The sequence below is a fragment of the Pyrgilauda ruficollis genome, unplaced genomic scaffold, assembly GCF_017590135.1.
Source record: "Pyrgilauda ruficollis isolate IOZ18807 unplaced genomic scaffold, ASM1759013v1 scaffold107, whole genome shotgun sequence".
NCBI classification, from domain to species: Eukaryota; Metazoa; Chordata; class Aves; order Passeriformes; family Passeridae; genus Pyrgilauda; species Pyrgilauda ruficollis.
Window position 1 is genome coordinate 552,985 of NW_024508877.1, and position 885,367 is coordinate 1,438,351.

At 41.4% G+C, this 885,367-nt stretch overlaps 2 protein-coding genes across 49 annotated transcripts in view; one reads left to right on the forward strand and one right to left on the reverse strand.

Annotated features, from left to right (window-relative positions):
• The first annotated feature begins 23,914 nt into the window (after positions 1 to 23,914).
• On the forward strand, positions 23,915 to 694,225 carry CELF4 (CUGBP Elav-like family member 4). 47 transcript variants are annotated; one of them, XM_041471988.1, is made up of 15 exons: positions 23,915 to 24,209; positions 115,127 to 115,209; positions 418,558 to 418,609; positions 570,401 to 570,420; positions 581,876 to 581,882; positions 615,199 to 615,327; positions 620,002 to 620,081; positions 638,336 to 638,476; positions 647,454 to 647,601; positions 652,303 to 652,452; positions 664,559 to 664,624; positions 664,941 to 664,943; positions 666,260 to 666,340; positions 672,560 to 672,643; positions 694,098 to 694,225. In XM_041471988.1, the coding sequence occupies exons 1-15, from the start codon at positions 23,930 to 23,932 to the stop codon at positions 694,223 to 694,225; spliced, it is 1,452 nt and encodes a 483-aa protein (XP_041327922.1). In that variant the 5' UTR covers positions 23,915 to 23,929. The 47 variants fall into 47 exon arrangements, with proteins under 47 accessions (XP_041327922.1, XP_041327702.1, XP_041327704.1 ...); XM_041471768.1 differs by having other exon boundaries at positions 23,930 to 24,209; positions 638,336 to 638,479; XM_041471770.1 differs by having other exon boundaries at positions 23,930 to 24,209; positions 615,202 to 615,327; positions 638,336 to 638,479.
• A 67,473-nt stretch (positions 694,226 to 761,698) lies between these two features.
• KIAA1328 (KIAA1328 ortholog) overlaps positions 761,699 to 885,367 on the reverse strand; it is a 174,522-nt gene continuing 50,853 nt past the window's right edge. The window contains exons 6-12 of one of the 2 annotated variants that reach the window (XM_041472068.1): positions 866,910 to 867,037; positions 835,829 to 835,927; positions 819,878 to 820,563; positions 816,981 to 817,076; positions 799,047 to 799,231; positions 792,379 to 792,487; positions 761,699 to 764,971 (exon numbers count right to left, since the gene is read on the reverse strand). In XM_041472068.1, the coding sequence (XP_041328002.1) occupies positions 764,755 to 764,971; positions 792,379 to 792,487; positions 799,047 to 799,231; positions 816,981 to 817,076; positions 819,878 to 820,563; positions 835,829 to 835,927; positions 866,910 to 867,037 (1,520 nt within the window). In that variant the 3' untranslated portion in view covers positions 761,699 to 764,754. The remainder of the gene's footprint in view (positions 764,972 to 792,378; positions 792,488 to 799,046; positions 799,232 to 816,980; positions 817,077 to 819,877; positions 820,564 to 835,828; positions 835,928 to 866,909; positions 867,038 to 885,367) is intronic. The other variant, XM_041472077.1, reaches the window with a different exon arrangement.

The following is an 885,367-nucleotide window of genomic DNA, read 5'->3' on the forward strand; positions in this document are numbered from 1 at the left end:
GGAAAAGCTCTAAAAGGGTATCTTTGTTTCTTTTAAAAAGATTTTTTTAAAAATTTACTTCCTTTTCAACGTATGGATAGATCAGGGGATTCCTTTACAGTTCTTCATTGTTTTGATGGCATATCTTGTATACTGAGAAATTGAGGCATTGAGATATTAAAGTTTAAAATTACAGATTCTCTGTGAAGATGGCCAGTACCTGACCTTACAGTGTTGTTCACTTTACACTCCCTTTTGCATGTTCAAAATCCAGCTGTAGTGAATTAATTTGTCACTGAGGACTCAGCATTTTCATCAGTTAGGATAATTGCCCTTTCTTGCATGTATTGTGTGTCCATAATGGTTTCTGCCCACAGCACAGCAACCATCCTCAGATCCTTCTTCTCTTCTTGTCCCACACCCTATTCATTTTTAAGTCAGTGAATCAACTGTCCAGTCCATTTTCAGTTTCCCTCCTTTCCTCCTCAACAGTACCTAATTCCAATTTATTTTTCACTTCTTCTCCTCTGTTTTTCCTGCCACATAAATTTCTTGTCCTGGGCTGTTTCCAGCATTCTCAAGCCAGGTTTCTCTTTCTCAGGTATGCAGCAAGCAATTTCCTCTTCTTCTCCAAACAAGACTCATTCGAGGAGAGGAGAATGGATGTATACCAGGAAAGCACAGGAGAATCATTGCATTCAGGTATTGAAATGCTGAGTTTCACAGCCCACCACCCAAAACTACAGTTGGAGCTCAAATTGAATTTAGCAGCTGAAATTTAAGATGTCTCAAAGAACTCAAGGAGCTTGTCAATTTTAGAGGCCTGTACATTAAATAAATCCTGGTCACAGCAAGTGACCCACTGAGATCTTGAATCTTTATTACAGCTTATCAGAGCTTTAGAGCTTAATTAACAAAATAGTACCAGAAATCTCTAGATAGGATAAGCAATATATTTTTCTCTAGCCTTGTTATCTGAAAAAAAAAAAGAAACCCAAAAAAAAAAAAAAAAAAAAGAAAAAAAAAACTAGTTATTTTGGACTTTTTGAGGGTTGGATTTGCGTAATATTTTTTTTTGTTTTGCTTTTGTTTGGGGTTTTTAGGGGAGGTGTGGTGGGACATGAGTTTGCTAGTTGGTTTTCATTGCTGTTTGTTTTTCTTTTGCTTGGTTGTTTCTTTTTGGTTTGATTTGTTGTTGTTGTTGTTGTTGTTGTTGTTGTTATTGTTTATTTTTTGGGTTTTGGTTTTTTTTTGTTCTCCCTAAGAAGACAAGCAAGTACCCGAGATGTCAGAGCTGTAAGGAACTGAATTTAGGGCCAAATAATGGGTAGTGTCAACAACCTTAGGAAGAAACAGGAAAACCAGAGCTGCTTATCAGAGAGAAAATGGCCTATTTTATCGAGGTGACAAGACCCAACAACATCTCATGAATCCATTATCTGAACTATTATCTGCTTTACAAAATGCCAAACTCTCCACTTAAGGAATAATTACAGTTGCAAATTGCCATCGTTTGCATAGTTTATAAATTAGACAGTTTAAAAATCCTACCTATTGAAAGCACTGAGGCTTCCACATTGCCTGTGAAATAGACAAATGCAAGAGTCATGTAAGTTATCAAGAAACTGACATTTTAAGTGGTGCTACACTAAGAAACCAATTTTTGTATTTATTTCTCATCCTGATTTTGGTACCCTGCAAAACAAGAAGTGCCTACAGTATAAATTCTTTGTAAAATTAATATGTATGGGAAATCTCATTTGAGGTAAACTGGCATGTATTTTTTATACATATTATGATTTGTTCCTGGAGCAAATGCATTTGTTTATGAGTTAAACAGTAAAAGGCTTTTGTGTACCTAGATCTTTGTGCTTCATCTGAAGAGTGTCAGTTCTTCAGAGTTTGTTACAGAGCAGTTGTTCTTTGCATAATGGTGCTTATGCATCTTATAATTTTTTTAGTACCATTATGCACTTTTAAATTCTTTTCTCCTTATGAGGTCTGGGAGTCTCCTTCTCCATCTTAAAGTGAGAAAAAACTTAGGCAAGAGAAAGCTTAGTGATTTACCCACAGTCATACAGGTAGCAATAAGACAGCTGAACAGGGTTTTCTGTATAATGTGCAATGAGGACAACATTTGCTCTCACTCCATAAGTCCTAGAAATAAATTACTTGCCTACTGGCAGGGCTCAGCATTTTTTGGGGGTGTCCTCACTTACTGAGTGGCATAGCTTGGAGTCTTAGATGGAAAAACTGCAGTCACTGTGGTGAAACCTACAGTTCTTACACAGACTGAAGCACAGCCCCTGAAACCCTTGCAGCTGGTGGTACCAGAGCTACAGTGTCATAGCACCTTCTCCAAACTACTGCCAGAGGGCAGAGGCTGAGATGCAGAGTTGTAGACAATCAAGGCCAAATAGAAAATAATTCCTCCTTATATTGGTGTGTGAGACAGGAATTAACACCAACAACAAAAATCCTAATGTAAAAAGAAAATAATGGAATATAATGGACATAAATATGGTGATACGTGGTTAAGTTACACCTGTTCTCCTAAAGAAAAGTTGAAGGAACGGGGGTAGTTTGTCCAAAAACGTTGAGAGGCAAAGAGTTCTTCAGTTCAAGAGCTGCCAAGGCAAGTGATGAATTATTTTTCAGAGGCACCATGAACAGGAAAAGAAGGCTTAAATTACAGCAAAGTGTGAAAGTAGACACCAGTAGTATATTCTCCTGATGTGGTACAGTTGAGTAGCTGAGTAAACTGGATATCTTGCAGCATCTCCATTTCTCAGGGTTCTTTAAAACATAGTGGAGACCTGTCAGGCCTCAAACAGGAAGAAAATCAGCCTTAGGACGACAAAGGAATAGATTATTTCATGATTCTACATCCTAACCCTGAGTTATCTTCCATGTCTTACTAACCAGAGTTGACTTTTGTTTCTTCTTTAACAGAAACTCTCTGCAACATACAGAACCAGGAGACAAGCATATGATCTAGTAAACTGAAGACCTAATTTGGAAAATATTCATGAGATTTCAAGGCTAGGATATTTGAGGCAAAAATAGAACCATTCTCTTCAATGATTTATAAAATTGCTTTAGAGAGACAGGGTAGAACATGCACAGTGATGTAGTGAGTGAAAACAAAAGTAATTGTTAACATGTTGCATTTTGAAGAGTAGTGGCACCATTTGCCCTCCTGAATTTTGTATCAGTACTTCCATGAGCTCTCCTGATCAGTGCAGATGTGACTTTGGTAGGCATGGGAAAGACATGACCTCGGTTATTCCCTTGACCTAGAAATGTCAGGGTTAATCTGTTCTTCCAATTTATATCTAGGTTGCCTGCCCTCCTTCCCTGGGAGTGTTTCAAGACAAACACTAAGCAACTGTTCAAAACTCTCAGCTGCTGTCTTATCCTCTATTTGACAAACTCATGTGTTTTTTATAAATGTAAGTCTTACTTTGATTTTTGCTTGCTGCATCGAGCCCCTCAAATTAAGGGTTACTATTTAATGAGACTAAAATAGCCTCATTGGAATATGTCTCCAGCAGCACAGTACAAACAAAATGGTAACACTCTTCTACTTGCTTAGTATTAGAAATAAAGTTGCCTGGGCAATTTTCACTGTAAGATAATTATGGCCTACCAGGTAATACAGTTTGATGGTGCCTCACTCTACCTAAACCAGTTAAAAAGCCTTGGGTTTTTTGTTTTGTTTACCTTATACTACTAGTAAATGCTTTCACCTAAGTGTCTTCTCTGTCATCTGTATTGTAATTTGGTATTATCCCAAGTGAGAATACGTCTCACAGAAGTCATAACATGGTGTTTTGAAAACAATTTGAACCATCTGAATATTCAGATAACTAGTAGTTAAATTTCCTCAGTGTAGATAAACAAGGAGGACCTCTGAGAAGTATGAAACTCTGCTAAAGGCCTTCAGCTTTTTAAAAGGACAAAAGACCAGCAGTAATATGTGTGAACACCTCTACCATAGCTCCCAGCAACCTTACAAATAGCCATAAAATCCCTATTTCAAGTCTGGGATTGAAACAGGTCTTCTGCCAAATATTGGCTCCACTGGTTTGAAAAGCAAGTCTGGAAAAACATGAATTCTGCTGGTTCTGTCCCCCAGCATTTCACATATTTTTTGTTGAGCCTATTTCCTCTACAAAAATCTATGACTTTCAGAATAGGCCAAAAATGCACCTATTGAATGTTTCAAATAATTCTTGGTAAGGGCTAGAAAGGAATGGAGGATTGGGGGATGTTTAGTTGCTCTGTAGTACGTGTTAAATCTTGTTGCCATTTGTGATGCTGCAGCACTCAGCTTCACATCTTTATTTTTCTTCAGAGGTGACTTAGCTGAATTATCCCTTTAACCTTCCTTATCTTCACGTGAATTTTCCCCCTTGCCCCGCAGTAGAATCTAGAACCTCAGATGGATCACGAACTTTGCAAAACCTGTCTCTTTCTCCCCCACTGCTCTCAGACATCTGTCTTTGGCCAAGAGTTCTCCACCCTTGAGTTCCATCTCACCTCATTCTACAGTCTTGTAACTCATCAAACATTATTTATTCATTTCACTGTTGGGGTAGGGTTCAGCCTAGAGAAGAACTTCACTGGACTGTATGAACAATGTAGGAGAGTTTCTGTTGCTGAAAAATTTATAGTTGAAAGAAACAAATAGTGAGGGAAACACAGCATTTTTGTCATATTTTTTTTCTAAGGTTGAGTGGGAACATCAAACTATTGCCTTCTGTTCACACAAGAAATCTCTGATGTTTTAAAATACTCTGCTTCCCTGCCTAGACTACAAAATCACCTTCCATTTCATCAAGGTTTTGTATTATGCAAATGTGAGAAGACACTCATATTTTAGATGTTCCGATTCATTCCCAACCTTCATCTTTAAACAGATTTATTTGTTGGGTAGTTTGGTGGTTTTTTTGTGGTTTTTTTTTTTCTCTTTCCCCTTTCCAAAATTGTTTGCTTTGATTTCATGCTGTTAAAAATAAAATCTGCGATCACCTTCACGTAAAATTTAGTCTGTGCTCCTAATTTGTGTGTTTTCTCTGAGCTTTGGCCACTAGAGGGTAGCACAAACAGCCTCCTGGAGCGAAGGTCCAAGGACCCCCAGGAGGACCACGGGGGACAGGAGAGGTGGAGCAGGGTGGTGAAGCAGGAGCGAGGGGCTGTGGGCAGAGCTCCTTGCCTCTGCAGAACTCAGCAGCGAAGCCACCCCTGAACCAAGTGGGTCTAGACATGGGTCATTCCTGGTAACCAAGCCCAGGTGTGGTTTTGGGGAGATAGAGAAGGGCATTCGTGCATATATATTAATGATTTTCAGCAGAGGTTGGTTTTGTTTAAGTGAGGATCTGTTTGTGTTTAACCCTTTGGGCAGCATTCATTTGGATCTGATTGAGAATGTGCAGGACATTAATTGTAATATTTAGAGGGACAAACTGGATAAACTCAACAATGTGTGCAATTAATTGATTAACTCAATTAATGAGTGCAATATTGGAAGAAAAAAAATTACCCAAAACGTATGAAAGAAATGAGAGTAGTGACAGTGTGCCTCTGTAAATTCAAATGTACAGTAGCCTGAATTCTCTGAATTGTTTAGAAATTTTGCTCCCACTAATAACCCTTTGGCTTATAAGTCACATCACTGCCTTCTGACTTTGCCTTGAGAAATTTGTTATATGTCAATCCAAAGGATGAAAGGTTTACTAGCCTGCACACCCCAAGCCTGAAGCAAAGCCCAAGACCGAGAAGAAAGACAGAAGATAGAAGCTCTGGAGATAGAGTGAATTTCCTGTGTAGATACTAAGAAACAGGTCAGACCTGATGCAAAATTGTTCCCCCTTCTACTGAAAATGAAAAGCAATAAAATACCATATCCAAGCTAGGATTTCTGTCCACCTTGGCTGTTCAGATCAGAAAAGAGGGTGAAGAAGCCAAGTCAAAGAGAGTGAAAACAAAGCTGTTTTGTATACTGACCTCCAGATATCCTGTAAACTTTAACTGCTGTACAGAAGTGAAAAAACAGCAGCAAAAAACTTTAGGAATTATCCTACAGAACAGAACAGGATGCAACAGCTGAGCAAGGCCTATTATAAAGCAATTTTCATAAAATGTCTACAGTAGGCCAAGGAACTGCAAAGAAAAAAAAAAAGATAAGAACAGACGGAAAAATTATATAACAGGTTGTAGATCATCAGTGGTTTTTTTTTTCCTTCTCAGCAGCAATGAATCTGGTAGTAAAATCAGCAGAAAAGCAGTGTACGGACCCACTGATGGCAGGAATAAAGCAGACCCAGGGGAAAGCCTAAATGGACAATAATTGCAGGTTATTATATACTGTGCTACAGTACAGTGGAAAGCTGGTCAGCTATTAGCAAGTTTGGAAGGAATAATCAAGAGGACAGAGAAGAGTTTACAATCTTTCACACTCAGCAAATCAGAGGCAAGTCTCCAGAGCTGAGAGATGGGAAAAAAACCCACTGATATGATGCACCAGGGTTGTATCTCCACTGAGGAAGGAATTTGTCTGAGGAAGGAATTTGTCTAAATATGATTTTTTTAAACCACTGTGGCCTGTAAAGCTGTGTTAACTGGGGTTCCTGGGCTGAGTGCAGAGGTGTTCTTGACTAATGGACACAGCACCTCAGGAAAGTTGTTTAGTCATTTATTAAGGCTTGAGGCTTTTATATTCCTATGTTAAACACTTTGAGCAAAATCCAGTTTTTTCAACATAGACATCCACTGTCACAGAAGGAGAAGTGGGACATTCCACTCTGTCCTGGGAGTCCTGTGTTGTATCTCTCTGCTCCAAGCACCTGTCTTACCTTTTGTAGGGCATTTGAGAGATCACTGGGCACCTGTGTTCAGACACATGCATCCCATCCCCAGGTACATGGCATTGTGAATCCAATGGAAAATTATAAACAGCTCCTAACCCATCTGCAGATGTCCATCCTTCTGCCTCTAATTTATAGATCCTTGAATAACCAAACTTCTTCTTGGTTTCCTCAGACGAGTGTCACAGCTAAGTGGGATGAGTCTGGACCTGTGTGCCTCCCAGTCCTCAATGTATTTATCCTACCAACGTTCCTGTGAAGGAAAGAGATGCTATAATTCCTCCCTGACATATGGGCAACAGAAACAGTCACGCAGAGAGTTTGTGCTCAAGAAGGAAATTGAGTCTCCGTCTCCTAGATTGTAGCTGTTGAATTGTTCCCTCTTATGTTGTTAAAACTGATTGCCTGCGCAACAGACAAAGGTTTAAAAAACAATATTACTACTAGTTAGATTCTGCTGCATTCATTTAGTTTAACACTGTAGATTATTTGTATCTGTTTTTTTAATGCATTTTTGTCAAGTCCATTTTTATTTGACATATCTTGATTCCATTATGGCATTAGGAAAAAAGGGAGACAGGATCCCAAATTTTCTCCTGATTATTTCAACTCCCACTACACAGCAGATGACTGAGAAATCCTAAAGATGAGTCAGAGGGTGAAATAGAAAGTGTAGAGAGATTGTTCTAAATTAATGGGTGTGCTGAAAAAATATCTGACAAAAGAAAAAAAAATCCAAAAAGAAAAAAAAAATCACATTGCTAGATGAGTTGTGTTTAAAGGCTTTAAAGACTTTCTAAGTCAGTAAAAGTATCAGTGTATCTCCATGTCAAAGAGAAAACAATGTGTTGGAAACATATTTTTCTTGATTAATTTTAGTAAAAGATTGAAGAAACAATTAAATCACTTAAATGTAATGCAGGAGAAATTTGCATTGTAAGGTATCATAACTCACCTTTAACTATGCTGTTACCTCTAGTGCAAGCTTAAAATAATATTTAGCTGGAGATCTGCAAGGAAGCCCAAATGGGTCAGGAAATGGAGTCACTATAAGACCTCTTTCCTTTTCCACTTCATGCCAATTACCAAGTAGGGCTCTGCTGAGGCCATGAAGGATATTTTGATCTTGCAGATGCCTTCTTTCAAATGAGATATAAAATCAAGTCCTGACTACTGATGGTTATTGAGGGTCTCAGAGCCTGTCCTACCCAAAGTCCAAAAGGAATAATCACAGTTACTCTCCATATACTGATCCTTCATTATCAGTCAAGGAGAAGTTTTTCCTTGAATCACAGATCTAAAACTCTGCCTGGTTGCTATCTGCTGTTAAACAGACACTGCTCTCCACAATCTGTCCTCTTGGGACCACAGTTTTACACCTCATCTGTGCAGGCCATTGCACTGCACTTCTGGGCTATTGGTTCAACACAGAGAACTATGGAGGAGATTTTCCTAGGGATCGACAGGTGAAAGGTGGTTTTTTACATGTAAAATTCAAACATTTCAAGACGTGCCTTTTAGACAATCAGAAGTAATTGTAAAAAATTTTAGCTCAGACTCAGATACACATAACAGTGGATAAGAACTACTTATATTAATGGGAAATAGGGACACACTGTGTAGATTGCCAAAATGTTCTTTACCAGGAGAGTGCTTTTCAACAGTGAGTACCTGGAAGAGTGTGCAAGAGGCTAGAAAGTGGCCAGCCATAGAAACATTCTGCTGCCAGCTGTGGGAGAAGTGGAGGATTTTGCTGGCTATGTAGTGTGATGTTGTGAAGCAGAATCTTGGAGATCTTGCTCCCAGATTATTGCTTGCAGCATGGCTTGGGAGGAATCATTTAGCCTACCTGGCCTCTGAGGAGAATCACTGTCCTGAGCTACTTTACATGGATGTTGGTTCCAAGTCTTCTTTCACATGATGTGAGTTTTTGAATTATCCACTCCAAACAGGACAGGAGCACCTTTGCCTTTGCCTTCCACTGCATTCAAAGGAGTTTTGCTTGTGTGTGGGCTGATAAAATAAGCTGATAAAAAGACTGGATAACTAGATTAGGGCAAATAGGATATAACTGATAATGACAGTGAGTGAGAAGGCTGGCAACCAGGCAGAGATAACAGGATTTATTGGGGAAATCAAACGTGAATTGAAATGTTTTTTGGCAACCAAATGAGTTAAAACAGTAAAATAAGGGACACCAAACTAGGCCTTCAGAAAATCAAACTCCTGGGCCCAGTGTAAGAAAAGAGATGAGAAAGAGAACAAATTATTTTTAACAGAGAAAAAATAAAGCAATCAAACAAAAACCAACTCACACCTTAGCAGGGGAGCAGGAGGATGAGATGAAATGATGAATGCTGAGCAGGAAAGGGAGTGGAGCAAATCCTTTTGCTTGGGCTTGAGGCCAAGCTGTGGGAAACAGGTAAATAACATGTTGTCTAAACTTGAACTAGCCATGCTTCATTATCTGCATTTTTTCTTGACCACAGTCATGCTGAAAGTAAGAGACGTGCATGAGAATATTGTTCATGTGTTTGTTTAATGGGAAATACAAAAAATAAAATCAAGCTTCCTTCTTCAGCTCTTCATCTTGCTGGCTGGTGGAGTCCATTGTTTAGGGAGCAAGAATAGCTGATTTCAGGTTCCTCAGCACAAGAGAAAGATGGCAGGCTTTGTATGTGCTTTGTATGTTTGCCTTTTGGAGGTGGAGAAATGTCTGTTTCCTTGTAGACTGTTTAACACAAGTGAGTACAGCTAGTTTTTTTGTTTCAGAGGTGCGCTACATGAGGTTGGCATTGGTGTTGTAGTGAGAATTAATTAAGCATAGGATTAAGGTGAGTTAGATTAGAAGGAAGTTCAATCTTATTATTAATCCAGCCATATTGTTAAAGAAAACAAAACAAAGCAAAACAAAATAAACAAGAGAAAAATCTAACAATAAATACTTCCTCACTCATCAGATTTCTCCAAGGTCTTCTTCAAGCTCATGTGACTGAGCTTGTTGGGTTTGGGCTTTGGTGGTTGATTGTGTGACTTTTTCCTGCTTTACCTGTTGGTCTAATATAATTTCCTCTGCTTCCAGTGCTACAGGGAAGACCACAAAACTGGAATCCAAAATGAGCCACCACATACTTTCAGAGGGATGTTTTTGTAGGCTGGTAGTGGTGGGCATAGGGTCACAGTCAGGAGATGAACAGTGATATTCCAAGTGTGAGTATTTGACCTTAAAAAATATAATGGTTTTATATTATTTCTTTGAAAGACTGTGTGTGGGAGAGTGAGGTAAGGGAGAAATAAAGCTATTTCCATTTTAGAGCTCATGAAACATAAAACAAAGTGGCCCACAGCCACCTCAGAGATCAGTACCAAGGAGTCAGTCCAAATCATCAGACTCCAGGTGTGAGAAAGAAGACAATATTGCCTTGTCCTTTTATTGAGACGGTTTTCCTGGCATCTCTCACCAGTGCTAAACACATAAGGAGAAGAATAACAAAGACTCTAAGTGGAGGGAAATAATGAAGGCTTGTGAGGTTTTGTTCAGTTGCAGCAATCTCACATGTTTATTAATAGAAGGTCACCATGTGTAAATATATAATTTTGGCTGGATATAGGCAGCATCTCTTTAATTATCTGAAGAAAGAGGGTATTCATTATGTAGATAGTAAAGGAACATCATTCAGCAGAAAAGCAACAGAAAATATCAAGCGAAGAAAGGCATGAACTGCTATTTTTCCCTGTCTCTTGCTTGTCATTATGAGTCATTTCTACAGAGTCTCTCTGTGCATGTGTAAGCGTGTATATATTTTTACACACAAAGCCATAATATCTGTATAACTTATATAAAATCATATGTGTGCTTCCTTGGTAACTCTGAAGGCAGGCAGGGGCTGGAAATCCTGGGGAAAAAAAAAATAAAGTTAAATGAATGCAGCGCTGACCTGGCTCAGTGTGCAGTGACTGAAGGTAAAATAGAATTTGGTTTCACAAACTGAACTTCCTTTCATAGCCAATGTGTCCTAAAGTGCTTTACATACAGTACAATGAGGGTGATGCCGGGAGTAGAGGCAAACACAGAAGTCATTGTAGGCACAAAAATAGCTCACATGTAGCCTTCTATATTAGAATCTGTTTCAGCAGGAGAATGGTCTTGGGAACATTATTAACTCTATATTCATCTGTTTCCTTATTGCCAAGGGATGTTGAACTTCTCCTTGGACAGCCTCTGAGAGGATGGCTTGAAAAGCATCACAGTTTCCAGTCTCTTTAAAAACCCCTGCTATTATCACTTCCAAGTACTCACGTTTCACAGCACAGTTATGACTGTATTGGTCTTTTCTTTCTTTCCTTCCATCTTGGGCCTTGTCTGATTGAGGATATCAGACTGTTATTCAATCAGAAGACTGGATAAGGGCCAACAGCAGCATTACACTCAGCCCTTTCCATTCATTGTATGCATTGAGTCATATTGAAAAAGAATGTTTCATCCTTGCTAAGATTCCCAGGCATCTCAGTCCACCATCATGCAAATTATCTCCCAGGAAATTATTGAGTCCAGGGGAACTGCTATTTTTTATATGGTATTATGTACCATAGTCACTGTTCTTGAATGCATTCATGGACCACTTATGAACTTGGAACTGAAATTTACCCACCTAGTTTCAGGAATTCACTCAAGATAGTGACTAGTTATGGGTTTTCCTTGTCATACTCTGTGTTTATTGAATGGATAAAAGCATCTCAAGCAGCCAGTTTTGATTAGTCAGAAATAAAATGTCATCCTGAGATTCAGGTGGAGGTTCACCTCCTGTTTTCTGGGGTCTTGTGTGGGCAAAAAATCTAAATTAATCTCTTTTGAAAAAAAAGTGTCTCTTCATTACTGAGTCTGTTACTCAGTTGTAGTGGGAAGCTGGAGGTCAGCACAGATAGATGGTGTCCCTACTGTGAGCAGCATTAGAGTCAGGAATGAAGTTCTGTCCTTATTATTCACATCCTTCACTTCCAGCACAATGCAAACTTTGTGTCAGAACTTTGGAAAGTCTACTGAGTGCTTTAGGCTTCAGTGTAAGCCAACATATTTGAAGACTATATCCAAACTAAATCACAAATACTTATTTATTTTGTTCATTTTATTAAATCACTATTGTTCTAATTCACTGATTGCTCAAACCAGGGGGATTTGAAAAAGCATACAATAGTTCCCATCCAGACTGCATGTCTCACATTTCTTTCCATGGTAACCATGGCACAAGAGCCTTGATTCAGTCCTGAAACTCATCCTGATATGAGCCCAGGGACTCAAAAACACTGTTGGGTCTACAAACTGTTCTGTACTCAATGCAGTTTGGAGACTAATACTGCTCAGCCTGACTCATCCCACATGAAAATCAGTTAATAACAGTGTCTTCCAGTTTACACAAGCTTAAGTGCAAGAAGTGCATGGTCCTACTACTGTCCCAACAGTAATTATAACCACTGAAGGCTCTATGTGGATAAATGTCCCAGAATACTAAGGTCAATATTAGGGTCCATGATGAGATTGTTCAGCTGATGTATTGATTAATCAGAAGGCACATTTCTCTCCCAAGCCCTACCTGACATTATTGAGTTCTATATTAGAATCCGTGATTTTCAGATCTTCAATACATTCTATGGCAAGTATAGCAAAATCAATGAAGTGTGATGACTGGGGATGATTTGGTATTTAATCTGCTTCTGTCCAAGTTGACTGCTTTGAAAGAAAGGAAAGAGGATACGGCAGCTAAAAGAGTTCTTTGAAATGTATACTTATGCATTTATGCATATATTTGAGAGGTAATAATAAAGATTTTTTTTTCAGCTTTCAACACTTAGAAACACTTGAGATGAGTTTTAGTGCTTTGAAATTGAGGGACATGGTGAGGGATGCACTGTCTTTGAGTCTTATGTGCTTAGGCAGAAATTTTGACCTCTCAGTTCTTATTCTCATTTTAAAAAGTAGAATAGAGGATTTGAACAGCAGCAAGGTTTCTTATTTAATTGTTTGGCATGAAAGAGCAGATCCTTACTTGATATGGACTAAGATATTTTATACCAATCATTAAAACAGAACTCACGTTTGCATGAAGGAGCTCTTCCTTTTAGATGAAAAAAGCTGTGGTTTTTTTCTGGGATGGGCTGTGAAATCTGATCTAAATTTTCTGTAGGGCTTGGAAGAGGTAAAGATAGAGGGAACTGCTGTCCTTTGGGCAGCCACATTTGCCCTCTTGGGAAGAAAATTTCCTACAAAATAGGGTCACAAAAAGTTGTATCTTACATCTTCAGTTAAGCACAAAATACTGTGGGTTCTGAAACCTAGACCAATCCACTTTATGTAATGGAAACTCAAAAAACCACCAGCAAGATTCTTGTTGTAATTTGACCCCTTGAGGTAACTGTGGAAGACAACCAAGCTTTCGGGCTGTAACAGCCTGATTTGACGACATGTCAGAAGGACAAGCTTCCCCAGGCCTGAGGCTCACAGGCTATATGGAGTTACAGAAATTCAACTGATTCAGCTGTGTGGATGCAAAAAAAGATCACCTAGAAAAGAACAACCCTTTGCTAAAAATATTTTATAACAACTGAACCCCAAAGACAATTAATCTGTTGTTATGTGCAGGGTTGTAATCTCATTACATAATGTTTATCAGGCACATAAAATTCTTCAAAGTAGCCAATTTGCACATGACCTGATCCCAGCTCTTCAAGGGATTAGAATTCTCTCTCACAGGCATTATTAAAGAACCCTCTCTCCCCACTGATTTCATTGACAAGAGTAATAATACACATGGCTGGTGTTTGCTGGATATCTCTGGTATAACCTCACCCTTATATCCCATTCTGTGGAGTCTTGGTTCTGCTCAAGTTGCACTGCAAGCAAGCAGACACCATGCTCTCCTTTAGCCAGTTAGTTGGACACTTCCTGCAGTTAAAACCAAGAAATACAGTATTTCCTTTCCTCTGTACAGACTGGGAAGAAGACCAGGCATTTTCCATTCAAAATCAATTGCCCCTGGAAAGCAAGGTCTGAGTCTGTCAGTCTGGGACCAAGCAGGGCTCTCCTCCTTCTCTTCTTAGTGCTTCTCTGGCTGCTTGCCAGCAGAAGCATGAACAGCACACAGAAGCAAAGCTACTGGACAGAAACTCTCCTATTTTGCCTTTGAGTCTCCAGCTGGTTCTACTTTGGATATCTGTGCTTCCTTCGACTTGTTACATGTGCTTCAGGTGACTTGCTGTTTATTCTGATGACAGACCTTCCAACCAGGCCAGTGGGTGGAAGTTTAAACCTACATTTAAATTTGCCCCATTATTTCACACAAAAAACTGGCTTCCAACTATGTGTGAAGCTAGTCCTGGCATATCCTAAGTTTCAATGTCAAAATATGCATGTAAATACATGTAGAAACTTCTCTGCTCATCCCATGCCCTTTTTTGGTGTACCTAAATTCACAAAGTTCATGGTATCTTTATACTCATTCCATTATTTCCTGTCACAACACGATAGATGTTAGTGATAGGTTTCCTTCAGGAGCTTCTGTAGATGGAGATGGAACATTTTGTTCAGACTCTTAAATTAATTCATAGCTGTGGAATTATGGCCAGTTCCAGAGGTTACTCCTTTATGGACTCTGGAACTGCCTATGTGTTTTTTGCCATTTCTCCCCATGCATGACCTCTTTGACTTTATGTTTTTATCCCTCCAAGCTCTTGCATCTAGTTTAATTAAGTGTTCAGACCTTCCTCAGAAAGGCCTCAGTAGCCTTACCTACCCAATTCTTTTCTGAATAACTCTTCATTTTTCTGACCCAACTAATATCCTCACCAAGACTTTGCTAGCTCTTCCAGGAAATGTAGTTGTTTTACCTTCTCCTGCCTGCACTGTGACTTGGATTCCTGAATTTCCTTTCAATTTTCCCTCTCTACCTCCCTTTCCCAGTCCCCCTTTTGACCTTCTCTGAGCATTTTTCTCATCTGCTGCCTCCTAGAGATCTGGCATTTCTGCTTTCTGAATTCTAATCTACCATTTCCTCTTCAGCTAAAGGTCTGGAGAGATGAACAGCCCTCAGTAACACCTATCTTTTAACATCAACTGCAGATGTAACTGGGGCTCCTAAATTAAATGGATACATGCAGAAAGCACAAAGGATGAAAACTGTCTGTTCTAATTTCAGGCCCAGCACAACCCACCAGCTGGAAATGCAGGAAAAGACCTCTTCACCCTCCTATTTCAGTCAATGGAACAAACAGAGTCTGAATCTTTGTATTATGCTGTCACTTGTACTATAACTATTACTTTTAGATCACGGGGAGGTACATGCAACACAGAGTTTTCCAGAGATGCTGGAAGGTTGGCTGAGAGAAAAACAGCTTCCAGGTGGAAAAGTCATTCTGAGGTGAGCAAGACCCTCCACTTTCCTAGAGAATGCACACTTGAATGTGCACACAGCAGACAGAAAACCTATTGTATTTGTTCCATAAGCTACTAATGTGGGCTTGGCCCCACAGCTATCTAGAACCATAAGTATTCTCTCCCACTGCTGTTGAAGCCATGGACAATTCAAATACCCCTGCTTATTTCCTTTACTGTCTCTATCTGCATGCCTGGTCTTCAGAAGACAGCTCACTGTACAGGTGATTTACTATTCTGGACAGAAACAGACAAAAAAGAAATAATCAATAGGAGTTTAAGGAGATATAAGAACAGATCTACATTTTATTACATTCATAAATTCTAGGACAGATTTATAAATTTGACCATTAAGGAAACTGAGCATATTTGCAACACTAGTAACAAATAATGCAGGTAGAGATATCATCTATCAGGCAGCAAAGAACTGATATATTTGTAGATATGTAGACAAACAGATAGGAAGGGAGTGAAATAGGCAGAGAGACTGGCAGAGAGAGGGAAAAAATTATTTAAGGTCTCTATGAAATTCTAGCAGAAAACTGATGAGGAGTATTTTTGCACGTTTGCCTGTAGAGTACCCTCCTTCTCTGTCTGCAGTATTTACACATATGTGCATGTGTGGATGCACTCCTACATAGGCTCCCCAAAAAAAAAACCACACACCACACACACACACACACACATACACAGTCAGCACTTGGTCATCTGCCACGTATCTGCGTTAGAATGAGATACATGAAATCAGCAGCATTAATGCTGGACCCTGACTGTCATTCCCTCTGGGCACTTGAAGAATAAAATAGGAGCAAGAATGGGTTTTATAAAGCAAGTATTCACTCATGCAAATAAATACAGCACGGAGACTGTGCCTACAACATGTGTCGTTCAAAGCAAGGCTGGGCATAGCTTCAGAAGTAAAACATGCCATGGGATGTCAGGGTGCTCTGAATCTGAGCTCTGACTTTGCCATTTTTTCCCCCGAGGCTGTAAAGGTCCTTGTGTAAAGGGACCAGTGAATTGGGATACTAACGTCACACACCTAATCTCCATGCTCCATTCTCTCAAAAGTTCAGCAAGCAGCTGGGTGCCTAAATATGAATTAGCTGCTTTAAGTCTTTTTTCAGAGTTAGGTCTGATCTTCAAGAATACACACTGGTGTGACTACAACTCTGGAGGACAACACTCTCCAAAAGCTAGCTTGTAATCCATCTTTAACCTTAAACTGAGTTAAGGTCCCCAAATCCCAAACAGGAAAAAAAAAAAAAAAGAAAAAGAAAAAAAAAAAGAGGGGTTTTGGGTTGTTTTTGTCTTTGTTGTTTTGTGGGGTTTTTTTCCTTTTTTTTTTTTTTGTTTTGTTCTGTTTTTGTTGTTGTTGTGGTTTTTTTTTTTTTGGTTTTTTTTTTTTTTTTTTTTTTTTCTTGCACACAAGCTGTAATTAAAAGGAAATTATTCTGGTTGCAAAGACAAGCACTTAAATATTAAGAGCTCCCAGAATTGAGGTTACTTGCACAACCTGGATTTTCCTTTGTTGTACAGATACATTCTAATTCAGACTTTAATTACATGATCATTCACAGAGTAGATGGCATGTGTAGTGCTGTTTGTTGACTGTAGAGGACTGAGGGACTCTGCCTCACATTTCTAGTACACAGAAGAGTGGACTTTTAGGGGCAAGTATTCTTTCAGGCAAGTCTTCCTGTTCTTTTAACTCATCCCCATCTCAGATCCACTCCCTTCACTCTGTATTCCCTTTCCCTATTCCAGTCCTATATCCAATTTCACTTTGTGGCTCTTTCTCAAGTTGTCTGTTTTATCCTGCCTCAGTAAAGGCTGATGTGCCTTGCCTGTGAGTTTACCAGCCCCAGAGATCTCAGGTCCTCTGTGCTTTACCAGAATTTATTTTCTGATGTTTTCTTACATCATGTTTTGTATTAACCCCTGAGGTATTAATCCCTCAGTTTTCTCTGATTTTGTACTACAGATGTTTGCCCAATAGATTTATCTCCCCTCCCATTTTTCTCTATTTTCCCAGCTTCTTCCTACTGAGAAGCAGACTGCTGTGTCTCAGCACAACCTTTTCTCCAAAGCTCTCTGTGGCTAACTGGGTCAATACAAATAAATAAACAGAGAATTCTTTAAACCTGGGTCCAAATGACATGGCACCAACTATCCATATGGCTAAATGCTCTTTACCATTAAAAAACCCCCACATTATCCTGTCTGCAGTGCCTATTGAAAACACTGTACTGGTCTGTTACGACCTCCAAGCTGAACCCAGAAGGTACCTGGGAGGCTGGTAAGGACCAAACTTGTCAAAGACTGTGCTAAGATTAAGGAAATTAATACTTTTCTTAAATTTATACTCTGAACTTAGTTGTTCATTTCCTGGTACACATACTATATTTAAATCTGAATCTCAGACTATCTTTAAATCTGAATCTCAGTCTGCTCCCTATTTGAGTCCCTTTTGAATACAACCAAGTGATATGATACTCCAACCTCCTTGTCTTTCCAGATTACCTGAATTTCCCCCCAGCTGTTTCTTTTTAGTTTCTGCTCTAGTTTCACTGTTGGATCTCCCTGTCAGCCCCTGAAAGCAAAGGGAATATACATTCTCTGCTTTTGTCTTAGGTATCCAGACTCCAATTTTTCCTGGCCTGTCCTGGCCCTGAGCTGCAATGACAGGAATAACTCTCTCTGCTGTAGCAAACCCGGTGAGAGCCCAGTCACTGGGGAATCTGGTTTTGGAAATCTGCATCTCTAGTGAGCATCTGAGAATTGCCATTTTCCCCAGGCTTTTAATTGGCCGCTTTGGGGCAGATTTTCCCAGAGATAGCAAAAAAAATCTTGTGAAAGAGCTTCACCTCCTGACAGCTCTTAGTATCATGCTGTACAGCGTGGGGACAGGAGCGCTTTTCAAAGCATCTCATTTGACTCAGTTCAAACCAGCCCAGTTCTCCTACGGGTTATTCTCAGGGACAGACAAATAGCTCTAGAAAAAATTTTTTGAGAAATAATTAAAGAATCTGAGCTGAATGCTGGTGCCCAACTTAGAGTTTCAGCCAAAACACGTGCAGTTTATCAAAGCTGAACAGGATTTTATTAGACTGAGGCAACCTTTTTAATTGGTGGTGCTACCAGATCCTATTAAAGTGAAATCTCCCTTCCTCACAGGGGCGCTGTAAGCATTAATTTGTTAATGACTGCACAATGATTTGATGATGAAAAGGACTGTATTAACATGAAGCATTATTGTCCCTACAATACAGGCTTGCCTGCTTTCATTACTCATTATGTACAGGGACATACCTATTATGAAAAGGGATGTGGAGATAATAAACTTGATATTCTTTTCAAAGGACTAATCCAACCCATGTTTACGGTGTGTGCAGCACAGGCAATAGGAATATTCTGGCGAGCTCTGTTTAGGTGGCAGATTCCATTGTGTGGAATGTAATGATGTGCATGTATGTGTCTGCACAAGTCCTGTGTCTAAACAAACCTGCAAACACATGCAAGCATGCTCTTTTCTACTTTTCTGTCCCCTATTAACCATGGGTTTCTTTGCAGCCCTCCCTTTGCCACCTCAAATTCACCAGTGCTACTTTAATAACAAAATGCCTCCATAAACAAACTTTTTTTTTTTTTTTTGGTAACAGGGATACCTTTTGTTGCCTGCATTGACTACAATCCTGTGCTAAGCTCCTCTGATACAAATAATTTTTCATTTCTCTCCTCAATCAACCTTCTTGATTCTAACTGAGGCAGAGTGAAAAAAAAAAAAAGAAACCAACAAAAAAAACCCCAAAAACAAAACACCAAAAAACTCACCAACCCACATTTATGCATTAATTCAGGGACCAATCTTACAAATGTTCACATGGGTAATCCTTCCTCAGATGAATAATCCCTCTGACCACAGCAGAATGATTAACAACAATGCAGATTAAGGTCTTCAGGATCGGGCCCATGCCCTGATGCTTGAGTTCTCACCCAAAATTTAGTGAATGATGGTCCCTCTTCTTTTGTTAGATGTTATTAGAGGCCCACATGCAGCTCTCAATTATTTCATTTGATTACGTAGCTAATATGCCCTGGTCCTGTCAGCACTCCCTGCAAAGCCTAACAAGCTGAAGTAAACAATTCCAGCTGAGTTAGAAGGCTCGGCAGGATTGGGCCCTTTAATAGCAGTTGTGAGCTTTATCTGATTTGTTATCAGAATGTCTTTGATATTAACAGTCACATGTTTAATTTAGAAACAATCTCAATTAAAAAAAAAAAAAACTAGCAGAAAATCTGTGAGTGTATGAGCTGGTAGAGCTAACTAAATCTAAAGAAAGAGAAATTGCTATTTAAAAACAAAAGTCACACGAAATTTTATTTCTTTGGAGCAAAACTTAGCTTGCTGCTACTTAGCTTGTCTGTTCAAAAATAAAATTCACATATATTGCTTATTTGTTTGGAACAAAACCTGCCTGCAATTCTTTATACATCATAGAACGACTGACTGTTTTGTGTGCTATGGGTCCAGGGGTTTGAAGTTCAGCAGAAGAATCCCCCTCCAGCAACCTTTTGGCCTATTCCTACCTTTCTTCTTTACTTGCTCGTTTCCTGGAGAACGGAGACAGTCAGGACTGATGTATCGCTGTGTCCCCCTTGCCTGCACCACACGGTGTTCATTAAAAACTTGCTGCTAGCAAGGGCCTGATCCAGCCCTCCTGGAAGTCATTGGAAAGCTGTCTATTGACGTCATGGCGACGAGGAGCATACTAATGCATGCAAGTACCTTTACTAATGCGGCCAGTCCTGTTAACAACACCGAAGTTGTTCACAGGATTAACAGCAATCAATCAAGCCCTTTGAAAGGCACATTAAAAGCCAAAGCCTGGTCTGCAAGCCCTTTCCCATAGGAGGTGTGTATATACCTGTGGCTGGTCCTGCTGCATCCTTCTGCTCCCGGCCGGGCCGTGTCCGTGCCTTTTTCCAGTGTGAATTTGGGGTAGCATTTCTTCCGAGGAGGTAAAAATTGACGGCCATCTACCCCCAGAATAAGTGGTGCTTGTGTTCTAAAAACTAAAAATTAAAAAAAAAGAAAAAGAAAAAGACACACTAATCGCAGTGAGAAGCAGGAGAAAATGGGGCTGCAAATGGCTGTGGGAGGGGGCTGCTTTTTCCCTGGAAGTACAAAAAAAAAAAAAAAAAAAAAAAAAAAAGAGGAAAAAAAAAAAGAAGGAAAAAAGTGAAGTGCTTTATTTTGGTCCCAAGCAGATAAATAATTTTTACTCTCCTAGAGAAATTGAAGCCTGTTATAAAAGACCTTATCCTTACAAAATTCCTGCGGACTTCTCTCCTTTTGGATTGCTGAACTGGACCCACTGTGATTACATTGGGAACATTTCTCACTGGGGAACTGTTCAGCAAAAGCTGGTTTATAGATAACAATTTCACTCCTCCTTTGCCTGTATCTGTTTAAAATCTGCTACAGCCCCTTGTACATGTGTAAAGGTGCTTATGGGGTATAGCTTATTTCCACCCACAGCAGCAGCTGTGTTCATCTTGGAGCCCTTGTAGCAATATTTGTGTCCGTATTATTTCATCCTGCCACCCCTCACAGCTGTGCCTGTGCACCAGGGGGCTGTACTTGAACAGCATCCATTTCTAAATGACTATACTTACAGCTCTGTGAAAACGGGGCGTGGACCAGCTCAAAGTTTTGAAAAATAGAGGTTGTTATAAAAGGGGCACCCTCACTGAGCAGCAAAATGACTCTTTTTACTGCCCTGTTCTTTTTAATTGGTTTTCATTTGGGATAAACCGTGATTGCAGGCAGAGTGGCCTGCTTGTGGACAAGGTGTTAACAGAGCTATCTCTGGGATGGATCAGTGCCGGATGTTGTTTCACTTTTCACTGTAGTGGATATTTCTTCTCACTGCCTTCCTTCTCTGTTCTTAAAACAAAAGCCAAATAAAGTGGAAAGGCGGTAAAGCTTGCTCCTTTCTTTTGTTTGTTCGCTTGTTTGTTTGTTTTTAAAACAGAAATTAAGGGGGTTGAAAGATTTTGTTTCATGTGGGTTTTGTTGTTGTTGTCATTCTTTTATCACAGTCCAAGGCACAAGGCAGGATTTGAAAACAGGTGAGTCACGGGGCTGGGAATTTGGGAGTGGGGCTGTCTGAGGATTTTACCCTTCCCGCGGCTCCTGGGCTGTCACATCTCCGTGATCTCCGTGTTTGCAGCCTTTAAAGGTTGCAGGAGTGTGCCCAGGAAGGGAAGACGGGCAGAGCAGCCCCCTCACCCCCCCGGCTTGGACCCCAGTGCACAGCACGCCTGGTCAGGCGGCAGACAATGCGCGGTGCCTGCCACCAGCCCGGCACCAGGCGGCTGACAGCCGCTGCTGCCCATCAGCGCCCCAAGATATTTAAAGAGCCGTAAAAGGCAGCGCAGGCTGCCGGGGGGCTCCGCACGGCGGCTGCCCCCAGGTGCGGGCCCCGGTGGGATGGGGAGGCTCCTCGGGGCCGGTCCCGTCCCGCCCCCCGCCCGCAGCGCTCCCCTCGCAGGGACCGGCGGTGGCCCCGGAGAGGGGCGCAGTCCTGCCGCCCCCCGATCCGATCCACCCCCGCTCCTCTGCTGGCAGGACATGGGAGCACTCTCAGACAGGAGTAGTTGGAATAGCCGAGCCACCTGCAGTGGGGTGATTTTTTTTAAGGTTTTTGTTTTTTGTTTTTAACGGGAGGCGGAGGGGACTTTGTTTTTAAAACAGAAATTAAAAAAAAAAAAAAAATCCCGGTCAGTAAAGCAGGAAGATTGAAATTTTAAACTAACAACCTCCTTCCCCCGCGGCTGCCCCTTCCGTCGGCAGCCACACGTGTGTGTTACCTGCGCTCCCGGGGGACGGGCGGCCGGGGGGGTCCCGCTCCCAGCCCTCCCCCCCTTGCCCAACTCCCCGGGGCCTCCTCCGCCGCCTCCGCCGCGGGGCTCCACCGGCGGCGCCGGGAACAATGGCCGGGGCCCCGCGGGGCCGGGGCGGCGGGGGCTGCGGACAGCCCCGGGGCGAGCGGCGAGAGCCGGGCGGCGAGCGGCTGCAGCCCGCCCGGGAGGGGAGAGGGGGTTCAGGCCAGGTAACTCGCAGGCTGCTCCCGGCTCGCCTGCTGGTGTTCCTCCGAGCTTCATCCCCACACGGCTCGCACGGGAAGCGGGAGAACCGGAGAAGAGGGGAAAGGGGGGAAAAAAGAACAAGGGGAAAATTGCTGTGAGCGCACGCAGAGCCGCGTTTCGTTACTGTCCGGATTACTGTTATTATTATTTGGGGGACAAGGGGGAGTTGTGTCCTTAATCCGAGGCTCCCTGCCCTCCCCACCCCCAGATGCTATGAACGAAGAGCTGATTTCGTCTCCACCATACAGTACACTTTGTCTAGAGAGCATTGTTCGGACAAGCAACTCCCGATCACTGATGACTACAAAATACGATTTATGTTTCCATCAGAGACAGACAAAATATCCTGATGGCTTGAAAGTCGGGCACGAAAACCTTACTTAATCAATCCCTTTCCAATATACACACGCACATACACACATACACACACACACACAGAGTATAGGAGATAACGCCCGCACTGACTGTACATAACATAAATATCAGCAGCACGAAAATTAACAACAGTCATTTGATATTTTTCGACTCTCTTTAAAGCGCTACAATAATATAGTTTGTGCTTTCCTAGTTTGATGTCATCATCAGTAACATAATTGATATTTTTTAAAAAAATAACTTAAAGAGCATGCATATTTTTTTTAGATGCAACATGAACAGATATAGTAAAGAGAGCTTGTAACATCACAATCACAACAACAACAGCAAAAGCAACCTCTGAGCCGGGGGGTTCGTCCGTATCTGAACTGCTTTTTATTATCATTTGCGAAATTAGAATAAGAGTAAATAATAAGTAAGAGCATCATCATAACAGAAAGAAGTCAGAACACCTTGGGTTTGGGGTTTTTTTTCCCCTCTCAAATAAAAAGGTAGATTTCCCGATGATCACTGAAATTATAACGACAGCGATTGATCGGAGGGCTTGCAAAGGAAAAGGAAAAAAAAAAAAAAATCATCATCATTGGTCCTAAAAACGCAACCGTTCCCCTTTGCTCACTTGGCACAATAGAAATTGACTGTCTCTCAAAGAGCCATGCGCCTAGTGCTATTTATAGCCAGGGGCTGTGTTGGAAGATACCATTAAGCCTCTGCCGGGCAGACAGACAGGGGGGTGGTTGGATAGGAGGAGGGGGTTTAGCCAGAGTAGAGGCAAAAGCAATCCCCCACCCCTAGCCTCCCTTCCCCGTACACACACACATCCACACACTCACACCCCACCCCCTAGTCTGGCTGGGAATTTGAACCGATCCAGCCTGTTTAAACGGAAAGGACACAGATCTTCAATGTAAAAAAAAAATCAGATCAGACCCAGAGAGAGAGAGAGAGAGAGAGAGAGAGAGAGAGAGACAGAGAGGGAGGAGTGTGTGTGTGTGTGAGTGTGTGTGTGTGTGTGTGTGAAAGAGGGAGAGGGAGCGAGAGAGCGAGAGAGAGGGAGAGAGAGAGGGAGAGAGAGGGAGGGAGAGAGAAAAGAAGAGGGGGAAAAAAAGGAAAGAAGATTTTCTCTATGTATATAAAGATGGCCACGTTAGCAAACGGACAACCAGACAATACCAGCCTGAGTAGCAATCACAGCAACCCCAGCACCAACGGGCATATGAACGGATTAAACCATAGTCCCGGAAACCCATCCACCATCCCAATGAAGGACCACGATGCCATTAAGCTCTTTATTGGGCAGATCCCCCGTAACCTGGACGAGAAAGACCTCAAACCGCTCTTCGAGGAGTTCGGGAAGATCTATGAACTGACGGTGCTGAAGGACAGGTTCACTGGCATGCACAAAGGTGAGTTACCTCCTGAACTTTCCCGGGAGAGATCAGGAGAGAAAGGCAGGCTCCCTCTCTCTCCCTGGTTCTCTCTTTCTCTCTCTCTCTTTCCTTTCGATTTCATTTCATTTTATTTCATTTTTGGCTGGCCCGGGGGCGGAGGCGGCAGGCTGGGGGGGCAGGGAAAGAAATAATAGACCCATCCTGGGAAGATAAGAGCGAGAGTCAGGGCAGGGAGTCAGCTCCGTTTGGCTTATTTATTAGTATTTTTATTTCTTTCCCCGCTTTTTTGGGGGCTCAGAGGCAGTTCCCGGGGAGCGCCCGGCGAGCGGCGGCGCGGGCGCGGGGCCGGCGGCAGCTGTCCGCGGTGCTGAAGCCGGAGCGGGTGCTCTCTATTTACCTTCGGGAGCCGCTCTTCCTCAGCCCAGGGGTGTGTGTGTCCGTCTGTCTGTCCCTGGGTTTGCGGGCAACCCCCTATTTTACAGCTGTTCTGTATCTGGCACCGGCGGCTTTTTCTTTTGTTTTTCTTTTTTTTTTTTTCTTAATTTTTTGGTAGTTTTTTATTTTTACTGTTGTCACATTTATTATTTGTAGTCCCCTACAAAGCAAGAAGTGGAGGAGAGTGAGTTGCTCCGGGGGGACTGTTTCATTTTGGCTCTATTCAACACGGGAACAGGGATATAAACAATAATAAAGAAGCCCATCTCAAGCGGGGCAGGGGTGTGTGCACAAAATCACGGTATGTGTGCTTGTGTGGGAGAAGGCAAGACAGAAAGGACAGGTGGCAGCTTAGTTCCAGAGGGAAGAAGTCTCTGACCAGGCATATTCCAAGCACTACTTTAATGTGCCCAAAGTCCATGCCGGGAACTTTTTAGGTTTTCTCTAAAGGTAGTGGAGATGTACTCCTCACACGATGCCTCACTTGCTCCATCTCTGCCCGCTAATTTCCCTGCTCAGTTTAGGCTCTCCGGAGGTGCCTATCAGATTAGATGGTGCTCCGTTTTGGGGGTGGGGGAGGGTGTGTGTGTAGTGGGGGAGAAATGCTCAGATCCTCGGGTAGGAAAGTAGGACTCGCAGGGAGGAAGTTGAAGGTAATTTGCATGATAGCTCCTCTTAGAAACAGAAGAAAACCAGAAGTGATATAAGCCACCTTGTTAACTCAGATTCTGTATACATGTGTATGTGTGTGTGTGTATGTGTGTTCATATTTATTTTTCAAAAAGAAAAGGGAAAAGAAAAAGACTGGGTCAGAAGTGATTGGGGTGTGACTCCAGATTTAGTGCAGCAGGAGAAAGCGTTTTGCACGGGGCCACGGGGAGAGTGGAAGTTGTATCTTTTACAGGACAGCTTCAGTACCAGTGTCTAGTCCAGCTTGGCGGACTCCTGGCAGTGACAGTCACCAGTAATGGCATTACTGGCTTCCCAGCTTTCCAGATGCCTTGGCGAGTTGTAAATCTTGAACTTAACGGCATGTTCAGCAGGCATCTCTTCTCCCTTCCCACTCACTCCCTTCCTTGCTTCCACTCTCAGGAAATGCGAATGAAAATATACCCTGACAGTGCAAAGTACCAGCTTTACACAGGCTAGAGGAAATATCCAGGGCTCGGGGACTAGGGACTCAGTCTAAGTTATAGGATATTTCTTCCATCCTTACTTGCCGGTCGCTTCAAACACCCTTCTCATTTTTAAAATTATCAGTGTAGCTCTTTCGAACCTTGCTTTCTTTTCAGACTGTCTTCCTAGAAGCCAGATCAAGGTCTGATTGGCATTATTTAAACATGACACCCGTACTGTAATAATTATTAATAATACCAATAAAAATAATGGTAAGAATTTCAGGGAAGGAAAGGTCCTGAGAGATTTCGTCTAATAGTGAGAGTAGACACTGAGCTCGTGTGTGTGTGTGTGTGTGTGTGTGTGTGTGTGTGTGCATGTGTCTGCAAAAAAATATCTAAGGTTTCTGTAAAATAAAAATAACAGCAGTAAAAGCTACACTGAAGAGAATCACTCAACATAGTGTAGAGGAAATCTTTGAGCTAACACTTTGATAAAGTATTTTTTTGGTTGTGGGAGGTTAACTATGATTTGTTGATGAGATTTTATTCTTTTGCTATGTTTTATCTTAAACCTGAAATTAATCATTCTGTGCGCTAACTTCAATTTCTATTTCATAGATTTGAGTTCCCCCTCTTTCAGTTCAGTTTTGCTTTTACTGTATGTCTGTATTCATAGAGACAAACTCAGGAAGGGGGAGAGAGAGAGAGTGAAGGAGAGAGAGAGAGAGAGAGAGAGAGAAAGGAGAGAGAGAGAGAGGGATCATTTATCTTGCTTGGATGTGTTTAACACATATCCCTGAATTAAGCAAGATACTAACTTCATTTCCCTTCATTTCATTTCTGTTGTAAAGCTGCAACCTAGGAAAAAAGCCAGGCTGGGAGTCTTGTCACCTCATCAAACCAAATTGCATGAGTTCATCTCAAAACAAACAGTCATTTTTAACATGCTATAAGTTTTGGACTTTGGAAAGAAAATTTATGATGATGATTGTTATTTTGCAGGCTAGGGTTTGAGCAAAGCTTCAGTAGACACTGAGTTGCCAGCATTTCAGAGATTGGTTTTATTTAGTACATCCGAGAAGAGTTTGAACTCCTTTCTAGCGATGCCGCTGATTTATTAGCTAATCCTGATAAAAATGTGCCTCTGGCTACCTGGAAAAAAATTACTTTCTTGCCAGTAGTGATTAATTACTATTAAGTCAAAAAGCATGATGGGGCTTTGAAGGATGAGGGTTGTGTTTGGCTTTTTTATTATTATTTTATTCATTTTATTTCATTTCTAATCTATTTTTTTCTCTCTTCCCTTCTCTAAATGCAGTCATGTGAAGCATTGTATTCACTCAGATGTCCTTATTTTGGCTTTGCTTTGCAGGCGTAGGTGAAGAATTGCATAAAGATAGTCCAACTTGGCTCACAGGGGTAGGTTGGCAATACAAAACCCCAAGATGCTTTCCATAAGAGATGCATAATGCTTATACATTAATTGATCCATCACTCTCAGTTGATTTCATTCCTAATTCAGGGGATGAGGCTGTGGCAGTGGTACACCCTGAAGGGTTAATAGTAGGCTGTAGTTTATTTAAGTGTGCAGAGAGCAAATCTTGGGTGTAGAGGGGGAGAAGGTGGGACTGTTCTGGGAAGAGGGAAGAGAGAGGAATTAGCTTAAAGTGAAAAAACAGCAACCGGAGTAATTTCAGGTGTAAATCCATTGAAACGAGATCAAAGGATGTGTATTCTTGAAAATATTTTGAAGATCTCCTATTGCTGCACCCCTGTATAGCAGGAGGAAATTGAAAATTGAGAACCTAAAGTACATTACTATGCCCACCTCCAAGAAAAAACTATCACAAAAGGAGAGTGAAGTCCCAGGTTCTCTCATCAGCTCTGGCTGATACCAGTACAGCCACCAGAAAAGAGGCAGGGGATTATGATTCTCTTGCAGATACACAAAGAGAGAAAGGGTACGGGGGAAGCAGCATGTGGGGGAAGGCGGGAAAGGCTTGCCAGATCCCCGAGAAAATAAGCTTTCATGGCACGAGCGTAGCTGCTGCATATTTCCCCCATCCTTGCTTTTCTCCACACGGGGCAGGAACAGGCTCCTGCTCTGGTACTTTGCTGAAGGGTTGGGAAGAGGCTGTGTGCTGAGATCCACGGGTAGAAATCTACCGGGGCTGAGCTGACCCACCCACGCGCTCACACATACGCACACACACACATGCACTCAGTTAACTAATCACACTTTAACAATTTAGCAAGACATTCATTCATAACTTCCCCCCATCTTATCTAGCTGTGGAGTATGCTTAAAGGCTGAGTTACTGGGAGATATAAAGGTTAGTGCTCTCAGGACAGCCATATTATAATGCATTATCTTTGAAGTCATTTAAGGCCAATTTAAGTGGTATTTAGTATAATATTTATGAATTAATGTTATCTAAATATAGGACTGTCCCCATAGGTTTAAACACTCTTCTCTACTGAAGCTTGCTTGTACCCAAGGCCTGGGAAATGTTTTAATTTAAAACACACAGGTCTCCATAATATTCTATTTAGGAAGTCAGAAGAAATCAGCATTCCACACTTAACTGAGATTTACTGAAACACATGCGGGTGAATGCACTTAAAGCGCGGAGATAGTGTGCACTGGAAAAGCAGGAGACTTGCATGGACTTGAGACCAACAGCGCTCTTTCAATTCTTATTTAGGGGTGGGAAAAGCACAAATCCCCCAAAACCTTCTTGAAATCCACTGCTGCAGTCCCGTGGTTAGGGTGTTTTTCCTACCTCACCCAAACCTCAGTCTGTAAGCATTCAATGCAGATAGAAAAATGCAGTATGAAGAGAATACTTTAGTTATTTTACAGCTTTACCTTCTTAAAAGTATAAATAATTTTGAAATTTAAGACACCTCTGGGGTAGAAAAACAAGGCTTCCATTCATTATATTCTTTTCTGTTTGATTACAAAGATAGATGATAGAAAAATTAAAACCTTGTTAAGTTTAAGGATGTTTACAAAGGTTTTGGATATGTCAGAAATTCAAATGCGCAATGAAAAAGAACATTCAGTTAATAAGATGTGTATGTTTATATGCAAAAAAGTATAGATTTGTGTGTGTACACATACAGAAAAAGAGATGTGTACACATTCATGTGTACAGCCTTTGGGAAATGGAAATTTAGCTGAAAAGAAGCACAACGCAATACAGGTGCTGAATAAACTCCTCCATAATTGAAACATAAGACTTGCCTGTCTGAAAGCAACATATACAGCATTTAGTATGGTAGTAAACCAAACAAGTTTTAGGGAGGTAAAGAACAAACAAACTGGAATAAAACAGAGGAGACTTCAAGCCTTAGGTCTAAAGAACAACCCCTTAAAACAATCACAATGCAATTTGATAGTTTGATGGAAGAGAGGAAAAAAGCAACCCCCTGTTCATTAAAATCTCCTGTATGTATGAGCATCTATGTGTTTTGATAATGTCAAACAGATAGCCCAGATTGCTCCATGAATTAGAAGGGTACATGTTAACTCTTTTTTTCCAGGGGTCTGGACATGGATTCTGGTTTCTAAAAGCAGCTGCATCCAGTTATGATGCTGTTGTTATGGTTGTGTCAGCATTTCCAATACAAACTCTAATTTTCTGGGATCTCTTGCTTGCCTGTCAAGTTTTGCACTGAAAGCTGTTCCTCAGCTAGTCCCACAACCATATGAAGTAATCATCCTTACAATATGGATTTGTTTAAAAGTTACATTAATGTGGAAAAAAAGAAAGAACTTAAAGTTTGTGTGTCCACAGCTTTTGTTTCTTCTCTTACATTTTTCCAGTTTAGACTTACATTTCTTACACTTTTACAGATTACAATTGCTTCTGTCCCTCAATACCTACATATACTGGTGCCTTTGAGCATTTTATGGAATAAAAAAGGGTACTTTTTGTCCTTAAAAAAAAAAAAATTAAGAACAACCAAATTTCGTAGTACTTACTTGTCTCTACCAAGGTTTTAATTAAGGGGTGAATCAGAAACTCACTAATTTCTGCAAGAAACAATAGGAATGGGGGGGCAGTTTGATTAATTTTATGTCTTTTTTTCCCCGTATTGTGCCAGAAAAAATCAGAAATTTCAGCACTGAAGTAGAGGGAAAAATTGAGGACCCTTGTCACCTTGCATGAGAAGCGTGGTTCATCTGGTCCTGTAAACTGCATCTGCTACTGGCCAGTGCCACCAGCAGGGCTTTCTTCAGCAGAGAATCCAAATTGCATAGCATAATAAAAGCCAGGCAGCTGATGGAATAGTCTTTTGAAGGAGATTGTCAGAAAGCACCTGGAAATTTTTTCTGGGTAAAGAGTGAGTGAGATTGTGGAAAGTGTTTTGTGCTCAACCGAAAAGCGGTTCGTACCTGTCAGGGAGGGAAGGCAGAGAACTCTCTGTCCATTGTGGTCAAGATCAAGGGACAGAAGGGTGATCAAGGAGGGTCTCCTCCAGCCTTAGGAGCTGGAAGTATGCAGCCACAATTTTCAGTAAGACATCAGGGTGTTTTTTATCATGCATACCCTGCGTGCATACCAGCCAGCCGCACTGACCCGACAGACCATAACGACACTAAAGGAGCTGTTACTGTCCCTCCCGTCAATCAAGTGTGAACTGAGGTGGTTGTATGTGACAGGCAGTAATGGTTCCAAGGGAGAAAAAGTGGGGGAGATGATCTAGGCTGTTGGACCGCATACCTGCATTTAAAATAGAGAGAAAGCATCAGATGCCCAAAGACCCATGCAGGTGTTGGCTCTAGCCTCAAAGTAATATTCCAAAAAAGCACGGGGCTGCAGAGCTCAACATGACCTGTCCATCAAGCACTGTGTGGTTTCTGCCCCATAAGACTTTGCACTAAGCAAGTGAGGTGCTAAGTTGAATCCTGACTTTAACAAATAGCTGGTGCTTCATTAATCCCTGCGTCACCTTTACTTCAGGAGCAAAGGCCTTTACCTGCTTTCTGGACAGAGCACAGTGAGATTTCTGCCATCGCTTAAGTGGCTTCATGTTTGGAAATCCTGCTGCAGGTTTGCACTTATTCAGTGTTTCATATTCCCTTTAAAATTCTGGATTTTGGGTTTACATAGCAAACCTCAATACTTGCAGCTAATGCTGCTAATTTCTGTGCTTGCTGGCTTGTCCCTTAACTTAGCTTTACTTCTGTAAGTGAAACTAAAGCTAAAACAAAGCTAAGGAACCGACAAAAGCCTGATCTCTGCCACATTTCTCACTCACTTAAATGCTCCACTGACACTTGTATGACTGTTGCGGGGGTTTGTCATGGCGGACTGACCCTTATGCATTAAAATCTGCTGCAGAAAAAGGGAAAAATATTAACCATGGTGAGTAAAAGTTATGGTTTTCTTCCACCATTGCTCCACTTACTGAGCTGGGGTATGTATTACAAGGGTCCCTCTTTCCCTCTACCTTCCAGGGAGCCGTGATCACATTTTGGGGATCTCAGGATCTACTGAGTCACTTTATCTGCGCTGCATCTCTTGGTGCGGTCTGGAGTCAGGATGCCACCACAGAGATTGCATTTGTTTGCTTTTGTCACTGTGAGCCACAGCCTGAATGCACATACAGGTGAATGCAGCTTTTAATGTGCATTCATTATATCCAACTGACATCCCCTTGAAGGAAGAGTGGGCTTATTATTGTCGCTCCTTAAAATAAAGACAGATGAGAGCTCTAAACCTCTCAAATAAAGTGCCTGACCATACGTAGTAGCTAAAAATAAATCATATACGGCCATCTATTCCATGTAAATGAATGGCAAGACATATAGATATAGACATTGTGTTAAGTTTGTCAAGCAGAAGCAGCCAAAAATATTGATCAAGGCAAGGGGGAAAAATTGATAATGAACTGGACTCCAAGAAGACTTTAATTGACAGTGACTTCTGTGAACCAGCTTTGGACAGTATATATAAACTGACCACGATGTAACTTTATTGCAATGCACTCTCCTGTAATTAATTGTCACCTTTGTTAAGACTGGCTACAGATCAAAGGTTTAAAGATACTTAACAGGTTCTTAGTAACAAACCCTTCAGATGCATTAGAAATATCCGACAGTTCAGCCAATGAGGCATGCAGATTTCGATCTACCTCACCCTTATCTGTTTATTTCTCCCTCCTTTGTTGAACATGTAAAGTCATTGTTTAACATTAACTATTTAATAGATTGTTTCACTGGCAATTTTAATGTCTCCAGGGATATGTGGTTGTGGTTATGGGGACCTTCATTGTAAGGTCTCTCAAAGTATTTTGCAAACAGAAAGTTGTTTATGGTTTGGTAGACTAAGGTGTAGTGCAGACACAGTTTGCGGTGCAGACTATTCTTATCCCTTTACATGGCTAAGGTGTTTAATTTCCTTATTTAAACCCAGAAAACATAAAGAGAACATAAAAACCTAAAAAAAAACCCCATACACAAAAAGTGTAGCTGAGAATGAACTTTTATGGGAAAACTGCATATGCAGAGAGATAGAAGTGTGCCTGACATTTGCACATCACACACATGCAACTATTTATTTTATGTGCATGCAAATGAAAACATGTATTCAGTACAGACAGGATTATATAGGTTTCTAAATAATTCCTTTCTGAAAGACAGTACAGAGAACATACTCTTATGTGAAAGTGGCAGGTGACTTAAGAAGGTATTCCTGGAATTATGTGCAGAGTTTAATATGATACGTAACCATTTGCTCATTATACTATTTTAATGATACAGTCACACTTAATTAATTCATCTCTGCTTTATTTGTACATTGCATCTGAGCCTGCAAAATATTTTAGAGACTACCAGGCTGCCTTCGCAGTGCACCGGGGCAGATAACTCTGGACATGAAGCTTCTTCAAACAGAATAAAAACGGAGCTTTGCAGAGTTGGTCCGATGAGATATGACTGCATATTTGGCCTGTTTCTAATGCAAATGCCTGTGTATATACTACACAGGGACTGTGTATGCATGCATGTATCGAAAGGGCAGACTTACATTTGCACATAGTTCCTCTCCTTCCCAGTCCCTAAGGATAGATTCGCATCACATAATATGCATCACTCACTGCAAACGCACACAAATATCTTTGTCGGACTCGGTAGCTTCTTGCAGGTGGATGTATAAAGCAACATCAGCCTAATAATATCCCTATAAAACAGCGCTTCCTTCCTAGGATCGAGAGGGATGAAGGTTGTCAGAAGATCAAAAGATATATCACAGTGTGCTTGTAGAAATCCCCTGATTATGTTTCCTCTCTATAATGCTCTAATTCACTATTTGATCAATTGTAAAAGGGCCAATGCTTTAGGAGGGGAAAAAAAGGTATTAGGTTACTAGAAGCTTCAGGGTGAGTGAAAATCACACCTAAAATTATATGTAGCAATACAGTAATGAACTTATCAATACTTCTTTAAAGAATCTGACAGCCCTATATGAGAGATTCAGTTCTGTGAGCAAAGGTCACAATATAGGTATTGCTTATTAAGACTATCGATAGCCTAGTTGACCAATCTAACCAGAGACTGTATAATGTACCTGCTGTTAACAGGCGAGGAGGAGAACTATGAAGAATTTACAGAATTGCCCACATGTAATATTAATAATATTGATTGATTCTAATAATATAATAAGGTAAAGATGCACTTCTTTGAAATGGTGCATGGAGGAAGCAGGGGGAGAGTGAAATACCTTTGCCGAACAGATTGAATTGGTTTGCACTTCTCTGGAAGTTAACCTAGAGAAAATTCTGTTTTCTCACCTAGGCTCTTTTTCCTGCTCATTATTTCACTAAACACAGACAGAAACCAGATTTGCTTTTCTGTATGTTCAGGTCTTGGTCCGACAGGTGCACATAAGCCAGGGACCTGAGAAACTTCTAGCAGCGAGGAGCATTTTGGTCAGCAACTTCAGCCCCCATCAAAATAGGATTAATCCTAGAGAGTTTTTCAACACAGAATTGCAATGAAAGTGTTTCATTTTTTTTTCTCCCACACCTTTATCAGCATTTAAGGGATGGGGGGAAAAACATGGCGGAAATAACATACGTTCAGCACTGTGTAAAATCTATAATTGATAAGAAAGGACTTTGCAGAGCAGCCACACACCTGCCCCAAAGCCTGCTGAAGCCCAGGAAAAGCTCTACCTTGCCTGCAGCAGTGTTTGGATTGGGCCCGAAGTTACGGGCAGCTCTGCAAGATGCCGCTGGTTGAAGCAGGAGCGGCCGATCACACGCGATGTGACAGACTTAAGGTTGTTACTCGCCTAAGCCCAGACACACAGACCTGGCTCCATCCGAATTTCCTAACTACTCCCTCTGCAACAATAGGCTGCCTTACCTAGGTAAGCTAGTTCACTCCTTCTGCTCTACCATTCAGCTTCAACTGTTCTTGTTCCAGTGTCTATATGGTACTTTCAAGAAGGTTTGCATTTCATTACACTTTTTTTTTTTTTTTTCAGTTTATGGGGCAAGTGTTTTTCTTTTGTGAGCATTTAATTGCTTTTAAAAGCAATTTATTTGATCGTATTCCATCTTCAATAATACATGGATGAGAATGCAATTTTTCACCCTCTTTTATAAAGACATATTGTTATTCAATTATGCTATTCTGTGGTATTTGTTCAGTTTTGTGCATTCAGAGGGAGCTTGGTTACTTTTTTACTTTGCTTTCCTTCTTCCTATCTTCTTTATTATTTATTATTATTTATATGGATTTTTTTTCTTTTTAGAAAAAGAAATCTCATTCAAGATGCTGGCAGTAAATGAGAAAAGTAGGAGTGGAAATGAGGAATGGGCAAGACAACCAACAAAAATCCTTTGGCAAACTCTTTAAAAGCATACCATTGCCTCATGTTTATTTGCAAGAAGGGATACAGCCAATTTTGATACCAAAAAAAGAGTATCTTAGAAATTATTTAACTCCAAGTTTAGTAACTAACAGAAAAGGGAAAAAAAAGAAGTGAGTCAACCCATAGGAACACTGACAGAAAAGGCACCTAAAGATCTTGCAGGAGACAAGGGTGCCAGAGTGGTGCTAGTTTCTACATTCTGTTAGGGATTTGGAAAAGTTAACAGGGAATTAAACAAACAAATAAAAAAACCAAGGAACACAAGCATTGCCATTCCTTCTGAATATTTGTGATGGCTAATACACCTCAGAGCTGCTCCGTTAAAATTGCTGCCTGTGCCTGCAGCTTCATTCAAAAGAAGGGCATTATCTGGTGGGTGAGGGCGAGCAGTGAGGACGTCTAGGTTCTAATCACAGTGTGGATAATTACTCACCAACACTCTCTGATGGAGTCACTTAAGCTTGGTGCCTTCAGGCCTGAACTGAAACCTGTTGAATCAATGGAAAGATTCCCATTGGCTCTAGTGAGCTATTGATCTTTCATTTCCCCAACTGCAATATTAGGCCAGCAGGATTTTTCTTTTAATTTTTCTTTTAATTCTTTTTTTTTTTTTTTTTTTTTTTTTTTTTTTTTTTAATGAGGGAGAAGGTAATGGCATACATTTGACATTTTTCTGTGTAAAGGTTTTGGTGTGTCTCTGATGGTAAATGAATTACATCAGAGCCCCTTTCAGCGTAGATCCGGAAAACATGCTTTCAAAAAACACTCAGTGGGGGCATGGAAAATTAGCTTTGCTCATTTCACTTGTAAATGCATATTTGTCGCTGCTTTGCTAAGAAAGGGTCAATGACAATTTTGCCAGTTTTCTTTGTGTGAGTAGGATTCAGCCTTTGTAATTTCTCTTTACAGGAATGTCATCATTCACTGATTCAGGATCTTGATTTATACTTTTTTTTCCCCCTTCTTTTAGTGAATCACATACATACTCTTCATTGTTATGGCAACTGAGGGAGCTGCAAAGCAAGGATTTGATGAAGGGCTGCATCCCACCTTTCTTCTTTGAGGGCCTGATCCAAACCTATTGTTTGCAACACAGTTTGGATCAAGCTGAAGGTATCTGCCTTCACCGGGTCAGTAAAAAGAGCAAGTTCTCTCTAGACAAGTGTACTCCTGCCCTCAGTACAGGCAGAAGGAATTGGCAGTCGTCGCCCATTTGCCGAGCACCGACCCAACACTCTCTGAAGTCAATAGTTATACTCTGACCCAGCCTCACAAACAACAGACAGACACTGTGTGAATCCTTAAGCAGGGATGTGAATATCCCTGACTTTGGCAGAGCAAGGTAGTCCAGAATGGAGTTTTCACTGCTGCTACCCGAGGTGTAGGTTGTGGGGAATAAACAGCATCCCGGTGTCCTTAGGTATCTAGCCACAAAAAATTTAATTTAGTAATGTTTTCATCAAAGAGGAGGGTTTCAGGTGATCACCTACAGCAAAGATCTGACAAACAAATGAATCAGGCTCCTTGTGTTTTTTTTTTTTAAATTTTTTCAGTTGTAGTTTTAGTTCGTTCATCAGTAGCTATGTACATGGGATTCTTTTGTTTGTTTGTTTGGAGTCTTTTTTGGTGTTTCCATCCCATCTGCGCTCATGTGTTTTATGAAATAAATGAAGGAGTTGGAGTGTGCATGCAGTTATGTGTGGAGTCGATTATCTAACCCCTAGTCTATTTGAAATCATCACAGTGCACTCAAGTCAATGATATTCTGTCAAAGGTGGAGAGGAAGCCTGCATGCAGTGTGAGTGCGTGAACACGATGCTGTTTGATTGCCTGAAATCCAACTAAGTCTCAGTTTCAAAGGCCTGGGGGCAGCAGAGAAAGTATTTGTTTGTTTAATTATTTATATATTTACTCAGCTTTACTGACAGTGTTTGCAGATGGGGGAAAAAAAAAGAAAAAAAAAATGAAGTTGGGTTCTTGTTTGGAGGGGAATGTGTATTGTATTAGCCTCAATCTGTTCTCCCTTATAACAGCTGCTTTGTGCTGTTAAATGGTCATTTATTACTGACCGGCTCATTGAAAAAGGCCAGAGAAGTGCTGGTAGAATTAGATTTCACAAGTTTATTCAAAAAAAGGAGTTGCACAATAGGTGTGTCATTCCCGTCTTTTCCTCTGCACCGATCCAGGGACAGGACTTCTGGCAGCAGCTTCTTAATTCAAAAAGATATAGCTGAGCCACCAGCAAACCAGATGACCCTGCTGTGACAAAAGATACAGGTCGACTGTCGGGCGAGCAGCTCTCTCCCCCGGCTCGGGCCTCTGTCCTTGGCCCCTGCCTTTGCTGCTCAAGTGCAGCACCCAGGCTTTCGCTCACTGGGCGTGCATCCAAGACCAGCTCTTCATCCTGGCTTCCCAGCCTTCCTAGCCTGGTTGCAAGTACAGGTGTGGGTGTGTGGACCGCAGTCTTAGATCCCATCCAAGATTGCGTCCCTTCCCCAGGTGCCGCTCCAGGCTTGCTGCCCATTCCCACTTGTCAGCTTACCATGCTCATGAGTCATTTATTTTCCATAGCCAAGCTACAGATCATTTCCCCCAGCTCTCGCCATCGCTATTCACATTCCTCTTCCCCTGGTTCAGCTCTGCACCGATGTTCTGCCCTCGCACCGTCCCTTGCAGAAAACACTTCACTGGTTCATGTTGCAAGTCACCACCTGGGTTCCCTCTGACCATGCTAGCTATCTCTCCTCTCTTTTCCCATCTCCTTCCCTAGCAGGTTTTGGGAAACGGAAACCATGCTGTCCATATTTTCAGAAAGCAAAATAGCCATGAGTAGTAGCCGAAAGACCCACACTCATGAAATATGCAGAAACACAGATACACAGACACATTTCTGTATGTAAACTACTAAGAGAGTAGACAGAAAAATGTTTTTGGTTTTCCTTGTTTTTTCCCCTTTTGGGGTTCAAAGCTCAATGTCGTCTTTCAAAGATTAAAAAAAAAATAGTGCAGTAAGCAGTTAAGTTCACCAAGACAATTGCACCTTTTTATTTTTTAACTTTGCATGTTTCATTAAATAAGCAGCTGGTTCCTCACACCTGAACAAAGATCCTGCATATGTTTTTCTTTGAATTCTAAAAATTGTGATCTTATTCTTAATGACCCCTGGCAGTCCATTCTGGGACTACACTTCAGCCTCTTGTAAAAAAAAAAAATTTTCTTGATGTTTTGAAACATAACTACCAGAACTTCACTTCCAGAACCACTCTCTAGCAATCAAAAATTAATGTGAGAAGGCAAAATAAGCATCTGATTTGGCATTGCATCAGAGTCTTCTTCATTCAGAAGTAGGTAGGAAGGGATTAGGAGCCTGTTTATAGCCCATTCCTCTTACTAATGTTCCATATCTTACCTGATCCCGTTCCTAGACCTTGTTCTTCATTAGTTTGCTATGTGTAGAGAGGAATTTGTCCAGCTTTGTAAAGAGCTTTGTGTATATTTAAGTCAGAAATCATGCTGTAGCTTTAGCGGTGATGGTCTAAGGTTTTAAATGAGACCACATTTGTAAGAAGAGGTAATATCTTTTATTAGTCCAGCAGATATAGCTGGGAAAAAAAAAAAAAAAAAAAAAAAAAAAAAAAAAAAAAAAAAAAAAGACAGACTTCCTTGTGTGCTTGAAAGCTTGTCTATTTTTTTCCAATTGTATCACTCAGTCTAATAAAAGATATTACCTCTCCCAGCAAGGCTTGTCTCATTTGAGGTGTAAAGCATGTAGACTGGTAATTTAGGCCTGTTTTTTGTCTGTCTTGAGGGATTAGACTTTTTCTCACCTAGGTGGACAAGGAGAAAAGCACCCCTGGTTGGTGTTCCTGCCTCTCACTTTCTGTGATCAGCAGCGGTGGCCATCTCACAGGCATTGAGAGGTGCAGAGAAACTCTGACAGTGCCAGTTTTCTGATCCTGGAGATGTCCTTCCTTTTTTTACTGTTCTGCTCCCTTCCAAAACACCACATGCCCTCTCCTCACCCCTGTGACTGTGATTTATTTAAAAAATTGCTGCGTGTATGTGTGTGTGCGTATGTGTGTGGGCAACCACACAAACATCCCCAAGCTGCCGAGCAAGCTGATGAGCATTTTCTAATGTATTTAGCAAGTAATAATGCAAACCACAGGCAAAAAGTACAACAAGGACAACAGGTAAAATGCTTAAGCCAGGGAAGACTTTGGAAGGAAGGTATTTTTTTCCACAGTGGTGAATAAATTGCAGCCCCCTCCATGGCTGGAAAAAGTGTTTTGGTGGGGTTTTATTCTGTTTGTTTGTTTGATTTTGTAAAGTGTTGATGAAAATACTGAGCAGCAGAAAAGAATCCAGAAGTAGATAGCAGGTTTTCAGACACAGCAAAATCTGACTCGTACACATAAGGCAGCAGTAGTCAGAGGACAGCTATTACTTATACTTGGCTTTACTACCAGGGAAAGCATCGGATCATCTATTCAGATCAGGATAGTCAGCTATGCCAAAGGTTTAATCAAATATTAAACATGGTCAGTAAACTTAAACCAACGTTAGACATGCAGGAGTTCTGTTCCTTTTCAGGCAAGCACTCTAAGAGAGGAAAGTTTTCTCCTATCTTTCTCTGATGGAGACCTTTTGCGGCTGGAGGGATTTTTTTCAGATAGGGATCCACATGGGTGTATGTCTGGATAAACAGGTGTACATGTGTGTCCCTTACCCTGCCAAGTAGAGACAAAGTTGATTTTTCCCAACAAGTTCCTCTTTCTTACTCAGATAATTTCCTATATGCTGTTAACTGTTCACCCCGTCCATTTCTGTGTCCATCTGTCCCTCTCCAAACATGTTTTCTCTCCTGCACTCCCTCTCATAATCTCTTCAAGAGGGCTAGAAAGGTGTGTGCTTGTAGATATGTGTATGTGTGTATTTGCAAACCCGTTCAGGTAAATGTTCATATCTGGCTGCTTATTGATAAATATTACACTTACAAAGCCACATCTGCCTCCTTCTTCTGTGCATTTGGGCTGTATTTACACCCTCCAGCTCTTATTTATTCTGACTGAGGACAGTCAAAGGTAGAGCATTTCGCAGGGAGTTATGGTTTACAATGTTACCTCTCCCTTCTATTATTCATTCTCTCTGATTTTTATCTAATCTTTCTTTGATTGTCCTGGTGCAGCTTAAGAGACAAAGTGAATTTTTATTACATCATCAATATAATCTCCAGCTAATCAGCATCTGTGTGCATTACCTTGCCCCCCTTTGGCTTTTCAACTGTGTCCATAAATAATAAGAATAAGGGCCGGTTTTTGTCTGTGTGCGTGTGTTTGTGTGTTGGTATCAGCAAGAGAGTCACAGCTGCACTTTTTCATTTCAGCCAGCCTGTTTTAGCAACACTGGACCCAGCTCTCTGCAGATTGTCTTGACTATCGCCCAGATTAATTTCCTGGTGCCTAATGCTTAAATCATGGAAAAAAATCAAAGTGGATGAATCCATACACATCTTGCAGCAACTGAACTTTGCTGTTAATTGTACAATATTTCCATGGCATTACAGGCAACATGACCAGTCCCAGTGGAGTGTGAGGTAGCCAGTGTATCCCTCCATACAGACATTTAACCTTTAAATTTTTAGTGAACACTTGCCACTCTTTCTTGGGTAGGAGTATAGTACATTGCATGTCTTTGAACAGGAAGCTCAGTGACCAGATTTTTGGCTTTTGATTGCTGATATTTTTCCACAGCTTGCTGTGTAGCTCTTAGCCTGCCACTCAGGTCCACAAATTTTGCAGGGTTGAACTTCTATACATTTTTTTCTCCTCCTTTTCCAGCTCTGAAAGAACAATGAGAATAATACCTCCCCATAAAGTAAGACTTGTGCCGTACTTTGAAATTCTCATCCTCTACACAGATGCATTGTGAATTTTAAACAGAATCACTCTACTATCTCTTTAAAATACCCTGATTTGGCAGAGCAAGGCAGTAGCAGTGCCTCTCTGTTAAGCAGGCAGATTTCAGATTGGCTTCCCAGTGGCTTAGGGTGATACTCACATCCAATACACAAACTGTAATGCTTCTGTCCCGTTCTGAAGTGCCAGGATCAGTCCTTTCCAAGTTGTCCAAGACTCCTCGAAAACATCGTGTGAGTGTTCAATTAGATATGACAAAATCTTAAATTAAAAAAGGCTCATACACTTATGGAAAAATTTTAGATTGATATAGCGGAAAGCAGCGAACCCTTTGGGAAAGAGTATGGCTCTCTTCCAGATGTAATGCAGTTATGGTATAGAGCTGTCCATCCAGCAAAGTGTGCACTTAATTCACATTGTGGAAAGCCTCCCAGAACGCAATAGGTTCTTAAAGTTGAGCAGGTGCTTAAATGCTTTTCTGGATCTGTGGAAATCTGTAGTTCAGATGAAATAATTAAGCGTAGGGGTGTTACAGAAGCCAAGTGAAAAGCATAATTCTGTGACTCAGAAATAACACTCCTTCATAGCTGTGACAGAACAGTGAAATAATGAAAGAAGCACTATGTACTTTGAACACCTTGCAGGGTGGATCAGGCTGAGACCACCTCTATATTTCAAAATATTTCCTTTCTGAATTCTTTCTTCATGGACAGATTCTGATTCGATTTGGCTTGGGAATGGGATTTGCTTCAAGCAAACAGAAACACAGAATATTTTCAGTCCTCATCTTCTGTTTTCTTTTTTATAGCAAATCCTTTTCCCTGGCCCTTCTAGTTCCACTCCCTGTTTTGACAAACCAGCTCATTTATCAGATGGGAAAAGAGGATGGGGGGAATAGGAATATTTTTGGTTGCTTCTGTTTTGCATGATATAATCCCCCTCTCCACTTAGCACCTCCGTAAATAGGAGTTCCAATCTGAAATTGGTCACAGTTTATCGAACTCAGGATGAGACCAGATTGGGTCCTGAGTCTCTGTCAGTCATGTAATAAAGAAAAGAGAGTTTTACACTTCAGACAGATAGATCTGACACTTCATATAACGTCTTCTGATTTTTCTGGATCTTTATCCTTTATTATTTTCTTTTTCCTTTTTTTTTTCTTACTTAAAATTTTGAATGTTTGTTTGCATGTGTACTACTAGGTATTTCTTTATTGTTTCACTATTTATTTATGCTCCTTTGAATGTTTTTACACCCTTTCTTGCCCAGCTTCCCCAAACCCAGTGGCTAAATCCCTTGGGCAGGTATAAAACCATGATAATTGCTGGATAAAAGTCTACCTTGAAGGATGAAGAGCATCCCCCATTTAGAACTGGAAGCCATGAAAAAGAACACATCACTTATCTGAATTTGCTGTTCATTCAAGCACTGTTTATGGAGATTTACAGTTTCTTGCCTGCGCAAAGAGCTCTATTGCATGGTGTCTGCTGGAGGATTTTAGGTGGCAGTATTAGCTGCGGTATTAAAAATGCATCGGAAGGCACGGGGTGGGAGATTAGTTGGATAGAAGGACCCATGAATGAAGGGTTAATTGCATTCAAAGAGGCCATCGTATGGAGCAGAAGAGGCAATGGGTTTCTTTTCTTCAAAATTTACTAAATAGCTGGAAACACGGTTTAATGAATTTTAATGGGATCTTTCTGAATCCTATGCATATTGCATCTGCTGACTGTAGGAAGTCAAAGTATTGTTGAAAGGGAGGGTATTGCCCTACTTTAGGTTTCACAGTTCTGTATTTAAAAAAATATTCTGCAACAAGCACTTTATTCAATATATATTTTTCTCCCTATTTAATTCCTAACCCCCCCCCCCTCCACTTCAAGTGAAAAAGACTTTCAGAATCTGTGAGCCCTCAACACCATAGATTATTCTACTGTTATGTAACACATGCTTTACATTTATTGAGCCATCTTGTGCTGTCAAGATAAAGGAGGCCTTAGTACTTTCCTTGCTTATGAACCATCGATGAAGACATGGTGATGAATTCTTCTCTTGGTTATATCCATATAAATCTAGAGGAACTGGCTCTCATGAACTTCTTCTAGGATTACTGTGATATAAATGTGACCAAGATTTGGCCCAGTCTGCTGGGAGAAATAAAGGGAAAGAGTCCGAGTTCTCTTTCTCCCTTCCAAGTGTGCATGGGCTCAGCTGGGATCTCACACCGTACAGCTAATTTCCACAGAAGCTCCAGCAGGGGCAGCAGAAAAGCCAATCTATTTGACTTCGATGCAGCACAAACCAGATGCCCACTCACACTTTTGACAGAATGGGTTTAAAGGAAGCTTTTTCCTATGGGAAACCTATGGGAGTCAGGGCATTCAGTGAGTTTGTCTCAGAGTAGCTATGTGGATCCAGCAAGTATTTTTTACGTCTTTCTTCACTATGTTGAGGTTTCCCATTACCTTGGTAACTTGAATTTTCTCTGTCGCTCATCCTTAAAATGCCAGGCACCCTCTCATGCAGCTGATAGGATAAGGCTGCCCTACTTTTTATTAACCTGGGGCCCAGTTCTCCTTTGGGGTGTAGAGAGAACTGCTGAGACCCTCAAAACAGAAGCTTTGAGGTTCCCTCGAAGCCAGCAGGAACTGCCAGGGCTTGCCATCTTACAGGATTGTGGGTCTGTGGAAGGAGAAAACTGCACTGTTTTAACTGCAGCAGGATGATCACGATGGCAAAACTTCTGTGTTAGAGATGTCTACATATATAGAAATGGTCACAGTCCTGTATAAGTACACAGGCATACACACAAATATAGAAAACGTGAAAGGAAAGAAAAAGCAAGCTGGCATTAGGCATTTTTAAACCAATCTGACCGTGGCCATTCTTCTGGGATATTTTCTGTGGCCAGTTGTTACACTAGCTCTGCAGATCCAGAGGATGTCCCAACACAGGAACCAGGGCTCAGAGCAGAGACAACCTTAGATCTGGATTTGAAGTGAGACAATCCAGACTGAGAACAACAGGAGGACTTTACACCCAGGGTTCTTTAAATAAGAAAGACAGGTATTTAAACACTCTTTGGAGGACTCCAGACAGCACATCTTCCCAGTACGGCATTGGTGTAGCTTTTCCCCCTTGTGTCCCATCCCTCCCTCAGGTGTTTCAGATCTTTCTCTGCTTACAAGCAGGCAATGTGATGCCTGCTTTAATGGCACAGATAAGTTAGCCATGCAGCTCGGAGTGCCAGCCCTAAACCACCTATCCTCCTCCCTTTGATCTGGAATCAAAACAAAAGACGCCGGCATCAAAACGATCCTTTGCCAGGTAACGGTTACTTTGTGCGCATCGCCTTAATTCAGCTGTGAGGAGCTCTCATCTTTGCATCGTGCCCAGATCTCTGCTCGTCTTAATACTTTATCAATGTGCCAGAAAGCTGCTTCTATTGTGGATACAGCTGTGGAGAAGCTGTCAGCGCTTTTAAGTAAAGCATTAAACAATACTTCAGGAGACAGCAAATTGTTATTTCCTTACCCCTCCTCCAAATCTTCCCTCTTCCCCTCCCTCGCCAAGCCCAAATCATGAAGCCCTTATTTTTATGTCAGCTTCGTGCTCAAATTATACAACCCAGATGCATTTTCCTTCCCCCCCACTCCGCCCCAATGGGACACATTCTCTCTCTAAGGGGTGGAGAAAGAGAGGCATAGGAGTCCTTCTGAGGAGCTGCAGACTAAATGAACCTCAAGAGCAAGCTGGCTGTTTTGGTCGCGCATTCCCCCTCCATTCCAGGTGAGCTGCTGGAGTGAAGCCAAAAAAGCCACCCACCTCACCCAGGTCCTTCCAAAGGCACAGCCTCTGTTTCATAGCCCTTTCTAGACTTTTGACACACAGTGTTGTTGAGAGCTGTGTGTTAGGAGACATAGTTGTTTTGGTTTTTTTTTTCCAAGCTCAGCTGTTGGTTTACTCTGTAGACGCTGAGCAAGTAATTTCTAGAGAAAAATTAAAACTGTCTGTCACTGGCTTTAGTGCCTACTTGTTTTGTGTGCCTGTTATATGCATGCTTTGGGGAAGGGGGGTCCCTAGCACAATTGGTGTTTCAAGCTGGACACTAAATTCGAGATTGATTTAAAAATTTCAAGATACTTAACTTGTTGGCATTGCCTTTCCGGTTCTTACTTTACAAAACTGGATTAATAAAATTTCCCGTAAAGAACTTTGAGATATTCCAAAATGTTAGCAATTGACAGTCACTTGAAGTATCAGGGATCAGACATTGTTGGGCTTGCACATACTGCGTAAACAGATATATCCTAACAGGAATACTTTGCCAGATTCTTGCTTAAGGGAATCCAGCTTGATCTGGTGCATAATAATCAAGACACCCCTATTTCTTTTTTTTGTGGTTTTTTTTCCCCCTTATTTTTCCCCCTTTTTTTTCTTTTTTTTCCCCCCTCTTCTCCAGAGAGGGGCAGTTCTGAGGCACCAGTACCTGAGAACAAAGCTGACTCCTCATCTGTTGCCTTCAGCACTGACCCTCTCCTAGTAAGTCAGGTAGAATTTGATACAGGCAAGACCAAGGTCAGGCTGGCTTGACTCTGGCTGTGTCTTCCACACACCAGATACAATGCTGCCACTTTGTGGTTCCTTCCTCTCTGTTCTGCTGCGCACACTCACCCAGTGCTCTCATCCTGCCAGAGAGCATCCCAGCTTTCTCTCCAGGGAGGACTGGTGACACTCCAATTCTCACACTGCCTGGTCGGGGGTGCCATCCAGCCCTACCTGCCTCCAGAACAGGTTGAGACCAAAAAAAAAAAACCCTCTGCCGATCATCTATTGCAAGCCCCTTGTGCATTCCCATAGCTTGTCTCGTGTGGCACCTAGTGCTTCCAACTAAGACCCTCTGAGTTGGAAGGGAGGGTGTAGGGATGACAAACTTCAATTCTCAGATAGACACCACCTGTTTTTACTCTCATCTCCAGATCCTTATAGAGGTGGCTGATGATTTTGGTACAAGAAAAATGTACACAGAACACTCTTTTCCTAAATATATTTTCTCTTTGTTGTCTGTCAGGTCCTTGATCCTCTTTATTTTTTTCTACCAATGTTTTTTTCTTATTTCCTTCCTTCCTTTGAGGAAAAGAAAAACACATACACACAAGAACGCAGCAGGACAGGAAATTAAACCTTTGCACAAAGATGATTTGGTAAGAAGCTGGCTTTTCACTCATTTGTTTTGCACTGATTATTTTTTATAGGGGAGAAAGGAAAGAGTGAGAGTAAAAGGATGTGACAGAGAGGGTAACAAAGCAGAGGAAAAAAAGTCCTTTAATTATTTGGAGATCTCAGACATTGGTTGGTGCTTTTTCCCTAGACACATGAGAAAACCGAAAGAGCTTTAAACCCACCAGCAACACTCACAGGAATGAAACGCCAGGTGGAACTGCTCCCATTTTCCTGGATATGATAAGGATAATGGCTTCCTCCTGGCGAGATTCTCCCCACATCATCCTGGTTAAGCAAGCCTTAGCTGTATTGCAACACTACTAGGCATTCCAAGGCTCCTTTTAATTTAAATGAATCCATCTCTTTGTACTGAAAGGTTGTTTCAAAATAAGGCCATAGCAGTTCCTTCAAATCCCTCTTACTCTTTTATGAGGATATGAACCTTACAGCCACGAAGCACTGGATGTCTCTGGCTCCCTGCTCATCCTCAGTGATCCCTAGACAGCATGGTTTGCCTCCTCAGAGAGAATCTGCCCCTTGGAGATATTGAAATCCAAAGAGCAGGAGGGAACTGCCACAATTTAGGAATTTGCACTTCAAAAAAGTGGAGGCGTTTCAAGGGTAGTCACTATTTCTGAGATGTGCCCCAGTCACTAGGATTCCAGTGTTCATCCATGGACGTGTCTTTCACTTCCTGGGAACATGCTCAAGTGCAGTAAGAAACAGCTTTGACAGAGTACCAGCAAACCCCAGCCTTCACCTGCAGGCTGAGAATTTCCCCACACGTCCTGCACAGGGCTGAGCAGCCCGAGGGAGTGAGAACAGAGAAAACTCTCCTGCCCCATCTGTCCCTGGCGGCTGCTGTCTAGAGATACACCTGCAGCCCTCGTGCTGTGCAAACACTGCCGCATGCCCCATCGTGTATCTGCCACAAGGTTCAAACAGTTCTTTATTTGCACACTCTACAAACCCAGAAAACACTATGTTCCCTGTGGTTGTTCCATTCTGTGCTCCTATTGGCATGAAGGACCACGTACTGCCTTCTCTTACTGAGGGAGAGGGACAACTTTAGGGTGCTGAGTGCTGTTATTAGGGAAAAAAACAAACGCGGTGAAGTGCAGACAGAGGTGTCATAAAGGAGCAGTTTAGTAGCCAGAGGAGTGGAACTGTGACTCTCATCCCGGGAGACATGTTTAGAATGGGGATACTTGTAAATCTGACCAAAACAAGGGGAATGTGTGTCTGTTTCAGGACAGCGTTTATGGGGATGTTTTGCTGTTTCAAGACCTAAGTGCTTATTTATGCATCCTTTGTCTGGGGCAAAGTTCTGTGACTCAGTTTCCCGGACTGCAAAGTAAGCAAGGTAACAATCCCATGTCTGGGAGGGCAGCATTCGAAGCCTAGCTCACGCTTGTAAAATAATTGAGATGTTTTGAGAAAGGGTCACTAGAAGAACTGAATAATTGAAAAGGCCACAGGAGATCAATGCACAGCAAAATACATGGTATTTAAAGCACAAGAGAACATTAAAAAATAGACTATAGTAATAAGGTCCTTAGTTTTTTTCTTTCAGTTGAATCCTCAGTATGTGTTGGGTGTTTGGTTTGGGGGTTTTTTTGGCAGTTGTGATCATATTTGCATTGTATTTTTTCAGCAACCGCTGAGATCAAAAGTGCACTGTGCTAGATGCTGTACAGGCACTTGCAGAGCTGCCATATTCCAAATGGACACAAACAAGCACACATGCAGTAGGAGAAAAGAAGTACCAGATCATGATCAAACATGTTGGGTTCCTAACCCGGAGTTGCACTGAGATTAAGACTCAGATCCTTAAAGGCACTTAGAGCCCAACTCCCATTGAAATCAATGGGTGTTAGATACCTAAATAGCTTTATGGATCCGAGCATAAATAACTTATCCAAGGGCAGAGCAGCAATCTACAGCTGGGTTGGGAATTAAACACAGATATTACAAGTTACAGTCTGATTTCTTAATCACAAAATCATCTTTCCTCTCCATATTTTGTGCAGTAAATCCCCAGCATTCACATCACAACATGGATACACAATGTTTACCCCATGAAATAACTGGAAACCTGCAGTGATAAAAATGGTTTTCCCCAAAACAAACCCAGTTACAGACACACACCAGTACATTTCTTCTGTGCTTGAGGTTGGCTTCTGCTCTTCTTTACACCATAGAATCTTCCATGGTCTTCAGAGTTTCCTCCCTAGGTTTTCACCCAGACGACAGAGAGCAGAATCCAACCCCAGCACTATAAGTTCAAGCATTTTTCACTTGGCTCTAGGGAGGGGATGGATTAGACAAACTGAACTTTCTGAAAAGATCAATATGGAACATCTCTTTCAATTACTCTCCAAGGCACTAAGCCTGTGAAGTCGGTTATGATGCATTTATAAATCTTTCCAGGAGGGGCTGTCTGACATTCTCCTCTTCCACCTTTACTCCCCACAAATAATTCCCTATTGCCTGGGATGGACTGGCAGGGCAGTGTTACCCAGGGAAGGATCAGGCTTGAGTTTCTCAGAACCAGGACAGATGGGGACCATTTTCATCTCCCTTTCCCAGACACTAAAATTCACATAATTGGAGAGGCAGCTACAGAACAATGGGAGGGGCCAGGACCAAACCTTCCAAAAGCTACTGCAAAGTCACTGGGACCAGAAGACGTTGCACAAGCGAATGTGTGTGTTACACTCTCCAAAAAGATCACAGTCCTAATGGACTGCTAGTTTGGATGCAGTTATATAGGGGAATGGGGTGGGGGAGCCCTTATGCCGGTACAGCTCCTTTGATTCACAGAACAGGTTTAAAGCCTACCCAAAAAAATTATGCTGAAGGCGTTGATTTAAGTTCATCTCCTACAAGCCTGCTGGCTCTGATACTGCAGGGTTGAAGAGAGGATTTGGAGCACACAGGGAGAGTTTTCTAGAGGACCATGAGTCACTAAACTGTGGCTATGCTTTTCTGTGCATTTACCTGCCAGGACGACAGGAAACCTGCCAGTTGAAAGAGCATCAGGGTCACTTGAGATGCAATCTGTGTCCCTCATTCTCCCTCTCCAAAAACCCTTGCTTGAGATCAGGCTGTCTGAAGTTTTATTTCTTGTTCTGTCTTGGTGTCTGGTTAGGACCTTCTCCAGAGGCATTAGCTGAAAGGCAGTAATAGGCTCGGGCAGCCGGGGCTGTGATTGTTTAATTCCTATAAGCTATTTAGACGTTGCATCAACAAGGCTGCGGATTAACGCATATTAATTCCCATCTTTCAAATCTGACTGCAGACCAAGCCTAAAAACACCGCTGCTGGCCGAGCCATCTACATTCCTGTGTGGGTGTTTTTTCTTAGAGGGTGTGGTGAGACAGTTTTTGGGGGGCACATGGGATGAGTCTCCTCTTAGGGTGTAATAAAATGCACATAATTGTCTGCAGACAGAAAAGAAATGCAGGGCAGTTCAGACTCTGCTCTGCATTAAATGCACCCTCCTGCTGCAGATGGCACAGTCACACCTTGGGGGTGCCTTGACTCTGGGCAAGAGTTTGTCACCTCTGCTGGGGCTGAGAGCCCTGCTGCTGGGTGCTGCACAGATGGGGGACAAACAGAACCTCCAGCTTCAAGGTGCTGGGATGCCAGGCAGCAGACAGGAGACTGCAGATGGATACTGGCAGACAGGGCAAGTGTGAGTTGGTGCTGAGATGTTTTTCAGCAACGTGGCTGGCAATCATCTCACCTACCCAGCCACCCAGGCAAGACCCAGGGGTGAGAAGGGGCTCAGCAGCAGCTGAGGGGGTTTTGGTCTTGGCTTATAAACCCAGCAAATGTGACAGGCACCTGGGGTTGTCTCTCACCAGGTTGCTTCTTGCCCTTCCAGCTCTTCTTTACCCCAACTTGAGAAAAGCTGGGAGGGAGGCATGTGCTTGGGTCTTGTTTGCTCTGATAGCAGTACTGGGCTGATTCCTGGCCTGAAAGGGTCTGCTTTGCTGATGTATCTTTACAGAGTGACACCTCTGCAGCCCTTCACCCCTGCCTTTAAGGAATCAAGAGTTCCAGATGTGGGCAGGGAAAACGGGGGAGCTGGCAGTGTGTGAGAAAGGCTGCAAGTACGGCTGGGGAAAGTGCTCTCCTCCATTTCTTTCATTTGAGATGACCAAACCCTCGGCCGCTGCAAGGGTCAGTCTCTTGATTTGTCACCCACTGGTGAGGGTGAGGCTTGTGAGGGTAGCCAGAAGGGACATTTAGGCACCAGTGTGACATCTTTTGCCCACCAAGCCTGTGGAAGCCACGGCAGTCCAGGAGATGCCCTCACTGCTGCCGGCTGAAAGCACTGCGGGGCAGCAGCGGGGAAAGCGCTTCAGGAGCAGCTGCAGATTGCGGGAAGCAAAACTGTCCATAACATGATCCCAACTGCAGGATCAGGCTGCAGTGAGGCTGAAAAGGACCTGCCATCCTCAGTGACAGCATTTGGTGTAAGCGCCAGCTTTATTTTAACCCAGTGGACGCTGTTAATGAGAGGATGTAAAGGCACCGAGGAAAATTTGCATGCAGTGACTGCGCAAGGATTGAATCTTTCGGAGTGAAATTTCTAGTGTGAGACAGTCTTGGTAGATGTTATGAAGAATTAATATTTATAGACCATCTTAGCTCTTAGCTGGGAATTTCTACACAGAGGTACATTTGCATTCTTGGAAAAGAACTTTTTATGAACTTTTTTTTCCTTTATCACTAAATAGAAATAACTTGTTGATATACAGCATATAATTTGAATGGGTGATTACTGTCACATTTACAGATAATTGAGCAAAGTGCATATAATAGATGTATTTTTACATTGTAGTGGTTACATTATCTAGAAAAAACAGAGAAATGCACATGACTACATTAAAGATTTAGGGCTCTATTCTGCACCATTTAAGTCAATGGGAGTTTGTCACTGATTTTAATGGAAGTTGGGGGTTTATAAGCCCAAGTAATGCAGCTGCTAAGGAATAAATATTGACATAAGTGGGTCAATATATTGGTGTCTTTTAAGTGCTAAAACTCTACTTTGAGACACCTATTGCATTTTTTCTTTTTTTTTTTTTTTTTTTTTTTTTTTTTTTTTTTTTTTTTTTTTTTGCATATTCATTGTAGCTGCAGTGCAGCCATCCTGCTGCTAAAAAGCAGGACATGGTGGGTACCAGTATTCATTGTGTAGTAGTGACACCTTCAGGTTACTACCAAAACCAGTCCCCTCTGTGCAAGGCACTGCACACACACGTGTGAAGAAAGAAACCTTTAGTGAGAGATTTGGTGACTTGGCCAAGGACATAGGGCACATTAGTGACAGAGGTTGCAGTGAAAGCCAGGGACTGCAGCTCCAGGGAGAAATCAGAACTGCACACACTTAATCAAGTCTTGCTTGGGAGGTTTGGAATATTTTTCACCAGTGGGGATAAAAAAAAAAAAAAAAAATAAAAGAAAAAAAAAGAAAAAGAAGTTTAGGTTAAGCTTAAAATTTAATTTGTTATTTTTCACTTAAAAAAAACCACTTAGGTATTTTATTTTTTAACATGTCTGTGTTGGGCCATCTTCTATACTTTTCATAAAATACAATAACAAAACGAGGTCACACCCATTTAAGAAAAAAGTTATTCCCACAGATAAACTTTATTTTTTAAGATAATAAAAACAATTTGTATTAAATTTATCCTTTTTATGTCCTGCTTGAAACAACTTGCCAAATTTCCTCCAAATCTGTGAACAGATTTCCTTCTTGCTAAGCTATTTTTCCCCCACAAATATCAGCTGACAAAAAAAACTGTGCAAGTCTAGTCATCAAGATAACAGTCTGCTCTCAGTCTCTCCAAACTAAGCAAACAGTATACAAAACTGAAAAGAAATTAGGAAAGAGCCAAAGAGACCAGAACAAAAGCAAAAAGGATTTATTCTCTTAAATCATCAGCCTGGAGTACGGGGATATTACTCCAAGATGCACAAGAACCACTAGAAACAGCCACCTCCATATGAACAGAGAGAGTGCTGTACTCTGCCTCCATCTAATACGTGAGATTTATAAGTGCTTCAGCTCCCCAGAGGCACTCAGGCATATTGCTATATATAGGACTGTTCCCAGATTACAGAATGCCTTCCCTTGACTGTAGCATTTTCAGTCCACAGGGATTTTTTTTTTTTTTTGCCTCTTTTTATTTTCTTTTAAAACCAGCTCACTCCAAGCTGCTTCCCTTTGTTTGCTCCACCACCAGTGTTAATCATTGCATGGAAATGGGTTCAATGTCCGGTTCAAAAGCAATCCTAGGCAAATATAGATAAACAGCCTCTCCCAGGAAGCGACAATATTTGTGAGGCACGTAATGTGGACAATAGATTTGTTTTCTGAACGAGTTAGCTGGAAAATCAGTTAGGGCTCTGCCTCACATTGAGCTGTGCCTCCACTGAGGCTAGGACTGGGGGCTGTGGATGCTGGGCTCGGGGCTGGTGGAGGTCCAGAGGGTAGCTGGAACCACCCATGGGTTGAGGTATGCTGCTTGCATCCCATCCACACCAGACCCATAGAGGATGTGGCTCTGTCCCAGTTTAAACTCAGGCTTTTTAGCTTGGATGTCTTTGCTTTAACCTGAAGCATTCACAGGGACAGCAAGCACCACCCTCTCAGGAGCAGTGAAGAGGGGAACTGGACAGTGGCAGCTGCTGCTCTCATGCAGGATGTGATTTCACATGGTTTTGGGGAAGACATAGGCAGATCCTGCAAGGGTCCTGAGTTCCCTCTGTGCAGACCCGGTTTCTCTTTCTCTTTAGCCTGTAGGGAAATCAGTATTTTTGCTCTCCTTCACTCTGAAACTGATGTGTGATTTCATATATCTCTGCTTCTGCAATCACTGGCCTCTCCTCCATTTCTTAGATTTTTTTTTTTTTTTTTTGGGTGAGAGGGGGTGGGGTGCTTTCCTTTCCTGTCATTATTTTTGTCCAACAGCTATTTGTTCAGTAATCTCCCCCAAGAGATTAGCACACTAATAGGCAGGCAACAAAACAAGAAAGAAAGAAAGACACAGTACTTAAAGGATGAATACTTGGGAGAGAGCATCAGTCTTTTGATGTCCTGATTCCAGTCGGGTTTATTTGCTATATATATGTCTGTAATAACTATACATCTTCGTACAGCTGTCCTACTGCTGAAACGGAGATTTCTGACTGCTTTGCAAACCTTATGCCTCTCCTTCACTCGCAGAGAGGAGGCAAACTGCAGCATTCCCAGTACCCAGAGGGGTACCCTGGCACAGGGCAACTCACAATTTAGGGCACCAGGACAGCTTAGCTGCAGAGTCAGTCCTCCCATCACACATGCTTTCCTGCCCTCTGCCCACATTCTGAAAACATCTCCACAGCTTTCACTTTAACTCCACAGTTGCTCCCATTCCCATTTTAAGGGGTCTGTGCCTCCTCATGGTGCAGAACCAGGGCTCCATCTCCAAACGTAGATGCTGGATTTCGCTCAGTCATGGCTGACTAAAAGAACATCATCTGATCTTTAGTGACCCTACTGTGCTGAGTGGATAACAGCCAGGCATTTAATACAGATGCAGAAAAAGGCAGGGGCACTCAGGAGAGAAAAGATGTCTGCAACTGCGTCACATTTTGCAGCATGGTCTGACAGAAGCTGCAAGTACATTTTTCAAAGAAAGTTTGGTTTTTCAGGCCTTCTCCATCTTTGGTGGCTGCTCTTGCTTTGTTTTCTCTCAGACAGATTCTTCTTTTAAACTGGCAGTGAAGACTTACTTAGGACTGCATTAGGGGCTCTTGAAAACACCCTGGAAATTGATACCACACACTTGGGCGATTTTATTTTTTTTAACAGATTGGTAGGCATTCTTTTAATTTCCCCCTTGTGATTTTATACAGAACACTTTTTCAGGCAGATCTTTTTGCACCCCTCCAAAGCAGTCAATGAAACCATTTGCATGCATACAATTAAGCACAAGGGAGGGGGTGAAAGCAGGAAAAAGCTACAGCTAAAACAGCCAATCATTTTGCCTGAAAAAATCTTTCAGTTGGCTAATATTCTGAAGCAACAAGTCCTTTTTGAGCAGAATTTCAAAAATTCATGTATATCTCTAACAATAATTTTATATACCAACAAAATTCAGAACATATGAAAGATAATAATTTTAAATCTAGAATATTATCATACATTGTGCCCCCAGTTTGCCCCTGATCCTACACAGTTGAGGATGGTAGGAGCTTCATTATTGATTTTGTTGAGCATATGATGAAGCAGCTGATGGGGTGCAGCCTCCCTCAAGTCAAATGGACAGCACAGGTGTAATAGAATTTGCCCCCATATTTCTGATGTGCAACATAAAACCCCCCGCTTAATGCACTCCAATACCCAGAAATCATAGAGGAACAATAGAGGGGCCTGTATCTGGGAAATAAAGGTGAAAAAAGTTGGACCAGCAGGAATGAATCTCAAATCCTTACAGAAATATAGGTATCTTTGTATCCAGCATCCTAGGCATGTTCCCAAGAGATCAGGGCAACCTAGGTGTACCCTGTGATTCCCAGTGTACACAGAAGAGGGAGTTACTCGGAGTTTGGAAGGCCATGAACTGGTTATTTTCGATTAAAAAAAAACAAAACACAACAAATTGATGTTTGAAGGTTAATAGGGTTTTATTGTCAGCTCTCATGCATTCAGAAAAATGGAAGAGATCATCCAAAATTATGACACTGGACTGAATATCTCTAGACAAAATATATTCAATCATTTCAGCTCAAAACAGTGCATTCTGTTTTGCAGTATTTCAGTCTATAAGATTCAGGTTTTCTCAGTTAACACACAGACTGAAAAATGTACACTTAAAAAAAAAAGTTGAGATTCTCATATATTCTCACACATTCTGAAGATGGTTGTGAGGAAGTAGAGCAAAGCACACCAGACTTGGATAAACTAGAAGAGAGAGCAAAACCAAAATAAGAATAGGAATGTTTTTCTTTGAGTACGCACATGGTTCATTTAGCTATTTTCAGGGTCAGATATCAAAATTACCCTTTAAATTTCCATTTTTTTGCTCCTCATTCCCATTCATCTCCTGGAGTCCAGTGAACATGGTATCAGCTTTGTAAACAAAGTTGACACCTTGAGGGTTGCTTAGAAAACTTTTTCATCACTAAGGATACAACAGGAAGAAGAAATAGAAAGAAAAGAAAGAGAAAACGAAGAGCAGGGCAAGTGTGTGCAACACTTCCCTCACACATTCTCCCAGGCTCTCACCATTTTCACCCCAAGGGGCTTCCAAAGCCTGAGGCTGCTCACTTCTCTCTGTAGTGAACCATAATGAGCTACTTTATCCCCATGCAGCTCCAACCCACAAGTCTTGAAGGCCTTGTACCACAGGGGCATGAGATACTCCATCTATGTCAGTGCATCTGGTCAGAAGAGAGAAGAAAAATAATTCAGAGGGAACAATAAAACCTTGAGCAGAGTCTTCTGGAAACACCCAAGAGGAAATACCAGTGCAGGGACCTGCCTGGAGTACCCAAGGCTTGCCTTTTAGGATTGGAATTTTAGGAGTATACATCACGAACATAAGAAAAAGAGTGATCACATAATTCTTTGGAGAAGCAGTACCTCTGGAACCAGATCAAATGTGTGTAGTAAAAGCTGAATACAAGTAAAATTCACTCGCATTTAATGCTTCACTCTAAGTTTCAGGGTCAGCTAGATTAGAAATAAAGTCTGACCAACATTTCAGATGAGCCTGAAGTTTGAGAGAAACAGGAAGGACTTTTGTTTTTTCAACATTATCATGTAGATGGAGCAGTGGTGAACCTTTCACTTGGAACCAGCTATCAGTGCTCAAAAAAACCTTGAAAAAGTGTGACTTGAGAGAGCAGAAAAAGATTTATTTTGTTCATATTTTTATCACGCCTTTACAACATTTCCCAAATGAAAGGTTGGGCTATTAAAAGGGGTGACTGAATTTACCAGCACTTCTGTAACAAGATCTTTAGACCATCCAACATCCTACAATGAAAGATCAATTTCTATCATCACCTTACAGAAAATGTTGGTTTAAAAGTTTAATTCCCACTCTGTGCCTCTGAACAATGTAATAACATCCTTTTGCTCTTTGTGTTTTCTGGCCCAGGTGAGCTTTGGATTTCTATTCAAACCACTCTGTATTCCAAGCCCAAGCCCCTACCTCCCCTCATCCCAGGTAGACATTTGCATCCTTTAAATGATCTTGTTTATTCTATGTGTTGGAATACAGTTATCTGAATATTAATTATGGTTTTAGTGAAGTTCATCGGCTGAGTGCAGGAATTGAGAATTCTTCCTTCACTTGCAGCCACCTGCCTAGATTTCTGTGTTTATCTGCTTCACTGAGTTTAAATCAGTTTCTGTAAGTGAAAGTCTGTTGCTTTGAGCAGATGTTAATGCTCAGAAATAGTGTACAGTCTGCCATTAGCATATGTAGCATAACACTAATAAATAGAGGCATGTACCACCCTTGAAGGTGATTCTGATTTCAATAGAGAAATCTTCCCCCCATCCTGCCAGCCCCTTTTCTTAGGGAAGCCTCTGGCATATACAGCTGTTAAAAGTGAGGGATCTTCCTCCCACCCCTGGAAAGACCTTAGCAAATGGTCCATTCTGTTTATGCTACATTTGGATGATTAATGATATTGTATAGTGTAACTAAATTGTACTGCTATTATCATCAGGTCACTGCTGACAATTAGATATATCATCTCTGGGGTTCATATACAGATAACAATTTTAACTATGTGGATAAGTAAAGGTTTGATGGTGTCCTAATGTTAATATAAATATTACCACATATTGGAAATCAGTAATGCACCGCATGCGGGGATCGCGTTACACAGCAGCGGCTGCTGGGGAGCTGGAGCTGGTGAGATGGTTACAATGGTGGTTTTCTCCTTTATCTTCCTTGTTAATTTTTTTTGCCTTCCCTAAGGATTTGGAACAATCCATCTGTAAAACACGACAGCCTTTTAGGCTCTAAGGGACCTTGCAGCTTTCAAGCAAATCTGTAATCAAACTGATTTGGGATGTTTTGGGTTTTGAGAAGGGAGTTCAGTTACCTCAGTGTTCTCCTGGCTCCCTGCTCAATGCAGGGCTTAGAGCTCCAGTACTAAAGCAGAGTCACTGGAAGAAAAGTTGTTGTTTGAGCATGGCCAGCTTAGCCGTGAGAATAGAGAAAATCTGAGAAAATCAGGTCCTGAAAGTGTCTTCATGTTTTGTCTCAAGAACAGATCAGTGCTCCTAATCCTGACAGCTGCAAGTAACCATTTGAGAGAGAGGTCGTATTAAGTCAAGATGAAAAATTTGAGAAAGGACTTATTGCAGAAATGTAACATTACAGCTCCTGGCTAAAGTTGAAAGTATATTGAAAAGGTTTGGAGGAGCAAGAATTCAAATTGAGCAAAGCCTCTGCCCCTTTTACTATTCATCCATCAATAACTGGCACATGTCATGTTAGGGCACAGACTAGAAATTAATTTTCTCGCTAATATTAAGAAACTTTATTGCACCAATCCTTATCTTCATAAATCCTGATATATACCAAGAGCAAAGAACACGGAAGTCACTGCAATAATATCAGCAGAAAACTGGAGCATGATAAAAATCAGCTTTACGGGCCTTGCATTTCCATGAGTCTAATTCCCATTTCATAGGGAGGAAAACATAGCAATCTGCACTCAAAAAGAGAAAAGAATCACTGGATCAGAGCCCTCAACTGATTTATACTCACAATTTCCTTCTGAGATAGCAGCAGCGGATGTGAAAAGCAAAGACTACCAATAATTCTGTTCTCCTCCCAGCATGAGAAGGGAAAGATTTTCCTAAACTCAAGAAATTACTGGAGTCAGATTCATTGGACAGTGGTTATTTTTAAGTGGCTTGAGCTATCCACTTCCATCATTTCAGGTGGGTGATACATCCCATTTTCCACAGAAGAAGGCATTAAAAATGAGAACATTTTTGAACAGAAATAAGGATACAAGCTGAATTCACACTTCAGTGATTATTGCATACCCTGTCTGCTAATTAAATAATGGGGTATAAATTAAAGCAAAACACAAAACCAAAAAATAAACAACTAAAAATGCTAGACAATGGTTGCTCATCTTGTTAGAGAGCTGAATCCATGCTGCAGGAGCAGATCCCTTGTTGATAAATTTTTACAGATACCCAGAAATTGACAAAATAAAAAACCCAAACAAAACCAAAGCAGATCCTAGAGCATCCAGGGCTGTGTAATAGGAAAACAGAGATGGTGGCAAGTGGATATTAGCTTCCAGCTAATCAGCAGAGATCAGAGCATCATTTCTCTTGACATCCTGCACCTCTTGGGAAAGGGGTTCATCTTACAGACAATATATGGGTCTCTGGGCAGAGGTACCCAATTTCTGTGGGTCTCAGAATAAAAAAGCGAATTTCTTCTCTGCTCCAAGCACACCTCTGCTGTAAAATCAGTCCACTCAACAATTTAAGAGAGAGAAAGTAAGGAATGAGTAGTACAAATTCATTTTTATTCCATTGATGTTCCCTTGCCCAATATTTGCAGTTATTGATCTGCAACTCAGGGAGAAGGCCAGAAACAGTAAAGGATAAAGGTAAGCCCAAAAACCGTTGCTGTTCTAGAAGCTGGAGGGCAGAGGAGAGACAAGGAAGAAGAGCTGCAAAAGAAAGGGAGAACAGAGAAAGGAAGAGAAAATTAGAAACAGAGCAAACAAGATTAAGTTTCATCTGACTTATTGGATGTACACTTGGAAAGCAAAAGGCAGAGGGAGGAAGGGCAGGGGGAGAGAACATGAACTGCAGCAAGTTCTGTCCTGAGGCTCCATGCAATGGTTTTGTCAGAGACTCTCTGAGTCTGGTGCCACTTCACATGATGTGTAGCTTTAATGAAACAAGGAGGGGGCCAGGCAGGAGGGAAGGGAAAAAGAAAAAGTGACTGAGACTCTCTGTCTCTTGCTCGGTCTCTGCTTCAGAGACCTATTGGCCATAACTCTTGCAGGGCAAATAACAAGTGTTCCCCATCCAAATGTAAGCACATTGGCACTTAATCCTATTTTATAAAGGTTATAGTTTTACATAAATCACTCGCTCTAAATGCACTTTAGTAATCCTCCTCATGTTAAGTTTCCCTTTAAGCCTAACTAGGCAAGGAGGATTTCTCCCACTGGCCCTCTGGACATGACGCCACCAAGATTGAACTATGCTCTCCATCTTTAATATCCCTGGAGGGATTCATCTATAATGATGTCAGGGGCTAAGCATATTCCCTTGCCAGGGCGGGGGAATTAAATCCATCCTTTCCCTGTCTCACTCAGGTCCAGCACAGCTAAAAACAAGTTGTTTGGAGACCAGAGAAAGCTGGTGACGTTTCACTTTTGATGTCTTGCTCTCCATGCAGGTTCCCTAATGTCTACTAAAGAGTGAGCTTAGCAGCCTTTTCTTCGGTGATTTCACTATCAGTCATCCCATTAATGAAGTTTATAACAGTCACTGAGACCTCTGCTCTCTGTCATATCGTGTCAAACTCACCCAGTGATTCTCAGGGTTACACTGGAAGGACAGACTGACAGACGGAGCCAACCCTAGGTAGGCAGACAGCATATTGCTTGAAAAAAACACATTTCACTAAAGACTCAGCTTAAAAGTACCACTGACATAATTGCTGCAAGTCATCTTTTACGTTTTCTCACACAGACGCATCCCTGATGAGCAAGGCACACTCAAGCTCCTGCACATTTTCCTAATGAGTTCTGTGTTGGTTTCGTAGCAGGGTACACAGGCTGTTGAATCATCAAGCACTCAAGGAACTTCACGAGCTTTGACCAAGTTGGGTGCAATTATTCTAGCAACCTCAGAGCAGAATTACACTACTCCAGCTTCTGCCTTTTCTTTTTTTCAGTGAAAAGTCAGTTAGTCCAGAAGGATGAAGTATCCTGCCATGAATACAGAGTTTCATGTGGCCAAAATGGAACTTGAGTTCTTTCAGCTAGCATAGTTGGGTTATCTCTGTGGTCTCTCACTAAGGCACCTTTAATTTAAACCGTAATTCTCTGCACAGATACACATTTTCTTAGCATTTCTTCCAGTTTAGTCACTCAGATTTTGGACCTGGTCAAGTTTTCTGAGGTTGAATGGATTTTAAGAAAGCATTGGAGTGGAGTAGGGGAGAGTCAGAGACAGTAACACCAGCATCAGTAGACTTGTCTTCCGAAAACTAATCTAAAAATACACCCTCTTTACAAGGAGACAAGGTAGGTAAGTAACATTAGGTGGCAGGAGGGTTGCCCCTCATGCTTTCTTGATCGCACTCCATAGACCAGTTTTCTGGTAATCTGCAAGAGTATCCTGAATTTATTGTGAGGAATCCAGAAACCTTTTCCGGTTTTCCAGTAGCACAGACTTTACCTAGCCTTTGTGTTTAAGAAATGATTCATGAGATCCAGGTTTAAATGAGTGTCTCTGTCTAGCATTAGAAAAGAAGCTGATGCAACAGGAAGCAGCTCTTTTGTTCTTTCTGGCCTTACATCAGGCAGGAGACAGTTTATGTGACTTCCAGTCAACCAATGCAAAACCACGAGCCATTGAACTAAATTCCCAGTGTCTGATTCAGAACACGACTGTAAATAGATGACGTTCCACTGAAATCACTGTTGTTTAACTCTCCCCACCAACTCTTTGACTTTTCACAGCAACTCTGATTCTAGCTCCAAATTAACATTAACAGCACATAATCTGTCTTAACAGAAAACTAAGGACAGATAGGAGATAAAAGCTTGAACTCCTCTGCAGAGAGCAATCTCACACCTCTGAAATCCTCAAGCCTTCTGTGTCAGCCTCAGCTTAAATGACTGTAGAAGCCCAAACAGGAATGAAATTCACCCACAAACAACAAGAAGAAAATTTTTACTCGCCAGTCAGTGACGATTCATGCATTAGCAAATTCACGGGAAGTTCAAAGCTGCCTAGTTCTGTCACCAGCTTTGCACAGCTGGGAGAAACTCCATTTCCTTGCAATAGTAATGACATTCTACTACAAGAGTAAGAATAAATTTGTTTTCTATCAGACAACCAATAGAAATAATTCATAAGTTTGCCTTATGCAATATGGTTGCATTTGGAAGCTCAACTGCAATCAGTGCCCCACAGTGCAAGGTGCTGTTCATTCTTTAACAAAAACACAAGCCAAGAGAAACAGAAGAGAGGAAGTCATACACTCAAGGCCGTGCAGCAACTCAGCAGCCAAGGGAAAAAATGAACTTAAGTTTTTTGACCACCAGCCCAGTGTTCCTTATGCTGCACCATTCCCTGTGCCATCAGTGAGGTCAGAGAGGGATTTTTATTTACGCACTTCACAATATCATCATGCAAGAGCACCTCACAGCCTATATTCTTATTTTTCCCAAGAAAGTAAAAGCTGCTTCTGTTCCCAGTAACGTAAGAAAAATTGAGATATAGGAAAAAGCTGGAGCTACATCAATAAATAAATAAATAAATAAATAAATAAATAAATAATGTCTAGACTATAATTTGTGGTGCTTATGTCCCAACCTCAAAGGCCCTGCTCAGTTTCTACTCAACCCCAAAAGCACCTATTCCATCAGCATAAATACTCCTTCTCTAATGAATCCATATCTTGGAACAGGGCCCAGATCTGAGGTCTCCTCTGAGTCACATAAATGCCCTTACCAGAGCATCATTTTCTCAAATCTCTGGTCCAGAATTAAGACACAAGAAGCAGCAAAACATTTTTATCTCCTGCTATTGCAGGATCCAAAGCACCACCTTGATTCTTTTTGGTGCACGCTGTTTGTTTTGGGAACAGTAGTAGCTGTCACATCAAATCACTGCCATGTACTTTGTGGGGCACTCACTCACCTGTACTGGTCCAGAGAGCCACCTCCAGCACCAGCATCCCCAGCTGTGCTCAGCTGCCTGCTCCCCTCTGCACCTGAGATCCCCAATAAAAACTTCTCTCCCCAGACAAATATGCAAGACAAATGTTTATCTGAAATGTTTAGGGTACTGGGTTTTCTGAGGATTTTCTGTTAAACTCTCTTTGGCACTAAAAACCAGGCTGGGTCATGGAAACACAAAGCTTCTAAGTTTCTCTAACAGCTAACAGGAAAAAAAAAAAAAAAAAAAACAAAAAACCCCAAAAAAAAAAAAAAAAAAAGGAAAGAAAAAGAAAAAACAACATTGCTTCTTTGCAGAGAAAAACAGGCTGGGGCCAAGGACAAAGAATCAAGTTGCTGTTTTCTAAAACATTAATTTGAACCTGCCTTACACTTAAAGCAAAACAGAAAGACAATAAATCCTAAGAAAGAATCAGCAAAAACCCACAAGATATCAAAACTTATGGAGTTCTATAGTAAATCTAAACTGCTCACATAAAGGTCTTCCTACTGAAACATCCTAGGAGGACTTTTCTCCCCAAGGGGATGCCGGAGTCACCAAGGTCAGCTTATCCCCCTCCTGCAAACATCTTTGGAAAGTGTCACAGCTGGAAGGCTGACGTAGATTTGAGACAGACACACACGCTGGACCGCTCATGCAAGAGACCCCACGCAGTTACAGTGACAGTCACACCTGCTCTATCTCTGCACAGGCAAGTCCCAGACTGCATCTGAACCACGTGGAACTGCTTCCATTTTCTGCTCCCCTCTTTGGCTGCACAGAGCCACAAGGTAGGGCAGAGCAGCACATATGCTGTTCAAAAAACAAAAAAAACCCCACAATGTCATCTCTGAAAAGCAGGAGATTCTTCAACACTGCTGAAAGGTGAGTGATAGGAGAGTCTTGTTCTTTTTTTGAAAACACCAAAGCAACACTGGTTCTCTCAGCTGCCACCACAGCAACCTGTGAACACATCAATTTTATGCATCATAGAATAAACACCAGGTTTAGAAGACACTGTCCACATGCTGTCAACAGATATTTCATGTCTGAAATGTGCTCCTTAACACTAAACACCTTCATAGGCTTCTCCATTACATTCCTCTAGTGCAGGTATACCCAAACTTTTGAGTCAAAACCTTTCTTTTTTTGCCTTTTTTTCCTTTTTTCCCTCTCTTCCTTTTTTATATTCCCCTGACAAACCCACTTCATTTCTGGAGAAGTATAAGACTTGCAATTGATGTCTTAGAACTTTCTACTGTTTCCTCTAAAACCCACCAAATTAGTTCCTGAAAATTACTCTTATTCCTATTAGGATTCTCTAGAAAAGGTGCAACAGGAGAGAATTAGGACAAAAAAGGGTTCTTTTGCACAGTTCAGAGAGGGGATACACTTTTTTTTTTTTTTCTCAGAAATGAAGGTGGACTTTGGCAGGCTTCTCTGCAAAGCTCTGCTCCTGTTCCTGACAGGTCTCCTGAAGTGATTTCACATGGAGGCAGGAGCTCCTTGTACGATCAGACCTGGTTCCCACTCACTGCATTTGTCATGAAGGTTCCCAGCTGGTACAAATTCACATTACTTTGCCAAAGTCAATAAAGTTACAGCTCAAATGTTGGCTCTAAAGCCATTTTCTTTTTTCTGTACTTTAACTTTTTCCTTTTGAGAGATACTCTGGGTGAATTAATGATCCATCCAAAGAGAGGGTGATATAGAGTTGCATCTAAAAAATTGTATACATAGCAGACCTGTTGTTGAAATCCCTTTGAAGGTGTACACCTGACTCTGGTTTTGAATTAAGCTCTTAGTCACTAAAAAGGAAATACTTCCTTATTTCTTTATTTATGAGCATAAATTCGTTTGCTATCCACCTAGAATATGGTCATTTAATTCTTTTCTTTCAAGAAGAATAGGAATGGAACTTGGTGAGTTAGAGCCATAGGGCAGTAACTCAGCTGCTAAGGAATGTATAAGCTCTCAAACTGACTTTCAACAGAAGCAAACACCACATCAGAAAAGCTAGCAAGTGGGAAAAGTATTTGTTATTCTACAGGCAGTTGTGTTCAAAAAAGCTTAGCTCCTAGAGCATCCCCTTCTTGCTCACAACCCTTTGACTCTCTCTACATAAGTAGTTAGGAGAGGTTCTAGAAAACTGTACCAAAAAATTATTGCAGCAAGCCCTCCTTATAAACTTAACTGACTTGCTAGGTCTTTGAGTCTTTCTTGGTTTTGTCACTACTGAAGTGTCTATTTGTTTTTCATGGGGGGAATTACCAAAGCACAGTTAGGAAAAAAAAAAATAAAAAGAAACAAAAATAGAAAAAAACTCAAAACTTTTCCAATAATTTATTTTATTAGATATAATAGCAATCATAGCAAATGCTCCTGAGAACAATTAAAATAGTCTTTCCAATATTTATTAATTTTTTTATATTTAATTTCCCCTCAAGATACTTGGAAGAGCAATTTACTCAAAAAGCAGGAGGACACAAGTGCAAGACTGCACCAGAAGCATCATCTACAAGCCCCAATGTCCTCTCTTTTTATCATTTCCTTCCCACAAGCTGCATCTTGTCAAGGTTTCCCCTCTATGAGACCACTTCCTAGCCTAGTTTTTGGAGGTATGACTTCTTAACACAAGGGGTAGAAGCATTGCAAAGACCCTAAAGAGTCTATTTTGCAGCAGGTAGTAGACTGCTAAATCCCTTTGTTTCAGGCTGTGAGTATCCTTATTTCTTGTTTGTGAGCTTTGAGTTTGACTGTGTGTCTCAAACAAAATTGTTGACACCTTCCCCCCCACCTTAAAGCTAAATAGTTAAACTTTTCTTTCCTAGCTGATTTTTGTTCCTCTGAAAATTGTTCCAACATGCCTCCCTAAAAAATCATCTCTAAGCAGCCTTCAGACATGGAAGGGTTTTTTGTTTTTTGGTTTTTTTTTTGTTTTCTGAAATCTATGGATAGACTCCTTCTTGCACAGCTCTTTGGAAGTAGTTCTCATTAATACAATATGTCAAATCCCAGTCTCGAGAAGACTTTGATGTGTAGGATTAGGAGATGTTCAGGATGGGATCTATCCATTAAGAAGGGCTTGCTTGGGACAATGAGTTTGTGTATTAGGGCCTAGAGCTGTTAGTTTAAACACAAGTAATAAGATGAGGTTATTCCTGGATGTAAGGCTAAATATAGCACCACCTTTGCCGGCTTATGCTTCTGCCTGTGCAACTGTCTTACTCCTAAATCCCTATGCCACATTCCTGCACAGTTCTGGGATGCTGTTTTATCCCTCTAGGATGTTAATAAGCCTCACTGGCAAGGAAGAGAGCATTAGTCTTTGATGGGTAGGTAGATTAAATATGCACGCATAATAGTAAATATTTATTTAGGTACCTGAGCTATTCTGATTAATGGCTGCATTTTTCTTTTAAACGATTTGAGTACTTTTTAATGGCAATTAATTAGTATTTATGGCATGATTATTTAATTTATTTCACTCTTCTGCTGCTACTACTGTCAGGGAAGCTAGAAACTCCAGGTTTTTACAGTTTTTTCAGGTTGGTAAATATTAGAGTTTGCTTCTGTCTTCTGTGTGCCTGGGGATGCACAAACCAGCATGTCTCTGCTCTATTTCCTGGCACTTATTTACCAGCAGCAGAACTACCATCCAGGGAAATAGGACTCTGATCCTGCAAGCACTTCATGAAGTTTTTTAACTTTAAGTACACAAATAAACTTGTTGTGGTCAGCAGTGGCACAAGGATTACATGCATAAGTTTCCAGAATTGGGACCTCTAGGTCTCTCCAGTGACCTGCTTAGCTTGCAGTAATAACAGGACAGGTCTCAAAGGACTATGCACAGAGATACCCAGTGCCATAATCTGGCTTTGCAGGTCCGATGTAAGTAGTGGCAATATGATTTATTTTTGGCCCTGATTGTTGAAGTGAGAAGAAAAGAAGTGAGGGTTTCAAGAAAAAGGACAGAAGAAACTCTTCTTTGTCAGAGGTGTCCACTGCAGAAGCTATGAGCAAAGAGGGTATAGCAATATGTAACTCCTCTCTTTGGCCTGGCAGGTAAGCTACAAGGATTGCAGATACCCATCTCTTGTTCCTGCCATCATTGTACAAGGACCTCGCTGATTGACCCTGGGAAGAATCTACTCACCAATTCAAAAAAGCATAATTTCTTCTTTGGGTGAATTCCTAGAAGTTGTATGTCCCTTGCTGTTAGTTGCTTAAGAGGTTTGAGTTCTCCCTTTGCTTGATGCATGCTTTAGCAGCTGGATTTTTTTTTTAAATTTTTTTTTTTCCTGAGGCATGTGGGTTTGTAAATGAGACCAATGCTGTATTAAGCCAAAACTCCGGAGTGCCCAGTCCTATTCCAGATTTGTCTGAGGCAATTTCAGAGAAGTAGAGCCTCTGAGCTGATCTGGGTACAGAAACTGCTGACAACCTTGAGAAAACCTTGTCTTCCAACAAACAGTAAGGGCAGGATCAGCACCTTGCCTGGTTGCAGAGTTGGAGGCTACCAACAGGGAATGAGTTGATGGGAGAGGTCCTAATGAAGCAGAGGGTGAGACAATTAGTGCCAAGGGATAAATCTTCCACAGACGGTTCTCTTATTCTCTCATCCCCTACACTCTCCTCCCTCGACAGCCCCGAGTCAAGGCAAAGCAAACAGATGGGGAAAAATACAATTAGTTGCAGAGCCACCAGAAATCCAAACAATATTCCATCACAGGTTCTAGGCCAGCACACTAATTTATCGAGTTCGTGGTGCTATTGGAAGTGGCCCGGTGTGCTAACTTGGCAATAGATCATGATAAAAAATGTAAGTGATCTGTTATCGCCAGGTTAATGCGCTTTACTATGCAATTCTGCTAGCTCGACAGAAACATCATTACATAATGATAATGATGTTCTGCAAACACAAGCTGGAGGAGGGGGAGGAGGGAAGGAGACCTCAGGCTCCAGGATTTTGCAGAAATTCCTGGGCAAAAAGCACTGGATTTCCGATTGAATTAGAAATAAATATAGGAAACTGAAGAGAGTCAAGTCTCAAAAAGCAAAGATGTTAAGGAATCATTAGTTCAAAGTAATGAATGCTTTTTATTTTTTTACAGTTCATCTGCCTGATTAGGAGTGTTGATAACCATGAAATTCACCAGATATTTGCTATTGTTTCATTTCTCAAGAGCTGACAGGGCTGTTCAAATCTGGATGCACTTTGCTGATAATGTGGATGAATCAAAAAACTGTCTTCCCACCTGGCACATGGGCTTTTGGAAGCTTGAAAGAGAGCCCGGAGAGAGGAAGCAGGAGGGAGGGAAAGAAGGAGCAAGTGACACTCAGTGCCTGGAACATGGATGCAGAGAGAGTGGGACGAGTGGGAGAGGCTGAGCTGGGTGGGGTAAGAGGAATGAGGAGAAAGGCAAAAATAAAGCACAGCAGTGTGGTGCTGGTGGGGTGTGTGTGAAGTGAAGTGAGGGAGTACACACAGGCAGTGCCCTGGGTGAGGAGTCCCCGAGAGTGAGCAGAAATAAGTGTGTGAAGGAAAGAGAGCACTCTGCCTGCTCTGAAGGCATGGCATAGTGAGTGACAGGGGTGATACTCGTGACACAGACATGAATCCAGCAGATGGGAGTCTGAGAAATCACAGCATGAGCAGGGGCCAAGAGGGAAATTCTCCTGCCTTTGATGCTTCATTGGGTCCTGGGTGCAGGACAGAGACCTGGTCTCTCACAAGCCACACTACTTTACTCTCATCTTGCTCTGCATCTTCTGGGTGTGACATGTTTGTCTCATGGTGTTGTGGAAAGCTCTTGCAGTTGATGTGCTTGCCTGGGTATTTTTAGCATTTACATTATAAATCCTGCTGGCTTTAACATTGCTGGGTAGACTTGGTATAATTTACCTTTGGTTTAGCAAGAAATAGGAGCTGACTCAGGGATTAAGGTGTGTCAAGTCAACACAAATAAAAAATAACGCAGGGGAGGATTAGTCAAAGATGAATGCAACACGGGACCTGAGTGCTAATTGTGAGAACAGCACAGGGAAAGAAGAAATGAAACCTCCTTTATTTACCCCCTACTTCTTTGAAGACACAGCCCATCGTGGAGTCAGTATTGACAACACATCCTGTTGACACGACTCTCTGTAGCTTGCAGATGTTGCATTCCTTCCTGTGGAACTCATTGTCTTTGTAGCCCAGGTTTTGGAGTTGCATCTCTCAGATTAAGAGGCTCCTGCTGGGCCTCCTACACAGCAGGCAGGGTGGCAGCCCTCAGCCCCATCTCGTGGCTTGCAGATGCTGTGTGATGTGGCTGTGAGCAGAGGCTGGCTGCTGACAGGATGAATTGGGAGATGCCTGATTTGACACAGATTTCATTCTCTGGCAGAAGGATTTCCCTTACAGGCTCCAAAAAACTTAGCCATACTGGGAAGTGGATATTTCTGAAGCATTAAAACTCTCCATGCAAACCTGTTGTGGGAGGGAGGATGCAGTTGACTAAAGATGGTTGTTATTAAATACAGGGTCCTGTGACTTTGAGGAAAGGTGAGGGGTGACCTGGCAACATTGAAAAGATTGAGGAAAAAGGGTCTGGTCTTCCCTGGCCAATCCCTATTCAGTTTGTTTGGGGTTTTTTTTGTTTTTGTTTTTTATTTTTTTTTGTTTGTTTGTTTTTGGGTTTTTTTTGGTTTTTTTTTTTTTTGTTTTTGTTTTTTATGTTTTTTGTTTGGTTGTTTGTTTGTTTTTGGGTTTTGTTTTGTTTTGTTTTGTTTTGTTTTGTTTTGTTTTTTTAATGAAAGACCCTGAAGCTTTCAGCACCTGAACAAATTATAAGACTTCTTTCTTCCCTGAGGGTCAGGGGGCCTATTCTGTTCAAACTACTGGGGTTCATGCCTTTGCCATATGGCAAAGGCTCAGGTTCGAATCCTTCAATGACTGTAGGGTAAACTACCTTCCCCTATTATTCTCATTCAGCACAACTGTCCATACACACATATGGACTCTACAGTGAAGCCTCTATCACAGACTTCTGGGTTATATGGTGCCCTGCTCATATTCCACATTTCATGGCTGGCATCAGGCTGTGACCAGAAGACAAAAGAAATTAAAATGGCTCAGTATTTTTTGATCTTTTTGTTCCTGTTCTAGTGCCCTGCCCTTGACAGAAATAAATGGTTATAAGAGACCTTGAAAAAACAAATTTCATTGCCTTGGGTTGGTTTCTTATGAATTATTGTCCTCATTGAGAATCTCTTTATATTTCCTTTCAATTCTTTTTCTGCAAGAATATGCAAGGACTAATTTGGAAGGAGAGGATGAGAGCTGTTGTGTGTGTACATGGACATGTACACATTTTCTCTAAAGGTAGTGTAAAATTTGTGATTAGTTGTTTAGATTAGTCATGCTTCAAATTCCCACTCAAAATTTAGATGGGCTTTTTTCTAGTCACAGCAATTTCACCATACCCACCCCTCTTCCCCCAGTGTTCCTGACACTGTTGTGTGCCAGCAGCCTCTGATGAGGATTGACTGGAGGGAGGAGAAGGCTGAGGGCTCCAAAATGCACAAAAGTCAGCACAGGACAGTAGGCTTGGACCTCTTTGGAGCCAGTATTGTAGCCCAGGAGTGACATCCCTTTACACTGCATGTGCAGAATCCCACAAGCACAGGCTGAAAACTCAAATCTTGCTGCCAGCCCTCTGAACTTCTGTGAGCACACACACAAGCATGAGGTGCATGAGGAGATATGATGGAGTCGGTATCTGTGAGTTAGGACTGTGTGAATATTGGGCTGAAACGGGCAGGGTACTGCTCCAAAATACTGCCTTCATCAGGTCTGGGCTTCTAAATTTTCTATAGGAGTGGGGTGGCACTGCAGAGGTCTGAGGTAGACTCACAGGGTTAAGGACAGCTGGCATCCTGTCTATTAAGTAATTTAATACTTCTCCTGGGTTAAATACAACTCTCCTGCATTGATTCATCCTCTCTGGTAGTATGTGTGAGCCTACAAGAAGACATTGCTAAGGTTCATTAAGAGAGTAAATTTTTAAATTTCATTTTCTGTAAGGAGTGCAGAGATAGAGTGGAAGCACTTAAAATTTTTCCCCACCATACCATGATGTCACAAAGAGGAGGGATAATGCTGGTGCCAATGGAATATGAAGCCTCTATCATTGCACTTGAAGACCAAACCAATGAAAATCTCAGTCATACAAAATGCTTTATATCTGATCTTTCACTGTAAATGTCATATAAAGAAAGGATCTCTCTGATATTTCAAGGAGCAGCAAAGTCTGTGATGACATGCTGGTATCAAGATTTGCATATTTATTATAGATAAGCTGTCAAAATGTATGTTGTCAATTTCACCTTATACTCAGAATTTAATGATGCACATAAAGGACAGAAAATCTTTAATATTAATATTAATATGATTTTAGATTATAAGACTTCATTGTGGATATCAATCACCTAACCCTTAAGGACATGCCACTCAAGTTGATAGAGTTTATAGAAAATTAATGTGATCCATTCTGTATGATCTATTGCAGGATGGGGGGCTCAGGGGGTGGTACGGGGAGTAGGCAGGGGGTGGGCCATCCTGAGTTTGCATTCCTTTCTTGGGTATGTTCAGCCCTTTGAATAGATTAACTCTGCCTGACCTGGGACTCAATTGCTGTCTTTCATGTAGCTGTTGAGGAGCTGTGCAACCTGTAACCTGAGGGAGAGTTTGCAGCTTCGCTGATGGCCCCATGTTGGGTCAGTGCCTGCATAAGGAGGTTGTATTTCATCAGCAAGAGGTGCTCTTGGAGAAATATTTCACTTCCACTTGCTACTTAATAGCTTTAAAGGGGATGGGTATTACGGCTTCCAAGAATCTAAAGGGGAAGGGAATACAGGAAAGTAGTTGAGAAGGCAAGTTACTCCTATGATTGATATCCCTATAAGAAGAGTGTTGAGGTTGACAGGTTTCTTAAACTTGATTGTACAGATATACTGGTAAAATCACCCTGATATTTAGAGAAAGGCTTTGAAAAGCAGTTACAAGCCTTGGTTGGGGTTATTTTTGGTATCTTTTTCCTCATGTCAGAACAGACTCTTTCATTTAAGACGCTACCAAATCAACATTCCTGATTGTTGATTTGGTAGTGCCTTAAATGGGCAGAGGCTTCCATTCGTGATAGAATTCAGACAGGAATTTGGAGGTTTTGATCTTTTACTTCAGTATCTGCTGCTGTAGTTCATTACATTTGACACCAGCAGGTCCAGTGGAGCTCACATGCAGGACCCTTTGGAGAAGACAAAACTTGTACCAGGTCGCAACAATTAGATCTGTTCTTTTGAGCAGGGGGACAGAACAAGACCTTTGCACACTCTTCCTAGCAACTCTTGTATGACAAGAAGAAATGTTTTGTGCGGGAACAGAACTAGGATCATTTTCAAGCTCAGTCACAGGTGGGGGAAAAATCTAAATACCCTAACAAAATGGTGATCCTTCTTTTGTGCAGCTCTGCTGTCCTGCCCTGCCTTTGCAAGCCTGATGTTCACTCTGCAGCTGTGCTGGTTCAGGGCTTTCATCACAAGAGTACACAACACATGGGTTTAGCCACACAATCTTATTTGCTAGAGATGGTGCATCATTTCTGATTACCTCCCCAACCCTCATCTCCCTTGACATTTGTTCCCAGGAATTAGAGTGTTAAGCTTGCTGATGAAACCATGCCTTCAGCTTGCTGCAGTGTTTCTGGGTCAATTTTTTTGTGTGGGCTAAGAAGAAGTCATCCAAATTTAAAAATTATCTGTTTCGCTTCAGCCCCTGAAATTAAGTAGCTGACACCACTTGTATTTGGGACTTTAGGAAGCAAAACACCTGATACCCACCTTTTGTATTATTCTAATCTGTGAGTTCTGAGAGACACTAAAATTTGTAGGGAGCACCTGGGCTCTTTCACCATGGTGGGATAGGGGAGAAGGAACTGGAAACTACCTTGCTAATAATATTCCCACCAGCAGAGAATCATAATGTGAAAGTTCAAGCATGAAATGAAGACAACATGAATCTGTTTCCTTCATCCACTCCATAATACCTGCAGAAAAGAGGTAGGGAAGCTCTTATATTTAGCACGTGAAAGTACCATGAAGCTCTGGCAACACAGACTGGGTCGATGTAGTTAGTTACTGCTGGAGTTTATACACATACATACTCCTCTTACCTCTGAAAAAGAGAGTATGCACAGACTCAATAAATCAAAAAAAAAAAAAAAAAAAAGCAGGTGGGAATGAGAAGGGGGCAGAGATAGCCTGAAATATCTGTAGCAGCTTTAAAAACACCTTTCTTTCATCCTGGTTTTTAATGGAGCTGAGTTCCTGCAGATCTTATGTTAGCAACTTGGTTTCTGTCCCATATTCAGGTGGGGAAGGAGAGATTACATTGCATCTTGATTGTATAAATTAATGGGTGAACACCCTGCACATGTTTTCTTATATTAAATAGTACCAAAGATTCACTAGTACAAGTTTCTCTTCATACTGGCAAAATGCTGAATTGGGAGATCTTTCTCAACATGTTTATGCCTCTAGAGCAACTGTGAAAATGATAAATTCCAAAATCTGTCCTATTTTGACTGCTTTTTATCTCTCTCTTTTTTTTTTTTTTTTTTTTTTTCTTCCCCCCCTATTCCCCTCCCAGCTCTCTTCTTCTGCTTGCATATTTAGGACACTTACTCATCTGTGTAACTGTCTCATCTAGTCTCATCTATTTCCTGTAAGCCTCCTGCATAGTAGTATAAGCAATGAAATAACCTAATCAGCCAAACACGTGTGCTCTTTCTTGCCTTGTGCATTTTCTCCTGGTTGTATCTGTTTATCTCTGTGTCTCCAATATCTGCTTTTATCTATTAGTATGTCTTCTTTCCCATGTTTTATCCATTAATACCTCTTGTTCAGCTGAGGATAAACCCAGTAATAATTGCACTATAAAATGAAGAGTACACTACATGTCTCGTATTGCTCAGGGGTCTGTTAATTGGAATTTATAAAGTTCAATAAACAGTAATCCAATAAGACCTAAACTCTTATTCATTTATCTTAGAGGTAATATCCAGGCTGCCAGCAGCAAGCTGGAAGTAGTTGAGCCACAAGCCTTGGTCACACATGCAGAATGGATTTGTCTTTTTACCTCTCTGTAGTAGGCACCTGCACTGTGAGTCTCCCAGCATCCGTGTCACTCCCAACAGCAGGAGATGTTTTCCCCCTGTATGGGAGACTTTGAAGGAATGTGGCAATAAGCAACTCATGCAAAGCAAAAGGTAATAATTTTTTTTACCCTTATGTCATGGCCTGTCTAGTAGATCCATGCAGAGGTAGTGAGTCCTGTGACTCTGGGTGTTTTTCCCTTTTTTCTTCAACTGGACGCTGCTAAGGTAGATCTAATTTAAAGCACTGTTGCCCCTCTCACACACACACACCCCTTTGAACTCTGCCTTTTAAACCTTACCAGGGGTTCTGCTCCACTCTCCTCCTTCACTGTGGCCTACAGCACTGCTTGTGAATCACATTGGACACCACTGGCTCATTTTCACCCCAGCCTATGTTTAACTGAGGGCATGAAGCAGCTCTGTGATATTTTTCAGTACTGTGCAGAGACCTCTCTGCATACAAGCACTAAGTTTTCTGCAGTCACTGCAGTGGAAACCAGTAGTGCAGCCCTGCAGACACAGATCAGGTCCTGTCCCTAAAGCAGTCTGGGAAAGCAATGCAGATATGGGGTGAGACAGGGTCATGCTTTGAGGTCTGTTGTTGACTATCATGGGGGACGATTGAATAGCCCTGCATTTGGCTATGCAAACAATTAAGTGTTCTGTAATACAATCCCTGCAGATGTTGTACCAAATATATCTCAGTGACAATGCAACTTAAATAGCAATGTATTGACTGGACAGACTAAACAGATAACATGATATCTGATTACTGCTGGATCACTTTGGAAGCAAAAAAGCAGTAGGACTGAAAGTGATTTACATGGCCTTTTGAAGGCCATGTGTGTTTGCTGCTACCTAAAAAAACACAAAAAACCAAAACCAAAACCAAACAAAAAAACCAATAGAAAACCCCCAAACACAAAAACAAAAAACCCCAACCAAACAAAAAAACCCCAGCCAACAAACAAACAAAAATCTGTGTAAAAAAAAAATTTGTCAAAAAAAAAATAGACTGTATTTCTACTATTTTTAATTTTTTTTAACTCTATAATAAGTTTGGGGCTTTAAGCTGAGTTTCTGAGCAAAATATATTGCTCAGAAACTATCTTTGAAAATAGAAGCTCAGTATCTCATTGTTTCCCAGGAAGCCCCACAGAAACCTCTCTGGCATGCAGCAGTGGTTTTGCTCCTTGTAAATAGTTGCTGTCGATCTGAGAGGAGATGCCTGGATGGGGAATTGCACACCTGAGCTGAGGGTGTTCCTAACTCTTTTGCACCTTGAACCAAGGCACCCTATCAGCCCCTCACAAGCAAAACATGACAAATACCATTGGCTCATCTTATCAGAAGTGCCCACAGTGCTTCTGCATTTTACCTGGATGCTCAAAGACTAGTTTGATCTTGGCTCTGTGGCATTTTTACCTCTGCTTCCAGAGGCTGGAGTGTCACTGGAGTTTTTTCACTGATACCTACTTATATCCTGCCATCTGATACAAGCACCCTGCTAAGATTTTGAAGCAATGATATTATGGCAGTGATTTCTACATCATTGCCTATGCACTGGTTTCTACATCATTGCCTATCTTTTCAGCATGAAGTGGTTGGCAGAGGTTTCCCATCTCAAAGTGACTAGGCAAATGTTCAGATAACCCCACTTGAGCGTTTTGCTTTTTTTTTTTTTTTTTAATCTAAGGTTGCTACTTTGGAGTCAGCAAATCTTTGAGATGTAGATAGCAGAGGCTAAGAGAGTATACAAGGAAAACAGTGTACATATTTGCCCTGTTCTTGTGCTTTTTCACTTAATAGCCATTACTGACCATCGCCAGAGATGGGAGAGACACTGGGATAAATAGATATTGGGCCTGACCCAGCAGGCTGTGGTTACAAACAGCCCTCCTGAGACCCCTCTCTCTGCATTCACTGGCTGCATAAATAACTTTGAACCATCACAGTCTGTTCTGAGAGCCTCAGCCATGTATCTAAAGTGAAGTAGAAGGAATCTCTGTCTCCAGGTCTGCTCTTGTTGAGCAAAAACTAAAACAATAATTGTGAATGACAAACGCTCTCCAAACCCCAGAAGCAATGTTGGGCAAGGCAGTATATTTGCTTTGCCTCCTTTTGGTGGCAAAAAACAGTTTACTGAAGAAAACTGAACATTTATAAACCCTTAGTTCATCAGTGGGGAAGCTGCAATAATATATTTGATCCTTTCATACTTCACTGTTGTAACAGCTTAATATTAGGGTTTAGGACAATGTATGTCCCTGTTTTGAGAGTATTCACTTGTTTTAGGACTGCAGAAAAAAACACAAGCTCTGTGGTAAGGAGAGGAAAGGGACCTCAATTTCAGCAACTTCAGTACAGAACTGGACAAAAATCCTAGCCTTGATTCAAAGCTTCAAAAGTGTAAAGTGAAGGCTCGTTATGACCTGTTCTGTTAAATGAAGTACAGTGGTTGTTCAGAGGTAATGTCCTCATATATTATCATGCTTAAAAACAGGCAATGTCATAAACTTTTTGAAGCACCTAACATACTACAGAAGCTGTGCAGGCTGGTAAAGTCACTAGTTAACCTCTCTAAATCACATAAAGCTGGAAGTGCCATATTCTCTCCTGATGTGTTCAAGGTGACCTGCCATTCTCACTATAAACTGGATTTTTAATTTATTTTTTATTTAAGAAGGGAAATGCATCCATTCTTGGGTGGTGCATGGCAGCTTTTTAACCATGCTAGGGCATTGTTCCTTAGGTAGTGGCTAAGGACATGTGGTTAACCATAATGAAGAACTGAAGACTTTGTTGGTGACCACTGCCCCGATATTGACGTATTTTTCAGTAACAGAGGCAGGTGCCTTGGTTTCCTCATTCCTTCACAGCCATGATGCTTTTGTTGAGCCTAAACACAGGTAAGCCCCAGGCATTGTCCTGCAGTCCTGACAGGTGCAGCAACAGATTGAATGATACCCTTTTGAGGAGGGCAGTAGGATGTGTGAGGACAGTGAAAGTGCTGGCCCCCCGTGGGTTCCAAAGGCAGGAATAGACATTAAAACCTCTGTAGCTTATTTTAAAATACATGCTTAAAGTCAGACTTTTAACACTCTGTGTAGGAACCAAAGCGTTCAGCCTGGCTTTTCAGAGACACCAAACACTCAGGAGATCCCACCAAATCAGTGGTGGTGTTCTTGTGCTCAGAAGGTCTGAAATAATACCATGACAGTTTCAGAGGGACTGATGATTCCTTCCTCCCATAATCTATATCTAACCAAGGCAAGGTATACCTAGGCCAGGATCATATGGAGCTCAGTGTTTTGAACAGGAGCTTCTGTCCTCTTTGATTTACTCTTGCCACGCTGTGGTTTCCACCAATCCATCCCTCAAACCCTCCTCCCTCTGTAAATCTCAGTACTGCTTCACTGACCATGTCAAAGGTTCACTTTGCTCCTGTAGAAGTCTTTTCCAGCCTGGTTAATGTCACTTAGTGTTTAGCTGCAGTGTTTGTTTTGAATCAGATTAATTAGGTTTCCCATGACTGGTGTGTTAAGAGATTCTTGATTCATGTGTTCTGAATATTGTCTCTGGACGTGTTCTGTGGACAGTCTTTAGAAATGTTTGTGCTGTGGTGATGCTTGTTGCTAATTGCTGTGATTTGTTGAGACATGGAACAGCTGACTGATGTCATTGTTAGCAAGGGCAGGCAGAAAGATAGTATATTTTATTCTGAGGTCAGAAAAAAGTAGGAAAAAAATCCATAGCAAGTTCTAATGAAATTTTCCCTGTGTAGCAAACAATTACTTTGAAAAGCATCTAAACAAAAGGAAGTTCTTTGAAAACCAAACAAAAATCTGTTATGTTTTAGAAATAATAAACAAACTTACCAATGAAACACAGCTGTTCCCTGCAGCTATGTTAATGGTGAAAGGTGCCTTTAAGCACCTGCTTAAACAGGGGTGGCCAGTACTTGACAATGTTATTGTTTTTCAAGCTCCCTTAGCAAAAAATGAATTGTCAGCAAGTTTAAGTACAACATCCTTTCTAAAAATTCCAGTGACTCCCAATGACTTCTAAAATTGTGTAGCTAAAGATGTAGATTGTGATGCTCTGTCTCCTAAACTTAAACAAACCTGCAAGAAGTTGCCTATTTCCTCTCCTTCTAGGAATGCCTTCCATTCCGGATTCTGAGTGCTTTTAGTAACAACTTTTCCTTGTACTGATCAGATTGTCAAAACTGTGTCCAAAGCTAAGGTTTATCTCCAAAAATATGTTCATCTCCATCAGCGAGAGGGATCTAGTTTTCTCTCCATGGATCAGTGCTCTCCTTAATATCTAAAAGCCAATGGCTTCTGACTGAAAGTTTGGAAATATTCTTGATTATAGAAAGAGAATATGGTGGGAAAAGTGCTGTTTATGGAGCATTGGGATAAAGAGTGAGGCTGTCTTCCAAACACCAAGGAAAGCAAACCTATTATGTTCCAGCTGCTGATAGTCAGAGATTATGTTCATAATATAATAGATACAGACATGGAGTTGGATGTCTGAAGAGTCCAGAATTTCGACTTGGCAGATTGCTATGTATTAGCAGCTTTTTAATTTTGCTCATATTGTTGTCTTCTTGATCTATGTAAATTTGATAGAGTACATCTTTCACACTCTCTGCTAGCTCAGGGCTGCTGCCAGTGTGGTCAGGGTGACAGACTGCCATGATATTCTGATGCTATTGAGGAACTGGTGCTTTTCTAGCCTGCCAGCAATTCTTGGGGTTCCTGGTCTTGGCATCTTGCCTAAGTTCCATCTTTTTTTACTTTTTTACTGTTAACTTTGTTCAGAGATGTGTGCATACAGCAGCCATTGTCTGGAGACTGTTTTGCCCAAATTGTGTTGTGTGAGGGTTGCTCAATTTTTTCACAATATAGAAGAGGATTTTCTTCCCCATTTTGTAAGAAGCACAAAAAAATTTAATGCTTTGGGACTTTCACACCAGATACAAAGCAAGAGAAGGAATCATGGAATTATAGAAAATTTTGAGTTGGGAGAAATCTTTTAAGTTCATCTGTTCTAGCAGTTCTGCAATGAGCAGGGATATCTTCAACTGGATCAGTTTGCTCAGAGCCCTGTCCAACCTCATCTTGCATGTTTACAGGGAGGAGGGACCTGACACCTCTTAGGACAACATATTCTGCTGTTTAAAAAACATTTCAAAAAACTTTTTCCTTATGCCTCATCTCATCTTCTTTCAGTTTAAAACCATGACCCCTTCTCCTATTGTAATGGGCCCTACTAAGCAGTTTATGCCCATGTTTCTTATAAACCTCTTTCAAATACTGAAAGGCCACAATAAAGTCTGGAAAGCCAGAATCCTGCCCTTTTCTTCAATATTCTTTTTGACATGCTATAAAAGTTATGGTAGTTTGTAAATTTACCATAGCTCTTCTTCTTCCTCCTCCTCCTCTTCTGCACGCTTCTCATAATGTCACCAGGTACATATGGCCATTGCTCAGGTAAGGACTGTTTCACCAGTGCTTTGTGTGATTTTGTCTCTGAAAAAAATTCCAATGGTAGGACCTGCAAATGTGCTGGGAATGTAGGGCCAGCCCCCTTTCCCTTGCCTTTGCTGTGCACCTGCATGAAACTTACCCCACCAGAACCCAGATAATCTGCAACTCAAATATCTTCTGTGTATCTGAAACAAATTGTGCTGGCTGTTTGCCATGCAGTGAAATCACACAGTTTTTCATTACACTCTCAGAAGCCTTAATTAGTGAATAAGGCAGCTGTATGCTCTCAAAAATACATCTATCAGTACAAACGGCTGCCTGATGGTCCAAAATAAAACGTGCCAACATTTCTTTCATGCTTTCGCTTCCCTTAGAGCTCATGGGCAGGTAATTGAGGGGGAAAGGGACCACTCTGAGGATTTTCTTACTTTGTGATTTATGTTCATCCCCAATTAAGAAGAAGAGGCAAAATGCATCTTTAAATTGTCCTTCTGATTAAAACTACCTGTCTCTGTATGGAATTACATTCCTTTCTGTCTTGTCTAGGTGTACAACTGGTACCTTGTAACTCCTGTTTTTGTGGCTCCTTCATGCTTAAAGGAAAGGTTCTCTGATCTTCACCCATTAGTTCCACAGTGGTGTTTGTCAGCATAAAGAAAAATGAATGCTTGTCTTGACATATTTTAAAGAGAGCAAGGCTCTTAACTGTCTTAGAGAATTGACCAGAATGCACTGTTTTTCTAAAAAGGGACAAGAATTTTATTTAAAAAATTGGCAAGTGTCACTTCAAATGGCTCTTGGTATTTTTGTCGAATAAATTAGCCCTGGGGGCATGCACAGGTGAAGTTTCTTTGCCTGGAATTTTTCCTGGAATTTCCTCTTCCTTTTTACGTCAAACTTATAAATGAGTTGTGGAGGCTTTTTTTTTTCACTAACATGGCAGGTAAATAGCATACATCACCCAGCTCCAAAGTACTCCTAATAGGAGGTTTCCACCTTCCTGCTGCTGAAGCATCACTGTGGTTCTATCCTCTTGAATTCCCTGTGGGGCAGTAAAATTGAGTGTTTCTTTTTAGAGAGGAGAGAAAAAAATCCCACCTGCCACCTAGGAAGCTTTTGGTGAAGATGGGAATTGAACCTACACCTTTCACATCAGCAGGCATATGGTGTGGATGTCATGAATGATTGGCACAGTTTCAAGGAGGAAGAGGGTTAGTTTAGGGTGGTATCAAGGGGATGCAAATTCACATTGATTCCTCTCATCTCCCTGAGCCAGGGAACTGCCTAATGATGCAAACTTGCAGAAAGTGACAGAAAACCCAAGGGAAAGGTACAGAAATGGTACAACTATTTCAAAATTTTATATAAAGAACAGGAAGGGTGATGAGACTTGAGTCCTATTGTGAGTATTTTGTCTTGTTTGTTCTGCTTTCCGTAGTGGTGGTTGAAACATCCTGCTTGAGAGACAGGGGGAGAAAGCTCCTTTTATCTGAGTCAGGGATTCATGTCTGGTGGAACAATGGAGTCTGATCTTTCTTCCTGTCTGCATCTCACATGTACTTGTACACTGTCTTTCTTTCTCCCCCTTGCACCCTCAGAAGAACCAAGTACCTCTGCTTGATTTCTCATCCAGATCACTTCTGATCCTTCTTCAACAAAATTCTAGCCCAAGTCCTGGTCTTCTGTGTCTGTCTCAATGTAAGAGTCAAGTGTGAGTCCGAGATCCATCTGGACAGCCTCTGGGTCTTCTGTAGAGGACTCAAGGATCAGCATGTGAGTTTTGCTAGCCTCAGCTGGTGGAATGTCTCTTATCTAGTCTACATCTCAGGTTTTCTGTTCCTTTTGGAGATTTGTAGTTGGAAAAGTGTTTACTGAAAGCCTGCTATTAACAAAAGAAAGCTCAGCCTTTTTATCTTCTTCTGACCTGTATTAAGTGTGTACCCCTAGCAACTTCTGACTCACAGCAGCAGATCCTGGAAAATTTAACATTCTTTTGCAGTGCAGTGCAGATAGAAAGGCATCAAGTAAATTCAGGTGAACAAAACATATCAAACAAGACTAGATTTAGACTTAATTTCCCCTCCCTCACTCCCTTAATTTCTCATATTTCTGCTTTTTGGACTGTATTGTGAGGTTTTAACTGTGGTTATGATATGAACAAAGAGCTTTGATAGTCAAGAGACTCATAAACAAAGGGCAATGTTAATTGTGAAGCTTTTACCATTGAATTAAATAGTGAAATAAATTCTGTGCGTCTGAACTTCCCAAAAAGACAATATTTAGCCTTTGCATTAAAAAACACATTTTCTCATAAAATCATACTCCAGGCTGAATTTTATCCTTCAGCAAACAGTTGTAAGGCAAACAAGCAAAATTTGTGCCCCAAAAAATGCAAGTGAAATAAATACAAGCCTTCTGTCCCTCAGCAGACTGGTAACATCTCCCACATAATATGCTCCTACTCAGAGGTCTTCAGTGCTGCTGGGAGGAGATATGCAAGTAGACTTTTCAGACTTCTATTTTGCCTGAACATTTGATCCTCTTCGTGCCTGAAAAAGAGGTAATATATAAAATCAGGGTTATTCATGATGGCAGTAATACCATTAACCGCTGCCTTAATAGCCTGCAGGAAATGAGTGGGAGTATGTATCTTACTATTTATGGCGAGCAGAGGGACACCATGAAGAAGGCTTTGACAGCTCCAGTGGTTTCTGTGGTTCATGTTGTCCACGGTGTGTTTATCTGACCTCAAAATGCACTTTGGCTGAGGCAAGAGATGAAAGAAATGTGTTACCTTCTACAAAAGAGGGGTTGGGGGTGCAGCTGGACAGGGAGCTGGCCCTGAGGAAGGTGGATTTCATACACAGCTTTGTTACCCCTCTCCTGGTTGAGTTTGGCCAAGCCATTTCATATTTCTCCAAGTATATGTCTTCTCATTAGCAAATGAAATAAAGACACTGACCTTAAGTGCTTTGAGACCTACTCAGATAAGATAATTTCTAAGACCATGGTGGGATTAACATGGTAGGTTGAGAGCTTTACCATTTTCTGGGTAAATAGGATACCATTCTCTCAGGCTGTCAATCCAGTAGCTGTCACTTGTCAGAAGCACTAAATTCAGATGCAAAATGTATAATTGCAGACAAAGTTAAATGTACCAGGGTCAAAAGAAGGGGGTGGTGGGAAAATGAGATAAGTTGTTTATGTGGAGCGGGAAGGTACGTGTGTGGGGGGAAGTGTTTGGTGAACTTCATAGACCACATCTTCTGAAGGATGGAACTGTGTTGCATGAAGATTCCAAACGTTAGTTTCTAGCAAAAAGCATTAGCTGCTGGAGAAGCAAAACCATATATTACAGAGCAGCACTTTCTGCAACTATTTTTTTTTTTGAGGCACACATTTGTAAACACATCTAAAATTAGATTTCAGCATCAGAACAATGAGTACTAGCTCTTCAAATTCTTTGCTCTCAAATTTTGATGTTTTTTTTCCCTCTACAGATCATAATATAAGTAGTGCATGTGTATATAATTTATTTATATTTTTAAAAGGAATTTTCTATATTTCCATCTGTTCCAATTAGACTGAATGGAACAGCTTTTGTAAGTAAATGGAGAGAGGGGGAGGAAAAGAAGAGTAAAAAGAACAAAATGGCTTAAAACACAAACCTTGAATGGAAGAAGAGGAAACATTTGTTGCTTAGCACCAAGACAAAAAATGTGTTCTCTCCACAAAAATCCAGAAGCAATATTCTTGTTTCTCCCCCTCCATCTTCCTTTCTCCTTTAGAGAACTTCCCGTGACTAGAAAGGAATATGGGTTGAGAGACTTGAGCAGAGAAGGTGACATAGGACATGGACACAGCATTACTCCTGTGGCAAATGGCATTTTCCTAAATAGAGAATGTCTTTCTAGCCAGAAATGACCCCACATCACCTCTCCATGCTTTGAGTGAGTTTGTACAATCCAAGGAGAGGGAAGATCTTGGTCATCTTGGGCAACAGAATCTCCGGAATCTCCTCCCAGTATCCACAATTCTGTGACTCAGGATGGTCAGCAACATCCATGCTTCCTTGGTTTTGAGAGGTCATAGTTTTGATTTCTGTCCTGGTGACTTGGCACGTCAAAAATTCTTGCCAGAAACTCTAATTTCATAGTAGAGAATTTCAAAATCAGCTAGTCCACTTGGCTTGTTAAGCAATGATGAGAATAAGCCAAGAGTAGCCTGAAAGGCTGACTGTTTTGCTACCATTTTCTTCTGCTTGCCTTTAGTTTTCTTGTTGTTTATTTTTCTTTCTTTGTTTCTGTTTTTGTTTGTATTTCTCTCTTTTTTTTTTTTTTCCCTCTAAATGGAATGCTTTTCAGTTTTCTGATTAAAAACTTGCACTTATTTGTATCCAGGATTTTTGGCAGCTTTGTACCTCCATGTCTGGGTGAACTGAGGCTTCTAGAGTTGGTAGAAGCTTCTCTGAATTTGTCCTTCTTCAACCTTTGTTTGAGGGTCTCAGCAGAAAGCTGAGATATGACCGAGAGTAGAAGCTGTTCCTTTCCTGGGACCCTGCTTTGAAGTGTGGCACTTGGAAGATTCATCCTTGCTATTGCCTTCCTTTGACCAAGTGGGAAAACCAACCAGACTGTCTAAGCCCTTTCAACTCCAGAAGAGTGAACAAGCCTTCTTTAATGGCTGGAAGTTGCAGGGAAATGGGAACCCATGCAGTTTTTAGGTTCATAACCCCTCCTTCCTCTTCCCTCTCTTCCCATGTCAGTGTTTTGTTGCCATGGAGACAGTAATTACTCCAGGAGGTTTCTAGACTCTACTGAAGCTCCCATCAGTCTCGCCTCCCACCTGGGGAGCTTCTGACATTGAGTTAAAGGTCAAGTCCTCATGTAAATGTTTTCCTTTCCAAAATGAAATATTTTACCTATTTTGGGTGACTGTGGCAGCAGCACAGAAAACAGTTTGTCAAATCATTTACAAAGCCAGAACTGGGACACTTAAATTCTATTCCCATCAGGTACATGGGAGTATGGGTGGAAATCAACAACCTCATAAGTCATATATTAGTCCAAGTTGAATACTTGATTTTCCCTACCTAATATTGCACATATGCTTTGCCATTCCCTTCCATCCCCCTCCTTCCAGCTTTTCTGAGCTTCTTGTTCTCATTAATTTGTTGTTTGCTCTCCTGCCTACACGTAAAAGCTGGGATGAAATAATTTTTTATTGACGTTAGTCACAGGCTGACACAGTCCTACAAAGGATCCCCTGGGTCATTGAGTCTGCCCCCCTGCTATTGCAGCAGGCAACCACGTAATTTAATTCCTTTCATAAACTACCTGTTAAAAGCCAGAATAATCCCTTTTTAAGTGACTGTGAGGGAGATGGGGGAGGGAAAAAAAGCGCTCATCACCTGATGTTTCTTGTATAGAGGGCAAAGAAATGGAGATGTGTTGTTAGAGCACTTAGAATAAGAGGCAGGAAGATGTGGCACTCTTGGGTTTTTTTCCAATTAACCCATGCAGTCACCTGCTGGAAGGTGTTATCCATGTGAGTTAGACTAGACAGGATCAATGAAATGATGGTGCTGATACACAAGCCCTCTCTGAAGAGGACAGTATTGCAGTTTCAGATGCTGCACTGAGGTTCATGTGACCAAGTTCTGCTTGTCTTTGTCCTGGAGTTTTCCTAAATAAGCCCAGAAAAACAATTTCTTTGACAAGGTCTTTGCTGTCTGTCCATTGATACTGCAGATGACTTGCAGTTTTCCAGAGAGGTCAAGGCAGAAAGAAGTGTGTTTGTGATGGCTCCTCCAGAAGGAGTAGCTCTGCCGAGCTGTCCTCCATCCAAGCTGTGCCTGTGCTCAGTGCCACTGGCACAAGTGACACGGAGGTCTACTGTGCTCTTGTCAGAGGCAGACTGGAAAGCAGCAAGTGTAATTTATTGAGGTTGGGCATGCAGTTAAGTGTAAAGTGATGGAAAGTGTGGTGGATCACCGCACTGGTGCACTTGACTTGTGCATCAGGCACATATCTATGCAAGTTCATGTTCAGTTCAAAGACAGTCCTGAAAGCATAAAAAATGGCAGCACTCCCAGCTACAGCATTGTCAGTGTCAGAGGATGCCATGGGGTTTTGCTCTTGATACCTTTCTGAGCTTCTCAGCAAAGCACACAACTGTAATTAGTTGACAAGCTGGCTGTGAGGAAACTCCGGGATTTTATAATATCCTTGTGTTTCACTGACACCTTTGATCCTGAAGTGCTTTACGAAATTCTGCATGCGCACAGAGGAGACCTTTAGTGCTGGCACTGACATTCAGACACTGCTGGGGTGATCTGCAGCAGGTGGGTAAACAAACAGCAGCTACAGCTGCATTGGGTGCTGGAGAAAGAAGCACTAAAGCAGCTGAAGAGTTTTGAGTAGACAACGTGGGTAAGGCCCAAGTGAATGCCATTAGCTCGGAACAAAAAAAAAGAAGGAGTTTTCAAAGTATGTTAGGGCATTGTGTCTAAACCAATGTGTTGAGCTAGGTAGCTTGCAATCGGAGAAAGTAATTCTGGAGGATCAAGTGTACCTGGCAATTTTCTTTGAGAGAGGGACTCAAAGAACAGAGGGCTTTTCCTAACGGCTAAAACTCAGGATACAGGCTAAGCTCAGCCAGTGAAGTTGAGCTGATGAAGAAAACAACATCCAGCAAGCAAATCAAAGCTGGACTGTAGAGACAGCAACTTTAGCATTGGTTGAGTATAAAATGTACACGACTGGACCCTCAAAAGGATATCTGTTTAAGCAGACACTTTTTTTTTTTTTTTTGGTGAGACAAGTGCCCAATTTGCAGTCTCTTTTAAGCCTCTTCATTGTGAAGGAGGAATGCTGGTACGTAGAGGCTTTCAGAATGTTTGTGAGCAGTTCAGACACGTCCACATCTGCAAATCCACACTTGGTATCTCATTGTTCTGGTCACAAGTAGATATGGTACAAAACAGTGTGAAAGAGAGCGCAAATGTCTTTCTTAAAGTGATAATGTGGCCTGGCCTACTGGTAAGCTGCTTTTGTTTCCTGAGGTCAGGGTTTGCTGGTCCGGTCAAGTAAGTGTCATGCTTAGCAGTCAGGGACAAACACTGACCTTGGGCTATCTGTCTCTTCTTGGTTTTTGAAGACCTTTGATCTGTCAGTGTCTGACATGGATGCAGTAATTACTGATTAGTTGTGATTTTCAATGAGTTTTCCAGTCACCACCATTTAGCAGGTGAAAGCAATCTCCTCTTTCACTAGCATGCTCAAAGGAATGGAAGTAGACTTCAGATATGTTTCCAATGATTTGTATTACTGATGAAGAGCATTCTTTAGATCAGTTGAGAAAGTAGAAAGATTAATTTAACCCCTGGAGGATTAGCCACAGCATTAGTTAAAAGGCCTTAGCCCTGCTGCTGTGGAGTAATGCTGCTTCTTGGTATGTGAACCTAGCACTTTGGGGAGGTGGGCATTGAGGTAGATTGCAACTTGCCCAGATCCAGAGAATGTAATCAGCAACATTTCTGGCTTTGAGACTTCTGGATTCCCAAAGCTGCACTCTGAAACCTTGGTCTCTCCCAAAACACGGTATAAAGTCATTGGACTGGACGCAATATTAAACTTTCCTGCTTCACAAACCGTGATCTTCTCTGTGGCATGTAGCCACAGCACAGCACAGCAGCAGGCTGCTGTGTAGTAAATTCATTGTGTATTGTGCAAGGGACCATTAGTTAGCTTATTATTAATACATGTGTGGGCTTTAATATACTGGTACTGTATCTGTCAGCATCTCTACCAGGTTTGCTTTTGTCCTTTGTGTTTTCCCAAAACAAGCTTATACAATTAGTTTCTTCTTGTTTCCTAAATTATTTTTTGCTGTTCCTAATTATTTCACACTCCATATAAAAGAATTATTGGGGTGGGTAATGGGAGGCAAGGGATCACCTCACCATTGCACTGCAGGCAATGTGACGTTAAGGCAATTTGGATTTGTTTTTGTACTTGTTTATATTTGGCTGCTTAAGAAATAAGAGATACTTGGGATCTGATTTTGGAGGTTAGGGTGAGACTTTGCAGTAGAGAAAAAGATGTCTATCTTGTTGGCCTTTATGCCCAAGTAAGACTTTTGCTGAAATAGGTTTAGACTAAATCACTGTCAATTCATTCAGAGATTAATGTTTTTACCTGAACATGCAGTGTTATTGGTTATTTCCCTGGGTTTTTTTTTTTCCTTTATAGGCAATCCTCTTTCTTCCCATCTGTAGATATGTGTAAGTAGCATCTCCAAACATTCATAGTTATTTACAACATGGGCAGAAGACAGTACTCTGTTGAAGACTGTCTTCTCAATCTCATGCAGATAGTGGAGAAGAAATGTGTGAGAAGGGTGTGAATAAAATGATTTTTACAGCCGGGCAGTTAAAAAATACATTTACATTTTTGATTTCTGAGAAAGCAGCCAGATCCTTAAATACTGGTTGACTGAGTGTGAATAGGCCAAATATCACTTATTTCTTAAACATCAATTAAGCAGCCATCCCAGTTAGGATTAGAATGCAGACCAGCAATAGAGAGAGCCTGAAGAGATTGTGTACAGAGCATGCTGCTGAATTGGAGGCAGTGCCTCTTGCCCATCCAGGACAGTGATCCATGTCCCTCACCAAGCATACCTGTGCTTGAAAATTTCGACCAGAACTGGAGTAGCAGCTGCGCTGTCCAAAGCTCTAGGGTAAACAGGGCCTCGAGTATGCTCATTGCCAAGTCATGCTTGGATTGCGGTGGTTAAATGCTCAAACACCATCTGCTTATATACTTTTTTTGCCTTCCACAGAGCAACACCCTTGCTAACGTTTGCTTTCTGGTAGAGATTAAGCATGTTTGCCTGTTCTTCCCAGGTTGAACTAGAGCATACACATCCATTTATTTTCCAACACAAAGTTTCTTGCTTAAAATTTGGGGTGTTCTTTCCTCAATGGTCTATTCCCTTCCAGTGATGACATCCTGACTTCCTCCAGCCTACCCTCATACAGAAAGACCTTTGAAAAAATGTAGTTAAATGGGAGGTGGGTTCTGTACTGGAGCTCATGAAGAGCTGGGGATGAAACTAAACAGCCAGAAACACTGTGGGAAACATTATAGAGGTCAGGGAGAACATACTAATTAAATCTGATAAATATGTTTCTCTTGGGAACAAAAAAAAAAACCAAACCAGCATCGCAGTTTGTTGGTTGGGGTTTTTTTGTTGTTATTGGTTGTTTTTTGTTTGTTTGTTGTAGAATAGGTGCTTTTGTTTGCTGGTTTGGTTTGGTTTTTTTGGTATTCTTTTTGTACAGTGACTGGGGAGGTCTTGAAAGGGGGAAACACAGTTTACCTGATTACTTATTCCACAGCTGATGGCCATGGGCAACAGTTCCCCATTAGTGTGGGTGGTCTGGGCTGGGTGGCAGGGCCCTTCCACTTCAAATATCACTAAAAATCTCATATCCTGAATGTAAATGAGTCCTTGCTACAGGGGAAGAGAAAAACAAGGGCATAAGCAGCCAAAACCTCTCTAAACTGAATATTTGTTAGTTTTCCGTGAGGCACTAGTGGGTTTTTAAGCTCTTCCAAGCTTTGAACAAATTAAGACTGAGTGTAAAGTGTAGATATATTTATATTTTTTCCACCTCTTTTGGGTAAGTTGAGGATCTAGAGGAAGACTCATCAATTCAATGCATGTTCCATTAGAAACTTCTTGGGATTAGATCAGGTTAATGAAAGGAATAAATAGGGCTTTGACATGTTGTTTGGTTTTACAGGACTGTATTGTTTTATGATGTTTTATGAGAAGCACTTATACTACTCTTCAGGCAAGAGATTATTGCGCCTTTTATAAAAAGTAAAAGAAAACCCACTTCTCTTTCTTTTTCTCTCTGTTGCTAAGTAGATGCTATGTTTGTTTGCAGTCGTCATTTCCCAGTGGAAATGCTATGATCTGGAGCACTGCCTAGAAAGAAATGGTTTCAGAGCGCAGATTTCACAAGCAAAAAGTGGTGGTGTGGTGGGAGGTACCCAAATCATGAACACCCAAAAAAATCTTGGAGTAAATAAGTTGTCTTGGAGAGAAGATGAATGAGCACGGCCCAGATGAATACACCCAAAGTCCAAAAAAGCCCCCTCGGGCTCAATTCTGAAATACTCCTCTTTTTACATTTTCTATTTCTTTAGAACTCTCATATCTCAACAAACAATTGAAAACATTATTCTGACATCAAACCTCTGGCTGTGCAGAGAACATCTGAGGTGATGTCAGTGTTCAATTTGAATAGGTTAGGCTCAAGCTCTGAAAGTTTCTAATGCCTACTTTCAGAGCTGGTTTTTTAGTCTTTCAGGATCCTGGTTAAAATGGGACAGCTGATCTTTTGATTTGCTTTAAGGGTTTGGAGGCTGTCATGCCAAATCAACAGGGAGTACTTGTTAAGCTGCTTTGTCTCTGACTTCACACTATTCTGTTAGGGTTTTAATCTTTTCTGTAGGATTTTAAACAAAAACACAGTAAAAGTGTAAAATGCATCCTAAGCTTCATCTTTTCTGGCTACTTTACTCTCCAGCTTTCCTATAGAATGACATCATTATTCTAGATAGTGTCATTTTCACTTTTAATGTCCTCTCCCTTCCCCTGTGATGACAATCCCCAAGCAACTGGTTTAACTTTCTAACCCTTCCAGCACTATGGAGACCCACAGCAGTTACATTCCCTTACTGACGGGAGGCAGAGATGAAGAAACAAAGCAATGTGCTCAGATCCACACACAGCTTGGGGGCTGCACAGACTTGAACAGGGTCCTCTCGTAACCTTGGCTTTACAGGAGGCTCTGGGTTGTACTTGCAGACTGTCACTGGTTTTGTGATATGGACAAATGTCTGTTAGACTGGTGTGACCCACTTATGCGTGTAACCTAATGAAGCTTTGAGTACAGACCTTTCCTCAGAGGCAAAAGGCCAATGCACTTGCCTATGAAGTCTCTTCTCATTCACCTTTAATATTTTGATGTTAATGGATCATGCTAAAAAGGATTAGCCATTTCAATTTACATTCTGCTGCTTTCTGCATTTAACATTCTCACTGTAAGTGATGAATTATTGACTATTTAAATGTGACTACAAACAGTCTGAAAGAGAAGGTCTGCTTTACCGTTTGCAATGCTGAACTCACACAGCACAGGTGTCCTGGGTTGATTATATGATGCCTTTATCCCCAGTTGTCTTGTTCTGTTTATACTGAATAATAAGTTTTACACCTTTAAGACTCTTCCAGAGAGTGAAGAGGGGAAACAACAGGTGAAGGTGTTCCTTTCTCTTTTTAGCCACCCATCTGTGGCCTTTCCAGATTTCACCTACTGTTCCAGTACCCCAGGCTGGTGTACTGTGTGATGTTTAACAGCCCAAGAAGAGGCCCCAGGGTTAAATATTGTTAAGCATGTGAAATTTAACCTATATTATTGATATTGGGTTCAGACCAAAGTGTCTGCAAAGTGGCTTAAAAGGAAGAGTTCATTATAGAATAAAGCACTTTGGCAGAAGACCAAATCCACATGCCCTTAAAATTGCTCTTGATTCCTCCCCTCATACTTAAATGTATATAATTACAGAATTATCCACTGTTCAGAAACAAAGATCTGTCAGATCTTGAAAATAAGTCAGAAGAGATTTAGGAGCAAGATGGTGTATCATTGCTTAGGACATGAAGCACTGTCTCCTGATCAGCTGTAGCAATGCAGTGAGGCTGAGAGGTCAGTGCTTTTCTGGGCCTGAAATAGTTTTATAGTGACAAAAAGTATACCTATGAAAGCAATGGTGAGCGCAGAGGCTTCAGGAAACTGTTTCTACAGACAGTAGTGAGGTTTCAAATTTCCTCTGGAGAACTGAAGGATTAATCTTTACCTTGCCCCCTGCAAGTCTCATGCAAGTCAGCAGTGCTTGGCCCCCTCAGAGCTTAGAAGTGAACCATGCACCTCCAAGGTGGAAAAAAGATTTCTACCCTTCTATGTTGGATTTTTTTTTGGGGGGATGGGAGGGAACGAAGAGACCTGGAACTGATTTCCAGGTTAATCATTGCTGGGAAAAGTTGAACTTCCTGATAAATGTCCAGTTTTTACTCTTGGATGGTAATGGTGGAGAAACTTTGAAGTCTTCTCTTGCTGTGAATATGTATTGTGTCTAACATGTGATAGACAGTTTTTGTAACTTTGGCATGGGTAGTAGTCTGCGGCATTTTCTTCAGCTGGAGACAGGCTGAGAAGAGGGACAACTTTTCAAGCAATCAGACTAAGAAAGCTCTAAGCTCTTTTCTATCAAGGCACTTAATTGTTCTTTTCTTCAGTTCTACTTCTGCAATTGTTCTGTAGGCTCTGCACCATGAATGACTGTCCACATCTGGAAAACAGCCACCAAGGGGAAACCTAAAATCCCAAAAATCACATGTGACTACTGAAATGTTTCTATAAAATATGCTTAGAAACCCCGACACAAAAGTGAGAGGCAGGCATGTGCTTGTGGCGTAGGCAAGATTTTACCATTCAATGTATCTAGCCATTTGAAAACAAAATAACTTTCCCAGAGCAGTTAGTCAGAAGAGCATGAAATGGGTGGGTATATGGTGAACTCTAAACAAACTCAGCCTTGTCTGACTCCTTCTTCCCACGAGTGCATGAGAATCACAAGCATCTGGTTAGAGGAGAAGGTGGCACCAACACAACCATACCTCATCAGGTGATTGTGTATGACCTAGCATTTGGCACTGAGCACAGAATTTCTGGCTCCTCTTTCTGTGATAATGATGAACTGAATCTTCCATCAGCTATGGGGAGTGTTTCAATCTTTTCTTTTTTTTTTTTTTTTTTTATTAAAAGGCACTACTTTAGTGCTAGGTATTTACTGGTATGATATTGTGCATCCATGTCTCTTCATGGATTCATATGCCTGGAGTGTCTTGCATACAAATACACAGGCGTGCAATAATACATGGTACTGTTAATAATAATTACGCAGATTTGTTCAGGGCCTTTTGTAAGGGAGAACAATACACTTAGAGCTTCTGTCATGCACTTAAGAACCTGACACGGGAAGTTAAAAAATTGTTGACAGAGTTTGAAACAACTCTATTCCATCTCTGGCAAGGTTTCTTTCAAGTAAAAGAAATCATGCCAGTGAAGGATAGCAATGTTTCTTGAAACTTGCTGCAATCAGATGTTCTATATACAACAAAATATGGGTGAGTATTTGAGAAAATGTGCTTTTATATTCAGATTTCATTAACATTTTTACGTATCATTTTGAAGTAGTGGTGCACCACGTGAAATCAGTGGACCCATTCTACTAGTTACTAAACAAAATGAATTTTGAAATACTGATAAATGAAAGAGGCAGTGAAGAACTAATCAGAGACATTGCTCAAAGTGTAAATTCATGTGGGAGTGCTTATTGAAACAGATAAATAGCAGGAACTGCTCCCACTGCTGCATGTTTGTGTTTAGTCCCAACTGTAACAACCAATAGTTAAAAGTGAAGGTGAGAATTTGCAAGCAGTTTCTTTCAGAAAGAGGAATTGGATCTTCTGGAGTAGGGATATTATTAATTTCAAAAGACATGCTGACAGGAATGACTCAGTTGTGCAAATTTCCCATTATTTCTTGTATTTTTCTTGGGTTTTGGGTTTTGTTTTTTTTTGTTTGTTTTTTTTTTTTTTTTTTTTGTTTTTTGTGGATTTTTTTTTTTTTTTTTTTTTTTGTTTTTTTTTTTTTTAGTGTATGTTCTTTAGTAAATTGAGGTCTTATTTTAAGAATTTTTACAGCTGTGAGAAAGAAAAAATGACAGACCTTCAAATGATTTTGGGCCTTTCAGACTATGAAGCGTGATTTCTTAGCATATGGCTAGAGGAAGAGGGTTTGGATGTGCTCTGGAAAATAATTTTCCACAAGCAATTGCCAACTCTGCAAAAGGATTTCCTGAACAGAGACTGAAAAGACGCTTCTGATTCCACTCAGGGTGTTCTCTTTAATGGAAATGTCTAACTTGCTGCAGTAAACCTTGAAGTCCCCATGAAAAATTCATGGAGCATAGGAAAAAAAAAGCTGAAGGACTTGCGTAGTGCAGCAGGAAGAGGCTGGCACTGAGGCTAGGTGACATGAGAAGTCCTGCGGCTCTGCCAGGTGGTGCCCTGGAAATTGCGAGGAGTCCAAGTCCCGTCGTGCTCTTGAGCACTGCTGAGCTGGGAGCAAAGCACTGCAGAGGAACCCAACCAAACCTTGTAATTTAACTTCCCTCCCTCTCTTTCAGCCTTGCTTTCTGTCTTGGGGAAGTCCAGAGAGGAGTAGAACTCTGGCAGTGGATGTGAAAAACTTCTTCTCCTTTTGGAAGGAGGATGTACATGAGTAGTTCCTAGCCTGCAACCACACACACAGTCCTTGTGCCTGGGAAAGAAAACTGTCTTCCTTCTCTTCTGGACAAAATCTCTGCTCTGGAATCAGTTCTGTTCATTCAATGTGAATTTAGTGGGAATTGAATTCCTTTCATTCTGTGTAAATTCAATTCAGATTATTTCACACTTGGTGTAAGTGAATGAATTCTACGATTTCTAGTATAGAAGAGGACACACTGCCATTGAATTTAGCTGTTCTTTTCCTACTGAAAACTGACTATAACTTGTTCTTTTTCTGAGAGATGGAGGCTTGAAAGTAAGCTAATGATACTTCAAGGCCCACTGGGTAATGGCAGGCAAATGGCAATAAGGCAGTAAAATTGCTAGCATAGCAATTTGAGCAGTATGACCCTTGTGATAAGGAATTTGCCTATAAATTACACCAAAATAAAATAAACATAATTGTCAGAGGAAGTGTGGAGTGAGATTTGAAAATAAGTGTAAAATAAATTAAAAATTTGCATTTCATCCTCATTTATGAGCAATTGTGGGGGCTGTCTAGGGCTTGTTTGGCAACATGGTTGGTGTGGGCAAAGACATCCAGAAGCAGAAGGAGAAAGAAAAAGGAGAAAGAGTTCCTGTGTGGTGTTATGGCACACAAGAAGTTAAGAATATCCCAGAGGTTCGGTGATTGACATCATCAAATGCACTTACAGTTCCAAAGCTCTTGTCTGTCTCAGGCCTGTTTGGCAGCAGAGCCAAAGGTCAGAGAGAAATTAATCTGCTGTAAATGAAACTAAATGGATTTCAGGGTGCTGTTTGTGACAAGAGTAAGTGGTGGAAGACTTCGGCATGCAAAGGGCTGCAATTTAGACCTTGCTAGTGAACTGGGTCATTCATCTTTCCCATGTAAAATGAGGTGAACCTAATCTTTCCAATAAAATAAGGATAACAAGACGGGTGTTTTTAGCAATTTAACCCCAGGGCAGCTACTATCTAAATAACTAACTATTAATGTGCCTATCCTGCCCCCTATCAAAAGGAATAAAAAGAATAATGCTCATATGAAAATAAAAAATAATTAATTGTTGTCATTCTAGATATCTCAGCTCTAACTGAACCCCTGGTAATATATTCTATGTTCTCTAAAATTACTGATGCTTGAGTGGCAATTATATCTGAGGAGTACCCTGGACCAGTTCTGGGTGACCAAAACATTCTGATCCTGCTACCAGATAGGTGATTTTTGGCAAAAGAAACATTTTTGTCATAGCATTATGGAACTTGTTGCAGGGCTCCCTCAACTTCTTGGCCATTGACTGAGGTCATACCCTGCTTGATTCAATCCTCCTGGAGTTCAGAGATCTTCTTGTTCATTCTCTCCCTCTTCAGAATTTTATTTAGTCTTCTGAAGAGCAATTAAGGCACACAGATTTAAGAAAAAGCTTTGTGTACAGCCTACCTGAATATGGTCCCAGGCACGCATGTGCCTCTTAACATGAAGAAAATGGATTCTGGTTGAGATTTCTAGGTATTAGAAGGTATAAATAATCTCCTCTTGAAATGAAGTGAAATAAATGTGTGCACTTGTACGAGAGCTAGCTTTCTGTTGAGAAATGTATAATGATCCCAGCTTCTGAGGCGTCTGAGCCAAAATGTGTGTGTATATAAATTAATGTATATCTCAGTGCTTAGATGCTCGAGTGATGGATGCTTTGGGAGAAGATAAAGTAGCCAGGAAGGTATGAATAAATGTCTCACCAGTGCCTATCGATAGGCAGAGACTGCTGCTGACATGCTGTGTCTCAGTGGGCAAACTGTAAGGGCTTTAAGTAAAAACAATTATTGAATGTATGATGTCTAAGTCTATTAGTTGTATACTATTATTGACTGATGTTAGATTAAAAAGCATGTCCTTATTACTCCCTCCTGTATTAACTTGCCAGAAAAGGTCAGTCAAGAAGTATATTATTACTAAATTGTAGACTCACACATTTGTAGATGAAACCAGAATAAAGCCATGGAGGACTAGAGCCAAGCTTTGGTCAGGCCCAGAGCCTAGTTTTGTTCTCACTCCCCACACTCTATAACGCAGCCAACTGCTCCCCATCCAGATACATTGTGGCTTTGTCTGTATTCTGTGCTGAAAACAAGCGGATTTCTCTTACTGTAGCTCTTCCCCAAATGCCTCAGGGTACCTCTGCACTGTTCAAGGAACCTGGATCTAAGCCTGCATTTGAGTTCCAACCTGCTGTCCATCAACGCAGGGCATGTGCAAGCCCATGGTGTGCTTCATCTAAAGGACAGAGGGAAAAGAAAGGGAATAAAGGCTTTGTGTTCAAAGTATATATTTATCCGTGTCATGGAGGGACCAGTCAGCTGTGTTCAGCCTGTCTCTTTCTGTTATTTAATGTTTCCTGCAGCCATGGTGGTTGATCCACACCAAATAGTGGAGAAGATGCTGCCAAATCCTTCCTGAAAGAGCCTGACATCTGCTGCTGCAAAGCAGATGGGATCTGTAAGCAACCTGTCCTAAATCAACTTTCTGTCAGTAGACATCAGGAATCAAAGCCTCAAGCCAGAACATGGAAGGGTGGAGAGTGGGCAGGGAAAGAACTGGCCATCAACCTTTTTGCTGACCTAAGAATCATAAAAGCAAACACACAATTTCAGTGCTAGACCACCCTTGTATCTTCTTGACTTCAGCAGCAGTTAGTCTGAAATGCCTGAACATTAATCCATGAACTCCTTTCTCAGAAATAGTATTGAGCTAAATAGAATTCCACTTCTCAGTGACTTCAGTATTTTGGAAGTCTTTGCTTGGTGTTTAGTGTCATTGACATAAAATTGCAAGATTGGAGGTGTATCTACTTATTCCTTTTCCAGGGATTTCTTAAAATGGTCCTTCAGCTGCACAAAACTTAACACTAAGACTTCAGAACAAATCTAGCTCAGAGGTGGAAATGGAAATTATTCTTTGTCCACAGCGTGGACTTACAGATACAGCAGTAGGTTGCTGACACAGAGAAATAACTTGCACAAAAAATGAAGATTTGTTTTGATATTTTTTGGTCCCTTTGCCTCTTTCCTTGTACAGAAAGATTCATCACAGTCTTTTGATTCAGAACAAAGCTTCTTACAGACATCAGATATGTGACTCTTCTTTCAGGAATAATGTCATTGTTTTGGCCTTGCACCTTTTTCCCTCTCTTTCCCTATTCCCAAGTAAACTCCTTGAAATCATCTGGGTTAGTGTGTTTTTATTCTTGGTCTCTTGTGTGCCTAAGGGAATTGAGTCACAAATGGCTTGTTTTCACAAAATTGGTGGAATAAAGCCCAAGCTTTAAAGATGCAGCTTGGCAGCTTTTAAAAGGGCATAAGTAAAGGCATTAAACATTGGGTGAAGTTTCCAGAGTGATTTGAGAAAGTGATTCCTAAGTGAGTTTAGAGAATTTAAAGAAGATTCTGACATTCATTTTTTGTCTCATAAAGATACAGGATGATGAGCCATTACATACACATTTAAGCATCTTTAAGTGTGCTTCTGAATATATGTTATTCTGCTCCTGCAAGAATGGGGAGGGTGTGTGTGTGTGATTGCAGAACAGGCTCGTCTTTAAAGTAAAACTCGGGAATGTCATGTGGCAGAAGTAAGAGGGAGTTAGGAAAAGAGTTTGACATTGTAGTGGGAGGGAGGAAAGGAAGGAGCTGTTTGGTGTTTGTGGAGGAGTTCAAAGTTTCAAGAACTGTTTAGGCATTTGGAAACATCAGTCTTTTTCTACAGACCAAAATCAGGGAGATTTGGTTAATCTGTTGACTGAGAGCTGGCCATGCTTCCTGAAAGTGAGTTGGAGGACAGGTTTTACAGAGGAACCCATTTCTGTTTCTTAACATGTAAAACCACAGCAAGAGGGACAAGGTGTGCAGACATTAATGTTTGCCACAGGTTCATTCTGACTCGTTTACCTCCATCCTAGTCTCTGTGTTTCTCTCCAAGTTATCCATATCTCTTTAGGTTTCAAATCTTCTCTTCCTGGCAACTTTGGAAAAAGTTAAGTTTTTGAAGTTAATCTTAAGGATTTTTATCTCTTTTAAATATCCTATCTCTAGTCTGCTGTGTTTCAGAAGTGTCACACCAAATCCTGAAGCGAAGAGTGAGAACACCAAGCTCTGCATAATGCAGGTGCCCAGGAGAGCAGTAGGCAGGCTGGTTGCTATAACAGCTTGTAGCTGTAGAACATCTTCCATTTCAGAAAAGATCCCAAATCTCTTTATGGACTCAGTTGAGAGAAGGTAAAATGCTCTATGGACAAGTTGGGAAAAGCTGAAAGAGGCAAAGTGCTGGGTTTAACTTGGTATCTAGGATAAACAGTCCTGACCTACTAAGTACTCTGTATGCATAGATGAGAAAGGTGGAGTTCTTCTGCTTATTTCTAGGCAGTCTTTCAACATCTGTGGAAGAGGGATAGCAATTTCTCTCTTTTCACTAGCACTGATGCAGAAGAGGAATCATGCAACATAGCTAAGAAAACCCCATGTCATAGGAAGTTTAAGACACTGTACTCATCAACTATTGCGTTCTGTATAGAGGACAGTTATCTTAGGTGAAGGATGAGATGACAGCTGACACTCTGGACTGTGTCTGAGCAGCCTATTTTTCTTTTGGAAAAGATAGAAATGGGGAGATTTTTCCCTATGGCTTTAATAGCCATGACTCTGAAGTGGTCTAATTTGAGAAACATGGATGGGATACTTTGTTGGAGTGGTCAGGCATAAAACTGCTCTGAATTGTATGGTGAGTTTATGACACCCTTAAGATTTCTCAAGACACCAGAGGTACTTGCTCTATATTCTTATCGGGAAATAATTTCCCTTGCAGTGTGAAACTGCTTTGCATATCAAGACTCATCTTTCCTGGGAACTTTATCAGTTATCTTAAGGAAAAAAATAATGGCTAATATCAGGATTGCTATTGGGGTAATCCTGGGACAGCTTTAACTTTGCAGAAGTGTGGGATAAGGCTTTTTTATTGAAAAAGGAGGAGTGGTTATATTCTAAATCTTTTTCACCTGCCACCCTGATACTTAATAGGATTCAGACTGAGGCAGTTTATATTGCACTATGATTCCAAAATGCAGATTCTTCTTATTTCTGGAGGTTTCTAGGAAAGGATTGGACAAAAAATGTTAAATGCTTTATGTATGCCATGCATTTTGGTAGATGGTTGGATAAGCTGACCTCGCAGGCTCCATTTCATAGTAATTGGTGTGAATTGACAGCTCTGTGATTCACCTGAAACTGCTAGGTAACCAAGAGTGCTGCTCTCAGTTTTCAGAGTTGAACGGAAAAGAAGGTTTACATGACTAACATGCTTATCTAGACGTGTTACTTCTTCCAACAAAACTTATAAATGCATGGACTGTTTGTTATTAAATATCAAAATGGTTTCCTGTGTATATGTTTATTTATCAAAATAATGGAGTAGTTTGCCCAAGTTTCCAATAGAAATAATGTTTCCTTTCTCCCCCCGCCACCTTTATTTCAATGACAAATGTGTAAGTTCCTCGTTTCCCACCATCTATAAAGGATTTTAGGGGTTTTTTTCTTCTCCTTTTTTCCCCTCCTCTTTTTTCCTTACATTTTCAGTAGTAGAAGTTCCCTTTCAATGTAAGTTGAAAGGTATGATATTTGGAAAAAAGGAAGCCAGTCCTGTTTTAGAACAGGGTGGTCTCTGAGATGCCTGGTAAATCACTGCACTGCAGAGGAGGATTTAGGTTGACAGAATGCAGCCTGGAACACAGGAGGGGGGGAAATTCTGGCTCATCAGGATCTGTTCCCTACCATTGCAGACAACCACATCACATAATCCTTTTCATAAGTTTATCGAGCCTCATCTTTAAACTAATTAGGTCGTTTGCTCTCACTATCCTTGTTGGAAAGCAGTTCCAGAGCATCGCTCCTCTGATGGTTGGAAACCTTTTTCTAATTCCCAAATCAAATTTATTCATGGTCAATTTATACTTATTTGTCCTTGTGCAACATTGTCCTTTATTTTAAAATGCTTCTTTTCTCCTTGATATTTACTGTGGGGATGTAACTAGCAGTCCTATCTATGTGGATCTTTTTTCCATGTTGCCATCCAGACTGAACAAGCTCTTATTTCTTGCATAATACAGGAATTTGGTAATATATCTCTGGATCCAAGTATTGTATTCCACCTTTTGGAATGGGGAATGGTACCCCCTCTTCATGCTGAGCCTTCCCAACAGCTTTGTTAATGACAATAGTACCCTTTTCCCTGATTTTTGAACATTTTTCTTGACACATGCTTTGGTTTTACTACTGGAAACAACATTAGAGCAACACACTGAGATTAAGCCACTGTCCTTTCCTTTTTGCACATGAAGGGATGCAATCATACCTTAAGCAAACAGTTTGGAACAGGAACACCCCTGAGTGTGCATTTCATAGTGTCACAACACATCCTGTCACACAAAGTCCATTAGATGACCCCCAGCTTTCCAAGCAGTCTCCAAATTTGTGAAGACCTATATGAACCTTGAATGCTGGCCAAAACCAGAACACACAGTAGCTGCAAGCTGCTCTTTGTCCTTCCATTCACAATGTGATACACAATGAACCACGTGTAAGGGGAAAGACCAGTGTCACGTAGCTCCTCCTGGTGTGCACGTGAGCTGCAAATAAAGCCCTCACAAATAGAATTCTTCTGGGGACAAAAAGTTCCATGAGTTTGCAGGAATCATAGCCAAAGGGGCAGTGATATGGCTGCAGGGCATCCGCTCAAAAACTGTGAAAGTCTTAGACATGGAAATGCAGAGCGGTTGAAAGTCTTTGTGGATGCCTGGCAGTGCTCCATGGAGGGCAAAGACAAGAGGTAGAGTAACACAGCCATTAGCTAGCCCAGCGTGTCAGCAGGTTGTCACTGAGGAGAGCTTTTCAGCAGTTGGACAGGGCTGACCATGAGTCATCAAATGTCCTATTAAACTACGATGTTAAACTTCTGCTTGAGCTGTCGATGCTAAATTTTATCTGTTTAGCTGTTAAGTTTGGTGAGGCAACTTCAAACTGCAGCATGCATCTACAAAACATGTCATTATCATCTTTGGGCATGGAATTTTTATGGCATGCATCCTGGTGAGAAGCAATTCTGAAATCTTTTTGTAGAGAGAGGAGAGTAGAAAAAACAAGGTACTGCACGATTAGGGTCTGAGTTGTGTGAAGAAGTGTCGCAAGCATGTCATGAGTTGGGAAGAAGATGTGGATCTTTCAGAGATATCCAGCACTTTTGCTAATAATAGCTGGATAAGAAGTTTCTGGTTTTGCTTCTTTTGTTCCTTTACCAAGGTAAAAAATCCTGCTCCTTTAACTATAACATAACATTCTGCATATCCTGATAAACCCAATTTGTTGCAATTAAATCTTATGATGATCATATAACATGTTTTAATTCAAATGAAGTATTGCTTCAGTTGTACCGGAGAAAGTGGCTGCATGATTTATTTTGATGAGGATGCTGATCTGCTAGCATCTGTACAAGAGTGGAACAAAGACAGTCCAGTGAGAGAAGCTAAAGTACAAGGAACAGAAAAATAGTGTGCAATCATATAACTGACATCTTCTATAAAGCATACATATATTAACATAGTTTTGCTGTAGAGGCAATTTAAATTCTGCTGTTTCCTGGCTTCTAATTTCCATTTTAAAAAAAATTACCTCAAAATCTTTATTTTCATGTTTGAAAATGTAAGGACCTTGCAGAGATTTTATAGTGCTTGTCTGAGGGAGGGTGGGAAAGGGGTGAAAGAGAATATGTAAGGTTTCTTTTTTCTTCTGGGGGTCGGAGAAATATTATTTAACATTCCTGTGGGTATTATCCCATTATCATGCAGAACATAATATCATGAGAAATTTGGTTTATCAGCAGAGGTAGATTAGAGAAGAAATTCTGTGATAAATTAGTTCCCTATTGAGCAATGTTGTTTTACAGGAACCAAAATATTTGAGAAATGCTTCAACTCAAAGCTTCTGCCAGCTGTTGTGCGTAGATCTTGTATATTTGGGTCTGTAAATGGGTTGGTAAGATACTGGAAGCCCTGTAGGGCACTTCTAAATATATAACCTCTTGATTCACCTTTTGAACTGCTCCATAAAATCAAATTATAGGTGGTTCTGGAAGTAGACTCTTATAATTAGTGCTTTTAAGAATGAAGCTTACTAGCCAGGGGTCTACTGCTTTTTCTGGAAAACTTATTTACTATAAATGATAGGAAAACCCACAAAACAAAGAGTCAAGCACTTTTAAATCGGTTTACAGGGGGAAAAAAAAACCAAACCAAAATCAAACAAACAAACAAACAAAACCCCCAACACAAATAGAAATATTAAATATTGCAAATGGCTGTGGAAAAGGAAAGATTCGGTTTCTTCAAGTGGTTACTGAATATGCAGAGATCACATTTGGACCAGAAGTCCCTGAGCCACAAGGCTGGAATCTGAGAAGAATATCCAGAGGAGGCATGATGCACATCTCTGCTTATAAGAGGTCAGAGCCTCTGCTTCTGGCCACCATTGGAATGAGGATATTGAATAAGGTGGACCTTGTCTGGTCTAGCACCATTGTCCTTATATAATGCTCTAGTCCACTACTTTTGAAGGCAACAGTAGTTGTTCTTTGGGATTTTTAAACTCATTAAACTCTACTCTCCTACTTTCTGACATCAGCAGGGATTCTCCAGTGAGTTTTAGCCTCCCAGAGACGCTCAGCAGCTGGCTCACTATTTTTAGCTTTCCTGACAGAAAAAAAAATAGTAAAATGTAACCACATCTTTGATGTGTGTCTGCTTTCAGGCATCCACTATCCACTGATTCATTGACTGGTAACAGGGAAAAATTTGGTAGGTCACTGTATTCATGAGGTAGCCTAGAAAGTTTCTTTCATCTGTCTTTTAATGTCTTGGTCAAAATGGCTTCCAACAGTCTCTTTTGAGGAGTCTGCTCTACAGTCTGAATACTTCCCCACTGGGAGCTATTTGCTGGTACTGTGTTGGTACAGACATGCCTTTCTGTTCATTTCTGGCCTAGAGATTCTCAGTCTATACTAAAATATCAAGCAAGATGTCATATTAAACTTTTATTTAAAAAAAAAAAAATCAATGAAAATTATAATAGATTGTCTGTGTGTGGGTGTGGGTGTGTGTGTGTGTGAGAGAGAGAGAGAGAGAGAGAGATTCTCTTTTTTTCCCTGAAATAAATCTTTACAAAATAAAAAAAAAAAAAAGAAAGAATTCTACCACTCAGGAAAATTTGGTGACTGGCTGATTGCACAGCTCTGTCCAACCCCTTGAAAATTACTGGCAATTGCCCAGCTGACCATGGATGGAATGGTGTTTTAATGCAAATTTTATCACAGTCAGTTGACATTCTGATTTCTTTTTACCAAGAAAGGCTATTGAAACTGTTTCCTTAAAAAATGGGCTTTTTCTTGGGTTAGACAATGTGTTAAACTTCTGGATAGAATCATTAAAGTTAGAAATAGGAAGAAGGGGGAAAATTAAGGCCCACTGAATGCATTTGCTCTTGGATCAGTATTAGCTTTTGTTTATGGTTTCAAGTCACTTAAGTAATAAAAGTTCCATGAAGGACTGATTTGATCTAATGGCTGGGAGAGACAGTTAGTAATGTTTACTTTTACCTTCTGTAGGGTCATAAACTTCCATCTTATAGCTTGCAGTTGTCCTAAATGGCATAAGAATCTGTGGCTGTGATTCTCTCCCAGAGTTGCAAGAATTTCTCTCTCCTAGTGCCTTTTAAGAGATTAAGGAGACAAAAATCTCACAGAACAGTCAGATGGAACAGTGACAAAGAAAGGTGTTGGAAAATTACTGAGTTAAAAGTTTGCACTAGAAACACCCTCTGCCCTTCTGTGCTGATTTAACTCTTCCACCTTTTGCCTCCCTGCCTTTTCTCCAACCCTGCCTCCAACATACATAGACATAGACACCCCTCAGTCATGCTTAGATTATTCCACTATTGCCCTTGAACTTGTATGATCTGGAAAACCCCAGGTTATGTGGTCATTCACTACACTCTTACAAATAAATGCCAATAAAAATTAAATTAACTATGTTCCAGACTAACGGGTTGTTTAGATGCAAAAGCCACTTTGAGGCTGTGCGGGAAGAACAAACACCAATATTCTGAATAATTAGGAAGCATTCCTAAAGCTCAGGCTAAATGTTCCAATGTTGAATTTCCTGTTGTTACCTCCAGTTATTGTTCCCCAGCATCACCCTGAACAACTTTTCTCCAATCTTTGTGCTTATACCTTCAAGATTTGCAGCCTGTTATCATCCATCCCCCTGAGTCATCATTTACCCAAGTCATACACATTTAGTTAATCTTCTCTCATAAGTCAGTCCTCCCAGTCCATTACGAATTTCTATTACTCATCTCTGAAATTCATCTTTTCTTTCCTTTTTTTTTTTTTTTTTTTTTCATGTGTTTCTGAACACTTTTAGGTGATTAGAGCTGACACGATGTGGGTTTAGATGTGGGTTTTCTATTGACACAAAAGGAAGGGATGTCTGATCTGGAAGAGACATACACACTATTGTATGTGATATTGCCCACTGCCATCTGAAAATGTCTTTTGACATTACTGCCTTTCAGCCTCATTGGTACTGTTGAGCACTTGTCTCTGTGGCTGTTCTTTACCTGTATTTCCAGAGCTGAACCGTGCAAGGTTCTAGGCATGGCTAATCCTCTCCAGCAGGGATTCAGGTGACTGACCATGCTAGGAAGGGGCTCAGCACCCTCTAGGATCTGTTGCAACTTATTCTCCATTCCTCTTGATGTGTGAAATCTTCTTTGCTGTGCTGTTTAAATTTAATATCAGAGCCTCTGCTTTGCTAGATAGTTCTTCTAAAACTCACATTTATCATGCACATTCCTCCTGCCAGCCCTCAGTGTTTTGTGGTCTACACTGTTCATCATCTAACACGAGTTCAGTTCGCAAAGCAAAAAAAAAAAATTCTGCTATAAGGTGTTTCAAATGTTTGATAGAAACAATTTACTAAATAATCAGCGTTCACTAATTTTTAAGTTGATCAACAAAAATGTGATCAAAATATGTCTCTGGTAGTTGATTACTACACACTTTTCCTTCTGTTCTCTACGTGTCAGGAAATTGTACCTCCTTTACTTCAGCCTGACAAGAGCCCTTTTTAAACCTAGTGCACTGAAGCTTTTTAAATTGCACAGATCTTGCTTTAATTAAATTCACTGTTTCTTTTTCACTTCAAAGATTACATCCTTATACCTTTTGTAAAAATCTGAAGTCTTAGGCTTAAATTCACGCAGTTTGTTTTAAACTTGCTACCCAGAAACTTCGTCCCATACTTGGGATGGGAAAATGCACCTGGATACAAGGGACAATAGTGTTTTTCCCAGGTTGCCATTTTGAGATAATTTACTGGATATGCAAAGTATTTGTGAGTCTGCACTGGAATGTGCCAAGAAAAATAGACTGATAGGTGTTCATAGCTCTAGGTAGAGTCTTGGGATGTTTTGAGTTCAAGTTTGATGTTTTCTACAGACTCTGTTTGGCTTTGGACAGGTTATTAAATCTTCTCTGCTTGCCTTGTCTAGATTCCCAAGTTCCTTATGCATGAGGCAGGCTCTTAAAGGAAGTTTGTACCACTTTTTGTCAGAAAGGTAGTGGAGGCCCTTGCCCTTGGGACAAACTTCTCTTCCTTTGTGTTATAACTGATTGATAGGGCCTTTGAGAAGCCCTTTTCATCTTTCTACTGCCATGCTCCCAGAGCAGCTCACCTCACCTCCCTTTCTCTCTCATGCACACACACAGACTGTGCCTCATGGTTCTCAGCCCTAAGTAGATAGAGGTTTGTTGATTAAGAAGATTACTTCATCCCTGGAATCAGGCAGAAGAACTTGATCCTACTTCATACCATTCCGCAGCCTATACTAAAAGAACAAGCCAAATTGAGAAAGAAGGATAAAGAGAAAGAAATAGGTGATAAGAGACAATACTTATTTGCTTCCAACATCTCTTAGAGGATGGAAGAAGCTATTCAAAGTCAAAACATATGGAAAACAGCATCTGGTTATGGGAGCTTGGATGTTAATTGTTCTGACAGCTGAAATTTGTCTCCAGAAATCTCATGAAGCCAGCTGGTATTGTAGAGTTTTCTCTGGCATATATTGTGACTCTTACAAGTTTCTGGAGACTTCTAGTCTCAGGGTGATCGTCTTGTAAGAGCAGCTGCTGCTTAAAGATTTTAATTTCTATATCAGCTAGAATCAGGAAATACATTTTTTGTGAGTTTGGATTTGCCTTTGTAACATAAAAATCCTAAGGTGGCTTTGGATGTACTTCCCTAAATTCAAACTTTACAAAAACTTGTGGAACTTAGCAGAGAGGTTCTGGTGTAGTCCAGTTTACAGTTCTTGCATATGTGGTGTGGAGAAAAACTCAATAACTGTGAGTAATAAGGCTGATTTTGAGAGGTGTTCCAAGGTTCCATTTTGAATCTGAATTTCCTGAATCAGAAAAGTGTGGGGTGGCAAACTTGTTAAGAGCAGTAACTCTCTAGAGATAATTACAATGGTTTGTTTCTGAATGGGACAGGAGTTGTCTAATAATAGCTCTTTTCTGCAGTTGTTTTAGTGCCTTTTTCTTTCAACCTTGAGCTGGAAACGTCAGAAATCTATATTGACACTTGTGCCCTGTCTGAGAGAATAAAGAATATGAGGTTGTTTAGAGAGCATACAGGTCTGTATTTAGAACAAGCTACTTACATGTTTCTGAGACAAAAGCATAAATAACTAATCATTTGATGATGCTATCAACAAGATGTTTGCTGCATGAGCCTGACATTTTTTAAGGGTGAAAATACCAACTTTTTTATGCAAAAGTACAAACACATTTCCTGCACATAGACTTGATGTTATTTTCCAAGAAATGTGTGTTCCTTTTCCTTGTGAAAGATAATGAGCAATAAAAGAAAAAAAACAAAAAAACCAAAAAAAAAAACAAAAAGAGGAAAAACCCAAATCAAACCCACCCTATATAGATGCAGAAAAGAAAGGCTTGGACAAAGCTGTAAGTAGCAGAGCAGTCTAATTAGTTTAGAGATGTTTTTGCTTTAGCTTTATTTTGCAAAGATTCAAGGCATTCAAAGTGATTGCTGCTTAACAGTAGCATAACCTCTGGAGACTTAGATGAGCATTCTTGAAGAAGTCTCTCCAAAAGAAGTGAGTCCAAAAATCAAAACAAAATGAAGTGGAGGAAAAGTTTCTGAAAGAGCTAAATGTTTTAGAAAATCCACTGAGTTATTCATATGCTGCTAACAATAGAAAGAACTCAAAAAGCAGGACCCAGAACAGCAGGTACAAAGTCTAATTAATGCATGTAGTCTAAGGAGGTTTAACTCATAACATTCTGAATTTAAGTGTTACTGTTTCAACAGCAGGATTATATTCTCCTGTCTTTCACTAATAAATCACAAGACACAAACCCCTCCCAATTTTTGTATCTTTATCACCTCACTGCAAACAAGAAATCTTGAAGATTTCAAGCTATTTTTTTCAAGTCTGAAATGTAAAATGGGTAACATAATTATGCTGGATTTTCTTTGAAGCAATAGGTAGCTTGAAGCGAGTCAAGCTTGGAGATGAACAGGATTTTAACTCAACCTTGATGCATCATTATGGAGTGGAAGTTGGAATCTAGGTATTCTCACATGAACAATCTCCAGAGTTTGTTCATGACTTTTTCATCAATGACAGAGTTCTGAAACATGGGGAACACTCTTGCTCGGTCCAGAAGAGCACTTGACTATTATTTTCACTTGAATATCTGTCTTTCCTTATTTTAAATCAAAAGCCCTAATCGTTTGCTTATTAGGGCCTGAAGGCCTACACCTTGCCTTACAACAAGGAGTACACAGGTATTAGGCAACAAATGAGAAATTGAAGAGGTTGCTTTGTTTAAAAGTAAGTTTTCTACTGTAACTCAAAGCATTAAATGTTTCCAGCCCTTATTGGGAACACCAGCACCTTCTGTGGTAGACAGCTATCTTAACCAGTAATCTACATTCTGATTTTTTTAATAGTGAACCTATTCATTGGCCATTTCTTGTGTGTATTGAAATTAGACACCTGTACTGGGGAGAAAATGTTCTCGATAGTCAGAATTGCAGAAACTTGAGTAACGAGTCTTCAGTTGACTTGGCTGGGATGGTCAAAGTTATCTCTGGAGTTTCAGGATGAAATTTAAAGCTGAAACATTGGCAGTTATAAGAGAACAGGACATGGTATATGGTATATCAAATCAATGGCTCATTCTGCACCTTGCTTCAAGTGAATCAGTCAGCAAAGGATCATTCAAAGCAATCTTGCAAGTAACTTTCAAGAGCCCAGGAACAAACCATCTATGTGTGAATCAGAGCCGGAAACTGTTCCCCCATTCTGGGGAAGAAAGTCTGACAGATCAAAAGCCTTCCAGTTTTGCAGTGGTGTGGAGGCAAAGTAACTGTGGTGTTACTTAAAAAGTAAACATGAAGCTTTGGGGGTCTGCCAGTGACAATGTGTTCTCCTGTGTCAAAACTCTGCGCTCAAGATCCTGTTTGCCTGATCCAGATCAGAACCCAGACTACTGGCTCTCCTGAAATAAATTACTCTTACTGTAGGATCTTGTCAGAAATGGTATCATGGGGCTGAGAAACTTGGTGAACTATTTAATTAAAAATTTTTGTGAGAAATTCTGACTTTTAAAAACTGATGCTTTCGTTAAAAAAAACCTACTTGTTATCAAAAATCAGGAGAAAACCATTGTCTGTGTTGTTGAAACATGCATACCAACAGATGCTCAAGTCTCTGCTGTCTGCCTGTACACAAATATAATTAAACACTGCTTACGCTGAGGACTGACTGATTTGGACTGTGCATATCAATGTCTCATTTTGAACTATCATAAATGCATTTTAAGTGAGCTAATATTCTGTAAATATGGTTAACTTCTGCATTTGCAGATTGCGCCTCTTAATTTGCTTTTTAATATTGGTTCATGGACGTATATGTGTGATTTTTTTGTATGCTTTTAACATAGAAAACCTTATCAAGTTATCTATAGCAGGACTATTACAGCATCATAATAGTTAATGGAAAATAGCATAAGAGGAAAAAGAAAATTATCATTCCACACAGCAGGGCATTTCGGATGTTAATCTGCCTTGCAATATAATTGACAGGGAAGCTGATATCTGGGAAGATTTTTATTCCTATCTTTTTCTCTAAACAGTTAGTGTTCAGTTGTTGTGCAGCAGGGGAGACGGAGAAAAAGAAAGTTCTAGCCAAGTGAATGTTCTTTACCAGCAAAGATGTTAACTTTTGTCAGAAGGTAGTTAATCACTGAGAGAGAAACAGATGAAGAAATTGGATAAAACATTTCCAGTTCCAAAAGTCTTTATTGATTGTGTCTCCCTCAAGAAAATTCAGCTCAATCTCTGAAACCCTCCAGTGATTAAACCTTGGGCAGTCCACTGTAGACAGAGCAAATGAGAATTGTTTCAAACCCAGACATGTAGAGCTAGGATAGTTAAAGTGAAAAAAGATTTCTTTTTCACTTTGAAATCCTAGCTGGGAGATGTAACCTGAGATGTTGATTTTAAGGCAAGAGTTTTCTTAGGTATCATGATCTTTCTCTATATAACAGATCTCTGAATTTTGAAGCAATGAACTTCTTTATTTTCAGAGAAGGAGCTCTCTTAAAACACCAACCTAGTGTCCAGAAAATGAGGCACAGATCTCTGGTCCACCACAGATAACTAATATATCTTGGTCTAATTTTTTCAACGGTAATTAGGGCATAGAGAAATTGAGGCATCACTAAATGAGATGCTCAGACCTGTGACCAGTTGAGAGTTGCTATTTTTTCCCCCCCAGTGATGCAAACTTTTTGGTCTCTAGCTTCTCTAGAAGACTGCAGCTCCTCTTGAGCTGGAGCATGACCACTAGCCTGTGACCCAAGGTATTCAGAATTACTTGCCTCCTCCATTTTCAGTACACAGCACGAGGGTCTTGGAGAGTTGTGCTTGTATTGCAGTTTGCTTTCTGAAAGTCCATAGTGGTCTGCTGGAGTAAAGCCCTTGATTTTCTGCTTTGGGGTTTTAGGGTGTGAGATGCACTAAAGGTGGTAGGGGGAAAAGTAAACCCTATGATCTGTGTTCTTTCTTCTGTTACAGAAGACTCTCTTGTTCGCTAATTCATGTGCTGTGAAGGATTCTAACATAACACAACACAGGAAGGCCAGTTAAGGAAATCCTCACTGTTAACTAATATATTTATAGCTAAAAGCAAGAAGGTATTTGACTCAAAGAAGAAAAACCAACAAAAAACCTGACAGCCTTGTGGAAATTTTATCTTTTTTTGGGCAATGATTCTGATTTTAGTTACACTCACAAGTATTGGAAAGGCTGTAGTTTCAGAAGTTATCACCTGTCAGCCGAGCTGTGATAACTGGTTGAGTGCATACACTATAGTCACAAAAGTTTGGAATTAAAAATTGGCTTAGATCACTCGAGCCAGCCTTCTCAATCCCTAGGGTTATCCTAACTGTTCTTGATTATTGTGGCTGAGGTAAGCATCTAGGACAAGAACTGTTCCAAGAGAGGCAATGCATTAGGGTTCTAATCCTCAATGTAATTTCACACCTTAGTTCCAGCTCCCCTGCTATGGACAGGTCCACTTTCTGCTAGACCAAGGCACCAAACCTCATCCAACCTGGTCTTAAACATTTCCAAGGATGAGGCATCCACAACTTATTTGGACAACCTGTTACAGTGCCTCATCACCTTCACAGTAAAAAATTCCTTCCTAATGCCTGATCCAACTTTACCTTCTTCAGGTTTTAAGCCATATTTCACCTTGTTCTATGTCTTCTTGGCCTCATAAAAAGTCTCTTTCCAGCTGTCTTGCAGCTCCTTAAGTTAGATGTCCCAAGAGCTTCTTTTCTCCAAGCTCAACTTTTCTCCAAACTCAACTCTCTGAACTTGTCTTTACAAGAGAGGTGACCCTCTGATCATCTTTGTGGTCTCTTCTGGTCTCTCTCCAACAGCTCCACATCCTTCATAAGTTTGTCACTCCAGAAATGAAAGCAGTACTCCAAGTGGACTCTCACAAGGGTGAACTAGTGGGGAAAATCACCTTCCTCAACTTGATGGACACAGTTCTTTTGCTGCAGTCCAGGACATGATTGGCTTTCTGGGCTGTCAGTGTGCATTGCTGACATCAACCAACATTCCCAAGTCCTTCTTGGCAGGGCTCTTCTCAATACATTCTCTGCCCAGTCTGTATTTTTACTTGCCCCAAAATGTTTGCCCCAAAATGGGTAAAAACTTTGCACTTCGTCTTTTGAACTACACAAGGTTTGCATGGGACCACCTTTCAAGCCTGTCAAGATCCCTCTGGATGGCATCCCTTCCGTCCAGAGGCTGGACTGCTCCACAAAACAAGTTTCTGTTTCAAGGTAAACCTATTGAAGGTGCACTGAAACCCAGTGTCCATGTTGCCAGCAAAGTTCAAATACCAAATCCTGTGAAACAGGAAGACCACTTGTCATTGGTCTTCACTTGGACATCGAGCCATTGGCAGCTACCCCTTGAGTGTGGTTATCCAGCCAATTCCACTAGCCCATCCCTGAAATCAATTTTTCTCCATTTTAGAGACAAGGATATTTTGTGAGACAGTGTCAAATGCTTTTCACAAGTCCAGGCAGATGGTGTCAGTTGCTTTTCCCCTTTTCCACCAGTGCTATAATCCTCTTGTAGAAGGCCCACGAGTTTCCCAGGCACAATTTGCCATTTGGGAAGCTGTTTTGACTGTTATTAAGTACATCCTTATTTTCCATGTAGCATGCTGTTCAGGAGGCTCTGCTCCATGATCTTACCCAAAGTGGCCTGTAGTTCTCTTGGTCTTTCTAGTTTCTCTTTTAAAAATATGGATTTTTTTCCTTTTTTTGCAATCAGGGGGTACCTTGCTGATCTCCCAAACACAATGGACAGTGACTTAACCACTTCACCTGCCAGTTGCCTCTGGGCCCATGGATTCATCTCATCAGATTCCATGGACCTGTGCATTTTGAGGTTCCTTAGATGGTCTCAAACTCGATCTTCTGCTAAAGTGGGTTGTTGTCCATTCTCCCAGGTCCTGCCTTTGCCTTCTTCAACTCAAGCTGTGTGACTGGCTCTCAGTTTTCAGAATTATTTTGTTCAGTTCACAGTGTGTCTCCTGACAGTTTTGCCTCCTAGGCTTGTGCAAAATCTTCTGAAATCTTGCTATGAAGTTGAAGTTGTCATAACCACAATCATTGCCATAATCACAACCATCTGTATCCATACAATTATTATTTGCACTATTGAATTCTCTGGAGATAAAATTAAAGTACAGCTTTTGTAATTTCTTTTCTATCTCAAGCTTCTGTTTTTGTTTCCCACCATCTCTTTAACAATCCTGTTTCCCTGGAGAAAGCTTGATATGTCCTCATGCTTCCAAGAGACTGTAGTTCAAAAGGTTAATAGGCAGGTGGGAGTTTCCAGATGTTTATGTGCTTGTCCAAAAAAGATGTCCACTGGTAGCAAATGAACAGCTGGAAAGACACAATGCAAACACTACATTCCTTAGCTGATTGACATATGTCTAGAATGCATGAGAAAAATGGAATTGAAATTAGGAACAGTTTGGACCAAGCCCTTCATTATCAATTAGTTAATTAGAATTTGCGTTCAAATTCTGATATAATTCACAAACACTGTACTGACTGAGTCATTACCACCCATAGAAGTAGAGGATAGAAATAATGCACTGCTTTCACACCATCTTTACTTAAGAGATATGTTGAGAAATGTTCATTACACTGCTGAACATGGGCAATTCAAAGGGGATGGATGGTGCAAATGTTTTGTAATGGAATATGAAGCCTTCAAACCAGAAGTCATGTTCACACCCAGACCAAACAGCTGATAGAAAGTGAGCAATTAAGTTGAGATACTTAGGAGTTTACTATGAAAAGTCTTTTTTTTTTTTTTTTTTTTTTTTTTTCCCAATGAAATAAGTGGTTCTGTACACAAGGACAAGGTTCACCAGGGAATATTGATTGTTCTAAAATTTTGTTCCATCTGGGAAATCAAAATGAAATGAAGAAAAAAAAATCATATGAAAACAAACCACTTTTTTTTTTTTTTCTCATTTTCTTTTCTCTGAAAAAGAACCCCAACATAACTGCTCCATATGACATTATGTCAAGACTCAGTTGTTTAGGATGCTGTATTCCATAGTGTTAATCTGAGTGTCTAGTGTTGTGTTTTCTAAGCAACATTCTCCAGGAAGGAAGAGTCCTTTGGAGGGGTCATATGGAGGCACATTGAAAGAGGTAGCCTATGAAAAGTAACACCTGAAAGAGGTTCTCATTCCTTTAAACATCACAGTACAAAGTAGCAATCAATTTTGGTTTCAGGGAGGCAGGCAGGATGGTGCAAGAAGGAGTATTTCCTTTCATCATAAGGCGCAAGAAATTCTTGCAGGATGGAATAAGAGATAAGTATTGTTTTATAAAAGTTCTCGTGGTTTTGAAAAAATTTATTGTTTTAGCTGATGGCTAATGCTGCATATGTGCCTTACAGAGCAATCTTGTGGTAAGGAAAGGGAAGACAAAAAATCCCCATGAGCTGTCCTTTTCAAGTTCAGGTTTAAGGCCTGCTATGAACATTAATCTCTACTTTATTTCATTTGGCCACTGCTGGGATGGAACTTCTTACCATCTCTAAGAAACCAAGCCTTACTTAAAAAAAACAAGATATTATTTTTCATAGATATATTACTTTTTACTCAACAAGTGTGGGATAGATTGTCATTGGTGTGCATGATATATGAATGAAAAGGGAAAAAGAAACACTTCCACAGAGCATATATTTTGTCTCTTGGAAAACAGAAGGGTTTTTTTTTTTTTTTTTTTTTGTCTGATCATATGAAAGAGTAGATTTCTTTTCAATTTCCAAGTCTTTTAGCTCATAACGGTGTGTTTGGTATATCAGTGATTGGGTGCATTCTGAGTACTCTTTTGTGGAGTTTGGTACTTCTACAACTTTTGAGAACAGGTTTGGAGAGAACTTAGTGGAGGTTTCTCCCTGGTGAGGACTTGCTTCCACACACACGGTGGGTCTTGGGTGGAAAATACCCACCTTCAGAGAAGATTTGTCTTCTGCTTACTCAGCCTGAATTACAGTCATGGCACTATAGGAGTAGGACATTGTTACCCTGAACTGTCATCGTGGCAATCACAATGAGGAGAAAAATATAGCTATCATTATGAGAGCTTTACACTGCATAGTTTATCTCTATAACAGTGTGCTATGATGTGCCTAATTAGACTGTATCAGCTGCTCCACGTCTGCTGCTAAAGGGAGACTTTCTTATTGTATCTAGTAAACAGAGAGCTCTCAGCCTGTGATTTAGCGCTGAAATTAAATTTAAGCATAGTTTCCCATTTGATTATCAGGCTATGGGTGACTTTTAAGGATCCTTTTCAATACATTATTTCTGCTAGCTGTAAACACTTTGCCGCAGTTTCTTCCTCTTCTTTGGTGGATACAGACAAACTGAAAACTTATCATTTAAAGTTAGAGGGGAACAAATCAAAATAATTCCAAGTACGCAAACTTTTGATGATGCTCAGTCTCCTTTTTTGACTGTCACCTTCTGCATCTGAATCTCAGTTATTGAGACATAATAAATGTTATTGGTTTGAATAAACAGAAAGTAAGAAGACCTCTAGAACGTAATACAGGATAAGAAATAGTGAAAAAATAGTTATTTTTCTTCTTTTTCATCCCATATCATAGCTTCATTGTGAGAGGAACACAGTGACTTCCACAGGACAATCTTTGATAAAAAAAAAAGTAAATTTATAGGAAAAAAATCCTATTTTTTTGCATGTGCTAATCCATTAAAAGTATGTAAAAGTGCGTATTTATTCAGTAATACTCTCTAAGGAAATTATTTGGAAAAAACAGTGAACATTGCATGGACAAAATGCTCATAGTGGCAATCAAAGCTGAAAAGCAGTTTACAGTCTACTGTTTACTCACCTGTTATGTATTTTAAATATTCTTGGGGAGAGGGTGAGTGGGTCAAGATGAGGTTATGGGACCTGTTTGTTTCTTTGGTAGTCTCTCTATGTTTGTGCTGCTCTTGAAAGATTTCTCAGTTTGAGGGACATGCTGCCTGAACCTTGAAAGATATGATACCTCCATTTCAAGGAGCTGGAGACATTCTGTAGTAATTTCAGAGAAAATGTCTTCTGCATAACAAGCATATTTTTTTGCTGCAGGAACTGGCAGGTTTTCAGTATACTGCAGTAAGAAGAAATAATTTGATCACATCAGACACACAAATGGAGTAAGATATTGCAACATAATCCAGTTTTACCTGAAGGGAAGCATAGAGATGGGGAACAAAAACACAGTAGGGTTCTACTTTGACAGGGTTTTAGGCTTTGTAGTTGATAAGTTAATCTTTGGAAGAATCAAAGATGTAACCCATTGGTGTATCTCTGAAGTTCAAGTGACCTGTGGGTCAGGGATGTTTTGGAGTGATTGTTTGGGCTTTGGCATGGTTGTGTTTATAACTGGAAGCCTGTGAGTCCTTGCAGCAGACAGTGCAGGCAGGTGGATTTCTGGTGTGATGCAAAAAGAGCAATGAGTTTTTGGTGCAGGTAAGGCTAAACAATAGAAATTTTCCTCTGCAGTAGGAAGTTCCAAGTCCTTGTAACAATGCCCTTTGCTTAAAGTAGCTGGTACAGAAGAAAGGAGTGAGACCTTCCAGCATATGGCAGCAAGGGGCTTGTTCCCGGTGCTGCTGCTGGAGCAGGAGCGGGATCTCATGCCCCACCTTGCCATCATGTGGAACCTTTGAGATCCCTAATCTTGTGCAGCCTTCTGTAGCTGACACTTAAGCATGTTTTGAAGGAAAATAAACACTCACAGGTGCACTGTTGCTCGCTTTCCACCAGGGTTCAGAGGAAGCTATGATAGCTTCATTTCTTGACTTTTACTACTGACAGACTAAGGAGAGAATTTTATGATTGATTTACTGGAAATGCGATGATGACAAGAAAGTGGTTTGTTCTATGTCTCAATTTCAGAAGGGTCTTCTCTGAAATAGTGTTGTTACCAAGGTTTTTCTTGTTCTTTGCAGGCTGTGCCTTCCTAACATACTGCGAAAGGGAGTCTGCTCTAAAGGCCCAGAGCGCACTGCATGAACAGAAGACACTGCCGGGGGTGAGTCCAGACTGATAACTTTTTTTTTTTTTTCTTTTATATCTAAAATGGGTTACATCTCAGATTTGGAAGCAGAAAGTCTCCGTTTGTTTGGATGATTGAGTATTTGCATTGTGCTAATAAAACCAAGATACCAGCAACCCACCCAAATGGTTTCCATGCAGAAAACTAAAAACTTTTTGCCCTTATTGGGAGTCAGGCAAACAGAAATCAACTGGTTATGGTCTGGATTCTACCAGCCTTACTCAGCTGAGGAACTGTTTTAGGATTCTGACCACTACAGTGAAATGTTAGAAGTCCTCACCAGGTTCTTCTTCTCACTACTTTTCTTCTCTGAAGCAAGGTTTGGCAGCAAGAAATCAAGAAACAGATCACATTATTGAGTTATCACAGAATGAAAACATATTCCTGATGACAAAGTGGTTTGACTCAGTTACTTTAGTATTCAAGCAGCTGTAGCAGATTGGAAAGGCGGTGAGACAAGGAGAAAAGAGAGAGAGAGAGGAAAGACGCACACGAGATAATGAGGAAAATTATTCACATGAGCAAGATCTAAGGTTCAGACAACACAAGCAGAACTAAAAATAGAATCAGCATTATGTGGGGAAGACCTGCCCTGCTGGGATGGGTTTCTAGTTAAGCAGTTACCCGGGGGAGGGAGAGACTATTTAGATTCAGCCAGAGTACGTGGATTGGGAACAGCCAAGTGCTCCTGCAGCTGGAATGGAGCTGGTTCCACAGCGACTGGGAGCCAGTGACCACGTAACTAAGAGTGGGCTTCTGAGGCTTCCAGGCTGCATCGAAACTGAGAGGAAATCTTTCCAAAAGTCTGTCTTTATTAGCTGGTGTTGAATGATTGATTGCTGTGTAGCTATAACCTACGTTTCCACCAGATCTAAGACACTTCCCTTGCTCTGTGTTCTGAGGGAAGTGTTGATTCTGCTCTGCTTGTTTTCATCATCCTGGGTCTATTTACCTATCTCTAAGCCACCTTGCCAGTATGGAGATGCCCACGCACTTGCTCATCTACATCTATCTTTGCTTAAAAGGCCATACCTTATGCAAATATACACATACTTCATACTTCATAGCCTAAAAATATTTCTGTCAGCTGACAACTCCCTCTGAATTATTTTTTTCCTAGAAACTCCTTAGCAGCAGATTGAAAGTAACTTCAATCTTGGGGGGGATTTCAGTTTTTCTTCCTCCTCCCCTTTCCAATGGAGAAGCCTTTTGCTTCTCACTTTCCTGAATGATAAAACTGGACTAAAAATAAATAAATAAATAAATAAATAAATAAAGAGGGAATATGTTGAATAGGGATGTTTCAGGTAAAATTTTAACTGAAATATGCTTGAAATAAAATGCGTATTTATCTAAACTAGAGATGTGATGAATAAGGTGTTGTATATTTAAAAAAAGAATAATTGAAATTCCAGATTTTCCACTGAGACTTCTTGTTCTTCTCATTAGGAGGGAGATCATTCACTTGCTAATGGAACTATCTCTTCTCTATGAGTTTGAAATCTTATCCTGAAATTGTGTGATGATAATATCTTCAAGAATACAGTGGGTCAGTGAGACTGAGGACTCTGGTGTTGGAGAGGGAGGGCAAGTGATAATTTAGGACCTTTATTTTCCAAAGTTCTTAATATATTCACAGTTCTGAATCTCAATCTCTGTGTTAGATACTTCAAATCACAAAAATCTTGAAGTCAAAACTGTTTTCTTGGACAATGGTAAAATTCAACCAGCTTTTGTGTTAGGACTACAGGAAAACAATTTCTTCCTTGGTTTGTGCAATTTCTGTTACTTATATTCCACACTGGCTACACTGCCTCTAGAAGATGTTTTTTTTGTTGTTTCCTTACATTTTCAGGAGACACATCAGGATCTCATTGAGCTAGGAGCAGTGAATCCTCTGTCTAAAAGAGCAACCGGGTTTCTTAGAGCTCTGAACACTGATTTTCCCATCCCTTTCATTTCCAGTTCTATTTGTCTCAGGATAAAGGTTTACTTTCCACCAGCAAATCCTCTTCATGCAGCTTTCTGCCAAGTTTCTGAACTCATCCTCTGAATGATGTCACTGTAGTTTATTTAAGGAAACCAGTCTTGTCTCTTGATAAAGTATCATGCCTGGATACTGTTTTATGGTTCCTATCTGAGTAGCAGAGAATTATTTATGACTTACCTGACTGTTCTTGATAACATGCACCAAAAATATCAACCATAGTTCATCACCATAAAATAAGAGGCACTTTTAAGGTCAGGGGTCTAAGTCCTTATTCACATAAGTTCAAAATGAGACGTATATAACATCTTCTCTTGACACTCCACTGTCTGTGACACAAAGAGCTCGACTGAGGAGGCATCAAAAACAATTAACAGGCATGGTATAGGAAAAAATAAATAGTACTAGACTAAGCCATTCTTTCCCATTCCCCAGTAAACTGTACACTTTCTTGCTCTTGCAATGTTGCTGTTTATATTCTTTGTATTATAAAACACAGAACTGAGTAATTTTTAATTATATGCACACGAATGGTAATGTATGGAAATGGTGAGGCATCAGGAGGTTTTGTCCAGATTCAGATGCCTTGCCTCTTAGCTGTGTATCACTTTGTTTTTAGTGGAGTGGCTACATGCACATATTTTACAGTAATTACTTTCTGGATGTGCTTTGTACGATGACAGAGATATGTTTCATATATTTCTATGTTATATGTAGGACATAAACTCATCTTGTGGAATAATCACAAGACTTCCAAGCAGGTATGTGTTGATTAATAAAGTCTTTATGGCACTTTGTTTCTGGGTGGGAAGGAAACATGATACATATTTTGAAGCAACTGGAATGGAATATAAAACATAAGGCTATCATTTGGATCTTCTTCATCCGATTGAGTAAATTTCTTTTTGGAAGTTCTTTTGGAGAGTTTGAAATTGTTTTGCCTAAAATGGAAAGTCAATGTGGCACAGTGTGTATATATGTGTAAAGAACACTTTGTGACTGTCGGACAATTCAAATTCTAGTGTTTACTTGTGATTGTTTATTTTACATATAATAGAGTGGCTGGATGATGAAGTATATTAGTTCTTTAATAATTTATAGAAATGCTTTGATGTTGCAGTAATTACATTAAAGGTCACATATCAAAGGTAATTTGGTTGAGCAGCTGTGATGGTTTCTCAGAAGCAATCAATATTGCTGTCCATGGCGCTGATTTCACCAAGGGGACTGCCAGATTAAAGGAGGCTTATTACCAGACAGACAGACACGGGGGAAATCAAGAACAGATTGGAGAGATGCACTATTCTTTTTCCTCACCTATAATTAACACTGTTCACCATAATCTGTGCTAATCCTTCATAGTTGGAAACCACCTTCTTTTTTTTTTTTTTTTTTTTTAACTCGCATTATAAAAAGCGAATTAAGGCAAGGGAGAGTAATTTGGAGGAGCAGAAGAGAGAAATTAGAGAAAGTAGAAGTTGACTCACCCCTGGGACTTCTGATGCTGATATATTCCACAATGATAAAATGCAATATCAAACCACAGGCCATGGTTCTGAGGAAAGCAAGGCTAGGGGGGTAAAATGATCTAGACAATGACAGTGCAACGTATGGCAGAATTATATCTGCCTGCAGATTTTTTATAATATTATCTATTTGCCCCACAAAGCTCCACAGGAAATGAAACCGGGGAAATAAAATTATGTTTTAAGTGTAGTCATTTTGATTACAAATTATAGTGAAGCGAACTTTTTCTCCCCTTTCTTTTTTCTTTCTCAAGTGAATGGCAGAGGATAATGCTGAGAAATGTAATTATGCTATCAAGATCTACTTTTATTTATAGCACAAATAAACTGAGCTCTTGTATGATAAGCACAGCAGCATTTTTCTTCCCCTAGTTCTTTGTGGCTCTCTCAGGCAACGGGAGAGAACAGTCCATGTATACTTGGTTGGAGGCACTGTCTCTTTGCATAATGTTAAAACCTTCCTGTAAGACTTGCAAAGAATAACTATGAAATTAAGTATGTACGAAACTGTTAACCTCAGCAATCTGTAGAGCTTGTTCAGCCTGGGAAATAGGCTGGGTTTTCTTACTGTATCTATTCCTCTTGAAAGAGACAGTGGTACTACTGGTATGCTAAATTTCTCAGTGCGAAACATAATTAGTTTTCTCCCTAACTGTTCTGATATTCTTTGTCTCTTCTTGCCATCTAGAAAAAAATGCATTCTGTTTTATTCATCATATGCAAAAATATGCATCTTTAACATTAGAAGACAGGTGAGCTCATAAAACTCATATTAAACCCATTTTTTAAAGAAACAAAAACCCTCCATCTAATTTCAGTTGCCCAGAGTTTGGGTGGGTTCTTTTTGTTTGTTTTTGTTTTGTTGGGTTTTTGTTTGCTTGTTTTGTTTTGTTAGGGGGTTTTGTTTGGCTGTTTGTTTCTTTTAATAAGAAAGGTTTTTCCAATATTACAGGTCTTACCTGACTTAAATGTTTATGTATATGTGAGGAAAGACACCTGAACATAGAGGAGAGGGGGGAGGGTACCTTGCAAGGTCTGACCTCTCTTAAATCCATGTCATAAAGCTTAAATGAGACATAAGTGTCATGTGAAGTCCTGCACCTATAGCACAGATTTCTTTGTTTAAGCAGACCTTGAAATTTTACTCTCTTATTGTCTTTTTTTTTTTTTTTTTTAATGTTTCAAAGCTTTTTCCAAAAGCTTGTGAGAAAACCATTAAACCACATATCACCCTGCATGCTGTGTTGTGCCAAAAATGGTATTATATTCCCACAACTTCCCATTTCAAAAGTTTTTCTCTACTGATGTAAATTGCAATTTGGTCAGCAGTGGTAGGCTGGATGGGTTCCATTGATTAAAGTAGCCTGCTGAACACACAGCCTGCTCACCATGCCCTTTAGATTTTGAAAGAAAACACATTTAATTGTTCCCTTGGGAGAAACATGACTGTTTTCTGAAGTTAAAAATGAAGATGAAAAGAAACAAAAGCAGATTTGAGGTAAGAGACTTGGGAAAAAAAAAAAAAAAAAAAAAAATCCACACAAAAAAAACACACTCATTCAAAATTCTCCAGAAATTCTCCCTTTAACATTTTTGGATGTCAATGTCATGCTTAAAGTGATATTTTTTGTTTTACCCCTTGTTTCCTCCTTCTGAGTGACCAGGCAGAAAAAGTACTTTTGGACCTTGCTTTGGACAAAGTAGGGCAGAGGAGAGGAAGAGGAAGCTATAGGCACTTTCTATTTGCTAAAAACCCCTGTAGTTTGACAGTGCTGCTCTGTTCACCAGATGAGATGAAACACCTGGGTCCTATCTGCTTGGTAAACATTAAAGTTCCATTTCACTAGTTAAAGATTGGCTTCTGTATCCCTACAAGGCAGCCTCTAGAATACAAAGTAAACTCTCTCTCTGCTACCCAGTCCAAAGAGCTTTGCAGAGAAAGAACACAGTGCCAGCATCCTGACAGAGCCAGTGTGTTGGATGCACACTGTTATCTCAGCTGAGACTTGTGTATTCATCACCTTTGTTGTGGCTCACCACACTCAGCCTTAGATGCAAAATGGGAAAAAGTTTTCCCAGTCATGTCTGAGATTTGGTGGCAATTGAAAAATGATGTGCAAATGCAAATGCAAATGCAAAAAAAAAAAAAAATTATAAAGGTAGTATTGTCTTGTCTTTTTAATTTGACACCTTTTGGATCTCAGAGGATGATTTCCAAGTTATTCAACAAAAGCTTTTGCTGGACCTTCATTTGCTTTATGTGTTATTCAATGACAACTTTTCTCTCTGACATGTCTGCCATAGGAGGATCAATCTAATTTTATGTACAACTGTAAAGATGAATGATAAGTAGAAAGGATTCAGGCAAGTACAAGCTGAATAAATTATAAAGGGCAAATGATGACAGGACTGGGGGTCCCAAGAGACAGTGATATGATAACAGAAACTAAAGACGAATTTATGATGGATGTAGTTAGCATGTACTGAGGCTGTTAATTCTTCAGGGTAGTTTTACAACTTCTTGTGATTGGAGCAATCAAAGTATTTCATTTTAAAGAGATGCTGTATATTTTCACTTGTCTGTTCTGCATATTTGTATGTATGTCCTCATTTACATGCATAGCAGTAAACTCCCATAGGCTAGTCAAGCTTACCTCCCATCAAAGGACCCCTATTCTCCAAACCATAATGCCACGTTTATGCATAAATAAATAGATAATGTGCAACAATTTGAGGGCAAAGCTGGATATCAGGGGAAAAAAAAAGTTTCCATTTTCATAGAACACAGCAAACAAATTTTTTTAGACCCTGCAAGTAGCTGAGCACCTCCATCTACCTTCAAAGCCAGACTTAGAGATTGAGTTACCTCACAGATCCCTGATGAAAAATTATGTATAACAAGTTTCAGGTAGGTCAAATTTTGGGCTTAAGCTGCTGTAAGAGCAGCTGATGCAGCATCATAAAGTTAGAAGCAAATCTGATCTCAGAGCAGTTCTTGATTGCATTTCATTCATACTCTTATTTCTAACTCTTGTTCCTTATTATAAGGATATTTGCATGAAAATGATCTTTTTTCCTTCCTCTGAAGGGTTGTCTCTTGTCTGTGAGTAATGCTTACTCTGGCCTACATTTGTGAATACCATGGGCTGGATTCTGACTTCATTTACACAAGTGTAAATCAGCAATGATCTGATTGAGGTCAAGGGATTTATATGGCGTAGGAAAGAGCAGACTCAGCTATATTTGTCACTGCTGAAATGATGTCATCGTGAAAAGTACCGTAGCTCTAAATGGGGAAACATATTTTTACCAAGAATCTTTGCATGCGAATGCATGATCTCACAAACACTGAGCATCCCTGACACCTGCTGGGCCCTTCAACAGCTCCCACAGCCCTTTTGCTAGAGAGAGGCCCCAGCCCCAAACTGTAAGAATTAAAGATGTTTGATGTCTTGGGGTTTCAACAGTGCTAACAATCAGATACTAATGAAGCCTAAGCATTTGCCAGTTGCATCACCTTACTGATATGGCAATGATGGGATACACCTAGGAATAACTTGCAAGCAGTAAACCTTCACTCCTCATCCCACATTCTCAGTGGCAGAGAAACAGAGGAAGAGAACAGGCACCCTTTACATTTTCATTTTTTCAGTAATGGTGTGAGACATTACCTAGCCCAGGAGTCATTGTTCATAGGCTAACATTTCCATAAACACCCACTTCCCATATTTGCACTACACAGTCTGCACTGCTTGTGATCTGCAAGGCCACTGTAAGTTTCTAGTAAAGCACTTAGTAAAAGAGCCTATATATTTATGTGATTTGGATTTCTTCATGGGGTGATATGCCCACCTGTACTATAGCTTTACAAGCTGTACTATTTATAGCTTACCCTGGTGTGAGCATTTTCTGCCTGATGCTTTCCATGCAGTGTATACACCCCTTAAAATCATTCAGATACTCAATTTTTTTTTTTTTTTTTTAATACATGGCTGAAGAGCATGCACAAGAGTGATGGATCAGATGTGAATGTCTGCCATCAAAATCATTGTCTTTCAAACACACAGACCTGTGTCTTTATCAAATTTAATTTAAATAGTCTATGTAGTAGCAATGAAAACACAAAAACACGGACTTGAATGCTGTAGAGTAACTGCATTCCATGACCATAATTCCTGGTGGGCAGTTCTACAGTAAGGACTTGAATCTTTCCTGAAACATTATTTCTGGTAGTGCTCCTTATGCTATGTAGGTTAAGAACATCTATGCTTGTTGAAAACATTCAGTTGCAGAGTAGACAGCCTGCCAGCCTCACCATGTGAAATCCATCCACTGACTGCAGATCCTTTAAAAAATAAGCTGTGTTCCCTGCATTAAATAATCTAAGAGCATGATTTGTGCATTAAACTTAAAAGAGTTCTTTAAGTTAAGGACACCTTTTAAAGAACTATCTGAGCTGGAATGCTTTTGGGAGTGGCAGAAACTGTCCCATCTCTCCTCTTGCAGGTAACTTCTGATAGGACTTGACATGATGTAACCCATTTAGCTACCATGCTTCCCTTCTGTCTCTGGCAGGGAGAAAGTGGTGGGGAGTGACTGACCATGAGATTGCACTATCAGTTGAGGTGAGCAGGTATCTGAAGTGATTTTGCTCTTTTGAGTAGCTGCAGTGAGAGACTTACAGTGGCACCGCATGTATGAGCTGCTGCACTTGGCAGGTTCCCAGCAATGTCAAATCTCTCTGATTAGTTTCTGTAAGTACAAGGACAAAATTAAGCCTAACCTATTTTTCAAAGAAGAAATGTGCATTTCCCATTTTTCTCTTTAATGGGATCTTCTTATATCTTGTGTCCCATACCTTTTTTTCCCCTCCCCTTCCCACTATGTCACTCCTTTAAAAAAAAAAAAGTTTGTTAAAATACAATTTCTTGTAAAAACATGCATTGAAATTTCTTTGATTTCTGTAACATATTTTGACCTTGATATGCATTCATTTTCAGCACCAAATGAATCCTCTGCTGCTAGAATGAAGTTCTCTTACTTTCCCCTTAGGTATGGTGTACTACAATCCTAAAATCCTCTGCTACTTTCTAGTGCATATTTTCTTTGACATGTTGCAAAAAATGAGTGTTTTGATTACTGGCTTTGTAGGCAGGTTTTGGCAGAGCAAGTTTTGTCCAGCTATAACTAATCCATTCCAAGCTCAGGTTGTTCCTTCAAACAGATGGAGAAAATTTATTTTTCTCTTGTTCTTAGAATGGCTCAGTAATTTCTATGCTACTATATTGACTTTGCACGGTAAATATGTAACTGATAAGACATGCTGGCGTGAGTTTCTGATTTCATTTACAGCTTTGATCAGTGGAAGAGCACTTTGTTTTCAAGGTGGTAAAATTGGAATCAGTTTTTCTTGGTCTTTTTATTTATGGCTAGCTTACTGTAGAGATCTTCCTTGATAAACATTTGAGGTGCTGCTTCTGTCTTTCAGGCTATTTCGTAGTGTCCTTTCTCAATGAAGTCACACTAATGTCTGCTGTCTGGCCAAGCATCATTTTCTCCTTTTCTCCTACATCCCATCTCATCCTGCATGTCTGTCCTTGCCATCTCTTATCTCCTTTGTAGATTTGCTGGAAACATTACCCTGCGTTCCCGTAATGCCTGCTTGGTGAAATGAGTTGAGATTACAGCTGCTGAGGAGGAACACCGTGCTTCCCCACTACTTCTGCCTGGGAGAGCACATATTTTCTCCAGACACAGGGAGAGACTCAGCTTACTGAACATTTCCACCTTTCGTGATGCCACATGTGTATAGACTGCAGAGTTGGCTTGTCCTAAACCTCATGTCTCTAGAAATTATGAGGCTTAGTGTGCATGAGCTTTTCAGTGCACACTCATGTTGCCCAAGAGAAACAAGACACCCAGGAGAGGGTTGTACGTGTTGTGTTCTCTTGTCTGTTCTTCTCCCGCCTCAGAGCAACGGGGGATTGATTTCTCTGCCTGTGTTTATCCTGCACAGGGGAAGGGAGTGGGATGCACAGAGGGGTGAACCTTTCTAACCTTTCAGGGTACCTGTTTTGTTGGTAGCAGCCTGCTGCTCCCACCTTGTTGTTTTTTCTGCCACTGCATCTTCACGTTGCTTGACATGACTCATGCTTTCACCTGGGAGAGTAGAGACACTCCTGGGGAATTTGGGCATGTGTTGCTAGCATTCAAGAAACACAGAGCTTCTAAGGGGAGCCTGAGAAAATGCTGATATTTGAGGGCTTTGTATTTTTTTTTTTTTAAGCTACAGTACAGGCTCTACAAATGTGGATACACTACAAAGAGTACAGATGTGACACCCTTCAAAGACAGCGTCTCATGTCCCAGTGGAGGTCCCAAATTTATGAATATTGCTATTCCTCTTTCATTTTTAGTCAGTTAAGCCTTAAACCTTTTCCACCAGTACTCTGAATCCAACCTGCCACAGCACAATGATAATTCTTCTAAAGTGAGCCTGTCAAAACTAATTTCATTGTCCTTGTTGAGTGAAGTGCAACAATTAAGCAGACAGCACAAATGAGTCCAGATAAATCCAGTATTTACAATTATTTCAGTTTGGATAATCTAATGTGATATTCATTGTGCAGCTAAGAATTATGTTTCTTAGTGAGGAGGGGCTGTCATTCTCTTGTTGGCTGGATGTAAATTCAGAGTAACTCCATATGCTCTTGCAGAGTTTAAGCTTCTTTACATCAGTGCAGCTCAAATGAGAATCTTGTCCTCTTTCTTTAGATGCCCTATACAGCTGAGTCCCTTCAGCTGTGCTTGCACTTTAGAGATACATCCAAGGGAGCTCGAAGGTCATTTTTTTTTCTATTTTGATTTTTTCCCTGGTCCAGGGTTGTGTTGCTGAACTCGCTCACTTTAGGGACTCCAGCTTTCTCTGAGTGCCTCTTCACTCTCCAGCACTGAAACACTGACTGACAACTTGAGTTACCCTTCAGATCTGGCATTGCTGCTGACTTTTCTGAATTGCACCGCAATCAGCTCTCCTCATTACAGGTGCCTCTCTTTCTTGGTATTAACACCTTGTGGCTGTGCCCTGCCTTTCCACCAATTCCAGCTGAAAACTCATAGCAATCCTGGTTGAAAGGCAAGAGATTTATACCAGCATATCAACGTTAAAAGGCAGATTGCTGCTACTTTCTGCTTCATTTCTTTGCAGGATACATTGCTTCTCATTCCCTCCTCCCGGTCCCCTCCTCTGCTCAAGCAGACCACACTGTGTTGCTGGGCAATTTTTACCAACTTAATCACATTTGGGCCCAGTGTTTTTCCTGCAGACCCTGGAGTGTGCAATGCTTAGGCCTTGGTTATTAGTTTACACAATATATGAAGCCCATTAGAAGAGGATAATCAGGGCTTGGAGAAGGCCACCTCACTCGTTATCTGAGGAGGTTATGTTAAGCCTCTGTAGTTATTAATCATACTTTCCCATGCAGATAGCTGAAGATTAAGAGTCACATTTATCCTCTTTGCTCCTCATTCTTTCGCACTGATGTGCAAATGCTCTTTATAATCGTTGTTATTATGGTTATTCATAGCCCATCCAGTCAGCCAGCACTGCTCCTGAGATGTCACTTGAAATCTTGCACCTATCTGAGGTGGCCTGATGATACAGATCAGAGCCACTGGAGGTCTCTCCATCTGAAACTCGGAAAACATCCTTGAGAGTCCTAGAAAGTCTCTGCTAGCTGTTATTGAATTGCAGTATCTTGTCCAGAGGCCAAGAGAATTCTGAACAGAAGCCGACACCATTATAAGAGCCAAGTTTAACAGCAACCCTCTTGATTTCACTTGCCTTGCTTTTTAATATCAGCCCTAACCTTGAACTTTGACTAAGATGATATGCTACCTTGTGGCTTTTTGAAACCTAGCCTAATGCCCTTTTAATCAAAGTGAATGATCCTTTTTCCTTACCTCATTTTTAAAGCACTTAAGTCAACTTGGATAAAATCAGAACTGTACCAAGTGGACCCAACATTGTTAAAAAAAAAAAAAAAAAAAAAAAAAAAAAAAAAAAAAAAAAAACCAAAACTGTTTAAAAATGAAAGTGTTGACTCCACTACAGAATTTTTTTTTTTCCCCACAGAAATATGTTTAGGTTTTCATCACTCTCTTTCTGATATCCTGTGTACACAAAACAACTCACCAGAAAAACTTCTTTAAATGCCAAGTAGTTGAATCTTTTTCTCCAATGGCTCTAGTTATGTAGCCTTTGGTTCAATAAACTTAAAACAACAGTTAACAACTAACACCATTCAGCATTTAGGTGTTGCAAAACCATCCAGTCACAGATCACATCAGTGTACTGCTACTTCCAACTGCTTGCACACCTATTTCTTTCCTTTGTGTCCACTACTGGCTTTGCAGAAGCTGTCCTCCAAGTGTTTTTTTTGTCTCCCTTAAAAAAAATGGGTTTTTTTTGTGAGTGGACTTATTTTCTGAAGCAGTAGCCATGTCAGTGACATGCAGAAATCTAAAACTATGGAGACCATATCATGCAAATCATGCAAATTTAAAATCACCCGTTCATCCAGTTGTTAAAACCTGGATTTACTCTTTGAACCTGAAGTGTGAGTTACCATTTATGTACATTTTTCCATCCTAATATTGTTTCTCAATCTGTCAAAAAAGGCAAATTTCCAGAATGAACACTTTGTAACATTTATCTTTTGACTGAAACAAATAAAACTTAAAACTCTGATTTCTCCTTAAGAAGTTTATCTCATCCCCAAATGCTGTGCTTATATACCGGTTCTGCATATCTAGAAGAAATCAGTACTGCTGTATTGACTGAGAAGTCCACTAGTCTCTGTCATCTCATAATCAAGGCTTCTCCTTTTATTTATTTTCTTTTTCTTCTTTTATATTTTTTGTCTTTACCTAGACAGCATGCTTGGTAATGCATAAGATGTTTGCTAGAACATTTAGAGCATTATGGGGGTTTTTTTGGGGGTTGGTTAGTTTAGGGTTGGGGGAGGGGCTTGTTTTCTTGTAGGGTGGATTTTTTGTATTTTTTTATTATTATTATTTTTAATGAAAGTATTTTCTCTAGAAAATGTCAATTCAAGACCTTTTCATTTGAGGGATCATAGTGGATTTTATCATGCATTTATGTGGAGACTGAGTTTTGGACCTGATAGAAAATTCTTGCTCAAATGAAAAGGCCAGAAAAGCAGAAATCAGCCCAAACAGGCAGGCATGACATTTGCTTGACATACGTAGCTTCCCTGCTACAAATCCCTGCATTACCTAATTCAAACTAAAAAGTGAACAGACACTGGCTTTTCTCTGCCCTCCCCAGCTAAATTTCCTACTCACCTGATCCCTGACTATTTGAAGATATTTGCACACATGCTTCCTTTATTTTCTCCTCCTCTCCCTCCATTTTTACAGAAATTGCTGCATAATTTTCTGGAAATGCTAAGGACTTTTTTGAGTGGATGAATATTTTGGTGTGGTTCATTGAGGCACAATACCAGACCTGGATTTTAAGATGAATGTATAGGTTTTTGACATGCAGTGATGAGAGGGGACCAGGCACACAGATGGAGTTTGCTGCACAGCACCTCAGGTTCCATTAAGATGTCAGCAGCTCCTCAGTTGCCTCTGTACAAACTGATCTCCTTTGTCCTCCCTGAGGTGGGAAAGTGAGGCTGTGAGAAAATAAAGAGATAAATACCTAGAATAAAGAGCAGTTTTGAGGGCTGAACTAGAACTAGGGTTTCCATACTCTAGATTCAATGCTTGCCTACGTAACAGAATTCAACAAATCCACTATTGCCTTGATATCCTAACTATGAAAAGGAGTAAATTAACCTTCCCCCAACGTCATTTCTTTGATTGGTAGACACTTAAGAGTCCTCCAGAAAAGTATTTTTCCTTTCATATGCATCTGTGTTTGTGTACAGTGCTTAGCAGTGAAAACTCCTGCTTTTGACTACAGTGTCCTAGACACTCCTGTGATGCTGACAGAGGATGATAACTGTTGGGAGGGAAAAGCATTCTTCCAATATAAGTTGATGGCTCAGGATGATTCTAGCCTTTCAGAAGGGGGTTGCCTCTCTTCTCTTTCTCATGATTGACCTGAAAATAAATAAGGAAAGAGTGACATTCTTACTAGTGCTTTATTTTTATATATTTATTTTAAGAAAGGAGAATTTCTCTTAGACTCATGCTGTACTTGTCCATACTGTATTTGACATCTGTGATAAAATTTGGGTCAGATACACTTGTCAATAAAAACACGCATCCTACAAACAGCCCTGTGCTTGCATTAGGGTCATGTCAAGAATAATAGACACTATTGTCACTGCAGTGAACCTCTGCATCGTATTAAGTATTCCTCACTTCTCTCCTCTCTGCATCTCTCCAAGACATAATACAAGATGCCTATCATGTTCCACCACATCTCACCAAAGGGCACGGAAAGGGGAGATGGCTAGCAGGGAGTAAAACTCATCTAAGTTGCTCCAGCATCAATAAGCACAGGGAAAAATGGAGCATCCGTTGTCTTCCTTGATCATGTCTCCTCTCCACTTCTGTGGGTGAGAATCGCAGGAAAACATTGCTTTTGTCAAGGGGAATTTCAGGTTCTTCTTGTTATTTTTAAGCACAAGGTGTATGTTGGGGTTGTTTTTGTGAATGAATAGTGTCCTGGGGACAGATGAGAGAATCACACATTGGCACATGAAAGAGATGGTCCTAGGCAACTTCCTTTCAATGTTTTTTGTTTAAGGTTTCCCATGCTGCTCACAGGTGCATAAACATCAGACACCTGTATGTATTTTAATTGTGTTCATATGTGTTCTACCTGCTTTGTCTTAGCAATGAGATTTTCTGCTACTTCTCTACACTGTCCACCAACACCAGAAAAATTCATGTGCTATCAGGGACCTGCACCCACCTCTGATCTGTTCACATCCAGAGATGGCCCTTGGCCTTAACTGCCTCATACATCTTTCCCTGATAGTTTTGGATCAGCACACACAGCAGTGTGGTGGCTCAGGAGTACCTTTGTATAACCATCTTTTTGTTTATTAGCACATTTGTAGTGGTCAAGAATACTTTCAACACTGATCCTCAATCAAACCTCTTCCAATTCTGGTGATACAAGAAGGAGGGAAGACTGATTTCATTTCACTCATACCTCTGAAAAGACTTAGAAGACAGGTCATGTAGGTAAAGGAATTATTTGCTCTGAATTTAATGCCCAAAGTTGCTCTGATGTGCTCTGCTGGACCTTTTCTGTCCCTGAATAGTGTTTTCTGGGGTAGACAGCAAAATCTAGTTCCCCCCAGAAGTGCAATACCCGCCTCTCCTCTGTAGAAAACCACTTTCACTTGACCAATACATCAATAATTCAGTGTCACCTGCTTTGGTATCAGACACCTGCACTTTCCCTCCCTTCCTGTTTCTCCTTTCCCTTCTTTTTCCAAAGCCTAGTGACATCCTTTGCTATACTTTAGGTGCTAGCATAGATCAAAGTCCTTTCAGGATCAAACAACGTGCTGCATACAATCCTTACGGTAACAAACAAGGTCTTTCACTGACAGAAACACGTTTCTGTGCTGAATTTTCAGCAGCCTATCAGACTTGATTCAAGGGTACCTTTTGATTTCACACAGAAATCTCTCATGCCCTTCCCCCCAGTTCTTCAGGCAGAGGGGGAGGGGAAAAAAACCCCACTCTGTTTGCCTGGAGGAAAAGGAAGAAGGGCTTTTTTTAAACTTTAGGGAGAGATTTAATATTCCCATGCTGTATGCTTTGTTTATTGTATAAAGTAGCAGACAGAGACCTTTAACAAAGGATGAATGTATCTAATGTAAAAAGCAAGAGAGAGAGAGGACTCAGACACTTGCCTGAGTGTTTCTTACGTCATTCTGATGGTATTTTTTAATATCTTGTGGTCCCCACTTCCCAATAAGGTCTTCCCTGTTTAAATATCCCTTCAATATAACCTTTGGTGTTTGAAGTGACAGGTGGGTCCAGAGTATGTTTTGAAAGTTGGTTAAATGGATTTCAATACAGGATACTAGTTACTATGGGCAACTATTTCCTATGAGTCCTGTCTTTGTACAACTTCAAGCAGACCTTCAAAGGAGATAAGTGAAAATATAAGTATTAATGTACAGTTTTGTGACTAGCTTGTATCTTTTGTATTCTATCTCTTGGGGCTTCTGAAAAGCTCTCTGAAAATTCAAGTGACGTAGATGCTGAAAATTGAATGCAAATACTAATTTTGCAAATCCCATCTGTAGAGGTTCATTTTAGTTTCCAGTACTCTGAGAACTCTCTTCACTGCACAACTTAGGGGTTTGTTATGTTTTATTTTTCAGACCATTTGATAAAAATCCCTTTTAAATTATTTTCAAAAGACAATTCTGCTTGAACCTTGGGGAAAAAAAAATCTCAGCAACATATTTTCTTTGCCACTTTCTATACAGTCAGGAAAATGGAAAAGCAAGGAATGTAAACAATAAATAATACCCCTCTACACATTAATGGAAGAAAAATCTATATTTTTGCTAGAGAAAATAATTGCTGATTAATATTTCTGAACAAAATAATCTTCATAGTCTATAATTTGCATTCTATTATTAAAAAATCAATCAGTAGAAAGATCTTCTTAATAATTAAGTTCAGGAATGTTACTGTTTACTCATAATGTTACTGGGTTTGGAACTGTTCTGGTTCATCCTGAATCACAGAGATGGAAAAAAGCACTTACTTATAAGTGGCATACAGATGAAACATATTGCTTTCAAGAAGAAAATTAGAAATTCTCCCTTGATGCTCACTTCATCAAGGTCTGTTTATTTACCAGAAAGTCTTAGTTTCATTCCTAGTTGATATTTCTTCTCTGATTTTGAACATCCACTCTTTTTAGGGTACAAGTAGCTGTCTCACAGGTCTTCAGAAGATCTGAAAAACGTAGATCATATGCTCTGAAAAACTGTTTGTCAGGAAGCAAGAACAGGAACCCACATCAGTCCGTGATTATCCATCCCCATATGGGATCACACACTTGCTGGCTTGCCTCAATGGCCTCTCTTCTGGAGTGCATGCAGGGTAAATAGCTGCTAATTTCCTTGCTGCATAGAGTGCATTTTCTGTCTTGTCTGAAAAGAGGAGGTGCTCGTTTCCCCCTGAAGAATTTCTTTGTTTACCGATTTGGATGAGATAATCAGGAGAGAAAGTCCCCTAATCACCACGTACTCAAGTGAGATGTACTGTGCCTTTCTCTCCCACAGTTAATTCCTTAAAATTCTTTCATCAGAAAGTAATGTTTAATTTTCCTTCCCAAGAAACATCCCTGCTGGTCATTACAGATAACTGATGTGGTAACTCAGATGCATGAGAAGCATCACAGAATATAAAAAAACCCCAAGAAATCAGCAAAAAAGTTATGAATCCAAAAACTGGAGTGAAATTTCAAACCTCCACAAGGCAGGAAATGGTTACACAAAACAAATCATAGTGTGTACATATGCACAAGTTCATTGAAAATCTCACAAATATTCAAATCCACTCCAAGTACAACTCTCCACCTCTGCATGATAATTTCATTGCCTTACCTACCCTCAAAGAAATAAATTCAAGTGGAAACCTAGGAAAACGGTGTTATGGGAAATATGGAATGGTTAAATGGAGTTAAAATTTTACTTTTTTTAAAGAAATGCACTCATAGTTTTTCAGATTCTCTGTGAAAATTAGCATTATACAAAAGTACACTGAAGCAATTTCATGTAATGAAAACAGTTCATTTAAATTAAAATACTAGTGTAATTCTCATTAAGATTTAAATTTATGAAAAATAACCCAAAGAACAATCTTAAAGTGATTTAAAAGAAAAGGAGGACCCTTGCTAAACTGGAAAACATCAAGAGGGGCTGAAACAACTCTCAGTGAGGAAGGGGAAGACTACAAAGAAGAGATTGGTTACATTAAGCTCTCTAGATTATGACCCAGAATGGACCAGTTTAGCAGAGCCCTCAAAGGGCAGGAGGCACTGACAATTTCCCCTACACCCTTATTCATTACCACAGGCAAATTCTTCCAGGCCTAGACCTGCTCTGCACAACTGAGGCTGCTGAAGCACCTTTTGCCAATCTCCTGATAAGCTCAGGGTGCTGGGCTGTGTGAACTACCCTGTGATGTTTGGCTCTTCGGGCACCCAGCCAGACCTCCCGGTGACCCAGGGCTACAATCTCAATGCCCACCTTGGGCACGAGCGCAGTGATCTGGGGGACCACATCTCTCTGGGGTAGGCGGGGAGCAGCAGGAACATGTTGGAGCCTGTGGGATCTACTACAGGAGGATGAGACACCCAGTAGCATATGGCCAGCGTGTGCACTCGCATTTCTGCCGGCTGCTGACTCACCGGTGCCTCCGCAGCCGGCGCTCACGTGTCTGCCAGAGGTCTCCTCTCCGTGCGGTGAAGCCCCACTGGTGTTTATTTGATGTCATCCTGGGAGTCCACAGTTTTAAGTGGTTGTGTGGAAAAAAAAGAGGCTTTCTGAAGTTGGAATTAAAGCACAGTTTTACTATTCCAAAGGGAAGACAATGATGAGGATCTTCAGGCTTTTTCTGTGGCTGGTTTTGATCTCTCTCTCTGAGAATTAGTCAATTACAAATGACTCATTTCAGTGCAGAGAACCCAAGTTAGTACTGGGGGAAGGGATGAAGTTGATTGGATTTTCTGTCAGTATGTGGGTAGATTTTCTTATATATGTGTTCAGTATCTGTTTTGTTCTGCTCTCAGTTGGAACCAGTGAAAAGTCTTCATCTGGATTCCCAGAAAGTAGAGCTAAGTCAAGGACACGATAAACCTCTCTTTTCATGTGAGCCATCCCTTATGTCCATTCCCAGTATGTGTGGGAGGAGGTGGAACAGGGCTTAGTAAGCTGATGGTAGAGCTCTTTTATTTCCAAGGATGTTGTTTTTCTTATACTGGGAAGCTGGTGGGAGTTCTGCAGTGAGTAGGTGAATACAATTCTCAGAGGCTGGCTTGGTAGTGGCAGACGTGCAAGTTAAACTGGAAAATGCAGTCATGTGATTTGACTTTTAGATGAAGCTAAAGTGGGAGCAATATTCTGGTATTGCAGTGTTTTTGTGTGAGCTCACTGATCTCAGCCCCTTCATCCAGATACTAACCCTTCTCCATCTCAAAAACCCTCTCCCTGGGATTTGGTATTTTAGGTTAGCTGTAGGCATCCTTATAGACATTCAAGGCCATCCCAGTGCATTCTCACAGTCTTTTTCCCATACTTCTTTAATGTGTTATAGTGTAGAAAGACCTGATGCATGATCCTTCATGGTATGGTCCGTCGTCCTCTAGAAAAGAGACTGGACAGGGTGAAGGAGATTATTGTCCATTTTCATCTCACCTGAATGTTCCCAAACTGTCTTTGTGAACAATCACCTGGGTGGTTGAAGTTATTTGAATTTCTGGTTTGTACAATCCTGATTAATCTGGGCCTGAAAGCAAGATTACTGCCACCCTGTAGTGCAGAGAGTCGTCCAGGTGACTGTGGCACTGCTTCATGAGCTGGGTAGGGCTTTATAGCTCAGATGCTCATCTGTAGCCAGTATGGCTAGAAGCTGCTTAACTTTGGTAGCACACTTTCCTGGATCACTATTCTTTTCATTTCCAGAGCAGTTATTAATGCTTTGAATTCCAGTTCCCACACCTTGGGAAGGTGGGAAGGAGCTAATAGCTCACCTTGACAGATGACATTGTTTCTTTTGTCAGCGCTTGGCTTTATTTTCCAGGTGGCCTTCTGTGGGGAGGAAAAGTCAGGGAGCAATGTTGACATAGTGTTTATTTCAAGCACTTGTGATATTTCCTTTCCAGATACATATCTGGAAAGGAAATATTCAAGCCAGACTTTCAGGAAAGCACTCCATGGGAGATGGAAATAGAGCAATGGGACTTCACCATTTCTTCTTGTGCTTGGCAAAATAAAACTGACCATTCTTGTTCTGAAGTAGATAGAAACAGAAAACCGATCCACGAATTTGGTTCCCAGTGATCCTGGGAGGAAATGCCAATCACAGCCTGGGACATGAGGTTTCAAATTTGTTAACAGGTCAACTATTAGAAATATAGATTACATTGGGCAAATCATTTTGCGTCTCTGAGTCTTGGGCTTTCACCCACAAAAGGAAGACAAAGTCCCTGAACTCTTGCAAAGTAGCATAGAAAGATCAAGTATTTATTGTCCACTCACCTGCTCCCCCTGCACAGGAGAAATTTCAATTTTTTTCCTCTTAACCATTTCACTATTGTCAGATGCTGGCAAGAACTGCTAAAACACCAACTGTTTTCCCACCTCTTGGCTTTTAAAAACTGTAAGCCTTTAAAATAAATTTGAAAAACACCAACCAAGCAAAAACCTGAATTTATCATTACCTGGTAGGTCTGGATAGGGCTATTCATGAGAACAATCCAAAGGCCTTCACCTTGACTTCCCAACATAGTTTGATGTGATTTTAATCTGATTATTAGACTCTTGATACATCTTGCAAGCTTGTAAAAGATTCATTGCTGGCAGAAACATTTTCGTTACTGGGGAAACTTTTTGTTGTTGTTGATGTATGTGTTGCCTGCCATAAATACTCATCCAAGAGCCAAAGGTCATTTGGTAGCTGCTTAGCAGCTTCACTTTCTGAAATGAAACTCAAGTGTGTTGGATCAGCAGCAGAAAGCTGGGGGTGTAAAATAGATGAGGGAAGAGCTGTTCTGTAGCATTGAAGCAGCCAGATTATTTTCTGTGGTTTTTTTCTTAGGTTTGGTTTGGCTTTTTGGGCATTTTTCTTAGTTTGTTTTGGTTTGTGGTTTTTTTTTTTTTTTTTTTTTTTTTTTTTTTTTTTTTTTTGTTTTGTTGTTGTTTCTGTTTTGGTTTGGTTTTTGGGTGGTTTGTTTTTTTTTTAATTTGGATGTTGAATTTTCTTGTTTTTAGTTTTGTTCCCTATTCTTCTTTTTAATGTTTGAGTTAAGAAGTGCAAAGTGCAGAAGGGATAGCCTTGCTACCCAAACCTTGTGTTTGCTTACAGGGTTTATTTACAGGACTGCATAGTACAGCCTGTGGCATTAAGGGATGCACTCCCAATGCCATGACCTTCTCCTGTGCTAGCTCAGGGGATTTGTCTGCAAAACAGCAGATGCAAATTTGGGCTTGTTTTCTGGGCTAACCAGCATGATTTGGTAACCAAGGGCAGTGGGTAATTAAGCCTTGCCTTAGAAATTTCATTATGTCTACAGAAATGAGGCCGAAGAAAAAACTGAGATTCTGGTTTATGCTTGGTGTGCAGCCTAAATGCACTCTGAACAAAACAACAACAACAAAAAAATCAGTTTAGCCCTATGTCGATTCAGTTCTCAGTTTACTTCTATAAAGTCTACTTCTGCAGGTACCAATTTCTGCTAGGGCTTGCAATATCTTTCAAAAACCTCTGTGACCCACATGACACAGCACATCAGATTAGGTGGTACAGCAGCAAGTGCTCACTCTAAACTTTTTAATTTGTTTTGTTTGGGGCACCACCTTATACCTCTCTAGATCTCTGAACTTCGCTCGCAGAGGGTCTTGTTTCTGAATCTTCAACACTCGTGATTTGGTGTCAAAACTGAAGCAAAAAAATTGGCACTGTTGTAGCCAACAGACCTGTTTGTCCCTGGTGCTTGAATGGCATTCACTCTTTAAATATAGATATAGATATAGATATAGATATAGATATAGATATAGATAAATATAGATATACCAAAACTAGAAAACCTTAAAATTGTCATTGAGAGCAGATGTTCACCAAATATTTTTGAGAAGTTTTGCTTATGAAAACAGGTGCCATCCACAGAAGTGACAGCCCTGCCAAAACAGCAGCAGCTCCTGACTGCAAGACCAACACCTATCATCTTCCAGCAGTGAGGAGCAACTGGCCTGTGATGAGGAGCTACCTGTGTGCAGGATCTGTAGTGCAGTCAAGTTCACTGTTAAAATTGTGTCTGCATCCTTTCTTGTTTAAAATACAGGAAAATCCAGAATTTAATGAGAAGAGATGATGGAAAAATCAGCACACAATAGTTATTCTCCTGGAAAGCACTGAAATATTTTCTGGAACAATATTGCTTTCGGTATATTTCTTACTGGGATGGTGTCTCAGATTCAGAACAGTAATTTGACCAACAAGTTCCCTTTATCCTGTTTTGATGACATCTGGTGTCACAAATCAGTAAGTAAACCTGCTCTGATACTGGTAGAGATTTCTCCTCTAAAATTGTATCTAATCACTGGATAATACACAGTGTTATTTCTCCTCTTAAAATATCAGTTCTCTCTTCACAGGAGAGAAATAAGCTTCATAGCCTTGAAGTGTGCATTAAATGGAGTAATGTTTTTCTGGCCAGCCCTGGTGGTACTTTGTGATCATGGTTATATTTAATTTTCCTTAACTTCAGCCTAATGAAGGTAAAATATTTGGTTTTCTTCTTACAGCCATTGCAGAGTAGTAGTTGAGTGTGGCCAGTCATTCCATCTTTCTTTTTCCCTTAATGGAGGATGACCCAAAGGCTAAGACTGCCCAAGTGACGTTAGGTGAAACTGCTCTGACAGCATGGTTGGTGAATTATTCCCCTGGACCCAGGCAAATCAGTAGCTAGGTCTTCCAAATGAAGCTAGTCAGAAAGTAGGTTTTCATCCTATTAACCCACATGCTTAGAAGATTTAGCATTATGCAGCTTGTTATAAGCTCTTCACTGTCTTTATTAAACTATTTATCTGAGATAACTTCATATTTTCTTTTAGGATAAACTGGAGATAATGCAATGTGCTTGTTTTAATTTGCAAGGTTAACTGATCTAATTATCTGTGTGTGTTTATTTAAATCCTTTTGAGCACAAGGCCCTTGCAGGTGGCTGCTTTGTTTTCCACCAACAGGAAATCTTTTAAAATGAGATGATATATAGCTCAGTGGGTCTTCTTATATAAAAGATTTTCTAACAATGTATGAATTTATTAAAGACAAATAGAGAGTTTATTTACATTAAACAAATTCATAAGGAACTATTTTTTCCTTAACTAGAAAGAACAAATGGCATCTACTTCTTTTAGTACGTGAAAGGATTGTACATTTTCTACAAAAAAAATGAGACAACATTTTGGGTGACGCCTTTTGAGACACATTTCCATTCTCATATCAGGCAAGGTTTTTAGTGATTGTGAGTTAATATTTTCACAAAATCTTCCATTCTTGAAAATTTGGAGACTTCAGTGGCACAGGAAGCAGCACCACAGTTCTAAACTTCTGCTTCAGGTGGAATGAGTTCAACCTTTGTGCTGCTCTGTGCTTATATGCTCAGCAATTTAAAGAGAAGAAATATGCTCCTATGGATGCCTAGATTTAAAAAAAAAGTTGAAAGAAGAGGAATATTTTCTCCTCTTTCATTCCTTATGCTCTTAGACATATCCTCTTCTAGCTTTCACATGGCCACATGAAACCTAGATGTTCTACTTGCAAATGCTGATTTACAGTTTGCTGTATCCAGCTGATGGAGTTAAGCTACAAACAGTGCCATCTGGGGAAGCTTGTCAGCAAAGGTGCTGCATGAATGTGGCCAGACAGCCTCCAGACCAGACAGGCCTCTGCCCTGGCATCCTCTAATCTTTCAACCCAGGGATTACCTTGAATAGACCCAGCTTGTGCCAGCCTGCTCCTTATGTTGTACAGTTACCAAGGTCCCCAGGTTTTCCAGGACCAGTAGATTTCTTTTGTTTGTGCTGCAGAAGGCTTTCTCCTAGTAACTGTTCATTGACTCTGAATATTCCCCATATTAATGAATTACCATGTTCCTCCTATCAGCTCACAAAGCCACCATTGATAAACAGACTCATTTGCTCTGTTTCCTGACCAAGCATTAGCTTAGTGACCCAGCACATCCATCTTATCTTTTGGGAGCTTTGTTCACTATAGCAGAGCCGATATCTTGCTTCAGTTAAGCACCTGACAGTGATAAACAGAAGAGAGACAGGTGCTAATCTCCCTGGGCCTGCCACTCCCCAGGGAAAGAGCCCATTTGGTCATAGATATGAGCTGCTGATGGATATTTTATTGATGCCACATCTCACCATAAAGGGAATTGGTTGAAGCCCTTTCTTGATTTTGGATGTTTTTAAATCTTGGCTGACTGGGGCACTGCAGAATGTGCTGCAGTGAGCAGTCATGTTTTGGCTAGCATGTAAAACAGCACTGGTTTCAGACAGAGTTGTGTATGAGGAAGGTCTTACTTTTGCTGATCCTGCTTATGCTCCAGACGGTCTTTTATAGGCTGTCAAAACAGAGAACCAAACTGAAGTCTTTCCTTGGATTATATGTGGTCTTTACTTGAGCACAGCCTGCACTAAGTGAGCAAAACCTAAATAAGGTTGTCAAGGCTTTGACCTAGAGTATTTACTCACACAAGCCCCAGTGAGAATTGCAGACTTTATACACTGGTGCAAATGTAAGTGTTTCAGTGCATTCTCCTGTGCTCTGACAAAGTTAATTGTCTAATCTTGACACCAAGTGCCCTGTACTTTTTAAAGTGGTTTATGCATGAGACTAATTATGTGCTGTTAATTTGGCTGCTTTTAACATCCATTTGATTTGGGAACCATACAGGGTGGCATTTGCATGTAACTAGTGCAAGGGCTCTGAACTGGATGCTGAAAGAAAAAGGCAGCATATACCAGTGGAGCACTCAGAAAGAGGAAAAAAGTGCTGATTCTTTTGTCTTGGTGTCCAGAAATACTAGGATGCATGATTCACAAGTATAGATAAATTTTTCTAGCACAGAGAAATTTTTTCCTGCACAGAGAAATTTTTCCAGTGTATATGTACTGTTTTCATGTAGATAGAGTGTACAAGGAAGATTAGTATTTTCTGTAACTATGTTCAAGTGCAAGGAGAACGAATTTAGGTTACAAGGGCAATGCAGGAAGCCCTAGGTTGGGACAGGCTACTTCCACCAGCATACTTGAACTTCCAGTTGTCTCAACTGCTTTGGAGGTACCTTTAAACTTAGTGATATCTTAGCATGCAAGCTTTGAAATAAGAAAAACTTGTTATTTTCTAAATTCTTGAGGACATGCTAGTGTGTCATAGTTAAAGGTGCCTCAAAATCTGAGCAAAACCCTTGCAGAATTTCTGGAAATATCCTACTTTTTACCCTCCCAATTTTCATCAGAATTTCCAGTGACTGCAACTGAGAGAGAAAAGCAGACTGTGTTTTTTGTTCTACCTCCAGAAAGTGCTGTGGAAAGCTAATCAACTTTGTTCCACAGGACCTTTACTGTACTGTGTTCCAAAGTAGTTTCTCAATGGTACAATGAAGCGCTTTCAAAATCTCATAAATTAAAAAAAAAAAAAAAAAGGGGGGGAGGCAAGCCATTGTGGGAATCAGATTAATATGACAGCAATTTGTAGGTGTTTGGAGAGGGGGGATGGTTTCAGCTTCTACCATATTACAATCATGTTTTTCATGTCATTTCTATCTGAAATGAAACATAGCACCAACGATCTTAAGACAACATTGAACTAATACAATGCTTCAGGAGTGGAGAAAGTTGGCTGTTCAGATGCTTCTATTTCAAAAGTTTGAGTAGATCAGAGCATCTGTAACTGGTTTTGATTATGAGCCACATAAACATACATTAAGTTTCTGCCAAGGCAGTCTCTGATTTGTAGTTTGGGAACTGGTAGACTGCAGGCTGTCCCCCCACGTCACATCGATGGGAAATTTAATTTTGGGTTTGAGAATGATGAACCTTGATCTTGGGTTTCCATCTGAAGTTCCCTGGGACTCTAAGCTCAGCTCCAAAGCCAGTGTTGATCTCAGCATGATGTAGCTCTGAGGCAGCTGGTCTTTGTTATCAACCTCAGACCGTCAGCTTGCAGGCCAAGACCTTTCTGAAACCCAGAGCAACCAAAGGAAAGCAGACTCCCCTGCAAGGACAATAACAAATTTCTTAGGAGCTTCTCTGACACTGTAGGCTTGATTGTTAAGAGGATCTGTGACTGTGGATTTTCTGAAATTACTGCTTTTTATATGGCAATTTCCATCTGGTATAGAAATCAGGTTGTCAACACACCTGTTTTGATTAGAAGGAAAAAAAAAAAAAAAAGAAATCCAGGTGTTATTAGCTTATTAGTAATGTATTATGACCCCAAATTTTTATTTAGATCTAGGGCTGAGAGCTGAAGAATATTTTTTTTTCCTTTGAGACAATGTAGTGTCTTAAGGCTGGAGAGTTATCACCACGTACCTGTGAGCCCTTTTGAGTCTGTAGGTGCATCTTTATCTGAGCAGGGGGCTGAAATAAACACCTAAGTTAATGGATGCATAGCCAGTGAGGTTTTTTTAAAGGAGCAGGTGTTGCATCAAGTTGGAAAGCAACAAAATAAGGGGACTTGGTTTCTGAAGGCAGCTGGGCTGGGCCAGCAAACAGCATAAGCACAGGGGCAGCTGGAAACCTGTGCTGAGAAGAGGAATAAAGAGAAGCCTCTGTTGAGGACAGGGGAGAGTGAGCCTGCTCAAGCTGAGTGGGAGGCAGCAGGAGGAGGAAAGTTCACTGCCTGCTTAATTGCAGGGGGTGCCACAGTCCCACTGTGTACACAAAACCCTGTCAATAGCACTGAGGTGCCAGCCTGTTAATTAATGATTTACTTACACTGACCCTTAACCCTGAGGCAAATAAGGGGGATTTGTTTTGCTTCTATTAACTCCTCAGCTTGCTGAGCAGAGGCCCTGTAGTCCCCAGTATCACACGGCCACACAGGAGCTACGTGTCCTTTATTGTGCAAGGATCCAGCTTGTGACAGAAGAGAGGGACTTCTCACGGGGCTCAGTAAAGAACAAGGGGCTCTGGGCCTCCTTTTCCCCATGCCTGGCTTAAAAGTGCATGTGGCACTGTGGGTGGTGGTAAGGGAAATATGTACAACAGTCTCTTTGGAGCCAGGTATGTTTTCCTAGTGGTATAAGTGAAGATAGAAGTCCCAATACATCCTCAGGGACGCCTGCCATAATTATCACAGTCAGTTTGGCCAAATGGCTCCCAGCAGAGCCTGGGGTCTGATCTGTGGCTGGTGTCAAAGACAGATTTCTGACACAGCACTGTCTTCCTGCATGACCATGACCAGGCCTCAAGCCCACACCAAGATTCAGGCCTCCAAATCCCATGCCATAGGGAATGAAGATCTGAGAAGGCATTGGAAAAGCAATAGGAGCAGCAATGGTCTCTCCTTCCCCTGAGCAGTAGGAGGATAAATACATTTCAGAATGTAAAGAGATTGATACTATGGAAATAGGAGCTCTGTAAGTTACTTAGTTCACACACGTGCAACTCCCTGAGGGTGTAACTAGGGTTGTTCTGGTTTTTTAGTATTATTGCTTCAGGCATTACACCTGAAAATGCCAGATGTATTTAAATCAAGTGTGATGGTGTCACTGCATAGTAATAGTGTTTTATCAGGGGGATGAACTGGTCTGCTTTCTCTCTCAAGAGCATTTGGAAGAGTATGATGCAGAGTGGTTTGGAAGGCAGATGGGTTCCCCTCTACTGGAGAATTACATTTTTATTAAAGTAGCTGGTTGTTGCCTCAGTGGAGGGCCAGTGGCGGCTGCTGTGATCAATAGAACTGTGCTTTTTATGTAAGATTTACTCTAGCTTGTCCCAGTTTTGCCGAGAATGTTCAGCTTGCAATCGATAACAAGCCGTGATGACAAAGTAGCTCGTTTCAATTGAATTTGATGTCATTAAAAATGTTAAAAAAACTATTGTCTCTTCCACCATTTTTTTTTTTTTTTTAGATAAAACCTTTTCAATGAGAAACTTTGGTGCTGCCCTAGCAACACAGCAGAGTGAGAATAACCAACCACCTGTGTCAGCCTTGCTACTGCTGGTCTAGGATTATCATGGTTGAATACAGCATCTCCTAGCCCTGTGCTTAGACTGGGTTATGGTGGCAATTTCCCAAGAAAAGAGGTGTCCATTAATGAGGGATGAAGATTCCTGACACTGGGTTGTAATGTGATACCAGGCAGCTTCCAAAATAATTTTAGCTGATATGCCATGTATCTCATAATTTTCCATTTCCAAAGTCAGAACACATTAAGTAAATATCCCTCTTGTGCCCAGAATGGGTGATTATCTTCTGTTCTGACTTGAAGAAACCCTGATGCAGGGACTAACTTGTTCCAACTTTTGGAGAGCAGCCACTTCTTCTGACTCTGACGGGAGCACAATTGAATTTACCAGTTTTCTCTTGCACATTTCACCTTGTTTAATTTCCTAATAAGTTCCTCTTCTTGGGCAGGGGAGTAAAGTGACTTCTCACTCTTCCAGGAAGTCACGCCATTCCTGGCTCAGGTGGTTCAGGTCGCAGTGACACAGCATGGGTGGGGGGATCCTAGCAGTAACTTTCTGCGGCAAAATAAACGGTTGCAGAATTTAATTCATCTGGGAAGCGTTCTGAATTGTAGAATTGACTTTTCCTCTCCAATCTGCAGATCTGTGTCTGCATTTAGAGAACCTTATATTTGCTAGGGAAAACAGCTCTTCGAAAATCAGCTTCCAGCTGTTGTGAGCTTTTGGTTGGTTTTGGCTTTCTTTTTTTTGGTGTGTTTCTTTGAGGGTTTTTTTGTTTGTTTGTTTCTTTGTTTGTTTGGGTTTTTTTGTTTCTTTGTTTGTTGGTGGTTTTTGGTTTTTTTTGGTTTTTTTTTTGCTTTGTTTTATTTGTTGTTGTTGTTGTTGTTTTGGGGTGGGGTTTTTTTTGGGTTTTTTTTTTTTGCTTTGTCCCACATCCTGCTTTAAAATCATCCTTGCACCCAGAATGTTCCCATCAGCAGAAACAGGTATTTTAACATCACAGCCAGGCAGAGAGAGATATGTGTGGCTATAGAACTGACTAATTCTTCCTCCTAGGTAAGGCTGTTGGGTTAACCATCTCCTCAGAGCAGACAGTCCCTCCTCTGAGAGCTTCCCAATGAGGGGCTGCAACAGCAGAATGAGATGCAGAGGAACGGGATGAAATACACAAAGGCCCAAAGCATCTTGCTACCTGCAGTTGGTACAGGAGAACATTCTCTTTAGATGGGCTTAGAGGTGATGGAGCTAAAGTCTGACAAATGAGCTTGGAGACCCTGCTGTGTGCTTGGAGCAGGGGGAAGGCAGGATGAAGCGACTGTAGACCAGGCTGACAGACGGACTTTGTGCTGGTTGCTAGGCAAAGGCAACTCATGCCTGAGCCAGCAATCCCCAAACCCTCCCGAGGAGCACCAGAGCTGGAGATGAGGGTAGCTGCTATTCCAGTGCCAAGGAACAACACTTTATTTTGTTAAGAGCATGGTCCTGCTTTATTTGTGTCCTCTCCAGCTGCTGGGCATCAGTGGCAAGGTTAACTCTGTCATGGGTGGGGAAAATTTCTCGCTGTGACCTGCTTCACATATTTTGTTTTGTTATGTTGTAATTTCATAGCCTCAGCAACAAACTTCTCCCCCTTCTCCCTCCTTATTCCCCCCTCCCCTCCTCCCCTTACTCCAATGGTTTATGAGTTTTGTGCTCTGTGGCCTATTAAGGTTCAGTTCCCAGCCAGTAAAAATGAGGAATTGGTTCCTGCCATTCCACGCAAGGAGTTTTAATGCACTCGGTCTCCTGGAAGCCTAAATGTTTTGTATCGGTGATAGTTGTGTAACATAAAGCCTTAATAAAGGTTTATAAGGGAAGGGATATGAAATGGAGCGTATGGAGTTCAGCTCTGTCTGTGGCTCTGTTGGAGAATTAAACCAGGGAGAATGAGTTTCTAGGAGAGCTGGGGGTCTGTGATGTGTACAAGCATCCAATGCTGTGACCCCCCCCATCCCAGCTGTGCTGCCTCCTCCCTGAGATAAAAAACTTCCCCTTCTCTGAACCCTGCATGGGAGCTTGTGAAGCACTGGCCTGAAGAGACATGGTTCAGTCTGAGGTGTGGGTTTCCAGGGTGGACTCTTGTGTGTCTCATCCTGAGGTGCTGCTGCCCATCTCTCCAGAATCCTTGGACAAACACTTCCCTCCACAAGTTCTCTGCAAAACTGTGTGTGGAGGGAAGGTGCCTGTAAGTAGAGGTAGCAGCTGGACCATCTCTCTATGCACCTTACTCAGCTTTGAGCTGAAAAGTTGGGTTTTGCTTCTGCTTCATCTTTTGCTTGAGATCCTTGACAAGCAGCTTGCTGTCACCTCCTTTTTGCTGTCACCTCCATTTGCTGTCTCACCTTTTTGGGTTGTAAGCTCTTCAAGATGCTGTCTGCTCCTGTGCCGTGCCTAGCACAATCTTTCTTCAGTGGTCAGTGAGGCATCTAACACACATATTTAATATTTAATAGTCTTGTGGGAAATTGGAAATACAGAGACAGTCGCATACCTACCCCTTGTGTTTTCCCCCGTTTCAGGGAGGGTGCCATATGCAGTTACAACTAGCCTGCCCCATGAATTGATAAAACACAAGCTTTTTATGAGCTTTCCCATCAAAATTCTTGAAAGTAGGTGCATGGGAATTCATTTAGTAGGGTTTGAGGGGTGCCCTTTAGCTGCCTTATGGTAGGTAAACATGAAGGTATTTTTTGTGGCTTTGTTCTTTAGCAAAGTAGCAAATAATTTTCTCTTCATTTCATTGAAATGTCTCATAAACATGAGCTTTTAAAGTGATAGGGATGGCAGGTTTTTGACATATAGGGAGTTTGCTTTTTCTCCCCAGATCTTTGAACAAATGGAAGCAAAAGCATGAGAATGTCTTTTCTTCTCAGTGAGTCTTGTGTTCTCAATATTTTAAATTTTAACTTTCCAGAAGTCTTCATGGGGGTGGGGAAAGCATTGACTTTTATTTTGCTGTTGCAATAGTTTTCTGTGTTCTGATCTCTAGACCCAGTCCCATTTCCAGTCACCTCAAATTCAGATTTCTGTATGGTTTCTATTTTTATGAAAAGGACATGAAAGACAAACATAAAAGTTTTGATGACTTTGGAGAAAGTTTGTCTTCTGACCTGAATGTTTGTTTCTTATTTCTTCAATATTGTTCTTCCAGTTATTTCACAATTTCAAAAATTTAAATTCACATCTAATTACAACTGATTTAATTGTCAATTTTTAATATACACATTTTCAGGCTTAGATTTCAAAACCAATAATGTTGAGATATATGTATGGTGTTTTGGTTTTTTTTTTTTTTTTTTTTGTTTTTAAACAGATGAAAATAAATATCTGAAAATGGTACATTAGGGATCCATGGTCTAGTCCTTAATATTGCAAGAAAAGTGCAGGAAGAGTTTAACTCTAAGAAGGACAGTGAACTGTCCTAAGTGATTAGAAATGGTGCTTCTGTAAGGTGTAAATTCCCCATAAATGTATTAAAAGGTATTAACAATGAAGCCTAAAAATGATGTATGAATATTGCAATGAACTTTTTCATTGCTGATCAGGTTAATAGATGGGGTGAAGAAGAAGGGTAGTATGAGGCCTTCTAAAGGTCCTCAGGAGTTATTGCAGAGGACAAAAAGCAGAGAGATGAAATAGAGAAAATAGATATGGATAATAACCATGCTTCTGAACAGGTGCAGTTTTCTCCTGTGCAACAGAGGTGACAGAGTAATAGCAAGTGATAACTAAATTGGTGTTTCAGTAATTGCAAAGTCTTGGTCCATGCCTTAGCATCCTACTGCTGTCCTTGGGTTACTCTGATGAGAGGACAAAGTAGTCTTAAATGAATATATCTGTCTTATGATCCAACCCACAAAAAGATCGTGGGGTTTTTTGAATGCTGATAGGCTGCCTCACTTGCTGCTCACCTGCAGGCAGTACAGGACAGCTGCACCTGTAGGTGTAGTTTCATCTCTAGAGCTATCTTAAATGACATAATTTGCCATCCTGTGTTTCTCAGTATGAAGGTTAATATCCAAAAAAGTTTCAGCTATTGATTGACTGACTTTCTCTGATTGATGTGTTTCTTTAGCTTGACATAAACAACATTTCCAGGGACATTATGCCATGGATTGGTGTGGGGTACCCATAGAAAGGATGGTGACCTTAATATCATACTCAAGTACACTCCCACTCCTTCAGAAAAATTCCTGTTCAGCCTAGACTATACCACTTTGTGTTACACTCAGAAGAGTATTTGAGATGGGTGACTCATATTGAAATCAATACGGGTCCATTGCAGATACAAGCTCTGGTTCCCTCTTGGCTTCATTTCCTTGTGCATAAAATGGTGCAAGTGGCAACCTCTGCCTCACAGAGGAGAACAAAATACATTAAATACTGAGAGCAGCTCAGATGCTGTAGTGATGGGAAGGCACACATGTACCAAGTTGCAAATGCTTCAGACTAAAATGCCAGCAGGAAGAACAACTTCAACATTGGAAGTAAGTCATCAGGGTATCTGCAAAGGGAAAAAAAAAATTGCTTGAAAGAATCCCCTGAACAAATTAAATCTTGAGGCCTAAAGACAAAGGGAGAGAGAATTAATTTTTCTACAGATATGAAATGTTCTGAATCAGATAAGTCCTGTCATTAGAAAAGGCACTAAGCAGCAAATGTCTGGATAATACCGCCAGCTCCAAGCTTCTCTTGGAACCTCTAAATACATTAAATCCATAAAACTAAATGAAAGCAGCTGCAGTTTTATAGAAATAAAAGGCTCTCATATTAAAAAGCTAAGAGCTTATGAAATGAAAGAAAAAAATAATAATAAAATTAAAGTGGGGGAGGAGGAGAGCGAGAGAGAGAGAGAGAGAGAGGGAGTGAAAGTTAGAAACATAGGTTCCTAGGAAAGGATGATGCAAAATGCTCCAAGTTAATATGTGAGAATCCTTCAGAGACAAAACAACACACATTCAGTGCTCAGTAAAAAAGAATAGTATTTTTTTATTAAAATATTTTTTGGCTTTAAAGACAGATTTTAGTGTAAAAATGTCATTTTGCAATAAAACCTTTTAGAGCAGTGTGCCCTCTGAAATTCTGGGGGAGGCCCAAGGGTTTTATCTCTTTTCTCATTTCTGCTTCAGCTTTCTGAATTGAAGCATTTTGACTTTCGACTTTGAAATGCTATTCTTCCACCTTTTTAAGTTACAAAAAAAGATAAGTCTTTTTGTCCCCCTCTTCTTATTCCTTAAACGCATCATTGCATAGAAATAGCCAAGCATATTTTGTGAGAAATTCTGCTGTTTCTTCTCTTTGTGGGAAATGGAAACAAGGTTTCTGTCCAGCAGTAATTCCTCATGTCTTATGCATCCTTGAGGTTCTGAGAAAAGAATGAAACTGGAGGTGGGGGAATAGTGCGTGCAAAAATAACTTTCATTTGTATGCAAATTTGCTTTCATTAGGAATTTCAGTTCTTCTTTCTTAGATGTATTACAGCAGTGTTTGGAGGCCTGCTGTACAAACACATGAATTCTGCATTGCTAACATCCCTTTGTGCAAGAGCTGTTGAGCCACATGTCTGTGATTTAAGCAGAGCTGCCACTTGTTGTGTCTTTGTTTTTGCAGAGCTGTTAGAGGAGATTCGTCTTGCCCCATCTACAGCGTTTCAAAGTCAACTGTCCATGCATGATTGGGCTGTCTCAGACCCATTTTATAGCCAGGAAAGGGACAGGAACCTTCAGAGACACATTGACCTTTGCCTGTTGGTCTGTATTGCCTATAAAAAGAAGTCTAGGTTGAATAACTCAAACTTGGAGTTCAGATCACTGACTCCCACTCTGATTCCTTAACTTGCTGGAACCACTCTCACCAGATGGATGCTTTCTGTAGAAGCTGTGCATCACAGGACTGCTATTTTGCCAGCTATTCAGGAAAACGTGCATGTGGGCCAGATGGCTAAAAGTAGCCTTGATGTGTGGTGATTTAAGTAGGCCTTCTCCTGTTTGCTTTGTGGGCTTTTTTGGGTTGTTTTCTTTTTTTTTTTTTTTTTTTGAGCTTTTATGACATGGAAAGGATGAAGAGGGAGAAGCTGACTGAACATCCTATTCATAGGAATAATTACTTTTGTAAGGCATTCTAAGGGAAAACAAAGAATCATTTGATTCCTACAAGAAGAAAGGCAAGAGCTGAGACAATGAGACATCAGTGAATACATATTAAACCAGCTGCCCTTAAGTAGAATATGGACTTGTAGTTAGAACTGACCTAAGCTCCCTTCCTGACTGTGTAATTGGTTTGATACAAGATGATGGTTGAAATGGGTAACATCCTTCTCCATTAATCATCTTACTTGAATAAAAGGAATAAAAGCTCAGATGTTACCACCTATTCTTTCATGTACCAAAGTTATTGACATTAATAAGGCCTTACAAATGTTAAAAAAAATGATGATAATGCTGTGAAATCTTAAGCTGGAAACTACTTCTCAGCAAAACAAAGTATTTTAAGTGCCATTATCCTTTAAATTCCTGTACCGTTTTGCTTTTTGCTTTGTTCTGATGTGTCAAGCCTGTGGAGCAATATTCTTTCCCAGTCCTCTTGCTTTGGCAGGAAGACACAAAGGCCAGGGAAAGTTGTGTGATTTATTCTAATTTTCCTTAGAACCTCTCTCTTGGTATGCTGAAACTCCAAGTGGGCAAATGCTCCCATCCAGGAAGGCAAAGCTTGTCAGATGTTACCATGACAACCTGAGTGTAATTAAGGCCCGTTTCAGCTGCTAACAGCTGTGTGCATTTTATCTGTCTTGAAGATTATATATATACATACACACACACACAGAGATAAATATATATCTACATGGAAGTGCATGGTGAGGATATCTGCATCTATCTAGCTGTACCTAAACCCACACCTAAATTGCTGCTCCTATGTACTTCCATATTAACTGAGCAGAATAAAAAAAAAAAGAAAAAAAAAAAAATTTGCAAAGACTTCTCTGTTCTTAAGGATGCTGAAGAACCAGAGCTTCTTCACTGTCTTTCCTCATACAGCCACCCATTTTTAATGAAGTGTGGGAAAATAAATATTCATAGCCAAGAAAAAGGAAACCTTGCTTCAGGGTTAGAGTTTCCAGCATCTTTTCAGGTTGGTCATAGAGACTATAATTTTTGTTCCTATTAAGGAGGAAATAGGAGCTGTTTCCACTAAATGTCTTTTGCAAATGCATCAAGTTCTGAAATAAGTCACTTAACCTTTAGGTAACTCTTCCTGTCTTCCTGCAGGAAGCCATTCTCAGGTGCACTGTTTCTGCACTCAGGATGGTGTGTGCTGTGGTGTGTGTTGGCACCGTGCTCCTTGGGGCGCCGTGTCTCCAGGCTGGGTTGGACCCCCTGCATCCCAGGGCGCTGTCGGTGCTGCTCTCCTGGTCCTGTGCAGTGCACAGCAGAGGTCAGGAGCTGCTGCAGGCAGTGCTCTCACGGGAGAGGGAGCAGGACCTGCAGGAATGGATACTCAGACCACCCGAAAATATGTGCCAGATCGATGTCCCTTGGTAGCCAACCGGGACAAGAACCTTTTGAGAGGTACCTACAGCAGGAATGTTCACTATCAGCCGTGAGGCCACCCTCCTGAGCTCACTGGCTTTCCCTGCCTGTGCACTGGGCCTGCTTGGAGGACGTGAAAACCTTTCATTGTGTCGCAGTGGGTTACAGAATTGTCACCTAATAAACAGTGCTTCAGTTGGTTGTGCTGAAGGTAAACACGTTTGCTGTGAGTGCGGCTCGTAAAGGATTTGGGGTTTTGTGAGATGTCACACGTAACTTGTCTGAGGCTGTGAATACATTAGACTCCCACTCAAGTTTAGATACACATCCTTCCAGCAGAGGAGTTTAACTCTTCATGGAGCCCATAGGGATACAGTAAAGCATGGGGAACTTCATAATTAATAAATTTGTTTTCCAATATCTATATAAATTGTCAGAGATGACACCAATTTCAGTAGGAACTGATGGTCAAGGGCTTAAGTCTACCATTTGTGGGGAAAAAGAAAGGAAGATGAGGAGGCAAAAAATGAAGAACTGCTTTTGGGAAAGACGATTCTCAAAGTAAATGCAGTGCAATGAAGGCAATGATGGTATTCAAAAGAAAAGAAACTCTGGACATACCTTCTACCTTCTAAGACCTAGATTTTGTTGTTGCTGTTGTTGTTTTTCGTAATGTTGTCTAGGTTTGCAGCTGTTATAAACCATACAAATGTGGATGTCCAGAATGTGTTTGGCTGGCCTTTTGGTTTTGTTTTTTTTTGGGTTTTTTTTGTTTTTTTTTGTTTTTTTTGGTTTTTTTTTTTTTGTTTGTTTTTTTTTTTTTAATTATAATAATCTGAGCTGATGAATACAGCTGCGTTCTCCTGCTCTTTCCCTTTGTGTGTGAGAAATTATAGGTGCCAAGGGATCCTGTGAACTTTCTGTTTTGGGAAGGAATCTCATTGCAATCTGCATTTTGGGAATGCAGAATTTCTCCTGAGTAAGTGAACGGGGTTATGTCCCTGAATGCTTTTTGCCTGAGGGACAAAGTAGAGGGAGGCTGCAGGCGGAGAAGCCAGCAGTGTGTGATTATGTCCATAAGGTCCTGTGTCTAAGGCACAGTTCTCAGAGGTCAGATAACTCTTTGCAGCTCTGTTTTTGAGTGCCTGGCTGCTGAAAGGCAAGTCATCTGGCATCATTTTACTTGAAATTCTTTGTCTCAATCCTACACTGTCTTCTAGTCTCCTTGGTCATAGTGTTCCTCTTCCCACTGCATGGGATTTTGTCAGGACACTTTTTTTTTTTTTTTCTTTTTCTACAGGAGATGATTGCATAGAGTAAGTTAGGTATTTTGATTAAAAGATGCTTAAAAATCCACTGAGAATGTGTTTCATTTGTGTTCATATGCCTACGGGCATGTGTAACTTGGAATATGCTCCAGCTTGGATACAACAGTGGCCACATGCTAGGTACAGGTCTCCTGCACTGGGCACTGGTAAGGGTTTATTTAGCTACAGCTGCAAGACAAAGTGGGAGGAGTAAGCTACAGGTTAGCCTGAATCCAGAGAAATTAAAACAAATTGAATGCCATGCTGTACCTTTAGCATGGTCTAAATGATTCCTCAGAGAAAAAAAAATATATATATATTCAGCATTTTGAGGTATTTATGTGGGGCGAGTGCTGTTCAGGGAAAAGGGTGAGATGAAAGTTTCAAACAAAATAAACGGAATTTCATGGAGACATTTAAAAGGGGGAAAAAAGTTGGAATGGTGAAAAGATTGGGGTGACAGGGAGTAGGAGACCTTTGCAGAGTATGGATCTTTTTGTTAGATGATTTTGTATAGGTTTTGATTTGAAGAATTCTGTGAATGATCAAAACTTCTGTGAATGATCAAAACATACTCTCCCCCCACCTACACCCCGTCCCTTCCCCCCCCACCTCTGCCCAAAAAAACACCAAACCAAAGAAAAACTGATTATGAAAACTGCTCATTTTTGCTGAAATAATTCCAAACTCAAGATGTCAAAGAATGATTTTCAGGTCCAATTCTTACATGTGAAAAGCTCCAGTTCTTAATTTCAAGTTGCCGTATGCTTTATCAGGCTGGAAAATCCATCTCTGAATGGAAGCGGAAGAAATAATAAACTGGTAATTGGGATAATATGATACCAAGATTAGCTTCCTACATAGCTGCAATGCCTCAAGTCATTTTCTTGGGACTGTGATATACCCAGTTATATCCAAGATTATTTTGTCTTTATATATATATTTATGATATACTTAAATCCCCCACTGATATTTTATAGCTGGGTAGCCATTTTGTGAAGCACAAAGTGAATACCCTCAGAGGAAAACATCAGCACCACTACTTTTTGTGTGCCATTTTTGGGTTTGTGCTGCCCTTTTCCTACCCCATGAGAAGTGACACCATGAGGAAAATGTTTCGCTGGCAGTTTGTATGGAGGAGAGGAGGAAGGTGAGGATGGGTTGTGCAAGGGATAGAGAGGTCAAATATTTACAGAACTAGGTCACATTTTCCAAGCTCAACTTCTGGATAGCAATCACAAAGAAAAAACTCATTCCTTCAGAAAGCAGGATGTGCCCTGAATAAGGAGGAGTCTGTAAGAAAATGAAAAGCACACTTATCACACAGGCAAAGGATCTACTTGGAACTGGGAGATTCAGCAGTTTAAATGTGCCTTTGGACTGTAAATAGACCCAAACCCCTATCTACCAGTCAAACAGACTCCAGTCCTTTTAAATGTAAGATTTGCTTTAATTACAAAAGCATATTACCATTTATCACCACACTCTAATCCCTAACCATACACCTCCTTAGCCTCTCTTATCCACTAACTTTACTCAGACTACCCTAACTGATATAAATCTACATCTACATATCAAACATATTCATGAACCTCTCTCAAAAAAAGAAAAAAAAAAAAAAAACAACCAAAACCATCCCCCCTTCCCTGTCAAGCGCAGGATTAAGCCAGCAGAGGTGTGCTTGTGCCAAGTTTTGCTTTGCTACTGCTGAAGCTGCAGCTCGCCAGAGGTACCTGCATCCCACAATAAGGGACAGGGACAGTCTCCCTGCCAGCCTTGCATGTGTGGCCCATAAATCCCTTTTCTTTCAGTGTGTAGGTGTTTGGTGTCACGGTGCTTTACGCATCTCCTCAGTTGCTGCCGAAGCTGCCTGAGGTCTGCGGCGATGGATCAGGGTTTTGATGTTGGTTTGCCTGTCTGCACACTTTGCTAATTAGAATAACAAAACTGGTAGCAAATCTTCAGGCATCAGCCATGCATTGCATCAATTAAAAACATCAAAAACAAAGCCTCTCCTGGTTCCTCTCCTTTCCACTTGATCTCTTACTCCATGGGATGATGTAACTGTTTCCCTAAGTCCTTCTCCTAATTACTGCATTCCTTCCTTTATCTCTGAGCTTTCTTGCAACCCCAATTCTCTTCTGACATTTTATTTGCTTGCCCTTTCTTTTGCTGTTAGGGGACACCACTACTCTAATAGGGGAAAACAAGCATTTGCTGAGTTTACGTACTCTGGCAGAAGTATAAGCATGACTTTAAACTAAATTTTTCTTCTCATTTAATTTGAAGCTGACTTTTAAAATTTTCTTTAAAGTACCAATTTTTGCAGCATTTCTTCCAAACATTAGATAAGTATTGTTATCTCAGTTGCATGTGGGGTATTCAAGATATACAAGTTTGAATTAGATGAGCTCACATGTTCTACTGGATAAATTCTAAGCCACTGAGCATGTAGGTTGATATCTTAGGACATTGACAAAACATGATTGTATGGACTTTAGATAAAACACCCTGAACATTAATTTTGACAGAGCTTGGATTCAGTTTTCAACTGTTAGCATTTAAACTCACATCTCATGTTTAACTGACACTGAAATATAAAATACTCGGAGGAAGACAGAGACACTGCCCTAAATTTTTTCTTAGGCAGTTTAGTATGTGCAAAACAAAGCAGAGGGAGATGCCTCACTGTAAAGATAATTCTTTGTGCAGAGTCTGAAAAATGAGATCATGGTATAAAGAGGCTACTTCCTCACTGACGTAATTTCTTTATGGGCTTCTAATATAATTGTTTATTTTTCTTAGATTAATGCAAAAATAGAAAGAGTCCACTGAATATTTCAGGTGATCCATAAATCATACCATAGATATTTTGGTCTTGTCATCTCACTTTGTCCAGCTTGAATTATATTGTGACAATATAATTGTCACAATATAATTGTGGTGGAAAAGAAAAACACTGCTTAGTGGAATTCAACTCCAAGTGTGCAGCCATGAATATAATCCCCCCACCACCCCACCCCCCCCACCAGATATTACATGTCCCAAAATCCAGACCATCAATATTTTGTCCATTTTTCCTCCTATTTAATCTCTTGTATGGTTTCGATTTTGTGTGTGAGTTTTTGCTGTCGCCAATGAAAACTGGGGTGGAAAATCTCACAACAGAGGCCAGTGCCTCCCCATCATCTTCTCCCTTTTGCTGACTCAGGCATTTCAGAGAAGCATCTCAAACACAGGGATGTTTCTGAGCCTGAACTCTCAGCCTTTCATGCCTCACTTTTCAGTCTCCTTGCTCTTCTTTCACAATGTTTGTTTGCTTGACATCACATTAAAACCTACCTTTGCTAGGACTTTTGAAATCTCCCTATCCAACCACAACAATGCCCCTATCTCCCTTTCCTCCTTCCTCTCACTCTCTTCATCTGTGAACACTCAGAGCTGTTGTTGGGGGAGTGACTTGTACCAGGGCAAGCTGCATTTAATTCAAGTCACTCCTTACACCTACAGAGCTGCCTTCCTGCTGTTCAGCATATGTTATGCATCCCCTCTCCGTGCCTGGTCCGTCCGCCTTGGCAATTTAATTCAAGTTGCACAGCATCATGCTTAGAGTCTCCAGTTTGCTCTCAAGTGTCAGCCAAGATGGCTGCTGTCATATTCACTTAAACATCCCATGTAGATGAGCCCTTTGTATGACAGGAGAAGGGATTTGGTGGGTCAAAATCAGCACGAACCAGGAGACACAACATTTCCTATTCCTAACTGAGCTATCCTGACATTTCTGACCAGATTTCACATGCCACAAAGGACTGACTGCAACACACATTTTCCTGATGAGCTTCTTCTTAATTAATTATTTCTCTTCAAAGACGTTGTGGGGGGTTTGATACATTGATACATGGTACTTGCACTCAGTCCAAAGTAGAGATCTGTCTTGAAAATTTTAGAGAATGCTTTATTTAAAAAAAAAAAAAAAAAAAATTGAAAGCAAAGCAAAAGCCCCAGATGATTGCAGGACTTACAAAGAAAGCACTAGGGACCAGAAAAGGCAAAAAATGAGTAGTGTTAGTGCATCTGACAATGTGTAACAGAATGCTTGTTCTTGCATCCTTTGGTTAAATCAACTCAAAGTTACTGTCTAGGAGGAGGGTAAAAGAAGGGGGGAGTGGAGGAGAGAGAGGATGAAGGTGGATAGGGAACAGGGGGAAAGAAAGAAAAAGAAAAATCAATTGAAGCTGAGTGAGATTTTGTTTGCCAAGTTTCCAGCTGCTGCTCAGAGTGAATTTTTATGGCCAAGTTATAAACCTTTGAAAATAGGAGTTTCTAATGGAAATGCTGACAGACCCTTTATATGGTGACATTAACACTGGCCGCTCTGCAATTGTCCTTGCCTTCTTTTATTTATTTTCCTCTCTTTGTCCTTAAGGTCCTATCACACTTACTGTGATCCTGGTGAAGAAACAAAGAGAGAGAGGTCAAAATCGCTTAGAAACAGGAACTCTTTGTAAGCTGATGAAGCAGGTTGGGGAAGGGCAATTTCACTGTGTGGGGACAGAAATGCTTCAAGTTATCGTACCCTCCCACCACAAAGCCTCTTGTGATGCAAAGTAGTGTTCAATCTCTCAATATATATAGTTTTATCTTTCTTCTTTTTTTTTTTTCCTAGTCCCAGTAGCTAAATGTCATGTGAATGGTGTTCCTCCTTGGAGCCAATTAATGAGGTACATTTTTAAGCTAATAACAAAAGTGATCTTGAGAGTAAAAGAGAAAAAAAAAAAAAAAAAAAAAGGAATTGTACCCTGTGTTTTCATTTTGGTATTTTGTGTGTGTTTCAAATAGGTCTCTTTCTCAGCTGAAATTAAAGTGATCTTTTATTGGAAAATCAGTCTTTCCTACCTCTTTATTGAGAAACTTGATTATACTATACAGGTTTTAGTTTACTTGAGAAAGTTAAAATTTCCTTGTGTCTGAATGGCCTTAAAATGAGTCTCAGTCTGTATTTCTGAAGAAGGCAGTCACCTCTGGGTTGCTGAAAAAAAAAAATGATCAGGAATATGACCTTGTCCATATTTGCTGCCACAAGTTTTCCTTCATGTGTGCAGGTTGGGATGGGGATCATCCAATGAACTGCAGAAAGCAGGCTCTGTGTGGAGCCAGCAAAGGGGTTAACTACTCTGAGGGCACCTGGGGACTCTGCAAAAGATGTGAAACTTTCCTGAAAGGAAGGAGGGGATGTGCAAGGAGGGAAATGAGGACATCAGTCTTGGCCCTCTCAGTTCCTTCTGCAACCCCTTTACTTGCCAGACAAAAGAGAAAACTTTCTGCATCACCTGAGATTTAGTTTGGTCTTATCATTCTTGGAGACATTAAGCATAAAGAAGGTCTTTAATTGGAGAGGAGAAAAAAAAGCATTTCTGATCTTTTGAATCCTGTTACTTACCTTTTCTGGGCCTTGCTGACTCGACTTTCCAGCAGCAAGCTGTTGTGTGCACCCGTGCCCCGGCAGCTGTGAGGGGTGGGATGTCACATTTGTGAGGAGAGGTCTTTATGAACTGCCCTGCATGCAAAGGCTCCTCCCTGCCGTGGGGGTGGATCCCAGGCTGGCCCCAGCCAGAGAGATGTGAGTGTTGGGTCACAGGATGAGCATTTGCAGCATCTCTAAGCATCCTCAGTGAGAAAAGGTGATGACACCTTCTCCCAAGAGATGACAGATACCCCACTCCAGCGAGGCAGCCTGTTTGCCTGGTGACACCACTCTCTAAAATCTCTGTATCTGTTCTTCAGGGTTTGTGCCCAAACTGGAGCCAAATGCACCTGTGGAGCATTTGGCCATCATTGGATTTAATAGATCTCAGTCATGCCTCCCTGCACTCCCCAGAAGGTGGAAGTCAAATACATGCCTCATGCTTCAGTGCTCTTCAAACACATGTTTAGCATCTTAACTTTATTTCTTGGTTTCCATTTTGATGGTACACAAAGGGTTTAATGTTTTCATTGTTATACACAGTAGCTTAATTTTTTTCCTTGTAGCCTCTGGGCTGTTGCACCACTGTTATGAGATCCCTCCTAGGAACAGCAGGGCAGAAATGTTCTTTATTATGTGCTTGAATTTAACTTTTTTTTTTTTTCCCTCTCCTCCCTTTGCTCCCCCCACAGTTTCGTTTGCCTCTCTGGTTTTAATTAGCCTTGCTTTTCCAATTAACATCCTGGTCTGCTGCAGTGAGGCCAAAGGAGGGAACCAGAAAGGCATGGCAAGAACCCCCTTTTCTGAGAAAGACTCGTGGCTGAGGCTTGGAGACTGAATTTTCCCAAGGTGGAGCTGCATTGACTGATTCTTAATAAAAGGAGAATTTGGGGCCCAGCGGCACTGTGGGTTTGTAACAGGCATTGTTCCTTGAAAATATTAAGCTCAGTAGGAAGCACGTTCCCCCTTGGCCTCTCCTAGTCTCAGGTAGTGATATGGAAACTATCATCACATTTGAACCCCTTGCAACCTGTCCCTAGGTGGTAATGCTTTATGAATACCACTGAGCAAGCAAAAAGAAGAAAGGAAACAGGAAAATAAAAGATTAAAAGCAAAACCTTTTGGCTTGTCCCCCAGCACAATCAGCTTGGTATTTTCAATAAACTAAAATAAAAAAAAAAAAAAAAAAATTGGGGCTGAGCAAATCCTTTAATTGGGACTTAAAGATTTTCTCAGACATTTATCAGAAGTGTCAAACTGCTGCTAGTGCATCACCTAATGCAATACATTTAGCCTCTCTAGCCTGGCACTTGCTTTCGATGAAGTGAGTCTGGGTTTTCCTCCCTGATTTTCCTTCTCCTGCACATATCCAGCAAATGGTGGGGCACAGGCACTGTTGAAATGTGGTCCCCTTGTCCAGCAGGCCTCCCAAACTGGCTCTACTGGTCCCAGACCTTCCATAATGGTTCCTCCTTCCATAAGGGGTCAAAGCAGATCATAGACAAGGAAAAGGGGATCTGGATCAGCCTTGTTCCCTGGGGTGCAGTGTAGGGAAAGGTGGTGGTGGTGGTGACGACTTCCTGCCAGTGATGCTCTTTCCTTTCTCTGCCCAAACTGTGTTCTCTGGCTGATCTGCAATCACAGAGTTCTTGGTCCCAGTGTGCCTTAGCAGGAATCAAAATCTTCTGGGAAAGAACTGTAGGCACAAATTACATGCATGCATATTTGTATTTAGATTGGGTGTGTTTTCCTGGTAATTCTAGATAAATAGCGTCTTGTTAGAATATCCCTTTCTAAAGAATATTTTTGGTCTGATACAGCCAATATCTATTTATTGGCATAACCAAAGTTCAAAAAATGGCTTTGATAATGACAGAAAAGCTACCTGAATAAGGACAAATTAACATTCTAGAGAACACTTCTCCACCAGTGTTCTTGAACAGACTAAACTATCAGAGCTTTAATTTTTTCTCTCTGTCCCTCTCCCTGCCTCTGCTCATTTTTCTGGCTGTGATCATGCATCCTTAATTCCATTCAGATTTCTTTCCTTTGAGAAGATGGTATTAAATTAGTAGCTTTGCTGGAAATACAAAAAAAAAAAAAAAAAAAATGTAGCCAATATGTAAAGTACCTGGAGATTTAGCACTTTGCTGAAGAAATTAATAATTACAACAATATGAATCTCATTGCTTTGCCCAGCCCGCCAAAACATTAACAAGTCTCTTCCCCTCTAGAGATAAAAATCTTATTTAGATCTGTCAGGAATATACTTTTGTTGCCTTTGCAATATCATTGTCAGTGCAGGGACAGGGGGAGGCAAAGAAGATTCTATGTAATGTAATGGATTTTGAATCTAAATATTTGATCATATCATTCTCTGCTGAGATTTTATTTTTCCTTATCTTACTTCCAACAGTTTATTTTACCCTCTTCCCACTAGGATGGTGTACCTTTAGTCACACTTGCAAAAGAGCTCTGTGTTAGACCCTGCATTCAGCCCTGGAAGGGTTATTATTAATAGTGATGTTTCTCAGTAAACTTGCCTCCCAAGGTTGCTCTAGCCAAGATTGTTTAGAAAACTCCACTGGGATACTTGTAAGGGACACCTTGGGTCTAATGTACTAGCATTTAATGGACAAATCTATTTAGGTCCCTGTGTTAATATAAAACTGTTTTGTTAGTTGTGAAGCAGGCACAAAGCACTACTAATAACAGCTGTGAAGCAGAGCTAATTTGAGCATCAGTGGCCACCTGAATACTGGAAATTCAGGGCACTCTTAAAGCCTCTCTGTTCTTGATGAGTAAAATTGGATTGATGTAAATTTCATTATTAAAACAGAAATTCTTACTTCCCATAGAATTTCTTTTTCATTTCTTTGAAAGCAAAAATTACACTTTTCTTGAGAGAAGAGCACAATTTGATAGCCAGGGGAAGTATATTCCCTGATTTTCCATGGCTTGTTTTGGAAGGCTGAATTCAAAAGGATTTGGAGCCTGTGCTAATGTGATAATGGCAATATTGGTGCTATTAATTTTGTGTTTCACTTTGCCTTGTCCTGTCATGTTGCAGTTTTAGGACTGAACAGACTTGTCCCCTGCTCTGTGGGGAGCTGTCAGCCAGATGATCTCCCCAGCTCAGGGTGCTGCTTATTTTCCCTGGTAAAGTGCTGCAGTAACCAGAGCTGCCACAGAACTGGGGAGTCAGTGGAGATTTCTGGGTGAAGAGAGGAGGTTTGTAGTGTCAGCGTTGCAGCTCCCAGGGTGGGGTGAAATTGTGTCAGATTCCAGCCAGGCCCCCAGAGTGCCTTGGTGTGACAGAGAGAAAGGAAGGTACAGAGAGCAGGGAGGAAGAGGCAAAGAGAGACACCAAACCATGATGCAGCCACTTTATCCTATCCCCAATTGCCTATGTCTTCATCTAACTCTTTTTAAAATCACATTTTCCACAGCTCACAAAATGGTCTCGTGTCAGTCTTGTTCTTTCCACATTGAATAATACAGTGGTTCTAGGTTTCTTTCTTGGAAGACTAAATCCTCACATGCTTTTTTCTTATCCAGAATCTGGCCTAACAGTCAATTTGTGTTCACTATTACAGGGGGAGTAATGACTCTATGTGGAGGAAGTGTGGGGGAAAAAAATAGAGAGCATTTTTTTCTGGAATATTTTGGAACAAAACGTTGTGGAAGAGCAGAAAGTTACAGAATATTTAGCATTTTTTCTCTGGGACAACTGGGTGGAGGAAAGTTTTTGGACAGCAGGAAACTAGGGAATGGTGGTATGTGATGCTATGTAGGTGTTGGATAGCAACACAGCAAGAAACAACACGAGGAGCAAAAGTCACTTGACGCGCATCTCCTGTGTCTGCACTGCTGTGCTTTTAAATGATGCATTGCTTTGGTTTTATTTCCTGGGGCCTGTGGTGGATAATACAAACATTTTTTTGTGCTGCCCTGGTATCCTGTGTGCACCAGGGTAGCTCACTCTTGCCGTGACCCTGTGAATATCACTTTCGGTGGCACAAATCCGTCCTGTTGCTCTTGACTCTGCAGTGCTGTGCAGGCTCTCCTGTAACTGACAGGTGCATTTCTCGGGGGACTTATTTGTCAGCCTGGAATTCCCTTCCCCTGCTTTAGCAAAAACCTGTCGACACGATTAGCATGGGGACTGCTGATTCACCAAGTGGGAAACAAGAGGAGATTGTTTATTTGCTAATGTCAGGCATCAGTTCAAGGTAATCTCTGACCCTTGGTCAGGTCTCAGGAAATGAAGCTAAGTGATACCTCGGCCACTTTACTTTGACAGAAGAAGCAAAATATTATTATAAACTATATAGAGATTTAAATGGAAAAAAAAAATGGAAAAAGCCTTCCATGGGGGAAAAATTGGTAGCAAGGAATCTCCAGTGTATTATCTCTCTGAGGGCATCTTCATCCACCTTTGTGACTTTTTACTTTAAAAAATAACCTCATCTTAACCTAATCTTGTTCAATTTTCAAGGAGAATTGGAAGAGTATATTTAAAAAAACCAAACAAAACACAAAGAAAAAACCCCAAAAAACATCAAAACAATGGAAAGTCTTAGTGCTAACAGATGGGTAAAAAAATATGTATAAATTACACTGCCAAAAGGCCTTACTGATGGCAAGTTTGTATCTCCCTAATAAAATAATGTGAAAGGTGATTAATTTGTGGGATAAATTAATGGTTGGCAGCATAAAAAATCCATACAGTACACAATATCCACCAACCCTCTCCTCTGTTGGATTCCATATCCAATATAGATAATAAAAAAAAATATTCTGGGCTTTTAACAGTGGCTAATACTAAGATTTTACAGAGCTGATTAGGGTTTTTCATTTTTCATGATGCCTGCTCTTTACATAAACTGGATGAGACTGGATATATTTTTAAGGCTGAGCCAGTAGATGACTGAATTTTCTCCCTAAAACCCCTCTGATTTTAAATTGTTGCCTAAAGTAGGGTCTTAATCAGTCATTGGTGAAAATTACTGGTGAGCAGCTGCCAGCCTGATCCAAACCTCAGGAATCCTTATTGAGAATCCTTAACTCTATTGTGAATGGTCCATGAAAGCAAGTAGCCTGAGATTTTCCTTCCCACTTAAAACCCACACAAAGGGACTAGGAAACATCTCAGGGTCAATTTCCAATGGAGGAGAGTGTTAATCTCTTAAGAAGTGTTGCTCACACTTCATTTTTCTCATGTCTCTGACCATTTTCATATTTTCATACACTTCTGACTCATTGCCTTCCTATGCTACCTGTGAATGTGCAGCCCCTAAACTGGAGCTTGGTCTTGGTAATCCTCAGACAGAATCTCCCACCACAGCAGGTGGGAATAGAAGAACTCTTGAGCAGATACTCAGTGGTAGAATTTGAGATAAATGAATCCTTGTCTGCTACAATTCCCTCCTAAATACCCTTACTAGCATCCTGGTGAGACGAGTCTCCATTTCTGGTCTGATGATAGAAACAGATGATATTTTAATAGTTCCAGTGGTGGGAATGCTGTTCCCTCATCTTCCAATGAGGAGTTTAGAAACCGACAGGTAATTAGCAGGAGCAGCTGTTCATATGAATAGGCCTATGTCCAGCTTTCCCCTCTTCAGCTGCTAAGCTCTGTGGAAACAGGGAAAACTGATATATTAGTGTAAGGGCAATTTCATTTCATGTTCTTTTTCCTCTCCTCTATCATTTACAGTAGTTCCAACAGTACTGATGTAGTAGCAGGTACCACTTAAAGCTGAGACCTGCAAAAGAATGAGACCCTTGACATTTATGTCAAAGGATTCAGAATTTATCATTTTTGTTACACTATATGGCTAAGGTTTTTTTGATCTATTTCTTGAAGTTCAGAATTCTAAAATTTCTGTTTGCAATGGTGGTCTTGTTCAGAAAATACAACTAAGTGGGTTAAAACAATCTGTTGCATAGACAGCTTCAAATAGAAGAAGATAAAAGTAAATTTTTTTAGAGTTCTTTGGGGGGGTTTTCTGCTTTGGTGTCTTCTATGTCAACATTTTGTGAGGCGGGTGGAAAAGGAAAGAAATACGCTAGAGGCTTCAGTATAAATTAAGACGTGCTTTCCAAATCATTAAAGGGAATTGTTAATATTCACAGACACTTCCAGGGGTCAGTTCAGCCTACCTAGGATCTGAATTGCCATCTGGCTATGCCAATCTCTGCTCATTCAATACATAGTGAACTTAGGGACTAGACTCCTAATATTAAGATGCTGTTTCCAATTTTGTATTAATATTCTACTCAGATGTGGAAGATTGTACTTCCATTAGAATCATCTAATTCAGAGGGTGCTTCTTTTTTTTTCTTTTTTTTTTTTTTTTTTTAATATGAGCTGTTTCCTTGTCAAAAGGAGTTCTGCTGGTGATGTAGTAATTCAGATTGTAAAGTTATGCATCAATAATTGCATGTTGGGCTCCGTGAGAGGCAGGACCCTGCAGGGTTAAGCATCTCATGAATGTGCAGAGATGTCCTTTGCCTTTGGGAGTTTTCCAGTGTGGGGAAGGAGCAGAGAGGGATGGCAGAGAATTGGGGTAAAGGAAGGCTGCTTACCAGCAGCCAGCAGTACAGCTGTGAAGAGAACTGGTGATTGAGCCACGTGTCTTTGACTGCCGGCCCCTGATTCACTCCAGCTGAGGTGTCAAGTTAGGAGCTAATCTCCTTCAGTTCACTCTGCAGTCAATGAAATCTCTTGAAGCGTTTCTGAAGGACAGGTTACTTAAGAGCTTGAAGTTAATGAGATAAATTGAACAGTTGGTGCCCCTTTAAGTTGCTGTCACTTCTGCCCATTGAAATCTCCAACGTGCTTTTGGTATGGCAGCATGACAAATCCTAAGCAACAGTAATGACGACTTCAGTCTCTCCAACACCGTTAGCCAATATAATAGAAAAGTGTTAGTAGTATATGTTGTATTTTTGGTTAGATATGCTATTTCTCTAGCTGGGAGAGGTGCTCCATGCAGAGCCCCATCAATAGCTCTGGAAACCATACTCAGTGCTGCTAATTGGATCCTCTGCATTTTCTAAATTGAGGGAGAAATGCTGGAACTAAGAGGCTGGAGCACCTCTTTTCCCTATTCACTCTGCAGCCCTTCTGCAGCTGCAACCATTGTTTTTCCAAGTAATTTCCAGGAACCCAGACAAAGGAGATTACATGATCACTACAGTGGCCTCTCTGAAGAGACAGAGTGATTAAATGTGTTGATTAGAAATTTGCTGCTCACCTGTGATAGCAGTGGTATGGATCAAAAAGTCATCTGCAGGTGAAAAAAAAACCAAAACAAAAACTGTGTTTGAGAAGAACTGTGAGTACATTTCCATCAAATACTTACAAGAGTATAGCGTAACTAACAAGTAAGCAATGAGTTGAGAAGTTTTCTGGGTAAGCAATTTACCATATAAAAACCAGACATATGAATTTAGCTGTTCTGTGTCTATCCCGTGCATGGACATTGGGGTGGCCACTCTGCTGCTACAGATGCTCGAGAAACAGCTGTCCTAGCCCTGAGCAAGTTTTTGACCTTCATCTCTTTTGTGTCACCTAGCAATATGGTCACTCTGTCAAATTGTAAAGTACATTAGTTTTCCCTTGAAGAGGAAAGTCTTTTTAAAAGTTTATGTTTTTCTGCTGTCTACTGCAGGAACAGGCTTATGTGGGACAGAGAGCTGAGGTGAAGAACTCAGGGTCCCTGTAGAACTTGCAGAACACAAGAATTAGATGCCCAACACAGGAGGGCTTCTCCCTTTTTCAGCATATGATGGATGGTAGAGAAGAGAAAACTGGTTGTTGCAGTCCAAAGTACAATGCTTTGTGTGTTTTCTCAACTTTGTAAAATCTAGAAACAGGTACATATTTTCAAAGGACTCATTGGCAAGAGTTGAAACTATTTGTGTTGCTTAGGTGTTGTGATCTGTTATGCTTGTATTTCTGTAAGAATTCAGCAATACACAATGTCTATTCTGATGTTTTGGGTGTTTCTCAAAATATGGAGACAAAACCTACAACAGCATGGGAGAGGGAATGTTTTATATATAATGTACTCTTCTCATTTTTCATTCTTGTTTGTCTTTTCCTGATTTTGCACCTTGGACTCAAACTGCAAGGTGTTGAGGTATTGCAGGTTTTCCTGGTGGGGTTCCAGAATGATCCAGAGAGATGTGAAAGCTGACACATGATGCACATTAAAATTCCTCATATAATTTACAGGTTTTACAGAAAACCTGTGATGAAACCTGAACAACAGATTTCAAACCTGATTTTCCTGTGTCCAAGTGATCTAAGAGCAGAATTGGACATTTTAGTTAATTTTTTAGCTTTTCAAGAGTGTGTGACCTAAACTAATTTGGGTTAGATTTTATGGACATTCTGGATAATAATAGGATGTGAAATGTCATACTGGAATGTTTATCTCTCCAGAATATTGCACTTTTTTGGCCCTAGGAGGCCTCTGTCTCAAAGCAACTTTGCTATTCAGCTACCTGTGAATAAAAGATTCTTCTCTAGGTCAGCAGAGCACACCATGAGCTTTTGAACAAGACCAGTCTAAGTTTGGTCCCCTTGGCCAATGAATAATTGCGGCAGAGAGGAGATGTCACAAAAAGTGACAAAACAAACTTTTGAGGCTGCTGTCATTTTTGTTACACTGCACAGGGAAACAGTGTTTTACTCAAAGAGTTTCATGGAGAAGAGATAGGCACAGAATTTTTTATTTCTCCAAAGGCTCCTTAGCAACAGTACTTTCTGCTTTCAGTTAGGTGCCACACCTATAGGCTCAATTCCTCACCAGTGTGAGCCCACTGAAACTGGGGATGAAGCCACCCTCCACAGGATAAACTCCATTTGTCATGGCAGGTCTGAGTGCAGCCTTTTGAACTCACTGTGTATGGCCTTAGGCTCTTCTGCCTTGAAAGGAGCTGTATTTCCATCTAAAGCATACAGAGACTTTTTCATCCTCGACAGAACGCAGCCCTCCTTGCTTTTGTGGTGCCTTGACTTCTCCTGATGCTCTTGTCTGCACTCCTCACACTGCTTCCTAGTGCTTCACAGACAAGGCCAGGAAGAGCCATAGTTATGTATAATGCTGCAACTGGTTGCAAATGAGGCTCAAGAGCTTCACAAGTGTTTAGAAAGTGTGCCAGATCTAAAAGATCAGTGTGTGCAACAACAACTTAATAAATACACAGGTGTATAGGAGTCAGAAGAGCACAGTGTCAGGATTCAGGAGCTCCCAATGTATGCAGCTTAACCATCTGACCAGTGTAACTAGTTATTTTGTTTTGAATTGTCATTCTTTTTCCTACTCATATTTTTAATCTGCTTTCTATATTTTTCATTTTTTTAAAACAAGTGAGTAAAATGAGAGTAAATATTATTATAGTGTAGATAGATGTCAAGAAACTACATCTTTGAAATCACCACAAGACTTTTTGCATTCTCTCTTAAGATTGAGTTTCTGAGAACATGAGTCTTAAACATTTTTACTGTAGCTCTATTTTCCATTCTTGTCTTTTTTCAGTCTGTTGGACTGACTAGCCAAGTTCTCTCTCTCTCTCTTTCTCTCTTCCTCTCTCTCCCTCCTCTTCTGGAATAAGCCCTCTCAAATGTATTCATTTCCTACAAAGCTAATGAAAATAAGGCTGTGGATAGAAGAGGGAAATCCTGATTCTCACTGAGGGAAAAGGCTTAGAAGAGATTGAGCACATTACTTTGGACAGAGATTCCAAACTGTGAGGAAGACTGGAGAAATTAATGCTTAGTAGTTCTACCATTTGTGCACCTATATGCAGATTTCCTGGCTATCTGCTCCTCCAGAAAGGTAATATTATTTAAGTAAACTATTAAATAAAAAAAAAAAAAAAGGTATATATGATAAGAATCGTATGCTAATTTTGGACCAAAAAAAAAAAAAATCATACTTTTTACCTGGATGACTAGTTTGGCCTAGCTGTTATCACAAACCAGTTCTAAAGCAGGACTTTTTGTAAGCATTTATTCTAGGGAAAATCATTGCACTTTCCTCAAAACTCCCTGGGGCCCATGGGATGGAGAGAGGGACAAGAAATTTACTGGCACAGAGAAATACTATTGGAGCTGCATATGAAATTATTTCCTTCTTTTCAAACAAATGGGGATTGGTGTCACTGACCTGAGAGTGCTGCAGAAGTGTCTCCCACAGGAGCTAACCTGCAGTGGGGTGTGGCAGCTGTGAGACCAGCACCCAGCAGTTCTGTACTCTAGGATAGGAGCCCACCCAAAATTGCAGGTGAGGGATTTTCAGAGACCTTTGAAAGGGGCAAACCTGTACAATTAACTTGAGCACAGTCCAATGTGGTCCCATCCACCCAATATGTCCTTCTCAACCTATCCCCATCCAAACAAATTAGCTTTCCTCTAGGAGCTGCTGGGTCCTTTTGCATCCCAAACCTTCACAGACAGCAGATCTGCTGATCTGACCTGAGTACAAGACACCCTTCACTGCAGCAGGGCTGCCAGGATATTCCTGCCATCAACAGAGCTATCCATCCAATCCTTACCGGTAAATTGGAGCACAGATCACATGCTTTTTCAGGCTAATGATGATATAAGGGAGTACAATCCATGGGTTGCCACTGCAGCAGCTCCAGGCAAGCACAACCTCTGCTATTCAAACAAGAGGGAGGAAGAAAGCTTCCAAAATTCACCTAGTCTTTGCCCATCATAAATGATCTTTCTCCTCCTGGCTTCAGGCTTCATTGTCAACATCTGAGCCAGGTACTGCTGCCACTGAGACTTGGTAAACCTGGTGTAGCACAGCTCAGTTTTCACTTGCTCACCTTTGACTCTCACAGATATAGTCAAAGATAGGAAAGTACCTCATGTCATTCTGAAAGCTTCTGTCTGCCCAAGCAATGCAGCACCAGCCTGCCTGGCAGGGAATATGGTGCAGGATTTTGTGACTTGTTGAAAGAGGCAATATAGCATGAATTCAAGTCTGCCTTGTGCTTTTGTTGGAGCAAAATGGGAGTTTTGTTTCTAATTTTGTGGAGAGTAAACTCAGGGCCTGGTCAACAGAAAATAAACCTTTTAAACAAAAAGCAGTAAAATCTGAAGGTGGATTTCTTTCTATCAAAGTTAAAAAGTACTTACTACTTGGAGGAAAAGTATTTGTCTAAATTATGACACTGAAAGTCACCTTTCAAAGAGCTCTCTAAATAGATTTGTGTTTTCCTTTCAGAAGTTCACTGCTGAAAGTTAAGAAATCCCCAAAAAACATTAACATTTATTTACAAAGTTATAGGTGTGAATATGCCGCATAAAATGAATATTTAATATACAAGTGCTCTTGCTTAATATTTGGCAATTGATTAATTTTTTTTTATTATCCCTGTCATAATGATCATTGCTTATTTCACACTGAAATCTGTTTCAGATGGTTAGTTCTAAGCAGACACTTTTTCTGTGATTAACATCATTGGACATCTCATTACAGGCAATCAAAGATTTTGATCTTAAACACTTTTTGATAATTAATTTGATGTTTTATTGAGTGGTTTTGGCTGTGTGATAGATGCAGGAGACAAATTCTGCATTGTATGACACCGCAAAAAACTTGGGCTAAATAACTTATCACAAAGAATATTTACCATTTGGAAAAAACAGCTATATTTAGAGTAAAGTCTCTCTAACTAGATCTTCTGTAATGTGCAATTTAAGATTGACATGCCATCTAATCTATAACAGTGGATTACACCACTTTCCTTACTGCTGCATTCAAATATTGAGCCTAGTTTGAAGTATTGATTCAGCTGTCTTCAGCCACTAGAAATATGACAGTTTATACCAGCTATCTGGTTAGTAATGTCTCCATAAAGTGATACATTTAAAAAATACATGCTTAAAAATAATACTTTAATTTTTGCTTGCTTCTTAAAAAGACCATCATGGTTGTCATTAAATGAAAATAAAATGCTCCAGTCTTGAAGGACAAGTTTTATAATTTTTTTTACTGTACTCGATCAGGTCAGATGTACAGTCCTTGTGCAGCTGATACTCATTTTACAACCAATGTTTTGGACATCCTCATTTTATTTTGATTTTTAAACTATTTTGCTCAAGGAAACTTTGCATAATTGGACCTTTTGTTCCATCACTGTGCTGGTTCAGATCTGAGCTCACATCCGAAAGGCTGGTCTGTTTAAAAGCTCCTGTGTGTCAAAACAGGGAAGAGAAATAGAACCATTGGGAATTATTCATACAGCGACAACAAGATTTCAAGGAAAAAAAAAAAAATCCTGCCTTAATTTTGGTGGAGTGGAGGCCAAGCTGACCTTCTGACCCAAAGACACTCTGCCTGCCCATGGCTCATTTCTTCTGTACTTCTTCTGGCATCATATCTTGGTTCAAACTTCCCTCTGTCCCACCTCACAGAAGGTAACCCAGGGCCTGAGGGACAGAGAAACCACTGAAGGGAAAATCTCCTGCGGGTGACACTATGCTAATACCAAATTAGTTACAAGATTAAACCCAAACTTGTTAGTGGGTAGGTCACACAGTCAACCCTTTTAGGACGACTTCATGATGCTGGAGGTAAAAGAACATGAATCAACAGGCAGGACAGAGATCCTGCTTCTGCTGAATGATTCTTTCTGGGAGTGAATTGTCTTCATTAGCATAGGATCACCCATTTATTTTCCTCTGTGGAAGGAAAGGGCTTCAGTTTCCTCTCTTCCTCACATGACCTTCTTCAAAGTTATTGTAGAAAACCACTTTGAGATCCAGCACCAGCTCTGTTGCTTTCCTGATTTTCTCTTTTCTGTTTTTCAGTGTGACAGCAAATGCCATTTGAAACTAAAATCTTTGTAGGCTACTTACTCTCTCTCCTATTTAATTTCCTACATCACGACTACATTATGACATTCTAATCAGGTTCCCACATCACAGCCATTATTGCTGAAGTGACTTTTATTTATTGTTTCTTCCCTTCTCTCTTGTGCCCTCCTTCATAAGAAGGACGTTGGGGCTATCTGGGAAATGAAATGACTCACTCAGTGAGAAATCCATTTGTATCACACAGGAAGGGCAAAACAGATTTGCTCAGTTGTTTGCGGAATGTGAGGGCAAACCTTCTTGGTGGTTTTCCAGTATCTTTCCTTGTGTTTTGAGCCTGGGAAACAAATAATTTTGAAATTGCTTTTTCTATCTTGGTTTGGGTGTTTTCTCTCACATCTGTCTCGAGGTTACTGACTAGAGAAGGAATAGAAGGAGAGAGAGAGGGAGACAAGGGGTTGGTGATAGAAGCATTGGACAGACTCTGGTGAGGTTATCCAGCATATCTTCCATATTCCAAAGAGGGATCAACTGTTCTTTCCTGTGGAATTTGAACAGGAGGTTTTTTTGAATTCTGTGGAGATGAATTTCTGGCCTGATTATTATCTAATCCCAACATGCAAGATTAAAATTGATAGTTCTAAAGCTGAGAAATACGTACGTGAGGAATGAAGCTTTTAGCCGTATTGATCAAGCTACCAGTTTTATATGAGAATTAGTTGGTATTTAATCTATCTAGCAGCATATATCAAAATTACAACCTAAGGTTTTTAATACTTACAAAAAAAATTGGGAGGGGAGGCTTGGGGAGATATAAATCAATGGGATAAACTGTAATTAGCTTTTTTTTCTGATAGATTATAGTTCCTTTCCCAAACGAGAACTCAGTACAGTCACTATATATATTTAAATTGCATTAACTATCCTAAGAGCTGTAAAATACCTGGAGCATGGGAGATGTCTAATATAATAAAGAAAATAGTAAGTAACAATATATAACTAGGAGCTAGTGTTGAATTTTTATGGGTCATGTTGTTTATAGGCTTATAACTGTGCTCTTGGTTGGAGCACGCACTAAGGAATACCTAACAAGAATCAAAGAGAATACCCTGCCAGAAGATTTGCATGAGTCCTTTTCTTTTATAAACCCTATGTATTAACCATGCGCAAATATGGCAGCCTGCTCATGGAATGTTAGATTAAAAAAAAAAAAAAAAGAATAGAAAACTATGTTAGTTTAGAATAGAAAACTTTTGTCAAAATATACTTTGTCTAGATGTCTTTCAGTACCAAGCGTAAAAGATTAGAGAGAATTACTAAAATAAAATACAAATTTAAATAATTTAAAAAAAGGTAACGCACGAACATTCCAGAAACATTGAATTTTAAAATTTCTTTACTTTTCTGACCAACTTGCACATTCTTAGACCTGAGATTTTGTTGTAACAAAACCTACGCTTTAGTAGCGACTGAACTTGTGGCCAAAGAGAGCACAAACACAGACGTGGAGACTCAAGTTTTGAAGAAGCCTTTTGGCATTAATCAAGCTGACATCTTTAGGATGTTTTTTTCATACACTTTCTCCACCACTAACATTTTCAAGGCTGCGCTCAATCACCTCCAGCACACATGCTCAGTAGTTTTATAACTGGACGTTGACTTATCGAGTTGTCCCTCCTCTTCAGTGCCACTTTTATTTGGCTTCAGATACTGAAATCCTCATTCTCCAGTTCAAAGTGACTTTGTCAGAGTACCTATATGTGACTTGGTCTCACACCTGGGCCTAGCTGAGGTGCATTTAGCAGCAACTCTTTAAACCTTGGTGCAGTCATAAAACCTTCCAAGAAGATTGCAGTTAGCTCATCACCTTCTAATGGATGCCTTGTACAGCCCCTGGAGCAAAGGAAGCTCACACACTGTTCTGAAATACACCTTGGGTTTGCTCTGCTTCTGGTCATCAAACGTTAAAACCAAATGTTTGCAATTAGGCCGCCTATTGTAGAGACTCAGGAGTTCTTTGAATATAGAGCAGCAAATGGTTCTGAGATAATGGCAGGCATTATCCTCCATAGGAGAGATCCTATTTTCAGTGACATGCTATCTTAATTCTGCTTTACAGCTGCTTTGCAGGGAAAAAAAAAATGCTGTTTCAGTCCAACTCTGAGCACTTGTTTCTTGGTCTGCATCATGGCAAAGTTTTCTTTAGTCCCACTGTTGCTTTCTTTTCTTATGACAATGCATCTATCAGGATTTTCAGGCTAATTTAAGGATCTGCCTGCTTACATGTTTATTATGAGTCTCAATCAAGCCATCAAGTCTTCTTCAAAAGTACAGAAAGCCTGGAAGTGCTTAGGATGTAATGAAAATAAGCAGCTTTATGACCATAAAGGAGGAGGGAATGAGTGGGTGGCCGATGAGAATAAGCAAGGGGAAGTTTACATCTCTGTTCTTTCCGTATGGTCCAATAGACAGAATTTCAATTCCACAAAGACCTGAGTCAACTCTGTTGAATTCCCTGGATACAGTAGACATCCTACATGACTTTAGAAGTTACTTAGCTTGTCTATGGCTCAGCTTCCCTTCCTACTTACTTGCTTTTAGGCAGCACATTGGTGATAGCAAGATACTCATAATTAATGTCAGGGTAATAGATAGGAGTTGCACAGATGATCTGAGAGTGGTGACTTACCTCAGGGACATATGCCAATTCCTGGCTAGAGCAGGAATAAAGCCAAGTCCTGTGCAAGTTGGTGGCTTCCTAGTGAGACTTTCTGCTTGCTGTGCTGTGCTGATTGACAGGAGAAAGGGGCCACATTGGTTGGTGTGCTTCAGGATCAGATAGATTATGGACACATACCACCACAAACAATCAGTTTAAAATATTTCTTGTTGTTGCTATCACTTGGATCTTGATGCAGCAGTGGGTGAAGTTACGGAGTGCAAACATTGGATGAAGCATGATGGGCAAGAATATCTGATCTGAAAACTGACCTTGGTCTTGGAGGCTAATCCAGTTTGGTGTTCAGTGTGTTCGTCTCCCCACCAGCTTCACCAGAATATAAGAAAGCTGTGCACCTTGAAGGATCAGCCTCCCTTAGTACATTTTTTAGCCTTTAGCAATGCATTAATTAAATGAGGATAATGCTTACTTTCCCCTTGAGGATATTGTGAGACTTGTGTAGAGAGACATTTTGAGCCCTTCTCAAGAAAGACACTGCACAGAGTAAATGCCAAGCATTATGCACCTCTTGAGAATCAAAAGGTCACCCACTGAAGACCAGGCTAAATTCCCATTGATTTTTATAAGAACTCTGGGTGGAGCCCAGAAAAACAATCCCCAGGGCATGGACTGATCCTTCTGGCCTACTCAGTGCTGGGATCATGTAAGCTTTGATACTTTCTGGAATTAAATAATTCACTTCTTTCTTAATTTTATCATCATTAATTTAGCCTATCTTGAAGAGAAGCAATAGGTCAGTTGGATGGGGGTAAGGAAGCCACATGGAACAAGCGAGGAGGAATTAATTAGGTATGCTGCTGGCAGTGTGCTGCTACCTTCTGTGGAAGTCACAATGCTTAGAGCTATGGAACTATCAGGGAATGAAAAATAAAATAAAAGTCTTTAGATTTACGATTCCTGCTCTTATGTGTTCTTGCCGTCGTTCATATGGATTAGGAGTTAAGTTCAAACATTCCCTGTAGAAATGAGGGTTTGCTGACTTAGAACAAACAGCATTAGGAATACAGGTTAGGCAAATTCAGAGATATTCAGGTTCATCCTAAGTTTCAGCTGCAGTTGGTCTGAAGTGCTGTGTTTAATTTCTATTTTTTTTTTTTTTTTTTACTCTGGTGCAGCAATATTCATAGGATAAATCTATACTGGTCAGAGTTTTTCAATGCTGCTTTGGGGGGAAATGTAAACTAGACCTAACACTGGAATATTTTATAATTCCTCTTCTTTGTCTGTTTCTGTTTCTAACTTCTTCCAATATCTGTCCTTTCTACTGTTTCTAGGTTATTTCAGAATCACCCTGGGCAATGTTAATGTTGAGAAGTCCAGGTGTACCAGAGTATTCCTTCTATCTGAATAAGAAGAGGAAACTGATATTTTGGTATCCAGTACAGTGGCAGTGCACAGAGGTCAAGAACCAAGGCATCTTCATATAAATTAGACATAATTAGAAAAAAACATAGCTTGTGGCATAGAAGTTGTAAAAGTTACACTCATCAAATGAGGGAAAATAAAATAATTAAATATGAAGTTAGAAGTAGGAGCAGGAAAAAAAAAGAAAGAAAAATAAGAAAAAGAAAAAGAAAAAACCAAACCAAACCAAAACAAACAAAAAAACCCAAAACAAAAAAAAAAAAAAAACAAAAAAAAACAAAAACAAAAACAAAAAAAACCCCAGTTTTAATATATAGGGAAAGAGGACTGCTTTAGGACTGTCATTCCTGCTGACTCAGTCTATAGAAGCTGTGAAGGTTATATTAAACAAGCATCCACAAACTACTGGATATTTATGTTTCCTTCTGGATCAGGTGATCTTTTGGGATTCCTCACAGCTCTGATCACTAGTTTAAGAAACAATACTGATTTGAGACCTGGACTTTGAAAAAGATGGAGAAGGAAATATTATGTGCCTTCTAATATTTTTTTCAGGTGGTCTGGAATACAAGTCCAGACTTAAAATCATGTAAAAGCTGAAAATGTGACTCTTAGCCTACTTGCACAGTTGAATTCTCTTCCTCGCCTGGGGCCAGTGTTGTCCCCAGGGCTGTTTGATTTTGTTCTGCTTGATCCTGAGGACCAATTCCCTATTTTTCATAAATCCAAAAGACAGAGGAACAGATCATAATGAAGGCAAATCCCATGATCCAGGAAGCTAAAGGGCTAGAAGGGATCATGAATTGTAAAACCAGTCTCCAGCTATCCCACTAGTGAAGTGACTTCTCCTTTCCTCTTGTCACCCTCCCTTGCACCCATTCTGACCACGAATTTTGGGCCTGTACCAACCTGTGTTGAGACCAAGTCAGAAGGAAAATTTCTTTGTCTCAACATTAGACAAAACATTCACTGGTGTCATTAAACAAGGAGCCTCTTTCCACAGCATCCTTCCTCTGGAAAGAGCCTTCTGATTTCTGCTTTGGGGAATGCATTAATGATGCCGACAGGGAACTCTCTTGCAGGTTGTTTCTTGCAGTGTACGAGGATTTTACTCTATCAAAGGGTTTCTGGCTGTCTCTTAGGGCCCAGGCAGCATTGCTGCTCTAATTCCTGGGCCTGGATTTCATTTAGCTTTTTACTACTTCTACCCTGGTGTGATTCCACTGACCTGCAGAGGTTTTTCTCTGATTCATGCTAAAGTAGCAGCCTGTAGTTCGCTCAGAGATCCAGAATTCACTCTTTCCAATCCTTCCTCTCCATTTCAGCCACAATGGCCCGATGCTGATCTCAGTTTCATCAACACCTACCTGAAAAATAACTCTGTGTGCACCTGTTGAATGTGTTTAGGGACAAGCCACCTTGGAGCCTGTCTGTATGAAGGGGGCCAGATGTTCCTGCCAAGCCGTGCTGGTTGTGAAGGGTCATGCATAAACGTCCACGTGTGTTCCGTTTCCAGTTTCACTCCCTCAGATATAAAATCTTTCCTCAGGGGTCTGTGTTTAAAAACTTGTTCTACAAAAGAAGGGTGAAAGGGTGATATTTGCATATCTGCAAAGGCACCAGATTTTAGGTGAGAATCTTGATAGATCAAGGATGCCACATTTAATAAATTCTTCTTTTGTACAAGACTGCTGAAACTTCTCTTATCTGACACAACAAAACCAAAATTTTCTAGCAATGCTGTTTGATGTGAGGAGTTCCATTCCAAGCACTTATTTGCTCAGAAGCTGATTTAGAAGTTGTGAAACCTGATGCCTAATCCCAAATTCAAAGTGCTGTCACACATATCAGGTTATTGGAACTCTGTGCCTCGGTTTCCCCAGTTATAACAGGGAGAACAGATACCATTTTCCTATGCAAAATACATTGAGGACTGGGCAAACTACACACAAGGAAATACCTGAATCCAAATGCTGTTAATAAGAACTTATTTTCCATGTTGCTTCAAACCCTCAGAAATAATTCAAAGTAGTAGTAGTAGTGTGTGTGTGTGTGTGTGTGTGTGTGTGTGTGTGTGTGTGTGTGCGCGAAGGGAAGTTGTAAGAACATTTATGAAAAGATGAGCAGGCTTAAGGTAAATTTACCTGGAAAGCTTTTGTCAGCATAAGGGGTGGCTTGAATTGAATGACAGAACTATGTGTGTGTTTATTTGTAGAAGTAAATGTAAAACATCTGTTGGGCCCATGTATTTAAATCTCCTGGGAGCAGCTTTGAAGCTATATACCTCTGAGTCTATGCATTTTCTTTCTCCAGGTTGGTGACTAAAGATAAAATGAAATCAAAATATGTTTAAAACAATCTCATGTGCCAATCTGGATATGGTGTTTCAGGCCTCTTCAGATTGTAAGACTTATTTATGGTTTATTTTGTCACCAGCGATCTCCAGTAAAAACCCTGGCCTTTTATTGTACATTTGGTTCTTGTTATATCCTAGGTAATTAGAGAGCAGATCCAGGTATTGAACGCACATTCCTTCACTAGCTATCTAAAATTAAAGGTAATCATAAAGACATTACAGAACACATCAAGATTTCCTTTATTACGACATTAATAAGACATTATGCATCGCACCCCATTTGATTAGCATATGGTGCCTCAGAGCAAATCAGTTAACACTGATGCATCTATTAAAGTGTCCAAGCAATATTCTGCATCTCCTAAGTGATGCACAATAAATACACTGCTGTGTGGCCACCCTCACCCAGCCTCTGCCAGGCTGACACAGCCCTAAATCTCCCGCGAGGGGCTGGGTGTGCTGCAGACACAGCACTGCGATGAACACGGGGCTTGGAGGGCCCTTGCCAGAAAGAGAGAAGGAATTTGAGGCCTTTGTAACCCACCCAAGCCTGTTTTAACAGCAAGCTTGTTTTAAAGTGTGAGTTTAGTGAGGTAGGAGTGAGTAAGGCTTTCGTCCCTCCGAGACACTGCTGTTAAATCGCCTGGTTCCACTGCATCCCAAAAGCCCTGTGAGCACAGCTCCCCCCTGAAGTGCTGTAGCTCAGTGCCTTCCTCTGCAACTGTACAAGTGAACCAGTTTCAAAACATTCCTCCCATCCTTTGTCATGGAATTGTGGCAGAACCAGTAGTGCATGTACTGTCTTGATCCCTGCTGCAGTCAGTAAAGCCTGGAATAAATACATTAATTTTAGGGTTTGATAAATGTGAGTTTTGCCTTGTGACTCAGTGGTCAGGCTTCCATCTCATATTTGGACTCACTTCTCTTGCTCTCAGAGTATAATTCTTATTGCCTAATTCTGTCCTTTTACATTTTAAATTATGCTTTTATCTAGAATTTATTTCTCTCGTCTGCAATTCAGAATTTCTATTATTAATCCTCTGCAATACTATAGACATGCAGGAAGTACAATGAAAAATTCAATATACTCTTAAATTTTTTTATTATTGTGGTAAAAAAAGAAATAAGAATGCTCCTCATCTTCGAATTCAACATATTTAATTATATTTAACACAGTTAATGACATTTAAGAAACAGACTAAAGATGTGTTTGGTTTTGGTGTTTTTTTCTGTTTGTTTTTTTGTTCAGAAATTCAACCACAATTCACAGCAAATTCTGTTGGATTGTGTCACATAACTGTGAGATTAAAGCAAACAGTAAATATATTATCCCTTTTTTCCTGGATGGGAAAACTGCATCACAGGATAAGTTACATGACACAACAGAGTAACAGTAATAGCCTGGATATTAAATACATAGTCTTGTTTGCCCTAGATAAAGTCCCTGTGCATTTCTTTCTAGAGATTGTCTCTTACTGAGCAGCCTCTATTGTTCAGATATTCTGCCTGAAAGCCTTTGTCACTAACTCAGTATAGCAAAGTAGGAGCTAAATACTTGAAACATTTTCTCTCTTACTATAACTTTCAGGCACTTCAGGAACATAAAGGACCATTTTTAAGTGTGGCACATCCTATTTCTTTAAAAGAACAAGTCAAAATCTCTGATGTGCTTTTGAACTTCTGCAAAATTCACACTGCACTTTCTTTGCTTGATGACTCTTACACTGTGACAAGTTGGGGGAAGGTTGCCTGAGGTCAGCTGAATCAGACAGGAGTAAGCAAAACTATTCCTTGTCTAGTCTGTAGAGAGAGGATCACCCCGAAAAGAGAATTAGCCATGTGTGACCACTGGGCTCTTCTGCTATGAGCTGACAACTGCCTGTCTTCCTCAAAATCAGACTCTGTAATTTTTATTTTTTTTTTTAGAGCAATAATAGCCTTTCCTGCACTGCTAACATGAATTATTTTTTCCCCTATTTTTAGTTTTTAAAATAAAATCCTTGTTGGCAAACAAGAAATATTATCTGGGAAAAGTTCAGTAAACTGTGAATGCTGCAAAGGCTGCAGATACCCAAGAGCTTAGAGGCCACAGTCAAATGGGGAAGAAAGAGGAATATGAGAGTGGAGAACAGAGGAAGGAAGAGTAGGTACTCCAGCACGATGAGAACCATCTGAGCTTCTCTTGATGTCCCTGCAGTTCTGCCTTCCACTGGTGTCTTTCATCTGTGAAGCTCCAGGTCATGCCACTCAGGCACTCCTGGAATTGTGGCCACCAGCAAAGTGTTTAGAGCAGGGGCAGCCTCGGTGTGTGGCACATGCTCTACATGCATTTTTCTTGAACCCACTCTAAGATGCACATATTCAGACACACATACAGGAGGCCCATTCTGGGGTTTAACAAATGCCCTGGTTTTTTACAACATAAAGCTCTTGTATAGCTTGAAGAAAGGTGGATTTTTTTTTTTTTTTTTTATAGGAAGCTGTAAACTGCAAGGTATTTATTCAAGAGACAAGAGCTTTTCCCAAGAGCTATTCCGGTTGCTTTTAGAGTTCTCTCCGTGTTTTTCTTAGTGGAAGAATTTTAATATTTGTTCCCTTCTTTTTACTTTTAAATATAATGTAAGTGGATCTGTGGCAGTTTAAACTCTCTGCTTACATTTTCCCTGATTGAATGGGCTGCAGGAAGATAGGATAAAATTTAGAAGCATGGGTCATAGTTTTGATAAAACACATTTGAAGAATTGCTGCTATAGGAATGCTACAGCTGAGATTTTCACAGCTACTAAAATGTAATCTCAAATGTTTTTGCTTGCTTTGCCCAATAAGAAATTCATCAAAATGGGGTTAGATCCTAATTTTAAAAGCTAAAAAAGATGATTGTCAGAAGTGAGTACAAGATGGTGTGAATTATTTCACCACACCACTCCTGCTCCCATAACATCTTTAACATAAGATCAAGTGAGGCATCTTAGCTACCCAGTCCTCTCCACTGCTGCCACATCAGCCCATGAAAAGCTGTGTATTAATTCACACAGGCTCTTCTAAAATTTTATTTGTCTGCAGGTCACAAACCTTCAGGTCTAAAGATGTTTGCAATGTGTTTGCACCTATTAGTTTTCCCTGATGGTGCCTGCACGACCAGCCCCATGAACAGCAGCACCCACATTCTTTGCTATGTGCATTTAAACATCCAGGGGCTCTTCTGATGAAGCTGTTCATATTGGTGGACCTTTTCCAGCTACAGAGGTTTCATTGCCACCAGGGCTGCCTAAAAATGCACACTGAGGGTGGGCAATAGTAGCTAAACCTTTAGATGCAAGGTGGTTTAATGTACAGGATGTGAGCTTGAACCTCTAATTCTTTGCTCTGGCACTGATTTCTCTGAAACTCTGAGCAATTTGTTTTACCTTTGAATCCTCCTTTCTCTGAATCACAGTGCTTACCTGCTTTGAGGTTTAATCAAGGAAACTGTGCAAGTGCCAGATACTGTATAAAAGCAAGAGGCAATTATTAAAAGTGGGCTTTGACTTTTTAAAGGTAGGATAACAGATGCCGGGTAATAAATCTCATTAACGATGATAGGGAAATTGTCTTACTTTTGAACTCTTATGGTGTTTGTTCCCTAACTTTTGTTACTGCTTAATACTTATTCTGGTTTCACTGTTTGTTTTCCAAAACTGCTGAAAACAATTAGACGACACAATGAGCTATTATTTCCCTAGGGTGTCCTAGCACTTTCAGATCTGTACTTATGTTTAGGAATTATTGAAGCATATTGTTTTGATATGGCTTTAAGCAACATGATTGGGTTTCAGATCTAACCAACGCTGAGATCTGAAATCTGTTGAGGAAAGTTGCAGTGCTTTTAAACAGTGTTGCAGGTAGAAATTCATACGAGATATTTCACCCGTCTAATATTTGTGTATGTGTGTGAACATTTATCTACTGACAAAAATTATTGACTTAATAGGCTCTGATTTTTCTCTCTCAATTTGGAATGGGAAAAACATGTCTCTTGTTTGCTCATGATGGGAAATCTGCTTCCTGTCCATTTATATCAACAGCTCTGAACGTGGAGCTGCAAATCCAGCCTGGACTTGATTGCTCTCAGAAGTGTTTCTGCAGTTAAGAAGCTGCAGTGTAGCACTTGGTTCCACATGAGGAGAATCAGATGGGCTTTAGGATTTACTTTGCTCTGCTAGTGAATGTGCCTCAATCCTGCAAGTTCAAAATGGTGATGCACTTAAAGTTAGCTGCTGCACTTGACTCACCCACTGTTCTTCCTGGATGATTTCTGTCTTGCAACAAGCAAATACACAGGAAATAAAGATCTAAGTTTGGATGATTATTTTTCTTGGGATGATGGGTAAGGCATTCACATTAAGATTTTTTAAAAAAACCCAGAGTGTAAAACTCTTGCTTGAATAGGAGACCAGTGTCAGTGATAAATTAAGCCTCGACCTCAGTTTCCCTTTCCTACACAATTAGGAGTTTCACAGAAATACCTCACAGCATGCTTGAAAGAGAGAAGACAGATCTGTACAAGAAGGAAATATCCTTACTCAGGGTCATGAGAAATACTAATCATCAGAAATACTAAAAGACAAGTGAAACAGAGGTTTGAGAGAACCAGGTTTTGTTTTTTAAAAAAAGAGATGTTGCTCTTGCAGACAGAAAACTGTGATAAATAGACATGCAGGTGGTGTACTTGTGTAGTCCTGGGCTTGTTGGAGATGCTGACCCACCCAGACATGGGCACATCTATCTATCAGGCAGCTCCTCTCCGAGAAGTGTCCTATGCTGATTCCCTGACTCATATTGTAAAGAGAGAGGGAGACCAGCCTCGTGCTTAGGATTTTATGATGGAGCGTAAATCAGGTCTGCCTGTACTTGACCAAGGTTGAAACCCACAGTGCTGCATGGTAATTAGATTTTTAAAAGATTTTTTTTCCCTCTGGTTTATTTATATAGCAGTAATTACCTCCAGCACACAGTCGGAGTGACTGCTTGTCTTTCATGACCATACTTTTACCCTTTCATTTGACTGTCCTGTGCTTTTGTGGCTAATATAGAGCTTCATTCATTATCCCCGAGCCCCTTCCCCTGCCAGCCCTTGCACAGTGGCACAGCGGGGAGCACAAGGTTATTCTGTGGCAGCTTAAGTGGGAGTGGATGTGAAGAGCAGAGCAGAGATGTGTCCCTCAGCACGGAGCTGGCCAGACTGCTCCCACTCCTTCCTCAGAGGCACAGCATTCCTAGAGGGAACGGGGCTTGCCTGTGGGCTGTGAGCCCATGCACCCCCTGCTTGCTGCTTCTGATTCTCCATCTCTGGCTCTTTCTGGTGTAACTTAACAGTTGTACAGAAATGTTCCTTAATAAACATCTCATTTTCCAGCTCTCCTTATCATAGAATCATTAATGTTGGAAAAGGCCTTTAGGATCATCCAGTCCAACCAGCACTGCCAAGCCCACCATTAATTCATGCCCCCAAGTGCCACACCTGCATGTCTTTTAAATCCCTTCAGGAATGGTCACCCCACCACTGCCCTGGGCAGCATGCTCCAGTGCTTGACAACAATTTCAATGAAGAATATTTCCTAATATCCAATCTAAACTTCCCCTCGTGCACATATTCCTCTTCTCTTCTCCTTCCATCTCTTCCCACCCTCCTTTCCCATGAAGTATTTTTTGAACTTGTTCCTGGGTTTGAGATGGATTTGACAGCATTTGTTTTATTGCAATTAAAAATTACTTGGTTCTTACACGTCTCATCTTAATATGAGAGGAGGACCATCAATTAGCTTCCTGCAGAAAAAACCAACCCCTTATTGTTTCAGCCTGGCTCCTGACAGGACCTGTGGCCCCTGGAGAGAGGAGCCCAGGCTGGAGCAGCTTTGCAGGTGGGACTCGTGATTCCATGTGGAGCAAAGTGGAACATCCTGTTCCTGAAGGTATGGCCAGGCTGGGAAGGGAGTTTGTGAAGAGTTGCAGTCAATGGACAGGACCCAGGGTCCTGCTCATGCAGGACTGTCTCCCGTGGGAGGCACGCCACACTGGAGCAGGGGAGGGTGGGATGAATCCAATCCCTGTGGAGGAAGAGGCAGCAGAGACAGTGTGTGATGAAACTGACCACAGTCCCCATTTCCCATCCCCCTCTACCACTGAGGCTGAGCAAATCAGGACTGAAGTTGAGCCTGGGAAGGAAGGAGGGGTGGGTGTTTTAAGGAAAGGTGTTTTAAGATTTGGTTTCATTTCTCCTTATTGCACTGATTTGATTTGTAATGAGTTAAACTAGTTTCCCTAAGTCAAATCTATTTTGCCTGAGATAGTAACTGGTGAGTGATTTCTCCCTGTCGTTATCTGGACCCAGGATCCTTTTGGGTTTTTTCTCTCCACTGTCCAGCTGAGGAGAGGAGTAAAAGAACTTTGGTGGGTGCCTGATGTCCAGCCAGGGTCAATCCACTATGGCCCAACTTCTATTCTGGCTGCAGTTAGGGAAGATGATTCTCATGTAAGTCCATTTTCCTGAAGGCATACTATGATCTTAAAACCACATTTGTTCAGCTAGACCAGTCTGAGGTAGGAAGGACTGAGGTGGATGCCTGCTGCAGGTCTGTGTGTCCATGCTCAGCAGCACAGGCTGCAGAGGGACACTGTCCTCTCTGGAGGCTCCCAAGAGCTCTGGGTGTTCCCAGTTATTATTGCTTAATGTGCAACAGCATGCTCCTGGACCAGCAGAAACATGGGGTTTCCAGGGGATATCTTTATAGCAGTTGTCAGGAGGCTTGAAGCAGAAAGCTATGAAATGGGGCATTTTCAGTACTCGAAAGAGAGAGAAGGAGAGTACTTAGCCACATGAGGTGATGATGCTGCCATCAGGCCACTGCAGTCAGTCAAACAAATGCAACTCCCTTTACAGTGTGAAGAAAAATAGGTTTTAAAAGCATCACCAGCCTCCCCAAAAGCAAACAATGTTGGTGAGTCAATAAATGATGGAGTTCATAAAGTGCCATTTACTTCCCCCTCCATCTGCAGCAGTAAATTCAGATCAGACTTTCAGTAGCTGTCTGGCCTCACAGGGGTCTTGATTTCTTTTTGAAAACCATAGATGACAGTTACTTCTCTTCCCCAAGCTGTCAAGAAGGAGATGATATGACTGTCAGAGGTACAGTGTACATGGTGTAAGCAGCGTTTCTGTTTCCACCTCACATTTGTAAATGCTGCTGCTAACATCTGAATTCAACTCATTTCTAATTATTTCAGTAACACTGAGCTGGCTTTCTCTTTCTGTGGACATCTTCACTATTTACCAAGTTTCCTGACAAGATCTTGAGTGTAATAACTGTAGATATTACACTAGCTTCTGGTAGAGGAGACCAGTGAGAAGGAGGAAAGATGCTGGTGGTTTCACTTCTAGGGGGCTGGAGGCAGAGAGAACTCTGTTAAAAGGCATTGATGTCAGCACCCAGACCTTGGAGATCTTCACACATACTGACTAGCTGGCACCAGATCTTGGTGTCGTGGGCTCAGCTGCTTCAAAACCATCACAGCAGCCCACCTGGACCTCTCCAGCCTTGTTAGTCATGTGTCTCTACAGCAGTCAGAGCTTGGGAGGAACCAGGTGTAGAACCACAGGGACATAGAAGTGTTTTTGTTTGAAGGGACCTTAAAGTTTGTCTCACCAAAACCCCCTGCTATGTGCAGGGACCCCTTCCACTAGATGAGGTTGCTCAGAGACCCATCCAACCTGGCCTTGAATATTTTCAGGGATGGGGTATCTATTCTCTGGGCATTGTGTGCCAGTGCCTCACCACACCTACATGAAATAATATTTTTGCTACCTTTTACATTAAAGTCATTCTCCCTGGTCCTGCCATTAAATGCCCATGCAAAAAGTCCCTTTCCAGCTTTCTTGTAAATCCGCTTTAGGTTCTGAAAGGCCACAATAAAGTCACTTAAAGCCTTCTGTTCTCTGTGCTAAACAGCCCTGACTGTCTCAGACTCTCTCCATAGGAGAGCAGCTCCACCTGTCTGCTCATCTGAACTTCTCTCAACTCACTCTAAGATGTCCATGCCCCTCCTTTGCTGGGGACCCCAGAGCTGGACACGGTGCTTTGGGTGGGGTCTCACCAGAGCAGAGTAGAGAGTTCCTTCTCTGTCTTACTTGGACATCTCTCTTTCACACCCTTTCACACCTGCACATGCACGGTTGGTGCTGTAGAGATCAACCTGACTTCAGCAGCAATACACAGCTTCTAGCCAATGATACCATGGTCAGATTATCTGAAGAGCAGATGCATAGCTCTCAGCACCCCACAGACCTGTCCCAGTACTACTTTCTGATAGTGATTATATGCAGTGCTGGGGTTTTGGGATTTTTTTTGTTTTATTTTGGTTTTCAAGGTACCAAAAGCATGCACAATTTGAATTCACAGCGCTATTTTTCTACCCACTGTAAGATAGCACCTCACATTACCATTCTTCTGCAAAAAGCCATTTTTAACAACTGCAGGTCAGGAGTCTGTTTTTCCTTCCCAGCTTCAGCCCACAGGGATTTTCATGATAACATTTAGCTTCAGAGCTGCATGCTCTATGGAGAAATGTGAATCAACAGCTGCCCTTCCTGAACTGTGTCCTTAAAGTAGAAGCAAACCTTTCATAAAGCCAGGGATGCAGGGAACAGGTTTGTATGTGTGTGGATGGGTTTATGTGTATATATAGGGACCCAAATTAAGAAAATTTTGCTCTGTTTCCTCAGATGACCTCTGATTTCCAAGTACTATAGAAATCTCAGGTCATTTTTCTGCAGAGATAATCTTTAAGCGGTGAGGACAAGCAGTGATGCTTTTGTTGCTGGAAATACTGGGTCGGGGTGTAGTTGAGGAGGGAACAAAGCACATCCCATTCTGCATGAGAGTGGAGGTCATTCCCACACCCTGGTAAACTTCCCCTGTTTCAGTGTCAGGGTGTTACGTGGTCCCTGCCCTGGCAGGGCTACATAAGAGTGAAGGCACTGGGGATGGAAAGCAGTTGACTCCCACACATGCTGAAGTTAGTGCCCATGCCATGCAACCAGGGCTGCTAGCCAATTTTCTTTGTCGCCTTGCTCACACAGTCCAAATGATATTCCTCTTTTATTTGGTTGTTGGGTTTTTTTTTTCTTTGATTGTTTAGTTTCATTGGTTTGTTTTTGTTTTTTTCCCCCCAGTCTCCTCCTTTCTATAGATTCTCCTTGTACATTCTGTTTTCTTAAAGCTAATTTTTTTTCCTGCACATCTTCCATCTGCCCCCTTAGGGAGGAGTTGGACCTCTTCTCTTTTCACCCACAGACTCTACTTCCTGCTGTCATTCGGCGTGTGAGTGTGTTTTAGGGTTCGTTTTAATTATCATTAATGTCCTGAAATGACCTACACGCGTAAGCTGCTTTGCATTCCCAAAAGCTGGTGTGGAGTAATGCCTGGCCGGCTCCTCTCGGCTTGGGTGTGGCTCTGTGATGGATCAGGACTCAGCTCCTCGCCCCCCCTCTGCCCTTCACCTGCACCCTGGGGAGCCCACACAGAGCCGCCTTCCCCTGTCACCCCAACGCTGATTGAAAACCTTGCTCCATGGATTAAGACACAAAAGTCCTAAGTGAATTAAATTGCTCAGGCTCAGCTCTTTCCTTCGATGAGAGATTTCGGAGAACAAAAGCCTCTGTAGGTTGTTTTTTTTTCACATGGTTCAGCACAATTGGGGCATCTTGCTCTGAACAAAAGAGATGTGGAGCTGAACGGAAATTGCAGGGCTGGTTGCTGGACCTTGTCCTCCACCCTCCCCTCAGTTCTCTGCACCAAGTGCAAAGGGCTGAGAAGATGTTCCTGTTGTGCATGGTGTGAATCAGGTGGGAGTTTTTCCCCCTGCACCTTGGCCTGAGTGTGCTGGGGGTCCAGGACTGCCCTGGCCCCAAGTGTGTATTCCCTGATACTGTCACTTGAATTAAAGACAGATGATTTTCACATCATTCCTGCCCTGACAACATTAATCTGATGTGGCTTTCACAGCTTTAGTTGCAAATCCAATCACTTGATGGATGGGAATGTTTACCCACCCCAAATCTCAACTTTCCTGCCTTCCCCGCCTCCTAGCTAGTGTCAGCCAAGTCAGCAAGATCTCTGTCCATAAAATATACCAAGCAAGCTGCAACTTTGCAGTATTACTGGGATTTATGGACAGGCTTAAATGATAGAGGATATTTTTTTTGTTTGTTTTTGTCCTTTTAGGCTTTTATAAACAAACGTTTTCCATGAGTAGCTTTGTTTTCCTGAGTTCCATGTCAATCCAGCTCAGATGATGCAGAGACCCTGCCCATCTTTCACAGCCACCTTAATTGCAATAAGTATTGTGGCAAACTGAGAGATGAATTTCACTTTCTGGAGCATGGAGTAAAATTCATGCAAATAACTTTTAAGACTTAAATCTCCTTTTCTTTATCAAAGCAAGAGAGAATTTGAATATGGAAGAATATTAAGACAGGTGTCAGGGCAAAATTGGAAGAAAATAACAAAAAATTGACAAAAAAAAGCAACCAGATCTCACTCTCTGTTTTCTCTAATAGGACTGTAGAGGGTTGAGTATTATTTCTTTTACTATTGGCCTCTGCATGTGACTGTCTCAAAAACACCCCTTCTCTGACCAAATCAAGCAATACAAGTGTGTTTGTGTTTGTATTTGGATGTCAGTCCATGTCCTACCTTGTGTGACTTCACCATGTGTGGGGCAGCAATACAGGTTGTGACCACCACACAGAGTAATTAATTAAGGCCTTTTACATCTCTCTTAGTAGGCAGAATGGGTCATTTTGTAAGGACTGGTCCCATTCTCTAACAATTAGAAGGACTTGGTGTCATCCTCCTTCTTGCTATCTCACTGTAATCCATAAAGCATTGGCTTTATAATGCATTAGTATCCTCTTTATAATCTCTCTCTGTTCCTCTCTCTGACTTTCCTTGAAAGGACAATGTCAAGATAAAAATCAAATATTTACTCTTGTGGGTGTAGACAAATCCTTTCTGTGTTACTTATAACACCTCAGATTATGAAATCGGACATGATTTCAATCCTCTAATTGACCTGTCCTCATTTAGGCTATTTACTTTAGTTCTTGCGGTGCTCCGAGCTTGGACAGTGGGTTCAAAGGAGCATGGGGGAAGAGAGATTTTATGTGTAAGTTGGATGCCTTTAGTCCTTTTATGGCAGTAGAAACCTTTACATCAGGTGATAACACTGAGAGGAACAGCCTGACATTAGCTGTGAGTAAGCACAGTGTACAATCACCACCCCAAAAATGTTATTTTGCTTCTCTGGTCTCTCATTGAAGAACTACAAAGCATAATTTGTGGAAATTTTTCATGTAAGTGCTATCCTGGAAAACCTAGCTATTAAGGTTTTGTATTGACCCTCAATGTACGCTGTAGTGAGAGAAATGCAGTTTGGTAAGTAAGGGTGTGAGTCATATGCCCTGAAAGCTTCATTTGAGGGAGCAGTAGATCTTCCAGTCAACTAGAAGATCTCTGTTGATTTCAGCATTATCTTCCTGGCTTTGTATGTACTGACCTGTGCTACCCAGGTAATTCTGATAATCCAAGAGATGCCAGGGTATCATTGTTAGACACTCAATCCCTCTGTAATAGATATTGGAAGGCCCTTCATTTACAGCCATCACTGCTGAAGAATTGCCTTATGTCAACGTGCTTCAAAGGTATGATACAGAAACTAACATTCTTCTACTTTCTGCAAAACAATTTCTTGGTAAACATACACCAGTCCCTTTGAGAGGTCTTTGCTAAGGTTTAACACCAGATCATTTTTTGTTGTCTTGAAACTTAATCATTTCTGCTGAAACTTTTTTGGTGAGGGACTGAGAAGGCCAGAGCGAAGGAGGAAAAGAAAAGCCTTCAACCTTTTCAAAGGGCTGGGATGTGAGAGGCACTCTTCTATCTAAGAAGACCACCAAGTTTCAGCAGGCACATTGGTGCTTGGTACCTATTCACATCATTTTATAGCATTCTCTGAAGATAGCGCTGTTGAATGATGAACATTAATAGGTTCAAGCTTTCTGAGAGGTCCCAGAACACTCATGGGATGCTGCAACTTTTTCCTTTCCTTATGTTAAGCCATTGCTGCTTGTTGGAGTGGACTGGTGGTTTCATATTCATCCTTCACTCGTACAACAGTGACTGTTTTGGTCAACATAAAGGACAAATTGATGGTCACCCTGAGGTGGCACAGTATGCTTGGGAGGACCAGGAATGCAGCTAAGGATGCATCTTGCCTGTGTCAGGCAGAGATGAGCCGCTGGACTGTAGGACTATAGAAGAATTTGAGATAAAAAATACTCCTGGCCTGGAGCTTGCCTTCTTCTGTGACCATACACATGAGGTTTAAGCACAGCTTAGTGCCTAATCACAATATATTTCATTGACAGTACTGTTAAAATGGTTATTTCTGCCTTCTTCCTAATGGCCATTGAGAGGTAGGCTGTGCTCTGCACATGACAAGGAGTAAGTTAATGACTGTCATTTCAATTGCTTGTAAGAGATACTGGGAAGATTTTAGCAGGTTCTCTTTTCTTCCTAGTGTCCTTCCTCAAAGTCAGGAGGGTAACAAAAGTCAGATGTGACCGTCACTGCCCATGGCAGTAAATCCATGAGGGAGCCTTGATTACAGTCCATCTCTTCAAATTTGTTGCCTGGTTCTCTAGCCAGCTGACAGACAGAGTGGTATTAGCTGCAAGTGTGAGATCAGATGGTGTGTGTGCTACTTGAATCTTTGCTTCTGCTCTGATTGGTGGCCTTGATTGAGTCCTTGATGTTGTCTGTTCCTGTATCTCACCATTGGAGGATAAAGTCTGCTATCTGTATGTTTTTTTTCTAGAAAGCTTTTATATCCCAGTGACCAAACACATCAACCCATTGAAAATCTTGCTCCTGAGTGGTAGGAACCCAAGAAGTTTTTGAGGGAAGGTGTCTATTTGTCTGTCTTTTTAACCTGTATCTTTCACAAATCAAGTTGTTACCCAACCAGTTGACTCCTTGTCAATTGGGGTACCAAGCTGATGTACCAAAAGGGGAGATTTCCAAGGGAGAGACTCACAAGTACAAGGAAAACAAGTGGCTTTTGTCAAACAAATTTATGAAATGGAAAGCATCAATCTGTTTTTATACAGATGCTCAAGAAGGGTAAAGATAAGAGGACAGAAAACGGTTAAAAATTGCAATCAGTGTGTAGTGGGCACGGTCAGCTGAAGAGTTAAGTGACAGAGCCTTATTCACTCATATGAATTAATAATTGATTCAGTAACAAATCACTAATGTTGCAGTAGTCATGGTGAATAAGATAATAAATGTGTCCTGTCCAGGGAATGCAATGTTGTTAGAATTCAGCTGAAATTATTCATAAATGTGCTACTTTTCCTCATCTCCAACTACTGCTAGTTTAGCTTTCTTTTTAATCTTCCTAAGCTGTCACATTAGATGGTGGAGCTAGTCACATTCTATATACAGTGGGATATTAAGGAGAACTGTGGAGACATTATGTCAAATTTCAATAGATAATAGACACAAATTAAGAAACAAAGTGCCTCCATACTTTTTTGTGCTCCTTGTCTAGCTTAATAAATAAATAAAATAGAAGCCCAAAGGCTATTTAATAGCTTTGCATGTGACCCCTGCAGATTTTCTGCCCCCTCCCTCTTTTTCTGCTTGTGGAAGGAACTCCAAGGACTTCTGTAGCCCTTTGGTGAGATGTGCAGTGTCCTGACTGAGGAGGCTGCAGGGTACCTGGTATTTGATCTGCACAGAGGATTCACAGCCCCTACACACCACTCTGAAATGCCACCACAGGTCCTTACATACGTGAGCCACTATTCACAAAGACAGCAGGGTGTCCTGGGTGACAGGAAATGAGTGAGAGCTTGTAGTGGTATTTGGAACATGAGGAAAAAGGTGTTAGCCATGGAGAATCATTCAGCCAGCAATTAAAGAGAAGGTGAGGCAGATGGAGCAAGTTTGCAAAAGATGAGAAGTGCTTAAGAATGTCGTAGCTTAGATGATGTGAACAACAAAATATCTCTAGTTTATCAGGGAAAATGACACCAAGGACTAATACTTGTGAAAACAAGCCAGACAAAAAATGATAAATAAGTATGCTTTTGTGGTTTTTTTTGGTTTTGTTTTTGGGGTTTTTTTTAGTTTGTTTTTTTTTTTGTTATCAATGAGTGTAATTGAACTTTGTCATAACTTCAAATGGGTGAATTTTTCATTGCTTGAAGTTTTCAAATCAACATTTGGATTCCTTCCTAGAGAAGATGCTTTAGCCAAGGGCAAGGTGTTCAGTAAGTGAGTGGAAATTGTGGTGCATCATGTTAATGAGGGGAGATTAGAGAAATCTGGCCTTAAACTCTTTGAACATAATCTTTAAATACATCTGGAAAATGGCAACAATATGAAACAAAAATCATCAGTGTAAAAGTGAAGAATGCTGTAGAAATTATCACTATGTTCAAAGAGGGCAAATAATAAAGATAGGAAACAGTTCAGAACTGAGACCTAATGGCAAGCAGTCTAGAAGTAAGGACAAGGTAATTTTCAGTACAACAGAGGGACAAATGGTAGAACATAGGAGATCTTATTTTAAAAGTGAGGAAAACATGGGGAATTCACATGCCTACAATATTTAGGGCTAGTCTGAATTGCAGTGGACAGTTTTGTAGGAATGTAGGTCAGGAAGTCTTCAGTCCTGCTCTACTCATATTCCTGGTACACAAAGAAGCACATCCCTCTGAGCCAGACAGAAGACTAGGGCTGAGTCAGAGACAGAGACAATGCCAGAATACCCTTGGAATACTGAGTTGAGAAAGGGAGGGGAGCACAGGAGAAATCAGTGAGCTCTTTGGAGAGTGATCTCAGCTCTCCCTAGTTTGATATGTGTACTTTGCTCATCTACAGCAATTACATACAACCTTCTAAAACTTGTTGTAAATTCACCTTTTTGTGCTCTCCTCAGATTTTGACTGTAACTTCCAGCTAAGGTGTAGCTTCCACCAGGAGACTCCTGCTATAGTGCAGCAACACAGCAACCCATTTCTGTCTGGAGATGCAGCAGCCAGAGCAGGTTTATCCACAGAGCCTGTGATTCTCCAAGCTGGATGCCAGCCAAGATGACGTTGTCAGATCTCTTGTTCTCAAAAAAAAAACCACCAACCCCCTTTTTTTTTAAAAAAAAAAAAAAAAAAAACACTGCCATGGGGGCCACAGCGATCACACAAGAGGGCCTCCCACCTCTGCCTCCCCATCCTCAGCTCCCTGGGTGCTACCAGGGAACAATAAAGCCCGGCAGAAAGGAGCATCACTCCTCCTGTAATCACACAGGATGAGACACTCTGTCTCTGCCTCCCCCCCAGGTTACCTAACCCCTCGTGGTGGCAGGAGCTGTACGTGCCTCCCTGGAATGATGTCAGAGCAAGGCACAGGGGGGCTGGGGTTGTGCCACATGGCAAGTCACATGCAGTGTAGCTGTCTTCACGTCCTCCTCCTCCTCCTCCCTCTCGGAAAGGCTCCGTGTTTACTCGCGCTCTGCAGCTCACTACTCCCCTGTTCCAGGGAAATGCAGCTCGCTGGGATGCTCGGGCCGGGGTTCACACGTGTGTGTGCACGTGTCTGTGCAGGGGTGAGCGTGTCTGTGTGTGTGCAGGGACAGGGCTCTCCTCCTGCCTCGCTGCTTTACTACCAGGTTAGGGACATGCTCTCCCCTTGGGGCTATGAGGTCCCTTTAAGTGAAGCCTGAGCTCTTCTCCACGCAGCAAGAGGGACAAAAAAAGTGAGAATGGGGCTGGAGGGAAGTGGAGAGGACCAGAGTCCTTGGCTGGCTGTTCGCCCTGTCCGCTTGTCCTCCCTCCACTTCTGCATTCCCTCTTCCTCCTGCCACCCGCACCTCCCCCTCCCTCCATACACATACACTCCTTTTATTCTCAGTAAGTTATTAAAAATGTAGACATCACTGGCTCCCAGGGTCAATATGTTGTTTTTAAATTTAAACATGAATTTCCATTTCATTGAGCCTTCAGGCCTAATGAGATGTGCTTTGACAGGAGCAGCTAGCTGGAAAAGGCATGATTGAGGGGCGAGCCAATAATATTAACTCACAGCAGAGTGTGCACACACAGCGCCGGAGCCACGAGCCTTGATTCGCTCCTATCCAGGGCTCCGGATACAGCAGGCAAGGATTTCTGCTGCAGGCCCTGCAGTGAAATGTCAAATGCATTTAACCATCTGTGAGCTCTGCCTGCTCGTGCTGGCCCAAGTTGGACAGCCTGAATGGAGTTTCTTTCAGCTGGGATGACAGACGGGGCCAGGAGGGCTCTGGAAGTTGGGCTTGTCAGTTTAGAGGGCATCAGCTAAAACAAAGGGAAGAGCATAAAGCTGTGGAGAAGGCACTGGGATGGGACTCAGAAGATGTAGACTTCCAGGGGCCTAGTGTGTGACCTGGGCCGGTCACTCTGCCTTTCAAGGAGGACCAGGAAGGGGTGTTTGCATGTCCTGGTGTGGGCGGTCTCTCCTTTCCCTGGACAGGTAGTGGAAAATGCCTCATTCTCCCTGGGGAAAGCTACCAGCACACAAACTTGGCAATATTTGCTGTGGAGAACATGATTTTTCCAACCCGGTCTGTATAAAGCACATGTGGGAGTCTCTGTCAGGATTGCACTCTGGGAAGAGACAGCAACCCTAACTCCTTTTCCTCAGGGAAAACCTACTCTCAGTTGTGAGGTGGCCCACCCTACCAGCCTGTTCTGAGTGCTAAGGGACTGCAGAGTCCTGAGCCTGGCTCTGTCACCAAATAAATTTGTCATTGGAAGTGACATTTTCCCATATTTATGAAAGATGGCTTATTTCAGAGTCTTTTCATCTGTTACAGAAAGAACCTCTTACCTAGCTCCAAGACCTATATTTTGTTATTCTTAAGGTGTGTAAGACCACAGATGTGTCAGAACAGCAGGGCAGTGAGAATTCACATAACAAAAGATAGGTTGGTCTGATTTTCCAGCTTTCTATCAGAAAAGCTATCAGTTGGAAAGACTGAGAAATGGACCTCAAAAATGAAGAGAATTATTTGTGAGTTGTCTCCAAATTAGGATTAGCACAAATATTTTATCAGAATTGTGTTTGGGAGAAATTAGATATTTGACCTTTAGTTTTTATGAAAATACTTTTTTTCCCCTCTGAAAATAGTGATTTAGCATTGATAAAATAAAAGGGGAAGTAGAGTAGAAAATCAAATTTTGGAAAAAAATAAATAATTTTGATTTTCAATGCAAAATTGATGCTTCCCATAGACTCAATCCAATTAAAATGCTATTTTTTTCAATCTTTCTTTTTCTCTATGTGGGCATATAGAAAAATCCATTTCCCAGACCTAATCCAGGCTCCTGGTGATTCAAATCACTTAGGAGGTTTCTGTCAGGTGTGATTTGTAGGCCTTCCTTGGTTTTGTTGATCCAGACTTAAAATCAGGGAGAGTCTTTCTCATGGTACTTTACTGGGTTTGCTCCTGCTGAAATCCACAGCGGCAGATGCTGATCTGTGTGTGTCTGTGTGTGCATTTACAAAATGTGAAGGAAAAAATGCAGCATGATATTAAAGGAAAGGTAAATCAGAGTAATAATTAATAATAAGGGCTGCTGAATATTCTGAATCTTTGAAAAGGGTTGCTTTCTTCCCCCCTGAATCCAGCGAGCACTCACTCGTATGAATAACATTACACGCATGAGTAATCCTTTTGAACTCAATGAAACACAAGTTAAGTATGTGCAGGAGACCCACGCAGGATGGGGACCAGGAGCTTTAGCACTGAGCTGAGGGAAGCTGTAGCATTGTGTTTGTACTGTTGCTTAATTGCAAAGCAGATGTAAGTAGTACGTCTCCCCAGTTCTATTCTGTTTGGGCTTGGCTGGAAGAGATTCCCTCTTGGTGCCTAAACCTTTCTGGACTCATGCATTTGTGGCCTTTAAAATGTGATATTTAGCTTTCAGAAAGCAAATAACAACCATTGTGCACTTTTTTGCACCTTTCTCCTGAGGGTGCTCCAAAGCACTTTTGACAACATTAACTGTTGAGACCTGACAACTCCTCTGCTGAGGGACAGCGTTTCAGATCTGCTGTTTCTCCTTCTCCCCCTCTCTGAGTCTGCATGTATTTTTCACTTGCATAATGACATTTGGACCTTCCATACAGCTTCTCCTGCTAAAATCATGTTTGTATAAGAAGCTGAATTTCTGTTTCACATCTTTTCTAGGAATAAATTTCTAACCTCTACACACTTAAAATTTAGGAAAAAATATAACTTAGAAAAATCTTACGTTTTGAGGGAAGCAGTTCAATATGTCTTAACATTTGGTTTTGAGAGTCCTGGGTGCTCAATTCTGATTTTATAGAGAACTAGATAGATAAAGGTGAAGTCTAATTTAGAGCATTGTGCCCAGTATCATATAAATCATCAGTGTTAGGAGCAAGAATAAGAAACGCAGAGTACCAAATCCCTTGCTTTATGTCCTGGCTGACACTTGTAGTAGGAGAGACATGAACTGCAGCAGCTGAGATGGTGTGAGGATTTGCTGCCTTAACATACAGAACGTTTTCCATAAGCTGAGTTTCATGAGTCAGCATTTCAGAGTGTAATAACTTACAGTAATAAACAGGGAAAGAACACCAAGTTTGTGTGGGTAAATTTGGTTCTAAAATGAGTGATGTACTTCGTGGTAATCAGGTACAGTTGTGATTTGAACCCCTTAAACCTGTGAAATATGTGCTCTGTTGGATGATTCCAGCTTTTCTTTTTTTTTTCTCTTCATCATTTATTTTCAGGGGTTTGTTGGTTTTGTTGGTTTTGTTTTTTTTTTTTTTTTTTTTTCTTTCTTCCTCCCCTTTTCTTTAGCTTTTGCTGTCTTTAAGGACAGGTACCTCAGTGGGATATTGTGCATTGCCACTACAGAAAAAGAGAATACAGAGTGAAGCATGGAGAGGAAGAATACAGATTTTCCCATGCACTATTGATTTTTGTGATTTGCAGAGGGAAGCTGCTGTGGCTTCTATATGAAGGCTGTAGGTGGGGAAGATGGGGAACCAGATTCAGGAGCAGTGGTTCCATGTAAATTTTCACCCATCCCTGTCTTTCTGCTTGGTAGAATCTTGGAGCAGATTCAGGCTTTTCATGTTCACAGAGAATTGGAAGCTTAGATCTCTGACCTTTTTAAAATCCATTTTGAGTCTCATCTTTCAGAGAATTAAACAAAGGATTTTGACCTAAAGGGCCATTGGTTTACACTTACTGATAGAGGGGATAAGAAAGACTAAGAGGAAGGAGGGGAGAAGCAGAGATTATCTGAAGCTGGACCTGCTGATTCAGGTGCTAATTTTGCAAGAGGGAGAAGGAGAAAGAAAACTGTGAAGGGTGCAAGTTGCTTCTTTAAACCTGTAGCAGGAAATGTGGCAAGAACCTTTGGGGCACAGACAGAGTCACAGTTGGAATAAAGCAGTTTTCCCTACTATAGTCAGGCTCAGTGTTAGAGGAAATGGGCATTCCTGATTCTTTACTGCCATCATAATAATCTGCTTTTATTGCTTTTATACTTAGACCCTGAAGAAATGTCTCAAATAGCAGAACTTCAGAGACAAAGAAGGTGTGGGATACAAGTATTGGGCATGGTGGGAACTGAGACCTCTCACTATCTTAGCTTGAAATCTTCATTCTTGATGCTGATTTTTTTTTCCTTGGAGTCCTTTCCATTTGAAAATTACTAGTAGCTATGAAAAGATCCCAAGCCTTCTTTATTTTCCTTCTCCCTCATTTTTCTAATGCTTCTGTTTCTGTTTGGAACAGATTTTGTGTGCATTTTGGCAATCACATAGGATTAAATTCTTCATACCTCTTTTTTTTCCCACTGACCCACCCAAATACTTGCCCACTCAAAGAATTAAAAATGGAAATGTGCTAGTGAAGAATTCTCCATATTTAGGAATATTGGAAGGAGATGTGTCCTCTCCCTAATCACTCTAGGAGGACTTTTGTGATACAGAAGTGTGCTACCACTGGAGCTTCGTCTCTGTTCTTCATCTTCAGAAGGAAATATTAGTGGGTGGGGAGAGAAGAGGCATCTGACACACCAGACACATGAGAGGGAGGAAGGATTTGCTCTCTGTTGAGGGAGGGTCTCACCCCAGACTTCAGAAAAGACTAGAGCAAAGCTCTGCCCCGTCTCACTCCTGCCTGCCCAGCTGCAGGCGGCTGTACAGGTGCAAGGACACTCAGTAAACAGGCTGGCTCCAGCTGTGGAGTGTTCTGTTGGGAAGAATGGATTGAAGCAAACCTGGATTTGAGTGATGTTTTTAGTCTTGTTTCCAAAGCAGGCAGAGCCTATTCATTCACTTAACCCACCCACATCTGCTCACCTGCTTTCGTTCTACCCCCATTTCCATCTACACTCCCCCAAGCCCCTTTTTGACCTATCAGTGGGTTTCTACCACATCTGAAACTCTTGGTGGTAATTGTGGTTCCAGTGGTTGTGTAAAAATTGGCAGAGGAAAGGGTTATCAACGCATTTCCCTTGGGAGGAGGTGATGGCCAGAGTCTGTGCAGGGCAGCAGCTCCAGTCTGCACTCAGGCAGCAGCCAGTGCAGCTGGAATGTGTCACACCCGGAGAGCTCACAGGCTTTTGGACAAAGTGGAACTTACGGAGGAGGCTGGCTTAGCGAGATGGGAGAGCACGGGAGGCCTGAGATACAAATCTGTAGCAAGCCGAGCTTCATTAGCTTGGCTTCATACATTGAGGAAGCAATTATTATTTCCAAAGTTTTCACAGTGTACGGAGGATGTGCCGCTCAGCTTAAAAAAAATGCCACATCCTTGAAAACTACCTGTATCATCGAGGGATCCAGGGTATGTACAGTCAGTCCTGAGACTAAGAGAGGAGAAGTTAACTGGGCACCTTTGGGATAGCTTGGAGTGGAGGCATTAAGATCTAAGTATGATGTGGAAGCTTCTCTGTTGAAATGAAGAAATCCTCTCCATGCAATAGGCAAAATGTTGAACCAATTGTGACACTGTGAAGATCAAAAGGTATTCCTGGAATGGAAGGTTTACATAATTAAATAAATAAAAGCATTAGGCAAATTTGGTTTAGGAAAATTTGCAGAGAAGGCACCTATGATGACTCTCAAATATGGTTACCCATATAACCCATTTCTGAGAAATTTCCATAATTGCTGATTTCCTGAGAATAAGAGGCTCTGGCTTGGGGGGATTGACTTGTATTCTTTCTATTTCTTCACCCACAAACATCTCCTAATTACTGTCTGAAATAGGTGCTGGACTTGAAGAGTCATTAGCTGGGTCTAGCACTACGATATTTATTATTTCATCCTCATTTGCTGAGTATTCTGAGACCCAGTAACTGAAGGATTGAAGTTTGAAACAGAATTCATTGGGAAGGAGCCATGGACAGATTGACAAAGCTGCTGTGGGATAAGAAACTGGTAATTGTGGCAGATTTATGATGACCTTCATAAACGGGCACTGGAACCTTCAATTCAAGGAGGAAGCCATTAACCCTTTTGCAGATATTAAAATAATGTAATGGGGTACTTTAAGTATGCAAAATTTTTCCTCCTGATGACACACTTTCCTTTGGGTCTGATCTGAAAAGCTGTGCATTCTCCCAGGGGCTAAGCTTCAAATAATAGAGAAGTGTGCAGGGAAAGAAACTATTTTCACACTTCATAAAAGCAGGACAACTTTCCACCAGGGAGCCAGCAAGCAGTGTCCCTGTGGGACCTGTAAAGGTGTGTTTAAAACAAAAGTGAGACAGGTTAAGAGAAGACTGCAGTGATTAGCAGGGGGCCAAGTGTTCCCTGTGTATAATAATCTGATTATTGCAGCAGTGACATCAGCACTTTCACTTATTTAGTCTGTCTGTGGTTCCACCCAGTTATTTCTTTGTGAAAACAAGAAAAATCTGGTAATAGAATTTTCTCAGATTATAAAACGTTTCAGTACTCCTAAGTTATCTGAAATATTAATGTTTTGGGAAAATGTGAAGCATTTTGCTTAAGAAAGGCAACTTGATGAGAACAGTAGCAGAATTCCATAGGACTTGGTGACAGTCGTAATTGCTAAGATTTTGTGGGGAGAGTGAAAATTGTTACTTCCCCAGCATATGAGTGAAGACATTGAGGAAATGAGAGTTGAAAGGACCTCTTGAAAGAAATATATGTTGAACTTCTGGGGGGGAAAAAAAAAAAAAAAGCACTTTTGCTGAGTTTAGAGTCTCCTATATCAGTGTTGTGGCTAAATAATTTTTTCTTTTCAAATTCAGTACAAAATTATTTTAATGAAAACTCAGTGGGAGTGGCTTATAACTTGCTGCATGCTGATGAGGAATTACCAAGCAATTGATCAGCAATATCTTGAGAGGCTTTGCATCACTAACAGAAAAGGCACCAACAATTTTGTCATCTCTGTGCAGAGTGATGGTCACAACTCTCTATAAGCTTTGAACTGATGCCTCCCTTCAAGTCCAATGGTCCCAGCCCACAGCTTTTCCAAGCACCATTTGAAGTCAAGATGACTGTTGTTCCTGTGGTGCTGCATACTTCATCCTACCCTTCAGAACACAACGCTGGTGTGAAAAGTGCAGATATTTCCTGGAAAAGATGAAGGATAATAAAACCTGTTCTAGGCAGCATTGATTGTATGACCTTATATTAACAGGGTTTTTTTTTTTTTTTTCTTATTTCTAGAATAAATATACCTGTTATGAAGTCTGATAGGAAGAATAGACTCTGGCTCCTTGCTCCTCTGAGCAAAAGCATCACTTTAATGAACCTAGTGTTCAGCATCCAGGGGACAAAAAGTGCACTCTGCCCTTGCAGGCAGGTGCAGGAGGGATGATTTTCTCCATTAGTGTTTTGGAGTATGGATAACTGCTTTTCCCCAGGATAGCTGATCAGTCAGTAGGATATCTCCTTTTCCACAGCTTCCCACAGAGGTGGTGGGCGAAAAGGAGAGAACAGCAGAGAATAAGCCTCTTCCAGCTCCTTTTCTTTCCTTGCTCTCCCTTGTTTCTTTGATGTAGCTTCTGGGACTTGTGCACAGGGACAGTGAAAGGCGCAGGCACAGAGGGGGCTGCTCAGAGCAGCCCCAGAGCAATTCAGAGGAGCCATACAAACACAGCATGTCCATGGTGAGCAGGACGTTCCAGCAACATCTTGCTGCTGGGACAGAGCAGATCTTTCCTACAGCTCTTCCTCTGGTGTGTAAATGAAAATAGTTCTGGTAGTGTGGGACACTGGAGTCTGAAACAGGAACATATCATGAACACAAAATGAAAGCGAATGACAGTTACTTTTATCTATTTGTCTTCATTTCAGTGGATTCTCCCTTCACCCATTCCCACCCGCCTCTCGTCCTTTTTTATTGGGTGAATAGCAGGTTTTGAACAATCTGATAGTAGTTGCTAGCTCAGCTCCTTTGCTTTTGAGCTGTATTTATTACTCATTTCCAGATTTCTTACAAAAGAGTTCTGCTGCCTTTGAGATTTACAGAGGGGTCTCTTTTCTGCAAGGAAAGGAAGAAGAAACGCAGGGAAGATTTTGCTCAAATCTGGCAGTGGAAAAAGCTCCCCCTCACCTTGTTGCTCTCACTGACCTTTTTTCCAACACTCATGAAAATTAAAATCAGTCTTTTCTATCTATCCATTCCCTTCTCCCTCTGTATATCAGCTTTACATTTCAGATAATCATTAACAAGAAAATCCTCCTACAGTGCACTTGTTGGTAGGGATCTGGAAAGTATGCCTCTGTTCAGCTGCAAGGCAGGGCCAGCCGTATCTAATTGATGCATAATTATAACCTATTTGGTCTTCCAAACTGCTGCTGCTGCTGAAGCTTATCTAACCTTAGAAGGACTGGCTTCAGCTGCTCTAGCTACCACCTCAGGAATGCCTCACCCAGACCCACAGTCTCTGGCTTGGGCTAATAGACATTAACCCTATTGCTCTGGGTTTTGTTTCCAGTTCCTGACACGCCTGTTTTGGACAGCTGGCCTGCCCTGAGAGGACCTGCATGTGCCCATTAGCAGAGCGAGCCCTGGGCACACAGCAGCTTCTCCCCTGGCTGTTGTGGTGTGGAGGTTTTTCACCACCACCACACAAATGCAGTTCCCAAATGGGAGTTTTGGGGAGTGCAGCTGGGGAGGACAGCAGTGGAAATGCATGGGAACTTCTGTTCTAAAAAAACAGTGTGAACTCTGGGTGCCAGGCCATGGTGATACCCAGGCACAAGCATACAGGTCCAAAGGGGCACCTTCCAGACCCTCCTGATCACTGGGAAATTCAACCTAACTCCAGAAATAAACCTTCTCCTTGTCCTGTGGCACTTGTTTATGAATGTATTTGAGCCCCTACGTCATCTACATGTGAGCCAAGGAGGAATAGAGGAAGGCGTGGAAACACAGGTCACTGGTTTACCTTTTACCCTGCCCTCTCTAATACATTTGATTTACCTCCAAAAATGTTTCTGCAAAGGGAAGATCTGCCTGTTTATGTGCAAAATTGCTGAATTCCAAGGATGGTAAACGGCTTAATATTATCACACAGTGACTGAGCTATGAGAGAACCCAGTGGCTTGACTTGTTCGACTCTATGATTTTCACCCTGTTCTCTCTGCAAAGTGGTTGTGCACTAAAGTGCATGGGAACTGCTGCACTTTATACTCACTGAATACAGCTTTTAAATTTGGGCTGGTAGACCTTTCTCTTGAGTACCTGCAATTTACAGTCCCTCCTCTCCACATTTAATTGTGTTTGTAAATAATCATATCTTTGGGTGGAAAAATAAAAGTGCAAAGGATCTGTTACGGGCTAGATTTGTAAACTAAATCTTTCTTCTGCAAAAAAGAGATAAAGGGGAGGAGCCCTTTGGTAGTTTATTTCCTGCACAATTAAAAAGCTCTTACTGCTGTAAATAAAACTCCAGTAGCTGTAGTCAGCTGGCACCATGTGGAAATCACTGATTTTCAGGCTGAACAAAACTGTCCTTTTGTACACCTCTGCCATTTGCTGGCACTGAGCCGAAACAGTTTGAGTGTGTGTGGAGAGGCAGCTGGCTGTTTGCTCTGTGCCTTGCCTGTGTAGCACCCAACACAGAGATTTTCTGATTCAAAAAGCATATTTTGAGGACGTTGCATTGGTGAAAATACATAATTATGTGTTGGGTGGTAGGTCATTACTGTGCTGACTGCATTTGTTCCTTAAGCAGCCTGAGAGAAGCCAGTATATCCCAATAGCTAAGAAAGGATTTGCACGCCTGGCTGAGGATCTCAGTGCTTTATCTGCTCTAGTGAACCAAGCCTGCAACTCCCTAAAATGAAGAGAAATGCAGTAACTCAGGACCTTTTCCTTTGTCAATGAGTTGCACAGTCCTGGACCAGAAGGGTATTTACATGGAGAAGGGAGGAACAGAGCCTAGGTGTGGTTATTCCTTAAGATGGCTTGCTCATTAATTCCTATTCCTAACATTAGATCACATTTTCTTTTTGCGTTGATATTTTTGTTTTGGTTTTTATTTTGGGTTTGTTTGGGGTTGGTGGTTATTTTTGGGTTTTTTTTGTTTTTTTTTTTTTTTTTTTTTTTTTTTTTAGGGTTTTGGGGTTTTTTTTTGTTTTGTTTTTTTTTTGGTTGGTTTTTTTTTTTATTTTTTTTTTTTGTTTGTTTTTTTTTTTTTTTTTTGTTTTTTGTTTTTTTTTTTTTTTTTTGTGACTGGGGAATAAAAAAAAATCCTTGACTGGTGTAAGACCAGAATAAGTTTGTCTTCATGTGAAGTTTCAGGGTGCCATTTCCTGTCAGCTGAATATTTTGATGGAGGAACCAGCCTCCACAGCCTCCAGGACACCTGCCCCATGGGCTGTGGAGAGACCCTTACACAGTGTCAGTAGCAAGTCTGCAGTACATATAGCAGAAACTGGCTTTATCCCATTTTCTCTGTTTTGGTATCTTCTCACCAGTAAGATGTTCACAAATTGAAGGAAGTTCAGACAAGAGCCACAAAAATGATGAAGGGCCTGTGAGGTGTTGACTTATGAGGAGAGATTAAAAAGAGCCAAATATGTGTAGCTTGGCTAAGGGATGACTGGGGATAGGGGGGAGGAAGGGAATGTGATATTTATCTCCATGTACGTACAAGGATGTAAATTCCAAGGCAGGAGATGAACTGCTTATGATAGTACAAAGGAAGATTTATTAGAAGTTGTAGTAGGAAATTAAGCAAAGGGAATTTTCAGCTGAATATCAGGAGAATTTTGTTAAGGGTACAATAACAATGATAAATATTTATATAGCATTTCAATAGTGAGAAGGGGAGAATGGTGGCACAAATGTTCCTGCATCCAGTGTTTCAAGGCAAGAGGGAGAGATCACTTTCCACCCTGTACTGCTATTTGATAAAAGGCTTAGTGCAGAAAAGGGAAAGCTTTCCTTCCAATATGTGAAGCCAAGATGGCTAAAATCCTTGTCTAACGATAAATGGCTTTGGTTCTCTAGCAGGAGTAACTTGGAGAGACCTTGACCACTTTGCCTGGTCATTGGTCAGCTAATGCTGATATTTCTAAAGACAAAGGACTGGTTGAACATTTTCCAGGGCAGCTCAAGCAGAAGATGTGGCTGTCTTCTCATGACAGGGGCTTATATTCAAAACATTGGAAAACTTGCCATTTACTTAGTAAATAATCTCTGCCTTCCAGCATGTGATCAATTCATTTCTTAGCTCTGTATTAGTGCTTTCTGAACTTAACAGGAATTTTCCAGCACCAGCCCAAGGAAAGATATCTTCTTAGTAGGATGGTGGAAAGCCAATACTTGAGGACCTGGAGGCAGGAATACCAGAATGTGCTTTGCAAGGGACAGTGCCATAGAAACCTGGAAAGAGTGTGTAGGATGGAAAGCTGTGTCTCTCTGTCTCACATCAATTACAGTGATCCCCATATGATGCCCCTCAAACCCACACTGAAGTTATTCACTTGACTTTATCAAGCAAAGGGGAATCCCAAAGACCTGGACCTTACACACTCTTTCAGAAAAAGATTTCACACAATTCAAGGCAAAAGCAGAGTGGGTTTCTTCTTCTTTTTTTTTTTTTTTTTTTTTTCTTTCCTAGTGCAGTGTTCAGTGTCTGGGACACAAAAAAAAAGGTATTGTCAGATGTGTAAATGCAAATTTAATGAGTGCGTAAAAAATCCCTTCAAATCAATGCAAAAATATTCCACAGTGGAGTCATTTTGATTAAAAAAAAAAAAGGGGGAGGAGGAGGAGGTTGCCTGAAATAAGCAAAATTTCAAGCTAATGGGAATCTCATTCATTATTTAATCCACTCCTTATCTGAAATGTACAAAAAATGGAATCTAATATGGCGTATGTATGTTGTTGTCTTAGCAAAAAGACAGGGGCAAAGGCCTGCAATTTCACTTAATATATTAAATCCTACTGCAGGCTTTGAGCCAGATTAATAACTCTAGCGAGCTAGAAAATCCCAATATATATTTTTTCTAGCTCCATGCATGATGCAGCTTGATTCATAAGCAGCTCTACTGTTGGGCTTTATTAAATACAAATAAAATATCCCTTCTATTGCAAAAGCCCACAAGGTGACAGAAAGAGGAGAAGCAACTGTCCTTGCTAGTTAAAATGTATTTTCTTTGGCTTCCTACTCCTTAACTCAGCCCCCAAGTCCCAGGTCCCTGGAATATTTATACAGTCATAACCCTGTGCATAGAATCCGGAGGGATAGACTGAAAGGAAAGAATTTGTTCCCGATCACTGGGGCATGCTTGTGCAAAAGACCCTGCAGCATTCCTACCCTCAAGTGGACACGACTCAATTTTATGTCCGCTCAGGAGAAGAGTTTCAGCAGCCCAGCACGCTTCCTTACTGTCTGGGACATCTGGTTTGTGGCTGATTTAAGAGTGTTACCCAACGACTCGCTGGCAGCTCTGCCACAAAACCTGGGCTGGTGCTGTGTTTGCCAGGTGGTATATTTGAATCCCCGTCTTGGAAAGCAAGAACGGTGTCAGGGAGCTCAAAATCACCAGGCTGGTTTAAAAATTGTCAGATTGAAACTGTAAAATGTATAGGACAGACCCTGTATAATTTTAAGGTTGCTTTGCAAGTCTTTCTGTGTATGTGGAGTGATAGTAAAACAAAGGATTTAGGAGAAAAAAAGAAAAGCAAAGTTACATGAACAGCATAGTCCTGCCTAAAAATTGTGACACTAGCTTTTTTGGACAACACTGAAACACATGCTGTATGCATAGCTAGGGATGCACTTGAACGTCCTGAAAAGGATTTACTCATGTCCAACCTTGATCTAAACCTTCTCTGTGCACAGTATTCAAAGCCAAGTTCTTGGGGTTTGTACTGGAAAAAGTGGACAGGGCTTCCCAAAGAGTAGAACTGGATTCCATTACAGCCCTTTGCTTTGGTATCTTACAAAGCCATTAAAAGCCCATTTGAATATGCCTTGAGTCTAATGGTGGTGATCCCTGCAGGGAACACCAGCGAAAAACTGGGAGCACCAAATTTTCCATGAAAGTAGATGCAATAAAATGCTGAAGCAGATACAGTAAAAATATGTAGGAGTCAGATCCGTCTCTGGAAAGGTTAATATGGAAGTAGGAAAGTTAATTAGTGGAGAAAGATATTACCTGTTCTGAAGTGGGCAGAGCTGGCCTGATATAGACCAGTGGACAGGATACCTGCAAAAGCACTTTGGGGGAAAATGATACCCTCTTCTTAATGGTTTATTTAAGCCATGACTTATTCTTTCTAAAATAAACAGAAGAATGAGGTCTTATTTAATTTATACCTCTGGAGAAAATGGAGCTTTCAGTGTACTGGAACAGGATAAAATAACTTCTCCAATATAATTTCACAACTCTTTTTTTAATTTTTTTTTTTAAATCATAGATGACCAAAGGAGTTTGTTTTGTTTTAATTAAAGGAAGAAGAAAAATGGAGTCTTAAGTTAGTGCTGCAGGTTTTCAGATATCCGGCAGTGAAATAAGAAAGCAGTGGTTTTTATTGCTGCAGTTGTTTTTAAGGTGGGAAATTAGTGTAAAGTTATTTTTAAATCCACATTAGTATCTTGATGGATTTTTCCACTCACTCCTGGCACAGACCCAAGGATTCCAGTCCTGACTGCACTGAACTGCTGGAAGTGGTATCCAAAGGGACCAAGGACAAGGGCATGGTGCAGGAGGAGGGATGGTTTTCTGTCTGTGTCTGTGAGGTGTGTGCCATGCTTCTGGCTGGGAGCTAAAACTGCTCTGGTGTCACTGCAGCATATCTGCTGTGCTGTGAGCAACAGTAAGTGGATAACCTGAAGAAATTTGAGGCTGGCATGAGCTACTCTGGTCGTACTTCCCAGCTGGGCCAGCCCTCAGGACTGCTGCTGTTGTTGGTTTATTGTAGCGTGCATTGCCACGGGCGCAGGAGCTCCTCTTTGAAGGTAAAAGCCCTGGACTACTAAGTGCTTACCACATGCAAAATGAAAAGATGGTCCTTGACCTGAACTGCTCGGAGATGTGAGCGCCTGAGAGAGGCCACAGCAAACAGATGGAGGGAGAGCAAGGTAATATAGAGCGGATTATGATTTGGTTGGGAAGTTGCAGTGATAGCACACTGGCTGCCTCGTGGGTGTTGAGTGGTTTGGAAGTGTCACTGCAAAGGTGAGTTTCAAGGAGGGATGACGAGGCGGACTCTGTAGTAGATGCCTCTGATGTTGGCAGGACTTTCACATCCCTGGTACACAAAGGTCTCTGGACAGTAGAAACAGCTGACATAGCTTTGGGGTTAAGCCAACACTATCATGCTGTTAGGATGTTTATCTGAACCAACCGTCACAAAAGGCTCTCCCATGCCTACCTCAATATTAAGGACTCAGAGGATTTTGAGGACAGAGCACATAATTTACCCTGACCTTCTGGATGTAGTAGAGGCCACGGGATTACAGTGGTTCCTGCACCAGGCCCCAGTCACTTGGGCTGAATCACAGCAGCTCTCTCAAAAAGGTGCACAAGCCTAACAGAGAGCCTTGAAGGGAGATGGTGTCTCACTTAAATAGGACCTGTGTACGTGTTTGCACAGCATGTGAAATATAGTAAGCATATATTTGTGGGTTTGGTTTTTTTGGTTTTTTCTTTTTGAACGTTAAATGGGCTTAAGGGCCTTTCTGAAAAGCTCAGGGGTTTTGAGCACAATTGTGTACTGCAGAGGCAGCAACTGTAGGCTAATTTGAAAAATTCATGCTGGACACTGGGCTGAGATGTGCCCTTTAAATGATGGTCAGTGACCCAGGAAGAATTTCCTGAGTGCAGGAGGACCTCAGCGGAATTGTTTCATGTCTGCAAGTGTGTGGCTAAGCAGTTTAAATGGAAATAGTACTGAGGGCATATTGTTTTCCTTTGGCTTGCATTTAAAGTGCTTATCCTGTGCTTCACATGCTCATGATTTTACACAAACTTAACTTTACAGCATAAACATTTACAAACTTTAGTAAGTTAGTAATATTACAAATCCATATTTTAATTTATGGGTGTTTTTCCCTCTTTTTTGCCGAAATGCCATGCTACTTCTTCTTTTTTTTGTTTCCCTTATACAGTCATAACCATTCAAAAGGTTCACAGATGGTAAAGTTGGCTGTGACCATTAGAAATGAGATTTTAACTAGAGGAATAGAATTCAGGAGGTGGGTTGTGTCTATGCCACAGAGTTGCTTTAGAAGCCTTGAGTGGGACATGAAAATGTTATGAAAAAGAGGAGTTAAGCACAAGTGTGGTATTTGGTTTCACAAATTCATTAGGTATCTTGTCTACCTATATGATAGTGAATGAGGGGGAATATGCTTTATTCTGGGAACAGTGTGGAGCACTGATCGTTGCTGATAATTTTTTGAGACTTTAAATAGAAACAGAAAATAAAAAATTACTGTAAATTACAGGAAAATTTAAAATTTTGCCATAAATTATTGCGTTAACTGAGCCCCGTGTTGTTGTCAACATTTTTCTAAACTTCCCCCATCCATTATAACTCCTTTTCTCTGCTGAGATCATGTCTGTCTATTTTTTAAGCTCTGTGTATACAGTCCAAAACCACAGATTCAGGCCCTGCTAAGAAATTGTGTTAGCACTAGGACAGAAAATTGATTAGTCCGTTTTCTCTGTTCCAACTTAAGAGAAGAGTGAAGCAGTAAATAGTGTTAATGCTGAAAAGTGAATTAGATTTCTAACACTGTTTCTGCTTTAATAGTTTTTTCCATTTGCTAATAGCCCAGATAATAGCAACTGCCCTTCAATAACATGTGTTGTTTTGTTTGTATCTTTCTTCTGACAGCATCTTTTTAAAGCAACATGTTACAGCTCATTCATGAAATAGTTATCAATTCTGTCCTTGTTTGTTTCTCCAGGCAAGCTGAGTATGTCCTTGTTAACACTGGCTGTCGGGCATTGTGTACCTGCAGGCTGTGCTTAGCTCCCTCCCTTTAAGGGTCTCTAAGTCAATTAAAATTGCAGATACAAATTCCAGGTGCTTTGGAATAGGGCTTTCGAATCCAAAAGCCCACTTCACACTTTTTTGGATAGCAGAGCAGCGTGGATGGGTGGTGACAGCCTCTCCAGGCAGGAGCAGGGTGTCCCCTGAATGCCAAGGATGCTGAGCCAGATTGGATTATTTTGGTATCACCTTTTCCAAACCTCCTCTATCTTAATCTCAAATTCCTCCTTAAGCATACTTTTACCAGTCATGCTGCTCTTGTCAATTCTAGCTTTCTTATCTACTCATTGCTGTATCTAGACAATTTCCAAGAGTGTCCAAAAACAGCAGGGCTGTTACATCACCTGTAGCTAATATTCTTTATCATCCCCTCATCAGCAGAGTGAGTGGGAGATACACTCCAGGGTTTCTTTTGTTTGTGCCTCTGCAATCCATGTGCTGCTCCATGTGAATATTTGGAGGAGATGGTTAAATTTGCTGTAAGAAATTGATGTGTCCAGAATGCTGCTTCATTCCTGTGTTTGTTCTGAAATACTGTATTTGTCTTGAAAATCATGGCTCCCAGTTAAGTAACACATATGGAGAAAAAGTCTGTCGAGCTTTCAAAGCTTGTCAAATACAGGCCATAATGTACAGCACCAGGACACTTCCACATGCATAGTCTGTGCCTTTGAGGGGTTCCCCACGTGTCCTTTGATGATTAAGTGACAATTTGTGATTTGGTATTGCCTAGCAAATTCTTTTTTTTTCCCTGTACCAGATTTCTCAACCCACCCCATTCTGTTCAGTCCCAGCATTTCAATGCCTAAATTATTAGGAAACTAGGGCAGAGACCATTTACTTTGGGATGTCCATTCAGTAGTTCTCCCAAGTATTTAATCTCAGATTGGTGACTGTAAAGCTACAGTAATTTGTAATTGCAATTACTGAGTGATGACAGTTAAATGGTATGTAATAAGGGCCTCTTAGCTACATACTGAGCTTTATCCTAGTTTATCATTGACATTTCATTCAGAGAAAAATTCTCACAAAGTTTTAGTTTTGTAGATACAGTCATCTAGACTAGAAATATTTGCAGAGGAGTGCTACTCAGTTGGTTCTGTCACACTGTCCTTGGCAAAATACATGCTTTATTATAAAATACTCTTTTAATTTATTTGATAGTTCAAAGATCTATGGCTTTTTTTTTTAAACTTGGAATTGCTATTTACTTGGATCTCAGAAAATATATCTAGCTTTTTTGCTAAATTAAATATCCTGGTTTGAATTCGTATCTTTAAAAAAGAAACTGGTGAAAATGGCATGGAAGAGCTGTTTGACTAGTGCATTCTCAAATCCATTTGAATAGCCAAATTCTTTATTTTGCAACAGTGCGCAAAGCCTGTACCTAATCCCTGGGTGAGAGAATCCACAATTGTCTAGGTTGAAAGGACCCCTGGCCACATATCCCTGGAAACCATTCCTCTCCCCTCTCCAGGGGAGCTAGCAGACCTTGGCAAGAAGATGAGCTTGGGGAAAAGTTTCTGAAGTTCCAGTGGGATGTTTAATAAATCACTGTCCAGCATATTATTTGTTGTACTGTGATTGTGATTAGTCCAGACATAACCCTGTTTTTTTTCTGGGGTTATTTCTTTGAGATTAAGCAAAGCATAATAGTGTGATAGAGTTGAAGTTTATAAGGAAAGAGGTTAGAACATTAATTAAACTTTTCTGTGTTTATCTCAGTCTTCTTGCAAGACAATTTCTTTTAAAGCCAGCGCCAGATACTTGAATGAAAAATGACCCATCTCCTTAGCTCTCCTATCCAACACTTTTCATGAAAATTGACCTCTCCATTAGATCAACTAATCAGTGGAGCATAACCGACGTTTAATGGCCATCAAAGAGAAAGCCAATTTAGTTTCAGCTGCTTTGACTGGAGTGCATCTGCAGGACTTTGGGCAGACTGATCAGTAGCGGGTTTTTTTTCTGATTGTTGTGCCAAGTCTTTGCTAAATTTCAAGTAATGTTCTCTCACAACTGTCCCTATACTTTGTGTTTGTGATAAAAATGAGTTACTGGGTATTTCTCAGGAGGCATTGTCAACGCCTGGAATTGCTTGTTTGCATGAGAACTATTATGTCACACTCCTGTGGCATGGGTAAGGGATCTAACCTCCCTTCAAAATTTAGGAAGTCCTGCATTTCTTCTCAAGTGCCAGAGAGGCATCACCAACAGTAATCACAGAATTTTTGCCAAGTATTTTCTTCTGGATTGAAACTCCATTTTCATCAAAGAGTAAGTTCTAGAGTTAAATAAAGTGTTTCATATGCAGCAATTATCTTGTTTATTTATTTATTTTATTTTTAGCTAGCTCCATGTTGTGGTTCTTCCCTGTGAAACTGATCTTTGCTGGAAACGGGATCCAGTCTTGACTGAGTGTGAGATCTGCAGTAATAAGTTAGGGGGTGTTGGTTGGTTGGTTTCTTTTTTTGGTAGAGAGGAGTTAACACTTAGATGTGGACCCAAGAAGAAGGTTTGGGAACCTCAGTACTGGTATGATATGGGTAGATCCAGCTGATTAGGATTGCATTTTCCCATGGGGTTTTGTCCAGAATTCCTCAAGAGTAATCTGAAATAACCTAACCTGCATCTCCATGCCAGTGTAAGGTTTCAGTGCAAAATACTTCTTAATTCACATTAGCCTCAGTTTGTAAGAGTTTCTAGTTTGTTTTCCTTATTCTTTTTTCCTTCTACTGTAACACCTCTTTCAACTTCCTGAAGTATTCTGCAACTTCATTGGCTTTGAGAGTGGGTACAGGTTAAAAAACTAAAATAAAAACTTTTTACAACTGATTTTTCAACTAAAGTAAACATGTTTCATGTTTCCCATTCTTGTTCCGGGGATGTTTCTGGATCTCCAGACTCTGATCCAGAGGAGCTCATTACTAAACAAGTACAGTCAATGACAATAATTTTTGTAGGCTTTAAATACAGAAAAAAAAAAAAAGAGAAAAATGCATGTAGAGACTTGTAAATTAAAAAAAAAAAAAAAAAAAAAAAAAAAAAAAAAAAAAAAATTTAAAGAAAAAAAAAAAAAAAAAAAAAAAAATGTAGAAAATTGTAAAAAAAAAAAAAAAAAAAAAAAAAAAAAAAAAAAAAACAAAAACATTTTAAGACAGAGTAATGCAAAGCTTTCAAAAGCATGAATTAAACCAACCTTTCACTGATTAGGCATTAGGATGAAAGTTTCCATGGGAACATATTATCTCATCAGTCTCTACTTCAGTGTTCCTTGTGTCCTGGATTGAAACAGCTGGAACTAGCTAAATTATGCCATTTTGTTTGTTCTCAATTGTATGAAACCTTTTTCTTTCTGTGTTTCAACTGCAACACCAAAAAGTCAGTGTCTCTTTTTTTCCCTCCTTCTTCTTTCTTGGCCAATGAATCTTTAATTATTTATACAAGTGGAATATCTCCAGGAGAAGTGAGGGAGAGAAAAAGAGAGGGAGTAAAATGAAGAGAAATTGTTTTAGCTTTGCTGGTGTGGAGTTGATTCCAGTCTTGAAATAAATATCAGCCTTTTTGGACTTTACTGTTTACCAGTTAGGGAAAAAAAATAAAATTTAAAAAAAAAAAAAAAAAGAGAGAGAGAAAAATCATGAACCTCTGATCAATAATTTAGTCTCCTCCATCTGTGAAAATGTTGGATTTGGCCTAAGTTTTCTTATAAACAAAGACAATCATCTGCTCCAGAAAATAAAATCTGCAAAATTCAGTTTCTGAAGGGGCACTTTTTCCCTGCCAAGATCTGATATATTTTTTTCCCACACACATGCAATTAAAAAGCCAAACCAGGAAATTATAACAGAAAATCAGGCAAGCTATCTTTCATCCCCATTCTGGTAAAATGTCAGTTGCCTAGGGATATGCTGTTGAAACACTGGTCAACAAGAAAGGAGTTGTTAGCTTTGCCAGGTTCTGCTATTCAGTGCCTAAGTCCCTTTGGCAGATATTTTAGATACCTGATGCTATATAACAATCCATATCAAGTGCTGAGATGGAACTTGAAGGACAAGAAGTAACTTTAACCTGTATCTTGTGTTGCACAGAATGGATATCTCCTTCAAATTTGAAACAGTTTTAGTAAAACATCTTCAGTAATTCTGCCCCTCCCAAGATTTTATTTCTTTAGAACTGTAGAGAGATGTCTGGGTGCAAATATGTTATTATTTGCGGGTCACCTGCAATTAATGAAATCATGGAGACCAGCTGCAGCATGGAGTGGTTTCTGAGACCTCAGCATTCAGAGGTTTCAGGTGGTAAAGAGCTGAGGATTAGGAAAACCTGAGATTCAGGGATCTCAGCATGGGTCAGTCTGTAACCAAAGAACTGGTGATCTTCTACATCAAAAGTAAGTGTTGCAATGCAATGGCATGTAGATGATTTTTCCAAGTTTTGGAGAGCTAAATGCACAAGGGTGGGCAAATGTCAGGGGAAAGACTGAGTTGGGAATGGAAGAAAGGTAAGCCAGGCTGCAGACATTGATATATAGTCTAGAAAATTGTGTTCAGAACTAAGTCTACAGACTTCAGAAGGAAAAGAAATTTGCAAGGAAGAGAGCCTGAATCCACATCTTAGAAAAATTCAGCAAGAAAAAGTGATTGAAGGAACTCTGAGAAGCCTCAAGCAGAAAATGCAATATGATGCCGGTAAACACACCAGTCCCATGGCAAAGCTTTCTTTGCATTTGGCTTCTTCCTTTGTTTTAACAGAGGTCCAGGGAAAAAAATACAGCCACAAAACTAGACCAAGCCAAATTTGATCGCAGCTTGTTTGGCAATTATTGTATTCATGTATGCGTGAAATTTCTGCTGGGAACTTCTCAGGGAGAGTTTGTGGCTAAATTATCATCATTTCTCTCCTAAAACTCTAAAAATGTTAATGAGGGTTGGTGCAAAAACTTGTAACTTTAAAATTAGATTCATCCAGTAGAAATGACCTGAAAGTGAGTTCCTTGTGACAAGCAAACCAGAAATCTCATGAGAGCAGAGTGTCAGTTTTCCCTCAAGAGTGAGGGTGGTGAACTCAGCTTTGCAACATCAGAATCAAACCCAGCTATCTGGCTCTGTCAGACAGGTGGGATGTTTATCCACCTGCCACAGATACACGTTTCTACTCAAGAGTAAACATAAGTGATGACATAGAGGAAGACTTTATCATAAAGTGTTTAGGGAAAAAAAAAAAAGAGAAACAAATACAAACAAACAAGCTTTAGTGTTTCTCTTCTACAGTCAAATACAAAAAAGAGAGAAAATATAAAAGCCACATTGTGAGATGAAATTTAAATAGATGTGGACACTTGGACTACATCGAGCTTGCTGGACAGTGCTCACAAGGTTGTGCTGAGCTGTGACATTACTTTAGAGAGGAGAAAACAATACATGTGACCATTTCTGAAATGCTTTTGATCCCTTTATGAAGTGGCATTTGCAGTAGAGGGTGGACAGAAACAGTCATATCCAAAGGCCTGGCAGTGTTTCCATGGTTGCTGAAGTCAGATGGAGTGAAGTGGCTGTGGCTGAGCACCAGGGTGCCCGAAGATGTGTGCCTGTCCCCAGACACCCCAGTGGCTGGGGAGGACAAAGAGAAGCCCAGAAGTGGAGCTAGGAAAGGATAAGCAGGATTATTTCCTGCAGCTTCCCACAACTCTCCCTAGGCATCAGGTTAGCCTCTGCACTCCCCTCCTGCTCCGTGGAGGTGCAGTGAGCACTGGCTGGAGTTGCTGTACCATGAGAGGGACAGTGTTTATATCATGTGGGTTAGAGCAACAAACCTGATCGAATTCCCCAAAGGGAGCTGCACTTTCTGAGGCTTTCAACAATCTGTTGGGAAGGTATTTTTTCTCTTTGTCTTTCCTTTATATGTCCCTCACAATCTGAGCATTTCAAAGAACATTGCACAGACTGCAGAGAAAAGAGGAGAGGTTTTTTCTGAGGGTGCCCCTTCCCCCAGAGCAGAGCAGACACTACACTTGTTTCTTTAGTGGGGTGAGAGGAATGGATGGAGACCTGCCTTTCTCCTTCCCTTGCCAAGCCATACCTGGTCATACCAGGAAGAAAGAAAATGAAACTCGCTTTTGGGATGAGGGGAGGAAGGTGGGAATAACTGAAGATTAGCTAATATCTCAGCTCCATTAGGCTCTGGGGAATCTGCTGTCCAGCCCTACACTGCCAGAAAATCAGTCCTTTCACAATGATCAACCCATTTTTAATTCATCAGCAGCCAAATCCTGGGGAACAGCTCTGTGTACATGTCTATATGTGTGTGAGACAGTTATGAAAGACCTGTCTTTGACCTCCTCACTTTCAGCAGAAGGTTATTGTCTTAAATAGCACATCCAGCTCACAATTCCCTTTGATCCTCTGAAACTTCAGCTCAGCCACCTGATATAATTTTCATCCCCCTCTCCAACTCCTTGCAATCCCTCCTCCCCATCCACCTCCCCCCCCAAACATTCAAAGACATTATAGCAGGAACTAATTTTGTCTGGACTATTATTAGATCATGAGATCAGGGCAACATAGAGGTCGTAAAATGTTTCATTCTCTCAGAATGGCCATCGTGCCCCTATCAGGTACCATAACGTTAGGTTTGCTTATTGTGCAGATTGCTTGAGTTGCAAATTGCACATTATCCAGCTTAAACACCTGGCATTTACATTCATTATAACCCTGACACCCCCCCCTTTATGGCCTCCCGTGAGGGTCTTCCAATTGGTCAGAAGCGCAAATGAATGTTTTATGATTATGATGAATAATGTGAGGGGCTGTGGAGGGGAAAAAAAAAAAAAAGAAAAAAAGAAGAGAAAGGAAAAACAAGAATGAGATGTAGGCAGAGGAAGGGCCTTATAAAGCACTTTGGCAATGCAGAGCTTTTTGTTAGAAGTGTATAGTGATCTCTGTAGCTGGAGAGGACTCAATGTAGCTGGATAAAGCTAAAGCAGAAATAAAGTAGTTTTCAGGAAGGTATAAAGATGTGTCTTTATTGAAAGAATATTGAAGATTTTGGCATCCTGACACTAAACAAAGAGTTGGATGGAGGGGGTTATATTCCTGGTGGTGTTTTTTGTTTGTGAGTGATTTCAGGCCAGTACCTGCATGTATTTTCATGCCTCAGTTTCCCTTTAAACAGTCATCAGGAGTGGATTTAGCAGCCACTTCTCCTCTTCTGCTCCCCAGCTGTATCGGGGCCCTTGCACTGAAACAATCCCTTCCTCAGCCTTTCCAGTCTTTATGCTTTCCCTAGGAAGGGATACTTGGAGACTTGCTGCTAACTGGATTCACATCTAGATGCAGTTTTGAGGTGTGTGACTGTAACATCCAAATCAAGAGCTATTCTTTCAGTGTTTTCCTGCCTCATTTGCTGGCATGAGGAAGGGTCATAGCTTTGAATTAGGAAGCCGCAAACTAAATGTATGAAGCCATTTACTGCACTACTTCTTGGGTATTTGGCTTTTTATTGGCTCCTTCGTTTCCGCTGTCAGTGGCTGCTGGGCCAGCTCTATCTCAAGAAGTCACACTGCATTTTGAACCTGGGTGTTATATTTTCTATTTTATTTCTCAGGCAAGACGTAGTTCCACTACCCTAATACTGTTATGCCTCAAGATTGTTTTTCAAGGGGCAACAGAAGGTGGACAGAGTTTATCTCTTGCCTCTGAGGCCATCTTCAAAGTTGAGGAGTCTTGACTATAGTTTGGTTTTGTTTTTGTTTTGCTTCTCCAGGAAAGCTGTAGCTATTTTGCAATTGACTTCACTGGAGCCAGAACTTCAGGGCTTATTTCCTAGACTGGTCAGACAGAAAAGCAGGGAAAAAACAGTCTCTGTCTTGTGGGACTTTCATAGCCTAACAAGAGCCTGGAAATTGCCTCTGGGTTTGCTAGTGCCATATCTTCCCTCAGGAGGCACACAGAGATCATTCCAGGATGCTCCAAGCAAGGAGGAAGAAAAAAAAAAAAAAAAAAACCAGGAAAAAAACCCAAAACAAAACAAAAAGTCTAAATGAGACTCCATGTCTCCAGAGATTGTTTCTGTGGCTTAAATGATTTTAATTAATAAATAAATAAATGGGATTGAAAGTTGCCTGGGAGAGAGACTGAGGTTCTGAGATATTTTTAACCCCTCACTCCTCCCCCCGATGTTGTTTTGCTTCATCTCTGAGTGGGATCTGCTGGTTGCTGGGTGCTGCTTCGTGCATCTCAGTCTGGGCTAATGAGACTTTCGTGTGATGGAAAGCCCAGAGCAAGGGCAAAGATAGATTTGACTATTGTGTTCAGGGCTTGTGCACATTGTAGGGTACCAGCTGGGCAAGGGAGGCTGATTTTAAGGGCTGGTTTTGTTACAGCCTCAACATTTAGAAACAATCAAGCAGCATACTGATAATGAGAGGTTTTAAATGCAGTCTTGGGCTCTGCACAAAACTGAACTGGTCAAACAGCAAATTGCTCTGCGTTGCTTTCTCTCACATTGTCTGTGATAGTTCACTTATTCATGATGTGCAGTGAGCTCAGGGAAGCCACATGCCCGGCCTAAACCCATACAGAAAAAGCAAGTCAGCCTTATAAGACCCAAGAAGACAAGAAACGAATATTTACCAAAGACTAGCATGACATTTAGGATGGGTAGAAAAGACACTGCTGGAAAACCTTCTGCCTGATCTCTTTGTGGAACGTTGCAGAGAGCAAGGCTTAGAACAGTGGGAGAGATGTGGGCTGCTGTCCCTTACAGAGGACGTGTGCCTGTCAGTAGTTTTGTAGCCTGTGTCGCTCACAACCTAAAATCTCTCTGACTAAAACATAAATCTTTCTTGGTAGCAGTGGAGGATTCATGTCCTGAACAGAAGTGGACTCAAGCCCAGAAGGTGGTTGAATCAGCAAGGAAGCCCAGTGCCCTGTCTTATATGGTTGTCATCATATTGCAGCCTTCAAATCGACACATTATTTAATTTTTCAAAATACCCCTTTAATTGAGTTATCAGCCACTGATGAAAACATAGTCTTTGCCCTCTACAGGCATAATGAGACCAGTTCCACAGTCTCTTCACATATCAGTTTCTTATGGCACAGTCCTACAACACTCAATAGGAGTGAAGTCATCAGGATTTTATAGAAACAACTCTGAGAGGGCATATAATCCATTTGATAATGTTTCGATCTCACGGATAGATAGCTCTGGATATTTCAATACATTCTAGAGATTTTTTCTAGGATCATATTCAGTTCAATCCTATAGATGTGTGGACATCCAGGTTTCCTCTCTCCTATATCTGTAGACAGCATGGATATCTGTTATACACAAAAATCTATGTAAGTGGAACTAATTAATCCAAGGAAGGAGGGTGCCTTTTGTGTCATGTTACTTGAAAATTACACTTAATCTTGCTAAAACTCCTTGATTGGACACACCATCCATTTCTTCCTCCATTTTTGGAGTTACAGGACAAGTGCTAAAGTCCACTTAAGGGGTAAGTACAGAATAAACCAAATTTCTTCCCAACTTTGTCTGACTTATGCCTGGAAGCATGAGGGTGATTTTCCTAGCATTTCTTATCCGAGACAGTGCAACTGTGGATGCTCTCATTATGCATATAAGTGTCTAATCCTATTTGGAATTATGGTGAGGTCTTGGATTTCATGGAACCTTGTGGCAATTTGTTGCACAGGGTAATTATGCAGTGTAGTTAAAAAATAAATAAAAATCTTTTGTCAGCTTCAGATTCATTCCCCCTTTCAGCTTACTGAGACTCTCCCTCAAACTGGTAATATATGCATATATATTTTATGCAGGGTTTTTCACAGAAAGACTGCTGATCATGATAATGGTTTTTTGGAAGAATGAGGATTGTTCTTTCTGATCTCACTAATTTCTTTCCAGGCACCTATGTCTTCATATTTTGGGAATATATGTTTGCCTCAATATCACTGCCACATAGAAAAAGAAAAAGTAGATTTGGTTACACGTTCAGTTTAGGTAACATGATCCTGGAGTTGCAAGTGATTAAATTAAAAAAAAAAAAAAAGGATTTGAAAGAATATGAAGAATATGCAAAAAAGGTCGATGCTGCTGGGCAGTATCTGGGAACATGATGGATCTTCCATCAGTAGGGGAAGTTCACATGAAAATTGGATTGTGTTTTAAGATGAGCCATATACCAGACAAGATAGAGAGACATGATGCAGACACTACAGTATAAGATTCTATAAGAGTGCTTCATATACGATGTCAGACTAAAATCTACAGCGTCTCCTTGTATTCCCAGTGTCTTACTCTAGAATAAATATTTACGCTTATTATTTTTTAATTAATTTAACCCTAAATCTAAGTGGTTGAGCCATTTTTCCCCCAGTTGTTATTGGCTTGCAAATTTTTTGGTTGGTTAGAGTTTTTTGGCCACATAAAATTATTTTAAATTAAAGTGTTGCAGAAGATGTTATTCAGAATATCTTCCCCTTGAACTGAGTAGGATGTTATCAGATTTTAAGTTTTCTATAGGAAGTGAGTCAATAAACCTGATGCTACAAAATAGAAAGCAAGATCTTTTCAGGGGGAGTTTTCAGTATTCTTATAGGACTTGAGAAACTGGGTGTGAGTCTCCCTTGAATGTTATGATGTGGCTCAAAATATTTAGGCATGGCTGATGATTTCCTGTTATATTCTAACAGGCTGAGAAATGCGACAAAGATGGAGCCTGTGGAAGGAAGTGAAGTTCTTTTTGCCCTTAATGATTTATGCTAGCTGACGTCTTCAATTATATTTCAAATTTGCAATTTCCTCTTAATTGTTTTATAGAATCATTATCTCCAGACTACCTTTTTCACGGCTAAATGTAGGGCAGTTCTCTGACTCCAGTCCTCTCTTTAAAGTTTGCCCTTTCTCAGCTGTACTCTTCCCTCACTTTATCTGATTCCTGCCTTGGTATCTGCAAGGGGCTGGCGTTGTGCGCAGCTACAGGAGCAGTACAAAGTTGCCACTCATAAAACGATTTTCAAACATGAGAAACATAGCGTTCAATTTTCCTGTCCGGAGCTGCATCCTTAAGTTGGCATTGATAAATCAGCTCTTTATTTGGTGTCACAGAAGCCAAGTCCAGGAAGATTTCCTGAGGCTTCTGGAACTCTCCCTCTCCATCTGTGTGGTGGATAGACCTCTCCATGCAGTGAACCATGAAAGGGCTGTGCCACAGATGTTGGGGACTGGCACAGAGCTGGTGATGGAAGCCAGCTCGAGCTGGTGGGGCTGGGACAATTTACAACAGTTGAGGGTCATCAGGGAATGGAGCACTTTGTTGGGGCTTGCATTTTGGACACATTCCGCTCTTTTCTCCCAGAATTCCTTGGCACCCCCTTATTTCCTCCATCCTTAAAAAAAAAAAAAAAAAAAAAAAACCACAAAAAAAATATCCCAAACTACCAGAGTGATGGTCTGCCTCACCCTGTCCTCCTCCTCCTTGCCCAACTCGATCACACTGTGAGTCTGCAGAAGTTTAGCAGTAATTAGTGCCAACCTCTAGCTGCTCACTGCTTGCTGGGAATCCGGGTTGTCAGCTCCGCCTGTCACAGGGCTGAGAGGAAATGAAGCATTGGGAGGCACAGAGATGTGGGAAGGAGGAGGAGAGATGTCCCTGCGCTACAAAGCACATTGCTATTAAAGTGTCAGTTTTTTGGTTTACTGTTGCAGTTTGTGTGAAGAGTTTATGGATCAGCAGATAACAGTAATTATCACAGAGACTTTTCTGCTAAAGTCTAATCTAACCTTTTATAGTTTGTACCACAGGGCATCCTTCTCCTCACTCCTCCCCCCACACCCTTATTTTTTAAGAGCTTATTGGGTGATTTTATTATTTTATTTTTATTTTTTATGGCCTTTAAATCATCAAAGTTGACATCAGACACCTTCACACACACACAAAAAAAGGATGCATAGGTTAATTTAATGAGGGGGAGGATGGTAGGGTTTTATTAATAATACCAATCAAGAGAGTTTATCGTAGCAAAACCCAGGAACAGATTAACTGCATTAAAAGAAAAGGGAAGGGGGAGTAGAGAAGACTTAAAAGCTCAGAAATGTTAGTCAAGGTGAGATGCTGTCCTCAAATTTAAAGCACTTGAAAATTTATTGAATACCATTTAAGCTTTGCAAATACTGGTCCCAGTCTGGAATTGTTCTGTCAAAGGCAATGCCTTTATTCTCAGTTGGGGTGCAGAGTAGGAAGACTTATCCCAAAAGTGGGAGAGTGAAGAAAAATTGAAAAAAAAGGAAAAAATCATCACCAGCATTGCTAAAAAGCATAGAAAAAGTACCACAAGGCAACTTTCTAACTGTTGGGTTTTTTTTTTTAAATGAGGTCTTTGGGATAGTGTTGTAAAACTTGTTTGGGTGTCTTGCACTTTTCTTTTACTGAAACACAGTTTTTTCAATGAAAATATCTAAAATGTTTATAAAACATGGTGTGCCATTTTATAAAAGGGACAATGATTTTTGTTATTTTTATTTCTGCCTCCACAGTCTTTGCTGTGCAAGCATTACAAAGAGGTCCTGATGGAGTTAAGTTCTCAATTTATATTACTTTTTCTCCCTCTTTCTCACCATACCCAGTTCTACAGAAGAACACAAAAGGAAAAAAAGAGTTCTAGAAATTAATAATGCAAGTCAGCAGGGGTGCATTTTCCTTTCCCCACCCTTTGTGTTTTCCTTTGAAACACTTCAGAACTGTCAACACAGGGGTTTATTTCATTTGTTCACTCTTTCATAATATGGTAGAAATCATCCCAAAAAGGAGTATTTATTTCTGTTTGCTTGAGTATATGTTTTTGGAAAGCTACTGATTCACAATGGTAATGTGGTGGTTTGGAGATAGCATGCCAATTATCAGAGCCCCAGTACAGTAAAGATGTTCAGACATTTAGGAGGAGCTGAGAACTACCCTAAATAGCTTTCATGTTCGACAGGGAAGGCTGGGAATACTCCATTTTGACATGGAAGTTTGATGTACTATGGGCAAGACATAGGTCAAGTTGATGCTTGCAGCGTGAATGAGATGACCATCTTAAAAACAGTCGTGCCAGAGATGGTCAATGGACAGCATGATCCACAGCTATCTGAAACTCTTCAGATTTCAAAAAAATAACAGCCTAGATCTGCCAGGTCTTTGGGACCCTGGAGTATCTGGTGTTCTGGAAACCATCACACTTGGTTTAATTTGTCATCACATTTCTAAACAGGTAGCCAATGATGATAAGGGTGAATGGTGTTGGATTGGAGCAATATCTTTTATATCTCTTGCATGCAAGATGTTAAGCTCTTCGTTCATGTAAAAGATTTCTCTTCTTAAGGCTTAGGGCATCTATTTGCTATTTTAGCAGGGAAAAAGAGAAGTAACTGAAAATGGAATACACAATCATTGACCCCTCGTAAGAAGAAGCAATAGTTGATGAATTACCCAGAGGGAACTGAGTAGGAAAATGCTGAAACACCCTTGAGGTTTAAATTGTTAAGCCTGAGATTTGGGAGATCTGGTCCCTCTCTTCCTTTACCTTTGCGTTTTGTTTCTATTAGGGGATGTTTCAGAACAGACACATCTGGATTTTAATACTCAAAAGAGCAAGGTTTCTCTGGACAGTGGAAGTCCACACAGCAACTCAGGGAGCTTCTCTGTTTCGTGTTTTCTCTTGTCTCCATGCTGGACAGGTAGGATTATAGGTCTCCAAAACTGTTCTACTGAGGTACAAGGTACAAACTCAAGAGTAATTTCCTGCAGGAGCATCAAGGAAGAGTCATGAAAAGGGAACACTGAGGCAAGCTGCAGTGTCTGGAAGACACTGCACATTTTTCCATGTGGGGCGAAAAAAACCCTATTTTAATTTATTTATTGTTAAACAAACATAATGGTACTGGGCAGCAGTCACTTTTCAGAGTATAAAACATGCCAGGGGGATAAGGATGATATTGTTGCTCCTGCCTGAGGAGTAGTGTGGGTAGGTACAGCCTTGGTGCAGAAATCCATCACTGGTGCAAACAGCTTGCCATGTCCTGCCCATCATCTAAATAATGGGAAATGTCCTTAATCTTTAGGTCTTTCCCTGGTGCTCAGCACAAGCATGAACTCACCTGGGAGGAATATTAGGTGCCTAAGTGTAGTATATTCCTGGTGCCATGTATTTCATTTCTTCATCTTTTTTTTTTCCTATTGTTCAAAAAGCTCTGCTTCATCAAAATTAAACAAACAAACAAACATTCAAAAGCAGAATAAAAAAAACACAAAAAAGCCCAAACAAACAACAAAACAACAACAGCTAAAAAAACCCAAACAAAAACATACAAAAAATGTCTCACATCTTCACCTTTTTCCTGAAAGTACATGAGTCCAGCCTTTTTCATCCTAAAACGACAGAAGAATGGCAGGAACAGTGAACATGAAATGTAACAGTTCACTTAGCAGGAGAGCAGGCTCCTGGTGTTTGAGGTCTCTGAGAAGCCTCTGTCAAATGGCAGATGTGGCACTGGCGATCAGGCTTTGCTCTTGCTGGATTTAGCACAGTCAGAGGATTTGGACTGTTCTACTCAACTGTGAAAACAAAGTTTCCTTTTTCTGTTTTGTTCTAAATATGAGGAGAGAGGAAAATAAAATGCCCGTCTTCCAGATACACTCAAGGGCAATTTTATTTATGTCATTATGGGAAATATTTTCATCTTGACGATCCTTCTTTGGATGCCTCAAATTTTGACATTGTTTTTATAATCTCTGTCCCCTTTCTTTGCCCCTTGGCAATATTGACTATTGTTTATCTAAGCCCTTCCTCAGTCACCTGAATATATGTTTCAAAGATTGAATTTCTTCCCCAGAAGTAGCTTTATTCTATTTTCTCTAAAAACTGGAAGGAAATTGCTTCCAACAGGGTATATGGCAGCTTGGATTGCAAAGGCTACCGGCATCTTCTTTCTCCAGCTTCACAATACATAGCCAGAGATGCCATTATTGCTACTGGACATTTCATTTCTGAAATTAACCATGTAACCAGAGGCAGTAGCTCATTTCATGGCTTTGCTGGGAAGCGGAGGAGCCAGGGACAGATATCCAGGCATTTTTACTTTGGCTGCAAATTGATTTTAGCTCTTGCTCTGGAGTTTGCAGCTGGCCTTTGGCATCTGGAAAAGCATTTGCTGAGGAGTATCCAGCACAAATTAAGGACTCTAAATTTTTTTCTTTGGACATTCTCTTTGCAAGAGTATGTTTTACTCTCAGAGAATGCAAAGGAAGAGGGAGAGGGGGACTTCTCAGACCTCTTGTTCCCTTCCTCCAAAACCTTTTGAAAGCCTTTCAGCTCTCTGCAGTAGCCTTTTGGGGGTACAGACTTTTGACATCCTTTTAGAACTGGAGACAGCAGATCTGCCTAGAGATGATATCAGAGATGTGGTATAAATGCTCTTTTTTACAGTTTGACGCTCACAGGGCACCCAAAGGCCTCAGGTTTGATGACTGCAAATCTCAGAGGACCTATGGAGGTGTTTGAGTTTAAGCACTCTGGTTTTGCATGTTTTGTCCTATGAGATTTGACAAAAGCAGTGCTGCCAGGTTGGTGATGGGAGCAGACACAAAACCTGGGAGTCTGGCTCTCCAGATGCCTCCCTTAAACATCAGTTACATTCTCTCTCTTCTGCTTTGGTACAATCATTATCATTATGGCAGCCTACAGGGTTATGGAAAAGTGCAGGGGTTTTCTGCTGATTTTGGCTAAGAGAAATTGCATCTTGAGAAATCCATGGATTAAGCGGGTCTTTTTACCCCCATTTTAGAGACCATGATATCTGCTGACAACAAAGAAATCAAAATCACTATTTTTTCCCTCAGGAAAACTGTTTTCTTTGAAAGTTGAGATGGGACAATAGAAAAATAAGTGAAACAAAACATTGGGGGAAAAAAAGAAACCTGAGAATCTGAATGCTTTGCCCCAGATTTATTTTTAAATTTAAAAAACCATGACCAGAAGATCCACATCAGGTCTGTTTCCCACTGCTCTGAAGAATCTGTGATTTCAGCTGTTAAATGTTAAAGAGAGATGTCAGCCCTATAGTTTGCATCTTCCTTCTCATTGTCAGCTCTCTTCTCCAGCCAGTGCAGGAAGCCATGCAGCATCTTGATGGGTACAAGATTATTATATTCTATAATAATCTATATAATCACCCTCCCTCTGCAATGGCATTTAGGACCATTCAGTCTGCAAACAGCAGACAAACTAGTTAACTCTTGGTTTTGTGTTCTCAGGCATCCCTTCACCCTGCTCCTTCTGCCACTGCTCACACCCCATCATCTCCCCTAATCCTGGCATGAACTTAACCACAGTGTCCAAAAGCTCACAGGGCCCTCCAGGACTGTTAATTTTACTGACCCCAGAACAAACTCATTGTGGTGTTGTTGCCTCACACAAGGGCAGATTCCAGGCTTCCCAACTGATACACCCCACAGGCTTTGTCTAACTCTGAGCTCAGCCTTCTGCCACTGTCTCCACTTGCCCCACTGGAAATTTCCACTGAGAAACAGAGAATTCTTGCTGTTAATATTATTGGTGCCAAGAGCCTGGTTAACTCCTTCTGGCTGCAGGTCCCTACTTCAGTTTGAAGAACACTGGAAAATGGTATAGAATCTGTGTCTTGGAAAAGGCCTGTTACAGTTTGGTTAGACAAAAAAAAAGTTATTTGAATCCTTTTCCACCAGCCTAAAACTTGCTGAAGACAGATTTTATTAAAAGGTGTGTGTGTGGGGGGGAAATCTTGCTTGTGTCTTTCAAGTGTCTTTTTGTAACAATACTACACTGAGTGAAAAGGCTTTTCCATCACTCCACACCTCTTGATTAGTTTGGATTATCAATACATCCTGATTATCTACATGGAATTGCTTCAAGAATTATCAGAGGTGACATTAAATTGATTAATCTAGTAAAGCTTTTCTTGCAATTAGATTCATCCTATTTCCAATTACCTAAGCACTTGCCTGGTATTTTATGTGGTGGAAGAGGAATCACTGAGATGATCTTGTGTGCTGGGTGCACTTTTTCCCCCTTTGTAGAGGAAGTTATCTCAGAAATAGAGAATCACAATTCAGTGCTGTGTTTCCAGCAGTGAGAGGTCATTGCTTCCAGACCTTTCAATGAGAGGGGCAGAGTTGAAAAAAATACCAGCTCCAAGTCAAAGTTGTAGAACACAGTCAAAGTTATCTTTTGACAAATCCAATTTCCCTACAGTCTTTTTGGTAATTTCCGCTTGGAAAATGCACCAGTCTCCAGGCTTTCTGGTACAATGTTTTGAAGATGGTCACTACTGCTTCACACCAGAGAAGTTCTGTGTTTGACTTGCTGGTTTATGATGCAGGAGGTTTCTGGCTGCTCTCAGGACAGTGATTCCATGTGAATCACCCTTTTCTGACTGTGCTGTGCCATCCATAAAACATGGGCAACAACATTCCCAAGGTTTCCGTGCTTTAATCTGGTCCCTCTTGACAGTAAGTTCTTTGACTTCAGGGGAGCTGTACTGATTTAAACTGGCAGAAATTCTGCCTTGGAAAGTTTTTTACGTGTTTTCCAGCTCTGTGGGTGAAGAACACACTAAGTTTTCCTGAAATTAAAGGTGAGGGTGACTAGTTGGCTGTGTAAGAGCAGAGTTCTTGTGAGATGCCCTTCTCAAAGGGGGGAGAGCAAGCTGTTTTGCCACAACCCCATGCTGTGTGTCTGGTGTACAAAACAGGACCTGAGAGAGTGAGATGCTTATCAGCTGCAGTGAGAGAAGAGGAAGAGCAGTGTAAGCAGTAGGAGGGAATCTTCACAACAGCTTTAAAGGAAACACATTTGAAATATAATGAAAGGTCTTATTGGGCTGTAAAAAAAAAAAAAAAAAAAAAAAAAAATAGAGAAAGGGAGAGGAAACAGCAACCAGCCCTGCTGTTGTATTGTCTTGTTAACAGTGTGTCACCAAATTTAGCAGAAGGAAGCTTCTCCCACACATCTCCCCTCACACAACTGCAACTGTCACAACCTCCCGAGCTCTGAAGCACAGCTTTGATCCTGTGCAGCTCTGCCCCAGTTCTGCAGCACACAGAAAAGAGAAGAAAGGGGAATCACCTAGCAGATTTTCTGGGGGAACGAAGAATGCCATTGCCAAGACAGGGTTAATTGCCATGACAACAGTACTTCCCCAGCATCTTTCCAGTCTCTGTCAGAAGGGCCCCCCTCCTCGTGTCCTCCTCCCCTCACTGCATGTGTTGTGTTAATCTAATTTGTTCAGCTCAGTGGCTAAACAAATAACTGCAAACCTGGTGCTCATTCAGATGCATGGCAAGAGGGGGCAGCTCTCCGAAATGATATTTACTTGGTTATCTGATGATACACAAGTTGTATAAGAAAGGACAAGGCCTGGGAAGGGAGCAGACGGAGAGCAAGGTGAGATAAAAGTGAAGGGGCTCCTTAAGTGCCGACTGATTTGTGGCTGTGTCCTGCTGCGGTTGGGCAGATTGTACAGAGCAAAGTTGGTCACTGGAGCATGATGTGGAAAGGCTGTAGAGGAAATCTGCTTCCAAGGATTTCCACTGAAGTCCCAGCAGCAACTGACAAAACTGATAGAGAAAAAGAGAAAGGTTTTCTGGAATCACTGGGTCCCAGAACAGTTCTTAGAACAAAATCTGTACTGGTCAAGATCTGGGTCTCTTTGTAAGATGTCTGATCCAAAGAAATGTTTGGCCTTTTCAGTTTATTTCTTTATTTAATGATTATGCTTGTTACTATGAAATATGATTCCCTCCTCTCCTGGGATTTTTGTGTTCTCAGTTACCCTCAGGAATGCTTAGCTTTTCACAACTGTGTCATTTGGCTGTCTTAAAATTTGAGAATTCTCTATGAAAGGAAAAGTTTCTTCCCAAAAATTGTTCTTACCTTGGTTTGCAGGGAACATACATTCTTAGATTTAGCTCAGAAAATCAGAAGTGAGTTACTGGGTCCCATACCTACACATGGCTCAACTAGTCTGTGACCATAATCTTACACTATGTACATCTTTTCTAAAGTTGCCTTTTGGATAGAGCAGATCCCTCCTAAGAAGCAAGGCAGAGAAGTACACGGAGGTGCTGGGCATAGAATTGGGCACCACCAACATGCAAAAGCTGTCTTGCAAATTGCTGAGTGCCTTGAGCATCTGTTTTCAGTGTGGAGGGTGCAGGCACCTCACCTCTCTGAAGTCTCTTCTATGTTTGTATTTGAAATAAGGCTTTTGCCAGTGGACATGAATTTCCACACAGATTCCACTGAACCAGTTATATTTCCAACCAGTCTGTGGAGCCATACTTGCAACCAGCCCATCCTCAGATTTCAAATGATTTTCCCATTATATCTGTGCTCCCTGGATTCCCAGGGGCAGGGAACAAACCCCTGAGAGTCCCCTTCCCTGTGACCCCTGCATCAGCTGCCTGCACTTTCTGTGCATCTGTTTCCCCTGCTAGCACTGCCTGCTTGGCTGTTTTGCTCAGGATGTGCATTTTCTGGGGTCCCAACAGGTGTTGCAGCATAGTCTTATGTATTATTAGCAGTACATAGCAGACCACTGCTGCAAAAGGCTAAATATGTTTTGTTTTCCTTAGCTTGACTAAGCAGAAGGAATGCCTATTAGCTCAGGTCTGTTCAGACCTGTAGGCAAGGACTTTCCTAATTTAATGTGAATTTTTCTCCAGTTAAAAATGATAGCCTGTTAGAAACACTGCACATGCACATAAGGTTCAATGCTTCTCTTAGGGCTAACATGTCCACACTGTTACAGTAGTCTTACATTTTAACAGGATCATCCATTCTGTTATTTTTGAAGGAAATTAAAAAGTTGCAAAATTTTGGCCTCGGAATAGTTGGTTTTTTAATGCTTGTGGTTTTTTTTTTACCTTCCAGAATTTCAGCAGTGCTCTTTGAGGCCTTACTTAGTTTAGAGATAGGTCTGTTTTCAGGGGAATGAACACTGGTATGGTACTTCAGCAGTCCTCATTTCCTCCCCTCAGCAGTTTCAGGTTGTTTTTTCAATGTCTCCTCTTTCAGTATTTCACCAATTAAGAGAGATTTGAGGAAGATACAAAAACTTTTCTGCAAACCTCCTGCTCCCATTCCTTCTTTGCAGCATGGGATTTTCCATCTCTGGGTTCATATAGAGAGTGGTGACCAAAACATCAACATGCTAATCTCAGAGCCCCGGGCCATTTTACTTACTGTTGCTAAAGAACACAGCCCTGCTGGCTGTGCCCCGAAGCTCTTATAGCAAGGAGCTGAATTTTGATATTCTCTTTCCTTCTCTTGCCCTTTTTTTTTTTTTTTTTTGTTTCCCCAGCCTTCTTTTTATAATTATATTTATTTGAAATTGAATTTTAAAGGTTCAGTCCCCAAAGCAGTGAGATGTAATTTCTGGTGGATATTAAAACTGTATAAAACTGCTCATATATCCCCTCATGAAGAACAGCTGGTACTCAGAGCGGAGGAGAGAGAAAGAGATTGACTCTACCCTTCTTGCCAGCTATGCAAAAACCCAATAATAATAAATAAAAACTTATTATTTTCCCTTGGAAAGGAAAAAAAAAACCAACAAAAACCAAAATAAGCCTGAAGTTACATGAAGCATAAAAATTTGCTGTGTAGATTATAAACAGATATTCAACCATATAACTTAAAGTATTGCCATTGAATTCAGTACCGTGATACTGCCTTGTGCTGGAGGAAGGTCTAGTATGGAACAGCTCAAGATGTTCCTGTCTGAGAGTGCAGGCTAAGAGACAGCCACAGGGCCTCACTGTATTTTGTACAGTGGAATTCAAGACTACATTTCTATCCAGGGTCCAGATTGTGATGCTTGTGTTTTTAGTTCATCTCTTCCTCAAAGAAGCATTGAAACAAAAGGATGCAAATAAAACTGTTATTGCACTAACCTGGATGGAGGTGACAGTACGGCCTAGGGTTTACACAGAGACAAAATAGACAAGAGCATGAAATAGTGGGACAGAGATAAATCAGTGGTGGTGTTGATTTGATCTACCTTTAGGTGCATGCAGTGTAGGCTTCTATTTCTCAGTTTCCCTCACAGTTAATGGAGAGGTAGGAAAGACAGATGGTGAGTTTTAGGGCATGACTTGTGTTGGCCTTGAGCAGATACCTGTGTTTAGCTGGATAAATTGCACTCCAGGCTGGTGGGGCTCTTGGTTCCATCCCCAGTGGCTGTGAAGAGAGCCATGGATGAGACCTGCACAGGCTGTGCACACTCACTGCTGACAGGTAATTACATTGGCTGATACAGCCAGTGACCTGCTCAGTGTTTCAGCAGCAGAGACAAGAAAGGAGCTCAGGTCTCTTGAATTTGAATCTTGTACTCATCCTTCACCTCCTTTAACAACGGCAAAATTATTTTTCTGGTTTGGAGTAGTGGGTATCCTGTACATTTGTCTATACAGATGCATAGTTTGGGTATTTTTCCCTGTTTCTATTGCTTTCCAACTAAATTAATGAGATTTGATTTTCACTGAGAAAGCAGTAGAAAAACAAAAGTGGCCTCAGTGGCCAAATACTCTGTTAGCACAGGGGGTGAAACATCTCCACTGGCCCTAGCGGGCCAGGGGCCATGAACATGACTTGGAAAGGACAGGTTCCTAGAGGGCTGTGCAGAGGGCTATTCACCTGATCAATAATTCATTAGGTACAATTTGTAAATAACTGAGTGGAAAATATCCTTTCTTTTCTTCTAATCATCCCAACTAATCTGCTGATCCAGAGAACAGACAGGTTGATAGGGAATGTTATCTCACACTCCAAATGTAGGAGGAAGAGGTCAAGCTTCTTTTTCAAGTCTCACCTCGTGGACTTTGGATGCATTTTGGTCCAGCTGGTGTTATTTGAGCCACTTCTTTAGCTCCATCCACAGCCTCATTTTCTTGACAAAGTGCTCCCAAATCACTGAAAATCTCTTTTTTGAATTTTATTTTTACTCTTTTATATGTCAGCTCTTTACTCTTGTACAGAGGCCTGTGGAAATATCATATTCTACCCAATGCAATGATGGGTTAGGTATTAACAGGTGGAAAATTCAAAGATAGCAACAGAAGAGTCTATTTAGGGTAGTGGATAAGAGTGTACTCTGTCACCAATCCACTCTGCACCCAAAGTCACATCTCTCAGTTCCTGTTTCACCTTTCCTTTGCCTCATCTATTTTGACTATATGTTCTTGGATGGAATAGCTCAGTTACCACTACCATCATGATACTGAAAACACAGTCTGCCCCATATTACCCAGGAATAGTAGGAGTCTCCTCCTCCTCCACATATGCATGCATTTCCTGCTTGAAAATGTCAATATTCTGCAGAAACCCATCTGTTTTCAGAGCAGTCTTGTAAAATTTCATTACTGTAGGACAAAAGACAGAGGGAAAAAGGAACTTTTTAGCTTTCCAGCCAGCAAGCTCTAGAGGGAAGGTAAGGGTGACAATTTTGTGACTCAGTGTTGAAAACAAATTCTCAGCTTTTTGACATTAAGCTGATGGTCCCAACTTAGACCAGAGGAGAGTAGTAGAATTTGAATAAGGTGCTCTTCCTGACATTTATGTGGTTCCACAAAAACACCATAACAGAGAACAACCCTGATGTTTGGCATGTCAATTCTTGTGGCCGAGCATTGTTACTCTTTGCCTTACAAGGAGCATGGTGATTGTGTGGTAGTGTCTTTCTAACCCGACACAGAATTGCAGGATCATTTAGGTTGGAAAGACCTTCAAGATCAAGTTCAACCATTAGCAGTGCTCTGCTCCATTAGCAGAGCATTTCCAGGTCCACCACAAAACCACGTCCCTAAGCCCCATATTTACCCATCATGGCCATAAAGAGCAGCCTGTGGCATGTTTTGCTCCTTCTTGAACCCCTGGGTGAGCTGTTTTCCTCCTCCATCACTGAAGTCAGAATAGAAGATGCAAGGCAGTGTGAAATCTCATATCTCACCCTCTGCTACCAAACAAGACTGAACAGTGTGCAGTGTACTTGTATTTAAATATCTGTGTATTTCTGTACACATGAGCAAGTGTACAGCGACACAGATAAGGCATCATTTGCCCTTTGGATTCCGGTCACCTGACCTTCTTTTCCATTTGACTGATCTAGAAACACATAATAGTATTTAATTAGAAATACACATGCAAAATTTGCTTCATCAACAATAACGCTAAAAATATGAACTTGTTTATTCCCTTTGTTTTCTTGGAGAAGTTAAACTTTAAATTAATACCGATTTAGGTTTTCTAAGAAATCTTGCTGTGATGAAGATCATGCAGTGACCTAAAGAAGTTCACACTGGTGTGAACTCTGCAGCCCCTGGTAGAAAATGTTTAATTACCTTTATTTTGCCGAAAGCAGAGCTGTTTATCCTGCAGTTCTTGGAGATCTCTTGGACTCCCTCTGGTGGCTTATCTAGTACGATGTGAAAGGAAGGGAAAAGTTGTTTACTCGGTGTGTTACATCTGGGCACTGTTTGTGCTGCCGCTGTGGTTTGCATTCATCTCTCTTAGTGTTCTCTAGGACTGTGTCATCCTCTCTCTGCCTAGTGCTTTTCAGCCAAAACTCAGTGAGGGTGCCATGGGCTCAAGGTGTTTTAATGCCTGGTTGGTGGAAATAACAAACCTAATCCTCAATTCCCCACGGCATTAAAAACAAAGAAATAAATGTCACCATGCACATGAATGCCCAGATGTTTGCAACAGCGCCTGGGGAAATCTGCTGGATAGTGAGCCTTAAGGTGGGACTCGGGTTACTCCTGTACTGCACATTTCTTACTCACTTTTTTCACTGTGAGATGTTCTTGTGCTTTGAACCCCAAGTGAAGAGCATTGCCCACATACTCAGAGAATCTGGGAATTCATCCTAACTAAGAATACAGACAAATACTATTCTATTTCATTTTTTTTTTCTGAAAGGAACTTCCTGCATGGAAGCAAAAAACATCAGTGTTATTTGCAGCACAGCTGTTTTACTCTGCTTGATACTTTTCCTTCTTAGTTTTTAAGTCAGCTCTTTGTAGCTGCTTTTGCTTTTGTTGGTTTTGCTGTTGTTAGCCTGGTTCATTGGTTTTGTGATTTTTTTTTTTCTTCTGGCTGGTTTCACATGAAGCTGGATGCAGTTTTATGTCAAACCCATCCTGTGCATCTGAGCTCAGATATTGGTGAGTCTGGCTTGATCTCGGACGCAAGTCAGTGCATCCAGAAAAATATCAAAATATACTGGTGATAACTTCTCTTCAGTTCTATGACTGCCAGTTCAGTCTTATCCATGATAGAAGCGCTTGCACATCTCAGAAACTAGGATAAGTTTTCCTGGTGCAGACACAGATGCAACAGTAAATCTGTTCACAGTACAGAGAGAGCCAAAAACTCCCTATATGGGCTCAGTGAGATAAGCTGGCTGGAGTAGCTTCATCTGCATCATGGCAAGGATCAGGGATCTTTGCTTAGAGAGTTGCCCATGGAATTCTCTAGCACAAACCAAGCTTTTTCCATGTGCCCACTCAAGCTGAGCTTCAGGGATGGGATTTGTTTAAATGTCTGAGATATAGATATTTGCATCTGAGATGATTAACTTCACCCCTTCTGTGGTCAGTGGAGGAAATGAACAACTTTGCTGTACTTAAAATAATCATACTAAGCACTTGGGTCCAATGACAATCCATTCAAAATTGTTTATCTGTAATTGGATAAGTATCTCAAATTCAGATGTCAAAGGTTTAGATGTCATGAACAAAGTACATCTGAAGGGCATGATGCTTGTGTTTAGGACAAAAAGTGACTTTTCCCTTTTGGTTCAGGATGAAGCGTAAAGTGTAAAGTAAATTTTTCATGAAACCTGCTCTATATTGCCAGAATTCTGTTATGTGATGCATCCTTGAAAAAGAGTATGAGCTGGTAAAACAACAAATGTTCAGGGAACACACTGAGAAGGAAGAGGTTTGCTCAGAATGTGGCTTCCTTGAAGGTGAACTTAGCATGTCTGTAACAGCTTAAGAGCTGAGAAAGGATGGTAACCTGTTATAAAGGACTGTCAGGCCCTATTGGACTTGGGTCTAGGCCCAAGAGTAACCCACCTAGTTACTGGCACTTGCAGCACTTTGACTGTCTGGGCAGTTATACAAGTGCCTCTGACCCAAGTAATCTGCAATATGTTTTGTTACACTAGTACAAAAATTGTTGGGGTTTTTTTTTGTTTGTTTGTTCTTTTCCAAAAGCAGAGAAATAAGCACTCTGCAAGTGAAGTTCACATATATGTTAAGTGATTCCTTTTGAGATCAAAATTAGGCAAAGGACTTCATGGAAGGTATTAGGAGTCACGGCAATACCTTGACTGGTTTGCTATCCAGGTGCTGCAGCTTTCTTGTGATTTCACCAAAAGTATTGTGTTCTTTCATTAGTGCAGCTCCTGAAAGAGTTATCCATTCATGTACTTTGGCCTCATTTCATAGAAGTGGCGCACAGAAGTGTTACTGCACTGATCTGTGCCGTCTAATAATCAGTCTACTGCCTACAAAGATGATGTCTCCTAACAGGCTTGATCTGAAGCTCCTGAAGACAGAGGGATGACTTCAGGGGTCTTAGAAGCAGGTCCACTGCAAGGTGTCACTCAGGATAACCTGGAAATACCCAGCTCTGACTTCATATGGTCAGGGGCATTATTGGGAAGGGGGTTGAGGTTCATGCCCTTGCCTCTGATCATCTGGTGCTCCTTTCTGCCGTTGCAGCAAACTCTTCACTTGGGTGTCTCCTCTCAGGGGAAATAACCTCACTCTGGGTCAAGGAATGAATGCTGGAGGGAGGATGGAGAAGCAGCCCCATGTTTGTAATCTCTAGAAAAAAAAAAGAAATGCATGTCAGAAAGTGTTGGAGTCAGCTGGAAATGCTGCTTGCAGCAGCTCCTGGTCACTGGCCAGTTGGTAGGTTACAAATGGCTTGTGCAGCCACCCACAAAGCTCCCTCCCTGACAGCGGGTGGGCCAGGGAAAAAAACCAGCTCCCTGTACCAAATATCTGCATAAGAGTTGGACAGATATATGGAAATGCCAAAATTGCACTTGCAGATGTGATCCCTGGGAGCAGGCCTGGGGAGCAGAGGAGCAGCCACCCTCTCTGCCCCACTGTCTGCCACAAGGCAGACCTTGTCTGGTGAATTTTAAAGCATCTTCTGCCTTCAGAGAGGGAAACATGAGGGGATTTTTTCTTCCCCATTTTCATTTGCTTTTTGGTTTCTCTTGAAGGCATTGGAAAAGGTTTGCCTTGATACTGCCAAGGCTCCCAGTGATTTCCCCCATGGCACATGCCAGTTTTCTTTACCTACCTGTCTGTTAGCACAATGCAGGGAATCTCTTTGGTGTTTGGGGCTAAATCAAGAATAAAGAGCCCAGTCTTTTCCTGCATCGTTATCAGAAAATAGATGGTGAACAAAATACCTCTATTTGCACAGGATTCTCTTTGCTCTACTGAGTGAGGGATACAGAGGACACCTAGTTATTCAGGGAATTACTGACTTAAATTCTGCTACCAGGGATTCAAAATGATAATTCAAATGGTCCATTCTGGCTTGAAACACAACTCCCAGGACCCATAGCTTTAGAACATTAGAGATCTTAAGCCACAGCATACTCTCTTAAAGATTTAAGATCATTCATTATCAGATTTTCTTTATACGGTTTTGTATCCTTTCTCCAAATGAGCCTAAAACGAGCCCTCTCTCTCTTTTTTCTGTCTTTCTTTCTTTTTTTTTTTTTTTCCCCAGTCATTAAAAGGCTTACATCTTCCCCAGTATGGTCAGATCTCCCTGGAAATACTTGTCAGTCTTTTAACAGATCTGACTCAATTACAAATCTGTGAGAAACGCCCCCAAATTGAGATGGTCATGGCCTTAAGTTATCTTGCATGAATTTCATTACACCTCCTCTCATGGAGAGAATTTCAAGGGTCTCTAGATACCTTTAGGATGATCAACATACTGATTCAGGCATGCAATTAATGTGGGATATTTTAAATTATTTAATTACATCTTTGCAGCGCTGTTTATGTGTATCTCATATGTTCCCAAAGCAGACTTCACCTACTCCAGCCAAAATTCTTGACTCTCAGAGTAGTGTTTGTGTGCCAAGAACCACAAGTCCTAGAGCATCTCAGGTAGCTCAGGTAAATGGTAACTATGGGTGCAGTCCAATCCCTGGAAGTGAAATGCAGTCCTCAGTTTTTGAGAGAAGGAGGAAATTCAACTACTTGTGAGCAAACCTTTCATGCTCACAAGAACCAGTCCGTGGCCTAGTTTAGTTTTTTTAGCAGATATATGAGAGGTCAGAAAAGTAGTTTTGGAAGACTTCCACTGGTTCATTTCTTACTGAAGTCAGAAACTCAGATTGCAACGAGTTGTGGGTAGAGGCACAGCCTCATTGTCAGGACCATGAAGTCATAGAATGTGAGCCTTGACTTGCATATGGGCTGTGTCATCTCAAAGGGTGAAGAGAAAGTTCAGCTCAAGACAGGCAGCTTTTCAGTGTTTTCAAAGCCCATTTCAGGGGATCTTGAGAGAATGAAATTGTCCTGTAACATACATTGTGAGTGTACCAGGAGCTAGAGGCCTCCTGTGTGCCTCTGCAGAGAGGAGGGCAAAGGAGAGGTTTATTGGCTGTTTGGATTTCTGCTCCTGAAGGACACTGCCATAACTCGGCTCCTCTCTCCTGAGCAGTTCTGTCACTGTACATGCAGATGAAAGCCTCTTAATTCACTGTATGCCCTTCTCTCCCTTTTTCTGGTGCAAACATATGTGCATTTACATGCTCTGCTTTCCTGCATCCTCCTCACAGCCCCTGCCCTCTCTCCCACCCACATGCTGTAAAAATCTGCCAGGGATCCAGTTAGTAAAAGGTGAATTTTTCCTGCCATCTGGGTGTTTGGTGGCACAGATTCTCTTGGCCTGCCTACACACACTCGCGGGCGCGATACGCCCTCCTCTTTCCCCTTCCTCTTTCTCTCCCCCTCCCACGAGCTGGCAGTAAAAACAAAAGGGAAATCTTCAAAACCACAATGTCAGCTGCCTGTGTCAGTGTGGGTTGAGAGGACGGATCACAGCGTACTCATCTCCCAGTAGGCAAAGGGGACTGTATTTCAATGAATTTACATACTACAGAAGACTCTGTAAGAGATTGCTTTGGGGATCTCTCTGTTGAGTTGCTTTGGGGACACCGAGCCCTTGACTTGCTCAGGAAGGGTTTGATGCCACCTGCTCTAAAACTCTCATGTTCTCTGCATCCTTTCATTTCAATACCAGTGTCCGTTGTTTGCTTCATAGCACAGTTTTGTTTTCTTCCAGTTTGATGAAAGGCTGTTTATTTATAGATCTGGAAATGTTGGCTCTGGGCTTGCTCTCAGGAAAGAACAATGATAGCTTTCCTCTGGTTAGCTCCTGCACACACCTTGCTCCTGACCTTCCTGGGTCTCACTTAAAATCGTGACCTGTCTTGAGTAGATCACTCATCCTCTCTGCCTTTCTTTAATCTTTGGTTTCTCTTCTGATTAAATCCAGTGGAACTATTATAACTCAGGAGAGCAATCTGAGAAAAATAAAATATGTCACTGAAAACAGCATTTATGTGTTCATCTCACTTTTCTTCAGCATTATGTATATTTTTTTCCTGTGAAAAGATAATATTGAAACACTTTTTGCAACTGGCTGTTCAGTACAGATTACATCTTTTTGTTCAGAAGAGAAGAAGAAATTTTCCTTAGAAATCTCTGCATTTAAACATTTTTGAATTCCATATTTCCACAAAGCACATGTAGTTGTTGCCCTTTTTTTTTTTCCTGGCTTCAAGAGAAGTGGCAGCTGTAGAAATAGCAACATTTCCTGTGTTTTTTGAATCCTTGTACGCCTCATGATAGGTTGCTTCCTCTAGGACCTTAGCTGGACTGATCACAGACCCAAATCCCATCCCAGAACAGCACAAAGCATAGGCACTGCCTTCCAGATGGTTTTTGCTGTTGCTTATTGAAAGGATTTGGTGCCATTCCCAAACTTTTTTGGGGAGATCACCTCCAGGTAGCATAAGAAAGACCATGACTACACAATCTACTGTAGGGTAATTCACCTTTATGCTTAAGATAATCCTTCTCCATATTCCTATGAGCTCAGACTGATGTCATGGAGAAGCTGTTCTACCATACTCTTCAAGCAGGTGAAGTTATCCTCACCTAGAGGCCGGAATTTAGAGCTGGGCATAGAAGTTTGGTTTGAGGAACATAATGAGAGAGGAGCTAGTCAACATTTCATATACCCACTGCTGATATCAAAGAAATGTCTTCAAACTCCCTCTTAGGCACGAGCTCTCTGTGTGACAAGGCAATTAGCCTCCCTGTGGCTCTGTTCCCAGCCTATGCAGTGGGAATACAGCACACAGCAGAGCAGCAAAGCACAAGTGCTGGTGAGATGTGCCACGGGAAAGGGAATGGAGGCATTGCTGAGAAGGGATAAAACAGGAGTGAGTGGCAAAGAACCAGGTGAAATGCATGTCCAAACAGAAGTAGCAGAGGCTCTGAACCACGGCATTTTAACAGTTCCTGTCAGAGGAGCATTCATGTCATGCAGAGAGGGAGCAGGTGAGCAGCTGCATTTAGAGAGAAACACCGTAATCTATTACGGGGCTTGGGCCACCATTGATCAATATGGCAAAGTCAATAACAGCTTTTGATTCCAGCATATTAGGCTGGATGTCAGATTCGTGTTTATTAGAAGTTTTTACAAATAAGTCAGGCTTGAAGGAAAGAGCATATGTGTCAGAACTTCAGGCAGAAGGCTGATTTTTATTTATTTTTCCTCGGGATTATCATAGAATGATAGAATAATTTGGGTTAGAAAGGACCTTACAGATCATCTAGTTCTAACATCCTGCCATGTTGCATAGCTTTTTAAGGAGGGGAAAAAATCCCCACCTTTCTATGTACAGAATAAAATTCAAATAAAATCCATTAAATTTGAGTTTTCAGTTAAGGAGGATGAGGATTATCTGAAGTTTAAACTTGTAATGACCGAAGCCTCATATCTAATTTTTTCTCCTGAAACTTCCATGTCTGTAAATAAGTCAATCCATTAGTATCTAAAACTCTGCTTGAAAAGAAAGAAATGCAAACCCAAAATACTTTAGGCGTTCCACATGACATCAGAGAAATGTTGTCCCTATAACATGAATTTATTTTAAATGTCAGGAAAACATGAGGACTGTTATATAAATAATAATATAGTTAAAACACTACAGTAAGCTTTAAAATGAAAAATTTAGTATAATTTTTATACTCATCACATAAGTTTCTACCTCAATAATGAATTTAGAATATTTTGACTGAAAAAAAAAATTAAGCTACCAAATATATAATTAGTTTTTACAGATGTTATACTGGAAGAGTAAAGTGGAAGTGTAAAAGTAAAAATATAGAACTGCTTGAATTTAATCTCCTCTATCTTTTTAATCAGCCACGTCCCAAAACACTTCCTAGGAGTTAAGTAGCACCAGTACAGAGACAATATATTAAAGAGAAGGGGGAATTAATACGTATAAGGAAAGGAAAGGAAAGGAAAAAGTTAAAATAGAAACTAATTGGAATTGACAAGAAAAAAGGGACAGTTTTCCTGATGTCCGGAAGTATACAGCACAGAAACAAGGTCTGAACATAGCAGTGACTAGATTGTTTTAAAGACACTCACAAGAAGTCTCTGTCCTGGATGAAACTAGAGTGATAGGAGCTCACAGCTGCAAGTGAGATTCGTATGATTGGTGGAGAAATAGACACAGCAGCATTTTGATTTTTAGTTCTTGTTTATTAACAATCAATGCAGGTCAGCAAGATGAAATCTCTCCATTAAAAGCGAAAGTCTGAACGAACAAATAGGTGAACAAACTTGTTGGAGAGTAAGTAAGACAGTGTGTCAGAGCTCAGCCTTGAAGGAATATGTAAGAAGAGCTACTTGTGTCCTTATCTGAGTCTCCTCTGAGATGTTAGTGCATCCGATGCATTTTAAAATTTGATGGATTTCTGTGGTCCTTATCTTCTTTGTTCTGCTGGTGCTTTGCCCTTCTGCTTTCCTTTGATCGCTGCTCAGGATCAGTTTTTTGTAGAGCTGCTGGGGCAGAGTGTGTTGGCCGCCTTGCTAGTCGATGACCCGCAAGAGTGGTACAAGGACATTACATGGAGAGGAGTTTTTCAAGGGATGCTGAACGAACAGGTTTATCATAATTAATGAACTTGAAGAGAAGAGAGCCTTGAAATCTTCCTGCTCCAGTCCTGTATTCAGCCCTTCAGCATGTAATTTGCTAGGTTCATACATCTTGGTAGGTTTGCACATTTTGGCAAGAGCTGATGGGCATGGGGCTGAAATAGCATCCCAGAGCAAACCAGGCTCTTGCTTACATGCCAGTGGTGTTTTTAGTCAAGGGACTAAAACTGTTTGGAGTAATATTATAAAGCTGTTCATTCCTGAGAGAGAAAGGCTTTCACCAGTACACATCTGCAGTGCCTGACTTCGGGGTGGATTTCTGCAACTTTTTAATGCAAACCTTCTGAAAGTTTCCGAAACAAAAAGCTGGGAAGTTTCTAAACTGCTGATTTCAGACTCAGGAGTACAGCCAGGGGAAAGATCACTCTGTAATTGCCATGGTTTTTATACACTTTCCCCAAACATCTGTTACAGGTCACTGTCAGGAACAGGTTATTTTGTTACAGACTTTTAGTCTGACCCAGGATGACAGTTTTTACGTTCTGATTAATAGCCTTAATCCAACATCACCCACAACTCCTATAAATCCTCTTACTTCTTCTTTGGCTCTTACCTGCCAGAGCCCCAGGAGTGGGAACACTACAAAGAAAATGTTCCTTTCCCTTGCAGCAGAATCCAGCTTTAAATCCAACACAGTCTACTGAGTTTATCATTCTTTTTTTTTAAGCCTTGCCTTATCTGTTGTTATTGTCTATTGTCCCTCTTGGATGCAGAGCATTATGTGAAAGGAAAGACAGTTGAAACCTAGAGTTAAGGGCCAAGATGGTGCTCATTCCATCAGCAGAGGAGCACAGATAAATTTGCATAACACCACAGTGCCTTCTGGTTTTGTTCCTATGATAGCTCTATCCAACAGAGGATAATTTCCTTTTTTTTTTTCCTTTTTTTTTTTTAATTTTTTTTCTTTTTTTTTCCTTTATTTTTTTTGTAGAAAACAAAGAAACATCTTACTTTTCAGCCTGCCAAACACATGTACCAAAACCAGGAAAGAGAACATGTTCATAATCTTACAATGCTTACTAGAGTGCAACATGTATTTTCATACTGGAATAAATGTTCTGTTTGCAACCAAGGTTTGTTGCTGTTCCTCTCCCAGGATGTTTTGAAGAGTGTATCTCGTGGGCATAAAATTGTTTTCTGTAACACTGGTGAGGCAAAAAGGCTTAGTGCATCTTACTTTCTTGTGACAGAAAGAATTGTTGTCTGCATTTGCTGTACATACATGAACTTGAAGCCAAATCCTTTATGATTAGTCTTTCCAAATGATTAACAGGACTCATGTAGGTTGCATACTGTGATGTGAAACACAATCTGGCACTTCTCTTTTTCTCATTTCAGTTGCAATTCTCTCCTATCTAATATTTTAGTGGAAAAGAATAAATATGAAGTTTTTGATGGTTTCTCCATGATGCTGCTGTGTTTGATTGGTTCACGTCCTTTCTTCTTTTCTCCAAGTTCTGCAGCTATCTGCACGAAGAACAGCCTTTTTTGTGTGTTTAGTGTGACCAAGTCTCTGTTTAAGGTCCCCAACTACTAGCCTACAGGCAAGAATGAGAGACAGAGAGAGAGAGAGAGTCCTTCTTTGTGGTAACTAACTCTTTATATAATGAGCCCTTTGCAAATTCTCCTTGCATACTTACCAACACCCCTGCAGTTACTTAAATGGGCATTATTGGTCACTAGGTCCAAGGTCATTCAACAGAATGGGGTTGTTAAAAATAGGAATGAGGGTTCAAGGCAGAGGGTCAAGAGAAATTAATTGAAAAATCTTCTGCAGGCCTGACATCATCTGTGGAATGGCAGTGCCCAGACACCTCCAGCTGCTGTTGCGTTTCTTGCAAATGTAAATGAATGGCCTCCTTTGTGGCACTGGAGTGGTTTCCACTCTGGCTTGTTCATTTTATTATGTTCTTTTACCTTTAATTTTATTTTTTTCCCCTACAGTTCATCTTCTTAAGCAATCTTTTCCTCAGTGCCTTTTAGTGTTTCTCCCTGCCTTGTCCCCAGCTTTAACCTTTGAACTCTTTGGATAGATCCAATGAAATGAGAAGTTCTCACCAGCTTTGTGGAATCAGGCTCCCAAATGAAGGAAATGCTCTTTCTTTTGCTATTCTTAACTTCGTGAAACAGGATGCCTTAGTGGACTGTGGAGAATGCCCACCACTGCTGACACATGAAAAAATATTTCACAAGCCAAAGTGCATTCCTTCCCTTACAGAGAGCATTGCTCACATTTGAAGATAGGTGGGTATTTTCTTTCCTTATACCAAGTTAGAAAACAAAAGTTGTTTCCTAAAAGGGTCTGTAAATCTACTTCCTTCATCAGCACACAGTCCTATTCTAAGCCTCTGAGCTATTGCAGATCAGGGCAAAAGCTGCGTCCTGAGGGGAGCTTTCATAGGTCACTAGGATCCCACATTTGAGAACTAACCACAAACCAAATCATGGAAAGTCTAGATGCTTTGAGGAGGGTGTCTTCTGCAGGGTGTCACCACTTGGGATTCATTGATAAATGTGTATAATGAACACACATCTGACCTAACTGCCTAAACTCTGTGCACAGTCAGGGGATAGAAATAGGCAATTCCAGAGAGTGATTCTCCTGACATCTACATTGAATTAAATAGATCATCCTCTAGAATTGACTGTTTCTCATGGGTTGTGAAGGTGACCTAGATGACCATCTCAGATGTAAATGCCAGTACTGTAGATGACTAAATCTGTACCAATGAAACTACTCCCAGTGTTCTGATAAAGATATGCCAGTCCTGAATTGCTTCTGGCTGTTTATGCTTTAGAAGAGCCTGAGATCAGGACTTGGGTGCCAGGAGAACACCCCTTCCCAATGCTGTTTTTTTGGTTGGTTGGTTGGCTGGTTTTGTGTTTTGTTCTGTGTCTTGTTTTTGTTTTGGTTTAGTTTCTGTTTTTTGTTTTGTTTTGTTGTTGTTTGTTTTGTTTTGTTTTTTACAGAAACAAGACAAGCAAAAGAGCATCCTTTTTCAACAAATGTGACTGAAGTTATACACCTTTCCCTCTGTGACTTTGAAATTTTGGTATGGAATTGGTAACAAGACTGAAGTGTCTTCAGTTTTATTGCAGTACCTTAATCTTAAAATTAACTACTATGAGAACATTATTTTCAGAGTTTGAAGTCAGAATAATTTTCAATTTGAGGTTCCTCATAGAGCTAAACAGATTTTAGACCATGAAGACTCTAAGAGGTGTGGGATTTATTCCCTCCTCTGGTCAGAGAAGAACTTTACCAGGTCAGAAGTCACACTGCAAGCACCAAGTTCCCATCTAATTAGGGTATGGTGCTCAATTTGCCAGTCACAACTTCTACCAGTCACCTCCTCCTGCTCCAATCTGCTGTGGAGCATCACTTCTTTCCCTTTCTCTTTCTTCTTTAAAGGAAAAAAATATCATTAGGCTTTGAAGGCTTAAAACTGTTGCTGCCTGCACATCTCTAAAAATAATATAAATCAGTGCCGAGGGACCACTTGTATTTTGGCTGCATGAGGAACTTTAACAGCTAAAGAAAAGGGGGAAAACTCATCAGTGCGTAGATCTCAAAAACTAGGATGCTGTGTCTGCAGCCTTTCAGAAAGTTCAGAAACCCATTAAAAACTTTATTTTTTATTTTCTTTCCTTTGGCTTTTTCTCTCTGGTAAGTTATTCAGCCTTAACATGGCTCTCATTTACACTTTTAACCAGACTTGTAATACAGCAAGGAGTAACACCTCAATCTGACTGCTCCTGTAGAAACAGGTATGAGGCAATATCAGGAAGAGATGCAGGGTTTTAGTTCTTCTTTGGCCTCTGATTTTGTACTGGTAGCTTACAATCTCAGATATAGGCAGCAATGGTAACACCAGCCAGCAACAGGGTTGCAGGAGGGATAATCTGTGATATCAGCATGCAACAAGGAATGCCAGAAAGGCAGGTTTAGTGGTAGAGAGGCAGAAGGAAGTCAGCCAGCATCACCAGGAAATGAAGAGTTAAGCAGAGGTCCATTTGTTTCACATTTGGCCTCTTCAACTTCTTGCATTTTATCCGTAGCTGATGTGGCCTTTGAAATTCACCTGGACGAACTGAAAGGCTCTTCCAGGCATCTTCTTTATAGACTCATTTGTAAACACACGTTTAAAAATTTCACGCTGTTAATGATTCCCTTGATAAGCTGCTTGCTAAGGCAGCAGAGAATATTTAATGAGTTTGAACTACTCCTCTATCCAGCTCCATCCTCTTCCTCAGGTGAAATATCAGCATTCAGGGTCAGATCTGACCCAGGATCTGGGTCTATTAGAGACAACTGTTGAGCCAAGTTCTCCCCTGTTGCCATACCAACTGAAGCAGAGGAGTGAATATTCTTAACTTGAGCCTGTCCATCTAGCTTTTAAAGCACAGAAGATATTCTTTCACACATAAACTTGAGATGGAGAAAAAGTGATAAAAGCTAAACAATCGTTGAAGGCCAGATAGCCAAAAACCAGAAGGATCAAGAACAATACTGAGGGTGTCCAACTCTGTGCCCTGTCTCTTACCTACAACACGGACTGACTGACTGGATTTGCAGATCAAAGCAACTCACAGGGCTTCTTAGGGCTGTCTCAACCACACTTCTCTAATATCTTTCCTCCTGGCTCCTTGAATATCCCCCCTTCATCCTTTCTTTTATTCAAATGCACAGACCATAAATCTGTTTAAGTAACATGATAATGACCCAAGGAATGGTTATGATGTCACTAAAATGAGCTATATATAATCTACCCAGTGTATTATTGGGAGCAGACAAGACAAGGAGATGGGAGAAAAGAGAGGGAGGAAAAGTACTTGGAGTTAAATATCAATGTTTATTAGCTACCTTCTCAGAGGTGCAAGTTTAAAGGTAACTGATCTGTTCCCTTTCATTTCTTTTGCCCCTTCACCTTCTGTTTCTGATATATCAGAAGTTTAATTTTGATAACAGAAGTATTCCCCCCACAGTCCCTTTCATTTACACTAGACTGTCTGATCTGTTTCACTGACATAGCACAATGGAGATGCTGCTAAGAGATATTAAAGTCAGGAATTATCAGCTCGGTAGTGTAATATTATTTCAATCTCATCCTCAATAGATTGTCTGCATAGTGACATGCTGCCAAGGTGAAATGAATGAATGAACCTGGGGAGGTTTATTGCATGGTGGGCACAGGAAATGAAATAAACAAAGGGCAGAGAAACCCAAAGTTAAGGAGGAACAGGGGCATGGGATCTGGAAGGATTGCCTTCACTGTTGTCGTAGAAATTGGCCTAGTGGTGGCACAGGACTAGATTTGTGTCTGGAGGGCACATGGCAGGAGTTTAAATACTTCTTCTGTAGTGCAATGGCCTGGTCTGGTTATGTAGATGAACTTATGAGAGAAAAGTGACAGCCCTGTTCCTGTTGCAAGTTATTACTTGAAAGATCTGAATTTGGTTCAAGGGAAACAAAACCCAGTGAAGCCCTAGACACAACACTCCAGTACTGCAGGCTTTTACCAAATACCAAATCACCAGTGTTTAAAGGTGGGATATTATTGACTGTCCTAGGTTGGTATGTGGGAGAAAAAAGTGGGTTTGTACCACAATCTTTCTTCATTCCTTGGACAATTCATGTAACCCATTTTTTCCTTTTTCCTTGTTTCACTATCTGTCCCTTGGGGTTAGACCCCAGTTACTTCCCTAGTGAGACTGTGATATTTCTTAACATCTACTACATCTTGTGCACATAGGCAGGGTCTGACTGAATCACGGGATCAGACCCCCAGAGAGGGACATTTGTTGGTGAGGCACGGGCTAATCAGCTCAGCTGAAGAGTGGTCATGATAATTTTGTTATCTCAACCTGTTCACTGAAGAAATTATATAGTACTGCCATGGAGATCCCTAAGCAACTCTGACTTAATCTAAAATTATAAATCTGGCTTCAAGGGGAAGGAACACAGTCTGTGTATATCCTTCAACTTTTGAACTCAGCTGATTTTGGTTAAATTAAGTAGTGGAGGTAAAAAGACTCAGATATATATTGCTTTAATATGGATTTTGGAAACAGGTAAAATGGTGAGGAAAAGGCACTACCACTGCTTCCACTGAAGAAAGAGCTAATTGATGTTGTCCTTTTTTAGACATCAGAGAACCCAGTCACAAGCAAGCCATTGGCAAACAGTCCTCATTAATTTCACAAAGTCTGAAATAACTAGTTTCTATTTAGGAACTAGGTTGAAATATTGAGGAAGCACCTTCCAGCTCTGTCTATCAGTAAACTGAAGTACACTACAGAAAATTAACAGTTTAACAATCAACCTATTGCTCATGACCAGCATAGACAACTGATTTTATGAACCTCTAGGCAGCACCTCAAGACCAGCTTTGCATGTGTACTTGATTGTACATTGTGATGGATTTAGGCTGATTCTCACTTCAGAGTATTTCCAACTTTCCCTCTGCCTGTCCCACACTTTGTGCGTCTCAGCACAATTCTCACAGCCCATTAGAGAGAGTTGTCCGTGGTTCAGATTGTTGCACTCAGCCACGATCGATGCAAGTCCCATTCCCCTGGTTTTCACAGTCCACTCTGTGCCCCTGCTGTCCTCTGTTGGAAACACTCATCTATCTGCACACCCTGGATTTGCTGCTTCAACTGAAACCTGGCAGGAGTAACATGTTAAAGATGCATCTAGTGGAACCTGCACCCAGAGAAATGCCAGTTGGTGCTTCAGTCACTGCAGGCAGGGAAATGCGCCAACAGAGGGCTCATTTACCTGGTTAGGTCTTGATGAGCTGCTCTACAAGCTTCAGACAAGAGCGCCTTCACCTTGTAACTCATCCAGCACAAAGTGAACAAACACGGAAAGTGTTCAACTTCACACAGTGTCAGAAAATTCGGATTAATATTTTCATTTTGTCACAACTGTACAACCAGTGAATATCCCAGACTGCTCCATGAGAAACTAGTAGCTACTTCACTTCCATTTGATGGTTGGAATGAAGCAGAGACAGTTGTCATCTGCAGCATGGGAATGCTGGTCCTGAGTGACAAGCATCTCAGGTTGCAAAAGGAACAGATAGATGTAAAATTTTCTTTTGTCCTACAGCACCTTCCTTCACCTGCTTTCACATTGAATATGCTTAGACAAAAATATGAGCAGAGTCTGAAGGCAGCTACAGGATCTATCAGAATTATCTGTGGGACACCACAGTCCCATATGGGTGTTTATCTCCTTCCTGGTCATCTCTTCCTCCATTTCTACAGCAGTTCAGTTTTGCTTTTAAAAGCCAAGTGTTGCCTGCAATGAAAGACATCTACCCAATGACAGATTGTTGAGGATTTTGTAATGATAATTTAGAGTAATGTTAATATCTCTCATATTTACTGTCCACAAAGAGAAGGGTGGGTAGGTGAATCCACCCACATGAGAGACTGAGTGCTGCCCAGTGTTCATTGCATTTGTCTAGATAGGAAAGCCTTTTACTTGCTCTTTTCTTCGTATGCTGAAGGATTTGAATCTTTGCCTTCAGTCTTCCTAAATGAGTCCCCCAATGACAGAACTTTCATGCCTGCACCTCCTTTCCCTACAAATGTTTTATTATTTATAAAAGATGAAACTGTTCCAGCTGTAAGGACTGACAGGTTAAGGTATGTAGGATGTTAAAGCCTCAGGCAAAAGTTTCTGTCTTTTCTGCTATCCATGGTTGAACCCAGGGATCTCATGTGAGTACCTTAACTGTCTGTCTATTCAAGGTCTCCCTGACTGCCATCCATTTATTCTGGAAAGAATAGAAGCAAACTAGACATCAGACACCAAATATGAAAATCCCAGGGGTTTGAAAACAATACCTGACTGACTGATTTTAGACATTTTCTTCTCTGTGTTTTTGGGGGGGTGTTGAAGGAGGAACTGTTTGTTTTTTAATCAATTCTACAGACAGAAAATTAAAACTGTAGCTGAATTCTGTAGCAAAGACTTCAAAATGCGTTACTTTAATAATTTATCTGTCTAGAACTGTTTTTATTTATGTTAAACTCTTTAAAGTCTAAAAGGACTTTTCTTAAAACAAGTGATGTATACTCTTTTAAGTTTTATAGATATTCTCATACAGTTAAAGTTCAGATTTCAGGGGTTTAAACCTCTCAGGTCTGTGGGGACTTGCCAATGGGAGCTATTTTTGTGCTACCAGGACCAGTCCAAAATAAGAAGGACTAGAATAAGGGTCTGTTACTTTTTTATTCATTTTTGTTGCCTGCTGCATTATTGATGTATGAATGGAAAAGAGTAAGTGGTGAGTTAAACAGGGACATATCAGTTGGTCCTGGTCTCTTGCAGCCTGTCCTTTTGTCTAGGACTTTCAGCGTCATTCACATACTTTCAAAGAGTTTTGGAGATCTATTCAAGGACGCCCTACCACTGGATAATTAAAAAAAAAAAAAAAAAGCCACCACTATTCAGCACTTTTAGTAGACTTCTGGAGTCACAGTACTTCTAGGAAGTCATTGGATAAATCAGATTATGTTTCATCTTGCAGACGAAGCAAATACATATTTTCATGCTGACAAAACCAGTTACAATTGGTGATCTGCTGGTGCCTAAAGTACCATCTGTTTCTCCAGAGTGAGAAATATTCTTGGCCTTGAGAACCTCAGAGGAAAAAATGTTTGCAAATACCTTAACCTTGAACTCAGTAAGGTGAGATAAAGTCCAAACCACTGGTTTGGAAAAACTGAGGAACACTACTTGGGACTGTACAAAAACATGAGAGATTCCCACACTTCACAGGGCACAAAGAACTGAAATTCAGTTTGTATTTGAAAGAAAATATCAGAGGAAAAAAACCAAACAAGCACACAAAACCCAGAAACTCCTCAAAAGTTACTTCTCAAGAAAAACTTTCTTGGCAAGGTGAGTTGGACCTGGGTGAGCTGGGTGAGGGTGGTTTGAAGAAGAGTCTGCTGCCATTTGTTGATTGTCTGATGGAGCTGATGGGAACATTGGCTGAGCCTCCGCCCTCATTGTGTTCATTAGCATTCACACCATTCACTGGCCACCCCCTTGCACCAAAGACATTTTCTGAGGTTACTAATTTTCATGAAAGCAAGTGGGGTCACTTTCCACCTTTTTTCCTCATCTTGACAAGGCTTGTCCCCCAGAGAGCTGAGAAGAAAGGTGCTTTCTTGTTGTCATCTGTGCAATTATCAGCTTTGAACACGATGGCAATTTGTTGTTGTTGTTGATTTCCTTTGTTATGCAAATGTACCAGCTCATTCTCTGAGTGCTTTTTTCCCCCACACAACATAAAAAGGAATATTACACATTTAATTTCATGTTATCATTTGTTTCCCTCTGAGATTTCCTCCAGCCATTTTTCGGTCTTCTTCAGGCTAGTGGGAGCTAAGCAGTGGTATTTTGAATTCTGACTTTGTCACTTCTATTTACTTTTTATCATAAAGGGGTATTGTCAATAGGTCTTATGTGGCACCTATAAAACCCATTTAGGAATTTAAATCTCCACTAAAACACAGAATTTATGCTTCCTTTTATGATTTATGAGTAGAAGCCTAAATTCTGCTTTTAATAGTCTACCCATTTATATTCAAAGCAATCAGCTTACATGCTGCACGAGCCTTAAAGTTGTTAGTGCACAACTAAAGAGAATAAAAGCAGGAGGATGTAGACAGAGGCCTAAGCCAGGAAGTTCAGAATAGAATTCAAATTAGGACTTCTCCAGGGCTTTAAGATGCTGTATCTCTCTGACACTTATTATGATTCAGCTCCTCTATGCATCCTGTATTTCACCCTTCGGGAAGAAAAACCATATTTGAAATCAAGAAGCAGGAATATCTTTTTTCTTTTTTTTTTTTTTTTTTTTTTTTTAAATCACGTAATCAAACCTCAGCTGGTTCACTTGCAAATATAAATCACTCAAGAAGTTGAACATTCCTCTAACTCAATTGCTCAAAACTTAACAGTCCTTACAGCTAAGGTGTTAAGTGGTCTAAACCAGATTTTCTAATGCTAACTGTTCTTATTCATTTTCAGACAAATTTAATGGTTGTAATATGCAATTTTTTAAAAAATCAAAGTGAGTAATAACACTTGTCTGTAATAATGCTTAGAATAAATGAAAGAGACTGATGAGTACTTAGGTGTTTTCAAGTTTTTTGATTAATTGAATTTCTTCCCTCTGAATTTTGAGAAAGAGTGAGTGGAACAGGACAAAGCTGTTACCTCATCTGGCCAATTACTGGTAATTTGTACCTATCAATAACTGCAGATTCTTATCTCTTGATTTACATATTTGGAAGGCTATTTGTTGGATGTCAATTTAATTTGTCTTCCTTTTGATCTCGCTGGAATAAATCTAAAAGTCTTCAGATAAATGAATGGCTCTGGAGTATTGCTATCATAACAAAAATTATAATGTGTCTAAGATGTGCAAAAATAACCCATACCTGTTAAGGGTTAAAGTATTAACCCAAATTTTTCCTACAACCTGACATATTTTATCATCATTGCATGCAGAGGCAATCTCAGAAATCATACATCAAAAATGGGACTCAGAAGTTATCTGTTTATGACAGAATATCTTTTGCTGATGAACTCTGTTGCAAATGATTTTATGCCTGGTGGGTTTTAAAGGAGTTCTCACAGATCATTATTGAGGTTCTGAGGAATGAATATGAGAGACGAGGCATCAAAACGTGGCCAAAATATCTTCTACTATAAGTGTTAGTGCTGTCTAGTGATGAGCATTGTGGTGTGCATAGCAAGTTTTGTCTTCACTGTAGATTTAGCAACATGCTGTGCTGGAGCTGAAGGAGTTCCTTGACGCAGCTTTGGTTCATCCAGTCAGCATACCTAACAGTCTGCTCTGCCTCCCAGTCTGAAGTATGAAAAGCAGAAGCATGTAGCAAGATAGTCCCCCTAAGTTCCTTTTAAACTCTCTGCATTTCAGGCCATTAAAAAAAAAAAAAAAATTCATAAGCTGCATGTGGAATATCATGCACAATATCTTTTGCTATTTACCTGCACAACACTATTTTTGTTTTGTTCTTAAGAGGGACCATCAAGGTTTATGGCTAAACTAACATACTGTTTTATTCAATATATTCAATAGGCCTTTTATTGTTTTATCCAAGGCCTTGTTTAGGGTGAATTTGGTTTGGTTTGGTTTTGTGGGGGTTTTTTTCTGTCTTCTCAGGAAGAAATGTAGAACCCAACATTTTACATATGCATTTTCATACCAAACTTCTAAGGAATGTGGACCACAAGAGGCTTTCAGGTATTCTTCCTTAGGTGTGGTTATGGTATATGTACCAGCTGCTTACACTTCTGTAGAGAGAGATGCAAGGCACAGAGGGAGCATGGTGACCAGTTTAAATCCTTAAGAACAGCCTAAAATTAAGTTTCCTCTTGAAGAAAAGGGTAATGAATTTACCTGTAGATTGGCTAGCACAATCTCAGAGCATTTCTTTAATAGAGCCTAACTTCCTGTGTCCGTTGCTCTGCTGATCCCAGTCAGGCTCTTTTCCACATCTGCAATGGAACAAGGATGTGGCTCACTCCTTCCAGAACTCACAAACCCTTAGATGAGGTTAGAATTTTACCCATTTCTCACTCCCAGTCATGTGCTGGGTACCAAAAATAGGACATAACTTCTACCCTCCTTTTAGAAAGAAGACATTTCTCACAGCATAATCAGGACTTCCCTGGTGAATCTCTGCTTTGGATCTATATGCTTACTCTTCCAATTATGAGTGCTATGATAAAACATCTTCACAAAGGACAAACTACTTTCATAGCATCCGTCAGCATCATTTAGACTCCAGTGCCCTTGCTGACTAGGTGTATAAAAATGACATCTACATCCCAAACTCTTGGAGCAGAAGAAGCAGCTGCCTCTGTGAAACGCCATTTCTTTTCTTCTTATATTATGCTCATAGTGATAAACAAAGCCTCTTTTGAAATATTCATGATACTGGCCCACCTGGGGTATAAAATATCCAGAAGGTAAATAATGAGCTAAGGTTTCACAAAATATATCCCCAGACAGAATGGAACACATCAACTGCTTCCAAAGTCCCAGAAAAACAAGTTCCTTAAACTTACTCCTGCCTTGGATAATAATGTGTTTGTGGGAACAGGTGATTTCAATCAATGTCGCAGGTGATTGCAGTTCTTTGGAGTTATAATATTTTAAGGGGCATATAACCATGAAATATTTTCTATATAGACCACGGTTAGTCCTCACTAAGCAGGTGCTTTAGCATCGTGCTGAGCTTGACTTTGAATTTTCTAATTTTCACTATAGCTACTGAGCTTGGAGTAAAATCTTAATCAGCCATTGCTTATGTGGCTTTTTTCAGAACTGACAGGTGTAGGGCCTGCCGTAGAACAGACCATGGACATAATGTCTACTATCAAACTAGTACACAGACATAAAAAAAAAATAAGAAATTACCAATTTTTCATCAGTCCGAGTGTTCAGGCTTTAGCAGAGATCCTATTCAAGGCAAGCAAGCAAAACCAGCCTCTATCTGAAAACAATTGCTTTTGTAGTCACACAGCTTATCCTATAGGTCTCTATTTTACAGACACACTGTCTGCGAAAAGCTAGTCCCTTTATAAACCATCTAATAATGTCCTTCCAAACAATCTCCTGTGGTAGCAAATTCCAGAGATTCACCACTTAAAGAGGTTTTTCCTTTTGTCAGTTTAAAAAAATCCCAATGCTACTTTCTTTATTTCCTTGCTTCTTTTATTGCATGATGTGTTGAACAACATTTCCACATTCAGCTCATTCAGTGCTTTCACCTTTAGTAAATCTTTATGGTATCACACCTCAGATTCCTGAATTGTCTCAGTCCTTCAATTTCCCTTCAAGAGGTAGCCACCCCATCACCCTGATCATTACACTTGTCCTTCATTTTACCTTCTTTAACTTCAGTATGTCTGTCTTGGGGTGTGTAAGCCAGAAAAGTACACAAACCTGCTCAAGATGTGGGTGCACAACACCTTTTAGACACAAAAATAAGCATCCTATTTTGCTATCCACACCTTCATGATAGTGCCCAGAATCTCATTGGCTTTTTCATCAGCCACTGCACGTTGAGTCAAAGATTTCAGACACCTGACAACGTGAAACCAAGGCTTCTTACCTGAACTATAACTGCCAGTTTCATGTTCAGCTTTATGAACCTTCAGGTTAATTGTTTAGGTTTTTTGGTTTTTTTTCTTACTTGAATTAGTTTAGGTTTATCCACATTGGAGTTTATTTGTCAGCCATTTGCAAACTTTTATGAGATCTGTCACAGCTCCTGTCAACAGAAAAGTGGTTTTCATAGCTACAAATTTGGATATTCCTCTGCTTATATTTTCTCCAGGTCATGGACAAAGATGTTGAATGAAATTGCTTCCAGGACCGATCCCTATTGACGTGTATCTTGAAAAGTCTCTTCTTTTTAATATTCCTTGCCTTTCATCCCTGCATTTACAGTCTCCCTGCTAGAATTTCAGCAGATTATTGAGGAGGGTTTTCCCTTTGCAGAAGCTGTGCTGCCCAACAGAAAATATAGTTCATGTACTGTATGATTTTATTGTTTATTATAGACTCTGTCATCTTTCAAGGGATGGAAGTCAGTCTCACCAGTCTGTAGTTCCCAAGATTTTCCCCAGAGTCCTATACACTCTCAGTGAGGTCAGTTTTTGATTAGAAGTTATAGCCTGTCAGTATTGGTTTTGATAGCTAGGTTAGGAATCTCCTCCCATGGACTTTCTTGCACAGTTAGTCCCTGAAACAGAGCAAGAAAAATGTGCTTCCATTTGAAAAAAACCTGACATTTTACTCTTCACCTATTTTTTTTTTTTTTGAATGAGTGAAATTAAAAGCTAACACTGTTTTTATCATTAAAATAGAGTGAAACCAACATAGCTTTGTGTCGTGCAAAAAATAGGGAGAGGGACACAACAAAAAATACACAAAAATTCCCTTCTCTCACTACAGCAGAAAATCATGTGAAAATTTGCTCACGGGGTATTTTTTTTTGGCTTTGTAGGATAAGGATGTCATTCCTTATTCTGTTTCTGCTTTAGAAATAGGACTTTCAAATTTTCAGCACAAATACCATCTCTGTAATAAGAAGATGTGAAATACGAATGAGTCTTCAGAACTGATTACTACTACAGGGATGAAGAGTCAGGACAGTCCAGCACGACAAAGATATACCAGTCCTTTCCTAAGTGTCTCATTTTGCTGATTCAAATGTCTCTGTTGTCAGGGTTGTTTGAACAGAATCAAATTTACTTGTAATGAGCCGTATAGTGATTCTCTTGTCTTTTTTTCCTCTTTTTTTTTTCTCTTGTCTTCACATTAATTTCTGCAAAATAGCACATCTGATTTTGTAATGCGCTAAGCAACTGTTTCTCAATTACACCAAATTTTACTGCTCCTCAGTTGACTCTTAAAGACATGGCAACTTCAACATTATCAAAGGTTCTCCTCACAATAAAAGCTAGAGTAATTCTTCACCAGTTTCATAAAAGTTTCAGTACCAAATTACTCCATGAATACTTGAGTAAGTAATACTTTCTACCAAATTTTTAGACTTGTTTCTGGAACATCATAGATCCATGGCAATGAAATCCAAATTGCCCACAAAGGTAAACTGACAATTGCTGCACACATCTACATTATTTTTTGTAAGTTTTTTCTTCCTAACTCATCTTTTTTGATGTATGATTTGAAAGTGTACTACAGCTAGCAAGAAGTGGTGCATATATCTTTGGACTTGAATAGAACATAGAGGGATATAAGAGGTTTAAGGAGATGAAATTATTAAATAGGCACTACTTTATTTATGAATTATTAAAGAAAAAAAAAAGAAAAAAAAAGTGATATTTGTTCTTTCTTTTGGTTTTCCTGAAAACTTTGTCTTTTATAAAGCAGATGGTGTGGGTCTTTTCTTTTTGTAGACCCTCTCTGTCCATCCGTCACTCAGTGTGTGTCATTTCTGGACAGCTCATCCAGTTTCTAACTCTCTCTCTGTCCTGTCCTCAACCCCCTGCCATGATATTTCCATATGTATGAGGGACAAAACTTTATTCCTATACTTTCTCTCTTTCTTTGTGCACTTTGAGAATCTGGACTGGGAACTTTTTTTCTTGCTGAGGGACTTCAAAGCACCGTGAGATGTTTATATATGAGCCAAGACTCTTACACTCATGCACTTGAGAAATGTGTATATGAAGGAAGATGGGAGAAAATCCAGTATGGTCACGGATAAGAATGAAAATGTCATCATGTGTGAAAATATCTCCACATGTACTTTATTAATGTTGAGGTCAGTAGAGATAATGGATATTATATATTTAAGTTTCTGCACACAACAGGCTGTAGAGATTCTTGTCCAAGTTCCTAAAGCAGGTGGACAATCCACATGGAACAGACTGTACATATAGAAACCATTTCATCACTTAACAATGACCATCAGTGGTAACAGTCACAGATTATTTTCTTCTGTCTCCATCAGGTATCTCTATCCTGAGTAAAACAAGTCCTCTCCTCAAAGCTAAAGTGTGAGATGTGTTACTTATAGACAGAACTGTCTTACACCTTTGAATTTCCTGCTTAAGCTGGAAGGAAACATTGCCAGCAACCCCAGCAACTTATGCTGGTAATTTTTCAGAGCCACCCACTTTCAAACATTACACCTTCCTTCTGCTTTTCCTAATATTAAAATTCTTCCCTATGATAAAGTGAAGGGGTGAAAGAACCAGGCATTCTGATTATCTGACGAATAGGTATGATGACCTATTCGTTGACATTGAGGACGAAGGCAATATGCTCTGGGCTGCAGAATCTTCCCAAACACCAATAGCCATTCATCATCTGTCTGCAGCAGAAACACTGGCATGAATCTCCACAGCTGGCTGGATGTGGTGGCCTGCTCAGTACTGCTGGGTCTTAAATTGGTTTTCAGGACATCTTTGTGAATCATGGGCAACTGGAGAATCAAAAGTTTCTGTTAAAAACACCAAGGTGAAGAAACCACATAATTTTTGTTTATTTATTGGAGGACTAAATTCAGCAGAGACCCAAGTACTCTAAATTACAGCCTGAGACATGTTTGGAAATAGTTTACCTTACTTTCCTCATGGCCTCTTCCTTTTCTGAGACTAAAAGGGACTTGGTGACCAACATCAGCACCTGTGCTGCTGTAGGCGGAAATTAAAATCCTATGAAGTTGCCACAGTGAAAGACATTTGTCAGTGAAAATACAGCATAAGAATACAGATTTTTAATGTTCCTGGACACATAACCCACTCAGCTGTCACAGGAGTAACCAATGCAGCAAAGTGAAATTCATCTCCCTCAGCATAAGCTGAATAATGAGAGAGCAGATCCCTGTGAATTCTTTACATTAAGAGTTAGGTATGACCTGTCAGAGCTCAGATGGTGCTTTCAGTGCAGCCGAGTTCACATGGCTTTTCAGTGCTAAGACACTTCCTAGAATATAACAGGAGCTTCCACCATCACAGCCTGACTTCAGACATCCCCTGTGGATGTCTGCCAACTCCCTCTATGGCTGTGCAGGCTCTATTTAAGACCTTTGCAGTGATGACAGTGCTGATGACCATTTTGACCTTTCATAAGTTATTCATTCCTCCTTTCAGATTTCCTTTTTCCTAGTTTTCTGTAGTGGTTGCTCTTTTGGTTTAATTATACTAATGCTGTGCAGTGCATCCATTGCCTACAGACGGGTCTTTTAGAGAACAGTACAAGAACAAGAGTTTGCAGCAAATCCTTTTTTTGTAGAAATAGATACAAAATTCCAAACTTTGCCCTGAGGAACTGTCAATGTGACAATTTTCACTTCCCCTACAACTCATGAAGAAGGTGTCTTTTTGATGCAGCTGGTGGCTAGAGGAACTGTGATCTTTGTGTGCATTTTCTCTGCCAAATACATGATTGAGGCAGTCCTTACAGCAGAAAAGACAGTGTGGTTTATAAGCACTGCAGTGAGGGAAGTGATCAGGAAGTGACAATAGTGGACCTTTCTTGAGCTCCTGTCAGCCTTGTCAAAATGCAAGAGAAGGAATGAGATGCAATTATGTCTGAGCCTTGACTAACACAGAATGAGAAGATAGTAACGCCTCCAAGCAATTGTAATTGGTTGGGTTTTTACCACTGAGATGGAGACCCATTTAGGGTGAATTTTCTGAGGAGATTTTCAGCATTTTAACCTTCTGACCAAGCTGAAAGTAATGAGAAAGCAGTGAATTCCTTTAGTAGTCTGGTGCTTGGATTCAAAGCTTTGACAAGAGGCAAAAATCCCAAATATCTACCTGTAGTATAAGGCAAGAGAAGAGGTTGTGAAGTCATCACCAGTAAAGGGGCCACTAGTAAAGACATGAATACGAAAGTGCTTGTTCTGCGTGTGAAGCAAAGGCCTCAATGGATGGTCATTAATCTAAGACTTTTCCTTCTTTTTTTATCCAACTGTAGATCTTCCTGCTGTACTCCCCTACTTACTGCTTGAAATTTCTCATGGGAAACCACTTCCCTGGCTGCAGTAGTGTTGTACCAACACAGCAGAGGGAAAAAGGATGAGAGGACAGGAAGACTAAAGGCAGACAGTTCCTATTCCCTTTCTTACCTCACCTCAATATTCCTATTTGTTCAGGTCCAGCAATAATTACGCTAGGGTTTATGTAAGACAGCCTCTGAGAAGTCAAAAGAATGTCACCCCTTTGCAGCACTAGAACCATGGTGATACTGCACAATACATGTGGGTTTTTTAGGAGTTCAGGTCTTCTCTTCAGCTATTAACTTTCCATGGGAAACACAGAAGCATATTCTAGGTGGGATTTGTCATAGAAAATAAGGAGTTTTAGGCTTCTCTGACTTATATCCTATGCCTGTGCAAAGAAGAGAGTAAATGATATAAGTATAATGATGAGCAACTTGGATTGGGGTATCAGGGATGAGGAGTGGAACGAATCCTTCTGTTAATTTGAGGAAATGTGAGTCCTTACCTAGTAAAGTTCCCATTTACTTCACTGACTACACCAGGTGTCTCCCAACATTAAAATGTTAGATACTCAGAGTAGACCAGACACTTTCAAGGCTTAAAAGAATTTTCTTCATGTAGCAAAAAACTATTTGACAACTTAAAGCATTCTCATGCACCCTGAGAGTGCCCCTATGTTTTCTGACAGCTGACAAACTAAAAAGGACGAGGCTGTCAAATGCAAAGAATGGGTCCCCTTCTTTTGGCTTCTGTCCCTCTGGTCTATTCAATTAGGATTGATCAAGCTGTGTCAAAGGTCCCTCCTCTGTTTCAGTGGCCACCAAGATCTTTCATGATGACTAATGATAGGCTATCCTTAAAAAGAAAAGAAGAAGAAATAGAAAGGATAATACCAGCATTTTTTTTTCCTTTCTTTCTTTTGTCATTATGGTCCAATTAGGCACGTTACCTTTACGGAGCACTAAATGAATTTATTATAGTTGTCATTGTTCAATGATACACCAAGCCCTTCTGCCTTCCAACATTTGCTCTCAAGCAGAAACCACCACTTACTCAAGCAAAACAAGATTTAATCATATTTGGTGAAAGACAAGGTGGAAGAAAAACATATTTTCTTTCTCTGAAAGATATATAAAATATTTGAATTCAGATATGGATAGCAAAGGGAAACTGGGTAACACTGCTGATAAGAAACCTATACCTTTCTTGCATAAGTTTAAGAAATTAGGCTGAACTGTTCCATCTCTGTTACTAGGAATTGAGGAAATGACCCAATCATCCTCTGGCAGTTCCCGTACCTGTTCATATTTCTCCTAAACATTTTCCTGGATTTTTTGCCTGTTTAATGCTAATATTCAGGTACCATTTACACTTGAAAGTATATGCCATACTTTTCTTTTTGTTGGTCCATAGTAGTCATTTCAAGATTTTTTTTGTCTGTCAATCCTAAAATTGGGTGTAATTTGTAACAGATATTTTCCAAGTCTTAAATTAGACCAGCCTCAGAAAGACAAAATGATCTTGTGATCATTGCAAAGACAAATGTACCAAAGAGTTTAGGTGAAGGTCATGGAATGACACCAGTAAGAGAATATAAATTTATGATGATAATTCTTATTATTGCAATAAAAACATAAAAACTGCATCTATTTCATTATCCTAGAAACTAGACAAGGACTGCCAAAAGTTCCCATCAAAAATCAGTTACATACAGGATATAGGCCTCTATCTAGCTAAAAATCCTTTATTAATTTTAAGGATTAATTTTATCATAAAACTAAGATATATTAAAGAAAGGAATGGGGAGATCCTAAGAGATTTGAAAAGCAAATAAAGCCTGAGAAACTAAATCTGTTAGAGTAACACAGGTCTAGGGATTTTCCTTTCAAGTTCACACAGAACTTCCTGATTTTCACAATCTTATTCACGTCTAATATAAATCTTTGGAAATTTGTACTTTGTCTTAAGAACAAAATTTTGCCTGAGCATCTGATTGAGTTCCAATCACAACATGGCAGAAGTTGATCATAGCTGAATATTACTGTTCTAAAGATGCCTGATCCAGTGTTTCCCACACATAAACTCTTCCTTAGGACTGAACATAGCAGTGAATTTCCCAATGTGGTCATGTTAAAACATTAGTGACAAAAATGTTGTGAAATTCAGTTTTTTTCTGTTCACAGAGGGTTGTGACATCTACTGTTAGTTGAGTTTTTCCTTCTCTGACCTGAAAGAAGCATCACTCCTTTATTGCCAGAAAATTTTATCAAATTTACCAATCTTTTTGTAATACTTAATAGCTCTGCAAAAGGACTGAAATTGAGAAGCTTCTTATCTTCCAGTAAAACTCAGTGTCCTCCCACTTTCTGTCTTTCCTTGAAGACATAGAAAATATGGCCTTAGATGGGAAAAAAATCCACTAATATCAGAAACACAAATGAAATTTAAATATTGACATTGTGCAGTATTCTGATTCTGTAACAACAAAACACCACATTTATCCTGAACCTTTGTACTGAAGGATCCTAAACCGTGATGCAAATACTGTAACATTACCACTCATAGCCTTGAAGCATCAACTATTACAATTGTTCAGCCCATGAGGAAATGAGACAGACTCAGACTGAATTAATCCAGGTTCACAGACAGTCAGGAAGGGTCCTGGTAATTTTGATAAACAAAGGCTACAGGGATCACATGCAGAGATGTCCTGGGAAAGTGAGGGGAAGTGACAGCTACCTAATTACTTAGGCAGGTCATCACTTTAATCACTTATTGTGATTGTGTATGTTTTACTGAACCCCAGAAGTCGTAAGAACCATCATTGGTGAGGAGATACCATAACTGTGCATACCAATGACCAAAGTCTCAGAGAGTTTGCCATCTAAATCACTGGCTACTGATACTGGAATGTAGCTCACTGGCATTAAAATGAAGTCACAACTTCCAAGCTAATGAGATTTCCTGCCATTATTAACATTAACTCCTCACAGAAACAGAACTGCCAGCCCCACCAGCAGGAGCTGAGGAGGTGGTGTTGTAAGACAAGCAGGTTTTGGGAGCAGCAAAAAGTCATGGAGCAAGGGAAAAGAGGAGGAGGAGAAGATGGTGTCAGGGAGGTCCATCTTAAAAAGAAAAAAGTGGGGAACAACATGTCCAAGTGCACAGATGAGGAGTGGGAGGGGAAGAAAAGGCAGAGGGGAAGGAGTTGAACCCAATTACACAATCACAAACAATATTTTTGCCTCTGAAGAAGTCACCACTAATCCTGGTGAGACACAGCAGCCAGCCAGCCATACCATTATCCCACAGCAGCAAAAGGTCTGAGCTGAAGGCACATAATGCACTGACTTCTTGGCTCATGACCTTGTGGCCAGCCCTCAGAAGAAAGAAAATATGCAGTAATAAATGACTCTTCAATCTGAGGGAATAAGCATTTCAAGAAATAAAAGACCAGAAGTTGAAAATAGATAAAAGGGTTTGGTTTGGTTTTTTTTTTTTTTTTTTTGGTTTTTTTTTTGTTTTGTTTTGTTTTGTTTTGTTTTGTTTTGTTGGTTTTGTTTTTTTTTTTTTTAAGCAGTGAGTATAATTGCCTATTGAAAAACAACTGGTGTATTTTATAATACTTTCTTCAAAAAGAAAACAGAGATCTTTCAGAAGACAAATTTCAACTTAAAAAGTCATTGCATTTAATAAAGAGCTAATAAGGAAAATCAGTGCCCAGTTACATGTAGAGGGTCAGACAAAAACAGTGATGGAGGACTGTTGGCATTGGTGTTATGCCTGGCACTGATGGAGGCCTGGAATGACACCAGCTGGTCTCTACTGCCATGTTTTAAGCAAATTTGGCAAGAGGCACCTGAAAAATTTTCAATTGCAGTTGAAGGATCTAGAGGTCTTCTGAAGCAAATGCATTTCTGAATGAACACATTTACTTTCTGGAAATATAACTACACTGTTTTGGTCAGGGTCCTTTTGGAAGGGTGTGGGAAGAGTATCAGGCTTTATCAACAGGCCAACATTTGTAAAACATACATCCACACAAATTGTAATTGCAATTGTAGCAGAGACATCCTGTCTGAAGGTTTAAGTTACATTTATGTCTGTGTTGCATGGTTGTCTAGAAAGATTGATTTCTAGCTACAGCCAGTATTGTGGACTAACTCTAGGGTTCACTTTGCCTAAATAAATAAGTAAATAAATAAATAAATATTTCTTGCTGCCTCTTGAGGCAGCTAACATTTCTTAGCTAGGCTTAGCTTTCCAATTCTGTATGTCATGGACCTGAACTCTGAATAATGTCAAATGCCTCTAAAATATACATCACAAAACTGTAGATCTGTTAAGATTTCTAATCTTTACTGGTGAGAATCAACTTTTCATTGCACACAGAGAAACCAATTCCCATCTCCTCTCCCTCCAGAAATTAGACTGTACAGTGGAAAGGCTCCAAGTCGCTGCTGTTTAATGGCAAATTGGCTTGGGGCACCAGCAGTACTAGTTCTAAAATCATTAAGTGAGCTGCCACCAATACATCTTTCACAGTCAAGCTGCAGATAAATGGATGGTGAGATTGTCAAAGACGGAATTCAAAGTTACTGATGAGTTCTATCCTCATCCTTTGATTTTTTGAAAAAAATAATATTATTTAATATAATTTTCTTCAAGTGCCACGTATTTTTTTCCAGGTGGAAAATAAAGGGCTGTGATAAGAGAAAGCAGAGAATAATTTTCCTCTCTAAAACAATCAACATCTCTCCCTACTCCCCTTTCTCCAAGACCAAACTCCATTAGTAGATTGCTTTGATGGGAAGGGGTAAGATTTGTAAAAGCTTCTGAGATGAGGAGAAAGGAGATCTGAAAGAAAGAAAAATGATGCATGTTTTTGTTGAGGGGAGGGCAGTGTGGCAGAGACATTTGTGGCTCCCACAATATTGATCCTGAGACAAAGGTACCCCTCAGAATTTCCAGGTTACAAATGAACGTGTCTTTCCCCATCCTCATACCCCATTAATCGAAATAAGCTCTCTCCTTGAATCACAGCTTTGCTTCTGTTGCAGGTCAGTAAAAAACATTGACTGAGGGCTGGGAAAAAATCCCTTCCAGGGGAAGTGTGGCATGTACTCAGCTCTCCTCAGCTGCTGTAGATCACAGTCCAAGTGAGGAAGATGAGCAGATTTTTGAATGGGTGGCACATGAACTGATATCTTTGATTGTCAAGGTTTGATGACAATGCCTGCTGGAGGCTTTTCATGCAAACTGTGAAATCACATTAAAACCTCTCCTGCCTGGAAGAGGTTGCTCCCTACAACACACACAGCAGAATGAAAGGGAGACATTCAGGGAAAGCATTGCTGTAGGTGCCTTTCCTATGGTCCTATGGAACTGAGCTAGGTTTTCTCCTTACTAAAGAGGCCAGGAAAGATATATAAAACCAGTTGCCTCTATTTCTGAGATATCATCAACTTTAGGATGGAATAAATGTTCTTCAGTGGAAGTAGAGATCACTATTTATTGATTAGAATGTTGCCTTATACAACTAGCATAGAGGTTAGGCTTAAAATCTGAACACCTTAGATGAAACACCCTTCCCTGTCTCCTCTGAATCTTTTGAGCCAGGAAACCAACCTCCTCAGCTTGTTTAATCCCCACGAGGTTCATAGGAAGAGAATCATTGGTGATTTTGTGCGAAAAATAGCTGTACCTTCAGCATTTTGTTACTCAATAAGGGTATTTCATGGCCAAACATATGGGCGAAACTGTGCTATGCATGAGTCACAGGCATGGAAAATAAATATCTGAGACTGTCAACAGAGTGGTCATTTCATGTCCTTACAGATATTAACTCCCACCATAGTCAAAGCCATTGCCTGTATAGAAACACTGTTTATTGACAGGAAGCACATGGAAAATCTGAGTCATTTTACAGACTCCTGACATATGTGGGGACCATCAGGGATAGCAGAGTTATAATAGATTATGCTCCTCCAGCACAAGACATTTTTTATACCATGCACTGCATATCACAGGTTCTCAGCATCACCCAGAAATCTTTGATGATGATTTGTGACTTGTTTGAAAGGTTTTCTTGTTTACTGCAGCGAAAAGTTTTTCAGTCTTCTCTAAACTCCAGTGTATTTCTGACTCAAACTGTTCCAAAGAGGTATCCAGATTCTCAGGAATATTATATTAAACTGTTAGAAGGCTTTTTGCATAATCTTTTGTTATAAGCCTTTGGGTATTTAATATTTACTCCACATGGATTTATTCTATTTTATTTTATTGTTAATGGTTAGAATCAATGATATTAAGGTCTTTTCCAGCCTAAATGATTCTATGATTGTATTTTAATACTGCCCTTATGATTAATTGCAAAAGGACATTATTAGACTGCAGATTCACCCCTTTCTTCCTAAGTCAACTCTTCCAATGTCAGGGAAACAAGTGATTCTTCTTTTACAAGAAGATAAAATTATGATGAATGTAATGTAAGGAATAATTGAATTGGTGTCATAACAGCAGCATAGACTTCAATTAGAAAAAAATATTTCCATTGTGATAAAGTTCTGGCCATAAATTTCAGAAATCATACATTTTTGTAGCCTTATATTTCTTTGCTCAGGAAATGTCTGTCACTGAGAACCTGAGGATGACTCTTAAAAATGAAAGGTTTTCCTTCATAGAAGTGTAAAAGGAGAGGGGAAAAAAAAAAAAAAAAAAAAAAAAAAAAGATACCATTTTCAGGAATCAAGGCAAAAGGTTAAAGGCACTTTGCTCCCAAGCATGTGTCTGTTAAGTCAAGGTGTTTTGTTTAACATGGCAAAGAGCAAAATGTGATTCTATAGGTCTGTCTTATCTGTAAAACATTTTCTCCTGTTATTCAAAAAGGAGGAAGACGGAGATTAACAAAATTTAAGGACCAGATAGTGTAACATCTGAACTTGTTTAGAAGATTGTTTAAAATTGAATGAAGTAATGGCTATGGATTTGTGCTGAAGGTTGTCAGGATGAGGTACTACACTTTTGAGCAAGGTCCTCATTATTATATAGAGAAGTAAAAAGGGGAATGTGCTTTTCTCATGGCCACATGATGTTCTACATATAACCCAGAATCCCAAAGAGTTTGGTAACGCATGGACTAAGCTGCAAGTATGTTATCCAATGAAGTCTTAAAAATCATTTTGCAAGTCTATATGTGCACATACATGTGCATTTTGGGACCAAATGGTCCCAGTGGTTAATTACAGTGTTAGCTGTTTGTGGAAAAATAATTTAGTGAAAGATGGCTGACTTGAGTGAAAAGGAAAAAAAGGAAAAAAACACCAAGACATTTCCACACTGTTGATGTTTCATTTTCTTGCACATACTAAAGCACATTTACTAATAGGAGAGCAGCTTAAGTTTCTACAGGGAGCAGCCAAGTCCATAGCTGTTGGGATGTGCTGGAGTATTTAATAAAATTACTTTAAAAATTGTTTCCTTTGGCTTCCATATTCCTTTCTAAATTTTTTCACTAAAAAAAAAAAAAAAAAAAAAAATTTGTATTGTTTTAATCCTGTTTCATCATGATGGATATTATTTATGTATCACTGTCACTTTCAGCTGGCTGACATACAGCTGATACTCTGGGTAGTTACTGAGAAAAGACCAGGCACAACTGCACCCCCTTTTTTATCCTGGCATTGCCACCATACAAACACACCATACAGCCCTGGCATTGCTAGGAATAAGTGTCGCTAGTGCCTCTTATTAGTGTTTATTATCATAACTGCTCATTGTATTGCCCATTATGTTAATGAATTAGAACAACAGACCTAAATGTTTGTTGTTGTATAAAGCTCATTAGTCTCTGAGAGGAACTCAATGCAACATGAAGGTTGAGGAGCTGGGTTGCAGGAATATTACCAATTAAGTCCTATATGAACACGCAATTAGGTAGGATGACATGCTTGATTTACGTTGCTTTATGGCTAAGCTGGATAAACAGCGTATCGCTGAAGACGAGAAACCTGCTCCCCCTTTGCTCATCCCCACCCTGCTGGAACCTATTCTAATGTTTCCAGTGGGAGCTCAGCACACAGGAAAGGCTGGGCAAGGTTATTGGTGCCATCCTGAAGCACACTTAACTCTCTCTGCTGAGCTAAAAGGATGGGGGCAAAGTGTGTTCCTGTTGTGGCACTTGATAGTTTAGCTGCTAGCCTCTTTCTCACTGGTGTGTGGTCTTCATGGGGTGTTTTCCCTCAGCACTTCAAGCCTGCAGTGGCTGTCAGTTTATAAATGGCTTTATCCCGCATCATACTTCTTCAAATTGAGCAGTGGACTTAATTTAGATTTCTCCATCAGCCCTTGCCTTCCCTGAGAACACGCACAAGTATTTATTATGCAGTGCATAATGCAGCATACAGCATTGCACATCACACACACATACATTGTACATCAACATGCACCATCGGGTGTGATTCTTGTGAAGCATCACTCTTCCTAACTTCCTCTTCCCTATTTGTGCCATTATACACATTCATCACAGCTGAGGGGAGATGCAGTTGAAAGGCACTTTCAGAAGTTGTCACCTCCAGCTTCTCAGCCATAAATTGTTACCTCCCAACTGAGACTTGGTAACTGATCATATGAGCACTCCTAATTGTTTCAGAGCAAGGTGAAACTTCAATAATGAATTAAACTATGGAATCAGCAACCATTAAATAGCGACATGTTGATTTTTTTTTTTTCCAGTGCAAGGCATTTTATTTCCAAAATTAGAGGTTACATGTACAAGTAGAAACCCAACAGGAGCCAGGAGACTGCTAGTGAAAGACACAGGCAGCTGATCAGCAGTATCTTGTTCTGTGTGAGGCACCTGTCTCTCACAAATGTGTCTTTCAAAAAGCCACGTCTCCCCAGTCTTCTGGCTTATTCTGTGCTGTCTTTGGCACCTGCACAATCAGTTGTTGACCTCTGTTTTCAATGACGCTGGCTTGGCACTGAAATCAAGCCGAGAGACAATGAGGTACAACAGAGAGACATTTTATGATGCTGTGTCTTCCTGCCTGAAATGCTGCACATGGACAGTCTAAATCCTGGAGCTGTACAGAAGGCTTGAGTTTGCATCACTTTTTCTAACTGTTCTAAGCAAATATGGTGTGGCTACTTACTAGGACATTTGTTGTGTGGGTTTCTAGCGACTCAGAAATCAAGTTTACTCTTGATGTTATATTGACCAGAATAATACAAATGTGTTGTAAGTCATCTTTGGTAAGAGAGTCGGGAACCACACACCTTTTGCCCCTTGCTGTTCCTGTGTGTGCAATACTAGTGCGCCATTTGCTATTTCAGGTGTGTCGCAGGATTTTGCATCTAGTATTTTTGTTAATACTGGGATAGAGTCAAAGTCCTCTCCTGTTCTAAACTGTTGATGAATATTACATCTCTCTCTTGGTCTATTCCCCTATTTCCCCTTTTTTCTCTATGAAAAAATGTGAAACTTTCACCATTACATTGCTTTAGAATTTAAAGTTCTGTCATTTCTGGTGAATAAATACTTAATAACAAAAAACTCGGACTCATCACTGGGAAAATGAGTCTGCTCTAGAAACTAAGGTAGCAATCAGCTTGGAATTGAAGTGAATGCTTAAAAAGAAACCTGAGAGGCATAAAATGTCCATTTTGAATGGACAGGAGGAGTGGCTATTAAGGGGAAACCAGGAAGATCAGGAGTGTGATTCAGTGGGCACACACACCAAAACAAACAAATACTCACAAAAACCAAAAACAGCCCCTTAAAGACAGAAGAGAGGAGGGGACCTGCAGGAAGAGGAAGAGTTGAAATGAAACAGTGACAGGTAGCTATGATGTGTTCAAAAAGTCTCTTTCAGGATCTTTCATGGTTCTAGCCTGGAGGCAGAGGAGGAGGACCTGACAGGAGGCAGCTGTACATCTGTACAGCCTTCATTTGGCATCAAGTGTGTCTCTGTAAGGATTTCTAAAGAAGATTTTGCTGCTGTCCACCTTTTTCTTTCCTAAATATCCTACCCAACCATATACTTTTTGATGAATGGTTTGAGATCTTTATGGACACTGAAGTTTGAAACAGGCTGCATTTCTCAAGACAGACACATTCAGGTTATCTCAGCCCCATCCTGAAGGATCTGTCTTTAACACTGTGATTATCTAGTTGTCTTCTCTCCCACAGTCCTCCTGGAGCTTTGGCAAGAGTGCAAAGTGATGTGCATTGTTAGGAGGAGAGGCAACTCCAAAGCTCTCCATTAGAACCTTTCCTGCCCACTCGAGTCCAGTCAGGCTGCCTCAATATTCCCATAGACTGTGCTAGTTACTTTTATCTGGATTCAAACAAGTGATTCCTGATTGCAAGTTTCCTAACAAGCGTGAAATATCCCAAGGTCCCATGTGCTTTCCTCCATTTTACAAAGGAGCTTTCTCATGCAAGAGGGCAGAAGCAAAGACACTGTTCTCTGGTACTTCACACAAAGCAGTGATGAAATGTGAGAGGAATGGTTATTAGCAAGAATAAAAAAGGAATTTTTTTAAAATTTATTTTATTTTCCATCTCCACAAAGTGTTTGCTGGGAGGATTGTTCCAATCTGCTCCTGTAGCTGCTAGATCAAATGTCCTATTCCATCTGCCTGCATTGGTTTCCCTTGATTGAATGGACTGAAGGTGAGAAGCCTCTAATATGGGCTGATGAAAGTGGAGCTGGCACTCCACAGCAATGGGATAAAGGTGGCAGGTCTGATTTTTCAAACTTGTCTGAGAACATCATTCCACTTTATCTCATTTTTAACCTTCAGCTTCAACGATGGGGGAAAGGCAAAAAGGAAGGGGTAAGATTCTTAAGGGCTAATTCTGAGCAGTGATCTTCCCAAGCAACTCTATGGAGGTCATTTACTGTCAGGCATTTTAAAAATCAGAATTTTTCTTCTATACTGTCTACTTCTCTATACTTATACTTCTATACTGTGCAGATAGAGGAAGACTTTAAAAAATAAAATTTAAAAAAACCATTCTCCTCCATCCCTGGTGCTTTTGTAAGACAGCAATCTGGATGTCTGTAAAGAGGCCAGAATTTACCATCATCTCTGCTTTTGCGCGTCATTCATGGGAGCTTGCTGAAAAACTTTTTTAACCAGCCTTTTGTGGGGAGTAAATTTCTCTCATATTTCCTTAGAGTTTATAAGTTACTTGATGCTTCTGTGAAATTTAGGTCTTTTTTGTCATGTTAACTAACAATCCTAAACCAATGGCTGTTCCGTGTCCCTGATGAGGGAGCTGTCCTCAGATCTCTAGGACAATGGCTCTAAGGAAGTCATGACTAAAACCCATCTGGAATGGAGTCAAGCTGTTTGCAAAGTGGTTAATTATCGTAGTAGGAACAAGATATTCACTGCCACGTGCTTCCTAAAAATTGAATGTGAGAGAGGAGTGAATGCAAAAGAATGCCAAAAGAGTCCCAAATATTAAAACTGATGCTGCAGGTTTTGAAATCTAGGCTTTCCTGTTTTCTGGAGATCAGGATCATTTGAGCTAGAAGTGGATCCTAGAGGGACTTGGGGCGTAGTGTCAACTTATCTAGCTTTAGACAATTACTTGAAAAACTTCTGCTGGTTTCATAATAACCAAAGTCTGTTAAACATGGGGAGAGGTTATTTTCCAGAGGGAATACAACCACTTAATATTTGAATTGTTAATTTTTTCTACACTGACTACAGTGATAGCTCAGGATGGTTGCACTCTAAGCTTTAGTATCTTATTTACATACATGGAAGGATCTGGGCCACTGTGTCTCATCAAATCACTCTTGAACCTAGATGGATTTTACCCTGATTGTTATTCAGAACCAAGACCATTTCCAAATCAGAAACCTGTACAAACTGTATGGCAAAGCACAAGGTGTAATTTCTGAGCTGAGCTGAGCAGTAGGATCTTCTGTGGTATCCACCAGTGAGGTGAGAATACCTTTTAGTCATGGCACAAATATGCTGGTGGTGAAGTAGAACAGCTTAGAAAGGAAAGGTCGTCCTCTTCAAAACCAAACTAACAGCGAACAAACTCAGAGCCTTAATGCATACCGATTAAAAGGAAATCAGGATGGGTAATTAACTCCTCTCTCAAGTGTTTGTACAATTCACTTTCCCTCTGCTGCATTTCCTGAGCACTCCTGGTGCTCAGCTCTGAAGACGTTGAATAATGACTTAGACCACTGAGTTAAAAGTTTATTTTCTTAAAAGATCTGTTCTCCCATTCAATCCATTTCACACATTGCCCTCCACCAAGCAGAACAATAAAATGAACTATAATCATAAATCCATGGGTGTTTTGAGGTAGCCCATTCATAGTTTCTCAGACTAACAATATGAGTCAGCCTGCAGCACCAGGGGAGATGTAAAATTTACATTGTTAAATTTTCACTCTTACCTCTATGGTTTCGCTGAATCCTCCATTCTCTATTTAATACAGCCTGCTAATCTGTTTTCTGTTTATTTTTCAAATACAGGCCTTCTGCCTCCTACACCACTCAGCATCCCACCCACCTCCCCTCCCCCTCTGACTTTCCCAGAGCAAACAGCGCATTCAGATCGAACCAGATTGACAGGTGTGTGACAGATGGATGGACAGAAAACTGGATCGGTCCAAACTCCTTGGCACTTGAAAAATTGACAACACAACCAAAGCAGCGTAACGGGGAGAGATAGATTGGCAAATGGAATAAATGGTCCCCTGAAAGTTTGTGATTAATCTTTGCCCTGTCAAGTAATGGCCTGATAATGCAGGAATTTAATGGGAATGACTTCTGCTAGTTCAGAGGCATCCATTAGTGTGGAGTAAAGCAGGAGACAGTGGTAGGAATTGCTCCTTTTCATAGCCTTTGCAAATGAGGGAAGATTATTAAAATTGTACCATCTGCACCCCAGATCCACTCTTCTAAATTACAAGTCCACACCTTTCCACTCTTCTGTTCATAAGGGGTGACACTTGTGGGTTTGCAGCTCCCTTCCTGGAAACATTCCATTTTATTTGATGTTACATGCTTCTCTCCAGAATGAACCCCAAGCATCCTGAAGAAGTTGGCACTGGAAGAGAAAGATTGTGTTAATTAAAAGGTGTATACTTTTCAGAAAGTGATGTTTCTCAGCCCTGTCTTGAAAAAAAGGAGGTTTTCCTCTCTCCATACATCATTTGGCTCTGCCTCAGTTTCCCTATACATAATAAGGTTGTTCCCTAGCAATGGGGCACTGTAGAGGATCTGCTGGACAAGTGTAGAAGGAAAATTCTGTGTCTGAACAAATGCTGGTGTTGTCTCAGGTCTAAATTGTGCCTCACATGCAGTGGGTGTTGGTTAGCACACTAGCTTAAGGGTCTGATTAAGGTGAGAACACATCTATTCTAGTATTCTGTTTATAAAATTAGTTGTAGTGACTGGGGACATAACACAAGAGTAGGCAATAACATTTCTACTGAAATTTATGTTGTAAAGACATCCTGAACTGAAACCATTTGGCTCTGTATATACTAATTGGCCTGTGAATCTGTTTGCTGAACTTTGTTGGTTGCCTCAGCATCTCTTGCAACAAGTGCTTTAATTCTGTACCACTTCAGGGGGAAAAAAAAATAGCTTTTACTTTCAATGTGCTTGTCTTCTGACTTCATTAGCTTCAAGTATTCAGAGCAGGTGGTAGCACTTTTGTCTTTAGCCCTTCAATTCCAGCCAGAGGCTTATTGCACAAGATTTCAAGAGGGAGGGAAGGAGCTGATGGGCAAAGGACCCCAAGAAAAGAGCAGGCAGATGTGTTGCATTAGTGGGGTGGTGTTTACTCTCCAAGAAGCCTGGTACAGACTGAGGTACCCCAGGTCTAACTGATATGAATAACTGAGTCACCTTCATGTTGGCAAGGAGGGGGCTGGCTGGGGAGTGAGAAGGGAGCCCAAGTGCTCAGTCACATCAGTGCAGCTGTAGCACTGGGGGAGGGAGGATGCAGGGGGGCGGAAGAAGCTCATTATGACTGATAAATAGAGGGCTCCTGTTGTCAGCAATGTCATTGTGTTCACCTGTTTTTTTTTTACAGTCCCCTCTTTCCAGCTGTGTAATTAATTAATGGATTGGAAGTGCTTAGTTTCCAGTGATCTACAGGTTGACCTTGCACCTTCCCCTGCCTGTGATTGTCGTCAGTAGGTCCAGCTTTCACCAAAGGCACCTCCCTCTCTAACCATCTCTGCATCAGCCCCCATGGTAGCAGTAGTTGATCCTGTGCTTTCCTCCCTGTGCTATTTTCATAGTTCTGAGGAAAAGAAAGCAACAACCTTTTTTTGCTGGCATTTTTACATTAACTTTGCACTAGGATAAATGTTGGCACAAGGTGTAGGTCCTCATGCGCCAAAGGGTAGGATTAAGATCACAGGCGTTTTAGTTCCTGGAAGGAGGGATGATCATATCATTGAATTTCAGACATCCCAAAATAATGCATGCAATCCAAACTAGATTTTCTGGTCCTTCTGCAGCCACTGATGAGAAAGGTGCCTCTACTCTCACACCCAAAGCAGGTAACTGTCCAGAACAGGATAAATCTCTTCCAAGAGAGATATTTTCCTTATTTAGGCTAGGAGGACTACAGAGGTTAAAGTAGATATTTTGTGTTCAAGGTAGCTAAAATTAGGCAAGATGTGTTTCATCCTCATCAAGTTTGCCTTGTACTTATAAATGAGATTAGTAGATCCATTTCTTCACCTCTCATTTATATCTTTAAGCATGTGTAAAGGCATGCAATGTTACAACAGTTTATCATAAATTTACAGTTGTTAATGGGGACTGAAGAACTTGTACCTATAGGGACCTCATGGCTTCAGTCCATAACAGAATTTGTACTTTTTGCAGTGTGTGAATAAAATATCATGAGCTTTACAATCAACACCATGAATGAAAGTCTGGGTAAATACACTTGGTGACCTCGCTGGCAAATCTGCCCGACAATTTTGCAGAACAGACTCAGGCTATTGATCAAGTTGGTTGGAAGGGATCTTTTCACCTCAGGGTCTCTGGACTACATTTGACTTAGGGCAGTCAAGAGCAAAAGTGGCTGTTATCAAATGATAGGAGCAAGCTGAAGGTCTCAACCTAGTCTCTGGAGAAATAAGTCCAGGGTATGGAAATCTCAATCAATTTAAGTTATACTAGGGGTGACTGACTAGGTTCACATCACAAGGCCAGTCTTCTCTTGGTTTTAGGCCTGAATGCATAAGAACACAGTTATTTAATCTTTAGTTTGACATAAGATTGGAAGAAAGTCTGAAAGACCATTAGAGAGTCTGCCAGTCTTTTGCTTCATTGTTTCAGTTTCTCTGTAAAGGCAATTTTTTTTTAAACTAAACATATCCCAACACTGACAGTGTTTAAAACTTTCAGCTACCTTAATAAAGTATAATAACCAATTCAAGACTCTATTCCCCAGCTTCACCTTCTCAAGAAGAAATACACCCAACATAGGAGCAGGATTACCTAAGCAAGTTGCAGCAATGTGCCCATAAGTGCTGGGTCAACCACTTTATTACTCTAGTGTACAGCTTTTATGATTACTCATAGGTTTTGTCATGTATTTATTCACCTAAGCAAAACCCCACCTTTCCTAAGAGCTTTACTGACTCAGACCAAAATTCCTCCTTGTCCAGCAGCTTCTCCTGCAAGAGTGACTGTAAGAAAATGTTCAAAGAAAGGTGTAAGTGGAAAGAAAAAAAATTTTATTAATTAGTTTCAGCACCCTTGCAGCAAGATCAAGCTGAGACATTTTCTGAGGTGTGCCATTTGCAGTTAGGAACATTGGGTAGATTTTATTTTCTTGACTTCTCCACAGCTTTTGGATTTATGAAAGTATTTCATACCTATATCTAGGAGCAAGTTGATTCATAAGTCTAAGTACTGTATAATCCACTCCCTTTCTATATTTTGAGTGTACTACATGCCAATTCTGCTACAATCAAATTCCAGATACTATTTTTTATGGAAGGTCTTCCCTCTCTGTTTTTTGTCCTCCTTAGAAAGATGGTCTTCCCTTCCCTTCCCTTCCCTTCCCTTCCCTTCCCTTCCCTTCCCTTCCCTTCCCTTCCCAGAACTTTCCAAAACTTCCCAGAACTTCCCTTCCCACAACTTCTCTTCCCTGAACTTCTCTTCCCTTCCCAGAACTTCCCAGAACTTCCTTTCCCAGAACTTCCCTTCCCTTCCCAGAACTTCTCTTCCCAGAACTTCCCTTCCCTCTCCCCTCAATGTGTGAACTACAGGAAAGCCAGGCTCAGAAGAAAGCCAGGCCACAGAAAACATGGATAAGTCCACAGGAGTGAACAACCAGAACTCCAAAGTCAGGTTCTGAGACCGATTTTATTTTGGTGCTGCCTTCTTTGCCGCTATGGGATTTGGGGAGGAAGCATCTGGCAATGGGTTCTCCTGTACACTCTCTATTCGCTCTGACTGTTCTCTGCATATGAGTTAGATGGTGTTTGTATTTTTCCTCTTCAAATGTACATCAGCATTTCAAATGAACCTTCAGACCACTGCCACGGCAGCCTTTTAAAAGGATACAGCGCGAGATTCCTCTGTCTCCTCTCCTCCGCTGGAGAGCAAAGGCAAACCAGAAGAGGGATATTAATGTGCAAATTAGCGCAACCTGACTGGCTCCAGATTGCTACTTAGAATTTGCATATTAATAAATGTTTTTGTGACAGCATTTAGCAGATCAAGAAGGGCAAAGATTAAAAAAAGTCAACAAGATTTTTAAGCTTTTTCTTTATATTCCCTTCTCCTTACAGTGGCAGCCTCCTGTATATATCTATATCTTCTTATACCATATCCATATGTGCTTAGGTTGCATATCTATAGGTCAATGCATGTAAATCTGCCCAGCTCTTGACAGATGTGAGATTTGCAGAACTGCCCTGCGTGAAGTTGGAAAAACAGTTCTGTGCTGGAAGGAGAGCAGGCAGCTTTGCCTGCGTGTGTATTTGAATGAGTGCATTTTGTACACATGCACACAGAGTTAGAAAGATAGATGTAGGAACTGGACAGTCCCCCTCCCCCACCCCCCTTTAAAATCTTTTTCCAACAGGCTCTTTTATCCCATTCAGCTGAATAAATTGGGACTCTTGAAACTGTGATCTTGACAGATGTGAGCTTTTTTTCTGAGCTGCATTGGAAAAAGATAGATAGTGAAAACCTCCAGGGCATTTGGGCTTAGTGGAGCCAGTGAAAAGGGTTATTTCCAAGTGTGCTGAATAATGCATCCCTCTGAATTCCTTAGTTCTCTCTTTCTGTCCTCCTTTCTGTCTTTCACTCTCTCTTCCTTTAAATGCTTTGTGGATGAAATGTTGAACGCCCTCCCAGAGTTCTTCCACCACCACAGAAAAGTTGAGATCAAAATCTTACCAAGCAATGGGCCTTTAAAGTGTCTCATGGGAGTAGTCTGTGGGGGTCAGAAAAAGAGGGGGAGAAAACAAACAGATTGACAAAGAGCAAGTTACATGTACATAACTCGTGCATTAAAGATATATTTCCCCATTTCAGCTAATTAGTTGTCACATCAGTCTTAAGCAGAGAAACTGGCTGATAGCCAGACTACATTTTTTTTCAGAAATCTCTGAGTCAAGAACATATGTTCAAAGAGACTCTCACCCCTATTAGATTTGTCTCCCTGGCTTATTTTTGTTTATCTATGACATGTTTATCAAAACAAGAAACAACTTGAAATTATCTCATTGTCAACTCTTTTCTTTGTTCTCCTCAACTTTCTTTATCCTTTCCCAGTTGGAGCTTGAATTTTTGTGCTAGTTGGTCAAGGCAGGATTACAGTTTGGAGCAAGGAGAAACCCAACTTCAGATTTAACTGAATCAAAATGTACAATTTCTGTAGGAAAGAAAGGAAAAAATGTAATCTCTTTCAGGATAAATGTGAAATGCTTTGTTCTTGCCTTGCTTCACACAAGATAGATGTCGGAATGTTATGTAATTATTGTTTGTTTTGGTTTTTTCTTTTTCTTAATTGCCCCCATTTTGGGGCCTTTTTTTCTTCATTTTTTAAAACAAAAGTATTTTGAAAAGAAAAGCCCAATTTCCAAACACAAAAGTTTTGTTTTTTCCTTTGGCATTTCCACCATAAAGCACTTTGTCTCTGACTGCAGTGAAATGCAGTGTTTTGACATTTTGCTGTGTGGATGTCGGGCTAAGTGTCTTGCCTGAAACCACAGAGGGAATTAAGACCACATCTCTTGAGCCTTCGGTTAGCCCTTAACCACTGAACCATCCTTCCTCCTAGCAGCCCCTAGGAATTTTTGAGCAAAAGTGAGCCCATGGACAACAACATGGAGTGGGACACATCCCTTTATCAGAGGCTCATGAGCAGAGACAACCCCAGGCGGTTTGTGGAGAGGGGTAGGCACATACCCCCCATGCTGGAGTTGGCATCATCTGTCTTTTTGCTATGCCTCCGCTATAAAAACAAAGATTTAAGAGAACCACAACAGTGGCACACACACCCTTGGGCCACACATCAGTGAGTTTGCTGGCGAGAGCAAAGCTGCCGTGTCTCTGCAATGTTTTTGTCAGGATTATCTGACTCCCAGTCAAGGTGCAAACAAACCTGAGGTCTTCTGTCAATAGCAGCATGTGAGCTGAGAATCTCAATGTCTTCTGAAAGAAAGTTTGGGAGTAAAAAAAAAAAAAAAAGAAGGGAAAGGTTTCTATACCGACATTCAGAAAGTCACTAGAAGAGCCATAGTGAGGTGAAGACAAAGTAACTCTTGATTTGTCTTTTTGAGTATTTTATTTGTCTTGTTTTTTAATATTCAAATAGCCTTTGCTGCTTCTCTTGGGAGCCTAGTGCATCATCTCATTTCCATGAGTCTTCCTCTCTTTTACCCTGCCATGGTGTCACATAATCACTCCTTGCAATAAACTACCATTAGTGTAAATTACTTCAGAACTTCTTGGTTTTGGTTCTGATTCTGATTCTGTTTCTGGATGGTATTTGCATGGTTGTGGTCAATCATCCCAGTTCTGCTCTCCTGCAGCCCAAAATCCCTCTACAGCTATCTGAAAACCAGTTACACATACCCAGCTTCTGAGAGATGAGAAAATTGGACTCCACACATCCATACAAAGCCTGTGACACAGCTGCAGGTTTAGATGGCATCCAATGACAGTCCTAATTTCATTTATCTTAGGATTAGGTCCATTCATTTGACCCAAACAGAATTCACCTTATCCCGTCCTTATTCATTGTTTCTTGCTCCATCCCAGTTTCTGCCTCCCTTTCTAGTTTTCCCTCTTTTCAAGGTATCCTGAAGCATTTTGTCCCAGCTGCCCTTCATCAACCCATCTTCTACAGTAGCCCATCAGAAGCACCACAAAATCTTCAGAGCTTGTCCCTTGGGTGGGGGAGGTAGAAAAGAGAGGGCACAAAACATTTCTGACAGGCATAAGTTACATTGCTTTATTTATGGCTGGAAGGCATAAGGGCTGCAAGGCATAAGGGCTGAAGATGTAAATAACATCTTTTTGCAGCAGAAGGAATGGGGCCCACTTTCCCATGTTATCCAATCTTCCTCCTTTCTCTCATCACATCCTTTTTGTAGATTCCCCTATGTCTAATATAAAAAGGTGAACATACTTCAGTTTTCTCTCAAAAGAGGTTTACAAAGCTTTCCTTCACTCAGCTGTCTAGTCTCATAAACATCCACAGAAAGTAATGTCTTTTTTTTTGTCTTGAAGAATTTTCTTTCTCTCACTCTGTCAAATTTGGTTAAAATTGCTCAGCTCCTATAAGAAATATTGGCAGAGAAAGAATGGGACAACGAGATAGATAATAAACATAGTATGGTTCTGTAAATCCTGTTTCCTTAGGAAAACTGGGTAAAACAGAGTGTTCAGGCTTCAGCCTGGTCCTGTAATGGGCTGGATCACTGCCTCTTACTTATCCCTTGTGTGGAGGGCTTTCCCTCCACACAAAAAAAAAAAAGGGAAAAAAAAGTCAGAGCTTTCCCTTGGAAGTGATCATTGTAACTGAGTGTTCTGGATGGGTTCATCCTGCCTGGATGTGCTGAAAACAACAGCACAAAGTGTTGTACCCTTTGTCTTCAGGTCCTTTTATAGAGTCATGACATTTCAGATGCCCTCAAATGTATGCCTCTATGTCCTGAAACACACAGTATTTCAGTATGTCCTGAAAAAATGCATAAGCTTTCTCTTCCCACTTTTCCGACTTCACTTCCCCCTCTTTCTGTCTTCCATCCTCAGACAGCCTCTTTCTCGCCTCTCTCTGGTGTTTGTCAATAAATATTCAATTAATGCTTTCCTATGATATAGATCTATGGGTGCCAGATAAGAACATCTCCACAGGTTGAATGGTGCTGCTAAGTCTGGTGGCTAATTCTATGCAGATGCAGAAAGTCTGCTGGAAGTGACTTTACAAAATGGAGTGCTCAAGCATCCCTGTTTTATTTTTTAATGCAGATGAGAATTTAAAAGCCTGTGTTTTCTACAATTAATTTTATGTACTATTCTTTTCAATTATTTATGTTCCCTGAATGATAAATGGGCTGGTGGAGAGGAAAACAAGACTCAAGGTAGTGGGAATCTGCAGAAAGAATCCTTTTTCCTCATTAGTTATTTATTTATTTTAGACTGGAATAGCAGCCCAGATGATAATTAAGAGAATGTGGGCCCTAGATCAACAGGTCATAGGAGATCAGTTTATCACCTAGCAAGGCTCAGAGGAAAAAAAACAGAACAGAGGATGGAGGTTTAATCATAATTTTGCCACAGATTTATTTAATATGCTTTGCCAAATGCCTTAACTTCTCACTTGCGAATAGGAGGAGATAGCTGTTTTTTGCAAAATAGAAATGGATAGCACAAGTGAGCACAAATTCTGTAGCTGATGAAAAAGCAAAACTTTCATGGATTCAGATAGACTTTTCTTGCATATATCAGTGTTGATCCTGAGCCTAGGTGAAAGCTGCATTCATTACAGTCATGTTCATCCAAAGCCAGAAAAGTAACCCAGGGGAAACTTTTGATGTTGGAAGCAGGAGAGAGGTGTTACAGGATGCATCCATAGCTTCTTCGGGCAGCCTATGCCAATGCCTCACCACCCTCACAGCAAAGAATTTCTTCCTAATATCTAATTGAAATCTACCCTCCTTCAGCCTGAAGCCACTGCCCTTCATGCTATCTCTGCAAATTCTTGTGAAGAGTCTCTAGCTTTCTTGTAGTCCCTTTAGGTACTGGGAGATGCTATAAGGTCTTCCTGGAGTCTTCTCTTCTTCAGGCTGAGCAATCTGAATTCTCTCAGCCTGTCTTCACAGAGAGGTGCTCCAGCCCTCTGGTCAATTTGGTGACTCTCCTCTGGGCGCACTCCAACAGATAAATGTCTTTCTCATGTTGGGGTCCCTGAGCTGGGCAACATACTCCTTTTATTTTTTTTTTAATTTTTTTTTAATGCCTTTGTGTGTGTTCTTGGCATAACACTTACACAGAAATACTATCGTGCTGAGTAGAATACCCTCCCTCAAGAGAGCAAATGCCTGCTGGAATCAGTGGGCACTTGAAACCTCTGGGGAGAGAGCCTTACCCTCTCTGGTTTCCAGTCCATTTCCAAGGCTTTTGGAGAAGCAACAGGATGGCATTTGGGGCCTTTGAGAAATTGATTCTAAAGATGTAAGGGGATTATTTTAGAGCAAAAGGGAGGAGACCCCATTAAAATAGCGCTGAAATGGAAAGGAAGCTGAACAAATGGAGATGTGTTAGGCTGAGCGTTGTTTGAAGTGAGACATTTTCCTTGAGATATCGATTGGGTTTTTATGCCGTTCTTAACCTAAATCAGATCCTTAAAAACAAACAAAAGCAACCCTGAGTAAAAAAAAAAAAATATATATATATATATATATACAAAAAAACCAAACCAATGAAGAACAGAAAAACAAAAAAATAAAAATATATGGAGGGTTATTTTAGGACTGAGAAGAACAGCCAGGATTTTCCTTCCGCATACACTGCTTCCCTAAAATAGTAGTGCTTGCTTGTAAGAGAGACATCTTGGCAGTAATGTATATTATTTTCTTTCAAGTTCATTTATAAGGTTAAAATTAAAAGGTTTGTGAGTTCTGGATGGAATTTTTCTCCTTTCTAAATTTATTTCCGCATAAAATAGTTGAGTTGGAAGGAAAACAATGGAGGTAAAAATTATGCACTGGAAAGAACTAGGGATGAAGCCACTTGAAAAATTGCCAACTTTCAGAGACAAATTCATACTAATTTTAGAAATTTCAAACACTTTCACAAATGTATTTTTATTCACAGTTATCCCATGGTGCTTTCATGGTTTTTTAAGAAAGCAGGGCAAGGTGGGGGTGGGAGGATGGTAGATCAGAGTAGAGACCTTCTTCCAGTTTGGGAAAAATAAGGTAAGCAATTTGGTCAATTTTATACAGATTAGAGTTTATTAAAGTCACAACTAGAAAAATAACTATTAATTGAGAATTATACTGCAGGCATAAACTGCCTGGTCCTTTACAGGGTGTCCACATGGACATTTTGAATAATCTCTTCCATCACGACCTTCAGAGATGACTGAAATTATGGCCCTTGATACGCTGAAACAGTTCCTTCAGGAAAAAAAGCCAGGAAGGAGAAGTTAAAAAAAAAAAAAAATTAGATCCATCAGAGTTATAGCATAAATGTTTGTCTTTGTCATAGAGGCTGTTAGATTAGTTCAGCTTCCATAATCTATTTAATTATTGTCTTTAATGGGACAGCCATTAAGAAAACTAGTTACTTTCTGTAAACATAATGAGAAGTATCTGCATTTTTTGCACCAGCCTGCCACCTTCTGAACCAAAATTGTGTACTCATCTCAGTGGCATTCCACTCTTTCCAGAAGAGATGCTGCTATGAGGTGGAGAATGGGAATGATTTCACCACTCTATCCCACTAGTGTGCTCCATTAACAGTGGAAGATAAGAGCTGGAGAGAAACTGGAGTCTTCACCCTACTTTTCTCTTTTTTTGTGTCTATTGCACCACTGTCAGTGCAGTTTTTGAGGAGCACTTGGAAGGCAGGGATCAAGCTGAAGCTGCAGGTTCATTTTTCTAGTGGCAAACAGGATGTGCTGATGAAACACTATTTCCCTGCTTACCTCTGTGGGTGGAGGGGGACCTATTCCACCGATATACTCAAAGATATCATGTGGTTTGGCAACTCTCTTAATTTCTAGTGAAATAGTAATTAGACAAATTGAACAATTGCCAAAAGAAAGCTGGGAAATGTAACCAATGTCTGAATTAAGGGCCAAATCCATAAAACACCTTTGAAACACTATATTTTTTTTTTCTCCTCAGAATTGCTTTTTAAATAAATCTTTTAAACTTTGAGGAAGGAGAGACTCTAGATCTCAGCAGAACCTGGACCTGACCTAAAGTCTACTACACCACTGAATTTACTTATGACTGGTGGCCCTTGGTTTTTTTAACTTCTTTCTGAGTGCTCTTTCTAGTTGTCTCTGTTCTTTTCTTTTCCTGAAGATTTTTTCCTGTTTACTGTGCTGCTAGAATAACAAGGGATCTGAAAATGTTTGACTCCTAGGAAGGGTTTTGACCCAGTGGTTGCTAGGTGATTAGATGTTTTGATGATGGGAAGTCATATAAACCGATAGCAAAAGCAGTATCCAAAATACAGCACAAGCAAGTGTGAAAATATGTGGGTGATGAGCCTCTAATTTTACACTCTTCATCTTTCCACATGAGGCTGTGAGTTTACAGCTTGCGTGGATACTATCTAGATGCCTGTTGTATGAGGATGAGAGGTGCTGGAAAAAGGTAAGGCTATCTTCAAAAATAAATCCATAAACTCCCCTTAGCCACCAGTAACAGCAAGAAGCCAACCATTACAGCTCCCGATGAGGGTGGAGAAAAGTGGGGAAAACAAGCTGCTCGAAATGGTGCCCCATGGCCCAAAGTGGCTTCAAACACACCGGTAGCAAACAACATTCCAGAAATAAACCTTTTTTTATTCTTCCCTCTACCCCCCCGTGTGTGATTAGTTCATCCTAATTCACCGTTTAGGAAGCAGGAAGCCATGAGGCAGAAGGAACACTACAATGCCAGGCTGCTATTTCTTGCTGAGTAGCAACAGGCTGCAGAGTGGACATACAGCTTTTCCTGGATGTGGCAAAAGGTTTCTTTCAGCCCCTAATTTGCAGTGTCAGAGTAACCCATTATCAAGACGATTAAATTTAAAGAGACTGCAGTAAATGCTAGCATACAGAAGACATCAAGCATCATTAAAATGTAATTGGAAGCAAAGCTTAATGAGGTAAAAGGGAAAAAAAAGTACCCAGAATCCTTTATGGTTTTCTGCCTCCCCCCCACCCCCCTTAACTTGCTTTGCCTGAGCCAGCAACTACTGTATTGAAAATTATAACATGCAAGCTGCATTTTTATTTGCTGTTCTTGCAGCAGCTAAAAAGGCACGATGTTTAGTGTAGCTTGGCAATGAGGGTATAAAGTTATATTCGCTGTAATTTTAGTCTAAAGGCGGGAATGTTTTTGCTTTCTCAAAGTCTAAAGTTTCTTGTAGGAGCAAAGCTAATTTGGTTTCGCTCATCTAGAGCAGACAATAATGCCCAAATGGAAATGTGTGCCTACAGTTCCGCACTGATCTGTAGGCAGCAGTGAGTTTTGGAGCAGCATGATTCCATCATTCCTGAGGACAACAGGAACAGTGAGACAGGGGAGCACAAAAATCGAAAAAGATCAAGAGGGGAACAGCAGTCATTGTACCTGGTAAGCCAGAATGAAACTGCAGTGCCTCTGGTAGGGATATGGATAGTAAATGCAATGTTTGTATAGGAGGTAATAGCTCAATAAGGCAGTGGGCTGGTTTCCCAGGTCCTTAAAGGCTACTTGCTACAAAGCATCTGCAGTTCAGCTGGTACTATTGTGGTATGTGCTGGTAGGGTTCTCTGGAGAGGCAGTTGTTCCTTTCATCTCTATCTTGCAGCAAGGTTGAGGCCAAGCCTAGACTTTGTAAAGGCTGAGTTGGTGTGAGTCCAGCTTTTTTTGTCGTTGTTGTTGTTTTTCTTGGTTGGGTTTGGTTTGGTTTTTTTTTTTTTTTTTTTTTTTTTTTTTTTGGTTTTGTTTTTTTTTTTTTTTTTTTTTTTTTTTTTTTTTTTTTTTTTTTGTTGTTGTTGTTTTTTTTTTTTTTTCTTTGTTTTTCTTTTCTCCCCAAGACATCAAGTCAACACATTTTGTACTTTTTTTCTGGAGAAGGAAACAGACTGGCTCAGTTGGCTGCATATCATTATCTGGGCTTGTGTTAGTGGTTGTTCTCCTTGTACACAGCTGCATATTTCCTGGAAGCATCACCATTTCAACTCAAGGCCCACAGAGAAGTAGGTTAACAATACAAATATTTTTCACAAAACCATCTGATCCAGCTAGGGTGCCAAGACCTGGCCCTTAAACTAGCCAGATATATTAGTCTCAGTTTGATCCGTGATAATTTTATTATTTTGTGTTTGATGTTGTCCTTTAAATCAAAACTCTTTAGTCACCAATGGTGACTCTAGAAGAGAATTTTGTACCTTTGTTAGAGAATAGAAAACCTGACCTCTGGAGAAAGCTGCCTGAGCTATAAATAGAGCCCCAAGCCTGCAGTGTGTGTTTCAGCTCAGCCCTACCACACACCATTCACCATCCCTGGTTTCATTCACAAGAATTCACACCCACCCTTGTGCATTAGTTTTTTGGGGGTTTTTTTAAGGCTTCCAAAAGCAACAAAGTGACCTCAGAGCTTGGGAGTGATTTCCAAGCAATGTCTGCACCAGAGGGGGCTCTGAGCTACAAATGCCTGAGCTCATTTGGAGCCAGGAGATATGTCCACACAGCAGCAAACCCAGCTGTCCTCTCTCCTTATCCAGAATTGATATTTACACCAGAATCCACTGTCCTTTTCCAGACAACCAAAAGAACTGACCCCTGGAAGTTTCTAGTATCCAAACATCCTCTGAAAACGATGCCCTTCAACTTTTTTCTTTGCTTTTATTGCTGTCCCTATTCTCTGTCATGTCTCTTTTAATTTAAGTCCTCCAGGGAAAAGACACTCTTCCTTATTAGGAGCTCATACAATGTATAAAACAGCAGGGCTCTATCTTTTGCTCTCTAGGATCAAGCAAACAACCTGAAGAAATAAATTTTGTCAAAACATGTCAACAGAAGCTTGACTGAGTAGCCCATCTCACTACAGTAAAGGTGGTGTGCCTGATACAAAAGATTACAGACGAATTACTGCTTGTTTTTGTTGAATAAGATCCTCTTGCTTCCTTGCACTGTCACATTTATTTTTAATTGCAGATACAGTGTCAACTTAATTCAATATGGGGAGTGATTAGTAGAGTACAACCTGAAACAACTGGACAGGTAGAGCACCCTTAAGGATCTTAGCTGGGCTGCAATTAAATAGAGGTCGAGTATTTGAATAAGCTTCAGATTAAATTTTCCCTTCATTTTCTGAGTTGCTCTTATTGGCCAACTATTTTACACTGCCTAAAAATGTAAATCTTCAAGTCTCCAGCTGCTCAAACAAGACCTTTCACTGACACAGTGTTGTCTTTAGATTGAAAAAATTGCATAGTTGCAGGAAGATGGTCATTGAATCTCTCATTTTTCTGCCTTTACTAGAAGAATATTTGCCTTATCATACAGAAGTAGAGGGGGGAAAATATATATATATATATATGTATATATATATATATGTATATATGTATATATGTATATATGTATATATGTACTGTAGAATCTTCTGGTTTAATTCTGAATATAATTTTTTTTTTTTTTGGTATCACAAAACCCTTCTAGTAAGGTGTCCAAATGTTCTTTTCTTCAGTGAACATATGTGAAGTTCCATTGCCCTTTTTAGCCCCAAACATACATCTGTGACAAACTGAGTCAAGTTTTTTGTTACGTTACCTTTCTTTGACAGTTTCTTCTAAATAATAACAGAGGGGGTAGGGGGAAGTTAGAGCAATCATCCACTTCATAGTATGTCAAAGAACAAAAAAGGAAACCTCTTGATTTTTTGCTGTGTTTTGGCCACACCATTCACCAAAGGTGAGATTGTGGTACCAAAACTTATTAAGGTTTGGGGTTTGGATTATTTGGATTTAGACAACATTAAAAAGTACAAAGAAGATGAGTTGACATCTTCACTGCCTGCAATGTGCTCTCTATTTTCAACAGATTTTTAAGATATTGTGTGTCCTCAACTTGAATGTGCTGGCATATAATTGAAGAGAGTATCCTTTTTTTATACAAATTAGATCTGAAGGATCTCTGCATATAATACAGCAAAGTTCTGTGTCTCAATGTGCTGTTTTTACAAGTCATGATAAGCTTTGTAGGGCAGTCCTCACTATACTACACTTCTTGCTAAAAATAGGAATATTATGTACTAGAAAACTGTAGTTAATTTTTTTCCACCAAAAATGTGTTTGACTTTTTAAAGGGGGAAGTTGAGGGATGGAGTTGAAGGTTTGTTGCCTTTTCAGGAGTATCTGACGCATCGTAGAAGATTTCAGCTTCTTATTTAATGTCAATTTTCAAAACTTTCATTAGAAAAAGGAATTAAGGGAAAAAGAGAACATAAGTTTTGATCAACCTGTGTGACAGAGAAATAAGCACTAAATTTAACTACTTTGGCAAAAATTATAATAGATTTCTGTGTGGTACTACAACCTCAAACATGAGTGCTGAGTTTTGCACAGTGTGGAAAATTTTTTTGTTTCATATTATAACATTTTACAATATTATAGGGTGAAACTCCAGATTTCAATTTTAATCCCTGTGTACTATGGGAAAACTTGGAGGGTGAAATAATTTTACCCCTAGATTTCAGAACCAGAACTTTTGCTGCAGTTCAAAAGCTCTTTGGGCTATCTTGGGATTTTCATTTTATCAGCCTAGTCCTTTATAGAGATTAACCATTGTACACTTAAAATTTTGCAATGGCAACACTGAGCTTTATATCACTCAGTTATAGATAAAGTCTCAACCCTTAACAGTGGCCTATCAAAACTGAAGTTGTATTATAATACCTGGGGCCCTGGGTAGACCATCTAGAAATATTTAGAAGAAAGATCAGAGGTGAAGGAGACAAAAGAGGATAGCAGTTAGGAACCACTCTGTTTTGCCTTTCCTGTACCCAAAAAAAAAAAAAAAAAAAAAAAAAAAAAAAAAGAAGAAAAAAAGATAAAAAACCTCTGTATACACATTATCATAGAAATAGATTGCCCTGCAGCTGCTCCACTCCAGATATATTAACAGCTCTGGGATTCAAGAAGCCATTGTACAAGCATAAGCTTAAAGCCATCAGAGTGACCGCAATGGACTTTTTCATTAACAACAGGATCACAGAGGAAGAATTTACTCAGGCGGAACAATTAAAAAGCATGGAGCTGCAATAAAAGGGAATGAGACTTCAACTCTTTCTCTGCCTCTGTCTTTAGTACTCTTTCTCCCTTCCTGGCTCTCCCTTTTTTCCTCCTTCTCGCTTTCTCTTGTTGTTCTAATCCAGGGCTCCCAATGGTCTGGCATTACATCTTCCCTTGAATTAGCATTCCCATTCCCCCGGGAGGGCTGCTGTGGTGATGACTAAGGGAAGGGGTGATAAATGTTAACAGAAACACTTTTGCAGAGTGCTGATTTTTCTGTTTGTAAAGCATGCACCTGCACAAAAGATGCCGAGTGAGAGAAAATAGCTCCATCTCGATGGGAGACAAGCGCACCCGGAGACACACACTTACTTAACATACATTACAGGGATGCCCTGTAGTAGTATCACACTGGGACTTGCATGGCAGAGCAGGAAGAGGGAGAGGGAAGGAGAGGTGCAGAGTGGAGAGGATGTTTGCTCTGGGGTTAAGGCTGTAGCTCACGTTTTGTATCACTGGCACACAGCCCCATCACCCCTTCCTTTCATGACCTTGTGCATCTCTCTCGCTTGATGTCTCAGTTTGTAAGCACCAGTGTGGTTCGTGAAGTGGGGGTGGACAGCTGGGGCTAAGGGAATTTGAGTCCCTGAATATCAACCACACTCTAAGGATGCATCTTTTCAGGGCAGTTCAGTTCATTTCCGAATCCCCACATTTTTACATGTGGAATTTTAGGGGAAGGAGGGAGCCCATAGGTGATAAATTAGACACTGGGGTGGCTCCAGTGCCTGAAGGGTCTGTATATGGAGATTAAGATGAGCAACTAGAGCCTTGTCCCACCTGAAACTGCAGTCCACTCCACTCTCCACTCCTGCCCCACACCACGAGCCCTAATACAGAGACATATCAATAGACCTCCCATCACATCACCTGAGTGCTGAGAGTGGGACTGTGGCCTCACACTGTGATGTCCTCATCTTCAAGAGCTAGAACTGCAGGAACTGTAACTTCTTAAATAAATTTAGTAGATTCTGCTTTGGTATTGGAATAAAAATGATAAATATGAGCAACACATCCACATTTGATGAATCGCAGGGCTAAATGTTCTCATGCATATGTCTGAACCACTTCCTGAGTCACCCACTCTTGGCAACATCTACTTTTGCACTCTCTATTATTCATGGCCATACTGTATTTGCAGCATTTTTAGCTGAATGGACAAAGTAAGGCCATGGACATTTTCTGGGAGAAAGGTCAGTGCGTTCCCCATATTGTAGATTCAGAAAAAAAAGTTAAAAATTGTTTAGGCCGATGATGGGTGCAGAGAAACTTGGGAGGGATATGGTTTGCTTTTGATTATAGCTGTGATAAGGATTTGGTTTAAGAATAGTACACTACAAGGGCCTACTAGGCCACCACAAACTTTGGATAAGTTTGGAAACCTTTGCCCAATTTTTTTATGATAGTAATGAATTTTGGCCTTTTTCTGGAATCACTATTGTAAACAATTATATTATAGAATGGGGGGAAATACTGATTTTTTTTTTTCCTCTGTGTATGAGTCACCTACATTATGAACAAGCTATGGAGTTAGTTTTACCAATTAACATATTCTAAAAATTGTAAAAGTAAAGAAGGTTAAATCTTTCCTTCTTTAGTCAAAGTTCTTCTTGGAATACCTCTTCCCTACTCTCAGACAGGGTTGGAGATGGTGTATACAACCTGATTCTGGGGATTTTTTATCAGGCAGAGACTCAGTTTCTCAATATTGTTGTACATGTCTAGGAAAGAAGGAAGGAATATTTTTAATCTGTTTCCATCTTACCATCAGGCTGGTTCTTCACCAGTGATGGACATGGGGTAATAAGGAGTGGACAGGACAACAATGACCAAATCTCCTGCTACCTAGCAAGACGGCCTCATCACTCAGTTAGATTGAACAGTCCAGAGTTATGGTGGGTGTTCTGACCCTTCTTTATATGAAAAGTTGAGATGAAAGAGCAAATTCAGAGCAAGCACTAGTTCACTGAACAGTTCCAACCAGCAAATTTACTTTAGGACCCTTAATGGCTATGTCTAGCATGTTCCTTCGAAGGTTTCTGGAGAAAGTTGCATGGGCAGGTCTGTGAAAGAACTGTCTGAGTTCTGAACTGGGTTTTCTAGGAGTCTGCGAAGAGAAGCCAGGGTGCCAGTCTCCAGGCTTCAAACTGCAGAACATGCAGTTGTGAGATGTTGGTAAAGATATCTAAATACCCTGCGCAGGAGCTTCAATCTTTGACAAATAGAAAGCACTTTCAGCCAGAAAAGCCACTGACTTCATCCAGAGAAGGGAGGGGAAGGGAGGCAAAGGCAATGTTTAATTAGGAAGCTAATTTCATGACATCATGCCTCCTGGCCTTTATTCCATTAATGAAGCTGAAAGTAGGCCACAAACTACAGGGATTTATTCTTCCCTATTGGGACCGTGTTATATCTGTCTGTCTGCTTGCATGGAAAATGCAACATCATTCCCAGTTGTTAACTTATTCCATAAACATTCACCATTCACTCTTCTTTTCCTGTACTCTCATTTGTACTGCATGCCTAATGCCCTGTATAAATTGCCTCTCTCTGTATACTAATGTGAGCATATTTTTATTTTTTCTTACTATATTTTCTTAGAGCAATGGGCATAGGAAGAGTGGAAACAGCCACCTCTGAGGATTTACCTGTGGGCTAAGCTCAGAGTATGAGGGCTGTCTCCCAAGATACTGAGAGGTGCTGAAATAGAAATTGTAAGATGGGAGAGCAAAGAATTAATGTTGGTTTTACCTGTACTGTGGGATGAATACTGAGGATCTGATAACTCAGCTCTTATGTGCAGGGGGAAGAGGGAGAAAAAGACAGTGAAAATTAGCTGGAAGCATTCTTGGGATAGTGCAGACTAAAATGCCTCAAGGCCTGGCCCGTGCCCTGACTCCAGGCTCCTGGTGTTTTATGATAACGAATCTGTAGCGGTGCCTGTCTCCCCCTCTCCCCAGCGTCTGCTGCTCCCCACAGACAAGGCAGTGGAGCAGAAGGCATGTCTGCTCCATGCTGCTACAGCTCACAGCCCGGGGTCCTAACGCAACATGCAACAGATGCCAGGTCTGGTTCCTGCTGGAGCCATTCTCTGTCAAGGCATTGGGAAAGGAAGCGTCTTCAGCCCTTCTGCCGTCAGTGTTGAGGCACTCAGCTGGGTTAGAGGGGAGCAGTGTCTGAAGTCAGCCCCATATCAATCACCACAGCTCCTAAGACAGGACAGAGAAGGACATGTTTGGATAATATGAGTAAATAGCTCCAATGGCCAGCTGCCATGAGCAGGGGCAATGTCATCCCCTGCCCTTATCTGCATGTTTGTGCTCTCTCTGCTAGCACTCATCAGGCTTGAGGGCTTTATCACAACCTCAGAATCAGAGAATATGCAGAGTTTGAAAGGACTCACAAGCATTGTTTAGTCCAACTCCTGAAGAGTTCCTAGGTGAGCCAGCTCATGCAGCTGACCAGGCCTGGGGTGGGACCCAGGTAGTGTCAGAAAAGCACCAGCACTGCCCTGAGAATAGGGTAGGAAGAAATATTTGTATGCTTCTGCCAAGAAATGCTGTCCCATGGATCTGCAGTGACACTGAAGTCTTGGATCCCTTTCCCAGCCTGCACAGAAACCAAAGTGAAGGCTGGGAAAGTAAGCAAATGCTGTAATGAGAATACAGCATCTCAGCACTGAAAATTGTGTATTATACCCAAAACAATGCAGTCTCTGAGCTCAGGCATGTGCCCATCCTCTATGTCTGAACAGTATCAGCACACATTACACCAAGCCACTCCACAGGCCTGCTCAGCAATCAGCTGGGTATATTCATAGATGTTAAAGCCCTGAGGACTACTGCGATAATCTGCTTTGACCTACATAACATGGGCTGGAGAAATTCACCCAGTATTTCCTGGAGTGAAAGGAATTGTTCTTCCCAGAGTGATTTCATTCAAAGTAGGACTGATTTGATTGTCTGTGTGTTTGTGTGTGCTTGTGTTTAGCTATGTTGTGTCTCCTTTTAATTCTTTCTCCATCTCCCATTAGTGGCCTTTTCCCTTCTTCTGAATGCTTAAACCCTTGAGGATTTACCAGTATTCAGAGGATTCAAAATTCAGAGTTGTGAGCATGACAACTAGAAATATCACCACAAAAATATGTTTAGTTCACCCCGGAAGATAGGGCCATAATAGCATGTGTCATTCTCTGACCAACCACAGTGAAAGCTGTGATTCAAATTTCAGATCTGCATCCACGATAATGGTTGAATAAACATCACTTTTGTTTGGTACTTGACTGCTTAGGGACACCAGCAAACACTGATGAAGTCAGCACTGATGCTCTGTGTCACAAATTCCCTGTATGCAGTGAAAAGGGACAGTCTCAGATAGCACAGTCAGAGCAGTCACATCTTGTCACAAGTTTCCTTTATGGCTGGCATCTGTGTTTCCAAAGCAGAGCACTTTTCTCTGTCTGTCCTGCTCTGATTGTGGAATCAGCTCTGCCACACCTGCATGTAGCATGCAATCCAGTTGCCCCTGGATTTGGAAAAGCTCTGTGTTTTCTAAGCTGGCAGGCACCAAGGGATGTATTTAGCCTATTGAAAAATATTTCAGTTTCTTCAGGCTCTGGCCTTAGAGAGTGTGTGAGTGATGTTTGCTGATTGTACCTGATGCTCATGTGGAAAGGACTCCCTTCTGTGCAAGGATCACATTGCCTTGAGAGATTATGAGCTGGGTGCAGCCACCACTTACTAAGTGAGAGGTGGAAGGACTGGTTTCTCCACACCAAGGTATCTCTGTGCATTGTCTGTTTTTCTTGGAAGGTCCTCTTTAAGCTGTAGCACAGAGCTCTATTATTTTCACAAAATCTAAGCTACTTTTTGGCTTATGCTTACAAACTATCTTTCATGCAGCTACTGGCCTGATGCTTCCTGGACCAAGTAAATTTACAGCACAGTGCTGTTGTTTCTCCCTTTTTCTTGGGCTTTCTATCAGATGGAGGTGTCTGATCAACATGTAGTCCACTGAGCAGCAAAGGAAGCCCCAGAGCAGGAAACATAACACTGTGTGGTGTAGGGTTTCTAGTGACAGCTCTTGAGCTGAATAATCCTTTTATCTGGTCCTACCTCACATCAACCCTGACATGTAGGTCCTTCCCCTTCCTGTGGCCCTGAGGTCCACAAGCAGGTGCAGAATTTCTTCTGGTACTTCACATGCATCTCTCTCTAGTGTCCTAACAGCCCTTCATCCCACAGCACACCCCCAACACTGACAGTCTTTGCCTTCCCAACCCTATCTCCAAGCTCCAAGCAGCCATCTCCTGCCCCTGGGTGTGAGCAGTGAACGCTGGGGATCAGCCCTGTCCCTCCTGCTCAGCAGTGCAGAGTGCTACAACAAGGTCAACCAGCCTGACCCTTGCGTGCTTTTTTTCATAAATACATCCTCCAGTCACCAGGTCAGCAGCATAAAGACTTCTTTCTGAAATATGGGAACCTGACAAGTGCTTAGCAGACGGCCCGACATCCTGAATCCGGTCTCTGTGAGATTCTCCTCTCAGCAGCGCCGGCACATGCTGTTCTGATGGTGCGGTGCCAAGTGACTTCTGGGTCAGTGCTGATCTTTGGAAATAAGTCTCAGTGGGGGATTGATGACAGAGTTCTTCTGACCTGAGGGAAATCGGTAGGAGGAAGGCACAGACGTGGAGTCGGTCTGCAGGAGGGGGTGAGGAGGGGAAGGGGCGGGCAGAGGGGAAGGGGGGATGGAAAGCTGGCGACTTGAATATTAAATCCTCTTGAGCCAGGGAGCGTGGTGAGGCAGCCGAGCCTTTAGCTCCCTTCCTCATGGGCTGTTTTCCAGGGAATGAAAACAGCTTTAATCTGTTAGAAGAATCCCAATTTGTGTTTGAAAGCATATGTTTACGCTGGGAATCCAGCAAACAGCACTGCAGTGCTTAACTAGTAGGTCAATGCTGTGGACTGGGAAATCAGCTCTGCCTTCAGTCTGGAGAGTTTATCTATACAAATCTGAGCTGCCGTGGTGGTACTGAGGAGCAGCATCTGCACATGGAAGACCCAGAGGATGCTGGCTCTCCGAAAGGCTCACCTGGACCTGCCTTTGTTCTGAAAGCTGACAGGGTTTGTGGGAACTGTGCTGTCCCTCTCTGCTTTTACTGAGGTGCTGGGACCCCCTTCTGCCTGGCCTGAGGACACTGGCTGGACTCAGCCCTGGCATTGGAGATGAAAGGGAAGCAGCCCTTTGGCAGCTGTGACCTCAGGCAGGAGCCCACACTCCCTCCCTCCCAAAACTAATAAGATGATGTAGAAGTCTCAGCAGACATTTTGTTACAACAGGTCTGGACCTTGCACACCTTTTGTTGCTGAAAACTAGTAGTGTCCTCAGGAGAAAGTAGCACAAAACAGCTCCTGGGATGGCACCCTCTGTGCAAATGCTGCAGTCACGGCATGCAGAACAAATTCATCCTTCACCCCACTGCTGCTCCCCTGCCCCCAGCATGGTTTCTGAAGGATTTCCTACAAGCTGCAGCAATACTTCACCCTGGTTTCTCATTTGAATCAGCAGGGCTCTACAAATGGTATCTCCAAATGGAGGAGCAAGAAACAGAAGGGTTTAACCTAAGATGTGAATTATGTTAGGCCAACCTCCAGCACAACCTCCCTGTTGACCTTACTGTTTGTTTTCAGCCAGGCTCATTTTGGCTTAGTTGCTTAGGGACAGCCTAATTTGTGACAATGAGGGAATGTTTACATTGGGTATTTTTATTAAGCAGGCAAAACCTAGTTTAAGAAAGAAAAAGAAAAAACAAAAACCACGGATAATATGAATTATCTCATTGTATCTTTGCTCCTGAAAGATAACACTGAAGTTATGATTTCCCCCCACACTCTATGTGAGAACACAGTGCAGCACTGTACATGGAAGCACAATAGAATAGTAAGTCTTTATTACTCCTCTCTTCTCAAAATTATCCCTAACTTTGTCCCATAATAACATTCTTTATATTTAAAAGTGTGAGTGCAGAAACAGATTCTCAGGATTTCCATAAAAATTATATAGACAGGTACAATCTGCTGCAGGCAAGACAAAGAATACGTGATTCTCTCATTCTTTATTTGATTTGTCCAGCTATTTCTAGGCATGAGACAAGACAAGGCAGGAGTTTCCTTCACCTTTCATAGCAAGGAGCAAGCATGCATCAAATTACAAAGAGTTTGTGGCCATCTCCCATGTAAGCACTCCCTAAAAACGTGCTGGGAAGACCTCTGGGGGAAATATCACCCACTGGGAGAGGGACTTTGCACTGTGGTTTGGTGGCTTCTGCAGAGCCAGAAAGCAGGACATCAAAGATGGAGTAAGATACTATGGCTGAAATCTAAAGTGGTGCTGCTGCATCTCCCTTGGCAAAGACCTCTCTGCAGAGACCAGGGAAGTTTTGCTACTTTGGGACACTTGGAAGCTGAAATTGTAGCTTAGGCTTCAGGTAATTGATGAGTTCACATCCAGGATACTAAATCTCCTTAACTGCATGGTGAGTTTTAAGGAGTTTGGGCCAAGACCCATGATATCATGGGAATACATTAGTTGACAGCTAGGGACAGAGGATTAATCCCAAGTTGTGAAGGCCTGGTGGTGTCTATTCCCAAACTTATTAGTCAGACTTGGAGTTACTTGTGTTTGGCGTTAGGAAAGGTGCACTGAGGCATAATCGGCTTCTTCTAGCTTTATCCCATAATGGGAGAACAAGGGGTGACTTGGTGAAATTAATGGCTGGTAAATTTAGAATAAATAAAAAGAACCACCATGCCATGTGCCAGTCCCCTGTGGGATTTACAGCCGCAGGAGGTCATCGAGACAAATACTGTGGCTGTATTATTAAAACAGGCTAGATAATTTTATTACCATTAATAACGTTTACAGTTATGTAAGCTGAGATAATGAGGCTAATCAAATCTCATGCTTCAGGGCATAAACTGATTGCCTGCAGGGGTCAGGAAGAAGTTTCTTTTTCCCCACATGCAGCACTGCACAGCTGGCTAAGTGCTCTGTCTAGGGGCAACACCATCACACTGGCTATCACTGGAGGGGGTGACTAAAGCCAGAATCATGGCAGTGTCCTCATCCACGCTTTGCTGCCATCTCTTCTTCCTCCATGTGCGCCTGGTGTTTTGGTTCTGACCCCATCTCCGGGTGTGCCCCTCCTCCTCATTTCCTGAGCATCCTCTGCTTTCTCACTCTACGCCCCAGGTTCCTCTCACTGCCTCCAACTGCCTCTTTCCTTGCTGTCTGCACTTTCCCACCTCCTGCACCACCCACACCTTGCCTCTGCACCCTGCCATGAGCTCCAGCACGCTGGCTGGGAGCCCAGGCTAATAAGCCTAGCTCCATTTGTCTGACCCTGTCCAAAGCTGACCCTCTGTGGAACAAGAAAATGTGTTTGTGTGGGGTCTGGGGTTCATGGTAGAGGTTATGAACCTGTGATATTTCCTGCAGCTTCTCTGCAGATATATTTTAATGACTTAGTGCATTCTCTGGTAACACTAAACATCCTCTGCTGAAAAGTTTTTTGTAAGCAAAAAGTGAGGGCGCATTTGCTGAATGTCCAGAAAAAAAAAAAAAAAAATCAACAACATCTTTTTCTTGGTGCGCAGACAAACTCTGAGGAGAAAGGAGAGGTGATAAGTAGACAGGGAAGTGCTTTTGGATAGCTCTTCTGGGGAGCAGGTGAAAATAGCAGTTGTGTCATTGTTATTTTGGGTAAGATGGGGAAAGAAGAAGCGAGGGAGAAAGTGTCATTTAAGTCACATGCAGAGTTTTGGATCTGCAGTGATTACTCATGCAGATATCTGTGCTGGCGTCTGACAGCAGATGAACGGGCTTTGGGCTTGCAGAGCTGTGAGCAGGGGAGGTCAAACTCCAGGTGAAGGGGTTTGAGATGTTCCCTGCACTGTTATTAATTTAGCCAAAGCAGCCCTGTACCTGATGGCCCGAGGGGCAATTCTGCCTCCCCTGTCACAGCCAGAGAGGGCCATGGTGGAGTCAAGGGCTGGATCTGGCTGTGTCCAAGGCTGCCTCTTCAGCACAATCGCCCAAATCCTTCCGTGCCCAACACCACAAGTAGTTATCAGGCCCACCTTCTCACAAATTCTGCGACAGTCACTTGGTCCTCTGATTTCCACTTCAAATGTATCAACAAGCAAGATGAGCACTTGAACACCTGCTAGGAAAGGACTTTAATAAAGTAAGTTTTCTTCTGTTGCAAGAGTTCAGATGACTCCAGGGCATACAGAGCTGTGAGCAACCCTGATGCACATTTGCTCTTCTCCATCAGAATGGTGATACATTTTCTTCTTTAAGCATCCTTCCCAATCAACTCAACTTGCTGGGAAAGACACCTCATTTTAAATACCCTGCTCAGGGATTTTGTCCCTGAAAATACATGTGAGAAGCACATTTTCCTCCCCCCTCATGGCTGACCCCCTCACCTCCTGGATCTGTGTTCACCTCAAGCAAACTGGAAAGCTACAGATTTTGTCAAACCCCATCCTTGTTGTTGCAGAACAACCTGGTGCATTTTGAAGGGGTCTTTAATATAGGCACATTATGGGGGAGACCTCATCACTGAGAAAATCTCTTACAGAACTGATATTTATTAATGTAGACAGGTGCAGAATGCACCTTTCAATACCCCTTTCTAGTTGAATGCACTGAAAATTACTAGTGCTTTAGGTAACTCCATTGGGGACTACTGAAATTTCAGTTTTGCAATTAGATGCTATAACAGATACATATAAAAATATCTTATGGAGTTGGATTTTTTTCCCCTTCCTTCTCTTTGATTAATCCTTCTTTCCTTAGATTTCTCTTGCTCCCCTGCCCCCACTGCCTCAATAGCACATCACCCTCATGTCTGGTTTCCCTTGATCATCTCCCAGGAGTGGTACTGCCAGTCCCAAAAATGTGAATTCCAAGAATCATTTGGACTGGGACTGTAAATGAGAGACACTTCCTTCTGCAAGTGAATAATTGTCCCAGGCATTGTTACCAATCACTTGGTAGCCTGCTTTTCTTCTTCTTGTCCACATATATCCTTGGGATAGAGTTTGTTCTGATAGCTTGTATACCTTGGAGTATTTTGTAGAACATTACCCTGAGAGAAAAAACTATTTGATTTCTGAGCTAAGTTTTACTGATTAACAGAAATATGAGGTTCAGTCTTGGTGCAGTGGGGCTAATTCTTAAATATTTTAAAACCAAGTTTGCTTGTAAGAGGCCTTGATTTAAATTTATGGTCTACTTTCACACATAAAATGGTGTATATGGGATTTTAACACCAAAAATAGGGCTTAAAAGCAGGAGGGCTTGATTTAGAATTAGAAATTTAGAGAGAGCTGGACAGCTCTCTCTAAATGAAGTATTTTTTAAAAAATTAAAAATTTTAAAAAATTAAAAATGTTGTTTCACAGACCCAGGGCAGACTAGAGAATTACTCTGAGCAGCAGTAGCAGCAGTTGCCCCATTACAACCCCTAGGTAGACAGCCTAAATTGCTCTTCACAACAATGGTGTTTACTCCAATTTTCAGCTCCGCTGGTGCAAATACACCAGAGGTTGTATGGTTACAGCTATCCTGGTGGCTGCTGAACACACAGCCACTTATCCTCCCCAGGATGGAAACTACTCTTTGCATCCAATCCCACCAAAAGCTCTTTTTCTTGCGAAACTATCTTCTGAGAAGTTCACTGGAAGATTAAATACCTCCTTCTGCTATTGCCCTCCCCTCTTTATATTTTTATCACTCTGGATGGCCCAACCTTTCACTCTTAAAGCTGTGCTCAGTGGTAATATAAAACGCAGACAAAAGCACAGAAGCACTGAAGACAGCAGCCAAGTTAGAATTTAGGTTGCGTCCTCTGAGCTCCTTTTCGGAATACTGCAGGCTTAATTTGTTGTTTGAGCATCTCCCATATTTATAATAATACCCTCTATTAAACAACATGCCGTTAGCCATAATTTCCCGTGTGATTTACATATTTATTATTTTTATTTTTATATATACAGAGGGTGATTTTGTCTCTCAGAATCTACTGCTCTCAGATGGCTCTGGTTGTTGCATCATTATTTTTTTTTTCCATCCTTTACCAAATGATCAGAGACAGATTGCAGGGTTTTTTGCCTTTTTTTTTTTTTTTTTTTTTTTTAATAGGGTGGCCTGGCTAAAGAAGGGTAGAGTGAAAATGGGTGCAATGCAGTAAACCTGGAATCGACACAAGGAACCCAGAAGGTCTGCTAGGTTCTTGCCTCATTAAGAACTCCATATCTGCTCACTGACTAACCTTGCAAATGAGTTCACGCTCAGTAAAGGAAATTGATTACTTTCCATTGCAATTAACATCTGGTCCTGGGTCAGATCATTAGGATAATTTGTTATAGAAAAAACCAAAGAAGCTAGCTACAGGGTAATAAAGTTTCTTCTGGACCCAATTAAAGATGCATTCTCTGGTTATTTTGCGGGACATCAGCCATCTCTTGGGGGTATTACCAGGAAGAAGGAAGCATACGGAGTGGACAATAGGTGGTGGAATGCCATATATGAGAAAGAGATATCAGGGGAGTCATTTACTCCTGCCTCTAGGAAACGCTCCCATTTGCAGTCTGAGTTTCAGAAATGATGTATGACATCTATTTGGTGAGGATTGCGCAGGGCTGAAGGGTTAGTAGGGACTGTGAATCTCTAGGGCTTCTACTCAGAGAAGGCTGTGTTCCTGTTTCGGACAGGTTCATAGATAAAAATAAAAAAAAATCTCTTTTTTAATTTCACATCCCTGTTTGCTCTGAGACTCATAAAGATGTTGGCTTTCACTGGCAGAGTTTTCCCAATTTGAAAAAAACCTCTGAATCTTGCCCAAGAACTAATAAAGCGTTTTCTTGGATCTGAGACCTACCTTTTTTTTTTTTTTTTTTTTTTTTTTTCTTGCATGTATAGATATCAAAAAATCTAAGAAATCTCTAAACATATTCCAAATTTCAGCCCCATGTGTTGATTGAGCTAAAAAAGAAGCAAACACCACCACCTAAGAAACTTAGTTTCCATTCATTTTTCTGGCAACAACAGGTTTGCATGGCTCTAGGGAGAACATTTGAGGATCCAAAATGCCAGAAATTGAAACAATGCTGTTCATATTTGTAGCAGCAAATGCTCTTGTAACAAACCTTTTGGTGTCTGTGACTTCTTGGCATTTCTTACACTTCTTTCTGTGGCCACTTAGAAATTCATGGTGACAGGGAGGTACAAAAACTGGGTTTTCCTGCAGCACAAAGATCATCCCCTACCACTGAGTTAAAGGAGAATCTTCCTTAGCAGCAGAATGGATAAATAATGTTGTTCTAATTATATATCTGAAACTGGGAAGTGGCATGTCAGAGTTGGGTGGGAAATTATTTTTTTCCCTCAGTGGAGAAGAATTTTTGAGATAATTTTTGATTTTATGTTTTTGTTTCAGTTGTGATGAGAAGTGAAATAGGGAAAATGTGGCAAGTAAACATTTTCAAAAATTCAGGTGAATATGTTTTAAAATCTTGAATTTAAACTGTTTAGTTTTCTCTTCATCATACTACATTTATTCACCCTTTAGTTATGAACTACAATTTCAAAGCAAAATGTAATTTTCTAGTGACATTCACTGAATATGTCCTCTTTTAAAATTATTGAATCATTATTATTATTATTATTCAGACTATATAATATTATATTATTATTTTGTTCTTGAAGATTTTACTTTCAATTTTCTCTGTGAAAGTTGAGGGATTTTCTTTGTTAGCAGATTTTTCTTGCAAGTATTTTCAGTTCTTTCTGACCAACAAAACGCCAAAATGTGACAGAAAGAAAAAAATTAGAATAAAATTACCCAGTGAGAGAATATAATACTGAGGTATAAGACTTTACTATATGCCACTCCTTTTGTTTATTTAGTTGTCCTAAGAAATAAACATACTCTCAACTTAAAAAAAAAAAAAAAAAAAAAAGTCTTTTTTTTTTTTTTTCCTGAAAATTTGAGCCAGACATTGCTGATGGCTACAAGAGTTTGGGCTGATCTCCTTGCAGCACAGGATATGAGGGAGCAGAGCCTGGCTGAGTGCTTAGGTAGGACTCAAGTGATGCATAGACTTCATGATGGCTCTGTGCAGGAGATGTAAATATCGGACTCCAGTGGCTTTGAAGCATCTTGCTGATAATTCATATGGCTACAGATCTATAAACCCGCTGGTTCTCAGCCACCTTTGCCACAGCTATCCATGTTAATGGGAATGGGAAATGAAGCATATATTTTTCTAGTAATGGATAAACATCAGGAGGTCCAGGGAGTTTGAATTCTTATTAGAGAAGACTACTCTACTTGTGAAAAGCCCTTCCAACTCTGGAACAGTTTAGACCTAGATCACTGAAATCTCTATAGGTGGCACCTGCTTTTTTTGATGGGTTCGGTCTCCAGTTTCAAAGCCTTTGAAAGCTAGAAGAAGCTGACATTTTTAAGATCTGCCTCTGGAACTCAGTATTATACTCAGTCTGACATCAGCTTCTGTCCTGATGACTTGCATTTATGTTTGTGCTAAGATCACTCTGTGCTTGTGGTCATTTATGATGAGATCTCAGCATCAACACGGTGAAATAAGCCAATAGAAGTATTTTTCAAGCACATTAAATGCCCAAGTTATTTATTTAAAGAAACTTGGCAGAAATTGGGACTATCAATGCTGGGATTCATCTCATCATGTGTAGACATCATACTACCTATATCTCTAAGCAACCTCTGTGCTCCACAGAGAAAATGAGTACTTGCAAGAGGGTTTCCATACTAAAGCAGACATTCTGGGAGGTACCTGTTTTCCACTATTCCCTCTAATGTCACCAGCACAGCAGAAAAAGTTTATGAGTGGTAAAAAGATCAGGTTGAATGCTATCCAAAAAGAGTCATCTGCCTACAATCTTCATACATCTTCATGTGACCCAAGGCTGGTTTAGATTCTGTGGGTAGGTAAACAGGCCAGTTGCTGAATTTTTCATCACAGTTCATCTCACCCTACAGTTGACATTCACATTTCATCATGTGAACAAGCAGAAGAGATTTCCACTGGTTGAAGGAAAAGCCTAGACATCTATCTTCCAGATATACAAACTTTATTCACAGGAGTCCTACCCAAGTTTATAGGTTCATAGAATGATTTAGATTGGAAGGAACCTCAAAGATCATCTCATTCCAACCCCCTTGCCCACAGGCAGGGACACCTTCTGCTAGACCAGGTTCCTCCTTCAGCCTGGCCTTGAATGCTGCCAGTGATGGAGCATGCACAACTTCTCTGGGCAGCTTGTTCCAGTGTTCCTTTACTCTCACAGGGAAAAGTTTCTTCCTTCCAATAGCTAATCTAAACTTGCCCTCTATCAGTTTAAAGCCATTCCACCTCATCCTCTCACTCCAGGCCTTGCCAAAAATCCCTCTTAAGGTCTCTTCTAGGCTCCCTTTAGGTACTGGAAATTTCTATAAATTCTCCCTCTAAGCCTTCTGGTCTCCAGGGTGACCACCCCCAGATCTCAGTCAGTCTTCACACAAGAGATTCTCCATCCTTCTCCATCTTTGTGGCCTCCTCTGGACTCACTCCATCATGTCCACATACTTCTGGTAAATAAAAATCTAAGCTAATGTCAGTGGAAAGTGAGCTAGGTTGCATTTAAATACCCCACCAGAGGGAGGGGTGGGTGAACTGTCTGTTTCAGAAGGATTTGAACTTGGGTGGGCTATGGAGGCTTCTAAATGAGCTTAGAACAGTTTTATCACGATCTTGGTAATTCTTCAATAAATAAAATTAATGAGTTCTGTTGTCATCCACGTCCCCACTGAAGAGGATTCAGATCCTCCTATCTCTGAAACCACTCAAAGAGTCTTGCTCCTCATCTGCTTCCTGATGATATTTTCTTTAAAGAAAGGTCCATTTAATATGTTCCTCCCCAAAAAGTATTTGCAATTAATTCTTATCAAGGGCAACAGCTGATTTGTAAGATTACTTCTAAATTGGTAATTAATTAACCTATTACCAAAGGAGGGAGGGGTGCTCTGATTGTCAAGAGGTTAGAGCTGATAAGTGATGAATGGTTGGGTTGTATCAGGACCTTGGCTCCCCTCTCTGATCACTTTGGATGTTACCTAACCATGCATTATATTTGAACATGAATCACAGCTCCTCAGTCTTTATATTTCCTAAGCCAAAGCCTGACACACAGAACTATGGGTAGATCTCATTTATTATTTCTTAATTAAAGGCTCAATGCACAAAGAGACGCCTCTTGCTTCACTGTAGCTAGCCAGGAAGATCATAATTGTACTGATGTCGAGGCCAGCTTTCTAAGTAGCTATTGGAAGTCACAGTGAAGAAGATCTGAGCTATTCTGTAGGGAATTCTAGACAACAAAACTTACAGTCATAATTTTTAATTAAGAAATTACTTTTTTTTTTCCTACCGGGCTCCAACCTTGATTCCTTCTCATTCCTCTCATGGTTCCACACTGAACTAATACAAGTAGCAGAAAATAATTAGTTATTTTTTCTTGTTTCTAATTTTTATGACTGGAATAATATGTTAAAATCTTTGCATTGACCAAAATGATATCTTTTAGGCCTGCTAGTATAACAGATGTTTGTTGTTTCAGCACAGTAAAATAAATTTTTCAGTTTACCTTTGATATAGTCTTACAGTTTTCAGACTTAAATATGTTTAGATACTGTTTAGAGAGCTGTTTATAATATTAAAAAATTAAAATAATAGGTTTATGCAACTTAATTGTAAAACATCCGCAAAAAAAAATTCCAATTCTTGTGGTTTTTGTATGTCTTATAGCAAAAATTTCCTCTGGGTGAAATAGGTTCAAAGCAGTATTTTATGTAGCCTCACATTGCTGTCTGAAAGAAATTCCATAGGATTGCAAGGTGACAGACAATGTGTAAGGATGAAAACGATCAAACTGCTCTTTTTTTTTTTTTTTTTTGGCAGACTCTTTCTCTTCTAAGGTGATGTAAGAGTTAGATAATGCATGACCCATCCTTAGGGGGAGTGTGCCAGAGCTGAATTGGAAATGAAAAAAAAATATTTTTGACTTAACAAACTCAACCTGGCAATGTTATGAGAGAGAGAGAGAGAATAAAATATGGAAAGCCCAGATGGCATTACAGAGTCACTTTTCCTGACTGTGAGTGTGTTTTCAGGAATTGTCCTGCACTCTGGGATGCCATAAATCGAACTTGATATAATGCTGCACTGCTCAGTTTCTGTCTGAAAACTTGCAGCCTCTGCTTTTTCAGAGGTGGGGTCTGGGGCTTGGTTTTCTTTTCCATCAAAGAGAAATAGGAAATCTTTTCCTGTGAGATGCAAAGAAGGCAGGCAGGAGGCATCCTCTCTTTGCTTCCCCCAACTCTGCTATGCTCCCCATTTGGCAAGATAGTCTCTTATGTGCAAATAATGGTAGGCCAGTCATTCCTGAGGAAGGAAAGCATGGGGTAGAGGTCTGACAAATAGTAAGAAAGCCTCACTTGATGGAAATCAAGATGAAAGGTGCTTTCAGATGTAGAAGTTCTTCTCTCCTGCTGACCAGCAGTTCCCATGTGAGGCTCTGTACAGCAGTGCTGTAGAGGCAGGCTCTGCTCACACAGACAGACCAGGCCAGCAGGAAAGATATTTACTCCCTGCAAGCCCAGTGGAGAACAGTGTCATGATCCCAGAGACTTCTGGCATTGCCCTGCTATCTGTCCCTCATGGCTGTGTTTTGGTTTAGCAGTCACCAGAGGCAAACTCACTGCTTGAAGTGCAGACCTGTCCACAGCTCAGGAAACTGCTGGGAGAAAACAAAGGAGATTTCCTGCATCCTTGGGTTTCTTTTCCTGCTCCCAACCAGAGCGAAGGCTCTTACCAGCTACAAACAACTCTCCAGCCCATCACAGCTTTTTCCTTAGACTCAAACTTGTAGAAATATTCTTTCTGTGTGCGGGCGTGTAATGTGCTAGTGGATGAATATGGGTGTACATACAAACACAACTCCATACATCCATCCGTACAAATACTGTCATGATCCATCTGATTAGTGAAAGATGACCCTGCCCAAAATTAAGGAGAAAATGAGACTATATGCAAAAGCATGTCAAATGGGTTTTATTTAACAATAAATGTGAGGTAGAGAGATGGAAGTAGAAAAGAGGACGAGGCGAGGGGGAAGAGACACAGAAAGAGAGATAAGGCAGAAGATAGTCACAAACCACAGATCCATCAGCGTCCCCCTAATCTTCTTCACTGTGAACTTCCTGATGATGGGCGTCTGGAGTCATTCTTCAAAGGCACTACTTTTACACAGTCCAAATTCCAGGAATTCATAGTGTGGTCTCAGTTGCTGTGCCCATTACTGGGGGTGACATGGGTGTGAACCATTGTTTCCTTTCCCACACTTTGCCACAAAGGGAATTATTGCCAGGTGTGTTAACCCTTATGTGCTAAACAGCTCTTGCTTCCTCCAGGCCTGGAATTAACACCTTCCTGTCACAAATTCCTTCCTCCAGTGGTTATCTCAAGTTCCCACTGAGGTGACTTGTCTTATGGCAGCTTCATTCCTACTGGCCTTGTCAGTATTTGAGACAGGCAACTGTGCTCTTTAAATCCTTAAAAATTCCTGTACATACATATGTATACACACACACATATACATGTACATGCATATATATATATATATATATATATATATATATATGTACATAGCAATGTAGTTTCTTGATTTCTCTTTTGCTACCCAAAGTCAAGACATCAAGAAGAACACGTACTTAAAATTAATAAATTGAAGTGGTTCTTGAAACCAAAAGTGAAGGGTGCCTGTGAGACATTGCAGCGATTAGTGTTTAGACACAGAACAGGCATCCTAATAAATGCCTTCTAAAATAAAATAAATTTAAAAAATAGAAGGGAAATTAATTGAGTACATGTAGTTGTATCTGCACCACTGCAGAGGTCTCCTCAAGACTTAGAAGTGTTTTTGGAGAGGTGAGTCCCTGCACAGTCTCTCAGGGTGCAAATAGCTGGTTTTGCATATCACTGTGCTAATTTCCAAATAGTAGAAGATTTGCTCCAAATTTTTAACAACCCATCTCCTCTGCAAACAAGATCCATGGCTCAATGTTGTATTCATAGCCCTGTGTTCGTTGTTGTATTCAGTGCTGTAAAACAACCCAACACCAGTTGTGTTGGCAGATTTTAAAAGTGTGCTGTTAGGGATAGTGCACTTGAAGTGGAAGCATGTATTTTAATTATTTTTTTTAATAGTCTCTTGTCTTATTTCCTCCCACAGAATGTAGAAGGACTGTTATTATTATTATTTATCAAATCAGTTTTCAGGAACACTAAGCCTTATGAAATGCTTTTTATGTGACCCAACAGAGGCCAGTGGGCCACAAGTTAAAAAACACTGGCCAGCTCTCATGGATAAGCAATAAGCTCTACACAGCCACTTGCACATTCCCAAAACCCTGCAGCAGGGGGGAGAGGATCAAAAGAGTAAAAGTGAGAAAACTTGTTTGAGATAAAGAAAGTTTAACCAAACAAAACAAAACAAACAACCTCCCCAAAACAATAACAATAGTAATAGTAATAATAATAGAAATACTACTACTACTACTAGTAGTAGTGGTAATAATAATGATAATAATAAATTAATTAATAATAATAATAGTAGTAGTAGTAGTAGTAGTAGTAATAATTCTCAACATTCACCAACAGATGTCCAGCCATAGGATTGTCTGGACACCCCATCCAGCTCTCCCCACAGTTTCTATGTTTATATACTGGGCTTGACAATCTGTGGTATGGATAAACCCTGTGGCCAGTTGGGCTCAGCTCTCCTGGCCATGCTCCTTCCCACCTTCTCGTGCCTCTGCTTGCTGGCAGAGCTCAGGACTCTGGAAGGTCCTTGATCAGAGTGAGCACCAGTAAGCAACAGCTGAAACATTGCTGTGTGGTCAACATTATTTTCATACTAAGTCCAAGAAGAAGCGCTATATGAACCACAGGAAAGAAAATTAACTCTACTCCAGCTGACAGCAGGATACCAGCTTTCTCTGGAAAGACTTTCCTGTGTAGACAAGCCCTCAGGAAAAGGTGTTTTCAGTTTCTGGTAACATCTCTGCAATATCATGCTGCTGCATTGACTTTAACCAAAACTTAGCAAAGCCAGCTTCATCACCAAATGCCTCTAAAAAACTGTACAATCACAAGAAATTACTTGTCTACATGTAAATGAGGTTTCAATTAAGAGATATTTTCTCTTTGAAGGATTTTTGGTAAGTTGCCACACATTCACAAACCAACTGAAAATTCTTCCAGCTCTTCCAAAAGCATTCCTAGTGTAGTGCAGGAGGACAACAGCCTTTAGTTTCCATGTTTGCCTGCCCAGGGTTCCCCAGCAGTACACAGTATATTAACCTAGTGCCCTGATTTAGTTTTAGTCAAAATACTAAACTTTTTTGCAAATCTGGTGTACTTAAACTGTGGCTGTGGTTACCAACATGCTCACTGTTTCATTTTCTAGAACTTGGGTTAACTAACTTTATGATAGTGATGTTGAGTAGCCATTAATTCTCATTTCTTTCAGCTATTCCTCAACTCCAGCTTATGAGTTCTTCAATAAAAATCTCCCAAAGTTACCTTGGCGACTCATACGTTTGCCAAGCTGACAGATTTATGACAGTTACATATATAAATATTTATATGCTGCGGCAATGCAATTTTTAAAGGCAGATATATACACTCTCACCGAGACTTTCAAACAAGGCAAAACACACTCGAACAGTGTGACATAACCATGTGTGAGCCAGTGTGTATCCATGAGTGCCTGGACACACAGACACACACCCTAGTGATCATGTTGACTTTCTCACAAGCGTGTTGGCTTTGTACTCAAAGACCTTTTGGGGAGCCAGAGCATGCTGACAGATGTGTGGCTGTAATACACACCTCAGACACCAGAATTAAACCTCCTACTCTACTGCACTTTGCTGGACAAGGCAGCACAGGAGCACACGTCCCACAGGAACTCCATGCAGTTTGTAGATTTCAACTTGGCTTCTACAGAGCAGCACATTCCTTACTCCCCAATAAAATTGGACACAGGACATCAAAAGATCTGCCCAACAAAACCAGCTTCAACTGTTTGTACAAGGCCATGCCCATATAAGGCATATATCTGTAATCATAGAAGAATTATCCCTGGAAATAATTCTCTTTAATTTTGTCTTATCACATACTAGTGTACCTTCTTTTTAGATTAACTGAATGTCTTTGTGTTGCATTGCCCTAGGCTGGTGACCAGAGCAAATTCTTAGCCCATAAATTCTGGTGATGAGTTCAGCTGTTTTATTGTCTGGTAGAATAGATGGAGATGATACAAAGTCCAAAGTTTAAAAAAAAAAAAAATGAGGAGGTGGCTAAATAGAGAGGAGTCATTTATATGTAAACGACTCAGCAATTTATAGAATAAGCCAGGGATCTTTTATTTTTGTAAGACTGAGGGGAAGCACAATCAGCATCATGTTAACCTAGGATGTACTTTGAAGGTACCATTTTACTCGCTCCATCTTCCCTTTCTTTGTCTAAAAGTCTAAATATAAAATCACATCCCCCCTCCTTCTCATGCTTTAAAAATAGAACTGAGATGAAGTCTTCCTCCTCCCCTGCTTTTGATGGGGAAATCTCAGTGGCTGTTTAGATTTTGCTTGTACATTAATAAAACATTACAGGGAAGTAGTAGGAGAGAGAGCAAAAATCTTTCCTGTGACATCAAAATGCCTTTCTATTCTGCTGTTGCCACTTGAATTCACTGCTGCTTCTTCTAATCTCCAGAACTTTGGTTTAGTGTGAAATGTGCAAGTAGGGAGAGGTTATATATGTGCATATATTTTTGGACGTGTTGTGTCTCCCAATCCCTTGGGTGAGCACTGAGTGGTGTGACAAAGGATCCAAGAGAGCCTTTCCTCGTATAAGGTCTCCTCTTGGCCCATCTGTGGACATTAGAGCAAAAAAGGTTGGCAGCTTCCCAAGTCCCAGCCCTGGAGATTTTCCTGTACTTATGGCAGACTGAAAAATTTGAGCAATATCTGTTGAGGTGGTTTGCAATCTTTAAAAAGGGACACTTGAGATGAAGGGAGCAAACAAACAACTGCAGAGAAAAGAAAATGTGAGATTCTGAGAAGCAATGGGAATCTGAGCCAAGAGGGAAATCAGGACAACCAGTGTCTTTAGAACACTCAATCTGGGTGTCCAAAGCTGCAATCAAGACTTGAAAAACTAACTCTCTTGGCCTCATCTTCACATCTGTAATCCCAGATATCTACCATGCCTTTCATTCTCTGAGCATGAGCTGTGCTGGTAAAGTCTGCTGTTCACTGTCCTGACTACTGACAGCTAGCAAAGAGCCGTGGCAGTCTGACTGCAAATTCAGCTACCTGGGTAATCCTCAACCTAAGCCAAATCACATGGGATAAGAATTAGACAGTGCTGACATTAAATAGTTGTGCCATTTTGTTCTCACCTGCATGTATCTTTGCAGAACTTACAGCGCTTCCAAATAACAGGCGCAAAACTGTTTTTGCTAGATAATAAAAACTTTTGTGATATTTGTAGCTTGCTTTTTTCTTGTTTTGTTGTGGGGTTCTTTAGCATTCAGGCCATCAGGTATGCAAAGTCATCTCCTCATTCTCATGCTTTTGAAGGTCTGAAGTTCATTCACCAGCCTTCCAACTTGTTTCCCAGTTCTGCAGCCACAGCTTTCCTTAGGATCTGATCCAAATCCCTTTAATCCCAAGAAAAAGCCTCAACAGGCATGGTTTGTACACTCTGTGCCGACATCTGAGAAAGTTCTCCAGGTTTTTTTTACCATGCATAATGCTGGGAAATATAACACTGTATCTCTTCCTTCACTGTTTCCTTTTCTTTTATGTCTTTAAGGGAAACCTTTTTCATTGCTTGTCTTTGCCATTACTGCAGTATTATACAACATGTGTATATACATTTTTATATATGTATACATATTTTATATATGTATACATATTTTATGTATTTATTCATATATATGCCTATATATTTGTATTGTAACAAATATACAATTCAGCTACTAACATCTCCTGGCTTCATGACAAAGAATAGTTTTAAAAGTTTAATTCTATTTCATATTAAGTATAGAGCCTCAACAAAGCTAGAATCTTACCAGAGTGTTCAAATCTAGGAACAGGGCCATGTTTGAATTGTTTGTTGGAAGTCACAATTAGGAATGTTCCCATCTTAAATCACTTTCTAGGAATTAAAAATGATCATGCACTGCAAGTGCCCATTGTTCTTTTGAGGTTTGGAAATTAAGGAAGTACAATAAATTTACTGAATGGGATCTACTGTTTCTTGTCTTATTTTCTTCAGGGTAGTTAATCTTAAAATATACTGCCACGTTTGCTGAATCTGTTTGTGTGTGTGTGTGTGTATAGCCATTTTGAAGTAGGAACAGAAGTACAGAGAATCCTTTAGGAATTTACTGTAAGTCAGTAATGGATTTTGCTTGTTTTCAGGCCTGGTTTTAAAATGTCTTGTAAAAAAATAATATCCCCAATGCATATTGTGCAGGAATTAATGTGGAACTAGAGCAAAATTACTCTGCCTCTTAGGCATTAAAAAAATCCCAGTGACACTAAGTTCAAAACATTGCAAAAATGTGTTTCTCCCTCCTTCTCTCTCTCTAATATTTTAGTAACTCAGTATAATTCTTCATTATTGTGCTGTTAGATATATAGGAAAGGGGACCTTGAACATAGAATAAGTGCTTCTAGTACAGCTGGAAGATATGTGATCTGCAGAGCATAATATTACATAAGCCTGATAAAGCAGAATGTTTTTAAGCCATTAGCTAAAGCAGGTTTTGTAGCGACAAGGGTTTAACTCAGTGGTGTACCACTGAGTTTATACTGGTTTAATAACATCCCAAATATAAGGAAAAGCCATAGATGAACCTCATCTTTGCAGCTGGACAAGTTTTTTACCTTTGAAGGCTTTAATTTTTCTCCCTTTTGTCATGGCACAGTTGCATTAACAAAATAAGCATCCCATACTTACAGAAAACACATTTATCAAAGGACTGAAACTAAAAAAATCATATGTATAGGTATAGGTATAGGTATAGGTATAGGTATATGTATATGTATGTATATGTATATGTATATGTATATGTATATGTATATGTATATGTATATGTATATGTATATGTATATGTATATGTATATGTATGTTAAGGAAGGGACCCTGATCCCAGCTGACACTGCTGAAGTGGAGCTTGGATCAAATGATCCCTTTCCAAACAAAGCAACTCTGGGATTTTGCAGCCCTCAGGGCAGAATAGTACCAATTTAAGGACTCCCATGATGAATTCGGAGATCAGTCCACTGTTTATTCACACAGTCTAAGCTTGCAGTGACCTTCCAGTCTAGGTCCAGTTGAAGAACAGGGGCTTTGGATATAATTTCTTGGAAAATCTTTTCAGTCACTGGATTTTGTTGTTGTCCTTGATCTCAGGGGATCTAGACTTTATTCTTTCTTGGTTACTGATTTACAATGAAACTCCATGGAAGGTACCTCCTCTTCTGTGCTTTACTTTTTCCATCCACAAGGAAGGACCTATTTGAGCCTGGCTTTGAGATGAGCTGAGGAAAATTTTAGGGTATAATTATTTCAGTGGTGTCACTCAAGGTTAACTGTGCTTGAACTGGACCCTGTCAAAACTTGTCAAAATAGGACTCTTGTCATCAACTAGACCCATGGAAGTGGACCCCCTTCTACATCTCCTGTTTTCTTCACACAGGAATAATTCATTTCCTAGAAATATTGTAATTGAATTAAACAAACACAGCAGCCACTTTGCGGTTCTGTGGGAGATGGTATTTAGAGTGGGAGGATGACTAGAGGATATAAGATTAAGTTAAGTGAGGGAAAATTAAGCCTGAACATCAGGAGAAATGTTTTTCCAGTATTAAAGTCTGAGAGCCTGTGATTGGAATTTCATAATCCAAGAGAAAGGGGGAGGGGGGGCAGGACAGAGGGGGTTGTTCATGGTATCTTTGAATGACAAAGCACAGCAGAAAATATGTTTCTGTTTCTATTTACTGGACTCCCAAGTACACTGTGATCTGGTCTGGATTGAATTACACAGTCTAATTAAAACAGACCCTTATTTAATGGGCTAGAGACACAGAACGTTTAGGTACTCAAATGCTGGTGTAAGCTTTGCATGCAGTTGCATTAATTTGCCTGCCCAGTTACAAGAGTTCTGTGTAGAAATTGGTTAATTGCACCAATTGAATCGCTGATTGGGCATAATACCCTGCACAATAGCCTTATTTGCATATGCATTGATGCAGGCTTGCATGTGTAGTTATGTGTGCAACGGTGCTCATATTTTGTATATATAAGAGTGCATGTAAATTGCTTGAAAATCTGTCCCTGTAGATCTCTTCCATCTCTACTTTAGATCATTTTTGTTTGCTAAGCAATAGATCATCCCACTCTGATATGAAAATGCATCAGCTTAGAGAGTGAATATCAATTAAATGGGTAAATAAAATGCTGCCAAAGGTGCATTTTTGTCTTTTATCTACAAAATCCTTTTTTTGCATTTCTCATAGCTAAAATTCTGGATTGTTTTGGGGCCCTTTTCTGGCTGTGAAAGCCAGATTTTTTTTTCAATAATTTATTTATTAGCCCCTTTTCACATAGATTTATTAACTATAAACCTTATTGAATTCCATATAAGGCACACCAATGATATTCCCACTAAATTCCATAGGATATGGGTTTAATTGGAATCAAGGCCTCATAGTACTGGGAGCTATCATGCTGCTAATATGCTCCTCAAGGCTATGATCTGTTTTGAGGCAGTTATATTGCCCAGTAAATATCTTTGCCTTGATTTTTTTTTTCTTGGGTAGGGCAACTGAGTCACAGAATGCAAAGGTCACCTAAAATACTATTAAGGAAACCACACATCCTGGTGAACTAGATCTTTGTTCACTGGTGAGTCTTTTAGCACTCCTTGCCCTCTCCTGTCTCCAAACATCAGCCAGCTGGCCCTCTCAGTCTCTTTTCTTCAGCTCAGCGCTGGCTTTAGAAAGTAATGAGCCCTCCTGTGGCTCACTTTTGTTGTGTCTCATTCTTCTTTGGCAAAGTAATACATGTTGTCCAAAAAAAAAAAAAAAAGAAATGGGAAGAGCTTTCTCAAACCTTTAACTCAGTACAGGAAGGGCTACAGGATGAGCTCAGAGACCCTGTTTGAATGTTCACCCATTCTTTCTCCTTTCTATTTGGAGCACACACGGGGATTTGGGAGTGTTCTGAAGAGAACAGTTTTCTGAGGAAAGCAGTTTCAGACAAGTGATTCCAAAAGTTTGGTATTATGCGTGGGCTTTAGTCTCAACACAAAAATTGAAGGTCTTGGTTCTTGTTTTTTGGGGAAGAGACCCTGAAGAAGCAGGAACATAGTGCTGGGATTAGGCTGGAGGGTGCCTGGGCAAGCGTAGAGAAACCTTCCATTGCCTGTAACTTGGGTTCTGCTTTCCATAACTCCATCAGGAGCTGCATGAGGAACTGCATGGCCATACCACATTCCTCCTTCCATGGATTTCTTAGTCAGGAATTCCCACCCTTTGTAAAACTATTTAAGACTTCCACAGTGGGTCAATAGGATTGTCAGCAGTTGGACGTGATGGACTAATTGCAGTAAGACTGCATTCCATACAAGTAAAATGATATCATATGAGGGGCCTGACAGGAATACATTAATCTGAACTTTAAAATACAAAACAGTTTGCAGAGCAGTTTCCAAGCAATGAGTGTCCCAGAATAGCTAAAAATTGTCACACATCAGGTGAATGAAATATCAGCTCCCTAAAGATGGGGGCAGTGAGAAAGTGGAGCATCCTTAACAGATTAAACATAAATTGAGTCTCAGAAACTCCAGGTGTAGTCCCATTTTTCAGGGAAAAATTAAAATTCAAGTGTGATTTGAAGGGAATCTGTGATGCAGAAAGTAAGAGAAACTCTGCTGTGTGGAAGATGAGTCAAAGCTGGAAGGCACTCTTAGCGGTACAGAAAACCATTTAGTGTTTTATAAATAGATAAGAGAAAACAAGGACAGAGTAAACTGGTGCTCAGCCTTTAGCACATGCTTAAAGCAAGCAAAGATCCTTAAATTAAAAACTGAGATCGTGGGACTTTGGGGAAAGAGCACCTGTGTAAGCACTAGTATCACCAGAAAAGAAAAGGAGGTCTGACCATTTTCTTTTCATTGGAGTTGATGTGTCTAAGGCAGGTAACACCATTTTCCACTACACTTTGTTATGCTCCCTGTCATGAAAAACAAGTCTACTCCAGCCCTGGCTCTCTGTCCTATAAAAAGTCAACTCCTGTCATCCAAGAGAATGTCTTTGAATAATGAATTCTGAAAACAGCCAAGAATTCATAGCAAAGCCTATCTAGCTTTCCCAGATGCCAGGCTTCCAGGTTCAGATTTAGTCAAGACTTTTGAGAAGCTCAGGAAAAGAAATAGGAAGTGGAAAACTTCGTTATTATTGCTTGTTGTGGCTAGAGGTACAGAGAACTAGTCAGCAAGCAGCTGTGGAAGATGAGCAGAAAATTGACAGCTTTTCAAATCCCTTCTAAAAAATTGAAGGTGCTTGGCAGGATTTTTTTTTTTTTTTTTTTCCAGTGTTGTCTTCTCTTTTACTCTATATCTTTTGCTATTTCCACTTTGGCTGTGCTAGAGTAATAGAAATTATTATTCTTGAAGGCCAAACCTTCAGATAACAGCAAAGTAGGGGAAATATTTCCATCAAGAAAACAGGAAAAAAAGGAAATACCTTCATCTCCCAAGATAATGCCATACATGATGAATGCACCTCTTGATCACATTAAAGTGTTTAATTCATGTAAAATTACAAAGGCATGAAAATGAGCAGGATTTCTTTTGAAGTCAAGACAGTTTACGTCATCTTGGTGGTCATTTCTCAGGGAGGCAACTCTGAATTTATTAATAATGAAGCTGAGAACCCAGAGGGAAGGCTCTTTTTGTGGGTGGCTTTTTTCTTTTTTTTTTTTTTTTTCCTCTTTTTTTAATTTCTTGGAAGAAACAACCTTAATCACTTGGAGTATGGAGTATCCTGGCACCTTGAAACACTGGCATCCCTTGAAATATCCATAAAATTCCTATCTGCTCAAATAAATCCTTGTCCCAGTAATTTCCTTTAATCACCAGGATAATTTGCTCTCAGTCTACATAAGTCAGGACATTGATACCCTATCCCTACTATAGTCCACAAGTTTCCTCATAGCCTTTTTACCCGCTGACAGCAGCAGTAGCAACATACAAAAGTTTGGACTATTCCACTTGGTGGGATATTTTCTGAGACAAAATTGTGTCAATAGTATGATGTGAGCATCTGAGACACCAGAGATTTTCTGAAATCTTGGTTTGTGACTTGCATGTCTGCAGAAGCAAGTTTTGAGTTCAGTGGAGGCACATGAGGTGTCAAGGTGAGATTTGCATTAAAAGAGACAGCATTCACTATGAGAGATAACAGTCTGTTGTCTAAAGACATAAAAAGTAAGTGGGAAGAAGTATTCATCACTGAAAGGAGGACTCACACACACTTTTGTGACATGAGCAGCAGTGGTCCAGTGGTTAAATGAATGAACCTTTTCCTCTGGAAGTCTTGAGGGGCACTCAGCAGACTCCATTGGCAAAGTAGAAAATTGATGGTTATATTTAGAAATAACTCAATGATTTCAGTGCCTAAGTTTGCAAAAGATCACTCCAGAGCTAGGAAAAATTTGCAGGAGTTCTTGGTCCCATACTTTCCTTTTTCCCCATATTAAAGATCTACAGTATTTCCACACTAAAAAAAATACCTAGGATGAGACCCATCTGTCCTAAACTTGAAGGCCAAAAGAGAGACATCAAAGTCTGGACTAGTTATGCTAGACTCTCTTTATGGTCAGTGGAGAGAAATAATCCTTTCCTGAGCATGATTCATCACATCTTGAGATACACACCTCAGTTGACCCAACTGTGTGTTTCCAGAGCTGGCTGTTTCTTTCCATTGACTACAAACATAAAGCCACGATGGTCTGAAGGCAAATGCCTTAGTAAAAGTGAAATTCTTGTTTTCTTGCACCCACCTGAGAAGTCCCCACAACCTGACCCCTTCAGATACTATGTTTTTAGCATTTTAGTCTTCTCCACCAACAACTCATCCCAAATAGTACCAGTGTTTATGTTTTGAAATGGCATTAAAGTGAGATAACCTATATATATAAGAGACAAATCATGTTCGAAAAGTGTCTCACCCACCAACACAGTATTTCTGAGGAGTCTGAGCAGCAGATGTCCTTAGATGGAAGTTTACACTGGACATCTAGGTGAAGCTATTTCTAATTTCTCTGTGTGTATGTGTGTGTGTGTGTGTGTGTGTGTGTGAGTACGTCTGTAATAGCAGATATGACAATGTGGTGTGTACAGGAAGAATGGGTGAACTTTACCATTTCATCCAAGCATTGTGTGCTACAGTAAATATCAGAGATAATGATATTGACTTTAAGGTATTGCAGCTTCAAATGTCAGTTCTACTCTATCTAACACTCCTTTGGATTTGATTTACATCTCTTCCTCCCACCTCAAAAGCTGCAAAAGGAGCATGTTGGGAAGAAGGACTCAACACAGACACACTTTGTTTTCTGGCTCTTCTTTTAACAATTTTTTATTGCAGATTTTTTGACCAGGGCTGAAAAACTAATGCCACAGCCCTTTTTTCCAATGCTTTAATTCAGATTGTAAACACCTGTGCTTCAGGCTCAGGGGTAAATCAAATGGATGAAATATCATCAGCCTTGAAAGTGAGTTCTCTTGCCAGAGGTGCTGCTGCTGAATCAAAAGGTCAAGGAAGTATTAGTGACAGTTTGAACAGAAATTAAACTAGTCCAAAAAACCAAAGAGCTCATAAGAATAACATTTAAACAGCATTTCTCAGTCCTTTACAGGCATTAACTAAGAAATCCTCACTCCATCCCAGTGGCATAATGAGAAATATGATGGTAGTATTGATACTGAAGATTTAGTTGCAAAGTGCAACCAAACCTGCACCCTATAATTGAGCTGAAATCCTATATTTTTGATCCTTAGAAATTGCAAAATATTGACTTAAAACTCAAAGTGGGCAGGAAACAGATTTTTCATCCAGCAAAAGCTTTGCTTCTTTCTGAGCCTTGATAAGAGAATCTTCAAAATAGCTAATTTGGGGGAAGGGGACAGCACAGAAAGAGCCCAAATGCTTGATTCAGTGAAGGTATTTTGCTTTAATAGTCCTGAATAGTTCTTAATTTTCTTTTCAGGTCCTTGGTTTGATTCTATCTTTTAGAAGAGTGTTGCAGCATATCATTCACAGTGTAGGATCAAGTGAAGTTTACTAAGGAGGCCAGTTCAAAGGAGGTCACTATTCCAAAGATCCTGGAAGGAAGCAATAACAAAGAATTTCCACAGTTATGGTTTTAAGCTTCCTAAATGCTTTGGGCCACGTTACTGTAAAACCATTCATTTAAGCTTTTTCTTCTAACACTCTCACCCCTACACTGTATGGTAAAGTTTTTCCATTTTAAGTATTTTGTATTTATAGGAAAAGGAAATTACCTTGATAAGTTCTGTGGTTTTAGGGAAGCACTACCCTAACTAGTAAAGATGGAGACATCTCTATATCTCAAGGATGTAGGTGCTGAAAGGCTGTATTTTTCTTAAAGGATTATTAAAAGGCCAGGAAATAAATTCACAAATGGAAGAAAAAGTTGCCTATGAAGGAAGGAGTTATTTAAGATGATCCATGGGGTCATAACTAAGAATAATACGATAAAATTAGGCAAATAAAAACTCACAACATATATCAAGTGAAGTATATCAAGTCCTGGTCTCCCAAAGGAAAGGGTGGAAAATCCAAAGTTAAGAAGACCTCAAGGCAAATTGAGCAAAATGGGGAAACGTATACTGGAAGGAACATTCAGACACTGGCAATAGAAATGGCTGGATGACCTACAAAAATATAAGTCTTTTTCTTACTCCTGGTCCTGGCAATTACTGTCCTATAAATCTAACTTCTCTCCCCATTAAAATAATGGAATATAAAGACAGAGAAAATATCATGAAACTTCTAGAGGACAATGGGATCGTGAGCCATAAGGAAGATGGGGTTGAGAATTAATGACATCAGTATAAAGACAAAGCAGAAGGAAGGTTATGTGATAAGATTTTAGTAATAAGTTTGATAGAGTGCATCTGAAAATCTCGAACCCAAAAGGTCATTTAGATGCCTAAGATACTGCCACTTCCTTGTTAAGGCTGTCTGTGAGAGAAGGTGATGATAAACAGCAGAGTTTCTAATGATGGAGACTGGTCTGAAAGTACTTTGCAGTGCCTTTTCCCTTGTGGTGTCTTCATTCCTGATGCAGAAAAGAAGCAGCATGATAATGATGTTTCTTACTAACAGGAAGTTAATCTTAGTCCTAAATGCCTGTCATGGCAAAGAAATGCTTCCAAGGAAAGTATCCAGATTTGCACTACTATTTGTTTGAGGGAATGGTATTTCAAAATTGTTCATTTTTAGGCTTCTCACACTTTGAATTATTCCAGACAATGCTAGTCAGACATGGTGGCAATATCCTTCTGTAACTGAGAGGAATGTAGTTTTTCATATTTTGTTACATGGTCTTTTTTTTTTTTTTCTATTAGAAAAAATGAAGCACAAAGAGGTCATTTCTCTTAAATATACTGAGGTTGTTATAGCTGGGAGCAGACAGCCTGACTTTCAGGGCCCTTAAGGACTTTTGAGATCTATGCATATCATCACAATGGTGCTCACTGGTATGCGGGTAAATAAAGAAGTTTGAGTAGGATTTCTCTGAGAGTTCATTACAAATCTGGATGGCTGAAACCTCTGCCTGGCACAGCTGTCCAGGCTGGTCAGATGTGTGGAATTTTCAGTTTCTTTTCTTTGATTATAAACTTGAAAATTAATTCAAATATAGATGTAGAGGGATGAAAATAGGTGAGTTCACTCTCAGTCTTTTAACCAAGTCCTGTGAATTATTTACCTGCTCTTGTAGCTGTTCCAGAACAATACCTACAACCTCCAGAGAATGCCTTTAAATGCCTAGTATTACCATTTAGTTTTGTCTTTTTGTCTTTTTCTTTTTTTTTCAAAGCAGCTGTATTTCTAAACATGGCATATTGCACCATATCCCTATATTTTTCCACAGCTTCTTACAGATCAAGTTCTGATTTTAGGTATTGCTCTGTGGGAGAGAATATGTTCTTGTAGCTGGATTCTCAGTCTGGCCATTCCCCATCTCCTCCCACCTACATGACCAAGAGGTTTTTTGTTGTCTGATAGATAACTAGATCAGTGCAGGCCAACAACCACGCATGTAACCTTGTGAGGACCCTGCTGTAAAGAGCCTTCAGTCCTTCCAAAGGTGGTTTTTGAGACAACAAATTCCTTAGAGGAGAACCTGGTCTTCCCTACTTATTTTTTTGCCAGCTGAATTCTCATTGTACCTGAGACATGGATGTATCTTGTGCCCAAAGTGTAGCTGAAACATCATTGAGAAGAAAAGCTGCAATCCTACTCTTCAGCCATGACTTCTGTTCCTGATTCCACATGGATCAGCGGGGAGCATGTTTAAATCTGAGCAGACATTCCTTACTTTGCTGTGCCACTCTCCAGCACTAGCCACTTCCCGGCCTTGGTGGTCTGTGCTGGATTCAGTCTGAAAGGTCAGACGGAGAGGGGAGGCCAGATGGCCGTGGAGACCCAGCATGTTGGAACACTATGTTTAATTACACACAAATTTACTGCAGCATGTCAGGAGGGACACAGGGAGCTTGTCCCATGGAAAGGTCATGCATTGTGTGGTGGCTTTACCTAAATTACACTAGGAGGAATGGAAGTGAGACCCTGACCTTGTATAATGAATGTACAGCCAGACCCCAGTGGGCACAGTGCATTCATGTGTTCAGTTCTTGCTTCCCCAGACAAAGCAAAAATAAATTTTTTTCACACACTGACTAAAATGCCCCAGATTTTCCTTTTCTTAAGAAGAGCTAGTATTTCAGGCTACAGGACACTACATATATTAGATGTTAAAAAAAAAAAATAAAACACAATAAAAAATATCAAAACCAGGGCATGTTTTGGCCATGGAAAGACGTCTAAATATGATATAAACATTTGAAATAAGCTGGGAAACCAAAGTCCAGAGAAGAGTTTAAATAATCAGTTGCAGAAATTTCTTCTTTTAGGGTAAATTGGTGGGGTTATTTTTCTTTGAATTTTAAATTCTCCAGCCTTAATATCTAAGGAGCTCCCATATTTTTTTTTTTATCCCTTTTATGGTACAAAAACTGAAGAAACAGCTTTTGTTTTTAACTGAAGCACTTATTTAGCCTGGTTTCCTTGATTTGCTTGCTCCATTTCTGATGGAGGAGAAGATGAAATGAGGGAGGCAGGAGATTTTCTTTGTCTGTTATTGATGAACTGAATCTCAGTGGCATCCAATGGTCATCATCATGATGAAGATCCCACTGTTGTGTGTGTATTTGCCCCAGCACAGTCCCCACTGAAAAACAGTACAACTCCAAATAAATGTAACCAGGATTGAGACAGGGAATAAATGAAGATGGTCGGAGAAATTTGTTTTCCAATATTACAGTTGATAAGTGACAAGCTGGAAGGGAACTTTGTTGTCCTGATTTCCAGTCTAGTTCCAGTCTTAACATAGGCTTATTCAAAGACATGAATATGATGTGAACACTTATCTGGGGAAGGTGTCGATTAGAAATTCTTGTAGGTAACTCACAGTGGTTAGGTTTCAAATTACATTAAGAGCTTGACATGATTTAACTGCTTCTGCAACTAACCAAATCTGATGGAGCCTATAGATTTCCTTTTGCTTGGAATGAAAAATCATAGACAGATCTCATTTTATTCAAAGCAGTTGTTCTACTACTGCCTTAAACAATGAGTTTTATATCATTATTTGTCAGTTTGGCCTCCTGGGATATTCCTTTAGTTTCCTTAAATGAGAAATGAAGAACAGATAGCAATGGTGACACTTACTAGTGCCATATTTCTGTATCCTACCATCTTCCTGGTATTTACTCTGCAGAAGAAGTGACCTGTCACATATAAATGAAAGTATTCAGGACCAGGAATTTATTTCTGTGTTTTTGAACTTACATATTCTATGAACAAATGTTAAGAACTTAGGTAACTCCATAAAGAGAAGTACTAGTATGAGAAGGTAAAATTGCACAGAGTTAGAATGTATTGCATGGTAGGGGAAAATAAAACAAATGGCAATAAATAAGTAAATAGATAAAAGCCAATAAATGGGGACTATATATCCATAGACAGTTCTCCCTACCCACCATCACACAGACCAGGGACTGTCAAAGCTGGAACTTCAAGAATTTTGGTTGCTTTGAAATAACAGCATTATATTTTTGGGGTATAGTTCTGCATGAGGTGAAGGCTGGACTATGCAACTTCGTAAAATGGATGTTTCTTTTTGCTGGGATTTCTTCTGATCCTGTTTCCTTGATTTTGATTTGTTTTATGGGGTTTACCACTTCCCTGACCTTCATATTTTAAAAAGCCAGGGAGATTTTCAGAATCTCAAATCAATAGGTTGCATACCAGGTCAGTGAGGGAAAGCATGTTTTCTCATGTAACCACAGAAAGGACATGTGCTTATGGCGCTGGCATATGACCAAGACAGATGAGTGTTAAGGGTTTGTGAAACATTATCTAAACAAGTAGAGGTCAAGATGACAGTTCAGAGGCCTCTTTATCAAGAATTATGTGTTTATATAATTGACAGCTCTAGCGTGGTACAATTTTAATGTTCAGATTAATTCCATTTGACAGAGGAATCTGATATTCTTGGAAGTTGCTTCAGATCCTGGACTGAAAAGCTCCATGGAGAGGCATAATCTCACCATCTCTCTCCAATTTTGATGAAGTCAAATGGTAGAAAAGCAGTCAAACCTCTTCATTCTTCAAATACCCTCTGCCTAAAACAATGGTGTTGTTGCTGGGCATCTGAACAGCTCCACACCATTAAGTGCTCTGGTGAGTCATGGAAATGCTATTCCTCTAATTTATAGGAGGATTGGTGGACCTGGCAATAAAATAGTGAGGGACTGGTCCAGAAAGGTTCAGACAGTGCCAAGCATCCAGTACCATGAGTTCTGTCCATCTATATCTGCACACCAGCAGCACACATGTCAGTGGGTCTCCAGTTTAAACACAGGAAAGGACAGAACACAGCTTAATTGATGCAGGAAGACATCAAAATAAGTGCTTTCACAATATTACTACGAACAGTGGATATGAAGTTCATTTCAGCTAACTTGACAGCCCTTGGGTTAGATGTTTGTAAGAAGTCATCAACACAAAGAAATTGTTGTGTGACAATCATACGGCCTCTTTCACTTTTGAGATCCCCATGTCCTCCTTCATCTGCCACTTCAGGCACTGTACCCTAGAAAAACTATTGCTCTCCTGAACACAAAGCGTAATGTCACACCCTTTCTATAAGCACACAATCATAGGATGGTTTGAGTTGGAAAAGACCTTAAATATCATGTCATTCCATGGGCAGGGATGTTACTACTACTGCATGAGGTCGCTCAACTGCTCAACTTTTTTTCTCTCAGCGATTGCACTGACCGCTGACAGCCCTTCTCATTCTATTCCAATCTCTAACCAGAAGTAGTCCTTATACCTTCCAACATGACTGACTTCACAAACTAATGGTGATCTGAATCCATCACCTCCTGCAAGGCTGCCTGGGAGGTTTTTCAGTCTATTATACACCTGTGCAGTGCTGGCAAGAACTGCCTGAAGGAGATGTCAGTCTTAAATCCAGCTTGCAACAGCCCGGAGTAAATACAGCCCAGTTCTATGGCTCTTTTGTGGGACTGGCACACTGGGAGAAAAAGGGAAGAGATCACAGGTTCCATATACTACTTGACCATTACATTCGGAAAGTTAAAAAAAAAAAAAAAAAACAAAAAAAACCAAAACAAAACAAAACAAAACAAAAACAAACAAACAAAAAAAAAACCGAACCAAAAAAAAAAAACCAACAAAAACCAAAACCAACAAAAACAAAGCACAACCAAAAAATCCAAAGCTATCAAAGAAAAAAAAGCACAGAAACAACAAAACCAAACATGCTCACAGTCATGCGCCTGAAATGGTTCTCCAGCACAGAGTCAAAGCTGAATTTAATACTGAGAACTTTTTTTCTTCCTTTTAAACTGAAACCTCCAATAATTGCCTAGTGTTCCTAGGAATGTAAATTACTCTTTTTGGTCTCTATGTGGGAAGCAAGGAGATGAATGGGAGTCTAAATTGGTTTTGCTTCCTGTTCCCTGTAGTGGTTGCAGGATTAGTCCACTGTGCCTCTTTGCCCTTCCATTTCCTTGAAGACATGGGAAAACCTTCATTTTGCCAGGAGTTACTTACTCATTAAAATGAATCAAACAGGTCAGATTGTAGCAGGCATTTGAAAACCTGCTATCTGTCAAGAATTTTAAATTTAAAATTAACATTGAGTCCTCCTTTAAGACAAAAACCTTGACCTTAAGTTGCGTAGTGATTGGCAAGCACTCCCCATCCCCTGACTCGATTAACATTTAAATGCCATTTTGTGTGAATATGAGTAGCGCCTTTGGAACAAACAAATTACTAATGTCTTCCTGCAGGAAAGGAGCATTAGAAGTGTCTTATTAATTTGATGTCTAATTGAAAATCCCTTCCTTGATCTGGGGAGGTCTATGTGGCCTAGGAGAAAAAGACATGGGGTACTTTTTGCCCCTACAGATGATATCTCCATTAGCTTAACCTTCTTTTATTTGTTCTTCCAAGCATGTTCTGCAGTGGGACAAAGAGAAATACAGGAGAAAACTTGTCTTGTATGTGGGAATGCATGTTTTGTGTTTTAATCTTCTGGGAATGAGCAATAAGGAACAACTTATGACCATTAAGCTTTGCAACCAGTAGTACAGCACCCAACTGCTGTATTAGTAGACAAAGAAAGCTATTGAGAAATACAAGTTTCTCAAACAAATTAACAAAAAAAAAAAAACATCAAAGCTGGAAGCCTAATTCAGAAATTCTGGTTTTTGGACTATTGAGCTGTTGGGGTGTTGATGTTTTAGGATACAAATACTTTGCAACCCTAACCACCATCCACACCATGTGCTCAGCTCATCTGTGTTTGCTGGATCTCACACATCTCTTGTAGCCAGTGCAGGTTAGAGTCCAAGTAGAATCACAGAACTGTGAAAGTTTGAAAACGCCTCTGAAGATTATAAAGTTCAACCTTTCACCAAGTACCACTATTCCCACTAAACCATATCGTGAGCCATGTCTGCTCACTTTTTGAACACTTCTAGGGATGGTCGCTCTATTACTTTCCTAGTGCAATTATTTCAAGTTTTCCAATAATAAGTATGCCTTACTTATTGGTGAGTACACATTAGAGGTGTCCCCATCCTTCATCACCCACAGAGAAGTTTCACAACAAATTTGAAGGTTAACCTATCAGTGATGTGCTCCTGTTTTGCATTTCAACAAAATATCTGAGGCCTGTGCTGTTGGCAGGGGAAAGTATAGGAGGGAATGCTTCACCAGCCAGCACATTTATCTGCCAGCACTAATTGTGCAAATGGGAAAAAATTTGTAAGATGCAAAGGTGCCGCTCAGAGAACAGCAGAATTTGCTGCTATATCAGATAAATAAATATGCATATGCAAATGAGAAATGGCTGCTTTTTTTTTTTTTTTCCTAGGATAATGCCTGCCATCTCCTTCAAATTATGTCAATTTGACATTGTAAATTTGCAAGGTACACACAGGAATCCTGATACATCAAGCCTGGCGCTCGTTCTGTTTCAAGTGTTTTTCCCCCCATCTCATTAACTCTGTCAGTTAATTCTTGTTCAGACACTTTGCCATATTCTATATTTAAATTTTGAATAAGAAAATATGAGATTTTATTTAATTACTCCCTTGTCCCACCTTTTCTTACTAGAACTCCCATTACAGTCTGTCTATGCACTCACGCTACGCATCATCTCTAGCTACAGAGATTTATTTTTTTTTACCTATGCATGAGCTAATCAGCACAGGCTTCTCTTGAGGTCAGTAGAGAGAAATACACTCTTTTATGATGTGAGTCCTCTTATCCTAATGTTGAAATCTAAAATTAGTCAAATGAATTGTTTCTCAAAAGCACACATTTCTCTTTGTTGATTATAGAGAATATCAAATGTGACTCACTCAGATGAAGTAATCTGTGTTCAGTGACCACATCTGGCTGGATAAACTTAAACTGACTCCATCCTCCTGGAGGAGAAATGTTCTTGAGGTACCAAACACAAAATAATATCTCCTACTCCTGGGCATCATTCATGACAGAGCTGTGATATCCATGATGTCAAAGATTCCTGCATGCCTAGAAATTAGTGAAGGTGCAGTTGCATCCATATGTGAAAAAAAAACCCCAAACATGCAGACATTTCCTGGATACTACCCTGGCTTCAGCTTTACCAAGACGGGATGGAGATGTTTTGTTTGAGCTTGCCCTCATCTTGTAAGCATATCAATCAGATTGTGTGGTGACAGCATGATCATCATTTTAGCGTTCAAGTCCCCACCCCCTGCCAGTTCAAGGATGCTTTCTCCAAAGAATATTTAATCTGCAGCTATCTTATTCATGGCTTTAAGTAATAGCACGATGAAAAGCTCCTCCTGACCTAAGTGTTATGCAAAAGGCTTAGAAGAAATATGTTCTTACAAGACTTTTAGCTCAGTCAGATTGAAACATTTATTTTTGTACAAAGAGTGCATCACAACTTTACAGGTGTTCAGTCTTTAAACCTTGGAATTTTTTCCCCATGTTAAAAAAATAGTAATAAAAAAAAGAAAATGTGAGCTATATATTGAACTGTGTCCAGCTGGACCATGTGATGTCAAAGTACATAAGAGTATATCTACCTTTCTTCAGTATATGAGTAACTCTTAGTTGCAAGTGCTGAAGAAAATGCTGGCATTTGAGCACTTTGGGGATAGATCTGTCAGCACTTCTACTGTTTTCTTGAAACCTTAGGCATGTTTGTCTGACACAGAGGTGATAAATCAGTGCACAGAGTGCAGGTGACCTGGTCAAAGGTGTTTGGTTAACGCAGTTAATCACCTGCTCTTCATCATGAGGACCTGCAAAAGGTGTTTCTATAAAGTTAGCTTTTTATAAGCTGGATAAACATAATATAGATTACTATGTTAAAGGATGCTGACGTAGTCTTTTAAGTAAAATATTAAAATAAAGGGCTCTCTAAGTGGGATGCTTTAGAATAAAGGGGGAATTGTGTGGAGAGGCTGATAGTGAGTAAATATCCAATAATATGGCTGTGGACAGCCGTATTCAGAAGATACCTCCAATCTCAACACTCCTGTAAAAAAAGAGCTGGGAGAATGGATAAGGTGATGTAGGATGCAATTTTGCCAATTGTTTCCTGTTATGTATTTCCCCTACATCTGTCTGAGTGAGTATTCAAGATCCTAAATAAAAGGGCTTTCTTTATTTCCCAGGGTGGTTACAACCTAATATACTTTTCATGTACCAAAATTCTCCTTGGCATCTACGTCTTTCATTTTTCTTCCTGTATTTGTGTGTAACTCTATCAGCAGATGATCTGTTCCAAACTGATGGCATTTTGGAACCCAGGACAGCATATTACTCCTGTAGCTTGGTCAGCCAGTAGTAAAAAGCTTTGGAACGTATCACTGGCTTCCTTTAAGATTTTACCTTTCATCAGTTTCCAGAGGAAAGTGAGAGTAGGTCAGAAGTCTGAGTGGGAAGTATCTTTATGGACTTGGACACTGTAACTTCATCTGTCTGTGGAATAGCCCATTTTGAAAAATTGCCAGTATATGGGGAGCAGCAGAAGAAAATACAAAGCAAATCAGAAAACAGAACATACTGTTCTTCCAGTCTCTTTTCAAGAAGTATGTTTTTTTTCCCATACAAAATTTTGATAATTTTATTAATGATTCATTTTAAAAAATGGGAGAAAGCATGATCTCAATATTATAATTATATTAATTATAATATATAATTATTATTATAAGATAGAATAATAAAAATATCATATCTTCTCTATAATTAAAATTTTCTCATAATTATTTAAGTTATATTTACTCTGTTTTTATTAAATTTCTTTTACAGAGTGAAACCTGATGGGAAAAACAATCCTAAACTTTCAGGAAAATAAGGCAGCTCCTATGTTTCTTCAGGTTAAATAAAAAATAAATAAACTTGCTGCAGTTCCTATCACATATATTAGCATTGTGATGGCTGGTTGTTCTTAGAAATAACGGAAATTGATAGGTTTTCATAGAAGATTAAAATAAAGTAGTAGTATATGCTGTGAAATAGAGGGCAGAAATCTAGGTGTGCACATATCTGCAGTGGGAAGAGGATGAAAAATCAGGGAGGGGTTTTGAATTGAGTTTGCTTTTATTCAGTCACTTGCCCAGGACCTTTCTTAGTGCTTCAGAAAGCTTTCAATAAAAAACAAATAAAATGCATAATAAAATACGGACTCACAACAAAAATTCAAATGACCATCCCAGTACAAGGCCATAAATAAAAGATTCAGCTGGTAAGACACCCACAAAATACATTTTCAAAAGGTTTTTAAACTGATTAAGGAAGTTGACTTCATGTATATTGATACTGGAGGGTACAATTTCCTATAAAGTGCAGGCATGCAAGGCTTGGTGTACGGAGGGTAACTCAGGATGCAGTTTTGTAAGGCTATAAAACCAGTCCTCCCAACAGGTCGTTCTTAGAAGAAGACTGTCATTAAATCTTAAAGAAAGATTTAGGTATGTGTTCTTCTTTCTTCCTCCTCCATCTATTTTAATTTCAAAAAGTTTTACAATCCTCAGCGTAATAGCTCATCTATCTGCAAAATAAATAGAATTTATTCTATTCAGCTGAATCATGCAATAATGCAATAAGGAAAGAGTCATAGGCTAACACACACACAACTTGATCATATTAATTTTTTAGAAAACCTAGGTCTATTTACTAAAAAGGACTCTAGCAATCATTTCAATCTACAGCTGTGTCCAAGAACCAAAGATTTTATTCTGTCTTGGCTTTAAATCTAGCTGATGTTTTAAAGAAGATTGATTAGACAATTTAAAATCCCTTGAAATGAAAATGTTGCATTTTTAATGAAGAATAAGGATGGCAATAGAGTATTTCTAGATATTGTTATCCAAAAGTGCCACAATACCACCAAACTTAATAGATTCATAACGCCAGTGTAGAAGTATTACTTGTATAAACAGGTGGGGAGGGTTTAGGTAAGATGTCTGTCTCTATCTTCTTGGTGCAATTTTGCTCCCATTCCATCTGGTCTTGCTATGGTGACAAGCTTGGGCTCCATATTATTAAAAGTCTCATTTTTGGCAGTCACATGGCTGTGTGATAAGGTGAGGTTGCCTTGCTTTCTCTGTCTATCATGGGTTCAGCATGCAGGATGGATGTAGGAATGCAGTGAAGGCTGCTGACTATACACAGGCTGCATCTCAGTGACCCTCTGAGCTGAAAATTATTGGAGTTTAGGAGATTATTTAGGATAAATGTAATCTTTCTTCCTATTTCTGCCCTGTGCTCCATCTCCGATGAGAGGAACTTCAGCTGGATGGACTTACTGTATGACCCAATAGAACTGGTCTTATTCCTCACAAATATTTACTATCATGACTGTCCTGTGATGGAAGCATAGCATCCATCACCACAGGAAATGAGCTGAAAGGAAACCTCATGACACTTCATGCCAGATACACACCCGCAGAGCAGAGCTGCACACTGCAGGCATGTCCAGGATTGCTGAGTGCCCAGAATAAATCACCCAAGTCCTCTAATCCAACGTGTCTGCAATGATGTGGTAGAAACAGATATAAGCTGGAGACATGATAGCCCTTCAAAAATGCTTTTCTACATCCTCATTCACTTACTGGCTTTTGGTTATTCAGTGAGAGTTTTTGCTATGTGATGTAGCTCACGAGGCACTTGCAACCCAAAGGACTCAAAATATGAAATTAGATAGGCACAGAGTGGAGAGTTTAAGCACGGGAAGATTAAATGACTTGCCCACAAGCATCTCAGGAGTCTCTAGCAGAGTCATGGACCTGTTTTCCAGCTCTACCTCTTGCTTCAGTCTATCACTTGCTTTGTTTTCTTGCTTTTATCTGGCCCTTCTTTCCCTGAGGGCAGAGAAATTTCGAAACTCACTGGATCATTTTGTCAAGGGAGATAGATAACTTTCCAGTTCCTCCCTCTCCCCACCCTCTTTCCCCCATTAGCCAATCCAATTATAGAAAATCAAATATCTTGCTAGAGCTGGCCAAATTCAATTATACAGGTACTTCTGGGTAAATTTTGGCAGTGAATAGTTTGCTCGCTTTACCCAGACTTCTCTCTTTAATAAAATGCTCCCAGTTAGCCAATATATCTTGTTATAAAATAAAACAAAACCCCACATATACATGCAACCATAGATAAGCAGAGACATTTTCTTCAGATGCTTTCTGGGTATAGATTTTCAGGTGTCTCCTAGGACCTCTATACCACTCTGGATCTGAAATGTTAAATCCTGTCTACCTCCAAATGATTAAATGGCAGGATGGGAAGTCCTGCCTCTCAGAGCTGGAGCTCAGCAGTCAAAAACCAGAACTGCTTCTGTGCAAAATATGTTACCCTTCTACTAGGGAAAAAAGTACCAACAAAAAAACCCAACCAAACAAAACCAAACAAACATGTCATGTACATTTTTAAAATAAAGTATTTAATTTGAAAGCTGTAAATTTTTTATTAAAGAATGTCAGAGCAACACCAGGTGGAAGTTCAAATTACTCATATTCTTATTTATCTCTGTAGGCTTAAATCTTTAAATTGCATTGCTTGTCTCTTCTGCTTTAAAAGGGGCAATTTATTGCCAGACATGAAGTCCACCTGGGGATCACTACTCAGAGAGGAGAAAGGAGATCTCCGGCAGCTACCCTTTAGCTCATTGGAACAAACCTTTACCAAAATATTTGGGCACTTCTGTAAAAACTCTGCAAGGCAAAAAACCCCAGAACTATTTTCCCTAGGAAGCAAATTATTGTTTAAAAGGTTTTACAGGTGACCACATTAACAGTTGCATAAGATAAAGGATGTACCACTATAATAAACTGAACCAACAAAAAAGTGTTGCCTCTAAGAACAGTACCTCATACTATTTCTTTAGGGAACCCCAGACCAATGCTAAAACCTCCACAAACACTTCAAGGTTCTGTGAAATGCAAACAGGAAACATTGGCCAAAATAACCAATCCTCAACTGTCTGGCAATTATACACTATTCTCTAAAAATATTTTGTTGTTTTTTTCAAACTTTTTTGAAGCTTCAATTTTTTGAAGATTTTGAAGCTTCAATTCTACAAATATTCTCTTCCTCTGAGTCCTGTGGTTGTATTCTTGACCTTATGCAACTCATCCAGTAAAATGAGACAGTGGACTGGCATTTGGAATGAATCAGAGCTGATGTATCTCCTTTTTCTCTTGGATAACACCTCTTCTTCCTCTCAATAAAACCTTGTATTATTCAAATGGGGTGTAAAGACAGTGGACCAGCCAAGAAACATGCACTTAAGGTGTCTGAAATACAGAATGCTAAACATGTCCTCTGGATCCCTTCCAAGCTGGTTTAGTTACTAGACTTGTTTCATAAAGGAAATGGGTGCTAAGTGTGGGAAGTGAAAATATGTGGAAGGGCATTTTTCAGGCTCCTTTAATGATCACAGCCAGATAACAAAAATATTGGTCATCTCTGTTTTCACTTCTCAAGTTATTCTTCTTCCTTGTTTGTTCTAAGATGGGGGGAGCTGCTGGGAGCTATTAGACAAGTTTCTCTGTCCTGTTCAAGCAACATCTTCAATTCAGTTAAAGAAAAAAAATAACACATACAAAGTACTATTTGAGACCAAAATTTTGAGGGGAGTTTAGGAGGAGGAGGGGAAAGAGGAGAATGGGATTAGACTTATATTAGGTAGCAAGAACATCCAGATTTAGTATTGTGAGGATTTAAAAAAAAAAAAAAATCCCAGAGCTTCAGAGTGGATAAAAGCTTTCTTGCTTCAGTGCCTAAACCAACTTCTAATTAATGGGGTTTAGGAAGACATTGTCCTTATGAGTATGTTATCCCCATAGCTGCCCACTGAAGGGTGGCCTGCCTGTTGCAGGGAAGCAGATGGTATTGACCACTGTCTGAGACAGGCTATTGAGCTAAGACTGACTGTTGATCTGCTCCTCTATGTCTGTGCTTTTTTAATCTAATCTCATCTAATTTAATCCTAATGCATTCTTCTTGTCTGCCTCGAAAACTCCCAGGTATATACATAAAATCTTTTTTAATAAATTCTCTAATTCTAATTGAAAGTGGCCTCCTGGTTTGAGGTACCTTCTGACCTTACCAATCCAGCTATGAAATCTTCACCCCAAACAGTGAAGTCATCCACTGCAGGTATGACTTTCTCACCCAGAACCAACAGCTGTCCGCTGTAAGGATCAATTACAAACACTTTGATTTTGGAGGAAACCCTCCTATGGATTTGGGGCCATAAGGGGCTGGTTTGTCCTGCAAACGTGCAGGGTGACACACAAACTACTTTCAGAGTCGAGATGAGCCATCTGTGGTGAGCTTTGGGAGGACACTGCTGACTATAAATGAGCGATCATTCTGTGGACACAAGATGTAGAGGAATGTCTGTGACTTGTACACCTGGATATAAATCATGCCATGACTTTTATTTTTTTTTTTCTTCTAACCAGTCAAACAGTCAGTATTTTGAAGAAGACTTTGTCATATTTAATAGTGCTGTCAACCTTGCAGTTTCGCTGGCCTTTTAATAAGAAATTACAAAATGACACTATTAACTATTATTTTCCCAGACTTGAGCAAAGCTAGCCACCACAGATTCTCACTTGAGGTGGAATGAAAGCCTTCATGGTGCAGAAATTATAAACTCAATTCACCCCCAGGGTAACTTCAATATATTTGGAAGCCAGTCTGCCACCTGCCTTGACAGCAACAGCTACAGGAGAAGGAATTTGAACCCTTCTGGGCTGATACGGATGTTGAGGCAAACACAGGTTGAAGTTCTTCCCAAAGTAAATAATTTATATTCTATATAATGCTGGTGCTTTTTTTTTTTTTTTTTTTTCCATTCCTAGTATTTCCTTATTTCCTTCATACACAGGTTTCTCTGGGTGCCAACTCAGTGTGAAGATAAACAGAGCTGGCAGGAAATATCCTCTCAAAACAGAGGAAAAAAAGCCTTAAGGAACTTGATAGATAAATTTGTACTTATATTTCCCCACTCTGCTGAGAGATTTATCCTGCAATAAAAGTTATGCCAGAAGCTCAGACAGACAAGTCCAGATTAATGCCAAACTCCTGCCAGAACCACTAAATGATCTGCATGGTCAGAATCTACTTTCCAATATGTGAGAAATGACTGCCCTAACAGATGATTTTGTTTTACAGTTTCTTTTTAACAAGCTGTAACAATGACTTGGTAGGTGTTTACCCTGTGCATACAGTCAGTTTCTATTGTGTTTTGGTGTGCACTTTCACCCTCTTAAGCAGGTCATCCTCCAATAGAGAAAAAAAAAAAAATTAAAAAATTCTTATCTGTCCAGATGGTCCAAAAAAGCAACTCACAGGTGGTTGGAGTCAAAGAGGTTAGAGCTGTTGATTTTGTTAATCCATTCACTCACAAACAGAGATTCCTCTCCTTCAAACTCTTCTATTTCAGTCTTTTGGTGCAGGTAATTTGACCTTACGTGGAGGACAAAAAGTGTCTGTTGAAAGATAAGGATGTTTTCAGAGTTATAGGCACCTGAACAACGGATTTCAACTTCTATGGGGTCTTTCCTGATGCCAGCTTTAATTTTTATTCATCACGGTGTTGACTTGGTTAATTGTGCATTGAAAACAGCACCATTTGCACCATTAACATTGGGCTGATCTGTTCTATCAACAGAGGAACACAGCCCAAATTGATGCAAAACCCCTTGCAGCTGAAACTTGTCATATGAGATCTGATTCCAAAAGACATTACTCACAGTTTCAAAGAAAAAAGGTACAAAAGAGAAAATAATGTTTTTCCCCTTCGCAAAAACACAAAGAAATCCACAATAACAACAATAAGTACAAAAAAAGGTAGGAGAGTGGAATTTTGCTACTGTTCAGATATTTCAACAAATGTTTGATCCAGCATTCACTGAAGTCAGCAGGATTCTTTCCATTCCCTCCCTTTTCCAATTGCAGCATCATTAGCCACATTACTTCTAACTGTTGGGCATCTACATCTAATGTTGCCCTCTCAATTGCAGCAAATAAAAATAGAAAATTAGAGAACTCAGCTTTCCATATCAGCACCTGAGGAAGGGGACTGAGCAAAATTTCCACCCAATTACCTTCATGGCCAGATGCACAAGGTTTTGATCACCTTTCCTTCAGTTTGGGAAGCATTATTTGCTATGCAGCATTTCCAGGTGATGTAAATGATAGATCCTCATAGGCAAGGTACATCCTGTATGGATGTCGCTCCTGAAGCTGCAATTTTTGCAGTTCTCATTTTTTACCACTTCACATTTGCAACATTAACATTGCATTAACATAGGGATGGAGTGTTTAATATGGGTGTGCAGTTGTTTGCAAATCAGTTTGCAAAGCACTTTGGGATCCTTCTGGATGAAAGGTACTATATAAGTGTCAATCATTATTACTATCATTATTATCATTATTATCATTATAAGTTCACAAGGAGACAAACAACCACCTTGGAATAACACTGGGGGCAGATTTTTTCAAAGCCAAAGTGGAGATTTGGGCTGCATGTGAGTGCCATGAATGCACAGTTAATGGCAGTTCTAATAGATTACCCAGCAAGGGGAGCTTTGGCCTTGTGAAAGGATAGGTACTTTCAGAGGTACAACTCCAGTCCTTAAAGCAGCACATCTAGGTAATGCCAGTGAATTTCAGCTTCTTTTCCTGCTGTGAAAGATGATTCATATCAGGACATGTAGTGGGGGATGCTGGGGGAATTGATGGGAGGAAGATTTGTGGGAGCCCTGTAAGGTGGCAGCTGTACTGGGATTTGCAGCAGACTGTGAGCCTGTAGCATGATGTGCATATTGCAGGATAGTGCTAGAGAAACTCACCCTCTCCATAATTCTGTGCAAATTCATCTCATAGCAAAACCGTTTATCTGGATATGTGAGAAAAGAAATCAATAAGGAGTGTCTCTGGAATTTTGAGAGCTGGAATGTGTCAGAAGAGAAATTTTTCTGGACTTTCAGAAAGAGGTTATATTCATAACCACCAAATATAACTAATCTTCTGGATTAGCATCTCCTGTCCTCACCACTGTTCTGCAAGGGGTTATTGCCCTTCTCATCTCTACAAACAAAAATTCTTGTTTGGATGAACTTTAACTCCATTTCTGGGGACATTCCTACTTAAGACTGGGGGGTTTAGCAGTGTGAATTTCTAGGTTTGGGGTTTTTTGCTTGTTTTGGTGCTTATTTTGCCAATGGATAGTTTCTCAAGCATTTAATTTGAGGCATTTATGAGGACTCTCCAGTAAAGGGATATCTGTTGTGGAACCATGCCCCATGTTATGCATAGAAATATAGCCCTGGATTGTGAATACATCTATAGATGGCACAGGTTCTGCTTTTAATGTTGCAGTTTCATATCACTGTCTTCATTTTTTCTTGAGGAGGCTAAAAGCCAAGTGTTTGGCTCAAATCAGACATGACATTTTAAAACATAATTATAAAGTAATTGACTGAAACCAGAAGTTACTGTTAGCAGGTTGTGTGGCTGAAGTGGAAATGGCCATAAAGCATCTCTCATGACATAACTGCCTCTAATACTATACCAAGACTGGATCTGCTATACCAGAACATAGGTTTGACAACACCAACAGAAACAGCTACTGTCCCAGCCATATATGTTAGTATTCAGGCACCTACTTCCAAACAAAATTAACCCTCGATCTGGATTTTAAACCACCTAATTTTAGTCTAGTTTCTTAAGAAACAGAATTTATGCAATCAGCCTCTTTGTGTTCCTGTCCATCTGTTCCTCCTCCTCAGGAGCTGTGCAACCACTGAAATTTGACTGATCTGTGGCGTGTTTGGGGTCCCCAGGTCATGGATATTGAAGTGGAGCTAAAGCAGCATGAAGTGAGCTGAAGAGGAGGTGGAGTGAAGCAGCACAAAATTGGGCCCTTCTGAGTGTCTTGGCTTGCTTCTTAGTTTAAAGGACAGACAGATCCTGCTAAATTCCATGTGATAATGGAAAGGCAGATGCTACAAATATCCTGCTGCTTTACTGGGCAGGAGCATTCCAGAATATATTCCTCACAGCCTACACCACAGAATGACAATTTAGAGTAAATGGGGCCTGTGGCATGAGCCACATGGATGTAAATCAAGGCTACATTGAGGGCACTGACCCATTTCCTCAGTTTACCGGGAAATTCCTGTCCCTTTCACTAAATCAGGAGACATTAAGACCCATATGGATACCACACAGTCAAAAGAAAGGGAAAGGACAAAGCAACCTTTATTCATGGTATTTTTTTCTGATAATCCACCTGTCCACACTATTATTGTCTTATAATTAGGGTGAAAGACACTTGAGACAGCAATTCGCTTTCCTTTGTTTTCTTTATGGTTGTGATTATAAGCGGGCTTTGGTTCATGCCTGCATTTTTATGCGCTCTTTTGATTAAAATAATTTAGATTTTTTTTTAAATTAGTCTCAATTAACCCTCTGTCCTTTAGTTTTCCAATTTGTGAGAGCTAATAAATATGTCCCATTTACAGAAATGTTATTCAAAATTAACATTTTTGCATCTGATTTTTAAAGAAAAACCCTTTGCAAGCACAAAGCAATTTTTGAAGATGAATTTACAGATGTATGATGACAGACAACTGTTCATGAAAATCCAGCTGCAAATCTTAAACACAACTATTTAGCACTAGCATACTTCTCTAGTAAGCTTTATGGATTAAGGGACCAAAAAGGATTTGGATTTGGAATAGATCAAGTCCCTCCGAGGTTTCTATTGGCCATGTATTTCCAAAACAATCCCACTATCATCACAGTGTTTTCATGTTCAGTTTGAAAAACAACATTTGATTTCTCATCTCTTCAAAGGTTCCTTGACTACTAAGTTGTTGATTACAATTCAGATGTTAATTGAGGAACTGGAGGATGAGTGTGGGTTGTTGTTTTTTGTGGGTTTTTTAGTTTTCTTTGCAGTGGAATATTTTTGCTGGAGAAATGAGGTGGCGAAGGATGTTTTTGACAAATAGTTGCCAATTTAATGCTGCTACGTACACTATTCCTACTTTCCCCTGCAGGGGCTTCCTTTTACAGTCCCACAATGTGCTACTTTCCAGAGGCTATGCCTCTGATTATCTCAAAGATGACAGCATTTCAAACAGTCAGCAACCCTGTTTTAAACGAAGCTGTGGTGATTGGTTAAAAAAGACAGCCTGAAGGCCTCCTGATGCAGGAAGCCACTTACACATATGACATCTTCCCCATACCCTTACTTCTTCAGATCGACTCAATACCAGTTTCTACCACGATAGTGCCCTCGGGAAATCAAACAATTAATAATGGCTGAGAAAAATGCAAAATTAATTGATGCTTCTTCTATTCTTCAATGAAAACTGTGGTTGCCCATGATAGATCTGCAATAGTATTTCTCTTCCTGTGTCTTCCCTTTTGGCACTGCTGAGTCTTTGGGTCAGAGAAAGTGATTCTCATATGTATTTGTTAAGTTTCTGATCTAAATTAACATTTCTGTTGGGAAAACAAGCATTTTCTCCCCAATGTATAATTATTTTTTTTCTTCATATCTTGAACATGTCTTGTAGTAAATTAAAGTTGATTTAAAGATTTTAAGACTCAGAGAGTTGACTCAATCAAAACAAACCATGCTGCAATTTTAGACTTATTTATCTAATGTGATATTATTCTGTGATCTCTTCACATCCTAAATTAAAATACCCTCTGCCATCAGCTATTTTCTCTTCTCATAGGTAATAATAAAGGGCAAGAAATTTTCCTGACTTTCCTTTGTAGAAGCTACATATACAACATCCTTAAGTCCTTTTCTGAAAAAAAGTTTCAAGCCTCTTTTTTTTTTTTTTTTTAACACTTCCAGTGCCTTCACATTTTATCAGTATCCAGTTTGTAAAACAGGCAGTTGAAAAATGCACTGTTTTGATTTAACATCCTCACTAAAGCCCTATGGATAAGTCACATTTGTTGCCTTTTTCTCATTAAGCCTTTACTCCTGGCACTCACAATCCTCTTGGTCCAGGAAATCGCAGAGGGAATTTGCCATGCTGGCAGTACAACCTGAATTCTTCATGTGTGTTGCTGCCCTTGTGTTCTGGATATATGTGCACTCTTGCTTTCTTCCTGTTATACTTGTGAGGCTACCCTTGGGGAAAAGAGGGAAGGTGAATGCAGGACCTTCAGGAAGAAAGGAGCATTTGAAGGAGTGGAACGTGGAGACAGGATGTTCCAAACATAACAGGGACATAAAAAGGAATGAAACATCATTTTGGACAAGCAGAAAAGGGGAGAGGAGACAAAAATGTTGAGTTGTTGGCAAGCATTAAATCAAAGAGGGGGGCCTTGAAGTCAAGGGCAATGCCTTCCATTATATCAATACAATTAATGGCATCCTTATGTTCAGTTATTTGCATTAACAGCAAAGTTAATGCTGGCAAAGATCAATGCCTAGATTAGTGATGTTCAAATCAACATGCTTTTAAGCAAATTATTTCCACTGTCTGAGTCGCTCTCCTAGTTAGTAGCATGAATCTTTGGTGGTGTCTGCAGCTCCATCAGCAGATGCCTCCTAAGAGCTGCTGTCTCTTAAATATAGTCCTGCTAACATTAGTACCACTTGCACAGTAAGCAGGAATATCAGGTCAATAGATCCACTCAGTGTGGATGTCCTGTACATCACCAACAATGGCCAGAAGCAAAGTGTTCCTTTCGCATTAGTGATTAATATTACTATTATTATTGAGAATATTTTAATTTCCTTTTCTCTTTGATCCTCTCTCGCACAATCTGATTATTGTGTTTATTCCTTCTAAAAAAAATGAGCCTGCTTTCTTGGAACATTAAACCCAAACAAATAAATCACACCAAATCCCATGAACCACCTCTACCCATGTTGTAAATGCAAAGTAGTCAGGCAGCTGAGGTCAATAGCAGCTCCATAATATGATGACAACGTGCTTCCTGCCAACAGAAGGCCTGGAAGCTTAAGACTTTCAAAAGCAGATTCAAAAAGATGCCTTTGGCTGGGAGCTGGCGGGAATAAAGCTAAATCTGTGTATCACAAAGCACCCCAAAACCTCTTAAGGAAAATATCCTTGACTGCAGTGACCCAAAATATTCTGCATTATTACTCACTCTCCCATACTTGGCTGAGTGTTGATAACTATCCAGCTATTCCCATATAGGCCTCTCTGCCTTTGGGCCTTCTTATAGAAGTTCTGCAGCTTTGGTTCTGCCCCTACATTTGGAGTTGACAGGCACCACGAGCCTTTTGGCGCTGTGAATGTGCGCGATCGCCAGCGACGGTGCTGTGCAGCTCCGCCGAGACACACCCACATCACTCCACGTAGCTGCTGGCAACTCTGGGCTGGAAACATCTTGGAGAGGATTGATCAAAGCAATTTAGACAATGTTTTTCTACTGAAAAATCTTGGGTTTTTTTTTAAAAAAAAGCTTTTTTTCTTTTTTTTTTTTTTTTTTTCTTCCGAGAGAAATCATCAGGGAAGTCTCTTAGATTCAGGCTTGAATTTCTTTTGAAAATTCGTGACAGTGGCAGAGAGAGGACTCTGGATTAGCAGGCTTTCAGGAAGTTATCCAAAAAAATTCCTTTTTTGCTGATCAGTCAGTTACTCTCTAGCATTCCCTTCTCTATTTTTTTTAATCATTGCCATAAATATATGTACTTTGTGAATCAAGTTTTCAGTTTGCTAACAACAAGTTAGAAAATTGGAGAGGATTCTATAAGAAACATCTTTTTAAATATCATATTGTTGGAAGACATGAATTCAAATTAATCTTAAGTGCAGACCATTGGCAAGATAGTTTTGCTGGTAATAATAGAACATGGTTTTGATGATATAGCAAAGATATAAAAAATATACCCAGAGCTCGGAGACAGTGTATGAATGGAGCAGTAGAGGTACCAGTAGCAGTGGTATCAGTATGCTTTCTGATGGCTGGATATGCAGGTGGGCCATGATGTGCAATATTTTTGGTTATCAGTTAGTGTTGGATAAGCATTTCACAAAAATATCCTCTATAATTAAATACTGTGGTTCTGGCACCTTGAAGAACTGTATAACCTACTTGGATCCTAATTTACTTTGATTTCTAGAGATCCTGTCACCTCCCTCATGAAACAGCAACGTTTTCCACACTACACATGGTATTTTGTGACACTAAGACATAGTGTCAGATAAGCAAAGTGCTTTCTTGCCACCCTTTTCCTTCCTGATAGCCCCCAATACTTGCTAGGCTATTAAGGGAAGCCAGAGAAAGGTGAAGGGAATGTCTTTGGGCCCTGGTTTAATTCAGAGCACCTGCTGTCTTTCTGGGTGCCAGAATTGTATAGCCTTGTTGGGAGCCAGGAAGTAATAGCTGTGCCTGATAAATAGCAGCACTAAACGTGCTACAGCAAAGGTTTTCTGTACTATAATAATTGTAGGCGCTGACTTGGTGCAATATATCTTTGCCAGCGTGTAGTGACAGAATAAATAGCTGTTTTTAACTATAGGATCAGGAAAAGCTAATGCAGTGATTGAGGGAAAGTATCCAGCTAAATGTAGTCTGTCTTTGTTATGCCATCCTTCCAGCCCAGTCCTACCTGTGCTGAGGGGGTGAGGGATGGACTCCAGCTTCTCCAGCATCCTCTGCTCCTCCTGGTTCACAGCTGGGTTTGACTGTCAGGGCTGTCTTGTCGGAACCCAAGACATCCCTCTGGGTGCCCTGGATGGCTTGAGCCCCTGGCAGGAAGCCAAAGACACTTGGGATTTTGATCCTAACCCATGGAGTAAATTACCAACCTTGCATGAAGAATTACAAGTCACGGAAGTTTAAGTAGAATGATAATGAATTTATCACAGGGTGAAAAGTGGAATTTTGAGGATTTTACTATAGGGGTGTAGGAGGCAAGATGGAGGGATTTGGGCATTGTCCTGTCCTTCTTCTTCCTAGCCTCCATCTTCTGGGTGATGTTGGCACATTTGAATTGGTTTAGAATAGAAGTAGACAGTCTAACATAGGTGATAGGTATTGGAAAATAATGGTAAATAAAATACACTTAGTTCATAGTATAAAATGCGGACACCAGCCCGGGGGCAGGCAGTGTACCCTTGACAGACCTGCTAGACAAAACTCTGCAGGTCCGAAAAAGAATGTTTTAGACAAGAGACAAAAAACAACCTTGTGCACCAGAGCCAAAAAAGTCCGACTCCTTCTTTGATCATCGAGCTGGGAAAAAAGGACTCTCGGGATCATCCTGACTGCAGGAACCCGAGACTGTCTCTGCCCCGTGATGGCTCCTGGGCTAAGAGAAGGAGGAGGCAGAGAGGAGGCTGAGAAACCAAACATTCCAGGAAGCTGTTGGAGGGGAAACAAGTCAAGGTCACGAGTTCACAGTCTTTGCAATCTGGTCAGTCTTTGCTGGCCAGGAGAAAATTAATGTGAGTCCAGACCAACTCCTGGCAGGATTTCCCTCACACAGAAGGGTGCCAGAATGGTTGGTCAACATGTTGACAGTCCTGCAGGGATCAGGATTGAGAAGGGTCTGGTATCTAAGCTAATGTCAACTATTTTTTCCTGCCTATACCTGGGATATTTTATCTTGCTCAGGTGGTTGTAGGACATTTCACACAGTCACATCCCTGCTGTGGATGTTTTTTTTGGAAATAAAATAAGCACAGTACCAGCGAAGAACTTTCATTGATGCCATGCTTCAAGTTGACAGCCATCAGGAAAAAAATTCAGGTTTTGCAAAGTGTTGTCAGGGAAGAGAATCCCTTGTGGAGGGTCTGCTTGGGGTATAAGCATAAATATTTTCCTTCTTGGGCTCTGGAGTTTTATGTAAATCAATTTCATATGAAAGATTAAGGTACCATAGAAGTAAGGAGCAAGGGATCTTTGGAGCATGGGCAAGCACAGAAGGGGAGAGCCCTTGCTCCAACTTGACAGTCACTGCAGCTGGCAGGAGGTCAAAGAAGGTGAAGCCTTTTGTTTCCATCCAGGCACTGACCCAAGGTGAGAGTTTCCTCCCAGCATTTCCAGGGCAGTGTTGCTTTTGCTCTGCCCTGCTTTGCAGACCATTTCTCCTTCCGTCTCCCTCTTCTGTGGCTTTACCAGCTCTTGCTGCTTGTACTGAGAGTACAGTTTGCATAATTTATCTCTTTCCTAATGAGGAGATGGAGTCCTGGCTGCAGCTAATGGCACTGAATTAGTTCACCTGCAGTCTGAGCACTGGATCTCATTTACCAAATCTGCTCTGAGTGTCTGGGAGCTCCTGCCAGCCTTTGAGGTACACACCTTGGAGATGTGGCTGGATGGTAAAGAGAGTGCTCAGGAGAGAAAAGTCTTTAGTCAGTTGAGACTGAGGTGTTTGAATTTTAAGTTGATTCTTCTGCTGCAGTGAATTCCATACTCTTCTGCTTCTTCCTTGAGTGGAGTTACAAACAAACTACCCTGACCCAGGACCAATAGCCCCAGAAAGGAAAGGTCTGCTTGAAGAGCAGATCTGGTAATCACGGTACATGCATCCTTTTCATGTGCACAAGCAGGGTGTTTCAGACAGGTCATGGAGGCCTGCACATTGCTAGAGCTTTAATCAGTATTAATTACTTGTAAATGTGTTTCTCCTACAGCAAGGAAAAAAGAAGCAACAAAACAAAAACTGAGGAAAGGTTGGAGTTTAAAACTTTTAGAGAAAAAAAAAAAAAAAAAAGAAACAAACCCAAACAAACCAATGTAAAAGGCAGCCAAATTCTTCCAACAACATTTCCTCTGTAAGGCATCAAAACCTATGGATGATTGTAGGAACATTTTAAAAGGTAGGAAATAGATGTCAAACTGGATGACCATAATTTTATTCAAGAAGTCAAGCCTTTCATGAGTTTGGTAAAAGAGTGCAGGAATCCTTGTCATTTTCAAGGTATTTAAAATGTAGCTCTGGGTTCTTGGGTATAAGTTCCATCCTTATGGCCTATCTGTGGTGCAAAGGATCACAAATAGAATACAGATCCATGTCCATGATGAACACACCAGTCCAAAATAAATCCAGTGGTATTCTGGTAGGATTTTTTGTACAAGAACAAGTGTACAATCCTGTTGAGTCAAACTAGACATTCATGGACTAGCAGAACATCTAACTGTGGCAAGTGACACACACTCAGGGGAGAGGTACCAAAAACAAAGTAGCCCGACAGTGATGGCGCTGATTCATTGAACATCTGTATTTCAGACAATGCTGCCAAGCCTGGAAAGTGTGATTCTCATCATCACACACAAAAATGAACAGTGTTGACTAAGCTTGTTCCACAAACAGCAGAAAGAAAGTGACACCTCAGGAAGATACAAGCTATTTACACTAAGACATGTCCTCTTTCCTGGCCAAAATCATCTGATGCCTTAACTGATACTTCCTCATAACTGAGCTAAAGTTTTTCTCAGTGATATGCCTTAAGACTATTTTCATACCTTTATTCATTCTTCACTTCTGCACTCTAAGCAGGAACAATTCTTTCAGCTGTTTCTTGTGCACAGTTTCTCAGCCTCTAACTCACTCTTCTCTGAATTCACTGATCAATCCACACATTTCTTCAAGGAGAGTGCCAAACCTTGGTTCAGCTGGGGCTTTTTCAGTCCAAAAGGACTGTAAAAACTGTTCACCTCTTTTCTCCCACGGTCTAGTTGTAGCCACTTGAGTTAGGAGGCATAGTGAACAATGTTAATGCACTGTGCTTAAAGACTGCATCAGTGCCACTAGAAGATATTAAATATTTCATGACTTGTTCTTGTTTCTTTTCTCATCCTACTGTATGATTTCAGCATCTCGTGCAGCCTAGCAGAGGTTGCTTTAGATAATAATGGCTGGCTAATGCAAGGCAAAAAAACCCTTGGATGGTTCTTGTGGCCTTTTCTGGCTTTAATGTTTTTTAATCTTCTGTTGTATGTGCTTGTCTTTCTAATACATTCATATGCATCCATAACTGTGATGCATGTTAATGTAGGTAACTACCTGTACAATTATCCTTATAGCAACCATTCCACATGGTTTTGTGATTGCACTTACACATAAATCCATGTGTGTCTAGGTGTGGGAAAAACATCTGTACAGACAACACTTGGAAGCATCCAAGTGTTTTCCAGTCCAAGGATTAGAAGCTGGGTTTGGCAAGGCTGCTTCTGTCACAGGAGGGAAGGAACGGAACTGGGGGCAAATCCTCGAAAAAAACTGATCTTCCTCTTTACCTTTGCAGTCCTGAAAGAGTGATGGATGCAGAATTAATGTAACGTTTTTCCAGCACAACCAAATCATGCCTAGATGAGAGCAGCCAGGCTGAGGAGCAGAGCCATTTTACTGCCCCTCAGCAATGTTCTTCTCTGGGCAAGCAACCAGGTTTCTGGCCAGATCCATCCCTACATACACCTGCAAGTGTTTAGATAGGAATTTCATCACACCATATCAGTGAAAACCATCCTCCAGGACAAACATGTGCTGGAAAGCAGCAGTCCCAAAAGCAGGCTAGACACCAGGAAAATTTCCAGACCCTGCTGCAAGCTAGACATGTGCTGAGAGCATCTCCAGACCTTGACCAGATCCATGAATCCCTGGCCTTCATTTTCTTCCAGCCCCTTGTTCATATTCATGAGTTCAGTGGCTTTCAACATAGGTTTTGTTCCATCTCCTTCTTTCTAAAGCAAGAGAACCACAGGCATTCTTAATTCACAGATTTCTGCGTATTCTTGAATTGGAAACAAAATGTTGGAAATGGAAACCATTTGTGGTTCTGGATTGTCTCTCTGTTTGATTTGAGTTTTTAGATTCCTTATCACTACTTCTCTCCTGCTAATCTACCCCTCCTCCCTGCCTTTTGGGAGCAAAATCTCTAAGCATGGAGACAAAAATTGTACTGGAAATCAGCAACTGGGCACTTGCTCTGTAAATTTCACATGCTGATGCATTTCTGTGTTAGCCAAAAATAGCAAGAAAACCAACAACAAGAAAAACAAAAGAAAAAAATTGTTTAATGCAAATCACTTGCCACTGACTCTTTTCCAAAACAGTAACATTTAGTCTATAGTGCAGCGCAGCTGGCTGCTGGCCCCCTGTGGAGATTTCTGACTAAGGTACCATTTAGAAACAATTTGGCTGATCCATCTTATGTATTTTTGGCAGATCTTGTCCCTCATTTCTTCTTTACTAAGAAATTATGACAGATGAGCCTCAGATACAGATGTCATCTGCTAGATTGTCCTAGAGGATTATTTTAAACCTAGACCACCTGTAGATGTCCTATTCATCCTTTGGATGCCTGTCCTGTGGCAACCTATCTGTAAACTCCAGAACACCTCCTCTGGGACTCTCCAATATTAGTCAAATCCAGGCTCTTCTGAAATCAGTCGCAAAGCTCTGATTTGTGCCCAAACCCTGTTAACCCACAGGATGAATTAACAAATTATAGAGATTCCTATTGGATCATTTGTTTATCAATTAATCTAATTTTCATAGAGAGTTTATTCTCATGAAACTTGACTCTATATTTCTAATTGGGGTCAGTATTAGGTTTCACTCAGGTTGCAAATCAGTCTCTTGGTAGTTTGATTTATTCTCAAGAAGTGCCCTTATTTTGTGAGATATCTGCAGAAGGAGCCAGATACAACTAATTCAGGTGTCTTGCCTAATGAAAACTGTGGTTAAATTCAAAGCTTTAGGGAAATGCATGTGCAACACTCTCCTTTTCCTCTTCAGCTGCCCATTGTTGGACTGTCTCTATCTGTCCCTTCACAATACACAGGGAAAAAAAGTCTTCATCATTGTGACCTTCATGTCGTCACTTAATCTCAGTACTAGAGTTCCTGTAACTTTCCATCCTTTGCTATCCGTCATCTCTGCTTACATTGTGGAGTCTTTAGGCAGCTTAAGCTTCCTGGTAGCACTAAAATATAAATCATAAATTATATTAAGGTCATCTCTCTTCTCCAATATTATATTTAAACAAAACATATATGGTTTTTCATCTGCCTTTCAACCATTGTTATCTTGCCCTTTTCAGGCTAAAATGAGAGCTCTTACTGGATTACATTCAATACACACAAACTTTAGATGTCTGGAAGTAAGGTGCTAAGGTTAATCTGGTCATCTAAACCTTTCTATAGACAATGGAGAAAAAGGATCATCACAGAATAAAGTTTGTCTTGTATATTACAAAACTATGACAAAAGAAATCTCTCTTTGGATATATGTGCATCTCTTTATTTCATCACGGAAGGAGTTGGAATGATTAGCTTAAACTACATAGTACACTGTTAAAATTCCAATTGACAGAGATTAAATTAATCATATGCTAAATACACAATCTTCTTGCTGTGTCTGTGTTTTACCCAGTGCCCTGGATAAACATTTCTGCTTTTATATTTCCTGATTCAGATGCATTTTTCTTGTTGATCGTCTTCTCTTTCTCATGCAAGCACAGGACAGCATTGTTGAAAGTATCATTTTTTAAACAGGTGTTGTTGTAACAGACCCTAAAATACAAAATGCAGTTCTAAAGATGTCATGTAAGGCTGGAAATGCCTGTGATTGTGCAATCATGAAATATTTCTTCACATCCCAAGTTTACCATACATTTCAGTTTTGGTGACAGCCCAAAATTTCTCTGTACTAACTTTCCTATTAAATGAAAACAGCCCACTTACACATCTCTGTTTCCCCCTCAAAGATATTTTTGTTGATGTGTTTGAAACTTTGAGATTACATTGATCTTTCTGAAGGTTGAGAAATTAGCACTGTTTTACCAAAGTCACTTTAAGGATATCTGCTATTTTTGCTTCATTTCACACATCATGTGGTGATTCTTGAAGGTGTAGTCTATGACATATAGTGACATGATTATGCAAAGATTGCCAAATATGTTTTAGACAAAGATTCATTACCAAGAAGCTTGAATAACCTTCCATGATAGACAGTAAGACAAAATATTTCAAAGATTTTGATTTAAAATAATTAGATTTTAGAGGTGGCTGCATATGTATTATGCACATAGCATTTTGTACATGATTCTTTCTTTTGATGAAGTCAAAAAGGAGAAATGCATTGTCCAAACCCTACCGACATTAAAGAGAAGCTCACTGACTTGAAACCTACCTGCATCTACAAGAATGAACTTAGACATGCTAATTTAACATTTTACTGTTCTATTTTCTTTCTTTTCTCATCATATGTGTTCTTTCTCGTATTCTAGATTTAAAAGTAAAATCTTGTAAGATTTACCATGATGGGTCTTTTGTTTTTCTTTTTCTGTTAACTTATTGTCTGGCTATAAACTCATGATAAATTTCAGATAGAAAATGTGCCAAAGTCTACAAACCCAGTGGATCACCACATGGGATGAATAAAAAGCAGAGCTGCTATTTATCTGCCCTTGGAACTAATTAGTAACTGCAGCTCCTGGATCCCTTATACTCTTGATACTCAAGCACAAACAGAACCCAGTTACACTTCAGGGTGTCTACTTGTGTCTCACTTATTATTAATTTTTCTCTAAAAGGCTTCTCTCTGCTCCAGACTGTTGACCAAAGTGATTTAGATGTTACCTGGGTCCTCCTAAGTTCCAGGTAGAAATATGCGAAGGGTTAACAGCATACCTATATAGGATACAGGCTGACCTCCTGCCCCTCGGCAGAGAAAACATTCATCTTTACCAGCTTAGCTTGAGATGATCCTGCTTTGCACTAAGGGAAACCGACCTTTGGAGCTCCCTTCCAGCCCTGTTCTCTCTGATTTCCTTCAGGGAAAAGGAAGCTATCCAAAGCAATTTAGGGTGGGGTCTCTGGAGAATGCAGTATACTTTCTGCAAAGGGCAAAGCAAGGAAGAACTCATTCTGCTAAAGTTATTCAATGCTATCCCCTGCCAACATTTACTTAATTATCTTTCTGTTCTATAATGGCAATTGAGTTACGGCTCTTTCCTGGAACTTCTATATCCTTCCCTAGTGAATGTGTTTGTGTGTGTATTTTAAAGAAGAATAAATTGAGTCCAATCAGTTCTGCTTTGCTCAAGGCAGAATTTATGATGGCCTTGTTGGAGAAAGAAGCCATGAGGCAGGAGAGGACAGTGCTGCTGCTATATTTTAGCTGCTAAATATGCATTGTAAACAGAATGCTTGTCTCTCCATACTATTCAAAAATCTGTCTCAGGGATATTGTTGCCACTTGTCAGAATCGTGCACTGCCTAAATGTTTCGTCCCTTTGTACTTGCTCAGCTGCTCCAGGTTACCTTAGTCCTTGTGAACTGCATTCACCCAGACCTCAGGCACACAGATTTGGTGTTTCAACTCCATCCCCTCACTGCAGAGTCAATTTGATGCTCATACAAAAGGGAAGGGTGATCCTCTGCACAGCACATCTGCCTGCTGAACTGAAGGCATCATTTTCTCTACTATCCACTTTCTCCTGTTACTTTGGAGAAGGCAGCTGGATGCGAATCTTCTCAGCTAATTGTAGTGCTAGTAAAAGGGAAGGTACTCTGTCTAGGTTACTATTCATAGCTCTCTTAGTCATCAGTAGGGAGACACAGGCACCCTTGTAAGCCAGTGGATGACTCCTCTTTCAGCACAGAATGATTCACTGCATGGGGCACCTGACTCCCCGTTGATGACACAGCAAGTGGAGATGCCTGGAGCAAACCTGATGTCTGAATTTTGCTGGTTTGGTTTAAGTGAGCTGAATTTATCCCTCAGTTACGTATCTGACAAATGAGAATGGTCTGGCTTCTCCAGAGATGTTAGAAGGATATGTACACTCTGAGCTGGTGCTCAGTATTTCAGTGAGAGCACAGCAGATGCTGAGGATTTGTACTTTTTCTCCCCCAAGATCTCCTAGTTAATATTACAAGTTGCTATCAAAGTCAGTTTAGTCCTCCTTTCATAGCCTACACTTACATAATTACAGAAACACTGCTCCTGCAACAACTCTAAGAAAGTCATCAGCCATCAACTGAGTGCATGAGTAACAGCATAAAAGAACAAAATCTATAATCTCTTTACTTGCAGGAGATTTTTGAAAATTAGGACACATGGGAACATTAAATTTCAAGTTTCAGAAGGTTTTCCAGTGCTAATTTTTCAAGATGATTTTCCTAAATTATTGTTAACGTTTTTCTGCAGCATGAGGAAACCCCAGGTTGGGATAAAGATCTGCTCTGCTGCCCTTTACCAAAAGAGAATGCAGTCATGGCAACATAACACAAGTAAAGAAAGAAAAGATGAAACATTTTTCCAGTTACCGATCGTGTGATCAGGAAAAAAAATGCCATTTAAAGAAACACTTGACAGCATTCCCTCCAACTCCCTAGCAATGACTAGTTTCCAGCTCCCAAACAAGAAGAGACAGAGTGTAACTGAATATAGGCCCAAGGTGCCTTTGCACTAATCCTCAAGTCCTAAAGTTATTTGGCTTTAGTTTTATTTAGTGTCAAGTTTTCTTTCTATAAAAAGAGGAAAAAAATTAAAAAAAAAAAAAAAAAAGGAGCTGATGAATTTTCCTCTTCTTATGGAATGAAATGCCAGTACCTGTTGAGCTGCATCTTCATCGCTGCCTTGGGGGTATTTGATTTCATGAATCTGATTAAATTATTCTGCTTTCAGTATTTCTTTAATATTGCTTTATAAAATATACTTCTAGTGGCTTCAGTAGTGAGAGCACTTGCTCTCACTACTTTCTTTAAAGCTTGCACTGTCCCTCTTGAGACTGGGGGGAAGAGCCCTTAGTAAAGAGTTCAGTCATAAAAGCTTCTTCCTCTGGGAGAAGTACTTTGAAACAACTGAAACACACACATATTTTTTCACTATGATTACAGAAGTATCCACACTAATACCTTTCAGTGTACTATATGGCCATCTATGATTTCATTGGCAGAAAACATCTTTCTGAAGAAATTTCAGAACATTGTCATTTGATCAAAGTCTCTAACTGATGGGAGACCATTTTTCCCCCCGGTGGTGAATACCTCAAATTTGCTCTGTGGTGAAATGTTGCATTTTTATATCATGGGGCTTTCTGAGGCTCTGACCTTTTGTAGGGTGAGGCACTGCATGAACATTCAGTGAGGGACTTTCCTGGTGGCAAGGACTGCATAGACCTCATGAGCAGCATGGATAAAATCAAAGTGGATGGAAAAAAATAGAGAGAGGGGATTAAGTAAGGCCAAAGTGAGTGCCAAAGGTGAATGGAAGAACTGAGGGGGAAAACCTTTCCTCTTCCCCACCTGCCTAGTACTGCTGTACTGTTACTAGTTAAGAGTCCTGTTAAAATTGAAAATTAGCTGCCCTGTTGCTGTACTGTGCACCTTGATTTGCTGCCAATTCTGGCCATGGAGGCTGAGGACACTGGGCCTTCAAAAAGCACATAAGAGTTTTAGGAGCAAAAATTCCAAGGCAAGCCTTTGAAACTGAAACAGAAGAACCCAGTCATTTTCTTTCTGCGCATTACCCAAACATGAAACATGAACACAAAAAGCATGAACAAAAAATTATATAATGTACTGTTAATAGAATATATACCACTGTACTGAAAAGCTTGTGCAAACAGTAGGAAAAAGTCAAAAATATAGACTGTGGCTCCTGATCAGTCTCTATCCTCCTCAGTCTGAACACATGCTCACAGAAATTTCTGTTCTTTGTATCACTTGGATGCATGCAGTATGATGTGCAGGGAAACACAGCCCTGTCTTCTACCTGCTTCTTAACTGGGAAATCATCCATCTTATTGCTGCTGATGAAAGCCCTTCATTGCTATTAAATGTCTGCAAATAACTCCTAAATTGCATTGCTTCTCTGAGAGGCACTTATTATATACATGTATAAATGTATATAATAATTGTTAGGAGCAACTCACGCATCTACTGCTGGTTTGCAAGATAAATGACATTAATCAATAGGATGCCTACAGAACTTTTGGTGAGTCATTTGTTATGCTAATTGAACCACTTAAAGTAAACTGTCAATGAATAGAGATTTTTGACAGCTGAGATGAGACGTGGGGCTAATTAGTCAGTTGCTATTTAAAAAAAAAACCTGCCCAATTTTCATAATGTAATGTTTAAGAGAGAAGATAATGTTAATCATCTGACCAGACCTCTCTCCCAGAGGATATAGTAGCAAAAGGCACAACCCATCACAAAAATCAAGTTTCTCTCAGAAGCAAACAAAACAAATGGCTGGCTGCACAGAGATGACAACCTTTGCAAGAGAGTTGATATGTCCCATAGGTTACAGCAAACTTTTTAATTAATACACAAAAGCCCAACTTCTGCTCTGAATTACCTGTGTCCTTTTAGATCAATCCCCTTGTTTTCACTCAAAGTATTTTGCATTCATGCTGGCAGCAATGAGATCATTGGGTCTGACTGCGAGGCTTAGTCCTAACCTACAAATCAAATGGATTGATCAGATACACACACTGTCTAGAAGGCATGAGCAGCATTTTGGCAGCCCTTTGGAGCTGGGTTGTAGGGGACATGAAGTTGTGACTGAGATGACAGGATAAACTTCAGAGTGTTGCACCTCTCTTTCTGTGATAGTTTCCATTTGCAATTCATTCTTTCTCAGTGCTGCCACTTTCACTCCCGAAATTGCAGAAGTCACAGCAGCAGGATTCAGAAAAGAAGCCTTTTGGTCTTAGAGCACAACAGAAACTTTCTAATTCTAACAGACTTAGAAATACTTTGAAAGAAATTACTGTTCCTTACATACTCAGCTTCTGTACAGTACAAATAGTTAAATTTGATTCCGCTGAGGCATGCCAGAACCCTCGATGCCTTAAACAACAAGACTGGGACTTTCTGCTGTTAGTACATTCCACCACAACTCTGTGGATGAACAGTGACTCTGGCACTGTAGCAAGTGTCAGTAGTAATCACCAGTTACCAACTTCCCACTAAAATTCTCTCTTTTATGCTTGCCAGAAAGGTCCTAAAGACAATTTACGTTTAATAGCAAATTTACATTCTTAATGGCAAATGGCAACCAGCAAGGTTGTGTGGAATCCGAGCTGTCTCCTGTGCTCAGGGCAAGATTGGAAGGAAAATAAAATAAGCTAACCAGCCAGTAATCTAAAGTGTTGCCATTCAAATTTTCCTTAAAGTAATAGGATAAAATAAAGGTAAATTCATGAATGTGTTGAGGGAAAAAAACAAGTGTGAACCAGAAACTTCCATCTTGATTTCCTTCTGGTTTTATAACTGTTCTTGGAAATTACTGGACTTCACAAAGCACATTCAGAAAAAAACTGATTTTCATAGCTTTAAATTTTCAGGCTTTTAAAGTTAACTGCATGGTACAGGTGCCTGAACTTAATACTTATCAGTAAACAAAGAAAAAGTATTCAAAGAAGCTTTTCAAAGTGCTAAGTAACAAGAAACTAGTTACATATCACATAAAATGTCAACAGTACTGCAGAATGGCTAGGTCTCTTTGTCTTTTTCTTATCCTATTTGTATGTATGCACCATGATAGTACCTACATTTCTATGTTCCATAGCAATATTAACAAGTTAAAGAAATAATTTCTGTGGGTTGGCTGTTACCATTTTTCTGTCACTGTGGAAGTGCCCTTGAACACATTGACACACAAAGTCATGTGCACACGTTATTCAACAGACTTTGACTAAGATACAAAGAACTGCATTTCCAGGAGCATTAGAAACAACACCCGTCTTTAGCACGAACCCAGGTCAACCTGTAATTCTGCAAAATAAATGTCACGAATGTCACAAATTAGAGACTGGTATTTTCACAAGCCCAGAGTGCTGAGATGTTTTTTGCTGCTGCTTGTAGATGGAAGGTAGGGTGACACAGACTTCACCACGAGGGAATGTTCAGCTTTCTCCAAGGCAATCCAGCTTAAGCAAGCATGAAGCACAAGCCTCATCACCCAAACCTCCAGACCTACTTAATCTGACAGGTCTGAAATAGATCAAAGCCTACAAGCTCTTTCCTTTCTCTCTGCTTTCTGGTATCCTGGCACTTAGTGTCTTGCCCTGTCGAGAACACCATCAGAGTTGGAGTGGGTGATGTCCTGTGAATTGAAGGGTTACTTAGGGCTGGGAAGTGTGACGTGGACATGGCAAGTCTTTGGATTGAGTTAACAAACTGAACCATCCGTGAGGCAAGGGAAACAAAGCAAAACAAAGCAAAACGAAAACCAAAACAAAACAAAACAAAAAAGTGATGGTTTCGGAAGCAATGAAGCCTTTGCCTCAAGTTGAGAGCAGCTTGTCATGGTGTCAAAGAGACGAGAAACCACTGTAAGATGGGTCTCTGGCAGGCACTCAGACAGACTCAAATCTGTCCTGGGTCCACCTGATTTTTTGAGTGTATCCTATGCTGTGGCTCGCTCAGGGCTCAGGCATGGCCTTCAATTGCTTAGGACACGTTTCTTGCCCAGAACCTAGGTGATTTCTTGAAGACCTTTCAAATCCAATTTTACATGATTCTGTGCAGGAAGATTTATCTCACTCTGGGACTCTTCTACGTTCCCCTTTTAATCAACAGAAGATACAAATCTTTCAGGGCCTCCTCTGGCCATTTGTCTCTGGACATGCATTTTCAGCTTTTGACATCTACATTTTGCTTTCCCAAATTACAGCTTTTGAAAGAAGGAAGGAAAAAAACTTGTTTGTTTTAAACTCTCTTTACATTCTTGCTCTATGCTCTTGCAGTTTCATGCTTTATTGGGCTATAGAGAAATTTGTTGGTTTAAAGAACACTCAAATTTTAGACTTTTCCATCTGAAGAAAAAACCACACACATTTTGATGCAGCGTTTTGATTCAGAGAACTACTCATTTTTGTTTAAAAAGAGGCTGATTTCGCAGATCCTTGTTCACAACTGCAAACCCTGACCTTCATCTACAGTTTGTTTCCTTTCTTTTCCGCTATTGCTGAGCAACTTTGAAAGAGATTCATGAATACAGTGGGCTGGGGAATAGGAAACCCAGGGCAGAAGGCAGAAGTGTTCATGTGTGGAGTAGGAAATGAGATTTCCTTCACCTTTACCAAGTACAAGGATTTTAAATCTAAACATTGGCATCTATATGTGTTGAGAGGATCCTGCCTAAGAATATTCTTCTAGAAAACTCCAAATACTTCTTCAGCTGAACTCTAGATTTATAATGTATTCATCAGAAGTGAGGCTATGCCTTGAAATCTGAGTGGGCTTGAAATCTGAAGTAGCCTTAATCTCTTTAATGACCTCGACTCTCCCAAATTTTGCTGAGAAAAAAAATATAAAGAAATGGGTGTGAAAAAAAGATTCAACTTTACAGCCTTGACCTATTTCTAATCCTGTTCTGATTGCTATTTACTGGGCTCCTTTCCAAGCATACTGTTTACTTTAGGGCGGATTTTTCTCCATCCAGATTAAAATTCCAGTGAGTTTCCCTCATTCCTTTAGACTGTAACCCCAAATGGGCCACGGTATTTTATTCAGAATACAGTAGCTGGATAATGATGCTCTCAGCAACTTGCAGAAGCCAGGCAATTTGTATATGAGGAGCTCGTATGCACACAGAAGCACACAGGAGCTCATGCATACAGCCCTGCAAATTGCCTCATGCACACACACACACACACACACACACACACACACAGACAGAGAGAAAAATGTGCTCCATGAACATGCCCACGGTTCCTTCTACGCCGTTCACATATGGACTAAACAATTACACTCACCTATGAGCCTGTCACAAGGCAACAGAAATGCCAGCTGCCTTTGAAGTTTCCCGAAGAGCAGGAAAACGAGTCAACAGTGCTGGCCAACATCACATCATTAATCATCTATTAGCCGAGGTTGTGTGCTCCTGTCACCTGTCACTTTGTAATGCATGCAAATCACTCCAAGAGTAACATTTTCAGCCTGACATTTCCAGGGCCAGAGCTGGGATCAACCTGTTCTTTGTATTCAAGATTAAAAGGAAGTAGAGAAACAAGTGGTGAGATTGTTGGAAGGAGACAGGGAAAATGAGAGAAATAAGAAAGGTAATGAAAAATTGGTCAGGAAAAGTAAGTTTAAAAATAGAAAGCTAAAATTGTGAGGTTTTGCATATGACCAGGAAATACTCAGTTTAAAAACATACCTCTGCTCTATTGCTCTTAAAGAAAGTGAACCATAAAAATGACACTGTTTTCCTGATAAACTGTGTAGAAAGGCAGAATACTTTCTATATTTTTTCTTTATTTGTAACTTACAAATTTGAAAGCTGATCTAGCTTTAGAAATCTCTATCTGAACTGTTTGCTATAAGTTCCCATTACTGCCAATGTCTGAAATAAGGTGTTTTTTTGTTTTTTTTTTAATGCAATTCCCCTATCTGTGTTTTAGATGCATACGTTAGGAAGAAATAAATTGCTGAAGTGCATGGAAATGTATAATTCTCTCGTTTGTCTAGCAAGGGAGTCAAGGGTGACTCGGTGAGATATACATAGGTACAGATATCTATATTTACTGAGTTGATTCTCATCCCTACAGACTTTTAACTCAGTTTGATTTCTGGTGATTCAGAAGGGACAGAAAGTGTGATACCAACCCAACTTCCTCAATTATTTTTGTCATGATTCTTGGAAAGGTAGGATAATATAAATTCCTCATATTCTAGATCTGACCTACCTAAAAATGCCACATTAATTCTTGATTACCTTTTTTATGCACAGTGTTGATTAACCAGGAACTTTTCCAGTAAATTAGTGTTGCATGACCAGCTTCTCCAGAAAAGAGCCACTCTTCTACTTACAAACTTCCCCTGCCATAGTGAAGACCTCTTAAATTCCCTTTGGACAGGTTATACCTGAGCAAATGCCAGTGTTTACAACAGTCTCTATTGTGCTGATCCATAACAGACTCTTAAGAGAAAAAATGCGTTTGGGGTTAAATAAATCTCAATGTCAAATAAATACTTGAGAAAAACCAGGTGGAGATATCTGGTAGTTCAGGTAGAGGTATTCAGGTTTGTACCTCCAGACAGGCACAAGTTCCCGCCTTCATATCTGTCTTTCCTAAGACACTCATGTTAGCTTTCTCTCCAGCCCCTTCCTCATTATCATTCCTTTTCTTTTCACTATTTTAATTTCTTCATTTGGCCCACTTTGGCAAAATATGTCAGCCATTTCCCACGTCCATCCTTACATGGATGAACATGTTAGAGGAAATCATCCTCACATGGATGAGCATTGCTTCAGCAAATACCCTCTGACTGGAAAAGTATAAGGGGCAACAGTCCTCTCAGCTGTAGCTCCCCTCTGGCAGGGATGGTGGTGCTCTCTGCCATGCCATATCTCAGTGCCCCAGGAAGGCTGACACAGATTAATCCTGCATGTACTGGTGGGGAAGTAATACTGGGAAACTGGAATAAGGCATCAGCAGTCCTCACCAAGATTCAGTTACCTGTTCCTGTCTTTGTTTTCTGAGGAAGCAGAATATAGCAATTTTCTTCCTCATTTAAAGCCATTTTCTTTCCTTTCTCTATTGAGATAAATCAGCTTTATTTTTTAATTCCTTTCCTGGGTGTGAAAGGATGTACCTCTCTGCAGGGACCAGCAGGGACATGTCTCCTCTGTGGAGCCTAAATTAGGGTGCAACACTCCAAGGATGGAGGGGCAGTATCCTCAGCTAACCCACAGGATATGTATTTGCAGGAGATTTTGAGGCTTATTTCTTTGGATAGATAAACTGCAGATCATGAAGGCAATTAATCATGGACTCATGGACGAGTACATCTGGAAGGGACCTCAAGAGGTCATCTCATCCATCCCCCAGCACGGAGGCAGGATAAATGTGCACAGACCATCCCTGACAGATGTGTGTCTGCTTCTCTCTGCTTCCACTCTGGATGCTTGCACACCATTATCCATCTAGAGAAGAAGCAGATTTAAAGTTATGAGGAGCGGCAGAAAATATCACTTTTTAAGCCTGAAGATTTCCCCCTTAGTGTCTCTTGGGGCCTGAATCCAGTTTTTGGCAAGAGGAAGATCCAATCCTCACTGTAAAATCTTATGAAGGGAAGGAGGTGTGAGCAATTTGCTCGTTTTGTAGCCCAGGTTCTGTTCCAAGATGTAAGACCTTTTTGATTGCTAGTTCAGTAGAAAAGCTCAAAATTAAATCTTATCTGGATGTGTACATGCAAAGAAAAAAAAATGAGAGAGAGAGAACAAAGGAGGAAGAGGAAAAATTAAGTAAAAGGAGAGTGAAGAGAAAGAAAGAGACAGAAGGGACAAAAAAAGATAAAATGTATAAGACAAAAGAGAAAATGCAGAGGGGCAGGGACTAACTTGAAAGGAGCAATGAAGAAACAGGAGGAACAGAGGACATATAGACTGAAGTGAGAATGTAGAGAGATGTAGGATTTGAAGCTGGCCATTTCTAACAGAGAGATCAGAAAGACTTTTTGTTGTTGTTGTCCTTAAGTGACTTCTCCTACTGGCTAACAACTCATTTTATGGCAGGTAAATAAGCCTGCCTAATTGGTCCCTTGTTCAAGAATGGGAATATCGAGCTGAGCCTGCTCCTTCTGAAGTGGGATCTTGTCCAATTTATGGTCTTAGCAGATGTGATCTCTTCAGGGTTCCACTGTAATGATTAATTGAAACATTTGAATGCTGCGTTCCCAGGTCTGGGCATCCAGCTTTGCGAGTGGGGAGAGAGGATCTGATCAACTTTCCTTCTGAAATGACAAATTGTGGTTTCCAGAAACATGACTTAGTCCCATTTGCAAGCCTAACAGTTGTGGAGGCCAAGAGTGGGCTGGGTGAAGAAGGATGCACCAAGGTCACTTGAGTCTGAAGGACTCTGGTCCAGGAGAAAAGATCCCCTTTGAGAAGGAAAGTCGGGAAGTGCACCTTGACTCAAAAGCACTTTAAATTAAGGTGACACTTACAAACACTTTATTAATAATTAATAAGTGATTAATGAAAATTACTTTTTAGTTGATAAATTGCTTGAAGAAACATTAGAGCATGTTTCAGAAAGACATGGATAAATATTTTTATGCATTCCCATTTATAAATGCTTAGTAATGGGCTCTCAACTTTCAGGTGTCTCAGCATCATTTATCCCCATCATCCTGGTGGCATGCTATAGAGACATCTTATAATCATTTATTTTCAAAATCTGTTCCTATTAATCATGTATTAATTATTATTAAGAAAACATTTGTGCACACTTCTCTTAATCTGAATTCTTGCTTGACTGCTTTTCCTAGAAGTCTGAAAGAACACCCAGCTTGAACAGTTCATCATGTACTCCAGAGACAGGCAGGTGTAAAATGATAGCTCATGAGACTATCTCAACTTACTCCAGCTAAGAATTGAGTCTAGCCTGCTCTGCCCTGGCTTTATTTTTCCCTGTGGTGCAAGGAGAGGATCTACAAGGATACATATGCATGGCTACCAGTGCTAAGCAGCACTGCTATTGTCTGTAGCGTCTGGGCATTACAGGATGGGAGCTCACTGCTGAAATCCATCCTTCTGAGAACAGACCAGTGTGTTTCCCTCCTGTCTGGTGGGTGGCAAACCAAAGCACAGATGCACAGAACTCCAAATCTTGGAAATTTTTTAGGCACCTATGGAAATTAATGAGCTTGCAGCTGAAAACGGCTAATGACTTATCCACAGCTCAGTCCCATGCTGGCTCTTCACCTACTGGGCTGTTCTGCTGCAAGGTCAGGATTGGTCTGTCAGTGAAGTGTACACAGAGAGAGGGAGGAGACAGGCTGTGTAAGTTCTTTACACAGGGCTTTGACTGAAGCTGCTCCTCCACAAAACTTAGAGCAGTGTGAAGGCTACTATTACTTATACCAGCCTTAAGGACTGAAACCACACAGGCATACCTGAGTCTGCTATGAGGATGACTGTAAAATTGTCCCTAAGTTACGCAATGAGTGTGCAGAGCCAGGCTGATTATTTCACTAACTAGCAATAGAGCAGTAGACAGGACTACCTAACTGATGGTTTTCTGATGAGTTTAAGCCCATGATTCCTCAGCCTGAGCTCAGAGTCTCTTGCCTTTGAGACCCCTCAATATCAGCCTGAGAGATGGGTGACTAAAGGAGTGAATTGTTAAGACCAGGTACTAGAGACAACACTTGCTCCATACCTTGATCTTCCAATCGGCCAGGGGCTGGAGGATCTCTGCTCTGTCCTATATGGACAGATAAATCACAAATAGAAGCTGTCTTAGCTTAGAACTGTCTTCAAATAAGAAACTCATTTTATTCACTATGCATTTAATAGTGGGGGGGGTCAATATTCAAAAACACCTCCACTTTTCCAGGAAAAGTTTTTCAAAAAACACATATTCCTGAGAAAATGAAACAGCAGAAACTGTTTCCTTGCAGCTTCTTGTGATTACTTTCTTTCATGTCTGTCAAGCTGCAAATGAAACCTCCTGTGTCAATTGGTTCAAAGTTATTGAGGGGAAAGGAAAAGAGAGAGATGTAAATAGACATTAAGATATAGAATAATCATTAAATGCTTAATTTCTTTAGGAAACAAAACTAAAAATAATTTTAAAATTAAGTCAAATTTTCCTATGTCTCTCCCTGGTGCCTTTGCAGAGCTCTGTGACAACAGACCATTGTGCAGGACACAATAGCCCTGTGACTCCTGAATTGAATTTGTTCTGCCTGTTCATGGCCAGTTTGCACTCAATTTTTATGCCTGTTGCATAGAAGAATCATTTTTCACAGACAATGATTTCTCCATGAGCCGCTCTGGAATATGCACAGCACAGTGACTAGCTGAATTCATAATTACCAATGCTCCTCCTGGAAACACACAACTGAAAAAGTTATGCTCTTCCAGGCAGAGAACACAAACAATTTATCTGCCTGCCTAGGTGCTTGCATTCCCTGTGCCAGGCTGTGGAGTGCCTCCTGATCATAACTTGACCTACTGCCTCAAAAACTGTGGATAATCAGAAAAATATTAACTCAATGGCCAGTTGTGGGACAGGGACAAGACAAGGGAAAGGACAAGCGGACTTGGAAGAGCTAGGAATTAAACTAAGGTCTAAAACCTAGTACCCATCTTGGCAACTAAACTCCTTCTCTGATCAAAATCTTCCACTACAACAGGGTATTGAATGTTTTGCCTTGATGACAAATGGCTGCCACTTGGCTGCAGTCCAAGAAATGTCCCTCCCATGCACCGTTGTGAATAGCTCTTCAAAAAAAATAGCCAATACCTACTCAAAAAATAATTTCGAGAGAGCCTATGTATAAGACAAAAAAAAAAAAAATCTCAGAAAGTCTCTCAGTCTTTTTCTCAACTCCCCTGCTGTGACTGATTTTTAGAATATCAGTAATGCCTAAAATACCAGTATTACAGGACACTCTGTTGCCTAGAAAGTAGAAGAAAAATATAAGAAGAAGAAAATCTGCATTATGCTCCCATCTTTTTTATTTTTTTTTTCCATTGGGGGTGCTGCATGGCTTGCATTATTCACTTTCCCTCTTCCTACCTGTAAAATTAAAGTAATTTGGGGAAATTTGCTGAAAACTGCTTCCCACAGAAGGTGTGTAAGGCCTGTGTGTTTTTAATCACACCCATCTGGAGCTGTTATGAAAGGATGAGGGAAGGACGGGCGCGCACAGATAAAGAAATGCACATGGTGAATACACGTGGAGAGCTTGGGAGGCACAGGAGTCTGGGGTTTGTCTCAGTGCAGGAGCTACAAGGAGTAAGCATGGATCATCAGGCAAGAGGGGTGGATTTAAAGGTCTCTGATAGCCACACAGGTCAGCCACACATGACTGCTGACACTGTGATCCCTCCTGTAGAGTAGCCATCACATGTTCCTGCTCCAGGCAAACACTGGAAGTGCCTGGTCTGAGCTCCCTCCTCTTTATCAGGCCTGACATGTGATCCAGTCCAACACCACATGAGTGCCAGAGGCTGGAAAAACCCTTGCATTCTTTATAAGCTGCTCTGGGGGTAGCTAGCAGTATGTCATGTCTCTGCAGGTATTATGAGAAAAGAAGCAGAGACACAGGTGATTACAAATAGATTCAGAGATATAACTTTCCATCCAATTCCATCAGCCCCTTCTCTCTTTAATATTTAGCTATTTCACAATAAACTAAATTGACAGCAGGGTCTCTCCTGCTGAGTATTTAAAATATATGTGTATACATTATGCACAGATTGCTCCTTATTTCTTTCCCTCCTTATATCATTAAACTGGTGTTGTGTCTGCTGCTCTGCAAATGTGTAAATGGCAGCTTCTCTTACTGATAGTGGAAAAGTTTGAATAGTGTGGTTTTGCCGTAGATGAAGTAAGGGAGAGGGAAGAGGAGGACTGTCTGCATGTCTGCTGGGTGATGAGTGCGTGGTTGCGGGTGTTAAAGCAGAAACTATTTCCTCAGAGTCTTGGTGGTATGTTCTTTGACAGCCTCCTACACCCATGAAAATGTTTATGTGTTTAAATTCTTCTTTAGGACCCTAATCTTCTTTCCTTATACTGGGCATAAAATATTTAAATGGAAGGCAGAGACCCTTATGTCTTTTCAGATCACTTAAGTTTCTCCCTTCCCAGTGTGTTAATTTTTGTGCATGGGGGTCTTATCGTGGATCACGGATACAGAAGTGCCCGAGGAGCACACAAAGGTACAGAGGGATGTGTGATTGTTCTCCTGAGGCACATCACAAGAGCAACAGCCTGTGCACAGCATCATTTCTGGTCAACACAGGAGCTCCTCCAAGCAAGGAGTCAGGCTGGGGGACACATCCCCTTGCAGGGGTGCTGTGGTGTCTCACACAGACACAGGCACAGGCACACACCTCACAGCCCACAGCAGGTCAGCCTGTGGCAGAGCACACAAACACATGGAGCAGGAATGTGTTTGGGGCACTTCAGTGTACAGGCAAAATGTGGCATACAACAGGAGAGCACCCACTGCAAGTGAGACTGATGAGTCACCTGGTCAGGGACTTAGAGTGGATTTTTCCAGCCTTTGGCAATCCAGTCATGTCTCTACTTCACAAAAACTCAAGGACCCTCTCAAATTAAGGGGAAGTTGTCTATACTTCCAGGATGCTGTAATTCCACAGGTGTAGATGCCCACATTTGTATCTAATGGAGAGAAAACAACATACAGACAAGATCTTCCCAAATAATTAAGTCCACAATAAGCTATCAATCAATACAGAAAATCATACCTGTTCAGCCTCCTTGGGTGAGACATACCCAAGACCCATCTGTTCAATGATCTAAAAGTGAATGCTTAGAAGAGGCATTTAAAAAACAAATGTAGCATGGAGTGACGCCTCCCTACATTAACCCACTCCAAGGTTCTTGCAAACACAAAACCACAGGGTGTCCAAAACCTCTTCTGTTTAAGGTATACCAGAAACTAAAATGTTTTCTTGCGAGGTCATCAAGTAACACTTCTAAGCTTCATAGCATTTTTTTATTTAACCTTTGAGCAAGGACTAAAATTTTCTTTTAATGTAGGCTTGATTTGCCTGTGCAAGTATACACTTAGAGTCATGATACATTTTCCAAGCTTCTACTTAAAGCCTGTGATTGCCAAAGAAAGTGGTGTGAATGCAGGTGATAGGAGGAAGTTTTCTGGAGACAGGTGCTCTAAAGCCAAGAGGAAGGAGCCACTCTGTCCTGGGGCCAGATTCTGCAGCTGCAGTGACTTGCATTTCATCTGCACTCTCATGTTGCATTTCCAGTTCCAGGAAGCTCTCTTAATATCCCACCTTTGCCTGTTCATTATAGTAGCTCTGGTTATAATTAAACTCTTCTTTTAAACAAGATACCAAATCCAGCCTGAAAAAAAAAAAAAAAAAATCATCAACGATTTCCATCTGTGTTAGCAAAGATTTCCATTCACTTTGTCTCCTGCCTCACCCCACCCCCTCTGAACACGTCTTTGGGAAGCTTCCAGTATGCTCACAAGGAGACTTCATCTTCCTTTGGGTAGATGTAATTTTAGCCTCATGGCAACTGAGAACCATGAATATTGAAGGGGCTGTGGTTGTTTCTGGAACTGCTGTGGAGGCAGAAGCCTGATGTTGGCCAGAGAAGGGCTGTGTGCCAGGTGGCCTCATAGTTTAACGCTTTCACACTCTCAGTCACAAGGTGTCTGTGAAGCCTTTCTGACCAAGCAGCCTCTGGTGCTGCTCTACTGAAGTCTGTTTACTTGCTAAAGGCAAAGCTGAGGGGCAGCCTCACTGGCAGTAGTTTTCCAGGCATGGACTGCCTGGTTGCACTTAGGAAGGTATCCAGGGATGCTGGCTGCCCTTTTCCCTCAAAGCCAAATATGCTCGTCCTTGTGCTAGCATTGTCCATTATGCGGTTGGCAGTAGTGCTCCCAGAGGCTTGCAGTGAAACACCTGATCCTCAGGTGGGGATCAAAAACCCCAGCAGAATAATTCCATGGACTTCAACAGGGCTGTGTCATTCCATGCCAGATGAGCAACTACATCAGGAGACCTTAGAGTCACTTGGGAGGCTGGGAAATCACGAACTCTTAATTCTGTCTGAATAGTTCACCGACCTGAGAGGGAGACTGCATGTCATTGTCTCCAGAGCCAGGACATTCACTAGTTTCCAGGGATAAGCAGTACTGTCTGTATCAGGACGAGTGCATCACGGCGCAGTGTTGTCACCCGCTGTAAGAGATGTGGTCTCCCTGCTTTCCCAGGGTGAGTCAGACACTCAGAGATGTGCTAGCAGGGGGTGGGAGTCACACTCAATGCCCAGCCAGCCCATACATGCACCTCCTTGTCTCTGCGTTTCACCCTGGAGAGGGAGTGTCCCTCACACACAGTCGAGAGGGAGAAATATAAGTAAGTGTAAATAAATTGTGCTTCCAGCTCCATTGCCTAAGAGAACAGGGCTAATTTGCCTTTCTTCTAACAGTCTTCTAACAATTCACGGCCTTTAGAAGCAATTTTTGCACTATTTTCTAAGAATTCTTAAGGTTTTCTTGAATCTTGTTATAATTTTATTCCCCAGAAGGTTCTGTGACAGAGTTCCTCCAGTAAAATATATATGCCATAAACAAGCATTGAGTCTTTTATTTCAAATATAGTTTAACTTTTTTAATATTACAAGTAAGTGAATCTTGATTGTCTGTTTAAAAATCCATTTGACATTTCATTTTTTTTTTAATGTAAATCAATCTGATTTCCCCTCTGTTTTGTTATTCATGCTGGGGTATCTAGACCATTTCATCTTCCCCATCGTATAGAAACTATCCTCTCCCTCTGATCTTTAAAGCCATCTTTTTTTTCTGCCCTTTCTAGTTTTACTCTACTCTTTTTCTATCTTTCTGGTGAATTCTGTGCACCATCATAGGAGACAGAGTCAAACTCATTTAAGGATCATGACTTTCGAATATAATTTTGTTGCCTTTCTAATTCTATTAAAGGACTCTGTGCTCATAGTTCACCTTCCAAAAGGAGGGGGGGAAATAGCAAAAAAAGATAAGGGTTTTATTTTTGTTTTCAAACAGTTATTTTAAAGGAACAAAAAACCAAAACCAAATATACAAAACAAACAAACAAAACCAAAATCCACCCCAAAAATCTAACCCCAACTTTTCTCTTGGATGGATGGGTGTTTTTGCTGTCAGGCTAAAGCCGAATGCACAGCTCCAGGGCATTGTTCCAATATTTCAGTTCTTCAGCTAGGTGATACTTCTCGAGTGTTTGAACAAGAGATGCATCACGGAGTGGGGGAAGGAGGGGTGGAGAGGGAAGAGTCTGTCAGCAAGAGGCCCCATGCTAATCTTCTCCTTCAAGACGGGGGCCTTTTGGAAACCTGTTTTAATATTCATGGTCTTTAGGTAAATAGTCTCTGAGTCAGGCTGTCAGTTTCTGCAAATGTGGCTGTCTTGCTGAAGCTACTGCACATTTATCAGTGAGTAAACAGTGACAGGAGTAGGGGGATTAGAGAATTAAATTAGTGTGTAACCACTCTCCTTCTCAAGTTTTTGGCATTACCTCGTGTGTGTTTTGTTCCAAGTTTTTTCTAGGTTGTATTTTTTTTTTTGTTTTAATCTCTGTCTCTCCCTTTCTCCCTTCCTTCCTTCACACACACCCATGTCACATACTTACTTGAAATCTCTGAGATTTAGCTTGTTCTCCATTTATTTTTTTTCAATTGTGGGGGTTTTAATTTAATTTTCCATCAAAATGAGGTTTTTAAAATAGCAATGAGGTAGATTGGAGGAAAGGATCGACAGGCACTTGCTGATGTTGGCCAGTTCTGTTTTCTCCCATCCTGGTCCTTTTAAGTTTCTCTGGCTGAGTTTCCCAATCGAACAGCTCTGTTCCAGTGAGAGGAGCTGGCACTTCCCATCTGCACCAATCCTATTTTTTCCTCCTTTCTTTCCCTTCCCTCTCCACCCCCCACAGGGCATGACATAGACTCTGCCACCTGCCTTGTACTCATCAGGTTATAAGCCAAATATGCAAGCCCCTTGGCAGCACCGCGTTTCTGACATCCTTTGTTGCCATCCCCTGACACCGACACACAGACACGCGGTGGTCACCCCTTCCCCCATCCCATCTGTGAAAGGAGGAGACGCTTTACTCTCTCCTGGCAGCCCGAGCCAGACCGGTCACAGAGGATGCCAATTAGGCCTCCGAGACACTAACCAGGTCATGCCCAGCAAATTTCTCACTGGCCCTCGCAGGGGTGTTGGCTCTGGTATGGGTGCTGGTGGCTCCCTGTAGGAACACACTCCTGGTGTTTGAACAGTGGGAGCCCGGTTTGCCGCGGCACCGTGGGCAATTTGGGGTGTTGGCATCCCAGGTAGGGCTTACATCAGTCCCACGTCTGCCCCTGTGTCACAGCACAAACACAGTGTATGCTGAGCATCCTCTTCTGTTTGCTGTAACAAAGCCAGTCTATTGGGAGCACCGTGGACACGGCACTGGCTCCCAGACTCCCTTCCCAGCTCAGAGCAGAAAAAAAAGGTGGGAAGGAAGGAGGAAAGCAACTGCTTCCCGGTGTATCTCCTCGCCTTGTGTTAGGCTGATATCCACTGGCATGTACACTGCTACAGATGGGACAACAGTACCTTGTTGTGTATCCAGCCTACAGAGTTTGTCTTGTATGTGCGTCTGCTCGGTTCAGCCGGGTTCGCCAAGGTGGGTGGCGGGGAGCCAGTGCTGCTGCAGCTCTCCAGATTTATTATTAACACCCAGCTTGAATCAATACAGCCTCCTTTTACAAACCTCATAGTAAGCTTTCTCAGGAAAAGGTTTCTTTACTAAGCAGAAACTCTTTCCCATTCTGTGCAAGCTCTCACTTCAGATCTGGGGAATGATGATGCTGGGGCTGCTCTTGCTTGCCAGTCATTTGGACTAAACCCTGCAGTAGCCACTGCACATGGTAGTTCGCTTACGATCTGTCCTTCAGCTGTAAGGGCTGGCCCACTTTCTGTTCTGTTGGAGGGCTGGGGTGGCAGATGGGGCAGTTAAATTTGCTGCTGATGGGCAGAGGAGACTGCTGCAGGTCTCCATGGGGCTTCTGAATCCTTTACAAGGGGTAGGATAGGGTGAACTACTTCATCTGCCTCCACTCACTCTGTAACTGTGAGCATTTTACAAATTGCTAGCAGACTTTTCTGCAGGAAAAATGCATAGATGGAATAAGGAGAGCACAGTGCAAATAAATAGGGTTGTTTTGGCATTTCTGTCCCTGTGAACACCTACTAAAGTGTTAAGGGTTGTGTAACTAGCCTGTGAAATACAATGAAATCCCATTTTGGCAAATTTGCTACTGACCATGTGGACATCCCTGTGACTTTTCTTATATTCCCTCTCCATCACCATCAACCTCCTGCAGGGCAGGTCATCACTGAGGGGGAGGAAAAGATGGTCCCACAGATGGCCTGAGTTCAGAGCGTCTGTGGGAGCGAGATAGCTCTCATTTCCAGATGTCTGTGGAAGAAATAAAATAAAACAAAATAAAATAAAATAAGATAATGTGTAAGTCACCCATGAAGCCCTCTCCCTCCACGCCCTTGCTTGCACACACATTACCCTGTTAATGACAACCACCCTTGGGGGCTTTACCATTTGGACATTCCAGAGTAGATGGAGAATGCAGCTGCTGCCCCCAAGCAAGTGCCCGGGCCAAACAAATGGACCCGCTGCCATGGTGTAAAGGCCTCCAAGATGTGCAAGTGCTCCCTGCCCAGGATACGCCCCTCCTCGTGACACATGGCACAATTCGCTAGCAGCAAACGCTCATAGATGCCATCCAGCTGGGATGGGAACAGGAGCAGATGCTCCTATTAAAAAGGCTGTAAGACTCACTGCCCCTGTGCCCTGTTCAAAGGGAAAGTCCAAAGTGGCTTGTACAAGCAGAGGCTCTTCTCCTTCTGTCGCCTCCTCCTCCCTGGGGTTGAGTGTGAAAACCAGCCATCCCAAAGATATTTCTGCTTAGTTTCATGCTTTGCAGGACATCGTTTATTGTCACAGACCTTGTCTCTGTGTTTGTAATGGTAGAAGCTGCTGCCAGGACTTCCCGTGCTGGAGATGTTTTTGTTGTTTTGTTTTGTTGTTTTTTTAATTTGGTTGTTGGATCTCTGAAACTGATCTAGCTGGGAAAGGACAGGATTTTTTGGGGTGGTGCGTGCACATCCTGCTTTTATAGGAGACCAGTCATAGGTGCATGAACCTCATTTACCACGGTATAAAAAAAGACAAGAACTTTCCTGTAGTATCAGAAGCAAATCCTTTCTCCCTTGGCACAGAGAAGTGTCTTTTCCACAATTGTTTTGGGAGAGGGTACTAAGATCAGGTGCACTGTGTGTCATCCCACAAGACGTGTGTATTCCTCATATGTTCCCCTGGGCTTCCTAGGGAGGGACTGTGTCAACAAGGCAGTTTCTTTCTTTCTTTCCCTGTACAGTCCCACAGTGGCCCTAGGGAAGAGTTACAGATTCCCAAAGTTCCAGGTCTCCCAAGTGAGTACGGTCTTGGAGAGTTTGTTTTTGTCTCCTTAAAGGCCAGCCTTTACACTGGCAAAGAATGAGGTTGTGGGCATGTCCTGTAAGCTAGGATTGAACTATGCCCTCAAAAAGAGCCTGAAGGTGCAGACAGCAATTATCCCTGTGAAATTCTTTCTTCAAGTTCACATGGAAAAGCAGAATAGAAGAGGAGAGGGACAGATCACTGCTTCCCATCCCATGTGTGGTATTAGCTCTTCCATACCTGTGATTTTGATACAAGCAGTAAATGAAGACTAGGAGGAAGGCTCTTCTTCACAGATTCTTTGTATTTCTCTCGGAGATGGGAAGTGATAAAATACCATTTTTGTCTTCTCTCCTAAACTTTCTCGCTGCTTGTGGTTATCTCAAGGTCAACCACAACACAGCCAGCCACCCCCTAAAACAAAGCCAGAATGAAAAAGCCTATATGTAGTGCAGCAACCTGAAAAATAGCCTGGGATGGTGCTGTAGCCCAGGGAAGGCTCTTAATGTGATGCATTTGAGAGAAAACAGACCTCTGGCATAACCAGCAATATGATTAAGGGGTTTCTTTGCTTCCAGTAATGCAATATTCCAGCCTAACACATACAGGATTAATCAGCCTCTTCCTGTAGACTGGGAGCAGGACATGTGTAAGAAGTTACAGCCCTCGTTTAAACCCAACTGCAGAGGATTTTGCGGGGCTTTTGCTCGTTCTTCTCATCTGCAAAATGCCACTTTGGTGGTTTATGTCAGTCGTAACAGCACCACATAATGTTTTCTGAGCCCAGCTGGCCCTTATTTAGAGATCAGGAGGTAATGAAGGCACAGTGGAATGATATCGATGCGGCTGCTGAAAATTTTCAGGGCTGGATTGCAATTTGCTGGAGTGGGGGCCCCGGGGAGGAGATAACGGTGTGTTAACCCTTTCCATCTCATTGTCCTCCTGCTTCCAGCCAGGCTCCAATCCCTAGCAGTCAGAGGGAGCCAGTGAGGAGTTTGTTTGTGATATTTCACAAAGACTGTATCAGGCACCTTGACTTTTGGCTTGTTGCTGTTTTGCCTTATGGACTCAAGGCCAGTTTGCAGGAGATATCCCCCAGTGTCGGGACTGAACTTGCTGGGTGGACTCAGCCAGCAGCCTGTGCCTTAAATCCTCCCTTAACTTCCTGGGATTTTTGAGAGAGCAGGATGACCACTCTTGGAAAACAATGACTCCAGCTCCTCCAGTCGATTGGATTAGCAGGGGCGATTGGATTAGCTGCTAATGAGTAGATGTCACTCGAGATGATGCTACCTCACCGCGTTACTAAACCAGCATCAGCTGCCCTCTGCACACCTTCCCTGGCTTAAGCTCCATTTACATCCTAAAGCACAATTTAAACAAAACTAGTAATTACTGGGGTGCAGAGGGGGTAAACCTGGGTGCAAAACTCGGTGCAGCTCCAGAGGGGTGCAGAAGACTGTACAGAACTGCAGGCTGAGTGAAATCCTTAGGAAGAAAAGGTAAAGCAGCACACGCCATTGCATATTTCTGGGTATTGGACATTAATATGTTGGGAAGGAAACCATGTAATACACAGGAACTAGCACATTTCCTGCAGTTCTGGGGTTTGGGGATTCCTTTGGATTTTTTTATTGGATTTCTCAAAAGCTGCCTAACCTTGTCTTTCCTGTAATTCAGCTCATTCTGATGGTGATTCAATTGAAGGGGAAAAAAAAAAAAAAAAAAAAAAAGGGGGAAAAAAAAAAAAAAAAAAAAAAAGAAAAAAGGAGGAAAGAAAAGAAAAAAAAGAAAGAAAGAAATCTTTACTCTAGCTAAAGGGGGGAAATCAGCGCGTTGTGTGTGTGAGTTGTCAGAAGCCCTGCACATGAGCTCAAATTCACACACATCCTCCTCTCTGGTACAAGTGCCTAAATCTGGTAATTAGCATGACAGATAAGATTAGGGGGAACTGTTGGGTAGACATAGTTGGTAGCTTTTTTTCTGTGCTGTAACTTTTTGCTCTTTCCACATTTCTGGAGCTTTTTTTCCTTTTTTTCACAGTTTCAATATATTTTCACTCTGCCTGATTTTTCACTGTGTTGATTTTTATTCTTTTACCTCCTTCCCCCACACACTCTCTGCTCTTTTGGTTCACTGGTTCTCTTATTCAGAACATGAACTCAATAGCTTTAGAGATCGAGTTGAAACTATGATATTTAGTGGCTTCGAAATTAAGAAAAACTTGTCCCCACCTCCCCAACGCATTAGCAGGTCTGGTAGGTTTTTTGTCATAACAAGACAAAAAGTTCTTTTCTCAGCATCATTTTGAGTGACTATTTATTAGGGAAAAATTGCTGATTTTCTTTCAATGTTTCTGTGCTGTCTCCACCCATAGAACTGAAATTCCCATATCTTTTTCCTTATGGTAAAAGCCATATAGAGAAACTTGGATTTGTAGGTGTCCAGATGCCAAAGGAGAAAAAACAAGCCAGGCAAACTGAGACAGATTCCATCAGCTTCCAGAAAAAAAAAGATCTAAAAACTGTCCTCTCATTTTCCTTCTGAAATGAAAGACTACAGCTATAGCAAAGCATCTTGCAAGGCAAACAGGTGGCCAATGTGTTGGCTGGACCAAAAAGGAGCGTAGGAAGTGTTGCAAGCCTGGTTATAATTATTTCCTTGCTCTTTCCTTCTTACAGTGTTTCGCTTACGTATGGTCTAGTTTTCCAAGCTTCCATCTACCTGCTTAGCCTTGCATATTTATTTGGACCTTGGATGTGTGATAACACAATCCTACTTACCAACACACGGCCTCTACAAACTGCAGGAACTGCTCCGTAGGGATCTGGGTGCCTCGTTTTGTCATCTTCTGACACTAATCTCTACCCCTACTTGTTAAATTAAAGGAAAAAAAAAAAAGTCACATCAGTCATTGCTTTTCCTTATCGGATTCATGCACAAATTCCAGGTTTGCATGATTGCCCTGTTGAGGAAGAGGCCTTTGGTGCAAAGTGATAAGGCTTTGGCCCATATTAAGGGAGAGCAAGGGAGGCAAGATAAGGTCAGGGAGGGGAACTAAACATAAACACCACGGTTACTGTTTCTGAAGCACTATTTGCCCAGATTAATACAATTTGTGAAATGACAATCCCCGTGGTGGCTTTGTCCCAGCAAACGTTTGCTTTTCGGATTAAGCCTCATTTGATTTTATTTTCTATTTCCTTCTCCAAGAGCCCCGTGCCCAGCTCTGAATCCTGCTGACAGACACAGGGACTCTTTTGTGCTGCTTCTTCCTCACTGAAGTGGAACAGGGAGAATTGCATTTCTTTGCTTTTCCTCCTGCTGCCCTGGAAGAGAAGAGCAGATGGAGGGGGCTGGGGCCAGCCTTTTCTCACCCAGATATCAGTGGCCTTTATGGTCCTTTCTAGTTTGTGGAAATTTGAAGAAAAAGACCCTCACACCTATTGATACTCTTTTTTCCATATACCTGTGCATACATACATACACCACATATATGTACTTAAATGACACACCTCTATGGAAGATAGCCATGTAAATATAAACACATTTCAACCTCAGTCTGACAAAGTGAGATATAGGAATTTCTTCTCATAAAGCAGTAGCCCAAATGAGTTCTTTGAAACTGTAAAATACTCCCTCTCTCACCAATCACTGTCCTTTTAAGATCTGTCTTTCCTGCTCCCTTCCCTGTACAAATTTATAGTCTGGACATACCCATTCTTATGAAATTAATTCATCCCTCCCATTCGTCCCTAGACCTTTTCTTCTGCTTCATCTTTTGGGTGTCGCAAGTGTGACACACCATTTAAGATCAGTCCTTATCCCCTTATTCCTATCTCATTCCTCTGACTAGTTAGATTAATCTTAACCCCATCAGGCTACCTTGCTTTTATGCTGGAAGCCACACAGCAGTTTTTAGTCAGAGAATCCCAGAAGATGATGGGGAAAGAAAAGAGGGGGAGAGCAGCCCTAGTGAGGCTGTGCTGCTTGGTACGAATCAGAAGGGAGGATGCATTTTATAATACCTCTAATCTTTTCCTAAGTAGATCTTTTTCTTCTAGGAGGGACTCCAGGGACACACATCCCTCTCACCTTGGCTTTTGCCATGCCTGGAGAGGCTGGTGCTGCTTCCCTGCTGCCAGCCCCGTTTTGCAGAGCTGTCTTAGGGAGGGCATCATGCTGCTGTGTCAGCAAGGCCCTGAACCTCTGCCCCAGCAAGGCTGCTGGAAGCTGGCATCCAGGGCACAGGGCTTGGAGGCAGGGAGAGAGTAGAGAGCTGGGCGGCGATTTCTGCCCCATTAACTCCCCTCTCCCTGTAGTGAGGGCTTACGTAAGAGGGGATGGCGTGTGCCCACGTAGGATGGGCAGGACATCTGGACTCCTCTGCCCTAGAATGGTATTGTTTTGAACAATGCAACCAGGTAAATGCCTTGATAGAGTAGACCACATTGCCAAGATAGCATTACTAATTTGATTATGTCACTGTGACATTATTAACCCACTCAAGCATCCTTTAGATGCATCGCTGCATCCTGAACTTGCGCTGCTTTTCCTTCCCACTGACAGGCTAAGGGTTCTTTCTCCCTAATCTATTGTTCTACACAACTACTACTTTACACAATAATTTCTCATAATACTCAGCTTTCCTAAGGGCTAGCAAGCTTCCTGGCTTTTTCTTTTATATTTCTGCCCGTCTGTCTTTTTCTGTCTTTCTCTGCCTGTCTAATCATACTGTCCTCTATAATAATTTCATAAAACATTTCTCTCTTACTTTGCAACCATATACAGAGGGTATGTTCTTGAAGAATAAACCAACCACTCTTTCACTCTTCTTTAAAAAAATAAATCTCTGAATGTATTTTGCATGAAATCAGCATTGGATAAAAGGCAAATGCATTAACTTTCCCACTCAAAGGTGTGCTCTCTAATCTCTGAGCTGTGGAGATATACTCCTGTCACTCCCCTTTCTTTGGCTATATATATTCTTTCTGTCTTTTCTCACCAATTTCACAGTATTAGGAGGCAGAGGGTTCAACAGTGTAGCTGATAGCCTAGTGGAAAGGAATTTTCCCAAGAATAGAGCTAGGGAAGGGACTCAGCAGAAATGTCCTGTACGAGGGTGATCATCTCATCCTTGTTAATGTCTAGGCTCTTTCAGCCTGAAGCAGATGATACCCTACCAGAAAGTCTCCCCACGTTGTGCGTAGCAAAGGGATAGTGACTAAAGGGAAGGCTCTCAGGCAGCCTGCATCTGCAGCCTCAATAATTGTGTTGTGCCTACGTCTGCTCTCTCCTCGGGTACGCTGTGCTCTGGTGCAGCCTCTGAAAGCCATGGCGTACGCACACAAGTGAGCGTCACTCGAGAGAGTGAGACTCAAATGCATTTTTAAGTCTGTGCTAAATCAGGACCTCAGAGTGTTCCTGGGAGGGGATTTCTCCTCTAAGGCGTTGTGCAGAGCTGTCTCTTCGTATCACATGAATAACTGGGATATTGGGCTCTTAGAGCTAGAGATGCCTTCCTCTTTTAGTTATGCCGAGGAATCATTTCACTGGAACCTCGGCTCCCCAGACAGCTCCCTTTTGCTCTGTTTCTCTACATCACATCTGTGTTTTGCAGCAGCAGTAGCAATACTCTAGCCATAGCAGTAGCAGCACAGGGATTCCATAGGAACCTGGATCCTCCCACATTTGGGATGAGGGTGTCACAAAGTAAACAACTCACTCTATTTGCAGTAGTTCCCTGTGGCTCTTTGCATTGTAGTTTGTTTTTCTACTGTCCTGCAGTATGTTTTCTCCACATTTGAATATTGGTTTTCCCTTATCCATCCTGTGTTAACTCTCTGCTGCCCTTGTGTCCTTGTGTCCATGGCAGGAGATCTCTCTGTCTTTCCCTTAATGGGACACAGACACACTCTGAGGGCTCAACCTTGGACACCTATTCTCATGAACCTTTCCAGAAACAAACCTCTTGGAAGCTAGTTCCACTCTATCTCTCCCATCTGGACAAAATGCACTCACTGAACTGACAGAAATTACCAGGACCAGTGGGGGGAAAAATTAAAAAGAGGTGCTAGCTTTCTACTGGACTGACAGGTTGAATCATCTTTGTGTCTTACAAGCACCAAAACTGGTTTATATGAAGGTAGTGGGATCTCAAGGGAGCAGCTTGGTAGGGAACAGGGACTGGCTTTACCCAGGCAGGGATTTGAAACCCAGGAGCAGCCCCCCTGTGCAGGAGCACTCCAAAACAGAGGGGTTCAGGCACAAAAGGGACAATGCTATGGCACGGATTGCAATGCAAAATAACATCTCAGTGCACCAAAAACCTCACCCCTGAGCACTTTTCTGCCTTTAGGCTTTTGGGAGCTTTATGTTTAAGGAAAGGCAGAGCTGAAATTAACCCTGACTGGAGCACAATGCAAATATGAAACAATGATGAGTAATATTAAAATTAAGCTGGACAAAGCACTGAGAGAGTAATCCATAAGGGAATAATCTCTCATCAATTCCTTGGAGCCCCAATGCGGCAACTTATTAGCTCTTTATAGCTCTGGGGGGAAAAAAAAATAAAGAGAAAAAAAAAGGAAAAAAATCTACGATTCCCTTAGCCAATTGGACTACAAAGTAATTTAATAATAGTAACAATTATAAACATAGTGGTAGAAGAAATAAAAATAACAATACTAAGATGACATCTAAGAAAAAGGAAAACAGTTTATTTACACTATCTTTCAAATAGTACTGCTTGTAAAACAGCAATATTTGTACCACTGCATCTCTTTGTTCACCAGCTGCCACCAAGTACCTGCCCTCACTGACCATAAGAAAAAGAAAGGAAACATTGGAGTGGTCTGTCAATCCTGGCTTTTATTTTGAATAGCTGATTTCTCAAGCATGTGCAGCCTGAGGTCTGTCTCATTTGCAGGATACTCTGAGGAATCAGCCCTAACGCATTCAGTGACCTGGCCCCTAACAATGCACGATGCGAAATAAAGAGGACTTTATATTATTTACAAAAAAAAAAGCTAGTGTGTGTCAGGTATTGGCGAGCAGCTGTTTCTGCAGGTGCTGCACTCTCAGCTGAGCTGCAAGGAAAGTCAGCAAAGGGTCTTCATTTCTTTTCATCCCTGTTTTTGCCCCTCAGCGCTGACAAGTGCTGCAGGATCAGGCTGAATGTCACCGGTTCCCCCTCCCCACTGCTGCAGTGGGCAGTGGCTGCCCAAAACCAGCTGTATGTGCCCTCCACCGTAAATCGCAGGCTCCACAGAGGCACGGAGCACGGGGGTGCTGCTGCACACACGCTGCCTGCTGCACCGCAGAGCCTGGCCGGCACAGCTGTGTCCAGGGTGGCCTCACAGCCACACTTTGCCTGAATGGTTGACACCCCACCCCAGCACAGACACACTCCTCCACCAGCCCTCCAGCCGCCAGAGAGGCTCACCATGGTAGCTACAGAGCTTGGCACAACAAAAATAGTACACCCCGCACCTACAGCCATTCCCCAGCATCACTTCCCACTGGAATTTCTTGCTGTTTCGCAGAGAGGAGGCCAGAGGACAGCCCCAGCACCGCAGCCCGCGCACGTGTGGTGACCTCTGGGTGTAGGCATGACTTGCCTGTGTGCATGCATGACTTGCCTGTGTGCATGCTGCTCACAGGGCACACACACAGCCTTGCTTCCCTGTTCCTTCAGTCCATCAGGCCCACAACCTCTCTCCGCACACTGACACCTTTAGCACACTCTTGTGTCACTCCCACAGAGTCAGGGGACACCAGGTTGATCTGCCACAATCACCCCAAAAAGAACAGCACAAGCATGAGCACGTACACCTGTGAATAAGGGGGGGGAAAGAGCTAAAAAAAGCTGTGCACTAATAGGAAAATAACAGTGGCAAAGGCTAGCTGAAGAGGCATGTGCTCTCCTTTGCTTCCTGAAGGGCTTTCATTTGAAATCTTGGAAATGTTAATAAGAGTTAACCAGGTGAGACCGTCAGCAGAAGGGATAGTGGCTGTGTTGGAGGCTGCTCGAAACACCTGTCCCCTCTCACAACGAGCACTGCTCCCTGCTTCTCATCCTTCCTGCACAGGCCAGGGGGAAAGCAGATTCCAGTACAGATTTCTCGTTTAATTGCTCTATAATGCCATCTTGTGGCTTCTTCAGTTATGAAGCCCTTTTTTTGTTTTTTTGTTTTTTTTTTTTTTGTTACGTTTTCCCCAAATTAGGTGATTACCTTGTAAAGAGAGGAATGGGCAGGAAAAAAAAAAAAAAAAAAAAAAAAAAAAGGAAAGAGAGAACAAAAAGGAGCAATTTATGAGCATCTACGCATATGTTAGGGGCGTGAATGGCTATGGGTGACACTATAATCTAAATTTTGAATGGACCCAATTGATACTCTGAAGCCACCTGCATCCAGTAAACCTTGGCAGACTCCTTCTAAACAGTTTTCACATATTTTGGAGTACCAGATGATATGTTAATAAACATATTATTATTATTTAGTAGAAGGCCAAGCTCAAATAATTCAGGTCCTTACTTTGATGAAGTGTAGAGAGATCCCATTTCCTATGAAAACCTGGTGTTTGAATTATCTCATTTGTGGCAGGACTGATGGTAGCATGGGGCTTTCAGAACAGGTGGAGTCAGAAAGGAACCATGCCCAGAGCATGCTGGTCACTATTGTGAATGTTGAGAGAGTTGTGGGGGAATCTGCAGGAAATCTGGAATTCTGGACAAGCCAGGCAGCGCAGAGAGATTCCTTTGTCAAAGCTAGATACACAGCAGAGTGAGGAAAAAAGTGAGTAGGGAAATGAACACAGCAAGAAATTACATCACTCAGTTGTTGGTTTCAGGATCTGATCACCCTAGTGATCATCCCAACTCTGAACAAAAGCACTCAGCGGTAGGTGCAAACTTAGAGCGCTTGGGATGTTTGTCCCAGGGGTCCTCCATGTGTGATTGTGGTGGTTTTTGAATTGAGGCAAAGATTCCCCAAAAATACAATTCTCAAGCTGTTTGAAAATTCACCCTTCAGAACCAGAGTCAGGTGTAACACAGAGACACCAAGAGCAGAATACACAGGCCAGATCTGAGATGCTGCCTCACCTAAAAAAAAAAACCTCCAACAACAACTAACCAAACAAACAAAACCAAACCAAACCAAAACAAAAAAAACACCCCACTACTGTCATAAGTGGGATTTAATTCTGACAGCTCCTGGCAAAAGCAGGTAAGCAGGACTTCATTCTAGGTGGGAGAAAGTGCCAACACCTTTGGGATCATGTGTGCTGGCTCCCTTTATGGCTCAGTTAACTGGTACCGGTGCTGGGATCCTCTGCGGGAATCCACTGCTGTCTGTACTTTGGATCCAAACTGCACCAGAGGTCCTGGTGTTTTTTGTAAAAACAGTCACTGTGGTTTTGCTAAAAAGAGCCACACAGAACACAAAAGCTTCTTCATCTTTGCTCTGCATCACCTACCACTGTTTCCCATTAGTTTTGGCAAGTGAAGCCTCTCATAAGTAATAGTGGGTTTTTTATGAGATTTGAGGCAGCAGTGGTAGCAGGAGTCACCATGTGGAAACTTGGTTTTATTCAAGGGGAAAGGAGTTTTGGAAGGTGATATTTGAGACAAATTAGAGGAAAAGAGTATAAAGAGAACCGTCACTCTTGAATGAGTGTCTGCTTCTTGCTTATTTAAACAAAACCCTTGCCTCACCTCTGTTCAATACAAGAATATTGGGTAAAAATAGATTAATTAAGACAGAAGAGAAATGTTGTCATCTTTATGTTTTAAATTCAAATTAACAGGGAAGATTCTTCACTACACCAATATAAACTGAGAAGTGCTGTTTTAATTTCAAAGGAAGGTGTCTGCATTTTTATAGCAGGAGTTGTAAGCAGTTTGCATCAAGAAAGTTTTTTATTAACAGATTGTTGCAAGAGTTGATGCATTTGACCTGCAGTGGACTCCTTGCATCACCTCATTCAATTATATTATTTTGTGTCAGATAACCTTTGTGAAAGTGTTCTGCTGCACCTAAAAACTCTAAGGGATTTGCTGTTGATTATTTCTTCTTTATTTTTTTTTTTTAATTCATCTCACCTAACTTTAACCACATACAGTGTAAATGTCTCTGTGCCAGTTACCTTGGGCTCTCACAGCACAGGGAGAAAAATAGGTGTTTCTGGACTGTGATTCATCTGGTCTATTTTGGATGCCTCATTAGGGTGAGATGATTCATAAGCAATGCTTCATTCTCTCCATTGAATAGAAGGGGCCTGGCTCTGTTATAGGCATCTGCATTTGTTCAGATCACTCCCATTCTTTGTTCTGGTTTGGAAGGTTTTTCCACATCTCTGTCTCCTCTTCATTTCTAGACTAAATTTATTTACAGCCAGTCCAAACCCATCCGTTTAAACAGAGATGCTGTCCCTCACTTTGGACAGCCAAGGAGCTCCAGTTTGCTGTCAGCCTTGGTCAGCTTTAGGCCAGGTCAAGGGAGAAATGTCAAGAGCTTGGGAGAGGCCATGGCCAAGGACAGGTGTGATTCCCTGTATGCTACATGCCCATATAACCTCATGGAATCTTTATTGCTCAGATTAGGTGTTTTGGTAAAAAAAATAACCTACAAGGTTGGAAACATCATCTGCTGTGTCTAGATAGGGATAAATTATGATGAACTGAAACATTAACCGTAGGACACAGATTTTTTTGAGTTTTGTTTTCTCATTGGGTGCTTTCCCTAGCAACCTACCAGTGAATTACCCATGAACCAGCCAAAAAGCCTATTCACCACCTGTACCTAACCACATGAGCAGGGAGTTTGGCACCTCTCCAGTCAGAACAAACATTGAGAACAGAATCGTTTATAGGGTAGCTCTAGTCAGAGCTGTCTTGGTCTCTTGTTTGCAACTGAGAGATTATACGGTGTTGAAACCAAACACAGGCTGGGAAGTAATAGGTCTTGTTATCAGCAGCAGCAGAATAAAGGGTTTTGTTGTTGCTGGGTTGGGGTTTTTTTTAAAGTGTTTTTCTCATGTAGATCTTACTATGGGATTTATTGGGAACCTGCTCAATCCTTCAAATTAAACGCAAGATAAACCAAAACACTGTTCAAATGGAATAAAATAAGATACCACCCATGAAATAGTCTGACTCTATTTTAGTATTTATTTTCATTCCAAACCAGACCCAGTACCACAGCCCAGCAGACTGAAGCCACCTGGTGCAGCCACAGTAGCTATAAATACTCCATTGCAGTGGCTCTTAAATGCTCCTTTACAAGACAGAAGATGGGGCAGCTCTCTGTGCTTTATCTAATCCTTCTCCCTGTGGCGTGTCTGCCAGCAGCAATGCTCGTTGTTAGTAAATGTGAGAGTGATTTTGTCCTCTTATGTACCTTGTCCATGAGGTCCTAGTAATGGCAATCAAACTCCTGTCTTTGCTACTGCAGACTTACCAGGCAAAAATGGTACCTTTATTTCTGGCCAATTTTTGCAGTCAGAGGAGGAAGGATTGTGTAGAAACCTTTCTTGGGGCATGAAGCTTCTGGAAATTTTGTTCCACATTCTTCTTGCTTGTCTTAGGGTGCTGGTCCTGCTACCTGCAGGTGCACAGTTTTATTCTTTTAGCCTATGTGTTGCTTGCCTTTATGTCTGCTTCAGTTTGCACGGCTACAGCATCAGCTGTCATTGCCCACCTTGCTGACCTCCCCTGCGGTCAATCCATTCACTGAAACGAGTCCTGCATTGTAAGCTGTGCATTACTGCACAGAAATTCCACATTTCTGTTGTGGTCTCTCCTTTTCTGCAGTGAGCACAGTGAAAAGGGAGGCAATCCATGGGTGAAGCAACACATGTAAAGCCCTCACTGAATTCTTACACTGTGGTATAAGAAGTACAGGGAGGAGAATGTATTTCTGAGCCCTGCCCTATGTGTTGGCATCCTGCTGTGTTCTCAGAGAGCTTTGGACTTAGGAGTAGGAGTACAGGCTCAGCATAGAGGTCCAATTTGGTTAGTCAGCACTACCTTTGTTAGCGGTCAGCCTTGAGAATTACAGAGGACAGAACATGTTTTGGGTGGGTCTGGCTGCAGCAGCAGGGTACCAGGTACATTTTCATGGTGGGCTTGTGGCAGGATCACCAGTTGGCCTGGTGAAGTGGAACTGATCACAGTATGGCACACCCAAACAAGGTGAGCAAGTAGAATGCTTTAGCCCAATTTTAAGGACATATCTTTTGGCACTCTTAGCGCAGGACACACTGTCTTTGCAAACCCACACTTGCAGCAGGGATGCTGGGTTTCCCAGATGACTCATGTCCTAAGAGAAAGCACCTCTTTAGGGACTGATATGAATAATAAAGACATGGACCCTGCAAAGGCAACATCCTGAGGGTATTTTTATTTTTGAGACTCCTCTGGAAGTGCAGGATGTTCTCTTCATACCCTGAAGAGCACTGACTGCTTCACTGCCTCCTTCTTCCCTCTTAAATTTGTTCTTGTCCCCACTTACTGCATTTAGCATCCCGTGAAGTAGGCACTTCAGCACTGCCAGCAAAATAAACTGCCTGCCACCTGCCTACCTATCTGCAGGTCCATTTTTTTTCCTTCTTCTGGCTGTAAATATGTTGGTCAGAATCAGAGCTGGCCCCTACCATCTGCATCAGGTTGTATTTCAGCACTGCCCAGGCTTGTTGCAGTGAGGGTTTCTGACTTAGGGCTGAGAAGAACAAGAAGAGCTGAGCTCTGAAGGAAGGAAGATGAATCAGGTCATTAGTTATCCCTCTGGTTTTCTGGAACCTGAGGCATGAAGATAGCTGCTTACTTTCAGATGAACCCCACCATCACAGTGTAAGCTGACGAGGTGCAATTTTACAGCTCAAGGTGAACGAAGAATCTGAAACTGTTGTTTGCCTGCATGTACAATTGGTGGCAGGTGTTAAGCAGCTCCTTCAGAAAGTCTCAAATATCAGGGCAAGCCATGAGAAAAACAGAGTAAGGAATCAAGGTGTGCTTTTTTTCCACTGGAGTGTCTCTGTGTGTAGGTGATTTCCCAAACCAGAACCCCTCAGAACTTCTGCACTGCTTTGAGCCAGAATGATTTCCAGGGGCCACCTGCTGCTGAAGCAGACATCTCTGCCTGGGCTCCTCTGTGGGGGACTTCACTCACTCAGTAGACTAACAAACAAAAAACTTTCCAGCAGGTTAATGGGAGGACCAGAGCAGAGAAGCACTTATGTGCTTGCAAGCCGCAGAGGGAGCACAAGATTTATTGATCTTTGCTTCAAATCAGGGACAGAGCACTAGTGAGGGACACAGGATACGGGATTACACAGGGCTGCCCCGAAAGACACCACAGTGAAATGGTGAACTGCTTGCCTTTACAGCAGCTGAAGAACAAGCAAGTAATGGATTTGGCCTCCCTCAGCTTCTCTCCTGAAGGTCACTGTGCCCAGAATCCATACTCTCCGGAGCTTGGGACACTCTCCTTCAGGCCTGATTACACAGGCTGAATTCCCCTCAGACAAAAGTGGGAAGGTGACCTGATTTGTAGTAGCTTCAAAAAATGAGGATCATTTATTCCAGTAAGACACCTGAGACTGAAGCCTTAGTAGATATACTAATATTGGGTCAGGCTTAGTTCAGCTGGTCCATAGTGGGGACAGCTGAAATTCTGCAGAAATATTATAATAGTTTGTCTGAGACCTTTCTGAGATGAGATGAGATGAGATGAGATGACAGGGAATGGTCTTGTGAGAAGGGGTGGAATCTGAAACACACAGCTCTGGGACTGCAGGCTTGCAGTACCTGGTGCTGGTGCAAGGCACTTGTGCCATCCGTGTGACTAGCTCTTCTCCTGAACACAGCTATTGGCAGGCTGGCTAGCACTTTGCTGTATGTATAATTCCCCCTAGTTCCTTTTCCCCTTATGGTTCTATTTCTTCTTTTCCTTGTTCTTGTCTTCTTCCTTTTTTTTCCTCTTACCTCCTTCCCTTCCTTTTTTCCTTCTCCCTTTTTTTCCCTCTTACTTTCTTCCCTCCTTCTCCTCCTTCTGGCCGATTCTCCTCCATTCCTTCATTTGGTTTTTTTCCTCTCTTCTCTCACTTATTTGTTTAGAGCAAATTTTCAAATCTATAAACCCATTACAGCAAAGAGACTGTGTTGAGGCAGCCTCTGAGCCTGCAGATGTGGTGGGTCCTGGATTCCAATAACAGAACTTATTTGGAAAAAAACATTATCTGTAATGTGGAAATGGTTTGGCTTGAGGCTAAAATTTATCATCATTACCCTAATATCATCTCAAGACTCAGCTCTGGCAGCAGCTAAAGAAAACACCAAGGCTTAATTCAGTCAGTGCAAGGAAAGAGAGACAGAGGATGGAAAATATGATTTATGATGGAAATCAATGCAATCATAATACTTTATGCTTGTAAAATTGGGCTGTTCCAACAGTGCTCACAGATTGGATAGGCAGCTCTCCACCAAAAAAAAATCATGGCAAGAAAGAATACAGGAGTCTGATGGTGCAGCTGGCACAAAGGGATAATATTCAAGGTTTGGGGAGTGAATTGGAACAGGTTTTGTTTTGCTGGGGGTTTGTTTTTCTTCCTTCCTTCTCCAGGGATCAGGCAATTTCACTCAACTGAGGTCAGTCTCTGCAGGACAATAGAAAGATGCTGTCCTGCAGCTCCCAGAGGTTGGAGGAAGGGGGAAAAGGGAAGGCAAGGATGACAATCTGGACTATGAAAGGAACGCTGACTAGTTTTCCAAGTAAATGGCAAGATCTGGCAGGAGCAGTATCCCCAGTGTAAAAGTGAAAGCAGCAACGTGACTCATTCCTCTGCAGTGCGGAGTACCTCTCAGAGACCAGCTGAAGTATATTTACAAAAATTTGAATCAGGCTGTTCACCTCAGCTAAAGACAGACAAAAGCGATGAGACCTGGGAGGTTTGTTTGTAATGTAGAAAAGTAAAAAGCATCTGAACTTTTAAATTTGACCAAATCATGACTCCTTTCATCCCATAAATAAAATAAAAGTTGCAGAGATCATGGACAAATTTGCTGATGGGTTAGCTCATATATAGTGTAAAGAACATGACTTTTCAAAATGTTATATGCAATTTCCCTGAAAAATTCTTGAAAGATGTTCTGCACTTTGGTTGTATAGTTGGGAATATATCCTTGCAGCATTTCCTGTCCATGGAGAAGCAGGACAGTTTAGCATCTCCAGCAGCCAGAATGAGGGAATACAGTCTTTGGGAATGTAAAGAAAAATGTTCATTTATTTATATAATTTCATCAAAGATGAAACACATGATATCTAGGACTTGCAATTCAGGGCAAACTCTGTCCAAATAATGGTCAAAAGAAAGCACTTGCATTATTTTCCTTCAGTGGAAAATACCTTTCCAAACAAACCTGGCTTTAGTAAGATGCTTTTGAAATTCTTTTGATATTTCCTAATATCTTGAAAAATCTCTAAAACTTGGGGGAATAACAATTTGGAGATTCCTCCTTAAAAATAATCAAAATTTCCAGACATCATTTATGATTCCTCCCTCTTCCTCTCCCTCTGCCTCTCCCCAAGCAGAGTAGATGAACGCAGTGATTTGGATCTGTAGCTACTACAGAGGAATAAATTGCAATATGATGCTGTGAGCACCACACTTACACAGAAAGAGAGGACACGCTGGAGCACACCACTCACTGCACACCAGAAAATCCAAAGAAGGTCGTGACTAACAGTACAAGCCACTAGGCAGACAGGCTTCCTTGTCTTCAGGGCTCACGAGAAGTTTTTTTTGTAAATGCTGTAGCCAGCAGAGGCAGACTCTCCCTGTCCCTTTCCAGCTCTCAGTAACTCCGTGGGAGTTATGCAGTGGCCAACTTTGAACAAGTTTGTGTAGGCAAGAGAAAATTGAGAGGAAAGGCTGCTTGGGGTGACTCCATACCTGAACTTTCATCAGCCGTGCTGAGGGGTACCTGGTGTCACAGGGGTCTTCAGAAATATGCAGCTGCAGGCAGGTTTGTGTTCCCAGAAGGGCCATCTCAATGAAAAGACCATCACTGCACAAAAGTAATACAGTTCACCTTCCACTCCCAGGGCCAGAGGTAGGGTTACCGAGGACTCTGCCTTATGCTGACAGGGACATCTCCATCTGTGACTTTAAATGCTTAAAGCTTTCAAGCACTGTGCTCGTTGCAGGAATGGACAAAGAAAGAAAAGTACAAAGGAGCCTTTAGTCTATTCTTCTCCAGCTCATCCACTTCCACAAGGACATTGACAGATGAGCCTCTGTGGTGCCAGAGAACTTGTGTCCCTCTCTGATCTGAGCTTTTCAAATGAAACCAAGAGGAGGCTGGTTTTTGGCAGACATTATATCTTACTCTTACAGATACCCTGTAATATCCCATCAGTATCTGGCTGTCATTTCTGTCACCTCCCAGCCCAGATCTTACTAGCTAGTCCTCTTCCTTTTCTTCTCCCTTGCATCCACAGCTTTCTACCACTACCCCACACACCCACACACAGGCAGTGCACACACCTGTTTCACAGAGATCTGTGTGTGAAGCAGGTTGTTTTCTGATGGCCTAATTTCCCCAATGGATTAACAGATGACTCTCCCACCTTCTGTAATTCTATCACATTGTCCCCACACTCTTTCTTGCTTCTGGAAAAGTTTGACAGCAGTAGCAAGGGATTGGAGAGCAAAAGGTCCACTGAATGAAACCGAATTAAAAGTCTTGAACACCTGCAGTGTCAGTGTTGGACAGCCATCTGTCCCTCATTTGAGAGCACTGTTACTGTCTGCCATACCTAATGTTGCTTGTCCCAGACAAATGTTAAGATGCTGCATGGACTCAGCTGATGTACAGGACCTGGCTTTGCAAATCTATCCTTTGTTTTAAAGACAGAAAGGAAGGTATTGCACAGGTTTGTCTTCTAGTCCATTAATGAGATCAGAAGATTTACACTATACATTAACTCCTTTTGCTGTTCAGGAATGTTACCTCAAAATAAACCTTCTTTAACTCAGATCACTTTCTATCTGTGCACTGTCTGAAGTACAGAAACACCCAGACCAGGTACAAGAGTATTTCCTCTTCACAAATACATATATATATAAACATATATATATATATATATGAAATTATTTAAAATATGCTAGACTTATGCATATGCATACCTTCACACATGCACACATATGCTTCACATGCATAAGTGATGAAATTTTTCATCAGACCAAAGTGTTGGGAGCAAAAAAGCGCAATAAAAAGCTTGTTTGATACTTAATTCTTGAGCATAGTGCCCATCCAAGAATAGAAGAAACAAGTCTTTAAGGACCTGATAGGTCCCAACATTTTGTACCCTAACAAAATCAATTTAGCAGGAGAAAATCTTCAAGGGCCTTTAGAGGAAGCACAGAGCAATATAATTTTTGTTTTCTAGTATATTCCTAATTTAAAGAAAATCTGATCACCCATCTCCTCACAGACTTATTAATTTTTTTTTGGTATGTCTGTTGAATTGACAGAAGAATCACAGTTTTTATGTAGGAGGCAGAAAAACAGATTCTATTTGCTGGTGTGCTTGAGAACACTCTTCTGCTACTAAAGCTGATAATGTTTCCTTGTCTGAGATGATATTGAAACCAAGAGATCTCAAAATCCAAGAGAAATGGCTGTCACCAACTCATCAACAAATACTGTAGGGCCTTTGCTGTAAACTGGGAAAGGCATGTTGCAGAGCAAAATTTATTATTAGTCATTGTTTTATTCTTCTGAGATCTTAGTGTACTTCTGTGCTCTTGTCCAGACACCAATCAGAATCAGAGTAGGAGTAAGTGGGGAAGTTTCCCCATCTTTGCCATGAAAAAAATCAAACTGTGTAGATCCAGTGAATTTGACCGATCAGTGGCAGAGAATCAGACCACATGCTTAGTAAATAGAAGCCCATACCATATAACCATCACCATGCTCAGCATTTAATAGTGAATTTTGCTTACTTGTAAGCACAGTGGTTAAGATTGGAGGTTCAGAGAAGCTGTTAGATCTTTACATCCTTGGATAGCATCTTTGCATCATTGGTTAATCGAGAACCAGAGGCTTTGTCAGTTTAACATTTTTCTCTACTGAAGTCACGGTGATTTGAGAGGTTAATATTTTGCTTTCCATCACTTCAGTTATGTATGATAATCACTTCAGAGCAGCTCAGGAGTTGTGATCAGTAAAACCAGAGATAAGGTGCCTCATGCTCCACCACTGCTCTCACAGGGATCTCTTGGGGATGAAGCAACAGCATCAACATGGCTGAGCTAAGAGGGGCCTGACAGTGTTCAGAGAAGATTTCTCGGGAGGGGGTGTTTGGTTTTTTTGTTGGTATAGGCAGGAAGCTTAAGATGTTATCTTCAGGCTACAATGTGTGCCATTTTAAACACACTGCTCTTAATAAATACCGACAGCAAATCAGGACAAGAACAGACGCAAGTTGTTTCAGGCGACTTCTGTCAAGTGAACAGTAATGCGCCAGGATTAGTGGCAATCCTCTCCATATTGAAGAGAGCAAGTCGCCTGCAGATGAAGTGCTCCAGGCATTGCAGTGGGTTTATCAAGGGGTCCTTGATATTCTGGAGCAGATGTGCAAGCTGCAACATTATCAGCAGCTTTTCAATTCAGCCATCTCCTGCTGAAAACTGGGTAGCGGTCTAGGTGGGAGTGGGAGGCAGTTGTTTTTAATTCCAGATGCATCCTAAAGAACCCACATCCCAGTGGTTCCCAGACTGCCTTCCCCCCAGTGATGTTGCTAATGCAACTAGACTTGCTCTTAATAACTAAAATGTTGAAAGCATGGTATTGGCAGGGCAAGTATGAGCCAGTGGACCATTAACTTCCATCCCATCATTTGCAATCAAAGTCAGAGTTCACTGGGGATCAAAAAGGCAATGGTAACCATCTCCAGTGTCACCATCCTCCCTTACACCAAGTGTCCCTTGAAAATGCCAGCCCAGAGGACAGCCTTTCCTGGTGTAATTTTATTAAATGAGTGCTAATATCTACAGCACATTATTCTTCTCTCCATGCTGAGATAGGGAGTAGGTGTGTGGGTTAGCTCTTTATATGTGAGCAAGACACCTCTTGCATATTCCTGAATAAGGATCTCTTTGGACTGACAGTGTTGAAGCACTACCAGGCTTCCTTTGCCTTTCAGCAGCTTTGTGCTGTCCTGCTAGTTTAAAACCACCTAAAAAGTAGAATTAATAAATTTTATTGAGTTACCATGAGGGAACCCTTATAACAGAGCCAGCTGTGTTGTTTTACTAATAATGCCATCAAGACTGGTTTCCAGAAGAATCTATTTGATCACTGGCATCTGGTTTGAATTACTTTGTACATTAGCAGTGAGAGCTGACTCAATCTCTGGGCACCTCAAAGGTCTCTTTCAGGCACAGATTGGTTTGCTTGCTAGATCCTTGTCTACAGCTGAGCATCTAAATTTATATTTCCAATCCAATTTAAGGGAAACATCCCGAGAAAAATCTGTCCCTGTAAGACCTGTAGGCTGGAAAATACTGAAAAGCCGGGAAATTAAGATAAAAGCAGCATCACATATTCCATGGAAACCATTTCTAAAAAACCTGTCACCACTTCTGGGATTTAGCTGTGCAGAACTTCTGGCTAAGAGTTTTAAAAGAGGTAATTAACAAAATACATATTATGGTCTCTTTGAAGCTGCATGGTGGGGTCTCGCTCTAATAACTTTCACTGCAGAGCTCCTGTCTTGACCCACCCCCATACAGAGCTCAGGAAACATAAGTGAAGGAAATCCAGTTTGGAAGTCCTCCCTAAATCATATCCTAGCACAGAAAAAGGGTTTATATGAACTTGGAAATTCTTTCCCCTGCTCATTCTGGGTTTGAAGCTAACAGCAACTTTTCTTGCCCTTTTTTTTAACCCTTTTTTTTTTTTTTTTTTTTTTTTTTTTTTTTTTTTTTTTTTTTTGCCTCATTATCCTTCCAGCAGAAAAATGCTGTGTTACACATGATTCTGAAAGGGTCTGTATTCTCCATGCAATTTTTAGGCATTTTATAAAATAAATAGCTCAATCAGACACACACCAAAAGAAGAATACAGACACACACACACAGAGTGAGAGACAGCAGGCACACCTGAGACTGAAGTGCATCCTGTTCATAAAGGGAGATATAGTGCTGATGGCATTTCACACTGAGGTATCCAGGGACCATCACATGGCTTGATGAGACCAAGGAAGCTCAATAGACTTTCCAAACCTAATTAGTACTTAATGATCTGGAGAGACACGGATGTCCATCACCTCTGCTTCAGCCCCTCTGTTCTTCCTCAAATTCTTAATTAACCTTTAAGGAGATGATGTGCTGATGAGTTTCCTAGGATATTGCATTGATTTTTTTTTTTCACACACGCACACATACACGCTTGTGCACACGTTCAGCCACACAACACACACCAACTCACATATTAAAGAAGCTCTGGTACAATTTCTGAGCTCCAATGCACTCCACACAAGGGCTCTGCTGATCAGTGTTTATTAATGAAGCACTGCCTCGAAAATTGTTAATTGATGGCAATGTACAGAACATTGTCTGGAATTTAACCTTATTCATCATTTAAGTATGGGGGAAACTGGAGCGTGGTGTTAATTAATAGTGTAAGAACAAAGTTGGATCGTTCTGCTGTGGATTTGAAAAACAAAATCGTAAGTGCAAAGAGAGGGAGAAAAAAGCTGTAATTAAATATAAAACCAGAGCAAAAAACTGAGAGAAAATGGAGCCAAAGCCAGTGTCATATTCAAGATGACTCACTTTGTGCTGATAATGAAATAAAAATTTTCTTGTGAGCTTATGTAATATTTTACTCTTGTGTCATATTTAATCAACTCTGAGTTTTAACAAGCTAAATAGAGGGTGGGGGGAAGCTGCTACCAATGAAGTGAAAACAGATTAATAAGTTTTGAGAAGTTAATAGACAAATTTTCAGATTAAAAAAAAAAAGAAAATAATCAATGTTGGTAGATGAATTCACCAGGGGGAAAATGACAAATGGAGAATGCCTTACTTCAAGTTCACTTAATAACAATCTAAATATATGGTGATAATGTAGTGTGCAATGCTAACAGCTGCACTCTTCCAAGCTTGTCTAGATGTTTTCAATGGCTGTTTGTTCTCCAAGTCATATGCTTGATTAATGGAAACCTATCTAGGCAGATATTCATTTAAATAACTTATTACCACCTATTCCACTTACACTGTGGTTTGAGTGTGACATTGCCTTCCATGGGACTGTTGCCCTTGCTGAGCTAGGGCACTTGAACCACTTGAGTTTGGGCCCAAAATCTCAGTGTACAGGCTTCAGCCTGTTGCGTTCAACTGAGTGGACCACAGTTATGGACCAGTCTTCTGGTCCACGCAGGAATTTCTCTGGCACAAAGACCTTTGATCTGCCCCAGATCATACCCAGCACCAAGGATAAAAGGAGAACAGCATCACATTCCTGGCTGTGCTGAAAAGTCATACTCTAAAGCACCATGCTCTTATAGACTAAAGCCCAGTTTTTGCCTGTGATCAGACAAAAACATCTGTGTACAGCTCAGGTGAAGCCTGGCATTTCCTTGGAACTGTCTTCTTCTGCAGTTTCTGTGTTTACATCAATCTGGGGTCTTAACCCTTTAAAGAGATATTTCAGTGACTCCTAGGTTTGAAAATGTGGAGGATGGTGTGAACATGTGGTGTGCTCCCTGCTCCAGAAATGCTGTCATGTTTCGAGAGAAAGAGAGAGAATGGTCTGAGGAAAGAAAGGAAATGAAAGGGAAAAAAACCCAAATGAACAAAAAACCCCAAGAAATAAACAATTATACCAAGAGAAAAGTAAAAGTACTGCCATACTTTTCTGAATTTCAGAGGAATGTTCTTCAAGGGTTAGTCCACTCCTTTTCTTTCAGTTTAAAAGAAAAAACATGCCATTTTGAAACAAGGATAAGTCCCATCTATTTTCTCTATTTCTAAATCTCTTTTGTACATTTCCCATGACCAAATTTCTGACTTATTTGATTCCCCCTAAAACTTAATTTTCAAATTACTTTTCTGTTTATTTGGAAAATATTCCTTAATTTCTGTTTGAGAAGATAAGGCATGAAATGATGAAATGTGGAGCTACACAAAGATTGTTTAACCTACCTTCAGGCCCCAAATCAGGATTAGCTCTGCCTTTGTCATCCCTTTGTCATCCCTTGTCATCAAGGCCTGTAACCCTTGAGTCATTTGGCTGTGGGTGATGGAAGTGGATGGTGAGGAATGCAGAGCACAGGAGATGACAGTGCAGAGCATCAGAGGCCATGGAGGATGTCAGTGGCTACCAGATGCCATGAGAAGGCAGAGATATAGTTTTGCCCAGATCTCCAAAGATGAGAAGAAAGGTCCTGCTGGTGCGTGTGTAATTCAAATTAAGCTCAGATTTCCTCTGATGTGATCAGTGACTGTTCGTGTACAGCACACTCTGATGGTTGATAGTGGGAAAGTATCCAAAGGACATGGAAAGCTTCAGAGGTGTCTGGACTGTGTCAGAAGCAGGATGGTGTTTTGCAGAAAGTACAAGAGAACATTTCCTGTTCTCACTTCATGACCCTTAGATGAGGTCTGATTGTCCTGATATCACTCTACTTTGTGCTTTCCCTGAGAGCTGATTCAGTCTTTATTGCCTCTTCTCTCGTCACATGCCTGGGGACATAAAGGACACCCAGCCCCCCAACTACTCATGTAAGCTGACATCTAAGTCACACAAATCAAGCCATATGAGAGCAAACTTTCAGCCAAGAAATGTCTGGTGTGGATGGTAAAAATGCTCTCTTATTAGTGGCTGTTAAGTGAACTGTTTATTATTTAAAAGTCAGATGGCTTAATTGTTCTTGTGAGAGCAAAAAGCAAACAAATGTGCTATAGGTCAAGCTCATTTTACTTCCTATCTTATGGGTAACCTTTACTACAGAACCTGGCAGCAACCAGACAAGAAGACAGGAGCTATTTTCTGCATCTTTCACTCTTTCTTTTCTTCTATTTCTTACTGAGAAGAAAGCTTTTTTCCTAGCCTGTAAAATTTTGTTTAGATGAGCAATGAGAGGGAAAATATGCTGCCTAAATCTAGGCAGTAGCTGACTAGTTAAAAAGAACAATGGTCTTATATTTAGGAAGACTGCTGAATGACAGACCAGAGCAGATTTAAGTTCCAGAAAATCAAATAAATAAATGAATAAATATATACAGAATAAGGAAAGAAACCCACCTCCTCACTTTCTATAATGTCAGTGTTTTTAGAGGGTCAGGTGAGGCCATCTAGACCACCAAAGGCAACCCAAAGCTGGCAGCTTACGAACTGTGCTCTTAGCAATGCTTACACCCAGGCCTGGACATTAGAATCTATTTAACTGAGCAAAATAAACATGTTAATCATGATCCTGGGGATTAGCTTGTAGTCTGCTTGAAAATCGCTGCATCATTTTTGGCCACCAGAGTTACTCTTTATCAGAGCCGGTTTCACGCAGAGATTAGGAATCAGCAGGGCTCTCCAAAGTGTACCCAGCACACTCCCAGGAGCTTTTGGGTCAGTGGTGAAGTACCTTGTAAACAAGCTTCTGGCATGTGTGTCTCAGAGAGGCCCCTCCTGATCTAGCAGGGGGACTGTTAAATTGTGGATTGCTGCACTTGGTTCAGTCCCTTTCTTCACCCCTATGAGGGACATGAATGTGCAGGGCTCCCTTTTGTTCCTCATGCTTCTCTCCCTTCTACCTACTGTCGCCTATGTAGGGTATATAATTTTTTATCATCAATATTAGTTTCTTGTATTTAACACTGTTCTCATGGCAAGGAGAAGGTATGACTATGGTGGGAATTTGCTTCTGGGGCCCAGGAGCAAATCAGAAGTAGCTCTCTCTTACCTCCAGCATGATTTAACCCCATCAGAGCAACCCTGCACAAGAGAGTGCTCAGCATGTGCCAGGAGCTGGAGGAGCTGGAGGGTGGTGAGGCACTGGCACAGGTTACCCAGAGAAGCTGTGGATGCCCATCCCTGGAAGTGTTCAAGGCCCATTTGGAGAGGGCTCTGAGCAGTATAATCTAGTGGTAGGTGTCCCTGCCCGCATCAAGGGTGTTGGAACAAAATGATCTTTAATGTCCTCTCCAGCCCAAACCATTTTGCAATTCTGTGATTCTAAGATGCACAGTGGGATATTCATTGCCTTCTTAAGCCCGAGAGATGTCTTCCCTACCTGTCCCAGTTAAATCCTCCACTACCAATCTTTGCTCACCTTGAGTGAGCAAGAAGTAACTTTTGATTCCATGGCTAGATGAACTTCCAATGATGGTGTCAACATTCAGCTTTAACTGACTTGACTTAATGCCTTAACATGGCGCAACATGGTCAGAATTCATTCTCAAGTAACTTGAAGAGAGCACTTAGTCTTGGAAAGACAGAACATTGAATGATTTGTTTGTCTCCTAGACCTAAGAAAGCTGTGCCCAGTGGGAATCAGAGTGGAATCATGAGGCAGATGATTGCAGCTCCTGTCCTGTTATGCTAAAAAATATACTTTAATCAAATAGCACCAGTGGTGGTGAGTGTGGCACTACCTGTTTTAGGCACAGTAGGATGCACTCAGCTTTCTGGGAGACGTTCACATACTTGTCTGAATAGCTCACTGGTCTCTAGCAGGTGCTTGTTATGAAATAGGGCTTTTTCCACATATTAGAGTTCGTTTTGGTAGAACACTGTCATCCCAAAAGACATCTTCTCCACCCTTCCAATTCCTTGGTGTCTTCTTCCAATGACTAGATTTCTGCATGCCTTTTAGCAAACAGCCTCAGCCTGCCATTGTGTTACTTGAATGACACTATCATGAAAAATAAAAATAAAAATGGAATAAAAAATAACCAAATCTGACTGGGGAATCTTTAGAGAACTTGTCTCAATCCTTTCTTGACATGTAAAGTGTTGATTTCATTCTGTCTCTCCTCCCACCATTTCTGTGCCTGCTTCCCCCTATGTCCTTCATTCTCTCCCCACTCATCCCTACAGGTATAAATAACCCAAAAACCATGTAGCTATGTCTGTGACACAGCCATGCTCTGTCAGTCTCTGCTGTGCCAGTTTCCCCATCTGCTGCCTCTCTGCCCCACACTGCATGTCCAGCACACACTCCAGTTGTGCTGAGTTGAATCAGGTAGGTGCTTGTGTTTGAAAGAAGGCAAAAGCTGAAGACTTCTGCTGAATCTGAGACCTGGGACATGACACTGATAGTGAACAGGCCTTTACAAAGGGGGGCAGAATTCATTTCAGAGTGCAAATGCCCAATTAATGGGTCTAATAGGCGCAGGTGTGAAAGTCATTGAAACAGCAATGTCCACTGTTGCCTATCAATGCAGAAAGATACCTGCTTGATCTTCCTGTGAAGATCAGGCTAAAGGCTACTGCCTTGCATGAGCCCAAAATACACATTGATTCAATTTCCCTTCTCTGTCGTGGAGTTCCTTAGGAAACAGAACATTTGCTGGAAAGAAATAAAGCAATCATTACAAATGCTAGTCATTAACAGTGTGAACCTTCATATTCACCTGCCAAGACATTGGTAGCGACTCAGCAATGTTGTTCCCTGAGCACTGACTGTTGGGTTTTAATTACATTGTTCTATTAGAGCTGTTCAAATCAACCATTTGAGAACTGTCTGGCTGCTGTAGTGAAAAAAAAAAATAAATTTGACCTTGACATCCTCTTCCTTCTCTTTGTCCTAGTACTCTTTGGGGGCAATCAGTCATACAGTATATATCTTGTATATAGTCTGTCACTCTTCCTCCTGCAGTCCTTGTGGGATCAAAGTAGCTTTTCTGGGTGTTCAAGCTCGTTTTTATTGGGCTGACTTTACTCAGCACCTAAATAGTGATATTCCTGTGGGCGCTCTGTAAATGTTCTCATGCTGGAATTTCTTACCATGGCTCTAAGCCTGTGAGAGTTTGGCCATCGTGTCTGTTACCTTTTTCAAGCTTTACTATTTTGATTATATATGTCTTTGTTAACAATTACAGTGTGTCTGCACTCCCATCTACTTTCATGCAATGAAGTCCCCTAGTAGTCAAATGTAAAAATGTTCCAAAATGTCAAGACTAGACCACTTGTGTAGCTCTCTTATTATCAGAAAAGGCCTGCTTTTCCCCATTCCATCCGCAAGCCAGGGCTAATAAAAGGCAGATGGACAGGTTTTTTAGAAGTCAAAAGACAAGTTCAAGCTGGTATCTTGTGGCAGACCTCCCTGAGAAGTTACTGTCTTCATCTCAGCTGACATCATCTTGACAGTTAATGAGACTGTCCAAGTTTTGAAAATTAAACGAAGATACAAGTGCACTGATTCCTAAGTCCCAAAAGATGGTTTTATAAGTAGTGGCCAATTCTGTTACCAGTCCTCCAAGATACTGCAGCTGGAAATTGAGTTTGAGCATAGAAAGAGCTTATTGCAACATTACCTCTTAACAAGGGTTTAAATACCATGTCCGAAGCAACAAAAATAGAGAGAAACTAGGTCTTTAGTAAGAATGTAAACAATTTCATTTATGCTTCCTTTCCTCATAAAAAAAAAATAAAGTTGACAAAAACAATTATATGAGGTCCTTAAAATTTATCCATGGAATATTTTGATTCCATGGACAAATAATAACTGAATGCATAAATATTTATTTATATTTTGAAAGACCACCATGCTGTGAATAGCAATTTGGGTAACTGATGCTTATATCTTCTTTCATACCCCATAATCCCAAATTAGACTCCACGGATATGGTACATATAATACTCCCTACTCTTAGTGGAAAAAGGGAGTTCATCATGGGAACTTTTTTCTACAAAGTATCCTGAGAGGCTTAGTATGATGGCAGCATAGGAAATGAAAATGCACTTCCTCTGGCAGTGTCTCCAGACTGAAATCTTTGGTGTGTTTGGGATTTGAAGGAAAAAAAAAAAAAAAAAAAATCTCTCAGTAGACACCACATTAGTTTTATGAAAAAAACATAGAGCTCAAACACAAAATTTATCTGAAGAAACAGCTTGACTTCACACTAAGTGGTGATTAAGACCCAAGAGGAGAGGCTTTCTCCAGAATGCAGCCACCCACCCATTCCCAGATTTCTTTAGCCAAAGAAGTTCCGTGAGGAATAAGGTCGTCACGACCTTGTGGAGGAGTCTCAATGAGATCCTTGTGATCATCCTGCTTGGCTCCAAGTCATAAGCAGGAGCAATAGCTTCCAGTTTCCTCCACAGCCACACTCCCAAGGACAGTCAGGGCAACCACAAGGAAAATGAGCATTTTGTACAACTGCTGCCCATGTGCAATATTCACACATGGCACCCCTTGTCACCAGCATGGTGGTCTATTTTTTTCATTTGTTACCAACAAGAATTTAATTCTGGGCAGTGCCCCTGAGGGGAGGAAAAAAAACAAAACCCACCACTAAAATAACCCGTGTCTCTCCCATTACTGTCCCTTTAGTTATCTTGTCCCCTACTTCTGCAAGAGACCTGCCATTAACAAATTCCCAAACCACTCATTTATTTCCAGGGCTGTGCTGTGAAACCTCATTCTTCAAACATAACAAATCCAACAGCTTCATGAGTTGAGCTATTGTGGATTTTTCCCTGTGACTGCAAATAGGAATGGTCTGTACAAATAAAAGCCCAGATCTCTCTGCTATTACAAGTAAAAGAGTCTGGGTGAAATATCTGCTGAGGAATATATTTTATGTGTTTTCTTTAACTGTCCATCCAAAAAGTGCTGAATGATGGTCGGTTGCTGTTAGGAGGCACTGATAATGGCCTTACATTTATAAAGCACCATCCATCCAGATGGACTCCCAAAGTACTTTATAAACTTTATTAACTGGTTGTTCCAGCTCCACACGTCACCTTATATCCATCCATCTGTTCACAGCTATAGCCTTACACAGAGCACTTCTTTCACCACTAAAGGGTGGCATTTCCAGATTTGGGATGTAGCTGATGTTTTAAGAGCTCACATCAGTGTGGAGTAACAGCTCTGTGGCATAGCCTTGCTTCTCTTCCATAGCTCTGTTGACTTCAGCACTAATTAAAATTAGAGAGCAGAAAATGAAGCTCCCAAGGAATCAGGTCAAAAAGAGATGAGGTGATTTTTGCGTAGTAAAGCAGAGTAAGGCACCTCATTGCCAGCAGATGCTTAGATGTTAAAAGTATACACAGATGTGTGTGGAAGCTCACAGGTTCACAGAAAATCTTGATTCCATATCCACCTCTGTCTCAGAGATATGCAGTGTCTCTGGGAAGATTACTGTTGGCAGACTTAGACCCCTAATGTCACAGCTGGATTTGGGGTGTCTGTGTAGGTTTTCCTGTAACAATGCCCACACAGAAGACCCAACAGCAGGGCCTCCTATCTGGCAGTGACGTGTCCAGCTGGGCTTCATCAGTTAGTGTTTGCTCTGTGATCTCTCACTGGCTTATTGCAAGAAGTTTGCTCAGATTTTCATTGCTGTTTACTACTGCATGGATTGCTGTAAAGTCCTGAGTTGAAACTACAGTTGCACCACCAACATAGAACTGGAAGTCGGTATTTGGGGCTACCAGTTTGCAGTTAAATTACCTAGCCAGGGAATGATGAAGGTAAAGCCACAAGGGAGGGAGAAGGAGGCAGCAAGGGGTGTTCTGCGAGCCCCTGTGAGCCCCAGGGGACTGCTTCTCTCCCAGGTGAAGTGGGAAAGTTTTATGCAGTGCTTGTTCATCCCAGAAATTGTTTAACCAAGGAGCACATGTGTCACTTTACACAGCCCTCTGACAGTTCTGTTGACATTTGTTGTGGTTTAGATCAAAATTAGATTTTGTTAAATTCTGATTTGTATTTGGCTATAGGAGGCATTTAGATCAGGCAGCCTCTTCTCTCCTGAAATATACCAAAAAAGCAACATGATTGTGACTGGTTAAACTATGATTTTTTTTTTCTCTTTAGTCTAGAGGATATGTTCAGACAACAGTCTACATTTGTGTGATGTTAAGATCCATCCAGCACCCTGTAAAAAATCTAAACTAAAAGATTAATTGTTAGCCATGATTACCATATTATTTATTGTTATTGTGTGATGTTGAGACTATGTTTGGAACAGATGGGAATCCAATTAGCTTAGTTCTGCCTTTGTCCGTTGGATGAGACATTAATTTCAGGGCCACTCTCCACCTCGTCTGAATAGCTACGAGGAAAGAAATATGCTCATGGAACTTCATGTTTTTGAGACTGTTGGTCATATATTTTGTTTTCTCATGAAAGGACACTACTGGCTGCTAAGCAACAGAATAGCTGTGTTTACATGTACATTTATCTATATATGCACATACATATGCAGACACAGGGAGTTGTTTACTCAAGGACAAGAGTCCTCAACACACTGGCTTTCAACTGAGAGTAATTCTATTAATTAGGGCTGTAGATACCATCCCCCTTCTGCTTCCCCCACCTTACCCCTCCTTTTCTTTCCTCTGCTGCAACTATTACTATTTTTAATTAACGTGCCAAAATGTTCACTTCTAACTATAACAAGAAAAGAGAAAGACAAAAGGGCAGAAGCAGGGAGAGGAGCTCTGGAGAGAAAGACAATTTGTTTGACTAACCCTTTCAGAAAAAAGACAGACTTGTCAATGATTTCTCTTCAGGATGGTATCCCATAGCCAGGGGAGGAAGCAGAAAAGCTTTTTAATGGGGCTTTTCTCCCAGCCAGGAATAATCATGCCTACAGAGAAGTCTTAAAGCAGCCTTCGGCTTGGGGGCAGTTCTGTTACACCTCTCAGTGGTACTTCTTTTTTTTTTTTTTTTTTCCCTTTTTAACATCTCCTGCTTTTTCTTTTCCCCTATTTTTAAGGTGTTATGAATCCTTAGTCTAGGAATTATCTCTCAATCCATCTATATTTTTTGTGCTGTATTGATTATTAGGTTATTTCTCCACCACAAATCCCTATCCCTGGATTTTAAATGTTACAACATTTGATGTAATCCCCACACTTCAAAACTGATATCCAGACACCACAGTAAATATTTAGGGTTCAAGGTTGCCTCTTTGTTCTTCATCTTTGAAAGAGTTTGTGATTAATTGAATACTGATGAAAGGGGAAGGTGATTGAGATGCTCATTGTAGAGAAACAGAAGTATAAAAGGCAATACTGGAATTGAGATATAAACACAGCATTAGTACTGGAAAAAGTGTTGATTGAAATTGGGCATATATGGGTATGAAACGTGGCTTTTCATACACAATAAATTTTATTAAATATATGCCTTTATTGTTGCTGTTTTATTTAAGTTGAAGTTTTCTGGGTGTTGATGAAATACCAGAGGAGGTGGTTCAAGAAAGAAAATCAGCTTTTAACTAAAAGAATAATGGCTTTCCATTTAGTAATGTTATCATTCTTCATGGACAATATAAATAATCTAAATGATTGCCAGAACGTGGAAAAAATAGTTTGCTTATTTTAGTTTTTTTGTTGAATCTTTCCTGTCCTAAGCCTCCTCCCTGTCCCTTCCCAAAATATGTGCGAGAAATTAAAAACATCACAGACTAGCATGCTATGAGCCCCATCCTTTCCAGTTCTGAGGAGATGTGAGGTTTTAAACCTTCCAGCTGGCATCCAGCAGCCTTTCAAGACAAGCTGCAGATCTGGAGCCCGCTGATCCAGAGGTCCCTGATTCAAACTCAGTGACTTTGTCAAGAGGGTGGTGATACTTTTGCTCGCACACAAATTGGCAGTTTTCTGAACCACTGTGTGCAGAAATCCTTGACTCCTATTCATATGCGTCAGGCAGTGTCTCTCATTTCAAATGACATTGGCTTATTTGACTTTCAAATGAGAAAACTAAGTATCGTGAACAGATGAAGAGATAATCAAAACATCTTTGTTCAGGTTTTTGGAAACTGGTTTTGAAAACTGAAACTCCTGAGCCATTCTGCCAGTTCTCACAATATTTTTGTCATTAAAAAAACAAAAACAACATTTGCTAATCGGTTTCCTAAATCTCCTGCCTTTGGAGCCATGTGAATTGGTACTGATTCACCTTAATAATAATTAAATGTAACTTATGTTCTATCAACCCATATTTGAAAGCTTGAACAACATTCACTTTCAAATGGAGAAGAATTAAGAATCTGAGCTATTTCTAAGCCAATCCTCAGCACTGATAACCATGCTGCAAGAGCCATCCTTGCTTTGAAAGCATAGGCGTAAAATCAAAAGTAATATAAAAACCACAGAAACACATAGTAGTGAAAAACCTTCCTGGATCAGCAACTTCGATCCCTTACCACTGCATGAATTTGTCAAGGTTCATCTTGAACACGACCTTTTATCTTGCTCCTCACTTTTCCAGCTAGGCCAGGACTGCTTATTGTTGTTGAGAGATAATTCTCTTCCTAATTTCTAAGCTAAATATATTCATAACTGGTCAGTCTATTTCCTCATCCCAAAGAATTTATATTAATGAGTGGCTAATTGTTAATTCAATTATTCTTTGTAATTTTCCTTAACTATACATCACATTTTCTCTCCCTTTTTGCATATTTGAATTGCTATCTATGCATATTCACTCTCCAGGCTGTTTTGGTGAGTTGTGATTGATCAGCAAAATCATATGGTGAATGTGTTTCATTTTCCCTATTCAATAAGCAGACACATATCTGTGAGAAAATGGAGTACTCATCTTCCTTTAATATTTGAATATATTCTTGGAAATGTGGGGTTTTCTTGAATATTCATTGCTATAGAGATCCATTTCACTGTTCACAGAAAGCACACAAAATAGGTAAAGAAAATGTTATAAGCAACTCAGTCCTGTCCTCTGAAAAGGGAATTTACCTTCTCACACAGCTCTTGCTGTGTTATCTTCTATAAATGGCTGCATTTCAGCAATGCCATGCACAAATTTCTTATGAATTCAGTGTACTGTAAAGTACCACAGGACATTTTGGGATGTCGTTGTGGGTGTAGTTTGGTTGTGTCTAGACGGGTATTTTTTAAACAGACACCAGGGAATGGAATACCCTCAAGATAATAGCATTTCATAAGGATGGGTAGATGCTGTCAAGATGAGAAGGTCTAGCAGCATTTCCTAAGGGATTTCAGGGTCTTTGCCAGGCAATTCCAGAACTTCAGGCCTTGTTTGCTTATGTTTTGGTTTAATTATCTGGAGTGAAAGGACATCTTTGCTTTGTATTTGAACAGTGACACATCACCTGCCCTCTCTAACCTCAGCTAACAGCATTATCTCCTCAGGTCAAGTGAGAAAGGCCAGTGCTCTTGTTGCTGTGGGTGACAGGTTCAAACCCTTATAATCATCCATGACAGCACTTGTTATACTTCTTTTTTTCATGAGAATTTTTCAAGCTCTCTTTTTCAGCTCCTTTATACTGCAGGCCTTTGGTTCTTAGCTTTCATTTTACATCATTTCCCTTGTCCTTCCTCAGCAGTCTCGCATTTCAATGTTTGTATGGCTTGAACAGTTTTCCCTCAGGATTTAACTCACATGCTCATGGTCAAATTTTCAATTTCATAGGGTTAATCTGGGTTTGAAGTAAAACCAGAAGCATGCTACAGTCCAAAGCAAGCACACTCAGACCTCTGCTGCTTGGCCTCTTTTTCTCTGGCCAGAAAGCTGGAGAAAGACACACAAACAAAGGGCACACACCCCCAGGGCACAGACATGTCCTGTTCCTTCAGCTCTATTTTCAGCATTATCAAAATTAACAAGTAGCCACCTTAATCCTGCTCACTCATCCCAAAGCCCTCTTGTTCCTGCAGACCTGGATACACAGCTGTTGGCTTCTTATCTTGGAGGCTAAGTAAATAACAGAAAGGCAAAGGAAAAGGAAAAAAGACACCTTTCTACTCTTGCATAAGCTTCACACCAACCTTCTTGTTATTGATAAGTGGCTTAAAGTGCTGTTTGGAAATGAAAAAGTCACCCTGGTAAGATAACCTCTGGCCTTGGCAATACCTGGCAAATTGCTCTGCATGTCTGACTGGACACAGCTTCTCTACTTTTAGCTTAGACTGGGGAAAGCTGACGCCCTGGATCACAGAGTGAGGTACCCCAGTGTAATCCCTTGCACTCCCTAGTAGCATTTTATTAATTGATACTGGGGCTTCTCCCGAAGTTTCTCTCCTGCCATCATGTCTGTGTTTTGTTTTGACTGGCGTTCCCTCTGCCAAGAACAGAAAGAGGCATAAAATATGAGATTTGCCATTTTCTAGCCCAGGAAGAAAGAACATCTCAGGAGCTGCACTGGCTGGCAGAGCCCCACTCGCTGGTACCCGGTCTGAGCTGCTGCATGGAAAGACACCAAGGAGAATGTCAATACAGAAGAGAGAGGAGATGCTGTAGGGTATGAGGGCAGTGGAGAAATGGCAGCTTTGGTGAAGGCTCTTTCCAGGATAGAGTGAGAGCATGGTCCTCTTGGGAATTAATGCGGTGTAATCTTCCTGTGGAAAGCAAAGTTTGACCATGTGAATTAAGCCCGCTGCTTTGCAGTGGGTGAGGAGAGGTTGTTGCCTGTGCCTCCACTCCACAGTTTTTCTCAGGAGGTAGTGTGTTGCATTACTGTTGTTCCTGCTGCTGTTGTTTTAATCTTTCACAGGAGATTATATAAAACAGCCTCTCCATGAACCAGAACACATCTCCAGGGAATATGATGACAGCATCCATATCTTAAAAAGCCATAAAGTAGAGATACACTGTAGAAGGTAGTCATTCCCAGTAATAAGTGCAGTATGACATCCAGGAAAAATACCCTATTGTGACAAGTTTGAACACTAGTTCAAATCTGGAGAAAAGTACCTTTAAAACCAGAGATGTTGCCATGCTTGTTATTTTAAAAGATTTTCTTTCCCTAAATTACTCCTGCAGCCAGAACAAATCCCTTTAACTCTTGGAAGACCATAGCCATTTCCTGCTCCCCAGATGTGAATCTGGTTCCTCTTGGAGCCCGCATCAGAGACATCCTCCCTTAAAATAGCAGCTCCCCTGCATTTTGCAGGACTCACACTTTAGTGTACTCCAGCCCATGTGGACCCTGACCTTGATGGGTGAACAAGCTGAAAAGGGGTTTTCTTCTTCCCTGATCTCACACAGAGATTAATTTCTGGACTATATATAGTAGATGTGAGGCCTGATAACAGGCTTGTTTCAGGTCTTGCAGGAGCTGAGGCAGGAAGAGAGGATAACCAGAGTTCCCAGTCACAGAGGGATGGAAGCAGCCTCCCACTTTCCATTTGCAAAATGTGCAGCACCTCAGAGCAAGACACTCATTAGCTATTGCTGTATTCATACCTGGAGGTACGAGCCTGCTGCATCACCCATGCTGCAGCCCACAAGATGGAGTGGGAAAGAGTTTCCTTGCTGTGCTACTCCACTAATCTGCTAGGAGAATTCAGGCCACTGAGCTTTAACTACCTTGGGCCACACTTTCAGAGCTGAAATGCCACCTCTATCCCTGCAGCTAGTTAGTGAAAGAACAAGAGACTCCCAAGCGTGATTGAGACTGCCTGAGCAAGGTGACATGCAGTATCCTGTTTAGAGCAAGTGAATGGAAAGCCCTGGGCACAGTGCAGGTCAGCCTTTCCAAACAGGATGCTGTGTGCCTCAGTTTCCCCTCTCTGATCATCAGTGTGCAAATTATGCCAGCAGCCACTGCCCTCAGGTTTTATTTATGAACTCCAGGACCAATAAGTCAATAGATCCTGGAGAAATGTCACTATTACAACCATCCATGACAAGGGAAAGCACATTCCCAAGCAGGGACAGTGTGGAAGGCCTAATGAACATTAAGCAGAGCACTTGTTCAGCACTGGCTTTGTCGCTGCTGGGCAGCCTTGTCCTGACAGAGCTCCTGTCCAACCAGGGACGTACATCCATTCATCATTAGTCCTAATGCAAGCTTGGGAGTTTTAAAGCCAGGGCTAAATCAGACCATCTTAATTTGCAGCCTTAATGCATTGCATATTATCCGTATCCTTCCTATGGGATTTATCTTGATTAAGTGCTAATTTGTAACTGGTGGTATACCCAATGAAGTGACTGATGAGAAGGGTGCCTGGGTTGAGAGTCTGTGTTTTGGCAGCAGTGCAGACTGGGGATGGGAACTGCTGTTCCCACTGCAGACACTCAGGCAGGCAGCTTATTTTATGCCCATCCCCATCAGCCTCATAGGCAAAGTGTCCAGAAGGCTTTAGCTTGGGTTATTCTTCAGATGAGATGGAAGCCAGAGGTCTGCAGTGGGAGAGAGGACCAGTCCTGTAGAGGTTTTTGGCCATGCTTGAAAAGTCAGTCCCTGTGCTGTTGTATAGCCCTGTGCAGGCAGAACAGTGCAGGTCAGAGCAAGTGTAGATGCTTCAAATAACCAAGTGCAGGCAGCTTTTTACACACCCTGACTGACACATCTTCTGTGGCCTGTTGGGCTCCTTCTATCTGTGCCCAGAGCTGAGCTGCCTGCCCCATCCCCTGCAGTGACACCCTGACACTTGTCCCACTGCTTCCACTCCGTGTCTACCAAGAACCAGCTGGAGTAAAATGTTGAGTGGGTGAGACCATTTTAGACACAATCACAGTCCTGATTTGACCACAAAAACCTGGCAGAGCCTAACAGCAACATAAAAAAGTCTCTGAGATGGGCAGAGCTTTTCCAAGGAGCTAGGAAGCTCCTATTTCAGGATAGTTTTACTTTGTTGACCTTCATTTTAGAATGAGAAACAAACCTTCCACCTTCACCAGACACACCAAATCTCAGATCAATCTACATCAACATGTAAATTTTACAGGGTTTGAGGAGAAGTGACCTTTAAGCAGAAATGGGTTCTCAACTTTTGCTATCACAGTGTTGGCATTTCACTAAAATAAAAGCCTTTATTTCATCTGTCACTTTGGTATCTGAAACTGTGTCTGATTCTGTTACTACCTGCCCCTCCCCTTCCCTCCTGCACCCCAAATCATAAATACACCCTGAATATATGTCTTAAACAAGTCTTATACACAGAAACACACATACAGAATTCAGGTCAAGCTGTTTCATAGTCCTATTTTACAGAAGACTGAAATGAAGCTTCACTCAAATTTCTCTGATGTGGTAATAGTAAACCCAGGGAAGGCATCCAAAAGTTTTAATTTATGTTTTATGCTGTACAGAGGTGTTCCCAAATAGCATTTCTCCTTTTGGTTGCTTTTCCTAATGCTGAAAATCGTGGACAGCTTCTCAGCTGACGGACACTGCTTCCTTTTTCTTGAGTAACTAATGACAGAATTTGAGGAGGAAGGGGGGCTTTGTGTGAAAAAGAAGTTAATTAATTTTGGGGTTTTAATCTCTTTTCTTTTGTACCAAACTATAAAACAAAAATTCTTCGGGAGCCAGAACATGTACCTCCAGTAATCGAAAGAGAGGCAAGGATCTGACTAATAGATATTATGTTCCATTATATGGTCTTGAAGTCAATAAACATTAGGTTACCTTCATGCAGTGAAAAAAGACCAGATTTATTAAAAAATCTTATCTGGAGGGTTTGCATTTCAATAGGATGTGAATTTGCATATTTTAACAATAACCTCCCATCATTCTGTCTGATCTGTGCTCAGTTGGCCATACAGATCACTTTATCTTGAATAGATTATCACCGGTTTAATAAACCCTTCATAATATGCAGGTATAACAATGGTACTTCATTGGATAAAGAAGGCATTAAAGTTCTTTTTCTGGAAATAGGGGTGGCCCAGCTAGTGATTAACTTTATACCTCTGTACATCCCTGTGCTGAATACCGATTGAAGGAGAGTATTCCCATTATTCACATTCAAAATGGACCAGCTCTTCAGAGCTCCTGTTAACTCCTTCTTGCCCATGGCAGCTGTGCAGAAGTGGGAGTTTAAAAAGCCAAGGCTGCCAGGGACATTATCTCCAGCAATGGCCTCTGGAACATCAGGGAGAGCTGGCATTCTTCCCCCAGGCTGAGTCTCTCGCATGTGCAGGGTGATCAGTGCCAAGATGTCTCATGAAGGAGGCACCGTCTCAGTGCTAGCTGGAATTAGGGTCAATACACTGCCCAGCAAAGGGCTAAAAAAGGCTTTTAGGCAAAAAATCTTAGATAACCTGTTTTCAGTGAAAAATCAGCGTTGTTCTTCCTTGTCTCCTCTCACAGTCTTTTAGTTACTGACCACTTCAACTTTCCACACAGAAGTTCATCTTCCTGGTTGCCCTTTACAAGGGATGAGTCCATCCCACAGTTCCCATGCCCCGGATTGCCTTCTCAAAGTGTTTGGTTGGGAGAAGCACACTCAGACCTTCGGCAGGAGCACCAAGGAGTCTCTGCCAAACCACAGGGCTGCCTTTTGCCTCCTGCAGTTTCCACGGAGACAGACTATTATTTACATATGCCTGCAGTTCCAGGCTCCTGACCACCCTTCTCATGAGACACAGGGCAGAGCATTAGTACCAGGTGCAGCAGAGACGGGGGCAAATATAATTTTCATGCTGTCCGGCAATTTTTGATTTCTTCATTTTTGTTTCTTTGTTGACATTTACACCCTGACTTGAAAAAACATGATACTCTTCCTCTCCAGGGTACCAGTACAAAGCAGGCAGCTGTGCGCGTTAACTGTCCACACACAGAGCTTAGACAACCCGCAGGCTACTGTGGCATTAAGCCCGAGCTTGTAGACCTTAATGAGAGATAATGTTTGCTCAGGACCAGCTCTGTGGTCATGCAGCCTTGGGATCTGGGCTGCCTCACATTTGACCAGCTGGGAACATAGGAATAATGAATTTAGGGGCTGAGTGTGCATGCATGTGTGAGAAATAGGGAGTATGTCACACACGCATTCCCCATGACAATCCTGAGAGCAACTAGAACTTTTCACACTCTCCCCCTCCCCTGTTTTCTTTTTCTCTGCTCAAGCTGTGTTCGTGCTTGCTTTTCCAAAGCTCCCATCAGGAGCTTTTTGCTTCACAAGAGCCAACATGCCGTTGTGCTGGCTGACAGTGGGAGCACAGCAAGGCTAGTGAATAATGGAAAGTTATTGACCTATAATAACCTGGCATTATTGACCATAAATGATTTAGTTAAAGTGCACACACACACACACACACAAACACGCACACACCATCTCACGTGAAGGAGCTGAATTTTGAATTTCGTTTGTTCAGCACTGGCTCAATGGAGCTTGTCACAGGGGCATTTTGGCCTGGCATGAAATTAATATTAATCAAAACATCTCTGAGGATCCTCTAAATAAGATTCTTGCGGAGAGCAAGCACAATATCTGCAGCCAAAAGCAGATTGTCCTGAGTCTTCAATTGAGGCTCCATGAGAGCACAAACCTTTCATGAACTTCAGCAGAGTTCACAGATTTTAAGGCTGAAGAGGACAATTTTCATTAAGCAGTTTTGACCCCTGCCATAAGGCAGTCTAGAGACTAACTACCAGGACCAATAACCTGCCACCAAACCAGAGCACAACATTTAGGGAAAAGGAAAAACATCCACTTTTGATGTCAGTCTTCCCAATTTCTTATTATTTTTTTCTTTCTGCTGAGCCAGCTGTTCCCCTCTGAAGTGCTGACATCAGGTCCTTTGGAGTCACAAAGTGCTGGTTGCCCTTCTGAAAGCATACTCAGGGTTCATGGCTGGCCTCAGGTGCCCCTCTGGATCCACAAGTTCAGGCATTACCCCCCACCCATCCTGAGGAGACCCCAGCCCCATTCTGTGCCTGAATGGAGGCCTGTGGAAGTGCAGGTATCTGAGTTGGTGAGCTTGGCTGGGTCAGATGGAGATGTGAGTGAGTACCTGTTTAGCTGAGCCAGATTTCTGAACCAGGTGTTATAACCCCTACCACTTGCAAAATTGCCATATGCCCTCCTAAGATGTCCATGTTTGTGTCAGCATCTGAATTTTGTGCCTGACCCTTATTATGGAAGGTTTCTGCCCAGCTTTTGACAGGTGAAACTTTGCAGCTTGGACCTGTTCCTGATTATCTATCAGTGCTCTCCAAACAGACATAAAAGCTTCTCATTAGCTTTGTGGGTGCTGTTCTTTATACACAGAATAGCCGTGCTGCTGTGCCTGGCTTTCTTTGTTTTCTCAGGGTCAGAGGGATGAAAGGAAAGATTGCTTTGGTTTCAGATTTGCCTGACTGGGAACTCTTGAGAGAGGATACAAGAATAAAATTTTAACTCTCAATAGCTCTGACCTGTGCTAAGGAAACAGCTATGAATTGGCATTTACAGCACAGAAAAGTGTCATGACGCAGGCATTCTTTGCCTTGCTTTTCCAAGATCAGGGCAGTATTCTCCCACTTACTCCAGCAGGCAGTGGAAGCACCTGGAGCTGCTCCCGCAGTCCAAAATCACTGCAGACAGGCAATCACTGGAGTCAGAGGTGTGATCCAGTCTGTGTACTGAAGTAACTAACTTTTGAGTACATTTTAAGTACCTAATGAAGCAGGCTTCCCGGAGTAAATCCTTAATTTCTCCATCTAGGAAATTGGGTTTGCATAATTTAGTTGCTCAAATTTAGGCAGCCAAGAGCTCCCTCTGGAGGTCTCCAAGCAGCCCGTTCCTCGGCATGGGCACGGCCAGGCACTTGATTCAGAAAGGCAATTTCAAGATGTACCTGTGATTTCAGCACAACCTAAGTTCTCCCATTCAGGAAACAGGGTCTCCCCCAAATTTACCAATTTTTCCTCGAGAACTAGAGCTAAGCTCTGGGGCAAGGCCAGCTGGAAAGGGACATCTGAATTCTCCCTGAAGTCAGGCAAGGCACATGATATCCTAAAGTAGATCTGCTTGTCACAGTGAGCAGCGGCAGCAGCACAGTGCCTTATCTGTATGTGCACACCATCACACACCTCTGCATAGCCCCGAGACCAGCCCAGAATACCTGACTGTAGCAGGATGTGAACCAGCCCACAACTTTTTCAAGGGCGGCAGAGATGAGGGTGCTGACCTCCTAGTTCCCTCATGGAATAAAACTGTGTCTGGGGAAGTTCAGCCTAAACATTGGGAAAAGATTCTTCACTGAGTGGGTGTCTGGTCACTGGAACAGGCTCAAAAGAGCACCAAGCCTGTCATAGTTAAAGGAGCATCTAAACAACGCTCCTGTCACATAGACAAGTGTTAGGTACACTACAGTGATCGTTATGGGCCCCTTACAACTCGAGATTTTCCATGATTCCATGGCTTTCAGCTTTGTCCTTCTTTCCTCTCTGTGTAAGGTACTGTTACACCAGCATTATCCGTGCCTTGATACCTTGGATTCACAGAGCTTCTGACAAATATAAATTCCCCTTTGCACACACCCCATTTAATCAAAACCTTGCTGGTTTAAGCAGTCTGTTTTATTAAATTACCAACCTATGAAGCCATTAACTCAATTAGAAGCAGCAGTTCTGTAGTCTTGAACAACCAAGGGGTAATATTGCAGTGGTAGACGTTATGCAGGTATGGCACGTTATAATAACAGTGAGAGCTCATAGAGCATCTTAAAACTTTACAATTTTGTAGGAATAGTATCTAATTAATCCTCACAATGGGCCCTGAAGGTAAAGATTACTGTCTAACCCCTTTTTCCATGGAGGAAACTTAGTGGGGAAGGAGATGATAGGTAATAGACTTTGGAAAAGCATAAAAGAATGTATCTTTCCACGGTCTGCATTCACAGCAAGAAGGTTCCCCAAACTGCTGCTTTTCTTCAGAGCAAAGCAACACCAAGTGACCATTTTCTCGCTTTCTTGTCTCCATATTGTAATGTGTAATGGGTTGAGTTAATTTTTAAAAAATCTTTTATTTTTTGGAAGGAATGTAAAAGTAAATAACACCAAAGTATTACTAAAAGTTAATATTAAAAGTAAATCATGCAGAAATAGAGGTGATAAATAGGAAAAGCGGTATGACTTGATTTGAATTTGAGAAAGAAAGTGACAGATTTAGGATCAGTACATTATTTTAACAAATAACCGAGAGGAAAAAAAAAAAAAGCTGAAAACACTGAAAATCAAATAATGTTTCTAATAATTAGCATTGCTAACCATAAAAAATTGCATCAGTCATAAATGATCTTAAGAAATCCTGTATGATAAGATAATATAAATAAAGAAAATTTATTTTCACATTTTTGTTTTCTTTGAGTGATATTTTAAGCATTAAGAATTTTCTTTCTTCTGGAACTAAAAGTCTTGTTAAAAAGTTGCTCAGGTCCAGAAGTTGAGGATTTAAGGAAAGCACCATATGTCAGGAGACTGATGGTAAAGCCCCAAAAGCTAGAAGCTCTGGCAGTGCTTGTAAGCAAGGCTAGATCAGGGTTATCTTTAAATGCAGGGAGGTTTGCATTTTACCCTTATTCAAAGAATTAATGAGTAGTTTATTTAAGGTAGATGATTAAAAAAAAAAAAAAGCCCAATGATTGTTCTCAGTGGTGATGGTTCCATTTTATCTCCTTTCATATTTACACCATGTAGCACCCAATTCACACTGCAGAGAGAGAAAGTACAATCTGGCCCAAATTTTCAAATATGCTCAGCACCCAGTGGACCAAAATCTTTTAATTATCTCTCTGTGCATTTGAGAACATCCTGTGTTTGAAACAGAAGGCTCCTTAAGTAGCGTGATTTCTTGCTTGGTTTCCCCCTCTGCATTTTTTTTTTCTACTGTCAGCATCAACATCTCCAGACTATCTCTGCACTGTGATTTTGGATAGATCCTGCTAGGAAGCACAAGCCTTGTTCTCCTCCAAGCTGGTTCAGACGTGTCAGTGTTGCTTGGATTTGCCACCCACCTACCCAGGAGAACCAGGGCCCAGGAGCTCAGACATACACTTAGCAAAAAGCTAATGGCCACAGCCTCCAGAAAGTTTACAGCTGAACTTCTCGTGTCTCTGAACAATGCTCCCTCTTCAGCCACAGCACAGGAAGGGGAAGGAAAGAGGAGAGTGCTGCTGGATGCAGCTCCTGGTGAGGCCCCTCTGCTTTGCCTCTTCCAACCCAATCCAATCTGAACATTCCGTGAGAGCGAGTGAGGGGGTCAAGCTTATGAGCAAGTGGGAATGGGGGTGATGGGGAAGGTAGTAAATAACTTTAAATAACTTGGAGCTATTGGCTGTGATGCCAGAGGTGGCACGCTGCTTCCAGCCACTAACACATGTGGACAGGTGAACCTTTACACCAAATCAATCATCATATTTATTCTAATTGTATCGTAATAGTCCCCCAGGAGCTCAGTTCAAATGAGCTTGACATTATTAAAATTTTAATGCCCAGTTTTCATAGCTGAATGAATATTTAAAGGGTATGTCCCAGGCTTAAGTTATGATGATGAAGAAATTAATGGAATGTCTTGTTTAATGCTTTGGTACATGTTGATGCAAAAAAAAAAAAAAAAAAAAAAAAAGAAAAAAAAAAAAAAAAAAGAAAAAAAAAAAAAAAATGGTAAAAGAAAAAAAAAGAAAAAAGATAAAAAAATGGCTGTTCAAGGCAGAAAAGAAAGAAAAGCAATATTTAGGCATAATAAGAGGAGGAAAGCATCAGTGATGCATTAGTATCAGACACCAGTTTTGTTGGATAGCTTTCAGCAGAGGGGAAATATTTATCATTCAGGGGGGTGGAAGTCAGGGTGCAGTCAGGGACAAGAAGAGAAGCAGCTCCATGTGAATGACAGATCAGAAACCAATCTCTGGGAGTCCCTGACCAAATCCCTACATAGCAGAATGAGGTTGCTAGCCTTTGATGCCTGGAACAGAGAGAGAAAATCACCTTTGTTACCCAAGCAGGGTGTTTGTTTATTTTAAGTACCCAGATCAACTTTGAAGGATGGCATAATTAATCAGCAAGACTCATCAGTCTGGTAATTATGTTACAGATAATTGTCAAAACATAGGACCAGATGATACCAGTTATGCATAGATGGGAGTGAGAGGTAGTTCTTTTTGCACTGGAGGGCCTGATAGAGGCTGAAAGTGGTACAGAGAATTGCACTGAGGGTCTGAAATCCAGAATGATTGTGGGGTTTTGTTTCAGTGTTTGTGTTTGGGGTTTTTTCAAGCCTTCCATCCTTTTCCCAACTCAAGAAATATTTGGGAATCTATGGAATATTGGTTTTCCCCTTTTTGAAGGCTCTACTAAAATTTGCAAGGTTCCAGCTTGCACTTATTCATTTACTGTTAGAAAGTGAGGACTAACTTGAGCATCTGGATGGGCTTAAAAACACACCCCGTATGCATTTCCTAGCTGTAAAGGAGGGCAGAAGAAAAAGTTAATACTCTAAGTCCCTTCACAGAAGATTTTCTCTAAAGGGGCACTATCAAAACTAAGATAATCTTATTCTTCCTCTGAGTATTTCCTTCTTCATTTCCTTTTTTTGTAAAATTATTTTTTATTTTACTTTTGCCAGCTCAGGAGCCCTGATCCAGTGCACAGCTAAAGGGGCTTATCATCAGAACAAAGTGTTCACACATTTAATTTGAGATGTGATTTCCAACCAGCTTAGACAAGTCAATAGATAAAGTGGCATGGCTGCTGGGGGTTCTTCTGCTCAAATGGAATTTGTTTCAGGCTGTGTAAAAAAGATTACAATTTATTTGTTTGTTAATAGAACTGAAAGGAGAGAACAACCATAACACCTGCACAGGGTAGGGATACACCTGTAGAAGGAAGCTCTTGTGCTGCAGAAATGTCAGAGCAATCTACTTGGAATAGATTTAGGTCTGGGCCTCCTGTTGTTCAGAACTGAGGTAATGGACTGCTTTCTGTTATACTACAGCAAGCAGGTGACTTTAACCTTTGAAAAAAAGGAAAATTAGCATAGGAGGAAGAGAGTGAACATACTGACCTCGAAAGCAGGACCAATGGTGGTGAAAAAACACTTTCTGGCTCAGGGTGGATCTAGCCCAGTACCAAGGAAAACCCTGCTTACAATCTTAACGTGGTGAGAGCCTCTTTCAGTTCTTGGGGAGGCTGTGTTTAAAGTCGTGCTCTGAAGCTACCTGCACATTTAGATTGGTGAGAGAGCCTGTATTTCATGGTGCTGGCAGTGGGTGAAAGCAGCTAGTTAATTTACACAGCTTACTCAGTTGTTTGTTAAATGGCAATGCTGTGGAAAGCATTTCTCCATAGGCAAAAGGCTGGCTGTTGTTCTTATCTTTGTGGCCAGGCATACAAAGCTACAAGCACAGAAGGTCTAATCTTCTTGGATGGACTGTGGCCAAGGTCTTTTTGCACTCAAAGCATTGAAGTCAATGGAGCTTGGCCTTGCCTAAATTCTGCAGAGTCAAGCCAAGCAACCATTAGTGGCAAAGGCAACTTTTGGGTCTTGCTTCAGAAGAAGAGATAAAGCTCAGAGAGGGAAGAGCACAGCAGGAAAGTTCCAATAGCCAGAGCTCATGGGCTCAGGATAAGGTAGAAACAAGAGCAGATGTTCATCTCCTAGTGAGGGAACAAGGGTTATGTCTGCAATGCCTTCAGGGATACAACTGTCTCTCTGGTCTGATTGCTGCCCTGCTCATGTCTGTGCTGAGGAGTCCCCAGGGCTCTGTGTAACCATGGTATGCCCCACATGCAGAGAAAACACCACCTGCCCAACGGAGAGCAGCAGAATAGCACCAGGAGCACCTATGGGACCACTGGGATGTGAGGTCTGAGGGGAGAATTTCAGCTGGTGCAGACAGAGACAGATCCGCCACCAAAAACACCTTAGCTGAGCACACACTGCAAAGCTGATTCAGGACCTCATTTAAATGCTGTGATGCCTCCTACATGCATTTAGCCATCTGCAGGGTAAGGATCCGTGCTTGTTAGGGTGAGACTGGCTTTGTTGTGTCCATATGGACTACCTTCATATGCTGGGGGAAATGGAGTGCTCAGCCACTGAGAAAGGAGGTGCAGGGGAGGCCTTGTCACTCTAAAACTACCTGGAAGGGGATCATTGCCAGGTGGAGGTTGATCTCTTCTCCCAGATAACAAGAGGAAATGGTCTAAGTTGTAGACCTGCTAGGGCAGGTTGAAGTTGGATATTAGGAAACATTTCTTCACCAAAAAGGTGGTCAATCATTGGAACAGACTGCCAAAGGAAGTGATGGAGCCATCATCCCTGGAAGTGTTCAAAAAACTTGTAGATGGGACATTTGGGTTTAGTGCTGGACTTGTCAGTGTTGTATTAACAGTTGGATTTGGTGATCCTAGAGATCTTCTCCAACATTAATTATTCCATCATTCTATGACTACACTGTTGCTCTGCCTTGAACAAGTTTGGGATCACAGTGAAAGAGAATGAGGTCTCTTTTTACTCAATACATGCTAAGTTTGGTAACAGAAAAATCTAGGGATAAAGAAGAATTATTTTTGATAGAAGGTGTATGGGCATATTTTAAAATTGGATGCAAATTATCTTGAAATAAACTCGAGAAGGAAATTAGAAGAAAGATGGGATTGTGGAAAAAATTTCCCTACTGATACTAGGAAAGAAGAGAGGAAAGGACAGCAAAATAATGACTTAGTTTTATATTAGAATTTGATGTGTTTATGAACAGAATTTCACATTGTAGTTTCTCATCATATCAGCAGAGAATGAGATTTAATTAGCAGCAAGAGTTATACCTCTGCTGTCAGGATACACATAGAAATAGACCCTTTTATGTAGCTTAGCATGGCCAGAGGGCAAGTCCTGGGACTCTTGACATGCTTGAGTGTAGCAACTAAATCTTCAGGGATTTCTCACTCATGTAAGGGATCTGGGACTACAGACCCTTTTCAAAAGTCACAATACACAAGACACCCTTCTTTTCCAGGAAAGAAAGGTCAAGTGCAGGAGCCAAGCTAGATCCATGAGTGCAATAAACACTCATACAGGTGACCAGGGCATCAACTTCTGTCCTTAGTCATTAAAGGTACCATGTGGTAACACAATCTAGTGAGTGAAAATACACCTGTGGAACACCATTTTTACAGTGTGTTTGCCCAAAACTTTTAGGGAATCTCCTGCTGTCTGTTTCACATGCAGATTTGCATATGAAACAATATTTATAAGATATAAATACTAAAAAAAACCAAAACTAAACAAAAAAACCAATCAACGAATCAAACAAAAAAAGCTAAAAAATCTGCTTTTCTCATTTTGGAGGATGAGGCTTCACTCCAAGCATCCTGTGTTTTGTCTTCAAGCATGCTGAAGACTGAGCTCTCCCTTTACCCTACCACACTTCATTTAAAACCAGAGACACCATAAGATTAAACACTACATGCTCAGCTACCCCAGGAACAAACAAAATGATTTGTTGCATTGGAAAGGCTGTAGTTGCCTATTAACAAGATTAGCAATTTCTTCAAACTCAAGCCCAAACTGTGAGGAAGAAGTTTTGTATTTGAAGGCACAGGCTTGTGCACGTGAGCGTGAACTGAACTGGAGCCCCTCTAGGTTCATCTACACACAGGAGAAAAGGAGAAAGATGAATCGATAGTTAGACAGATGGGTTATAATGTGTTTTATATGATATATCGAAAATATTCTCAGAGAGCAGGGATGGCCGGTAGCAATCATTCTCAGGGGTAGGCACCAGAGCATTGACTGATTTGGAAAGGTCAGACCCTTCAATGGGGTTTTTTTCATATTTCACACATTGCCATTTCAGGTCTTCTCATCTGTTTCTGTACATACCTATGGCATGCATCTCAACAGGCGGGGAAGAGGGTGGTGGGCATGAATTAAGAGTCCTTTACCAAGATGAAGTTTGGGATAGTCATTTCAGAGGCAATGCATTACTAGATTACTAGCAAGGTAAATCTATGCAATTTAGTTTGGAGGGTGTTTTTGTTTGTTTGTTTGTTTTTGGTTTTTTTTTTTTAAACAAACTTTCAAAAAAAATTCCTCCCCTTACTCTTTTTTTAATCCAACATTGTATCAATTCGGAGTGCCCACAGTAAAAGTGGTTAATGTGTAATTACACATAAATCCATGCAAACACAGCCCTCACCTCTATTCCCATGGAGTCAGTTTTTTGCTCCATGCATTATAGCTGAAATAGGCAAATATAGGAGTCTACTTGTGTAGCTAACCTGTGGTGAGGTAACCTTCCTGATTCTGTAGCATTTGGGGAAATTTCTCTGAGCTGAGCATGTGAGCCCTGACTTTGGTTTTTTGTTTTTTTTCTTCAGAGAAAGGAGATTGCTTTGGATTCACGCTTATGGCTATCTAGTTTAGATCACTGTAATTCAATTATGTCACTCAGAATCAGGTACAGAGTGATTTACTTGAACTTTGCAATTACACATACACAATTCAATTGTAGGTGATTTTCTTGGCTTTTCCAACTTTGACACTGATATACTTTGCATTTCCTTAGGGCCCTCTATCAGGGCAGATTTTGTTCAATGCTTTAAAAATTATGACCCACTCCCATAAACACATTCCTGCCAATACCTTTGCTCACATAAATAGCTGTATTGAATTCAGAGAAATTACTATTGTGCTCATGGCAGATTCAGTTGGCAGAAATGGTAAAATGAAATTCCTCTCAGTGTTTTGGGGAGAGATTTGAAACAGAAAAACCCACCAAAGAAATAAATAGTAAGCAAATTTTCTGAAAATTTCTGGGCAGGTATTAAACTATTCCTACCTCTAATTAACATCTGAGCTATGTCACCAGACCATCAAGAGCACCATAATATTTTTAGGGAAGAAGTTGCTCTGGGATTTTTTTTTTTCCATGAAGCTAACCAGCAACTACAGAGATGAAGGAGTGCCCAATAAACATTTGCTAAGACCTGCTAGCTGGCATCCTTCATGATTAGGTCACAGCTGAGTTTCATCATCGATTTAGGGGGCTGATGCCTGAACAATACCAAACACAACACAACATCACTGAGCATGAACAGTTTGTTATTTGCCGTTATGTCTGTCCACATAATTCAAGCATAGAAGTGACAGGATGTTTATTTGTATGTTTGTTTAAAACCAGAATTTAGATACTTTTTTTCCCATCAACTATCTTCATAGTACATGAAGATATCTTTATCTTCATCATATAGAATGAAAAGTTGAGAAAGAGGTAGATGTAATGATGTGTCCAAAATCACCCAGAAACTCAGTAGAGAGCTGGAAACAGGCCTTGCCAGAGGTTAACACCTCTAATTTTTTACACTCTTTGGAAAATTCCAGAAACATGGGCAGCAGAAATCCTTTCATCATGGCTTTGATACAAACCAAAGCCCCCAGTATGTCCTCAAGGAGTATTCAATTATTTTAAGACCTCTAAGGATGGTGGAAAGATTATTATTATTATTCATATGATCATTATTATTCATATGATCAACAGGAAAATCTTCCGTGGTTCTATAAAGCACACAAGCTCTAGAATAACATTTTGTCTGCTGAAGTGACATCATCCTTAAGCACAACCAGCAGATTATCTCCAGCTCTCTTCTGCTTGGTCATGCTCTTCCTATTATTGGCATTTAATTCATCTTCAGTAATCTCTCTCTTTTCCCTTTTTCTTCCTGTCTCAGAGAACATTTTAAGCTATTCAGGATAGCTTCATATTTTTGAAGGATTTTTTTTCCAATTTTTTTTTTTTAAATCTCTGTATTTGTCCATTCTCAAGTAGAGTTTTAGATCTACTTAAAAACACAAGGTACATTGATAAGCAATGAAAAAGTGGGTGAGACAAGAAGGAAAAGTGTGGTAGGAACAGTGAGAGGAAGAAAGATGGAGACAGTGAGAAATCAGCTCTCTCTGCTTCCTACTCTTCTTTCCCAGGTGATCCTTCTACCTGCTCTAAATTAATATCAAAGCCAGAGGGAGCATAAAAAGGTTGGTGGGGGGAAAAAAACGACAACCTTAGGAAAAGAAAAATCATGATGCAGAAAAGCGTCTGTCCCCTGTCTAATTCCTGCAGTGGCCTGTAGCTGATGGTGCTGAGAAAAATACAGCAGCAAGCTCTGACATTTCATTTCTGTGGAGAATTGAAAAAGGGCTTGCTATAATTCATCGCTTCTTGTAACTCAAACCCTTTTTGACAGGGGTACCTGCGCTGTCTTTTAACAGTGGCACCACAGTGGCTGTAATTGGACATGAAAAATGATGTTGTGTTTCTGCTTGCTGGGAGAATTGGGGTGGGGGTAGGTGGGGCAGTGACAATTTGGTGTGAGATGGTGACATCTGCCATAATTTGGGTAGGTTGGTTTTTGCCAAAAAAAAAAGGAAGGACAACCCAAAATGAAGCAAGTATGATCACCTTGCCTAAGGTTTGCAAAGGTGATAGTAAATGTGGTATTCATCATAGATGAACATGCAAAGAAACTCAGGAAAATGAGAAGTGTGATGCACATGAAGTTCTAACTCCACCATCAACATGAATATTTATGGCATTTGTGGGGAAAGAACACAACCCCTCTTCCTGAAATAGGCCTATTCACAGCTGCCGTGGTTCTTCTTCCCAGTACAGATGGGGAACCTGAGCCACAGGCTTTTCCTGACTCCCCACTGGGAACACAGTTGTGCATGAACCTCTGGTGTACCACTCTCTCACCACCTCTCTGAAAACTGTGTCTATATATGTAACCAGAGATCCAAATTAAATTATTTGGCTCTTGCCTAAATCTTTGTGCCTCAGTGGTCCTCAGCACATCTTTGCTACCAATTTCAAAATAAATTTTTTGCCAAATGGGATTCAGAATAGTGAATGGAGATAAACATTGTTCTGATTTATAATGGTTTTATAACTACAGAGCATTCTGGTGCCATAAAGTCAGATATCTCCATATTATGGAGAGAATAAAAAATTTTAGTCAGGTCTTAAAGATGGCAGAGAATTTAAAGAGGAGATGAATGCTTTTGAGATTAACAAATGGTAAACAATTTACTCCTTTCTCAGTGGCACCCCAAAAGGGACAACATAGAACAAGGGAGCATGATCATATTTCAAATGAGAGCACAAAGAGCATCCATGAGCAGAGGAAAGAAGGACCACTGAAAGGACACATCCTAGAGAAAGCCTAACAGTGCACTTACTCTATCTATCAGTTCAGAGGTTGGGTCAGCCTGCCCTAGGTCTTCTCCCATGCAGCCAAATCCCTTTTGAAGCCTTCTAGTGACAGGGTTTAATAACACCTTACAGCCACATCTGTAATTCCACAGATCCCAGGTGGATTTCCTGATGGTATTAATCAAATTTGCTGTCTGGAAAATATTCTTTCTCCTGTCACACTCTCAGGGTCCACAAAGACAGGATATTACACATATTAAAGAATGTCCATAACAGCATTTCCCCAAACACTCCTCAGAAGGCTGCATTTTGGAATATAAACTTTGGTTTCATTCCACTTAACTTATGACCACTTCCAGATAAAGAATAAGCAGGGAACTTTAATATCTGAACACCCTTCTCCCCAAGAAGGCATTTCCCTGGAGTTAGAAAGCTACATTTTTCTGCCATTTTTTTCCCCACTTAGCCCTTTTCTGGTCCCCATGACAGGTCCTTGCTCCCAGAGTGTCTGTATAAAACAAAAAAAAAAAAAAAAAATCCATAGATGGAGAAAGGAAACTTAATTATTTTCCTCTCAGTGTTTCTCCTTATAATTGGTGTCTTTCATGTCAAGATGATCTCAATTTGTATTATGGGCTCCGTTCAGGCAGCACTTTCTCTTTGGTCTATAAAGAAATTGTCAAGTGTATAAATCATAGTGTACATTAAATTACACTAGCCTTTTACTTATTAATTTTCCCAGTTTTTTCTTCTTCTGTTGGGTGCTCATTCTCTCTCTTTTTTTTTTTTTTTCTCCAGAACTGACTGTTTTTTCTTACTCTTTAACATCAGAAAGAAAAAACAAAACAAAAAACCAAACCAAAACAAACCAAAACAAAAAACAACAAAAGTCCAAACACATATTTGCCTCCTTTCATTTTTGCCAAAGGGTCTGATAATGTCCTCTGCCTTGTGCAAACTGACTTCATTCAACTCAAAAAGACAGATTAAATCTGTCTAGTTTTCCTCAAGGCTGGATCCAAAAGTTACTTGAGTTCAGTGCAAATTTTCATGGACTTTAGCACAATTCAGATCAGTACCTATGTGGGTAGATTTATGGGTTGCTCGGCATCTCAATGCTGTGTCCATTTGGACTCCAGACTTAGCCTCTCAAGGCTGTATGCTGCACACCTCCTGTAAATTCCTGGCTACTGTGACTTTCTCTTACTGACTGCTTGGGATGCAGGTTCTGCTGTCTTGGAATGATCACCAGGGACCTCTGACCCCCCTCTTCTGACCGTAGGGGTTGGATTAGCCATAGGGCTCCCATCAGGAGCCTATCATTTGGAATAAGGGGGCAAGTGTTAGAAGTAATCAGGGCTCGAGTCAGACGTTGGCACTCAGATGGGCAACACCAGCCTGCTGCAAACATGAACAGTCAGAGGCTGAGCAGCTGAGGGAAACAACCATGTAATTTGTCCAGCACATGAGTAGCAAGGTGGGGTTCAACTCAGCTAAGTCTAAAGGCAAAGGCAAACTCCATCATCAGTAGAGAGGAAGAGGCACTGCAGAAGACCATACACAGTTTTATGCCTCAAACACCAAGCTTAAGGGTGGCTTAGAGTTGCACTTTCTACACATTTGGAGTTACATGACACTGAGTACTGCCCTTGCCTGTGTGGTGTCAGATCTTTGAATGTGTGTAACAGCTAGAATGTGGGTGTAAAGGAGCTCTGTGGCAGGATATCTGTCCTGCTGCTGCTGCTTCATGCATCACCTCTGCCCTGCTAACACCTTGTGGCACCTACGTGAGCAACTGGCCTTTGCAGTGGCAGAAGCAAGGGCTGATACAAGGTTTAACTATTAGCAGATTCTTTGTTGGTTTTAGAACTTCAGCTGTCTGCATTTTGTTGGATGGCACAGGCATAGAGGAGAGCAGAAACTGCTCAGTAGCATCTGCAGCCATGGATCCTTCTCTTGCGGGGTATGAGTCTAACTGTAGTCAGTTTATGGATAAGTACATCTTCCTCTGGAGACAACAATACAGCAGGATCTGCTAGGCTCTTCATCATCTTAACCTACTTGTCAGCCAGCTTGATAACTTGTTGGTACAAAAAATGTGTGTGCAGAGCAATTAGAATAAATCTAACTTATTATGGAGCACTTTCTCAAAAAAAAAAAAAAAAAAAAAAAAAAAAAAAAGCAAAAATTAGGGAAAAAAAGAAAAAAAATAAAACTAATGGCCTTGCTGCCCAGCTATGATTAGCCACAAATAAGGGATGGATTAATTCCCTGAAGGCATTCTGTGATATTCATCAGCCAATTTGTGGTCTGACTTTACTGGGAAGACATATGTTAGGAGATTCTTATTGCCTTCTGACCTTGTGCTCCTTCTGATGCTTGTTTGAACTTATACTTTCTTTGTTGGTTGACAAATCAAAAAGATATTTTCATTTTGCTCAGAGGTGGTCACACATAGAAAGATATTTTGAATAGTCCATCTGCACAGGGTATTGATTGCTTTATGTGACAAGAAGTATGAGGCAGGGGAGAGCTTTCAGACTAAATTCTTAGCTGGTTCTGATCCAGTCTGCATCTCTGGCTGTTGACAGGAGGGGTATACACTCATCCCTGTTCTTCAAGCACCCACATCTTGTTAGGCACTGCCAGTGAAGAACATTGTGAGCATCTGTTGCCCTCTCTCCTGGGAGTGAGCAGCTCTGGGGATAGTGATGGTCCCCAGTGATTTTTTTTTTGAGTGAGAGAAGGATAATTTGAATAACAGAAACCTATTCACAACACAGTGGCAAGGTTTTTAAACCTACTTATATTGTGATATGAGAATGGAAAAAGATATCTGAAAAAGCAATAGAAGGAACACCTGGTCCTCTACTCCCAGAAAATTCTCAGTATCCAATACTCCTGCAGCATGTGGACAAATTAGATCCGAATCCAGGTTTGAAATGGAGACTGCTATGTTACACATGACTGCCCTACTGAGCTAACAGTAGAAGTGGAATTAGCTTTTCAATTTCCTTCCCATCACGGCAATCTCAAGAAATTTTTGCAGTTTAAGTTTCACTGGTCCTGATGTTCTGACAAAGCATTTTTGTTCTTATGCACCAGTGTTTCCAGGGGAAGCTATTAGAAATTTTAAAAGTTATGTTTAAAATTTCATGACCTGTGTGAAATGAGTCAGATCCCTCTCCCAATGTGATTCAACACAGGCACTGTCGGGTGAGAGGAGTGACACTGATTTATTTGCCTCAGACCAAGCCGCAGCCTGCACTGGTTACTTCTTTGTTTACTAATTGCTTTCCCCCTCCTCCTTGTGGAGTAAATTCTGGTGCTAATTATGATGCGCAGTAAAGAAGCAAAGCAAGCCTCTGTATATGAATGTCTGAGTCCTCCATTAATTACATGTCTGTCTTTGTTCTTCCTTACAGATGAACAGACCGATCCAGGTGAAGCCAGCGGACAGCGAAAGCCGAGGAGGTAGTTGACTGCATTGCTTTCAGCCACAGTGCTAAATATAATTGTTGTCTCTGGCTTCTCTCAGGCAATGTGCTGATCAATTAGTAACGTAATCACTGCCAAAGAAATTCCCTCCACAGCAAAGATTCTCTTTATTAAATCTCCTTTACTTCGTCTCACTTTCCTCATATTCAATTATTATTTGATTTTAAAAGGCAGGCAGGTGCCAGCGATTGCCTGAGAAACAAATAACTGCCTCGTTAAGAAGTGAAGCATCAGGCACTGACTTAACAAAGTTTAACAGCAGTGGACAGCAATGGGGGTTTTTTTCAGGCCTATGTCAGACTGAGCTCTAGAGGTGTTTAATTTGGTTAGGATAAAGTGGATATTTTATGGTTTCTCTAACCATGTTGTTTCTGCTTGCACTGAAGCAGCTCTGCTTCTGGAAAAAGCAAATTCTGAGCTGGCAGAGTTTTCTGCACCTGTATCAGCTTATCTGGATAAACCTGTTGCGGAAACTGAAGGCTTCTCTCAGACCCTGGGAGTTATTCAGGATTTGCACAGGTATAGCTGAAATCAGGAGCTGGTATTTTGCTTTTCTATTTTACACAGTGGATTTGGAAGGCTTTGTTAAGTGATTGTTCAATAGATCACCAGTGATGAGGTGTTTCCTGTAAAAGGTTTTTTAGCTGAACTGATGTGGTGATACTTCACCGTACTCTTCTAATAGGAGCCTGTTTGTCAGATCAAACACACAGATCACTGAGAGAGTGTGAAATGGTCTGTTATGCTGGATAAATTACCATCCTGCTATTTTTTTCTTGTATCTGTACATTTATATATATACACACACGCATATATATAATGACATGTTTTTTTCCTCTCTATCCCTATCTCTTTGGGAAAAAAATAGCCTTTTCCTCATCTTTTCAGTAAAAACCTCTAATGCTTATGTATCTGATAAATGTGGGAGTAGATTTTGTCATTTAGTAATGATGTGGCTCTTAGATGTCTGAAAACTTTTCAATTTCCACCATAAATATAAACTCTTCTTCATTTGTGGGATGACTATCTTTGTGCTGGCATTAGTGGAAATCTCTGGCAACAGCTATTTAAAAGGAGAAAAATGCCTCACAGAGAAAAGGCACCATGTTCTCTCTCTTTTCATTTGAAAGCTGTGGATTTCAGGACTTTGGCTGCATCAGGGTGAGGCTGAAACTCTCCAGTGACTCCAACTGTTGGAGGAATTTGTACGTAGCTTGTGGTGTTACAGGCTGGTGAAGCCCCAGGTCGAAAGGGGCTCTGTAAGGACTGACTGTGGTGCCATGTAACTGCAGAACAGGAGAACTGAGTGCTGGAAAAATGCCAGAAATCTCAAAGATAAATATTGAACCTCTCTAAAGAAAATTTGGGGGAATTTGGTTAATATAGGGCGGAAAGTATCTGATGGGATTGGGCAAGTTCTGCATTCAAGGGCCAGGGCACATTTCTGACTTGCAAGAAAGACTTGTCACATCCTCCAGCATTGTCCAGTGGTTTTTTAATAGAACCAGGTCAATTTCCTCCCCTTTCCCTCCTTGTCTGATGATCTGGCTCTGTGTCTGAGTAGGACTGGGTAAGCCATGGGCAGTTGTCAATGCCAATCTCCTAGGGGAAAAAGGAAGGGCTCAGCTGCCTGGGCAAATGAGGGGACATTAAGCACATTCCAGTGGAGTTCGTGCCGACAGCAAGAGTGAACGGAGGGCCTTTTGTCCATTTAATTAGACATACCAAAAAATAATAATTAGGCTGGCCAATTTGCTTGGTGCGCCTACAGGGTATGTAGCTCCCAATCTTTTTATTTTTTTTCCTTTTTTTTTAATGCAAATCAGTAATACAGAACACATGCCTGGCTCTCTGGGAAAGGTTTTCAAACTCCTTTGCTAAGAGCAGCTGCTTTCAGGAGCATGGTTTGAACTGCAAAGGGCTCCAGTGGCAGCTTGATTCCACATTATCACACCCGTGGCCCCCTCCCTATTGTATTTTAGCTAATTATCTCCTCATCTTACACAAACCTCATCTTTTCCCATCCAGTCTGCTCCCATATTTCTTCTGTCAGTGGTGATCATAATGCAGAGGCCAAGCGGGAGCTCTCATCATTGGTGTGAAAGACACGTTGTCCTAATTCCCCACTGACAAGCTGCTTCTGGGCTGGTGGTGTTCCAGGACGGCATGACTCAAGGGCAGCTGTGGGAGAAAAGAACAATTGGCACCCAAGGGAGGCATTGTATGAAAACTTACGTTCTTCAAGAGCCCACCAGTTAGGGCAGGCACAGCAAACAGAATGCTAAAAAGGAGGCCGTGTGTCTTAGGAGCACATCAAAAGGCTTCATTAGGGCTGCAAGAGAAAGGTCAACCTAAACGACAAAGAAACTTAAGTTGTAGCTTATTATACCCTGTCCCTCTATCAGGATGGGACGTAGGGAAGGAGGGGGGCTTGGGAGGTGAAGCAGCGCCTCCACACAGCACAAGTCTTTGGTCTGCCCAAAATCCACATTCTGGATTTTGGGGAATACACACCCTGGATTAAGGGGAATTCTGGTGCCAGGCCACAGTGTTAATGAAAAAACACAGTGTTCTCTTTAACTGCAGTTTGCAAGCAGGTTTTTAGTGAAAAAGGTAAGCAACATTCTTGTGGAAGTGAGATTGTGTTTTCTTTGGGGACAAATACTTGCATTTTACTAAAACATGAATCTTTGAATTTTTCAGCAAGTTCTTCCACAAGTAAAAGGTGATGAGAGTCACAAATTTATTCTCTCCTTCAACCAGATTCAGCTAAGTTTTTCCTGTTGTTCTGGAGTCTGGATTTTTTTCAGTCTTTAACCCTCCCTGTGTCTTAATTCTCAGTTGAAATGAAAGTGAGTGTTAACATTTAGTGTGTATTGGCTAGAGTTTAGACTATCTAAGTCTGGGAAAATGTTCAATATATTGTTTGTCCAAAATTACAGTCAACCCACCAAAATGGATATGGTCAGTGCCCCTTAATAATTTTCTGCTTTTTTTTTGTTGTTGTTAATCTCCATATTGTACAACGAGCAAAACAAAACGTGAAAACCTTTTAAACAAAAATTGGCATTATTTACATTTGCCTAATCCCATGGAAAATAGAAATTAATGTGTCCTCAATATATTTCTCTAGAGAAATAGTCTAAATTACTGGGAAAATTTTACATTTTACATTGCTTGTGAATGTATGTGCATTGTCAACATACAAAATGTTCTATAGGGGTACTTCTTCTACAAAATACTTCATGAAGCTTCAAATACCTGATCAGAAGGTCAGATTCCTTTGAGATTTTATACTTTAACACTAACATAATTGATAGAATATGATTGAAAGCAAGCAGTTCCACATTTTGTTCTGAAAAATCAGATTGTGAGTCTAGCTCTACTAAGGATATCTTATAAACTCTCATTGGCCTTTGTTTTGGCCAAATTTTATCTTGACTATATGGGAACTACTTTGCAAGAAATTAGTCCAATACAATTTTAGGGATGCAAGTTATAACTCCACATCAAAATTTTAAACATAAAAAATCCCAACTAAAGTGTTAGAATTTGCTATTATTTTCATCTTGGTGGAGGTGGTTTTCCTAAGTTCCTTGTCTGATATTAAGCTCTAAAAATAGCCTGCAGGTATCTATCACTTAAAGTTTCTCAAACTTGGAGAATGATCTCAAGTCTGTTTTGTGGTTTGGGGCAAAAGTTTGGAGCCATTTCTTATTTCATCCACAATATCTCCAGCTCTCACTGGGCAACTCTCACTGCAGCTGGCAGGGTTAACCTATGATAAACGCAGCCCCAAGGTCCCACTATGTTGTACAGGCAGTAACATTTTTTAAAAGGAAAGGACTCTCCTGCTGCTCCAGTTGCAGTCTGTTAGTGATGCTTAGATGCTCCACTGCTCCCACATTCCTCTCAAAGGACAGAGGAAGGTCCGTGAAGGAAACCATGCAAAGATGTACACGGTGTGCTACCCTGGCTCAGTGTAAATGTCACTACCAAAATGGGTGTCGTGGTAGTTTTGGGGTCCTCCAGCATTTTGTGAAAAGGAAACAGAAGGATCCTGGACTAAAGAAACTAAAAGTAGAAAGTGGTTTAAGGTTGAAAGGGTGTAGTGTCCTGCAGAGAGAGTGTTAAGAGGTTTACAGGAGAGACTGTGGTGCATTGTATTGCAGTGTTTTCTGCATGCAAGCAACCTGCTGAAGTTTCTGTCTGTGCTTTCAAGCAGATCATCTTTTGTGCATGTTTGAGGGAGGCATGTGATGTGTCACATTTTGCTGCTTGGCAGCTGGAAGGCTTGGACTCCATATTTCAACTAACATGCAATAGTTCTCTACCTGTTACTTGATGTGCAAAGTCTGAAAATATATGTTTGGTCATGGTTTATTCCCAATTCAGAGCAAAATATTCAAGAACTGAATTAGAGTTAATAGCAAAACAGTGTGCCTTACTCATGCACAATTTTCTGTTTCTTTTTATACCCTTTCATCAGCTTGGTAATGATCATGGGGTCAGAACAGCCTCTCCACATGTTCTAAGCAAAATTTTCATTTAGGATTAAAGCCTGGGTCTAATTCTTACTTCAAGCAGGTAGTTTCTGACTTGCTAGCTCTCTTCTGTGGGTGGCAGGGTAATCTGTCCTAGGTCCCAGTAAATACTTGTTATTCAGTAGTTTTCCATTTAACTAATCAGAATTACACAGCTTGTGCAGATGGCCAAAACCTCTCAGGAATCTTCCCATCCAGGTACTAGCCAGACCTAGGCCTATTTATGTGCTGCAGTCAAGACTTGTTGCCTTCAACTTAGTTTGGCTTCACACTGGTATAACAGTCCCACGTGGAATGATTTCCTTCCTCCTCGGAAGCCCTTTGTAAAGAATAAGTTGATTGCTCAGACATTAGACCAGAAAAGTCTGAAGAAGATATTTAAGGATAAGAAAGCAGAGGGCGGTCTTGACAGAGCTCAGCATCTTCTCTTCTGCCCTGCTGAAGGTTGGGCTGTGCAGGTGTGCAGGAAGTGCTGAAGTCTGGGGCCGGGCACATGTCAGAGCTGTACCTCTGCAGCTCTTATCCCTTCCTGAGTTCTGATCCACACGCATTGCCTGCAACATCAAGCTCTTTGGAAGATATTTACCTAGCTGTTTCCATTTTTACCTTAAAAAGATTTCCCACCCTAGAGGCTGAAGAGCAGGCAGAGGGTGGCAATCCATACAAACTACCTTTATGTGTCCTGCCACAGCTTTTTCCTCAACTATTCATCTTTTTTTTTTTTTTTTTTTTTTTCCTCTTATGGTCTACTCATTCAGCAGGAGTAATCAGGTGGCACTAGCAAACTATTTAGCGGAAAAGATAATTTTCTCCCATCCCAGAGTTGGGGAAAAGATCTTAATGAACCCATCTCTATTAACCCTTTCAACATCACAAATTGTGCAGTATGGCTCACATTGATCTTTTATAGCTCAGGTAGAGAATGGCACAGACAGAGACTTGCAATGGTCACACCACACATGAATCCCAGCCTTTGCTGAAAATTTTGTACTGGAGATGCTGACTATTAGTTGTAGAGTAACATTTACAAATTGTATGAACTCTGGACTCAAGACCTCTGAAAAAAATAATTTTCTCATACATCACTTTTTCCAGAGATTTGTACCCAGCCTGGTCAGCTGATTTTGACTTCTTTCAGGAGGCATTTGGAAAAAAATACTCCCACATTCAAATCTAAATATTTTTTTCCCCATAAATTATATATCAAATATTACCCACTAGAGCTGAATTGCAGTTTATTTGTATGGGCAGCAAAGAGAAGGAATGACTGGTTAAAAATAAACCTAATAGTCTGTTAGAAAGTCTATCAGAAGTGAAGATGAGCTCATGAATGGAAGAGGAAAAAAAAATAAAATGAAAAACCTAGAACCCAGGCAAAGATCTTGATATAAAATTGGGAGGCAGCTTTCTGCCTCAGAGGCTGGGGAAGTGTCAGGACCAGCAGCAAACCTTGGTGTCATTATCAAAGGCTCCTGAGGAATGGCTGTAGGAGTTGCTGCACTATTGAGAGAGATGTCAGTGCCTTGAAGTCTGTTTGTCTCGTCAAGGGCTGGGGAAGAGATGGGTCCAGGACCACAACAGCTACTTAAGGTATCCTACAAACTTGAGCATCAGTCTGAGAATATGTCCATTGGATTTTATTTCAGATCTGAACACCTCTTATGACCTGCAGTGTTTTTCCTTCAGCCCTAAGATAAATCTGATCTAGAAAAGAGCAATTTAGTACTCACAGAAATCTTGTCTTCCTAGATGTAGCTGGTTGTGGGACTGATTATAGTCAATGGGAAATCAAAATCTGTTGGTGTATTGTGGAATTTCAGCACTATGTGACCCTACTGACAGCTGACACTCTGTTGTCCTCAGAAAGCTGTATTTTCAAGCAGGGAGAGTGTACCAGCATGCAAATGGAAGAGTTGATTCAAAGTGGCCCTGGGTGACCCCGTTCCTGCTCTACATTCTCTGTTAAAACTTAATTCGGGGTGAGAAGAAGGGCTTCAGCATATCCTCATGTGCAGTGTTTTATATTTGATGACTCTGCTGTAGGCTGATGTGCTCCATTCTGCAGTCAAATGTTGAAAGAATATAAGGGACATCAAACTTCTGTTCACATCTGCCCTTCCCATGGTGATTGAAATCAATGGAAGTGTGCCCATCAATAGGAACTGGAAAAGATCCACAGGACATTTTGTTCTAGCACATGTCCTAAGAACAACCTTTTAAAATCGGGTATTAGGGGAATAAAAGGGAAAAAACCCAAAAACCAAAAACCACACTGCACATTTTTCATAAAGTGTCTGTAACCTAACAATTTACTGACAAGAAGGAGGAGAGACTGGGGAGCTCATCTCCTCGAGGTTTTGATATTGGTTCTGTTTCTTGCTATGACAGAACTTTTGATCAGTTATGTAACTTTGATTCCCTTCTCCTTCACACCCTTCCTTTATTGTCTGCTTGGGCTGTGATATGCTTTTATTTGCTCATTTCTTGTAGATAGTGCCTTTGGCATTCATGCAAAGGCTGTCAGTGTCAAAGGGTTAAGGCACCAATGAAAGCCTGTAGCTGTGCACAGGAGTATATGTACAGGGCCAAAAATCAGCTGCAGTGGGTAATCAAGAGCCCTCATACTGCAGAGTGATATTTGGAGTTTTCTTCAGTAAAAGGGCAAAATGGAAGAAGCAGTGGGAGGAGAACCGTGGAGGAAATACAAAAAATAACCCTATAAAAAACCTTACCTTTGTAAATACAGTTCAGCCCCCTAGGTGAACTCGGGGACACCTAACAATCCCAGTATCTTTTTCTTAATGTAAAGGTTGCCTGTCAATGGGGTTTTATACGGAATTAATAATACATTTTTATATATGCTCCACAATTAATTGCAAAGCATTTATGGCACTGAACAGTTAGAATGCATTATGATAATCACTCCTCGTGCATTGACTTTATTGTAAAGGTTTTGCTGATCACTGTAATTGGCTTGTTATTACACAGGAATATAATAACACCTCTCTGTATAGTAGTTTATAGCACATCAATAGGAAATGCATTCCCTTTATTGGAAGCAATGTGCATTTTATTAGAATACAGCTGAATAAGTGCAATCTGTGTAGACAAATGAAGTTTCTAATGACCTGTCTCACAAAAGAGTCGAAATAACAAGCCATTCATTATGTATTTTTTCCACTGATGAACTTCTAGTTACGGTTACACAGTCATTCCTTTAAAAAAAAAGTAAGGCATGTTTTGTTGTTCTTTCAAAAAAACATTTGGGGCAAAAGAAATATATGGGCCAATTTTCTGCCTGTGTTGAATAAAGTAAGGGTGACTGATGCTCACACCTTAGAGATTTCATTTGCTTGTTGAGATTTTCCAAGCTTCTTCCTTGAGTATTGCGTCTGACATTCACAAAGAATCAAAATGTTCTTACACTGAGTCCAAATGCATCTCTTGGAGCAGCGCTATTCTAACAACCCCTATGCAGTCACCAGTCTGTTTGGTATGAGGGTCTTGGTGTTGTCCTTACTCCTGTTGTATGGGCTCTTTATTTCACAGAGGCATGTTCTGTATTTAGCAACAAAAAAAATCTAAGGTACCTGAGGTTTTTTTTCCTGTCTGCCACCATTATTCCAGGTCTAAATTTCAGATTTTTCTGGAAACTTAGAGTGACATGAATCTGGCATGCACATTTAATTAATGTGCATTTGTTTATCAAACTATCCCCACGTGTGATCAATGTCAATCAAGTACCTAACCACTTCTGAAACCCTGAATCTGGGTAAACAAGATTGTTGTTTTCAGACCTGGTACAGTTATACTGCTGTCCATGGTAGAAACTGAGTCCAGTGTTCAGCACATGAAGATGGTGAGTGGCAGATTTTTGTTGGAAATTCGGTTGATTAATGGATGGGGCTAGTAATGCCAAATTGGGGGTTTGATCCTCATATCAGCCATTCACTTAAGAGTTGTACTTTTGGGTCCTCTCCAACTCAGAATATTCTGTGATTCTGTGATACATGCCTGCTTCTTCTCAACTGTCACTTGTTTATCGTGGACTCACGAATGCCCGTGACTCTAGAGAGATTCAGGGTATTTCTGGAAAGCAGGAGCTAGGAAATGTCTGCACCATGGGCAGTACCCTCAGCTGTTGGCACCCAGACTGGCTCAGCCCAGTTTTGACACAGACAAACTCTCTCTGCGTGGGAGTTTCAGTGGGGAGGGTTTTGCCTCTTGCCTGCTGAAATCTCAGACTAGAGTATCACAGCTTGCAAGAAGTTTCAAGGCTCCGGAAATACTGGAGGTCAAGAAAACTTTTCTTCGTGACATACACAGCATTTTCAAATTGCTGTAGATATTTTGCAGCATGTACATGAAATCAGCTTGGGAGGCAGGACATCTCTCTATGTAAATAATTTAGCTCTCTGAGTAAACTGTATCTAGTGCTTTTACCCAGAATCTGGGCCTCTTAGGAGCCTTAGACTTAGGGGCAGAAGAAATTTTAAAGAGGGCTACTATGCCACTGTTCTTAGAGTGTTATTTCAGGCAGAATTCACTTTTTGTAGCTTTATCACAAAAATATTAAGCATATAGTCTAAGTTAGTCATCTAGTCTCCTCCTATGGACAGTGGAGAGAGAGAGGAGCTTCCAAACTATGATTCATCCTGTCCTAAGACAGATCGGATAAATGGGACTTCAAAGTTTCCCTTCTCTCTCTCCTCACTGAATCAGGAATGAACCTATGGCAATTAACTTAGATTTAGATATCTCACTTTTAGACACCTAAAGAGAGGTAAGATGAATCGCAACTTTCACCTTTTCAGGCCTCAGTTTTCTATCTGTATCATATGAAGGATGATACTTGACTTTTCTGAAACCCTAGGCAAGATGTATGAATAAAAATTGCTATATAAAAACTATGGATTTTAGAACTTGGGGGTTTGTCATAAAAAGAAAAGGTATTTTTCTTCATTGATGTGTTTGCATCATAATATCAGGGGAAGAATAGGAGGGATTGCATCCCTATCAGCATGAGCAATAGAGATTATCTGATCAGTTTTAATTCCTTTTTAAAGTCAATTTCCATTTTCATTTTTTGTATTTTACTTTGCTACCACTCACATGCTCAGGACAGAGAGTGAACTAAAAAACCTCCCCAAAACCTTAAAATTAAAAGTAGTGGTGTGTGACATCAGTATCTTTAAAATGTGTTTTCATAATTAAGAAAAGTATTTTTATCTTTAAAACCAGCTTGCTTTGGAATCTGTGATAGAAAATGAATATGGCCCCTTGTAATATCATTTGCAGAGAGGTAATTTTCAAGGCAGCACTGCACTGAAACATTTTCCCCCAGGGAGGATAAACAGTTGGCTTCAATTAGTGAGGGACTGTTTCCTTTCTTTTCAATTTTAAGGACAGTCTTGCAGCTTGATCCTGCACAGAGGAAGAGAAATCTCTACACAGGGCAATAGACTGCAGCTTGGAAGACTGAAGCTTAAATTCTTGCCTTGCCACGGATATTCTCCTCGACCTTGAAGAGGTTACTTAGGATCAGGCTATTATTTTCACTCCATTTCTATCTGGTGACTATTATTACCTTTGACTGTCTGAATATACACGTAAAATTGGCCGAACATCTTGCTCTGACTCCAGCTTCCTTCTATAAAATAATATTGGTGCTGCAAGGATACATGCATTAAAGATTATTAGGTGCTCAGGTTCTCTAATCATTAGTTCCACAGAAATAACTTGGTTAGATAAATAGAGGTGTTCAAAAGTGTCAAATGTGTTTCACTGCTCAGATCTCACATAAAGTCAATGGGCCTTGGGTGTCTAAATATTCCCTTTGAAAATCTCCCCAAATAATGATGTTCTTCCAAATAGTTGGAGCCAGCTTTGTGGGGCTGATTCCTTACACTTTTATGATGGAATCAGCTCTATCTTTTTTCCATAGGAGAAGCTGCCTATGGATGTTTGTGGAAAGTGAGGAGGACCTGTTCCATGGCAGGGCAGGTTTTTTTCATAAAACAAGTTGAGACTGCCCAAAGAAAAGGACTGGAAGAGTGTTAAAAATAAGGGAAAAGTAACTTAAGTATCTTAGGAGTTGCCTTAGTGAGGGAATGCTTTCTTTTGGCATCAAACCTTAAATGAAGGAATTGATAGTTAATAAAATACTTCCTGCCCATGAACTGCTGTATGAATGGTAATTAATTCCCAAAAATCTTTATTTTATCCATCTCTGGAGTCACTGATGAATGGTCAGATGCATTGATTGCAAACCACAATATACTAAAACTTCCAAGCAGACAGCCAATTAACATGAAATTATATTGCCACAGCCTAAAGTACATTGCATGTGTTGCTTTCTTGTTGGTTTGTTTGTTGTTTTTTTGGTTTGGTTTTTTTTTTTTTTGTTTGGTTTTTTTTTTTTTTGTTTGGTTTTTTTTTTTTTTGTTTGGTTTTTTTTTTTTTTGTTTGGTTTTTTTTTTTTTTGTTTGGTTTTTTTTTTTTTTGTTTGGTTTTTTTTTTTTTTGTTTGGTTTTTTTTTTTTTTGTTTGGTTTTTTTTTTTTTCCCAAGATGACTATGGCTATAATTATTATTATGAATAGCTAATGAAACAGAGGTGTGGAAGAGTGGGCCAGAACCACAGGAAAGGGGGAATTAAGTTTTTCTGAGTTTAATGGCTTTAGAGATTGGACTAAACCAACACAGTTTCTCCCTAGACCAGAAATCTAATTATTTATTATCTTTCTTGTGGTAATGCCTGGAGGATCAGCCAGGAATGACAACACCAGGTTCACTGTACAACACAGAACAGAAAAAAGTCATCTCTTCCTTAAAAAATTAGTCTCTAAGGACAGAGGCAGAGTCTGGATACAGAGTTGTCATACAATGTCTCCCCAGAAGTGACAAAAAGAATTGTGCTGGGTTGCACATTAGTAGAAATTAGTAGATCAGGTCAGGGGCTGAGGATTTAGGGTCTGCCCAGGGCAAGAAAAGAGTAGGATGGCCTTCAAGCAAAGCACCTTTTGGTGACACATCTGACACAAAGCAAGTGACACCCTGAATAGCACAGGCAAGAGCCTAAGCCAACAGTGCAGCCTCCTTCTGGACAAGGACCATTCTCCTATACCCTCACACCACATGTGAATGTGATCACACCAGAGGCCAGACAGCTGCCTTTGGTGTACAAGCCTGCTAGCTGGAAAAAAAAAAATAAAATCTCATGTTTAGCAGATATCTGAAGGACATAAGAAGGAGCCTGTTACGCCACCACGCCACTCACTACAGAGGAGGCAGGTCCGCGGGCACTGGGGTAGAAACAAGGGTGCAAGGCTATGGATGTCCCTAAATACCAACTGTATCTTTACAGAGAGCTCTTCAAAGGGACCAAGGCCACCTAAAACAAAACAGAGGTCAAAAAAGTCATGTTCACAACAGAAATTTGAATCCAGTGTCTGCAATGAACTGAATTTATCCCTGCCTCTCCTTGATCTCAGTGTGTGATCCCACACTCTTCCCTGGTATTACAGGCAATGGGATTTTATTAGAGCCTCTAATGTTTCCTTTTTGAAGTTTGGACTTTGAGAGGAAAGGCCAAAACACTGGAGCACTAGCCATTCTGGTGTTTCTGTCTAGATAAAAAGGAAAGGAATAGGGTTTAGATCTAGATGAAATCGTTAGATCTCATTTAACCTTCTGCATAAACTAACTGTAAAATTTCACCCAGATCATCTGTGCTGAGACTTCTGTCTTGTATTTGACTGAAGAATAAAGAAATTTAGCCAGAGAATTACTCTTTTGAGGCTTCAGTACAACTTTGATATCAAACAAGTTGGAATTGATATGAACCTCCTAAAAAGCTTTTAATAATTCAATTTAATTAGTAAGGATACATTTTGATGATCAATTACATGTAACAAGTAGAATATATTTTTCCATCAAATACCTAAATATGTACACCTTCTCCAGTTTCCCCCACAAAAAACAAGGGGCAGTCTTTTCCTGGGGCAAAATTTTTCAGATTTTTCTAGAGAGACTCTTGAAAAAACACAACAGGGTAATTCTCCTAAAACTGCATGGGTGGAAATATTCATGTTTATGGACAATGGAGATCATTCAGAACTATAAAAGGGGAGTCTCCTGGAAAGCAGATATTCCCATGCAGAGGATGCAATCTGCATCGCTCCTCCTATATGGTCCCAGTGCTGTCATTTCCTTCTTGCCACATGTCCATACCAACACAAATGTTTCTTCTTCAGTTTCTAACTTCCCATTCTGACCATGTGCCAAAGAGGTGAGATATGTTCAGGGCTTTTCAGAAAGTTGTGCTGTCCCCAACTCAAAAGAAATGTCTCATCTGCCTTATCCAGTGACCATAGAAATGGTTGCATGCCTGCAGACACTATGGAGTGACAGAATTTCCATGGGCAACTTATCAGGAGAGAGAAGTCCTCCATTTTGCAGACATCAGTAACATGGTGACCTTTAACAACATCGCAAGCTTTCACTCTCTCTTTAAAGCATTATACCCGTCCTTAGGGAGAAAAACTTGTAGCTAAGGATTGAAATCAGAAGTGGATCATAATTCTGACTGTGCTATTCAATTGCTCTGCTGTATTTAGGATACATTTATTTCTAGCTGGGTTTTTGTTTTTTTTTTTTTTTTTTAATTCTGTCTTGAATCTAAAAAAAGAACTGACCAAGCTGGCAGTGACATGTGATTAATAGACTGCACCTTTAGAAAAAGTTAACAGAAGGAGATTAGCATTGTAGCCCATTATTTATTAATTAAATGCAGACACCCTATTTATACCAATGCTGATGGCATTAGTTCACATCCCTGCTTTGGGACTGCATTATCCATCCGGTCTCCCAGCATAGTAATGTTTGTTACTAAGCTGGTGGATGTTGCTGGGCTCCTTCTGTCACTTTCTTCTGTTATCAGCAGGAAAGGACAGCCAAGAAGTTAAAGATCCAACCTGAACATTTAGTTCAAGTGTCTGCTCTGTCTCTAACAGCCCGAGTTACCTTGGCCATATCTCTGGGCTCCTTTGGGACATCACTGCTTGCTTTTTACATCTGTACATCCCCGTAGCTCAGTGTGCAGTGAAGACTGAGCATGCAAGGCAGAATGCTGTGTGAGACCTTTTCCTTTGCCTACAGGAGAAATAATTACATTAGTGGGCATATAGGTACCTGCTGCAGCTATTTCAGTCAGCAGAATGGGAAAAAGTTATCACAAGTGTTGTTATTTAGCTGTGCCAGGGTAGAAAATTATACTTCACATGACTCTTGTTTGATAAGCTTGTCCTCCTGCCTACCAAGTGTTCAAAGGAAAGTTCTGAAGCCAATACAACCCTGAGGTTTCCATTGCTCCTAGCAGCTGTTTTCAAGATCCTGCCTTCAAATGCAGGAAAAACAGCAAATGGACTGCAGGAGTCTTCCTGATTCCACCTCAGGGCAATGCCATGGGCTTCTCTGTCACAAGTTAAGTTCGGGACAAGCAGGTTCCTGTGAAATTGCCTTCTCTTGCACCTTGAAATAAGGAAGCCTTAGTTGTGCATTACACACTTCTGCTGGTACTAAATCAGGAGACAGCTCTTTACTGTCTCATAAACAAACACATGGCCTTTGGTTGGACCCACTGTGGTTGCATCAGCCAGCAGAGCCAATAGACCATATATGTCTTGCCTTCAGAATAAAGATGGGAATCCAGGAATCCTCACATTCACCAGCTGGTATCCTTGAAAAATTACATTTTGGGTGACCATAGTCCAAATGATCAGCTACTCCTGCAGAAACATGTCATAAATGCTTAGATTTGGTAGGGTTTTTTGACAAGTTGTGATGTGCACTCTCTCTTGTGACTGTGTCTGGCTCTTTTTTCACACATTGAAGGACAGGTTAGATGAATGATCTAGTCTCCCAACAGTGTCTTCTACTTGTAAGCAGCTGCTTTGCCTGTCAGCAGGATGTTCTGCAACCAGATCAGGCAGTCTGGTAATGAATGGGTTTAAGGTTTTCTTTCTACTCTGGGAAAATTCCTAAGTCTATAGATGTAGAAAAATAAGTTTTAAAACTGAGGTGAACTCATGAAACTATTTGGGATTTGGCTCAAAACCCTCTCAGAATGAGACTTCTGGAGTCTGAGTAGGCTTTGGATCAACACCACCATGGAAGTGTTCCTCCAGAACAATCTGAGGACCTGAGCCTTAGGCATCCTCCTACCATCATTTTGGTGTTTGCTTATTTGAATTTTCGCCAGTTATCATGTTCCCTCACTGAAAGCTGAGCACTGTAACAGCCAATAATTAAAAGTGAATATTGAAGAGTCTTTCAGCATTATCTACGCCATGATACAATCTGAACACATGCAAAAGACATTAAAAGATGAATGAAAAGAGTGAATGGGCTGATTTATCCTGGACTGTTTCTCACGGTGTGAAGTCTGCCTTTCACAGCCTGATGAAGTGCAGAGACAGTTAGTGGATTTGCTACCAGGAAGGGCACACATTCATTTCCCTTCCTGCAAATGTATTTAGAGCTGAAATTGAGCATAGGAAAAGTTAGAGCCAAAAAAGCAAACACTGAAAATGCAAACTATCATTTATTTTGGCAAGATGGTGTTAAAAAGAATAAGTTGAGGGTAAGTTTCTACTAGAAACTGGCATAGAAATTTTACAGGAGGATTTCTCCCTGTGTGTGTATATGCTTCCAACTGTTTGTTTTTTTCTTCTTTTTTCTGCCCTGCATTTCCTGTAGCTTTCCACAGTTAGACATTGCTTCCTATGGAAATTTCTTAAATACGGTACCAGTTGTGAACAAACCCACTTCTAACCTTAGACAAAAAGAGAGTTGTATGCAAAGTGAAATTGCAGTTCCTTCCCATCCCCACTGCTGTAGCAGTAGCAAAAAGCACCTCATCTTTATCCAGACAGTGAAGAAGGGAAGAAAGATGGATTTAAAATGGATGCTGCTCTGCTGGATGGTGTAGATATATTAGCACTTCTGCATTTCTGTCAGTGACTCTCAAAGCCTCCTTCAGATGTAATCAGCCTCTTCACCTTGCTCAGTGTATGAATAAGGAAACTGAGGAACTGTGACTAATGTGATTGGGAACAGCACATCACTACACAGCTTGGAGATGGAGTCACATCTTCTAAACCCTGTTCAATGCCCTACTTAAATCTGGTCGTCTTCATTCATTTTGTCCTCCTTCCTTCCCTCAGATTTTCACGAGTTTTCTGGATTTTGTAAATGTGCTATAAAATGAATCAGAGGGCACAGGAGTGCATAGGGTTAGGGAGTTTTCAGGGGAGTTCCCTGTGGGTCCCGCCTGTCATCACCATAGCACCCACCCATCTGCATCTTTCCTGTGGATGGGGAACACCTTGCTGCTGGCATTGCAGGAAACAAAGGAAAAGGTGGTGCTATCATGCTGGAGAGGATGTAGCCCTGTTCCTGACCTCCCTGCACCCTCTGAGCTGTAGGAATTCATCATCACTCTCCTGTCAGTTATATTATCTCCTGCATGCAGCCATGAAAACATGCAGCATAACACGTACAAATATCTGGTCACAAAAGGCCCAGCAACAGCTCTGACCAAATAAAATCCCCCAAACAGACTGTGAGTCTGGATATTGTCCTTTTAACTCTCCTTTGAAGGTTTCAATTTTTTCCCCCTTTTTATGTAAATCTGTTCTACCTACACCACCCAAATGCCAGGAATTCTTAGAACAGTAAACACCCCTGCAGCACAAACAAAAATCGTGCTTCAGAAAAATTGTTCGGCTTCCCAAAGCCACGGTCTTGCCCTTTAAAATGAAGGACATGCTTCTGAAAAGCTCTCCTTCTTCTCCAAACCTTTGTTTACAGCATGTTTGCAGCTGTACCACCTTTGCCAGTGATGGTATCATAGCTTCTCAAGTTCAGCAAGGACACTCAGCCCAGGGAGACACTAAAGTAATGTCTTAAGACTTCAGACAGTGTTTTGCCATTGAGTTGATATTGAAGCAACATCTTCAGAAGGCAATATGTAGCAATTTGCTGTAAGTTACGCAGTCTATTGGCTAGGACCAATAAAATCCCTGCTCCTTCTTGCCAAAGGAAGTCAGACTTGTGCAGTCAAGCTGTTTGTATGTGCATGTCTGCGCCCATCTATCAGTCAATCTGTCAAGGGTTCCTCCTCTGAGCTTTGAACCCACTGGGTAATTTAACCTGTCGTTGATGGGGTGGAAGAAGTCCCAAAGCTACTGTGTTCCTATAAATTTCGTGAAAATAGGCAGCCATGCAGAGCAGAGGGTTCTCATTAGTGCTCATAAGCTCATCTTTTATTAGACATCAATGAACTCATGGGGGTAGGGACACTGGAAGAGGGTTTACACATTCGGCTGCCCATGAAGCAACTTGTTTCAGTGTGTGAGCTCTGATACCCTGTCAAGAGGCCTCCTGTAGTAACAGCTTCTTGGTTTTAACAGGATGTCAGACAGATTTCTTAGCTCCTTTCTGCTGATTTCAACAATGCTTCACACGGCAGAAAAGTCAGCCTGCTGGTTGCATTTCCCTTCCCTCCTCAGCCAAAGCCACCGGGGAGAGTTTCTGCACAATGTTTAACAAGTAGCACAACATCAGAGGTGGCTGCTTTTCACTGAGGAGTACCTGAAGGAAACAAGAAAAACAGTACGGTCTTTTGAAATTTTTCTGTCTAGCATCACAAAAGTAATACTCAAAAATAAACAGGTATCTTTACTCAATCATATCTTCAGGTTGTCCAAAACAGGCTTCAGGATTAAAAAAGGTGTGTGAACGAATCTTAATTTCATTTAACATTGTTCAGACTGACTCAATTCTCTTCCAAATCCTTTTGCATTAGTAGTGTTGATTTTTTTTTTCTTTGTTCTGCAGAATAAAGAAATCTGAGCTGTTGCTCAAAGCATCTAAGTCTAAAACAGGAAAGCACACACAAAGCTATAGATATATGGTAGTGCATGTAGCAACAAAAAAGATGGTTCTTCAGCTTTAATTCTGAAATCCCTGTGCTTTCCTGGGTTTATGTTAAATCTCTGGCCATTACCCAAGCATATCTGTGGACAGAGGTATGTAGATGGAAGTGTTCACAGTATACAGTGTAATGTACTACAGACAAACCATGGGTCTCTGTCTCTAACAAAGAATTTTGAAGTAGATTTGATATAACTTGCCTAAAAACTACAAGGAATAAATAGCATTAAAAAAAAAAAATATATATATATATATATATATATAAACATTTTTTTGCAAGAACAGCATTGGAATATACCCCAAGCTGATATCAGTCATATGGAAACCTATGTTTCAAAGAAAGACAACTTAAAATTAACGTCATGTCAGAGCTACTGCTTTTCATAAGCACCAGAAAATTCTCCATCCTGTTATTTCTGTAGATCAAAAATTTTTTACATGTGTACTTACATTATTTGTTCTCATTGTAGCATTCTGGATAAAGAAAAAGTCAGTTTAATTCCTCCTTTCAAAGAAAATCACACTAATTTGAATATGTGGATTGCATATAACTACGTACTCTGTGGGATGTGTGTGCACATGCATTGTTCAGGTCCTATGCCCTTTTAGATTTTTTAAAATTCAGTGGCAGTTTTACAGAGAAATTGTTGGGTTTATTTTCAATTTGTAAAAGTATTGGATTTTTTTCCTTAGGCTTCATTTCTATATTCTCTTTGCTGAAAGTACAAAATCTTATTTTCTTTCTTTCTCACCTTCTTTATTTCTTTTGGTTTTGGCTTTCTTCCTTTCTTCACCTCTTTCACCTACCTGCCTGTCTGCCTGTCTCTTAGGTAATATCACTATAATTTCTAGAAGCTATAACAAGCAGGCAAAAGAATGGGATCAGCCTTTCTTCTTTTTAAATGGTGGTGACTAAGCAGCAACTCCACATGAGTTCTTAAAAGTCAGTTTGATTTACTGTGGGGTACATTAGAGCAGGCTCTGGTATACATTATCCTGCCAGAGAAGTTGTTTATATGTATGGAAGACCAATAGGATGAAGCTGAAAAAAAGGCTGGTTTCTGTCCCTCCTGAATGAATGGAAACAGAAAAGAGGAGAAGAGACAAGGAGGAGGAGACAATTCCACCAGGAGGGCATTTCTGCTTGCAAGTATTCTGCACAGTGCTCTCTCCTGACATGGACCACCCTCTGTATAGCTGGATGTGTGCCTAGTGAGGAACCAGACCAGGGGGAGCAGCTTGGCAGCAGGAGGTTTTGCCAGCCTGGTCTTATGCAGAAGCTGAAATTTATTTTCTGAAGGTAGGCCCCCTTCTGTGACAATTATGAACCCCAGCCCTTACAATGTAATTATTTGACCCTAATAATGTCTTTTTCCTCATGTGAAACATCAAGCTAGGAATCACATGAGGAATGCCTGTCTCAAGTATCTCTAGTACTTCCTGACTTCCTGGAGAAGCAAGTCAAGAGGACAACAGAGGTTTGCAGCATTGTCTAAGCCTTTTGATTCCTTTTAGCTTAACCTCTCTGTGGGCAGAATGACCTGGAGCAATGTCCCAGCCAAGCAGGATCAGATTATAGCCTTTGCAATGTAGCAGCACAGCCAGCACAAAGGGAAATTACCTTTTCACTCAGCTGATGTTAAAACAATAATATTGCTGGTCTCATTCTCTGATACGCCACAAGGGTAATGTCCACCACTGTCACTGTCCACCACCATTAATGTCCACACTGTGAGATGTTCTGTGGTAAAGGGACAGAACCATAAATGCATTGGGTCCATACAGCAGTCCCTACACCATCCAGTATCTGGCAGAGCTCTCTGGGGGTGAAATAAAGAGTCTGGAGCCTTGAGAAAGTTTTGTAGACCTTCTCTGCACACTTCATGCAAATTCTTCTTCCCAGTTCCCAGTCTAACTGTGAGTCTTTGACCACTGAGACAGGAAACCAGGAGCAAAACTGCAGCAACCACATTCCCTCAGGCCAAGCTTGGCTGTTCCTGTTCTGATATTGCATGGAGCACACAATTTTTTTAGTGAGAATACTTATTTACCAAGCCTAAATTATCCTTAGTGTTTTTGAGACTAAATTTTTACTGGCCAGGCTTTAGTATGGTCTTAAGGCTCCAATCAATTTTATTCAGATTTCCTGAAGAACTTTTAATAGTTCTTATTTTTCACTTCTGGTAGTAGCCCTGCAGAAGTTTGTTCTCCAACTCAAGTTCTGAAATCCTGGGTTGCAGCCCCAGACCCTACAACCTCCTCCATGGTGACCTGGTGACCATTGACATGGTGACCTATAATGGCAACCTTGCAGCTGAAGGTTGCATTCATTCCCAGGTCTCTTCCTTTATTAAAGATGAAATTCAGCTGGGACTTCAAAAAAATCCTTTTACTCACTTGGCTTTTGTTGCAGACTTACTCATATGGTCTGAGCAATTTGAATCTAGGATGGGCAATATTCCTTGATTTGGATAGCTTTTTGTCTTCTGGTGATGTAAGCAATGTGTTAGACAGCTAAAAAATTGCTGGAGTGATCTATCCTAGTGAAAATCTTTACTTCCTTATTTTTGTATGTAAAATGCATAGTTGTCTCCCTCCTCCAAATTGTTCAATTTCTATATTCCACGAGAAAAATGTTCCATCTGTGTGGGCTGAGGATTTGTCTCTCTTGCCAGGATCAGGCTTTCATTTTAATATTCTTTTTAATTTTTCTCATGGGCAAGGATCGAAAACATACCTGAAGATCTCACCCAGTACAGATCATGTTAACACTACTGTGACTATCAGTGAGCCTGCAAAGTTTTACAGAATGTCTGGGTGCACACATGCCTGTTGGAGTTGAAAGGACAATCCTGGGAAATTTTGATCTTGTTATTGATAAAATGCAATAAACTATTATTACTGAAGTGGAGCCCTCTCAACTGTCAGAGAAGTTGCTAGTACAGAGCTTGCTAAGAATTAATATCTATGTGTGTGTGTGAGTGTGTATCATGGTGAATAATAATAACCACTTTAGTCAGGTGTTCTTTTCAATCCTTTCCTTTATGTCAGCTGTAGGTTTTAATATTTTTTTTCCTTCAGGGGATATTTAAGTATGTTAGCTAAAAAGAAGTAAAGCAAATGCAAAACCAAATATTACTTGAAAACGGCATTCATTCCCAATGGGTTGCTGTGCATGGAATTTATCTAGCTTTTCTGTGTGTCTTCAATTATTATTATTTTGTAGAATTTAAACAGGGACATTCGCTCCAAGAAAAATAATATCAAAGATGATCCTCTGGCTCTGCTGTTCATAAGAAATGTCTTTATCCTCATTTTCTCCAAGGGGGAAATAAGGGTCTGAGAGCCATTGAGTTTGGATTAATCTGGATCCATAGACTGAATACTTTCTCCCTCCATTCTCCAATGCTCATTTCCCTTCTTCCCTTCCCACACACTCATCTACTGCAATACATAACAAAAACCCATTCAAAGCGTGACTCTGGGCTTCAAGCCACACTCATCTCTGAACCCAGCTTAATCATGCTGAGGGAACATCATCAAGATTGTGTATTTCCATTCTCTGGAGGTTAACCTCTCGTTACGCCCCCAAGACCAATTTCTTTTTGTTTTAAACAAAACAGCTATCACATAACAGTTTTTCAACAGTGTAAGTTCCAGTTTTGCCTCTGTAGTTCATCAGAAATTGTGTGCCAGATCTGAAAATGTCAACTGGACACAAAAACAAAATCAATTGTCAAAACAGAGAGTGCTGGTCCACATATAATTGCTGACTAGAGGGTTAGCACATGCCCCAAGGAGCCATCTGGTGAATCTCTACAAGAAGAATGTTTGTTTCACCCCCTCCCCAAATAAATTTTACTCTTTCACGTATGGGAGTTAATCAGTCTAAGAGAGAGGCTTTAGTCAATGAAACAGCTTTCTGAAGAAATCCTCATTGTTCAAGACTTTTAAAAATTGGCTGGACAATGAACTGCCTGAATATGGGGATTCATTTTGCTCCATCCAGGGAGCAGAGTGAGCGTGTGGGATAGGAGAATTAATAAGTCTTTTCTGTTGCTAATTGCTGTAATTTTGAGATAGAAAATGGAGCGAGAACATTACAGCAAGAGAGCCAAGAGACCCCAGGACAGGAGGGGTTAACGCTTGTCACTCTTAATCACACACTTACAGTCTTGTGGCAGAGGAGTGCGCAGGGTACCAACACACAGAGCTCACCCAAATCCATTTTCCCCACTGGCACCATCTCGTTATGACTTACTGCTTTAATTAGCTCCACGTGCAGTGATTGCCACCGGAGGGAGAGGGGACGCTGTGCCCAGCGCTGCTCTGCACAGGAGTGGCTTTCAACGAGGCAGTTTTCCACTCATCCCCGGGGGAGCAGAGTCTGTACAGCTGGCAAACAGGAGTGTCTACCCTTCCCCTCCTCTCTGATTTCCTGAGAAATCTGCTCCTGGGGCTTGCTGCTCTCCCTTGGAGCCTGGGGAGCTGCAGTCCAGTCTCAGAATTTGTCCCTGCGACCACTTGGGCTCTGGTTCCCCAGAGATCAGCTCCAGACTGATGTGCTACAGGCCTGGAGAAGAGGGGATTGTTTATTTTTTTGGTTTTAAAGTAAGGCTAATGTCTTGGAAATCAGTGTTTCCTCTAAAATATCCTTGTTCCCCCCTCCCCACCCCAAAGTGTTTTCCAAAAAAGAAAAAAAAAAAAAAAAAAGAAATTTCAGGCTCAACCAAACCGAGTCCTATCCTTAGGAGGGAGGATGTGTCAGCTTAGTACAGGAATAAGTGTGGCTCAAGGGAAGGAGCATCCCAGCCAGAGGATTGAAGGTTGTTATACAAATTAATGTGGTAATTACAGTATCATCTGGAGAAAGCAACTGTGACTGTGTCCCTGTTCTGCTAAGTACTGTAAGCACTGTAATAGAAGCCCTGGCATGCTTATAATCTCAGCAGACAACTCAAAAGGGAAAAAAACCCAAAACAACAGGTCATTTATTACTGTGTCATAGATAAGAAGCCAAGGCCCAGAGAAATTTTAAAGGTATTATCATCACCAAGTCACCATCACCTCTGGTGTCATTCTGGCTGTACTATGTGCAAGACTAAATTGAAATTCTTGACAGGGGAAAGGGACAGCCACAACTGCTAGGAGTCAAAGCCACTTTCATTTAAAAATGAAAATTTCTGCCAGATTACTATTTCTTTAAAGTTTCCTAATAGTGACTGAAAAGGATAAGAAAAGCTGTTCCTTCTTCATTCATCCTTTGTTTTGGAGAAAAAGGATCTTATCTTGAATTCCAGAAGAAAGAATAGAGAGAGAGGACTCTTTCTAAATGCAAACACAAATCCTAATGAAAAATAAAAAATCGGGACAAGAACAGACATCCAAAATAATATTTTTTGGTTAAGGAAATATGTTTTGGTTTGGTCCAAATGTGCCCTTCCAAAACCTCAGTATAAGAATAATTTGCAGAAGTCACATAAAGAGCCTTTAGCAGAGTAGTCTTGTTAAATCTCTGTTTTAATAAAGAAAATAATGTTAATAAGATATCAAATGAGCAGTCATAAGCATGAGTTAGCAGCAAGACAAAAAAGTGTAAGTATGTGAGAAAAAGGAAGATCAGAAGCAACTTCTGTCCATGCAAAAACAACCCCATTACAAACAAAAAGGACATTAGGCAGAGATTATTAAAAACTAGTCCATTGTTCAGTAATAGCAAACATTTCACACCTCACAAGGCAGAAGCAATAAATCCCATTGATTCCTCTGAGACAATTCACAATTAAATACTGATTTGCAAATAAATAAATAAATAAATAAAGGCAGAATTCATTGTGGCACCTTGCACCGCCAAATCAAAGCAATTGGAGTGGAATTGAGAATAATTACCAGATGTGTTGCTTTGTGCTCAAAACGGCATCCATTATTTACAACTACCAGTGATGTTCCTTATTTATTCCTCCTGCTGGTCTAATGACTATTGCCATTCAGCGTTCTTTTATTTAATCATCAACATCCAAAAAAAGAAGTATCTTTTTTCTCTCCCTGTTTTTTTGGTTTTTTTTTTTTTCTTTTGGCAGCAGCAGGAAGAGAGAATTTTTCTAAACCCCAACAATAGCAAATTGCTCTGGAGGAATGCATCATTTTTTTCAGATTGGCCTGTAATATAATTATGTGCATTGCCTTCAATTTATTGGACTTTTACAGATGTGCAATACAAATGGATGTTTCTTTAACTCCTGGAGTAATGAATGTATGTTTTCTCCTTGCCTATTTCTCATCTTTTCTATGGAGGTTATTTCTGGATGGAAATTGACTGGTGGTCATAAGCATTAACAGAGTCTGAAGCTCCCCCGGGGAAGCCAGTGCAGTCATAAAGTTGTTGTACATGTAGCCATGCACACACAGAAAGAAAAGTGTTTGCAGGTGAAGAGACTCCAGGGACATGGATTTTCCCTTTTCTTTATTCTTCTGTTTGTTTCAAACCCATTTATAGACAGGGTGCTTGTCAGACTCATTCTAGGTAAGGACAAAGGGAAAATATTCCTTGAGGAATGAAGATTTGATAGGTAGATATTAGCAGACAATTAAATAATCCGCCCCTCCATATGCTATGTCCATAATAGGCCATTTCATGAGTATCCCCACACTTTTTCTAGGATGTATTTGCATGAATATGTCTGTTGAGAGGATTTTTGAAGGAATAGGTGAAGATGTATTGAATCATCTCATCTGCAGGCTGTACTAGAAAACATCCCTCTTCTATTTTTATCTCATTATTTCCAGAGGTAAAACTTTTGGAACACCTCTTTTCCTCCACTGTTTACAGATTGAGCATTATTTCTTTAATTTTTCCTCTCACTTTGGCTGTTCAGAATGGATCCCAGTGATCATATAGGGGTTGCCATACTTTCAGGCCCTTATACACATTTCAAGAAATTCACATATTAAATGAGGAGATTTTATCACAGTTAGTCATCTTCGGGGAGCTCCCCAAGAGAGCAAAGCCCTGATAGGGACAGGAACAAAGCCTGGCTTTGCAGGGACAGTGAATGGACACACACAAGGAAAACCTTTTTTTCTCCATTTCAAGTGAAATCTGTCAGGTTCTCTCCACTCCAGTCACTGCACTTCCGCTATAAGGAAGTGCAAAATTGTCCACCCTGCATCACAGTAAAAGGATTAGACTAAACTGGCAGCCAGAAAATACTGGCAAAAGACACCAGGCAGCAGTAAATAATGGTACTTCTGCCACTTGCAGTTTTCTTCCAGGAATATTAAAAGTGAAAATAGTATGAAATTTTGTAGGGATTACAGAAGACATCACAGAAAAGCTGATATTTGAGCAGCTATGTCCCTGCTAGTGTCCAAATTCTTCACAAGATCTCTGAAGAACCAAGGATGCAGACAACAGGATCTGTGTCCTTTGGTGGCCTGTTACACACGTAAAATGTTGTAGAAGCTGGGCAGTCACTGTCTAAGAAACATACAGCAAATTTCAGTGTACACTCACCCACACACACGCAGATTCCTGAAAGGCTCAGAATCTCCTGTCAGCTGGGTACTCTCAGTGAAGACAGACATCACTGCTCCTTGTTCTGTGCCTTTAATCTTCCGTTTTGCTCATTCTGCTCTTTTATCATCAGACGACTCCTGACAGTAATTGTGGATGTCCCTGGATAGATCAGTAATAAATGTATCCTGAACAAACATGCCTGTCAGACTCTATTTAGCCCAGAGCATCAAGTTTATGACCTCATGAAAGAGAATCTTTTTTAAGTTCTCTAAACAACTCTCAAAGTTAATCTCTACTTGTTCTAGTCATTAAGTATTTTTTGCCATTTCCCTCAAGAATTAGGGATAGCACCCTGAAAATTGCATGGGTCCCAAACTTTGGACAACAGACATAATCTCTGTGTCCAAGTCCTAATGACTGTGCTGCATTCTGCCACTTCAAATCTGCTTTTTGGGAAGACCAGCAGCAACAGAACAACATTGCAGGATATTGTTAATAGAAGTACACTTCTGCCCTCAAAGATTGCTCTTGCAGGAGCATGGAGGACAAGCTCTTTTTCTGTATTCACTTCTGAGCATGGTACATCTGCTGTGAGAGTTTCACAGAGTAAAGAAGTGCAGTTGGAGAGGGATTTCTTTCATTGTTAATTATTTGTGCTTCTGGTCTAGTGACCCAAACTATATTTAGCTCCCCATCAAAGCTAAAACCTGAAAATTAAATGGACTGGAATGGAAAGGTGGTCTCTGTGTCACTCTCTGGATTCTGTTTCACAAGATGCAATCCTCCTCGATTTCCAAAACCAATTTTCTCCCATCATCTTATGAAACTAGAGGTCATCCTGTGAAATGTGATAGCTCACCAGTTTTTATAAAAGAATGTGCCCTTCCTCACAAAAGCAGGGTTCATTAAATCATGAAGCTGATCAGATTGCTGAAGCCTTGATTGGCCGGCAGCCAGGGTGAAGAAATCCGTGGGGAAGAGGCACATGGCACCATCCAAATAGGCTGGACCTGAACTAGGGTATTTTAATCACACTGCTATAGAGAGGAAAGAAGAATCTCAAAGAAGGGCTGTATGGGAGTTTTATCGACTTTTAGGGTCAACAGGAGATGGGAAATAATCATCCAGCCACATCTGAGTTCCACAGTTAGCATTTATTCCCAGGCACCTCTTTACTGCTAATCAGAGTTAAAAAATAATTCAGAACCTACCTCTCTCTGCCCTTGTTGCACACCTTCTCTCCACAGTGCCCTTACAGAAGCTGGCAAAAAGCTGCTTGGAGCTGCTACCAGAAGGAAGCTGCTTCTGGGGCAGGGCATAACAATGATGAGCAACAATTCCTACAGGACAGAAAACCCAGCAAGTTTTGAGAGCAGGTCCCTGGTCTAAGACAAACTTCAGGCAAAATGATGCCCTGGAGTAGCAGATGGGACAAAAATCCTTGTGTGTGCTGGGTAGAACAGGGAAAAGTGTGCAGGAACAAGAGAGATTAGGAAGGTATATCTTATGTTATTCTAACCTCAGGACATCAGGGTTAGATGTCCCAAATGTCAGATGACTTAGAGTGAGTGTTATCTTGAGTTATGAAGTTAATTTTTTCCAGAGATTTCACATGGAATGAAAATGGACGGGATGTAAGCAACACTCTAATTTATTTTTCAAGGTGTTCAAATAAAATTCAAAGCCATAACTGGTGACTCAAAGACTAGCCAGGTCTGAATAAGAAATCAGGAGTCTGTCTGTCTGGGATTTGCAAGGCATGGATAACCTGCACTTAAAAAAGGATAAAGAGAGCAAAAGAAGTGTCCCAGTATTCATCACAGCTGTCTGTGATGAATATGCTGCAGATTTTCTTTATATCAGCTGAGAAGAGGGGAGTTGGCAGAGCATCCTCAGTTGAATCACCCATTCCTCAGGCTTGAGGGTTTTGCATAGTTCAGATGAGCAACCATTCTTCTGGCTTTAGACCCAGTGCTAAGTTTTGCAGGGAAACTATTACATACACTATTAATGCTTTGGGGTTTTACCTCTGCTACAACATATTTTCCATTAATTTTCTGAAAAATGAGTATATGTAGATCCTCTGTTCACTCTCAGACTTAAAATTTGAAAATATGGATGGTGTTATTACCTAATATCTATAAGCAACCAATGCATTTTTTTGCATCCCTCCATTTTTCCAAGTGGGAAACTGAGGCACAGAAAGACGTAGGATTTAGACTAAGGTGTAGGACTGAAAGACAAAAATCTCTGATAGTTGGTAAGAGCTGCCAAAGGGTACTCTTCAACTAAGCTGAAAACTGCAAATTCAGAGTAGCTGACCCTTCATTCATGGGAATCAGCACATCCCTACCCTAGGGTGAGGCGTTCAAAGGCCAAATGCCTTGCTCACCAACTGCTGTGTGAAGTTTCTCAGCTCTTTGGAGAATATTGATATTGATTGCGGAAAACAAGTGTTAATCTGGAGAGACAGACAAACACACATAAATAAAGTGCATTTGAGTTTAAAGAAAAAAGTTAGCTTTATGCCATTGAACTATTGACAAGGCTGTCACAAATATCATCTTGTCTCAGTGTAAATAAACAAGCTTAGTGCTGTTATTTTAGAATAAAAGGCCGGAATAGGTTTTGTATTGACTTTCTAATACCCACTCAAGAGTTGGAAGAAGAAAATTAAAGATAATAAAGTAAAAGTGCAAACCATAAACGCGGAGACAGCTGGTGCATAGTAAACTGTGAATCTGAGTCCTCTTCAGTTCAGGAAACCAATTGTGTAACTCAGTAAAGGTCAGCAGCAGAGATAAGTTGAGTTTGTCAGTGAATCCCCTTCTAAATTTGGAAGGATGACGACTTCAGGGTGATACAATCTTAGTCTGAACTGATTCAAAGACTGGCGCTCATGTCCTACCCTTTGTGCATGCACTGGAGAGCCGGGAGGTGCTCCTGGGCCCTGCCACATTCATTTGAAGTTGACCTGCTCTTGGGTAGCCTATCCAATCCACTGAGCAATAGTGTAAATTGGTAATATCATCTTAACTCTGTTCAGTGACAGGGATATTTATAACTCCCTGCAATAGAATCAGGTGTGATCCCAAGCTCTCTGCATTTGCCTTTCTTTGAACAACAGGCACAGATGCCACTTGGTATCTTTTTTGGAGCTCCTCACTGTGTCTTCATTAATTCAGGCCTCTTTCTGGGTAAATTCTGTTCCTAGAATAACCTCATCATCATTATCAGGTTCTTCTTAGAGTTTCTTTTCTTTTCCAAGCTTCTGTGATACTTTTGTGGACTTTCTCACTTCCTTTTTTCATCCTAAATGAAAGAGGATAGATAGATTTAAAAAGATAGGAGAGGACTGAAAAGAGAAATCTGATCACCTAGTCCAGTAGCCCTCTCAGGAAGGACAACTGTTTTGTCCTTTGGCTCACCTCAGCTTGCTTTGGACAAATTGAATGAGATGCTAGACCTGCAAGCCCAAAGAATTTGCCATTCCTTTAGGGATGGCAAATCATGTGGAGGAAGACACACTTTCCGTTTACTTCCTAACATTTGCCAAGTAAGGTATTGCTAAAAGAGTGAAGTTAAAGGTGAATAAGTGGTGAGAGTTGGAGGGGTAAAAAGGGTTTGCATAAGGGGCTGACAACATGATAAGGATTTTAAATTATGGTAAATTTGATGAAGATGACAATGTCAGGAAGAACTTCTTTATTTATGAAGGGCAGTTGAGGAAGATATTGACAACCCTAATGACTGTAGGCTGCTGCTCTCCATCTCTGCCTAAACATCCCTACGTCCAAGCAATCAAGGGATCAACAAGTCTTTCCATGACCGTGACTTCCACAGATGATTTTGAGTCAAATCAAAACATCCTCTAGATCTGGAGTATTTCAGACCTCAGGTTCTGCCTTGTGCAGCTCCTTGAGTTTTCAATGATGTTGCCTCCTAACATCCAGCATATCAAGCTCATACAATTAGAGGGTGCAAATGGCCCATGAGTTGTTGAATACATGCAAAGCAGTCATGCAATCATTTAGTTTGAATCAGATTCGTTACTGTGTCCAAATAATGCCATTTAAATAGGTTTCTTTGACATTCCTTCCCAAATTCCTTTTAGTTGGAGAGTCAAATGTGAGGCAGGGAGGAGTTATTTGTTTTGTTTTCTATTTCAAGGGAGAAAATTTGGATGGAAAACTCAGAAAAATCCAGCTCTATATAGAAGCTGCAACTCCTTAGTCAGAAAAGAGATGGAGCTGCAATTGTGTGGATAAGCTCTGGTCTCCTGTACTGGGAGTATAAAGCAAAGTGACAACACTTCCAACTTTTGCACTCCTTCCTTGGAGGTTTGAAGGTGGCAGTAGCCTTTGACACTTCTTCTTGGCCTCACACACAATGCTGAATTTCAGATAGTGACTTTTGCATCTGTCCCGCAGCCTGTGGCTCAGCCAGAGGTATTTAATTGCCTTGAAAAGTATCATAGCAAAGGAGAAGTTTCCCCATCCCTAGCCTCAATGGTTAATTACCGTTGCTGGTTAATTATTCTCACTAATTCTCTTCAGTGACAACAAGGTGGCTGTAGGGTTTTTTCCCTATTGAATTTAGTTTCTCCGAGCCTCAGATTCACCTTTGTTAAAGTGGAAGTAATAAACAAAGAGCCAGATCATCCCCCAGTAGAGATAACCAGCACTGAGCACAAAAACACGTTTCCTATTTATTTAGTTTGGGGTCAGAGTCCTTTGAAAATCCTGCCTGTGCCACTCTGTATTTTGGTGAGCAGGAATGCAAAAGTCCTGAACATGACATTGCCTGTGAAATGATGCAAGCCCACTATCTCTGAAGCATTGTTCTTGCAAGCATGTATCATATCAATAAAAGATTATCCATGTTCAGGAATGAAAAATAAAATGAAGGAGAAAAAGATTGGGAATCATTCACAGCAGGTCATTTTGGTTGGACTGCAATCAACTTGCCAGGTTTGATAAGACAGGTATTTGAGGGAGTATTGATCTCAGCTCTTTTCTCTATTTAATTTCATTTTTTATATTTGTTTATACTTAACATTTAATAAGCTCCTTGCATCTTGCCTGTTGGTTACATGCAGCCTCTGGCTCATTTATTTGTTGCTCCTTGAAAGTTTTGTAAAATTTCTGCAGCTTTTGGGCCAATGTCCATTTCTTCATGGCAAGTCAGGGCTTAGCTCACCTTTTCCTCCCTCTCTTCAATTTGTGTTGGAATGATTAATTAAACACCAGTTTAATTCACAAGACCAATGCAATTTCCTCACTACATTTTCACTCTGAAAGATTTTTGCAATGGGAATCCTGCCCTGGCACTGTGGTTTCTCTGCCTTTTTGTGCATGCCTGGGCTCAGCACCATCATTTGCCTTCTGGTAGCAATTCCAGGTGCTCTCTGCAAGTGGTTTGTGGGTCCCATGCAATGTATTCACACCTGATGAGGTGCATTAGTTCTTGATCTGCAGATTCTGCCCAGCTGTACAGAGAAGATAGAGGGGAAACAAAGGCACAGAGGTGGAAATGACTTTTCCAAGGTCATATTGCTGACCGTGTCAGAGCCTGCCTAGACCCCAGTGCTCTCAGTCACTCTCTGGTGAATTATCTCCAGCACCAGAAAACCTCTCCAGGGTGATTTAAAAGGGCATGATTTTAACCAAGCTCAAGGCCCAGCAGTCTAATGAATCTTCTCCCAACAACTGGTATGCACATAATTAATCTCGTTTTTCAGGCTTTTGTGACTAATACAAGAGCTGTTCACCCTAACCTCCCTGTATGATTCATCTGTGTTTTGTATGGCTTTTGTTACTCAAATTGTAACACTCAAGTGCAAGGGGTAAAAACAAAATTAAAGAGTGATATCTGACAGCAGATGGAGATTTGATAATATGAAGAGTGGTTTTTTACTGGATCTTGTTCCAAGTTGTACCAGTGTTGGAGATGGTTAGACTTGGGCCAAAAACAACAAAAACATTGAAATAAGAAAACAGATCTGAATTTTTTTTTTTCCTCCCCTGGGTTTATTTCCAGTATTTCAGATATTGTGCTAGAATAGATTCAGAGAATCATATAATTAGAGTCCAACTGTTAACCCAGGACTGCCAATTCCACCATTAAGCCATTTCCCTGAGCACCACATCTACACATCTTTTAAATACCTCCAGGCATGGTGACTCCAGAACTTTCCTGAGCATTCCTACAAAAGCATGCTTGACAGTCTTTTGCATGAAAAAATTCCACCTGATGTCCGAATGAACCTTCCCTTCCCCAGTTCTGTTGCCCTCCTTGCACACTCTCCAGTACCCCAAATAATAAGAAGAGGCAGGCAGTTCAATTCCAGTGTGAACCTCGTTTCATTTGCAGATTTGGGGTCTGTTCACAACCGGGGACTACAGGTCAGATAGAAACAAAGTAGTCCAAAGGAAAGACTGACTTAGAGCTGTACCTCCTTCTCTACCTGATTTTTGTTTTTTTCATCACATCCAATCCTTGAATGTGTTTAAAGCTTCCCTGTCACCTTGCTCCCTTAGCCAAATAAATCACCACATTTTTGTTTATTTAATCAGCTTGATAGGACAATTTAAAGTTAAAATATATGAGGAGTCTATTCTACTCAAAAGTGCTGTGTTTTTTTTTAGACCCTGCTTTCATACAGTGCTGGCTTAAAGCAGTGTAATGGCTCCTGCATGATTTTAAATGCTTCCTTTTGTTTAAGAGATGCCCATGAACACAACTTTTTTTTCAATGTTATTTATATTATAATTATTATTATTATTAACCAAATAAAATCAGTGTGGTTTTGAATCAACAGTTTCACTTTACAGGAAAGTCAAACTCTGATCAGGCTGAAAGCTGAGATGTAGGAAAACACAATTTAAACACTCTGTGATTTTTTTTTCTACTGAGTAAAAAGGTGTCCACTACAAATAGGAATATTGAGATATTGAGCTCACCTTTGCTATCCTCCACCAGCTGCCCTTTCCAATAATGACTCCATGACTGGTAGTTAGCAGAAGGAATTTTATTTAGGACTCATGTTTCAGTAAGATTTAAGACTATTAAAAAAAAAAAAAAATCCCAAATGACAGGCTAAGTAGGTGGTTAACCAGCTCCAAAGCACAGATCTAAAGCAAAACACATTTTCAGAGAAACTGCACAACGTAAGCCCTTGAGGGACAGGCTCAAGTAAAATGAAATGGGGTTTGCAAATTCATTGAAATTAGGTGAAGCATTCGAGAACCATCACCATTTAAAGATATTGATGAGCCCTTGTCTGCACGTGCGAGTCCATGGCATTAATCATTCACACAGACAGGAATGGACTGTAGTTTTCAAACAAGATTTGCTGAGGGTTGTTGGGCACGTTGGAAGATGTGTAGCTGGTGCTGGGTATATTGGGGTAAAGGAGCAAGTGTGGCTCTCCCTGCACCCTACTGCTGCAGTGCATCCCTCTCATCCCTCAGGCAGCCCTGGGTGCAGCTGACACTGGCCAGCCCCTGGGACTTCAGTCAGTCCTGGCACCTTCCTGTGCCAGGGCTGAGGTTAAAATGCCAGTCTGAATCCGGCCTCTCCAGAGCAAGTCATGCCCCTCTTCTTCCTGCCCATGCCTCAGTTTCCTAAACTAAGCAAAGCACAGGAGATATGTATTGATCTGTCCTGTAGAATCGACACACAAGAGAGGAAAAAGAAACATTTGCAGGATAAAATTAATAGAAAGTTCCATTGGATTTCATTTAGTATTGGATTTGTGGGAAGTCCACAAATGTTTGGAGCTTTCAACCCCAGCATGAAATTCTTGGTTCCTTCCTCTCTCATCATTAAGGTCTGATCCTGACACTCTTTACTAGCAAGAGTAAACACTGCCCTTTGAAACTGTCACAATGATTGACATGTAAAAAGTCCACATCACAAAGGGTATTGGAAGTGAATAAAGATTTCAGGCTCAGCTTTAAAAAGGCTGCAGCAAAGATGGCTCGGTGAGAGGTGCCTGCTCCCATCCCTCAACCCTTACTGTCCCAGAGCACAGGTCTGCATCCTCAGCACTGGTGTCCTTCAGAAAAACTGTTGACCAGAGCTCCCTTGTCCTACCTGTCTCTGGTGGCTGCTGCGCAAAAAAGGCTTAAAAATATCCCAGTGTAACATTCCCAGAAGAGATGTGACCTCAATGTCTTTGCCAAAGCTCCCCTCTCACTGTAACATAAGGCCCAGATGTGAGCTGAGCATGCGATGACTTCCAGGGTTTAACTATGCAGGAGCAGATCGAGTCCTGGGTTCACTGGCTCTGCAGAAACAATCCTCCTGCCCACCACCACTGTCACCAAGCACCACTCCATGCAGTGTCTGAGTGGTGATCCTTGGCATGAAGCTCACTCTCAAAGCCAGAGGCTCTCTGACACCCATTTGAGGATCCTCTGCATTGTATCTGCATTAAGATGTTGCCTGATTACAAGGGCTGGACTTTCCCCTGTGTACAATAATTAAAAAATATGCTGAGGGTGAATACCAGCATTGGCCTAAATCCTGATCCTTACCTCTGTGACTTCTGTGTAGTGCATTTGTTCCATCCTGCTCTTCTCACTGTGTTTCACTCACATAGCCCTTCCTCAGCATGGCTGAGCTCTGGAGCAGAAAACAAAGATAAGGGAGATCCCATGCTCAGTTCTTCCCTTCAACACACAGTGCTGGTATGCCTATGAGTACCAGAAATAGACTATTAAATTTACACCTTTTAAGTCCTGCTTTGGTGTAGCAGTTCTCTAGTACTGGTAAAATGCAGGAGGGTATCTTAAATGTAGTCACCAATCCCCCTGTTTTCTCCCAGATTCTAAGATCCCCTCCCTTCTCCTCCCTCAGTCAAGGGGAAGGGTGTCTGTCCCCAGAACTGCAGCAGTTGGCTGTTCATTCACAGATTAACTGCTCCAGCTCTCTGCCTTATTACTATTCATATTTGTTTCCCCATCCCAGCAGGCAGTAATCCAGTAAAAGATGTCAGCTGGTTAGCAGAATCATCTGGGAAAAGTTGGGAGACCCTTAACAGACTTTCCCTTCCCATTGCCACCCCCCTGCTACTAATTCAAATAGTCCCCAAAGCACTGGGGGGTTTATTTCAGTTTCCTTTCTCTTTGTCTGTTTTCTTGGTTTTGTTGTTGGTATGAATTTTTTGGTTTTATTTTTCTTTTTTTTTCCTCCTGGACCCAGCTGCATCTCTGCAAATTCGATCTCCAAAATGGAAGCTTGGCTGAGCTGGAAGCTGCCAGCACCAATGGTTAGTAGCTGGCTGAGGCCACTTGCCAGGGAAGGGGGAAGATGAGTCCCTAGGCATCAAGGCAGCATGAAAAGTGACTACATCTAAATACTCCAGCACATGATATCTTTCTCATTACTTTGATTCAAATCTCCCTTAATCCTCGGCTGAGTTAATGCAGTTAGTAGGTTATGAGTGCCGCATGTGGATGCCACTGGATTTGAGTCCTTCACACAATTGGTTGGTAAATAATTTAGTACCAGTTTTGCCTGGAACAGAACCTCAAAATAGCCAGGCTGCTTATAGCTCCTGCTTTCTCTCTTCCCACTTTTGTCCCCTTCACAAGCACTGGGGGGGTTGTTTGTGCAGCACAGCCTGGCAGAGAATGCCATTTTACATGTCACAGCTTCCTGCTCTCCCTGCTCATCAGAATCTCTCCTAATTTATTTTCTAGAAGAGAGGGGAGGGGAAGACTGGGGTGAGGCCAGAGAGCTACACACACAAAAAAGCAACTGAACATTCCTACCTTGTAATCTGCAAACAATAAGAATTTGCCCAAATTTCTGCCGCCAAACTCAGTTCTTCCTTTACATCTGGTGTTTTCAAAATGGTGGTATATTAATTTATTCGAGATTCCTGAACCTCTTAAATTCTGTTTAAGGTCAACATGGCAAAGGTAGACAGAAAATGGTAATAACAATGAAGGAATATATGAGTTTAGGAAAAAGTCCTGGATAAGCAAGGCAACAAGAATCCCTCTGAAATCTCCAAGAAATCTGGGATGGACCAAAGTCGAGTGTTTCAATTCTTCTTTGGGCCATAATAATATCCCTAATAATGTTCCTCATCCTGCTTTATTTCTTGCCACACTTCCTTGTCTTCTTCCCTACTACTGACCATGGTGCACCAGGCTATGCACTGTGTCCCATGCTCCTTCTTCATACCAGACACCACCATCCTCAGCCTCACCCAGCAGATGTGGAACGGATTCGAAATCCCTGTTGCTCATCATTGCTCCCAGTTTAACTGAGGTTCTTCTTGATCTGAACCACAGAGAATTTTCTCTCTCTTAACCCTATGAAATACTGATAAAGACAGGATTTGACCTCATAGCTGTTTTTGTGAGATCCTCTTGATTGATTTCTGTGGAAGCCATGGGGAGAACAGAAAAAAGCCTGGACAAAATTTGCCATTAAATGTTCTCCTAAAGAGAGGCAAACCAGTTGCACATAGAAGCTGATGGGTGAAATACTTAATTTTGCCGTATTCAGGAGACTGAATTTCAGGAGATGAAAAGTGCCCAGATTCTTGACTTTCTGGTGCCTGTTAAATTAAATGTTGCTGAGAGAACTGAGAGAATCACTGAGGCCAACCAAATGGAACACTTTGTGTCACCAAAGTCTAGACCACGACCACTTTGATCCTCAGACAGGTATTTAGGGTGACAGACCACTGCATTCTTGTTTACACACCCTCATAACTCCACAAAAGCAGTCTGGGGGCCACACTTCCTCGCTCAAACACCAACTCTCTTAGCACACTGCATTTTGGTCTGTCTGCCTGCCCAGCCGCAGACAAACCTATTAGCCAGACCCCAGAGTGGTCACCCTCACACCAGAAGTTCTTTGAATTTCATAGCTGCTTGTGAGCCCCCACCTCCCCACCCCAGCCCCCATACAAGGCTTTCCAAACACCTGCATCAGCATGTGAATTTAGCGGGTTTTGTCTGTGAGGTGTCAGTTATCAATACGAGGATTTAATTATATATCACAGCTACAGAAAAAGAGAGACCTGCTTGTGCCTGCACTGCTCCAATGTTGCATTGTTTTGTGTCAGGGCTTTCACTTGCTCTTGCCTGCTTTGCCCTCCTGTTTATCCTGCTTCCTGCTGCAGTTCCTTTCACTCGAGCAGTCGGGCGTTTTGCAGACCAGCTGCAGTTGAGCTGCCTGCCCGTGATCAGTGAGGTGCAACACCATTTCGTAGAAGGGAGGACTGAGGCGCAAAGACTTTAAGGTCAGAAAGTTCATCCTCAGGTTGCTTAAAGGCAGCAAACTCCTTCTGTATTTAGGGACCAGAGGAATGCTTGCCAGAGGTGGTATCACTGCTTGTTTGCATGTCCCGTCGGCTCCGATATGAGCAATGGTTGCTTAGCAACTTTGAGATGATGGCCAACTATTCTGATGTCTGAGTAAGGATTCAGACATTTAATTTCAGGGACCCACATTTGAAAACAATCGTTTAGGTGGGGTGATGAAAGTCACATGCAGAGAGGGCGTCTGAGCAGTAGGGGCAGAGCCAAGCTTGCTCCTCAATGCCCATTTCAATCAGGAGCAACTATTTCCTTCCACTACAGAGATGTTTTGGTCCTTTGGTGTTAGGAATCACGCTTTCTGTCCTGGCATGACTAAAGCTGGCTCCTTGGAATGAAGGGTTTGTGGAAATGGGTGAGGTGAGGGCTTGAAATGACTGTCCCCCCTAAGAGGATGCCCGCAGCCAAGGCTGGCATCCTCACTGGTGGCTGTGGTGACAAGGGGGTGCAGGGGTGCTGGGGCACTGAGCTACTCATGGGGGTCTCCACCTTGTCTCACAGACCCTTTCTGAGGGTCACACTTTTGCCCAGCCTGCAAAATGGGAATAGTGATACTTCAACCACATTTGCCAAGAGCTTTGAGAGGCTTGTTTCCCTCCTACAAATGCTACGCAAGATCTAAATAGCAGTGTTATTTCTAGCGTGTTATCCTGAGAGCGAGAGGCACAAACAAGATCCGCATTTGCTGATGGTGACTCACTGTGAGCCTTTGAGGGTTGTGTGGAAGCTCTTGCTCTGATGTTTTTGCTGCTCTGAGATAGATTATTGATTCTCTTTATCTGGTGTTCGTCTTACAAACCCAAGGTGATGAGCATCCTGTTAGTTTCAAGAGCACTGGTGCTATTTTTCTACTGCTTCAAGGGACACAGAATACGATCCAAGTATCCTCAGATGAGCAAAAAAAGCAGGTCAACCTGGTTCACATCAATTAAACTGCCAACTCCAAAAGAAGGCTGAAAAGTAAGATCGGATAGAAAAAGCAGACCTTGTCCAGTGTGAGGGTTGGGGATTTTCAATTAAATTGTATTTTGTTTGGCTTGGGTTGGCTTCTGTTGTTACTAAGTTTGCTAGGAAGTGCTAGATTATTGAAAACAGTGTCTTTCATCTGGGGGAAAAAAAAAATCCAGAGAAAAATCTCAGAAAATTGTCAAAATGATGTATTCTGACATTGCTGCCAAAGGAAAAAAAATGTGTTCTTTCTCCTTACAACAGAATTTGTTATTTCAGAAATCTTATTCCCAGGTAATTAATACAAGAAAATGTGTGGAATTTGACAGATTTGTATATACAGCTGTTAAGATACAAAAATAAGGATTTGGCTTTAACACAATAGGGATTTCACTGATCTTCTCAATCCATGGCAGAAAAAGGTCTCTCCAGCAGCAGCTGCAACATCAACATTCCTTTCTTTGCAGCAAACCCTCCAGCCAAAAATTGCTAGATGCAAAATTTACCACATTCTTCACAAAAAGCCTTTCTTGGCTCACTCCCTCACCCCACCTTCTGCCTTCTTGAAAGCCATAAATATGAAGAGGCCAGCTGAAGTTAACTGCAAAATACCCACTTGCAAACACGTGTAACAAAAGAGTGAGTCTGAAATGAGTGTTGTGCAGAAAAGAGAGGGAGAAAGGAGGTGGGGTGGGAGGCAGGAAGTGGGGAAAGGGGAAAAAAATAAAACCACAACATGATTGAAGGCCTTATAAATGTAAATGGTTTGACAGAAAGGGTTTAGCAGCCCTGGGTAGAAGATTGCACTTGCTGTTTCAAGGCCTTTATTTTCAAAATCGCAGCACTGGATCCCTTTCAAAGCTGGTCCCTGTGTTTGCTTTTTCAATCAGTGAATATCAGGTTGGTTGTTTTGTTTTTTTTTTGTTTTGTTTTGGTTTTTTTTTTTTTTTTTTTTTTTTTTTTTTTTTTTTTTTTTTTTTTTTTGTAATTTTTTTTTTTTTTTTTATTTTGTCTGCAGTAATGTTTCAGGCTTAAATGAAACCGGAGAGAGAGAGAGAGAGAGAATATGAGCCATGTTCTGGACCTTTGAAAGAGCTTATCCCTGCTGCCTTTATTGCTGCTTATTTATGAATCTCCCATCTCCCCCTCCCAATCCCCCCTTCCTCACCAACCTCCACCTCTTTTTTTCCTGCAGCAAATCCCACCTTCCCCTTTGGATGTTTTTTACTTTTCTTTTTCCTCTACATTTATCTATATATTTTATACCCAGTAAGTCAATCAGTTTCAAATTATTGGTCCCTGAGACAGATGTTTGGTGAGTCATTTAGCTGCGCGAAGTTCTTTAAACGGCTTGCTCTTCCACCTCCTGTTCATTTAAAGCATCTTTTGAGGCTGATTTTTCCTTTTCAAAATGTCTTTAACTGCCGAATGTTTGTTCCCACCGGGCAGTCTAATGATGTTGGACACAATATGTGTGAACATCTCTTTAGAGGCCATCTCCCCTAGGCTACATTCTTGCCTATAAAATCATTGTTTATTTAGTCCTTAGGCCTAGGAACCATCTGCAGTCCCCATGGCTCCTGTTGTTTTTAAAGTCCTATTAAGTTTCTGCACTTCTCCTCAGAGCATTATTTTATTTCTAAATAACCACAGACAACTTCTTGTCAACACGGCTTCTGCCAGGCAAATTAGAGATGACAGTTTCATTCTTCTGACTGTGGTGAGCTCTCATCTGATGTTATTTAATGTGAAAAGCAACTGTTATATAGAGAGTGATTTAAAAACAATGAGGAAAAAATAATAATAGTAATAATAATAATTTTAAAGCAGAAGATGGAGAGGGTGGCCCAGAGACTCTGGGTTAAGATGCTCATACAGCTTTTGCCAGCCAGGAGAATATAAGGGATTGGAAGGCTCTATATAATGGTTATAACAAAAGAGAATCAATGAGAGCTGACTTGATGTCATTTTCAATCTTTCTTTCCCTGACTGGAACTGAAAACATTTTTGTTTGGTTTGGTAGGGTTTAATTTTGCTTTCCCTCCTTGCTGTCTTTTCCCACCTCACATTTCCCTCCTCTGCTGAGTAAGCACTCAAAGCCAAGGACAGTGGCTGAGCTCTGTCCTCCAAGGGGAAGCCCATCCCACCCACTCCTGGTCTCATCACCCAGGAGCTGTGAGCTGGCAGCAGAGACACCAAAATCCAACCCCTTGGTCAAGCAGCATCTCAGAAGCAGGATGCTCTTGGCATCAAGAGACACCTCCTTCTTGCAAAACCCTGTGTAGGAATTTTCCTATGTCTTAGTAGAGGTGTTTCACTTAAACAGCTGTAGCTAGCAAAAAAGATTAAGTCCCTACCATGATGTTAGTGCCAGGAGAGGGATGTGCCAGGGTCTGGGCAGCTACCTCTGCTCTTGCCCCAGACTTGCTCTGCAGGCAAGTGAACCAGCATGACTCATGCCCACACTTCTAGTAATATTCTTCTCCCTAAAGCCAGATGGCATCACCCATTTTCTCTTCTGGGAAAGGTTTCTGGCTCATGGTACGCCCCAAACCATACCCAGGTATTGACTGTGAGTGTTAGCTGCTCAGGGCTGGCAGCGTGCCAGCCTACATCAGTAACAAAACAATAGGGAGGACAAAAGCAAAACACCTGAGCCCAAACTGCCTCCTTGGACAACGAGATGGCCATGGTGCTTTGACCTCCCTCAGCTTATGAACAACAGGCTGCTGACTCTGGCTTCATGCTGACTGCTTCTGATAAAAGTGTGATCAGGGAGAAAGTGAAAAATCAGTAAGAAAAAGGTAAACCTGTGTGATGTCTGTGAACCAGCCAACATCTTAGTGCGTCAGTTTTGCCACCCGCTGATCAGCTGTGATAGCTGGGCAGGAAGGCTGGACTCAGCTGTGTTCATAAGGCTCGTCAAGACAGGCAGGGAGAGGATTGCAAAAGGAAATTGTTGGGAGGGGCTGATGTGTTTCATGAGAGCACCTCCCTGTAGTAGTGCTGTGGCTCTGCAGCCAAACACTCAGACAACAGGGAAGGAGGTTAAGGTGGCTTCTGTCATCTTAACACTGCCTCCCCCTGCATGTGCAGCATGAGGCTGTCAACCTAACCCTCACTTTGTGGAAGTCGTGTAACTCCACTGAAGTTTTTAAAAGTCTGGAATTATATTGTGTTGCATTAGCAAAGAAACAGCACATTACACTACTGAGAAAAGAGGCTGGCATCAATGGATCGATGCTGATTGACACCAGATGAAAAGCTGCCATTTACAGCAATCACAGATTAGTTTTCCAGACAGTATGATATTGCTTCAAGTGAGTGTTTCTGCAAACCTTAGCTGTTGCCATGCTTCTACAACCCATTTGTCTCCTTGAATGCTCACTCTGGTTTTGCTCTGTCAGAGCAGTCTACGCTATCCTTATCAACTTAGATGGTTTATCTTCTCAATATGGCTTGTATTCTAATCACCTGGGCACCTACCATCCAGTCTGAATTTGCTTTTGAAACAGCAGGGTATCCTTACCTACAGGTACAATTCAGGGGGATATGGCAATTCCATTACTATGAAGTTCATTTACTGCATGCTTGGGTGGTCTATATACTTTAGTAAATTTTCACTGTTTATGCTGCAGCTGTGAATAATCTCCCGAGTGCTGTTCTGTTCCAAATAGGTTTTCATCCCATCCTCAGCAACAGCATGCTAGAGAGCCCTCCAGTCACGCGTTAAGTAGTATGACCAGTTTCTCTCCAGTGAGCCTCTTCTGAAGGGGACAAATTTAAGTGCACAACCACTTTTGTTTCACTGGTTTTATTTTTGAAGTCTGTCTCTATGTCTGCTCTTGGGGTGTACAGTAGAGAATGCAAGACGAGGAAGTGTCCCTAGCTCTACAACTGAAGAATGTCTGCAGTCTATGATGAACATTTTTTTTTTTGTGAGAGCTGCTTCTACAAAGCCCTTGAGAAACTTTTGCACTGCTTCAGACCTGACACTGTCATTCATTGTCTCCTACTTCAGTGGGAAGTTGTTGTTCATATAGGTCCAGGTGAATAGGGAGGATATTTGGAGAGGTGAAATGAATACAGGCAATAATGGGCCTCACCTCCAGTGCTTCTCAGAAGAATTGGGGACTTCTGGACCAAGGGGTCAAGCTGACAAAAAGTTGGTCATTCCACAGGAAGAGATAATGGAATGGAGACAATCTGCATATCTAGCTGTCTGTCTCCACTCCTTACTCCTCTACCCCAAAGGGTAGGAGCCCTTTGCAGAAACAGAGGGAACTCAGTAAAATGTGAGGTGTGCTCACATTGAGTCCTTCCCTCAGCGAGATCTTTGTCAAATGGCCCTGACAAGCCTCTTAAGTTCTGTTTTAATTTTTGTATTGTGGAACTTTATTCAGGACTGGGCTAGTCACCTATGGCTCCTTTAAAAGCCAGCAGAGAGGAAAAGTTACTCCAGGTGGCAATTCATTTTATTGGAAAAAAGACAGAGCAATTGACTTCTGGAGGAATGGGTTTTGCTCTGCAGAGCAGTGGGACACAAATTGTGGCTAGGCAATGAAAGGCTGAATCTCAGCTGTGGCCCCTTTTTTGGGACCTACAACCTGGAGAGCAGATCCCAGGTTTTACCTTAGGCAAGGTTTAAGAAAAGAAATTCTTTAGAGAGGAAAGGGGTGCATTCTCATCTGAAAAGGAGCTGTGGAGGGGATGAATTAGTGTATCTCCATCCAAAAGAGCTGAGGTATGTTTGAGGATGGGGAGGGAATGCTGTAGTGAGCAGTTGAGTCCACCTGTCCCACTGCACAGTCAAAGGGTGGATACATGCTTCTCCAGACACCAGTGATGTCTCCCCATAGGAAATCCAGCTGTTCCTTTTATATGGGAAGAGGGGAGGAGAGAGGGAAAGAAGGGGAGAAATGAGAAGTGAAGAAAATTACTTTGAGCCACTACAATTGAACCCAGACAGTACTTGGATGTGACTGCAATTAAAATGGAAGGTCTCTTAGATGTAGGAAAGAAATCCTGGCTCTTAGAGTCCGTGGAGAATGCAGTATTCAGTAACCACAGAGGCAGGCATACATTATAAATACATCTGTAACTACTGAGATAGGTGTGAAAATGTAATTAACTGGAAACCTACTGAGTTTAAATGGACTTTTAGTTGTTTCAGGGTTTTTTTTTTTTCCTTCTTCTTTAGCCCTCCCTCCTCCCATTCTAAAGTTAAGTTTAGACTTGTGGGTCCTCTAACTCCCACTGGCACAGTGTAATTTAGCAAAGGTTGTTCCAGCCGAATTTGAAATTAATAATTTCAAATAGGCAAATCAATGATATTTAAAAGCTCCCTCCTGTGTGTTTGTACAATCTGCACAGGTATAAAAGCTAATCACATCTTGCTGGGGAAGAACATTTTTTATCGGTTTTAAGTAGAGCTTGGCAGTTTGGCGGGATCAAACACCATGTTTCTTCCTTAAGTGTGGGTGCACCTCTGTAATTTAATATTTCTCATTAACTTAGTGCTGGGAAAAGGTGTCAATGCCGACAGGGAGAGGCCAGACAGCTCCCCAGAGAGGCCATCTATTTCATGTCACCATGAGATCTGTGAATAGAAGGAAGGGAACATAGAAGGGATCATGCAGGATAAGAAACAGGAAGTTAAAAAATAAAGCTTCTGAGGGTATTGTTTTTTTGAAGAGTGAAGGGTTAGGTTTGGCTCACCTAAAAGACATAGAGGAGGATGCCAAAATACAAATATTCCTTCAAATATCTCTGCCAATGCCATATTAGCTCAGGTCCAGCACTATTCGTTGTTCTTTGTCATGATCAGAGCGTTTTCAAATGTCATATACCTCATGAAAAATATCAGAAAAAAATTGCAGACCCTACATTTTTCATAACAACATTTCTTTCTAACACCAGTAATTTGCTTTTACTGTCCACTTGGAAATAAGATATTGTAAAACCACTTTCAACATTTTCTCTGTTTAGTGTAATTTTGAATGCTATTACTATTTGCAAATCAGAGAATCAGAGAATCAGAGAATCATAAAATGGTTTGGGTTGAAAGGGACCTAAAGATCATGTAGTCATGAATACTACCCCCTTTCTAAATCCTCAAAGACCTTCAGCTGCAATAATTTCTTGCAGCAAGGAGCTCCATAGGTCAACTCTAGAGAAGGCAAAATATATGCTATTTCTATGCCAACTCCAATGTATAATTTATTTTCTGGATTAGTATTTTGCCTGTGCTTCTACATGAAAAGATCCTATTCAGCCCAGTGCTCTCTCATATGGAGAAGAAAAGCCAGCTGGCTGTGCTGAAATACTCTTTCAAAAAGTTCCAAGAAGGAGGAAGAGTCTCACATTTGTATTCTCCTTGCAACATCTCTTAATAATTTAATTCCCATTAGAAGTGCCTGTGTTGTAGGGGGGAAAGATTTATAGAGAGATTTCACTCCAGGTTGGGTTTTTGTCTTTCTGTGTTTTCTTGGCATTTATCATGCATGTTTTAATTTGGATCTGAGTCTTGCTACCATCTGGTCATTATTGCAAAGAAATATTCATTTTCTCTGAGTGACATGGGCTTCATTCATCATGGAACTAGCTGATTGCCCCTCGGTTTTTTTTTCCTATTACTTGGAATGAAGTCTGAAGATACTTAGCACCAGACACAGCAGTAGTCAATAAAGTTTGCAAAGTTAGTGGCAGCTGGTAACTGGGCATAGGAAAAATTAGAAGATACTTTTTAGGCTCTGATTCTTTCAGTTGTTTCCGTACATCACGCATGGGAAGTGCAGCACTAGAGGCCAAGGCAACGTTGCAAAGGATGGGAAGTGAACTGATGACTCCATTCCCCTTATACTATTGAACTGTGAAGTGCTGTCACCATCAGAGTGAAACTTGGAGGTTTTTGCTGTCACCTAAACATAGGGAAGACAAAAAGGAGACAATTTACCCCAGAGGAATGTTGCAACAGCTACGCTCTGTTTCTCTCACAAAAGGAAAATACTTCCAAGAGTGACAGCCTCAGAAGCAGTGCGAGTTCTTCATGAAAAGGTCTCAAAAGCCATAACTCAAGCTTTGAAGGGAAATTAGATATGATCACTTTTAGGCTCCTACCATGCAAGAGCCTTCCCTGGATGCCTGTCACTGCAGAAAATGAGCATAGAATCAGGGAGCAAACAGAGGGGCTCCACTAGTTTTAGGGTTATTTTCCATGTGTAGTGACTCTAAACTGCATCTGCATAGCCTTTGCAAATAAATTACTTGTGACTATTCTTTTTCTTGTACTTCCCACATCCTGTTGTGTAGATCCCTGGACTAATCTTTTTTTGGTTCCCTTTGTTGGCAAACACTTCTTTGTAGCAGTTACTGCAAAGAGGGAGGCTGGATGTGTGATGGGGAGGGTTGTGCCTCCGTCTCTGCAGGCTGTGAAAGCCATGTGTCCATCAGGGGGCTGGACAGACAGTCTGAAGGACTGACATCCTTCAGCATCATCACTTATGTACCTCTCCAAATGGGGTATAGCTAAAAAAAGACCAGCCAGGGGCAGATGGCAACTTGGGATCAGTCAGGAGCAGAGACAGATGGCAACGTGCAACCAGTTGGAAGACAAGTTATTGCATGAGATTAGCTGGAAATGGATGGGAATTGTAAAATGGGACTGGTTGGGAATGTAATTCTGTACAGTCATTTGCAAAGAGCTGAAAATTAGACCACCATCCTAGCTCCCCTGGCAGTCTTGGACCTACTTATGTTTCCAAACAGTGCAGAACCACACAGGTCTGCAGAAAGCAAAGTGATCTCCCAGGGATAAGATCTGGCCAACATGATCTCACTACAACCTCTGGATCTGGTCCTAGAGATTAGCTTCTTTTTTGGAGAGAGCAGGACCAGTGGTAGCAAGCATTGCAGTTTAGTGTTCATCAACTGTTGTCACTGTGCCCAAGGAAATATGTTTAACAGTTTTTGGACACACAGCACATTCTGTTGCACCATGTCGAGGGTGGTTTCAAATGGAGCAGCCAACAACTGGAGAAGGTGATAGAACAGCTTGCTTCAATTTGGACCATCTGTGACAGTGAGATTTTGGGGTTATGAATACTCAGCCTTCCTCCAACCTAGCAAAGCAGAGAGAGAGAGAAAGAAAGTGGGAACAGCTGTGAATTTGCTGGAGGGTAGAACCAAGCTCCATATTGGGTAGAGCATCATCAAAACACTGAAATGACCAGGAAAAAAAATTGTTCTCAATCAAAATTAATTTTTACTCTTCCTAATAGGTGGCTTGTTTGGAGGCTTTGCTCCTGTTCAAAGTGATTTGAGGTTGGTCAGGTCCCATTACTCCTAGTGAAATCTGTCATTATTTATTATAACAAAGGCAGGAGGCTAAGCAGAGTATTTATTTATTTATATATTTGATATCTAAGAAGGAGAGCAACCAAATCATTCAGCGGTAAGGGTGTATGAGTAGGAAAGAACAGGGGTGAGAGAGGCAATAAAAATAGAAGGCAGTCCAGATGTTTACTGCACACTAAAATACTGCCTTTCTTCTCTACTGATAGCACCGAATGCTATTTTGTTTCTTTGGAATTCGTTTTCTGAAAGTGTCTGCATGAGGAACATCTGCTCCCTCAAATCCAGACCTACAATTTGAATAAATTATCAATATCTGGCAGAGCCCGTTATTAATGGCTAGAGTTTTATAAGATTCTCCAGTATAATAATAGCAAAACTAGCGGCTGGCATTCCTCCCAGAGGGACTCTTATTTGTCCCATTTTATTCTGTTCTGTTTTCTTTTCTCTTTTACTCTCTGAGTCTGAGCGTCATCAGTTGATTTTTACCATAGCTCTTGGCTCAAAAAAAAACAAAAAAAAAAAAAGGAAAAAAAAGGAAGAAAAGGAGAAAAGCCATTAGTATCCTATAAATCAAAAAGAAAAATGACATCCTCAGATACAAAAGACTCCCCTGAGTGTTATGTTATTATTACCTGTACAAGGTTGCACCTGTGGTTTCAGAAACATCTTCTTCCATCAGGTATCATCAAGTAGTAAGATTTCTCACTTCCATGAAAGAGATAAGTTTCATTAACTTCCTCTTCAGCATATACCCTAGTAATTAATGATGCAGAGCACCTTTGAGGTACCCTAATGTAGGCCGTTTATCAAAAAGTGCGACTGCATAGAAAAAGGACTATGTTCCTTCAATATGATAAATCCGAGCGCGTGCTTGGGTGTTCTACATCTCTTTTAAGTATGGCCACTCCTTATAATTGCAGAGTTTGACTTTCAGTGCAAGTTCTGAAAATCGCCTTCTGGCAGAGAGGTCCTCCCACACACATGTGGATGGCCATGCACCAGGAAAAAACTCATCACTTCCCACAGTCAGCAGAGCACTAAACCCATGGGGAGATTGTGCAGCCTAATTTTTGGTGCCACTCTGTGAGCCTGTGGCAAAAGTCATTTGTCTGTGAGTCCTCTTTGTCAATGGGAACGAAGGAGAATCCAGCAGGCTACCTGCATGGAATTTCTGCCCTCTCCTGTTGCCTAAAACTAGTTTCTACTGCTTTGGCCTGTTTGTTCCCCGGAGTTTAGGACTGGGAGATGCTTGTTATGAACCTTAGTGCAGGGTCAGGACCACTGAAGTCATTATTGCATGTCTGAGCTCTTGGCAGGATTGAACCAATTCTCCCAAACTGTTTGCAGAGAGGATGGAGATATTTGGCCTATAGGTATGCCCACTGCAAAAAGGGCTGAAAGGAAGACTTCAAGGTGCTTTAGGTTAAGTCCTAATGTAAAAGCTCTTTCATCATATAAGAAAAAGAAAAATATATAAGAAGGTAGTATAATCATGTCAGCAAATACATGGAGCCTCCAGAGCCCACAGGCTACCCTTTGTCACTGTGATTTGCTCAAAAAGGCTGGTGTCAACACAAACACAAGGAAAGGCAGATTTTGCAGGAGTCTTCCTCATGTGTAGGTTCTGAAAACTGACCTGAATCAAGCAGCACCCTGTTTCCAGCAGCTTCCACTGATGGCAGAGGATGGCTCTGAATGGGTGTGTAGGTCCTGTAGGCGTGGATAAACTGATGAGACTGGAGCCCATCCCCAAGCACCCACAGGGTCAGGGAGTCATCAGGACACAGGCATGGTCCTAGGAAGGGGAGTCACTAGAACAAACTCTGCACCATACCCCTCTCCACATGGGTAGGCAGAGCTTTGGGGTGTGTCCTGGGACACCACATGCCAGTATTTTCCTGTAAAATGCTCCTTTAGTCAACCAGCGGTGGTCCCAGTACTCACCCCAGAGGAATGCCACCCGTGACTGGGTGGCATTCTTCAGCTGGACACTGAAAGGACTCAAGTCTTTCAGTGCAACCATTCAGCCAAATCCTAATTCACTGAGTGGCCCATCTGTCAAACCCATGGCTCTACAGTCTAGACAAAGAGGTTCTGTGGGTCATTGTCAAATGCTTTGTGCAAGTCCAGGTAGATGATGTCAGTCACTCTTCCCTTATCCACCAGGGCTCTCATCCAGCTGTAGAAGGCCCATGAAAAATGTCAGGTACAATTTACTCTTAGTGATGTCATGGTGGCTGTCATCTATCACCTTGTTATTTTCCATGTGCCCTAGCACAGTTTCCATGACTATCTGCTCCACGATCTTTCTGGACACAGAGATGAACATTTCTTTTTTTCCCTTTTAAAATGGAGGACATATTTACCTTTTTCCAGTCACTGGAAATTTCACCAGGCTGCCACAGGTTTCAAAAATGATGCACCATGCCTTAGCTACTTTACCTGCCAGTTCTCTCAGGACCCACAGATACATTTCATCAGGTCCCATGGACTTGTGCACCATCAGGTTCCTTAGCTGGTCTCAAACCTGCACTTATCCTTGCACAAGCTCCTAAGACACCCCTGTCCTCAGGAAAAGTCATCTGGTTTTCACCCAAAATTGGTCCCTGTGAGCAGAGTCAGTCCTGAACACCTGAGCTGCTGTGCTGCCTCAGTTGAAAACCTCCATCTCATGCAGGGATGGTGAAGATGAATTAGTTAATTATGTAAAGTGCTTTGGAGATGAAAAGTGACATCTGAGTGCCAAGTATTACTATTAATAACAAAACATATACCTCCTACCAGCTATTATTTCTCCTTTTCCCCCTAAAAAACGTAGTTCTGATGTTCAGATTACACCAGCACAAGTCAGAAGGAAAGCATAAGATTTTCAGGAAAGTATTTCAATCTAAGCAATCCAGAACTCAGAGGAGCCCATTTTCTTTGGCTCTGCCTGTATTACCACCTCTGTACCGTGGTGTCCCAGTGCCAATATGACATCCCAACAGATCACAAGTCTTGCACAAAAATCTGTCTGTCCTTATTCCGGTGTTTCGTGTAGACACCTTAGCACTGTGATTTGCTAATAAAGCACTTTGTCCAAATTCTAGGAAAACATCTTCCTAGGTAAACAATATGCTTGATTCCTCCCCAGCAAATTGCTTACATACCTACTTAAACTAAAGCACAGATTTTAGGCTTGAGAAAGCTGGGTGCCAGATTCTTGGTGGAGCCCCAGTTTTACTGAAAGCCAGAGAGAATGGGAAGGAGAGGGAAGGGAGAAATTGTCTCTGAACATTCGACCTCACATGAAATTCCAGATTGTGGCATATGAAATGAAAAAAAAGAGACTGCAAAATAGGAAATTTTGTACTGTACCATGGAGGGTATAAACAATAAACTACATTTCAGATTTGTGTTGTTATTTAAACCTGTTCTTGCTGGGTGACTTGAAAACTGGACCTTAGTGGCAAAAACCATTATTGATTTTGGTCTATTACAATATTTTAAGATAAAGGCTTCAAAAGTGTTTTGTGAGACAGCAGTTAAGTTACAAACTCTGATGTAGCTATGTGTCTTATTAAAAAAAAAAGGATTCATATATGGCAATCAAGGCCAATATTAATTAAACAAGTCCAAACACTGCAGTGTGTTTCTGCAGGGAGGGGAAGGAGTTTTCTTTTCATGCACCACACAGCCAGCCAAATGTAAGATATTTTGAGAATGAAGCAATTTGTTGAATACACATCTTTGTCCTTGTCTCTCCCCCTCCTTTTCCTCTCTCTCCTTGCACAAAATTTGAAGGCATTCATGTAAAATGGCTCTTAGGAATTTCACACACAGTTTTATTTATGGTAAATTTATTATAAGGATGTTCTCTGTCATTGTCTGAGAGATTTATTTATTGTATCACACTTTTGAAACTGCTGATATTGATTGTTTCAAGAGTTTGCCTTAAAGGAAGAGGGAGAGAAAAACAACAGCAAAAAAACTCTCACGAATGAAAAGAAATGGCCATGTTGCTATCAATTATTTCATAATGAGATATGAGGAGAGAATTTTAAACATTATCTCTAGCAATACAGTTGAACAAACAATATATTTACTGGAAATTATACTCCAATGATGAATGGCTTGTTTTAAAATAGAGACTTCTCTAATGGGGGCCTTTCAGAGAATCAGTGACACACAGTCCAACTCACAATTATTATTGCATTTTAATCGAAACTGAATTCCGTATTTCTGCCAGAGAGTGAGAAGAGTGAATCCCATTTGCAAATATCTCCATCCTGATGATCCCCAAACAATAACAAATTCTAAGCTGTCCAAAAATATTCTAGTGATAACTCCATTTGCCAGTAATTCATCCTTTTCCTCCTGCTACAAACCCCCGTTTGCTTTTTTTCTCAGTGTCCAGGTACATTTTCAACTGCAAAGATTAAAAAAAAAAGCTTTTCCCACCACTACCATATGAGTGCACCCTTCCCCCGCCACCACCTCATCTTATGTAGAATAGGGAATTGAATATTACTCACTGAAGTTTCTAGCTATGACAGACAGTAATTTACCATTTTATTGTGATTCAGTGCTTTGGACAGAGGCACACATTGCCTGTCATGCTGTGTTCATCACCGACTGTAGAGACAAGCGTTGCTTGTCAAATAGTAGAGCCCTTATAATGAGGACACCTAGGTGTAACATAAAAGATTCACAGGCAAAAGGACTTCTTATGGAGGGCTTAAAGCCTCTAAAGCAGTATGAGCTAGTTAGATAATACACAAAATTTAGAAGTGCTACAGACAGATATTTCCCCCTTACATCTATTAGGCATACCAAAAATGTTATCAACAGAACAATATGTAAACCTTTGTGCAAAGTAGGCAGAGCAATTTATTTGCATTATCTCACCAACCTGTAGAAGGGATGAAGGAGAAGGGGGGTGTGTGTGTGTGAGTGTGGGATATGCAACAAAACCACACAACCTAACCAGGTGTGTGCAAGGGAAAGCAAAAACCTTCTACCTTTCACCAAAGCTGTTGGATGGTCACTAATGAGATTTTCAATGATTTTCATTTGTCTTCATTTCTACTGAGGTTGGCTCTGCATGGCATTTTTTCATAAAGCGAGGGGTGAGGTGGGCCAGCAGGTTACAGCACACGCATCACTCTGTAAGCAGCTGTCAGGGGGCAGAACACTGACACTCCAGATTGGACTAATCCTCCATCAAACCTAATTGGAAATAATGGACTGGATCCTCAGCTGGGGTAAATGGACACAAACCCATTGCTCTTCAGTGAGGCTCTCCTCCTTTATGTCTGTCACAGAGCTGCACAGCTCATGTGTGACTCTGCCTGTCATTGCCCGCATGGCTCCCAAGTTGGGGCTGGTCCCCCAAAGTTGCATCCCTTTGGCATGTCAGCAGCTTCTTGGTCAAGTAGGAAAAGGTCTGCACAACACTTGACAATGTTGAGGCACTGGTTGTCCAGGGAAAATGTGTCTGCCCTGTCCCTGGAAATGTTCAAGGAAGGGCTGGATGGGGCTTGGAGCAATGTGGGATAGTGGATGGTGTCCCTGACCACAGCAGGGGTGTTGAAACTAGATGCTTTTTAAGATCTGTTCTGACCCAAAACTTTCTCTGATTCTATGAAGGTTTGCAGAGCATGCAGTCTTGTCTCCTCTGCCAGGTGAGGTTCAGGCCCAGGATTTAATCAGGGTTGCAAGAAGTGTTGTCAATAGGACAGAGCAGAGACCCTGCAAGGGGCCTGAGAGCTGAGGGTAAAGCCAGAGCTGTGCTTGTCTTCAGAAGCTTGGCCCCTCTGTGTGCTTGACACAACCTCTGAAGAGCAGCAAGCTCTTCACCAGGGCCCTCTGTGGGTACAGTTCCTCCTGCTTTCTATCGCTCCTTGCCACCCCAGTCTAAGTGGGCTTTGTTAGCTTCAGATTCAGCTCCTTTTGAGTGTACATTTCCAAGGGTGAGCAGAGGCATATCTGCATAAGTGGTCCTCTATGGAGATTTTACACTTGACTTCATGAGAGAAGACTGGATGAGAGGTCCATGAGCCCTCCTTTCCAGACAAGTTTTTCCTAGGCTTCCCCACAACTGAAGACCATGTTAATAAACCCATGTCAGATTTCCTCTGATCAAAGGGACAATGCCTTTCCTCAGCAGTCCTTCCCCTGGATACTCCATGGGTGGTGGGAGTTTTCTTCCCTCTCCTCCAGGTCCTCTGTCCTCCCTTTCCTGGGACAGGGAGAAGGAAGGAACAAAGCTGGATGCAAATACTGCTGGGTGGAAGTTGCACCATGTGCTTTTATATTTTCTTATTTGCACAGTAATGTGAGCACACAAGTTCATCGGTGCATTATAATACACACATTTTCAGTCTTAGATGCTGTGTTACAGAAATCTGCCTCCACACACAGTTCAGCATCTCATTTGCAGGCAAGGTTATGTTTTCCTTTAAGGGTAGTTAGAAACACAACCAATTTTAGGTACTAATACTAATTTAGGAAAGTGCATGTTCTAATAAAGGTAGTTTAAATGTATTTAGAGGCTGAGGAGTACTTGAACTTTAATATTGCCAGTTTCAGATAACATTTGAATATTAGTGAAGCTAAACTGATTGATTGAATTACTTTAGGGAAGGGTGAGACACAAATGCAACATTTTAGTTAGTCTTATTACATTTTCATTTAGCTTAAGGGAAGTTGTAACTGCTTGAAGATTGGATATTAGAATGCCCAGGTAAATTTTTGCAAGATTTTGCTTTATCACTACGTGCATATGTCACATGCTGACATTCATTTTCTAATGCTCTTTCCCATCTTTTGTCCCACTTCTCCTAAAAAAGAAAACAATATGTGAAATTGAAAAATGGTGCTCACTGAGGGGTTTAAAGACATTTGAAATTTGGAATATATTTTAAAGGTCAATTTCAGCAGTAATTATGTTATAATGGTGAAGCTTTTAGAGAATGCGAAACGCAAGATTAATATGTTGCCGGATAAAAAGTGGCAGAAGGCTCTATCTTGTGAGTGTGTGAGTACGTGTGTGCATGTCGCACGTGTCGAAGCTTACAGGCTCCACCAACACTCCAGAGCAGCTTTCCCAAGCACAGGAGACACCACCACACTTTGTACATGGTGAAATTCATGATTTAATTAGCTAAAATGAAATATTTTACTGGTTTACAGTGTGCATGTGTATAAATCTCAGGTGGGTGCTTTAACTATATGATCATCTATGCAGCTTTATATTTTGTCAGGTGCTCTATTGGTTCATTGTGTGCTCCTTGCTGCCTCATAACCTAATGTGCCTTAGTGTACTAGATCAAAAAAAGAAACATCTGAGTCATGACAATGCCAAACATCACATGAGTTTTCAGCTCTGCTAGAGTGAGCTGTGTGAGAAGTTTCAGACTTTCTGATGTGAACTACTGCATAAAACATGGTGAGGACTTAGCCAATGTAGCAAACAAACTTATTTGTTACAAACCCCTCTCTGCTGGATGCAATCCTACCACCCCAGGAATGGCATTGTCCTGAAAAATCAGTCCTGGTTTTTCACTGGTACGGAGGGGCACTTTCATCCCCAGAGAGTTTTTCAGTCCTCTGGCTTGTTTTTGGAAATCCAAGCCTGACAACACACTTCTAAGATGAGCCACAGGGGTGGATCAAAGCCTAAACACAGAAGGGAGTGTTCATACCCTCTAGCTGTCGCTATGTGAAGAAAATCCTGAGAAATTTTGAGGTCCCTCTGCACTGCACCTATTCATTATATAGGAATAGGATTTCTATTTCTTTTCTTTTTAGCATTTACAAGTCAGGGGATGAGGTCTGAGCTGGTTGTCTTTTAGAACCAGTAAAAAAAATTGGCAAGCAATGAATGTGTACCCAACCAGTTCTAGGTGGATATCCAGGTTTTTGCTGCTCTCCTCTCAGTGCATAAGGGAGGATAAGTGACAAGCTCAGGGTAGGCATCTAACACTTAGGCACTTAATCCTTAGATGAACCTCAATTGCATGCTATTCACTCCATTTGCATTTAAATTAGGTGCCTAAAGACCCCAGGAAGATGGTAAGCTCCCATCTCTCCAGTGACAGAGTGAATATGAAGGCAGAGCCCCCACAGCAAGGGCTGTGATTGCTGTGGAAGCTGTGAGGCACCTGGCCACTGCAGCAAAGCAAAGTAAAACAATAAACCAGGACATGATGTATAATGAGAGAACTAGTCATTTCCCAAAGCACATCGTAAATAGTATATTTACAACATTAATTAAATGTCTGCAACTAAAATTATTTATAATAGAGATGTGAGAACTCACTAGACTATTAGTGAAGTCAACTTGTTTCATTCCAGAAGGACTGGACAAAGACTTATTACACCATCTATGAAAGTCTTAAAGAGTTGCTGGCTTAGAAAAGTTTCTTTCCAAGATGTCTTCATAAAAATAATGAATGTGTTATAGAGCATAGCTTATGAGAGAAAGCCTAGTTTGTCTTGACTCCTCTCTGACATATTTCCCATATAAACAAGGAGAAAAAAATATGTGCTTGTATCCTAATGAAATAATAGCATACTGTTAAAGAGAGCCCCAGAAAACCTACACACTTGTACCTTTTGTGTTTGAGTTTCTCCACAGTGTATAAAGCAAAGAGCAACTGAAGGCAGGCAGTGCTTACATCTCTCCCTGTTAATAAAACAGGATGTTGGTATGTGCCTTGCCCCACAGATTCCCACACTCCTGAATGATTGGCACATCTCTTGACAGCTTTGGCCCGTGTCCCAGCTGACCACTGGCCCCTACATGAAGGCACACATCATTTCAAAGACCATTCCTAAAAGCCACATGAATAAATTTCTGTCAGGTTTGTCTCCTTCCACCCTGCTCTGCCCTCCACTGTGTTTCCACAGGTTCTGCATGCTCATGGGTGCTGATAGATCCTCATGCCACACCTCAGGCTATTAGCACATGCCCTTATTTCCAGATTTTGCAAACTGCTTTGTTATGTGGGGTTTCTTTCCTGCAACTCTGAGCAGAACCCACACAAATTAACAGAGCTATTTATTGTGAGCGTGGTCAGCATATATCAGCTGGCCATAGTGCTAAAGAAGGGTCCTTAGACCTGTTTAATTTAGACATGAAGACATGGCTCTGCTGCTTTTAGGAGGGAAGGAACAGTTTCCAGCAGCAGAAAATCCATGTGTTTGAGCATTGATGAGCTTTTCTGTTCCTTCTCCAACTGTGATCTTGAGCTTGGAGGCTCAAGAGTCAGTTACTGTGAGCTGGTGAGGTCTTTCCCTTTTCCCTTTTCATACACCAGCATTCATTCATGGTCCACTCAGCTGCACCAACCGAAAAATTAACAGGGAAAGAAAGAGGAGGTGTAAGGCCTGTTATTATCACCTCTTATTTTCATTATTTGGATCCCGTTTTATGAGGCTATGAACACCTACCAGCTAGATAAAATTAAAACTATAGCAGATAACTACCAAACTCCATTATTATTACATTTAATTTTGACTTTCTTTTCTTCTTCTCCTCCTTTCTGTGTTTTCACTGAGGTGACTGTACCCACTTCTTGTTTATTCCTTGTCCCCAAGGTCATGCACTGTGAAGATTTCTTTTCACTCAGTACACTGAAGGGTAAAAAAATCAGGAGAAAGCAAGTCTCTCCATCTTCCTCAAGGAAGGAGTTTGCCCCCTGCAACTTCTTCTGGTCCTTTTCGTTGCTGTTTCCCACTTAATAAACATCGTAGCAAGGCAGTGTCTCTTTGTCATCTCCCTTCAGACTCCGAGATTGTTACGCGTTAAAGGTCTGGAGCCACAGGGTGTGCCAAAAGCTGGGTCATACGTTTTGCTATGATGTTTCCACTATTTCAGCTCTGTCTAGAAAGGGCAAATGGTCAATCATCTTCCTGAGAGTTAATGGAGCATTTCTGCAGCAAGAGGAAAAAGTGAAAAAGTTTAAAAAGAGTGGCTTATTATCTCAGTCAGCCAAAATTCACCTGGCCTGTCACCTGCCTAGAAGTCTTCATTTTCTTGTCTTTATTCTTCCAGATTTTTCTTCCTTTTCTTTTTCACTTTTTAAGCTTTCCTTTATTTCTGTTGCTTCAGTTTCAGATGCACACCCCTGTTCAGTTCTCCAATTATAATATTTTGAACTTTAATATTAAAATCAGGATATCTGTCTAACATCTTTCCTGTATGTTTCTAAGCTCTTTGCAGACAGTAATTAACTGAATCTGATAACAATTCTGAAAGTTTAGGTGATTGGAGGCACAGAGTGCCTGAGTGTCCAGGTGCTTAATTAGTGGCAGAGCGAGGAAGGGAGTCCAAGAGTCCTGACTCCTCATTCCTTGATTTGACCATCTGATGTTGCCTCACATAAAGCATAGGAAAATATGGATCAGGCTATCTCTCTCCCCATCCCTCTTCATCTTATTCTAATTACCTGTCCATATTTAATCTACTTTATCAATGACAAATACCTCACCAATCTGCTCTGGGTAATGCCCCATGATACTCTGATTACCCCATAATACTCTGTCTTCTGGTCCTTACCTTTCCCTTGAGATATTCCCCCCTTGCCTGCTCTAGCACCACAGTGGCTATTAATTATATCAAAAGGATCACCTCCAGCTACCTTAACCATTGAATCCAGCCAAATAACTTAATACTTTTCCTTCCTTTTAAAGGACCTTTAAAAGTCATTTAGTCCACCACCTACAATGACCAGGGATATCTTCAGATAGATCTGGTTGTTCACAGCCTGACCTTGAATGTTTCCCAGTGGGCAACTTGCTGAGCATTGCAGGACTTTTTGCTTGTGGTGAGGTTTACAAACACATCTGGGCTGATTTTTTTCCCCAGAATGTGCCCAAAGTTTACACCTTTCCTTAACCACTGCTAAGTACACACCTTTATCATTTGTCCTGACATGTTTAAATTTGTCTTTCACTTCAGGTAGGGACAATACCTTAAGACAGGTAATATATACATCCCTTTCCCATCTATCCCACTCCTGACGTGTTGCATTCTAGATTAAGCTCTTGTACTCCCCTTTTTTTGCTTGGGAAGTGCTGGTGGCCAGGTGGAGGGATGGGGATGTAGTGCTACCACAATGGGAAGAGCACAGATCAGTGGGCTCAAGGCATTCTTCACATCTCCACAAAGGCACATTTCAAACTACCTTGCCCACAGTTGCAGAGGGAGTTGTGGCAGGGTTTGACTGTTTCCCTGCTACTGTTCCTCGAGGTGTCTCATTATTGGTGGGGCCAACCTTCACCTGCTCCTTTCAGGTATTTTGGTACAGCTGGGGGCAGCCAATCCTCGCACGTACTGACTCCACCTGTCTCAGTCTCTGCACTGTTTCTACTGTTCATCATCCTGCCCCATGCTGCCATCTCCCTGACTAATTAATAAGTGAGTCATCTTCTCCTGTGGTCTCAAAATGCATTCAAGCTGTCAGTGGGACATTTATTTATTTATTTTGTTGTGGTTAAAGGACTACTCTCCTAAACAAGGAAGGGATAAATAAAATCAACTCAGACAAGGTTATTTCACATTCCTAATTTCCAACACTTTTTTTTTTTTTTTGCTGAAGTCCCACGATGCTTGTTCATGTTTTCCCCCTTTCCCTCTCCCACCTGCTAACAAAAAAAAAAAAAAAACAAAATACATTTTCAAATCAAGATAAAGCCATCAAAGAACTAACTAAACATGATTAGAAGGGACCTCTCCTTAATGGGAAAAAAATCATGATTTAGACCTGGCTGCTTTCCAAATATCCCTGTGCAATCAACCAAAGAAACACATTTTAGAAAACAGAATTGTAAAAGTAACTTTGAAGAATCAGTTGCCATGGAAACAGATCTGTAAATACTTAACTGCAAACATTAAGTGACACAGTGATATTCCAGAGCTCAGGATGCTTTAAAAGGATGGCAAATTTCACCCAGCTCTTTAAATAATCAACTCGGCTGTGCTTTGATTTTTCTTCTTTTTTTCCCTTCTCCTTTCTTTTTTTCACACTATTCAGTGCAATCGCATCCCTGTTCTCAGGCATGTGTGATAATGGAAATGCCAGAACTATTTTATAAAAGAGAGTCCTGATCTTTTATAACATGGGAGCAGAGAGGGAGGATGCAGCACCAAATACAGCGTCAGAGCAACCTGTGGAGTCTGAAAATATAGCTCAAATCCATTCTGTTTCCCTATAACTGCAGGGTCAGAAGAAAGTGTGATTGATTGTGGCTTTTCACTGCAAGAAAAACCACAAACCACCAGCAATTTCTTGTCATCTGCCAGGGAAGAATCAGATGCAAGGAAATAAAAGGGTTATGGGCAATTTTAATTTAAACAAGTGGGCACATTTATGTTGTGCTCTAGCCTTAAATCTTGGCTCCAAGTTAACTCACTCCCAGGTTCTCCAGTACATTTCAAGACCCACCTCCTGTTGAATTCAGTGGAGTAAGTATTCCCTGATCCCTTGGGGAGTCAGGGCCTCACTTTTTTCTTGTCATGGAGCATCCATGCCTCATATACTTATCTGGTCCAGTCAAGCAGGTGACTTCATCTGAAACCTCAGGTGTTTGAGGGGCAAAACCTCTCTCCCCTGCTAAGATCAGAAGAGAAGAGAGCATTGGTGTTTCCTCCTGGGAGAACAGTGAGGGGCAGCTGCTGATAGACCTTTCCCTGGCTGCAGGTGCTGATTATGGAAGACTTTTGTAAGCCTGCTTTCCCAAGATTTTGAATGATTGAATTCTCACACATACTTCAAAAGGTCTACATGTTCTCCCCAGCCTCAGGGGGGGTGAGATGGGTCATCAGCACCACAGTGTGAAGGAAATCTTTAGGGATGGTCATGACCCACTACATGATAATAGAGTGAACTGCGGTTATTCACCCAGTCCCATCAGATGCCTCTTAATGCCTTCGCTCATCTCCTTGAAGTTTTGCAATATAGGTTTTGCTGCAGTTTTAAAACCTAACATGGTCAGGTTAATTTGACTTGTAGAAATCTTTTGGGCAAGGTGATTCCTCTTTGGCTTCTGACAGATTCTGCTCAGAGCCTCCCAATACTGCTAAACTAGCATATGGCTTTTCCAGAGTAAGGGGCTAGCAGAGAGCAGAGGATATTTTCCCACTACAACTCTGCTGTTGGCAAGCATTTGGATTTGAACCAGAGATCCTCACTGCTGAGCAACAGCCTGTGAGTATCTGCAAACACGGGTTTAGCTGTTGCTTTAGGAGGACCTTTAATAACCTGCTTGTTTTCATCGTTCTGGTTGGGTTTGAGGTTTTCTCTTCCCCGTGGGCTGGCTGTGTTATCCTACTGAAAGCTGAGCGGTATTATCCTTTAAGCTGATTTTTCTGCTCAGCTTAGGAAAAGAAGGGACAGGCAGAGGAAAGAAAAAACATAGAGGCCAAGGATGCAAGGAAAAAACAGGAGGGGACACAGAAAAGCAGTTTGAAAGGAGCCCTGATCTCCAGAGTGATCACCTTTTACTTACCCATTTTATTTGCTGGAAGTCTGCACGATTGTAAGAAATTCATCCATTCCCTATCTAGTCTAGGAGTTACTAAAATGGACAGTGAAGCACTGATAGAGGGAGATGTCTAAACCTAGACACAGATAAGTTAGCAATCAATTTATATATATAGATGTATGTATAATATTTTTTTTTTTTTTCTAAGAGGTGTCTTTATCTCATATAGCTGAAAAGTTCCCACCTGGATCTCTCCTCTGCACAGCTTGCCTATCTCTGTATTTCACATATATGCCATCTGTCTGGGAACCTCTGAGAGAAACCTGTGTGATCTTTGTGGAAGGAAAGTGAGGAAAAGCACATTTTCCTTTGCCTTTCTCCACTCCCTCCTGCTCCCTCCTCTGGATGCATGCTTCAAGGAGATGTGTGCATGTCAGGCAGAACTCAGCCCAGGGCAGGGAGAGGAGAGGTGGCTCTCATTTGCAAAATCTGCAGTGTTTCCATCCTTGGCATGGTGGTGATGGGGTGGGGGAGAGGAAGGGGGTATGGCATGTCACTTCACTTTATCACTGCCTGGGCTCTCGCCTTGTCATTCGGCACTTGCCATGAATCTAAAGAGAGTTTGGCCTTAATAACTTCACACAAGTACTGCACTGCCAGTGACTTTAGAGACGGGTGACAGCAAGCAAGGAATTATAATGAATTGCTGCAAATGCCTTCTTCACACAAATTACAGTTATTTTCCTCTGAGCCTGCAAGCCTTCCCACATCAGGATTTTGGTTCAGAAGATAGTGTAGGGTGTTTTTTGTGTCTAGAGATGCAGACATACGTTTTACCATTGCGGTTGGACCCCTTTACCCTTTTCTTTCCCTTCTGCCTCCCTGGGTTTTTTGGTGGTTTGTTTTTTTTTTTTTTTTTTTTTTTTTTTTTTTTGGTTTTTTTTTTTTTCCTTTTGTTTGTTTGTTTGTTTGTTTGTTTTGTTGGTTTGTTTCAGATTTTTTTTTTTCTCATGCAGTCAGAAAACTGATTTTCCCACTGAAAACAGTACAGTGCTCACAAGCCACCCTGTACTTTAAAAGAGAGTGGAGGGAAGTTTGGCCCTTGTGGTGGCTGCAAAAATTTAATTTGGGTTAACACCTTTCCTTTCCACCACAGTTATCTAAATTGGAGCATGAAGGTCCCCCTCTCCACTGACAGCTGTTGTCACCCTGGCTGTTTGAGGTGTGCCCTGCTGAGGATGCTCTCAAACAACACTCCTGCTTTCATTAAGGCAGCTGTTTGGGTCTCAGTGGGGTGTGGTACTGTTCCTGCAAGCTTTGTTTGGCTATTCAGCACCCAAAGTGCCCATGGCTGGTTCAGGCTGACTGTCACTGCTGCCCATAAGTAGATTCAACTTTGTCAGTCCGTGATACATTTGGGTTCTGACCATTGAAGAGGGTAAATATCACCCAAATACAGCATGACTTCTTTTAGGCTGGCGTTAATGGCCAGTATATGGCCAGAACATGGCTTATAACCCTTTTTCATTTCTCCATCAGTCTCCATCCTTGCCTCTAACAGATATTTTTAGCAGTAGTGAAGTGATGCAGTCCTTGGCATTTCTAAGAAGAAATTGTCTGCACAGACAGGTAAATTGCCCTAAAATCTCCTTGGTGCTAGCACACAGCCAAATCCTCCATCTTAATGTTCATCCTGGAGTCTTCGCTAGGTTTCAGATCATAGCTATTCCTTGGCTGAGGACAGGAGATTGTCTTCTTTTGTCACCCTCCGTGTTGAACACAAGACTGGAGAGGGCACTGTCTTCTCTGTGCATGAGTTCAGGTGATTTCAGTGGTGGTCTGCAGAGAGCAGAGGATATATGCCACACAGAATCGAGAACAGCCTCCCCTAAGGTGCAAAAACAGAACTGTCAGGCAGTCACTTTGTGCAGCTTTGCAAAGGTCACTTCTGTTCTGGCACAGCATCTTCTAAAATCACTAGAGTAAATGGGAAGATTTATTTTGCCTGCCCTGCTTTTTGTTACAGACTGGGAACACAAGACAGTTTCTCCACACGAGTCAGAAGTTTAACTCTAAGTGCACTTTAACCTCATCAACTTTAGGTATTTAAAAGGCTCTCTGAAGAGTTTTGATTGAGACCATAAGTCAGCTGAACTCTGTACAGTTCAGGCAGCTTTTCCCTCTTTCTCAGCATAATCATCCATACAACGAGGCCTTGCTTCAGCTGTTCAGTTCCTAGATTGGTTTTAAAACACATTATTTGTGCTATTGCCCGTGTTACTTGTTTAGTTAGCAGCTGTCATATGTCAGGATCAACTGAGCGATGATAATGCGCGGCAGAAATATTTCAATTATACATGGAGCTATTCTTAAGCATTTAAAAAAAGAGGGACGTCTGTCATCCAAGCCCATGTTATCCCAGAGGTGCACACCTGCTGCTGCTGGGTCTCAGGTGCATTCAGGACACATATTTGATCTTCTGTTTTCATTGGGAATGGGTTAGATTTAGTGAGGGGTTTTGTGTGAAGAGAGGAAGTTCAGTTACAAGGTGTTCTGAGAAACAAGGGACTCAACAGCAATATTATTAAAAAGTTAGCTGTTTCAGTGAAGGCTCTGGGAGCAACACGCTTGCCTTTCCCCAACCCACTGTGTCTATGAGTCACCACTGACTTGGTTACTGGCAGGGAGAGTCTGTTGCTGCAGGCTCTGCGGTGTCAAAGCAGTTAAAGGGACACTGCCAACATGCTCTACCTCTCAGGAACAAAACGTGAATTACAAGTAGTTTCAGGTGCTATGTTTGTCCTTGAGCATCCTTTGCTGATTTCTGTTGTCTCACAAACATGTTTTGAAACGCCTCTCCTTCCCCTGCTGCCATGTGAAAGCCCAATGACGACTGTCAGTCACCAAGGGAGTGTCACAAAGTCCATCCCTGGGTAAAAGGGTGATAGTTTCACTTTGTCAGTCTCCCTGCAAAAAAAGGTGTGTGGTGATGGTACCCTGCATCATGAGCCTTGTCAATGAATTTATCAATTAAGTTTCAAGGCTAGGAATACATCCCCAGGCAGCATCAGCTCCTGCTCTTATGGAGTTTTCCCACACAACCACTGCTGGCCTTTGTCAGAGACAGGACATGCTGCCAGGATCCACAGGCTCTCCCTGTGCAGCCATTTACAGGTTATAAAGTATGGTATGTTTATTTCTTTACAATTATGTCAAAAACTGAACCAGCTTCTTTAGTGCTCAAATCACAATTGAATTGGGCAGGGTTAGCAGTTAAGAAAATCTATATTTAACATGGAGGTGACTAAACATTACTGTTGCCATCTCGCAGGTACCTGATATTGCAGCTACTTTTGTCTGTGGCTCTAAAATCAGGAATGAACCCGCAACACCATTGTACTAGTGTAACCACACAGGATGGAAGTGTGGCCACATAGTCTAAAATTATTCAGCTACCAAAGCTTATGAGTTGCCATCCACATTTTGGGCTCATTGTGCCTTGTTTTGCCTGCAAGGGAGGCAGGTCTAAGGAGACTTATTTGATGAGTTACATCAGGTCAACAGAAAGAGAACAATAAATTATGCATAGCAGAAAAATCTCTAATATAGGAGCTGTGTGTTAAACACAGTGGTGTTAAAATGTCCAGATCAGGTGTGAGCACACAGTCAAATTACATCAGTGAAACAGCTAGCTCTGCTACAATCTTCAAGTTTTAACATTAGTTTTATGTTGAAGAATAGAAAATAGATTTTCTGCAACTGGGCATTAATCCCAGATTCTATCAGAACCCAAGGTTGAATCTGAAACTTTTCGAAACACAGTTAAAACATCAAAAACATCAAAGACATTTGAAGTAGCAGTATCTAAGATCAGCACTTTTTTCATGTGCCCGAAGCTTTTGTGATCCTTTAGCTGGTTCCATGTACCTGGATGACGTTTAACCACAGCCTTGCTTAAACCAAACACTAATATTCCTTTAAGAGGGCAACAGATTCCACCTTATTTTAAAGCTTCATGAGTGAACCAAGCAAAAGTGGAAATGTCCTCACAATCTTCTGCCCTTCTCTCACAAAATGAACCCAAGCAGGAAAGCTGACTTAAGCAAGTACAGTTTTGTCAACATTTGGTTTTGTTCGGGATTGGAATAAAAAGGCAGAATATCAAAAGCTGTCTTGGGGTAAGGAGTTCTGGAAACACTGAAACTTTTTTAGTCTGACATCTTTGATTGAAGAAAAACATTTAGACTTAGCTGCCACCATGCCTCAGGTAAATGCTGTGGATGGGGGGCACCGTGGGATTTGTAGCCTGGCAGGGGAGCCCAGCCCTGTGAAGGATGGGGATGTAAGACAGCAAAACTATTGCTCTCACAAGAAATGGCTTTCAGCAATATTATTTGAATTGTGGGAAGCTTCCACTTTAATCAGAAGTCCTTCAATTATCTTTTTTTCAAACAACAGATAATTATCCCCATTTAAAGGAGAAAATGATCTGTGGGTTTATTAAAGAAATGGGGACATTTGACCTAAAACACATTCTTGAAAGGTGGAATTAAGTGTGCATAATTTTGAAGGGGAAGAGAAAAAACCACAGAAGAACTCAAAACAAATATTCTCCTCTCCCCCTCAACACATGCAAATGATTTATTTGATGTGATGTTTGCAACTTCAGTGAGTTTGACCAGTGTTATTCATTAAGAATCCACTAGTCTACTGGATTTTGAAACATTTATGGCAGGGATCATGACTTATTTTCTGTTGTATAATTTAATGTTATTACTAATTAAATGCAAAAATAGTAATGAATGCAGTCCTCAGGTTTGAGCAAACTCAGTGACTTGAGCAATTCAGGTTGTTTTTTTAGTAAGACTTTCTCAAAAACAATAACAACAACAACAAAACAAAACAAACAAAAAACCATAAAAAAAGGAAATTATGAATATTTTTTACAAAGCAAGAGGCTTCAGAGCTGTAGATGTACACCGTGCACAATTACATGTCTTACATGTCTTAATGCATTAGTTCAGGAATGTGGAAGGAGTTGTATGTCATGGCTGTGAGGCTCCTGATTCTAGCAAAAGAGCAGTAGTTGCAAGTGGTAGCAGCTCTCTAGTTAAACTCCTGTCTTCTTTGTAGAGAATCTTTCCCTATGCCTCTTTTAATTCCTTCCCTCTTTCTCTTTCTCTGCTATTTCCAATAAGTGGAAATGATGAAAAAACCTGACTTTGAGCTGTGTGTTTTGCTCTTCTCCCTGTTGGGTCAGACAGAGTTACAACACCACACAGCCAGGCTGCTGGTGAGAGTGGTGCTAGTGGTGACAGGAGATTTTATGAGAAGGAAGAAAGATAGTTGAATATGTAATTCAGTGAACTCTAGCTCAATCCTCTAGTACCTCAGAGAAGGAGAGAAAAGAAAAAGGATTGTATTAAGGGGTTTAAGGGAATGGGAAGGGTGATGTCAAAGAACTGGGTGGAATGGAAAACATTTTAAGGAACACAGATGTGTGGAAAGAGATTTAGGGAAGAAACTGAGAGGTGTATTGGGTGTTTCAAGAGAGACAGATGGATGAGATCAGCTTGCTCTTCACCCTCTTCTCCCACAGTTCTGCTGAGGTCCCATCATCAGTGAGGAATGTCCTCCTGTGGGGAGGACAGAGCAGGAATGCTTAGTCCTGTATGGGAATCAGGCAGAGGAAATTCTTGGTCAGCTTAGCTTTGAGTCAGGAAGAGAGAAGCCAAGGGGCAGAGAGAGGAGGAGAGGCAATTTTGAATGCTTTGTTAATTTAAAAGTGCAGTAGCACAGCAGACCCTGTACTTGATGTCACCGATATGAATTTCAGGCCTTTTCTTCTCAGAAAGCATCAGTGAAGGAAGCAAGAAAGGCAGAGGTGACCTTCAGCCTTTCCCTCCCTAAAGAGCAGAGGGAAAGGGCTGTCAGATGCAAAGAGGTCAGAGGAGCTCTGGCTGTTACCACCCACCACCAGGAGAAAGGCTCATCCCTGCTTATGTTTTGAACTACAAAAAGAGATCTTGAGGGAAAGAAAACTTACTTACATATTGCTGTAATGGATTTTAAATGCCTTTATTTACCAGCATTTGCGATAGTTTTCTGCTGGTATCAAGACATCACCAGCTAAAGATAAAGGAATCTTTGAACTGACTGTGCATGGGGTCAGGAAATAATTCTCCTGCTCCCTCTGTTTAGTTTTGCATAATTGACCCTGTGAATTATGGGGGGATGAAATGGGGAGAACACCATCTTCCAAGGCAGCTAGCACTACCTGGCAGAAGACAAGGACCAACACTATAAATTCCAATGCAGCAAATTCTGTTGACTCTTTTAATAACCACAGTATTTCACCTGGAGAGACATAGACCAAAACCCAAAATGCTATAGTAGGTAAGTCTACCGCTCTTTGCCGTGGTTTATTTCATCCTTGTCTAGAAGGAAATCTGATCAGTGGTGCAAATCCACATTCCTTTTCTTCAGAACATTTGCTGACAATTTGGACAAGAAATTAACTTGCTGGATAAGTTTTATTTCTAGCCACCTTTATATGCTGAATAAAAAACATACCCAGCTGTCTAGATCCTTGTTCCCCCACTCCCCACCCATGTTTTCTAAAGACAGTTCAACTAGGTTCAGTATATTACAGAATACTTGGGGTTGGAAATGATCTCTGGAGTTCATCTAGGTCAGCACCAGGAGGGGTTGGAGGTATTTTTGATTTATGAGATAAACTGCCAAAACAAAGAGAAGCCAGCAGACTCTGCTGCTTTTATTTGTGGTTAGTAAAGAGCAGGTTTCCTTGTCATACATCCCACACTTCATTTAGAAAAGCAAAGTGCTGGCTTTACCAAAAATTTTCTGCCTCCTGTTAAATGTGGAATAGTAAAAGTCAGTGGCAGATAGCAGTGGAATGATTGCTTCAGAGACCGAAGTATTTGATTTTTCAAGCAAAGGGCAGAAAGTTTGGGTGTGGTGTGCAGGAGCTCTTATCTGAATACACAGTCTTCATTTTGGCTTTGGCAGAGATACAAGAAGATGCCCAACTTAGCAGTCAGTAAAATCTGCTCCCAGAGGTGATGGCCCCAGCTTCCCAAAGCCTTTCTTACTTTTAGGAATGTAGCTAGATCCTTCACTGGAGTCAGCTGCTACCACAAACTAGTCTTCTGTACTTGTATGATCTTTCCCAAACCCACCAATGGGGCTCAAAGGGAGCCTGGACTCCCTTTGTCTTCCTTGGCAGTCTGATGGTGTCCTCTAGACTTCCTCACACTTTTGTCTTTGATGCCCTTGTGATCCTGAAAAACCCTGAAACCTGTTCTATGCTTCACCATCAGTGTTGTTTTCCCTATGAATATGAATTCCCTAACTACGGTACAATCAACAAGAAAAAATGACACAAATTTTGGCATTTTATAAGAAAAAGCTCCAAAGTGTTTCATGGTTTCACAACTGTGCAAATGTACAAATATTAAAAAGTGATGAATAAGACCCCAAAAAAATCCTAGCACTGATCAGCTTAAAAAGTTTTTGGTTTTTTTTCCTTAGTGGCTATATTTGCCTTCTTATCATTTCTCTTGTAGTTTTCAAGTCTTCAGGGCTCAGGACTTGGTTCGTGTTTCCAAGCTTTTGTTGTTCACAGCAATTCATGTCTCGAAAGGTATTTATTTTTTAACTGAAAACCTGTGATTTGCACACATAACTGCAGAACTCTGAGAGGAGTCATGGATCAACACAAAACATTCTGACACTCAAAGCAGTCACTGGTGTTGGTAATATGGGTTCATTAACACTCTTCCAGTGGCTTCTTTGAAACTAGCAAGTATGGTTTTAAGCATATTAGAAATTCAAGCAGAAAAAAAAAAAAAAAAACCAAAACCTTGATAAAAGAAGCCAGTAGCAAATAGCTGGTGTTCTATGACAGAGATGGTTCTTAAACTGTGTAAAGTTTTGTGGGAAATTATTTTTCACGAGGTGTGTGCTAGTGATGTCTTTGATGCTTGCATCCCTGAGGAGGATATGTACATCTTTTAAAGTGTTCCTGGAAATATTCCCTGTGAATTCATGCAAGAATTCACAAAGTTTAGCATCAATTTTCTTTAGCTCTAAGCAACCTCTCAGATGTATTTCTCTTGCATTCTAAGTATAAAAGGCAGTGGCCACTCAGTGAACCTGGAAGGTGGGGGTCTTGGATATATATATATTTTTTCCCCCTTTACTGGAAAAGACAAGGGTTTCCTCATGTAAAAGGGACAAAAAAAGCTGAGAAAGACAAAACGTGTGCAATGTGCAGTAAAGATTCCTATGAGAGGACCCAGTGGCTTAAGAAAGACCCTTTGAATGATCAATTCCCTTATGTTGTTCATTGATTTTCTCCTGGTTTTCCCTTATCTTTCCTTTCCTGTTGATATCTCTTTAATTGACTCCTGATTACAGATTACACCAGTTACAAACTGTTATTTGTCAAACAATGGAGCCAGGCTTCTCTCTGTGGCTCAGAAAAATGCATGAAGTTTTTGATAGTTTTAGGAAGTTTAAACTGAACAAACTGTAGAGAACATAAGAAGATCTGGTGGTAATTGGCAAAGAAGGAATCTGTGTAGAGTCTTCCTCAAGCAACTACTGTGTTTACACTCCCAGGCCTTTATACTGCTAGGAAATCCTGTATCCTGCAAGAATTACAATGCAGTAGAATCTGCAACTGAGTTCAAAATGTGCTTCTCGGACTCATTATCAACTTCAGCTCTGTTTGCAATGCTTAGCATATAAATTATTTAAATTAAACAAACTACATAAATTATTCAACTTTCTTTCCCCCCCTTATCTTTAACAGACACTGCAGAAGTTCAGTGCTAGTGGTGTCACACCTCACTGCCAATCAGATAGGAGTGCTAAAGGCATCTCACAACGCTGGCAGTGCCTAAATGACCATGAGACTCTTAGGAGGCAGCTACCAAAAGTTGAATGACAGTGACCCTGGAACAACCCACCACCAGTGATGGGCAGCATTCTGCTCAGCAGAAAACAAGGAGGGAGTTACAAAGGGAATCATGGGAAGGATGGTTGCTCTGGAATAGGTGCAATCCAATCCTGTTAAATTCTTTCTGCTTTGCCTTTGGGTGTCTCCAGGGCTTTTTGCTCTTGCTGTGGGGAACCTGAGGTTGTCAGCAGCCATGCTGTCAGCAAACCTAGTGCGATGTTAAGGGCCTTTCCCCATAGGAGACATCACCTTGACCTGGCTCCCTTATCCCCTGGTGAAGTACTTACAAGCACCAAAGGAATGTGGTCTTGATCTCTTCAGCTTCCTCCTTTCCTGTCATCTGCACCACACACAGAATGTCATCTCTTGGTGGTGCAATCTCATGTTTCTTTAGGGCCTCAGCCAGGTGTCTGTTTAGCTGTTTCATGCAAGGAGGCATGGCTCCTGGCTCCAGGAGGACAATAAATACAGAGACTGGTTTAGAGGGAGGGCTTTCAAGGGCTGGTTTGTAGGCAGCCATCAGAGAGAGGCAACAATAAAGTGTAATTATAACAGGAAACATGAACACAGCCCTTAGTTTCAGTGGACTGTCTGAATCGCTCATTATACATCAGTCTTTTCTTTCCTCTTTTGTTCTTGCTATTTTCTTAATTTCACATTTCAAATATGATTTAAGAAAGCAGCCTCCACCATGTCCCCTGATTTTGATCTGATTGGCTTGTAAATCTGCGAGGACATGGTCGAGTTAGATTTCTGAGCGTGTCCAGACATCGTGATACATCACAGCCGTGGGGTTTGTGGGGACCATATTTCAGCTGTAGGGAAACAAATAAATTCTTTTGTTCATCACAGTCCCGATGGACCGTCCATGTGATGGTTCAATACAGGTGTAAATAATAGAAGATAAATTCCAAGATATTGATGACTGACAGTTTAGTCTTGAGTTAGTGTCGCTAGCAAGGATTGACATCAATCCAGGCTGGAGAGGAGTAAGACAGATAAACTTATAATAAATATATAAATCATTTGAAGGACATAAGGATGGGCATAGCATGATCCTTGTTGAAGTGAGAGAGCAGTACAGATCATACAGCAGAAGGACATGATGTAAAGAACTATCTGCTGAGAAATGTGGTAAAGTATCAGAACATCATCCCCTCTTTTCATGGCTTGAGTATCCCTACAGACCAAGCAGCAGAACCACAGAGGAGGGGTATGGCCTTTTTGCCACTTCAGTGAATCTGAACCTGCTAGAAAGGCAGGCTCAAGGATATGAGTGTGATGGAGAGCACACTGCCACCCTTGTGACTTGACAGTAAGTCTCACAACACTCAGGGCTTTCCAATTACCCACAGCTCTTACAAGTATTTGTGCATATAAAAGCCTGTTTTTCTTTGATTTAAAAAGGGTAAAAGATTACATCCTGATCAGAAGTTCTGGAGAACCTGAACTCTTGCAGCACAGAAGAGCAGAAAAAACCCACCAAAATTACCCAGAGAAATAATAGAAAAACAAAGCAGAACAAGAACCATTTTAATCCCCCCCTCATGATTCTGGGAAAGCAAGGAGAAGATACTCTCCTATCTCATTTTTCAGCAGTTTGGGGTTGCTGAAGTACAAGCAGGTGAGAGATATGTTGTACTCATTAAAGATGGATGTAGCGTGCTTCTTTCTTTTTTGACCACCAAGAGATGACATTCTGTGTGTGGTGATAACTAAGAGGATAAGATGGTGTTTCTATTGGTTTCATGCTTGCCTGTACTGGAGTAGATAGACGTAATCACCCTGGAGATACTGTATTTACTTCTCTTTACTTATTTACTGTGTTTCTTTTATTTCACTTTAGGGGACTAGGCTGGAATTGACATTTCTTTCTCTTCAGCAGCAACCTCCTCTCTCAATGCAGAGTCTCTGGGCACTGAGTTAAGCCAGACAGTGGAATGGACCTGCTGTAAATAGTGTTGATAAATTGGGTAGATAACACAGCATGGCCTGGTTTACCCCAGTGCACAGAGTAATAAAAAGGAGCTTCCGCCTTGGAAAGGTCACAGTATTGACAAGGGGAACGATTGTGGGAATGGCAGCTGTGAGACGCCTGTCGCCAAAGTCGCTTTTCCACAGGAGATGCTGAAGGCCTTTTCCTCACTGCCTTCACCCCTCACGGCTTTTGATTTAGTGGTGCTGAGAGGTCTGTGAAGATGAGGATCCCTGGTGCCAAAGAGAGCTGAGCTGCAAGGCTCAGTTGGATCTCAGTTGGATCCAGATGGATCTCAGGATCCAGCCAATCCTAAAATGGCCACCTGTGCAGGGACTTTTCCAACTTGACCAAAACGTGGTGGACCACCTCATGGTTGGCCTAAACACCATTAGATGGTTTTTCACCACAGCCTGTGGAGCCACAAGGTCTTAGTGAGAGTCATGGTGCCACGAATCAGTCACAACACTGCCAAGCAGTTCAGTGGTTTCATGTGGTAATTTTAAAAAAGATCTTTTTTTAATCCAGTGCTTACATTTCTCAGTTCATACACTGGAGAGAACCATAATAGCCAACAGAGTACCCACTAATAGACAAATTGAAACATAATTTTGGAGACACTAGATCACTTGTGGGTCACAGACACTAAGAAGAACTTGAGTCAGGTGTGCCTGGCATGATGGAGATCAGCCAAAGAAATAGCTCCAATAGATAATTAAGAGTCTCAGGCCACTCTGGGGAAATCTGTCCCCAAAAATCTGGTCCTCAACAACCCTGCCTGCCCCTTAGAGCAGTCAAAGCAAATGTGTGTTCAAAGACACCAAAGCAGAGATGATAGAACATAGAATGCAGTGAGGTTGACATGCATCCACAAATAACAGCAAATTGAATAATCTCTAAGCTCTTGCCTAGACTTGTGGTCCTTTTCATGTCACAGCACTTTTAAACAGCTTTCCAATTAACATACCCAATATCAGGACTGGAAATTCAGGTCTAACAAGGTCTCATTAAAAAGCAAGGCATGCAGCCCACCAGCTGAATTCCATGGACCATGCCAGTTGGTACTGGGATGTGACATGATTATGTAATGGCAGCCATTCTGTGTCACATCGAAGGTCCTTGTAGTCCAACAACCTTCCCCAACACTGGCCAGCAAAGCATGCTTTAAAAAACCAAAATTGAGAGCAAAGTGCTTGTTACAATTATTTTTTTCCCAGTTCCTCTTCCAGCACTCCAGAGCTTATGGGATTCCTAAATCAAACTTATACATAAAGCACTTTGTACATCAATGAGAAAGTATATACTAAGTGATGGCATTGCTGCATAGTGGAGAAAAACATTTGCTCTCCCCAAAGAAGCTAAACAAGTATGACAAAGTATTGATTCCGTCATTTTATTTCAAGAGTGATGCCCACGGTGTATTAGGAAAGGGAGTGTGTCCACAGTAGAGCAAGTTCCTCAGATCTTTAATGTGTTTTTCTACCCTAATAGTATTATAACAGATGTGGTTTTCTGACTAGGAGGAGAAATGGTTTTGGCCACTTTCTCTGTCTTTTGACTATTTACTTACTACAAAATTGGCTTAATAGTAGCTTCCAACAGCACTCATGGCCTACTCCCAGCTAGGAAACTCTTGTGAGTTTTTTATAGATGAGAATGAGGTTTTGGGGACATTCCTATTTTGCATTAAGAATTGGCCCACACCGAAGACTAGAGTATGATGTATCATCAATTTGTGTCACTTACTGCCATTTCAAATTCAAAGTGACAAGGATTTGGAAACCCTGCTAGATGCAGAACTGTGGCGAAAGGGCTGAGTTTGGCTAGGGTGGGAAATTGTAAAGCCTTGAGAAGGTGACAGTAAACTGGCTCAGGGGAAGCTTAAGTGAGGCCCAAACACTGCCCCATGCAAAGGCTATCTAATGATTTAATACTCCTGTTCCTGGACAGTGGTGTCATGAAGCCCAGAACGGCAGTCCTTGCTTTGGCCACACAGCACAGTCTTTCCAGGGAGCCAAGATCAGCTCATTAGACTGCAAGATCTGCACTCCTTGCAAGAAGCTGGTCCCCATCCAGTTTTGACAGTCTCAGCCAACCTGTGCCATCTGCCTGGGACAGCTCCCCAAACACACAGCAAAGCCTTTCTCAGAGCCCCAGACACATGGAGGGAATATTTCAGAGTGCTGGAAACAGTGGTCACTGTCAAGTGCAGTAGTTTCTGGCCCCAGTGGCCACTTTGTCACAGATGTTGCTGAGTTCTTTTGTAATTCTGGGCATTTCTGGAAGGCAAAAAATAATTCAGTAATCACAAAATTAGAAAATAACTGGAAAACTAAAATTGGTAAGCACCCACCTAATGGTTAATATTTTCCCTCTCCCCTACCTCTGACTGCAAACCTCCCCCCTTTATTGGCAGAATAACCTGGACCTGGGTTCCTGTGAAGTGAAGTTAGTTTGGGTTAGTCTTGCAGGAAGCTCTGGGCTCTCAGTGGTGAAGGGAAGTGAGATAATAGGGCCCTCAGCAACTCACCCTCAACTTAGCCTTGTCCACTGGGCACATACGGGCTAATGCATTCTGCACCTATTGCCAAGCAAGTTGGAGTTATAAACATGATTTTCATAATTGGGTTTTAACTTACATAGTAACCATCCAGCAGTGATGATAGCTTTGCTCCAGAAGAGCCTTAAGACAGAGAACAGCTTCTCTGAAGTGTTAAGAATCCCAGCATATTTATCTTAATAAGTTTTATTACAGCCTGCCAGTTTAAACCTAATGACTAATTTATCGTATAAAATACCAGCAATATATTTTTTGGTTTTGCTAATTAATTATCTCAAACAAAGGTGATATTTATAAAACTGTCCAGAAATGGTATGTGCGTTAAAATTGCCTTGCAGCAGGAGATGAAATTATTACTAATATGAGATCAAATTATTACTGTATTGACTTAGTTATTTTATTACCTCATAATGGATTTCTTCATTATTTTCCCCGGGATTGTAGCATTCATGATTGCATTAAAGTCTGTTAATCTATGCAAATATCATTAGGAGCCACTAATAACCATGGCAACTTTCTTCAGTTTCAAGGAATGTGGTAAGTACTCCCAACTCATTGTTACGTTCTGTTAGTGTGATGGGATTAACTCAGCCTCCAAGTCCTTGGGACAGTGGGTGGGCAGCAGATCCCTGTGAGCCTTTCCTGCTTTACAAATAGATAAAGTGGAAGGTGGGAATTTGTTCTTCTGCTTAAGAGGTGGCACAATTTTCAGCTCCACCACTGTAACCCTGCCTGATGTCAACCAAGCCACCTGTTAGTTTGGAAAAGGGCCATGTCATAAATTTCCTCTGCATTTCCAGCCCTGCTGTGTATCCTCAAAAACAATCACCCACCCCATGGGTCCACTTTTTAAAACTGCAGTGGGAATCAGATATTTTCTAAAGGTCAGGTCATGGAGTTGTGGCTTTTCTACATGCAGAACGAGGTAGAAACAAATAAGGAAGGTGAATTTTCAACACTGGCATAGCTTTCAAGTGTCTCATGTGTGATCTAATGCCTCCACACTGATGTCTCAGAGGTGCTCAATGATCCATTTTTTAGAGGACTGAGATTGCTGCAGAGCTGTGTGTCTGTCAGTGTTTGTATCGACCACTTCAAAAAAATAAGGACAAATATTAAGCCTTGAATGTTTCCCTTTTCAACACCTCTGAAAACTGAAAGATGCATGCATGAGTAGAATGATAGGTAAGGGAAAATACACTGCTGCTGAATGACTATTTATCTCCCTCACCTATTAGTCTAATTTCACATCTCCTGTACTTAGATAATGAGGTTACAGACACCTTTGTAGTAAAGCACACAAAATTTAAGAGAGGAAAATCAGGTTAAATTGGATCACAGAGTGACAAGGATGGAATTTCAGCTCTTTACCCATATATGTCTGTCTGACTATCTGTCCCTCTAAATAATCTAGATCCATAGCTTATATGCAAGCAAGACAATCCCAACAGCAACTTTCCAGCAGTGATTTCCAACTGACCAGTGCTACATAATTCCTGCAATATTAGGGCTTACATCGGGCTCTCCTGTCATTTCTGAATGGCACCTGAAGCCTCCTCTTTGAATTGACCTTAGACTGAAATCAGTTTAGGTCCAATTATAAGAGCTAGTGAACTCTGGGTGCCCTTGTTTTGCTCCATCAGCATGTGCACCACAACTGAGAGGAAGGCAGGCTTTGAAAATGTTAAAGGCTTCAGTTTTTGACACAAAAGCTGCATTCTGAACTATAAACAAGCAAAATGGACTTGAGATGTTGGTGAGCAATCCCACAGCCCCAGGGATTCACAGGAGTCCTGTCTTCTCCCTTAAACAGTAACAAGAACCTCCCTCTGAAATATCTTGTTAAAAAAAAAAAAAAAAAAAAAAAAAAAAAAAAAAAAAAAAAAAGACAGCCCAAAAACACTACTGTGGTGTCAGAGTAAAGTGGTGTTGGATTAGGCATTTGCACCTCTGTAAATGAATTAACAAAATGTGATTGTTTTATGTTTGACTGTCAGTCTGTATTTGGCTCAGAGGGGATAATTTTTACTCAGAATGTGTTAAAAAATAATTCCGTAGATGGTAGCAGTCTTGGACCCTGTGAAACTCTCAGCTTTTTTGCATGAGCTGACCTTGTTTTGTCAAACAAAAAGAGATCCAAAATGGCATTCAGGAAGGGAAAAAGCAGGGTGAATCCATGGAAAACAAACAAATAAAAAAAAAAATAAAAAAAAAACCACAGAATAAAATAGAAACCTCACCACATTATTTTTTTCCTCTATTCTTTTTCTTTTTTCTTTCTTTTCTTTAAGAAGAGCTACTCTTCATGATGAAATGTAAAATAAAGGGAAAAGCAAGCCCAGAAGAAATGCAGGCATTAAATTGGATGGATGGGTTGAAGCTGTTATGCATTAATTGCATTTCAGGATCAGCTGGGCCCCCTCTCAGCTCGGCAGCAGAGCCCCGGTCTGCTGGGGGGCCGAACAAGGGACAGTAACAAAGCAGCATTAAGGGCCCTATGGAGGGTCTCTCTGGCTGGTTTCCTTTCACAGCCTGTTGCAGACTACAAGCTCATTTATTCCTTGGGTCTAGACAGATTCAGGAAACACTCTCTTGCAAACCAGTGAATGAACCTCCCAGCTTGAACTGCTGGGGAGTTTTGGGACTGGAAACACAGGGAGCTGGTCTGCTTATGTTGTTTGACAGACAAGGGTCCTAACTCAGCAAAATTCTCAGGTCAGCCCTGCTGAGGGGGTACAATAAATTTAGGTGTGAGGAGACAGATACGGAAGGAGGATAAACATCTGCCTATTGCTAGCCAAAACATGAATTTAGAAGGAGATGGTCTCGCCAGAATAGTTCGGCCCTCCTGTGCTCAGCATTCCTTTTAGGCCACACAGAGAGTGCAATTGTTTAATTTAACTTAAAATGGAGGATGTAAAAGCATATGTTTTGGACACCTGTGAAAGAGGGAAGAAAGGTTTTCTTCTTACTACTTAAATCAGGGGAGTTTTGGAGTATCTGGCATTGGTTCTGAGTGGCTGAAAACTGCTAATAAAAGGTTTGCTCTCAGTCTGACTGGGTGGCTTTTATGTAATTTGGAACTTAAAAAAGGTCTGTATTCCAGGGGTGATCCCAGTACTGTCATCCTGAGCCCATCTCAAATAGCAGTGAGGAGACATAATTATGTGGTGGAAATCAGGATGGTTTCACTGATGGTGCTGATTTACACCATCTGAGGACCTAGCTTAGCTCTGTTATGGCAGTGAGCTGCACTGCCTAACCTCCCTGAATTCCCTGCATGGATTCTACACATCACTTAACTTCAGGCAAGACTTCCTCACATTGTCTGAATGCTAATTGCACTTCTGTGCTGCAGCTTATATTAAAATTAATATATAATTCCAAAAAAATAGAGATAATTGAACTGACCCAAAATATAACCCCTTTCCTTATTTCTTAAGCACTTGAGTTTTAGCACAAATCTCTTTTACTGCAGGGGCTTATGTTGTGCCGTCAGCAAATGCAAAGAGCAATTAAACATTTAACACGATCACAAGGAAAAGAGGAAAGCTGCTGTTTAAATGCATCAAGGAAAAAAAAAAAAAGAAGCCCAGGAAAACAGCCTCTTGGGTCTAATATAAGACAGAAAAAATGCACTACGGTCAGTTCAATTCAAGAACTGTGTTTATTGGGGATCTAGCATATTATTTTTAAAAATAAAATTCTTACTTTGCTGGGCTCCTCAGGAGGAGTTTCAAACAAGCCTGTGCCACAGAGATGTCAGGATGAAGCAAACACTTTCTGGAGGGTAAACATTATGATTTTTTACCTTCTCTTTGTTTTTCTTAGTTGGGAGGGTTACCTGGGTCTTGGGGAATATCTGCTTCTAGAAAGAGCTGCACTGCATTTCCCCAAAAGAAGAAAAGAAGTAACAGACTTCAAAATTCTGCATCCCTACTGACATTTCTCATTTTTCTGTTTCACACATTTTCCTGTTCTGCTAAAAGCACGTAATCTAACCTATGAGTCATCTTGGTCAGTGCTGCTGCCTATACCCAAAGTATTAATAAGAGGAATTAGAGCTGTTTGTCAGTCTGTCTGTGAATGAGAGATGTGGGATTAAGTCGCTAGATGATATTTGTTTTCCGTAGCTTATAGAGAATGTTTATTCAGTTGCCATAAGGACATCAGGGTCATGCAGCTTGATATGCAGCTTGAGCAGGAAACTGCAGCCCCATTCATAGGGGAGTCGAGTCCCTATCAGAGAAAGCAGCCCTGATTTGACATTCTGGATGTCTGAGGGGCCTGCCTTAAAAATGCCCTTGGAGTCTGTTTCCCCAGGACAAAAGGATGTACAGCAACATGCGCTCAAAAACACCTCGCTCCTGGCAAGGGGTGGATGGGGAGAGCAGATAAGTAATGGGACACCAGGACTGATGTCAACCTGGCAGCACCTTAACAAAGATACAGAGGAATTTGGGGCAGGGGCGGGGGGCAAATTTAATAGGATTTGTCAGGTCTTTTCATGAGACACTACTGTTTCCCATTAAGTGTTTTTCAGGACAGTCTTCTTGATTCTGGTGGGTGGTTTAGGAAAGGGGGCCAACGCCACAAAGCCAGGTAAACAGGTGATGAGGTTGCTCATCAGTTCTGTGGGGTATCAGGGTATGAGCTGCTGAGATAATCTTTTTAAAAGAGTCTGACACAGGGAGATTCTGAAATGGGGTGCTGGTCACCAGGAAGGCCACCAGGTGCCCACAGCAGACATTCCCCAGAATTTAAAACAGTGGGAGAGCAATGATCTGAACCCATTTCCCTACATTTTAGGAGGGCATCTGAATGGCAGAAAATGGAATCTTTTTCCTCCTGCTCTAAGATTTTTAAGAGTTTAGGACTTAGAGGTTTTTTTTTTTTTTCCATAGAAACAGCTTTAAAAGTTTTTAGGTTGAATACAGAAAGAGTGGGGAAACGGTTCAAATATCAACTGCTTTCTGCCTGCAAAAGCATTTTATTCTCAGCTCTTGGATTAACACCTAGACTCAGGCATGACTGTGACACAGAGAAGCTCTGTATTTGCCAGTCTCAATTTTTTTGGGGATTGCAATATCAGACACAAAGCAACATTTTCTCTAGTAGATTGTGCCACTAATACAATAAGGGTCTAATATATTAATGAATAAGGATCTATAATATGCTAATATTTCTGCATCACATTAATATTCTATTAGACTAATGTATTATTATGCTAATAAGTCTATTAAAAATGCAAAATATAATTATACATTTTGTATGGCTCCACTGTTGAAATCTGATTCCTGCCCTAGACACACTTGTGTGTGCATTTCTAGAAATTGTATTACCTGCTGTGCAAAGTTAGCTTGATCTACACCTGATGTCTTTCATCACACACCCCAAGCAGCCAAGAGAGGATTTCATACCCCCAAACCCATTAACAGGTGAAACAGATTAAGTGCTTCAGTAGGTCTGCATTTCAGCTGTGGGAGAGACAGGCTGACAGCCATGCTTTACACACGCCTGACCCTCTCTTGGAATTTACCTTTCTTTCCAGTGAGCAGCTGATTGAGAGGGGACCCTCCTCTGGGTGGGCGTGTTGTGGCAGGAAGGACTGACACACCTAAATCCCGGCAAGCCAATCCCCTAGGAAAGGGTGCTGTGTGAGACCCCTTGAAATAGATCCCTTGCTCTGAGGTGTTGTCTTTTTCCAAGTTTAGGCAGCTCCCAATTCAGTGTGTTGGTTATATAGTTTATTCTTTAATGCCTAATTTCCCCCGACACTACCAAAGGAGCCTAATCCACAGGCAGAGAAGGCTGTGACTTCCTCTGGACAGCTAATCCTGAGCAACAGGGCACTGTGTGTCTGTTTCTCCCCCTGGTCCCAGCCCTGGCTATGCTTCTGCTCCTCTGTCACTGTTGAAAGAGAATTTTCAGTGTGCCTCCCACTCTCCATAAATATATCCACACTCCTGCTCACTCCTGAATAATGGCATTTGGAGGAGAGGTCTCCTGCAGATCTTTCTACCACAGCTAAATGTTCACTTGATTGCTTTTAGATGGGCCAATTAAGAATGAAAAGGGAAAGTGAACAGCATGGTTTTGTTTTGTTTTAAAAATGTCATGTTTGCCAAGTTTATTAAGCAGGAGCTTAGAACGAATATTGAATTTTCAAAGACTGGCTCTGATAAAATTTGGAAAAGAAAGTGGAAGGACATGACCTTCCCCTTGTCCCTGTCAGGATAACTCACTGCCCTGTATCAATGTCTGCATCTCGTGGCACCAGCCATTTAATGGATGTTACAACAAACATCTTTAATGAAAGAACAGGGCTTCTGTTACCTGTCTGAAGATCTATTCACTTCTTTATTGCCACAGGAAAGAGGCAGAGAATTGAATGGAGAAGGTTTCTGAAGAAACCAAGAGAAATCCTTTCCAGCAGAGAGGAAAGAAGCTATATGGGTAGAACTCATGGTCTGGGGAGGCTGAGGCTCTCTGTCACTGGAGGCTGGTTAAAAATGGGGGAAATGTATCTGTCAGCAAAAACACACTTAATGTGGTTCTGCATTGTGCCAATTGAGCTAGGGAACTTCTCCAGGTACCTGCCAAACCTTTCCTTTAGCTCTGGCCCTTCTTTCATAGGCAGCAGACACAAGGATTTTGAAGACCCTCACAGCTGTCAGGGTTTGTCTGTTTGGTACCCAAATAGCAAAGAATTTGGGAAGGCACAGAATTGTCCTTAAGTGCTGAATAGGAGAAACAGTTTATAAGTGCATCATAAAACTCAGAAGTGTGCTCAATTTCACAAGATTTAAGGCTTCCATAAGCACATGCTTCACACAGCCCACCTGTATAGCACTGCCTTGTGCATGAATAACTTTGTTGTGTGGTGGCTGATTCTGTCACAGTAAGTATCCTGCTGCCATTAACAGTGACTGGATTTCTCTTTTAAAGCAAGAGAAAGAAATCCAGGTCTGTGGAAGTGAAAATCTAAACATTTCATGATTATTTTCTATGGGTGTTCAGTATGATTTATATGTATGCATGAGTGATGAGGAACATATGTGACTCCCTGTCTTGAATTTAAGACACATGGTGAATGAGTAAGGGACTCAATTGTACAATATTGGAAATCATTTTATTTTTACTGTAAAAATCATCTGACTTCCAAATTTCACTATTTTCAGGGCAGCAGCAGAATGATTATATACTGTGTGAAGATACACAAAGCCATGGAATTCCCAGCTCTGGTCTATAAAATAGGAAACTCATACTCACATCTTTACACTGTCCATGTTTTCAACTTGCTGGTGATGTTCAAGAAGTTCCCCAGGAAATTCCATTTATGTTATTGTCATTATTACCATTATTATTTTAACACATGACTCATGCACCACCATTTGGTGTGGATTCTCCAAGATGATGGTCAAGTTGTTTCAAACTGCTTCATCAACTTGAAGTTCAATGAAGCTACACTGATTTACATGAGCTGAGACTTTAGCCCAAAGCTCCTATTGAAAGTGACAGAAAGCTTTTTGCTAGTCTGACTCTCCCTGGGAAAGATAACGCTTTTCACAGGAAAGCTGTTATTTGGTGTGTTCCCTTATGTAACAGCACTGCTGGCAAAGTAGAGAGGCCAAAAACATGAGGACTCTAACACTCATGGAGTGGCTCAGGGTGCTGAAGTGACCAACCTCTACAGCACAATGCTGGGCTGTTGTCAAACAAGTCCACAGAAGGAGGAATTTACCAAAATCTGCTCTTCAATTTCTGCAGATATCTTCAATCTACATTTGTGTGGAACAAAGGTTTAAGTGTAGATTATTACTACAGCCTTTTGTTTTGCCTGAGTTAATCTGCTTAGCAAAAAATCTTCCTGTCCCGCCTCCCACCTGTATTTTTGTGCCAATACAAATCTAAAATATTTCTTTTGCTTCTCCTAAAATAACCAGAGCAGATTGTCTTCCAAGTTGATTGTCTTCTTGTTTAAGTGGTATGTTGGCTATTTTATAGGGGTTTTTGACCTCTAATTGGTCCATCCACAAGGGGAGATAAAAGTACCCCTATGGACTTCACCTGTAACCTTAGATCTGCTGGTTAAATTCAGGTATTTATGAAACCATCAGCGTCTTTAAGATGTGTGTGGGCTGAAAAACAAGAAAAGCCTTGCAGAGGAAGGGTTATGTTGCACATCTCTGTGTCAAAGACCAACCTTGACATTCCTGTGCCAGCCCCTGAAATGAGAGTTTGCTACAGGAATCCTGAGCTGCAGATGCCTGGTAGCTCATTGTCTATCTGTGAGTGTGTTTCCTCCTCTTGGGTTTGTTTCATACCAGAATAAATGAGGAAAGATTGGCCTGTAAAGATTATACAGAATGCAATTCCCTTTATATATAATGCTCCTCCTTTTGACAGAGAGGCTTCTTTTCCCCTCTAACTATTTCTGGTTTTCTTTCTCTTGATCTCACTTTTTTGCATGCAGGCATGTGTGCAGGCATGTGTAAAAAATCGGGGTGAGAGGATTTGGTCTCTAGGCAAAGAAAACACCAACAAAGGGAAGCATAACAAGCAAATCCCTCTCTCTCCTACTCTCTTCCCTGGGCCCTTCAAGCCCAGGGTTTCATGCAGGAGTGGTTAGCCAGGGCCAGGATGGAGGCATGAGCCCTGGTGGAGGAAAAGCATTTGCAATCTTTGAAAGGAAGTAAAGGTGGAGGAAGACACCCCATCAATGTAATCCCAATGCAATTTCATCTAGGCCTGTTGTTTTGTAATGAGTTTTTAGTCATCTTTAATTTGACGGGTCTTCTTCCCCAAAGGAAGGCTAAGAGAGCAAGGGAAAGGAAACACAACAGTAGTGTAGAGAGCAAAGTCTTTGACAATATTTCTTTCTGCATTTGTTTCTTTCCCTCTTAACTGATAGCTAAAAGGTCTTTCAAATAAATTTCTCTGTCCTTTTACTAATGTATTTAGCAGAAGATTGTTTTTGGAAATATCAAATGAAATAAAGAAATCAAGAAAGATTGCAAAGATTCGATACAGCGTCCAAAATTTAGGAGAAAACTAAATCAATCATTCCTTCCTTCCTTCCTTCCTTCCTTCCTGCCTTCCTGTCTTCCTGCCTTCCTTCCTCCCTCCCTCCCTTTCCTTCCTCAGTTAGGAAGTTCAGCAACAACAGAAATCTATTTTGATCTTCTGGCTTATATATCTTGGATCATATCTAACTGGTTAGATCAAGCCATAGCAGTATTTAAAGGGAAAGTTGTGAAGTTTTTACAGTAAGGAACAGGAATGTCAGGAGCAGGATGAGTTTGGCACTGCTTAAATGGGATCTGATCTTTTTGATAAAGAGTGGGGCAAATTTCCACCAAAGCATTCATCACAGATTGGAGTCCAAGACAAAGTGAGAAACAGGTTTGGTTATTTTGCTTGATGGGGTTCCACATCTCACTTCCTCTCCCTCCTTCACCCTCCTTCACCCATACATCCACTGGTAGACTTTGAATGTAATATTTTGCACATCTCCTACAACAGCACTACATCTCGCTGGCCATATCTTGACAGGCTGCATCAGTCAATAATGATGTAATATTAAAGGGTAATGACACAGCCATGCAGAGTAATGAGCGAAAGCAATTTCTCTCACTATTTACCCATTTACCAATCGATTGAATTTATCATGTCAAAAACACAGGGATAAGTCCATGAGAGGCTGACATATGTTCCTATTGTGTAGTGGTTCTGCTCAGCTGGCTGACAAAAATGTCTAAGTAAACATATTAAGTTAAATTCTGCTCAGGGTGTGAAGACAAAGGAGAAAAAGGAAACAAGCCTGGACATGAACTTGGACTTGGAGAGTGGAAAAATATTACTAAGAAATAAGGAGATGAAAGGAGGTAAAAGAATGGAGTTTGGGTCCATGCAGTGAGCATCAGTTGAGGCATGTGTGTTGTTTCAGCAGAGTAAATAATTAATACAGGTGTGTCTATTACTGTAGACTTTCTCAATACTGCAATTCCACCTTGCAATCCTTCCTTTGAGAGTCTCTACAGGCTCAGAAAACATCTGTGGTTCTCACAAGCTGCCCCCAGAGAAGATTAGGATGGACAAACTTCATTTACAATCAGGCAGAAAGTGAAACCCAGATAAATCCTTAGATTAAGCGGAACAGGACCTGCATTTCCTCCTGGTGGTGAAACAGGGGAAGGGCTTGGATCAGCCACAAGCAAAGCTTGATGACCAGATGTGTCCAGGAAAATTGCATTTGGAAAAAGCAGGAGGCAGATTTTATGCATAAGTTGGTAAGGAATTCCTCAGACTTCCAGGAAGCAGTGAGTCTTTCAGCAGTGCTGTCATTATTTTGGGTTCTTCCCCAAAAAAATTTGAGGCTGATGTGACAGAACCCTTCTGCACCTTCATTACTTTTGATTTCCATTTGGAGGTATTGATATTCCCTCCTCTGAAAAGCAGACTGATATACATTTCCAACTCAGCTGCTCATATTTGCAAGGATATTTACAAAACAGATCCTGCAAAAGTTGTATGACTCTTGGAGCAGTCCATTAAGAAGAAAGGTGTCAAACTCTGAATGTGGCTGATTATCACTTGATGAAGTGTTTGGCTTTACTAAACCACAGGCATACTGCACAAGCTGTGGGGAAAAAGGCAAATGCACACCATATAGCAAGAGAGGACATATGTAAGGTGCTGCCCTAAAATACTGTGCTCAAGTAACTGAGCAAGGCTGTGGGAGAAGAATAGGGTGGAGAGAGGAGTTAAAATCACTGAGTTAAAATCACATCAAAGATGGGTATTCACAGGTCCTGGGCCAGGGAGGTTTAGAACTGAGGGCATGGAGAAAGGAGAGGGATAAGGATGTTGCAAAGTATTTTTTTCTTTTTCTTTTCTTTCTCTGAGCTGTTTATAGATGTAATCCTACAACTGCAGAGTGTAAATCCTACACAAGCCTGAGTGATTATTGCAGCTGGAGGCTCTGGGTGGTTTTGTAACCTCTCTGCTCCACTTCAGCTGCTGAAAACCAGGAGGGAAGAGGAGCAAAGAGAGGGAAGTGAGAGGAAGGAGGGGAGCTGAGCTCTAGCAAAACCCTTGAACCAAAAGCCCATCTATTTCACAAGCACTTGATGCCTCATGAATGCTGTCCAAAAGGGGGAAGGAGGCACTGGCTTCTGGGCTGCATCAAAAGCAGTGTGATCAGCAGGTGAAGAGAGGTGATTCTACCCCACTGCTCTCACAAGACTCCACCTGAAGTGCTGAATCCAGCTGTGGGACCCTCAGCATAGGCAAGACCTGTTAGAACAGGTCCAGAGAAGAACCACAAAGATGAAGAGAGTGTTGGGGCACCTCTGGAATGGAGACAGCTGAGACGGTTGGGGCTTTTCAGCTAGGAGAGGAGAAGGATCTGGGGTGACCTAGCACCTTCTGGTAACTGAAGGGTCTAAAGAGAATGGGAGAGGGACTTTTTAAAAGGACATGTATTGTGGGGACAAGAGGTGATGTCTTTAAACTGAAGGACAACAGCTTCTGATTAGACATTAGGAAGAAATTCTTGACTGTGAGGGTTGTGAGGCACTGGCACAAGTTGCCCAGAGAAGCTGTGGCTGTCCCATCCCTGGAACCATTCAAGGCCTGGCTGGATGGGGCTCTGAGCAGCCTGGGATAGTAGAAGGAGACCCTGACTTGGCAGAGGGTGTAACGATGATGTAACAAGATGATCTTTAGTTCTATTCCAACCCAAACCATTCTGTGGTTCCGTGCTTCCTCCAAAATTCCTTTTGTCTCATGATGTCCTCCTGTAGTGGGTGTGTAGGAAGAAGAAGTGTGCTGTGATCCAGCACCAAATGCTGGTACAATGGCCCAGGTTGCTGTCAGCAGGAGCTGGCTGTCGCGTTTATCTCCAGCTGTCCCAGCTCACAAGCATGCCCACCTGGCACACAGCAGCACACTTGCCTGCAGCATGGCAGAGAGACACCAGGCTGAGACCAGCTTGTGCCTTGCCATGCAGGGACACGGACCAGCCTGTCAGACATGGGAAACCACAGTCAGGAGTCGAATTATTTTTTCTGGCCTGATAGCTTCAAGCCTCAATCACAGGTATCTTTAAAAACATTTTGTTTCCATTTTCCTGTCTTTTTTTCCTTCATTGAGAGCTGTTAATTACGGAAGAATGTGGCAATCTTTGGGACTTGCTCACAGAGTGTCCCTAAGGGCTTGGCCACACAAGGGCACCTCTGCTGCTGTCTCTGTCTGCTTTGGGGAAGCTTCCAAAGGAAGGGAGGGGATATGCGTCCAGAGGGAGGGCATTTTTTAGTCGGTGGAGTGTGATGATTTCCTCAAGTGATGGAAATGAAGAACGCAGAAGCAGTCTTCTGCCAGCACTGCCGCATGCAGAGCACGGCTGTGCCCATGGAGCTGTGCCAGCTCGGAGAGGAGGGGACACGGCCACAATCCCTGCAGTCTCCTTAGCTAAATGGGCTGCTCTTGCCTTGGGACATATCTGTGCAGCACCTAACCAAGTGGGGCTCCTAACGGCACGCATAATGGAAATAACTTACAATAATAAAGTAAATAGACAGTAAAGCTGTCTTCTGTAATGTTATTCTCCAGGTGAAATGAGATATCAGAAACAAACAAACAGCCTCCAAATGATATTAAAATGTCTTTCACTTTTAATAATTTAAGGGGCATACTAGAGAAAGATAAGGAAACTTAAAAATACATTATTTTTCTGGCTGATAGTCTTTTCCTCAGACTCTCCTGTCTGATCCACTGAGGACTCATTGATGTATCCTAGGCTGAAGCAGAACATTACAATAAGCTATTCAGACAAAAAGTTTTCTTCTTTAATTTTATTTACTAACTTTGCCTTCAGAAAAGCTGGTTTAGCTTTGGGAGTTTTGCTTCTAAAAAATAAATTTCCTTCCTCTCTCCCTCCTTCCATTCTTCATCCCTCTCTCCCATCCCTTCCTTTGCTCATATCCCCCCTTCCCTCCCACCTCTTCCATCCTTCCATCTCTTTCTCACTCTCTCTCTTTCTCTCACTCTTTTTCCTGTTTCAAAAAGCCCTAGAATGTCTCCTTGAGTGTTAAGGACAAACTGGCAATAATTTATGTTATAGCGTGATATGAAAAAAATTACATTACACTATAAATTATAATATGAAGGGTGAAATGCCAGGAAGGATGCCAAATGCTGGTGGAAATCCCATTAGACAACAGAGTTCTATTGCCTACCACTCCCTACAGAAATCTTAGAAGGTTTGCATGGAACTGTTTGCTGTGAGGGGAAAGAGTCTGAAGCGGGGGAGGAAGAAGAAATACAACACAAAAGATAAAATATATAATCAGTCAACTGGAAGTAGGAATTTTTTACTAATGCCCAAAAAGAAAGGTGACTTTTTAAAATAGAAATTTCAAATCTGGCCACCTGGGATTTTGAGGTGCTGCCTCAAGCTGGAGCAGAGGCTGTGGGGAGGAGCTGTAATGTGTGTTGTGCAGCACTGTTTTCAGAGGGGTTTTTGGATTTTATCCTCCCAGACAATCCCTGTGGGAGTCCCTCCTTGGGTTCTTTGGGTTTGCAGGCATCCCTGCTTATGACTGCAGGCCCAGAAGCTGCTGGAAGATGTGCCAGGGGCTGCCTGAAGCCACAGGCTCTGGTGGTTCTTCTCTGAGAACAGAACTAATCAGGAATGAAATAAGAAGGGATCTTGGAGAAAAATGGCATCAAGGAGAGATGAGAGTCCAGAGCCCATCTCTGACCTTGTGCTAGACTGTTGTTCCTGGAGCCAGGCAGCTGCAGGGGAGTAGGAGATGGGTGATTTCATACTTGTGGATACATATTTGTCTTAAAACTCACCACTACCCAGCACCTGAGAAGATCCCAGGGACCTGTGGATCATCCTCATCTCCCCATGTATTGCCTGTCACTCGATTATTATTTAATTTCTAAAAATCTTCACACGCTGTCCATTCCCCTGAATCCCAACCTGTGTCCATCTCTTCCTTAGATATGATGGCACCAAAAATAGATATCATAACAAATGAACTGTTTTGTGAAAAAGGCTGTAGGATGTAAAAACAGAGGGCAAAATTTATCCAGGAGTAAAATAGTTGGTGAAGCTGTTGTTTTGCTCCTATCTCATGTCTGGTAAAAATAACTGTTTGAATCTGAAACTATCAGTCAGATTTTATAACACTTCAGGGTTAGTGAAAAAACTAGAGTCCTCTCTAGATACCAGGTAAGGAAAGAGGATAAGTTCATTGTAAAAAGGGAATATTTTTTTGATGGACCAAGAATGAGAAAATGTCTATTTTTCTTTAAAGATAAAAGAAATACAAGACAAAAAAAAAAAAAAAAAAAAAAAAAAAAAAAAAAAAAAAAAAAAAAATGAGAAAATAAAAAGAACCCAAAACCACGGATTATTATTTTACTTTAAAAAAAAAAAAAAGGAAACTAAAACCATACCAAACACCCCAATCAATGGAGAGAAAAGCAGCTTTGAGTGCCTTATTGAACTGACCTACAGAAAAAGCTTCAGAGTTTCAAGCCCAAACAAGTCCCTGATAAAATGTGAAATGCAATGGAAAAATCATTTAGGGGAAACAACAGAGAAGCTGATTTTGCTCTAGTTTTACAGGTTGGTTCAATAAAGGTTCCTGAACTCCCTTTTCTGTGTAATTCTAAGGAAGGGTCATTTAATTAATATATTTATCTGAAGGAAGAAAAAAAAAGAAGGGTAAGAAAGGGAGAAAAACAAACTTAAAACAAAGACTGTATTTCACATTGAGCATTGCAGGTTTTGGTTGAGTCTGTATAGCACATGAGCTCTCTGGGTACCCACAACCCTTTCTTCCACACGGTTGCTCTCTTAGCTTCATCCTTTAATTTGGTGTATAAATTATCACAAAAATTGTGGAATCCAGAGAGGAAAAACACATCCAAGCACATTTCTTACTCATGTTTTCCTTCTTTAGCTCTTTGTGATTCATTTACTGCACTTTCAACCAGCCCTCCTGGTTTCACGAGACGTTGAAAGACAGCTCAAGCATTTTATTATCTCCCTGCCAGCCTCCAGAAGAGCATCTAGCAGTGTTCAGGATACCCCCTGCAGTGGGACTTGCGAATGTAAAACTGTGGGGCTGAGTCCTCGGCTCTGCACCATCACTCCCTCCCTGCTCCTGCCTTTGCTGTGCATCCTCCCGGGCACGGCGCAGCTGCGCAAACCTCAGCACGCCGCAGACTCCCGAGCTGGCAGCATCTCCACAGCCTCTGGTGGACACACCTCGGGCTGAAGCTGTCTCGACAGCCCTTGACAGCTCTATTTCTCATGCAGGCAGGGCTGCTGAGGGGGCAGTGCAGCAAAAGGGTTCATCCATCCCCATGTTTGAGACTGTGCCCATCTCTCAGTGCTCAGCCTAAGGCACTGAACGGGGGAGTTTGATGGCAAAGACCTGGTGTCTGCTGCAAACCCTGCTTAACGCGGGCACTAAAGCCTTTTCACAAGTCTGTAGGTCCAGCCCTGCTTCCAAGAGAAAAACTTTACACAGCCCCAAGCAACATGAGGGGTTACCCTGTGAACTGTGCCCTGTGACCTGTGCCCTGTGAACTGCCTGGACCGCTGGTTAGGAGCTGCGGTAACACCGTAACAGAAAGGGGTTTTGTGCAAAAATAGGGCAAAAACACTTCCCGATGGTGTGTGGTCCCTCTAGTGGTGCTCCCCATCTGAGAGCCCTGCTGGGCAAGGCAGCAGTGCATCTGGAGCTGGGACTGGCTTGTCTGTGTCCGTGTCATACACGGAGTTATTGTTGCCATCTGTGTTCCGACAGCTTCTCCCTGTTACTTTCGTGTGGATGAAAGATGGAGAGAATTTCCCCCTGCCCCCTTCCTAATGACACTTTTGTTAAAAGGGTGTTCTTTCTGTGCAGAGGGAGGAGAAGGGTTAATAGAAAAACTTTTCAAGGTGAGGCAGAGAGCTAAGCCTTCATGCTCTTGAGAAATTGAACTGTGGAGAAGTGTGGGAAAAGGCTTTCTTCCCCTGCCGCACCACAATGCAGTCTGTCTCAAATTTTAAAAAAAACCAAAAAACTGTAAGATTTTTTTTTTCATGTTCTTCCAAATATCACTTCTGCTTGTCACAATATTTATAAAAACCCTCTTGCTATCTCAAGCTGCACAGCCTTTGGCTCAGGTTCCTGCTTATGCAAAACAGGGTCATAAACATGTCACTGTGTATTTGATAAATCCATCTTCCTCTTGTCATTGTCACCAAGAAGCTGAGATGACGGGAGATTACTCCGTCAAATCGCCGTAGAAACGCCTGCAGAGTTTATGAATTTTCATAGGATGTAAGTCCTCTTTAATGGGAAGTGGGACCCAGTGAAATCTTGCTGTTTTTAAGGAAAAGTACGAGCATCTGTGTGTCTTCATCGGTGTGTGGGAATACACTGCACGGCCAAAACTTTACCCACCACACATTAGGAGCTGTGCCAATGCATCCCACTCGAGAACATCATCCGGAGTTTGTGCCCATTTCCTTCTATCTCCTTCTCTTGCTGTGACCCCAATTCACATTTATATTAAGGCTTCCCTAAGCCATCCTGGATGTGTAAAAGAGATGTTAAATAAGTGCAAATGCCATTAGAGGGTATTTACTGATCTAACATATTTCCTGTGAGCATTTTCATTACCACATCTTGACATACTTGTCTCTGCCCTTGCCTCCTCCTTTTTCTGCAATCTAGTGAAGAAATCAACCCGTCTTCAGTGAGAATTGCCTCTATGTCAGGGTTCAAAGGCCGGCTGGGTTTCTTTTTCTGTAACAAAACTTAAAAGTAAATGCATTTCACAGTTTTCCAGACAGGAAAAATGTCCTTTTGTCACTCCTTACAAGGATCAAAAAAAAAAAAAGGCTGACAGTATTGTGGTCAAATTTTAGCAAAACAAGAGAAAAGAGATAAATATAAATATTAACCTTCAGTTATGAAGCTCTGTTGAGCCGGTGCTGAGCTCTGCTAAGGACATCCTAAGACCTGGTAACACCTTTAGCTGTTCAGTGGGATTTTTTGCAACTGGATTTTTTTCCACTGGTATTCATGCTCCTGCAATTAGACAGTTAGTTAATGCCCATCCTGGGAACCTTACAGCTAGGTCTTCTATGTAGACCATTCTTTGTGAGTTAAATTTTTATATATGACCTATGGTAATGTCTCCCAGGGGAATCCTCTCTGCATTAAAGTTGTTTTGTCTTCATTTTCCAGCATATCCAAGCAGTTCAACCTCCTGCTGGGATGTTGTGGCATAAGCCCAGCCAGCACCTCCCCATACAGCTGCTCACTCACTCCCTGCCAGTGAGATGTAGAGGATCAGAAGAGTAAAAGTGAGAAAACTCAAGAGTTAGGATAGTTGTATAGGTAAAGCAAGCACTGTACACAGAAATAAAGCAAAGCAAGGAATTAATCCATCACTCCCATGGGCAGACAGGTGTTCCATCATCTCCCCAAGAGCAGGGCTCCCTCATGCATAATGTTGACTTGGGGAGACAACCACCATTACTGCAAATGTGCCACCCTTCCTTCTTCCCCCAGCTTTATAAGAATTATCCCTGTGGTCATTTGGGGTCAGCTGTCCTGGCTGTGTACTCTCCCAACTTCTTGTGCATCCCCAGCCCCGTCAATGGTGAGGTAGGATGAGGAGCAAGAAGGGACTCAGTGCTGTGCAGTGCTCACATAGCAGTGACTAAAACATCCCTGTATTGTCATCTCCGGCACAAACACCCATAAAAAATACAGTTACTATGACGAAAACTAACTCCACCCAACCCAAAACAAGCACATGGTGCAAGAGTACAAAAGGCTTTTAAGCCTTTTAAGTGTTGTATCATGGTTGATATAAAACAAAAGCAGAAACCGCCCCAAAGAGCTGCCCATGTATGAAACTGAAAAACGGGGAGGACCTCACTGTTTCTCAGCATCCCAAGGCTTAAAGGGAGACCATTACTCACTTTTGATCCTCCTGGCAGCATTGCTGCAGTGTGTGCAGCCTCAGTGTGTTGGTGCATTTACCCAAACAGGGGGTGAAGTAGCAGCCCTGGCTCAGACTTAGCCAAAGTGACCATTATTTATAACCTGTCTGCCCCGTGCACAGCTCTGAGTGTGTGTAATCCCTGCAGTGTCCAGAGAGAGTGGGATTTTCATCCAAGTGATCACACAAGGGCAGGGACACCCATGTGCTCTCTCTCAAGACCTTCAGTTTCCCCAAGCTGTGACACCAGGGGATGGTGTTACCTGTGCTGGGTCTGGATTTCACCCCCTGGGCTTCTCTGACTGGTGCATTTTGCTCGCCATCACAGATTTCCTGCAAAAACCAGGAATCTTGATTGCTAGAAGTAAACTCCAGTGGACACATTGGATGAAATCTCTTCCCTGGTATTTCAGGACAGTGCTGTGAATTTCAGCAGCCAACAAAGTGGTTTACAGGTCATGCATGCAAATCATTAGTAAGTGGAGCAAAATTTAGAGGAAAAGAATGAAAATCTGGCAAAACGTTACCAGATACCACAATTCCATACATTTTCTAGAAGAATGTGACCACTTTATATTTTTCATTTTTTGAGAGGGCATACAACATAAGGAAGTCTAATAAAAGCAGGAATATAGCTTTGGTCAGGTTATTTAAAAATTAATTTTCTCCTTTACAATGAAGGGATTCTGTTTTATTGTTTTGCAAGCAAACAGCAGTTTATTCTTCTGAAACAGCATTCTTACTTTTGGAGGATGAAAGAAATATTCAGAGAATTTACAAGAGAAACCTGTTCATTAGATTATAAGTTAAAATTAATTAAAAATTGGATTCTCTAAGAAATGTATCATCTGTGCTCACACTCTTCATCTAAATGATGTCAATAAGAGAATAGTTCAGACTTCAAACTTTCTGTATGGTTGCAGTTAATTGAATTCTTATGCTTGGGGTATTCTTGAAGAAATTAGGAAGTAATTAGGCTGTGCTATTAACCATTGTATATAATTGATCTGATGATATAGCCAACAAACAGGTCAAGGTCAACAGCTTATTCAGCTATTGAGTTTGATGTGTTCTCAGAGATGATGCTCCATTCCTTCCTTTGTCATGTTTGGGGTTCTACTAGCTGTGCTGGGAGTTATGACTTTTTGGGGGGATTAAATCTACCTTCTGCTATACAAGACATGACAGGTGGGACAGCTGTGCTTGGGATGCTTTATGTGGCTTTGCACCTCGCTGGGCAGCATGGCTTCATCTCCTCAGCTCTGCCCAGAGCAGGGTATCCCACAGCAGCGTATCCCACAGCAGGGCATCCCACAGCAGGGTGTCCCAAAGCCCCTTTGGCAGCTCTGAACCAGGTCCTGCTTGTAGGGCTAAACCAAGCAGGTGAATCCCAATGCATAAACAATGTGAGTGGAAAGAGACGTCCCAGGCCTTCACCTGCCTCTAACGCACCTTACCCAGCTATTAAAAGGGCATCCAGAAAGTAAATGTTAAATTCAGCAGTGCGGTTTGGCTCCTTGCATGGCTGTAGCTCTGAGCAGCAGTTACAAATCCAGTTTAACAGGCCAGTGCTCTGACTCTTTGCATTGATTCAGCACACCAGTGGATTTGTTCTTAAAGAATGAAGTCAAAACTCCCTTTGGCTTTGCCAAGGTCTGGCTTTCACCCTGCAGAGCTGCAAATCAATAGAAGCAATGGAAGGCAGAACTCACTGTAAATGCCTCTGAAGGGGGGGTTTTTGGAAAATGCAATTACCCAGAGAAGGAAATAACTAGACAAGCTTTTTTTATTTGCCTTTTTTTTCCCCATCTCCTTTTGCTCTCTTGGTGAAGAGTACTATTGCAGGAATATTCAAGAAAATGTATTTTGAACATTTGATACTTTTTCTGAGCTGAATGCAGGAAATTTACTTACAAACAGAAATATAAAGATGCAGGTGTGTGAAAACATAGTATTTTTCAGTCCATTCAGAAATAACATTATCAGAAAAACACTGTAAAATCTGTTGCAATGTGGAATTAAAAGAATGTGACTCAGTTACTTCATGGTGCCACTGATAGCCAAGCATCAGTGTTAGCATCGTGTACAGCACAATACTTGTCTTCAGGGGCCTTAAAAATTAATTGCTATTAGGATTGTGATGGCACCCCTTTAAGAATATTAATGTAAGGTTTCAGACAAGAATGTGTATGGTCTTATATTCTGGTGCATATATTCTTAGCCTTTAAAATAATTTCAGTAGGGATCTTGACTCCCTGGGTGCTGTTCTGCTTTACCTTTTTATGCACATTGCAGGAGGCTGCTTTGGTCTTGCTGTTCCTCACCCAGGGGTAGCCCTTCTTTGGTCCATCCGGAGAAGGAAGGAGCACAGGAGATGGTTTTCTGTGCATGCATCACTCTGTTCCTGTGTTTAAAATGCAGCTACCTCTGGGGTTAAACACGACAGCATTTTAACAACTTTCAGCCGTGAAGGATGGCTTCTGCAAGTCAAACTGATTGAGGGCTATCTGACAAGGGGAAGGGGGAAGCAAACACCATGAATTATAGATGGCAATCTGTCTATTTTACCATTACATACCCACAGTAGGACCAGAATCATTCCTCTTGCACCTCCCATTGTGCAGTCATCCCCACTGTACATTCATTTCCATTGTTTCTCCTTCCATGTATTGTAGATTCAGACCCTGTCTCAACTGTACATTCTGGCCCCGTGGCAGGAGATCCATCCATGGGCTCAGCTGTTTCACAAACAGATCTAATAGCTGTAGTGTGCTCAGATGAGCATGATGGGTAATAGCAGAGCAGATTGAACTATATTGTCCCAGGAGTTCATATATTTTTATACACTCGTAGGGTACACATCATCTTGCTATGACAATGAGGCTAAGTCAAGCATCTCGGGATGCAATAAAGCAGATTACAATACCGTTCTTTTACTCATTTTCACTACACTTCCCCTCCCACTTTCTTTTAACAATGCCAGGCAACTTTACAGGCAATTCCCAAATCATGGCTTGCCCTATGTTCTCCTCATTCCCCCCCCCCAAAAGATATTTAGCTCTTATTCCTCATGAAACAGTCTTCCATGGAGATAAAACTAAGAATTTCCTAAATATCAAAGAAAGTTAAGGACATGAATTTCAACAGAAAAACTCCCAGCAATTCAGGCTTAAAAATGGCAAGGTTAATAATTTTTTTCCCACCCCAAGCCATGTCACATTATTAAGTGAAATAAAGCTGACAAAGGAAGTGATATTCAAATAGCCAGTGTTCTCATTTACTGCATTATTATTACCACACACCTTTCTCGTGCAGACATGCTAGGCAATTAAGAGCCCAATTAGCCCCTCAGACACAGGCAAAGCACTCCCCAGCATCTCAGTGTGAGCTGTGGGTGTTCTTTCAGAGGGTCAAGGTGTGACCCTGGATGGGTTTGAATCACAAACTTAGCCAAAAGGTGGAGAACACTTGCGTCGTCTTCCCAGTCCGTGCCCACATACCCAAATGGCAGCTGCATTCATCACCTGCCATCTGAGGCTTTGTTCAACTTTCCCATTTCAGTTTTCCCACCACTCATTTTCAGTTTGGGCAGGGTAACACCCAGTGCTCATGTGCATGAAGCAGGTAAATCGGCCCATGTTGACCTTATACATATTTTTTTTTTTTTCATTTCCCCAAGAGCTGAGGTGTGAGAGCTCTGGGGTGAGAGGGAGGTCCAGTGATTAGGGTGCTTCAAAACCTAATGCAAACAGTAAGTTTATAATGCTCTCCTTATTACAGGTTTCCAGGTGGTAGTGTAAAAAAAAAAAATTGGCTGGAAGAGGTAACTTTTATGATAAGGTAAAATTTACTCACACTAACAACACACTGTAAAATGGCAAAGTCCAAGAAATCTGAAATCTTTTGTTCACACAGACACTTCAGGACTACAGACCCAAAAGAGCAGAATAAGCAAACTTTGGTCTATAACCACGTAGATATGGCTGATCCTGTCTTCTGAGAAGAAAAATGAGCTCTTTCTGGGTGCCTTCAAGCCCAACAGTTGTGACAGTGTGTGAACTCAATTCCTCTTTGTATTCTGATAGTTCTTCCCACCTTGAAATATCCCACTGAGTGCAGCAAACCATATATAAGGAAACACATCTTCCCAACACTGACATCCGTCCGTCCCGAGGTAGCCACAAGCATCTATCTTAATGACCTGCAACACCACCAGACAACAAATACCAGAGAGAGAGTCTGAGATGATGGGCTGGTGTAAAATGAGCCAGAGCAGGCTCTGTATAGATTTACACCACTGGAAAGTAGGAGCCAGGGACAGAAAATCATTACTACATGCTTTGGAAAGTAAATGTGTACCTTGGAAGGCCAAATACTGGATTGGAACTGGAGATTAATTGTGGCATAGATGGGGCATTAGGAAATGTATCGTAAGGTACAATCGTCCTTAATGATATTGACTCCTCTCACAAGGGTGCTGTGAAGCTTTGTGAGATTGTATCGGCAAGGGGTTTAGAGATGCTCCATAAGCAGCAGCCATGGGAGTGCAACCCAGAAAGGACACTGCCTTCATCTTCAGGGCCGTAGTAACAAAGGAAGAAAGAGATAAATCTTCGTAGGATGGATAAATAGGCTAGGTTGACAAGATGGTTGTGATTTCCTCTTTCTTTTCTACCTTCTCTTTACTCCACCACTCATTTTCTGCTTCTAGACCCAGTGGGACAAAGGCAGAACTATGAATTCCCCTGTAATATCTTTATTTTCCTCTCGTTATTAAAAGGAGGCCTTTCTGTTTATAGTAAAACATATATAAAATCTATAACTAGAAATAAAACCATATCCAGGTTCAGGAGAACTCAGGGTCAAAGCTGAGCCAGAGTTTAGCAAATTTACTTCTGAGAAGTTTTACCAAAATCTTATAAATTGGTCTCCAAAGTGACAAAAATTTCCCAACATCAGGTTTTGCAAAACTTTTATGGGATACAGGGCAAGAGGATACAAACAGGCCAGTGCTTCTTTGCTTGTCCCCAATTCAGGACACATTTCTAACACTCACTGTAGACTTGGAGTGCTGCTTTTATCCCAAACACCAGTCAATAAAGTCAATAGACCCAATAAAGAAGCCAAATATGAAGATTTGAACAGATGAATGTAAATACTTTTCAATATAATTTCCCTTTCTTTTCCCTCCTTTTAGTGAGTCCTATCCACATGTTATTACAGTTTATTTCATTAACAATAAGAGATACATTGAAGTTCAGGGGGAAGGGGAAAGAAACAAAACAAAACAAAACAGCAACAAAAAAATCTTGGTTCATTTAGCGGCAGTAAATGTTCAAGACCTGCATTCCCTAGTCCCTTGCACCTGACACAGTTATGCCAGACCTGGATCCCAGCCCCTGGTCAGATCTGCCTTCATAACACTCTGCACACCATTTTTATGACCCCATTTCTGCACTTCACCATCCTCCCTGTAGCCAGGCTGAGTCTCTGTCTTACTGACATGGAGGTATTTAGGCTCCTTGTATATATTGGAGATGGATTTCCGTTTGGTCTGATGTGCCTGAGATGGATGTGCTGGCTGCGCTGCTTTGATATTCTCCTCTGATTGCTAATGTTTCAGCTCCAACACAGAAATACTGGTTATGCTATTTTCTTTTCTTTTTTTTTCTTTTTTTTTAAGGCCATCTGACTTTGTTTCCTAGATGAGATATGACAGGCAAGGATTGCATCATGGCTTTACAACCACTCATTCACTCACTCGCTGTGCTGCTGAATGTTTACTTGGGCTGGAGCAGAGGCAGCACCAAGTACACATAAGCCCCACAGTTCCTCTAAGGAGAGAACCCAGCTTTTTCCAAATCCATTTCCAGGCATCCCATAAGAAGCCACACAGTGCATGTTAACCAGGTTTTGGGAAGGAGGGAAGATACAGTGAAGGAATAGGAAAGTGAACTGCAAGATACAGGAGAGCCACAGCGGGCTGTTAGCAGGGAAGATACTGTTATCTTTAAACTTTCATGTCTCACTGTCCTGTTATCATTACCACATGATGCAATCTTAAAACATATATCTACTCTAGCAAATTAAACCAGCCAAGGCCCATTTTCTGGCCCACAGGACAAGAGACATAGCACAGCTTTTATCCAGTTATCTAAACTCTCTTCCACCCAGAACAGAGAGAGTGAAACAGACATCCCTGGAAAGGATGCCTGGCTCACAACAATCTGTATGGCCCCAGCACAGTGTCTGGGTCTGTGCCTTCTTTTGCTTTAGCTGATAAATAGACACAAAGCCCAGTACTAAGCCTTTGTGCCAATTTCAAAATTTGAGAAATGAGAAAAATCACATCCAACTACCTCTAACATTTGCAAACTCCATTCCAGCTCCTACCCTGGTATTTAGCTGTAAACTCAAGAAAATCCCAAACTTCATAAGAGAACAGTTCCAAGACAATGAAAGGAAAGGATTCATGGGCTTCAATGTTGATTATTAAAAGAAGAGAAGAGTCTAATTCATATCCAGATAGAGATTTGAAGTCCCTACCTGTGGGTACCCTGGGCTTTGTGTTTCTTCCTGTTCTAAAGAACTGAGAGCAGAATGGGACTGCAGCCCAGAAATATGCATATCTAGTGAAGATCAGAAATGTTTGATCCTGAAAAATATTTCTTTTATCAAAATCACCCTGTAAAAAAAAATCCACTGTATGTGAACATCACGCTGTGTCTTGCTCCTGTGCAGGAGAGTGTTTCAAAAAGGGCAGATGCCTGCAAATCTGTCAATGGGCAGAAAAAGAATGAATGGTAGTGAGGGGCTGAGGTAAGAGTAAATTCAGAACAAGGGAAAATACTATCATGGTCAGAGCAGTTCAGGCAGTGGACTTATGTGTGAAGGAATGGAAGAATCACTTGGCTGGACAAGACAGAAGATTTTCAGCTGGGGCTGGTCATCATGTCAACACAAATCCTGCCTCTGAGGGGAAGTGAGGTGCTCAGGTGAGTAACACCTGACCCTGCAAGCCCTGAACTCTACCCGAGCCACTCCCAGGTGGGATTTTTGCATCCTTGCGAAGCTGTCCACTTCCAAAAAAAGTGCAGAATTTACTATAAGGAGAAAAAAATGGAGCTCGAGTGCCATTCATAGGATGTATGGCAGCATTCTGTAATACATCAGTCCCACTTATAACGTAATAGCTGTATAACTCATACAAGGCTCTGGATCATGTGAGGCATGGAGGTCTACATTCCACAGGGGAGGAATAAGCAATGCAGTAACACACCCTGTAGCTGGGTAAGATTACAACACAAGCAGCAAGCTTTCCAGGTCTTAAATGCTGGAGGGAAGGACAAGGCATAGGAACAGCTTGATCCCTGATTTTTATGAGAGTTAGAGCATTTTCACTGCAGAACTGCAGCAATTCTCTGCAAATCTCTCTGTGTATGTGTGTGTGGTCAGCAGTAATTCTTAGTTGTCTTAGCAGTGAAGGTAAGGAATGAATTGGTGATGGGAATTAAATTTGCATTCTTATTCTCTCAAGAGGTGATGCCATCAGTGCCAGTGAAGGGAGAGGTGAAATGAGACACATTCTCAGATGAGGAAAATTGCTACAGCTCAGATGAAGTAAAGGGAGCTCTGCTACTTTATACTAGCTGACTATATATTAGTGAGCAAAAATATGAGGAAAACTTTATTGCTACAAACCAGGTTTCTTTAAGGAATTCAGAGCTCTGGACCTGTAGTATGGCAGCTCTTTTGCAGCTCTCAAATCACATGGTTAGGCAGAGCAAGATGACAAACTTCAGATCAGCCACAAAGTATGTACAATAAGAATCCAGTCCTTGATTTTTACATTTTTTCTGTAAGACCTGAATTCAAAGCTTTGGTCTTCCACTATGGCAGGTGATGAACATCACAGGAAGTTACAAGTGAACCTTCAAAATGCTTCAGCCTTCCAGCAAAAGCAACCTTTGCCTTGGAGACTCAGTATCAGACTTCAATAATTCATGCATTTTAAACCCAGTAGAGACTGGTGTGACAGTCTAAGCTACACTGCTACATATAGCAGGCCTTCAGACTTCTCTGAATTATTTCCCATTTCCAGTCCAAGAGCTATTGTCAAAGTGAAATATATATTTCAGAAAAATACCCAATCCCATTTTAAAGTAGCTAGTGCGAGGTTATATTCTATAGTCCTTGGTAGAGGTTTCTAGTAGTTAATTACTCTAAAAAGGGGCAACTTCTTTCTTCATTACATCTCTTCTAGGATTTGGCTCTTTCTACCTCCCCATCTACTAAAATAAAGGGCCCTGTATTCCCATATTTCTGCTCCACAGAAAGAGATTAAATAAATTCTTAATTTAAATTTTTTGGAGCTAACTGGTACCTTTAGTCTCTCCCGATAAAACTGGATTATGACAGATGTATGTAAAACTGAGTGGAAGATGAACAGAGAATACTCATTCACTGCTTCTCCCAGCTGGGGGATATCAAGAAAAGTTATCAGCCAGCACACTTAAAATGGTTTCAGGGAAATTCATTTTTAATGGGACCCAATCAGGTGGTCTAAACCTTTTCTGCAGAACATATAAATAGTCCCAAAAAGTCACTAGATGTGCTCTCCTTGCCCCTGTTCCTGCCAGTCCCACACCACTGTTGCATGTGCCTCCATTTATCCATAGGTTTAGTTGTGTTGTGGGTCACGTCCAAGCCTCATATTGGGAAATGCTTAAATAATGGATAACGAAAAAAAAAAGAAAAGGATAAGTATGTTTAACAGGATTAGTTCTAGCATTTTCCAAATGTTCAAAGTAGTACGAATAGCAGTGGAAAGAGGCTCCTTTCCATGCTCAAAATTTCACAGCTCAGGTCCAGCCCCCAAGATCTGAGTAGAGGTTCCATCAGTGGGAAGTTTGAGGTGCTGAGTAGGAAGTGAGAATTATGTGCCTTCATGGACATGAGCTGCAGAGCCTGTCCACAAAGATAATGCTCATGAATTTTCTTCTGCAGCACAAGGCTGCCCCTGAGGATCCCCACAGGCAGCCAGGATCTGTGCACGGGGAAGCAGGCAGGAATACACCTGCATTGCAGCTGGCCAGAGTCAACATGCACAAGAGGAGAAGAATTATCACTCTCCATTCCCAGCCTGGATCATCAGAAGAGTGGAGTAGAGCAACAGAGGTTAAAAACTAGAATGCCTACACTGGAATTAAGCCATAAGGTCTGACTGGACAGGGAGAGGAAGAGGGGGGTATGGATAATTGCACCCATAGGGCAATTAGAGTTACAAGGAGCAGAGGAGCTACACTTCAGTCCCAAGAGTGTGATTAATTGGCACTAACAACCCCTCTGGAGTTGCCTTATTGCTATTATGAAGACAAGTCTTTATTTTTTATTTTATTACTTTTTATTTATAAATGAAATATTTAAGTGCATGACTTTGATCGCCAGGATCTGCTAGTTAGTGCCGGCTTCAGCCACAAGGTGCCAAGATTAAAGATTCATCAAAGGCAAAGGATTAACCCACCCTGCTGGAATGCCAAGTAGCTAGTCAGGAAGAGGATGCTGCATTAAAGCCCTGAGAAGTCCCTCTTTGCTTAGCTTGTTCTCTAGGGCTGTGGATTTGGAGTCTCCCCCTTCCCTCAGTCCCCGCTTAGCTCACATGCCCTTCTATACCTGTAAATTGCCTAGGAGGAAGAAGACAATGCCAACATTAAAAAATACAAATATTCTGCTAACATGGAGTATTCTCCTTTTAAAAAGAGGTAGTTGCAAAGGCTGCATCTCTAATGTCTAGGGCTGGGACCCAACCTCCTCTGTCTCAGGATCTTGTGGAGAAAGGGCTCAGATGAATCTGTGACTGTGGTCTTTTTCAAAAGCAGCCAGAAAGGAGACAGCAAAAACACCATCATCTCTCTTTAGGCAGAATCACCACACATCCACATTTTCCCCTAGAGACTTTCTTTGTTTCTGTGTAGAGATAGAATCTGAGCTGCTGCACATTTGTCTGAGATTTCTGTGTGCTGTTTTTTTTGGACATGTTCTGTGATATGGTCACACTGATTGTGGATCAATGATGAGGTGAACAGCAAAACTCCACAACTATACAGAAGTCCGTGACAGAGGAATGGCCATCTGTTTAACAGTCTAAATCTATTTTAAATCCTTCTTCCTATCTTAGGACTGATGGTCTTGAAGACATTCATTTACATGCCAAGACTAATAAAATATACTTGTAATTTTTTAGTCCTTCTGCTTATTCTCAGATATATTAAGCACTGATAGAAGAGTGTGTTTTGTGACTTTTGGAAGTCCAGACAATTTCCAGGGTCTTAAGTTGCAAATTTGAAATTATTCCCCCTCTTTTAAATATCCAACTGCTAAGTCTGAGCAAACACTAAATTGTTCCTACACCCAATTGCCTGAGGAGGGGCCACTGGAAAGCAGAGCTGTGTAAGCATCCACTCCCTTGCAACAGGGCTCTGCAAACCAGTTAATTCACTGTTCATTTAATGGGGTCTGTGAACAGATGAAACAAATAGGGGAGGAGAGGACCTGCCTTGGACATACACAAGTTCATCCCAATAATCTTGGTCTGTCTGCCTAGTGCCTGTCCTCCTGCACTGCTGGAGCTCCTTCCAGGAGAGCATAAATACATCTACTTCTTCTCTCTCGCATGACAGTTCTTTTCTTTTCTTTTCTTTTCTTTTCTTTTCTTTTTTCATCTTATTTTCCTCTTCCTTCCTTTTTTTTCCTCTTCCTTTTATCCTCTCCTCTCCTCTCCTCTCCTCTCCACTCCTCTCCTTCTCCCTTTTTGCTGCCAAAATAAAGTAATGGGTAGTTTTTGGGAAGACTTGAAATTTTTCTGGCATCTGGTTAGATAAGGTTTCCTTCTCTGTTGCGCTTTCCATCTCTGTTCTATGATGTAGCTAAGGAGCCCAGCAATCTGCCTTCCCTGCCAGATACCATCATTCAATTGGAAATACTATTGTTTTCTTTAGGCAGATGGTTAGATCCTTTGATCCCTTCACTAAACTCATTAGAAAACCTGGCCTCAGATCAAACCTTGAAAAGAAGAAAAATTCAGAGGGAAAAATAAATACCATGGTGATGAAGGTGGTGTGTTAGATGCTGGATAGAACAGAATAGAACTTATTTTCTCTCTGCCTTTGAACCAGGGTTTTTTACTCTCTGAAGTCTGCCACTGCTTCTAATACTAATCAGATCACACTGGTTTTTATGCACACACACATATACACGTGTTCATGTGAATGTTTGTGTGTGCCTGCGTGTGCAGAAGTAACCAAAGGCATCTCCACTCCTTTCAGTCCATATGTGGGCTATAAGAGCCATGTGAGACTGGCTGCACTGGACCCTGTATTCCTCTGCTACACCTTGCTGTATGTTGATAAGGGCTCTGCTGTATTTTTCATTTTGAAAATAAAGGGTATTTTCAGTGATTTGGGCTGCAAGATGTAGGAAGAATAGCAGCCAAGTGACAGCTGACATGGCCTCTGTGCTTATCAACCCGAGTGCAATCCCTCTACACCTGGCAGTGCAGAGTGGGCACAAGGGGAGTGCCCAGCCATGAGCTATCAGAACAGCTCTGTGCCCCTCCCTTGTGTGGAGACACATTTATTGTGTTGTGCAAGGACAAGGTGCCAGGTGTGTATTTGAGAGAGGAGAATGGAAATGGGGGAAGTCCAGCAGCACAGTTCTGCTCTTCATTTCGTCTCTTGGAGCAGACATCCAAGGATTCCCCATAAAACAGGACCACCGTGAGTGACAGCAATGCCCAACAGCAGAAAGGGACACAGAGAGGTCAAAGCAGGAGGTGTGGCAGCACAGCCTGCTTTGAACACAGCCATTGGCACAGAGTGAAGTGGATTTGTATGACTTTGGGATCTAAGCTGTGTGAGAGGAGTTATCTCCACACCTTCTCATTTCTAATGAAGTACAGAGAGAAATATGAAGGAATTTCCTCAGATCCCCTAAAAGCAAACAAAACCACCCCTCCCAGAGGCAGTCAGTGGCTGTCTGTATGGGACTCCATCTCTCAGGATGAATTAAAGGGTGCTGGACACTCACAGATCCCATCAGTGGGGGCACAGGCTCATCATCCAAAATGCCAACACAGTGGATTTTTCTCTATAGCACAGGACTAGAGTCAAATACTGTGACTGGATTTTTTTTATTTTATTTTTTAATGGATTGTATAATTTTATGACTGTCAAGATGAACAAATAATTTGCAATGAATAATTTATCCAACAGATTTTGATTCTTTTGCAGCTTACTGAATATCCATGAGCAGACCTCGATTTCAGCTGGCTTATTTATTGTTTGAATTTATTTGACATGTTCCCTTTTCTTTTTCTTTTTTTTTTTTTTCAAAAACACTATCAACTAATCAGACACAGCTCCTGGAAAAGTTTGATATTCTGCAGTTGAAAGTAGTTGTAGCAGCCATGAATCAGGGAGTGGACAGTAAAATGTGTAGAGATTTCACTTGAGAAATTTGGATTTAATTCTCAGACCTTTCACAGACTTCCAATGTGACCTTGATGAAGAAAGTTGGGAACAATGTTGCGACCAAAAAGCTGCCCCTAAGTGACTAATCCAAGGGAGAGGGAGGAACACAAGAATGACCATACTGCAAGCACATCAGTCTTGCCTGATGTTCTATCTTTGATTGTGGCCAAGACTGTGTGTATAAAACAAAATGTAAAATCAGGGCAAGCAGGCAGTGATTCTTCCCTAAAGCGTTTATCCCACCTCATTCAGTTTGTAATTCAAAAGATTGCTGAGACAAAGGTGATATTTTCCTTTTTGGTAGCCCTTGATGTACTTTAGTTTCGCATTAGGGGCTTGGACCCGTGGCTAGGGAGGACATAGATTGCTGGTGTAAAGTGTGTCTTATTCTGTCACAGACTACCTGGGTCCTTGATCCAGCCAATTAAGATGAGATTTATTTACCTCACCTAGCAGTGTCTATTTAAAAGAAAGGTCTCACTGTGGGCTACCCTGCTGGCTAAAGATGGGGATGTGTTCATGTGCCATGGTCAGGGGACCACCACAAACCCATGAGAGTGGCTGGTGGCTGTCTGGGAGCACCAGGGTTCAGGCAGAGGTCTACTCATTACAATAGGGAGGGTGCTCCCCTCCTCCAGAGATTTTGATTATCCTTGTGTCAGGGGTACACAAGTGGAACAAACAAGCAAGGCAAGATAACTGAACAGTCTGGGAGAGAACTGAATCCAGGATTATGTCTGGCTTTGCCCATGTGAGGCAGCAGTGTTTTGAAGGCACTGGAGCAAAAGGTAGATTTTTAATTCAGGTTCTTTCCATACACAGACTTCTCTGCTGAGATGAAGGAGGTATCTTAATCCTCTGGGAGCAGAGCTATCAAATTGGCTGGATGTCTCCCTCTGTCACAAACAGCATATTTTATGCAATGTACCCAAGCTCTGCCTGGTTATGGTAAATCAGCTTTTCCTTCTCTGATGTTGTGTGCAGTTTTGCATAGTTGGGTGGAGAGAAGGAGGGAGGAATGACCCACGTGGACAGAGATGTAAAATGCTTTGTTGTCCAAGAGATAGAAAAAACTGCTTGTGAACAGGTGGGATTGAATAACACTTGATGTTAAATGTCTACACTGGCTGTTCAGGGTGGCCCTGAGAGCTCAAGACCAGGAAATCACCCTCTGTGCAGATAATGAGCCTGCAAGAATGGCCCAAGGTGTGTCAAGTATACTCCACTCCCACTGCACAAGACCTCGCATGCCCAGGGACTCCTGGTGGGCCAGCATGTCAGCAGGCAGGCCCAAACAAACTCTCCACAGGCAGGCAGGCAGCAGGAGCTGGAGTGTGCCATGTTTCCTGCTGCTCCAGATGGTGCCCTTTCAGAATAATGTAGATGTAGCCACTGAGGTCCTGCCGAGAGACAGCCCTCTCCTGCTGGGCAGCTGCACATGAGATCAGCAGTGCTTTCCAAAGAGCTTCTGCACTGTCCAGTCTGTCCTTGCTCCATTTGGGAGGGCTTGGTATGAGCCCTCTGCCTGGGAGCAGGGCCAGGACAGCACAGGGTGCCCTTGGGAGAGAAAATGGCCTCACAGCCCTCAAAACATGGGATCCTCTCATGAAGGGGTCTGCTTTCACACTGTTGCTCCTCCTTTCTGTGAAAGGAGGAGGAAAATAGCAGATTTTATTCCTGTCTTGGGACAGAAGGCTTGAGGGGTTCTTGAGAGTTAAAAGCCAGGGTGGAAGCACTGGCCATTGCTCTTTCTGCCCTTCTCCACTGGGACAAGAGAAGCTCTGCACCAGAGCCACAGCTGAAACTCTCCAGTCTGAGTCTTGTTTCCAGACTCACAGCAGGCTCAGCTGAGACCATAAATGCCAAACTCACCATGCTTTCTCTGTCTTCCCTCACTTTTCTGGACTCCCATTTAGCTTTTAGGATCTCAACATCTTAGGGTACCTCAGGTGTTCTCAGCACCTCCCTCTACACTCTTCTCCTCCCTGGATCATATCAGGTCTCCTTATCCTTCTTCTTATGTTTTTCTGTCTCTAAGGAGTATAGCTATGTTCAGTGACCCAATCATCCCTCCAGAATCATCCCTCCATTTCTTCCAGGCTGGTGAATTTGTTTTGGAGGTTGTCTTGATTTAGGTGAAAGCATTTGAGGCCTGAATCTATCAGCTACTCATAGTTGCTCAAATTACTTTCAAAAAGTAATTTGTCACTGATTCCCACATCCAAAAACTTATTGTCAATCTCATGTTCTTGGTGACTGTCTCACTAAAAGATAGTCACGTATCCAAAATTAGAACCCGGCTGCTGCGAGCTCTGGGGAAATAAACCTGAGGTGCAAATGAAAGAGAGGTGTTTAGCGAAAAAATATAGTTTGGTTTCCAGTGCTTTCTTTGATGGCTTGCTAGAAACCAATCTCCAAACCTTCTGGCCCTTCAGCAGCACTTCTAAGCAAGTTATGCATTGCAAGTGGGTTTCTCCCCACTGCTCTCAAAGACATGGTCCCATTTGCCCACGAGCAATGTCCAGGAGACAGCAGATACCAGGGCACCAGGTAGAGGGATGATCATTTGTCTATAACAGGGCTTGAAGGTGTTTTCTGCCATTCCAGTTGGGACAAGGTTCATCTTCCTTGCCTTAGGTATCCTAAAAGCCAGATGTCTAATTTGGGTTAGTCATACCAAGCCTTTTTTTATAATGAATACAAAAGAAGGTGCCTCCAAACGTCATTTCATTGCAGCCAAAGACAAATTTGTAAGAAATGCCCAATGAATTTCTCTCAGGTTGTGTTTATATACCAAAAAGAAAAGAAAAAAAAAAAAAAAAGGAACCTCAGGATGACGGGCTTAGAAATCCACCTTTTAGACATCCTCAGCTAGAGAAGATGGATCCCACACTCTGTTGGGAAACTTTGTTGTCCAAATGAAAGCAGTTCAGGACAAAATGTTGCTTGCAACATCTTTCCCAGTGCAAAGGACACTAAGTGGAATTTATGCCAATTTCTTTTTACAGTATTGAAATATATCTATATATGTTTGAATTGGAGGAAGCACAGACTATTGCACTAAAAATGTGCTAGAAATGTGTGAAATGCAGGCAAAGCTGTGGGGAAGCAGAGAAGAAAGGGTTATCATAAAAAGGGCAAAATATTTAAAATGTTAATATCATAGCACATCATTGTGATGTTTGTATGGTTAGTGAGAGGGAAAGTCTCGTGAGCCTGAGCTAAGAAAAAGTACTTCCTTGTTCCTCAGATTTATTCTTAGAAGTTTAGCAAAAAACCTGCACCTTGACCGCAATTCAGTAAAGGAAAAAAAATTAGGAATTCCTGAAGCTTACCTCATTCCTAATTTTCTTGTTTTTCTTTGAAAATTACCTGTGTTCATACATGGAAGCAGACAAACTGCCTTATAGGACATTTCTGGAGAAAGAGCTGAGGTGAGCACAGATAGATGATGTGTATTACGCTTTCTACGAGTGATACAAATTTTCAATTAAAGCAGGGTCTTTTTGACAGCATAAGATTAAGATGTTTTTCTCAAAATCCCATTTATTTTCTGGAGGAAGAGAAATGTCTCTCCAACAACATTTAGGCACTTTGCTGGGAGAAAAACTTCTCCATTAAAGGGCTGGATTTTGATTGAAAAAACATGAGTGAAAATGGCAGAAACATGTACACGGAGTCTGAGCTGAGGGAATTGCAGCAGTAAACTGCAGAGCTGAAGCAATGCAAACCCAAGGTCCCTCACGCTTAGCTTGTCATGCTGACATGCTGGAGGTATTTAAATATATCACAGGGGCCAACATGGAGGAGGGAAATGCCTTTCCTTCTTCTTTCATCTTACAACCCTATAGGTCATTACTGGTCATTCTATCAGTGCTGGGAGGAGACGAAACAAAATCCTTGTTCAAGGGCAGTGTCCAGATCTCTCTGCCGCAGCCAAAATCCTGCTCTGTCTGTCCTCCCAGCAAGGATCTTCCTTGTCATGTAAAAATCACAGGCTGTTAATCCATCCGTGGCATTTACACTGCCATATCCAACCATGGCAAGGATCAGTCACTGATAGTGCTGATCTGCCTAATCTCTCTGATAATGCAGAGCAGAGACAGGAGTCAGTCCCAAAAACAAAGATGGTTCTCACTGACAGTGAAGCAGTTAAATTTGCAGGGTGAAAAGAGTGTGGGGAGAAAAGCAGAGCAGACTTGGCCATTGAGGAATCATCCAGGTTGTCATAGGCTTTCTATTCTTTTGAATGTAACAAAAGTTTTTGGTTTTATCCAATGTACTGACCCAAACTTGCTGTTTAATTTGCCCCAGAGAAATCCCCACTCCCTGCAGCCCTAATTCCAGGGCTGCACATTTCTGCAGCTAGCTCATGTTCAACAGGCAAACAAGGAGCCACAGCATTTGGGAAGGAACCAAAGCAGCTTTGAGGCTAAGCAGGATATATGTGAGTCAACTTAAAGAGCAGCAGAAAACTGTAGTGACCCCTTAAAAGTGTTCCCATAGCCAAAGTTGTCCTTGGTTTTCTTCTTGTTGACCAGAAAAAGCACTTTTCTCAGACAGGGCTGTTTTACCAGCTTCAAAGAAAGTCACCCTTCTTCTGGGCTGTCCCTTACTTGCACACTGAAAGAAACACACATTTATGTTTCCAAAACTGTGGAAGTATGTACAGATATGTACCTTGCACAGTATCATCTCCCCTGAATAGGAAGAAGTCTAAGATTGGCCTTGTTCCAAATCATGTTGAACACGCCACCTGGAAGGAACAGAGACATCTGGAAAATCATTCCACAATCTCTGAGGAAATTACAGGAGAAATACCGGATGATTGGAAGAACAGCCCTTTGTGGGATTCTTACTTTATCAGCCAATTTCACTTGGATTTTTTTTTCATAAGTAGCATATGTTCAGAACTTTAATAAGAAATCTTTGAGTTCTGGGGCTTTATTTATTTGTTTATTTAATTTTCATCATAGACAAAAAGAGTTTGAGAAATTTCAGAGGTGGCAGGGCAGAGAGTGAGAGGGAAAAAAACCAAAACAAAACAAAAGGTAAGAAATATCTGATAATTCACACTTTAGGGTGCAATAGTGGGGAGGTTCCTTCCCTTGCCTGGAATGTGATGCAGATTAAATGAGCCCACAAGAAGTCTTAGCAGAAGGGAGAATCACTGGCTAGTTCTTCCCAAAGTCCTCCAGCAGACAAGCAGAGTCGTTTAAAAAAACAGCAGAGTTGTGTTTGGTAAGAATGAAGGTGTAAGTAAAGCTGAGATTCTGTGTGTCCATGCAAAATATTTACTGCAGTGTTGTCTGTGTATGGGGGAATGAGGGGAACAGAGAACATGAGCTGCTCTTCTCACCCATGTGCAATGCCTCTGATGCAGAGCTGCTCTATCCTCACGTTTGCAATCCCCCTTTAGATATGTGAATTTTATACAATAAAGAAATCAAACAAGAAAAAGAGGTAGAGCACACATCCCACCAAAATTCACGAAATGCTCACCTACTTAAATCACTTAAGAACTTCATCCTGAATATCCCAAATGGAATTAGGTATCCACTCTGTTAAAAATATTGCAACAGATAGAGGTGCTATCCCTTTGGAGTTAGTTAAATGTGGGGAATTGCTCGGTATTTACTTTAAATGCTCCCTGGAGATAACAAGTAAACTGTACTCTTCCCATTGTTATTGTGAGGTGAACAGCAGAGAAAGCATTAGCTGAGGTCATGTAGATATTTGGAGAAACCAAACCATATAAAGTATATGAAAATCACAGGCATCTCCACTTGAGCATTACATCCATTCTGCACTTAACAGAAATACAATTTGTGCATTGTGTCTATGCAGCTCACCTCTAGATTTAACTAAAATTCCAGCATCTGCTGTTTCTGATTGACTCGCAGTGCTGCTCTTGTTTGCGTATACTTGCTCCAGTAACCTGAATAAATTTCTCACATGAAGTTCATACTATAAATCTACATCTGCAGTTGAAATCACTCTCAGGGGTGAGGAGTCTAGATCTTCCCATTGGTAAGAGAGAGAGTTTGCATGGCTCAATTTAGCTTTACCCCAAATTTTCAGGTGTTTGCTGCCAGGTGAAATGAACTTCGGAGACTCTCACCCATCCAGTCTGGACTTCTCTTTAAAACCAATGAGAATGAGGGAAAGACTTCCTCTAGGGTCTACATCTAACTCCTCAGCAAAATCAAGCTTATGTTTCCATCTTCGAGTTGTCCATCACTTACACAAACACCTCCTCAAGCCTTAGCCATGTTCATGGTACAGCTAAGGAGCCAGGAGCTGTAGCCACCCCCAGTACTTTCAGGTGATGCAGTTTGTATCAGCAGCAAGCACAGGCACCTGCTTCAAGAGAAGAGAGGATCCCTTGCTCTGCATCTCTGCTCACTGCCTGTCATATTCCTTGCAAAGTCTGAAACCTGGAAGAGCAGTCTGTAGGTTGGGAACAAATGTTAATCCCTTTGTGTCATCCAGCTGCTGACACAAGGCCTTGGCGAGGGGAGTCTGCTCTGCAGAGTTAGGAAATAGTGTCACAGAGATAGGACCAAGTACTTTGGACAAATAAAACATACTAAGCTCCTAACTCTGTCATAAAATCCAAGAGAAGCATGGGAAGGGATGCTAGCTGAAGAACTCACCCAAAGGAAGTCTTTCTTGTTGCTCAGGGACCCTTCCAGTGCCATGGGTGTGAGCCCATGTAAGATAACATCAGCCATTGGGGTGCACACTCCTTTTGACAAAGGTCTTTTCTCCCTTCCCTCTTCCTTGACTTTATCATTCAGTTCCTTGTGAAACAATGTGAAAGCATCTGTTATCTCTTTCATTTAATTTGTAAATACACTCCCAAATGGCTGGGAGCACATGTGCTTCCTTCCAAAGGGAAGGAAGTCAGGCTTCTGTCCTCACAGGACCTGTCCTCCATCCTTGCAGGATTCTGCTCACTGTACATCAGCTGGAAAGATGTTTAAAAATGGGTTTGGGTGATTTCTGCACATAGCTGGTGTGTGGAGGTAGTCAAGGGGCTGTGGGAAGCTGTAGACATGCCTCAGATGCCCCCTGCATAGCTGGACAGAGAGGATAGCAGACACCTCCACAGGGCTCAAATGTGTGATGTCAGATGTATTTGGCCCAACAAGCTGTTGTGTTTTCTATGAAGTACAGTCATATCTGCCTTGTAGACAAAATTAATAAGAAACACCTCACACTTCTGTTCACATTAGCTTTCATGCTAAAGACCACTAAGTATGGAGTGAAAGGAAAAGACAAAATTCTGAAGTACATAAGCACTTACTCAGAAGTACTAGCTAAAGCAAGGAGGGTCTTTACATTCCCTTTGCCATATCATTACTTCAGATAGTCCTTGGACTGCAGCTCAGTCATTTGCAGAGTCCTTGAGACCACAAACTTGTCTCCAGCTTATGCGGCCATTCTGCCCCACAGCAGCCTGTTGGAGGAGTCAAGGCTTCACCCGTGATAGTTATGATTACTATAAATTATCTTTTTATTGCACACTGAAACCCTCAGGCACTGAGCACCTACAAAATCATGTTTCTTTCAGCAGCAGGTGCAGGCTTTCAGTTCCTGAACACCTTGGTATGGCTGAGAAGACAGCTGAGACAGCCATCTGGAGACTCGGGAAGCAGTGTACCTGGTTCTCCAGCTCCTCAGCTCTCTCACTGTCTCCATGCCTGACAGAAACAAGTCTTTCCTCTGCCTGGCAGCACACAGAATTCGTGGGTCACATGGCTTGTTCTGCTCAGTACATTCCCTGCCAGAAATCCAGAGGCAGCATCTTACATACACACACACTGCACTGACCAGAAATGGAGCCAGAAGTTAGGTTTCCCATAATTTAACAAGTAAACACTTAGTAAATGTTCTCCTTTCTTTGGAAATCAGTATAGACTGATAGTTAAACAGTCATTTATCTCTTGATCACTTTTCCTGGCTATAATTGTATTTAATTAAGGGTAAGAAGTGCCCATGGGACATTTTATAAGAACCATGTTAATCCCCTATTGACAGCACTGTAATGTGTTTCATGTCATCTTGCTGGTTTTGGTGTGCTCTAGGATTAACCTTCATTCCTCGATCCTCGCACAAAGCAGGTGATTGAGGCACGGAGGAATGGGCAAAGCGCCCAAGCTAGGTCAGCAGGAGGGTGGCTGAGCCAGTTTTAAAAGTCAGGAGTTCAAACTTGGTCCAGCACTTTGGTTCCTTAAGGTCTCATCTGTTTCTTTCAGTCTGTAGCCTGCTTGGCAGTCCCAACAAAGCCAGAAGCCCAGCCAGGGTAAGAGGAAGCTCTCCAGGCAGAGGTGTATTTCCTCCCCTCTCCCTCCTTGCACCTGGAAAACATATTGCAATAAATAGGCAGAGACAATCAGTACTTTTAAAGACAGGCCTCCATACCAATAGGGATTTCATCCTCACCTGCTCCTCTAGATTGGGCTGATTGGCAAAGGCAGGTAAATCCCTACCCTTTGTTTAACGAGATGGGAAAATGATGGAAAGCAAGAAACACCCACAACCCTCCCAGGTACAAATGCTCAGGCTGATTCAAGTCCTTTCAAGTGGTTTTGTCTCCAGCGATTTGCACTTTCCTGCCTCCCATCCCCTCCCCACACTCCCATTCCCTCTCCCAACTCTGTCTTGCCAAGTTCTTCCACCGCTGTTATTATTTGTGAAGCGTGAGGAGAGTTATGACAAGAGAGGGATGTCATTAAACCACGCCGGGAGGAGATGTCAGCCGCCATGCAAACATCTTCCTGACACTCCACTTTCAAACGATTTCAGAAACTGCACTCAGATGATTTCAGGTTGGGTAGGCCTGTCAGCTTGGATGGACGACACGCGTTGCTTTGGTGCCGGAGACAGCTCCGGAGCCTCTCAGCCGGCTGTTGCGCACACGCGTACGCAGCCCCGTCCCCACACACACAGCTGCACATCATTATTTTTATGCCACTCCAAGACAGATATCCTTGAATGCCGCTGGAAGCGTCAAACTTTCACTGCAAGAGAAAGCTTTAACATTTAGAGGGTTCTTGTGTAATGCAAATGAACCAGAAAGGTAGGGAGGCATCCCAAATGCCACTCAATGCATTTATAAAAAGATAAGGTGACTTTGTCCTACCCTACCATATCACTTCATTACCAAGTGTCAGCAAAGAGCCTGGCAGCTCGATTGGTTGATGAAATCACATGACCCAAGTGTTATCTTGCAAAAACACATGAAATTACTAATCTTCAACAGCAAAGAAGTATAAATAACCCTACAGTTTATTCCCATCGACCAAAAAAAGACTGTGTATCTCTTTATTTCCTCTCATTTTTTCCTCCCATTGGGGGGAAGAAAAAGAAATTCCTCATCTAATTTATAATTCAAGATATTTTGCTATCTAATATATTTATATTACTTTCTTCAATATCTAATTGAAGTGCTTTGTTTATGCATTATTCATTTGATCTTTGTTTTCCATCCTTATTGTTAACTTCCAATGCAATTTTAATGGGCTCATGGTCAGAGATCAGGGTGGCAGACTCTTTGATGCCGTGTTAACTCGCTGACAAAAGGGCAGGAAGAAAATGTGACTTAGGAAGACATTAAAGCCATCATTTCTCACCCAGATCTGAGCTGTACCTTGCTGGTACGTGCCTAATTTTCACAGAGGCAGATTTTCTGGCTTTGCTGTGGTGGTCAGTTAGGTGTTTAGATGTCACACTACCAGCAGGCAAGAAGAAAAATGTAATTGCTTGAGCTTCTGCAGAAGTGGGACATTAGCCAGTGCCTGCTGAGGTCTGTGGAAATAAGGTGTTCTGCTGCTCTTTAACCTTTCAATGTCTCTGCTGAATCGCTCACACAAGTAAGCAGAGGTGAAGGTGATGGATGTGGCATGTTAGACGGGATAATGGGTTGGTGTTCAAGATTTTCTAGTACCTAAGGAGGTGCTGCACAACCAGGAGCGCACTCTAGACTTGAGCAACATGCTGCTCTGGAGTCTGTGACTCAGCCACAGGACAGCAGAGTCTGCCTTGTGCCTGAGCAGATACTAGGCATGGCCTTTTAATTCAAGGCATTGGGGTTTTAGATGGCTCTTCACCTCTTGAATGTCTCCTGGGCATAAATTTTGTTATGCAGTCACTCATTGATCTTGCAGTTAAACTGTCTTCCACAAGCAAAAATTCAGCATTTTTCTTTCAGCTGAAATATTGCAGCCCAACCCCACTGAGATAAGAAACATTCAGTTCACTGCTCACTCCATCCAGCCAAAAGCTTACTTTCATTTTCACTCTTTTCTTCTTAGCTTTGATCTCAACAAAGACATTTTGCAGCAGACAAAGAGTTAACAACAGCATAGGAACTATAATTCAGCCTAGGAAAATGAGTATTTCTGGATACCAGCACAGCTGTAGCCCCGTCTCAGCCATGAGCAAACATTCTTGGCCAAGACACGGGCTCTCACAGGCCATTAAAGGGCTTCTGTAGGAAGGAGAACATGCAGCAAACAATGCTAACCTGAGTTTACAACTGCTGCCCACTGAAAGTTGGCATGGAGAGGTAGTGGAAGTATTAAGTGATAGAAGACATAGAGCATTGAAAGTGACAGGCAGCAGATGTAAATAGCGGCAATTTTGTGCAATAACCCACCAAATTCCATTTTAATGAACTTAGCTCTCCAGTCTCCACAAGACGAGACATTACTAGACAAGAGATAGTGAGAGGGAGGTGCAAAAATAGAGTCAAGAAGACAGAGGCTGCTAAAAAGTCGCAGCAGCAATCCTGCAGAGATCAGACTCCTCTGGGAGTAAAACCACCAGCCAGCTCCAGTTTGCACCCATGACGGGAGCAGCGGTGGCACCAAGGATGCCTAAGGAAGAATCTGCTCTCACAGGATGATGGAAGTAAAAACACGAGGAGTAAATTATGTTTTGCACATTCCAACAAGAAACCTGGCAGCGGATGGTGGAAATAAGGGAGATTTGTAGGATTGATGTTTGTCTGGGACCAGTCTGGCTTTGACTTCCTTCTTTCCTTTGTTTTGTACATTTATTCCCCTTGAATTAACTCATGGAAGAGGAACAGATGCCTGTTTTCAGGATTGAAAACAGCATTTGCAGTAGCTTGAAACTAGTGCTTGAATGGAGGATGTCAGCATTTCCTCTGAATTGTACAAATCAGTGGCATTGTAACAGGGCTATTGTTTATAGATGTTTTTTTATTAGAGATTCTTAAGGTCAGTTGCTGACAAGTGTTTTTCAGAAAATTTGGGGACCATTTAGGAATTCTCTCTCATCTAATGATACATAATTTCAAAAGTTGGAAATGATATCTGCCAGGTGTTCTGGATTTTCATGCTGAAATAAGTCTCCCATGTTTTCTGGAGCAAAAATTCCTGAGTTTGATTTCCTTTCCCTCATGTTTGACTGACAACCATTGGCACACTGTTGTGAATGAAGAGTTGCTGTCTATTTGAACTCAATGGCCTCAGACGTTCCCCTAGATGATTCATGTTATTCAAATGATCAGAAATCTATAAATCTCAGAATGGAAAAGTGCAGAAATGGCATCTTCATTATTCTTCTCGTTCCTTTTTCTCATCAAGGATGTAAGAGACAGTTTTTCATATGTAGTTGCTATTTCAGATTCAACATTTTCATCCTCAAAGTTTGAAATTCCTTCACATTAGTCTTTGCATGTGGTTAGAAGAGGTGACCCTCTCAGTTAGAAAATATTTTTGTACAAAATGCATCAAATGCAAATAAAATATCCTCATGTAAACTCTTGCTAGCTACTTTAGAACCATGCTGGCAAGTTTATTTCTGAACACAGGAAAGAAGCACAGTATAGCTGATGGGCTTACCATGGGGGAAAAATGAAAACATCAGTGAAAATATTGCTCTTGTCTGTAGAAAATGTAATTTTAACTCATCTCCTATCTGTCGTAAAATCAACTCCTTTAATAAGGCCACATTCTTCCAAAACCTAGACAGCACTGGAAATTAAATTTCCAATCTCAAAATATTTTTGACGGAGAGTCTTTAACCTGGTCTGAAACAACAGGTGTGGCGTAACGGCTGTCCCAGTCAAATTCCTGGTTGTGCTTGGTCATCCTTAAAAGCTGTTAATGGCAATGCAAAACACTCCTATGCTTGTAAAAATGTAAAAATCACCAGAGGCTCCACATGTCAGCCAAAAAGGGATTTCCTCCCTTTCCCCACAGATCTGGTCCTTTCTCAGGGTACAAAAGAATTTCAATGTTTGGTGGGGAAATATCTTTCTAACATGAGAGAAGGAGTGGGGGGTGAGGGGGGTGGAGACAAAAAGACACAGAAAAGTGAAAGAAAATTCTACTTGATTAGCTTCTTAGCATCAGTTGGATGTGACAACTCTTTGAATATGGATGAAGTCTACAAGAGGGATCATCTGCCAGCAGTAGTTGTTACCAAGGAAGTAAGTGATGCTGGAGGTCGGAGGGCACCTGTCTCGCCAGCTAATGAAAGAATTGTGGGAGACAGAGCTTTTCTATCTGATTAGTATAAGGGCTGTAATTCCTGTCCTTCCCACCCCCACACCTTCTCTGCTCTCTCTTTTAAAATGATTCTGAGGCTATTGTTGTTATTGTAAGTGGGATGTGAAAGAGACTGTCCTAGGAAGAGCTTTGCCTCTCTTAAGTGATATTTTGGCCAACAGCTTTTGCCAATCTCATCATCCCACACAGATTCTGGAAGGGAAAAGCAACTCTTTTCTTTAATCTCTGCCAGACTTTTTTTCCAATCATGCTGGGAGCTGAAAGTCACCCTTAATTTTCAAGGGGTAAAAATGCAGTTGTTGGAAGGGACTGATTAAACAGGAATGTATATATGGGTGTGGGAGTGTTAGAAGAAATAACAGGAATGCTTTGTCTGCAAGAGCAACAAAGAAAAAAAAAATATTTTTTTATAATTACAGGCTATTGCTTTAACCCACTTTTGTCACCCAATTTACTGCAAAGATAACCTAAATAATCATATAATTAGTCCTTCTTTTAGGTGTCCTGAGAACTCCATCCTCACCCTTCCAAAAACCCCACAGCACAAACAGATCTTTAGGCAGGGCCATGGACACAAACCAAAACCTGATAATTTGAGGATAAAATTTCTAAAAGTCTGATTTGAAAGCAGATTTAGGCATGCAGCATTGTACACTTACCAGTGCATTGCAAACACAGTGAGGAAGAATGTAGAAAAAGAAGGTGCAGTAAAGAAAACACACTTGGGAGTTTTAGGGATCACTCTGTGTTTTCCAAGGCAGGGCATAAACCAGAGCCTCCTCATTCCCAGGCCCAGAAGGTCCCTCTGGTTTTCTCAATCTCTGTCACTCTCTAGCTCACACTTTCTCTTATGTGCAAATTTGTTACAGAAGCTCATCGTGGCTTAAATCAGTAAGCTTCAGGACAGTTTTGGTGGTTTTCAAGAGCAAATAATTTGGCCCATGCACTACACTGACAGACCAAAGATTTTCTTGACCTCTGTAAAGTGGCACTGGTCTGATCCTCTTATTTATTTACCAAGTAAATGTCACTCAGTGAATTTAAGATGCTGTCAGAGAGTATGAATCTACACACAGGCCTTACATAGCCAGGATCAGGTTTCGCAGAGTTTAATTAATGCTGAGGATTAGACATTTTCCTTTCCACTAGCAGAGGAAAGAGAGAGGGAGTCTGGAACTTCTTCATTGTTGAGCTATCACTCAAAAACTTTGCTACACCATCAATCGATACCATGCAATTGGGAAAAGATGGATACAGCGAGGCAGCTACTCCCATGATAACACCCAAACATGGATAGTTATACAAGGCTGCAGTGAAAGGCACATCTACACCGAGGCACTGTGATTGAAGTGTCCTACTTCAGATCACTGTGAAAAGCACAGAGAAATGCCTAAAAACCCCTTGCCCTAACCAAGGTCCTCCAAAAGTTTTTCCCTGCTGTTCTGCTGAGGGCTGATTTAAGTCAATTTTCAGGTGTAATATCTTACTGGCTCACACTTTCAAATATATTTACTAGCAGAATTCACTAACAGAATTCACACTCCATTGATGTGAAAGCCTTAACTTGCCACCTGATTTAAAAAAAAATGGGTCATGATTATGTATTGCATTTTTAAGTGGAATTTATCTTTTGCATATATATATACATATACACATATACTTGTATATGTATATATACATATACATATAATTGTATATGTGGTTTACCTCTTTTGAGTGTGTTTTCTTATGTAAGTATGGATGGCAGGAAGAAGGGAAGTAGTTTATATCTCACTTCTCATTTTTCTATGCATTTTAAAGTCTTGATAATATTAAAAGAATGAAGATGAGTTCAGCAGAGATGGGACACAGCTAATAGTGTTTCCTCTACAGAGTGGGTATCTGCAATTTCAAATAAATTGTGCACTATTGTGCACATTTGGTGCCTCTGCCCATAGGCACTCAATCTAAAATTAGAAGTATTTACTTTCATGTGCTGTTGCACAGCCAGCTTTAGGGAAACCATGGCCCTGTTAGGTTCTGCATAATCCTGTTAGCATCCTGAACAGCTTTAAGGAGCAAACTCACTTTTAAACTAGTTGGTCAGGTTTAATGTTCCCTAAATTTACCCACATCTAAGACATCTAATTAAAATGCAGATCCTTCCAAGGATCCTTCCAAGTCAGTCAAGGCTTGAAATATAGAGCTTGGAGAGAAAAGTGCTTTTTTAGGGGAAGTGTGATTTGGCTGAAAGCAGATTACTATATTATGAGGAGAGTTTTGCCCTCACCTTTGCAAAGCAGATCCCTCTAGACTACAAAAGAAAGACAAAGGTGATTATCTCAGATAGAGGCATGTCTTGTTGTAACCACTTATATTTTTCGAAATGCATCTCACCCTTTCAAACACAAAACTCTAAATCTGCATATTATTGAAATCAATATTTAGTTGTCTTTTCAGACATAGTGAAAATGCTATTCCAGATTACAAGTGAGGAAGAATTTCGTACAAATACTTTATTAACTGGGAAATGGAAATATATGCATGCTCCTATCAAATAATAAGATACCACAATCTGTTTACTTGATTGAAAATATGAGAAATTTTGCTGATGAGGTATTTTTTAAACAAAGCTATTTCTTTTCATTTTTCTCAATTTCCTTTATTAATCTACTTGCTTTAAATGAAAATCAAACAAAACAACAAAATGAAAAGTTGTTACCTTTTGGGTAGGAGAGACACTCTCGTAAACTATGGGGGTTTTTTGTTTGTTTTTTGGGTTTTTTTTTCTGTTTTGTTTTTTTTTGTTTGTTTGTTTGTTTGTTTTATGTGCATTTTGGGCTGTAAACAGTATTCAGACACATCTCAGTCCGCATGAATGACTGCCAGCACCTAACCACAGACCTGGGGAAGAGCTGCCCATGGCAGTCTTCGAAGGAGAGGGAAGGTCAGGGGTGTGTGGGAGGTCTGGGAAGTCAGGATCAAATAGATATATTCGATACTATATTTAGATTGGATATTAGGAAAAATGTCTTCATTGAAAGCATGATCAGGCATTGGAAAAACCAGCCCAGGGCAGTAGTTCAATACCATCCTTGGAAGTGCTCAAAATGTGTGTGGATGTGGCCCTTGGGGGACATGGCTTGGTGGTGATGACTTAACAGCTGGACTGGATGATCTGAGAGGTCTTCTCCAACCTAAACAATTCCTTGAACCTGTATGGATCCTGCGTTCATTTATATAGCTGTAAATGAAAGGAAAAGCCACTCCCTGGGCAGTTTTCTCTTTCCTTCCCCACACAAAGGTGCAGTTTGCCCAGCAGATGGGACAAGTGATCCATCCTGTCAGGCACGGTGCCTCCAGCAGTGGGCTGTGCCTGGTGTGTGTGAAGCCCTCCCTGCTGGCAGCACCTGGCCAAATGCATGGAAAGGACAAATTTCTCCTCAGGCCCTGCAGACTGACCTGGTGTACTATTGACACACACAAAGACAAATGCTCTGTCCAAATTCTGGGTTGTTGCAGGTCATCTTTGCACCTGCAGAGTCAAGACAGCCCCTTAGGCGATGTCTGGGTACAACACATGCATGAAGTCAGGGAGGTCCAGGGACAAAAGGCATCTGTGGGGACTGAAACAGGAAGGATGTGCAGCAGAGGACAGCCCAGGCCCAGGACACCTCCCTCCACCTTGGCCTGGTCATCATTCATAGCAGGAGAGCCTGACATGGAGCATGAGCCTAATTGATTTAGATTGTCTAAAGCACCATCACTCTGCTTTGTATTTTAGGGTGATTGAAATGGCTGGGTACTGCCAGTCATTTCTAGCAAATGAACCCCCAGCTCTCTCTATGCACTCACCTGATTTTGAAGAGAAAAGGGCCAGGGACCTGTGTAGCCATCAGACAGAGCACCAGAGAGGGAAAGGACATGGACCATGTGCTCAGTCCTGCCCAAACCCTCAGAACACAGTACCAGTTATGTGGCAGGCTGGGAACACATGTTTGTCTTGATATTCATTATTAAAATCTTGTTAGGAACCCCTTGATCTCGAGAGGAATGGGAGCAGCCAGGGGAAAGTTTGAAGAAGAAAGAATCACAGAATCTTCTGAGTTGGAAGGGACCCATGAGGATCATGGAGTCCATCCCCTATCCCTACAGAGGAAGGAAATTGGAGATCAGATCTGCTAGGTGAGGAAGTAGGGTGAATGTATTAGGAAATGCTTCCTTGGTCATTTTATCAGAGACCTAAATTAATGGGGTTTTCTGAAAAAAATTTTAAAAGGTGTTAAAAAAAAAAAAAAAAAAAGAAAGGAAAGCTCGCCATTCAGCAGTTCAGCTCCAGATCTCTATAACACTTTCAAATGAAGGCATTACCACAGAGCACATTTTATTCCCAGAGACACTCTTGAGCTTGAGCAGAGGGGATTTGCATCTGTAAAAAGGACGGAGAGAAGGAGACAGCAAGGCTTAGCCTTTGTATACATTGCCAGAGCTGGAGGAGGGGAAAGCCAAGGAAGGGGGTATTTGACCCTCACCTGGTAGCAAAGAAATTTGAGACAAAAACATTTTATTCCAACAGGCCCACCTCCTTTTTGTTCCCCCAACTCTAGCAGATAAATCAGAGTTTCAATCTTCTGTCGTCAGGGGCTAATACATAAATAAATAAAGGCCCAGATAAGATAACAGCCACAACAACAACAAAACATGTAGCAGCATCAGGGGCAGGAAGGATCAGCATCTGCTTTAATTAAAAATCTGCCTTCATTGATTTTTTTTTTAAAGGAACACATTTGTAGGGATATGAAGATAATGCTTCCACTCCATCTTAGTTCAATGAGTGGTGTACATCCGCTGTTAGCTACAAATAAGCCTTTGATCATTTTACTGCTGTCTATAAAAAAATAACTTTCCCATGTATTTTCCTTTTTTTTTCCTTTAAATTGGGAGCTTAAAGAGGGGAGTGGCAATAGGCAGATCTACTTGGGAAAATCTCCAAATGAGGGTGGGGGAGAGAGCAAGGAGAGGAGAAATGAGTAGTAAATACACGAAGCTGCATCTAGCAAGGAGGGATCAGGTTGCCAGAGCCCAGGGACTGAAGCAACCAACTGTACCAGCCTCAGCTCAGAAAACCCAAAATACTCTGCCTGCTGTTCCAAGCTGCCTACATCTCTCCAAACATAACAGTCAGAAGCATGTTGATGTATTAAAATTGCAGGAAAGCATGCATTTGAGCCCAAATTTAACAGGAGTGCTTCATTGTGCTCACCCTCAGAGGAAAACTGAGATGAGGGAGGAGGCAGTGTGGGAAATGCTGATCCACGTGGGGGTGGGACATGGAGGACAGGGTTTTCCTTGCCAGAGATGGCACTTAGTAGTGCAAAACCAAATATGTGAAGATGCAGGTGGGCGGCAGAGAGCTGCCCTCCTTCCCAGGGAGAGTGCCTTGGTGGATGCAGTGTGGGTCCCACCTCTGCTGACAACTTGATCAGTATTTGTATGGAAATCACTCATGTTTCCCGCTGTAAAATGAGCTTAAGGCCACTTTGCCTGCCTCCCAGGGCTTCCTGAGGGTAAGCAGATTAAAGGTTTGGAAGCATGTGGGTGCCACAGCAGTGGGGAGCAGAGGCCAGCGTGGCACAGCCAGGGCTTGGGGGGATGCAGAGCCGATTGCAGCCACCAGAGCTGGGTCTGCTGCCTTCACGTGTCACACAAGGGTGAGAAGCCATCGCAGGTGGCAGCACTAAGGCAAAGTAGGCTCACTGCCTGGTCATCAAGGGATTTGTATGCAGCTTCTATCCGCCTCCTTTCTCTTGCCCCAGCAGCAGCAGCTGGCTTAGCGCGATGGGGCTCTCTGCTGCTTCGTGCAAAATCCCTTCCCATCTCCCCGACAGCATCAGCGACCCCTCCTAGGGCTGGCCATCCTCCCTTATGGTAGGGGGAGGGCAGAAACAAAACCAGTTTTTCCCAAAGGGCTGAGGAGTGTGGAGCTGGCCTTGGTGTGGAGGCAGGGGGAGGACAGGAGGCAGGAAGGGACAGTGTGGGGCAACTCTGCTGGGGACTGTGGGGCTGCACAATCTGCTCCAAGATCCCAGGATATAGATATGCCCCTTTTGTCTGTGGGTGTCTTTTTGCACGATCTCTGAGAGGTATTTCTCCATGGCTGCGCCTCATCCTGACCATCCCAATGACTTTCCAAGGGTTTGGGAGGTGCAGGGAGTGGGACGTGGTGTGTCACCAGAAAGTTGCATCTTCCTACCTTTAAACTGTATGCCTCAGAGCTCAGTTTCTTCCAGTGGCTGCTGCCAAGGAGAGGAGCAGGAAGGGTTTTATGTTCCCAGGGGCACCATGGCACGGGACACACATCACAGCACTGGATTTGCTCCTCTGTGGCCTCACCTCTGCTGGCTCTGCACATCCCATTCCCAGGCAGCAGTGACAGCATGAGAGGGTCCCTGCATGTGCGTGTGTACCCACTGTACTAATACATATGTATGTGTATTTTTACATATCAGTTCTATAGGGCTCAGCAACATCAAAAGGAACCTGGATAATCAGAGCAGAAGATATAAAAGATCAAACAGAATATCTTTTAAACAGATCTGAGAAGCTTAATTTTCATCCAGTGTTACTGCAGGAGCTTTTCCTTCTTTTTTTTTTCTCCCTCACTCCATTTTTTCCCACTTCCATGAGTTTCTTTGATCTGTTTTGATGTCTTTTTCAGCTCCTCTTTCAAAAAAACTCTTTTAAAACCTTTTTTTTTTTTTTTCCTTTCCCCGAAAGTCATGGAGGCTTCTAAGAGTAAGAAACTAGTTACATGCAGCATCTCCCCACACACTTTCCTCCCCACAATGCACATGCACTCAACAGTCCCTGTTCTGCTCAGAAACCTCTGACTCCAGGGCAGAAGGATGAAATTAAAACTACACTGAGTGAAATGTTATTTCCTTCATGTCAAGGGTTTTCAACTCGGTCACTTTTGAGTCTTGTTCAGGGTTTGAATTGGACTACATTTGTGGCAAAAGCTGTTCCCTCAGTTGTATGTCTAGCAAAAGGCCAACTTCACAGAGAGGATCCCGGCAGTCTTCATTTCAGACCTGTGCTATCAGTTCACATTGACAAGGATGTGAGTGTAGGGTCAGGTCACCAGAGTTTTCCTTTTGATTTCCTTAAGGCCTGGACAAACTTACTTAACTTTTCAGACTAACTACTGGAGAAACTACTAACTTCTATAGCAAACCTCCTATGCCTATAGGCAACAAGGAAAAATTAAATTTCACCCATGGATGAAAGTCACCTAAGAAGAAATGCTCTCTTCACATCTCTATGGCACATTATTCACTCTGGTTAGGGGTACACCAGAACACTTCCTCTTAGTTCTCCCAGGTGGTTTGAGCTCTGGTGTCCCCTCAACACCCTGCAGTACCAAGCTCCCACACACAGCACTGCCCCATGCCATGCTCAGGTGTACCAGCTCAACCTTGACACACTGGCATGGCATCCCAGCAGTTCTCCACAGGTCACCTGGCCATGTGTGGGGCAGCTGACGCTCCCCATATGCTTCCAACCGCCTCAACTCTCCCAGCTGCCTATCTCATTTCTGGTTTTGCTCCTCTTTCTGTGGCAGACACACTTTCAAAAAGCCTTTCTCCAGTGAAAGGAGCACTCACCAGCACTTCAGAGCTGGCTCTCCACAGCAGGCACCAAGCACAGGCAAGAGCTAAACAATATCAGCTGAGTGAAGTCAGGTGAATATATGTGGCAGGGCACTGCAGGGGATGGCTGTCTGCTGGGCACAGGGCAGATAAAGCCAAAACTCTTTTCACGCTAGCCTTAAGCAGGCTGCAAGCATCCTCTCAGGATGCCAAGGCTCACATTCCTGCATTAAGGCTCTCCCTCCCTCAACAGCTAGTGCCAGAGCAGTAGGAATGCTGGTCCTGTTCTTCTAATTAATATGATTTCGATCTCTCAGAGTGTCCTCAGAGCCCAGATAAAATGTAGAAAGTGTAAATACTGTACAGAGACACACAGACTCCTCACAAGACTGCCTCGTCTTTCAAGCCAAGTTAGCCTTTCTTGCAGCAAGCAGATGAGCTCAGAGGAACAGAAAAAAAAGCCTGAGCTATTACAGCAGAAGTTTTGTGTGAAACCAAAACTGCCCTGCAGATTGGAAATCTATTTTCAGTCATTCCAGTTCCTTCCAAAATACTAATAATAATAATAATTGAAGTTCTGAGGCTTTTCAAGTAATTTTTATCCACCAGCCTCCTCTGAAGTACAAAGCCAGCTCATGCCTGTCAGGCCAGCTGGGCTGAGCTCAATCCGAGACACAGGGTGCCAGAAATTTAATCCTGAATTTCCCAAATCTAATCGAAATGGCACAAGCCGTGATTAATAATTCACTACTTTATTACTGATACGATGCCTCGGACTATCACAGCGTCTGAATAATTGATTTGCCAAGAGGGGCGACATGTCCTTTCCTAAAGCAGAGAAAGTTTGACCAGAGAGTTGCTGTGTAAATCTGGCTAAATGTTTTTAAATAGTTTGAGACTGGATCTCTGACATTCACTTGGTGTCTAAGGACAAGCTGGGAAGAGGCAGACAGGAAGTTTTGCACCATCCTCCACAGCATAAATCAGTCTGTACACAGTCTAGAAGCAAAGGGATAGAAAGGTTAGAAAGGACTGGAAGACAAGGAAATTAAGTTACCAGAAGAAAGAATCCTTATCCTACAAAGTATGCATAGTATAAATATTAGCTGCCTTTAGATTTGATCCTTTAGGTCTGTGTCTCCTTTCTCTCACACTGACACCTCTTTTGACTAATGATGGTTGATCCTTTGAGTCCAAGGGAAGGTGAGTGTCCACAGAAAACCTGAGCAAAATTTGGTGTAGCACAGCCACACTTTGTATTTTCTCATCCTGGAAGTCTGACTAAATTCTGGATGACAGTCCTGCTGTGCCTTAGGATTAGAGGCAAATTTGGGCTAGAAATGGTGTTTCAAAGTTCTCCAGAGCTGACAGCCCCATATCTGGGCCTTGAAAACGCCTAGAGTCAGTATTTCAGTTTGAACAGTAAACAAAATTTCCTTCTCCCATCAAAACTGGGCATCAATGTTCCCATTTGTAAAACAGAAATATTGAGCACTGGTGCACTGTTTTCCACATATTCCTGTGGATGGACAAGAAATTGGAGTACTTGAAACCACAGCTATCATCTCAGCTGGTATGGGATGGTGACAGTACCATGCAAGTAGAATTCTGAAGAATCAGAGGAACTTTGGTGAGAGCAAACTCTGGCCCTGCATTTAGAAAAAATATTATCTGGGCTCTTTATCTCTTGCCATATATGCAAGGTGACAGGTCTACCAGAAAGCAATCCCATCTACATGCAGTTTTGTAGAAATTTTCAGAGCAAATGGCAGCCTCTGGCACTTTCAGGGAGCAAAACAAAACAGATCAAAACATTTTAACTGCTAGCTGAAAAAGCAGTCCTTTTCTCCTCTCGACTTTATTTTAATACAGAATTTTGTACTTATAAAACAAGTCACAAGCAAAGGGGTTAACATAATTGGGACTGCTTTCTCCCCCTGTCCACTTTGCCTTTGGTAGTTAAATCGAAAGCAAGTGGTACTGCCTTATTACTATCATTGTGCTGAGATATTGCATTAAAGGAGTTTAGGGTTTCAAATTGAATGTCAAATATAATATCACAGTGGAAACTTGAAGTGCGCAGCTGAGCTGCTCAGCTCCAGAGGGTTAACGCCGCCCGCCCGCCGCCCAGCAGCCCTGCCAGCCACTGATCTCCATTTCACCCACTGAGCCATCTTCAGATGCTCACCACGGCTTGCAGGCAGGAGAAGGGGGCCCTGATGGATGTCAGGCAGCTGCAAATGGAGAGAAAGAGAGCTCAGTGTAACGAATTGATTGCTGGGGAATTGATTGGAGTTCTGTATTGCCTCAGCTGTAGCAGCCGATCATAACTAATCAGCCCTTTGTCACTTTGGGCTGCAGCAGCATCATGCTTGGACCAGGGATGGGGAGAATGTCATTCATTTGCCTTGGTAGAAAAGTTCCTTGTTGGAAAAAGACCATGGCCATTGCCATATGATTTTTCTGCCGTAGTGCTTAGAAACTGAATAGTTCAGGTTTTGAGTAATTTTCTAGGTGCATAGACACAATCTTGCCAATGCTTTCCTCTAGTTCTTATATTTTTTTTTTTTCCATGTTCTTGGTCTGATTTATCCTTTTTCTGCAGAGAACATTAATGAAGTATGCTGTATGATGAAAAAAATGCATAGTACCACATACAGGCTTAATACTGGAAACATGTTTTTAATCCTCTTGTTAATGTGAACTAAAGTGTATTAAATCAAATCACTGAGAAAAGCAGATTAGACCTATTCACAGCTTGGAAGAATCCATATGTAGCCCAGAGAACAAATTCCCATTGAAGCAAATTTTCATTCAGTGCAATGAGTTGTCACAGAAAAGTGTTCTTGAGGTAAATACTTTGGTACCTTTTCTTAAGTGGTTGGAGGACTGCCAGTGCTGTTCATCTTTCCAGCCTCACTGATATCACTGCAGTTACGTCCTCCTTATACCAAAATTAGAGCTGTTTAGAAAACTGATCTGACACTGCAAAATTGTCTTTCAAGTGCTGTGAAAATCTTGGACTTAAGATTTAGATAATCTTAGACTTAACCTATGCTTTTAGTCTGCTGAAAAACTTTGAAAGTATTCTGAAAGTCTTGTTCATAGTCTTTGTGCATGATCTGTTTGAGGATGAAGAAAACTCTCTTCTCATCCTCCTTCTCTCCCTGCTTTCCTTATAAACCCTCCCTGAGCATAGCCCATGTATGACTAAAAGGTGCCTCACTTTCTGATTCCCTAAAGGACTGTGTCCTGGGATGTCAGGCCCAGTTTCAAACTGGCATCTGAGACTGCCCAGAGGGACTGGTTCACCATTTAACAAGGGCAAGAGCTCATTAGCTACTTCTCCTGATAACTGAGACAGGTAATGCAGGGCACACCCCACCCACCACATCACTCCAGTGAACGAAAATGCAGCAAAAACCTTCTGTGCCTGTGCATAACTTGCAGAGAGGAAAAGGGAGGCTTCATCCCTCTAAATTCCCTGTTCAGCAAAGTTATGTGTGTCCGTGCAGGTCTCTGCTCTGCGGGGAACTCTGACACATGCTGGACTTAATATGTACGTAATTTCACACAGTCTTAGGACAGGCTTCAAGTTACTTGTGTGTGTCAGTGCTTTGCTGGGCAAGAATGGATCAAGCCAGGATGATTTTTTTGTTTTGTTTTGTTTTTGGAAGAAGCATTGCTAATTACCAAAGAGTACTTTTGCTCCTGGCATTATCTTTTGATTATAAAAATATCTACAAGCCATTATGAAAATAATGTCCACTCATCACATGAATTGTGGTATACACACTGATGACTCTGCAAATGAAAAGATAATTTTGTCAATGTAAATGTCTGAAAGAGATAAACCATTCCCAAAGCAGGTGGACATGTATATAGAGCTGTACAGCAAGTCTGCTGACAGTGAGAACACCTCATGTAGGAAAGTCTTGGATCAACTCCACAAGTGTGATACGGCTTCTTCACTTTCGTTACTCAATATCCTAGGAGTACAGTGAAGAAAGATGGTTACTCTAGTTGATGCTGCATCTTTGTGCTTGTTTACCATGTTGCACATTGTCTTGTAAAAGATTAAAAAGAATAGAAACTTAAAAACCTGCGGGGTAAAGTTAGAATTTTATAGCCCTGTTGGGAAATAACATGGCAGGAGCAGCAGGCTCATCCTACAGATGCATTATATTTTGTGACAAACTCTGGTGCATGCAGAACATCCATCAATCATTGAGATAATTTTCCATCTCATCAATTATGCAAATTAAACCAGAAAAACTATGTTCAAATAACGCTACCGGCCTGACATAAACCCATGAAAGTGAGGCAGCTTGGAGCAAAGGTTGAAATCCTACCTTCCCTCTGCCCTGCCATGCACTGGCTTTTCAGTAGACAGGCTGTGCATGACCACCATGGCAAAGCAGTCTTTTTGTTCCTGCCAGGAGCTCCAGTACCAGCAAACCATGCCATGGCTGCTAACAAGACCCTGAGGGACAGACCTTCATATTCCTTTGTCTGATATTTAATATCCTTTCTGTCCAGACTGATTAGGGCCAGGACCTAGCTAAGGTGGTTATGAGGGTGTTCCATGGCCCTGAATACTGTGATGCTGATGGACAGGCTGAGCTATGAGCCTCACTGGGTGTGTGAAGTCAGAGGGTGGAGGGAGAGGTCTCAGCTCTCAGTGGCTGACTTCATCTCCCGTGTCCCAAAGAAGTGCCAGCACAAAGAAACTCCTCCTATGGAGGTACTGTACCTCTCACAGGGCTTAATCCCACTTTTCTAGTTGTTCACTACTATGATGTGACTTAATGAACAGAGCCACACCTGGAGAGAGAAATCCATCCCCTTTGAAAGAGTGGCATGGGGCTCACACAGGTGGCAGATGCTGCCCACGTGAGGATATTGCCATTCTCCTGGCAGATTTCCTCAAAGGCAGAGCAGGATAGTGCGAGTTAAATACCTCGGAGCTCAAAGCTCAAAGTGACAAGAAAGACAGTGGATAAGACATTTGTTAGCTTTTCAGGGCTTTGGAGCAATCTTGCAATCAAAACTGCTGTCTTCTCATTGATGCAGTGTTGTCACCATGAAGCCTTGAGGAACTACAAACATCAATGTGGATAATGTAACTCAACTGCTAAGTCATGGAATAAGGAAGACTCTCCAATATCCTGGTTATCTATTAATGTTATTATTGTTATGTATTATTAATAATAACAACAACAACAACCTGCACAGTGCTGGGCTTCATCTTCTGTTTTGTTTACCTCAAAATCAAGGCAGTGATTCCTTTGACTGAGTATGTGTATCTGCAGGGCATACATCTGTACCAGAGAAAATCTCTCTTGGCTGCCTCTACAGTCAACAGGGAGTTAGGCAATATGGTCAGTGGAGTTTGATCAAGGTTTATTTCACCTCAAAGTAAGTCCCCATCATTCAGTCAGAAGAATTTTATACTGCGTAATACTGACTGTATTGATGAGATCTCGGCTCCTGTCAGGGCATTTGGGCACCATTTGGACAATGTCTCAAACATTCACACCTACAGTATAAAACCTGCTGTTAGCTGGGATCCATTTCATGATTGTTCCAGGTCTGAAGCATCTAGTTTTAAACAGTCCCAGAGACATAACATACAGAGAGGGCAAGTCAGTGATTGTGGGATCCCGTTGTTTCTGCAGCACTCTGCTCTTGGAACTTTCTTCCAGTTTCTGGAGAGCTTACTACTATTCATCAACTGTAGACTGATGCCTTCTCAGCTGGTATATAGAGAAGTTTTGCTGCAAGAGAAGTCAAGTGAAAATGTACAGAGAATCAAATGCTTTCCAGTCAAAAAGAAAAGATATGGAGACAGAAGGAAAAAACAATGTAGTTCCCTTGCTGAAGGACAAAATACTTTTTAATTCCAAGTGCCAGCATCAAAAGACAAAAAAAACTCATTAAAAAAAGCCTACTCTATCTATTTACCTATCTAGCTATCTACCAGAAAACTTGGGAAAAATACAGACAATTGAAACTATTACTTTTGTCAGTGCACCCACACCACAAAACATTTTTGCCCTCCAAATTATTACTAGTGAAGCTGTTTGGCAGTTCTTTTTCCTCCTGCACCTCCATTTCTGATCACAAATGCATTGCTTGTACTCCCTGTTGGTTACACTCCACATTTGTTATGCGACCACCAGCTCTTAAATGTAAGTGAAGAACTATACTCCACTGATTTGTGTCAGTGAAGCTGTGTTTGGGAGATAATTGTTCACTGGGCTTATTTATTACAGTCACTCTCACAGGATCTGCATCACAGTATGGTCACAGCATGTCTCTGGAAATAAAGCAAAATGAATTGTATAAATAAATCGGGTACATTAACTCAACATGAGCTTTGCAGGAGCAATATAGTCAATAGAACGTACTAGTAAAACTGACAGGACATTATATATTCAATGACACATGCTAACGAAGGTAACAAGAAGCACTTATTCCATAAAGCATACAAATATCAAGTAGAGACAGAGGAAGTTTGAGTCACATCCAATTAAAACAGCTCATTTCTGGCAGGTCAGCTGCACTTGACAGATGTCCTCATATACAGCAGCACCTTGCAATGATCTTTGTACCCAGCCCAACTCATCTCTCATTAGCAAGACATTTCATTACCAGTCTGTGGGACCATCCTCAGTGTTGCTGGTTTCTGTCTGCCCAGCAGAAATGCTGTCGAAGCCAAGAGCTTCCTGGAGGTGGCTGTCTAGCCAGAGATGGAACTTGGCACTCAGTAAAACCCACCTACTCAAGAGGCACCTGAGCCACTTGCAGCCACATTCCCTGAATGCTACTCATTGCACTCTTTTCTGACTTTTCTCTACAACTTGTAAGATAAATATTTTTTTCTAACCTATTTTTCACCTTTTGCCCTTCTCCCCCTACTCTTTACCTCTTGAAAACCTCTAGCAGGATTCTGATATCTCTTTTTCTTTGTGGAGAATATCAGCTGACAGTAGGATCTTCTGTGCTGACAGGAGGGCATGGGAGTAGGGATAGCAAGACATTACAAATGGTCTGCTTATTTTCTGGGAAACAATCCCTCTCCTTTACATAACTCTGCCTAGTTATGTAAACAGTTTCCACAGGAAAAAAAGGGGAACTTCTCAAGAATTTGTCTGTCAGGTAGAGGTACATACTATCTTTGCGTTCAAAAATACAAGCACACTTAGGTAGTTCTTTTCATCTACAGGACTTCTTCAGAAGATTCAGTTCTGGGAGAGCTGCCAGTGACCACAGTAGCAACCCCCATCCACCAGCAAATTAAATAAGAAAAGAACCGATTTGTGCATTGGTTTTGCCAGAACGCTGGAGGGTCCTTGTAGTTTAGCTAGTAGACCATAAAAAGTACTTAGCAATTCTTTCATTCTCTTTCTTCATACTCAGCTTGATTCTCTCAGCCACAGGTTTTAATTAGACAAAAACTTTGCTTTGACTCTTTTCAGGCCATGAAAATTTTGTAGAACTAGAACAGAAGTGATTATTGACTCAATGAAGGAATGGATGGCTGTAGAGTAAAGGGTCTATGTGTGCATATATGGACTAATGTAGTAGGCATAACTCAGATGGAAATAAAAGCATCAGAAGCATCCTGCTGCAGCTCTAGCCTACCAGGAAAAAGCATAATTTTTGTTATTTAAAAAATATACAAATTATACAGTATATATTATGTATCTATACAATATATTATATATGTATAGTGTGATTTACTGTTGCTATTTCCCACTCCTTCCCTTGTCTCAGACCTATCATTTCTTTTAAGAAGTGGTTAACACTTGATCCTCAAGCTGATGGGCAAAGACATGATTTCAAGGATTACATTTTCATTGTTACTTAAAGTGTACCATAGTATTAAGCTATGGGGAATCTTTATCCCTCCAATGAATGAATGGCCCAGTGACACACTGTTTAGGTAGCTCCCCATGACTGACAGTCCTCATTTGGCATCTTGTTACCTCCAACACTCTTCCCTCACACATCCACTTTGGCCAAGGCCAGAGGCACCTGCCTTTCAGCACACCAGTAAGGGAGAACGTTGATTCTTGTTTCTTTGTCCTCTGGACCAAATGATACCCACACCACCACGCACCCCTTTAGCTAATGAAAGCCTTCCCAGAGCCACTGCTGCTGGTGAAATCGACCTGTGATTTATGTTCATTAACATCATGAACATTACTATGAAATTTTTCACCCTGGCACTGTCTTTTTCAAGCAATAAAAAATGAATGACTTCCACCAAAAACTCTTCTGTCACAGCAACAGGAAAGACATTTTCTGAAAATGTGGTTACTCTGCCTCAGCTTGGAGCAGAAGTCAATGGGTGCAGCTCTCTAGATTTATAAACATTTCTTAAAATTAATTTATCTGTGAAGTCTAACATCTTCAGTGTAGTTGTACCTGTCAGATACAAATGATTCAGCTATGCAAGATGAAATCCCAATATGTCGATATGATTTACTGTAGAAACAGGTTATTTTTCTTTCCCCTTTTTCCAATATTAGATAACTAAGTCTCCATCCAGATACAAAGAAACAAAAGAAACCACATAATATAACCAATAACATTCAAATGCAATATTTAATGGTAGTCTGACCAATGGGGTGAGAAAGTCTTATGAAAGCAATGCTGATTTTCAGTATCTCAGCTCTACATGCTTTTCCAGACACCCATATAAATCCTCATTGTCATGTCAATGTTTGTATCTCTCTGGCCTAAGCTGAGATAGGTTCACCATGGGGTTCTGTCCCTTTGTGACACTTTTCACTTGTTTGGGGTTTTTTTTTTTTGTTTGTTTGTTTTTTGGTTTTTTTTTTTTTTTGTTTGTTTTGGTATTTGGTTGGGGTTTTTTTGGGTTTTTTTTTCACAGTACAGCTGTGGTAACTGGAGGACTATAGCACATATGATTTGCTCTTACAGAGCTTTTTTATTAATTCACAGCAGCAAAGTTAAGATCTCATATTCAGATTTGTAGGAGGTAATCTTCAGAAATGAAATTTGCTGAACGTTCATTTTGTATCCCTCTTATGTCAGATGCAAGGAGGAGATGGAGCACCTTGTATCCACTCCTGTAAGAGCCTAAGATTAGAAGGAAAAGATACTGCTCATATTGCTATTTCATTTTCATTTGGTACAGGTTTCGAGGTCAGTTTGTCTTCTATCATTCTATAAACACACAGGCAGGGAACAGCACAGCAGCGAAAAGATTTTGAAAAAGCTGCCCCCAGATTTTAGCATCTCCATGGTAAATATGTGGCATATGTAGAACAAAGGTGCAGCTGTGATATTACTCACTGTGTAGATTGTCCTCTTCTGAGGGCCAAAATAAAAGGAATGTAACTGAACACACAAGATAGAGAAAGGCATAGCAAAACTTTTTAAGGAAAAGTACTTATCACTTCAAGCAGAGAAGTCATGACAACTTTTTATCAGTGGGAGGGGGAAAATTAAAGATGTGGCACTCTTGTGAGCACCAAATAAATTGCAATTAGGAGAAGGCTGAAAATTAAGCAAACCTCAGAGTGTGACAACTGTAAGATTCTCTTTTGATAGTGGAAGTATGGTCCTTCCAGTGAAGTGGCAGAGGCTCTTCTGATTATGTTGCCTAATTTGAAATTGGATTGGACAAAGTAGTTAATTTCCCTTAACAACAAGCTGTGCTGAAACTTAGGTGAGGGAAGTTATTCTAATGGGCTTTGGGAACAGAAGGAGGGAAGAGTCTACTGTGATGATCAAAGAGTTCTAGTTTGGGCATCACTGTGCAGCAAATTGTTCATTAAAACAGTAACTACTTCTGTCTAATTATTAAACTTGAACGTTTCTGAGCACCAAGAAAAATTCCTGTCAGCAGCATTAGACTACCTCTGTCCTTCACATTCCTCACCCCACCCACCTTCGATGGAAAGTGAGCTTTGATCCTACATGATCCATCTAAAAGTAGCTCTTCTTGCTCAACCTCAGCCCTAACACAATCATATCCTGTCTGAGGAAAGTCAGGTGCCATTACCAGCCCAGCATTTAATGTGCAAATAATGAGGAAAGTGAGGGAATAACATATGGCTAGTAAAGTAGAAGCAATAGTAATAATAACAATAAATCATTTTAGTTATAGATTATGATTTTAAGATCAAAAAGTAGATTATAAACATTCAACCATTAAAGTTGCACAGGCTTTTATAACCTATGTTCTCAGGATTTGCATTCTGGACTGCTTATTACTAACACTATTAACGATACTGTTTTGCATTACAGCAACAAATAGTGATCTTAATCAGGGCCTGGAAGCCTCTTTCACTGCATCATACAAAAACAGATGCTTAAAATAATGACTAGTTTCAGACCTACAGCTTTACAGAGTTTGGGTGGGATTTATCTCAACTTTCACTACATAAAAGCAGGGATCACAAGGTTGCAAAATGAGCCTGAGTGTCCTAGTTAGCAGCAGACAAGGTGTTTTCCTGTCAGCCACAACTTCCTGGGCTTCTACAAGAGAATAAGATCGTGGGTTAAGGATATCCAGAGACTGAGATAACATGCTGTTATGGGTCTTTAAGTGCTGGAAATCCTTGAAATGCAGCAGTCTGATTTGTGTGTGTGTATTTAAAATGGTTTGTGTGTCCATCTGCACAGAGAGAAATGTATATACAGATAGATGGATACTTTATATGATTCATTCCTATATTGCCATTCCTTAATGGATTTGTTTCTTTTTAAACTATCCCTGACTAGCATATCAATCTATATTATGTAGACATCATTGAAACAGGCATAACAAGGAGCAGTGGCTTGAATCCTAAAAAAGGAAACATTGAGTTTAGACATTAGTTAAAAAAAAAAAAAATCTTAATGATAAGGCCAATTAGCCACCAGAATGAGACACTGGAGGTGTTTTCAGAAGAGGTTAAAAAAAGGACTTGCATCAGGGGTGAGGAAGAAAACTCTGCTTGTAATAGAAGTGTTTCAGTGTTTCACAAAAAAGCAAGAAGATGTGTGCCCCAGAAATTTGTGTCAGAGCCAGAGCTAATTCCAAAACTCCCAAATCCCAAATATTGCCATAACTGCTGGAAAACAGATGTAATGCTACAGGAAGGGGTCATGCTGTTTGACCCCTAATACTAAGTATGTCCAAAAATCCCACTCTGTGATAGCATAGGGGGAAGGAGGAGGAAGAAAATCCTGCTCATTCTAAATCGATCCCCTTCCCTGAAAATTACATGGACTATGTTGAAATTCATGGCTTTCCTAGACATCTCTCCCAGACAGACAGCCTTTCCATGCCAGGGAAATCTGATGTCCAGCACTACTTCACTCTGATTTTCTTAGAAAAGGAGAGTGAAAGAAATATCTGGATGGCAGCCTCTGGCAGCCAGCTCTTCATATTTCTTTCACTTACTTTTCCCATCTCTCTTCTCTTTATCTCTTTTGGACTGTAAGTTTCATTCCAGCTGGAATGGACCAAAATATATCTGTTGAATATGCACAGAAAGAACACCATTGTGGAAGAAAAAGACAGGCAGAAATAAAGACACACCTTTGGGCTCTGCCAAGCTAAACACTGGGGGTGTTTGTGTGTCTGTGTGTGTATGTGTGTACAGAGAAAACAAGCATAAACATGTGCATGTGTCCACAGGTGCCATTTAATTCTCCAAAGCAGAAAAAAAAAAAAAGGCTCCACATTTCACTTCCTTGTTGTGGGGAATAGCCAGGCTGAGAACACCCAGCTCCAGCATACTGGTGTCCTCCACTAATATATTTGATGAGCAGTAAGAAAGTGTCTCCTCTACACCCTGAACTCCCCTACTCAGGCAGCCTGAGAACCTGGGAGATCCTTGTATCCTAAACTGTTACATTTGTCTAATTACCCAGACAACGTGATAGAAAATATCCTTTTAGAGACTATAAAAGGAAATTCATATGAAATATGAATTCTTCCTTGAAGGATTTGTTTGGGCTGGTGTAGATCAGCAGTGGTGTACCAGATTTACACCTTAATAGCACAAGATCCTGTCATGGGAAAGGAAATTCAAATAGTGTATGGGTAGTGCAGGAAGCCTTAGAAAGGATGGATTATTTGGTCAGATTGGCAGGTTTGTCTGTGACTACTTACCTGTAATACCTGGACAAAAATTTATTTCAGACAGAATCTGTGGGATTAATTTCATCACCACATTTTCTGTAATTCCCTGACAGAAACTAGACAGTTCTAAGTATTTATGAGTGAAGGTGGTGGACACAAGTGATTATAGGGCAGTAAAAAACTGGGAGCAGAGGTCTGATACAGCTTTCCATGGTGAGACCAAAGTATGGCTTCCTCCTACAAACAACCCTTCTCCCCAGCTTGCAGGACATGACCACTGCTGCAGCCACTCTCTATCCCACAGGAGATCAGCTTTGGCAAGATACTTTTGTTTTTCCTTCTCTGAAAATCATATAGTGAAAAACCCATAAGAAACCGCAGTGAAAGCTGCAAAATTGCCCAGTGCTTCACAATGTAGACAGTGGTTCACCTCACAAGTCTTTTTTTTCAGCACAAAGAGAGACTTCTCAGTCACTTAAATCCAAAATAGCCTAAAAGATTTTTTCTTCCCCTCCCCACTGATGTGGGTTTCTGTGGACCCAAAAGAGAAGCACTTCTCTCTGACAGAGCTTTGCACTAACTAATTGCACCCCACTGCCCAGCTGCAGTTCTTCAGGTGCAGATCTGCTTTCCATAAGGGAGATTAACAGGCAAAACCTGCCTCAACTGGGCCCTTTACTTCGGCTTCCTTTCCTTCTGTCATTAATGTTATTTTCAGTAATAGATGTTTTGAGTTATTTGGGAACTTGGTAAATTAGATTCATTTATAGTGCGATTTAAAATAACTGAGTAAATGTGGTGAGCACTGCTTAAGAAAGACTGTGTTTTCCCAATCTCTGACAGGGATAAAGTCTGTGAAACTCAGCTGAGCTTATGTCTTAGTTAATGGCAGAGCTGGGGTTTCTAGATACAGATTTTTTCAAATAATGATTATGATGTCCCATATTTGCCTAGTCCTTTCCACTCTAGCATTCCCCATAGCATATCCCAAATGTCTTGTCAACCCCCAAAGCACAGATTCCTTATTCCTATTCAGCTAAATCTTTCTCTTCTGCCATGGGCTTTTTCTTGAGTTAAGACTTCAAGCCATGCTCCTATGTACACTCTAGTTTTGCTTTATATGGTACTCAGAGGCAATTTCCTGTGGGATGTAATACATCAGCTGTTCCAGCAAGGGAAAGCCACATATCTGCCCAGGGGTCTGCTCTCCAGCTGCTGTAAGTCAATGGAGATGCTCCACTGGGCAGAAGAGGAATCCCTTAAACACAATGCTAGAAACAAGGCAGGAAAACCTTTACAGCCTGCATAGTAAGGGCTTTTTGTGTTATTTTTTTTTCTCCTGCCCAACAAGCCACCTGCCTAGTAGACCTGCCAAAAGGCCTGAGGGGAATTTAGGTAATTCAGTTTGGACAATATCTTCCACCTTGGCTTGAGTTGCTAGGAAAACTTTCACAGTTTTGATTAATTTTTTCCTCTCTCAAAAGCTTGTCTTCCAAGTAGACATTGCAGAAATATTCTTGCAGAAGTTCTTGAAATGGTAAGCTTGTCTTGTTTTTTTTTTTTTTGATCAGCCTGCTCACAGCCTGAGAAAGAGTGTCAGTATTTCCCTCTCCCTCAGGCAGTTTAAGACCCTCTATTTAAGGACAAATGTCCTCCAAGGAGAGAATGCAAAGCCCAGGAAGACTGATGAGCAGCACTCGGTTGTTTGCAGAGCAGTGTCAGGCATCAATAGGCTCTGCAAGGGGGAGCAGGCAAGATCAGTGCCAAAAGACACCTGTTCCCTATCTGTCTCCAATGTCTCACACCTCTCTTACCTGCTTTCACTCTTTTTTTTAACACAAATTAATTGCTACCGCAGAAGCCACTGATAGAGATAGTTAGATGACCCCAGTGAGCAAATCAGCTTCACTGAGGTGGAGAGAGGGAAAAAAAAATAAAATACTCAAAAGGGTGATCTTTCACAGTGTGTTTTAGCAAGTCCCCAGGACAGCTGCTTTTTGGCACATCCTGTCACACCCAGGTCCTGCACCAAATTGGAAAGAAGGGCAGGCTGTACTTTATCCACATCTGCACAATGAACTGGCAGGGATGTGACACCGTGTGTGGAAGAACAAAATTAAATTTAGTTTCTTGTCTTCCTCTGGCTATCTTCACTCTTACAGAAAAGGAAACCCTGAGACAGGCCCAATAGAAAATCTTCTCCACCTCTTTTTTCAGGTGTTAGGATGGGCATCCTCTTCTGGAAAGATTCTCCCAAAAGGTCCTGCCCATTGGCCAAATAAGAAATGTCATTTTTTATGTCCTGACCCTGGTTTCCTAAGGGCCAATAGAGCTACAAACACCTCCTGCTGTCATGTCACCTCAAATTGTCACCCTTCTCATCTCAGAAATGCAAATCATGCAAGACTAAGTGCTGACCTGTCATTCCTTTGATGTACTGGGGAGCAAATGATATGGACATCTGCATTCTTGTCTGCTGCCACCTCTGCCACAGCCTCCTGCAGAGGAAATAAAACCCATAGATATCTTGTTTATAGCCCTCCTTATAGTCCTCCTTTCATCCTGCAGCTTGGGTGCACCTGGAGCCTCTCAGAAGCTCTGTGGTTACTAACTGAACCGAACAAACTTCAGAGGGAATAAAAAGAGTCATGCAGGTTCTCAGGAGTCTCTCCACACCTTAACTGAACCAAAGCTCACCCCTCCCACTGTGCCTTGCACAGACGTAGTTTTGCACAGACAACCAAGCAGTTTAGGCTCAGATACAAAATTTAGACATTTTGGTGGTATAAGAAACCAGCAGAGGAACTTAAATACACAGAAAGATATACCTTTGTGTGAAAAAACTAGCTTACAGCTAATGAAATAATACTTCTGAATGCCTGTGCTTCCCTTAGGTTTCCTTCATGCTGCTGGGAATATGCAACATATTAGTTATGTTCTCATTAGTGTAGCTCTGAGATATATTTATGTTCTCCATTTAGCTCTGTCTTTTTTATCAGGTTTTCTGTATCTCCACACTCATCTCATGCTGAGCAGATCCAAACTCCTCATTGCTGGGCAGGAATGGGGGAGAAGAATTTCAACTGCCTTTTGTAGGAACACAGCTATCCTCTTCAGGAAGCCCCATGCTGGGGTAGAGAATGAAAGAACGGGCTATATGGTCCTTGAATGCTTTGCCTTCATGTGCCCTTTGCCATGTGCTGATGGGGTATTATCTCCATGGCTTTGGAAGCTGGAGTTAGGGGACAAGTGTTACAAGCAGAGGGATGCTGAAAGCTAAGGAATGGGGCTTTTTGGTTTTTTCCAGTATTCTTTTTTTTTTTTTTTTCTTTCTTTTTGAAATGAAGGTTGGGTTGGAAATACAGCAATGTTTGTTTCTAATTCAAGGCCCAACAGAAGTGCCAGAGTCTAGTTTCTCCAAGACATAGCCTGACACTTCTGATCTGTTTACATCTCATCAGCAGAGTGGTGTTAAACCCGGCCAAGGCAGAACGAGGAGTGCTCCAGGGGGAGAAATGTTGCTGCTGTAGAAATCTAAGTTGGTCAAGGGCTGTACAGCACTTCCCTAGCACCCTTCTCCAGAACATTTCTGAGCTGTAAAACAGAAGTCCTGGGTAGTGCTTTAAAGACTCCTTTGTTCATATTCTTTATGAGCTTACACTCCAGCTTGGGTTATTGTGTTTTGCCAATTGTATGTGCAATGGTATTGAATACTTTTCTTTATGTTCCTGCAAAAACATAGAGAACTATAATGCCTCTTTGTGTATCCCCTGATGCCTTGCCATGGAAGCACCTCATTTTGCAAGCGGTAGTAAAGCAGCTCCTTTGAGTAAGAGGCTACAGTCTGAAGGAAAGAAAAGTAAGGGGCTGCCTCAATGCGTGCAGTTTGAGAACACAGCCATGAGGAATTCTTGCACCTCAGAACGCCTGCAAGCTTCGTCCATGTAAAAAAGAAGTGCATCTGTTCCACTAAAAAACATTTTGAGGTTTGGGAGTTTATTTCTGCTCAAAAAGTAGTCAGTAACACCTCCATGCAGGCAGCCTGCATGCCACCCAGGACACAGCATAATGCTAAATATATGAGGAAAGAGAGAAGCCACCACTGGAGGTGTGCAGGACAGGGTGGCCCATTTCCTTCCTCTTCCAAGCTCTTGGCATTCTCATCTATGCCATCCTCAGTTTGCCTGCTGTTATTCTCAGACCAGCCTCTGTGAGTGTTCCAGTTTTAACTGCACAGTTAAAAATCTAAAACAAACAGTGAGAAATAATGACCAAGAGTTAAGTTCCTCTTTTTAATGCAGGAGTGGCAGTAGGATTGTCCCAGACTTCTGACTACTGTGCAAAAAAAATCCCACAATGAAGCCTAAACTTCTTTCTTTCCACCATCAAGGTGGCAAATGCAAGGTCTAACCATTTATTTATCAAAATCACTGTAGATATTTTCTTCACTGGGAGGCTCAGTACTTTAGGCTAAAATCATCCATCACAACTAGGGAAAGGGAATAAAAGGCTTTTCACCTTCATGGATTTCCCCCCTCCCTTCATCTCACCTTATTCCTGCTTAAATGGGTAGAAATTCATCTTTTTCTCCAAAGATCCAGCTGGCTGCAACATGCTCTGTGCTTAAACAAGCTGCCTGCATTGGAAGCATTTTTCAGGGTCTTTGTTTCTCTCTGTCTACCCCTCCCCAGCTCCATGGGCCCGAATTGACATCTCATCCCATTTTTGTATTTGACACCCGAGAAAAAAACAAAACAAAACAAAAAAGAAAAAAAATTAAAACCCAGCTTAAAATAGTAACCCCTATTTACAAAAGCAAAGCAGCTTTTCTCAAAGGAAGAACAGGCTTCTCACCAGGAGGTGTTCACACTCTCCAGTAAATGCTCTTTGCTACCAGCCTTGGCAAGGTGGATTGTGTGTGTGCGTGCGTAGTTACCCTTGCACACAACGTGCGTATGTTTGCATCTTGTGTAATGTTTGATGCTGCCTTTCCTGAAAGCTGACGTGGAAAAACAAACACACAGCAAGTCGCATGACTGGCTCCTCTGTGGCTCTGAGAGTGGGACATCTGTCCTGTGGCAACAGCTTTGATAAAGCTGCCAGCAGCTCCTCCTGTAGGGTCCGTTAATGTACCCGTGTCCTTAAAGCAAGAGGTTTTGGGACAGTTCACCCCAAATATACTCAGACTGTGTGCCAAACCCACTCTGAACTGGAAAACATGAGTTTTTCTCAGTTCACTTCAGAGTGAGCAGAAACCTCTGAGGGATGAACGTTTATGCTGACAAGCCTGATGGTGTGATGGGACCACTGGGGCTTCAGATGTCTCTGTGGGGAGGGTGAGGCAGAGAAATGCTGCTGTTTTTACTTCAACAGCCATGAAACAGAGCCTGTAGACTTGATTGGTTATGAAAGGTGATTGCATCCACATATATTGCACTAGGAGGGAAATTATTGCTCAGCAAGGGAAAAAGTGAAAAAAAAAAGGATTGACATCCTTCTCCGAGGGAGCACGGGATGTGTGTTCAGAAATGAGGCCATGGCAAAGCATCTCTATTGCCACCTTTTCCCCTGTCTGCTTCTGTTTTGGAGACTTAGTCAGCTTGGGCTGAGATTGCCTTCCTCATGTTTGTATAGGTCTTGGAGAAAGGAGTCCTGAAAGGCTTATAGCTCTCACAAGAAATAAATTCTTCTTTATGGATCTGGGACCACTTTGGTTTTTAAAACTTTGAATGGAGCAGAGAGATTTTGATCCCACAGATCCACATAAACAGGCATATATCTCTTCTGCCATTCCCAATCCACTACTCATAAAAGAGGTTCTGGGGTTGGAATAGTGATGTTGAGACATGCTGGCCTTTCTCATGTTGAGAGAAGTTCCCTGTATCATCCTTTCCTTCCTTTGCAGTGCAGCACTGGGTCTGAGGAGCTATTAACATGTCAGCAGAGACCAACAAATCAGACTGTCTGAATCAAATGGCATTACTCTCCAAGACATGACAAAGCAACAACAAATGCATCAACTCTGTCTTTGATCTCCAATGATTACAAACAATGAAGCTTCCAACTTTGTAGGAAGCAGTTTTCACTGCTCCAGTGAAACAGCTCAGTGCCTGATTCCTTGGCACAGCCTACAGCCTATAACCATAAGCGTGTGGCTGTTACAGATAACATGGCACTTCTGGGAAAGCTGCAATAGTTTGCGCATTTTCCAGAGCCAAATTCCAATTTGAAAGGTCCATTATGTCTATCTACACACCCATTCAGCCTCACACAACTGAAGCAACTGGCTACAAACTCCCTCTTTGCACCCTTCCCTAAACACTTGGTTATGGTGTGGCAGAATATTGCCACAACTCGTGCAGAAGGACTTGAGTTTTGAGGCAAGAGCAATTAATCCTCAAACAGGGCATCCACTGTATAGACAGCAAAGCAACCTACAAATTTTGGGGATAAGACACCTTCTCTGCTTCTCCTCTTACCTTTAATGCAATTCTGCAGGAATTAATGAGATCCCAGGTGCCCAGATGGGAGACATCACATGAGCCAGAGCTACCTTTCCTAACAAGGATGTGGTGACTTTCCCAACAAGGAGAAGAGGTAGAACCTCAGACAGCCATACACTAATAATTGTCAAATGTATATCTTTTAATGGGGCATTTCAGGGGATTTTACACTTTTCTTTGAGTCGTTGATCTCTGCTGGATATGTCATAATACTGGATCAGAAAGGCTGAAAGCCTTTGTGGTTTACATCTCTCTCCTTATTCCACCTAAAATGATATGAATCCCCTGAACATTAGAGAGTGTTCTCCAGAGTGAGTCTTTCTCTTTCTTAAAAATTTTATTTATTTATTTATTTTAATTTCAGGTCAACCCGAAATGTACTTTTTGTATAAAACATACATTTGTAGTTAATGTGGTGGTTATTTGAGCAATTTGCTCTTACAGAATTCAGATCAAATTTTATTTAATATTACTTTGAAAGAAGAAGACACCAGTTGTTGGGCTTTGGTACAGGATCAAATATATGATCAAATATTGCCCAAGAAGGGCAATATTTTCAGTTAAGGTTTTTAAGTGTTCCTTGATCCAAAATCACACTATTTAAATTTTGACACAAAATTCTCTCCATGGAATGTAGTAATGGACTAAAAAAAAACCCCACAAATTCTCAGCCAGCCATGTGCCATATGTCCTCGGGTTTGCTTATCTTACTGATTTGCATATCTCACATATCTTACTCTTACTGTAGGATGATTACTGGGAGGCAATCACGTCCAACTTCAGGTTGTTCTCAGACTCAGATTTTCTCCCACATTTGAACATTCTGATAAGCCATGTCCACTGAGGTGTGCTGGCTATTTCACACGAAGGTCTGACGACATATATGCAGCAATCATGGTGAATGCTTCACAATAACTCAGCTTAATAACCCAATATTAGGGTGTAATTTTCGGTTGGTGTAATTCTTCGCATAGCCTTTAAGAGTGAACATTTTCCACCTATTCAAATCAGCTGAAGATCTTGAGCCTGAATCTGGTTTAACTGCTTGGTCATTAAATTAGGAGCTTTCCAGCCGCGATGCTATTGTATATGCAGTGCTAATGCCTATTCACTCATACAGGCCACCCGAGATCGCTGACTTCAAAAGGCTCCTCATGCAAACAGCACTGTGAAATGCCCAAATTGCTCTCTGTAAATTCTGCAAACTGAGAGCAAGTGTCTTTGTTAAGTCCACGAGGAAGTGCACGAAAATCCTATTTGCTGACGTGCAAAGGCTTTGTAAGGCAGAGCCCCCAGCCTGAAATCGCTTGATTTGTGGATCCTTGCGATTAAGTTGAACTGAATGACATGCAAAGCTGGCAATTGAGATAAAGAATCACTCTAGGCTAAGTAAGGGGGGCAGCTAAAATCTGAAAACAAAGGATGTTAATCTCACGCTCATCATCTTTAAACAGAGCACGTTAAAGGAGCAGGTAAGAGGAAAGGCTCAGCCGATGCCTTCAGATTACTGGACGGGGATGTTGTCTTTTGTCTTCGCAAACCTCATTTTGATCTAGCTGCTGACAATTCTTCCCCTTTCCTTTCCTCCCCCACTTCCATCCCCTCAGGCGGAACATCTCATCCCAGTGGAGCCTCAGCCTCAGCTCCGCTCCTCGGCTCACAGGCAGGAGAGAAATCCTGTCCACATCACGGAAACTTTTCTCGCAGTCCCCAGCCTCCCCCAGGAGTGCGGTTTCTTTGTCCCTCTGCCCCTTAGCCTGCCTGGACCCAGGGGTCCTGCCCAGACAGCATTTTGCAGACAAACATGACACCTTGCTGTAGGACATGTGGCTAATCTGTCTGTCAAAACACGGAGACAGCCGCATAAAAACATTTTTCCAAAGTAAATGTGCGCAGCCCGGAGCTGAATCCCACTCCCAGAGTTAGGTGAGACACTTATTTCTGACAGCCAAAGACCTGAAACTGCTGCAGTCTTGTACTTCAGCATCCCTACCCCAGGATTCACAATCCCAGGATCTACCACTTAGTGTAGTTTGTCACAGGTGGTCCCACACGTCTGTGGGCAACAACTATTGTCCTTGTGCAAATTAACGCCGTGGTAGAGTCTGGCAGCACCCAGCCACAGCAGGATAATCGACAAAGGGAGATGCATTTAAACAGTCTTGGAAACATTAGAAACATTCCAGCACTGCGGGTTAAAAACTGCTCCAAGATTGCAAGTTCGGCATTTTAGGGATCAGTGGGAGATTTCTCTGGAGATTAAGAGCAATTGAAAAGATCGACTTCCTCTCTATAGAGAAGTTCTAATAAGGCTGAAAATAAAATGCTGTCTCCCTCAGCCTTCCTGGCAGAGGAGCTCCAACGCGCTCCCCTGTTGTTTCAATAATTCAAACTTCAGCTTTACCAGCCAAATAGGCCTGAAATTCACCTGTGAAAGTTCATGAGGCTAAGTGGGATTCGGAACAAACTCCTCTTGTTTCCAAACTCATGTATAATACAACGAGGAACTTTGCTCAAAGCTAAGCTTTGGCTCCCAGTTATATTGACAATGCTCCACCAAAAAAGAGCAGGAGGCAAATGGATAACACCACGTCAGAGGCAGTGGAGTGGGAGGGGAAGGAAAGAGCACAGCCACCAACTTAGGATAAGCTGACATTCATCTGTAGCTGGGCAGCACCTGAATCTGCCTCTTCTCCCCTGTCAACTCAAGACTGTGGCACTTCCCAGACACGGAGGAGAGATCTGTGTCCTTCGGCAGAGAACAAAATAGACAAGGCAAGCACAAAAGGACCGGAGAAGCAACACTGTGAGGAGCGCTGCTCCATTAGCCAGATGTGAGGAAACTGAAGCTGAGCAGGAGCATTGCAAGGCTTTCACTCTTGCTCACACAGACACAATGGTGTGTCCAAGTCAAGCTGTCCATCTGTCAGTGCTGTCTGTCTGCAGGAGCATCCCGGGCCATCTCTGGGGTTGCCCAGTTTTCCCTGGCAGAAGGATTTGCCAGTGTGCTCACAGAGCACCATGGCTAGAGGGTGTTGGGCTGGCAGTGCTGCTGCATCCCTGACAACGTGGAAGTCTAAGCTTCAGCAGGGTTTTTTTCACCAAGAGTTACTCAGATAGTACAGCATGCACCACTCTGGGTTTCTCCTACAAACCCATGCAGTAGACTGGAAGCTGTTGCCTTCTAAATTCACTTCCTTGCTGGCTCACCCTGTTGGTATTAAAATCCTATCCACAGACTATAAATAGATTTCTGCAAACCTACAGAACCTATTCTGTTGCCCATAGACAGAATAGACATATTAGTTTTAGGTAGCTGGTATTAAGTAAACTAAATCCATGACAGGGTATTAGGAGTCAGCTTTTTACATCTACTTCAATTATCATTGTTTCACTGAGGAAATACATACAGTGATTATATCTAATCATGAATTCCAGTGCTGATCTGAGATCTTTTCTCTTTCCTTCCTTCCCTTCTTTCTTTAATTACCTCACTAATGTGGTAAGATGTTTATTGTTGTTGTTTTTTTCATTTCAAGTACTTGATTTTTTTGCAGTTTTCTGGGACTGGAGTAACTGAAGTGCAGTGTGATTCATTTGAAAGAGTAAATATTTAACTACTAAATGGCACCTTGTTTTTTCCAGATCCCCATGTTCTTTTCAACTCCATTCATACTATATATAGGAGCTGGACTGTATCCAAAGGAGGGCAATGAAATGGGTAAAGGGTCTGGAGCACAAGTCTGATAAGGAGCAGCTCAGGGAGATGGGGGTGTTTAGTTTGGAGAAAAAGAGGCTCAAGGGCACCCTTGACAACTCCCCGAAAGGGGAAGGTAGCCAGGTGGGAATTGGTCTCTTCCTCCAGGTAACAAGCGACAGGTTGAGAGGAAATGGGCTCAAGTCTCTCGAAGGGAAGTTTAGATTGGCTATTAGGAAAAAAAGGGGTGCCCAGGCATTGGAACAGGCTGCCAAAAGCATGGTGGAATCACCATCCCTGGAGATGTTTAAAAAAAAGGTGGATATGGCGCTTAGAAACATGGTTTAGTGATGACTTTGCAGCGCTGCATTAATGGTCGGACTCCACGATTTTAGAGGTTTTTTCCAGCCTTGACAATTCTATGATATTCATCTTAGAAGTATGAAATGACATTAAAAGAAGATAAATATTATAAAATTGTCTCTGAAAACATTAGACAATAGCAATATAAGGCCAAGCCAGGCAAATTTTATTCTTCTCAATTGTATTTCTATTTCATTATTTCACTACTCACTTCTTGATTCAATAATTACATTGTGGTTTTGAGAGCTACTAAAACTGAGAGTGCAAAAGCCAAAGCTGGAGTAAATCAGCTTGCTGTGTTCACTCAAGAGCACAAGCATCTTAGGTCGTGATGGACACCCTTTCCCAAATAAAACAGAAATTACTCTTTAAAATTACACTCTTATTGACATCTTGTAGGCTGTAGTACCCAAGTGCGGCAACCCTGCTGTTCTAGGCACCACAATCAGCTGGGTGGGCTTTGGGTTACGTTTGCCTCCTTTGCATGAGGCTGTCTGCTGCTGCTTTGGCTGGATGTTTTGAATGTTGACCATATTTACAGCTTTGCTAAGTGTATCAGAGAATGAGAATGAAAAATTATACTTCAAAGTACAGAGGTGCTACGAGCTGAGGACATTCTGCAGGATTAATTTTGGTACAAACTTGTGAGAAGTAGGAACGTTGCATTTGTGTTTCTTGATGAAACTCTTTTTTCCTGCAACATTTGCTGCATTACAGTTAATGGAATTTATGAGAACAGCTTGTGATTCTCTGAAACTACCTGGTGCGGTCATTTCAGCCAGCACAATGTGAATTATGCAATAAGCCATCACTTTAATTAAAACAAATTGCATTTACTGTATCAGTCCATACTATAAATCATTCCCTAGGGCCCCTCTTCAAGGTTTGTGCTTGGCCTACTCTTGAGAAATGTTGACAGCAGCCTCCATTACCAAAAATATTTTTAAGCATTTTGTTCTAATATTCTTCTTCAGGATTCAGCTTTTGAGCTCACTGCCCTGATATACAAAACAAATTTTATCCAAGAAAGCAGGGCAGAAATCATGTGTAAAAGCTGAATATTTCATTTTCCCTTTCTCTTCTGGTCTGCAGTGTGCACTTTAGTAGACTGTGGCAGTGGATTATGAAGTTTATTAATTGAAATAATGATAATAATAAAAGCCAAAAAAGGAAAGATGCAGATTAATTGTTTCCATCCAAAGTTAGGAGTCACATGGGATTCCTCTCACTCCCTACTATAATTAGACTGAACAACAAGACAACCAGATTATTAGTCCTTTGTGTATCTCCAGTTTAATAAAGAGAATGACCGTTGGGTATTTGTATTCATTTGAGCTCAATGCAGCTTAAAATGCAGTGCTAAATACAGCATATCATACTGAAGGATGAAGTAACTCACATTATAAGGAGAAAACATCATCTTTTTTGTGACCTCTGATGAGAGGGCAAGGGTTTTTGCTTCATTCAGTTTGGATCAGGCATGCTGAGACCATTCAGCACTACCTAAGGTTTAAGTGAGTGTTTCCTTGAGAGTTTGTTCAGGTTTCCTTGCTTTGCAAATTAAAATAAAGTAGTTAAGTTCTTTTCTCAAAAGGGGTATTGTTAAGTGTTCCCTGAATTAGAGTTTTAGACTCAGTGGTGATTTCTGCATTTAGCCATATGAGAGAGAGGCTATTGCAATTCTGAAGAAGATGCTGTTTAAGACAGTCCTGCACAGGCTAAAATGCACAGCTGGGTCCTAACAGAAGGTTAATGCAAATTTAAAAATTTCAAGCAAGAATTTGCCGCCCCTTTTGCAGAAGTTGCTTGAATCTCATTAATTTGGTGGATCTTGTAGGTGGAGCTGCTTTGGTAAAATTTATGAGGAACCATTTATACATAACACCAGTTACTTTGAAATTGCTGAAACCTCATGATGAACAACTGGGTCATTGAACATAAACCAAGACCCCAGAGCCTGACTGGAAAACCATTAAAGCCAATGGAAAGGGACCCACTGGCTGGAGCCAACACTGGAGCAGTTCCACAGAGAATAATCTAAACCAAATCTGTCTTCATATTTATTTTCTTCTTGATATATAACTAAAAGAAGCCCAAGTATTTGCAACAGCCTTAATATCTACCTGTTTGTTGTGAAGATTATCTCACTTTACATCAAAGCAGGTATCCATCTCCTCCAGCAGCCTCATCCTGTTGTTGTTCAGGTTTTCAAATGAAGGTTTCTGTCACACAAACAAACAGATATATCCCAAGAACAGATTTAAGCATTGAGAAGGAAAGAAGACAATACCCATTTTCTTTCCCTGAAAAGAAAAGTAGATGCAACTGGAAGCAGCATATGCCCAGACTGTTACTCCTGTTCTTCAGCCAAAATAAAGTCTGAAAATAATTGGCATCAATAAGCATTATCAAGGACCATCTGGAACACACATGTAGTGAAAAGTGAGCAAATACCTTCAGAGCAGAGGATAAATAACTTAGTTGCATTTCTTATATATTTGTTGTATGGAAAAGACCATTTAGCTTTTTAATTCAAAAGGCATTTATTGATGCTGTAGTAAAGGCCCACTGCACAAAGCTCAGGAAGCTCAAAATGCTGAAGCCAGCAGAAAAGGTCCTTCAACCTCCAATAAACATAAGTACATTTTCCATCTCTTACTATTAGGCTTGCACTGTATCTGAGTGGTTTACAATTTCTCACTGTCTTTAATTTCTTTCGTTGCCTAAATTTAATAATAATAAAGTGGTGTCTCATGGACCCTGTGGTCATCACATTTTTTTTGTGTTACAGGATGTTCAAAGTGCATGTCTACATTTTCTTTTTAATGATCAAAAATAGTTTTGCTTTGGTTGGTTTGGGTTTTTTTCCTGAAGTTTTGACAGCTCCAAAGGAGCTGTGGAGATTATCTTCCAACTTTCTAAATAAATTCACTGCTGGCCTGTTAATAAGAAAGCATAAGAAAATTTCAACCCTCAAAGGTAATTTTGGAGGAAAGTTATAAACCACTGAAAACAGCAGCTTATAATGAAAGTGTCATCTCAACCATAAAAGGTACCTCAATGCTCTGAACAGGCACTGTAAAACATGATTGAAAGGGAGTTTAGAAATATTGCTAATGGCCCCGACATAAGGAGTGTGCCTATAAATGATGAAAAGATGCATGGCTAAAACTGCCCACCACAAGTCTTTGAAGAGCATCTGACTACCCAGGCATGCCAGAGACAGCGATTGCTGACGGACCTGGTCATGCAAATCTGCTGAGACAGAGACGCCTTCAAACACCTCATGCTTTTGCTCCCTCTGAAAGTGATGCAATTGCTCAGCAGAGACACAGCTCGCATGCCCAGGCTCAGCCTGGGTGGCATGTGGAGGGTGGGGATGGCCAACAGTATGGCAGGACTGTGACACTCAGCCTCTAGGTCAGAAGAAACAACATGACCTGTGGTTGTAAAATTCCAGTGTCTCATCAATCAACTTTCGGGGTTTCAACATCTTTGTTCGGTTTTCATGAAACTGTGTCTTTTTTGTTGGAATGAAAGTCTGGAGAAGATGCAGGAGTCTAGCCTCCTGCTCACAGCAGGAAGATTTCAAAGTTAGTTTTGAAGTAGTTCTGCTGTTCCTATTTAAGCCAGGTGATTTAAAGTGTAATTAATATGTGCAAAATTTCAGCAGGCTGAAAGTCATTTCATGGACTTTCAGGGTTCACATTTGGCCATGCTCATTTTGCAATGTGGTCCTTATGATATCTTTAGTGAAAAGGGTGCTGGTCTGTGCTGTGATTCAGTCAGGAGGACTGTTTGGTTAAATTTATCTCACCCTTCAGGGAGCAAATTCTGAGTTGGAGCTATATTTTGAATATCTGTAGGTCAAGGTTATGCATGACCATGACTATGCGTTTTATTTAGGCCATTCCAAAAAATGGATTGTAAGGCAAATCTGTGTTGAAGGCTATGTGGTAGAATTATTTTCTTTTTTAATCTCTGGTCAGCAGATGAAATAATAACAATAAGGAGAGCTGTGCCTTGGGGGCAGCTTACTTCAATGCTTGTTTTCTGCCTGAGACCCGTCTGTTTCTCATTCTTACTAACTCCATGCCAGAGACATGAAAAGCAACACATGCATCTAAAAGTCCGTGCCATGGGTTGACCCAGGCTGGACACCAGGTACTAACCAAGCCACTCTATCATTCCAGTTGTCAGCTAGGCATGGGAGAGAAAAAATACCTGGGCAAGCTCCTGGGTCAAATAGGGATGGGTAGAGATCACTCACCGATTACCAACACAGGCAAACCAGACCAAACTCAGGGTCTGGTTTATTTAATAATAAATATTAAATTTATTTAATTTATTACCAATGAAATCAGAAGAGGGCAATGCAAAATGAAAGTCAAATCTTAAAACAACTTCACCCCATCCCTCCGTTCTCCCGGGGTTTAACTTCACTCCTTATTTCTGACTGAGGTCAGTTCCCTGCATGTTGTCTCTGCTGCTCCCTCCCCCACAGGGGTTGGATTCTTCTCACTCTTACCCTGGTCCAGCGTGGGGTCACTCCCACAGGAGGCAGTCCTCCATGAACTGCTCCAGTGTGGATCCCCCTCCAAAGAGCAGCCTGGATCTCTCCCACGGGGTCATTCCTTCAGGAAAAGGCTGCTCCATTCTGGGTCTCCCAAGGTGTCACAGGCCCTGCCAGGATCCTGCTCCAGCACAGGCTTCCCATGGGGCCACAGCCTCCTCTGGGCATCCCCTGCTCCAGCCTGGGCTCCCCAGGGGCTGCAGGTGGATCTCTGCTCCCCTGCCCTCCCTGGGCTGCAGGGGCACAGCTGCCTCACCCTGGGCTGCTCCAGGGGCTGCAGGGGAATCTGAGCTCCAGAGCCTGGAGCAGCTCCTGCCCCTCCTGCCCTGCCCTGCCTGCTCCTCTCACATCTTATCAGTCCTCTCCTCCAGCTGCTGTGCTGTTGTGCAGCAGTTTTCACCCTTTCCTGTTAAATACTTTATGCCAGAGGTGCTACCAGAGTCCCAGTGTGGACCAGTGGCAGGTCCCTCTTGGAGCTGGCTGGCATTGGCTCTGTGAGATATAGGGGAGCTTCTGGCACTTTATCACAGAAAGTAGCCCTGCAGCTCCCCACTACCTTGCTACTCAAACCAAATACAGCCTGACTTTGCAAAACCCTTCCTGTATACAAGCTGCCCAGACTTGAAAATGTGGAGAATTTTCTAAAGTCTTCAAATGTTGACAAGTATATTTCTGAATATGTTCCCAAATATTATCTGAGGATCAGAGCTCCAGACATTTTCTCAGTGTTTATTAGCAATTTCAAGGACTCAGAAAATATAAGTCAGACCTAAAGATGTCGTGAGGTTTTACTCGTTTAATAATAGAGTTTAGGTTCCTTTATTTGTCTCCTGCTGAGCCTTTAGCTTGAACTTGGGTCACTTTCAAACTTTGGTATGCTCCTGAGGTCTAGAAAACCAGGGATTTATTGAACAAGAAAGAAAAAAAACTCTCAAGTGTGCACATGACAGCAGAGGGCAAGGCCTCAAACAGCTTGAGATTGCTGTAAAAATCCTGATGGGTTTCTAAGCCCTATCATTGTCGCAAGCCTCTAGCAGGCACTACTCCTTGTAGCCAGTTAGGTTCCTCATGGGAGGCTGCAGAGCACGCAGCCTTTCCCCAGGGCCAAGAGGTGAGTGTCTCAGGCAAGATGTTAGCTTGGCTTTTTTTAGAACAATTTCATATTAATTCTTCAAAGACAAAAAAGAATAGAATTGCTATTTATATTTCAGAGTTGCTGATCTCTTTATTTTTCAAATTATTTTTTAGCTTACTCTTGCTCCTCAACCTTTTGGTTAGCATCTCTTTCTCTTCCTCCCTGTTCTGGGCTAGGATGGTGGCTGATGTTGAAGATGATCTATCCTATTTCTCTCCAGCCTAGTGAGGGAGATGGAGAAGCAGGGCAAGGAGAGGACTCTTGTTCAGTAACAAGAGCACCTCTAAAAAGCTGTGGGAATTGTTTTATCCTTTAGGTCTTCTCACACTGCTGGTGCTTTTGTGAGACTGTCCATGACACAGGGATGCCTTAAAACTGAGTATTCCACATGTGAGCATGACCATCAAGGGGTGCTCAGGCATCGTCTTTTGCTCTCCCACCTATTTCCCCCCTCTTGCAGCAGCAGGAGGTGCTTGGGGGCCAAATCAGCTTCTGCCCAGTTCCACACCAGAGTTCTGATGTACCTGGGCTGGGGAAGGACATTTGGGAAATGTTCCTTTCCTGCAACCCTGGGAGATTGCTTTCCAGTGCTGAGGGGTGACCTCCCCTCCAGCCCCAGGACTAAGCTGACCTGATCACCACCATGCTCCTGCCTGCACCACATTACCCACAGTTACCAGGGTAGGGTGACATGGAGGTGAGAAGCACTCTGCCTCTCCAAGCTCTCTTTCTCTCAGCAGTGCCCTTCACCCCTTGGTGTTGTTCTCATGTCGTTTTGCTGGGAGAGCAGGACTTTGTATGTAACTCTTTACAGAATCACAGAATCATTAGGGTTAGGAAAAAACCTCTGAGGTCGTCAAGTCAAATAATTAACCCAGCCCTGTCTTCACCATTAAACCATGTCCCCAAATGCCAAATCCATACACTTTTGAATGCTTCTAGGGATGGTGATTCCATTATTGCTTGAATGCCTGACCACCATTTCAGTGAAGAATTTTTCCTATATCCAATCTAAACTTCTGCTGGTGCTGTTTAAGCCTGATTCCCTCTTGCCCTGTCACTTGTAATATGGGAGAAGAGGCTGATGCCCACCTGGCAGCACTCTCCTGCCAGGGAGTTGTAGAGAGTGAGAACATGCCCCTCTGAGCCTCCTTCTCTCCAGGCTGGTCCCTCCTACCCACAGCTCCCTTTAGATGCTCCTTACCAGACAGGTGCTCTAGATCCCTCACTACCTGTGTTCCTTTCTCTGAATACACCCCACCACCTCAATGTCCTTCTTGTCATGAGGGGCCCAAAACTGAGGCCAGGTGTGACTTGTGTCAGTATGACCAGTGTGATGTGGTGGTGATACACTTTGGGCACACTCTGCTCCTCCCCATCAGACAAGGAGGGCAGCAGGACACTGACTGCTGGTACTTGGGGATACTCAGGAGAAACAGGCAGCTCAGTGCAACTCTTTTTTCTCTGTGTTAAGACTCAAAAGGAAATCCACACGTCCTTCTTGAAAACCTCCTCTGCAAACCCACGTGTCTCTCTAATTGAAACAGGGCAGGGTCTGAAACCATAGGAGTCCACAGCTGCTATTTCTATTGTGCATGTCTGAGTCAAGGTGAAGAGAAAAGTCAGCAAAATATCCCACAGGGTGAATCCTCCATGTGCCAAGAAAGCTGACTCCACATTAAAGGTGAGAGCCAGAGCTTGCAAAGCAGTGATGGCTTGGGAAGACAGAGGCCTTGATTCCTTCCAGCAGCCTCCAAGTGTTATTCCCATTAACATTGGCACTAGCCATCACCCTGAATACCCCATGCACCAAAAGACGAGTGAAAGTGAGCAGGAGGGAGGGAGGTGATAAAGTTGTCAGGCTGTAGGCAAGGCTCTGGCCTCCAAGGACTGGCAGAGACTGTGTTTAGAGACACATCCTGGGATGTGTTTTAAGAGTAGATTGGAGATGCTCAGGATAGGGGTGGGTTTGCTGATCTTGCAGAGGCTTTATCTTTGGTCAGCCTTCAGTTCACGGTGCTGGAACATCAGGGCTCTGCCTTTTTCTTCTCTTTTATCTTCATTACCATGGGAAGAAAAGCTCTATGTGGCAAAAAAAAAAAAAAAAAAAAAAAAAAAAAAAAAAAAAACAAACTAAAAAACCTGATATGGCAAAGCCGCTCATGTTACCTTCCCACAGGTGACAAATTCCATCACTTGGTGAGTGTTGCTAACTCTGTGGCTCACAAGGCACCTGCCCTGACTGCATCCAGGTCAAAAGCACTTTCAGGCCCCCACCAGCAATCAAAATCTGTCTGAAAGAGCACAGCACGCAGTCTGTGCCATGGGGAGACAGGAGAGAGTATCACTTCTGCACTGGATCTCTGCTTTGGTGTTGAAAGAGCAGCACTCAGATAAAACACAGAGCTGTAGACAGGATGGTTTCTTTTTACCATGAACAAGTCTGAATGCCACAGAGAAATCAAAAGTATCCTTGTTACTGAAGATCCAACCTCTTTTCAGAGCAGTGCAGCCTTTCTGCAGAAACTTTAGTAATTGATGCAGAATCCACAAGTGAGTCATTCCTCCTTCCCTCTTTTTTCTCCTCTTCCTCCCACCTCGGCACCAAAGTGCACTAAGAAAACAAGACATCAGGAAGATGTCTTCTGGATTGTTGCTGCAGCATCTTGTCTGCCTTCAGGCTCTGGTGTCAAGTAGTGATCAGCTTCTTCCCTCCAGCCCTGAAGTAGCAGTTTTCAGACATGACCTTCCACCCCTTCACAGCTCCCTGTGTCTCTGAAATGTCCAGAGGTCAGCCCCTCACTGCCTCCACAAGGAGACCTGTTCTGGAGATTCCTGCCTCGCACCAGCCCCACCTCATGTCCCTGTCATCTCCCATCATGTTACCAAACTGAAGGGGATACCAGGGGTTTAGATGGTGTCCTCCACCGTGACATGGACTCATCATTTCACTATTTGTTGGGGAATGGCAGCTGTGCACTGCTCGTGGAAAGGTAGCCTTGACTGACTAGCTAAAAACTGGAGGTGACCTAGCTGTACAACTTACTGGTCAGGAACAATGTGACAAACTTCATCTTTCTTCACTGCCAGCCTCTAAGGTTAGAGAGGGCCACTCCCTGTCATAGTGGGGAGGAGAGAGACAGCTCTATGGATGTGTCTGTCGGTGCATGTGGAGGCGGGGAGAGGAGGGGTATGCTCTTATTCTTTCTTTCCTACTTCGTTATATTGATTTTCAGTGGCTTGAATGCTTGGAATGCAATAAGGGAGCAATTCCCTTCTATGCTGGCTAGTAAACATCGCCTGTAACTTTATTCTGGGTCAGGAAAGTCAGCACTTAAAATTAAAAGTGGTTCCAGAGGAGGAAAGCCATATTTTAGGAAATTCCAGCTGGGGGTTCCTTGTTACTGTACTTCATTTTAAAATCCAGTGTCGTGTCATGTCGTGTCATATATGCCTTTAAAAAAGCATTTAACTGATATGTAGTCTCATCTGCTCTTTACTTGCAATATTTCAAGCAGAAAATATTTTTTAAAAATTAGTTCCCTGGCTCTCTGAATTTACAGCAGAGGCCACAGACTATAAAGTGGAAGGAGTTGAAATTAAGCCCAGGGGAGAAAGAAGTACGCTAGAGAGAAAGTCTCACATGCCAGGTGCTTAAACACATGCATAGTTTAAATCCTGTGCCATCTCACCAAAGTCAATGGAGCTGCTCTTGTATTTGAGACTAAACTGTCTTAAATTCTGAGACACAATCCCTAAAAGAATGTGTGTAATGCTGGGGTGCAGACTGTTATGCCTATAAACTGCTCCAGGTCTAAGGTACAATCAGCTGTGGGAGTTCCTTTTTTTCCTGTGCCAAGCTTCTGTGCTCAGGTCTTGGACAGCCAAAAGGTTTCCCCAAGGCAGGAAAACAAATGTCCTGAACAGTCAGATTGAGGAATGACTGCCCTTGCTGATGTGTGGCTCCCGCATGTGAATCCAAGCAGGGATCTGTTCTTAGGATGAGATGTTTTTGCTAGAGAAGTTCCTCTCAGCAAAGGCTCATTTCTTGAGTGCTGGGAATTTTTCCTGGAAAGCTTCCTTCTCATGGATCAGGCACTTGCAGCAAGTATTTCACATGTAGTTAGGCAGCAGCACTGAAAACATGATGCACTACCTTTTAGTTGGATAGACAGGCATTTTACAGTGCTCCTGGCACTGTAAAAGCAGAGAACAAGTTGGAAAGCACCCAGTGTAGGAAGCAGGACCAGTGGTGTGGCTACCCTCTGGAATGCCACCTGCTTCACCAGCACAAGAAACCCCAGTGCCCTATTTGCATTCTGTCTGTCTGCAAGAGTCCCTGCAAATCCCCTGCCCACTCTGCTGTGTATCCACAGGCCCAGCAGCAGGGCTGTCACCACTCTGTCAGGTCTCAGGGATGTCTGAGGCTGGAAACCCCGCTGGGGACATGAAGGAAGCCTGGACAGTTTATGAGATGGCAGGAGGCAAAGTACATCTACCTGGCCCTGAACTCTGAGGCACAGTCTCCCTTGCTGCCCACCTGACATGTACAAACTGTGACAAGCCCTGTCACCTGCTACCTGATACAACCATTCCAAAAGCTGGGAAAGCCAGTCGTGCTGTTAACAACTCCAGCTTCCCCAAAGAAAGCCCTAGAGACTTATGACAAGGAACTGCCTTGACCAGGCCAAATGCATTCATGTTAGGAAACCTCCACCGCTGGCTCCCTGGGTGAAACAGCCTCAAAGGGACACCAGCAAGGCAAGCAGACAAAGGGAAAGACACGGCATTGGTGTTTCACCCCACCTCTCCTCCTTGTCCCTTCTCTTCCCATGAGAGGAGAAACCCCTGGCTGAAAGATCTCAACTCTGGGAGTGACATAAGCTACTGCAATTCTTTGCATCATCCCTGTCTATGACTCCCTGCTCACTCATTTTCATGCTTTCCTCTGGTCAGTCTCCTAAGCACAAGGACTGATGGAAGCACAGATATCAGCACAAGAGGACCATATGAGCACCTTCCTGGGGTCTCAATTTCCTGCAGCTTCACTGTTTTTGGTATCCAAAATTCTATATTCTGGTGGTAAATCACAACGTGGAATTTAGGGGCTAGAAAAATTGAGTGCTGCTTTTCTGAGGAGACAAAATGTGTAGATTTGAAAATTTTGCCATCAGCAAAGAACCTCCTAAATTTCCTAGATTCCCAAACAACTCTCACAAAGCATCTACTTTCAAGATACATTTTTCAGGATGCTGCTGTTATTCAAGTCTCCATCTAAGCAGTCATGCAACAAGCATCACTTTCAAACAATGTTCTATTGATTACTTGCTTCATTAACAATGATGTTATTCCCTGGAGAGCTTTATTTTTAGTCTTATATTATTACTCTTGGTTTTTTATTATTTTTGTGTCTTATTATTTGGTCATTAATGGGTACACTTGCATTTCATTTCATTGTGACTGACTTTCCAGGCAGGAATTCTCAGTGCAGTCCAAGAACTTCCATGAATAAATGTTTACTGTCAGGAGATATGAGTGTGTTGCAGGGCTCAATGGATGTTTTTATCCTGATGATGCAGCAGTAAATCAATTAAAAACATGATTGATTGTAAAATTCTGGATAACTTGCTTTTGCTTTGGGATTTCACATGACCTAAGTTAGTCAGTATAAATCTAACAATGTATTAGTCATGCAGTGATCATCTTGCTGGTATCTGCAGTGAGTATTATTATCTATAGTAATAATAATGGACATAGCTAAGGCAAGAGCAAGGGCTAAACCTGGCCCTGGCATATCCTGCAGCTCTACTCCTGCACAGAGCACAGAACCTTGTCCCACTGGTGATTTAACTCCTTTTGGCAACATTTGACTAGAATTCCCTTTACCAGAGGATAAAATAAATCGAAAGGGTTCTTGAAAGGGCTCTCTACACAGATATGTTCATTCAGATTAGGGTATAGTGTGCATTTAGCAAAGAATAGCTGTTCTTAATTAATTCCCTGTCTAGTTGCTTTTTTTTTTTTCAGTCAGACTACTGTAGCCCAAATTAGATTAATCGACTTTGGATATTCTTGCTAACAATCACTTTCTCCTATTAAGCATTATTAATATTAGTTCTTAGAAACTGATGATTCTGGAATAACTCGCCACATTTAGTAATATCCAAAAATCTCCAGTGGCATACAATGGCCAGTGTGCTCTGAGTTGAGCAGAAGTCCCCACACTCCCCATTTAAAGCTTTTGCCAAGAGCACTGGCTTGTGTCTGCTGATCAGAGGGAGTAGTTTCTGTTCTAAAATCAGTTTAGAAGTCTTCTGTCCTAATCTTCTGCAGTAAAGCAGTAAACTTCTTAATAACAAGACCAAATACAGAAGCCACCATTCAGCACATAGTCTGCAAGGGAAATGTGAACCAGAGAGACTGAAAAGACAGAAGCTCAGGACAAAAGTTGCATTCCTGTCTCCCACATACCCATCCAGGGCTTCATCCAAATCCCAGAAAGGTTGATCTGAGTCCTGCTGTGGGCTCTGAGTGCAGACCAGGGGATCTGCTGCCTCTCCATGTGCAAAAGTCTGCAGAGAGGGGCAGAGGAACAATCTGCATGACTGTGTGCTTGAAGAGAGATTCACAGAGACAGTGTGCATAAATCTAGGTAAGTTATACAGTGCCACAAACACAAACAGCAACCTTTCACAAATTCACATACATAAATGTACCTACAGCGTGAATAATGCAGTGACAAAGTGAGCTGCCTTTGTGTGGACATCTTTGGTATCAGCAGTTAGGAATAATAGTTGTCTAATTGTAGTCTTTCATTGTGTGCTGTGTCAAAGCGTGGGCGAGTAATTGCAATCATCAAAACCCTTTCAGAGTGTGTGCAAAGCCCCGACCCCCATCACCTGCTATCAAGCCTATCTGATCCACCGCACACATGCACTTACTGGGCAGATGAATTAGCTAGATGGGCTCTTCTCTTTTATTATTATTATTATTATTATTAGTAGTAGTAGTAGTAGTAGTAGTAGTAGTAGTAGTAGTAGTAGTAGTAGTAGTATTGTTATTATTTTGTTTTTTGTTTTTCTTCCATCAAGGTTGTGTCTGATTCGTGAAGGGGGTTTAGAATTTTTAATTGTTGTTATGTTTTTTTTTTGGGTGGGGAGGGTGTGTGTGTGAGACAGAGAAAGAGAGAGACCGATAACTTTTTGGGTGATATAATATAGACGACAGACATCAACAATTATACAAAATAATGTGGTAAACAGCAACTGAAAAAAAAAATAATTGATTCTCATGGGCTGGTGAGTGTTACAATTTGAATGTCTTTCTATTAAAATCCTTGTAATAGACACAGGGAGAAACCAGGGAGGAGGGAGAGAAAGCAGCTCTTTTTCAAATATACTCATACGATGGAGCACAAGATATTTTCAGAATGCAAGAGGGACTGATTTCCATTAACATAATCCTATTTCCAGTATTTTTTATTAATATAAACATCTTGGCTCTGAGAATGCCTCCTGGATCATTTATAGCTGCTGTATTTTACATTGGGTTTGGGAAAAATCAAGGAGAGCACTAAATATATACATATATATATATATATATATATATAAATTGAACCTATTTGTTATATTCACTGTGAATTGCCAGCTGTACAATACCTGAGTGGAGAAGCAGATTTGATTATCAATACAATTAGGGCCTGGTTTTGCCAATGTGGAGCACCATGTACGTGCATATTGTAAATATCTGTATAGAAGACAGGAGCACCACAATCATGTGGGCTGCACACTCTGTCTTGCTGCTGGAGAGGACCTGCAGTGATTTTCTCTGCTGCAGCAAGGAATCCATCTCAGTGCTGTAACCAGTGTTACAGAGACCACATCTTGTTCAGGAATCACACAGATTCGTGGGTGTATATCTGCTTTAGAGGGTCACAGCTCTGAGTTTTCTGGTATCTGCCACTGTGTGATAGATCATATCCATTTATTAGTAGTATCTGGTACCTTCAGAGACCCAGCAGGACATGTCCTTTTTGCTGAAAGTATCTTCTGTTGCATAAGGACAACCTGTAGCTTCCACGGCCCTCAAACACTTGTGTGTGCACACTTGAATTTCTGCAAGACAATTTTGAGGTCTGCAATTAAACTTTCCAAGGAAGCAGGAGAAGCCCTACTTTTGTGCAAAGTTCAAGTAAAAGGGAATTTTGCAGAATTGTAGAATCATTTAAGTTGGAACAAACCTTTAAGATCACTAGGTCCAACAATATTTATAAAAGGTGTACAAAGTTCAATGAATAAAAGTCCTCATTGTGAATTTTCTCAGACTGTGGGTCAGGCCTCCAAGGAGAACATACGCAACTTGTTACTTAGACCACTGAAAATGAGGATAGGCAATATACTTTTGAATATTCAGTGGGGAGATATGTCATATTATCAGAGACCCACAAACCCTAAGAAGCCTTTTTCATTTTTGATTGCTGTAAGTTATCTCCACTGTGTTGTCTGGCACTACTGCCCTCATTCTGCACACTTTGAATTTGCTTCTGTCTTTGAAAGAAGCAAATTCAGATGTACCAAAATACACACATTTTATAAGGCCTCAAAGCAATCAGAAATGGTGATGGTATTGAAGACAAGACACTAAAAAATACCTGATTGGAAATGTTATAGATTGTAGATTTTGCTCATTTTTGCCACTGCAGAGGTCACCTTTTTTCAGACAGCAGAACACTGGTCTAGAAATAAGAGTTAACTCCTACTGGTCTCACTCTTGCCGTAGTATTTGGGGCAAGTCATTTTGAGGGTGGAGTTTTTTCGTCTACAATACCTTCCATCTTAGGAAGATTAGGTGTTTATTCTAAGCTGTTCATTTGAGATACATTCAGCAATCAATGAGGAAGAAAAGATATTTTACAGTACAGTCATTCATTCACTTCTAAAACTGATGAGAATGAATCACATTGTGGAAGTTCATTTCTATCTACCCACATTTTCTGTAGATCAGTGGCCAGCTTAAGTAAATTCGTGGATGGCAAAAGTCAGAGAAGAATACCTCCCTTAACTACCTATTCCTCTCCAAGCTGGAGAAATTTTCTTCAGTAGAAATGTTGGATTCAAAGACCTATAACTATTTTCTTTCCCCATCTCTAAATGCTTAGAATTTTGTTCCCCAACACAAGAAGTGGGTTCATCTCTTCTGATGGAGTTTCATAATGATCTTGTATTAAGGGCTTGTTTCCTCATTATAATGGTTCAAAACGGTTAACTGGACTAAACCTTCATCTTAACACAGTTGTAAATGCTTCTTTTGTTAATCAAAGAGAACTGTTACTGATTTCCATTACCCACTGTGCTTTGCCAGTAACATTTGGCCTGGATGTATTGCAGCATTGTGCTAGAAAGCAACTTTAATACTTATTAACTTAAATACTTTTTATCCACATGATAATTAGCCCTGACTGAGGTAATTTTTCAGGCAAAAATGCTAATTTTTCGTGATTCCTACTCTAGAGACAAAAGTAGAGGATTCAATAAAATTATTATTGGGCAGGTTTTCTGAGTTCCAGGATGGACTTCATGCAATAGCAAGTGCTGCAGTGTGAAACCCATACTCTGACAGCACAGGTTACCTTTACTGCTGAGTTATCCTGATGTCTGTGCTCATGGGTGTTCAAGGGGGAAGAGTGATGATGTCAGTCCAACCATATTTTAAAGGTCATTGGTGCGGAACAAAAATTATGTATGAAAACTTGACATTTTCTGCTAAATGGAATTCTTGTTTCCCACCTCACCCTAATTAAGATAGTGCTGAGAAGTGCTTGTCATGGGGAAGGACTGTACACTTTGCAAAGACCAGCCAGAGGCACGCTCAACTCCAAACTTTTTACAATGTGAGATGAGTAGCAGAGAGGAAGAAACAAAACCAGACAACAGAGTTAAGAGAACTATAAGTTTCATAGCAAGAGGAGAAGTAGTTTCAACACACACATGGTCACAGTGCTGTCAAAGTCAAACGTGAGCGCAGGGGGACCAGTTCTGGAGAAATTTCAGGAAACTGAGATGGGATTGCAGCTCACTTTAAGGAGCTCCTACCATGCATAAAGGGCCAGCATGGGAGAAACCAGTGAGACACTTGTCTGCAAAATTCAATTACTGGCTGATAGAGGATGTTATCACAGGATAACCAAAGATGGGAGCTGGCATTCCAAAGGCAAATTAGAGATATGAGGTAGGGGGGCGATAGGCGGTGAGGAGCCTTTCAGTGGTCCCTGTATGGACATTGAACCATAACAACCACTCATCAGCTGTATAAAACTACCAGCAGCAGTATCCCCAGGCTGAGAAAGACTCTTCTTGGCAAGCTTGTGTACCACACCATGCCATCCAATAGAGCCCATCTTATTGAAAACTGAATCCCTTTGAGTTCCCTGCAACAGCAGCAGCTGGAGGGGAAATAACAGTAAAATTCTATGGCCATAATAAAACGCATTAGCCATCTGAACACTCATTTCAATCAAATAATGCAGCCTATTCATATTTAAACAGGAAATATTGTTTAATGTTTATGATAATGATCAAATCAAATTTTAAAAATTAAACACGAAATTAAACATTAAAGTGAGGTTCCAACATCGGGCACTTGGGACACCACTTCCAGCCCACAGCTGATGGTTGCAATCAGCAGGGTCCATCCCCTTACCTTTGCTTAGTGCAGCTCCTTGAGGAGGATGTTAGAAGAAGACTTTGGTGTCACTCGAATGACCACAGCTGGTGCAGGGTGGCTGATTTTGAGTTGATTACTCCAGTCTCCCCTTACATCCATTCTGCTTTCCATGGCTGTGACACTTAATGGTTGTTGAGGGGGAAGTGGAAATTCCAAAGGAAGAGTTCTTTCATCTGGATGAAGCTAAGTGGGACTTGTTTTTCATCCAAGTGGAAGGCAGTTGTGTTCCTACTGAAATATTTTGGACTTATTAACTTTTTCCGGAAGGGAACAGGGAAAAGTTACATAGTTGCTTTTTTCAAAGCACTAAGAGAAACAGAAGTAGAAAATGACACTGTGAAAAAGCAAGTTCTTAGATGTATATAATGGACACAGGAGGCAAAAGTGCAAAATACCACCTTATTGCTCTTTAAATACTGTTCCCTTGGGGTAGAACACAGCAGCTTCTGCACACCAGTAACACACAGCCTTTTCTGTAGTGGCAGTAACTGGTGCAGAACTACAGATTTCAAAAAATAATATGTTGCTTTACACCAGTGGAGTCATGATCCCAGCTGATTAATTTAAGGTTTTGACAGCACTGTTAAAGTTTGTGTCTAATGAAGACCTTGGAGTGATGGCTAGCAGTTAGGGTATTTCTTTTAGACCATATCTTGTGCTACAGTAAACTCAGAGCCAGGAAACAACTTTCTCCCACATGAAATCTGTAGTGATTTTATTGATACTGAGCCTAGCCGTTTTTTTTCCCCAGCTCTCTCCACTTGAAGTCAGCAGAAAAGCAAAGTTTGAAACTAAAAAGTATTGAAACAAACTCATTGTTTCTAATATCCCTATGCATTGCAGCATGGACCTTATCTGTGCTGTGAGCCTGTGCAGCGATGTTAAACTTTTGCTCTAATATTTGCATCTTTCAAGGGAGCATACCCTCAGTGTAAATTAATATCACATTAGTATGAATTAATACAAAATTAGCAAAGCTTTGGACTACCAGTGAACTGCATGTTGTGTCTTGGAGTAAAAAAAAACTCATCACAAAAGACAGAATCAACCTGCCAGTCCCCATTCTTACAGCAATGTTTGCTCAAATTTATTATGGAAGGAGCTTGCACAGAGATTTCCATACTATGAAAAAATAAATAAAACAACTGAATAAATTATCTGGGAAAGTACAGCAAAACAGAAAGATTTATCTTAACCTGTGTCTATTGCTTTCATCCCTGTACCATGCACTTTAAAATTGGATTGGTATCCTATAAGAGACTGTCAAGGATTTCATTTGTTCTGCTTGACATACAGATGTACAATTGGTAAAACTGCATCTTATCTTAGTAATTGTCTACACTGCTAAGGCTGTACCTAGTTATTGACTTCAAAAGTCAGGTTCTGTCTGTGCAGTTCCCTGATCCAACATCAGTCCAACCACCTCAAGCTCTATCTGCTCATCTTTCAGCTCACCTTCCTGAGTTAAACCACCTTTCTTTTTGCAATAGCTGCTTTTCAGCTTTCTGCAATCAATCAAGACTGGAGTGTGGGGGTAGAGAAGTGAATAGCTTAGTTTCCTGGTTTTGGTAGCATCCTTGTGTATCTAAAAGAAAGTCATTGTGTGCTGTTTCTTAAGAACTTACTGAAAATTTTGAGGGCTTTTAAAGAAAAAGGGTTTTTCTAGAGTTTGGAGGGAGTTGTTGGCTATCTCTAGTAAAATTTCTGTTTAGTAAAAGATTCATAGAGTTGAGTGATCACAGAGAGACATTTCTATCAGTCTGATGGTCTTTTAAGCACATTTTGTTGCAAATCCAGATTAGCATGTTGACACTGTAATGGTTCAACAGTGTTTTTTCAAACCTGCAGCAACCTTTCCTTTTCACAGACACATACCGCAAATAGACCCACTTTTAAAACAGGGCACTTTGTTACCAAAAGAAAGCCTTTAAAAATAGGGGGTTTTGGGTTTTTTTTTTCCACTTCCAGCTGGAAAGAGCTTTGACTTTTGAGTTTACAATTTAAAAAACCAAATAAAGCCCAGATTTTTTTTCTGGGAAGCCCATATTTCCATGGCTTTTGTGTATTCTAAATGATGGGCATTATATCTGCAAGTATTCTTCATGGAAACACTTTAAGCAACTGTTGGGAAAAAAGGTTAAAAACAAAACTTCTTTTCTTCCAATTCTCCCCCCTGTCTCAATAAACAGTAGTGCCATCCTGGGAACTAGTCTTGCTTGAATCCCAACATAAAGGATTCACTTTTTCCAAGGAAAACAGGAAAAATATAGAACAGCTATAGTCAATCAGACAGTTATTCTGACACATATCCCATCTCCTAGCCTAGTCAGTCATAAAGCAGAGGGAAAATTGCAAGAGCAATATTCTTTCCTGGCTTCCTGCAATTGGCAGCTCAGGGATTTCCAGAGTCAGGGGTACATTCTTTGTATCAGTAGTTTTCAATGGATTTTTCTTCCATGAGTTGTCCTGCTGTTTTTGAGTTCATGTGGATGTTTAGACTCTGGTTTTGCATCACTGGCATTTCTCATTGTTTGAGCAGAACCGTTTGTCCCTGGAGGAGGCAGAAGTTAGTCAAAGAACCTCAAGACTGACAACTTGTACAATCATGAAACAAAGCACTGAAGTCTCTTTTCACTTCCCCAAATGCTGTCAGCCAAAGCGTGGATGTAGCTGGCATGGCAGTTTCAGAGAGAAAAGCCTGGCTGCGCAGGGCGATGAAGCTTACCAGATGTCATCACTCAAGGTAGAATCCCAAGCCCACGGTGCTCTACGCTTTGTAGGAAAGCTGTGAGCAGCAGGAGTTCAGCAGCTGTGGTGCAGCTCTGCAGCAGGAAAGTACCTCCAAGGCCAGACTGGGTGGAAGCATAGGTGAGCTGGTTCCACATTTCAGAGTTAAAGCCATCTCCAGTCATAAGTGAGAGCTGCGAGACAAAGAGCACCAGGTTTTCAGGGTCGTGTGGCACCTTTGCCATATGCCAAGCAGTCCAGAAAAAAAACTGTTTTTTAACAGCTGGCAAACAATGCCAGTTCTAGGGATGGCAGGCTGTGCCTATGTCGGCCAAACAACATTCCAGCTCACAGTGAGGAAATTTCTCTGCTCTTAAGAAAAGGTCTGTAGTTGTCACGGGTTTTTGGAGAGATTATGTAGGTTTTCAGCCCTGTTTCTTGTCCTGTGTTCAATTTTCAAGCTTCTCTACATAATCAGTGTTTGCAATAAAGTGGAATGATGGTAAGGTAATTGGAAGGACCCACACATAAATGAAGACGGTAATTAGATTAGTATGTAGATCTGGGATTGTCTGTTACACCAAGAGCTGTGTTCATGTGTTAGCTTTGTTCCTGGGCCTCCTTTGTGAGAAATCCTTATTTCAGGACTTCACAGGAAATGCATTATAGCTTTTGTTGTTTGTAAATTTTTTACTTTAGACCTTTTTTTTATTCTTTGATTCTTTTATGGACTCCCCAGGTGCCTGTAACAATGTGGCAATCAACACAGATATGTGCAGTAGAAGAACTTCCCCTTTATAAATAAATCTATGCAGATATGGCAATCTACCTCAGGGTACCTTTCAAAATTGGAAAAAAAATCTCAGGGAATGAATCATGTGATGCTTCAGAGAGTTTGTGGATATTGCTCCCTGATTTTGGAGGCTCCTTTCACTTTTCTCTCTCTCTTCCATCTTATCCTCTCACCTCAATGTACTTTCATAAAGACAAGTGAGTAAAACTGGCATGAATAGTTTCCAGTGATCCTTTGTGATGCCCAGTGGTCAAGGTCCATCCCCAGAGCAGTGGTGTGCGAGGGGTAGCTCAGGAGCATGTCCTGCTTTCAAATGTCTCCACACACCTGCTACTGGCCTCAGCTGGGAACTCCCTGCAGGCACAGCTGGGCAGTGGATTTGAAACTAAGCCTCTATTAAAATAAAATAGAAAGCATGACATCTTTGGAAAACAGAGAGCCTGGGACTGCAAACAGTAAGAGTGCAGCATGATGCAGACCCAAGGCAGGATTTGGCTTTGAATAATGCTCACAATCCTGTGTCCTCTGGGCTTGCCACCCACACAGCTGATTTCCTCAGCCAAGATTTTGCAAGAAAGGAGGACATATCCTAACCTTCACAGCAAAACTGAATGTCTTCTTAATCAGGCTTAAATGCCCAGGAGGAAATGTAGGCAGACAGGTTTTGCCCTCTGACTGCTCCAAGAAGGGACAAGTGTCTTTACGGGGACAAGGGTGACCAGAGACCCCTGGAAAAGTGACCTTGGGGAACATCTGACATCCAGCTGTCTGTAAGCTGCAGGGGAGATGCCTTCCTGGAGTGAAGTGGGAAGTGTCCGTGGCCTTTAATGTCAGCCTAAAATGCTCCCATGTGATGACCCTCACCAGATCAAATTACTGCCTCCGTAGTTTGGGGGTATGCATTTTTATCTTTTTCTCTGTCACATCAGAAAAGAGAATGTTAAAACATTCTAATGGAGGTTTAGCTACCCTTACTAGGGGAAGCTGGTGAGGTCTGATACCATTTGACATGAATATGCTGGGAAAAGTCAGAAAGAGTATGAACCTACATGATTGCCAGTCAGAAAGAGTATGAACCTACCCGGACCCAGCACAGTTTTGAAGGGGCAAAACTGGGACCTTACTGGGTAAAAATACCTTTCCAAATCCCAGGGCAGTAGGACAAAATGTTATAATATATAAACACAGATTATTTTCACCAAAAATAAAAGTCAAGACCCACTGTTGAAGAACAGATTGCCATAAACAAAGGTACCACACGGAGATGGGCTCTATGTGAAAAACAAATCCAAACAGAACAAAATTGAGTGGAATGACACTAAGGAATCTAGTTTAGATGAAAATGGTAAATAATTTCCACTTTAAATGCTTTCAAAATGCATCACTCTCCCTATGAAAGACCTTCACTACTTTAAGGAGAAGGAGGACCACCAGGTGCCCCTGCAGATGCCCCTCAGCTCTGACAACCCAAGCGCCTCCTCCATACACAGGTGTTACCCCTGACTGCTGCCTGTGTTTGCCATATGTCATCCCTTTTCTGTTCACTGCCATTTACATGCTGGCAGGTTGACTTTTTAATTAGGTAAGAGTAGGCTGAAAATTTCAGATGTGGGCGCTTGAGAGACCCTCCCTTTCACAGCAGGCTCAGCTTCCTCAGCTTTAGCTCAGGCTGACATTATATCAAACTGTGCCTCTCCCCAGTGGGATAACCACAGTTTATTTACAAGCTACAACGGGAATGTCACACTAAATGAAGACGAAAGATGTGCAGGAAGTGTGATTGCTGCCTGTGCCTTCTTAAGAACTGCTTATTAAGGAAATCGTCCTTTTAAACAGCAAAGAGCCACCAGAACTGGCCATGTTCAATACTGGGGCAGGATCTGACCTGCTCACCAGCACCTCTATCGATAACATTCCTCCTGTGGTAATGATGCAGATGATAATGAGCATATTAATAATAAATTACACTGTGCGCATTTATCATGTCCCTGATCCAAAGGGTGGGAAATGCTTTACCAACTAGAAAGTGTGAAGTCCCAGAGCAGCTCTTTTCTCTGTGTGGAGCCTATTGCTATCCTAAGCAAAGGGACTTTTGTCATTTGGGTTAGCAAAGAGAAGTGGCAGTGGAAACACTGGATTCCAGTCACTACGGTGCTGCTGATTCATAGTGTGAACTTGGGGGAGTTATTTCAGAGCTCTGAGTCTCAAGTTAACCATCTGTAAAATCAAGATAATTATATTTACAGTGCTTATTTCATAGAGCTGCTGTGAAGATTAATTAATGCATATATATTTACAAAGTGCTTTGAGATCTTCAGGTGAAACCTGCTGCATATGTGTGAGATATTAATTTTCTAAAATACCTTGAAACCTCAGGAGCTGCAGTGTCTTGCCAGGTATCACTACATTTTATAGTGCTTTTGTTCTTTGTCTAAGAAAGTTGTTTTGCAAGTAGCAGTAATATATTGTGTTAATGGTGTGATACTTTAAAAAGAATAGTTTCTCCCCTTTCCTTTTGACTTGATTTTCCATCAGATTATGGGTTTATCAAACAGTAATTTTGGGTAATTATTAGAAAACATATTTTTAACTTTTTTTTTTTTAACTTCTGTAGATCTCATCACAAAGAAAATCCCTGTGTTTATTTGATATTGGCTATTCCAGCTGTGTTGGTTGTTTGTGATCAGTCAGAGAAGCTACAACACACATGATCCAGAAAGAAGATACGGGAAGGCACAGTGAGGGACTGAGGGTTATATGTGTTTATTTTATGCGCTGTGGGCAGGATTGCTCTCCCCTAAATTTAGCCATCTGAATATTAATGGTTAAGTCTAAAGTTGTTTGAAGTTATTTCATACTCACTGGAAAGAGGTGGGCACTGGCTCAGAGAAGCTTGCCTGATCTTTTTTAGGTAGGAGAGATCAGTGCGGCTGACCAAGTGTCCACTGCAGGGTAAATGGAGCAGGGTACTGAGTTCCCCTGACTGTACAACAATCCCTCCACTGGCTTTGGCAACATAAAAGGACAGACTATCTGTAGGTAAAAATGTGGATATTTTAACCTGCCATTGAAATCTCACCTCAGAAGTATGGCCTCATTAAGAGGATGAATACTCAATTATCTGATGCAGGCAGATATGCTGAGAGTGCCACATTTCTTACAATTAAACAACAGTGACTTCTGCAGCACTGAGTAGTCTGTAAGCATCTCAGTGTTTGTAAATAAACATAAAAGAACAACAGGTTTTGATAATATAAAACTCCCATACACTCACCAGTTCCTAACTCTGCCTCTTTCAGCTGTTCCAGGATTGTGCATGTTAGTCTTATTGTGTCTAAGGTTCTCAAACTGTGGTATTTCCACTTCCTTTATTTTAAAGCAATTCTTCAGTTTTAGGAACTCAAAGCCAAGAAGCATTTCAGTAGAAGGTTCCTTCCTTAATTTCTCTCTCTGACCTGCAGTCAAAGCCCCATGAACCGCATAATTCAATTCTTCCATTTCTCTATGCTTATATATTCATCTGCAGATAGCTGCCACATTCAAAACACACACAAGTTTTCTTCCTAATTTTTGTTCATTCTAGTCACCTTTGAAAATATTCTGTATCCCAGATCTATAAGAAAGTGAAAAGAATATTTGTACATGCTCACCTCTATACAGAGAAGTCAAAGCATTCAACCAAGGAAGCAAACAGGTGAAGACTGTTTAGGCATCTTCATGTTCTTTCCCTAATTCAGTGGACTTTTACCATAGTAAAAGTACTTTTTTTTTTTTTTTTTTTAGCACCAGCTGGCCACCTGTTTTAATATGCACATTTACACACAGACCTACATATCTATGTTTAGATAGATAGAGATATATGGATTTACATTGGCGTCTTGAGAGAGGAATTCTTTTGATTTTCTCTGGACGTCTGATCTTCCTCAAGGCAGTTGTCATTCTACATTAATTTGTCTTGTTCTGCCTCAGCTCACTCTTTTTTGTCTTAAATGCCATATTAGAAAATATTTACAAGCCCCCTGCCTCCTTTGTGGTTCCCACAATCCACCTGGGCACCTAGGGAAGCATGCCGTGATGCTCCCTGACACATGTCAGCCCACATCTCATCAGGGGCTCAGCTGTGTCACCCCCGATGATATTGCGTGGCAAGATCAGTCGTGGGCTACATTACACCCAATCCTGCCCCCAGGGGAGGTGGGAAGGACTATGCTAATTGCTTCTGACCCTCCCAGATCCTGGAGGGAAGTCGCCTTCATCCGGTGCAGCAACAGGACAGATCTGTTCAACGGAGAACACGTTGCTGCAACGTGCACAAACCCCTCCAGTGCCTTTACAAGATGGCAGAAGCCTTTGCCCTGTGCCTGTGGTGGGATGATGTGGCACAAGAGTTATGGGATCAGCTCACCTGGAACTATTCCCAATAAGTATAGGACCATGCTTCCATCACAGCCCTGTGTCGAGTTATAAAAACCTGTGCTTGGACCCCGCTGCATAGGTGTTGCTTCAGTGCCCTCCAAGAACCCCCCTAAAAACCCTGGATTCTCTCTTCAGGGGTCCCACAAAACAGTGGAACTGTCTCTGAAATGGAGGAAAAACATGGAAAATCAGTACATTTCAAAATACTCCTGCCTATTCTTTACCTTCTTGAAAGAAAGGAGGTTTTCTAGTTTACTAGAATTATAGAGTGTTTCAGGTTGGAATGGCCCTTAAAGATCCTCTAGTTCAACCCCACTGCCCTGGGCAGGGACAGCTTCCACTACATCAGGTAGCTTCAGGCCCAGTCCCACCTGACCTTGGGTGGGACATCCACAGCCTTTCCAGGCAACTGTGCCAGTGTCTCAACATCCTCACAGTGAAGAATTTCTTCCTAATATTTCCTTACTAGAAGGTATCACCTCTTTTCACAGCCAACAGAGTGCTAGTTTTAAGGAAACACAGGAGCTTCTTCTGTTGCCCAAGACTTGCCCTCAGCCCTGCAGAGCCCTGCCCTGAGCCAGTGGACCAGCACACAAAAAAGGAGGATGAAAGACCCAGCTGTTCTCTGACCTGGCTCTGTATGCCCACATCATCAGATGCGCACATGTTCCTGTCTCTTGTCACTGTACTGAAAGAGAAATGTAGGACTGAGAGGTGCAATCATTCCCTCATCATGTTCAGTATTTTCTTCTCCCCTTCCTTGTTCTCTTTCTTTCCAGTACTCCTTTTTCTTCTTTACCTCCCCTTACTACACTCGGCTTTTATGCATCTCCTGCATGATGTGCACGGGTGTCTGGCTTTACGTTTCCCTGGCATGCAGATGTTGCTGTCTTGTCCTTTGCTGAGCATGAGCCCCAGAGTCATCACCTCCAACAGAATCAGACCCCTTTTCAGATCATGTGTGCATTGCTAGGTTGTAGAAACCTCTCAGGGGGGAAATAAATGCATGCAATTATGTGAAACAGTTAGAGCAACACTGGATAAAGAAAACAGAAATTGTATTTGTTAGCCTGTTTTCAATCAAGCTTTCAGAAGCACCAGGTGCTCTAGTAGGAGCAGAAGGCAGTTTTAAGATAGCCTTACACCAAACCAGTTCCTTGCCAGTTTTCCTGAATTAGACATTGGCTTTCATCCTGCCTGATAGATATTTTGTCTCTTCCCAAGTCCCAGAAAGAGCTATTCCTTGTAGAACAAAATCCAGCACTGAAAACCCCTCTGCACTGCATGCCAAGGCAAACAACTTGTTCTGCAAGGCAGGGCAGGAAGGTAGGGGGTCAGAATTGGGTTAGGCATTAAGGCTGGGAGCTCGGTACAAGCTGGGGAGGGGTAGATTGTTGGGTCATTGTTTGTTTGGTCTTTTTCACTTGATTATCCAAGGGATGCTGAGTAGGTGGTGTAAGACTTTACTCAAATTGCTTGTGTTTAAATGCACACACACACTGCACACACACAAGTACACACTTATAAGCATGAAAACGAGTGTTTCAGTGTGGGGGCAGGGGATGGGGTGGGAGAGTGGAGCTGTCAGGACGATGTCATGGCAAAGGCATCCCATCAGCTAGAGGGGGAGATTTTCTGGGCCTTGGTTTGAGAAGCAGACAGATGAGTGACAGGGGTTAAAAGCTTCCCGCTTTCTTTTCCACATTGCCTCCTTGATGGTAAAGAGTTCCCTGTCCCTCACACAGAAGGTGCTCTGAGATTTCAAAGCATTTTGCTGGAAATACTGCACAGAGTATAATAAGCTATTGTAGCCCATGGCAGAGAAGCCCAGCTGAGCCTAATTCCCCATATCCTTAACTCATCAGCCTCTGATCAAAATGCAGGTTCAGTGTCCTAGAGTACCATTAAGTAAAAAAAAAAAAAAAATGCACACAAAAAAACCCAATTAGTACATTTCATGATGTTGAGAGATGTCAGATGTGCAGCCTGGGCATGGCAGTCCTCTGCTTAGTCATGAGACAAGCAGTGTAATCTACCCCACAGTCTCCTGTGGGCCTGACCCAGAGGTCCTGAAACCAAAGGACAGACAGGAGCATGAGCTCCTCCACTCTTTCATTTTCCAGCTGCCTGGACAAAGCTGTCACAGGCAGACACAGTCAGTTTTGACACTAAAGGCATCATCATCATCCACTCTCATAAGGAGCAGAGCACAGCCGGGACCACCTCCAACACTGGCAGCAAGGAATTTTATGTTAATGGTACAGGTTAGCAAGGGAATTAGGAGAAAGATAGACAAATGGAAAGAAAGAGAAACATGATTCTAAACAGCCGTGATGCTCCTGGAGATCATTGTCGGAGACAGTGAAAAAAGTGGTGACATTTGGCTCTGAGTGATCAAAATTACAGAAAAACAATAATAAAAAACACCTGAGATTTGCTGCACAGCAAACAAGTTTGTTACTCAATTATTCCTGAAATAGACCACATTCCTCATAGGCTCCTTTGCAAATTCCCTGGGGGGAAATTAATTGTATGCCTTGCATTTAACCAGTTCCCTCTCCCAAAGAGGTCTGGGCTCATTCCATATATTCCTCATTTTATCTTGGATCTTTAACACTTAATGAGCAGGAGATTGGACCCATGGCCTTGTTGTACAGCACCATTTCCCTTAGAAGAGACTGCATCAAACTTTCTGGACTAAGACAGAGCAAACCTCACAGATTTCACAGACGTGGGAGAATATGACCTCCCAAAGGTCTCTTTCATTCATTGAGCCTGAAGATGAGACATCATTGTGACACTAGTGCTCTAAACACCTAAATAGATGAGATCTCAGCTCAAAAATCACACCTCTGAGCTTCATTATTTAAATATTTTTATGCCTGAAAATAATTATGCCAGACAACTATAATGAAAACTTCTCCTTAGCCAGGAGACAGTCAAATGGGCAGCAGTAAATCAGTGACCATGACTTCTTAGCTCTCAAGCTGCGTTGCGAGGATCCTGTCTGGTGCTTGCAGTACCTGTTCCCATCTCCAGGTGAGGCTGGAGTGGTTCATTTGTGCCTAATTATGCCTTTTCCAGGGCAATGCAGCTCATGGCTTAATGTAGACTGACCCACTGAGTGTGTTTAAGTGGGTCTCTCTTGGCTACAGCATATTGGACCCATTTTTTGCATTTTGCAGAACCAGACATCCAGTTAACAGAGCGAAAAAAAAAAGGAAATTAATAAACATTATATTTCTGTGTTTTTCTTCTATCAGTACATTCAATTACTTCTTCCTAATAAACAAGATCCATTTGGGATCAACAGGTCTCAGGACTGATTTTATTTTATTATCATCAAGGAGAACTGGCTTTGCTCTTAACCTTTCCATTTATTTAAAATGCCCTGGGTTTCATATTCAATTTTTATGCTCCCTATTTCTGATTGTTTCCTTGAAATGGAAAATTCAAGGACTTTGGTAAATGGATTGAAAGGTTGCCTTATTTCTCTGTCACTTCTGCCTTTGCATCCTCTGCAAAATGCTGTTTTGCAAATCATAAAGATGGGGATTGCAACAAGTATTCATCAGAGTATGGCAGGGAGGCTGCAGGGGCAGAACGGGTTAGACTGTCCAAGTGAGGGGAAGAAGCAAGAAGCTGGTGAGAAAGAGTTAGGAGCTGAAATTAGTGCAAACTGGCATAGGCTGGCTGTCCCTGTAGTCCCTTTGGTGGTGGTATCCATGGGCTGAAACCAGTGTTACACTGCCGTGGTCTGTGGCAGTCTGGGGCCATGGAAAAGGGCCTTCAGTGGGTTTGTGAAAATCTGTTGAAGAATTCATTTTCTCATTTGAGACTAATTTACACTCTTTTTATAGTAACTCCAGTTGAAATAGTGCTGATACAGGTATGTGTCACACTGTGAGAGAGACTGATAGTTCTCCATCGCTGCACAAATTGTCACCTAAACTGCAAATGGCAACACTTGTCCCATACACCCACCCTACACCTCCCTAAGCAGGATCACAATTTCTGGGGTATTCCATCCCCCTTTGAGGCATCACAAATGAGGTATCACAAATAAGTGACTTCCTCAGAACAGGTTTTTTTGAACTGAGTCACAGAAAATTAGCACCTAGTGCCAGAAGTTTCCCCATTCAAAATATCAGCATACCCAAACAGCAGCCCCCTCTAAGGAGTCAAACTCAGGCCTTAGGTAACTGCAGAATGAGAAACCTTAGGTACTAATTAGATTATCTCTCCTGCATGAGCTGAAATAGGGTTTCTCTCCCTCCTGCATCATTGCAGTCACTGCACTTGAGCTGACACCATGAGCACCTGGAGATCTCTCCTAATACCACCAAGAGTGGTCACTTCATAGTGAAGTTGGTCAATAAAAAACCTCCCTGTGCCACTGCACAGAGAGAGAGCTCCCTGCAGGGCAAGCACCTGGGACAGCTGTCTCTCTTACTCTTCCATTCCTGCTCTCAGCTTGTGCCTCCAGAGCCCCTCAGTTGCCCTTCCACCTTCTGAGCCCTCCAAGCCCCACTGCAAAGGACATCCCACAGGGAATGCTGAGCCAAGAGGTGACTGAACCCCCAGTGCTTCACAAGGAGCTGCCTCCTCAGAGGGACATGATCACCCTTCAGGGCCTGTGTGAACGCAGACAGTGGTGAAAGCACCAAGACCTTTCAGGTGATTCAAATGCGTGATTGTCACACTCATCTCTTCACACACCCTTATCAGGGCAGCCAGGACCTGTGTTCCTTCTGGCTCTGTACTTTTCACTCCCTTTCTTTGTGTTACTTTGGCAAGTAAGGAAAATGTTCAGCCCCCAGCTCTGAGTCATTGCCACCCTTCCAAAAAAACAATCGCGTCCTGAACTGCTCTTTCCCAGGAGCTGCCAAGCACACCCAGTATTCATCCCAGCTCCTTAGGCAGCTACAGACTACAACTTGTAGCAGGAACCATTAATAGTATTAATAACCTCTTTTTAACATGAGACCTTTTCAAACTGCCCAAAACACTTGACGCACTTCACTGACTACGTGTTGCAAATCCACACCCTCCAAGGAATTTCACAGCCATCACTGGTGCAGGCTGACCTCCTTGCACCTGCAGAGCAACATCACAGACAGACCTCAGGCTGTCCTGCCCGAAACTCATAAATGCGTCACCATACAAAGGAACAAGGGGTCCTCTGCAGCATAACAGCTCCCCACCGTGCTTTGATGTGCCACCAAACACCTCCACTTCTGAGCATTCCTGTTCACCAGGGCAGCGTCTGTGGTGCGCAAGCTTCCATCTTCCCGGATCATTTCTCCCAGCAGCAAAATACTGGGGCTGCTCAGACCAGCAGGCTTACTGTGGAGCATCCAAAAATTCAAGGAAGGTGGAATGCAATCCCTTTAGAGCATGAGTACTTTCTGCAGCAATGATCTCCTGTCTAGTCTGTTTGCTATTACATCCATCCATCCATCCTCATAGTCACCATTATTCTCACTACAGGTGAGAAATTACTTTTCCATGGAAAGGGCAATGCAGATTTTTTCATCGATGGCCATCTCATCTCACTTTGATTTGTTTAGAAGGCAGGCCTATTCTTTTTTGCTCGCCTGCACTTTGGATGCCACAACCACGACTTACTTGAGCATCTCTGACCTTTACTGCCTGTGACCATTTCCCACCAAACACCTCCTCTGAAAGGGCTTGGTTTTAAAAAGTGGTGATTTGCTGCAAGGAACAGAGCATTTTTTGCCTTTGCAGTCCCACTTGTGTGCTGGGGAGAGGCAGTGTTGGGAGGACTGCTGTGCCATACCCTGGGGTTCGAGAGAAGGGTCTGGCCTGCATCAGGGTGAGACTGATTGTAAGGAAGGGAGGGAAAGGGGAGATAGAGACACAAGAAACCTCGTCACTTCCACAACTGCTACTGCTCAGGAGAAAGGAGCAAAAGAAATATATATCTGCTTGCCTATTAATTTAAATCTAGACACAGGAAGAAGTCAACGAACTGTAATTTATGAGCTGTCAAAGACTGAAAAATTCCTTTTGACACTGTATTTTCAGTTATTACATGCTTTCCTGCAAGACGACAGCGTAATTCTGTAGGGAGTCTTCTAGAGAGCAGCACAATAGCAGAGGGCAGTGGGGGCCTTCTTATTATCTTTTCTTCCCCCTTTCTTCTTCTCTCCCACTCCTTTCAATCATCCCCCTTTTCCTACCTCGCTGCTTGCCCAAACAGCAGCGAGGAAGCAAATCAGCAGCAGTCCCCATCCTGCCAGCCCTTCAACACCTCCAAGGCAGCGCTGGGCTGGGTCTGGCACCATGCAGAGATTTCTGAGGACTCACTGGGTGATGGGAATGGAGATTAGGCAATGACCACAACTCCACTACAGACAAGGTAAATAAACTCACACTGTCTCTGGCATTTTAAACACTTGAGATATTTTGCCTCTGCCCATGCTAGGTACCTACCACTCCTGCTGGCACACCTTTTGGCTGGATCCTTCTCACTAGTATCAGCTCTGATTGACAATTGCCAGCTCCCTCAGATGCCCAGAAGTTGGCGGCACTGACTGCCTGGCTCCCTGCTTCTCCAAAAAGTGAATCAGGACAGTGGAGATTCCTGCCAGGATCCTGGGTAGCACATGCTCCCCGGGAGAAGAGCAGTTTCTCCTCTTTTCTAGCCTTTCTAAGCTCTCCTGAAGGTTTGCTCATTGGATGGCAGCGGTAGGATCTTGGGATGGACACCCCTGGACAGCACAAAAACCAGAGGGTGGGATGGTATTTTGCTGGTAGTGTTTGTGGAGGGGAAGGCATGAAAGGGTCACCTGCCCATGGGCATCTGTCCACATCTCCATCAAGTTGTTGGGACACACAGGTTTGGGAAGTGATGACAGTGGCATTTTGCCCAATGTCAGTTGATGGAGGAACCCAAGCCAACAAACACCAAATGAAGTTTGACCTGAAAATGTTTCTTTCTCCTGAATCCAACCTGAAGTTCCCTTGGCATCCAGCTCATTTCCTTATCACTTGGGGACAGGAGTGGGGGAGGCTTTCACAACAAATGTCATTTATCCCTGCATTTTCAAATCTTCCATTTCCTTACATACACAATTGCTTTTTAATTTGAGTTGCCGGTGGTTGTGGTAAGGTTGTCTTTTTGCTTTATGTTTTTTCTTCCCAGCTTTGGTTTCTCACTCACAGCTCATAAAACCCTTTTAAGGTCTATTCTCTGTGATAGGCACTTCGCCTCCTATTTAGAGAATCACTCCCACACGCTGCATGCATCCATATGCAAACACGCAGGCACACAATTTTTCTGGGTGAACTGAACTACAAATCTTGCACTTTAATATAATTTAGGCAGCCTGTGCAAAGCTCTCTGAAGTCAGGATTATGGACTAGTCTTCTGAAAAATGCTGTAGAAAAGTCCAGAGGAAAGGATCATGATTTTTGTGGGGTAGTGCTGCAAGGCAAGAGCTCACAATCCCCAGAGTGTGTTCCAGGTTGTGTGTCTGTTTAACTTCTGTGGGTCTCAGCCACCCCAAGCCTGAATCTGGGCCAACACTACCACCTACTATACTTAGACAGTTTTTGAATGATTATGTCAGACCCTCCTTACGTCTGCTATCATTGCTGTGGCAGCATGTTCTTTCAGAATTGAGTATCAAAACAATCAAGGCCAAAAATCCCATGGATTGCAGGTGAAGAGATGAAAAAAAATGAAAACAAAGAGGTTTGCCCAGAACTACTCTCACATCTAACAGCAAAAACAGGGAGATAAAAGGCTGTCTCTTGAATATGAGGTGAATCCTTAGGGACCTGGGGACAAACTATTGTATTTTTTCATGAGTGGGTTATTGATGGACAAATTTTCAGTCTTTTTGTTAAAATTCAGAAAAGCCTGCACCAAATCCTTCAAGCTACTGCTCTCTGGGTCCTAGCTTCCACTTAGATAAGGCATGAGCTACTACCAGGACAAGTAGCTGTCTGTACGACCAAAGACCACCAAAAGACCCAGGGTTAGATCTTCCTCAGTCTGGGACAATGTGGCTGGAACAGATCAAAAAAAGAGACAGTGGAAGTCAATAATGAAACAGTGAAAAAGACAAAGCAGGACTCAATGCATGTTCCCTGACATATTTTGGTTAATATTACATATGCTAAATAAATGTCATCCCAATTGAGACCTGGGCTTTGTTTCCAGCTCAGAGAAAAGTTCAGGGAAGCTGAATGAAAAGAACCCTATTGCCTTTACATTCCTTCACTATGCAGGGAAGTCTCTGAGTGCATACAGTACAATTACTTTTGCTCCCAGGAAAAAAAGATATTGAGGCGGATAAAGGAAAAAACTGTCCTGTGTTTCTTGTAACATGAAACACTCTTAGGAATTATGACTTTGGTTTCCTTTATTTGCTGGTCTCTCCAGCTCTCACAATCTCCTTGGGAGTAGCTTGTAAGGGGGTATTTAATCCCAGGGTCCCACAGACATAATAGTGGCAAGAATATGATAAAGAAGAACAGGGTCCTCCTTAGGATAGTTGAGTCACTGTATTTGCAAAGATAACATCTACTCCCCCATAGCAAACACAACCTGCCTAGAGAACCAACCATTAAAAATAAGCTGCAATAACCAAGAGCAAAGAACAGAAATAACTGAGGTATGTGCCCATCTTCTATAGCAATATCTGGAGAAAGGAAAATGCAGTATTACTTAAATACTGTTGTTAGAGGATGGTGCTGCAGCAGAGGTGAAGTCCTGCTGTGCAAGCTGGGAGAAGGAACAATGCCAGAGGCAAGGGAAGGAAGGAGAGGGGCTATGTGTCTTTGAGATCCTATCTTCCCCGTGGCAAAACTGACTGATTGAGTTTTCCTTATCAGTATAAGTTATCTTGAGCTGCAAAGGTTCTCTAGAATTGGAACTTCCTTGTAGTTCTTGCTGAGCACAGTGTTCAAGAGGGTGGACATTAAATGGATTAAGAAGTGGGTAATGGACAAATCTCAAAATGCAGTTGTCAAAGAGAAACCATGATAGAGTGAGGGTATTTGCAGCAGGGCTCTACACGGATCAGTAGCCAGCTCTGACGCTAGTCAGCATTGTCATGAATGATGTGGAATTAAATATCCCGGCTGATAAAATCTGTGGATAACACAAAATGGAAAATTGTAAGGACAGAACTCTGATACAGAGTCATCTAAGTCACTTAGGTCACTCTGAACAAGCTTTGGCTGGCTAAGACATTATGTGCATGTTTCTGCAGAACCAAATCTAAGTTGACTCAGGGCAGAATAGGGCTGCAAACAGGCCTAAAGAATGAGGGGCTGTATTTCATAAGACAGCAGCCTAGAAAAGTACCTAGGCAATGGTGTAGAAAAGTGGTTAGCACGGCTGAGGAAGACAACATCATCTTCCAGCATGTTGGCGGGCAAAATTATCTAGCAGGCTTCTTGCTATATAAACAAAGAACCTGAAGGACAAAGATGATTTTTAAGTGGGTGACACTGGCGGAGAGAGTACTTCAGGAAACTGATCCAAGCCTGGCATTCATGTTTTAAAACTCTAATAATTTTTTTAAAAAACCTGTATAAATGAAACACATGCCTCTAAGTGCCAGATTTGAAAAGTTGTGCTCATCCTTGCCTAAGAGAGCTGCAAGAGACTTGGGCCTTCATGGAAGTATCTTTTCTGGGAAAATAGGCTATATACGAAAGAGCACTTTAATCACCTGGAGAGAGACTGCACTTTTCCCCAAAACTTTTCTAATTTGAACACGATGCCAAACACATTAAAGCGAGAAGTCAGAGACAGGCTCTTGTCACAAGAGGATGCGCATCAAAGCAAGCCATGATGCTGTCGGTTGCTCTGCCTCGTAGTAAGAATTGGCCCCTGACCAGGACACGCATTTTAGCCAAAACACAGACTATGGGGATGGCTGCAGGGCAGCAGCAGGATGGCTTCAGCACCCTGAAGTGGTTCAGCAGTGGTTCAGCCCCCTGGGGCAGCTCTGTGGGAATCTCGGTACCAAGTGGGAGAGACCAGACCCCTACAAATCCGTTTCAAACAATCAGTGTGAGTCTCTGACTGGCCTGGGGTTAAGGGGGTTTGGGGAGAAAGGAGGAGTTTGCTCCTAGTATATTTTCCCCTGTGCAATGCCCATCTTTGCTTGCTGACTGATGCTGCAGATCACTGGAGAGGGTCTTTAGCGCGGGGAGCGTGCCGAGCCCGGGCGCTGGCTCTCCGTGTCAGTGTTATCGCTCGCTGTCACATTTCGAAAGAGGAAGCGAGTCTGTGCCACGCACACAGAGAACAAAGCCCTCGCCAAGCCGAGTGAGAGTTACAACTTGTCAGCACGTCTCTCAGCCTGCCGAGGGCCAAACATGAAACACAAAAAAAGGCCTGAAATGAGGGGAAAAGGGAAAATAATAGCACAGCGAGCTCTCAAGCTCAGAAAAGGCTTGCAATAAAACAGCACCTTCGCTCTCTGCTTCTCTCTGTGTCTCTGAGTCCTGGCTACTGATGAAGGGAAGAGATGACTCCCCTTAGCACATTTACACTACTCTTGCAGTAATAGGGACCAGAGCCAGGTTCAGATCTGGCTTGCACAGCCCTGCTTTTTTCCACACACCCCAAATAGCATTGTTAGCCAAAAAGCGCTATTAGTAATGATGAAATCTGAGGTAGGAAGAGCCTTCAGAGGGTCATTTTTTACTATATGGACAGTAAAGCTCTAGTGGTTAGAAACACCTTCCTGAGACTTGGACTTTACCCTGAATTGGTCAATTAATTTATCCCATTACTAACATTGAGTAGGAATGGGATAACAGTTTTTTATATTTGCTGATCTTGACTTAGCTGTGTTGGTGGGACAAATAATTATATCATTGCATGGTGTATGTCTGTAATGTCGATTTATACCTAGTAAGAGATCATTTCAGGAAGCTTTCAAGATTTATGCTTACTAATCATTTGGTCCAGGTGTATAATTTTCTGTTTCAAACACTTTTGACATGGATAATATGCCATGGCAAGAGAAAGACAGTAGTATGGGCAGCACTGTACAGGACTGAGATGAAAGACCAACTTCAGAGCACTTCTGTGAAAAAACAGAGATGTATCTATACAAACTGACTGAAAACAGGAGACAAATTTCATATGGACTCCATCTTATAGTACCAGTTGTTGTTGATACACTTGGTAGTATATGCATCCTTCAGGCTCTCTGGTCTAATTAAAATTAGATGGAGCAGAGCACTGTCAGTAGAAAACTACTTGACAAATATTTGTCTTGCTCCCATCATGGCACTGTGCTGTATCTCCTTCTGATGCCCATACTGGTAAGGGATTAAGTTCCCCCCTATTAAGACTCACCTGCTGTTAACTAAAAAATCATCCAGTTCAACACCCTTGCCACAGGCAGGGGCCCCCTTCTGCCAGACAAGGTTGTTCAAAGCCAAATCCAATCTGGCCTTGAACACATGAGTCTTTTGAGAAGACAAAGAGATGTCCCTTCTCTTGCAGGTGTATGGAAGTCTTTTGTCCTCAGCTCTTCCCTTTTGCTTTCCTCCATGAGTTTTATAGCACAGAGTCTCAGGTATGCGCTTGAGTGGCACATGTAAGATCAAGGTGTGGTTTAAAGCCAGGATTTTATCTAATTCTTGATGAGCAAGACAACAAATTCATTAATCCTGAAAGAAAACGTAAGGACAATAGCAGTCCTTCAGATAGGTCAAGGGCACCCAGCTATGCTACTTTTACAGAACCCTCATACTGTAAGAGTTACTAGGCAGCATTGGGCTGAGCTGAGAAGGATTAAAAAAGACTGATGGAAAGGAGAAACTCAACAAGGAGACAGACAAGGCAGGATTTGGCCCTGAGCACTCCCATCTTCCTGCATGTGAGAGAAGATGGCGGAGAAAATATTTGCAGATGAAAGCCACTCATATGTCATAGACATCCACTACAACCAACACCTGTTTGCTGCGATTTCAGACCACAGCAGCCAAGATCAAAATTGTGGGACTGTCCCCACAGGCTCACCAGGGAAGGGCTGACTAAACTGTGTGAATGGAGAGGTACCGAACCTTCTCCTGACCAAGCTCGCCCTGAGACCCACCTGTCCACAGCCCTGCCAGAAGCACCAGTGCCTGCATTAAACTGCCTCTGCAGCGGGAGGCTGTTTATGAACTAATTCTTTACTGCTGGCATAGCACCCGGCTCGTTTTCACCTTTCTTAAAGGTTAACCTCATTTCCTTCTATTAGTTGGTTTTAGCGAATGCCATTCGGCGCGGCAGTTAAAGAGCTCTGTCAGCGGATGGAAATGACAGTGGCATTTAAAGCCAGCCAGAGTGGAGAGCTGGGGGGGTGGGAAGGTGGGTGGAAGAAATAATCTTCAATAAAATGTTTGTAGGGAGATGCTAAGTGACATCAAAGAAAGCAGCCCTGCTTTCCCCAAGAGCAATAATCTTTGGCTCAATGTGCTCAGTGGGATGGGTCTCCCCTGAGTTTGAAACCAGCCCAAATGCAGGGACAAAAAGTGACTGAAGGACTCCAGAAAGGGCTCTGGACATCCCACCTTTATAGATTACTTCTTTTTTGGTCCAGCTGGCCTTACTTAATGACAAGTGTATGCTGAATATTACTGTCACTGAAGTTCCCCTGTGAGTGTGTTGATTATGAATTCTATTGCAAGCCCTGCCTGGCATTTCAGGGCATCCTGTCTGATCCCAATTTTACTGCATTCCTCCGCTTCTCTGCAGTGCTGTTTTAAAACCTGGGGTGAGACCTGCAGGAAAGTCTTCTACTCAGAGGAAGGATGAGTTTTGCCTGTGCAGGAGATTTCACAGGGGGTTTGTTTTCTTTTCTTTACTGCAACAGAACGGTGAAAGGAGTGTAAGCAAACAGGCTGAATCAGGGAAATACATGCTGACTACCAAACCCTGGCACAGAAAAGGTATGATGGGTGTAGTCCAGGTTCCTGCTGTCCTTCTGCCCTGTCCTCACCAGATCTCTCCTGGCATGGGTGTAAGACATTGTTCTGCATCAGGGAGAATCTGCAGTACCCAGCAGTGGCAGGGACATCTGAGCAGTGTTTCAGCAAATCAAGAGTCTGATCCAAAGCCTGCAAGGCTCTGTGGCATTCTTTTTCATTAACTTCAATAAGCTTCATCTCTAACCCTGAATCCCCAATGTTTATTTCAAGCACTGGTGTAACATCACTGGAATATAATGTTCCTCCTCAGACACACCTTAGGGTAACAGTCTAAATGAATATGTGGATAAGTCAAGCCAGATCCTGCTGGGTGACATCCTGAAGCAGACCCTTTCATTTCCTGGGTCATTTGTCAAGCTGGCCAAAGTATTTCAAAAGACCAGGTGACTAGCCCAACATGTAGTTTTGTAACAGGCAAAGCATTCCCTTGGAACAGATTCATTTCAGTGAGATTTTTGCCAGGGGACATTTTTTTTTTCTTTAAATTAATGCATTGAATTCTCTTTTCAGGAGGTACAAATCTATCATTTTATCAGGATCTTTTTGATTTAATTTTGTTTCAAGTCTGTATTGTGTTAAACCACTAGCTTCCATCCTGAGTTAGACCAAAGGTTTGTCTAGTCCAGCATCCTCTGTTCCAACAGTGCCCATTAGAAACAGTAGGAACAAGGCTTTTATGAAGAGTGATCCTCCCCCTAATACCCTCTGGCTTCCAGCAGACAGAGGTTTAGTGACTAAGATAGATTTTGCATCTGGATATTCATGTTTTATAGCACTGAGTGGACATAAGCACTAATCTGTCTCATTCGCCTTGGAGCTAATTTATTACTTTTGCATTCAGCAACATCCCATGACAGAAATGTCTTTTATTTATTCATATAGTGTGTGAAAATATACTTTCTTTTGTCTGGCTGAAAACCATGGCCATTCTGCTTTATATATTTTATGTTTTGAGCTTATTAAGACAAAGGCTTTTTATTCCTCTGAGACAATACCCTGTAACATTTCACAACTGAAGAATTTCCGTTTCACAAGAACTTTGGCCTCTCCAATTCAAAGTGGAAGTACATTTTTTGAGACATCAGTATTTCTTATAGAAAAAAAATCCACTTTTCATCCAGTTTCAGTCATTTCATTATATCAGTGTAATTGAGGCTGACAGCAGCAAAAATAATAATAGCAAAAAAAAAAAAAAAAAAACCACAAAAACCATGCAAACGTAAAACTACGAACAATAACAAAAAAACGACTTAGGCGCCCTGGGAAGAACTGGCAAGAATGGATTAAAGTTTCATAATAGCAGTTTCTTCCTGTCAGCTGGGCGAGAAGAGTCAAAGGACAGGTTGGGAGGATCAGACACCCCAGCCTAATCACACTGGCACCATGTCATGTGCCTCCACCTTATTGTTCAGCTGCCCATATGCAGGTGTGTTTTATATAAAAGCGGTGTCCCATTCTCACCTTCATTTTTATAAAAAAAGTCTTCCAAATGGGACTTCCATCCAGTCAGAGCGAAACAGGTTTAACAAAAATTATGCCAGGTCTTTTTAGGTGACCTGGCTTGGGGGGAAAAAGTCACTGTTAGGGTGTCCTAGCAGACAGTGGGATGTCTGGAGAATTAACTGGGTGGATCCTGTTGGGGTTCAGGTCTTGTACTCTTCACCTGCACCTCGCCACAAGCACTGCACACCCAGCTCACTGCTCACATCCAAAAGCAAACCCTTACAGGATTTCAGCTCTTGCTCCACAAAGCTGGGTGAATTTCCCACACACCCCACACCCCCCCCTCCCGCCAATCTTCTTATTTTTCTGCGTGCAGTTACAGGCAGGACTATCTCTTTACATGCTCATAAACACAGCCTGGCAAACTCCACTTTTGATTTTAACTAAGGATTCCAGATACAGCATCAAACAAGAGATGCACAAAACTTCTGTGTGAAATACAGCTTCATAACTGAAGTGAACATTAGGCTAAGAGCTGTATGAAGTAGGAAAGGTGTTATTGAGACCTCTGAGACGTGCTACTTGGATTCCTTTATTATTATTGTTTTCTTTTGCCTTTTCTTCATTTTCTTTGTTTGTAGATGAGGGCATGGAGAGGAAAAAATCCAGGAAGTTTATAAAAGCAATAGAGAAGGGAGTTGAAGCATTTTGTGGAGATCTTTAATGACATTCTGTATAATTTGAAAGTGGGGAGAAAAGGGGAGAGAGAAAAAGGGAATTAGCAAAAAAACTGGCAAAAGGAAAGTGGAATGTGGAGAGAAGCGTGTGGATGAATTTTAATGCAATCAGAAAGCTGTAATAATGGTAATAAAGGAATATATTCAGACGTCAAGAGAGGGAGAAGGGAACAGGACCCGCGACACCAGAATTTAAATTAGACATAGACGTATAATTCTCTTTTCTTCCCCCCCTCCTTTCTTCAAATGAAGAAAATGGAATTTTTAAGCACAGCAAAGGAGGGATTAACAATTGGCAGGTTTTCAGCCCTTTGTCTTTTGGCGAATCCCATTTAATCACCGTCTTTAATATTAAGGAGGCTGTGGCCGTGCGGGGCTGTCTCAGGCTTGGGGGAAAAGGGATGATATACAGAGGAAAAGAGAGATAACACTTAGGTTCAGGCAATTGTGAGGAAGTGTTTCAATTACCTCCACTGAAGTCTTTAAAAACTGAAGTTTAATTTGATCTGAAATGTCGTCCCAGCTCCTGCAAGAGAAAATATGTCCTTCCCACCCCCCTTCCTGCCCATGCCCATGCTGTTTCAATAGTCCTCGGTGCTCAAGGCTGGAGTGCTACCACAGATTAATGTCTTGGCCTTCTAGGCTTCTGGAAAGGGTTTCAAAGCTTCGACAGGTCACTAGTGAGATGAGTTTAGGAACTGAAACTTATTTTCCTGACATACCAGTCTTGACACCACTGACCCTGCAGAGTTTGTCAAGAAGCTTCTAAGCTTTGCTCTGAATGGGTGTGAAAACCAAATGGCCCCTCAGGCTCAGCCTCAGCCTTGTGTGGCCACAGAGTGAAAAGGGGATGTTACACATAGGAATTAAGATCTGTTAAATTCCCCAGAACCAAAGGCAGTGGGAGTTGTATTCAAATCTGAACTGCCTCTGAAAGATGAGTGCAAATGCATAAATCACTGTTCATTTGAGGTGTCATTTGATAGTACAAGACAGTCTTCTCCTTCATCTCCTTCTTCTTCTGGAAATCCATCAAACTGGGATGAGAATTTGTGAATTCACAAGAGGAAGGAGCCAAAACAGTCATGCAAATTCCTGTGAAGTTTAGTCATTGCAGAGCTGGACACATCCACTCTTCCATGCTGGGTCTCCTTAGATGCTTTCTTCAAAGAATCTTTCCAGGGTTGTTCCTGGGAAATGGGAACTGTTAACTTATCAGGCTGTTAACAGATATGGAAAGAGGTCTAGTCTTACCTTTTTTCATGACTGAAAGGTTGATTTAGATTAAGATATTCTTCCTGTTGTAGCAGGATTGTGAAAAGAAAGTGTGTGTTTGGGCTGTAGGTTGAGTTTAGCAAGACCAGATTTTGACTTCCAAGTCTTTTCCTAAAAAGCACTGCCTCAGGGGCAATTCTCAAAGATATTCCAGTTGTGTGTTTCAGATAACAACTAAGAAGAATCATGAGCTGTGAGGCACAGTTCAGAGGCAGAGCCTTTATGCCTTGCCTGGCACGGAGTTTTAGACTTTTCTCACCAGTAGCTTTCCAAAGCAAGGGCTACAAATAAAATGGATCTTTTCAAGTTATTTTCCCGGCTCAATATCAAACACCATAAAACCTGTCATTTAACATTGGGAATCTGCACATCTCTTGGCACTGGACAGTTGTGACGGTGCTCTTCAGCAAGTCAGAACTACAGATATTTGTCTTGGGGTTATAATATTTGCAGCGGTACGGGAAGAGCCTGCTGTTAGGATCGTTTAGGCTATGTCTTCATGGCAGGGTTTTGCTTGGCCCATGGCCAAAGTTTTGTCCATACCCTATGTGCACAGAGGAAGCCTGAGTGTGTTTTCATCTGAACAGCCCAGATGAGGCTCTCAGTTTGCACTTGGGTTTCACTTCAGTGCTGGTGCACAGAGGCTGTTGCTACAGCAGCACAGACCAGCCAAACCCAAACCACATCCACCCTCCTGCTCTAAACAGTCACCTCCATCTCCTCCCATTTTTCATCATGGCTCTGCACTTTTTTCATCCTGCTCGTACGCTTGCTCTCCCAAATAATACCTGGATGTGGTTTACAGCTGCTGCACATCAAGGATCTCTCCCAGTTCCCGGTATAGCAGGTCTTTCTTTCCTCAGGAAGGTAGGACTGTAATATCGACTAGGGCACTAAAAGAAGAGAATAGGCCCAGTCACATTTAATTAAAAAACATCATCTTAGACATTGGGTTCAACATCTGGCAACAAGTTAGTTTTCTTTCCAGTTTCTCAGAGGGCCAACAGCAGCCAGCATCTGTGTTCTCTTGGACACAAGCACCTTGATCACTGCACCACTGTCTTTAGGAGTCACACTACTGCAGGATATGAAAATCTCTCCCTGTACGATAACTTCAAGATTCACAGCCATTGTAATTTACCAAAGTAGACTCTTATTAAGGACTAAACCCTGCCTTGACTTGCCCCCACAGTCTTGCATGAAAAGGAGTTGGGAAATCTCCAGTCACTTAAATCTGATAGAAGCCATTGTAGTGTTCAGCCACAGATCTGACTCCCAGCCTGCCAGGTACATTTCACTATTTCTGCCAGGGCTGCCTGTGCTCCTGGAGTATGGCAAACCTCACCAATGCCCAGTTTTGCCAGCTGCAAACACCAATTATTCTTTTTGCAGATGGGGAAACTGAGGCTTTTCACTTTTTACCTTTTTCACTGGGTAATTTACATAGCTCATATTTCCACTGAGCCTGCTGTCCTTGGCAGAGATATAAGTATTTAATAACAGTAATTGCATAGTAATTGCATCTCTTTGGTACCAGGAATAACAAATCTAAGAGAAAAGAGGCTTTGCCTTCCCTAGTTTCCAAAGCACAGCTTAAGATGGGACTCAGGAATCCCAAAAAAGTCTGAAATGTACGGAAAAGAGCTTCAGCCAGGCTCTTGAATATCCTCATGGGTCCACTCTTCCATAACTGGACCAGGAATGATTTTCACTCTCACTTTCCCAAAGTAAGATCTAGGTTCTGTCTATTGAAAATAGTTCGTGGCATGTTGAAAATAAGCAGAAGACAGAAGTTCCTGACTCAGTGCATGCTTAAGCTGGAGAATGACTCGCTGCAGGATGTGCTGGATGCTTGCAAGCACACACGGGTTCAAAAGTCCACTGAACAATTACATCAAAGAAAGACCCATCAGAAACTACTACATATGAAAAAAAAACAGAACAAAACAAGTAAAAAAAAAAAAAACCAAAAAAAAAAAAAAAAAAAAAAAAAAAAAAAAAAAAAAAAAAAAACAAAAAAACCAAAAAAAAAAAAAAAAAAAAAAAAAAAAACCAAAAAAAAAAAAAAAAAAAAAAAAAAAAAAACAAAAAAAAAAAACCAAAACAACCAAACAAAAAACCCCACACTGCAGACTCCATAATTCCCTGAATTGCAGAGCACTGAATTCGAGGAGAATATTTGGGGGGGATCAACAAAATTCTCCATTCTTTTACTGTTCCCTAGACATCCAAATTAGCTGTTGCAGAGACAGCAAACAGAATCAGACAGACCCTGTGTCTCTTGTTCAGCTGTTCTTTCACTCTGTTTACAGGATCCATGTCCAAGTCAAGGCGTAGAGTGCAGCCAAGCAATTAAGTAAGAGAAATCCTTCAAACTAAGTTTTTGACATGCAACAGTGGAGAGTAACGCACCTGTGGGATGAAGCTTCCTTCTTTGCACGGGAGAATTATGCTCCCACACCTGGGCTTATATTCATTTGCGCTTGTCCCCATCACACAGCTGTTCAGATTAGTGTTATTCTCTCTAGCCCGGGTGTCTCAAAGCCTCTGTCTCCAGCAGTTGGAGACCAGCAGCTGTGCAATCATATCTGCTAACGTATGGGATATAAAGGATCTGTTAAGTAAAACCAAACCAAGGAGGGAGGAGGGGGAGAGATCAGTGCAAAGAAATCAGTCCTGCTAAGATGTGATTAGGGATGCCCCACAACACCCAGCTGCAAGGAAGAGGTGAACTCAACAAACATTTTAAAACCTGCAGCAGAATTAGCCCCTTGAGGGTGTTGTTTGATATGGGGAGGAGGAGGGAAAGGGGGCCAAATTGGAGGTGCAGGTGGAAGGAGAATTTGTTTGCTATTGTTTGGAGTTAGGTAGCACTATGCTCCTGTTGTTTGGGCTTTTGAATCTTGTTGGATTTTTCCCCCATCCTAATTTTTGAAGCACCTCTAGTTTACAAGGTTCATGTATTTTCCAGCAAGATACCACGGATAAGATAATTAGCTAATTTACAATTAGCTACAACAGTATTCATAATCACTTCCCCTGTGGAAAGGGTGGTAATCATCATCACGTAGCTGTAGGACTGCTGTGAAAATGGCAACAGGAGTGTGAAACCCAGGCCCTGGGAAATGCCCTGTTTTTAGCCTATTGATCACCTGATTAGCACAGGTTAAGGGGAGTGTTGGGGCACTCTGGCTCAAGAGAATGACAGGCTTGAGCTTGCAGATTTGAGTTCAGAGCTCAATCCAAACTTTCATAATATTCAGGGCATCTGCAGCTCACCCTTCTTCTCTCAAGCTCCTTCTTTCTTCTTTGACCTGTGGAGGATTCCTTGGTCACGACTGTCTGAAAGAAACCCAGGTTTATAGCTCTTTTTCACCACGTCACTTTGGCATATGCCTGATCCCATTGTTTGGAGTTGGGAGTTCTGAGGGATGAAAGGCTGGACATGAGTCAGCAATGGGATCTTGCAGCCCAGAAACCAGCCTTGTCCTGAACTGCGTCAAAGGAAAGTTGAGACAGGTGATTCTGCCCCTCTGTTCCATTTCTGTGAGGCTGTTTTTGTATTTTTGAGACTGCTACACCCAGCTCTGGGGCTCTGGTGTAAAAAGGTTGTGGACCTGCTGTGGAGCATCCAGAGGAGGCCACAGAGATAATCAGGGGGCTGGGGCACCCTATGGAGCACTATAAAGACAGGGTGAGAGAAGAGAAGGCTTCAGGCAGACTTTATTGGGATCTTTAAATACTTTAGGAAGCTATGAAAGGTGGACACAGACTTCTGAATATTGCCAATAGGATAAGGGCTCCTGCTAATGAAACAAGAGAGTACATTCACTCTAGATACAAGAAATACTTTTTACACCACAAAGTTGGTGAAACACTGACATAGGCTGCCCAGAGGGGAGTTTCTCATCCTGAAAACTTTCAAGATTCTGTTGGACAAGGCTCTGAGCAACTTACTCTAGTTGAGGATGTCCCTCCTCACTGCCAGGGGCTTGGACCAAATGACTTTTAAGATCCCTCCCAACCCAAACCATTTTCATTCTGTGCATGTCATGAGCACTCTCAGTACTATCTTCTCTTCCTTCTTTGCCAAGGATGAATCAGGAGAGTGGGTAAGCAAGATCAACTCTGCTTCTTGCATCCTCTCTGGTAAATGTGCCACTTGGTCCTGTGCACCGGCTTTTCTTCTCACACACACCTGCATAGAAACTTCTCCAGGCTGCTTGTTTGTTGTGTCGTGGTGCCAAGGAGATAAACTTAAAGGCCTTCCCAGTGCCAGCACCAAGGCACTGCAGCTGCTCCCCCTCTGTGTGTGCAAGCATGTTTAGGAAGGAGGGGAACAGCAGCAGGCACAAATAATTTTTAACTGTATAAATTAGCCTGGGACGCAGAGATGGTGATTCTGTCCCTCTTCATTTCCAAGGCCTCGGAAGTTCTAGATGGTAAAGCTGCTTTACACTTTCCTGATACAAGGATTCAACCTCTTTGTTTTGCATGAGGAATACAAGAACACAAGTGTATTTATACACTCTTATCTAAATGTACCCCCACGCACACACATACATTAGCGAGAGCTATCTGGATAAACACAATCCTGTGTCATGTCTCCCTGCGAGTGACCCTAATTTTCCCCCAGTCCCTCCACAATTGCTGTGATTCTTGTTCTTGTCCTCTTGCTCCACATAGGGTCAAACATCCTGCATCTCATTGTCCCTTCTGTCTCTTTAATTAGTGCCCGTCCTCCCCCTTCTCCCCCTCGCTCCAGTGTCCCCCCTTCCCATCGCCTTTCAGCATTTGGTTTGCAGCACTCTATTATTTCACCTTTCACGTGTGCAGCCTCCTTCGCCCGGGCCCATCTGACACCTCTGCCTTACACTCATCATGGAAACATAACATTTAAATACAAATAGAACAGGGAATAATTTAACCCCTATTTGCACTGGGGAAGGTGCTAAGGCTGCATATAAACACTGCGGGGAGGTCTATAGATGTTGTATATTTATCTTACAAGTTCTGTTTCTCCTCATGGTGCTTTGCAGCCTGCTTTTCCTGACAGGCACGAGCCTCCACTTCTGGCAGAGTGGTCAAGAAAAGGGAAGCCTGGTTCCACAGGGGTATTGGAAATGTCAACAAAGGGACACCTCTGAGAACTCTGATTTGTCATTGCAGTGGTCTTTCTCTCGCTTCCTGTCCTCCTGTGAGGATCTTGGAGTGCTGCCTTCTGTCACTGTTGTGATTTATTTATGGCAAAATAAGGCAGACCTGAAAGGGACTTAATTTTCAGTATTATCAGAATTCACCATCAAAACCTCCTTGGCTCTCCTGGGTGGCACCACACACAAAAATATCTGCCCATGGTTGGATATTTCCATGGCAAAGCAGGCATGATGACTCACCTTGTAGAAAAAGACTGAGAGTGGGGTGTACAATGATGAGGGAAGACAAAAATATGAGGAGAAGAGGCTCACAAGGACACCGCATTCAGTTGCAATGTTGCAGGGCAGTGTCACTGCTCATAGTGGTGCCAGTTTAGAGATGTTGCTGCAGCACTGTTAGCGGGGAGTCCTTCAGATGAGATAGAAACTGAAATTGTGACGTGGGAGAATGTAACAGACAGAAATTTGGGCAGGCTGTTCTTCACAAAAGGAAGGGGAAGATGCTCAGATGTGAATGAATACTTGATGCACAGTCATGTTTGGCCTTGAGGAGGCTACATGGAATAGGTCCCTTTCATCACACCTGCTCTTAGACAAGCTGTGTAAGCTCACTGTCTTCATTCCCCTCATAGGGAGGAGATGAAGGATGCTCTTCCTGTGTGCCCATCTCTGTTGAGCAGGTAGGTGCAGCTGCCTCTCTGTGGCCACAGACCAGTTTAGGTTGGAGCACGAGGTCATGTTGGCAGCTCACGCTGGGGGCTTGTCAGATCATGGCCTCTTTTCACCCTTCTCTTCTGCCCTGGACAGTGTTCACTTTGGTCTGGGACCCATGTCTTAGGAAGTCTGGTCTGAAGATTTTTTGCCCCACAGTCCCACAGTCTGAAATGGCATTGAGCACTGAGCCTGGCAGTGGAGGAGAGAGGGGACTGAGTCTGCCCGGTGCTCTGAAATTTAGGTGTGGATCCTGAGACTTGTGTAGTGGGAACAATGTCTCACTGAAAAAGGACGAAGCATGGGACTCAGGATGATGATATGGATGGATTATTTTCGGTAGAGACAGACCCTACAGGCAGGAAGAGCTTAGGGACAGCATCATTTAGAACTGCTCCAGGCTTGTTTGCAGCCTGAGATTCAGATTTTTGTAGGATGTAGCACCCTCAAATCTCACTAGAGGACACTGGAAACATCTGGTGAGGAGCATCAGTGGTGTGCACACATGCTCAAAACACACCTTGATGACATCAGCACATCCCCTCTTAATTTTATTCTTGCAAACTCATGGACTTTTTTAGGCATATTTACAAAAGAGAAGTAGTTTTCTTGGTGCTTGGCATGCCAGTTTTTTTGCCTGGGATGTGGAAGAGTAGTGTATGATGATGTCCAGAGTGTAAGAAGCTCATAAAAGACCATTATAGGATAAAAATCATTAGCCAAGACCTGGAACATATTAAATGGTCCCTTCTGCTGGACTCTTCCCTCTCTTTTCCTGTTCAGGATATGTGATAAAAATTGTTAAAACACAGTGTTGAGTTCCCTGAAAGAGCTGGGATGTGAGAGGCAAATGCAGCACTTTGTTATAGAAACTACTGAAAGTAAAAAAACTTGTTAAATCAACTCATTTTTTATCAGTCTAGAGTGTGATGGTGTAGAGTTCTGATGGCAGATATAACAAATTATCCCCCTGACTACAAAGGGTGCTGTTTCTCAGGATGCTGGTTTGGAGATGGGTTTGGAGGTGATGTCCAAGCAGTGGCTGTCCACGGGGATCCCCTGCACACCATCTCCCTGGACCAGCAGTTCCTGGGGAAGGTGATCCTCGCCTTTGACAGAGCTGACCTGATGTTCAGATGACCATTTGATGGGTAGCTCACCAAAGCACCACATCCTCTGCCAGCCAGTGCAGTCCCAGTGCACTGCAAAGATGTGGGGTGAGGGGATGTAAAAATAATAATTTGAGCAGTTCCTAAAACACCTGGTTTCAGCTTTGCATAAACTAGACCAGACAAGGCAGTTTCAGGCCAGTTCCACACTAGAGAGTTTTGCTGACAGAGGAGGGATGTGATTTTTTTTTTTTTTTTTTTTTTTTTTTTTTTTTTTTTTTTTTTTTTTTTTTATTATTTTTTTTTTAGATGATACATTTATATTAGCTAAAAGTCTGGTGAAAACAGTTCCACAGCTAGAGGAGTGCTTTTGCTGATGCAGCTTATTTGAAACAGGGGAAGCTGTATAAAGAACAATATGACACTCTTCTCTTGTGCTGGAAGCACTTAACAGACACAAAGTTTCTAGGCAAGACCTTTTGCCAATCATGTTCCTAGCTCTTTCCAGCTGATCTGCCCCCTTCCTAAAATATCTTTCAGGAAGCTGGTCCCATTTGCTAGGTAGGTTTTCTTCCAACACCTGGGAAACCTTTGGACTTTGGACTGGACTCGTTTCCTAAGGCTCTATCATGCCCTAGACTAAAGGACATTCCCCAGTGCACAGCAGCTCCTTCCCTAAGGCTTGTACCTCACATCTTAGAGTCTCTTTTGCAGGACACTTTGGCCATTGGGCAAACAAGCCTTTCATATGTCCAAATCACCTTCTTGTGAGGTGGGGACAACCTACAAGTTGCATGGTTTTAGGTGGGGCTTTGTGCACCACTACAGTCTGGACTGGCTTTTTGCCAGCAAAGACCTCAAAACACTTCTCTGCATAATAAATTCCAACATAAAGTAGGAATATTTCTTGCTTTAATAGGTCTACCAGAAGGCTATTTCCGTTTTTCTCACCTATCAGAAGTTTACCTGTATCTCCCTAAGCCTATTTTTCCTACCAGTTCAGCAGCCTAGCTGAAGGCAACATAATTCCTGCTTTTCTGTGGGCAGTATACTTTTTGTTGTTGTGGATAACTTGACTGCAGGGTTGAAAGCTCCTAATATCCTCATTCAATAGCCACTGCATGAAAAATTATTCACATCCAAGGCTGTAAAGTAATTTGCCAATGTGCAGGTGCATCTTGGAGAGGGGAATTTTGATCAAACACTGGTTTGAAGCAGAACAGATTGCCTACTCCAGTGATTTCTCAGTGAACAAAAGTGACATGAATTGCCCAATTAGTCAGCCAGAAAAGGGTTATTGCAAACCAGTGTTTTGTTCAGCTTTAGGTTAACCTGTACACTAAAAAATAAATTAAATTTTAAAAAATTATTTTGATACTTACATATACTTATTCAAATTAGTTACATCTGCTCTGTAATGTGCTCTGAAAAAACCCTCTTGGTTCACACATTTACATAGAGTCTAATGAATCATAAATAAGACATTTATGAATCATGTGCAAATAGCCTGTTTACATACACGATGTAAACTATGTAAATTTCCATTTTTCTCAGTGTAATGATAGTAGTCTTGGAGAGGAACCTGATTGAGAGAAGTCACTCAGTCTCCTCTAAGATCCTTCTGACAATCATTTTTTTTTACCAATATTTTCTGGAGGTGTCCCATGAAGATACCCAAACTTGGTTTAAGTCTAAGCATAAATCATAGAATTATTTGGGTAGGGAGGGACCTTGAAGGTTATCCAGTTCCAATTCCTGCTCTGGGCTCACTGCAGCAGGTCCCTGTCCCTCCCGTGCTGGGAGCCCAGCTCTGGATGCAGTGCTCCAGGTGGGTCTCAGCAGAGCAGAGCAGAGGGGCAGAATCCCCTCCCTGCCCTGCTGCCCACGGGGCTCTGGATGCAGCCCAGGACACGTTTGGTCCTGTGAGTGCACAGTGCTGGGTCACACTGAGCATCCTTGTTCAAAATACAATTATCCACTGGCAGAAAATGTCCTGCTTTGGCACTAAATACCACCTGCCTGAGCTATCTCATATACTAACAATTGTATAAGTTAACTTTATATTTCAAAAAACAATCTAAGTTTCAAAAACTTTGGGCTCATTTCAAATGAACTTTATAAATATATTAAAATCTCATCCAAACTTGTAGATACATGTCTCTGAGTGGGCATGAATGACAAATCTCCAGTTTACAGGCTGTGACTTCCGTTATATCCTGATTTTAAAAAGCTTATGTTAAACATTTTTTTCCTGCAACTTATTTAGTGTTGCGAGGGCTACTAACTTATGTTATTTTTCATTTGGACTTGATTCCAATCTACTATATTTATCACATTCCTCTTGGATTGCAGTCTGAGCAGTGTTGTCATTTCAGCTACTGCAAACTGACTGCAAAAACTGATCAGAAGAAGCTGATTTGGAAGACTTTGGTGCCCAGATTTTAAGAGGCAGATAAAGAATTTATAAATAACCAAACCGTTTTTGTTTGTTTGGTGATTTGGTTTTTCCAAAATTTGCTGGATTATTTCCAAGTACTCATGTGAAGTCAGAAGCTGTTAAGCTTTTTTGAGCCAGCCACCTGAAAAGATTAGCAGCTTCTGCGATGTGTCACCTCAGTGAAGTCACCGTTTGTGTTGCATGTGATACTGAGCCATCCTGGCTTTCACATCCCTCCTGAAATATGGTAAGCATCTCTTTATTTTGTTCCAGAAGACAGAAAACTCTTTGTGGGCATGCTCAATAAGCAGCAGTCGGAAGACGATGTGCGCAGGCTATTCGAGGCGTTTGGCAACATCGAGGAGTGCACGATCCTCCGGGGACCTGATGGCAACAGCAAAGGTAAGGGATGCCTGTGCTGAGCTAGACCCTGGTCTTCGTGTATATCTCATTTTCTGGAGTGACAGAAGTATCATGCAGCCCCCAGAACAGCACCTCCTATTTAGGAGGGGGCACATTTTTACTCTGATGGTCACTCTCTGCTTGTGCATCAGAGGAAAAAGCTGATCACGTTGTAAAACACTCATCTCCAGTGGGCTATGGGTCACCACATGCAAACTGATGCCTCCCCTCTGAACAGGGCCTTTGCACTCAAGATGGACTCTCCCCACTCCTGTTCCTGTTGACCAGGATGACTCTTTCCTTAAAAAAAGCCAATATTGGTACTTTACATCTTGACTCACTGGCTCCATCATCGCCTCTGTTGGTGTCTCATCCAACAGCCCCAGGTCTTTGTCTTCTTCACCTGGTCTTTGCAAGGACTCATACCAGCCAGTGCTTGCAGCTGCAAGGGTACAGGTGCCAGTGTAAATATTATGCTCATTACATATTTACTCTTTTAAACACATAAATACCTCATTGCAAAACTAGGTGCCTTACCTCCTTCTGCCACTTTTTTAACCTGGATAGCACAAAAAATCTTCTGCTACAGCCCAGGCATGAGTGAGGCTCCTTTCTTGTGCAGGAAGGTCATATTTTTCCCCAAAAGTCTCTAGACAAAGTAACTTCAATCTGAATAGGAAACCCTCTCCTCCTGGCAGTTAATGTGTCCATTAAATATTGATCTGCATGTAATAGAGCATAAACTGTGTTGGCATGTGCAACACCACAGAAGAGGCCAGTCCTGCCAACACAGTTCTTATCTCACTGGATATTTTGACAAGTGACAACATCAACCAGCACATTTTTGCAACAGGGAGGCAAAAAAATCCAAATTGCAGTGATGCACTGGAGAAAGATATGGGTATTCCATAAAATCACTGGCGGCCAAAAAAATTACTTTACACCAGCCTTCAACAGTCATCAGCACAGATCAGCCTTCTTGATATAAATGGCTGAAAATAAGCTGTGGGCACCGTTTTTCAGTTTTGGGGTTACTTCATTTCCACAACACCCAAAGACAGGGGCTGGCCCACAGGGAAGTAGTAGGCTAGGATGTCCTGGAGAAGCTCCAACCATCATAAGAGCTAACAGTTAAGCATGTCATTCACTGAGCAAATCAGTAAATTGGGGAAAAGCAAAAAAAACAGGTCTGTCTGCTTCCACCTGGAATGAAATCTAATGACAAAGGAGTTAAACAGAGTAATAATAAAGGCAATAAAGTGTGAGTTCTGTAAGAAACAAATTCCAGAGGACATCCAACCCACAGACTTGTCTTAATACTTGCTCTATCTTTTCTTTTTTTTTCCTTCTAAAACAATTTCATTATAAGACAGAATCTGAGTGGCAGCTCCATATTGCTAACCAGTTTAATTATTACTGCTAGCAGGCTGCAGTCTCAGGCTGACGTTTCACTGAGCTGTTCAGGATCAATACTGAGCCTTGACAGAGTTAATATTACCAGCTTCCATTTGCTGGTGCTACTTACTGAGAATGTGAAGCTCCTAATTTACACACACACGGTTTCGTGCATGCACACATGCACACAGAGCAGTCAATCCAATGGAAAACTTAAGGCTAGTGCCCTTATCTTAGGAGACAGTCAGGCAAGCCACAACTCCCACAAAGTTATTCCCAGTCTGTAATGTTTTCCATCTGCTAGAAACCAATATGTGACACACATTGCTTGTGAGCTACTTATTTTGGGTAAAACCCATAAGGCTTAAATTCTATGTAAGTTGAGATTTAAGCAGATTGTCTAAATTCCAGATAGCAGTCAGATCCCATGCACTTAAATCCTGCCCAGCTCACCAGGTATCCCTGTGATGAGCCTCTACACCCTTCAGGTAGCTCAGTACAATAATCCTATCACAGTTTAGGCATAGCCAAAAAGCTGCCTAAGCCTTTCCTGAAGACGTGGGTGCCCTCCTGAGCCATGGGCCGTGGCCTTCAGAGTCTGCAGAAATACCTCCTGCAGGAGTTGCAGTGCTAGAACAGTGGCTGGAGCAGGCAACCAAGTGGTAGAAGAGCTGGGACTGAGGAATTTCTCACCCTGAAGGGGAACGCAGAACCTGTGTTTCCTGGGAGAGGATGGAGTGCTTCTGCACCACTCCAGGTAAAGCTTACCAGGGTCCAGGCAAGAGTACAGGTGAGGGACTTGAAGTGGATCCAGAAGGACCCACAGAGTCTTCATTGCTGCTGCTCTCAGTGCAGCTATTCTTTTCCCCTTTCTAATTTTTTTCCCATTCAGCAGTCTGCCTCAATAACTCAAAAAGTAAAAATTTCCAACAGCACCCTCCACAAGGGTGCCTTACAATCCCAGGGCCTGGTTCTGCAGTCTCCTCCAAGCTGACAAAACAATCAGGGCAGACCTTCCAGCTCCCGTCTGGAAGCAATGGAACAAGAAAACCTTAAGCACATGTATCACCCTGTTCAGCAGAGGTTATATGTCTGTGTGTGTCAAAATCCCTTCACAGTCCAGAGCTGCTCCTGTCAAAAGGACACCATTGTTCTGAGAAGAGTGACATGACTCACATCCCCAGCTCACCCGCTCCTGGAGGCAGTCCTGGAGGCAGACAATGGGAAGGAAGATTATATGCACTTCTGGTGTTGTGTACAGAAGGCATCTGATTGAATGCACAAACAAAAAGGACAAAACGTTGGGATCTCTGCTATTGCCTTGCCATTTACACCAGTAAAAGCTGAGTTCTCACTCATCCTGCTACCTCAAAACCTACTGGAAGCAGTTAATAGAAAGCTGTAGGAGGTATCCCATTAGCATCCTGAGCATTAAACAAGATAAATGCCTGCTACTCCCTTTATTCCCACCTTTATCCAGCTCCACTGATCCATCAGGACCCTCAGCACAGGGGTGAACTTCACTGACAAGAGTGAAGCCTTCAACATGACAGCAGTACCACAGCCAAAAATCCTGCTTTAAATTAAGTTGGTGACTGGAACTGGAAAGCTTTTGTATATTTGCTAATCAGCATCTTCTTTTTAGAGGCAGAAAGTACAAAAGAATCTCTGCAAATAATTAAACACCCTAATTCTGGATTATCTCTGATTAATGAAGAGGAAGACGCAGTATCTCAGGAGCCTGGGAATGCTGGGCTGGGATTATGTCATAATTGATCCCTATTGTTTCCAGCTGAAGTTTATCTATCTCATTTTCTCATGATTGTCTCTTCTCAGCTCCTTATAAATTAGATCCAACTATTAGCAATAATCATTGGGCCTTTCCTGAAATACAGCCCAAGCACAGTGCTGAGAGGGTGACACAAAGTGAACAGCCCTCAAAGTGAACTGTAAGATATTTTATATGTGTAGCTTATTTTTAGAATAGGCTATCACTGCTTTCTTCAATCGCACTTCTCTCAGCCTGCAGTGATGATTTTAGGGACCTTTGGGGTTCATTCTTCTACTTTCATCTCTTGTACTTTGACCCTGCACTGTAGGGATCCAAAAGGGTGTGAAGACTCCCTAAACTTGCTGCAAAGGGGCTGAAGGAGAGCCATCCCACTGTCAGGACTGACATCCCGTGCCCTGCAATCTGTACCCCTTCAGGAAAACTGAGAGGGCTTTGCAAATTGATTAAAAGCTCAAAAGTTATTGGTAGTAATAGAAGGGAATGGAAGCCAAAACTTCTCAGATCTCTCCCAATCTGTTCCAGAAACTGCCTTAGCATATGGAAATTACCCTTCCCATCTCCGAGTCAGTTTACTTGTAGCTGGGAGTGTTGGCAATACTTTCCCCCACCTTAGAAGTGCATGTAACCCTTTGAAATGTTGATCATTTTTGCACTCCAGCACATACCCATAAATGCACCTTTCTGCCTTAAAACCTTATGTAAGAGTTCAGTGTGAGATTCCCCACACAGCAATACAGGCCAGAGAAACACTACCCACATTTCTCTAATGTCCAGAAGAGAACACCTACACAGGCACTGACTTTGCAGCTGTGAAAAACTAAGATTCAAGTTTTAGTGGTGGCAGGATGGTAATCAACACATGGGTACCTCTCCCACCCCTGCTACTTCACCAGAAGGTGTCTCATGCTTTGCCAGACCTAAGTGGCTTGGAGCCAAGACAAGCTCTGGGCAGTCTGTCACAGAGCTCTACCAAGCAGTGAAATTATAAGGTACCTTGTGGGTTTGGAGTGACTTGAATACCTTCTGTACACTTGTCCTGTGGTTGGTTGTGTCAAGAATGTGCAGCTTTCCAGTAACTTGCACATGCTTCCATGTTGTTTCTCACAACCACAGAGGGAGGAGCACTCATCATTAGGTCTAATATAAATAAAAGAAGCAGCTTTTTCACTCAATAAATTGTAAAACTGTGCAAGATTCTGCCATGGAAAGCTGTGGATGTCAAAACATTACTGGATTCAAGATGTTCTTGCTAAGTTTGTGTCTGTCAGTACTTACTACAAGTAATGTGGAAATTCTGGAAGCAGCTTAGCCTTAAGAGGTCCTCAGGCTGCTGAGGTCTGGACTCTGAAAAAGGACCAGGACACTTTTGTTGTTATACTTTCTTCACAACCGTATTATTGGGCAGTTCTGGGGACAGGATAGGGGCTAGATGGAATTTCATGGTATCCATGCAAACTTTCTTATGCTCTTTTTTTTTCCTCTTGCAGGGTGTGCGTTTGTGAAATACTCTTCACATGCAGAGGCCCAGGCTGCCATCAATGCCTTGCATGGCAGCCAGACAATGCCGGTGAGTAGCTCTGTAACACAGGCAAGTGAGGACTGGGCCAGCCCTGGCTGCTCTGTGGCCTGATTGAGGAGGAGAAATTATTTATCTATGCTCTGCAACTCATCATCCAGGCAGGCCCAGGGCCTTGGGTGTGCTTAATTCGTCAGAGGAGAGGCTGGGATGGCAGTGTCAATCCTCACAGGCACAGCACACCACTGCGTGCTGTGTTCTGCCACCAGCAGTTTTGATGGCCTGAAAAAAAAGACATATGTTTCACACATGCCAAAAAGTTTGGGTCAGACTTGCCATTGACACAACCATTCAAGTTTCGGAGGGATGAATCAAGTAGAAACTGGTGTGTAAGGGGGTTTTTCGTTTTCCCTCCTCAGAGAGGCCCTGTCTCTAGGCAAAGGATAAAGAACTTTTTGCCAGCTCTCAGCAGAGAGAAGCATGTTCACATCATGTGCTAGGGGCTAGAGACAAATCACAGCAGTGATGGGTGCCTGTCACTTTTACCACAAAAGTACCAACCTAGGCATAAGTCTGGTGCCCTACACCTGCCCTTTGAAAGTGTGTCAGACCAGTTACTGGATCTTCCAGGAAATACCTGAAGGATCAGTCCACTTGCACAAATTTCTAGTCATATGGGGTTTCAAGACTGATTGTTCAATTAAGAATAGAAAATAGAAATGGGGTTGTATTTCTGTGCAAATAGATATTTGTACACCAACATGAGACTGAGAAGGATATAAGGCATTCCACTGTCAGTATGAGAAGAAAATGTGGTACAAGTTGTTTTGGTTTATTATAATAGTGTATTATTTTTATTACTAATTATTCACAGTATAAATCATGGAAGGCTAAGAAGCATGTTGACAACTTGGAAAGGATACAAGAAAGCTCAATTAAAAATATTTGAGAGTGTAAAATCTCCCTTCCAGTAAGAGACTCTAATGTAAATTCATGAATTTATCCAAATAAGTTTAAAATGGGCCCGACAGATTTTCTCTAGATCTTTGCAGGGATGAAAAAGGAAATTCTTTACAAGCAAAAAGGTTTCTAAAACTAGCAAACTATCAAGATCTCATTTTTTGGAACCCCATCTTAGACAAATCTGTTTAAAAATGGTACATGTTTACCAGTGATGGTAACAAAAAAAGTCTCCTCAAATACGGGGTCTCCATTTTTTGAAGTACTTAAATACTTTTAAGAACCACTTTCTAAAAGACTCCTCCTAAAAAAAAACCCAGATGTTGGGCTTGATGCTGACACCCCATGCTGGTATATTATGGACATCTTTCCTGAGACAGGTTAAAGAGGTACTTTTAGTGACTTTCTTTCAAACTTTGACCCAAAGTGATAGAGTCTGTAATCTGACATCAAGAATTTCATTCAGTAGGGTCTGGTACCAAAAAAAGGGTTAGTAAAAAGTCAGTCCTCATCCCAAAAACCCTGCAAATTCCTGTGACAAAGGCAAGAGGAAGACACGAAAAAATAGACAAAACTCAAGGAGAGTTAAAGTTTTGTCTAGATCTAGTATATCCAAAATATCGTTATTCCTCCCCAGGCCTTTCCTTTCCTACTTTCAGAACACTTTGGATTAGAAAGACATACTCATGTCACAGCCACCTGGAAAAAACTTATGTCTCCCTCCTGGTGGTATCACTTGAGCTTGGGATATACAAAACACCTGAGAATTTGGCCACTTCACAGATCAATTTTATGAGGCCATTTGTCCTCTTGACTTATCCGACTCAAACACCTGTTATAGAAATATTCTTTAATAACCAGAGCTGGGCATCTGAAAAAACAACAAAATTTATCCTTTACTAGGTGGCCATTCAGACTCAGAATCAAGTTTCCACAGCTTTACAAGTTTCCATGGATTGGCTGAACCTCACAGTACATACTCATAGCTCACAGAAAAAGGAAGGAGGAAATTCATTTCATTACATAAGCTAACTTACATGGCATTGCCTTGTGTCTCCCATGAGCTACAAGCAGGCACAACACTGCTACCATGTCTTTGCAGACCTGTGAGGACCTGCAGAGCGACCAACACTCAATGAAGACATGGAGCACAACAGATTTTTCCGCACAGTGGCTGAAAATCTATGAGGCTCTTAGAAGGAGATAGGCCAAATGCTGCCAGGATCTCAGTGCCCATTCTTGTTTTCATGGTACTTGGGGGCCTGCAGCATTGCTCAGGACTTACTTGGACGTTCACAGGGAAATGCAGCCACCTCGTGGTGAGATGCAGCCGCAGCCCATCATGCTTGGGAGGGAGCAGCGCATTTCTGCCATCTTCCTTCTGCCCCCTTCCATTCCTCTCACCACTAGGACTGGCCTCATTTGCCTGGCTGCGAAGCCAACTCAACGTTGTTCCTGCGGCTCAGCCAATTTCAGCATCTCTTGGTTTGTCCTCGTGTACCACCAGCAGGGCATCCATCATCATTCTTGTCAGGTCTCGAGCCGTTCCTTCCTGCGGCAGACTCCTGTTTCTCCACAGCTGTCAGGATTATTGCTCTACTGTGACTTCCTGTTCACACAACATATGTTGCCTAATAGTTTCAAAAGGCAACTTTCTTTTATGAAAGTTCCTTTCTTTTTTTCTTCCTTTTTTTTTTTTAATTAACCTTACCTTGGACAAGTGCCTGACCATCAGCCATTACAAACCCGTTTCTCAATGCAAGGCACTTGTTTCTCCTGAGGGTCCACCAAGTCTAAATCTTTCCAATTTTTACACAATCAATTTCCTTTAGAAATAAGCTACCCAAAATCCCCTACTTCTGAGCAGGAACAAAGTTCCTTCTATACCTACTTGTCAAGAGAGCTGCCTTTTTGTCTTTTTAGATCATATTTTCCATTTGCTCATCAGCTTTATAAGACCATTTTACTGGATCTCTGTATCATCCTTTATAAGAAATCATAATCTTCACATACTTTTGCTTGTATTTATAATATATTTACAGTAATTATATGTTCTGTACTTTTAGTTTTGATTACACCATTCCCTCCTGTCTCTGTTTCCCATCCATATGGGGACATAAACAGGTCCTTCCTATCATTCTCCTCTCTTCCTATTCCAAGTCTTGTCCCTAACAGCCTCTTCCACCAACACAAATTCAGCTGCTATTGCTGTAGTGACAGCTTGCAGAACTAATTTCTCTGCTTCAGGATTGACTCCTGTCCAACCCAAAATCTTTGTCCGTCTTTCCATCTCCTGGTGGATGTTTAGCTGTCAGAACAAGCTCAATATGTATAAAACTGAGCTCTTGAACTTTGCCATCCAAAACCTGTCTTTTCTATCCTCCACCTTCGTTCTCAATCACTGTGGACAATATTATCATTCTACCTGTCAGTCATGCTCCTTCCTAGGCATTATCCTTAGCTTGGTTTTCTCCTTCTCCCCATGTCTTCATACCTGGACAGCAGCCAAATTGCAGAAGAGTCATTCTGCAGAGCACATCTTACTAATCTAAGATGTGGCCTTGTCCATCCACCTACACAGAACAAACTCTTCCAAAAACTTCATTGGACTATCATAGAATGGCTTAGATTGAAAGGGACCTGAAAGATCATCTACATGTCCATTAGCAGGAGTAGAGACACTTCCAACTGCACCAGGTTGGTCAAGGCCTTATCCAAGCAGGCCTTGGTCACTGCCAGGGATGCAGCACCCACAGCTTCTCTGGGCAACAGGCTCCACTGCCTCACCACTGGCACAGCCACAAATTTTTTCCTCACAGCTGACCTAAGCCTACACTCTTTCAGTCTGAAGCTATTCCCCGTCCTCCTGTCACTCCAGACCCTTTTGTCAAAAGCCCCTCTTCAGCTCTCTTGTAGCCCTTTAGGCACAGCAAGGTGCTGTAAAGTCTCCCTGCAGCCTTCTCTGCTCCACCCTGAACAACACCAACTCTCCCAGCCTGTCTTCACAGGAGAAGAGCCTCAGCCCTCTGAGCATCTTTGTGGTCTCCTCTGGACTAGATCGAACGGGTCCATGTCCTTCTTGTGTCTGGGGCCCAGAGCAGGATGCAGCACTGCAGGAGGGATCTCAAGAGAGTGGAGTACAGGGCAGAGTCACACGCATTTAAGTCACAGCAGCTATCCTACCCAGAAGTTACACAGGGCTAAAAAACAGAGTATTTTTGCACTCTTTTCACCATCTTGCCCACTGTGGCAACTTGGAATTTCTTTGATTATGAATTCATTCCTGGAAGGGGTAGAACTGTACTGTTACTCTGTACATTTCCTGCACAGGGGTGAGAAGAAGTGAAGAGTGTGATGTGTTTGACCTATCTTTAACTGTTGAAAGTTTGTGACCTATCCTAAATATCTTCTAGGATTCCTGCAGAAAGGAGTGAGAGACATTTCCAGAGATTTGTGCATTCTTCACTTTTTCTGTGCTAGGATGGGCAATATCACCTTCTGGGCATGCCTGTCCCATTATAATGGATAACTCAATAACAGACTTAGACTGAATACCTGAGGTGGGACTCATCTAACCTAATTTGAGACATCCAGAAGTTAAGAAACTCATGTGTGAGGTTATCATCTAAGTTTGTCATCTAAGTTTCTCTTATAATCAATAGAGGGAAATAGATACCTATGGAGAAATTTTATTTTACAGAAATAGATTTTGAAACCTGTCAAACTAATAGGCAAGCCCAAATAGAAGTGTGCTTTTTAGCTAATTTTAGGCATCAATTTGCTGCTGTACTCCAGCTCCAAAATAGTGGTTCTTCGTCCAAAGTGCAACTTAGAATGAAAAAAAGACCAGTGCTTAAAAACTAAAGATAAAGGCAGTGCAGCTTAAAATGAATACTTCACGTTCAGCGTGGAGAGACCTGAAATCTGTCCTGGATGTTTGTTGCCCAGATAAAGCAGTTTGGGATTCAGAAACCAGGCATCCTGCAGCAGAGTCCCCTGACTCCTGTTCCATTAGATGTGCTGTGAACTTGCTTAACACACTAATTGTCAGTACTATCTTTATTCTATATCTTTCTTTAATTAATGATGTTTAAGGACATCAAGGCCTCCAGCTTCTGGTGACTTCTCCTTCCACACAGGCCAAATCCTCTTTTTGTTTTACTACAGAAGTCTGCAGCAGCTTGGTCAAAGCACTGCATTTCCTCTGCATCCAGGCAATGGCATTCCAAGTCTATCTACGGCTGGCTGAACATTTTCCATGAAAATAACTTTTCAGATGGAATGCTTGCTTTTGTGAAAAGGGAAAATGTGAGACTTGGATACAAGCACTGAACAGACGTCTGCCTTTCAGAGAAAGATTCAGTTTAGCTGAACTTTGAAAAAACAGTAGTGTTGCAACGCACAACTTTGTTAACTTGGAGGCTTTCATTTAAATATTTTTCCATGCAGCTCTTATCAACACAAATGACAAAACCAAATTCAAATCTCTGCCCAGGAACCATTGATATCAAATTATGCAATTATTGCTCAGTGTTGTTAGATGACATATAGATTAGATCTCTAGTTGTTGTACTTTACACTTTTTATTGAGCATGAATAAATGAATGGCATAACACCTTGAATGAGGTTGATTTTGAGCAGCTGTCCATCATGTTCTTTGGAAGTCCACCCATAGTACAAAAACTCCCAGCAAAACATGGGTAACAGTCAGGTGAAAAAACTGTCTTCTTTCCTTAGACAATGTACTGTCCATCTCTTCATACCATTTGAGATTTTTTCCCATTATTTAAGCTAAATGAATTTGTCACCTCTTTGGCTTGTCAGGTAAGAGGGACTTAAATATGAGTGTATCAAAAACTGTCCCAAGAATCACAGAATCACAGAATGGTTTGGGTAGGAAAGGACCCTGGAGATCATCTAGTTCCAACACCCTGGCATGGGCAGGGATGCCAGGCACTAAACCAGGACTTACAAGTGGTTTTGTCCTGGGCAAGCCTCTTTCAAGCTAATGGCAAATGGTGGGGCACTGGTCCTCATCTTCCTGGCTTTGGATGCTCAGGCACCCCACCAAGGAAACCACCCCCAGCTCACACTAATGATGGCTGCTGTTATTGCTGTGCATTCCCGTGGCGCAGCTATGACTTTGCAGAGCTCCGTGAGGCTGCCTTCAAACACAGCCCCACTGTGGAAACCAGTGAACAGCTGTGCTCACCCCCACTAACACAGCAGAGGAATATTTAGGTGAATTCGGGGTGGAGGGGAAAGCAGTGCTGAGTCTTCAGAAGGAGCTCTGAGCAGGTGGAGAAAAGGAGGAAAATGGGCCTTTGTGGGCACGATGAAGCTGTAGCCCCGGGTGCTGCACTCACAAGTGGTGGGGAAGCAGATTCTGCAGGAGCAGGCTGCACCAAAGCACTGAGTTGGCAAGAACTCCCTGGGAGGAGCAGCCTGGTGGCTCCGGTGAGTGGGGGGCCACAATGCCGTAGATCAGCCGAGGTATTTTTAACAATTATTTTGATATAAACAGCTCTGAACTTGAGGAGCTCCATGTAAATGGGAAGCAGTGGGGCTTGTAATTAGATTTGTGTACACTTTCATAAATTGCTGGAAAACATCAAAGCCGTGATAGAAGGCTGTGGTGCACTTTATTTCCTTCTTCTGTTCTTCTGTTAATTGAATGGTTGATGTGTGGATAGGAAGCGTTGGCTTCGCAGAGTACTATTTACAGACCCGCTGACAGCTGCACTGTGAAAATTAACAGGAACAGAGCAGCCTCTGTCACAGCTCTTCCCATGAGGGACTTGCTTCAAATTAGATCATTTCTTTCATAGGAGAAACTTTCCTCATCGCTCCTCCCTTCTTCGCAAATACGCACTCACATCCAGCTGCACACTCCCCTTCTCCCCTCGGGCTCATGGCAGCCTTTAGTGCTCAGAAGGGTTTGTCACTTCCACAAAGTTGGGGTAGTGAGGCTGCTCTTTAAAAGCTGCAGTGCATTCCATTTCCAGCAAGACACATTCTTCGGGAAGTCACCCAAATCTGTGAGCCAGGTGCATGGAGCCACATCTTCGTGTTTGCAGGTCTCTCGTTAACTAGAACGTTCTTTTCATCCTCCCAGAAATGGTGGTAGACATCCTCTCAGGCTACTGCTGTAGGAAATGTAGTTACTGTTGTTCCTAGAGAAAATTGCTGTGTGCTAAACAGCATAAAAACCTGTGACAGGACAGCTCCTACACTCAGCAGTTTGCTAACTAAAGGCCAGGGTTAACCTGGCTGGATGAATTACTTCGAAGTGTCAGTCAAAGTATAAAACTTCAAGGTCATCTACATTTTTGTTACAGTTGATGGAGAGGGTCTAGGACCTGAGAGAGACTGTCTTGAGTAGCTGAGGGTTTGCATTGATGCCCAAAATGCCTGCAATTACATCATCTGAATGTTTCCTTAATAGACAAGACACAAGAGAGAAGCAAAAGAAACAATACAATGAATGGGAGTGAAGAAGTCTTTTGCAAACTTAATCTATATGTTTAGCTTTTTCTTAGCCAAGTGACAGCAGTTCTTGTTTCTGGTTCCAGTGGAGAAGTAGTAACCAGTGAACACCTGAGAATCTAAATCTTATTATTTATTGATATCTGAGAAATACAGAGTTAAGAATATCAAAGTTGAAGCCTTCAGTTCATCTCGTCACTTACGGAAAATGTCTCCAAAACATCCCGGTAACATAAACAGAACCATAGACAAACCCACAGTACAAACAGATAACAATTAAACAGACCACCATTCAGAATATTAATTAACCAACAAAATTCACTTTCATTGAGATTCCAGCATGGGCTCAAGTCCTCAGTTAGTAAAAGCCACATTGTGAGAGTCAGTAGAGACAGAGTCACTGAGCCCCTCAGGCTGTCAGGGTAAATAGAATCACAGTATCACAGAATCATCAAAGTTGGAAAAGGTCTCTAAGTCCAACTATCAACCCAGCACCACCTTTCTGACTCCTAAACCACATCACCCAGATCCAGATGCCTCTTAATCACCTCCAGGGATGGTGACTCCACCAGGGTGATGTAGTCGAAAGCCTGACAACCCTAACAGAGATTTTTTTCTAATATCTAGTCAGGATGTCTCCTGTCTCAGCTTAAGGCCATTTCCTCTGACCTTCCACTGCAGCCATAGTAGGAAAGAACAGTCCCCACCTTGTAACTTCCTTTCGGGTAGTCACAGAGAGCCATAAGTTCTCCCTTTGAGCCTCCTCTTCTTGAAACTAAAATAGGAAATGGAAAATTCATTAGACTTTTCTTTAACATGATCACGGAAACATACAGAGGAGATTTTCAGAGGTAACCTAGGCTGAAAGTTGATGAAACTCCAGCATCTAAGTGTCCTTCATGACTCATACCCAAGTCTGGCTGAAAGTTAATTGCCCAAAGTGAAAAAGCCTGGCACAGAGTGAGGTACCATCACTGCTACTCCACCTGTCCAAATTAATGCAGAAGGCTGAGGCCTGGTTTTACACCATTGATGTTAGAAAAAATGATGGGTGAAATTTGAGATGTCAACTCTGACCCTGTTTTTCTCTTTTCTGTTGATCTTGAACTCTCTAAAGGACACACATTCCTTGCAATGTTTTTGTGCAACACAGAGGCTGTTTTGTTTAACTCAGGGCAAAGCACAGCACGTCCATTCCTTGATTTAAAAAATAGTAATAACTTATAAACCCATTAATAAGTCACCAGCAGCAGGCCTGGCCCTCTTTCCAGTAATGAATGATTTTTTGAATATGCTACTTAAACACCATTTATAAAGGTGTGTGTTGTCCTTTAGGATGAAAAAAAGCAGTGAACATGTAATACCTACATGTGAATTTGCAGCCATTTCTACCACCAAAGTCCAGTGACTCTTGACAGCTCATCTTTGCTTTCCATGGAGCAGTGGGTTCTGGATGGAGGGGGGAAAAAAGCTCATAGACCCCATCCCAGCACCTCCATCAAGACTGCTGATTCTACAAGCTTTGGGACAGCAGGTTCCCAGTGTTGCCATAATTTCCTGTAATTCTTCCTATAAAAAGTAAAATTGTAAGACTGTGTTCCCTGCCTTTCCCATAGTTTCATAAATTAACTAATTAATCATGTTTCTGGGTCCCAGAGCAGAGATCCAGGCAGCCTGGCTGCCTGACACAGGGTGTGAATCATGCTGGCACCAAAGCTGGCCTTCTCTTGTCTGGTTACATCTCCAAAACCACACACCCAGCAGGACACTGAAGTGACCTGTGGGACATGAGAGAGATCACTGGGCATCTTCCCTGGGCTTTCCCACTCCCTCTGACCCACAGCATTCACTGCCTCCAAACAGGACACAAGCAGTAACTGCTTGTGAGCCACATTACCTCATTCTGGAAAAAAACATTTGATTGGCACCCACCCATCCCTTCACAGGTCCAAGGGGAGCTGGGCATTAAATCAGCAGCTGTGGAAGTGGCCATGGGGAAGCAGGAACAGGATCATGCCACTCCTGAGAATTGCCCAGGTCCTGGTGATTACAGCAACCCCTGTAATTCTTGCTCCACTCAACTCTTGTCTAATCTGTGTGAGATCACTCCACCCTTGTCTAATCTGTGTGAGATTAGCACTTGAGGGGCTAAAATAATTTACAAGCAATGACCGTCCTGGGATATCAGAGTCACTGACAAGCCTCCAGCCTGGGAGAAATGAAACAGTCCCTGCCTGCAAGGGCAGGGCCTACTGGAGGTAGCTCCACTGGGCATCACCACCTTCCTTGAATAAGGATTAAAGATGTCAGCATTGTCTTTACCTCTTCTGCTTGCTTTGGGGGCATTTCTTTCTTCCTCCTTTTCTCTTCCTGTATCTTTTGATCTAAGCCTCATTTTTATCAGTGGGAGATTCCTACATAGTTAAGCAGGCTCTAGATCAGCATGAAATCACTCTGGATGCTTCTCATTTTTTCACTTTAATTCACTCCTTCCCAGCCTTGCTCAGGTGTGTGCTCAGTACTGATAGCATGCATTATTGTGAGGAAAACTAAAAGATCTTAATAAATGGTAGGATGCTATCCCTGTGCAAAACATAGCATTAGTGATGCAGTAACTATTTTCCAAATGAATTTTGTAAAGTTCAAAATTAATTTTTAGACTACGAAGATGTCCTCAAAGAATCGAAACAAAGAATCAAAACAATAACTTTCAAATAAGACTCTCAGTTGAAGCTCACACAAAGTCACGAATGTGAAGTATCCTACCAGACACTAAAGTCTTTGCCTCAGATGTCTACTGGCAAGTGAAATCACATAGAAGAGCATGTTTGACTTCCCATTCCAAAGGTCTCTCTGGTTTGGTGCTCACAGGAATAGTGGTTGTGAAGGTGGCGTGTTTCAGTCTTAGTGGAGTGGAAAGCAGCAAAGGCAGATCCTTCAACGTAAACCTTCAACTTCTTATTTCACCAAAACCCAGGAGAGCTGCACTGAATTTACACCATTTCATTGTTTAAGTTGACCATCTATTTCTCTGTATTAAAGCATGGGTGATACCTCCCTGAAAGCAGAATATTTTCTCAATTAACTGCGGAATCATAGAAAAGTTTGGGTTGGGAGTAAACTTTAAAGCCCGTAGCTAGACAGAGCTTGGAGATCTTCAGTTTAAACATGCTGTAAAAATTCAAATCTTTTACTATCTCAGTTGAGCAACATGGTTTACACCACAATAGCCTGGAGTCTTGCAGCATGACAGGGATCTGGGAGGCACAGTCATGTGCAGGCTGCTGGCAATGCAGCGCCATGGAAATGTTCTTTTTTATCATATGAGCAGCTGAAATATATCTGCCCAGATTGCCAGTCCTTCCTCACATCTCTTTTTTCCCCCAAGTCATCTTAGGCTGTTCATGTCCTCATCCTCAGGTGCCAAAGACGTGTGGAGTTCTTGTGAGCAGAGTCCTGAAGGATCAGGATCTCCATACCTGGTTGAAATTCTACTTTACTTTGACAATAGCCAATGCACATTATGACTCTGGAATAATTCCACTTCTCTTATTTTCATCCTTGCTTGCTTAACTGAATGGAAAGATCATACATAGATCTCTATACTGCAGCTACCATATATGGTTTTAATAGTAATCATAATTTATAAAAAATATTAAGGGGTTTTTTCGGTGTAAGTATATTTTATGGGGAAGTATATTTTTAGTTAATATGGAACTAAACATACCTAATCTTTCAAACCATGTTGCTCTTATTGGAAAGGGGAAATATACAACATTTTCTTTTAGATTCTTAATTTTATGTTTTTCTTCACATAGACAAAAAAAGTTATTTACTGCTTTCACAGTCCTAAATATCAGGAAAGAATCTCTAGTCTGTTGGTGTAACAATACCTCCCACTTCATAATGCATTAAGGGAGGTGAATGATTTTGTGAGGACTTTTATCATTCACGGACTGAGCTGAAAAATGTTTGAAAAAAAGGGTTTGAAGAACTCTGCTTTTAAGTTGAGGTTTTTTGGATACCTGGCTTTGATTCGAGAGGCATACTAACACCTGGGTTATATATTGAGTTCTTCCTAATTAGAATTGGGTACAGTGACACCAGGACTCAATGATTCTGTTGCCCGGTGGAAAGCAATAACTTTAGCTCTGAGAGACACCTGGTAAGTAGTGTACGGGCAAATAAAACCTAAATCAAGCTTCCACTCCAAATAAATTAACAGCTTCGGAGACCTGTGAAGGGAAATACCTGCAGCAACTCTCTCTGCTTAGACGTTGCATGAAGAATCTTCTCTACTGAGGGAGCAGCATTATCAAAGGGTCCATCACTACAGTCCTGGATGAATGCCTCCTTTCCCCTCTCCATCTCTGTCACTCTCAAGAGTGTCTAAACCAGCTCTCAGGACTGTAAAGTGGAAATAGCTCCTAGTGACTGCTGTCCTACTCATCTTTCAGATGAGACATGAAATTGAAGCCCTGAGTGCAGAAAAATAACATATTTCACAAGATGGGAGGGATGTTAGTCCTGGTCTTTTGGTCACCTTCCAGCCTGGGTAATTACATTTCTGCCTAGCGGAAATTCCCACTGCTCTACAGTTTAATTGGACAGTAGATTTTTTTTTTGCTTGCCTAAAATCCCAGGTTGGGGTCAAACCCCACTGTCTAATTCAGCAGCCCTCTTTTCAATAGAGCTGCATAGGCATTTCCAAAAAAAATCCAAATTTGTTTTCAAACTTAGGGGACGTCATGCCAAATGGCCAAAATGACAGAACCCAAAGCAAATAAATCCTCCTCTGGCTTTTGGGCCTTAACATCAAGGATCCTTGCATGGAAATATTACCCTGATTTTCTTGCTGAAGGTCAGCATCCTCCCAGCTCTGTTTGTAGTCACAAAGGGAGTGCTAAGGCAAAATTTCCACCACAAGAAAACCCATTTCTGTGGTGACACTTAGGAATACAGTCATTGCCCAAAAGACAAGCATCCAGCAGCACCTACTCATGTCAGCCATGTGTTCATGGCTGACATTTTGGAAGGTATTTTATAGGATCTGCCCATTCAGATCTCTTATGCTCAAGAGCTTTAGACACTGGAACTTTAACAGAACCAATTTTTTAAAAAAAATATTTTTGGCCTAGAACTTTTAACTGGCTCCATTTGAGCTAACAAAGATGTAAAGGTCCACCTACATGAGACACCCTTGTGTTAAAATACTTAAATGTACGTTTGCCTCCAGCAGGAGATTCACTAAGCTTAAAGTGAAACACAATTTAATGACTTTGGCAAATTAGGCCCACATTCATCAGTTTTGAAGGAAAAAGGTGTCTAATCATCTGTGGAGATTAGTAACCTAAGGAATCAGAGCAGATTTATAGGGCTGGCAGGAAAAGGAAATTCAGGCATATATTCTGCAAGGCAGACCTTCACAGAACTTTTCCAAAGAATATTGTTCTGGGGAGAAGCAACTGGACACTTGAGCTAGCAGACAGGGATTGGAAGCAGAGTAGCCCCCTTGTAATCCAAGCAGAAGAAAAAGAGACCTGCTAAGTCACATAGGTGCCCACAAGTCTATGGGACCAGATGGGATCCACCCCAAAGTGATGAGGGAGCTGGTGGAAGAGCTCACCAAGCACTCTCCATCATTTATCATCAGTCCTGACTCACTGGGGAGATCCCAGATGGCTGGAGGTGCCAATGTGACATGCATCCATCAGAAAGGCTGGAAGAAGGGTCTAGAAAAATACAGACCTGACCCCAGCAAGGTTATGGAACAGATCATCTTGGGTGCCATCACATGGCACCTACAAGATAGCCAAGAGTTGAGACCCGGCCAGCTTGGGTTTGGGAGGGACAGGTCCTGCCTGATCAAGCTGATCTCCTTTGATGACCAGATAAAGGCTGTGGATGTGTCTGCCTGAACTTCAGCAAATCCTTTTGACTCCATCTCCCACAGCATCCTCCAGGAAAAGCTGGCAGCCCATGGCCTGGACAGGAGAACTCTTTGCTGGGTTAAGAACTGGCTGGATGGCCGAGCTCAGGGAGTGGTGGTGAATGGTGCTGCATCCAGCTGGGGGCCAGGGATCAGTGTTGTGCCCAGTCCTGTTTTATTGATGATCTGGATGAGGGAGTTGAGTCCACCATCAGCAAATTTGCAGGGGACACAAAGCTGTAGGAGAGTGTGGAAGGGCAGGAGTGCTCTGCAGAGGGGCCTCAACAGGCTGGATACGCTCACTCCAACGGTGGATGGGGTCCTGGGTCCTGCACTTGGGCCACAACACCCCCCTGCAGTGCTACAGGCTGGGACAGGGTGGCTGGACAGTGGCCAGGCAGAAAGGGATGTGGGGGTGCTGGTTGGCAGCTGACTGAACATGAGCCAGCAGTGTGCCCAGGTGGCCAAGAAGGCCAATGGCACCTGGCCTGTACCAGGAACAGTGTGGCCAGCAGGACCAGGGAAGTCATTCTTCTCCTGTACTTGGCACTGGTGAGGCTCCACCTTAAATACTGTGTCCACTTCTGGGGCCCCAGTTTAGGAAGGATGTTGAGATGCTGGAGTGTGTCCAGAAAGGGGCAACAAAGCTGGTGAAGGGTAACATAAGTCCATGAGGAATGTCTGAGGAAGGAGTTTGTTTAGCCTAAAGAAGAGGAGGATCTACATCACTCTCTACAACTTTCTGAAAGCAGGCTGTAGTCAAGTGAGGGTCAGTTTCTTCTCCCAGGCAATAGGACAAGAGGGCACAGCCTTAAGCTGCTCCAGGTGAGATTTAGGCTGGACATTAAGAGGAATTTCTGCACAGAAAGGGTGATTAAATATTGAAAAGGACTGCCCAAGGAGGGGATAGAGTCACAGTTCCTGGAAGTGTTTAAGAAAAGACTGGATGTGGCAACTCAGGTTGACACATTAGTGTCTGGTCACAATTATCTCAATTATCTCAAAGGTCTTTTCCATCCTAGTTGATTCTGTGATTTTTCCCTGCTGCCAGGCAGTAATGTTTGGCCTTCTGAAACGCTTTTACTTAATCTGTGTATACACTCCATTTGGAAGGCCATATCTAATGGGAAAAAGTTCCAACAACCAGGCAATAGATTTGTTTTCCTTTGCCTTTAAATGAAATATCAATGGATGGATATTTTATTTTTAGCTGAATATGAAATTTCACAAGCGACCTGTCAAGCTCCTGTTTTCAAGAATGACTTTATTTCACACGTCAAGACAGCCTGGGAAATTAGTTTTTCTCACAGAGGACTCTGATTAGGGATTACAAAGTGAGTGTGGCGCAGAGTGATTTTTCCTCCATCTTTTCCCTCGCCCCACCAACCTAGAGAGTGCCTGACTCTGCTGACTAAGGGGAGCAATTCATTACGATGCATGGGAGGGGGATGGGAAGAAAGATAGCCATATTAAGTAGACTTGCTGGCCCAAGAGAGAATAGGATAAGCATAACAATACTTAGCCCTTATCATTCTTTTCATCAGTAGATATAAAAGCCCTTGAAAAAGGAGGTTGATTTGAGTGGAAAAGAGATAAATTCCAATTGCAAGCAGCCCATTGCAGAGGCACCAGCAGGAAGGCTCACTTTCATGATAGTATCTTCTGACTGTGGGTCTGCAGGGTAGAGAAACGAACAAGTCCTTTCCTCTGAAAAATGCAGAAGTACATTTCAAACGTTACTGACTTACCCAGTGTAACTCTCATGGGGTTTGCAAAATAAGAGGTCCAGTCCAAGAACTAGAGAGAGCAAGGAGATTATGTATTACTAGTAAATGACAGAGCAGACAGAACCTATTACCTTTGCCAGCAGACAACAGCTGATTTACACCGTGGTTTAACTCCTCACAGAAGCAATAAATAGTCCAGATGAAGGGCTGTGGCATTTTTACCCTATGGAAAACCTGGTCCATTCTGGGCCATTTCTATTGTTATCCAGTGGATTAGTAGAAGTCACTGGAGTAGAAAGCAGCCCTGTTCTGCTGTATGTGAACAGCAATATTTGGCTCCACTGTAAAAAGTCCCACACTGGCTGATCTGATACAGTTTACTGCCTGATTTCCTTTGGGCCACATGAAAGAGCTGCACATGAGGAACCACACACTGAAAGCATCAATCCCAAGGTCAGTCTTCATATTCAAGAGCAATGCAGCATCTCTACTGGCTGCACATCTTTAACTGCTTACATGCACAACTCATTGCAGAGAACTCTTAGAAAAACCTCTTCTTTTTCTCTTCTTTCTTTGTAGTGTGTGGTCTAGCTTGAATCTATTTGCCAATGGCCTTTCTGCCCTGTGTATAAGATAGCAATGTTCAAAGAGGCCTGAAGTCCTGCTGCGACAGGCAACCCAGAAAAACATCTCTCAGGAGGCAAGATGAGATCCCATTGGGTCAAACAGCTGCTGTGCAGTCACTGTGACTCACATCAGAAGGGAAGAACACTCCAGGGGCAGGCACTTCATGTGGAAGTTACCCATGTTTTCGTGATGCCATCTACAATAATAGCTTGGTTTTCAACAGTGTGAGGCATCAACAAATGCCTGAGGCAGTTGCCTGGCCCTAAGACTTCCAGGGCAAATAGAGATCAAGAGAAAAGGAGAAGGAAGAAGACACCAACTTATTTACACCTCTGTCATGCTAACATGAGCAGGTCACATCTTCAAAACCCCTTCTGCAGCAATGAATACACTCTCACTCAGTTTCAAAATCCTCCATCCTGCATTGTGCCCATCATGATGCAGGCTCTGCTCTGCAAATCACAACAGCAGCTCTGAACAGCCCAATCTGCTGTGGACCAGTGCCTCCCTCCAATACAGCTGCAAATAGGTTTAAATCATTAGATGCAAGTTACCAAACAGTCTCTTGGATCAGGGTTAATTAAATGAGTGTTGAAATCTAATTAAGAACTGGTCCAGGTGATAATTAGCAGGAAATGTATGCATTAAAATATTCATTTGTCGATGAGCTGCAATTAAGTGTGTGATTTGGGGAAGGATCAATATCTGCATCATGTGATCTGAAGAAAAATTAAAAGTCACCCAGCCTTCAACAGAAATGCAGGAGAATTTTGACTACGGGTTTTTTTTCTCTCTTCTCCTGCACTCCCCCTTCTGTTTAGGTTTTTTAATAACTGCTGAAGATTGCTCTCCATCTTTGAATGGAGCATTCATCTCTGCATTTCTTTGTTTTCCTGAAGCACTTCTTTCAAAACCTTGCTCTTCATCACATTGTGTGAGTGGGTTATAGATTTATTAGAGAGAGACTAACAGGTCAAAAAGAAAGATTCTTTGCCAATGAAAATCACTTTCTCCCAGTACAGATTGCTAATCCAGGGGAACATCACTCATTGTGTGGTGTTAGATTGTTGGGGTCTTTTTTTAGCAGGTTAATTCCTCAAGCCTTTATTCATAACTGAGGATCTGAAGAGGCTATTGAATATGTATAGCTTAGACTTATATATATGTATGTCTATAGCTGTGGTTTACTACATTCTTCCCAATTTGTAGCAGAGCAATTCTGCTTTCACTGAGACAATTTTTTCCGATTACAGTACACAGGGTTGTGTGTAAGCCAGTTATTAATAGTTTTCTTGTGCAATTCCAGAAAATTCCCCCTCTGCTAGGAAAACAAGGGTCCTGCAACAGTTCAGCTCCTCTGGCATGAAGCTGGTCTTCCTCTACTGCCACAGCCAGAAACTGAGCTGGTCATTTTCCCACTGACGGTACTTTGACCAGTGAACACCAGTTTGTCAAAACAAAAGCTGTGGGAGCACAATTATTTCAGCTGCTTGCTGTCGGTGTCCTGACAGCTCACCTGCCCATCTCCCCAGGCTGGGTGGCAGCCCAGCTCCCAGGGCAACTTCCACTGCTGTCAGGGCTGCAGCCAGATTGCCCTCCCCTACACCTCCTCCTTCCCTGGGGAGGCTGCCCCGTGGGGAAGAAACCAACCCATGAAGTTAGGACTTCCTTGGAGAAAGACAAAAACATACCTTCCTAGGTAGATCTTTTTCTTCTCATTTCTGCCCCCTATCAGAAATTTAAGGATTGCAGCTATTGATCCTTCATCTGGTTTTGGGAAGGAGAGGGATTTCTTTCATTCCCAAAAGCACTACATTTTTCACAGATTTCTGCAGGCAGCTCTGATGATCATCTGTAGTTCTGTGCTGGTGTTGACTGCAGACATAATCTTAATATTGTAAATCTTTCCTGGAAATGTGTGGGGTCTTTCATGTTAACCTCTATTTCCTACTGTTTGTAGAGTGAGAGCTCAGGTCCGTCCAGTACTATTTTTGCTCCCTTAATCTGGCAGTGCTGAAGAGATTCTCTTTCCTGATGACACATACACCCTGCTCAGCATACAGACTCCTGTCTCCAGGCTGGGCAGAGATTTCTCACTGGACTTGGGGGTTACAAGACACAACATTGAAAGGGTGATCCACTTCAGGGGTCTGGAATGCAGAGACCTCACCCATTCCAACAAAACAAATCAGTCTACAAATCCTACCACATTCATGCAGCAAACCTTCCTACCTTTTGCTGCGCTGTGTCCAGACCTTTGTCCTCTGATTCAGCATTCTGGGCCTGAAGGTTGAAAGAATAAGGCAACAACTTTTGCAGAGAAAATGTAAATGACATCCTAGAAGCTTGAATTTTGGAAACTAGGAACCAGGCTGCTAGCATTCACCCTCCAGTGTTCTTTACTTCCTGATGCTCTCACCCTCTTGCAAAAGTCAAAATTCACAGCCTGATAGGTTGCATGGAAAATATCAGCACCTGGATCCCATTCTACTAAATCTGTTAGATGTATGAATTGATGAGCTGGCGTGCATCAGGCTCATTCCTTGTGTGTCTCCTTTTCGTTTCCTGCCCTGCAGGGAGCCTCTTCAAGCCTGGTGGTGAAGTTTGCGGACACGGACAAGGAGCGTACGATGAGGCGCATGCAGCAAATGGCTGGACAAATGGGCATGTTCAACCCCATGGCCATCCAGTTTGGAGCCTATGGAGCCTATGCACAGGCAGTAAGTATAGACAGCAGCTCTCTGCACATTCATGGGAGGGGGAGTGTCACCTGGAAATGCACAAAAACTCATGGGAGTGGACAAAAAACCTACGCAGAAGAGGAATCGGTGGCTTATCTGTTGAACTGGTTACATGACGGGAGTAAAAATTAGCCATGCTGTCCAGGGTAGGCTCTGGGAATCTCCCAGGTGTCTCCAAGGTGCCATAGACAGTTCTAGCAGTAACTTTTGGTCACGTGTGGACCCATGCAAAACACTTACGATGGGGCAAAGCCATTGTTTTGGAATGAAAGCACAGCTACACTTTGAGGATCTGGATAAAATAAGCCTGCTCAGTTTATCCCAGTTCCCTTCCTCACATCACCCTACCGTGCTGCACCTTGCATCACCATGGGTACCTTCCGAGTGACCACAGGACAAAACAGCAGCTGTTGAGAGAAATACTTTTAGATTCACAAAGCATGGTTGATAGTAATAAAATGTACACACAGACATATGCCCACACACAGTCCTGCTGCCCCAAAGAGTATGATTGAAACACACTGGGAAAAAATCCTCTTGTGCTAGCTTCAGGTTTCCTGTGGACATACCAAACCTGAGAAGATGTACAGGGTGCTGGGCTCTTGATGATGTTATGAAATGGATGGCTCTGAAATTACTTGTTTTCCTTAGGCTAAAACTAAAAAGGATCTGCAAGACCAGGCTCAGGTAACTTGGACTCTCTGACAGATATTTTGGGGGAAGGTAGAGGCGATGCCTGCAGCAGGCAGACACAATACTTCCCAGTGACTTTGGCTGCTTTTTCTGAAGCAGATTTTCAGGCAGTGACAGTGTATATAGGTGCTTCATCTATTTGATGGCAAAATGTGGCCCCCTGCATGATTTGTGCCCAGGAGGGAAGTGCTGTTGTACACATTGTCCAGAACAGCATCTTCCTGAATGGGAGACCCAAACCTGGCCCTAGGTATGCAAGGCCAGCTCAGGAATAACACTAGTGTGCCAGCACTCCTTCCAGAGCAATGGCAGCAAGGTTTTCCTTCCTTCCCTGACTGTTTCTTTCTCATGTATTGGCACCAAGTATTTCCCATCACATCACCATGTTCTCTTTTTAATTTGAAGGTCCTGACATTTCTGTTCCTCTCTAAAAGCCCTGTGCCTCGCTGAACACTTGGTACAACCCAGCCTAACCCTTGTGTGAGCCATGCAGAGTTGTGAGAATGTGCTGCAGAGCTCCACTGAAGTTCCTCCTCTCCTTCCAGCTGCACCTCTTGGTGCACTTCTGGAGTTTTTATTCTCTATCTTCTAGAAAAAATCTATTTTTACTTCTATTTTGCTATCTTCATTTTTATTCCTAGTCAAAGTCAGTTTCTGTGTCTTCCTTTGTCCTCTGCTCCCTTCCTCACATTATAAAAGAGATATTTCCTCTTCAGCCTGGCTGTGCTTATCACTCCCCCTGGCCAGAAAAGGCTGCAGGGAGAGGAAAAGAGACAGCAAATCCCAAATGAGCCTAGGTCAGTGGTCAGCAGACTGTCAGAGGGATGTAGCACCTTTCCCCCCATGTACCAGAGGAACTAACAGGAGGCAATGCACAGACAGCTTGGGACAAACAAACATTTGCTGAGGTTGTCAGGCAGGAGAAGTACCTTCAGTTTCACTCTACAGACATTGGTCAGGCAGCTGGAGAGATAGCAAAGACACCACTGTCCTGATGTTCTGGTCCAAAAATTCTTCTTGGATTATTTTTAAACTAGAGTAACTCTTCTAGTTTCCAGACAAGGTTTATACTGACATGAGAGGATGCAGTCTGCACCTTTACATCACAAAAGTTTTCTCTGTTTCTCACCAGATAGTACAGGTGCATTATGAGGGGAGGTGAGGAATCAGGGAAGAAGAAAGAGGAAAAACAATTTTTGGTCTTCTCCCATCCGCTTGAAACAAATGGATATTTTTCATTTTGCTTTCTGTGAAAGCAGAATTGGACCCATTCTCTTTTTTTATTATTATTTTTCTGATAAAAATGCTAATAAGAGGGAAAAAAATAAGTTTTAGATCTTGACCCATTGGATATGACAAGCTGGTGACACCAATTACCCTGGGGACTTGGGAGCTGTCTAAATGATGGGATCACATTTCTGTGTGGCGCCTGTAGACCCAGAGCGTGCTCAGATGCTGTCTCTCAATCAGCCTCCCTATCTGCTCCATCTCACAGGCTCACATGAAAGGGAAGGAAGGGAGCGTCGCGGCTCTGTGACGTTGCCGTGGTCCCGATTAATCCAGCTCAGACTGCTGGCTCTCAGATATCAGGGTGATTGGCACCTCGCAAATGCCAGCAGGAGATGGAGGAATCGATAGGGGAGAGGGAAAGGGAGGCAGCAGTTTTGCTCAGCCTGGAGTCAAAGAGCTAAGGCAACTCAAGAGGAGGGAAGCTGAAATATCAGGAGCACGACTGTCATGACTGGTGATGCCACTGCCACCAGCAACTCTTGTGACATTGGTTGAATTGTTTGACCCTCGATCTTGTTTCCTCATGTACAAATAAACCTGATGATCAGATTTATTTATTTTCTCTTCTCCCTCAGGGGCGCGGCTCTCTCTTGTACTGTCTCTCCATGAGCTTTCTCAGAGGGGTATGACAGTAACAAAAGTGTAAGAATTGCCTCAGCTCTTAATAGTAAGGCCAGCACAAGCATGAGACATCAGGCTCTCTGATTCGTAGCCTGTCCTCCCAGCTATCCCCCAGAGTCCAAACCTGACTGATGTCTCTATAAATTCCCAAGCAATCCTGTGACAGCAGTTTTTCAATGGTTTCTAATGGTCTGTCCCCATGGGGGAGGTTGCTCAGGACCCTGTTGGTGCAGTTTCTTGCTGAATTTCCCCCAGAGAAGCATCTTGCATGTCACTGTGACTGGATTAGCTCCCAACAATTCTTGATGCACCAAGATGGTCAGTGCAGGAACTCCTATGGTGTGGCTGTTTGATAGATTGTGGGCAGCCATGGGTTTGCCAACCCAGCAGCACCACTGAGGAGAGGCAGCGAGGGTCTCAGTCCATCCAAGTTTGACAGATAAACTTTAGTGTTGCCATCAGGACAGATCTGGGCCCCAGCTCCTCCCCAGGTTACCTCCCTTACATCCCAGAAAATGGCCATGCCACAGCTCCCTGTTGCTGTACACTGCCAACCCCCTCAGCCTCAACTTAAACCACTTTAACCTTGATAACAGCCATGGTCTCAGCCAAGCAACTAGTCCTGGGGTTCAGCAGCCATCTGGCCTCAGAAAATGAGGCAAAAAAATGAGGAAGCAAAGGGAGTTCTCCACGGTGTGTGTTTTTCTATCCCCTCTTCATGTGCCACCTTCAAGCAGACCAGACAAAGCTTGGCACCAACTCTGTCTGCTGTTCCAGTGGCAGAGAAAGTCACATCAGACCTACCTCCCCTCTTTTGTATGCAGCTCAAGGCAAGTCAGATTTCATAGCTTCCTAAAGCTCCCAGAGCCCCTACTCTAATTTATTTCAAGGTGGGTTTTTTGATTGTTTTAGGTTTTTTCTCTTCAGCAATATCTTCCCATACTCATTTAACTTCCCCTTTTATGGAGCAATTATTTATTTTATTTCACAAGTGTACAGAGCACCAGCCCTTTTCATTGTCAGGTTACTGTGGATTTACATCAGCTGGGTACTGACAGCTGCCTCTGCAGTCTAAGGCCAGGTTGAGGTATAGATCTGGACTCTGCCTGCAGAGAAGGAGAGTGATGCTACCTGGCACCACCTTTGATTTGCTGCCAGCCTAGGAAGAACCTGCAGGCACACTCTCCACTTCACAGAGCACAGCACACCCACTTAGGGTGGCCAAGCCCAAAATCACAAGCAGTGACAATCAAAACAGTCTGTGAATGGTACTACAGTCCTGGCACAAATAAGCTACATTTCCTGCAGGTCTTTCTTTGAATAAAAGGGGCAAGGAGTGTTTAGTGCTTGTCTCATGTCAGTGATGCCTCACCACGCAGAAAGGAAATGTGCACAGATCAAAAAAGGGTGAGGGAGATGGGAAAATGCAGAAGAGCAAAGCAAGAACAAAGGAAAGAGCCTTGGAAAGTGACAGATACAGTATAAATTATTTAATTTTTAAATTATTTAAGATAAGATCAAAGTCATAAATCAAGTTTGCATAAAAAATGGGGTGGGACTGTTAGCCACAGTCTTCTGGCCAAACTCCAGCCATGGGACTGATTGCATCCTGCAGCAGGGGATAGGCATAGAGTTAGTGTGTGAAAACAGACAGGCTGGGACAGAGACAGCACAGGCAATGCTAACATTTGCTCTCTGGCCTGGAACAAGTCCTTTCTCAGTAAATCCCAGCTCTCCTCACTCTGAAAAGGTACAAATGGCTGCTGTTCCTGAACTTCAGACAATAACTGCAGCAAAAATTTGGAATATCCAGCACAGCGGAGCTCTCAGACATCACCTTAAGTGGTCTCCTTGAGAAGTTAGGGCAGCAGTTACTACCATGCTGACCATAAAACCCTGGGTGCCCCGTTCTGCCTCCCTGTCCAGCTCCCATGGAGATGAAAGGATATTTCTGCTAAATGATCTGAGGGAGTGCTGACAGGAAGAACTGCTTTTTCCAATATTTCTTCAGTTTGGACTGTAAAATTATTTTGGAGAGATACTTTTAAAAAAAAATCAGCTAGCCCTATGAAATCAGGGAAAAATTACTGACTATAGGCTGCCTTCTGGATATAATAGTTAATATATTTAAATTACCAAAATGGGACAGTATATTTCGTAAATACTACCTGTTATGCAAATTATTTGCACTGATCAATTCCAGAAGAGGAAGCTATTTTGAAGCCATAATACCTTTTAGCAGGGATAGGTATAGCCAGTTAGGTATAGCAGACATGAAGTTGTCAATTACACAATTTTACCAAATATGAGTCGTATTACATCCTGAATGATTACTTTGCTTACCTCTTTCTATCACAGGGATACCATGAGGATTCATTAGCTAAGTCTGTATAGATCATTAGAGGTGGGAAGTGTGGGATGCTGTTGCTACTTTTATTATTATTACTATTATTATTATTATTATTATTACTGCTGCTGCTGAATGAAGAATATGAACAGTCAGACAGCATTGTGTGGTTCAGACACAAAGATGGAAAATAGCACTGGGGAAAAAAAGGAGAAGGTCATCACATTGTTCAGAGTAAGACTGGAGGGCAATGATCACGCTATTTCGGAAAGAGCTCATCAGAAATAATCCCCCTGTCTCCTCTTCCCCTTCTTCAGTTTCACACTCATTTCTTCTGGGGGATGGGGAAGGCAGGCTGTGCATGCTTTTCCTATTTCTAGCAGGATTTTGTGCTCTGAGAAAGTTCCTTCATCCTCCATGCAATTGATCCTCCTGTAAGAAAAAGACATTATCTCCTGCCCTTGAGTACCATTGCAACTTACAGCAGGAAAAAGACGAGTGAGACAAACCCTTACACGTGTCTCTACTGACCAGACAACACTGCCACCCCTTCCCATGCTTTAGATAGCTTTTCCAGTGCCTCTCCACCTGTTTCCAGCACTGGGATGGTGACTGCAGGCTCCTGTCTCTTGAGGTGCTGCCCAAGGGCAGGAACCAGTCTGGTAGCATCTACTGGTCTCCTCAGAAGATAAATATTTGAGCAATAGAAAAGACAGCAGGAAAGAAGGAACGAATCCTTAAAATGGATGGGGAAAAACTTTAAATGCTGAGGCAAAGGTCATGCAAGGGAAGTAAGAGAAGCAGAAGGAAGTACGTCCTTTCAGCTAAGGGAGGGAAAAGCTCCTCTCTGTCCCCTTGGATCAGTCTGAGATAATAAGGCTGCTGCCTTCCTGATTAGTGCTCTGTAGCCCCAGCCCAGGCAGGGAAAATCTGCATTTCAAATGGCATATTTTAAAGTACACAATACCCAGGGGCCCTACTGCTATTGATTTGCCTCTGGTGGGGTCACTGCCTCACTTTCTACAGCTTTATTAACTGGGACCATACACTGGGTCTCTTTCAAAGTGAAAGGAGAGTGGATGGGACATTTGTCTTCAGGGGGAGCTGGGGAAGGAGTGGGGTGACTTTCATTGGGAATGCCTTGGAGGTTTTAGAAGGAAGACTGGTGACCCTTACAGGACTTCTCCTTCTGTAAATTTCCCTAGAGCCACCCTGGGGGGGAAGCAGGTAGGTCTTATGCAGTCAGCTTCTTTCAAGGTGACTGAATTCCTGTCCTCCAGCCCTCGTGGTGCCATTGCACTCAGCCAAGCTCTGACCATCAACCACTGGGCTGGGTACGAGCCCCCTCTTCTTCCCCCCTAACCTTCAAACAGAGTGGCACAGGCACAAATGGGATCTGTGACCTCAGAAGTTTGGCAGGAAATTTGTCAAGGGTTGAAACACCCAGACATTCCTGGGCCTTGGCTGAGGCCACCTCTCCAGCCAAGGAAGCAAAGCCTTCAGCTGGGGTACACAGCTGTGTCCAGATGTGGAATGCTCTACTCCTCCCAGCTGCAGGCAGCCCCACTTTTACCCTATTGACTAGGTCTGAAGGCTGCAGAGAGGACTGTGTCCTCTGGGTCATGATGTAAAGGGCTCATTTCAACAAGCCAGAGGGGTTCCCAGGTCTCTAAGACATCTCAGAGAGTACATCCACAGAGCACTGAGTACAATAGATATTGGGTGACTGTTCTCTGCAGGAGTGCCTCTGCTTTGTAGCAGAAGCACCTGCTCTAGTTTCCCATATCACAGGCTAGGACTTCATTTTTGGTGTATCAAAGTGAAAAGGGGTAAGAAAGTGCTAGAGGCTATAAAACTATTTATTAAAAATCTACAAAACTACAAATATATGAGAAATATATTTTAAAAACAAGAACAAATCTCTAGGTATCAATCAGGTAAAAATACCCAAAACAGAAAATGAGATGTGAGTCAGCACACCTAATGTTGGAGTCAATCCAGTGTTAAAGAAGGGTGGATGGATTCCCCTTGCTCCTTTACTTCCTTGGCATACTTTCTAGTATTGCCTGCTCAGTACCTCCTCTAGAGAATAAACTCAAATGATGCCCAGGAACAAATGTACTCATTAAAGGAAGATCAGCATAGTGTATAATACAAAAGATTGTCTAATCACTCCATCAGTTATTGCAAAGAGCAAAATATCACTAATTAAAATGTCAAAGTACCTTGTGCAGGGTAAAATAAAACAGGGTGGTTAACCATCAAAGGGAAAGCCACACTTTGCCACCACACTTTATTAGGCTTCAAAAAATAATAAGACTCAAATCCAGTAGAATACTTTTCACCTGTAGATCAGACAATGTGTGAAGTCAGGTATCCTGTGTTATATTTTATTGCTGGAGAAGTCAAAGCAACTTTACATAACATGTGCATAGTTATTCAGCAGGCTGTTGTCAGAGCACCCCTTACTTTGGACTGTTTATGGATGGTGACAGGGAAAGTTTCAGCACTTCAATGAATGCAGTGGTCTCAAGGGTTTGTTTTAGTGTACATGTGTAAGAACAATTAATTTAGCTGATGCTTCCATATTAAAATGAGCAGAAGGGAACAGTCTGTTCCTTGCCATGACTTCTGAGGTCTGTTTAATTCTGAGAAGCATGTCCCATGTGCTTAAAGAACAGCATCAGAGGGTGATTTCCTGATGGGAGAGAGAGTGAAATCAGAGAGTGCAGTGAAACAGAGTTACTCCAATTTTGGAGACAGCAAAGACATGAATCACTTCTAAAATCACCACAGAAAAACAATTCTCTTTTCCACTGTTATCATCAAGTCACAGATTATCAGGGACTGGGGAATGTACAGAGTGAGGTTTCCCAAACTTTCTGCACGTCTTTTTTCCCCCCCACACCTTCTCTAAGCATCCAGAACTTGTCACTGCTGAGGGTTGGATACTCAGACATTCCCACCCTGTCTGGCTCTTTGTACAGCACCAGGGAAGGAAACAAGAAGCAGCTTCAACCAAACTGTCTTATCCTTCACACCAGGACCATTTTAAAAATCTCTCTCCTGTACACAGGAGCTGCATCAGCTGTGTGCTGGGCTCTGAGTGTAACATAAGGATTGCAAAGTCTTGTAATGAAAAAAGCATTCCCAGGATTCATAAACATTCACCAGCATTCTGCTCCAAAATTTTTAGCCCCAAATGCCTGAAAATGCAGCCTGGTTTCCTTATTTCTTACTTTTGTAGGTGCCCTGAAAGAAGCAGCATTTTGACTTTCTAGAAAAAATTAACTGAGAAGGTCAACCCAGATCAAAACCACAGGGAAGGGGTTTTCTCATTAGACAAATCTAATCTTGCTAAAACAAGGGAGCTCCCTTCTCTTTTACAGCACTTCTGGGCATCTCTGATAGTGTTGGAAATCAGTGCTATGATCTGGTCAGAAGTTTTGGTCGTGGTTTTGCTCAGTACCCTGCTGAAATCTCCTAGCAGCACCAGAAAAAGTCATTTTTGTCACTGACAGGTGGAGAAAAACCAGATTATCCCTAGAAAACTAGACAAAATTTCTGCTTTGAAGAAAGAATCCCTTTTTCCTGGTCTCCTATCAGTAACCTCCGGGTTTTTCCGGAATTTTGATATAAGCAACATAAGCCACAAAACCGCTCTGCTCAGGTATATTGTGTTTTGTCTGTATGAAGACTCTTCTCTGCCTTTCTGACCGGAGAAGTACCAAGCAGCTGGTGGGCCGAGTCCAGGTCACAGGAGCCCTCCACACTCAGGAGCACATGGCGGGGTGGGGACCACAGTGCCTCCAATTTGCACAGGTGCCCTTTGCTTCCAGCGAGAAGAACGACCAAGCCTGGGGGGCACCACAGGGCTGGTGTGCTGACACCCCAAAACATCGGGGCGCATCCCACCCTCACCGGGGGCCCTCCTGCTGCCGGTGCCACAGGCTGCCCCGCCGGTGACCGCGTGATATTTTTTCCCTGCTCTCTTTGTTCCAGCTGATGCAGCAGCAAGCGGCGATCATGGCCTCGGTGGCGCAGGGCGGATACCTGAACCCCATGGCCGCCTTCGCCGCGGCCCAGATGCAGCAGATGGCGGCTCTGAACATGAACGGCCTGGCAGCCGCCCCCATGACTCCAACCTCAGGTACGGGGACAGCGGGCTGGAGGGGGAAAAGGGCAGGGAAACTGGGCCACATCCCACAGGACACCTGGCAGGATTTGTTAGCACTTTAGACAGGGGAGGATCAGGCTCTCCTCCCAGGGGACAAGTGAAAGGACCAGAGGAAAGGGTCTCAAGTGGCACCAGGGGAGGTTTAGATTGGATATTAGAAAAAGTTTCTTACTCAAAATGGCTGTCAAACATTGAAACAGACTGCCCAGGGCAGTGAACCAGCATCCATCCCTGGCATTATTTAACAGGCATGTAGATGTGGAATTTAGGGACATGCCTTAGTGGCAGGCTTGGCACTGCTGGCTTAATGATTGAACTCAATGATCTTAGAGGTCTTTGAGGACATTAACCATTCTGTGCTTCTATGACATTTGTCAGTCTGATCCCACACACAACTTCTCTTTACTCTAAGAACCCTCCAAGTGTCCCAAAACACCCCCACAGTGACCTACACTGGTTTATTGGGGCATATATGTGTCCAAGGGGTCAGTGTTGATGCTGTCACAGCCAGGCTGTCCCACAGATTAGCAAAATAGGGTTGTGGGGTAATGTAGTATCATTAACAAGATGAATTTTGGCCTTAGGACACATGAGCATTTCCCTCTGTTGTAAACTTGGACAGAAGGTACTCAAGGAAGACATCTGGTGCTACCTGGAATGAGGGTCTTTAGTGAAGGGGTTTCTGGCTGCAGGAACAGAGACAGGCAGCCAGAGAAGGGCTCCCAAGATCTAGCTAGACTGTAAAAAGCCCATTCTAGGAGCTGCAGTATATGGTTCAGCAGGCAGAGAAATAAGCTGAGACGGGAACAGGACTGTCTTTCTTGAGGGTTCAAGAACATAGTTACCATTTGGGCAGGAGCAGGTCAAGGAATCATCAGCTCTGGTAGTCCTGGACTGACATGTGGCCTGACAGCAGGGAGGTAGGGAAGCAGGAAAAGTGGGGCCAAACCTTGAAAGAAGTGAGCATTTGGGAAGTTTTTCAATATACTAGGGTCTGGTAGGGAGGTAGAGGACTCAAAGGCACATCTTAAAGGACAGCTTGTAATAGAATATCACGAGAGAATGGGGAGAGAAGGGACAGTAAGAAAGACAGATCTCATTCCACAAGACTTTATGGAGACCCAAGGAAAAGCACTTGACTCAAAAATCTTATACTGCCCATTTCAAAATATATGTTTACACAATGATAAATGTATAAACAAAAAGTCGATGGAGCTACTGCAAAGCCAAATAAAAAAGTGGCTTAATTATATGTGCACCCTTTAAACCCACTGCTGGCAAGATTATCATATTTGCATTAGCTAGATTTGTTTTGTGTTGGTGGGAGCATAGAGAACATCAAACAAAGGCTGCCTGGAATTCAAATATTGTCAGGGTCTGGAAAGCTGCATCCAGGCAGTAGTTTGCAATGGACCCACTACAAAAGAGCACAAGCTCTTTTGAATATACATAAGTATATTCTTGAAAATAGTGTGTTCTGTGTCATGGCTGTGAGAACACCTGTGCAACAGCCAAGTTCTCTGCCCTCCAGGATCTCCAGCACGCGAAAAACATCCCAGCTCTTTTCTGGTGTAATCATTTCCTCTTCTGCTATGACCAGTGCCTTTCAGAGTCATAGAATCATGCAATTTAGGTTGTGACGGACGTTTAAGGTCATCAAGGCTAACCATTAACCCAGCACTGTCAAGGCCACCACTAAACCACATCCTTCAACACCACATCACTCTGTCTTTAAAATACATCCAGGGATGGCAACTTCACCATTTCCCTGGGCAGCCTATTCCAGTGTTTGACAGGATGAGGGGACTCATGTTAAACTCTCACTGTGGGAATAGAGGAGAAGAAACTCATGTTTTTTACATGCTTTCTGGATCACCCATGACTGGTCATTATTGAAAATAAGATGCTGGTTTAGATGATCCCTTGATGTCTTTCATGGCAGCCGATTTTGTACTCTCCTAATGACATACTTTCAATCACAGAGCCTATTCACTTTGGCATTATTTCAGATTTACCTTGAATGAGTAGCTTCCTCCATGAAAAACCTCTGTGATGTGTTGTGAAAATGTCCATTGACCATTATTCCTTAGGAGATATGTTTAGACTTTGAAATGACTCCTTGTATTACTACAACACTCACAAAGCATGTGATAAGATGCATAGAAAATGTTTCACATAATGTCTGAGCAAGCAAGCCTACAACACTAGCAGCAATTTCTGAGTAGCCAGGAGATATCTGAAGCCTAACATTAATTCTCCTGCTGGCTTTTGTTAGCATTCAGAAAGCCAAATGGAAAATGATCATTCTGCTTCATAGCAGGATTTCTAGTCATTGAAGTATATCTTTTTTCTGCCTTGGAAGGAAAATGAAATATTTCAAAGTTCTCAGAAAAAAAAATAGGCACTAGAAAAAGTGTTTGGAACACTGAAAAAAAAAATAGAAAGGAAGTGTTTTGATCTTCCTGAAGCAAAAGAAAAATTGTGCTAGGAAAAAATGTTCTGGTAACCCAGAAGTCCTAGAGGCTTTGGAGGTATTGGCTCAGCACAGTGCCTCTGTGCTGGTATCTTCAGCCCTCCTAATACACCTGGTTTCCTCTGTGTCCCACCTCCAGGAGAGTGGATTCCTGGGAATATGACCATAAGTTCATTCGTTTCCATGGGACCTAGGGGCTCAGAGTTCTGGATCCAGGAAAATCTAATAGATGAGAGACAACATCCATCATACCTGGCTTTAACCATACAAAACTTAGACATCTCATTTGAACTGCAGTCCATGGAGTGCAATAAGCTCTCCCCATGGGTAATTCAGACCAAGAAAATTGTAACACTCTTTGCTGCCATTTTAACAGTCTTCCATCAAGGGTCAGGTTTATCTCACACAACACTCCATAATTGTGAGGCAATTAATTTGACATTTCTGAGAGTTTGGTTCAGGTTTTACTTTTTTCCCATCACTGCGACAATCTGGGTGAAAAGTGTGTCTGGCAGTGGGTCTGCTACCCTGTTACCTGCAGAGAGGGGCTAGAAATGAAATTTTATTTAGGCTTTCTTCCTTCTTCCTCCTCTCCCTGCCTCCCTCCCTCCCCCTCTCTCTTCTTGTTGTAAATCTGCACCTGGTGTGGCTACAGCAAGAGATCTCAAACGAGGGATGAAATCCACAACTGGCATGCACCACCACCATTTGTTTTCCACGGTGGCATCATGCCAGTTTTACTCCAGCTACAGATCTGACCTCTCTAGGGGGGTTCTTTGTAAGAAGAAAATTGAAGAATCCCAATAAATATGCCTAAACTTCCTCAGACATGCACAAAACAGCAAGCACAAATCCCTTGCTGCAATTTTAGAAAAAAAAAATTATTTACATTTTCTATGCAAATAAAGGAGAGATCCAGAAAAGCAACTGAAATTTGAAGTAGCCTTTGTGATTTGGAAGCTGATGGCATATGCTAAGAGCATTGCCTTTGGACTTCAGTTGCCACTGCTGGCTCCCTGTACCTCCACAGAGAACATTTTTAAAGGCCAACACCATTTAAATAAGAAAAGGGGAAGCAGCAGCTTGTCTGCTCAGGGTATAAGAAATGAGCTAAAGTATTTTTTTTTTTTTTTTTTTTTTTTTGACTACTCAAATCTGAACATATTAAAATACCTCATGCATCTCTAGCAGCTTTCTTAAAGCACCAACACAGATCTAAGCAGTGGTTAAACAGTGTTATAGGACTAACCCATCATGGAACACTGCAATGGTGAAGAAAATATGTGCAATTGGCTTAAAAGAGAGGTTACTGCAAAAATCGTTCTTTCAATCAGTAGTATACCCTGACACAGAAAGATATTGTTGAAGATAAAATAGTTTAACTTCCCATGCACACCTAGCAAGAGAAAGATACGATTTCAGGCTCATTTAAAACTCATTTTTGGTCCCTGAAATCATCCTGAACATGTTGCAAGAAGAACAGACTGTCCAGTCATTTTACACATACATAGGAATAAGACAGTGAGGTAGCAGACAGATTTAATTCTCTCCCCAGAAATTCAAGAATTCTCTACCAGTGGGTGACAAGATCCCACTCAGAACATAAAGACGAATTTGTTTTTCTGAAATAGCAGCATTACAGTCCCCCACAGGTTGCATCTGGGAAGAAGGAAAGAATAAGATTCCATGAAAGGAACAATTTTAGTCCAAATTTTGCCCCAGTTTATTGAGAGATATTTGTTAAAACAGTATGAAGTCAAGTTTGGACCAAACAGTAACATTAAAAAATGTATCACTGGCTACCTTTAGGCTACAAATAAACTTGACAAGTCTTTTAAGGATCCCTAGTGCTGAGAAAGTTCAGAATGAGTTTGCACATGAAAGGTGTATTCATGAGAGAGTGCAGACAGAGCAGTCCAGGAAATCAGTACACCCACAGAGATCCAAAGGGAATCTAGTAGGTACTGCTGTAGAAAGCTGGGGCTGAGTTTTTCAAGCTTGTCTTGCGTGCTTTCTGAACAAGGGAGCAACTGCAAGCAGACCTTTTATTTGCTCAACAGCTTAGGAGCTTTTTCGCTTCTCAGGTTTTTTGGGTTTTTTTTTGCGGGTGGTGGTCACAGCTGTTGTGTCAGCAGTTTTCTCCACAAAGTTGTTGTTTCCAGCACTCACCAGCTCTGCCCTTGTGTCCTCCTCCTTTTCAGGTGGAAGCACGCCTCCTGGCATAACTGCACCAGCTGTGCCTAGCATCCCATCTCCAATTGGGGTGAATGGTTTCACTGGCCTCCCGCCGCAGGCTAATGGGCAGCCAGCCGCTGAAGCCGTGTTTGCTAATGGCATTCACCCTTACCCAGGTAAGCCAGACTAATCCTGTGCCCACAACCTGTTGCCTCAGTCCTAGGGATACTGTCCACACCCACAGGCTTTGCCCAACAAAAGCCCGTGGCATAGGTTCAGAAGGGTTACACCCCACACCACCAGGGCTCATTATTGCATTGGTGTATTGTGTCTTATGCAGCTACAGTGTTAAACGGTTCAATCTGGATGATAAACATCAAGGGCATGTTGGAGGTGGAAAAACTGTGTATGGAATATTTGAGTGCTCATCTGCTGGATAGCGTGTCTGGTGAACGCAGTCAGGACAACCAGCATGTTTTGCTTCAGCTGAAAATTGACCTGACTCCCGCGCAGTCCATGCTGGCAGATCCCCTCGCAGTACTCCCAAGGGTCTTGCTTCTGGTTAGCCTTGAAGGAGCTGTGCTAAGCCTGTTTGCACCTAGCACTGGTATCTCCTGCTGGAATTCCCCTGCAGCCAGATGGCTCTGGGAGGAAGATCCAAAGGTCCACGTGCCCGCTGACCCAACCGGCTCCCTGTGTGCAGGGAGCAGGTGTTGACCTCCGAAATGCCTGCTGCACACAAATCCTGCTGCCTCACCAGGCCTGGGGAGTGAAGCTGCATTAATATAACCTCTGAGTGGGCTCAGGGTCACCCTGTGGTGGCACGCTGCAGGAGAACTGCTGCTGGGATTCACACTGTGCCTAGCTGGAAGATGCCAGCACTACAGAAGTGATTTTGCAAGCACTGGCAATCAGAGATGGATGAGGGAGGTTAAAGGATCCATACCTGCCCCTATACCTGTATTTACAAATATACATACAGTCTAAATCTGTAATTACCAATTACCATTCCTTAATGTGCCCTTACATTTTTTCAGCATCCTCAAGACTTGAGATAGCTCTCTCCTCCAATACACTTCCTCTAGAAAGTCATTTTATACCATTCCTGTACACATACTAATGGTAACAATCATAGCAATAAAAAAACTAAGTAAATGTTACTAATTGATCCTAATCACCAGCTGGCAAAGGAATATTTTACCCTGGGGAACTGATAAATTGATCTAGTCTGTTAGGAAATCAAATACTGAGTTTAATGTTCCGCCTAAAAGCCCCAAAAACTCTAAGAAAAAATAATTAGTTCAATCTTAGCCAGTTCTGAAAACTCAGAAGATTCATAGTCATAGGGGAATTTATGAGCTACAAGGAAAAATACCATATAGTATAGAAATACCAAAGTCTTACCTAGGTGTTGACAAATGATTATCCTCCTCCCAACAAACACTTTGCAAACATGGACTTTGAGTTCAAGTCTAATCAGAATTAAAATCAAGGCACTTACTGTACTCAAAATTAGGCATGTATATATGTGTTGTAGCGGCATAAGGACAGGGGAGATTTTGGAGTCATCAGAAAACTGCAGAGAGCCCTTAGAATGTTCCGTGAGCTCAACCACAACACTGAGAAAGCATTCTGTCTTTAAGGTTGTATAAACATGGCCATCTGTTCTTCTGTCCATTTATTTCAGTTTGCCTGTTTGCCAGTCAATCATTTTCTGTTTATTCATCCACTTCTGTGTATGTCTGTCCTTTTTTCTGGTTTATTTAGATCCTTTTAGCCAATTTCAATGATCCATTACTGTGGGTACAGAGAAAAGATGTTCTTTCTAGGTGAATCTTAATGGCTTGAGCTTTTGTTAAGACCCCCAGCTATCCCCATAATTAAAGAATACCTCAGTTAGGTATTTCATCCATGGATATATAAATGCCAATGGCCTTAATCTGATTCTCTCTGAGTTTCGGAGAGACTTGCTCAGGCAGCAATTCCCAGTAAGTCCCTGCACAAACACCAACAGGCTGACACACAGAAAGGTGTCATCCTGCCCCTCTTTGCTGCAGGCAAAGAGACTCCCTTCTGCCAGTAGAGCTGACATCCAAACAGTCTGAGCTGTGTAAAGTTTGGATTTATCTCAGGGTAACTTCAGCAACATATTTGTCTTTCTCATTGCTCAGTTTTCCCCATAATGTGGTGACACCTTAAGTTGTACCAGAGGTGTAAAGGGAACAGTGCCAGGTCAAGCACCCACCTCTCATTATGGTTTTGTCTGTCCCTGAAATGCTGAAAGCAAGTCACATAGCTTACATCACGCGTTTGCTCCATCTAATTGTGTTCCTTCTCATGAGCATTTATGCACTCTCCAAACTTCTCCTCCTTGCCACAGGCTTTATTCAGTCCTGGAGCTTAGCAGCATGAAAAATAAAAGGATTAGACATTTATATGGGTAATGAGAACATCCACGGCCATATTAGACTGGATAAAAATGTAGATAGGACACAAAACTTCATGTTTTATGATATAAGCCAGCCACTAATTGCTTGGGGTTAGAAAGAAAATTTCATCACTGGGCAGCTTGTTCCATCATTATGGGATTTTTCTCACTCTCCTCTATTGCATCTCTTACTGCCCTGTGGTTCTGCATGGCTCTGTCCCTAAATGCAAGGGTAAAAATAAAATATTACAGCTGAGCAGGCAATTGCACTAACACTATAGAGAAGGGAAGATCATGACAGTCCCCTTCCAAAGCCAGCATCTTCCAAACAGCTTTTTTTTATGGTGTATCTCTCATTCTGAAAGTGGCTAAGACTGCTGCTGTATTATGTACATAATCATAGTCTTGCTATGATTATGACTTGCCATATATTGCTTAAATCCTGAATATTGCTTTCAGATACTCCTTCATACTCCACAAAAAAAACCCTCAAATGTGGGTTCACATCATTATAGCCTGTAGCAGAATATTCTTTGTTGCCTGAAAATAGCAAAACAGGACAATGTACATCTCTAGAGGCATGACATCCATATCACTCAGACCCTAATAAATTCCATTAATTGTGCAGTTTGTCTACCTGTTCACCTTTCTGACCAGCCATATTATTTTTGATGCTGCATCCAATGGACTCCAGAATACCACAGTCTTTATGAAAACAAGAACATATTACATAATTGTATTTAGTCTATAACTCCACTCTTTTTGCTTCTGTCTTCCCCTGTGCTCTTTTTTCAAGATTCCCTTTGACTGGAGAAGGGATGTACATGGTGTCACTTCAGTCAGATTACCAAACCATCCATGCCTTTGTGGCAAGTGGATGAAACTTTGAACATCCCTACTCGCCAGGGCTTTGATCACGGCCCCTGTCCCTGCAGGAATTAGCTTTCTCTGTTAATCTGGTCAGGCTATGGATCCATGCCATGGTACTAAAAAACCATTCCTAGCAGTCACAACCTTTGCAAGCCAGGGTATCACCTTCTCCAAGAACATAATGCCTCAGTGCACTTTTTGCCACAGAGTGAATAACAAGGCAATAAGTATTCCCCCTTCCACTAGTCTGAGCCCCTTTGGAGATTTGACCTTTTTGTGTATTAATTCCTGCCCTTTAATCTTTCAGTTTGCAGAGCTATTGAACATGGCAATGTGTCACAATATATAGTGGGGACAAAGAGCATAATCTGTTGTGCCATGATCTTGTGAGTCACTTTGCAGCAGCACAAGAGCGTTTGCCATTTCCACATTAGTCACAGTAGCAGGGATTGCACTCTTCTGCCAAAGCTTCTTAGCCACCCAGAGCCTCTCTTGTAACCATGTGTGATGTACAGTAACAGTAGACACCATCTGCACTGGCTTCTGCTGTGTCTCACATCATCAGAATTCTGCTCTCTGCTAACAGGTCCTGCCCTGCTGAATTACATTGTGAGGGACTAGACAAAATTCTCACTCAAAGATAAAGCCTCTTTGGTAAGAGAAAGGGGATGTAGAGATGAGAAAATCAGGAGACCAAGGGTAGCAAATGAGAGAGAAGGGACTGTCTGTCCAAGAATCAGTGAAATTAGAGAACTGGCAGAAGGAACAAAGCAGAGCTCCCAGAAAATTGAAGGCTGCTCCATAATCTCCTGTCCACTGATGTGCCCAGAAAGAAGTGGAAATAGTGGAAATACACCACATAGCATCTCACACCCCTTTACTGCTCCTGGGCCAAAGGATGTCCAACTTGACCAGAGCCAGGGATGGCCCAGCAGTTTGGCAGCTTTGTGGGGCCTTAGATGGGGAATGCTTTAATGAATGCTGAGTTCTTCAGCTTCCTCACAAGGGGAAGCAGAGGGGCAGACACTGTTCTCTTCTCTGGTGACCAGTAACAGAACCTGAGGGAATGGCCTGAATTTGTGTCAGAGGAGATTAAATTTGGATATCAGCAAAAGGTTCTCTATCCAGAGGATGGCTGGGCACTGGAACAGGCTCCCTAAGAATATTGTGCTAGCACCAAGCCTGACAAGTTCAAGAAGCATTTGGACAATGCTCTCAGGCACATGATTTGACTCTTGGGGATCCCCTGTGCAGGATTTTGATGATCCTTATGGATCCCTCCCTAATCAGGGTATTCCATGATTCTGATTAAGTGCATTTGGTCTGGAATTAGGTTGCTGAGGAAAAAAAAAAAAAAAACTAAGTCCCCTCAGTTCTTTGTAATCCATTAAAAGTGTGTCACCTCATTTATTGTTTTCAGGCACACAGTGGTTCTGTTTCTGACTGCTCACCACATCCAGGTCTGGCTCTATCATTCCACTTTGCAGACCCAGCACAAGTTTCTCCACCACCACCCCCCTTTAGCACACAGTACATCTGGGCTAGCAAAACAGCAATCTCCACTTCATACCCTGTTCAGGGTCCAGCCCTCTCAGGTGAGGACTAGCTGTCTGTACAAATGGGCAGTCAAGCTTTTATGCCCACATTTTTCCAAGTCACCCCTGAGACAGTCAGTAAGGTGTGCCTCACAGGGGAATTCCTGTTCTGTAGCAGCTCATGACTTTGTAATGAACAAAGATCATCAATTCATTTTCCTTGGTTCAACAAAGAGGTATCAGGAACCAATTTCACCCACTGCCAGCAGAGACAGCATTCAGACTCCATCTCTATTTATTATCATTACCCAGGTTAATTTTGCAGCTTGTCATTTAACAGTGCTGCTGATGGACAGTGAGTCCAGTGCCAGTCCTGACCTCAGCAGGCACCAACCAGTGACACTGGGCAAGAGCAGGGCTTCACTAGTGCAGGGAGAGGAAAAGACTGGCTTCCCACACCTCAATATCCACCCTGATATTTCAGGCCTGAAAGGTGTTAGACAAGAAGAGTTTAGAGAGGAGGTGAATTGGGAGAAGAGATAAAGAGTGACCTGCCTGCACCTGTAGAAGGTCCAGGATGAAAACCAAACCCTACAGCATTTGGTCTAGGCATACACTATGGCCTAGAAATGTGCCTGGCCCAGCTACTCTGAGGCAAAGTTCCTCACAACAGGAAATCTCTGGCTCTGTATTGTTTCTCCGCCCTAAATCTCCAGGTGAGAGCTTTCCTGTTCATATTTTGTATCAGCAGTTCCTAAACTGAAACAGTGAGCACCTGAGACATCATAATGACTAGGAAGCATTTATTTGACCCATTTGTAACAATCTGCCATGTGCCATAAACCATGTTTTACTGGTAAAATAAACAAGTGAAGGAATGCACTCATTAAAAATATAATAAAAAGTTGCCATCTTCAATTGTGGTCTAAACCACTTTAATGATGCCACGTACTTCCAATGACCGTGCTGCAGCTGTAATGAATGTGGTTGTTTAAGGCAGTTGTGTGAGCCTTTCCAGAGCAAAAGTGTTTTCTCCTTTGATCTGGAAGAAGGTGCAAACACAAATCAGACTCCGTGCTGATGTCTTCAGTAGCATCTATGTGAGTTAAGACCTTGAGCCTAATTTTTAAAGATGACTTAAACTAATCTCTCCCAAAATATAAACTTTAGAGTGCCTTAAGAGCTTTAAAAACCTGACACTGACTTCTGAGATTACAGCCTTTGGCAAAGAGAGGGAAGTCTGGTCCTGGCTTTCCTGTTGAGTGTTTGTCACCTTGACTAGCTATGTCCACCTGTCTTCCTTTTTGATTCACCTGTGTCTTTCCTGCTTTGTTATCTGGAAGCTCTTCATTGCCAGACATGTCTCCTGTCATGTTTTCACTCAGCATCTGTCTCAAAAGGAATCCGATTAGGGCTGGGGCTTGGAGGTGGGACTGTTAAAAAAAATATAAAGATAATCCTGGATTCCATTACTGAAGTATATTAATTTTATAGAAGGTCCATGTGTCGTTCCAAATGAGCATATACAATAGCTGGGGATGCCACCAAAAGGACTTTTTCCTACTAACAGGGTGAAGCAGAGGGCATAAAACCCCTGGATTTCTCTGCTCTTTTGATGTGTAGGGGAAGAGACAGAGGGACAGCACGTCTTTAACTGAGTGGTGTCCACCCTTAAATGGCAAAATGAGACTATAAAACACAGGATCAGCCTCTGTTTTCTGCCAGATCAGCACATTCTTTCTGTTATTGCAGTTATTGTTGTGTCTGAATACCTAATTAATTACAACAGTAAGCGCTGGCTTCTTTAATCACAGCATCAGCTGTCCTAATCAATCTTAATAATATGGAATCTGTACTATGGCACCCATGAATTTTAATCTACATAAATTTCTTAAGACCTCTCGCAAGCTTGTTGTACGAAATGATATAATTATGGATATAGATTAGGGCTGTAGAGAGTGATTTAAATTGGATTTAAGGAGAAGGTGAATAGAGCCCTCCCACTCGGTTATTTATTTATTTTAATCCTGGCCTTCACATAGGTTTTTTTTTCCTATCATTATGTTATTTACCCCCCCACACTGACTGAACAGCACTGTCTCTCTTTGATTGCCCTCCTCCCCCATCCACCTTCCCAAAGGGGATCGTGGTCAAGCTGCAGCTCCTGAGAGAGAACACCTCCAGGACAGTGCGAGGAATGAATAGGTGGGGCAGAGCACAAAGCTGAGGATCCAGCTCATAACACGCTGTTCCAGACCTATCTAGGAAGTGTCTGTGCAAAACAGAGTGGAATAGATGGAACTGAGCATGGCAGTCGTGGAACGCGCAGATAATCAGAAGCAAGGAGCGGAGAGAATATCACATAGGAGTAAGTTCACTCCTTCCACCAAAGTGAAATCACAGAGCATCTGAGGAGCCAAAAATGTGCCAAGCTCTGCTTTTGTCTTTCAGGAGCACTGGACTCCTCTGGTTTCAGAGAGCAGACCACTTTGACTTTCTCTTACCTGAGCTGGGACAAGGAGGCTGTCCCATAGTCCACTGATGGCATTTGAAGTCCTCTTTTGCTGGCTCAGGCTGTAACTATCATACTTCTTCCTCGCCAGCCCACTCACTTCTATGCAGATCCTCCTGAATACACCCCTGAATACCACAGTAGACTCCAGCCCTCTGTCCCCTACAACCATTTTCACTTGGAGCACCCATATAGCAGCTTGTCTTGGACAGACACTGGAGTCAGGCTAGTGACACCTCAGGAAGGATTCTTTATAGAATATCACTTCAACCAATTTTATTTATTTTTAACAACGTGCTTCATTCTGCTACCTCCATGTATTCATTCTCTGACAAAAGCTAAATGTCAGGCCCAACACTAACAGAAAGCCCCTTTAAAAAGTTGGATTTCAATCTAGAGATATATCAGGAGTAAGAAAGTTTCCTGGTGTTAATTTTAAAGCACTTGTATTTCATGCTGACTTGGGAAATCATCCTCAGTTTTTGGCATCAGGAAGAGGATTTGGAAAGTGACATTAACGGATCTACTTTCTTTGAAGGACTTGGGAGTTATTTCTTGACTTCTGCCTAATGAATAAGTGCTGCCTTCGTTAAATTTATATTTATGGCCATATAGTAGGTCATTGGCTTGTTTTATGTCTCCAGGTTTATGGAAGGTTATCTGCCATGGTCACCTTGTGGCATCTTGGCCAGGACTGTCTTGCAAAGAGACAATTGTATCTGAGCAGGATTTTTCCCATGGAGATATGGAAATGATCAAATTAATATAGAGGAGATGTCCAGGGATAAGGCTCTTGCCCTGAGCTGCCAAATGAAGTTACTATTAGCACCTGTTTTCACGGTACACCTTTAGTTTGCCCTGGCAAGGCCAGATCCTGGAAAGCAGCAAGGCCACAGGGACTTCAGTGGGGCTGATTGATTGATAGTTCTCCTCTGGCCTCTCAGGAGCCTCTCTGCTTTTTTTTCCTCCCCACCAGCTGATCCCCAGCATTTACATTGCAACAACTTTAATCTCGGAAATGTCTGTGTTTTGGACACAACACCTCCGTGGGTCTGGCCACAAGGAAATCTGTTTCAGATGTTCTCCCTAGGCACAGTTGCACAGAGTCAGCACATCCAAGGTCTTTGGATGACGATACAATTTAGAGATATACTGGTGCTGGTCCAAAAGCTGCTGTAAGGTGCTCTGTGATATCCATGTCTCTCATCTACATCTCTTATCAGCCCTTGTACACCTACTTACTTGTGAGCCACTGTGGGCTTGCACCCTGGCACAGACAGCACACTCAGAGGAGCTGAGGCGTTTTCCTCAGTCCTGTATGTTTGTGTTCAACTAATATTTTCAGTATCAAAGGAGACTGGTAAGCTGGATGGGGAGAAAGGGTGACTGAGGCAGGTTAACTCTCCCACTAATGATCTATGTGAAGGCCATGAAGTTATGTGTAGCTTATGGAGGAACAAAGCAACCCTAGCTGATGGTCTCCTTGTGCTGAGATACAGAAAATACTCATAACTTCCAATCTGAATTTTAGCAAGTGGTGGGTTACAGCCACACCTAACCCCTGTGGTAGGTTGACTCTGAATTGTGAGCACCTCATATAACCAAGCCCTTGATGAACTCCTCAGAGGTGATTAATATGTAAGAGGGCTGCCACTTTACAGAACACAGCATGGCCACAACTTCCTCAAATGTCTAATCTCTGTCTTGAGATTCCTGGATCAATACCAGGAATGGCTTCATCCATGCTACAGCTGGGAGCAGAGGGAGCTATGGCCTTCGCTAGGTCTGATTCACCTGGCAGGGTGAGCAGCAGCATGAAGATGTGCTCATGGCTGCCCAGGATGCCTTGGCTTCCTGCAAGGGTGTCCAGCCAGCCCTGGAGCCTGTGTCCCTGCCTATTCATAGGCTGTGTTGGCCAGCATGGACATGTCCACCATGCTGAAGTCACATCTTCATTTGCTGAGTAAACACAGTCTTCAAGCTAAGGAAAGCGAGTCCTTCAGTGAGAGAAGTCATCACTTTTAAGAGGTGTCAAGTTAAATTCCTGCTGGTTGTGACTCACCACAACTTTGGCTTTTCCCAAATGGCCAAGGCAGGGTATGAACCTACAAGTAAAACAGAGCCACAAGGCAGGATCTGCTGCCCCCCCAGAAGTGCTTTCAGCTCTCCTTTCAAGAGCATCCAGGGATGGTCAGGTCATTTAGGGCCCCGTGTGTTAGAACAGATACTTAGAATATTTTTTTCCCATGAGGAAGGGATTCTCAGGTTGGAGAAAAGCTAACTGTAACCTTCCCAGTGGCTTGCATGTGCTGTGAGCCAAGACAAAACCCCATGCATGACCTGGGTCACAAGGCAGCCTCACGAGAAACACTCAGTTAGATATTACCCTTGGTGGCAAGTCATAAATACTCGGGAAAATAATGAACTCTGAAAGCTCTAGTGTGGAAGGCAGAAAGGCTTCATTTCATGGCCTGTTATCCCAAACACTTTAAATAAATTATTTACTCAGCTCTAATATTTAACCGTAAAAGTGGGGGATTCTCAGCATATATTTCCTAAGCAGAATACCTTAGTTCTGATGGTCAAAGTATGGTTCCAAAGGCAGGTGAGATATCCACAGGTGGGATAAGCAAAGCAGCTCTGCAGTGAGCCAGATGGTCATGTCCAGGAGATAGACTCAGCTATAGCTGGAAGGTCAGGAAACTCCCACATGTGCCAGGATAAGGCAGGGAATAAAGGAAAGGACCACAGGACAGGTCCTTCTTAGTGAGTTCTCTTGTATCAATGAAGTGCCAGCCATTGCTAATTATCAGCAAGTCAGGGGGCAGAACAATTTGTCCAAATCAGCCTCATCTGGGGAGGAAGGAAATACTGTAATAGCATTTCCTGAGCAGCAGAGACAATTTCTTCTTATGTGCAATGAAAGAAGCACAGTTGCCTTTGGGGCAGAGATGGGAGATCCTTTCCTTAACTGCAATCTGTAAAACCATAGTTTAAAAAAGATTTGTTTCTCTCAGAAACGTTCCCTCACCTTTCTCAGGAGATATCTTCTACCTGACAGGACTTGAAAGGTCTAAGTTATTATGATCCGTTCTCCTAAAGGGGTGAGGGAACTGATGTATAACTCAACTTTTCATAGCTGTTCAGTTTTCTTGTGGAGCAATATGACCAGTATTCTGTTTTATGAGGAAAACAGTTTTAAGCAGAGGTTAAAAAGAATGGACTTTAGTTGGTTTCTTCTTCAAGAAGAAAGTGGTATGTAAAAAAAAAATAAAAAATTGTGTTTTCCAAACATTACCTCCATTATTTTCCTGGAACAACTACTCTTTAAAAATGTCGTATAGAATCTCTAGTCTGCCTGCCACTGACCTACCACAGGTTTTAACATATTCTCCACACATTGTTTTGTAAAAAAATGAAAATCCTTACAGTGAGACAGTGCTTTCCCATTTCACATACACATGTGTTGAGGGACTTGCCAAAAGTCAGCCAGGAAACCATTCCAAGCTAAGACTGCAATCCCACTTATTTCTTCCTATGACTACCCCAACCTCAAAGTCTACATGATCCAGTCATATCCATAATGAACAGGAGCTTCCAAGCCTTAGCCAGCTAATTGGGTTTGCCACCTCAAATTTGGTCGTTTCACCATTCCTCCTTGTATTTTGGGAGAAAAGTGTAAGACCTTGCAAGTTTCCATCATGACCAATGGTGATCTTTAAAGTTAAGTTTCAAGCTGGTATTTCTATTTGTAAGAAAACACTTTATCCGTGTTCCTTGGGTATGTAATACTCACGTATGACAACCTCCCCCACACTTTGCCATACAGTCAGTGTCTTTCCTTGGATAGGTGTATGGCACCAGATTTCCTTCCAAGAGGCCCCCACCTTTGCATCCTCCAAGCCTTGCCTCCAGCCACACCTCTGTGCGGGTAAGAAGGAAAAAAGGTGGGATGGATGTGGGAAAGTGGCAGTTCCCTAAGGGATCATCCTACAAGGAATAGGTTGGAGGGACTGCATAAATGTAGAACTGTGCAGTCCCAATAAATACAAATTAAACTCATTAGCAGAAGTGAAATATTAGGGCCAAGGTGACATTTGGACTGGAGGTTTAGCCAAGCTTTGCTTTAAATTTTTTATTGATGCAGATAAAGAGCTTATCTAACACATTTCTTTTTTCTCCCTATCAACCAAAGGAGAAAAAGAAAAAAAAATTCTTAACTAGCTTTGGTTGTATTTGAGCAAGACTTCAAAGTTTCACAAAAATAAACAGTTTTAGTGGGGAGGAATGCACACTTGTAAAGAGAGAAAATACACTTTGAAGCCAGCAAGAGACTGCATGCCTTATGCAGAGATTCACAGCATCCTCCCTGGAGCAGACAAGTGGTGTCCCCCTCCCCTCCATGCAGCTTCTTCTCTCTCACTGGGGGCTGCCTGGCAGCAACACAGTCCTTCGAAGGGATGTGGGGATGACAGGAGCCATTGCTTTGTTCTCTTCTCCTTCCTCCTGCTATGCCCCTGTTGTTTTCTGCTCTGATTGAAAGTTTCATGTGACTGTAGCTGTCACTGAGATCTGAGTTTGCACAGCACCTAGCACAGTGTTAGTCCTGGCTTAAGATGAGGGTTCTTTGGGGTTGATTAGTGCCAAAAATCTGCATGATCACTGCAGATCCATAATTTAAGCTTGGGAAATGAGGAGAGAGGTTTGTTTGTCCTCTGCTCCAAGGTCTCACAGGGTGATGGCTGGGGGACAGAACCCTCTTAGCCATCCTGGGGGGTTCTCTGCATTCCTGTCCATAGGGCAAGTGAGCTGCTCCTCTTCAACCCTCAGCCCCTGGGTCTGTCTGTTTCATAACACATATTGATGATAAAAGATAAGGGGAGAGTGCCTGTCATGTTTTAACCCCTTAATTCCTTGTCTCTCTTGTGTCTCCACAGCACAGAGCCCCACTGCAGCAGACCCCTTGCAGCAAGCCTACGCTGGAGTGCAGCAGTACGCAGGTCGTTAGTATTAACACTTTCTCCCAATAAACCTTTCTCTTCTCTAAAGCCATTACACTCTGAACACACCTCAGGGGGCTGAGGGAAGGGAGGTTTTTACTGGCACAGGGACAGGCTGGGGGCCACAGACTCCCTGATTCAACTTGCACAAACATCAAGACATCCAGGGTGTTCTCTCCCAAAGGAGGTAATCTCCATGGAAAGGCTCCCACTGACCTGCACCCCAGGAAAGCTTCATCAATAGAACTGAGTCTGGTCTGCCTTAGCACAGTGCCCAAGGGCAAAATCATGCCACTGCTTTGGAGGCCGCTTTCTAAAGCAGGTCTCCTGAGTGCTGCAGCAAAGAGGGAAGATGGGCAGCCAGACCCTGCAGAGCCACTGCTGCCAGTGCTGGGCAGGAGATGGAATGCCTGCACACACCCGTTTTTTTAGGGTGTGTCTACTGGCCATGCCCCGCTTAGTCAGTCTGAGCCTTGCTTAAGAGCTACCCAGACATCCTCCTGCTTCCCAGCAGATTTCACCAGAGCTCCCCACGGTTCAGCCTCCACTCGAGCTGCCCTGTATGCTGAACAGCTCCTTTGCAGTTGATGGACTGACACCAGCCAAAGTGACCTGGTGCAGACCACGACCCTGCCGTGTTCAGCCTCCCCTCACGAGGTGTCCATGGCCAGCGTTGCAAGGAAGCTGCCACCCCAAAGTCATTATTTCCTGTGGTAACTGGAGCAATCATGGGTTCCTGCTGAGGAATGGCTATTATCTTGTGTCAGCGCTGTATCTGGAAACTTAATTTAATTCTCCATGTAGGGCTTCATTTGCCGGTGTTTTAGTTATTGTCATTTATTGCTTGTGAGGTTTGATAGATGGGAAGCAACTCAACCCTTTGAGCTGTTAATTAACCCCTCTGCACACACATGGCCCCTATCCTCTTCTCTCTGGTCTTGCAAGCGACCCATACTCTGTATTTTTAGCAGCAAGGCACATCATCTACCATCTGTGGTAGTGAATGGCTCCCCTTGTTTGCTTGGTGGGGGAGCTGAGATGGGGAAAATTGTTTAATTGCTGCTCACTGTTTCCACTGTGTTTGTGTGAGAGAGAGGAAGACTCTACGGGCATGAAAGAAAATGTATATCTGAGAGTGTATGTGCAACTGTGCCTATACAGCCTGTGGGCACATGAGGAAAACACACGTGTGAACTGTTTTTATGAGCATGGGAGTTAATCAGGGTGCCAGAGGTGAGGTGGGGGAAAGGTGTGCACGTGCTCTGTGGGTGGCTGTCAGCGTGGGCACCTCTGCGCTGAGCTCGCGGGTGAACGTGTTCCTGTCGCCACGCAGAATGGTCGGACATCTCTGCTGGGAGTGGTCTTAGCAGAGCCCCCCTTTTACAATGCATGGCTGCCCAGGTGTTGCTGCTGATGGAGCTGGAGGGAGGGAGGGAGGATGCTTCAGGCGCTGTGGCACCTCCTGGAGCACAACCATAGCTCTTACACCACACCTCAGACTGCACGAGATGGCCCTTCACAGAGCAAAACACAGGGGCAGAGCCACGTCTGGCTTGGTCTGGTGGTTTGGAGTGAAAGCTCCTTGCTTCCCAGCACTGAAATCTGTCCTTTCTTTTTTTCCCTTTCTCTCCCCTTTAGCTGCTTATCCTGCTGCTTATGGCCAGATTAGCCAAGCATTCCCACAGCCACCTCCCATGATCCCACAGCAACAGAGAGAAGGTAAGTGAAAGTGATGTCCTCCTTTGTGACCCCAGCGAGCCATCCCCATCTCATTGGTTCCCCTCCTCGTGCACCTAGAGCATCCATTAAACACCCAATTGCTTTGAATGCCTGGTCCAATGAGTTTTTCTCCATTTCCATATGTGGCATGGCATCACTGTCACCAACAGTACTGTGGTGGACCGTCCATGTGGGGAACTGCTGATGAGGTCTCTTCAGTCCCCTGGGAGGAAAGCATGCTGGTGTGCATGGGACATGGAAAGACCAGCTAGCAACATAGCCATTAACGTCCAGTGAGGGCCTCTGTTTGAGACAAGAATGCAGATAAAAATGCAATTGCATTGGAATAAAGAGCTTTATGGGAAACAAAGCACTAGTGGCCCTTCATTAAAAGGCAGTAACATCATTTCAGACACCTGCTGTTTGGAGAACAAGGACTTGCTATTAAGAGCAGCTGATCTAGTCCTTTCAGCCTTTCAGCCTCCACTGATAATCTGGAAACATCAGTCAGACCTTGCAGAGCAAAATCCCTATATCAGGACGAGAAAAAACTTGTAGCTAAAGTTCCTATTTCTTTGCAATGTCTATGAGAGTTGCCTGGGTAATCTACTCCACAGGACTGGATGGCTTCACGGAAGACATGAAGAGTAAGGAGAGGTGAATCTACCATTTTTGCATGTAAATGCCTTGGGAGAAAACTGTTCCATGTAATATTTCTTTTACAGTCAGTGGGGAGCAGTGGAGTCCTCAGAGGCAACTTGAGTGGTTCCATTCCAGTTGTCCTCCAAGGAGAACTGCTCCCTTTTGTCAAGAAGGAGGAGTGTGCTTGCTTGAGTGAGACATTAAAGTCAGGTGCTCCAGCTTAGCAACTCTCATTTTAAATAGTTACATTTTAAATTTTATCCTCTATTAGATCACTAACTCAGACATAGTCTATATTATATGTGTTATTATATGTATGTAATTACATTTAATATTTTAATACAGTCTAAGAGTCAAAATGAAATGAATCTAGATTACACCATCAGACTAAAACATTCTGATGATCTAAAACTACTTTGGGGGAGAAATCTCATTTTGTAAGAAAATTAGAAATGTCGTCATTTCCATCTAATTTGGAATTAAATTTTTCCTATGTCAGAATTTCCTGGGGAACACAACTTCCAGCTCCTGATTAGCTCTAGTACATGTCCCTGCTGTGAGAACAGATGCACAGACCTATCGTATCATTACAGAGATGTTTCCCCCATGCTGAAGGACTTTGCTTTTTATTACTTACTGGGGCTAGATTAAGCACAGGACAAAATGGCGAGCAGATCATTGCTCAGCAAAGCGCTGCGCCAGGAACCACCAGAAGCAGGGGCAAGCTGTGGTGCACACTTTGAAGACCCTCTGCCTGTAGACCCCTGTGTTCACAAGGCATGGTGTGTCTCTGTGGGTTAGGAGTGAGTGTCACCCAGTGGACAAGCTGTCTCATAACTCTGCTCCTTGCTAAAAGCAGCTGGCATTGAGAATGAGGGTGGCTGGGGGACAGCCATGTGAGATGAACCACCAGTCCAGTGCAGGCTGCCATTCCCAGTGTTCCTCATTTTCCTGCAGTGCTGAGAGGCTCCGTCTTTCTCTGTTTCTTGCTAGAGGAATATTCTGTAAAGCACAACACTCCCCCTTAGCAGAGGGTCAGGACCTTTAAGCATCTCTAACCTTTAGCAGGAAAACACAGTGAGAGGGAACTCAATAATAACAATAACACTCAGTGCTGAGAAGGGTATTTTAGGTTTGCAAGGATGTGCACAAACATTGATTTGTTAGTGAACCAGCCCTACCACCACAATAACACCAGAGATCACATTATTAATGACAATTTCAGCTCTCCACTCCTGGATCCCAGTTGGATAACAAGCCCGGGGACGTTTTGCTGCTGCAATATTCCTGTAGAGATGAGTCATTATTGCCACATGAGCACTGAGGCTGCAGGCAGCTGACAGGGTGTATAGGGTGGAACTGATCCAAAACTACCAAAGCTTAAGATAAAATCTTGATTCAGGCCATGTCAACCACACAAAACTTGGAGGTAATTTTAAGTCTGTATTACTCATCTTGATGTAGTTTCTGAAACGAGGAAGTGCAACTCCTTGGTACAAGTTTGCAACTCCTATCTATGCTGTGCTCAAACATTCTGGGCAAGCAGGAGAGGCAATGAAATTCCATTCTCTGAGTGTTTGCTGTAGAGGTGAGGTGCGCAGCTTAATACAGTGCTGCAGCCTGGCTTCATACAACCTTGTGGGTTAGCCCAGTTTTAATTACTGTTGGAAAAACAAGCCTCATCATAGCCTTTCCTCATGACACTGTCTCCCAGTGCTGGGATGCAATAATGGGCTCCTGATGTCAGAACAGGTATATATTGAAGGTGGGCAGGCAGGGAGAGGCTGGGTCTGCAGCTCTCCCTGTGCTAAAAAACTGACAATGAGCTCAAGTGTGAGGAGCATGGGCAGAGCAATGGCTTGTCAAAGGCTCAGCCTAGGTTCAGCCCAGCCAAACCCACCATGTGGTTCTGTACCCCCTGTCACAGGTTTTTCCATTATCCAGGACAGTTTTTCTGTAATCTACAGAACATCCATATACTGTACAGTCCTTAAAGCTTTCCTTGCTTTTTTGTCCGAATCAAGGCTAACTGTTCTCCTTGTATATAAATGAACAGAAATGTATATATATATATATATCATAAAATGTATACATGTCATAAAACCAAGAGGCATGGCAGACATCAGTGTTGAAATGAAACTTCATTTTTTCTGACAATGTATCATGGGGGTTAGATTTCAAGCTACACTATAGCCTTTTTCAAAACAAAAGTAAAGCCTGTCGTAAATAATTTTATTGTTATATTCAGCCCTGAATTGCCAAGTATAGTCATCTCCAATAATCCATTAACTCTGTCCAAAACAAGAACTTTTTCTCCAAAAAGAGAGTTGTAGTCTTTATTAAGATTTTTTCCATACCAGCTGTGTTTTTTCTGTTGTTCCAGTATCCTGAGCAAGCCCCTCAGAACTCATTACATTCGTGCACTGAGAACTGACTAAGATCTTTAAAGAATTCTGAGATAAACAAATGGGATCATAAAATTGTTTGTGTAAGACCCTCTAGTTGCAACTACCTGTCATGGGCAGGGAGACATCTTCCACTGGATCAGGCTGCTCAGAGCTCCATCCTCCCTGGCCTCGAACACTATCAGGAATGGGGCATCCACAACTTCTCAGGGCAACCTGTTCCAGAACCTCACCACCTTCACAGTAATGAATTTCTTCCTTATGATCTTGTCTTTGGTTTCATAAAAATATACCTAAGTGTACAAGACAGCCATACACACAAACACACAGCCTTCTATGGAGTGCCCAAGTGACCTTGAATCAGGCAAAAACCTATCCAAAAAAAAGCTAGGAGGGCTGAAGAAGACAGATATTGTTTTGTGAGTTCTTTACCAAGGGCTCTGGCTGTGGCAGGTAACTTACAGACAGATTTAACAAAAAAATCACTTGTTAAATTCTAAAGGCAGTAATTTCATATGTGGGGGTGACAAAACAAAACAAAAATTATTTTTTTGGTTTTGATTTTTTTGCTGTTTGTTTTTTGGGGTTTGTTTGTTTTTTTTTTCTCAGAAACAAGTGAAGTTTTCAGCATTGAAAGTTAGGAAAAACCCCTCTGTAACTGGAAACAAAGTGAGTTCAGCCTTGAATGTCTGGGTCAGTAAGGGAAGCCACAGCACAGGTTTCCCAGGCACATTTTAGAGCGAAGCTGATCTACGAGAATGGTCCCTGCTCTTTCACACCCTCCTTTTGGTCTCTGAGTCACGTGAGGAAAAGTTGATTTCAAGGTGAACTAAGGGTTGTTCTCTCCTTGAGCCCAGGCTAAAGGTGGTGTAGCTAAAGTTGCGTGCCTCCTGGTCTGCCTTATGCCTTGGTAGGTGTTTCTCAGCACACACAGGCAGACTCCCTACTCATGCACAACACATCCAAGACCGCAGGAAATGCAGCTGGTATTTTTGAAAGAATTGGCCAGTTTTACAGTGCAAACTGCTGGCTCTGGTGATGTCAGTGGGAATTTTGCCACCGACTGCAGCAAAGCCAAGATTTTACCCATTTTATTATAATGTGGATCTCAAATCCCACAGCAGAAGTGCTCTGGGGCACGTTCAGATGAAGGAATGAATTTTTTTCCTGTTATTCTGGACTGCAGTCTGCTCCTGGGCAGAATTTTCTCAATTTTAACAGACACCTAAGGGGGTTAGTGTTTGTTTAACACTTTCAGACTGTTTCATATCTAGCTTATTATGCCAATAACTCTGTATTGTGTGGAAATGGATGGCAGCAAGGATTGGAAAAATTATAGTTGCCCAGTGAGAAGACTAAAGAAGAGGCAGACGGGAGGTGGGGGGAAACTGGAAAAGCTTGGCATGAAATAGGGGAGCCTGATTATGGGCCACTGAGGTTCAAAAGTAATTTGGCTAAGCAGATGACCGGGTGCCTAATTAGTTAATTATCCCACTATACCACTATCCCCCCCATTTGGAAGAAACCCTGTTACCATCCTCATGACCTTTAGGAAATGCACAAGATGCAAAGGATCAGCTGTTCCTTCATGACAGTCCTTTTAGCAAATTAGTGGGGAAAATTGTGCTTAGCAAATATTCATTAGGGCTTCATTTTCCATTAATCCAAAAGGAAATGTGGAGAGCCTGTGACTTCAATCATGCTGAGGCCCAGGAATTTTAATGAGCTTTAAATGGGCATCTGCCAGAATCCTGACTTCGCCGTACTTCTCTTGCCAGCCGGGGGGATGAGTAATGGGTAATAAAAGGTGGGAGCATCTAGACGAACTCCTCTCCCTAACAGGAAAGGCAAAGTTGTAATTTGCTGTGTTATGACACTGTAATTATGCCCTGATGAAGAAAACGAGAGTATTAAAAAACCTTTTCCTTCCCCACACTGTGCCCCAGACGTAAAAAGGGGAAAGTTGACTGAGTCAGGTCACAGGGCTGTAGGCACATGGGTGAGGGGGAAGGAGGAAACCCTCCTTCTCTCTGACCTCTAACCCTTTTGGCAAAGGGCACACAATGTATCCCCTTCATCTCGATCCCTCTGAGTCAAACAGAGCTGGAGTTACCTGTCGAGGTCAGTGCAGAGCTGGGCAGCAGCTGGAAGTACCTTTAGAAATAAAATGATGAAAAAAAAATCCCTGTCTCATCAAAATATACAGTTTTCTGCTATTGAACACTGCAAGGGTTTTAAATGTTTAATTTTCTTTAACAAAACCATGTGGACGCACCTTTTTGACTGTTGCTCAAGGACAGCATGCATAAAAATAAAAGTCAGGTTGAAAATTTATATTCTAGGCTATTTGACAAGAGGCATGTTTGCCCTCTTCTGCCCCAAAATACAATTTCAACAGAATATTTTTTGAGGGTCTCTATTTTAACTTCATATTCCAGCTAAAGACACCTCTCTGGATGTTTTCCAGAACACCCTCTAAAATTGGTAAGAGTATGTGTTACAGGATTGAGGCAAAAATCCAATCCCTCTTGTCTAGTAATTTGGATTTAAATCCACCTAAAATCTCTCCTGCAGAATGCTCTAGAATGGAGGACATGGCCTAACTGTCCAGATCTGAGGGAGTCTTCAGGCTGATTTGAGCTGGGGGGATGAATGTAAAATTCTACAGAACAAGATGAGCCTGTGAGCATATCTTTCTGCTTATTATCATCATTTGTGTGATGTTATTGTCACCACACAGATTCAAGAAAGGTAATGAAACTTCTGCATGCTTCAGACACTGGAAAGAGGAAAGGGATACTGTGGGTCATCCAAAACCCTGCAGATTAAATGAGGTTATGAGGAACAAATAAAATCTATGAACCATATTCTTTCATTCTCTGTGTTCTTATTCCTCCGTTCTGTTCTTTCCATGGCCACATGTGCTGGTGCATTCCTCTCTCTCTAGATTTTATCCTGGTGTCCTGGGAAAGCTGTTGAAGTTACCATAGTGTCTAGGTGACTTTTTGAGTTCCTGGTCTTCTGCTTTGTCCATTCTTCTGAGAGTCTACAGGCTGCTTCCTAGCGTGACCACTCACCAGTCAGAGAGAGAAGATGCCAAAGTAAATCTCCACCATGTGCTTTCTCGTATCCTATTTCTCTTCATTCATGGGTCTTCTTTTTCTCTTGATAGGACCAGAGGGCTGTAACCTGTTTATCTACCATCTGCCCCAGGAGTTTGGGGATGCTGAGCTGATGCAGATGTTCCTGCCTTTCGGTAATGTCATCTCCTCGAAAGTGTTTGTGGATCGGGCGACAAACCAAAGTAAATGCTTTGGTGGGTAAAGATAACAAAACAATTAGATTCATCCAGGAAAGGGCTTTCTCTGAATACTTTACCTTTCAAACTGCTTTCTTTCTGCTTAAGCTTTATGATTTCTCTCAATTTACTCCTGTCAATACTTTCCCCTTTCCTTCTTTCTCTCCTGATTGTCTCATGCTCAGAGTTGTGTGTGCTGCTTAGAGGTCAAGTTTTGGCATCTCACCAGCAGCAAGGTGCTGCAGACACTGGTGGGGTCAGAAAATACCTCACTTGTAAAGGTGGGGAGGGTGCAGAATAGACTAAAGCAACTGGAGAAAAATGGAGGGGGCTGGACATAGGTGAAATTATGAGATTAGCAGAGGCATCCTGTTGCAGAAGGGGAATTTCTGTACCTAAGGCAAAGGACAAACAGGCCCTGGGGTTGAAGGGAAGACAGGGCTGTAGAGTCAGCTTTCCTGCATTAGACTGCAAGGGGGTAAAGGCTGAGCATCTGCTGAGAGCCTGGTCTTCTGGGGGATGATGGCTGCTTGGTAGATTACATTCAGACATGTTCTGACCTACTGGACCTGAGGCAGCACCCCAGCAGATAGAGATGGGCCAAGGTAACCCCATGCCTCAGCTGACAGGCTGTGCTAAGAGGCTGGGTTTGAAAGCTGCACCTGGCTGACACAGCTCTGGCCTCACTGCTGGCTCCATCCCACCAGCTGGAGCAGAGAAGGAGCGCAGCCTGGAGCTGCCTGTGAGCCCCAGGCAGGCACACCCTGAGCTGCACCCACGGTGGGAGAGCTCAGCCAGCCAACAGCCATGGAGTGATGTATGTTTGGGTTCTCACTGGGATACCACCTTTTGCAAGGTTGGGGCTCCTAAGGGTCCCTTTTGGCAGTTTGGCAGCATGGGGACCCTGGCACATTTGATCCCATCACACTTGGTGGACAGGGGATCTCTCACAGCCATGTGCCTACCACTGGGATCTGTCATTTTTGATTCTCTGCCATCCTGCACCTCTTGCAGACCCTTCCTGGGAAGTGCAACAGAACAAACTATTGCTTTTCTTTTCCTGTTACTTGCAGCTAATCTGGATTCTGTCTCTCAGGCAAACTTCCAGAGTTAAGACTCATCGGAGTTTTCATTTGATTTTAAAATCACTCTCAATCTCCACACTGTGCTTTCTTTCCATGCTGCCTTCCCCTTTCCCCTCCTGAACAGCTCACCTCATCCCCTTGCTACTCACAGTGCATGTCAGAGAGTACTTCAAGAGTTTTGTGCCCTTTCTCTATGCACAGTTTCTCCTGCCCATCCACAGAGGGTCTGAACAGGCTATTTTCCCTTTTGTTTGAAGGAACCCTGACCCCTGATGAGAGGGACACAGCCCTCCCAGTCACCAGGAGTCACTGGGTTGCTGCGCTCTCCAGCGCTAGAGGAATGAAGGACAAAGAGTCTGGCTTGCAGAGGCAGTTGGCAAATTCAAATTAGAACTCAAAACTATGAATTAGGCCCAGTGAATGCAGAGCCCACCTGTTTTTTATATACAAATTTTACAAATATATGTATATACATAAATCTCACAACAAGTTGAGCAGACCAGCACAGCTCTGGGTGACACTGAAACTGATGCTCCAAGGAGATCCACAGATTGGAAATGAACCTTTGACAGTGAAATTGTCATTTATGTTTAGAGGAATTCTGGGCCTGGTTCTCCACATAAATGGCAGCCTTCTGGACAGCTGTGAGCCTTATCCCCACTCAGTTCAAAGGCTGATGGCTACAAGGCCCCACGAGGACACAACACACACCCCGTCTGTCGGCAGGGATTTGGGGCTGCTTCCGAGGTGCTGTGAGACCAAGGCTGAGAGTTAAGCAGGACCTGAGGGGGCTTAGCAGAAACTTTTCTTGAGTTTTACTTGGAGAAACAAAACATCAGCTTGTTGGGTGAAGTGAACTCCAAAACTAACTGTGGGATATTGAAGGCTGAAATAGGGAGGTGTTCCTTTGGAAGTGTTGACTCAAGCACACAGACAAGCAAAAGAAGGAATTAAAGATTGCTGGTGCATCTTGGTCACCTTATATCTGCTTCTGAGGCACAAATACCCAGGTCCAGTTATTTTGGGATCCCAGGTGTCAAGTCCCAGTTGTCTCTGGATTTCTCCTAGTTTTCCATAGAGCTGAGTGCCTGCTGTGACTGCTGGTCTCAGACAAACATGTTGACTATGCTTCCACATCCACCGCCTCCAGAAGGATAGAAATAACAGAAGCACAGGTAGCTAACCATCACAGGTAGGTTACATTGCTTTTCAAAACTTCCCACCCTCCTGACCTTCAGATTTAAAGCAATGTAAAAATGTAAAGTTATTAGAGGAAATCAGGCCTTTCAATTGTTTTGCTAAGTCTACTGAAGCTGGCATTTTTTTTTGAGGAAATAAATTTAAATAAAAAATAAATTACTTTTTCCTAAAGGAAAATAAGGTATTTTATTAACTTTGAAAGTAAGAAAATTCCTTCTTAGCTGCTAGAACATTTCCCAAAACTCAACATGTAAGAACACAGCATTTGCATTCTATTTCACTTTTTTTTTAGTGCAGCTAGAGCTCTCCAACTGCTAGCCTGGGGGGACAATTCTGTCTGGCCCCAGAAAGATATTCCACTATTATATGACCTTTTAAAATATATCTGCTAAGCAGATCTCAAATAAATTGCTATAACAGAGTTTAGCCCCAGGTTGTCGAGAAATTGTCAAGAAGTCCTGCTTTAGACAAACTTTAAAAATTCTATGGAGAAAAATGTCACCATGTTTTTTTCCACAGGAACATAAAAAACTTTATTTGATGCCTTTGTCTCACTGTTGAACAACCTGTAAACAGCTGGCACAAACTGAACAAGTCAGTAGAGCAGCATGTCAAAATAGAATTGTGGAGGTCCACAAGGATGATCAGGGGGTTGGGTCACCATTGCTATAAAGATGGGTTGAGAGAATTGGAGTGTTCAGCCTGGAGAAGGCTCCAGGGAAACCTGATAGCACCTTCCAGTATTTAAAGTGGCTGCAAGAGAGCTGAGATGGACTTTTTACAAAACTGTGTACAGATAGGAAAGGGGGAATGGCTTTAAAGTGAAAGAGGAGAGGTACAGCTTAGCTATTGAGAACAAATTCTTGACTGTGAGCATGGTGAGGCCCTGGGACAGGCTGGCCAGAGAAGCTGTGGATGTCTCATCCTTGGAAGTGTCCAAGGCCAGGTTGGATGAAGCTGGGACCAACCTGGCCTAGTGGAAGGTGTCCCTGCACAGGGCAAGGATAATTGGAACTTGATGAACTCAAAGGTGCCTTCCAACCCAAACCATTCTAAGATTTTTTTCCCCTTATTATTTGCATCTGAATTCTTGCCTGCATTTTCAACACAAATTTATCTCTTTTTGCCACTACTGGCAGGACAGTGTTGGAGCAGCTACAGGAGTATTAGGAAGAAAATGAGATCAGAAACAAACCTTTCTCCTGGCTTCTGGAGTCCATGAGCCTGCAGAGAACCATTAGCACCTGCACATGCTAAAGAAATCATAGTGTGGTTTTGACATTCTCAATTTAGAGGCCACTGCCTCCTGGCTGACAAGAAGTAGTGAGGAATGCCAGCTACAGTAAACACCAATACCAGATATAAAATGTGAAAGTGCTCAAAGTATGTCTGTTGTTTTCCCTGGTGGGACTGCCTGCTCTACCATGTAAGGCTGCCTAAGAAACAACCCTGACTTCTCACTGAAAAAAGTAGTTTAGTCTGGGAGGATTCTTTGCCTATGACTTTTCTTCTGCCACACACATCCAGGCTAGACCCAAATCCTTCATTTTCTCTCACAATTTTTCAAACCTCTGGCTTTTTTTTTTTCTCCTGTCCCTGTCCTGATGCTGTAACATGCCCAAATGCAGACCATCCTTGTCCTTCCCTTTCACCAACACCCTGTGTATCCCCCATGACCTAAGCCTCCATCAATGACCATGTCTGCATCCCCTTGGGTGTCTTCTCAGGCACTGTCCTATTCCCATTCTTGTATTCAGACTTAGTGATTTCACCTTCACAGCTCTTCCCCATTCTACCCTTCTCTCTCTCACTGGTTCTTCACTCAATGCCCAGCTGACCCCGGTAGCCTCTGCCCACACACTCCTTTTGCAGCCAGCATGTTTCTCCAACTGGGCCGTGCTGTCAATTCCCAGTGAAATGGCAGGGCCACAGCAGGACTCGTCTCACTCAGAGAAAAATTACACTTAGTTGGACACTCCTCGAAGACGGTGACTCCCATTCTCAGAGTGGGCTGGTCTAGGAAGACTTGCACGGAGGTAAAGTGTGCAGCAGCCTGAATGTCAACACCTGCAGGAACCCAGAGTTTGTGTCTGCACAAGGCAGAGTTTGCACTGGGTCTCTCACATTCCCACTACACGTGTGCCAGTTATTCTGTGTGTAGGTGTGCTAAATGTCAGAGGACGTGGATTACATCTTTGTGCTGGTCTCAGTGGTTCTGGTGATAACTCTCCTCTCAGTTATGTAGATAGTTTAAATATGAACAGTTTGTGTACAAGGCTAAAAGAGAACTCCAGTAAAACAACACTATTAAGGCTGCTAAGGCAAGTAGGCAATGTGAGAAGGGCAATTTTTCACCCTGCCCACACATGGCTAACTCTACCTCTGTCATAGGGTGACGCTGCAACACAGCCCAGCAACACTCACTGTTGTCTTATAAGACACATCTAAAGAAAGCACTTGAAGACATTAAGTTAGTGAAATACAGAGACAGACATATTCTAGAAAAAATGTTTTAACAGAGAAGAGAGCAAGCAAGACAGGCTTGGGCAGTATTAATTAGGAAGATATGTCAGAAATTAGAAAAAAGAGAACATGGATGGAGAAGCAGAGGTCAAATGGTTATCCCAAAGTGTCAAATAAGATGTGGATAAATTAAAGCTGGAGGAATTGCTTTACTGGAACACTTGGTTTGCTCCAGTCACCTCTTTCTGAGAGCAATAAATACCTGGATCTGGCAACTTTTTGCACACCATTGAGCAGCAGACACTGTCAGGCCAATTCTGCTCCATGTCCCTGCTTTGTCCCCTACATGTCTCCTTGGCATGTGCCTGTTCTTCATACCCATTGCTGTAGCAGCTTCAGTTTCTCCCCATGGGACAGTGACTCTGGAAGGCTGTGAACAACCTGTCTTATTCCCAGAGAGATGCTGTGGTTTCCCTCCACTCAGCTTGAGCTTCTCTGACACCACAGGTGTAAGCAAACACAAGTGGCATACGTTTTTCTCCTTTTCTGCACATTCCAGATGCACTTTCACATCCACAAAATGTCCCAGCCCCTTTTGAAATGTCCCACATTAAACAAAACAAGGAGCATTCCATCTTACAAACTGCAAAGGCTTCTTAGGACCATAGGTTTATATGTCCTAAAGGAAATGTCTTATTTGACTCCTAGTACAACGTGAACATTGATTGTTTCATTCCAGATTCCTGCAGGGAGTGCATTTGAAACTTGCTAATGGACCACTTCATTCGGAAAAACATCCAGTCTTATATGAAGATGCCAAAATAGATAAAATAACATCACTTGATGAGGGTCATAATAGTTAATTAAGTTTGCTGTTAAATAATTCTAATCCCTACCAAACTCCTCCTAGCTTATGAAAAGAAACTGGGGAGACAAAGGAGAGAGATTAAAAGTGAGAAAAGCAGTGAGGAATGAGAACTGAACACAGGAGAGGGTGAAGCTCGGGAGAAGGGCTGAGGGATGGGCAGAGCTTGTATCCTGTTATTAAAAACATGCTGTGGCAGTTAAATGCTGCAGTGTGGTGGCAAAAAAGGTGGAGTGGGAGATGCAAGGCAGCAGGCAGGTCATGATGATCTACAGAGTTTCAATCTGGAAGCTGAAATAGAAAGAAGTAAGATGTGTCAAGAGAATAGGACACTGGCAATGCTGTACAGGGCCCTGGGACAAGGGGCATTGCACATTAGGTCTAAAGTGCATTGGCAGCACTCCATAAGACACAGGAGTGGAACAAGGGACCCTGAGGTACATAAGGAAAATATTGTACGGCACCTGCTGACAATGTGCCTTCAATATGCACTGCCAAATATGGCAGTTTCTCATTTAATAATAAAATTAAAAAAAAAAATTAGAAAAAGGCAGCAACTCTCCTAGGGTTCATCCAGGAAATGAGCAGGTGCAGAAGTAAGGTGTTGTAAAGGAAAGAAATTCTAGATGCATGTTCATAGCCCATATGGGTGATCACAGCTAGGTCAACCTAGCTGTTAAGATTTGGCTCCCCTTCTTGGAAAAGTACACTGACTCCTTTGCACAGGTCTTTAGGACTCATGGATGAGGAGAGTTATTTATCAGATAAAAGCTTTAAGGGTTTCTTTTCTGATTCTTCCTTTGGTAAACAGAAAATTCCCACAAAATAGGTGCATTATTAGAAAGGAGTTGAGGCATGTAGCTCTGTTTGTTGCTGTTATCAGTACTATGATTAAGTTTGATTTTTTTTTCTTTTTACTATTAACTTGATTTCAAATTTCCTAAGGAAGTCTCTACCTGATCCTTTCTTCCTGTAGCCCTTAGAATTAGCTTTGTCCTTTATTTCACATGATCTAGTGACTATACATTTTGTGTCAGGGCTCTGGAAAATCTGTTTGTCATTCCCATATGGCTACAGCCTACAGATCACAGCTCAAAGAGCAATGGAAGAAGCCACTTGCTTGACTGCCACAGTAGAGACAAAACAGAAATTATTTTCCAGGCACATTAAGCATGACTGACCCCTGGTATGTTTCAGTTCAGATCAGCACTGGTTTGTTGTGGTCCTCTCCACTCTGAAGGACCTGGCACAGCCAGAGAGCCAAGGAGGGACTCATAAGGTGTGCCCAGCTCAGCTGGAAACTAATCCAAGGGGAGGAGGACACCCCCAGAGGGATGCTTTGAGCTCTCAGAGAGAAGGGGAAGGAGACACAGAAGTTTAATATTTGCTAGCCTATTCCAAAGCTCTGAGATTTCAGATCTGCAGAGTGAGGATGGAGCTCTTCCAGCTGATAAGGAAAGAGTTGTGTGAGTAAGAAAGAGAAGGAGCTGTTCATCAAACTTGCTGTACAGCACCTCCAGCCATTGCAGTTGGTTGCAGGAGGCTTTAGGGGGAGGAGGACGAGCGGGAGAAGTATTAGGGCTGTGAGCCACTATTCATTTACAAACTATAATTAATTTGATGTTTAGATTAATTTCTGATGCACTCTCAAAGGTGCACTGAAAGCATTTTTCCTTTATTATAATGTTGATTGCTTATTGGGGAGATAAATCTAACTGTCAGTTATGCACTGACTTACCAAAACTTTCAGACCAAGCAAGCATGTATGCATAAGGAACAGCTGTTTGCAGCTCTCCAGTTAAAGGGACAGCTCTGTCTTTTCCCAATAACTCACATTACAGAAAACCTATATATTGTACACAAGGACTTTTGCTTTCTTTTGTAGCTCAACAATTTATTAGACAAGAATATGTTAGCAGAATCTAGCTTCTATTTATCTGGGTGTCCATGTGTCTATCACTGTTCTGTCCGTCTCCCCCCACAAGTGACAAAATCTACCCAGATTTTTTTTTTTTTTTTTTGTTTAAGCTATGGGTGTGTGTTTGTACGTACCTATTCACATGCACACTTACACCATCATTTTAAATGTTCTTTCTCCAAGGGTAATTAGATGAAGGAACTCATTACTGCAGGGTCATTGTGACTCCTCCCTTAGTGACATTCAAAAGTGAAATGGTCACTATCTGGATAATAGAAATAAAAGTTAAGAGTTAATACCAGAAGAGGAGTTTTAGTGCTGCTTTGATTCCAGTCAGAAGTTTCTGTTCAGAAGTCAGAATAATGACCCCTCCAATGGGCAGGCCCATTTCTGAATTCAAAGTGATGGATTTGCAGAGTGCAGAGGTAACACATCCTAGTCTTGTGGGACTGCAAACCCGCTAGAGCATTTTGTCAACCCATGGCATCTGGGTTTATTTTTTATTGTCCCAAGATCTCTGATGCAAGGAAAATTCAAGCTGTAGCATGGATGAGTCTCTGTCAGTCCATGCAGCCATCCATCCCCCCCTATACCTATTTTTATCTTCCTTATATCCACCCATTCTGTCTCATCCACTGCACAGGTCTGCACTTCACCATCTTGAAGTCTGTTGCCTGGTTAGTTACTGAGCAGCTGTTCAATAGGTCCTAACATCTTCATGCTTGGCCCCAAGCCTTCCTTTTATATGATACTCAAACTGTGCCATGAATATGAATTTATTTTTATTTCCTCATCTGTTTTCCTAAGACTCTTCCCAGCAGAGCATTTGAGAGGTTCACAGAGCTAAGTAATGGCACTTTGCTGGTGCCCATGGTGTCTTCATTTCACCAAGGGGACAATGAGGTAGAGAAATATCCAAAACTATTTCTTGATCTTGGATTCCTAATCTGAGTTGCCACAAACCTGACCAGTCTGTTTACCTGCTTTGTCTAAGAATAATGCAGAGCATGCTATGTTTTTGTCTGCTCCACATGCAGGTACAGGGAGCAGCCTTTCTGCCAGCATAATCTCAGGCCATGCACCAAAAGAAGAGGGAAACCTAGTAAATCTTTATCTTCACTGAAAACTAAAGGGGATTTGCAAATCTGCAAAAACACTCTGACACAATTTTACATATATTTTTAACATTTGTGTGCCATTATCTCATTTTGGGCCATGACAATTAAGCTACAGCTGGACTTTTCTTGGGCATGACTCAGCAATGACAAGGGACAGGAACACCCACTTTGGAGAGATAGGAGAGTTTAATGACAGATTCAAGCTGTGGTGTACCACTGGCACTCCAAACCTGCTCTATTTTATTTAATAGTAAAAAAAAAAACAGCCTAGAGGTCTACTAAAGGAATTCTGTGATATATGATATACTTAGCATAACTGGGATGTCATGGCAGAAATAGGGACAAATTCCCGTTTTCCAAGGCAACATCTGCTTGTACAACTACAAAACCATCCTTTCCCTGCCTTATTTACTGTCTAAATTCCAACAATTACAATAACAAGTCTGATACATTGCCATTTTCCTTGCCCTGTTATGTTATTCATTCTCAACAGTAATTAAAACAAGGATGCCATGAAAGAGAAAAATACAGAAATGTGTGGTTAGAAGCAATGCCTTTATGCATATACAAAGCAATACAGAATTAAAATTTTATAGGTAACATAATTTCTTGCATTTCTAAATTGAGTACTTCATTTTGCAACCTTATGGTTGTTTCAGTTTGTGGTTGCATGTGATATCTTCCCTTTTTAAGTAAGTAACCCTAAATCAAAAACTCCCCATATAAGATCAGCATCTTCAAATAGTATATACTGACATATTCAAAAGCTGTCATTAGGGTAACAACTTGCAGGTCCCCATAAAAACAGGTGTACCTTTCCTAATGATGAAATTTTTGGTTTCATCCATAAGAAATCCCCAACAACAATTCAGCATCAACTCTGCTCTCCACTGTGTTGATCTGTCATATATTAGTAATTACATTATATATCTGTTAAATAAGATATGCATAGGTATTCACATTATACAAGTACTACACATACATTTATTCAATAACAAATACAAAAATTTGCAGATGCAATCATTATTGAAAACAATGAAAATTGCTGAACCATTGTTTGAATTTTAGCAAGCGCTCCAATGCTTGCTGGCCTTCAAGGTGAAGAGTTTTCCTTGTATTCAGTCTGAATCTTTGCTGTTCCAATTTATGTCTCCTGTCTCTCATTCTCCCACCATTCACCTCTGTGAATCATATCTCAAGTTGTAAGGGACCCATAAAAATCACAGTGTCCTACTCCCTGCTCCTCCCTGAACTACCAAAAACTAATTCATATGGTTAAGAGCATCGTCCAGATGCTCCATGAACTCTGACAGGAAACAGATTTTCTTCCTTTTGGGCAGCATGACCTAAAAATCGGATTGTGTTCTGGCCATTTAAAGGTGAAACTAAATTATTCTCCTAAAGATAGGTCTCTACAGACCCTTTAAATTCTTCTCTAGAAGGATCTTCAGAAATCATAAAACCTTTAGCCAGGTCTTTGTGCATCCTCTGAAACACTCTGACATGACTGAATAGGTTTCAGAAGGATTATTGTTTTGCTATGATTTTTTTTTTTTTAATTCTAATGAGAGAATTTTTGCTACTGGGTTTTTAATTTGATGCAAAAGACAATTTTTTTTTAGGGGTGGCTCATATTTTCACCCCATCCATTCAAATTAAGATCCCTCTACAAACTACTAACAAGTCATCCCATTCTCAGGTCTTTAATTTTTCTGTTCAAAGGCATATTCAAAACCATGTCTTAAAAATATATTTCTAGTCTTAAAAATATATTTCTAGTCCTCTTAGTTCAGTAATTAAAACACAATCTTATTTTCCAGTCTTCTACCCAAGCGTGGATCAAGAGCTCACATAGGTCACTGGGCAGAGGCCCCAGAGCCAGAACTAAATCAGGATTCAGTAAATCTGTGTTATGATTCAGGTCCCACAGACTGAATGCAACTATTCTGAGGAGCTGCAGACTTTTCTTCACTGAGATCTCCAAAATTCAGGTCTTTAAAGGCCACTAAGGGTGAATATTCTGCTAGCAGGTCCACAGGATTTTACCAGCACCTCTGCTGTAATAAGACAGTTTTTCTTTCCCATTGTTGTTTTTGAAAAAAAGAAGCCAGATAATAATTTTCTTGCCTTTTGGGGGTGGTTGAAAACTTGGAGGTTTTACAATGACAGAGAAAGTACCACAAATGTAATAGCTGGTTGAATCTGGAGATGTTATCTTCCAGTTAAAATGTGTACAACTCTTTACTTTCTACTCTTGCTACCCAGCATAGGTCAGTGCCAGTTCACAACCTCCTGGTCCAGATATTGAGAGATTTTCTCTTTTCCTTTCCTCTCCCAATGACTCACTGCATATGAGGAGGTTTGTTTTCCTGTTGAGTTCACTTTTAGTTTGGTTAGCTGTTTTTCACACAGTCGCCTCCATAGAAAGTAAAATATTCCTTCAAAAATCATGGCCAAAAACTGTTCATCACCACTTCTGGCTTCTGAACAGAAACTTCCAGACTGCTGAACGAGAAGCTTCAGGCCCTTCTGTCTCTGCTGAGTTGTCCCAGACTACCCATAATGGGGTGTCAGATGTTCAACAGCCAGCAGGGAAGGGGTGGGCAGTTGTCCATCTCAGTAATGGTCAGCAAGAGCAAGATGGGAAGGTTCTGTGCACTGCTGCACCAAAAGCAGATGTATTTCAGAGGCTTCCTAGGACATGAGAGAACGGCTAAAAATAGTGACTAGTGTAGTTCACAACTCACCTTCATGACAGGATTTTCTAGTTTGTTTGGGTGTTCTGGTTTTTGGATTCTTTTTCTTGATTAGTCTAGGAAGGAATTTTATTACCTTACCTACTACAAAATATTTTCAAGAACAAGGTCACTTTTTATGATACGTGTCTGTTACAGATCAAGAAGGATGAACGGTGATTTTAGCAGTTGCCTTGTTCATATATGCCTTCTTTATCAAAGAAGTCACAAGTGAAGCAGGATCCAAGAGAGAATCGGGAGCAAAGAAATTAGATTTAGATGAAACACAGATTATGACATGGCTTGTGGGTGCTTCAGTAATTATTTTCATCTGGTTTATATTGCAAACTTCAACAAAACAAATGTAAAAATAGCCTTCATTTTGATTCAATAACAATCTCAGTGCATCCTTAACTGAGCATCATGATCTACTTAGAACCTGTGCAAAACCTACTTTATACTCATCCTTTATTTCCAGTTTCACATTGGAGAAGAGCAAATATCTTCAAAGGTTCACCTGCTTTTTTCAACCGTGTGATTTTCCCCATAAACTTTATTCTGGCACATGATGACATCAGATATTTTCAAGGAAAACTCAGAAAACAAGTCAAGAACAATTCCATCCATTTCTGAGAGCATTTAGGAAACAGCTTCAGTCCTACACATCGTTCAAAAAGAGGACAAATACTATTTAGTCATCTACGCTGTTTGTTCCTTGTGAGGAAGATAATCACCATCACCTGGGCTGGAACATTATAGTTCTTATAGAAGAACCACAGTGGTTTTTGTCCACAGCAGACATGTATGTGTACTGGTCCAGTGTCTGTTTCACGGGCTCTCCAAAAAACAGCCGAAGCCTCAATCCTTCACTTCTTCCATCAGTTCATAAATTCTACTTATAAGAATGGGCAGAACTACAGTCCATAGCATCAGACAAGTAATTGCTCATCCTTTAGAAAACTTCTGTTTACAGGAAAAAGAGAAGTTTTAATCTTTACTCCACTGTTATGATGAGAGATCTGCTGTGGCTTTCTATATGAAAACCTTACTCCCTTTTATTTTTTTAGAAAAAGTTAGTCCTGATCATGTGCCCAGATGTATATATGAGCGAAAACCTTGGATCACAGAATCATAGAATTATCTGGATTGGAAGGGACCTTAAAGATCATCTCATTCCAGACCCCTGCCATGGGCGGGGACACTTTCCACTAGACCACATTGCTCCCGGCCCCATCCAACATGGCCTTGAGCAGGGATGTGGCATCCACATCTTCTCTGGGCAATATATGCCAGAGTCTCATCCCTCTCACAGTAAAGAATTTCTTTCACATAGATAATCTAAATTTCCCCTCATTGATTTTGAACCCTTGGGTCAGATCTGACCATGCAGTTGTTTAAATTGTAAAAATTCTAGTCTAATCTAGAGTCTTACCCTTGTGCTTTCAACATGAGTCATGACAACAATTTTCCTATGAAAATTAATCAAACACCATACAGATTATGAAAGAGAAGAGAGAAGACTCATAGCTAGAGTAGTCCTTCTCGGTCTTAATGCTCATACTCAGGTTCAGCATCTATAACCCTTTGCTATAGTCCCCCTTGCTTTCAGAGGAGACGTTGCTTCTTCTGCCTGGATGTTTCTCCATCTGGAGATCATCCAACAGGCAATGCACAAAAAGAAGGACCAACTTCTCTGCACACTCCAGCTCACACTGTTGCCATGTGGAGAGGTAGTTTCATGCACAGGAAGACAGGAAGGCGACATAAGGAAGATACTTGTGTATTTCAAGCTACCTTCTGCACTGGGTGTTCTGACCTTTAGAGAAAGTTAATCATGCCATCTACTTTCACTCTTCATTTAATCTCCCCTTCCCATCTGTTCAGTTTCTCTCAGCTGGAAGCAAGATGAAGAACGAGTACAAGTCAGTCCTCTCAGTGGTCTGCAGCCCGCACTTTGGGGCCATTTATTATAAGGCATTAACATCAATTGTCACCTGTATCATGACTGTTTCCTCAATCCATTCCAGATTAGTAAGCAAGAGCTGATTCTCTAAATATCTGAACTGCAAAATGAACAATAGACAGACAGATATGCAGTATCAGAAGAGACTGTTCTGATCCTTTGGACTGAAGTCTGAAATAGCATATGCCAGGTGCCTCAGCTCATGTGACAGGTTAGAACCTTCTGTTTGAGTCATAGCATCCCTTTTAGGAAATCTCTTAATCAAGGTTTCATGTGATAGGTGCTCCACCCCTATTGCTAAACAAGATGTTTTTCAAAATAGTTAATTACCTTCACCATTTAAAACATGCAGACTTGGTGTCTTATTTCCATTTTAAATCTGACAAATGCCTGCTTCCAGAAGGCAGAGAAGAAATCAGTTCCTTTTCCCACTATTCTAAAAGAAACCCCTGTTTTATAAGTATTATTTATAGGCTATGGCCAGAAGCAGGTTTAACTTTCTCTTCAATAAACTGTGGCCACTATCATTACACTTTCAGACCTATAATTACTCTTCTACTTCCAAATAAGTACTTCATTTGTTTTCTAGAGCAATCACTAGAACTAAATGCAGAATTCTAGTAAGGATCTTTCTTCAGTCATACTCAGGTAAAACTACCTTGCTATTTCTAGAGGACATTCAGCAAAGGTAACTACATCCCAAAACTGTACTAAGTCTCGAGACTCTGGGAATTTTAACACAGTCCTGAGAGCTCATATATTTGGCTGTTACTATGACACCCATCTTCTTCTTAAGAGGCACTGCTTTCTAATGAGGATTTCCTCTTTTTATGAGTGACCCACTTGCTTTTTCCTGGAGATACTTAATTTTGCATTTGATTGGATTAAAATGAACATGCTTTAACTGCGTCCGGCCTACGCAGTGACCCAGGTCACTTACTTCTGTCATTATTTCACCATTTTTGTATGATTGGCCAATTTTACCAGTAATTACTTCAAATGTCTTCCAAGTAATGCTAGAGAAATTGAATAGCACAGAAATTTCAGCACACCGCTGGAGGAGCCTACTAGAATCTCTGCAATTTTGTTTGTCACAACTGACAGATTTTTTTGTGGTCTCATTTCTGGGCTGGTTTCATTTTCTGTAAAGAAATGCTGTCTGAAATACTCTAGCAAAGTTTAAATACACTTTATGATAACTTACTTTATTCACTGAACTTGCAATTTCATGCAATCAGTTTCATTTGATAGATGTTATGTTCCATGAAACCATGATGATTGGTACTAATTGTGTATCTTTAAATTCTTTGCCATATTATCTCATATCAAAATTTCCACACTTTTCTGGCACTTATGAAAGTTTAACTAAGTTTATCAGGTCACCTAGTTTATACCCTTAAAAATTAATATTAGATTTTTTTTTCTTTTCCTGGAACATTTTGAAGGTTTTCTAATATTCCATAAATTTCTAAAATGAACATTAATGGTTCAGCAGATTTCTGAGCCAATTCCTTGATTATTCTGAGTTTCCAATTATCTCATCCCACAGATGGGAAATATTTAATACTAGTTGTTTAGCACAGTCGTCTGTTACTGACTGTTCATACATTAAAAAAAATAAATGGATGGATGGATGGAATGGATAGCTGGGTAGACAGATCTCTCTTGGACATGATTAAACAGCAGTGGAAGGTTAAATAATCCAAAAAGTCATCCAACCCTATTAGACACTGGAAAACAGCTGAGGTGCTATGCCCTTGCTCTGCAGACGCACTCCTTTATTGAGTATTCCAGTACCCATAAATCACCTTATAATACAATACCTTCCAATGCACACATACATTATAGAGCTACTTACATACAGATTGTATCCTGAAATTCTTTACAGCACTAAAAAATTGCGAGGCAGCAGCTAGTACATTGTGTAAAGAACACAGCAAGGTAAAGACCTTGCAAAGCAATGAAAGGGAAACCTCCATTCTCTGATAAGACTAATAAACAGGGAGAAAAAGAAACTGAGGAGTGGTAGGAATTAAATAAATGAAGTAGCAGGGAAGGTCTGAGGAGCAGGTGGGCAGGTCCTCATGGGGGGAGAAGGACAGGAGCTACTGAGCACCACCCTTCCCTCAGGAAGACTGCTTTGATGTGAGCTCCGAACTGCTGCCTTCTCAGCAAAAAGTGCCTCCCTAGATCCCACCTTTCACTGCTCAGTAGCAAAAGCAAGGAACCCATGAGCTGAGGGAGGAGTTATATTAATAACCAATTGTATCAATAACTAATTCTTTAATTACTGACTCAGATTCTTGGAGGGAGGACAGGAGAGCAAGGTCTCTGTTCTAAGCAATTACCAGCACTTTCTGCAGGTCCCTCCATTTTGGTGTTCTTAGACACATGGTGTGACTCTTGGGGCTGTCCTGTGTAAGCCAGGATCTGGACTCAATGATCCTTATGGGATCATGCTTCCAGGTGAGGATATTCCATGATTCAGCTGTTCTAGTCTGGCCAAGCTTCCTTCCCACAGCCTAGGGGGAAGCACTTTGGACACAATGGAAGCAAGAGGCACGGACTTCTCCTTTGCTAGAGCCTAGGCCATGTGCATGGCATTTCTTCCCTTTCTCTCCCAGAAGCTGAGCATCAGATCCTTGCTCTTCTGTTACTCTCATTTCTCTCTAGTAAAATGAATATGGCTTGAATGTCAAAAGGAAAAAGTTCTGAAATGCTCTCCTTAGCTGGTAACTTCCATAACTGAAGGAACAAGAAGCACCAGGAAAGATCCTTCACGGCAGTCAAACAAATATTCTGATGGCCAGAACAAAGGCTGGTCTGCAACAAGCTAATAAGCAGCAATTTCTACTTGTTTCTGTTGCAGTGTCTTGCAAAGTGTATCTCTGAGATGGCAGTGAGTATCTGGAACATAGATAAAAATATTCTTCTTAGTTTTAAGACAAGTTTAATATTTATTTCTTTGAGGTCCCTCTTTTCCTTCCTATTGCCTGAAGGCAACCTAGTTACATGAGTGGACCTGCTGTAGGATCAGCTGCCCACAGTTCAGGAGTCTGGAGGAAAAGCTTGCATCTGGACCTCATTCATGCTCTTGACTGATTTAAAGGAAGTTCAGCATAGTTACCACGCACTGGGCTCCATCCAGAGGAAAGCTCCTGCCCAAGAGAGACAACGTGCTATTCCAACCTGGTAATAGATCATCAATAGGCTGCTTTGCTCATTAACCACTAATTCTCCTTGCTGGATGCAAAGCAAACCAGGAAACTCAGAAGGACCAATTAAGGATCCATAACTGTGCTCCTATTCAGGACTGCTCGTAGTGCACAAACAAATTCATGGACATGCAGAGAAAACACAGACCATAAACAAAAACTTTACAGTTACAAAACAGTCTTCAGATGTACACTGACACAGACTGTGAATTCCCTTCTTTATTATCCTGGCTGATTAAAAGAGAAAAACAGCCTTTAGGTAATATCTGTTACATAAAGCCATTGGTGATCGTGCTGATCATTTAATGAGAAAGGGAGAAAGCTCCCTCCCCATGTCACACCACAAGAACTTTCTCTGGAAGAAAGGGGGAGAAAATAAAGCAATTCCAAAATCGTACCCCAGTTTTTGCCTACTAATAGTTAACACAGTCCTGTAGGAAAAGAGCAAGCCAGAAGAAGTAGGGGGCTCCAACAACAGCTCCTTTCCTGGAAGATGCTGTGCAGAATCAGAAAGATTAGATGCCCTCTCTTGCTGTCCTAGCAGCTTTCACCATTCTCTGCCGCTTTTGATAAATCATTTATTAGAACAGCGTTTTTACATAATCCCTGGGGGGGGGGGAAAAAAAGGGAAAAAGAAAAAACCCACCAATATCCCCCCCATAAAGTAGATTTATCACAAAATGCTGTCCTCCTACCAACTGTCTTCAGACCAGAACATATATTTCTCTGATTATTAATTAACTGATGCACAGAAAAAGCTTCAAGGTTTTTAACCTCTCCCTTTCTCTTTCGTCCTTCAAGCATGTAGATGACAATGCAGGGGTGGTGTTCAAAACACAGACAGCAGCTGTGATACTGCCATCATATTTTGAGCCCACAGGCTCAAATACTAAAGCCACTTAGGAACTGAGTATTTAAGTTATTTACCCAGTACATACATTCTATTCCAACTCATACGTGTTCAGATCTGTCATAGTACCATGAATCCTGCTGACACAGATGAGGAGAAACAAAGATTGTTGACTGCCAATACTGCATATAACAGCAACAAAAAAAGTCAAATCTCCCAGTAGGAATTTGACCCGAGAAGAGAAAGGAATATGCTGTTGTTAGCCCAACATTCCTGTCTCTCTGCCTATCCCTTATCCACTGTAAAGTCTCAAATCTCAGGATAAGCCATAGCTTTTCTTCTCTTTGGAGTTCATCCAAATACCTTCCACAATGTGAAACACAGCTACACATAAATAATAGGAAAGGGGGAGACTTGGATGCATCAGCAACTTCCGAGCATATCAAGGTCCCTGAAAACTAAAACAGTGAAATTAAGCTAGAGTAATTAGCTGCTCTGTCCCTAGAATATGATCACAAAGAAAATACACAGTTATTGGCATTTGCCCATCTCTTTCCCCAGCTTTCAAATCCCAGTTCCTCTACACTCAGCATCCAGACAGAGGAGATTTTTATATTGCATCAGTGAATACCAGAACAACTAAAGAGAAAAAAATCTGGTCCAAATCTGTAGGCAACTAATACCAGAATCAGAGTAAAACTCCCAGCTTCATTATCTGGTCTAAATGAAATATAGTGAGCAAATGCTCTTCTGATCTCTCTTATTAGTCCCATTTGTTAAAATGCTGTATTATTTACAGCTTTGCACAGAATGAGGAAGTGGGTTAAGAATTCCATCTCAAAAGCAAAGTGATGATAAAAACTGGTGTATCTTTGTGAGCTTATCTCACAGCAAGGTTCTTCCAGAGGCACAACTTCATTAGCATACAAGCACAAGGGCTTATCATCCCTCGAAGGTCTAGTCTTGGCAAAGGTAGAGAAATAATAAGGTTCTGTCATAGTGGGCAGCATTTCTGGAGGGGTTTGATTCAGCAATTAACATCACTTTGGGGAGTGACCCACCCGGGCATTTAGACAGTTAACATTTTACCTTGAGATGTCACTCCTAACTTATGGAACCAGGTAGATCCCACAACAGAGGTTGATTTAACCTGGGTGCCTGCCTTCACTGCAGCCAGCACTGCTCCCTGACCAGTGATTCATTTGAGCACAGCTAAGGGTGTCCTGATAAAAGAGAGAATCCTGCCCTACCCTCCACCAACTGCATTGGCAGGACCTCCACTGACTCCTGTAGGGTCCTAAAGAGTCTTGTTCAAAGAAGGATAGATGTGCAGGCACAATCTGGATGTGCACATGTAGGCAAGAGGAGGGACATCCCAAAAGGACCTGTAGCAAGAGTAGAAATCAAAGTTCCCAGGCAAGGTATGTTCTCTGAAGGCATGAGCTAAACAACCATCCAGCTGCAGCCAACTCAGCTTTGATATTGGATTGCTGTGTGTATATCAGTAAAGTAAACATACCTGGCACTTCTCCCTAGCACTGGGGACAGCTGGCACAAAATGGCCTACACCCAAATTATTAAATTCTCTCAACTTCAGAACATCGTGGATACATCCAAGTTAACTACTGGACAAAGCCTGTCTTCTGTGCTAAAACTCACACTTTGTCCAGGAATTGTTTGATGTTAAACATTAATCAAAAAACCCTCAGCACTACAGATGATTAGGCTCCAGTTTCTCTGAACTTCCCTGGAGTAGCTTTAGTTTACTGTTTTAGATGTAACTGATATGTGTTGGCCAGGAATATCAGCAAACCAGATGTGATTTTTAAAAAAAAATGGGTTTCACTACATCCTATATTCAGGGATATGAGGTATATAGACAACATATTTAAGGTTGAAACTCAAGTAAGGCATCCCCAAGGGAGATTCCAGAAGTATTTTAAGTCTGAACGTACTTGGGTGAAACCAAGAAGTGTTTAGTTTATCCACTTGCTGAGAGTGAATCATAGGTCTTTGTTGATAGATTATTCAAGTAGTCAAGTGCAAACTGGTAACATCACCAGGCACTGACTGCCTAAAACGTGAGGGCAAGAGGAGATCCATTGCTTTTGAATAAAACCACTGCTCATTACTCACTATAGTCCTCCAGTTTTCTTTGATGATTGGTGTGGAGCTTGAGAGTACTCTTTTGTCCGTTCATCTTCAGAGCTGCGGTGTTGGTACCTCCTCATCCAGGGGGTTGGCAGGAGAACTGTGAGGACAGACAGTTTACTTGGAGCCTTGGCTTCAAGAGGGGAGGACAAAGAAGGTTCTCTATTTATTCCATTGGCCTCTCTTTTAAAACCCCATGTGCCATACTCAGCAAACCTGTTGTCTCGCTTTGAGAGACTAGGACCATGGCTTCCATGACCCGTCATGAAGTTACATTATTAGCTGAGGTCAGGGAGCACAGCTTGGTGCAGGGGTGAGAAGGTGCCTTTGTGTGCACAGCTCTGTGTCTTTTGTCAGATGCAAGACACCCTGTGTCTCCTGTGAGACTCATTCCGAGGAGGAACTAGACCAGGGAGGAGGGGCTGCAGAATGAATCCACAGCACAGCCCAAGGCTGTAAGCCAGGCCTGGTTCTGTTGTCAGGAGCAGGTGTATACCTGGCAGCAAACACTCAGCATTAGCTTTTTGAGGGGATTGCAAAAACTGTCTCTTCATTTCAGCCTGTCTGTTGAGCAACACCAGGCTCCTAGGATTGATTTGTGCTGCCAGAGCCTTGCAGGGGAGGATGAACAGATGGCTTTGTCTGGAGAGCAGGTTGGTCCAGGCTAGTCTCACCCAAGGTTTGTGCTCAGAAATGTTGTTGGCACACAGGGACATTTCTGGCAAAAGTAGCAGAGGCAATGCTTGTACAGTGTGATGGCCCCCTGCCTCACTAATATCTCAGACCCGTGGTCACTCCAGCTACAGCCATAAACAACATGGGGAAACCAGGCCTTTTTTGGATCTAACATAGAAAAAATTAAAAATAAAAATAAATTTAAAAAAAAATTAAAATTAAAAAAAAAAACCAATAACAAAACCAGAAAAAAGTAAAGCTACACCAAAAGCCAAAAGCTCTCCCCAAAGCTGAATGCATTAGATGCATTGCATCCTGTGTGGTTGACCTATACTATTTCATCAGACTGTTAGAGAGCAAACGAAGACAAAGAATGCCTTAGGTGACCCATACATACAATATTCAGTCACTATAGTTCTTTCTAGTGCTGGATGTGCTCCGTGGTTGATTGGGAGATTTGCTGGCAAAATTTGAAATTCCATAGGAAAACAATGTTAGGAAACACTTGTGTTCATCTCTCAGATGGAGTGGAGTCACATCTCTCAGTGGAAAACATGGAGTTTGTAGAAATTGCCAGTGATTCAAGCTCTTCATATTGCTTGGTTGACCAGCAATCAAACCATTCATGCTGACTAATATAATAATGAAGACTTTATTAAATTCACATTTTACTTATATTGCCTTAATAAGGAAGTAGCAGTAGGTGTGTCAGGTTCCCCTCATCATTAGTATTGGAAGGCAAAGGAAAGGCTATGATGGCAAGTTAAGGAAGGTTTAGAGATTTACCCAAGTCACAGTGGAGGGAGATAGAGGAAGACAGAGTGCCTTGAGACCATGCATTACATCTGCTGACTCCCAGCTGAAAGCAACCCAAGTCTTGTGGCACCAACGTTTGGATCCCTGTGCTCCACACAGCCTAGTGTTCAGACTGGCACTCACACCAGGCACTGTCCTGGGACACTGATCTGTAACAACCCCTCCTATCCTTTGTCCCACATTGGCAATCATCCTGTCCTCACTCTCCTGCCCACCTGCCCACCCTCCTTCCTGATCACTGCCCCCCTCTCAGCGCCCTCACCCCCTTCCCCATGTTCATTCTCAGTGGTCGTTGCATGTACGTGCCTTGGCACCCTTCAGCTCGTTAAGTCCCATGCCTTGCCTCATGTTTTGACAGGTTTTGTGAGTTTTGACAATCCTGCCAGTGCCCAAGCTGCTATCCAGGCCATGAATGGATTCCAGATTGGCATGAAGAGGCTGAAGGTGCAGCTGAAGAGGCCAAAGGATGCTAATCGTCCCTACTGAAGGGTTGTGGGAACCACTGGATACAAAGCACTAGCACAGGTAACTGCATGGGGAAGGGGGTGTCAGCTACACCTGTAGCGTCTCTCTGTGTTTAGACCCTCAAGGAGATTCAGCTCTGTGACTCTCTATTTTCTGCCTTTTTGACTCTGGCTAGAGCCACTCTGCTCAGACACGTACCCACACATAAACTAGGAACTGTTTGTGTGTGTGTCTCTTTAGAAAAAGAGGTGGAAGGATGCTTAACAAGGGATAAGACAACTTCCTCATCCCAGGGGCATCCTGCATCTCTAGAAAGTGTTTCTGGTCACTAGAGGAGAGTCAGCAGCTGTCCTGACTCCCCCTGCTCAGTGAAAGAGAGCACTGCTGGTGCTTGAAGACAATCTGCAATTAAGAGGTGGGACTGGGCTGCGGTTTAATCCCAGGTGACTGGACTGGGACAGTGTCTGTCTCAATAGCTCTCTGTTGCAAACGTTTCAAAGCATTCTTCATTCTTCATGCGGTACAGTCTGTATCCAATTCCATCTCAGCATAATAACTTAATGTAAATATGTCTCCCTGACAACCAAATAACCCCGGATTTATTTCGTCACAAACCCAAGAAATTAATAGTAGGATCCGTGTTCACTTCTTGGTCAGTTGTTTTAAACTCCTGTGTGTAGATAAAACCCAAAAAAGCCAAGGAAGCTTAGCTGGAGTAAGGACCTGGGGTCTTGTTTTTAGACTCATGTGCCATGTATTGCTGGAAAGAAGCCAGCTGGATGTTTCAAGGGAACTTCTAATACATGCAACAACACCAAAAATATCAGAAGCCACAGCTTGTCTCATTGGAATCTCAACATATCACCAATAACAAAAATGAAGATGTTTCCGAAAACGGAAATATTTTCCACCACTGGCTGGCTCTTTCATTAGGTAATTCTTTGAGAAACAGAAATATAAACCCCTATGTGTTTATTTACAGAGACAGGAAGTCTCCCTATTGTTAAAACTGTTCCACACCAGAGATTCCCCAATAAACTCAGCACCTAGGGAGGCCCTAAGCAATTTGTACTCCTGAATTAGTGATAAAGAGATTGGTTAGGTGACCTTTCTATGTAATTTTAGCTATAATGTCTAAGATTCTGTGATTTTTATTCAGGCCTCCTTTGATTTATCTAAGGCAGGCAGGAAATCCCTATCTTCAACTTTCCCAAAGAAAAACAGAGTGTTTTAATTTTTTCAGTGGGATCCCAAATATCTTTGAAAAACATATTTTTCCAGTCTTCAGAGCAGTATCCTTTCCAGTGAGAATTCAGGAATGGGATCAAAATGTCTTTGAAAGAGGTGCTGCACTGAAGACAGCATAAAGGAGATTAAAAAACCTTTCAATAAACATATTAGGTGCATGTGCAGGAAACAGCCTCCATAGTTTAGAATCTCCTTTATATGTGACTACATGAAAATAACCGTCAATGCATTCTCCCCCTTCAAAAACCTCTTTTCTTTTCCTTGCTTATGAAAAGGCCTCTTGGAAGCTTGAAACCAAAACATGTTGCCATATCCAAATGCTTTTTGCTTCATCACACTGGCTTTTTTTTTTTCTGCAGGCTTTGCTGGGGGAGAGTGGGGGTGCATGCGTGCAGCTGTGTTAAAGCAGGGGCTGCCTTTGTCAGGGAGGCTTTCTGTGACACCTGCAAAGGGATCAAGGGACACAAAGGTCTGCCTAGGAAGGCACCAGGCTTTATGTCTCAGCATAGCTGTGCTGGCTGAGGATATGTTTATTTCTTATGGTGGTGTAAGAGGATACAGGGCTGTGGGTATCTGTGTTGTTCAAGACTCACCAGCATGAGTCTACGGTGGTTTTTGTCATCATGGTTCACCATGAAGTGCTCTGAGGTCTCAGCTTGTTTCCTACAAAAGGTTACTCACTAGTAGGACAAAGATTTGTTGCTTGGGTTTGGCTTTGGTTTTGTTTTGGTTTGTTTTTTTTTTTTTTCCCAAAAAAAAAGTTTATTTTAAATTATAAGTAAAACAGTAATATAATTCCATATGTCTCTCTTAAGCATTTTTTTCCTTTCCTTTGCTTCTACTATGCATAACAGTCTTGAAGAGCTGCCTCTAGATAGGAAGTCCTTTAGCCTTCCTGGCTTTGATTTTGGCGTTAGTAATCTGCTGTCCAGAAAAATCAGTTTTACCACCAGATCACTTCCACCCTTGGGTTAGAGAACCTTGTTTAGAGACTTGTTTTAGAGACCTTATCAAAATGTATCTCAGAGGTCCTTGTTCTCTTGCATACTCACACCTTGTTGAGCCTGTTGCAGGAGCTGTACCCAACTTTTGGCAGAAAGGAATTTTCCAGAAAAAATAGTTTTATACATGTATTTTTCCACCTGGCAGAAAGAATTGCCCGAGTGTATGTGGTCCCAGGAGGACCCTGCAGGAGCATTCCCCAGGGGAGGATTTGGGTTAGCACGGGGAGAACCATGCTGCAATAGGCTGCAGAGGACACTTGGTGACAGCCAGGATACCCAGAAGGTCACATGGGCTTAAACCCAGGTCTTTCTTCAGCTCATCAGCCTTCCAGGGATTGGGAACATTGATACCAGCACTCCAGAAGCAGGCAGGATTCTCAGTCAGGAAGGTCACAGGTCAGCTTTCCCACCAGGGCTGGGCAATGGTGATCAGCAGAGGGCTAAGCCCTCAGGAATAAGCCTGACTCAGAGATAGGCCAGCTGTTCTTGGCTAAGCACAGTGTTATTGCACCTCTGCTGCTGGCTTGATTTGCAGTTTCCTTTAACTGATGGAAAGATAATAACTTCACTGTGTTTTTTATCTATCTTTACTTTGGATGCAGCTCTTCAGGGTCTTTAATTCCAATTTGAAGCATGTGTATAACCGTATTGACACCAGAGTAATTACTCATGTACTTCAAGAGGATGCTCAAGAAACTTTTTAATTGGGATTTTTCCAAGGAAGGGCTTTTTTCCATTGAATTGCTTTCAAAAAACAAGAAGTTGCCAATGACTACAAAAACAACAACAAAAAAAAATCAGCACCCAGTTTGACATAATCCACCAAAGTGGTTTTTCCTAACTAAGAAAGAAAGGGCCTCACTGAATTTTAATTCTGGATGCACTTTTTTAAAAGAAAAAACTTACAAATCTCCCTTTTGGGACACAAGAAGTCTAGGCCACAGTGATTTATAGCCTTTTGTTTTCTTTGCAAGTGCTCTAAACTTGCTGTCAAACACTGAAAGGGTTTCTGTGATGCAGCAGATAAGTCCAAAGCTGCAGCAAGCAAAACCCTGAAAAATTTAGATGGCAAAATGACTGCCCCTGTTCTCTTTTTTTTTATAATTAAAGAGGTGGCTGTAGGGGGACAAAAAGGAGGGGAAGAATGGTGGGCTGGGAGAAACCAAAAGAGAGGAGGATCATTTGAGGCACCTCTGCCAAAATCAGAATATTCTATTGCCAGTCCCCCCTCAGGACTAGGAAACAAGGACTCAGAGACACTCTGTGTGTCTTTCAGATAAAAAATGCACAAAATAATTAAGAAAAAACCAACCAAACCAACCTGAAGCCCACATGTCCCTTAGGTGGCCATTGCTAGGAGCCCTTCATGCCCTGCGGTGCCTGGGGCTGTGTAGGAGAGGCAGGAGAGGCAGGCAGGGCAGGACAGCACTGCCTGGAAAAGTGCAGAGCTCTCAGCCCTCCCAGAGCCCAGGGCAGAGCACAGAGCAGCCCGGAGCATCCAGCTGATAGATCAGTGAAAGGCACAGCGCACAACAGCCCTGAAAATCCTGTCCATTCCCCTTCTGTGGCCTCATTGCAGTGGCTGGTCACTGGCACAGTGATGTTTTCCACCTCAGACAGACACTCTGCTGCTGAAGCTTTATTTAAAGCTAAAGATGCAGGGACATTTGGGTGAGACTAACCCAGACAAAGTGAGTGTGAGTGAGACAAGCTGAGTGAGGCAAAAGGGAAACAGAAAAGTGAAGAAAAATAAATAAATAAATAAATAAATAAATAAATAAATAAGTTCAACAGCAAGATTTTTTTTTTTTAGCTGTGCTCCCGACTAGTGACAAAACTTAAATGGATGCACTGCCAGGCAACCTGCCTCTACAAAAAAACGGGAAATAACATAGGCCAAAGCTCAAAGGTTCTCTTTCACAGCTTTTTGAGTATGGACCAATGTCTGGTTTATTGTAAAATGTGTGAAATACATGTTTTTGCATCTCTCTGGAATAGGTGGTATTTTTACCCTGAGGATATATTTTTTTTGTTTTGGTTGGGTTTTTTTGGGTTTTTTTTTGGTTTTTTTTAATTGGAGTGCATATTTTACCAAACTGGAAAATTTTGGATTTTTCTCTTTTTGTTCCCTAATAAGAGAAAAAAATAAAAGCAACCCAAACTCCATTTTAAAGTAAGATTATACTATCAGCCAAAAATAAAACAAAAAAGCAAAATTCCAAATTGCCATAAACAAAAATATGTGAGAGGAAAACTTCTGTCTTCTCTTGTCATTTCAGATGGCTTCAATGCAAAGTCTAGTGAGAGTATTTTTTACTGAAATTTTTGTTGCTTATGCCTCCCAGATAGCTTTCTATTACCTCTAGAGAGAGACTGTTCTGCAGCTGCATTGATCTCACTGTTTTCTATTAGGCTATTCATCTTGAGATTCATTCCAAATACCCTTTTTCAAGATAAAATCCCATTTCTTGTAGTTATGCCTCCTACAATCATGCTAACCAGCTTCTCTTCCACCTGCACAGATTATTGTTGTTTCCCTCTTTTAGTCATCACTTAGATCGTTTAGGACTTGCTTACATTATGGAAATTTGCACTAGTATAATTGCATCAAAACAGTACTCCAGCACAAGCTTTAATATGAGTGAATAAAGAGAGAAAAAAAATCAGCACAGCTTAATTTTGGAAAGTCTGTTCAGGTACTGGAAAAACATCACCTCAGCCAATATTTTTTTCTGTTCTTTGGATTACTTTTGTTTTTCATTTCCAATGACACCTGTGATTAAATTAAGCATCACTCACTGTGTTTGCAACCTAAACTTTGTGCTGTTGTGTGTTTACTGAGAGAATAGAAGTGAATTTTAGTGGGGGAGGCTAAAACAGGGCCCCTGAAGGTGTTTGCAAGACTGACAAAGAAATCCTTTATTTTTCTGTCTGATCATTTTTAACCTGTCCATTTGAATTACTGATAACTTTATTATGGCAAAATTCTCATGTCTGTTCTAGAAACCACAGTTTCGATACCAGAGCATGCAAAATCCCATTTGCTAATTATTTTATTCTAAGATTGGCACACAATACAATGCACTGATGGAAAACGACAATAATTAATTACTGCATTTACTCCAAAATCACAATCACTAATTACTGCTCTGAGACTGAATTCCATTCAGCAATATTTGGAACTTGTTCTTCCTCAAAGCAGGGCAGCTTTTCAGGAGTATTGCTGTGTTTGCATCTAAATGAGTCCATGTAGGTCACTAACAGATCTGCACTATTTGTCGTGGGAGTGATAGAGCAGCACAAGGCAATGCCACAACACTTTCCCTCAGTTTGGAGCAGGAATTCTTCATTAAAATCCAAGTCCCCCCTCTTTCTTTTTTAATGTCAGATAATGTAAATACTTCAGAATTAAATAATATATATTAAAACAGCCTCCTACTTTTCATCTCACTGTCATACTCTTGGCCCTGGTTCTCTGGAGTAAACTTCTGGAGAATTGTGAGAACTTTTGCCAAAGACTCAGCCATCAAAGAGATTTCCCCCATATATACAACACTGTGAAAAGACCAGAAGCTTGTTATGGTGGTGCCCTCTTCAAAGGCTTCCAACAGCAAAACCCCCAAAGCTCCAGGGTTGACTGGAGGGTGGTAGTTTCATATTCAGCCACTTGAGCAAGATTAGTGCGGGAGATCATACGGACAGTGTCACAGATTACCTGAGAAAGGCAGATTTTAGAGCCTTTCTGGGCTCAGTGTAAGCTTCAATTGCATCAGTTAATGGGCAGCTGCAGTAGCCTGGAAACAGCAGCCTTTGAAGAAACATTTCTACTGGGTTCGTTCAGCACACAGATTGCTGGGCCAGTGCATGAGTCACTGCAACTTGAAGAAAAACGGGAAAATATAAGAAAAGGAAAGAGTAGGCATTTGAAGCAGCAGTGATTTGAAATGAGAGCCAAAGAGATGGAAAAACACAGGTGACATCCATAGCCAAATTTTTTGTTCAAGCAGCAGCAGCAAAAACTGACAGAATGAATCCTCTGCTAAATAAAATATGTACAAAATGAATGAGAGAAGGCAAAGACCCACAATGAAAGAGGATTGTGAAAATAGAGGATGAGTCCTAGAAAACAAGCACAGTCATTTTTCTACAGGACCTTCCGATAAGTTACAAGTCAACAAAATCCATTGACACTGGGACATTGATAGAGAGACCAGTACTCACTAGTGAGCAAACAGGAAACAGGAGTGTTACCAATTTGCAGATGCTGCTGAGGGAGAGAGCAAAGAAAGGTTGAGAACTTCAGAGATGTTCTTCTCAGATGGCCCCATATTTGAAGACAGATAGAGCTGTCTTTGGTGTGTTCAGTTAATACAAACATCAGCACCATTAATGTGGTTTTTTGTCCAGGTAAAGACAATATGAACAGTAGGCAGGGCACAGCCCTCTACGTCTAAGAAGAAGGTTAAAACCCTCTTCCTGGGAAACTGGAAATTCACAATGAAGTCAGAGTTATGAGTTGGCCCCAACCTGTACACAGGACTCAGGTCACTTGTGCAGCATTGATCAGTAAGCTGAAAATGATCTGATCTTTTTGTCACTGACCTTTGAGAGCTACTGCAGAACCATGAATTGAAGCTCTGTGGGATAGTGTTTGGCACTTGCACTGTAGAGATAAAGAAAAGAGAGGCTAAAAAACTCCATGAAATTTACTCTGCAGGGGAAAACTGCTACAGGAGTTGGCAAGAATCTTAATAAGGGGTTGCAGAGCACTCCATCAATGTGAGCACCTTAAATTGATGTCCTTATGGTTTGGAAGGCATATACAATCAGCTGCACTAGAACACTGTTTCTCGTTCCCACGGTTATACCCAGTGATATATCAAATGCAATAATTGCATATTTGAATAATTCATAGGTATGGTAGCTTTGGCCAGATACAAGTGAATATCAAAACTCTGGTCTCTGAAGTGTTTGATTCAGCTGTAGCAGAGAATTGAAGGTTTACGGTGCAAACCTTGCTTCTCAGGTGTCTTTCATCCGGCCCTGTGACTGCAGTTAGGGGAAAAAAAAAGAGAGAGTTTTTATTTCAAACGGTTTATTTTTCCACTTAGCTGAGCTTCATCCAACCTTTTTGAAATATTGGGTAGAAGGCTGAGCTGGAGGGGAAAGGAGAACAGCAGTCAAGTCATTTCCCAAGCAAGAAGCAGAGTAAATGAAAACTCAGTGCTCTGTCTGGAAAAGTACTAACCACAGCCATGATCGGGCTAAGTTCTCGGGCAGCGTCAATCACCAGCTCCTCTGAAGCCAGTGAGGTGACACTGATTTATGGCAGCCAAGGATTCAGGCCCACTATTATTTATTTAACTCTAAATGTTCTCCTAGCAGAGATGCTTCAATTATTTGCAGTTCTAGAGGGAGATGCAATGTTCCCATTCTGGGTGCTCTGGTCTTGTTAGAGCAGAGACACTAGGGAATGATCATGCCCACCTCCAAGTATCACCATGGCTCATTTTAAAAATGCCTTTTTAGGATAATGACTTGCAAACAGAGGAAAATCTCTTGCACCCATGGAAAGCTGCAGCTCCACACTCTAGTAATCCTCTTTAGAAAGCAGATTTTTCCCATTTATTGGAAGATACATTCTCCCTCCCCAGCTCTTCAGATATCCCTCTTTCCTGTGTAAAGCAGATCCAGCAGCTGGGCTGCCTGAAGCATTTATTCTATGCAGAGCAATAACACTCCAAAATCCTCACAGTGACACAATGCCTACCTTTGAAATTTCTGGCTCTGTGACGCCCAGTCCTTGACACCAAAGATATCTTTTGGTTGATTTGGATGTGCTGCAGACCGCAGTTGTCATGGTAGACCCTTAAAAGCAGATTGTTCCAAAAGGAAACAGGTATTCACTACCTTGATTTCTTAAGGATTTGGAAATAATTGGGCCATTAAATCCATGGGCTGTGCAGTCAGCTAAAAATTTGTCTTTGCTGGATAAGATACTCTGTTTTTCTCTACATTTCTCTTCTCTCTTGAAGCATCTCCATTCATGAGCAGAGGCTGCATCCCATTTGCTGATGTATGACAAGTGAATGCTTTCCATGCTCTTTATTTTCCTCTGTGCATTCTCCTTGCATGGTACATATTTCTCCACCATGGCAGATTGGACACTGGGAAAGGAAACCAGACATGCAGCCCAAAGCCAGCTGTAGGAAACTGGGCTCCTACATGTCAATTTTAAGAGATTTGGTGCTTTCAGAAGGGGGTTTATTTGGGGGGTTTCTGTCTTCTCTTTAGGTTACAAGACCATACAGACCTTGTTACACAAAATCTCAACAGGAATTCCTAACGCCTTGTTCCCCTTACCCATGAAGACCAGTGTAATGCAATTTAGAGAAAGGTGTACAGATCCTCATCAGGAGTAAAGGAATAGCTCGTACCTGGAAAAGTATTCCTACCCTTAAACATGAATGGAGGAATTCTTGTCCTTTGATGGCTTTGTTGAGGGGCATGTAATGTGCTGTTAGTAATTAGGAAAGGCACACAGACTGGCACCATGGTTATCTCTGGGGTGTTTTCTCTTTCAGCACAGACCCACTTCTTGACAGCCTGACTTCGGGTGCTCACCAGGGATTCCTGGAAGTAACCCCAGGATACCGCTTAGGATTAAAATGCAAATAATTTCTTTCTTTAGAAATGCTCTAGAATAAATGAGTTGTCCTGAGGTTCACAGGTATCTGAAGAAGTCCTGGGCCTGTCCTTCATCTGGGGAAAAAAATTAGGCTTTAAAGGAGTGATGATGATTTGTGCCAGCTAAAGGCTTGCTGTGGGATTTGGCCACTTATACTCAGGGAGCAGAAATCTTCTGCTTTTTCTCTTCTAATCTTTCAAATTGCCTCTGTAATTTTTTCCCCAAGTTGTGTGTGCTCAGTGTGTTCTCTCGATGTGAGAAGTGGTAATGTCACTCTGCTAGGAGTTTTATGGTTCACAGAAGGCAGGATTTGTATTGAGATAGACAGATAGATGGATGTCTGGTGCCTGCACACAATGTATTACAGAGATTGACTCAAAATTTTCAACACTAAAATCCCAAACAATAGACTGAAGGAATCTGTGGCTGGGAGATTTCAGATGGATTTTATATCTTTATTTTTCTGATTCATACAAGTCTTTAAAAGCATATCATTCCTGTCCCTTTGCCCAAATATTTGGAAAAGATCAGAGTAAAGAAGGATCAATAGCAAATAAGTAGTCTACGTTTTCTCAGGTGTCAATGTAAAGGAGGTCAGGCATGCCATACTGGGGAGGGAAGGGAAGGATACACAGTTAGGGAAGTCTGGTGTGCATTCAGATAAGGAACATTCATTGTGACAAAGGAGGAGGCGAATCCTGTTGCCCATGGACCTGGTGAACTCAGGGAAGGTGGCAGTGATGCTCATGTCCCCTTGGCCAGCCAGGCTCAGGGCCACACTGAGATCTGGACTCTCCCTGCACAGGAGAGGGACGTGGAAAGGAGCAGAAGTGCTGGCTGACGGGAGCAGTAGGGACACCATCCTGCCAGGCTGCCTATGGAGCCTGGAGCTCCCTCCTAATGAAGGCGAGCGGCTGGGCACAACTGGAGGCGAGCTGTTCCCCATTTGTTTGTGCTCCTCAGAGTGGCAGGGATCCGCTCTCCATCAGAATAATCCAATTGAACAAAATGATTCATATTAGCAGGCACATCTGTCTGAGGCCAAAGCAGAACCCTGGTGTTAGTTTAATAAATGGCGTTCATTAAACTCAGCTGAAAATATAATCTGGAGAGACTGATGGGGTGAACAGAGCAAAGAATAAGCAAAAGGAGTTAGCAATTATCAGATGTCATTTGTTCTACTGGTACCACAGAATTGGAGCTTGTTTGCTGAAATCTTAATTTCATTTTGCTGAGGCAGAATCCATCAGAGAAGCTTATGCTGCAGCTATGATTCCTGTTTGTCAGCCCTTGGTAGGGAATGTGGCATTTTTCTTTCCTCTTTTTCTGCCAGACAGAGCTCTGAAGGAGCACAGATCCCAGCAGAGAGCACAAGGACAGGAAAGACTGAGGTAGCAGCCTTTCCTTTGCCATGAGAAGACTGCTGAGTAAAGTTTCCTGTGCTGCAATGGAGAGAACATGGGCAGTGCTCTGGGACAGGAACTTCGGGTATTTCCAATGCAGCAGAAGCCATAAATCTTCCCAGCTCCTCTGCCATTTCCCCTCCATACCAAGATGGTGTATAAACACTTCTCACTTGACTTGAGGAGCATTTTACACTCTATAGGTAGGGACCAGTGTTTCCACTTGCAAATGTATCCCTCTTTTCAGACTATACAAATGTTGGGTTCTTCTTGGTGGTCAGGTCAGGGAAACTCCTACAGCTGTGCACTAGTGGCTGTCCAAGGCAGCACAGGGGAGCAGGCACAGGCACAGGCATGGAGGTGTTGGAGGCACCCCACATATCCAGAGCCTAACCCTGGTGGTCTGGGGCTGCCTCCTTCAGGCCCAGCTCTCTCCCTGTTCCAGCTCAGCCAGCTCAGTTATCTGGCATTAACATTCCTGGCCATAAGTCTCCACACAAAACACTGAATCCAGAGGGAGTGCTCTTAAGAGGGAGAACTGCCTTTCCCAATTTCTGCTGAGCAGAGGAGAGCTTCTTGGGACTGACTTACAGAATGGTCAGCGTTTGAGGATTGGCTGGACAACCTGTTTCTTGCTAGTTGCTTTGGTTTTGTTTAGTTTTAACTTGTCCCTACGGGTATTCAAATGGTCCTTGGTGTGCTCAGGGGAAGGCAAAAAAGGATTTTATATTTATAGACTTGCCAGAGCTATCGAGTCCTAGCCAGTTAGAAAAAATCAAAAGAATAATGGAGGAGAAGGGAAAGCTTGACCTCATGAGCTTTCAGCGTTGATTAGTTTGTTGGTGTCAGGAACCTTTTCTTGTTCAGGGCAGACTAACTGTGAAATAACTTTTTTTCCTCCTACTCTTTAATCTGTCTCCTGTATTCCCAAGGGGAAGGAGGAGCCAATACTTGCCTTCCTGGAGCTCTCCTTCAGGGGAAGCAAGTGCACAGACTTGCACACCAGCAGCGAGGAGCTGGTGGGTTTGGGTTTTTTCCGAGATTCCTCTTCTCAGTGCGCCCTCTGGCAAGAGGCTGAACACCTTCAATTTCCCTCAAAACTGTGTAAGAATCAGTTGCTGACACAAGCTGCTCTGGAGATGGTCAGAGGTTTTTCTCACCCTGGTGAGCACAGAAGAGGGAGGGAGAGTTGCAGACATGGGCAGCACCTTTCTGATATTTGCCCTGGATTCCACCATGGCAATCAGCCCTCCTTCACAGCCCTGGAAGTGGGTGAAACATGCAATAAATCCCACCTCTTGCCCACTACCATTCCTCACACAGGTTAATCCTGAGCTTCTTGGCACAGGGAGGAGCATAGAGGCTTAGGTTAACATGATCCTGTCATTTGTATGAGACTGGTGAGAAACTTGCTGAATTTGCTTGGTTCAGCTCTGTGGACCAGGCACTCCCAAGCCAGCACAGCTGCAGGCACAAGGGGACATGCTTCACAAGCACAGGCTATCTGAGGTGACAGTGACACAGAAACCCAAAGAACTGAGACTGATCAGACTCAACTGGATGCAAATAGAATTTGAGATTTATTTTCAATACTCTTTTCAAAGTACATTGAAGTAATCTTATAAACCAGACATCACGGGAATCAGCACACTGGTTTTCAGTGCTTTCAGAAAAAAAAAAAAAAAGGTTTGTTTTGGATTTCTTTTTAAATTTTCAGACAAAAAGTTTTGACTATTTTTAAGCAGCAATAATGTTTGACTGATCACCTGCATTTTCTACCCAGAAAGGCTTTAAACAAAAATGTGATCCAGTTCTAAATTAGAATCATATAAATACCTCAGCTGAATAAATACCATAGCACTGAAATGAGTCACAGACATAAGTCACATGCATAAGTGTTTTCGGAATCAAATTCTGAGACACTAAAATTCACCAAGAGATGTGAGTTCTTCATACAGAAACCACTCCAACTAGATGGTGGAATTCTTATCTTTCTCCAACTCAGAAAGAGTTACCATCTCCTTAACTAAAATATCTTCTTTTAGAAGCTTCATACAGAATTTGGCTTCAAGACTGTTTGTGGGGTTTTTAATAAAAATTATGAATATTTAATAATTAATAGAACTATGTAAGCTTATTGAGTCATCCTGGACTTTAATCAATTTGAAATATTTGGGGCACCAGTTTCCACCTTACTACTGCTCACTGGAGGTACATCAGAGCTTTAGTGCAATTAAAATGAAGCAGGAAATATTTTTAGCTAATTGCACTGTGCACCTTGAAGGTAATTTGAAGCTGCAGGCAAAAAAAATAAAATATCAGAAGGTGTAATTGAGTGCTGCAAGCTGGGAGTTTGTGTTTCTGGCTGCATTCTGATTTAAAGGGCTGTAGAGACAGGGCATGGAGCTGGACAGCTTTGGCAGAAGGAGAGTGAAGTCTCACCTCTGGAGAACAGTGCCTGGATGGATCACAGGCCAGCAGAGCCAGCAGCCCTGCCACTGGCACAGGACCAGCTTTGAGAGGGTCACTGGAGAGCACATTCCTGAAAGGAATGTCAGGCTGGGAGATCAGCTGGGGCCTCCTCCTTTTCCAGCCCCAGACAGACACCACTCCAACATATCCTTCCTGTACCTGGTGAGCAACTACAGACCACATCCTTACCCCTCCAGCCCAGCAGGCAGCTCTGGGCTCTTGCTTCTTGTGGCAGGTACTGGAGCTGCTGCTGGGGTGTATCAGACACCTTCCTGGGAGGGCACAGGCAGCTTAATTGCACCTGCTGAGATCTATGAGCTGGACTTCATTAGGGTCTTGAGGTCAAGCTAGGGGTCTGCTGAGGAAAGGAAGAGGGGAGCAGGATCCCCATCTTACTGTCAGCAAGAAAAACAAAGAGTGTAGCAGTGGTTTGATCAGCATTTTGATATGGTCTAGTCAATCTATAAAGGGAAAAAGCAGAAACAGCAGAGACTGGGCACAGAGGCTTTCTTACAGCTTCCCAATTAGACTTAGTTCTCAACCATGCACATTTTTTTAATTAAACTGTTGGTACAATGCTCAGGAGATAGAAAACTCCTTGAGGCCCTCTTGTAATAAAGAACCTTTCATTGTAAGCAGAAAGGCAAGCTTAATTTCCTCTCCCACCTAATATTCATCTGCAGCAAAAGCAGGGGTGAGCACTCTGTATGAGGCAGGATAAATGCTCCTCAGGGCACAGGACCCGCTGATTTGGCCACTGGGAGGGAAAGAGGCTGCATCCTTTGATGCAAAAGTAGCCATTTAACACTCATTTGACCTTTACCACCACTGCTTCTCAAAATGACCTGAGTTCATTGCGCTGATCTTTGCTTGCAAAGCTCTTGATTGGCAAAACAGAGCTGGGAGAGGGAAAGAGCCCTGGCTGTGTTTGCACGAGCCAGTAAATTCTGGGTGCTGCTGAGGAGGGTGGACAGGGCTGTGACCACTCAGAGCCCACCAAGCCCTTAGCTGCTCCCGGCTGCAACCCTGGAGATGGGCAGAGCTCGGTGCTGCAGCCAGCCCTCCTGAATCCCAGCCCTTCCTCCCACCACACACCTCCACAGCCCCTTCAGGGCTCCTCCAGCACCCCTGTGAGCCCCACCACCCCCTGGCCGCCTCTTCTGCCGCTGCTGGGGGGCAGAGTGAGAAAAGGCAGCGCTGCTCAGGGAGCCAGTGACATTTTCTGACTGCCCAGGCTGGATCCGCAGGAGCAGCTGCTCTGTTGTGGTGCTTTTTCATCCGCTGCTTGAGACTAATGGCTCTAGAAAAATAGATAAATCAGAGGTGACACAGCTATTGCTGCTTGACAATTTTTCATCAAACAAGCTGGGGGAGGAGGGGATGACCAAAAAGTGACATTTTGACCAAACTGGATGTTTCCGCAGCAAATTTTCATTCCAGTAGATTAAAAAATAAATGCAAACAGCACAAAAAACATAACTGTCTTGATTAAAAATGTTGGCCTTCAAAACACTAAATTCCTCTTAAAAATGGACTGGTTTTCAGAGTGATTTTAAAAAAGGCAAAAATTAATCTATTTCTCTGGCCACCTCCTCCCCCCAGACTTGTTTTGTTTATTAACTAAAATACTCACAGGAAAGAAAGCCAAAATAATGGCAATTTTCCTCCAGAAAATAATTGTCATTTTTCAACTAGCTCTTAATGTAACATGGTTAAATGAGAGCAATCCTAGTAACAACACTTGCACAGCAAGTAAGTCATACAATTATTTGAAAAAAGGGCATTGCAATTTAGGAGCTAATTTTTATCATCACCTTAAATTTATAAATGGGAAAAATGAGGGAGGGTCATCAAGAATATAAGAACAAAACAAAACAAAACAAAACAAAAAAAAAGAAAAAAACTCCCACAAACAAAAAAAAAAAATAAAAAAGAAAACATTAAACATTAGCATTTGAAATGCTGGACTCCCACCTCCCTGTTAGATCACATTGGCTTCTCTTCTCTGTCTGTGTGTGTGTGCAATTGTCTCTGTTGATACATATGTACATGTAATACCTCTGTACATATACATATGGATATGTTGGTGTGCATTTTCATGTATATAAAGATTCTTATATACAATCTGTCTGCTTTTTAACCTTCAGATGTGAGAACTGAAGCATCTGACAAAAATACTCTTTCCCCACCTTCCCTCCTCTCCCCCCCTCCACTAAAAATAGCACCCCAAGAGTCCAGGTAAATGTGTTGATGTCTGGTATAAATCATCAGGCTTCTTTTAATCCCAGCATGGATGCAAAGTCCCCTTCACCACTCTGCCCTTCCCACTCTAACACCTTTGGGCTCCTAATCTTGGGCTCACCACACAGCCTTAGCAGCGGTTGTCATAGGGATAGAGTCTGTTTTGGAGAGCCCTGCCTCCATTTTCCACCTCTGCCAGACAGTCCGGGCAGGAGATGGAGGAGGGGGGGAATCTCTCTGGGTTGGATTGGGATACAGTGAAGAGGAGGTCTGAGGCATAAGGAAAGCAGAGCCATCCCGCAGCACTAGAGGCAAAAAACAGAGAGGGAAATTGCTATAGAAACGGTACAAAAGGCAGGGGAGAAAAACACGGGCTGGAGTTTTAATAATATTGATCAGCTTCAGAGGCAATAGCTGTGAAGGTCTACCACAGGTAGCAAAAGCATCTCCAGTTCCTTCCAGTAGATGTACATGGCCACAGGCTCCAGCAGACAGGTGGACAGGATTCTGACTGCAGTTTTGGGTGCAAAGGCACACATGTGTGTAAATAGAGCTTAATATATGTTGTGTAAAGGTGAAGAAGTTGTCATATGCCATGATCAGAGACTTAGCGCGAGAACAGGAGGCTGCCACTTTCCTGCTGGAAGAAGTGGTGGCCTTTGAGTTTCATCAGGGAGAGGTTTCTTACCTCTAAGACAAGGCAAAAGGTCTAGAGATGGTCAGTGGAGACTTGACTACTAAGGACTCAGGGGAGAGACACAGTAGAAATTATGTGGAACTGGAGGCAGTAGATTTCTGCAGTGGAAGAAGAACCCAACCTGGCAGCCCACCACGGTGGTGGCAGTGTTGGCACAATTGTGTGGTCCTGTGAAGGACACAGAGCAAACTTGTACCTGCAGCTGGCTGCATTTGCTGCTTAGCAAATATAGCTAAGCCACAGCTCCTGTGGCACTCACCAGATAGTCAGGGAGTGTCAGGCTTGTGCCACTTGCACACCCCTCTCGGGTCATCTACCTGCTGGAAGGGTATCATGGAATCATAGTACAGATTAGGTTGTAAAAACACCTGTAAAAGTATTAAATTCAGCCATTAACCCAGCACTGACAAGTCCACCACTAAATTCTGGCTCTAAGCTCACCTATGCCTCTTCTAAATACCTCCAGGAATGGTGACACCACAGCTTACCAAGGCAGCCAGTTCCAGTGCCCAACAAGCCTTTCAGTGAAGAAGTTATTCCTAATAACCAATCTAAACCACTCCTTGCAACCCAAGGCTGTTTTCTCTTGCCCTGTCACTGGTTACTGGGGGAAGAGACTGACCCCCACCAGTGTGAACCTCCTTTCAGAGGGAGAGTGATAAGGTCTCCCTCAGCCTCCTGCTGAGCTATGCCCTGGGAGCACCACTACTGACCAGCCCTAGCTGGGTGTCATTCCATTCACCAACACCCTTTGGGCCCAAGCATCATCCTTTTTTTTACCCAGGCAACAGTGCACCCATCCAAGCCATGAGCAGTCAGTTCTTCCTGGAAAACGCTGTGGCAGATGCTGTCAAAGGCTTTACTGAAGTCCACATAGACAGATTCCCAGCATTTCCCTCATCAACTGAGTGGATCACCTTGTCACAGAAGGAGATCAGGCTGGCCAAGCAGGACCTGTCTCATGAACTCGTGCTGGCTGGGCCGGCTCCCCTGGTTGTCGTGCATGTGCTGCATGATGGCACTGAGGCTGAACTGCTTCATAAGCTTCCCCAGTGCTGAGGTCAGGCTGACTGACCTATAGCTCCCTAGATCCTCCTTCCAACCCTTCTTTTGGGTGGGCATTGCACTGACTAACTTACATCAGCTGGGACCTTTTTGGTTAACAAGCATGCTGATAATGATGGAGTTGCTTAGTGAGCACCTCTGCCAGCTCCCTCAGAACCCAGTACCACACTACAAGGGCAATGAGTGTCTCCCATCTCCCAAAATGCAGAGCTTATCCTCACAGTCCAGACAGAAACTGCTGTTAAAAGCTTTACTGTGACAGAGGTGTTTGTAGCAATAGGACTACTGTGCTGACAGCACAGGTTGCAAGGACATGACTAGATTTATGTTTGTCTAACCAAGGCTTTAACTGAGATTCATTTCCCCTGATGGTACAGACCTACACTGTAACTATTCCCTTCACAGCAAGTCAGTCAAGGTCCTCATTATAACCATGAAAGAGATACTGGTTCATTTTGCCCATGACTCACAGTCTTATCTGAAACAGTTCCTAAGCGTGAGTGAATTGGGACCTAAAATCCCTGTGTGTCTCCACTAATGCTGTCCTAGAGTGATCTGTTCAGATGAGGATGTCTGCACCTTGAATTCCATCATTAGGACCTCAATTCCTTATTTCTCCCCAGTGTTCAAGGAGAACAGCCCCAGGATGTTAGGCACTTGCTGCTTCCAAAAAAAAAATGTTGGACATTTACCAGATTTATTTGGCTGTGGTTTGCTCAGTGGAACAAGACTTTAGGCATGTCCCTAGAGACTATCAAAGTGTCTTCTCCTGTCCACTGACTACGTAGCTGCTGCAGACCCCTAGTTAGAAGAGCAGCTTCATTTGGTGCTTGAAATGCAGACCCAAGTTAGGCAGACAGGATTACCACATGTCACTTTGGCATGAAAGAATATTTTAAAGTGGCTTTTTTTTTGTTTGTTTTGTTTTGGGTTTTTTTTTTGTTTTTTTTAGCCTCAGCAAGTCCTAATCCTTCATCTGTACATATATATGTTTGTGTGTGTGTGTGTGTGTCTGAGGGTGTCTGTGGAGGACAGGCAGAGGGATGGTAGTACACCTCCAAAGCAGTGGTCACTGATTGACCAGTCCCATCCTTCCCACTCTGCGCATTAAATATTTTCGTTAGTAAAATTATAGCAAAGAACCTTTCCCCAGCTTGACAGTTGCCTGGGTGTAGCATCCTTGTGTAAACTCATTACCCACTAAGCTCCACTCCTGATCCTGCAGTTGGTGCTATCCCGTATTCCAACCCCAGACAGGAGACGTGTGTTGTTGCTACTTACGAGGAATAGAGCAGGATATTGTCAGCTTCACCAGATCTCTCCTATTCCTGTTGCTTCCTCTGCCCTCCATTCATTGAATCAAAGCTTGTTAACCCTTCCTTTTCCTGCTAGTGCAGCTGAGGTAAGGAAAGACACAGGCCTTGCTGTGATGGTTCTGACAGCTCTCCTTCCTTCCCCAGCTGCTTGTTTTCCTGTGTTATGACATGGCCAGAAAGCCCAGAGGGGTAAGAGGGATGCCAGAGATCTTTTCCTCTTCCAGGAGCCATACAGCTGACACTATTTGCTCTTGGGTATCTAGGGACACAAATGACAACAATTCTTCCCTGGGCCATCTTCAAAAGGACTGTTTCCCCATCTTGGGTTGTGAAATAGCTGTAGACACAGATCTTGCATCTGCCTTGGGGGTACCAGTCTATTGTCTTTGTCAAACCCCAGGAAGCTCAGGTTGACACTTCCAGATCATCAAAGGGCAAGACTTTGGGGCCAGGCCATCAAGAAGGAGTAAGCTGCAACCAAGGCAGCATCCAACTGTGGGAAAAGTGTGGAGCTGAAGCCAGAGCTCAGATCAGGGGCTTAGTTCAGCATCATCTCTTGTCAGCTAAGCACAACTGCTGTAGCCAAGAAAGCATGTTTCAGTTCACAGAAACAGTAAAGAAACCCAAGTCAAACAAACAGAAAGCTAGGGATAGAATTTTCGCTAGCCAGCATGCATGACTTCAGGATAAGAACTGCCAAAAATATTCTTGTGACATCCCAACACGAGGTGAAATTTCATTCGTGTGCAGTGACTTTTCAGAAATAGGCTGCAAGGAGAGATATGAGCCCTGCCAAGGGGACAGAAAGGCAATACCTGAGGAACAGGGTGCAGAGCTGCTGACTGAGACAAGTGTATTGTTGTGTGCAGTGATTTTTGGTGTTTACCGAGGCAAAACTCCGTGGGCCAGTAAAGGGACATTTTCCTTCACAGGATAGGAACAGGGCATTTCTATAGGTTGTAGCAACCAATCCCTGGAAGGTTTTATTCCTTTTCCTTTTTATTTTCCTTTGCTTTTTATTTTCCTTTGCTTTTTATTTTCCTTTCTCTTTTTGTTTTTTTCTCTTTTTTCCCTTTCTTTTCTGCTTTCTCTCTTCTCTTCTCTTCTCTTCTCTTCTCTTCTCTTCTCTTCTCTTCTCTTCTCTTTTCTCCTCTCCTCTCCCCTCTCTTCTCTTCCCTTCTCTTCTGCTCTTTCTCTTACCCTTTGTTTTCCATTATCTTTTCAATTCAAGCCAGAGCTAAATACCAAAGGAGCAAATGTCCTTCTTTTAATGATGCTGATTTAGGGACCATTGTATCATCTGAATCCTCCTACAAGTCTGCTTCCCACACCATACCAGCATTGCTGTTTCAGAGCCCACCATCCTGTGAACTGCTAAACGGACATGCAGCAGCCACCAGTAGCTGCTTTCCTTTTCAGTTTTCTTTTTTTGTTGTTGTTGTAGTTTTGTTTGTTTGGGGTTTTTTTTAAATTTATTTATTCTCAGTAGCCAAAGCAGTTCTTGGCCTATTACTCCCCCATGAATTTAAACTTGGGATGTAAACCAAATCAGAGTGGTACCTGCTCCGGAGTCGGTGCGAGGCAGGGGAGAGGCTCCCGGAGGACTCTGGCCAGCCATCCAGCGAAGCCCAGGAGGCTGGGGGTGGTGCGGGGAAGGCTGGTGCTAACAAAAGCATTCTGGTTGGCAGTGAATGTTTTTATTTTCCAGACTCCGCAAACCGATCTGTGTCTGCGCTCATCCATTCAGTGCATGCTCTCCTCAACAGCCGCTGCATCACGCTCTGTTCCTGTTCGCTGTTGACCGTGTGTCCACATTTAAGTGTGTGTTTTATGTGTGTCTCTGGCTAGGCCTTCTCCATCCTTTTTTTTTTTTTTTTTTTTAATTCTTCCTTATTTTCTTCTTTTCCTTTCTTTTCTTTCCGTTCAGTTGGTTTGTTTTGCACTCATTCTTGTTTCGTTTTCTATAGTTTAATGGCAAGTATTTCCATTAGAAATTATTTTTAATTGATGCTGTGTTTGTAACATTTTTTTTAATTATTATTTTTATATATATCTTCTTTCCCCACCTTTCCCTTTTTCCACACTATATATAAATATATATATATAAAAAATCTTTTCTTCTTTTGTCATTCAATCAAATTCCAACCAAGAGCCAGTCAAATCCACCACAGTCTCGCGCTGAGCTAGGAAAAAAGTTCTCGTAATGACATGAAAGTGGAGAATACAGTTCCCCAGGCCGTAAGTTCAAATCAACTCGAAGTTGAAAGTGTGACATGATGGCGTCATGTAACAAGCTAAGAATTGGTTGCATGACATGCCGTCAAGTTTCGTGCAGGTGCCGTGATTGAAGCATTTTTCTTGGATGTTGTATCAGTTGATGATTGGCCAGTCATGATCACATGTGCCTTTTTTGACTTTGTGCTGCCACAATTTTTTGCTGTGCTCATTTTCGTTTTGTTTTTGGTGCTTGCAGTGGTTTCTTTATTTGTCGTTTGATTTCTCGTCAGCGTTTTATGCTTCTTTAGATGTCACATAGAAGGAAAAAAAAAAGATGGATTCCTAATTCTTTAGAAAAAAAATGGGATTGTTGTAACTACAGATAATTTGGAAAAAAAAAATGTAGAGAGAAAAATGTGTGGTTAATTTTTTGCACTGAAAATCATGTGATTTTTTTTTTTTTCCGGAGAATTGGGGCCTTTTTCAATTGACACCTTTTTTTCCCCCTTAGGATATTTCAAATCACTTTCTAAAAATTAAAAAAAAAAAACAAAAAAACCAAAAAACAAAAATGGAAAAACCAAATCAAAACTAAAAAGACTAATGATAGTAATGGTAGTTTGCAAACTATAGAAATCAAAAAAAGCAACCCCAAGAAAAGCCTCATTGTATGTCTTTTCAAGAATTCCTAATTCTAAGGTGCCGTATTACAGCAACTCCAGCAAAAATTAATTGCTTAGAGGGAGGGAGGGATTGAGTGGGAAAAAAACCCATCCAGATCAAAAACCAAAATGCATCTTTTTGTTTACAACTGAAAAAGGGTCCTTGACGAGTGTTTTTTATTTTTTTATTATATTATTATTTTTGGTGTTGTAATTGTTTAGACTGCTGTGTACGGTTTGCTGTTTGTTGAACCAACAGTGTGAAAACCTGCCAGCATGGATTGATATTCCGCATGACACTTTTCCACCAGAGTGGACCTTTTGCAGTTTCTAAGTTTCTTGATGTAATAAATCACCGAGTGTATAAGAAGAACCTGCTTGCTAGAAGGAGATAAGAGCTAATCCTTAATGATTAAGCATCCTACTTAAATGTCAAGCCTAGTCGGATCATGATTATATTTTTTTAAATAATTTTTTTTATTTAAGAAATGTTAGCTTTACCTTTTTTTTTTTTTTCCCAAAAAAAAAAGTTTGTTCCAACAGTCTTTTTTATTTAACCTCCTGTAAATTGCCTGTTCAAAGTCCTACTTTCTGACATTCACAAAGGAGTAGATGTTATTGGCAGCTACGTCTCCACAGAAAGCTCATACACTGTCAAAGATGGCACCCCATTAAAATATACTATATATCCCCTTTCCTGATGCCTTTCACCCTACAAAAGCCTGACCAGCAAGATTGTGATCTGGCGTTGCAGAGCGGCACTTAAAAATAATTAAAATGCCGCTGTCTTCACGTGTGTAGTGATACAGATTTACATAGACACGCCCTAATTTTATTTTTATTTATTATTAATATTACTATTATTATTACTAATAGGAACAATTGTGTTTTTCTTTATCATGATCGTGACTACCTTGCTTACTTTGGGTTTGATCCAGTTCCCACTGAAGTCAAGGGGAATCCTTCTGTTGATGTTAAGTGGGAGCAGAATCAGAGCCAAGGCCTTCAAAAGCAAAACACCAAAGCAGAAGCCCCATCCTGTCCCAATTGAAGGGAGAAGAAAACATCCATTACTTTCAACGGGAGCAGGATTGGGCCCAAAAGAACAGGCTTGATTTTAATTTCATTTTCATTTTTAGGTCTTTTTTCCCCCCCTCCTGTCTCAAATATTCCCCCCCACACCTTCCCTACTTCCCCCTCCCCTTTTTGATTTAATTTGCAATGATCTTCTTCATTTTTTAGGGCAGCAGCTGAATGGGCCACATTTAGAAAAAAAAAAAAGTATATATATATTAAAAAAAAAAGTGAACTGTTGGATTACATCTTTGACATATCAGCAAATATCAGTCAAGCTGAAGACTTCAGACCTATTCTCTCTTTGATTGTTTAGACTGTAACATTTCTTCAAGAAAAGTATCACATCTGCTGACTTCGAAGGACATGCGCTTGAAAACAAACAAACACATAAAGTAAAATCAGAGCAGGAGGAAGATGAACCGGGATTTCTGAAGAGACACTGATATCACCACAGCGGCTTTTCTTCAAACAGGAGATGCAAACCTGGATTCTGGCAAAGGAGTGCCTGTTTGCCACCAAGGATGCGGTTACCATGCGAGACCCATGGTAACAGTCACTGAGCATCTTTATCTGTCATTCCTTAGCTATATAGGGACCAAAGGACAAAACTTTTTACCGCAGACTTGTAGCTGTATGTAAAATATGGAAGTTCTTTCCTTTTCTCTGAGCTGTTCCTAAAACAGTTTTTGAGAGTGATTATATGAAATATGTAAAACCTAAAAAAAACAAAAAAAAAAACAAAAAAAAAAAAAAACCAAACAAAAAAAAACCACAAAAACCACAAAAACACCAAAAAAAAACACAAAAAAAAATTACAAATGCTTAAATGCTTTTAAAATGGCAAGATAATAGTTCTTTGATACTTTGGGAGGTTCTTTGGTTATACATTAATTAGAGTCTATGAAGCTTTCATATGGTTTTCTGTATAATACGCAAAGATTGCGTTGTTAAAGACAGGTAAGATGGATATCTATGAAAAGCAAAAAAAATAAATAAATAAATACATAATTAAGTACAGAAAAAGGCATAGAAAAGAGAAAGGAAAGATGGTTGATATTAAATGGAAAACAAAAAGGTTTGTAAATGCTTCTAACTCTCCCCATTTAAAATCCTAATAGTTGTACAGAATTTAAAAAAGAAAGTTTAAAATACCTATATAATAGAAAAAAAATTAGACAACATAAAAATAAAAAAAAACAAAAAAGCAAAAAAAAATACTACATAGAAGTTAGCGTTAATGCTAAAAACAAAGATGTTGTAGAACTGTAATTTTGTAGAGTTTAGATTGAGCATAAATTCCTACTCTCTGCCAATTGCTGTTGGATGCTGTTATTTATCAAGGAGAAAAAGGAGAAAAATGGCTATTTTGGCAGCTTTTTTAACTGCAAGCATTCCAGCTATTAAAAAATAAACAAGACAAGACTCAATTCTGTAGACAATGCAAACGGGAAAGAAAAAAAGAAAAAAAACAGCTGTCTTTTTATCAGATGTTAGTTCTAACTTGAACAAAACACAGCTAAACGCTTCATGTCTTCATGATCTGCTGTCCGCAAAATTCCCATCATCCTATGCTTCAGTAGCTTCCATATTTGCTCTAGAAACCTTCAGGGCAAGGGATTAGCCTAGTACCTTAATCTTAAAAAAAAAAAAAAAAAAAAAAAAAAAAAAAAAAACCAAAAAAAACTTAAAAAAAAAAAAAAAAAAAAAAAATAAAAAAAAAAAAAAAAACTAAAAACCTAAAAAACCTTAAAAAAAAAAACATAAAAAGTAAACTAAAGAAACAATCTCTTTGAAGAATTTCTGAAACTGTTTACAAGGAATTTTGAAAAACAGGGGGATGTTTAAAAAAAAAAAAAGATGCTGGCTCTGTTTTCTGTAAATAAATTTGCATATTTTGTAGGACTTTTAATTGTAATGATAGAGAAAAAACAAGGAAAACTATTTAATGAAAGCACGATATTTATCTTTGGTAAATGACTTTAGAGCAGTTAAAAATAAGACATTGCTTTAAAAAATCTGACTCAGAAAAAACAATGAATTATTTAAGAACACATATATTTTAAAGAATATCATATTTATTATAATTTATTTTCACAGTCTTAAAACTTGATTTACATAATACTCACACTTGTTTGCATCAATTGAGCAGTGTGATAATTGTTTTTGATTATTATTTGGTTATTCTCTTGGTTTTGGTTAATGCTCTTGTTTGTTTTTCTCAGCATTTTTTATCTTGATCTCGAACGTTCGTTCTTTGTTGTTTTTCCTTTTTGGTTTCTTTTCTTTTTTTTTTTTAATGTTAATTTTGATTACATATTGGGCCTGACCGTGCAGTCCTTACTCTTCCAAAACTCTCATGGGGATATAACGAGCATTTTGCCAGAGTAAGGACTGAAGCAAACTGAGCCCACAGCTAGGAAGTACAGATGTGTAACGCAGCTGCAGTTCCATACAACTGCTCTTTCACTCTCAATTCCCTAAAACTCCTTGTAATCTTCTGTAATTATTGAATGACGCTTTCCAGCTTAGCCCTAAATAAAGCACAGTTTAAAAAAAAAAAAAAAAAAAAAAAAAAGCCGTGTTCTTTACTTCTTGATGGCTTTTCTTAATGTGTTTGCTTTGAGAACAAAATGAATCTATTTCGACTCTTTCATTAATATACATTGTTTGAGTATCAGAACAAATCCCTTTGTTATATAAAACGTATCTCATTGGATTGAATTAATGACACTGTTTCATTTAATGTCTGCTTGATATTCCAGAGTGGTTTACCTTAAACCTAGTAGGTTAGAAGATCAAATAATGGTACATACAAATTAGTGTCATTGTAGCTCCCATTTGAAGCCTGTTGTTTGATTTCACGCTCATGGTTTTTTCATGCTGATCAGTATAGAGGCCAAAGCTCGGGACGTTGCTCCTTTTGCTGCTTTGGGAAAACCCTGTGAAATTCAGCAGTCTCCAGAGACGAGGCTCAATTTCTTCCTCAGCATCCCTCACATCTTGTCTTTTGAACGGTTATTTTCCTTTCCCTTGAAATGGCTGAACCAGATCAGCTGAGCTGAGGCTGGGGCTGAGATCAGGAGACTTTGCATTTTCTCCCTGATTCTTGCAGCCACATCTGCATTTGGACAAGTTGCACCAGCTAAATCTACCTCTAAATGAGACCAATGTGCTTGTTATAATTTGAACTCTATAGGAAGGAGTTCTGTAAGTAGAAACTCCTATTATTAATACTATCAGTTACTTAGGTCTGTTCAGGGCAGTAGAAATAAATGAAAGATAAATAAGATTATGAATACAAGGAGGGAACACGGTCAGTATTTGCTTTTCTTCCAAAGGTAAAGGCAAATACAGAACTGCATGTACAAACCTATCCCTGCTTTTCAGCAGAGAAGATGCTCTGCAGAGGACAGAGTAGGCTAGAAATGTGGGAACTGGTCTCAGATGCCACTGAAAGAAAAAATGAGGACTAGATTTCTAGTTAGAAGAGGTTTCTATTCCAAAGGTTATTCAGGGTCCTATCCTGAGCTGCAGGGATGAACAGACAAAAGCATGGCCTCTTACCTGGGCCAGGTTGAGAATAAAATGTGGGGGAGGACTGAAGAAAATCACTACTTGAAGGAAGAAAACCACACAACAAACAGGGAAGACTCAATTTCCCAAATGGGCATAGCAAAGGGAGAACTAAAAGATGCTGCCTGATTGTCTCCCCACTTCCCAGGCTACCTTCCATACCCTCCTCTGTGACCTTCAGTGTCCCCAGAGCTCTTCCCTGCCCTGCTCGAGGTAGATGCTGTGTCTCTGCAGTATGAGTCACATCCTGGTGGATCTGCAAGAACACATCCCTGTCATCCAAGCAGGATGGGCTGCACCCCCGGGGCATCCAGCTGGGAACACTTCTGGCCAATGAGATACAGCTGGGGGCTGTTGACTGGTGATTGTGAGACAAGATTTCGTCTTGTTTCAGGTACCCTGCAATATACAGCATATTAAATATCCAGTGTTGGAGGGCAATCAGCTCCCAAAGGGAGACCAGAAAACACTATTAAAGATGACTCTGACTTAGGTCAATACCCCGAAAATGTTACACTTTGAAGGGAAACCTTTGGGGTTACTGGAGTGGGGAAACTGGATGTGAGGACAAGCAGGGACAACCAGTGACACAAGAGATACCGTGCCTGGTACTGTCCTTTCTCCCAGGTCATGCCCATGCATTACACTGCAAGCTCAAGAAGTTGTGAAATCTCCAAGTTCAGCCCCCAGTGAATAGGAAAGCACCACAAGGCTGTCAGCCTGCTGGAGGTTCATTTTTACACTGGTGTGCCGGGAAATAAAGCACAGCTGTCACCACACTGCTGCCTAAACCAAGTGATGGGTACTTGCCATACTCAGCTCTCTGGCTGTGCTACAGGCACAGACTAGAACACAATAGGCTGAAGCACAAATGCAGACAGGGTCTAACAGCTGGTTAAAACACCCTTCTCTTGGCTGTGCAGACATACCAGCCCTGGTTTAAGTGCCTGTCTTACAGAGACTCCATGCTTTTCCCCAGAAAAAGTTCATCCATTTCCACTGCAGGTGCTGCAAAGCAAAACAAATTGCAGCACAAACCTGCTTCAGCATGGGGCTGTGTTGATAGGGCAAGCCATTATCCAAAGAAACATCCCAATTTGAAGCAATGGAAATGAAGAGAGAGACCAGGTCTACCTGAAAGCCTGTAGCTGCACATCTGTGTGCACCAGCACACAGAACACTGTATTACAGAGGTTCAAAAGCCACTGCATGTCTGATGCTGACTCCTCTCTCTAGTTTGTAGCTGCTAAGTCACATTACATTAAAAGGTTTTAAGGTCAAAAGTTCATCTTTCACCAGCGTGCTCCTGGGTACCACTGTGATTACAGTAAACTTCAGTCCTATAACCATGAGTAGTTCAAGGCAATCTTTGGTACAAGAACAGGGCATGGTTTGCTGTCATTCTTTGGGGAGTTCCATGAGGACACCTCAACCAATTAGGTTAGGACATTTTCATGTCCCTAAGAAAGCAGTTCATACCCTCCTGGAGTCACTTTTCTATATCAGCATTTCTTGACATAAGCACTGAGCCACTCACCCTTTGCACATACAAGGTGAAACAATTCCTCTTCCCACCTTCATCCCATTCCTACTCCAGGAAGATGTCCATTAAAAAACTTTATTTATTGAAAGATAATAAGGACTTTGAACAAGGCTTCAGAGTTCTGCCTGTTTTCCCTTTCTATAACAAATATAAAAATAATGTTTGGAAATGTCCTTGCAAAGCAAGGTCAGGACTCCTCCACCTCCAACATTTCAGTTTCCAACAGCATATTTCTCCCAGTCCCAAATATGACCTGGGGGCAGCGACAGTCCCATAGGTGTAGAACCATGAAAGGTGTTTGTGATCCCAGAAATAACTCACACATCACAGGGGGATTGGCAGATGGGGAAACTCATCACCAGGGGCTTCAGTGCAACAGTGTGCAAGATTGTGCTCTGCACCACTTGCAGAGGGAAGCTGCTGATGCTCTTCCTTAGTAATGCCCCTTAGAAAAGCTCATTTGAAACAGCCTGACTTGTCCTGCCAGTCCAGAGCCAATGAAACAGGAATAGGCTGCAAACTCAAGGCAGCCAACTGTTGAGCCTGAAAATGTCTTCTGGAATAGCATTGCTGTCTACTTGTTGAGGAAATCAGTTCTTAAAGCCGGTTTCAATACCACAGCTCCTCTATCACTACACTAAACACATCCCCAAAACACACTCAGAAGGCTCCAAGTCAGAGCCCTTGTGTTTCATTTATTAAGGGTATGAGGTCACTCTGCTGTCTTATAGAACGATGGAATTGTTTGAGTTAGGAGGAATCTTTAAAGGTCATCTAGTCCAACCCTCCTGCAGGAAGCAGGGGCTGGATCAGGTTGCTCAGAACCTCATCCCTCTGCACACTTGCCCTCACCATTGTGCAAGCTGCCGTTAACACCCACACAATCTGAAACCTTCCCCACATTGCCTCTGAGGAACCTCTGTAACATCAGCACTGGTAAACACACAACGAATGCTGGGGGCAAGAAACACCCTCGAAGCAAACATCCTCTCACTGTGGCATTCATGAGGTATCCTGAATTCTGGGTCTCAGTCTGGTAAGTTCTGAACTTGGCATGGACTACCTCCAGCAAGCAAGGCAGGGGAAGGTGTTTCCTTGCACAGGTGTAGGTAAGCACATGCCCTCCCACTGTAAGCAGCAGCCTTGCAGGGCACAGCACATTCACATGAGACACAAGAACAGCAGGCTCAGATTCTTCCCCATCCAGATGAAGTTTGCCCTCTGAGACTCCTGTGACACAGAAGATGGTCCTGATTATAAAATGGTAGGTCAGTCCAGGGAGGTGTTCACAACTCCTCTCATTGATCTGCCTCATCTTGTTTAGAAAGGTGGAAATAGAAATGGCATCAGGAAGTGGGTGACTCTACAACCTCTCCTAGGAGACCCAGGCTCCTAACACCACTCCTGAATACGATACATATTGTACAGGACACTGGCTCTCACCTTGGTACTCCTTAGTCTGCCCCTCCATGAGAACACCCCATTTTCTTGGGGTGTACTTGCTGGGTTGCAGCTATTGCTTTCAGCACTCAAAAAGAAGAGGTACAAACATGCAGGTTTGCAATCAGCTGGTGAGTGCGTAGGTAAACTCTCCCCAGTGGGGAACCTCAGCCTGACATCCCAAAAATGGGTACCTCTCCCCCCCACCACAGAGAGAGAGAGGCTCTAAATTTCTCCTCACCCTTTGAGGCACATCTGATCACATATTTTATTTTCTTCCACAGACAGTACAGAGAATGCAATTGCCTAATTCAGTGTGGTGAGTCCTACCAGATAGCAAAACACCCACAAATTAGGCATCATGACTGTGATGCCTCCTTTGTGATTCCCTCCTACAGAGGATGAGAGATGATTCTGCTTCAGCGAGCTACAGAGCAGGCTCCAAAACTGGAAGGGTTGTCAGAATGCATAGTGTACACAGATCCTCCTACCAACTCCTACAAGAAACAATTACCTTCTTTCAGCTAGAACAAAGAGCTATTAAGTGAGACAATGGGCCTAGCAGCATTGGTGAACCATCTGTCATCAAGCGTTAGACATTAGCAATGTCTTTTTTAAGCCAAGCCAATAGAAGCCCCCAGCCACTGTTACAATGGCACACAAGCACAGATGAAAAGTGTCAGCCCAAATTATCCTTGTTTTAACTCCTTCCACTGTTGCTGCTGCTTCCTGTAGCAGCCCTAGCACATGCAGGACCACACAGATTTCTCACAATAACCATCAAACTACACTCTGCACCACAAGTCACACAAGCGCAGCAGATCTTGGCTGCTCTGGGGTGCAGGCTGATTTGTTTTGAGGGCTGGCAACCAGGAGACTGATATGAGACACTTTCCCTTCTAGACCCAACTCTCCCAGACAGCTATCCCACACACCTCTAATTGTGCTCCAGAGCCCAAATGCCAAAGAGCGTCTGAGTCCCTGTGCACAGCTCTGGTAGCTGATTAGCAGAAAGCAACCAAGGATAAGAGAGGAAATATGAGATTTAGACTGAGACACATAGAAAACTGAGGAGAGCAGGCTGACCTATGCATGGGAACAGTCATCAAGTTCCTCTGCCCAGCCTCTGCATCCCACTGAGCCAAAAATCCTGTTCTGTCCTGGTTGTATAGAACAACCTGAGGCAAACCTGGATAAAGAGCTAGAGAGCTACCTGGCTGTACAGATTAAGCTCTGTAGCTTAAGCCAGAGCTGTCCTGTATCTGACTTATTTACACCTTTATCAGTTTCCAGCCTAAAAGACTGACCTTAAAGCTTTACTAAGTATTTTCTCTCTTTGATTACCAAGCTTTTGCAGTGCTGGGAGGGGGCTGAGTTTGAGTGAAATACTGAACATCTAAGGTGTTTTATTTTTTCTAGAAGTAAGGAATCCACATAATGCAACACATTGCCCTGAATTAATAACAGTTCAAATCCAGTTTAACCAGAGACTGGGGAATTTGTCCTTCCATGCAGGGATGGATACAACCAAATGCCAAATTTTAGCACAGGTTTTCACACACCAGGTTTAAAGGAGCATTTCCTCCCCACAAACCACAAACAGTGAAGAACAGCGGGCAAAAGTCTGCAGATGAGATGAGAGGACAAACTTGGCCTGACTGGACAATGATCTGCCTCCACCCAGATCTTGTGAAGTCTTTGGTGGTCCTGGATCAGCAGGGTCCCTATCACTGCTCACAAGCCCAGCTGGTGCTTTTTTGTTGTACTTTCAGCTGGGGACCCAGGAAAAGAGTGAGATGTCACTTCTCAGTGGTTGGTCCTCCAGCGCCTGAGCATGCAGAGCTGCCTCACCTGTCCCATAGGTGACGGCGGGTGGTGATGGCCAAGCATTACACCTGGCTAAATTAGGAAACAGCTTTGTGCAGATGGAAACCAGCAAATCTGATCGGGGAGGTAGTGACTGAGAGAAGCCAAGTGAAGTGGGAAGTGGAACAGATTAGCCATGGGTTGTACTCACTATTTGAAACAGCCTCAGAGAGGGCACACATGGTTGGGTTCCGCATGCAGAGAAGTGCCAGTGTTCTTGTGCACCTCCACCCTGAACTGAGCAGCAGTGACTCCCAGTCAACAGGCTTGAGGTGTGCTGGTGTGGCCAAGAGGCCACAGGAAAGCAGGACTCAAAGGGTGTCAATCCAGCTTCTCCCACTCTCTGGAAATACGAATTCAAAGACAAATATAGAAGAGGGACAAAACTGGAATTCAAGCCAGAGGGACAGGTATTGGTCAGCATCACCTGTCAAGAATGGAAATGGTATGGATCAGAGACTTTCAGATCTTCAGCCATTTCACTGCATGACTAATGCAGAGTGTGACAGGTATGGAGACTGAGTGAATCTGGGGGTAGCGTGCAGCACTGCCCGTGCTAAACAGATCACTGGGCTCTTGTATGACCTGCCCGGTCGCTGTGAAATAGCACCATTTTCATGGTGACACCATGGAAACACCATGACTGGAAACACCAGTGAAGAAGGCACACTGGTCCACAAATTCTTCCAGTGGCTGGTCTTTTATAAAGCTCCTCCCATGAATTTCCAACTGGTGTTGTGAAAAGCATTCAACAATGGCCTCTTTCTGCAGCAAAATAAGTTAATGGGAACATTTACAATGGTTTTCAGTGAACACCTTACAAAAGTCAACAAGAAACTGCAATTTTAGTGTGTCAAAGGAGCCAGAATATCAGAATGTCCCAACATGCCCATCTCTTACCCAATAAAATCCACGATTGGTGTGACAAGCTGTAATAGACAAACAGCTATGCTCTGTCATTCTTCTGTGTGAAAACACCTTTAGCCCTTTGCCTTATCAGGCCTAAAGTCATTTCTTTGGCAATAAGATCAACAGAAACCTCTGCATTTTTCTTCCAACAGTTAAATTATTTATGAGCTTTGAAAATAATCCCACTTTGTCTTCTAACCCTAGTTTTGCATATATATATGTCGACCCCTGTGAATTCTTCAGCTAAAATATGCATTCATTACAAAAGCATTTCAGGGTATTTTTTGCTTTCCTCTTTATCTGCTTGTTTGAATATGTTGTAAACTTGATTAATGTTGCCTTCTAATCTCTTTCTTTCTAGAGAGAACACCTGGAGCTCTTTTAACCTGCCTCAAATAAAAAATAAAACCCAAGAGACAAAAAAACCCAAGTGGCAATGTCACACTTCCACAACCCTTTCCTTTCCCTGGCCATGTATTTCTCCTCTTCTAAGTGGGTGGACACATGGGCAAAACTTGTGTCAATGAACCTACAGGGCCATGGGCTTCTTCTAAAGCCCCCTTCCTTATGCTCCTAATAACCTGCTTAGTTTCAAGCCTCTCTCAGGCTGGAATAGTTCGGGGAGATTTATGACAGCAATTCTTCTGGTTCCTTTCACAATGTGTTTTCTGCTATTCTCATCTATCGCTTTGCCAACATGCATCATTTATTTAATACCAGTCACTAGACACATTAAGCTTTTTTTTTTTTTTTTTTTTGCCTTTTTTTGTTGAGGACATTCCCCCCCATACCTGGAGAAATCATGCAGGTAAATAACATCTGAGCCAACACTCTTGGACCTGCCTTTTCTGCCTCCATCCACAGCTTTCCAGGGGTATCAATCATCCCCGAACTAGGATTCTTCGCATTTTAATTATGCTAATATCGCCATAATTTCATTCTCGTTAACAGCAATTGAGTTTCAGTCTCTGCAGATGGTGGAGCTGGACAGTTACCAAGCCACATGCCATCTTGAGAGGAGGTTATGGACCAGTGCTTAGCCTGTGGCAGTGCTGCTCAGCACCGTTTCTGGGTTGCATCACTTCACTTTACCCATTTGTGAAATGGCATATGCCTTTGCCTCATACTGGTTTTGAGATTTACAAAGGACACTTCCAAAAATAGAGAGTCCATTGCCCAACTAGCTCATTCTTGTTACAATACAGCCCTGCCTGCTTTGACAATTTCAGGTGAAGGCTAGAGAGGAATTACGCAATTAATTTAAAGTGGCTACAAAGAGGATAGATACAGGAGAGACTCAGGAGAAGACAAAGGAGAACAAGTGCAAGCTGCACCAGGAGAAGTTTGTTCGCAACATAAGAAAGACATTAGTGAAAACTATCAATCACTGGAACAACCTCCCCAGGGTTGTGGTAGAGTCTACATCACTAGAGGTTTTCAACATGCCATTGTATTCCACTGGGTGCTAGATCATCTCATCTAAGATCCCTTTACCAAGAAAAATTGGACCACATGGACTTTCTAGGTCTCTTCAACGTGGGATGTTTCATGATTCTGTGGTCCTGTGGTTGTTGTAGGTGTACACAGATGTGTGAGTATGTTACCACGACAGATGCACAAGAGTAGTCCCTCCATCATGGCAGTGCTGCTGGGAAGGACCTCTGTGGTTTTCTCATCCAGCCTCCTACTGAGATCAGGTTGGGCCTTCTGGGTATGTCCCTTGTTATTCTCACGAAATAAAGCTATTAAAGGCTACACAGGTAAATTTGTATGGCCACAATCACACCTATGCTGTGGGGACTGGCAACCAATGCAAGCCCTCTCCTCACCATTTCCCAGCCTGGTAGATGGACCAGGGTTTGCTACATCTCCTTTCTGGACTGGGTTTCTCTTCAAGGAAAACCAGTGTGGGCAGAGTGAGTGGTGAGCACAAAAGCAGTCACCCAGAGAAATACTGGGCTATGCAGAGGGACGGGGACCTCAGTGCACATTATGAGGAACTCTTCTGCCCCACACAGCAGCTCCAGTTGCACCCAGTGGAGAATAGGTGGTTTCCCAGATGTACCCTGGGATAATCCATCACTGCCTTTCCTCACCAGGCCTGGTCCACCTGCGCCATCTGTGAGGTACTCACACGTTCCAGACACAATCCTCAGCTTTAAGCTAAGGGAAATCCCACTGCTCCCTGGCTGACAGGCAGAGGAAACTTCAACTTAAGCCTGGCTACAAGTCAGAAATCAATACTGCATAAACCAAACTGCACCAGTTCTGCAGGAAAGGCCTGACATTGTGACTGAAAGTGTGATGAATGATTTTTACATGGATTTGATGTTTGGGTTGTTGGTTTTTCTAATCCAAGTACAGAGTCTGGTAAGGCTCATCGAAATTATGATGGACTATTGCAGCTTTCTGGTCTGAAGAACATATTAAAATCTTTTCAGGAGATGATATCTGACCAGCTTCTTATGCAACTGTTGCCTCCTCCTACCCCATTTGACAGCTGACCTCCCTGGTAATCAAAGTAAGACACAGATGGCAGCTGAACAGCTGAGGTAAACATGAAATGGTCTCTGTGACAGCCCAGAAGAGTCATTGTTTTCCCATCCCTAAATCAGATGGCAACCCAGAATCCCAGCCAGACCTATCTTCCCCCAAGCATTAAAAGCAGACAATGAATGAAGAGGCGCCATAGTCAAAAGGGTAAGAAACAGTCTCAGTAAAATTTTGTATTGCAGTAAGTCTTCAGATACTTTTAGGATATACTATTGGCAAGGATATAATCCATGGCAAGGACTTTGTTTTTCTTTAATTACTTCATATGTTGGTGGGGGATTAATTAAAACATGAGAGAGAGTCGCTTTTTAAGGGCAAAAGGTTTTGAATTCTGCTTGCCGATCAGAATGACAACAATATTTATGCTGATGGCCAAAAAGGGCATTTCTGACTCCAATTCCATTTCCAGAAAACATTAACTTTACCTCACGGTGCATTATTTGAATCGGCACACGTCGCCAGGGGTTGAATAAGACAGTTTCTCCACACTCCACGACAGAGTACCGACACTTACTAAATTATGCTGTTAAATACTGTAGTATGGCTATAAAATACAATGAAGGCCCGTGGAAAGGTGCCAGCCCCTTTCTGAGAGAGAGAGAGAGAGAGAGAGAGAGAGAGAGAGAGAGAGCACTTTTTGGAACCCTGCCTGTGGCCCGTAATTTTCACTTCCGCCTACTGCAGTCTGAACTGACATGAAAGGACTTGTAAAGTCAAGTCCAGGAGGCTGGTGGGGATTTGAAGGAGTAAAGATGAAGTTAGAACATCGTTGGTAGAATTTGATCTACTTGAACTTTGCCAGGAAAGAAGGAAGGAGCCAAATCTCCCACACACCTCTACAGCAGACCACACTGAGGGAAAGAAAAAAAAAAAAAATCCAGCCTGCAAAATCTACATTTTTCAGCCCAGACAGGGCCAAAATATTGAAAGCATATATACTTCTAATGGAGAAAACTGTTCAATCAAAAGCAGCAGAACTTGACAGAAAAGTTTCTAGCTAGCAAGATATTTCAGTATTTCATTGGAAATGGAACTTGGTGAAGGAAAAGAACCAATGGCACAGGATGGAAGAATTGCTTACATAAACTGAGACTTGTCAGGTACTGCAGCAATTCACTTGGACCTTGACATGTACAACGAGCAATGAAGTTCTTTAAGCCCAGCAAGCTAAAAAGTAAATGCATTTTCTTACTAGTGATTACAAAGGAGTTGAAGGATGGAGAAGGAGACAGGATGGACTTGGTGAAAAATATTTCAGCAGGAAAGATTTGTCCTTCTCCAGTGGTCATAATGTGACTTGTCACACTCTGTGTGTGCCGTGTTCACTGCAGGAACATGGACAAAATGGTGCTGCCCACAAAGCTTAAAATCAAGCTGAGGAACAACAACAAAACCAAAACCAATACATGACATCTATTCAGGTCAACTCAGTGACAGTGCCTGACAGACAACACACACAATATTCTGCCCTCCCATTTGCTACCACTGTTCTACAGAGGTTGGTTAGCTCATCAGAGGAAGGCTGAACATAACAATGAGGTAGAGGTGGGTGAGCAGAATTCCACAGAAATTTTTTGTCTTTTATGTTGACACATACCTTGATCTATTTCTTATGTCCCCTCACCTACAAACTTACACACAAATCCAGCCAACCACTCAGCCTAAAATGTGTGCTCTTAGTTGTCCTGCAGGTAAGCTTTCATCAGATGGTCAAAACTGGAGAGCAGCAGAATTGTCTTATCAACAGTGTTTGAACAGAGACACACTTGGATTTACCCAAACCACCCTATACTAATTTTCTAGGCTGGATGTTCACTGGAGGTGATTCTTTGTCACACACTGTCTCTGGAACAGACCGAGCTTGAGTCATGGTTTTCAAATTCATTAAAGTTCACAACAGCTCTGGTGGCTGTGGAAAACCTTCACATGGCTCCTAGGGATAACTCTGTCAGCAAAACCCAGAGCTACCTTATTCCACACAACCTACTTCTTAAAACCCTGTCCAGCCCAGGCACATTGGACAGTGATTGCCAGAAGTACTTCTTAGGGAAAGGATTTGAAAGAAGCTGCTAAGCCCAGTGAAACAGGACAGCCTGGAGAGCTCCTGCCCATCCCTCCTGTCACTAGGAAGGAGGGAAACAGCACTAGGAAGTGCTTTGCCTAAATGTCAGGATGCCTGACACTGTCACAAAACACACAAGTACCACACAGGGGAACACCACCAGCTTCCAGAGACTGCAGCCTCCAATGAGTGGACCTGAAACACAGGAAGCAGCATTAAGGAAGATGTTAAGCCTTGTCACCCAAAATAAAGTTTATGTCAAAGAAAACTCCCCATACCAGCAACATAGGAGTCACTTTATTTCCCACCCCACCCTCCCCCACCTCTTTAGTTTTTTCTCATCTCCACTGCACTTTTGGAGCAAAATTCTCACTGCAGTTGGTCACAGCAGTTCAGCCGGGGACAGGGATGAGTATCAGGAGTGGAACAAAATACACAGAAGGGTCCCTTTTACATTTTCAGAGACACAGACTGTATTTTCCCCGTTCCCTTGGGCTCTGTCACTTCACTTTCAACTCCCACAAGCAGTGCTTGGAGAGCAAAGAAAGTGGGGGAGAGGTGTGAGAAAGCTGAGCCATCTGCCTGGAGGAGAGCAGGGATTCAGGCACTGGCAGATGAGCTCTGCAAACACTGCCATGGTGTCCTCAGGTCCTGCCACGTGCTTCTGCATCCTCAGTTCCTGTCATGGGCACGCTCACACACGGGGGAGATGGACCGGAGTCTGGAGCACAGACCAAGGAAAACTGATGAGATGCCAGACTTCCAGAGACAGGCAGAGGTTCCCCCTCTGCTGCAGGAACAAAGGGTTGATAATAAACTGTGGGGATAAATGGCAGCAGCTTCCCTCACTGCTTCTGTCTCCCTATCTTCTCTCCCTGAGGAGATGTTGGACCATGGCAACAAGGGCAGAGGGAAGGATTTAGAACAGCCACGGCCTCTGTGACAGCAGGCATCAAAACCACTCCCCAGTGCCACCTGTCCTCAGACAGGACTGGCCTTGGTCCATGGTTCCCCTGGCTGTAAGTTCTTGTTGCTTTGCCTCATTCTTCTCAACATGACAAATTCCTTTTCAAGGAGGTCTTTCCTCCACCTCCTTCCCCCCATTATAAATATATGAGAAAAAACAAACCAACCAACAGCAACCAAACAACCAACTCTTGACATAAATCCTTTTGATAAATACTAGTGTTTCTTTATCTTTCACATTTCACTCTTCTCCACAAACACCGAGCAAGAGTTTCAGGCAAAGCTCAGCTCTTGAGTCTTCTCCATGAAGCACCTTGGGAGAAGTCAATGTGTAGAAGCTGGGCAGGGGAACTCTTCCTCTGCTTGTGGAGAGTGGACAAGATATGGAGTGAGCATGTGCACAGGACAATGCACCATGGTTTGTCTGCAGATATTCTGTTTTATTTCATTGCAGGCATCACTTCAGTCGTTGTTATAGTGGAAATGGTCCCATCTAGCTGCCAATACCAACATCTGAGCCTGAGATCATCACTGTTTGGGTCAGCAGAGCTCTAGTCATCAGACCTGACTGCATCATCAGATTGCATGCACAAAACCTGTGACAAAGACCAGCACTGAAGCCCAAACCCCAAACCTTTGCTTCCTCCTTGGGTGTTGCAGTCTGCTCCTTTCTGCTCTTCTTGGCTGCAGAGTGAGATGCAACACTGAACTGAACTGTCCACCTGAACTGACCCTTTCTCAGAGGATTGGATACCAAGGTGCGTGGAACTGCATCCAAGTGCTTCCCTCCACATGCCAGCGCTGGCAGAAAAGCAGAGGGGAGTCAGAATACACTAGCATGCAGAGAGGAAAGGAGGTCCTTGCTCCTGGCACTGGGGACTTCACAGAGTTGCTCAGAGTGCAAGTGGATGCAGTCAGCAGTTTTGGATCTCCTACTGAGGTTCACACCAGGCTTGCAGACCTCAGCCTCACAGAAGAAGGAAGCAGGGGGGTAGTTTTGCTGGATCTCACCTGTATCTAAGTTCTGGGCAGTGAATGAAGGAAACACCTAAATTCCTGTCCAGCCAGTGGGGAGGAATGTCTGTTTTTCAAGGCTTCAGAGAGACAACTTTTACTGAAACTGTCAGATAGGGTCTTGATGAAAATCTGATCCTCTCAGATGGCTGGCTAGCAAATGCCACTGCCCCCACCAGGCCACCAGCTGCTTAAAATACAGTAGCAAGCCTGGTGCCTACGCCAGGCACACCTGCTAATGTTCAACTTTTGTATTTTAACCACAAGAGAAGCTCTTGTTATGGTGAAATATATGGGGCAGCAGAGCATGGCAGCAGAGCTAAAGCCCATAGATCACGGAGTTAAATATTCTACTGTGGGCTGAAAGTGAGAGCACACAGTTTCAGCCCATGTGTTGGTAGAAGTTATGAGCGCGCGAGAAAAGGGGATTTATAATGAGAACGGCAATTCAGCCTCAATTATAGTGCACGACTGTCTGCACACTATAAACTGAAGGTTTAATAATGAGGCAAGAAGGCTGAAGGAGAGAATTTCATTGTGTCTGTTTCACAGCCTGGAATTCTTACTAAATTCATCAGATTACTTGAGTTCTCCTGACAACTGTAGCAGTATAACTAATTTTAAAGGGGTTTATTGTATATTCAGACTGCAACAGAAGATACGGGCAGAGAAAACCCCATAGCAAAAGAGATCTCCAGATTGAGGACTATAATGTATATGAGATTTGAAAGAAGTAAGTGCTAAAAGATGTAGACAGCAGTTTTTCAGGGTCCTTAACCTTGATGAATAAATGAATAAAATCCCTTAAAAAATTGCAGTGTTTCTTTCAAGTGGTTTCCAGCATGTTAATGATCAAGAGAAGCTGAGAAAATTGCTGGGAAAGGAGATGACTTTCCTCAATATGCTTTTACCACAGAGACTACGAGACAGACATGAATTGTAAGCAAATAATACGCAAAATATGACAGAGAGAGAAGAAAAGAGGCTCTTTATCTGCCCATAATGCATTTGCATACAGATGTGTTGACTGCAAGACTTTGTGATGCTGCCAAATCAAAGCTTTAATGGAGGCTTGGAGCCTTCCAGTTCTTCCATATTCAGGTACTTAGACAGGACTCCCCTGCATTGTGTTTACCTTACTACACCAAAAGAAAAAGTACCTAATTTGAAAAGGGACACAGAGAATACACAAAAGGCTTTTTCCACCACCACAAGCATCCCACTCACCATGTACAACACCCCTCCAGCTAATAATGATGACAAAGGGGCCTGAATAACCAACCCCTCTAATTTCTATCAAAGTCCCCTAAGTATTGCAGAAAAATTTCAAGACACACCAGTAGAATGCACTACAGAAAAGGGCCATCTCCCCACCTTCTGCCACACACAAAGGAAATGTCTTGTTGGTGTCCTGGCATGGCCTTGCCCAAGGGAACTGGAGGAAGGTGTAACTGAGGCAGGGAGCATCAGGCACTGATGGGCAACTTGTCAGCTAAAAAATGTCCCAGATTTAAAAAGCCATAAAATGTGTAAAATGGCAAAGGAGAAAGGGGTGCTGAAGGCTAAAATTTTGAAGGTACTACCTCTAGCAAGGTTTTCACCCCTCAGTTTACCATCTGACAGTGCTTGAAGACAATGCTCTTGTCTCTCCCTGTTTTTGAACTCTCCCCAGCACCAGCATCACCCACACACCCCTGTTCTCTCCTGGCCCCACCAACCTCCAGGTAATAATGTAGCTGATTAGATCTTTCATCATTTTTATTGTTATCCACCCGCAGATTAATAAAACAGCGCTCCGGCTGTTTCTGGCTGACCACATTCCCTAATTTATCACAAAGGCTTAGCCTGAAACACTTCTGTCTGACATGTGGGGGGAGCTGCAGCCCCTCCCAGCTCAGCACAGCTGCGGGAGTGCTGTGGTCCGCAGCAATACCCGAATTCTCACCTCACAGAGCAGAAGTTAACGCGCCGCAGCCGAGCTGCTAAAGCAAAATTACCAGAGATTGGTACCAGAGTCACAGAGGTGGAAAAATGGGGAGTTAACTCCAGCTCACTGGAGCACACTGCTTCATATCTGTACTGTCTCTTAATATGAGGGAATATGCTCTTAAAGCACTCCAAATTTTCTGTTTAAAGACAGTAATTGCAAGGGTGACTTAACATGGCCTCAGGGACTATCCTGTAAGAATTGGAAGTCTTGATCCCTTAAAAGTCAAGCTGGAGGAATCATGAAACCGGCATTAAAGTCCCCACACATCCTCACCTTCTTCTTGTCCCCTCCCCTCCCATCCTCTGCCATATCCCTTCCCTTCCCCCTTTGCCTTCATGTAGCTACATTCCCCCTCTACAGGGTACTGATTTAAACTCAGAAGAAATGCAAAACTCAAATGTCTTGCAGTCCAAAGGATGATTTTAATCCACAAACGCAAAGGCAATGTCCCCCAAAATCACACAGAGCTCTACTAAACTAATGGCCTCACTCATGTATTTGGAGCATATGACTGGCTAAGTGAAGGTGAATTATTCTTTGAGTGGCCAGCGTTATACTGGAAGCAGCTGTGACCTATTCACTGTTCTACAACCCAAAGTAACAGCAAAGTGAAGAACTTCTGTCAGGTAAACATTTCATAGGATTTTTCCTGTTTTAAACTGAACAACAGAAAGAATTTTCAAATTAGCAAAAGAGAAAAGAAAACCAAAAAAGTGAAAACCTTTTTGTTAAAGAAAAAAGTGAAAGAATTCTATGGAACCGACACTGTTTTATAGAAAGATTCCATTTAATGAAAAAAAAAAGCCAATTTTCTGATGAGAAATATTATCAGGGGATACATTTCAGTCAGGGCTGTCAGCTGTTACTTGCCTTTCAACCACTGACCAAACAAACCAAAACAATCTTTGTCTTACAGAGCTGGGGTGTCACTTTGGGAAGAGCTGAGTGTAAAAAGGTTAATGTCTACCAGATCTTAACAAAATCTTTATCTGAGAAAGAGCCCCAGACTTCTCAAGGTAGTGCAGTGACAGTGAGGGAAATAAGGATGGAGCAGGAAAGAGGCACACAGGGTATGAACTGCCTCCTCCTTGAAGACACATGTCCAGCTGGCTTACATGGCTCTGTGGTAAAGACAAGCATCCTTATTCCCTGCAATGCAGTGCCATGGAAATCTGGCATAGTTGCTAGTCTCACCAGGAAAAGGTGTGAGCTGAGGACATGCAGGAAAAGCCCAGAGCTGCCAGTCTCTTTCAATGAAAAACACTTTATCTATTCTGATATCCAAAATATTCTCCTTGCTCTCTACTATTATATGTTTGTATCTTCTTGCTTTCATTTTTTGCTATTCCTTTTCCTCGTCCTCATTTTCAGCTGAGCTACCCAAAATTTCTGTGAGCTGAAGAACAAAGACTGATTTCACATGACTCAAGGCCAAGTCCTTTTGTATGCATGTGTGTGTGGGGGGAGGGGGGGGGGGTTGGCTCTCTTTGTTTTATTGGAATCCTGTCTTACCAGGGCCTATGAAGGGATAACCCATGGACACTCTTCCTCCATACCTTTCTTCACAAAACACACAGGAGCTTAAGGATGTTGAGATTTCTTTCTCCTCTACCTAATTCTTCCTCAAAGGAGTTAAAAGTTAACATTAGAGGAGCACCAACCAGCTGGAGGGCACATGAAGTACAATTCCATTTACCTTTCCACCTTTCAGAAGCCAGACCTTGGTGACACATATCCCCCCTCCTCCTTGTGCCTGATAGTTCATGCATGCTGCCTGACCAGCCCCAGACCTGGGTTATCTCACATCCTATGTCAGCCTCACCTCTTTCTCCCTTCCTCCCTCCCAAACCTTAGACAGAAAACAGCAGTTAGAAAGATTATCATGAGCTGGTTTTTTGGAACAAAAACTTGTTGCTTAGGTCAAGCAACAAGTCCCTCATGAACAAATGATGCTTTGCCCAACCAGTTCCAAAGGAAACCCTGGCAAAGTCAGGCTGAAATGGAACAAATGCAGCTTTGCTTAGCTTTCCCAGCCCAGGGAGGACATGGGTGTAACTCACAGCTCCCCGCCCAGCTCTGCAGTGACAGATGCTGCCTGGAACTGAAGGAGAAATGATGATGCAGGACCGTTCCCTTCGAGACGCCGCTCTGTCACCATGGAGGCAGACAGCGTGCTCTCAACAAGTTTATCTGCAAAGTAACATGAAAATTCCTCACAGCAGGAGAGATTTGACAGGACGTGCCTAGCACAGCTTTATAAAAAGGTTTCTTCAAATGCTTCCAAATCCCATGGATCTTTTTCTTGCTTTATCATCCTTTTCAACATCCTTCTTTCTTTTGCTTTTTCTTTTTTTTTAGTGCCTTCACAAGGCACGTTTATCAACATCAAAGCACATTCTCTTACAGCTCAGTTTTCTCTTCTGAATCCACTCTTGCAAAATCCAAACTACTCTTTCTCTGCACACCCAGTGAATTCACCAGCAGCAAAACTTGCCTCTGTGCATGAAATCTTCTTCAAATCTGGGCAGTATTGACATCCTAACGCAGGGACTGAGATCCCTTACACAAAGGTGAATTCCTCTGAGACAGAGCATTTTCATTTGATACTCCTGCAGACTCCACTGTGCCTAAGCTAAATTTTGATGGCTACCTCACCTCTGAATTTCTCCTACCTACCAAACCAAACCAGAGGTTCATGCTGCATTCAGGATGTTCAGCCCAGACAAACAGGTGCTTTGCTCTGAGCTGTTGTCACCAACACAATCATTCAGAGAGATGCTGAAGTCTTGCTCCTGCAGCTACCACACTGCACTGCAGGCAGCCAGGGCTCAGGACTGCCAAGTCCTTTCAGACCAGTTTCCTGGGCACAGCTCAGCCAGCCCACCCACAAGACAGGGCAGAGCTGAAGGTGCTGAAACCTGGTGCTCCCTCCCCGTGCAGCCCCCAGGCCCCTGAGGTGACAGATATTCTAGCAATAGGTATCTACACAGCTGAAGTGAAAGAAATCTTGGACCCAAGAAAAGGTCTAAGCCTCTAGCCCCACACCCTCAGAGCTGTTAAAACTTCTCCTCTCCCTGATTTCTTCCACTTTAAGGAAGAACTCAGCCACGTTCTGTCTAGAAATATGAGTGTGTCTGTATGGCATAGGTAGGAAAGTTTCCAAGTCCCAGACTGGTCTGCAACTGTGTTCCAGAGAGGACAACTTCACACAGGTCTGCTTTCATTAAAAACACCAAGGCAAGTCCCACAGGATCTTTAAAATCCAAACCTGGATCACCTGGTAAGCCCCACCTAGCACGGCCTTACACCTCTTCTCCTCAGTACTGGCACAGCCATGGGCACAGCGGTAGCTTCAGAGTGGCTTTCTCCACCTTTTGGCAAATTTCATTTGGCAACTGGCCATGGGAAGGACAGAAACTGAGTTAAAGGATGTGCAGTTGCTCTCCTCAGTGCGTAAAGGGCTGTGTGTGCTGGGGTGGGGATGGGAGAAGGTGAAAGGGTAGTTGGAATTGTGAAGTTTGAAGGTGAAAAAAGTCTTTATATCTGGATTAGTGGAGTCCTGGGGCCTTCAAAAATAGTTAAAATTCCCTTTTTTGAGTAATGGAGAAGTAGTTTGCATTGATCTTAAGAATTTGCTTATAGTTTTCCCTGGAGTTCAATGTACTGGGGAGTGCAAAGCTGACACAGCTCAAAAGTTTTATGAACCTCAGGTAACAGCGTGAAAGGAAATTTTAATAAATATTACATTTATTTAAATTTAATTTCTTTCCTTGTTAATAATAAAAGCCAACCTTGGTCTTCTGGGCTTTTCTCATATGCCTGCTTAATACAGCAGCGAAATCGTGGAATTATTTATATTTTAACTTCATTTTCAGTAAATCGTCAATCATTCACCTTTCAAAAGCATTAAATTCAGAGACGAACAGCAGGGGAGAGGGAGACTGAAAAATAAATATTGACTTTCAGGGGTTTGTTTTGGGTTTTTAAGAACAGGGTTAGAAATAGAAGCTGTTGTAGGTGATGAGTAAAAACACAGAAAAAGGAAAAGACATTTGTGCCTATAGATTTCCCCCCATTATAGTCCTGCAACTCTATTTCTGCTTTGTTTTCAGGAAGCTATAGCAGTACTTATGAGTAGTGGCCCTTGCTGGCTTAAAGATGCATTTGGCTGAAAATTTTGGGTCTTCTTATCATTGGGTAAATGGTCTTCCTAACACAGGACACCACTACTAGCCATAGATACTGGTATTGTCAGCAGCAGCAGAGATCCCAGGGGAAATCCAAGAAAAGAGGAATGACAGAATTGAGAAATCCACCAGTATTGCAATACGGTGACACTTACACCATGTGAAGATTCCACAGATTCTTCCTTTCAAGTTCAGTAGCCCAATCAATGCCTAAAGGTAATGACAGCATCTTGCTACTGGTCTCTGCTGTCCTCTGAGACAGAAGGACTCCAGCCAGGTGTCCCCTTGGGTGCTCTAGAAACCTTCTGCAGGGTTCTTGCTGTTCTGTGAGTGACAGCATCTCCTCAATCCCCAAGGAACATCCACCCTCTGCACCAAACTCGCCGGCTATTCCTCCCCCTAAACCACCTGAAATCCCCGCCTGTGCAGGCTAAGATACATCAAGAGGGGCTAAACACGGCCTGGCAGATAGGTGGAGAGGAGGCACAGGCCACACATCATGTGTTGTGCTCATTACTCCCTCAGGGAACACTCAAGTCACAGCCAAAGACCACAGGAAGAGGAGCCCAGCCTTTCAATTTGGGCTTCACAGCACCCCAGTGAGCCACCTGACAGACTGGGTTCCACTACAGCCACACAGCCTTTCTTCCAAGGCCTCTGCAGGTGAAATCTCTCCCAAAACATTTGGCAATTTGTTCCTGGAGACAATGACCAACACAACAAGTGCCTGGATCCCTGTATTTGTGTTCAGCTTGTGGGCACCGGTCTGTCTTGTGCCCTTCTTTCCCTTGGAGGTTTAAGAGTCCTCTGCAGCAGGTGCACACGCACAGCAAGCTGCCACTCGAGCTCGCTGATGAGCTGAACAAATTGCTCTCTTGGAAGCATTTTCTCCAGCCCAGATTTGTGTGGGTTTCTGCATCCTCTCCAATTTCTTGTTTTTCTTAACAAAGCACACGTCCCCAGACTGGAGAAGTGTTTCTGTTGTCCAACCCCTTCCAAAGGTAAAACGAGATCTGTCCTTTCACCAGTCTCCTTCAAGCTGACATCAGCTGGTCCCACCACCACACTGAGAATACAGGCCCAGACCAAGGACCTTCCTTTAGGACGTCTTAATCACCTTTAGAAATATTGCCTTCCCGAGGCACTCTGCACGCTGGGACTGGCCAGCTGGAAAGCAGCTTGGCAGAGAAAGACCATGGGGTCCTGGTGAACACCAAGTTGAGCATGAGCCATCAATGTGCCCCTGTCACAGACAAGGCCACCAGGCTCCTGGGCTGCCTTAGGCTGGTCACTGCCAGCAGATGGAGGGAGGAGATCCTTCTTCCCTACCCAGCACAGGTGAGACAGGCCTGGAGTGCTGTGTCCAGCTCTGTCCCCAGTATCAGTGAACAGGGGATATTGGAACAAGTCCCACAAAGGGCCACAAAAACTACAAATGAAATGGGCATCTGCTGTGTGAGGGAAGACTGAGACCTGCATTGGCCAGAGTGTTAAAGAGATGGGGATCTTAAGAGGATCTTATCAATAAGTATAAATACCTAGTGGGTACAAGTAAAGAAGACAGATCCAGAATCTTCTCTGTGGTGTGAGGGAAAGGCCAAGGAGCACCTACTGAAATACAGGAAATTCCATTTAAATGCATGAAAAGGCTCTTTTTAACTGTGATCATACTAAAACAATGCAACAAATTCCTAGGGAGGTTGTAGAGTCTCCTTCTTTGGATACATCCAAAACACAACTGGATGTGGTCCTGAGCAACCAGCTCTGGCTGCCCCTATTCTGAGCAGAAGGGGTTGGAGCAGATGAACCCCAGAGATGCCTTCCAACACTTCCAGTCTCAGCTGTTCTGTGATTCTGATGTTACCAGCCCATATTTCCACCTGTCCTCCTGGTTCCTATTCTGTCTCCTGGTTTGATGCTGTGAAAATATATGTTCTACATGCCTGGACTGCTGATGTCCTTTACACACATCCTCAAGCCATATTAATCACTCCTCCAAACTTTAGGTTATCTGTACAATTTAACCAGCAGTGTTGTTTTTATGTATTTCCAGACCATTGATGGAAACATTAATTTGCATCTAAGTTATGACTGCCTTCTCAGGAATGCCATAGGAAAGTGCTCATTAAACAGATTTCCTGCTCATAATTTCTGTCCAAGATCTGTCAAATACCCATTGCTCAATCCATCAAATATCAGCACATAAAAAAACCACAGATTTCCAGTCCATATAGTCTTTATGTCCTATTTCTCTCCATTTAACAGCAACAGAGACCTAGGAAATGACTGCAAGAACTGCAACACATCCACACCCCCTCATATTCTCCACGCTTCTGGCAGCTGCATGTTTAAGAGCAGCAATGGCAACCAAACTGTTGGGTCCTACAGTCAGCAGTGGGCCTGAATTACTCTACTTCTTTTTAAGTGGTTTGCATATTAGCTGTTCACTGTCACAATGAATTCCCTAACACGATTTTATGCCCCAAGAAAAACTACTTCCCCTTTTTTGTTTTAAACTTTTGTGCGATATTTTCACTGGATGTTCTCTCCTTTATGCCACACGGGAAGCCGTGAGTCATTCTGCCTTCTTCATGTAATCTCTAGCACTCAAGATTTCATAGCCTTCCATTCAGGCCACCTTGTCAGCCTCATTGTGACAGACTTATTTCCAGGGAAGGAGCTCTACCATTCCCACTCCTTCCTTGGAGCTGGTGCTAGATGTCTGCAGATAGCCAGGCAAGGCTTTGTCCTTTATCACACCAAGCTGCCTCTGCAACTCCCAATGGCCTGAAACCACCCCTGTCTGGATTGCATCCAGTCGGGACAACACATTTCCTTAGGAAGCAGGGCACGAACATCTCTGGTTCACAAGGAAACAGAGGCTGGAGCCCTTCAAGCTCCTGCCCTTTGCACAAAAAGCATTCTCCTTCCCTGCTGCCCTTCTGGGGCAGGCAGGCAGACCGCAGCTCACCATGCGAGCAAGCACGCGAAAGGGGAAACAAAAATTAAGCAGTGGTTAAGGGAATAGGAGAAGAAAAACAGATGACCCCCTGGAGTCTGGGGCTGAGCAGCACGAACAGTCAGAGCCCCTGGAAGCCAGCTCATCCATGCACACTGCCCTTGCTGCCTCCCTGTTCCCAGGAGGGGGCCTAATAAATTTTACAAAAGAGCAAACAGCTGAAAAATGCTCGTATTTAAAAATATATTGAGAGAATTTGCATGTTGTTCCCTTTTGTGTGGGGATGGCATTTATACACCCGGCATTTCAGCAGCACCGCATCTCAGAGCACTTTACATAGCAATTAATTACACACTGGTAGTGGAGTGACTGTCTACAGGCAAACTCATCAGCCATTATCCACTCAGCAACATCCAGCGTACAGCTGTGAACATTTGCATTAGCAGAAAGTCATCCTGGCTGCCATTAGCAGGGTGCAGGGTGTCAGCAAGGGTGAGAGGGGTCGGTTCATCCCTCACTCCTTCCCAAAAAGCCTTTGACAGCCACCATCACAGCTTTCACAGCCAAACTTGTGACCCTTCCCTCGTTTGACCCCAGGGAGATGCCATCAGCTTACAGCACAGTGCAGTCCAGATCCTGCACCATGATGCCAGCTTCTCCTACAAGATGGGGAACACTCTTGGAGGAGAGACTTCTGAAACAGCACATAAAGACACAATCACCAAATCTCTGGAGTGGATGGCTTTATGGTAGGAGCACTGTCCACAGCAGTGACAGATTCTATCTCATTTCCTCCATGACACCTCCATGCCTGAGGATTACTTCATCACTCTCCAGGTCTCTCCAAAAACCAGCCTGGAAAGACACCGAAGATCTGAAAGACCAATGTCTGATGACTGCTGTGGCCTCAATGCTATTTAGAAGTACTTTACAACGCCGGATTCTCTCCTGAGTGCCCTTTGCCTCTGTTTCACCCACAGTGTGGCAAAAGCTTGTGTGGCACTGCAACCAGGAGATCAGAAGAAACCTGTGAGCAAAGAAGAAGATCCCAGTAGTGCACTGACCTTCAGAGGGGACCTGAGGACAAGAGACCAACCAGCAGTACTCACAGAACCCAGAAATTTCCTAGCTCTGGAAATAAGCATTAAAATAAACTCTTATACTATAGCTTTACCACCAATTGTGAAAATGTCCCTGGACGTTAGAACTTGATCTTCTGTATTGTAAGTTGTTAAAACACTACCTGGCATGTTTTTGGCACAGTCTAGCTAGGATGCTCCCAAATGATGCCTAGACACAGCCTGGGAATTAGCACAGACTAGTGCCCATTCTCAGCAGGCAATTTGGATGCAATCCCCCTTTTTTGGAGGGTGAGAGAATTCAATAGTACAGATGCAGGATATCCTGTGCCAGCTGGCCTCTGCACAAGAGAGCAGACCTAGCTACAGTTAATTCACAGGTATAGATGCAGCCTCAGAGTCCTGGACAACATCCAGACGATGATTGCACCCTCCTCCTTTCAATTTCACCAGCCTGAATTGCAAAAGAAAGCCACAATGCTTCTAATCTTTAATTGCTGCTGTGGACCACTGAAATGCTTCTGTCTTTTGATCCTGGATAAGTTGATCTTCGAATTTCTGAAAGTTAGAGTGTATGAAGTCTTTGGAGCTCCTTTGAAGGGCCACATGAGATATGACTGCAGCACAAACCACTAGAGTCTCTTCTTTCTATCTTGCTTGTGTTTCACATGTGCAAAAATATTCAAAACAATTATTCATTTTGCGAGGCTAGCATGTCTCTCCTGCTGAGCCCACCAAGCCAGCTCTAGTGACCATGAGACCAGAGAGAGCAAACAACCACAATCATTATTGCCATGTGGCAGGCAACAAATCTCAGCCAAGAAGGAGACAGGAGAACCACCTACAAACTTGTGTATCACAGACCTTTTCCAGTTTGAGCTTTTTAAAGAACACGAGCTGGGTGGATGAGGAAGATCTAATGGACTTGGGAGGATAAGTATGGTCTTACAAAAGATGACATTGGTGTGCAAACCCAGCTCTCCAGCTTAGAGTTCTCCTCTCATTAAAACTGATTAAACCAGAATTCTGGAAGGATGGGACCACTGCCTGAAGGCAGAACAGGTCTCTGTGCTCAACCTGCCCACCCACTCCACAGCTTGAACTTGCTATCCAGGGTTGCAAGACCTGTGCCACAAAAGGTGAGCAGACATGGTCTCTTCCCAGGCCCTTCTGCAAAGAAGAGAAGGGAATCAATGTTTCAGCAGCTGGAGAGGGGGGAAATCCTTCCAAGTAGCTGGTTTACAGCAAAACCACAAAAATATTTGGAAACAGAATAAGATAGTCTCTGTGAGGTTTCCTTTATCTTGTTTTTGCTGACAGATTTCTAACATTCCCTTGGGGTTGAGACAGACACATTTTAATGAACTTCTGGGAGATGGGCTACTTACCCCACTCTTTGATGTAGGCTGGATCCCAATATGAGGTTGTCTCCTATCAAACTTATCTGCCTTTAATCATTCACTTGTTTCCTGTGAGACTTCCCAATTTCTTCCCCAAACACACCCCAAACTCCTTTCAAAACCCTGGCAACCCACGGAAACTGCCACCTGGCTTTTGAGCTTTCAGTGGTGTGTCACTGTTTAGGGACTTCAACACAGGCAACAAAACAATTCAGGAAATTGAGAAGGATATTCCTGAGGACACAAGAAATGGGAATAGTAAAGGCCACAGTTCTCTGTGCTCAGATGTCCATGAAGACTTCCCCTGAGCCAGCAGCCACCATGCTTGGCTTGGGGACTTCAGTTCTACGGGGCTCCTGGAAGTTTCTGTAGCCAAAGCAACTTTTTTCATGTTAGTGCTATAGGGATTTTGATTTGTTTTGTGCACAGATGATTGTGCACTTTTTCTCCATTCCAGGCTGTAGGGAAGAGTGCCTGATTCCCTGGCCCTTACCTGCTGCTGGTATCCCTCTCCACAGCTGTCTCCCAGACAGGGGAGCACAGCAGAAACTGCTTTGTCTGTGATGCACAGCCACATCCTGGGAAACAGAGCTGCAAACCACCAGGCAATTGCACAGATTCCACTAGAGACCATTTCAGAGAAGCCACTGAGCTCGATAATGCTGATTTACATAGTGGTGCAGCTTCCCCTCACCGTGGGAATTGCCGGGTGGCATTCCCTGGCCTGCACGACGCCGGAGGTCAGGCTGCTGATCAGAGCGGTCCCATCTGGCCTGAAAATCTATAAATTCAGATCTGGATGAAATTGGGCCATTTTGGATTTGGATAAGCATTCATGAATTTAAATGAATAAATAATAATATAATAATAAATCATTCATCTCACTGTCTAGCGTGCGAGTCCCCTCGAAGACCTGCAGTTCAGAAGCAGCCAAAGTTTGACTACCTCTGCAATTAGAGCCAATGAATTTCAAATGAGGGGGAGGGAGGGATAAAAAGCAGGAGAAAAGAAATGTTGGGGGGACCATTTATTCAAAGCAACTTCCCCCTCCCTGCAGGCCATACAAGGACTGGATGCTAACAAATTCATCTCACTGCTGGCTCGGGCTAGTGGTGCTGGTGAGAGTTTCCATCTCCCAGTACACGTACTCAAGACAAGCAAGATCCATAGACACACTGAGTTCCAGATCTGCAATGTTAATACAAAGTTTGCACTCCTCACAGCTGGCTCACTGGGCTAGGCTCAAGATTTCCTGATTCAATCCCAAGTAACCATGCCTGTCAAGTACATTTCCTTTTTGTATTATGGAAAAGAGCTTTGGGCTAGAGCAATGCTGTGCTCTACTCAGAGTCAGGCTCTCTCCAATGAGAGGTAAATCCACGGGCAGTCACCATGGTGGAGAGGGGACACCAGGCTGGGCTGCACTTCTGATGGGCAATCTCCACTCCTGATCTCTCACCCAGAGCTGACCCCTCATTCCTACTGAGGGGCCTTCTCCAGCCACTCACTTTGTGCAAAATTCCTAGCACTGTTCTATCCTTCTTCTCCTCACCCTTCCAACTGTTATGTCCTCTTGAACCACCCCCAAACCAATTCTCTCCTGATTCTCCCTGGTGAGTTTCTGCCCTCCCCAAACCTCTGTGTTTAATTTCCTCTCTAAACCACCTCTTGCAGCTTCCCCCAGTTCAGCCTCCTTCACTCATTTCATTAACATGCTGTTTACTTCGGCTTGTAGATCATTAGCAGCAATATTAAACAACTGGCAGCCTGCCCAGGAGGCTGTGATCTCCGGGGTTGATGACTTGTTTTATTTTCCCTCCCTGAGAGAGCAGCAAAAGCATCAGAGCTGGGTGGACATGGAAAGCCCCGAGCCAGGAGCAGAGATGAGAGAGGCGGCTTTCTTGCCATTGCTAGTAAATCTCCACTCTGTTTTGCCTTTAAATTCTTCACATATGTAGGTCCTTCTCTAATGGGCATGCTTCTGATATCTTTATTTGGACCATTTTCTTGAAATAAGCCTTTGCTGCCCCTTACTCCTCTTAAAATCACTTGGTTTGGAATCAATGAGTCCACATCTGGGACTGAGTTTTAAGTCAATCTCCTTTCAGGACCCTTGTATCACAAATTCCTTCTGTTTTCCTACTGAAAGATGAGCCAACAAACTTACTGACTGATTTCAGTCTGTCATCTTACTTGCTCTGGCACAGGGATTTAACTCCTTACAGGAGAAATCATCTCCACGACTCAGACTCTTGAGGTTCTCATATGTTTCCCTTAGAAAATTCCTCTAAGGAACTTTGCAGAGGCATAGGAAAACTTTACGTTCAACTCAGAAACTCAGAAAATATTTTTAGTAACCCAGACCAAGTACGAAATGAACCCAAGGCAATCTATGAAGCCAGGAGGAAGCTCAGACCAGAGCAAAGGCACTTTGGTACCTTGCAACAGCTATTCTGTAGTGAGCAGAGAACTGGCTGCACATTTTCATTAAATATTCATCCATTTGCTTTTTAATATGATGATTTTTTTTTTCTTTTTCTGCCAGGGAAAGCTGAAGGGAAGGAAGGGTGAAAGGGAATTGGCACATTCAAAATCTTCCAATATTATGTCAACAGAAATGTCACTGGAAAATTCTAATTCAGACAATTTTGACTGATCTCTGTTCATATTTCCAGAGTCTCCACACCAGCCCCTTGGGCTGTTGGCCATCTCCTCCTTGGAAAGATAGAGACTGTCCTGTCCACACAGGACTTGCAGGGGCCTGCTGTTAGCACTGTAAAAACTTCCAGTGCTGGTAGGGGTATCTTTAGAATATGCTCATTGTTATAAATGAAAATGAAAAATAGCCAATTTTAATAAAAAAATTAAAATAAAATTTTATTTTGCTACCATAATACAGTCCCGACAGCCACCAATCAATCGGACAGCGTACCACCCCCGGACGGTGAGCTGGGTGGATGTGGATTTGGCCTCTATCACACCAAATTCCCCACATCCACATCAGCTGTTTCGAGGCCATGGTTCTTATACGTTTTAATTTGCCCGCGGCAGAGTCCCTTTGTCTCCTTTTCGAGGTCTTCATATTCATGTTGGGTCTTTTCTTCGGTCCAGGCTGCACAGAAACCTTCTTCCGGGAATTGATCAGTACGTTTCCCCAATTCCCAAATCTGGCATTCAGACGGCAGCTGCTGATGGCTCTGGTTGTCTCAGATGTGTATCTCGCCCGGGCCATCATCTCCTGGGTGTCACAGGACACATGCCTTCGTGAATGCTCATCTCCTGTGCAGCCAAAGTTTGCTTCAAATGCAAACGTTGTGGTGCCTCCTTGCCCATCTGCCGCGGTTTCGCCATCCTGGGGATGAAATTCCTTCCCCCCCCTTCTCTTTCCCTGTGTACAAGCGGTTTGGTTTATGTCTACATATTTTCTACATCTTTTATCTCCACGAATTACTAACCATATTTCTAACACTCATGCTCCTTTGTTCCTTCTTTTTTTCCAGACCAGGCTCTTGCCAGCCATCATCACAAAAGCCTGGAAAACTACCTCTGGATTTCTCACCAAGGCACAGTTACACCAGTTTGTTCCCGTTCTAGCACTGCCACAAAGCATTTTCCTCCACTCTGCCCACTCTCTGGGGAATCAGTGGGTCCCCTCTTTGCCCCCAGTTAGTTGGGTTAAGGGCACCAAACCCTTTAGACTCTCTCTACCTGAAGCAAAAGGGATTCTTCTTCTAACCCATGGTCAGCAGATCCTGCCATCAGGAACTGACATAATGAATGTAAGTAAAAAGCCTCCTTTCAAGTAAATCCCTCCCCCTAATGTGCTGCTATTTCAGACAGACTTGAGAGTGTTTTTCACTCAAAGGCCTTCCATCAAAGGCCACTCACGTGCGGCACAGACCTTTTTGCAATGTTTCAGTCATTCTTTATGATTTCACTCTTTCTCCACCTTGCTGCTGGTTTTCCCCACACCTTCCCGGCCAAAGGCACCACACACAGCTCCAGAGGTATCCTGCTGTGCCCATCACTCCATGGACACAGACTGCTGTGTCCCCACCTTCAGAGCAGAGCTGTGTGACGCACAGAAGCTGCTCTTCACCCCCAGGTACCTAATGTCCTCACATGGCCTTTCACCTCTGCTTCCCTGCCCACTTGTATTCACATTATTCCCAAGCCAAACATCAAGCTATCATTCCCTGCTTGTCTTTCCAGCCCCCCCAAATATTTTTGTTTTACTTCCACTGTCCAAACCAGCCCCTCTAGCTCCTCCCAGTTTAGCTTCAACCACACATTTCATTAACATGCTGTTTATTCCCACTTCTAGATGATTAGGGAAGACATTAAAAGACTGGCAGCCTGCCCAGAGAGACCATTACCTTTGGGGTTGATAACTTGTTTTATGCACTTCTCGGCGTGGTGAGAGCAGGTCTGGAAGGTCCTGAGCAGCGCAGGGAAGATCCGGGGGAAGCTCCACTTCTCCACATTTTCAGTGCACTGATGATCTCTGCCTGCCCCCCACCCCCGTGTGGAGTCACCTGGGACAGCCCCAAGCAGGGGCTTTTTAAGAGGGAGCAAGAGGGCATGAGGAAGAGAGCTGACAGGGAACTTGGCCAGGGATTTCTCCTGCTCCGCAAAACTGGGGGAAAAGAAGGGTGGCAACTAAACAAAAGCATGCAGGCCATCCTCTGGCAGTGGCACACCTGTAAGGGCAATTACCACCTGTAAGGGGTGGGGGACGATGTGACAGCAAACGTTACATTTCAGAGCGTGTTTTAACCCTGACTGAGGCGAAAATGGCTCTTTAGAGAAAACACCCGCTGAGCACCTGAGTGTCTCCGTGGTCTCAGTGGGGAGCTGGGTAAAATCCCTTTGCAGACCCTCTCTCAGCCTCCATGAGCCCTAGTTTCAGCAGGGACAACAGCTGGCACGTACACACTGTGGAGGGGATGGTTGTGCCAGGCACCTGGGGGCCCAGGACAACTCTGGAGGCAGACACCTTGACACCTGACAAGCTGCACCTCAGATCTCTGCTTCCACTTCCCCAGTGGGAAAAACACTTTTCCTTGGAAAAGATCTCCTTGCCAATGCAGTGCCCACCACCAAAAACCCTCCAAAAGTCAACTTACACAAGGCGAACATGTTTCCTGATGGTCACTTCACCAGATTCAATGGTCTTTGGAGATCCTCAGCCTGCCAGATTAGTCTGGACAGTCACTGGAATGCCTCAGAGCAATGATTTTGCTAGGCAGCTCCGAGTGTAACAGTGGTTCCAGAGCCCTTCCCCACATGAGTAGTCACATTTTCACCAGGTGGTCTGCTTTCAGTGCAAAGAAGATGCTGGTCACCCTTACAGAAAAGCACTCTCTTTTGGGGCTTTTAGAAATACAGATCTTACCTGCCTTTTACACTCCTTTAAAGAACGAGATGCAAAGCAATCTCTTCCCCAATGAATAAAACCACTGAATTGAGAAAGAAAATGTACCAGGTGGCTCCCACTCTTTCCTGCCTTAAAAAAAAAAAAAAAAAAAAAAGAGAGAGAAGAAGAAAAGAAGGTAAGAAAAAGGTTTTGAGCTGTTCTTCAAAGGCTGTCTGATTTGCTTTGAATAATATAAAATGATGATGGAGGGAAAAAAGAGAATATTAAACTCAAGGCTGTAAAAGCTCTGCTCTCAGGCTGAGCCACTGAAAAAGATCCACATACACTTTTCATGGAATAGCTGCAATGATCTCTCCTTGTCTCTGTAACAGCTGGGGGATCAGCAGTGATGCAAACCTGGGCCCAAACATGGCCTGGGTAACAAAACCTGGGGTGCTTCTTCTCTGGAAATGTTTCCCTCCTTGATACATCCAAATGCCCCATCCCTCACTGCAGGTTTCTCCACCAGACTCCCCTGTGTGCCCCCATCCTGGGGCAGAGCTCCCAGAAGAGGGAGGCAGGAAAGTGGGACAGGAGGGACACACAGAAAGAGAGGGGGAAATGAACAAAAAAGTATTTTCTTCTGAGATCCCCCGAGAAAATTAGTGTGAAGCTGGAAGGAGCTGATTGCTGTCAAGGCCTGCCAGAGCCCAGATAGCCAGCTGCAGTCCCCAGGCACAAATGTGATAATAGCCAACAAGCTAAAATCATTAACAGTAACGATTGCCTCTGGAAAGACCCCAACACCTAGGAGGAAAAACCAGTGACAGGAGAGGGAGAAAAAAAAAATTAAAAGAGAGAAATTGTAATTTCCTCTTACCATTTCTGCAGTCTGTTTTCCATAACCCTCTGATCCCAATAAAGACTGCCTCACCTAGTTATGGCTCAGCCTGGCTTTCCCCAGCTGGACTCCAATGATCAGCTCTTCTTCCTCTCTCTGCTGGTGGGACAGAAGAAGGAATGAGGGTGAGGGAGGAGAGGCAAATACTTGGTGAAAATAACCCTCACCTTAGGTGGATGGATGTTAACTACCACAAAAAAAGGATCCTTGTAGCTTTGTTTGGATGAGCCAAGCCCAGGTGACGAACATCTTGGGTGTCCCCACAGCCCATGGCACATGGCACAGAAAGAGGGAAAAATTCCATTTCTCAAGCAGATCTCTGAAGTGCCAGAGACAAAAGGAGTACTGGAATGGTCTGTTCTGGGACCACTCTAGATCAACTTCTTCAACAGCAGCTTGGAGAGAGGATGAGAATTTGCAAGGGATGCCAGAATTAGGGGACTACTCTGAGCTATGCTCAGAGACAAGACAAATCTGGGATGGATATAAGAAAAAGATTCTTCCCCATGAAGACAGTCAAGCATTGGCAAAGCTGCCCAGACAGCTTATCCATCCCAGAGCCTATGGCATGCCCATTCCTGGAGGTTTATAAGAACCATCAAGAGAAAGCCCTGAGCAGCCTGGGCCCATCTCACAGCTGGCCCTGCCTTTAGGAGGGTGCACCAGAGACCTCCTGAGGTCCCTGCCAGCCTGAATCATCCTGTGATCCAAATCAGACACCAGTGCCTCTGCTCTCTGGTCACACAGCCAGCTTCACCACCCTTGCTCTTTCAGCACACCTCTGTCTGCTGCAGCATCCTAATACTCCTGGGAATGGCTTTTTCCTCCAAGGAATTTTCTGTGACAATCAGAATTGGAAAGCAGGCCATAATGAGTCTGTGTGTTCTGTGTCAAAATGAAACATTTTCAGCTAAGCACCTTGACTGCAAGGCCCCTTAAATCTTTAGCAACTCATATTCCAGTTTTCAAACCTGAGAGAATTTCTTCTTTCTCCCCAGCTCCTTGCCCTATCCAGTCTTTCTGTTTTTCTAACCTCACCTCAAAGCAAACTCCATGCGAGCAGCCTTTGGTTAATCAACTGCTTCCACAAGGAAGGAAAATAACATCAGCTTTTAACATTAAAAACAACAGATTTTGGCTCCAGTTGTATTTGTGAGAACATTGGATTCATGTGTAGGATTTCACCCACGTGCCAAGTGGATGTATTCCCTTCAGGGGTAGGTGATGGGAAATAGGAAAATTATAAATTCACCCCTGAAGTATGTGGCCCAGAGCACAGCCTGCCCAGGGCAGTGCTAATATTAGGAGGAGAGGAGTACATTCACCCTAAAAATCTGCAGTATAATGCAAGGCTACATTTACCATGTTCTCTTTGGACTCATTTGCCTTTTTGCAAACAATTCTCTGCAGAGCCATGGCTGACATTCAGGAAAGAGCAACGAAGTGGAGCACCAGGAGCTTTTTGCACCAGCCAGTGAGCCCATTGCTAAGCTGCTTTGTGCAGGAGTTGTAGAAATCACATCCCATGCTGACGCTCACCTTCTTGGGGAGCTGGAAGGGAGGACCACATTCCTTTCCAAAGATTGTCAGGGCTCAGAGAAGCATTTAGCAAAGCCACACTGAACCTGTTCAGATGCAGCTGGAGTTTGTAAAATAGGGAACTCTTCTTCCAAAATTAATTCCTGGCTTTGGATTTCTCTGATGTAAAGAGTTTAATTTTCCAGCTCAGAAAACTCTGTGCTGTTGCTTTAGTGAAGGGATAGGAAGACTCCCAGCCTCCCTGCCCTGACCAGCAAAAACACAAATTCTCAGGCTGTTCCTGGGAAGTTTCCTCCTGCACCTCTTCTTACCCGCAGGATATCCTCACGTGTCCCTCAGTCCCAGGCTCAGTGTTGTGGTGGGAGAACACTGCACCAGCACAACAGCACGACCCAGGAGAGGCTGGGTGAGATCCTCGGGCTGTGTGAGGGCAGGCAGTGAGCTGTGGGCTTTGTCCAAGCTCCCACAGGACCTGCTGAAGGACCTTTAACAAACCACTCTGGATAACCAACACATCAGGCTGTCCTTGGCACCCCCAACCCTTCACAGGACTTGTCAGGGCAGCACTCCCCACTCAGGGATTTCAGAGACCCCACCACCTGCACAGCTCCCCAGCAGCCTTGGCATGTCCCAGCTTGGCTGCCCTATCTCTCCCAAGGACCACAAGGGATGGCCCAGACTTTTCCTGGCATTTTCTAGGGAGTACTTGGCAGTTCTTCGGCACATCTTACACTGGTGTCTTACACTGCATGATGGGTTATTGATCAGGAGACATGCAAGGGTGTTTTGGCATGGCATGGTGGGACTTTGTCCTTTCCCAGCTGGACTTTACACTGAGGCCCACTGGAACATTCATGCCATGGGTGGGTCTTGAGCTCCGAGCCACAAGATGCTTCTCAGACACCCCACTGGAGAATTTAACAGCTTTATTTGGATATTGGGAAAATCCCATGTGAATACACAGTGGCACAAAGCTTGAAGGAGCAATTTCACGAGCTTCCCCTACCCTCACTACTCTGAACCCCTCTGCTGCAGGAAAGTGAGTTGGCCAGTTCTCCTCTTAAAAAGAAGTGCCCATGGATACTTAGAGAATGTCTCCCAGACACTGACAGCAAATCATGGGTCAGATCCCCAGCTGGAAGAAATCAGAAAGCAGGGGAAGAAGAAGAAGAAGATAAAAGTAAACAGAAAACTTCTTATACCCTGAAATGGGAACTTAAAGGTGGAGAAATCCCATGTGAAGGACTCTGTTCAGAAATCCTGGCAGAGTTTCAGACATCAGACTTCACAGCCAAGTAACTGATGGCAGAGATAAGAAAAAGAAACTGTCAGAAGTGTACATAGTGCACACATCACCTTGGTATCTAATTAGCTAAAGGAGTCTGAGTCTTTACTCAAAAGTAAATTTTTTCCCAATGTACACAAAAGCTGATTAAACTTTAACCCCTCTCCTCCCCATAAATTAACAAAGAGACCCCAGTCAAAGTGATATGGTACAAAACTTGGTCAAACAAAAGTTTTGGAGCTCTTATCTCCAGTTTACCTTCTCTGTTGAGATTTAACATCCTTGATTAATGACTTGCATTTTTTTTTTTTTTTTTTTTTTAGGGAGTATGTCTGTTGCTAAACCTCTGAAAGCTCCTGAAAGCTCCATGGTGTCACTGGACTCTGAACAGACCAAGACTGACTGTCTCTTTTTATGGATCAACCTGCATCTTAAACACATTCTACCCCCTCATAAAACACCTAGGAAGGTGGATAGGTGGATATTCCCAGTGTGATCACAGCCAGTCTTAGCATCCCAGGGTTTGGCTACACTAGGTCATTTAGTCTGAATTAAATATATGAAAACAGGACTGGTCACACCACACCAGCAGCTCCTCAGGCACGTCCATTTGATGTCAAAGAGGTCTCTCATTTCTTTTGCTTAATTGAAGGGGTCTTACTTCAACTCATCTTAATTCTGAGTGTTGAAACAGAGTCCTGATTCAGTTTAATTAATCCCCTTTAAAAATGAATTTGAGTTAATTCTCCCATGGGTCTCAAAGCAGAGAAGTGCCCAGAAATCACTACGTGGCTTAATATTTAGAATGAGATGGAACTCTTTCAGGGTGAACTACTAAACCCCACCTGAAGATTTCATTTTCCTTATTACTGGAGATTGGAGGAAATTTTTTAACTCAGAAAGCAATTATGGGCAGTGCTGCCATGCCCATGTTTTGATCATAGGTTTGATGAAGTGGAAAGGTCACAGCTCTTGAAGTCAAGTGCTAGGATGATATTCCCACGTGCCACATAAGTTTATAACTGAAAAAACATTGGAAAAAGCTTTGCAGCATAATAATAAAAGCAAAAACAAGACTTCAAATGCATTAGTATTTTTCTAAATCATGCTTTTTTTTTTTTCATACTTGTGGTTGGCAGTGTAACATCCAACAGCATCTGCAAAACACTAAGTACTATTTGAACAGACCAAATGCTTAGGAGGGGAGCCAGAAAAATGTTCATAGCAAAATTTACCAGCCCTTAAATTTAATTACAAATCCAGAACTAAAACTGTATTCAATGAAAATTTCACTGTGGTGAGTGCAGTAGAGAGGGGCCTGAGCCAAGAGGGAGCAAAGAAGCAAATCCAGACCTCAGGAGCTTGGACATTGTTCTGAACTTCATAACTGTGGAACAGGGATGAAAGACCTGGACTATTCAGCTTGGAGAATTCAAAATCTCTGTCCATCACCATGGGTAGCCAAAGAGCATTTTCAGAGCCAGTGGACACAGGCACCTCACCTGCACCACCTCCCTCCCAGGGGTGTCACCTCCAGCTCCAATGGGGATTGCCAGGAACTCAGCAAATTTGAAATCTGGCAGTGCCACATGCACAGAGTGGGCAGAAAAGTGAGATCTGGCACATACCAACAAATGCACACTGACAAATTTCTTTGAAGCAGTCCTGGCCAACAAAAAATCTGGCTTTTCCTGTCTCTTTCCATCTCTCCAATACCTGCCCACCTTCCACCCAGTGGTGAAATACACAAGGTTTTCAGTGACTTTGAGGAGATTGAGGGGTTTTTATTTCTCCCTCCACCAGACCTCATAGAGGTTTGGCTGCCAAGTGTCTCTGTCCAGGGAAATTGAGAGAAGAAAATGAAAAAGCAGAGGCTGGCCCCTGTGCCCATGGCAGCTGATGGGCCTCAGCTGTGGACAGTACTGGGCAGTGGTCACAAGCAGCCCAGTGGTGCAGAAATTCTGTGCTACACGATAGATGCTCTTGTAGCTCTGCAATACTGTCTACATTTATTAAGTGAAATCACTGCCTGTTTTCTGCAGCATTAAAAGTGAGCTGGAGTACAATATATTTATTGATTGCTACTAAACACACCCTGGGCCTCCCTCCAGCTTCTTCTCTCCTGTTTATTCAAGCAGAGCTCAAAGCACAGACACACACCTACATCCCCAGGACAGGCTGTGCCCTGTCTGTGGAACGGGGACACAAAACTGCTGCCCCAGCCTCTGCGTTTCACCTCTCAGCACCACACAGAGGGGAGCTGAAATCACCAGGAAGGAGAGGGAGTGACGAGCTGGTGATGGGACCACTGGGCAGGCAGGGCACAGCTACCAGAAGCAGCAAGAGGAGGAAACCGGTGTTGGACTCCAGGGATTCAAATGAGAAGCACAGATGAGGAGGAGGCTGATGGAGACATCTCCACAGCTTTCTCTGGGCTGGGTGTCCGGAGGAGCAGGAGTCCTGCAGCAGGAGCAGATGCCAGAAAGGAGGCCCCAGCACTACACAGAGTTGTGGGGATGCAGCAGAGAAGCCCAGGCTCGGGCACAGCCTATAAGGCAGTGAATCCCACTTTGTTACTACTCCTTGACACCCTGGGGACCCACGGCAGGGAAATGAGCCCCTGGATTTATTCCCCTTTTCCAATTAGCCTCATTTCCCCTCCTCCTCTCCCTCCGCCCTGCTGGAATCAATCCTTGTCCTGGCATTTTAAAGGGCAATGTGCACGTTTTATGGCTGTCCCCTATAAAACCATTCTACATGATAACACATCCAGCCCTTTATTAGGGACGTTTGGCAAGTTTATTAGCCAGACATTTTTCTGCGCTGACAGATGAGGTGCTGCCATCACTTCTCTGAGCACGGGAGTCCCTCCCCCGTCCCCTCCTCCCCTTTCCCGAGCTGTCCAGCCCCACGATGCCAACAGCCCAGACATCCTCAGGGCACCACCAGCCCCCTCCCTGAAGTCCTCAGTGTCCTGCACCTCACCTGCAGCCAGGTGAGGAGCAGCAGCAGGACCATCCCCTTCCCCCAGGAACTATTAAATTTAATACCCTCTGCTGCAGCCACACCACCTATTAGAAGACCTACTAACCCTTCAGAGCCAGGAAAGTGCTCTTGGCTCCGTGCACAGGCATCCAGAGGGGCAGAATTTCACATCGTGGCAGGACAGCTCCTCAAGTCTATACAGCAAGGCTGTGCCTTGAGGAGCTGGAAGGTTTTTAGGTATCTCGAGGGGTAACTGCTCTCATTAGACACCAGGAAACCAATTTGGCCTTTGTAGTTTGGGCACTGTGATGCTTTGCCCCGGTCAACCCCAATCCCAAGGTCACCACAAACATGAGATCTCGTTTCTGCCAGACTCCATGATGAGATGAAGCTGGGACACAAGTTCAGCAGATGTTGCATGAGGCACAGGGGCTCTGCTTCCCAAAAAAGCCAGAACTGTGCTGCCAAAGTGGGCTTGTCTCAGCCCTCGGATGCTGATGCCACCGAGGCTGTGTCTGTGCCAGCTCCTCCTCCCTGTGAAGCTCCGAGGACTTGATGTAAAGCCAGCTGCCAGTTTTATTGTCCTGCACTCACAGCTGTCCATGTGTGCAACACTGAACACAAGGGTCAGCAGGGGTTTAATGGGGGGTCAGGGATTAAGAACAGAGACTGGAAGCACTGGAGCACTGGAGTGCTTACCTGGTGCCTCCTCGCCACACTCCAGGGCCACTGGCCACCGCTGAGGGAGCTGCTCCCCACACACCAGCACAGCCAGAGGGGATGAGTGCCTGGTGAAAGGGAGCAAGGAAACATCTGGCTCAGGTCGCATCCCAGTCAGGCTGTTGGGCAGTCACCCTCCCAGGTCATGGCAGACGATCCTTGTCACCTTTCAGGTGCTTGTTGCACATTAAAATGGGAAGCAAGTGCTTCTGTGTTGTGATTCCCACCCTGCAGGGAGCCTCCCACCCAGCTGTGGTTTCACTGACTGATTTTGACCCGTTGCTGCTGTTTAACCCTGGGCAGGGCCACCGGGGCCTCCCTGCAGCTTCCAGCCCCCCGGCCCCCTGTTGGTTCACATGTCACATTCCCAGGCTGTGTTATTCTTAAGTGCTGTAAATCTCTCACTATTATTCTCCCCCTTGATATAGTGAGCTGTGTCATTTTGAAAGGAAATACATAACAGTATATTAAAGAAATCATGGATCTCCTCATTCATGTTTAAAACAAATTTATTACAATGTAAGAAACCCTGAATAGCATGAATTTATTATAATGATTTAAGGCTCCTGGCACTTGAGTTAAAAATGTCTCTCAATAAATAACTTTCCCTTGAAAACACAGCAAATTAATATAGTTTACCATTTCCAAAGTTATATAAATCCAAGAGGCTTAAATCAACAGTACGCTGGATAAGATTACTGTTGCTCAGCCACAGACTGGTATCACAGCTCAGAGGGATGGAAAAATCGGTGAAAAATGAATGGTTTTTTTTTTTTCCTCTTTTCTTGGTCACCTTTCTCTCCTTTCCACCACCCTAGGCTATGTCTGCTCTGTGAAAGTCAGACTAATGTGAAATGGATGACAGCAGCTGTGGCCTTTGCACACAGGTATCATTAAAACAGAGCGGCTACTCCGCCACCAGACTCAACAAGCACCGCTCTGATATTTCCCCAAAGTGCCTCCAACAGACACAGCCCTGTTGTTTTCCATAGCAGTGTTTTAATTTGACTGCAGCCCAGGAGCTGAGATGTCTCCAGCTTGGCTGCCTCCAATGCTGCTGCAGCCTCCCAAGCCTAGAGCAAACACGGGGCCATAAAACTGCCTGGACACTGACCCTGGCCCCAGTGCAGGAACACACATGGATGAACTAGGAAGGGAAGCAAAACCCCACATGGGGCTGTAGCCATCAGTGGGACTGGCAGGCTTTTGCCTGGCCCAGAACTTGCTCCAAGAGCTGTCTGTGGAGCTCAGCAGCTGTTGGGGACAACATCCTGTGCACATCTGTGCATCCTGGGGAGCAGCGGTTTTGTTCAGCTGCGTGCACAGCTGGGTGCCAGCTCAGAGAGAAAATGTCTCACATCTTCCCCCTCCCCATGGACCTTCCTTCTCCACAGGCCACCCTCCAGGCAGCAGAAAGAGCTCGGCATCATCAGCTGAACAACTAAGAAGCCCTTCCCAGGCAGCCCCTTCCCTCAGCAAGGTTTTCTATGGCTTTTTACTTTATGAAGGCCTAATTTTTTTCTCTTTACTGTCAGCATGTCAATTTTTTTCCACAACATGGGTGATGACTACTTTTTTAAACAAAGTACAGCACCAGTGACATCCTGACAGTGCCAATACAGCCAGAGTACACCCACCTGAGCTTTTCAACATAGGAAGTTAGGGCTGTTAAGAGTCAGATTGACAGTCTGGGTAAATTCAAGTCCTCTGTTCGGCAGAGGAGAGACAAGGAGTTATTAGAAGCAGATATGGCTTTCAGGTCATCCAGTCCATCTCCCACCCCACCTTTTAATTGTCTCTCTCACCCATGCTATAAATATCTGACTCTTCTCATCTTGTTTCCTCATTATGTCAATTATAGCAGTCCCTGATCATTTTTATTACTCCTCACTGCAATCTCTCCAATCTGCCAGCAAGCTCTCTGGTAATGAGATCCCTGTGCTGAAGGCACAAGTGCAAATAGAGGGGCACCAGCTCCACTGACAAGGAGCCATTTCCTCTGCAATTCAGAGATGTCATTGTCTCCTCACCTGCAGCTCAAAAGTCTTCTCGTCTGTTTTTGTTGCTATCACTGCCTTGTGCTTTGCTCACTCTTCTCCTTCTGAGAGTTTGTGTTGTCTGGGTCTCCCCCATCCCATCAAGAATGTGTCTGGCAGATTGTTATCAAGGTGATTGAGTTCACAGGTTCTGCACCCACAAGTTCATGCTCTGTCCCAAACTGAGTCCTGCAATCTTTTTCTTTCCTGCCTGGTATTTCTACTTCACGTTATTCTTTCCTCCTCAACTCTTCTAAATTTAGCAGGGCCTCCTGGTTTCACTTCTTACACAATTCCTGCTTCAGGAAATAAAACTATGATCCAAAATGCAACCAGACCTGGTACTCAGCCCAACACATTCAAAAAAAAAAAAAAAAAAACCAAAAAAACCCCCCAAACTTCTGAAAGTAGTAAAAAGGAAAGGGTGTACAGAAGTGAGGCCACACTGCCACCATTTCACATCAGCAGCACTGGAACTGGGTATCCTGCTCAAGTGTAAACCTTTCAAGATGCATAAATGCTAAACAAAGTTTGGAAACACTCTCCAAATCATCCAGAGGCTGAAAAAGACATTAGGACTCAAGGTCATGTCAACAAAGAGAAGACTCGACCAGGAGTTTATCACTCCCTTTGGGGTACTCAGTCTGGCACCATGTCAATTTTGTTATCCTGCTTCTAGAGGCACAACAAAGTCCAGCAGCTGGAAATTCAGATAGATAACCTCAAAATAAGGCAGTTTTGTAGCAGCAAGAATAATTGCATGCTGGAAGATTTTGCCAAGGCACTTTTAAAATTTCAATGCAACTTTCTCACAGTCATCTCTAATTCAAGAATGAACTAGATTTTGTGTCTGTGAATTCATCTTGTCCTTTCCTTCATTATCAGGTGTAGGTGAGGACAGGAGTTCCCACTCTGTTCTTAATGCTCACAATACTCAACACTTTGTGTTTGGACAAGTGCTTTAATCAAACCCATGCTTCAAGGTTTTAAAGTAGTTGCCAGTAAGCACCAGGAAATATACCTTTTTTCAGCTTTTCACTTTCCTCTTGTCTGCAGACAGGAGACCAGAAAGAATGAACTCACACTGGTTATTGCATGCTCTGGGTGAAAATTATTTTGTTTTACATACTCAGGATGAATCCTGAATCAAGGAAACGAGGCTCTCACTGCAGCTTGTGGACTAGGTCATATGCTGGGACCACTTGGGCATCTCTCACCTTATATGTCAAGACCTCACCTCTAAGTGACATCTGAGTTTCTCCAGTTTAGCTCCCCAATGCCTAGAAGCCTCCCTTCAAGCCTCAGAATACATGAAGCCTGCGAGCTTCAGCTTCTGTTCAATAAGAATGTCTGGCCCATATGTTTCTGCTCTTACAGATTACAGTTCGCAGACATTCTGGTGGATACCTCCAGTGCCTTCTGCTGTGGGCACTGATATAGGTCACAGCCCCTCTGAGATGTGGTGCTAAACACAGTTCAGCACAGAACCCACAGCATGCTGTGGAGGGAGGCAAATTGCCTTCCCTGGAGCTGGGAAACAAATCCAGTTCCCCCCCAGACCGTCCTTTTCCTGCAGCTGGGATGCTCTTCCACCCCCCATTAAATGCAGGAGTCCTCAAGCGCCAACAGTGGCCAGGCCAAGTTGGATTTCTTGCTGTTTTTTAGCTGAATTCTGCTTTCAGACACCCTAGTCAGGGATCACCATGGAAGCTCTGCTGCACAGATATGCCAGAGATGCTTGAGCTAGATGTCTCTCAGCTACATGGAGTCACAATATTGTAAAACATTTATTGTCACTGTGAGCAGACAAGCTTTCCAATGATGCAGGGAGCAGGTCTGGATCAGGAGAGGCTTTTTCCAGAGGAAAGCCACCCAGTCAGAGCAGACTACATTGCTTCTGCTGGTTTAAATCACCTCATTCAATATTCTGTGTTGTCTTATGTAGCATGCAGTTATGTAAATTTATAAATCATACACTAATTAGCACACAATTTCATAAATTTAGTAACAGTGAAAAAGGAGGTTTCTAACTAACCAGGCTGTGCTCTCTCCCCCACAGATGGTACAAATTCAAACACAGCCTGCAGGTCGTATTGGAGAAAATCTCTGCTGCAACTTCTAGAGTTTAACCCCAGGCTCACATGCACTTTCAAGGGCTGTCTTTTGGATATCTCAGGCTCAATCTCTCTGAAGTGCAGCTAAGCTCATTTCTCTCCTTCCTTAACACAAACCTCCACAGCTCATTGGATCACTGCAAATTTTATTTGTTTATTCTGATTTTTGCTCTCCAGTCTCCTTCAGCCATCTAAGTCACCATCCCTTTTAAGCAATTAAGTTCAGTCCATGCCCTGGGTTATACCTGGGTTCTGCACAGTTGCTCTCCATGTGCACTGGCCTCCCTGTCCAAATGCTCTAAAGGGGAGGTGCTCAAGTTAGGTCAAGGTAATTTCCTTCTTTCCCTCATGTGCCAAGCACACCTTGGACAGTAGCTCCTCAAATGCAGGAACATGATTTGGAAAAGGGTGAGGAGTCATAAGGGTCTTATGGGAACCAGTGTTTGAAAACATTTCTCACTTTAAGATACAAGCACACAATTGTCCTTCACCAGCTTATTCTAGTTTAACAACTCGTCCCTGTCCTCTGGCTCACTCCCACTTCATCTCCACCTTTGCTACAGTTATCTGCCTTGCATCTTTGTCCTTTCTTGCCTTCACCTCCATCCTTTCTTCCTTACTCTTTAATTCACTTTTTTGTCCCAAAACATGGTGCTGGCTCTTCAATTCTCTTCTCCTTTGTATTTTGAGACCTCTCTCATATTTCATGCTCCAAAGGAGGCCTTGCTCCTTTCACAGTAAGACCCATGCCTTGGAGAGGAAGAGAAGGCTTAAAACAAATTCTTCATGTATCTTAGCAAACTGGAGACTTCACAACATAATATGATGTGATGCTGTGGGAAGTGGAACACATTGTCAATGGCAGTATTGACAGCTGAGCTGGACAAAAATCAGAAGATAAGCCAAATAAAAGTCTGGAAGAATAAATTAAACCCCCAGATAATTTATTAGATTAAGACCTCACATACACATATAAATACGTGCTCGAGATGGGATTCAACAGCAAGACTGGAAAGGCTAGAAATGAAAAGGGTGTGATTATTACAGATTATTACAGTGATGTGCAAGGTGCACAAAAGCAATAACTACACAAACAGCCAGCAAGTGTGTGTGCACAAACCACATGGGAAGGACACAAACTGAAGGCGTGGGTAGGAGCCTTAGCAGCAGTCATGTTACTCCACAAAGCCTCATGGAAAACACAGCCTGATGTGTAGCTGAAGGATATTCACTGGGAACACTCTGGACAGACAGTCTATGCTGGACCAACATCCCAACAGCAGCTCCCAATACAGAAGCTCAAGCTCAAAAGGACACTGTCACGTCATTGCTTTTGCTAGTTTAATTTTTGCATTTCCTCTACTGTTTTAGCAGATGAAAAACAATTCCCCTCCCAGTACCAACTACTGATTTTGTCCTTTCCTATTTGACAATCATTGATTTTTTTTTTCTAAGGCTATAAATGTTTTAATAACTTAACTTTGTAGTGCCTCATGGCGAAATATCTTTGCTTGCACTGACTGCTAAACACTATTCCTAATGTACTGCTGATAACTAGAGCAAGAGCCAGCATTATAAAAAATTACTTTCCACAGGGTCTATGAAATTAATAGCTTTTGTTTCATTTGTCCACATCTCACAGAGAGTTAAAGCATACAGCTCTTCACCCATCAGGCGTTTCAGCCATATTTTACTAGAAAATTTGGATTCACAAAGGTGTGCCCCCTGTATAGGTCTGACTGACAGCACCTTCAGCATAGAGCCCCCAACCCTGACAATGTCCTTTTAAAAAGAGCTACAAACAAAAAATATAGATTCAAGCCAAAAGTCACCTTCAGAATTAGAATTTTTTAAGTGATCATAGGAAATCCCAAAGCAGTTAAATATTGGCACCCACAAACGAATCAAAGAACAGAATGCTCCCATGGAGTGTTCTCAACACAAAGGCACCTTTCAAGAAATATACATGTATTTTTTGCTGCTTTGAAAGGTCAGTTAGCATTTATCAGAAAAGGCAATTAAAGTTTCAGTCAAACTGGAAAAGAGACAAGAAGCAATTGGACTGAAATCAGAGAACTGTTTCTCTACAAATGCCAACACTTAAAAAAAACCCACCAACAAAACTAAAAAAACACCATGAAACAAACCCAAACTCTAAGATCTATGTGACGGTTATCCCCAAATTTCCTGCTGGTCCTTGTATATTTTTCTCTTCTTTCTCCTCCTTTTCCCTGCCCTCTTTAAGCAGCAGACTACTCAGCCAGCAGAATAAGAAAACTTATGTTCCCATCTGCTCTACTTGGGCCGGGGCACTGAATACATCTTTGGGGCTCTTAGCAGAATCCTGGGCCTTCACGGGCTCAGGGAGTAGAACAAGAGGGACATTCAACAGCAGATGGATATATTCCAGGAAACTGTAATACCTCACTAAAAGCAGGACAGACCATGCAGGGAATTTCCACAGCAGTAATTTTCTGATTCAGCAATGCTGCTTTCCTCCTTTAAACTCCTCCAAGCAGCTTTTAAAATTCAGCTGGGATGCACAGAAAGGATATCACCTAATTTGTGATTAGGACTGGGCCTGAGTGAAGCAGCCCAGAGTAACCTGAGGTTCTTCTTCCCCTTCACTCTCCTTTTGTTTCACTGATGGAGCACAGTGCTGCCAGGGGCTGTGGTGCTCTCGTCTGGGATCCACCTCGCAGAGCATCACACGTTGTACAGGAGCAGCGTGGGGAGGCAGGCAGCAGCCATACCCCAAGCATCAGTACAGCAACTCAACCCAGCCATTAAGATAAGCAGGGTTGCCTAAAGAGACTGTCTGAAAAGCAGTACTGGCCCATGAAGTGGTGTTTGGGAGCAAATGGCCTAGAACTTGCCCGTACTGGATCAATTCTACCTTTCCCTTGCTGCAATTTTACTGTGCAAAATGAGTATTTTAGTCTCATATTTCTAGGAACACATGCCGGTGGCTACTGTTACAATAAAATATGAACACTGCATTGTGGAGAAAATGACCATTAATCCTGTAATGTGCAGTCATTTTTACCAATTCGGCACATTTCTTTAAATAACCAAGTACATGCAGTAGATGGAAATGCATTTAAATAAACTGAAATAGATACAGCATGAATAATTAAAGCTGGCAGGAAAGTGTGCATTGTGAGCTGCTAGTGGAAATAATTACTGATTTGTCTTATTTACAATGGAGCCTGGATGCAGGATCAAAATAGTGCAAGTTAGTGAAAATGTCTTAAGACTGCTCTTATACTAGCACTACTATGTATTTCATCTTGAAAAGTACATCAAATAGGTTTTGGATCTCTACAATGTCTGATTCTGTTCTGCTGTTTCAGGGTTACATTACCCAGCACATAAACTCTGTCAAATAGCACTGATTTAAAGAGGAACATAATTCAAACCTGTGCCCAGTACATCAACCTGCAACATCATCTATTAACATTATCAGACACTGTAGAGTTGAGCTCACAATATATCCCCTAAAAACTCAGTTGTTAAATATCAGAATGTTGAAGGAAAAAGTAGATCATAAAATCAGTGAAAAAGTACTAAAGTGCTTGTACCTTTATAATATGCCAGTTTTAAACAGACTTGTTTAATTAGAAAATAATCTATTTTGAACATGCTGGTTGTTGAATGTTAGGCAGTTCTTGCAAACTGCTTTAGAGCCAAAAAAAATCAATAATGAAATATACTTCCGATATAAGGCTGGCAAAACTGTGACTTCAATGTATTAGAAAATGTTGTAGATTTTAAAAAATGCTATTGTAAATTGATTACTTGGCACGTGAAAGGTTTACGAAAAATGTTAACACTTTCTGATTGGCATACCCCAACAATATACTTGCATTATGATCACTAAATCCAAAATGAACCTGGATGCTAATTAGCTATGTGTTAGAAGAGGGAAAACAAGTGGTGATCACTCAAATAATTTCAGAGTAGGTGTAGACCAAGGAGTAGTGTCAAATGAAGAAGATCTCCTCAAGGAGCCGACTCTCCTCCAGCTCATCTGCTCTGCTCCTGGGGCTGCAGGGGGTCTGGCACCAAGAGGACGACAGCCTGTGGCTCGCACAGCAGGGCGGGTGAGGTTTGTTCCTGTCACAAGGTTCCCGGCAGAGCTGTCCTGAAGCTGGTATTGGGTTCATAGCCTCCACCAGGTCAAGAAGAGAGGCTTGGTACCTACAGAAACACACCAAGAAAACAGAGCTCGGTTAAGATCACAGCACCATGCAGGAACTGAATCCAGTTTTCCTGCCTCCATAAATCAGACCAGACCTATATTTGTTTGACAGGGGCCACCGGCACAGAACCAATTTTGCTGTATGGACTCCTGTCAGTAATGACAACACAGAGGTACTGAAAAAGGGGCAAGCAAAGCATGGGTGCTCAGGTTATTTGAGTCTGTTTGTTACATCAGCTTTTCCATTTGAGGTGTGTAATGTCTTAGTTGCACTCTGGAGACTGAACACAGACCTCAGAGAGATGACAGCCAAATATACCAAATAAGGCAGACCCACGTCGGTAATGGTAAAGTGACTTATACACATGCTGCACTCTTTTTTTTTTTTTTTTTTTTACTCAATAGACCTCTACACTTGATTTAGTTTCTCAGGGATTTGAAAACAGCAGGAGACTTTATTATTATTACCACAAACTACCTGTGCTTCCTGTAAATCTCTGTGTACTATATGGAGTCTGTCCGGTGGAAGCACTGAAGGAATAGAATCTAAGCAAGGCAATACAAAATCAACACTTGAGGCACCAAGAGAAAAGGCAAAGGTGCTAAGCATCACTCAGGCTGTCCTTTAGGTACAAGTACAGATATGGGGGAAGGTTGCAAGGCAATGTGATCTGGTAATGCTCACTGAATAATGGCAGGTACTTGAGACAGGGACTTTCTATTAATATTCACAGGAGACAAGGCTTGATCTAAATACCAGCACAGGATTGATCATTACAATATATTTCCTCCTGTCCAATTTTAAATGTCTTAAACAATACCATTTCCAGTGCTTCCCTAGGGAGCCTGTTCTCCAGCGATCTCTCAGTGATATGTAAGAGATATCACCTTAGAGTTCTACCCAAAAGTCCCTTTGTTTCATGCTGTTGTTAGCACCAACCTGCCTGATGTTCCCAACCCTGAAGTGATTCACGCATTCAAAGGCTTCCATGCACAAAACATTATTCACATTATTCACCCAAATGAAACTATCAGCACAGGTGATTGGATCCATACAGTATCTCTCTTGTAAGCAAACAGTTCATCTACAGCATGAGGAAACACCTCAAGCTATTCTCTGCTTTGAGAAAAGCCTCTGCTTTACTTTTGTGACTGTAAGAACCTAGAAAGACTAAGCAACTGAGACAGCTGGGGGAGGTTTTTCAACTCAGATGGCATGAAAAAAAATCCTTAAGAACAAACATCTACAGTAGTTTATAGATGTGAGAGATTTGCAGTGGCCCATGTACCTCCTAAAGGCAGACCCCCACCTGCGCTGTCCAACAGGCTTGTGCAGCAGCAGTAGCAGGTTAAAGGTTTTCCTACCCTGAACTAGCAATGCCATGAAAAACACCCTTCTTTATCTCCACGAGGAAGTGCTACATCCCATCCATCATCAGAACACTGTCACAGAATCATTTAGACTGGAAAGGACCTTCAAGACCATCGAGTCCAGCCTTTTACTGGTCACCTCCCTGCCAACCAGACCAGAGCACCGGGTGCCACGTGCTTTCCTGAAAGCCGCCAGGGATGGTGGCTCCACCGCCTTCCCAGGGAACCCATTCCAGTGCCTGACAGGACAAGTTACTTTGCCCATAACGAGGTAACTCATTGTTATGTCTGAGACACAGAACCACTCCCTCGGCTCAAAGCAGTTAGCAGTGGCACTGATGGGTTAATACCAGTGTTAATGGTGACTACTGAAGTTATGCTATAAAAGCTATTTCTTTCAATTTTTATTATTTCCTCCAATCTGATGGTCAGTGTCATTTCTAATACAGTCTGACCTGACACTACTGCCTCGCAGTGCTCTCTCCTGTTTGACTACAGGTTGTTGTATTTTCCTGCAGGTGTGTTAGCTTTAATCTCACTCACAATCAAAAAGCTAATTTGCAAATTTCTTTTCCACATTTTAAGCTTGTCTACGTGTCTTTCTGTGATCTAAGTAGCAAAAAATGATTGGTTCAAAATGAAAAAAATATCGTTTTTGTTTCACTTGGATCTTTTTCATGGCTAACCCTAAGCAAATGTGATATCTTTTAGTTACCCTAACAAAAAAGTTCAGAAGGACGTGGAGTTTTGGGTAGCCAAACCAGATCATTTTAGAGAAGTCTGTTGTTTGTACTAGTATTCAGAAAGTACCCTTTAAAAATTGAAACTCCTCAAAGATATCTCCAACATAAACGGAATGAGCTGCACTGATAGCAAGAACTAGCGCACAGATATATGAGATTTTTCACATGGAGAAAGTTTAAGACTAGACTCTATATAGATACACACATATGGTTTGAACCCCAAAGAAACCCAGTTAACACACACACTGCTTTCATTAGCCACACCTAAAACCTCTTTTTAGATTAATCTAGTCTAGCATACAAATGCTTATCTCCTCTGACGGTAGTGCTATCATAAAATTTCAATTTGTCCAGCAGCCACATGCAATCATAGATTAGGCAGGGGAAACCAAACCAGCCAGTGCATTACAGAAAACGTGCAGGCCCTAGATTTCAGCAGTACCTTCGAGTTCATTTCTTCTGCAAGTTTATCTAAGTTTTACAGCATTTCTGCTATCAGGAAGGCTAAATGATTTGGCAGATTAGAAGCACAGCAAATAGCAAAGATTATGTAAAAGACCAGGTGTTGTAAATCAGTCTATTTGACACCATAGTTATATATGCAATAAAGTGAATGAACTCTGCTAACAGAGCACTATCTGATAAAGAGAATGCTCCTTGCAGGTATTTAGTGTTTAATCCCAGGATAATGGTTTGCCAGGTTCGTCTAAGTAACATCAGACAGCATCTGGCTGGAGGCAACAGAGTACACCTAGAATGGTTTGAAACTTGCAAAGACAATTTTCTCACCATTTATTTGTATCCTAATATTTAAAAAGACACAGTCAGAATGCTTGAATCCAACTTTCTCTAAACCAGGGTATGTATTCTTTGCATGGCTTGAATAAAAAATAAGTAAAAACACGCTGTATTATTATTATTATTGCAATGCTTGATGGCTTCAGTGAAGTCAAAGTTACAGAATCACCCACCCAAGAGTCAGAACATTTCAAACAGGAAAACTGATTTGGCAAACTTGGCTTGTGAATAGTGAATGCTCTTTTAAAGGAAGCTAATGGCCAAGGGTCCCCTGGTATTGTTACTACTTCCAGAGGAGAAAAAAATTCCAAACATTCTGCAGAAGTACCAGCATTGTACATTAAGCCACATACAGTAATTCCTCATGTATAGATGTTCAACCAAGCAACCAAATGTCCCATCAGTGCTGGTGCTTACACACATTCTCTTTGATAGGTTTTGCCCTCCCAACAGAAGGAAAATGGCATGGGCAACTGTTCCTTTAAGGATGGTGATAATTCAGTCTGTGCTCACTTTTTTGGTACATTTGCCAGTGTGCTCGAAGGTCAGTGAGCAAGGGAAGTGTAACCCAGGTTCTTGTTAATGGATCTCTTGGACTGGATTAGAATGAAATGTCACACAGTCCAATGGGTTAAAATATACTCAGGCTCAGTGGGAATGCCAGGTACCTCCCTTGAGGGGGGGGGAACTTTCATTCCTCTGGTGGAAGGCCCCAGAAATGAGTCTGGGGGCACTTAGGGAGTCTTTGATAATTTATGATCCCTTCTCAGGGATTGCCTCTCATTTGAGCCAATAACTCTCCATCAGATCTTCCTAGGGGGGAAGGCGAGTTAGGTGAGGAAGAGCAATTAGCATAGCAAGAAGCAGCCTTGCAGGATCCAGGCTGTGATAGTTCACCTCTTCTGTCTCATGCAGACTAGCATGTGTACACCCAAAAACTCACCTCCTCCCTCAAGAGATGCAAACCTGGCCTCCGCAAAGCACCCTGGCACCTCCACAAATGGGCAAATGTTATGAGTCATTAATCATTAATAGTCCAGTCTCTCAAGGCATCTCCACAACAGACTGAAAAATAATCTCTTTTTTTGACACTTCTCCCATGTATACTTTTTCATCTAACTTTAATGAGCTTGAAAGTCTGCATGTTTCATCATGGGAGAAAAAAATTTGTAAGGTCTACAAGTTTGCATAAGAAGTCTAACTATTTATACAGATGAAGTTTGGCGAAAGCTTTCTAAATCTTCTAAAGTCTCCAAAAAATTCATCAGGAGACAGAACACTAAGAGCTAGTGTAAAAGTAGAAGGAAGGCAGGGCCATAGGCAAGAGAACAGAGATGAGATTAGGGAGACTAGACCACAGTAAGCTTTGAAACTCTTCTATCAATGAAGAACGTTCACCTTTACTTTTATTGTAGAACATAAAACTCCAAATACAGCTCACAGAGCAGCACAGAGATGCTCAGTCTGGGATTCTGGTACAACTGGGATTGAGCTGGTCCAGTTGGGTCAGAGGAAAATCCACCCTGGTCAGGCACTGCACAGTGCTGTGAAAGCATTCCCTTCATCTCCTCTGCATTTCTAAAACAGGCTGCTAGAAATTTGTCTCCTCAGCCACTAAAACCCTTTTGCAAATTTTATTAGAAACTTTCAGCATTGGCTCTTAATTAAATAAGTATCTTGTAGAGTTTATAAACTCTTAATGTAAGAAGAGTTTTGGAGTCTATCACTAAGATAACAGGAAACATAAACCATTATGATTCAAAACAGATCATTAACCATTCACATTTTAAAAAGGAAAACAAAAATAAACACAAGATGGCACAGACCCAAATCCCTCTTTCCACAGTGTGTCTTTTTAGCTGCTCAAGCAGCAGGAATACAGCTCGCTGAACGCCTACAGGTGAATCTTACTTTGTCCCATGTTTCCAAACTGAATGGGAGGAACGCTTTCACATTTTTATGACAAACACACAAATACGGCTGATGCTCTGGGAATCACAGGATCACTTATGCCCAGGATGGTTGGTGAGAAATCACCTGAAACCACTTGGTATTCCTCCTGATAAAACCTACACGGCAATCAGCGCTCAGACAGTCCCACAACATACAGCACCTAAAAAATGGTCAGATTATGCAAGAGTGATGCACAGAACACATAACTGTGCAGGATATTAGAAAGAACAGTGCTCTTGAAGGCCTGCTTGCCTCAACTGGCTGAACAGTGATGTTTATTTATTTAGACATTTGGGATATGCCAATGGATTTTTAATGTTTGTCTATTTCCCACTGCTAGTAAAATATATTTCTTACACACTGTCCAATTTTTAAACTACACTATTGTATTTCCATATCATACAGTGCCATTTAGCTATTAATACCATTTGTTCCTTCCTGAAAAAAAACCAGCACAACTTCAACAAGTTTGATACTTGGAGGAGTGGGAATCTCCTTATGAGACAAAATAACTAAACTTATTAGAGTCATAAATGCTCTGGCAGTAAAATATATGTATATTTCTTTAAACAAGCAATGTCAGATAACATTTGATGACTATATTTAGAGACATCTTTTCATTTACAGTCTCTGAAAATTTATTCTTCAACCATAAACACGCAGGAAACACAAGGAATGTCTCTTTGCAAGGTGATGGCATTTCAACAAAGCATACTGGCAATACAGTTTTGTAGCTGTATAGGCTTACTTTATTTAACTGTATATACCAAAGGAAATAAAAAGGTTTATTTTTATACTACTGCTTATATTTTCAACATAAAGTTCAAAGTGATTTACTAATGTTACATGAATTGCCTTTGAATTATGGTACAGTATTGTGCCTAAGTACAAAGCCTAACACTATTTTGTATTCATAAAACACCGCCTGCCCCCGAGCACTTTACAAATGCTAAATACAGCTAAAACCACATTCAAGGGGTAGGGAACAGACCCATTTTACAGAAAATTAAACAGTTTATTGTTATGATAGAGCAAATATCAAATCACTGTTTGACTGGAACAAACAGGGCAAACAAAAGCAGAGAAAAAAACAGATGCACATAAGAAGTGGCCTGAGCAGTCAAACTACCTGAAACATGAAGACACCACACTAGTGATACAACCTGGGGTTATATGGAAGAAACAGCTAATCACCCACACCCGAGCTAACCCAAGCTCTACACCTGAAGGGAAGAGCTCAACCCAAATTAGAGTCCTGAGCACTTCCGGCCATCTTTAGTCTGGCACCCACAATTACAGCATAATGGATGAGAAATTATCTCCATGGCTTGTGCTTTCAACATCCGTGTACCAACCCACTGTCCACAAACTTGCCTGTTCTTTCAACCTGCAGTTTCCAATGTGTCCTGTGACAGCAAGCTCAGGAAGTTCACTGCTGTTGACAGACATACTTTTGTTTTCTGTTTTAATATCTTGCTAGTTTTGCTGTAAGAACTGACTGCAGTTAAGTCTCTTTCATGTGTTGGAATCTGGTAAAAAAACAGCTGCACATTCAATTTATCCACCACCTTCACAATTTTGCAACCCTGATAATTTTCTCAGTCTTTTCCTATCCAAAGTCATTGCTTTTTGGTCTTTCCTTAAACTGCTTCATCCTGCTGATCAAATGAATTTTTCTGTGCATCTTTCCCAGCTCCCACTACAGCTTTCTTGAGAGGCAAAGATCAAGCAGAATCAAAATGTGGGTACAGCAAGACCTATGTATCCACAAGCAGTTGAGAAATTCCAAAAAGGTTTGAACTCCACAAATCCTAACCACATAACTCTGAGTTCAATATCATGTAGGCATGGTGTTGATGACTCTTCCCCAGGTAAATTACAGTTTCATTCACTCTGTTTTGATTTGCCTTTTTGGAGTTGTTTGCTACTGACATATTATTGGACTACCTGAAAGAACTTAATATCGAAACACATGAATTTATTAGGTCACCTAGCACATTTAGCTGTTCACTTCTCACTCCAGGTCACTGATGAAGAAGCAGCCCAGTGAGTTCCTGGTGGATCCTTTTGCTAACTCTAAAAAATTAATATTAACTCACTTTGCTTGCTATCATTTAGCCACCAATAAATCCCTAGAAGGAATTGTCCTCTAATCCTACAGAAACTTGATTTCTTTAGCAACCTTTGGTGTGGAACCTTGGCAAAAGCCTTTTGAAAATCCAGAGGGCTGTGCTGATACCTCAGGTTCTTTCTCCCTGCTCTGTGAGAAGAATCCAAGTCTTAAGCAGTGGGCTACTTGGCCCAGGGAACCTGAGATGAATATGTCAATGAACATTAGAGGCTGGGTGAGTAGGAAATGAAAGCTGAGAAAGAGAAGCTGATTTTGCAGTCATTCCCTGAAAGGCCACACATCAGGATAAGGGAGCTTGTCTTTCATGTGTGAACTGCACCTTCAGTGACCAAAACATAACCTGAGGGGATATTCCAATGTACTGAATGTCAAGACACCAAAACTGAAAGAAACCACACGACAGTGAAGGACACTTCATGAGGCTGAAACATCAAGAGAATGAACAAGATTAAATTGAGAATTAGAGACAAAGGGACTGTGACAGCCTGAGATTCCCATTTTACTTTCAAACAGGCTGGAACTCAGAGCAGATACTTCACTGCTGGGATACAGGAGGAGGCTAAATTAACAATATTATATATGTATTTAAAACATAAAAATCCAGGTGGAGACATACTTCTCACCTGCAACAGGTCTGTATCTTCCAAAAGCATTTCAGAGTTTCTTAGTTCTTAAAGAAAAAGATCAGACTGCAGAATATTTCAAAGCAATTAAAAAAATATCTGAGCCTTTTATTTAAAATATATCATACAATGTAAAACAGAATATATTTATACAGTGTCCTCAGCAAGAGCCTCCTGGAGTGCTGTAAAACCCACACCCACGTAATAGAGAGCTTACACTATCAGAGACTTTTAGAGAGCTCTCCGAGGCAGTATTCACAGAATCATAACCTAGAGAAGAAAAAGACTTATTAGACCATGCAGCCCTCTCCCTGCTGACAGAACTGCTCCCTACAGTGTGCTTCCTCACATTTGTTGCTAACAATCAGCCTCTCTGTACTCTCCTTGGGAAGCCATTCCACAGCCAAATATATCTTATGCTATCATTACCATTATTACTTATTTATGGGCCATGGTATAACCTAAAGGGCCTTGATCAGGATCAGGGGGACCAACTCCAGTACCACTTGTAAGAGCACTCCTCTCTCCAAAAGAGCACGCAGTCAAAAGAGGTAAGCCAAAGCCCAGTGGGAAACATATGCCATTAAGGAGAACAGAATAGCATGGGAAGTGTCACAAATGTCCCATGAATTTTTGCTTCAGAGTTTGGTGGGAGGGGAAGGTATGTGCTATGAATAAGAACATCTTTCTGATAGTCACCTAAACAAAGAGGGTTTTCTTCCTCCAAATTTCACCCTATTAGTTATGGGTAAAGATCAGGCATGATCTGAAAATGAAGACTGAGAAATCGGTCTTCTTTTTTTGATGCAAATACACCTTAAGTATTTAAACAATGTTACATTTTTTCTGCTCTAGTCTCAGTCAACATTTATCTGAGCCACAAGTATTTAAATATTGTCTCATAAATCAATACCTCCAGCATTGCAACAGATTTTGCCACTCTCCTTCCATCTTTGACAATTTTTTATCCAGTAAGCAATCACCCAGAAATAAGCACCATATCCCCTAGAGGGGCCTGCACAGAAACAGAGAGATCAGCTCCCTCCAGCACTCACGCAATGCTTGTGTGTGCACTTTCAGCCCTTCTGCTGCTGCTTCCTTGCTCCACAGGTCCCTCCCTTACCTGTAGGTCCTGCAGAGCAGTGAATTCAATGCCTCGTTTTCTGGGGTTACTAACAATTATCACCAAATCGTGGGGAAAGCAGCATCGGAGATAACAGCCCTTCCACAGGAGAATTTGGACAGAAGCAGCAGAATTGAATAACACGTCTGCTAACTGAAATGTGCTGTGCTTGGCAGGGTTCTGGGAAGAGCCTCCCTCCCCAGCATGGTACACAAGAGCTAAGGAGGACTTGAAAGAGGCTGAGATCTCTGGTTTGCCCCTGGCCGTTTGCATACCAGTCAGTGCCAGTGCACTAAAGGACACCAGATCCAGCAACAGCATCTGAAAAAACTTGAGCCCTAAGGCAAGGCTGATAAAGAGATTTTTCCCCCCAACCCCCCAGTTTTCATCCTGGCTTCACCTGTGGTAGCATCCAAGCAGCTGTCATTACTGAAACAAGAGGTACTGCTGCTCTCATTCCTCCTTGCTACACAAGCAGGACATTTTCACTTACCTGCTCGTCAGAGACCAACAGCTGCTTTCCTTACCTTTCCACATTCCCATCTCAATGCTCCCAATCCAGTTATCCTACCTCTTTGCTGCTGGTAACTCAGACTTTGTTATTTCCCCATTGGACTCAGACCCTGCTGCCCTGTTGCCAACCTGCCAAACACAATCCCAAGTGGTGCTTCATTGTTTTTGTCTCTGTGTGTTTTTAGTAATTAAATAATAACTAACTAACTAACTAAAAAACAAGAATAAGAAACACCACAGATCATTTCTTTCAAGGTATGGCTGCAGGCTGCAGCTCAATTGGCATAACTGAGGTTGTAATAATTCTGGAAGAGGGAGGGTGAACGACAACATGAGTGCTGGGAAGTAAAGAAACCTTTTAAATCAGATCTTCCAGTGACAGAAGAATAATTTAGAATGAAGTTTTTTGTACAAAAGAGAGAAATTACAGAACCAGGTAACTACCACAGAGTTTAACAACCACCTTCTGCAATCACTCAGTTTGTATTGTCCTTCTCTCCACTCCCACACAGCCATTTCTGTGTCATCAAGTCTGAAAGCTCTTCAGGTCAGAAAATGAACCTTGGTGTATGTACAGCACCTGGCGCCCTGATTCTGCTGTGATGTTACGTAACAACTTTGCACTTCAGAGCACACTTAGCTTTTACTCCTTTTAAGCACTCTATCATCACAGCACATCTTCAGCAAGATCTTCACCCTTTATTGTTCTGGGCCAAAACGAAACTGTCATCATCTTTTCTGCCATACTTCATCCCCCTACATCTCCTGCCTCAACAGCCTTTCTTTTCAATTTTTTACTCTCACAAGTTTGTCCCCAAGCATCCTTCCCCTCAAAGCAAACTCTAATTCAATGAATCATCTTCAAAATTGTGCCTTTTCTTTTCTAATGTACTAAAGCCTCTGACAAAGGGTTGCATATGTAAGTCATGGTATAGTCCTGCACCTCCTCTCTGCACTCCTCTCTCAGTGCTGCTCCTCAGTTTTGATTTCTTTTACACTTTTCATCTCTTCTTCCTAGCACACTTTCAGCAAACCTGGGACTACCTCACCCTACAACTTTGTGGGTATGAAAAAAACTACAAAACAATTTTAAGGGGAATGGCTTAGGGGAAAAAGAACCCCACCACATAGAGCTTGCTAAGTCTATCACCATTTACATGGATTAGCAGCCTGTCTTTTTCGCAAGCTCAGTCCAAATTCCCAGCCTGCCAGATAATAAATCAACTTTTTGCTTCAGTTGTACAGTCATTGGGAATCTGCATAGTTTTAGGTCAAGCATTTATACCCTTTTTATGATTCCAAAGTTTCTTACCTTGTCATTTAGTTACTGAACTGTGAGCTTTCATTGACTTTCTAACCATTGTGGCAAGAACTGTGAGTAGCTGTGCAAGATTTAAAACCTCACTGAGCAGAGGAGCAAAATCAGACTGCAGTAATTTTTAGTATATATTGGGGTGGAACTGTGACCCTATGGAAGCCAATGGAAGTTCTGCCACCATTTCACTAGGGTTAGCTTTCTTCCCTGTAATTTCTTGTGTTGGGGTGACTAAGTATTGCAAGCTCTCTATTTCATACCTTGGAAATAAGATGGCTCAAAATGCTTGGAAATAGTTTTATTTTACCACTCTATTTTCCTTTTTATCCCCCCCCCCCCCATCCTGGTTTCCTTTTTTTCCCCCCCCCCCCCATCCTGGTTAAATATTTTACATACAGTCAGTTGCTGTACCTAAACAGCAATTCTTCTTGTGGTTCTGCATGATCCTTCCTCTCCTGCTTGTCAGCTTAATTTCTTCTGCTGTGGCATGGAGTGTGTAATAGCAAATCTAGCACTCAAATTCTTCTGTTTCTTAATTATCTCTGCCCTGTCAGCTATATCAGTGAAAACAAGTTGGCATTAGGCAATTCAGACACAAGTAAACATTGTGATAATATAGAGTCCTGCATTACTGTCATTATGGAAAAAGCTGTTTCAGGGAGGCTTAAAAAATTAAATAAACCCAGCATTTCTAAATGGCTAAAAACCTAAGGATATCTAAATTATTCTTCAATATCTTAATCATCTGGGAGAATCATGATCTTATATAATGGCCATCTTAAATGAAAGGTTTGCTGCTCTGCACGGTTACCACTTCATTTCTAATTGTGAATTAAAGTATAATTTAGGGTGGCTGTATGCCAACTTGACTAGAAAAATTTAGACAGAAAAATTTAGAAAGAAGGGGGGAAAAAGCAGTTAGATTTCTTTAAGTAATAGAAAATCACTCACCAAGCTGTACTTTAAAACAAAACACTAGAGCTTTAACTCAACAAACTGACTTGAATTAAACCACAGAAAAAAGTGCTTGCACTGTAAATCTTACAGGGCAGAAGTGATGGTAGGTTATCATTCTGTTTATTAGCATGCACTTTGGAGAGTTCAGGGCAAGTACGGATACGCATTCATTCCATTTTATGCTGCACATTACAGAAAACACATTCCTGATAAATAATTCATAAATGCATTGTCTGAAATTTCAGATTCCAAAAATACAACACTGTTTTCAACTTTATGGTTGCTTGGTCTTCAAAACAGAAACAGACAATTGGATGGATGGACTTCACAAATCTGATAAGAACCCATCAGTCCGAATTACACTCCAGAGGTAAATGCAAATATCTCCCAGCCTCTGATCCCTGGAAGCAAGACCATGATGACAGACACCGTGCTTGTGCTAGCAGCACAAGCTGCTGTAGGGAACAGGCAGAAAAAGAGAAAGGGCAGAAGTAACCACATAGTGAGGTGTGGTGGGGAGCTAGTAAGTTGAAATTGGGTAGAAACCCAAACGAATTTAAATTTAAGGTATATCAACAGTCAAAATACAAAGACTGAATACAGCTTGTCTTGCAAAAAGCCCATGCTTTAGACCAGACTGCACTAGAAACGAGCTCTGCTTTTTGTTCTCAGCTTTCAACTAGTATCACTTTGTCTATGACATAGCAACTGGCATCACCTTTATGTCAGCTATGCTGGCATGAGTGAGGGGAATAGGTTCTTGCACTTCATCTTAGATCTATTTCCTGCAGGGAGCAGAGTGACCACAACACACAAAAGAAACTGAAGTATGCTTCATAGGCTGGAGTGCTTAGGGTTTATATACACAGTGATTTCTGTATCTTGCTGACATTATATATGTAGCTTATACTCAGTTGGTTTTTTATCTTCATACCATGCTCAGAAGCCTGACATCAGATAGCAACTGCTTTTCAGCCAGATTTGCATTCACTTGCACTGTTCTGCTCACCTCCCAGTGACAGGCACACACAGTTTTGGGTACCTTATTTAGAGAAACATTTGGTGCCCAGCTCCTAACAGAACAACAGCCCATGATCTCCCTATGCACCAGCTCTTTATATGAACTAATTCCCTCCAATTTGCCTGAGAACAAACATTGCAACTGAGCTCAAATACTTGGCATCCCAACGCACTGACTGCTTGGGTGCAGACCATATGTGAGGAAACAACGCTCCCATAAAAATTATATTCCAATACCCAACTGCTGTAAAACTTCTCACTCAGTGCTCCGGCATGGAAAGACTGGGACTATCTGTCACTCTGTTCCATTTCCAGGTGTGCTGAACTCTCTGGGGTAATATTTAAATCAGCTGAGATTTCATACATCAAAGATGAGGATACATAATTCAAGAGGAGCCACTGAGATAAAACAGTAGCTGTAAAAAATACGGCGTGTTGGTGGTGCCTGGTTTAGCATGTCAAAGAGGGGCCACTGCTGGCGAGGAGCCGCACGCCGCCGGCACCAGAGCAGGTCGTGTGGCAGAGCAGGCACAGCCTCTGTCAGCTTCACAGGGACTCAGCCACCGAGCAGGTCTGGCACTGTGCAAGTACCGGGTTGCAAGGCACCCTACAGAAAAAAACAGCAGTGAGGCACGGAGCACGAGGCACTCAGGCCCGGTGTCCCTTGGCTATAGTCATCACACGCTAACAACCTCTTTCAAAAACTTTACACAGGTGGTAGGTGTCCCACTGAGATAAATTACCTACTTTCAGCTGCTGAACAGATGGGCAGGGAAGTGAAATTTTAGTTTGTTCATTCCCAGCAGTAACTAGCAAAGATGATCTCGGCTGCTGCAGGATTACTTTTCGATAACCACACACCTGCGAACAGTCCATGATTCTGTTAGAAACTACATAAGGTCATTAATACACTACAAAATAAGGCAGGGCTCTTAACAGCTGAAGAAACTGATGCTAAGTCTCTTATTCCCATATTCTTCAGAATATACTTTAGACTGAGTGAGGCCAGAAAGTGTACAGAGAGAGACCTCAACAGGCAGGAGAAATGGGCTCACAAACATCTCACAACCTGCAACAACAGGAAATGCCTGGTCCGATGTCACATTCATATTTTCTGAAAAATCCCTTTGCTCAGGATGTTTCTCCTGGGAAGCTGAGAAGCCTCAGAGTAAAAGGAAAACAGTATTATCTCATTTGCTTCTCCTGTGTTTTGCTGCTTTGGAATGTGGTTGGAGATTGTTTATCCAACAAGTGGTTGTTTCATTGGTTTCATGTGAATTGTTTTGATTTATTGGATAACCAATACCAAGCTGTGTTGGGACTCTGGAGAGAGTAATGAGTTTTATTATTATCTTTTTAGCCCTCTGTAAGTGTCCTTTCTGTATTCTTTAGTACAGTATAGTTTAGTATTCTTCAATATAATATAGTATCATGAAATAATAAATTAGCCTTCTGAGAACATGGAGTCAGATTCATCATTTCTTCCTGCCACAGGGGCACCCTGCAAATACAATAGTCCTGTACTTGGGGAGTAATAACCCCAGGCACCAGCACATGGCAGGTTTGTCTGGCTGAAGGGAAACTTTGCAGAAGGATCTGGATACTTGTTGTCCTGATACACAAAAACCAGAACAGAACAGAGCAGTTCTGGCCTTTGCTGGCTTCCTGAACAGAAGCCAGCAAAGGCCAGAACTGCTGTAAGGTCGAGGGAGTTGATCTTCCCCCTCAATTCAGCACCAGTGGGACACAGCTGGAGTGCTGTGCCCTGTGCTGGACTCTGCAGTATTAGAGACATGGACTCAATGAAGATGATTAAGGCTTTGATGTATCTGATACAAAAGTAAAATGTGAGAAAGCTGGGACTGTTCAATCTGGAGCAAATGCAGCTCAGGGTAACCTCACCAATGGGTATAAATACTTGATATGGCAAGGAAAGAAGCTGGAACCAGGGTCTTCTCTGGAGTGCCCCGTGAAAGGACAAGAGGTAATGGGCAAAAATTGAAATACAGGAAATTCCATTCAAATGGAAGTGAAAAAGCTTTCTTGCTGGGTGGTTGAACATTGGTACAGACTACCCAAAGAGGTTGTTCATCAGCACAGACCAAAAGGGCAAAGACTGACTACCAAGGACAGGATGCTGACCTACCACTCATGCAGTGCAGGCATCATACAAACAGGGAAGTTTAAAATACCAATCAATGTCTGCAAACCAGGAATCTCCAGAAAAAAATCAAAACATGAACCAAGGACTTCTGCCCAGAAAAGTCTGCAACTCATGAAAACCAGGATTATGGGAAACCTGATGATATATTTGAACAAGTCACTTAAACAAGTAACAACTTATACTTCACCAAGTCACTTACAACTATTCACATGCAAATATATCGCAGTGTAGCCTGAACTCTGTACATATTTTTTTATTATTTTTTAAGAAGATGGTCATAGCCACACTGTAAAAAACCTTAACAAGAATAGTTTTAGTATCTTCCCTTTAAGCTTGCAAATATTTTCCTGGCAGAAGTCCTGAGCTAACTTTACAGCAAGATCTCTCAAAGGAAACAGAACTTTAAAAAAAAAAGCCTCAAAAAAATACACTACAAAATGAATGTGACCCAGGGACTTACCCTTCTATGCAACAACACGATCAGAGTGCACAGAGACAGTGAAGTCCGCAGGGCGTGAAATTAAAATTTTCACACAGATACAATGAAGTAATGATACAATGTTACAACCTTGGCACAAAAATCTTCTGGTTTGAGTAAAGTCAATGTCATGTGATGTTACGGTTTGTGCACTGGTAGAAAGAGTCTGCTGCTAAAAAGTTCATAACAAAACAGAAGAGGCAAAAGCAAGAAAATTGTACAGCTAATTACAACAGACCTGTACATTCTAGTGATCCAGACATCACTGAAGATGCTCATCACAGTCGAAGCAGGCTGTCAGTGCAGGCTGAGTTAAGAAAACACACTTATCTTTCATGTCTAGAAATCTAGATGCTGAGAGGCCATTAGGAGATAAGAAAAAGATTGGCAAGGAAGAGGGAGGGAGAAAACAACTCTCTTATGAGGTCAGTTTGTTCCCTACAAATGAGGTAGATATACAGGTTCAAAATTCCAAGCATATGGATAAGAACAGGGATGCACAGAGCAATTAACAGAGTCAAGCAGAAACTGGGATGAGCAGCAGCTGGAGCACTGTTAAAGTCCTTCTAGGAATTGCTTCACCTGCTACAGTAAAAATAAAAGACTGTGCTGGAAGAACACTGGCTCCTAAGCAAGGACAAGGTCATCAGAACAAGTGAGGAGCTTGAAAAATTCTGGGCAGAAGCAGGCACAGGGGCACAGACACTTTAGAAGACAGTGGTCACCTGCAAAGCAAGCAACCTTTGTACTGCAGATACACCAACACAGTCCCACAGGGATTCACCAGATACTCTGCAGGGAGCAGGATGCTCTATTTCTAAGAGTAAGGAAAAGTCTCTCATAAATCATAATGCTGCTTGTACATTAGGATGCTTCACAGAGACCCAACAGACTGACAGACACGCATGTATTTTATAAAATATATTTACAGGCCTGAATTCTGTGGGGGAAGAATCAGAATTCAGTAATACTGCTCATTTCAAACCACAATTTTGTGATCACAGGCACAGAAGTTAATGCATGCAAGAACTATTGGCAATGTATTTCCAGTAACCCTTCTGGAAATATAACAGAGAAAATCAGTCTAACAGTGCAAAGGTCATTCCTTACAAGACAAGTTTCTCATCCTACTGATCCAAGACGGTACACACAGAGAAACATACAGCCAAATGTGACTTAATAAAAACTTCAAGTCTTCAGCTTATTAATTTTTTTTTTAATTTTTCTCATTTCATTCCAGTGATTTCATTAGGTTAGACTTCTTCATCTTTATTATAAAATAATCAGAACTGAAATGTTTCAATAAACCCAATTTCTGTTTTAAGTAGTAAAAGATGATTCAATGCAGATGAAGCAAAAACGAAAGTTAAAAGTACAATGGCATTAGAGGCTTTGAGAATATACTTTAAAAGATGTTAAATACATAAATTATATATTAGTACTCTAGAATGTCTTTGATTGTTTTTTACATAAAAAAAAATAACTGTATGAACATTTTTTTTTCACAGAATAATAGAATAGTTTGGGTCAGAACAGACTTTTAAAGGTCATCCAGTCCAATCCCTTGTAATAAGCAGGGACATCTTAAACTAGCTAACTTTCACTATGTTCTCCAGCAGTATGGAACAAAGCAAAATACTTCAAAACTTACAGGTAGGAAGAAACAAAGATGAAAAACAACATTTAAGTCACCACCATTAAAACAGAAAGTGCTAACTTAGTACAGGGCAGAAACAAAGATACAATATCATTCTCAGTAAAAGTTTTAGATTTCCATTGTATTTCCCAATTATTTCCCTCCCAACACACTCAGACTAAAAGAAATAATTTGTTTTTTTCCCCCTCAGATTGCCACAAACAAACACATGTTTTTGTTACCATCCCAAAAACAACACAAAACAGATCCAAATTAACTAACATGGTCCCAAGCTACTGGGGAGCTAGAAACATGTTGCATGGAGAAATTTAAATATTAAATATAATCAGTATCTACAATTAAATTAATGGTGAGGAAAAAAATCCAGCAAGATACTGTTTTCCTTCTTGATTATCTAAACGTTGAAGAGATAGCTTCAGTGCTCTAGTCACAGCCCATCACAAAGCCAGACTTAATAATGATCAATAGCATGTGTTTTTGAAAAGGAAATGTGGCCTAGGAAGAGAAAAAAGTCACACCTGCAGTGGAAACTGGTGCCCTCAGCATGAACAAAGATCTGTAAACAGAGACCACAACATCACTCTCTGTTTCCTTCAACTCTGTATTAGAAAGCTAAAGACATGTTACCTGTTTCAGGGTTCCCCAAAATAAAAACATATTCAGTTCAGCAGTTCAAAGTTCAACATTCTTTACACTGAAACACCACTATTACTTTCCCTAAACAAATGTGGAAGATACCTTGGCTCTTTCATTACTCTACCCTAGAAAAATCAGGGCCCAAGTCTTGTGTTATGATGTCCTACTGAACTCATGACAGATATGCAACATGGTAAGATTAAGACACAAGCCCAGATACTGGGATTTTCCCAATCAGAAATGTCTCAACAAGAATGATAAGAGATAATAGTTATTTAAAAACAGATAACTATTTAAAAATTAGTATTATAATACATATATTAAGAATGACTTTTAAAAGCTTTATGAATTAGAAGAAATGACAATAACAATCTTGAAATATGTGACATTTAGAAACACAATAATGATAAAAGGTCCGGAAACAAGCTCACTGCTGGTTTCTGTCTTCATTTTCATCATCTGAATGTGCCATCTCACAACTCTTTCTGATGCCCATCAGTTTTTCCAGTAGACAGGACAATAAAGATGTTCCCTACTCATTTTCTCCAGAATTTATAAAATTCTGATAGTATCCTAAACTTAGCCACCTCTTTTCCAAGCTGAAGAGTCCAAGTTGTACTGTTCATTCCATAAAATCTTTCTCACATCTGGGAGCAATCCATTGAACTACCCAGATGTGTCAACCAACACACAGTAACCACTATTGAGCAAAAATTTGCTACAGCAGTCTTTCACTTCAGAAGTGGAAACAATAGAAAAATGAGAAAGCTTGTTAAAAATAATAGTCATACTAGGGCTCCAAAAATGGAGATTCAACCTATGGAGAACTAATTCAGAGGGATGAAAAGAAACCTTACCAGGCTAAGTGAAATAGTAAACTGTCATCCACTCCAGTCTAAATGAAGAAAATGGAACAAACTGCTAGCTCAAGGGAAGGAAAAAAAAAAATACCACAAACTCACAACAAAAAGAAGCCACAAAATCAAACTCCACAAAGAATTCCAGCTAAAGACTAAGGGCTACTCTGCTGAAAGCATTAGGTCTAATAACAAACCCCAGTTTTAAGCATATAAAATACAGAAAGTTTAAGTTAAAGCTAGAAGGAAATGAAGTTACAAAAGGAACACGATGATAAAGCTACAGCAGAAAAACTCCATGAGATGAAGATACATTCACCATGTGGGAACTTATGAAGTTTCTGAAGCTACAGAGGAAATGGTGGAAGACCTGTTTGGAGCTGAAATGTCTTGCAAATAAATTGCAGAACTAATCAACATAAATGAACAATAATGAATTGCTGGGATCAGTTGGTACTCACTTAAACTTCTGAAGGAGTTCAAGTATGAAACAGTTGAACTATTAACTGTAGTTTGTAACTAACTGCCTAAAACTGCTTCTATTCTGAGCAAATGCAGGACTTTTTTTTAAGTAATCTGGAAAGATGCAGAAATCTACAAATTAAGCAGTCTAACATTTAGAACAAGCAGATTGATAGAAATTATCTAAGGCATTAATAAACTCAACATATTGGCAGAGACTAAATATAAAGTCTTCATTCACTGGGGACCTCTACAAGATTAATAAGATTATTATGCATCCAAACAAGAAAAATATAGTTTATATAGTCTACCTAGAGTTCCAAAAGTCCTTCAGCAAATCTATTACCAAAGACTTAAAAGCTGACATAAACTAAGAGAAAAATCCATTAATGTATAGATAACTGGCTAAAACTCAGGAAATTAAGAGAAAACATTAAAACTGGTCTGCTATAAAGTGGCCAGAGAGGTCACCCGTGGAGCTCACAGAAATTTGTGAGGGCCTGAACTCTTTAATGCATTCACAAGTGGCCTAGAGAAAGGACATATAAGGAAGATACATTTGCTGATAATACTACACTATCCATGGTAGCTCAAAAAAAAGCTAAATGAGCTTTATAGAGGCAGAAAACTAGAATATCACAAAGGCTTAAAAAGTATATTAAAAAATGGAAATGGGGCAAATCATACACTATAAAGCAAGAACTGGCTACTGTCCTTAAGTGACAGAGAGGCAGGAATGTATTTTTGAAGCAGGAAACTCATCAGCTGGAAATAACTATCGAATATCTGACAGAGCTGTGTCTGCCCGCTGAGACCATCCCCTGGTGCACAGCACAGCTTATGGGCAGGGATGGGACAACAGTGGTGCCAGGCCCTGCTCAGACCAAAAATCACTGCAATACCACAGTCCCCAAGTTCGAGTTACAGGGTGTCACAACAGTTCAAAACAGGACTCTCCAAAGCAGCCAAACTTCCATCACCATGATTTTTATTGAACATGTTACTACATCACAAGCTCATGTACTGCTGAAATAAATGCTGCATGCTCAGAATCAGGCATATACACACCCTGTCCATGGTGGAGGGCTTTACATCTTTGATGCCTAAGCCCTTCAATTCATAGTGCAAGCATTAAAAGTACATTAATAATCAGGGCACTGACCATGCAGCAAATAGGTTAACCCTGCATTTGCCTCCAATCCATAATGAAAATATGAATGACAAACAACTTATTTTTAGTTCTACATATTCAGCTAGAAGAGGGATAAGGTGTCAGTGTGTGTTACTCCAAGCTTATTTTACAGCTCACAGGATAACAGGTATGACCAAAAGGATATTTAGGTGGTTCTAAAATAAAATAGTGAGGGTAACTAGCTCAGTTGTCTCCAGATGAGCAAGACAAATTCCACCCTAACTATACCATCATCACAGTTAACCATCACTACCGCATGGACCAGCCAAGCATGAAGATGTGCTAGGGCAAGATCCTGCCCTAAGGAGTTTACAGCCTGAAAGGCCCAGGAAAGTGAAGGACCAAAGAAAAAGGGAATTATTATTAAGCATAAGCAATATGGTGGAATGATGGAAGAGACATCTTTTGAGACAAAGGCTTCTTAAAGTAAGATGCAATTATCCTGCATATATTATTCATCAATTCCTCCCATCTCAAAAATAAAACAAATCTCCAAAAAACAAGAGGAAATGTCTCAGAAAGATGAGAAGATAAATTACTACAGTACTAGGAACAGAACAGTTGCTTAGAGAACAATGAAGACAGGAAACAAGACTGATCTTACCTTGCAAAGCACTGCAGAAATTGCCATCACAGAAGTTCTAAAAAAGTTTTTAGAAGTACAAGGCAGAACACTCAAGGTATCAGTGCAGGAAAAAGAGACATGAATTTTTTTTTTTTTTTTTTTTTTTTTTTTTAAAAAGGGGGAGAGGAAAAAAAAAAAAAACCCAAGACCAAAGAAAAAGGGAATTATTATTAAGCATAAGCAATATGGTGGAATGATGGAAGAGACATCTTTTGAGACAAAGGCTTCTTAAAGTAAGATGCAATTATCCTGCATATATTATTCATCAATTCCTCCCATCTCAAAAATAAAACAAATCTCCAAAAAACAAGAGGAAATGTCTCAGAAAGATGAGAAGATAAATTACTACAGTACTAGGAACAGAACAGTTGCTTAGAGAACAATGAAGACAGGAAACAAGACTGATCTTACCTTGCAAAGCACTGCAGAAATTGCCATCACAGAAGTTCTAAAAAAGTTTTTAGAAGTACAAGGCAGAACACTCAAGGTATCAGTGCAGGAAAAAGAGGCATGAATTTTTTTTTTTTTTTTTTTTTTTTTTTGACAAAGGAGTAGAGGAAAATACAGAAGAACCTCAAAACATTTTGAGGCTGTTTTCATTGCTGTGATTACAAATGCAAATAGGAACCACATTCAATGAACCAACGTTTGCTTAAGATATGATGTGGTATTTGAGAACCTGCAAATGTGCATAGGGAAAAATTGTAAAAAATAGTAATTAAAATAACAATGAAAATGATGCAAAGAGTTAGCTCAGTTTCATAACATGATTTGTACTCTATTTTCCTCTGCTTATTATTACTTTCAAACTACAGTCAAGTTATTGTCATACCACTGAATGATGGAAACCTTGCCAACTACTTCAAAACTGACATGTTTTCTGTTGCACTGAGCATTCCCAGAAGACATTTCCCCTCATTTTAATACAAAATCCTGTCAGATCTATGGGGCTGAAAAAAAAAATGTGTAAAGGATATGTAGCTGTAATAGACCTCCCCCAACTAGTCGAGTTTGGAATAAAAGACGATCAAAAAAGACTCAAAGATCCAGTGCTAGATTAATGCAAATATCTGCTTGTTTGCAAGTGTACTTTTTGATTAAACTGGCATACATCAAGTACAATTAGAAGGGTTATTTATAACTAAGAAATACATAATTCTGCATTTTAATGAGGGTGACAATTACAGCCAACAGTTGGTAATTAACATTAATCCTTTTGCACTGCAAATCAGGATTTCCCAATATGATTTTCATTGTCTGCAATGGACACACTGAAACTGTTATTGCAAAGTAGCTATTAGGTGGGCTGCTTTGACACGAATAGGTGTTCCTGTTACACACAGTAAAGAAAGAAACCAATGATGTGTTAAATTTGATAACCTCAGATGTAAATACAGAATGTCACTTCAAAATTTACTTGATGTCTACAACACAAAATACAATCAAGGCTTATCATTTTCATGGCTGAACCCAATTCCAAGTTTCCCAAGAGCCAGGCTTCATAGGTGAAATCTGATTTCAACACAAGCTTGAAATCTCCCATTGTTAAATTTGTTTTAGATCCCAGCCCTGGGTTCACATCTGCATTTCCCCCCTGAGACTTCAAAGCTTTTAGTGGTTGTAACCGAACAGAGCAGATAAGGAGGAGCATTTGCCCAGTCGGTATCAGTTTCCACAGCAGAACTCTGGAGCAACTACTAAAGACAGGAATAATCACTAGTGAAGGATTTGCAACTGTAGCAAAACCTTATTGCAAATTCTTTCCTTAAGCAGGTTATCAAAAAAATTTTGGTTCACAAACCCACTGAATTTTAAATCTCAATCTTCCTAAATTGCTTTAACATATTTCTATTCCTTGAGTAAAACTTTCTCTGAAAATAAGTTCCATGTCTATAGCAAATGCTGAACTTATTAAACACTTCTCTTTCTAATATCAGTAATCTTCAAAGAGATGATGTAGATTTGCTACGTGTGTCTTTGCAAAAGAGAAGGTATTTCTGATTTAGCCTCAGCTGTTGTCTTTTCAAAGAGAAGCAATAGAAAACTCTTTTCATACTGGTCTTTAATAGGAAAAGAGACCGAGCCCAAATCCTATTTGAGGCAAAGATCACAATGCAGCCAGTAAATGAAGCCTCTAGAAGACTGCTGAGGTGTTCAACACCCGGGTCAGGCAACTGGAGGGGGATCAGTGTCAGGTACAGGTAAACGAGAAGGTAGAAAAGGAGAACTGTGAGCAGTAAGCCAAGAAACCTACAACGTACTTCTTACCAAGAGCTGTAAAATACACATTTATTTTGTAAGTATGAGATAGATGGGTTATTTCTACATATAGAGGTGCCCAACTAAAATCAGGATAAGTGATATTAATGTCCTATGGTCAGTATTATTGAACCTCGAAAGCAATAAAGTATGAGTCGATAAATATTACATTTGCAACATAGTTAACATTCTTCTACTGTCTCTGGCACTTATTACACATTGTAACCGCAAGTCTACAATACATTATTCATATTTGGGGTGTCACTGAGTGATGGATTGCTGTAAGAGAGGCTGTCCTTTAAATAAATCAACAAATAAAAATGCAAATGTTAACATTTTCAGCCACAACTTTTTCCATCTTGAATGGGGAATGAAAATTTCACATTATATCGACAGCCAGCAGAGAGAACAATTAACAACCTACACTGTGAATAAGAGAGATTAATTTACCAATGTCTGGTTTTATCACTTGCATATGGAACTACATTGGACTTTTTGCACTGCTGGCTTTCTCAGGGAGTAGGCAAAACTTGTGTCTCCCACCACTTCCAGAAACTAACTCACCACCCTACTCCAAACACACTTTTAATCTCTTTAAATGTTCCTATGTTAAATATGGAATGAAACTTTTCTGCTCCTTTTGAATCTTGAGTGGTGTCTGATCCTAAGGGTAAAAAAACAATTCTATTTCTTTGGCAGTGCTTCCTTAGATTCTACAGTCTAAGGAACTTCAGAAATCGTCTTAAGTTGATATCCATGTTTAAGCATCCAAAATGCAAAGATATTAAAATCAACTACCACATAAGTAAGACAAAAGCTTGAATCTCATCACTGTCATATTTCCTAACGCTCAGCACAACAGATCTACTTTAGACAATTCCAGTGTGCATTATCAAGTATACAATTCTGCACATTGTATTTTACATCAGATATTAATTTGCTTAAAAGTCCCTGAGTACACATTCACCTGAGATGTGCTGGGCAATTGGGTAAATAGTTTTGTTTTTAAAATGTCCCTAAACACAAATTTACACAATACAATCTGTTTATAAGAACTCCAACAGGCCACTGTAGTCTAACAGATAGTAATACAGCTCAAATACAGCATTCATATTGCAAGAACTTCTAAATCACTTCTTTTATTGGCTACAAGAAACTTCCCTCCAAGACAATGCATTCAGCAAGTATGAAAGCTTTGATCTAAAACTGCAACCAAAACCCACAGACTTAATGCTGAAATCCCTGACTATCACACAGTCCCTAATTTACCTAACTGTTCTTGAATTTGCTTTGACCAAAGTGAAAAACACTACAGGAGAATTATCTGTTTCCATGGTGAGCAGAACAAACTTTGCCTGTGTCTTTTTAAGTGCTTAATTTCTGCAGTGTTATAGGATTTACCGTGCCAAACTCAATGCTACGTGGGGAGAGCCTGACAATTGCAAAAGGGCTGTAATCAAATTAAATGGTATTTCAGAATGTACAATTTATAACTTCCCTTTTTTTTATTCTCCCAGAAATAGCTGAATACTTTAATTTAGTGCAGTTTCACTTCTGTATGCAATACAGCATTTGTTTTGCTGAAATCAGTACCTGAGTATAGCTAAGGTAAGATCTAGTTTCTGTAAAAATTTCATTACCAAATGAAAGCATCAATATTCAATATCATAAAGCCAGTACTTCCCCTGTGCAGCTCCCCTCCAGTTCAGCAGAAACACAGACACTGTCTTCTAGGCAAACACCAGTTATGAAAAAATGTAACTGGTCACCAAAAAGGTAACATTTAACACAATCAGAGTAACCATGCTTTAGGAACAAACCCACTCTTCCAAATTTTCCCAGCCCCAATCTTGCCTGTGATTTTTTTTTTTTTCCCCAAATATATTGGCTTTGGTCTAGATGAATAAGCACATGGAGTAGAAGAGCTTTCCAGACCTGCTGTGAACATAATTTCAAGGGCCTCATGCAGGTGTAGACACTTGGCTTAAGAACACTGAATAACCAAATTTGCAGTGTTTGGCCATGTTATATGGAAGGCAGAGATAGGCAAGCACAGAAGCCTGACAGGTAAACAAATTCACTATTAGCCCAGCCCCAGATGCCAGATAAGAAAATGTTGGGGTTTTCTTTTTCTTTCACAGATATCACTGAAATCACCCTGTGCATACCCATTTTGCAAGGCTGGTCCTTCTAAAGGTCTAGCACTAAGGCTCCCGAGGTTTGCATCCACCTTCTGGGGACACTTATTTCTTGTTCATGACATGATTCATTCTGAGACAGAGAAGGAAGCAGGACTGCAGCAATTCTTTCTCAAGCAGGAGGTAGCTGTAACACATTGAAGCCACCAGTTGAGCCCTGCCAAGGCAGGCTATCATGCCAACACATCTTCTACCTGCCATGCCTGCTTGCCCAGCCAGCCCTCCCCAGAAGCTGTGCTAGCACCCTGATGCCTCTTGCTGCCAGGGAGCTTCTGTCGCTTTCCAACACCTTCTCTCTGGCAGGCTTTGCATTGCTGCTGCTGCTGCCGGGTGCCAGGGTTTGTGCTAGTTAAAGCTGGCACAAACACGAGTTGAATCTAGTCCTATAAATTTAAATAGTCAAAAGTAATTAGGTTTACATGTACTGCTGAATAAATAAATTTGCTCTTAGGCTAGGGCTTTGTGTTGCAAGTTTCAGATCTGTGCCAACTGTTGTGGTTAAGCTGTTAACCCCCCCAAATCACAGATCATAATGAACATGCTGACAAACCCTAACTTTAGTGGCACAAAAGCAGCAATAATTCTCAATATTGATTAATTTAGTTAGTTAAACCTGCAGTCTAAGCTTATAACCATTCAGTGATAAATTGAGACTGACCTGCTGCCCAAGCAGGTTTTTTGATGAAGGATAGAATCAGCTTTAGGTTTCCCCAGAAACACTTGTCCATTTGCCATTTTTAATTAGACAAGGCCAGGAATAAGGGAAAGCACAATATGGCTGTTTAACCTAGTTAATAATACCTACAGCACCAATGGTGAGAAAGAAAGGGAGAAAGCATGGGAGAAAGTGCCCAGAAATACAGGATTTTTCATCAACTGGTAAAATAATTCTTTAAAGCCGACAGCTAATCAGACTCCTTTTACTGATCACTTTACCTGGTATGATTTCTAACAGCATATTTCAACAAATATTTTACTCCCCTCTGTGGAAAAGAATAGACCATCAGTCCTCTTGAATAAAATTTCTTTTTCTGAGCAGTCTTCATATGATGTGCATAATTACATCTACTCCTCAGTGCTTGAATGGAATCTCAACCTAGCACTATTAGACAGTATCAAGCAGTATCTTTACACACACTTTATTATCTGCTATGCCTGCCTTGCAAAGGTAACCACTGCTTCTAAGAGAAATGGTTAGGCAATCTTGTGGTTTCTGTTAGTTTAAACATACAGCTACTTGTGGGAAACAGCCCAATCTAACTAAGTTTTTAAATTCTCCAAGAACTATCATCCCTTCCATCAGAAGAAAAAAAAAAAGTGTTTCCATAACAAGTAAGTAAAAATTTGTCAATATTGATAGTGGTTTTTCACCTATTATATATCACAAGTTCTCTCAGAAGATAGAAATAAAAATGCCAGCTGCTGCCAAGAATACAGGGATGATATCAAGCATACATTTTCCAAGTCCACTGGGCCAAGAGAAGATTAAATCTGATTCTAGCCCTCTCATCCTCCAAGAAACATTTAACTCTTCTCATGAACAGTTGCGCATTCCCGTTATGCCACTGTACTGTTATCTAACTAGTGGTATAAAATATTGCAAGTTCATATTTTAATCTGCTTTTTTGTTGCTTAACTGAAGATTTTATTATGAAAAAATGTGGGATATAATAAAGAAAAGCAGGGATTGTATGCTGTTCTTCTAGGCAGTTACCACTAGAAATGCAATCCTGCCTAAAGAAGGCAAGTTGTTTTCAGACCTTAAAGCGTAACAACAATGCTGCTTTCAGTTTTTCATTGGAACAGAAGTGATAATGCTGCTTTTCCAGTGCATTTAGTGCAGACATATAGTATAATCAGGAATTGCTGACTTAATGTGATTTTGTTGCTTGTCATTAAACATAAAATAACTCTTATACAAAACATTTTAAAAGAAATGCCATTTGATAAAAATGGGAGTGGGGGAGGAGGCGGGCAAATGGCGAGGGATTAAAATGTTCAAGCGAATGTAAAACCTAACAGGGTTAACACTGTCCATTAAAATTATTTAGAAAGGTATTTAATGTATCAGGACTTGGAACATAAAATACTTTCTGTTCAAAATCTAAGTAAAATTAAAATGTTAGAACTTGGCATATTCTTGTTTTTTTCATTCTAACACACAACTTAAGGCTTACTATAAATGTCAAAAGGATATGGCAGGTTTTAGTTTATATTATTCAGCTTGTGCTAATATGAAACATCATAGAAATTCAGTCACTTCCCTGCATCTGGGAGAATTTGATGGTTGTGTTTGCAGAATCTTAAACCAGAGATTACCCAGCAGCTTACCGTGAAGGGTCATGCTGAATCGGTGATACGGCTGTGGTTGCAGGCACTCTGCTGCTGCCCATCAACCCAGGAGATATGGCTGCATCCTTCCTAAGTCCTGAAGTTGTCCCTGTGGAATGAAGTGAAGACAAACCAAGCATCAGAAGCTAGAGATTTTGGAACAGATGTTTGTCATCTCAAGTCTGCCTTACTATAGAACATTGGGACAAAAAACTGAAACAGTTTTTGAGTGAGAAATACACACAGAGAAATCTCTCTGATGACAGAGAGCTCATCAGTTGATAGTACTGTGCACAGCATCCTTTTCGGGACCATGCAGAATCAAATCTGTAGAATAAGACACACTCTCCAGCCTCCATCCTACTGCCCAGAGCTTGACAGGCTTGCATGGTTATTATTCCTTAAGTGGCCCACAGGATTCAGCTTGTTTCACAGATGCAGTTATCTTTACATGCTTTAAGATGTTAGTTCTCCAAGTGTAAATATCATTTCAATAGTATTTTCATTTAAATAAAATATAACTGAGAATCCATTCCTTCTTCTTGCCTCGAAATAACTCTTGAATTACAAAATAATCTATGTTTAAAGGTGAAGTTTGGAGGTCATGTGGTTAATCCTCCATTCAAACAGCATCAACAGGTTTCAGACACTTATCACATTAGGTCTCACTGATAGAACCTCCCTGGGAAACTCCTCTGGTCCCATTGTTTGACCAGCCTCAAAAATGTTTCCTGTATAGCTAATCAGAATTTTCTGTGTTGTGACTTTTCCCTGATGTCTCTTGTGTGGCTGATTATGACTTCCATGAAGGCTCATTCCCTTTTCTCTACACCCTCTCCTAAGGTAGCTGAAGAAAGAAGCAAGATCCATGCTAAGTCATCTCTTCTTACACCTGAATGCACCCAGTCTTCTCAGCCTCTTGCTTCAGCCCTATGGCTGACCTGGCTGCCTCTGCCAGACTTCCTACAGTTTGTCAGTGCTGTCTGTGCACTGTGGAGTCCCAGAATGGACACAGCATTATGGACACAGTCTCACTGAGCTAACTGGGGGGAAGTGTCATTTCAGCACTCTGATGACCACAGTTGTGTGATTATGGCCCAGTAAGAGGTCCAGTTACTCCATCACACAGGCACATCACTGACTCACTGCTCTTCAGCAGGACACCCCATTCTTTTCTGGCAAAACTGCTTTCAGGGTTTTTTCAGTGTCAGTTCAACCCAGCTGAAGGACACTGGCATTTCCCTTTGCTGAACCTAAAACAGGTTCTGTCAAATCATTTTCCCAGCCTGTTAAGGTCCCTTGAATACTGTGCCCTGTTCTCCAGCACACTGACTGCTTCCCCAAGCCTGCAAACTTGCTGACAGTGCATCCTGTCCTGCTGCCCAGGCTGTTGATGTTAAGCAGCTAACCACTATGAACTAGCTGCCAGCTGGACTGAAGACAACCCTTGAAGGCTGGTGGTTCAGCCAACTTTTCATTTGCTCACCTGAGAATTGAGTTTCATTGATCAGATTTAGTAAGACAAATAGCATACAGGTAAATAAGAGGTAAAGGGGAATAGGAAAATTAGTAGCTATCTGATCTACCACACAAAAAACCTGTGGATCTGGGCTTTTTTAAATCTAGCCTAATTAGTTGTGTGCAACTGACATCACTTAACTAGAGTTAGTATAGGGAAAACTAAACATATCAGCAAAAACTGAAATCAAACCAGTGTTTAGCTCCCTATGTAACTCTGTGATGACCAAGAATTTCTCAGCTCTGTGAACAGAAGCATTATCTATCAGCCATTCTGAAACATGAAGCAACATAAAGTTGTAATTCCAGCATCAGTGTAAAATGTTCAAGGAATTATTTAAAATAATTCTCATTATTTAGATCTTCATTGATCTAAAATTTATAGAAATATATAATACAATTCAATAAATCAACATTTTAAGATGTATTTTAGAGAGACTAATAAAAAAATACTTTATTACTCTGCTATAATGAACTGTGTTTCAGAACCTTGCAGTAACAAAATCTTGCCTAAAAAGAGTTAATTATCAGTGAAGGAAGTCTGGAAATATCATGGGGATATATGCTGATTGAGTGTCCCTGGTAACTTGATAGTGTGCCAATTCATGATGAGAAGAGTGGGCACGCATATAAAGACTGGAAGTCTTTTGCTTAGAGTTTCGACTTTACAATTGAATAAGAGATATTTAGAAATCATTTCACATGACAGTGGAATGAGGCAGCTGGACTTTAAGAAACTAATACCAAAGTAATAAAAACCTTGTTAACATGGGAGAAAATATTCACTTGCTAATACAAGACAAGGCTGGCATACTACATCCACAGAAAATGAGATGTATCTCTGCAAAAAAACACAATATATGGACTCAGAAGTGGCCAACACAGCCTCAAGGGGACTGTTCAAATACCAAAGTTTGAAAATATTGCCAAAGCTAGAAACAGAAAACAAGCAAAGGAACTCAGCAGGAATTTACTGAGGCTGTTAGGCTGCACAGACATAAAGCAGAGGCATAAAGAAATCCCAAGTAAATGTATATTAAACAAAAAAAGTTAAAAAATACATCTTAGAAAAGGCATGCAAGTCTTTTGAGGAAAAAGAAACACTGGGGAACAAGCAAATATATAAAGATGATTAAATCAATAACATTCCCAAAAATGTCCAAGCTACTACTAATTTTAAAATACATTATGAGAGAAAAATAAAGGAAGGGAAAATTGGCAAGTAGAGGATAATGAAGACCCTGCTGATGTATAATACCTGTCTATATAAAGCTGATGAAAAGAAACTACCAGGGGAAAAAAAAAAGATACAAAGTCTTTAGTCTGAAGGATATATATTTCAGGGCTAAAGGGAATTAGTTAATGAATTTATGAAGTGACTGGTAATTATTTATGAAAAGTCATAGAGAACTGGGGTGATACAAATGACAGCAAATTAATTAGATTGCAGGTGTTAGAAGACAGTATGAGACTGGAGACATTGCAGATGATCTAGAGAAGCAAGAAACGTGGAAAAAGAATAGACACATTTACCCCCGGAAAAAAGAAAAAGCTCTTCCATAGTGTGGTAATTTAAATCCTGACACCAATGGAAAGAACCTGGAGCAGCAAAGAATCACAAAAAAACACCCTAGATATAAGCTTGCAAGTCAAGCTAACCCCAAAAAAATTATAAATGTCTCCTAAATGGTAATGTTAAGAATACTATTTTCAATTTGGCTAACTTGGTACAAGAATGATTTAAAGTAGATTAAAAAATCATTTGAGAAAACTCAAATAGCTATATATTTCTGCTTGAAAAACAGACAACTAAAACATCACAAAAGTGGGGAAATACAGCAATCTATATTTGAGAAGTGTAAACATTAAGAATGAAGAAATATGGATGCAGCTGGTTCAAGCAGCAATGGAATGAAAGTAAGCAATGGGAAATCTAGGTTGATAATCATAAAAGAAATCTTTATGACTTGAATAATGGTAATATTCATAAGACTTAACATTTATATAGTACTTCACATCTTCAAAGCACTTCACTAATATTAACTAATTGCTCTATTCAATTGTAGGGAAGAGTCTTCCCTCAAGGGAAGAAGTTCCAGATCCTGAATCCCTAAGAAGCTACATCAGAAAAGCTACTGAAAAACAAACACTATCTAGAGAAATCAGCCCCTGGAAAAGTACAGGGCTAAAATTAGCTGAAATAATTTTCCTTCTCTGGCTTTTTCATATAAAAAAGGAAAGTGTGTAGACTATACAGCATCATGCAGACATTATGTCCAACAAGAAGAAGCAAAGGGGAAAATAGTCCTTTCTTTTGTTTCAATGCAGAGGTACTTCAGGAAGTGTTTGTAAAGACGAATACTTTAAACAGAATTGCCCAATATTGCCCAATATTGCACAGTGCAATGGATGTAAGTTTCCCAGCCCCACAACAAAATTTTCAAGAGCAGAAAGGAAGAGAAACACACATTTCTGTACTCCAGCACTTTTTAACTAGACAAGTTGTTAGATTTTAGTACACATTGACATAGCTGGTGGTGACACCAATAAAAACAATTTACTGCTGAAAGGATCTAAGACTTCAGGATTGCTTCAACTGCTTAAAGTTTTGCTGGTAATACTAAAAAAGTTTGACTACAAGACACAAACACTTGCTAAAGCACAGGAATAAAAACTAAGGAGCAAGCAGAAACAGAAGACAAAATCAACAGTGAGGGAATAAAAAATTATTTCCTAAGTTGATCCAGTAAGCTTCTACCCTGACAAGAGAGCAGAAGTGACCCTTTCCACTCCACGAGGTAAAGGGACCACGTTAGCAATGCTTTTTTACCTGTTACTAACCATTGTCTGGGAGAAGGAAAAGTGTATTTGTTAGGAAATCACCCTTTTCAAACCCACTGTTGTCACAGCAAGTGAACAGTCCTGTAGGCAGGAAAGCTTTCCACCATTCCAGAATGAGAACAGCTTCCTGATTAATATTTTTAAACCTGATACAAGTGCCTGTGCTGCTCTGGAGGGACACTACTCCTGATACAGCCCCCATTCCCGGTGGTAGAGCAAGCTCAAGGGCTCAGATCAGCACTCGCACCGCACTAAGGAGTGCTTGGATAGAGTCACCATCCTGGAGAACATATAAATAGACCAGACTGATACCAGCATGAGGAAAACCAAACCTCTGTAGCAATAGGTCAGCATTTGATGGTTGAGAAGTTTTCACCTGAACATGTTTCTGTACACAGCACTGCTGTGTTCCAACCAAAAGGTCACCTTCATGTATGTGGCTGAATGACATTGCGTTTCATGCCTCAAGATATCACCTTTTGCATTTCATTCCCCTTTCTCATACTGCATTGAACCAGAAACTCCAGGTCAGCAGCAGAGGGGAATATCCAGCAAAAGCAAGGATAGAGCAAACTAAGTCCAGGCTATCCAGAATTAAAAATCTTGACATTATGTCCTGGTGATCCCCTAAGACTTAAAAAACACTTTACAAGTATGTGTGTGTGCCTGCTAAAGGAGTCCAAATATATAACAGAGGGAAGCCAATTAAAAAGGTACTAAATACAGAAGACTTCAACTTCAGTGATTAGTGCTAGGTAATTTGCCTTGTGATAAACAACCATTCAAATCAGTAATAGACCTGAGGTTGTTCCACAGCTTGAAAGCATTCCTCTGAACTTTATCAGCTATCACAGCAAGTGCCAATGTTTGTAAGTCAAATTTTGCAATGCAGCTCTACACCATAAAAGCCAGCAATCCCAGTAAGTGCTTGCAAAAGATGCCCACCATCTTCAGAGATCATGCTGACTGCTACAATCACTAAATCAGCATAGGTGCAGCACAGGTGCTATGTGCAATAGCTAGATGCAGCTTGTAACTTCTCCTCAGTCCTACAAAATGAAACCAATGAATGAAGAAGAGGCCAGGTTGGATATTTTCCCCTGAATCTATAGAAAATAAATTACTTTTGGGGACTACCCCAATCTAAGGAACAAAACCCACCATCCAGCTGTGAAAAATCCTTGTTTCATCACTGCAGCATAGAGGAGGAGGGGCGCAGAAGGAAGAGGAAAAGAGAAGAAAAAAAAATGATAGCTGAAAAAAACCATAAAAGAAAACCATCAGTGAAAATTGCCCCTGAAACTTTGCAGAATTGTAACGGCTTTCTCTTGCTTAAATTGATTGGTGTAGCAATGTTATAAAATGACTATTAGGATTCATTGTGCACAACAGAAAGTGTGAAATGTCAGCAGATTATACAGCAAAAGTAATGGGTCCTGAACCCCTGTTAGTCAAAAATGATTTTGTTTCAAATTAGAAATTGATTTTTTTGGACACAAGCCCTTTACAGGCTTCCAACTTTTGTAGCTGTGCCTTGGAAGAGATTAACCTCAGCCACTGTTTGGGTCCAGGCTGATGATACCCTTTTGAAAGTTTCTTCACAGGGACTGCTTTTTAATGTTGGTACGGTCTTAACCAATAACACAAGTTATTTGTTCCTTTGAGAACTGCACCACATTTCTTCTCATTTTGCCATTTTCTTTATTTTTATGCTGACATATACAGCAAACTGGCTGACAAGTTAAAATAAAAAAATAAACAAAAAAAAGCTAGTTCATAATTGAACCAAGGATTATGTTCAAGGCTAAGCAGTGAAACATCCAAGCTGCTTTTGTTCCCAACCTTTTCTCTTCATAAGAGAGAAAAGATTGCATCTCTGCTTCTTAAGTGGAGGCACTAAGCTAAGGGCAGGATAGGTTCTAGCAGTACAGACATCCCTGTGTGGCAAACTAGCAGGTTGTGACGGTGAAGTCGTCACTCAAGGAGGAAAAGAATGCAAAGACTACATTTGAAGAGCAAACCCCACTGCACTTATTCTCACTGTCTTTTTGGAAAGTTTAAAAACAAATCACTGAAGGAGTTTTCTGAGATTAAGGGGTTACATTTTTCTCTTTCATCAGGAAGAGCAGACAGGATCACCACTTGTTATTTAATTTATTTATTTTTTTTTTTCTTAATGGAGCCAACACCTTTTCTTAGGTGGTTTTAAACACCTGTAAAACTTCTTTCTTTAATTGTGCATTTTACTCATATACTTTTGAACACACCAACACAATCATGGCCTTCCAATACAGTATGCTTCCCCTTACCTTTCCTGGACTTGGTGCCTTCCCTCTTGGTCTGCATTTGAGGGCTTTGCCCATCATCCCTGTTTACACCAAAGCCAACCATTTTCTTCCTTGAACTGCTCCCATGACTGCTCCCTGGTTTTCTGGAGTTTTTGCTCACTGGAGATGTCCTCAGTAAATAATCTTCATGTTTCAACACCGGGACACTGGGAGGAAAGAAGGATTGTGCTGTTACATGATGCATTTGGCCCATTAACACTGCACCCAGCTCTCCACCAACTTTTACTCTCCAGAAGCATAAACATCATGCTGCTGGTTGAGCTCTTGTTGAATCCATTTATAATTTCTGAAAGCAGAACGCCTAAGGCTTGAAGAGTTACCAACACATTTTATCAGGAGTCTTTGGTTAGCAGCAGCCAGCAGCACACTGACAACTGTATTTGGAGTTTTGCAGGATTGGACACATTCCCCAAAGCATTAGGTCCTGGATTTCTTGAGTGGTTAGAACAGCACCAGTGGGATGAAGACATGCAAATGAAGATGAAGATAAAGACAGACTTTGTCCAGCACAATGGGCCAAAACTGGAAGAAAAAGTAATTTTAAAAATGTTCACTTTGCTAGAATAAAGGGGAAACAAAGAAGATTACATTAAGAGAAATCTGAAATTTTAGTTTGCAAAAGGGAAGCAGATCACAGAATCACATAATCATTTTTACGGGAAAGGATCTTTGAGATATCTGAGGACAGCTGCCAAGGCCACTGCTAAACCACATCCCCAAATGCCATTTCTACATGTTTTTTAAAAGCCTCCAGGGACAGTGAGAAGCTGATTCAAGAAGAAAATGGACAAGAAGAGAGGAGACAGAGGTGAGACTGATGAACAGAGGTACTTTTAAACAGTATAGAAAATGTGTGAGCAAACTGGTGGGAGAGAATGTGGTGCAGAAGTACAGTACTTTGAGTAAAGTAAGGAAAGAGAAAGTTGACCAGAACCATTATGGTTCAAGATGAACTTCAACACACAATCATAAACACTGCATGAATAGAGGCAGGAGGCAAATCTGGTGATGGTGAGCAACCATGACCTCAAGCTCTGCAGACACAGGCATCTCAAAATGTTCTGGGCAGACAGGAGGATGACCCACATTTCTCTCAGTAAAGAAAAGCTACTGCTTTCAAATTCTGCTCTCTGGGAAATAACTACTGCTTTAAATGACAATTCCCAACATATGTAAGTCATTAGTCCCTGTCATAAAAAGCTCCTTTACAAAAGTAATTAAAAATATAAAAAAAGTATCTTTGTATTATCCACATTAAATAATACTGTTTATTCCAAGATTATATTGATCTATTTGCAGCCATGGAAGCAAAAAACAGCTTTCTTAAGTTATTAGAAGATTAAACAAATGTTAACAGCTGGATTCTGTGAACCTAGAGGTCTTTTCTAACCTAAATCATTCTATATTTCTATGATAAATCTTTTTCCTGTTTAAGCACCAATTTTTTATTGGCAACCCAAAGACTGTCACTGAGCTTTTATTAGTTAGGATAGAGCTTCATGGAGGCTGAATCACAAGAATCTTTTACCCAAAAGCCTGCACTGACAGAAGTTACTGTAGATCTGAGGAAAATGCAGGAAATGATAGCTAAATTAAAAGTTTCCCATCAATGTGCTGTATAAGACATTGCTTAATAGGGCCCACTGAGCCTGTTGGACAATTAGTATTACTCCTGTATTATTAATGCAGAACAGTATATAATGGCTATAATAACTGACTGAAGTGTTGGATATAACTTCTCCAAATAACCCCCGTTTACTTTAGGGCTTCTAACTGTGTGACCACTAATAATACTGCAAAGCATTTTTAAAATTTATGGTGGACTAAATTAGTATCTTATTTGAATTAAATGAAATTATTAACCTACTAATTCCTGCAACTACAAGAGCACCAAGAGGTGGTTTTGGATCCTAGCAACTGCTTAAAGAGGCTTAAAGGTGTAATACTTGACCAGATTTCCCTGATAAAACAGGACCTGACAGTACTTGGGATGATTAACAGCATTTAAAAAACCAGTGAGGCTGTCATTATTTGGATGCTTTTTGAGTTGTTTAAAGCACATTTGATTACAACCTACAGTCCTCATGTGAAGACAGTGACCTTTGGCTTGCAGATAAATAGGTGATTACTTGCCTGGTTCTCCTTCTGAATGCAGTATCTTCTGTGGTGCAGTTACCTCTGTAATACTGAGTACTGTTTTAAATACTGCAGTGGCAGATGCAATTTAAACAGAAACAGACACTAAGAAGAAATTACATAAGCTAAGGTATAATAAATAACAAAAGCAAGTGCATTTGCATTTATAACCTAAATAAACAACTACAGCCTCATTGTTTATTATATAATAGAAGTCAGCTTATGCTAAAGTTTTGCTTAAGTAAGGATAGAGTCTCAAATCTTAAAATGACACTTAATCTGAAAGGGTTGCAGACCAAGGAGAGAAAGGGATAATACAGAGCAATAAAAAAATTCAGTAATTACCTATCTACCACAATTAAACAAAGAAAACATAAGGAAAAAAAATCTGTTTCAGAACATAATTACTCATTCACCTCTGGAATAATTAGTAAAATGAATGATGTGACTATTGCAACATGGAAATTTAAACTCAACATATGGTCAAAAGGAATCAGCTATTTATGTCTGGAGAGATTTAGCAGCAAAAGAGGTTCTTGTCTATTTTCAAATCCAACTACCCATCATGTCATTCAAAGGCACCACAGTTAGTAGGACTTCCTGCAGCTCACCACAATATCCAATGAATTTTCACGGCACTCCTTGAAACTACCCAAAAGAGAAGACTTTCTAAATAAAAACCTTATTAACCTACCTACCCTACATACCGTGGCCAAAAGAGAAGCAAGTCTCAGCACTGCTGCCTCATTGTGAATATCCAAGTACACCATCACCAAAGGAAAACGCACCTTGAACATTCCTTCCATCCTGTCTGAGCTTCATATCGCGATATCCCTGCTGAGCGCGAATGGCAAATTTTAAATGTCATTCAGGACCCATTGAATACTGCTAGTATTTGCATTCCTTAAAAAGTAGAAAAACATTAACCTTTTGTTTTATTGAATTAAAATGCCATGGAAATGCTGATGTAGTCTTCAGAGACTGAAATACTTTTACAAAGAAGAATAGCTGTCATTTATTAGACACAAAGAACAATTACTTGATAGGATGCTTTCTGACAAAAAGCAGATTGGTATTCTCATCATAGAAAAGGCATTGTAAAAAAACCCGGCACAGACCTCTGAGACTTGAATAATTTAAAGCTGCATTTGGTGCAATTTGAATTTTTCTTTAGGGAGGCAAAGTTAAATACCTTTAATTTGTTCTAATTATTTCAAATTTGCAAGTTAATTATGGCTGATCATTAAATAACAAAAAGGACTATCGTCTCCATAGAGTTTTACCTCCTACCCTCTGCATTACTTAAGCTAGATTTTAGTATGCATGAATTAACTTTCTAAATAATCACACGGTTTGACTAAATGGCTCAGTAAAATGAGCTCTGATCCTCACAATAAGCATTAATGGACATTAGAAAGGCTATTGGGACCCATGTTACTTACATTATAAGTATTTTTAATGGGGTCTTATTTACTAATCTTTATGTACTGCTCAAGTTAGGGCATCATATAGATACATTATTCTGCTTTAATAGAGGAAAGTCAGTTCTTCAAGATACTAAAATAAATGTCCACTTAGAGCCAACTAAATTCATTTTTAAACTAATGCAGGAAAACTCTGATAGAATATAACTTGTTTTAGCTGCTGATCCTGATGAATCAATCCAACATAATGGCAGCCTTGTTCTGCAAATGGAGTTTTGCAGATCTGTTGAATCGCTAAGCAACCCAAGCAGCTCAGGCTCTTGCCAGAGTCGTGCTTACTATCAGCATGTGATTTACCTCGCCCACGAGGCTTCCTCTCTTCCCTGCTCCACACCCAGCGTTCAGCTGACTGGGTTCCCAGTCTTCGATCCAGATTTGGATGCTCACCTTCCACTGAACTCTGACCTTTCCATGCGTTTTTCAGTGCGGATCAGCGGCATCAGAGAACAAGACTATGTTGTAGCTACTCAGAAACCCGAAACGCGAGGCAATTCATGCCTCTGCTATGCGTGTTCAACAGATGGCTGCCTTAATGGTACCCTACTGCACTCTGCTGAGGCAAGGGCTTGCGAGTTTAAACGTTATCAAACTAACAGATTGCCGTGGTAGGTTAGCTCCAAAAGCAAACATGTTGGAATGTTATTTTCCTGTTCCGTAATTTCTGTTTTAAAAATAAAATAATTAACAGTTCATGTGTGCAATCTGCTGCAATTATATCAGGCCAAGAATGCATAACACTTAATGATGCAAAACTGGTGATAAGTAGACAACCCAAGCAATACGTTTTTGTAGCTGGAACCTGAATTGCCATTTCAGACGCAGTTTGACAAACAGGCTGAAAATTGCTTCCTCCCCTGCCACTTTGGCTGAGAGTGTTTTCCAGCCAGATCGGTTTCCAGAGTCAGTTCAGTATAAAGCAGCAGCACTACAAGCACTGAGACAAAAGAGAAGATGCCAGGATCTTCTTTTCAGTAGGGGTCCAAATTTAGATCAGTTCACATCAAGCTTGTTATCAAACAGCACTTTTGAAAACCACCTGTTCCAAAGTGGGGCTGCTTGGGAGGTTGTTTGCCTGCATAGCAAATAAAAAAATATTTCTGGGGAGAAAGGAAGCATTGTAGACTTTGGACGTGTGGCTCTGAAAACAAATGGCAGTGGTCTACAGAGCAATCACAACTTTTCCAGTCCCCTCAAGTGGAGCTGAGGAGAAACATGTCAGAACGTACAAACCAGCACAGCAGCACACACGAAAGAGAAGGAAGATTGATCCACTTGCTACTGCTTTGGGCAGGGTACACAAATCCACAGGGCAGATGAGCAGAGCTGAAGGGAGGTAAGAGAGATGCAGGTGAGGAGGAGAAGCGCAGTGTGAACCTCAGGACAATCACTCATGCCTGAATGCCATCACCCTTCCTTTCCTAAAAAATGCTTTTTTTAGCTTAGCATTTTTTCCTCCCTTTAAGAAGCAGGAAAAAGTCCTATTCTAATACAGACCTTGAAGACCATATTCAAGCCCAGAATGAGATTTCATGGGCCAGTTATGAAATCTGGCATTTTGAGGCTTATGTTAGATGCATCAGCATGTTAATGGCACTGCTGGGATCCAGTGAATGTCAATAAGAAATAGCTGCTTTCCTTTCTAGAAAGCATGTGCATTTAAAGCTTTGAGATCATAGAATCGGAGAATAGTTTTGGTTAGAAGGAGCCTTTTAAAGGTCCCATGGTCCAATCACCCTGCAACGAGCAGGGACATCTTCAATTAGAACAGATTGCTCAGAGCCTCTCCAAAGTGACCTTGAATGCTTCCAGGGCTAGGGCATCCACCACCATTCTGGGCAACCTGTACCACTGTTTCACCACTCTCACAATGAGACATTTCTTCATCATATCTAACTTAAATCTGCCCATCAAGATGAAAAGCATGACCACTTGTCCTACAGTTACAGACCCTGTTCCTAAGTCTGTATCTATCTTTGTTAAAAGATCACTTTAGCCACTGAAAAGGTGCAGTCAGGTTTCCCCAACACCTTTCCTCCAGCTCTCTTCCGGAGCACGCCCATCTCCCTTCTCACGTAATTTTTAGGCAAAAGGCAGGAGGGCCTTTTGGATAGGGACAGGTAGGGAAACACTTCAACAGTCAGTGAGAGTTCTGGAACTGAAATATAAATATTATCAAATCTGCCTGTAATAAAAGGATTTTTCATCACAGAAAATAGACAGTGATTGCCTACAATCTACATGTTATTATGCAGACAATATATTGCTGAGCTGTCATGCAGAGATTTCATCTCTCACAGCACTCTTCAGGCTCAATGCCCTTGAATCCAGTAATGCCCATGGCTGTGTCAGATTTCTCTGTTGTTTTTTTGGGGTTTTTTCCCCCTGTTGAGCTCCCTCTCTTGAATCTACTGCATTTAGTTTATTTTTCTCTCATCTTGGAGGAGATACACTGGCACCTATACTAATTTTTTTTCTCAAAGCTGTACCAGGGTACAGCAATCTGAAGCTGTACCAGGGTACAGCAATCCATAGCACAACTTCCCCAGACTGCTCTTTCAGGGACCAGTTCTTTCCCCATTCCCTCAGTAGCTGGTGCTCAGATATTTAATTCCACCAGCAAGAATTGAGGCCACATATGCTCTTAATTAGCAATGACCTATTAGATCATACCAGCCATAGGTGAAACCCTAGCCCCACTGAATCAATCAGAATACTGTCTTTATTTTCAATGAAGTCAGGACTTCACTTAATTTACATGGTTAGAGGTCCATTTGTAGCAAGTATTAAGCTAAATTTAACCTAGAATTATATTCATGTCTTCCCTTTGAAGCCCTCTCCTTCCTCTGGTTTAAGTTCACTACATTTCAACTCCCTACCAGCACCTTTCCAACATATCTGGGTTTCCCTAAAAAACAGCAAAATTACAGCTGTGATTACTTTTCTATCTTTTCTGAATTTGAAGAAAATTCTAGCATAAAGGTTTTCAGACAGTCACAGAGAAATGGCCACAGGAAACAGACTGGCCAAACTGTAGCAGGGCAAAATTCTGTGACTGTTTGTTTGGCCTTTCTTACAGAGCAGAGCAGAGCAGAGCAGCTGTCGTTCCAGCAAACTCTGCTGTCAGCCTTCACAAAAGGAAGTCATGTAAATGTCAAGTCACAAGTATAAAAACAATCCTTCCAAACAGCGTCTATCTATCTGAAAAGCCTTGCCTGGCTGTCACCAGTCAAAGCACCACGAGGAATGATGCAAAACCCTGTTTAGGACAAAGTTTTTGAACTAAATCTAAACTTTTTCAGTACATCAGGCAGCATCACTCTCTCCCTCAGAAGGAGAATCACATGCTCTTCAGCAAAGTGAATGCCAGTCTTAGTGCCTCATCCAGCATCAGTAGTGTCTGGCTGAGAGCCAGCCCCAATCATAAGATATCGAAATGCCATATGCAAGCTATCTTCTGAACAAACATGTCTCAAATTGGATTGTAATTTGGTTGTGATAAATACATAGAAGAACAACACATCATCTCTCCTCTACTTGGCTCACCCAGAGCAAAAGGCTTCACAGTGGATGTGAAAACAGGCTGTGGCAGAGATGGGTCTGGGTGTGCAGGTAACCACCTTATGTCTTCCTTTGCTAAGACTATTAGTACATAAGCACTCTCTCCTCTACAGAAGTTTCTAGACAGGCTGATAGTGTTGATAACAGCAGCTTTCAGTAAATGAGCAGCAATTGCAAAAGCCCTTTTTCTGATCATGGATAACATCATGGAGCAATCATTTGCTAAGGGTAACTGACAGTACAGCAGAGGAGGGACACACTAAGGGTTGAACAGTAGATACAGGGTTTTCAGTATGCCTACTAGTAAGATATTCTGAAGAAAACTCCTAAGTAGAGAAACAGCTACTTAAGATTGCATTTTTTGTACAGATATTAAGAGTTACACATGCACAGAGTTTTGGAGGATCAGAACAGTTGAAAAAAGACACAGCAACTACAGCTGTTTCTGTTCATTGACAAAGTTGCACTTGATTGATGCTAAGTTTCAATGTTCAAGATACCAGTAGGATAAATTTTCACACCTGGTTTCTAAGTGAGGAAATGAAGGAACAAAATTTCAGATTTCTCACTGATAGAAATGAAAATTAATAACGATTAACCTGGGCAAACAGACATAACTCTAGCAATACTGAGGTGACTTTCTGGGTCAGTGACAGCTCCTCCAATATCAGGGAGCATGTTGCAGGGAAAGTCTCATAAATGCATCAAATTCCATAATAAACACAATTAGAGTTTTTAAACTGTTTATTCTTCTGAGACTGCAGAATCTGATTTCTCTAACCAGGAACCATTACCACAGGAAACAACACAGAAGCACCCTTGCAGGGCCCATATTTTTCCATGACATTCCTATCCTCTTATTTTAATCACCTTTATCTGTAACACAGGATGACTGAATCAAGCATGATAAGCATAGGTTACTACAGGTTTTTAGGGTTATAGTCTGTTAGTTTCAAATCTTACAAATCTTGGGACTATTGAATCTGGAAGCTGCAGTGCTTTACTTATTCCAAAAAGCCATTTGGCTCCTCTGCCAAATACAAACCTGACACGGGTTTTGATTTTTGATAAAAACAATCAAGTTAGAATTTTGCCAGGTCTGTAACTACAAGCATACATGGCAGCCTAAATAGTCTCATTCTACAGCATCTTTTGAAATGGTGCCATACACTATCCCAGATCAGTTAGAAACACCCTTCCTGATGCATCTTCACACTTCATTGGCCTTTTTTCCATGATTAAATCACATCTGTGGGACATGGTCACTCTATGATTAAAGAGTATATTAATGATTTACCACTACACTAGTACTCATCCATATTATATTGCTTAGTAAAATGAAAACACTGAGATTGTTTATTGATCTGCTTTTAAAAAAATTCTACAGACTGAAAAGAAGCAAATAGAGAAGTTCAGACTTTGGACTTTACTCTGATTAGTAGATTACCATGCCCAACAGATGCAGATTTGACAAGATAGCTCCTGGTAAAGATTTAAAATAACAATTTTAGCCACTTCAGTTGCCCTAAATTCACTGAAGTTACATATTTCACAGGGCATGTTTGATGGCTAGTGACTGTAAAATCAAGTATTTACTGCAAGAGCAATACAGACTTAGATGCCTAAATAATAGCACACAACTATAAAAACCATGGCCCTGGGCCCCACAGAAAAAGCAACATACTAAAGATTTCCCTTCAGTGCATATATTTTATGTGAATTTGACAGCACCACCAAATACTGACTCAACCAGGATGTTTAGGGAACAGATTTAACACATTTTTGCACTTGTATTTAGAAAATATTCAGATATAATAGAACTGAAACCAGACAGAAACCACTGCCTCACTGAAAGCAGTTACCACTGAGATATGTATTGGCATTGCTCTTATATCCAGTATCAAGGGGAAGAACAAAGGGAAGAGATCTTGGGACAAGGCTGTTTGCTGTGAAGCTCTGGGCTCTGGGCTGCCAGTTCCCAGCCTCTGAAAACCCTTTTGGTCCAGACACAGGTGATTTTTCCCATCTTAGAGCTACCACTATAGATTTTTGGGCAAGAAAGTCTACCTTTGCACGCTGTTTGTCACAGCTTGGTGGAAACATCTGTCCAGAGCAGATGCCATGAGTGCTGCTCTGACACTGTGACGTGGGTTCAGGGGTTTGCATTATTTGTGCTGCCAAACCATTTCAGCCTATTGAGTCCACAGCTGGTATATAAACTTATTCCATCTCTCAGAGAAATGGTTTGCTCAAAAAGAATGCAAAGATGTAAATGGAGATTAAGGAAACACAGAGATAAAAAGAAAAGAAGGATTAAATATGCATTGATCAAACAGGAGGGCATGTAGTTATGCAAAGAGGTGAAGTTTGGCACTATTGATAGAAGACTGAAGACACTTGCAAATTGTTTTGTTTCAAACTCTTGTGCATGTTAGGAGCCTCACAGAAGTGTTTCCATAAAAGAGAGCTGGTCACTGCAGTGGAGTTCTAATGCTTTTCTCTCCAGATCACCAATGAAATCTTCTGAGTATGGTTTAGATTTTAGGTGGCTTTACCAGGCAGAGACCATCTTTGTGATCAGTGTGAAGAAACACATTAGTTTGAACATCACCAAATTAGGATTGAGGGCAGGGAAGGAAAAAGAGCACTCTTAAAAAGCTGAGGATGAAATAAAGAAGGAAAAGATAAAATGTAAAACAAGAAAGACATTGTCAGAACACACAGATGGAGGCAGAAGTCACCGTGACATGACCTAGTGGTTCCAGAAGACAGAAAGAAATAGGGAATGTAGTAGCAGCAAATGGCTGAAAGTTAATCCAACACAAAAAACACACATCCAAGTGCCACATAACTGACGGAGTAAAGAAGAGGTGGTGGCAGAGAAAATAAAATAAGAAACAGCTTTATGACTTTTAACAGACAACTGGCCCCTGAAGGTGAGTTTAAAAGAAGCAAAGCAGACAAGACCGGAAGAAGCAGCCAAGATGCCCATTTGGAAAACTTAATTTGAAATAGGTGAATGAATACTGAGCAGTTAAAGAAGACTTTAAAGTAGTCAAGGTGCAAGAAGAAGAACTAAAGCAAGGGGTGGTTCTAACTGTTGACACAGCAAAAGGATATTTTGTCTGCCAAGGAGAAGGAAACTGCAATAGCGGTCAGCAGCCCAGATGCATGCAGAGAAGGAGAGTGATCCTCAGGTTATAAATCTGAGTGGCAGGGAGGATGTGGCATTATCAAAATCAGAAGTGAAGAGAGATTCAGAAGAAAAAAGTAAGGAGTTCTGTTTTGGCCAGATGAGGAATGATCTGAAGGCAAAACAAGTGGGATTATATGTCAGGGAGGCAGTCAGATATGCAAGACTAGATGGAACAGAGCAGAAGGTTTAAGAGTTATTGGCAGGGAGATGATAGCCAAATCCATGTAACAGGATGTTGTCATCCAGTGGGTACAGAAATCTCCAGTCAAATCAAGGAATGACTAAATCCCTTCTCTGCCACCTCACAGAGGTTCCTACCTAGATTCAAATGAAATTTTCTAAAATAGTGCTGCAAAAACATGCATAAAAAAAACTGACTTTCCATAAAATATAAAGATCATACTGTTTCTAAAACTAGGGCAACCACTAAATGAAAGTTAACCTGAACAATAACTTTAGCTAAACTTCAGGTCACATGCATTTAATATAATGAGATGAGGAATATGAAAAGGCCATTCATAATGGAATTCATCGAGTTAGGAATGCCATGCTTAGCTGCCTTATAACATATAATTAATGATCCTATAAAAATCCAGCAGTACGAACTCTCCTGGCTGCCCGCAGAACTGTTCTTTATGCTGGGTAGGGCAAGCAAGCATCTGCTTCCACAAATACTGCCCTTTGAGAAGCTCAAAAGCTTTTTTCCCTGTGTTCCACCAGGGACCACAGTGCCATTTCCATGACATGCTGAGCTTTGAACCATTACCCAAATCAGACTATAGCATTTGGCAACCCAGTACACATCTGTCACGATAGACTGGTTAGTGGTCAAATGTTAAAGAAAAAGTCATTAACTCTCTTCCATTGCTTCTAATACCCCACCTTCCTCCAGATTATTTATAATCCCCACTAAACCCACCCTCTGTTTATAGTCCTCTAACACAACAGTGAAATACATACTGCCTGGAGATCTGTGTTGTCTTATACCACTCCCAACCATTTGGTACAACAAATGATGTTCTCTCTCCATCAAAAGGTCTGATCCCTCCTGAAGCATTGATGCTCAAATTCAAGGTTAAAGGATTAAGACCTGAAGCACTGGGTACCAGAGGAAATGAAGCCAAATATTGAAAGAAACACAAAAATCAATCCTCTTCGCTGCAGGAGCAGTGTGAAGAACAAATCAGCTGGGCTGAATCTAAAATTTTCTCTGCGTGGCTCTCAAAAATTAGCACTTTTATAAATATAATGGGTAGTCTGCAAAGCCTCAGCACCCGTGCAAAGCCACAGAGTTCAGCTCAATACATCAGTATGGTCTGGGAAGTTTTATGCCAGAATAATTCAGTGGCAAATACACAAAGTCCACTTCAGAGAGAGCAAGTGCTGAGAAGTAAGCGAGAGCACCTCTGTTGTTATCTTTATATGTAGTATGAGAATCTGCAAGTGGCAGAACCTAACATTTACTAAAGTTTGCCTTTTGCTTTAATTCTCTGACTGCTGAAGTGCAGCCAAGGTCATAGGAGGGGTGGGGGAGTGGGTTTTAGCTTAGTGTAGCTGTGATCATGGGCAGAACAGCAGGGTACAGAGGATTTCTTGCTTAACTTTGTAATACCAATAGCTTTTGTTCTTAGTCCTGCCCCATCAGTTCTGATATAAGCTTCAAATGGCATGAAAGTTGTGCGGGTGGCTTTAAAATTTCCTGATTCAAAACTACCTTCCAGAACATTTTGTTTTCTGAGGTTTTTCTTAACTTTTCCAACTGATAAATTTCTGGGACATATGAATGTCTAGATTAAACAAAATGTTCTCTTCATCCAAGATTACACATAAAAATAAAAAGTAACAAAACAGTATGTCTGAAAAAGTAATCCACTCCAATTTATAAAAATAGAATTCAGGTTTTCAAATTCAATTCAGGCAGTAAACTAACAGTGTCTACATTTTCCCATAAAGAAGGCATCTGCAAATGACTTGCAAAAATGTCTCTCACTGTCTGCAAGTGTTGGCAAGGAACAAACTCCTTCAGGAGATGCATGCATTTCACATATTTCAACTCAAAGAAAAAATTCTCCAAGCATTTTCAGTTTTGATGTGGTATATTACCAAACCAAACCCATGCAGAACACTGGCAGCAAACACAAGTTTTGTGAAAATACCGAAATACTTGTTTTTTAACAAGCCTGTTTTCACCAACTGCCCTCCTAAGCTTAGCAGTGTTTCAAATGCCTGAGTGTCTGTGCTTTTTGAAGACCTCACCTAAAGGCTGAGTGTATCTGCCTATGGAAACCACTTATAGCATTTCCTGCTTACATCTTACACTTCCAGTCACTCAGTAGGCTTCCTGCTCAAGGTTACTTTGGACAGCAATGGGAATGATGTAATACTGCTGTGTGCAGCAGACATGATCATGAGAACAGAATCAGCATAATTCAGGTAAATGTTAGATAGGCAGCTTGAAATCACTGTTGCAGTTGAAAGTAAACCTGAAAATTAGATTAGTGAAGGAACCAGGTCAGCAGAAATGAACTCCACTCTCTCCAGTCCGATAAGGATCACTGCCTACCCTAACAAAAAAACCCCAACTTTAAATGCATGCATAGGTACATGTAAAAAATTGACACACACTCCCCTTTATGCTTTTAGTAACTATATCAGAACAAAAACTTTCACCCTGTACAAGAAAACCTACTACCTTCAGCGTCTGCACGTGGCACTAATGAAGCAGAAATGTGTGTCTAACTCTGACTGTACTCTCCCATACGTCACAGCAGACTCTAGCAGCCATCTGTTGGAAGGATGCTGTGCCTATATATAGCCAGACACCACCACGAGAGAAAGAAAAACTCATATCTGCACCTAATTCAGCGTGTGCACTATTGGCAGATCTGCAAGCACCGTTTTTTTTTACCGGCCAAACCAGTGTTCGCTCCACAAATATCCTATCTAAAAATGATACAAACTTCAACGTAAAATTATCTGGAACAAGAAAGTAACTTGGTTGTTAAAAGGAGCACTAACAGGTGGGAAAGCAGCTTCCAGATACACAGATTTTATGGGCCATTTGCAAGCACAGTTGATTTCATCCCAATTTAATGTGCCAGTCTGCCAAAATAGCAAATAGAAAAAAAAAAACAAAAATCCCAACAAACTATATTCAGTACATTTCTAAAAGTTGGCCAAGTCCTATATAGATACACCTCAAGAGACGAAGGACAACTCATAGATGACCTGAAATCTGGGTGTCTTGGACAACGAGCCAGTAGCAGCCCAGGTGAGAGTTTCTCCTTCAGAGGCTCAGGACATGGACACACCTCAGGACCTGGGAGGTGACATGCTGGAATGAAGAACTGAAAAGAAAACTCCTCATTGGAAACCAAATGGCTGCTACCATTGCTTTTCAATTCTTTTCTCCTCAAAAACAGGAGTAACAGGGCCAGCAAAAGTCAGGCCAGCAGTAGCAGAGCCATGTGATTGCATGTGATTTTTATATTGTATTTAAATTATTTGGAGGGGGGAACCGAGTGAACAAACCTGGATATGCCTGGGACAGCAGGGGGAGCTGCGAGTCTGCGTTCCTCTGCAGGTCTATTTAATCGCATTGAATATTTGGACAAAAGCACACAAGTGTGCTTGCACATCACCACAGAAAGATGCCTGCATGTCTAACAAGCCTCAGAAAAGGGAGTTCATAACAAAGCATTAAACAAGGAGCAACAGATAATTGTCACCTTCTCTCACTAGATAATAAAAATAGTTACATCATAAACATAAAAATGTTTTAAAAGACCCCTGACAGCACTCCTTCCTGGAAATATCACCATAGCAATGAGCATCCAAGTACAGGGGAAGTACCACTGAATCCTGTGTTTGATATTTTCGAGTAACTAAAAATACAAAGTGGCAAAAATACGCATGGGTGATGTAGAATGAGGCACACAAACATAAAGAGCCTTCAATGAAATTAAAGGTGGCAAATTCCACCTGCAAATCTTTAATACACCAAGAAAAAATCCTTTCACCAGGCAGCATGCATTGAATGAGTGCCTGCAGATAACTGTAAACACATCTGATAGCTGCTGTATCCAACAATTCCTGTTTAGAACATTTTGCATCCATTTGTGTAGAGGCTCAGTGGCAGAATTGTGTGAAATCCAAGGCAAAGATGCCTGTTAGAGAGGAGGCAATAAAGAGCCACACTTGCAGAGCCTTACAGGAAACCTAAGACTCGGAAAAGCAGGGAATCTTGAATGTTAAGATTTAAGCGCACAGCAGCACTCTGGGGAGGGGTGCTTGCAAAGTGAAAAACTGTGTCTACTCAAGCTAGTGCCATTAAATACATCTTATTTCCATGCCATTCAGATCAAAGTTAAGATTAAACGAAGGAGGGAAGAGTTTTATAATTCCTTTCCCAGATGCAGATGTCAGGAGCACACACAAAAGCAGGTGCTGGTGTATTGATCCTACTGAATACGCATGGAGTGGGTACTTGAGCATGTACCAAGCATCTGTGTCTGGGAGATGGAAAGCACTTTGTAAAAGGCTGTTTTATGCTAAACAAATGCATCAGGTTATGTTTTTATTTTGAATATTTTAAAGCATCTTGCACATTGGGGCAGACTTGAAAAGAAATTATACAGACAACTTACCATTAATTGCACAAGCTACCATCTCCATAGCTGCAAATTGTCTGTGGGCTCACTTAGGAGCACTCCAAGCTACTGAAAACCACCCTCAATAAAACCTGCTCTGACTGCTGCACCTTAGAGAAATGGAGATCCTGAATCTGAAGGTAGTTCAGGTCCCAAATGCTAGCCCAACTGCAGCCAGGCAAAGGGACAGGCACATTTCTTCTCAACATCAGGGAAGGGACAAATCCAACACTGCAAATTCCTACCAGAATAGGTATCCAAACAGGCTGAGATGGACAATGCTTACTGACAATGACAACAAAAATAACTTAATAGCACGTGTAGAAAACAAAACAGGCACCCACTGAAAATCTGGCTATAGTTTGAAGTGGCCCCTGAGATCAAAGTTTTCATTTTCACTAACAGACTATGAGGAAACTCTGTATCAGAAATCAGACTCTGCACTATATTTGCTTGTGGAATCTTTTTTGCTTTCTTCAATGAGGGAAAAAATTAATCCCTACAGGAGATGACAAGATGCCTTTTAAACTACATACCTCATTTCTGACTACAATTACCTTTCAATAGTCTGGCACAGCTGCATGCTCCCATTTGCTTTTTTTTTTTTTTTTTCATTAAGGGTTCCTCTATTATTTGTACCCATCCTATAGCATTTATGCCTGGCAGTGATGCACATTCCCTTGTCTACAATTCTTCCTACAGATAGTAGAGGATAAACTGCAATTAGATTTTTGTAATTGTAGATAATTAACTCAAAATGAGCTGTTAATTATATAAAAAAACTAATTTTTTTTTCAGCTCTTGATTATTATATTATATTATATTATATTTATTTTACTTCTCATTTCAGCAAGTTTTCTGCTTTAAAGGTGTTTCACCATTTCCTTTAAAATACCAGGATATTTTTAAAGTAAGTTTTGCTTATTTGAAGACTGAAATCAAGTTCTATGCTGTGAGATTTGCTAGAAGACCTCTCATGTATGAACTGGAAGTCAGAGAGGGCTGATTTTCCATTACTGTCCTGTTGGCATTTGCTGTAACAAGAACTGTTTGATAGGTCAATTAAAAAGCAAACACCATCACCACAAAAAAAGAAAATATAAAAATAAAAAAAAGAAGAGCCCCACATAACAACAACAACAAAAAAAAAAAAAAAAAAAAAAAAAAACACAAAAAAAAAAAAAAAAAAAAACACCAAAAGAGACAGTTTAAAACAGAATGTATGTCTACAAGCTCTAAGACATGGCCACACACTCACACAATCTCCCTCTATGCACTGAAGAAAACAGCACTTACATATTCAAATGCATAAAAGAGATAAATGGACTTGTCTTCTACAGCCTCTTTAAGCCTTACATTAGAGTAAATTATTTAGGGACCATTCATCTGGTAACCTTTGCAAAACTGAAGATGGCATATAAGAAGAAAAACTTCCAAGTGTTTTTGCTGCCAAACTCTGTAACCAGCTGGCATGGCACCTTGAGACTGCTCAAACACACAATAACTCTGAAAAATTACAGTAAATTAAACCAGGGGAATGAAGATAGGGTGGGGAACCTTTTGAAATCTGGGACTCTCATTTTGTTAACAGCATAGGTTTTCTTCATTTTCCCTGTTAGATATGTAGATATTTGTAGGTTTTTGGTAAACTGTTGCCAAGAAGCTTTGCAGATGTTCTAGGTTACATATTTCCTCCAAGGGGCTTAATGCTGCTGCATCTTAAACATGTCATGACTCTCCATCTTTTTTGCTACAGTGATAATCCTTTGATCACTTCAGTTTGTGTGAAAATGAAAGAAAAAAGCATCCGAATGCAACAAAGATATGCCAGTAACTCACAGCAGCCAAACACCTGGTTAAGCAGTGAAGTATTCCAAGAAAACTAACAAATCCTGCTGTTCTGGAGAAAAAAAAAGGCTTATGCCTTTTCAGTGGAAAGGGATCTTAGAAAGAAAAATAAAATTAGTATAACAAAGTTAAAAAATAAGAAAAAACAAGGCACTGAACTCTTAGTTTATAAATGAATTATCAGTTCTTCCAGTATTCTCAGAACAGAGAAGTTTATTACTTTGAGGTATTCTCTTGTTGCTAAAGAAGGAGTCATTGAAAGCACAGCTGCTCATCTTATCCACCATTCTTTGGTCAAAAGAACACCTATAGCTACAGCACAGAACAAGAAGCTGTTACTTTCTGAAAAAAGGAGAAAACCTTGCCAGTCTTTATTTGTTGCTTTCCTAATAAGCCTGAATCTTTTTCCAGTGTTAACTTGAATGTGACAGGGAAGGACAGAAGGAAAGTACAATAGTGTACTGATTGAAGTTTTAAATAGCAAGCAGGATGGAGATAAAGAGCTAAATATTGGCTTAACTCTGCTTCCAGTTATTTCAGTGGTGGTTTGCTCTGATCACACTGAAGTAGAGGTGAAATGAGAGGTATTTAAAAAATAAGTAACTGTCACCAACCATGGAAGATCTATCTGAGAGTTAAAGGATAATGTATTATTTACATCAGGTCCAAATAAAGACTAAAGAGATGTTCTGCTCTTAATTTAAGATCAAGAAGTAACAAGCAGCACCTAGAACAAAGAACTAAAACTAAGATTTGTGAAAACTTCATTTTGCACTGGGCTAAGAGGTGGCACAAAAAACCTGAAGACTCTTCAGGAAGTCACCTCAACTTTGAGTAATAACAGGTCAGCATAACTATTGAGTTGAACATAAAACACAGCAGCCAGTGGATTTTACCCTTCCTGCAGAAAAAAAGCTCTTAATCTGAAACAAACACATGAACAAATACACTTGGCAGGCAACAGCACACTGTCAAGAAGATATACTGACCCTGTGAAACACTTAGAAGTGAAGAGAGAAATTACCTTAGCCCCATGCTGCTGCCATTCATCATCAGAGCAAGATCTCTGGGTATTTCAGCAATGGGCACATCTTCTGAGCCAGGTACATGGCCTCTAACCCTGGAAAAGACAAGTTAGTTGCTTCTGCAGCTGGTCAAATCACACCAGGAACTTGCCACTAAAAGTTGACCTATGTGTTTACAAACGGGACACTTTTGCACATTAAATGCTTTAACAATTATCTTCACACTTTCAAATATACTTTTCTATTGGAAGTCTGGTTCAGTGCCTTTGCTTCTAAGGGTTACCACTGGGACAACCTTAGCCAGTGTAACTCAGTTGAGTACTTGCATTTCAGCATCAGAAAGGGAAAACAATAGGGAAAATCTGCACTTTTCGTTACAGAAAAGCTTAATTTACAGATTACAGCACCAGAGCTCAAAGGCATCTTGCATAAACTGCATAGAACAGAATTTGTATAAGATGGTTGTGTGTCCTCAAACTATGGGCCCACAAATGATGCTCTGTTCTTAACAGATCACTCCACCTTCTCCTTTCTCTCCAACAAAGACAGAAAAGTAATGATAGAGGTATTTCTTTTTTATTTGACTAAAATTCCTTTTTCCAAGCTTTGCTTTTACTGGGCTGCTCCAGTGAGGCTTGAACCAGGAGGAGCCACTGAACTGCACATACACACACCATTTCTGATAGCTGAGCAACTATTTCACATAGAGGGTGGCTGCAAACTGAAAGTACTACTGTCACGTGAGGCTAAGTAGAGAAATGTGGAAAATTAAAAGGAGTTATGATGCAGTGCGGCAGAAAAAATTATCAACTCACACTTTAGCTGAAAGATTAGAAAAGTTTGTTGCCAATAACTGCAAGTGGTCAAACCTCTTATTTGTCATTCAATGACAATGGACCTTAAGCAGCACTCCACCCAGGCAGAAGGACAGACAAAAATAAACTCTATCTGGAAAATCATTTTTCTTGTATTGTTTTTTATGCTGTTATGATGTTCTAACTCAGTTAGAACCTCCTGACAACGAAGCAAAGGGTATTTGAGCTTAGCTAAACAAATTTTTATTGTTAGCAGTATATAAAATTACTCTGTTATCAAGTGCAAAATGAATTATATATTTGGAACTGAAACAGAACTGTAATGCCTAAGAGATTTACCTCTAAATATGAAACATTTAATTCTAAAGATACTGAAATATTTTTAAGAGAAAACACATTATATTCTAGTTGTTTTCTTAGAGAGAATAAGGCAAATCTGACTTCACATGCACTTGTGAAAAGAGATTACAAAAGTACAAAGTCCTCAGAGTGGTCATATATTATTTTTTTTTCATAGAATTATTTTTAGGTAACTAAAGTTCTGTAAACCATAAAGAGCTTTTTTCAGAAAAAAAAAAAAAAGTAGCTACAATAGATATAATGGTACTAACAACCACATCATTACAGATATTTAAGGTACATTTTTTTCTGAACTTATGCCTCCAAACCTGAAAAATTTCCATTAGAAAAAAAAATGCACCAAAAAACTCACTTTGTATGTCCTTCATATCTACTTGTTTTTCATTAGAGGGATGCATGCATAGAATTAAGGTATTTGATGATTAAGAATCCATCTGTTCCTACTTAATTCTCACCTGAAGTCATAATCCTTTGTTAGCAACTTCAGTCATTTTCAACACACACATTTGTGATTTCCTCTAAGACAGGTACTTTTAAAGCCACATAAACACATTATTTTCAATGTAAACAACAATCCAAGAAGAACACCAAAAGACAATCTAGATTACAGTACTCTCTTTTACAGACTGAAAAGTAACCAGGGGGCTGAAATGAAGATTGGAAAGTGATGTATTCCTCCGTGGTGGTTATAGTACATGGATGTAGGAAGTGGGTCATCTAATGCAGACTCTCACGGGGCGCTATTAGCAGCTGCCATATTAAAACAGTATAGAAATATTCATCCCTCTGAAACATTCCCACCACCTCTTCCAAAAGACGGCAGATTTTTCTCTGTTGTTTTTCCTTTCTAATGCTGAAATGCTAGTACCCAGTTGAGCTGCAATTCACTGTTTCGCTCACTTTAATAACATCATACCAAAAAAAAAACAGTTGTTCCCTCTTTCTCAAAGACTGTTTAGATTGTCAGGAAAGTGTTACCTTCTGCAACAAACTCACAGGCCTTCATCTCACATTTCTATGGCTGCTCCATCTCCTTTCAAGTTTTAAGCACATAATGTGCCTCATCCTTGGCATTCTCCCTTTTCACACTGGAAACATCACTGGAAAGAAATTGTCATCACTACACTGTGCTCCCTTCCTCTTCCATAAATATATGGGGGAAAACCATATATATATAAATATATATACACACACATATATATATATGTGCATGTATGTACATATGTAATTATCTTCATCTTTTCTGTAAAACACACTCCTTCCAGTCCTAACCTAGGAGGGTGCGACACTTCAAAACTGACCTTTCCAAGGAAAGAAGAGAAAATGCCACATTTATGACATCCACACTCACACTGCTCTCTTGCCAAATGTCTGTATTCCTTTCAAGTGCCTGCAGTAAGATCAACCTCTCATTTTCTACTACTGCTTCTCTTTTCCAACCTAGTCTTTTAGCAGTGTTTTTCTTCTGCCTTTCTTTCTACCACATACTGTTTTCCTCTGCTGCTTTCCACAGCTGTCATGCTGCTTCCCAAAAGTATACGCTAACAAACTAAAGTCTCCTCTCCTCTGAATCACTCTTAGAAATTGTGCCATAAGCCTTGTCTGTCTTGTTTTATTCTATTTATTGTTGCCTTGTTCTGTTCTCCCACTTAAATCAACTGTTGCCCATGTGCTTACTAAAAATTTTATATTTTTTTTAAAATTGTAAGTCTCAAAATCACCTGTTATAATCCATGCGGGATTGGTGTAGTTGCTGTTGTTTTAGGAGCAGTTTTGCTTCTTGCTTAGTCAATAAATGTTGGAGTCGTTCCTTTTCAATTTCCAGCTCCATTTTTTGAAGAAGCAGCTTCTGCCTTCTTTCTTCATACAATCTTTTAGCCAGCTCTGTTTCCGCAGGGCCTGAGTCTGTGCTGTGATTCAGCCTAGAACCACTACAGTGCCTGGAATGATCATAGGTCTTGTGAACTGTGCCCGAGTGTTTTCTAAGTACCTGGCTGACACAGCAGCTCTCTTCCACACTCCCTGAGTTCCCCACATGCCTCCAGGCACAGCCATGACTCACTTGCTGAGGGCATGTGCTCTGAAATTCACTTGCCCTCTGGTCCATCTCCTGAGCTTGCTTTACATGGTGAGGGCTCCTCTGCTTGGCTGGGGAAATCACGTTGTTGCACTTTCTGTGCAAGTCATTTTCCATTGGATACTCCTTCAGACACTCCTGAGGGTTGTAATGCATTTCAGTCCTGTAATCGTGGTTATTCCTGCAAGGCTGAGACAACACAATACGGGCTGGGCTTACAGCCTTCGGTGCTCGACTGTTCTTATGGAGTGTCCAAGCTCCCCCAACACCCAAGCAGGGGCTGCCCAGCCCCAAAGAGTGCTGCTGGCTCAAGCTCTTCTTACTGGATACCTGTAACAGGAGAAACAAAGCCTGTTAATCACTAAAATTCATCTTTGTTCATCAATTTCCCTTGGTAAATGTGTTCTCTTCGAAACAGAGATGCTGGTCCATGCTGATGGACACACAGCCAAACCCGACAAAATGTTTAGCAGAACACAGACACAAATGTGCTATCAAATCTACATTTCATTCCATCTACACAAGTGTAATAAATGTAAAACTACTGTCTGCAGGATCCCCAGCATAAAATGAGTCACTTCAGAGTATCAAGTAGTTGTGAGCATCTAGGGTTACATAAAATCAACTTGAAGAGTGGCAAAAAACATTAAATGTTAAGGTTTGAAAATGTTTAATTTTGAATACCGAGCCAAAAAATCCATTCAGCCACTATAAATACTCTTTGATTGGCTATTACACAGCAGGAGATTTGATGTAAAACATTTCACCTTGCACTGAATGGTATATTACTTACCGCTGGAAATTTGATGAGAGTTTTTGAAATATCTTTACAGAAACACAGATAAAAACCAACTACTTTCTGTAAAAAATGGTTGTACATCAAAAGCTGTCATTTAAATACAAAACATGTTTAAATACAGCTATAAACGTAAGTGATTTTTCAATTAAGCTGGGCAAGTGATTATAGTCTGATAAAACTCTGAAGAAAACAAGCAACTGTAATTCACATTTGTCAACCCAGTACAAGCAAATTCTAGTGGTTTTGTTATAGTCATGCATATTATGTAATAGACATCACAATCCTAGTTACATCCTGGTGAATCTTTGCACTAAGGCTCATCTAGGCAGTTAAGCATTTGAGCTTTTATGGACATCACAACAGCAGTGTATCAGGCACACACATTTCTTTTGCTACAATTGCGCATTAATTTCAATAACAAACTGAATTTAAGCTCCTCCACCCTTTGGGACCTTCCACAAAGATATGGGACTTTTTAATTACAGAAGCCAGATTTGTTAAAGACAGCAAAACTGCTGCAGTGTAAGTGGTTTAGCAGAGAAATCTGGAATCCACTGATGAAAAAAAAAAGGTATTTTTTGCCCTCTGGGAATGCTTACAATAGAAAGGTTTTGTGCACATGGAGTGCAAGACAGTCAGCCAGACCCAAACCACTCGAATTTAGGAACGCAAGCAAGCATCCAGCAATGATTAGAAGAGAGATATAATACAAATCTATGCAGCACTTATATGTATAATTTAGATTCTTTTTCTAATAAATAAACAAAATACCAAATATACTCTGCTGCCCTTCAAGACAACCAATTACAAGTTTCTTGTAGACTTCACAGAATGTAAATTAATGTGGATTAGCACCTGAATACTGATATTTTATTATTTCCAGTTTTGTGCATACAAATATATCCTCTCTCCCATGTGATTGAAAGCCAAGGATGTCAAGTTTTGCCCCAAAGGGCTCAGTGAGTTGGAGGCATTTGCATTAATGTCAGTGCTAAATGTCTGAGGAAAGTCTGGTGTTTGAACTGGGTGAAAAGTGCAGGACACTAAAATACTTTAAAGTCAGAGGGGCTGGCAGGGCAACTGAGCAGAAATGCAAGATGCTGCCAAAAAGACGGAGTTTTGTTATTTATTATTTGCAGCATGCCATCCTTGTTGGCAATATTTTCCAGACAAATAAAGGCTACAAAGCCCTTTTAATCTGAACTGGACTATACGGAAAACGACGATGCAGTCTCTAATTTCCCACATCACCTGTTTCTGCTTATAGAGGATTTAGGGCACCTACAGGAAGAGGCTTTCAAGGTGCAGGGTTCTCCAGTCCCCATGGACAGCAGAAGGTCTCAGATCTGAAGATATTCTTAGAGCACCCTATCAGGGCTGGCAGTGGAGGGTGGTCACAGAAAGCAAACACCTGTCTTTCTGCAGCCCATAAATAGTAGTTAAAAAGAGCACACATAAAAAAAAGGAAACTCAAAACGTCTGAGAACACCACCTTTCTTTTAGCAGTTTGCTGACTGAAGAGACAAGAGAATATTAAGAAATCTAAGCACATGAATGAAGATTTTACAAAATAATCATCAGGTTTAAGAATAAAGGTCCACATTGCAAATTAACTTCATGGCTGAGACTCTATTACGAGTCCCTGAAGGCCCTAAAAGAGAGGTACCAGTTAGCATTTGTTGACCTTGGCCGCCATTAAGTCTGCCCTGATGGTCTCAGAAATGGCATTGACATTTAAAGACTTCATAACAAGGCAGAGAAACTTTAATGTTATTTCACAGATACAATATGTTTGCAGGGGGGAAAAATTCTCATTAATGTCATTGAATGTGAGTGGGATTTTCTTATTCCTTTAGAAGGAGGAGGTCATGTTAGACAGAAGACTGAGTTACAACATGCCTTTGATGGCTATTGAGTACTTTGTAGGGTCTAACTCCAAAGAAAAATTAACTATTGGGAGTCAGAAACTAGTCAACAACTTTTTTTAGTAATTTGTGGGTTTTCTGCTAAAGTCATAATTGAAAATACAGCTGGATGGTAGACATTGCAGGGAAAATGGACTGACATTTACACTTTTGAGGGATGAAAAGAGACTGGTGCGTGACATGACAGATCTGCAAAATGCAGGCCAGGTAAAGGGGAAATGTAGAGGAAAGAAATATTCTGAAGATCCGCTTACTCCTGTGAGTCTAAAGACACACAAGCATAAGGAATCAGGTAATTTTACAAGATGAGTCTAAGAAAGATATTGCCTACGGGACACCTGGAAACCATGATGGGCCATGGTGGAACAGCTGTGCTTGCTCCTCCATGGAGCTCTTCCAGGCTTGCTGTGCCATATTTAAAGATACAAGTTCCTTTAACTGAGGTTTAAATAAATTCAGACTGCTCCTTGTAAGGTAAGGAGTTAATAAGACTTGATCAGATGTGAAACTCTTGTGAAACAAGGAGATACTAAAAATGGTTTAAATAATCTTTAGAAGGGTTTAAAGACGAAGACACATGTGGATGTCTACAAAGTCTTTACTGTAACCCCAGTAATTTTTGCTCAGGGATTCAGCGCAGAGCTTAAACAAACATCCAGTCCTTAAAACTTCCTACGAACAGACAAACAGTGCACCAGTTTTATGCACACAGCATTATGATCTCTGCAAATTGTTCTTAAATGCAACTTGTGTGCTTTGCAGTTCTAATTCACAGCGCTGGCAGAGGAAGCACAGTTATAGACTGACTCCAGCACAAAGGGCTTTGTACTGCAAGAGATGAACTAGTAATGAAGCATATCTTTACAACACCAGCACAGGCAAGGTCCTGACAGATTTTATGGCATGTACAAACATGTTTAAGAAACAGCCCAAAATCATTACCTTGAGAAGTCCTGCATTCTGAGGAACAAAAGCTGGCGTCCCAGTAAAATACAATGTTGTTGAGGTGCAGAGCAGAATTGCTAGAGATGTTAACAGCATTAGGAGTTCAGTTCATAGCACCCAGGGTGGTAGTTTTTAGCTGAAATATGTTTGAATACAGGCAAAAGAGACAATGAAGTAAAATAATTCTCAGTTGTATCTTGAGGACATTTCTCTAATCTGGATTTTCAGTTTTCTTTTGGTGGGGCAAAAAGAGTGGAAAGAACATGTTGTTTCAGAACTAGTCAATTTTCCTGATCTAAGTGGGGATGTTGAAGGAAATTGAGAAGAATGAAGAGAAGCAGCAACCAGAGGAGAAATACAGAGATTTAAAGATATTTAAAGATGATGCAGAAACACACAGAAACACCTTCAAGAGCACCATGGGCACATACTTAAGATTCTTCACCAGTGTAGTTGCTCTTTGGACATGATCAGCAAAATTTATAAGGAAAAATTTGTTCACTGGAAGCGTTGTTAAGTCCTGGCCCAGGCTGTCCAGGGCAGAGGTGGAGTCACCAGCCCTGGCGGTATTTAGGAGACATGCAGATGTGGTGTTTAACAATGAGTTTTAGTGGTGGACTTGATGTCCAGTGCTGGGTTAATGGTTGGACTCAGAAGTGGTTTCCAACCTAAACAATTCTGTGACTCCATCAGTGACCCGGATGACACCCTCACTAAGGTATACAACCTAAACCTGGAACTCAGTCACCACTCTGAATGGTTGATATATGGGTCTCATCTGAATAAAGCTTGGCTTTGGGTTTCAGGTCTATCAACAGTATAAGCACTTGCCTTTGTCAGCAAAATGAGGAGGATGTACTATAAATAAGCTCAGATAGGATATTGGGGCAACAGAAATGCTGTTTTTAAGAACAATTACATCAAATTATAGGACTATTTGAAGTACATTACTAGTGATTAAGGAGCTATTCTTTCCAAGATTCTGTAAGAATTTATCAGGGAGAATGAAAAACCATGAAGATTTTGAAGTATATTAGTAGGAACTAGTGAAGTCTATAATTTTTTTTGCTTTAACACATATAATCCTTTGTTAAAATCTGTACCATAAATAACCCAATATCAGTTATTACAAACTGCCATGTAATAGTACAGCAACTGTCTCTGTCACTACCTAAGATAAATACAGGAGATAACTCCTAAGGTAAGCCGACCATTTTTCAGGCAAGAAACAAAGCACTATTTTCTGTAGAAATTATGTATAGCTATGATTGCCATATTCCACTGAATAAAACAACTGGTCTCAAATGAAAAATACCGTGAATGACAGCCAGCAAACCTGTATTTTTCCTGTAGAAATCTACTGAACTCAACATACTGAACAGGCGTACCTAAAAAAACCCGTAGCATCACATCACAAAAAAGTGAATCTATAGCTGCTAGCTGACAGCAGAGGAACACCTCCTATGTTTGTGCTGCCTTCAGTATTTTTTCTCCTCTTTGTTAAGAGGGTTTGAGCTGGCATGCCAGGTGCACAAAAAACCTGCATTCAAAGTAGCATGTGAGCATTTGCTGGCGCTCAGCTTTAAGTGTATATTTTGCATTCATAAACATGCTACCCTTCTTCTCCAGCTACCCAAACACTGTTGATAATTGCTAACAAAGGCGCCCATTTCAGATCAGCAGACTGGTTTTTTGCTGCCTGATAAGGCAGTTAATAATACAGTGCTCCAAGAAAACTAAAGAGAGGTGTCTGCGTGCCGAGTCTTGGAAGTCACTGTGAGCAAAATGTCTATTGAGCCCACACAGTACCCACACATGGCAGTGCAATATTTGGCCACTGAATTTAAGCAAACATGTTTGCTTTTCAAAACAAAAATGTATCATTCCTGTTTGCACTATAGAAACATGCCACTACACTAATCTTGACAGTACCAGGTCCAGCTATTAAGATTCAATGTGCTGCCAACATTATAAAAATAATAATAATAAAAAATCCCAATCTTCTGACTTCAATTTTTTACTTCTGCCCTTTATTTTACTGAAGAATCAGTAGTTCAAGACCTAGATAAATATTTCAAAAACTATACTATTTGTGAGCAGAGCAGGTCACTACCATTTCCCAGTGCATTTGGAGTTCATGCGAAATAAGGGCAAAAGAGTGATGAGCTGCATTTTTAACATGGGCATATACAGAATAGTCGTCTAGCTGATAGAGAATGTGTAATGCAACATCTGCACCGTATGCCTTGCCAAAGCCCATCCCAAATAAATGTAGTGCATTCTCCCTAGTGCAATTAACTCTTGTACTCTGGCAGGTTGTGCTAGAAGATCATCAAGGTAGATTACCTTCCAGCATATGAACTAAATACTTACAGGTGTTATATCATCAGTTATTACTTACAAACTTCTGCATTTAACAAGACATCCAGGCAAATGAATGATCTAATTTATGAATTATTTATAAGAATTTCACAGCATGCTCCTGGCGTCATCCATGGCCTTTTCCAGGTCATATGACACCAATTAGAGCTGAATTTTAAATTATTCAATAACCTGAACTCTCTTGTCATTTAACATATAGATATCAATGCAGTAAACAAGTTAAGTCTAATGGGCCCTGGAGGTTTGCATTCTTCCACCCATCAGCAGCAGAGGCTGTATGCTACCACTGGAATAGAAAATAATAGAATGCAGCAGTCAAAAACATTTGCAAGGTTTTAATAAGTTATTTTGCCTCCCTTAGGGATTTTTGTATAACTTACAAGCCCTGAATCTAAAACATATTAAAGTCCTTAGCTATGTGCTTTCAAAACAAAATTAGGACATAGCAAAAGAGCAAGTCTGACACTAACCCTAATTTAGGCCCTTAATTTGAAATGTAGTGGAAATTATGGAGTAAGCAAGATTTACTATGCACAACTCATTACCTTCAGGCTCTCCTACAGTAGAGCCAAAAATAGCCCCTCTCCCAACACAGATACACCTGCCTATAAAGATAAGGCTACACAGAGGGGAATGGAAATGTTAATTTAACAGCTATCAGTTGACAGTGCACAGTTGAGGTGCATCTCATATTCCTCACCATTTGGGTGGCAAAAAGACTTCCACCATCCTTCTGTCCCAACTGCACTGGAGACACTAGTGATGTAGAAACCCATCAGGATTTGGGTACTTGCTTCAAGATACCACACTTTAGAGAGGTTTATGGTTGCACCACATCATAAAAAAAAAAGTGACTGTAACAGCCTCCGAAGCACAGACGCAATAAAAGATATCTCAAAATCATCATTTCCCATAATGACTACAAGAGGAACAAGAAGATATCAACAACAAAGATGATGTGATAAACAGCATCATTAGACATTTTACTGTGCCTCAGTGTAAAGTCCGCAGGAAAAGCATGGCAAGCATGCCATGTCCTGGCTCCAAATCTCATGAGCCTGTGAGCATCACCCCTATTCACTGTTGAGCCATCCTGAGAAGTCCAAGTCATACGGCAGAAAATTTCTGAGATTGGGTGTGCTCAGTACAAGCCTAAACGCTGCCTAGCACCAACACAGCATCTGTGCCTCAGCTTTCTGAAGGCTGCTAAACTAAACCCCAGATTCACACCTCCGGATGATCACTTGCAGGCCCCTGTCTTGGAGGACCCAGCAACCCAATTCATCTGCACACACATTTCCTTTGCCCACTGCTTTACAAGGATTAAAAAGTTTCCTGAGATCTATCCAACACCAAAAGGAAAAGATAGAAAGGGAAATGCTGAGCTTATCCATTTAAACACTACAGCAAGAAGTTCTCCAGCTATTGCTGTCAAGATAAATGCCAAAAAAATGATGTTGAGAAAACATCATGCCAAATAAGTAAAAACACACATATCCAAAATGTCTAGCCAGATTAGCAAGAATAAGGATTTAGATAAAGCACACAACATTGGCTTTTCTGCTCCCTGACCTTATCATAGGAGGGTGCTGCAACAGAGTTCTCCATGGTTTTGTAAACTTTTTAAACTTTTTAAGAAAAATAGCAGAGAGGGGGAAAAAAAGACAACTGCCTAATCTCTCAGCACACATTTTAAGAACACACAAAAATAGCTATAAGGGATTTTATTTTGGTTGGCAGCCAGATTTAACTTCATTGCTACACTGGGCAGCATTTGATTATTTCACATTAAGGGTAGTAACATGTTGGATGATAAGAGGGAAGTTCATATTGGTTTTCATTAAAGAGTAATATCCACCATGTATTTGGTTTTTCAAGGTAACTTTTTCAAACTTATTTTAAAAAGCAAACAGTTTTCCACTTGGAATCACAAGTTTAGCATATCACAGGCTACACATGTTCCCAGCTATTGTCAGTCTCTTTAGAATTCAATCAACATTTGCTCCAAAGTCATGCTTTCATAGTTCCAGTCACAAGACAAAAGGGCAAATATACTGTGACCCTTCTAAATAGTCCTGATTATTGTGATCAAACAGAAGCCAGATACTGATGGAGAAGAAGGTGCAGATTTTGATGTGTGAAGACTACTGCAGAAGTAGACATTGAATCAGCGTTTGCCAACATGCACCTCACCACGACATCCAATATCACCTTTCCCCTGTATTTGCAGTAGGGATAATTCTGGTACCCACTGGCCAAGGATGAATTGTAAGTAACAGACACTGTTCACTCTGAAAATTACAGAAAGTTTTACTTCCTTCAGCTGTCTCCTGCAGCATCCCTGGGGTATGGACAAAGGCTTTGAAACATTTTTGCTATGCAAAGAAAGGAATAGATGACATCTAGGAATTAAAAGCTTGTTCAGAAGTAGGGACAGTGTTTTGGGAAAAGAAGGAAAAAAACCTCACAAAACAACTAGGAAATTATTTAAATAATAAAGAAATCCCATACATGCAAAAGCAGAAAATCTTTTGATTTTAAGAGTGGAAAGGTGTGCCTAAGCGAGTGCTTTCTGTCAGGAGTGTCCTTGCACTAAGAGCTAGACAGCATTTAGATTCTGCTAATGATCCCATCTCTGAGAAATAATTCATAAAAAGTAAACAGCAATTTTCATACGCCTGCCCTTTTGATCTTACATTTGTTGGGAGTATCCTGAGGCTAGCCATGGGCGCCCTCGCGGCTCTGGACGATTGACCTCTAATCTGCCCCTCAAGTAACGATCATGCCAAGGAATGACAACAAGAGTTGCAGACATTTCAGTGCAATCTCATTAAAGACAGACTGACTCACTTCTTCTCGTCAGAGAAGTTTCACACAAGAAATAGAAGCTTTTTAGTGGGATTATTTTATTTTGTAATGATGCTGTTCTTCGGAACAAAAACTGGAACAAGATTAATGCACCAGGACCTGACTGGTACAGAGCTTTACATTAACTGGCCAAATGCTGACACAGTTGCAAGACACAGTTATGTGGTAAATAGTCTTGGTAGTAGAAAATTAAGAGTGTCTTCTAAAAGAATCAAGTCAGAACCATAGTACTTGACCCCTCCACATTTCAAAAAAGTACCGATACCATTTATAAGATAGCAGTTGTCTAAGTGACTGCTGACATCTCATCAGCCACACAAGGCTGTGAACTTTGAGATCCCAGCCTGTGTGGTTTTTTACCCCATTCTAACCCTTAGTAAATGCAAGAGGAGTCCTTATGTCCCTATATTTCACTGGGTATGAAGGTAAGAGAGGAAACACCCAGTCCAGAGCAGCTGACATCCAGAAACTCGCTGTCATGCCAAAACTTGCTATCATGCTAAGGTGAATAATTTATTGAAAAAAGGGAGTGAAGAAGAAACTACAAATTAATCTGCTGGAATCCAAAGAAATGGGAGCACAGACTATTACCTATATTAGAGTAATACTGAAAAAGCATGTGTGCTCCCAAGACACTGCAACAGTGCAACAGAGAGATAAATGAAAAAGTAGCAATAGAGCATTAAGAGCTGCCAACCAAGTGCTTAGAACACTAAGTTGTACCTGAATGGTGGCACAACTCTATCATGGGCATATATATTGCATATATATTATGCTTCCACTTCCTGCTTCAGTCTTTCCAGAGTTCATATCCCTGCTCTTGCCAGATTCTCTTGCCTTAGCAAGAAGTCAACATCTTAATTTACAGCTACGTAAGAAAAGCACTCTGCAAATTGAAAGGATTTGAACTTTTTTGACTAAGAATGTATGTAGCTGGAAGTTTTGTGCAAACTACAACCAGTCCTGAAGAACACCTAAGCATGATACCTCATGCCTCATGATCTGTTACCTAATCTGACAGTCTCTGCATTGGACACAAGTCCCTGAGACCTCTGAGCAACACAGGCAAATGATCTCACGGGAGCCTGGAAGGCTCAGCTTGCTGAACATAAAAATTCAAGGTTCTCTTGGCACACAGGCTGTGATTTCAGTGAGAGACTAAATGTTTTCTCTTTGGCAGGCTTGCAATATGTCAAACAGGTACATAAATTAACTAACGAAAGACTGCATGCAAAGTTGAACCAAGGAATAGGAACTGGCATGGAGAAAATAGCAATCTCTCATTCCCAGGGTAAGCCAGCTATTGCCTTTTGAAGCTCATCACCAACATGCTGACTCCACCACACTTGAAATGCCACAATGGATGTCCCAGCAGACATACCATGTATGGCTGAGGCTCCTTAACAGCTGAGGGCATTCTGAAGTGTGTTTAGTACTGCTGGAGGTGGCAACCACTGCCAGAAGGAAATGACCTCTGATATATCAAGCTACAAAGATCAACTTCCTCTTGACCTATGGAAATGGATCTTTTACAGTCCTGCTTAACACCATAAAGTATAGCAATATTGTCACAGCTATTATTTGCATAAAATGGTGCTAGATGTGTTGTAGAGCAGTTTGACAGTCCAGCCTAATGGGTCTCAGCTGCAGAATATTGATATAAAGGCTCTTCTATAGTTACCATCGGCCATTAGGTTGTCTGAATGGACATCCATCACTACCAGCTTGTGTGAAGAAGAACATTAAGTTAAAAAGGCATGACCAAGAATAAATTGAAAGGCCCTTCACTACTCCAGGGCAGCAGTGACTTTGTGAGGCAATTGCTTTCACTCCATGGCACTGCAGTCCGGACAGACAGACCAAGTAAAACCATCCACAGGTTTATGAAAGTGAGATCGCTTTCATAAAGATCTCAAAGTCTCAGTAATTGCAAGAGCCAGAGGAAAGGACATCCTTGCACAAAGTTGGGCCTTGGTCACAGGCACACAAAAATATGAAAAATAACAAGTATATTATCATAGTCTCACATTAATAGTTAGCAAAACATTGTGCCCTGCTTACAAGCTGCAGGACAGGGACATGGAAGAAGTTTCCAGCTGTGAATCCCTACATTACAGTCCTTTCAAGTTGCAGACGTGGACCTGCCTTTCAATAGAGAACCATTATTTTGTTGTGTTGTACCACTTTAAGAGTCCTATTGTGATAAGCAGGCACTCTATACCTCTTTTGTGCCATTTCCAGCCAGTAGCCTAATAGACATGCATACAAAAAAAAGAAAAATCTCTTCCCCACATGATAGCAATTAATGTAGCATATATAAGACAAATGAAATTTGAGCTTAATTATTCTCAAGTAAGGATGGGAATTTTTTTCCCAGGGTAAACCATAGAAGTTTGTGGGTTTTATATTTTACCTTTTCTCTGGTTTATCCTTCCCCACTTTGTGAACTCAATCTGTACAGTAAGACTGCACAAATGCTGAAAGCAGAAACAGCCCATGATGCAGAAAGCAGAGACAGCCATGATGCCAAAAGGTATAAATTTTTGAAGTTCTGACAAAATTCTAATGCAAAGTTGAACCCTCTATCTGGGTTCCCAGGCCACTTCTTTGGATAGAGTTAGTTAATAAATGTATTCTGATTACCAGGCTTAAGCCTTTCTTATTCCATTTGAAAGAGCTGCACTTCAGCTCTCCTCCTTAAACTCTGGATTCAACAAAGAATAGTAACGCTTTGAGGCTGAAAATCTCTAAAACCACTCAGTGCCAACTTTAACAGGAGCAGAATTAGGTCAACAGTAAAATTCACTCCCTCCAGGAACAGAGTTTGAACCACCCAGTTGAGCAGAGAAGAAATTCTCATCACATGTTTCCATATCTGTAAAGTCCCTTGGGATTTGTAAATAGTAAAAAAAAAAAAAAAATTGGTTTACAAATATTGTTTTAGAACAGAAAGCACTATCCTACTGGAGAAGTAAAAACAGAGATTGAACATCCCTCATAGTTACATATTAAATAAGTACATTTTTTGAAGTGTAACAAACTTGATGAGGGAAAAGACATGAAGTCACAAGTATTCAGAAGAACTGAGTGGGAGGGGGAAAAAAAAGGAAGAAGGGAAAAGAGTCAAGAAGGAGCTCAAATCACATTGGCTCAGTCAGGTATTTAGAATGAATTTTCTTTAATTAGCTGAATTGTAATACAAATTAAAACTGAATTTCTTGTTCATAGTATATTCATTGGAGGGGAGGGGATGCAGCTGGCTATTTTCAGAGCAGTTCAATCTAGTCCAGTTCTGCAGGACTGAACAGGAGCCAGTTTCCGTCCTTCTCAAAAAGACCAAAAAGCAACTTGGCAGCAAAAAGTCTGACTGCAAGCTCCATCTCAGAAATACTTATTAAGCACGACAAACCTGTGGCAATTGTGACTAAACTCATTAAAATCACTACAGATTATTTAAAGTCTTCATGCCTGACATTCAAGTCATTTATTATGCTTTAAATGTCCAGGAAAAGAAGCTGTAGACACAGGGCAGAAATGAGGGCTTTGATACCACAGCAGATCACTACGTGATGAGCAAAAGGAGTCTGGTCCCACACCGTTTCTTTGGTGTGAAATGTTAAACTGGATTGATTATAGAATTTCCCCTTGTTTTTGAAATCTTTTGCTTTCTGATGGCAGAACTGTTGATGATTCAAATGCCCAAGCCCACCTTTCAGTCTGGATATGACCAGAAGCAAAGTAATCACATCTCTTGGATCAGTGTCTGTCTCATGATACGAGATAAGATTAATAGTTTCATGCTGATTTGCCATTTCCTAGAGTAGTGTTAAATTACAAATTTACAGGGGGGTGGGAGGGGATGTGTACCGTATGAAACTCTCAGAAAAGGGCAAAACCAAAGCACAGTTATCATAAGATAAAACCATAAAACAATCACAGCCCTTGGGGGACCAGAAGCTCTGTGCACTCTGTGCAGCCTCTCATGTGTCAGATCATCACAGGGTGCCTGGTTATTTCATGATAAGATTATCTAATGTTAATCTCACCACTAGAATTGCCTGCAATAAAAATGTTACAAACTTTCTAATTTTAATTACTGGGTTCCTGAAGATAACTACTTCAATTCTGTTCGAGGAAAAAAAAATCCACACCAACAAAAACACTCCCCATGCTTTCTCTGAAGCTGGGAGTACTTCAAATACCAAAGCTGGATTTGATGATTTTCCATGTCTTTATTTCTGTGATTATTAACTCCTCTCTTCGCTTCTATTTCCACCCAGTCACCCTGACACAGGACAGCAAGTGCCTATAGGATAAAAGAGTTTCTTCCATTAAATTTCACAAACTACATCCAAAAAGTGCCAAATACCACAAAATAAAAATAGAATGCATCTATAAGTAAGCATTCTTGAAATAATGAAGAAGGGGAAACCTTTCCTAACTAAAAATTTTCAATGTGCTGACGTTAGCATTAGCTAGCAGAATGGCAACCCTGACAGCAACAACTCCAGGAGCAGAAGCGTATGAGCTAATTCTCTGGAGAAGATTTCTGTGTAGCAATCTCTTCAGAACCCACCACTAACTTACTGAAGAGATAATCTCAGGTGTTAGTAACATTAACTGGTATTGTAACACAAGCACACACACACCCCCCCTCCTTGCACTGCAATCCTTATACCTGCAAAGCTTATACAGCAAATACCTCCCTCCCACTACCCCAATGCCCAGTGGCAAATGACTGCAGAGCCGTGTCAGAACCCAGGACGTCCCCCTGACAGTCGTGAATCATCCGAGCCCCAGCCAGGGGCCTTTGAAGCCCTGGCAGGGTGGGCGGAGACTCTGGCATGTAGCCAAAGACCCCTGTGGCTTTGAGTTTGACCCATGGAACAAGTTACCACCTTTGTATGAAGAATTAAAAGTCACAAAAGTTTAGATAGCGTAGTAGTAGTAATCACAGGCTGAAGGGAAAAATTTTGGAGCACTGTACAGGGGGGTTTTGAACCTTGTACAGGGGGGTTTGGAATTCTGTACATGGGAGTCAGGGGTTCTAAGATGGAGGGATTTGGGCATGCCCTGTTCATCTTCTTTCTTCTCCCTGGCATCCATGTTCAGGATGATGTTGGCATTCACAGATTTAGAGTAGAAAGTCACTGTCTAACATAGGTCATAGGTATTGGAACATTATTGTAAACATAGTATACGTAGTTTTTAAAAGATAAAAGATAGTGCTATCTTTGTAAAAGATAGCATCAGCCCGAGAGGCGGAGAGTGTGCATTGAGCTGACCTGCTGAACAGACCTTGGCAGGTCAGACAGAAAATGTTTTAGATAAAAAATAATAAACAACCTTGAGAATGCGAGCCAAAGACTTCTCGACTCTTTCTTCGATGGCTGGGTTGGGAAAAAGAGACTTCCAACATACCTCAAGATCATCTCAACCAGAGAAAACCCAAGAGCCAAGACAGCCATTTACTGTTACAGGACTTCAAACTCCAGACAAGAACTTTCAAAAGGAGATACAGAGCAAAAATCCTTTAGGGAATTAGTTTTTGGGGGCAATGGGGTTCCTCAGGAGCACAATATTAAATAGGAGGGAAAAAAACAAGCTTAAGGACTTGGACAAATTCAAGAACCTCCCATTTTATCAACTTGATGTGGTCCAAAACCACATTGTCACCGCGGATCCTCATTAATTCCTTAATAGTCCACAGTTTGGGTCTCATGCTATGTTTTTTGTCGAACTTTATTACTGTTGAATTGAGGACTTCATGCTACAACAAAACAAGTTTCTCACAAGAGTTGCAACCTGGTAAAGCCAAATATATATATCCTAATCACACTGCCTTTGGATACTATTCTATTGGATGCTATGTAATTTTCTGTAGATGAAAGTAGAGAATAAGAACATTTGAAGCAATTTAAAAAATAGATTTTTCATTTTACTCACTGCTATGATACAATTTGCTTATACATCAGTTATTTTATATATGCATACATAATCTATTGTCTGCATTTTCCTTGTGCTTTTAGCATAAAAATGGTTAGAGAAAAATCTAGATGTGTATTTCTCCTGAGTTCACCAGTTCCTGCTGTTTGTTTCTCACCTGAAGTCATAATCCTGTCTTTGACATCATAATCATTTGCACAGCCACCAATTGAGATGTCACAAACGGAGGATTATGGCCAGGTGGGGAATAAGCAGCAGGAGTAGTTGAACTCTTAAGAAACAAAAATCTTGTTTTCATGCAAATGTCCTTCATAATAGAGAACAAAAGAACAAAGGGAGAAAGCTACAATAGAGAGAAAAATACAAGAAGCCAGATTGTTTCTAAATACATGATCTCCCTAAAGTTCCCTCTGAGGAGTCAGCTGCCAATTAACAACTGCACAAATCATTACAAAAATAAAACAAAACTTGACATCTGATGATTGAATTCCCCTCACTGCCCCCACTACACATATACACAGTTTTCTACTTAACATGAAATCAGCAGAAATACAAAGCACTTTGAGAGAACTTGTAACCTTTAGAGGTATTTATATATTCCTGGCAGTAACTAAGCACTCTTCTCTGTGGTCTATAGATGAAGACACTGAGGTCAAAGAACACACAGGACTTCTGTGAATCTCAGTCACAAACAGATTGCTGAAGATACTAGGTATTATAAAATTCAGACCTGAAGTGGCACAAATTCTGGAGGAACAGAAAACCCATAAGCTCCAGTTGCAGTCCAATGGGAGGCTGCTGCAGAAGGGCTACTCCAGTTTACCAGTTCCTAGGAGTTAAAAGAATTACAAACAATTTTTATATTTTAAAAAATCATTCATAAATTAATCTGTCTCAAATTGATAGCTAGAATCAATCTGAATGCCAATATAAAGTCACTGGGAAAAAAAATTAAATCAAAACTGCAATCCACATCTAAAACAGCAGTAACTTTATATGTAAAGAGAAATCCAATCAGCTACACTAATACTGCTCACTTTGTAAGGTTGCTGCAAAAACATCTACTAGGAATAATCCTGCTTTGATTTTCTTCTTTTATTCGTTTTTGGGTAAGCAGTGCTAAACTGAAAAATCCTTAAACTGCCATGTTCTTAGCACTGCTGCTATACCCTTATCAAGAAAATCAGTGTTTCTGCACCAGTCTAATTAAAAAATACAAGAAATTCATTTCCAAAAAGGAAAAGAAAAAAGCACTGCTTCACACACTTGTGTTCTGCCTCACTATTGCTTGTGATGATGCTGAATATATGCCATTAAATGTGACAGCACAGATAGCCTACAGCTCAAACAATTGGATCATCTGCCTGTATTCTATTCCCAGAGAGTCTTCTGGACATATCCTGTCCAGATCTTGTCACAGCACAGCAGATGTGGCAGCTCACTCCCTCAGCAGTAGTGGAGAGTAGGAACCTCAGCAGGAAAACTATGCTTTCTCTCCTCTTATTTTCCAGTCTCCAATTTGTGGTGCTGAAGCATCAGGACTGTTTCAAGTTCATTTGAATTGTCCAAATAGCCTGACTGTAAACAGAAGTGCCATTTGACAAAGGAGTAATTCAGTAGGAAAAACTTTTTGACTTTGCCACTAATCACTTTGTATTTTAGAGCTAACTCCCTCTTTCCTCCAAATCTGAAATGAGTGCAAGCAGGACTATGAACAACATTCCAGCTTTTAGGCACTATCAAGCATGAAAGCAGACTGCTAAAAACACAGACCAGTCTGGGTGTCTGTACAAGACAATCGCACCTGGAAAAAAAACTAAGTAGTATATATTAAATCTAATAATGATTTTTAGCAAAGGAGTTGCTGAATAACTCAAAGATCACTTAGGATTTTACACTTGATGGACAAACCTCTAACTATCCTAAGTAGCTTTTAAACAAACTGTTAACTGCTCTCAAGTTGTATTTACCTTTGAAATCTTCCATTTCTTTTTCAGATCTCAAAAGAAGTTTGACTACACCAAAGTTTATTAATTTCCCCAGTCTTATCAGTCTAGTTTAACAAAAAACAGTAAGCTTATCTATACTTTTTGTCCCATATTTGCTTTTATACCTATCCTGTATTTTTTAAATAGAAGTTAGATTCATCCACAGTATTCTAATAATCTTTAAACCTGTCACTTTAAGAGTCCAGATGGTAAAAGAATCTTTTGCTCCTGTACAAATTTATGTATTATGTATTAATAAGGCTCAAATTCTATATTCAGAAAGCAGATATGGATATTTATGAATAACTCAAAGAAAATTGCTTTACAAAAAATACATTTAAATTCCTCCCTTCATTTTTCATAAAGGATGACGGGTAGTTTGTTACACTAATAATCACTTGGAACATGCAAAGGGATGTTTCACTATGTTCCTGTATCTTACTGGGGGCAGTTACCATACTGACAAAACTTGTCCTATTCATACCTAAAGAAGCAGGCATACAAGAACATGGTCAAGTTAACAGCATGTGAAAGTCATAGCTTTATCTTATCTGTACTGAAGCTTCTCATTTAGTAGGCAAACAAGTAGTTTTTTAAGATTTACACACATGTACTGAAAGCTCAAGTCCAATCATCTGGGAAAGAGTAACTCTGTATTCATACTGAATCTTTACTTCTAGGTGGAGGGAACTGCGGGTGGAAGCAATTCTACACTAAATACACATTCAAACCCTGCATTTCCTAAGACCTTTGTAAGAAGAGCAGCACCCATGCTGAGAACTGCCTACTGAGAATTCCAAGACTCAACCTTTAGATAGCATATGGCAGCAATGGATAATGGACACTCTAGGAAGAGGCAGATAGAAGAATGCCAGTTAAAATATTTTAATAGCAAGGAGGAAACAAGTCTTTCAGAATGAAAAAAAAATCTACTCTTAGAAATAAATCAAACAAGTACAGTATACTTTGTTTAAGGTAAAAAGAACAGAGGATGCAAAACCATGCATTTGAAACCAAGGACTGAAGGCCTGTCCAGCCACACCTCTACACAGTCTGTAAGTAGCAGCATTTCATTCCTAGAGGCCATTGGTGTCTGCTGTTAAAGTGAAAAAGTCTGGTAGGTAACAGTATAACTGATGTGCCTCCCAGCCAAAAATCCTCACTGTCATAAAACGGAGTGCTAAGCAAAGCTTTAAATAAAGTTTAGAAGTGAAATGTTCTCAAACATTAGCCTGTGATTTCTGAAATTACAGGTCAACTCTATTACCCCTTGATGCTTGACTTCTGAAATTCCTTAAAATATGGCACTTGCTTCCCATTTTCAGGAATGCACCTCATGCGGTCAAGCATATGGAGTCAATAAAGGTGTCTCTTCATCTGCCATCTGAAGCTTTATTTTTCTCACTTGTGAACTGCAACTGGTTTTAGTAATAGCAATCCCTGCACACATTTGAAATGCACTTCCATTTTCCACATTGCAGAGCTATATGGCTTAGTAAATACATGCAATTTAGGTTCAAAACCATAGCTCCAGGCACATATCGAGAATTTTATATTACTGAAAATTAATGCCTTTTTTGCATATGCTTGAGCAATATATTAAAAAGCTATGTCTTATATGTATGAATTGGGATTTTCTTAGCCCTCATTTTTAAAAAGAATCATGCATACAGAGTGGCATTTTGGTTTCTTCTCTGGGCTTTTAATAAGAGAATATGAATTTATTTCAATTCATCAAAAGCAACTAACTAGAACTCTCAGAGTCTCGTATTTTGTACTGAAATTTGTAGGTGTTCAACTGTATCAATATCAACCTCTGAATTCAATTCTCCAACTGAAAAAAAAATTGGCACCTGCATGTACAGTACTCATGCCATTACCCAAGTAGAATAATCAAAGGAATAGTCATAATTTCTTTCAGCACAGAAAACTCCAATCCCCATATCAGAGCTGAGAGGAAAATAAATGAGGTTATGATACTTGCCGGAAGGGTGGCACCAGGACTAAATAATACCTTGATGCTGTTCTCTCCTGGAGAGCCTTATTTCATCCTGAAATCTCCATTCTCCCATGCACATGGAGAAGAGACAAAGCCATGGGTATTTGTGAATGTACATTGAAGGTGCCTGAGAAATAGAGCAAGAGTCTTGCTCTCTGCTTGCTAACACAACCTCACTTCTTCCATAGCTTTCTTTTTCCTACCCCAGGCTCACCAGTGACCAAGGTGTGAATGCTGGAGTAAGTCACAGCTTAGGGACTCTTCAAATTAAGGGTACAGTGGAAGTGGCCCAAGAGATAGCCAGGGAAGGGCCAAACACTGTCAGTGCTTATTCCTCCCCACCTCAATACAGAAGGGAGAGCCTGAAGATAATTTAACAGAGCTGGCTGGAATGCCAGGCCACAGAGTTGTGGGATTGAAAGCCTAATCATTAAATCAGCAAGCTGTGTCAAAAAACACTTGAAACAAACATCTCACGCAGAACTCATTTGGGAGAAGCCTTTCATTTCTGCCATACATAAAATATAAAGAATTGGAAATAAACCTTTTTGTTCCTGTGTGTCTTTCTTGCTTCACTCAGAATATGCCTCTGCTCTGAATTCAGATTTAAACTTGAGGATGTCATGCTTCAGAAAGTAAAACTAATGTGGAAAAGATGAAAAAGAACTTTCAACATGCAATCTAATACCCTTTTTACCTTCAAAGTAAAGATGGAAGCATCAATTCAATAAAACAATGGTAAGAGGAATCTATTATCTTATTTCCCTGTGAATCTTAGGAGTTCACATGCATTGTTAGGGATTATACCACATGGTTTCATGAATTCCATTAATTTTAAAATGTATTACTTAATAAAACCCACAAAAATAATTACATAAATTGGAAGAATTTTAAAAGAAGTATCACCTTCCAATTCACAAGGGGAATAAGCTAGCCAGGCTGCTCACTTATAAAAGAGTTCCCAAAAATTATAAACAATTCCATTACAACAGTTTTAACTCACCAGTATCTGAAAGGAACATATACAACTTGTACAAAAGTCAAGTTCAAACTAAAATTCTAGGTTTTTTTGGAAAAAAAAAATCCAGATTTTTATTTTTGGGGGGTTTTTTGAACCTTCAGTCTACAAAATCCAGTAGTAATGTATTTTGTTTGTGTTTTTCCAGCAGTGGGATCTCCCTGGAACTGGAGCAGTGCCAGAGCCATCCATTACCACAAGGCTTGGCATCAACAGGGGAAACCTTTCTAGAGACACTTTTTGAAGGTAACTTTCAAAGTCTTTCCTACATCACAAATATTCTAAATGCACCAAAATATAATTTTCTCTAAACAAAGCGGTATTCATCAAATCTTCAACCTATTATCCCACATTCTCTTTTGGAACAGACATGTCGATAGAACAGCATCGTCAATCAATCCGATAGATTTTGAGTGTATCCGCAATGAATCTACTCTGCAATAAATTGGCCTGAGTCATTTAAAAACTCCTATCTTAATGTTAGGAGAAGAAAAATTATTATTTTGATCTACTCCTCCTCCCCGTAAAGCACCTTGGGCAAGGGCTAAGCATTAAAAAGAAAAATAACCAACAGCTGTATTACAGCAATAAAGCCTAAAGAAAAAGGACTGATCAATCCAGAGGACAAAATATAAAAGACATCATTCTATATAAAATACACACAAAGATTTTAACTCAAAAGTTTTCAACTGTGTCAAATGTGCTACAGTAATTAAACAAGCAGACAGGGTGCCAAAGCAGTAGATAGTTAGAACACGCATGTTTTTCCACCTTTTACATCTTTCTGTAGTTTACTAAAGCATTTGAATTTGTATCCTTTCACAAACACAGTTCTATTAAGGTACTTAAAAAGAGCACCACAGGCAATGATGACCCATAAACCTGTATGTGGATTTCTCTGCCAGTGTCTACAGCACCACAAAAGGAGAGCTAGGATTCTCGCCTCCCTCCTTGCATTAGAAACTTGCAATTCCTTTTCAGAAACGATTCTCATTACACTTCTTCCTCAATGCATGTTACATTTACTTCTCTTGGATGAATCCCAGCTAAGTTGTACTGCATCTCAGACTCCTATCAACTCACCTTAAAAGACTGTTTTCCTTCGTGAAATGGTTGGACCTGAAAAAACATAATTCACTACAATTTCATCAAATGACACTGAGCAATTGCTTAGCTCAAATTATAAAGAAAGAAGAAGGTTCACCAGAAGGCAGTTTCTGCCGCCCATATAAAATATATTTCTGACATTTGAGCAATGTAGTAGTTTGGAAAGCTGCTGAGGAGCTGAGTGCTCCTTTCAACCATTTCAAAGAGTCAAGAACACTCAGCATCAGCAGTATTAGTTCAAGCTCATGTCAAATCACTTTATCTGAACATATATTTAAATATGTAAAGTAAGCTACACATATAACCAAAAACTGCACAGAACAGAATTAAGAGGGCCAGTTTCCCAAGGCAGAGGATCAACTGCAAGGGAGTAGCAAATCACCCTTCCAAGAAGGACATCCTTCAGAAGAATCCCAATCAGTATTCCCTTATAATTGAAGGCACACAAACCTATTTCTTCTGATAAATACTTCTGATACTGTAAGATCGCCCTAAAAAGTTTCCCCAAAGTAACTTTTAGACTGATTTATCATTCTGTTCAAATCAATTCTCTTCAATGCATTGCACTAAGGAAGACTAGCTGAGATACAGCTGGCATCAATGACAGTACCATGAAAACTGAAAGATTATGTCTAAAAGGGTTTGAGAAGAAAATGCTCACTGTATTTCATATCACAGAGTCTGAAAGAGAGCATGTTGTTTATAATGCTTTCTCAAAGTACAACCATTAAGAAAAAATTAAGATATATTAAGATACAGAGAGCAATTTATAACACCAGTGATCTGGTTAAACAACAAACATTTAAAAAGCAAAACATAATACTGGCACTAACAGGTTAATACCAAATAACAGGCAACTGTTATACAGGCTGCTAAAAATGGGTGTGAAATGATGAAATGGGAAATAGGGGCTGTAAAAATGCCTTGTGATAGCAAACCACAAAAGAAGCCTCCCATGGGAAGCAATGGAAACCAACTTTCATGCTATTTAGGCTGGACAAAAATGTTTAAAAGAAGATCTAGAAGGAGAGAAATCCTACAGTGGGAGCAAGGAGTCGAAGATGAAAATTTTGGTTACACACATAGATGGAGAATGCAAGGGTAAGATGAATTACCAAAGTAACACTGGAAATGTGAGAGAAGCCCAGAACACTCTAGGTGGAAGGGGGGCAGAGAAGGAAAGATAGAGAAGTTCTTTGTCCCTATTATTTCTGATATTTACATCATTTTTCCAAAGCAATGAAAGCAAGCAACAATTTCCAAGTAGAATTAACAAGCACACAGAAAGGCAATAAATATGGGTTTTAAATGGAACATCTAATAAGAAAAGAAAGTCTTTCTCTTTTCTGCAAATGGAGGATAATGACAATTTAAATAAAAAAACCCATAGAAAACCATATTCATAATATACGGTTTCTGCAGGCTACAAAAATCATTGCGAGGTGCTGTATACTGCAGAGTTTTATGACATTTTTTGGCTGAGTTGATGATTAGGAGATTACATAAGCTGTTTATTACTTGCTGCAGCCTATGGAGCGCAAAAAAATGAACTGGTCATTTAATTTACACTAAATTTGTCCCAGATAGCAGGAAAAAAAGCAAAGCATCTCATTGAAGACAGAGCAAGCATTAAAATGCTGCAACTGAGAAAACAGCACGATTTTCCAATATCGCATCATACAGAGAAGAGAAGTAGTTTGGTAAAAGACAATTAGTATAAAAAAGCTCTTGAACTCTGCCTGGACCCATGGATTAATGCCTAGCAACAGAAATGTGTGCACGTGTATTCACTTCCATGCGTGCATGAGCATAATGGTTGTGGATGGACAAGGGAAGAGCTTGAGAATGACACAGGGCAAGGGAGGAAAAGAACGGCAATTCAGTCTTCATGTTTCCCCAAAGTCTCAACTAGAACTAATCAAAATGAATTCATCTGAATGTCTGTGATGGCCAAGAATTTAGTCACACACAGTCTGGCTGTCCAAATGAATGGTGAGGAAAGGGCTCACATCAATCAACTTCATCTGAGAAGATTGGCACAACTTCAATAGGGATTGACAGAGTTCAGTGTCTGCCAGACTGATGAGCCAAGCACCAAGCTGAAAATGTTCTGACTATTCATAATGACATTGCAGTCTAGGGCCTTTGATTAATTAATTCAAGAACTAAAGTATTCAGTTACTGTAAGAAGAATATTCATGGTAGCTGTTTCTCACCTTTACTGTATATGAAATCCCACTGCTCTGCACTTGGGCCTGCACTGGTGCCATTACTGGAATGCCTTTGACTGCTGCTATGCCGGGTCTAATCTACACTCTAGTTCCTTCCCTCCCACAAACATTTCACTTTCCTACAAAATAAATAAAGCCTTGCAAATGCTCAGTGCTTTGCCTTTGAGAGATTTTGCTAAATGAGCCTTCTTCAAGCCACAAAAGAAACATTTGTCTTAATTGTTACTAATAATGTTATCTTTCAGCCCTCTCTGAAAATCTCTGACCAACAGCAGGGCCCTCGCCAGGCACTGCTGAAAGTGTCGCTAGGTAGCATTACATATGCAGGCAATTAAGAGCTTAAAAAAAGAAGGTTGATCATTTTATTGCATTATTGTTCAGACGGAAGAAAATTCATTTTCATTAAGATAAGACCTTTCTACTCATTCTCAGCCCTAAATCTGGTTAGACGAAGGCAAGGTGTCTGCTATATTAATGTATTCCAATTAAACACAATTGGGTAACACAAATAGGAAACTTGAACAAGTTGTATTGAAGTTAGGGAGTGCTGCTACACTTTCTTGGGCATGCAGTCAGTCACACTGACAGTGTTTAATGGAAACCTTGGAGGATGAAAGACATTATACAGAAGTCAGATTGAAAAAATCTCCATACTCAGCTCTCCCCAACCTAAGTTATCTCACCAATATTGTCCTTGTATTTGTACAGAGTAACTCATACAGACTCTGTAGTTACCCCTTCTTTCTTTCCAGTATGCATCACGTTTCTGCTTAGCAATGGTGCTCTCTGTAGCATGATATTTCCCAAAAAGAATCCATCTGCACTGAAAAATATCTAAAAGGGAAGCAACAAGCTTGACATAAAGAGTATGAGTAAGATCCCAGAAAAACAGCAGCAAGGAAAAAAAACAAGGATTAAAGTTAGGAGAGTTTATCAACTGACCTTATTTCTCCAGTATTCACTTTGCACTCACTGTGCATTTATTTTTTGAAACTCCATTTGTTCAAAAATAATATTTGCATGCCTTTTGCTGGAACAAAGTCAATCATCAAGACTGTGGCTCATGTAAATGAAGAAATATAGCTAGAGTAACATATATACTGCTTTAATATGAAAGTGAAGAGGCATTTCCTTAGTTTTCATGCCTATTTAAGCAGTCTTTTTGTTCTAGAATACGTCTCACCTGGCAGAAGACCATTAAGCTACAAAGCACAGAGAATTCACAATGCACTGCCATGAAGGGCCCTTACAGGCCACATACAATGAATCCCTAATGGAAAACACCTGGTAAAAAGGATGCAGTAAACTCACAAGATTCACAAACTACACCCTTCTCCAAATTACGAATTGTAAGGGACACACAAAGACTACAAAATCTATTATAATCCAAATGCTGTATTTATAGGCTTGTGGCTGTTCACAGCTTTCATTTTAGATTCAGCCTTCAATTTAGATTCAAAACTCCAGTTTTACTTCTGTAGTGAGTAATATATTCCATATAAAGACTATTTTGTCCTTCTTAGCACTGGGAAATATGACCTTTAGGAAAGTTTGGCTTAGTTCAAGCAATTTGGCTGCATTTCTCCCTTTCCTCTTTCCATTTCAATATAATTCAACTTCATCTGCAAAGCCCAGTGAAGCCCACAGGTAGAGAACAATCTGATCTGTTACAAAGCAGCAACCGGTAAAGAACATCTTACTTCCTCTAACTCTTAATCAAGCACTCTGCAGTAGTTTCTTTTATGAAATAAGATTTGTTATGCCAGTAGCTAATTCTGAAAACCAGCTTAAAAATCAACTATAAGCAGAGCAGCAGTTATTATAAAGCTAAAGGACAAGACACTCAGGGAAACAAGAAGTCTGTTAATTTAAACTGAGATACCAAGATCCAGAGAGTCTCGATGAAAATGAGATGATCTATTACTAAAGCAAAGCCATCCTACCAGAAATGTCCATACACAAAACTGTACTGTTTTTTTTCAGCCATATGTAAGGTGACACCTTCCACTACATTGTTAACAGCTGACATGGAGAAGGGACTTTTAAAACCTTTACTTCCTTCTTCTATCTTGTTGTCACTGCTGTGCACTTCAGCCTCCCTGGCCCTTGGCACAGTCACCTCTATGAAAACCACAGAAGTATTGCAAATTGACTAACAAGATTAGCAAATCCACGCTTGACGTGCTCAATAAGGTGTTGATGCATGCAGATATATTTGCCGAAATTACTTCGTCTGGGAGCCTTCAAATCTCGCTGGAGCCCCTTCTATTTTCGGTCCCTAATCCCTAAACCTTTCTAACCTGCATATAAGACAAAAAAAAAAAAAAAAAAAAAAAAAAAAAGGAGCTGAAAAGGAAGGCAAGGAGATAATGATGCCCTCCGCGAAGGCAGCCGATCAGGAGTGCCTCTCCCAGCCCCTGCACATACAGTCAGTGCCAGCTGTAGGCCAATTAAACCCAGCCGCTCGCAGGTGTTCACAGAAATGACTAACACAAAAGAAATTCGCACTTCAGAACTGCAATATTTAAAAGCTTTGAGGTGGAACCAAGAAAGATAAAAGCCCGAATTAAGTTTATTGCCACCTTGTGCTTCACTCTAATGCAGGTTTTGAACAGGGCCTCCCATTGGTATTAAAACTTGGATGAACATCTGCATTTAAAATACAGGAAACTGAGCACGTGAAGTGCTTTTAAAACGCCAGTTGCCATAGTAGATGGGGGCTTTAGTATATGTTCATTTATTATTATAGTTGTACAGCAATATGGTAAAATATATTTGCCAAGTGGGCAATACAAGCTCAACTCTAAGTCAACATAATATGCTAGATTGCTTAGATTTTCATAAATATTTTTGGTGCTTATTTTCCCTAAACATAACTCTCATTTCCCAAAATAACAATTTCTTTAATTTTTAATGAGAACAAAACCATGGCAAGATCTTATCATGCTCTCTTACGTTCAGATTAAAAACCACAAGAGGGGAGAAAAAGGGAAAGAGAGGCAGCCCCCTGACAACTCTCCATGTTCTCTTAAGTGGTTGAGTGACAGGAACTATCCGATAAGTGAATTCTTTCCCTCTCTCTACAGAGCAGCAGGCAAAGTATCTGTAAAATGAATTTCTCTTTGTGGTCCTATACCAAAAATAAGTATACAAATTAACATCCAAATGTCTTTAATTCCCATGATATGTCTATTAAGCAGCAATTCTCCATAAGGCTGTTTAGCTATCCAAACAGCAGCCTAAAATTATTATCTCTATAAGCTTTCCATAACTTATCACTGTGTTCCTATGAAAAGCCATTAATTTTGGCCTCTCTCTATCTTGGTCTCACAGGAAATACTCTGCAAAGGGATGTAATAAAAATGTGATTTCTGCCATCATTTCATTAAAATTCCCTGTTAAATTTCTATCTGAACAGTGTACATAATATAAAAAAAACTCAAAGCTCTTATTAATGGTGCTGTTCCTTATGATATGGACTTTAAAAACTAATGAAGACCATTTCTTACTTGTAAGAATATTGTTCATTTTTCATTCATATTAAAATTTAATCTGGAAGTTGTTTAAAGATGTTTAAGTTTCATTACATTTCAACATCTTAAGAAAGGGAAGGAGCTAGCAAGTTCATGAGCAGGAATGCTGTCACTCATCTGTCTCTTCCACTGATATCTCAACAGTAAATCACTCAACCCATCCATGACTCAAGATACCCATCTGCAACACTTTACTGCTTACCCATCTCTTGAAAGCACTGTGAGGCAATGTTTGCTGAAGATCTTCAGCTCCATGGGTGGAGGATGTTAGAGAAGAGGAGCAAACTGCTTCCTCCACAGTATCTCTGAAGTTTTGAGAGAGAGTTTTTTGAGTTTTTCATTGGGGTTTTTAGTCTGGGTTATTTTGTTTTTATTTGATTTTTGGAGGGTAGTGGGTATTTATGGAGGAATAAAGCAAGCTGAAATCAACACAAAAAATTGCAGGCAATACACAACAAAAGCACATTAAAAACAACCAAGTGTTCAATATGGAAGCACTCTTCGCAAACACCACTGAGACACAACCCCAAATTGCCTTTTAGAAACTGGAGAATCAACTTGTGTAGAGTGTTAGTCTGGTTCTCAGAAGTGGAAACCAGGCAGCTTTTTCCCCACAGCAACAACAGGTTACTCCACATTTTAGAAGTTTCCTAGAAGGAATGAGCGGTCTCACTTCCAATGGTGTTCTCTCTGCCCCCTTACCTGTAAACACTCAGTGGTAAGACACAGTTCCACCCACCTGGATCGATGTGCTGCTAGGGCACATCCCTGCACTCAATGCCATTCAAGTCAACCAGCCCAAGTCGAGAGAACAAGACATTGTTCTGCAGCAACACTGAGTTAAATGAAGTGGCAGTAACCCATCAAGAAAACTAAAATGAAACTATCAGAACTGGGGCATGCATCTCTTTACAAACACTGTGCTTAAGCACTTTCTACAATCAGGTCTTTTATTCGGGGGTTTAATTTTAGACATCTAAGTATAAAAATTCTGGCCCATACATCTAATGGAAGCATGCAATTGCCAAGCTGAGAATGTTAAATCTAATTTTAGTTTTTCTTTGCGCACTTGTTTTTTCACACAATTTCTGCAACTGAATAGGAAAATATCTGTGATATTTTCTGGACTGCATTCACAATACTCAATTTAGTCGTTGCATGTGGTGTAGTTACAAAGCCTACTCCAGTGAGTTGGAGCTTTTTCATTACTGACAGTGAGACCAAAATTTAATTCTAAGCAGTTGAAGTATTTTCTGGGGAATTTTTTTCAATGCTGAAAATTTCTATTAAAACTAATGTGATTATATTGTGATCTACACACGTTCTAAATTAGAAATTATAAGTTTGCTGAAAGTCTTCCTTTTAGATCTCTTTGTGCAACTATCACCTGGTTATTGTGCTACAGGCAAATTTTTGAATTTTCTTCCTCACAGAGATGGGCTCATAACAGGGATATATTGATTTAAGCTAGTTTCATTACTACTAATGCTCTGCTAAATTTTAAAGACAATGCAATATTGAACAGAATAATGTGTTCTATTAATAAGCATGCTATTGAAATACTGAGCAGATTTATTGCATTTGGATGTTCAAATAAACACTAAGATCATTTTATATATATCATCTCCTGCCTAAAAAGATGACTGAAATGGGATTTGATTTAAAAAACAATAATAAAAGCAACAAAAAATTGTTTGAATAATTAAGCAATGAATTTTAATCAAAAATAATATTCTCTAATCAGACACGTGTGGGCAGTTGTTTAAAGCAGTACTTATTCCTTATTCACATGGACTAAAAGGACCTCTAAAGGCACTGGCTGTAGCAAAAGTTTGAGAAAAGAAGTTTAAAAGGAGATTTAAGGTCTGTTTTGTAAATGAAATAAAGCAAAGATGGCAAAACTTTAAGTTCACACTGCACAGCGCTTGGCTCTTGCACACATACTTAAGCTGGCTTGGGAACCAGAAGTTAAGTATCCATGTCAGTGCAGTATCTGCTTGAGCCTGCTAATTAAGCTTGCTGAGAAGAACTAATTACTGATGCAGCTCTACTGCTTCTGGGAGCTGAGCTAATACCACTTTGTGGTACAACATATCAGCCTGTTTGGGGGGTACCTGACCAAAGCAGGGCACAAGCATGCCCTCAAGTAATTCATTTCTGATAACAAACAACAAATAAAGATCCTGTTTCTTCACCGGCGACCCAGCATGTGATCTCCCACAGGCCCTCTCCTCCGTGCCTCATCTGCCACATAAAGAAAATACTCCTGCAAGACTGCCTGAGCAGGGAAGGACTCACTGAAAGACAGGAAAATAAGCACCTTCTGAGCACTAGCATAACTGCAGCCAAGGGTCTGCACACGCTGAAATCTTCTTCATTAACTCTGCTACAAAGCATCCTCATTTCCTGCATTCTTGACTGCCACAAATATTGTACTAAGAGCTCAGGTTAAAAGAGAACACTTTAAACCATTTTCCAGCACAAATTTGAGCTGCCATAAAACATTTCCTTCCTATCCTGCTGTAACAGTTCTCCATGGGCATATTGCTAAAATTACATGGGAATCAAAGCTGAGGGGGAAAAAGCAAGATTGTAATCAGAATAGCAAGACCCGCTAGGGCTAACAACAACTGCTGGTTACTACTGCTATAAGATAACAGTGAGGCAGGCACAGAGCACCACTGTGCTCCCAGCAAGCACAGGGCAATATGCTCCGTGGATATCCTTGCCGTTCCATCTCTGCTATCACCACTACATATTTTTCTTTCATTTCTCTGTTGCTTGCACCCCAAACCATAAACCGGACAGGACAGAAATTCTGTTTTATTTACATGTGCAGCGCCTTCCTAAATTACTCCAAGACTGATGACTGTGGCCCCTCCATTTTCCCACACCTCTGCAGTGACACAAATAAAGCAGAAAATCTAAAATCTCTTTTGTTTCCAGTTTACTACAGCAGTACACAAAACCTGACAACTCCCTTGGCTGTCAGTATATATTTCCAGGCTCAGGACCCTGTTGCCCAGAACACCACCAGACTGCCCAGTGAAGAGCCCATACACAGATGTAAGCATCATGTACATCATTTTGCAGATGTAACATCTGCAAAATTGCAGCATGGGCCAGAAATCTGTATCTTCCTTTAGTATTCATGCTATACCTAAAAGAATGGAGCTTGAGCTTCTAAACACTAACACAATACAAACAACCACACTAATTCTTTATAACCCGCTATTTCTGCTTGCACATGCTGCCTGGCCTACAAAAGGTTATGCATATAAAATTGTTAGGTTACAGTTATTATCTTGTTATAAAGAACATTTTAAGAGCATTTGAGGAATGAAAGGGCTTTTTTGTATTAATATTTCAGTAAAACTACAAGGGTGTAGTACTTGTTTCTGATGTATGAAAAACTAATTTCAATTCAGTAATGCAGCATAACTGCAGCACCAAATCCTAACATGCCTCCAAAATCTTAAAGATATAAAATTAGGCCACAGCCAGAACCTAACCCAATCTTCACTAGTTCAGCAGCAATCTTCCACTGCCTAAACAAGCTCTCTAATCATAGCTATGTCGAAATCTCTGCCTGTCAGATATTATATCTTTATAACTCCAACACTGATTAAGTGTATTTTAAAATGTTCCCAACAATTATTGTCATTACAGAGGACCTCTCATTGACCTGTGCCGCATACTTTCTACTGTTCTTCCAATCATTTTATTCCCTACCCACATTCTCTCTACAGCTTACCACAAATGCATAAAAGCCTTTTTTTAATTAAATGATCTCATCTTTGATGGGCAGCTGAACTTGGCAAACTGAGGACACCCGCTGTGTAGCAAAGGCACATACTTATTCTTACTTATAGAGTAAATTACAGAGTTTCTTCCAAGTTTGAGAGAAATATCAACTCTGGATATCCACAAAGCCCTCTTACCATGCACTTACAGATATTCTTCACAATGCCTATCTCAGATTACCCTCTCAAGAAAAAATAACCTGGATGAATTCTTCTTCTGGGAGTATCTACTGAGATAGCGTAGATACTTCCAGAAGCATTATCAGTTTAAAGTATCAACAGAGCATGGCTATGTCATCTCCCTGTTTCTACCTTTTGTCTCTTTCTCATTCTGCTCTTACATTCACATTTCACCCATTTACTGTTAATCTCAGGGTAATAACTTCTGTAACAAACAAGTTACAATCCGTGCTTTAGATAAACATTATGTAAACATCAGAAGTCTTCCGATTATCTTCAATCATTCTTAATCTATATTGGCTTACCAAGCAAAGTATTTGTCAACTACTATGAGCCCTCTTCTCAATTACGTCCTAGAACGAGCTTTAAAAACTAAGTTCATAAAAGAAATAAGGATTGAGCACTTCAGGTCTCTCTAACATATAGTCTTCAGCTAGTCACTCAAGATCCTTCCATGCATTCTTCCTCAAAGGATACACTCAGTTCAGCTGACATGCTTCAAGATTACTTCCCATGCCCCATACCTTTTGAAATAACTGCATCAATGATGAAATGAACCTTATCAAGTGCCCACTGGTAATTAGCTCACTTCCCAGCCAGCACCAGTACCTAGTGCCAATCCTTTGGTTTCCATGAACAGGCACAGTTCAGGCACATTACTGCACCCTCAGGTTGATTAAATGTGAAAATCTGTGTTCTACCTGATGTTCTGGGTCTTATTTAGGACCAAAATGAGAAGCAACACTCAGAAGCAGCAACTTGAGGAGTCTAACACAACCCTGCTGGCATTTAAATGGTTTGCCATCTTGCATGAACACTTCTTATGGCTATTTTATCTCAAAAATAGAAAAGGGACAACAGACTTGATTCACCGCTCATGCCAGCCCAACTGCTCTTATTTCAATAGAGGACTTTGGTACAAAGGGAGTATTGTCATTATGAATCATGACAGTGCTTTGTTCTTGCAGTTTGCAAGCACAGAACTTGAAAAGCTTTACAAATGCTGGTGAGAAGCACTGTTGACCTGACTGTACAAATAGTGAGCTTAGGCACAGAAAGCTGAAGTAATTATCCAAAGGTCACAGAGCAAATCAGTAGCAGATGCAGGACAAGGAGCCACTTACATTCACTCCCAAATTCTGTCATCCCTCCTTGCCTCCCCCTCCACTGCAAGGAAGTTATAAGTGTGAATCAATATCTGAGGTCACCAAAAACTTTCTGCATGCAGATTGCAGTTAGGTCACCCTCAAAGAAAGCAATGACAAAAGGGAAGGTGCTTAATGAATTTTTCAATGGTCCTTACATAAGGATACAGCAATCCAGGAGGAGGTGAGAAGACGCTCACTCTGGAAGCCCTGTAACAAGGCTGCAGTGACAAATCATTACTCCCAGAACACTGCTCAAGGAAATGTAATGCTGCCATCTTCCAAATGCTAGGTTATAAAACCTTTCATACATACAATATTTAAAACTGTGAATTACACCTGAGAATGTATCCAAACTTCTAACAGTATCAAGTCATGCTAATGGTTATCTGTTTATAGGTCAGAAGGGCAGTAAATTATTGCAATGGAAAGTAGTAAAGCCACATTGTATCCGGCTGTGCTGTTTAACAGGTGATAGTGAAAAGTAGGTGATGCATGGAAACTTCAAGTTTTTATAGCTCCTGCCTCAATCTATATTCACTTATATAAAGATGTCACATTTTTAAACATTTAAAAGTCAAATTGTCTGGAGAATAGATTCATATAAAATTTATTTTCAGAAACTGATATTTAGCCTACTGCTATCAGAGTTGATTGCTCTTATGTATAAGCTTTATTCAAGTTTCCACAGGTTTGAAAATACAAAGACTGACATTTCAGATCCCATACTCAAGTGTGTCATTAACAAGAAATTGAAATGGGAATATTTCCACTTTCTCAGAAATACTCAGTTTGTTAGGGTGGTAAGTGCATTAACTGTTTTTGAGTTTTTGTGAAGCTACTAAATATGACACTATTTCAACACAGACAGGAAGGGGGAGTCACAATGGCAAAAGAAAAATCCTGAATTGGTTCCTTACCCAGCACAATATGCCCTGAGAATTAAATAGTTTCAAAGCTCTGCCAAAATAGATATTTGTAAGTGGCTAATAGCAGAAATGTTTTATTCTGTTTATGTCAAAGACACATTTGTCAGGCGCTGGACAGCCAGACAAATCAGGGTCTAATTAGTTCAGTCAATTCCCTCAGTTTTATCCTTTCAGTCTACACTGAGTTATTAAAGCATCAGAAATAAAATGCTACTGAGACAGCAATAAGGGAAATAAGATGTCAGAACTCTATTAACAATGGCATTTTCAGGAAGCAATGTAAATAGAAAATCAAATTTATGCAAGAAATATATATCAGTAAGTAATACTTAATTTAATCATGCTGCATTTATCTTCAAAGCAGCTTTCATATCCAACTGATTTAAAAAAAAATGCTTCAACACATCAACATTGTGACTTCTTTGGAACAGTGACCATCATTCAGATTCAAATTCAGTTGCCTACCTAATACCAGAGGATATTGGTCCCCAATCCAAATACTACAGTTATACAAATAACAGTATGTAAGTAATAATTTATTCCACCCTCGACATTTAGCCAGCTCAGAAAGAACGTGTGACAGTTAAGCAGTTGCAAGATAAAAAGAACCGGAAAATGCCACATTCAACTGAAATGACAGGAAATATTTAGGTAGACAGAATGTAATAAATTTGGCAGACTTATGGGAGTTTAATTGCCCCTTTGTGGAAAGAGATAAATACATGTGAAAACTGTAACTGTGAGGACCAGTTCCTGGGAGGAACAGCCTTCTGTTAGAGGTGTCTAAATCTTCATTACTTGAATACGACCATCAGAGAACGGAAATTTTCCTGACCCACAATGGTGATGGTTACGCCAGCAGCAGCAGCTCCCAGCTCTGCACCTGGCACCAAGGGAACAGTGGCCTCCTGCCCCAGAGGCTTGTCACTTGTCACAACTTACTGGCCTGCTAGTTCACATCTGCTAGCACACACACATTGAGACCCTTCCTACTTCAAACTGCATGTGCCACCCACACAACAGAGTCTTATTGCTCCCAGATGTCCCCAAAACTTTTTTCCTGCTCCCTACCACTGTGAAACAATGCATCTTACTGAGATGGCTGGCAAGTTCCACATTAGCTCTCACTCAAGTCATCCTGTCCATCAAACCATGATATGGAAAGATTCCTCACTAACACAGAGAGGGAAAAAAATTGGTGATTACATCAAAAGAAAAGGTTTCTCCTAGGCTTCTGATAATTTAAAAAATTACCAGCCCTCCACTTTACAGTGTTTCTGACATTTCAAAGTGTTTTTGTAACATCCTTAAACTTTTTATTTCATGTTTATTTTAACAGCAGCATTAATATCTTAATTCAACCTTTTAATTTGCTTCTACTTGGGAAAAAAAGGGTTAAAAGGGAAAATTAACATCTCTAGTTTTACCCAGATCTGTTTGACAGCCATTTGTTCCCACACAGAAGTGCCAACTTATGGGTCCAAAAGGTTGAAGACAAATTAAAAGTAATGCTCAAAATACTTATTAATTTTAAGAGAAGGGATTAGTTCAACATGTAAAGAGCCTTAATAGGCTCTGAAAATCAACAAGCCAGACCAGAAAAAACCATGTGCCTGCTTATTACTTGGGGTTGTGCATTTCACATGCAGTGTTGATCATCTTAGTGATGATCACATCTAATCATTCAGGAAAAAGTAAATGGAATAGCTTCATATTTAATAAAAAATAACACCTAATAACATCTAAACTGAATCATCTGCTGGATTTGAGTAGCTTTTTGCAAGTGCCTCACAGTTTCACTCTTGCCATGTACACAGGGACCCAAGAGTGACTGACATTGCTGTCACTCATCACTAGAAAGAAGGAATCAGGAAGTAACTTTCCAATATGTACGTGACCACTGAGTTACACGGTCTGACTGAAAGCACTGAAAGGGAAAAGCTTTAAGTTTTCAAATACTTTTTATCAAGCAAAACTGTAGTCCTCTACATTTACTTCTTCTTAAATAAGCATGCTATTACTACTGCAGTGTTTTCAATAGACTGTTTTAGCAGAATTAATCCTTAAATCAACTAAGACTGCAGAGGGGTGTGTCTACATAATAGATGACTCCAGTGTCTCTTCTTGTATTTTACTCACAGAAGCGCATCTGTCCATTTCAGATTAGGTGATTCTTTTTACTTCTGATGAATAAACACATCCATGAAATGGATCATATCATATGTGTATCTGCCTTGTATCAGCATGGAAGGGTGGAGTTTTCCCTATGTTGAACACTTGTTTCTTCTAACCCAGCATAAGCAAAAATACGACCTTTTTGTAAGAATTAACTTATGTGTGGAGAAGTCCCAGGCTAACTGAGCTCTCTTTACATCATCTTACTACTAGACCTACAATTCAACTTTGCATTTACACACCATTTTAAATTCACTGAGCTTACATTCTTTAACAAACACTGGGCATCAACTCCTATTTAAGAGCAACAAACTAATCCAGAAAGCAATTAAATAATTTGATGGCGATACAGTAACAGAAGAGAATTACACCCCAATTAATCTACAGCCCTCACCTACCTGGGTAGACCACAGCAGCAGTCCCAGCTGCACACTTACGTGTAGAATTTTCATGGTCAGCACAAGTAATGAAAAATATTAATCAAAATTTCGCATGTCCTTTTAATGATATTCCCATGGAAAAAATGAAAAACAATGGCCTAAATATTTAAAGACCTTTTTAAATATGTGTGTGAACTCTCATTTCTGCAAGTAAGAAGGATTGCCTCCAGACCTACTCCTGGCTCTGATTTTACCTGAAGCTTGGAATCTACAGTAAGGGTGCAAGATAATGTTTCAAAAGGCTGACATCAGCTGATTAACCAGAACGTTCAAGTCATAAATAAATAAATCTGGGACTTATTTCTGTGTTAAGATTTAGAAATACTATAATCATACAACCAGATAGATTATTATATTCAAAGCTTGCTTACAAATACATCAGTTCAACTGGGAATGCTGAACTTGTGCTGATGTTTCAGCCACAGGTTTTTGTGTTCAACAGGTGCTAAACATGAGTTTGCTAAAAAGGAGGTTACTTACAAGTCAGTCTGTGTATTCATTCACTTGATGTTTGCACATGCACCCAGGAACACAAGTGGCTTTCTGCACTGGGAGGTTGGTCAGAAGCAAGTCCTTCCCACATGTATGCTGATACCAGAACACCACTGTGCACCCCAGGTCTGCTATCCCTCTCAACCTCAAAACCTCCAGGGACCTCAAGTACACCCCAAAGGAAGTGTACTCACACCTAATGCAGAAGTTACAGCTAAAAATAATCATTCTGTCTTGTTGTATCGTGCTTTTTGTCTTATCAGTGGGTCTATGGTTGTCTCCTTCAACCCCATACCTAAACGTGCACACTCATTATAAGGGACACACTCAAATACACCAAAACCACAAATGACAAGGAGTCCCACAGCTGAACAAGCTCTGGAGGATAAGTATTCAAAAAGAAGCCACATTAACTGCAGAATGTTGCACTTCATATCAGGGGCATAAGGATCTCTGGAAAAGAAATGGTCTCCAATGCTGTCACTTAACATTTACAGGAGTGACTTCAGTTGCTCACAGGTGACTACCTTTGCAGTCCTGTGCTCTCACTTAATGAGACAAGTTCTCCATTAAAATTTTCAGTCTCATTTTCTGTAACCATGAACATAAATGGCTCCTGACTAAAATTATGTTCTCAATATGACTGTGAATTAAAGTTTTTTTGCTCAGGTTTAAAAGTGACAGACTGCAAGAGTAGGCCTTTGACCTAGTCAAAGAAGAGACCAAGGTTCTTAGAATCACGCAACCATTTAGGTTGGAAAAGACTTCTAAGATCACAAAGTCCAACCACTACGTCAGCATTGGCATGTTCACCACTAAACCATGTCCCCAAGTGATGCATCTGCACATCTTCTAAATGCTTGCAAGGATGATGACTCCACCACTTCCCTGGGCAGCCTGTTCTAACAATTGACCCCTCTCTCAGTGAAGAAATTTTTTCTCAGATCCAACTTAAATCTGTCCTGGCACAACTTGAGGTCATTTCCTCTTGTCCTGTCACTTGTTACCTGGAAGAAGAGACTGACCCACATCTGGCTACATCCTCCTTTCAGGTCATTGCAGAGTGTGAGAAGGTCCCCCCTGAGTCTCCAGGCTGAGTCCCTGCAGCTCCCTCAGCCACACTTCTCAGATCTGAGCTCCAGACCCTTCCCCAGCTCCGTTTCCTTCTCTGGACACACTCCAGCCCCCTCAGTGTCCTTCTTGCTGTGAGCAAAGAAAGCTGAACACAAGATTCCAGGGGTGGCCTCCCCAGTGCCCCCAGCACAGGGGGATGGGCACTGCCCTGCTCCTGCTGCCCACGCTGTTGCTGACACAAGCCCGGTGCCATTGGCCTTCTCGGCCACCTGGGCACACTCCAGCTCGTGTCCAGCACTGAAAACCAGCACCTGCAGCTCCTTTCCCACTCAGCAGCCTTCCAGCCACGCTGTCCCAGCCTGGGGCACTGCCTGGGGCTGTTGTGACCCAAGAGCAGGACCCAGCACTTGGCCTGGTTGAACCTCACACAACTGGCCCTGGCCCATGGATCCAGCCTGTGCAGATCCCTCTGCAGAGCCCCCTGCCCTCCAGCAGGTCAGCACTCACACCCAGCCTGGCCTTGTCCTCAGACTGACTAAAGGAGCTCTTGATTCCCTCACTCAGATCATCAATAAAGATAAAAACCAGCACAGTACAGAGCCTCCAGTACAGAGCCCTGGGGGACACCACCAGTGACCAGCAGCCTGCTGCAAGTAATTCCATTCACCAGCACTCTCTGGGCCAGGCCAGCAGACAGTTATTTTTCCCCAATGACCAGTGTACCCATCCAAGCTATGAGTAACCAGTTTCTCCAGGAAAATGTTGCAGAAGACAGAGTCAAAAGCTTTACTAAATTACAGGTAGACAGCAGCTCCAGCCTAATCCACCAAGCAGGTCTTCTTCAGAAGTTTTAGAGCAGAGACATTAATCAGATGCATCATGCAACTAAGGTACCAATGTTCATGACTCAGCTCCAGAGAGTAAAAAGGAGTTTTTGAAATTACACACCAGAAAACAGAAGACATCCTGAGTGTTTTTCTGGTCTGCTCCAGTCAATAGAATTGCTACCACTTATGGAGAACAGATGGGGAAAGATTTAACATGGAATTAAATGCATCTATTAAAGATTAATGAGAAATTACTTATTTCAAGGCAGAGATCAACTTCAAGGTAACCCAGACTTCCAAGAGAGGTCAGAGGACATAATTTGCTTTCCCGTACTCTAAATCTTAGTGAGTAACTCAGCCAGCCTGAGAGCCCATGCATGTGTGTGGGCAGGTTTGAATACTTATGTTTCAGATTGACCATTTTCTTGCATAGACAGGAGAAACTCATGTATCCTTTTTACTGTTGATGGTGCTGTGAAACATCTTTGGCACATGATGGTACTGAATGTCTACATGATCTGTTCCTATTCAGGTTCTAAAATCTGAAATTATTCAAAGTTTCAAAATATGTGTGCTGCTGTAACTTAAGAGAAACATGCCAGACATTTTCTAGAATTCACCATAAATAGACGGCAACGAAAAATTGTTATGCAATGATATTTAATGCATTCACTGGATCAGAGACAGGCAATCAAACTGCTATAAACCAAAAATCACATGCAACATGTATGCAGACGTACAGTAAATGCTGTAGCTGCCGGGTCTGTTCTCATGCCACCTCACCAGTTACATTCTGCTTATAGAAGGAGATGAGTGCAGCTATCTCAAGAAATTTGTCCTATGGTGGATAAAATCCTGGAAGGAGACTCTTTACAAACTCCAAATGGCAAACTGTGCACCAGAAAAACTTTTAGTTCAAACTTTTTTGCAGCTCAAAATGAAAGACTCAAGCTAAATCTTAGGGTATTCAGAGCTAACTCGAAGAGATATTTCTGCAGGCAATCATCCTGGTACAGACAGATAACGAATTCCCACCTTCTTAGCTGAAAGAAAATTACACCCTCGGCTCTCATGAAAAATCTTTCTGCCATACAAAGACCAACCTTTAGTGCCCTGAACTGATAATCACCTGGCTTTCATTAAATAAAGACACTTCTAATTAAACAACCTGATCAACACACAAAAATGTGTGCTTTGCAGGCAAGAAATGGCAAGCAATTTATCTTTCAATATAGTAATCACTTATATCACACTATCTGTAATCTACAGTGATGAATAAAGGTATTTAGATTATGAAATCCTAGATGAGTTACTGACTGTATTCATTTCAACAGCAAGAAACAGCAAATCAGTGTTTGCATTTTCAGAAACAGGATTCCAATTCCAATCCAATTCAAATTGGATTGGCCCAGAAACATTTTCACTTTTTACCAAAATATGTTCTCACAGGATGATCTCCCTTTTGGAAGGCTGGTGAAGAGAGAATACACAACAGTCAAAGAAAAATTCAAGTTGAATGGGCACTGTGCTAGTTATCTGGTCTACACCACTCCAAAACAAGGCAAGCTTCAAAGTACATTAGCTTCCTGGTTCAGCTGGGCTTTGAAAGCTGCCAGGGTTGATCTTCCTGAAGTTCAGGAATGTAATGTTGATCACAACATGAAGAACATGCCACAGTTGGAGGAATCAGACAAGTCTAGGAACAGGGAACTGGTGAATCAAGGATGTAAGTACGGGAAAAACTGATTTTCAAGAGTCTCAAGTTTTGAAAAAGGCTAAATACTGCTGAATCAAAGGGCATGTGCATAGGTCAAATGGACGGTACAACAGTAGTGACAGCATATGGCTGAGCAGCTGGTATGCTTACACTCCTAATGACTGCCAGGTAAACAGGAAACTGCACAAAGTGATGGACACAACAGAAGTTTTCTTCCTCAAGGCCTGTAGTGTAACACAAAATCTTTGACAGCCGGTGCATTCATATGCAGCCTTGGATCCACCGAAGAAAGCCATACTCCCACTTCAAAGTGAGAGGATGCTGGCGAGTACGGCCACAATTCACTCCCAAGAGCCACTACAATGTTAGACTGGAGAAATTGCAATATCAGATCTAAGAGTTTGCAAAGTGCTTCTCAAGGACAGACAGTTCTGCTGCAAATTTGAATTCTCATGTAAATCCAGAGGTGATGTTTCACAAGTGTAACAGTATCATCAGAAGCCTACAAAGCCAAGAGGATGTTTTGATCTCGGAGGATGGAAAGGAAGGCATTGTCTTCTTTCCAGATTTATCCTCCAACAGAAAAATATGCACCAGACATGACTGTTCACCCAAGGAAAAGATTTCCATAGGAGGGACAGTTCTTAAAGCTAAATGGATGCAACTGAAAGAGGCATATTCAAAGAAAACAAAAAGAAAATGAAAATATTTTAAAAGAGACTAGAAACAAGGCTGACTAAAGACTGTAGAACAAAGAGATGGTGAACTGGCACAGATCTCAGTTAAGCGGTGAGCTGAGTGAGCTGAGGGTAAAGTGCTTATCACCAGGAACAGTGTCATTCACATCAAGAAAATAGACTGAGCAAGCCAAACAGTTCTACTGCGGCACACATTCCAGGAGATTGAGTGTGGGTGGAATTCTGTCGTGAATGCAAGCAACACACAGGTATTGCAATACTGATATTTCCTTTTTGCTTAAATATTTGTACCCATCGGCATTCCTGTTCAGTGTTAACATTTTTTAGAAAAGACAGGTAAATTAACTATGACCTAGTATCTTAGAGGTAAAAGGAAAAAAAAACATTATTTTTCTTCATGATATTGCAGGGTAGTCTATTCCAGACCACCCTATATTTCAAATATCACTGCTAATCACTTTGAACACCCATGAAAAAGCACCTGAAACCTGACATTCTCAGTAAAAAAAAACAGAAAGAATGAGGATAAAAACATTATCTCATTTTTACAGATAAGAGAAGCACAGAGAGAGATCAGAGGATTTGCAGAAAGTAACACAGGTAAGGCAAGGCTATTGCTGACAGTTACTCATGCAAAAACTGTCTCTGTCTGGCCTTGCAAAATTATTCCAATACCCTTGAGTCCCTAGTCAAATTAGTTCTTTATTTATTATCCCAGTTTTCAAGTATCTTTCAGATGGGCTCATTCATTGTTCCCATACAGCTGGGTAAACAGACAAAGTCAATTCCATGATGAAGGTTTACCTTATAGCATTCAAAACCCTTCGCATATGTGGGATTTTTTTTTTCCTTTAAGCAAGCTAAGAATGCATTTAAAGGTGACCTGTACTGCAAAAAAATGGAACTGGGGAAGTTTGGGGACAATCACAAAGAAAAGGCTTCTGAAGATTGGTGTGGTTCAATATCTTTTTCAAAAGAAAAAATTAATAAAACAAATAAGTAATGTTTGACGCTTTAGTATGTAATCATCCTTATTAAGGCAAAAAAAAGGGCATGAATTTTAGTTGCCAATATCAAAAGAAAGCAAGGCTTATTCATTTTTACAGATAAAGCCTTTTTTGGATTTTACTGAGAAGTGATACAACTACATTGAACAATTTTTAAGAAGTGATTAAAGAGAAATAGCAACATAATAAAAAAAAAAGTTTTTTTTTTTTTAAAAAAGCCCTCCTGAAAGTCAGCTTTGCTAGGATTTTACCATATGCCCAAAGCAGACCATGTCTTTCAGGATGTTTGCATGGTGCTTAGCATTGAACAATAACCTCATTCCTGATGAGGGCCAGTGGCCCACCCCAAAAGACTGGCAGACATCACAGCACTGAGGGAGAGGGGAGATGATACACCATCGAAAATAAATTCTTGATATTCCTTTTCGTCTATAATCCCACTCCATTCCCATGCTGCTTCTACACAAGGAAGAACTGAAGCCTCACATACACACACAAGAATCTTTGTGAACCAAGGGAATTAGCAGATGTGATGGTAATCTTCCACAAATAAGAAACAAACGCTGCCAGCCGCACTTGTAAATTCAAAGATTAACATTAATAAGCAGTGCTAAGACTCCAGGTATTATCTTTCCTTAAGGTGATAGAGCTCAGGAACCCCAGTTCTGCATAAACTCAGCTGCTTGTCCAACTTTTGTGCCTCAAGCCCTACCCTACACTGAAGAACATCTACAGATTCATCAGCCAGAATGTGCCAAATCAAACTGGATTCTTGAGACTGTTTAAGATAGCAGTGAAGTAGTGAGTATATAAACTAGGTCAGACATGATTACCTAGAACAAGGGCAATTTTCTTTACATATCTGTGTAAAGCACATGAAAATAGACTGAAAATACTGAATGTTTGGGTGCTGCAGAGAGTATATCCAAAAATCATTTTTGATAGAAAAGTTTAACTACATTTTACTATGAATGATATTTTCTATTAACAGCAAGGCAGAAGACTATTTTTCAGTAGAGTGCTTCCTTTACCAAAGTGCTATCTCTCTGAATCTGAGTCAACTTTAGTGACCACTTTAATATTCACTTTACAATTAATGCTTCTTTTTATGGGTTGGTAGAAGGTAAACCAATTTCAGTTCGGCTTCTAGGTATTGAATTTATTATAAAAAGTTATGTACTTAAAACTCCTATAATGAAACCAGAGGCATCATGAGATATTAACCTAGAGTTAATGCTGAGAAGGCCAGTTTGAATAATTCAATTCATGTCACCTTAAGTATCTTTTCAAATGGAATTAACTTTATCTCACAAAAAAAAGGAAGTTCCATGTTCCAGTTACTGATTATTGACTCCACAAGAGTTCTGACTTAAATCACCTTACCACCATCTTCCCAGCAATTTTATTTCACTAGTACCAGGATGCTTCTTTACATTTTGAGGGCTGACTTTTATTATAAAGAAGCAATATTAGCTAAGAGGAAAACATGGTTTCAGAGCTACTGCTATTGTTTGGTGATACTAAAACAGACAAAAATAAAAGTTAACACCAAAGCCTCTGCATTAGTTCACTACAGCTACAAACCAAGGCTGCACTTCAGCCACATGCACACAGCTACTGCAGTCATTTACATCCTGTAGAACTCCACCTCTTTTTACAACAATGCCATCAATGTTTGGTAAGCTGCTGTTCTCTTGATCCATTAATTGTCTTATTCTGACAGAAAACCCAGCATTTAAACACTAAAAGGAGATGTTTCCAAATACCTGTCTAAGCCCAGGGGAAAGGGACAGCTCATGATCCAAATTACCATAAGGTAAGAATGAGAAAGATGGGCAAGTGAAAGTTAAGATACAGGTGTGTTATGAGTAGAAAAGTTGTCCATTTTTTTTTAAAGTTGCAGAGTTAACAAGTTAAACCAATTGCTGCTAAGTTGGAGTTTTAATTATTTGTTGTTAATAACTTCATGTTGTAATCACCTGTTGTTAATAGTTTTTCTTTAATTACCTGTTGTTGATGGTTAGAAATCCCTCTTCGTCGGGTATCCCCCTGCTGCTTCCTGAAAAATGACACCTGGGACTGTGAGGAGGAGGTGACATCGAGGCTGGTATGCAAATGTGGAAGCACCTCACCAAATCTAGCAGGAAAAACCCTAAAACAATGAGCCATCATGGAATTAAGATATCTAAGTAATGTCTAGAGGTGAGGAACTGAATCCAGTGTCTGCTGAGATCCTTTTTACCTTTCACCCTAACCTAAAGTATGTCGGCTAGAAAGAGGACCTTGAATGTCAAACTGGAAAATGGGAATCTCCAGGTGATCTCATGAGGACAGAAGCCCCAGCTCTGGCTGCATACCAGTGGACACAGCTGCACTCACCCTCCTCCTCTGTGCCACTCCTGGGAGCAGCCACGGCGTGTGCATGACCCGTCTGTTTCTCCCCACCTGAGCTGATTTTTAATAAAGGCATTAAAAAGGAGAAAGATCTCCTGCCCTATTTATTTCAGATGTAGCACTAGAAATTACTCCAAGCTAATAAGTAAGAAAAAGGGGGGGGGAAATGAACAGAAACAAGAAAGAACAGCTCAAAACAGGCAGAACAAAGAAGTGCTTCATTATGGAGTACAGCTGCACAATCCAATGTTTCTGCAAGAGACGGGAAAATCGGAACACCATACATGGAAACACAGAGATCCCGGTAAGATCAGCAGTGTCCTGTAATAAGAAGTGCTGATTATGTCTCCTACACAGTTCTACAAAGAAAAAACTATGTGGCAAGCTAGCTATCTTGCTTTAAATCCAGACATATCCAAGATTTCCTTAACCCAGAGAAAATCAAGAGAAAGGGAAAAGATTCCAAATGGATTTGGATTCAAACAAAACTCACAAAGATTTCCATTATCCTAACATTTCAATAAAATTGCTCTTGTCAAAGTCCACCTTAAAACAGAAAGGGAGAGCACAAAAGCTTCAGTGAGGCAGAAGAAAATGGCATGGGCAGTACTTGGAGCAGGAGGAAAAGTGTTCTGGAGGCGTCCTCTTCCAGTTCTTTCCTCTCAAAAATCCTGCTGTGCTCCCCTTCAGCAGACCCCATCAGGCAGATAGACCAATGCCGGCCTGAACTACTGTGTTAAGACAACACTCAAAGAGAACAAAAAAACACTCAAAGAGAGACCCATCAGGACACTAAGAGCTCACAGTTCAAGTACTAAAAGATGTGTGAAAATAACACCAAGTCCCATCAAGAGCAGCCCAGTGGCCCTTCTTGGGTTGGGAAAGCCATCCCATGAAGGGGTGCGCAAGGGAAAGAACAGACAGGGTGCAGCAGCCCTGCTCACCTCTTCGCAGTTTCTAAACTGTGAGGAGAAACACAGCACAAAGTGCTTGTTTGGATGAAAAATGGTAACAATTTATAAAGCCAAATGCAAAGAACAAGAAAATTGAAGAGGAAGGCTAGAAACATCAGAAACATTTTGCACGCTATAAGAAAAAACAGTTGAAGCATGTTTTGACAGGTTTTTATCTATGCCTACAATGCTTTGCACACAACAAGAAGACTAGGGTAATTTCAGACCTGCTAGGCTGGAGATGCAGAGTATGTAACCATAAATGAAATGTCAAGGCAAACCTCGATATAATATCTGAATTTGCATTTGTGGACAAAAGTATCTGTAAACATACAGAAAAGAAATAATGGAATCAAAGAGAACTTGATAGAACTTTGCACATGAAATCAGAAAACAATTTTAAAGAAGTCTCTGTGCATACAATGACAGAGTGATTAGGAGGACAGAAGAAGAGGAGATGAATGTGGATTGTTGAAATAATTTGATAGTCAGTGGGCTGAAGGCTTCCTATTATCTGCTTCCATGCCTTTGTCCTATAGATGTGATGATACTGGTTCCCTCAATACTAAGGGCTAACCTAGATAGGATAAATGTATTCGAAGTTGAAAGGTTAGAAATGAAACATTCAAGGCAAAACCTGAAAGAAGGATTGGCATCACCCAAAACACAGCTGTCACAGTGCTTCTGGACTACATGGACTCCTCTGGACTATTTTCCATGGAGATCCCCAGCAAGCTGCATGCCATATAAGCAGCAACACAGACATCATCCATTCTGGGAGGATATTCTTGTTTTGAATTCAATACCATCACAAAAATGGAGGGCAGATATTAACACAAAAGAATGGCAATTAAATGTTTATAAAATGTTAAAAGTCTGACAAACAATTCAATGTCCAACAATGTTGGACCAAAACATAAAATTAAAAAAACAAAACAAAAATAAAATAAAATAAAATAAAATAAATAAAATAAAATACAAAAAAAAAAAAAAAAAAAAAAAAAAAAAAAAAAAAAAAAAAAAAAAAAAAAAAAAAAAAAAAAAAAAAAAAAAAACAAAAAAAAAAAAAAAACAAAAACATCATCAGGACAAAAATAACCCAAAACACTGACATCAGTGAAATCAGAGTGTTGCTACCTGCTTCCTGAGAGAATTAAAAGACTCCTTCCTGCACAGTCTCCAGTCTCTTGAGAAGCAGGATCTGCCTGTATAACTCTCACAGCAGGGAACCACTGAGACCTCCTTTAGGATACTCCATGCTGATGACTTTATTTCTAGCCCTGTTATAAATAAGCCTTTAAGACTATTCCAGAAGAAGAGGGGACCAGGGGCATAACATCTACAAAAAGGCATGGTCTTAGGTAAGATGGATTCTGGAGATCTATCTACAGATGGAAGCTGCTACCAGAGAACAGCAAGCACGAACATGGGGTAGAGCACTTGCATAGGCAGTCTTCTCTTCCAGAGTATAATCTGCCATCAGCAGGGATGCAAACCAAGCACCTAGCTATCAGGGAAAAATCTCAACCAACCATGTTCTCAAGGTTTTGGGCACCTACATACAAGAAACATTTTACCACTTAATTTAACACGTATCTCTAGTCAACATTTTCTGGTTTTAACTGCATCTAGAACTACAGGTCTTCTATAAATGGCCCAAATCAGATGAGCTGCTTTACAGACTTGAGAAAGCTCTTATTGACCAAATACATAATCTGTAATGCCCTTTTCAATCATCAAAAGCCACAGTGAAAATGTGAAAGGCTATATCTACAGTGACTGCAATTATTTTCCTGTTTAAATAACACAACAGAAAACATAACAGCATCTTAACTTTTTCCTTGGCAAAGGTGTGGGTTACCATGATTCCTACTCCATCACAACATGGTCAATTAACTTCAGCCCTTCTACTGACCCAAAACTTGTCAGGATTTTTCTCTTTGTTTGCCTGCAATCCATGCATTAAGGCAAGGACTCATGGGAAACCAATCACAAAATAGTATTCACCACCATAAGACGTAAGATAACGCACTCACAGTCTCAAAAAGATGTTTTGACTAGGTAATTTAAGTAAAAAAGAGATGGCAAGAAAAGAGCTTACCTTCTGCTCCTTTTCCTTGGCAGCACTGAGTTCAGAAAGAGAGTGTGATAGTTTTTCTTGCTGCTCTGCTAGGTACTTCTGATAAAGGCTCAGAAGTTCTTGGCATTCTCTGTACTGCTGCTGCAGAGGTGAGACATCAGAAGTTAAGGGAAAAACACTCTTTAGTGAATAGTTATGGCCAAATACATACCAACTTACTCTGTAAATCTGATTTAGATCCGTAACAGTTCAATTTAAAAACAGATACCATGTGTTTGAGTAGCGCCTAATGATGATAAATCTGCCTAGAGATGAGTGTTCAAGTACAACCTTCTTCCTTACTCAGTGTGGAAAAAGAAGAATTGCACCAAATTCTTTTACCATTGGAAAAGGGACAGCAGCAGGAGGCAGGTGATGACATTGTTTCAGCTGGAACAGCTACAACCCTCTTATTCGTATTCAGCAAAGCCAGCCATTACCAATGTTTATTTATAAATAAATAAATAGCCATCCAAGTAAGTAAATAGACCATTTTTAAGCACAGACATTGATTCACAAGCCCACATACCCAAATCCAATCTCTTTGCTTGAGCGCCAATGGCTCAAAACCCCACAGCCACAGATGCAGTGCTACAGGCCTTTTACAGACCAGCAATAATTTTTGGACAGTAATCTGGAGAAGCAGCAACTGTGGTGTTTGCAAGGATATTAGCAACAGTGTCCTGCCTTGCTTGCAGCATTGAAATTCCAACAGGAGATAAATCTGCTCTTCACCTGTCATTGTGTAATTCCCTCCCTTGCTCATGTAGCATGGTAAACCATTTATGCTCCCCTCTCTCCCCCCTCACTTTTAATTATGCATGCAGATGGGATAAGGGCTCGCTGTCCAAAGAGATTACTCTGAATAAATACTTTAATAACAAGTCACTGCAATTAAGGTAGGGAACAAAAACTTCTTCAATCTTTAAAACGGTGTTGAGTTACAGATTTCCTTAACATTTTTATGATCTAATCATTGCTTCTGGGCAAATTCATGTTGCAATCACTTTTGCCAATCATGGCTGCATAAATAACTCACTGCTTTGTTATTCCCTGTTATGACCCTAAGGGGCTTTTTTTTGGTTCGGTTTTGTTGCCTTCCCTCTCTCCCCCCCTCCTCTCCTCTTATTCTTTTGCAGGAGGGGTGGCCTTGCCAGGGCTTCATTTTTGTTGTTGTTTGGTTGCTTTTCTTTCCTTTAAATAAAAGGCTACCGAGAGAATAAGCAAAACATTTTAGGAAGGAATGGAAGGTTAATAAACCCCAATGCTGAAATCAATCAGGAGAGCTCTCATCACACCTTTGCTCAGCACCTGGAAATATGGGAGGGTACAAACAATGGTCTTAACAAGCTAATTGCTTTCCAGAGCCAGCCAGCCTGCCTGAAGCCGGAGCTGTTTTACATTTCAGTTCATTTCGTCAGAGAGCACCAAAAGGCTGAAGTGATTTGTGGTGGTCTCAGGAGTCTCTGCCAGCTATGATGTATATAAAAGGAATTTTTTATTCCAGTTGTAACCATAGGCAGTAATGTTTATAGTAGGTGAACATATTAGCCTGGACGCAGGGCATGAATTTTACTCTAGCAAAGCCAGTTCATTTATACAGCCTAAGAGTTAAATGTCGGTATTTGAAGACAAATTATAGGGAAATTCATTTAAACCCATGTTATGTGGCAGAATATAAAAACAGACAGTCCTATCTATCTTTATCAATTTTTTACAGCCCTCTTAATTCACTTTGCTTCCAGCAACCCCTTCCCCACAAAACAGATTTTGCCCTCTCCTCCCTCCAGCGAGCACACTGCTGGCATCAGAAACGAGCACCCTAACCAGCCTTGGGGCACACGAGTGATGGCCAGGCAGCCATCCTCACCCTTGCCACGGTGTTAGTACCAGTCCTGCTGGAAAGCCAGGCAAGACTGCCCGCACCCCCAGGGCCCGTTTGTGTTCCACAGACTGCAGAGCCCCCACGGTACACAGGATGCCACCACCTCCCACATGTGGCTGCCGAATTAATTTAAAATGCAGCTTAAAACAGGACAAGCAAAATTAACATCAGCAAAGCATGCAAGTAAATCCTGATGGTCCAAAGGCCAGTTAAGTGATCATGAGTGGAAAGGTCAATGGCTCACATGAGCCTGAATAGTGGGTGAGATGTCCCTGAAATTCTTGTGAGATTTGGTCAGCCAAAGTAAAACTCACTGTATTAGAAGATGAAAACCTTGTTCATTCACACAATCACTCTACATTAAGCAAAGTATTGCTACAGCCACCACAGTGTGAGTTTAAAGCCCTGCTTTGCTTACTTAAGTAAACATTCTAATACGAAAAAAGAGTTCATTTATTTGAGACACATGCAGAATAGCTGAAAGTATGGCGATTTTCAAAAATGTGCTTGTACATTTACTGCAGAATATCTTCTTAAGGAAAAAAAAAACCTTAATATTAGATCTTACTCTCTCATTCTATTGAATTTTTTGCTAAAAGCAGCAAGATTATCTCCTTTTTTCTCCTACAAATTAACCAGACAATACACGACACTGCCACAAAAATATTTAAGTCATTCAGATATAACAAGATCATACGTCTACTAAGGCAATATAGTCTTTGGACAGACACGCACATTATAAATATTTTCATAATCTGCTTTAAAAAAAAAAAAAAAAAGAAGTTGTAAGGTTGAAAAAACAGTATAGGAGAAGTCCTACAGATTTTCATTCCAAAAAAAGTAATATACTTAAATGGACACATTTGGTAATTCTTCATGTGTTCAGCAGCACAAATATTGAATTTGCAAGATGTTAGTTACCTGGAAGAAGTGGTACTTGGCATTTCACTGAAAGGTAGTTTTACATCCAAGAAATATACATTTGAATGTATTAGAGTAATACTTTTTATGCAGTTTATTAGTAAAGTATCAAGGTTGTACGTGGAGGAGGGGGAAACAAAAAAAAATTTAGAAATGCAAAGGTTAGAATTTCAATAGCCACATTTACATGTAATACTGTAAGTACTACATATTTTATAGAATAAATTAGTTATTTTTTTCACTGAATGTAAGTCAAAGAATTAAGAGCTCATTTATGGCTCTTATGAGATAATAACCTCAGTGGAGATAGTTGGCTTTGAGAGGAGTGGCTGCCAGCACACAGTGGTGACACGCTTACAGAAGCCAGGAATGGATGTCCAGGGAGCCAGGCAGGGAACAAAGAGCTTTTCCTTCGGGTGAAGCTCCAAAGAAGGCACAGCCAACCTATTGTCCAACTGCTTCCAAAGATACTCTCCCACTCACTCATTCCATCCCCACGAGCTCTGTTGCCCCTTAGATCCCATACTCCAGGCCTGAGCAAACTGTCCCAGCAAGGCAAAAAGACAGCCAGGCACAAGATCTGGCATGAGGCAAGCAGAGGGAGTGGAGCTGGGAGCAGAGGATACCTCTTCCAGCAACAGTCATCTGTCTGGGTGTGTTTATCCACCTTGCAAAGTCCTAACCCCTTCCTTCAGTTCCACTTTTAATCCTCAGGCTATTAAGTCTGCTCCATGTCTACCTCAACTCCTCACAGTTTACTCCTTGCTGAAATACTGTCAGCCTCCCACATGCTGGAAAAAAACCCAAAAAACTACAGTTCCTGCTTCCCTAGAAACTGGGAAGAGAAGGGCCAGTCTCTAACACACCCACTGACTCCCTTCACTGTTCCCAGTCCACTGCTTCCACTGGCACTTTGAGCAGAAGTGAAGCCCAGCTTAAAATCTGGAATGTTTTAGTTCAGAGCATCCACCATCTACCTAAGAAGCTCTTGAATTTACACATCAGCCTCCACATGCTTGTGCAAGTTACGTTCATGCTACAGCAATTCAAACAACTACTGGTCTCTTCAGGTCCAGGTTTCCAAATGAAGCCAACATCAGGTTGCTCCATGAGGACTATTTACAGAAAATCTGTAAATAGTCCTCATGGAGGGGGAAAAAGGCAACTAAATCAGAAGACAGAGAATCTTCTCCTTAGCAAGATTTCTTTGGGAGACCTTTATAATTTAAGAAGAAATGTTTTGTTTTATCTCACTTTATTAAAAGAAAAAAAAAAATTTAAAGCAGCTTCCAATCACAGCAAATTGAGTCTGGAAAAAACTTTTCTAGAAGCTACTAGCAAAAGAACACAGCTAATGAGATTCTTTGCAATCAATCTAATAACAAAGGCTTCCTGTATTTTCAGAACGTTTGTGAGAACTCACCACCTAGTGACTTTTTCCTCACTGGTTTGCCAACAGCATTTTTGGGACAGACAGCAGCTCTATTGTTCCCTTTTTACACATGGGAAAACTGTGTCACAGGGAGTCTTTGGGCATGTGTGAGCATACAGGTGCAGCCCAGCAGCCCCACACTCCTCAAGCCAGCTCCAGGACATGTCTTGCAGCTGCAGGGTAAACTAGCACAGCTCAGGCACAGCACTAACAGACCAGATTCATCTTGCACCTGATTAGCTCAGAGTCTGAGTTTGCCTGCATTCACCCATGCAGAAAAGCCCTAATAGACCTCCCAAGCATCAAACAAGATGCCCAGTGATGATTCATTCCTGTAGACCCTGACTGTAGCTTCAGCTTGGATTATCCTTTCACTCGGCTGCATTGTCTGATCCATGGCCAGAACAGAACACAGGAGCTGAATCTCCATCTTCAGTCACCAGATGCTGCAGTCCCATCAGCCCCCATATCCAATGGAAGACTCTCTAGAGACTCAGAGCTATTACAGAGATATGCAAAGATGAATAAAGCAATCAAAGGAAAGAAAAAGTCAAACACACACAAATTTGACTGGAATTTAAATCAGACACCATTAACTTGAACTCTGTGGTAGAGACACAAGAAACTTTCTGTGATGTGATGAAAGCTTTTTGCATGTGCACTCAGGACCCAGTAGCCACAAAGCACTTTTTAAATCCCTGCTTAAGGACATGCAGCTAGAAACCCAACGAGTTATCATCATCTTGGCAGTTTCAGCAGACTCAACTCTTTTCACTGCCTCAGGTAGTCCCTTGAAAACAAATGCTGTGAGAAAAACTAGACAAGGAAGGAGATACTGAGGAAATGCCAGTGACAGTGGGTGGATGAAGCTACACCAAACTCTGAGAGGTCTTTGGCCCCCCAAGAAAAATCTCCTCAGATAAACTGCAGGCAGACCTGAGCTCATCTGCATGCTCTCCAAGCAGGTGTGCATGCCAGACCCATTCAAGGAGCCATGCACAGACCCAGCAGCATCAAGCACCACGTGCCTGATCTAACTTACCTTGCTTTGACGTTTTTGTGGAGTTTGACTGGGGGTTGGGTTTTTTCTGGCAGCAACAGCAACACTACACCACATCCAAAATGCCTCTGGCCTGCGCCTGGCATGTGAATAATGTCACAGCAAGCTCACAGCTGTTTAACAGACACACCACTGCATCCATAACTGTGGCATCATGCACTGCTACAACATTTCACTGTACAGTTTGCAGCCCAAAAATCACTTTAAAAACGCTGCAAGAGTAAGAAAGCATTTCACCAAACTCAGGCAAAGGCTAAGACCTATGCAGCTGGGTCTCCCAACAGTGCTATCCCTGTAACCACAACTAAGGATCAAGCTAACTCTAAGCACTTTGGCTCCTAAAGGAACAAAACTTATAGAGTCTGAAGAACCCCAAAGACCCACAATAGACTAATGGCAAATTCCACTACAAGTGTGTTCAGTTTGAAGTGGACCCACACTTTTTTTCATGCATCACCCAAGCATATATTTTTTACAGTATTTTGACACATAAAGCAATGGGGTTTATTTTCTGCCTTAATATTTTGCATATCAATAGGAGAGAGATACTGTGCCTTTTGGGAAAGAAGCAATATGTATGTCATTCTGATTTCCACCTGCAGGCTTTTTTCTCCCTAACCAAAGAAAGGATTAAAATAATGCAGCTTCAACTACTTACATATGAAAAGTCATATGAATAAAAATAAATTGCTGGTATTAATGAATTAACATCTAAAAGGAACACTTTAAAATATAAACTAAGATATTCTAAGCTCTTTCCTTTAGCATTTAACAATTACATACTTCATTGGAAACTGACCCACATTTAATTTTAAAATACTACTTGGGTTTAACATATGCAGTCTTGTGCTTTGACAATTTCATCTCAGATGAGCAACAGGACTGCCTTTTAGAAATCAGATTATCCAGGCACAGACCAAAGTCAACCCTAACATGTTTCTTCTGCCTTAAAATTAAGAGAAATAAAGTAAGTAGTTTGACTCTATGTGAATCATTGTTCTGAGAAAGTGTAGAGACTACTAAATTCTATGAAGGTTTATTATCTAAACTCTGAAGTTGCTGCAAAGACTGAAGGTAATAAAATATTTTATGAACAACTTCACTTTGCTCGTTCTTATATAACTGAGTTTATGTGGACTCCCTGGCACAGTGATGCTAAGAACCTGTAGGGAACTTTCTGCACATCCACTTTTCAATGTATTAAAGAAATCATCTGGTGAGAGTCTGAACCTTATGAGCCTTCAATTCAAAACACAATTTCCTTCTGATCCAAATGCCTTAGGAAGCACAATTCTGAAAACACTATAAAGAAGCAAGTCACATACAATAAGACAGAGGGATCTCCAGTCTGAAGCCCAACAGTTACATTTTAATTTACACTTGAATATTTTAATGTTGTTATCCAGTCAGTAAATTAACTCAAGATGCAAGAATAAAAAGGGAAGATGCATAGGGAAAAAGGTCACAAGGTCCACGAAAGTTAAGAACTTCACTTCTGTTTGAAGCATCAGCATTATGTTGTTGAATGCCACAGCTCTCATATAAAGGAATTGCTTAATACATTCCCATTCTGTTTGAAGGGAAATTAAATTTACATTCTTTGGGAATATGGTATTGTAATTAGTTCATGACTTGATTACACTTTGAAGTGAGGCGAGACTGCATATGGTGCATACAAATTAGTTAAGTTATGGTTACCTACCTACAGAAAAGCTAGTGAGTTAAGAAAGTTAGGGACAAAGCCAGGGCAGTCCTTTGGAGCTTTCAAGAAGCACACAAAAAACATCAAATTCCAATCTAGTCTCTGGATTCCCAGATGGTAGGTGTGAACCAAAATAAAAAACAGTTTCCTAAACAATTGAAGAGTTGTTTTCAAAAAATAATCTTTCCATTTCCACCTATAGCACCTGTAGAGCCACTGTTAAAACTGATCCCAAAGAAAAAGCAGTAAAAGATACAAGATTTCCTACCCTGGTTAAATTCACACTATGATTTATCCTAGTACTTGTAATTTTGTAATTTCTTTTATAGACAGCCTAAGTTTTATATTATCGACCAAGATACTCTGTTCCACACAGATGATGAAATTCCCAAGTTCGCTTTAACACTCTGGAAAATATTGAGATGCACAATGCAAATATAGTGCATCTAAAATTGGCCAAAGAAGACAGCCCATATGATTTGATGAGAGCAAGGAAAGCACTTAAACCTAAAACTAATTCCCAATATAGCAGATGAAGTCAGAGAAGTCTCTAGCATACTTTCAAAATGCAAAAGCAGTTTAGGGTACAGGATTTGATCCTATGTATTGAAAATCCTTTCCACAGGATATGCCAATCAAGATGGGCAGCTTATCTGCCATGTTCTCTGGTTCAAAGGTGGGTAAGGACAAAAATATCACACACCATGATATGCCAGCAGATGTGCCTGGATCGATAAATGCAAATACCATATCAGAGCTTGCATTTTCTGTTCCAAGTGGAAAGCACATCTCCAGCCTTATCTTCATTAACACAAACAAAAGAATACTTACATGGAACGAAAAAAAATAAATCGAAGATTTATTTTACAGGCAGTCTCTGCTAACAACTTTCTTTTACTGAAAAGGAAGGAAGAACATAACACACAAAAGATAAATTATGCTGCTACTTATATGCTGCTACTTATATGCATATACAAAAATATGCATTTTCATAATAATGAACATAGGGGATCTAATGAGAGGAAAAACTAAGAACCTGAATACACAAAATACAGACCCCACAGATCATTGTAACAAGATACTGATCCTGGCATGAGCCATGAAAATTTCTACTTTTAGCATGAGAACTGCAGTGGCAGGAGATTTTCCTCACTAGCAAGAAGGAATTTGTTCAGAACATACTTGCTTCTTTCAGGAGAGCTCTGCCAATGACTATAGTGACTTTCAGAATTTAAAGACTTCCTTTGGCATTTGCTTAAACAGCACAGCTACCCAGCCTCTTCCACTAGAAACTGTGAAGGAACTTGTTACTTATGTATTTGTCTACCTGCCAGTAAATGTACCATGCATTTTTTATGGAAGAAGGAAGCCTGGAGAGTCAGACATATACATTTCTGTGCGAAACAGTCCTAGCACCTGAGAACAACTCCACACATTTCATCATGTACGAGAGAAAATAATCACGACCTGCGCTGTGTGAGAACACAAAGCCAAAAGGAGGCATTGTACCTATCACCATCCACACAAAACCGGCGCTATTTTTCCTTCTACACATTTAGAGCGCAAAATTAAACAAATAAAAGGAACACTGCATAATTTAGCTTTCATTTTGTATCAAATTGCTCATAATTGTAACCATAAAATGATAATATTGTGCCATATGTGCATCTGCAGAGCCGGCAGCGGCGCTGACCGGCCCCGGCCGCGCCAAAAGTGGGGCTGTGGCGCCACCGTGTGTCCGTTCCGGGCATTGCGGCCGCCCGGTCCGCGCTGCGCGCCCGGGCAAAAACGCTCGGGGTTCATTTTCTTACCGAAAAGCATCGCTTTGCAACCTGAAAATGCGCCGAGCAATCCTCCTGCTACTTTTCTTCCTCAAATTACACTCTGCCCCACCCGCACAGGGAGTCACGGCTTTATGTGAAACACCCATCGCTGGGAACGTTTGCTGTTTTAGTTGCAGGCCTTTGTGAGAATTAAAAAAATTTTTGCAGTAGCCACTGTTGCCGTTTACACAAAGCCATTTGTCATCTCAGTACTACTCAATATTAAAACAGACTCGTTGCTTACTCTAATTTGACAATGGAGCTCCTGGCAAAAGCCCCGAGGAGAGATAAGGTGGGAATTGAGGTATCTGAGAAAGGATGCTCAGCCTCTTATGTTTAGACACAGTAAGAGGAGTTATTTAACAGGATAAATGGGAGCTCGGAGTCAGAAGCGTGGAGAAAAGGGGATGAAGAGGCAAAAGAGAAATGGAATGTAAAAGCTGAACTTACTGAGAGCAGAGCTACAGCACCTCCATCTCAATTAAAGAACATGCATAGTAAATCAAAAAGGTGTCTGCTTTGCAGGGAATGAGAATGTAAGATCATAAAACATCAACTTGTTTTATAACTAAGCTAATCAGGTTTGGTCTTGGTTACTATCAGAATGGGGATCACCTGAGAATACACAACGGTGTCTGTCTTGTTGCTTCCTTGCAGGAAACAATCAATCATCGCTTTTAATTTTATATATTTGATGTCTCTAACTAAACGTTTTCCTTACCCTTGAACAGCAATAATGTTGATGGAGAAAGGCAGTCTCCTTCAGCCCAGCTCCCACCACCATCAGAATGAGAAAGTCCTCGTTTGGGTCCTTACTGGAAAGGAAACCTGGGTGCTAGGGAAAGTTTTTGTTTGCTGCTTCCTAACACAGTTGAAGATAACTCCGTATCTTCCACAGCGGGCATCAGGCTTGGGTATTTAAACTTTCTTATCTCCTCTTTTTAAACCAGAACATAATCAGACAGCACCATGCAGATTTTAATCTGACTATTGGCAAACGGTGCAAGAGGCAAGATGAAATCTGTAAATGTGGCTGGACAAAAATAGAAAAAAATAAATACCAGCGAACCAAGGAATCTTGCCCTTCTTATGGAACTGTCCTCAGCACTACAGCTAGAAGAGTACCAAATGTAAAAAATCACAGATCATTCTAGATAATTTTCTTTCCTTTAAAACTATTGCTATTTTGACAGTCTTTCTAACCTTGTTAGAACACAATCTGTTTGCATGATGTAGATGAGAGAAACGCAGTGCTTCTTTTCCTAAGATTGAGGTCAAAACAGACTCCATACCAGCACACTAATATTAAGGAAGGTGTCCTCAAACCTAAAAAAGGGAAAATATTACATGATGGAGTGCTGGAAAGATCTTTTCCACCAAGTGCTGTACAAATCTCTAAGGCTGGTAAGGACTTCAAAATTACAAAGATCCCAGAGAGGTGGTCCTTTCTTGTGAAATCTGGTTTTAAACATGCCAAACTCAGAAGCACTGGTTTCACTGAACTGAGGCCAGTGAAGGAAAGATTTAATAACAGCCTCATTATAGGGTTCATTGTTGTAGGACTATTTAATATACAAGATTAACACATCTTATCTCCCACTTTCACTCAAACCTATTATACCCCTCATTAATACATGCACATTTCTACATCATTTACAGCACTCAGGAATCAAATATTACTGTCTGAAACAGGGTGTGTTCTGCTGCTCTTCCTGGTGATTGGCTCTTTTTGCAGTAACAGTACTCAAAAATAAGCCTCACAACTCAAAATTAGAGACATGGGTAGGTAAACAGGACTGTCTAAAACCGGGAGAAATATAAAATAAAAACAATTTGTTTTGCCAACACTCTGGATTTCATTTCCTGATTTTGGTTCCCTCACACCCAGACCATTCAAATATTATAAAACAAGAAACTTCTGCTTTCCCAGCCTAATGAATAATGGTATCCTTTCCTCCTGGCAATTTGAGATGTAGAAGTAGGTAAAGTGACCCACTGCTCCTCAAATTAAGAGGCATTTAAAAAGTCTTCAGATCTGGATGATCAGGGAAGAAAAGGAGCTGTGAGCTAAGAACAGCACAACACTTCCCCAGATTACATTCCTTTGTGTCCACAGACATAGCAGGGCAGGCCAGAACAATGAACCTTAAAATTATATGAAGGGGAGGAAAAAATATCCACTGTTATATTCTCAGGAGACCAAAGGCTGCAGGTTGGCCTCTATTCTTGCAGGAACTGTTATGAGTTTACAAGTATCTCAGGACAGAGAAAATGCACTTGTCCAGCAACTGAGCAGATCCAGGTGCCTACAAGCCCTCCTGTGTTCCCCTAAGCTCTGGAACTGCTCTCCACAGGAGGCTGCAAATGTTTATAGGGACTCACCTAAACAAATTCCTAAAAACAACAACAACAACATCCAACGTTATCAAACACAGAGAAACATTCTGACTGCATTTTTATAAACAGGTTTCTGGACTTCGTGAGACTTTGGGGGGCAAGAATTATCCTGCCCTTACACTTTTCTACATGTTTTTGGACATTGACAACATTGTAACACTGCACTTTCATGCAGTACATACGTTTTGTATTTTCATCATACTACAATCAGTAAGTTAAACATACTAAAACATTCTAAGTATAGTGAAGATACCTTTCTCGAATCATCTGAGGAGAATTGCTACGCCTTGTACATTGTTAGAAAGCATGTTTACAAAATTCCCTTTCCCTCACACCTTACTTTCTGAAGCCACCCCATGGTAACAAAAAGGTTTTCAAATCAAATGGTTAATACTTATTGAAGAGAAAGGAAATTAATGACCTGGAATGATTCTCCTGAGAAGTACTGATAGCAAAGACTTAACTTCCACAGGCCAAATGTATAGCTCCTAGGATTTTTTCTACTGCTCTTGGAGATAAAGATGTTTACTCTGGCTGACTAATTTCATACGAGAAAATGTAATTTGCTGGGACAGGCCACAGTGTGACCCATTCCCACTGAACTTCAGGCTTTTTGGAATTATCCATGCTTTCAGGTAAAAACAGTTGTGAGGTTTTGGAAATCATAACCTCCTGCAAGAAAAAACACTCCATCCCTAAATCCTCACATTTATTACCACTAAAGAACAGCTGACACCCTGGAGGTCTTCTTGGCTTCTTACAAGGAGCACACCAAGGTACACGGCTGATGTGTATGGACCACGGAAGTCCAAAGTATTGGTGGGGAAAAGAGAAAACCTCTTCCCCATAGCTGTGACTTTTTTCTTCCTCCCACTATAGTTCTGCATTCCTCTTAGAGAAACATTGCTATGTGCTAGCCTTGAGGGTATCGGTGCCAGAGGGCTGTTACTCCTGAAGACAGGAATTCCTGAATCTAAACTCAAAAGTGCTCATCAGAAGTAAAAATAGCTGAAAAGAGTTTGCATAAAGACAGTTACTGGCAGCAAGAAAATGATACTTTCAGATATAGTCCTCTGACAGGATTAATATTTGAGTAAGCAAATAGTTCTTTGGCAAATTCTTCACTTATTGCAATGCAGTCATAATCACAGTGAGATGACTCCATACATACAGCAACTGCTGATAATGCAGGGATCACCACGGATGCTTACAAGGGCTTAGTGAACTCAAGAATGGAATAGGCCTTCTTGTCAAACACATTCCTGTGGTTATAATAAAATTTTGAGCCAAACCAAATACAACATAAGGAATGTGAAAAAAATATCAAGAACTAAAAGGTTTTATATAACAGGGGCCTAGAAAAATCAGATAAATCAGGGGTATTTTCTAGACAACAGGTGATCAAGGTAACCTGCACACAAGCTATATGGGAATGCATATTTCCTGCCAACAAGAAGGAAAGGAAAATTACTGTATGTGAACACCTCGCAAGGACCCTGGACTAGAATGACTGGTTTTCAGGAAAAGGACCACAATAAAATTAAAAAAACAGATAAGTATAGACAGCTACCCTCCTCCCAGAAGTTCAAAACAGAAGACAAAGAAAGGGCACCAAAGCAGTGAACATTTAGTCTGATTTTCTCATTGATAAACATCATGGAGACTATGGAGCCCCCAAAGATTTAACTTCTTCAGTGCAGGATTAACTTAAGAAGCCAAAACTGAAGCAGAGCTGCTCGGTACCTCTCCTTAATCTCAACAGGTCAAGGAAACATGCATTCCTTTTCCATCTCAAATGGGAACTTATTCCTGTATTAACACCAGGAACCTTCATCACTGCAGTATCTCAACAGCTCATGGATATCAACAGACTTATTGTCACCATCCCTGTATGTTCACTCTGCAGGGAAGATCACATTTGATATGAAGGAAGCTGAGATACAGACAAGGTATGTGATTTACAGGACTTCACAGAAGTAGGAAAACCCACGTGTACCAGACCTGAGAGTGCCTCCACAGCAGCCTGCAGTGCCATTCTGTCAGCACCATTCTCTGAACTGTTGCACTCCGTGCTGCTGATGTGGCTTTCTGGAGAGCCTCCCTAACTAGTCCAATCCCTAGTTAAACCAGGAAAAAAGGGATGTGCATTTTTTTTCAAGTTTTCATGAGTAAGACATTCCATATATTCTTGCCTTCCCCTTCCAAGGATTAAGGTGAGAAAGAACCGAAGCAAAATACAGACAAAAATTAAAGCAGTAACTGTACCATAACACATGTGCCTCTGAAACAAGAAGGAACAGACAGCACCAAAACATCTTCAGATCTGACAGGTTGCTCTGCTACCAATCTGCACGAGCAGGTGAGACATGTCACTCCATGACAAGTACCAGAAATAAAGGAGCTTAATGCAACTTCTAGTGTTTTATAAGATTTCTCTCTATTGTGAGAATGGAGACAACAAGCAGTTCCAACAAAACATGGGGAGATTTTTCTCCCCTGAGCTGCAAAGCTTTAAAATTAGCACTTTGTCTATGCTTGTTCTTTTAATGTCTGCATTTATTAAGGAGCAAAACAACCATGCATCTGAAATGCCAGAGAAATATGGATCCATAAATAATGCCACATTTCTATTCACACCTAATCTAAATATTTATGTAGTAATTTACCAGCAAAAGATGCAAACTATTCTTTAAATGCTACATTGTATTAAAGGTTAACCACGTGACATGCTTTACTATAAGGCTCTGAATTATGTTTAACACAAATTTTTATTTTCAGTGAAGGTTCTGGTGTTGAAATGGATGGACAAGGACAAGGAGTTTTAGTCACCTCTAAAAGACGAATGCTGAAGTTCGGACTTCTTCGGTATTTTTTCGGTCCACATAGCCATAGGCCATGCAACTCAGCAGCATACTGATTGGGAGAGGAAGAGCCACCTTCTTCACAACTAGAAGAGCTAGAAATAGCTCCACCAGGGAGGCTTGATGCTCACAGCAGGCCTGTTGGTGCAGAATTGCACAGCCCCTACTGGAATCAGGGCCAAATCAAATGGGCAGCGCAAGCACCCCTGAGGGAAATGTTAAATGCAATAGCAGAACTGCCCTCCGGACAAGCACGTGCTCTCGAATTTCACAGCTGCTAGGTGCCCAGTACCTTACACAGGAATTCATGATCCACTCCTCACTCAGTCCTACAAAACCCAGCTTCTCTCTCACTTCCTGTCCTGCTACAGTCATCATGACATATTTATGGCCATAACTGTTCCTTTTGGTTCCTCCTTCAGCTCTCACCTTCACGCCTTCTGTTCCAAAAACCTTTGATAGTAGACATAGTTTCCAACTTATCTTCTATTTTCTCTCTTATACAAGGTTTTCTTTAGAAATATTACTTTGCTGACTTCGTTTCCAATTCTCTTGATCTCTACATGATCTCCACATAGAACACTTTCTTCATGCCATCACTTTCCTCAGATGCAAGACCTTTGAAGCTCACTGCAGACTCAGCCATGCAAGAACTGATACAAAGATTTTCTTGTGTTTTGTTTTCACAGACAGAGCGTCTTCCATTTACATTACAGTGAAAGAGATACACTCTTGTGTCTTTTTGAGCCTATAATGTGCCACAGTTTTCAAGGTCATAAAACAGAGGGGTAAAAAAACCCCCACACTTAAGTGTAAGTAGTGTTCTGGGAGCTAAATATCTTCCAACTTGTAGTATAAGAAGAAAATTAACACTACTGCCAATATGCTACCTCCTATACTGAAACTCTCATGAGAAAAGAAATTCCCCAGGTCTAAGCACAAGGTATTCACAAATAATCATTATGACCCATTTTAAATGTCCGACTTCCTCACATTTCCTTTGTGACTGTTAAAGCAGATACCTCTCAACAGCAGAAAAGGCTTACTTTCTCCAGAAAGAGCTAATCAGGCAGAGCAACATGAGATGTAGTAATGTTCCCTGCTTCAGCAAGAGATGAAGTGCAGACTTATTGACAGAATCTGCATTTTTGGTTCTCATGTGCTCTGCCTGAATAAGCTCACCAATCTGAGGCAACCCTTTCAGACACTGGTATTTTGAATACCACTGGTCTCTGGGACTATCCTTTTTCTGCACCTCACTGTATTTAGATCGAAGAAACCCTGGCAAAAAAACAGAGGAAGCTGGAAGCATAAATGTTCATTCTTAAGTTGCAGTAAAATCTTTCATTTCAATGATATACAGAAGTACTTGGAATGTATTACAGCTGATAAATGCAGAAATGAGGTATAGAATACTACTGAAAATAGACCTTATTTGTATGCACGCCATACAAATATGTTAAAATACGTAGTTAAATATGCTGTTGGAGTTAAGTAGCTTTCATAGAAGAGAATCATTGCAATTATCAGTGGTAATAGCAAATCCTCTCTGATACAGATGTTTACTTCCTGTTCTAAGAACTAGGGCAGGAAACAGCCATGTTAAAAATATTTGTATAGCACCAGCCATAGTGTCCCTATTTGTTACAGCTAAGTGTACAACCTGTAACAAAAATAGATAGTTTTTTCTTCCTCCCCCTTCAGCACAACTTAATATATTTAAAACCTTTAGTCAACAACCAAATGCCTGCTACCATATTTTGGCGCAAGCTGTCTCTAACTACAGTCCTATCTCTTCAGTTAACAACTGGAACATGGAATTAGTCATCTCTAGGAAACAGATAGCATTAGCTTTTCATCACAAAAAGCTCAATTAAAGCCCATTTGAGAGAAGCTGAGCCACTTCTTTATTGCGTTTTTTCTTTTCCCTGCCTCTTGATAGCCAGGCTGAACCTAAATATCATTAACTGCTGTGAAGGCTAATATGCAAAGCCTAAGTACAGACCTGACTATGGTGAGTGCCTCTCTCAGTTCTGATGCATGGTGGGGGGAAAAAAAAGGAATTCATCCACATACAGACACAGTTTCTTCCCCATGCCTCCATGTTTACTTCTTGCCAATTTCTTTCATAAAATGGGAGAGGTGTAACTGTCTATTCAATTTTTTAAATTTCACCGTGTGCCTTCTGTTTCTTAGAACATGGCAAATACTGTCTCTACACTATATCCCTAGTACTTAGAATGCAAAACACTTTATGACACTTCTAGCTCTGGGAGAAGAGAAAATGAAGCATGAAATAAGAAATATACTAGCAGAACAATATTCATTGACACTGGTGAATCCGTATACAGCTGCATTGGGAAAGTATTAGTATTTGGGGTTTTAGGCTTTTTTTTTTTTTAATGTGTTTGCCCAGCTTGTCTGATGTCAATGGTATGTCTGCCCTTGCAGCTTTTCCATGTAACTTGCAACCAAGATGCCAAATTCATCAAATTATGCTCAAAACTGACAGATTTATACATTCTCATTTAAATGACAAATATTTTTAAGCTAAACTATGTAATTATCCTCACAGTTCTTCATAAACCCCCCACCCCTAAAAGACACAATCACATTTGTTGAAAAATCTGAGACCAAACAAAGAAATAGAAATCTTTTCTCTCCTAGCATGAGTCTAGAACTAGTAATAATATTTTCTTTCCTAGCAAGGGTCAAGACAACAGATTCACAAACAATAAAGCCATAAGCACGGAACAAAATATATAAAAAAAAATCTTGGCTGACCAAAAACTGACTTTGATTGAAAAAATATTTTACAAATTATTCTTTGTTTCTTGTAGCTGGTACTGAAATTGAAAGAAAATGGCAACAAAAAGAAGGAAAAAAAATCACATTCTTTTAGTCCATTATGACCAGTAATACTCAATACTCAATTTAACATGCACTAATTCAGTCAGCCTCACACTGGTATTAGATAATGAGTCCTTGCACTGTTTTTAATGTACAAAAGTTAAAATTCCTGCAGAAACATACACAGGCAGTCACAGGACTCTAAAATTTGTCACATCCACCAAGTAAGAGTTGGGCAAACAATAACTAGAAGAAAATGCATTGCAAAAACAGAGTAAAGAATAAAAACAGAATAAAAACTGCTTTTTGGACCAGACTTCTGAATCTCAGTCCCAGAAGACCAGTGAGGAGAATCAGCTGTCTACAGCATATCCTGGTCTGGTGTGTGGCAGGAAAGGTATGGGAGACTCCACATCACCACACCAGAGAAAACGTAGAGACTGGCACCTCTGCAGCAGCTATCAAAGCAGAAGCAGATTTATGTATATCAGGCTAATCAATACTAAAATGGATCATATCTCAGCCACATAGTGCCTCATGCCAGGAATTCAAGTTTGAAAAGCCTTTCTTTTGGAAAACAACTTCCCTTCAGATGCCACTTGTACTGCTGCCACCTTCCTCACAGCTCAGGGAAAATTTCCCTCTTATTCTACTTTTAATGGAAAAACGTTCCATGTACTATAGGAAGGCACAAGACAGATCAGCACATCTTTGGGTGAACTAGTTAGAAATCTGACTAAAGTCATTATAGCTAACTGACAAAGGCTTGAATCTTTTACTAGTGATTTGCTTGAATTGTACATCAGATTCATCCTAATGTAATAGGTAACCTGGAATATGCAGCCCTGATTTACCAGGGATTCTCTCATGAGGAATTATTTAAAGTAAAGAAGGTACAAACTAAGTGACAAAAAGCAAAGAGAAATGTCACAGCACTCATTAGCAGCAGGCCCAGTGTAATACTGACTGGGTCAAAGCTACAGCACTGGGTATTGACAATGTGAACACATAACAAATATGTAAAAATCACTTTGTGTACGTCTTTTTTTATTTTCTTCCAGTGTCTTGAGGAAGGGCTATTTCCACCAGTGTCACCTCTCTCCAAATCTACCTGGACCCTTTTTGAAGGGAGAAGCTGGTATTTCATGGTTTCTAAACAATTTTCAAAGCCTACCACTTTGGTCTCAATATATTTTCAAAGGACAAAAGGAACTACCCCAACTACCTTATACATGCAAAAAACCCACCCATAGTTATAAATGTACAATATAGAATACCAAAAGAATTTTCTCATATTTTGCAGCCAATTCAGTCATAGACCACCACAAATGGACAATTGTTTTGGTTTTGGTTTTTTTTCCACTTCCATAAGGCAGGATTCAAAACTGTCAGGGGAGGCAGCAAAAACAAAAGATGACTTTCAACATCCAGAGTAGAACATGCAATGTAGCTAATGCTTTATTTTAATCCCAAAAACTGATGGGGTCTTATTTACAAGAGATAGGCTGG

Coding starts and splice junctions, on each gene's coding strand:
- CELF4 (XM_041471614.1), top strand. CDS start 23,930: ATGTATATAAAGATGGCCACGTTAGCAAACGGACAACCAGACAATACC. Junction 638,480..647,453: donor ATGGAGCCTATGCACAGGCA/GTAAGTATAGAC, acceptor TCTTTGTTCCAG/CTGATGCAGCAGCAAGCGGC. Junction 647,602..652,302: donor CCCCATGACTCCAACCTCAG/GTACGGGGACAG, acceptor CCTCCTTTTCAG/GTGGAAGCACGCCTCCTGGC.